Raw genomic sequence first — 875,042 nt, forward strand, 5'->3', positions numbered from 1 at the left:
GTCTATTTGTCTGTTTCCATGCAAATTATCTTTAATCTCGGTTTAATTTTCATCTTTTTCTAAGAATTACAAATGAACCGAGATTAAAATCGATCTATGTTGGTAGAAATGGACATAAATCGTTATAATCGCCTTCTTACGAAGTGAACGTGGAAAATTCGTCAAAAAGTATTTTTTATTGCGAGTCTCGTCAGATTAAAAGCATAGACTTTCGCAACTTAAAGTTGACGAAGGCACTTTATGATCGAAAATATATTTGCGTTACAGCAAAGTCGCCGAGATCTTCTCCCGTCTCGTTTTAATCGAGACGTGCTTCGGATGATCGATCGATCACGCGTATCTCTCATCGTTACACATGGAAACAGAAAGGAGATCGCGCGTGCACACTCGGATCTCCCGCGGAGGCTTCCCTCTCTCAAAGGTAAGGAAAGGTGTCGCCTGTGCCAGCATTTGCATATATGGTTCATTGTTGGTTGCGCAACAATGAACTCTATAACGAGGATAAGCGTGCACGGGCCTGTGCGCGCCAGGTATTCGATTCCCTTTCAGTCCTTTCTTCTTTAGCTTTATATACCGATATGTGAGCACGTGTCGTTATATCGATTTATGGCTTCGCGCTCGTTCCCATTCCTCTGCGCGTGTCTGCACAAATTTTTTAAAGCAAATACCCCGCGCCAAATTGATCGCACAAATTGGAATAACTTTGTAGGGCATCGGGATTACGATGCCCAGTTATCGTTACGTCTCAAATTTTCGCGTATCTTTATTTTGTGCGTCAAGATTATTTTTCCAACGATACAAGTCGATATATGAATCAATGTGCCAATTATAGCGGCGTTTCGCATACGAATAATGCAGAAGCGCAAATCCTCTAACGATGTCAAGATTACCACCATTACGTAATATTGTACATACGCTCTGGAGAGGCAACGAGAGAGAAAAACGTTAGTTGCGCAATTTCAAATTAAATCACGCCCGAGGAGTGGCGCGGGGTCCGGCCCGATAAGTACGCGCGGGATTCCGCGTCTCGAGTGTCGTAGAAAGAGGAAAAAAAGAGAGAGAAAAGTGCCCGGGTAAGAACGATCATTTTCCCATTTAAGGTTTCCTACGACCATTTGCATTTATTGCACCGCGTGACGCATATGCGATCGCGCCTTACCGAGAAACGTTGAATCGCGGATTCGCCCCGGAAGAGCGAGCGTGACTTGTATCCTATTTATATTCGGGATCTTATACGCCTGTCTATGCGATGGAAACTGGAGACGCGCGCGCAACGCGTTTTTCGCGTCGCTCTGTTTGCTTTACAATCATTTCTACCAATAATTAACTTTAATCTCGATTTAACTTAATTTATATATATATATATATATCTTAAAAACCCAGAAGAAAATAAAAAATAAGTTAAATCAAACTAAAGTAAATCTACATTGCTAAAAATGGACATTGGACGTTTCATTGGAGATCTCGGGACAAGCGATGAAAAACTCGGTCGGCCGAATTGACCGCGGTTATTATACCCTATTTGGATTTTAACTTGGAATATTTCATGTAGCGCATCACAAAAGATGCTGCTCCTCCTCCTTTCGTCTCCTCTCACAATCAGACAGCTGTGCCATGCTCTCTGAAACGTCCTCTCTCCCGGCGCGCGCTCTGCCTTTCATTTCAGTTCTCACGAAGCGATCGGACTGTGCGCCGCGATTGGAACCTTTTCGGAGAATCCTTCCTTCTTTTTTACCATTTCTTTTTTTCCTGGATCCTCGCATTCCTCGGATCCATCTGTCCTTTCGCCGCAAATGCCATTGTATAGGGCGCGCATATACGTTTGGCTAACGTTCAAAGCTTGCGATAAGAGGAAATCAGATTTCAAGTAAATAATTAATTAAAGTTCTCGCTCTGTTCTTTCTCTTGTCGTAATAGAAAATATTTTCAAAACGCTTTTAACTCTCTCTTTATTTGTGTAACTTTCTTTGTGCCTTATTCCACTACGGATCAAATTAAATCTGTTACTCTCTAAAACGAAGAAAAATCGAAATCGAAATTATTTTGCAAAATTTCTCTCTACGTGGTGCTTTCAACCGGACGCTGTATAAAACGTGTAGAGAAAAAAGTCACGCGTATATTAGGATTAACAGGTGTCGATCCTCCAACGACGCCGATATTAATGAAAGGATTGCAAATCGCGATTTGCAAGTACAATCGCTCGATCGTTAAGTCAACCGATTCACCTCGTTCCTCGACAACTGAAAGAGTTATCGAGCACGCGGGCGATTTTTTTTTTTTTTTACCGGAAATAACCCAGGCTGGCGGAATCCGCCGCGTTAATGGAAAGCGAGGGGAACGCGCCGAAAAAGAAAAGAAATGTTAAACGAGCGACTATCGAGCGGGAATCGAAGGTACGGATCAACGGATCGCGAAATCGAAGGTAGGGAGAGAGAGCACACGCCGCGCGCCGCGGGGGACAATCCCGGGAAGGGATATATACGCGTGGCGTAAAAGTAACAGCGCGCCCACCGTGTTTCTACACACGCGATCGAGGGACACTTGACGCTTTATTCCCGTTTCTTCTCTCGTGTGTATAGCTGCCGGTTTAAAAAGTTCTCTCCTTCAGTCGCCGTTCGCCAACGCGACGGTATCGCACCATCTCGTCTCGCGTCGCCGCGCTGCGCCGCGATCGTTCCTCGTCTACGCGCGCGCTCGCGCGCGGGTGCTGATCTTTCTTGATCGCCGATTTTTTTTTTCCCGATCGTAATCGCGGTGCTCCAGATCCGTTTCTTCGCGAAGGTGAAAGTGGCGAACGAGTCGGATGGATCTTTAATACATTCATCGTGGGCTAAATATCGCGGACTGAGATACTCGGGTGTACGGTGTGTTGCGTGCGCGCGATGTGAATATCGCAAAGTTAACGTCCCAGGTAAGATTGTAACGTCTCGTTCGCGGAGATATACGCGAAAATCTATTCGCGCTCGCCCGCGTGCCTATTTGCACAGGTCAGATTCATTGTATCTACGAGCGACCCGCGACCCGCGACGTCTCGAAAAACGGTATACCTTTCGTAATCGCGGCCGTCCTGGCGCGCGGCATAAAGAGACCGTGCTTGATGCGTGCGCGCGATGGGAAAGATCGCGCGTACCTGTAAACCGAAGCACGTGGCCACGCCGAATCCGATTTTTCGCCGAGATTAATCGTCGGCTCGATGTTTCGCGGCAAGAAACGCGTCCCCCGATCACGCGAGTCGTCACTTTGCAAATCAGTCGCTGACGCTCTCTTTCGCTCTCCCCCTTCTTTTTCTCTCTTTTTATTCCGTTTGTTAATTTGCTCAATCTGAAATATCGATATTACCATAGTCCACCGTGATCTTGGCGAGTGCATTGCGGAAGGAAAGAAGCCGTGTTGTGAAATTTTCATTATATAGGACCACGTCCATTTCACGCCGGTCTCGGGCGTATATTTCGTAAAAAATAGAGAGTGATCTCGACGCAGGTAGGATGGTCCTGCTTTTAACTTTAGTGAAAACCGTTTTGCATATATTCGATTGGAAAGACGGTAATCCGGTGGGCGAAAGTGACGAGCGGCGCCCAAACTCGTTCGACTTTCCAAATAAATTTACGTCGACTCGGCGGCGTGTCGCGTTGGCGTAACGATCACCGAGTACTTTTTTCTTCCTCTTTCCACGTTCTCCGCGTCGCAATTGATATCCGCTCGTTCAGCTGTATGCATGCGCTCTTGTGTCCCTCACATTTTAGATAAGATAGCCTTACATCTCGAGGAGAAAAGGAACAAAGACACGAAATACGTATAAAAAAACTATGAATAAACTTTTCGCGTGTGATTGCGATTCAATTCTCGCTTTTTGCCTTTTCGTCTCGTTCGCGAATCGCGTCACGTTTGCGATCGCCAGACGGTGTTCGATCGCGTGATACGTACCAAGTGATATAATTCATTATAGCGCGGCGGACATTAGGAGCGCTCTTTTCTTCCAGCTCGCTTATTTTTTAAACACGTCACGATTTTCGCTTCGCGACAAATTTTCGAACTTACGCGAACGTCTTGCACGCATCAACGTTTGTGTACCTCCGCGTCGCGTATATGATCCGGGACGCGGAGCACTTTCTACAGACGGATGACTCAACGCGAATGAGAGTTCGTTATTCTCCCTTCGTACGGGCAGGTAGCGTACCCGAGAACGTGATCGCGATCCGAGTTAACGATTGCCACAGATTATTCCTCGAGAAACGATAAATATGTAGAGAATCGGCGAGACAGTCCCAACATATACTATTTTAGTTGCTGTTTTTAATCGGTGATGCCGATGATTAGGATTCAAGATTTTTTTTTTTTAGATCGACTCGATGATGAACTTGGTAACGAAATTTTATCATCGATGAAAGTAATACACACCTTATATAGTCGCGTGACTCTTCCTTTCACCAACATGGTACAATATTACGCTGTTAAATATTAAAGGATGAAATTTAAACCAATACTTTGAATTAAATAACATTTCGTTATTTTTAATTATCATGTGTGTCGAAATTTATTATTTTAATTTTTTAACACAGAACAGTATTACTTATTAATTTCATTGATTTAGTTAAATTAACGACATATTGACGACCTATATGGAATGGTTAAAAATTACTTACGTTACTTTTAAATACTTAAAAATATTTTTATTAAATACTTAAAATTTTGACTATAATTTTTGACACCACGAATTTAACGGTGTGCGATTCCTTCGATTTTCAGTCCAATCTCGTTGCGCGTCGCGAGAGATACAAATCGAAGAACAGTGATCTTGATCAATCGATATCTCCAGATCCTTTCTCTGATTACTCATGCGGGCGCATGGGCATCGTTGACCGAAAAGAAGACAGATCGGACCCGCCCCTGAAAAGTAATCTAAATACGGTGAACGCACGACCGGCGCAACCAGGAAGCGGAAACCCTCGATATGATCGCGTCGACGAGAGTGTCCTTGCTCCGCACGATTTCGGTTCCCTCGTGACGAACGAGTCCTTGGAGCCGGGCGCAACCTTGCGAAGTCGTCAATGACTCGATCATGATCTCCGTGACGAGGAAACGTGTCCGGTCCTACGGATCAAGCTAACTGTCACCCGAGGTGTCACCGCGAGGCCACCCGAGAATAAAAAAAACTCACCGTCCGCGAGCCAAGGACGAATTCGGATTCGGATTCCAAGGGGTGAATCTGGGAGAATCTCCCCGAATGCGAGAGAAATGGCGTTGGTGAATTTCAGTTTACCCTATCAGTCGGTGACGATGGCGCCGTTTCTTTACGCGGGTTCGACCGGTGGCCACACGACCCCCAACAACCTTCGTTTGAACGCCGTGCTGCCACCGGGATCTGCGCCCAGTTACAACGAACGGGAGAGCTTTCATAACGAACCCTATACACCACCGATCAAGTATCATCAGCATCGACGTAGTCAGTCCACGCAGCAGAGGAACCATGAGGTTTACGCGGAACACACGTCCTTCTCGTCGCAGGACACTCGTTACGCTGTGTACAATCAGGATTTTAGACGAACTCAACCGAGACAGCAGCAGCAGCAGCAGCAGCAGCAGCAACAGCAGCATCAGCAACAGCATCAGCAACAGCAGCAACAGATGAGACCACCTCCGCCTCCTTCGTCGTTTCAGCATCAGCGTTCGCCTGAACCCATAAAAACTCGGATAGAGGAGCAGGAAAATTATCCGGAAAGACCTATCGGGTAAATAGGGACCTTTTTTCTTTTTCTCTTCTCGCTTTCCCTTCTCTCTGTCTCATAACGCAACGTCAACGAACAAAATATCGTGTACGCCTTCTTCTATCCAAAGTTCTAAATCGACTATATTTATTCAATTTCTTCCTTTGTGCAAATATTTCAATCGAGTTCAACGGCAGCTGGTATCTGTAGATGAGATAATTTTTTGCGCGCGAATCGAGAGGACACTCCGTGATATGCTCAGTTTAATTTGCCTAAAGTTACACGAGGGTCAACGGCGGGAGCTCCGTTGGTCCGGGTACCAAGACCTCGGTCCACGCCGTGTTGGACTACGACGACGATTTCGACGACTATTACGACGAGGAGGATCAGGACATACCGACGAACGCGCACGTCACGCCTATCCAGGGCCCGATCTTCCTGAAGAACGGCACCGTGCCCGTGGTACCCCTGTACTCGTATCCCCAGCTGAACAACGGGACGTTCGTGCAGATACCGGTGAGTGTCGTCGAGCAAGAAATCGTTCCCTGAATCGTTTTCCTGAATGTATCGAGGACGACGCGACCGTGGCTGCGGGAAAGCCTCAAAGTCTAATATAGCGGCACGTGACATTTCAGACCGCGGCATCCATGACCCCGTGCTGGAGTACCTTCGCTAGAATCGTGCATGCGCGCACCGCGGTTACAGTCCCAACGCGCGAATCCCTTTTACCTCTTTTGTTCCCATCTCCTCGTTCAACGTCGTTCGGCGTTCATTCGCGCGACGACGACCTCCTCGCGAGATTGCGCTAGGTCGTGAAGGAGTTGATGTGAGATGTCAAACTGACATTGAGACGCGGCGAATCCTCGACTGCGATGTATCGTCGAGCAACGACTCCGATGGTTCCTTTTCTTCGACTGGAACACACATATACACATAACACTGCACAAAAAAAGAGGAATATATATTATAAATCTAGAAAGAATTTCTAGTAGATATATATTTTCTTGTAAAGAAGAATATACTATACATTATATAATGTAAATATATATATAGTATACTGTATATAAATTATTGAGTCCCTGAGAGCGAAAAAGAGCTACATGTTTTTCGAGAAATCTGACCTTTTTTACCTCATATATTTAATGGAACGAATTATCGCGAGGGCAATCCGGTTTTTCTAGTCTAACCCATAGAAAATGAATCTTGATTCGCAACACTACAGATAGCCTTTTACGAACGAATTAGTAATTTGTGACTTTACATTAAAAAGCAAATTTTTGCGCTCATATATATGCAGCGCTATATAATATATATATATATATATATATATATATATATATTTATTTATTAACTTTAGCAACAGCCAGAAAGTGGACTTGGTTTACAATCAATTCCTTATTCATTTATACCTGCATCCATTCCACGGGTACATACTCGCCTGTATATAATAATATATAGAAATTTCTCCATTATCTGTTTTTACCTCTGTTTCTCTTTATTAGCTCTGTCATAACGATCGATTAGTAAATAATCGCAACTCATTGTTACGATTAAATCGTAATTACTTACTCGACTTAAGAAACTATCCATCTATTCGAAAGAGGTATATATATCTAGAATTTTTTATCTCTCAAAACGGAAAAAAATTTCATTAATGTTTAGAAAGCTTGCCTTATATTTTATGTGTAACCTTGTTCTGGACAAGTTATCGAGTCATCACGGTAGTGCTAAATGTATGCGCCGCAGCGATGCACAAGCGGCGAGACCGTTCCGGTATTATAGGTACATGATCAGCTCGATTATGAATACCTGATGAAATTATCAGATCTTATGTCAGAAACGACTGGGCCAATCAAGTTCTTCATAAGTTTAATATCTTGGATTTGAATTGTACGAGAAAGAGCTTTATCTTTATATTTCCTACGAGCAGAGATGTTACAACGGAAAGTCGGATTTCTATATTAATACTATAATACTATATTAATTTAATTAATAATACTATAGTAATATATTTCTCACGCTTTACTATTTTTCGTTTGAAATTATTATAAGATTTTGAGTGTTTTTAAATCTATCTTTATATGGAAAAAACACTCTAACAGCATTTGCCTCAAGCTGTATTATTTTTTCAATTAATGCATGTGCTCTTGGCTTTTTTATCTTTTTTAAAAAGATACTTTTTGAACAGTTTTACATATTCCAGATTCAATATTACTACTTTTTAATCAACCACCACGTTGTTCTAAGAAAGCTCACAACTAATCTCTTTTTTTTTTCATCGACCGAAAGTCGATCTTTCGGTCACTTACAACTACCGTCTCGCGTTTCGTAAAGAAAGTCAAGGAGAAACGTTTGCGACCTTCGTATTTCCTTTTAGCTGTTAATTCATGTGCCGTTCTTGTATAACATCCACGTAACATAACACACAATAAGTGTACTTTCTACTCTCTCTCTCTCTCTCTCTCTCTCTCTCTCTCTCTCTTTGGTAGTATCTTCTGTTTCCAACTAGCGTTCAAACACGACATTCTGAATGAAATTGCATTCACACACACATTTCAAGTGTACTCTCTCTGGTATAGTATCGTCTGTTTCTAGCTAACGTTCAAACACGACATTCTGAATGAAATTGCATTCACATTTCAAGCATTTACATACCGAAAGCTTGACTGCAATCTAAATATAAAAATAAAAATAAATGTACTAATAACAGTAATGAGTAATAATAGTAATAACGTAATGATACGTAATGAGGATAATTATCTAGCGCAATCGATGCATAGAATAATCTTGATCGCTTTTTGTTTCCAAATAAATTATCTTATTTTTTTGCTTGTTCCTATCTATTACAGAAAAATCTTATCCATTTCATCAACGTTCGCGAAGGAATCGACGACGATGGACAGGGACTCGATTGTGTTTCACAATTTTTCGCGGAGAGAATTGTATCTTACATATAGTAACGAGTTTTCCTAGCTGATTTCATAGGTCATCTATTCTTGCCCCGTCATCCATTTTATTCAGCGAAACATTATTCTAAAAATTGCCGTTCATTTGTCACATCTCTATTCTCTCTACGTGCCGAACGATACGAGATAACGTTAAAAAATGACGAGAGGAAGTTAGAACGCGAAGCAACTTTTATCTCGATCGTCATAAATATATTCTCGCAATACGGGCTATTAATCGGCCTTCCACTTTTCGCAACGCTAAATTCTATATACATCATATATGTGTATAGATTATATTTATATACCAATATTAAAATATTTGAGAAATATAATTTTCTTAAATTTAAATTCGCATGCAGGTAGCACTTTGATTTAGCCTTGCTTATGCTGTATGATTCATTTCTCGTGGGCAATATGCACGACGGACGTGACCACTATCAGAATTCTCCCGTATTATGAATGACGCCTACTGACTGGAAGTTGAATAGATTCGAGATACGAGCGTAGGCGGTCGATCTTTAATTAGCCGACATCGATTTCCGGTATACGGTGAATTAACGTGCACAATAAAAATGTTTCTCGGCGTATTTTGTGTCGCCGTGACAAATATCGTCAATTATTTTATACGGACAGCAGAAAGACTCATCACAATAAGAGAACACAGTCTTATTTGCTAAATTATCCCGCTATCAAGGCAATGACGATTTCGCTACGTCAGTAAGATATATTCGCTGAAGATGGATAATTGTTTAACTTCTGCCTTGTTAAAACTTCTTATAGGGTCTTTAAAGTAGCTTTTACACGTTATCTGTGCAATATACACATATAATTTTTTAAAAATTGATAGATATGTATATAAGAAAAAAATTAATCCCATAACAATTAGAAAATTAACAATTTCAACAAACTGAAAATTAATCATTGTAGATACTTTGGACCGCGCTTTCGGTAGCTTTGGGTGTCGAGCTGAGGGGAGACTTAATACGAGGCGCACCATGCATCAAGAGATATCATCAGTTGTTCTGCCCGACCGCTGGCAACACATATCCAATGTGCGTATAAATAATTTTATTTGTTACTTTTTTAATATGCACCTTAGAGGTGTATAACGTTATACCTATAACTGCGGTTAAACAATTAAAACTCGTCGTACTTTAATTAAATCGATTGTTTTAGAGAACGGATAGAACGTTTCATTGACGAAAATAAAGCGTTGATGAAAAGGATGTACGGTGATTTTGAGATGAGTTCGGGACACGGGTCGAGCGAGCACGGGCATCGTGCTAGAACGCGAAGGAAAAGTAGAGAAGCGCGAAAGCACGATATCCCGGACGGCGGGCACAGAAATGATGAATCGCACGTAGAAAGCGAGATCGGCGAGGAGTATTTTAGCAGAAGTAGAAATACCAGGCAGTCCTTTGGGAAAAACCGCAGCACGGAGAGCGGCAGGTGAGAATCGAAAATCGATTTTCTGTCATTATTATCACATTTTATGCTTATATATTTTATTATATATATATATATATAATTTTATACTTTTTGTTTCTGATGTTTGCATCTTGGCAAGATTATTATGAATACTATATCCATCAATAATACACTTTTAATAAAGTGCAGAGTTTAGGAGAATGTTTTCTCTTTCTCTCTTTTTTCCGTTTCTCTTTTACTGCTGCAGCAGACTGATTAGAAATAATTAACATCGCGATGATGGTTACAGAATCGACGCGTGCGAATCGAAAGTTGAGATCGTGACTCCTTACTGGGCAAGCAACAGTGCCGGAAAGATTCGCGCCATCGTGAATACCCAGCATTTCGAGCAAGCGATACACCAGGAAGTGTGCTCGTGAGTAAAACGATATTGCTTATTCCGGCGCTCCACTCATCTCAATTGTTTTACACGATTCTTCATACCTATATGGATTTTTATAAAATAAGCACAGTAGACTGTATATTTTCCTTTTGCAGGAAAACGCAAACGAATCGGTGCAGCGGGGACTGCGGGTGCGAGCAGAAGTACAAGTGGCACAGGTTGCTCGCGTACGACCCGGACAACGATTGTAAGGGTATATTCATGGACTGGTTCCTGTTTCCCTCCTGCTGCGTATGTCGATGCGATCCTATCAACAGCGGCAAGTTCTCCTCATCTAATGCCCGAAACTGAGGCCGGAAAGTGACACAGAGATTGACACGTTAAAACGTGCCATGTAAACTCTTAAAAACAGTTTATTCATTCTCAATCCATTTAGACGATTATCATAAGGACTGTTGACAGTAACCTGTGATAAGAAAAGTGCGCATAGGTATAGGCACGATTTGCGCATCGGCCAATTTAAGCGTCCCACCATTTCGATTTTTAAAAATTAGAGACTTTTATAGAGCGCAACTTTTAAAGGTTGAAGAATGATATGTATCAATTGACAATTCTTTGCTGATAAATTTATCAAATTATCGACGAATTGATCATAAGAAATATTAGCTCGTCAATGAGGTATATATCGCTCCTTCCTATTCTTCTTCTCAAATATGTACGATTTAATTGTTTAATCATGTCCTTTTCTACGTCTCGCGATTTTTTTGCTTTTCTTAGTCGTTGCTATTTTCTCGATTCATTAAAATTGTTACTATCTATTAAAATTGGTCGAAGTCCAACTGCGCTTGTGATATCAATGCCATTTGTTAAAACAAGAAACTGCTATATTGCATAGCAGAACCGTTATCATACGTTCAGACTGATCAGTTTGCTTGAAAGATTCCAGCCGATCAACGGATTAATGATGTCCGTCGAAACTGAGAAATAAATTTACGCGATGGATCTAAATGTATATAGCGATAGCCGTTCAATTAAAATACCTATCTCGATATATCGCAACACAGTAATAAAGCTATACATCAGTATCTCGATAACGACATGTGGTATAAATATATGATTTGTTTAGCCGATGCATCTGAGCGATCCTTCAAACCTCGAAATCAGCCAATAAATCGCGCGTGTAGACCTATCTAATGGAAGAAAATGATGTATCGGACGAGATTGAATTGAACACAGCTTCGCATCAATCTTTGATAACAGATTTGAATCAAACAGCATAATACGTAGCGCAAAACTATTTTCGTGATTCAGATTTTATTTGTGTAAGTAGAAAATAAATGTTACCGTTTATAGGCTCTTTCTAATAATTGTCGATTATAACTACAATAAATAGCTGCAATAATCATTAGGCAGCGTTTAGTCCGTAAGTATATTTTATTTTACTTCGTGGACATTGTACGTACGGCTGGCTGCACGGCTCTTCAAACTGTTGTGAAACGCGAATGCATGAGCGTGGGCTGGAATAGGTCCTAAGAATAACTTCCTCTTAGGACTTATTGCGCGCCGTAGAGTACATAACTGCCTTAAAAATAATTAATTTTTAATTTTTAGTTTTTAACGTTGCGTTAAACGATTACACTTTAATTAAGGCAAGCATACAATCCTCTGCGTGAAAGGAAGATACATGCAAGATCTATGAATCTAAAAGTAAGAATGAGGGAAAAAATATTATTGTATTCTTGTATGTAAAAAAAAATATTATATGAAAAGATATGTGCAAAAATGATTCAGACAAAAGTTGGGGGGACAAATAACGGTAAAATCCATTTTCGAAAAAATTGATTTTACAAAGTAATAGAAGCCTTTTTTAAATAAAATTATATGATTTTTTTACATAATATTATTCTTCTAATTATTCTACATAAACAATTATTACAGTCATCAAAAAGTCAATACAGTTTACGAAATATCTTATATCTTATTCTAACATTTTTTGACATGAAATTTCTTGTAAACAATTAATTTTCTGTTGCTTTTCGAAAAGATATGTAATTAATTATTTGTTCCCCACCACACAACTTTTGTCTGAAACATCTTTGCCTGCCGGGCTCATTTTTCAAATATTCCGGTGTTTTCTTTTAGGTGCCCCATCCTATATATATACACATATACATATATATACATATAGTTAATGTGCGTTGACACCGTCAACCCTTTGAGAACATATTTATTTATTATTCTAATCGTTGGACGGATACCTGATAAGCTCTTTTACCCCTACTCTCCTTCGCTCTTAACTACTTAAGATATTCTCGTGACAAAAAGAAAGGAAGACGTAAAAAGTAACAAGAGGAAACGCTCAAGATAATGCCTACTTAAGACGAAACAAGGTTGAACCAATGAAAACGAGACGCAATGATGATGGGTCCAATTCGTTCTACGGCGTAATTATTACAAGCGACGGTCCGCCGTCGGAGAGCGCGCAGAGATGGTGTATATAAGGTCGAGCTAGTGCCTTCGTCTCATTACACAACTCGAACTTAAGGCTCGTTAACTTTAAAACGTTCCGAAAGAAAAGTCGAGTCTACACATGATTATGTTATGTCTTTTATTTTGTACTTACAGCAAATTCGATTGAATCAAAATATTAATTGTAAAATCCGCGCGCTTTCTCGTTCGTAATTTTCGCGTTTCGCAATATCGAATTGCACTTGAACCGGGTGAGAGAAATTACGCAAGGCTTCTTCAGCCGTGCACTTTTTTCATCGCATTCTTTCGAATCGCCATCGAGTCGGGAAACAATTCGCGTTCGTTCACAGTGAAAGTTTCAAAGTTTGTTAGTCGTACAGATTTACAACATTTAAGTATTCGTAGCTATTGTTCGAACCGCTCTTCACCTTTTTTTCCCTTTTACCTTTTTCTTTTTCTTTTCTCCTGCTTTTCTTTTATCATTAACTATAGATTAATATCATAAGGTTAAAGAACGTATTTCGACTGGTGGAAAGTGCAGGCAAGAAGTATCATCGTGGCGACGTAGAGCAGCCTGATCGCGGAGGCATCCGTCGCGGAATTGCACAAATCGGTGCTGCAGATGTGGCAGGACTCGATTACATCGCGTCCTGGCTGTGTCAGGGAGTTGCCGCACTGGCCGTTGGTGATTTCCATTTCGTCATGATACGGAGTGGAGCACTGGCGTATGATAATCCGATCGCCGTATTCTAAACACAGATTAATTGTTTAACGAGGGTGATCGGGGTTTTCGGGCCAGTTTAGAGTCCTCTTCGTGTCAGGCTCAAATTCTATTTATATATAGTTTCGATATAATACGACAAAACGTTTGAGAAAACAAAATATATAAATTTTACATATCTAGTATAAAACATACATATATATATAATATATGTATGATATAAATAAATTATATTTATAGATATACATTAATTTAAACAATTTAGATATACGTATCAAAATAGATGACATAAAATTATAAATAAATAAAATGAAATAAAATTTTAAAAAATCCACGATTTATAGATTGCCTCAACTTGAGACTTAGTTAAGAAATCGTCTCGGCACAAATACACGCGGCCGCGTTTCGTTCGCGTATATCTCGTCCGAATCATCAGAAAACGAACACGGGAACTTCTCGGAAAGTCCTTCAATAAGCGCGCAATCGTTTCGGGGTCATCTTCTCCCGTGCGCCAGCGAGCGCGCAAAGCCAGCGTCGGATTTAATAGCGCGATTATTATTGCCGCTTACGTAATTTTTGCGTTCGTGTGGCGGTCGCGCTCGCTATTTCACGCACGCTGCCTCGTCACGCTAGAATTCCGTCGAATCGACGTAAATTCGACATGCGCGCGGTTAGTACGTTCGATTTGCCGTGGAAAAACCACCCAGTGACAGATTTAAACAACGCGTTGACAATACGCGCGCGCACGAAACGGACAAGAGAGGCGTGTATTACCCTGGCCCGAAATTAATCAGCCCGTAATGGTGGTGGCCGTGGTGGTGGGCATAATGACAATTTTTTCCTCCGTAGGTGTGGCACACCGGCCTTGTTTTAACGTCCAATTATCATAGTCATTTCTATGCGCGCCCGCGGTATGACTCAATCGCGGCGCGCATATACCGTTCGCGTCGTCACAGTCTCGCGGAGAGAAAAAGGATGCAACGCATTAAAAAGATGCGATTTAAAAGACGCCACTTCACAATGCGTCATCCACCCAACAAACGAGCATCTCGACGAATGTCCGGCGTAATACGCGCGACGTATTTCGCGCTCGCCGAACGGAGTTTTTCTCTCGCCATATTGTCATCGCGGTCACGCGGTGGTTTCTTTTTTTTTCGCACTATCACGTAAATGCGTTAACAACTGAGGAACCAACACCGCGCGAGATGGGCGGATGTTAAAATGCGAAAAGAATCGAATGCGAGCCTCGTGAAACGTTAGCGACATCCGCGTTTTCATTGAGACTTGTTTACATTGTAAAATTGAATGACTATTGTAGTCGCCGTATAGATACTCCATAAATACAATAGGAAACTTTTTTTTTTAGCAAAGTTACATCATGATGTTACATCATGATAATATCATGGTATTATCTCGGACTCGGACAAACGAGTAGAGTTACTTTTACCTCGTTTGACGATTTTGCGGCAGATGGGTTTTGAGGAACCGTAAGGGCCTGGGTCGCAAGTCCTTACGTGGAACGCAGCCTGGTGATCTGTAGTGTTCATCGGGTCATTGCACATGACATTTACGTTGGACGAGCATACCCAGCATCGTAAGGCGGAACCTATTAGATACAGGATGAAAAATCCATAAGACATGATTTATTTTGGCGATTTGAGTGTCGCGACGCGATATAAACACACACGTGTATCGTAATAGGTATATCGCGCGCGTGTAAACGTAGAAAACAATTAAATGTTTACGTAGAATTGTAAGTATGTTCAAAGAATAAAAATTTCCTTATTTTGCAATATTATAACGGCGACAGATATTTTTTTATATGGTGAGTGCAAAGGGGTGAGTTCTTGAAAATAATTATTTTTTCAAAATATTTTTTTTTAATTCTCCCAAAATTATTCTTGATAAAATGTTATATAGGGTGAGTCATTTTAATCGACGCAGGCAAATATGTCGAAAAATATGGATGATTCCGATGTTTCATGTCGTAAATATCGTCGTTTTCAAGAAATTTTTTAAAGACGACTGATTTCTTAAATAAAACTTGATTTTTTCCTTCAGATAAAAGTTGTAGATTTCGTCGAGACATTTTTAAAAGTGTCAACAGCCGTACAGAGAGGCAATTTTATCCATTTAAACAATTTTTTGTAGCATCAACTGCAAATTTCTGTGAATTTATCTAGAATCTAAATTTATCCTATTTACAAAGTTTTATTAGAATCAGGATTTTCAGGTTTGCAGAAGATTTCCCTCAATTGTTTCTGATAATCTTTACAATTACAGATAAAATATATCAAAAACAAATAACACACACGTTAAAAATATAGTTTCTAATTTAAAAAATTGTGGCGCAAAATCCGATCCGAAAGAAATCTCAATGTTGAAAAATACATGATCCGCGACCTCCGTGACATATGCAAAACAATATTATCTTGCCTAATAGATAACACATAACACATTGCTTCAAGATACGCGTGACAGATATATTTTTTATTTAAAAAAAGAGATACCGTTCACGCTTTTGAGGCGGATTTACATCTACAGAATGTAAATCGCGGAAACTCACGGAAATAAATCTAAATTGGAATCACAATTGAGAAGATACCTGCGCAATTCTATAAAGGAAAACAGGTGCGGGTATGATTAAGAAGTGATGTAATGCTGAGTAACCGTCAATATTAATGGTGCGCGCCAGTTTTGTACACAATCAGGTTGTCCCCATTGTAAAAATGCATTGAGGCGCGACGCAATATGTAACTTGAAAGCAAATATCACAAAATGAAAAAAGATTATATATATATATATATATATATAATAATAATAATACAGCAAAAGAGATCAGGATGAGAGATATTACGATTAGATAACGATGATACCCTGTTTTTCATTTTTTTTGTGTTGTTCCGATACCGACATCTTATAAACTCGCGTAAAGACTGCGAACATTATTAATTTGCATACTAATAAGTGCAAGGAAAGTAGAAATAGACAAGATTTCTAGGAAATTTTAAATTGTTGACTTGGTGCGATTATGTAACATCATAACAATCGTAATATATCATATGTAATATGTATAATAATTGTGATATCATAATTATCTTTTTTCTAATTGGCAGGCAATCAAAATACATTGCATTGTAAAATAAAGTATTTAAAATTAAGTAATATAAATACAAACAGCACATGATTTATAACAAAAATACATACAGTTTTCCATGTAATTCTATATGATTTACGTAATTTTACACACTTTCTTTACAGTACGTGATATAATTTTGCATCAGATATATAAAATTCATTCATAAAAAAAAACAAGAATAATATTTTAAGTGTTTTGTTCTTTTAATATATAATATTTACAAACGAGACGCGGAGAGAGTCCGCGGCAGAGTGACTTCATCATAGACTTGTAACTATTCAAAATGACCAAAAATACTCGGTGTATTATTCTTCCAATTCTTTGTTTCACAAAAGCAATCTTTTTCAAATCCTTTCTAATAGAGTTTTCACTTGGATTAGCGCAGACTCACCCGAAGTTACGAAAAGGGCCAGCCCGAAGATGATCATCGCCGTGCGCTCGATGGAGACCATTTTGGAGATGTCGATACGTTCGTCAAAACCGCAAAATTAACTCTGTTTCTCCCCGTAGGAGCTCGTGAAGAAAATCCTTCCTCGATAATCACGACGATCGAAAACGACGGTTTGTGCTGCCGAGCGATCCGGATGGCCGTTTGGATACTGCCGATGCCAAACGTGTCCAGTACGATACTGAGGAACCGACACCCTCTTTGCCAAGAGCACTCCTCTTCCTCTCCTTCGCACATTTTCTCTCTCTTTCTCACTGCCTGTCCGCCGATCGCTACGAGGTTTCTCTCTTTCGCCTTATAATGCGCGATTCCTTCTTCGAGTATATATAATTGATGCACGTAAAATGTAAATACATATACGAGGTATACTGTCAGTTTAGCAGTTTCTCGCCAACCACGTATCCTTGAATTTATTTGTGATCGATTATCTCCTTGATGAAGATACTACGATTGCATATGTCGAGAAACTTAAAAAAATATAAATAAATATCTCGTCAGGGGAAAATCCTCCTATTTCGATCATCCCTTTTTGCACGTCTCTAAACAATTTCCGAAATATTTAAGTCGACGTTACAAAGTGTGTCCTGCCGACTCATCAAGGGAGGTCAAGGAAGCGTTTAACCCTGCTGAACATTACTGACTTGACTCTGGTATTTGACCTGGACCCCTTGGTAATCGTTTCCGCGCCGTTCATTCACGTATCTGATGTATATGTGCGTGCGTTAAACGTAAAATGAAGTTTATTGTTGGAGTTACCGAGGAGGAGGACGTTGCGTACTTAGAAGTCTGTGGCTTGTTCAGCGACATTAAATTCCAACAACTTGGCTGTTCCGGTTAAGCGTATCGAAATATTCGACCTCAAAACGGACTGGGAAAAAAGTTTTACATGCCTTTAACACACACACATACACATCTAATACCCACATACAAGGTAACTGATCTAAATTACTCACTCGTATCAATTTTTTGTCTCGGTTACTTCAGACGAGAATCAGTTTTAATTGTTGAAAGTTGATACTGTCAATAAATAAAATAAAATAACTATTCGCTCTTCGAATTATTTTACATATTATGCATGAAATATATACTATATCTAATAAAGTAGCTTAATACCGTGCGATCGCGAGCATCTATTTAAGATAGATAGAGCCGTCTTGGAATAATAAAACCATCTGTCATGCGGGACCTGGTCTTTTCCATATCAACAACCTTACGTCGCTAATGCCTAATCTTCCTAATTAAATCCACTTGTCCTACAGTTGTAACAGAATTAAGAAAAGGAAACGTACGTATATTTCTCATATCGGATTTCTCACGAGCATATAATCATCGGTGAACATACTTCGGCTTACGTTAAAATGATCACGCCGTTGAATTAATCGTGTGACTAAGCGTAATATTCTTATTCATCTCACTGTAGTCTTATTCATCTTTTCCGGTACCCAACTTATTTATTCATCAATTATTAAAAATCATATAATCATGCTATCACAACGATCAAGTTACCTTTTATATTTAAAAAAATTATTTGCGAGAAAGATGATAAGAAATTGCACCTGACACGATTTCCCAATTCTCTTTTAGTAATATTTCAAGAACATTTTTATTTTAAAGAATTATATAAGTATTTTATAATTTTTTTATATTTAGCTGCATCTTTTAAAAACCTTTATCGGACGTTGTCGAGCAGGAATAAACATTTCGGAACTTGCAATATATTATTATATATGATTACGTTTAAGTAGAATTAATTAAACTTGAGTTAAAACGTGAGTTGATTTTCACGAATAATTTGTATTATCTGCGCATGTCTCACGTTAGTATCCATGGCAAAATAATTGCGATAAATCCAAGACACCATTCTGACGCAGGATCGAATAATTCGTTATTGTTACAGGCATTTTCCTTGCAGAAATAACACTCGATGTTCGAATGCGGAAAACGAATGCTGTCTCCGTAATTACAGTATTCTTTGATCTGACGCGATGACACGCAGGCTCGTACCGTTACCAAAATATTTCTATCTGCCAAAAATATCGTACATATTTTACTTTTTTACTTCGCACAAGCTTCTCCAATTTACCGTACTTCAATTGGCGTGTAAAAAAAAAAGTAATTAAGAGAGAAATTTCTCTCAGCGGTCTCAGCGATGTTTTATAATCGTACATGTATGTGTAAATCACTAAATATACGTACATAATATGATACTTTTGTGACAATGATGAGATTCGTTCCGAGGGCAAGCGACCAACTCAAAAGCACCGGGTGAGTAAGGATCGTTGCAATCTCCTTTATGTCCATGCCTTAGATCCGTATTGCAATCGTAACACCATAAATCCTGTCGTGAGTAAACCACTGAAAAAAATTTTATATAATAAATTAAGCGTTTATCGATATATTGTTTAAGAAAAATAATAACAGTAAATTAAATATCTTTATTAAATGCAATTAATATGCTGCACGAGAAGCGGAGGTATCCAATACAAAACTAATAAAATTGCACGTAAAAAGCGAAGCGATCACAAAACTACGACGGAGCCTAATTTAAAATAGATAAAAATCACTTTATACGCAACACGATTCTTGTATGTCGTGTGATCTTTTACATCACGAGTAATAAAGACATCATAAATGTTCACTTACTCGTACGCAAAAAGACAAACAGTACAATCGCGAATGAGAGGGTTCCGATCATGTTGAAGAACGTTCCTCGGAAGAGAAAGAGCTAGGTTTCTTAAAATACGCTCCTCGCGAGATATCTTATCTATGATAATCAAAGGGACGTCGCGACGAGGGGCATGCGGTTAGCAGCGCATGCTTAATGATGCGAATCGTGTAAATTATTTATATATCTTTGCGGGGCAAATTAACAATAATTTTTTTTTTTTAGAATTCAAGTTTTCACGCCTCAAATTTTTAGTAGTTTTCTTTTTGGAATCCTTGAAATGGTAATTTTTGTAATTTTTTAATTAATATGTCATCCGTTATTCAATTATATTTTAATACTTTGTGTTTTTTTTTTTTTTTTTTTTTCAAGATTTCATGATTTTTTCATGATTTTTTACGATGTGAAATTGCTAATTTTCGAAATAGCAACTCTTGAAACTTTATAAAACATATTCTTTATACTTTCAAAATAATAAAATATCCCTTTACCAATTACATTCTCTCGCTTAATAATTCGTCCATTTTCGAGAGATCCTTGATTTCCGTTAATTTAAAATTCCCAATTCTCAAAATTGTCTATCTCGCTTATGATTTATTTGAGGTGCTTTCCATCTAACTGACACAATAAGTCGACACGAGTCTCGTATACTGTCTTTGTTGCTCATTGAACGCCAAGAAAGATAGAACGACGTTTGTGTCGACTTACGTGTCAATTAGTGCGGTCCACCCCTTGACGCTACAAATGCTTCGAAGCATTCCTCTTCTCATTTCTTTCACTGAAGAAAGACGGAGAAGAAGAACGGTTCAAAGCATTTGTTGTAGCGTCAAGTGGGACCCAGTGGGACCGCAGCCAAACGGAAAGCACCCTTGGATCCTCGAGTCGTTTTTTTTTATAACTGCACAGTACACAGTGCACACGTACCGCCGATCGATAAATTAATTGGTATCGGTAACGCAGCTTTCTTCTTTTTAGGCAGCCGATAAAGTAGGTCACTCGTAAATCGTACGTGTCGTTTAAAATTCACGTGTCGCAAGAGGTTATCACGCTTCTAATATATTATCGAAATAATGTTTTACAGTTACACTTAAATTGTCACTCTGGAAAAATACATTTATTACGCGTTGAAAGTATACGGCCATCCACATGGATGCGTTACAGCTAAGAAATGTACGTATCTTCGGCGCGACTTGACTGTTCGTCTAAACCCTAACCCAATATTCCACGTTGTCTCTGCGTAAAGATTTTTGTTGTAAATAATAATCGTCGCACACGTTAATCGTTGAACGATGAGACCGTGATAATTCTATTTTCCACAGTTTAAGGATTTTCTTCTGCTCTACAACCAGATATCTGAGATGTGTTTCAAGAAATGTGCGAACACTTTTCTCTCTCGAGAAATTACCACCGACGAAGTAAGTATCTTTATGAAGGAATATCGGACAATGGGTTTGTGTGTTTTCCATTGCTGAATTGGCCGCGCTAGTTCAGAGTCAACCTTTAATTCCTTCCAATGTGGAGTAAAAAAGTTGAACTGGTGTGCAGCTAGAAAACCAGACTCTATAACTGCGCTATCGAATACAAATTAATCTAACTGGAATTTGTAGGAGCTCTGCGTGAGCAACTGTGCGCAGAAATACATCCACGCCAATCATAAGATAATGGAAATATTCATGGAGGTGCAACCCATAATGGTGCGCAAACGGATAGAGGAAATAACTACGGCGCAGACGGCGTTAGAAGCAAGTCAACAAACGGAGTTGGAACAAAGTCAACGGCTCAAAGTGGAACAGAACCCACAATAATACATACTTGTCAATTACATGCGTTATATTTATTAGTTCCTCAAATATTTTTTAGTTTGCATCATGAATTGTGAAGATCTATTAAAATGTATATAAAATAATTTAAGAATATCTCACATGTGTATGTATACCGGGACCGAGTATACCTATATGTGCGTATCTAGAGAGAAATGCGCATTTATATTTTCTCCTATTTATAGTGTTCGTGTAAACATTTTAATTATGTAGATCATACTTTCCACATATGTCTCTTATATCTCTATATGAATTGATCTACTTAAATAATAGATTTTTCAGCTTTGCCTTGAATAATATATTTCTTTTAAAGAAATACATTTTACAAGATATATATGAAAAAAAGAAAGTGTTCTTTTTAATATAAGTAATTTTTTATTGTTAAGAGAATTTGTATACACATAATATACACACACGATAACATTATAGTTAGGAACACATAATCTCTCAGTTATTATATATTTTATAAATAATAAAGTGTATGAAGTACACAATTTAATGGAAAACAATTGTGTCATTTTTGTCATGTAATATCAATTTAAAAAGAGATCGGATCACGACAGATAAAACACTTGCCTCTTCCATGTGTCTTGCAATGCAACTTAATTACTTAGCAAGATTATATGTAAACTAAAGCAAGAATACACGTTTGTAAAGTCTTTACACATTATACTAGCGCAAAGAATATATACATGATAGGAATGGTAGCAGCGTTAAATATTACACAGGCCAAAGTTATCAAATATTTTCGCGCCATTATTCCTTACAGATAACAGATGCAAGCGTAAAATGATGGAAATCTAGTGATTCTTCAAGATTGTTGATATCTTGTACATTTACTTTGTATACATTCACCATACACACATGTGAAACGTTTATTAAATATCATTTACACATTGGAAGAATCATCTTCGCAATCTTGTGGCATAACATCATAATATTACGTATCTCCCTACTAGTATTTTTTCGTATAATAAGAAATAATCATCAGTAGAAATGTTATACATTTGCTGTTACAAAACTTAAAGGTATCTCGTCAAAAGATCTGGAAATTGCAAACTGCGCGTACGAAGCGTATGTATGTTCCCACTATAGAATACAAGCACAAGCAACTAAACTCATTTATTTGACTGTAAATGTCATGATTTTTTTAATATAATTTTTAAATAAATACTTAAGTAAGAAAATGACTAGCATTTCTTTGCAGTGTTTTGTTCAAAAATTAAATTTTAAAAATATGTAAATCTTTAAACAAAAACTACGCAAAAATTTTTGGAAAATACAATATGTCATGTAATTTTTATCTACAATTATTATATTTATATACTATATAAAATCGAAAGAGTACCATACGGTTGCAAACAAATTTGCCATTATACCATTGATGCAATATTTATTAATATTTTTATGACATTTGTCGCAGTTTCTGATAATACAAAGTACAATAATTATAGCAAATTATGATACAATAAATAGAGAAATATTTTAAGATTGAAATTATGTCTTTTTAGCGCGCAATGTACACTTTTAACATAATCTTCTGAGATTTCAATCCACTCATTTTCTTGCTTTTAACAAATTGATCTTCAATAAATAACTTAAATAACCGCATCTTTATAAATAGAGAATAAGTTTATAAATTTATCATATTACAGCTTTAAAACTATATGAAACAATACATAATGTGTAGCTTAAAGATTGGTCTTTTAAGATAGTGGGCTTACTCATCACTTTGTTAAGCTATACGTTTATGATGCATGTGTAAAGCGTGATATAGCATGATAATAAGCAATTAATACCACTAAATATGCTGTAATATAGAAGGCTCCGTTTATCGTGTTACGTCACATTACGTATTTACATTTTGAAACTCCTCTAAGAGAAATATAAAAATTAAATATCTATTGTGCCTCCTCAAATGTGTTCAAGCATCAGAAATCAATTATCGGAACATTGCCTATGTTGGTTAGAGATTCCTACTGATTTGTATAATTCTCTTAAAAGAATCATTAATTTTATGATACATGCTGCATATATATAATACTCAATATTGATGATCGATATTACACCTTGAATTCAGTCAGTTTATACACCATAAATCTCGTAATTTGTCACTCTCTATTGGTTGTCAGAATAAACGGCAGCTCACAATACTGGCAATCGTCGAGTTTTTCGATAATTGTTCTACCTTTACTTTCCGCGTTTCGCAAACTCGGTAGATAATTCGGTGGACGAACGCACTTGTATATATATTTACATCCTTTGCGGTAGGACGAAATATTCAACTTAATTCGACTACTGCTCCAGCCACGACGGTAAAGTGGAATTCGGTGATTTCACCTTGATGTTAAATTGTTTGAGAGTTGCCTCCAATGCGGTTTGATTCCCCGAGAAGTAGGCAGATACAGCATTATGGAATAACAGCAATTGCTTGTGCATCACTTTAATCTGAAACAGGTAGTGCTTATTAAAAGATCAGTTAATAGCAGTTAATCAATTGTCAATCAACAATTTGGTAAAAGGAATTAAAGCAGAATACCCTGTTTTCATCCAAGAATTTCAACTTAATGGAAACGTCCGAACGCAATTTTTCGAAATTCTGCTTGTGCCCCTCATAACTAGCCTGTGCCTCCTCTAATCTCGCCGCATTGTTACTATCTGACTTTGTAGCTTGCACGAGAGCCTCTAAATCTGTTCTATACGCATCGTACTCTATCCTGTATAATTATTACGTTATAATAGCGTGGATGTAACCATCGTGAAACAAAAAAAAATACTCGGAATAAAAATCGCATACCTCGCAGTTTCGTATTGTCTCACTGTGAGCAGCGTGTCCTCGATCGTTTTATTACACAAGGTATTCACAGAGGAAACGAAGAAATTTAAGGCCCCTAGAAGTGTCTCGCCGTTTTTAGTTAAATTTCTTTGCGTTTCCGAATTGTACAGAAACTCCTCCTGAAGCTCAGGCGATTTCTGCGCCAATTCGGAAAACGCTTCTCCGAGAGCGTGTTGCGTCTGGACAACGTGATGAAAGTGTGACGCCAAAGCTCGCGACAGTCGCAGAACGTTGCAATATTTCCTCTGGGTATCTCTGAGCAATTCGATCTGCGTCTCGAGTTCTGGAATAACAAAACCAGAGGATATGCGTTGTGTTTTGGGAAACGGTAAAAATAATCCGCCAGAAATATCCTTTCGGGCGGAAACTCACCAAAGTCTACGGTGCGCGACGTTTTCCCTAATCTCTCGTACATCAATTGCTTGGTACATTTGTACGTGGAGATACTCCAATTCTTCAGACTCTCAATTTTGCTCTGGGTGGTGCGCATGGTTTGCGCGTCGCCATTCTGAACCGGCGTACTGGGCGATACCGCGACCGCTGTAGGAATACAGACGTCTTTTACTTCAATTTTAAAGCCGTTACCATTGCGAACGACGGCAAACACACGAGGGAGCACGTTCGACACCTACAGATCTGAGTCGTAGGACTTCCCAGGTTCAGGTTTATGGTGGCTGGTCTCGGATGGGCGTCACCGCTGCAATGGTTCGGTACGTGAGGCGGCGGGGTCCCGGTGTGCACAGCGCTGTCGCTCTCGTTTAGGGAGGGTGCGTCCTTCAACATTTCGTGAATACTGCGCTCCATCCCACTTGGCGTGACCGTAATCTGGGACATTCCTGTTACAAGGTATACACATCCAACGTAAGCACCGCGCGTGTGACGCTTCTTCAGATACAAATTCCTTCCCGAAACAATCGAAATCTTTTCGCAAGTGACATCATTGAGAAATATACGTGCTCATCGTCCCTCTTACGATACATTCGAAGTAACGTTCCGTTAAGATAAATAACACCAAGCGAATCTCGGACTGCCAACAAACAGCCCGAGCAATCGCGCTTCGCTCTACACTGAAATTGAACACCGTGCAGCTCTCGCGAAGACCCGGCAACACTTTCTGACACTGGGAGAGATACTTACAGTTGACAATTTCGCAGAGAATGCAACAGACACGGTCACACCGCTCACGACATTCGGCCCGCGTGCCGTTCGAGGCGTATTATCTCGCGAGGTATTTCCGTAATTACAATCGGAGTCACCGTGAACCATTCGACACGCTCTTATCGCTTACACACAGATACGTTTTCTACTTGACATATCTTGAGAGAATTTTCAGACTGCGCCGTCACAGAAGACGCGGAGAAACGTCACTGGACGCTCGTCGTCTCTCGTCTCTCCCCCTCGCTTAAACTTTTTTCCTCTCTTTCGCGAGAGAGAGAGAGAAAGAGAGCGCGAATCAAAATTTGTCCTTCGTAGCGTGGGAAATAAGCGCGAGGCAGCGAGAAGAATAAAGCGATACTTACTACATTAAGATCGACACCCGCGTGTTAACTTCTACTGCTACGTGTCAGTACGTTTTAATGTAAATCGAAACACTTGACGGCTTGACGGCCGAGAGATTCTTATCAGCGGCGTTTCGTGGGAAGAGCAACGTGCGAGGTTAGATGGCACGATGAGCGCCGGTACCGACTGCGAGCCAATAACGCGACTTTTACCGATAAAGTTCAAAATGTGGAATATTGAAATATTAGATTTTTTTCTTATATAATGTACAGTTGATTAAATAAATAATTATGACTAAAATACGTTTAATCTAGTCTAAAGACTGCTTTTTATTTTTTTCTAAGACTGTTTGCAAAAATATAGTTCAAGTAAATCAATGAATTGATCAATCGGTCGTTTAATTTATAATAATTTACATTGTGCGTACTGTCCAGATGAAGAAGATTCACTTTTAAACTACTTTTCCAATTGGTCGCCACTAATGAGACTTTTGCGAGCTTCTCATTGGACAGTTCGAGGGACGCCATTCGTGAGATACGGGGGTCTGCCCGATCGCCCGATCCTAACTTCCGTTTCCGTTTCCTTCTCCTGTCTTCTCCATCGCGTCGTCGCACATTGCTGAGGTACGTTGGGGATCGTCGATATTTATAGCGTTATTTTCGCAGTATCGCTGCGATAGTTAATTTTTATATTGTCCATCTTGGACTCACGACGCTGCACGCGTATAATTTTTATATAAAAATAATACAAAAGTCGTATATCAGACAATTATTTTAATGAAGCTGTATCAGATGTGAGGTTATGAGACCATGTGCCTCGGATGATCGAAAGTTCATTTGCGTTGTGCCACGAGACCATTTCGCGTATCGAACTGAAAGAAAAACGTTCTTTGTATTATTTATTTAAATATGCGCTACACGATGAAAAAAAATACACGTCGGAACGCTCGAGAGATGCAAGACCTAGAAATAGGTGAACCCACTTGTGTGGAACTCTGAACGAGATATATGTCGGAAAAATATATATCTTGGTGTCTGAAAAGTTTTAACGTCAGCAATTTTTAGTGCTCTTTATGTATCGTGGTCTATAATTTTCATCTCTTCAATTGTTTCCAGTCCTTAAATTCCCGCAAGGTATCCCTACGCACTTCTCGAGATGGGTAGGGAGGATAAAGCGACATGGAAGTCAAATTACTTCGCCAAACTTGTCGTAAGTACCCCTCTCAACCATATACAGACACGTATGTATATTACAAATTGTTATATTTTTATGAAATTCATAAACGCGAATGATACTTATTTAAAATAATTTTTGTCAAATATCAGCAACTTCTGGACGATTACCCCAAGTGCTTCATCGTGGGCGCGGACAATGTCGGCTCGAAGCAGATGCAACAAATTCGTATGTCGCTCCGTGGAAACGCGGTTGTCCTGATGGGCAAAAACACCATGATGAGAAAAGCGATCCGTGGTCATATAGAACGTAACGCGGCACTGGAGAAATTACTGCCTCACATCCGCGGTAATGTCGGATTTGTTTTCACCCGGGGTGATCTGATCGAAGTGAGGGACAAGCTGCTGGAGAACAAAGTACGCGCGCCGGCCAGGGCAGGAGCCATCGCGCCCTTGAGCGTTATCATCCCAGCGCAAAACACTGGACTCGGTCCCGAAAAGACTTCTTTCTTCCAAGCTTTGAGTATCCCGACCAAGATCTCCAAGGGTACTATTGAAATTATAGTAAGTATACGTCGAGAAGTGTCTAAATTCAATTTCAGACTCTTTCGTGGTCTTTATGAACGTATAACAATGTAATATCGAATTTTAGAACGACGTCCATATCCTCAAGCCTGGCGACAAGGTGGGAGCTTCCGAGGCCACGCTCTTGAACATGCTGAACATCTCTCCTTTCTCATATGGATTACTCGTCGAACAAGTATACGATTCCGGCACTATCTTTGCGCCCGAGATTCTGGACATCAAACCCGAGGATCTACGTGAGAAATTCATGGCTGGAGTTGCAAACTTGGCTTCGGTTTGCTTGGCGATTGGCTATCCTACGGTCGCCAGCGCGCCGCACAGCATCGCGAACGGCTTCAAGAATCTGCTGGCCATCGCTGCTGTTACCGACGTTGAATTCGCGGAAGCTGCCACCATCAAGGAGTACATCAAGGTAACGATATTGGCACGTTGTTCCTAATCATCCTTGAATGAATATAAATGATGAAAACGTAACGCGTCCGAGGATCTTGGTCCACGTGTCAAAACTAGAAATAGTTGAACCCATTGACGCGTCAAGGTCGTTGTTGAATGTCGCGCGGAAGCGCAGTCTGAATTAAACGCAACATGAATATTGTAAGCGCGATCGGCCGTAGAAGTCGTATTTATCGAGAATAATGGAATTGCAGGATCCGAGCAAGTTCGCCGCTGCCGCCGCCGCTGTGGCAGCCCCAGCTGCCGCCGCTGCCGACGCTCCTGCTGCAGAGAAGAAGGAGGAGAAGAAGGAAGAATCCGAATCGGAGGACGACGACATGGGTTTCGGACTGTTCGACTGAGGCGCGCGTGCTTGAGTCATGCGTGCACGAACGTGCATCTGAAACTATCTTTGTCGAACAAGACCCGGTCCAAACTTGGGATCATTTTATAACTGCTTGTTCCTGACATCGAAATAAAGTAAAATTGAAAAACAATCCTAAGTTTCTTATTTGTCATTCCGCCGTCGTTGATAGCATTTATTTACAACTCTATAGCTCTAATGTCCTCGATGAAGGAAACGATCAATTACGAAGATGGCGTTACCGTCATTGTTGATCGCATTTATTTATGCTTTTGTCTCGGGATTAGAGTCCGGTAAATCAAGTGTGTCTTCATTCATATTGAACCGAGTGTCAGTGGTGCAAATGTCCTTGAAGGAAAATTGTCAATTAGAAGATGGCGTTGCCGTCGTCCCGTCGGTCCCGTGCTTGGACTAGTTCGCGCATGATCGTTGAGATTTCGTATTGAAATCCTAAGAAATCATGCTGCCACGAGTATATATATATATGTCGCACTAGCGACCGATAGTTCGAAGTAGTTGCGTGACAGCGAGGATAGTTGGCGGTTTAACAACCGGTTACAATTGAGCGAACGGCGATCGCGCGGCGCGGAACTCGGCTGTGGCCGTCGCGCGAGAGCCTTTTCTCTCGGTGAACCGCGAGGGGATTCGAACCGCCCGAGGATGGGCCTGCTCTCCGAGGGAAGCCCGCTGAGCTGGGAGGAAACGAAGAAGCTGTCCGATCACGTGCGCAAGCATGGGGTTATCCAGTTCATTAACCTGTACAAGAGGCTCCGGGACAGGCAGGGAGACGTTCTCAAGTGGGGCGACGAGGTATAGTACGCGAAATTTCCGCCGAGATTGCAGCACGCGATTTTTAATGCAAAAATACCGTGCCAATTTGCACTGTCATTCTCCCTCTCGAAATCGTGTCGCGTCATCGTGTATATAAATCGCGCCAACTCATCTCGCTTTCCCTCCCCCATAACCTTTAACGCGCCCGTGCGCCGCGCGTCGCCGCGCGATATACTTAACAGGCCGTATCAAATATTTATCGCGATGTCATCGAAAAATGGATCGAAGGCTCTCGTGGCGAGCACCCGTTTATCCCCTCCTTGCATCGTACGTTATTACGCGTACCTACATACATTATGTAAATTCCTTGTATATCTCGACAGGTACCTACATACGGGGTACGTCATTATTGTTTTTTCCTTATCACTGCCGATAAGGATATAAGTTGCGTTCTTCGTCGTATCCTCGGAATTCGATTTTTTTTTTTCGACCGAGTCGTCGGGACGTGTCTGTTTGGTTGCTTCTAACTTGTATTTCTCGTCATGTACATACATACCGTTTACTCACTCTGAATAATTTTATGGTATATTTTATTATGTTTTACCTTAAAGGAGGCGTATGTACTTGAACGCAATCAAAGTAACAAATTTTGTTTAAAAAAAAGAGTTTTATACACATTTTTTGAATTATATGCAGTTTTTTAACACGTCCAAATGTCTAAAAAAAAAAAAACAATAATGGTTGAATATATAGGTCTTGGTCAATATCAGGATATCATGCAAATAAAAAGCTTTCTAATTATATAGGTACCATAAATAATGAAATTCATAATGGTACCCGTTTCCAATTTTATTTTCATGCTTACAGAAACTTATATCTACAAAAAAAAAAATGTATTCTATAACATAAGCTATACACGTTACGATTGTAAAATGTCAGTAAAAATAATAAAATATCAATAAAAAGTTTATATAAACGATGAAAATGTCAATTAATAGAAATCGATTTGAAACAAGTATTGTGAAAACATAATGAAACACGAGCAAACACAATATTTTGGGTTTATTTATTTATTTATTTTATTTATTTTTTTCCTTTTTTTTTAATAATATTCTGCAACCTTCTGTATATATCGCACGCACTCACGCATGCATATTTATATACGTGCTCCATATATTTACAACTAGAATATTGCTTATTTATTTTCGTAATTTAAGTTACAAACCGTCCTGTTATTTTTTTCTTAATATTTACATTAGTATTTAATAAATATGTTCGCACACTTCTCTCTCTCTCTCTCTGATATAACGCAATTGTTTTTATGCAGGTAGAATATATACTCGTAAAGTTCGACGATGATGCAAAAACTGCAAAGCTTAGTTTAAGAGCTGTGGAAATATTAAGAATCTTAAATGAGAAAGAAAACGAAGATCCAGAGTAAGTAACATATTACTGATATTACAACGTATTACTTTCCCTGTATGCATTTCACGATATTTTGTAAATATTTGAATATGTTAAATAAGCTTTAAAGTACTAGTTTGAAAGATTAGAGGTAATCTCTATTTGAAATTCAATTTGAAATTCAGGGAAATACAAAAAAAATAAGCTGTAATAAACAATATTCTGTCAAATTTTTGCCATAAAAAGAATTAAGATCCAATTAAACATTCTTGGGAAATTTGTAATTGATAAAACCTGCCATTTATAACATTATATGTTCCACGTTGTGTTTTATCTATGCGTCGCGATTGACTTCATAAATATCAAGTTATTACAACACTGTTACTTTCGCAGTAACGTAAAATCACTGTGGAGACCGGAATACGGCGCTTATATGATCGAGGGAACTCCAGGAAAACCGTATGGAGGATTATTAGCTCATTTTAACGTTGTCGAAGCTAATATGCGCTATCGAAGGCAAGAGGCAACAAAATTACTCCAACTTAATGAAGTCTTGATGTCGCTGACCGTTTTCCCAAGGTAGTTATAGAAAGAAAAAAATTGCCAATATCTCATAAAGTATTTGGTGTTCTCTCATTAATTTTATTATTTATGTCGCAGAGTAGGAGCTCCTGATTTTACCGATCCCGTTACTCATCCGACACCCAATACTGGTGCCTCTAGGAGTTTGTTTTTCCCCGATGAAGCTATATATCCCGGTCACCCACGTTTCAAGACATTGACCAGAAACATTAGGGAACGACGTCAAGAAAAAGTTGCTATAAACATTCCTAGTATGTGACAATATTACGAATGTGATATCGATTTTTTTCTTTTTTTTTTTAGAACTAATATAGTACAGATTTAAATCGTATAGATCTCCCATTTGTATATTCGATATGATATGTAAATAGATCCTTTTCCAGTTTACAAAGATGAAAATGTGCCACTGTTATTCAAAGAAGATCTTGGCAGCAAGGGAGACGACGGGTCCTCATCGAAGGCAGCTAAGGATAATCACATTTATATGGACGCAATGGGTTTTGGGATGGGATGCTGTTGTTTGCAACTTACCTTTCAGGCATGTAACATAGAAGAAGCAAGAACGTTATACGACCAACTGACACCCTTATGTCCAATCATGGTTAGTGTTAAGTAATATTACACTCGCTTGATAATTTCGTTTCTTCCTTTTTATTAAATAATATAGCGGCATATATAGAGTGTTCTTTCACGTACATACGTACGTTACAGAAGATTTCTTTAACATTCGACAGTTGGCTTTAACCGCTGCCAGTCCATTTTATCGAGGCTATATAAGTGATGTTGATTGTCGATGGAACGTCATATCTTCGTCGGTGGACTGCAGGACGCAAGAAGAACGTGGACTGAAACCTCTCAAAGAGAACAAGTTTAGGATCAGTAAGTCTAGGTACGATTCTATCGATTCGTACCTCAGCGAACAAGGTGAAAAATACAACGATGTCCCTTTGACGTACGATGACGAGATATATAAACAACTTTTGGATAATGGAATTGATCACTTGCTTGCGCAACACATAGCTCATTTGTTTATCAGAGATAGTGTCTCCCTATTTTCCGAAAAAATCCATCAGAATGATCTGGAAGATACTGATCACTTTGAGGTGAGATTGCAATTGCAATTGTGTCAATTTTGTACCTGGCAGCAGACATTTTTACCGTTACAAACTGTAATACTGTTTCAGAATATACAGTCTACGAACTGGCAAACTATGCGCTTTAAACCACCACCGCCAAACTCGTCTATCGGTTGGCGCGTAGAATTCCGTCCATGCGAAGTTCAAATCACGGACTTCGAAAATGCCGCGATAGTTTGTTTCACGGTACTATTGACGAGAGTCATTCTGAGTTACAAGCTAAACCTTTTAATCCCGATCAGTAAGGTTGATCAAAATATGGTCAGGGCTCAGAAAAGGGATGCGGTAAAAGTAGAGAAATTTTGGTTTCGTCGTGATATTACCTCCGACATAAAGTCTGACAACACTCAATTGGAATACACCGAGTTTACGATCAATGAAATTATCAATGGAAAGGTGCTTATCAGACAAAAGATACATAAAAGTATTTTGCATGTTTTTTTTCTTTTTTTTTTAACATTGCATCTATATGTGTTTAAATTATATATTAATATAAATTTTCTCCTGTTTTCTACAAGAATCTCATAAATATACTTTATAAACGATAAATTTTATCATTCTTTACGTTTTTAGAATGGCGTTTTCCCTGGTTTTGTGCCGCTTGTAAACTCGTATCTAGCTAACATGAATGTAGACGCCGATACACACTGCACTATCCAAAGATATCTAAAATTAATACAGAAACGAGCTTCTGGTGAGCTTTTAACAACTGCCGCATGGCTGAGAAAAGAGGTCACTTCGCATGCCGAATACAAGTAAGCAAATATATTCCCTTTTTTTTCGAACTGTCGGTATTGTTCCTTGAATGCGATATCAAGATAATAAAATATTAAATGTAAAAATAGGCACGATGCTGTAATAACACAGCGCATCAATTACGATCTACTAAAGAAAATCCATAGCATCGTCTCCAGCGATATATCGTGTCCGGAATTACTCGGACAGTGTGTATCGTCTAAAACTACCGATACCATACCTGCTGCCGTAGCTAAAGCGGAGAAGTGTTCAACAACAAATTGTTAACGATAACGATGCCGAGGCATTTCAGGTAAATCAGTAAATTTATACTTTTGTAACATTGTTACACATATATTGTTCATCCCGTTAACCTGCATATATTTACATAAGTAAAATTCTGCGTTACTATTTTTAAATAAATAAAGAAATAGAGAATATATATAGCGCAAAATATGAAGTTTCATAATTTTATATTTGTAATTTTATATTCCATTTGTTGTACATGCTACATCGCTTTTATTTACCAAATGTAAATGTATAATAGAGATAATAATTTTCATAATTTCTAACAAGTTCTAAAAGGTGGAAACACAGTATTGAGTATATGTATAGAAGGAAATGTTAGTATTGTTACAACGATAAACCAATGAACCCACATTCCACAAATTGCACCTATATGTTCGATTCATTCGTATCATTCGATACTATTATATTCAAAAATTTATTAATTGAATAAATAACCTGACAAAAAATTTTTCATATAAGAACTTCATGTAAATGATTTTTCTTCCTAGAGATCTCTTTGATAAGACAAAGCATATTTAAAAAATGTGCCACAGGTTACACTTTCAACATATTAGGAACCATTAATTGATAACACGTGACATTAAAATTTTGTAAAATAATATGTATCTATAGCTTCTATATTTTTATATAATTTTAGAAGTCTATTTTACTGAACTAACCGGGTTTGTGATAAAAAAATTATTTACGCAGGTATCGATTACAAAAACTTGAGTGAATTTCAGTGTTTAAAGATTGCGCGTAAACGCAATCTGATTGTCCACGATTATTATCCTTATTATAAAGATAACTATTTTCGAGTAGGTATATCTTTGAATATTGTATGCAGTATTTCTGGATCATGTTAAGTAATATTAGACTCCGTTTTTCTGTTTAGTAATACATACACCGAATAAATGTAATTGAATTAAAAGGATCAAAAAATACAAATATTTAAGTGCTAAAACACTAGCTAAAGTATTAGATAGTTCAATATATAACAAATGTTATAAAAGAAAAGAGATTATATATGTATCAATAGATATGTACTTAAGATTTAAAAAAAATTGTACAAAAATTGTGCATATATTGATATATAGCTAGTCTTTGGAATATAGATTATACAGCATTAATTATAAAGCAAGACGATACGAATTAAATTGTAAAATGAGAAAAAGATGCGCATAAAGTATGCATGTATATGCGCTAATAGTTTTCGCAAATTGAAATTACTTTAAGTCAAATTGTTATTATCTGAATAAAACAATAATATATCTGCAGGAGAGCTCTCAATCGTCCTTTCCATATAGCTGCTATCTTATACGTGACAGATACGTGTCTGTAAAATTGTAATTTTATTATACGTGATAGACACGATATCTATCACATTCTGTAACGTAATCATAATGATCGAGTTACCGCATCAAACGCGAAAAGTCATGTGATTATTTTCTTTACATTGTTTCGTTAATTTTTTTGCAGGCATATCTGATAGGATAATTTAGTAACGCATAGACTCATAGACACCCTTTTCGCTTTGTAGTTTAATAAATGCTGTAAATCGTGATTGTTTAACAAAGCCCATTTTGGAAAGAGCTGGAAATATATGAAGCATAGACTGAGTTATACACATATTTACCGATAAAAAAGAAATGCGGGATAATGAGAACGGTAATTAGAAAAAATACTAATTTATTTTAACTAATATAGAAAAAATTCATGATTATTCGCTTTTGACAAGATTCAACGATGAAGAAGTAGTCTTCGTATAAAATATAAAATACTGCTAATATTACAGAAATAGAATAATAATTCATTGTCGGGCGTACGGCCATCGGAATATTGTTTTAATCATATTCCTATATTTATCATTCTTAATTATATAAAATTGTTATTGTTTATCCAAACTTGTTCTATATGAAATATAGCTGTTCCACAATAGAGCGACCGACTGTACAACTAGAGTTTGATAATGCAAAGGTACCAGAGAAAAGTTCACAAGTTGTACCATAGGCCACAGCTAGAACAGAAATGAGGCACTCGATCATGAAAAGAACAAACGAAAATTAAACCAATTTCTACGACATGCTGCGTTTGTTACCTTGTAATTATTCGTCAAGATATCACTATATTCGTTTGCCAGTTTAATTTTTAGTCCCTCGATATCTTTCTTCTGGCAAATACCAATAGCGACTAGTAAAACCGCTATGAATGTAGGTGCAAAGAGCAATTGGTCGCAAGCAAGCTTTTTAATTACAACAGAGGGACCTTTAGAGCCTATATATTTATCCAAAACCCTGTACCACTTTGTCGTTGTTGGACCCTAAATATTTTATCGATACGTTTATAAGCTTTCGCTCTTATTGCTACAACATCCTATATAAGATCTTATACTACTTCAATTATAAATATTTCGTCAAAATACGACAAAATTGAAGACTGAACACACTGGGAAACGTTTAAGAAATATTTGAGCGTTAAGTTAAATACTATGTAACATTTTTTTGTAATTACTTACACTTATGCACAAACCGATCCCTGTGAATTGCATTGTGCGTACAAAGTCAACAGTTTTCGAATCGTTTATGAAATTCTGGGCGATCTGATCACCGAGTCCCATTAATATTCCTGTATATTCAGTTATCGTTAATAATGACAATAATTTATATCACGAAAATTAATAATATCATAAATATTAAAATTGTGTCCTTTGTTTCATATTTTATGAAAGTACGCTCGTTCGACTGTCTTCTTGTGTAAAAGCAAAGATTAAAAAAAAAAAAAAAATTCGCCGCCTCGAGAATCGTTAGATTTAATATTTCGCGCGTTATTTTTATCACAGCGCAGACTCAGCGCTCAGCGCATGCTCACATCTCACGTCACTTCGTTTTGTCGGCATGACAGGATCTCCTAACCTTCAATTCTAAACAAAGAATTTATAGAATTGAATTCTTAAATTTTTAATCATCTTCAATAATTAACCAAAAAAACAAATACCCGACGATACGTTAAATACCGTCATAAAAAATAGTCATCTCTAGCTTAATAACTGAACTTGGAGTAATAGGTGATTTTTATTTGTTCAAACCTTTATTTTTACACAAAATGACTTCGACTGAGCGCAGCGTTTCATCGAATGGGCGTGCATGTATTACAATAAATTGTTATTTACCAGCTTGCACCGCTTGCGTGCCCATAGGATATTTTCTCAATGTTCTTTGATAGAGTCTCTTTAAACTCCACATAATTATTACGTCCCTCAACGACGCCAATTGCCGTTGACGCAGTTGTGTATACTTGTCAATGTACGTAAAACAATTTCAGGTAACTCGTCGAAATAATAACAGCGAGGAGCACAAATTTAATTCCGCCACGAATGTCACGAGGAATCGCGTATCTGTAACAACAAAAGGCGGCAAAAGAGCTGGGAGCTTAGAAATCGGGACACCCCACAACCGGTGTCTGTGTGACGTCTGTGATTGTGCGCGATTACGTAATCCAATTGACGCTCCAAGCACAGATTAATTTGTAATCAACTGATCACAACTTAGAACAAAACTTACGGTCGATTTTCATGATTTCTTTTTTCTTGTGTTTCCCGGTAGCTTCAACGACGTCACAGGCTACATTTCAGTGCATATAAATATACATAAATCAAGTCTGTTCTATTCAGCCGAACTTCCCGCATAGTTCGTCTCTTTCTTTTCTCTTTTTTTCCCCCTTTTTTCTCTCCAACGTGATAATTAAGAAACAGGCCTACAGATATAGGGTGCTTGATTTAAAACTAAAATGAGAGAAAAAGAAATTAAAACTCTGACTTGTGTGCGTATCTAAAACTAATTTCAATTATATATAATTTTCTCCGAAATGTTTTGTCAATCATCAAAATTGAAATAGAAATATTTCAGGTAATTAAGACCAACCTGTATTAACCCAATATAATTTCTGTGATCTCGCAATTCATATAATATCTTTTAAAACTTTTGTCATATGACTAATTTATCACGGTTTATTTCTTTGTAATCATGAGAAAAATATTTATATGATTTCAGAGGACACGTCGATTGATTGATTTATTTAAATTACCGCAGAAACGCGCGAGACGCTGCGCCGGCTGCGCTAATTTCCAATAATGCCAACGTCATTTATTCCTTTGCTCATTTACTGGCGCAGTATAGGCAAGTTCATTTCGCGAGCTCGCCCCCGCAAATAGTAATGGAATTTGATTGGCGTGCGCTCTCAAAGCTCGACGAATCACTCGACTCTCCGTCATTAAGTATTCACTGATTACCCACGGGATACGGGATTGAGGGAAAGAAAAAAAGAGAGAGGGACGTTTTTAATAATTTCCTCCCAATAGGTTCCTCATCTATCTGTTTTGTTCTCTCTCTTCCTCTTCCTCGCGGACCTCGCGTAAAGTGACAGTTTCGTTTCGTCATACGAAAGCATCGGGATATATACGCGACACGGTGCACGGTGGGGGATCGTTGTATCGCGTTCGCGGAGTCGTAGATCGCTTTGAATTAACGAAAGTCGAGGTGATTCCGAGATCGAGTGCCATGCCTCGGGAATCGTGGTATTCGACGATCGTCGAACGGAACGAGCCCGAGTCCGAGTCACGCGTATACGTCGCGTCTGACGTCTTGTGAACTGCGGGGAGCGATCTCTCGGCGTTAACGCCGCAACCTGTTTCTCGCCGTTTAGGAGGAGCGAGAGTTGAAACGGATATTTTTCCAGGATATACCGTGCGTTGACTGTCGTCCGTGAAACGTAAAGTCGTGCCGATTCACGTTTGCGCTGGTCGTATACGTATCGTCGAAAGCCGTATTTCGATCATGCAGGTTATCGGTGTCTGTTGACGTTTGATGGAATCGTACGTACGGTTAGCGGTGGAGTCGGATAGTGTTTGATAGATTCGTTTAGCGGAAAAAAAAAACGCAACTGGAAACGCAACGTGGAAGCGCCATGGAGAAGTTCATGATCGACTTGGACAAGGTCCTCAATGACTTTGAATTCAACGAAGGTACGAATCCTCGAGGAAAGAGTCCTACTTGAACGAGTTTCGGATGGATTCTTTGTTACACTTGGAAGTTTTACAAGGGCAAAATCGAACCAAAAAATTTTCTATATTTTTTAATTATACTTTATACTTGAATAAATTTTAAGAATTTTTATATTTTAATATTTTGAAATTGTACTTTTTGTTCGAGTATAAACTTCGACAAAAAGTACAGTTTGCTACGCTTGAATGAGAAAGTATACTTGAATAAATTTCAGGAATTCTTTCTATGTTCAAAGAACCTTGTATTTAAACTAGAAATATACTTTCTTTTTGTATCGTCTACTTTTTCTTTAAGTAATTGAACGAGCAAGTATAAATAAAAAGCCGGAACTTGAACAAGCTTTGAGAATCCCTTTAGAACCTTTCATAGATCTTATGTTTCTTTTAATTTGTAGAACATGGAACTTTATGGGAAGTTTCTTTTCATATAAAATTACCTTTCGAATAGATGTACGTGTGTTGCGCTGAAAAAAAAATATATATTGCATATAAGTTGTTTCAAATAAAAGTCTAGTAAAATTTTATTCAATTATTTGCAGATTGCGCGGAGCAAATAGCGGCAGTCGCAACTTCTACGATCGATGCGTCAGTTGTGGAAAAGCGTGCTAACGAATCTGTGCCTCCGAAAGTGTACAGCTTTAATCCCGAGAAAGGCGACGTGGCACCGACCGTTGAAAAATACAGGGACGCTCGGCCGATGGCGGTCGACTCCAAGTATACGCTAGCGGAGAAGAATATAGTATTTATATCGGACAGCAAAGATTCCGTGAACAATTTCTATACGCGCGACCGTGTCAACGACGTCACGACCGGGCAGAAATCATGTGTTCATCCTTGTGATTCTGATCAAGTGTCTTCGGCGGCGTACGGTGACGTATCGCAAAACTTGATGCAGAAACAGCAGGGTGCGAGCAGCGATTCGAAAGACGGCGATAGATACGACAAGAAATTGAATCAGCCGAACTTCAAGCCTAGTATCAGCAATGTGTTTAATAGTTTGAACGAATATATTAACGCTCCCACTGGAAGCTTAAGTTACGTCGAGCCTATGCTGGATACGGTGGACGATTTGTCTAAAAGGTCCATGGACGATTTAGCGAAGAAAGATTTTAGGTCGAGCAGAGACGTGACGATTAACGAACGTTCAATCCCGACGGAGAAAGGTGTAACGAATGCCGTGGTCGACAAGATTACCGTAGACCATAAAAATGTTTTGCCGGTTGAATTGGGCACGTTTGTCAAAGTTGAACCTAGTAACAAACAGGATAATATAATGCAGAACGTTATGTTTTATCATTCTACTCCGATGCGGTCTGAGGAAAATAACGGCGACGCTGTAATTCCTGTATCGAACACGGCCATCTCGAGACGTAATGACATTACGATAAATACGGAACTGTCCAGTAATAAAGACGATGTTGATAAAAAGGTCATGGTTAGCGACGCGTTTAAAGAAAATTCTGATAGCGTCATTAGCAAACAACGGCAGTTGGACTTGGATAATCGAGAACCTATCGACGAGTACACATTTGTCGAGAATAAGGATAGCATAGCGGAGAATACCGCAATGTTGGATAAGACTGTAATGAGCGGCGAAAATCATGATAAAAATGTAGAAGCAACTAAGAGCGACGTCTTCTCTAGCATACATATGACTCATACAATTGATACCGGCGACGATTTTTCTGAAGAAGAACTAAACCAATATTTGTTGGAGTTGGAGAAAGAAGAGAGATTTAAGACAGAAAATACATCGCTTTCGGATAATACCTGGTTGCCGCAGTCACGTGACGAATTGAGAGGTGACGGAGAAGAAAAGAGTGCGAGTCAGCGAGATGACGAGGATGTTAACGAAGAGCCGATATTCGAGAAAATTATGATAGGCGAACTTCCGAAGATATCGCAGGAGGAGTTTCAGGAGAAGACGAAAAAATTTCCCGTAATTGATTATAACACGGATATATGTAACGAAAATATAGCGGATGTAAAATGTAATAAATGTATTGAACACGCTTTAAGTGAAAAAAGTAATCAATTAAAGGATATACAAAGTAACGAGCTAGACAAAACGATAAAAGATTCCCATGTGATCGGAGCGATTGGTCAGGATGTAGCGACGCAAGATAGTACCTTGCAAGCTATGTCTAGTAATGTCATCGCCGTTCAAGAGAAAGTCCCGTCAAAGTTTGAAAATATCGGAGAACAGTTTTGCAGTAACGGCACACAGAAATTACAACAAGATTCTAATAGAGATACTCTGTCGCAGGATGACAGTAGTGGTGCTTTATTAAATTTATCAGAAAACAAAGAAGATCGCGACGAGAGAGCGTATTGCCAAGATATTGCTGAAAATAACAAAGATGTCGTACACGAGACTAGCGCACATGACGGCGAGGAGATCTCTAAAGTGGAAACCGCATCTAAAATCAGTGATACTTGTATGGCCCCTCATACGAAGGAAAGTGATCGGGAAGCCGAAAAACCAACCCGTCCCCAGACACTTGACATTGTATTGACGCATAATACAAGTGACTCACATTCACAGACAGGTACCTATGTCAATTTTTTAATTTTCTTTGTTAGTCTCCACTCACAAACGTTGCCACTGTCGCATGTTCTTCAAAGCCATAAAAAGTCAGCTTCAATTTTCATATTGAGTAAACAAGTAATATTATAACAGAATCCTCGAGTTTTGTACCAGAAGAACCGGAACACTCGGAAATTAGTGGCACTGTTGACGAAGATCGCGGTGCTTCGTCGGATGTTTCTGATAATTCTTTAGTCGAATGTAACACAGTATTGGGAAAACAGCCTCCGTTTTGGATTCCGGATAGCGATGCACCTAGTTGCATGTTGTGCGATGTTAAATTTACTGTACTTAAAAGGCGTCATCATTGTCGTGCTTGCGGTAAGGTACGTATTTATTGAGTTTAGTCATTTAGTTGTCCTATTAATTGATATATTACGCGGTATGATTTATCATTTTATAAATTGGTTTTCTCTCCCAAACTTGTAACATTGCATTAGCTTTTCTTTTGCGTAGCGAAATTAAATATTAAAATTTACAACACATTTTGCAGGTACTATGTAACAAGTGTTGCAATATGAAATACAGATTGGAATACCAGTTAAATATTGATTCCCGTGTTTGTGTCTCCTGTTATCATCTACTCACGAAAGGTAAAAAGAAATAATCTTAATATACAGCATATTTCAATATATATGATCACTTGGAAAAAAAATTGGTGTTCTTGGACTAACAATGTATTTGCTTTTTCAGCAGAGAGCGAACAGGGAATAGGTGATTGGTCAGCTGGCTATAATTCGTATGCCGATTGCAGCGATGTTAATTCCGTACAGGTATGTTATTTATTTGTGGATTGATTTTTTTGTATCAACAGCTGTAACGAAACTGTAGCTGTAGGAGCAGCTAGAAGGGCCTACTTGAAAGAATTGCCCATTTGTTAACGAAACTTAAAAAAAAAGAAGCTATTTAAATTCATATTAACAAATCACTTTTATGATTTCATCTGTTGAATTCCCCCGCGCGAATAATACTAACTTTTTAAGCATTACATGAACATTAATATAACCCTAATTATAAATACCTATAACAACTTGTTGAATACTTCTGTTTGAATTTTATGCTTTACTTGTGCAGACAATTTATGTATATCGAAAACAGATTAAATTAACAAATATCTATATTGATAACCAAAACTTTAATACATAAATTATTATATTGTAATGTTTTTATTTTGATAGGAAATGTCCGGAATGTATATTTGCATCGGATTAAAAATGTGTGGTTTGCTAGATTTATAGTTCTTTTTTTTAAATATGATACATATAAATGAAAATATATTTTTCTGAGAAATAAATTTATTATTATTTTTTTTTTCAATACGACATATTGATGTTTTGCGGATAATTTTGTAAAACTTCACGTAATATAATTACTTGAAACACGTAATGCTTTGTTTTCCATTTCATTATTTGGCATAGTATATTTAGTATGATTTCAAATTATATTAGCAAAAGAAAATTCATTGATTCGCTTAAATATTTAATAAATGCATATACTTCAGATAGTTTTATAATACCGAATACATGACTAATTAAGATGCTTGATTCTTTAAGACAAGGAAAGACATAGATTATTATCAATTATGTTTAATAAGCATTCTTATTATTGTTTGTAATGTTTATTTTTTGTGTTGAGTTACACTATAGTAGTATATATGATTTATAGCTTCTATTGGGTTTTAAACTTATTTTATTTGTTTTTTTTTAGCAAAGTATGCATGTCGTTACAAAAGTAAAGCATGTTTTGTTTGAGCTATTGTGCAATAAAATATAGTCTGCTTTGTATCGTGATTATTTCTGAAGTCCAGCAAACACATGACGAGTACAAATAAAATGAAGTGTATGCTGTATAATCGAATTAAATTACGTTAATTAATAAAATTGAATCTGCGATGATAAGATCTGATCATCAAAAGTAATACTTACATGAATAGCAACAAGTGTTCGAAACGTTTAAAACAATCCTTCAAAATCCATCGATTTCTTCTTAATTATTTCTTAATAATGAAACTGTTCACAGTTACAAACATCGATTTTCCTAATCTCTCTTAGAACGATAGAGATTTCCTTTACCAAAGTTTACTGTAAAAACGTTAAAAGAGAATAATCGTATTTCTTTTTGTATATCTGACTAACAAATGTGTTTGCTGAACAATTAAACAAATGTCGATGTTAGAAGTATTCGACAAATGGTTATAGGGGAGACAGCCTAATCCAAATAATCCCATGGAGTACTGTTCAACTATACCACCCTTGCAACAGTTAGCCGGCGGTTTGCCGCCACCACCGACGGTGATGGTGCCCGTGGGCGTTCTTAAAAGAGAGGGTTCGAAACATCGTGCAGAAGGACAGAAATCCGTAATGTTCAGTGACGGTAGGTAATTATTGCTTACAACTTATTAATGTTATTGGTGTTCTTAATTCATTCTTTCTCCTTCTCTTTCTCTTTTTCTCTCGTTAATGCTATGTAATTCTAAAATAATTATCTCTATTTCGTAATAAATATATACACCTTAAATTACATAATGTACAGATTTACATATTAGCTATAATTTTTATATATCGTAAATTCATGAACGTACTGGGTATGCTGAGTACATAATTTGTTCTTGTTGTGTAGAATTATTCTACAGAATGAATTAAGTTTAACATTTCTGTCATTGGACGAGATCTTATGCCGTATAATGCTCTGGAATGAGCGAATAATAAGACACCGTTAAGATAGAGCTAGACGTATTAAGACTCGAGTCTACTGTCTCTGAAAATAGAGAATTCGTGTCATGACTGAAGTGATAGATCTCACAATAAATGAATATGAAGGAGAAAAGATTCATATAAGATGTTCATTATTATCAGTAATATCGTACACCAATTTAGTAATGTAATATTTTCAGCTTTGACTGGTAAGATTACGTTTCAAGATTGTATGAGATAAATCGGCGCGTGATGCGAGGCATAAGGCAAATATATATAAAGTATTTAAGCATAAAATTCCGCCCGATGATCGGAAAATGTCAAATTTCTTTTATTACGTGTGTTACACACACGTATATCGGTCGCTATTTACTTCTTCAAGGTATAATTAAGTATACAATTATTTCCTAAATCGTACACACATACTTTTTCCTACTGTATATTTTTTTCGTTTCGTCTCGTTTCTGTTATTCCTTTGTCCAACACGTCCTATGTAAAATTATTAATCCAATGTACGTCCAACGCGAAATTACTACTTGTTTATTTTTTGCCTTTCTGGAACATTTCAGTACGTTGACAACTCGCCCTTCCCCACCCTATCCTGTTTGTTTTATTTTTACGCACCTGTAACTAAAACACAGGAATAAGGCCTGGCTGTGACCTGACAGAGCTAGACACGTGTTGGGACCCAAAGCCACCGTACCGCAAGCAGGGAACTAAACGGATTTTTGCCACGGGATCTGCGGACACTGCAACGAGAAGGCAGCATCATCATCCTCCTCTAGACAATACGACCAATAGTTATATTCCACATGATTCTAATTTATTGCCTCCGACTGTCACGATACACAAAGGCCGTAAGGATGTTATATAAAAGTATTCATAGTTGTAGTAACTTACATCATTCATATTATCACTTCATTTTCTTTCTTTTTATCGTAACTAGATATTACATACCATCCACCTATGGACGAAGGTGTGCTCTATAAAACGCTGAAAAACGAATGCGAACCGTCGGTAATGTTCGCGATTAATCGGAATCTTTATGCATATGTGAAGATAACTAATTGTAAGTGTAAAGAAATTATATTGCCGGTATATATGTGTAAGAAACTTAACGTTCTCATTCATATAATTCGCAGTAAATTGCTGCGTAAACAAGATCTGCTGGAACGTGACGTCGAGAGGTCTTGCTTGCATTGGTCAGGACGAAGTTATTTTATTAGTCGAGGTTTTACCAGATGAAACACGGATTCCAAAAGATCTTCTGATATATATCAATCAATTATATTTCGAAGCTGTTAAAGGTATAATATTTTGTATATGTATATACGTCAATTACATAAATTTAGTTGATATCTTAATAACAGCGCACAATGTTCACAATATTCATACTTCATATTGCAATAAATTATTTCTATCCCGTTTGTCTTTTCAGGTAATACAATGACGGAACTCGGTTTCTCGGTATATCAAGGCACCAACCTGTTGGGCTCGCGCGAGCATGCGGGTTTTCTTTTTATTCGCCAGACATTGCAGTGCTTGCAAAAGATAATTTTACCGCCCGCACCTTTCTTGATTGGACTTTTGGTTCACAGGTGAATATAATGAAATTTCGCTCTGAGTAAAATTGAACTTTTTTTCTCGTGAATAGATCCATGTATTCTACAATTTGTTTCATACGATTCCATTTATTTGACAACTATAATTTCACTTGTATCTGTTGTTGAATTTAGGTGGGAAACCCCATGGGCCAAAGTATTCCCATTAAGGCTTCTTTTACGTCTCGGAGCGGAATATCGTTATTATCCTTGCCCATTGGTGTCCGTACGTTTTCGAAATGCGTTATATTTCGAGATTGGGCACACTGTCATGAAAGTATTAGCGGATTTTAGAAATTTCGGCTATACTTTGCCAGGAGTGAGGGGCTTAACAATTCACCTTAAAAATCGTACGACAGACGTTATGTTCCCCAAGAATCGATATGACCAAGTTATAAAAGGACTTCATAATTCGAATGATCATGTCTTAGCTTATGCCTCAAACTTTAGCATAACCGCGGATTCACATTTAGTTTGCATACAAACGAATACCGGCGATGAAAGCAGTTACCAAACGCAAGCGATAAATATTCACAACAAGCCAAGAACAGGTGGGTTTGTAAGCAAAAAAATTCTACTGATGACATAGAAATAAGACATGGAAAAATGACGGTTTTTCTGTTATATAGTAACCGGCGCCAGTTTCATTGTCATCAATGGTGCTCTAAAATCTTCAATGGGACTTTCCGCCAAGTCCAGTATCGTTGAAGATGGATTAATGGTAGAAATAATGCCAGAAAAAATGGAAGCCTTGAAGGCTGCTCTCAAAAATATGCAAGATATTTCAATCGGTTGCGGACGCCAGGGAGCACCGGACCCAGACGAGACTGTAAATATAAAGTGGGTCGAAAACGACACGCTGTTTAACCTGGGGTAAATTCTTTCGATAAATTTCAATTATTATTATTATTATATTTGAGATATTTGCCAATGTTTGTTCCTTCCTTTCTTCCTTCTTTACTTCTTTCTTTTTTGATCTTTCTTTTATATCTCCCTTTCTTCCTCTTTTTTTTTTATTTCTCTCTCACACGAGTAAAACAAAAATAAGAGCTATAATATATATGCAACATATTAATATACTTCACATGAAATTGTATATTACGAACTTTAACTCTTGCCTCAATATTGAACACATTAAATAAACAGCGATCTTTTATTACAGTGTTAAAAGTCCTATTGATGGACAATTAATGGATGGTATACCATCTATTAGAGTACATAATGGCATTGATTATAAAGGTGCAAGCCGATTCATACGCTGGACAGAAGTATTCATTATAAAAGTATGTATGCCGTTACAGAGAGAGAAGTATCATTATTTTAAATACACACATGTATGCAAACTAAATTAATAAAATACTATTACTACAAAAGTCAGATGATCATTCGAATGGCGTGAACGATCCTGTGGATATAAACAAACTATCTGGCAGCATAGCAAAAGCGACGTGTGCAGCATTGGTTAAATTGCTGGATCTTCTGGCAACAGCGGGTTTAACAAAACTCGGTGTGCGGACAACGATTCATCCAGATAATGTAAATATAACTCTTTGATTTATAGAACTCACTTTGTTACGTTAGGATTGTATTTAAATTGTTAAATATGCGTCTCTATATAGGTGGGCTATGAAGCTGGAAGTGAGGGTACAAAACTACCGCCAATATATATGAAAAGTTTAGACAATGAATTAATTCAAGTTTTACATAAAGCTGTACAAAGCAGTCAGGATGCACATACAGTGCTTGAATTGATATTCTATGTGCTTGAGGATTAAACAAGGATACGTAATGTATATTTCGCATGTTTTAATCGGTGATGTCTTCATCGGAGAATAACTTTCATTCAATTGGGGAGCTGTGCAAATTGCACTGAACATCATGGTGCAGTGATTATATGATCTGTATGTTACTTTTTATTGTATACTTTGTTTTATAATTCAGGATATTATTTTCGATTTGTCTATTTATTAAGATTGCCGAATGAAATATTTTTAATTTTATCGCGAAATAAGTCGATGATGTGCATAATAATTTATTACAAATACGAATCGAGAATCGAAGGGAAACAGTAATAGCGATGTGCAGTGATAAAAACTTCCAATGTCTGATGTCTCGAAAACTTTACCTTGTATTTTTTGCTTCAGATAATATACATAAGAATGAATGGTAATGTAATGCAAATATGTGTATCATGAGTTACGAGAAGATAACCTTCTCTTATAGAAAGATAAGGCAATATCGACACATCAATAGTGGACAATTATTAATATTGCATTCAAATTATTAATATTTTATTGAAGTTTTATTAGCCGTAGAAATGTTTTTTGCTTAATTTTAAACGAGCTTCAAATTTATACGTAAGAAAATACCGCTAATTTTTTTTACAGGAGAAAAAATTAACATTATTTTGGATAAGTAATTTATATATATGTATAGATCTGTTGGCGCGCGCGTGCACGTGCGCGTAGTGATATGTATTTTAGGAAGCTCATGATAGACATTTGTTCGATATTGTAATCAATCAGATCAGTCAGCATCACTCAGTTCAGTTATGCTGAATAATACACGTTGTTTATTGCCAAAGACTTACGCAGGTTATACTATAATTTTTGTTAATGTAAATAAGATATCTGTTCTTTCACGATTGTTTTACGAGATACAGGGTGATCACTTTACGTGCAGAAATAACCTGCGACATTTTTATAAAAATTCTCTATAAACAATAAGTTTTGTTTAACTGGCAACTGTTAACAATTATCAATAATTAGATCACAGAAAAATTTCTGAATACGAACATACACGCTGCAAATGCGTGTGTTGGCAAATATCAGTTCTTTTCCATTGATATATTTCTCTACTAACAATGTTTTATATAGCAAGTTTTTTGGGGTATGAGGACAGCTTGTAACACTACAGTCGACAGTACTACAATGTAATTATGTATTATTGTATTTATTGTTATAATAAACCTGTTAGCTATATATACAGTTCATATTATAGCGAGACATTTTATTACGCGATTCTGATTAAACGATGAGATATCTGCGCGCTATTAACTATTAACACATTGGTACATTAAACTGCTTGTTAATGTTAATAAAGTATTTTGTTATAATTGTGCGTTTATTGTTTGTATTATTGTATGAACAAAAAGGTACATCCTTCGCTCCTTATGCATTTGATGTTGAAGAATATTGAATTTATGCGCTACAAATGAATATATCAATATTGTGTTGGGTACGTTGTTGTCGGGGCAACCGAAGCTATAACGTCCGTCGGTCTAGACGCACTCGGTCATTTATTATCACGTTTATAGCGCAGGGTATACGAGTGTTTGGCAAGTTCGAAAGGCGTTTTTCATTTTTGGAAAGACGGGCGCGAGACTCGTTGCGGAAAAAGCTCATTATGAGTGAAAACGTGAAATTTATCGTGACAGAAGTAAATAAATTATTAGGACGAAATTACAATCTGATCGGATTCAACGCCTTAAACGCCGAGGATTTATTGCAGGTATCTTTCCGCTATTTTGTCATCGCGGCACTTTCGAAAAACATTCCACTTTTTTTCGCAGATATTATGCGGTGTTCTGATGAAGATACAACAGCAAGATGGTTCGGATGTCGATATCAAGTTGGATTCGCCGGAAGAAAATTCTATATATATTTTAACAACCCTTCGAATACTCAATTACCAGCCCGATGTGGATCCCGTGACATTTAGGTGACAATTAGATTTCAGATACTTTGAGCGAAGTGCTTTAATATTTTTCTCATACTATCGGATCTTTCAAAGAGTAATGCAAAAGACACAAATAAAACAACAAATATATAATGCAAAAGAAATAAATAAAAGTAAAGAATAGTAAACGTAGATTTTTTTGCACTCTTTAAAAATAAATTTACGGTGATGAAAATTATTCTAACGATTGCTAGTTTAAAGAGAAAAAAACACACATATGTAGATATATTTTATATATAATTATATATAAAAAAAGTTTTTCCGGGTACTTCTAACGTTGTCTTTCGTTTAGACAAGGTTTAGTTCGAGGTGAAATTGAAATTATTCATCCTATATTGACATGGCTCCTGACGCATATCGACGTAGTTCGGAAAAGAGCGTATCTGTCACGGTTTCTCGTCAAGGTAAGATATCGAGATTGCTTCGCGAGCACGTGTGCCATGCGTTTGCATAATTAAATAACATAATAAAAAAGGAAATTAACCGACTAGTAAAAATTCCTAAACGAAAAGTATTATTCTTATTAGCTTGACATCCCGTCTGAGTATCTGGGAGATTCGGAAATATCCCTTTTACACGAGCAGTACTTGTCCCTCGTCGACAGATTTAAGACAATTCATAAAGAAAGAGAGATAGGAAAGAAGGTATGTGTAATATTGTGTATATGTTGTCTCCCGTTTCTCTCTCGTTTCCATACACGAATGATGAATTTTTTTTCTCATTCATTCAGGATGTTGAAAATGCCGTTGAGCTCGCAACGGATCTACAAGCAATGGCAAAGGAAAAGGAGGTGTGTAACAGATGTTTCTGTAATCTTAGCTACATGATGTGTAAAAATATTTCAAACTCCAATTCGGGATAACGCGAGTCTCGGTTCGGCATTGATATTATAGAATCGATATTTTTTGTCATAAACGCAGGCAGTGACAGCGCGTATCAGCAGGATCAAAACGAAGGCCGAGCCAGCGTTGCATTTACTCGATGCCTGCAAATTGTTACGAACGGAAAGGGACAAGGAACGCGATCTGATATCGCAGAAGGAACAAGAGGAGGACACTATCACCGATTTACAAGTATATCTCCTTATGATGAAAAATTATAGATTTCTCGGGTAAATTTAACGTCGCGACTAAATGCTTTTCTATTCTCTCTGCAATCTTAATCTTACACATATCCAGAGCTCCCTTCAACGAGTCGAACGCGAGTTGCACGCTTTGAAGCGCGACAGCACCGGGCTCACACCACAGATCTTAATCCAACATCTGACAGAGGAAGTGACAGTACAATCGGCGATCGTGAAGGAGAAGCTTCCGTCTGAGTTAAACGCAAAGAAGAATCGGATGAGAGCGTTGTCGGTGGTCAAGGAATATTCTTACTTGGGTCCGGATAAAATTTTGACCATGAGAAACAATTTAGATGCGGTATTAAAGGACATACAAGATTTGGTGGAGTCCAAAGTGAGTGTGCGTCAAGAACGTTTTGAATATGAGGAATTTATTTAACGATAATAATGTTGTACGGCAAGTCTCATTTGTCTCTTGCAAATGCCTTGATTTTTAGATATCTAAAAACGATATCGATAAAATGGGACCGTTTAGGCAGCAGGCCGCTGCTGTCGGAAATATGAAACGCAACGCTCTTGAACGTTTAGAAAAGATCGAAAGTTCCTTGGAGGAATTGCAATCGCGATTGAAAGAGAAACGGGATCATTCGAAAACTTTATTGGAGACGTCAATACCTAGAGCGGAGGAACTGAAAAAGTATATCAATCGTTTGAAGACCAAAGGTACATTGTACAAGCGTTGCAAAGCGGAGATATCGGGTCTAAAAGCCGAAAGCGGTGTACTTAATCGAACAGCAGCTATTCTAGATGGACAGGTAGATTGAAACTCCCGGATCTTCTGCTTAAACTAGATCAGTATAATGAATATGTATCGATGCTCTTCGTATTATGATTTCAGATAACTCATTCTTACACAACGAATGTTACATCTAAAGTGACACTTCCAGAAAGTTATACGCTGGATAATGCATTAGTGACAAATGCTCAATTGTCTCATTCGATATTGGCTCTGCGAACCAATCTTGCCCCAGTCATAAGAGGTAATAACGAAGCTCTTTTTGCAAAGCAAAATTAAATAATGTTTATTTGCATCCGAATTTTAATATCAAAAGTGAGAAATTAATTGCATTTTCGTACGAATAAATTCATTGTTTGCGAATACCATCATTTATAGATAGTAAAACATAATCGAAAATCTTTTTTATTATTCTATATGAATAAATACATAATTCAGTCTACTGTAGATTTATTATAGATTTGTTATTTATGTACAGTAATTATGCATGTCTTATATATAGATATGAAATCATTACGGCAAACATCACGTGAGACTGACGAGAGGTATCAAAAAGCATGTAAAAGTCATAACACGGTAGAAATGACTATGAAAAATACGACGAGCGATTTATTGTCCGAAACAAAACGGCTAAAGAACAAATTATTACAGGTAAAATTTATATATACGTATATGGAGAATATGAATTAACCGCGTTAAAATAATATTGCTTATTGCACCGTAGGATACCAACGATAAGAAACAATTACAACAAAATATTGCAAAAATAAAGATTACCGAGGAAAAGCTACGTAATGAAGCAATAAAAGTAAATATGAAATTTTGGAAATAACATCTATCATTATACTTAATACATTTACAACAATAATTCTTTTTCAGACCAACAATGGTTTTAATAACGTAGGGCAAGCATTAAAACAGGAATTACATAATACGATTGTAAAAGAAGAAGAAACTTTAAGAAATTCGAATAAGGAACAAGAGAGGATAAAAGAACACGCCATGCAGTACGAGAATAAAACGCAACAATGGAATAATATCATATCGTAAGCAATATTTTCTGTACATGTTTGACAAATACGTATTGATCTGGCGAGCACTTTACAACTTAATAGCAAAAAGCTTTGAATCTCTGATGAATCCATATTAATAAAAACAAAATGTTTGCACGTTTCAGAATCTTTTCTTGTAAAATTCAATGTGCAGAAGAAAGTAAACAGACTGATGGCATAGTTGTGCGAAGAGGAGGCGCTGAAACTCTTGTGTTGCAATAATATTAATATTCACTTATTAAATATTTATTACGCATATTTTTAACAGAATGCTAGATATTTATAAATGTCTTATATAATTTAATAAATATTTTAAATATAAAAAAGAAAATCTACACGATACGTTAAAAATATGTACAACGTATGTTAAAAAGGAGTAATCTGTGTTTTACGTATTTATATCTATTTGTATATCTCTTTATCACGTTTCTTATGACGCGTATGAGATTTCCTTCAAGAATTAACAAAATTGAATTCAAGATTAAGACCTGACATCATCCTTTGCCGTGACCGTTTAAGCGACGACCTCTATTAGAGTCTGGACATTCGTATTGCTGCGATGTGTGAGGTGTCGGTGACGCCAGGGGAAAGTAAAGCCGCTCGCCTCGTGGCAATTAAATCGTAGACGGAGCTGACGGAGAAGCAGTCTGACTTCGTTCGCGCACGAATGAATATACCACGTTCGCGTATATGTGTGTGCGTAACTCTCTACAATAGAATTTAGTTTCAAGTTACGAAGGTCATAACTTTTCTTAAAAGCAAACAAGCACGGACTCGGCATCTGTCAGTGTCTCCATAACAATCATGATAGCGAAACATCAAGTTTTCATCGTTTTGGTCGTCACGCTCTTGCTATACGTCGGTAAGCTGTTCCCTTATTAATTCATCGAATGTTACTATAACTATTTATCGAGAAACGAATCAGGAAAAAGTGAAACGTATACATAATGAATTAATTTATATGCGTGAAATAGAATCATTTATGTGCACAAAACTATTCGACAAAACCATTACTTGATGGTTTTATAAAAGGGGATTATTTCAAACGACATATCTGTAACGGAATAAAACTGCGATAGTTCTGAGAGTTTTTGTATTCAGAGGGAAATCAATACGATGTATCATGGATACGAGATAACTTTTGTAATAGATACACTATGATAGGAAATGCAATTATACTTCGAGAAATTTATGTAAAGATTTTAATAAAGAACGAACACACTTATACTGTTAGAGAGGAAATTAATCGTTAAATACATGTACAACGTATGTAACGTTGATTACACTGATATCTCAAATGACCATTATGACCCCGTAAACGTGATAAATAACGTTAAAAATTATATCGACCCAATTTTAAATGTGTCAATATCGAGCAGACTAGATTTGTCGACATATAATATTTGTCTTATTTCTATTTTTTTATAACATAAATTCTCGTTTTTATTTCCAAAGACATTCACATTTTTTTCTCATTTTTTCAAACTTCTTTTTATAAAAAATACAATGGAAAAATTATATACTTTTAATTATTTTTAGATCCCTCTTTTTATTATTTTTTCTATATATACGAATAGAGATTAATAATTATGTATTGAAATAATAAATTTTTTACCAGTTAAGATTTCAATAACTCTGATCAATCTTTCAGGTAATAGTGAAGCAGGATGGAAATTTTGGAAAAAGGACAAAGAGACTACTACTTCTACGACGACGACTACCATTACACCGACACCGTCCATACAATCCGTTACAACTCCGACAAGGGCTACAATTGTCGGAGGCCCGACGGTGCCAGCTGCAAACCCCGGAACTATTGTAACAGGCACCGCTAACTCGGGACCAGCAATTGGCGTGGATGGTACTCGACCAAATGTACGAAATAACGTGCGATCCAATCGACCTAATCCAGGGACCGAAGTCGGTCTGGACATTGCCGTTCCGAGGCCAAACAAACCGGGAGTCGGTGGTGGAAATGGTCAGAGTTATCGGGATTGGGCTGTGGATTTTACGGGAGCTGGTGAACCAGGCCAAAATCAACCATCGAGAACACCTGGATTGGCGACTAATGGTGATCGGACGCGGCCCAATTCACCCACAGGTCACTTTGTACGAATAGCGTTTCCTTGCGAGCCATGATTTTTAAATGGATGAATACCCGAGTCTTAAATTCACATTTCCACACTCACATGCATTCATATTTAAGAAAAGACATCACAAGAAATGATTAAAATGTAATTAGATGCTTGCTTTCGCATAAATTAATTATTCTACACATAAAAGTATTAAAATCATTGAAAAGTGAATATTTTACAATGCTTATGATTATTTTATTATTATATAGAATGACTAGGAAAATCAGATTGCATATAGGATGTAAGATTTAATTTAAAAAATATCGATAATGTTGACATTTTATGAAAAGACATGCATTATACGTGTATAATGAATATTTACGAACTGAGTTGTCTTGAATGTTTTAGATTTAAGACCAACATCGGTATCAGGAAACATACCGGTTCAACCGACGCAGCCGTCAATTGCAGGTTCTTATATTATTCGATTTAAAGGATTTTAAACAACGTTGAAATTTTTTTGTCATATAAAAATCGTTTAACTCATTTTTACAGGCTCGAGAAATACGCTTCAACCACTGCCTCGATCAACGAGTACAGGTTACTATCTGATAATAACTAATATATGAAATCAAGATTTTAAATATAATAAGTATTATATGAAATATTTAAATTTTATAGCACCGAAGCCGACTTCCGCGCCGTCCGTACAGCCCCATGTAACGCCTGGTAAATTTCTCTACCTACATTAGCTCATTCGCAGCAGTTTCTACAGTAAAATAATCTCAAATAAAATCTAATACAACTTCAGGATCTACCACTGCAATACCACCTGCCAGAGCAGGTCAGAACAGTCCTTCCAGTCCAAATAGACCTTCAAGTGGACAAACGTGGGCTAATGTCGTCGCTGGTGGTACACGCGGGTCTGCTTCACCTACAGGTCTTCCGAGGCAACCTGAATATCCAGGTATTCTTTTAGAATATTCAAGTACAGGATGTATGGCGATTCTTTTAAATAAGTTTTAATTTAGTTATAGATTTTAGAGTTCTCTCAAAAATTAGTGTATGATGAAAATATTTCTGAAAAAATATAACATTTTCGAAAAATCTGAATACCTCGTTATAAAATGCTTTTGATTCCAGAGTAAAAGTACATTAAATTGTTCAAAATATTTTTACATATTTCTTATTGCTTCGATAATATACATATCAGAAACATGAAATTCGATTTTTTCAAATGGAAATTTTACCTCTTTAATATACGTAAGAGTACTTGCAAAAAGATACGTATTTTTAAATGTATACTACAACAGATTGAAAATTCATAAAGATTAGGAAAACCAGGGAGGAAGCATACTTGGATATATTTTCTTGTACGAACACAAAAAATCTTACAGTAAAAACTTATATCGTTAAAAAACAGTTTAGTGCAATAGAGAGGGATTTATGTATTATCCTTTGGGTATGAATCAGGCGGAAACGAACGCAGGACTCTGCCCGGAGCACCAACGCGACCTGATCAATCTCCTCAGCCCAATCGTCCAGCATCACCGGGAGCTGGTGGTGCTGCTGCCGCCGCCGCTGGAGCAGCAGGTGGTGCTGCTGCCGTTGCTGGAGCAGCAGCTGCTACGGATCGTGTATCAGACCCAACTAAGAAAGTGTATTCCAGCAATCCGACATATAGCCAAGGAAATACCGTCACCGACGAGGATTTAGAAAAGCTTTCCGAAGCGCTTTACATCAAAGAGACGAATAATAATGCAAACCAACATATAACAGTTAATTTGCAAAAGCAGACCACCAGCAGCAGCCTGACGGATCAAGCTCCGCAACCGTAAAAATCATATCTGATAATAGAATATATGCAAAATTTAAAAAAATAAAGAGATATAGAAAATGACAAATTTTTTAGAAAAAACATTTCAAATGAGTAGTAGTAGGTAATTGGCATATGATTCAAAAACATAAAGGCGGAATATATACAATTGACAAAAACTATTATTAGATGTAAAATCACGGATGATCGAGAATATCAATATTTATTTGTTCTGTGTTATACATCGGCCGAAATTTATTAATTATCTTTCCCACTTACATTCGCTTCTTATGTCCCCTTCTCTCTCTCAATATTTTTTTGAATTCATTTCATTGTATAATTGCAGGCTACTTACAGTGAATCCTGAAGCTCTCCAGATTCCTACGGTTCAAAGAGTCCTCTCAATATTCGACAATTATCAATTAGACACTCATACAAACGAGTACATTAGTCCAGCTCAAAGACAGGAAGAAAGTCTCCTCGTTGATACTTTTCTAAGTACAAATGTGATGTCTGCTGCCATGCGTTTTCTCGCAGATAAAGGATTCGTGAGACAGGATTATTATGAATATAAGGACATATTAAGAAGAATTTGGTTCAATCTATTTTCGCGTGGGCAGGGTAGGATCGGCAGTACTGGATTCGAGCATGTCTTTATGGCGGAAACGAAACAAGTAGATTCGGGTACAGAGGTACTTGGGCTACACAATTGGATCTTCTTCAACGCGGAAGAAACGAAGAGGCACATCGACTATCTGGGCTACATTAAGAAAACAGATTTAGGAAATGTAAGCATTTTTCGATAGAGAAACCTTAAGTTACGAAATCTCTGCTTTATCATATCGACCGATTCAAACATCGAGAATTGGATAAACGTTAGTGCAATCTTTTCTTTTTGCAGAAGGGATCTGTCATCAAGATGCATGCAAAATTCAATGGGTACGACAAACCGGTTGCGAGTATGTTCGTCGGAACTTCGCCCGAATTGGAGATGGCACTTTACACCGTCTGCTTTTACGCAAGACCGGATGGAAATTGCCCTGTATCCTTAGGAGGCACAAAATTCAACATAATAACACGGAAATTTAGATACCGAGGAAAAGATTTAATCGGAACGGCATACCCGGACATTTAAATTCAGTGTAAATATATCATCAAATTTGACGATGTAATAGAATGCATAGATAGAGAGTTGTTCATACTTATAACATGCCTATAATTAAAATGACATTGCAACGGTTGTATAATATAAATACATACTTGGTATATTTAATTCCGATTCAAGATTCTGACAAAATGTGTGATCAAATAAACATTATATTTAAAAATAAAATGCGAGCATGCATGCCAAGTTTTTAAGCGTTCTCTTGATTTTAAGACCGTTTTGTATGACTTAGAATTTACGTGAAATCACAAAAGAGTCACATAAATATACAATAAAATTCTATTAATTAAACACATAATACGTAATATTTTCAAAAGTATTATTTTTTAAGACTTAAGTTTGTCTCACTAATTAAATTGATTTTATATCTATTTTTGCGTGCGGAATACAAAGAATGTAAGAAAGCGAGACAGATATAATATATCGAGCTAAAAATGAATAGCAATATAATGAGAAACAGATGTTCTGAAAGCGGATGCGGATGAAGTGAAACGAGAAAATGTCATTGGGTAACAAGTTAAAATATTCTACTGCGGTATAATAGAAAGCTTGGAATTCCGATGGATGATAAAGAGGGTAAGATAGAGACTGTACAAGAACGTGATTGAAAGCGTATATTGGATAACGAGGTAGAGTAAAATTCCTGGCTGTGCTTAGGAAAGACATTCACGTAGATAGGATGGAATATTTGAAGACTAGATATAAATGTGAAGGATGAATTACTGGTTGGTATATATTCAAATTGTAAAAACGTGAAAGAAAAACGTGATTAATTAAATTAAAAATATTTAAAAGAATTATATAAATGTAGAAAAATTTTAATTAAAAAAAAAGGATAAAAAAGAAATTTTTTATAGTAATGCATATGGATTAACTTACATTTCTGGCTACTAACAATAGAAAATAATTTTTTTTTAATATTCAATAATACTTTTGTTTGTTACAAAGGTTACTTATATAAAATTTTAAAATTAAGTGTGAGAACTTTCTGGCCTCCTAGATATGCCCACGCAGTCCCCTAAGTCGAAATTGGAAATATTGAGATTTTAGTTGTTTTTTTTTTTTTTTTTTTTTTTTCATATAACTGATGCAGAATAGATATTTAATATTTCAATATTTATTTGTGTAACAGAGGAAAGTAATGGCAAGTCCGATGAGCTCTATATGTTTTTCAGAAAGATAACACAAGTAGTGAACAGATAGAGAACGTAAACAGATAAGGAACGCAACAAGTTGAAACAGCATATGATGCAGTACACAACGTAAGAATGGGTATCACGGAGAAGGGGAGACTGATTTCATTAGTATGACGTTAAATCGACGTAAGAGCTTCACGCTTACGGTCGAACCAACAATCGTCGTGAGAACGGTTCATCAAAAATGTACGCGATTGAAAGACTCATGCTGAGAAACAGCAACCCGTGCTTTGGATTGAAATGGTCGACTTCTTGTGTCAGTGGTAAATCGTATCATAGTGAAAATGCTGTTTACGGATATAAGCCGAGTCAACGAAGACACTTCGAAGGTATTTGCCTTGTCGAAGAATTGAACATAATGCTGGATCTAATCTTTTTTTTTGTTATGGAATTCAAAGTTTTCACGTGAAATGTATATAATTATATTCAATTAAATTAAAATTAGAACGTTTTATCAGAAGCGTCGCGAAATCGAAATCAAAAATGCAAATTTATGCTCGTTTTGTATGCAGCCGTTATGATTCGCATTCTAGATTTACTTCGTTTTAAAAATGTGAATTTCTATCATGGTAAATAAAATATAGCAAACTGTAAAATATCCTCGATAATGTATAATCGAAACGCGTTATCTTATTAAAAGTATGTATTAAAGATCCGAACAATAATTACGTATTAATATAAAGCGCAATCTTACGTGCACGCAATAAAGAGATTCGCAATTTTATTTGATTTTATCCACGAATTTGAATTTGATTTTTAAAACTCACGGCATGTGAATGATTATCACTAGCGTCTTTTTTAGGGCCAAAAAAATATCTGGATGAACGAGCGAAACAGAGCAATTTTTACAGACTAGTCAGTGCGTATAGAACTCATGGACATAAGCAAGCCGATATAAATCCCATTTCTACTGGCAAGCCACAGCTATTATCTGAATTGCAACCAAAAAACTTTGGACTAAATTTACTGGATAAAGTCCGTTTTCGAGGAATTTTGTTCACACAGCAAGATGAAGGAACAGTGGAAGAAGCTATTCGATTTTTACATGCTACCTATAGCGGTACCGTGGGAATTGAATTTAGTCATCTTGAGGTAATTTGCAAATTCGATAGAATTCCAGTGTTATGTATATGAAAATCAGAGAGTTTATCACACAAAAATTACGCCTGATGCGTTTACTGCATTGAAGATTTGAGATCGAAAAATAGCTTTTGTTATCTGCCGTAATATTTTGACGATAAATCGTGATTAAACTGTTGACAAGGGAATTTTGATTTCGAGTAGACGGAAGAAGAAAGGGAATGGTTCGCCGAAAACGTGGAAACAATTTTAGCCGAGCCATTGAACAACGAAACGCGTAAAACGATAGCTACGGAAATGCTCAAGAGTCAGGCTTTTGACCACTTTCTAGCCATAAAATTTGTCAGTCATAAGAGGTACGGAGCAGAAGGAGCCGAGAGTATGATGGCCTTTTTTCATGAGTTTTTCAAACAATGTGCCTGTGGTAATTAACGAACATTTAGTTAAATTAGAAAAATGTTTCTTCTAAAAAGATTCTTCTGAAAAGAGACGTATACCAAGTATATAAAAATATATATATACTGCTATGCAATAAGTAGAAATTTTGGAAATTTAAAAATACTTAAATTATGTTAATATTAAAAAATTATATTATTATTCAAAAAACAGATATAAGATTAAATTAATTAGCCAAGTTTAGTTAAGTATTTGACAAAAGAAAATAAATTTTCTTTAAAAACGTTAACTCTTTCTTTCTGCTTCCTTGCTGTTAGGATTCCAATTCATTCTTAACAGATATAATGATTTTTCAGTAGCAATAGCACTCATTTCGCAAAAAATTTTACTTAACTGCAACGTTATCATTTTAGATAATTTGGAACGCGTGATTATTTGCTCTGCACACCGCGGCCGTCTTAATCTATTAACGGGACTGCTGAATTTTCCACCAGAAATATTATTTCGCAAATTACAAGGACTTTCCGAATTTCTGCACGCGACCAAGTGTACCGGAGATGTGATTAGTCACCTCATAAGTTCCACCGATCTTAATATAGACAAAAAAAGTCTTCGCGTAACCATGCTTCGAAATCCATCGCATTTGGAAGTAGTAAATCCCGTGTCAATGGGAAAAACGCGAGGAGATATGCAAGCGATTAAAGAAGCCGCATACAGCGATAATGAAGATGCGCAATGGAGCGATAAAATATTAAATATTCAGGTAATTACATTATGACTAGTAAAGATTTTCGTCAAGCGATAATGATATTAAACATTATATTATTCTATTATTACATAGTTCGAGATAGTAATCATTTTCAGCAGTTTCTTTATCCTGAATATAATTAAATAGAATAGAATTAAAAGGATGGTTCTTCTCTCTGAATTTTTTTTATTGACTCGTATTGTTTTTTTATTATATTCCAAAATGCAATCTATTTGCATTATTTAATATTTCAAATATTCAGATACACGGAGACGCTGCCTATTCAGGGCAAGGGGTCAATCAGGAATGCTTAGTTTTAAGCAGAACGCCGCATTTTGAAATCGGTGGTACAATTCATTTGGTAATTAATAATCAATTAGGCTTCACAACTCCACCTTCCCAGGGTCGATCGTCAAGGTATTGCACAGATTTAGCGAAAACTATATCCGCACCTGTAATTCACGTGAACGGTGACAATCCCGAGGTATATAGTTTTGAAGTAAAACCCCTTTATATTCGCTAACATCATTCGTTAATAGTGAACTTTTAATTATAATTTCAAAATACATTGTAGATGGTTGTACGAGCTGCAAGAATAGCCTTTAAATATCAAAGACAATTCAGAAAGGATGTATTTGTTGATCTAAATTGTTTCAGAAGATGGGGTCACAATGAATTAGATGATCCTACATTCACCAACCCTCTCATATATAAAATTATACAAAATCGTGCGTAAGTACATATAGAAGTTATAGAAAAAAAACTGTTCAAGACTTTAGAGACATATAATACTAGATTAAGGCTCCTTTAATGACTTAAAGAACCGTAACATAGTCTATTTATCTATTATAAATAATAATTTTAATATAAAAAAAATTATCAATAAATAAGTTAATATTTTATAATATTCATAAAATATCCATAATAATTACAAAATAATATAAATCTCTCTTTTAATACAGATCTGTACCAGATCAATATGCGGAGAGGCTAGTAGACCTCAATATACTTACTCCAGAAAGTATTAGAAATATCGTCGAAAGTCACACAGCGTGGTTGAATAAGACCCTAAAAGAATCTTCGAAAGACATATCGGCACAGTCAACCACTTATCTTGCTGGAAGATGGACGAAAATGAAACAAGCTGAAGCCAATATAACACAATGGGATACTGGCGTCGAGCTAGACTTGCTACGATTCGTAGGAGAAAAAAGTGTTCAAGTGCCATCGAACTTCGTAAGAATATATCTCATATATAAAATATCTCCACGCACAACGAAAGAATTACCACTACATTTTACGTGCTCTTCTATAAAAAACTAAAATCTTATATAGTGTCTCAACCCTTTCATATTATTTAAAATAGTAAAGATATTTAAAGCACTCAGTCAGATGGGATCCCGCATATTGTGTATAATCGATAAAATATAATTATTTTTTTTTTGTACTTCAGGATATTCATCCACAATTGTTAAAGAATCATATTCAGAGTCGTCTAAGAAAGATCGATAATGGTAACGCTTTGGACTGGTCGACTGCCGAAGCATTGGCCGTCGGTTCTTTATTATATCAAGGATATAATGTGAGAATAAGCGGGCAGGACGTGGGCCGTGGCACTTTCTCACAGAGGCATGCAATGCTCGTTGATCAATCTACAGGAGGTGTAGCTTGACATATAATCGAACAAATATTTACATAATTCAGCTTTATCGAGACTGTTATTATCATGTAGATCTATTGAAACTATACGATTATTATACAGACATATGAATTTTTAGCCATTTTTATTCCTCTGAATTCGATGGTTGATGATCAAACTGGCAAATTAGAGGTAGCTAACAGCATTCTATCCGAGGAAGCTGTGCTAGGTTTCGAATACGGTATGAGTATAACATCGCCGTTCACGTTGCCTATTTGGGAAGCACAGTTCGGAGATTTCTTCAACGGGGCGCAAATAGTTATCGATACGTATATAACAAGTGGAGAGGCAAAGTGGATGCTGAGCAGCGGCCTAACAATGCTTTTACCACACGGGTACGATGGTGCTGGTCCGGAGCACAGTTCATGTAGACTCGAAAGATTCTTACAATTAACGGACAGTAAGGAGAACGGTGTTGATGGCGATGATGTTAATATACATGTTGCGAATCCCAGTGAACCAGCACAATACTTCCATTTATTGAGAAGACAGGTATTGGGAAAAAAAAGTATTAGTGAAAACTAGAAGGGATTTAAATAAAATATTTATAAATCTATAGATGATAAGAGATTATCGGAAACCTCTGATCGTGGTAGCGCCTAAAATTTTATTACGTCATCCGGCAGCAGTGTCATCCTTATCGGATTTTGAACCTCGGACGAGCTTCAAAACCATTATCGGTATGTTACATTTTTGTGGAATATCTTGCAAGATATTCCATATTAACTTTTTTGTTAACTTTGATACTTATATATACGTAGTAAGATAATGAGATCAGTCGATATAACAGAAATATATAATTGTGTTTAAAAAAATTTACATGTATGTACTTTACAGGGGATGATAAAGCAGAAAAAGGCAATGCAACTAAAATAATTTTAGTTAGTGGAAAACATTATTACGCACTTGACAACTATCGAGAAACTTCTGGAGACAAGAATGTAGCTATTATCAGAGTAGAAAATTTATGTCCCTTTCCTGTCTACGAGTTACTAGAGGAGATTGCAAAATATAAACATGCAAAAAGTAAGTAGAGAAATGTAGTTGTTCGATACAATCAAAAACTGTATCAAAAACATGGACCGTTTCTAAATAAACATTTTATGTTCTTGTGGTTTTAGCCTTTATTTGGAGTCAAGAAGAACCACGAAATATGGGCGCATGGAGTTTTATTAAACCACGTTTTGAGAACTTATGTGGACGACAGGTAAGTTGTATTAAATTATAAAAATTAATATATAAATATATAATGAATATTAATATTCCCTTCATTGCTGTTCAATTTTTTTACTTGTGAAAAGCAATAAGATAGCAATAAATGTGTGCACATACGTATTTTATCATTAATTTTTTTACGATATAATACATAATTTTTAGTTGAAATATTGTGGTCGAGAATCGATGGCAGCACCAGCTGTTGGAGATGGACAAATGCATCAACGAGAAGCTAACGAAGTTATTGTTAAACCATTTACATTGAAATAAAAACCAGAAAATATTACTTCAAATATAATATCTCCTAACTAAATTACATTCAATATAAAACTAGTTATGTCTTAGATAATTTCATTAATTTCGTAACAGAAGGATATGTCATAGAAGTACAAAATATTATGGACATTATCATTTTTACTTTAATTTGGCAATAGGTATACATTTCAGAAACTAGAATTAAGCATATAGATTATTGAAAAAAATACAGCACTTTTTTCTTATTTACAATGTAATTTCAAATATAAATTTCATTTAAAATTCATTTTTACAACGCACTTGATTTGTTATACAGTACAAGAATCCGATAATAAATAACTAACAAGAATAGAATCAATGATAGATCAAAGATAGAATAGATCAAGAATAGAATAAAATACCTAATTCTGCACATTAACATTTGGTTAATTTTTTATGAGAAGCAATAAGATAAATTAACAGATGTTTATAAATACATTCTTAAATTAACCATATTATATATCTTATTTTAAAGTTCCAACAATATTTCTTGTCGCCTATTTTAAGTAAAATTTTATCTTCATAACTTTTTTTCAGATGACATAATTCGTTAATAAAACGATAATCCATTTATTCCTTCTAGAAGAAAACACTACCAATTATCGTTATCCAATTAATATCAGTTAATTGTCGCTTTTGTCTTCTGCTTTCAAACTTTCACGTTCTCTTTGCATGAGGGCTTGCAATTCATCCTAAAATTATAAGTTGCATCTTAGCCTTTTCTACGCATAAAAATTTCATATTTTACTTTAATACTTGTTAAACATGCAGTTATTGATTCACATTCTCTAAAATGAACATGAAATAATACAAGATAAATAGGAGTAAAAAAATGTGTTTTACCGCCCAGCCTAGTTTGTCTGCTAACAGCTGACAACCTGTGTCGCAATCACCCAACCAAGCTACGTCACGTCCCCCATGCGCGCTCTTGGCATCAAATACTAAGCCCTGCCGCAATCCTAAGAATCGTGATAGACGATCTTGCATACCCACTTTTTCATTGTTGATGAGTAAACGAGGACAAGTGGTTCGTACTCTTAAAAACAAAATTAAAATATATATATATTAATATATATATTTTTTCTTTTATAATAATTTTTGTAAAACTATTTTTATTATTTATATATACCTATCCACTAGCGATGCAAAAGGTTGCACTACTAAACTTGATCCCATGATAATTAAAAGATCAGCCTCTACGAAATCTCGATCAGCAAGTACTTGGAAACGTTCAGGGAGCATTTCACCGAAGAAGACTATGTCAGGTTTCACAACACCTTCATCGCACTCTTCACATTTTGGTATTGCACCTTCTATTATTTTTTCTATCATTTAAATAAACATACAATCAGTATTTGATCAATTAATCGCTAACATCTTACTTTTTATAAGACTGTTCTGCATTTGCCTTGTAATAAACAGACAAACAATATAAAATTCATATTTAGTAAGACTCAAGTTATTATATATTTAACATTTTATTTTATTAATATATTTAACGCTTATTTTTATTTTATTTGTTAATAACTTTTTAATAAATAAGCAATATTCAAACTGTTTAAAGATGGCTCAGGACTATGACTTTGGCAATATGTCAAGACCGAGGTTATAGAAGTTAAAATATCCTTTCCTAAAGTTTCAATTATAATAAATACTTAGTAAGTATTTAATTTACATATCTCAAAGTTTATAAATTTTTAATTTTAAATTTTGAATAATATCTAGATAATACACAACATATGATGAAGACTCTTCTCCAACACATGATATACAGACGCTATTCTCATCCATTTGTATCAAATAAATCTACTTAATGCAAAAAAAAATAGAAACATCATAAAAGTATACCTTTCATCCATGGAAGTGTATATGGTGCTCGGCACTTAAGACAATGGCCAGTGTGAAACGTTCCATGAGCCTCCACTAGTTTTTCAGATGGCAATCCAGCTACACGTTCCAGCGTATCAATATTCTGCGTGTAATGCCGTAACAATAGACCTTTCTGCCACAGTAGGCGAATAAAATAATGGCTTATCGTAGGTTTGAAGCCTTCCGGCAACAATTCTCTCGCAAGAGTGAAGAATGGCTCTGGATTCTTCATGAAAAACTCTAACTCGAAAATAGCTTGCGGATGGGGTAAATTATATTTGTCTAATTTATGGTAAAGTCCACTGGATGGAGACCGAAAATCTGGTATCCCAGCAGCTGTAAAACAAAAGTATGCGTGTATGTGTATATACATTCGTGACATTAATAATCGGTATGTAAGCATTGATATATATTTGCTATTTGATTAAAATATAAAAACCAACAGTTATGACTCTCGTAACAAAATAAGAAACGTTACATGTATATTTGACAGAATATAAAACAACCACAAAATAATTAAAACATGTAAAAGACATATTGTTATCAAATAATTTATTATAAACCCATTGGTAAAGAATTTGACATATGTAGAATAAATCTTTGATGTGCTTACAGGTAGAAATGCCAGCGCCTGCCATAGTGATGATTTTGCAATTCTCATTTTCCTTAATGTATTCGACAATCCCGTCCAAACTGAGCTTGCGAAGGGCCGGCTGCAATTGTGACTCGTCACTTTGCTCACCCGCCGGCAGGTCGACGAGTCTTAACTTTTGAGCCAGGTATCTGCGTAGTCTCTCCATCTCGGAACAATCTTCTAAGTCCGACGATTCAGATGAAGCGTTTTGTTTTTCCTCATTTAGATTATCGTCTGGAAACAAATGACGGAACTGACGTCTTAAGCACGCACATTATTTTATACAGGGAAAGTGTAGCATCCAAACTATGCGAGATAAGTATTGTAAGGATGTCCGAATAATTCGAAGAGATGACTCTTGGGTAATATGTATATTTAATGAACTTTTTCGTATAAAGTCTTTCGGAACGAACGTAACTGGCTACTGGCGAAGCTCTGACTCGACTCCTCTTCAAGACTAGACAAGACTGAACTTCAACGGTCGTCGTACAGGTCCGTGCAAGTTCAGTCTTGTCTAGTCTTGAAGAGAGTCGAGTCAGAGCTTCGCCAGTAGCCAGTTACGTTCGTTCCGAAAGACTTTATACGAAAAAGTTCATTAAATATACACATTAGCCAAGAGTCATCTCTTCGAATTATTCGGACATCCTTACAATATGTTCTTAGAAATCATATAACGATAAAATTCATATAACTAAATAAATTATTATTTTATTAAGAGCTGCTTAAGACGATTATCCAGATTAGTTTGTATATAAGATATATCAATTACAATACCGAGAAAAAAAAAACAAAGAATGTTTTAATGGAAAAAGATACATTTGCACGATGTATCGGCTCCGTATATCATTTTGTTCTCTCGTAATAATAATTAAAAAAAAAACCGATCGCAGAGAGAACGACGCGCACGTTAATGTCTCCTGAAAAATTACCTCTTCGTTCCTCTTCGGTCTCCTTGTCCATATTGTAACTCGATCCGATAATACGATTAGCGTACAATTTCGCGAGATGCGACTTGTATATAGCGATCGACGATGTATTCACTTCGCGAAGGATGACGCGCGCGATGGAAAACTTGTGTGACAAACGGAAAGCTACACGCGGTGCCAGGATTTCTCTCTCTCTCCGATCGATACATACGTGAGATACTTTTCATAACTTCTTAATTTTTTCACACACGTTTTGCAAGTAATGCATAGCGATTTATCGAATGCATTATATCACATGTATAAACACATTCGTAACGCACAGTTCTTCTGCGTAGTTTTGACTTGACACGCACTCAGCTGTGCATATCAACAATCATCGGTGGTCTAATCAGTGTCGCCAAGTCGCTTCGATGATTTTTCTCTCACCAAAAATTCCCCCAGAAACCCCCAAGCTAAAAAGCAAATCCCCTAAGTTTTCCCCGGGGTTTTTTCGTGCATTCCTCGGATGAGGAATTATAGTGTCTTGTACCCAAAGGTAATTGACACAAGCGATGTAGACCCAGTGCGACATTTACATAACTTCCATTTTATCCATATATACATGTATCTCGCGGCAGCCCCACCACCGCGTATCACCGCCATCTTGAAGTCCTAAGCGTATGATATAGTTAATCAATAATCGCCCGTATATAGCTAGATAACTTTACCAATCTTCTTGAAAAACTTGAAGACGATGTACAATATGTCCCAATTTTTTGCCTTAATGATACGGAATAAATCAATATTTTCTAAAAAGTTTGCGTCTCTCAATTCTTTGTCCATTTCGATTCTGTATTCATCATATTTTTGACATGTTAATAATACATGGTATAGATCCTCACTCTCATACCCACATTCACATCTTTCATCATCTATATAACCCTTTCTCTTCAATGATGATCCCAAGTTGAAATGATTCGCTCTCAGTCGATTAAATAGAGTCACAAAATATCTGTCCGCGTTGATTTTATGAAACCACGGTTTAGTGGCGACATCATCATAGAAATGACCAAAATAGAAGGCACCTTTGTGCTCTGCATCTCGGACAATGGCCCTCTGTGTAGCGTTCCAAGTGTCAATCCTGTCCTGTTTCCTAAAATCACCCACCGGTATCTCAATCGACCGATCAGCCTCCTCCAATGCAGCCTCTTTTGCTAAGGCATCCGCCTGCTCGTTACCTGCAATGCCCACGTGAGCCGGGATCCAAACCAATAAAATTCTCTTATCGAGATTGGTTTCAAGGTCATATATATGCCTTCTCGCTTCCGTAATATATCTATTTCTATGCACGTAAATGAGATTACTTTGAATGGCCTGCAAAGCCGACTTACAATCTGACATAATGATAATACTCCTGTTTCTATACGAGTGTTGTTGTATCATAAGTTGGAGCGCTGATTTAATGGCAAATGCTTCCGCTGTATATGATGAGCAAGTTCCCGGAAGACTCATTTTGAAAGCAATATCCTGGTCTTCTATAACAATACTAGCCCCTGTTGATCGACTCGATTCATCATACGAGCCATCTGTATAGATAATCTCCATACCGGCATCCACGCAATGTTTCTCAACGATCTTACATACAAGTATCTGGTCCGAGAAACATTCACTTTTCCTCGATTCACCCATCTCCAAATCCACACATGGTTCGAAAGTATGGGCCATGAAGGAGCCCTGAAAGATTTCGAATTGTTCACTTCGTCCGATACCGGTTCTAAATCTCAATTTCTTCCAGATTTCTGATAACATGGAGAATTTGTATGTTGGCTGGAAAAAACGACGATAACTCTCTCGATCTAACATTTGTTGTAACTTGTCACACAAACCATTCCTGTTATATGCAATAGCTCGGGTTACAAAATTACAACCCAACATGAAAGCTCTGTCTCTGAGAAGCATTACCTTAGCCTCTGCTATTAGAACATTATTGGGAGTACTGTTCCTGTATCCAAGTGCAGTTCGAATGCCCATATACTGGGTTCTTTCTAATTTGATCTGGGTGGTAGTGTCCCTAGGAAAATAAACAAAAATTCCATAATCCGTAATGGATCTCACCAAACTTTTATAAAGCATGAGAGCCGTGTTGACCTCCATGCCCTTGGACACCCTACACAGGTATCTCATAACAGAGTTAGCCCGATTTACCTTTCCTCTGACCTCCTGAACATGACGATCAAATTTGAGGCCTATTATCCAACCAGATACCGAGAAATTTAGCGCCGTTGTTGTTGCATACCTTACATCCTTGAATGTTGATGGTCATATTTTTGTCTACATAACCATTCCTGTTGAATTCCACCAGAACAGTCTTCTTAGGTTCGAGGTCCAAACCAATTCGTCCCAGAGTTGAAGCAACAGTGTTAACAGCTTGTTCCAGAAGGAGGCGGTTGCGCTGACGATCCCGTCCTGAGACGTACATACCGATGTCGTCCGCGAATTCGACCATCTCAACACCTTCCGGGAGAGTGTCGTATAAAATTCGAGTGAAGAGCGAATACAAAGCCGGACTAAGCACGGCGCCCTGCGGGAGGCCCCTGTATACGAAGCGATCTATATGTTCAACAGAGTTAACAATAAATCTTACTTTTCTTCTGTATAGCCAATTTCGAACGAAATTGACTATGCCAGCAGGACAGCCAAGCGCCAAAAGCCCATCCAGCAGAATGTGAAACTCCACACTGTCATACGCAGCTGATACGTCAAGAAAAGCCGCCAAGGTGTATTCTCTTGCACTTAGTGCCGCACGAATATCTGATGTGATTCTAGCCAGGATGTCAGCGCAGGATCTTCCTCTTCTAAAACGAGTCTGAGATATGCTTAATTTGGCCACTTTTGCCGACCACCAGATCAACCTCTCATTTATCATCCGCTCCATAAGTTTACCCACACATGATGACAACGATATGGGTCGCACTTTCTCCTTGCCAACCTTGTCGATAAAAATAACTTGATAACATGACCAGTCAGCAGGCAAAACCCCGGTCAGCCACACAACATTAAATAATTCCAAAAGGCGAACCTTACCCGATTCAGGTAACAATCTAAGCATTTGGTACTCCACACCATCCATACCAGGGGCTGAGTCCTTTCTGATCATTCTAAACGCTCTATCTAATTCTGGACGTATAAAAGGGGCATCAAACTCCCCTTCAATACTCAAATGTCCCGGTTCGCCCGTCGGGCAGAAGCCCACAAATGGAGGAGCCAAGCCATCAATAGTATTCCTAATTTCCACTTCTCTATCCTTGGTTTGCCACTTGTTCCATTCTATATTTTTACGCGTGTTTTTTAAAATGCGCATGGTACTCCAAACATAAGAGAGGCTTGTAAATCTGTTGATACCCTTACAAAAGTCATCAAAATTATCCTTTTTCGCTTTATTCAAAACTTTTCTGGTGACTGCACACTGACGCTTGTACTCAGTCCAAGCATGAATATTTCTAAGCCTTTTAAATTCCGAAAAGGCACGTCTTCTGTCCCGAATCGCTACATCACAATCCAAATTCCACCATCTGTGAGATCTCTTAACTTTCCGCGGGTCAATCTGGCAAGGGCGATTCATATCCATACGTCTACCTGAAGCTTGGAAAACAGCCGACTTCAACGTTGAAATGAAATCCTGATAATACTTTTCAAAGTAGTCCTCGAATCTTGGGCCGGCAGGTGCCAATGTTCTGTCGATCTCCCTCTCAACTATCACACGATATTTTGACCAATCCGTCCTTTTAGTGGATGTTCTATTCGATAATTTTCTATATATGCGAGTATTGATGTCCACGAAAAATCCAATAGGGACGTGGTCGCTGTCGTGAGACTCATCTAATTGTTGGTAATCAATGCTGCCAGCAACACTGCCAGCAGCAAACAGAAGATCAATATTGGAATCCCTCTGTCCGCTGTAACCAATACGGGATCTAGTGTCCACATTAATGCATATAAAACCTGCATTAGCCATGGCATCATGCAAAATATCTCCGTTATTATTAGATGACTCGCAGTTCCATGCTGTATTATGGGCATTAAAGTCGCCGAGAATAATACTATCACATGGATTACCATTGATGGTGTTGAAGACTGTAGTAAGATCCCGTGCACTCATACCAGCTCTGGGGTGACGATAAACCGCAACGATGTTGATATTATTTTCAAGATTCGAAGTCTTGATACCCACCGTATCGTACATTGTGGGGGGTGTCCCGACAATTGGTAACACGTCAAATGCGATACAGGACCGGACAGAAATGGAAACACCACCACTACCAAGAATGTTCCTGCTCTGGATTGTTCTAAATCCAGAAAGATAAATTGAATTATGGCTAGTACACCGTGTTTCTGTGAGTACAATAATGTCGTAATCCATTGATAATTTTGATAGTTCGTTTTTATGACATTTATAACCTCTGCAGTTCCAAAGTAATAGTTTGAATTTTTATATAAAGTTATAACGATATTTATCTTTGTTTCTACCGTACCTTGATGATTCTCTATTTTCCGTTTCCTCATATAATTGTAAATTATCTGAATACTGGGGGGCATCCCCCTCCTGATCCTCTTGTGACCCCGACATAGCCAGGGCGCGAATCAACTTAATCCGAGCTCCCGGTACCCTCCGAAGAAGCAGCAAAATGCTCTCGATGGTTTCCGTAATTCGTTGATCCTCCTGATGATCCACGTTCACAAAGTTGTCCCTGGAGAGGACCTCACTCTCCCCACAGCGGCTCGCTGAGAACATAATACCTCTCTTCTCCCTAGTAATTTCGCCGGAGCGAAGGTCAAAAGACTTGTAAAAATTTTTACGCGGAGCTTCATATATCGTACTCCGTTTATCCCTCGTGGAAAGAGGAGGAAGAGAATTCCCGTTGTCCCTCCGTATTGGAGCGGCCAATCCACTTGTACGTGAAGAACGCGGCACCGATCGCAGGACCTCAGAATATGAATTCGGCCCTGACGAATGAGGGAGACTAGGCCAGGAAGTCGGATTAGTAAATTTATTTTGAAATTCTTGTGAAGAATCCGTCGTTTCTCCTTCTACAATCTGTCTCGCACTATAAAATGAGACATTTCTGTGGGCCATAACTATATTAATATTTTTGTTTTTGTCATACTGGGGGCAACCTCTAAACGTCGATTTGTGTTGACCTCCACAGTTGTAACATCGCTGTTCCCTTTCACAACGACCATGTGCTTTGTCACCGCAAATTATACATCGAGTATCACTTTTACAACTTAATTTGGTGTGACCAAATCTAAAGCAATTGAAACATTGACGTACTTGAGGGACATACCGTCGAACTCTAAGGGCGATGCCATTATCAAAAACAGTCAGGTCACGAATATTCTTATCTTTAAAGGTCACGATAATACTGTCCGTGGCAACCAACGTAGTTTTACTATTCTCCGGATCCCATTTCCTACGATACATCCGCTCGATACTCAGAATCTTAGATTTATCCCGAATACACGACCATAATTCCGGTATAGACGAGGGCCAATCCGAGATGACTCCCTTACTAATGCAAAAACGTTGTTCTAAATTAGCCCTGAGCTTCACCGGAGCTCCAAGGGCATCGATCTTATCCAACGCGTAATTGGCATCTCTAAAGTCCTTGAATTCGGCCTCAGCAGAAAAATGACTAATCATAGTAACAGATATCGGACAGATCCGTAACTCGTTCAAAATCATCCATATCTTAATTTGGTTTTTACCTCTTCTGGTCGTAGTTTGGTCCGGAGGAAGTCGCAAAATAATAAAAGCTTTACCTTTATAGTCGTCTTCGTATCTATTAAATTTTCGTGTATCCGTTGCTACATTGTCCGAAGGGTCACGGAATTTTAGAATATTTCCGCTAACAACATATGCCTCTTTAATAATATTGGCATTCGTGTTTACATGTTTCTCGGCAGCTTGAGCATCAGGTACGTTGTTGGTAGCCACGCCGGGCTCACGTGATACCTCGGCGTTCGCATCACAGCTTTTATGGACGGGCGGGGCGGGGGGGGCGCTATCACTAATATCACTGTGCTTATACGGATCCGGACACAAGTCCTGGGAATCCTCGTCATCAATACTATCTATCTCCATATCGTTTCGGGAAGTTTTAGTCTCCGTGTCGATATTGCGTCTTTTACGAATTTCTTCTTCTCTTAACCTCTTGGCAGAGGCGTGTCCACGGTATTTCACCTTTTGCCAGCTCCCTTCAATTGTCGCGGAAGAGGCAAACGTTTCGAAAGAGTTCGCACTTAAATCGTCTATACACGTTTTTTGCCTCTTAACGGCACTTGACTGGCTATTCTCGCACGAAACGGTCTCGTCGCATACCGACCGCGTGTCTTCCAATTCGCGCGATTCCATAAGAAAATCAATCTCTTTGAATCAAAAAGAGCCCTCCCCCTCCGAGGGGGGAGTAGAAAGAAAGAATTTAATTAAACAGAGCCCACCCGAACTGAGTGTAACAGGACTACGCAGTACAACGCACGTGTCTCTAATGGATTTCAAGAGGCCAAGTACCACGAAGCAAGGCACCGAGACTAACACGTCCGACTCGTACGACGGTTCGAGCCGAACTCCCTAAGTTTTCCCCGGATAATTTGAGGTTAATTCCGTCTTCCGTCGACTCGAAGAGGTTAGGTTGCACGGTAATGAGAAGAAACTGTTTACGGATATAAATAAGTGTACTTTTCGACTTAAACTACGGTTTATTTCGTTGCAGATATGGTATCGAATCAAACGCTTATGAAGATAGCGAGTTTGGGAGGATTCATAACGGCGAGTACGGGCTACGCTTTTCATTATCGCATACAATACGACATTAAAGAGAGCGAGACTTATAAAGACGTTATGGATACCCTACGCGCGCACAAGAAAGCCGTGCCGTATCTCGGGGAGCCCGTAACGCTGGGCCGCATCACTTACGGCGATGGATCTCGCACGCTTGAGCACGAGGACGCGACGGTCAAGCAAGATTACAAATGGTTCAAGGTACCGCTCACAGGTGCCAATACCAAAGCAAAGTTGTATTACGAGGTAACGTTGAACCGTGAGCTCGAGAACAAACCTGAGGCGTCTAAAATTGAAATTACGTTTGATAATATACCTGGGAAGACGTTTGTAATAAGGCAATATGAGATAAGTTGAAACAAGTTTGTATTAAGAGAAAAATAGATTTGTTATTTATGTAAAAAATATATGATTCAGAAATAATTTATTTATCTATACATTATATATAAAAATAGTATTGTAAAGATAAACGAAAATGACAAGTGATACGAGGATAAAATACATATACATAAAATAGATGTTAATGGAATGTTTGTAAAGGCATGTCGGTAATACCCTTAGGTACTCTCAAACCGCGTCTCGTATAGCCCAAAGCCGCTTGGATGATGTGTATGGCTGCTTGTACAGTCATCTCAACGTCTCGTTCGCTACCGATTTGTGGATTGACTTCCACTAAGTCGATAGCGCTCAATCTGTGCGTTCTGTGTATCTCTTCCATAAGGTGGATCGCTTCTCTAAGAGACAGTCCTCCGCGTACTGTACAAATATGCAGATATAAGGATTTGTAATAAGAATAATGCATATATGTATGCATATACATTAATATAATATACTGCAAACCTGGCGTTCCAGTGCTAGGTGCTTCGAGCGGATCCAACACATCTATATCGAAGCTGACGTGCAGAGATCTTGAGTTATGAGGATCTATTTTGTTAAGCGCCATATGTATCACGTCGTGAATACCTAAAAGTATATCGGTTAAATGCATCGAACGGTTTTACGCGACGATCAAGGCACAATTATTTTACATCCGCACACCATAACGTTCTATATCTTCCATGCCGTAAGCGGTAATACCAAATTTTTCGATTATCAATCTTTCGTAGCGATCTATGGATCTCAAACCGATATAAGCTACGTTTCTGATGGATAATCTATAAAAAAAAAAATAATACACCGGTTAAACTTCTTTTTTATTTACATTAATTTAGTTTAATTCATTTAATTGGTTTAAAAAAATAAACGAGCAGAAATGCTCGAATGTCGTGAATGTTCTTACATCGGCATTTGCCAGTCCATGCCTGGTAAATACGGCCAATAATCGGCTAGCTCCGTAGTTAACAATGCTACCGGCATCCCGTGCACATTACCGCTCTCACTGGTTTTGTTAGTATTTAAATCAGCGTGAGCATCCACCCACACTACCGCCACATCCTGCCTTTCCTATAAAAAAAAAAAGTGTAACGTTCGGATTTAACGATTCATTGATTCTTCTATGAAAATATTTCCATTTTGCACACCTTGACATGTCCATCGATTGTACCGATGCTCAAGCTATGATCACCACCGATCGTTAATGCCTGTCTGCCGTCGCGTAACACTTGCCGAATTTGTTCGGATAAACTACTCATACAACTGGCCACATGACCCAAATGTGACATATTTTTTACGTCACCTATATTGTTTGCACTGTAGACCACATTGCCGTAATCTCGCACGTTCAACTCTTTTTTTATGAAATAAATATAAATTACGTTAACTTACGTGCTTAGGGGTTTTGTAATATATTTATATTTATAAAAAAGATATAAACATCGCACATTGTCGCGGATTTACCTAATATTTTCAATTCGTCTACCAATCTTGCTGCTCTAATCGCCTCAGGTCCATGAGCTACTCCTTCCTTTTTCTGTAAAATTTATTGTTTTTATAACATAATACGCTTAATATATTCTTTTCTTAATATATCTATTACTTCCATGAAGCTTTATTTAAGACGTGTGCAGTTTTAAAATTGTTTACCGTTCTCTTTCGCATATTTTACATTTACCTGTCCTTTGTCAAAAGGTACTCCGATTATACCAACTTTTCCGCTGTAATAGCGAATGCCTAGTTTACTGGAAATTGTACGAGCTTTAGTCAGCGCATTCATTTTGACCTATGTATCTTTTCCTTACTGTCGAGTTATTTGCGATTACACATAAGAAACTAATCTGGTTCTTTGACCTATAACTGCAGTCCGATATGGAAATCTTATTGACCCTACAAGATGGAATAAAAAGACCACCAATGATAAATGTGAGTAGTAGATACAAGTGTGTGTAGGTATATATATACACACACACACACACGTCATACATATTGCATTTGTATATACATATAGGCTAATAATTAAATGCACGCCAAAACAGATTAACCCGCAAAATAGTCTTTTTTTTTTTACCGTTTTGCAAACATTAATTTTTCTCCACTTCGGTAAACTATGGGTTAATCCGTTTTTGCGTACACTCGTTTTCTCATTCCAAAGTTCTTCAATGTGATGGATACAAGAGAGCAAAATCAAAGGAGAGAAAAACTCTTCTAGAGAAAAACTAACTTAATATAGAGGGAACTTTAGAATATAGGAGAAGTATATAGAACAGAGAAACTCTACAAACAAAATACACAACGACACGTGTATATTCTTCATATATATTTCTATTAAATATCTTTTTAACATAGAAATTATTTCGGGCCAAGCATTTGTTCGGGTCTAACCCATTGATCGAACTGTTCCGCCGTTAATCCATGTTTTAATGCAGATTCTCTCAGTGTAAGTTTTTCTTTGTGTGCATGCTTTGCGATCATAGCAGCCTATAAAAGAAAATTATAAAGATAAATCCTTGCAAAAATATTAATAATTTTTATACGTACTGTAAAAAAAACATCCATATCCATATTCATTCTCTAAAGAAAAACGAATTTATAAATACCTTATCGTAACCGATATGTGGATTTAATGCCGTGACAAGCATCAAACTTTCATTCACATTCCTTTTTATATTATCAATATTCGGTGTAATGCCCACGACACAATTTTTGGTGAACGAAGAGCAGCCGTCGCCCAACAATCTTGCAGATCTCAAAGTGTTTGCAACCATAACTGGTTTAAAGACATTAAGTTCGAAGTGGCCGTTACTACCACCGACAGTTATTGCCACGTGATTGCCTATTACTTGACAACACACCATGGTCATCGATTCGGCCTGTGTAGGATTTACTTTCCCAGGCATAATAGAACTTCCAGGTTCATTTTCCGGAAGAGATAATTCTCCTAAACCGCATCTAGGTCCACTTCCAAGAAACCTAATATCATTTGCAATCTGCACAGATTACATACAAAATATATCAATAGGATATAAATGATCAGTAGAATATAAATGTATTTTTTAACAGTTGTATCAGTGCCTACTTTCATAAGAGAAACAGCCACTGTATTAAAAGCACCGTGTACTTCGACGATTGCATCGTGCGCGGCCAGAGCTTCAAATTTATTTGGAGCTGAGACAAACGGTAAACCAGTGAGCTGAGCAATTTTCGCAACTGCCTTTTCCGAAAAGCCCTTCCGCGTATTTAACCCAGTCCCTACCGCCGTGCCGCCGAGAGCTAATTGATACAATCTTGGAAGTGTATCTTTCACTCTCTTAATACCATATTCGATCTGCGTAGCGTATCCTGCGAAATGTTTTAACGTATACATCTTACGAGCTATTTTCCAAACTAAAACAGTTTGCGCAGATACAAACCTGAAAATTCTTGACCCAATGTCAACGGTACCGCATCCTGGGTATGTGTTCTACCAATTTTAATAATATCTTTCCACTCGTTCGCTTTTTCCTTCAATGCTTTATGTAACTCTTCTAAGCCTGGGATCAACACTTTATGAATCTCTAAGGCGACAGCTATGTGCATAGCTGTTGGAAATGTGTCGTTGCTGCTCTGCGACATGTTAACATGATCGTTTGGATGTACAGGTTTTTTCGAGCCAAGCTCGCCACCGAGTATCTCAATTGCACGATTGGCAATAACCTAAACATTTGAGATATATCGTTGAATAAAATAATTATTCATCGGACGATCGTTATCCTTATTTCATAGGATAATTATATGCTTCGCGCTGTTGAAATTGCAATATAATTTACCTCATTGACGTTCATGTTGGTTTGTGTGCCAGATCCAGTTTGCCAAATAATTAAGGGAAAGTGATCGTTATATAGTTTTCCACTTATCACATCATCCGCTGCCTTACTAATGGCATCGGCAACTTTGGGATCCAAATTGTATTCTTTATTCGTTTCTGCGGCAGCTTTTTTTAATATACCCATAGCCATTATCAGCCTGCACTATAAAAAGAATCGTCGGTCACTTCAAATGCAAGAAAAGATAAGAAGGCGCATTGCGATATAGCTTATTCTTTTTTAATTTATCGCTATCGCTTACCGGCATACGTTCGAACGTATCGCCAATTGGAAAGTTCATCAACGCTCGAAGAGTTTGCGCGCCATAATATTTGTCTGAAGGGACCTTCAGTTCTCCGAATGTATCTCTCTCGATTCTGTAGCTTTTGGACTCCTGCTCCTGCACATATAAAGCATGCAGTCCTATTTGTATTGATAACACTACAAATGTACAGTGTATTGCATTTCATGATATTTGTATATGTTAGGTCGTATATATGTATATTACGTTGCGTGTTTTTTTATTATAAAGGATAAGGCAATAATTATTACCATCTTTAATATATTTGAAATACTGTGAGAGTAGAAGAACTTATCGAACAAAAGTTGCACCGCAAGATATCGTCACGTTTGCTTTCCGAATTGTTTTCAAAATCTAAAGATCATCTTTATTTTCCTTTTAATTCGCACCATATGTAGACTTCATATAAATCAATTTCAATATTCTGTATATAAAAGTTTTAAAATAGAGGCTAAAGAAGACAAGTGTGTGGTTTATAAGATATTTTATATTTTATTTTAGACATGAAATATTTTTCAATGACATATTACGATACTTTTATGCATAGAATAATGAGATAAAAAGTAATCGACGTAAAGAAAACACATCCCAGGTAGCAAGATGACGTCTAAAGACATTAGAGGACGTCATTAAGACGGAATTAGTACGTCATTCGACGTCACTCTGCTACCTGGATATATTGTTTGAAAAGGTATGCAATTTGCAATGTATAATTATATATATTTTTATGCGTTTTCTTTATGTAAATTGAGCTTCATTATTCTACGTATGAAATTATTAAAGCAAACTCATGAAAAAAAAAATTAATATTTGAAGAATCATATCTCATATTTTATGTCAAAATAGCGTATGAAATATCCAAATTCTTGACAATTTTACTTTCATACTTTTATATGCAGAATATCGAAGGAAAACGGTATACATGAAAAATTGGAAGAAACAGATTTGACCTTCAGATCTCGAAAATGACTCCACCTAAAAAGCAAACACGACCACATGGCGATTCTTTATGTTACCGCGTAACGTTCATTGGATAGATTTTTCTCCTATTTCTACAGTTTTGAACGTAGTTCTCCTTATCCCGTATATATACAAATATAAAGGCATAGCTCAAAACGGTTCACCATTTTTAGGATTATGTAAGAAGTAGTCGGTACCACGTAGGCAGGAAGACTGAAAGTCAACAGAATGCAGAAGTCTCTCATGACTGCATAGATAACGAGTCTGATAAGCAAACAGTGTGACAAGGTACAACTTTGCATACAGATACAACCGTGAAAAGTTGTATTTTAATATTCGTAACGTCCATTATATATACACACTTGAAAGCATGTTTACATTTATAATAATACCACAACGCTTGTTCGTAACAAAATAATTCATATTTCTCATAAAAAAAAAAGAGTTTTTCTCGTGAGTCTTTAATCAAAATAATAAGACGGGGGCACCGACAAAAATAACATCAAGAATGTCGGTTACATTAATTAAATATTACATAAAGGATATAAATATACATAACGAGATTAAAATACTTTTAAGATGAGTGCGTGATCGTGTAATATACCTTGTTGACCATGGTTGAAGTGGAAAAGTGTAACTTCAATGAAGAACAGGCCGTTAATTTTCTCAATTGACGTAAACCACGATTAGGGAGGTGGCACTTCAGTGTGTTGAACATCATGATTTTCAAAGTTTTGACAGTCTGTATCGTAAGATTTATCGCAAAAATAATTCAAGCGAGGACGAGCGGAGAAGACGAGAATTAACAACAGTGCGGAGTGGACGCAGGGGCCGCAAGGCGCGCAAGCTCCGTCAAATTAAAGCCCGCTACATATGCATCCTTACTTGATTATCCTAATGGAGGATTCACACTGCAGCTAGTGCATGGTGCAGCTGTGCAGCTGACTTGAGCTGACAGCACCAATCCAATAACCTCCAAAGAAGTTCAGCCGAGTTGAGCCGAGCCGGGCCGAGCCGAGCCGAGTCGAGTCGGACCGACCGCCATTCCAGTAAGTTATGTTGCGCTAGGGTGATTTCGCACGCTTTGGAGCACAGACAACAAAAAAAGCGATGAATAACGAAATATCACAACGAGGGCGAATCATTTGAGATTTTATTCGGCGGTAGACTGGGAGGATACGTATACGTAAATTGTTGACGATTCTCCACGCCGCCACGCTCACGGGGCGGATAAAAAGCGTCCGCCGACGAGCGAAAAACGCTCTCGGCACGGTGGTAGAGAAGACGTGTAAGCGTCGAGCCGCGAGCGTCGAGCGCGATTATTGAATCCCGCGGGATATTATATGCCCGCACGCCGACCGACGTCGCGGTGAAATCCCCACGTAAAATTTCTCGACGTGTAAACACGTTCGTTGATCCGCGTGTGTGTCATTCGGGACGATGATTCCTTGTTACATAAATTGCACATAAGGGAATGCTATGGTGAAGAAAAAGTGCATGAAATCCTCTCGATCCTCTGCAACGGATGGTGGCACTCGAAAATGTCTGACTCTACCTCCGCAGCCTCTATCTTCGTCAGGTAAACCGTCCGTTCGCTCTCATGCGACTCGTACGGGTTTAACAGGTTTTGAAAGGATCTCTCTCTCTCTCTCTCTCTCGCGAGACTGCGAACTGCGATATTCGTTTCTCGTGACTCCGAACGATACGCGCCACTCGCCAGATCAGTTCCGTCGCGTGTGAACGCGTCGCGATGCGGAAGATCGTGCTGGCGTATCTTACCTCGTGGAAGATACATACGTGTGCGCTTAACCTCATTTCGTACGAAGGAGGAACGAGCGAGAACGAGGGAGGAGAGAAAAAGAGAGAGAGAAAGAAGTAAATACAAGCCGGTTAAATAAACGCAGTCGCGAAGGGAGGATAATTTCTGAAAAGAAGAAAGTATCAAAAAAGAACACGAGTGAAAGAGAAATCGAAACTTTCCTAAACTAAAATTTTAATCGTGTAAATTACTGAGTGTTAAAACGTGTTAACACATGTTTCCTTCGTTTCCTTTCTATGTTTTTGTTGTGTATATAATAAAACGTTTAGTTATTCTTATTTTAACTTTGCATAACGAAACAAATTGTTAACGAGAGAGTTGTAAGTTTTTCTCATAGAATCATATATTTTTTTGATATACAAATTCTCTTAAGCAATTCTTCATAAAATTGCAAACAATTTCTTGTGCGAGAGTTGAATTTTATCATTGTCAAACTTCTCACAGTTTCAATCAACATTCTGTTTGGTTCATTTGACCATTAAAACTAAATACTCTCTCTCTCTCTCTCGGTGATGGCATTGTGAGCAGGAATTGCAAACCTCATGTATTGACAAATTTTAAAGAATTCTGAGTATTGTTCCAGACTGTCTATTGCTGGAAAATACTCGAACTATCTGCTGAGTGATCATTTAAATTAGAGTTCTACCGCTATTTCATTGTGACGGTATTCCACTTCATATAAAACTGAAAGTCAAAGTTAAAAATAGTATAAAAGTAGATATTTTTGTTCAAAGGTAGGAGGACGGAGAGTCAAAGATCAAATAGAATATCTTTCAAATTGTGATCTACATGTTGATTACATTGATTACTTATCTGTAATTTTTTATAAAAAATTATTAAATGATACAATTTGAATTATATACAATTTATCCGATTATTTAACACCATAGAGAGAAAGTTGCACACGTGAACTGTACGGAAATACTTTGTTAAATAGCCCAGATTTGGACAAAATATATTCACTTCTGACAAAAGATAGGAATTAGCTTATAATTAAACATTTTTTAATTTGGATATTATTTTAACCATTTTCGTACTAATAATCTTTTATCTTAATGAGTCTGTTTTCGGTTACTGAACTGGCTGCACTAGTTCACAGAGTTTATCTTTTCTACTCCACACATTGGAAAGAAAAAAGATAAACTATGAACTAGCGCAGCCAGTTCAGCAATAGAAAACAGACCCATTGATATGTTTACGAAATGCTTCATTTTCTGTTACGCTCCTTTAACGCAGTTGAACAAAAGTCTTGTAAAATTCAACGATTGTAACGCATAATATACAACGATTGTAATTTGGTATAAGTTTGTTAAAAATTTTTATAATACATTTCTTCATACTGTTATTATAACTGAATAAATAATCGATTTGTCAATTACAAAAGGATTTTTGTTAGAAATTATTATAATTTTTTTAAAAAGTATAAAATTAATCCTGACTAAGATACGTACATTCTTGCAGAATAATCAACAACATAGTGACGTTACTGAAATGTGTCGCACGGACGGCATTTGTGATATTAAACAATGTCTATTGCATACCTACGTATGTAGTATGGATGATGTTACTGTTTCCTGTAAAAATATATCAACCACAAGTGTACTGGCGAATCGAAGGCCTATTTTTCCACTGGTTGCTGGCAATGGTGTCGATGTGGACTTGGTCCGCGGGCTACGACGGTAAGTACAAATTGGCAAAGAATAAGCTTTGTTTTGAATTTAAGGAAAATAAATTCTTTATTTTTTGTTCGACAGTAATAGAGCAAGGTGATGACATACAGAAGATTATAAGCGAGAAAACATTAGTTATAGCGAATCATCAGAGCACTGGTGATGTTCCTATATTAATGACAACATTTAACGCCAAACCAAATGTTCTACCTAATTTAATGTGGATAATGGATAGAGTGTTCAAATTTACTAATTTCGGAATAGTTTCTGTATTACATCAAGATTTCTTCATTTCATCGGTAAGTGCGAATAAAATTTCTCTTTGAGAATGCATATATATATATATACGGAAACTATTGAATATAGGTTCACTGCTATTACTGTTTGCTTTTTATAACGTAACGTAATGTAACGGAGCGCGGAATATCTGTTTACCTTCAGCCAGTATATGTTAGATAACTGTAGGGACGTAAACGAAGGGAAGAAAGTTTAAAGCAATTACAAAAACATCTCAAAGATTCTTATATACCACGAGATAGAAAATGGATGGTGCTCTTCCCGGAAGGTGGCTTTCTATGCAAAAGACGAGAGACCTCACAAAAGTATGCTAAGAAGAATAATCTGCCTATTCTTGAAAATGTGACTCTACCAAGGGTAGGAGCCATGCAAATGATTTTTGATACTCTCGGGCCAGCGGAGAGCAGGAACGCGGAGGCTCAACAACACCTAAACAGCCGACCAAGTAAAATTGAACTTTATACTTTTATTTATAAATTATCGTATATTAATTTCGAGTTAATATATATGTACGTAGTATATGCAAATTTTATTTAGATTATTTATATCATTATTAGACTATATTGCTAAAATTATTGTATTATGCGATATTTATTATCAACAGGTATGATGGTAGCTAATCCAGAAATTAGTTGGATTCTTGATATTACAATAGCGTATCCTCAGGGTAAGCCGCTTGACTTGCCTACTATTATAACTGGTTCGAGACCTCCGTGCGAGACGGTATTATTTTATCGACTTTTTCCTAGCTCAGTGGTAAGTGATATGTGACGTAACATAAAATAATATAATTTATGCGAATGCGCATAGCAACGTATTACATAATGTCTTACGATGTGCCTTAGGTTCCTCGCGAACCAGAACAATTATCTAAATGGTTGTACGACAGATGGGTAGAAAAAGAAGCACTATTGGAACATTTTTATAAACATGGAACATTTCTTGGCACAAACGGATCAAACGGAGAAAATTCCAAATTACATCAGGATCCATTAAGATTCCTAGTCCTTCATTTATTCTTCATAACGTCTAGTTATATACATTATAGCATGCTTACATACGTGCTATCTTGCTTTTGGTAAGATGTTTTTATATCATGTGCGACGCACGACGGTCCAGTTTAAAGAAGGAAATCACAGTAACGAAGTAAGATATCCTTGCCTTAAACAACCATTTTGATGTTTATGAGAATAATTCTAATGGATGTACAGATTATTAAATTCGGCAAGTATGCCCACACTATAAGTCAGTTGTAACACTTATTTTTATTTACAGTTGCAAACAAGTGGTATTTTGCATACGATTGGTGATTGTGTTATGCGTTCTAAAGCTAACATAAAAGTTAACATGTTTTTAAAACGTGTTTACAAACTATTTATTTTAGCGAAATAACAATTGAAATATAATTTATTTCTGTTATTTTCATGATTGCTGTATAGCTTTAAACTGATCTTTAAACTGAATTTTTATCGTATTGTGTATTCTCTATACCATACGGAGTATAGATTACACAACAAACCTGCTTTTATAAATCGACATTCGTATATCTTCGAACTCGATGATGAAACATTCTTAGGATGAAATTGTTGGTGACGTCAATCTGTAGATTTATTTTTCTTCACTTTGGATATTGTAGGATATACAAAATTTGATTGTAAATTTAGATAAAATACGCGAGGGAATATAAATATCTCGTCTATAATGTCATCCGTTATGTGATCTCTTGTAGAGGTGGCGTAACGTTCTTTGCCGCAAAGTTTTGGAGAATCCGTAAAACTACGGCGTTTAGATCTTTTTATCAATATCAAACAATTTTACAACTCTTAATTTACACGATCTTATTATATATTGCATAATAAACACTATCCGGTTTTATAGGTAGATTCAAATTTAGGTATGATAATTCACGTTGACTTTTATTATCGTCGCAAATAATGTACGAATGTGTTTACCACATACCTGGTACTTGGTAGCGTTGTAACAAAATCTTTGTAATATATAGCATCACATGTGTGTTATGTAAGTTTTTGATTTATAAAATGATCTGACATTTTATATCGGCGTACAACAGAAGAGACGAATTTTTATGGAACAGTAACAGTCAAATCTTTTAAAGAACTATTCACTTATTTTTTTGTAATAGCGAAAAATATTTTTCAAGGAAAATACTACAAAGTCCATCCTATAATTTTTTTAATCATTCCCCTTTAGGAATTTTGTAATGATAAGTTTGTAATTTTAGCGACGTATAAATTAGAATTAGATTAATGCAAAGATATGATTGTTTGGAAACTGAAAGCAAATAAAAAAAAATATTGTACCGGACGTGTACGAAATAATAGGCAAGGTATATTTTTTCATGTCCAGAAACTATTAAACACAGATATAAAAATCTTGGCCTTTTTCAAGAGCGTTCGGCTCTTGACTCGTTTCTGATGATCCGTTATTGCAAGACAATTACACGATGCACTACAACTACTGTATTTGAATGACGTTCTAAGAACTAATTAGCGTTGAAGATGGAACAAAGATACTGAGGTTTATGATGGTTTTTGGATTATGAGCAATTAGCATTTGTTTAACGATATTGTGTATAAAACTCGTGCTCATCCCCATAATTACATCTGTCAATTTACAGACAAGTGTACCGATCTGTCATTCATTGATTTTCAACTTCTCCGATAATGATTTTCATTACATAACCAATTTTGTTTTTAGAAACAAAATAATGGTAAGTAAATATGTTTTTGTTATTACGCACTTTTTATAATGTTTTACAACAAATAGGAAATGATATCAAATTGCCATAAAAAATATGGCAATTTTTTTCATTTTCTTAAAATCACAAAATTTTATTTTCTCAAAATGTAAAAAAGTGAGAAAATAAATTTATTATATTTGCATAAACAATTATGCGGACAGTGTATTTCCATTATCTATCTCTCATATCGGATCTTTATTGGATCGTCAAAAAATATTTTTCTTTAATCGATTAACATTTATAATAATAAAATAGAACATTATAACTAGGAAAATAATAGCTGGATAAATCAAGCTGATATAAATAGACATTTATCGACACATTTCTCATTTATTTTTATCAATTTGTAAAATTTTATATTTTTTCTCACGCGCAAAAAAATATATAAATAAATATATCGATATGTGATAAAAGAATATCATTATAAATATTTAATAAAACTACATAAATATGATATGATTGTATTTTATATATTGACGTGTGTATGCAGGCATACAACTGCCTATGCTTATTAGCTTCAAATTGTTATCATTTAATAACTACTGCTGAGATGCAACTTTGCCAGAGGAATAGGTTGACTTCTGTATACATATAGTCAATAGTATATTCACATATACACATGCACACATGTATAAAGTTTTTCAAATAAAAAATACAACGTACGAACGATTAATTTAAAGAATCTACGAACAAGTACGTGATATCATTGAAACGATAATATATAGAATAAAAAACAGTAAAGACATGACCACATAATGTTGATAATTAAACGTTACTCGTTATTGTCCTTTATATTTTTTAGCTCTGACAAAAACACAATACTATAGAGAGATACAGTATAATATAGTATGCAATGCGTTTGTAACAAAGAATCTTAATATACTCTGTTTATTAGAAAAAAAGAATATTTTACAAGAGGAAGAAAGAGGGTCACATCTTTGGACAGTTAACGAAGTTGTTTCGCTGCATAATGTATTTCGGCGTATATGTGTGTATATATATATGACATTAAATTAAACTTTTACGATAAAAAACTTTACTAAAATCAGATACGATTGGCATTGCTCAATGGCATTTAACAAGTTATGTAAAATAGAAAACTTAAGTTTTGTGATAGAGAAACAACTACAATTCTTTTTTTTTTATAAAAATTCTTTCATAGCATATAAAAATTTAGTCGAAAGTCGTACAAGCTTGCCAAAATCTTTAGCTGCTTCACACTTGTGAATATCTTGAGTTGAAAGAACAGTTGAATTAATTTTTCTTGACTATTTGTAGCAATGCGAACAAATATAACAAACAAATAGTCCTTATTATTACATAGCGCTATATATATATATATAGCGCGCGAGTATACTTAAAGCTCCTGGCAAAAAGACATTTTACTAATCTACGTTAACATTATTCTAATAAACAAATTGTCAACAATTTATCAACAAATAGATTCAAACGAAAATTGCAGCATCTGCATTCATATTAAATTTATGTTCCATTAACCAAATTTGCAAACGTAACATCATATATAACTGCAGAATCGTATAGAATTTGTCAAACACAAAGATTTTTCTGGGTTTCTATGGCCAATCTATGGTTCAACTGTATTGCAAATTTGTAAAATTTGTTCCTATATGACTGAAATTTGACTATAATATTTGCGGCATGAGTTCGTATACGTGAAAAATCACTTTATCCTGATATGAGGAACAAATTTTGATATAAATTTTAATAAATTCAATAAGATATGCAACGAGGAGAGCCAGGAACTTTAACCACATGTTGGATGATTATGCACTTTTATAAGTACAGTCGAATATCGCCGTGTCCTTGATCGTTGTTGTTAATTGAGACTAAACAATCTTTCCAGTCTAAATTCCATTTCTCTTCAGCCGTTACATGTGCATCACCATCTAGTCACGTGTGCATAAAATGAAAATATTATTACACACATATATTACATGAAAAATTTTGATTGAAAATATTTTCATTCTGCACACACATGCCAGAATAAAAGTAGGGACTGAGGAAAAGTTAATATACATATAATAAAGGAATTGTTTGATCCTACCGTATTGTAAAAATACAAAGATTTTGAAGATTAGTCAATTTTCCCAAGTTATTTGAGATTTAAGCATTTTTTCTATTCTAAGATTCTCTCTCAATTCCCATTTTTATTCTAATGGCACATGGGATAAATATTGTTCTCTCTTTTATTTTAATTGATTATATAGTTATGCATTGAAGCGGTAGGAAAGCAGCGCGAGAAGCGAAGTTTAGAAGAAATTGCTGAATTTGAAAAAACTTAAAATTTTAAGTTTTAGAATAGAGAGTTGTTTGCTGTAGTTGTTTGAACGGCAGAGCTGAGAGAAAGAGCTAATAGAATTTTTACATGGTACATTTTTACACGTATTTAAATGACATAATCCATTAAATAGATTTCTTTTTCTAACAAAACCGTACTGTGCAAAATTAAAACAAGATTATACGAATTAAATGTGCTCTTCACTCATTGTTATAGGATCACACAAAATCATTTTTTTCCGTGTTTACTACATACATATATATACTTAATATGTCCATTTCTATCAATGCAGATTAACTTTGATCTCGGTTTAACTTTTTATCTTTTTCTAGTAAGTTGAAAAAGTTAAACCGAGATCAAAGTTAATCTATATTGGGAGAAATGGGCATCAATTATCTAAGTGCATTCCAATAATAGCGCATACATTCGAGAATTGTTTACGTATCATGTACATACATATACATACGTAAAACGAACAGTTTCTCGGCTTTTATTTCAGTGACGTTTCGAGATCGACATTTTTCGTTTTAATCAACACGAATGCGATCCGCTTTAACGCATAAAAATATATCGTGCAAAACATATACAATTTGACAGCTTATCATCAGTACTCGATGAAATCTGAATTCTTAACAGATAAACGCAGTGTATAAACTATCTGTCGTTACGTGTCATTTCTCGTAATAATGACATAAATAACAAGCACAATAATATATTTAATCCTTAAACAACAAGTCAATGCTAAGATTATCAATTGAATGAAATACATCTACTAGAGTAATGAACATTACATACGCTTCGTAACTCTGTACGTTAGGTCCATCCCGAGAAACGAGAAAAGATACTTTATACTCGATTCAACTATTCGGGTTATTACTCTGGTTTATCGCGTAGTACATATTGAATCGGATAAAAATATATATATAATTTTCAACTCATCTCTCAGAGGTATAAAGATACATACAATTCAATGGTCTTTGCAATTGGAAGAAAGTTTCGTAGAAAGCTGGTAGCATGAATTTATATACATACAGCACAAATATGCTATAGAAATGGTGTAAGTATATTTCGTTGAAAGATTATAATGTTGCTGCAACGATTAAAATAATATTGAAAGCCTTGTCTGAAATGTTTCAGTGTGACCTCGTAGTAACGTTAAGTGGAATTAACAGTAATATGAATTTCGAGTTTCCAATTTTGACGGACATATTCGGAAAATATAATTGCGCAATTAGTGGAGGCAATCTATTCGAGATTCTTTTTTCTATTTTTGATCATTATTGTACACACTAGCATATAAGATTGTATTCATTATATTTTACAAATGTTGCATTGTATAATATTTTTGTTAACAAAATACTGCGATATTCAATCCTACGCTTTCATAATTTCGCGTTTTAGCAGCATTACAATATTGCAACGATGTGGCTGAAAACAGATACTGATTACTGCCTATGGGGAGTGGTCGAGAACGTCTTAAAATGGCCAAAAATTGGAAGCTTAAATGCGCGCGTGGTCGTCAATGTTGTCGCAAAATTTTAATTTTCGGTTATTGTTTAAGTACTACTTGCAATATGCTACGATTAACGAAATATCGAAACTTCACTGATTTGTCGAAAGAATAATGATTGTTGTTGAATAAACGTTTTGGCATGACCCACGCGTGCATATTTTTTTTCACATCTTCATTTTTTACAATTTATTATTTAAATAAATTAATAACACCATAGTATACATATATTCATTTAGTCCATTAAGAGAACAAGAAAACATTTCGTTTCTTTGGCTTATAGATGTAATATTTTTTTTTATAAAGATATTTAAGATATTTAAGATAAAACGGTATGATATATATATAACGATACAATATAATATTTAGCAATAAAAAAACTTTAAGATATAATCCTTAAAATAACAAAAACAATGAAGAAAACTAATCATAAATATTACAATATTATTAATCTCTTTTTTCTTTAACGTAAAGGTCTACTAACGATTTTTATACGTTATTTCGTGTTTATGAACTTAAAATATCGTCATGTATCAGAGATCATTTGCACGCCGGTTAATCTTGTTACTAAAGCTATATGGGACATTTTCTGTAAAGCGTTGATACTCGTGTATGAATAGTGAACACTTGACTCTGAGATAAAAAGAAAATCAGAGCCGAGAATATATACATTGTATATAATAAAATGTAACAAACTAATATTATTTTATTATAATATTCGTATCTATATGAACTTATAAAATAGATATATGCATTATATAACACTCTGTTTTACGCAAATATTCTAACTGACTTTCGGTTAATCACTGGAAGAAGATCTACTATTTAACTTAAATCAGACATATGCACAGTTACGACATTTTACATAAAACATATAAAATTGAAGACATAAAATTTCATTTTTACATGTAGACGTTCGTTCACTTTTAATTGTAATTAAGCACATGACTAGGAAACAAAAGCATTTTATAATCATCATTCTGTTGTTAAATATATAGAAATTGTCATTCAATAGCTCGGTATATAGCTACACAATAGGATAGGATAGAATATAATACAATACAATACAACCAAAAATACTGATTCCTGTGATAATAATTCGGAAAAGTAGAAAATATTTTTTTATGTAAAAAGTCACTTTCGAGACAATCGTATTTGAAAATACATCAAGTACGTGCAGCTGAATACTATTTGACTAATGTATCTATCTAGTACTTATTCTTATTCGGTTAGTGCTTGTAAACATCGATATGATGTAGTATAATTTATTTCCCCCATTCTACCATCTCATTTAATTCTCTATCGAGTTATCACAGTGACATGCAATATGAGACAGAGAGGGAGAGAAAGAAAGAGAGAGAGAGAGAGAGAGAGAGAGAGAGAGAGAGAGAGAGACAGAATATAAAAAATATGTTGCGTGCATTGGAAGTTTGTGGTGGTGATATTTCTACTATAAGTAAATACTACAAAGAACAATTTTCCAATCGCTATCATTCAGTTAAACTAACGAAGAGTAGAATAAATGCAATTTTAAATATAATTTTTTTTCTTATCATGTCAACAATATTTAACACACATAATAATAAAATACATAAATAAAACACACAAACACACATACAGATACACACATTAAAGCTTGTGTTGTTTCCAATCATGCCACTACATATTTGCAGATGCTATCGCAAATAGGAATAACGAGTAATAGATACATTAGCCAAGTCATCCGCACGTATACTTGACAAATTTTTATTTAAAAAATTAATTTTTTACGAAAGTAATATAAAATTTTTTTTTCAAATGAGCATTTTTTCTTATTTTTATATTAATCCTCCTTCTATTCTTTTAGATTGATCGTGAAATAAATTACTCTCTTTCTCTCTTTGTGTATTGTGTATGAATGCGTGTATGTATGTATGTATGTGTGTGTACGTATCACACCTTTTTATAAACATATTTTAGCTATTACTGACAAATCTGATGTGATAATAATACAATATGAAAAAAAATTATAGGAAAATAATCAATTTCTTTTTCTCTCTAACGCTGCAGAGTTATACTGTATATCCTGATTGCTTTAATTAATTGAAAATGTTTACGCGATATAACAATAAATGAATATCCCTTTTCCTGACATTCATTACAGCTTTATAGGATTTTTCTTTTTTAAAAGATATTTTATTGTACAAAATAGTTTATTACCCTCTCTCTCTCTCTCTCTCTCTTTCTTTCTCTGTGCGATTTTATCTATTTTTTTTGTATATGCGTCCGCAATATGTGTATTTACAAAGTGCACGTCAATATTATTCCACTAAATATGTTATTAAGAAACTTATTGCGGTTAATTTGTACAAAAGTGTTATCAGTTACAGATTTTTCCAGACTAATGTTGCAAACGCACAAGGGTATACAGACACTTTAGCTCAGTAAGATTTCTGCTACCGACTCTCGTCATAAGAAAAAAAAAAAAAAAATTCTGAAAAAAAAAAAAAAAAAAAAAAAAGGAATCGACCATCGATATACTGTTTTATTTACAATCTGGCATATGCAATGTATGCTGAGCATATTTAACAGCACTCTACGTATCACATGATTGGGGCAGCAATGGTCAGACTCCTAGTGAACTACACATCCTTACAAATGTCCATATATGTGTATGTGTATGTACATGTATAAAACTTATATATTAATATATTAATTATATATATAATTCATACATATTATTAACATACATATATATATGCTATATAATATATACTTATATTATATATATTATGTATATTATTATATATATAATTTATATATATAAATTATTTTGTTATTTATATAATCTATTTGTACTATACGCAATTATGTATATCCTGTATTAGATATAATCGCTTTTAACATACGAAATGATGCACATTCGGGATACACATCGCGCCTAATTATTCGTTTATCATGACTCAGAACTCTGCGTTTAATATAAAACATTAAACGTAAAGAAAGAAATTAACAAGAACAAACACAATATCAATTTAGCTAATAAAAATGGAGTTTTGTATTTTTATGATATGAGTGTTATGTGATATTACTATTCAAACTGAAGGAACATATTTCTAATATAAAATGAAGTTGAAAATTCCTATAAACAATTATCTATCTACGAGTGTTTAAAGTTTATTAATGACCCGGATAGCCAAATCTGTCGAGAACAGATTTTGAAAGTGTCTGCGCAAATTTTTTACAATATTTTCTTATTTTAATCTACATCAGAAACATGCTCCTTCAGTTTGTACAGCATGTTATGTAACATCCTTGTATATAACTTGGTACGTTAAAATATACCTCGATCGAAGCGTATATTTGTTTGCGTGTTTATGTGTATGTGTGTATGTAACTTAATAAACAAATATACTAGTAAAGAAATATCGCATTTGAATAAAAAGAGGTGTCGTCAACGTTACATATTTCTCTAAAAGATTATCGAAGAGTACAAGTCGAAGATATAAACAATGAGAAAAAAAAATATCGGGCCTGTCGCAGTAGAGAGAGTTCAAAGATAATGCATGCAGAAAAAGCTATGTCAATCAACAAATGCTAGTTCAGTAACTTTGTAACATCAGTTCTATTATTTCTGAATGTAACTCTGTTATTTCTTTCAGTTGGGAGCTCAGCTAATTATAATCAGACTGTGTATCACACGCTCCAAATTTATTAAAGACGCTATTAATTAATCTTATAAATTAATTTTCAAAGCATCTTTTGGCAAATTGCTGTCAATATTGAAGCGATGACATGTGTTTAGCGTCACATACTCGCGTTATCGTTACCGCAACGAACATTTACGAGTACTTACGTGTATTTACGAGTGCCATATAATATTCGACAATTGCAAAAATTGGAATGAATAAATATTTGTCGGACTTTCAGACATTCCTGTGATACAGCACTTTTCGTGGTAGCGCCATTGCTAGCGAAGATTATATTATTAGCGGTTTCTACCGCAAAACTACTCCGCGTGACTTATCTTGACAAACGCGAGCGTTGATATTATTGCAGATTCTTGATCGTGATACCGCAGTAATACAGCTGGAGAATTATTGGCTTACTGGCTCATCGGCCATTAAATATACACAATTTTATTGGCGTCGATGACATGTTATTGTGTCGCTGATAGCAAAGCGGTCATCAGCTGGAGATAGTTACGAAGAAGCGCGATGCCCAATTAGTCCAATGCAAGCGTCACTCCTTTCAAATGTAAATTGTCCCTGTTCGTACGCAGGATTATTTTAAGAATGTCGTGCAAGACAGTTATTTAGACGTTGAGGAAGACGTCTTCTTCTCACGGCGATAACGGCAGTTCTTTGATGGAGGATTAATTACTTGAATGGTATCCTCGGAAGATCCACTTGTGTAAAATCGGAAGCTGCCTATCTTGAGATATACGACACGTTGCAGCACTCTGTGATTGTGACGGGAGAAAATCGGAATGAGAACAAAATTATCCGACAATTTTTATCCTTTTCCTCCAGCTATATATCGTGTTTGTCAATCAGTGTATTTGTCAATTAGTTAATTATCGCTGTCAGCGTAATCATCAGTATCGGTATCGCCGCTATCATCATGTTTCGACTGTTGCATATGAATGTCCGATGAATTCATTAATGAATTCGAATCGCTGGCTATATCCGAGTTGTCTATTAGAATGTCACTTGGCGATAATTTCCATGATACAACATTGTGCAACCTACGAGCAAGCATAATCCTAAATTACATATCAAAAATATATCTTTATATTTCTAAAAAAAAATATCTTTCCAGGCGTATAATTATTTAAAAAATTGTCATATTTTTCATAGAGTATTAAAAACGATTATACAAGCCAACGTGCTAAAAACTTCGTAAAACCATAAATATTAATCTTAATGCCTATCTAATAATGTATAGAATTAATTAATAAGAATTAATAAAAATCCATAGCTAATCAAAATTACTATGTACGTGTCAAAAATATTAAAATAGTTACAATGTAAATTGTACTATACTAACTCGGAGAAAAAATATCATCTCGGGGAAAAAAATAAAACTTGAAAAATATATTTTGCTAGCTAAACCATGAGATAAATATGAAAAAAGCTAAACATTAATTTAGTATGTTAATTTATATAAATACGTGCATCTTTTCACCATGCTATTTTATACTTTACTTACTGAGCTGCAGATGATGGTTACATTTCATCATCACACAGCCTGCAAGAAACGTATTATTATCATTACGATCATGGTGGAAAGGAAGAATGTTGTTAGTTGGAATTCGTAGTGTAAGAATTTACCTACAACCTACAACGCATGCAGTAGGCGCGAATCAATACCAGAATCGTATATAATATGTAATTTGAAACAATACAATATCGATAATGCGAGATATAACATTACAATAACATCAATTGATCAGATATTATGCATCAAGTGTAAAATTCAATCACGATGCGCGATTTAAAATCTAACGATTGATTTATAATTTTGTTTAAAACTGCAAATGATACTTACATTTGTTCTTGTTGTTCATTGCCACTTTCTTCGGCAACCAATAATTCATATTCCTCTGCAGCAAATCGATCCCAATCCGAGAGCTACAACAAAAAATATATCTGTGATATTTATATTAACAAAAAAAATATATTATTTAAAAAATATTTCTGTAATATATAAATAATGCATTTCCCGATTCGTTCCATTTGCCTGAGAAAATTTCTTTATAAATGTTTTAAATTTAATAAGAATTAACACACAAATCATATATATATAGAAAGTCCAGAAAATATAATCTTACTACAATATAATCATGATATTCAAACTGCTTGAAGATTGAAACAAAAATAATATGTTCAACGTAGTGCTACACTAAAATAAAATTTTAGAAAATAATGAGATAAACACGATTACGTACTTCGTGACCATCAGCATCATGATCTCTTGTCGAGGCAAATGGATCCCTCTGTTCGTGATCTAGATACTTTTCCAGATTGAAGAAAGTGTCAAAGAAGATGGACGTCGTTTTGCATTTCTTCAAGTCGTTCAACGATATCTTGCCTGGTATCACCGGATGAATCATATCCAACATCTGTGATATGTTGCGTTTTTTTTTTTTAGTATTTTTGCATTTCTTTTCGCGTTTTATTCAATTTATACTCTTTAGTGTTATTTCAAAAGCTCAATATTAAATATTTATGGAGCTATGGAAAATTTTTCTAGAAACTAACAAATGGAAAAACTCATATAATTTTGGTGTTACCTGACAAAGACAATCTTCGAAAGGCAATGTTTCCAGGCCAATCGCTTCCATTCGACGTAACTGCTCTTCATAGAAGTATTCCAGTTCGTACATCGACAAGTAACCATCGCCATCGAGATCCATACATCTATCGATGAAAAATTATAACGTATACTAAAAGGCAAACGGCACAATGTAAGTTCTATTGATCTCCTACGACTGACGCAAAATAATTACCTAAACCAATATTCAATGGCAGTTGGATGATTCTTGTCTTCCTCGCTAAGAAGGAACCACACAAACTCCGTATAACTCATCTTGTCCTCTGGTTGTTGCGAGTTGTTATTATTTTTTGCTTTACCACCTCTCGTCACAGCACCGCTAAATATCCTTTCGATCATTCGAGTAGATAACGCTGAAGATAATTCAACAAACCAATTTGAAGAAAAAATCAACTAAAGATCGCATATTACATATTTAATTGCGAAACATATTCTCTCACCATGATCATTGTGTCTCGTTAGATCTATTTTATCTATGAAGAGATCATGATCGCGATCCAACTCCCAGAATTTGCAATATATCACATAAAAGTGTTCGTAGCTGAAGTATGCTGTAACTTGATTAATATCCTCTTCGTGCTCAAGCACGATGATCACTGCTAATAAATTACTTCGCCTTAATTCGGCAATTGAAATTTTACCGCTCCAACTTCGATTCACGCAATAAAATATCCTAGCGATTACCTGCAATTATTTCATAAATATCTGTAAACGATTAGTTTCGTAACTTGAATGCAAAAGATTTAATTATTAGTTGTAACTAAATTATATATTGTCTCAAAAATAAAAATAATTTAAAATTTCAAAAATTATTTAAATCTGAATTTTTGAACAAAATATGTAGAATAATTTTAAAATTAGATTTAATTATAATAAATTTTGATCCCTGTCAAAAGAGTGCATTGAAAAGAGCAATTCAGGAGGACGTTAAACAAAAACTCTACAAATCTATCATGTTCGTGCGATATTTATCTAGCTGATCGCAATTTGATTTTATATATATATATATATAACAGAAAAAAAATTTTCAATAAATAAGAAATAAGAGTTATTTCGTACAAACCGTGTGTACATAGCGGGAATGAAATTCCGTGGCTTCCTTTAAAAATGTCAGTCCTGGATGCGTTTCTACTACGTCTTGTACGAGTGGGATCAAGTCCTCCGGGAGTATACTATTTCGAAGTCCTCGAGTGACAATATTGATAAATTTACTAGCTGTATCGTGATGAGTAGCTGTTAATCTGTAAGGATAAATACAAAATCTGTTTATTGCTTCATCCAATGTCCCTTTCAATATTTTCACTGCCATGTCACTCATATAACTGAATAACGCGTTAATTTCCGCAAGGGTGACGATTTCCATTTGCGAGTGGCGGTTTTATTTATTCAATTACGAATTATTTTACTAAGCATTTAAGATATAAAAAAAAAACAATAAAATATTAAAATAATGGATTAAATTAAAAATAGAATTATTCATTTTCACTGCATGTATATTCTTAATAAAAAAATATAGATTGCGATATCTTACTCTTTCCAAAATTCTAGAAAGACATTCATCTCGACAAATCCTTTTTGCTCACCGCCTGCTGCCAGGAAAAGTGGTATTTTCCAATACAATGGTAAGTCGCAAGCCTACACACACAGTAACGAAAAAAATTCAATATAAAAGAATCGTTAAAAATAATGATGGAGAAACATTGTTTCAATTAAAGATTAAAGTATAAATTCTGACCTTCGTGATGGTATGAAATTGTGCACGAGAAGCGCGACAATTCGGTAAACTTTGAAAGGCCGCAGTAATTTTTGAAATAATTGTCTCTATTTGTGAGAGAGGAAGTGGCTTTCCTCCTGGGAAATAAAATCTGCAAAAGAGATAGCATTATTTTAAAATTAGTCAAATAAAAGATTTATTGGCATCGAGAGATGCAACCGTGTCTCGCACCGATTTCTAAATAATTAGATTACATTAAAAATTTTTTAAATTTAATTAAAAATAAAGTAATGTAAATTTTCAAGTTTTTAATGTCTTGTCATTGTGTTTATATAGTGAAACATTTATTAAAATATTTGTACATGTATAACAAATAAATGCATTTAACATTTTCTTTATATAATTTTTGTTAAAAAAAAAAAAAAATTTATGTTATTGTATACGAACCTCGGTATAAGAACATTTCTATTGCCTTTCACTTGTCTTTGTAAAGTTGTATGTGGTGGTAGACTTTTTTGCTGAGTCTTTTCTTTCGAATAAGTCTAGAAGAAAAGATGTGAGTTGAATTAAAAAAAAAAAATTTGTTTCGAAAAAAAATTCAATTAGAAATCTGTCCGTAAGAATACATCATCTCCGACCATAAACGTCAAATCGTATAAGAGAACGCAACAAATTTTTCTTTTTGAAACGTACATTCTGCGAGTTCGTTACAACTCGTTGGTGTCGATCAAGGACACACCGACATCCTGTTACGAGACATCGTAAGAAGATTTCGAAGAATGCAAAGAGGTGATCAATGCATTGCCGCACCTCGCAGCGCCAATGGTTACATCATGGTGATTATACGACTGCTCTCGCTCAGTTCGCACGGCACGATAATATCAGCTAGTGACGAGCTCAAGATCAGATTGCTTCAAATACGACGATAATTTCAAATTTTAATTGTTAAATTTATTATAAAATGTTATTCCCGTAATCAAATAGTTCCTGAGAGAGCCTTGGAAGTCATAAAAGTTTTTTAACAATCATAAATATTAAAAAAATTATTTTTTTCTTATATAATTCAATTTACTCTATTTTATACATAGACAACAATTTTATTTTAAAAATTTGTTAACGTTTTAAATCTTATGTTTTAAGTACTTCTAATGAACCATTTTAAGTATTTTCTGTATTTTGAATAATATTCATATAAAGAGATTTATATTTTCATCATTAAACGTTTTCTAAATTCTTATTAATATAATATTCAAAAAGTCATTGCTAACAAACTCACGTATGAAAATTCTTCACAAAATATTGATAAGTAAATCTTATCCGAAAAAATGTTGTGTTCAACTTATATATTTATTGGCCGAGAAAATATTCTTTTTTCGTATATTTTATTTCATTTTCTTCATTTGATATATTGACACATGCAATTTACAATAATCCTTTTTAAGAAAACCTCACACTTATATAGAGACATATGTATAGTCATTCAAATATACAATATTTTACTTTGCGCTTCTGTATTTAAAATAAATAGAATAGTGAGTTCGCAGTTCCAGTTCGTGTAAAGTGGGTTTTAATGTCATATCATTAATAACGTAAAACAATAAAATAAAAATGTGTCAACGAATCTCTTTAACAAGAATTAAAAATCGAAAAGTTACCTGAGCCTTATTTTGCACTTCGTGGCCACCTCTCCACGTACCGATGGCCGGTTGTCGTGGGCCACGTTTGTCTAAAAGCAGCTCGCTCGGGCATTTCTCGAAGATGAGTACACGCTCGGCTACGGAGCCTCTGGTGAGAAACGGCCGGACGGGATTGTTACCCGTACCCGTCGCCGCGGCCGTCCTTATATGTTGCTTCTGTTGACTAGTCAATTCCGGATGGGGCACAGCCTGCTCTAAACGCGGTCGTGGGGAAGTGATTCTCGGCCCCCATCTGGATGTCACTGGGTCTTTGTCCGTGCTCTTAATATCCTTATCCTTTCGTATCTCCATTTCAAACTTCGTTCTCGCGTTGGAGACCAATTGCTCCGTGGTGGAATTATTGTAGGGATTGTTGGAGGCTCGTTGCTCCTCGAGTCGCTGCTGGGTAAGCGGATTTTGTTGAGCAGCCTGGTATCTGACCTTGGCATAGTCAATCGCCGACATAGCGGACAGATCGTCCTTGCTGAGTGATTTCGTGTCGTTGGCTGATGCACCACCGTCAGGCCGATCGGTAGACACAGTGGCGGCAGTAACTGCATTGCCAATATTGGATATATTTGCGGTAGAACTAGAAGCCCCCGAGTTAGATACCATCGAGCTGTTCCCATGATAATTGTGTCCTCCGATGATAATCTGTTTGACCGGTTCAACCTTTGGTTTCTCTTGCTTAACGGCCGGTTTCTGTCTAGCGCGCAAACTTGCCATTGTCCTCTCGGGTTCTTCAGTAATTACAGCACCTGTTTTCAAAGCGTTTATCAGTCTTTCTTCCTCCCGCGCGACCTCGTCGAGGTACGCGCACCGCGAGTTTATTCCTGTTATAACCGATCTCTTCTCATCCTGCGCCGGCAATGTTTTCGCGACATCTTCTTGCTGAGGTGATTTAGCTGACGCGCGAGATACATCCGCGATTCTTTTGGCATCGTTTAATTTGTTCTTCAATGGCCAAGTTGTCAAACCTGAACCGGCCGACGAGTTAACGTTTAACGAAGAATCAGCGGGCGATGATGCGATTAACGTACTAGTGGGCCTCTTTTGCTGAGCCGCTTTATTGGAAGGTGTCAAATCGACTGGGAAAGTGGTTTCGATAGTCTCCAGGAAGACCTCGCGGTGATGAGAGCCGGGCGTTTTCGCAGGGACCTGAGGTTTCACTATTTGTGACGGTTTGTTCAAAAACGATGAGGTAGGAGTCAGTAAGACACTCGTCAATTTCTTCGAGTTATCGGTAATTATATTATTCTTCGCGGCAGCTGTCTGTTGCTGTTGCGTGGAGTTTCTCTCGAATTTCTGCAGGGCAAATTGTATGGAAGACGGTAACTTGGATGGCGATCTCTGCTTAGAAGCGGCTATTCTAGCTTTGTCCTCTACTACAAAATTGTTGACTAGTTTCTCGAGATTGCCATTGTCTAGATTCGGCGTCTGGGTCAATATATCTACCGTTGTCGGAGAAGAATGCTCGAGCGACGGCGACGTCTTGCCGCCGATATTGTTTCCCGTCACAGCAGGTGAATTGCAGGGTGTCAACGCGCTGCCAAACTTGTCAGCGGCAGTCGTATTGCTGTGGCAAGTTAGAATCTCCGTTGGTGCCAATCCGCGGCTCTTCCACGTCTGATAAATCGCCTCTGCGTGATCGCTGATCTGCTTGGCGATCGCGGCGATGTCCTCCTCGCCAGAAGCGGACGTGTCCGCGGGAAACTTTCGGCGTAGATCATGCTTGGCCGTGGCAGCCATATCATAGGAACGCTGCTCTTGTTGACGCAATTGCGGATGATGATCGAGCAGGAAATTCACTAGTCGACCGCTCAACCCGACGGACTGATCCAATACCAATTCGACTAGCTCGGGATTCTCTCGAACGGGCACGATGTTAATTGGAATCGCGTAACCGAAATGAGCTGTTTGACAGTTTACACGAACATATTCCGAACGTGACTCGTTCACCAAGCAGGCGTTCAAATTTGGACAGTGCACCGCTTTACTCGGACGTGAATCGACAATCGCTGATACGAAGAGATTGCGTCGTGTCGCGTAGACCTGGCAACCCCAGGACAACGACGACGACGGCGACGACGATAATGACGATTGATGCAGTTCCGCTACTTCGGCTGACAACAGGGATGAAGATGTTCTTGAGGATTGCTGAGATATTATTGTTACCGCTGGCATATCTCAGGCCGGTTGGCCCAAGAATTTCATTTTCCACAATCGCCACGTCGTTGTCATACAATTTTCTTTCACGTGACTCGTCATCACTTCTAATTTTTCGTTCAGGTTCGCCTCTTGCTTTTTACTTTTGATTCTTCTTGTCACCGCATGTGATTATTATCATTTGAGATTTTTTAATAGATTGACGATTAACAATATAGTTGAAATAATAGCCGAATTTAAGATGTGACCGGACTCGCATAGATGAATAGTGATCTGAAAAAATATGAATATAACTTTAATATGTAAATGTTCAAGTAAAATAACTAAATGTAAAAAGTGGAAGACTTAGCAACAAATTGACAAATATTTATATATTTTATTTCAAGATGGATAAAAATTACTATTCTTTTTTAAAATAAAAACAGTAGTTTTTAAAATATTTTAAAACGTGCTTTTTGTAATATTTTACATATGCTATTACTAACAACATTAAAAACATACTTAAAATAAAAAATGTTATTTTGAACATAAATGTACAATACAAGGTGACTTACATTAGTTAACATGTGTATCATAGATATCTTTGCTATTCAAAATAATAAAAAAAAATGAAGCATAAAATTTTGCGGTTTCAAGGGACACATAGTGGCAATATTTTTGTTCAGTATGAATAAGTTTTGTATAAATAAATTTTCAAAACTAACTCGATTTTTTAAAATAAAACAATATAATTTTTCTTACATAATATGATTTCTCTAAGTTATTTTGTATAAAAAAGTATTAAGGTAAAAAAATTAAAAAATCAACAATTTACCAAATATTTCATACTTTATTCTGCTACATTTATAAAATCTAAAATATCTCAATAAATATTAATAAAGTAAATATGATGAACTAATAATATTGATGAATTCTGCAGACTATGGTTTTAAGATTGTGTGAGAAAGAAGAAAAGTTAAAGGATGAGAATAACAGTTATTACGCGCCGCAACTCATATCTTAAGTATTATAATTTCTATTCTTAAATTCTTTTTACAAATGGTTTTCCCAAACAATAATGCCTAATAAACTGATATCTTAATAAACTTTAATCCTACTACTTGTCTTTAACTCATGATTTATTTATTTTTTTGTCCACAACCCTTTCTTAAACTTCCGACCCACGATCGGCTAAAAAGATCCGTCCTAAATGGATTATTCCGTCATATACCGGCTTTTCTTTCTCTACCTCTTCTCCTGAGCACTAATCCCTACTTCCAATATTAGAACGCGTCAGGTTATCGATTATTGTTTCAACGAAAATTCTACCTGTTTCTTTTGAACGAAGAAATCCTTCTTGAACTGTAAAACAGTTCTCAGTCGCCTCTCGAAGCAAATACATCTTCGACTCACACCACTTGCTCTCCGCCAAATAAAGTTTTAGTAAGGAGATAATCGTCTACCTTATTTCATGAGAATATTATGTCGCATTTCGCACACAGCCCGCCCTTCGTAAAAAAAAGTTAATGCTCACAGAATTAAAGAAAAAGAAGTTCGGAATTGGATCGACAAAATATGAATAAATAAGGCAAGAAAATGGATACAAGAAGGAAAACGATTCTGGTGAAAAAAAAAAACAGATTATATAGAATGTCACGAGAAACATAATCAAGTTTTGAAACCAAAAGGGCCAAGAAGCAATAACAAAATTACAAAAATACAACGAAGACATTTGCATTTTATCCGAAACAAAAAAAAAGGATAAGAGAAGCGCAAAATATGGAAACTATACATTGTTCTTTAGTGAAAAAGGTAAAGATGATAGAGCGAAGTCTGAAATATATTAATTCACGAAAAATATAATTTACACATTGAATCTGTACAATACATATATTGCTGATTAAAAGTTTGAGACCACATATAACATTTAAAAATATTCTAGTGAAATGTAACTTAAAAGTCCGAATCATGCCTTACTCAATATATATATTTTTAATTTAAAAGTAAGTAAGCATCATATGTATTTATTACAGTTGTGTTAAATTAAATTAGTCTTTGTTCTTTTCATGTCTTTATCATTATTTAGTTTGATTTAGAACGATTTAACTACATGCAAAAGTAGCAAATTGATATCAAAAACATAATTTCGGCAGCAAAATACCATAATTCCGCACACAAAATCATGCGGTACGCTAAGAAAGGATTATTCGTATAGAGATATTGCACATTGGCTGCGATAGTGTCGTTCTACGGGTCGACTACCGTTACTGACCCTAATAACCTCGTTGGCTGTTCTCGACGATCAATTAATTATGGCCTAATTGGCGTTAAAGGGCTGATATTGCGATAACAAACCAGCCGCGATTCGTTCCCTTGCTTAGCAACGATATCCGCACGTGAAACGAGAAAAATTATTGATAGCCATCGCACCATACAAGTACCGCGTCATTAATCGATAAAATATAGATAAAAACAAATTTGCTTATATATATCCCCAGTAAAAATGAAGAAAAAGTACTGTAATCGTTCTTGTCTCAAACGGCGATAAGCCTCAATGTACTTTCATTTATAAGATTTTTTTTTTTTTTTTACTTAACGTATACGCTTCTCGTTTTATTTGCAATTTATTTTATCTACAATATTTTTCGCATATCTTCCTTTCACATTCTATATTTTACCATAAATTTAATTCGCAACTTTACTTCGTACATTAAGGCCTTTCGGCTTCTGTTTTACGTATACGTTTCGACCCTTTGCCATTCCCATGTAGCTTTATTTTGTGTGATCTATTCTTCATTAAGAAATAGATAATGACAACACAATTAAGAAGAAAAGGAAAGCATTGCGGAGGAAGACGGAGACGTGGACGACGATAGGTATGCCTGTCGGGCGGCTTCGTCGAGTGTCGTTCGTGCACGAGCAGTGCTAAGAATACCGCGGCCAGCCATATTTGGCAATGAGACCGCGTGACCACGGTATGTAACCCACAAGCATGGACACTGTGCGTGAAAGAGTCTTTCTTTTACTTTCCCATTTTGAAGGAAAAAAAGAATTTTGCGGCACGGCCAAAAAACTGGAGTAAAACTCCGTTCGCGCGAAGGCGGACAAAGGGACTACAATAATACAAGCTTCACCTGAAAAACAACGCGCATTTACGTTGGATTAAAATATTGCAAAATAATACTTGTTTCATTTTTATACAAATTGACATAAATTGATATTATTTTTACATCATCTCATATCTGTGCGAGCATGTATGCGAGAGAAAAATATCGTACAAAATGATCCGATTTAAGTGCTAATAGACCTTTTAATTATACATCACTCTCCTCGTTATTACGAATGATTAGAGAGGAAGTAATGCAATGTAAGGAAGCCCAAAGAGGATTAAGAACGCCGCGCCCATCTTTCAAATTCTAGGTCAGATCGAAAGGGTGTGGTAAGAGAATCAAATACCGAATGCAAAATGATTTATCGAAACAGCTATTTTAGCAATTTAGATTATCAAATTTTTAAGCGCATTATTTGCAAATACTTCACGAAAGAATATGCTTGTCGTTTTGTTCACTCATAGATAATCTCGTGTAAATTGTTTCTTACAACACAGTGTTACGCGGAATTTAAATGTATTAAATGTAATTAACTGTGACCCATATCAATTAAAATATTTCAGAGAGAATTAGAAACGTAATTCCGATCATAGCAATGAAATTGATCATTAAGAAAGAGCAAATATTCTAAAAAAAAGAAACAAGAACGTGAAACTTTATGCAAATATTAGAGTAAATTTGAATCTCGATGAAACCGTTTCAAAGCTCCGATGTTTTGCATCAACGTGGTACTCGCTATATATCGATATCGTGTTTCGTGTTCAATGTTGTAGTTATATAGTTCATAATGTATTATTAGGTTATTACTACAACCTCTTTTCTCTTTTGCAAAGGTTTCTCTCTGTGCGCGTATGTGTGTGATTTTCCTTTGAGAATAAATATATAACTTGGTGTGATATCAATAAATTAAAAAATGTTAACAGACCTTTTGTCCTTATCGACAGTTATCCAATTGTCTCATTATCAGATTCCTGGTTAAGATATAGTGGGACTCCTTTGTTTTAATCATTCAATCATTAGTTATTATTGCATTCTGCGCGATATTCCACACTTCTCCAAAACAACGATTTATCTCGAGATGATAAAAAGCGCAATTTCACTATTCTTTGTTTCCAAGAGCAACAAGTGCGACCTGCAACTCAAGTCAAGACACATTATTCAAGTGTCCGATTTGTTTTTCTTTGAAATATGTTCAAGTCAGACTCCAAGAGATATATATTTTTGCTCAGCCTTAAGTTTGAGGAGTAAAACGTTTCTCGAAAATTGTATGACTAAAATCTTTTTTTCAGCAATATCTCTGAAATTATCTATTGAAAAATGTTTCAAATAAAATTTAATCGGTTTTTATCACAAAGTTAAATAGCAATAACAGCTTTGCAAAAATAGATGGAAAAGAAAGGATATTTTCAAAAAAACAAGAAATGAAACTTTTTATCATTGCTGTTTAATTCTATGATCAAGAGTCTCGTGCTAAATCACACGCAGCAACAGCAAGACGGATCGTGTATCTATTCGTGAACGGTCCAGTTGCGAGTACCTGAGATTAATAAAAACAACCAGGCCGATCAGGTTTTTAATAGGCCTAATCGATATAGCTTGGGGTCTCAATTATATAAAGAAAGTGTGGTTCTATTGCACGCGTGCCCTGCAAGCGGAGATATTTACGGATTTAAAGTCCTAATGTAAAAGTGTATTTGCAAAATTTGGTCGTCGTCATCGACAATGTGCCGTTGCAATTTTCGACGCAATGCGACCCTCGCAAGCGATTGAAAGAAATTGTTGAGAATACCTCCAGCGTTTCCATGACAACGTCTCTACCACATTTACGTCCATGTGTGTGAACTGCGAGGCAATATGATATATCCTCCGAACACAAAAGAAAAAGCAATATACGTGGTACGTCTAGAGCTTCGGGCTTCGGCTAGCATCGGCCAACTTGAAACTGTAAAGGAGAACAGACCATAATATATGATCTCTTTCTCTTTTTCGTACCATAATTCTTGTTGCTCCAAAAGCTGTTTTAGCCGGCTCGACTATTTAAATGCCAAATTTTGCGCGCTTTGCCATGCGCTTTCGCACGCGATACGTTTATAATATATTAAAATATTTACATACTCCGACCCATTCGCAAGAAATTAATTAACCACAAAGACCGGGTGCTAACTTCGCGTTACGCTAATATCAGCCCATTTTCGAAAAATACATATAGAGGACAAAAAGTAAAGAACAAAATTAATGTTTTAAATCTAAATTTTCTATTAATTTTTTTGCTCTAAAATACCGCAGAGCGTTGTTGAAAAATTTTAATGATTGTAGATGTACCAATACACCGATTGTTGTAACTATACATATAAAAGCAAAAAATAGTCAAGAATAAGAAGTTAGCCATAAATTGTTTCTCAAATTAAATTGTAAAATATGTCACTTGGATTTATTACTCGCAAAATAAATTAAAAAATTATGAAAAATGCATAAAACTATATAAATAAAATATATTAAACAGATTATAAATACCATTTTCATATTAGTGTCTACAATTTATTGCTTCCGAATTTATTGCTCAATATTTAATTTAACAAAGTAAATTGACAATAAACTGATAATCGGCAAAGCAACTAATTTATTTAATAAAACGTATTCTTATACGTGTGTGTAGCACCGTAATACAATCACATAATCGGTTTATTTTGTTGAACAATAAATTCGATGATATTTGAAGAACAATAAATTTTAGAAATTAGAAAATGCTCGAATTTTTCAAATAATATAATTAATGTGTAAAAATTTTTCATATAATTTAAATTAAATTTATTAACTCGGACATTCAGCGATCTGAAAACAATATTTGGTAGTCACAACTTTGATACAGTAGATCCTATATCAATCATAAATACCTTTCTAATCCTTTCTAATCGACACACAAATTTCTTTTAAGAACTGAAAGTCCTAACAATATATACTTGATTTTTATTTAAAAAGATTTCTCCAACACGTAACACGTTGTATAATTATAATCTAACAAAATTCATTAAACTACCCTCTTTGTACAGCTTTAATCACAAAACTTCTCAAAATTGTGACGTAATAGACGCAAATTTCTATTTTTCAGATAGTTACACTGGTCTAACCCTTGAACATATCAGTTATTAATTAACTATTAACCAAATTATAATTAGCGATAACACGTGGATTTTCATCAGAACTCATATATTACAGTCCCATTGACACAATAATCTGTAATTCCAATGATAAGTTCAGCTCGGTTCAGCTTCTTTCATTTATTTTCAAATTTATAAATCTAGCCGTAAAGGGAGAGAAAAATTTAACGAACGTTAGCACTAATAATGTGAGTTTCAGTGTTTACTGCAATACTTATATTCAAAATTTTGAAAAACTTACTTTGAGAAACAATAAATGCTTTAGAGCAAGAAGGCACGAATGACACTTGTAGCTCTCTTTTCTAATTTCGGACTGCGAATTACTGGTATAAAAAATCCATTGTCACCCAAAAAAAGAAATGTAAGATAAGAAATCTAAATAGTTAATACAAGTTTCTGGCATAAACGATTACCTGAGGCGAAGAGGGAGCAGAGAAGGTGGAAAAAAGAGGGGAGAGAAGACAAGAGGGGAAGATATGGGCGAAAAGGGGGTAGAAGGGGAGAGGGGGAGAAAAGAAAAGAGGAAGGAGGAGAGCGAGAGAGCTTGTACATACGTGCGTGTGTGCGTGCGTAGTGGAGGGGGTACATATAGCGTGCATAGAATAGTACGAAAGAAAAAAAATGCAAGAATATATATATAAAAGTTTGACAAGATAACACGGAATTTAGAAGAAACCACCAACCTTGACGGCGCAGCAATTCTGCGGGCTACAAAGACGAGCCTGCTATATATCCACCCTTTCGCCTGTACATATTACATCCTGCGATCGTCTAACCGATCACTCGTGCGCGGAATTTCCTCCGACGCCGCTTCGCGTTCCAAATTACGCCGAACGTTACGCTTTGGAGGGTATACCATTATAGGCACATGATCGGACTACCTGAAACGCTCAATGTATACAGCCGAAACGCGACAGGACGCAGGACACACACACGCGATTATTCCGCTACATCGCTCCGCACTCGTGCCATTCGCCACCGTTCACCGTGCCACACCGTTGCACCAAACCATATCGAACTGATGAAAAGCACGCTAGTCGCTAATACAAGCCTACCCTACGAGCCTCCGATACCATAGACGTAATATAAATAGACCAAGCGACTTCCATTCCCACGATGCTTTGCCGAGAGGGAGACGGAGCCAAAGGGAGAGAAAGTGTTGGCGGTCATTTTGTCTCCCTCTCATTCGCGTCTGCGCGGTGTACGCGCGAGGTCTGGTTGGTTCTTTTTAGCCGAACTTCAATGGCCGAACTCTTCCGGCACCGTTTATCTTCTCTCTCTTTCTCCGAACGTGATTGGCTCTTACTTTTAGAACCGACCACGCAACGCAGAGTGTTGATAAGACGAACTCAACAGTTGTGTGTCTGCTGAACACGGCCATAATCACGGTGAGCAGTCTAGTCCAGTCTAGTCTAGTTATAGTAGAAGTTTGTGCTCAAACTTGCGCTAGACGACCCATAGACGTCTGCTCCGTCTGCCGAAGAATCATCGGACATCGGCTTTGTTTACGTTTTATACCCAAACAAGAGGCTGACCGTGTTTTGGAGTCAAGGTGCTATAAAAAACGAGAAAAAGAAGGATAAAGAAGTTCAACTCTACAAAAATAGAATTTTTCTTTTCGTGTATACGATATATATGTCAATACTGTGTGTGTGAGTTATTATGGGTGACAAATCAAAATTTTATAAAAAGAGACGAAAAACGAAGGAAACTGTCGAAAATCATACCGAACCACGTAAGTATTGAGATTTTCAACAGTTAACTTCTTTGTATTATTTCTTCTGTTACTTTCTATATATGTATATGTATATAATCTAGTATGAAGAAAGGAGTTAAAAGATAAGTTACATAGGTTTACAGAAAAAAGTATTGCATATGTGTGTATATTAAATGCATTGACTATAGAAGATTTAAAAAGAGATTAAAATAAATATATATGTTGAAAATTTAATATTTATTAAAATTAATTACGTTAAAAGTAAAAATTATAAAATATTTTATGTTTCTCTAAAATATATAACATAAACATTATATTATTTTAGACCAAGATGAAACAAGTTGTAATTCGGATAATCTGGACGTTGGCAGGAATTTAGATATTCCGTACTATGGATGGAGATTGTTTTTTCCTGATAAAGGTATGAATATTTTGTATATATATATGTATACCTATATGTATGCATGCGTATGCTTCTGAAGATATCTGGTTTGCTTTATGTATTAATAAATTATAATTTTGTACAGAATATAAAACCAACGGTAATATTACGAAGCACATTAAAGCTGTAGAAGCCTTTATAGAAAGACGCGAAGCGCTATCTAAATTGTTCACGATGGCAAATTTTGAAGCAGGATTGTCTTTCGACATCGATATATATGACTTGTACAATGATGATGAATTTATAGAGGAATGGCCAAATTTCAAGGATGAAATATATGAGGATCCAACAAACACACTAAACTGTATAAAACTCGGTATTCATCAGGTATCATTCTTATTATTAAATACATATATTTTTTAATCAATTGTGCATGAATACTTAATGTCGCATGCCTGCGGACCTTAATTGCAATTATCTTTATTGAAGTGGAATCTCTACCGTTACGAATCAAGTTTGTACCTATTAAAAAATTTGTGCTACTTATGCATCAGATTATTGCTGTATTTCTAATTTTATTGCTTAAACTGTTGAGCAAGAAAGGTTCAAAGTAATGGGACATCTAAACAATATGTACTTTTGAAATGTATCAAAGGTTGAACTTGTTGCTTTAAAAATATTGAAAATAGTTTATCTCTACGAATGTTTGTCGCAGCAATATATTATTTGTTTTTAACATTTTAGATGGAACAACAAATTTAATTTTTATAATATTTCGGATATAATTATAAAGTATTTTAGTGCCCAAAACAAGTAATTTCTGTGAATTCAGAAACTTGAATTGCTTTGCCGTGAAATAATGCAATTGTCTTTTCTGGTAAACTCGATTTATATCGAGGAGTTCCAATTTAATAGGAGTAATGTAGTTCTAGATTACTTTCTGCTTTGTTGTAATTGTCCCTGTTGTAAATTTCTTGTATCACGATTTTAGAAAATTTTAGAGACAGTACCGGACGAAAATTTACAGTATGTTCTGAAATCTATTAGCAGTTTACCAACCATTAAATTAGGTATATTAAATTATCAACCAATCACATGTTTGCGAGATCTTAAATTAAATTGTTATGGTAAGTATTTACACACACACACACACACACACAGATATATATACATGTATATACATACACATTATTTTTTATACATATGTATGTAGATTTTTTATTAGAAAGTATATCTAATGATGCTAGCTTTGCTAGTTTTATTTCCTTCTTGCAATAACAACTGTTACTTTATTGAAATTGTTACAGGAAAATTGTTATCCACCAGAGGCTGTGTGATAAGAGTTGGTAGAGTAAAATATCTTGCACAGTGGATAGTATTTGCCTGTTCCAAATGCCGTTTGCAAAAATTAGTCAAACAGAAGCAAGAAACATATACATTGCCAAAAAAATGTGATGTCTGTGGTGTATCAAAATTTTATCCAGTTTTAGACTCGCTTTGTACGAAGACTGTCTTATGCCAAATAATTAGAATACAAGAACCATTGAATGATGACCAGGTAGTTTTGCTATCTTATAATTAAATGATTATAAAATTAATGATTTTTTTATAATAGTAACAATAAGTATGTCGATAATAGCGTGTATGCGAATATGTTTTGATTTAAACTGTCCAAGCATATATAAGCAAAGATAATATATTTTATGAGTTTTCATGTTTTAGCAGTTATATTTAATAAATTTTTTTAGTGATTTTTTTTAGAAAGACAGTTAACGTATTTCAAATACATTGTGATATTAATGAAATCTCCAATCACTTACACATAAAACAAAATATTCATAAAATTGTATATAATATATTAATACGTAACATCATCTTACAGGAGACTAAAGGTAGAGTACCTAAAATACTTGATGTAGAACTTCTGGATGATTTAGTTAATATATGTATGCCTGGCGATGATATAACACTTACAGGCATCATCAAGGTATTTCTTAAGAAACGCTTTTATAGACGTATCTTTTATATTTAAAAATTATTTTCTCTATATATTTGTATCTCTTATAGTTATCAACTATTTCTAATAACATTTTATTATTAATAAAAAGACGAAATTATTTGAGTATTTAAATATGTTTACTAAATACTAAAGTAAAGAAAGAGGGAACCTTATCTGTGTAATGTCTTATAACGCTTTAGGTTCAAGGAGTCGATGATGGTACAACTAAAGCACAAGTTGGGACTCCATTTTCGTTATACATGAAGGCAATAACGGTTATTAATAATAAACATAGGTATCAAAATAAAAGTTCTATGAGCACCGAAATTTCCCTAAAAAATTATTTAGCTATACAGGTACTGTTTTTCATTAAATATTTAAGTAAAATAAAGCTGATTTTGCATTCCGAAATAATTATGTTTGCTTTTCTTTTATTACGCGTGTAGGATATATATAAAGAACCAAATCTTTTTGCATTGTTAGTGCATTCGTTATGTCCTAATATATACGGGCATGAGATAGTTAAAGCTGGATTGATATTAAGTTTATTTGGAGGTAACGCAAAACATGCACAATTACGAGACGATATACATATCCTGTTAGTCGGAGATCCTGGTCTTGGCAAATCACAGTTGTTACAAGCGTGTGGTCGAATATGTGCAAAAGGTATACATGAGAAAATCAATAATTCTTTATAAGTTTCTTCGTGTAATATATAAATGTCTTATATGGAAACGCAATTATTGTTAAAAGGTGTATATATTTGTGGCAATTCAAGTACATCCTCAGGATTAACGGTAACGCTTACAAAAGAACCGGGATCAAATGATTTTGCTTTGGAACCTGGTGCTTTAGTTTTAGCAGATCAAGGTTGTTGCTGTATCGATGAATTCGATAAAATGTGCTCTCAGCATCAGGTAAAATAACATGAATATAATTCGTAGCAAGTAATGCTAAGACATGCGCAACAGATGAATGTTATTAATGTAGAAATTGTAATATCCAGCGATTTAGCATTTTTAATAATAATATTAATAGAAAAAAATGAATATTTATGAAGTTTTATAAATATCTACGTTATTTTTGCATGTATTATTTCAGGCGTTATTAGAATCGATGGAGCAACAAAGTATCACTGTTGCAAAGTCAGGTATAATATGTTCCCTTCCTGCACGGATATCAATCCTCGCAGCGGCAAATCCTATCGGAGGGCAATACGACAAGAGTAAAACAATAACCGAAAATCTACATATTAGTCAGCCTATTCTCTCGCGATTTGATTTGATTTTTTTATTATTGGATAAACCAAATGCGGTAAATATTTATTTGTAAATTAAATACTAGTCCAATATATATAAAACAGTTATATATTGTATAATAATGATTGTAATCGTAACTTCTTTTTATGTAATAGCATTTTGATAATCTATTATGCAAGCATATCATGACTGTTCATAGCAATTCACATGCAAATCCCAATGAAGAAGTTATCAAATTATTATCTTCCAACAATGAATGTGCTTTGAGGTAAGAAATAATTATTACAATTAATTTGGCATTACACGGAATGTTTAAAGTATTACAGTGTATTTTCTCCGAAACTATTAAAGATGAGAAATTGTTTTTTACAATTTCTTGAAACCTTTGAAATGACAGATAGGATACTATTTCCAATTCTTTAAAAAAGGAGCAAAAAAAGAAATGTTCCATTTTTTAATGGATTAGATTTTTTATTAACAGCAATCTTCAAATTTCTTTTCTGCAAAATATTTTTTGTTGTGTCTTTAATTTTTAGAAAATGGAAAAACAAAATAGGAAAAAATGTCCTACGTAAATGTTGTTACATTAAACAAGATTTTTTTCAAAAAAAATGCAGAAATTTACATATTATTCTATTAAAAAAACGGGATATCGCCTCTCTTGCCCCTTTTTGCGAAGATTAATAGTAGAATCTTGTCGTTTAAAAGGCTTCAATTATGAAAATAACAAAAATAATTTTTTTGCTACCTTTAGTAGTTTCGAAAAAATATATAACACCTTGTATAAGATATACGTGTTTATTGAGTTTAACAAATGACACTAATTGACAATATCCTCTCATGCTAATTGTATTTATTTTTAATAGAACAGCGAATCTAACTGCGTAATAAATATTTCAGGAAAAAGCTGATATTACCATTATCCACTAAAATTATACCACAGCCTATTCTTCGAGCTTATATTTCCTATGCTCGTGAATATGTGAAACCAAAATTATCCGCTGAAGCTGCAACAGTATTACAAAATTATTATTTAGAACTTCGATCGAAAAATAAACAATTTGGTAGTATACCAATATTCAATAGACAATTAGAAGCCATGATTCGATTAACTGAGGTTTAGTATCTTTTGTTGTGTGACGAAAAGAATGTCAAAATGAGATATTTTATATCGCTTCATTATAGGCTAGGGCAAAACTGGAATTACGTATGGAAGCAACCGAAGCGGATGCATTAGATGTAATAGATATATTGCGATATGCAACGAGAGATACAGTAGAAGATACAGTAGAAGATACAATGCCGAAATTACAATCTGATGGTAAATTGACAAATAAGAAGGTAAATCGTATATATATACTAATTTAATTATATTTATATAAAAAATATTTAAATATCCAAAGCAATTTACATTCTTAACTTATAATTCTTTTCTACAGATAAAAATGTTTATAAAGATACTAGAAAAAAGAGTAAAAGCAACTAAGGAACAAATATTTTCAGTGAAAGATTTGGAAGCGCTTGCGACATCCGAAAATATTGTAATAAATGATTTTACTGTTTTAATTTTAAAATTAAATGAAGAAGGAATTTTATTAAAAATTAAGAAAGATACGTATAAATTTATTCACACTTCGTAATATGATGCAATGTTTATATAATGTAATATGAAATATATATATATATATATATATATATATATATATATATATATATATATGTATATGTATGTGTGTGGGTATATATATATATATATATATATATATATGTGTGTGTAATTGTAAGATATTGTGATATTAATTATGCAAAAATATATACTTTTATTTTTCTATATTTATGTAGGTATTTTTATTACAAAACAGCCCCAAAAATGCTATATATTGAAATGTAGAAATATTATCTTTTATTTCAAATAATAATTTAATTATAAAAGTTGAAAACTTGTTTAATATTAAAAACGAAAAAATGTGTGTTGAATGTATGTGTTTTACATACATTGTATGTATTTATATAGGATATGTCAAAACTATCGATAAATTAAACGTAGTTGCTAGGAAACTCGATGTTTACGATAAATTAACAATTATGTTACTCCATCAGAAAATTTTTAGCTTATACTGCTAAATTTTTGTGCAATTACTAAATTTGACGTATATCGCTATCACATAAGATGAAAATACAAATGTAAAAAAAAATAAAGAAAAAAAACCGAAAAGCCTAAAAGAAGAAAATTTACCAATATTGAGTGCTATAGAATTTAGAAAAGAAAATGCCTTGCGATGGTAAAAACCCAAATTGTGATAGAAGACGCGAATTACTAGCGCGATTAAAATGTTTAATCAGCTCAATGGATAGGAAGTAAGATCATATTTGACTTGACAATAAATAATAATAAATGAGTACGGTTTATTGAATTTATATGTCGTAGGAAACCGTGTGAATGGGACGAGCCATCTTCTGCACCTATAGTATACTGTCCCACAGATTTATCCTCTATTCCACCTTACTGTGTGAGTGTCCAATGTTAATTTTCATTAAAAATATTTAGTAATATTTCTTACCAGTCTCTTCCTCCGAAGGATTAGTATCTTATTCATTTTAAATCGTTTGAAATTCCGTGTTATTCAATTTACTCTTGAAACATGTAACATATTGAATGACGAAATATATTGCAGGGATCTGCTAAACCATATAAATTCTTCGACTTTCGATCGAGTATAATGTACAGATGCGAATGCATCAAAAGGAACGGTTTACAGGATAGATGCATGATGTGGGATTGCATGGGTAGACCAGAGTGCATGACAAAACTGTATCCAGTTTGCGAGCCAGGTCGTGCCGCATTATTAAAGCTGACCGATTTGGGTGATGTGGAGATTGCCCTTAGAAAGTTCTACTGCGCGGACCAAGCCAGAGAGGCGGCTCTGGCTGCGTATTGTAGATTAGCTTGCGATAAAGCACGCCAAAAACAAATTCTATCGTGTGATAAAAGTAGTGAGAATGTCAAACCTCTTTGCGCTTCTGCTAGAAGCAACATATCAAACGTTGGAAATAACAATGATGAACTAGCGTACCTCGATGATACCTCATCTTTGTATCAATTTCGTGAGCCGTCACCATATGTATTGCAATCTTGCAATGTATGCTGTCCGCCTTGTAAATTAGAAGAGCCATCTCTTCGTGTAATGCAGTTCTATTAATGTACTTGTCTACCTATCCAACTCGTCTACTGTGTGCACTTTATTGTTTGGCAACTTAATTTTTAAGATTTTAATCGTTATTATACTTACCCCATATTGGTTTTATATAATTTTCTGAAACTTGTTACATTTGGAAATATATCGAGTCTTTGCATTAATTTTTGTCTTTCGTATATCTTTTATCGTAAAATACAATAGTTCTATAGAAACTATTTTACAAAACATAGTGTTAGATAACATCTAGTAAAAGAAGAGTTGGATAAGAAATTGAAGTATTTTCTGAGTTTACAATATACTCTTCTTTTTATTGGGTTTTTATCTTTATAGAATTATTATTCGCTATGTACAGAACATTAATTTACGGGAAGAAATTTCTACTTTTCATTCAGTAAGTCTTATATGGATTAAATGTTAAGATATATGTTAGAATATACACGGATCGAATACTTTTCTTTCTGTTGTATGCAAATAACTTATAACTGAATAGGGATGTACGTTAGTACATTGAAATTTTTTTGTAAATTATTTGCAAAAGTAGGATATATTTATCTTACTGTTGATAAAAATTTAAAAAATGACATTATTGCAAGGAGTAATAGAGGTAGAGCAATTAAGAGAAAGAGAGAGAGAGAAAGAGAGAGAGATTGCGCTATCACAGATTACATATATTCAATAAAGAATAGTATTTTTAGTATTTTTTAATAAACAATAGTAATATTTTCTATGAAATCTTTATAATATACAGTGCCATTGTGTTGTATAGAATAATATTTAAAAAATTCCCATATTTTTCGTTTTTTTTCCCTCATTTTCTTTTTTTTTGTTTTTTCTTTTTTTAGAGACGATATCATTGTGTGGTGCAACTGGTACCAGATACTTTTGGATACAATTCTGGATAACGTAGTCTAACAAATTTTCCTGGTGGACAGACGGCCCACGGTTTAACTAAACATTCCGGTCGCCCTTGACATTGCGATAAAGGACAATAATCCTGGAGGCCGTCTCTATGCAAGCAACAACATCTGGAATACAGTATGCCTCCTCGCATCTCCGGAAAGATCACACGTGTCTTCTGTGTTAAGTATGTTGATAATAGAAAATATATTTTTTATTATACTATAGCATAGTGAGACGATAAATGATTCGATGATTCAGTTTAAAAAGACAATAACGTAGATAATTTTGCATATGCGCTATTTAGAATATAACTCACATTGTTTGCAAAATGATATTTGTGCTCGTTACATCGTATTTATATTACTGACCTCGGGTCGATCAGGTTTTCTCTCATCTTTATCTCGAATATTCGTTGAAGAGTCTTTTACGCAAGAGACGTCATGTACGAATTTACGTCTTAATTCCTTTTTTTCAGGACGGATTTTGTCTTGTACAGTCTGTATTGTTATACGTATAACCGGAGGTGTTATTTTATACTCCGTATTTTCCTTTTGCCCCTTTGGTATCTGCGCATCTTGGCGACTAGAAAATTATACAAAATTCAAAAATTTGACACGAAAGTATATGATTTGTGAGAAAATGTAATATGATCGACATCTTTTAAATTATAAACAAGTGTTAGAAAATTAATAGAGATATTTATTTTTTGAACAGTTTACTAGATAGATTTCTTAAAAGCGCAGCATAAATAGTAAATATAATATTAAACTAACCATTGCGATTTTTGAATCACTGCAGTATTTGTTCCGCGAATGTCTGACTTGTCAAAATTTCGCGTTGTAGACATTACGTCAATTCGATATACGTCAATGGATAAATTTATAAATTATATATACAGAAATTTTGATAAGAGCCAAAATTGTGAGATGTAAAAAATAACGTGTGCTTACAATTTAGGTAATTTGCCAATTTACATTTTGATTTACGTTATTTGTCTTTTTATAATCGATAACTGCACGCTGCAAATTTCATATTGATAAAATATACATATATATATATATATATCGGCTCACTTCCGAATTGATCATGGGAAAATACGTAGCTAATTTCACACTTAACGGATTTATTAGTTTGAATTATTATCCTTTCTAAAAAAAGGCATGTTAAATCGATACTCGCATCTCTCGAAGTCTTCTCGAAAATCTCGAATTGCTTTGTTGGTAATGTTAAAAAAATAAGTTAAATAAGAATTTTTTGTTCTCGATAATAAACATCGAGGCGCACAGAGTCCCTGAGTTATAAACGATTGGAAAGGATAAGCTTATTGAGAATTAAGCTTATAATTATTACACAAAGCTAACAAGAGAAATTGAATTTAGTCTAAGGTATATATTATAATTGTACTATATAATTGCCAATTTTATAATAAATTTAACATATTCAGCTACAAAGTTATAAAAATATTTAAAGAAACACAGTAGAGTAAAAATTATAAAGCACATGCATAATTTACTATCAATTACAGATATGGCAAAAAATTATACCTATGTTATACATATATGTCACAAGAATTTGAAATTGTGTTGATAACTGAAATTATTAATACAAACGGAATATGCTTGATCTGAAACATTATTTCGCTATATTTTAACGCTAATGTATTTATTTAGATTTGTATTATCAAAGTAGTTTTAGCTAACTATAATAAATAAATGTAAAGTTTATACAGAGAGAAATAAATGTATTAAAAATCTGATAAATAAATGGAATTAATATATATGTGGATAATAAATGGAATATAAGATATACCTTGTCAAGAGAGAGAGTTGCTTTTTAGTATAAATATTACAAAATATTCATATCTCTTTATATATATTTCGAAAAATTAATAAATATATAAAATATGTATAGTAGACGAAACAATAATATATAAAGTAAACGATAATATGCATATATGTGTAAGATGATGAAAGTGGAGGGTTATGAATAATATTAAATTATAAAAAGTTAACAGAAACGTTTATTCTATACAGTAATTAGTACTGTTTAAGTAAAGTTTTTTACAATGTTTAGTATAATGCGACGTCATTATTTCGCGTTTTTTATTTGAAGTCAAACAACGCGATTATAAAATTGATTATAATTATTGTTAACATATATGTAGGTATCGCTATTAGAAAATGATACTATCACATAATATCTACAAAATATTATATATTCAGTTGAAACAATTAATTCGCATAATCTCCTATGCTGAGTAATAAATCAATGTTAGTGCGTTTATAAAAGATATTTTACGAAAAATATCAAACAACGTCAAATCTAATACTATATATAAATTATTTTGTTAATTATAAAACAGTAAAATTTCATAGATGATTTTATCGATAGCTTCCAGACTATTAATAAAATACTAAATATTATAAAATATTAGAAATAATTAAAAATGATTAAAAAATTATTTACAAGCAGTAATAATAAATAAAAATAGTATTGTTTGAAAAATTATGCAGATAGGTCTTGATCCATCGTGAGTGTTGCTTCTACAATGTCTTGAGTGACCAACCCTATATTGACGTCTTCTTCATTGAATTTTTTTGGTAATTGATCGATTAAAGTTTGACTTTTTCCAAATCGTTTTGTAAAAATATCTACAGACGCTTTAAGTATATTTCTACGCTTTTCTATCAGATATGTAATTCGTGCCGAAGCGTCTCGATCTCGACGGAAATATTTTTCCGCAAATGTGTTCACCTGAAACAGTTTAGTTGAGGATGCTTATCAATAATAAGTAGTAGTTTATTCTTATACAACGATCTTATAAAGTATAATTTTTGATTTGCATATAAATACATTTAATCCCTTAACTGTGGAACTATACATATAAAATTGTCTTCTATTTGCAGAAAATGTATACATTAACATCCCACGAAAATCTATTATTAATTAAAGAAGGCATACACACATATACTTATATGTACATGTATATTAATATTCAGTACTCAATTATCATCAATTCACAACACAGTAATATTCTTAGATTTAATTACCGTATTATAAAAATTTAGTTTTTTAAACCACGCGTTAGTATTTCTCAATTTCAAACACAGTTTTATAAGATAAAAATATATAGCCCAAAAATATGAACAAAATAAATTATAAATATTAATTTAATTATGTAAAGCTGCATTAAAAAATCTATAATTCCAAACACGACGAACGTTTGATTTTAAACGCGCTCCAGTTAAAGGATTATCAATAGAAAAATATAAGTATGAATCTAGAATCATAACATCTACCTTGGACAATTGTTCGTTAGAATAAACATTTTGAGATATATTAAATATTACTTGTGTTGCAGCAAGTAATCTGTAAGAACAAAATAATATATTTATATAATTAATGTATAAGATAAATTTATTTAAAAAGAATAGAATATATATTTGTAATTTTAAAGAGATATGTATTACCTGGGTGTTATATTATTAAAATTTGCTAATATGTAGTCAAGGACCAAATCGTTGCGCGCATGGTTTTCAAGAATTAAATTGAAGATAAATACATGGTCCTGATCCTTAAATAATGTAGTATTCGATGCTGTAATATGCAAATAGTTGTTAATGATGTCAGGATTTTCAGCACAATTTAAGTTTTTCAAAAGTTCCTTATCAGATGTTCGCTGATATAGTTCCATCATTTTATCCCAAGTGGTCCTATTAGCTATCGCTAAACCAAAGCAGTACGTCCAATCTTGCCACCATTGTGGAACTCTAAAATACATATGTGTCTATGGAAAAGAGGTACATGCACTTCATACGCATGGCATATAGCCGACGTGTTATTTTATCAAGTTTTGTATTTTTTCCCGTTCTGTTAGATAAATCTTATTTTGCAAAATTAAGTGTCTGTCGTGCGGTGTTCTGTCACTCTATATTTGCCACGTGACCATACAAGACTACGCGTGAACACAGTGAATGAATAAATAAATGAAAGATGAATCTATCCATAACGTCTCTTGTTATTATATACCTATATTTTTACTTGTTTCGCATATTTATTTTACGTATTAAAACAAGAACGGAAATTAAGAAAAAACAATAAAGAGACTGTCTGAATTCGATGACTTGAAAAAATAAAAGGAATCGATTACATCCATATCCATACGTGCGCGTGCATACGCAACACACACGCACAAATATAAATTATGAGATAATCATGATCATAAAAAGAGTTATTACTTGTGAGTATCAGGATCCGCCAAATGTTCGCTCACTTTAACGGCGGCGCTTCTCTTGCATTCCGCGTGACCGATAGTACATGCCCATTTCGTGGCATCTAGCCTTAGTAACTTGGTGAAATCGTGATCATAAGGATTTTCTTCGTATCCCACATGTTGAAGAACCCCATTAAAGATATCTACCATGTATAACTAGAAAAATCATGAGATAATATTGAATTTTATATTGGTTTGTTGCTACATGCGAAGTGACGTGATTCATATATATATATATACAATATTTATGTATATATATATATATACCTCTGGACCTACATATATATATATATATTTCGTTAGTGCCTTAATTGTTAAAACATTCACTAGAATTCACAAGGATTATTAGTGAGCTTGCGCCTATAAGTTTCCCTAATGTCCATTATTCGTATTAATGTTAATTAAAACGTTTCCTACGATTGTGCGATTATAAAACCGACCGCGACAAACTTTATGACAAAGCGGTGAATGTGTAAATGCAGAACTGGCCAAATTAAAGAGACAAATATTTTTTTCATTTTTATAAAATCTGTTATTACATACCTTGAAACCTTTACTCTCTGGCAGTGAAAAGTACTTCTCATTCCATTTTAATATTCGGAACATTGGACGCCATGCCACATAATCTCTCTCCCATTTGTAGTATTGCATAAGATTTATGAATATATAGCTGTCTATTTGATCTTCGAGCAAAAAGGCATATGCATCATCGATAATTTGAGCACGATTGAGAACGTGTATTTTCGTGTGTCGTTGAGAGGCCAAGTAAGTTATGATTCTTTCGTAAATTCTGGTATCGTAATAGACACGACAGTATGCTGTCGAATTATCCATTAAATTTATTGTTAGATCTTTTTGTTTGAAATTATCACGGTATATTTTCAAATACTGACATTTTGATTATTGTAATAAACGAATTTTATGTAATTTGCACCTTACAATTGTTACAAAAAAATGTACATTACCAATGTACTTCACCAACGAATTATCAATGTAATTCACCAATGTATCGAAGAATATTTATAATTATATAAATTTTGAAGTTTCTTTTTAATAAAAAGATATATTAAGAACTTGAATATATTGTAAAACTTTTGTGTTGATAAAGCAAATAAGATAGATATGAAAGAGCGTAAAATTTATTGATTTATACCAGTTTGTTGTAGATTGACGATAATCCAGCCGTACCCAACCTTAGTACCTAATGTATGAATTTGCACTCTAAGAGTTTCGTCATCTGGCTTTAACCAACTAATAGGCGCAGTATTGGAAAAATCCGGAGAGTTCTCGTCAGTGTAGGATATGGGTATCCACCATTTATTATTGATATCTTCAGTTGCGTGGAAACGATTTTGTGTTATTGTTACTTCACCAGTGTGGTGATTCATCGTTACATTCAGCACAGGATAACGATTTTGGATTATCCACGTATCCATCACATCTTTTATTCTGAATTCTTGATCTCGCATAGAAGGGACGTAAGAATAATAAGCTTCGTCTTTAGCACTTTGTATGGCGCTCCAGAAATCATCGGGAGTGACCGCCGAATATTGCCTAAATTTGAAACATGACATTGTTATTAGCTTATAACACATATGTCGTATGTATTTATTTACTATTACAAAATCAAACGTGTGAGCATTAATGTACAATTTAATTAATACATATGTAGAAACTAAGAATATGATTTAAAACTAGCTTATCGTTAGTCAAATTATAATTAAGGAATAAAGTATACGGTCTCTTCTAATCGAATAGCATTGGATATTGAACGCACAAGTTTACGTCTCTGACGTGACGTTTTATATTTTCCAACGTAAACGCAAGAAACATTATACTTATGGTATTTAATGTTGCGATATGTGATAACTAAAATAGACTACATTAAACATACATACTTACTTTGTAGCGAAATACTTGATGATACCCTTTCGAAATACCTCGTCGCCCACTGCATGATGTAACATGCGCAATATAGCTGGAGCTACGATACACAGCATAAAATACTGATTAATAATACATAAAGTATATTTTATATACTTTTATACATAAAATAAGGCATATGTGAACGTATTGCGCAAAACGAGAATTTGTTGTCTATTCACTTTCTGTTCCACCTCTGTCTTCGTGCTATCTACATTAAGCTATTTATTTTATATACATAATTTTACCTTTTTCAAGAACTTGATCAACAAAGAGTTGGTTACCCAAGGTATCGTTCTCATAAAGCTTCAATGTAACAGAACCCAATAAGCCAACATCTAGATGGAGAGCATGGTGCATGGCTCCAGTAACGAATAAATCCGTTGACCGCAAATGTTCAAATCCAATTGTGAACTATAACAGAAAACAATCCTTTGATATGGCTGAATACAAAAATTCGAAGAAAAGTTCGCATTTATAGGGATACAAACCTACATGTACGCCACTTTTAATAACTTCGCTATTTTAATTTTTATTGTAATTTATTTGTGTCAAATGTTAACCGTTTCACGTATATAATTTCTTTTGAGAAGATCATATTTCAATTATTTTTTAAGATAATGTACATTACTGAATATACAAAGATAAAATCAAGATATAAAAATTCTACAAGTTAAATATTTATTGTTATGGACGCGAAAAATAAAATACGTTTAAATTCTAATAAAACTATTACAATAATAATCATTGTATCGCCAAATATGAAAATAATGTTGAAACATAAGAGATTAAAAACAGTAAATCTTTAATATGAGCTTGGGAGGAGACAAAGCGCTGAGAACATAATATTCTCGAATTTTAATAGAAATTAGTATTAAATGTTTCGTTCTAGTTATTCGCGGAAAAAACAGCGTTACAATCTTTTTTGTAATTCTAAATTAAAGAATTGCCATTAGTTATTTAGCTTTGTCCTGATACATTTTATAAGAATATAGAAATATTTAATGGATGTTATTTTGATTTTAGAGAATGAAGTGCATTTCCAACTTTTCTATTTAACGAGCAATTCATTGCATTAGTAATATTTAAAAACCTTTTCGAGAAAATACATCTGGAAATACACAGCAAATCCATCAATTAACCACATGTGAATCCACCATAATGGGGTGATGAAATTGCCGAACCACTGATGTGCGATTTCATACGCTACATAAAAAGCTACATTCCTTCCCTGAAATGTAGGATCCTTGTTACCATCGTAGACAACTTGTGATTCTCTAAAAGACATAACATAACATAATATTCAAAATGTGATTATGGCCTAGTTTTTTTTCATCGTTAGCATGCAGTCTAATGTGTTTATACATATATATATCATATTGAAAGAAAGGGTGACATTCACATCAATTAAATATGTTAATTTGTTTTAAAACAGTCTAAGAATAAAAACATATAAATGAAATTTAAATATCCATAAAATACACATGTGTTTTTTATCGTTTTCAATTATCAAAATTTGAATGCTAGAAGTTATTCGTCAGTTCTAATAGCTTCATATTAATTTCTTTTATTCGTGTACATATTAGTAAATCTCTTTATTTATGAATATTACTGGTAAATGATGATTCCCCAATCTCCCATGGAGGCGGTGGGATAATCTGGTACCATGACGTGATCGATTTTTGGTACCCCTTTGGTTCTATTGGTATACTCCTCAAAGAGCTGCGTGACTCGTTGGGCAGTGGCTTGCACGAATCCTGCTGACTTTGTCAAAGACGATCTGCACCACACATTAATGGACTGGTCCGCGTTATTAACGTGAACAAAATCTGATACAATCACAATTCCCACGAGATAAGTAGGCACTAGATTAGTGCGGTTAAAGTGTGTCCATTTCATGTCATTTTCTACGTTGTACTGCTCTCGGATCGGCCAATTTGACAATACCGTGTATTTCTGATGATGCATCACGGAGATATAGAAGAGAGCTTTTTTCGCTGGCTCGTCCCAACATGGAAACATTCGTCTGGCTTTATCCGGCAGGAGGTATGTTGCGGCCAACCTGAGATTTTAAACAATTTTATAAATAAAGACAAAAATACCACTCATAATACAAACTTACCACTCATAGCGAGTGGGACACGAGAAGTTAAGGAACACTAGTTATTGTTTATATATTATATGATTATTATATTGTATGTAATTATTATTTTGTTGAGAGTAGAAACAGAAATGTTGTACTCTGCTGTCGTGTTTCATTTTAAGCCAAAGTAAATATTCCTTTAAACATTACATGCACTTTTTGCAAATACTTTATCGTAAATATACTTATACATACTAGAAAACGGTTTTAATAATAAAATGGATACACATTCTAAACTGTGTTTCGCCGTGCTTTATATACATATATGTTGTGTAAGTCGATAACGATGAAAATAGTAAATAAAAACAGGTAATAAGTAAAAGTAACAAATAAATAAGGTAACAACAATAGCATTTACGTACGTGCCTTACAAAGTATATTTTTAATATTTTTAATATTTGCTTACGTCCTGTTATATTTTTTGTTTCCTTCTTCGTCTGTGTATGGAATTTTTATAAAACCACCATTTCCAAAACCAGTCTGAGAGAAATTACCAGCAAATTTCATGTTCAGGATGTAAGAACCGCGATACAATTGCTTTTCGAAATGTAGCGATAATATATTCGTTTCATGGTTATAAGTATGTTTGATCGTCGGTTTATATGTTATTGTGTCGTTCATCAATGTTGTGGCCGTTTCATTTATTTCTAATCCTTGCGAGTGTAAGCTTATGCTAAACGATTCGCGAACAATGCGGACAGTGACTTTGGTTTCACCGTGAAAAGTATTGCTTTTTTCGAGATCCGGAATAGTCAGCCTGATGTGATAATCAACTGGTGCTGAGTTGGTGGGTAAACGATGTAAATGTTTTGGATTTGAATTATTAGCGACACACAAGTCCGTGACTGTGGCCAATATTAAACCGATATGTAATAACAATTTTGGGAATTCCATGTCAATAATCGTCTTAGGTTTCTGTAACTTTTCGTTAAAAAGAAAACAAATAATAATACAATGCGGTACAAGTTATTGATATTTAATATTAATTTTTATACAAAAATCGAAGGAACAGAGGAGAAAAGAAAAGGAGAAACACACAATTCCAACTTTTATCAAGGCGATTATATATGTACGACCTACTTCGCGGAAAATTATGAATATTTTTTTTATAAAATATTGAATGTATATCTTGATGTGCTCGTAATTAATTTATTCTATGATTCTTATATTTTCTTAGAATTAAGAGGAAATTATTTTATTCAGTTTTCGAGAAGAATTTTACGCATCTAACGCGACGCGTGTATATTTTTTATTTGGCTATATAGAATATTTCATTGGAAGTAAAAAACGTAAATATATAATATGTAGAATTTGAATTATTTAGTTGTCGGTTATAGCAAAGTTGAATTCCTTTCGCTTATCATTTCTGTGCCTTGAATATACTTGAAGGAAAAAATATAGGAAATAATGTAAATTATTTCTAAGAACGAAAGTAATTAACATTTTTTATCGGATAACCGTTAATTCTATTTTTTGTCAATAACAATAATAATCTTGTTTTTTGTTTAACATTTTTTTACGTTTGGAACGTTATGTGTATCAAGATCGTTTCGAAATATATATTAAATTTTTCGCTTTCCAGTTTTCATTATGCAGCAACGATAAGAAACAAAATATGTCGATTGATTAAAAAAATACATTATTTAAAATGAAAATTTACCGCAATCCATGAGTATAAGTAATGTCGAGAAAATAAAGTTAAATTTTATCGTCTATTGTCTGTCGAAATTACTTAAATTACGTTTTATATATATTTCTTTGTATCTTCAACGAAATATAATATGTAATTAATTATTATTGCTCTTAATGACTTACCTTATCGTGTATTACACTTGTATACTGATTAAGCTACAGTTCTTTGCAGCAATTAATTATGCGCTATCGCCACGAAAGCCGTTAATATAAAAGAAATAGTTCAGCGTAACTGCCGTTCGACCCGTCCGACCATCTCGAAAGAACACCGAATATTGACTAAAATATGAAAGCTTTCCAGCAAACGACACAAGTCGACACTAACGTACCGTCCTATTTTTCTTTTTTGCAATGAGTAACGAACAAAACAACACTTGTGTCGCTTGCTGGATTGCTCCCAATGTCAATCTTGGAAGTTTTGATAAATACATATATGTCAGGTAAATACACGTACAGTGTCTCACGCAATTGTTCGACTCGTATACCGTTACACATTTTTTTGAATATTTGTGGACAAAGGTATATATCTACAGGAAGATCATAGATCGTAAATAATATATGTGTTTGTTTATATGTCAATTTTTAAAAGTCGTTTTCGTTAGTGATGTGCTTCTTCGAATCAATTAGATAATACTTGTATAATACATTTATCGTTAAATACTAGCTGTAAGATCATGTCGATATAGAAGATGTCTCTTATCAAATTTTGAACTACGAATTTCTTGTTCTCGATAATAAACATCGAGGCGCGCACAGAGTCCCTGAGTTATAAACTATTGAAAAGGATAAGCTTATTGAGAATTAAGCTTATAATTAAAACAGTTATAATACATTTTTTGAAAAAATATATTTATATTGTATAAATTATAGCCATTTAATTTCAGAAATTCACACAAAGCTAATAAGAGAAATTGAAAATTAAATTTGATATATTCAGCTGCAAAAAAAGTTACAAAAATATTATATATATATATATATATATATATATATATATATATCACAAGAATTTTTGAAATTATGTTGATGACTGAAATTATTAATACAAACGAAATATGCTTGATCTGAAAGATTATTTCGCTATATTTTAACGCTGATGTATTATTAATTTAAATTTGTATTATGAAAGTAGTCTTAGCAAAATATAATAAATAAATGTAAAGTGTATATATAAAGAAATAAATGTAATAAAAATCTGATAAAAATAAATGGAATTTGTGATTATAAAATATGCTTTGTCAAGAGAGAGCTAGAGTTGCTTTTTAGTACAAATATTACAAAATATCCATACCTCTTCATATATATATTCCAAAAAATTAATAAATATATAAAGTATGTATAGTAGACAAAATAAAAATATATAAAGTAGACAAAAATATGCAATGTGTAAGATGATTAAAATGTGGGTTATGAATAATATTAAATTATAAAAAATCAACAGAAATTTTTATTCTATACAGTAATTAGTACTGTTTAATTACAGTTTTTAGTACAATGCGACGTCATTATTTCGTGTTTTCTATTCAAAGTCAAACAACGATTATAAATAATTATAATTATTATTAACATATATGTAGGTATCGCTATCAGAAAATGATACTATCACATAATATCTACAAAATATTATATATTCAGTTGAAACAATTCATTCGCATAATCTCCTATACTGAGTAATAAATGAATGTTAGTGCGTTTATAAAAGATATTTTACGAAAAATAACGAATTACCACGGCAGCTACTAAAGGTTCACGAGGTTCACGAGAATGTGACTTGCTCACTGTTGGAATTAGCGCTGAGAAAAGTTTATACCGAAAGGTAATTCAGAAAAACTTTACAAATAGGAATCACGTCATTGACTTTTTACAAAAATATAAATATCTTGCAAATCTAACGCGAGTACATTTCAGGATATAAGCATGCACACGCTCGACATTCCCGTTTTATCCAAAAAAGGAAAAGTAACGGTATTCTACGAACCGCTTCTTAAAAAGACCAAACTGGACTTTATATTGTCCACGAACCATATTTTGTATAGTTTATTAACGAACGTATCCACTAGTATCTGCGTAAATTTTCAATGCCAGCAACCGATATTCACAGAGGCATTGGATCATCATCGATATGTGTAATCCCACCGTATGCCGCACAATAACGATCGCTCTATGTTGTAGCAGAAGGTATAACGATAACGCACAAATCAAGCGTGTAGTAGGTACCTGAATACATCAGTTTATAGGTTTTCTTTGAGTTTGCAGTTGCGCCATTGCGTTCGCACACTCGAATGCAACTAACAATCCTGATTGCCATAGTATCAATTGACGAACCCTCCTTGTTAGGTATCTAATTAATTCACTTTTGTATATAAAGAGTATTAAAGAATAAAGAATTCTTGCGCGTTTGACTGAAGTCTTGTGACAGTAGTTTGCAAATTAAACCTCTAGCTTGTTGTATGATTGTAATTTATTTCGCAGCGTCGCGGCTACCAATAGCGACTGTTCAATAATGCCCAGTAGGACGTCAACGAACAAATCTCATGACACAACGGTGGATTATCGAGTTAAATTATTACAATATCGTTCTCGATGTAGCTTCTTTGAGGTATCATTATTTAAGACTAGTCTCACTAATAACTTATATTTTATTTATTTATTTATTAAAATATACGTTTGTGATTATGACTCGATGTACCTTTCGTGCAACATGGAAAAATTCAAATTCTCTATTTTGCTATATTTTCGCATTGAAATTGAGTTGCAAAAAAATTTCTTGTTTATCACTTCGTGACTGGTGACTCGATCGTCCACTCAAGCGATCAGAAGATCCAACGCTTTGTCACGATCGAAATTACACTTTACTAATGCCGCGAAAGCTTCGTCCTCGGGAAACCCTAGATCTTTCAACGTGCACAAATTTTCGCAGTAGGTCCTCGCCTTGGATCGATCGTGCTGCGCGAGCGTCAGTGCTTTCACGGCATAATCACTCGGGACGCCAATCTCCTCCAAGGATTGAACGGCCAACAGGTTAGGTATCCCACGATCTTCTTCTCGTTCGCTCGGCCTATTTCCAATACCGCGCGTACCGCCCTGCACTTGGAAAATCCCATATCGTCCAGTTGCATGACTAATTTTAGATCGCTCTCCGTCATGCCCGATAACAAATCCGCCGACGGTTTCTCGTGATTCGACGTCGAGTCGTTGTGCCTCGCGGTAACACGCGCGTCGTTGTCCGGCTCTCCAAATCGGGCCACGGCTTCCAATTCTATCGCAAAGAAAAACTGATCGAATCAATTATATTATACGACGAAGAAAAAAAAAGAGGATTTCGTCACCTCCATAACAGGCCGTTCCAATTCCTTTTGAAGTTCCTGCATTATTGCCGAAACGCTACGGTGATTTTCGTTGCTATGCGCGTCCGCGTCGGTTTCGTCGTCCGCTGGACTCTCCGTATCGGCTTTCTCCTCCTTGCAAATCTCGGACGTGTCATCGACCCTTAATTCATTTATAATATTCTCCAGTTTTTTTACATACCCGCGGGTACCCATTGCAATCTAGGTTGTAAAACCTGGGATCAAAAAGTATCAAGTCAGATAAATTCGATCGTCCGCCGAGCCGTCGTTTGCGGTACTTGTTCAAATAAACTAGAGCGTAACAACCGTTTCATTAACCTGCGCTAATTCCTCCGTGTCATCGATGGTTTTTAATTCCATATTGTCGAAGGGGCTGCTCGTGTCGTTGTCGAAGTCGGCCAAGTCCAGACCCCCGTTCGTCTTGACGTGGAGATCCCGAAGGTCGTTCGCCGGGGGTGACAGCGGCTGCGGGATGAGTATTGTTTCCGACGCGGGTGGAGCATTGATAGGTTGCTTCGCGCAATCCAGCGGCGGAGGTGACGGAGGAGTCTCCTCTTCCTCCTTCTTCCTCTTCTCCTTCAGTCGAGCCTGACGCGCCTCGCTGCAGGCCTGTCTAGCCTTGCGCCACTCGCACATCTGATCGCAAATCAATTAATCAGCGCTAATCGGGTCAGGGACAAGTTCGCTCGGAAATAACTGTCGAGTCATGGGACCATCCGTGTATATCGCATATATTATTAGAGTATCCAAAAACTCCCTGTACCTTCTCGAGTACCGATCTCTCCAAGCTGAAGTCGTACACCAGCTTCGACACATCGGGCAATCGGTTGTTGTACGCCGCGGGTAGGCCAATCTTCCTCGGTGGTTTGTAGGCCTCCGCGATCTTGACGCGAACCCCGTCCACGTAAAGACGCGACCAGGTCGCATTGCGCCGATACGGAGGGCCGTGCCATCGGCCCCTACAACGTCAGGGCGAACGTCAGGGAGTAACGCGCGACCCGCAGCGGAGATCGTCGCTCTACTCGCCGATGCTCGGGTCATAACCTAATCTCCGTCGCGATAAATCTCGTCTAATTGCGCGTGTCGCACGCCACCGACACATCTCGAGCGTATAATTACGACATCATTAAATGCCGGATTTTCTTTTTTCTCTCTCTCTCTCTCTCACTTTGTGACAATCGTGAAATATCCCTTTAACGGTCGAGATGGCGAGAAAATACTTCCACTTCCATTTGACACTTGCACTTGACAGATCAAGAGAAGACTGAGTACTCCGAACTCCGAGTTAGAAAGACTTTATTGACTTTTTTCGACACTACTTTTTTTAAATTTTATATTGATACGAAATTTTAAATAAAAAAGGAATAGAAGGTCAAATAAAAAGATTTTTTAATAATAAATAAAAAAAATTTTTAATCAATTTTATCGAAGATAGCCAGCTGTAGATAAATTTTCGTGATTATCAAGTGCAGCTCATAGCACAGAACGCGCAAAATAATGTTTTATCGGCAGTGTCGGAAAATAAACGTGGCAGCGTAGTACCAATTTCGAAAATGGATGTATGTACTGGCGCATACTGGCGGTAGTGGGGCTTTCTCGACTTTCGACGGTCCGATGAAAAAGGCTAGGGTCGAGGGGCGAGCCGGGCGAGGAGTCGCGAGGGCACGGCACGCAGACTTCTCACTCGCGGCGCGACGGCGCCGACGGCCGTGGACGGCCGCGGGCCGTGTCGTGGGATTCAAATGCGCGTCGGCAGTAATAATCGCGTCACGCGTGAAACATTAACGCGCGAGTGGGCGTGAACGACCGATTAGGACCGCTGTCGCGTATGCGGTCCCGCGAACGACGAAAGTCCGCCGCGCAGCAATATGTGAGTACTGGGAACGGAGCGTGACACGCGGCAGACATCAGCTCCGGGATCGGGGAGACGATGTCTCGTGGCTTCTAATCCGGTGGCTTCTCGAGATTATCGGGTCGTCGCTTTCTACGATCTTTCCGCCACGATCCCGGATCTCGGGGGGTCGTCCTCTTCCGAGGAAACATTCCGGGGAGAGAGACGCGTTCGGTCGGTGGGCGGCGGTTGTTGAATCGGCGCCTCTCTCCGCTTAAAATCCGAGAACGTCGCTCCGTAGCGAGCAATGACTCACCGCACACCGCACAGCGACTCGCAGGATCCCACGTGTTGATTTCGGATGCGGTTCCGAGCCTGGCAAATCGAAAAATTTAGAATACGTTTTCTTTGCGTTTAACGCTTCGTCCTCCTTCACAGATGCTGCTGTGCCGATGAGGATATCGAGAGAAGTCGACAAATTTTGGCGCGGATAATGTGATTTTATAACGATATTTTTATCTGACAAATATATTTTTGTATCATCGAGATGCACTTTTCTATACCAGATACTCAGGAATTTACGGACGGGGCTGGGAATGCATATGTTGTAAGTATTAACTTCATTATTTATTGTATATTGCGTGCTTGATCGTTTATATGATGATATAACATCTCCTGAATTACAGGGATATAATATTCACATCAATGGATTATTCCATTGCACCGCGAGATACAAACAGCTGCACAATCTGCATGTACAACTGTCGAAGGATCTCGACGTACCGTTACCTATATTCCCTCCGAAAAAGCTCTTTCCTTTGACCGCCGTTCAGCGGGAAGAACGACGGCTGGCTTTGGAGAAATACATTCAATCCATCGGTCAAAATGTAGCCATAAATAACTCGGAGATATTAAATGGATTTTTATTGAATGCTCAGCGAGAAACTGCGGACGGCCTGTCTGAGCGCGAGACTCTAGATATATTTCTTATGAATGGGTCCAAAATTTCGTTAAATATCTCGCCTGGAGAACATTCCGGTGAAATTTTAAAGGTACGTTATATTATTTCCTGTAATTAATACGTATGAACAAATAATTAATGTGTATGAAAAAAGGTAACTTCATGTGTTACACGTGTGTTAAAATTTTTCTTTTTCTTTTCCACAGAAAGTATACAAACACATAAACTTAGCAGAAAAATATTTTTTCCATTTTGCGCTATTTATCGTTATACAAGATGAGCTATCGGGTAGCATTAAAAGTAAGTATACGTGCTCTTATAGCGTTTTATTATGGTACATATTTTGTTTTCTCTTTTAATATACGTATCTTTTTATCTTAGTATTGCGGAAATTGCAAGAATTTGAATCTCCATTTATAACTCACAAGTACATGAGTTCCACGGGTTCACGGATCGTTCTCAGAAAAAATTACTGGGATATGACGTACGACGTTGAGTTATCGAACGATCCTGTAACGTTCAATTTACTGTATATTCAAGCGGCTGCGGAAATTCGCGGCCGTTGGATTTCGGTTGCGAAGGAAGTGCACCATCGATTGGAGAACTTGGAAAAGTCTGGAAACAGAAAAGAGGTATGTTGTGACAAGCAAATAACATTTTCAAATAATTAATTTTGTCTTTTCGTCATTTCAGTACCTGAATATAGCTCGTTACTTGAAATACTACGGCTACATACAGTTTGCGCCGTGTTACTGCGATTATCCCGAACGTGGCTCGAGAGTGTTGCTCGCTATAGGTGGAAATGAATTGAATTTACGCGTATTATCATCGGAAGAGCACGAAGTCGTATTTAAAGTATCGCGAATGCGATGCTGGCGTATTACTACGATACAAAATGTAGGTGTTACGAATATTTTAATGGGGAAAATTTATTTAGAACGTCGGTATGAATTATTAATGGATGCACACATCTAGGGAACGGATCGTCGTGAGGATAATAATGAGTGCAGTCTGGAGTTATCCTTCGAATATCTAATTGCCAGGAACGAATTACAATGGATTACGATTGCGTCCGAGCAAGCGATTTTAATGTCTGTTTGTCTGCAAGCCATGATTGACGAGTTGTTGCAGAAATGTGTAGTGGGGAGCAAAAATCAGGTTGTTATATAAACTGCTGTAGATCACTCGAATGCCTAAATCAAGTCTCTTCGTTCCTAAATATATGATATTTGCAGGCAGAACCTGGGAAGTCGTGGACGTATATCATGAGGGACGGTCAGAGTCGTATCGTTACGGGATCGCCGCTGCGTGAATGTGCCAATAATAATCGTTCTAAATCGGGGCCAATTATAAAGAAACTTGCTAACAATTGGTCGGCTGTGACGTCAAAAAAATCGAATAATTCCAGAGCAACCGTCGTTAATAAGAGTCAGACAACGGATCTTGATGTCATGGAAAACAACGTGTTTTGTATGATAGGAGACGACGATTTATGAGCCAAATAAATTTTGGAGATTGACGTATAAGCATAGTGATAAAAAAGTAACAAGGATGCCTTTCAAAACTTTTTTTTTTTTTTTTTTAGAGAGAGAAGATATATTTTGATATATCTTACAAGTCATTGAAATTTTCAATTTTAAAATTAACGATAGATAGCTGTCAAGACTTTGTTAAATGATGCATATTTAGTGTCTTTTGTATGTGATTAAAATGCATTTATATTTATTGATAACTTTTCTTATAAAACATTCTTTATACATTTTTATAATACCGTCCAATTCCAATGATAACCAATCTGGTATAGCTCGGAAATTAACTTGGACCAAAACTTTGTATAGATATACAAAAAATACTGTATGCACGAAGTACTTAATAATAGGATTAGTAGTAATGATATTAATAAAAGATCAAACTAAAGAGATCAAACGCGCATAGTTTGTATAATGTTTTTTTATTATTATTAAACAAAATGATTGTAAAGGCAGCATGTTAATATTTGCTTTTGTAATTATCTTAAACAAAACTATTAATATCTCGCTTTAATATTAAATAGCAATCGTTCTATATGTTGTTACGTTCTATTATCAGACTATAGTTTTCACTAAATCATTCACTCGGAAAACATACTTCTGCCTTCAGTCTCTATATTTCAGCCAAACACTGTAATAGATTGTACAATACGAATGTAAAATTATGTCATAAAACTGTCATGATTAGATATGAATACAAAGCCGTATCGCCAAGTGGAAAAATAAAAACGGATTGTTACGTTGCCTTATGAGATATGTAAATATAAACCGTCGTATGAAAAATGATTGCTAGCTAAGGCTAAATGTTAATCGTGTAGAAAATGCATTAGTGTACTTCTTTGTGACATTTTTATATAAATTTTTGTCCGTTTTACTTTTTTTTAATCCTAGAACAGAGCGCAGAACGTTAATGGAAGCGGGTATCATAAATTTAAGAAGGAAGATTTTACAGCAGCATTAACTGCAAAAATATAAAATTTGTAAATCTATAATTTTATATAAGAATGCAATTTACAAACATCCTCATGTTCTGATATAAAAATTGTAAGATGAGAGAATACAATAAAATCATCACAATTTTAACACGTATAGAAATGATCGACGTTTTATTATACACGACCATTTTAATTATTTAAAAGAATCTCTAAAAAATTATCACGTACAGTTATATTGCATTTCGTATATAAAACGATATTGAAGTATATTTTGTTTGTGTAAAGTAAGCGATTAATTCTTTTTCATTTGGGGAAACCTTATTAGTATTACACTTCTGTATCAGGATTATGGATAATATATGCCTCAAATTCGGACCTTATTTCATTGAGACAATGTGGACATCCTCTATATCAAAAATATGTTGTTATTCTGTATTATTATTTTCTAAAAGAAGAAAATTGAAGATCAGTTCTGGCTATAGCGCTTTTAAGTATAGCTCTATTTTTACTACTTGCAAAATAGCCCAAACGTCAGCAAGGAATTATTATTCCACTATGATTATTTGCCATATGTATTAATGGCACGTACAAATATATTTATTTTTGTAACAATTACAAAAAAATATGCGGTCAAAAATTTTTAATGCTTTATAAAATGATTCATTGTGTAAGGCATTACCACATACGAACTTTTATATTATTCTAAAAATACCGTTATCATTAGTGGAATCTGGTAAATTTCAGTTTCAACAATTTCCATATTATGACAAAGTAAATTAGAGCATACTGGAAAATACTTTCTAATACGGCGCGCGGAAGACTCTAATACTAGTAAGTTCGTTCGTGAAATATCTCATTACAATGCGGCATCATTTTTTTATCACGGTGCTGCATACTGAACAACACTATTCATTACTTTAGAATTGCGTGGTCTTATTGGTGTTGGACATGTTTGCAACTTGAAAAGTAAATTTGATCGTCATAGCGAATCGACGTAAACTAGAGTTAGTTGTTACTGTATTAGTAAATGAATGAGTAGAGAGTCTATCTATGGCAGTAGAATAAAAAGTAAATTAAATCTTACAGCCTTGTTCGCGCTTATTTCAAACTGTCATGATTAAATAGAGCATTCACACTCGAGAACTGTTCAAATGCTTAGCCGTTTAAGTGTATTTCTCATGAATATAAATGATCTTTTTATATCCTGGATAAAATGGCATTGTAAATGACTAGCGTAGCATGACGATACGAAATACCAATTTCTTTCCAAGTAAATATAAAATTTCTCGATAAAAACGATCGTAATCACGATGCATTTGTTTCTGCACTCCTATTGCATTCCTTCTTTTTAGTTTCCAACGACCCTAGAGGAGTCTCCCAGAATATTTCTATAAGAATAGGATATATTTAACAGTAAATATAGATAAACATAATACAAAAATTAAGTATAGTGATTGTTTCTTCACCTAAATCACGTAAAATAATTTACAATGATGATGTGAGGCTATTAGCTATTACTAGCTTGTATAAAGGCCTTCACACACGAATTGACGTAGCGATAACGCAAGACGTACCGTAAGAATTGGCCAAGTAGAATCATGTCTTCTCGAAAATAACATTACGGTTCGAAAATACTTGACGTGATTGGTCAATTCTTACGGTACGTCTTACGTTACTGCTAGGTCAATTCGTGTGCGGAGGCCTCAATATCCCAGGATTCATAAAGAAAAGCAACATTGTGATTTGCGAGTAAACAGGAAACATTCACAGTCGCTACACGTTTGTCCGTTTACGAGGTAAAATATTCACGGTGTGGGAGCAATGTTCTTCTCTTTAATGAAACCGGGAATGACGCGAATAAAATCTATTCATTTATACAACTGTACACCCTTTGTCTATCCGTCATCACTTATTCGCGTAAAGGAGGACTGTTAGAAGTTCTGTTGACGTTTCCGCTTGGTGTCCATGGCATCCAGAATAGGCTGTCTCTTCGTCTGATACCTTTTTCTCAGCTCGTCGATCTCCCGCTCCATTTCCGCGTCCAGACTAGCCATTCGTTGCTGCAGTTCTTCGTAGGAGAGAAACTTCAACTGCAGGATACGGCTTCTCTATATATTCAAGTTATCTTTCTTTATAATGCCTAAAGCGGCATTATTCAAAATAATTTGGTGCAGGGAATGTGAAATGTATATTGTACAAAGCGCAAAGTGATCAATCGTTCTCTCTGTCCTATTACGTTAATAACAAGATATATCGCTCGAATATTAATTACGTAAATTCTTAAAACAAGTGTGCCGAATAGAAATTTTACTCACAAAATCGAAATCACGTTCCGTGAAGACATTTTGAAACTTCGATATATTGTTATATGGCTGTTCTGGCACGGGATGAGAGATCTGATTCTGCAACTGTAGCTGCAGATGACTTTGAAACCTATGAGATTCGATTGGACTTTGCTGCTCCAATTTGTTCGCGTTCTCCATGTTGTGCGCTCCCAACATCTGTCCGTTACCCTATACAGTAATATTAGTCAATATTATTAATATTTTAGACATGAATCATATATAAATAATTTTAAGTAATATAAGAAAAATTACTTTTCCGATTTCAGGCGCTTCTTTCTTGTCAAAGTGATCTAAGAATAACGGTCGATATTTCTTGCCGGATTCTACAGAACCAGTATTATGTCCTAGAAGAAATGTCAATATTAGTTACAAATCCCTTTTATACTGCGATTTGGACATTAATTAAGATCTGCTAACTCTTCATGGTAGCTTCGGTATCGGTGTCACTATTAATAACCATTGTACCCAGGTCCAACATTGCCGAAACTAAAGTACCCGTGTCTGGAAGATCATGGCTCGGCACTAAAGTCCTGCTGTCCTCCGGTAATGGTTTCATAGTTCCACTACAATCGTCCTCATCCTTACGACAGAGACACAGTGTTACGTACGTACAGAGAGAATTACATATATATTATTCATTAGTTTCAAATACCTACCGAATCCTCCGCCTGGTTTTGACTTTTAATCGCCACGTTGTTTATAACATGAGCTCTATGCGCGCTCTGCTTTTCTCGTATTTCATGAGCCTCGGCGATCATTTGGCTCAAGATACTTGGCTGTTTGGCATTACCTGCATTCATACGGCACACGTTAATTGATATAACATCGTAATATAAATTTCAATCCTCTACTCACCTATGAATTCGTGCTGCAGAAGTTCGGTTGCGGTGGCTCTCTCTTCGGGATTTTTTACAAGGCACCCACTGACAAAGTCAATAAACTCTGGACTCCATTGATCGGGTTCTCTGAAACTAGGCGGTGGTTTTGTCGGAATCATAAATATTGCTCTCATCGGGTGTATGTCGCCGTACGGCGGCTTGCCCTCGGCCATTTCTAAGGCCGTTATTCCCAAAGACCAGATATCAGCGACGCAATCGTAACCAATCTCCTGTATCACTTCTGGCGCCATCCAGAATGGTGTACCGATCACTGTATTACGTTTCGCCATGGTATCCTATTTCAGAGAATCCAGTTTAGATCTTTTGACCTCGAACCTGAAAGCATCTCTCCGTGACTCACCGTTAATTGACCCGCCACACCGAAATCAGCCAACTTCGCATGGCCTTCGTTGTTAAGAAGGATATTTCCAGCCTTAATATCTCTGTGAATTTTCCTTCTCAAGTGAAGGTATTCCAATCCTTTCAGAGTATCACTCAGGATCGTGGCGATTTCGTCTTCCTGCAGGGTTTTCTTCCTTAACCTCATGATATCGCTAACAGAACCGGCTCCACAGTACTCCATCACAATCTGCAAGTTACAACGGTATCGATAAATCGTCCAGTTTGATTGGGAATGGTAAAGCGCGCGTGTACCGACTTACCCATAAATCCGTATTCTTAAAGTAACTTCCATAATATTTAACAACATACGGAGAGTCGCATTGTTGCATAATTGATATTTCCTTAATAATCTCCTGCAGATCCGTGTCCACCGGTACTTGTTTAATAGCGAGCACCTGCCCACTCTCTTTGTGCAACGCTTTATAAACTGAGCCATAGGACCTACGCAGAAGTAAATATTCAGAAATTTAGAGTGAAAAAAGAAGTCTATATCTCTCTCGCGATCGATAAATATCAGTAATATCGTAGATTTACCCTTCTCCCAGTTTGCATATGATGTCAAACACTTCCTCTGGCTGTCTCGTCAGGCTTTCTTCCGATAACTTTTTTAATTCGCTGAAAATAACGATAAAAATGGTACAATATTTCTGAAACAAATGTCACGTCCACGCTGCTAAAAGCTGCGAAGCGAAAGAATCTCCTTGTACATTTTGCGAGGCTCAATTCTCGACTGGAATGACTCGAAATCTTTGGCGGATTAAATTCGTCTTCGACGAATTCAATCGGTCGTTTTACTTCGCATCGATTTCAGAAAAATCTGCGCGATTCAACGGGGTTGTTTCATCACACGAGGTAAACGTGGTAAACAATCGTGAATGATTGCAGGTTAAAAAGACAAAGAGGTCGGGAGGGAGAGGGAGGCCGATCTTCCGAAGAGACGAAGATTCGCTCGCCGGAGGATACGTGCTCCGTTTCCCCACCGCCGCTATAAATAATTTCTCAAAGACAATTTGGCGCAGTGAGCCAGCGCGTGGCGGAACGTAAAAAAGAGAGAAACAGAGAGATAGAAAGAGAAAGACAGAGAGAGGAGGGGACGAGGGAAAAAGAGAAAGAAAAAGGAAGATGCAAAGTAAAAACAATCGAATATATACCTCTTAGAAGACATCTTCGCGTCGATGTCAGACCCGGAGATCTCGGATAAGGAGCACGCGCGCGCGCGAGTATATTTATAGAAACAAGAATAACATAAATACGGACGAGGCGATTGTCATGCCGTGCGCGACGGTAACATGGTCAATTAAAAATAGAGGTGTTACATTTTTGTCAATAAATTAAGGTAACCACAACCGCGATGCTATCGGAGCCATCGACTGTCGGCCATCGTAGATGGTGCGGCTGCGGGCTGACGGAGCACGGGCCTACGGGCCACGGAGCGACCGGAGCGTTCGCGAACTCACCGGCGACGGGTCCTTAGGCCCGGTTTCGCACGGAGCGATTTTGGGAAAACTACACGTCTAGCCGCGGGACGAGGAAATTATAGAGGCACGGGGGACGGTATATATTCGTGGCTCGATTTTATATTTTTAAATTTTATAGCGTCTCCAGCACGATTTCGAGCTGCTATATGATCGTTTTATTGGCTAAACTGTATTTTAAGATCGTTAGACTTGAGACAATCTTATTATATTAGAAACCGCACACGCGTTTGCGAAAAAACCGGACGCGATATTGAGAAATTGCACGCTATTTTGAAAAAAATCGCAAGCAATTAAAAAAAAACGCGCGCAGTTTTAAAAACGCACGCGATTTAAAAAGACCGCATGTTTCGCAACTCGCTGCGGTTTCGAAAGAACCGAACGTGGTTTGCAAAAAACCGCATGCGGTTTAGAAAAGACCGGACGCAGTTTCAAAGAAACCGCAACAAGATTTTGCTAACCGCGTGAATAAAGGCGTCGCCGCAACAAAGACTTTAAACTCGTCTTGATTCCAAAGTGGCCATTACATTAGCGTAATATCCATATTTACGTTATTTATTCGTAATAACAAAAAATTGTACAGGCGCGATATTTTTGCTTTAAGCGTCGCGGGAAAAAAAATGAGGTGATGCGTGCGACTTGCATAACAAAACGCTTTATTAATCTTCAAACAAAAAGGACATCACAGTGGTATATAAATCTAATTAATAATGATCTCAACAGTCTAATCGCGTATCTCCTTCTACTTGCGCGAGTTAATTTATGTAAATCAAGCAATCGCATCGCAATTCAAAACTCATTCCGTTCTGTTCATTAGGTTCATTACAAAACACAAAAATGTCACGCGTAAATTCTCACGATTTTCTGCCGATCGATCTCAACTTAATAAACGTCGATACATATTCTTACCAAAATATTTCAAATGCGGCTGAAATTGGAATCAATTAATAAAGTCGGGTCGAGCCGAAGTACCAATAACTCCCGGACTCGTTAAGCTAATCGTAGCGATGAGGACAAACGGAAAATCTCCCCAGATTGCTCTACGATTCAGATGATACTTATTTATTCGAGAAGTATATAATACATCGATCTTATCAGCACACATGAGAAAAGAAAACATACTTTCTCGGTGAGTAATACTTGGCTTCCGTGTGTCGGGCGCGCGATGCTCTCTCCCTCTCATTTATAATCTAAACTACCCACTCGTCTATTGGAACGGACTGTGAAATTAACGCTCTTTTCGGAACGTGCTACAAGTTTGTCGCTAAATGGTTTTATCACTGCTCTTTCTGCTGCATCTACCAGGTAGATCATCCGCGAATTCGGTTGTTCCGCTGCGCGCGAAGGTTAGCTACAAGACAAACGTCGCGCCGGCGTGCGAAGAGTTTCCGGCAGTCAGAATTTGTTTTCTTTCTCTCGAGAACGCAACAAACGGAAAACGCAAGAGACGACGCGCATCATCCGTAAAGTAATCGACTTACACAAGTACGAAATCGGCATGATCGCGAGGAACGAGGAATATTTTTCTTTTGTCATGCTCTTATATATATATTTATATATTTTATCTCCGCAAATACTATGTGGTCTCTGTACCAAAAACGAAAAAAAAATAGGTGACGCTTATAAAACGTACTCACGTAATTATAAAAGTGTCCAGAGACAGTCGGATATCCGGTAAAATTCTCGGAAAGATCCGCAATAAAAGTCTGTCAGCCAGAACGACATTGAACTTCCCTTTTTCAATGTCCGTCAAAATTCAAAAAGAAAAAAAGCCGCAAATGAAAACAAAAATGGAGAATTTTCTTGCGTGACTCGTGACTCTGCACGTCGTGAACTTCGTAGGCGAAAGATTGCCCGGAAGAAAGGCACGGCTGCCTTGATTACAGCAAACGAAGCAGTTTCGTTGTATGCATTATCGGAAAATCATTACGTAATGGATTTCGAAGGTCCTAATCTTAAATCCACCCTGCCTTAAATCGCAATGCAAAAATCGTGTGTGGGTGTGTGTGTGTGTCGGGGAAGATGAAACGTTCTCGTAAATTGGGAAAACCACGGAAACAATCGTACTAGTCTAATTTATACAGTCGTAACATTAAAATACATCGTGGAATTCATCTCTTAAACATCTCACTAACTTACAACGTTATACTCCGGAATCGCGTGAATCGTTTGAATCGCGCGGCACGTTTGCTTAAAATGTAAACGCCACTCCTCTCTCGCTCGAAACCTCGGCCGGATGTGTATCGGTTGAAGAAGGAAAAATAAAAGAGGCGCGGTGCCGGCGTTACACAATAACGAAACGTAAAACGTATCTGCAAACGGACGAAGGGGGAATGATCAACGAAGGTCCGCAATGAATGCACGTCGAGGAACGACTCCACTGTGTAGGCAAGAGAACAGAGACAGCGGGGCCGTACGATAACTCGCGATTCGAAAAACAGCATTGTGTTACGCGGGCGAAGGAACGCGTAGACAGGTAATAGCAGGCCGCAATGGTTCGCTCGAGTGTTACTTGATCGGTTTGCCCCAAGCAAACTGTATTCCCAGCCGCGGGATATCGCTACCGGTGGACGACTCGTCCTCGCTGCTGGACGCCGACGTTTCCTCGGAAATCATCGCTTCCCCGCCAGCCTCCTGGGGTCTCTGACCGCCGCCTACGTTACAATCATCCGCCGCCGCCACCGCCGCCGCTGCAGCGGCCGCCACCGCGGCGGCCACTGCGGAATTGACGGCCGGCGCCGTAGACGACGTGGAAGACGATGAAGAGGATGACGAGGAAGGCGACGATTGCTCTTTCCTAGGACGTCGCCGCGAGACCGGCGTCGAGCTAAACGAAGGCGACCACGCGGCCGCTTCCTCCGCCGCCGCGGTCCGCGCCGAATCGCACGTGGTGGAGATGCTCTTTGATCTCGCTCTGGTATCCATGGCAGGCCTAGCGTTCGGCGTCAGCCTGAGCGATCCTTGCCTAGAGACTGTCGTCACGCCCTCAGAGGACCTGGCTACTTTCGGCAATGTGCTAAGCGAGTCGGATGTCCCCTTCGACAGATCGTCGATTTCCAGCGTCCAAGAAACGGAGGCGCCCTTCTCGACCATGAATTTCATCATCGACGACGAATGAGCGCCGTTCTTGTCGAGCGAATAATTGTGTTCCATCTGTTCCGAACCCGCGGATCGAGTTAACCGTGGATTCAGCTGATTCGCAAGAACACTCACCCAATCGTTCTTATTTCGCAGCTTCCACTGTAGCTCCTCGTTCCGCTGCGACAAGCGCTTGTTGTGTTTCGATACTTGGTGAATCGATTCGTGAAGCATCTCGTTCTCGTGCGAGATCTGCCGTTCGAAGGATTCCTTCCGTTGGAGCTGAGCCTTCAGGTCCTCGCATCTGGCCTCCGCCATATCGAGCCGCATCTGCAAGGCGTCCTTCTGCTCGATGTCGCGCCTGTAACTGTCCAGCTCTGATCGAAGGGCCGCGTTCTCCTGACTCTTCAGCTCGAGCACGGATCTCAGTGACTCGATCTCCGCCATCAGTGCGGCACCCTGATCGTGAACCACGGATCTTCTCATCTCCTCTTTACGAGTCAGCTCGTTGATCTGCTCGGCGCGCAATTTCGCAATTGTCGCGCGATGCTCCCTTGTAACTTCGTCCAGTCTAACGTCGTACTTGTGCCTTTCCTCTTTCACAGTTTCGACGAGCGAGGTAACCTGTTTCGTCCTGTGAGCCTCCACTGAAAACCGGAATGTTAACTTTAATTTTTTTCACTTTCACACAGACGGCAAATCGCTATAATAATCTTAATCATCGTACTTCACGTGCAAAATTTAAATGCATTTATATCGTTTATGTACACATTAGCAAGTAATTTATTCTAATATAGTCAACTTTTTTCACTTTTTGCCAGCATTTATTTAAGTGTGTACTAATGTGTGACTTTGTCATGCTTTATGTTATCTGTAAATATTTTTTTATTTATTTACATATTTTTACTTTTACTTTCTTATTCTCTTTTTTTTATTTTTAATTTGTGTATTTATTTTATCTCTTATTTTTTTTAAATCTGCTAATGTTTATTTCATGCAATGTGCATTAAAAGAGAATTTTCCTCTGAATAAATAAATAATAAAAAAATAATAAATAACAATTTCACCTTTCGATATGTGATTCTATATATATAATTTTATGATTTAATATAAATATATATTTCATTGCAATGTATTGGTCCTACGTTGAAAAGCAAAAGTATGTTTAGCTTTGTAGCTAAACGGACAGCACGCATTGAATCTATAATTAGTGGCTATCGAAACGTCGAACGTTACGTGAGAACTAAATTAAGAACTAAATCCTTCGGCGTAGAGTTCAAAATATCTTCTAGCGTGAAAAGAAAAGGGCGAGGGGCACATTATTAGAATTAATCGCAAAGATTCGAGTTGCGCGTAGGCACTGGCTGAATCGTTCACTTTAATTAATAATTGTTCCACTTCGTGACGCGTCGTGCAACGACATTAGGACGATTACGCTCGTTACCACGTGAACAACATGGAGAATAATATCAGCTGGATCCGACGCTTTACGTCTGCTGAACAATACGGTTCCTCATTTATTTTGCGGAGCACATGCCGCGACGAGCTCGGAAATCTTTTCTTTTTCATTCGCAAAGTGCGTCATCGCGAGTTTTCGACCGTGTGTATATATACAGCCCCCGAGATTCGAAGAAAATAAACAGATATATTATATAAGACTTACACTCGTCGCGAAGCTGGTCCAGAGCTTTACGGTGGTCCTCCCTCTCCACCTCGAGTCTCTCCTCCATGCTGACACATCTCGCGCGCAAAACGTCGATCTCCGAAAGCAGGGCCGATCGCTCATTCTTCATCTCCTCGCAATCGGCCTTCAGCTTCTCGAAATCCTTCTTCAGTTTGGGAGTGGCAAACGCATCGAGCTGAAAGACACGTGATACCGTTATACCGTGTTGATTCGCACAGATCTCCCTCTTTTTTTTACGTTGAGTAGTAAGGCAAACAGTGGCAGAAGATATATATATATATATATATATATATATATATATATATATATAAAACACACACACACACACACGCATACCTCGAACGCCAAGTAACGCACGCTCACCGCGAGCGCCTGTGCGGCCCGTTCCGCTTGCTCCACGCGGAACTCCACGTAGGGCACGGTGGTCTGCGCGGCTTGATCTCGCGTCTCCGGCGACGTCCTCGCCGTTACCGTGTAGGTGGTGTTGTAGTGAGCCTCCTTCGACTCACGATCTGCAATCAGCGTCGTCATGGAGCGTGCATCAGTCGATACCGGTTACACCCGAAAATCGCGACGCAAAAGCACGGGTCGGGGACTGACCCACCCGTTTCTCGCCCGTATCAATGAATCGACCCACGTGCCGCCAATCTACATAAGTATCTTGATCGCACGTAATATATACGTGGACACCGCGCGCGCTGTCCCTTTATTACCCCTCGCACCGTTCGCAACCACTCGAATTATTGCGGGAAAGTCGACGTGGCAAAAAAAAAACGACGAAGGTATAATAAATCGTTTGACACTGTCAAAAGTTCTTAAACACAGGCAACATCCCGCGTGTCGAAGAAAGTTCGGCAGGAAAGTTCGACGGGAAGAACGAACTTGGAAAGTCAAGGCACTCGTTCCATCTCCGTCGAGCTCGATCGGTGTCAACTCTGCGTCGTCATCTTGACACATGACACACACGTACACATGGGAAAGTCAGAACTCATTGAACGAACGAAACAACCGTCCAGCCATGTCTAAGCGGTATAGCTTTCCCGCGTTTACGTCGCATTTTGATTTACGAAACTTCGCGCAAAGCAAACTTCTTGCCCTCTTTTTTTTTTTAAGACCCGTAGCGTGCGATTATTATTGTTCAAGTTCGCCGCTCAATGAAGGTACATCGGGTTAAGGTCAGCCCGTCGCGCGACGCGCAGTTCCAGTTGCGAAACTGCCAAAAGACTCGGCGGACTCTGTCGCGGCCAAGAAAATTCGCTTCCTCTCTTCTGGCACCTGCTGTCCCCACCGTGTCACACACGTCATCCGTCGGAAAAACTCAAGTATTTTGGGAACAGATCTACGTCGGGACACTTATCCGCGACGCGCGCAAAAAAGACGCGACGTAAACAGAATCGTAATACACGTCGGTTCAACGATTTTATCCTTAACGGTCGATTCTACGATGAACGCGCCATTCGAACGGGACGTTTTCACGTCGGCCACCTTCCGCGGCGGGAACGGTCGGTCTGCTGACCGGGCTTATCGATTCTAATCAGGATCGCCATTCGTAACAATCTGCTGGCCGAGTTCGCGCTTCGACTGAATTAGCACGAGCCACGGGCCACCTCGAAGAGCTATATGCCTCCCACCCCACGTCCAATTCGCCTTGCCGTTCTTCCTAAACACTCTTCTACCGCGCAAGGTGGAACCGCCAGGACGTGCCGAAGACGACGATGGACCACCTTCTCGCGGCAAATCCTTTTCGGCGGGAGATACGTCTTTTCCCCGAGCGATTCCTCCTCGAAGCAAAACTTGGTCGGGTCTCTAAAGCGTACTGGCACGTATTATGAAACTTTTCGGAATGGATTCCGATCGGAATTGTTCAGTTATTTTTTAGATTTCTATTGGAAAACGGAATAATTCCGATCGAAATTCATTCCGAAAAGTTCCATAATACGTGCCCTGGTCGCTTAGCAAAGTTCTCCGTAACGATCGTGTACTTCCGGTCGTTCCCTGGATGCCAAAACAGCCGAGTGACTCGAGTTCTCCGATTTGGAATCGACCGCCCGTAGATGGGAAAGAAGCGCGCGTGTTCGCGCTTACTTACGGTCGTCGAGCATCGCGAATCGCGACGGTCGTATATAATGTCCCTTGCGTTCAGGACATATCGCGATAAATGTCGAAATGCGAGAGCGACGAGCGCGATCGATTATACGCGAAACAACGCGTCTTTTCAGGCTCCTATCGCGGGAGCTAAACGCCGCAGAAAATGCTGCTTTCGCCATTCCGTTACTATTTAGGACGTACGGCCGGTTCTCGACGGCGATCTTTCTCTCTCGTCCTCTTTCTAATCCAGGTGATAGACCAGGTCAGAGTAATGCTTTTTTTTTTTTTTTTTTTTAAAGATTTATAGAAGAAGAAAGAAAAGCATCGGCGACGCCGGGTAAACAGGTTGACTTAGCGCTCGGGACTATTGGGTGAAAGCCGTGACTTTCTTCGAAACGCGGAGAGACATGCGTGTATGCGCATTACAATACGCGCAGAGCGAGGACACCGCAACACGTTCGGACGCACCGGCGAGCGCGTGCGATGCGTTTTACTGCACCGCACCGGGCGAATTAATGCGCTTGGCCGTGCGCGCGGCTGCCAACTAAAGTGGCACGGCAAATGGATTGGAAAGCACGAACGCGCGAACGTGAATTCTCACGTCGTTTTTTTTTTTTTTTGAAAAACGACAAGTTTGACCGTCGCTCGCAGAATGACAAGGTCTTATAGCGGCTCGTGCGTCGTGCGTGTCACGGTGAAACTCGTCGCCGAAAGAGAGGACGTCCGTCTCCCAGATCCGGAGCAGTCGAAACGTACCTTTTATCGACGCCACGGAGGATTTCTGTTTCACTGTGGCGTTGGCCGCTAATCTCCTTGTTATCGCTGGCTTTCGCGCCGACGGTGGGCTCTTCTCTGTAAAGAGAATGTGTTGCGTTAACGAGAGCATGTTAAACGCTATATAAACGGCAGCGGCGCGGCACTCGCGTCCGCGTACCGGCGAGCGTGCCCCGGGTACCGTACGGCGAGAACCGTTTTATCGTCCGCACGAGATTGAAGTTCAAGTATAAAGTTTATTCCATCCGAGGTCTTTTTCCCCGCGTATTATTATTGTAATTTTGCCCACGCGTTTAATACGTATATACAATTTAACGCGCAAGACAAACTTATCTGGTAACTGGATTGGATTGGTTTGTTATTATTACATATATTTATTAACTTTAGCAACAGCCAGAAAGTGGACTTGGTTTAGGTTTGTTATTATTGTCAACATAGCGCAGGTGATAAAGTTATTAAAGGGCGGTTTTGACCAAACCATGATAAATAAACGATTAATTCAATCAGCAGAATCGTTAGTTGCGAATTTTATGACTGTATAATGATTCGTCGTCCCTAATCTAATTTTTTCACGTGTTAAATAAAAAAAAATTTAATAATTCCATCCACGTAAACAAAGGTGTACGTTGATAATTAAAAAAAGTTTATCGTTAATTAAATTTGGTCGAAGTCGTCCTCATTGTTAATCCTATAATCCACGCGAAAGGATGGCCCTGAAACGTCGACGTGAATATTCATCGCTTGACTCTCGTCAAGCGGCAGAGACCTTTCGGAGGATTTCTCCCGGTCTTTGCCGTGCCTTGGGGGGGAAAGTAGCAAGGTGAAAAGCCACGATTGGACTCTCGTTAAACGTAGCGGTAACGATGATTGCGGGCGCCTTCCTGTCGACCAAATAGAAGAAAAAAGGCGCCCTAGGAGAGAAATTTTCGAAAATATTCCAGTACACGCTACTTATCCGCGTCGTTTCGTGATTCGCGAACCGGTAAACGTGGTCGGCCGAGTCCCGGAGAGACGCTCTTTCTCTCTCTCTCTCTCTATCTCTCTCCTTTCATCATCGCTCGTCACGGCAGCGGTGCCCCAGCCGGAAATACGCCACGATGCTCCCGTTCCTCGCCGCGTTCTGCCGTTCTCCCCTCCGCACCTGATTATCATACCGTACCCACAGACGCACGCGTACCCACACACGGCGTAGTTACCTAATAATCTCGAATGACAGAACGGAGTTGTATATTTACCGAGCTCCACCGTCGCCACGTCGATGCAGTTCTTCTTCGCGTCGAAACTATTTACGCGGACCTGACTGGCGGCGTGGCCGTTCGAGACGAATCTCCGGGGCGGGTTCGCGGACGTCGGTGATCTCTCTGAAAAACAAATAACGAGAACGTTCACGACGTGAAACAACGTGAGGCCGGAAATCCACGCCGGAATCTCAGAAAGAATAAACACATTAATAACAAATTAATAATATCCCCATCGGGAAACGGGATCGAGCGATTATAGACTGAAGACGCTTTGAGGAGAACGGCAGGCGATCGTATATATATAGTAATCGTCTATACTGTCTACAGAACCGATTCTATCGCGAGACGCGCACACCGGAAGGATCACCGTTACGCGATCGCCAAATCCAAGCCCTTTTCTACCCATTCTACCTCGTTTGAAGCTGCCGAGACGCATCCTCGTCGAGTCCCGGGTGAAGTCCGTCCTCCTCGGGAGGGTCCTGTCCTTCGATCCTTGCTGACCCATCTTCTCTTCAGTCACCTCCGCGTTCACCGTCCACTCATTACAATCCGTAAACGGGGTCGACCGTGATTTCCGTCGACGACGGGGCGACTGGCCCCGAGCGTGCCACCTTCATCCTGCCGCGCGTCGCGTGAGTCGTATGTCTCGGCGTCTCGGAGCTCGGAGCCGAGCGTGAGAATCACTCGATGTTACGTGCGTATGCCGTCGCGTCGACGTCGTTCATCAGCATATACAACGGTATACAACGGGCATCTTCCGCCTTTCGGTGCGCCGCGGCCGCCGCCGCCGTTCCGTTCTGGCGCCCGATGCCGATCGATCGCGCAACTCGCGACGCCGTTCTCCTTTGTCATGCGAGAGAGCCGCCGTCGCCGCCGCCGATTATGTTGCGCAGAACTGATTGTGTATCGCGGTATCCCGTCTCCGGACACCCGACACCGATCGCCGGGCACCGTATCGGCGCGCGCGCGCTGTTATGTCACACGTGGCGATCACGCGTCGTCCTACGCGCGCATACCGGGCTCAATACCTTCGGGCATAATAATGTCCCGGTGAATTCCACCGCGACTTGGACGTTCGGTACGAAGTCGATTTTCCTTCCCGCGCGCGCGATCTCAGCGTGCGGGCTCTCTCAGCGGCCACCGATTCCGACGGCGGCGATTGCGTAAGACCGCGCGGGACGGAGGATCGAGGGACCGGTAGTCGCGCTGGTCGCGCACCGACAGTCGTCGACCTTGGCAACGCACGTGGTCGTTGTAGTCGCTCGGCCGGGTACACCTGCCGCTGCCGCTGCTACCGCTGACGAGGGTGGGGATGGAAGGGCGGGCGAAGAAGGGTGCCGGGCATCCTCGCCGAGCGACGGAGGTGCGCGACGGGGCATAGTTTTGCGAAGGTGCAAAGAAAGCACGACGAAAAGGGTCCCTCGGTGGCCGGAAATAACGCCGCGAGAATGGCGTTGACCCGTGCAGCTGTCGACCGGTCGACGCGGTTGCCGTTAAGGCGGATATCGCCGGACCCGGGTGCGGGTTACCTTTCGCACAGGCACCTCCCGCCTCGCGCGCGTTACCGCTCGCGGAATCGATGCGACACGATGATCCGGCTCCGGTCCCGTGTAACGGGGACGTCGAATCCCGGTGCGACAGGTGGGGGATGAGTTCGATCGTCCGTCGCAGGATGGTAGATCAGATTTTACATTTACATCGAATTAGATTTTTTTGCATAAACACCTGCCCCATCAGGTTTTCACACGCGCACAATTTGCACGCGCGCGAGCGAGCGGAGAGAAGGGCGAGAAGAACGCAGCGGGGAAATAGGTCAGGGCAGAGGCGAGGCTTCGGAAACGTTCCTGTTCTCGCGCACAACCGCCGCGGTCGAGGAATGATAGCGACCGGAGCGAAATCGTAGTCACCGGTCGAAGGTGTCACCGCGGATTCGAAAGGAGAGTAGGAGAGAACGCGCGAGAGTCAAGTCGGTTTCCCCCGGGCCACCACCGCCTGGATATACCGAGCGCACTTCGGTAACTCGTTCGCTAACGAGACACATCGGCTGTCAGCGGCTGTCCCTTCTCACTCACTCGCTCGCTCCGTTCGCTCTCTTTTTTCTCTTTCTCGCCCGCGTATGGGTTTCTCACGCATCGCCACGCACTATCCGGTGACCCGATTTTGCGCGCGCGAGAGCGAGGAACGATAGGTGCGCGCTTCGCGAGAGAAGGACGACGATAGACGGCTAACGCATCGAAGACACACATGCGCGTACACGTATCACGTGTGTACGTGCACCGTCTATATGTGTACACACGTGCACGCAACACCGTACGACCTAGCACGAGACCCGCCGAGGACTGCCGACCGGACGGTGGATGGTGGACGTTGGATGCGACGAAGCTGCGCGATGCGCGCCGGCTCGACGCAGCTTCCTCTACGATGGAAGCAAAACGACGCCTCGTGCTCTCCCCATTGGCGCCGGCAAAAGGGGCAATAAAGTTCCTCGACATCCTCGACGGCCCGAGCTTTTACTCTCGGGTCGATAAGGAGACCTCGCCTTTCTCTCCGGTAGGTAAGCGGAACGTGAAGGATCCAGAGATCTCTCCTCTCTCACGCGTGTCCTTCTCGCCGAGATAAAATATCGATCCTTACACTTCGAGGCAACTCCGTTTTCCGAATTGGTTCAAATATCCCGCGAGATCACGTTGCTTAATTCGTTGTTTGCGATAAGTCCAACGCGAGACCAAGTCGGCCTGGTCAATTTCGCATTTTTTATTTGTTTCGTCCGGTCTGGCTTCAATTGCGAAGAGATTAATGTTAAGATTATCCGATAGCCGCCATAAAATATTCCTAAAGTTTATACAACGCAGCGTTGTGTCGATTTTCCCGAGTAAACAAATGGAGTTTGTATCAACGATACGATAAGTCACACGCGAGAAAACCTCACGTATCTCGCGTAATTAATTTACGTTTAACGAGTCATTCGGTAAATATAATTTTAATCGAGTCTTCACCTATGTGACCTAGCATATTCTTTCAAATTCTTAAAATATGTGGACACGGATGCTACTTACTTGGCAGGTCCTTACTTGGGCCACTACTGAGGTCGCTCGTGGAACTGCGAACAGAACTTCTAGCCGTTTCCCGCATCGGAGATTTCATTTCTTGCCAGCCACGCATCCTCCTAAAATTTAATAGTATTCCCAACATAATTTATGACGCAAAAAAATGCAAATCTGGATCGACGAATCGTCAAAGTTATTTTTATCTAATAAAATATTTCATTGATAAAAATAATATCTATTTATTTATTATATTGAGCTTTATTTTTAGGGCTTTATTTAGGCTTACCGTTTATCCTTATCGTTGTTGTTATTCGCATCGCCGGCTTTCTTCGACGTTGGCCTCGCGGAAGGTGACAAAGTGAGATTCTGCAATACTCGCGATTTCACCTCTTTCCTAACTGATCTCGTTCTCTGCTCATTTTTACCAGCCTCTATCTTGTTCATCACGGCGTCCCAGCGCCCGCCTTTTCTAGTCGATCTCTGAGAGCGTCTCGCCTCTTTTTCCGCGTCGTCTTTCGGAGATGACTCGATCATCGCCTTGATCTTCGAGACGACGTCTCTCTTCGGCATTTTATATTTTTTCAAAAGCACCGTATCGGCCTTGCTTCGCGATTTGGGCCTGATGTTTTCATTTTTCTCAATTTTTTCGATCACCGTGACTTCGACCGAGGCCGCGGTGTCGTTCACGTTGCTCGTTTCGTCCGATGCCTTCGCGGAACTCTACGCAAACAAATATTTTACGTACGATCGGTGAAATTCTAAATAAACCAAAGAGTAGTTTAATCCGCCGGTGATTACGAACAAAAGTACGTCGTTCGATTCGGCAAACGCAAATTCCAAATATTCTTTCAAGCCTAGCTTTCACGTTAACGTACCTGTAAGTAATCCATGATAACGTTCGCCGCGATAGGTGAAGGTTGACTCCTCTGAGAGAGCTCGGTATCCCCCGTATCGGGGGTACGGTCGTCGTTCTCTTCCGGCGCCTGTTCACCAGGTGCTCGTAGCTTGTCCAAGTCTGAATAAATCCCGCTCGAGTCCATCTCTTCTCCGGTGAAGCTGGGGCATACGCGTTCGCCCGGTGCGCAGAACAGCGTGCCGTCGATCACCTGCGCTTTCCTGTCGCCCCGCACGATCTCCTCGTGCGCGTCCGCGTCGCTCTCGGTGAAGAAGTCCGAGTCGGTCATCGGATCTTGACGACAGGGCGCGGGAAGATTGACCGGCGCCACCGCCATGGACGGTGGATCCGCGCCGCGGCTGGCCGGTCTCGAGTTCTCGCCGTCTCCCTGGTAGCCCGCTTCGAGACTAGTGATACTCGTGACCGACGTGACGAAGCTCACCGGCACGGCGTTACCTCCGATCGGCTCCACGGGTTTAGGATCGAGCGGTAGTTCTTCCGGCGATGGGGTTCTCTCGGTACAGCCCTCCTCCGCGGGTTCCACGTCCACCAGCGGTCTCGTCGAGGCTGACGCTCGGGTCAACGCCAATTTCGAGCCGGCCGACCCGGTGAGATTCTCGCAGGACGGTGTCCTGGAGCATTCCAACGCCACCGTGAAGTCGGTCATCTGGTCCGGTGTCAATATACCGAGACTTTCGTCGTGTTCGAAGGACGTCTGTTTGTTCAGCGTCAAATAATGCGGCGCTGCGCTCGCATCGTTGTAATTGCCCAGGCCCGATTCTACGAGACACGTGTCACCGACATCCTCGATCGTGCTCAACTGAGAATCTTCGAGTAGCCTATTACAACGAAAGAATATATAAAACACGAAGCACCGACGAGTCCCGCAACCACGTCGTACGACTCATACCTGAATAGACTGCTTTTCTCCTCGCTGAGACGTACCAGTTGTCGTACGTCATTCTCGTCGATGTCCCACACAGGTGATATCGCGAATGTCTGATCTGCCGCCGAATCGGCTGAAACACGGGATTGCGTTTCGCACGCGTTAGCGCCACGCGTTAACATATACTTTCATAATCGGCATTAATCAATTATAAATGCGGAATTACTTTTGACGTTTGGCGAAGACGTCGAGAATCCCGAGAACTCCCGCGGAGTGGGGGACTCGTCCTCGCCGTTAAACTGAAAGCATCCCGAGAAGATCGTCGATCGGCGACTTCCCGTCAGGAGTCTCGACGCCTCGAGTACCCTCGATTTCGGGAAGAACGACGGTCGCGCTGCCCGTGGAACAGGTATCCGACTCTCCCCTACGTTCTGCGAACAAAAAAGAACGCGAATGAGATATGAGCGCGCGATTTCTCGAGTCACGCAAACATTATTCTGGTAGAATGATAAAAAAAAAAAAAGTTTCTCCCTAGTTACAATCGATTACCGCTTAATTACCCGAGTAGTAGTTTTGTATATATATAATATATATATTTTTTTTGTCAAAGTCAAGTCCGATTTGACGAGAGCGCAAGGTGGAGTCCGTTGCCCTTGGCCTACCTCCAAATAATAGCTCCACCCCTCGAGAGATGAATCAGAAATACCTCTGTCAGTTGGTTAATTTAATTTTAGTTCGTGGCGTCTCTCTCTCTCTCTCTCTCTCTCTCGTGCCTCTTAAACGCTAGCAACCGCGATTTCGTACGGCTCCAATTCTTTTCGCCACGTAACAGACATACGTAACGCCGAGTCGACGACGAGCACGAGACAATTACGCCTGATTACCGAGCTCGTTTTCCTTTCCACGCGAGAGGCGCGTGGTGTATCGACGTCGCCGCCATAAATGCTCGATAACTCAGCGCGACGGAGTTGTTTTTCTTTCTCCTCCGGCGATGCGAAGCGTACACCGTCGGAACGAGGCAGAACTGTGCTAGCGTGTCTACGAATAATAACAGACGTATCGCCGATGATAGTTCTCCCCCGATCCGAGAAACGGGACAGCACGTAAAACCGACGAGTGCGTGGCGCGTTCTTCGTGAGTTCACCGACGATAGAACACGGTAGAAACGCCCGCGAGCGTGCGCGGGGGCTGAGAACTAGGTTACCGCGAAACTGCGAACCGCTACGCACACGGGTCGCGCCTCCCGACCGTAAACCTATTGCCGAACCGCCCGAAGATAACGCAATGTCCAAAATCGGGACCGGACGTAAGACGTGAGACTTAAAATACGTCATTAAAACGTCATAAGACGTCTCGGAAACATCTCAAGAGTCGTCTTACGTCCCGATTTTGGACATTGCGCTATCTGGACGAGGCGTATTAGAATTTTCTGAACCGCGCGTCGTCGCGCCGCGACTGATCCTCGTTACTCGCGGAGACAACGCGCGGATAAATGACAGCGGTAACAGCTCCGCTCGTCGTCGGGTAATCTGTCCAATTTATCTAAGGTAATCAGGCCAATTTATCTAGAGGCGCGCGCAAAAGTGTAAACAACGAGATACCAGCACGGGGTGCCCGACGCGAAGGATACGCGCGAGCGTGACATTTTCTCCGCTCCGCGTCCGTCGCGCCGCACGCGAAGCGGTAACGTAATGGGTCGGCGATCATCACGGCCACGCGCCGGTTTTCCCGCCTCGTGCCGCCTTTCACATCCTTAGATTTTACTCCGTCGTTGTCGAAATCCATCTTCCCGCGCGGGCACGCGTCTACAGATACGCGGACGCCGCACCGGGCGACGACGCGTCGTCGCGGCGCGGCGGTCATGAAATGCCAAGGCGTCCAAGGCGAGGAGAAAAAAAGCGGCGAGTCAACGACGTAGTAAGACGCTCGCGCGGTCACCGTGTTTTTGGTTGGCTAGCGCTCACTCGGACACTCTGGGACCTCTGGGACTTTTGAGTCCAAAGGGTTTCCGAAAGCGTTTCTGTGTTGCGAAAAATCTATAAAAAAAATTCACGTATTATCTCTAAGGTTTCAAAAAGTGATTTCTATACTTACGTAAGCCCGGAACCCGGAACTGAGTTTTTTTTTAGGAAGGGAAGCCGACGCAAGCGTCCCGGAAGAATCATAAATGAAAAATCGACCGGCGGCGTTGAGAAATCGCGAATGAAATTTGCGTGCCGCGAGCAAAGAGGCCGCGCGGCTGGCCAATAAAGCGAGTACAGCAGGGTCATGTTCCAAAACTCACTCTGGGTAACTAAAATCTATAGTTTACGTCACGTACACTATAGCATTTTAGTTAACTAGAGTGAGTATTGGAACATGACCCAGGAGGTCGTATCGCGCGCGGATCTATCTCCGGAGCGTAATTCGCGCCAATTTGTGTCGACGCGCGTCGAGCAGTCATGGTTCGTTACTTTTTCGAGAGAGGAGACGAGAGATGAGGAAACCCGCGCCCGCACCTTTAATGCCGCAACGTGCGAGCGCGCAACCCAGTGCGTCCGCGCCTCTCGGGATGAATTACAAGGCAAAGCCCAATTTTTACGGCGGTCAACAGACACACGCACACGCGCGCGCACAAACTCGGTCTCCTTTATAAAATATAATTCCTCTCTCCTTTCGCGCCCAGAGGCAGGAAATCGCGGATAGAAAATACACGACCGCGCGCGCTACCTGGACGTCTCTTATCCAGGCAAACAGAAACCCCGAGACCGTATATTTTATTACAGAAATTCCCGTGCCGCAATTATCGACTTGTATGTCGCGCAATTAAGATAACGCGCGCGCGGCAGCGCGACTCGTAACGCACACCGCCATGGGCGCTAGATCGGCGGCGTAGTTGCCGGCGTGCCGCGGTCAATTGATTACAATTCCAATGGTATATATACATTCCCGTTCGTCCGTGGTACGCGCTCGCGATCGTATCGCCGAGCGTTTTGCGTTTTGCTACGATCCGACGCTGCCGCGACCCAAGGACGGACTGGAGGAGCGTTCCCTTTCTTTTTTTTTTCCTTTCACAAATTCACACTTCGCCGCACAGGTGATAAGCTCGGAGCTACGTATACGTACGTTTCCAGGATTGGCCGGGAATCGCGTCTTCGCACATTAGTCTTCGTTTATCGAACGTTACGCAAGCGGCGGAGTGTTCACCCGTTATCGGTGTCAGTGTCAACAATGAGTACTATAGTTTCGTCATATTGTCCGATCGACGGAGGGGAGAAATTTGCGTTTCGCACTTCGAACCGCGCGAACGATAGTCGGTTTCAGCTAAAACTCAAATAAAAAAAAAAACACCGAAATGTATAATCTTTCGATCGTGCGCATTCTTTAGATAAGCCATCGCAGACGTTTTTTTTATTTTAACGTGCCGCGATTGTCCGCGCCGTCGGTTTCGAGACTGGCGACTCGCCCAGACTCTCTGTCGTACAGTGACGCGCATTTATAAGCGCGCCTTGAGATCGTAATTAATTTCAACGGGACCCATCGACGCGCACAGTCTTCCCCGAGACGAGATCGCTATATGCGCGTGGAGGTGGCTCGCTGAAGTATCTCTCGCCCGGCGTCACCGTCTCCCATTGACGAAACTCGCGACGAGTTTACACCGCGCGACGTTGCGTCTCGAAGACGACGACGAAAAAGAAAGAAGAAGAGGAAGAAAACATACCCCGTGTCGTCGGCATCTCCCGCGCGGCACTGACCGGGTCGCGGATCCGAACGGGCACGCGGCGCCGCGCCGTGCCGAGACTGCCGAGTTTTTCCCCCAAGGCGCGGGCGGTGGAGGGGGGGGGGAGGAGGAAAAACGAGGAAGAGAGGCGAGAGCAAAACAATCTCTCGCGCGCGCGGCGCGTGGAGCGTCTCGAGCTACGTCGCGTCGTTACGCGAGGCGTCGCGTCGGAGGATCGATAGCGACTAAACGACAGGCCGTGGCCGCGGATCGCGCGTCGCGGTCGACGATAAAACGTTCCGGATTCGCTTCGCGATCCCCGGCTACACCTGCCGCGTGCCACCACCGCCGCCGCCGGGCCGCCAGGCTCGTAGCGAGCGAGCGAGCGAGCGATGACGCCGCGGCCCGCGGCGACGACGATTACTCTATCCCGCCGGAACACGGGCACGGGCCGACATTCGCATTCACCGAGCCGTGAATCCGCGCGTCGCTCATCGTCCCCCGGCCGCGAATGTGCACAACGTATACATATGTATGTGTGTGCACGAACGACGCGACGTCGAATTATTATCGTTACGCGAAGCGGGCCGGCTCGATCGCGACTACGCGGCCGTACTTAGTACTTAACTCGCTTTCAGGGATATAGGTTCTCTCTCTCTGGGAATTCTGAGATTGCCCGATTGTTTTTTTTTACCCCCCCGGTGCCCTTTCGCTCGAAGGAGAAGATTGGAATTGGACGTCGCGCGAGATGCGTGCCTGTAGTATCGCGCGCGATATCGTGCTATAACGTAGGCGCGAAAGGCGGTACCGTAGCTCAGGTATAGAGAAAGTCTCGGGAATCTTCTTTACGACCTTCCCACGCGAACCGTGAGACCTATGGTCGCGTCGAAGCGAGATCTTCTTGAAATTGACCCTTGGCTCAATTAAATAAAAATACAGTTTCCGCCGATCGCACATCCCCGAGGGCTCGGCTAGCTCTCGTTATTCGGCAACGTCCGTCACGTTGGACCGTCGGAGGATCGTCGGCGCGCGTATTCTCGCGCGTGTTAAATGGAGCACTGGGAAATTCGCCAATGTCCGGATCATCTATCCGCGTCTGCGCCGTGGAACGTGCTCTAAATTATGTAAAAGTAGCACCGTACCCTCCGCGCTATAACGGCTATGTAACGGCTCGTGCGCGCGACCCCAGCTGTGAATATTATTTCGACCGCGTTATCCGTCATTTTACCTTCTTTTCCTCCCGAGCGCGCAGACCTCGAATCACGCGGATGCGAAATTGCGAAAACACGGAACGTCCGTCGGCGACACTCGGAGATATATGCGCTGTACGACCGAACGACCACCGTCTCTCGCGAACGATCGTGACGAAAATCGCGATTCGAAAGCCGCAAAGTCACCTCGGCGGGAAGACGCAAATACGAGCGGAGTAAACATCGTTTCTCGTGTTATTCGCCTGTCGGGGGGGTATTATTATTTGTCCTATACAGACGGATGATAGTCCGTCCTCTCTGCCCGGCTACGCGCGTTAATTCGAGCCGCGAGCTACGACGTCGTCGTCAGGTTTTACGACTACCTCGCGCTCGCGACGACGTTTTCTCTTCCCAAGTGCGCTTCGCGCGGAGCGGGTTACCGGGGAAAACTTCTCGACGGGCGACGACAACATTCCAGATTCCGTTTACGTATCGGCGGGGGGGGGAGGGGGAAGAGAGAAGGATATTGGACGCGCGGGTCGCGATGCCCCGCACTTTTCTTCCTCCCTCGCTCTCTATCCTTCTCTCTCTCTCTCTCTTTCTCTCGTCCCCCTGCGTTTCCCGGGGGACTTACCTTGGCCATGTCGTGGGTGGGACTAGGACGTTTCGGCACTCGGCTATCCTCCGTCGCTCCCGGACGCGCCGGATCCCTCGTCGGCCTCGTCGGCAAGTTGGGCAAGTTCCGACGGGAGTGTCCCGAATCGCATGCCCGTCGGCGCGTACCCGCGCCCGCGCCCGCGCCCGCACCGGAGGCGGATAATCGTTGCCGCGCCGCTGAACCACCGTCGGGGACGCGCGACGTAACGGTACTCCGCGCGGATAACGCGACGCCTCGCGTCGCGCCGACGTTCCCTCGCAAGCGCGACGACGCTGACGCTCTCGACGTCGGCGTCGCCGACGACGGTGTTATTGATCGACGCCGTGCGGAGGCGTCGCTGTCCGTCGCTGTATCGCGGCGCTGGGGCCGGGGCCGGGGGACGTTGGCGGCGGCGGGGGGTGGTAGCCGTGGTAGGATCGCCATCGCCGGCGAAATATTTTCGCGGACACCGGGGACACCCTCGCGGCAGAGGGGAGGCCGACGTGAATTAACGCGTATACTTCGTATAGTTCGTACGTCGCGACCGCTATACGCGTCGATCGTTTCGTCGCGACTGACGAGCCGCCCTTCGTGCGTTTCCTATTCCGACGTATACCAGATGTACCGAATCGCCATCGAAACACGGAGTGGCGCGCAAAAGCGTCTTCTCGTCGACATATCCGCGCCTTCTCCCTCCCTCTTTCGATAATAGCCCGCCCGATAGCGAGAGAAGACGAACGTGAACGTGTACTCGCTGCGATAAGAAACTGTCCCGGGTCTTGAAAAGTAACGTCGTATTCCTCGCTATAATTGTAGAACAACGAAGCGCCGTCGAATGTAGGGCGAAAAGTTTTGAAGCTACCCTCTTCCGCTCCGCAACCTTGGGACTGGTATACGTACTTTCCCCTGAGTCACGAGCCTATACGACGTATAATAATAATACACACGCGGAGCAAGAGGGATGATCGTGATTCAGCGTTATGCCCGTATCAGACCGCGGCGTGGGATTGAGATTGGATTGCAATTTGACCGATCGGAGCAAATCAGTTTTCTCCATTCCGATTTATTAAATTTCAATATTACTGTACGCCGGCCGGTAGCTTTTCTCTATTTCTGTATTTTATTTTCTGTATCGTATCCATTTATCTTTATCGTATATAGCTTAGCTTGTTACGAGCGGTTGATCTTTTAATTTGATAAAATGTATGTTGAACCGAGATTAAAGTTAATCTAAGTTGGTAGAGATTGGACGTAACTCGGCAGAATCGGCGAAGAATTGCTTGCGGCAACGTACGCGTAATCGTCCGATTACGGTTACTCCGCGGGAAGGACGCGTTAATCGATATCGACGTACTACACGTGTTTCGTATTGTCCGCTCGATTCGACCACCGCGACGCCATCGCGCGGTGGAGCGCGAAAGTGAAATGTGTGTTTTTGCATCGCGCACTCGTCGTCGGTAATGCCAATCCCCGTTTCATCTCTGGACGAAAGTTATCATAGACTTTTGCATAACGCACATAATATACGTTAAGAACGTTCTCCGGTCCTTATACTATAGATTTTCTTGAAACTGTGAATATACGTTAATTTAGGTGTGCTTTATGCGTGGTACAACGTTCGGTACTGAGCCTCAAAGTTTCAAAAAAAATTTTAAATTTAATTTTTTTTAGTTTTGGCATTTTTTCCTTATAGAACTCGACGAGAGGAGCAACTTTGGTCCTTTTGGCCAACCTCGTATCTCTTATCGTTCGGCCTGGAAAACCTTTTCCGTAGTAAAAGTTGAAACTTCGCGAGGCTCGGTATCTTGATTTTTTTATACCGGAAGAGGTACCGAACGTTATACCACGCATAAAGCACACCTAAATTAATTCACATTTTCAAGAAAATCCTAAGAAAATCGATTTTCTCTGGTATAAGGACCGGAGAGAACGTCCTTAAGAAAACTGCGCGGTCCATTTCCTAATTGGGTTCTTAAGTAAATTTTTTTATTAAGCGGTATCCATAATTAATGTAGAGAATCTAAGCCGATTTTTAGTACTTTTTGAATTAAAAAAAAAAAACCCAAATTTGAGAAAGTTAGTAGCTTTCTAAAGTTTTTTTGATGACGGCAACTTTAAAAGATTTCGCAACAACATTATGACGTCACGCACATTTTCGTGTACTATATTTTCTTCAATTTTGAAGATATTGCAAAAATTCAAAAAGTTTACAAAGAAAGTATGCCATGATCTATCAAAATATACTGTTAGGTAAAAGTCGGTTGAAGACCGAATTCCTTGTGCACATGTCTATGGACCACGCAATTTTCTTATGCTTACGCATTATGAGTTGTGCACGCAGAAGTGTAGCGCTCCCCGCTTTATGAATCCAAACAGGGCGATAATCGCTCGCCCTGGAGCTCTTCTTCGCAGTTTCCCCGATGATTTTCACGATACTCGATACATCCGCGGACAATAATTTTGCTTGTCCCGGGAGGCGACTTTAACTATTATACATCCCGACCAACTTAATCGATGATTAATGTTGCCCACTTCTAGCAATGCGGATTGACTCTTTAATCTCGGTTTAACTTACTTTCTTTTTCTAGTTGTAATGCCCGGTGTTCACGATGCGAGAACTCGGTCCAAGTTTTGGTTCAAGCCACGCAACTTGCAGCTCTTACGGAAAAGCAGCAGTTTCATTGGCTTGAACCAAAACTTGGACCGAGTTCTTGCATCGTGGACACCGGGCATAAGAAAAGGAGATAAAAGTATATAGTATTATTCGTCTTGACGTCTTGTTAAAATCTTAGCCTCTAGATATTCTAATCCTCTTTACTACAAACGTTTTAATCTTGACTTTATTAACCCTCTGACATTTAATTACACCGCTGAAGACGATTGAGCATAGTCGAAACGTTCGACGTAATTAATATAATGTACTATGTGTGTGTGGTAATAATAAATTAGACTTTTAAAATCAACGTGACCCTATTTCGACCATTTCATATCTTATTGTATAACTTATAACGAGAGAAAAAAGGGGCGAGGCGTCTCGAACGCTCACGGGGAATTATCTCGCTCAAACGGACGATTCGAGAGCACATCGATTATATTGTCATCGACGTGCAATCTTGCCGCTCGATGAATCTGTGCGGCACGTGATGTCGAGTGTTCCAACGATCGCTCAATTATAGCCAAGCGTCGCTCTGATGAGCAAGCGGAAAGAGTTTATTTGCCGATATTATATGTTTGCATTAGCATTTTTCGAAGATTTCGTAATCGTCCCCGTCGCTTCTTCCTCGCCGCGAGTAACGTGTTTTTTTTTTTTACGTATTTATAAATTCACGGAAGTCGGCGGGTCGGCGTATATTTGACTTCCGACACGAGCTTACTTTGTACGTAAGATCGCGCAATCGATAATTGCGTAATTGGTCATTTTACCGCTAACGGTATTTCTCGCGATAGCTTTTTTTTTATTAATAATTCCAACGTAATTGTTCAACGTAATTGTAAACGATATGCTCTGACGCGCGTTAGATAACGATGAAGCTTCGGCTCCGCGCTTCGCGCATCCCAGATATCGAACCTACTATCGCGACAATTAAGCGTTTGATAACGCAATCAATGGCGTTCGTTATTTCTCGTCCGTCCGAATCCGGGAAGGGATCGCCGCCGCCTGGAGGACATCGCCGATTCACGGAGGCGAGTCCGCGCTCGCGAGAAGATCGATCGACTGTCGCGTCTGCGTGACAATAGGGTACAAATTCCGCGCGTGGCCGACAAAAAAAAAAAAAAAAAAAAGAATTTACCTCGCGGACGTTGAGCAACCGGCATAGGCATATATACCGTATACATATATACGTATACACACGTGTGTGCCGAGAAACGATCGCGCGACGTGTGGTCAAGGTAAGGATTTCATAACTCCGTCGCCGCGGCGGCGTCCGCTCGTCGAGGAACGCGCGATTCAGTGCGGCACGATCGGCATCGGGAAGACGAGCCTCTCCGGACGGACGGCCGGGGTGGAAACGCCTCGGAAAGAAGCTCCCCGAACTTGCGAATCGATATCGGGGGCCCTCGATTTTTCCGAGAGAAAGAGAGAGAGAGAGAGAGAGTGTTTCTATTTGGATTTTTATTCAAATTTATTCTCATGCCGCGTGCCGTGTGGAGCGTAATGCGTGGTTCACTTTTCACGATCTTCGCGCCTTCGTGCCGTGTTTAAAATCCACCTCCGCGGATCCTCGCCGTGTGAGGGATGAGAGCCACCGGCTCGATCGGTTTCCCGAGCGGATTATCGTCTTCCTGAGTAAGTAGCTGGACTGATGACGGAGCTCTCGAAGCCGATCGCGCGCGTCCGAAATCGTTCGAACTTGCTCGCGGTTATTCGCTCCGACGCGCTAACGAGAAACGGTTATTAAATTGCAAATCGTCCACATCCGCCTCTGCAGGCCGCCTTATATGCGTCACTGTGCAACCATGGTGCATAGAAGAGTTAGCGCGGATATTTGCGAGAATGATCCTCTCTCTATATATAGAAGTAATGATATCCGTTTTTGGTTTCCCCGGCACGCTGCGATTCCCGATGTTAAATGCATCTCCAGTTGTTTAGTCCTCTCGTTTCAGTTAACGTCGCGCATTCGAGTCCACACTGTTGAATTCAATTGTTAATTTATAATGTCAAATTATATTATATACGATTTGAGTCGATTTTTAATCATTCCTATAGATCGTCTTGCATCTTTTACTCAATATATGTCGTTAATTTAATAAATCAATGGAGTTAAAATAATACTGTTTTGCGTTAAAATAAATTTTGACGCACATAGTAGTTAAAAATAACAAAATTAACTCAAAGTTATTGATTTAAATTTCCTGCTTCAATATTTTAACGGTGCGTGCATTGTCGATTCGATTCGAGAGCTCTTTGTACCTCTATATGACTCGCGCGAGCATTACATTCTTGTCAGTTCTAAGAAACGTGCTATGCGCTTTCGTGGAAATTCCCTCTGGCTGCAAACCGCGTATCGTGCTCCGCGAGTTTATGAAGTACAAAGTTGGCCAGAAATTCGGAGCCGATCGATAAAGATATACACCTTCGTTCGATATACCGTTCCCAGTTTGGAACGGTGCGGTGTGTCAATTTGCATACATATATATTTGATTATTAACGAGGCATTGTATATCTAACTTCGCGGTACGACGGCATTACTAATCGACGAAACGTTCCAGCAAATGATTCAAAAATAGCTTTTGTAAATAAATAAGTTACGGCTGTGCGTGTGAGCGAGACGCAGAGTAGAACGTCATGCGAACCCGTTCCCTTCTTCTTTTTCCTAAGTTAGAATCTTTACATTACCCTCTTTCTTTCTAGTCTCGCTCCACCGTTTGGCGTTAAAGTTTCTTCCCAGCTCTTTTTAAACCACGACCGTAAATATTATATTTAATTATGAAAATTCGGAGGGCAAAATTTCGAATATTTTACAAGAATATGGAATAATATTCGTAATACCCACGTATGTGCGCAAAGTTGAAGATAGTTCGATAGAAGCTACGCGCGAAAGCGGAGTTTCAAAAACTCGCGATTCTCGTTCCAGAAATCATTTCGAAATAGATAATAAAATTTTTGCGTGTCGATATATTTATGCAAAATTAAATAAAATAAAATGATTGTGCATAAATTAAGAACTTTTATGAACGCGCGCGCACGCACGAATGTTGTATTATTTATTAGCAATTTTACGCGCCGCGCCGCATCGTGACGTTCGCCGCCGTCGGCCGTTTGCGCGTTGCCGCGTGAAGTGAGGCGACGGTTAACGGTAAAGGTAGACGGTAGACGTAGACGGTGTGCGGTGTGCCAGACTGCCAGTCCAATCGTCTCCGACTCCGACTCCGACGTCACGGCATTGTTCGCGTTTTGCTTTTTTCGAGGCGATTGAAGATTCGATGCGCCGCGCGGCGCGCAAATGATCTCGCACTCGCGGGCGTTCGCCGATCGATGCCACGCGTGTCCGTGCGGCACCGGACCGAAATGCGAGTGGGCGTAAGGTCGCCGCCGGGCCCGACGGGATTCCTGTTCGCCGTAGATAACCTACAAGGATGATGGTGGTGTCGCGTCGGCGGTGCGCGCGGACCGTGTCGTGAGGGAACGGCCCGTATCGCCGTATATCGCGTTAAAATATATCCCGTTATGAGTCGCGCGTGCCGTTTGATAGCGACGTGGAATTATTGGATCGTCACGGCCGTCGATCGCGCGGGATTCGGCCCGCGCGGCTTATAGGTTATCCCAGGTCGGCACGACCCACGGTCGTCGTCGCGTTGTGCGCGCCTCGCGCTCGCGTAAAATCGCTCTGGGTAGAATTTGGTGTCGACGTGTTTACGTATCGTTCCGCCGATCCGTCATGCGGATAGCTACCTTCTGTCCTGGTTCGAAGGTAACGGCTCTTCTCCAAGTGTCGTTTAAAAAACTGTCATTTTTTCTTGGTCGATTCGATCGTGTAACAATGGTCGTTTTCTCCAGCAGGGAACACCGTGTTACACAAAGCTAATTTATTGGCTATATATTATCTTGGAAGACTTTTCAGATAATATGCAGCCAATAAAATGCCTTTGTGTAACACGGTGCATAACTAGGTGGTAACGAGAGCGTTATGTTATAATTGTTATAAATATAACTTCTCTTTGTTAAATTTATTATTTACATATTTATTAGTACAAATAGTTTTCCTTGCTCTTATATAATAATGTAATAATATATTTTTGCCATTTTTTGGGTGTAAAAGGTTGTTTGATTATACTTGACATATGGAACCTTTCGTTTGTTACAGCGATACGAGAGAACGGGAGTGATCGTATCCCGGAGGGACTACTGAGCCATAACGATGTGCTTGTGACTGAATATAAACCTTTTACGTCGGAAAAGAAATAATGCTTAGAACTATCATATATCTTTGTATAACCTGACCGTATCGACGATGCAAGCCAAGAAACGCTATCTATTGTTGTTTGTAACATGCGCGTTTCTTGGTTATTGCTACTTCGGCGGATATCGTTTAAAAAGCGAAAAGTGGACAGGCAGATCTCAGTTGCCTTACGAGCGATTGCCTTCATATTTAAGTCTAAACGAAGAGTTCTACGACAAAGATTTAAAGACATCCAGCGGGGCTTTGGCCGTGTCTCGGCGTACGCGGCATTGCCGCATGGAGACCTGCTTCGATTTCACGAGGTGCAAGCAAGGTTTCACCGTGTACGTCTACCCAGTCGAGGATGTGATAAGTCCACTATACCAAAAAATATTAAACGTTATCACGGAGTCGAGATATTACACGTCGGACCCAGCACGGGCATGTATATTTGTCTTAGCTCTGGATACGTTAGACAGAGATCCCCTATCCACTGAATTTGTACACAATCTTCCCTCGAAACTGTTACACCTGCCATATTGGAATAACGGAAGGAATCATCTGATATTTAACTTATATTCTGGTACGTGGCCCGATTATGTGGAAGAGGCGCTGGCTTTCGACGTGGGCTACGCCATGCTTGCCAAGGCCAGCATGTCCATCTTTAGACATAGACCGGACTTTGATGTATCGATACCTCTGTTCGGCAAGCAACATCCGGAACGTGGTGGAGAACCCGGTCAAGCATTAGAGAATAATTTTCCCAATAATAAAAAATACGTAGCGGCTTTCAAGGGGAAACGATACGTACACGGTATTGGATCCGAGACAAGAAATGCTCTCTATCATCTGCACAATGGTAAAGATTTGGTGTTTGTTACGACTTGTCGTCATGGGAAGGCCTGGAGAGAATTGCAGGATGAACACTGTCAGCAAGATAATCAGGAATACGATACGTAAGTAGGAAAAATGCTGGAATCGCTTTGAATCGCACATGGACATCGTTCAACGTATAATTGCTTTTATTTGTCATTTTGCAGATACGACTACGAAATTTTATTAATGAATGCTACATTTTGCCTGGTTCCGCGAGGGCGACGATTAGGTAGCTTTCGGTTTCTGGAAGCTCTGAGATCGGGATGTATTCCAGTCGTTTTAAGTAACGGTTGGGCTCTTCCCTTTCACGAGCGTATCGATTGGACTCGGGCTGTAATATTTTCCGACGAGAGACTATTACTCCAAGTAAGTTGAAACATAAATGTATATTTTGAATTAAAATGTCATCTCGTTTTTTTAAGGCAGACGATTAAAGTTCCTCGACCTTTACAGATTCCAGACATATTACGATCCGTGTCCAACGTACAAATTCTGAAATTACGACAGCAAACACAATTTTTATGGGAGAGATATTTTTCTTCTATTGAAAAAATTGTATTTACCGTGTTTGAGGTAATTGTCGATTTTTATTGCAATTTATTATATAATCTCATGGTCTTTTGTTGATTATAATTATTAATTTAGAATATTCGCGAGCGTTTGCCATGGGAAGGTGCGCGGGAAAGAATCGTCTGGAATACTAGTCCCGGAGCACTAACGATTTTGCCACAATTTGCCGACAGCCAACAGGAACTTCCTTTTTCAAACACTAATCCTGGTAACACTTTCACTGCCATAATCTATTCGCAATTGGGATCCACCGCCGTACTTTATCGTTTACTTAGGAGTCTCGCGAAAAGCAAGTACCTAGATAAGGTAAGTCCATTCATTGCTAATTTATTGTTATTTCTCTTTGCTATGAATTTTTTGTAACATCTGTGTAATATGCTGTAACAAATTATTCTCTTCAAGATAATACTTATGTGGAACTCGGACATTCCGGTGCCAAGGAAACCACGTTGGCAAGGTATCAGAGCGTCAATCCACGTTGTCGCGGTTGACGGTATATCTCAGCGTTTTTATCCTCACCCGTTAATCAAAACTAGTGCCATATTGTCGCTCGACGAGGACGCCACTCTAAATACCGACGAGATTGACTTTGCTTTTACGGTTTGGCGATCATTTCCCGATCGAATAGTAGGGTATCCAGCGAGGTCTCACTATTGGGATGACTCAAAGGTAGGGTATTATGTAGCGTTAAATGACTTCCGTCCAAGCCTGCACCTTGTTTCGTAATCGAGCTAATCTGGTTTATATGTTCGCAGCGCTCCTGGGGTTATACCAGTAAGTGGACAAATGACTACAGTATCGTTCTCACCGGTGCCGCTTTTTATCACCGCTACTATAATACTCTGTATACCGAGTTATTGAGCTCGACTCTCCACAAGACCGTGGAGCAGTCGCAGAACTGCGAGGATATACTCATGAATTTCCTGGTGAGTCACGTAACTCGAAGGCCGCCTATCAAAGTGACGCAGCGCAAGCTATACAAAGATACTACAGTAGCTGGAATTAGGTGAGTATCGTCGGGATGCTGTTGTTGAGATTTTATACGTACGATATCGTTATTGTGTTTCTGACCCGTACATCGTTGGATCTTAGATCGCCGTGGAACGACCCGGATCATTTCATACAGCGACAAACATGCATGAATACATTCGTCGCCGTCTTCGGATATATGCCACTGTTGCGATCTAACATGCGGCTGGACCCGGTTCTGTTCAAGGATTCCGTGAGCAATTTGCGCAAGAAGTATAGGCAAATTGAACTAGTTAGTAATTAGAATTGTACACACTGCTCGATTACGCGTGACTATTTTATTCTTCAGGCGCGCCGGATAACGCAAAATCTCCGCGGACGATATTAGATCTATTTCTTTTAGCGCACATTTTTGCACTTACAGTGAAAATACGGCAAAAAAAATAAATGATACGTACGTACAGAATTTTCGAGGAAAGAACGGAAAATTGTGAGCAAGTGTGCAATGAGTACAGCTAAAAAAAATAGATCTACCGTTATTGCCGTACAAATGTGCATGTATAGATGTACGGAGAACATTTAAATTTACGCGTTTGCGTGCTACTAGGCTATCGGTGTTGTCGAGCAGCAAATCAAAGTCCGTTATTCAGCAAGGACGCACGGTGATATCCCCTGCGATTTATTTGCGAGTAATTTTGTACAAATTGTAGAGTCGTAACGACGCCGTTTCTATTTGACGATGTCTCGCGCAGCTATCGCTAACTGCGGGTCAGCATTTAATTAATGTACATACAAAATCGTTTCGTAATTATTAATAAAAAGTTATTTAAGAAAGACACTTGGATTTTTCACGTACCGGCCATTGAGATCGTTTGAGCGATCTGATATTAAAAAGAAAGAAAAATCAAATCTTTCCGCAGCGCGTGTTGTCGTACGATTATCCTAAAGACAGCTAAAACTCAGCTAAAAAGAAAAACGAAAAAGGAAGCAAAAAGATATCGCGTTTGTACGTATAACGATATTTTTAATCATAGAGATTTGCGAATGTTTTTCTATTTGAATAAATGTATTTCACGTAATTCTTCTCAGATTCGGAATACGTAAAGTTTTAGGGTAGACTTCGTCAAGTGCTTTGATAACGACGACGTGAAAGTCGTTGTGCGTATTGAGGCGAGGTGCAAGCAAGATCTGTTTATATTTAAAGCAATTGTAAAGATGTTAGGGTTTAATGCGACCATTGATATCGATCTTATTATCCACTAATTTTTATATGATATGATTTTAAGCGTCGCCTTACTAACTCCCACTCTCTCTACCCTTTTTCTCCTCTTCTCCCTTTTTAAAGTATATACTTCGCGTATTTGAAGTTGATCACAAATTTTATATATCCGAAGAGATATTCCGTCAATTTTATCTAATCGTGCACAATTATTTACGTGCATACTATTGCGTATGCTGCATTGTTTACTTTGTAATCACGTTCTATCGATCACATTGGTTCACGCGAGTGAATTTAATGAGTCTACACCTACACACAATTATTCAGCATATGTATTCGAATATACTGCCGAGTTCTCAGGAACATGGATGAAAAAAAGGAAAGAAAAGAGAAATTTTCTTTGTCAAGGCGTCGCAACAATATCTAGTCGTTTACACCGATATACGTTGTTACACGATGAGAGAAATAATGTGTGATCCCTCGGTTAGAAGGATTATTGCACAGTAACGTGGCATCTGCATGCGTCTTGAAGACGGAAAGCTATTTGTACATGTGATATGTTTTTTTTTCTCTATTGTGCGTTTCGTGATTACTCGAAAAGAATATCGAGGAAGCTCTGTGTATCATTTTTATGCATAATATATTTCTGCAACTTAGGGAGGTATGCGTATGCGAATCAAAAGCGACCGCAGGTTAATTGAAGTTCTCATAGTTATCCGGAATTTCGTATTGTCATTAATTCCAGCGGTCATACGTCTACTTTGCGATTGTCCTTGAGTTGCGTCAATTGATAAATGTAAATTAGTATCTGGGTGTATATAGAAACTGGTAGGATAATCTCTATCTTTTTATTGCTCGGCGAACAATCCTAATCAATTATGTTCCAATCGTTACCGACCACTGAAGGCAAGCATAATCTTCGTACAAAAAAAAAATAAGTCCTACGCGGTGGCCGGTAGTATTTTGATTCTATCCGATATGAAGCGATGGTTCCGATCTGTTAAACATTTTTTTCCATGTAATCGTATTGCGGAAAAAAAATAATATAAGGTAACAAAATATAGTATTAGTCATTTTATATGGGGAAAAAAATAAACTGTTTTATACAAAATGCCGTTTGGGAGTAACCATAATTATTTTTGTCGATCATTCGATAGTATATCCCGCGATACGATTGTAGACCTTAAGTTTGCTAATTTGTAAACTTTGGGACGTTAACTCCCAGAGACTCCTGTCTTCCAAAAGACATAGAAAAATAAAAAATATTAATTTATATAAATAATATATTTATATATAATAATATAATTTTTTTTATTTATGTCGCAATGGACAATCGTCTCTATAACAACATTCATACTGTAATCATTTTATTATCGTAACGTCATATAATTATTAGTCTTAGAACTTTCATTATATTTATCATAATCATGATCGATAATCCGCAGTTTTCTTCTTGGATATTCTGTTTCCTGAAAAGCTTGGTTCACGCAGGAATCGTCGCGCAATTCCCGCCTTTCACCTCATATTGCAGGGAATCGAGAGAGGGCGGTTTTTTTTTTTTCAGGGTTAACAATGCCAGAGCGCGCGGCGGGCGCGGTCGGGAAAAGCTCGGGGAGTCGGGGCGACGCGAATTTCGAGCGTTAAATTCCACCACCTGGGTCCCCACTCCATCCCTGGTGATCGCGAACGTCGTACCGTATATACCGCACCGAGGTGGTGGCGGTGGGCAACCGCGCGCGCGGTGGTGCTGGGGTATAGCACCAAGGCTCCCTTCTTTGTTGCCCCGCTCTGCTAGAAAGGTGACTATGCCACGAAGACAGGCGGTATCGTGCACGCCTCGCGTATATACCCGCAGTCACCTTTCTCTCCTCGTGACCGTAGCATACGTTCTTGCGACGTCCATGGCGCACTCGCGGCTCTGAATTAATTAACGGCGCTGCATTGGCTGCTGCGGTTCTCTCGTAGGCTCGCTCGTCGCTCCGAGGGACGAGAAAGAGGAAAGGGGAAGAAAAGAGAAACCGGGGAGAAAATTCGAGGAGCTACGATCGACCCGCGAGGTCCGAGTCCGCGGGTAAAAAACCGAATTCGGCGGATCGCCCCCTCCCCCTCCCCTCAAACCCCGCTAGACGTCGCGCCGAGCAGGGCTCGAGCGACGTTCAAATCGTCCCGCGCCGCGCCGCGCCGCGTCGGTTTCCGCGCCTCCCTTCAGTGCGGTCGGGGTGTGTGAGAGCTCGCGCGCGGAAAGGAAGAGGACAGACGGCCGCGGTCCGCTCCCTTCGTCCTCGACCGACACCACGTCGTTGATTCCTGCGCCAGCGACCGACGGGGGACCACGGAGGGAAGATGATAATCGTGAGCAGCGTGCTGCTGATTCTGGCGGTCGTGTCGAGAGTCGGTGAGTTTGTCTCTCCGATTCATTTAAGTCCGAGCGCGCCTCCTCCACTTTGCCGAGCGCGAGGAGGTTGGTGCGTGTGCGTTAATGACTTAATGACGACGCAACCGCGCAAACGCGGCCAACTTTATTTACACCTCCAGAGTGTATGGTCTCTTTTATATATATACAATCTTTGATGTTCGAAATATAATACGGCCAACGTTTGTAAATTAAGCGCGGTTCTACATTTCTCGATATACATTCGTATTAAAATCACTCGTCGACATCCTTCGCGAAATGGATTTCTAAAAGAGTTCTATAAGAATTGCATCAAAATTAGACAAATGTGCGCAAATGGAATTTCAATCGATCAGTCGTACGCCTGGATCGCAACGAAATATCGACCGAACGGAGAATTTATCGGGCGACAGGACAATTTATCGAGTCGGAGCTCCGTCTTTTTTTCTTTCGCGAGAGTCCGCGGCGCGGGAAAGGCTATCGCAGTAGAGCTCGGGTTGGAATCGCATGCTCGCTCGCTCGTGATAGCTGCGAAAATGTCAGTTTACGTAATGCCCGCGCCGTTGGATAACTGGCACACGCGGAAATCGAGCTATAACGCGCCCGCCGATCGATCCCCCGGGGTGCGCCCGAGGCCCCCGAGGGTAGTATATACGCTTTCGGAAAGCTCGCTTCGCTTCCCATCGCGCCTGTGATGGCCTGATCCTCGGTTGACAGGAATGTCCCGCGTGGACGATCGATGTTGCGCACCGAAGCGCACGAGCGCACGTACTTTTCTTTCAAGTGTCCGTCACGGTGCGTGTCTTTCGAGCCCGAGTTGCTCCGATAAACGTCGTACAGTTTCGTCACTTCGAGCAAAAAACTCGAGGGATAAAAAATCTCTGTCGTCAATGAATATAAACAATATCGCCTATATGACGATTAGTAAAGTTTTCGAAAGAGACGAGAAACTGTGTCGAAAGTTACTTAACACAGAAAAAAAAGAATATTCTTGATTTGCAAATATATATATCTTTAGTTTCAACGTGAAAATTTTGATAGTTGAACTGAGAAAAGAAAAGTTGAATTTCCAAGAAAATTATGGATTGTTGCGTATATACGAAACAATGACGTATTAATTTGAGTATATAAATTTTGATTCGGCACTTTTTTTCTGTGTACAAGTATATCTATATAACTTCTTGAATATAAGTTTAAATACACACTCATCTGTAAATAATATGTATTCATGGAACTTGTTGGCCTAAATTTTGTAGTATAGAATGACAATAATGAGGAACACAAGGCCGAAAAGTGCATTTGCAAAAAATGTCACATGGGCATGCAGTAAATGTTTACTCACAGACGCTATGTAAAATCGAGATATTGGCGTAAAATTAATGAATATCAATTTAAATGGGATGTTACTTAATTACTTTCAATTTGAAAGTAATTCATCAACTGCGTATAACTTATAAAATTATGCACAAATTTAAAAAGAAAGTTTCTCCAATAAATATTTTCCTTCTTATAATTTTGTTGCTTAAGGATAAAAGTTACGCGAGGTACTGATAAATGCATTCTCGAAATCACGTTCGCGTTGTGGTCACGTTCAAGAAAAGTAGTAAGAGTAAACGAGTCACTATTATCTCGTTTATGAGATTTATCCGAGATATCCGAGCGAGGAATCTCTCGAGTCTGTGTAGGACTCGGGCGCGTGCGCGTGCCGCTTTGTTTACATGTTGTGTGAGCAATTAAACGCGCGTTTACATAATACATAATTATATCCGCGAGAGGTTCCTTCCCTCGAAGCGACGCCGCGACGCGTCACGCGGCGACGTTTTTCAACATTCCGAAATGCAGGAATCTCCCGCGGGCGGTTCTGCACATTCGTCTCCTTCTGTCCCTGTGGGAGGGAGGCGACTGTGGCGAGGCCTTTTGCAATCCGGTAGCACGGTAGGTCGGTTTCGCATGCGAAACGACCGATTTGCGAAACTTCGCAAGCGGCAGTGGCCGAGCTAGGATAGAACCGAGCGCGAATATTTCGTCGAAACGAGAAACCTTGCGAAACGGCGGCGCGCGAGCCTCGCAGGAAACTCGTGGTATATTCGGGGAAAATTTTGTCAACGGGAAAATTAGATCTCGCTCCGACTCGCAGCCGACTTAGATTTATTGGGGTCAAATGTCGATCGAGAAATATATCGATCGATTGATCAAGGAGAGAAATTAATCAGATAATTAACTTCTCTACTCGATCGATCGATCGATCGATATTTGACCTTAATAAATTTGTATCTCAAAGGAGATAATTAAAACTTTGGGCTCATATAAGATTGATAATTGCGAAATTATTAAACAATCGTGCGTGTCGGTTCGACGGTTGATTAACGACATCGATTGCGCCAGCATTTGTTTACGTATAGATATAAACTTTGTTACGAGATAAGCGGTTACTAATTGACAAAACAATTAGGAGGCTCTCAATTCAAGTAGTAAAACGGCTGCCTGAAGTAACCGCGTAGTGTGCCTGCCAGCAAATCCGCTTATGCCTGTCGATTTAGTTTACGTAATAACGTTACAAGTTGCAACTGAGAGTAGGTATTCGTCGGAGATCCCGGTTGCATCTTCCGCTCGTGCGTTCTCAGAGAATCGCGCCGCTCGATTCCGCCAATATGGACGCAAAAATCGAATAGAGCTTCTCTCGCGGTCATCTCGCGCGACAGAATCGACGAAAGCGCGGTCACGATTTTGCGAAATCCGAAAGCGACCATCACCGGTCGGTCGTGATCCGCGCGCCCGCGCCGGTCCCGCTCGCGTATAACTTATCTGCATGGCCGGATCGGATTCATCGCGAGGCGGGTTAGCGACGTCGCACCGTGGATCCGAAAACAAAGGTGAACGCTTTAACGGTTACGTTGTTGCTATATTTCGGTAACACGGCGACCGGGATGTCGGCGTGGAAATGGTCCCTTTGCGAAATCCGCCCGGAGGTGCTCGGTTATTGCACCGCGGGCTGGCGTTCGGCGAACGACGGGAAAAGGGGACGCAATCGGAAATCTGTTCCCATCGGTTAACGAGGCGACGGAGTGACAGGGACGCGAGGGGCTCCGTCTCGCTCGTCTCGCAAGAGACGCGTATCCGCCGCCGCGAGAGAGATCGCGCCACGTTAAGATGGAAGATAATGAGAAGGAAGAAATTTTTCGATCTCATCCGCCGGCCGCCGCGCCGCGCGGTCTTCAGATTGTATACTCCGTTCGCGTTCGCGTCCAAATATTAACTCGAAGATCGCGGGTGTGCGCCGTCAGTTTTTCTGGACTTTCTAAATGCGCGTAAGCCGCTGGATTTTACGGGATTGATGATTAATCACATCGACGGATTGTATTCTTTTTCTTTCGCGCGAACAATTCTGATCTGCGCGCTGCATCGACATACGTATGAGTGAGAAGAGCCGAAATAGAGTAGCGGAATTATCGCAAACCGCGACGAAATCAATAATTGACGATTTGAGATTCGACCTTTCCAAGTGACTCGTTTCTTTTTTTTTTCCAAGAAGGCATCTCACTTATGGAAATAGCCGTATCTGACCACGTGCTAACGGAACGAGTATTCAAATTAAATAACGGAGGGCGCGTTGGCTAGGATGTTATTCCTCGCAATAAATATCATCGATTAATTGAATTACTAGCTGAATTCACGTAACCGTAAACGGTGTCTTCGCGATCGCCGTACATGTGAATTGCACAAATATCGCGTGGTGACGCAATCTCATTTACATTATCGCAATTATGTCAGAATGAAGTATTTGACGAAGGTCAGTAACTTTTTGATCGAAACGTGTCCGCTTGATTGCCACTTGATTGTCACTTCATGGCTACACTATCTTGTATTTAGTTTCAGATTTATCATTATTTTGCGGCTAGTATTGGATTAATTGAAAAATATTCTTATTCCTTACACTTTCCTCCGGTTAATCAAATCGATATGACTTAATAGAAATCGCATTAATTATAGAAATGCAATTAAATTGCATTTTTGGAACGATTAGCGAATAAAAAAAATCGCGATTTCTATTCGCCAATCGTTCCAAAAATGCAATTTAATTTCTATTCTATGTATTAAAAATAAAATGTTTTTTTAGAATTCATATTTGTTACATATTTATATTTACATACAATGACTTGGAAGAGATTTGTCGTGAAATAGCGGTATTAGATAATGATCCTGTAATAACCTTTTGTCAACCACTTCGAATAGTCTGAAATGTGTGATGAAATCACGCAACGTTACATATATCCATTAGAGGGATATACGCGCGATGTTTGTGTAATGTAAGAGAGGCGGACGCGATTCGATGTGTAGGCGGGTCGTTTCGCGATACCGCCGGCTCGCATCAGCGAAGTAATTTAGCAGCCGGAATGCAGTTTACGCCCCGTGATTTACACGTCGCCGACATATCTCGGCGTCAAGGGCTCCGTAGATCGCGCTCAGCCGCTCTCAAAGTGCTCGCGTTATATCCTTTCTAAAAGTCGTGAGTTACGACGTCGCTCGCGCGAAGCGAGCACTTCGGCGAGGGCACGTCGCATCCTCGAACCATATAATCGATTCTTTCGTTTAAGGACTACAAAACGTGATGTTTCAAATTACCCTGTTCTCCTCCGCCGCTCCCCTAAATTTTCAATTAAAATGCACTATCATTTCGTTAGGTTTTGATGACATCCGATTCCGATCTGGATTATCGGCGCTCGCTCTCCAGAGATTCGACGTGACAGTCTCGCTTCGATTTTGCGAGGAAATCGCTGACAAATAAAATCTTTATAATTTACGCAACGCGCATCCGTAAACTGCATCACGTATGCCCGCTGCACGTATATGTGCACATAAATCACCGCTATTCGAGCCGGTTAAATTTTACACGGTCTTTTAACATTATTCACGCGGGGTACCACGCGTGTCCTCGGGACACGTAGCCACGACGAGAGGGAACTACGATCGCGCGGCGCAATAAAATCGATACTTCTCGAGTCCCACGGACTCGTAATCCCGCGTCTCGGTGCATTGAATGTATACAGACACGTTATTATCCTTTCTCCAGGATCCCGAAAGCACCCGCGCCGCTACGCAATTATCGGGAGAATTTACTGGCGGCATATACGTATATAGCCTTGCATTACGGGCAAACCCTCAACCGTTTTGCCCGTGTCGACACGTAAAAACCGCCACATTCCCAACTGTGTTCACGTTGAAGTGGAAATATTCCGTGGCTCTCGAAATGAGAGAGGGAGACGGATAAGCAGCTTACTCGCATCCCTCTCGCGAACGTAAGTTCTCCAAATGCGCGCGGGCGGTTGAAAGTCTCGGAGAAGAAAAATTCTGATTTGGCTATAATTATCACATGGCTCTTTTCCTCGGATGGGAAAATCATTTGAGATTCTCCACGATATCTAATTTAAGATTATCTTACACAAAGACAGTCGTTTTCTAAATATTAATAATCAAAGGGTTTGGTGCAACAATATTGTTACGCCGATTGTTATCGTCCGATGTTAATAACGAGCTAATTTCGTATACGATAAAAATTATTGGAAAATTATATTAACAACGGATTGTGCCAATAAATGGATTTGAAAGAGCGGGAGAGAAAGAAAGGGTGCGAGTGTCTCCACGTGAGTGTTCACATTCTTCGCTTTACCGCTCTCGTAATTTTACTCCGTTGAAAATGTGCCGCGTTCCATTACCCTGCATGCGCCCGGGATTCCATCAGCACCCACGCAAGCGGCCACGCCGCACCGCAATTACCGAGGAAATTTACCGCGAGCGCGAACGTGTATCTCAGGTTCCCGCGATCGCATAAGTGTTCCGCCCGGGGAACACGACGCTGGACACGGCTTATCGAACACGAGCGTAATATTCGTAAGGCACGATATTTCTCCCCCCCCCCCTGGTATCTACGGCCGGACACACCCTCGCTCGCGCGGGCAATGAAATATAGCTTCAATGAATTTCTCGACGGACATCTCCAACTCAAGAGCATCAATGTTCACTTTCGCGATAAAGTTTCTTTCCCGAAGAATCTCAGTTTCTGAACTCAATTAAATGAAAGACATATGGGGCCCGGAGGGACGGGACATCGATTTCCCGTTTTCACGTTATACGAAAATTGATATAATTTAATTCTTGTGTTTAATTTAGACATAGAACCGATCTATGCCTATGGTTTAATCGCCTGAACTCTATTACCTATCTGTTCATTCGTTTTTTGCTCTATTAGGTAGTAGGATATTAGTAGTATAAATTAGCAATCACAGAGATGAGCTGCGGCAAATTGATGACGCAACGATGCGATGATTGCGCAGAAATAAACTGCACTGCAGAATTGAGTTATAGGTCCCTTTTTCTCTCTCTCTCTCTCTTTCTTTTTCTCTGGCCGGCCGGTGTACTTTGTGTTGAGAAAACGGATATATATGTGGCGAGGAAAAATAAGGATCTCCGCGGCGGCGGCGCGTTTCATCCAATCTTTATCCATTTATGTCGCTGAAAGCGCTCTTCGGTTATTATTATCCTTCTCCGAGGATTCCATCGGTAAACGCACGTGCGTATACACGAGTTGCAATTACCGGGAGAATTTACCGCGGGGTGCGCATGCGTACACTATACCACAGGCATCTCCTTTGTTATGTTCTCGGTCTATTCCATAAATGCGGTGCATAAAATCGAACGGTCAGACGGCCGATAAAGAGATGATCGTAATTCAACGGTCTTTCAAGCTTAACTCCCTCGGTCCTTACCTATTATTAAAGTTTCGCATAAATAAGCGTTATTCAAATAAATTTTAAAGCAGTTTTGTAGAAAATTTATTTGAACAAATATACTTGCAAACTAACGACAAACAACTTTTAAGTAATTATATTGTTTACACAGCTGATATTCATATATTCATATTCCTATGCCAAATTTAACCGCGTAACATTTTTTGATTTCACATTTGGTGACCCCCCCACCGCGGCGCAGATCGCGGATCCCGCAAGATCGCACATATCGGCACCCAGGGTGGCCTTTTCCCCACGCGTCGCAATTAGAAGATTTACCGCGCGCGTGAGCGCTATACACGTCGCCTATTATGTTCTTCTTGCGACTTTGCGACTATCCGCCGCCGTAGGTTTCGCCCTGCCGCGCCGGCAATTACCTGGAGGATTTACCGTAGCCAATGCACCGATATCGGCTCCTCCGCTCGCCCGTCCGTTATCCTTGGACGGCGACTGGCCGGCCATTTCCCACCCCGCCGACGCCGCGACGACGGGAAACATTCGCGGTATGTGCGAAGGAGAAAATATATATAAAGTCGCGTATATAGCACGCTCGTGAAAATGCAGCGACGCGCGCGTTCACGCTTTATAAAAGTCGCGGTATTATCGCGCGTCACGAGCGTCGCTCGAGATCGCGCCTTCAACGTTTCAACGAGATATTCCAGAAAAAATGTTATTTTGTTAAGGATCTATTATCTCTCGTGGGACTACGGCAAAATATTACGAAACTCTAATTGTTTCTCTTACGCGCGTTAATGAACATATTACGCGGTATTATTGTCGACAGTTAGCGAAAGATTTTATTTATCTAGGTCACGAGAAATAGCGTACCTCCGTTTCTCTTTCTCCCCTTTTCTCTCTCTCTCTCTCTCTCTCTCTCTCTCTCTCTCTCTTTCTCTCTCTCTCTCCCTTTCTCTCTCGCTGCGTCTTTTCGTAGTACTTTTGTTTAATGGGGCGAATAAAAGGATCGTTTATAGCTCACTACGGGACCGTCGTGTGTAATTTTAGTGAGGCAATGAATGATGGCGTACCGATAACGTATTAACGTCCATTTACGAGTGCGTTGCGAATACGTAGATAATCAATCGTTCTTTACTCCGGTATCGTATCGAAAGTGGCCGCTCCGAGGCGATATACTTCCCTGCCCACATCGTAAACTATTCGGAACAATCATTACTCTCTGGGAAACGGCTAATTGTTAATACCGAATGTGGTAATAACGCGAGTTGCGCGGTCGTTATCCTTAAGAGTTTACAATGCCCGATACGCGAGCATAGCCCTGGGCTAGCGGCTCTTACGTTCTTACGGGCGAAATAATAACTCTTTCTCCTCTCTCTCTTTCTCTGCTGTATATATCATGGAGCTGGACGGATTTTTGGTCGAATGCTATCATTCGCGATCTAAATGCACGCGGAAAGTACATGACGCGGCATGACGAAAATCGAGCGGAAACAATCCAATGATATGAAAAGAATGCTTAAATCGATTGTTTCTACTTCGATAAAATGTAATTCCTTCCCGACAAGAATACGAGAGAACGAACATTTATTCCTTCTTTATTTATTTTCTAGCGGGAAATTCCGTTGTTTAATCAGACAAATATTTTTGTCGAATTGGAAGAACGTTTTAACTGAAGGAGGCTCTAAGCAGACATGTCGTGCTCCAAATTTTTCTATTATCGTAGCGGTTTTTCGCTTTTTTGCCCCGAAGACTTTTGTGAGAGACCGACCGTGTCTTACAGGGAGGCGCTTGTTGCAGATTAATTGAAAACGCATGGATCACATCGCGAACACGTGTGAGGCCATGTTTATCCGACATGCGTACCCGCCAACCGTGTTTTCATTTACCATAAATTAGACGGACGCGAGGAGAGATGCGCGAGTTGCGCTCTCTCGTTAAAACCCGGAGTCCCTACTTGAGGAGGGTTACTGTCGAGGAGAGTTTACTGCCCTCGGTAAACGATTCTCGCGATGGCTCCTCGTGTCGTAGGTCAGGAATCCCTTTTGCAGCAGGGCCGCCGCCTACGCTCGCAGCCGAGACTCCGCGGCGTAATGATTTAATACCTAACTATCGTGATCTTGCACGCCGTTAAACGTGGGCATCTGCCTGGGAACGGAATCAAGTTTTCGAATCTTTAAAAGCGTCAGCGAGGGAGCGAGGTATTATTTAATTACGCAAGCTTTTCTTAGTACATTTAATTGCGTAACGGTTTCTTGCGCTGAAAACAATGTTTTTTTTTTTTTAATCCCACGAGCTCTTCGAAGCATATAAATTGCGTAAAATATGTTCATTTTGAAATAGAAAGAGGAATATTCTATTCGTATAAATATAACGGAGAGATTTGCAGATAGCGTATATTTTGCAGAGCTTTATATAATTTATGCTTTATTAATTAGAACAGTTTAGAATTTAAGGTGCTTCGCATAGCGAATTTGTTGATATAATACGTTAAATCGATTTTATTGACTTTTTTTACTGTCGCATAAAATTTCCGAAGATGTTTAATTTCGCGTGCGCTCTATATGAATAAAAATGCTCCGTCAAGAATGCAGCGTAGTTGCATTGCCCACTGCCCTCAAAACCATGGTGCATCGAGAAACGAGATTTCACACTCTCCTTCGACGGAACTCTTTACCTCCTTTGCATACTTCTGTCGGTCGAAGCGAAATTATGATATATGCTTATTTTCTACGCTTGCCAAATACATATTAAAGTGCATGTCTATAACTGCACGTACGTAGCATCTCGTGGAAAATGAAAAGGAAGCGTTCTCTGTTCGAGATTCGGTATAAACAACACGAAAATTGCGATGCGAAATATTTCAACTCTTTTACCATGCCGGATCTGAAATATTACTTTCATATAGGATAATAAATGTATTATTAATAAGACATTATTATCAAACGGAAAAATAACAATTTTATCTATAGTAGATGTAACTACGTGACCATATTACATTTTTAAAGGTTACAACTTAGCTGCTGCAGTTACGCGTTTCACATGCATGCCGTAATTAGAAATGAGGCTTCGCTTCTTCTCTATTACGCTTCATTGATCGAATTAACTTTGCAACCTCGGCTCATTGCATCATCTAATCCGCACGTCATGCGAAATAAATTGTTATGCATTACGCGGGAGTCATTTTTAATTTTCAAAGTGGCGTTCAAATTTTGAAAATCATGTATTTTGAGAAAATCGAAATTAAATACCAAAGTTAAGTTTGAATGAATTTTTAGTTACCGACTACTTTGTTGTTACGAATACAAAGTATATATATATATATATATATATATATATATATATATATATATAATCGTCAATAAATAGAAATATATTAACATCGTATTCAGCGACATATATTCAAATTGTTTAAGTCTCTTTTACATTTTTCTGAAGAAACGTTAAACTGAAGCCATACAGCGTTTTCATCGTCAATTTAATATTTTTCAACTTTTTTTACCATATATATAGTTACGTGGATTAACGATCTGCCGAACATAGGATTTGCTATCACAAGATCCTATATATATTTAATTTTCTTATTATCTACGATATAATTTTGTGCCGATACGAATTAATGAAAGATTTACACTGCATCTCAACCGATCGATAGGCATCGACGCGTTAGACGAGTAAACAAAACGCGTGCCCTCGAAATTGTTCGGCGCAGCCGAGAAACGAGGTTTCACCTTTCCCGTATAGGCTGCCTCGTGCAAGTCCACCTCCATCGAGAACAGCTGGAGCGAAATCCGGCTTACGCGACTTTCGCACGTGCGCGTGAACGATTACGGGAACGTCCGCGTCGTGGCGAACGGACAGTTTTATACGGCATTATTTTTCCCGTGACGTGTTTTCTGGTTGTCAACGGGAAAAGTCTTAATTTAACAACGCTTCGATATACTTTCAAGGCTCTTACACACGAGCCATTTAAAAAAAGAAAAATAACATGCTAATAGAAATGGAGATTTCCATCGCCCATTTTTTATCCCAGTGGAAAACCTCGCTGACGAAATCACTTTTAGGTCGTGCGGGTGCAAAAATGGATCTTTGCGTGCCGGTTATTAGCAGCGTAATCAAACGTCTCAGCCCGAGAGAGCACAATGCATAACGCGAAAGGTTGTTGGGGGGTAATTGGTGAGATTGTCAGTTGCAAAATGGATTGTGTTGCCTAAGAAATCTCTGGGTGAAGACGAAGGATCGTGAATTATATCCGAAACGAACAGAAGCACGCCGTTTGCGAATCTTCTGCCTCTATTGAGAAGAATGCGGACGATTTCATATAATTACGAAACACGATGCCTCACGAAATCCGTATAATTAAAAAGTATTTCGTCGTGCCTGGTCGTTGCCTGTGTTTATTTATTACGCCGCATCTCTCGCGTGAAAAAACGTTCAATTTTAAAACGTCGATAGCGAAATAATGTAATTATCCTGCGCTTTACTAGCGTATTTTAGCAAAATTTTTTGTAAATTTTAAACAAATTTTTTCACGAGATGCGTTCTAATTTTTAATTTTTTTTTTTTTTAAGAAATCACGGCAAATATATATTTCGCGATTTCAAGATGTTAAATTAAAAGTGAAAGATTTTGCCGTTTCGTTTATGGCTTATGCATTTCGGGATAAAGGCGGCTACCGAGAGATCCGAGACTGCGGTGTTGCAGATGTCGGCGCGTTACGGGAGAAAGCACGCTTCGGAAAACGACACTTCGCACTCGACGCGGTAGATAGAGAATATTACCGCGCGGCACGTCCATCGTCTCGCGTAGACAATCGCGAGAGTAATGACAGTGCGCGATTAAGGCACTTATGCACTTACTTACCTGTCTCCGGTACATAATCGGGAATAATATTCTAATTGGTTGACCATGGTACGAACCACGCCTTCGGATTCATCCTACGTTAAGAGATCCAAGGTTCGATCTAATCGGGTTGGATTAATCGTGATTCGTTCTCGAGACGGCCGCGTTACTCGAGATAATCGGGACAACGAAGTGCGATATACGCGATCCGTTTCGCGACTGCTCAACTGGCATAGTGCCATATTCTGATTTACAGGCCTTACGATTTCGCCGTTTCGTTAGCGCGACTGTGACAAGTCATAAAGAGACGGATCAAGAAACGGAAAAAAGAAATTTTGGCGCCAGCCCCCGGCTTTGCACCCGCAAGAATGCAGAATTCATTCGCGAATCCATATATGGGATTTTGCCTCGGCGCAGTTGTAAATATCCGGGAACGACGGCCGCGCGCGAGGAAAAAAGGAGTGTGCGAATACGAGACGTCTCCTGGCGCCTCCGCTTCTTTTATTGCATTCCTGCGGAATGCTCGGGAGAGAACCCGGTTTCCAAAATCCCGCGGTATACGGAACGTAACACCGTGGAGTTGGCGTTCACCTAGGGACCCCGCTCCTCTCTCTCTCTCTCTCTCTCGAGGCGTGGGACTCGCGTCGACCCCCTTTCCTTCGCGCTATTTTCGCATCGAAGGGAGAGAAAAAAAATGTGCCATCAAGGTCGACGTCTCGCGAACGGCCTTCGCTTTCTCCGTAAACGTTCTATTTGAAACGAGAAGACGGCTGGCGCTCTGAGAGACTTAACTCGTTCAGATCCCTGCGATATATATTGAGAGAAATATTTAAATCTCAACGCGTGATCGTCTTACTCGATTATTTTTCCCTCAAAATACGATATCGGTCTTCAATCGGTTTATTGCACTGTCGTCTCCGTTGCACGGCAACACGGTCTCTTCGCTGTTCTCGTTGGCAACCTCGTCGAGTTAATCTTCGATTATCGGCGAGCCCGAGAGATCGAGCTCGATCGACCTTCGCCAACAAACGAAACTGGGCGATCAACCCCGCTTCCGGATACCTGTGGGTGCGCCCGCCGACAATTCCACTATTGTGTAACCAGGTTGTGATTCGCAACCTCGATTAGGTCTTATATGGCTGTCTACTACGCGTTCTCCTTTTTTTTCGTCTATCACCCGCTCTACATTTCTTTTTCTCGCGACCTCGGCGAACGTGATAATATGCGAGAAAAGCGACTGCCAGCAATTGGTCGCAAGAAACGCAGTGGCCAAGCCGTTGTATGAAAGCGCGCCAGCTTGGGTAGCAATAAACATCGCTCGCTTCTTTATCTTTCCCTCTCGTATCGATGGCGACCTTCGCTCCAGATACAATCGCGACGCCCGATTATTTCGTCATCGTCGTTCGCGATCGCTACATGCGGCGTATCCGGAACCACCCACGTCCTCTTTACTGTTCGCGAGCGCGAGTGCGTCACGGAACCTCGAAACAAACCCCGCGTTCCTACCACTATATTGTCTCTCACAACAGTTATTTACTCACTTGACTTTTTAAGCGGCTCGATATCCGTGAAATAAAAACAACTATCGCTTCTAACGATTATTGGAGTCTGCCGTTGGAAAAATGCTTTAGCGCGCAACATTTACCCTCGTGTCGTAATTACTATATGACTCACACCCTACATTTTACCGAGGAGAGTACAATCAAACTGTACGAGTATAATAGAGAGGTTCATTGATCGGATCTCGCGCCGCGACTTTAATCGCGCAAGTCAGCGTTAAGCTCTCACGCGCTCGCGCGATTCACACGTTCCGGCAAATCGACGTCACGAGCCGTTACTTTCTTACGCTCGTGGGCCCAAGACCCAAGATCGCGATCTTATCGCGGGATCGGCGATAGTTTCGCGACGGGAGAAATAAAAAAGGATTATGAGACCGAGAAACTGCCGGCGCGGCGCGGCGCGCGAGCGCTCCTTTCTCGAGCGGCTCACGATCGGTAATGCAAAACCTTGATCGCTCCGTGGGACCGATCGCGCGCACTCCCACGGAAAGCCTACCGTAATAGCGCGCGCAGTGTGTATACGTTAAAAATGAAAAGAAAAACGAAACGCGCGCGCGTGTATATAGCTTGCCGCGCATAACCACCGCGAGCTCGTTTTTTTCCCCTCCCGACGCGCGTTGCGCTCGTGATACAATTCTTATCCGGGCGGCCTCGTTTCGCGAATGAAAGGAAAAGGGATTTTCATTGGGATAACTGGAGTGATTAAGTGCCGCGCGAGCGCCTGACTCGTGCGATTCAGGTGATGGGGAAAGGGCGCGACGCGCGATATCCGTTTCGAGAAGAGTAAAACGCAGCGAACGTGCGAGATTTACGAACCGTTTTGTGCTCGTTTGCAACCTGTAAAGACAACGAGAGACGATACGCTCGGTGGGCGTGCATGCCATGCGAGTCCGTTGCGTGCGCGTCGTGCACGCGAAAGAAGCCGCCGAGGATGCCACGCTCGCCGACGCTGGTCGGGGGTGTGATATAACGTTTACGGCCTAGTAAAATCAGATCGCGAAAACTGTGAAGCGCGGAAATGGGAACGAGCACCGAATCGTCGGCGCATTCGGGACGTAGAGAAAGTAATACTTTGATTGGGCACGCTCGCGTGCGCCCTGGGCTATTATGATCATTCGGTGCTGCAGCTTAATTGTATCGCGGCACTTCGTCGTTGTGTCGTTGAAAGACTCCTGAAAAGTTGGGACAACTTGGCAACCAAGGAATTTTTACAATACACAAAAGACATTTTACAAACAACGTGATAAAAATTACTAAGCAGATTGGTAAATTTTGAAAAATTATTGAAATTTTTTAGATATATTTTAGTAAAATTAATCGAACATATTTTAATGTAATAGATATTAATATTTTTTATTATGGACGGTAGATAAATCAGAATAGCTCGCATAAAATTTTTGGTGGTACATGTGTTGTCCCACAACTACCATGATTTCAGGGTAAATTTTAAAAGAAAATTTTCTCCGTGTAGTTATTGCATTTTTTCCTTTTCTTTGAATTTGATAATTGTTCTTGAGAAATGCAGTTATATAAATTAAAAATCTGGAAATATATACAAATTATCGCCTCGAGTATCTTGCGAAAAGGATTTCATCATTTCTTCTCTCGCTAAGCATTTAATTTAACTTGATGACGTAAACGATACGCGTACAAATTTATGTCTTTTCTTCTTTAATACCGTTAGTCCCCCTATATAAATCCTTAATATCGTAATCATTCCAGCGCATGTGCATCTTGAAAAGACGAACAGACGTTACGTAAGCTCTCGCGTGTTCTGAAGCTTTATAAGGATGATAGTTGTCGAGGGTTCACCGAACCGTTTGCAGTTTATTATGCGCGGTAGCTCGAACAAAACTGTAATAATTATGTTTAAGGTAGATTAGTAGGTTGCTTAAGTAGGGTTCGAGAATAAACTACTCTAACAATAAGTAGCGCTCGTAAGTGCAATCGTAACATGTGCAATAACTTTTATTCACATAAGAATAAATATTTTAGATGTTTGTTTTATTATTTAAGTTAACAATACAAGAAATGTTTCTTATATTCTTCACTTATTAAAATATTATATGTGAACATTATAATATATATTTATATCTCGAATTTTATTTGCATTTTTAGCAACACACATAGATACAAATTTTGTATAAAAATCATTTAAGTCTTTAAAATCTTGATATTTTTCCGAGAAAGGCTAAAATTTCGCCTTTTCTTTCGATATACGCTACTCCATCTCGAATTTCTATTTCCCCATTCTCGTCTTCCCGACCATAAATTCGTCGGACGAGTCGTGAGAAATTCGCGCCTTCACTCCCGCGTGGCGAACACGGTGCAATGAGAGTCAGCCGGATGCGAAGGGCACTGCGAGCCCTCGGCCTCTAAGATGACCCGGGCTTTATCCCGGGAGGTATGTTAAATCAGCCCCGGCGAGAGAGATAAAGAGGGAACACGTACACGATCATATCTCTTCGAACATTTCTGCGAAGTGTTAACGCGGACGAACAGTAACGGAGTGTGTTGCGGCGACGTCTTATCGATCCTTACCCTTGTAGATCGTGTACCGACGCCCCGGGGGGGCTGTACTTTGCGCGTGTAGAGATCCCTCGGGGAGTAATGCGGATGCACGTGGAAAAATACGAGCAGCGCGCAGCGACGTACAATCTCGAAGGAGATAATTGACCTTAAACTTGACGCTGTATCTTATAAGGTGCTTATCTCTTATTCTTTATCTCAAATATGCATGTTGAGTCTCTTACATTCTTTATCATTTAGATGCATAATTTTGCGCTTATCATTGAAGCATAAGTTTTTTCTGAGACTTACATAAATTATTTTTACACGTTATTTCAATTCGTTACTTCAGAAAAATATAAGAAAACAAATTATTTCAAGAAATGAAAACTAACAGCTATTAGAATCTGCCATATTTTCTGTTTTTTTTTTCCAAGATTAGAATTAAATCACGATGATGATCATGCAAATGCTCTTTAAGTGTTTTAAAATACAAATAACTGCATCTCTATTTCAAAAACACTGGAAAAAATTGTGTTTTTTCTTCATGCTCCTTGAACGCTCTAACATCGCAATTATTCGTATCTTTCAAAACTTTGACTCGATAGTACGAGCAACAATATGCATCTCAACCCGCGCATCACTGAATGCTTGCACGATATGTCGCGTCTGCGAACGCGTACACGTGCGTGCTGTACGTATCTATGCGTTACTGTGCGTATATTGTAAACTCTGCGACGAATGTGTTGCCGTACGACAAAATTTTACTCTCGTGAGCGAATCCATCGTTTGTATATGATATATTAACTTACACTGTCTCTACTGGTAGGCTTAGTAACAACATCGTGTTGATGCCGTTGATGGCTCACCATTTGCGTGCACTCTTTTTATTTGTATTCTCTACTGCAGTATTTCTCCACTAAGCATCGCGATAAATTAAACTAAATTAAATTAGTAGCATTTTTATTTTATTCGCATGACCCATTGTTTAACGCTGCGAAAGTTACGGCATAATCGTGTTAGCATAACCCAGATGACTACCTGCGTTATGTCAGAACGGAGTGTCGAAGAAAAATGAACGTTTTGTCTCACGGGATATTTCGTGCCGTGCGAGGAACCCGGAATTGCGTGTCACAGTTTCGCGGGTGGGGGGCTCCATGAAACAACTCGGCGATGCCGATGACGCCTAGCAATAACGCGCTTTCGGGATAGCGCGATCGGGATTTGCACGCGCGAAAGTACCGAGTGCGACGTAACGTAATTGAAAGTGAACGGGGGAGGCTCGTTGAAGAAATCCGGTCACGATTTTCAGCTCGTCAGCCGGACACGATGAGCTCGTTCCAGCCGTCGTAAACGGTTCGAAGGTCGCGACCGATTTGGAGACCGCGCGAGGCGATATAGCCTTTCGCATTCCGCGCTGCCGACCGGAACGATATCGTTGCGTAATTGGAGCATTTCTCCCGTCAGGCCTGGCGGCCGACAAAAAAGGATCCCGCGTGTAACATAATTCAGTCGATCGTTTTAGAAAGAGGACGTGTCATAACGAGGATAAATTACACATTCGAATGTATCTTGTTTATCGTTAGACCTTATGTTTTCTGATCTGAAACGTGAGCGATTCTTCGGAGCAATACGCTTATTCTTTTTCTGACGCCTGCCTCCTTAACCAGATTCTAGCTTCTAATCGCATTCGAGAGCAAATAGGTACGTAGGAAAACGATCGCGTGAGTATCCCTCCAACGGCATCGGAATTACGACTGAATCGAGCTTTAATACGATTGAAATTGCATCCATATTGAAAATATAGCGCATTATATTATCTGTGATGCAGAGAAAGTTGGTAAAGTGAGCAGCATTCGAGATACTCGATCACGCGCCACTTTTCACAAAATGAGTTCCTCCTTCGCGAAAATATATAGGCGGGATAAATTTTACATGATAGATAAATAATAGCTCTCCCCCATGAGGCTCCGCGCACGCGATACGAGATCGGTGAGCTTTTCCGTTAATTATTGGTGCCGAGCGGCGTTACGCAATTATTTTCGCGTCGCGCTGCATACGGTTAATACTCGACCGATCTCGCACGACGGTTTCCAATCGAGCAAATAACAAACGCAATCGCGGAGGCGAGCATCGGGAGCGATTTAACGCGCGCGCCGCGCCGTGAAGTAACATTGAATGATGTGATAAGTGTCGTCCAGTGAATTTCGCAACGCGACTCCTTACATAATCCTGGATCCTGCCGCGATATTCGGCATAATCGTGACTTTCTTCTTCAAGTACGCCCAATCTTTTCCTCTCGGAATATGCTCGAAAGAGCCTTCGAGCGCGATCTCAAGCGAACCTTGTCAGAAGAGAGAAATCTTCCCCGCGAAAAATCGACGACGAACCCGTGTCGAATTAAGTGACTAGCGTTTTGGAGAAATAATTATTTCCCAAAATTACACGCGGAGTTTTGACAAATAATTCTCTTTTTTCCCCCCGCAGAGTTGACGTTTCTTTCTTCCAGAATTTCCTTATCGATAGGAGCGCGTAAGTTCTTTGTAGCGCGAAGAAAAGTCGGCTATCACAAACGGGTTGGGTAACCTTCGCGGCGGACTTTCGAAATCAAAATAAGAAACGGGCCTTACGATATACTTTCCCTCTCGAGTGCTCCAAAATGCGTGAAACGCGATGACGCATATTTAGGCACGTATACTCCGAACTAAATGGAGCGGGACGATGAGGAAAAGCGCACCGGCCAACGAGAATTTTTATTTGTCGACGGCATGATAACGAAAATGAAAATGTAAGCTTCGCCACGGGAAACATCCGCGCTGCTAATCCGATTGCACCGCATTCAATCTCGTTTAGCAGCGATTAATTAGCACTAATTAATGCAACGCAACCGTAAGAAAACCGGAAATACTTTGTTGAAAGGCTAATACAAATTTTTAAATTACGACGAGATAATATCGCCATCAGTTGCAACTGAATCGAAATCGTTGAGAAATTTCCAACATGCGTACGATAAAAATACCTCTTTCGTGCGAAAAATCGCGAGTAAAAATAGGAACTTCGTAATCTGATTCACGTTCGCGATAGAGAACGAAAGTTTCGATAATATGTACGTAGTGAAAGCGAACTGTCGCGCGCAAGTACGCGATAAACAAATATTTGTATACGAAATTCAGAAACGTTTACTACGACATTGATACATCCCGATACATTCCTTCTGTTCGCTTTCCTCTTGTATCTCTCTTCGTCCACGTGACATGCTCTGTTAATTTCGAGATCGTGCATTGGCAAGATCGATTGAGAAATATGATTTCGGTTCATTGGACAAAACGAGCTTTCATCACGGTTTGATACAATAACATGTCAAGCGGGGTCTTTATGCTCTAAGAACTTGTTAATTGATAAAAAATAAAACTCAGAATATTCATGCAATCAACCGAAAAAATGGTTTCGAACAGAACAGAACCTCATAATATTTTATATCTGAAATGTTTGTACTTGGTATATAAAACTGTAAGACTTATTTGATTATGAAAAAAATGCAGATGCGGGGATCCGCACCGTAAAAAAGAAAAAGAAAAAGTTGTAATTGAATTAATTCACGCGAGTCTCTTGCGATTCGCGTCAGTCGAGTCGCGAGTGGCGATATCAGATTTTCCCGTTTCCTCGCATATCAAAAACGAACGCCTCCAAGTGGTATAGATATACGAGTGGCTGCCCTCGTATTCGTACATCGCTCCGGGACAAAGGGAAAGGGAGCAGCGGAAGGAACGATTTTGCGCAATTTCGCGCGACCGGCGAAAATTCCGTCGCGCGCGTATCGATCCGATCGATGATCGATCTGATACCCTGATACTGTAACACATCGGACCCGCGAGCGAAGGCAACCGGGAGAAGGGGCCCGGTTTCAATTTGGTCCGCCGCGAGAGGACAAAGAATGCCGGGCGTAGCCCGCTGCCTCTCGGAAATTAACGATCGGGCATCGATATCGGGCCGATCTGACCAGCGTTCCCCGTCTGGGACAGCCGCGCGCCGGCAAACGCACACGCGTCACTTGCGTAATCGCGTCCGTGTTACGTGCGAGAGAGCGCGTAACCTTTCTAGAGGGTGGGGGATCGAGAGGGAGGACCGGGTCGGCTCGTTCCCCCCCCCCGTATGTGTGTACTTACGAACGTCCTTCACGCTGATAATTATTAAAATATAATTTGCTCCTTTCGCGCCGCCGCCGTCGGTTAACGAATCGTGTCGCTCATGCGGCGCGACGTGGCGTGGCGGAACGCGATTAAGGATACGGGGTTAGTGGAAAATGGATGGCGAAGGCTGTCGCAAGCGGCCTTGCGAAACTTTAAATTAAGCATTGTCTTGCATTTAATATTAAAAATATAGCCATTAATATCGCTGTCGCTCGGTGTCGCGGGAAAGAAGAAAATGTATAGCCGTTTCTTGCGAAAGCCTCGAATCGTGCGGACGGATTATAATCGTTGTTTCCTGGATTATTATTGTCATTGTAAATATGCATTATCAGAAACTATATTATACATTAATACATGTGCAAATTATCTCACGTCGAATATGCCACGGATTTTACGAAGAGACTCGGAGCTGATTCCTTATTAAAATCAGCTAAAAAACATTACTTTGTAAACCAATTATTTTTCTATGCAACCATGTACGTGTAATTAGGAAACCATCTGACGCGGTCTTAGAAAAACCGATTCTCGCTCGTTCGCCTTTATCATGCGCATGGCAGCCGCCTCTATCTCTGCGTCTCTTAATCTGCATCATCGAGACGAAATATATGAGAAGCGGTGGGGCAATCTCACCAAAGCGACGCCGCTTTTTATGCGGTGGAACAATTTCACCGAGCGGCTACGAGCTCGTTACTTTCTGTTGACACCATCGAGGCAAGGCTGGCCGGTGTTGCGAGCTACGAAATATCGAGAGCCAGGCTTTCCAGCCTGGCCGGTCGGTCGATTTATTCGCGCGTTCGGCGGAGAGAGGTACGCGGAGAGATGCAAGAACTCTCTCGCGCGCGCCCGGTTTATACAAGCGCTCACCGCACGGCCGAGCAAATGCATCGCGATTTGTACACCGCACGACTGTATACGTGCGATTTGTGTATGCGTGTGTGTGTGTGTGTGTACGCGTCGGGTGATTACGTGGCTACGCTGCTTTTCCAACGTCCGTCGTCTTGCAACGAGGAGCGAGCGACTCCGTCACGGAGGGGAACGAAATCCGCTCCGACGAGACACTTTTACGCCGTCGGACAACGTGTCGTACGGCCCACGCACGCACGTACAGTAAACACGCATACGTATCCTACGTGCATGTCCACGTTTCTATTCCCCTGGCGTCGTATCGGCGCTCGTTACCCCACACCGAGGCGAGAATAACGGAGCTCCGATTGCCACACGCCCCCTCGTAGCCTTCACACTTTGCGCGCACACTTCGCGCGATCGTACATCGCGGTTCTCGGTTCCGAGATGCGTGCAGATATTGAAATTTGCTGGAGAAATGAGGGAGATTGCGCCAAACCGGCGAATTTAAAGGCTTCGACCGTAAAGATATCAATGCATGCTCCTTAAAGCACAAATATGATATAATGATATATTATATAGTAGAGCGAGGACACTGAAGAATCTTTGTTTGTGCTATAACGACGCACGAGAATACAATTGCACGCGACCCGTATCGCGATGTCTCTCACTCAGAAGCGGCGCGGCGTGGAGGACACTAATTATCGAGCATCGAGATTAACGTGTCAATCTCGATTGTAAAGCGTTGCGAACATTCTTCAGTATTTCTCTTGATTGATTATATTATATATTTATCGCGTATACTATACAGAAGCGATGTAAACGCCAACGTGATCTTTACAAACGAGAAGCCTCGTAACCGTCGATGCAGGCCTCGCGGTATCATTTACAACGGCAACCGTCGAAAGTGCGATTATCATTGTTTAACAGTGACCTTTTGATCGAGCGGGACAGCCGTGCAATCGCGAGGCACGAGGGCGGCGCGCGCGTTCACGATCGGAAATCCCGCGTTCTCCGCTTTCATTTTAAAATTTTTCCACAAGGAGCGACTCCCCGCCTTCGTGACGAAACGCTCCCTCACCTCCCGTATCAACGGTCACGTTTGGCCACATCCGGATCAAGAAGGGCGGAATTGCTCAGGGCGGCCCACGCTGCCGCCGTTTCAACTGTCAGAACTCGCAATCGCGGCGCGCGTGTCCTGTTTCATTATCGGCTATAACTTCTAGTGCGCAAATTATATCCTTCCCACGACCAGAAAAAGAAACGGGACGCAAGAGCGACTGTAGATATATTAATAATTCACTGTGCACATAAGTGAGCTCAAGCTACCTGAGAATTATTGGAAGATGATTTCTAACAATGACTTAAGATACTTGTGTTATACAAAATGTCTTTCACAATATGTCGCGCTCCGACCTCACACTTCGAGCACAATTACTTCACCAATTAATAATAAATTATAGTTCTACTAAAAAAAAAAGGATAAAATTAGCATTCTCTAACTTGCATTTACATTTTCTTGACTATCTCTGACGGTAATTTTCCGCCTAGACAAGCTGTAATTTACATCAGTCGGCTTAATTAGAAGAAAGAAATTAAACTGGCCGCTGCCAGGAGAATTCTGCGAAAAAGATCAAAGTTCAGAAAAGCCAAGTGATCTTTTAGTTTATATTTGTAAATCGATTTTTACCGTTTTATATATACATTTTTTACTTGTTATGTATTTGTCACGTCAAGTTTCCTAATTCATCGTTTGTCTGGCATCTGCCGCTCATCGCCGCGATTAATGAGTAGAAAAGAGAAGGAAAGCCGCCTAGGTCGTGACGTGACGCAACGACGAGAACTCGGTTGCCCCAGCCCGTTCCATTGTGTCTGAGCACCACCTCCTGTTTCTACTTACACTTACTACGACCACGCCATCCTTACATATTTACTACTGTCCGCTCCATCAACCATGTATACAGGGTGTCCCAGACCTAGCAGGTTATCTTTTATCCGCGAATTCTTCCCTCAGTTTGAGAAGTTGATATTTTTTCACATTTAAAATAATAATAAATATCAAGGAAGGAAAATATAATCAGCTATTATAAATTGCCAAAAAATATAATAGTTTTCTACATATATTTATAACTCTTTCAATTCGTCAAAATAAAATCTACACGGAATTATAAAACGTGGAACGAGATTTTATTATTTGCAGGACTCACGTTTCAACTCTTGAAAAGCCCTTTTTTCTCAATTGCTTATCATTTAAAATTTGTCGATTTGGAGAGAAAGAAAAAAAATGTAAATCAGAGGTGGTTGAACAGGTCCGAGATACTTTGTTTTTCTGGTGCACGCGATTGCCACACCTCTTCATGTGCAAAAGAGCTGTTAAAAGGTTACGATCGGTACACACCCCTTTGCGTATAGCCTTCACGGCCGATCGCTGTTCGCGGACTTAAACTTCCACCAACGAGGAACTTTCATAGCGCAACGGAGACGAAGAAGCAAAGTAAAATTGAGGTAATCTGATCGTACATTTCTATATTTTCATCCCGTCCGCGTTTCGTTTATACATAAACCGTATAATTTATGCAGCATTTCTCCGGCTGCAGCAAACTGAGCTATAATAGGATAAGAAAACCGCGTGAATCTGAGAAGCCGCTCCGATTCGACGTCCTTCCCATCTCCCTGCGAGATCGCATGTCCGAGATCGTCTCGCGAGAGCAAAACGTTTAGTTCCCCCGTGCATGAATTTAATATTGTGCCTTTCTAAAGCAAACGTCCGGCTGCGAGCGGCAGCAAAGGTTACACACGTCGCTCGCTCACACCCCCCGAGAACGCGTAACCTTCACGCTGCGATTCCAATAATCGCCGCACGCGGTCGATTTACCGCGTGAAGGGATCGTCGCGATAAATTTACCTCCGTTCGTCTCTCTTTTTCTCCTCTCTAACCGGCCGTGGATTGTCTATATGGAATATGGAATTTCGAACCACTTGCATGTTTAACACGGCGTACGCCCATCGCGTTGATATGCGTGATACTTGTCCAACTTACTATTAGGAGTCTAAAATTATTCTATCTGCACAGAGTTACACAGAGATATCTTTTGCTTCAGGGATTATTTTATTTAAATATCAAAATTATATCAAAGTTATTTTGTTTTGAAACAAGAAAAATGAGATTTTAATCACCTTTAAACTTGCATAAATAAAAGCAAGGATCGATACTGACAATAAATTTCAAAGTCTATGTTGTTTGGAGATTTTTACTTTTATATACGTTTATTTAAAAATTGTATTATTTTTCTCTCTCTCTCTCTCTCTCTCTCTCTCTCTCTCTCTTTAAGTTAATATGTTTATAAAATACTCATATGTTGTAACTTATAAAATATTTTTATTGTTCTACATTAAGAGGATCCACGGAATGCGCGGTGAAATTTGTAATATCAAAGTCTTATCACTCTTATCAGAGCCTTTCCAGCGCTCTCGCAATCACACGCGCAAAATAACAAAGGTCGAGCGCGTTGCTGGCACACACTCCTGTGACCGTATAGATAGCCTTCACGGCCGATAGCGCGGTGGTTATCGGTCGCGGTCTGCATTTCGCAAATTTTAGAATGCACGCCGCCAACCGCCGCGCCAGCCCGATCTCTTCAGTCGTCGTATCGATTCTTCCATTCCCAGCATAGCTGTGCGACTGTTATATCGAGAATACTTAATTAAAGAATTACATAATCTCTTGCGAAATTACTTTCGGATCAAATTAGCGTCTCCGCGTGTATCGCAATGCGACTTTCTATCGGGAATGTAACGGCACACCGCGGTGTAATCGTGTATAGCTAAAAATAAAAACTTACCGAATAATTTCGGATAAATCGAACAGAAACCATTACACATTATTAGATATACTGTTATTTATATTACGATAAAACTATATTGCGTTATTGTTATTTATTACTCTATTTTATTTTAAGGAAATTATGACATAAATCGATTCAATTCGTTCTTTTTATATGTATCCCTCTGATAAAATATTTAAAACACAGTATTTATGACTAATCACGTAATAGCCCGTTACTTTCGCGAATAGTTCTATACACATTTCCGTCTAGAACTTTATATATTATATAGCGTAATTATCGTATCTCTCAAACGACAAACAGCGTTTGTCGGAACTTTCCATTGAAAGAATTTTGATATTAAAAAAAGGAATATTACACCACAGAGAGACTCTTTCCAAACGTACGATTAATTTCCAGACTCTTCAATTAACGTTAACGAACCTCGTTACTTTCCCGAGTCATTTTCCACTCGATCGGCCCACGCGAGAGTTCGCGGGGTTAAGGATGGTACATCCTTAAGGTTCCATCGAGAGAGGTAATCGATGCCGCGGATATTATCCCATCAGGCGGAGCGCTCTTGCTTTCTGATATTTTCATCTTGGGCTCAACGAGAAGTCCTCTTTTACGTGTGCGCGGAGAGAATCGTGGGATCGAGAAACGAATGCCAGGCAGGTCGCGAGCTGTCTTTAGTAATCTCCAGAGACCTGGTCGATCGTGAGTGGGTGTTCCCAGCTGATCCGCAGGGTGCAAAATATCGGGGTGTTCACCGTTGCATATGACTAAAGGTGGAAGTAATCTCGCGAGAGCTTTCTCTCTCTCTCTCTCTCTCTCTCTCTCTCTCTCTCTCTCTCTCTCTCTCTCTCTCTCTCTCTCTCTCTTTCTCTTTCTCTTTCTCTTTTTCTTTTGTTTTGTAACCCCGTTCGATTCTGGTTCGCGAGACCGACCGCAAAGTTGTTGATGACAGACGCAAGAAGATTGACGAAAACGGTCAAAGATTTAATTTTCTTTCTTGTCATCAGGCATTATTAGAAATGTCCTAAGCTCTCGCGTGTCCACTCTCAGAAGCAAGTTACGCAAAGTTCCCGTGCAAGTTAACGTGCAGATTTCTGCAAAAAAAAGGAAAAAGAGAAGAACCTTCTCTCACCGTCGCTTCCTTTCTTTCCCGCGCGTCTTTCTCATGAATCTAGCGATCAGTCAGACCGCGAAAGGGCAAACGGAACGAGAGAATCCTATCCCACGGAATCCTCCGTGTCGGGTGTCGGTGAGCGTGGATGCATCGGATCTTACTCGCACATTCTGATTTCATGTAACTGCGCATTAATTAGTACATTGCATCGATGATAGCCAACCGGCGCGCGGGTCAGACGTAAACCCTGGCATTTCGGAGCACTTTTGCGCGCGCCGTTAATCTCGCAGGACGAGGCGAGGCCTCGCTCTCACGTTCGCTCGTCGCACATCCGACACGGCGTGTACACGTCATACAAAGTCATATTTCACCATGATAATACCAGTTTGCTTGTAGCAATACCTCGCCATTATATTTAGATTCTTATAAGTACAAGAGAGTACCGGGGTTTCTCTGGCTCACGATATTGCGCGGGATTGCCCTAAACCTATCGTGTCGAATCGCCGTTTTTTCACTCTCGAGTGAAATGCGAAATTGATATTACCTTGCACAATCCCCCCGTTTGTTGCCGATTGTGTTACGGCGCCGGCGATTACAATGTTCAAAAGATTTCAATGCTGGTGATTACAATACCGCGGATTTCAACGCCGGCAACTTCAATGCTGCAGATCTTAACACGCCGCGTCCGGGGATTTCAATGCCGGCGATTTCAACGCCGCGGCGCCGGAGGTTATCGCCTGTAATTTCGATGGTGGAGCCGCTCAACCCCACGAGAGACTCGATGTAAAAAGCCTACTTAATTATCAATGATTTAATCTCTTGTACATACGTTCTATTACATACGAACGTTTTCATTCAACGCGATGAAGACGTTTGAAATGAGGAGATAAGCATATTTACAAGTTTCAGAAATAACAGGTATTATATACGTATGCTGTTGCATGTTTGACGTAGCAAGTCAATATCCTTTTGCTCTTGATCATATCTTCTATTTTTTACACGACCGATGATAAGTTTAGCAAGAATAATCTTCTATTCTATTATCAGAAATAGTGTGTCAAGAAAAGACCAGAAAATATAAAACTATAAGCCTCGTTAACGATTTATTTCTTTCGTTACTCGCTCATGAAGCCTATTATAGCTTGCAATTAGGCTAATTCGCAATTTCACGAAGTCCCTCAGTCGCATCTCCGCGTCTACGTATTATTTCCTTCTCGGCTTTCTTCGAGAGATCGAAGTCTTATTATATCACGGGACGACCTCGCCGAACGATCGTGAAGATACCGTGAAGTCGCGGTTAATCCAACCGTGTCACCGCGTCATCCAAGAGCCCCGTAAATTCTCTCTCTTTCACTCTGGCCGGGCATCTTTTCACTTCTTAAGGCCACCGGTTGCGTCCAGGCACCGTTACGCGTTTACATTCACGCCTGACAATCGGCGGAGGCGCCGACACGATTAACACGCGAGAGAACCCCGCCGGCTTCTGACCTCTGCTCTACGTTGCGAAATTTGTCCAATCTAAAACGAATATTTTTATCTCAGCTAATTATCATTGCAAATAATTAACGATTCTCAGAAACCGTTGATTTTCCTGTCGATTGTTACGCCGTTGTATTGCAAGTATATTGTCGGGTTATCAAATGTTTCTGCTTGCGCGACTCGTAACTTTTCGTCTCGTAACTGCGAAATGTTTGCGAGGCTTCTGCAATAATCGACCTGGAAAATGATTTATACGAATGCTGATGTAATTCCCGGCGAGGTCGAGTCACTCGCCGGTTGCGAGCGTTTGCGTATCGAAATCTGTTAAGATACGTACTCCTCGAGAACCGCTTGAGCATCTCGGATGGGGGCAGATTAAAATCGAGAGATTGTGCAAGCGGACATTGAATGCGTCCCAAACAGTGTCGGGATGTCCTGCGGAGAGGATCTTGATGCCATACATTGTGTGCGAAAGACAAGTACCGTACAAAACATCTTTGCAAACCACGAGTCGTCCTCCATATAGAGAAGATGTTTAAACTCGCAAATGTTGCCAGATAAACTCGATGACATATAACTAAAGTTACTTTATTTAAATAAAAGATATTATGATGATTTTTATGTGTTTTAGAAAGAAACGAGTTTTCGTTCGGGAGTAAAAAATTTAAAATAATTTTGTATTCTGAGATGCGACATATGCGTGAATAGCACAATAGAACTGCGTATAGGATGCTGTAAAAAGTGCAAAAGAATACGTGATTTGTCGTACGTCGACCTCTCTGAATATTATATAAAGAGATATATCATTGTGTAATAACATACAAATAAGCCAAATCAACGAATTAAAATCACATTACTATTATATATTTCTATATCTCCGGCCGTTTTTTTAGTATATAAAATAGTTTGCCTAAAAAAAGTTTTGCCAAATTGGCTTTGTCATCTCCGATGACTTTTGCCCTAAGTTTTGCACAACACATAATTGTTACGACGATCTCAATCTCGGATAATAATGTTGTACAACGTAACGCATAATTTGGAGCGCATCGACTTCCATCGATATTTTAAACGGCCTCGGTGACCTTTCATGGACGAGAGAGAAAACAGACCACAGCACGCCGGGATGCACGGATGATGATTGACGAATACGTAATGCGTGACGTAATGCCGTGTGGGCGGCGATTGAAAACGTTGCCCTCGGAATAATACGACGCTGCTGACGATACGCGAAATAAGTATTACGTCCTGTCGTACTACGCTCATTAGGGACGTAAAATAAAAGTAATCATCCATTACGAGCGATAGTTTATTTCAATTTTGGAAAGATATATGTCGTAAATTTGTATACCCGCAAAATACCTGCCAAACTAGAAGTTCAGAATCGACAGGTTATTAGGATTTTCGATAAACGAGCAATAAATTAAACACGAACATCAACGTCCCTTCGTCGATTTTATATTTAATCTGTAAATACGTTAAATATTATTCTGAGAAAGTATTTTTTTTATTTTTTTTTTTAGAAAGGAAACCTTTTTTATTTCTCTGGTTAACTCGGAAACGTGATTTACTACATATCCGAGATTGCCGGAACATTTCTGGTTAAACGCGACAGATATAGGGACTTTAGTTACGGTTGCGGTTATACGATTCGATGCTCTACTTAAAGAAGGAATCAGTTGTCGAAGTCACGCGAAGAAAGCTTAAACGGCGAGACTGAACGAACTTCCGAGGCCGTAGGCGCTGACAAATTCGCTGAAATCGATATACACTCGGTGGGAATAAATTTCTTCATCATTATCGCGCCTTCTTAATCCTTGAATTAGCAAGCGACTTTACGTAATATTTCTCGTTGGATTGCAATGGTCGTTCCTCGCGAATATCGAATAAATGATATTCAATCTGTTGCTCTTTAACATTTAAAAGCAACTGAAATATGCGAAATAAAACGTTGTAATAAAACATATATTTTTAATCCGTACTTCTCAACCATTTTTCCTTAATCTATCATAATCTGAGAAATTCCTGAAGCTTGCTTCAGTAAGGAAGAAAAATGTTTCATTTTATGTTTAATTTTATACTTTATGATCCATTTTAACTCTATTATCCTAATTGATACTTATAATCATCGTTACTATCGCGCCGTAAATATTTCGCGGCTCTAATGCTTTTAGGAATTCCACTAGCGAAACACACGCGTTTCTTGCTATCCGTGGTATGCCGTTTTTGTAAAAGGTATATATCGAGACGCTTATATATGCCACGCGTAACTGCCAACAATCTCATTAATCGCATGCACAAAAAAAGGGAGCGAGGCAAATTGTAGTGCCGCCGGTATTTTCATGGAACTGCGAAAGCATGCAATTGTCGGTCCAATGATTTGACAAAGAGGAGTTTGTATACACGAGAGAGAGAGAGAAAGAGAAAAGGTTCCAGAAACCAGAGTTTCACGGAAAAATACTCGAGGCTTAATTAATGACGACTTTCGCCGCTTATTATATGCAAGCAACCGACTTTATTCGACTTTTCAAGGTCTCGAGTCGCGGCGAAGGAAAGATTTTGCCAGGACCGGCGAGTGGCGACGCGGCGGGCGCGGCGGAAATATAAGCGCCGCGGGTCTGCGGCAACCGCCGCGTCGGATTTCTGATTGCCTACTTTTACCGCTGTAATGGGACGCGTGACCGGACTCCGAAGTGAACCAAATCTCCTTTATACAATCGAGTGCCCCGCCCAAATAGGCAACGAGCAATCAAGTCGTTCCGGCGCGATGGGGGACGGGGAGGGTGGAATGGGGGCTTAAAACCGCGCTGCGCGCACGTGCGTGTACGACGATGAAAACGCAACTGCGAGATCGCATAATTTCACGGTGGTGCGATAATGAGTACTTTTTAACGATCTTAAGCCTGATCGTTGAATATATCGCGGATATATGACGATGCGATAACGGACGTTCTCGGATAACGCGCGCGCGGGACTGCTTAAATTCCCGATCCGAAACGATCCACAACGAGTTCTCCATCACGTGCCTGTTAATCTCCTTCCAAGCCCCACGTGATACCGAGCATGTGTACCGCCACCGTTAATGGAGATCGAGCGATGCCCATGTTTGACCGTTCTAATCGTTGATTTGCCATAGACAGACGGGTCAATTTTTTTTCTCCTTTTCGCCGATCCGAGCAACTGCAAAAAGTGACGACTATATATATAATAGAATAAAGAGTTAAATTGCCCGCGACTGATATTTCTTCTTAAAAATTCCGCTCTTTTTCAAATAAATATCGTAAGAAGTTTTACAGATACAATAAATAAAGTTTAAGGGGAATATTAGAAGGTAATCGTTTTAGTAAAAAAGTAAGTGTTAGTTAATTTAATTACAAAAAATTTAATTTATGTATACAGCTATATTAAATGTAAATACTGCACTTCTTATAAGCAAAGCTTATAACGAGCAGGGAACGAAACACGGCGAGTTTTCTGCAGAGTTCCCTCCTTGACCGTGTTCGCCGCGGAAATCGCGAAAGTCTGCGAATATTGTTTTTTCCGACGTAATTACGAATTATCGTCGCCCCGTCACGTACACAATGATTTATTGATTTGAGCGCGGATATATATACATGTATACACGACGTCGGGCGGGCGCCCGTGCAACACGGAACGCCTTAAACTGTATAAACTGTCCGATATTATGCAAGCGGCGCTCCAGTTTCAGAGCACCGCTTCGGTATTCCAGCTCACTTTCACTCATTCACTCGCCGACTCTTTTATCCTGTGTCGGGAGTCCCCTTCTCTCTCTCTCTCTCGTCACCCTGTCTCTATTTCTCTCGCCCTCACGCGCGCTCCTCCGTCTCTCTCCGTTCGCATGACTTTCACTTCTCTCAGACTTCGCGAAGTCCTTCTTTTCCTCGCGCGTCTCGTTCTGTGCGCCGTGAGGACTTCCACCGCGCGCGGCCGCCTTAGGAAAAGCCGCGGAAAAAGCCGCGTTTATATTCATATGGGTCGTATACACATACAGCGTATGTACACGTATAATCGCGTATACGGATCGTTACGAGGCGGCGATTTTATATAGCTTACAAATATATAAGGAGAGCGCGCGCCGATATGCCAGAACGATTTCCTGGTGGCGCCGTTTCGATAGCGGCGGTTCCGGTTGCTCCGGGTGCCACGTTGCGTAAACACACTATACGAATATGAGACACTAATAAATTACGCCCCGCCCGGAGTTCCGGATTCAAAGACCGCCGCGGTATAAAATAATCACTCGCCGTAGATGCGCGTATAGTCTCCGATCAATTTTCGCAACGTCTTTTCGTCGAGGAGCTGCCTTTCCATCACAGCTGCGATATCACCTCACGCGAAAAAAAATTATTATACAAATACTATTTCACTTGCAATATGACTTGCGTAAAAAGTAAAAAGACTTACGAGAGAGGTGTTTGATTCTTTAGCGAACGACTGCCTGTCATTTCTTTTATCACAGAGTTGCAGAGCGTACAGTTGAGTCCGCGATTTCGCATCGTTCAATGGTGCAAATCGCGTTTACATTCTACCCGCACCCTTTCGTGAGAAATTTATTTGACCGTCTCTCTCTCTCTCTCTCTCTCTCTCTCTCTCTCTCTCTCTCTCACACACACACACTCTCTCACTTACAAAGAAAGTGACATCGACAACTGATGCAGTTTCTTGCAAAACAGCTGCTGTAAAAAAGTTTCGCAATTTTTTATTACACCGAACCCGGTACTTCTCATTTATTTTCCATTATCGAGAATGTATAAAGAGGTGTTTGCCTTTAACTCTGGTCAACAAATTCTGTTTGTAGCTCGATATCAAGGAAAAGGCGTTGGATAAAAAGGTCTTCAAGAATGTTAATGGAAAATAAAATTAGAAGAAGTTAGTGAACGCAAAATTGAAAAATAGAGAAAATATATGTCGATATATTCAATTATCAATTGCAGATATTAATATTATAATATTGCTTAGATATAGTGGAAAATGTTTTGTATACAACACGAAGCGTGGCGTGTGGTCATGTTACAATTAGCGACCAATGCAATCGTGAAACGTGAGATGTTCGTGTAATTAGCGATCAGATATTTCAGTGAAACGCGCACGAATCAGCGCTACACGTTGGATACATGTTTAGCAACCGTAAAAGGCAGCAACGCACTTTGTGTCGCTTTAGCAATCGCGACGCATCATTTGAGAATTTCTAGGTCGGCACGCGACATTTATTGTGTGCCGGGTGCAACGTTCTCGCGTTCACCCGGTCGCGGTGCGTTATATTCCACAAGCACACTCCTATAGAACGTATTATTTGACGATACGCCGTACTGACTAACGCACTAGAATGTCGCTGGCCGCAGATACCTGATTGCATTATATTTCGCAGGTAATTCCACTTCCATCGTCAAATGTCAGCGACGCGATGGAAAATTGCGTTACTGTGTGAATTTCTTATGTAACGTCGGGATATATGGTACACACAAGGTAGTTGAAACGTGTTTCGGGACAAATTCACCTTCTCAACCTGCGTAACAATTAATACAAACGTGGATTCAATCTGGAATTTTGCAAATAGTCGTCATTAAAAATTAGATAACGAAAGATTGATTAATGAAAAAGTCCCTGAAAGTATTCTATATTAAAAATATTCATGATTTCTCTCTCATTCCTCTCTCTCTCTCTCGAAACGGAATCGCCCCAATCGGAGATTGGAACAACGAGAACGGTTGAAGGTAAGATTTTGGACCATCCCGCGGGCAAGGACACTTGCTTTCAAGGTCGCGAGTGAAGGATTTCGAGGTCGACTGCCGCGTTGACGACAGCAAGAGAGAGAGCGAGAGAGAAAGAGAGAGAGAACGGGATCGGAATCTCCGTGTTGAAATTGATTCCCCTGACGTCAGTCCGCCGCGTACGCGTCCTTCTGCATCCGTGCGGTCGAGGACGTTCGTATCCCGTTCAAATCCACCTCTTTCCTTCGTTCCGGCATTTCCCGGCGACCTTCGCGACCGAATACTTCGGTTGTGGCCGATGCCTTCGATCAATGCCGCCAGGAAGACAAACGTGTCTTGCGCCGCGAAATGCGTAATTATACGTGCGTGTGTAAATTGCACCCGTGTCTCTGTCATGCAATTTGGTTCGAGCGCGACTTGCGCTTGCAGGTCTAAATAATAAACGTTCTCCGTATTCGCGAAACTCTTGCAGGAACATTACGTAATAGGAGGATCTAAACCGGACGTACTTTCCTTGCAAGAAGAAATTAAATTGCACGGAGACTCAAGCCAACAGTTATCATACGTTTTTAGGCTCGTAAACCTCATAAGTGCATTAACTCACGCTATACCGCATAAAACTCGTCGCCGTTATCCCGGGCATCGCGAATTAACCGGGCGGAAGGGGGGTAGCAATTAATTTCCCTCGTATATCCCGCTCATTCCGCGCGGTTGCGCGCTCACTTAATTAGTCGCATTCTCTGGAAATCAATCTGGCATTCTCGATCTCTCCTTCCCAGCGATCAAAAGCGAGATCTCCCTCATTTTTCCCACTCCGGTTACTTAATTCTTAATCGCCGCGCCGTGACGATAATGCACACTCGCGCGCCCGGTATTCAGGCAAATTCGTTATTGCTCATCATAGAGCGCATACCCGCCGATGATTGCGCAATGGTTTCCTACATGCGTATGGGAAGCAGACGTCTGCACTCGGACATGCTTGCAGCACCCACGCGTGGCCGCGCGCACCACACGTCGCGATTCGCGTTCGCGTCGCGCGCAAACGCTGACGTGGCTTCTGGAAAGCAAAAAACTGTCAAGCAATAACGATAATAACTCTTTTGTCTCGCGTTTGCGTCGCGTGACTAAAAATCCAGCCGTCCGGCTCGCGTCCCATCCGAAACAACGCGGAAAACGTTGGAAATCGCGGACGTGTGCGCACATCTCCGAGCGCTGTTTCATCTCGCTTTCATGATGCTCCATCCGTCGCGCGTTGGTCACACTGTCAAATTCGTAGTGTCAAATCGTACCCAATTTGAGTCAGTTTTAATCATTCCTATATAGGTCGCCCCACTGCTCCAATATGTTAATTTAACTAAACCAATATGGAGTTAAAATAATACTGTTTTGTGTTAAAACAATAAATTTCGACACATATGGTAGTTAAAAATAACAAAATGTTATTTAACTTAAGGTATTGATTTAAATTTTATCCTTTATAACATTTAACGGTGCAGTCGGCCCCGTCGTAATTTTACGCTTTTTTTTTTTTTAAATCTTTTTTTCTGTCTCATTTTTCCGCCGATGATTGAGGAATGGAACGCGCTTCCGACAACGTCGATTATCCATTCTTCGGCCACGATTGCACGTTTTCTCATTAAGTCGCAATTATCCCGGTTTCCAGGGGCGCTTATTAATCAACCCGGGCTCTATAATCAGAGGGAAAACCTCGCCGTGAAAGACCCCATCAGAGGCTCTCTCGAGCTTCCTCTTGCGAGAGAGGCACGGATTGCGAAACCCGGGCAATGCGAGATGCGCGTCGCGCGTACCGCCTCGCCGTTTTTCCTCGCGCGTGTCGTTTTGCGTGCCTACGTTGCGTTCGGGAAAATTAATGCCTCCGCATTGTTGCGGCTTCTCTATGTCTTTCACGTTCTCCATTTTACCACGCCGATATCCTTGCCGAGACTGTCGTGAGAGCGTTTCTCCAAGCGAGTCAGGGCGGTCCGGCAAACACGTTCGGACGTTATAGCCGAACGCTCGATATAGCCACGTTGTGCGTGAGTGCAAGGTCGACCAAAAATCTGGCTACTTTTTCCGTTGCACAACCCACAGCCGCATTTATCGCGCTCGTGTTTCAACACGCGAGTAGGACAAGCGGTACACGCGATGATATACGGCGAGCAATCATGTCAAGCTCGTTCGAAGCTGAAAATGTTTACGACATTTCATGGCCCGACTCGCCCCACGTCGGAATAAATAGATTGTAATCATAATTTACACCAACACGTTGACGCACGCTTTGTTCGTGTAATTAATGAATCTACATTTACGTCGTGCTCTCAGCTTATGAAATTATTGGCTCATGCATAACGTGGAGTTTAATTCTTAAAGAGGGATGAAATTTCAAGTTGAAGTATGAATCAAACATGAAAACGTTGATAAAAACCGTTTGAATAAAATATATTTACTTAAGAGCTTAAGTTTTATTAATTGATTTTTACCTAAATGTGTGTATCAATTTTACAAAGTAATGTACTTTAAAAGAAATTTATTTTTAGAAAGTAGGGTAAACTTGGGTAAGATGACCGTATATAGAGGAAAGATGGCACACCCATGTTCGTTCCATGTTTCATGACGAGCTAGATTGAGAAAACATGGGTTGGCTGTTTTTCCTTTATGGCCATCTTACTCGAGTTTATCCTAATTTTATTGAAATGCGTTATATGTATTGCGTCATATGTAAAATGGAAAAACTTGTACAAAATTAACGAAAGTTTATATCTTGCACGATAATCCGAACGCAAGGAGCAACAATAACCTTTGCCAATCTTAAAACAAACGTTGTCGATTTTATATATCCGTATACGAGGCCTATATTAATCCGCCTCTATGTTTCTATATGACTTTCTTTGTTCTACCGTTTCGCAATGCGGGCTGCATAAAAATGTTATTTCGCAATTCCACGGAGATCTAGGATCGGATAGATTATGCCAGAGGCCGGTATAAGCTCCGATTCGGATATGCATTGTATAATCGGATCTAGAGACCCGCGGGGGATTTAAGACGCGAATTTTGATCTGGCGATAATTTATTTGTGATTCGGGAAAAGATAGGAGACCTCGCTGGTCTTTAACGAGGTTACTGACATCAAATTAATTAAGTCCTCTGATACGTTGTACGCTGAAGGACTGAACAACCTGCGGATGTTTTAGACTTTAGACTGAAAGGCATTTCTTTTTGTTCCAGGATGTCAACGGATTACTCCGAGAAGCGCGAGAGCCAGCAGAAATGAGGCAGTCCTGGAATTTGAGTGCCCCGAAGAATTTGGATACTATGCCCATCCGCGTGACTGCACGCAGTATTATGTGTGCGTTTTCGGCGGCGCCCTGCTGGAGTCCTGCACAGGAGGCCTCATGTACAGGTACGTGAGGCTAGAAGCACGAATATGCTGGAAAAAAATAGTGAAAGGGAAAAATCAAGTCCGTACGGAAAAGCGGTGGACTCGACATTTCATTTTGGAAAGAACGTTTTTTTTTTTTTTTTTTTTTTAATATCTAGCGTGGAGAAATCAAACGCGTCTCGTCTTTGTTCCGCTCCGATTTGCGAAAGGAAATCTCGTGGAAAATCTATGATTCTAAAAATAATATTGATATTGCCGCAGCAACGTTAACGTTTAGTGTCGGGACACTAAAAATGCCGCGTGTAAGCGTTCGCGAGTTCTAAGATTACGTGCGAGATAATAGAAGATGGTCGACGTGAGGAGTTCTTTTACTCGTTACCGGAGTTTCTGCCGGCAGGCGCGGGGGTCGACGACCGCGTTCGCGATCACCATCGCGGAGTGCGTTCTCCAAGAGAGAAAAGAGAGGAAAAAAGCAACGCACCGTGGAAACGACTCCGCGCCAGTCCTGACGACCGCGACCGATCCGGCTAATACGGTCGCGGATTAGCGAAGTTAAGTGAAATTAGGCGAACGGAGCGTTAATGGATGCGCCGAATCGGGCGTATATATATATGAGGGGGCCGGATGCGCGCGACCCGTCCCGCGCTCCCAGAGTTGCATTACGAGATTCGTGAGAGATTTCGCGTTGGCCGCGCGTACGGAATCGCATGCTTTCCCGCGAGCGCGCAGCGCCGCGGATCGAAAATTCGACGCGCCGCCGTAAAATGTATTTCTCGGGGGGTATCCTCCAAGAATGGAGTTTAAACGAATAGCGTGAAGCTAGTTTATCAAACCATGCACGAGTTAGAGATGCAACTCACGTGTCTCGACACGTAAGAACGCGAATGTCATCTCTCGTTATCAGCTCTCCTATATGTCTTACACGAGACCCGAGTGGCCGATATTCGACCGACCGCGATGAATTACTTTCAATCCGCCGTCTGGATTTGCACGGTAAAAGGGGGTCGTACGCGTAACCCTGGAGAAAAGGAAAAAAATCGATCCAGCCACACCTCGCCCGATACGAGCGAGCGTGAACGAGTTCGCCGCGTCGAAGCCGGTTGATACATAGCCCAAGGTGCTTAATGGTAACGCGATATCCAAGTACGGGTGAGATCGAGACCGGCGGCGCGGCGGTTCCAGGAGCGACGCGCCAAACGCGGCTCTCTCGATGATAGACGGGTCTGGGGTCCGGAATTCTCGGGAAACGCTCGTTCTCGAGTCTTGCATGAGTCGTTTGAACATTTTACCACTTAATTACGATTTCATTACGGATATTTTACGTGCGACGGAAAGCTTGGCGGATGATTGGATCTAGAAATTATAATCTCAGAATTGCCTTGACAATTCTTAGGTGTCATAATGCTATTTAAATATCATTTATACCGCAGGAGCAACCGCAAGAACATTCGCGTTAATTCGAAAATAAAAGCTTTGCACTTTACGTCGTATATGTATGTCGTACGTTTACTTACGGCGTTTTTACTTACGGCGAGTAAATGAGCCTTAATTAGCGTGACGCGTAAGTAGCGGAAGAGAACTGTGTTAGGATAATTTTCGCGTAACCGAGGGAAAAATGTCAAGTTGTGTATAAAGAAACGTAATGTGAAATAAGCGAAGTGGGAAACGATGTACGTCTCTCGCGTAGTGCAAATGTAATTTTAATAATACGACGCACTTCGACGAGAACTCGCGTGTTCGGCCAGTGAGACCGTAGTATATCTAATGAACATTAACGATCCGATACTGAGAAATCCGAATTAATTTTTTTTGCCTTCTTTCTCCAGCCACGACTTGCAGACATGTGACTGGCCGCGAAACGTAGGCTGCCCGGAGGGACATTCGTCCAACAAGGAGACCGAGGAGGATCCCCTTTTGGAGAGGTGAGTTGTGATTATTTCGATATCTCACATTCGACGGAATACTTTGAAAAATATTTCCGCAGCGTAATTTTCAATTATGTACGTCAATAATTATAAATTCGCATTAATATAACGTTCTACATATTTTTGAGAATACATTTTACTATAAGATTGTCTTTAGCACTGGCATTATTTTAATTTATTTGCAATAAGTACATGGATCGTCGCGTACACAAAGTGTTTTTTTTTCTTGCAAAGTGTGTCTCGCTACAAAAACGATATGAGTAGTAGAGCATTGCATTCCACGCGTGAGATTTTAGTTTTCGTCGCGATTGCAAAACAATAGTGTGCTCGCGCAGGCACATATACGCGCGTTCGCGAGCTTCACCCACGCTCGCGACAGCCGATGGGAGAAAAAGGCGAGAGTGAGAGTGAAAAGAAAGAGAAACAGCGGTCGATTAAGGCGACTAGAGTAGATGGCGAGCGCGGAGGAGACTCGCGGGGAGAGCCATTAGTTTCGATAGAACGACCTCGCGATCGCGTTTTCTCGGCTGCGGACGCGTCGAATAATCTCGCGCGCAATACTCGAACGCGTACTCTCGATTCAATGTGGCAAAAGAGATATATCGGCGGTATTATGCGCCGATAAAAAAAAATAACGTACGCTCGAATGACAGGCGCGTTGTTAGAGGCCACTTCGTTCCGCCTGTAAACCCTTACGGACTCATTCTCTTTCGTTTCTTATTATTATTTCTCTCCAACATAAATTACTTCAATTTAAAATTTAATTGTTGCGATTAAAATAAACGCCGCGAATCCGTTCGAGCGGGCTTGTTACATTTCAGAAAAGAATACCGCTGAGTCATTGCTTTTTCGTTACTCATTGTTGTTCATCGCTGCTATATTAAAACGCGTGCGAAAACTGAAAAACGTATGTACATGAGGTATACAGATGACATTTTTATTACTCTCGAGCAGACGAAAGTTCAAGGAAAGTAAAACGGGCCGAGCAAGTCGAGCAGTACGTAGTGTATACGTGTTAAAATTAATTAATTTGCCTCGTTTGTTGCATGCGTAAATAAAAACGTGTACGTATTTGTATGCGAGATCGGATCTTTTCGAGCAAGAACGACAGCAGGGTTTCTCCGTTACATAAAACCGAAGTTGAGCAACGCGCAGGCTGGATACTCATTAATTGTATTGTGCACGAGCAATCGGGAAAGAATCTCTCAACGATTCGCTTCGTCGCGACGAATCCGGGTGTCCTTGCCATTAAAAAAAAAAATTCTTAGAAAGACAATTCCGCGGTTACATATATTATCGCCGATGTGCGACGTCTCCCCGAGAATTTTTAGCGCGTCTAGACTGTCTCACGGTTAGTTTCCAAACGGCATAGAAACGAAAGTGGATACTTGAAATTCTGAACATTGCTTCCTCGACTGGGTATATTTATTATATTCTCTTGTGTTATTTCTATATGCGACTCTTGTACGGAAATGTAAGGCCCGCTCGCTTACCAGATATTTGTATGCGATTGCCAGCATTAATATTAGTGCGATTCTCCGTGTGTTGATATTATAAAACATTCAGTAAAGAAGAAATCTCGTTGGTGCATAACTTTGCTCTCCTAAAAAATGAATTTTATCCTCGCGACCAAATCGGCGATTGCTCTTAAAATCGAACCGTCACAATCCGTAGATCCGCGAAACTCGAGACGCTCCAGGAACAGCAACAGCAACAACGGCAACAACAGCAGCAATTACGAGATCAGCAGCAACAGCAGCAGCATCAACGACCGATCCAGAGGCAGCCGATCTCGGTTACAACCGCGTCGCCGCCGGTCTCGCAGATCACCGAGAGGCAACTGAGACAGCGACAGCACTCGAGGACCAATTACCACGAGGATGAGTACGGTCCCGCCTCGGAGGTCGAGAACGATCGGCAGCAACGAGTGTACCGGGGACAACCTTCGACGATCGGCCAGGTGCAGCGCGACCGCGATGGTCTACGACGGAATATAATATCGGTGAGTCGCGGTATAACTGCTGATGTTTTTTTTATTAATTAGCTTAATTACCTTAAGCTGGCTCAATTAGATCTATATAATTATTATCTAAATAATATCAAAAAATACACATTTTAATAAATAACAATCCTCTTCTTGAACAAACATATTTTCTAATTAATCAGAATATAGATTAAAACAATTATAAACAATTAAACAAGTAGCTAAATAATTTTAGTAATAATGGACGTGTCATAATGCCATTCAATGTTGCAGTTCGTGGTTCAATCACATAAATGATTACAGAGTTATTGACGGTTCTTTTTGAGAGAAAACGCAAATAGAAAGTTACATTGAATAGGCGACGGACGCGTCCGTTTAACGTCGAATGTGAATTTAATCAATTAGCAATGAATGCGGCAATTCAAAGTTACCATTGAGTTGATGGTGTCGCGTGTGTTCTAGGAGAGGGAGAAGGACAGCCTGGTAAGCGCACGTGCCCAAGCCGAATCTCATTACAGGTTGGTAACGAAGTTACAAATCACTCTTGAGAAAAGAAAATGATTTTCGTCGCGATTAAGTAAGACTTCTTAATTTGATGACCGTGATTTCTCTCTGCGAAACTTTAACATCCCTCGTTAACGCAGCAATCAACCATCTTTCCGATGATATATCTCTCTTGATTGAAATTTTACGTAATAAAATGATATCTCGATACGCTTCACATTTCATCGTGAAAGCAATTGAAAACAGAGTTTCGTTGCGTTTACCCTTTTGCCACGCTAATTTCTCTTCACACTTTAGAACGTCTGTTCCAACCACCGAGTCGTCGAGGCTTGCTAAAACACTGGCCTCGACCGTGGCACCGGTCTTGTCCAAGGCTTATTACAGCGATCCAGATCAGAGTTATCCGTATTACACGATTTACGACGACGACGTTTCTATTTATAAAGACGATGGTAGGCAACCTTCTGAATTATTTTTTTTAAATCTCGAACAATGTCTATATAAAGTAAATTTGTACTGTTCCGAATATTTGTTATTTGTGTTTCAAGGTCTGGTGTACCTTGGACAAAACGCAAAACTTGAAAAATTGAGACTTTAAATGAAATCTTTCGTTACGATTTAACCTGCATTTCATTATTTTTAAGTCTATTTTTTTAAATTAGTTTTGATTGATAATTGTTAAATATGTCAGATAGAACGAATAACGTTGAAAGATAGCGATAACTTAATTAGCTACCTTAATTTTTTGCAAACACATTTAACGCGATCTCCAATAACCTTATATTATTTTACGTAGATTACAATCAATATACCATCAATCAATCAGTGCCGGTTCAACAGCCAAACGTGAAAATTAGCGAGGTGAACACGAAGCAATATCAGAAGCCGAAGAAGGTCGGTGTAAACGAGGCGGACAAGTACAATCTGAATCACGACGTGCAAGACTACGATATCTACGAGAATCAGGTGTGAATACATGTCCCACGCAACAGATTAAACAATATTATTAAAATTGTTTCACCTCTATCTCAGAAGGGTAGAGACCTTCATTTTGCATGCATCTAAAAATGATGTCTTTTTTTTTCATATTTTAGGCGCAGCTGAACAAGAACAAGTTCCGCATTTCCGATGGTCAACAGTACAGGTAAGAAAATTGCTTCTTTCTTAATTGTCAATATATCACAACGAGAGATTCAAATGTGATTTTATCCCATAATTGATATTTATGTAATGATATAATGATTGTTAGAATTGCGTTTAAATGTAATTATTGTTGAGTTTTATTGAAAAATTATCGCATTACGTTTCTCTCCAAGACTAAATTAATTCTGATTAAATTGAATCCTGTGTTCTTTCGTGACGCAACAATATACGCATTTAATGTACAAATTAATAATGTGCAAACTAATGTATCTCTTAAACTCGCTGTTATTTTAAGAAATTATTTTTCTCGTGTCTACCGCGTCCTCGCTGATGGATGCACCTCTCTCGAGCAATTTATCATCTCAAGTATCGATGTTGACGCGATCGCGCGAAGTTGTCGCGTCTAATCACCATTTAAAAATAGTCACCGTGCGTGCGAGAGCATCGAGTCGATTCAAGACCCGTCCCGCCAGTTTTTATCCGGATAACGGGACGGATCTAGACGAACGTCAAGGTGGAGATTCGCGGTTACGCGACGTCACGATTCGATTAATTCCATTTGCAGGACGAACGTGCTCAGCCATCCCGTGGTTCACGTGACGACGCCGAATGTCATCGTGGACACCTTTATACCGCTGACCACGAGCACGCAGACTCCCAGCACGACCAGCAGACCTTACACCGTCAACTCACCGAGGTATAACGCTCGGTCTTAATTAACTTTTACCCGCGATAAGCGTGTAGCTTTAAATGGCGTAAAATATGTTCAAATTTATTACAACTACATCTGCGACGTAAATAAAGGACGAACAAATCTCGGAGAGCTCATAAATATTACCTCGGCCTTCAATATGAAATCATAAAAGGTGATTTATTTCCATTCGAAAGCCGAAATTTATCCGTCTCGTATGTGCTTTACGAAGGCTGCCTCGCCAACTCTTTTTACCGTGTTCCGAATAACTTTTCGGGTTACACCGCGCGATTCCGAGGACGCTATTTATGTCGGACAGATTTAAATATCTTGGTCGAGTAGAGCCGCGGAATAATTTTCTTTAATCGTCATACCGGGCTTGCGCATGGCGCGACGCACGAAAAGAACGTCCCTGTGCCGATTTCCGTCGGCCGAGACCCGATTTCGCCGGGCTCTCGGCAAAACGAAGAGCCCTCGCTTTCTCCGCGACGCGGTAAACGTGCGATTTTCCTTATTCACCGCCGCCGGAAATCCTCCAGATCTTATCTTGTACTCCAATTTTCATCCTCTTCTCTTCTCTTTCCAGCCGAGGTCGGCCGCAGCAGATCCATCGGGGCACGGCGCCGCCGTAAGTTCATTGTCAATTCACTTTCTTCAACGGGGCATGATTTAGCTGATGCATAACTCGTGCCACTCCATAAATCCGCGAGCGTATCGTGATGATACGCAGCACACCGAGCGCTATACTCACTTTCAATTCGGTTTCTTAAACGCGGAACAGTATTATCCGACGATTTCTTTTTAACGCCGATTTAATCCTTTCGATTCTAATTAATTCACTTCCAGGCGATCTCGACCCACCTTGAAGCCGTCCACCGAGATAGTCTCGAAGGCGCAGGAGTTCGTTGACATCTACAGGTATCCTCCAGTGAGACCGGCGCCGATCTATCCGACGCCGCAGGTAGACAAACCGGCGGCCAAGTGCCGTAGGGACGTTTGTTTGCTTCCGGACTGCAGCTGCGGCGGCTCCGATATACCAGGTAATTTAGCGACGCAGTGATAATCAGTCTTATTACCGTAAAAACCACGCAGTGTGATACGTTAAACCTACTCTAGATACGTTCAGCCTTGATTGTAATGAGATACCTTTATGTGTCCAGAACGCAAAATTACGTGGTTTAAACACAAAAAGAAGAAACGTGAAATATAAAAACTTATGTACTCGTATATACGCAACAATCTATAAACATTTTATAAGAATTTTAACTTTTTATTTCTACTATGTTTTCTTGGCTGAACTACACAAATGACTTTATTCAAGCGAGTTTTCTTCGCGGGCGTGTTTAACGCAATATATATCTCATTTCAAGATTATAGATTGTTGCGTATATACGAGTAAGTATTATAAGTCGCGGCTAAAGTATAAACTAGTAACTGCATGAAATTTGCATCCCCGAAGGATGCTACGAACTGTATAAATTCTCGTTTTCAAAACAATCAGTTCGATCATTCCGGTATCACTTAAGTAGACCGGAAATGACGTTTTGCGAACTAGAGAAACACGAGACGGAAAAGTTTGCATTCCGCGTGCCGGAAGTCTGGGCGCTTGCCGGCTGAATGTAAATGAGGAAGTGGGACGTCTTGGAAAGCAGACCTCGTACGAAGGTCGCCGAATTTCGTCGCTTTCCGACGCGACGGTGGACGGCCGCCGATCGGGGCGCGGGGGACCGTGACGGAGGCGCGATTCGATCGCGGGCGAAATTGTCAGGGCGAAAAATCCGCGGGGGATTGCGCAAGGCGGTCGCGCGCCGCGAATGTTAAGTTTGACGAACGGTTTAGACGGCCTCGCCGTGACTTTCTCCGATTCTCTAACGTTACATACGTAGCGACCGTTACATAGCACGCTCGAAAGTGAAACAGATCTACGCTCGATATACGCTCGCGGCGCGCGTCGCCCTTCGAAATTGAAAGCAATTTGCATTGCCGGAAGGCGCTCGTCGGACGGCCAATCGATGCCCGATTACTTTATTTACCGGCATAAAATGCGACCGTAAAGTTTCGATATCGTTATACGCGGATCGTTTAGTGTCGCCTCACTTTCGCCCGACGAGATAACTTCTGCAGAACGTTTCTTTGCGTCAGCGACTCGAAGATAAAGGGAGCGCGTGTTACGATCTCGCTGCTGGGACTTTTAATTCGGATTTCTTCGAAATTTTCAATGCCTAATAAAGAACACTTTTAATGTCTGAGAACTAACTTATAAAGTTCTTGCAAAAGAATTACTGTATGAACATTAGTTGATTCAACTTTCATGCGAAATAATATTTTTTTTTTTTATATAATCAAGATCTCGGTACGCAAGCGTTGTTAATTTTATATAAATAATGCATTTGAAATTAATAAGAAAGAAAGGATGTTAAAATATGATCACGCATTAGCGAATGCCTGCTACCTGATCCACAGTATAGTGTTTCCATCTTTAGAAAAGACGCGATTGCGCTAAGCGTTATAGAAATATTATTTCTCGTTCCCGTTGAGGAATGACGCAGCTTCGGCAATCGTATCGCGAGATACATAATGCAACTGTGACGCACAGGTGGTATTCCGAACGAGCAGACGCCGCAGATAGTTCTGCTCACTTTCGACGACGCTGTAAACGACCTTAACAAACCCTTGTACAGCGAGCTGTTCGAAAACGGCCGTAAGAATCCGAACGGCTGCCCGATCGCGGCGACTTTTTACGTCTCGCACGAATGGACAGACTATAGCCAGGTGCAAAATCTCTATGCGGACGGCCACGAAATGGCCTCTCACACGGTCTCGTAAGTCGATAATAATAAAAAAAAAAAAAACGTATCACGAAAGCAGGCGCAGGTTTCATTACCACCGGGGAATTTCACGCATTCATCGCGCTATTTTTAACCAAAGGAGCGAAGCTCGCATCGAACGTCATTCATCGTATGTTTCTCCGTTCGCCACGTGTGTACGATTAACGTACTGATTTCTACTTGTCGCCCGTCCACTCGACCGCCTGGAGAACGCTTCGAGCGGGCATTGAATTGGGAAATGATTTGCCCGCGAAGGATCCTCTAATTCGGTGCGGTTGGATTAGTAATAATTGAACTCCGCCGATTTCACGGGAGATTTAATTCTTGAATTTCTTGATTATTAGAGATATATTTAAGAGAATCTCTTCGACTTCCTTGAATTTTTTTAGATTCTAGAATCTACGAGCTCTTCAGCTTCATTTAATATTTAAACTGTCGTTAGAAAACAGAGATTTCGGGGTTTTTTTTTTAACTTCAAGTACTGCGATTTAATAAATCTTTGTGTCCTCGGGATCTTTAGATCCTTAAGTAGTTTTCAAAGATCGGTCGCGTAAATCGCTCGCGAACTTCTGCCTGCTATTTTTAAGAAGCACTCCGTGCATCTTCGAAAGTGGCTCGCGCAATTAGAGGATCCTCCGTGGGGACGATGAAAACGCATATTATTGCCGCGTACGACCGGTGAAACCGCAAGTGTACCTTCATCAAATACGAGATCGACGATCTCTCGAACGAGGGATCGCCGGATCCCCGATTAGTAATACGCCGTAAACCGCGGTTTCACCGGCCGCGCACGACACACCTGTGTCGTGTATACTAATGATGATGTGTCGCGTGTACTAACGCCTTCTCTTGTGTGTTCTTTATCTCTCTCGCTCTCTCTCTCTTTTCACGCCTCGCCTCCTCATTCCCATTACGCGCCACTCTAACTGACACAACTTCACACATATCATTAAAAAAACACTTCAAAAAAACTATCACATCGACACTAAAAAAAAAAAACCCCACATCTACGACATACATTTCAACACGATATCGAACGCGCGTCCCGATTCTCTCGTGTCCCCCTCCCGCCGCTCCGTTCGTATCCTGAATCCTGAACGGGATCCTGAAACGAACAGGTGACTACCTACCGGAGGAAATACCGCAAATCGTTCTCCTGACCTTCGACGATTCCGTGAACGACTTGAACAAGGGTCTGTATGCCGACCTGTTCGAGAAGGGACGAAAGAACCCCAACGGCTGTCCCATCTCGGCCAGCTTCTACGTGTCCCACGAGTGGACCGACTACAGCCAGGTTCAAAATCTCTATGCCTCGGGCCACGAGATTGCCTCCCACACGGTCTCGTAAGTAATCGAATCGTCATTAAGACGCGCCGTACCGATCCGCGAACATCTCGCCTCCGCGGCGCCGCGACAGGGCAGGAGAAGTGGCACACGGTTTTTATTACAATTTAATTAAACGAGCCACACGCGCGCGATAAATTACGCAATCTCGCGGTTGTTGACACTGCCTGACACTTTGTTTCGTATATCCCTGCACGATCGGGAGATTTTTTAAATCTCTCGCGGTCGACGCTTATTATATAGTAATTATGTTTCTAAATAACTGGGTCGTTCGAGCATTCAGAAAAAGAACGTATATGGATTGTGCGTTAATTACACAATTAAATATCAATCGTTCCGAGTTACGCTATCTGTGATCTATGTGATAATAATAATAATAACAATAATTATAAGTAAAGCATATACAATGTCCAGTAGTTAATTACTGAGATTTCCAATTTATTCTTGCCCGTAAACTAAAAGGCCGCTCGACTTCGAGCAATCATGCCTTATCCAACAATCACTCGTATCATCAACGCACTAATATCATGCGGATAAGTGTAAATTAATTATGATCATTAAATGCGTCAAGTAATTATCTCGCCTTTTTTTTACACGTATTGAAGCTAACGCTAGTTTGTTTCTCTAATGAAGAAGTTAATAAGTCATCCTCACGCTTACTGGATATCAATCGACAAATCGCTTCCGCTTTGAACGTTGAATAATTGAAGTGACGCTCGACACACGTTCGGAAATTCTTGAATTTAATTTTGTTATCGTTTTCTTACTTTTATATAAAATTTATAAGAGATACGTAAATATAAAAGGCACGTATATAATGCACGTAACATAATGACATAATAACCACGCTCGTTCACGACTCTTGCGAAATCATCATCTTTTGTACATCGATATCGTCGTTTTGCAAAAGCCGAGAGGTAAACGAGAGACGTGATTATGTAATCAAAATTTAAAGAAAACGAAAGGGAAAAAAAATAGTGTTTCCGACGTGTCGTCAGCGACTTTATGATCGGTGCGCCGTGAGAGAGTGAACTCTTCGTAATCCGAGTGATCGACACGACGATAAATCCTCGCAACAGGCACAGTTTCGGCGAACAATTTTCGGCGCGAAAGTGGGCGCGAGAGGTTGCTGGGCAGCGCGAAATTCTGGCTGCATACGGAGGCGTCAAGCTGGAGGACGTCAGAGGAATGAGGGCACCTTTCTTGTCGGTAATTATCCTCTAACTTTTTATCGTTCTTTATTTTCGTAATATTACGTAAGAGATAGATACGCGATAGCAGTATCCTAGAATGATTCCGCTCGACAAAAACCACTCTGTAAGATCGCGGTGAACGATTTCGTCACCGTTCAAGAGAGCAATTTACGGCTGTGTGTAACGCTGCTTTACGCTTCCCTGTGGCGCAGGTCGGCGGGAACAATATGTTCAAAATGCTCTGGGATACAAATTTCACGTACGACTCGTCCATGCCCATCTATGAGAACCGACCGCCCAGTTGGCCGTACACGTTGGATTACAAGCTCTTCCACGACTGCATGATACCGCCCTGTCCCACGAGATCCTATCCAGGATTGTGGGAAGTTCCTATGGTAATGTGGCAAGATCTCAATGGAGGTAGGTGCTCCATGGGAGACGCCTGCAGTAATCCACCGACTCCGGACGGCGTATACAAGATGCTCATTAAGAACTTCGAGAGGCATTATACGACTAATAGGTCAGTAAAGCGACTCGCGCTCTACGCGCATACAATTATTAGACAAACGCAAATTGAGAAAACTCGTGTAAAAAAATTCTCTCTTACATTGGAATTGAAAATTAAACAATTTACGACTCATTTTACCTTGCAAATTATTTATGCTAATATTTTTATAATTTGACGCGTTTCCACAGGGCGCCTTTCGGTCTGTTCTACCATGCCGCATGGTTTACTCAGCCGCATCATAAAGAAGGTTTTCTATCGTTTCTTGACACCATTGTCGCGATGGACGACGTATGGGTAATTACCAATTGGCAGGCGCTACAATGGATCAGGAATCCAACGCCTCTGGCGCTCCTGCACACGTTCGAACCCTTTGGATGCCATTATCCGGTGAGACTCGTATATATATAATCAGTTCTTTAACTCTTATAGCTTACCGAAATTTTTTCACGAATAATTTATTCTAGAAATTTGAAATATTATCTTCCAATATTTTTTAAATTAGAGTAACAAATCTTTCAAACGTTTAACTTTGATATGCAGTTAAAATGTATTAAATACTTAACATTGTATAATTATTTCAGCTTAAAATTACCATCTTATACAATTAATAATATTTTTAAAATTTTTAATAACAATAATAATAATGATCCTTGAGTTAGCTTTATATTTTACGGGCAACTTTGCACGGTCTAAGAACTCCATTACGTTATGGCGAATGTGATGCAGGACCGACCCAAGAAGTGCAACAACCCGAGGGTCTGCAATCTTTGGCACAAGAGTGGGGTGAGGTACATGAAGACCTGCCAAGCATGCCCGGACATTTATCCTTGGACAGGCAAGACCGGTATACGTAGCAGTCGCATCGACAACGAAGTCGACGCCCACGAATGAGTTATGCGGAGGGAAGTTTCAAACTTCGTTGCGATCGGGGAGAGTCCCGTCGAACGAGCAGCGGACCCAGACAACGCGAATATCTAAAAGACGAGATCGACATGCTTAAACGAGGTCTTAATCTTCCAGACGTGGGAGTCTCTTGGACGTCTGAGAGAAGTTCTCGATCTCTCCCAGACGTCCGAGGAACATCCGAATCTATCGGACGTGCTTTAGACGCCTTTTAAACGTATATTTTAGACGTAGACATCTTTTGGACTTTCGAATTGTTTGGGAAGCATTGTGGTAGCGCGCGAGGGGAAACACTCTTCCGTTCGGATAGGTAACTTCAAGTATTACACGCGCGTGTCCGAGCGGACACATTCGGGCCGAGTACGCCGATGCAAGTTTTATGAGTAGGATCTCGCAAAGTTCCCGTTTCACGCCGGATTAAATTAGAATCGCACACTCCGCAGTTGTACCGGATCTCTAAACGAATCGAGATATTGTTATATATGCGTCAACTGGCAGATTTGTAACTGAACGGAAGTTTCATGACAGCTCAGAGTTTGTTTCAAAAGAAAAAAAAGTATTTAGCACGTAAGTCTACATAATAGATTATTTTATTGGTCAATATCTTTTCTATAAGCGATTATGTAAAGTTAATATTAATATTGAAAATGAAGCGATTGGATCGCAGAGTGATTAGTGTATGAAACGAATTAGATTAAATTAAATTAAATTGAAGACATCGCGACGAGAGAAAGAGAGAAGATCGTGTGTGTAAGGTTACGCGAAGACTAATCTAAAGTGTACCTACTCTTCTTTCTCTTTTCGCTTTTCTTTTGCTATCTTCTCATTTTTCTTTTTCATAAATTCTTCTTTTCTTTATCTTTCTTTCTTTCTCCTTTTCTACATCCTTCTTTCTCGAATTCGCAAACATCCTTGGCGTACTCGGCCAAATTCGGCCAAATAGAACAATTAATTAAATCGCAATACGTAATAATTAATCGTCGAGATGTAATTGTAAACGTCGGTCGCCGGAAACATATTTAAGCGAAACTCGCGACGGTCGAGATCGAGATTCATCATGCGCGGTGGTCACTTTGTGAAAAATAAGAAAAAAACTGAGAAAATTTCACCTCGACGAAGTATCGTGCGCACGAGGGGATCGTCGTGTTTATCTTCTAGAACGTAAAAATGTAATATGCCTTTAATAAATAAATATTTCGCTAGAATATCTCTTTTTCCGTTTTTAACCAGCATCTGTGCAGATATAATCGTGGATTACGATAGATTAATATGACACGATAATAATATGCTAGATAGGAAATTGCGCTTTCGTATCCTTTGTTATAAATGTGCATCAGGCGTCGATAAAGGATAAAGGATAGTGGACCAGGTATCGACGTTGAAGTTACGAATATACTGCCAAACCACGATATCTGCCGATCCAACGTACTCCAGCCAGTATTGCGCCATATTATTATAAATTTTCTCCTTCCACGTCTGCAATAAAAAGTTTATTGGACCGTTTAGAGCACTTATTTACCCGTCAATTATCATTATCCGCCAATATTGCCATTAATGGTTAATTAATTAAAAATTAACGGTTTTATTAATTTTCTTTTATTTATTAACTAATAAAAATTAGTTGTTCTTCATTTTTATTACCCTTCTATTTTGTATGATCCATGCCATCATCAATTGGTTTTCTTGTAAGGTCGCGAATTTCTGTGCTTTGTACAAACAGATTCGCGTGCTCGATTTACGGCCCCGAAGAACATTCAAGTATGCCATCAGCAGATATAAGCGTGGTTTTATGACTTTCGCATGCTTGGAATTGTTCTTAAGACATTTGATAATGCTGGAAATATCTTGAATCAGATTTAGTAGCTCGTTAGAGCGCTTCGTATTGATGCAGCGCAGCAATATCAACAGATAACACTCGAGTCCCTTAAAAAAAATGCATTAAAGCGCTGTATTGAAACAAAGTTGTTTTTTTTATATTGCTTATTAGATAGGAAAAACATATTATTTATTGTCACACATAAATATAATGTAATGTATTTTTATCCTTGTAATATTTCAACTGTAATATCTTTTGTTCACAATCGCTATATCTATTCACTTTTTATTTTTCCTGAATATTGCACTCAATAAAAAAAGTTATTATTATTACTGTATTTGATAATTAATAATAGCAAGAGACACACAATTAGTCATATATTTTCCTTATGTGGTAGAAATGGTAAAATCATAAGGTTTAAGAAATTATTAAAGTTGTTTAAGAAAAAAAATCGACAAATCCTTAATTTATGTATAACAAAGAATGAAACATGTGAACGTTCGAGAATTTATACCTTGCTGCAAGTGAGAATTTGAGAAAAGTCATGCCAGGTAACGTCTTTGACGTATTTTTCCGTGCTGTACACAATCGCGTCAACCGTACGTCCCCTACCGCAAATATACAATATTTTTCATTTTTTTATTATTTTACAACAATTATGTAACAACACATTGAACATTAGTTATTCACTATTCGGACAATCCTAAATCACAATAAGTTCAAATAAAAGAAAAGATGGATAGCTTGGAATTGATTAATGAATTTTTGAGAAGCGTAAAGCAATTGTAACAGCTAAAAGTCCGTTACGTGGAGTAGGAAAAAGTTTTTTACATGCAGCCAACTCGTGATTTATTGCAGAAACTTATTACACAGAAACCGGAGAAAATAAATAAATACTTACATTCGCAGCTGGTACATCCATAGACTTGTTAGTAAGCGGCACAGACTTTGAGGATCGCGCCATACGCAAAATTTCGATCTGTAAGCTGCACAGTCGTTCTTTCGTGTTAAAATTTGTTAAAATATGTAAAAAAGGAAAATGAAGATAAATGGGACGATATGCAAAATTCCAAGCAAATGGCGCGTTACTTTGTGGAACAGCCGAAGTATACAAAAGGGAAAAAAAAGAAAACGATAAATTTACACAAAGTTTCGAACTTAAAACTAGACCAAATGGCGAGAGTTTTCCGGATCGAATTCTTGTATTTAGAGTTACAATTCACAGTGATTCAAACCGCTCGCAATCGAAAGTAGGTGTAAATGACTGACGATGACTGACGATGTTTCAAACTATCGATCGTTAAGAACGACTCAGGTTTTGTCGCGCGACGGGTCGCGGTGCCCGGTTGTGAATCTATCGCTATTTATAAGCTATCGTAATCGCGAACAAAGTAACTGCACCGTTTTAAAAATGACTTATGCTTATGCCTAAGCTGTTCCACAATCACAATGCAATAGTTTAACGGTATATTAATTATAGTTGAAGTAATTTTATTAGAGTAGAAAATTAATTAGAACAGTTTGATTTTTTTTTTAATTATAGAACAATTAATTAGAGTAGAAAATCCTAATATCAATGTCATTGCAAGAATGTCATACGAAAGATCGACATATGAGTGAGCGCAAATTTGGCCTAAACGTGTAAACTCTACACGTTATTATTGACTAATTTTAATCACGTAATTCGAAAACTATTGTTTTTATTTTAGGATTTTCCACATAACAGAATGTATGTTTACTTCCAATCTCCAGAATGTATGTTTTAATAAATTAAAATTTAATAAAATAAAATTTAAATTTATTAAAACATTGTACGAGATGATTGTGAGATGTCCTCTATAGAAAATTAGAAATAATGATTTATATAAATTCTCAGATATCTATACAAACTGCGCTACAATTCTTACCAATAAATTTCTCATAATAGTTATAAGATGTCTCATATGATTCCAATATTATTCCCGCATCCAGCATGAGATCTAAGGAAAGAGCGTAATACCACGTCTTGGCTGACAAATCCATGTCCTCGTCTGCTAAAAAGTACAGCTCCCGCATCAAATCGACAGCTTCATTGACACGTCTGGTCCATAGCTGATCGATAAAAAAGATATTATGTAAATAAAAATGGAATAATATTCATTCCAATTCCAAATAACGAAAAATCCAAAAGATGTCTATGTAAAAATGTTAAAATATGCGAAAGATTAATTTGTCTTTTTTAATTTTGAATCTGCGTCGTTTAGAAAATTTACACGGATAACACAAGAAATTCGTGAGCGAATTAATTTCAAATAGTACCATTATCTGAATTAACGAGGGCACAGTGATCAGCATCAGTTTATTAAGATGCAATGTTGCAGATATTTTCAAGACTTTTATACCCATGTCTACGGCTTCCTCCAATTCGCCTCTTAATACTCTTATTTTCACATGCGAATAAATATAGTTTAAAGCACATAAATTAATTCCCGCGTAAAATTTAAAACAATATACCTATAATTATACCTAATTTGATACATTGTTAGATAAATATTTGCCACCATCGCTATTTCCTCGGCATTATTCCAACTACCTTTTCTTCTTATTGTGATTAGCATTGGTCTCTCGATATGTCGTATTAGCTTAATGTTTCTTGTGCAATGCAAAACTCGTACTGTCGCAAGATATATTTCGCCTTTCTCTAGAAAATTGTTAACGCTTAGAAACGCGAGCTTGAAACTTCTCAAGGCAAACGACTGCGCCGTTTTCAATTTGTTGTCTATCTGTAAAAAAAAATTACGCAAATAATTACATTCACCATACTTTCCTCTGTTTTAAAATTTACCTAACGTGAAATAGTTAAAAGACAAACTCTCTGCATCAGTTTAATAATTCTCTACGTATGTACCATAAACACGACGCAAAGACGTCGCAGATACGACGCCAATTCGAATTTCTTTACAATGAGTCCCCTTGACTCCTCATCAATCGTATAGCGAGGGTAATCTTGCAGTTTACAAAACATTTTTGATATTACGTTGTAACAGATGCCTTTCTCCAATCTGGGTAGGCTACCTCGCAGTCTCACCGCCGAGAGGTAGTATTTCTTAGCTTGATCGTAATTTCCCAGCGCGATGTGAGCATCACCTGAAAATATGATCAATATTATATAATATATACGATAAAATAGTTATGAGAGACCTCTTTTTAAAAGAGGTTTCTCAGCGGAATATTTCGTCAAGTTTCGCGGACCCATTAAAGCTAGAATAATTCCTTTATCCGTGATACTGTTCTCTGCGCTTTCATCAATCCACTCGTCTACTTCGGCGGCCTTACTTCTTTCAGCGGCGATCGAAAGCAGCTTAAGCGCGTAAAGGGGTTGCGCAATCTGGATCACTCCGGCACTATACTCGATAAAAAACTCGAGTACTTTGCCAATTTCTCCTATAAGTAAAAGTACAATTTAATAAAGTAAGCTAATAATTGTAGTCCAATTTTGTAACGCATATTATGGAGTTGTGTTTAAAAAATAGTAAAATTATTTTTATAAAATAATATGATATAATATATTATATTTAAATTAATGTCGTAATATATTAATTTACCACTTTTCTCAATGTGCAGATGCAATCTCCAGAAAAGATGACTGATGATATTGTCACACTGACAGTTACGATAATCGATATGGCTAAACTTCTCCAAGTAGCTTGGATCGGAAGGATCTATCGTCATTTCTGGAGAAATAATTGCGGACCGCTTTCGAAATTTTAGCGATTTGTTCATTCTTTCGTTTTCTTCATTTTTCGGAACTATTAAAACACATGTGACATTTGAATTCGATACATTTCGAAGTAATGAACGTGTTTTGTTGGCTTCGAATGCTATCCATTAGCGCAACAAGTGTCGTTCTGTCTTGCTGATTGTTGGCCAAGAAAAAAGAATGACGTATATATTGACTTGTGTCACTGAATGTAAAGCACCCTTTACCTTCATCTTCGTCATCAGTTGTCGGCATAATAGACACTCTACAAACAACAGAACCTTGTTTGCTTGCCGCAGTAGTTGTTCTGGTCGAAAGTATACTCGGTTTCGAAACCCATTTACCTTCGATAACCGTTCGACGGCGAATCAACGAAAGTCTGGGTGTTCGTTCTACATGCTGTATATCTTCCTTCTAAAGTCATTTAAACAAATTAGTTTTTTCAACAAAGTTGGAAAAATGTACTTCAAAAGTGTGAATAAATTATAAAATGCTAATGCAATATCGATTAGAAATTGACTTTGTAAAATTATAAATTTTTCAACCTTTGAAGAATCTTTAAACAAACCGACCTTAAAATTATTGAGTTTATTATATTTTTTCCCACGATTACATTATTATTAGAGGAACAAGCTCTTAAATCGTTTTTTTTTCTGTTATATTTTCTGCTAACCAGCAAAATTATGTATTTGAGATAAAAAGAAAGAAAAAGGATTTTAAACATCTATATTGTAGAGATTAAAATTCATTTTCAAAAAATTACTCAACTTTTTGGTTCTTAATTTATTTATATCTCGAAAAGATATATATATAATTCTAATAACCTCCATTTCTTTAAGAACATCCTCGCTGAAAATTCTTAAAAAATGGCCGCTACCACAGGAACTGCACTTTCGAGCGTCCAAGCCGTATATCTTAGCCGCTCTCGTGTGATGCTCCTGTTTTTCTTCATTCGTTTGTATATTGTACATCATTTTGTAGAACGAATCGACTTTGAACTCTAGCATTTTACAGTGAGCGTAAAGAGGCGAGGGGTGATGACCAATGACAGCTCCTAGAAAGTCACAGGAATATTTGCTCTAATAATAAATAACAAAAACGATAAAATGTAAGTTTACAAAAGAGTGCAAATTTTATTGCGATCCCCTTCGTTCTTTTATCTTTTGCTAATTCGATTTTTTCTTATCGAAAACAAGATTTTCATAAAATGACGAATTAGTTAAAAGAATGATAAAAGCATTATCATTCTTTCAACTAATATTAAATATTATTAATTATAATTATAACTATTAATATTATATATTATATATTGTAAATTATTTCAAGTGCTTTTCGAAACTAACGCGAATGATGGCAGTTGCAGGACAACGAGTGGTACATATCGGAGAACGTTTGCCGCTTCTTATCTATACAGAAGATAAGATCCTCGGTGTGGAAATCTCGTCGCTGCAGCGAAGCGCACTCTAATATCCGCATTCGAATCATCTCGGAAACGGCTGTGGAGTTACGCGAGGTTCATCTAAGTTAGCGTGTAATTTGGTTGTAATGAGATGCCCGAGAATTGCAATTAATTGTACTCACTCTTGATGGTGTGCAGCGGGATCGAATTAATCATTACGTTTTCTATCATGCTTCGTTTAAATACTCTACCCAGCGTGGCGGCGCATTTAATGAAATCTTGCTCGTAAGGATTCATTCTATCGTAAGTCTCGCTCATCAGTTCTAAACTGAGACAGTTTCCAATGAAAAAATTAGTGCAGAATTCGAGCAACATAATTTCGTACGATTGCAAAGACGTTTCGTGTACTTTAAAATGTCGAGCCTATTATTTAATATTATTTTGCATTGTACTCGACACATTGTGATTATTCATTCTATCTTGGAAGATTAAATAAGGAAAGAAAGATTTATAATGCCAGAAATATTTCAAGGAGCGATACGAAGGGATTTAATAATGAAATGTTAGATTTGCCTGTCATGTCGCGATCTTTGCCAGTGATCTTAAGGTAATTTTCGTTCGTGACACAGATGTCCAAAAGACTCATTTGCGACCAGGGTAAAGGCGGCGCTAATTCCTCCGGTGTAAGATCAACTGGTAGCTTTGTCACCAGCGTGCCATTCGGAAAAACGAGGTCGCGTTGCGCCGCTTCGCTGGGCGATATCTTGATGAAGTCCAGACCGTTACTTTGAAGAATTGACGTCAGGAGCGCTTCGCACCATCCGATGTGACCATCTTTGTGTCCTTGCAAAATCCTGATAGAAATCCTGACGTTGTTTAATAAATTTATGATACTGCGCTAACCGCGTAAAAATAAACGGTGGGAAAACCTGCTTAATTTCCTGGGTATCGCGAGGACATTCAGAAATTGACACGCAAATACCGGGAGCAGATCTACACTCAGACCGAGCAACATGTGTTTCGTTAACCTTTTATCTTTATAAATTTCCGCTTCTACATGGGACAAGTCATCCCAAGAATTTGGCTTTGGCATCGTCATCGCTGTGACAATGTTACAGTTATCGAGGGCCGATGACATAAACTGCCAGGACCTGTGGTCCATGTATTGAATGTCATCAAGCAAAATGCAGATTTTAGTCTTCAGCTGTAAATAACGAATAATCATATCAATTTACATAAAAGCGACTTTAGAACAGTGCCTCAAATCCTTTATTTACAATATAAAATAACGACATTGCCTGTTTTAATATCGTTTCAAAGATATCAATGGTCTTCGTGTGACGTCGCCAATCAGTATCCGAGCAATAAACGTCAGAAAGAGGAAAACGAACTCTCATTAAAACATTTAAGTAGCAAAAATCTTCCAAGACAAGAACATCGCCTAATTTGTTAAGTAACTCCTTTTCACGCTCCTCAACCGTCTCACAATCCTCAGCTTCAAGTATCTGCGAGGAATTTAAATGCTAAAGTCATTTATCTTTGTATCAGAAGCTATAGCTTAACAAAGAAAATTGATAGATATTCGCTTCTAAAATAGATATTTCCAGTGAGAAATGACCCGTCGAATTGACGTCTAATTAGACGTCTATAAACGTCGATAGACGTCAATTCGACGAGTCATTTCTCACTGGGTTGTAACCATAACTTCTGCTGCTGAGTTTCTTCTATTAAAAATCGTTCATTCCTTTTTTATAAGAATAAAGGACAAAATAGCGCAAAAATCTCAACTCTTTTCTTAGTTTAGCCATTTTATGAAATCTATTTCTATAGACATATTTTTTTTTTAAATTCTAAAGAGAAATTGGTAGAATAATAAAGCAAAACAAATGTTTTGTACCTGCAGAATAATGTGATATATAACTGAATAAGCCTTTTCCGCGTATGTCGCGTGAAGAGAAAGTTTGATTGGTCTTATTTGTCTGTTGCAAACGCTCGTGACAAAAGCATCTAAAAGTCTAGATTTTCCTGACCTCTCGATTCCCTGGATAAATAACCGATTAATTTTATAAAATACGCAGGACAAATGCTGCAGAAAATTAACATATTAAATCACTTAATTTTTCATCTTTATTGTCTCATACAACAAATAATAATACTTGTTTGATACTTATAAATAATTTTTGTTGTAATATTATTATAAGATTATAAATACTAAACGGATTAATTATTATAATTGTAATATACTAGATTATGGTAACTTTATTTTGCAAACGCTCACTTTATTTTCGAAAGATTTAAATCAAACCTCGATTAACAATCCTGAATATTTTCGATCTATCACTCCAATCTCGTCTAGGATATCGTCCAAGTATTCCAATTCGCGCAGTCTACCCAAAATAGGATAACAATAGTCCAGAGACGAAGTTGCATCTAAATTTTTCCTCATCCTATTAGAATATCGTGGGAGATATAATTTATAAATTTCATTATCTACAATTTATATTAATTCTAACTTTTAAATATGTATATAATAAGTTAATAATTTAATTTTAATCTATTTTTTGCTACATATATATAAGAATTTATATATAAAACTGAAGTGAGTGCAAATAAAGGCAATATTTTCAATATAGTGTAGTATTTTTTATCATTTAGCGGTGAAATATTTTTTCTAAAATTTTTTATAAATAAAATAAAAATGCACTGCTGTTGCAACATACGTTTTTGTAATTTTTACTTTAATTAGTAAGTACAAGTATAAAATTTCATTTCCATTCACTCCATTATTACTCGTATTTAAATGAGAAACACAAATTTAATTTTTTATTACGGTATATCGCCGAGATATTCATAGATATGATATTTCTCTAATCGTTGCAATGTTCTCACACCTCGAGAGCGAAATTGATCCTTTCTGAAGTGGCTGTGCAACACGGTATCATAGTCACAAGATACCTGCGAAAGTATCGCAAATACATATTCAAGCCAAAAAAATTTATATATTTACATTAATATAATTAACATGATTATATTTTTCTCGGCAATATATTATAGAAGAAATAGAAAACTACATTATTAAATCTTCTTCTTTTCGAAAAAATCGTTTCATAAACGCACATTATTTATTTTTAACGAACAAACCAATCTTGAAACACAATTTCTGACATAAGGTATGTGGCTAAACACTGCTAATTACCTTATCATAGGAAATACTCATTATTCTTATAGCTTTGTCGACAGGCGGTCCTATAATTGCGTAATATCTTCTAACAATATGCCCAATCACACCACAATAAGCCATTCCTAAAATCAAATTGGTAATGTATATATAACAGGTGTGTTAACATCACAATATTACTACTGTATGATATAACGACCAAGTTATAATTTATAACGAGATATATTGAAACCCCTAACATCAATGCCGATTGTTTCCCTATTCGTTCCAGAAAAAACCTTTTAGAAAGATGAAAGTAAAGTGATCAATATATCTTCGCACAAAAGAATACATTTTACCTGTTGACACGCCGACAAAAGCGCTTTGAATTTTAGCGACGGTCTTCACTTTTTGCAATATGTGTGCCGCGCAAATAATTCCGTTTTTACAAGTCTCGTCGACTTTAAATTGGTCCTTATTACTGCACCCGCGTATACCAAATGCGATACGGAAGAGAATATTTCTCTCGTACAGATCCACTGTGTTAATACATCCCCCGTATTGCGTAACTATACTAAATAAATATTAAAATAACTTATTTTCTTATTCTGCCGATAAATATGGACAATGTGGCTGAAAGAACAGCAATATATTAATTGTAGAGATAAAATAAAACAAAATTTTTGATTTAAAGAAAAATTCCTGCAAATTTATTATAATTATTTATAAAATAATTATTCTCGCAGATATCTATTAATAATATCTATTAATAATATTTGTTAATCATAGATAGAATTGACGGTACCTGTGCAAAAGCAGAAAGCATTTGTCGACCAAAAGAATTAATTCGCTGACTGAATATTTGTCAGGAATGATATCGACGGATATTACTGTGATTCGTCTGACCTCCGCCAAAAATTTTAATGATTCACCCTTTTCAATCTACGAGAAGCAAAGCTTGTAACTATGTAACAAATTATTTAAAAAAATTTATTTACAAAGTCTTCTATTTCGTCACAGCCGAAATAATTTACATACCTGTTGAATCACCGGCTTTGTTAAATAGCTTCTTAACTGCGCGCTAAAATTCGGATTTATCGCTGTTATTGCGGAAATCGCTGTTGAAAACATTTCATGAAAAGTAATGTCTTTTTATAAGATTCCAAACAGTATTGTGGATTTATACAAAATATTTTTAGAAGTGAAGAGATAAAAAGATTTGCAATAAATAATTAAAGACATATATATTAATTTCTAATAGATGTATGAAAATAGTAATCTGATACCGAGGCTTTAACGAAAAGAACCAATTAATCTTTTATGATAATAAAAAACGAGAAATACGAGCAAGATAAAACAGATAAGAAAAAAATACAGAAGAAATACACAGAACGGTTCACGGTTCACATTTACTTTACCTGTCAAAGCTTTCTCTTTTTTATTAGCGTTTTCTGTTTCGGAATATAATTCTCCGTTGATAGATATCAAGTGTGTCCTATAAGGTGACGATGGTCTGACGGCATCTATTATAAATTTTCCGCCCGCGGGCATTTCATGGTCCGGATTGACGTGATCGCTCGACGATGCCGGTGTCATATATGTTGATTTTGTGTCTGACTGTTTTAACACTTTTATTATCTGGATTTAAAAAATGTACATAAATTATAAAAGATTCTCGTTAATTCTTTGAAAACGGAATATTTTGGAGCGCAAGCCGCAGCTAGAAAAGGACATAACTAAAACTGTAGTTATACAAGTTACTTTTTAAGATCAGTAATAAATAAAGAAAATTTTAAACAAATCTTTAAATTGTAATAATCGATTGAATTTACGTCTGAATTTGCGTTTAAACGGAAATAATGAATTATGCGCGATTTTCACATCGAGTAGAAAGAGACGAGATAGTGTTCGGCTTCTCTAGTTTATAAAATGTCACGGAGATCCGTTACTTTCGAACTATAACTGAGGTGTCATCATACTTTCACATTATATGGATCCTTGATGACGTATTCGTATTGACTCGGCGTACAATGTTGCCATGCGCTCAATGATAATACCAAGTCATTGGGCAGAGAAACCTTTTTCGCATTTTTCAGCTCTTCGATCGGCAAACCGAAAATCACGAAATGCCGAGCCTCATCGTTGCCGATCACCGAGAACGTTACATCCCCAGCGGAGATGGCCACGTTCACTGTTAATTAAAAATTAAATTCGCGATTATCACGAAGAAACGCGTTTACAAATCCGTCTCGCACACGAAACGAAACACGTGTTTTTAATTTTTTTAAATTTTGAATCTATATAGTGTTAGTTAAATTGCAAATTTATTTTAATTTTTTTCTTCAAAAAGTTGTATTTTAAATTAAATCTGATTATTTCGAACGTGTCACACACACATTGCATATGTTATATTATATAAATACCTCTATAAATACCGTTAACATCTTCCAAGGCTGCTATGGAATGTTGTATAGTCATCGCGTGTGTGATCACGTTTTGCACGGCATCGAACATAAACTCACCATCACGTACTTTCCACGCTGCTAATAATCCCTCAGCTATATTTTTAACATTGTTTATTTTAAAAAAATCTCTTCTAATTAAAATAATCACAAATAAACTAGTGGATCAGTAAAAAATATAAAATTTTCTTTCTACATATAAAATAATTTCTTACATCGTTTGCAATCTATAATTATATTTTTATCGCGTGCTTAATTTATTCTTCTGTACGATTACTATGAATTATATTAAGATTACAATTATTAGCAAATTAGATCAAATAACTCTTTCGTCAATTTTTTATTACGGCTCTTAAAAAATAAATGTGTGAAATAATATCTTTATCCGGCAAGAAATAGTTATTATCAAAAAATATTTCCAGATTAATTATTTGTTGATGCATTCTATTTTGGACAATAATCTCTCACCAGAAAATTTTAGTATGTCTCCCTCGCTACAATATATTTCGCGAACTGCAATGTAGATATAATCATTTAACGTTCTAGTTAAGGCCATGCTTCCTCCCTTTTTATCATGAATGTATCTCTTATATAGCATCGAAAAACCTGCTGTTATATTAATTGGACGATTTTATTAAAAATATTTTTATTTTTTTCGCAAAGGAATTTGAAACTTGTACAAACGCAAAACTGCTATGCCAACCTGAGATGTTTATAAACATCAAAACAGCCCGAAAGCTTCGTAAGCTCTTATCTGACAAATCTGTTGCGTATATTACTTCGTCGGGAACGAAACTTGCCATACGATGAATCTGCTCGTCTACATCAAGCAAATCCAATGCCTAATTAGGAAATCAAGTTAGGATTGAGATCTATTAATAAGATAAGGACAAAAAGGCACCGTGCAAAGAATTTATATCTAACCTGTTTTAATGTCAAACTATGTTTCTTAAAAATGGGGCCAAACAAATCCGGCGTCCAAGCTGCGACAACATTTTCATCGTTTATCGGATCATGTGCCATTGCTTAACTAATTTTAAAAATATTTCCGGTATAATAATAAAAAGATATGTTTATTCTTCATAAAAGTGAAACTTATCACAGACAACACGCGTATACATAAAACTGACACTACTGAATTTATCTGTAAACGTTCAAAGGTTCACGATTTGATTATTTAATTGTAAATTAAATTAATTATTAAATAAATTCTGATGTTACACCTACAACCTTGACAAAAAACGGACAATGCAAATTTTTGCTGTTCACAATTTTCGTTAACATTCAAACAGCATTCGATTTATTTGTAAAATTGTATTAAAGAAAGTTGAAAATAAATTTGATTTTTCTGATGTTATTGTAAAGAAAGAATTATTTAAATGGACTAAGACTAAGGGATTTGTAAAAAAAGAATTTATTGATTTAAAATACGCTAATTTTTTGCTTAGGATGTTCAATAAGTTGCATAATTAACGAGGCGTTAATTATTTGAAAGAAAAAATAGAATATAATTTTTATTTGTCTTTTATACATTTTCCGAAGAATATTTTCTTAACATTAATTTAATATATATTAAATATATTATATATTAAATATACAATAATGCAATTACTTAGTATTACAATAAATATATTAAAATATATTTTTAAGTACATTTTGCTATGGTATATTGACGCTTGATGATTGTTCACCTATAATGACGCCTAATATTAAAAACACAACACCGTTTATTACAATACAGGTACATATTCGATAGAATCATCAGTTATCAGCGACCTTCTGAAATGGTAAGATCGCGATGTTACAAATATCCTTCCGAAGTTATCAATTCGTTGTGACGGATGGCTAACTCTAACTAATTATTACGAGGAATTATATCTTAATTGCTAATTGCGGTACAAAGGTAAGTTTAAAAATAGAACACTCACACATCTCTCTTTAAAAATAAAATGCATAGATTTTGGCTTAAGTCGTTACGAAGGGCAAATGTAACCAACATAGTTCCATTTTAAAACCAAAGTCATCCTTTCAAAACTTTCAAAGTAATCAATATCTGTAATTTTCTCTTTAATGAAACCATATTTTGCTATTGTTTTTTCTTATATTATTTGCTGTTTTTTTATTATACATATAACTATACCATTTAAAACAGTAGGGAAAATTACAGAAATAATTTATATAATTTTAAATAAATATAAATGTGTACATGTCTGCGAATGTTTTATTTTTCCAACTCAGAAAGATTTAAGAATTGTATTTCTAATCAAATTAACTGTGTAATTTTTATGTATAACAAAATGGACCTTCGCTCCCTTCGTATATATTAAAAGTTACCTGTTACATTTTCTTAGGTATCAACACTGCGCACTGTTTTATCGAATACATTGATATGAATTATGGATTGGCACGACGTGGATATTCTTCGAAGAAATTCTTACGATGCCCATCTCGTGACGGTTTTCCCGGCATTTCTGTCGATACACAAGGTGGGTGGCAGTCGACGTTGCATGTGGAACTCGCAAAGGCTTGTTAAAGGAGTCACACGACACTTGGAATCTAAACAGGAAGCGTTCGAGAAATTTATTACAAGCAATTCATATTTTACATGCGTTCTAATTAAAAAACAAAATTATTATAATTTTATCTTAGATAATTTATAGAAATACGTACGTTATTAACTGTTATTAATTTTTACGATAAAATATTAATTTTAGTCGATGACAATTAATTATCGTGTCTTCTCGATGTATATAAAATACGTTATATATTTTAATAAGCTTGTAAAACAATATATATTTTTGTATCATTGACATACGTCGGCAAAATACTCTCGTTTTCATACCAAGACAAAAATTGAAATAATCATCTATTTAAATGCTAAAAACATGTGTACATATAATTTCTATATCTTTTATTATGTTATTAGAACAATTCTAAGTAAGACTTATACATTGTGGCATCAACAATATTCAAAAATTAAAGTTATTAAAATGCATATCACACGAATCAGGGACAAATAGGACGTGCAGTAATATGTGCGTTTAGCCATTATATATAGATAATACATAAAAATATCGACGAGGATAACAACTCAAATTTTAGGAAAACGTTCACTAGAAAAGATACTTCTTACACATGGGTATATTAAATTTCTTTTTTTATTCAAATTGTTTAACAAAACTCAAAAACATATAGTTATAATAAAAAATGTTTTAAATGACAAAAATATCACTTGTAAATAATCATTTTTGCTACATATTATATAATGCATATTTTATCTACTGAAATCATAGTTGATTTCAGTAGAAGAAAAATCAGCTATGAGCAAACTATGATTCCAATATAAAAAAAAAAATCAGCAATGAGCAAAAATTATATAAATTGAAACCGAAAATCGAGATACACACAAATGTATTATAATAACATAATGTAATCCTTTATGCATATACACCGAAGATTATAATACAAAATTTTGACATCAAATTTACAGACCTTGTAAATAGTAACTTCATTCGTACGAAAAAAGTGTAAAAAGGGTGCGATTACATTTGCGAAATTTTGATCATCATAGAATAGAATTCTTCGAAATCACGGGTTTTGATACGATTTGAATACGATTGTAAAAAAGCTTACAACGTATATACGGCGTATCTAATCTCATTCTTAAATGCAACGCAGCGTTAATCATTCTTAATGTAATAACAAAAATGATATGATTTATTATGTAAATTTGAATTTGTCGCATTACACGTCTGAAGCGATTTCTGGGAATCAGATCCTCCGGCCGTTAAGGATGGGGAAAATGTTCGATTTTGAAATGGCATTATTTTCGATATCCTTAATACTTCGCGACCTTTGAAACACATACTTATATGCATAAAGGATTAAAAATGCGTCAGAATTTACTCGTTTACAAATACATTACAATTTTTTAAGATGTCAGTTCACGTATTATGTCCAAGATTTTGATATTTAAATAATAATCACTTATACTATCAGTTCTCTATTTTTTGACTGATGTACATATAACTGCTTAAACACTTCTAACTGTATTTTATATCAATACGACATTAATCAATATTATGCCAGCGGTATAACCGGTTATTATTAATGTCATCGATATATAATATATACCAACGTGTTGAAAACCTATTTTAATCTTGAAAGTAAGATCCGTATCAAAATGACATACATTGAGCGAATAAACGAACGATACGAATTCTAGCTGTTAAAATTCAGAAAATATTCGTTAACGTTCGAATATTCGGTCTGAATGATTTGTGAGACGATTCATAAAAAAAGTTCATTACACATTTATCGCGTAAGCGTAATTAATTAATTTAATAAACTTTTACGATATTTTGAGTGCCATTCTATTGTTTGTTTGCTCGTAAAGACAGCTCGTGACATGCGAAAGCAAAAGTAAGTTTATATAATTGCATAAACTTGAATATTTTGTAATTCCAGCAAAATATTATATATTCTAATTCTTTTTTATATATTTCCTAGCATATGCGGCTGTTTGCATTAGATTATTCTATACCAGCGAAGTAAAAAAAGAATCAGTGCCGAGTGCGTTGCATGCCATGGGCTCCTCTCTCATCATTGTACACCTACATTTTTACATTCGACATTGACCGCAAAACAAGATATCGAATTTGCATCCAATGCCAATGTTACATTATCGTGCACTCAATCTAATCTAATCTCTCGGTATTACAAATCAATTTTTCCATCAGAAAGATCAGGTTCGTTGGTACGTTTAAAGCAGTTATATGTCCGATGCACTTCGTCCATACAAAAAATTTTTTTAGAGTTCCCTAACAAACGTAATGTTCGTCCTCACGTTCCTCATCGTCTGTATCCCGACACGTCGCGAGCTTCTTAAGTAAAATATAATGCAATGTACTAAACGCATCATAATTTTGAAACAAAGGTGCGAAATCTGACCGCTATTTGAGTTTGTTCGATCTTTGCACGCCGCTGTGCGATAGCTATTAAAGAATCAATACGTACTTTGAAAATTACCACAATATGTATACGCATTTAATTATAATCTATATAAGTACTATATTTATATATACACGTATTAGATTTTATTAATTCTTTAAATCTTTATGACTTTGTACGATAAATTTTGTAAAGAAACATTACATAATCTTTCGACGGCAATGTGTAATTATTGTAATAATATTTCTATACCAAGTCTGAAATGCAAAAATAATAAAATAATTAGTCTAAGTAAAAAAGAAGTGTAAGAAATAATAGAATTAACTTTGTATTTAAACCATACCATTTTTCTGACGTAAGATTTACATGCAGAGAAAGGAACTTCGCATAATATCGATAAGTCCAACAAAAGAGTAAAAAAGTAATTAAACAAACTACATCACTAGATATACATAAACTGGATATAAATAAACGTGTTATCTCAAATTGTTGAACATCAAAAGAAATAAAATATAACATTAGAAATCCAAAAAAATTTATTCTGTTCTTCTATTCAGAGAAGTCAAAATTGTTTTTAAATGATTTACACATTCGCCTTATTTCGACAATCGATATTATTGCGAATCTTGCGAATATAGCAAAAAAATAGAAAGAATTGCAATAAAGCGAAAAAGTAATAGCATAAAGACAGAGAATAAACTAAAAAGTAATATGTAAGAGACTTATAGGAAGAATAAACTCGATTCTATCCACTAGTACGCAAGTTGTGTGATTACACTTCTTTTATAATTACGCATATTGCGTACGATATGAGAAGAAATTTCGCAGAAAGTTTGCAGAACAGAGCGTTAGAAAAGTTACATAATCTCAGAGAAGACTGATAGTTCTATTGAAGTAACAATGAGAACTGATTGATCAATTTTACATGAGTAATAATTTTAAATATTTCGGAAAGCCGTGTTAATACAAATTTTTGTACAAAATTTCTTATACATTTTTAGAGCAACGTCATTCAGAGAAAGGGATACCAGTCTCTTTATATCTTCTTTTCAGGCTACCATTATCAGGCTTGAAACAGTATCAGAATTGAATATTTCTCTAAATATTCTATAATATGTCTGTAATAATTGTTTTATAATATTCTATTCTAAATATTGTATTATACTTCTACAAATATAATCTTTATTCATTCATTGTCATAAAAATAGCAATTAAATTTTTGGCAACTATTCTGATTTCAATATTTGATTTAGGAATTAATTTACCTACGTGATTCCTATATGTTTCCAATTGATAACGAATGTTCCACACTCGAATTTGACTAGTTTACAATACAGCCGTTTTTCCCCTCTTCCCGCGCGATCTACGTGACATGTCAGATTTTTTAGCATTTGTTATTTAATGCTTTGTTCGAATAAGATGTAAGAAGAACGCAATTATATTTGAGGATTTCCGATCGCACACCGCACATACGAGGGGGTTTTCAGCACTGTGAAAACCCATGTGCATCGCGTACATGATCTCATTCGCAAATATAATATGACAATAATAACAAATAAATGATGAATTATATATATTTGCATTATGTGTCACATTAAGCGTCTCACTTCTCTGGAGATCGGATTGACTTGCCGTTAGAAGCGCTGGAAGAGAAGGTTCCGTATAGATTTGGTCTGTGTTCGGTGTTCGTGTTCCGTTGTCGTTCGTGTTCTCATTTGTCGTAGGGTATGCTAGCCTCGTCGCTTTACGCTTACGTTTGTTGCGTCTTGATGTGCTCGCAATTGATGCAATTGATTCCTCAAACAGCAGCTGATTTTCTAGTTTCGACATTGCGGACATACTAAGGTCCAGCGGCTCGTCTGAAACTCCCATTTCTTCTACCGACGGTTGATGTTCCGAGACCAGCATCGTAGATGTCGAGGGTTCGTCAATAGCCATGGATGTCGAAGGTCGGTTAATAGCCGTGGATGTCGAGGGCTCGTTAAAAGTGCTCGCGTTATCAGAGACACCTCCATTGGCACCAGTCGCGCCGCCTAAGTTTTCAGTATATTTTGGGCGAGGTAAAAACTTTTGGGCATTTAGCATTAAACGAAATACCTGCCCGGTTTCCTTGTCATCTGAATCTCGACGTGTCGCAATTTCATTCACCCACCACTGACATAACGTACTAAACATAGGATTTAACAGTGGGTTCTCCTTGTTAGTGTTTTGGTTAATATTTGGATTACTGCTTGGATTTACTCCGTTCTCATTGGTCATTCCGTTAAGCATAGTCATAATGTTTTTGACTCGAGAATTAGAGTGAGACGATGGGACCTGGGTTGGCGATGTCCGTACTGGCGACACTTTGACAGGTGACGTCAATGTCACCTTCGAACTCGGCGAGTTCGGACTCGAAGTCGATCTCGGGTTTACGGTCGAAATCGGGGATGACGATATCAAAGCCGGCAAGATCGGAATCATTGAAATTGGGGAAATTATTTCCGAGGTTGACGGCCTGTCCTCGGCGGTTTCCGCAAACTCTTTCTCCTCTCCGACAATTGGCCTTCGTCTGGGACCGCGTTTGGTACCGTAAACGTCAATGGTGGCCGATGGATTCCGCGTGCCGTCCGGGTTCAGCACCATGCCCAGCGTATGCCGATTATCTTTCAAATGCTTCTTCATCGCGTTGCAGAATTTGGTTTTGTACACGCAGTCGCCGCAATTGTACTGATAGACCTCCGAATGCGTTTTCATATGACTAGTCAGCATCGATTTGCTCACGCACGTATATTGACATTCCGTGCACACGAACCCCTTGAAATCGTCGTGAGCGCTGAACCAGTGGAATGTCATGTGATGCTTGAGCGTGGTGGCGAACGGGCACAAGGGGCAAATGAAACCGGGACAGTCTTCCCGTATGAAGTGCTGCCGCAAATGCAGCCAAAGGATCGGTTTCGTGTCCGCTATAAAGTCGCATTTGCTGCAGGGTTTCGGCCTAGGAAGTCTGGGCCTCTTTTTCCCCTTGCTCTGTGTTTCATTACCGGAATCATCTTGCTCCTCGTCGTATCCGTTTGAGTAGTCTTTCTCGACGTATGTATCTTTTGCGAATGTGCAATGAGTGATTATGTGTTCGATGTTTTCCATTCTAAAAATATATTATTTAAATAATAACAATTTGCATATTTTACTAGAATCGACAGAGCATTAAATGTAGCAGTGCACGTTAGAGATCATCGCACTCAATTTGTCAGAACAAATTCAATAGATTTTTTTTAATTTAATAAAACAGATTTTAAAACGCGCAAAAGTATGGCAAAGTTGGAATATCGAACATTACGTTTTATGGTAGAATACCATGCGAACAATATATGGAAGATATATATTTCATATATATTATTTATTCTTTGCAATTTTCTCTTTTCTCAACCGATCGCTTTCGATGCACTCTACATATAATACATAAACTAAAAAAATTAATACTGGATACTATACCTTTCGTTCGCAATGTAGGGACATAATTTACACCTCCTAGGTAATTGCGACGACTGATTATTCGTGGTATTCTCGGTCGAACTGCGTGTAGATGACGAACTGCTATTCTTCGAGGATTGACTCGAACTACTCATTGAAATTCTCAAATCAGATTGAGTCGAGAAACCACCGTTGTTATTAGTTTCTTTAGTCTCTTCCAATGACTGCTCGTTCTTCTATAGAAAGTACAAAAAAAATATTATGAAATCTTTATAAAAAGATAAATGTGTTAAGATCGGAAAACGTGGTGCTAAATTTTATCAACTGAAAGATGAGTGTGAACATACAAAAACAATTCAACTTTGTTCCTTTCTCGGCCAAACCTGTTAAGTTATTTTTTTATATTTATTACATGTAATATCAATATAATTTAATATGTATAAAATAACAACATATATTAATGTATAATTTTGATATTAACATTTATGCATTAGACATAAAGCGACGTTATTTACGATATATTATTTAAACATTTATATTTAGAGAAATCTCCTAAAACATCAAAAGACACTAAACAAATTCGATCTGATATTTATGGATGTAATTATTTGACAATCAATTCTTAAAATTTTTATCCTTTGAGTCTATACGATATAACGACATACATATATTCGACGAGATAAAAAAATAGCAGGTGCAAGCACGAAAAAAATATTCCACGCTTGAGTTTCAAAGACTCAATATCGATACGACTTCCATCGCATTTCCACGCCGACATTTTGTTGAATATAAAGGGGGAAGGGTCCACACAGAGAATGAATAAAGTACGCGATGCGTATTGCAGAGAAAAAGGAAGAGGGAGATGGAGCTCAATCGGAGAGGGGTTGCGCGATTACTCACCACGTTTCTATCACCCCAAGCGGGCGTGGTTGGCGAAAGGAATTGTTCTTTGACAGTAGTCTGTTGTTGATGCTGTTGTTGATGCTGTTGCTGACCTAGCAGAGCATCCAAATATTCTTTTTTGCATTTGTCCATTTTGGTGATTATGCATTCGATGTTTTCCATTCTAAAAATATATAATTTAAATAACATAACAATTTGCATTTTGCTGGAATCGATAGAGCATTAAATGTAGCAGTGCACGTTAGAGATTTCAAAGCCTAAAAGGATACCAATCAGAGATTATAAAAAATAAAATGAAATGAAATATATATTCAAACGGAGCGCACGAAGCGACAAAAAATATTGATTAAAATTTTAATTTTTAATTTATATAATCATTGTACAACAAGATGATTGATAAAATCAATAAACCGATGTTAAAAGTAAAAGAGAATCTAAAAACGTAAGTATTTACGCCGCGATAGGGAACATATTCGGACGTCGACTCTCTCTCTCTCTCTCTCTCTCTCTCTCTCTCTCTCTCTCTCTCTCTCTCTCTCTCTCTCTCTCTCTCTCTCTCTCTCTCTCTCTCTCTCTCTCTCTCTCTCTCTCTCTCTCTCTCTCTCTCTCTCTCTCTCGTTAAGCTCTATATAAATTATTGACTAGCATTGCAAACAGTAATAAATAATAATGTTAGTAATAATAATATGTATGCAGAAAACTACAATTTCCGAAGGTCTATTCAGGGTATATAAATTCAATTTATGGATTATCGCCATAACAAAATATTCATTCACGCTTTTCTTGTAACTTTGAATCCTAATCTTAACAAATCTTTGGAAAAATATTGCAAATTCAAAAGCACGAATAATTTTGATCTGTTTTTTTTCTTTAGTAATAAGCTTATAGGCAAAACAATAAAAAGGGTTAGCCACAATTGTATAACTTTTCCTGTCCTACATTCTATCCTGAAGAGAATAGGCTACTATAGTCACTAGAGACGTTATACGACCTTTCCAGTGACTATACTATATCCTCTGAGACATCATGCGACATCAAAGTCCCATTCTTTAGTCGGACTTATGTTCACATCAGGAATACATTTTCTAGTTCCAATAGTAAAAATTTATCAGAAAATATTCGCAGTGTGTAGCCGATATTAAGCAAAAGAGGTTTAACTTCAGTGGTGCTTTAAATAGCGAAATAAAATACGACTTTATTTAAAAACAATTATTTACAAAATTGCTATTCTCTTACTTTGTATACAGAAAAATTTGTTATTAATAATACGAAGGATAATTGAACTTATAAATAATTAAATCTGAAATTAGAGGAAACGTTTTTTAAAGCCATTAAGATATAAAAATGATAATAAAAAACATTAACATAATATTAATATTTAAAAAACATCCAAAAATAAAATAAATTAAGTTTTTTGTATAATTTCTTATTTTCTTGCTTGGCCTATCTAAATTTTTTCACGTCACATTTCTTTTATTCGACCTATGTCTCTAATTTTAATTTATTTCTCCAATTTCTAAAATGTGTGTAAAAGTACAAATTATAGTTTAAACTCAATTGTTGTCAAAAATTTTTTAAATAATTATAGAGATAGCAACAAATCTTGAAATGGTTTATTGCTACATAAATCTATTAATGTAAATTTCTCAAATTATTTTCGCTTTCTCTTACAAAAATTTCGTATTCATAGATAAAGTAAAAAAGAGATTTATGTTCCTCTTCGAGGCGGTTTACGTTTATGCGGCTGGAATCAATTATTTAACTGGAGTAGCAAATGTATAGTCAAATTCTCTTCGTCAAGACGCCCCACTGTTAACTATAGGCAGTATCTCATTTAGAGTAGGTACGATACATATAACTGTGACGTTGCCCATAAATTAAAATGACATCTTTGAAAGTGATCCCTTTCTTTCTATGCATGACGTATGACGTAGTAAAAATAGTTAAAAACATATAAGTACTTTTTTTTACTTTTAGGAAAAGTGTGAAAACTGGTGGAAGGGCGCAAGGGGCGGTAACACAATGTGTAACAATATGATGAATACAAAATAACCTTTCTTTTGATGTAAAAAAGAAAGATAATTATTTCTAGTTTTCTTTTATATCAGAACAACTCCGACCTCCCTAAAACCATAGTTAGAAGTCCATGTTCTTAAAAGTGTACATTTTGATTCTATGAGTAATTAAAAACACTTTGTTTATTTGATAAGTACCATTATTTGTTAAAAATATATATATTGACCATGTAGAAAATAAAAAGGAGTACTCTTCTTACAAGTAAGTGCCTCGAATTTAAGGCTGCTAAACGCAGGTGATAAACACTTTTATCGATACATTTATTGATCTAGATAACTGTTTTCCGGCTTCGAAATTCCGAAGAAATAGGATTATCTTAAGGTCAAAACGACGTTGATGGTATTTCGAAATTCCAGCCGAGACGTACGTCAAGATCATAATAATAAATAGAAAACGGCAAAGCAACGAAGTACACTTGAAATTTCATTCGGCAAACATTACAGAGTAGAGTAGAAATCACGCGCCAGAGAGCATGATGAAGAAAAATTGCTGAGAAATTAAAGATTAATGTAACGTAATGTCTGTGACTGAAAAGTTATTAAATTGACAATATTAAATAAAAAAAAAATCTATTTAAAAAGGAAACGTCCTCATATAAATTGCAAAAAAAAGTCTAAAAAATCATACTGTAATATTTATAGTATGATAAATTGACTGGCAAAGAAGAGATAAAACGACAAAAACATTATCAATTTAAATAATATAGATCAATATTTATAGCGACATATTTCCTGTAAAAAATAAGATGTTTTATATACGTTTACGTGCAAAATGTTCATCACGCTGTAAAGAAATTTACTACGCTGTTCGTACATTCGCTACTCATACATTCCTGAGAGATGTGTAAGTATATATAAAAAAAATAAAACAAATAGGAAAAGAGATAGAAATAGAGAAAGAGGAGACAAACATTCCGAGCGAGTTTTCTTTTAAGCATTAATTAAACAGAATTAATACAAAAAGATAGCTGACTATTTTTTTGCCTAACTATAAATACAGTTACAAAAATACAATTTCAAACTGTATTTTTTTTCTTTTTAAATTTGTAAAATGAATTTAATTCATAAAGAATTTAATCTGTAAAGAATATGAATCTGTATAGAAAATTTAATCAAAATGAAATAACATTGCGATTGTACTTACTTTGCTTTATTACACGCTTGTCAAATTTATTAGTAATGAACTCCAAATTCTTTCGTCGTCCTCCAAATTCTTCAGAACGCCATATTTTCCTCAACTTGTCTTTAAAGATTTGACACTTACATATTTTACACTACACTACTTTTGATATACAGTATCCTTACTGCTTTGAGTCTCTCAGCACTGTTACTTATCCACGATACTTATATCACTATACGTATATCGTCTATCGTCCTTTTTCAAAGATTTCCCTCCTGTTCGAATGTTTCGTTTTTTATTAATTTAACGTCCGGACGATTAATTATAATTAATTAACGGGACGATAGTTTTGTTGAATCCGAAATTATAGCTTTTTTGAGGAAAATCTCGATATCGAGCGGATATCGGAGTGGACGCTAGACCGGCTTTGCGACGTAGATTCGCAATAATGCGAAAACACTCGTATTGTCGCGAGTAAAAACTTAGACGATTCGAATCGAGAACGATTTCGGAACAAAAAATTCCAGATTTGTGTATCAATATGTACGCGAGAATGCTCCGACAAACGATACCGACTCGAAACTGAGAGACACTAACTCCTGAATCCCGACTTTAGCTCCTGTTCTAGGGTGGTACCCTCTCTCCGGAATCGTTTGTCCAATAGTAGCACGCACTTATTTTACTCAGCCCCTATTGCCTACCCTCATCCACTAACTTGCATACCTCTTAACAAAAAGTTACTCCCACTCTAGTCTAAGAGAGCAAACCCGTTATGTGTCGCCACTCACGATACTGTTATATACGCTTCCGCTAGTTTTCAACCCTTCTGCCTCATAAATAATCTTCATAATACCGTATGATTTTTTCTTAACCATTTTAAATTACGATACTTTACTCGATCAAACAAAAAATTACGGTGCGGTAATAAATGAGGAAAATAAAAAATAAACGTTGATGAGAACAATTGCATTTGAAATTTTTGAAAGTATTATTTGATAAATATAAATTAAGAATGTGTCTTAAACTGTATCGAATTGTATTATGTAATTACAACATACATATTATTTATTAATTATTTATTTATATAAAAAATGTTATATACATTAATTTCTGATAAAATTTGTACACAAAGAAACTTCGTTATATTATTTTATTGCATTAATGTTGCTTTAAAAATGTATGAGTAATTCCTTACATATCTTGGATAAACACATACAACCGATTAAAAATTAATAATACATAAATTTAAATAATATATAAATCTTATGCGCAAAGGATTATTACCTCCGTCTGTGGTTTTTTTTTTGCACCCTCGGAGTGTATACGTGGGTATGTCACGTTTGACACTATTTTTTCCTACCTTAAAGTATTTTGAAAAATCTAAAAAAATTCATCAAACATCTGTCTATATTGTAGTTGACGATTTTATAGTCATTTTGATAAACATCGTTTATTTAATATTTTCTGGCAGGCTTGCAGTTACGAGCAGATATCACTTTGACTCTGACGCCGTAGATCCACAGATGGAGGGTTAATGTATATGGACATATTTTTATTTCATTGCGATAATATATGTTTATACACAGAAAGAGTCCTTTTTGTTGAAATAATCTTCTTATATAACATTTCAAATTTTTCAAAAAAAAAACTATTAAAATTTTAACCGCAAATTACGGAATATCCTGCAATGATAGAAAATATTAGAGTGATTATATATATAATGAGTGGATTATAGTAATTAAAATAAAATACATCGTTTTATGTAGTTTGTGACCTGTTGATTATTTAAAAAAAAAAATTAAAACGTGCACAAGACAATTCACTTATAATCGAAAGTACTCAAATATATAATAGTTATTCAAGAAATTAAAACAACGACGCATTTTGTGCAAATAATAAAATAAATTTTGTAATTTGCTCTCGATTAATTTGATTCGATCTTGAAGAAACACATAAAATACACGATATGTGTACCGTGCTATTATTCGAAGATTCTTTTTTCGTCGAACGCAATCTGTTTTCTCTCTAATGTAGACAGCTCGCACCCTTTCCCTAATACTGTAAAGAAGACAGAAACTCCTATTAAAACGTGATATTTTAAAGCAGAAGCTTTTTCTAAAATAGGAGTACAATCTACACACACACACACAATATAGGCGCGTTGCACAAACAAAGAAAATAAAGGAGTGAAAATCAACGAATGACATACACGAAATGTAAAATGTGTGTTATTAAAAGAAATATTATCTTTTAGCTAAACGGCTCGTTTTCTGGCACCATTTATATATGTCTATTACTCTTTTTATGTATTTCAGTGCACCACTATTCTGCAGTAAGTTAAAACCTATTCGAATTCTGACAAATTTCTGATTTCAAAATGCAATTATGTTTTTAAAGAATCTATATTATTTCGAATAATCCTGCGGGGAAAAGTATTTGACAATGTTTTTATCTGGACTAATGCGTAGTTTATATGCTTTAAGAGGCCGGTCAGACCATAAATTTTTTATCCTTTTTTTAGTTATGTAGCCGAGAAAGTTTAATGATGACAAACTGACTGCTTTATGAAACTCTTTCTCTTAGATATGTTTTGCTCGTAGAACGCAACATTCGATGAGTTCGGATTGCATTCATTCAAAATTCGAAATTTACATGTGCATTATAAATGTCGTTTCTTTCAGCAACCCGAGAGAATCGGCAATATTTTATTCACTCTTTTTGTTCGTCTGAAATGAAAAAAGATAGCCGTAACGGTACCCTCACATTTTCCACGATCTTTAAATTTTTTATAAAGCTATAAAAATACCCATTCCAACGGCATCTTTTTTTTTTAACGCATAAAAATGAATAAATGATCTATAAAAACGGCTCTTTATATAGTCCCGGTTTACTTGAAAATCACGTAGCTTAAAAGTTATTTCATTTGCATTATTACAATATATACTTGTTACTCCATTATCCCAGTTTATCAAAAGCTAACATTTATACTTGGAAAAATTTAACAATGAAAGAATATATGTGTGTATGCATGTGTGTGTGTACGTACAATAGATATAAAAATAATATAATAGTCATGATATTAAAGTCTACAAAATGAAACAGTTATTATATCCCCGCTACAAATACTCGTAAGTGTTCTAATAAAGTCTACTAAAGACGCTATTATTGTTAAAATATCTCGGAAAGTTTGCCCATAATAGGGGTATCATTACATTCAGGAGAATTTTCTCTGTAAATCTTGCCAAGTTTCATTGAAATCGATAAAGTTCTGACCCTTTCCTTGTTAGACTAAGCGTTGTGAAATTTTTAAAAAAGTACTTCTAATTTTAGGACATATATTGTGATGTGCTGTGTTTTTCTTTGCACGGAAGTTGTAAAGTCGGCAAGACAATCAAAGCATTCTTCTCTTTTCGGTAACACTTTAAAGCTTTGTCAAGAATTATCTTTCAAAATTTTAATGTGACCGACATTCATTATTCTTCTTAGAGAAATTTGCATATAAGTTAAAATTTACGAGTGCCGTAAATATTTTTCTAGTATTATTCTTTCTTGATTAATGAAGTAAAAATATTCACAAAACCGTTAACAAAAGTAAAAGCGTGAAAAAAATCGGTTGGTCTCATTTTTTCCAAATTTTTCTATAGTAAACTTGAAATCTTTGTATTTTATCATGTATCTTTTTGTATGTACTGCAACTTTCCCAGGCAATTTCTGTCAGGCCCAGCTGCATAGCGTAAAAAATTCAAGATTTATTAGCTAATCCATCACAGAAACATTTTTCAGCATACATTTTCGGTATATTTGTCTCATTTATTTTTATTTTGAATAATACAAATACCAGTTCAAGTAGGACAAGAGATATGGGGAAACTGCTATTTTTAACTCTAGAACGTACAGCATAAGTCTGCCAAATCCAAATTTTGCTTGCTCGGAACTTTCTATATTCGATATTGTTTTAACTTCGTCATTTGACAAAATAAAACTTATCGGTATTGCTATACCTATTCAAACATATTCCTAAATCTCAGAGCTTCAAAATAGAAAAAAACAGGTCCAAAAATATTTATTTGTAAATATTAATTTGTATCAGAGTTACAGCCTTTAAGTTATGAGTCTCCCAGATTATGGTATGTGTTTTCGCAATTCTGTCGCAGTTCTGGAAGCTTTGTATTCTGGTTAAACCTTTATTGTTATTATTCTACTGTAATTATATTACAATTATTATTGTAATATTATAATTAAAATATTACATCTTTTTTTTCTAAAAAAAAAGAGGCTCGTTAAATCGATACTCGAATGCACGATCATATAACGTGCTCGAATGTATCGAAGTCCTCTCGAAAGTCTCGGAGTTGTATTGTTGCTTCTTTTCCGCGATGCCGATTGGTTTTCTCGCTGCGCTTACTTCATGAGCGGCTGTCATGGCATATTTTGACAGTTGTGTGTATCAGTATGTGTATATACATAACAGAAATTGATTTTGCTACATTTCGGCATTTCGCTCTCCTTTGAATCATGTTTCGCACACCGCGGTGAAAGTACAAAATACGCTCGATTGTTACGCTTTTTGTGAAAGAGACACGAAAATGATATATTTATGTCAGTTCTGGGTTAAGTTGAAAAATGTGTTCTGTTTTCTGCAAATAAAGTCTCTTGTGCCAACACTTAAAATGCACAACCGCTGTGACCCTTTTTTAAACTCAGGTACAAATATATGTCAAACATATTGTCTTTTATGTAAAAGTCATTAACTCGGGATATATACCGTCTATTCGTTAAACACTACACAAACTACATAAGATAACTAGAAGATTGAAAATAAATGATTCTCGGAAAATGTGATATTCACATGTATATTCGAACCTGGACCCCAAAATAATCGTTTAAACATAATCGTTAAAACTGTGTAACTTAAATAAGCGACTTACATTATTCTATTTTACTTTCGAAAGGCTTGGCCAAGCTTCTCAAAAATATATTTCTTTAAATTAATTTTTTTTTTAAATTATTGCAAGTAGGTAATCTAATTGTATAAATAAGACACTCGCACGTCTTGTCGGGGACGTTGCGAGGGTTCGCGCTCTAAATTCTCGATTTATGAGAGTTTGCGACCGTTGCGACGAAAAATTCGGCCGAATTCATAGAAAGCGATAGCCCTTGATGTTTTCGGGGAGAGCCATCGACGATCGGAGCGATCAGCCTTCTGCAGGCTGCAGCGCGCAAATGGTGCCCCTCTCTATGGACAAACAACTGACAGCTGACCCACGCTCGTGTTGGGTTGACCATACTTATGGTTCATCTGCTGACACCGCACCGCGGTGCGTCCTTCCGCGCGAGTTTTTAACGTGGACCAATCTCGCCGCGTCGCCCTTTTTCCAGGATTACAACGGACTTTAGCTGCTTTAATAAGGGCTCGTTATAGCCAAGAAGAATGGAACATTCGATGTCCAACATTTGTTTGATACCCTATTTTGAGAGAGAAAGGAAGAAAGAGAGAAAGAGAGAGAGAGAGAGAGAGAGAGAGAGAGAAGCAGATTCAAACAATGGATTATATCTCGTAATAACACAGTTCAATAAAAAAATGACTTTTTTAAATATCATCAGAACGAGACTAGTCATTTTCCATAGTTTTTTGGATGCTAAATACGAATTCAGTTTCCAAATTGTTCCATCACGTCACAAGAGCTATCTCATCGGAGTAATGTATAATATGGAAAAGTTGTGGGCGGGAAAAGTTGTGATAAAATAAGAGAAATCGAAATCGAGAAAGAGATGTGAATTTCAGCTAAATGACATTTGGTGTGGTCAAAAACTTCGAAATTTTTTCTCTGCCTGACCCCTGTCACTTCCCCCTGCGCTTCTCTCTTGTTACCCTTACCCCTCCGCTACCCCTTATTCTCGGGCCAGAAGCCTGTGCAGATTGAAGAGCTCTCGTGGCTGAATCAGTTCTTTTCCTGCACAATTCCCAGCTTTTCCTCCTTCCCCTCACCTTTCCCAACCCTCTTTCCCCAACCGACCTTTTTTCCTTCTCACCCTCCCTCCATTTACCTGGTTTTTTTATACTGGTGAAAAAAGAAAAAGAACGGGAAGAATCCTGCATCCTCTCGTATTCTTTGCGCTTTTTGTGCACGCGCGTGCCGCGTTCGACCTTATACATATATATATATATATATAATAAACGCACACGTGGATGATTGGCGGGCTATCGGAGCACTGGCCAATAAGAGGGGCCCTATAAGATCGACGAGATGTTAACGGAAAAAAAAACGGGAGAAAAAAAAAAGAGAAAAGAGTGTTGGGGTGTCGAAAGTCACTTGGCGCATTAGACGCGCAACAGGTTTATAAAAAAATTCCGTACTAAATCGCGCACCTTACGTGAGTCAGTGGAAAGTGACTCTCCTAAATTAATATTCTCAGCATATACAACCGTCAGCGCTCTGTCCGTCTTAGGTAAACTTAAAATGTTTCTCTTCTTTTTTTTTCTTCTCTTATAAGAATAGCTTTTCCATACTCGTGCTAATCTCTCAACGTCGATTTTCAGATTCTGATCCCCGATTTCCGATCCCAAGTCCATTCATTTTTTTCTCCTCCCTTCCTCCCTCACCTCTCTTGTCCACCCTCTCTGTCCGGTTTTATATTTTCTGGTTTCTTTTGAGTATCAGTAACTCAATCGCTTGGACATAACTGGACATAACGGGCGGCTATAATGTTCCACCATTAATGTGTACCATTGCTACGAAGTGTCCACCATTGCATACATATAGTACAATTTTTTGATTGAAAATAGCACCTGGATATATACTACGCGATGAAATAATTAAAGTGTTTAGTCATGAAAAGAGTAATTTAACAAGAGACATATAGGATTTATTAATATTATTAATTATATTAATAAAAATGTTATTAATTTTGTATTAAATGAATTTTTATTTTGTACAGAAACACAGAAAGTATACAACAAATACATTCCGTTACAACAGCCCTTATTAACTTTCCATACAGCATCTATAATTATTTTCTTTTTTGTTAATGCGCAGTTTAGATGTCGTCGATAGAATTTTATTTGGAGCAACGAACAGTGAATTCTGCATTTCGCATCGTGTCACGTGAGACCGGTCAAGAACGGATCGCGCGCTCGTAACCCAAATAAGATCGGGGGTCACACTGCCACGAGAGGGGTCAGCTATTGAACAATGACCGGGTGAACGGCCTTCTCACCCCGGGGTTAATATGCGGACGGCTAAACATTGGCGACCGGACAATGCGAGATTTATAGGTCGACACATTCGCGACCATTGTCCACCCCGATCCCAATGGACGTCGCGTCGAAGAGAAGAGATTTTTCGATAAATGGCCGGTCGCAGCCGTTTCCAAAACCGCGCGCGCGCGTAAAACGATGAGAAAACCGGGGAAAATCGCATTTCCGACCCCAGAAAATTTCACCGTTTAATCTCCTCCCTTGCAGTCCCGTTCGCCACCCCTGACGAAACGCCCGCGACAGCGATGATCGCGGAGGGTTAATAATGAAGCGTATCGATCTCTTTGTCGCTTTTCTCTCTCTTTGCTCTCGTCTATTGCAACCCCCTTTCACTTTCTTCTCGCGCACGTTTTCGCCCTAAACGCGTTCTTTGTCCATTTTTAATACTTCTTAATTGGTCGCACAATTAGTTCCGCGCTCCGCGGTTACTGGCAGCAAAGACGTCTGCGTTTCTCTGACTGTCTTCTTCGTCATCTTCACTAAAACAGCGATCTCACGGCGCGCCTGACGTCCCGGATACAGTTCTGATCGCGCATGTTTCTCCGCATAATCGGATTCGTAGCTTCACGGAACGTCACGTCTGATTATTTTTACGTATAGATTTTTTTTGTACTGGCCAAAATAAATCTCCGATGGGCGACTTAGTTCCTCGAGGGTGAAGAATGCGGAGGTCGTTGTACTCTCTTCCTGTGGGGTTCTACGAAGGAGAAGGACCGGGACGGGTCACGAGGTGACTGAATTCATACGTTAATTCTAACCGAAGTGACCCTGGTCGGGATTTTTTTTCCCTTCATATACCTCTACACCTCCCTCCTCGTCGCTGGTTTCTTCCGCGATCCCTCCCTTCGACTCAGCTTCGATTTCGCCGTCTGTCGAGCATCGAGATACACGATACTACGTTAACGAAAGCACGCGTCAAGAAAAAGAAAGAGAGAGAGAGAGAGAAATTTCCGCTTTTCCGCCTCAGCTGTGCGCCGCCTTATTCTATTTATAGAGTATAGCGTGGACTCTCGCGTACGTATACGGGGGGGATCATTCGGGATGATGGAGAGGGAGAGGGAAATGGGGAGAAAATACGGAACCGCGAGCCGGGAAAGTTTTCCCCAAGGGAAAGAAAAGCGGGGGATGAGACACGGCACGCGCTTACCACGCGCCACATGTAAGCATCCTTAAAAAAAGGTCTTTAGAAAGGGCAGTAAAATTAAATTTAAAAAACACGAACATAATCGGTTTGTTTTCCATTCATAAATCTCAAGCGTTTCGTCGCCTGATACACGGAACAAGTTATAGCATCTTTTCTTTTGTTAATGTTATTTCACACTTTCTTACCGCACTAATACACAAATAAATTGACAGATGAAAGCGATTTGTATTTCTAAAATGATTAAGCTCTTCAAAGTCAAAGAGTTATTAGCCCAAGAATTAATTAAAGAGAATAGTTATTTCTTTTTCTTTTTTCGTTTTTAAACGATATTTTGGGATAATTTAAAAAGAGGGGGGTATACTCCAATTAAAAATTATTGTTATTAATTACATATTGTATATTATTGATTGTTTTATAATTTATTAACATTTGAGGATATTATGTCTTTAGATTTATTCAATATTTTCTATTCTGAAAAAAATAACAAGAAATTAAAAAAATATTAAACAAACCGAAGAAGTATATTAAGCAACACTTATTGTAATAGTATTTAAAAATATATATATATATAAATTAATAAAATACTTTCGTAGCTTCGCAAATTGCAAGTTTTTAATAAAGTTGCACATTTAAATGTTATTCGTAAAAATTATTAGAAGATAAGTTATTAGAAAAAAACGGGAAACATTATATTATATCCATTTTATAACAATTTAAAATAAGGCTAAATCGCTATCATATAAAATCATTTATTCTAATATAATATAGTGACACTTATTGTTAGATGATATTGTGCTTGCTCTTCCAAAATATACAAAAATATTATATTTGTTATTAACAAAACATGTTTTGCAATAGAAAAATTTATAACAATTATTTTATTATTTATTTTCTAAGCCTGATAGATCAACTCTTGATAGATAAACTCTTATCATACTTTATTAATTTTTGTGTAAAACAGGCTTGGTCAACTTATGAAGCCATGACACTTCTGCCTTTTCATCCAGAAGAAGAATAGGGGAAAGGGAAAGGGGTTCCTCCACTGGATAATTTTCTTTTCTCTATAAATGGAAAGAATAATTCGTCGTAGTTTTGGAATTTGAGGAGTTGATTACATGCCTGATGTTAACGATCACTCGGACTGCGTTCGAAAACTTCACTCGGATGCACGTCGTTCTGTTCTCGTTCAAGTTTTAGTACACTGAGAAAAAAAGATTTTAATTCAAAAAAATATTTATTAGGTAACTCCTAATAGCATTATTTACTTACTTTTTACACATATTTATTTAGAATTAGATATTTTTATTTAATTGAAACCTAATAAATATTTTTTTGAATTTTTTCTCAGCGTAAGTAACAAAGATAGAACGGCGCGGTGTGCATCCGCATAAAATTGTCGAACGCAGCTTTTTGGATGATTTTGGTGATTTTTATATCCCAACAAGCTTTAATTAATTGACATTCCAAACGTGCAACCATCAAAAGCAGGTCTTTTTATTAGGTTAAATTCGAAACCTTCAAAAGAAAGGTCTTATATATATGAATTTTAAAGATCAATAAAGAAATTTATTGTAACCTAAGAATTTTGTCGACTCTGATGTGTAAAAAAGGTGACTTTTCTTCTGGCGATTGTAAAGTAAATCCATTCATCATTTAATGTCACAACCCTAAATGTGACTTAACGTTTTTCGCAGTCGACGGATATCTGCGCGATCATTCCGTACAAAATAATATTTTAATGGAAGGGCCCGACAAAGGGTCCCGAGTCTATGCGTTATAAGAATAAGTTTTAATGCACTGCAACCAGGCCCTGAAAAATACGAACCCGAGAAGTGAAGAACGGTATAAAAAATCCCTCCACCGCAAAAATCTTTTGGTTGGAATGATTGATCGATCTATAACGTTATTCTCGTAACGTTGAAAGTTTCGCATTGATATTCATCGCCATATGGGCGACGTGCAAACGATTCAGCATTATGTACATTTTAGCGGAAAAATATACAGGTGATGTTATAAAGTTTCTTCATGACAATCGATCTGTATTTCATATTTCATTAGTTTACAGATTATCTATTTTTAATGAAAGTTTAACAAAAATTTAACAAGTTTTATTAATAAAATAAAATAATTATTTTGTATAGGTATTAGGATGTCATTTTGGAGCAACTTTTTTTTTTATTTCACGAATAGCATATATACTTGCAGGAAGGTAAAATAAGATACCTGTTAAAGTTTGAGCTCTTAATATTAATATTAACAGGTTGCTCCAAAATGACACACCCCCTAGTAGGTATATATATAAATATATTATTAGTACGCAGAATGTTTAAGTTATCTAAACTATACAATCTATATGCTATATCTATGCATTTCATTACACTTGATTATTGTTAAATCTTTATGATCACAAACTTAAATCTAATTAAAAACAAGAAAATTAAACAGATAGCAAAATATCTTTTGATATCAACTATATCTTCTATTATAATTCTATTATTTGATTGTTATTATATTATACCTTATTAGTTTATCAATTGTTAATAATTTTCCCTTTTACACCACAACATTGATTATAATATAAACAGTGAGAAATAACTTACTGATCCACGTTAAACGGCGGATGAAACGATTAACAAAGTCGTATATTACCCATACACACGCATACACACACACAGGACACGATTTAAAGTGAAGGGTAACTTCGAATACCGACCCCTTCTCGAATGGATGCAACCTGTTGAATGTGAAGAGGGGTTTTAATTTTTTTATGCGCTCATATTACCAGCCGCTCATATAATAGATATCAACCTGTCGAGAGAAGGGGAGTTTTTTCTCGTGTCGATCCTATTAGGTACGGCCTTGTTCGCGAAGGGGAAGAGTGTCAAGTACCATTTTTTTCTTTGATCGGCTTTAATTCGTTTGAAAGAGCTCCCTACCTCGAATTTCGAGGAACAAGTGCAATTACCTACATGATCATGGAAGAACGATAGCTTAATATCTTTATTGTCCCACTTATAACCACTTTTTTCCGCTTGTATTTTATATTACTTTTCAAACACGATCTTGTTACATAGGACAAATTAAATTTATCAAAACGGGTTTTAATATTGTGCGGAGTTGTTTCTTTAAATACATTGTTAACTAAAAGTAAGTTAAAATAATGGCCTTTGACGCAAAAAATATTTTGTTCACTATTTCCCCGAATATCCCTTTTTATATAATTACATATATGTAAAAAGTCCAATTTAAAGGAGTTTCTTCTGCATTTTTTGTATATCAGCAAAAAATTTCCAGCGAGAACTATTTTTTTTCTGTCGCCACATCAATCCTAAACACAATATAAGTCTAAATAACCAAGTGTTAAGTTTTTACCATCAAAAAAAATGTATTTAATCATAATTTCGGAGAAAGTATTCTTTGATTTCACATTCTCACGCTACACTTCAAAGTTTATTTTTTAGCTTAAAGGATTACTCCCATACCAAGATGAATAAGCAAATAAAGAGTTGTCCTACCTTGATCAGCTCGAAAAGTGAAAGCTTTTTAACACTGCGCAAGCACCATGTTTTTGGAGCACTCATGCGGACACCCTGGGACTTTTAAGCTCAAAAGGCTTTTGAAAGCGTTTCTGTATTACCAAAAAATCTATAAAAATTAATGTATTATCTTTAAGATTTCAAAAAGTGATTTCTATACTAACATAAGGCTGAAGTAAAAATGCGATTCATTTCATGTTAGACAGTTTATTAACACATATTTTAAGCTATCTAAAATTTAAAACGTTATTTAAAAATATTAATATTTGAGTAAGATATAACAAATTACATAAAATCATGTTTTTCCGTGCACGGATGGACGGTGTACACGATTCCATCATTTTTGTTTTCCCGAAACAAAAGAACCAATTTTTTTCACTAATTATATTCTACTACCTTTCGCCTGACCGCGCTTTATTTTATTTCTTTTCAAATTGACGGGGAAAAAATGTTTGAATATTTTTCACAATTTTTTGCGATATCACCGTTTGGAAAAGCATATAGTTTCGAGAAAAACGCAAATTTAAAATTTGAATTGTTTTTTAGTTACATATATATATCATAAATTTTTTTATCTTCCAATAACTAATCAACTACCTGCTCCATACAATGGACCTTTCTTTGTGCCGATCATCCTCAAAGGCTAATCTAGTCCAAAAAGAGATGATCCGACTACCTTTAAACTTCAGTGATCAACGGAACAAGGTATAATAAATGATGCATCATGTGCACCATGCATGAAACGCACAGAATGCGTCTTAGGTACACAAGTCCAAACTCGAAGAATATTTTGAATATCCACTTAGGACACCTTTTGCACATTAATTTTAAAACTTTAAACTATTTTTTGAAGCAAAAAAGTTTTCGATTTTTTTTAAATGTCAAAGTAGGATAACGTCTTAAAAAATAAAGACAAACGCTGTGTGTGTGTGTGTGTGTGTGTGTGTGTGTGTGTGTGTGTGTGTGTGTGTGTGTGTGTGTGTGTGTGTGTGTGTGTGTGTGTGTGTGTGTGTGTGTGTGTGTGTGTGTAAACACTTCCTTTCAGAGAAAAATATCACAAAGATATAGTTTTCACAATTGTGCTCATCCTCATTCTCGATCATTTTCTGTTATTACCCCGCTATCGAGATCTTTCATTACAATTTCTAAGCTGCTTTTTTAGACTATTTTTATCAAAATCATTATCAATAAGATTGTGCCTGCTTGACATGTAAATATTTTTGTGCGCACTTTAACCCTTTAAAACTTAATATAAGAAAATGTATGTTTTTTTTATATATTTATTATACAGACAAATAAAAAAAATATTATCTATAAATAAAAATTAAAAAATTAAAAAATTCAAAGACCTCACCAAATATCTCACTAGAGTGCTCGAAAAGTCAAAAAACTAAAAACGCTTTGGTTTTAAAACCGGAAAGCTACTAGTAAAAGTATGAAATAGTGGTTTTATAGTGAAACCACTGGAACATGAAGAGTTAAGAATCCGTAAAGTGACAAAGGGTTAAGATTCTTGAATGCTCGAATGTGACAATGGATGATCAGTTTTAATAAAAATACCATATAACATTAAAAAGCCTGGACACGTAGTATGGAACTTTTTCGGAATAAAGTTATTTCCTAGATTTCTATTGTGTTTTTAGGAAAGACGGAATATTCTCGGAATCCATTCCGAAAAGTTTCATAATACGTGCCCTGTTCTTCTTAGCTAAACTTGGTTCATCTTTCCTCTTTTTTCTCACGTTGGAGAGAAAAAGAGAAAAAATAAACTCGTGCAAAATGTTCAGCTAAAATAGAGAGAAAGAACAGACCTTATTTTTCTCGCGAATACCAATCAATTAAATTTTACATATATTTTAATTTTTTTCTTTTACAAAGTTTATCGTCCTCAGTTGTACCTATATATATATATATATATATATATATATATATATATATATCACACGCTCCGCGTAACAATTTTTATGTATATCAGCAGTAACATTCTAATGGAGCGAAGAGGATAAGACATGAAAGGGTAACAAATACTACTACGTGGATACGTAAGTAAATAATATTTATTGTTATCGTTATTGCTAAGGCACTTGTTATCGATATAAAAATGTATCTCACAAATTACATTGCCAATGAGCATATTTAAATACTGACATTAAACAACTAATTGCTTTTGTGTATAATCTCAGATATTATCGAGGCGAATGCGCAGCCTAAGCGGGGAGTTCTCGATCTAAAAATCTATCCTACGCATCAGCGTGGATCGCGAAACTTGTGTTTTCGTCTCGAAAACGTGAAGGCACTTACGTAAGTTTCCGTGTCGCAACGCTCCCCAAAACGTAATCTACACTGAGTTTAAACTAAAAGCAAGATACAATATGGTAAATATTAATCGTTAAATTGTAATTAAAATAATACATCAAACGCGCTTGATTTGCATGACGTTCCTGGAAGACTGTCGGATCGACACCTCGTGACACCGAGAAACGCTACCGATTTCGACGGTAACGCCGATCGGGAAAGGGACGTCGCCGTAAATTCATGTGGCACAGCGAAATCGAATAAAACAAAACTAAAAGGCAGCTGAATAAAATTGGAATTTTGAGATAGGATAAAGCGAATAAAAAAGAGAAACTCAAAACTGAATAAAACTGAAAACGCGTATCCTTAATCCGGCTATTAAAAATGGCATTAAAAATGTCTCGAATACAATCAATCGTGGGATGATCGAACTTATATATGTAAAATAAGAAAAATCACGTTCTCACACCTTGCTCAACGTGCGACGTCCCGCCTTCCAGAGTGTCGGCCCCAAAGATACAGCGAATGACACAAATGTCAAATCAACGTTTACACGATCGCCCGTACTTTTTACTATTTTAAAAGAAAAGAAAAAAAAATCAAGTGGTCGAAGATTCGACATTCGCACGGCCAACCAGTTGAATTAAAGAGACATCAACGCAGGAGCGTGCGAATAACGAAACGCAAATTTCACTCGTTTCTCCGAGGCTTTTCCCGGCGGCGGGGAAAGGCGGGAGAGCCAATATTACAAAAAGTTTTACATGATAAGATTGTCGATGTCCTTAATATACAAAAAGGTGAGAAATTTACGTAACTATTTCGATCTCGTAGCATGCGCGCCTATATTAAGGTAATACAAAATATTAATCTATAATATTCATATTCAATGGACACATTTCATGTAACTTTCCATTGTTTATGAATTTAATTATATATTATTCAATTACGCAAATTTTTATTTACGTAATTTATTTACGTAATTTATTTTTATTACGTATCAATCAAGATGGATATTGTCACTTGTTAAGTGATGAAAATAGTCGCGTAAATTTCTTTCCATATACTCTCAGCTGCCTCTAATTGCATACACACGTTATCTTCTTTATCGGAAACGTTATGATTTCCGATAATAAATAGGCCGTGAGTTAATCCTCGATAACGAAAAAGTTCAATGTTAGCGGCCTCTTTTCTTTCGCACCACTCCAGTACCCTTCGCTAGAGACATGAAGGGCGAAAAAATCCTTATAGATAAAAAATATATAGATAAATCTATAAATACCAGATATTGTTCTCGCTCTGGTAATCTTCATTACATAATTGTATGATAGTATAAAACGCATATGAGAATTTTACAATCTAACAGCATTTCTCGAAAAATATCAATATTATTGCAATTTGTAACAAGAGTATAGACTTTACATATAAAAAAAATATATATATTCTCATTTTGCATTTATCCACGGCAGAAATATTCAGCCGACGATCTAAAACGTCGCTCACTTTTAATAACTACTTCACATAATGTTTTATATGGACGGTTAATGCAGCAAAAAACGATGAGTAAAGTTGTCACATTAATTGATTATAAAGACAAGGCACTCTGCTTTAAAGCATATCGTTCGTAAAAAATTATACTAGAAACAGGATCGCAGACGATATATATGTTTCCAACATATGTATGTACTAATACATATATGTATACATACATATATATACATATACATATCATCGGGATATGTATATATGTATATATATATATATATCCCGCGACTTAAAAGGCTGATTGAACATTGTACAATTCCGTATGTCATATTCGAAATATTGATAAACATTTATGAATCTACTGTATTAAAAACTCTTCGATCTTCGTCCAGTAAACATTACTATTGCTCCGCAACTTCGAAGATCGATGATCTTCGAGATAGTAATACGATGACGAACTTGGTCAGAATTCACAATTTAAAACCCCAGGTTGCCACCATATCTATAATTTAAACTATAATGTATTAGTATCTCTCTCAAGAATTAAAGAGCCAATTATAGCAAATAATTTTCAAATAATAATTATAGCAAATAATAATTTACTATAATTGATAACATTTGTAATAATAACAATTTTCAATTACATGCACCCAAGATAAGAATAGCACCATATCCCTCGCGCGAAAACATGCAACAAATCGGTTCGCGTTAGAAAACTTGAAATTTTTTATAATCCATTCGTAGACCGGTACTCATATAGCATCTTCAAGATCGTCTTAAGTAGTCTTAAGATGCTAAATGGTCATTGGTTGGATGGAGTCTTAAGACTGTCTTTTACCGGACTTAAGACGAGCTTAAATATAATATCTGACTATGTGAATACCGGTCACAATTTCTTTATATTAGCTTTTACAACTAAATCGCATTCTGCGTGCAAAAACCACAGGAAGATACAATTACAAACTGGGAGCATAAATATTGTACGATCTCTTGATACCATCATATGCAACAAAAATCAATGATCTGACAAGACGCGATCGTCAAAGTTCAACGAATATGAATACGGAATAGAAATTTTCGTTGCATATATAAAATATAATATTGTTTAACAAAGAAAAAAATAAAGGAGAAAATGAAAGACTGGAGATATTGACATTTAAAGCAAGTTCGCACATGTAGTCTTTCACTTCTTCCTTCTTTCTTTCCTTTCCTCAGACGGCATATAATAAGATATAAAAATCCTTCTATTTGGATTTTCACAAGAGAAATGCGGCACCGATATATTACAAAGTTACATTGAATGTGTAATTTGACTATTTCTATCACAAGAAAATATTTTTTTTCCATTCAAAATTTCTTCTAACATGTAAGCGAAGCATCAGAATAATCTTTCATTTGATAGGTGAATTTTCCATTAAGCTATCCAATAACTTCCAAAATATAAACTTACATTTACTACGGCATGTTTATACCTACTTACATGCGCATATGAACACACATTTAAATTTATTGGAGTTTTAGAATGTCTAGGATAACTTAATGATAAAATCATTACATATCGAGCAAAAAGCTTGGGTTTATCTCCTGATAATTTCATCATATCACTCCTTATAAAAAGTTTGAGATAAAAAAATAAATATTTCAACGATAATTGTTATCGTGTTGTCGTGGTAATGCATCCCCGCAAAAATCAAAATAGAAAGAAACAAAGAAAAAAATAGGTGTTTAGGTTTGAAGTAGAGACTTAATCCTATCCTTATAGTCTAGTATAGTCTAACCCACAGTACAGAATTATGAAAAAGTAGATTGCATCATTGATTGAAGATATTAAAAACGACGCTGATCAAAGTTGCAATTAATTGACCACAGGTTAATATCTAGATTTGGATAAAGTTTCCACTTCAAGAACCTGAATACCTATCCTTTTAAATAGGCCGACATCCGCCGCAGTATCACTTCTAATCCTATAGCCAAGTCAGCACGTTCTCCGGCTTGGTTGTGTTAGGATTTATGAGTGACTGCACGTCGTCCAAAATATCGGTGCTGAACTCCTCGTTCAGCTGAAACAGTAACAATTGTGGATACAAAAGACCGTATTCAACGAGTTTTAACTAGGCTTGCAACAATTACCGACATGTCAGAGAACCTACCTGAAGTGACGGCAAGAGATCGTCTGTCGAATCGATGTTATCACTCAAGGTCGAGAGATCCGGCGTGTCCATCGGCGCACCTCCGTCTGAAAAAGAATTCATCAAATTCAAAGTATGACTAAACAAAATGTGATATTGTGACAAATACGTACTTATGTATTTATGGCTTCGGTATAATCGTTTCGTAAGATCATTCAACGCACAGTGCCTTTCTGCAATCGGAACAATTGCGCAAAACAATTATTCATAAATCGAAAATTGACTTAATGGCACAGCAAAGCAAGCGAAAACATTCTCTTTAGCCTAGAGTCTCATAAGCGTGATGGTGGCGATGGATTTTGAAAATGTTGCGTAAAAAGGCTTGATATTCCGAAAAAATCGAGAATTTTGAACGGGGCTCTTACCACTCGTGCCGTCCATGTTTTCGTCTATGTTGAGGAAGTCATCGGAGGCCTGAGGTATGGAATATGCAGAACCGAGTCCTAGGCCACTGTCAGCACTCTCCTGGCGCGCATGTTGCTCGTTAATACCCGATAAAAACGGATCCATGGCGACGTCCGTGGTGCTCTGTCGCATCATCTCTTGCTGCAACGATGGAAAAGACGCGTGAATATTGAGCATTACAAATGTCACGCGATCAAATCTCTAGATCGAAGAGCGAACGAGTCACGATGCTAACCTGGCGCATGATTTCCTGCTGCCGCTGTTTCAAGCGTTCACGTTCCATCTGTAACGACTGAAGACGAATCTTCTGCTGGCAGGCTGCCTGTAGACTCTGATTACTTTGGATGCCGCCGGTAGGTTGCTGCAGTTGCCAGTTCTGTGGCAGCATCGCACCGGACGCTGGAGTTCTTTGGAGATGTGATGCTGAAGGAACGATTGCTTATACGAATATATGATAAGAAATGAACATTAGTTAACAATCGAGAAGTGTTGATAAAAGTTATTCACACTGTGGTTAGTCGAAAAAGGTTTCTCACCAAGTGAAACAAATCTTTCAACCTTTGCCAAAAGTCTCGTAAAACTGTCGAGTTTTAATAGTATCTAGAGACACCATTTGTTCGACTTTTATTCAGAAACTCCGGAACGTTACGTATCCATAATTTAATTACATTTAAATCTGAATACTCATAAACTAGAAATAAACTAGAGGAATAATTGAATTCCTAGTCTCCGCACGAAAGCCGATAAAGGATGGCAATCCCAATAATACGCAATAACGAAAATTTGAGAGATGCAAAGCAGCAGAAAGATTTGAATCGTACCGATCCGATTTAATGATTGAACAATGAGCATCAAGAGACTTTTTAATTTTTGGATAAATATTTAGATTCGAAGAGTCTAGAAGAGTCTCGTTCACTCTGAGCAGCACTTATAAGAGAAGCAGGAATTCAATTCAATACTTACGGATTCGCGGATCGAACCAGGAGGTGGTACGAGTCTGATGATTGATGAAATAGATCTCGCCCTCGGCTGTACGCGCCTGTTCCCATCCATCGGGCAGTGGACCGAGCGGGTTGGATTTGCTGCTCTCGACTGCCGCGGCTACCGCGGCCACACTCGCGGCTGCGGCCGTTTTCCGCGGATCCTCCCATGTCGTGGTGCGTGTCAGGTGGCTGGAAAAAAAGTCCGATGTCAGCAGGATAGTAAAAGGATAGGTAAAACTTTAAAAGAAATTTATGAAAAGATCAAGATTCTCGATCTCTGAATCTCGAATAGCACCAAGAATTTAGATTTCAAATGAGATTACGACTTTAAATAGATCTATTTGTATAGAATTCGATTCCACAACCTTTGATCAGTTCTTTGCTTAGGTACTCTTTGATGCATTTCATCGCCATAGGACGTTAAACAAACGAATAAATAAATGTAAAAAATTCTAAGTAAATAAATCCTAAACAAATATGAAAGTATGTATTATTATTACTAACTTGATAAGTTTTCCTTTACCGAAAAATACTACTGTAAGAAAGACTACTGCAGTTGCCAAATAAAAGAAGTACACGAAACTATAAGTAAATGTTAAATTTTGTTTGCTTTTTTTCACAACTACGGTATGTTTTTCCATAAAGAGTCGTATCTACAGGGTGTATCATTTTAAGTGATTCAGCTGAATATCTCAAAGTGAAAGAGATTGGAAAAAATGTTTCAGACAAAAGTTGTTTGGTTCGAAGGGGGACATAAGATGGTGTCCGTGGTTTGACCATGGATGGTCGTTTAAAGTTCACGTGAACGACACCTTTAATTTCTTAAATGAAAACCCCTATTTTTCAATGCATATTCTTGTAGCTAATCTCGAGAACTTTTCAAAACACTATAATAAAGTATTTTTCGTTAAAAACTTTTGGAATTATAAGGCTTGAAAGTTCTAGTATTTTGACATAAAATACAAAATATCTTGTAAAACATTAATTTTTCAGTAATGTTACCTTAATACTTTTATGCACAAAATAATGAGACGAATCAATTGGTATGAAAAAAGGCATTGATTTATCCGAAGGACCCTTTCGAAATTCTTCTTGCATGATTCTTTTCTCCACAAAACTAACGATATAAAACTAACAGTGATGCGAGATAAACGATCGATCCAGGTGTAAATATATTTATCCGACGAATTGTGCCTCCGTCAGGATACGATCGTGCGAAATTTGGCTTCCGTTCGATGTCACATCGAACACTTTAATGCTCGCTCAAAAGCCTGCTCGATCCGCGGAAACTGAATACGCGGCGCGGCACGTACAGTTATCCACATATAGTAGGCGCGTGCTAAAAATACTCCCATTCAAAAGACCGAGGCGAAGCAGCGAGACGACGTGGGCTAAAGCGTAGGTTTTAACGCCCGAAATAAAAGCGATCTTTATCTTACCGATCTTCTATTGTACGGAAAACGCCCGCGAGAGAGATAATTCCCAGATTGTCTACAAACTGCGTCGTTTTGCGAATATCAAACAGCAAACAGTCCCATCCTTATTGAGAAGAATAATTATTTTTCATTTGTACGAAAACAGAATACGTCTGTTAGGAATAAATATTGCATTATTTGAAATGGAAGCGGTTTATTTTTTAATAATTATTCACGCAATATCTCCCGTATCTTTTAATCAGCGGTATATCCTTATATAGCAGCCTCGAATGCGACTTTGCTTCCAGACCGTTTATTGATAACTTATCATTCAATTCTTAATCAAATAAGTCTTGTATTCTGATTTCATAATTTTTTGTCATATTTTGTGTTCAAATAAAACTGTTTTTCTTTTCTTACTCTATCGGGTTCCGAGATTAGGCGAACGTGAACGAACATGACTTATAAAGCACTCGTCGCCGCAACGGCGGATTTCGCCGCGCCATAGTCCGGACGACGGCAAAGGAACTGGAGGAAGTCTGTTTTGCACAGCACGCGCATGTGACGTCATTGCGCGATTATATTTCTGCACCTACACGCCGGATCACAGTGCGACAGACGTACCTGGCGTGACACGTACCTGCCTTGCAACGGGCACGCGTTTGTAAACACCACGGCCCAACACACTCGTTCGGGTCGATTTATTAATCAGATCGAAGCTATTTCGATGGTACATACATACTTACAAGCTTAGCGTTACTTTTTAGGATAAATAAGACTGAAGTTGAAATCAATTTTTCAATCAAAACCATCGAAGCTCTTATAGCGAATAGTTCATTCATTATAATCACTGGTCTATTCATATATAATAGAGTATTCATATCCTATAATTTCTTTATAAAAATATATTTTATTTTATGAAAAAAACGCGTACCCTATATCCTCTCTCTTCCCTTCCTCGTGCTATTCAATATAAAACGTTCCGTTCATAATACCTGGCGATATTACTCCAGAAATTGAAAACAGCGAAAAGCCGAACACCCTGTACAACGACGGCGCAATTGCGCCTCGCACCCTGACCGCGTGCTTCTACGAGCGTGGTTCTCTGTCGCTTTCCGCCGCTCTCGGTTAGAGACGGTTGGCCGCTGTCCAATAAGAGGAGCGGAATTGCGCCGCGCCGCCCCCCCACGCTTGTTACGGGCCGCTAGGAACACCGTGGAGGGGATGAGAGCGCGGGCGGGGGGAGGTAGGGAGGGGCGTTGAGCGACCGAGAGAGCCGAGAGAGCCGAGAGAACGCTAGCGCTAGCGCGTTGGAGAATTATAAAAGAGGCTTCTGTGTGGTGTGGTGTGCGCGCGAGCACACAGCACACGAACTCTACACTCTACGCGGTGTATTTTTACTCCGGACATCACGGCGCCGGACAACTCGTAAATAGACACTCTCGTATGTGCGGACGCTCACCGCTGCTCTCTGCTCTCTTTCGCCGGTTCCCGCCGGCTCTCGCAGAATCCTTGCACCCTACCGTTTTCCCTCTTTTCTCCCTTTACCGCTAAAATGTCCGCGATCTCACCCTCTTCGCCCTTTTGTGAGAAACGGTCACTGCGATCCACCACGGTCCAAAGACCCAAAACTCCTAATGCTCTAACGATACAACTTCGCTGTCGTTGACCCCAGAATTTTTGCACGAATCGGCCGACGAAAGGTCGGGTATCAGATTGTTTGGGACGTTCTTCGTTGTTATTGGGCAGTCCCTGGTTTAAATCCTCGTAAAATTCACAATCCCTCATCACAAGAGACCTCATATACAATGCACAGATCCTCGGATTATACATAGGGATTTAAGCTTACAATAGGTAAGTTTCTATGGGCGATCGCTTTCGGAAAGGTTTTAATAAATAGTCAATTAAAAGTTGCTCCCGAGTGAGTCTTAGTTAGTCGCAGTGTCCGAATTACATTTAGATTTTTGTTTGCGCAATGCTGAAAGGAAACGAGTTAAATAGAAGTACAAGCAGTTTACGCGCGGATATATAGAAAAGTGCAGTCAGAGTTGACGTCGTTGACGATGCTTCGCAAAAACAGATTACTTATATCGACTACGAATCATGTCAATACGAATTGTATTGACATTAATTAGTTTCGGACAATTTAATCTTCAACGATAACACGATAGATTAATCAAACGTTTACTTTAAAGGCGACATAAGATAAGTCTTGCAAGAGAGAGAGATACGTTAGTTAAAATATCATTTCAATTTGTGCCAATATGTAATTGTGCATGTAATATATACATATATATATATATATATATATATCGCTTGCACTTCAAAAATTTAATTTATGCTCCTTTCTTAAACGATTACTATAAGAAAATTGTGCAAAATTAAGAGAAAAGAGAAATCCCAAAGAATCGAAAATAAAGCAATCACTTAAGAAAAATGAGAAATATTATTCTTTTATATTAAAAAAATGTTGAAAAAAAAGTTTAAAATTGATATTTAAAATCTCAAAAGCCAATTTTTAAAAAATAATTTATGACAAATTGTTTTGCAAGGAAAATAAGCTTTATAATAAGATGCTCACATACAAATCTAATATACAAATCTCGTGCACTTAAAAAAAAACGTACTTTAACTGCGAATTACCATTTGGCGAGATTTATCTCGTAGAATACATTGCTATAAGATTAAGATTAACGGAACAACATACGCGATGCGATTAAGATGTCACACGCGATATTTACGATGCTACTCTACGGAAGCACTAGCGGTACGTAAAATTTAGCGATAAAAGCATCTCGACCCCATCCAGATTCACATTCGCGGATAACTATTTCCCGTTTATCTGCACGTGAAATCGCTAATGTCGCGGCGCTTTACGTTCACGAAAATGAGTAACGCGTGTTGGAACTTCACGCTTTTATAGTTAATGGGATCCTTATGGGAGAATGATAATAAACGAGCTGCACGTGGAGATCGTCGACTTATAAGTGCTCGCTTGATTAGTGTTATAATAAAAGCATTTCTCACAATCGCAATATATCCGCGACATTCCTGTATTATCCTATATTAACAATCAACATCCAATTTTTCAGAACTGTTCATTATAGATTTTAATAAACAATATATTTTTAACATACCGAGTTTATTATATATATCCCAATTTTATTGAAATAGATAAATTAAAAATTTATACATTTATTAAGACAAATTATTATTAAACTAAATTTATTTAAAATTCTTTCATTATTTTTTTTAACTTTATTAGAAATATAAATATAACGAGATATGTATACGTCTTTTTCCGTCTCGAATTTATGTCTAAATGTCGCAAACAAATACATAAAATGTAGCGTTCACAGCCAGAGAGGTAGAATATGTTTTTGTCCGTTTCTCCATACGTCGAGCAAATTTCACGCAACGCGCGTTGCTCACGTCGCCTTGAACTTTCGATACGTTCGCCCTGTACTCTCGACGATCTGTCCTCGTATCTGGCATTCACATTTGTCGTCTAAGCTCTCTCGCGTACAGGTGTGTCGGGGTCTTTAGCCTCGGTGCAGCGCGGCGCGGCGCGACGATGTCTCTGCCAACGATGGCGCATCATGACCCCGTCAACGATAAATTTTGCTCGAAAACTCTATTGTCATTCAAATAATTTAGTGTCGAGGGAGAACCGTCTTCGAACTGATCAGAAAATTCATGATTTGATGAAAATACTATTTAATTTGCGTCCCATATTAATTTCTTCTAAATCTTATCCCGACATTTTGTTATGTTTCAGCACGGCTTTGTTAATATATCATGCATTTATTGTATTTCTTTATAGCGCGCTTTTGCAATTTCACACCGCCGCATTCTCGTATCGCGAGCAAAAGTTCGGATGCACCGAAGCTATAGCAAGATATACGTCCGCTGGCTGGTTGACTCGGACTCGACCTTGCAACAGGTCCGATGTCGCGTATAACTTTCACCAAACAAAACGCGCGGAAATATCCGGGTAAATAAATACACCTCTATATAATTTGTGACAATTAACACGTCAGTCGTGCGCCAACCCTAACGAATTTTCCATTTTTGGAAGGGTCGGAAAATGATCCCAGACTAATGGCACTGTTTAAAAGGTCCCGCTTTTACTGACGATTTAGAGTTAGACAATGTAGCTTCTAAACATTTTCAACGGTTCGCAAGGCCAAGATAAATGCAAAAGCCGTCTTTCCTTATAATCAGTCCGTTATTTTCCAAGCTCTCCTGAACAATCGACCGACCGAGGTATATTGCGTATTCCACTCCGATAAGACGTGACTCGACCGTAACTGCTTCGTAAATCGGCGCGAACGTCGGGAAACCTTGAAACGAACGCTCGCGCGCGTCTCCTGCCTGACGAAAGACGAGCATCGCGATAAGAACGCGCTCGAGTGCTAATTAAGAATCATTGTCTCACCTATGTCCAACATAATGATCAAGAAGGAAACTTCCACTGGCGTCGTTAGTTATGAATCTTTGGGAGGGACTTTGAAAACTAAAAAAAATACAATTGAAAAAAATACATAAATAAAAAGATGAAAAAGTACAGTTTAAAATTTAGGATTTTCAGGTTACACGTGTAAACATTACTTTAATTTACTCAAAATTATTATTGTGTATATATTGGGAGAGGGACGCGTCGGCGTCGTCCCCCTCACTAACAGTGCCCGCGTATAAAACCTCTGATTTCGCAATCTTTAAATATTCTGTATAATTGTTTGAGATACAATAAATTTTTTTATAAAAGAGTATTCTTAAAAAATACCAATTCCTAAAATTATATTCTATTTCAATTAAATATCGTCGAGGCTATATGTATATAAAAAGATGCACGTTTAATTGCGACGTGTTAAAATTGCATTAAAAGCAATTGCTATCGCGCATTTAAATTCTCCAATACTTAGGTCATATTAAAAAGAATATATTCGTATGTCAGTCGGATTGTTTAAGGTTTGCTTTCACTGATTAGTTTTCATCGTAGCTTAACGTATTACCATTATACCTGCTGTAGATGCTATTGAGATTCGAACAACATTATATTACGTACAGAGAAAATAAATTTAGATAATGTAAATGATTTACGTTAATAAACTCAGTAAAAGTAACTTTCCATAATTATCAATAGATTTCGATTGATTCCGTACGGAAAGTTTTGTCGCTTTTGCGTACTTACGAAGCGTGCAGCTGTGTTATTTTCCATTTAACGAACATGACACGAGCGCGCGCACACACTTCAAACTCAAAATTAATGTTTTCGAATATCCTCGACATGTTGACTCACGCGTCAAATATGTTCTTTTCTCTGAGAGATGATATCGAACGAATTTTTATCCATTTAACGTGTTTAATCCTTTATACTCATGTGTTTTCTTTTCGTAGCACTGCATGGCATACTTTTCAGAATTTAAGAATAGATTTCTTCGTAATGTCCTGCAAGTCGATCAACAAATACGAAGAAGCAGTACTATGCGATTTTCGCGAAGCGTATTTGTCGCGGTAGCGCCAGGAAATTGAGGAGAATACGTAGAAGTTGAATTGTTCGTCTGGACGCGTAATAGGAAAAAAAAGAAGGATGTTTTCTTCGCGCATTCGGAACGCAAGTGATACCGAAATGGAGAATCGAGTTTTTACAAGACAGTCGGATACCTTCTCTTTTTCGTAACTATACAAAAATGCGATAAACAAAGTGCTTAAAATATACGAAATGCTTTCTCTAATAAGGATGATGCGCGGATATTAATACGCAGCGGCGTGCGATTCGAAATCATCCGACAAACGCTCGGCACATTCGCGGTTGAAATCACGTTTCAATTATGCAAATTAGATTCTAATAAGCCTCAGCGCTGGACAAGATCCAAAAGCTTGGAACGGTCGACGGTAATTGGACAAACGTGTGTGGAAAGGAAGAATGAAGAAAGGTCAGCGAGTCAGTGAGTAAGTCTTCATGGAAAATGTTCAGTGTGCGGAAAAAATTAGTATAACATTACATTTAGAGCGTTAAACTAATTTTTTCTTATTGAGAGCTTCAATTTGCCAACATTTTTTTTTAATGACATTTTAAAAAAAGTTGGTAAATTAAAGCTCTCAATAAATAACATAAAAGTTCCAAAGCCAATCCTTAGGAAAATAAGCCTTTTAAAAGAGTAGTTTGGAAATAATTATTTTTGTTATTTTATTATATTTTTAAATGATACTTAAATAACGTTTTCTGCCGAAGACGGGACCGAAGAAACACTCGTGTTTCTCAATGATTTTGCAATAATATCACGATGATGGGAATAGATGCACTTGTTGCAGAAATACGAATATGCCGCATGCATATTTTTACCTAATTTATATATTCTTACGTGTCGTCTTTCTGTTCGTTTTTTTCGATCTACGCACTGACGGGAATGATCGACTTCAAGACCAATTAAGGATGTAGAGCAATACGATAACGGCACTTAATGTAAAGTATGGAAAGTACAAATATCATAATAATACTTTAAGCCTGATTAGATATGTCAACAAAAAATATAAAAGCAAGCGTAACAGCTAAAGCGTCAATTATAATTAGCGAACCTCGCAAGAATTTTCCGCAAGAGTATATAATCTAACGAAATATATAACGAAGACCTCCAGAGATATATTATACATATGTATAACAGTAATCGTCGTTGTTTACATGATAGATATTGCTGCATTGTTAGAGAGAACGAAAAGAGACGGTCTTCGCGCGGTCATTACCGCATAATGCAGCGAGCGTGCAACTCGCTCCGCTGCACCTTGCATCGCGCTTTACCGACGAGCTCACGCTCGCTGAGCCTCGTATTACGCCTATCGAAAAAAAAAAAAAAACCCGAGCTCTCTGCACTCGGCTTCCGTAAAATTCGCCAACGTTTCGTAGAAAAGATGGAGTGCGCGTTTGACTCCAAAAAACTGAACTTTGACGAGAAAAGAAAAAGAAGAAAGAGAGCACGTTCACGTTCTTTCCAGCACGTTTTCAGATTAGTTGCGTTAGGGAAACGGAGAGAGCGCGTGCGGTGGAATGCGAAAGGACTAATTTACTTTGACGTATATTGCAAAAAAAAAAAGATGCCGATAGGGAAATAAATAATTAATCGTCGGCTTCCTTCCTTTCGTGCGCCTTTGTGTTCTACTTCCCGTATTGGGAATGAGGAGGCGAACAGGAGGAAGGTACTTTCAATTCGCGCATAAATTAGCGCAGGAAAAACTGGTAGCGTAACACGCGGTAGAACTTTGACGTAATGCGCACCGAAGAACCTTCTCATTTCCTCTATGCAAATTATTCGTTTTCCAATAATCTGTTCTCCAATAATCCGTATTCTATAACATCATCCATTTTCTAACAATTTCTTAATAATAATTTACGCGGCATGCTTTTGCGAATTCATTAATTTGCAAAAATATACTTTCGCTGAACGAAAATTTTCCGTTCTTCAATCTTCTCGCGAAATTGATTAAAGAACGTAATATTTATCCAACGTATTTAAAAACGAGTGTCCTCGTAAAAATGACGACTCATTCAACTCATTTGATCATTTCTCATTGATCATCCTCGCGATAATGTATCAGCAAATTTCGATAAGGAAAGATACACGCAAAAAGACGCAGCGCGTAATTAGAGCACAATTAATCCATTAGCTTCGCTTTCCCCCAAATTGCTTTGTGTCTCAATGATAAACTGCCTATATAATAAGCTTTACTGTGTTCGTGGCGCTATCTAAAATAAACATATCGTTATGTAATAACGCGAAATAAATAACCATTTCGTAATTCCCTTCTGACCCTATACAGGTAAAGAGATTAACACGAACTTTGGTCCAATTGACAGAACTCGTGAAAAAAGCAAATAAAAGGAGAGAACCGAAATTAAAAATAACGTCTTACAAAAAGATCAAAGATATGCCGCTTTTTATACCATCGTTTCGCTACAAAATGTGCTACGAAGTGTTCCCCCCTTTTTTTTCTTTGTTCGAAGAAAACTGTATTAGCTTGCAGTTTTATGGGCACGGTGGAAATGTAGATGTTCTTTGAAAGAAGCACGTCCTTTTACAATTTTTCAATATCAGGTAGAAAACGAGGTGTATGCGCCGATGAAACGGAAATGATTGACCAGGTAAGATTTTTCTGAATGAGAAGGTCAGGTAAAGGGACTATCTCTCCTCCTGGCAATCTTGAACGTGTCTCTACAAGTTACACGACAAGAAGTGCAGCATGTATACAAATATTTACAGAAAATTTCAAAAGCTGACGCAATTTAAACAGTTTAATTTATATATAAAAATCTGAACTTCATGAAAGTTAAATGAATAACGAAGGTATTTTGTCAAATTTCAAATCGTCGTTTTAGGTAGTAAATTATCAATTAAATTAACGAATCAATAATAAGCGTACATATATAACATTCTAGAACTTCGGCATCTTAACTTTAATGATGCATTTTCCGATAACTTTAAAATCAATCTTTTTCTCTTTAAAAGGCTAAAATACCTAAAGAAAAAATAATCTCACAATTAATAATATAAAATATCAAGCACGAAGATAAAAAGTTTTTCAAAGCGATTATGCAAAGATCATAGGATATTTATTTCTTTACTTAACAACTTTTCTGACATACCTATACTATTTTTATTTAAATAAAAAAACGTAATTATAATAACAAATAAAAAGAAATATGCAATCTATGCAAATCTGTGAATGTAAATGTAGAAATATAAATGTGTGTGTTTTATCATTTAAATCTTTATTTAAAGATATAATTTAACAGTCGACGGAAAAAGACGTGTCTAGACAATCAAAAGTAGAAACGTGTTCCGTAGAATTTCGCCAATTTCAGAGGTAAAAGGTGATGCCCGTGAAGATAATCCCATGATTTAAAATAGCGTGTCGACCACGGTAGTCTGGGTGGGCAAGAGGGGGATTATTGGAATAGGGAAGGGACGCGAAGCGAGAGGTACAAGTTACGGAGTTTCTCACGACAGGTGACACGTGAGGACCCGGCAGTCACGGCAGTGCAGGTGGATCAGGTTGGGAAGCGGAGATGCGCGGTGGGAGGCCCAGGCATGCCACCAGAGGCATCCGACAGCCGAGAGAGAGACTGTATCTCAGAGGTGAAGCTAAAGGGTCCCCTTCTCGGGCCCTGTCTTATAGCGCCTGTAAACCGCGATCGCTTTCAATGATCACCGCGTTACGAGATATAGGCAATCCGCAATGTTACTTTCAACGGCAAATTTTCCAACAACGTCACCTCTCCTTAAGGAAAAAAATATCCAGGCAATAGTTTCCGAGATACCAACAAAGAAATGCTCGCGAAAGGGATTGTTCGCGCGAGCTTCGGAACAAGTATAGCTGATAGATTTTTTTCCCAATTAATTCAGATTAATTTTGCATTAAGAGAATTTTAGTCGAAAGATTTCAGTTACGAAAGGCTTGCGACGTTGAAAAATATAAAATTATATGAAGAAAATTAATTATTTTCGCTAAGAGGCAGTCGAGTAAAAACGTTAATCAAAGAAAAAAAAGACAAAACGTGTGCTGTCTTTATTTTATCACAAGTTTACTTTTTCTAGAAACTTTTCTCTGATTCTCTCCATTCGTCTGTCAATAAAAAATATATAGGACAAATCGTAACGTATGTTTACTCGTACCACTTATTCTCCAAAATTCTTAAAATTCCTGCATCAATAATGACGTCGTTCATTTACCCCAGTATGCTAATTAGCGCATTCACGTCGGCTGTGTACGCTGCATGACCGAGTGCCGTGGACGTTCCCGCTCGGTTCCGAGGGCAAGGGACGTTGGCAGCAACGAAGATGAGGCTTTAACGGAGAGACCGAGGACGCGTCTTTCTTTCCCGTCGCCGACTCCCCGGGCCCCCCTCACTCCCAAGCGCGATGAGAAACGGCGGGGGTCTCGGCGAAGGCGCAGCGAGAAAGGCGAGACAGAGAGAAGACGAGTAAGCCGGCGGCGCGCGGCGCGACGAGACGATTTCGGGATTGAGATACGTGAGACTTCGACAAAAGGCATCATTATCGGTGGCGACGTGTCGCAAAACAATCGTCGTCCAATGGACCTCGGCAACGCGCACCCGACTGGAAATTTTCCTAATCTCAGTCTTAGGAGAACAAAAGATTCCCTACCTGTTCGGTGTATACATGGCGTCCCTGACCAAAACTACCTGTTGCCATCCCAAATCGGGGGTGAAACCTATCGTTAGAGGAATGACGAGCGAGTTCGAGACCCTCTCTGTATACATAGACATATAATGCATTTTCCGTCTGTACTTTTATGCGAAGGTAGATTAGGCTGACGACAAATCCGTTTGAGTGCATTGGTTTTTTTTTTTTTAGCTACCTTAAGCTACGACCTTAAGAATATTTGTTCGAAGAGAAGATGGAAAAGGTGAGATAAAGGGAGGACGCATTTTCAGGAAAAGGTTTCGTAGAATCGTATGCTGTCTCCCTATCTGCCTTTTCCTCATCCTCTTCGAACGTCTCGAATCACGTAACAACAAGGGGGAGTAACAACGCGCGGTGACAGTGGTGACACACGCGACCGCTGCCCGCGGGCCGCGGGGAGTCCGCACTTACTTGAGGAAGTAGATCTGGCCCTCGGGGGTGCGCGCCTGCTCCCATCCGTGTGGCAGCGGGCCCAGGTCGTCGACCGTGCTGATGACGTCGTAGCTGCGCTGCTTCTGATGATGGTGGTGACGCGCGTGCGGCTGCGGCGCGTGTTGCGCCGCCTGCTGTGCCGACGCGTACGTCTGCTGGAGGGAGGCCGGGCTGCTGTGTGCGCGGGGATGCGAAACGGTGAGGTTGGCCGCGGCGGCCACCGCGGCGGCGGCCGCGAGCGCGCTCGCGGTGCCGTTGCCGCCGCCGCCGGTGCCGGCGCCCGCGTTGCCGCTGCCGGTACCCGCGGGACCCGCGGCGTTACCGCTGCCGCCGCCGCCGCCGCCGCCGCCGGTGTTGTTGCCGTTGCCGTTCGCGCCTCCGTTAGGCGCGCCGGCGCCGTTCGGCGTCACCGCGACGCCGAACGCCGAATCCGCGGAGTTCTCGCGCGAGTGCGAGATCGACGGGCTCTTGCTGCCGGTGGACGGCGGATTGAAGAAGGAATCCGGCAGATTGCGCATGCGCAGCGGCACCTGCAGCGGCCGCTTCGAGTCCGGCTTCAGGACGGTGTCGAAGAGCGCCTGGAGATCGGACTCGGAGTTCTGGTCGACCCTGACGACGGGATTGCTCTTGGACAACTGGTCCACGTCTTGATTCAGCGCCATTTTGGATCACAAAACGCTCGGCTCGGCTCGGCTCGCACCGCACGCTCTCTTCTCTCCTATGTCCTACGCCCCGTCGCGCTCGCGCGGTCCTCCTCGTCCGTATCAGCGGCTCCTCGTCGCACCTTCCGCGCCTTTCTCGTACCTATATGCGTATCCGCGCGACACGGCAGCTCCGTCTCGTCCTCCGTCGGCTCCGTCTTCCTCCCGCGCGGCGTACTCCTACGATCGTCTCATTCCCGCGGAATCACCGTGCCCTCGTCCACCTGTGCGTTTCGTCGCGACGGAGTAACAAAACAATCGGAACGACGTCGTCTCGTCGTCGTTGCCGCCGCCGTTGCCGCTGTCGGGCACCAGCAGCGTTCCCCCGCGACACCGATGGGGATATAATCCCTCGCCGCCCTCCACCACGCCGACTGTCTCCACACTGCGGCTCCACTCGATCGCTTCCCGATCTCCCCCGTGCGTCGTTACGGCTGGCTCGCACCGTTCGAGACTGGCTGACGAGACTCGAGCGAGCTCTTCTCTCGATCCCACCTCTCCGGCTCGCCGCCCTACCTGCCTGCGTGGTTGGACTCGTGACGAGTGCGAGAGCACGGGAAACGAGACCTGAGAAAAAAGAGTGAGAGAAATGGAGAACGAGCGAGAGAAAGAGAGAGAGGGGGGGTGAGGAGGGGAGCGCTCTCTCGATCCTCCAGAGATCCCGCCTAGCGCTTAAGCGCACGGCTGGTAGCGCTTCGCCTAGCGGTCGGAAGTCGGAACGATAACGCACGAGACGTTCCCTACTTCTCTCCGAGGTCGTCTACGCGCGAGAACGATCGAGGACGTTGTCCGTCTTCCAGGAAGTCCCCCTGAGAATAGTGAGAATTCCGTGGTAAACGCGGCGATGCACCACCACCACCACCACCACCACCACTGCTCGGGAGAGGAGTGTGGAGACGGAAGCTCCGGGGTCACTCTCGTCGTCTCCGCGCTCCACTGTTCCCCGATACGCCACTGCGGTGTTTAACGACGGCGGCGAGGAACATGACGCGCAAAACGGGACTGTTCGGGATTATGGCACCGCGCGGATGGTTCTCTCCGGCACCGAGAGCGCCGATCGAGGGCCGTCGGGCGTTTCGCGAGAGAGGCACTTTCGATGAAGTCGCGATCTGCACGAGCGCGACCCGACACCCGACACCCGACGCGTTGTCGCGTTAACGCCGCGCGCGGCGGCACACCAGAGCACCAGCGCGAGCGGCGCGGACGGCGCGGGGAAGCGCGTGGGAAGGAGGAGAAGGAGGAGACACACACGGCCGACCCGACTCCCGACGTCCCGACCCCCGGGCTCTTGCCTCTTACCGTCCCGGTCTCCGTGCGAGAACTGCTGCTCGGGCTGCTCCGAGCTCCGAGGTGCCCCGTGCGGCTCCGATACCTCCTTCGTCTCTCGTCGCCTCTTGCGTTACGTTGACTCGGCCTGGCCCTGGCGGTGATCTGGCAACAACCTGCGCCGCACCAATGATGCCGCGATGCCGCAGCTCGCAGCTTTGGCAACTCCGCACTCCGCGCCCCGCCGCGAGCCTCCGGTCGGGAAAAAGCCGCGTGTCTCTCTCTTTCTCTCTTTCTCTTCCCCCGTCCCGCTGCGCGGTGTCGGATCTCGCCCCGAGCCCCGAAGCGCCGCGGCCGAGCCAACCCAAGCCAAGGCGAGTGGCGTCAGCCTGTTGCTCCTTCTTGGCGAGCCACTGGCTCCGAACAGCTCCGAACTACTCCGTAGTTAGTCCGAACTAGTCCGAAGTCCGAAGTAGTTGGCGCCGGGCGCGCCAGCGGGGCGGCGGGGGAGAGAGAAGAGCACGCCTAGGCGAATACTCAACGCGCGCGTCCGTCGACGCTATCGCGTCACTGCTCCGTCAACAGTTTTCCCTAAGGGCAGTCTCGATTGAATTTAATTTTCGTTTTCATATGTTAAGCAACAAAACGTTAATGATTCTATGCATTAACAAAATAGCACGATTATTATTTGAATAATCGAAATTCTAGGAATTTTTAGATATTTTTAATGGATGTTTACTCTTCCATACAAATAATACACATTCTCGCTGCGTTTCAACGAGAAAGCGACTTTAAAACACAGAAAAATGAGCTCGATCAATTTTGGATACACGAAAATGAATTATTGATCACGACACCAACGTATAAGTGAAAACGCGATGCGTTAACGATTCATAATTTTGAGGGGTATTCGTGTAAAATTTAAACGAGATTTAAAATTTCGTGACAGTCGTTTGAAATATATCGAACTGCGATTCTCGAAATATCGAAACGCTCGAACCAAGTTGTAACAACGTGATTAAATGAAATCCGAAAACTTTTATCAGGTATTAGAAATGGTCCAAGCGATGAATAAACTTCAATTATTCTATGTTCATTTCTGCGATATTGTAAAATATTCACTCGCGATCATTGAAAATAGGCTTAAGAAGTAATTGAGCAGAGTGCAGAGGGCATCGCCCAATAACAGCCGACTATCGAACGGAACACAGCCAATCGCGCTTCAGTTGCTTACCGTTTCCATTCTATAGCCAAAATGGCGTAACCAATCATTCGGCTCACCTTTCGTAGGCCTAATTCGTAGTCCGAGCCAGCTTACATTCAAGATCGTCTTAAGTTTGGTCAGAAGCAATCTTACGACTCTATCCAATTAACGAAATTACCGTGTAGCGTTTCAAGATTGTTTTTTCTTTTTATTTAACTTTTCTTTCCGATATATGACTTTTCTCTCTCTTTCTAATCATTCATCTTTTTTTTTCTCTCTCTCTCTCTGTCTCGGTTATTTGTACAGATACGCACCGAAATCACCGAATCTATCTCTCTACATATCTATGCTCCAATCAATGAATGCAAACGTCGCAGTAAACAAAATTTAAACCGTACCCGTCCGTACGATTGAGGGGAAAAAAAGGAGTAACCACGTGTGAAATGGCCGAAATGTCGGAGTTGTACGGTGAGAGTGCGAATGATACGAAAATCGAAGAGCATCTGGAGGAGAGCTTGATAAGTCAGGATGACTATAAAAAACTGAAGCGAGAGAACGAGAGCTATCGGCAGGAGTTGCATGTTCTACGTATGAAGCTGGAGGCCAGCGATGCGGTCAGAAGAGATCTTGAAGAGTCCAACGAGGCTTTGGAGAAAAAGCTTACGCGATACCTGACGATGGTAGACGCAACGCGAAAAGAGACAACCGAAAAGTAAGGGGGCCATGGGATTTTCCCGTAAAGATTAATTAACTACCTGTACACGCGCAAAGTGGAAACAATCATTTGTTTCCGGAGCTTTTAATTTTGACGCTTTACAACTTATATATAGTTGATTAACTTTGGCATAATACAACTTGTATATAAAATCAACTGTTCGCCGTTCAATTATTATTTAAAAGAATAATGGCCCTTTTTTTGAATGCCTTTGATCGTATTGAATATTAAAAAGATGAATTTTAAATACTCTTACATGCGTACTCTTTTTTTATTCTTTTTATTTTTTCAACTAAAATTGTATTACATATATATTAATTACGTTAGCCTCAATGAAATAAAACTACGTGCGTTGTCTTCATACATTAGGTACGCGGCTGCTAAACAAGAATATGAAAATCAGATTGCTGATCTAGAAACGAACGTAGGAAAATATAAGGAAATAATTAGGAAGATGCAGGATGAGCTGAGAAAATATGTGCTACATGAGAAACCGTGTCAGGAAGAACCTGCCACGGAAGAAACTTCAGTATCGTGTCAACGGAGCGTCGATAAATTAACTACGCTTCTCTGCACTGAACAAAACAATGTGAAGGAATTGAAGGAAAAACTTGCGGACCTGGAGGAACGGAATGAGGAGCTTAGCAATAATTATCAGGTAAAACGAGCTACGATTTGTATTTGTTGATTGTAACGAAAAGTTAATTGGGAATATCTTAACAGATAACGCTGGCGCAGCTTATGAAAAAAGAGGAGGCATTGGAAAACGCACGGGAAACTGCTAGAGAATTAACGGCGAGTCTTAAGGAATTGGAACTGTCAAGGGTGACTCCTGCCAGCGATACGTGTAAAGGTAAAATAATAATTAATAAATGAAAATGCAATATTTAATTGTTCATAGATTTTTCTAAAATTGTACAATGTTTCCAGGTAATTCCCTATTTGCCGAAGTCGAAGATCGCCGGCAACTGTTGTTGGATAAAATGAAAATACTCACGAATAAGTATAATGAAGCAAAGCGAATGCTGAATACAAAAATGTCTGAAATCAAGCTGCTGAGGGCAGAGAAGAACGCCATGGCCAGAAAATGGGAAATTGATGTAATTGATACGTTGCAAGAGAACGCAGATCTTCTGAATCAGTACAAAAGAAGAATCTTCGAACTTGAGAATAAGCTGAAGTCGGAAATAATAAAGAATAATCAGATGGAAGAAATTCAATCCACAGATGACAGCTTTAAGTAAGGCTGCGTTCCGATATTTACTGCCCCAGCGTTGAAAATCTATATTTTATGCCACGCATACTGTAGATTTTCGATACTGGCAGTGAATATCGGAATGTGAATAGCGGCCTAAGAAAACATTTCTATTTAATAAATCTGGTTTAATGTATGATATATGTAACGGTAAGACATAGATGTATCTTTTAGTTACGCTCGATCATTGTTAGTCAAGAAGGGGCAAGAGATCATGGAGTTGAATGAAAAAATCGAGAAGCAAGCTATGCAGATACTAGTGCAAGAGGAAGCGAACCATAACATTTCGAGACAGCTTCGTCGTTGGCGATCGAAAGCAATGTCTTTGGAGGCGAGTATCCATCTCTGGAGGAAAAAAGCGATCATATTTTGCTACTTAGATTTTTTTTAAATAGAATCCCTTTTTTCTACCTTTTCTAGACTCAAATTCTGGCAATAAAAGCGCACTTGGAAGCGGAACAGACAAATGATGATAACAAAGCCCTCCTTGAAGCGATTGAGAGTTGCAAAATTTCTGGTAACGTGAATTTTGAAGAGACCAGTGGTGATTCAGGAATTACACCCGATATATTCATGCCGGAGAATAATACATATCAAGGAGATTCAACAAAGGTGACAGAGGAGCCGGTGGTAGGGGATTCCGCGAAAGAATTTGAAAGACCTGTTTGTGTACGTTTCGCTGACGACACTAAAGACGCCGAGAGTAAACCTTTGAAAAAACAAGCGAAACAACGCGACTATCCCGTTATATCCTACACTGAGAACGATACGTGATGATTCAATTTCAAATGTACTTTTTGCTTAGAAATAGAATTATCGAAATAAAGAGGGGAACAATTATGCGTATAAGAGATCCAGATGTATTTTTTAAGCAATTTAATAAGAAATATACAAGTTAATTGCAACATCGTGTTTTGCTACATTACCTCTATCAATAGAGTTAAATCTGCCGCGAATTTCACTTTCTCTCGCTAGAGGACTCGCCTGTCGACACAACTGTCGACGGTCTACGAATTATATGCACGTTGGTATGTATACATACGCGTAAATTTTTCTGCTGCATTCAAACGAGAGCTCATCCGCTTGTTGTTTGTCGCGAAGAATCGTTTTCTCTCGAATTAGTCGGTGACAGCGAGAATTGTCGGGACTGTATCCCGCAAAAAGATTACGAAGCCACGTGACAGCATTTGAATCGAGATCTCCACGCTACACCGCGAGACACGCGAGTGACACAGCTTTATTATGTTGTCCGCGGCCCCGATTATATATGTGAGGCGTTGCGTTAAAATATAATTAAGGCGTTTGTAAAACTGCTGAATGATGGAGCACTCGAAGAGAGCCAGATCTGAGGAGTTGAAAATTCTCGAGCCGGTTTTAATAAAAACTGACACGAACGACTGCATACGTATTGACAAAAACGAGGTGAGAAGACATAGCCTGCCTGAACAAGGCCCGTTCTTTTCAGCTGAACTTCGTGCGCCCGGTTCATCTTTTATCTTTTTCTCTCCGACGTGAAAAGAAAAAGAGGAAAGATGAACCGTGCGGAAGTTCAACCGAAAAGAACAGGCCTATGTCGATACCTAGAAAAATTCAATGCATACGATCAATGTTGTGTAATAAATCGCGTATCTTTTAAACGCATGTCAAAGATATCCTTACGACTTTACGATGTTGTTTTGTAAAGCTTGTTGTCCAACATCTTGATTCCGCAGAATATAATTTTTTCTCTTTTAATGCAGTTTAAAATTGGACGCGCAAGAGACAATGATGAGATTATATTGGATATCAATATATCTAGAAGACACTGTGTCTTTAAATGTCGAGGCGATGACGAATGGACGATTACGGATGTAAGCTCTACCTCGACATTTGTCAACGACGTTGCCATTTGTTCCGGGATAGAACAGAAAATCTACCCTGGTGACAAGATACAATTTAGTCCCAATGAAACGTTCAAATATCAATTTACTTTTGCCGAAAGAGATCATTGCGCTAAGAAGCCGCGTATAGACGAAAAGATACTCGACACTGTTCTTGTAAAGCAGAAAACGTTTGCCGAAAATCAAGAGTGCCAGAGGAAAGAGCTTAAAGATAAACTTGAAACAAAGCAAAAAGAGCACATCGAATTAAAGCAACAGCTCGAAGATCTGTTGACGCAACAAACCATGGCTAAAGACGATAAGGAGAATTTATTAAAACAAATTACGGCATTGGAAGATAAAATAAAGGCGTGTAATGCTCAGGAAGGAAATTTGAATAGCATGTATTCTCAGTTATTGGAGAAGTTGGAGAAGGAAAGACTGCAGTTTGAAGTGAGGCTAAACGAGGAGAAGCAGAAGTGGCAAGAAGCGTTGGACATGAGCAAACAAGAAAAAGAGATGTTAGAGGTCAAAATGAGGGATCAAATGGAGAAATGGAGAGAGGAGCAGCAAGCCGAATGGAGAAGGATGATGGAGAACAAGGTAAAGGAAGAAAAAGATATTCAGGCCCAGTTATTGAATGAGAAGATCGTGTTAGAAGCGAGATTGAAAGAAACGGAGAAAGCTTTGAAGGAACAGGAAGCAAAAGCAGAAACTTCGCAGACGATATTGAATGGTATGTTCTAATTAATAAATACAAATTTTATAAAAATACACAGATTGTTTTACATAACGCTATTTTTTAATAACGTACTTTTTGATTTGACAATTTATCACGCGCTACTGAATCGTTGGGTTTTTTTTTTCAGCAAACACAAACGAAACTATCGCAAGTACATCAGAGTGTATATTTTTAAATTTGGATCAATACGAGGTTCCGGAATATGAAATAATAGATACGATAGATCTGACTGCGATAAGTCAAAATATTCTGGAGACTAATATTAAGGAAAACGTTCTTGGAAAAGTGAGCGACATTATGGACGAGCAGTTGACGTGTACCATATGCTCGGAATTATTTGTGAAAGCTTCGACGTTAGGTTGCGCGCATACGTTCTGCAGTCACTGCATAAAAATGTGGAATAAAAAACGGAGAGATTGCCCTGTCTGTAGGAAACCAGTAGTATCGATGACCAGATCGTTAGTTTTAGATAATTTTATTGAGAGTATGATCGAAAATTTGCCCTCCGAACTTAAAAATAGGAGAAAGGAGATTATACAAGAAAGAGAAGGTAAAGGGTTCTTTTAATTATAATAATATTTCATGCATTCACGGCACTCTTTAATCGACTGTATGTTTCAGTATTAGTTGCAGGAAAGAAGAAACAGTTTTAAGCGCGAGTTGGATGAAACGCAAGAAGACGGATACTATAACATTGTAATTTTTAATTTTTACGTTAATTATATATTAAGAAAAATATTCGTTATTGTCTAGTTAGTCGATAATCTGTACCGAGTGTTGGTGAAGTTTTGCTCTCTGGCCCAGTTTCACAAGTGTCGGTTAACTTTTAATCTTGGATTAGCTCATTCTTCGTCTCTTTCTTAAGGAGGACGTTAGAAGGAGACGAAGAGTGAGTTAATCTAAAATTAAAAGTTAACCGACACTCGTGAAACTGGGCCTTATGCTCGAAAATTTTCAGGTCTTTTTATAAAATGAAATATTTGAAACATCTTTTTTGTATTTTGCCATTTAATTTGCATTGTCATATAATAGCTAAAGTATGCCGTTGTATGTGATTAATGAAATATTTTTATAAAACATTTTTCTACTTATTATCTTACGTTCTTATACTTTGTATAGATGGAGCGTGTACACATCTATACATCCCTTTTCCTCTAACGGTAACCGAAGTATCTAAAAAATACTTGTCAGAAGTCTTATCAGGCTCTTAAAACCTGCTTCGAGTTACATATATGTGTAATACAAAAAAATCAATAAAAAGTTGCATAATTCAGAGAAAAATAAATTAATAATAGAGCATCTAATATATAAAAATAACAATATAATAATTCTTCGTCCTAGATTCTAAAAATTTTTGGAATCGGAATTTTAAAATTTTTGCTGATAGTATCGCTTTTTTAACCAATTCTCCTCTTTTTGTCATTTTTGAGAATTTCTGCGGTTCGCATAACCCTTTACCGCGCAGGGTCGACAGTAATTTTTTACACTATTTCAGTATGTCCTAAAACGTATAAAATATATACATTTTGTAAGAGTCTGTTTCAATTGCATCAATTGCACTTTGTTATCTTTCTGTCAAAACCCGAATATACATCCACATTCTAAACACACAGAAGTGCAAGAAGGTGCAACTAGAACGAGCAGATCTGTCGTCAGCTCAATCAGCTGTGCAAGTGTGAGTGCTGTAACCGGCTAAAATCGTAGTGACGGTCAAAATGCAGAGTTCACGTCCTTTTATCACGTGCCTCCAAATATCCAGGTGTATCAGCTCGTCCAGCGTGTGCTCGAATATCTACAGAGAAAGTAAATTCATGAAAAAGATAATCAGTGGAAGTCGTAAATCGAAGAGGTAAGTGAGACAAATAAAAAAGATGCACGCTCCTATAAGACTTCTGTTAAATGCAACTTCGAGCAGTATTTTTACGTTACAGAAAGTGGTACGACACAAACATAGATTTACGCAGCGTGAACATCAATCCGACCGAGAAGTTGCCTTGTCTGTCTACAAGGCGCAGAATGATGATACGAGATAAACTTTTCATGGAGCACATAACAGACATGATGTCGATGGGAGAAGTGTCTGATATTATAAGAGGCAACTTGGAGATTACTCACGTGAAAATAACTCCAGATTTTAAATGCGTCAATGTGTTTTATATACCTAATAACGACGATGCCACAATTGATCAAGAGGCGTTGCAGAAGTGCGCCAGGATAATCCGGCACGAGCTGTCGCAGCTTCGTGTTATAGGTATAGTGCCGCCTATCCAGTTTGTTAAAAATAAGCAATATTTTGCAGAGAAGGAAGTCGAGAGGAGATTAGCGATGATAAATTTCGAGGAGGATAGCGACCCTTTGTGGCGCGACAAAGAATTTGGCACTTCCGGTGTTAGTAGTGTCGATCAGACTTCGCAGGAAGAATCGGTTGCAAATCGCGATTCTGAGGCAGATGAATTTTATAGAAGGTTGCCAGTGATGAGACACGATGTATTAGGATTGGATCATCACAAAATCATGTCCCAGGTAATCTATCTTATGTTTCTTATTTTCTTATTGACAAGAGATAAATGCATGAAATATAATTTACGTTTAATTAATTGTTGCAGATTACCAGTTCAGTGTCTAAGGCGAAAAAGACTGCACGCAGGCGGATGTTGGATGCGAATACTACGAATGAATGCGATAATATAGATAAAAGCCCTCGCGACCCAGTCTCAAAAGAAGTCGTTGAGTTCCTAACCCGGGAAGAGCAACGAAAAATCTTCTCTGATTTTCTAATCAAAAGACGAAGGGAAGAACAACGCAGACACAAGTTGAAACGATCGAATGAAGGGTTAAATAATTTTGAACAAGAAATAGATAACGAAGATTCCGATTACGAAGATGACGATATCGGGGCTTATATCGACGATTTCGAGGATGAGACGCGAAAATGATTTCAAAATCATTTGTCTCTCAGAACATTTTTTATTAAATATAAATATAATACTATATTGCTCGACTTTCTGTACATGTGTGTACAATAAATAATTTATTAATAATAAATTGTATTGTACAATATACATAAAATCTTGCTGTGAGATAATACAATTAATAACAACAACAATAAGAATTCTCACTCTTCACCAGACACCACTATGGCCTGTGTCAGTAAAGCTAAGACTGTACGCAATGTACGCAAACTTCCATTATAGTTATTTACACCTCACAAGCATTCGATTCCTTTCGACTTACGTGTAAATTTCTTACGGCATGCTTTACATACTGACTTTTAACCGATTGCATTTAATCAACGATTGAAAATGATATCTCTTGACACGATCACTATTCTTCTAACACTTTCGCGCATTTGCAGAAATACGTCGTCATAATTTCCAAAAATTAAAAATGGAATATATTAACGATTTTGTCGCGCAATCTTAATATACACACATCTTAATATATCTACGGTCAATCGGCACGCGACCAACGTCCGTCAGTTTGCGCTCCTTTACGTTATTACGTTTTATAAATTACATAAAGCTCATATGTGTCACGCCACGAACATACATTCGTACGTTGAACGTATCTCGCACACGCGTTCTTCCATCACAATATACTTATGCTTACTATATGTTTCTTTGTACCAGGTAGCAGAATCGGAATGTCCCTTTTCATGAGAATATTTCACGCTAGATTTTAATTAAATTTTTGATTCTGTCGACGATCCTGATGTATTCAGGTTTTTTTCCTCTGACCCTCGGTCTTCGAGCGCTTCACTGGGTGAATTTACCACGACGTCTATCTCTCGATCGTTTATGGGTTTAACAGAGGAACGTAAATTTGACGATGTTAAGCGAGGTATCGAATCGCTTAAAGCGCACGCTTCCAGTACATATTTGTTAAAGGTTTCACTTTTGTCCGCGTAAACATGATGACCAGCTCCAGTAATCACCTGCATAATAAATTCATTTTATGTAAAGACGGTTGCAAGTTGATCCGTTTTACGTAGTACCTCGCGATTTAATTATTTCTTTACCTGAACATTAACGTACGACGAAGATCGATACTGTTTAATCGTTTCACCAGCTGAATTGTCAACCCACGATCTACTGCCGTAAAGTAACGTTATAGGTATATCGTCGTTTAATTTGTCCATTCGTTTAACAATTGGATTTTTTGCCCACCCGAAGCCTTGCATCATTGCGTGAAACGCGCTCTCGCCTCTGTGAATCGAATACATCATATAATTATAGCGGTTAATATTTTTAAATTACACTTGGTCGTTTAGTTTGCAACTTACGAAGGTGTCTGCACGTTGCATTGATGTATATATTGCGAAATTATAGCGGTATCATCCTTCAATAGGGGAGTAAACTTCTTCACGATATCAGGTCTCGTCTTCTCAATGAACCACTGTCCTACAGATAGAGATTTTTACTCAACAACGTGAAAACAATGAGTACGCATTATTTGCGTACGTATGTTTCACGGCAATACTAACCGAATGGTCCAGCAACTCTGACTGCCCACAAAGGATTCAAGGGCCGTACCGCAAACGCTATGGCTTTAACCCAGAACGGTACGTTCGTTGTCTTCGCAACGGCATCGGGTGGCTTCTCGGGAAAGCCCCATGGATCGGCCAGTATGAGGTGTTTCACTCTTTCGGGATACCGCATAGCGTAAGATGCCGCAAGAAAGCCACCCATTGAGTGGCCCAGCAATACAAAATTCTCCAGCTGCATCTCTCTTCTCCACTCCTCCACAGAACGTACTAACTGCTCCTCAGCTTTTTGCGCTTCATTGCTAAAAACGGGTCTGCTACTCCTGCCGAATCCTAGAAATAAAAAATTACAAGCATAGCTGTATCACACAGATACACATGGTCTTCGTATAACGACGTATTAAATGTATTTGAACGTTTGCGCATGTCTCGATATGAGAAACTGACAGGTATCCATAAATCGAGTGTCGACATATTTATATTAGGCGGTATACGGTTACAAAGTTCAGTGATTTGATTAGTCACGCAGATGAGTCACATATTTGTCGAGTGGCTAACGATGAAATAATGACAAAAGCCGAAAGAACCGAATAGTTAGATTACATTGTATTATAATGTCATTAATGGTACATAAATTACAGATAGAATCGCAGCTACAATTAGGAGGTCAATGTTTATCTCTTACCCAACAGGTCTATGGCGTACACCGGTCTCTGGGATGCAAGCGCATCCAGATTCAAACACCACAATGCTACACCAGCTCCCAAGCCGTGTAGCAAAACGATGGGCACCTTCGGCGATTCCTCGTTCAACGAAATGGTCCATATCTTGTCCGCCGGACCCACGACCGGCCCGATGTCGACGAACCATCCGCGATACGCTGTTTTCAAGCCTGCAACATTTCGATCGATGTGCGTTTTCATCGGTCGCAAGTTCGAGAATGTTGATATTTGTCTTGTTATTTGTCTCACTTACGCGACAGAATCTTCTTCTCCGCCGAACGTAACATAGTCGAGGATGATCCAGACCAGCTAAACCATCCCCAAATCCAGCTGCCGAAGGGACAAAATTTCAATTATTTTTTCTTCCTGGCACGAGCCAAGCGAGAGAGTACAAGCTCGTCTCGCATCGCGCGCACGTACATCTCAATTATCGAAATTGAGATGCATCAACGTTCGATAGAGATTTGCGTCGAGTCATGCTTCCGCATCGCGACAGGTATATACACGGTGTATTAATAGCCGTTACATCACGGACTTGCTATTGTCGCGCTCCCGTCAGTCCCGTCCGCGCGTCGGCCGGCCACGCGTACCGCGAGAGATCGAGAGCCAAGAGCAGACGGCCTTGAGACGCCTGACAAAAACTAGACCGAAAACTAAATCTTTCAAACCGTCAGCGGGATATCGTTCTTTCTTCGCGCGGCGATCCGCCGCATGACGTAACGCCGCGATACGATCGCGACGTACTTAATTGTGACGGAGGCTGACGGTTCGCGTGAGGCTGGGTCGGTTTCTCTCTCTCTCTCTCTCGCTTACCTTTTCGCCTCGACGACTTCATGGTCTGCCATGGGTGCGACGACGACGACGACGGTGGGCACCTCCTTGCCGCTCTGCCGCCGCGCGACCGGGTCCCCCTTTGTTGTCGGTTGTAAATGCGGAAGAACTCGCGCGTGTGCTGTAACGCGCGCGATACTGTACTCTATTATCTGGCGGAGGCGTCCGAATCCGAATGGACGCAGAGGACGGCTCGCCACGCTGCCACGCTCGCTCGGGCCTCGGGCGAATGCCGCGAATGCCATGCGCGGCTCGCGGCTTTCAGCTTTCGAGTTTCTTGACGGTGCACGCGGCACGCGGTGGGGCCCGCTGAGCGACGGCGGGGTGGGGAGGAATCAGCTGATATCGAAACGCGTGCGTGGCGTGCCCGCGCGCGCGGAGATCTTTTCAGATCTTTTCTTTTTTCTTCGCGCGATCCGAGCATCGTCGGAAAACAAGCCGATTTAATTACTTATTATATTTCAGCCGCAGAGAACGTGCGCTTCTTTCGATAGGATAGGAGACATTTTTTGGGATTGTCTTCCGCGCGATACTCCAGCCTTTTTTGTTCGCTCTTTTTGCAGCAGGACACGTATAATGGACATTTTTTGGAATAGATTCCCATCGGGATTATTTCGTTTTCCATAGAAAACGCAATAGAAATCTAGGAAATAGTAATTTCGATCAAAAATCATCCCGAAAAGTTTCACGATACGACGCCCCAGGATTTTGTTGCAATTTGAAAGAGGTAGAAACATCTGAAAATGAAAAGTTACCGTTCCGTGCTTTAGATCTTATTGTTACAATAATGAGAACTATCGTCCAATATATCCCGTAAGCGAAATGTTAGCGATGATATGTTAGCGGTTCTCTAGTGGATTCCAAGAGAATATGTTGCGGCAAATTAAAGTCATCCGCTCAACTTATCGTGTTCCGTCAAAATAAAGAACTTGCCGACGTGCTCTGACAACAGAAATCGAGTGGAAACCATTTAAATGACAAACTCTGCTCAATTTCCGTATCAGTTTGCCATATCGCACGTTTAAAAGATTGTTTTTTCTTTTCTTTTTTTTGCAATGAATTCCTTGCAAGTTTCTTATTAGCGTCAATAGTTTTTTAAGTTATTATTTATTTAATAACGTGGCTCACACTCTCTACCTTTCCAGTCTTGGCATAACTGCATTTTAAGATCGAATATAATAATATCGACGCGTCGATGAGAATAAAATTTACGAGTTAACGATTGTTATCTGGGCTTAAGATCCCGATCGCGAAAACATCGATATTTATTTAATCTTATACGCGTGCGTATATATATATATATATATATATATATAGATAGCTATCTATTTATTATTCTGTCATACTTCTCTGCCGACGTCGGCCAACGTTCTGTCGACAAAATTTGCAACAGAGTTACTCTTTTACATAATCTATTTTCGACGAATTCGACATACGTGTCTGCGCTTTTGTTTACTTAGCCACGTGATGCATCAATCGTGCGTGCAAACCTGCGTACCGTTACCCGGCAACGCAAAACGTTGAAGGACGCGCGAAAGTAAATGTATAATATATAATGGCGAAAGGAAGGGTCCGAAGTTACCAAGCCGAAACGCCAACCGAGCTTCCCTGCCAAGCTTGGACTCAACCGTTTGAGTTAGAGGTGGAGCTACGTTCTGGAAAAAAAATGCGGCGAACCGACAGCTCTCGACCATCCGCTTCTCCTACCTTCTCGTATTTTTGAAGGCGTATATATACGATTAGAATAAAATCAGAGACAGGAAGCGCGCGGCCGAAAGAAAGAATAAACGGATCACGGCGTTCATCAACGTGAACTGTTTTGGAACCCAACCGGAATCGTTTACAGTTATTTCCTAGATTTTCATCGCGTTATCTTCGGAAAACGGAATAATTCTGATCGGAGTCTATTCCGATAATATTATAGTTTCATAATGCGTACCCTGGAGTCGATAGGATACCGGCGGGATCTCCGCCGTATCCGGCACGGTTCGCGGCGGTAAACCGGACCGGATGCGACGCGATTCTCGAATCTGGAGCGTCATCAGCGAATGACGTGACCCGCCGTCGCGTCGGACGCTCTCGACGCTAACAACTAACAACTATATACATATAACGTGAGAACGGCGTCGCGCGGTTTCCCGTTTCCGGTATTTTCACCCATGCGCGACTCGGGCCGTCTCGTCGAATCCCTTCGGACCAGAGATTGAATTCGAGAATCTGCATTCTCGAGAGTCGCGCGATGCTGCGACGTCGCGACACGCGCATCTCTCCGTTTTGAGATGGTCATCGTCCGATGACGCGACGTCTATCGGGAGGAAGTATGCATTTACGTATACGTACAATCGGGTCGCGTCTTCACACTCTTCACTCGTCTTTACGTACGCGTATCGATGCGGGATAAAAAAGGCAGCCCGCCGATAACGCGCCGCGCGCAATTCGACGCGCGCGGGGTCTTATCGCGCCGGCGATCGAGCGCGGGCGCATGTTATTGTTAAAGTCGAAATAAAAGTTCCGCGCTTTCTCTGGCTGCGAGCGATAGCGGACTGCCGGATAGAGCGCTCGCGGCCGTCCTCGTGCGAAGTAGACTTTGCCTGCTTGGTTATCGCGCCCGTTAAGTAATTGCGCGAATACTGACCAACTTAATCGTCCACTAAGCGCGCGCACCCGATACGCGTCTTCCAACTCCAAACTTATAACAAGCACTCAAAGTATGGACTCCGCGAATTTCAGCCGTAATCACGCCGAACTTGAATAATACTCGGATGAAAAACAATTAATACAAATAACGCAAAATTCTAGGCGATGTAGGATTAAACGAGAGGAAAAAACCGAGGCAACTGTACGCTGGGTTTTCGATGATTCTCGTTGACTTTGGCGTTTTCTGAAAGAATCGCGAGGGAAAAGAGAGTATGCGTCTTGCGAATGCTCTTCTCCTCGTTAAAAAACGATTCCCGGAAATATCGACGAAAAATAACTCGAGCAGACGTAATAATCGCGCGCGCGCGCGCTTATTTGCGTCTTGTTTATACCGATTCGTCATCGAGACCGCCGGACGTTTATCAATCTCAAAATTGATGCAAGATAGTGGCATCGTTGACGCAAATGCGAGCGAGCGAGAGCAGGCTGTTGGTCAAGTCAGCGGACCAGCTCGCATCGGCGAGACGTATCAATGACGTTCTCCGGTCCTTATACCAGAGAAAATCGATTTTCTTAGGATTTTCTTGAAACTGTGAATATACGTTAATTTAGGTGTGCTTTACGCGTGGTTTAAATTTCAGTACCTCTTCCGGGATAAAAAAATCAAGATACCGAGCCTCGAAGTTTCAACTTTTACTATATACGGAAAAGGTTTTCCAGGCCAAACGGTAAGAGATACGAGGTTGGCCAAGAGGACCAAAGTTGCTCCTCTCGTCGAGTTCTATAAGGAAAAAAATGCCAAAACAAAAAAAATTAAATCAGTATCTTGATTTTTTATCCCGGAAGAGGTACCGAGCGTTATACCACGCATAAAGCACACCTAAATTAACGTATATTCACAGTTTCAAGAAAATCCTAAGAAAATCGATTTTCTCTGGTACAAGGACCGGAGAACGTCCTTAAAATACGTATACGGTATATACGCGGGTACGTCGCACCCCGCGCCCTCGCATGATTAATAATTGCACGGCAACTCCCGTAATAATTGTATACGGCCTGACGATACGAGGCGGCGTGCACGCCGCTCGCATTGTCTCGGCGAGTTTGCCGTAAAGATCAATTAACGCCCGATGGACTTGGTACGCTCTGTTCTCCGCTGCCGCGCCCACGCGCTAATTTTACGAAAATTACAGGAGGCGTGGAATTATGTAGGACATATGGCGAACTGACGAAGGGACGAACCGCGACGCATTAAAAAAAAAAAAAATACAAAAAAAAAACAGGCGCCACGTAGCGATCGTCCGTAATCGCCGTGAACGATATCTATAATAATAATTATATATTTATAATATAAAATGTTACATATATTAATGATTTAGATTTTATCTTTTAGATGTTATATAGATATTTATTATATAATGCAGTAATACTATAGGTATATATGTCAATTGTGAATGATAAATAATATTTCAACCAAGCTTCAGCGTGAGATATTATATTTATATGGTCGTTGGTTTCTCTCGAAGGTGACGATTGTCGCGATTAACGTTTGTGAGTAAACGATACGTCCGCGTTTTCGCGCTGCAGACGCATTTCGGAAAAAGGAGGCGTTTCCGCGTAACGTCGCGCTTTCGGGTGCCCGCGCGGAGGCCTCGGCAGAAAAGCACCCGCGAGAGAGCACGTTTTACCCTCCCGACAATACGAGCCACTCGTCCCAATCGGCACATCCTCTCCATCGCACTCGCGCACGATTCTCATTACCCAGTCCAATTGTTTCGCGAATTCAACCGCGCGCGTCTCGCCGCAGATCGCGACGTTCCGTTGTCGCGCGATAAACGCGCGCGACGCACGGTTATTTAAACCGTGCGATCCTAATCGCTCGCCCATCGTGCATTAAATTATCAACAATCACGGAAACGGCATAGAAACGTGTGTGCTGTAAAAAAAAAAACGAGCGTGTCGCGCGGATGCGTTAAAGTCGTTTCTGCGATTCGGGGCGTTATCCGCGCGCTTTTCGCGCGCGGAATCCGATCGCTCCGACAAAAGCCTGCGATAATTCTCGTCGACGAGAATCGCGCTATACCGTGCGGACGAGGCGCGCGATGCGGCCACAACGTTGCCAAACCGCAACCGGGAAACGACACTTCGATTCGTTCGCCCTCGCGAGCCTCATTCGCGGACGATACGTATAACGATCATATGCGAGAAACGCGGTCGATTTCCCGAGAGCGATGACGCGCTCGCGGTATATCGGGAAAGGGAGGAAGAAAACATATGCGGTAGAGAATCTCACGTTTGGCGCGCGCGCGCGCGCGAGGCGTGTTTCTCTGGTTTCTCGCCGAAAGGAACGGAAGGACGGACGCACGCGGGATGCGCGCGCACGCGCGTGCACGCGTGGCGTAGGAATACACGCGCATTTTCGGGTGTCGTCTGCTGGGCACACGTCCCAGCGATTGCCAATTGCCACTCCGTTGGCTATAGATATATGTATATACGACGCGCGACGTCGAGAAGCGAACGTCGAAAGACGCAAAGACGAGCGAATTTTCAGGCCTTTGGCGGACGGATGAACGGACGGACGGACGGCGAGGCCTCGCGCGAGCGATCGTGACAAATGGATCGCGCGAGCGATATCCGTCATTTCGTCGCGCGAAATAAATTTCCTACGACGCGGCAGTTCTCCGCTCCTCCGTTTCGCCGATCTTACCGCGACTTTTTCTGTTCTACGGCGTTTCGCGTTTATTTATTTGACGTGGGATTGTATACGAGTTTATCCTGCTTCGAGACCAGTCGGAACGCAGTCGCGGAAGTCCCGCGACGCGCTATCGCCACTTTTTATATCGGCGAGTTAATCGATGGAATCGATTAACGCGAGATTATTTGTTCGGTCACGCGATAATTATGCCAGTCTAAAAATGTTTTGACATAAACTTATTAATAATATTAATTTATAATAATATATAATATCAATTGATTATTAATAATATTAATTTATTGCACACAAAAGCTCGCTGATAACGAGATAATCAGGTGCAACGTGTATGAGAGATAAAAACACGAGATTGCCTTCGTGACCGCATATCTATCTACTTTTGTGTAATGAACGCAGAAGACGGAATGTCTGATGGTCTGCACGATTTACCTAATAGGCAAAAACTCATCGACTCGCTTTTAATATACCAGCCCAACGACTTTTAAACGTAAAACATAAATAACATGCGATTCCATTTATCGTTATACAATGTTGTACGACATACATGGATATATATATGTACGAACGATAATTGTGTCACGGTGATACAATTCTCGGTTGTGTGCGTTTCTGTACCCGGCGCTAAAAGTCGGGCCGGGTATATTTTCACAATGACGCACGAATTTATCGGCGAGAGACGAGGGGAAAGTTCTCGATGCATTCGAGGCAATGATTCATACGATAGAGGCGTGTTTCCCCAAGAATCTGGACATCGCGCTATTGTTTTAGCTCGCCGGCTCTTTCAACCCTACCAGAAATTTCAGATAAGGATCGTCGCGACGAACACGGATCGTCCTTATATTATTCAACGATGGCACGGGAACGCGCTAAGTGATAAATTTATCGCGTCCGATCGTTTATTTTGGTAACGTCTCCAACATCTCGAGACGTCGCCAGCTAGAGAAGGCTTCCTAACGAAGGGATTAAGGGACTACGTGCTTGGGACGCCTACTGCGTGTCACACCCAAAAAGTACGATATATAGATCTCGCAGCCGGGTGGTGAAGACGTACGGGAAAAAACATTTCGGCGTGAAAACGCTCGACGACCCGCGACTCTCTCGACGTCGGCGATCGCGACGGGACCCCACGGCCCATACCCCATACACGCCCCGTTCTCCCCTTCCCATCGATTATTCATAGGAACAATTACACGGTCGCGTCATCAAGATCGGACATCGGACGGCGTCTCGCGGTATCGCTCCGCGCGATTTGTAATTACGGAGCGCGTGCATCCAGCCGCGGTTGGAAACCGCCGCGAAATCGGGTGTTTTCAAATTTTTAGGTTACAGCACGCGGTGGTCGGCAGAGAGGCGACGGGGAAGTGGGAAGGTGGGAAGTGGTGCCGGTGGTGCGGAATGTGCGGATGCCGAAAAGGAGAGACACGAGGAAACGGGACTACTTCGCCGTGGCGAAGCAGAGCGACCGTGCCTTGCGCGAGCGTGCGAGCGCGCGACAGGCGCGACGCGACGCAGCGCGTCACCTGCCGGGCTGCGCGCGCAACCAGCGCGACGCGAACGAACGTGGCATTTGGCGAATGGCGGCGGGGGCCGGCGGCGCGCGATTGGCCGTCCGGCAGGGGCGCGCGGTTGCTAAGCAACGGCAACACCGCGCGCGCGTTACCGGCCGGCGCGCGGCTTTAGCCGGCACACGAGCACGAGAGAGAGAGAGAGAGAGTGAGACGAGTGAGTGGCTTTCGCACAGTGGCGCAGAATTTCGCACAGTCCACAGTCCACAGAACGACGTTGGCTTTCATGGAGCGCGTACGCGGCGGATTGTAAACGTTGTACCGTGCGAAGCCGAGTGGACCCACTCACACGAACGGGGCGCGCTTTCTCTCCCTTCTTTCTCTCTCTCTATCTTTCTCTATACTTCTCTCCCCCCCTCTCTTTCTCTCTCTCCCTCGCCCTGTCTTCTCCGTCTGTCGCGATCGCGCACGGTACGACGCACGCTCCCTTTCTCGACGTATCCCCGCCTCGCGGCCGCCGGAGATCCTCAGTATCCTCACGTCCTCGCTTCAGTCCTCAGTCTCGCGGTAAAGGACGTCGCGCGAGCTTCACAGAGTTGCAGGGCGTCTGATAGGAAGAGGACAACGCACAACGCATATATAACGCGTAAAGATGGCAGAGGACAAGAACGAGACCAGCCCCGGCGCCGAGGGCGAGAAGCCGCCGCAGGAGACGGCGGCGGCGGCGTCGCCGCCGGCCAAGGAAGAGCCGACGAAGGAGCGCAAGGAGGACGAGAAGAAGGTCGAGGAGAATGGCGAGGGCGAGAAGCCGAAGGAGAACGGCGAGGAGAAGACCACGCCGGAGCCGAAGGATATGCGGGCGATCGTGCTCAACGGTTTCGGCGGCCTCAAGAGTGTCAAGGCCCTGAGGAAGCCGGAGCCCGCCCTCGGCGAGGGAGAGGTCATCATCCGCGTCAAAGCCTGGTGAGTTCTCTTTCTCTTCTCTTTCTTCTTCCCCCCTCTCTCTCTCTCTCTCTCTCTCTCGCGCGCGCGTTCGTCCTTCCGCCCTTTCTCCAGAGCCACGGTCCATATTCCCTTCACGCACGCTTCAGCGCTGCACCGTGCCGTTAGATGGAACGCCGATAGAAGCCATATTTTCCCCATTAAACCACTGGAGCGCGTCTCGAACTCGCGCAGTTTGACCGGCGAAATATATCTGCCTGCCTGCCTGCCTGCCTGCCTGTCCGCGAACGAGCGAGCGAGCCATTGTCCGTGTGCCATTTCGCTTTCGACGTTCTGAAATTCCCCGAGAGAGAACAACTCTCGCCGATTCGGTCGATCGATAATCCGCCGTTCTCCGTCTCGCGTTAACGAGTCTGGATTTTCGAGTCGCGCGGAAATCGATACGCGCGGCAAATTTCCGTCCCTCTCGCGTTTTCGTCAAATTCCCCGTTTTCCCCGAACGCACGGGACGATTCGAGAGCGGAAAGGTCACGTTTGGAGCGAGAGATGCGAGCGGGGCGCCCATATGGACCTCTCTCGTCCCTTTGTCACGAAAACACGCGGCAGGGTGCGGCAGCTCGACTTTTCGAATGCCCGTCGTAGCGTAACGCACGTCGTTCAGCCGCGCTCGTCGTCCCGCGACGACGACGCGAGGGGGAAGGACGTCGAAAGAACCAGATAACTTCCTCTCTTTTGTCGCGCGAGTCGCGGCGTCGGCGTCGTCGCGCCGGTGTAAATTTTCCAGATTGTTCGACACCCCCCTCTCCTCGCTCCCGCTTTCCCACGATAAATCACACGAAAACTCGGGTGACTGCGTTACCCGGGCGCGATATGCGGGTCGTAGAAGCCGGCGACTAAGATAATTACGGTCCTAATCGTCTAAATGGAGCGGAATTGAGAAACATGAATGTGTAAAAGCCTGCAGGACTATCCGCGCCTCATTACTGTCGCGTACGTGAAACTTTTATCAACGCCCAACGGCCCGACTGATTCGTCCGTTTTTTTTTCTTTTTCCTCTCGCAGGGCAACGTCGCTTCGGGCATCGATCGCGTCGAGGGACGACGCGCTAAATAGTCGAAAAATACGCTCGAGCGACACTCGATACCCGTTTAACAACAATACAGAGCGCAGGGGGGACGTGACGAAAAGCACACCCGAATAACGATTCAATGCCAACGGCCTCATGGTTGCGTTCTCACGTTAGAATTTATCGATGCACTTCGCCGTCCCGTGTCCCGTTTCGCCTGCACGCACGCGGCTGTCGATCGCCAATGATCGATCAATCAATTTCCGAAACGCGGGCGTTGCCGCGCGAATTCACGAATCACGACGCCCTCGATCGGATATTTATTACACGTTGCGTGCGAGAAGATGCCGGCTTGATTTTTCAATTATAAAAAGAGAAGATATATATATATATATATATATATATATATATATATATATATATATATGTATATTCGACCCTGGTACGTGTGCATCATATCCTGAAAGAGAGCCGGTTTTATCTCGCGCGGCCAGGGCCAGTCGCGATGATGATGGTGCACGGGGGAGAGATGGCGAACACATCGGATTCGCCAAAGGCTGATGGCGCGCGGACCTTTTCACGCGTGAGTCACGTTTTATAAAAGCTATTGGGATTGATGAGAAAATAGCCCCCATAGAAAGATATCACGCTGCCAATGCCGGCGAATAAATTTGTCTGCCCCGCTGCAGACATGTTCGTTAAGCCACGAGCACCCCCGTCGTCCTCGTCCCCGTCGTCGTCGTCGTCCGTCGCTCGCGCGCGCGGCGCGACTGAACTAAATAAAGCGCCGTTCAGTTTGTCGTTTTGATAAAAAAAACGTCGATAACTCGTATCTTTTCCCCTCTTACGTCACGCGACCGTCTTTCGAAAACTCGAGCGACTCCTTCTAGAGGCACTAATAATCCTCTCGAAGACGCAGATTCACTCCAGCTCCCAAGAAGTACAAATTTATAGGAGAAGGGGAATTTAGGAGGCTTTTGTTACGTGATTTAATTACGTGGACGATGTTTACAACGGAGCGCAATCGCTCCCTTGCTTTTTCTGATTTAGCCTTGCCGAGGCATTCTTTTTCATTTTAGTCCGTGCGTGCGTTCACGCGCCTCGCATGTGAGCGTGAGTTCCATTTGGGCGCATACACGCGCCCTTTGTGGTGAAAGGGTTATTCGTCGCAGGAAATGTCGAATTTAAGATGTCGCGTCCGACAGTGGAAGCAATATTAAAAGCCGCGTATCGTTACAGGGACATTTAGATCGATACTTTTCTTTTAATAACTGCATATTTGCGAACTAGTATTTTTTTTTATTTTGTCGTGCGGAAGGCTCGATACTTTTCTATTGTTGTAAACTCCCAATGAAAAAAAAAACATCGTTCAGCGAAAGTAAGTTTTTCGGAAATTTGACGGGAATTTAATTTATCGTCTGATTGCCTTTCAAAATAATCACCGACAAAACTTGTAAAACTGGAATTTAAATTCTATACAAGATTTTCTTATCCGTCTTTCTTCGACATTGAAATTTTATTACGAGCGACCGCGCGCTCGCGCGGGTAACTTTCCCGTATTCTACGTATCTCGCGCGTTCTTGATTACTCATGCTGAATCTATTCGCCGAAGGAAATGGGCGATTACTCCTGAATAAAACAGTCCTTCCGCTCGTGTCTACAGTGAGACAGCGTAAAGTCCAATGAACCACCTTATTTCATTATAATATAGATATCCTCGACGCGCGCGCGCGAAAGAAAGCGAACTCCGAAGGCGAGACTCTCTTCTGGATACTCCTCCACGAGAGTTTTAAACTCAAGCGGTCCGGAGAGAGAACCCGATAACGTATTCTCGTTTGCACGGTCGTTTCCTTTTCTAACGGAGGAAGAGAAGCGAGGACGCGCGCGCGCGCGCGCGCGCGTGTGTGTGTGTGTGTGTGTGTGTATATATAAACATTTGTGTCACATTTCGGAGAGCGGAGTTCACCCACGGCTATTCTGTAATCTCTTTTTACATTCCGCGGAGTACACCCTTTTCTCTCTCTCCTCGAGACGTCCCTCGTAAGAAATTGGAAGCGAGTGAAGCGACGGACGGGGGAAAAAAAAAGGCGTGCGCGCGATGAAAGGCGAGTCTTGGAAACGCCTTAAAGCTGCAGGAGGAGAAAGCGCGGGGTTGAAGAGAGGAGAGAGAGAGAGAGAGAGAGAGGGGCACGCACGCCGATCGCGGTGGCGTATCGCGCCCGTCCGCTGAATGGTATCCGTTCAGAGTTTCCCATAACGCGATATTAAGACCTCATTAGCATGATGAACTCGACGGGACAGATACACAATGGCGCCTTTCATCGAGCAGCGCTTCCACGAAAAACGCGAGTTTGCGAGAGCTTTCGCCCGCATAAATTTCGAATACGCCGGGAATTTTACGTACGTGGCGTATACGCGCGTGTCTTACCTATACGCCGATCATCGCGCGCTATTTGCGCGTAGACAGCATCACGCGGACCTATTTATCCGCGCAACCGTGTATACCAGCCGCGCTGATAAGGCGCGAGAAAGAATTACCCGCGGCTTTCGATCGCCGCTCGGAGATTTCGTGTCGGAACTTTAGCAAAAGTCCTGGACTACTGGTCGTCGAATCTTTGGGGGTCTTTTTGGATTCGCGAGTATCGTTAGAACCTCGAGTTTTTATCTAGATTTTTGAATCTTCGGGAGCTTTAATTCTTACGTTCCGATTTCATTTAAGACCTTTTAACTCTTCGTATTTTTAGCCTCTACGACTCATCTCGCGTCCATTTTTACATTAATGCAGATTAACATTAATCTTGCTTTATCTTACTTACTTTTTATCTTTTTTCCAATTCTTAGAACTAGAAAAAAAGATAAAACGCAAGTTAAACCAAGATTAAAGTTAATCTGCATTGGTGGAAATGTACATCAGTAGCGTTACTTATGATACGTCACACGCGGAATAATCCCAAAGTGCGTAAGTACCCGCTGCAACTGTTGACGTCGAGCCGAGAGTCCTGAAGTGGATGCGCTTTTATGGATATTATATCGTTGACAATCTGTTCGACGATCGTGACGATGACGTTTAAGAAATCTTGAAATTGTTATCCCCGAATAATAATGTGTAATGTTGTGCCTCTCCAATAATTCTTTTTCTCAGAAATGATTTTCTGGGCACGATTAAATTAGGGATAAATCAAAGCCGTGACTCGGAGCTTTTCGGCTATACGAACGATTACGTCGATTTCTGTGCGCACGCATTTACGTTGACATCCGCGTGCGTGCCGGGGCGGCGCGGGGGTGGAAGGGTGGAAGGGTGGAGAATCGAGGTGTAGAGGGTGTAGGAAATACGGGTGTGGTTCGATCAATACGGACATCCCATAGATCTATCGGTGCGTATACGTACCGTCGGGTGATTCACGCGGAAAATTATTACTTGTGTAACATAAATCATTTATTATGCGCGAAACGAGAGAGGATGTTTTGCCCGAAACTTTGAAAATAAACTGCGCGTGCCCGTTATCGTTTTTTTATCTCGACGCAGCCGCACAACACGATTGACCAGTTTCTGTTTTCGATTTCTTTGCGCGCTTTAAACGTTGAAACGCCCGCGGCGTGATATCGCAGTTGCGAGGAACCTTGTAATAAAGAGAGATGCCTAGATATTTTTTACATCGATTTTCGGAAGGTGTCGTAAGACGTCGTAAACTCGCCCGATTTTCGCGTTTTTTCCGTGCGCGCGCCGTGCGGGTTCCTCTTGTGTTGCGAGACGCATATATGCCACAAAGATTTTTTTTTTTTTTTTTTTTTAATCCATAGAAAATCCACAAAAATCGGGATCGTGGAAAGAATATAATTTATAATATAAATTAATAAAAATCTAAACTCACAATTTCACTGACAGAACCTATAGGATTTTGCAGAATCACTGAAATCTAATAAGATTTTATAATTTTTATTCATTTTACAATATCCCGGTTTTTGTGGATTCTTTAGGGATTTTTGGAAAAAAAAACGAATTACCCAAAATTCCTGCGACATAGATATCTAACGATCGCATTTTCCGCTCGCGTATTTGCAAACGTGACGCGTGCGATTTCGCGGGGCAAATGGACGACAAAAAGGCGCGTACCATCTATATAGGGAGCTCGCGCCGCGATTGCTTGTTGACATTCGACAGAGCGAATCTTAAAATAAATATGCAAAAGCAGCAGCCGCCACCGCAGTTTACCCGTGACGGCATTTTTCATCGCACGCGCGATAAGCTCCTTGCACAATGTCAGGCAACGGGCAATAGAAACGAGGAATAGAAATCAGAAATCATGTATACACGCGGAATAAACAGTGACACGGGCAATAGACACAGAGTTTCCACGTTGGAAATTCTGTGCCTATTGCCTGTTGTCGACCAATTACAACATTCGAATTTTTTAGGTTGTAATTAACGATTTTTTGGTTATTTCCTGTTCCTATTGCCTGGCATTGCGCAAGGGGCTTTACGCTCGCCGATGCATCGCGCGATTCACGTATATAGGTATAGGTATATCGCTGGCGCGGCAAAGCGGAGAAGCCGATCGGCTAATCGTCGCGTCTTGGGTTATCGTCTTGATTACAAAGTATTTTCCGTTCCTTTCCAGTCAATAAGCGTAATCAACGTGATGCGTCATCTATGGCGTCTGTATGAATCGCCGATATATTAGATTCGTTGAGCGCTGCATCACCGCGGCGGATCGGATTCGACATTTTCTTTTGTACCGTGTACAAAGAGACGGTTATTTTTATCCGCGGCCTAACGCGATTTATATTATACTCAATCGGAAGACTAAGGAGTCGGTTATAACGACGCCGATGGATATTATACGCGATGCTTATCGAATTGCGAATGCGAAGATTCACGTGACTTTGGATATCGCAATGTTAAATATTAAAGGATGAAATTAAACCAGTATTTTTTGAGTTAAATAACATTTTTGTGATTTTTAACTACCACGTGTTTCGAAATTTATTATTTTAACGCAAAACAGTATTATTTTAACTCCACTGGTCTAGTTAAATTAACATTGTTTTAATTAACTTAACGATATGTTGAGCGGAGGAGCAACGGCAACATACAGGAATGGTTGAAAATGACTGAAATTGATATAAGTTTGACATTATGAATTTAACTGCGGGATTGAGGGTCAGGTCGAATTATTTACACCGCGAGGAATTATTACACGAGGCAGCGACAGTGTCGCAGAAAGAAGTGACTGCACTTATATGTCAACGTCACTGCCACGCTGAGTCACAAAAGCGATATATGACGATACGCGGTTGAATCCACAGCTGTTGTTGCTTGTCGCATCTGGTCGTCGCTCGTGTCCACCGCCAGGAAACTTCAGCCGTATATACATTTCTAATCTGATTCGCGCGTTATAATTATTAAACGACATTTATCGTTTTGCAGATATGTGCCTCCGTGTCGAAGTAGCTCGTATTGTATTTCCGATCCCGAGCGCTTAGCATAAAACGTCAGAGGAGATCTAAATCGAACACGCCGCGTGTGTTAAGAACATAGCTGCATGAGATTAGATCTTCGCGTAGCGGATCACACTTTATCCTCGCGTGCGTAACTAATCCGTGCTTTAACCTCTCCTCGGCTCGGCGTACATACGTCGGCTCCACGCGCGTACTTTTTCTCTCACCGTTACATCCGCCTGATTGCGATCCGTTTCGCGCGAGTCACCGTCTACGCGGAGTATAATCCGTCGCGCGGTTTACACGAACACCGATAGACCGTCGTCGGTCGTCATAAAAGTGCAGCAGCCTCTCTCTCATCGGAGACGATAAAAAAAAAAAAAAAAAAAAAAAAATGCGACAAAGAGAAACTTCTATATCGGTATCCCCTTGGACTTCTCCCCCACCCCCATTTGAAAACAATTGATAAACTCTGTCCGACGGGGTCATCTGTCGCGTGTGCGCGTACAGTAATTGGCACCGCGCATTTTTCTCCAAGTCCGCTCGCACTCCCCGTACTTTTCCGCTCCCTTAAGCCGCGCGAGCGCTTAACTAACCCTTGCTGATGTGTTTGTTTCTGAAAGAAACAGACCGGCGCAATTGCGCGCGGCCGTTGCCGCTGAAATGCCGACGACGGAATTTCTCGGCCGGATTCTTCTCGACATTTTATTTTCGACAGTATTCGATGACATCGCGTCTCTCTCTCTCTCTTTCTCTTTCTCCCTCTCCCTCTCCCTCCTGCGTTCGTTCGCTTCGGTGATGCAAATGATAAATAATTCACCGAGCCTGGCCCGTATCGTGTCAAATTAACTCGATAACGCTGGTATCTCGAACGACGCTGACTTCATCCTCGCGTTGACTTTATTCGCTCGCAATCGTCCATGTCTACGGGAAAGAAGAGAGATCATCATTTTTCTCTTATCCACGACGTGGCTCGCGCGCGATTTGTTTATTAACTCCCCGCCCCGTCTCGCCCCGTTTGCCGTCCGCCTCTCCCACGTGGAAGATTTAGGTTAATGAAATCAGAGCCCCGGCTTATCTCGAATAATGAAGTAGCCGGCGCAGGAGAGATATTGACGTCGCCGACGACGTCCTGCTCGGTCGGCCCCGGTCGCCTTATCCCGCGACTGTGCGAAGTAAAATCGCGAGGCGACCGAGCGCGCGTAATATTTCCCGTCCGCTCTATTTACAGTCCCATTCCGTTCCCTGCATAATTCATACGCGTTCGCGTCAATTCGCGCGTGCCGGTCCTTCGTAGCCTAAAATTGAGGTTTGATTCGTGCCCTCTTCTTTTTTCCTCGTGCGGTGAAACGTGCTTTGCTCGCGTTTTCTTTTCTTTTTTTTTTTTTCAAGGTGGGAAAACGAGATACGATTTGGAAAATTTTGCGCCCTTGCCGTTCTTGAGATAAGATAACGACGTCACCGACGTCGATATCAGCGTAATGACCGCGGTGCGCAAAGTCGCAAATTATCACATACCGCACGGAGCACCATGCTGCGCTCGTAATACGTACCTACATACGCCGTACAGCGTTACTTTTCCGACACGCGCGCGTAGAAAATACCGCAGCGACCGACGCGACGGTTCGGGGGCACTTTCACTCGGCTTCGGTCCGGAGTCACGCGAGATTCGCGCATTTGATTTCGCCGTACGATTACGTAGACCCCGTAGGCGCCTCGGTGACTTCCACGACGATCGATTGACGTGTATATCCGTGGAAAACGCGCGTTCCAGGTGCGCGAGACGGCGCGGGTCAAAGGGCGACGGTCTCTCCTACTTAAACATCACAGTTTTTTTTTTGCTCAATGGCACTTCTCTTTAACGATGTTAGTTATACACACTATATACGTGTTTGGAACCGCGTTTGGAAATAATTAACTGTTAATTAGTCGGCTGTAAAAATCGCCAAAATATAGCCTTTGTATTCGCCAACTCGAATTTCTTTCTCCTCCTTGTACGATCGTCGATCGGAGACACCCTGTATACCGTGCGTGTCTCCGCGTCGGCTTTGTGCGGCTTTGTGTGTGACCCTGGGGTGCGTTGCATGTCGCCGCGGCCGTCCGGTCCGGTCCGCCCGTTCAATTGCCTCTCGCCAAGAATGGAGAAAATTATTCCCCTCAATTCGACGCAATTTAGAGGAATTAAGCGATCGCGGAGCCGCGAGAGCGCTTCTTCGGCTCCGTAACTCCTGAACCCTTCTCCTTGTCCTTGGTATACCCGCGTCCTCCCCTTTTTTCGAGCGTCCGTCTCTCTGTAAGAGCGAATCGTCGAATCATGGTTACTCTGGTTCCCACGGCGAGATCCTCAGGTAAAAATCACCGGCTACCGGCGAGGGAACGGTAGACCCGCATTACTCGGCAAACATTTTTCGTCCAGTTCCACGTTGTAAAACTACTAGCCTGTTTTATCGCATCGCTTCGATGTTTCAAGTAATATTTGACCAGCTTCCCTACACATCGACCGAGATAATAGCTCTGAACCTCATTGTCGCGAAATTAAATTAGCAAATTCCAATCGATTAACAGCCGCTCATATTGCTTTATTACGTATAATCGATCGCTTTCCTTAATTATCGCTCGTCGCTACATTATTCGCTAATTACCCGCGCGGCGGATATTAATAGCACGCTGGATACGCCGAAAGGGTTAATGACGGTACGCAGAAATGCCGCTGGCGGCCGGAACGGACCGTTTTTCTCCCGGCGCGCGATCGCGCGTTCGTGTGCAGCTCCGGAGTCCGGCGCGCCGGAAGGAGCGGAAACGACCCTAAGTACGGCAAATTGTGAAAGTAATGGACGGCAATATGGTGTCTTTCTTACAAGGTGAATGAAAGCGTCTCGCGTTGGCGCGGGGGCGCGCGCGCGCAATCGGCGCTAAATCAACCGCGCGTTATCTACAGTTAACTGCGACGACAGGGCGACGCGTCGCGACCAGAATTTCATTACGCCGCATCAGGCTCCGCTGCCGTCCGCTGCCCGTTGTTTTATCTTTGTGGGACGGAATTTGTTTTCGCCCGCAGTTGCGTCCGCGCTTTATTACGTTTAACTGTCGCATTTGCGCTCAACGAGTTTGTATTAGCGACTGATAGAACGGTGGGTGGTCGCGCGCGGCGGAACGGTTAAAAGCTCGCCTCGTCGAGCGTTCGACGAGCTTATTATGTACGCCGCGAAATATCGATGTTAGAAATTTCCATGAAAATTCTACGCAAAAGCTCTACATAGAACGTCGATATACACGTGACGGGCTGTCACACACTTTATTTACATATATATATGTATATAAAATTGTGTACAATTTTCCGATTCTCTCGCGCCAATCATTCCTTTCCCTCAAATTTCCAAGGTCCTCGATCTGCGGGCGATAATACGTGCAATTGGTGTTTGCACGATTTGCATGCTACAATTGGACATGCACAGACATTGGATTGCGCGGACTGAAACCATATATGTTGCAACGCGAAGAGCCCAGAAAGGAGTTCCGCGTAATTTTATATATCGCTTGCGTTTTACTGCAGAGAGGCTCGCTACATTAATCGCGACCGCGCGACCACGACGACCCTCGTATACGGGCGCGCGCGGCACAGCGCGACCCCGGGTACTTTTTACGGTCATTTAAAATTGCTAATTTTAGAAACGATGGATTTTTCCGCCACGCCCTGCGCGCACGCGGTGCGGGAAAATAAGTCGCGCCGCGCGACACCGCGCGTCGGCGGACGGGATTCAATATAATCGACTTAATCCAATGCGGGGCGTTTCGAATTGGCGTTTTGCGGACGCCCGTACCTGTCGATAAGCCGCGGAATAGAATCATTGTTGCGCTGTACTTCGGACTCGTTTCGCTTCAATTCGTCCTTCGGCGAAGGGGAGCGCGGAACCGCGTTCACGGTTATCCGGCGCAGCCCCGGCAAACGATGTACCGTAAGTCGCGCGTGTTTCCCACACATAAATCCCCCTCTGTCTCTCGCCCGTCACGTTATTGGACACGCGGGTAAATGCGCGCTTCTCGATCCGCGCGATTTATTGCGTATATATACCGATACGTTAGGCGTAATCCCCGTAAACTCGTTACTTGCGTCCGCAACGTGCGATTACACGAGTTACACGTTTCGCGTTTCGACGTTTCTCGTTGCTTTCCGAATCCGTCATATCGATGGTGAAACGATTAATGCCCATTTCTACCAATGTAGATTAACTTCTAATCTCGGTTTAACTTCCTTCCTATATTTTTCTAACTTTTAGAACTAGGAAAAAATGACAGGTAAGTTAAACCAAGATCAAAATTAACCTGCGTCGATAGAAACGGACATAAATATCGTGATGCATGGTCAGCGAGAGCAGCCCCTTCCCCGTAAAAGGGGGGTTTCGAAAAGGGCGCAATGTGCGGCTCCGCAGTCGTCCGTGAATCGTGACGGAATTCTGTGTTCCCCGCGGTGTATCGTTCCACGACCGCAAACTTCTTTCGTTGTGTTATCGGTGAAACGCGTGGCTATCGCGCAGCGCAGGCACCAGCTGCGCAACGCGTCTATAGTACGGTAAAACCCGCGGGAGGCTGAAACTATACCTCTTGGCCGCGAATGATTCATTCTCTCTTCGTCCGTCAACGGAAATATCGTCAACTCTTTCTGCTTCCTTTTTCTCATTTTTTATTTAGATGCAACGTGACAAATATAGGCAGTACGCGCGCACTCGCGCACACGCGTGAAAAGAGGAAAGAGCGTTTAGCGAGATAGAAAAAGTGATAATGCGTAAGCGATAAGCGGCCGCGCATGAGCATTTCTGATACGTTCGCCAACCTTGGACGAGATTTCGTCGAGTACGCGGTGATTCGTCACGTGGTGCTCGGTGCTCCAGGAAATTACGTGGTGTATCGCGTGTAAATTGATAACAATTTACGACATATTCCGCGCGAGGCGCCGTGCAACCGTCGGTGCAACCCGTCGAAAACAAAAGTATATTCGCACTCTCAAGCTGATCGTTCCGACAGCAGCGACTTTGCTCGAAATAAATAAAACGACCGAACGGAATAAATATATACGTAATATTTCTAACACTTCTTCTTTGCTGTGTATTCCTAATTTATCAGATTTTCGTTATTACGTTCTATTTCATTATACGTCAGTCGATTTAGCGGCTGTATTGACAATTTTACCAAGCAATTTAAATTTTCTGGCCTTGCACCGCAATCGTGTGCAAGACCGCGCGGGATGGATACGTCGACACGCGAATTGCCGTTTATCCGACAATTTTCGGCGAAACTCGTCGGCGCGTTCCGTCGAAATGCCGTCGAACTTTTCGCCGGGGAGCGCCGATGGTAAATATTTCCCGATGCCGATGAGTAACGACCGCGACGGCCGTCGCGGGCGAGTTGCGTGCGACGCCAGGCATCGGTCTAGGCGTCGTGGCGCCTTCGTACCCTCCTCCCCCTCCCCATGTCAGTCCGGGTCGTTAGGCACCGGCAAAGGTAAACTATACACGTGCGTTTTACGCGCGGAGCTGCTCGTTGCCATGTGAGACGGTATACATTTCAGCCCTTTTCCCCAAGCGCGAGCATACTGTATGATTCTACAGCAGTATTCTACGTGGCAAACGTGTAGGATTTTACGGTCAAATCCTCCCGGGACTTATCCGCGTTCCGCTGAAAACGAGCACGCGGGCGTTCGTCCCGCGGGACTGGAATCGTAACGAAATCCTTGGCCTACGACAGCGACGTCGGGATAGTAATTTTCGAAGAACCAGCATCGTCCGTCGCGCGTCACGTTAGTGACGTTAACGACGGCTATTACCCTAATGGTATAAGCAAATGATACTATACGGATGTGTTGAGGTCCAGAACAAATTGTAACTGGTTTTGGTTACAGCAATTTTCGATGATTTATTCCTACTTTGTGGCTTGAAATGAGATTTTTTTGATTGGAACGGGGACCCCGATAGATTATACCTGACGTGCGCGCGTTAGTAGCCATAACTAACAAAATTTCTTTCGTTTCTTTCAGCGGATTAAACTTCCAGGATTTGATGGCCAGGCAGGGCGCGATCGACTCGCCCCCGAAGACCCCGTTCATCATGGGCTCGGAGTGCGCGGGTGACATCGAGCAAGTCGGCGAGGGGGTCGAGAATTTCAAAGTAAGCACGAAACTTTTATAATGAATTTGATTACGAGTGCGCCAACTTAAATTGTAAACAAGTTTGCTTCTTCGAGTTCTATGTGCGTATTCGGAATTTCGTTACGAGGTATAAAAATAAAAACGCGATAGGTCGACTATGGTGATCGCTCGCTCTCTTCGTTCTCTTCGTATATTCAAGGAAGATTAATGGGCCGCGTCGTAAATAGCGTCGAATGTTATCGGTAAATGACGTATATCGAAATACGCGCGCGAGCGGAAATATAGATTTGCTGATCGGGTCGAAAACTTTTTTGCCTGCAGCCGGAAGTACGATACGTGTAACTGATTGTGAGTTGCAAGGCGCAGTCTTTTTCCGGCATATATCAGCGAGGTAAAATCGCCTCCGTGGATTCGACGGAGCCCAGAGATTCGATCCGTGAAGCGCCTGCTTGGCAATGCGCTAATTCGATTCGCTCGTACGACGGGGGGACCTTGCCTTTTTGCGCATCGAAATAGTAGTCCTGTATCGATTTTCAGCATTGACGTCACACGTTCGGTTCAACGTCGAATTATTTTGAAAGCTCTTGAAACGCGTTCCCTCGGCCGGACTCTACGACGAGCGCCGTAAATAAAACGAGAGGCTACTTTCCCCTCGCGGTCGTTTCGCTTATTAAACGTCTTTACGTCAGGGGAAAAAAATGAACGCCGAAGTATTTCATATCTCCGGCGTGGCGTGATAAAGCGCCAGGAGGCAGTATTAATGGTCGCTTCGCAAATAACGTCGAGTATCAAGGCGGCACACACCCGGTTATCGTATTTAACGTTATTCGCGGCGTGTTTTTTGCCGGCTGACGCCGTCCGCGTCGTATGGAGAAACTTGTACGCTCAGGGTGGTCTATTTTCGCGACTCGCGAAAGTCTTTTTCGGGGTCAGAAGGAGGCGAGCGAGCTTCTTCGAGACGCTTAGGGTCAGATTTTCGGCCTGCCTTGTCTTGTCAAAGAGAGAAATAGAGGGGAGAGTACGCGCTCCTTTCGAGCATACGGGTCGGAAGTAATGTCAGCTTGTTCCTGCCTCGCCCTGCCTATCGAGATGCTTTACAGAGGGAGGCCTAATTCGATAAAACGAGCTCGCCCCGTCTTCGCGAAGGGCGCAAAGTGGAAAATAGTTGAACCTTCTCCTTATCCGGTGACGATTCGGTAAATACGCGTGGGGCACAATCCTGAAAATATCAGTGTATCAGAGAAAATAAGAGTACTTCGTCGAATTGGGGTCTTTAAGCTGCTCCTCATTCTCACATCGGTCTCGATCTTCGGGATGTATCTCGGGCGTTCGCGTCTCGAATCGAAATGCTGCGATATAAATACTCTGGCGTTTTGACACGCGTGTGATGTGGTGTTTTTCCTCTTTTCTTTTGTTAACAGGTGGGCGATAGAGTGGTCGCCCTTCCCGATCACAAAGCGTGGGCGGAGCTGGTCACCGTCCCGGCGACGTCCGTTTTCGCGCTACCGTCCGGGATGAGCTACCTCGACGCGGCCGCCATCACCATGAATTACACCGTGGCTTACATCCTGCTTTTCGAGCTGGCCCATCTCACGCCCGGCAAGAGCCTGCTGCTTCACAGCGCCGGCGGCGGTGTGGTAAGTCGACGGGAGAGAATCCTCCTTTTATATTTGTATTTCATTCTCGGGGGAGCGCCGGAGTATCCCTCCTTCTCCTCTCGTCCCTCTCGAGAGACACGGGGAGGAAGAGATGATGAATTGGACCTTTTAATTACACCTCCTTGCTCACGCTCGCGTATCCTTTATCGCGACTTGAACTCGATACGCTCATGGATGTATCATAATTGTTATGTTGGATTGTACGCGATGCGGTATCTCTCTTTCTTCCTTCTTTTTTATTAATTGCTTTTCTTCCCCTTTTATTGTAAGTGCATATCAATATTAAAGATAGTGTCTTTACATTCGATCGTGCGCATTCGATTTTTTAATATCCCCTCTACAGCTGTAATTATTATAAATGATTCCGCATCGTTTCAACATATAGGGATTTATAAATTATTACGCGCGTTTAAATGCATGATGGCTCGAGCGTTTTAACAATACATACTATATGTAAAAGCTATTCCCTTTACCTGTACTGAACGCACGATGTTATTATCTTCGCGTATATGAATTAATATATTCTATTGTGCGCGTGATTGTATTAAGTTTCATGGCACAACGCTCGGCACGATAATGATTTTGAATTTTGCAGCGGTTCATCGTTAAAGCGACAGAATGTAGACGGGCGGAAGCGCCTTTAGCGTGCAAAAATTTTAAAATGCTGAGCCGACAATAACGCGGGTCTGGCGAAGGGGCGCTTTTGCGAGTTTAGACATCTTTATCGCGGTATCACGTGTATGAGCGAGTTAACGTCTCGCGCAAAGATGTTCCGCTCGTAAACGCGAACGGCCGGCGTCTTCGAGGCGTGTATACGTTACTCGGAACAGTCCAAATCCGATAAGTAGCGGCGTTACGACCGCTGCATCTATAATAGCTGAGAAGCGAGCGTCATTAACATTATTGCTTATACATTGCCTAGAACCGTTTTACGGGAGGAGCAGGCGTATGTCGGTGTGCGAGAGAGAGAGAGAGACGCGGCGCTCGTACGTTTTTCCTTAAATTCATTACGCTTCGTTTTAGAACGAAGATAACGGGGACTCGACGATTACGAACGTCAATTGACCGTAAGGGATTGTCGGGGAGTGCTATCTAAAGATTTTATACGATAAATATTTGTGCGTTTCTTCCTCTGCCGAGGATACCGAAATAAAATTCTCCTCCCCCGCGGGTTACTGAAATAAAATTTGCCGAGCTTCGTTTACTCACCCGCCGTGGAGATCAGTTTAAATCCTACGCCCACGACTTGTTAAACACCTCGCGGGGTGCGAATGAAATACACAATTTCATGAAAACGACGGTATAGTTGGATGGCAGTCGTTGGCACAGGCCGACGACGACGGCGACGGAGGGGATCGAGAAGGTTAAAGTACCAAGGGGTATTTCCGGGTTCTTTGGCCACGCGGGGTGGTTTCTCTTCTCTCTCTCTCTCTCTCTCTCTCTCTCTCTCTCTCTCTCTCTCTCTCTCTCTCTCTCTCTTTCTGTCTTTTTCTCTTCTCGTCTCAACGACGAAAGGAGAAGGAGAAGCGGAAGAAGGAGATAAGAGAAGATGGTAGAACCGTCGGGATCAATACGACTCAACAGGTTACACCCGAAGCCAACGGTAAGCCACCCCCACTAACCGCCTTTCGTCCCCTACGACCCCCGACGCGACGGTTGAGACGAAAGGCGAAATCTACCGGGGAATGCCGGTGTGCGGATCGCACCGGGGTATGAGGGTTGCCAGGCAACCTTTCGCTCTCTCATCGACCACCGTCATGGACCGCACCCGTCTGAGACCATACCACTACCGCCGCTACCATCACTATCACCGGCACGTTACTACCACGTGGCGCGGCCTTAAGCTGCTTTCACACCGGCGTCCGTCGCGGCGTGCCACGTGTACGCCCGACGACCTGATCGGTACAACGTCCTCTTTTCCCTTTCCCCCTCTCCATCTCCCGCGGCTAACGATATTTTATAGAAGGGCTTAATTACAGCCGACTTCCGCAGCGACTTCCGATACTCCCTGCTTCGAATAAAAACGTTCTTGAAATTAAATGAACGAGAAACGGACTTAGAGAGGTATATATATTTCTTACGTCATTGTAAAGAACACACAGCTTGTGTTTCTTAGATCGCGCTCGGATTTGCACACCAAATTAAATAATTGTCATTGGGCATTTAACAACTTCTTCGCAGCATTTATTTCTTTTTATGACAGACAATGTGTGTGTAGTGGAGAAGTATGTACATGATTGATGAGCTTTTCCTCGCCTCTTCAGTTTCAGTTTGAAGAAGGAATCAATTAAGCGACGATTAAGCGCCGTTTCTGAAATCGATCCGACCGTTCGTTTATTTTATGCTATAAATAGCCATTGAGTGGCAATCCTCTGCCATTCTCTCAAGCGGGCGCATGGCAAACTCGGGTTCTCGCTGCCTTGTGTATAACACATTCCCGCACCTCGCGCGGCGTGTTGGACGCGTCTGTCTCGACCGAGGGACACACGAAAGCCCTTCCGAATACCGGGATAGCACTCAGACGTTGTTCATAGAGGAAAGACGACCACACACAAGCGGAAGAGATATGACGCGATCCGTCTGAGAGACTCGTCGAGAGAGGGAAAGTCCTCCGACGTGATCAGAAAGCGGTGTATTTTTCATGAACCGAGTGTGGTGTCTCTCCCGGAGCTTTACCGCCGTATAGTATACGTGACCAGCTTTTCTCGCGGCTAATACGCGAGAAATCGCGGCACGGGAGTGCCTGCTTTTCACGCGGCCGCGTTTTTCTCGCGGCTCCTCATTGTCGTCGTTGAGCATGAATTATCGCGTCTCTACGTACACGCGGCTCTCGTTCTCCTCGATGCCTCGACGGACGGGGGGTGCGAGAAGAGGAAGGCGCGAACAAGGAGCGATGGGCGACATTGTTCTTCGAGTCCGCGGATCGGTTAATATTAATTAAGTCATTGTCTCTACGCGCGAGAAGAAGGCTTCCGCTCGTCTCGGCTCGTGAAGTGACGCTGATGAAGATGTAACGTCGCTATAAAGCATCTCACGGAGATCTCGCGCATTTATTTAACGTCCCGTATGCATTTTATACGATGTAACAAGTTTTAGATTAGTAAATACGATAATGACGAAACGACGGAGATCTTTGAGAGGACGAGATATAATTATTGAAGAGCTGAAATATACTTTTCATGATTATTTAAGGATTTTAAATGGTCTGTTCCGTCTTTGTCTCTTTCGCTCTCGCTCTCCCTTTCTGCTCGTCTCCTTTTTTTCCTCTCATTTATGCTCTTCTTCGAGGAGCCCGGAGCGCGCTCCGGCTCGGCATCGGCTCGGTCGCCGGGTATCGAATTCTCGACAAGGGGCGGAGAGAAATGGAAAGCAGCGAGCGCGATTCTCGGAAATAATGTATGCCGCTTCTGTTGAAAATCTCGAGCGGTTGTGCACGCGGCCGTTCTTTTTTCTCCTCTCTCTTAATCCCGTCTCATCCTTTCTCAAGGCGTAGCTTTACGAGTAGCGGCCCGACCGATGCCGTCCAATTCGGCGGGTAACTGGATTTTCTCGGCAAAAAAGTAGCGTGCGTTGCGAAAAGGGAGGAAGACCGGGGGAAGGAGGTGGCGATGAAGTATATGTTCTCGCGTATTTTCTAGCGAAGCTTCGGAAAAAGCTTCGGAAAAAATGTGAGAATGTCCGTACTGTTTCTCCACGTAGCTTCGACTGACTCTCGATCTTCGCTAAATTGATCTCGACCGTATCGATAAAGAGAAATATTATTTTCCATCCGATTTAGGGTCAAGCGGTGGTGCAGCTCGCGAAAACCGTGAAGGACGTCACCATCTTCGGAGTGTGCAGCAAATCCAAGCATGAGGCACTCAAAAACGCAGGGACTATCGACCATCTTCTGGAACGCGGCGCGGACTACAGCAACGAAGTCAGAAAGTATGTGAACCATGTGGCGCGAATAATTAATTTTTTTTGTTCTCTTCCCGTCGAGGGAAGATCGTTATATCGAATAAGGAAATTCCGTACATTTTTCATACGTGTCTCCACTTGTTTAGAATCTCCCCGGAAGGCGTAGACATCGTCTTAGATTGCTTATGCGGCGAAGAATGTAACAAGGGCTACGCCCTCTTGAAGCCAATGGGCAAGTACATTCTTTATGGATCCAGCAACGTCGTCACCGGGGAAACTAAGAGCTTCTTTTCCGCAGCGCGATCAGTACGTAACTCAGCATTGTGGATTAACTCGATCTTTAATTCATATCTCACTGGGATTTATTCGAACAAAAGTATTTTGTATTTCAATAAAGTATTATGTATCTTTTAATGCTTCTCTGTAAGATTTTGTAAACTTTTATTCTTTCTCTCGAATTATTTTATTCTTTAAAGATATTCTTTCGGGTATTGTTCTTTGCCTAGGATTATATTTCTGTTCATTTTCACGCACGTTTTATTATCTGTTGTTTAGTGGTGGCAAGTCGATAAAGTATCGCCCATAAAACTGTTCGACGAAAACAAAACATTGTCTGGATTGAATCTACGCCACTTGATGTACCAGCACGGTAGTCACGCGTTCGTTCGACGGGCGGTGAATCAAGTGTACACGCTGTGGAGCGAGGGCAAGATCAAGCCAGTAGTGGATTCTACATGGGCGCTGGAGGATGTGCCCGAGGCTATGCAAAAAATGCACGATCGCAAGAACATCGGTAAGATCGTGCTGGATCCGAGTCTGGAGCCGAAGCCCAAACCAGCTACGCCGGCTAAGGGCAAAGCGAAAGACAAGAAGGCCGCGAATCAGGAGGAGAAAAAGGCGTCTAGCGTAGAGTCGGAAGAAGGGGAGAAGAAGAAGGAGCCCGAGTTGACAAACGGTACCTCAGAAGACAAATCTGATAGCGGTAAGAAACAGAGTGTAGCAAATTTATAAGCGTAATCGCAGTAATATTACGTTATTTCGTACGGTCTGTCGAGAATCGAATGTCTGAACACTCGCTCGTACTTCCTGTTTCAGATTCGAAAGAGAAGGAATCTAGCTGAATTAGCGATAGTAACTAATCCTCTAAGAACAAAGAAATGATACCCGTAAACATCAAGAATTCCCAGGAAAGTACTATTGCTGAGAGATCCATCGCTGTTATCCGAGAGAACGATAAAATTTGACTTGAGTAATCCACGAATGGGTGGAATATTGCGTAGAATTTACGTGCAGATGATCCACAATGAGAGAACTGTAATTCATATCGTATGACCTAATAATATAATGGGGGAAATGTAATCTGTCTCTTCGAGCAGATAAAACAACCTGTGGAATATGGAATTAAAGTTTCAATTTACCGAGTAATTGATCGCTTGCACTGTAAGCTATACACTGCTTTCTTTTTACGTCAAAACGGATGTTTCCCTCTTTACCGTATGTCATCTGCATGTATCTATTCTACACACATTTGCGCCGAGATTAATAGTTCATGCGAGTTACGAGAGAAGGAGAATCAACCAGCATATTGCATAAAGGACGAGAGAATCAACCAAATAGAAATAACAATCTTGATGCGGTCCACAGTAGTTTACAGAATATAAGAATACGTTATGTTTATTTTTTCACACCGACCAAATGGTTAATTTTGCGAGGAGTTAAGTAAACAACTGTTGGATACCGGATAGTTATTAAGCAGCTTGGCTCCTTTTTTTTTATTATCGTTATTGTCATCATTTTAGGAAATGGTAACAGCATTTCCGTACTTATCAAACAACCATGAAGATGACAACAGAAACGCAGTTTAATAAGCAGTTCAATAATTGTATGTTGTCCAACAGCTACCTACTTGGCTCTGTCTATTTGTATCGAATACTATCGCTGCTATTATGATATATACTAACAATCTCTTACATTAATATAATATTACCTCTATTTGTAATTTAATGGGATAAAATAACATATTGCGCTAGAGTTTCCGTGGAAAAAAGCTAAACCCGGGGCTGCATTACTTTCGTATGTAAATTTTATGTATTAAAGATGTTTTTACGCCACCTTATTATTCATCGTGATGCTTTTGTCACGATGAAATATCCTTTTAAATTTTAACGATATAGTCGTGAAAGTCAAGAGTAATATTTAGCATTATATATTATGGGGCATTTCGCTGGAATTTAGATATTCTTTTTTCATACTCTTTCATATTCCGTAGTTTTTATGTAAAATTAATTGTAGCCTTTAAGATTTTCCTACGTAAAAATTGAAAAGTAAAAAAAATTAAAGTCTAAATGTAACTGCCTGAACATTTATTGCAATCGGTATTTTTCTATTATTGAGATTATATCTCTTTCTTCTCCAAATTATTGATATGTACTGATCTCTGCAACGATATATCAACGAGATGCTTTCTTTCGATTAAGTTTTGGAAATCCGACGTAATGCAAAACTTTAAGGATAAATGCATTCGTTAATGCATTTATCATGCGCTAAAAAGTTCGGATAGCGATCAGATTTAATATCTAATCTGAATATAAGAACTTACTGAATATATAATGTGAATTAATTAAGCGAAAATGTAATTAGACTGACTAATTATGGCTTGAAATTGTAAAAGCCTAATAGAAACATTGCTCGGCAGAGAGGTGCTTTGAAGAATTATCTTAGCGAATGTTGGCGTATTATTATTTCTATGTGAAAAAGAGACTTTCGAATCAGTTTTAATGAAAGAAACACCGAGCGTACGTGCCCGTACAATACGCATGTCTCGTCGTTTTTATTCAGATATACGAATCGATAATGTATTTTAAAGACTCCGAGTAACTTTTTATCGTTTAAATGAAATTTTATAAACATTTTAATGACGTTGCATCAACATATGTACATGAAGAGTAATTTAATGAATTAGCATCGTAGATTTATATCGCTTTTCTTTTCTATAAGAAGGAACGACAGTCTAAAGTACGCAAAGGCCTCATTTTTTTTATTATCGCATATTCGCGTGAATGCAGTTGTGTCGCTTGGACATCGAATGCGTGACTGCAGTCCGATAAGTTGTGTTAAGGTCCGCATTGCGGATTTTTTCCTCGACTTTCGAACCTTCGAGTTATAATTTACCGACCGGCCGTGATATATGAATTGAATATATCGTCGGCCGTTTTGCGCGTCTCGAGGAGATGAAGGAAGGAAAGAAGAGAAGGGAAAAAAGGATCTCGAGGGCGTGTCCTCAACGGAACGCGCCTCGGTGGAGGAACGCTGGCCGATGCAGAATAAAAGTGTGCATATCTCTCCGGAACGTTGGAACAATTTTGATGTAGCCGATTTCGTTAGGATTTGATACTAGCTCTGTATACCGATATCTATATTATACAAATCACTATGCGAGATGAAAAAGGAAGTTACGCGGACGAGGGGGAAGGTATGCGTCGACGATATCCCGCGCGCCGATCTCGAGCGCCTCTCGGGAGTGGCGCGCGGTACGCGCCAAGAATTAACTGCCGTATCGAATCTCTCGGTCCAAAGGTACATAAAATACTAATCCTTACTCGTCGAGAGAAAAAAAACGTATCAGTCTGAAAAAGAAAAAGACAAAAAAAGTGTGGTAAAAAAAAACTGCGAAAAACATGGTAAATGTGGCTGCATATTTTGAGACATCTTTTAAACACGTAACGATAACACACGATAATCCCACACGAGGCGTACACGAGTACACGCTCACACATAAGAATACGACCGACACCACACATCATACTGTATATTTTATTGTAAGGCTTTAAATGTTTCATCAAATAACTCTATTATATTATAATATATCTATATATTTGTATCGATCGTTTCCTCCTGCCCTGATTACTTTTCTTTTTTTACTTAGGTCCGAACGTCAGAATATAAGAGTCCGGGATCTGTGCGAGATGTTACACGTGGGATCGGGTGCGGGGGCTTTGAATTTAAAGCGTATATAGATTGGCGCGAGGGAATACCATTTCGGGATATAATTAGTAATATTAATCAAACAGCCAAATCTTTTACGTACAGCTGCCGTGAGAAATTGCGTTTCCAGAGATGGTTTGCGCTCTCTTGGTTGAAGGACGACCTCGCGAATATGTTGCATATTCAATATTTTCTGTATGGCTAGTAATATAGCTTGTGTGTTCTCAGTTGTTTCTCCCTCGACGAAAGAGAGACGAGATATTTCAGATATATACTTCGCGCGATTAGCTGCCTTTGACAAAGAGCCGAGAACAAGGTTGCGAGCTCATTACGTTGTTTTGTGTTGATTATTAGCGTATTTGACCGCCGTACTCTGGAAATGTTTACCTGAAGCGAAAATCTAAAAGCGGACGAAAAATCATGCGCTGTCCTCCCTATATCATAGCGCTGTCTTGTAACTGCGAAACGTAATTGTAATTTTGGAAAAACGTTTTAATTAAGAGCACGAAAGCGCTACGTGAACGTTGCGAAAATGTTTTTATCAACCGAATTTCTATTTTATAACACGCATACTTAACGTGTCACATTTTTGTGACGCACGTTTAGATCGTTCGATGAAGCCATTTTTATAGTAAATTTTATGAGCAGGACTCGAAGTTTTTTAAACCATGGGACAATCGGCGCAAATTGCCACTCTGAAATATGCGTTTGATATAGTTTTAAGAATTAAAAATCATGATTTTGTGCTATCGTCACAAGAGAATCGTCAAGTGATATAATTCATGACTCATTCATTTACGCCAGAATGAATCTTTGAAGCCAATTGTGGCCAAAATATACATTATAAATCATCGTCGGGAGAATGACGAAGAGAATTTGTTCGCAGTTGCTGCCAAAAAGAAAGGGGGTTGCGCGGCGGGTAACAGTTTCCAAGCTTCAGTGACAATTTTCTGCCGTTGGAAGATTAGTTTCGCTCTCGTCTCTAAGGCTACGACCATTCCGTTTGGCGCGATAGAGAGAAAGTTAGAGAAAGGAAGTTGGGAGAATGTTGTGCGTGTTATTAGTTATGCGAAACCGCATCGTTGGAGAGCAGGACCTACAATTTCGCGAACGTGATACATTATGATTGTGTAAAATTGTAAAATTTATCGAGAGGGGTCCGGGCGAAAGCGACGCGCTCTTTTCGGTTGTGAGACTCTTGGGTCGCGACCAGCCTCGCCGAAGATGCTCACGAATGAGGGGAAAGGATACCTTCGCCCGCTCCCCGTCAAGCTTGATATATAGATTGTATTTTTGGCTTATTACTGTAAGACTGACTATGTTGCTATATTAAAGATTGCTTCAAAAACAATAGAACTTGATTGCATTCCCTTCTTCTTAGAGGATTCCCGATTCCTCCATGTGACTCGGCGATTTATTTTCAAACATATATCAGTTGTCGTTCTCGAGACGAGTTACAATCTCACACGCGTACTCTCACTCACAATCTTCAATTCTACACAAAGCAGTTCTTTTATAAACTGAGGAGGCATACATGAAATGAGGGTCAATGAGTCAACCATTTTCACACACAAAGACACACATTCAATCCACTCCTATCTTTGAGTAAAATTAGTTAATAAATTAACCGGGAAGGAAAAAGTACTTTAGGACACAAATAATACATATACGTTTTTTATTGTTTACTCGTATAAAGGTTATAAAACTTAAAAATATGTATAACGTGTGTTAAAAATCGATTCCGTTAATATCTAAAAAAAGCATCTATCGCGCGATACATCGTGCAGATTTATTTCGCGATTTCAATGAATCATTACTCAAGTACTTTATATATATCTATATTTTTTAAATTTGTATTGTAAAGCAGACTTCTTCATGGACGGTATCTCGAAATGTTACGCGCACACGAATGCGTTTTAAGGGTTTGTTTATCGTAATAGTGTCTGTCTATTACGTTATGTAATAAATATTTTTTGTGTGTCTGAATGGCTATGAAAAATTGCCGTGCGAATTGTGAACAGATGACGTTTGAAGTCCAAGGTAAAAGCCCTTAAAGCACCAATGTGACGCGTAATTACACTAACTAAAACCTAAATTTCAATATATATTTTATACCACGTAATATACATATTTAGTGCTATGTTATTAAAATAGATCTTTGACGTTTGTCTGAAAACAGATACATATTTATACACGTAATTGTATAACTCTCGAGGCACTATCAAGGGACGGCATAAAAATCTTTTCATACACGCAAGTATGTATATATAAACAGGACGGTATCATTGTCGCTTACTCGATTTTATGAATCGAGTTGGAATACATCTGTTTCTCCTACCCTACTATTTACACATTTTGCCGATCACATTAACGTCTTTTATATCTCTTTGATCGATCTTTTTATATTCGAGGATTGAAGCGATATAAAACAGAAGTTTATCTCTAAGTCGAAAATATTAACGAGTACTACGAAGGCACGATCTTCGACTGATAACTTCGCGAAATGGAATAAAAAATATTAAATATTAATGATCTTCAAGATGCGAAAAGATGGAACAATTTTTGAAAAGAAACAATATCATGTGTAGCTTGTTAAAAATCTGAAACTAATATATTTTTTTCGGTATACTCTATGAACACTTTTGCCATAATTCTTTTGGTAGTTATAGTTAACAGCGTAATTGACGAAAATCGCCAGCTACAACTATTACACTTGATTTGTACTTCAGATGCTTTGTCTCCAAAAGTACGATGCCCTAGCAATGTAAAAAATACAAATTTCAGACATTCTAAGACTTAAAAAAACAGGATATTTGTAAATAATAATAATCGTTAAACAATACAATAAAAATGCGCGAAATTGCGGTAATATTTTCAGAAATAATTATTTTCGATCGTGCAATCTTACGACATAATTGGTTTTGTGCGTTTTATAATTCAAAAGTATATAAATAACACTACTTTCTACAACTATATCATAAGCCTTCGAGCAAGTAATAAAATATTAATCGTTCTTATTTCACTCTTGACAAAATATGATCTAAAGTATTTACCGGTGCGAAAATGTGCAAAAATAATATAAAAAGATCATGAGATTTTTATAATTGCAAAATATATCCTATGCTACACAGATTGTGTAGCAAAAAGATCCTCAACATGAGTATTGCGTACAAAAATAGTAGTCAAAATTACTAAAAGTGATTATCTTCATTGGAAAAAAAAATCAACGTTAAAAACTCGTTTTTATATTGGTCGTTGCGCACGCGTATCATATTTGTAAAATTATATAAAACGGTTCTTCTCATATTTAGAAGTGAGATTCGTGGACATGTATTATATCCTGATTACCGTATCGTTCCATATTTGTTCTCCGTTAGCAGAGGCAAATCATGGCAATGGAAATGGGTAAGGACCGAATGATATTACCGCTAGCCGTCGCCGAATTGCTGAGTTCGGAAGTACCTCGTTAACGTGACGACGAGCGACGCGATAAGCAGGAAACCTGCTGGCGTGGTTAAAAGCCTAGCAGCATTGTAAATTGGGCAGTAGGGACACTGAGAGCTGCCGCAAACCTCGCATATATTTAATGTGTATGTAGGCAGTGCATCAAATATAGATTCGTTGAAGCGTTCTGAAATGAGAATAACAAATATGTCTCGATACGCATATCAAGCGTAAAAAATAAGCAAGTAAATTTTAAATATATAATGAGATGTATTTATAAATACCTGGCGCATAGTAATCGTAAACTCGAATAGAAAGATATCGCGACATATTTGCGACCGGATACCAACGTTCCACCGTGAAGTTCACGCACGTCTCTTCGTTGTCCAGATAATCGAAGTAGAAGAGCACTTTCCTTTCTTGGAAACGTGCTCTCTGGAGATTCCTCACCCGCTTCGATAGGATGTACCTGTCCAGAGTTTGCTGTTGGATTATGTAACCGGTTGGTACGGCTACATCCAATACAGCCATACCGGAACGGGCAGATTCATTGAGATTCGTCCATCTGTGTGAGAATGCAACGCGTTTTTACGAGCGCAATGACAATGGTGAAGACATTTTATTACGATTGTATACAATCTCACCTTTGACAGCTAAGATATGAAATGTGAGACTGATTTCTGCCGTGGAAATTCGCTCTGCTGACTAGATCGAAGGCTTTAACCGGCGGTTGCGTTTGGAATCTCTTTATATCCACATTGTACTGCACGTGCATCTGCAGAATAGCGTAGCCCGCGCCCTTCGCCTGCACTTTCACGGTTCCCCACGCTTCCGGGATCTGAAAAATGATAATCGTGCGATTGAGCGTCATTTTGTCACTATGTCTCGCATAATATAAATACCAGTCTCAAAATGTTACGTACCTCAATAGTTTGAAGCTTCGCTAGATTCTTATCGTTAACGGTCAACGTCTTGGTCTTCCCGGGCAAAGCAGTAGCCTCTATCGTTACCGTGAGCGAACTGACGTCCCTGATTCTCGATCTCACGGTATACTCCATTAGCGCCTTCATCGCCCAAACGGTATCCTGAGTGGAGGCCCATCCGCCGTCCGTCAATCTCTGCGCGTTCAGCCACTTCACTATCGGCTCTATCATGATCTCTTGCCGGGCGACGTAAACGAGCAGCGCGTACGCAGTTGTCTCTATGTTCTCCGAGTCGTACTCGTAGGGTAAACGTGGCAGCAGGAAGGGCTTTTGATTCTCCATCTTGTACGGAGGGAGCGGCACTTGTTCTCTACCCCAGTATGTCAATCCGCCTTCTCTCCGTGCGTGTCTCGTCAGGATGTTGAAGGCTTGCTCGGCAGTCGAGGCTTTCGCCACCAAGAGTGCATAGGCCACTAATGCTATCTCATAAGGCTTACCGCGATCCTCCAACAGCTTCAGGTTCCTCTCCAACCATTTGATAGCGTTAGCCGCGCTTAGAGCCACTTGAGAACCTAGGCCGCCCGTGAGGTCCTTGACGCTCTCTAGGGTGATGAGCACATGAGCGGTGAGAGTGATGTTTCGATGAGTAATTACGTCGTTTCTATAGTTCAAGGAGCTGTTCATCTTCCGATCCGGTAGCCAGGTCACCTCGTAGAATGCGCCCTCCGGCGTCTGATGCTTCAATATCCAAGAAACTGCCTGGGCGATCACCTCAGGATCAATGTACAGGTAGTTCTCCCACTCGTAGAAGCTGGCCTCCTGGAATATCCGCGCGCAGAACGCCGTCAACCAGACACTCGGCATCGACTGGTTCCAATCGGTACGGAAAAAGCTGAAAGACCCATCAAGATTCATGAAGGATAGCTGTCGCTGATAGCCAATGTTCATGTAGTAAAAGCTCTCCTTCTCCTGGGTGCGATTGCGCTGGTTAATCAAACGCATATACAGGGTGGTGTACATGTTGGCGGCGAAACTGAACATGTTCTGCTCGGCGCAGTCAATAGGCAGGTTCATAAGGCTTGTCGCGTTCACCGGCATCGTCGGGAAGATAGGTCCCACCACATCGCCGACCAGACTGATGGTCGCTTTGTTAGATCCAAATACGTAGTAACGATTCTCGTCGTATGGTATAATCGGCGTCTCGGTGATGTTCACGTGCATGTATTGGAACACGTAGGCGCGATTGCTGAGATCCAGCAGGATCGACTGGTGCCGATACTGCGCCACCCCATCCGCCTCGACGCGTAGAGTGCGCGTCACCGAATCCTTGCCGATCAAAGTAGTCGCGTAGACGTGCACCTGAATGTCGCCGAGTCTCACCGGTACGATGGGCAAATAAACGATGCTGGCATCCTGAGCGGGGATCCAGATGAAAAATTGATGCTCGCCAAAAGAGGTGCGCGGCTTATACGATTGCACGATGCCATTGTCTTCAACGTGGACGAACTTGTAGTCTTTGGAGCCTGCCAAAACCACCGTCGCCTCGATATTATAATGCATATAATTGAAAATGGACACGCGAATACCAATTTGCTCGCCCTGTCTGCTGTGACTCGGCATCTCCACGTTTATAAAGAACGGCAGGACTCCGGTATATGGAAGTGCCTTCGGCAACATACCGAATCCGATGCTGGGCGACATACTGAACGCGGTGACCATCCAGTGTACCGGTCTTCTCGGTACGTCCAAGTTGAAGATCTGTCGGCCGTGCGGACCGATGTTGATATCTTTCCATAGCCAAACATTTTCGTATTGCCTCTGGATCCGGTTGAACCGCCACTTGCGGAACTGTGCCAAGTCAGTCGCGTTCCGATCGACGCATCGCGCCTCGTCCGTGCCGTCCTCGCAATCAAATATGCCGTCGCATCTCTTGTCCAGTCTGTAGCATCGGCCGGTCAGGCACTCACCGTATCCCTGCGTTCGGTTGCAGAGATCGTGCCGCCGATGTAAGACGGCGTCCGTGAAGACGACCAGGCCGATGTAATCAAACGTGCGATTGACGTCGATGCCGAAAGTGGAAGACGGGAAGTACACCATCTCGTCCGGATCACCGTCGTGATACTGCCAAGTGTGCGTGTGCGTGCCGTTGGTATCCTCGTCGAAATGAGCCATCTTTGAGATCACGTTTGCATACGTCAGCTCGTTGCCCGCCTGCATAGAGTAGAACGACCGATCGATACCTGACAGCGCAACGTAGGCTCCGGGTTCGCCGTAGATGGCCACTTCAACGCGCTCGCCCGTCCTTGCCTTTTTATTGTTGACGAACACGGTAAAGTTGTTGCGCGAGATTCCGTTCACCGGGAAGGTCAATGAATCTGCGATGACTTCGCCGTAGCGACCCACGTAATACACCACCGCCGTTGCGACGGGAGCCATCTCAGGGCTCAGAGGAATCGCGAAAGTCTTTATATTGTGCTGCATGCTGTCCTCGCCACTCAGAAGTATTATACCTTTGGCCATGATAAGATAGTTGAAGGCGTCAATGTAGAAGTTGGTCTGTACGTGGAACACCATGTATTCGCCGACTTTGGGCTTTTCAGTGGACGTTGATATCTTGATGTGCTTCATATGCGGAGATTCATGAGCGAGCAACAGCAGCTCGGTTTCCGCTCTGTAACCCTCGCCGTCAGTGAAGTGCGCGTGGACTCTCATGGAGGCGATGTCGTTCAGAATTTGATTGGCGCGCTCGGCGTCGTTCTCCAGCCCGAGCTGTCTCCTGAGATCCATCTTTATAGTCCATACGTCCGCGTGTTCCGGCGTCGCTCTCGGGTATTGGGTATCGATGTTGCGACGTCCACCACTTCGCATCTCGATGTCCGCGCGGATTTCCATCACAGCATCCCTGAGTTGCCTGGGTTGCAGCGGCGAGTTGTCGTGAAAGGATGCGACCAGATTCAAGGTGAACGGCATCGCTGGCTTGAAGACCTGTGGAGTACCGCCAAGGAAACGGACCTTCGTGGTGGAATTGAAGATCCTCGCCGTAGAGTAGCCGACGATGACCTCGTCCAAGAATCTCTCGCCCACTGTTGCGACCACGGTGACTTCCAATCCGTCGGTCGACGGAACGAAGTTCAGCAATTCTTGCATAGGATATCGGAAATGGTACGTTCCATTGAAGAACCTCAACACTGGTATTCTCTCCTCATATATATTAAGTATTCTAAACCACGATGGATAATACTCGTTGAAGTTGAAGTATCTCTCAACCGGTTCGATCGCCATTTGGGTATTGCGTATTCTCTCCAGTGGCTTGAAACTAGCCTTCAAAGTCAGATTACCCCTCACCGGCGCGCCCGAGGTGTAATTCGCTTGAACGATACCGTAAATGTAGGGATCGTTGTTAAAGAAGAACGCCGGCATCGTGACGTTGACTTCAAAACGCGTTTGATAGTACTCTTCTACGAGGAATTTATTCTCCTCCACTTGATTCTGCGCTATTACTTGCACGATCCATTCCCCGAAGACCGGTTGATCAGAAAGCTGGTACGACAGCGACACTGTGCCTAAATTGCTCTGCCTGCTGAGCCATCTTCTCATAATTCTTCTGTTCGGATCCAACATGTAAACGTCCACAGGATTGTTATAGGCTTTTAACTCCGTATCTATCGGGATTGTTCTGAATCGTACTGTTTCGCCCTGCATGTACATGGGCTTGTCCAACTGTATAAAAATAGTCATAGACCGTTGCGAGAATATCAATTTGGTTTCGTTCAGAAAAGCTTGGCCGCCTTTCAAATTGTTGTACATCCCTTCCACGCGCAAGTTATAGTCGCCGCCCACGGAAGTAGGTGGCATACGCATCAATAAGGTTTCAGGTATGCCCTCCTTCACTTCTTGATAGTCCGTCGCTATTTCCACACCATTTCGCTGAATGGATGTACGCACCGTCATAGGCAGCGGACTATGAAGAATGTTTACAGCAACCCTGTACACTTGGCCTGGTCTAACCATGCGAGATGCAACTACAAAGTACGTGCTGAAAATAAGTGAAAAATATTCATTGCGTTAAATCATCTTTACATAAGGTTCTTTTTTATCATCAGACTCAGCGATACTTACGATTCTTTAATTATGACATTCTCATTTTGGCCTTGATTCCGAAATCCGAAGCCTGTATTCTGATCCCAGTCAGATCCATCATAACGATTCCATGGAAGCCTAGGGGTAGATTCCGTCGATTCCTGGGTGAACTGGCCATTTCCAGAGGCCAGGAATAATAGGAGGATCCAGAACATCTTTTCTGAAATATATGTGATTCGTCATTCATTTATATTCCATGAAAACGTTTGAAAATACTTTTGAGTCATCCCTCAGGTGTCAATCGGCCGCGACGTGTCAAAAACCAGAAGAATATAAAGATCAACTCATGGGCAAGGCGAGAGAGCGGCAATTGTAATTGACACAGTGTCAATTACACTTAATTGTTCCCCGGCGAGATTAAAAATCCATGACGTCGCAAATAAACACAACTTTTGACACATATACCCGTCAACGCCTTTAATTGGCTCTTTACTGGCGGTACGCGTGACTCTCGTTGGGCGCGGTCAATTTTCTGCGTAAATTAACGAAATGGTGAATTAACGAGTAGCTCTCCGGCCCCGCTGCGGCTGTCTATACGTCAAAAATCACGCGGGGAGACGCGTTAAAAGCGGGATCTCTCTCGCGGGGGGGTTAGGTCTAGGGTAGCGCGGGGCGGCGGTCAACGCCCAAACGCGCATTCCTCGAAACGCGTGTCATCGGCGCTCACCTCGGGATCCCGATATCCTGGTGGTCGAGTGGAATCCGCCGTGTCAGCGAGTACCGCGCGCGACTAGCATATCACCGCGTTCGCGCGTCTACGGACGAGGATACTCAGAACAGAGCGTCGAGCACGACGTCGGTTACGCACATCGCGCGGAAACTCTCGGCCGGAGAGGAGTGGCCCGTTGCGAACTTGTATTTTGTCGCTGGTGATGGTGACGCGCGCGAGCAACGGCAATCCGGAGCAGTGATGCCAGAATCAGCCTAGAGAAATTCTATACGCTGGTTGTAGTTTGATGCTATAGGTCGACGGTTTGTTTCCCCAGACCTAACCTAACAATTTTTGTTTTACAATTTGTTTTTGTTCTTTGTAGGTTTATTACGTTGACACTTTCCGCACTTGAAACGAGATAGATATAACTCGGACGTTGGAGAGAAAGAAAAAAGATAAAGAGATAGGAAAACAATAAACAATTACAAAAGCAAAAGGTGTGTTCTTTGTAGCTGCACTGTGTTCTACTTTTTTGCACCTAAAATGAGACCGAAATATGAAATATTGGAGAGAGAGAGAGAGAGAGAGAGAGAGAGAGAGAGAGAGAGAGAGAGAGAAAGAGAGAGAGAGAGAGAGAGGAGAGGAGAGAAAACAGAGATGAAGAGCACAAAGATTTCAGCTAAAGAATGGACATCGTGATGTTGCGTGATGTTGCATGGTTGGGTGCACCACGGTGTATAGGGTGACGCGAATCGACATCAATCTCGCCGCGCGATTCACCGGCGTGGATTACGTGAATATCTTATTTATTATTTGAACACTGTATACGATTTTAAATAACGTCGAGGTTGATCGAGGTGTACATACCATTCAACATGCGTATCTCGAACCACGTTTCATGCCTTTTGCAGTGCTGTCTCCCGTAGATATCTGTTGGATATCGTGATGGATAGACCGCCTGAGAAATTACCGTGCAAAACGCTAACGTGAGTCTACAGTCTGGCAGCTTATGATGCCTTATTGCAATAGCTCGTGAAAATAATTAACTAATTAAGATTATTAGCGATTTTACTGACACCGTCCACGTGTAAAGAGAAGTCATTCTACATTTTGATTGCATTGAAAGATTTTTTTGTAACGTTAGAAAAATAAAAATTTATTTTATCGGTAGATAACTCCACGTGTAAAGAGAAGTCATTCTACATTTTGATTGCATTGAAAGATTTTTTTGTAACGTTAGAAAAATAAAAATTTATTTTATCGGTAGATAACTCTTGAATCGAGGTAAAAATTGCGTCGTTTGTTTCATTGAAAATTATAATTAGTGAATAATGTATACGTTTAATGATAGACTTAATTGATTGAATAAAAATTAATACTTTTTTTTTTTTGCAAATAGAGCCAAAGAACTGTTATGCAGCAAGGGTCTCAGTAATTGCGTACTGGAGGATTTGGAGAGATCCTTGAAAGCTCTGCCCAGAAGTGGAAAGAAGCATTTTGAACCTGATAACTCTTGGCTTCAAAATGTTCAGATTGAGAAAGGGCTTAAGAATCGTAGGGACTTGTTAAATATCGAAAGGGTCGAACGTATCTCGGAATTGGCCAGTGCCGAATGGCTACCGTCTCAGAAGAGAGCTCTTGTTACTAAAAGATCCGGTCAAGACTGGAGTAACTTTGGTCTGGAGAAAAACGGTTTCCTATATTTGCTACCGGAGGAAGCGTTATTTCTCATGGAAACGGTAAATGTTTTCTACAATCTGTATAATATCTTAAATTTTAAATGTTTCAATCATTACTACAAGTTTATTTAATTTTACTTTCTTGTATTTAATATAGAATTGTCTTGAGCTCATTTGGAATGGGTTGTCATGTTCAATCCAGCAAGCATACGAGATCTTGATCGATGACTCGGCATGTACCCTGGAAGAATATAGAGTTTATAGTCAATTAACACGCTATGGCTATCGTATACAGCGCTACTTCTATGAAGAGTCAGATAAGTGCAATAGATCAGATGAAAATACTCCCGTTAAACGGAAAATTATTGTTGAGCCTGAGACTGGACTGAGAATGTCTGACAACCAGCCACGGAATAAGCAAAGCGCAAAAAAATCAAAACCAACTTTAGCGAAGGATGTGTCGGAGACGTCGGATAAACCTCTTGTTGGTCTTGACACAAAAGACCGTGAAAATACTACTGTAGGAGAATCTGTAAAACAAACAGTACGTAATCTAGTAGACCAGGTGATTGTGTGTAATATAGAAAAAGAGAGTCATGAAAATGAAAGTCAACCAGCCAATTCCCGAGGAGCTGAAAACAATGTGACGGAAAATGATACGAGCAGCGAGGAAAAAAATCGAAATTCTAAACCAGAAATAATTTCCGACGAGACTTTGCTAGGCAACATCAAAATTCTCAGAGACACACCGTGCAAGATATCAAAGTGGCCGGGCGTTCGTATTCAGCGTAATGTTAAGCAGTTGCCTAAGAGGAACGATAAAGTATCGTCTCCGGAAATTTCTATAATCGATTCCAATTCTACGGATGAAAGTCCGAGGCATGCAGAGAAACGGAAGATGCAAAATGATGATTCACATTCGAAAAAGTCCAAGCACGAGGTAAGATGGTCTCAAGTGCGCATAGTGCGCTGCGAGCTATTTGCTAAAAATAAATATGCTTTTTTCTCTCTTCAGGTGATCGAGTTGTCTGACGATGAGATCCAGGAATTACCGCACTGTATGACAAGAATGGAAATGTTGAATCTACTACCAAATATCGCCTTTCAATCGGAAGTTAACGAGAAAATTTCCAAGCGATACATACCGCGTAACATAAGGCCTCAGAGAAGCGCATATCGATACAATCGGACGATGATTTTAAACATGCAGGAGAACGACAAACGAGCGCGACAGAATTGCAAAGATAATAGGACCAACGGGAGACAAAACGCTTCTCACTCGAGGAGCCCGCTCGCCGTTAATAACAGAAGCTCCGTCTTTCAAAATCGACGTACACTCTTGCGTACCCCATCGCAATCGTTTTATTCTGTAGATCAAATGCACGGAACGAACATTAGCTTGCCTTATGCGTACAGATTTCCGTTCAATTACCTTCCAGACGTTTATTTACAGAATAGAGTCACGCAGAATGTATTTCACAATTTATTCGTCGCTTTTGGGAATCACGGGAATCACGCTGTTCAACAAAGAAGTCTCACCATACAGATGAACAATTTCACGATGCCGATGGAGGGGTATCGAACGAGGCAGTTCTTTACCGAGAACCAATTCCGACACGGTTTCTATCAGAATGTTTTATGGCAGCAGAGATTTTGTCAGCGGAGAACGACGGAGAACGCATTGATGCACGGCAATGTGCATTCTGCTGCAAGACGACGACACGATGATGCTAATAATCTAGTCGGTCACGAGATTATTAATCGACCTTCCTTTACGACGCGTTTAGGAGTTAACTCGTGGACAGAATTGAAGAGAAGATGGTCCGAGGAAAAAACCATCACAATCGACGATGAAGATTATAAAAACAAGAGCGAAAGCGAGGAAGATTGCACCGAAGTGCAAGTCGTGAAGCTTGTCGATCCTTTGGTCGGTCCGAGAAACGCATCCTCGATGACAGAAATCTTCAGTAAGCTCGCTATAATAAAATCAGCACCGGAAAGAATCGTTAGACGGAAAAAAAGCAAATATAAGATATCGTACAATGTGTATTCCTGTACGCATCATTATAGAAAGGCGAATCCTGGTCAACCACTGTACAGCCTGGTAGTGATAAGGTATTATCTTTTGATAAAAAACAGATATACTTCTGTGCATGTCAACCTTTGGTAATTTCCAATTGAATTGCAGGAAGGAAGACTCGATTATCCAACCTGTCGAGTTGAATCGCCTACAACAGGATGCGAAAGGTTCCCAGATAGTATTAGCATACGTGTCAATGTCAATATCGTACATTCAGCCGGGTATTATAATGATGCCAAACATAATTTAACTTTTTGTTCGAGTATAATTGATTGGTTGGAATTATTTTGGAGCAAGCGAGGTGTCTATGTCAAAGATTTTCCTGTAAGATCCGAACTTTTTTTCGCTACCTTAATAAATTTTTGTATACTTATAAAAGATGTGTATAATATACTTCTTCAATTTTAAGGAGTTACATACTTTTGACAGGCTTAAAACTAGGTAAACCCCATCCCCTAAAATTTGTTTTATACCTTCTGAAACACCCTGTAGTAAACCCTCGAGGAAAATTAGAGGCAAAACCCTGCCCTTTTAAAAACAAAACAATGCCTTTCCTCAGCAGCGTACGCCTGCGCGCCAGTTTCTAGTTTCTAAGTTTCTACTCGACAATTCGACCGCGTTCTAGTGCCTGGCTGTAACTTCGTTATTTTAGTGAATTTTTTTGTGAAAATTTGAGAGAGAATACTCTTCAAGTATCTACTATCGAAAATAAAAGAGAAACTAAAACATCGATTTTTCTGACCCTATTACCAAAGGTATGTAATCTCTTGATAAAAACGAAAGAATTGATCAAAATAAACACTGCCTATACATGTATAGGGATGACAGTGTTATCATACACATGTATCACATTACATATGTATGACGCTATATTTATATATTCATTTCCTACAAAAAAAGAGATAAAATTTGAGTATGTGTTTGATATACGTAGAACATTTGATATGTCAAACTAAAGACATGTCACTTCAACTGCTTTGAGATATAAGTGTCTCCATTTTTTTTTTTCAATAATCATAAACAGTCACAATAATTGTTGGTTACTCGAGTATTTAAATATAAAGCATGAGCTGTCTGAAGAAATTAAAAGAAGGAATAGAACTAGAATCGGTCAATTATATATAAAATACACACACATACACACACACACACACACACACACACACACACACACACACACACACACATTTACGAATCTGCGCTGTGTTTACAATGTGCTGCAATGCGCGTTGCGCTTTCGCCACTTTGGTTCGGTGATGTATCGTGTTATGGTTATGATACGTACTGTGATATTTTACAAGCAGGTTCATCGATTGAAAATAAGGGATGGAAGGCACGGCGCGAAAGATAACTCGGAAGGAAAAACCTGGTGTGTCCAAAAACGATGGCGCAGCACAAAGCTATGACAGAAATACATTGGATTCGAATGTCTATCTAACCTACGACATTCTGAGAATTATCTTTCAATATTTAAACGCCAAGGACTTAGGAAGTGCCGCGATGGTTTGCAGGTACAACGTGCCTAATATTAATGTGATCCGCGCTCGATTTAATCTTTAAACATTTATTTAATACGAGCAGAATAGTATATATATAGTTTCTATATCATGTGTGTGTGAATGGACACGAACAAGATTTGACTTACAAATAATCTCTTTGTGGCGTTTTATGTTGTGTCTTTGAAAGTGATAATGATAGAACTATTAATGGAGTAATATTTAATATCATTCCATCTGCCGTACTACGAAAAGTACATGGCATTGTAAGCTGAACAAAGCATAAATTTGAGAAATTGATCTTTTCAGGTCCTGGTTAGAAGCTGCAAATAATGAGAAATGGACAAGAGGTCCTTATTGTTTCATACAGAATGATTACACACATTGCGATTTTTCTCATAATGTCAATAATATAAGAGTTAAACCATCGGCAGGATTCTTTTTTATTCCTTGTGGATCGCCAAGTAATAAACAAGGTATATATTTTGTTACTTTTTTAATCGTATTTTTTTTAGTAAGTAATGATACAAATTTTGGAGTTTTATAAAAATAATTTGTAAATTAATTTATTGACGTAAAAAAGTATGTAATGTACATAGAAAAAAGTATGAAATGAATATGAATGTATTAATATTATTTTGATACTAATTCTTTTATTTCTTTTCCTATTTAAGTCAGAATAATATGGAATCGTTGTGAAATCAATCTTTTATTTCTTTTCAAGTTCATATAGAGGATATATATATATATAAAGTCTGTTCTTTACAGTTGAACAGGCTGCACTAGTTGGGTATTCACTTTTTTCCTTCCAATGTGGTGTAAAAAAGACAAATTGGCCTGAACATTGCAAGGTTATAATGTTATATAGTGAAGGTATTATTAAGGATAATGACGAAATGGAGTGTAATCCAAGTATGGTGTGTGCGTTTTTACCACAAATTCCAAACGTGAAAATAAAATTGTTTGAATCACTTGAAGAGATAATTAGTACAATTGTTGAGCATGAAACATCTATATCAAATCACGAGACATCTACATGTTTTATGTTATTCTGTAATTACAAAGGTCGCAAAACAGCAAAACATTGGGCCTCAGCCGTGCAACAAAGGTATAATTTATATTTAATCCAAGCACGAATAGATATTCAAATTTACTATTCGGTAGTCAAGTATGTCCAATACTTGTACAATAATTGCTAATACTTGATAACACATGTTTATTTTTTTTTCACATATGTTCAGGAAAGAAGATAAAATTGTTTCCGTATGGGGTGGTGTGGTGAAAGAAATTTACGTGCATACATATAATACGAAAGAGGAATCGTCTCATAAAATGGATGTGCCATATTGCGTTGCTGTCCTGATTACTGGTCCTATACAGACGTGGTCCACGATTTTGGATAAGGAATGCGACACAAAGGAGCGGGCCGAAGCGAAATTAAAGTTATTTAGGGATGAAGTGAAGTTAAAGAAACATTCCATAGGATTTATGTTTGTGTGCAGACGCGAAATGTACCATAGCAAACGATTTGTCGTTCGCGGACATAGAATGTACAATGAATCTAATGTGGAATCAACGATATTCAAAAGATTATTCCCCAAGGTACCCTTAGCAGGTTGCTTTGGCTATGGCGAATTTGGAAAAAATACTATCGTTGATGAAGTAAACGAAGAAAGTGAGCAAACTTTTTCTTTCCTTCTTAGTGAAAATACCGTCACCCGATAGGTCGATGTATAATTCTCCTTTCGTTTTAGAAAATGACAAAGAGGAACGTAAAAAACGTAAAAAATCTAAATCTTGGTATAATGAATGCTCCACTGTGTTTTTGATAATTACGTATGGTTGACGTTTTGAGAGAAGATATATATGAGTGCCGTGTGCTACGAATATATTTTATCATTCGTGCATTGCTAGTTTTATGCTAGGTCCACAATGCGAGTCGTAAAGTCGTGAGTCGTAAGATTTGACCAATCACAATCGAATTTGAGAAGAATAATCGATTGTGATTGGTCAAATCTTACGACTCACGACTTTACGACTCGCATTGTAGACCTAGTATTAGGTCTCGTATTCACTCATTTTTTTCTTTGTTAACAAGACGCGAATGTAAGATCCAAACTGTTTTCGCTACCTTAATAAACTTTTGTATACTTATAAAAGATGTGTATAATACTTCTTCAATTTTAAGGAGTTACATACTTTTGACTGCTTTTGACAGGCTTAAAACTAGGTAAACCCCATCCCCTAAAACTTCGTTATTTTTGTGAATTTTTCAGTGAAAATTTGAGAGAATACTCTTCAAGTATCTAAGTACTATCGAAAATAAAAAAGAAATTACATTCATTTTTCTGACCCTACCAAAGGTATGAAATCATTAGATAAAAACGAAAGACTTGACCAAAATAAACACTGCCTACATGTATATAAGGCAGGACAGTGTTATCATATACATCAATACATGTATCACATTACACGCATATGTATGTATGACGCTATTTATATTTATTTTCTAGAAAAGAGATAAAATCTAGATAATATAAAATTTGAGTATGTGTTTGATATACATATATGTCAAACTAGGACATGTCACTTCAATTGCTTTGAGATATAATGGCTCGATTTTTTTCGATAATCATTAACAGTCACAATATAATTGTTGGTTACTCGAGTATTTAAATATAAAGCATGAGCTGTCTGAAGAAATATTAAAAGGAGGAATAGAACTACAATCGGTCAATTATATATAAAATACAGACACACACACACACACACCACACACACACAATTACGAATCTGCGGCATTGCGCTGTGTTTACAATGTGCGTTGCGCTTTCGCCACTTTGGTTCGGTGATGTATCGTGTTATGGTTATGATACGTACTGTGATATTTTACAAGTAGGTTCACCGATTGAAAAGAAGTGATGGAAGGCACGGCGCGAAAGAAAATTCGGAAGGAAAAACCTGGTGTGTCCAAAAACGATGGCGCAGCACAAAGCTATGACAGAAATACATTGGATTCGAATGTCTATCTAACCTACGACATTCTGAGAATTATCTTTCAATATTTAAACGCCAAGGACTTAGGAAGTGCCGCGATGGTTTGCAGGTACAACGTGCCTAATATTAATGTGATCCGCGCTCGATTTAATCTTAAACATTTATTTAATACGAGCAGAATAGTATCGTTTCTGTATCATATGTGCGTGTGAATGGACATGAACAAATTTGACTTACAATAATCTCTTTGTGGCGTTTAAAAGTGATAATGATAGAACTATTAATGGGGTAATATTTAATATCATTCCATCTGCCGTACTACGAAAAGTATATGGCATTGTAAGCTGAACAAAGCATAAATTTGAGGAATTATTCTTTTCAGGTCTTGGTCAGAAGCTGCAAATAATGAGAAATGGACAAGAGGTCCTTGTTGTTTCCTAGAGCATAATATAACAGACCTAGACAATAATATAAGAATTAAACCATCGGCAGGATTCTTTTTTATTCCTTGTGGATCGCCAAGTAATAAAGAAGGTATATATTTTGTTACTTTTTTTATCGTATTTTCTTTAGTAAGTACAGATACAAATTTTGGAGTTTTATAAAAATAAATTGTAAATTAATTTATTGACGTAGAAAGTATGAATGAATATGTATTAATACTATTTTGATACTAATTCTTTTATTTCTTTTCCTAAGTCAGAATAATATGGAATCGTTGAAATAAATCTTTTATTTCTTTTTAAGTTCGTATAGAGGATAAATATATAGATTGGCTACCTGAACATTGCAAGGCTATAAAGTTATATAGTGATAGTACTATTATGGATAATTACGAAATGGAGTGTAATCCAAGTATGGTGTGTGCGTTTTTACCACAAATCCCGAACGTGAAAATAAAATTGTTTGAATCATTTGCTGTACAAAAAGCACTTGGAAAAGCTACTAATTATCACAAGATAATTAGTACAATTGTTGAGCATGAAACATCTATATCAAATCACGAGACATCTACAAGTTTTATGTTATTCTGTAATTACAAAGGTCGCAAAACAGCAAAACATTGGGCCTCAGCCGTGCAACAAAGGTATAATTTATATTTAATTCAAGCGGCAGGGCACGAATACATATTCAAATTTACTATTCGGTAGTCAAGTACGTCCAATACTGTTGTACAATAATTGCTAATACTTGATATAACACATGTTTATTTTTCTTTATATATGTTCAGGAAAGAAGATAAAATTGTTTCTGTATGGGGTGGTATTGTGGAAGATCTTTACGTGCAACGTACATGTAAAACGAAAGAGTTTCATAAATTAATAAATGTGCCATATTGTGTTGCTGTCCTGATTACTGGTCCTATACAAACGTGGTCCACGATTTTGGATAAGGAATGCAACACAAAGGAGCAGGCCGAAGCAAAATTGAAGTTATTTAGGGATGAAGTGAAGTTAAAGAAACATTCCATAGGATTTATGTTTGCGTGCAGAGCTCGCGGAATTACAATGTACAATGAATCTAATGTGGAATCAACGATATTCAAAAGATTATTCCCCAAGGTACCCTTAGCAGGTTGCTTTGGCTATGGCGAATTTGGAAAAAATACTATCGTTGATGAAGTAAACGAAGAAAGTGAGCAAACTTTTTTTTTCCTTTTTAGTGAAAATACCGTCTCCCGATAGGTCGATGTATAATTTTCCTTTTGTTTTAGAAAATGTCAGAGAGGAACGTAAAAAACGTAAAAAATCTAAATCTTGGTATAATGAATTCTCTACCATGTTCTTGATAATTACGTATGGTTGACGTTTTGAGAGAAGATATATATATGAGTGCTGTGTGTGCTACGAATATATTTTATCATTCGTGCATTGCTAGTTTTAGGTCTTGTCGTCACTCATCTTTTTTTTTTGTTAACAAGACGTGAAAGCAATTGCCTCGACACATTCACGGTACAAAAACATACAGCGTACGTAACGGCAATAAATCCGAGTACACAAATTGTACCTTATTTTTAAATGTAATCTGCGAACACGCGTTTTGTACGAGTCCTAAAGTGATGTTACCGAAGAATAAGAAAACAAGTTATAACTTATGACAAATATATTACGTTCGTACTACACATGTGTTTGTCATTTTTTATTCTTCCGCGTTTATTACTTTTCTGAAGCGGTTGTTTTAAATGCGATTTGCATCGAGCAATCGTCGATTCAGTGTGATCTGCATTGTTTAAAACACATCTATCAGAAACGCAATGCAAATAATCCATGATACAGAGTTGTTTTACAATGCTTGTAAAATTATCAGTTAACTAGCCGGTTTCAACACTGATTTAGCACTGGTCGTACGCGATACGCGCACACGAAGTCTTACATTATTCGGTTCTGTACAAACCTGCACCCTTCTGAATGTAATTATAATCCCCGGCTTAACAGTACTTCCGCGCTCGCGATACAACGTGCGAGATAAAACAAGAGAAACTAGGCCAAACGAAAGGTACCAGCGTCTTATCGTGATACCGCCAGTATTTAAAAAGGAGTCTCCACCCTGAGGCATCAGTGATTCAATTACTGCGATTGTCGTTTGCAGCTTTAACGCGTGGTCTGCACGACTCGCGACCGATGTCCTTTGCTTATAACGATATTAAATATCTGTAAGATGTTGCCGAGTCTAGTGTCGAAACAAATCTTCGTTCTCGTTGCACTGCGGTATTCCGTGCAAGGATGGGAGAGCGGTTTGCGCCAAAGATACGACGGTTATGGAGAGGATTGGATATTCATGCCTGACGGCAACGGACAGCCCCAAGTAGCAGTGTTAAAGGTCCAAGAAAGCGAAAGGAGAGGCGTATTGGACGACTCGGAAATAGCCTACGTAATCTACACTCGGTATCCAATTGCAAGCCCCAATGTGCATATTATTTAGCAACATGTGCTATCCGCGTAATATTCTGCCGTTTTTTACTCGATCTCACTTTCCGTAATGTTTTTAAGATCTAATCCAGAAGAAGGCACAAGGGTGACTCGAAACGACACCACGAATCTCGCTAGCTCCGACTTCAAGCCCTCGCGAAAAACGAAATTCATAACGCACGGATGGAAGTCGAGCGCCATGAGTACCGGACTTTTGAACATGAAAGAAGGTATAGCCACTTGTCTTTCCAATTAATTTGCTAATTAGGTCTCGGTTCATTGGCGAGGTGCACTCGCAAATAATTTGCATTCTCTTTCGAGTAGCTTTTCTCACTCATGGCGACTACAACGTTATCCTCGTGGATTGGGAACCCTTGGCCGCGAGCACATTTTACTTGGGTCCGATGCAAAACACAGTAAGAGTCGGGACTGACGCCGCCAACTTTATAGACTTCTTAGTGAAAGAGACTGGACTGAAAACAGAAGACGTTCATTTTATCGGTATATTACTTTGTATAATACGTACTATTATATTCGCAATCGCCATTTCATTGCCGTTTATTTATATTATCTATAAGGTCATTCCCTTGGGGCACACGTGGCTGGGAATGCGGGCGGTGCGACGACTTCCGGGAAATTGAGCAGAGTAACAGGTTTGGATCCAGCGCTGCCGGGATTCCACGTTCTCGCCTCCGAGAAAACTCGGTTAGATTCCACGGACGCGGCATTCGTCGACGTCATACATTCCTGCGGAGGTGTGTTAGGTTTTCTTCAACCACTGGGAAAAGCTGATTTCTATCCGAATGCTGGTACGGCGATTCAGCCTGGATGTTGTTGCGTCCCTGAGATAATGGGTAAAGTATCTCTGTGTCACAGATTCTTAAAATAGAAATATTCTTACAATAGAAATATTCTTATATTCGTTCCATTTATTCCAGAGGCTTGCAGTCATGGACGGTCATACGTATACTTCACAGAAAGTATAAATTCGAAAACAGGACTGCCGGCTAGAAAATGCGACAGCTGGGATTCGTACATGAATGGCAAATGCGCCAATTCACAAACAGTGCTCATGGGAGAGCACGTTGATCGGACCGCCGAGGGTCTATTCTTTCTTAGAACGAGATCGGACCCGCCTTATGCTTACATACCGGAAGTAACTAACAATAACGTCTAAATGAAAATGATACACGCGCAATCATATCCTTCCAAGATGCATATCTCGACGTAATTCCCGTCACTTTGGATCCCGTTCGTTGACGATAGCAAGAACAGCAAATATAAAATATCTGGCTTTAATAAATAGTAATTACATTATTATACACATGACTGAGGTATAATAAACGTAGCGACGAAACAATCGCTTTGGGATATTATAATCTTCTACCTTGCCTCAAAGAAGCTCGTAAAAACCGCACGCACCAATATCGCGTCACTCGGGCACCCGTTATCCCGCGATAGTTAAAAAAATGTACAGCACCAACAAACACGGGAATGACTTAACATTTAAATCGGTTTGTAAAGCAAAGTTGTGACATATTTCTTGCGATAACGATGCGTGGCTGACAGGACCATCACGCTGTCTTTGATGCTCAAAGCATAAAGATGATTCAGCATAACGTGATTTGGCTCAGGTAGAAGAGTAGGCTCACACTAAAAACAAAGCATTCGATGGCAGAAAAAGTCTTATTGAATTTACATCGAAATAGAATATTTTTCCTTTTATTAACTTACGGATAACGGTGTGTCCTTGTTGAGGATAACTTGCAGCAGGTGCGGAGGCAAGATGGGTGGGCCGGTTATCTTTTCCCAAGGTTTGTGCGGCGGTATTTCTTGCCCGTACTCCGTTTGAGTGCTACTAATAACACCCTCGCTGTCTTTCGCGAGAGCTTGAAATACCTCAAAGTCAGACTGCCTTACAGAAACTAAGTTGTTCTTAGAGCCCATGCCATTGTCTACAATTTTCTGTAACATCAAACCAACAGTTTCTGTATTTAACGTACGATACAATATACAAAGTATAGATACGGTGTAAATAATATACATAGAGTTATCAATTAAGAAAATAACGCTCACCAGTCCAGGATCGTGCCTCCATTCTCCGTCGACGAAAAATTTATACTGATGTTCTCCCTCTGGCAAGTCAATTATTGTGACAAAATCCCCGTGGCTCTTCACCATCGGTAATGTTTTCCATCCGGTGAACGTTCCGCTGATATATACCTGCTTTCCACCTCCTTCCCACTTGAAGACAGTTGGCAGTACCTTACTGTCCGCAACTTTCGTCCCCTCAGACACCGTGTTAGATCTTGGTCGCTGTCCAAAGTCTTCGCCGTCCCGCTGGCCACTCTATTTACATATTCCATATAAAATTACAATGCGACATTTTTGCGTAAATAGGTATAGGTAAATGTCATTTCGATATCTCTCGACATTACTTTTGCAAAGTACGGCTCTTCCTCCTCATTGGAGGACTGAAATACAAGTTTCTGGCTGGGCTTCTTGTCGAAGACAAATGCTTGGCCTTCTTTTCCCGGCGAAGGTGGAGGATGATCTTTGCCGTGACGGTGCTCTCTGTTTACCGTGGTGCCGTGATGATGGCCGACAGGTTGATTGCTTCCCGCATTACCCATTATTGCGTCCAAGTTCTTGACAAATGTAAAAAAAATTCGACTTTACTTTCTGCCTCGTCTGAACGATTTCGAAGCACAAGTAAATTGGAATATTACGCAGTAAAATGGAGTGAAACGTGGATATTTAACGTAGGTTACCCCGAGGCTATTTAATAACAACACGTTATTCTTTTTAAGAAGGAATAAGAAACGATCGTGATAAAAAAGCTCGATCTAGATATTATAACGCGGTTGACGTAAAATTGATCACGTCCAACAAGCGTATTCACCGTTATTCACCTGTTTGCAACAATCTCACCTGGTGCTCCGAATATACGCGTCAACGATGAATCGAGAATGTAAACATTCGCTGGCGACGTTAAGGCTAGGTCGCGATCCGACCTCGAAAAAAATTCCGATGCAATTCTATTCTTACAAATGTATTCAGATCGACCCAAGGACCGTTCGCGAGACAAAAATCACAATATTCCTCGTGATTGTATACAACGCCAACGCAGTCAACGCACCTATCGTGTCACAAGACTTTTTATCGCTTAATTGAAATAGTTACCTAACATCGACGAATCGACATGTGGACGAAAAGATAGCGCAGAAATTCACGTTATCGCGAGCGTTGAACGTTGATATCGTAAGTCGATAAGATTGGGAACTTGAGTCACGTTTGACCATACGTCGTTTTTAACAACGTTGATAATGTAGATTAGCGGCGATAGAAAATCAATTCGCAATCGATCGCGAGGCAGGACAAAATTCATTCGAGCTCAAAATTTATTTGTGTCCAATATACATAAAATATGCCGCAATAGTAGCGTTGAAAGAGCGATTAATCGAGAGCAAGGGGTATCAAGTCGTTGATTGCAGGGTTTGCATTTCGCGCGCACGCGCAGTCGCCATGACAGTTTCGCGCCGCGCCGCGACGATCACGTCCCGTCCGAGCTCCTCGCGATTTTCCCGTTTTTCTCGTGGTTTTTCGCGAGTCTCGCGTTCGTGCGAGTGCCGAAAGTGTCGAGCGAACTGCCGGATCGCCGGGGACGCCGGGTCGCGTCGTTTCGGCAAAGATCGCGGTCGGGTTTCGCCGCGGAACGGCGTCGAGGGACGTCGGATCGGGAATATCGGGGTTCTCCGCGAGCGATCAGCGACGAACGTATCGTGGGGGCGCGCGCGCATGCGCTGCCCGGCCGCCATGACAGTTTCGCGCCGCGCCGCGACGATCACGTCCCGTCCGCGCTCCTCGCGATTTTCCCGTTTTTCTCGTGGTTTTTCGCGAGTCTCGCGTTCGTGCGAGTGCCGAAAGTGTCGAGCGAACTGCCGGATCGCCGGGGACGCCGGGTCGCGTCGTTTCGGCAAAGATCGCGGTCGGGTTTCGCCGCGGAACGGCGTCGAGGGACGTCGGATCGGGAATATCGGGGTTCTCCGCGAGCGATCAGCGACGAACGTATCGTGGGGGCGCGCGCGCATGCGCTGCCCGGCCGCCATGACAGTTTCGCGCCGCGCCGCGGCGATCACGTCCCGTCCGCGCTCCTCGCGATTTTCTCGTTTTTCGCGTGGTTTTTCGCGAGTCTCGCGCCCGTGCGAGTGCCGAAAGTGTCGAGCGAATTGCCGGATCGCCGGATCGCGTCGTCTCGGCAAAGATCGCGGTCGGGTTTCGCCGCGGAACGACGTCGAGGGACGTCGGATCGGGAATATCGGGGTTCTCCGCGAGCGACGAACGTACCGTGACAATTTCGCGCCGCGCCAATTCGCGACAGTTCGTAATTCGGCGAGAGACATTTCCGCGTTCTTTTACATGTCGAAACGTGAATTACGCGCTCGAATGATCGTCGAGGTACAGTACAAGTAGATACAGTATGTTCACTCCGTGTCGGCACTCGGCACCTTTGATCCGAAGTGAAAAATGGTCGGCCATGATGTTGAGCGTGGAAATCATATATCGCGTCTGTCCTTCTCCGTCGCTCGTGGATCCGTCTCCTACTCCAGCTCGTTGACCGCCATGTTGTTGAGTGTGCAAACCGTTTCACGGGTTTTGACCCGAGTGAACATACTGCTATTTATATTGTGGCTCGATGTCGAGAGCGAAGTGCCAGAAGTACGTGGAGTAAAGTGTTTAATTCGCGTATACGCGTTTGCGATCCACCGTCGCACCGCGCCGATATACTCGAGTAGTGCGAAACGAAGCGTCGCGTCGGGAGTGAAGTGCCGGGAGTGAAGCGCCGTGACGACGGGGCGTCGCGTCGTATCGTTCTAATTTCGAGTATGTACATTATTGACACTTGACATTATTATCGCGTCTCTTAATTGAGATCGCGTGCCGTGCCGATTTTTGTGACCGCTGCTGAGAGCTGCTCCGCTTCGCGGCTTTGGAGGGACGAGGCAGCGGAGGAGGGTTCGGCGCGACTGGAACAGCCGGAGCTGGAGCTGCTGGAGGCGCGAGGGGGTTGCAGGGCGACTGCGCAGCGGCTGGTGAGTGGAGACGAACTCTATTTTGCGCGCAATTAATTAGACAATTAATTGTTTATTCGCGGTCCGACTTTTTTTCGAGCGTATAAGGATATGTAGCGCGGAGATTTGAATAATGCAAAATTTTCCATCGCGTTGCGTCGCCCGTACTCGTATTTCGCAAGTGTGTCGCCGTTGCGGCGCCAGAGCGCAGCACCGGTTGGTATCTCCCCACGATATTTCCGCGCGCGTCGAAAATAAAAACTAAATTAGTGGCAGGAACCGACGGACAAATTGCGACGCTTATTCGTCTCGGCAAATTATCGCAAATCGTGTCGCCTCGTATTTTTTATGAATTTAACTGAGCCGAATTGAACTCCGCTTCTCCCCACGTTGCCTTATAAAGTTATCGAAACGCGCCTTGCGCACCGCTCGCACGCGTGAGCAATGTTGCTTATGGTAAAGTTATCGGTGAATGTACCACCGGCTGTCGTGCCTTTCATCATCACACATTTTTACCATTCCCCTCCGCTTCCCTCTTTCCACTCGCTCAATTTTATCTCTTCCCCCCTCGCTCCCCACTTCTCTCTCTCTCTCTCTCTCTCTCTCTCTCTCTCTCTCTCTCTCTCGTCAACTTTTTTCGCCCGTTTCCTGCGCGAATTTATTATTTATAAAGGCGAAAGCACACCCCGGGCGTGTTTCGTCCTTCGTAGCCGGCGGCTACGCGCGCGAGAGAAAACGCTTATGTATATCTCGTGGCTCGTGTTACCCGCTCGTCTCTCTCTCGCGGCCGCGAGGTCGGTTCGGAGGGGTGGAACCGCGGGTAAAAACGCGCCCCCGTGTATTAAATATCCTGCAATAACAGTAATTACGGTTACGGTGCTTTGCGAAATTGCGCGGCTACCTCATCGCGCGGCCCTGCGGCCCCGGGCCCGCGCGCATGTACGCGAACGCGATCCTCTTATGGGCGGCGGATATCACGTGGACAGGGTACGCCGATTCCGAGGCGAATCGGCCGCGCGGTCCCCGAACTCCTCGAGTAATCGCAACCCGCTCATTTAAGCCTTTCCCTCCCTCCCCCCCCTCGACTCGCTTGTAATCGCGAAGGGAATAGACGCGACGCGCGAAAGTATCCTCCGTGTCCCCGCTTTCGACGTAATTATATTTAAATGCACGGTGTTACACGTTTTAAATGAGGAGGACACGTCGAAATTGTATAGAGCCGCTTTTACATGGGCATTTAAGGGGAACGCACGTACCGAATCGTAATTACGTTGTAATCGCGATTACGAATCGAATTATAAATCGAATTGTTTCGTCGTGTGATATAAAAGCGTTTGTATTATCGCGTAGGTGCCTTTTCTGGATTCGATTGTTCGAGATGTGTAAAAAAGGCTTGACTGCATTGACAGAGCGATAAACGCTTTTCACCCGATAACGTCTCCGACGTTTCACTTATCGAGATAGTGTGAATTTCATTTACCGCAGCATGCGGTGCATATTGATTATTAAATGTATTCCTTATTTAATGATGCTGATTAGATTAGTGTAAAAGGCCGGGATTATATCTAAAGTGGGAACATCTGTTCGTGGTTTCTGATGGCAATTGCGCATTTTTTATATTTCGTATACGCTTTGCGTGATTAAGTCTTATCTCGATGGACGTATTTACTTTAGAGGACTCACAAAATATATATAGGATTGCGTTAAAAGCGCGACTAGTAATTTTACTGGTAATTTTACTATATGCACTAGTAATTATACTTAATTACAGGAAACATTTATTTCGAAAATAATTCGCAAAGTCTAAATTTAAAAAGTAATTAAACGATATATTTGCGATTTTGCGCGTGTGTCGATATCGATCACATTAACGTCTGTATATATATAACTTTATTCCGGGATATATAGGCCTCGTATAGCGATATTATTGCTTCGTCTCTTGCGTGTATCTTTTTTGCGTCAAAAGCATAGCTAATATCTTTATACTATTATTCATTTATCGGTTGTATTAAAAAGTCATTATCGTCGCGCACGAGCTGCAAGACATCTTCGAAATTAAATTGGCTTTTATTCACTTTCGACGTATTTTAATCGCGCGTTAAACCGATCTTGTATATCGAACGGGCGAGCGGAAAGTCGACGGAAGAGCATATAAATTCGTGCGACGGGGGCCCCCGAAAAGTCGTCTAGGCCAGATGTCGAGCGTTCGAGATAAAAAATACCAAAGCGTATTCGAAGAGAGAAAAAAGGAGAACCAAAGACGCGGGAGGGTGGCGTGGCGAGGGAAAAGGATCGGCGAGAGGCGGTGTGTGCATGCGCTTAATCGATAATCACCGGCAAGTGGTTTCGCCCGAAAAGGGTGCGGTGGATACATCTGCGAGGTATCATCAGCGCCGCGTACAAAAGGTCGATCCATCATCGGGCCGACAATCCAAATTCAAAATTGGCCCGGCCAGTTCCCAGCGATCGCGCGTGCAATTATAATGGAGATTAAAAACAATCCAAACAGCTTCCACACGTCCGAGTAAGTGCGGCGGTTCGAAGACACGTCGCGTCGCCGAGATGGAGGTCTGTGCGGTCTGTGTCCCCCGGCATAACACACGGTTCCCGTTATTTTACTCTTTTATTTATTTTTGTTTGTTTATTTCGCGGTATCGTTAGGATAGGGGGGGGGGGAGGGGGCATTGTGTAACGCGATTGTAGCGTGCCGCGGGAATGCGCCGTGTTGTAATCTCGCGCGTTATTGCTACACAGTGGCGCACGCGATTTTCTGCTTACGCGCCCGACTACTGAAATATCAATGTGAGGCTGTTCATTGAGCACGCGGTATGTCAGATTGTCCGGTCCTGATAGAAGAGTATAGCCTTTGCGGTTTGAGCGTAATAATAGGTATAACGTCAACGCCGCGTTTCAACATCTTGTTAAGTTTTTGGATTAATAAGGTGGCTAAGAATCAGTGGCGCTTTTCTTCTCTTCCCCCCCGCGCATTGTAATTACGAGCGATTTGGAAATTTTAATCGCGCTTTAATAATTCAATCGCGAGCAGCAGACACTACTTAGTGTGTTAAAAAAACTTTTGGGTATAGTCGGTTTCTTAAACGCCCGCATTATATTACGGTAATAGCGCATAAAATATACAATAGAAACCAGCCGACTGCCAAGTCTCGTTCCCGGAAAGGCGAGGCAATCTGTAGATAATCGTGTTGATAGAATGCCATTTAACATTGGCAGATTTTTTTTTTTAATCGTTATCTTCCGGTGCTAAATTTCGCATAACGAAGTTTGAGAGTTTTGTCCTTAGTGCGCACTTTTTTCCAAGTTACGTTCGAATAACGTAAAGGAGATTAGGATCATTTCTTTTTTATTGTACGGAAGGAAACGAGATGTGCGAAAACTAAACGCGAAGATGCGGTGCAAAAGCGAGGTGAACGCCGAGCGAACGAGCAAGAGAGAAAGAGAAAGAGATAGAGATAGGGAGAGAGAGAGAGAGGTGGGAAAGGATTACGGTGCGTCAACGGCGATGACTGAACGGGCCGTAATCGCTGTGCCGATCTAATATTTCGAATAGTTCGCATTTACAATGGGCTTTATTGGCGGGAAAACTGAGGGGGTATTTTGAGCAGGCGGGACATCCATCACGGGGTGTCAACGCGATTGTCTTCCGCGGCGTTTGCCACGGGAAAGTATTGACGTCGGGGGCTTGCGCGCAACCGCCGAAATACCGGTCGCGCTCATCGTCGCTCGGAAATGAATAAATGTCGTTAAAGTAATTAAAATCGGGTGCCGGCTGTCCCGCGATCTCGAATAACGACCAAGTTCCCGCCCCCTCCCACCCCCGATGCGGCGATATCGATTCGCGCGACGCCCGTCCCGTCGAGGATGACGCGTCGGGAAACGCGATGGACAGTATTACTTCGGTCAACGAATTTATCCGGACGACACGGCGCCCGGCTTCGCCATTGTGTCGTATTTAAATGAGCTTTCTAATGTATTTAGCTTGAATACCGCGTGTGGCGAAAACTACCACCCCGTGTGTCGCAGAGGCGGCGCATTTTGTCGCCGCTGCCGTCAATATGAACAAGAAGATCATTTTCGGCATGATTCAACTTTTCGTAAAAAAAAAACAAAAAAAAACCCGCAAAAACTTGACAAATTCATTTTGTTTTTTAGCCTAACGTAAACGTAGAAGTTTAATAGTAAAAGTCCCAAGTACCATTTATTTCCATGACAATGCTGTTCAAGTTATTTTTCCGACTGACGACTTTTTTTTTGCATTGCTCGTAGATTTATAGAGAATCGGATTTGACAGGCATTCGTTCCGGTCTCCCGCTATGTCTTATGCAGGAGATAATGCGTGCGCGAGCATGCGCGCCGCAATTTGTGTATCTATCGCAATGTGTATCTATCGCGTCTGAATGTGCTAAAATAATAACGAGAAATTGCGAGCCGCGAGTATAGCTGCGTTTGCAGGGGATGCCGACGTATAATCGAGGCGCACACCCTCTCTCCCGGCTATCTGTTTTATTTATCCGATAACACGCCATTATGGGCGAATCGTGAGTGCGGCTGTGCCGGTAACGATTGGCTATTTATAATAACACGTGGCATACGGGTAATTAGTTGCGCGCGAGCCACAGTGAAAAACCGAACGCGGGTATCGGTATCGAGAAAAATTACCGTCGTTTTTCATCGCGCCTTTGTCTACTTTATTTGGACTTTCATCACCTTTTTTCTTCCCCTCCCCCCACCCGCCCCACGCCAACTTGCCTGATCGAGAAACACTTTCGATCGCGGTTCCGTGCATATTCTATTGTGTCGGTGCAATTAAATTTCGCATTGCACTTTGACGATTTTATCCACGATTGATTTTTTAATCTTAACTACACGAGGGGCTTGCAAATAGGCCACTACTTATATAGCGCGCCAGATGAAGCGATCGTAAAAAGATAGGCCTCTTCGATAACTTTCGCGTTCAATCTCGCCGTGTTACTATTCGATACTTTCAGTGCGGAAAAATATCGTCAATGTTTTTTTTTTTTTTAAAGCCGCCGTAAAGTTACGTTGATTAAATTTTTTTGTTTACTTTTGTAAAGGATAGATCGCGTGATTTGCGTATCGTTTCAAGTAACGTGGATCGCGTTTCGATATATCGAAATTAGAAAGCGACTTTGAGGCGAGTTATGAAAAAGAAATTATGAAACCGCTTCTGTTTAATTCGGAACGGCTATTCGATCAGAGAAGATTATGCCGGGATTTCATAGGCTAGGGAGACAGAGATATGGTGGCTCCGGATAAAGGAGGGCAGGGGAGGCAGGGGCAGCTGGAAAGTCTTGTCCATTGTGCCGTGGACCTGTACAATGCTTATCGACGGTGATTGCTTCATTGCGGACTAGAACGGGGATGCTGGATGTAAGGGCGTGACGCACACACCGACGCAGCTCGGCGTTATCGGGTTATCGGCCGTAATGCACACGCACGCCGACCACCTTTCTACTGGGTTAACATTTCAATCTGGAAAATGTAAACCATCCCATCCTCCGCTTCGCTCGCTCGGTCTTCCTTTCTCTCTCTCTCTCTCTCTCTCTCTCTCTCTCTCTTTCTATATCCATCTCCCGCTTTCTGTCTCTCTTCGCCGACACTCGCTCGTTTGCATATCGCCCGCTTGTTGTTCTCGTCCGGCGAACGGACAAATTTGACTACGGCGACTACCGATTGATTCTGCGATTGTGATTCCAATAGCCGCGTATGCCGATGCAAAATTAAAACGGTAGAATTGGCATTCGCACGATATTCCAGCGTGAGAGCTTCGCAACGATCGATATTCATCCGCCGCGGGAGTTATCCAACGATGAAACGCGTATCGTTAAGAGAGAAAGAGAGAGAGGAAGAGGAAGAGGAAGGAGGGAGGAAATACGGTGAACGCGCACACGGCGTGAACATCCAAAAGAGCAATCGCGCCTGTTCTCGATGCAGTCCTCCCGACACGGGTCTGCTCAACTGCGTCTAGATGCGCTCGTGTATTCTCTATGCGAGATGGGCAAAAATCCGTCCGTGCGCGCTCCTCCTTTTTTTTTTCCACCCGCCTTTCGTTCGTAACGGCGGCGAAACCACCCTCCGCCCTCCCTTTCTCCATATAGGCGTGTAACGACGATGCGCAAACAATGACGAGGGTTACGTAACAGCTATGCACGATGCAAACACACCGTGTTGCGCTATAAGCGCGTATCTGTAGCGCGGGGTGGGCAACGAGCGGTAACAGGGACTACGGTGGCGACGGCGGCGACGTCCAGGACGAACGACGAACAATGCGTATCACACGGTGGCCTGTCTGAAAATGCCCGGGCGCTCGTTCCCCGTCGTGCCAAACCTCGCGCCAAACGCGAGCAAGAGGCGCGATATCGGTGTGCTTTCGAAAAATAGACAGGGAGGAAGAGAGGGGAAAGGGACGGTGAGAAGCGAGGAGCAAAGGAGCGGTATGCGTGTGATATCGAGCGTAATATCCGAAATAAATTTCCGATAATCGAGAGTCTGAAACTCTCTAAAGAATAGATTAGAACTCGTCGCCGTTAGATCACCCGCGCGTCATTATATTTTAGCTTGACGTTTCGTTTATTTAAATCAGTGTCTACCGATCGGTGACTGATTAATTTTATTTCAGGCTACATGAAATAATATGAGATACATCGTTCGTATCGATTACGCTTATGTTATTCTTGTAGTTAATTAATACGAACGTGTTTACATTGAACCCATTTTGAAATCTAATACCTCGGCGACGGCCGTTTTTCAAAGTGCATACGGACTGCGCGCGAATCTTGAGCGAAATTAGCCAGCCAAGTTTCTCAACGATTCAGTGGAGCACCGCCCGCGCACACAGTCTGTAGACTTACGGAATTTCATCGGTAACCGCAGAACAAGAGGAGGCCGGTGATCGGCACTTCCACGAGCGAATGCATCGAGGTATAGGTACGATGACGGGATTGTCCTTCATTACGCACGAAGGAAAGTGCAGTCATCGGCGCGCATACCCGTAGGTATATGCACACACAGAGGCATTAGCTCCCCCAAAGCCCAGCCGGTATTAATTCCACTAATTGGACGTGGTTTGGGTCGCGGCAAACATCGGTCCCTCTGCCGATCGCCCCCGACTTGTCCGGACCATGCGCGTCGATCTCATGATCGATCGTCCTCTCGCAAGACAAAGGACGATTCTTATTTCGTTCTGAACGAGTTGCTCGAAGCTTAGCTTTATTCCTCAACTTCAACAGATAGGGTTCGCGCCACAATTTATCATATATCCGCGGTAGTTTCGAAATTACACGGAATATCAGTTATTTATGCAAAGTCGTCTGACATAAATCTTTCTTTTGAATTATTAGCGTAGTCAGTAGCGAATTTATTTTACCGTTATTGGATCGTTGTACGCGGTTATATGCGAACGATACAATTACAATAAATCGATCGTAATGTAATATGTGTATATCCGAATTTTGCGAGACATTAAATGCTCCGCTCGAAATTCTCCGCAATGAGTTACGATTCTCCTAAATGTGTAATGTCAATTAACACGTGAGATGACACGTAACTCTCGAGAATGGAGCTCACATCGACACGCGGGCTGGTTTTGCGAATGTACGAATATAGCGATCGGGGTTTTCGCTTGCGCGCCCGCACTCAATGAAGGATAGGCCTAGGGGGTCTCGCTTCGTTTAGGGATCTATAAGATGACGGGATCAGCTGTTTCGAGTAAGCGTATCTACGGACCGTGGAATCTGTACATGAGCACGAGTACGGCTGTGTGTGCGAGCGCGTACGGTCGCACGGACGTGTCGGTATAAACACATACGACGATACTCGGTATCGCGAAGGGTCTCCCTAGCGAATCTGGGTCACCGGGCCGATGAGGGACGATGAGGGGTTGACTGGCCAAAAGAGAGGAGAGAACGCTAGACTCTTTTCCCCTCCATAGTCGCTCCTAGCCACGAAGCGTCTATGAGATAATCGGAAACTGGTCGGATCTTCCCTACCATGTGATATTTTTCGCATTTTGTTTGTACGGGGCCAAGGAATGCATTTAAAATACGGATTAAAGAGCTCTTGAAAAAGAAAAATTAGTTGGTCTTTCCGCTCTCGTTCAAGATGAGAGACGTCGCACATATAATATTGAGTTAGTTAGCATATGAATATGAGTACTCGACACTCCTCTTCGTCAAATCCCTTTCGAGAAGTTACATCTACTCTTAAGATTAAGCGTCTTGTTTGTTACATTCGCTCGTGTAATTATTCGTATCCGTGTACACGGTTACGGTTTTCATCTCTGTCTCGCGAATCGAGGCACTCGATCGCGGCAAAGTTCACCTCCAGGAACTGTCGGCGGATACGGGCGCCTTGGGTATGGCACAAAGATATTAAGCACCCATACCCTAACCGCGTCGAGCTACGGAGAGCGTAGACTATCCTATGTGCTGGACTGGTGGGGATGGAGAGGCGGAGGAAACGCGGAGGCGCGCGCGGTAGAGAAGGGGCAGGTGGACTAAGGGTGGGCGAAGGCGTAAGGGGGTGGCAGAGCAGGAGAGAGATCGCAAGGAAAGCGGAGTTACCTACAGAAGAAATAAGTGCGCGCGTGTAATGCTGATGGCGAATATGGCAGAGGAGATCTGAGGGAAGAGTAGAGAGGGTGGCGGAAAAGGTTGAGGAGGAGGAAGAGGAGGAGGTAGAGAAGGGAGAGGAGCAGGAGCAGATAGAGGAGTGGGCTCGCGGACGGCAGAAGGGTAAAGAAGGGAGACAGCGCGCGCGAAAGCGAGCGATCGATTCGAACGTTGGCGACATTCTTCGTCGTAGGGACAGGGAACAGTGGGAGAAAGAGAAAGAGAGATAGAGACACGGGCAGTACGTGTGTGCGCACGTGACGCAGAGGGGGATGACGGAAGAAGCAGATAAAGCGAGAACACGGGCGGAGAGGGCTGGTCGCACGAGAGAGCGCGCGAACTCGGAGAACGTGAAGGGCGGGAAACGAGGAGGGGCGGAAGACGAGAATAGCATCAGAAAGATAGGAAAGAACGAGAGAAAAGTGAGAATGGTATACGATCTCGGAGGGATCGAGAATGCGAAAAGTGAGAAAATAGAGATACGGAATGAATTAAATATTAAAAGTAAAACAACGAATTATTAAACAAAGAAGAAATCGAATGCAACGGAAGTGGGAGGATCCGCGATCGAAACACGACGATGGAAATGGATGTAAACAACCGAAGAAAGAAGCAAAAGCGAGCCGAGACTTGAGGCACCGGGCAACAATCGAGACGCCTGAGAGAGGAACAGCATGCGAATTGCGAAATAAGAGACAAGAATGAAAGATATAAAAGCGAAGAGTGGGGCGTGGAGGTACGGACGCGTGAGCGAGCGAGCGAGCAAGTCGAGGCAGGAAAGAGAACGTAAGATCTACAACGAAAGAAGACAAACCCAGTGAGATAAAAGAAGAAATCCCCCACTCGCGCGCGCCGCTCGCGTCGCCGGTACGTTCCAGTCGTACTGTCCTCAGGCTCTCTGCGCGTCTGCGTCTGGTTGTCCCTCTGTGTTGGTAGCCCCCGGAACCGTCCTCACCGGCGTAGTTCGTCGTCGTCTACCACGTCGGTGGCAGAGGTTGGCAAATAGTGGGGGACGCGGGGGGCGGGTGGCCGAGCCGCCGCCACTTGGGGGAAGGTTCGAAAGGCGTAGACAGCGCGAGCCTGTCGTCCAATAGCGAGAACAGCCGCCCTGGTGGCTCCGCCAACCGGATAGTCGGTTGCGCGCACAGAACGCCCATCCTCCCCGTTTGTCGGGCTCCCACTGATGTTTTTATTTATTACATCTGTGACTGGGTAGGGAAATACTCCCGACTCGACCGAGAGAGCGTTTGCTACTTTGAGAACGAGCGACGCGCGTCCCTGCGAGTTACCGCGGCAGCCGCCTCCGTTGTCATCGTCGCCGTCGCCGTCGCCGCCGCCGCCACCGTTATCGCCGCCGTCGTCTTCCTCCTCGCTGTCATCTCGTCATTGACATCGTCACAGTCGTATACACGTTACGGTTCCCTCGTGCTCACGCGTTTCGTCTGGAGCCCGGTGTAGTTGTCGCGATTCGCTTTCCGTTTTTTTTTGTGATATGGAGGTATCGTCGTCGTGAGCCAGTGCTAACGTCTCGCGCTGACCAACTCAGCGCGACGACATTTGTCATCGCGTTGTCAGCCTCGTCGTTGTGTTATCGTCAAGTTAAATCTTCGCGATGGATCGGTGAAAAGCAAATACGCGCTGAAAGTGGACTGAAAGTGGACCGAAAGTTTGTTATGAACACAGAAGTTTACGTGCGTGTGAAGACTGAAGAAATCGTGCGGTCTGACTTGTGCCAAGACGCACGACCCTCATTTGCAATGATAAATAGCACGTTCGATGGACGTTAGTTTGAAAGGTTGAATCGTTTTACGCGCCACTTATCGGTGCGGCTACGAGAGCTCGCAAGGAGGATCGTGGAAGAAACGGCTTTAACATGCATTGAAACGATCCACGCTCGATTGTTCGAGTCGTACTGATATTCGCCAGCGGGCGAACACAGTGATACGGCGACGTGAACGTCAGAGGCACGGAGCGTATCGCTGGCGACAGGAACGTGCCGGAGTGTCTCGTCGTCTCTACGAGTTGTAGGAAGAACAGGGACGCGCGTTTCCGACCCTCCATGGACCACGGAGCGATGGACAGCTCTTCCGACCACAGCAGCCGTGCCAGTCCCGTAACCGGCAGTCCGAAACATCCTCATAGCCCGTCGACGCAGCAGAGCCAGCAACAGCAGCAACAGCTCCACGGCAATCAGCATCAACCGCCGCCGTCTCATCAGCAATCGCACGGGCGCGATCAGATACGCGATCATCAGCAGCAGCAATCGCAGCATCGCGGTGTGCCAACACCGGGATCGCCCACGAGAGGCTCGCCACCCCAGGGCCTTCCTCTGAGTCCGCCGCCGTTGTCGGCCGGGGGCGGCCCCGGGGCACCGCCGGGGATGGTGCCTCGTATGCCGGGACTGCCGCCGCCGGGACTGGGACTGCTGGGCCAGCTCGGTGGTATGCTCAGCGGACACCATGGCTCGCCGCTGGAGCTAATGGCAGCCCATCACGCGGTCCTGCCACCAAGATCCTACAACAGTCCACCGCCGATTAGCACTAGTGATCCTACCGCCAACGAGTGCAAGTTGGTCGACTACCGCGGCCAAAAGGTCGCCGCGTTCATTATCGCCGGCGACACGATGCTCTGTCTGCCTCAGGCCTTCGAGCTGTTCCTCAAACACCTCGTGGGCGGCCTCCACACAGTCTACACGAAGCTCAAGCGACTGGATATCGTGCCGTTGGTGTGTAACGTCGAGCAGGTGAGGATCCTACGCGGTCTCGGAGCCATCCAGCCCGGCGTCAATCGGTGCAAGCTGCTCAGCTGCAAGGACTTCGACATTCTTTACAGGGACTGCACCACGGCCAGGTAGGTTGACGTTTCTCTTCTCATCTGTCAAGTTCTCGTTCGTCGGTTAGGTCCGTGCGATTCGCGAGCAGGTGTTTCTAGATTAAGAAAAACTGTGTTTGTTTAACTTCCCGAACGTTAAGTTCATAGTTGACGATTGATATGCAGAATATTCAGAGCAGGAGAGAGCAGGGCCTTTTTAAGATCGTGAATGGTAATCTCGACGAAACCAATTTTTTTAACGTTGCCTCGTGGCGATCGTGCCATATTTCGCTCAGCAGATGTTTGTCGACTGTTATCCATAATTAATGCCAGTCCGTTTATGATAATATGATAAAAAGAAAAAGAAGAAGAAGATTCCGGAAATAACACTCGCGTATTGGGCGCCTCAACGCGCTTCTTAGCTGCCGTTACTACGAACAGAAGCTACGATCTTCGCATACATTAATAACGCACGGTGTCGCCGCTGGGCAGCACTTTATCTTCGCCCCGTACCTTGGCTTGGCTTTCACGCTACCAGTCCGCCAAAAAGTACTTTAATTGTGTACCACCTATCGCTCCTTAAGACTTGATCATCGTCGAAAACAGCTCCCGGTGACCCTCAGGCCTTTTTGTACAGGCAGTTCACGAGCGCGTCTCATCGTGAAATTGCACTTTGGTTTAGAAGGAATGCCGTTTCGAGAATAACATTATTTGCATTCAGGATAGTCGCATTGAAATGTGAGACACTATCGCACTCGGTTGCAAAATAATATTCACGAAATCGTTATGGTGCACCGTACGACAATAGAGAATTAAGATATCCGAGTCGTGTGGCAGCGGCACGTGCTCCTCGTTTCTAGGATTGTCACCGAGTTCCCGCGCCAACAGGTGTCCCTTTCACGGCAGTTTCTCTGAATGAATCGTCCCCGAATAGGGAGAGAAAGAGAGGATGCCGGGCGAGAGGAAGAGAGCCTGGTTGTACAAGCTCTCTCGCACCCCACCCACGAGATAGACGACAGACGAAACGGAATGGTAAACGGAACGAGGGGATTTAAGGTCGTCAGGGAAAGTGTTGTCCTCTCGACGTCGTCTATCAATCGGGATCTCATCCCATCGATCAACGTTTCGTTCTAATCGATAGGCTCGACAATTTCGCTCGATATACTCTCGACAAATTAATCATTCGCTACGTTTAACTGTCACGATACGGCCGGAGGTTTTTCGGTGTTCGCGGCGGGCCACGAATCTCGCGCGGCAAACGGGCAATACTTGTTCACCATGCGATGCGCAGCGGCAGTCACAACGGAAACGGATTCAACGCGACACGGAGAGAGGGACCGAGCGAGAGGAAACCGAGGGATATCCCGAGGGACGGAGTGAAAGAGCTAGAGATAGTCAGAAGGAGAGAGCGAGCGCGAGAAGTAGAAGGAGGAAGCTCGTAGGGATCGCAGGGATCCAAATAATCCGGAGTCACAGTCACAGAACAGAGTTCCGCGAGCCGTCGGCTCGTGCGGGTCTCGCCTTTCTCGAGCACGTTTTTTTCGTCTCGCTAAATCTATTCTTCCTCGCGATATCAAGTTCGAGTTGAGCTTGATTAAAAAATCGTCAGTTTTTTCGTTATTTTATTATCTCTGTCCACTAGACAATCTTACGTCTCTGTTATAAATAATGTTATGATATAGAAAATGAAGGATTGCTTTCTCGGATAATTGTAGCCAACGGTTTTGAAATTCTTTCTGTAAATTATCATGCATCTAATATCAAAAACAGTTCACGATTCGTTATCAGTATTGACGATCATATGCTTAAAAATATTTGTTACGTTTATCGCGTCGCGATGATATCAAAGACGAAGCGAGCAAGCAACCTAGTTCTTGGTTCTTCAGTTTGTCTTCAAAATCCTCGGATACTGTTTCCATCCGATTTTCTGATTGCGGAGAAACGAGATCGTAGAAAAGCGAAATGGCGGGATTGCGAAAAACAGGATGATCAGGAGGCTGCTGCGACACGACCGTTCTGTGCGGTCCGATCGCGTGTAGCGTTGACGTCGTTACATTCTGATAATACACGGCAACAGTAGCGGCAGCAAAACGGGTACACACGGTCGTGCCACATCTACGACGAGCCAAACACACAGCCGAACGCGGACGGTGTAATACGCGCGCGCATGCACTTGCACACCTACGTTAGAGAGCTGCTGCACGTCGACCCTGCGCCGGCCGCCTCTACGCTCCTATCGGACCGATGCAACAGCATGCGCCCAGAACCGCACCAATAATTCAGGGGGATTTTTCTTGCGGTTTATAGCGCGCGGCGCCGGGTGCGTTGTTCCGTCCGGGCGGCCCGTAGATACGGAACCGATTGCACCGGACGCGCCGTATTTCGTGCTCACGGGCAGTAATAGTGTTAAAAAGCGAGGTATGCAGGCGACAACGACGGATGCGAAATTATAACACCGCGAGAGAATGAGAGAGAGAGAGAGAGAGAAAGAGAGCTCGTTCCACTGTTGCTCCGCACCAGTCGCGGGAGACACGCGTGTCGGGACGTCCCGTGTAACGAACGCACAATGCGTGAATCGTTACTGCGGCGTGGTGTATTTTTAAATGCCGCGTTTATTTCTTATCGCGAGACTTCCTCTCCGTAGACACCGTCGTTTGAGCACGTTCGAAGACGTGAATCCGAGACGGGGAAATCGCTATCTGATCGAGAACGCCGACAGATATTCTTGTTACAGACTGAAAAGTAATCGACTGCAATAATTGCGCGCGTCGTATATCATGTAAGTCGATGCGAGCCCTACGATAATCGGCGACGAAATAATAACGCGGCCGCGTTGCGCACAGCTAACGAGACGAGTCAATTATACTAATTAATTTGCCTAACTCGGTCGGACGAACGAACCAACGATCGCCTCGCCTCGCCTCGCAAACTGCCTTTTCAGAATTGCGTCTCTAATTGGGAATTCGCGAAAAGAGGTCGCGTCGAGGAGACAAAGAGAAAAGAAGGAAAAAGAATCGTATAGGGGAGAACGTACGGAGGGGAAAAGAGCAACGCGTGATTTTTCTTCATTCTTCCTTCTTCCTATCGCGCGCGCGAGCGCGAGCGCGACGCTCAGTATACCTGGTATAACAACAGCCAGTTGGAAGTACGTGGGAGTGCGCGCGGCCCTGGACTATAATTCTATGCGCTATTAGCCGTTTAATTATAAAATTGTGCATAGATTAATTGGCTCCCGTAATGGCCCTAACAATGCACAGACATATTGTGAGAGAGCGAGAGACACAGGGGAGAGAGGTGGCAAGGGGAAGAGAGAAAGGAGGGGTATATAGAGAATAGAACCAATGAAGAGAGGGGTGAGGAGAGGGAGAGCAAGAACTTGACAGACAGAGAGAGACAGAGGGAGAAAGAGAGGGGGAGGGGGAGAGGGCGAGAGAGAAAGAGACGGCTGCAGAAAGCCGTTATTAATATTTATTTCCTCTGCTCGCTCCTCCCAGCTCCTGGTTGTTGCCGTGCGCCGATGCGTGGTTATAGGCTACGTAAGCTTTTAATATCTATGCGCTCGTGTTAACTGCACGAATACACAAATAGGGCTCGGTAAAGTCCTCGTATGAACGCGATTGTGCTTTCTCCGCGGCTATGCGCTCTCGGGAAGCGTCGCGATATTATTTGACGGACGGACGTCTAGAAGAGGGATCGCTCGATTCTTTTGCTATATAGCGACGCCGAGTGGAGAATGATCGTCTCCTCCCCCCTCTCTCACTGTCTCTTTCTCTCTCTCTCTCTCTCTCTCTCTCTCTCTCTCTCTCTGTATACGAACACGTATCTATCTGGTAATTGTATCGTTTACAGCAGCTGGCAGGCCTCTCGGCCTTTTTTCCCCGTTACGTATCCTGCGCAGGGAATTGGGCCGCCAGCGTGATATTATAAAGGCTCGCATGACCCCATTGTTAGCATTACTTTTCATCGAGATATACGCGCATGTTGTTGCCACCGTCCTGCATGTACACGCGCTTGTAGACTCACCCACGACGTGCGTGAGTGAATGCGCGCACGCGTGCGTGTCTCTCCATTAAATCTGCTTGTCGATTAATCCCATAACCGAAAACGAAGTCTGCACGTTCGCCGCTACTGTGCGTCAGTATCGTGAGAATAATTCAGGCAACTCCAATCGATGAAAACCGCGAGGCGGATAAGCCTTGAACTTTATAATATACATCAGTAACGAAACACGGCCGCGCTCTCGGGCTTTTTATTGATAAAAAGCGGGAACTGTTTCGCCTCGATTGGAAAACCCGAGTGCATCGTAACGTATCCGGATGCTGATGGTCGTTATTGGCTATTTCGGAACTCGTAGTCGAGCTATTTAATGAAACGGTCATGACATCGTTATCGTTCATTTATTCATTTGTTCGTTTATTTGTCGGTTTAACAGCTTCGAGATACAGTAGTTTATCGAGTTGTTTAATTACTCGACGCCACTCGACGGTGAAATCGGAGCACGGAGCGGCCTTCTCCATTTATGGAATTCTCACAGTCCTCGAAGCACGCGGCCAGCGGTCACTAATCTCCTTCTTACAATCGTTCTTAATTTACGGAAATTAATTGAAAACACAAATCTGAGAGGGGTGGCTTTCTTCCCAGCATCCGTCCGTCGCCTCCCCCATCCCCGGTGCCGTCCGCCATCACCACCCAGCCTACTCCCGCGCTTCGCTCGTAATTCTCGGTAATTAATAATCTGCAACGAGTAATAATAAAGCCAGTAATCCGGCTGCGCGCGGCGCCGCGGCCGGGCAGCGTTCTTAATTCTGGATAATTAATGCAAAGACAAACAAGAAGGATTAAAACCGAGCTACCCGCCCACCCACCTTACCGCTCTTTCTCTCGTTGTTTCTCCGTACTTTACCCCCTTTTTAACGCCGCTGTCCGCTTCTACGCTTCCAAAGATGGCCGACCGATGTAGCGAGACATAAGATATCCGTATCTTTTATTCCTTCTTCTTCTCAGAAAACTTATAAAGTTTGGAATACACGCGATTATGTCATCTCTATCTTTTCTAAATTCAATGCGAAACGTTCAATCGTCACTCTATCGGTATTGAGTGGATCGCGAGGCGTCTGAGTAATCAGAATGGCGCGTATTCTAATTGCGCGAGTACGAAGCAATTAAGGAGAGTGTTAATTTGCATCCCAGGCAGGGAGAGGAGAATATGTGTTGGCTGCGCGTGCAACGATAAAGTCACAATATTATTATCGCGATCTCTGCATCGTCTGCCGGCCGTCTGCATGCGGTAAGATGAGATCGTTTCTCGAAGACGATGGGAACCCGTGTACGATACGTCCAGAAAGGAGAGGAGAGCCGGGAGAGAGAGCAGGATGCGAGCGGGCCCATGGCTATAATCACGGGGCCTCTTGATGGCGAGATACAAATGCAAGTCATCGGGGCCCCGTGTATTGTATCGCAATGGCGCCAGGCTCCCGTTCCGCGTTTCCCTTTCGGCGTTCCCCGATGCGTTCTTCTATCGTGCCGTGTGCTCGACGGAACCTGAGAAAGGCTCCCAATTTAGGGCGTTAAATACGCGACTGTTGCGCCGATACGGCGCTGGTATTTTGTATTTCCTGCCGCGCCGTTAACGCGTATTCTCGCCAATCATGATGGGCCGATGGATACGGTTCGATCGAACCGCAGTTAGTTTCTCCCGTCATTTCTCATTATTTACAAGACAAATCGATTCTTTTGACAAAAGTCGATATTGCTAAAATTATTGCTAAAATTATATATGATATATACGTTTTGAATTAACGCGTGCGAATCGTACGCTCCGCGCTCGATAAAATTATATCATTTATAATTTTAGTAGTATCATATTTTTTAACATTTCTGTATTATTCTGTACTTATTAGATCAAAGAGGTATAAACAGATTCAAATATCTTTTTTAATTACATTGTACGTACAACTTTTAAATTATTTTAGCGTACATTATCTGACGGTCGAATGCAGGCTATATACATCCGATCTTTCATATATTTTATTTCGAAAGCAGATTTTTCTGTCGACGCGCAAATCGATTCTCGAGATAGGCGCACGCCGCGGCAAGATTGGCGGGGTCGCGTCGGCCGGAACGTTTCGTCGTTGACGGAAGCGTTCGGGTTGCGTAACATACTTTTAACATTGGCCCCCGCATCGCATCGCAGGAGCCAAAATCGATTGTTTCTGTGCGAGCCAGTGACCCACATTAAAACAGCTGATTGTGGCAGCGGTACCCACGAGTCCCATTTCGTCATTTCCCCTCGTTGCGAACGCCGCCACCCTCGTAAAGAACTATCCCCAAGAGCGCATCTTTCTCACTCGCCGCGATAGGCCGGTGAAACCTAACAACAACTCACCGAGCGAAACAAGGGTCCTTAATCCTTCTCTGTTTTTATCGTTGCTCCAGATTAGAAACGTTCCTGTCGAACAAGTACGCGAATATTCATTACACGTAGCAATAACATAGCGCACATAAATTCGCAAAAATTCAAGCGATAGATTGATTGACAGATCGACAAATCTCTTGAAAATCTCTTCTCTTTGTATCAGTAGGACGATCGTGTCTCATTATAAACGATAGGACGGACTGAAAGAGACTTTTTAAGCGAAAGGTTTACATAAAGTAATAAATATAGACCGCGATAAAGCATTTCCTTTCTCCAATCGATATTGTCTTATGGATCTCTTACGGTATCGTGTCCCCGCATTACGGAAAACATTCGACGCGGCGGGCTCTTAACCGTCTCCCTCGGGAGACACGTTTAAGAATCCCGCGTTTGTACATGCAATCGCGTGTTCACGTCGAGTAAGCCGTGCCTCGATAGTAGCCGGGTCTCGTCGTGGACGTGTCGTGCTACCGGCGCGCTCGGGTCCGTAAATCCTTTACGGCAACAATTTTATGCGGCCTGAGATTTAACGGAATCGATCCGAGGGTCAGTACGAATCCTATCTCGACTATATTGCTTTCTTATTATCGTAATCGCTCATATCCGATAGTTAGAGATTCGCATTAGACGATTAGTTTCTTCCGCCGTCTTTTTATTCTATATTCTTTGTGTTTGTGTTTGCATACCTAGACCAAGTTATTATCTTCACGATATCGTTATTTGCGATGTCAGTCGTGAAAAGGTAAACCGCTTGTCTCGTCTAGCGTTGCCTTGGTCGCATTTGAATGTTGAAATATATCGAGTTTATATCAATTCGATTCGCAACGGTATAATAAAATATCCGTTTCACATATATAATTTATAAGTGATCGATTGGTTGGAAATGATATGAGAGACATTCCGACGAGAGATACGCACCGCTCGATCATCGAATTACTATTAACTAGCAAATATCTCAACTAGATAACTATACGTTTGCTGATATATATTTTCTTGTAAGCGCAGAATTACGAAAGGTATACGCGACGTAAGAGAGCTTCTTAATCGGCGAAAACGCCGCGTTGGTCGGTGGCGTTGTGTAATTGCCACAATTATGCGTCACCCGGTAATATCGCTGTGGCATTATAATAGTCGTCGCCGCCGTCGTCGTCGTCGTCGTCTCACGTCGGAATGCCATAGTCCGAACGAATTTCAAGTTTTCGTCGGCGCGGCGGTGGTCGAGCGATTGTATATGCAAACTGCACGAAAGGCGCCCTTTCCGTCTTTCGCGAGGCGGCCTGTCACAACGATACACCGTAATTTCGAGTGATTCGTGGACGACGTCAGCGAGCATATCGCACCCCTTTCGCGAGAGAGGAGGGGGCGCCTTCGTGTGCACGCTAGCCACTCCAACTCGTTACATACGGTAATTAAACGACGCACGAGACCACCCGGAGAAGCTTTAGGTGGCAGTTAGAACTTGGGCGTTTAAGAGAAATCAAGTCGTTGTTAGAACTCGTATACGCTCGTCTCGAGCTATATGCTTATCCGGATCGATTGCGCAAACGTCGCGATTAGCATCATACCTGGCCTGTAATTAACGTGATTTACTTTCTTCGTTTGTTATCCACGATCGTGGATAAGAGTGTTACGATAGGATACTCGCGAGTACTACCCGGAGACGGTTTCGGAGCGCCTTCGTATCGCGTTGTAGGACCGGGGCGAAATCGGTGCCGATCGTGGAGGCAGCGCGGCAGCTCAAGTCTGTTTGGCTCGCGTGCCGCCGAGTTTGGCGCAACGTCGCGCGTCAATCAAAATCGGGCTCTCGGGTAGCTGCTCCTATAGTAATGATCCCTACACTCGATGTCGAGTCGATCTTACGTACATAGACGCCTGATAGCCCCTGTGATATACCCTTGAAGGGTGCCCAAGCTGCGAGTCGTCAGCCCAGTCAGCCCAGTCAGCCAACTCGACCGGCGTTTGCCGGTTTGTCGGGCGAGCGGACGAGGCGAGGAGGAGCCATCTTTACACGCGTGCGGTCCGGTCGCGTGATGCACGCATGCCACCTCTCCTCCTTGGTATTCCGCTCCTTCTTCCTCCGCAGGGCTCGTCATCTCTAGTTCTTTCTCTTTCTCTCTCTCTGTCTTTTTCCCACCTTTTTTCTTTCTCTCACTCGTTCTTCTATGTACGTCTTCCGGCGATAGCGGATACCTCAGTTTTACGCACGACCGTTTACGCGCTTTTCCCTTTCGCGTACGAATAGTAGGCTTGCGAATGTAGGCTTACGGGATAAATACCGCGTGACTGGGAGATATCGATCGAGAGAAAGTTACGCGAGAATCCGCGACGAAGTTAGTGCCTTTAGGTTCTTCTTGATAGTCTTCATAGTTGTTGTTGACGAGGCAGGAGAGAGCGAGATGGAAGAGGAAGGCGAGATAACCGCCGATAACTATTATCGATCGTTACGCGCGGACCTAGATTGGACGGTGATCCATTTATCTCTAGATTACGCGATTTGCGTACAATTCTGTTTGAGATTTTGTCGTTGAAAATCGGACATCTTCTAAGTAAAGAAAAAAATGGGCGATTGCATGTTAGTTTCGAAATACAGGCGGTAATGTACGCGATTGTTATCGTGGATTGTGGTACGTTTTGCGATTTTGTGCGATATATCGCGTATGCCAGGATATTTATTTTAAATCAACGAGCTCGCCGGGCGCTATTAAGCTTGCGCAGAAATATGCATTCGACAGCCGCGACTCGAGTCCGAATCGTTTTTGGCATCAGTCGAAATTACCCTTTCATTAACACGGCATCGCGATCTCGGCGAGCCCGGCGAAGGGAACCGGCTCTAGACCGGCACGCCATTTCTGGTGTAATCTCGTGGAGTGAATCATCCGATTCCATCTTCCTTCCTCTCTCCGCGATCTAGGCGATCTCGACGAGATCGACGAAAGAGGAGGGGCACCCTCCCGTGCATGTACTCCCAATCCAAGCATAACAGCATGCAAATATACGACCTCTCCGACGATGACCGAAAAAGAAGCGAATGGCGCGATCCTCCGGCTACTCCGATCTTCGATTTCTTTTTGCTATTTAAACTTCTAATTGCGATCGGGCTTTCTTCAAAGCACCGACTATAACGATTGTTAGATTACCTCTTTTTGCCACTTAAGTTAAGCCTAATTTTTAATCACGGTCGACGGACGGTGAATTTCTCGCGCGGTTGCTCACCGGAAAGTTTTTAATATACGTTCGACAAAAAAGTTCCATCTTAATTTACGTTTTCCAGCGTATCGTGAATTACTTCTCATCGTCGGCCGTACCTAGCCGGTCGTCGTGTAACGCGCAACCTTTCAATTCGCTCGCTGTGTACGCCGCGCGTACTCGAGATAACGACGAATAATATGTAATTATATCATTGTTCGGAATTAGCTGCCAGCCGTTGTTGTTACACACAGTTCGGGGGCCCGCGAACGAGCAGCCGAGGTGTTATTAGCGCTTGACATTGATACATCCGACCACGTCGTGTTCGCAGTGGCGTGGATATCGCGTTATCCACTCCGGTATATCCGATCGGCTCGTCGATCGCGTCAGCGACGATTCCGCAGGCAGGTGTTCGCCATATTTGTCGCTCTGACGAGGGGCCCGAGCGATAACGAATCGCGATGAGCGTGAGTTAATTAGGGCGGATGCAACAGAGTGAATGACACGGAGTTAAGAAAACTTTTTAATAACTCAGCCTGAAAGTAAAAAGATATTATATTACATTTAGGGGGTTACACATGAACCGTGAGTTTATAAAAAGAAATTTATTAATTTCAGACTACTGTTAATTCATAGCGGTTAACGTATTAAGAATTGATGTTAATATCTCAAGAATAATCGAGGATAATTTTCGATCGAGATATAGAATCGAACAAAACGATCTGTTCGCTGGAGAATCTTGACTGTTGCGCACGGCGAGTATCCACGAGCGAGCATAGGCATGTAATTACGCGGGATTCTGGCTCTCGAAAGCGTTCGCTATTTATCAACGTCGCTCGTTATGGCGTCTTCTCTGGGCAGAGCTATCCGGCAAAAGCAAAGAAAATGATCACGGGCGGCGTTTGTTTTGGTTTAATTGTCAAAATCTCGAGAGAATTCGCGATGCCGTTTGTGCCTTCATCGATCGATGAAAAAGCCGAGTCCATTAAATGATTTAATCTCCAATGGCGTTACGGTATACGATACATATATGTACCGCGACGTCGGATCGCGACAAGAAGCGAGGATCGAACCGCATCGCGCTGCGAATAAATTATAGGATGATTGTGCACGATCGTGACGTTTTGCGAGAAAAGTTATGGGCCGTAGGCCGTTGAAATTGCTTCAATTACCAACTTTACGTTTTCCGACGTGCTTTGCCGATCGCACGTTCGATCGCGATAACAACCGCGCCGGCCGCGCCGATTTCTTTTCAATCCCGCTGACGATCCGAAACGTTGAGAGCGTGCGCGTACATACATACCGGACTGCGTTCGCGAGAAGACAGCGGCGGGGGCGGCGGATCTTCGCGCGGTGTCTTGGGCGATTATTATCGCCTGACACAGGCCATAAAGTACATTTTAATTCGCGCACATCGCGCGAGATAAGACCGGCCTAGACTAGCTAACCGAGCGCTGTGCGTGCTCGAGTACGTACCGGGAGGAGGGTGTACGATACGCCGGGCGATCCTGGGACAATCAGACTTGCAAAAACGGGACTTAATTGGGCCTTTAATCGCGGCGAAATGATGATTAATCGCAGAAGAGTCTCGGGCGTAATCTGGAGTACTATACGGGGTACTCGAAAACGGGCCGCAAGATAAATCGCAGGCGTCCCCGTGGCGGCCGGGAGTATACCGCGCGGCTATACGCGTACGCCAGAAAACGATCGTAACTTAAACACCTGCGAGCCTCGCGTGTAATATCCCGCTGAATTATTTATCTATCGACAGATGATAGATACCCGAACTTCCGCGAGATGCGAGAAGAACCGTACGACGCGCGCTTTTAAACGCATCCGAGTGTGTTGCCGTTAACTTAATACGCGGTTTCGTCCGTAACCACACGTACGATACATGAACGCCGGCTCCTCGTTGACTCGATCGTATCTCACGCCGCCAGAGGAGTTTAGACAACCGTTGCCCGCGGAAATATCAGCATTGTGTAAACTTGATCCCGCATGTTGGGGGGATTCTATACATGCGATGTGTGTGTGTGTGTGTGTGTGTGTGTGTGTTTGTGTGCGTGCGTGCGTGCGTGCGTGCGTGTGTGTGTGTGTGTGCGTGCGTGTGCGTGTGTGCGTGTGTGCGTGCGTGTATTACGGGATTCTTCTGCTCGGCCAATTTCGGATATGAGAGCGAGCTAAAGAAAACGGACGCAGAAATAGGAGAGCCGGAGAATTCCGTTGCGTCCGTCTGTCCATCCGTCGTCGCTCGAGAGAGCGAGTAGTTTTGTCGGCGCGGATATTGCTTACTCTCATTCTTCTCTTCTCTTCTTTTCCCTTGACCGCGGTACTCTTAGGCGGACCCCACCATCTGCCCCTTTTTCCCGCGTTTCTTGCCCTTTTTTTCTCGTTTTCATTTCTCACCGCGTGCGTAGACACTTGAGCGTATATATCGCGCAGCGTTTCATAAGATGTTTAAGATTAATTGTATACTTGCTACTAATCGAGATGAGAGTAAATATAGCACGGAACCACTTTAATTTAACAAATCTTTAAATCTATATTCGAAAGATGAAAAAATGTACATACATACGTTACGTTCACGCGGACACGCGTCAAATGTTTTCGGAAGTTGGCTGATTTTAGTTAAATTGATCGCTCTCGCGATCGACATTCTGCTTCCGGTGAATCCGTGGCGATGTGACGACGACGTGACGACGCCGAAGGACGACGCGCGGCGCGACGCGGCGCGACGCGGCCACATGTATTCCAGTCCCTTAAGAAAGTTCGCAAACGAGCTGCCGCCGTTAATGAGGCGATATTTCAGTTTTTGAATAACTGACCTAGCCCGGGAGAAAGAGAGAGCCCGGAATACACGTCGAACCGGTTCCGAGAGCAGTCTCGGCCGCGTCTTATACCCGTGGAAACATATGTCTCAGCGACGCGGCTTTCCCCCCTCTCTCCCCTCATTGGGCCTTTGTTCAACGCATTGTACGCGCGACCGCTCGCGAGCGCTCGTTCCCGATTTTATCGGCTCGGCGCTCATAATTCGCGCGTTGCATGCGTATCTACTCATCTAGCTTGGAGTCTTCCGCGCACCTATATGCGCAGCCTTTCCCCTTTTTTCGCCGTTGCTTTTATCGGCCGCGCGTACATCGTACGTACACGCGCATACATCATCCGGTCGATTCGGTACCTAATGGCCGTTTCAATCTCGGACGTGTATCCTACGCTTCGATCGTCTCCTCCCTGGCCTGGCCGCGAAGTTTTCTTGTCGAATCTCGTTTTCCCCGCGCATCGCCGCGCGAGCGCGATATATGGCGCAACGAGAGCGCGCGCACGAGTGCACGCGGTTTACCGTTCTCGACGCATCGGACGCGAAACATTCTTTAAACTTTTTTTCCACCTGTATCTACGCGCCGCGCGAGATCGATTTGAGATCTGGGATCGATCTCGACGAGAGATGGCGAGGCGAGGACATGCTTTTTTTCGTTCCGTATCACTGATCGTTCCTCATGTTAATAGACGTTTCATCGGCCGGACGAGGCCGAGAGGTTGTTCCTCGCTTCGCGACGAAAGGTCCGGACAAGTGGCGGGAGGGACGAAGGTGCCAGGTCGATCGAACGAGGCTGCTTCGGGCAAACAAGAAGCCGTTGCGGCTGCCGTTCGGTGTATACGCAACATAGTAGCGTAGAGAATGAAAAGAAGAAAGGCTGGGCCGCGTCGGGTATCGAGAGAGGGAGAGAGAACGAGAAAGAGAGAAAGAGAATAAGCGAGATCGACGATCGAGGGACACGGGCGAAAGAGATTCACTGCCGATCAGATATCGACGAATCGAAATGAAAACCAAACAAGCCCACCCCTCCCGCCAATCCGATCCCATGCACCCGTCCTCGCGCCGCCGCGCCTCGCTCCATCGATAATTGATAGAATAAATTAAATCATTTGTCTTGGCGGGAAATTAAAAAGGTAATTTATATACGGATAGTCGGGGCGTACCTGGCCGAGCCTCGATTGAGGAGAAGAGAGAGAGAGAGGGAGGAAGAGCGAGAGAGAGAGAGGCGAGCTACACCTACACACGTGGATCCGTTTGTTTCCTCGTGGTGCATTAGACGCGCGGAGGAAACGGTCCCGGGATGCATCATTTCGGAATTACCGAGTGGACCACGTGAGAAGGTGAGGTAGATGTGAGAGATATACGCGAAGGGCGAAGAGGTGGGGGATAAGAAAAGAGCGGGAACTATACGCGGTGGGTGAATCGTTTTGTTTTTGGCTCTTTCGTCTTTCGATTTATTCCTCGCTGATGAATCAGGTGTGGCTTTTTCTCTTTCTCTCTCGACCGAGGGCGAGATTACTTTTGTGGGCGGGTCGCTTTCTGTCAGTGCCTCCGAGGTTACATCCAGGTATATTCAGAGAGGGAGCGAGAGAGAGAGAGAGAGAGAGAGAGAGAGAGAGAGAGAGAGAGAGAGAGAGAGAGAGAAAGAAAGGGAGAGAATCTCGCGCTACGTTCGGCCTGTCTCTCTACGTGGGCAACTCTTGCGCTCCCGAGTCCTTCTCTCAGCTTGTCTTCCTGATTTGATGTAAATTGGAACACGAGAGTAGTGATGGTACTCTGTGATATCTCCTCTCGCGTGCGAACCATCAGATACTTCCAAACGCGCGCGTATATCAATCTCTAACATTGTACTTTCGTGTCGCGAACACAATCTCACACGAAATATCAGTTCCTTCGGGCGTGTCGATCCTTCGCAAGCTGAAAGAATCTCGTATCATTATGTCGACGATTGCGCGCTATTAGTCGACGTAAAAATGTCCGTTATCATTCTAAATAGGAGGTTTGACGTAGGATGCAAATGACGCGACACGATCGGAAGGTTAACGAGAGGGCGAATGAATTTCTTCGCGTTTCGAGTCCGCGATACGGATCGCCTATTGCGAAGGAATAAATCCACGGTTCAACAAGGTCGTAAAACGCCCGGGCACCGGGCAGGGAACGGAGCACCGGCTCTTACGAGAGAGAGATAGAGAGGCGCTCGACGGAGGCGGTCCCGGCGCGAGCTCACGTGTTTGAAATTACAATAAATATTGAGCGCCAATTAGCAGAGATGTTTTCACAGATGATACGCGCGCCTGATATATACCAGCCGTTATATGTATCTACGTCCTGCGATATCCCGCGAGGCGAGGGGGAAAATCGTACCGACGCCGTGCCATGATCGTCGTCATCGTCATTACTACCGTCATCGTTCTCAACGGGCAGCCAACATCGAGCGCGGCGCCTCTGACGATATTGGTTTAGGCGCATCACTCCTCGCGATTGCTAATAAATAACGAGAGGAGCTCGCCGAGCGTCGAGACGAGCGGGCGAGAGCGAGGAAGGGCGGGAGGGAGGGGGAGAGAAGCGATTGCCCGGCTTTAAGGAAGAGAAGGAAGGGCACTGCGGCGGGTCCGGGATACGTGTAAGGAAGAGAACGAGGAGGGCCCTACTTTGACGGGCCGATGGTCGGCCATGGCCCGACCGTCTGTTTTCTCAGGCAACAACAGAAAACGAAATATATGCGCGCGAAACGCAACGCGCTCTCTTCCTCTCTCGCTTCCTCCCCGCTCTCCTTCGCTCCTCTCGCATCTCTTCCTACTTTACTTCATTCTACGTTCTCCGCTCCCTGTCTATCCACCACGTCGCCGTCTCGTCTCCGTCTTACCTTCCCTACCACTCTATTGGGATGCAAAGCGCGAACAGTGTCGGTCGTTAAATTTGTTTTCAGCCGAGAATGGCTCGGAGGCGATAGGCCGCCGGTCGTCATGGAACGATATCTCATATGTGATTTTTCGATACTTAATATTAATATTATCGAATAGCAAATATGTCTCGGTAACGCGATGAATGTAAAGCTTATCCGATAAATCAATTAACGTATTCATAATTAACAGACGTGATCTACGATTCTCTCAGCTGTTTGAAGAATTTTGTTGGATAGCTCTTGATATATGTAGACGATGACACGTGGACAGGTGATAAGTGTTGGCGAAAGGTTGACGATGACTCGACGCGCGATGCCCCTCGCGCCAGTTTAAAACGAGCGAGCGAGAAAGCGATATCGCACGGAAAGCTAAAGGGCCAACAAGAGGAAAAACAAAGCCCAGTCTCGAGAAGCGGCAGCGAAAGACGATTTGTTCGCGCCGCGGGAGTTCGGCTTAACGAAAATAAGCTAACTTCTCACATAATTCACTGGGGACTTGGTCCCGAGACCCGGGGCCCTCTCCCCCGCCTCCTCCTCCCCCTTACGAAACGAGCGAAACGGACGAATACAAATAGAAATCATTAATGGTTTTGTTTCGAGAGCTCGGTTCCGGCCCCGAGCCAGGGCGGAACGATAACGATTCGTTAATGATTGCCCGTACCCCACGTCGTCGCTACGAGATTCGATCCTTCTTCTCTGCAAGGTGGAAATGACTTTGTCTTGTCCGACCGAAAGTACAAACGCCCTGGCGATGGAACAATCAGGATTTCACGCGGATCGAGTAACATTTCGTCCGGGCCGTAACATTGAGGCCACGGTGTATAACGGGCGCAGAGGAAGTCGGCAGGTACGGTTTCGGACCCCTTAAAAACCACCGCATCATACATCATTGGCTTTTCAGCACGAATGTTCGAAAGTGTTTTAAACTGCGCGTGTTAAGCGATACCACGTCCATATTTGGCCTTCGTGATAATCTTCTCACAAACAGATCCGTCCTCGTTTATTATTGTCTCAATTTATTATGTCCTCGAATCCCACGTTTGTCTCGGCTGAACGGCTGCTAAAGTTTGAGCCTCGTGAACGTTGTAAGTTGTAATTTGTAAAAGAGCCTTTTGAAATTCGAAGGAAGAAAGTAGAGAGTGCGTCGAAGCATTATTTCGCACGATACCTACACGCGATAGCTTTCCACTTTGACTTTTCGGTTTTTCGAATCGGAAAATGATCGCTGGATATCCGACATACGGGTACGTCTCTCGGCGTTAGGGTCCACAGAGTACATACGTGAAAGCATTTCTTCCCAGCAGCCAGTCGGAACGCGGAGCGGAGCGGAGCGTCGTATCGATCAATGACAAAAATGTTTCGAACAATACGACCCCGTTTCTTTATTATAGTCATCAGTCATTCGGTATAAATATTAAATTCGCTAAAAAACTCGCCTCGACGGCTACGGGAGGTGGGGTCGAAATTGCACCGTCAGCCTGCGGCACAAAGAATACATGAGAGAGCAGCTGACCGATATCGTCGATCGAGGAGGGGTGTGCCGATCTCGGTGGATTCTGTACGATTTGAAATCGACTTTTGCGATTGCTATCTGATAAAAAGGGATTGCGCGCTGTCACGACGATGGAAACTTAGCCCTATAACTCAACTCAATTTTTATCCAATACACTTGCTGAGTAATTTAGGATTAAATTACAAGCATCGCATTCAGCTTAAACTAACTCCACATATGCCACTGTTCTCTGAAAGCACATCTCTTTCATACACCATTATTAGAAGAAGCGAGTTCGTTGAGCGTCTTGAAGAGCGTACTTGTGCCGTGAGTTAATGCTTTATTGTCGCCTATAATTGCACTCGCGTGTAACCAACTTGCGCTTTCGCGAATATGCCAATTACCGGATGGTTTGGATACGGACGACCGAATCTCGGTGGCGAGGAGAACCCCGTAAATATCCAGAAGCAACGGTCGCGTCTCCTTCGCGCCGAGTTCTCTCGAGGCAGGGGAATCATTGTGGCTGCTAGGAACAAAAGGAATTTCAAAAGAAGTAGCCGAGGGAGCCCATTGTCGTGGGAAGCGGCCGTTTAGCGCTCGATAATGAAGAACATTTGAGATGGAGAGAGAGAGAGAGAGCGCAAAGGCACGGAGAGTGCCTCGGGAGGAACAACGAACGTGTCCGGGCCGCAACTAAACGCGCGCCTCGTTCGAGCACCTACGAGAAGAGCACTTCGGCATCCAGGAAGGATAGCAGGATACCGGCTGTTCTCTCTCGTCTCGACTAGACAATGCGTTCGATCCTCGTAATAGCTTTATAATTATGAACGCGACAGAATGGATCGTGCCGTTGGAACGAAGAATTTTTCTTCTCAGCTTTGTACAGAACGAACGGTCCGGATGTATACGCTCGCGTTGCGAGATTGATATAGTCGAACTGATTTCTATCACTTATTTTGTCATAATGTGAAGAACGTTCTCAACGACTATAAATTTACTCCAGCCTATTTTGATCGCAAGAAAAATGCGAGTTTCAGTTCTACAGAAGCACATAACACGTATATATATTTAAGATTTCTACATTCTACTCGATTAAGGAGAGAAGAAATCTCCGGCGCGACGGCGCGCTTCTTCCGCGACGCGATGCACGTACACGTGTTTGCGTCCTCGATAACCAGGATTTCACGGCGGCCGATGATGGCGGGAACACATTGAACCGACCTCGCTCGAGAAACCGCGCGCCGTAATCGTTTCAGATAGAAAACAGGAAGCGCGAGCGAGTTGATCGACGAGCGAGCGAGCGAGCGAGCGAGCGGACGAATGCGCCTAGTGTCTAACGCTAGGCAACGCGCTAAATAATCGCTTCTGTAGGCATAAGCGAGCACAATGGTACTCGGCATTAATTAACGTACAAATTAGCATCACCGGGGTTAGCGAACAGCAGTGATTACATTTTAATGATACCAACCGGCACGGCGGCGGCGGCGGCGGCGGCGATGGCAACGGTTACGATTCCTTGAGTTGTTGGCAGCGCGTTGAGCTGGATAGGTAGTCGAGGATCGCCTGTCCCACTCCTTTTTTCATATCCATCCAACGTAACTTCTATTGTCTCCCTTTCTCCGTCTGTCTCTCGTGCGCGCGCGCTTTTCCTCATTCCACGCAGGAGAAACGGCGGTAGCAATAACTTGAAAGTATCGAGAAGCTATAAAAACGATTCTATATATTAAATTCTTTCGAAAGATGGCGAGTCCACGGTATTGCGAACCGACCCCGCTCAGCTGTTCTTTTATATCCTTTCGCGTTTGCAGCTACTATGTTGTCTTGTGCACTTCTGGTGTATTTCTTATCTGAGATTTTATTTTCACAATGCCTTCTCGAAACAGTGGAAAATTTATCATTATTAGAAGGCGGATTGTTAATTCTTTTTCTTCCTTTCACCAAATTGAATTTATATCTTTGCGCGAGTTGATGGTTTTTTTACGGTTGTGAAATATCGCGGAAATTCGCGGTTACTCGTTTCGGTTTCACCGTAGACGCCGTCGATGTGAACGTTAATTGCGCTAATTCGCATGTAGCGCAATCGTAACATTATTTTGAACCGCCACGCCGGTGAATGCACACGCCGCGCGCGACTCTTTTTTTCCCTTCTGTTATATTAATGTCGTTGCGTAATTTCTTAACTTTTCCGCGAGACCACGCGGAAATACTGCGCCCAGTTTTTTACCTAGATCCTGTGTTCGTGCGAGAACGTTACATTGTGATAATCTAACAATAAGGCGCGTCCTTGCCTGTTTCTTCGGTCACGCTCTCGCGCGCGTAACATACCGATGCGTTCGCGGCACGTGGTGCACGCAAGACGTTTCAAGTCACCAGAAGCATGGCTGAATGCGTGCAATTGACGCGAGTGAGACTTCGTGAGACTCATTTAATTTCTAATTACGTATACATACAGTTTCAAGTCAGAATTTTTTGCACACTTGTCGATTTTTACACCGATATCAAATTGACATGGGAAATGTTATTTTTAGACAAATGATTAACGCTGCGCTTCGTAATTATTTTCGTGAGATGCATTATGTCAATTTATTTCTGGGTGTTAGAAACTTCTAATAAAGCCATCACATAATAACTTCACGCTAATGCCGTTGATAATCATAGTAGCGTGTGAGTAACGTTAAATTTTCTTGCATTTACTACTCGTTTAACTGATAACATGCGCTGCTATACCATGCGAGTTTGCTTCTTTCCGGAATCCCCGTGCGTTCTTAATTAGTTTCCTCGCCCTCGACATTGTAATGCACCTAGCGAGGTCGTTAATACGCGAGTCGTTAATACGGCCAGTCCAGAGCGCATTAGCGTTACGCGTGCACTCTTTAAGCTTTCGTGCGTTTACGCATTTGCATACGTTCATATATAACAATGCGTTCTGGAAACTTCAAATGAACGACGGCACGGGCGATGTACAAAATGAAAAAAAAAATCAAACTTTATCAAATATTATTCTTCGTATATTTATCCCGCAACTCTTATGTTTCTTTCTATTAATGTAGATTAACTTTAAACTCGGTTTAACTTATTTTTTATCTTTTTCTAACTCTTAGAGAACTAGAAAAAGATGAAAAATAAATTAAACCAGGATTAAAATTAACTTGCGTTGGTAGAAATAGACATTAAGAGTTTCATTTATGAGATACCGTTGCTCGTATCATCACAATGTCGATTGTGTTATAATGTCACGAAATGTTGCAACAGAATTCACCTTTACGAAAGTATCGATCGAGTCTCTGGTAAGTCTGGGAGACTTACTCGCCATATAGACGAGAACTTCCGTTTTTACCGTCCACGTCGACGGCGGTGGTCTCGCCGCGTACCAGGCACCTTAATTATTAAAGAACCCGATCCTAGATGCTGAGAATCGCGAGGCGTTACGCGCGACGTGCCTCCCTCCGACCGCGCGGTCCGAACTCGTTTCCTCTTCTCGACGCTCTTCTCGACGCGGACAGCTCGTGCAACCCGCGATCTCCCCGCCTTTTACGTCTGAGAGGATCCTCGCACGATAATTAACGGTCGCATTATTTCTCGTCCCCCGTGCCTCATTTCAGCTTCAAGCTTTTAGCGATGCGACTTCTCGCGCAACTCGGGCGCGTAATGAACGGAGAATCAGATTGTCATTGAAACGACGGAAATGTGTCTCTATGCGGAATAGCGTGTCAATGATATTACACATTAGGTATACATTATGTATGGATCTTCTCTGTAACGTTTGATGTGCATAAGACAACGTACGACGCGACGTCGGCGTCGTCGGCGTTTACGCGCGCGATTCCATCACCTCTTCGGAAAACAATTAGCGTTTTATTATCGCTGTGTTGTTTATTACATAGTATGTTCACTGCATAATATTCAATAGTGTATTCCAAAGAATAATGAAAGTCAAGACTTTTCATATAAAATCTTACCTATCATCTGTTATTAGTTTTCACAGACTAAGTAATATCGATTTTTGCTGCTCAACTGATTTTACCGTTGACGTTATTACATACAATATTAGAAAAATCAGCTGAGATTCGCAAATCGATTATTAATAGTAGATATTAACTGATTCTACAAATTACGTAATTTTTTCTCTTATTTCAAATTTGAATAATTTATTAATTATTCTATACCTACTTTTAAAAGAAGAATCAATAAATTTAATATTAAATTTAATATTAAATTTAAGTTTGAGTAATCAAGTTTATCTTAGTTTTATATGATTACAACATAAATATTAATTTATTATTATTACTTAGACATTTTTTTACGTTACGAGAGGAATTAAATCATATGATTTTAATCAATTAAAAAATTATAAGCCGTATTTTTTTTTATTTAATTTTATTGACCTGATTTTTATTAAAAACCCATGCAATTCCTTAGTTCACAAACATTTTGCAATATATAATAATAATTAATTAATGTACATAAATATTTTCTCGATCAAAATAAGATAAATTTTATGCGTCAAGCATACGTATTTAATTTAATGCGACAATTTATCTTACAATTTCTAATGCACAGAATAGAAAAGTTGGTATTTATCTTATATACATGTTAATTATTTCGTGGCGGTAACGATTTGACTGGCAGCCGTACAGTTTACACCACATCGGTGTATACACAAGGTCACGTTGTTGTCACTCACGTGACGAGACTCGAGTGTGTAGGCAGAACTCGTGAGTCCTCCGCATTTCTAACTGCTTCTTGAAATGCAACGAGTATTAAGAGATATCGCACATGATTTTTTCCTTACATTACACTGTTATTAAGATTATCAGTTATCGATCTACAGGAGTAATTGACTTGTATGTTTGAAAATGTTTTTGTAACGATTTTTATATTAAGATTTTCTGTGTTCTAATTCTCCAAAATATTATAAGTGTAGTACGGTGATTGTAGAACATTCTGTATATTGCATTATAAGTTTAAAAAATTGTAGGCATTCGGGGGAGAGGGTCGCAGTGTGAACAAGGCTAAGGAAATTATAATACTTTATAAATTAGCGTCGCAAAAATCGCGTCGCTAATGATGATTAGCCGTGTAATTTCATCAACGCGATGCTCGCGCGTCCTTCGCGTGGAGGAAAGTCCCGAGCTCAGCCGGCACGAATAAATCGTTCGTGGTTACACGCGCTTTTTCCCCTTGCGTCCGTCCGCGTACGTATATGTGCACGGGCCTCTTAAGATCTTAAGCGCGACGGAGCCTGGGAGTTATGGTAACCGTAAATAATCCCACGGGCACGGTAATGGCAATACCTGAGCGCGCGGGCATCGTGATTGTGCGCGACGCGCGGTTATTTGCCCGCGCCGCGCGACGGTTCGACTCGGGGATTTCAGATAGACACTGTGTTATTATAGACGGTCTTTTTTATCAAACGCACGGCGCCGGATGCTTATCGGCCGGTGCATTTTTCGCCGATCGTGGTAAACGGGCTGCCGGCCGCGGGGATCGAGAATACGCGTCGCGGATACCGTATATGTGCTCCACGTTAATAACACACGCCCCCTTCGATTCCGTTTGTCTCGATTGCCAACGCGCTCCTCTAGAAATTGGAGTCATCCCCTTCGTACTTGCGCTGTTAAATTCTACTTCGAGCAACGCGAATCTGTCGGACTTGTCATAAATTCGAAGCTGAAATTGCTCTGCAAGATAGAATTTCAGCCCTACAAGATTCCGCGCGATCTTTAACGGCAAACATCCTTCGTACGTACGTTTCTTTCGATGCCCCTCTCAACTTACAGCCATTTAATTTTCTCCCGGTATTTCCGCTAGGTCGCCCACAACGTGACCTACATTAAACTAATGAGTTTCTCTACGGTTGATATTAAAATATACCGTCGCTCGCGTCCTCGATGAACGAGGGTGCGATGGTTTTGTTCGGGTTAACGCGCCGCATATAGTCCACGGTGCAACCGGGTTTCGGGTTCAGATCGAGGTGCCTGCCCTGTCGCAATATCTCACGCGCTGCACTCTCTCGCTCGGCACGCTTGACCGTGTCTGAAAGGGCACCGCGCTCTATTTTCATGCTCCTGTCGTCGGTTGTCGTCGTCGTCGCATAATCGCCCCGCGGGTGTCACCTCGCGTTTAAAGAGGCGACCGATTTCACGCCCCCGTCGATCGCCACGGGTGGCCGACATTCGGTTGCGCGACAGTCCTCGCCCGGGCGATGGCTAAATGCATTCTGAATACCCTCTAAAACCTCCTCGGACCGCCTCTAGAGATAGATGGAAAGAACGAGAGAAAGAGAGGGACAAAGAGAGCTGACGCAGGCAGAGATTCTCGCCGCTGCTTACACGCTACTGTCTCCGGTCTCGTTGTCTCTATCGTCGTTCCATCTGCCCTCCTCTTTCTCTCTCCCTCCACTTTGCTCTTTCTCTTGCAAATATCGCTCACGCCCCGTTTATCGCGGTAAATAGCGGGATTTACGCATCCCCGAATTATCTCGGATACGCGCCGAAAAAAGGAGACATCGACAGGAGGGTATAGCTACCGGGTGTACGGACATGGCTTCTGTTGCTGGTACTTATTGATATATTGTGTCTCATCCTGACATTTATTACTTCTTTATTTACTTTATAGATGAAGATAAAAATTACATAAAACAATTGAATAAAAAAGAAAAAATAAGACCTTTCGGTCTCAATATGTGCTCGATTTATATCGGTTGCGAGCGATATTTTTTTCTCTGCACCCAAGAATTGTTCTAGCCTTCGCGGATTTCACGATCCGAGTCCTTCCGCCGTGAGATATGTTTCATCAATCATGTCGTAGCGGCTCCCGCAACATTGTTCAGCGGAATCACGCGTGCGCATCGAAGAGTGCGTGTGTTCGGCCGGCCGATCCGTCCCGCGTAGAGGTAGGGGGGGGGGGATACGCGTTATATCTTTCGCTCCGACAAATTGCCCTTAGCGCTATCTCATCGTAGCTTCCGGTAGCGTTGAAACTTCTGGTTGCACGATGCTCCTCGTCTACACGTCTATCGCGTGCCGCGGGGTGGGGGAGAAGAAAGTAAAGAGCGCGAGAAAAAGAATCGTACGTGTGTTTGAGTGTACGTGTGTTTGTCCAAGATTAACTCAATAAATAATAGCAACGTGACGTGGCGGGGGTTCCGCCTCTTCATTTTATTATCTCGAGATACGAAGGCGTAACGGTCGCCCGGAATCATCGATCGTATACGTATTTTCGCGTAGATGCAGATGTTACAGAAGAATATGAATGTCGATAATGCGTAAATTGGAATTAAAGTCCTATACGCTGTGTTGTGCCACGAATCACCGCTCCTTTATTTCGATATTGCTATAGCTGCATCTACACACGTTTATAATTGCGTCTGTAGATCACTGAAGACAGTTTACTTGTAAAATTACTTCGCAATGGTTCAAATTACTGTCGCAACATTTTCGTGACGTGACGCGCGTCGCAGACGTATATCACGAACGTTCGCTTTCCCCCCGGGGTCTGTCCGAGACTTGGCGCAATAATCGCGTTTAAAACGCATTCGTTTCAATCTCACTCCGGTGCCCGGTCGCTCGCGAGAGTTTCCACTCCTTGCTCGGCTGGGCGAGAGATGAAATGGAAATGCAATAAAAAGTTGTAATCGAGAGTCGGCGTCGGGGGTATACTCGGGGGATCAGGCGAGCCGGATAAAAGCCGGCGCGGCGCTTGCAGATAGAACTCGCTCCTCTTCTCCCCCGGCTTTTTTTCTTTCTCTCCCCGCGGGAGAGAGTGAAAACGCATTCGATACGGAATAATGCCGGAGCTTTATTATTCCGACGCGAGCTGTACAACGTCTAAAGAGGTCCAATTTCGCGGAGTTCATCCTTGCAAATGGATCTCGTTGACTCGCCAACAAGGTCTCGCTTTTCACTTCTCGACTTTTATCATCATTCTAAAAAAAAAAAAAACAGGCGATTGCTTCCTTCTCCGAATCGTACTTGGACTTTCCAAGCTACAAATCTTCCTAAGATTTCTTTTGCTAGAGAATCGAGGCGTGTTGAAAAAGTTAACTGAAATATAGAGTTTGATACTCTAGATATTTATCGCGTTTTAATTTATCTCCTAACGCTTTAGAAAAAAATCATTCCATCTGCATGGTGGATAGAGAAGCTGGACCTTCGATGATCTCGTCGGCGCGCGTTCCGCTCGATTCAATTTGTCGGGTCGACGGATCGGTCGCGGTGAGTCCGGAATTGAAACATCCGACGACGAAACATCTCGCGCAGATATTGGGAAATAAAATACCTCGCATATTCCGCACACGAACACGCACGCTACACGTACATGCTAAAAGGTCGAGCTGTTTGGTCGCTTTTCGACCAAGCCGAGGACGTAGAGGTCCCCGCTTGTATTCCTTGGATTACATCGTTTTCCTGGCCGTGGCGAGGACGACGCTGTGGAATTATAATACGGCGGTATACAAACGAGTTGGCGTTTTCGGTTGTAATTTATTCGAGGCCACCGCGTAATTAGCGGGACGACCCGACGGGCATACTATTCCCACTCCTGTCGCGTTCCCCGGATTCCATTTATCACAAATCAGCAGCTGCCTCGGATACCCGTGGCCCCGCTTGCGGTGTGCTGTCATGGTGTCGGACATGACATTCTGATAAAGCTCATAAGCGAAATTAAAGACTACGTTTTATTTTTTACGTTTCTGATATTTTCGCCCGCTAATTGGAAGCATAAACTTCACTCCCGGTCGAATATCTCGAAGCTTTTGGAACGTATACGAAATCGCGGATACGGATATTTTATCTTTGAAAATATACGCGCGAGAAACAATTATGCGAAACTACGGGAAACAATACTACGTAAATCTTACAACAAAAATGAAACTTTATAAACAACCGTGTATTTTAATTCAATTATACGTATATGAAAGAGAAGTTATATAAAACAAGAGCTCTTAATTAAACAAGAACGTATATTCTACCGTTCTACCGCACTCCGCACCAACCTGTAGAACCGTATTCTCACCGGTGCATTCACGTTGCGATAAACTTAAGCGGAGTGATATATGATACGGAGAGCCGGAAAGAGCGCACGCGAAAATACCCAAAGCGAATGGCAGACGCAGGGACATTATTCACGGCGTCACGCTCACCTCTTTCCGTTTCGAGCGCCACGGGTTCGTCGAGGGTGGCTCAGTGGCATGTTGCAGGATCACGCGCGATCGCGCCTGGTCCGACACTCGGTGGAGAGTGACGAGGAATCAGGACGCCGAAAATACCTCCAATTTCCTCTCCTCTTCCCCTTCCGTCGCTTCTCGCTCGCGCTTCCGCCGATCGAGATTCCCGTTTCTACGTTTCTCTCTTTGTCGTTGCCGCGCGGAGAGCAACAGCAACAGGTGTCCGCGGGGACATTCGCAGAAACTGCGAGGGATGCGAGAGGGTGGAAACGTCGAGGGCAACTGGGCGCTTCGAGAGAGCAAGGGAGAATTCCTCCTCTTTATTTATGAGCTTTTTATTCGACTTGTTGAGCTCTCGCTTTTGCCCTCCTCTCTCTCTCTCTTTCTCTCTTTGTCCCTTCCACTTCCTATCTCGTCCTCTCGACGAACGCGAGTACAAATCCGGAGAGAAAAAAAGACGGAGAGAATGGGAAAAAGGGCGGAAAGTACGCGTGGCGGCACTCCTTCGCCCCGAGAGGGTGCCGGAAATCTCTCGTTTGCCAAGGGCGGAAAAAATGCGACATTTTTTCCGCGTAGCTGGTAGGGTCGCGCTTCCTGATTTTTCGCGTAAAAAGGCAGAGCGACAAAGTCACAGCTTAAAGCCGAATATATATCCACTGAGAATGATGCCGAGTACAAATCCAGCCGTTAAGCGCAATTGTATATTAATTGTTATTAATTATTAATTCAAAACAGTAGCCTTATTTTTAATATTTTTACTGTCACTTCATTTAATGTTGAATGTAATTTGTCGATTCTGTACTTTATTTGTCTAATACAAATATTGTGTTGACGAATGGATCCGTTCGAATAAAAAATTGATGAATGCTTATGAAAATTGTATAGAATAGCTGCGGCCAAATCATTCGTTTGACCCAGTTTTCTGAATATCAACGCACGTTTTTAATACGTTATAGCTCGAATCTCCACCGAGTTAAAGATAATGAAATAGCCGATCTTTGCACAATATTCGCCAACGATCTGCGCATAATAAATGTCGGTAGAGAGAATCTTTACAAGCGGGAGAGAGAGAGATTAAATCTGCCTCTAAACGAAGCGCGGATCTTTTAACGATCTCCCCCTTCTTCTCCCCTCGATCGCGCTATCGCGCGCAGGTGTAATAAAATTTTCAACTCCGTTATCCGGAATCGCCGCGTGGATCTCCGGAGAAATCAAGCGCTTTGCGCGTCGATGCACGTTTGCGGCGATGCGGCCGCCGACCAACGCGATGCTGCATCCAGGAGTCTGGCAGATCGTGACAACGATACCGATCCAAACGCCACCGACAAAAGCCAGTCGGGAGGGTAAGAGGCGAGGGGGAGAGGAAGAGCAGGGGAACACCTTGGAATCCCGTCGGTTGCCTCGAAGAATACTTTCTCGCACAGTAGTGAGGGAGCCTCTCCTCCCCCTTGCTCTCGTCGGTTTTTCTACCTTCTTTCCTCTCTTCCCCTCCCAGTAAGTCCATCGGGGTTTCAGGTATTATAACACTTAGCCTCGGCTACCCGCCGATCCTTCGCTGCTGCTGCTGCTGCTGCGAGATCCTCCAGGTATATACAATTTCTCTCGGCGGCACGGGGACGCGAGAGGAGATAGATACGATTTAGGCGTAATCCGTCAAAGAGTTCTTTCAACGTCCGCCAGAACGTTTTATCTATGATCTCCATTAAAGTTCAGTTAACGCCCTCTTGGCCCTCTTTCGCTTTCCATCCAGAACCCCCTTCTTCTTCTTCTTCTTCTTCTTCATCTGTGTCTCCTCGCTACGCGCACGCCCAAGCACCACTCTTCATGAGAACGGATACGGATTTCGACCGGAGCGTCTCTTTTCCCTCGGCGATTCCTTTCAGAACGCATTTTTCGCACCTACGCCGCTATTATCACTCTGTTGTAGAATTCAACGTATTCTATGCGTGACCACTTTATTTTTTTCACATTCTCGTTTCTTTCTTGCACTCATTTGAAAATACGTGATAAATACCAAATTATAGAGTCCTTTTCTTCTCCCGAGCTTCTTTACGGTATATAATAGAAATTTATTGTGATGGATGAAAGTTTGCAGAGGTATGATCCAGCAGAAAACCGAACAATTAATTAACCGCATCCGTACACTTAATTGACGTCGGAAGAGTTAAACTTTAGATACAACGAGAGATTTTTAAAGCCTCCATTCATTCGATTCCACTTGGTTCTGCTGCTGAATTGTTCTCGTATACACACGATAGAACATTACAATAGAGTGGTAAAATTAAACGTTATCTCTGTAAACTGTCTCGTAACGTGGCGCCCCGGTGTTTTAAAGTTTATTAGATCCTCGCCACGCTTTGTTTTTTCCGCGAAAGATGTTAACAATGGACGTGCATTTCTCCGGCGTCACGCTGCCCGTTCTTCAACCCGCAACCGTTTCGACTTCTCAAAGTGTCTCGAAACAGAGCGTGGAGGAGCGATATTCGGCCGCCGATGCCGAGGCATTGTAATTAAAATCTCCTGAATAAAGCAAACGCAATCTCCCGGCTCGCGCGAGCGCGGAGGCGCGTCGTTTAATTTCACGTTCATTACGTCGCGAATGCGTGCGTGCGTGCATGCGTGCGTGTATATACGCTCTTGTAGCTGGGGGCGCGTCTCTCGACGCGCAACCCTTCCTTCTTAGACGTAGCCCTCTCGAAAGCCCCGTCTCTCTTTGCCATCTCGTCCCTCGACTCGCTACTCCACTCGCGATCCCCTTCCGCGCGCTACTCGAAAACGTATCGGGTTACCTCCGACATAATTCCGTTAATTATGATTTCGTAGTATGATTTTCCGTCGACTCGAACGAGAGCGCGCACGAGTTGCGACTATCCCTAGGAGAATTATTATTTGACGCGCCGCCTGTAACTTGTCGTTATGTAACACGAGTATTAGAATAAACGTTATACCTATGAACGCGTCGGTACGTCAGTCGCACCTTTCCTGTAGGTTTTATAATATCATTGTTTTAAAATTCATCACGCATTTTGTTTCCTAGTATCATCTCAAACAAATGCGAAGAAAAATTGATTTATTCAAACATTTCTGCCTCTTTTTATTTTTTCTTTTTTATATTATTACTATTTGATGCTAGTTAAGAATTGTTTTCTCTAAGATTTCTTGTAATTACGGTGATTTGTATCATTTTCGGCGTTTTAAACTGCTCGTCTTAGCAGTTTAAAACGACCGAGGCGATATGGAAAACCGGGAACGGATTGATCGTAACAGGCGGGACAGGCGACGGTAGGTGGCACCAATTTAAACCTCATAAATGCAAAATCGCGCGATGATTGCGTTCATAAAGGTCTCCGTTAGTCCGCCTGGCATCTTGGCGACCTCCTTCCGCGGGTCGCCTCTTGCCGGGATAATTTACATTGATATTTATGCCGTGTCATAACCGAGCCTCCGCCGGGGGGTTGCGAAACGGATTCGTACAGCTAATCCCCGTCTTGCCGGGGGGTTGTTTTAATTGAAATCTTACTCGGTTCCTCGGATTCGCGAGCGAGGGCGGAAGACGATGCACTCCACCGAAAGGGGTTAACGAGGGAGTGTTACGCGTGCCGGAATCGCTACGCCGGTTTACTTTACACCGTGCTCAGATACGAGGCTGGCAAATCTAATTTCGCATTAACCAAAGATATATTTGAATAAATATCATATCTAAAAACAACGTCAATAACAGCGCTGATATATGAAAATTTTTGCTGTTTATCTTAAATATTTAATTAAGTATCTCATCTTTATAACGTACCATGGTTCAATTATCTTTTGTAGGACTTGAATACCGCGATACGACTTCAAAAATTACATTAATAGAATATTGGATCTTTCCTTTGATAATCTGGCAACGTGACGCGTTGTACATGACTAATTCAGAATGCTCTTGGCGAATATCCGCGGGTCGCCGCGCTCACTTTTTCTCGAAACGACGAAAGTTGAGCAATTCCGCGAGATCATGCCGCACACCGAAATGTCAACCGCGAGACCACTAAAGCGAGAAAAACTTTTAATTCGTTCATTTCGTCGTGCTCAAAGGGTCGGCGAATGAGACTTATTAAAATTTATACGATCCGCCCCCCGCGTACAAGCAGCCCGTCTCTTCTCCCTCAATCGTATCGTCTACCGTTCTGTGTACAGATCTCCGGAAAATTCTCTTATTTGACGGGAGACAAGATGACCGAAGTTCATGCGCGAGAAGGCTTCTTTTGTGGGCGAAATTTGCCCAAGAGGACTGTCGTTTTCTGTAATACAATACAATACAAATTTTGCATCTTTATTATGTCTGTCTTTATTAAAAACAAAAGTGCGCATAAAATTACGCAGTCATAGAAATATTTTTTCTTCGGATATATAAAACAACAATTTGTAGAACAGAAAACTGAATGCAGGGGATAAACGTTTTTTTTTCTTCGGTGTAGTGGAGTATAATGTCGAGCATAAAGAAAAAAGAGGTTAGAAGATAAGGTATAAAAGCGGTTTTCGTCCTGGAGAAATTACACTTTTACTTTAATCCGCGAGACAATACCGCGGGCGGCTGTGGCCGGGAGCAAAGGGTTGCGTTCGCATCGACCTACCGCTCTTCCGCCCCTCTCTCCCTTGTCTTCTATACTTTCTCTTTCTTTCTCGGGGGGTCTCTCTTCTCGACCGTGCTAATACTTTTCAAGGGGTTAAAATCTAATTCCTGCAACGCAGCCCCTAACGGCAACCCTCTATACGCAGTCTCGCGGCGTGATCCTCTGCCTTTCTCCTCTTTTTTTTCCGTGTATCGTCGACGGCGAGAAGGCTTCGCTCCCAATAGACATAATAAAAACGCCATCTGAAATATGCATCCCTTAATAAAACTGTCCAATTAGCCAAGAATGGAATTAAGTATTTAGGGGGTGTCGGAGAAGACTTTTGCCTGGGTTCTCAGGTGCTTTCTCGCGAAAACCCTTTCGCGAAAAGATTAGATTCCCCTTTTGACCGTCGCGTAGCGAGGGAGAACGGGGGGAGAGGAACGGAAGAAGTGCGAGGGCAAACTATATTTTGTTCCTGGATAGGAACTGAATTATTTATTACGTTGAGATTTCTTCGGTCGGTTTTTACCGTGTTTTTCGACGTCGATTTATTTATTGCCGGCTCATGATTCGTATTGTCAAGATTTTTCATCGGATTAAACATTTTTCTCGCATTTATGTGCGCGATTGATTAACTTTTTTCATGGTGAAGCTAAAAAATTGAACGAGAAAAAAAAAAGAACGGAATTTAGATTCCCCCACCAAGTGTCGCGTATCATCGGATAACGTCCCTTCGTGTCTCGTGCGAAACGTAAAAGGCAGGAAACAGCCGAAGCCGAGGTGATCGATTGAGCAAGGATCGTCAGTAGGGCCGCGGCAGGGACAGGATGGTCATTTATAAAATTAAATCCCTGGAATATTTCAGTCGTACAAATCCCACCCCCGGTGGCGTAGGGCAGGGAGGGCGGCGGTCAGGCAATCGTAAAAATTCCACGGGGTCTGGATGCATTGGAAATCCACGTAATTAACCGAAGGAATTTCGGAGTGTACGCCGGGGAGTCGATTAAAAACGCGAGCAACGCCTACAGTTAAACGGCAGGGAAATTTTTCGCGCACTCTCTCTCCCTCTTTTCCTCTTTCTCTTTCTCTCTCCCTTCTTCCGGCGCACTCGCCGGCCCATCCTCTTGCAGCTTCACCCTCGATCCGTCCGTGCGCGTTTCTCGTTTTTTTTTTTTTCGTAGTCGTTGCTTCTGCTCTATACCGCTGTGCCGCCGTGTACATTTTTTCGGCTCCGATTAAAAATACTTCGGACCAATTATTCCGCAACACCCGTCCGCCGGCCTTTCGCACCGCCACTCGTTCGCGCTTTCTCTGGTTTTATTACAACTTACACTTTTTCTCCCCTCTCGTTCAGTCTTCGTGTTTTCCGCGCATCGTTTTGCCTCGACGATCGTCCGTTGTCATCGTAAAATCGGACCACCTTTAAACCCATCATTTTCTCTACTTTGCAACGCGCGTTTTTCAGCCAATTTTCTTCTGGTATTCCGAGATTTTTTTCTCGACGAAATTGACGAATGGCGATCCGCTGACGCGCGAGAGAAGGCCAATTATGTAAATAATCGAGCGGTTTATTTGTACACGCCCGCGCGGTGCACCGACGTCATTAATCGTCGGCCTCGAGTATTTCGCGAAGTGACTGTAATTAATACAAATCGTCGTTATACAGCGTGCTTGAGAAACGTACACGGAGTGGCGGAAGGAACGAAAAGAAGAGAAAGAGAGGGAAAGAGAAAGAGAAAGAGGGAAGTTCGAGGGGCGTTGTGTGTACCGTGCTGCGGAGAACGAGAATCCAACGTCATTCGAAGTAAATTTATACGACTAATACACCGCTGCCGGAGGTCTTAATATCCAGCGGGGCGCGCGATGAAAGCAGGCGAGTTTAAAAAGTGCAATATCACGGAATACATAAATGCGAGATGAGGCCATTTGAATGAAGAACAAATAAATTCCGTCCGGCGACTCCGGTTCCCGCCGGATCGTGTATCCAATTTCGTTTTCACGCCGGTTTCATTTATTTTAGCCGCGTAGCCACGCGTTTCCGTCGCTCATTCGGATTTATCATGTAATTATGGGTGCACAATTATGGGTATATAATTATATACCGCCCGTAGAAATCGCCGCGATTTGCGATTCGACATCGTGACCGTTTTTTTTTTTTTTTCGATATCGTTTATAAGTAAGACGGAGTCACGCAGATACGATCGAATTCGAGAAGTGAACGCACTCATGCGGTTATCAGTCTAATATCTCCGTGCTTCCGCCTATCCGCAGGCGACAGGAAGTCGACGATCGATCGGTAATCGAATATCGTTAGCGCATTTTTTCCTTTCGCGCCCCCGTGTGCGCGCGCTGATGCACGCGTGTGCGAACGCGCGTTGCCGTATTGTATCCCGGTAGATTTCGTATTACGATGAACCCCTCCGTGTGCGCGGGCGAGAGAGCGTGCTACTTTCGATGGATGCTCACTCGATATGACACGATAGGAAGTATTCTGGGGATCGAGATAAAAGAATCGAGTGGGCAGAACGTGACGAGACAATGGATCGCCGATCCACTAGCCGTAATACAATCGCATCAGCATCTCGCTGTATTGTTTGCCTCGCTTTGATATCAGCCCCGAGCTCTCGATTCTTTTCCTCACTGGCCGCGGGTTCTTTCTTTCCCAAAGATCATCTCTGACCGCGCCTCCTCCCCTTCCTTCTTCTCCCTTCCGTCTCCTCTCTCTCTCTCTCTCTCTCTCTCTCTCTCTCTCTCTCTCTCTCTCTCTCTCTCTCTCTCTCTTTTTCTCTCTCTCTTCCCCCGGAGCACGCCGCAGGCGGAATCTTCCTCGTAATTAACCTCGCAAAAGTAACGCTAATTACGGCCGAGTTCTACTTATCTCGCCTCGCGTCAACCTCGCGGAATCGCACTCCCGCGAATTTTTCTTTCCTCGCTCTTTCTCGTCTTTCGCTTTATTAACGAGAGGAAAAACTTAAAAGTGAGAAAGATGGCAGTGCGCGAGTAGCGGGGAATCGTAATGATACATTCGGCGTATCTTTCATATCGCGAAGAATGCATGAGCAGAGCTTATTGTTACAAGTATATCGCGTATATAAAAGAACGCTTTTGTGCACGCAGCGCGCTGCCTCGTCTATCCGATTGTTGACAGTCTTTTAATTTTTTTTCGATACGGAATACAAGTGACTTCTTGACGAATATATGACACGCATTGTATCATTGACGAGGAAAGACGACCGTTAAGCGAGGAAAGAGTGAAGGCGGACGAACCCGAGAAGGAGATCGATGATCCGTGAGAAGGATAAAGAGAGAAAGAAGGAGCGAAGACGAGGCGAACATGAGCTCCAGTGAGTTCGTATAGATAGTAAGACGCGATAAATTCGTAACATTACCACATGAATATCCTCGATGTAGGCGGAGTAGGCACGGCCTCGCCACTGGCACAGAAACGCGGAGTGCATCAATTAAAAACAGCGCGAGATTATATACAAGCTTGTGAATGTGGCATCTAATTCGCGCACTCTCACGCACGTTTTCTAATGAAGTTGCGATTGCGGCTTGAGAATGTCCGGAAGACCGATTTCGAATTGCCACGTTGTCATTTCAGTAGTAAGTATCGGATTTGGCGTAGACAAATGCAAATGCAATTGAAAATTTTACGTCGCAGCTTTTTTTTTTTTTTTTCATTTCCGCGGCGATCGATATTAATTAAAACGCGCGAAGGGTTGTTCCGTAAAATTAATTATACGATTTATTTTTCTCGACCCGCTGCGTATCCGCGTCCGGCCGTGTTTAACGCGGGACGAAGTTTCTTTCGAGTGGAAAGTCGGTAGCTCTTCGAGGAGAAGATCGGAGATCGATGATTTCGAAGATGAAACCGGCAAACCCATTTCATTCACGGTAGACTGAATCAGCATTCCGCCGAGGGCTGAAGGTGAGGAGAGATGCGTCTTGGGATATCGTACATAGCGTGTACACGAGCGTCTCTCGCGCTTTCGGAGTGGCAGGGCGAGGGGAGGCGGGCTGGAAAGAGAGCGATCTTGGAGATTAAACGATCGGATTCCGTCGTATCGTTTCCCCCTCGATGGCGGCGGATCCGCGAAGCCGGTGGTGTACCCTCCTCCGAGACCAACAAATTAGTACAATTAGAATCCCTTCAAAGAAAATTGATAAATTCCACCGGAACAATTTCGCGACTCATTTCACTAGGGCGCCCTTTGTTGTGCGACTATCGGGAAGGCGACGGAGAGTTAGGTAGCGCGGGATCCACGACAGTGAAAACTTATCGCGACAAATGGCCACGAAATTAGCGGCAAATTGAGAGCTCATTTTTATCTCGACTCTAATTTCGTTTTTCTTTCCGTCCCACTCTTCTCCGGAAAAGAATAGTCTTGAAATTTCGTGAAATCGTATCGGCGAAACAAAGCTTCGTCGCGACTGGCTACGTTTATAAAGATCGCTCGAGACGAGTTAATATGCCCCAGAAACGGAAATATATACGTGTTTCTGTTGAACTATTTATCTCGCCGAGCGAGATGTCCGAGAAGGTTCGTTCATTTTCGCAAGGCTACGTTCTTCACGGAATGATCGCAACACTGTTTCCAAGAGCGTGCGAAATAACGAGTTCCTCGCCTACCGTGCGAATGCGCCGCAATGCACCGTGCTCTTATCCGAGCGAGATCGTCGGCGGCCACGCAGGAAAAGAAATTAAAAGACTCGGCCGACAATCGGACGGACGAGGGCACGAGCAGCGCGCTGCGTGCACACGAGCGTTCTTTTAATTGTATGCACGTAGAAGGCGAAGACCGCTAATTTCAGCCTACCCGGCCTAACATCCGTGATAGTCATTAATTCGCGAGGAAGCGAGGAACATCGATCCTCGCGATGTGTTTATTTTCGACGACAGCCGCCTAATTTTTTACGCCACGGGCGAGATAGGTATCCTGGCGATGAGTCGAGACACGTCGGATTCGTAGCGGGATCCGGAGTGCTTTACAAGCGAGTTGAAGAAACCTCGTACAAGAGTTCAACCCTTCGTGTTCTACCCTTCGGGTTCTACCCCTCTTGCGCCCCGCTCCCCTTCCGCCTTGGCCTCTTCTTTGCCCCGAATTTCTCCTTCGCCACGCTCCACCGCCGCTTCCGCGAGCACGGCAAACATTAAGAGCCTCTAGATTTATTTATAACTACATTTACGCGCATGCCAGCCACCCTGGCAACTCCTTCCTTCTTAACCCCTACGAACCGCCACTCCGAATTATTGCGTTTATGCGAACGCAACGGCGGGGGATGCTCTCCGTTTCTCTGCTTTCGCTACTTTGCCGCGAGGGTGCCGTTTCTGAGAAATTTACCAAGTTCCAATAAGATTCGCGGCTTTTACCGAGTTGAACGACGTCGCCTCGATGTCGACATTCGCATTAACTCTTTAATTGCTGAGATATTTATAGAAAGAAAGCTCTCGACGCGAAAATGAGAACACGCAGCCAATAGCAAAGTCGCTGAAATAGTAAGTCAGTGCCTTGCCTTTTCTGTTATCTTTTGAACAAAACACGTGAACACGTGAGCTGCTACTTGATTTATCTCTCTGCTGGCATCGTGTAAACGCGATGTAACGGCCTAGAGCGACTTGCCTTATTTCGAAGGTCTTTATTAACCCGACGAGTAATCAAGATCAATGTGCGAGAAATATAACTGTATATATGAAATGAAGGTACAGGTCGGTGCGACAAGAGTCGACTCTCAACGTTGCTATCTCCGCGAAAACTTTTCCCGGTTGACGGCCCGCTGCTGATGTTGATATATATCGTTGGTTATATGAGCTCTTCTCGCCCTGCCGGTGGACTCGGGGATTCCCCTGACGACGCCGCTTGTACTTACATCGCGCCACCTCACCTCACGGAGAATTATTTGGGCTTTATATCAAGCCTTACGACGCCGCTCAACCGGAGGAATCTAATTTGAATAATACACGACTCCGCCGAGAATACTAACTCGTGCAATGCGCGTGTACGCGGTGTTCTTCGAATGTTCACCAAGCCCGCGGAAGCGAATACATGTAACTATTGCGAGGCTGCTCTTTTTATTCAAATCGTTATATAATGCTGTCCTATAATTTCACATTTCTTAAAACTCGAGGATTCAACAACGCAGTTGTGTTTTTTCGTAAGCCTGTAAAGTTATGTGTACAATTGTACGACTGCCTAAATCACGAAGGGAGACATTTGTGTTATCAAAAATAGAGTTGTCGTAAGAAACTTTTTTAAAAGAAGCTTTTTTTAAACAGCGCTTATTCCATTTGTGTCAAGCTTAATTCCTCCGAAAACTGAGACCGACGCGACTTTGATATCGGTATCGGCAAACCGATGGTCTCAGAATAGAGTGATCGCGTGGCTATCTTGCATTGCTGCAGTCTAGGACCAAAGATACCGCCAGACGTCGCGCATCGATTACCGCACGCGCGTCGCAAGCTCCACGGTCGAGAGGCGCATCTCGCGCAACTCCGCTCTCGTTCGGGCGCTCTCTTCTCGCTGTCTGGAAGACAGCCGAATCGAATTTGCAAACTTGCAGATTGGATTCCAACTTGCCTATTATAGGGTGCGTCTGTTCCGGTTAAAAGCTGGGGGCAAGGGAATTAATGTCGATACGCCAAGGAAGGCCGGAGGATTACTCCAAAGGCCCGTATCTCATTGTCTTAGATGTTGCTCCCTGCCCTGCATTCAATCCCCTCCCCCCCCTTTTCGCCGTCGCCCGCCACGCCGGTCCCCTGGCTCTCTCTCTCTCGTGGAGGTAAAACTCGATATAAATGGATGTTAATATTAAATATTAATCATCTTCTCAGAGTGATTATAAATCTTACTTCAGATTCTAAACAAACTTTTCACCTATGCAGCTCTCCTGTCTCGTCTTCGTTTACCTTCTCTCCGCCTCTCGCGGAAACTTTGTAATGCATTTTATTTATTCACAAAGGCAAATACTCATTTACCGCGGAGACACGGCGAGCGTCCGCTGCGTTTCGCGTCCGACAAAGTCACTGTACGAGAGTACACTCGCAGCCACTTTATCCTCGACCGCCGAGGGACAGAGAAAGAGAGAGAGAGAGAGAGAGAGAAAAAGGGGAGAAAAGAGAGAGAAAGAACGGCCGTCTTGCTAAGGCACACCGAAACTCTAAAGCGTAATGCCACAATCCCTTTGATGGAGTTTCTGTAAATGGAGCCGCGTCCAGTCGAGTGTCCATGGGGCGACGCGCTCCGCCAGTTCCTTCGCTCGCCTTAGACAGTTTGAAAAAGCGGGAATTTTTAATTTCCGAGGATTACGTTTGCCGGACGGAACGAAGAAACTGGGAAAGGGCGGTGTGGATCTTTCGCGTATAGCGGTTCGTACGGCTTTTTCATGCAAAGGCATGCCTTCTGCGCTTTTTTTCCCCAAAGTCTGTTTGCCACTCAACGCTAATACCTTCGCCGTAGACCGTACGTTTGATAAAGTCTCACTTAGCATATATACGCGTATCGTTCATCTCGAAAATATTTGACGCTCGATGAAAAATTAATCTCGCAGTTTTTCCTATCACGCGTCTCGTGTCTTTCACGGTCAACCACACGTGATCGATTCGTCCGCTCGTCACACTCGCCGCCTCTCTTTCTCTTTCTCGCCCTCTCGGAGAACCACTGGCTCCGTCCCAGCGGTAGCCTTTCATCAAGTCTTCATTAGGTCGTGGTAAATGTATTATGACTTCTGATTGAGTGCTGTCGAGCGTTATATCTACGCGTCTATATATAGCGAACCACTACGCGCCGACATTATACCGAGCGGCACTCTCTGCCGTCCGATGCCTCGTTTCCCCTTTCTTGTCGCCGTACTCGCAACAATCCGGGCTGTCTGAATTTTCCTACTATTTCCTACATATGTTGCTCGCGCCATGTGCAGCTCGTGTCGATGATATCGTAAATTGATAAAAATGACGCCGACGATTTATCATCTGGCTTAAGTAATTCAAAGCCGGGACAAAGTGTCGGAAAAATAAAGAGGTAATACGCGTTTTCGGCAATTTCCGAGATATTCGCAAATGGAGTTTAATTACAGCTGGCGATTTCTTGGAAGCGCGTATAGGGAACTGACGGCTCCACGGAGATTCGCCGCGTCACTTCCGTCGTCGGGACTGACTGTACCGGCGTATCGTTGACACACGTCGCTATACGCACGTATAATAATTAATGGTACCCGCGTAGGTGTGGTCCGCACACACGTATCGAAGCGGAGCGCGGCGTATATCTGCGCGGCGCGCGGGCAAAGATGTGTAATTGCGTTACCCATCGAATTCAGTTATACGGGCATGGCGAGTCTGATGCATAAAATGACGGGGCCAAATTCAGTTATAGTTCGCTTCACAAAGCGAATACGGCCGCGCGTCGTTAATATCGCGCGCCGTTGCGAACGCCGGTGTCACATTGTTACGACGGAATTTTCCGGGGCTCGAAAGTAGTCATCCAGCAGAGAGGAGGAGAGAGCGAGAAAAAGAGAGAGAGAGAGAGGGAGGTGGTCGAGGGAGGGAGGCGAGCAGATTGGCGTTACCTTCTTGAAACATGCAAAATTGGACATCAATCAATTATATTTCGACAATCGTGCCCGATTTCGCGGAAACAAGAACGATTCTTTTATTGGCATTTAAAATAGCTCATGCATGCGCCATTTTTAAGCTAAATATAAAATTGCAGTTCGTATTCTTGAAAAGATGTCTGCCCAAGGAAGGCAAATAAAACGAGTTAAAGATGGCTAAAGAATCGTATTCCGTCTAGTATCCATGCATTAATTCGTTTGGCGGGTCAAGAGTTTCTCCAGGACGACTAATAACACCCATCCCTCGGCGAGAAATGTCTCGAGTTTATTTTTCTCTCCCTCCTTTACGCGCTATCTTTCTGTCTCTCTTCATCAACGGAGGTAAAACAAGGAGGGATAAGCACGGTGTAAAAAAAAATCGAAGGAAGAGAGGGAGAAAGAGAGAGTCCTATCCGCGCTCTACCTCTTATTTTTCCTCGAAGCTCGCGACTTAATTAATCGCATAACACAGGGCCTAATGAAATCAGAACTCCCATCCCATCTCCGTTTCTATATTCGCCCCTCGCGCTGCTCGTGCTACGTAAAAACGGAAATATTTCCCGGGAATACTTTTCCACCTCCACCGCCCTTTCGCCCGACCTATCTTCCCCCCCCCCTGCCGGCTTCTCCGGCGAAAGCTGAGGGTCGGGAGATAGCGAGCAAAAAATTAATTCGGAAATCGATAAATTCATTTCGACGAATTTCTCTTCGTATTACGCGCTGCCGATGTGAAAAAAGGAATTATTGCGGTGCGGCGCGTATTATCGTAAGATAATCGGCGATTTCTAAATTCCGCACCGCGCACGAGCGTTATTAAAATCGAATTGAAGAACAGTCTATGCAGGAGATTGCTCAGTACAGCGCACAATTTAGTATAAGAATGTATAAATTTCAGTCGGAATTCGATTTCTCCGATATCGCTTAACGGTAATCTTTTATCTCATTGTCTTTCTCTTTACGTTACAACACACACACACACACACACACAATCGTGATTATATAAGATCTATTAGGTAGGGAGCTGCAATTTTTCATTTCTCAGACTTGATCGCTTACGCCAGAATTATCAAGCACTTTTTTTCTAATGCAACAAAAGTAGTTTCGTGCCGATTCGATCAGAATGCAACGTAAAGACGCGATTGCCGTTGATCTTCTCAAGGATAAAGGACGGACTTGAGAGGAACTCGAAGAATGTCGGATAGTCGATGGAGCGTGTACGGAACAGGCGGGATACGTCGAGTTCCTTCGGGAATCGAGGGTTCGTTTGCCGATTGCTCCTGCGGTAGTATCGAGGGCAAAGCAATTTCTTTGCCGAGAGAGTCGATCGCGTGCATGAGAGAGAGTCGATAGCCTCTCTCTCTCTCTCTTTCTCTCTCTCTTGAGAATTAATTAAAATCTCGAACGTACTGTCGATTAATCAACGGCACTCGATGCGCCTTACGGCCTTGTAACGACGATTAAAAATGCATCGCGTGGCTTACTCGTCGAGGAGAACAGAAGTTTGTTCTCCCACTCGAATTGCGAGTTTCTTCAACTTTTTTGTAGTTGGACCGATTTTACATCGCTTAAAATCAACAAGGTATTCGATCGTTTTTACGTGGTAGGAAGTGAGGGCCGACGAGTTATAAGATTTCCTTTCTATCGCGTCCGCTCCGGATCTTTCGAACTGAAAATCAAGTTGTATTACCGTCGATAAAACCGCCTAATCATATAATTCATTAAGGTCCCCGAGACGATTGGAGGGGTCACGAAAGGCGACGCGGAGTCGACTTAGAGCACAACGGGTGCGTCACTTCGTAACGCGGGACGACACGCTTTCCGAACACCTGATCCGTTCACACGGCGCATTTAGCGGTCGGTATTAATTTAACACCTACCGACAGGCGTCCGTCACTTCTGCACCCGTTAAAATAACAAGTGAGCCGCGATGAATGCCGGAGAAATAGGCTGGAAACCCTTTGGGAAACGCCGAATGTCGTTACGCAGTTTTCGTGCCCGCGATTAAGACTCTCATTCAATTTAATTACTTAATTTTATTTTGCGTCGAGCTGAAACAGTCTCTCGTCTCTCGGCAAAGTGTCCGGGCGACGTCTTTGTGACGATGAGAAATTACATTAAAGCGAAATAAGAAATCGACAATGTAAGTTCAGTAATAATTAGCTGCACGATATATAATTGATTGCCGCGTATCGTTTATAGAGTGTATCAATTATGACTGGGTTACGCTATTCAGTCTTGTCGAAGTGGTAACAATTATATATATTGCGCCGTGTACACACCTCTAATAATTTATGATTATCACGAGATTAAATACGTAACCGCGGGCGATTGTTATTGCTACCGTTGTGCGCTACACAAACCAACGCTATATTGAGAGCCTTTATAACAGTGTTATATCTTTGATACTCTTTTTCCTTCGTTCGCGCTATATGTATTCGTCCAATTTCGATGGCCTAACATTTACGCACATTCTGCCTCGGTTCATTAACCATAACATTTCGTTACGGTTAATGAGCATTTAATCTTGCCATTTCGGTTCATTGGACTAACATTCGATAACGAGCGCTTTCGAGGGTTTGTTTTGAAATCATTTGTCGGGTCGATTGATTTGGATCGAACGAGTAACCAATGATAAGGTACGCTTCACCTTCACGAATATTCGCACACCTGGACGGGTTCACATTGGGTTCTTTTTCTAACTGGATACAATTTGATATGATATTATGTTTGCACGTACTTCATACCGCGTTATTAATTCTTGCCCTTGATAACCGCGCCATTCCTCGTCGTTTCACGAATTGAATACAGTCAGCACGCGTGTAACCTAGAATTCGCATTTAACTGCAAATAACAATTTTACAAATAAACATTTTTTTTTTAATTTCCTACAATACGTTTAATAAAAAGTTCCAAGACGCAATTGGTAGAATAAATCGCGATCGTTTAGACGTTTAGAGAAATCTAACTCGATCCGGCAAGAATCTTTTCCTGATCGAGATTCGCCGGCCACAATCGGTGTAACATCACGCCACGATACACGGAAAAAGGTATTTACCGTATGAGATCATGCAAGGCGGACCATGAAACGCGCTGCGCCCTGCCACTACGCTGGGCCGTGTCCCCCACTCTTTTCCGTCGTGCGCCCATGTCAAAACACGCTGCCGCGCAGCAACGTCTTTCCTCGTACTAAGCACGATATTTTTCCGTGCATCGCACCGGCTTTCGTACTTTGCGCAGCGCTGCAAGATACGACGTGCTACGTTCGCAACGCGAAAGCCGGTGCAATGCACGGAAAAATACCGTGCTTAGTACGAGGAAAGACGTTGCATGGGCGCACGACGGAAAAAAGTGGGGGACACGGCCCAGCGTAGTGGCAGGGCGCAGCGCGTTTCATGGTCCGCCTTGCATGATCTTATACGGTGAATACCTTTTTCCGTGTATTGCCGCTACGTGATACTCGTTACGAGCGCACTTCTATCTCTCGGTACGCACCGCACGCGTACGTGCTCGTCCGAGATATGCAGACGCCACTTGTCCTGAGTGCAAGCGCAGCTGCGTCTGGCGTTGTAGGACGCAGACGATGCCGGCTGACGGGAGCTTGTTCCTTAGCGGGATATAATTTTTATCGGGGCGTATTCGGGGGCCCCAGATGCCGCGGCGCCGCGGCAAATGGAAGCGGCCAATTGACACGCGCGCGTTCAGAAATAATGCATGCCGCTAAAAGCATTCGAGCGACTTCTGGTTTCGTTGCGTTGCCGTCACGGAAAGAGCGGCTCTTCTTTCCGTGCGCGAGTGCATGCGACAATCCGGTGATCTTTATTCAATTAAGAAATTGCATTAGGACTTGAAATCTCATGGCTTTATGATCAATAAAATATCACGATCTCACAACTGTTAGTAAGATGTATGTATAATGCATTTGAAACAACTAGCTGCTCCAAATTGGCAGTTGCTTGGCGAATAGATTTACACACATGTCTGTACAAACAGTTGCGCGCGTACCACGCGCGTGCATGCGTGCGTGGCCGGTCGTTAACGACGCTCGAGCGGCTCGCACCGGTACGCGCGTAAAGACGGGAATGACATTTCGGCGCGTTGCACGCGCGCTTTCGCGATAATCGCACCTGCCGTTGTTCCTTCGGCCTGATGGGCCGCGATTCTCCGCGTCACGTTTACGTGCGGGCGTGCGCGTGTATCGGTGCGGAAAACGACCGGCGTGTCTTCGGGCCGAGACGTTCGGGTTGAGAAGGTAGAGTCAATGAGAGAGGAAGAGGAGGAGGAAGCGGCAGGGGACGAATGTTGGAAGATAGAGCGAGGGAGTAAAGATGGAAGGAAGGTCGACGGGAGGTGGAGGATCGATAGTCTGCACCTCGGCTCGAATTGCCTCGCGCCTGCAGGCTCGGTGCGAGGGATCCATTAATTTCTGCACCTCGACCGTTCAACGTTGACCGGTAACCTTCGCGCCGCATTCTCCGGCTGAATCATCGAAATGCGAAACAATAATGTCTCGCGGTCTCGTTTTTCTCCGGAGCTCGTCACGGAAAATGCGCTTTCTCCGTTTATCGCGAACGGCGAGAGAAAGAGGCAACGCCGAGAATCTCGCATGGTTTTGCCACTTAATAACGCCGGAAAATGGATTCGATCGAACAATTTTCATCGCGACACGAGGGAATTACGGGGTGGACGCGTTAATCCGGAATGCTGACAGCAAGCACGGTACCTTTTCCACTGCCGACAGAATGATTGTTCGAATTCAATGCGCAGTGGCATTTGGCAGTTGGTAGTTTGGGGCGGGAACGACGGAATAAGCTGTCAGAGAGTTGCAGAGCCGATGAAAAGTCTCTGTCAGGGAGAAAACGCTTCGGTGGGCTTTCGCCATTATTTTCTCTCTTTCTCTCTGTCTGCTTCTCCCACTCCTTCATCACCCCCGTCCTCTCTCCCGTGCTCTCTCTCTCTCTCTCTCACCTCGTTTCAACGTCGTTCCATCGGGCGTGGAGGAGGAAATAATCAGCGGAAATTCGACGGGAATATACGGATGCGCTCGTCGGATCGCGCAATGTGTTCTGACATGTTTGAATATCGTCTTCCAAGACACGTCGGAAGACGACGGTGCGCGTGATCGATAAACTCGATATGTAATTAATGGAGAATTTTCTCTCTTTGTTTGTTCCGTCTATTTTGCTCTATCTGCAACTTTTTGCACACTCGCGCGTGTGGGATCCTTTCTTTTGCATCAATTCTTTTGCGATGTCCGTCTAACGCATCGTCTACTCCGCTCGTATTCACAGTGCGCGGTCGCTGTAAAATCCTTTCGCGGCGCGAAAATATGTCATCGCGACCGTGTGTCGAATATCCATCGCGGACCAGAAGCAAAGCAAAGAAGCGTAAGCGAACCCGCGATTATCGCAGAACGAAAAGGGGATCATCGGACATCGGAGTCACCGAAGTACTTTAATCACCGCACTTGAGTAAAGTAATTACAATCAGACGCCCTTTTATGGGTTATATAGCATAGACGTAGCGCTCAAGCGAATGGAGAGCGGGGGTCGGGAGGGGAAGGGAATATTGGAGGGTAGGAAAGAGAAGTCTCGGGTGCCAAGGGGTCCGACGTGTCTGTGGTCTATGATTAGCTGGAGGTGACCAGCGCGGAACCGACCCATACCCCACTGAGCTCGCTCACTTGCGGCGGCAGGTCTAGCTAGTGTCCAGGAGGACCCTTTCAATTAATTACCTGCCGTCGCGTTAGTTAACTGGAGATTCATCGAGAGAACTCGGTGCGAAGAACCCGATAGTTACCCCGGAGATTCGGTGAAGGGGTTGTGATTAGCGCGAGGGACTCCATACTGGCGACACGATAATCGGAGACGTCCGGCAGCGGCTATCCCTTGCAATTTCTCGTTACGCGATCCCGTGGCGCGAATTCTTAGGAAGAAGAGAACCATTGATTATGATCGACATGTATAATAACATAAACGTAACTCACGTTGTTTTTGAGCAACTGGAAAATATATACCTTTTATTTTCTTTAGCCGACGTTAGTGAGAGGAAAACCGTGGAGAGAGAAAATTGCTTCTCATAAAACGTACCTGAGATCTTTTAATGTTAACTGCGTACTGATTGTAGCCGAGACGAGTTATGACGTATTCTCCGTTACGACTGATAAGCGGTATTCTTCTTTATGACTGACTGATTAGACGACAAAGAGCGAGTGGTTTACGCGGAATATACGTAATTCGTTGTTTATATCCTCGACCACACCGAATAGTCATTACGCAGTCGCCTCACGACGAGCGAAAGGCTCGATGGTCGCAAAAATCTACTGGGGAAAACGATGAAAACGACAGAGAGCGGGCGTTGAAGAGCAATATATTAAAATTTTCACCGCGTTTTAATTATACCGATTTTATTGTTGTCCAAGCAGAATTTTCGCAATTACCGCAATTTCGTCGTCGCTGCCAAGCTGCTGTGTGTACAACGTGTAATTGTAAAAAAAAGAGACTAAATGGATGAGCCGCGCTGTTATTTCCTGTCTCTTCCCTCTCTGCCGATGTACCGAGAGGCATAATTATTATACAGGAAGAGGGCTGCGTCGGTACAGCAGGAGTGCAGATCCGATAGATAGAAGCCACCGCTATCACCGCCGGCGCTTCGTCTTTTCGTCCCTTCGCCCTTCTCACCTTGCACCCTTCGTTGTGTTCACTTTCGTTTTCACCTACGGCCAGTTCAGTAATTAGTTTTAGAAACACGCCCAACGAAGAGGTGTGATCTTTCTCTGAAATAGTAAAATTTCTGTATCTTTTCTTCTCGTTCGACATCTGCATTGTTTCCCGCAATTATCCCTCAATCATCGTCGTGCGAACGAGTGGCTTACGTTTCGCGACGTGAGTCTTTCGTGGTCGACGCGTTTATTCCCGTATCGGGAACGGAACGAACCGGGCGACGTGGCCCGACGATAAAGTCGTCGCCGTTATATTATTATTACCGTAAAACGGCGCGGCTCGCAAGTAATTTAAATCCCATCCGGGGAAGCAAAGGCTCGGCGCTACGTCCGTATATGTATGTACGTACGATCAGATTACCCGGCGAAGCGAGGCTGTATTTGCATAAGTCAGGTTGTCAGTCAGGCCGCGTGGCAACTGCACGACCCCCCTTGCCCTCGCTTGCCCCCGAAACAACCCCGTGAACCAGGCGAGCGCGGCCACGACCGACGTGCCGAGGAAACGCTCGGCGCCTTGAAACGCTCCACACCACCGAGACCTTCGAATTTATTCCGCTTCTTCTCGCGCCTTTCGCGCCGGCGAAATTACCTGCGAGATCGTGCCCGGGATAGCTACACGCTCGATCCGAATCCGTTCCAGAGTACCGCGAGATACAAGATACGTTTTAGAAGCATATGCTCTATTACGCGATATATCGCGTAGAAATTACCCAACAGCCAATCCAACTAACAACCAATGTGCTTTCTCCAATCGCATCTGGTTACCGAGAGGTTTATGATGTTCCGATTAAAGAAGAAACTTGCGCTGACGTTACCGCGCGATCGTTCGGCCATTCGGTTCATTTACTCGGAGCGTATATACCCCGTTTGTCGACGGCATCGGTCGCATTAATTTTCGTATATTGGCCGAGACCGCAAGGACACCCGGTGTGCCGTGGGTTTCGTGGTCGCTGTCTCGTGCACGAGTGGAGAAGGCAAGCGGAGGAGGTGGAGGTGGAGGGACGAGCTCCGAAAGAAAGAAAGAACGAAAAGGAGAAAACGAGAGTCGAGCGTGGCCGATTAATCATACTTTCGTAGGAATTACCCTACTATACACGTTGGCGTTTGCGGGGTCGAAGGGCAGTCCTCGTGCTCTCTTCTCACCGGCGCGGCGACTCGCACTCTGGTCGTCTCTCTCTTTCTTCTCTCTCTTTCTCTCTCTGTCTCTTGTGCTTTTTGTCCGTCTTTCTCTCTGTCGCACGCGAACCGAGCTCTCATCAGACACGTGAATTACGTAAGGGTTCCGCGAGCATGGATGGTCCGGAGATTACGATATTCTCTGATTGGAGTGCCCTGTCACGAGTTCAAGGGGCAACCATGAAGACTCGCCTTGCCTCATCCGATAGGGCAGCGCCGTGTCGGACGCGTAAAACCGAGTTAGGGTAAAGCGCGTTTCATTAAGCCTCCCTGAAAGACGTATCGCGAGTCGCTACAACCGCGGAAGATCAACGCGCAACGGGAAGGATAGTTTCTAAACGCACAACTACGTCTTTTCAGGCGATCGGCCGCGGCGTCTACCAATCGCTCGCTGAAAGCGAGAAATGACGAGCGGCTGGTTCGATTCGCCATCGCCTCGTAAACGTCTGGGAAGAGACGTCGGTTGTCCGAGAAAGCAAATATTAGACGTATCGCCGCGGGGGAGGTAGCTATGCGGCAGAGATTATGGCGGGAGGAAAGGAGGGTGGACTATCGTTAGGGAAAGAGGTCGAGGAGAGTATCCGACATGCGAGTACCAGCACGCCATTCGCGAAACAACGTTAACACGCGGCCCGCGTTCTCGACCGTTATTGCCTCTCGCGACTCTTAGGATGTACTTTCTTCATGGTAGGCGTGCGCGTGGAACGGTTGTATGTACATCATATCGCTTTTACGGTCGACGACGGTCGGGTACGGACACGTCTCGATCTCCTTTAGGTAAGACCTTTCTTAGGACAACTTTGCCGTGAAATTGCAATAATACGCGTAAATCAATACCCGGTGAAATCAATACGATCCGCGATATTTTATCGGTGAAGATTATTCTCGGGCTTCTTCAAGCCAACTGATCTTATAAGAAAGATATAGATGACGGCCTACAAATTTGCGATCAAACTTCTGTATTCTGAAAGATGCATTTAGATGAGATAGACTAAATGATAACTCTTTAACATCGATTTTTTATCTAAGATTTACTCGCAATAAAGTTACGTTATATTAAAGATTGATCGCAGTGTGCAGATGAAATTCGATGGTAAAGACAGTTAGGAGACTTTCAGCGAGTACAATCTATTAATTTCCGCGTTGTTTGAATACGAAATGGACAACATATGTAACGGTTATTCACGACCGAAAATGATTGTAGCATGCACGATCTACGAAACCTAAAACCTCGAAAAGAGGTTGTCGAAAAGAGACAAGGCAATTTGTAGACGATATATGAAGAGAAAGAAATGGTTTCGCTTTGCGATAGACGGAAAAAGAAGAACGAAGGAACGTGACGGAAGGATGACGAAGGAAAGTACCGGTGAGACAGAGACGAAGTTATTTGCCAAGCCATTCGCGCGCGCGATCGCCGGGCTCGACGAAGCTTCATCTCGTGTCCCTCTTCTCCTCTAAATACATTCTCTTCCGCGAGACTCGCGATCTCTCGCGCGTCTTTCCATTTCTCTCCCACGAAAACTACGGTGTAGAAACGCGGCAATGACCTCGGGAATGAAGTATAATCTCAGTATTTGCGATCTTTGAAAATAATTAAAATCAAATTGACGCATCTAATATTCGCAACTGGTGACATGACTCCTTCATATTTTATTTCTAATAATTCGGTAATTATACATCGAGTTAAGTAAAAGAAAAAAATAACAAGTCGCGAATCACATTAGCAATTATTAAATTGGCGAAAAAACCAGTTCTAGCCCGTCTCATCGGCTTAAGTCGACCATCCGACACCATCGCTCCTTTATGTCCACCTTCCGCGCGGTCAATTTCGACGAACCCTAAATTTCAGACTTCATCCGGGTCGGCACTTACGCAAGAAGCACCGAGAAGTACTGCGGATAGATACGATGGGGAGGAAACGCGAAGGGGGAGATGAAAACGAGAAGGGAGATGAGTGCGAGATTCGGGAGAGTCACCTCGAGATATGACACCAATAACAAAAATCATAAACACACGGATCGTTGATTAAGTCCCTTCGCGAGGATCTTCGAGGCACTTTGCCCCGCCGAGATGAGGATCATATCGCGAGACGAGCGGAATCTCGTGTCTTCTTCCCTCTTCCCTTCTGTGCGCCACGTAATACTCCCGGGACGGGTACGTAAGTCGACGCGTGCACACACGTATACGTCGCTGGTGGTGTATAGTACGTATGTACGTCCATCTCGAGTTTATGCCGCTTCGATTGCCGCCTGTAATTCCGGCGATATGAACGCGATCGTGTTAACGCCGGTTGTTATTCGCCGTCCGCCTGCTTGCCTTTCCCTCAACTTGTATCGATCGCCTGAAAGAAACTATGACGGACGTGATTTGCTTGTTCAACAATAAATAAACGTACAATTAAGCTGAACGTTAGGTAACAAATGACTCGAAATCCACAATCCGGAGGTCGAAGATTTAAAAATTAAAGTTACGCTACTTTTTTTTAGAAAATTTTCAAGATGAGCCTACATCTCTATCTCTCTATGCCTTATTCATGTCTCTCCGAGATACATTTTGTTACGTGGAATTATCTACTACCGCGGAAGATATCGATTTCTCCGCAAAGTCGACGAGATTTCAGACTCGCGTAAATCCCGGCGATTTCAATACTGCGATATTCCGAGAGATGTAGAAGAGAAAATGTACACGTTCTCGAGCGTGCGGTCGATCGACTTTCCAAGAAGTTACCCTCCGTGGCGGCTTCGTGTAACGCGAGCTGGTGCGTGGCGTGCGGCTCGATCCGGCTCCTCTACGTGCGTGTACGCACTCGAGGCTCCCTCGAGGAGGGCCACAAGAGACAGGAGAGAGAGAGAAAGAGGGAAAGACAAGAGGGTATGCACACGACGCGGAAACAACGCGGCGCATTGTCGCACGACGAGTGTGTATTATATGCCCGACACGGACGCGCGCTCGCGCGTCGTTTCCCGTATTCGGTTCTCATGTCGCTGCAGCTTTGTCGACCGTGACGAGATGCGATACTTGTCGAACAAACTCGGAAATATTTGCGACACCCTGCACGCGTAGGTATCCCCGCGGCGCCGCCGCGTACGTTGCCGAGAGCACCAGGTAATGCACCGCACGCATAATAAACGCATGTGCATAACGAATGCGACCGTACGGTACCGCGTGTCCGGGGATAATTACATCGGTCGAAAGAATGATACGGAATTACGTGCAAGCCGATGGCAGCGGGAGATTATTACGCTGGCGATGCATTTTTTTCCTCTCTTACGAGGGAGAAATTATCGTGCGAAACTGCTTACACGGCGAGGAGCTTCTTGAACGCCACGAAGCGGCACGGAACCACTTGTCTCTCTGGATTTTCGTGTTTCTCGTGCCTCCTCTTCCCCTAAATTATATAGTCTCCAATTAATTATTTCGATATTAAAATACACATATTCAACACTTTGTTTTAATTTCTTACATTCTTATTATTCTCATCAGATTTAGAATTCAAACGATTTCTAATTTTCTTCGTCTCTTTTTAAAACTCGTATATTTTTCGTTATATAGAATTAAAGAGGTATATACAAAGTTAAGACGATGTTTTAAATGGATTCCGTACTTCTGAGCAGCCTGACTTTAATCTCGACTTGAAGATCCTTTGAAGGGGCCCCTTATCGCTAAGACCTCTGCGTCTTCGGGGCCCAGTGACAGTCGTCGTCGTTGTCTCGAGTGGCGCCGACTTGATTCCAAATTGATACGAGCACTAGAAAGGATCACGTTCTCCTCGTTCAACGAGGACGAAAAGCAGACGTGACATCCATACACGGTACTTCAAAGTTACAAAGGATATATAAATAGAACGTATGAGTTTTACGCGTGCTGGAGTACGCCGACATACGACGTGCCACTTGACCATTTTTTGTCAATCCTTTAACCGCCGGTTTTAGTTATGTAAAGTGTTCCGAAACCCCCGAATTATATTTTAAAGACAGATTGTTTGACTGCATCGCGAGTCTTTCTCGGTAGTTCCTTTCTTCTCTCATGAGAAAGAATCTTCATATATCTATACAGTCATCATTTTCTTCGCGCACCGAAGGATGTTCCGGCTGTTAATTTCCACGACAACTTTCGCGCCGGCGCGATTCTCGTTTGCATAGCCACCGAAGGTGCGAGCAAGGAATAAGTATACGTGCTATATGCCGCGAGGAGAACGCGGAGGACTCTCTCGGAATGCGTGCGACTAGCGTGCGTGCCACGCGTGTGTGTCTATTTTGCCAGACTACAAAGCCATCTCTCACACAATACTGGGAGCTCGGTGCCGCGATATCCCGAGCCAGTTTCCGTTCAAATATAGAGCTGACGTGCCTCAGTTCGTTCTCAAGCCGCAGGTGTCAACTCTCGGCGACGCTTCCGGGCGCGAGATCTGTGTCATTACCTCCGAGAACGAGCGTGTTAGCGGGCGCAGATATCCGGCACGACAGGTGCGCCCGTCGAGCTATCTTTCGCGATAAGGCATCAAGCTATCCGCCTTGCTCGATAAGGCGATTTATGCGACAGAGCCGTAGTAATGCATTTCGTTGAGGAGGAATTAGATTTTTTAAACTGTAATTATGAGATATATATATATATATATATATATATATAATCTGATATTTTACAGATTTATAGAGGTAACATCATCAGATACAGTGTATGACGGATATAATGTTGTATAATGATTTTAATAGTGCAAAAACACATTATTATGCGTTCTTAACAAAGAACCAGTCGTTGCTAAAAATAGCGGTGTAATTTCTTAGTAAAAAAAGCTCGCTGTAGTCATCTTTACGCCCTCAAGTGTCTGTCGTAGCGAAAAAATGGCGACAGAAAGGGAGATATATAAAGAGGGAAAGAGACACGTAGGCTTAGCTATTATAGAGGGATCTTCTTCCTCACGCGACAAAGAACAAAACCGACAATTAGCCGTCGACGAGAGTTAATAAGCAGGCTCGCGAAGTATCAGCGCGCGTGTAGTCGCGTAATTTGATACGTTCGTGCGAAGACAGATACCGAGGAATCACGGAATCACGGGGGTAAGTAGCACGAGTACATTGTGTCATACCAATTAATAACGTTAATTTAATCGTTATTAAGACGGATTCAACGATCTCGTATTATTTCCGGTTCGTATAGGCTCCGTGGGGAAACATCTTATGCATTTATGCTATTTTATTTCTGCGATAGCATTTCGCATATTATTACTGCTACAAAGAATTAATTCTTTTGGAATAACGCACTATTACGTATTTTATATCTTATTAGTGTAACCTTTAGATCATTACACGTTCTTCGAACGGTTTAATAAAAAGACAAGAGACAGTAAATGAGGAACGTACAATAATCTCTTCATCGCGTCCTTTGATATTATTCATGAGAATCGAAAGGTCGACGAACCGTTTCCCTTTAGGAACATCGATCGTAACGTCGTACGAGCGATCGCTGACGGGACTTATTCACATAAGTATTTACCGTCACGGTGTCAATAGTATCGTCAAGTGTTAACACCGCGTGCTTTAACCCCCCGGTAGTGAGAGCCGTCTAGATTGCTGATCTAGCGTTTACGATTCATAACTTACGAATGTGAACGGAGAGAGAGAGAGACGGATACGGAGAGTGAAAGCGATAGAGTAGGGGATGTGTAAGGAGTTGGAAGAATCGGCCCCCGGACCCGGACATTTATATGTTCCATTTAATGTTTGTCTGTGCGTCACCTCATGGGACTCATTCATTATATCGCCTCTCGTACAAGGAGCGATATTGAACGGTCGACCGTTCCGTTGGAACGGCAACGTTGCGCTTTCTTTCGCGAATTATATATCTTGGATTTTACAACCGTGCACTCGTAAAACATTGAGATCGGCAGAAATAATCTAGAGATCCTTAAGCGAAGGACGTTAAAGAGATGATCATTAAATGCATCACGGGATATGCGGGCAATAGGAAAACATCGACGTCGTCGTCGTCGAGAGGCACGCAACGGGGAGAAATTCGGGATTCGCGCGGAATTAGCTTCGCGAAAATTGCCACGCGTTGTTCTCTTCAGCAAGGCGAGATGCACTTGCTCCTGGCGTGTGTCGTACGATTCAATTTCTCTACGCGATTGATCAATTCTGCGAGCGGAACGGCGCGAGAGAATAATGCCTCGACGTCATGCCACTCTCTCGTATAACGAAACAAACGAACGCAATTTCATAGGCTGCGCTCCGGCCCGGCCGTCCGTCCGTGCGCAGTATTACGCAATGAAATCTAGTTGTCCGGTCAATGGATCCGCATCCTCTGACAGACGAGCAGATTCACATACCGTTCGAAGCTGGCCGGCTGCACGGCTGATTCGATGTAACCACTCTTGGTCTGCGCCACCGACGGTCTCCTCCTGGCCTAACGACGTCCACTTAACGTTAATAATTATTTTCATTGGGGGCTCCCGCGCGTACACGGGGGTCCCCCCATTCTACACATAGCCAACTTCCTGCACGAACGGATATAAAAATAGAGCTCTGTACATCGGGACGTTGCGACCGACGAGGCAATTCAAATACTTTTTCTCTATAGACTCGTTCGTATATCAAGAATCGTTTATTGTATAAAGTGCGACGCGCTGAGTCAGAAATCGGAAATGACATTTAAAACGGATGATTCATATAGATATAGAGCGTTCGGAGTACTAATCGCAAAAAAAATATATTCGTCACTCGGACGTGTGAGAGCTTGAATTTTCGCTTTCAGCGGGATTCATTCTGCGAAGCGTGCAGTTTAGCAGCGTTTTGCTTGCGGTGTCGCAACGTGCTCGGATTTCAGCTCATACGTTTTACCCAGGGGTGAGCCAGGGCTGGCCGGTCGTAATTCTTCGCGAGAATACCGGGGAAGATGTAGACGGAGTGATATAACTATACCGGGACGATTTCCGCAAATCTACCGGAACAGCGGAGAGAGGAGGGAGCGGGGTGGGAGACGGGGGGGACGGTGCGCTCGTAAATTATTTAGGACCGGGGTCCGAGGTGTCGGAGCTCGACGTCTCGATTGGCCCTCGCTGCCCAATCCGGGAGAAAATTAAATAACAACAAAACGATAAAAGACAATTGTTTCTAAGTTTTATGGCTCCCACCCCGGCTCTCGCACATGCCCTGTCCGGCTGAGCTGACGAGGCGAAGGGCGTTTTATTACTCGTCGGTGTGCTTTGGTATCGCCACTAGCCGCCCCTGATCCACGGGTTACTTTATTTAGGAGGCAAGGGCGACGGCGGCGTCGGAGGCGGCGGTGATGCGATTTCGCGACACCTCGCATCGCTATTCTTCGCCGTCGTTAACCCCGATTCGCCGCTCGTTTTGAATATACGTATGTGTGCTCGTAACGCACCTCCACGGTAGAATTTGTGATCGAGTCAATCCCGCGCGACACGAACGCTCTCGATTATCGCTACGACGTGCTGTGTCGTTTGCGCGCTACGAAAGCAATTTTCAGGAGGAATCAACCAAGTGGCTTCCGTGCGAAAGAAGCCAGATCACGTGTTCTATAAAGCTCGCCGAGATTTATGCTGATTATCGGCCGGCTCGCGGAATGACCGTGACGAAAGGCGCAGGGACGCTTTATTTCTGAAAGTTTGCCGATAAAAAAGGCGGCGAAGAGATGAGACGTGGCGGAGAGCGCGCTTGATGAAGAGGACGCCGAAATGCGGTCCGTACATACGTACGCACGATCGACGCGTTCCCATTCTGCGCGTCGGGTTCTCCGCGCCAGGTACTTCTCTTTCTATTCCTTCTTTTTCACCCATCTCTCTGTTCTTCCTGTCCTTATTCCTCCTCTCCGTCGCGCTCCTTGGCGCGAAGTACGCGGCCGAGTCTTTCTATCATCACGGCTGTAGCAATAACAGAGGGCTTACGGTTCCCGCCATATATTGCGGCCACATTTTTATTTTGACACTAATAGCCACGTGGTATCGGCCACGAGCATGACTCGAGTCCGTCCGATCGTGCTAATCCCGCCCCGATATTGCCCGTATAAATCCCCAAGTATCGCGGACGGCAAAGAGAAAAGGAGAGAACGAGAGTACGACATCGAGAGGGAGAGAGAGAGAGAGAGAGAGAGAGAGAGAGAGAGAGAGAGAGAGAGAGAGAGAGAGAGAGAGAGAGAACGAAAAGGTGTGTAGGGGTGAGTAGGAGGGGATGTGAGCGGTCGGCGGGATCGTGGATCCAATATGAAGTGGCGCCTAATGCTTTCCTGATTTATCGATTCAATGCGCGCAACCAGCAGCTCCTTTTGCCGACGAAAGACTCGTATCGCAGCCAGCTAGATACATTGCGAGGAAAAGATTGCGCTCCACAAATCAACTCCGCCGCGCCGCACCGCGCCGCACCGCGCCGCACCGCGCCGCGTCTCTTTGTCTCTTGAGTCCCGAATTATCTTCGTGCTCGCGATCAATCGCGAGTCCAATCGAATTATCTGTAACTCCTTTGTCTCTGCGATTCGTTTTCGCACTCGGTAGGCCTGCAACATTATTCTCGAATGCGAAAAGGCACCGCTAATTGCTGATTACTCCAATTCATTTTGCTGAGAGCAAAAAATTAATGGATCTCATTTTCTTTTTTTTCCAGGTATGTAACGGATTGGATTCATTTCTCTACTGCATGTGGGAGCGACGTTTCGAGAGCGAGGAGGGCGGATGAAAAAACGTGAGGATTATGACACTGCTATAAATTACATAGAATATAAATTACACAGAATTCATCGTTTTTTAATCGTTACTCTGCGTTATTGGATAAGATATACGATACTTGGGTGCGTTTCGCACGTCGCAGTTATCTCTTGCTGCGGCAACGTATTTCCCGTTCGAGGGGAAAGATGGACAAAGCGCGAGTTATCACGGGACATTGTTAGAGTGGGAGGCAACCTTGTCGTAAAACGCGTTCGTTCCCCTATACGTGCAATCATCTAAATTATTCCATAAGACGGGTGTAGCTACTGAACGGCGCGCGTATAAAGGAATCCGGCTATATGGGCAAGCCGGAAGCGAGCGACCAGAACCCGGGCACCACGTAAGAGAGACAAAGAGAGAGAGATAGATTGGGATGCAGGGGAGGAAAGAGAGTACGCGTTTACTGCTTCATAACTTGGCCCGAGCATGGACAATCGGCCGTTATGATTTCGGATGCTATTTTGAATGCTCTACTCGCTCGCCGTGGGTGGCCTGGGCAAGCGCAGAACAGTACCAGAAATATGCTACCTCGTAAAAGCAGGAGACCCTTTATCCTAACACGTTGCTACTAACCGCCGCGCGTTTGTTAAATCTCTATCAGATGTTTACTCGTATCGCTTCCCCTTGGATCCTATGGAGGATGCTTGCGTCGCGAAATCATTACAAGAATCATCAAAATATCAGATATATATATATATATATATATATATATATATATATATATATATATATATATATATATATATATATATATATATATATATATATAACTCGTTCTTTCCTTTCAAACAGAAGGTGTAGAAAAAAAATACTTTACTAGGATTTCGATCTGATCTTTAAAAAGTTAAAAAAAATTAGTACGTCGATCGATCATTCCATCTTCTAAAGAGTGCGTTGCGATTTTCATAGCGAGCGTTCAGTCTTCCAAACGAATTCGTTAGTAACGCGGAATGTAACTCCAAGGCGAACGTGCGATACATCGATCTTCCTTTCACACCCTCGTTTTTTTTCTTTCGTTTTTTTCGGTATTTTCTTCTCTCTTTCGCATGAATAAACATCGCGTCCTCGGCACACAAATGCACTGAAAGACGAGAAACGCTTTTAATTTCGCCCGTTCTCGCCACGTTAAGGAGCGGGCTCGCGCGTCGTAATATCGAGGTTTTAACACGACTGTCAATATCGCGGAATAACGCCCGCAGTAAACGACATTAAAATCGTTTCGCCTCGGGCCACGATCCTTAGATCCGCGCGCGTACACATGACGCCGGTAAATCACTAGTTAACGTTTCCCCATAATGCCACGGCGAGAGCCGGAGACACGCCTCGCCCATAAAAGACGACCCACGATACTCTGTACTTCGCGAGAGGTACTGACCACCAAGGGTACCGCGTTCGCGCGACACTTTGTTCACGGTTTAATAGCAGTCGGCGCGATCAAAATCACCGTACAATCGACTGCAGGCAAATCGTCAAGTCTCTCGCCGAGTCTCGAGTCGATCAATTTTCTATGCCTCTATGGAATGATCGAGTCCTTTGCGTCACCTGCGTCAATCCTTAAATTCCATTTGATTTCAACTTGCCGAACGAGAATCGTTAAAATTGAGAATAATTCAAATCGCGTGCAATTACTTTTCGGATATACAATTAATTTAATGCTATTTGAATGTTGTTATCGTTCAATCCACCGCTGCATTTACGCCGCTGCAGCAATTAGTGACGATCGGTATTTGCAAATATCAAAATCATATATCGGGATTATATACATGTAATGTAAATATCGTTATAACCGCGCGTTATTCCGATATGTTCTTGAATTTCGTTCGACGGCGCGCAAAGTGACGCGTGAAAATATCCGTTGTACATTAATAATAATTTGTGTACTTTGCGAATTGCATTTGAATAACTTATGGCCTGCTTGATAATTCAATGCCGCAAGAGACACGTCTCGCGTTAAATTCAACGCAAAATATAATTTGCCGAACAAAACGTGCCCGCGCGCCCTGCCATTTCGTCGTATTTAACAACAACCGCGTTTAATCGAACGGTTTATTTTATTACGAGTAATTATCGGCCTTTATTTGTACTGCGTGTCAATATTGTGAAACATATTAAACCGCATATAATTCGCACACACCGATTAATACCGAGGCGTGTCGCCTCGTATATGTATTTGGTTGCGTTTTCTGAAATTTTTCGTTCTCGCGGGACCGCGATCTCTTCCGCCTTTAAAACAATGTCGTTACGCGAAATCGCCCGCTGGAGACGACTCGCGTCGCGACTACGTCTCTTCTCGACTTCTCGAAAAGATAACTGCGACGTGCTCCGCGAGGGATGAGCAGCGCGGGAGTTGGAGGAAATAATATTAACATAAGCTTTATCTAAATGTTAATACGCGGGCCATCGAATCGACCTGCCGACAAATATCACGTACAGAATTCCCAGAGTATTTGGGACGTAACCTTTCAGTGAGGGCACGCGGATCGTTTCTCTTTATTCATTCTCGCAAATCCCTGTGTACATCTATCTTCCTTGGTTGAAAGACAGAGACAGAGAGAGAGAGAGAGAGAGAGAGAGAGAGAGAGAGAGAGAGAGAGAGAGAGAGAGAGAGAGAGAGAGAGAGAACGAAACACAGAGAAAAAGAGCCGTTAGGGGTGGATAAGCTCTCTCGCCGCGGGCTCGGAAGCGAACGCTTAAAAATGTAATAGCGAGGCGCCCTGAACACGTCCGACGCGAAACCGTCGACGGCGCTGGGCCTCTTTATTTTCCCCATTATTCAAATATAAATGTAAATGTTGATACAAACGGATAGGTAAATGGAAAGAGAGAATTCAATTGTTCGGCGCCGTCCGTCCTGGGGAGGCGGGAAATTAGTTTATAAGGAAGCGGCGCGGCTAAAAATGTAAAGAGAAAGAGATAGAGAGTAAAAGAGAGAAAGAAAAAGAGGAGGAGGGGAGTTGAAAAAGAGCGATAGATAGAGACGCTCGAGCGGAGCGGAGGAAAACCGGATCGAGAATCGAGATGAAGGACGAATTCTGCATCGAAAATAGAGAAGATCGTGTTCTCATTTGCGGGCGCGGTAAAATTTTCGATTTATTTTGAGAAATTTCTTTCCGCGGAACGGTTTTTGGTGCTCGCCGCTCGATTTTTCTCGTTTCCGAAAAAACAAACGACTTTTCCGCGTGCGTGCCGGCGCATTTCGCGAGCACGAAAGTCTCTCGGACGGACCTCGAAGAGGGTCGAGTAATATCATCCGATATGTGTGTTCTCGTGTTTCCCCACGTCGGCGTATTGTTCTCGCCCTTCTCGGGCGGCATTGTGACGAAGGGCATGCCTCACGGCACCGGGTTCGGGCCGGGTAGGGCAGGGGTTGCAGCCGATGCAGAGTGCATATGCGCTGATAGCCCTGTAATGCCATCTCTAATTCCATGCGCGCGAGCTGATTCGATTTCGGCATTAAGATAAAGCGATTCTCTCTTCGGCCTTCCCTCTCGCTCCGCCGTACTCGGCACTGCTTCTCTCGTTCGCGAACAAACGCTCCTCGAAATGACGCCGGGGAATCGAAACGCTGTAGCATAACTGTAATAACAATATTACTGGGTCTTAAACCCTTTGGGATCGACATTGTCATTGCGCGATATATACGCTTCGATGAGGAGCTACGATAAACGAAAGCTCTAAGAGACGCATGCTTGCATATGGGATAATATATTTATTCTAAACGAAATCCATAGAAGGTATCTTAACGACAAGAAAGATTATTAACGAGATTAGATAGGAACAATAATATATTATTATAAATTATTTATTTTAGATAAAAGAGAGCTGTATGAAGAGTTCTCTTATAAAGACTCGTTAGAAGCAATCAAGTCTTAATCGTTGACCAATTATCCGATATTATTCCACGCGTTTCCTCCAACGATCTTAATGCTTCTCGAAGTATGCGTGGGCAACGTTAACGTTCAGTTCGAGATCGAAACCGACTAAATCGGCGCAGCCGAGTGAATCGATGTCGAGACACGAAGAAACTCGAGGGCGCTGAATAGGTGGCAGGATAAGTTTCGGTCGCTTTATCCGGATGACTCGTCCGCGCGACGGATGACGGCGACGATTATTTGTATAACGAGACTGACGAATCGCTCGGCTAATCTCTCACGACTGACCACTTCGGTGGGGTGCGAAACTCGCTCTCGCGAGCGATCGCTCTTAAAAAACGATCGGTTTACGCTCGGGTTCTTTGTGAGAGGGCGAAAATGTGTTCTTCGTAGCTCGAACGTCGCGTCATGATTGATCTTAAAATAAAGCTTACCGTTACTTTTATAGATGAGTCTATTTTTTAAAGTAATTTTTTAGCTCCTATATATTTCTCCAATTAATCAAATTTTTTTTGCCTTCTATAAAATTTATGTTTGTAGATTTTTTGGTGTATACGTTGCCTTCTCAGAATAACAAATATATTATACTGTTATTGCAAAATCAGCTGTAACACAATCAGCAACGCCAACAGTGCGCGTAAACATATATGCATGCGGGCAAACACGAGCGCGATTTTTACGCGCGCTCGAACGCACTCGACGAAACATGTGGTGATCGCCGTGACGTTTTCGATCACACAGCCGTCGATTTAATTCGCCGATGGACGGAATATCGGCTATAATTACCGGTAATGTCTTCTTTGAAATTTTATACCACGAACATCGTATATACGCGCGAGTAAATTTTAATATCGCGATAACTAGTTCGAACATTATATATAATTTTCTTTTTATAGCCATGACATGACGCTCGTGATTTGTACAATACGTCGATACTTGGCGTTCACGATCGCTCTTTTTCGCTTGTTAACGCGTCGATGCATGTCGGGACACTTCCCAAGCTGGCGGTGACAGTTTAAGAAACATTTACATTTTAACGCGCGTTATCTTCTAACGATCATATTATAAGACTGACACCTGCGCGCGTTTAACACCAAAAGCGAGATAAGTAAACAGGACGATGCCCTCGGCTGTACGCGCGGTTAGTTGGGGAATCTGCTTACACGTGTTTACGGCCGATGACAGTAGGCCCGGGACATCCTTAACGACGAAAGCCGGGGACCACCGTGGGTTCTTAGACCTCGCGCGGACATTGTTACGGGCCCTGTGGTAGCCCGGGTGTGTCGGCATGGTTGCGACCGCACAGGTATCGGAGTGTGGTACGCCATGGGTCAACCGCAAACCGACAACCGTCCACGCGCGCATTCTCTCTCTCGACTTCTCTCCGACTGGCTGTCGGCTGTCGCGTGTATACATATATGTATACGTGTAACAACGCGCGCGCGACTCCGGCTCTGCGTGTGCGCTCGTTCCGTGCGCTCGCGAGCGCACGCGCGCGCACACGCTCGCATTGCACCACGACGTCGCCGTAAATGAAATCTTCTCGCGATGGACGCGTGCTAATAAGAGAGGAGAGAACGGCAGGAAAACGCGGCAGCACAAGAAACAGGATCGCGTTCCGAGCGCTGTTCCCCGGGACGGGGACGCTTCGTTTTCCGCATCGCGCATCGCCGCGGCGTCGAATCAATCGCGCGCGTCCGCGTCGCTGCTTTTGTGCCGCGAAAAAACGATCGTTCGCGGAGAATCTCCGAGTCTTATTCGCATTGCGAGCGCTGTCTTCAAATAAAAGTATTTGCGCTGTCTTTTTCTCACATATTGATTTTTAATGTAAAATACGTTATTTATTCGAATTTATTTTAATAATTACATTATTTTGACTGTATTAATCGAGAATTAGTGACACTCTCGTGATGGCCACGCACCTTTTATTGGCAATAATTTCTCCCCCGAAGAAGTATCTCGCGATCGATCCCAGATATCAAGTATGAAATTTATCGTCGAAGAACGTTTCCTTTGGAAACGGGTGATTACTAATGCGCTGCGAAGTCGACGAGAAAAGGAAATGCGGGCAGGTGCGGTGCGGTAATTGCAAACGTTTGATATTTAATTACAATTTGCCCGCGCGTGCTGGCAGCGAAGCCTCTCGACGTTCCGTCCGATGGGATCTCCCTTTGGAGAAACAAAATATAATTCCCCAATTACTCCAGTGGTTCGCGAGCGCGACGTCCTTTGAGTTATGGGCCCCAACTTAATTACGTTATTAATTATCGCGCTTAAACGCGGAAGACCGCTCGAGTCGGCGGGCATTCCGCACGCGGTCCGCACTGTCGAAGCCGATTAAGCTGCTCGCGAGTGGACTGGAGCTCGTCTACGCGGAAAGTCCTGAAAGGAGGCGATTTTTCGTCATAAACCGCGAATGCGTTTTACAGCGCAATAAAATCAATTGCGTTACGCGATAACGCGCGTATAATTCACTCGGAATATCCGTGCGCTCTACGCGCACGTACTAGTAGTCGCTCGATTTCCACGCGGAAGAAGAGTTTTATGCCGACGCGTGCACACCGGCTGCAGTTTTCTATCTTACGCAAATATCGGATCGCCCAAAGACATGTGGCTACCGATATAACGGCAATAGATGCGCGTTTGTCGTAAATTGATGGTAATCGAGGACTATTTCATATTGGACGAAACGATCGCGCGCGACGACTATTACGCGCCCGAATATGCGCTCGCACGAGGAATGTTACCGGGTATCGACGACGATTCCGCGATTTAACGACTTAATAAAGCCGCACGAATAACGGGATGAGAGGAGAAAGAGGACCGGCCAGGCCCGGGGGAAGAAAGATCCGGGCCTTCTCGACGGAGCGGTACGAATCTGCCATAAGTCGGCGTGAGTTTATGCATCACGTATACGCACGCGTGTTCGCGTGAAGGTATGCTTTTTTTTCCTCCTCTTCGCTGACGACTATCCCCCTTCCGCTTATTATTTCGATCTGACATTCGGACATACTTGTAGCGGTCATAAAAGCCAGACTAGAGCAGCGAAGGAGCGCGGAGGAGGGGAGAAAGGCCCCGGAGACGGGGAATCGGCAAAGGCGCATGCATCCAAGGTGTATTGGTTGTATCGCGTTAGTCTGAGAGAACTACGGCCGTGCGGGCCTTTATTATTTATTCCGTCGCGACTCGTAAAAAAGTCCCGGACGCGGATTTATCGTGGATTTATCGTGGAAATATTGAAATGAGAGACACTGGGGCCAGGAGTCCCACCATGAGAGAGAGAGAGAAAGAGAGACCGCACAGTAACCTTTCCCTTTCACCCTACGTCAACATACACACGAGTCACTCACCCCCGCATGGTCCCGCTCACACCCGGTCCGCCGCGCACCCGCCGTCCGACAAAAAGCTGACCACCGCAGTCGCTTTACGAGCCGATATATTTTATTCGAGGTAAGCACCGTCCTCTCTGGCACTTACACCTTCACCCCCTACTCCCTCTGCCCGCCTGCATTCCCTCCGTTATTCTAAGCTACATACGTGACGATTCTTCGAAATCGCGAGGCGACTTAACAATCGGTTGGTTTCAGATCGAAGTTTTGATCCAAACGCATTTTCGTCGGCGAATTGGGATTTTATCGCGGATTATTCGAAATTGTTGCGGAGTAGTCCCGCGCTCTTCGTGGCGATTTGTAATGTGTTTACGCACGTCGACTCGGTTAAGCGGGGCGGAATTAAATTCCGTGTTCTAGCGCGTCTTCACGAGACGCGCGAAGATTTCGATTATTGGGCCGAAATGGAATCAAAGTTTCACAACGCGGACGCAACCGCGTTGTTGCCCTCTCCTTCGGGGATAATCCGCGGCCCAAATTGGCAGGATTACTCCCGCCGAAGACTGGGCCACGTCCTCGAGATTGCCGGGATTACGCGGCTGTAACGCACGTCGCACGGGTAAGGTCTGTCGCGCCCGCCACGTGCAAATACAGGTATTATCGGGTATTACGCCGAGTACGTGTCGTGTGCGTAAAGGAATAACGTCGTAGTCGTCGTCGTCGTCGTCGTCATCGTCGTCATCTCGTGGATCGCGCCGAGTGGATTTGCTACCGAAATCGCGTTCTAGGAAGAGAACCGTCCCTCCCGTGCAGACATTAAAGGAGAGATATTTCGCTCAGCGAGAAATAATTCGAAGTAAAAGTAATTTACTTGTAGAAATTTTGATTTCGAGTAGAAATTGCGTTCCGATCAGCATGGCTCTATTTTGAAAGTGCCAAAATTTCCGTAACCTGCGTATAGAGATATCGAATTATATTTTTAGAGACGCCTTTCATTCGTCATTCCTAGGAATGATCATCGCGTGTCTTCTTCTGAATGATGTATTTCAGCCTATCGGTCAATAATAGAAATATTTTACATCTTTGTGAGGGTCCTCGAAATTGAAATTGGTTCACGAACCCATACGTAGTTCTCGGAGATAGATATATAGCCGTATTCGTCGCTATTAATGTGAACGTCGACACCGATGGTGGTCTCACGCTACGTTTGTGGTTTCCCACAATTTTTTTATATATACATCACATATATACATTAATCAAATTCTGTTGAGCTAACGTAATACGTATATCTCGAATCTAAATATAAAATGTCCAGATGTTAAAAGAACCATAAAGAACACCAGAAATGAAAGTTATTGCAATATTTCACGCGATAATATAAAGAGTAATTCAAATAATTGTCGATATTATTTATTTGTCTATTTTTAAATAAAATCATCTTTTTATTCGACATAAAACAAGGCAACATTATCTCTTTAATTCACGCCACGCGCCTCTTTACCGAAAATACAACCGACGAAGCATCCGCGAGATCTTAAAACGCAAATAAGTAGGCCACGTCGAATCGTATATAACGTTCCCCAACGCAGCACGACATAAAAATTAAAATTAGAGACCGAGAGATAGAGAGGAGACGGAGAGGAAGGCGCTCGCGCACCCCAACGAATATTATGCAAAGCTACGAGCAATAAAAATAACATATTGCGACCGAGAGAGGCATAAGTTTTAATCCAATATTACTAAGATAAGTCTCGAACCCCCATCCGAAAAAAAAAGATTTCTTTTGTGTAACGCACCCCAGCGTTACATTGTGGTTATTAGAAAGTGCTTTTTCTCTCTTTCTCTCTTTATCCGGCATGACGCCGAGGGGATCGAGCTTCCTTCGTTATTCCTTTTCCGTGTAACGGCACAAGGATGCATAAAATCATTTCGCGAACCATATCATACGCAAACGCCTCCTTATATTTCCACTTGTCTTTCTATCTTCCTGGGAAACTCTTGAATTTGAATGCTCACGCTACACTCGCATGGTAATTGGCGAGCGTGGAGGATTGATAGCGGTATATTTCATTACGCTATCTGACCGCGATCGCAATGGCCGACTTGCAAATGAGTCTTCGTTAACATTGTTTTGCTATGTCTGTAATTAATCGACTTTTTTCGATTGAATGACAGATCATTATTAAGTATTAAGTCGAAACGGGAAATTACAAACGCGTGATATCATACCGTATACAATATTGATATATCGTATATATAACGGTGCAATATGTAAGAGCATATAGAATATAGAGGAATATATCTATCTTCGTACTCGCGCACCGTTCCCTGCTTCGGCTTTTTCCTGCTCAATGGATAAAATCGGACAAATCCAATCTGACTAACGGTATCACGCCGGGGAAGTGAGCGAAAGGAAAGAAACGGAGAGATAGGCACGTGGAATCGAAGGGCGAGTATTACGCGCGGCACTCGTAAAAATTTATAATTTGGAAAATATCGCGCGGTAGCGGCGACGGTGACGGCGCTGGCGGCTGCCGATTTTCGTCTGGCGTAGCGACCGGGTTTATAAAGCGGCAAATCGAAGGACCAGACCGTGGGAGGCGTCCGCGGAGGAGTGAAAAGGGGGGACGACGGCGACGACGATAACGGCGAAAGACTTTTGACGAAAATTGAAGTCGTTGTTATGACGGGAATTGCGCGCGACGAGGCTTTACGAGGGGACGCTCTCGCCGGTGCTCTCGCAAGTTCCGAAAAAAAAAAAAAAAAGACAGAACGCGAGAGGATAAGAGAAAGAGTGATAGAGAGAGAAAGAGAGAGGGGGAGGACTCGTGGGGAACCGACAAGGGCGGAGAACGAGGACAGGGACATGCGGAAGAGAATCGGAGAGCGCGTGAAAGACGATAATTCGGGAACAGGACGGTCGTGCCGACTATCATAATATCGGCAGCGGTTCTCAAAATTATGATCATTCCGATGAAATCGGGATTACGTCCCCTCTAAGTTGGCGCAAATAAGTATACTTAAAAGTTACAAAAATGAACAAATCGAATAAATTTTTATACGAATTGTGGCATATTATCTCATGCAGATTTTAATGTTTAATTTTTTTGAACGTCGACACTAGTATTATCGAAAATTTATATTTATTGTCATTCTTAAAAGCTACCGCTCTCGTAAAAGCTAGTTATGTAGCTGGGTTCCCCTATAATAATACGTTGTCGACAACCACTGATACTCGGTTACCACTGTTACCAGCCGAATGTAAACGCTCTTAATGTCCGACGACTGTATCGCTTCAAACCAGATGTAAGGTCACACGAAACCCGACTCCGCAATATAGATCAAATACGGGGAACAGTACGGAAAAACCGGGGTGGGACTCTATGAGCCATGACTGAATCGGCGCTTTTGTGACGCGTAAGGTCACGTGGCAAAGCGTAAAGGAGCAAGCAGCTCTCTCATCGATCCTCTGCTCGAAACTCCTCGTCTCGCTGATCCTACTTCGGCTACAGTTGCGCGTTCAAAAAGATTCGACTCCATAAAGCCTAACAATCATCTCGTAAGAGACTCTGCTCTCTCTCTCTTTCTCTCTCTCTCTCTCTCTCTCTCTCTCTCTCTCTCTCTCTCTCTCTCTTTCTCGTCCTCGAGTAGTTTACTCGGGTTATTTTCCCATAACCCAACGCGGATGGCTCTTGTTTTCAGGACGCCTCGGAGTATTTGGACGGCGCAAGACGGTAGCGGTAGGATGCGATAAGGCAACGGCGCCGTAATTCAAAGATAGCGTCGTGTTTGACCTCGGTATAGTGGCCCCTTTGTAGCTTTGTAACCAGTCTCGCAAGAGACAAGGCGCGATATTTGCGCTCCGGCTGTGGCTGGAAACAGGAAACCGGCAGCAGGGACACGTTAGACAGTGTAGTTTCATAAAATCGCGTGCCGGTGTGGAAGTCCAGAAGTTCATAGAGAGAGAGAGAGAGAGAGAGAGAGAGCGAAAGAAAAAGATTAACTCTTCTACATATTTAAACATTTTTTTTAAGCGTAGACGTTTCAAGTGTTGTAAAAAAATCACAAAAGAAACCTGTAAATGCGAAAATAATTATAGCGCTCGATTGTTTCTACAAATAAGTATGCTACGGAAAAAATATATGTAATTAGCGTAGAAGTGTTGGTTTCGTTCTCGCAGTTTCGCGCGAAGGACGATATCGTCGAATCCACGAAACATCCCATACGCGCGTTAGACGTGGACGTTAGACCGCGTATATGAGAGACGGCGGTGCAACCGCCGTCGTTGCAGCAACATCAGAGAGCATTTAATCCGGAATACCGAATGCGAGAGCATACCGGCAGCCCTCGAGCGATAGATTTGGGCAATGCGCGAGAACGGGGTTGCAACCCTCGTCGGTCCGAAGTGCACCCTATCCCTCGGCGGGCCATTAATAATATACCCATATTGGACACAATTCACCTTGAAATTAACCGGCAGCCGATTGGTAAGCCTGGCCAAATTGACTTCGAAATTGACAATTTACGATCGCTCGCCCGCGCGTTACTCGCCTGCTCGCTCATTCGTTCGTTCTCTCGTTCCGTTCTACTCGTCTGGACTCTTTTCTGGCAAGCACCGGGCAGCCGTGACCGACGTTGAATCCATCAAAATGCCATCGTATTCGCAATCAAGGCTCATTACGCCGAGAGATACGCTTATTAAATCGCAATGCTATTAATCGTTACTGCGATAAACGTGTTATATTCAATTACAATATATTATACGATTTTTCAAGTACCCCAAACATTTGCTAAAATGCTAATCTTTCTATCCCGTCTGGGAGAGAGCTTTTATCTTGATTTTGTTGGTAATGAGACACGGACTTCCCGTTACGTTGACAAGACACATCGACAGGAAGGCATCTTAAGGAATTCTAAGATGTATACCGATTTAATGTGGCGTACATGTAGGTAGGGTCAGGCACGCACGCGATATCGCTCGCATGACACACCACGCACCTAGCCCGCATCTTCTCTTCTCCTTCTACCCGGCACGTTCTTGCCATCGTCATTTCCATCCATCGCCTCGAACGCGAAACATGAGTGGCAAATATTTGCGATACTATGTAATTACCGTTCTGCCAATAACGAGCGAGCTTAGTGACGGAAATATACGGAAAAATAAAAAACAAAATAGCGGAACTCGATAACATCAATAGTAACGATTCGAGAAAACTAATTAACGTCGCGTCCAACGTCATCCAATTTTTCGTGTACCCAAATGAATTTGCGAGTGAAGAACGCGGGCTGTTTTCTAATAGCGTATATATACGCTGCCTTATTTCCTACCGCTGCGAATACACGATATAAATTAATAGCCGTAATTGTGCTCGGTATGGGAGAAACGATCTTCATATCCGTTCCATTTGTTTCCGAATGAAGGAAGTTTTGGAGGCGACACACAATGGCGGGACCTCTCGCGCATCGATTTTAATGGAGGAATTATGGTTGGTTTATCGTCGGAGTTTATCGTAATGGGGCGCAGGAGCTGTCAGGTGTGCGGTAGGAATCGCGAGAAAACGCTCACGTTAAATTACAACGAGGTCGATTGCGCGCGGAGCGGTGCTGCGCTTTCCACGGAAGCGGCTGCCGCATAATTAAGACAATTAAGGTACCCGCCGCTATAAATCACACCGCGCTCATCTACTTAAGTCTAATATCAGATTGGCGATCTAAAGCGAGTACCACTTCCAGTACAGTTAAATACATGCTCGATCTATCCCCGTTCCACCGTATGCTCGATCGTTTCATTTTTTTTCCGCTCGATTTCGCGAATTCCGCTCGTCCGCCCGAATTCGCCGGTCAGGGTTAGCACGTATCGAGACGCGGGCAATTCCACCTGCGTCCTTCCACCTTGACGCCCGACGCCTTTCCGGCGAATTCGAATCGTGAATTCGATTTGATCGATTCGATTCGATCGGCTCGCTGCGTTTTGTTGCGTCGTGTTTTTTGGCCGCTTTGCAACACGCGGCGCGACTACTCCGCGCCGGATGCGCATGGACGAGCGAACGGTCGGAGGAACTAAAGACTTTTCAAAGTCGATAGATCGTTAAACGCCCCATTGCTTACGAAAGCTATGTAATTCCCCGCGAGTCGCGCCGCGCGATAGGTCTCTTTCTTTCTTTCTCTTTCTCCCGTTTTATTCCCCTCGCCTTCATTTACTTCTCTCTGCATTTCGTGTTTCCCTTTCTTTCTCCACGCATTTCTCCGCGATCCTTTCTTCCTTTTCCTGTTCCATCTCACCGTCGATCCGTCTGTCTTTTTCTCGCGGAGCGATCTGGCTCTCCACCGGAGGGGCAACGATCATTAGGGCGGGGAACGATCAGGATCGGAGCATAGCACCTGGCCCGATCATCGGCAACTCTTAATGCCCACACGCAATTTCGAATGAGAACCCGGCCAAATACAATACACAGAAGTGTGCGCGGCCGAATCTAATCGATCTATCGCACCGCGCCACGATACGAATAATGTACAAAACGATCGATCGGGCGATAATTTCCAGCCCCGTCTAACCGTTTCGGCCGCTCGAAAACTATATTCGACGCGACTCGCCCGTGAATTAAGTGCGGCGGATGTCTGTCTCTTATTCCGGCCGTGTGTATAAATCACGCGACAAGAGTCGAACGGACGCGACGGACGGCTCGAGAAACCGCGAGGTCTTCGATCTTCGATCGTTCGTTACGATTGTGCCGCTCTAATTGTAGCCTACTCAAGTGCACATAATTTGCGCGAGATACGCCGGCACTCGTAAATACTTCCACGATCGTTTTCGCGGAGACATTTCTGGAGAACAACGTCCCGAGAAGGGAAGCAGCCCGTATAATTATCTGGAACCTTCTGGCAACGGCATTGAAGTTAAACCACTTTGTTAATAATCACTTACGATCCGAGAATATCAAGGGCAATCTGTCCGAGCAAACTGGTCGCGCGTTTCTCAAAAGAGAAACCTTTCAAAATTTTTTCTTTTTTACATTGTTTACGTGTCAATTTCTGATTATCTCGTAATAAAAGTTAATTTTCTCTGTCATAACAGTTACAATCAACGTGATGTAAGTTGTCAATTAATTTCACCCCGAAAGACTGATCAGTTTCCTACATACCTCGATATAAAATCAAGTGAACAGCAGCACGGCCGTGTCGTTGTCTCCTTTAGTCGACAGTCTGGTCCATGCCCGTCTTGTCGTCTTGCCCCGTTTCATTGTTTCGTCGTTTAATGCAGGAGATATCACGTAAATATCTGACTCGTCAGCGGGAAAAGGAAATTAATACGTGCAGAAGATGTGTATTCAAACCGTACCTTCCAACCTTTATCAACAGGTACTTCGAAGTGTCAATTTTTTTGCGGGTACAACGCAGTCATCGGATAAATATATCGTTTCAACTCGCTCGCATTAGATTTCTGACCGCCAAGAAAAAGGTTTCAACCCGCACACTGCTCGCGCCACCCGGCCCGGCGCGGCGCCTCGTCTTATTTCGCTGATCGCGCGGCACGCAAACAAATGCGCATTATGCGGGGTCTAAGCGCTCAGAAAGTGCGCTCGTGTTTTCGGTGTAACCTGAAGCTAAGCGGTTTAAGAGATCAACGCCGTATAAACCGGCCGTCTGAGAATCGTCTGGGGATCCCGCGTGCGTGAGAGGCGGCAGTGAAAAAGGGATAGGGCGAGAGACAAGTAGCAAGGCGAAAAAGAACGTCGTAGGGAGTGTGAGAGAGAGGGCGGGAGAAGAAGGAGGAGGACGGCCGAAAACGAAGAGAAGAGAGTGAGATACCGAGGAGGAAGATTCCGGGCAACGAAGAGGCAAAGTGAGAGGGCAAGGCAGAAAGACGGGATGAAAAATTAGATTTACAAATCTGTCTTGACTACTATGAGATTGCTCGCTTACCGGTTAGCGGTGCTCAGCCTCCGTCTCGTTATTCCCTAATCGATCCTATTCCGCGAATAATGGTACGGTCGTGTTAAGAATGCGCGTAATTAAGAAAACGATCTTGAGTCTCTAGAATGACGCGCCTCGATTATTTTCGGCGTGTCATTCGATCAAAGGCGATCAAATAAAAGTTTGATTTATTATTTATACGGAGATGTATCGTGAAAGGTTGAGAACATCCGCGGACAGTTTAGGTGTTATGTCGAGAATAAAGAAAGGTAACAAGTCCCGAATATTTCCTCGTTGAAGCGAAAGGTAGTTGTGCGTGTATTTCGTGCGTAATGTTGCGGTGTTGGTGTGGATGCATGCGTATATAGCGTGTGTATGCGCGCGTATGCGTGAGCGCCTCTCTGGCGCCTATCGCCTATGAAAAATGAACCTCCCTCCCTGGGCGCACCAGTATCATCGCCACTATCGTACAGATTGTTTCAACGGAGATCTTCCTCGTCTGCTTCGCCGCCGACAAAGCTCTAAAGGTGCCAGTGCTGCTCATCAAAAGAAAACGCCCGCCACTCGAAACGACTCGATTCTAAAACTACTCTGGAAAGTAATTGCGGATCGCGGAATTTTTCACATCTATTTTTACATATATCTTGTAAATACAATAAAAATATTTTATAATTTAACTTTTTATCACATAGGCAAGTATTTCACTATGTAAGTTTTAAAAGTAAAGGATTCTCACGTTATTTTATTCGTCTATTAATGTCTACATATTTAATCATTCGTGTATGATTTTATATATCTTATGCTTTGAGAATAACGCGTAAAATCTAATTCTGTTTGTCAGTCGATGACGTGTTTAGAGTAAAAGCCATGTGTTATTTTCATGGATGATTTTCATTTTCCCTTAGTCACGTAAGAGTCCGCTCTCGAAACGTTCGCACGATCCACGTAGATTAGCCATCAAGGTTTTCAAAATTGGTTCCTCGGTTAGTGAGCCGGGTGTTCCTTTAATGGTTCGCGCGCGGCGCGGCGCGGTTTCTTCTGGTACGCCCTCTCGAGTAATCTTGAAATCAGAACTCGAGATCCACTCGAGATATTGCAAATAAGACTTATTCACAGAGGAAAAATCAGCAGGCGGTCGTTAAAACAGTCGTTTCTATATACGTGTCGTGCCACGCAGCAGTTTCTAGTTCGCTGCTCGCAACTTCGATTCATAATCATTGATAATTTCCAGTTGCGGTATTCTCATTTCTCGCGATTCTTAATCGGCCGGGACGATCTCGATCGCACTAATGAATCGAAGAGACTTACTTCCTTCGCGCGAGGGCTGATATTTCCTCCTTAATCGGTTGTGATGAATATCGCGACCACGACGATCGGGGTAAGACATTACCTCGATGACAGGTGTCTCTAACCACAGTAACTCTCTCTCACTGTACAGCTCCAGGCCAGGAAGACCCCCAAAGCGAGCTTCCGTTGGACTGAGCCTCGCGGCGAGCCACCTAGCCGCGGCGGCTGGCCATCATCCTCAACACTCCCTGAAGAAGCACAGAATGGACAACGGCGATTATTACGAAAACGGACACCTCGGTAAGTGTACCCAGCATTTTATTTCGTTTAAAAATATATATGTCACACAGTTGCTTTAAAATAATATTAAAGCTTTTTATATATTTTATCAAAAATATTTATAATTAGAAGGCTCGTATCATTTCTATTGTATTGCGATCATTATGGTCAATTTTTCGTTGTATTTTTTCGGACGGTAAAAACGTGTAAATTTGAATGTTTTGATTTTTAATCGAGATTTTTGTGGCGGAAGTATCTAGATGCATATAAACGCAGACGGTCGAGCGTGGGGTTATGCCAAATAGAGCACGTACGTGCAAATAGACGTACGTAGCGAGGGCCACGCGCTTGATTACTGCCATCCGTATATACGCTCTGGCATACGGTGACCCTACCGATCAATTAATTAGGGGAATCAAACACACTTGGAGTGAGCAAATTAACTGCGACTGCACCGTTGTGTTGCGGCCTGCGGTGGCGGTCACCAATGCCCGGGATATCGTACGATATCCCTTTACGTATACGCAAATGATACTCGCGGCTGTCTTCACATTCTCCATGCCGGATTCCAATCCAGGAAGTTTCTCCGCCATTCTCGATTTACCTCGGTCGCGGCCGCTTTGCGCATCGCAACGTCGTATCTAAATCATTCATTCATGATTGAACATCCCGTTAATTATTAATACTTAGTGTTATTAATAACATAACGCAATTAATAATATTATAATCTCGCACAATTTCGTTCATCCTTGCGCGATATTCATCGCTCGCCGTGAACATCCGGAAGATCGATAAACGCGCATACAATATTCATTGGTTTATTTGCGCGGACTCTCTTTGTGCTCTTCGATAGCGCTTTGAAGGGTGTCCGTTGGGACGCGCTTATTTCGCAGATATATTATCATCGGGGGACATACAGAGAGAGAGAGAGAGAGAGAGAGAGAGAGAGAGAGAGAGAGAGAGAGAGAGAGAGAGAGAGAGAGAGAGAGAGAGAGAGAGAGAGGAGGGAGGGAGAAATGGGGACGTTATTGCCGTCAACGTCGAGAGAAGGAAATCGTTAAATCACGTCATACGGCGGCGGCGTCGATCGACGTTCGGAAATTGTTTAAGCAAATAATCGCGAACACGCCGGCCGATCAATTTTACGGGCAAATACGTTTCACGGTGCAACGTTAATGAATTAATGCCGCGGCGCGTTCGCGCGGGTCCACGCCTGCAGCCAGCCGCGCTCGTCGGGGTAAACGTTGAAACGGCCGGCAATTAATTACGGCCGCGCGGTAATTGTATAATTGTTTTACGATTGGAGCCGGTCCCCCTGCTCTCACCTCCCGTCGCGGCCGTATCCCGGTTACACTCGATCTGCTCGCCTAAAATATATACGATCGGTTATATATATAATATATATATTGTCCGAGAGGAACAAATTAAAGAGGCTGAAAACGCGCGTAGGTAACGAGACACGGAGAAAAAGAGTCAATTTTTTTTTTTAAATTTTGCCCGGTGGACGCGGGGCGCTTTCCATAACGCAATTAATAAACTCAACAAGCGAGATCCGATCGCGATAGCGCGCGCGAAACATGCGTTTCGGGAGCGCGGCGCACAATGGATTCGGCACGACGCTCGTGTGCGAGTGCGTAGTGCGTACACGTGCGAGAACCATCGCTTGATATACGCATCCATGTTGTTTCTACGAAATTAAAAGCGACGAGAGAAATAAATAGCGGTAGATGGGCCGGAAAGAGAGAGCGGAGGAGAGAGGGATTTCCGAAAGCGGTTTTGCGTTTAGCCGCGTGCGCTTCATGACGATTTGAATCACAAATTTTATCGATCATCCCTATCTTTAACTCGTTCGGATTTTTAAGATGACGCAGGTCCGTAATTTTCAGAGATCTCCGTGATCGTTTGATGCATTGATCGCGGAAGTGTCATTAATCAAATTGACCCGGCGTAATTTATATTACGTGACCTAATGCATATCGAATTGTTTATTAGCGCGCGAACTAAATCAATTATCCGGTCGGTTTGGGCGTTTGGGCGAGTGTGACGAGCATTAGCTCAAATATGAACGAATTTACTGTTAATAAATTTTCGACTTTTCCTCAAGCACCCGAATATAACGTGTCGCCCAGTCCGCACATTCGAGCAACGAACTCAATTCATCGACGATGCTCGCGCGTTATAACTAATACATTACGTCGACGGGCGTAATCGTTCGGTCGTTTAACGGATAGAGGCGCCTCGGTGGTGGTAGCGCAAATTTCGGGGTAGCTGCTCGAAGAGCATGCGACATACATACACGTGCAGAAAAGAGAGAGGGAAAGAGAGAGAGAGAGAGAGAAAGATAGGAGTGGAAAGCGTGTCGCCCTCGTTGGGTGGCTGGATGGGTGGTTGGTTGGTCGGTCGGGTGGATGGGTGGGTTCGGCTGAACGGAACGCGGCTTGAAACGACGGTGTACTGCCAAGCGAATGCTCATAAAAGCATTGATTAACTGTTGGCGGTCGTAGGTCAGCCGGCACACGGCTGGCCCGTGTACCAATAAAACCCGGCTAATAGTGGCCCGACATCGCTTCAATATCATGCGTCGACCATCCCGAACATTTTCGTTGTCGCGCCCGCGACAATTTTCACGCTCGAAAACAACGTGCGTAAAAATCGCGGTCAGCTGCCGGTATTAAGATTCGGCTCGTTCCTAATCTCAGAAATACGCGCGTTCCGAAACAGCCTTAAGCGAGATGATATTTCGGATTGTGTCGATGAAATAAAAATATTCTATATAGACTCTAATGGCTCGACGATATCCAAGGACACGTGCATTCTTCTTCTTCTTCCGCTTTTAGTTTGAAGAAGTATAATCCGACGTGCACGTAGAATTGCTTTACGCATTTCCGGGAGTCGCGCATATAGAAGATTTTAATTGCTACCAGCGCGCATGAGTACTTAATGAGCAGTTATGTTTTGTTGTGTGATGGTTTGATAAGGTGAATAGATTATTATGATATCTCTCTTTTGACGACGGCGTTACTTGTGTATTCGTAATTAGATGTTATCAATGGTTGGTGGAGGAGTTAATAACTGGCGTTATTATTAATTTGCTTAGTAATTACGACTTAATATTTAAAATAGTCATTATATAATTAAAATTGGACGCGTCTTTTTATATGGATTTATATATATATATAAAATAATCTGTATACATTTTTAATAATATATTACTTCCGATACTTAATATCTTTGTCCTCGCATCTATGTACAGCGACTTTAATTTTTTTTTGTATATAGAACAATCTTGCTCAATGTTACAATGGAGATGAATTTAATTTGGAAATTAACACGGAACTATAAAAAAATTAAAATCGCTGTACATAGATGCGAGGACAAAGATATTAAGTATCGGAAGTAATATATTATTAAAAATGTATACAGATATAAAGGTATTAAATATAGCAAGTAACATACTACAATCGTTGACGCAAGTATCAAGTGTACGTATATTACGCGAGCTTGTGTATTAAGTTTGTATCTAGTCCTCTTGACCACGGACCATCGCAGTTCACGAAGCTGTGGTCGATGATTCCAACCAGAGCAGGTAGCCGCGCAAGATAATTAATAAATTGGAGAAACGCTGAGATACCGTGAGATATCGTAAGATGTGTGTAACGCGTTGATAATTTTGTCGATTAAAGAAATACACATCGGAACACACAAGTATCGTTGAAGTATCCTGGAATTATCATCCTACGGTTCGGAATTACGCTCACGCCATGAAAAGAGGGTAGAATGTGAAATAATCATTATTATAACGAGGACGTCAACCGTATCATCCACCCATATAAATTATAGCTCGCTTGAAATTCGAGCAGTATAACAAAATTTACATGGTCAAACTTATTGAAACGTTGGTAAATTATTGCTGTTGCAGGCGTGTGCTAAAGTAGTTAATTCAAAAGTGAACTAGCGAAGCAAAATGAAAGAGAGAGAATAAGAGTTCTGAGATATAATCTCAACGGTGGATCTATCATTTTTTACCTTTGTCAGAAACGTTTCGGTCGATTTTCTACCCCTCATCAGTTACAATCAAGGTTTAATTGTGTATTTTTTTTGTAGCCGGCACGGTGTGGCCGCGCTTGATTGTTTTTTACGAGAGGAAACAAGCAGACGAGAAGCGTGCATAGCGCGACGAAAAAGCGGCCACATCTCGGCGAAGGCTGCGAAGGGAAACGTAAGAAGGCGCCGGGTTAATCGGAGTAACAAAAGCACCGATGTATTAAGCCTCTTCATTTTTGTAACGCCTTTATTGCGCGCCGCGTGACCGTAAATCAATCGCGTTGAGAATTTTCGCGTTTCATCGCTTTTTGCGTAGCGGGGAAAGAGCCCGCGCAAGGCCAGCAAATGAAGACGTCAACGAGAGAGGACAAAAAAAGTTGGAAGATTGCGCGCGCGCGCGCGCGAGAGAGAGAGAGAGAGACAGAGAAAAAAAGATTGGGAGAGAGAGAGCGGTGGGAGGTTTTAGCGTGCGGTGATTATTAATACAGCATATTATTGATATCCCTTTTACCGTAACTGCTTCCCGCAATCATGTATCAGAAAAATACGACCGCGGGACCATCGCGTGAATGCGGAGGGATGTTCGATCGACTCTTATCTTTGATTATGAGCCTTACCTTTACAGCGCGGCGAATGTGGCTAAAGCTGGCGGGAACGGCAAATCGCGGCACGTCGTATAGAAACGCCGGCATCGTCGCGGGAGACGCATTTGCAACAACGTTTCGCACGACTTGTTCTCCCGCGCGAGAAAATAAAGGAGCAGTCGGCGGACACGAGCGCGCACACGTGTATACGTACACGCGTCGCGCGTAACCTATACATTGACGCGCCGGCCGTTGCGCGAGGGCCGCAGCCATAAAATCCGTGCCGCCTCTCAAAGCTCTCGCGAGGCACGACGGAATTTTAGTACGACTTAATTACGACGGTCCTCGCGCTCTGCACTGTCGTCCTTTTTATTCCACGAAGACCTGGGGGCGCATTTACGACGCTCCCGCGGATCCGCCCATCCACCGTATAGGGTCTAGGATCCTCGAGGGACTCTGTTCCAAAGCTGCCGGCCGTTTGAAAATCATTACTGTGTATATCTTGCGGAATTATGTATCTTAAGTTGTCGCTGCGCACGGTCGTCGATTTATCGAGGCTTAAGTATAGCTTTTACGTTCTAAAGAATCCTCTTTTTCACATTTCGCGAAAAGATTACAAAGAATATTTTGTTCTTTCAATGTATAGCGCAATATTTTCTGGAAAGTGTTAATCTGCATGTTTTTAATACGATTCGTGTACGGGACAGCGGGGTGTACGTTACATCGATCGCGCGTGCTCGAAACCGCAGAGTCCAACACCGACAGAGGAGATCGACGAAAGTGAAACGCTTTTTGGGCAAAGTGACGGCAATTTCCTGCGATTAAAACCGCGACTAATTGGCTCAAAAATCTGTACAATTTCCGCCTCTCCGCGCGCCGCGGCCTCGCGCCGACCCGGGTGGTGTAATGGCGATGGCGATGGTGGTGGGTGGTGACGGTGGTGGTAGTGGTAGCAGTGGTGGTAGTCAACAATTTACTCGTTAGTGGCCCGACGAGTGTGCCGCGTCGCTCAATTAACTTGCGAATCAACGAGCCGGCCGCTTTGTCCGCGCGCGAATATTTCTGTGTAATTCGTATACGCGCGGCCTTCGTGACCAACAAACGCGCGCGATGCGGGAAATAAAAAGCGAGGGCTCCGGCCGAGAGGTAACCACGGTGTGATTACAGGAGGAACAACAGAAAAATAATGGAGCGAGCAAATGGAAATCGACACCGGCCGTTGTTTTCCTGATCGTAAAAGGTCTGTCTGACGGCGGGGGCTGAATGTCTTTCGAGAGCGATCAAAAAATGATGGGCTCGTTTGTGCGCCGCAACCGGTGCTACGCGCGTGAAAACAACCGTCCTCGCAAATTAGCCGTGGCTTCTCGTACCTGGAAATGTCGAGTTTTACGTTCCTCGCGAGAGCGTCGAGATCCCGGTGCGGATCCGCGAATCGTCCGCTCTTCCGCGTGAGCATCATCCGCGCACGTTACATCGCTTTAACGGCGCAGCTTAATTTTTGCTTTAATAATCGCATAAAATTGTAAACAACGTCGTCCGCGGATGAATACGCACGCGCGCAGAACGACGACGCGCGCGGCTTTAAAACGCTCGACAATTGAACTCACGTGGCGCATGTCAAAGGACATAAACCTGGCCACCATAAAAACTTCATGAATGTTCGTGGCTTTACTGCGACCACGTACACGCAATTCTGTAATGTTGCTCGGTTGTAACTACTATAGCGAGCGTGACGGATTTCTTTGGCTTCCGAGAATGATTTTTTACCAAAGCAATTATTGCTGCGAGACAATTCTATCATTTATTTAAAATATTATATTATACGTGTGTGTGTTACGAAAAAAACATTACATTAAACTTACTATTGAATAAATATATAATTAAGGATTAAGAAAAATCAATGCGATTGCTCTGTTTGTTAGCTCGATGATATTTTCTGGACTAGATCGCGAATAATGAAAATACCTGGCGGGTATCGTACGATCGAGAAAACCGGTACCGTTCGCTCTCTGTTTCTCCGGCGCCATCGTTCTCTCTTTCCCACTCTCTCCCTCTCTTTACGCTCGTCGATGCACAAAAATGCTCGTCGATGCCCGTACCAGCTTGTGGGTCCATCCAGTCAGAAAATATTAATAACAAAATATGATATAATGGGAGCATCCCCTGTGCGAAATACAATACAATGTTTATGCAGAGGATTAAGCGATGTTGCGGGATCACGTGAAAAGTATCGACCCCGGTGGGACCGAACGAACGTTCGCCACGCGGATAGCCGGGCCGGACTATTGCAACGCTGGCCGGCGGCGGCGGGCAGCAGGGGCAGATGGTTCGGGAACACGGGCCCCGGGTTTGATCCTCGGTTTTGATTAGCCCGCGGGAGAGATTTACTTTCAAGATTAGGCCCGGATACGATTTTTCGTGACGGCCAGAGCGATTTCGAAACGTAATGTTTCGCCCGTTTGTCTCCGACGTCTGACGTCTCGCGCGCCTTTCAACACAGGCCCCGTTTCCCTTATCTCTCGAGAGAAACGGAATCGATCGAGACGATTGTGCTTCGCGTGCAAACGAGTGCGATCGTGCCTCGAGCGCACCATGAGAGAACAACGGCGGTAAATGTCGACAACCGGACGAAATCAATCGGCGTTCGTACGGCGCGGCGTCAATAGTCGGATCGCTGAAATTTCGAGCGGTTTCTTCGGGCCGATAAATTTCGCGCCGAATAAAATATGCGTCGATTTATATTCGGCTGGCCGATCCTTTTTTTTTCGCGAGGCGCGCTTTTAGACGCTGAGCGAAACCCGAAATCTGGCCCCGCGGGTACGATCGAGAGAGAAGAAGTGTAAGAGGTTGTCGGGGATAGATAATTTCGCGAGAGACGCAGCCGCGATCGTACCTAATTTTATAAATTCGGAGTACGCTCATCGGAGGGCTCGGCCCTCCCTCCTCGAGGAGAAGATAAACGAGGCAAAAGAAGATCGCGCGGAGAAAAGGGGGGTGGGCAAGGGAGTAGATAGGATAGGAACAAAAGAAGATTCAAGATCCCCAACGGCCTCCGGGTTGGCACTGTTATATTATGCAGAGCGCCCGAAGACAAAGCGACAGGATACGTCGAGGAAACCGTTAAAAAGTTACCGGACCGGACGAAAGGCCGGTGATCAAGACGAAAACGAAGGGAAGAGAGGGCAGAGATGACGTTAGCTTTGACTTGGACGACGAGAAAGGGGAGGTAGAGAATGAAGAAGTGAAAAAGGAGAGGGTGCAAGAGAAGAGGAGAAAGAGGCATACCAGAAAGAGAGAAAAGGACGAAATCTACGAGAGAGACGATCGTCTACGAAGCACGAGGAGTGTAAATAATACTAAGGCTGATTGTGGGCGTGGCTGACAGAACTCTAAAAACCTTCGACTATATATCAAAGAGTTTACTGCCCTTGGATGATTCTCTTTCTCGTAGCGAAGAAGAGACGCTGGAAGAACAAATACTGGAGTGCTGCGTGTGAGAGGAGTGGGAAGAAGCAGGGCGGCACGGACGAGGAGGCAGAAGGGAGAGGGAGGTCCAAGGAAGAGGAAGGATTCCTCGAGGATTCGGTGTAGTCTCGAAAAGGAAAGTTATGCCGTTTCTCTCGTACGTTATTGTCGTCACCGGTGCACTGCGAACAAGATTGGTTGCTTCTTCCGCTTCTGCTTTCTGTCCCACTTTGTAACCTTCTCCTCGTAGCTCCTACTTATCGGCTGTAAGATGACTATGTCTCAATATTCTCGCGTCGTTCTCCACGACGGGAAGAGTCAAGTATTTTTTTACACATTACTACATTATGCATACATGCATTGACTAACGTCAATATTATTAATTTATTGTAAAAATTGTTTTACGAATATTATTTGAGTTATTCCAGCTATAACTGTCTATTAATAAGACATAGGCTTCATCAGTCGCGGGATACCTGCATCTCAATACGTCCCATGTTATCCGATCGATCGATTAAGTAGAATGGTAGAGAAGGAAAACGAGGAAAGAGGAATACGGCGAAGCGGAGGAGGAGCAAGGAGGTGTGGATACCCATGGCATCCACTCTCTTCTACGTTCTTCTTTCCAGACTCGACAGACGTTGGAAGCTACCTCGATGGCTGCCCGCCTGCCTACTTGCTGGCCCGAGATGTTCGCCTGGTAAGCTGGCTGGCTGGCTGGCTGGTTGGTTGGTTGCTTCGGCTCTCGATTACTTGAAAAACCGGATTCCTCCTGCGCGAAACTGTGTTTCCCGTCTTGTGTTTATGTACCCACACACGTCTGAGGAACAATATTGGTTATTCCGCTGCATGTGTAGCGCGTCCTCTCCCCGTTACACTTCATTTTATCTTTAATCGGCCCAGATTCTTGCGCTTAGATAAACGTCGCGATCGTTTACGCACTGTCTCAATAGAGTGAGAAATCGAGAGTCAGGGTTTGCGATTCGACGATCGGAATTTGGAACAGACGCGGAAGAAGAGAGCAGCGTCAGTGGTACTCGATGAGTCGCGATGTCATCGGCCCCGTAGCCGGAGGGTCGGTGTTCGAGGGTTAAATCCAAAGGTTTCGAGGGAGTCGGTGTCAAGGGTAAACGTATACTTGCCTAAGCACAAACACGCCCACACAAGTATATAAACGTGCTTATGATGGAGCAGGGCGAGCGTGGACTCCGTCGTTTGGTAAGAACAATGAACGACGGGACCGCGGATACACACCGAGGACGGAGAGGAGAAAACGGGCACAAAGGGCATATCTTCCGAATAATTTCACATGGCCCTCTGTTCGCCGGTAGTTAGTCGACCGAAAGATGCGCGCGGTCCTTCACTTGAAAGACGAAAAGAACCGCAACGACGAGTCGAAATTCTGCGACGCGTAAGCCTCGGGGGAAAATATTTTCGAAGATCAAACACGAAATTGGTTGCACTGTTCTTGAACCAGTTTCTACCGTTACAGATAAAATTTATATAAATTTATCGATGAATTTATATCGGATGAATAGTAAATTCTGGTTTAATATTAATATTGATCTCTCTCTGCATATTATATCTTTTATAATATATGAAGTACGTTTTCAAATTATATGTAGGCATATATAAGCAATTCGTAGTAATTATTCAAACAAGAACAGATTTTATGCTTAATAAATTCCATTTGTTGTGCATACGTGTGTGGTTCAGCCCTTCATTCAGTCGACCGTCGTGGCGGCGGCGAGTCGTAGGACGAAAGAAGATACGTGACGAGACCGACGAGAGATACCGGGCACTCATTTAGTCCGGCAATTTATTCTCGCGTTTTGTAATTAACACCAGGAAAGAAGTAGCCAGAAGTTATTCTTCTCCTACGGGCACGGGACGGCATGGCACGGGTGGAAGCGACTACTCCGGTCAGCCTGCCTCCTCCCTCTCCGTCATTTCGCTTCGACTCGCTCCACCTTCGACTCTTCCTTACGTGAAGAAAACGTACGTATCACTATTAAGCGTCAGGGCGGTTGAGGCCCGGAACCTCCTGGACCAACTTGAGAATAAGAAATAGAAGAAGAAGAAGAAAATGGAGAAGAACGGCGAAAGGAGGAGACGCATATGAGGAGGGAGAGGAACGGAAAAGAGACGGAGAAGAATGGAGAAAAGGAAATGGGGGTGGGAGGTAAGAGATGAGGCGACGGCGGGGCGAGAGCGAAGGAGAACGGAGGAGGATGATGGAGGTCTCTCCTCTGCATGCCACCGCAGTCAGCCCCAGACAGAAAGCGGTCTGTATAATTATGGGTTGTCACCTCATCAGCTCCGAGAGGGGAAGGGTCGGGGGAGGCGGCGGGGGGGGGGCGCTCATCGTCTGCGCGGGGGCATGGGACGGGTGGTTATAGGAGTGCAGTCTTTAGCTCAAATTGTGTTTTATCGTCTTTCGCATTTGGCTTTAAGGTACCAGCGACCGGAGGGTGATTGAGCCGCCCGGAGCGGCCCCCTTCTTTCGGGCATTTGCCCGATGTCTTCTCGAAAGGTGTCCGTTTTTACCAAACGCAACGCGATGTCGATTTTCGGGTATAATCGCACGTCGCATGTCCACTCGCTCGCTCGCAAGCGGGTGCTCGTTTATTACGAACGGAATGAGTTAAACCGAACGATGTTAAAAGAAAAAAGGACGCGCCCGCGTTCGTTTTCATCTGTCTTTCTCTGTCTCTGAGGGAGACGGGCGAGAGTTGTGCGTAGAGAGTCACGCGTCAAGGACCTCGAAACGTCTTCATCGATCGCGGAATGCCGACGTTGCATGCATTGTAGTCGGTAAATACGTATTGTCAGGACTGTAAAATCGCGAAACGAGCGTTTTAGGTATCCACAATGATTGGAACGTGCCCCGACGTATGCCCCCTCTTCGCCCGTCTCCCTCGCTTTTGTGCCCGTTTCTCGGTTTCGCCCTTCCTCCCTTTCGAGCATATACGTGCCAATGTGCGCGAGGGCACATAATATACAAAAAGGGGCGCTGCGCGAGAAGGTACTGAGGTTAAGTGGCGAGTTTAGAGGGATTTCATTAAATCATATGGATTGGGGATAATGTATGTTATTGAGCGGAGCGTTCAAATCGCGCTCTATAAGTTGTAATAAGTCCAATTTTAGGGCCGGTCATGGGCCGGGTCTCGCAGTGGTTATCGGACGATTCGGTCGCCCGCCGGCCGTTGGCTGCCAATTGGCTCGGGGCCGGCACGGAATGACAGTCACTGGGACCGGCGAACCCGCCACTTACTCGTCAAACGGCCAGCCGGTCCGCCGAAATCACTGCCATTTAGATAATTTGTAATGAATAGGCACCACTCATTTCATACCCCTACCCCCGCTTCTCCCTCTTCTGGTCCTCCTTCTCTCTCGTGCACGATCTGGGCCCCGAAAGTACGCGCGGGGTCGGGCTGGCAATGACAACAGTATAGTTTATCCAATATTTCATAGGTCGGCGCGGATGACGGTTCCGAGAAAGACGTAATAAATCGCGATAGAGAACGCCGCGAGCCCCCTGAGACCGACGAGTTTACCCGAGGCCACTTAGGAAAGAATTCGAGATTTCATCCTCGCCCGAGCGGGAAGGAATGACCTCGACACGTTTTAAATGGGTGTGTGCATTCACTCGCGGAGAACGCCGTGGGCAGACGCATAACGTGATTGTTAGACGCCGGAGTGAATCTACGTCATCCGAGTGCATATAATATAAGATTGCATATAGATGCCGAGACATATTCGAGGAGGAAACATATCGATATCGGTACCGCGTGTTGGCATAACAAATAGCATAACATGGCGCGCGACGTCGCGTCGTATACTTCTCGCGAGCTTTTCCCGCGAAGGGAGACACGCGGCATCGATCAAAAAACGTGACTGCGCATACATTATCGCACCACGTTGTCGACGAACGAAAGAGAGAGAGAGAGAAAGGGAAAGAATCGGTCGCGCTTGTCTTAAAAAATCGAGGATTCGGGGTGACGGCGAACCACGAAGAATAATACAGGCGCGTTACCACACGTTCGATATCGAATATATGGGAAATAAGCTCGACACGGCGAGAGGCAGAGGGAAAGGAGGAGGCATCGATACAGTCAGGCGATGAAACCCCGGCTCGGCGGTCTACCCGGGGCTCCACGGATTCGCGAGCGTATCCATCACGGTGGCTAGCTAAGGCGTCGCGCAAACACACGGGTCTAGCGGCGGACGCGCGAATCAACGCGCAGATTATATGCAGAGGCTACGCGCCGCCGCCTGTTGTGATTGATATTTGGTTAAGCGGCACGGCGATCCATCAAGCCCGCAAAAGCGCTCTTTATCCTTGGCTCGCCAGGAGCTACACGTCTCACCCGATTCCGGTGAAATCCGGATACATGGTCGCTCTCTCCCTCCCCCCTTCCCCAGTCAGCCTTTGGTTCTCTCTCGTCTCACGGGCCTTCTTCCCGTTTCCTCCCGGCCATTGCCGCAGCCACGAAAGGCGGAGGATGATCGATAATTGAATTTACGCAGTTTCTTCGCGGGATGGTAGGGGGAAGGGTTATAATACATCACATTTGCGTACGTTGTTTCAATCGTACGATAACGGGATTTTAAACGCGTATACATATTATGCTTGCAGATGTACCAAGGATGGAGAAATCACCGCTTCTGGCGAATGGATACAATCACCCTCCCACGCACCTGAGTCACATGCAGTTCATGCAACTCGGCGGGCATCCAGGTGCCGGACACACCGCCATCCTGTCACCGGCCAGTCTGCCGCATCACCTACAAGCGCAGGCACAGGCTCGGGCCGAGCAGGGTCTCAAGGTCAACCCGAATATGACGAATATGGAAGCCCTCGCGAGGTGAGTCCTCCCTCCTTCCTTTCTCGGTTCATCTCGCCGTCGCTCCAGGAGCGACGAGAGACCGCAAGCGGTCGCTCTCTCGCGAGCGACGATATTCCGGAAGCGGCGCTTCCTCGCAGCGGGAAACATTTTCATTAACTTCCTCCCCGAAGTTTACGAGCCGGGGACAAGTCGTGCCGGACGAGATGGTAATAGAGGCGCGAGGAGAGGCACGGTAAGTCGACGAGGAGCGGAACTCTCGTTCGGGGCTTCTCGGAAAAGTTATATAGCTCCGCGAGCTCCGTTCTTCGATTCCAGTTTTGCACCTGCTTTCGACGCTAATCGACGGCTCATTCGAAAATTGGATTTATTTGTTCTGAGTGCCTCACGGCGATCTCTCTGGCCGGCGAGGCCAAAAGAATACGACTTTAAGCGGATTGGCAAAAGACGGCGAGAAGCCGTGGAAATCCGAGGGGTCTTGACACCGCTTGATCTCTTCCTCCTTGCATCTCTCTCCTTGTTACCCTAGGCCCCTCCTTCTTTTGTCTTCGTGTCTTCCTTCGATTTCGCTTTCTCAGACGCCCGTCATTTACTCGGCTTGGATTACGTTCCACTGCGACGCGCACTAACGCGTCGATGATTAATCTCGTTTCCTGGATGTACTTACGATCGTCAAGCGAGTGTTACGTGAATTTATTGAATTTTAACTGATCACGTGAAGTTTGATTTTATATAATAAATCGTTTGTTTCTGAAAATAATAATGAAGAGAAATGATTTAATTTTGCATACTACGAAAACGTGCTGGGGAATCTCTCGCGTTGTCTCAAGTACGCGTTTCGTACGACGTTATTATTCATGATTCGTATCGACCTTGAGATTCTACTAGCGTTTAGGTCTACCCTCTTGTGGCGTTAGACCATCTTTGAAGACGCGAAGGCCTTCTTGGGACGGCAAATCCTTGCCGCGTTACGCGCAGTCCCAAGACGAATATCGCGGCTTATTCGGCTTCGTGAAGTGTGTGTGGAGAGCTGCGAAGAACCGAGGAGAAACGAGAGGAAGAGTAAGAGAGACAGAGAGAGAGAGAGACAGAGAGAGAGAGAAAGGAGCACCAAAGGAGCAGCAGCCTCGTCCTTGCTCGAGGGGGTAGACGGGAGGCTAATCCCGGCATTTGTTAACGCGTTTCTAATAGATGCTCTCGGTACATTCCCGCTCGCCGCGCGTCGCGATACGCTCCCGTAGCCGGCCGGAGCTTTCGAGGATACGGAGACTCGCCTTAATTTTCGATTACATCCGCCTCGTGTAATTAGCCCCATCCTACTAACCGTTACCCCCTTTGCTCGAGCTGTTCGCTTTAGGCGCGCCCGGAAAATCGGAATTTAGCTGCAGATAGAGGGATTTGATCACTTCTTCGTTTCGGTCGGTTTTGCGATCGAGCAGCGGAGAATGATTTCTCGTTAGCATATCGGGCGAAATAACGATTGAAGACAAAGATATGAAAGAAGCAAGGTTAAAGAGATATTTTTCTCGTCGCTCGACTAGATCTCACTTACGTACTTCGGGTATAAACTCGGCAAGGGCGCTGGGCAAGATTCTTAATGTAGAGCCGGCGCTCCGGATTTTTAACGCGTCTCAATCTTTCTTAACGACGTAACGTGCGTCCGTGAGCGAGTGTAGCAACGTGCGAGAAAACGTGTGCGTGTGTGCTAGCGGACGCGCGCGTACACGCACACACGCGGGCGTGTATAATGACACGGCGAAGGCGGCGCCGCACGTTTCGCATTATGATTTCAGCGCTTTGCTTTTAATTAAAATGCAAATCTATCGCGGCGGAGGAGCGAGCGAGCGAGAGAGATCGGGAGGTAAGACGGATTACGTCTGGGGGCGCCACGACAAACACCGGAATATGATTAATTCAACGCAACCCCATCCTGGGACACCGACGCCACCACCGTCACCGCGTCCACCCGCCGTCCCCCCTCTTCAACCCTGTCCTGCCTTGTCGCCACCCCTTAACTTGCCGTATCTCCTTCGTCCAACTTCCCCGCCCCGGCCTTTCGTCACCCTGCGTTTGTGACCTTTCCGACCAGTTTCTACGGACGACACGTACGGCTTTCCTCTGCATCTACCACTCGCTTTTCTTCCTCGGTTCTCCCCCATCGTCATCGAGATCCGTTTCCTGTCCGTGCAAATACAGCAAAATTATCAACGTAAGTCCGTGGAAACCGTGTCAGGCGTATTGACATTAGGAACTTCTCTTCAGGGTGATGTACTTGGATAGGCATTTTCAGAACGCGGTCGATGCCATCTGATTTCCGTTTTAGTTTTATATTGCGCAAACGAAGATTCGGCCCCCCCCCTGATTAACTTATCCGTTCCTTCCTCTTGTATTTTTTTTGCCTTCGCGACCGGCGAAATTCTAAGTCGCAAATTAACTCCGCTCCTGCCGCGCTGACATCTCTTTTTTAATCAGCGACATCAAAGGTTCTTCATTCCCGGTGCGTTCGGCAACGGTCGGAATCGTGTCGTAATCGAGAGACGAGACGGGACGGTACGGAACAAGGACTCTTAATCAGTGTCCTCTCGCAGGAGGACGCCTCGCGATTAAGCGACTTCCACCGCGATCGCCGAACGACGCGCGTTTCTCCTTTCGTTTCCCTTTTGGTTTGATCGCCGTTCCGGCCGAGGCTTAGGCTTTCTTTTCCATTTTGTCCGTGTCGTAACCGCCTTTTGTTTTGTGCTCCACAGGTCCGGGACGGTTTGGGAAAACTGCCGAGCTGCCTACGAAGATATTGTCAAACATCTCGAAAGGTAGGACATCCAAAACCGTATTAAAAAGAAAATGAACAAGATATGGTGGGAGAAAAAAAAAAGATAATCGTGCCGGACCACGGTCCGCGGTCTTCGCATTTTCACGTAGAAATTTTGGGTGCGTTTCGAGGGGGGGGGGGGGGCCCGCGCAACGCCGTTCATCCGTAAACCCGTAATTCTCGATTAGCCGGAAAAATCGCGCTACATCACGGATGGCAGCAAAAATACAGAACGCAACGCGAACGGCAGGCTCGATGACGCCAGCGGCCTAGGCCGCCGCTGCACTTCCGATAAATCAGTATTATCCGGGGAAGCGGTATCGAGTTTCCGGTCGCGCGACAAGTTGAGTCCAGGCCTGACGTAGTAATGCCGACATGATTTGTATGGTGCAAGAGCTCGCGCGTAACCCCCTCTGCTCTCCTTCTCCGCACCGTGCGTTCTATCCCTCTCCTATCCGCCGCAAAATCCATCCGACCGACCGACCGACGGCCTCCGTTTCATCCGACACCAACACAGCCGCGGCCGGAGAGCGAGCCACCGAGGTTTCCGCGTGATCCTAACCACTTGTCACTTCACGGCACGCAGATCATCGTCGCGACGTGCCCGTCCATCATTCGGGGATTAAATCATTCGAGTGCCTGCGAAATACTCGCGCCCGCCGAGCCATTGCTGCTCCGAAAGGGTTGATTTCGGAAAGGGGCTTTGCACCCACACCCCCTCGTCGACCTAGGCGGAGAGGGTGCGAAGTAGCACGGACTCCGCTTCATTATCGCTCTCTTTTTCTCCTTTGAGCTCGTTGTCGTTTGCCTCCGCAAAAACGAAAGGTTGCGAGACACAAAAAGGATGAGAGGGAAGAACGCTACGTGCGCCGAACGACGCATCTCGAAAATCTTAATTCCGTTTCACCCTCACCGAAGGAGGTATAGGAGGTGCGAGAGAACGGAGCAGGTCCTCGCGCCTCCACGGTGAGTCTGACGGAGAGTCGTTAATACGGGGGGGGGTGAAAATCGACACTTGGCCGTCCGAAACGTAATTTCCAATTCAAAGGCAATGACCACTGGTCGAGCCCCCGCCGCCAACCACTCACTCGGCCCCCGCACGCGCTCACCCGCCGCCTGTGCGCCGCCCTTTCTCTTTCTCTCTCTCGTTCTATTTGCTTTACCGTCGACCCCACCGTCGACTTCGTCAACCGGACAAACGCGTATTGTGATTTCAGCCTTTGACTGGTGGCCGTTCGATGGATATCGCAGGGGGTGGTAAATGGGCACGAGGCTACGGGGAGCGGACGTGGATGCTGGGAGCGGATCGGGAGGTATGGGGGGGCACGAGGGGCCGGGAAACGGAGTAGCGAGAGCGACGGGGGTGGTTTGCTGTGGAAGGGCGGCGGACCGGCGAGCGCACCGTGAATATTCATGGCGAGAACCCTAGACGAATTCGGACTTGTTGCGACTGACACTGATGTAAACCTTTGTTTATCCTGCGTAGCCCGCGCGTTCGTTCGTTCCCTCGAGATACGCGCCAGCAGCCGCGTAGCCGAGGGCGATTCTCGAGTATTTAACTGCGAGTTAAATTCTGATTAATCGACGGCGCCGGCTTTATTAATTGTTTGTCCTTTTGATTTTACAACGTTCGCAGAACGCAGCCTGCGACCGAAGACTGCGTTACTCCTTCTGCCGTTCGTTTCACCCTTGCTCACCCCCAAAACGCCGCCGCGTTTTAATCCCGATGATTTGTTCCCGCTAATCCATTTGATCTACTCGCTCGGAGGAAAACTCCGATTTCCCTTTAAGTCTATCCGCCAGTTCAGTCAATTAAATCTCGTTAATCCCGCGTCACGGTGAAGTCCGTTCACGGATGGTCCACGTCGGTGGTTTAGATGCGGGATAAGATTTATCAGAATATTTTTTGATCTAAATAACGACCTTATTTCGCGCATTCGAAGGAGAGGAGTAACAGCTGTACAGTTGCCAATTTTTACATCGACATCGTCATAGTTGCATCCATCGATCATTTTCTTTTTCGTCACGAGTGATATCGAATATTGAATCGAATTTTGGATACATATGACTGGCGGATAAGCAGACGTTACGAGCGGATGAAGGCGGAGTTGCGAGAGACGCGCGGCTTCCATCGCGCTCCCGTCGACCCTCGGCGCGCTGCGGTGGCGGCGGCGGCGGCTCGCGCGTTATGAAGTAAGTAATATTAATGGTTCCCCGCAGTCAGAATGTTTGGTATCAATGCGCTAATGTCGGCTTCCTGGCTTTAAAACCACCCAGTCATTCCGGCATAATTCAGGCGCATTGTCTGTCGCTGTCCAACTACCATCCGCCATCAGTTTCTCGCTGCCTTCCTACGGGTTCCTTATCGTCAGGCATCCCCTTACGCGTTGCCTGCCTCCGCGTCTCCGTTGCCCGTCCCCTCCCGCGCCACCCTCGTTCCGTACCTCGTCCCTCCGTTCGTCGTCTCTCTTCAACCTAACTTGGAGCCACCCTCCCCGTCGCGCCCGCGACGTCATTAATTACGACGACGACGCCGGCGACGACGTCCTATCGTCCAGGACATCTGCTGGAAAATAATATTCATAAAGTTGAGCCTCATCGTTACGATCGACTCTTTCTGCTTCCTTTCTCTCTCCCTCTCTTTCCATCGCGCGCTTGGGGTTTGCTTTTCGCTTCCTCCTCTTCTCCGTCTTATCCCTCCTGCGCCGTGCCAGCGAGATGACGTCGCCCATTTACATTTACGGTCATGGTTTCGTGGCTGCCGAGACCGCGTCCACAAAGAAATACACCGACGACGGACGTAAAACGACGGACACGTCGAAACGCGTCGTAAGATATTTCACTTCTTGCCGCTTTGATAACCGCGCGTGATTGCCGCCGACGTCGAACGTCGAGTCGTATCTCGGGAATGGCACGATCGAGATTATTCTACTCATTTAGTACAACACTTAGCTTAATATAAACGATTCGTCTCAGTTCGATGCGTTATCTCATCTGATTAACAAAAAGACCAAGAATAAATATTTGAACTTGAAGTTTCATGAAATGTAAAACGTAAATTGATATTAACAAGCATTTTTTATGAACGTCTGAATAATATAGAATTTCATTATTATTTTTCTTTAATTAATATTAAACTGTACACGCGCGCGCGCGTATGAGTGATGCAGTATCACGCATCGTCATCCATTATTACATTTTAGCATTCTGATTTATCATGCCCGGCTAACCATTATTGTACAGCATACTATTGCCTGCGAGTAACTTGATAATAAGAAACTTGATAGTGGAATACACGCCATTCCGCGCGAATCACGTAGGAATAGGCGTTTATCATGTAATCGCCGGATAAGCACAGGTCGAAAAAATAACGTATCTCGGCGCAAAATCGGTCCCGGCTGTCGAACGATCGGCTCGGCCTCGTCTATCGCCGCGCGACGAGCGCGGCAAAATGGTTAATTCGACTCGGCGATCGCGCGGACGATAGCCGAGAGCCGTTCTCGCTCTCTTACCATCGCGAGCGGCACGCTAATTGCGTTCAAACGAACTGTCAGCGCGCGGACAGGCACACGGCGCAAACACCTACGGAGTAACTATAGTTACACGTACGGGGCAGCGACGCGACGTGCGCGCAAATACTCGCATTGTGATTAATACCGTTTACGCGGCAACCGGTCCGGGCTTCGAGCTGTCAGCATGCCACCACGAGAATCCCCATAATTACATGATGCGCCGCGACGCGACGTTTTCCACCTTGTCCGTTTAACTGCGCGTATATCGACGCGAATTCGAACTACCGAAGGTCATCACCGATTGTTTCTCTCTCCGGCAGTTATACAGCTTTATAATTTATTCTCTTTCTTACACCGGTCGACTGATTGTCGCTATTAATTGTCAAGACGTATCATTACGTTGCATTAGCAATGATGATGATTGCTCCGCTGATTATACCGGTTCTCTTTTATGAATAATCCGCAAGCGCGGATATCAGAACGCCGTCCGCCGACGGTGGAGACCGTTCTCGCGCCTCAATATATACGCATAGGTGGAGGACTTTATCCGGGCAAGATTGCAAGATGGCAAATTGCGCCAAAGTAAAGTAAATTATGCGCGAGAATCGCTGTGCGATTATTCGGCGCTGACAAAGCGTGCGTTAGTCACGCTATCACTCTCGTTCTTCCGTCTCCCTCCGGCGCGCTGTTCCGCTGTATCGTATTCTTCGATTCTTCCACTATGCCCACCCAGTAATTTTCCGACATAATTTTCGCGCGTAATTGCCGGTGTGCGGGCGCGATTGACTGGGCAATTACTCAGATATTTAAAGAAACACGATCTGCACCTCGTATTCAAGAGAAAGAGAAAAAGAAAGAGACGGAAAAGAGGGGAGAGGATGCACGATCGGGCTTTAGGGTCGCCTTAATTTTACGAGAGCGGGTTCGAGCCTCGCTCGTGGAGCAGGTATAAAATTCATCGCCAATCGCTTATATGTATATTCCTCGCCCGGTCACCTTCGATCGCTCTTCGTCGATCGATTATGCCTGACGTTCCCGTGATCTAATCCCAGCAACAGACGACAATTAGCCCGACTATTTTTTGCGCGATGCGCTCCTCTCGTAGCGTCGTCGTGGCTCGCGTGATTCAAAGGGAGATCCCGCGCACGGAAATCGACGGACGGCACGGATAGTCAGCCAAAAAACAATCGATTCGCGACAGCCGCCCGGTGAGTTCGCGTTCGGCGAACTTGATCAATCGGCGGGCCCTTCTCCGAACCGATTATCGGCCGCTTATCGATGATGGCGCGCTCTAAGGACACAGGGACGACCAAGTTACGTCATGATCTCGTCGTGACCGAACGGTCGTGAAGTAGGTCCCTCACATTCTCTCTGAACGATGATAATGGATCGATCATCCCTCCACGGGACGATGTCGCAGCCGCGCGCACGTCCCGATTGATCGCGACGCGGCACGAAAGGAAATCGTACAAGAGAAAATAAAGCGGCATGGGATGGATTAATGGGATACACGCGAGTAATGAAAAGTGATACAAAAGCGGATTCCGGTAGCTCGAGCTCGAGAAAGGGGGAAGAGAAACAATGCGAGTTGGAAAGAAGGGGCACACGGGGCTAACCCGCTTGTTACATCAACGGTAAATCTTTCGACTCGTAAAGTTCTTGGCCGAGCGAGTTGAAGTCGAGGTAGTCGTGCCTTTTCTTGAGGAAAGACGACAGGTTGCTCCCGAGGGGGGAAAGCGCGTGGGAAGGGCGGGAAGCGCCTGGGAGAGGGGCTGAGTGACATTTATTTTATTAACTCGACTAAATTATTTATCGACCGGACGTTCCAGAAAGTGCCGTGACATCGTTTGTCCGAAATGATAATTAATCCCTCAACGCTCGGGGAAACGCCGACGACAACGAGTCACTTTTATATGCAAATACTTTGCTAATATTATGCGGCATTTTGCTAGAAAGTAAAGGAATTTTGATGGATGCAATAAATAATAGAGGCAGATTATTTTTCGCAGATTATGTATCGAATAATATTACGATACAATTTTTCTTGGGCGCAGAAATCGCTTTTTCGGAGTCATTTACGTTGAAGATACAAGCGAGACGAGAGTGCTCGCGGCTTTTGGTGCAAGCATCATATCACTGCGTTGCACAAGGGATGGTGGGACCGACGACGGGTATTACGGGATCGAAGGGAATCATCCGGTGGAGAGAAAGAGAAGGGGAGGTGTCATGTTGCGCCAACGTGCATTATTAGAACGTACGTCATCGGCCGGTAACGAGCCAAACCGAGCAAACTTTGGGACGCGAGCGACGTTGGCGACTTCAACGCGTCCACGTCGTCGTTGTCGGCCTCGTCGGCGCTCCGACAAAATGATGATTAATTAAAAACATAATTATAGTTCGCGCCGTCCGCAAACATGTCCCCCGGATACTCCTACCGGACACTAATGTACCGTGAAATTGTCATCCTCCTTAGTTCTCCACAGTATTTTTTCCCACTCTTCGCTTTCGTCTCGTTAAGTCGCCGTCTTTCGTCGGATATTTTCTCAGCGAGACGTGCGCTATTCGTGTCGCGGCATCGGTAGTGGCTGACTAACGAGCTTGCGATCATCGCGTCGTTTTTTTTATTTGCCGTTGAACACACCGTCTAGATGAGACCTCCGGCGATGCTCGCAGTTTAGTCTGTTATCGCGAAATTTAAAAAACACGTTTCCCCATTTTTTATTCATTTGACTACGCGTTTGTTTAAGGTGCAGATAATGGATTGCTTCATTTAGTTTATCAAAAGTATATTTAATTTATACCACTTGAATCTCAAACACAAGTTTATGTACATTTTATTGCATTTTATTGCATTTATGTGTGCGATCTCTATTTGAACTCGCCTTCTTAGTGGAAATTTAATTAAGACATCTGTCTATAATTGTTTATAGACGGATGTCTTAATTAAATTATGTGCTTTAATCCTTAAATTATATGCTTTAATTAGAAACTAAACTAAGTGATTTAGACGTTAAAATATCCGTTTTTTGTTGCCACCTTTCATCTCATCGGACGCGTATTTTTTGCGCGGTATCGCGCGGCCAGCCAAGATATATTGTTATTAAATGGTTCCCCTTCGGCGCCGCACATGTCAGTATATTACGTAGTGCGGAGCTCCGGACACGGCCGAGTGAGGGGTTACACGCGCGCCGATGTTACTCTTATTTATACTCCCGCGACATGCGATTCTTCTCTCGCTATCGATGGGTTTTTCTCTCGCTATCGATTCGGGCCTCGTAATTCTACTAGTTTTATGGGAACTTCTGTAAATCGGAGTAAGAATCGAGATATTTCGAACGAATCTCGTTGAAGAACGGCACGTAACGCAGATAAGAAATTAAGGAGTTTCAAGCGCAGAGGTGGCTATCGGAGGAGCGGTCAACGGGGACGGGGCGGGCGAGCGGGAGCGGCAGGCGGTTAATTGAAAAGCGGCCGGAAGGGCGTCGTTAAATAAACCGCGGACGAACGTTCCTGCGGTTCCGCGGTGCTACCCATTCGCAGCCTCGGTTTCACTGGCACTTTTGGTAATGAACTAATATTTGCAGTGTTCGTCCCGCGCGGGCGAGCGTTTCCGCTCGCGCGTGTGCGCGTCCCTTACGTGCGTGCAAGCGCGCGTATACGTGCGTGGACACGGAGGTGGAGGTGTGTGGACACAATCGTCGGCGTGTTATCAGCGACCCTTCCGTAAATACGCGCTTGGCCCCGCGGGGTCGGACCCACACTATACCCTCTTCGTCGCTCTCTCCCCTCTTCTCTCTCGCAAACGGCGGTGCATGTGCGTCGCCGTCGATGCATGCGCTCTGGCTCGAGAGCGCGAGAGCGAGAGCTGTTACGATATGCATACAGATCAAATAGCTCCGTGTGTGCTTTGCATTCCCGACGATTGCGCCCCCGAAATCAGATTCTTCTGCCTTCGTCGTCCACATTCTTCCTTCCTTCGGGGCGACCCCGCGCGCGCCGCGCTTTGATCAGCGCGACGTTTTGCATGCACGAAACGCGCACGATGCGTTCTTTTGAGATCTACCAGGCTCGCGCCTAATAATTCCTCGCCTGAAACTTACGACGAAAGGGCTTACGTGAAATTAAAATTTAGTTGATATTTGAAATAATTTTTATTGACAAGTTTTTTTTTATTATTTTGGTTATTTCTGGTGTTACAATGTACTTAAATCTACTTCTTAGATTTGCAAAAAAAAATTAAAAGAAAGAAAATAATAAACTTATTGTTATAGAGGAGGAAGGAGTGAGAACGAAGAGTGTGAATCTCCCTTCCTGCGCGTGACAGCGCGACGAAAAGAGAAACGGAGTTCTTCGCTTCGGTGACAAACGAGCCGAAAGTGGCAGCCACGGTCACTCGACAAGAATAATCGTTTTCCAATTGAAATCCAATAGCAACTTGGCGTGTGACTGCTGCGGCGCCGCCGTCCCTCTCTTATGTCCTCGCGCCCCACATTGATCAACGCTTCTAAAATGTTTTTGACATCGATTATGCGGAAGATTACCGGCGCGGGAATACTTTCACCGCCGTCTGCCTTCGCCACGAGACGATGGAGAATCGCGATCACTCTCGGGGAAAGCACTCGGGGCCGGCGCATCGTCGGTGCAAAAAGCGGACTTTTCGAGAATTTAAATAATATCCTTTTATATTTTCTGTCGCGCGCGGGCTGGCACAAGTAGGGGACATCGCGCTCGTACGTTTGCGCGTATACGTCGGCCGTCATAAATCCAGCCGGGCGCTATGGGAGAGAGAAAATCTACAATTCTAAAGCTTTCCATAAAACACTCGACAAAACGCTTCGCCCGCACTTTTCGAGTGGCCACCGAGCCCTCCATCGTCGCCTCTCTTCCTCCCGCCGTCCTCCTTGCCCTCCTCTTTCTCCTCTGCTTCTCTTCCCTCCTCGTTCTCCTCCGCGCCTCTCTTCCCGCGCACCGTGAATCTGTTGAAATATGTAAAACCGTGTAACCTCTTCAATTTGCACAGCCGCGTTCCACGTACGCGGAGTGGCTGCCGCTCGTCACGCTAATTGATAATTCCGCGTACTGTACTCTCCCTCTCACGAGATACCCGCCTCCCCCGGGCTAGAAAATTGCGCGAGTACTCGCCAGCCAGAGCAAACAGTGTTGAATCGTGGCCGTCTAGAATCGTTGAGCATTACTGCAATGTTCGCGCACACGGTTGAAAAGATCGACTTTCTCTCGTGTTTCTCGAGGCCTTCCTATTACATAGAATCCGAACCGTGGATCTATTGATTTCCGATGTTAACTCTCGCGTACGTGCCGATTATATATCATGCCAAGAAAAACCTCTCGATCGCTCGGAATTCTGCGCCGGTACACGAGACGCTTGCTTTCGCCGCGAGATGTAGGCAATCTTTTTTGTCGGAAACTCGCGCTTATGCCGAGAAAAGAAAAATCTTCTTTAGAGAAATTGTTTTGGTAGCAACTAATGGACGGAGAGCCCGATAACGAGAAAGAGAGGGAGAGAGAGAGAGAGAGAGAGAGAGAGAGAGAGAGAGAGAGAGAGAGAGAAAAAGAGAGCGGGAGTGCTCAAAGAGAAAAAGAAGCAGCAAAAGGAGATGATGATGATGAAGCAAATGCCTCGGACGTTGTCTCACGTGATAGACGTCCATCATCGAGTACGACGAAAGCTCAACATCGGAGGCGACACATAAATATATATACGCCTGGGCGCGCTGTGTTGATGCAACTATCATTTTTTCTCTTCTCATCGCCGGTAATCGCGGTCGCTCGCTTCGTTTTCGCTTCCCTCTCTCCCATTGCTATCTCCTCTCCCTCCTCCTCCTCCTCTTCTTCTTCCTCTTCGTTATTTTTTTCACGTAACGCACAACACCACGCGTGATCCACTGCGACGGCACGCCGTTGCCACTGGTATTTCGGAGCTCGCTGAACAAACAAGCGCCGATAAAAGTACCGGGGGCATACAGTACATCTGGAAGTAGGGATCATCAGTCACGGCGCATCTGTGAAGCACTCTAGTTCTCTCTTCTGCCCTCTGCTTCTCTGTCCCTCTTCCCGTCTCTCCGTTCTCTATCCGTTCCTCTTTCTCTCTTTCTCTCTCTCTCTTTTTCTCTTTCTCTCTTTCTCTCTCGCGCCGATGTCTCGGAGCGCTCACTCGTATCCACCCATCGCGAGCGCTAAAAACCATTTGTCATCGCCAGCGTAAATATGCTCCCGAGCGAAACGTGCATTCGACTTGCCTTCTCTCGCGAGAAATCGGAGGATTATTCTGGTAGTTTGACGCGTCGGCGTCGGGGCGTGAAATGTGATTTTACAAGACCGTGGAATTCGCTACGAGGAAAAAAAGAATAATCCCATTTTATGAAATCTTTCAGAACAAACGAATAAAATTTTTTTTATTACGCCTTAAAACTGTTGATTGTCGCGATAAAGCACGACGATGAATCGATCCGCTCGGGAGCTTATGACAAAATACACGTCGGTCTCGTACAACGAGAAGACAAAATGAAATCGCGAGAAACGCGAAGAAGAAAAGCGAAGAAAAACGCGTTCGGTGCGGGCGCGGGGCTTATCTTTATTTAGTGTAACCACACGTCCGCGCGCTCGGGGGAGTACCTTAAAAAGTTCGTCTAATAAAACTCCACGGCCATTTGTCAACGGGGGTGCGTAGCGCCCCGGGGGCTGCTCAAATGTATGTAAAACACATCCAGTCGACGTCGCGGCTCGTGAGGCCGTAACCGCCCGCGTCTGATGGGCCGACATCTAAAATAATAAAAGTTGCCTCCGTCATTTGTCAACGCTTCCTCTAAGGAGCAACACGGCGAGTCCCACCGCCACCTCGTAATTTCGCGATGTCGCAGCTGCGGACGCGTTTGCCGTCTGCCTCTCCCTCCCTCACCTTCTTGCGAAAGACACTACGTGCTACAACGATTTCGTGTGTTACGGGCTTCCTTAATTTTACGAAGAGTCGTTTTCCCCTGCTATCCTCCCTACGGAGGGAGCGCGCGATTCGTGTTACCCCTCGCGGAATAAGAATTTGAACGAAGCTCGCGCGAGCCGACTTAATGCGATAACGCGCGCGCGACACGATGACGTGAACGTCGTAAAAAGCACAAGTAAGGAATCGAGCATTCATCTCCGCTCGGTTGCCTGAGTATCTTTGCTCGAAATTGTAGCAGTTTTTAGGCAATATTTTATATATACAATATATAAAATATTGCCCCTAAAACAATATATATATATATACAATATATATATATATATATATATATATATATATATATATATATATATATATGTGTGTGTGTACGTATGTATCTATGTATCTATGTATATATGTATACATATATACATATTGTATATTGTATGTGCCGTCTCTCGAGTTTTTCTCTCTACTATAATTATCTGCCTCTTTGAATTATATCGGACAATCGCGTGCGCTCGCGTTAAAGATTATTTACGGTCGAACGCGCTTGCATACATACGCATCGACGGCGTGCACAGACGACGATCGAAACTTTGTATACCCGCGTTTTACGATACGTAGACGTTGGTTTAATTAAACCACGCGCATGAACGGTTCCCGAAGAGGCCGGAGAACGGAGAGCGGCTCCGCAAGGAGCGTCTCTCTCGTCGGCGCTTCGGGTATCCGCGGGGATCCCAAGGTGACGCAAAACGAGGCGTTTCCGTACTTTATGCCCGTCCGCCTTAATCCCTCGGCGATGCGAAGCGAGAGAAGAGAGGCGCGACGCGGCCTTAAAGTGAAATAATAAATAAAATAATATATCCCGCGTCCCGGTGCCGACTCGCGGACGGGGCAATAATCTAGGAGAACGAATGTGCCAGACGACTTTTATGAAACGATCCGAAGGGGCCCACCTCCACCGTAGCCCTTTTACGCGCGTGTGTAGTTGAAGAATAAAATTCTAACCCTTTCTCCTTCTCGAGAATTGAGGGAGAGATGCGCAGGAGAGGCAAAAGAGAGAGAGAGAGAGGGGGGGGAGGGAGATATGGAAGCGATGGGATAAAACGTTAAATACGACCGCTGAACACCAGGGGCCAACAATAAAATTGTCGTAAACCATTCGTTGGAATAATGCACCTGCTTGACCGTTGTATTGCATCACTGTTTCGTCTAATGTCCGTTGCGATTCGTTGACGTATACAGACATGATTATGACTAGAAGATATCGATCGTATGCCGTAAGTACCCGCGTATCAATTCAATAAACGTTGAGTTTTCGAGTCGCGCATTAAAAATATTTTAAGTTTGTATGTTCACAAATTTTAAATTTATTTGTACGTATTATATTGTAAATATAATTTATAAAATAATACTTCATCTCTTGTTGCACGTAATTTCCATGAAAATATACACGTTGTTCGATAAAAATGTATACGCTTTTTCTCGCCTGTAGAAAAGAAAAAGGGCGCATTAGTTCTGGAATGGAGATCGTTCTTGTTTTTCATCGCGGATAAAACGCGGGCGAGCCTCGTGGAAAATCTCGGGCTGTCCATAAAGTCGACCTCACCCTCGGTGGCGTGTCGTTTCTGCATTGAAAGAATGATCGAGTACCCCGCACCGAAAGGGCGAGAGCGAGCGAATGCGCCCGGTCGACCACCACCATCAACCGGTGGCGTTTGAGTGTAACCACGCGCAGCACTCGCTTATTCCAGTTTATTTTCAAGTAACCCTTCACATTGCGCTAATGTATTTCTTTTAAGCCGCCATTCACGCCGCCCGACATTTCAATCCGGTCCATTCAGCGTCCGCGTCCGCATCCGCCCGCCCGTCTTTCCGTGAAACACACGACTGATCGATCTAACCAACACCGCGCGTCAATATTCACACGACTTAATCCATTCCGAGTGACTCGTCATCTTTTTTTTCTTCCACCTCTTCTCTCGCCGCCTTTCCCTCGCTCTCCTTTACATATTTCCCATGCGTAGTCATTTTGCGATACAGTTGCCGCTTTCTTCGTTGATTAACCGTTGATAACGTGGATTAATAGGCGGAATAGATCACCCGTTTTATAAAGTAGGTAATTAGTAGTAATTGAACAATAACTAAAAATTTGTTGATTATTCATTCGATGAAGATTTTATTTATATGATTGTTTGAGGCAAGTAGAAATTTTACGGGTGTGCCATTGTGAAATATTTGGAATAGTGAACGGGAGAGAGAATTGAGAGAGGAAGAGAGAAAGAGCACGGTACTTATGTAGGGAGAGAGAGTTTGATCGAGAGATAAAAGTCCATTGCTGCGCTCGACGTTATAATAATCCAAACGTGTACGACACGCGGTGAAAAGGGGTTACACTGCATTCCTGTTCGTTTCGATGTCTATAACGCGCCGACAAAGGGGTCCACCGATCGCGCGTGGGTTCGTTTCGACCCTGTGGATCGCTAAATATTTCATTTCGCATCCCTCGAAACGTTTAATCTCGATTCAGGTATTGCGCGTATGTAGTTTTGCGCGATTCGCGCAGGTGACTACATAGGTGGGTCGCCGATTTGTTTTCAGTCCATATATTACTTAAGGTATATACACGAGAGAAGAGTATCTTGTATTTTATGAGATTATTTTTACTGCAAAACAGAATACAGCAGACCGTATTGACCTCGATGACATTACGATAACGCACGATAAGAATTTTTATTTCACAAAAATTTAAATTAATTAAAATTTTCGCCGTGCGAGAAAAAAAAATTTATTCAATATATGCCGATAAAATATATGACTTTTACCGCGACGAATATGAGTAACGAAGCGTATAGATATATAGAAACGCGGTCATATTCCTGACTCTGATCGGACATCGAGGAGTTTCATTATTCGGGGCTGCGGTAGCTCCATCTTTCTCATCCCACCGCCCTATCTTCGTTTACATTTATGATTTAATATGATCGTCCATTGTTACGTCCCCTCCGGCTATACCGTCTCCCTTTCTTCCCGTACAAATATCTCGCTTTCTATCCTCGTTACCTATGTAATTTGAACGGGCTTTATTGTTGCTTCTTGCCAGAAGAATATCTACCATTTCCCCCTTTTTGGTTTCATCTCTGCCTTTCGTCTTCTTAACTCGTTATCTAGCATTCCCTTCTGCGTTTCTTGGAACCACGTGGCCAATTTTGTCGTATAATCGAAGATGCTTTTAAATAACACATTATTCTTCTATGAGGGAAAAAAAAAAGATTTTTTATGGAATAGTTGTTAATCACAGTTAAAGGAACGTAAATCGCAGTTAAATCGGCCGGCACGCGGCGGAATGACAGTGGCGTAACAAAGGCGGCACAAATAAGGGACGGTCGTGCGCGGCATATTAAATTCACACAGAATTCGACGAACTTTTCACCGGAGCATTATGGGTCGGCTATCTGGATGATGTAGCACCGAAGTTGGGAAGACTTTTCCGAGCCAAGCCCCCCCCTGCCTCCCTTTCTCTCACTCTTCTTCTGCCGGTCATATCTTTCTTCTTATTTCTCTCTCTCTCTCTCTCTCTCTCTCTCTCTCTCTCTCTCTCGTGCGCGCGCGCGCGTGTACTTTTCCTTGCTCTCCCTCTCTCTAGGCGCAGCTTCCAGGGTAGCAATCTTTTATTATTAGCGCAGGCTTTACCAGACAATGAAACGAAAGGAACGGAATATGATATTGTAGTACAGAGGCCCGTCGGAAAGGGAAGCTATTGTCGGTCTCTTTGAATTTTAAAGTCAACGATCGATACACGGCTAGGGGGATGCGCCTTTAGCCATGTAGCCATATAAACTGCTCCAGTCCGCCTCCCGTCTCACCCTCCCGTTCCACCTACCCATCGTGTGCTCGTCCTTCGAAGGTCCCTTCACCGCCACCGGCTTAGTCCTGCTTCTGTTTATTCGGGATCACCCAATACGCGATGATTCCAAGCGAGAGAAACCACCTCTCGATTACGCTGTATTTTTCGCCGCGAAGGAGGTGTGTTTTCCATTCGCTCGTGTGCACTTTGCTCATTTCCTTTCGATTGCGAATCTAAGGAATAATGATAGTTCGCCTGCTATTTATGATAATCCGGCGGAAGAAGTTTGCGCAACAAGTCGATGCAAATCGATGCAAATTAATAACGAGATATCGATATCCCGATTTATGTAGAAAGTAAATTGTCTTAAGCCTGAGAAAGGAAACGCGTCAAGTGTCGATACTCCGACGGTAAGCGTATCTATTCGCGTGCGTGCACAACATCCTTCCCTCCCTGCAAGAACGGAGGTCGCCGTCACCAAATTGTCGGCGGACTAATGATAAATTGCGCCCTCGGCCCTGCGGAAACGCCCCACCCGTACGAGCACGGGCGCACGGGGAATCAAATTGCAATTTGTTATTTGTAATTCCGAGTGTCGCTTAATATACTCCCGGCGCTCCCACCTTCCCTTCGCTCGCTTGGATGGCGCGGAAGGGTTAGAAATTAAGCGTAGGTTGATGAGAAAACGCGAAGGTGCGAGGCGAAAGGGTGCGAGTGTCATCTTGTTTGGCGCTAATAAACGGTGATTAAGCGTGCATCTTCTTTATTTTTATTGTGTCACGTGTATCACGAGAGCTAAATGTCGAACCTGAAACTGCAAATGGCGCGTTATTTTATATAGAGCGAGGTTGTTACTTTCCGATTGTCTTCAATCTTTCTGCCGTTATCTTTCCACTTTCTCTGTCTCTCGAAACGATTTCCATCGAAGAATTGACATAGGGAGAGAATCGTCGGTTGAGTAGGCAAATATTCGATTTTGTCTATTCAATTTTCCAGAAAAATGATGCGGCCGCCATCCCGGGGCCCCCTCCGCCCTTTCAGCCAAATATTATCGCTGGAACTCGAATACGCGACGAGAGCGGGGGTCACGAAGGAAAAGAATAAGTTCGATCAGTCAGAGGGTGGCAGTTACCGTTTCGGTTATGGCTTTCGGAAGCGTCGTCGAATCCTATTCTTGCGCAAACCCGATAAGGGCCCTTTTACGCGTATATTTTCGCACACGCGTCGCCTGCACCTACGTACAACGTCGTTGTATAATACGCATCCAGAAAGCGAGATGAGAATATCACGAACGGTTTACCATATCATCCATATATCAATCAATTTCGCTTCAGAGAATTTTTTTTTGTAAATTTAAAATTTTTTTAAATAGGATTAATATCGAATCGCAAAAGAAGGAAGTCGAATCGGTAATGATTAAAGTAGGTGCAGATTATAGAAAATTTGTCACGCGCAACCATGTGATACTGAAAACTGATCTCAGAAAAAGATACCGGTTTCAAACATTCGAAAGAGGATTCTCATCAATACAAATAAGAGCACTTTTCCGTTCCACATGCCTGGCTCGCGAGAACAAAAAGTCTGTCTCGTGTCGCGCGTGCGATCATCCCTCGCGCCCTGACTTTCGATTTTTTTCTCACGGTATATTTTTCTTGCATATACTCTGCCGGATACGCAGGGGGGCAAGGTATGGCGGGTTGGCTGGCGGCATCGGCGGCTGCGGCGAAGGGGGTCGGTATCCGTAAGTTTATTTGCGTTTTGCCTGCCGGCTGAGCATCGAGGCGTTCAGGAAAGCTGGGGAGCGATCGAACGGCGGAGACTTAACGCCGTCGAACGTCGAACAGAGAATCGTGCGCCACGCTACGACAGTCCCCTCCGCGCGCCTGCATCTCGCCCGTTTTACTCGGCCTCGGGGCGACGATACGAAAAGGGGTAAATCGGAATGGAATTATTTATGTGCGGACACGTGGTTCTGATACACCGTCTAATCGATAGCGCGTGTTGAAAGTTTCGATGATCTCTCCGAAGAATCGACGCGCTTGTTCTCTCGATCTCCTGCGATTGAAATTTCTACGGATTTCTTATTATACTCTTTTTCTTCTGCACAAATGATCGTCGGATATTGGATTCTTTTCGAAATAGGGGATTATTATAGTCTGCCGATACGTTGGCTCAGCAAACGTCCCTTATCAGCTTCTCTGATGTATATTGAAATGATGTAGCTTCGATGCCATTTCGTACGACGTAAATCCGAATAGCGGATAAGGCCTCACGAGGATATACAAGCCTTCGGACGTACAGTACTTTCCGAAGGGTATCGAAGAGTTTTTTTCCTGTGCTACGAAACAGAGTTCTCCCGTTACTTTCGCGTGAAAGTGGCAGCGAAAGCAGTGGCGGGTTAGGGCACGTAAAAAAGTCCACGAGGGACTGGAATTGGGGTAAAAACGCCCCGGCGATTCGGCGCGGCGTGAAACCCCCGCAGATTGACTCTATCCGAAACCGCGATAAGCCCCATCGCGCTCTATCTGCCTTTCTCTCTGCCCCTTCTCGCCCTTGCCGACCTCTGTCTATATGTATCTTTTTTTTTCTGTCGCCGTGAAGAAGAGAAGTCCCATAACGACCATCGATAGCCCTTAATCGAACGATTCGCGGAGCCCCGGCTCTCCTATTGCTGGAAAGTGATTTTTATTTTCCACTGATTCTAATTTATATCGGCCTTTATGGACGACGTTGGCAGGACGAGAACGCGTCGCGACGCACACGTATCCAAGATTGCAGTCTCATACACGGATTGCATGCGTGCGTGCGTCCGCAGTCGCGTTCAGACCGAGGGGTTGGCCCGCGGTTATCTCTCCGTTACGCGTTGGCAGGCATATGCCCCCGATGCTGCTTTCCAATGGGGGTGGTACGAGACGCAGGACGCGCGCGGAGGCAGGGCGCGTGGGTCATAATTTTCAGATTTATGTACAAATGTTTCTCTCGCGCGCGTGGATCGGGTGCGGGACGCGTTCCTCGTGGGGAAGATGCCTATCGTAAAGTTTCGCGGAGAATTGAAAAATGCTCTCGAGGCTTTTTCGCGCGGGCGATGATGGAACGCGGGGTGGATCAGCCGCGGCGAGAAAGCCGCCCTTCCACATCCGTGAAATGACGAGGGAGATGGAAGAAGGGGAGAGGTGGGGGGAAAAACACGGCGGTCGCGAACCATGTATATATTCCTCGACGTCGCGGTTGCTGCGCGCCTTTTTCCGATGCGCCTTAAATAATACGGGAAGAGAAACGAACGAATCGGGTAACGATCGTAGTTTCGCGATTGGCGTTCTCTCATTTCCACGGCTAGTATTTTACGAGAGACCGTAAAAGCGGCGAGTATAAAAAGCGGTTCGTTAAAATACAAATTGGCCGTGTTACGCGTTGCTTAAGCTACTCGTACGTACGGATCGCACGGATACACGCACGCGCGTACACGTACACATACCTTAGCGGCAACAACGAGGTACATTCCTCGAGAATCGGGCGGGTCCGTTTCATAATTCAGACCCTTTCTAGGCACCCCTACTTCGCATACCCCCGAACGTCATTTCTGATGTATGACGCATAGTACCGGTGCACTCAAAGTGCTATCTGTTAACGAGCTTCTCTACTCGGGGTTTGTCTTACGCATTACACTTTATTACGGAAACCTAATATCTTCTCCGCTGACGCTATCGCTCTGTCCAGTCGTTTGTACAGTACATTAAATATTAACAGGAGGTAGTGTTACGTAAGAATATTATTCGGTTATTTTGATTACTCTCTCTCATATCCCGTGGGTTCTCTTATATACAAACGTAGCCTTCCACAAGTACAATTTATTCGTATTTATTAATCTTTGATGAGACGAATTATTTGGCGAATTTTAGGCCTTTTGTAAAAATCTCAATTTTAATTTACGCTCATGCGTATAATATACTCGAAATCACGGCACGCCATGCGTGTGTGCGCATATCGCCGATCTCGTGAACAGGAGGTCTCAGAAGGTTGATTATAGATTTTCGAGTACACGCCAGTCGTTTTGTCGAGGCGCATAACATTAGCCGGGCTCCTTATCTCGCATGTAGGAGCACGTGTAAACGACCGGTCCGGCCGCTGCGTGCGTACACGACGAATGGAACCGCGAGCGAAACGGCACGGCCGCTCAACGCGGAGCTTGCGTGGGTCGCGTTTAACGAAAGAGATAGCATCGTCTCGGTCCCTCTCCGCTTTACGCGCGCCCCGTCCTGCTATTTCCACTCTAACTGCCATGCCGTCCCGACGCTAACGGTTACGAGTATACTCTGCGAACTCTCGCTGGACCGATGACAGAAAGATCGTCCTCCGCGTCATCCCGTTTAAGCATTTGCTTCCCAAAAATTATCACCTCCTGCATTAACGTTCCTGTTCCCGCGTCGTCAACGTGTCATCGTGACACGCTGGATGTTGGTAACATACAATAACTAACATCAACGGTATTTGTATATTTTATTCGTTTACATATTCCGTATCTAATGCGAAATAAATGAGTATTCAGTATTCTCACGAGAGACTACCGTGATGTTTTAAGTCCTCCCGGTGGAATCGTCCTCCTACGGAATGAATTAACAAGATTCTGTTCTCCCGGCCGAAATCCGAGGCGAAACGACCGGGCCGTCGAAACGGTCCGAGAGTCGTTTGACTAAACAGACGGTTATCTCGTCGCTTAATCAGCATTGTCTCCTTAGCACCCCCGGAACACGTAGGTTAGTATCCCACTGCCGGGAAGGAGGGAAAACGCGACGACGTCGAAGACGGTGCATGCGGCCCCCGAGGAAACAATTTAGCTCAATCAACATTTCTAGGCGAATCTCGGGCGTCGTCTAATTAAACCGCTGTCCCGCGCGAGGATAAAGTCGGAGGTTATCGCCGTCGTCGTATCTGATACCCTCGGCCGGGCTTAATCCAACTGCGTTTCCACTTCGAGCCCGAGGCTCGGAAGTCGCGCGGGGGGTATGCACGTATATCGCGGGGTTGTCGCTCGCGTGAATGTGAACGTATCCTTTTACATATATATGTATACATGGAGCGGATAGAGGAACTCGGGGAGAGTCTCATTTCCTGTCCGCGGGGGTCTCGCAAGGGATACATAATTAGCCCGGTTCGTCGGAACGAAAGGAGGGGCCATCGCCGCCGCCGCCGCCGACGCCGCCGCTGCCGCCGCCAATCTTCCGCTCCTCTTCCTTTCACGGAGAGATGCTGTGTTCATCGATTTCTCGAAATAACGCCGACTCTGGTCGCGGCTTTGTGCATCGTGAATCAATGTCATTGTTGCGACTCCGACCCACTCTTATTTCGGGCCACTTCGAATGATCAGACCAATTTTGGAGGATCGTGGAAGATCGAGAAAACAAGAATGGATCCTCGCCAAGTTATGAAAGCGGCGTGATTTCCGCCGTGAAAACCATCTCGGAATTGTGTGCAGACGTCAAAGCCAATCGCGAGACGCGCGCTGGTAAATTAATCTCAATCGTCGGCGGGCCTCGTGTCATTTATCATGACTCGTTACGAGCGGAAAGGCGCGAGGGCGAATACACGCGGATTGATATGGAGTTAGCTACGGTAGCCTGTGTACGATTGCGTCGTGACCGCCGCTCGAATCTATCAGTCAAAACGACGAGGGTCTGGAGAAGTGAGAACTAATTTAAAAAATGCAGGGGGGCACTTGGAATGTGAGCGACGTGAAAAAAAAATGTACCGAGTGTCGCGCATCATTTTTTTTTTTATTTTAACGTAATAAAGATGTTTTTAACTGGGTGTTTCTGCGATCGTGCGTAGCGTACTTACGTGCGTTCTTATACGCATTTTTGAAAGTATAGCGTAGAGTGCAGTACGTCAGTCACTTGATACTATATCCGGCACGAAAATGCCGATATGATGTTTATGGATTTTGCGATAGCGCTGCTCTCGTTGCCGAATACCGGCGATTATTTTCCGATAGACAAATTCCGAAGCTGGAAGTGTTTATTAGAGATACATTCAGCGTTTATTCAATACCGCTGGCATACTACACGAATATCGGTACGGATCCTATTGTTGAGGATTGGACGCGTGTTTACGGAAAAAATTTTTTTCTTGTTTTGGGTCAAGGAATCCGTTGAAACTTTTCGCGATGAATACATAACGGTTGTTTACAAACGAGAAAAAAAGATGAATATTAATCGCGCATTTGCGACGATATGGAATTTAAATTTACACGGTTATACCATGCCCTCAAAACGTAACAGTAATTTTCTACGAGATTTAGCTTTGAAATAGAACCGAAGAAAATCAGAAATTAATGTCAGAGAGTCAAACGTCTTACTTCAGCTACCCTATTGATGTCCGTGGAATGTCAGGCATCCACTGATTGAATTCGAGGAAAGAGCTTTCCACGGGTTGCGCATGGGTTGATAAATGTTGTCCGTCTCTCGCGATATGCCGGATAATATCTGTAAGGATCTGACGGAGAACACAGAGAATAGGACGCGCCCCGGCCCTTTTTGCCGGGGCGACGACGGCATCGTTTGTAATTCGAGTCCATCGCTCTGCGATTCGCCCTTCGCGCGAAGGAACCGGAGTTTCGACGCTTGTACCACGTCAACGGGGAATCTCCCAAAATAATTTATGGTCTCGCCGCATTCTCGAATTAAGTCTCCCATTTTTTTCTCTTCCTCGCCCTTACGTTTGTTTGAATTAGATCGCGTTCTCGCTAAATTGACACGCGCATCGCGAGCCCGAAGTTCTTTCTCTGAGTCATAATTGAATAATTTAACGAAGTTCAGACTTCGATGCCGTTTGTTCGGTTGTAATTTGCAAGATTTATGGTCTCGTCGTATTTTCGAATTAAGTCTTCCATTATTTTCTTTTGTACCCTTACGTTTGTTTGAATTAGGTCGCGAGCTCGAAATTCTTTCTTTGATTCATAATTGAATAATTTAACAGAGATCAGGCTAAAATCTCGTTTGTTCGGTTGTAATTTACACGACTAAACACAACACTTTAGAAAATACTGTCTTGCAACGGGAAGAAGTCCCTTTCAAGATCGCGTTGCGTCTGCAACGAGGACACTCGTTACGAGAGTCCGCGTGAACCCCTTTCGCCTCGAATGTCACGGTCCTAAGGGTGGAATTTTCACTCCCGGACTCGCGCGCAGAAGCGCGCACTCTGGATCATGTTACGACCCTTCTCGCAGATCCAGGCCGTTTATTATTTCGACTCGGTCGAAATATCTACGAGGAAGCGACCCTCGAGATATGTATACGCGCGCGGAGAAAACGTTTTGCCTTCCTACGAAATTAATTTGACGTACAGAATTAACAAACGATTACGAAGTCTCTCACATCGAGTCGATGGTATCATCTGGTGTATCTTTTAATCTGGCCAACTGGTTTAATTCTGATACTGCGAATTATTTTAACGCACCTCCTGAGAATTTATCGTATGCAAAGTAGATTGAAATTTTTTGACGGTGATTAAAATTTTCATTTCAATCAACGTCCCTAAAATATTTTCGTCTCGTTCGCCAGGTAGTTATGAATGTAATAGTGTGTCGATCGGCATTACGACGTTCGGGGCTTCCCGTTACTCGATAACGGGATAAACGCGCGGATAATTGGGGATTCGCGATTTAAGGTAAAAAAAAATGTTTACACGCCGCGACATGTGACGACGCGTCGTTATAAAAATTCATTGGCGTATGTGAATGCTGGAACGCCGATGGCACGTGCATCGTTTATTAAAAAAGCTGTTGGACGGCCGCCCCGGATCGAAGAGCGCGGGGACATACCTTCGCCATTTTATAGAGGCCCTTTGTCGTGCCGAAATTACAATTGTTATCGTCATTATCGGATGCGTTATGCGCACGATGCGTTTGGTGGACGTGGAAATCCCTCCCCATTGTTTGTCGCGCGTCCCGTTTTGATCGAAACCGTCAAAGCGGCCGAAAAAACATACGTCTCCCCGGAATGCCGATCGGAAAAATATGACCGAGAGGCAGGATCTAAGGGGGGGGCAGGGGAAGGAGAGAGGAAGGCGCATTATCGGATTGCTTCCACGCGTTGCTCCGTGCGTTAGATTCGCTAGACGGTGAGTGATTTTCGCTACGAGGCGATCCGCGAGTGCAATCCGATTTCGCGAAATGATCTTAGAAATCTTTCGGTGGCGTCGCTCTCTCGTCCTTCGGAAATCTCGCCGCCTCTTAATGAACTCCTGCTGTTCGTGGCGGCCGTTTCTGAACGGCCGGGATAGGGAATCCCCGCGGAGTTCATCATTACCGACTCAAAATTAAAGCTAAAGATACAGAAGGGTGCGCGCTTTCGTTTTCGGCGCGGCTTATTAGTTTCGCGGCACGCAATAGCGTAGGCGAGCCCGAGGGCACGACTCGCAAGAGTACTGCCTCCCGGTCGCGATTATTTATCAACAAATTAATAATCGCGACGACGCACAACCGAATTTAATATAAACGTTCGGCTGCACCCCCTTCCCTCGGCTAACGAGGCACGAGGCTGTAATTTCGACTGGTGAATACGGCGCGCCTCGTTATTCCTCGTCGAGAAAACGGTTCTTCTCCGCGTACGAGGCAACTCGCGCGCCCGTCCCTGAGGTAGGGCCACGATCACTAATTATTTGCGTATCGTAGAGATCCGTGAGCGTAGGTGCCGTATTACGCGCGTATAATGAAACCCGTATTAACGTATTCGCGCACGCGAATACGCGGACGCCGCGGCGTCGTAACCGTAGACGTGTAGACACGGAGAGCGCCGCGACGTCGAACGTAATATTCGACTAATTACAAATTTAATAACCTCGGTTCGTTGCCGGTTATTGCCAGGCCGCGACGTCTAAATGAATCGACTCCGCGCTCTGGCGCGTCTCTTCCCCCCATTCGTTCTTTTGCCTTTTTCCTGACGTTTTTCTCCTCCCCCCCATTTGCCATTTCGCTTCTGCAGATTATCGACGATTTCGTCGTTGAAAGACAGATTATGAGAAAAGAACAAGACCAAGTTTACCGCCGGTTACCTCTGTGTCTTAATGGACTCGTATTACCAATTAAAATTTAATTATCATCTGAAATTAATTCATTACAATATTCAAACGTCTAACAGGCGCGGCGGTGTCTTGTCGAGCCATTATTATGCTCAATGGAACTTCTTATCCTTTTTTCCCCTTTTTTGTTACTTTTATATTACGGTTAGATTTTTGTAATATCCGGCGCGTTGGCCATTTCAATCATAAGGACGAAATGCTCTTTTCTCGTTTCTTTCTAGTCAGGGAATCTTTACATTTTGCGGCCTGCGAGGTGCGCACATAAAGGCTCTCTCTCCGTTTCCCTTAACACTGCCGTAACTTATCGCTCGTAGACACAGTATTTCTCTCCGGCTCTTTGAAAGCATTTTCTCATTAAAAAATTAAGGGTAGGGAGGGAACCGGCGGCAAGCGGGGGGGGGGCGAAAAGGAGCGAAGCGGTTGCAGAGGGACGAGTGGGAGTGATGGAGGGTGAGGGGGACCGAGTTCGCGGTGCAGAAACGAAGCGTGGGTCTGAGACAGGAGGGTTTTGTGGCGAGCAAGGGGGGACCGGGGGTGGACGGAGGGGTCGGTAAGTGCTCTGCGGCTCCCAGATGCGCCCAATATTATGTTTAATGATATTAACTTCTTACTTAATGGTCCGCGGTTCGATTCGAGGTGCGAAAGAGTCGTCCCCTCCCCCTCTTCCGAACCGAAGCTGGAAAAAGTATATACCTTGGGGAATAATTTGGCGAGTTGAGTATGAGAAGAGTGAAAAAAATGGAAGAGGCAAGAGACGCGTGGGAAAGAGAGAGAAAGAAAAGGGAGAGGAGACTGCAGGGAGGGAGGGAGAGAGAGAGAGAGAAAGAAAATGAGGAAAGAGAAACGGATACAGTGCGGTGAAAGAATCTAATCACTTGGGGAACACGTTTACTTGCCTCTCTCTTCCTCTTCCTCTTTCCCTCTTTTTCTCTTGAATTCTTGCAAAATAAATCCACGACTACGATGACCTCCGCCATAAACTTCGTGATAAAAACCGCGGTATTGGTGAGCGCGTTCCCCTTTTTCTGCGGCAATGCTGCCGAGGGTCGCTCTCTCGCCCTTAACTCTTTACGCGCGATTAAAGAATCTGTCCCTTGGCCAAAGTGGTTGTACTACGGAACTTTTTGTCACTCGAAAATTATTTTCTCTTTGCTGCGAGATAATATTATCTCGACGAAGCAATAATCTCATTAATTAGGTTGCTTCTTCGCAACGGTGTTAATAATTTTTAATCGTTCTATCAACCGCGACCTGTGATGAATCGGCCAACAAGGATCAATTACGCCTTTCGTGGTTGAAGGAACAACGTTAAAATGTAATTTGGTACGAATCTTTTATCTTTCTCGTTTCCCGCGGCTTTACGATGGGAACTACCCGATTGCGCTCGGTTCTTAATGCGAACCGCAACATCGAAGACAGAAATCTTAACGGTTCTGGATAAGCCATGATGGAACCCGAGGGCACGAGTGCCAAACAATATAAAGCTAAGATTAAAAGTTTCTTGTGACACGGGAGCGGAAAAACGCACTGCCGCATTAACGAGCGACGACCTCGTAAACTAGGATGCCCGAGGATATCGAAATAATAAAATTTAAAAAAAGGAAGCGCGGAATCTCTCATCCCCCTTTTTGGAAATTTGTTTTTCGCTCATTCACAGGTTCCGCTCGAAGAATATATCTTTAAATAAATTTGATTAATTTATCATTGGCGACATGAAGCATAATTTTTCTTCGTGACATCTTCGTGGTAGGTTAAATAAATGCGAGATGCGTGTCGCGGCGGACAAGGCGATTAAGGACGATAATGCGCGGTGTACAGTGATACGACCGTCGCGGTGTGAGACCAGTACTTATCTTCCTACGCGGATCCCTTGCCCAACGACTAGAATAATTATTTAATTAATACCCTATACGTAGCGGCGGAGTCCACCTCCACGCTCGGTCGATTTAAATCCCCCAGATTAATACGAAACCTTTCTTTTCTCTCTTCTTTGTTACAGGCTCCGCGAGGAGAGGGGCGACGCCGAGAGAGCGCTGGCTTTGGACCACAAACCCAGGGATCTCAGCTCGCACAATGGTAAGGCTACATCAAGCAAATAGTATGCATGCTCGATATTCCGAGTTTAATCATATATATTATATATAACTTTAAAAAATATATTACATAATAGATCATATATAAATATGTAAAGACTAGTGGATACGCGTCGTTCGTTAGCAACTTATAATTTAACTGTTAGCTTAACGATTTGCAATTAATATACTTCCCACTTGTATATACAAATATTGACTTACAATAAATTAATTAAGCAGTATTGATAAATCTAAAATGTTTTTATTCGATATGCAATGTAAAAAAAATTTTTATTTCGAAAGGATGCCGTGAGTTATGCCGTGTCGTAGGCATTATAGTTTCTAATACCATTTCTCGTATTCCTACCTGCCTGCCATAGCGCCTGTCATATGGATTAAGTATGTAACGCGAGATCCTTAATCGTCAGAGTTCCCCCAGGGAACACGGTCGATCGATGCGGACTCGAAGTCAAGCGGCGCAGAAAGATTTTTGACCGCGACACGGCTCGGCGGTCCGAAAATCCGAGCGTATTCGTTCTTTTCTGTATTTCTACCTTTTCGTTCTTCCCTTCTGGGTCCGTGTGTGTCCGCGAGGCGGCCGAACGACGAGCGTCCCGGACGTTTAGGATTCCGGAGATTAAGTCCAATATCGGGTTACGTCCTGGTCGCGGCCCTACATCTCCTTCTGATTCCCCATAATATTATAATCCGTCTGATGGAACTCTTTATCTTCCGCGACGGGCCCGCCTTCGCCCAGGACACATTTCGACTTCTACCTACTTTTCGCATTTTTCGACCTGTCAAATAATGTCCATACACACGCTTGCAAAGATCGATCGTATTTGTATATTTTAATGGTGCACGCATCAATTAGATTTTTGAGATTAAAGTCACATTTCACGCGAGAGAGGATCTCGATTGCCGTTGATTTCGATTGGGACTCTCAGCCTTCAACGGCGGCCGGCGTGTAGAAGTCAATTTAACGTAAAAGATGTACGATTCATTAGATCGCGCCGGGGAAGAGCCGAGAAAACCGCGACCCTTCTCTTTCAACGGCCAACGAGATACATAGCGCTCCGGGCGCGTACGTGTGTGAACGGCCGAGACGCACTGTGGTCCTCTACCGTCGCGCTATACATGTACGTGTATCCGTTCCGAGTACTCGTGAGATCACGAGTGGCCCGAAGCAATGCGTCAGCGCCGACGACCGTTGCCCAAACAGTATCTATCTATGTCAGGATTAAAATACTGGGATATCAAATACGCGCGCGGGCGCGCTTAGACGGCCGGAGCAAGGAAAAAGGGATGCGGAAAGAGAAAGAGGCGGTCACATCGGGGAGGGTTGGCGGGGGAGATTCGGAGAGTGGATAGTCCGCTTGTTCTCGTCTAAACGGGGGATGCGCGGCGGTAAATAAAATCCATCAACTTGTCAGTCCGGTCAATGGACGCGCTTCTCGTTCTTCGTAACCGAACGTTTTCCGGGAAAGATTGACGCCGCTTTCCAGTGTTATCGCGCCAAGTGGATACACGGTTGCGATATCAATCCGACTCTGATATACATCGCATACAGGATAGATATACCTTTACGTGCTCGATAGGCATGCGAATGTAAATTATATTTTTAATTGATTTGTCGCAATGTGTGTGTGTTCGTGCGTTTTCAGGCTCCTCCAACGGTCACAGCCCGGTTCTAAATCTCTCCAAAACGGCGGGAAGCGGAAGCGTGGGCGAGCAGTCCGGAAGCGAGGCAGGCGCGTCGCACCGTTCTCAAGACGACGAGGAGGAGGACGACAATCTGTCGGAGGACCTCGAAGACGACAATGAAAAGGACGAAGGTATGTTGAGTGTGCTAGGCGGTTCAACCGCAAGCGACAGGAAAGAGATCTGCGAGTTGTCACACATTTATATCTCTGACAGAGCAATCGGTTCGAAAGAGATCATTCATGCCTGGCAATCAATTAAAACCGCACGATAAAATGCGTTCTTTCGCTTTTAACGTTCGACGAATATCAAAAGGACAATTTTGATGAGCGAGAGAGAAAGAGAGAGAGAGAGAGAGAGAGAGAGAGAGAGAGAGAGAGAGAGAGAGAGAGAGGGAAGAGGGGGAGAGAAAGGATTCATGCTCGTGAAATAATTATATCGATTTTGCCGGACACGCCGCGTTTAAAGACGAGTTCTTCTAGACGACTGGCGGGTCAGGGCCTCTCATCCATCATCTCTACCGAGAGAGCGCGAGGGACGCTTCGGGATTCGTCTTCCATCGCGCTCTGACAAACGCACCGCAGCGGTTGCCAAGTCGCAGTGTAGATTCAACGTTTTTAATTGTCTCCAGTTTGAATAAAATAATAATATATTTCGTTAAAATATTAAATACAATTATTGCTTTTTAACTAATTTGTGGAACGTGTCGTGTGCCTCGCGATATCGAATGGGCCCTTGTTCCTTTATCAGCGAATTATCTTCAAGCTGCGCGGTTTCCATGTAAGAAGCATCACTGTCGGGGCAAAGCGATCATTAGACTCGTATCTTCGGCATTTAGTTTCATTTTTCTAATGAAAGATGGATCGAGAGATCGAATCTCCGTCTGATCTTTGTACCGGTATCCTTCCCTGCCTTGTTCTGGCGCTCCGGATTCACCGAAGCGTTATAATCGTTTTGATTTCTAATCTACTCGACCATTGTCGCGTCGGCATGTTAATTGGCCGGTCCAATTAATGGGGCTAGAGGGCCGCTCGTAAAGTCGCGTCCCACCACGTGGGATCGATTTTGCGTTACGAATGCGTTTCTTCTACGAAAAAAGAAAAGAAAGGGAGATGCGTTTGATCATCTCGCGTTGTCTTAATTAATTTCGTTTCTTTCGGGCTGCGATTTAATGCATCGCATCGGGGTCGAGTCGTTAGGAGAAAGCGCGCCTCGCGCGCGGTCACGAGTGATTTACGGGCGAATCGAGACACGGCAGTCTCGACGGGGGCGACGATACCGGACCGTAAGAATTCACGGAAATCATAAGATTATCCACCATTCGGTCTTCGCACTGCTAGAGGCTGGCTGGAAAACATCGGGGACCGCCGCGCGCCCGCAAAATTAGGGGATCCCGCGTGTACCCCCGAATTAGTGGGCCCGTAAATTCCACGAAATACGCGAGTTAGACGTATAAATTCCGGGTGCGGATCGTGTACCACGAGAAGGGGGGTAGGTAGGATCAAATCCGTGTCTCGCAGCGTGTCGTATGCGATACATGGGTACACCTTACTCACCGATGCTCGCGGGTGATCGAAGTAGAACCACGTCGAACGCCCGTGGGAGTGTACACGCTCGTGGAATGCAGTTCTGATTTAATGAGACGTGCCACTATCTCTCGTTCTCGGTCTCGGAATCTGATTCACCGCGATTCATCGTCGATTTCGCATCCACCGATCGTCCAAATCCTCTTCGATCATTTCGTTTGTCTCGTCTTCGATTATCGTGTTCATTCGCTTTATCGCGAGAGGGATTTCTTTTTCAAGTCAGATTCCACCGACTATAAATGCACATATTGGATAACTTGCCGTCTTTCTGATTGTGGACATTCTTCTCGCGCTCTCGTCGAGATATTCGAAGGGTGAAGAGCGAATTCACGCGTCGCGAAAAAAATTTCGAGAGGGCGATGACTTTCGTCCTGATAATTGTAATGGCTCGCGGTAGAAAGATATAGGCGCATGGAATAACGTCGGGAAGAGAAAAGAGAAAAGAAACGCGATTTTAGGAGAGCGAAGGATCGAAAGGAAAGAAGAGGCGATGCGTTTCCCTATCAAAAGGTGCCGGCACCGAAGGTGCGCTGAGCATTAAAGCGACCAATGGCAATAAGTAACCGATTGCCGAGTGGCGTTGTAGGTGCGCGCAGATAATTAAAAGACGATACAATAAACTACATATCGTTGGCCGTAAAGCAGCCGGGCTGCTAAAGCCCACGGTGTGGGCCGGTACCACGAGCGATCACTTAAGCCTGGAACCCACGCAGACATCTTGTCTCACCGCCACTCTCCGGGACCCTACGGCAATAACCATAAGGCATCCTTTATTCCGACGATCGCGCTGGATCCTTTTCGCTGATCTTTGGAGAACGATGACCACGTGCGCGGCCGGCCCTTCTATAGCGCGACAAAATATCACACATGTGTGTCAATACGTTTTGAATAGAAGTGTTTCCAAGAAGTGTATCTCAATCTGGGGTGGTCCAGTTTGATTTACTTTTTTGATTATTCACCGCCTAAAGAGGCGGATAATATAACATTGGCGATTCAATGCAGCGTTTCGAGTTTGAAATTGGTTTTGAAAATTTTTTGCGGTATTTTTTGAAAGATATATAATATTAATTTTACACGAACAATCACATAAGCGCGGCAAATTTTATATTGCTAGGTCATCGATAACGATACTTCGTTTCTCCCTCCGATATTTCACAGCGAGATGATGAACAGCCAGTCGGTCAAGACGCGACTAATCGTCCGAGGAACGCCGTGTAGTGTTTAATCCGTGAATTTAATTCGCCCGCGTTGACGTTAAATCAAAAAGTGGCGAAGGGTAACAAGTAGTCGTCGCGAGATTACGACTTCGAGACACGCACGCTGTATAAGTCTCGGGGCCTGCCCCTCGTACTTCGAACGTTGTTCGACGTTCGTTACGGCGAATTTATCATTGACGTCTTGCTCCCGACAACGTTCTCTGGTCGAGGAGGAATCTTTACGCGAAATGAGCTCCGCGCATTATGGAATAGACGGCATTTATTTATCGTCGTAGAGTGTGTTTCTCGGAGCCGTTCTTCCGCCTCGTCGTCTCAAAGATTCCTCAGGAGACGACGTAACGTGAAAATTTCACTTTCAGATTTGTCGGACGTCCCGGAGAATCTGCCGTTGCCAGCGCCGGGCTCGGAAAGTCCTCCCCAGGCCCTGAACTACTCGCAGATAGCCTCGGCGGCGGTCGCCGTATCTCAGAGCGCCCAGGACCCCTCGGTCTCGAGTACGGAAACCCTGCTGAGGAATATCCAGGGTTTGCTCAAGGTCGCGGCCGACAACGCGAGGCAGCAGGAGAGGCAAATCAACTACGAGAAAGGTCAGTGGCAGGGCTTTCTTAAGACACTTGAGGGCGCTCTCCACAATTTCATTATCTTCCAGCTCTCCCAGAACCACATTAAGAGGCATTAGTCCCTGTCCCGTCGACGAGACCCGCCACTCCTTCCCCCCTCCTGCTCCTCGTGCCTCTCTCTTCCGTTCTTTATCCAGCCTCATCTACCGCGTCGTCTCCCTCTCACGCTTCAATCTTTGCGCTTGACTTGCTTGTACCGCGTTAAGACCATGGATACGTGAAATGAGAATGATAATAGTCGGGGAGAGCTGGACATCCGAAAGTAAAGACCTGTAAAGTAAAAGCGCATGATGACGAATATCGTATATACACAAATAATATTATACATCTTGCTTTTTATCTTAATGTTAATTTTTAACGTACACCTCGATACTATTATTTATTGACGCTTTTCTTTTTGCGCAAAGTGTTTCAATCTGTGCGTTGACGTGCGCATAGAGCATAGGATATTTATAACGTATTATTATTACGAAATTTTCTTAAATCGATACATTGAGCAATTCTTCGAGCGACGACGCAAGATAATGATTCACGGAAATATTTTGCGCAAGAAGCAGCGTGATCCTCCCCGGTGAGATATCGCTCGCAAAAAAACGTCATCTCCGGCGTGTTAGGATTAAATTTAAGTGTCGCCATTGCCGTAGCTGTAGCCGTGGATAGAGTTTGTACCGTAGATTGGTTACGATGAATGTAGGCAAGACCCATTAAGAAAGAGTCGGCGCGGCGCGAGATGACGTGCAGCATACGACTTCTTTCTCATTAACGCGCGTGATAAATCGGCCGGCGTTATTATTAAATATGTTCGTCGCGAGATCTCGGAACGCCGGACGAGAAGAGAAGAGAAAAAAGAGGAAAGAAAGGGGTCGGCGCACGGAATCGTTTCTCACGGTATCGAAGTTGCTTCGGGACTGAGGCGAACTTAACTTAACGACATAACAGACATCTCGATGTAAATCGTCACAAGCCGTTTATTCGATATCGATCGAGTGTCGTCGCGATTTGATTGCAGCGACGATTGGCAGGGAATCGCGTTACGATGGAAACGATGATAACGCGTAAGTGGCACAATATATGTACGCATGTATTTCTATATTAATATATGCTATCAATGCGTAAGTAAATGAGTTGCCATTGTATAGTCGTTAGTTGTTACTGATAGTATGTGATAGTTGTATTATCGAAGGTATATATTGTTAACTTGCGAACTGTAACTGTAAGGGATTTCATGAATATCTCGTGGATGAAATTGTGGAGAATGTACGAATAAAAAGCGCTACGTAAAACGACACGCAACGTCAAGTTGATTTCAGCCGAGCGATCGCAGTTCTTCGGCGTAATATTGGTGAATCACGTAATGAAAAAAAAAGAAAGAAAAAAAACACGATGATATTCCCATACGAAATCCAGTTCTTGGAGCAATCATCCAATTTCGCTCGTAAACTGTCATCGATCGGCTGTACATCCGCTTCTATTTTAACAACATGCCACCATCGATTATTATCAAAGTACTCGCGTCACAGATTTGACGTCGGTTTAACGTCGTCTAGAGTACAATAGTCATATTGCAAGAGATCGTACTTGACGTTTCTCATCGGGTACATTTTTCTTCTAAAATTATAACGTTATTAAGCGACGCTTCATGTCAGATACGAAATCGAACTGCCACATTTTTAGCGCCAATTGTAGTCTCGGCGCGCATTATTGGCGATTGTCAGATCGGCTTGGAAAGACTGACCGACGAGGACGTATCGCAATCCTCAGCGGGACGGGCGGGCTCTCGACGTACGAGCGTTTCTTATCTACGTTTTCGCAGGTTTTAAGTGGCGGATGCCCATAAACGCGCCGATCCGATATCCAACCGCGTCGGGGCCGGAGTCGCGCGTCCCAGCGGCGCGTTAAATAAATTCCAAGCGAAACGTAACCCCGGGACTTTAATTACCCATTAGCCGATACAAAGTGTCATTTTCAGAGCCGTTAACTAATGCGTTTTGCCGGCCTTAACGTTAGGAATGCCGGGCATCGCGACCTCGGCGGCGGCAGCGGCGGTGCTTAAGCAGCTCCCCGCGGTTGCATGTGCCCGCCGACTCGCAGGAGAAGGCGGTTAGATCCTCGAAGCTGGGGAGATCCGATAAAAAGAAATCGACGACGCTCCCATGGCCGATGCCCCCTCGTCGCGCTCCCTCGCCCCCCGTCGCCACTCTCACCGTTCACCGCCACCCTCGCGACACACGGCGACTTAACGAACAGTTCTCGACAACCGTGCCTTCCTCGCTGCGAAGTGCGCACGAGCACGATCCACTTGTATAATTCGTGCTTTTCTTTCGGCGTTCTCGACTACATCCCGCTAACGATATCGCCAATGTGGGTTTCCGTTAAACGCGAGCGATGCAACGCCGGAACATGTCGTGCTAACGAGCGAAAGAATATAGTACACAATATATTTTTTAGCTTTTTTTTATTATAGATATTATTAATGTCGATTTGGTAAAGATCTTTCAACTTATTCTTTGTCATGCATTGTGCTTTCGTATCGGTAGTCCGTGATTCATTCATCATGCTATGAGTGATCGATATCGCGATCGAGGGGTCGGTCTCTTTTCCAATCCACAACTCCTTGGTCGACCCAGTAAGCGCGTGGATTTTAATAAGAAGAGACACGTTCGGTCGAGCGGTCGAGAAGCAGACTCGCGGGCACCGGACACGTGAACGCTAACGAGTTCATTTGGCGCGCGTTGCGACGTTAAGCTCGGAATGCGCGGCGGTTATTGCTGGTCAGCTTAACAGATTTTGCGCGCGCGTTCGACGCGAAGATCTCCATGCAGCGCGAGTCGATCGACAGGCCGGGAAAGAGGGAGGAGGAGGTGGAGGATAAAGGGTGCTGTTGCGGTATAGAGAAAGGAAAGAAAAAAAGAAGAGCGGCGGCAGTCAACGACGACGACGACGACGACGACGGCAACGACTACGACAACGACGAGAGCGGCAGGAACGGGGCAGGGCCGTGAGGGAAGTAGTCGGAAAGAGAGTAAGAGAGGCCCGATTTAATACTCGAACGAGCCAGCAGCTCGTTTTACACCAGATGGTTTTACATACGGCCACTATCGTGTTACGAACCTTCAGCCATGGGTGCATCCGTATCTCCGTCGGCACGAGATCCGAGCGCCTTCGTACGTGCGTCTCTCGCGCACACGCACGCGGATGCACACGCGAGCACACGCGTACCGCGCCTTGGCCCGTCGGTTTTAAGCCAATCCGGACCGGGATGCCTTCGATGTGGAATATTATCGATATTATTCGTCTTTGTCAGCCTCTCACGCGACCGCTCGTACCGTAAGGGGATTGAGGGTTCGTTCGTCGTTGCAGTCCTAAAAAGAGCGAGACGCGAGAGTCGTGACGTTCTCGCAGGCACGTCGAAGATCTGAAAACTTTATTTCTTTATTTATCCTCTCTTACGTCGCGGTTCGGGTTTCGTAAACGCGCTAGTACATCGTGAGACGTAACGTAGATTTTATTATTAAAAAGATACATTAGGCAATATTTAAGACAGAATACATGGATAGAATCAGAAATGCTTGAAAGCGATCGAGAACAGCTAAATTTTTTTAGCGACTGATCAAGAAATATTTTATAGATTATTGATATTTAATATTTTTCTTCGCGATTTTTTCAATCAAATTTTCGAGTTTTTTCTTACGGCTGTAATCCAGTCTGTCAATAGACGTAAGCTAGGAGAAATATCAGCTCGCGAAACGTTTTCTCGCGCGGCTTAGCGCGTTGTTTTCCCTTCAAATAAAAAAGATAACTGCGACGTGAGGTCCTACCCGAAAAAAGAAATAATTTTAACGATCCCGCCTTCTTTTTACCAAGGACGCGCGATATTCTCATTTATCGTTCAAATATTTGCTCGTTACGCGTGAGGCGCGCACGCATCCCGACAGCCAAGAAGGAGCGTTTCGAGAAAAAGAGGCGACCATCTCTCTCTCCCGTTGTCGCCGGTAAGTTACATGCCGCACGAAGGACAATATGAGCCCGCCTGGCCGGCGAGGAGCCAGCGAGCGCGGCAGCGAGGCTACTATCTTCGATCCTCGACGAGATAAGGAAAACGTAGGAGCCACGGCGGGACCAACGGCGAGGATTATGTGTGGTGCATCGTGGTGTCTGGCGCGCGGGCCCCACGGGGCCCTCCCGGTTAAGGCTCCTCGAGCGCGGAATATAAAGAGGGGATTGAGTTGTAGCCGCGAGTGGAGGATCTTATGTAGATTCCTTGTAGATCGTGCACCCGATTCGATCGCGATCGGTTCTCAGTGCCCGGTACCGGGTTAATTAAAATTGTAGGAGCCCCAACGTCTCTTTCACTCTCTGTCTCTTTCTTCTTTTCTTTCTTCTCTCAGCGAAACTCTCCTGTCCCGTGCCACTGCCTCTTTGTGTCTTTTCGTCTCTCTCTCTCTCTTTCTTTCTTTCTCCCCCTCTTTTTCTCTCTCTCTTTGTCCGCTCTATTCTCCGCCACTTTCCTCGACGCCGCGAGCGACGTCTCCCCGCTTTCTTTGTATCTCGCGGCTTCTTTTTTTCTCCGTCCTCTCCTCGTTCCACAGTTGCTGCAAACGCGGCGCGACCGCATCTCTCGCTACATAAACTCCTGCGATTTTCGGCCGCCGCTGCTTGGGAGGCTGCTCACGTGAAATCCTATTACCGCGAGCGACGATGCGGCACGACGGAAGAGGTGGGATGTGGTCGTTGGGGACCGGTCCCATCGAGTAGGTGTCTGCGTTACGAATGGAACACGAATTACCGACGCCGTTGTCGTGGTACATAGAGATACAAACGAGACGAGATCGTTTCCCGCGCTGATCGGTACGGCATCGCGATTGAGAGCCATTACAGTCACGCAAGCAATGTCGTCAATCACGAATTCCCCGATTATCGGTGACGCTTCAAGGCTACGGTAGTACTACAACTTAAGACTTTCAGAACTGCAAGGGAAATATATTGTACTTTCAAAACCGCGAAGTGATAAATATATGTCAAATAAAATGCATTTGTATCTCTTTGCCGGTGGGACACGACAAGCTCTCTTCAACTCTCTTGGCAGGTGAGACGGGGGTGGCAGACGTAAATATTTCGCAGTGCAAACAAAAACGTTGATACAAACGTCCCGAACGTGAACTTTCGAGACGTTCGAGTGCCGGTGGTTGCCTTCTCTCCGCTCGCGGTTGAATGCAGACTGATTGATTTATGCTTAACCCTGCCAACCGGCGACCCTCCTACCCTTCTCTCTTCCTCGTGCATGGAGAGATAGGTTAGCTTAACCGAGGTTATCTCTATATCGCCCGGCGAGCAGCCATTATCGCGCAAACTATGTACGCACATATCGGCGGCACGCTTGTTTTTTTCTTCCCCCCTCGTACTCTCTTTATTTTCCACCTTCTCGTTCCCCATCTGCCTTATCTCGTACACGAATCAATAAGCGATCGAGTACTCCTTCGCTATTTCTTTTCTACGTTACAGAATTAATTAATTAATTAAGTTTAAGTTTTTTTTCCTTTTCTCGCTGTAAACGGTCGTTGCGCAGAATGGCATTACATAGCACGATAAATCTAGAAATCGCCGCTTTTACGGCATCTTTTCATTTCTCGTCTCAGCGGTTTTTTTTATTGCCGTCGACTGTTTGCTTTAATTAGCGACAGGAGGAAGGGAGGAAGGTATTGTCTTAGATTTAATTAAGAGTGGAATCGGTTTATTGACCTCCGGACTAGCCCTCCTTTGAACGGCCGCGACGCATCTCGGGGAATCGTTATATGGTGGCGCTTAGCAATAAATAGCTGGCACTTTTATTGCCCTGTGAGGAGAGAGCAAAAGAAACCTGCTGATCTTTCCGCAGGTAGAAGGTGGAACAAAAGAGGCGCACGCCTGTACCGCGCGCGTACTGTAAACAGTTTAGTTTTCAAATTTTAAACGCCACGACGCCACAGGAGATGCACCCGAAAGGGAGAGAGAAAGAGGAAGACAAGAGAGCGGGGCCTCTCTACGCCATTAAATATTTTCCACACGATGTATGTATAATATTACGTGTAACATAGGTGTATGTTTATACGCATATCCGAGAAGAGCGCGCGGTGCCAGACCAGAACAACTTCCTCTGCATACATCAATTACGCCTCTCGCGGTTCCCATTATTAGCCGCCTATAATTTATTACTTTCCACCTTAATAAGCATAATAATTCCCATGCTATTCTTCGTGCCGCTTCGTATAGCCGCCACGATGGTGATGGTTGTGCTCACTCTTTCTCTCTTTCTCTCTCTCTCTCGCGTTGTACATATATATATATATATATATATATATATATATATATATATCTTTGTATATAAGTATATCCTATTTAAAAGAGAAGGCCATAAGTGTGCTCGCACAGTGCCTGTACGTGCCAACGTCTACGTTGGGCCCGACCTCTGACCCAGAGACAATCGTTAAGGTAGCGTATTGGGCTGGCATGCTTGGACTACAGATATTTAATTACCTCCGGAGCGGAACCGAGCTGGGTCCCTGTCGAGGAATTGCCAATGCTGAAGGCGCTAAGGCCAAGCCGAATAGAACGAACGGAATGATCGTTCAACGAAGGAAAACAATATTGCAAAAACCGACCAGCGGAATCGTAACTCTCGACTCCTTGTATCTTCGTTCTGCATAACTTCCACTTGCTAGCGTGGTAACAGGACTGGCGGGGGGAAGGATACGGTTTCTTGTTAGGCCCGACCGACTTGACCGTGTATGCTTTTTGGGTATCCTCCCGGGTATCGGAACTACCAGCGCAACCACCCTCCCGGGGCGCGCGACACGGGCTTCTACAACTGCGTTTATAACTCAGAAGCCCGGTCTTAGCATCGACTACAAATTGTCGAAGGATGATTTAACCGTCCATTATAGGACATTTCAGGACCCCAATTTTTTATGCATCTCTTATTAATTATCATTATTTTGTTTCATGAAATATCAATATTTTATCATTTTCTGTATATTGTGCTTTTACGCAAAGTAATTTTCTTAAAAATCGAATGTTTCCTGGTAACTTCTATTGGAATCTTATTTTTTGGCGCGCGCGAGTTGGAGTACCGTCCGCAATATTCACAAGAATGGTGCCTCTAATGAGACTTCTTGCTCAGGTCAGGGTGGACTTCGTTGTTACTCGTAAATCGCAAGAAAACGCGAAGCCGGACGTAGGGAACAACATACGCATGTGCACACGGTGAGAGGTATATGCGAAAGATACTCCGTACGAGAAAAAGGAGAGTAAAAATCGCGGGGACAATACGATGTCGCCGGCCGGTGCGCATCGCGGATGTCCGATGCGTTCCCACCTGGGGAACCGAGCCGGAGAACACCGGTGGATTGTCAATTAAAGAAAGCGCAGGAGGAGGGAACCGAGTTCGTATTCCCGGCATAAGCCACCAACGCAAAAAGAATCGAAGAAGGGAAGAATAAACGGTCTGCGGTCTGTAATGCGCACGAGAGATGTGCTCCGAGCGAGCTCCAAACGAGCACGGGAGATGCGGAAGGCTTTGGAGGAGAAGGAGGCGGTAGCGAAGAAGCAGAGAGAAACGGAGAGGAAAGAATTTCAGGGAGAAGGGGCCCCGATGGTGTTAGGGAGGCTAATAAATTATGCCTAACACGGGGAACAACTAGTTGATTATTTATTTAACAATAAAAGGAGCCACGCGGGCCCTCCTCGCTCTTAGACCGACCGCGCTTCTTCTTCTTGCCGGTGTGCAAATAAGTTTCGCGTCACCGACTCCGCGTTCGTTTCGCCACGGATATCTATGTTTGTTTAGCGGGGAAATAACTTTATTTTAATGATGTCCTAAATAACGCTAAATCCGACTCTTTCCCGAGTGCGCAGACAGGATAAGCGGTCATTTAGAAGCTTATTCTTTTCAACGTTTGTAGATCGTGCGGATGGCAACGATACGAGATTCGTTGGAAAAATTTTCTCAAACTTCAATCTCGGAAAAGATTTCACTTCTGCGTGGAAAAAAGGTACGAGGTACAAACGATAAACTGCGCGATGTTTTCACTGAGCGGTGGTGTCACTTAAATCCCGGATTTAACGATCGCGAGGAGACATCGATCCCGGTACTCGTTGCACCAGCCGCGCCGCCCGCCACCTTGTACAGCGCGAACGTCTCTGAATTAAGTAACAAAATGGCCGTTTGTACATACACGAGGGAACGGTCAAGAAGAGTTTCTCCGCGAAGAGAAATCTTTGTCTCTGGTAATTTCGCATCGACGAGGATTATAAACCGAGAATTTATGGCGTCTCTCGATGCTGCGCGGTGGGACTCGCGAGGAGGACAAGGGCGGGAAACAAACGCAGTGCGACCGAGACTCCTCTTATGCCGTTACCATCCGGTTGGTTCGCGACTTTGTTTCACTGTGTGGTGAATTTTATTGCCTTCGGTATTTAAATGTTATCGGGAGAAAGAGGAGAAGAAGGAGAAGAGAAGAAGAAAGAGCGCAACACGTTTCTCCCTTGCGCGCCTTCTCTTCCCCGAATCGTTCCGATACCGCGCGATAACGATCGAAATTAATTACGCTCCCGGTGGCGTAATTTCAGCGTAATTCCGGCGTCGCGTACACGCACGCATCGCGCATTATCGCAATTTTCGTACGTATTTCCGTACGTGTTCAGACGTCGCACGGAATCGCCACGCGGTGATGTAAATTAACTCGCCGTGTTTTCCGCGGAATTAAATTAAAGCCGCTTCCGGATCGAGCTCGCGCGGATAAGATCACTGACATCGAGGAAAAAAGAAGATAGAGATTAATTACGAAGGAAATGTCGCGACGTCGCCACCGCGGTATCGACGTGGCGTAACGCTGAAAATAAAACGCGACGGAGGCACGACGACAGCTCGGACGAGGAAGAAGCGAGGCCGGGTAGACCGGAATTAAAAAAAAAGAGGAACTTGACCTACCGCAGTTTTAACTACCGTTCAATTATATAGTTTGCTTTCGGGTCGTCGCGCGGGCGAATAAAGCGTGTAATTTACCGACAATAAAAGGGCAGTAGTAACGGCCGCTCGTGAGACAAGTACATGGAGAAGGGGAACGCTGTCTGTGTCGTTAACGACGTCGTTTATTGCCACGAGGAACGAATATTTTGTTGCAACTCGACGAAGCGACAAAGCGTTTCGATTCGCGGCGCGGCGAAATCGCGCGGAGTCGCGCCTAGAGGAGCGAGAGCGAGGCGGTTAGGGCGCGCGAGGGCACGTTTTACTGCCCGCCGAGTTTCGATAAAAGTATAATATAAGAGAACCGGATGCGCGAGAGGAAGAGAAAAAAAGAGAGGAAAGGGAATGAGAGAACGAGCTTTCGGACTAAACGTTTTAATACTATCGCGTCGCGAAAATGTCGTTGGACGCTTTTTTTCCCCGCATCCTGACGCGATAATTGGATTTCGAAACGACGCTTTCCCCCTCCCCCCTCGTCAGTTAATGCGTATAATCGTGGATAATGCGAGCGATAATCCGTACCTACGACGCTAATTTTCTTGCGTGACATCGGCGAGGGATTAGACAAGGATCGAGGCGCGGACTTAAGTGTGACGAGCACATAACGGAGAGATATGTAACTCGCGTGCGTTAACTTGTACCCTCTTCCTTTTCTCTCCTAATCTCTCTCTATCGTTGCGTCGATCTGTATGTATTTAATTATTAATTTACTAATTGAGCGGTTCCGCGCTTCGCATTAGGAACTATATCAGTTCCATCTCTTTGGCTGAAGTCGAGTGCCGCTTACTCGAATCGACGCACATAGTTTGGCTAGTATGTGTTGGTGCATCTAAAAAAAAAAATAAATAAACAACTTCCGACACTGTCGTGTCCATAAAGATGGTATCAGCGCGTAGGTGCTGAGCCACTCGGTGATGTCTTATTATACATTGGGCGGTTATTTACGATCGTACCGCGGAAAGAAAGGTAAGACGTGGAAGGAGACGAAAAAAGTACTGGCTGTCGAAATATACGTGTCCCCTGCTTCCCTTCCGATTTTAATATTTTCGTAGCGATTAATTTTTACTTTCAAGAGAGTTGAGAAGAAAAAAAAAGAGAGAGAGGTGTACTCATGTTTGTACAATATTAAAAATGATTAATTACCATTCTGGGACGTTAATCTTGGATATTTCCTATCGCTTTCTAAATTACGATCATATTTGCAGTAGAAATAAGGGGATAAAGAGACACGGCTCGAAGTTAAATGTCATTGATGTAATTGGTGAATGCGACATCAATGAAACTAATAACACGTAGGACTGTAATATAATTTTAAATTACACCTGCCCGTACAGGGGCAGTTTTAACGCCACGTGGTAAGTCCGCGCCGCACTTACCAACTTTTTATTGACGCATTCGCATTTGAAAAACGCTGCGAGGAGTCCTTTCAATATTTGTTTTTCCCTCTCGTGCCGTGCCGGCTCGTGCAACCTGTCGAGATAACGAGCGGGCAACGACAATCTTAATGATAATTTTATACCGGGAATTATTACCCGGTCGTAATAAGCGGACACTCGATTATATGTAGGTGCGCCTCGAAGCGCGTCACCGCGCGCCGCGTCGCGTCGTCCCCGTCGTGTTCGCAACTCCGAGTGTGTTGTACGAAGATGAAGATAGCCAGAGCGAATTCATTAGAACGATTGTTAATTACGGTCTCGAGTGACACGCGGGAGTTGATCGGTGAGAAAGGGAAGAAGCGAGGAGGGAACGACAGCTGTCTCTCGCGCGGGGTGAAAGAACCGGAGGAGAGAGGTGGGCCCCGATTTTTACAACTTGTGCCGTTTCCGGCGCACGCGATACGCCACCGCGTGCAAACTGAGCCGGACGAGCGTGCGTCAAATCAATAAATCAGAAGAATTAAGAACAAGAATGAGCTTTCTCGCTCACCGGTTCCGGGGCCCGCCGAAAAACGTGGGGTCCGTTGCAAGGAGGGAAAGAAGGGCGGCGATACCTCCCGTATAAATCGGTACGTCGTTATCGTAACGACGAAATCGCCGATCTGATTAAATTGTATATCCACGCTCTCGGTAATTAAGCGGTGGGTTAGGAAGCGGAAGGTGCGCGCTCTCGTTAAGGTATCTGCATCTTCTCTTTATCTCTTTCTCTCTCTCTGTAGGTCGTTAAAGAATTATAATATTATTCAATAAACTGTGGAAAGAATCTTCGCTACGTTCGTACTGCCGAAGGTTTTACGATCACGAGCCATTAATGTCTTCGCGCTGCGCATGGCTGCATCGGCATGCACGCGCAGACAGTCAGACAGTCGTAATAATGATAAAGATCCAGCTATGTGACAGAGTACGGAGTACGTCGTCGGTCTCTTATCGCAGAAAGAGAAGAAAGGAAACGATCAACGGGTTTAGTTGTTATTCGGACGTATGCATTTTCTTCTTGTTACTAATTTAGCTTAAGGGTCACTAATGTCTTAAAAATGCAGGAAAAGCGTTGAGAGCGTTTTGTTCATTCTTTTCAATAAAATCTTTCTTGCTTTTTTTTACGAGTTAGTCGCACTAATTACATTCTTGTCTGACTCTTAAAGATAAATTACAAAGTTTTCATGTTAAAATATTTAAGGAAACTAGCTTGTTTCACTTTATAACTAAACGTTCGTTATCGGTCTAATATCAACAGAGCTCTTGGATCGATAAAGTTTGAAGCTCTCTTGTTCGCATGTAACTCGAATGTGCAATAATTCCATCGGATATCCCGTAGGATCTATCCACGAGGGAGAGGGCGAGAATGGGATTATCTCGAAACGCGAAAACGCTCTTCGGCATATCTCTCCGCGCGAGACTTCGGGCGAAGAGAACTTTAGCGTCGAGGTATGCCGTACGACGAGATATCGATTGCTACACGATCGGCTTGTAAGACTTAATGGAAATCATTCGGGCGTTTTTTAATTGCCCGGACATCAATGGACGTTTTTATTGATAAGAAGTATTCTTATTTTATCGAATTTATTTATTAAATTTAAATAGAAAAGTATATGACATTACTGTTATTTTACTACATGAATATTCCGAATGCTGGCGGACACAAAAGAAAGTATATATAGATACTCTTTAGCTTTCAAATTTTATAGTAAATAAGACGAATTTTATTCTTTTTTATGATTTTGTGTCACAAAATACAATTTTGCATTGCCGTCAATTGCAACATAGTTCAAATAAAATTATATGGTAAATTCTTTAATTATTATGAATTAAAAATAAAGATAAACGTTTGACACGTTTTACGAGGATAATTTTCTTCTGAACAATTCCGAGTAGGCGATAAATCGCGGCGCAAAACTGATTCGCCGTTCGTGCGAAAATAATCGGCGGAGGAGAGGCGGCTCTGCGTCCCCGATAAGACGAGACAAGAACCTTCGATAATCTGCCAATGAAGCTGTGGGCAAGAAACCCGACGCCCACCTACGTGCGCCGGCAGTTTTAGTGCGTACCGAACTCGAAGACCTAGCTGCTGCGATCTAATCCTATTTTCGTTAGATCCGTTAATGGTTAATGGGAGGCAAAGTGGTCAGCGACCGGAACAATGGCTAAGTCCGTCTTAAATCCCGCAGGAGGAGGGAAACCCTTGTAGCCCCCTTAGCCAAGGACCGTAATCCGCATGGGATAACTATTGGCTGCGCTGTTGCTTCGGCGAGGCCAAGTCAAACTGTGCCGAGTGTGCGCGAAAGTTTTAATTATTATCGACAACCTGGCATTCTGTAAATATCGAGCGATAGGATGTGCTTATTTCGTGGAAGCACGGGGGAGATTGAATAACCGTGTGCACGGTTAATATGAACGTAACTGGAACAGTGCGTTTCGTTAACTAAAAGTATGTATATGTAAGTATACGGAATTTAATTACAATAATTTTTGCAATTATAATAACGATCTGAGTTTCGATTATAACATTCTTTCGGGAGATCGCGGAGAACACGGAGATATCGTTAACATTGGTTCGACAATTGAAATTCAGCGGGAGGGGTATCTCTCGCGAAGGACCCGTGCCCGGAGGACAAACTAACTTGCCGGGGTATATACTTAATCATTATTCGGCTGTAATATGTAAGGGTAGAAACAACAATATTCTCGTTTCTAGCAGCTCGGCGCCCCCGCAGTGCCCCCGCGTCTCGCGGCGGATCTTCGCGTAGGCAAATAGTGCAATCGGGATTAATGAGGATTAGGGTGGGAAATTTATGAAATTCGAGTTCGCTTTGGCCGGCGACGGGCTCCAGGCTCCCTTTGAGAAACGCGAAACGACCGCGAAAGCGATCTCGAGAGAACGCGCGTATGCAATTAAGAGAAAGAGAGACGTGAGAAAGAGAGACATTTTATCGCGAGGGAAACTTTTCGAGGGAAAACTTTCTTCGGAAGAATCACGAAGGATACGCGAAAACCATACTACCGCGTGTGGATACCGCGATGCAAATAAGAGAATGCCAGACGCGCGCGATCCCCGGGGCTGTAAATTACCGAAATAATCCGGCGGTTAATTTCTGCCCGCGCTTTATTACCGCTCTTGATCCGTTAAAATTAAATTCATAAATACCCGCCGATTTCGCGCGCGGTCTCGAGATCCCGGTCCCCCGATCTTCTTCCGTGTATTTTCGTTTGTAGATACTTCATTCACCCGTGAAAGCGTTTCGCGACGCGTCCTCGACATTAGATGTTTCGAATAGGTCGCGAGAAGAAAAGACTGGTTGTTTCGTAGGCGCTAGGCGGGGCTTGTATATACGAGGGAGAGTGAGTTGTAACACGAAAACTACATTATACTATTCAAACGATTGCGGGCCGCGCCGGGCAAGTTGACATTGTTGTTTCTGAGGGTCGCCTTAGGGCCTTGCGAATATCTTAGCGTCGAAGTGTACGCAGCTACGTAGAGATACATACATACATTCGCCATGAATACGTGTGTACGTGTATATTTATATGTATGCACACATAATATCTGTGCTTGTGCGTGACTGTGTGTACACCACGTCGTGGTACAAGCCCTCGGGGGTTGTGAACGCTATACCGCAGCCTCTCTCGTCTTCCTGCGACCGTATATACTAATCAATAACCATGAATCGCTCCGGTAACATTGCCATGCACGTTCCGTTGCACCGTTATTGTTACTACGCGAGTGCTCGCGCCACCGTGAAAATTATTATCGCCAACGATCCTAGGTCCACTCGAGCCCGTTCGCGATATCGTTCGCCGTCCGGCGAGAAACTCGTAAATCGTGATGAGCGCGGCTCTCGGAAATATATCTGCCACTAATACCGTCGAACCTCGTGACCGAGAAATGCATGTGAACATGTGCATATAAAAGCGTAAGCGACAAAAAAGATTTAAGGCCTATTTAACAAACTTGGGATGATTCAGCAACAATTAATGTAGAAATGTAGAATATAATCCGTTTGCTGCTTATATTTCTCCGTACGTCAGACTCGGCAACGAAATTGACCGACGGACAGCTTCTCGTCATTAATTACCATCTATCTGTCGTGGTTAAAGCGATCTCGCCCGCAGCGGTGAAGAAAGCGCGCGTAGGGCAGAATCCTGTTTCGCAAGCGGCTGAATACGGCCGCTAAAATTAAAGATATAATTCTCGGTTTATGAGCCGGGTCGCGATTAGGGCTCGTCTAATTGACATAAGAATGATAGAACGGGCCGGGCTTTTATAACCGAACGGTGCGGCGCGGCGCGGTGGAATCATTTCCTTACGAGGAAAGCGAGTAAAGCGCTTTTCACCACGGCTAATATTAATCCCTGCAATTTTAATGCTCACGACCCCGCAGCCAAATTTCAATAAGGTCGCTCCTCCCCCTCGGCGAGGAGCGCCCGGGCTCTCGCATAATTGATTTCCAGTTTTTTTTTTCCATCGCGACAAACTTTTCCAGCCATCCCTCGATGAGACTTGCGCTTTGTGCTGTAAAAAAAAAACCGTAAGATCTGAGAAAAGGTGTTTTGCACATGGCGTAGTATCTGCCTCTAGGCGAAAAGTAATTTGGACGATGCGATGTAGCGACATTGAATACAGATATGCTTTTAAGTTGTATCGTACATACCAATTGCAAGAGAGTTTTGTTAAAAATTGATTTTTCAGCTTTGTTTTTGAACATGAAACCATTCACGAAGCGTAGCACGCGACGATGAGAGAAACAGGAGCCGATATGTTCTCTCGAGATATTTCTTCGCGGCATAGATTTGAGAGGCGTTTTCGCGAGTGAGAGAAAGATAAGCGAGCGAACGGAGTAATCGTTAAAGCATCTCGGAATCAAGTCGATCCGGCATAAGCCTCGGGGTGGATGCAAGGGCTGGTGTTTCGTCGACGCGGATCTCTAATAAAGTTCAATTATCCCCGGAAACGTTTGAGAGAGAGCGGGACCGAGGGGGCGGGAGGGGAAAGGCAGAATGTAGAAGATACGGGAAAGGGAGTAACGCGGGGCGGGATGGAAGGTACCCAGGGCCGTCGAGAGAAAGAGAAACCGGGAGAGATGATAATCTAAACGATCGCAAAGTGGGCTGCAGAAACGCGCCGAAATTGGCAATAACAGGGTGGCGAGGGGATAACGGGGGATCGGGGGGGGGACAGGAGGGAGAGGGGAAGGAACACAGCGCGCGGCGTATATACCATGGGGCCCCGGCGCGAACTTCCTATTCTGGTTAGCATTCAAATTGAATCTTCGTGGCGGCCGGTCGTGAAGAGTTACCGCCGTTAATGGACCTCGCAAACGCTCTCAAATTGCTGGCAGACTGCTGAGACGACGCGGCCCTACCTAATCTACCGGCTTGATTCTCTGTCAGGGTTCGTCTGTCTCTCTCTCTCTCTTTTTCTCTTTTTCTCCCGTCACTGCTTCGGTCTGAACGTATGTCGCGTAACTTTTTGGATTCTCCACGAGAACCAGGGTCGGGAAATAATTGCTGCTAATGCGACGGTAGCGTATACACGAACCTGCAAAAGAGTCTTTTAAAAGCTTGCGAAATGCGATAAGCGGATTAAACGTTGTTTCGAATTTTATTAAACTTCCTCGATGAGGTATGAAAATGGATACAGATCGAAATAAATAAAATCATTGTCAAATTGTGTCTCAAATTTATGTTCAATTTTATGTACTTATTTCAATTTACAACGTATAATTTCTTGTTAACAGCGTAGCGAAAAATCTGCAAATCGTCCAGCGAGCTAGCGTGCGTTACGAGCTACGTGGCTCATTGCCCACCAATGTAATTCGAGAAGCAAGCGAGCCAGAGGAAAAAGAGAGAGAGAGAGAGAGAGAGAGGGGGAGCCTCTTCCGCCGCCTTACTTTTCTTCCGTTAAATCGAATTAGCTTGCTTGAGTTAGAGCCCGGAAACGTTTTACCGTGTTACCAGTCTAAAAAATAATTTCGCGACCCTCTAACTCCAAGAGGGCGGAATTTTTCCAAGTTCAAGCTTTTTAATTCGAGACCATCATTTACACATTCACGCGCACTTTAATTTTCTCATTTATATGCTTGCGCTTACCTCAGCACGTCACGTTTCAGCCACGAGAGTGACTGAAAACTGGTCACCGCATGGCGCACAGGTTTCTTAGTACCGTTCAACGAGTTTCTGGACTCGTCTTAACGACCCTCTAGCAGAGATTCGAAATGGCTAATTTAGCGCGGTGGCTCCCACGGGAACGGGGGAGTTCCGCAAGTCGGAGACGGAGATATAGAGGCGAGGGGGGGAAGTCGTACACGAGACGAGAAACATGGACTAAGCAGGTGGAAGCGGGGAGACGGCGGGGTAGGGGGATGGAGACTCCATGTCTTAATATAATTCTATTAGAGGTAACTATGCGAGCTCTGGTCTGCCCATCGCCATTGGATTTAATCACGAACTCAGCCAACCGTGCGATATTCTCTCCCCGCAGCACCTCTCGGACGATGGCAGGTGGATAGCGGGGAGAAAAGATGGGTAGATGGATGGGAGACACTCTTATTGTCAAGTTAACCGCCGACTATAGTCGGCTATAGCTGATCTTCAAATCCTTCGCGTTCCCAGAATTTACGGTTAGAGAGCTTGGTCCTCTTCTTGACGAGGTCTCCTCGAGAAGATGAGACCATTTCTAGTAATTATTCATGGAGGATGGAGACACTTGGTTGTCTTAAGCATCTTCGCGCGAGCTAGGTAACCGAGCAATTAAAACTAACGATAGGGGAAGCGAGAACTTAAGTCAGAAACTGAATGAAGAACCGCCCTTTGCATCCCTGGAGCGGGTTCACACTCTCTGGGGGAGAGTGCACGAGAACGTTTAAATAAATTTCCATTATCTTGCGTGTGTTACAGCCGAGTTGAAAATGGACGTTCTCCGAGAGCGAGAGGTCAAGGACAGTCTAGAGCGGCAGCTACAGGACGAGCAGAAGGTGCGAGGTGAGTACAAGAGTACAAAGATCCTTACCTGGTCGAGATCGCGAGAGGAGGTGCGTCCTTCTTCGAAGCATCGAATCGAGACGATCGGTTTATCCGAGTTTACAAGTGGCATCCAACCCGCTTCGCGTCTCTCGTACGGTGCAGCTTTGAGAAAATTGACTTGGCCGGCAAACAACGCATTGACGGGGGCCCGAGAGCGCGCAATCCGCGACACACGGTAATCTCACGGGCGTGCATCGAGCGCCTCGGGCGGGTTTTTGAAGCCGAGGCTTAAATCGCCGATAAATCAAGAAGCCGTAGAGGTCTCGCGCTATAAAATCTCGGCTCGCGTCCGTCCGTCCGTCCATCGATTTCTGCGTATTGTATTATTCCACGTTGGGGGTCTCTCGCCTTAACCAACCCGCACCCCCCGTAACGTTCCCTTTACCTACTTTAGGGTTGCCCCCGACTCGCGGCGTCTTCTAGGCATCTGTACATCTAATGGAAGGCAGGGATCGGACCGAAGATCGCGATTGCCTAACCGAGCTCGTATCAGATGTCAAATGGTAATAGAATAGTTACCGTTGCGTGCTCGTTATCCGTTTCCCTTTAACTCACGCGCTCAATCCCGCGCAATTATTCTTGGCCCTTCGTCGAAGTTCTATCTGGTGTGATTTCCCATTCATTTTCATTAATTTTCCTGTAATTCTGTAGCGCGTAATTCTGTACCAGCGCATCAACAAAAACGAAAATCTCGCAAGTGCCATTTGTTATAAAAGCCAAACGTGTTATTGGGCGCGATGAAATATCGAACGGATAGATGAGAGGGGTATATGGATAACTCTCAATTTACGCGATTAATGCGTTACCTGTAACCCACCATGTAAATTCGAATTTGCGTAAATCAAAAGCTGACATAAGATGAGAGTGTACATTATATTATATTGTGAAATTGCTGTCGCTTTAATCGAAAATTTTGATCACTCGTTTTTCATTTTCTCCATTTTTCCACGCGTCAGATGCGTATAGATTCGGAATGACTTCAAAATACGCGAACGGGAGGGGGATGAGAGGGAGGAGAGGGTACCATACCGGGGGATCAGAACTGGATCTTCGGTTCCAGCTTGCAGATATAATATCGCGGATTTTCGAGGCTCGACAATGTCGACGTCTCTCGTCTGACGTGACAACAATGCGAGACTCGATAAATATGTAAAAGTCGGGAAGAACGGCCACGCCATTCGCGGCTTTACGAAACGCGACGTGCTATTCTATTCAAGAATAACGAGTGAAATGGTCTTTTGGTAACTGGCGTAACCGCACGCCTCAGGAAAATCGTGCAATTAAAATATTGCTCAGTGAAACGCACGTGATATAAAATTTTTTTCTAGAGGCTTTTTCAAGAGGCAAAAAAAAATTAATATATTTGACATGCAATTCCTTACGACGACGTCCGAAATGACTCACAGTTCGACCGAGACTGAATTTTTGATAAACACGAGACGAATGTTATAGACGCGAATGCGTTTCAGTCGATTCTCAGGAAAAACGACTCGGCGAGGCCAGGCCCTCGCGGTAACACGAGCCTGTGACAACAGCAGTCCATTAGTCAACCAGCTCGGTGTCAATACATGAATATGACAGCCAGTCTCACGGAATATCCTATCCACCCCCTCTCTCTCTCTCTCTCTCTCTTTCTCTCTTTCTCTCTTTCTCTCTTTCTCTCGGCGTCATCTTCCATCCCCTGCTGCTTCGTCCTTCCGACCGTAACGTCAAGCGAGACCATTACTCGCCCTATGATATCGCAAATATAGTAAATAGTCCGCCCGCATTGTGCGGCCTATCGATAACTTTATCCGTGCGAACGATGTATGCGTTCTGCGCGCGTGTTTCGCACGCGTACGACATTACCTTATCACTTAAATGGCGATGCGACGTGATCCTCGTGTATTACTGATTTATATTTTAATAATACTTTAGATGAAACTCTTCCTCGAAATATTTTTTCCCAAAAAATATCTTCTACTTATTTCCCCATATTTTGGAGACGAGTGTATCTTCCAACATGTATTAACGTCACGTCGAAATTTTGCCGAGACTCGAGAGATGAAAAAAATTCCTTTCGTAAAAAATAATAGTTCGTTAAGAGAAGCCCTCGGTGTAATTTCGTCTCTCTGCTCAGGGCGGGTCTCGTGGCGCGGTCGCGAGAGGTAAGGCGATACGTAATTTCGTGCGCGTATATAGCAGCTCGCGGCTTGCAGGATTCTAAGATGATTGATGACCGGCCAGTCCCACAGATATTTACGCAGGCACTTCGTAAGACTTCCTCCTCTCATTCGACTAATGACCGTCTTGTAAGAGATACCGTGTCAACCTTTACCGTCTGCCGGCCGACGACGACGACGACGCCGACGACGACGACCTCGCAGCGCTTTAACGAGGGCGTATCCGTCGGCAGTTTTTCCGATCGAGTACCCCGCTGCTGCACACCCCTTTTTCCCGCAGAACGGCGCACGATGCACACGTGCGCGAACCTTCCTTGCTAAGCCATCCGGCTTGGGGTTTAAAATACCAGGACAGCAGCCCACGCGCGCGCATTCGCTTGGGTTTGCCAGGTAAACAGGTAAACTCTGTGCGTCAATAATAAAAACGTATAACGAGTTCAAAAATTTGCGATAAAGTGTACAACGTTAATTAGGAGCCAATGTCAATTTCAAAAAAAATTGCCATTTCGTGGAAATAAATGTCTTATCAATTGCCCATTATTACGAGAGACGAGTGTTAACGACGTCGAAGGAAGCTCCGCTAAACGCAATTCTATGGGCAATTTGTGCGACAGAATCGAAATCGTACGCGATACAGCAGCGACGTGTCGAAGGGGGAGAAAGCAGCGTTATTAGCCCGTTTAAAGCCCCGCTTGGCATTTCGGTAAAGGTTGAAATCTTCGGCCTCCCGCTGGGTGGGTGGGTCGTATTATCTTAGCAGGGGTTGCGAGAAATCCGGCTTCCTTCCTCGGTGGTATCGCGACGGCGCGGCGAGGGGGTTGCCGGAGTTGGATGCGCGACTTTGTCGACGGCGAACAATAAGATGACCTTTCGCAGCTGGTGAATGCACAGCGTCTCGTAATTCTGAATAGAATACACGAAAGAGCAACGACCTTCGCGTTGAACTTCATTTTTACTCAATTCTCCGTAAAAATTATAATTAGAAAATTCATGACCATAAGCGTTATTTCCAAGTTTAAGTGCTTAAAAAAATACGATTCGTTGAAAATATTGAAGTTTTTACATCAGTGCTGATTCATGACGAAAACGATAATGATATGCGAATACTTTGTTCGTTTTTTTTATTCACTGTGCATAAATGTCGTATGATTATAAAACGCAGGAACAGGAATGGCGTCACTGTTTCATCATTTTTTTCCATGTAACTGGACCATATGAGGAAGTATTGTACGCTTATGAAGTTTCCCACGTTCTTCTGCTGCTTATGCAAACGCGGAAGATCGCATTTAGACTTCGCGTTCAGATTCTTACGGAACCGGGCTCCGGCCAAGTACGGCGAACTTGGTACTTACGGACGGGTGTCCGTGCTAATATTAATATTAGTATTGAAACGATACGCGCGAACGGACGAAAGAATAACAAACACGACGGAAAGAAACGCGTAACCGCTTCTGGATCCGATCCGCTGGCGGATATTCTGGCCGAGCACATATCGCGCCATCGAATTAACGAACGACGACATTTCACGCAAAAGCAAAAAGCTCTCGACACGCGTAAACCTTCCGAACCGCGGTAGCCTGGGAACCGACAGCTGCCTTTGCCGCCGGTTTACACGGAGCTGCGGCCTCTCTGTAATTAGCCGAGCCGTTTGTCGCGAGACCCGTCGAGAGGAACACCCTTTTCAAGCCCTCCTCCCACATCACATCCCTCTCGCGGCAATCTATTATACGCGAGTAGCGTTGTTAACTATACCTTAAGTTGTGCCGCGAGATTTTCCGAGCAAAGAAAAGGCTCCGCGCGTGATCGTTGTTCCATCAATCGTGTAGCGTTACGCGAAGCACGTTTATCGATTGCCTTTGGCACTTTGCGAATAAATGAGAAACAAGATTTATCTATTGAAGGAGTAAAGAAATTATAGACAGACGTAGCATGAGTATTATTTCGTAGATGGATACGTCTTTGCAGTAATTCGCCGGTGACGCGCGCGACGGCGAAGTAGTTATCTCTAATGACAAACATTACGCTCAATCGTATCCGGTTACAGTTATGGGACACGCTCGATCGAACGAGCGTCGCGTCGCGCGGCTCTGATGCGAAATTAATCTCTCCGGTGAAAAAGTAACTGTAACGACCTGCCGACGCGTTATCTTCCGGCGTCGTCGGGCGGCAACATCGGGCGACAAACGGAATTGAAACTGCACAATCAACTCGCCGAGATTTATATACGACTCTCCCCTCGAATTAGCCGGGCCGTAATGCTGGGATCGGGTGTCGGTGTAATTGGGACCCGAGGGACTTTCCCGCGTTTCAACCCCTCGGCCTCGGTTCGACCGCCGCCCACGCCAACATCGTCGCACCATCCCCGTTTGTGCCTCTGATACCCGTTTGTTCGTTCGTTCCTCCGACGTCGTCGCGATGGACAACATCGCGATCCGTAGCGATCAACAGAGCGACTAAGAATTATTTTACGCCAGCATGGCGATGACTACGAAATATCGGAGGATTAGAACCGTAAAAAGTGGGTCGCCGCACGGTCGATTGGCTCGTCGCAAATAAAAATTACGAGAATGCCAGGTCGATGGCTGCAGATGATTTGTTGTACTTTTTCACGAGGGCAATTATTCCTCTATACCAAAAAACCTTAAAATTTAATTATTAAAAAAATGATATTAATCTTTCTTTCGCATATTTCGTCTCGTGTTCCGTCAATCCTACGCCTGTCATCTTCCACATTGGGTCGAAGGTTAATTCTCACAAGAATTGACAAAGGCAAGACGAAGTTGACGACAACGGCAGCTGATTCGTCGCTTTGAAGTGAATGTTTATAGCGATTGACGGAACTTTTTCCGCTATTGTAACTACGTAAACTAGGGTGGAGGACGGACGCAACGTTGCTCGCCCCCGCCAATTGGTGACCGACGTGATGTAAACTCGCACATGCGGAAACGTGCCAATGACCATCACCCTTCTTTCGCAGGTACGTCGCGTCTCCTGCACCGAGTATTCTGATTCATTGAATCCCACGGAGCGCCAAGACCGTGCTCGGTCCTGGGCTCACTGTGCAACGAAGTCACCGCAGTGGACAAACATCGGGAGAGTCAGGCGCGCGTGGTGCGCGCATGCCGGAAGTTGGGAGGGGCGTATTAGCCCGTCGAGTAGAATGGGCGCGTTGCCATTGTCGGTAAAATGAGCACGAGGAATATGTTAAGCGGCGATCGAGGCGAAACGGACGAGTCCCCCGGCGCTCGAAAAAGGTCGAACTTTCGAACGGCGACGTCGAAACTAAAAATAACGACACAACGACAGCGATGACAACGAGAAGGTGCTCGTCGTTGCACCGCTCCCGAATGCCCCGTGTGCGCGCGCGACCGTTTTTGTCGCATAATTCTCTGTGTACTCCCGTTTCAAATAATGACACGGCAAGAGCGTATCTAATGCACTGTGACAAAGAATTCAAAGAGAGTGCAGAGGAAAGGTTCCACCGATCCGTCGTTGATGACGGAAGAGAGAGCGAGAGCGAGAGGGACGCGTGAGGGGAGGAAAGCAGCGAAAGAGAACTCGCACGCGAGAGGCGCACAGAGAAAGAGAGGGAGAGAGAAAGACCGGGCAAAGGGTTCGACCGCGCTCATCGGCTTACCCTCTTTGTGGCAGTTTAGCGTTTCATGTCGTATTCCGACTCATTGGAAATTGAGGAATACAGAAGAGGCGCAAAAGGGATACGGCTTTGAGATAAAAAGAACGTTGGGCGGCGACGGTGTGCCAGCCAGCAACGAGTGCTGTGTAGCGCCACCCCGCGAAAATAAACCCTTCCCTCGCCCGGTGCCCCTGCTCGCTGACCCACCCCCGAGGTAGGAACCGGCGCGGGGATACCGTGGCTATGTCAAAGGTGTCGCCGTGCCGAACCACCTCCGCGTCCACTTCGCAGACTCGGCGAAGCGATCATCGGAAAGAATCTAGAAAAGAGGAGAGACTTTTCGCTAGCGTGCCAATTTATCAATTGAACGAGCTCGCTTCGACGGAACTATGGCTTTGGTCGCGTCGTACTTCAGTTCCCCGACTCTCCGAGAACCTCCAGATTCTTGGCTCACGATCGGTATTCCGAACGGCCAATCGACCGGTCGATGTCCGAGCCGTCTTGCCGATCGAGGTGACCGAGCTCGGAGCCCCGATGCCCGGTCTTTCCTCGCCAGAACTCAGTGAGGTTACCGTGTGTCCCAGGACCACCGAGCTGTACCGGAGTCGAGGAGTTGATGGTGGCGGCTACAAGCGGAGGAGGGTAGGTAGGTGCCGCGGTCACTTTGTGAACTAACCTGGCTTTGCCCGCTGTTTAATTAAGTCTCGCCTAGACTACTCGCCCTCTCCGTGCCCGCCCGCCCCGTTCTCGCCCTCCTCCACCACATCGGTAGGAAAGAGGAGAGACCCCCCCTCTTGAATTCGCTCTCTCAACTTTCCCCGGTTCCGTCCGACCAGCCACGACACTCGCTTTACCCGGCCACGACCTCGTGAATATGACACTGGTCTCTCGGACACGCAGCGAGGGTGAGAAAGGGAGAAAGAGAGAAAAAAATTAAATCACACCCACTGTTACGACGCGACCAAAGGGTAACCAAAGCCGCCCTTTCGTCGTCTTCCTTTCGGTCCTTCTCTCGCGACAGCGCGCGGACAAAGCCGGGAAGGGTGCCGAGATTCGTTAATAACTACGAATGCGAGAGATGAAAGCGACTGTCGAGTGTCGTGGAACACACAACGAAGGATAATGAAATTCTACGTGTAGAGAAGCGCGACCAAAGTTGGGTCATCTTTTCGAGAACGTTGCGTCGATCGTATATTCCGAGATGCCGCGGTGAGAAACGCGATGCTCCAGTATTCGATACGAACCCCCGATGCAAGGTATATAGAAATCTAACGATATGGTATACCGCGCCACCTCCCTCCTTTCGCGGTGTGCGTTTTTTCCCTCCGTGCGCAAGCCGCCTCCCGCCCTCTTCTCAGGGGGGCCCGGAGGCACGCGCGTATGAATTCGCCCGCGCGTAACAGTGAGCTTCCGTAATATAATTGTTAATGCGCTGATGGACCTCGGGCGGCGTTTATGCATTGCGCACGCCGATGTGGCTGGTAACGCGGACGCGTCGTCGTCATGGGTGCCAGCCCTCCTTACCGTAAAAATAGACGCACGGCATCAGCATTAGCAGCGGCGGCAGCGACAGCGGCAGCAACAGCAGCAGCCATTACGACACGCCTCGCTCGCCACCTCGCATTACGGATGATCACTGATCGCGTAGCGGAGAGAACGCCTCTTTAAAGAAGTACATACGGTGTGTGCCTCGTCTCATCTCGCGCGCGACACAAAGGGGCTGCTCGCGAAGAGGAATCGTTATCCGACGGCTGCTCGGCTCGGTGTTTGCGTCAGACTTTTTCCTCTTTCACCCTGGGATATCTTCGCGTTGTACTAAAGATAACGCATCGATAGCGCGACACCGACGCGTACACGTATCTGCGCGTCAGAAATATGCCGGCAAAGGGGTACCCGTTTTCTCGCTGCGCACTCTTCCGCGGGAGCAAACCACCCTTCCACCTTCGCGCGCCTGCCTTTCTATTTCCCTCGTCGCTTTAGTATTTTCATACGTGTTAATTTCAACGCTATTGCAGACGCGACTGTGTTGGAAGTAAACATGAAAATCTGTATTTGGTTCGTCCATTTGTTCTCTCTCAGCCAGCCGACGAGTCGAAGGGCTCGTTTCGTCACCGTCGACTTTTCAATAACGTTCTCGCATCACAGAAGGGAAATTCAGTTTGGCTAAATTCTGAGTGCTTCCGAACGGAAGCCGGCCGATGATACTTAGCTGGCTGCGAGGCCGAGGCTGACATGCCGGAGGGATGAATTTCTCGGTTACCTGGGCAAGTGTTGCGCGGTGCGTGATATTCCCCCGGCACGGCGGACGGGAAAAATATACCACGAGCGACGATGAAAGAAAGGAATAAAACGGGAGAGCTTATTTACGCGAGGGGGGGTGCGCACGAGCGCTCCGCCGGGAAATAGGCGGTGGCTCCGGCTTTTCTCGCGGATTTGTATACGTATGAGCCGCCCGCGCCGCTGTGGGGTGCCGATATACGTGCAGATATACGCGCGCACATACTTTCCATGTACATATACGGCCGCTCTTTCGCTCCAACGCGAGATAGAAGCACGCGATTTTCCGTTACGAGCGTTGAGCTCGGAAACGATTTAGCGCGTGGAGATAAAACCGCCGCGATTATTCTACTCGAGTCACGTTATGCAACAAGAAGTTGAAAATCTGTATGAGATACCACGGATAATGTCGCGTTAATGGCACGCATGGCAGTGTCAGGTTCTGCTGATTAATCATGAACAAACCGCTGCGTGCGGTTTTTAACACCTCGAACTCGGCACCGGTACCGTAATCGCACGTTTGTATTAGATTGTTAATTTCGTGTGAATCATAACAAATTAGGATTATCCATTGTTATTCCTTTGTAAGCTTTGAAACAACGATTACTATTTTATAGCAACAGCGATGTCCTGGATATCCCTTTTTGATCCAATATAAACGGAAACCATAAACTAAAATGTCGGCTTGTCGGCGATTTAAATGCCTCGGTAGTACCAGGACAACCTCCGGGCTCAAAGTACGAAGGGTTCGACAAGTGCATGAATTAATACACGTAGGGGGATCCGCCATGTCTCGCACACGATAAGCATTCCCGCGGATATTTACGCGGTGGCATTTAGAGTATCGGTCGCGCGCACACAAAGGCTCGAATGTCTAGGATGCTTGGAATCGCCGTCGCGCGAAAAGTCGCCGAGGGACACGACACAGGCGGAACGAAAGACAAAGAGAAAAGGAGAGAGGGAGAGAGGAAAGGAGAGACACACACACAGAGAGAATGAGAGAGAGAGAGAGAGAGAGGACCTGCGCGGTGCACCTAATCATATTTCCCAATAATGCGCCACTGTCTACAAACTATAATAAACAGAGCGAGTATAAGAAACGTACCGGCGTACATAGGTGCGCGCCACACACGACGTAGGAAGCGCGTTGTGTGTACACCCGGCTGCTCGCATAAATTCGCGCACACACACACACACACACATATATATATATATATATATATATATATATATATATATATATATATATATATATACACACATACACACGTACGCAAAGGCAAACGGAGCATTTGTACGAGGCGGCGCGTTTACATAGGCTCGCCCGCTCGTGCGAGGATACGACGGCGCGAGAAATTTCGTCGCTACGGAATTTAGATGAAATTGCGCGAATTGCTTGGGAGCCCGGGCTATGCTCGCGCACACGCTCGCGGGAGGATACACGCCGTCGTCGGGTTCCGCGCGGCGAGACACGATGTATGGATAGCGAGAACATGTGTATATGTCCGTGTATATGCGTGCCGTTGCACGGGAATTCTGGGCGTTCTAACGCTCCGTCTTGCCGTGAAAGAGCTCCGAGCGCGGAATGCGCGAACGAGGAGAAAGAAAGCGATATTTCCTAACGACGACGAGTCACAGCTACCGAGGAGGGTGGCCGCGATCCTGTCGACTGTCGACTTTTACCGATTCGAAAGAACGTGGCGAGCCGCCGCATCGAAAACGGATTTTTCACGATCTCCCGCGAAATTCGTGCCACGACGAGAATTATCGGTTTTCCATCGGTTTTCCTTGCATGGCGGAAGACCGCGATTAAAAAAAAAAAAAACGCGAACGAATATTAGTGCGGAAATCTATCTTACGGGGGCGTGTGTAACGAGTAAGATTATTATGTGCAATATATAGCGGGCAGCTTTGAATCTCTAATGCGACCCGTAACGAGATATATGCACAGAGAAAATAATGTAACGCTCGCGCTCTTTTTTTTTTCGTCGCGCGCGTAACCGACTTTGGCTCGCTCGCCGACCGTGCGACCGTTAATGGAGATGTAATATTTAAATGCGCGACCGGCCGGCGTTGCGTAATGAAATTATTAATAATAACGATCGCGCGCGCTCCGGTTCTCGTAGTTTCAACTGGTTATTAGATTTTAATCGCACTCTCTCGCGCCGCGCCGCGCCGCTCCGCTCCGCGTTGTACCTAGGGGGAGAGAAAGAGAGAGAGAGAGAGAGAGAGAGAGAGAGAGAGAGAGAGAGAGAGAGAGAGAGAGAGAGAGAGAGAGAGAGAGAGAGAGAGAGAGAGAGAGAGAGAGAGAGAGAGAGAGAGAGAGAGAGAGAGAGAGAGAGAGAGAGAGAGAGAGAGAGAGAGGAAGTACGAAGCAGGATTCCCCGGCAATTTTTTCCGGGTGCCGACAGAGGCCAACCGGCTATTTAAAAGTGATTTTCCCCCATGAGAACGGAACCTCGAATTATGCGAAATTACCCGCTGGAAGGTGTAAATAAATAAACGTCCGTACGCGTAACTAGTAACCCGTTATTACGTGTCGCCCGGCTCGGCAGCCGACGATCCCAACACCCTGAAACATCCCACCCTCCGCTCCCTTCCAACCCCCCCTTTCGTGTCATCACCGAAGCCTCCCCTTCTTTCCCATCGGTAACACCGGTAACACGGGTGGATATGTCAATGCGGGGAATCACGCTAAGCTCAATTCCGGGCATTATCATTCTCGCGCCGATACGCGGCCTAACCGCTCGATGAGTCCATTAACAACTACAGTTATCGTTACGCGATGGTATACGAATCGCATATATACATATTTATGCGAATCCCGCGTATCGAAGCGTCACGCGTCGCGCGGTTATGATCTTTAGCGGGCAATTTTTTTTATAGAAACTTGCTCGTAAATTCGGTTTCCGCCAACACCGTACAAAAAATGTATCTCGCGTTACATTTGCGAATCTCAGAGGACAGCGCCGGGAACTGTCGTCGCTTAGAATCCGATGTGTGTGGCATCGGAAGAGGAGGAGAGGTAAGGGAGGCGCTTGCGTATGAAAGACGACGAATCCGCAACCCTCGTAATACGAGTCGTCGTAAAGTAGCATTCTCTTGTAAGTCCTTCTGTCGGTCGGCCTGGCTACCATCTACGGCTTTCTATTATGCATGCGTCCCTTATTGGCAGTAAACGCGCTCCCTCATCCTCCCTTCGACTGCGCCGCCGCCGCCGTTGCCGCCGCCGTCGTCGTCGTTCTACCCCATTCCCTAGTATTCGGAATTACGGTCGTAAGCATATTTCTAATTATAACATCGCGAGGAGAGACCACCACGGACAGACGGAGAATTCCATAAATTATGCAGGAGCCGAGACTAACGCCTGAGCATTTTGCCCGGCAGTAAGAACCACCCTACTTTCTTGCGCGAGGGACGCGCTGATGAACGAGGGGTGGGCGTTCGCGACGCGGAAGTACAGCCCTTTTAAAGCGATTTATCGGCAGTCGCCGGCGTAACACCGCCGCCAATAGTTAACAGCACTTCCGCAAAAGCGGAAAAAAAAGGGATTAAACGTTTCGGAGTAAAGATAAAAAAGTAACGCGGTCGGTAACCGACATATCTCACACGGGCTATCTTGTAAAAGCGGATTTAATTAAAAAAGTACAGGCGGATTTAATTAAAAAGAAACGTTGTTTAACAAACGGGAGAAAAATTGTCGGGCACGCTAAAAGCGAGTATGTAAGCAGCGTAATAAACGAAAAAACCGTGAATTGAAAACCGCGCCCGGTACGTATTCATGGCGATGTTAAATGAACATTGTGGCGCGATCGGGCGGAAAGTTGATTCGAGTGGCGTTATTAATGCCGCAGCACGCTCCGCGCTCGCGCACGCTTAATTCGATAACATGCGGTGCCTTTAAATTTTGATTTGTCATAACGAGAATTAACGTCCACGTTAAATGCGTTCGTCATCGCAGCCGCGTGTGTCAACTCGCGGCGGTCGCCCGCGCGCGATCCGCTCCATTCGAGCCGCTACCAATTTGGCACCGAGAATGGTCCATAGTCATTAATGGGTCGTACACGTTAACGATTATGTTTTCGGCTGTAATCATCGGATCGATTGTACCGATCGTCGGAGTAATAAAGCGTGATAGGGAGAGGAAGAGAGAGAGAGAGAGAGAGAGTTTTGCGATGAGCGAGCATGCCGATGACAATGATGATGGCACGATCGTAATTGCTGGGCGCCGTAACTTTTGCGGTCATCGATGATCCCGTTCAATAGTCACGTTTCCGGCGACCATCATTTTCGATGAGACCTGGCTCAAGCCCGCTATTATAGCTGCCGTATTTTATAGCAGGCGTACAGACATTTTTGTTACATATATTTATGTGCGGTATATACCGCAATTTAAAAAAACATTTGTGTAGCGTGAAACTGCACGTAGTATTAATTTATTGAATTGATAAAGATGTCACACGTGATAGGATATTACGGATGGAAGTTTTTCCAACGATATTACAAACAAGATTTAGTCTAATAATTAACGGAATTCTAGAAGCTCTAATCTCATAAACCATTTGGAATTCGGGCGATAGGCTTCTTCGAGAGTCTCGCCTTATCGACGCGCCCGAAGACACGCTCGATTTCGCGATTACGGCATTCGAGCAATTCGCACGCGCGCGTGGCGGGAGGGCGAGACGGAGGAGGTAGAGACGAGGGAAAATCGTGGAGGTCGGGGAAACGGGGTGGAGGCGGGGTTGGAACGAGGGCAAGACGGCGGAGCTAAGACGTTCGCGGTTTCGCGCAAGAGGCCGACGGAGGTCCTTCGCCGTAATTACGTTAACCGCAACCGCCAAACGCCCGGTACTACCGGCACGAGGGGGTCCCAAAGTGCCCTAACCCGCGGCTCGAACCTACCACTTCGTTTACCCTTACGGCCGTTCACCGTCGAATTAGAGACGCGCGCCCTGCAAGCCGTCAGCCTCTAGTCGTCGGGATCGCGAGTTTACTAGAATTACGCGCGCGCGCTCGTGTCTGCAATTTATTCGCAGCGTTCCAAATTAGAAGATAGCTCGCATTTTTTTCCCTTGAGAGTGAAGGGACGCATACTGAAGTTGCAATACACAAGTCGCCGTTACGGGGGGTAAAACTGACTCGGTTGACGCATCTTCCATGGCAACGGCCGGCCGGAAACAAGAATACACGATCGCGTCTACGAACACTGGCCTATTGACTATTTCAAGAGGGTTGAACCGGCTACCGTGAACGAATCCCCGCGACCCACCGCCGCCGCAGCTCGCCGGAAACACATCTCTACGCGCACATTGAATTAGTAATGGCTGAGGTCTTAGAGCCGAAGGGACTTGTAAGCTGTAATTGCATTAATCGCGGTGATATTTTGGGCTCAGGTGCCTTCGCGCCCGCCACGGCTCGTTAATAGCTGCCATTATCGTTCCTGCTTCTGATATAGGACGAACTGCCGCTGCTGCTGCACCCGAAACTCCGCCTGTCCCAAACTTTCGCGATGAACGTCCGTGAATCGCTCTGACAGTTAGGCTTCTCCTCGGCGAAGCCTGACCTCTCTCGGGAAGTGGTTTTCGACGGTTATATGGTGAGGTTTGGTTCTCTAACGTTCGGGAGGGCGTTTATGGAAGCGTTTGCTCTGCAGCATCTCTCTCGCGATCGTCTCAGGCCCCGTCGTGACTTGAGCCTCGCGCGACCACGACGTCGAGATAATTTACGTCTGCCAAAACATACACGATCGCCGATTACACGCGCTGCGAGGGAAGGTTCATCGATCCCTCGATACTACCCGTGCAGGATCGAATCGGCGGCGGAAGAGAGGCGGTTTCGTGCCACGAATCACGAAACGACATTATCTCGCCCTCGATCGCCAACGACGTGTCCACTTGCGTTCGGGAACGAGATCACGGGGAGGGGGGGGGACGAAGCAGAGAGAAAGAGAGAGGGTGAGAGACAGAGAGAAAGAGGAGATCCGAAGAGAATATGCTCGCGCGCGCGTGTGTGCGTGCGTAGAACAGAGAGGACAGGTTACGTCGAAACATTAATCTCTCGCGGTGGCAATATCGGGCCGATGATATTCGAGGCACGAGTATTATACGAGGCGGTGTCATTAGTTCGCGGTGTGTGCGTGTGGCCGGGATAGAGAGAACCAAGAGAACGAAAGAGCGAGGGAACGAGAGAGACGGAGAGTGCGGCGGGTGTTTGTGAAGGTGGCACGGTCACGTATGTGCGTTCGTATATGTGTGTGTGTGTGTGTGTATGCGTGCATGCGCGGGCGCGACGTTGCCCGGTGTCGGACGGTAGTATCGATATGCAGGACCGTGATAATCGATTGCCGCATTCCTCGAGACGGAGCGACGTCGCGCGCTTTGAATACGGCCAGAGGGGGCCCTCGATCGTGCACGACGCATACGAAGCGAGCGCGGTGTGCAGATACGCCTCTGTCATATCCCTCACTTCTGCCACTGCATCCCCTATATTCTCTCTCTCCCTCTCTGTCTGTCACGCGGCTGTTCGCACGTGTGAGCGATCCAGCGCCCACGCGATCCACTGTGAGATCCATCTCCTCGAGCTCCTGCTCCTCCTCCTGCTCCTCCAGCGCTCTTCCTCTTCCTCTTCGCTTCAGGCCGATCTCGAAAATTGCTTTTTCATCTCGCCCCGTTCGCGAATTCGTCACGAGCCAATCGATACCCCGGCGAAACATCGGCGAGTATATCGGAGTGACCGAATATATCGAAAGGTCCTACCAGATTTTTTATTTATTTATCTGTTAGTCGCGTTGGCACCGATTCGTCTCGTAAGAGCCGCATTATTATCGCATAGTCGTTAAACTGTCGAAATATTGTTCTTCTCGCCTAAACTCGATTCGCGCGATGATGCGAAAGATGTGATGCTGCCGAACGCACGATGATGACGCGTCATCGCGTGTATTCAGTCAACAGCTGTCATTTCGCGATCGCCGCAGGAAGGGTCCTATGCTTCTCTCTCCTCTCTCTTCTCTTCTCTCTCCCCCTTCCCTCTCTCTATCTCTGTCTGCGTTCGCGCTCACTCGCCGCCCTATAACACCCTATACACCCTTGCGCATCTCCCTCTCTCTCTCTCACGGCTCGGTTATTGTTCACGTTAATTGATGCGTTATGTTTGATGCCGTTGTGATAGCCATTGTACGCGGGGTGTCCACTGATAACTGAGTTACCGACTGCGGCGGCCGGAGTGCACTCAAACCTAATTATCTCGGCCCAACTGCGACTGCCGCATTGCGTTGCCGCCGCCGTTCGTCCGTCCCCGGAGTCATGCGCGAGCATTTCCCTGATGTTGATGACTCGCTCGCATTCTCGCTTGCATCGAAAGTCTTGCGTTAACGTGTTTGTGTTTTTTTTTGCGCGACAAAATTTGAATGAGAATCGCGAATTCAATTTAAAAAAAATCAAAAAGACAAAATCGATGGGCACCATTGGATATCGAAAAGAGCTTCTCCTCATTGAAGCTAATTTGGATCGACGATTATTCTCTTGGTATAAAGAGTAATACGGAATTTTGCAAGAAAAGATGGCGGATCGAGAAAGCATCTCTCACACCGGAAGCTGAACTATAAATAGTGCGTGGGAGGGACTGAGGCGTTTGCTTGAGACAGAGAACAAAGTCTCTTCTTTTCCACGGCGTGATTAGACAGGCCTTCCAATTAACTGGTCGAAGGTGCTTTTCGGGCGCAACCCTGTCGTAAACTCGGCTTCTTTACGCGCGCGAACGCGTAAGGACGAGCCGGCGAACGGAAGCTCGCCACGATAAATTTCGAAAATCAATTCCGCCGCACAGACGAGTCGTCCCTTTTAGGTCCTCTCTCGCGAGAGGGCCCAAAATGGAGGTAAACGCCATCTTCGTAATCTCCGACGTAAAAAAAAGATAAATATTCTCTGGCGTGGCGCGGTCGTTGCGTCGTTGACCGGACATCAGAAGTCAGCGGCTTCAGAAGGCTCCTTTGGCGTGGCGTTTTTTTTTCGGCGGACCCTTTAACGAAGAATATCTACCCCGTTCGCCGCGCGTCTCTTTATTGTCCGGCAAAATTTACGATCGACACCGAGAGTCGCGAGGCCCCCGCAATAATTCGATCGTCGTGGGATGCGCGATGGGCGCCCGGCGCATCTACGCCTCGAGGCGACTGCCGGCAAGCGGCCAAAAAAGAAAAAAAAAACGTCGGCAGCGCGTTAAGCACTTTGTGGTAACGTCTCTTCGTATAATTTCTAAATTGCGGCGACGGCACCGAGCCGAGTCGCGAACCTCGCGCAACGACCGGTGGAGCGGCCTTTCGTTACGAAACGGCGAAAAATATTTATCGAGAAAATAGCCAATCTCTCGTTATAACCCTCCCACAGCGCGCGGGACTTCCATTTCGACGACAATACTTTCCACGCGCACGTTCCGGGATCTCTCCCTCTCTCTTTCTTCCTCGTCTTCCTCCGTCTTGCGCTCCTCTCTCCTTTTTCGTCCCCCGTCGCCGTGTTCGCACACATATCGCAGAAAATTACATTTTGTCGGTTGTAAAAGGAACGTCGTAAAAATCGTAACGCCGGCGACGCTGACTGCGGTGCACGCAGGGCGAAATTGCACCGGCCCTCCGCCTATCTGTTGGCCATCAACATTGCTCCGTGCTTGATAGACCCTTTGTAAAACGTCATTCTACGGGCTTTTACGTATACTCTTACTCCTAGGCGGACAACTCAAGCCCCGAGTAGTTCTCTTCTCATCGATTCTCGTTTCTAGCGCCGGTGCTTGCACTACTGTTCCCCAGCGTGAAATATGAACGACGACGCGGAAAAAGTATATACATAAATACAAGAATCATGATTTTGGGTGATCTTTTCTTTTGTAAATAAATTACACGCTAATAATTTAGCAAGATATGTACTTCTAACAGGACGATCGTTAAAATCACTAAACTCGATCGCGGTTTGAAAGCTTCAAGAAGATCTCTGTTTATTCTGTTTATTCGCATCGTAATGGGGTTAAAGAGTGATCGTGGTGCTGACCACGCGCGTCCGTATCGCTCGGTCCATCCGTGTATCCGTGTAGTCGGCAAAGCCCCGGTAATTAAACTCGGGGAACGTCTTAGATGCAGAATGTACTTAACACAGGAGAGACTCGCTCACCCTCTCGCTTTCGCTCACCGCGCAAAGGGGATCTTCCTGGTCGGTGGGAAAGGAGCGAGAGAAGAAGAGCAGTTCCAAGCGGAAAGGGATCGAGACGTTTCCTGCTGTCTTCGTCCTTTCCTCGTCGTCGGGCGTTGATGGGTTTTCCAACCCCCTCCGAACTAGGACTTGGCTGCTCGAACCTGGCCAGTTTCGACTTGAACTACGGATCTAGTTTCCAACGCCCGGTGCGGAAGTAAAGAGAGACAAGAGGAGGAGAGAGAGGCAGAGAGGGAGTGATAGAAAATGGAATGGGGCGAAGGAGCGAGAGAGGCGGAGAGAAAGTCAAAGCTGGCTTCCATGGCATAGTCTCTCTTCTGGATTTCCACAAGTTGGCGAACTCGCTACTATCGGGTAATATACCGTTGTTGGTTGAGAAAAAGAGACTTTCATATTTTCTTTTATATTTTCAATAACTTATAAATTTTTAGATTAATACATTTAAAGATGTTTCATTGGTTTCTCATTTACATGAACATTTTAATTTTTATCTGAATTTTTCATAAACTATTATAGGATGTAAAATTACGTATCTCATAGAATTAACTTAACGAATGGTTTTTCGAGACGATATATCGTGACGAAACGTTATAATGGTACAGGCTTTAATATTACCAAAAAATTTGGAAAGATAGAATAGAAGATGAGAATGTAATATCACGGCGGCTGCGTGCCTGATTTAACGAGGATTTAGAATACCAGGTGCGAGGCTATCACAGGGCTTAGGAACTAATAGAGACATATTCGAATGAAGGAGTAGGTTGGTTCCCGGGGATCCGCCCTAAGTCGTTGCCGCGACGGCGGCGGCGAGCGTTATCGGAGTGTGCTCACGGGATTGATTCGTCGGTGTGTTCGTGGACTATGCCCTGGCGGGAAAAGCTCTCGAGTGAAAGAGAAAAAGGGAGAGATCGAGACGAGGAGTAATAAAGTAATGGCCGCGCCGCGTCTTCTTACGCCGCACGCAGCGGCTCGCCTTCTTTCCGGCGAAGAGAATAGATAGAGTCCCGCAAAATAACGCCCAGGTATAGGAGACGGTGCTCATTCACGACTCATGGCGACGCGACGGTTTCACGTTCCAAAGCGAGACACCTTTGCCGCTCACGTTCCAATGGAGACTCGTTTCTCGCCTAGTCTCTTCGTCTCTCGCCTCGCCTCGCCTCGCGTGTCAGACTCCGACGTTCCTCCGTAAGTGTCTACCGCGCGTTTGCTTTTCGAAGCGCCATAGTAGCGGTGCTTTCAGGCGCGAGACTCTCTCGACGCGACGGCGACACCTCCGCCGATCGCTGTTTCACAAACGAACTCGGCCTCTCTCCTCTTTGAATTCGAGACACCCGCCGCGCGTACAAAGTTGGCTACCGCTGATTGTAATTACTCAGCCCTCTCGGTTAACGAGACATCGGCCTGCCGCCACCGCCGCCGCCGCTGCCGTTGCCGCCGTCGCCGTCCGACGCGGTATGATGGATCGCTCGCTATGCGAACACAGTGACGAAAATCGTCTCTCCGCCGCTTCCGTGTGGAGAGTCTCTCCCTTGTTTTCGCATGAAGGGCGCGTCGAATAGCTGGGAAAAGGAAGAAAGAAAATTAATTAAGTCCAAATTCCGCATTTTTCGTATTCTGTCTCTTTTATCGACAAGGGAATTAAAATGTAGATGTTATTTAACAACACTTGGACAACCGATTGCGCGACGAAAGTTATTTACGACGAAAAGACGCAATCAACGTCCGCGAGACGACGACCGGCGCGGATCGATTCTCCAAACGTGTCTTGACGGCGTTGCGGCATTAAAGGGGTAGACCGTTCGGTAATTGTCGGCAAATATTAATAACTGTTGGTGGGGGGCGCCAGCTCGCGCGCGCGGATTCAAAGAGAGCAAGGAGAAGGAGACGTCGACTACTTCGCGAGGGTGAACCCGTCGAACCGGTTATACTTGAGAGCAAATACATAATGCCTCGATGATTTTCCCGCCGGAGGGAAGAGCCAACCGTGATTGAAATTTGGAAACTCGCTTTGACACAATTATCCGAACCATTCTGCTCAGGAAAACACCGTACCGGGAAGCACCGTCAACTCCTTCCCGAAAGAGAAATTACTCTATCTTTCGTGAGAATAGACTTACGCAACAAACTACGCTTGTATCGTTCGTGATGGATTTAACCAAAGACCAAAGTCTAATCATCCAGATCAGCACGATGACAGCTGTCGAACGTCAACGTACGATCGATACCTGCGTGCGAAAGCAAGGGATAAATTGACTTCGGTCCTTCACGAAATTCCACGGAACTCGTTATGAAAAGAAGCCCCAGAGGTGCGTATCATAAGAAGCCCTTCTCCTCACCCTCGAAGGAACTTCGTACCGGACTTATTCATCGCCGATCATCGGCGTCACGTTCGTGATAGTACACGACACTCCGTGCAAAATAAGACGATATTAGTCATATCCGTTGTTAGTCGAGTTAGGTCTCGCGTATTCTGTAATTGTCGGGATCAATAATTTTTCTCGAAGATTCGATGAGTGGATGACAGAAGAGTCCAACAATTATAAATAGAATATTTTATATCCGATAAAAACAAACGTTTAAACGATGATAAATCGCCTTGTTTGCAAAGTTAGAATCGTGCAGTACAGAAAGCGTGGTAATTTTGCCAACATCACAATTTAATTTGATTATATTCTTCCCTTAATATATATATATAACCGCAACCACGCGGACGTTGCGTGCGGTGATTGTTGTTATTCGCTAATACCTGGATACTGTTACGCAGAAATATTCTAGGCGTACGTGAATTCTTATCAATCTATTTATCCATCGATAAAGGCCCTCTCTTGTCCATCGATTTAGCGATCTATCCACACCGCACATCCTTCCCCGCTCGTTTTGTTCATGAAGGAGGAACGGCGCGACGATACGCATCTCGTTTATACGTAAACAATGTACCCGCGGCAATATTATCTGGGTAGATTGTACCGAGGCACACTCGGCTACGGGCACGAATGTAAAACGATTCGTTTTCTTCGATCTACGCGCCAGCCACGCGTGTAACGCGATACCGTATACCTGGTGCACGACGGTGTCGAGATGCCGATCGCCGGGGAGGTCGCTCGTCTTCCACCTGCCATAATTTCGTAGATCCCCGTGCTCCTCTCCGTGCGGTCTCTCTCTCTCTCTCTCTCTCTCTCTCTCTCTCTCTCTCTCTCTCTCTCTCTCTCTCTCTCTCTCTCTCTCTCTCTCGTCCTCAATGTGCCCTCTTGAATTTCGAAACGCGCCATTTTCGGACGGAGCGACCAGGCGAAAGGATGCAAGAAGGAAGGAACCGGATGTCGAATGCCGATCAAACCGGCGGCGAAGAGACGGGAAATAATCGGTGACGATAAATGGAAACGATTGACGTCGTTCACTCTCGGATAAAGTGACTCGTGAACGGTCAAACGAACGGAAGAAGGCTAAACGTAAATAATGGAGGGAGAGAGAATGGAAATGGAACGCAAACTCTTCCTTTCCACGTGCAGAGAGGCGGAAAGAGAGAAAGAGAGAAAGAGTGCGAATGGAAATCCTTTCAGTCGTGAGCCGCGGCGGCGTCGCGCAAGGGTTGAAATTCCCTTTGCTGGATGTTTAATGCGGCAATCTAGGGGCGTGATAAAGTGCCAAACAAATGCCGAAAGGGAATCGCGAAGTGAGCGCCTACCTCACGGCACGGCACGGCACGGTCGGTACACCGCTAAACGTTTGGTACAATGCTGGCACAAGCTATTACATTGTATAAACACGGCTCTCTGCAGCACCCGCCCGAAGAGTGGCGGGCGAGCCACTTCAGAAATTGAAACGTACGAAGAGAAAACTGTGGTTGCACTCGACAATTGAAACCGCTTCCACCCTTCCACTTCTTCCCTCTGTCCGATATTCTTTTTCTTTTTTTCTCTCTTTCCCCTCTCTTTCTCTACCCCCTTTTTTATTTTTTTTTCTCTTTTTCCCGACGTGAAGACCGCAAAGATTTCGTTCCCTTTGCCGCAGCACTTGAAAGAACTCTCTGTAATCTTTTGCCTTTCTTTTTGGTACGGTCCGTCCGCTCTCTAGCGCAATAGACGGTTCCTCGCCACGAAAAAGTCACGCAACGAAAGTCCATTCGCTCCTTTAACAATGTTCAAGAAGAACACAAGCGCGTGTCTGCGCCAGCTCACGTTCGAGTTATCACGATCACCAAATTTCTCAGAAAATTGCCGCATTTTAGTCAAAATTCATGCAAAAGTAGCCACGTTCGAGCCACTTAAGAAATAATGTAAATTCTGAAGTCTTCCGTCCCACGACCGTCTGTGCCCTCGTTGGGCACCTATTTTTCCGCTTTTTTTTTTAATCGTGCGTCGATTTAGAAGAGAAGAATAACGTTCCTTGCATACTCCCGGATTAAAAGGCAAACAGTCCTCTCTCCATACCCAGCGGTATGGGAATATACGTACCCGTTGAAAGGAAATTTATGGGAATTAATATTGGCTCCCTAGAGGGAGAAGGGGAGTAGGCGCGGGTAGGACGGTTCTAGATGTCTCGGGGACTCGCGGAATGCGACTTTCCGGCATACATCGGAGGGAACTTTAAGAATTTAATTCCTACGCGTCGTGCCTCTTTCTCATCTCGCTCGCTCGTCGCTCGTCCTTTTCCCCTCCCTCTCTCTCTATCTCTTTCTCTATCTCTTTCTCTCCGTCTGTTCTTCGTATGAAGAAGAGACACGCGGGGCTTTCAGCGTCTTACATGCCCGCCGAAACGATACTCGAGCGAGCTCCACGGCATAATTTCATTCGCCGCGCGATCTCGACCCGCCCTTTGTTCTCCTCTCTTCCTTGTCTCGCGAGACAAAAGAGTTACTTTTACCTTAACTTTTGCCAGTAGATAGAATTCGTATTGTTTCGAGAATCGCGACAAGAAATTATCCAACCACATCGAAATTTAGGGATAAAATCTCCTTCTCCAGCAACATTATTTTGATTTTCATATATTCTTGAAATTAAGATAAAAGAAGAAGTTTCGCATCGTGGAAGGGATAGAGAGTAAAGTTCTTTAAGGGAACTTCGCGACTCAAGATTGCTCGCTTTTCGCAACTTTAGTCGCCGTGACGTGGCGGAAAAATCCTCCTCCGTATCTCCGAGAGAAATGTATATATCGCGTGACGTTGCCCGTATTGATATCGTCAGAAGCGAGAACGACTGCGTAGCGACAAAAAATCACCATTAAGCCGCCGTACGTCTCCCCGGGGATGGACCCTACATCATATAGGTGGCGGAGGAAGAGGTATTAAACGTACAAACGCGATAAGCTAAAACACTTCTCGTCGATGCGCTCCACGGGGTCTCTTCCCCACGTCTCCCCTCGAATTCACCTCGGTCGTGCGCGTCGTGTTCTCTTATTCTCTTTTTTTTTAAGGCATTTAGGGAAAAATGACTAGGAAAAATGAAACGTCATCATCGGCTCGATCACATGTCCCGCCTACGAAGGAGACAAGGAAAACAGTAGGGAATGCATGCTGCGCGAACCGTCATGTTGCCACGAAGTGTTCTTTCCCGAAGTGCGAAAAAACATGCCGTGGCTTTTAGTTGAATAAACATCGCACAGATATCGCATAATCTATGCACGGCTGACGTATCTGTTCGGGGAATCGATATCAATTATACTGGCGCTGTATTAGGATTTATATCTATTGGACATGTCTACGCTACTCTACGTTAACAAAAAGTTTTCTTTTAATCTTTTTTTTGTAATTGTTAATTATAATACAATCGGAAGAATAATCGTTTGCAAATTGTAGTTATCTGCCACGAGTAAAGAGTTGTGTCTTACAGCATGAACGTATAATCGCAATGGATTAAAATTGTAGAAAAAAATAAACATCGAAATACATATGTATATAACTATATATCATATATATGTATATGTAATATATAACGTTTCTCTGGCGTATATGTATATACAGCACGTCCCGTTTGACGGCCATTTAAAGAATACCCGGGGATTAGAAGTCGTCGCAGTCATCTTATTTTATCGACTCGAGCCGTGATTATGGCGATAACCATCTGACCAGTGTTTTTCGGACTCGGCATCACCACCACTAGCTCTGCCATCTCGGCATCATCACCACCACGCCGTCGCGCCATAGCGGACGGCAAACATGATCCGTTTGATTCGACTATCATCCCTCTCTACCCTTCCACCCTCGTCGCCGCTTTCTCCTTCGCCTCGCCTAGCCTTTCCGTGCCGCTTATTTTCTGCCAGAAAGCAATATCCGTTATGGCCAATAAACGCAACCGTATCGAAGTAACCGACGATCATTCGTCTGTCCACGTACGTCGAATGCCCAGCGAGAATTACGCTCCTTTTAAGAAAGAAGCTAAATCAATTGCCTTTATTATTGAGAAAATTAAATTCTACTCTCAAAACGTAATTTAAACTTGGATATTTTTTAGTATTTAGTTAAAAACAATACAGCCATAGAAATTCAACTTTATTATTATTGTTGTTTTAAAATATTTTATGAAATTTTAGAATATTTTAAACATTCTGCGAAATCTGATAATGGATTTTTAGCTTGCGCGATTTTTGATTGTTTTTCCTAATTATCGTCGTTTCGGAACTTTGAGATGGACCGAAAAAGGAAAGTTTTTTCGGCTTCGACAAGATTTGCGGAGGTGTAGAATCGCGCCTTGTAATGTTTTTGCTTTTCGCGGAGGGTTGGCACCCTCGTGCGCGTCGCGCGTTCTACCCTAGCCACACGTATCGGCCGCACTCTCGGCGCTCCTTTTAGTCTCACCCGCGACGGAGCACATAATCCTGATATCTGTCGGTTTTCGGGCAATAAAACACGCGTCCCATACAGACGGAACCCCCGAGAATCACTACTGCTTCCGGCTGATAAAGAAACGCGCGGCAAGATATCGAGTAATCGCGTGGCCCCCCGCGTCTGCCGATGTCATCGGCTTTTGCCATTTTCTGAAAATCAGCTGTCGGACGGAATATAACGTCGACGTACAGAGTCTCTCTCGATTTAAAAAAAAAACTTGAGAAATTCGAAATAAACTCCGTAACCTATACACCAGACTGAAATTAAAAGATAAGTATTATTACACTGAGAAAATACAGTGATCACGACGCGAAGAGCGCGTTGTTTAGGTCGTTTAGATCCTTATCCGTTCGCCTATCATTGAATATTACGCTTATCGTGATTACGTCTGTCCGACGCCTATCCCACCTTTTGCGCGAGGCATCGAATCGGTCGCGCTAATGCATTCGCACGTCGCAAAATACCCGGAATAAATCTATGATGTTGCACGGACGTGCATCTTTATTTCACGACATTACAGTATCGGGTCGCGCGAGCGCACGCAAGCAGTGCGCTGTTGAAAATTATTGACCATCCTGGAACGGCCTACCTAAGACCTCCCTCCTCGGGTCCGTGAATACTTATCGGGCGGATCGAAGCGCTCAAAAGATCCGCTCGGTGGCCGCAAGGCAAAACGCCAGGCTATTCGGCTATTACGTTTCTGCATATACCGGGAGAGAACCCGGTAACCAGATCGGGTGGTCTCGAATGACCCGCGCGGCTCACCCGGGGAGTAAATATTTTCATATTATTTTACCCGTGTAATTCAAGCAAACTTGACGTCGATCGCCAACTTTCGGCCCTGGCTTCGTCGAAGATTCTCATGTTGTAAATCGGGATTTGTGCCTTACATCCGTTTCCTATCGGTAACGAGCCCCGATGATTCTCGATCGGCGTGAACGGTGTCGTATTCGCGCGACGACTCGCGCGAGTCGCGAGTTCTATTCTTTCTCAACACTCGCAATCCGAGCGTTATGAACGCGGCAAACAAAATCGCAGCGCGCTCCATTAAGCGGACGAAGTTAAAATACACGGCGGATATTAATAGGATAAATTAGTTTATCCTATGAAAACATCCCGGCGAGATGAAACAGATCCGCCGCGATCTCCATCTGTATATCGCGCGATAGATTCGGCCTCGGGCGTCGACGTCTATTCAAGACGCGGCGGATACTCCTGTGAATATCGCCGGATGCCGCTACCCTCATTTTTCGGATCGGATAAAAGAATAATAATACGCAAAAGCGAAAAAGCTTTCGACTTTACGACGGTTTATACCGCGGAAAGACCGGTGGGGATAGGGGAGAGCTCGAAAGAAGGGAAGAGCGGATAAGACGGCTGACCCTCTCGGGATGTTTTCACTCGCAAACTGGATTTCGATGACCGATCTCCATTTCCATATGGGTCGGAATAGCGAGCAGGAGGGTGGCGAGAGCCGCCGAGAAGTTGTCACCGGGAAATTGATATTTGAACGAGGAACGCAGCCCCATCGACCCCGGCGACGAAGGGCCGGTCGAGGAACTTTTGCTCGCGTCGATTGTCCTGACTCGCGAAGCTCGAATTCTGAATCGGTCTCGAAATCGATCGATCGTCACGCGCACGGGACACGTCTTTCTCCGCCGATGTTACAATTTTATCCCGTCGACTTCGATTCTTTTCGCTTCACCGCGAATCGACGTCGGCGAGCGGAGCACGCGTCGTAATTCTTCTTTCGAGTTAGTTTCAAACGGAGGGGGACCCTCCGAAATTAGCATTCGCACAGGATGCACGGTCTAACTACTACTATCGACGTTGCCTCCAACTATAATCGTCCGAGTGGGTACGGGCTAAGTGTAATATTATTCAACACACAGCTCACAGTATGGATATCGAGAGCCGTAGAGCGCAGATGCTGTCCGTCGGAGAAGAGCGCGCGAGCGCGCGCGCGCGTTGCTGGAGCGACCGCGGCTTTTCTAGTAGGTGCCTAAGAACCGTTCTGCACCCTCCCGTCACGGATAACGGGTGTTTCGGTTGGTTTTGGGGCCTCGAGAAACGCGTCCTGTGGAGATTACGAGCTCGTCCAGACGCCGGTCCGTCCGCCTTCATGAATCGTAATTACGCGTTTACGGTGTACAGGCTCACCGTCTTGCCCTTTTACGCAAATCGGATTTCTTCGAGGGGTAACAACTCATAACCGTCGCCGTTGTCCGACGTCGTACGCGCGATTAATTCGCGAATATGGATAATTAACGAGCGACCGCGCCCAGATCGAGCGAGCAAGCGAACCAGTTTGACGGACAAACGAAAAAAGAAAATTGTCATCGAAACGGAAAAATCGTCGGGTCCCATTAACACCGATATCATTCGTCGTGGCCGAAGGGCGAAACATTCAGACAGAAACGCGCGGGAAAGTAATTATAAAATTGCGATTTATTGCGCGCGAGGTCGAGTTGTTGCGAAAGAAAAAAAAATGTCGATCAGTAGCTGGCGTTACCGCGGGAACGGGAATGGTAATCGATTTTAACAAACCCGAAGGCGAGCTATTACTAATTTTTCCGGAATGGAAGCCGGTCATTCTTGGCGCAGCCCGGGGGCTGCGAAGGAGAGCGAGTGCTGCAGGTGGCGAGAATGGTCAATATAACCACAAAATGTAAATCATATTGCTATTCCCAGAGGGCCCCTTACACTCCCTCTCTCTTTCTCTCTCTCTCTCTCTCTCTCTCTCTCTCTCTCTCGGCTCTGGGTATTAAGCACAGTCCGGGTAAGACGCCCTGACTCTATATTAGTTTCCGCAGGTTTCTTGATTGGATTTGGCTATTACGTTTCCTGCCCCGCACTGATTGTTTGTGCGTCCGGCAGACACGATCCCGAAGCGTTATCCGCAATCGACCGCGACGATGTTTCATATTATTCTTGATGCATAAGATACATCTTGAAATTTGCCTAAGAGCAATTTGCCCTCTTGTAGTTACAGCCCCGAAGAATCTGCACCGCTCGGTGGAAACCAATATGTCGATTTCGCATCGGGGACGATTTGACAGTATAATTTGAAAGTTATTCGACTCGGGAGGAATCCGCGTGGAAATCTCGGAATAAATCAGTCGATGCCGGGGTGCTTCCATGGTTTCGAGGTTAAATAGCTTCGGTACCGCATTCTCATACGGAACCCGGCGATTTCTGACCTATCCGCCGCCGCGGAACTCGATATCGGCGATCGAGATCTATCGTGTCCTGTCGGGCGGGCGAGCGTTAAACACACGGTGAACTTCGGGAGAGGGAGTGAGAGAGAGTCACCAGCCAACGAGTCTTCGACGTGGGGAGTCCACGCCGAGAGCGGTCAGAGGATTTCTGAGCGAGCGCACAGTGGTAGCTGATGTATTTTGACGTGTCCGATGAGAGAGGCCGCTCTCTCTGTTGACTGCATTATCTAATGGACCACCCTCTCCGCCTTCGTTCTCCCCTCTGTCCATCTCTCTCCCGTTCTCCCTTCGTCGTGGCCTTCCTGCCCGATGCGCAACGACTCGGCGTTTCAGCTATCTGCGATCTACCGCATCGGGAGGCGACCGTTCGGCGAGTTGCATGCACCTCGGCTCTGATTTCATAATCGACCGCGATTTTCTTTTCTTTTCTGTTACGCGCCTTATGTAATCACCGATGTCATTGGTGCACGCACATATGTAGTAGTCAGTCTCGACGCGTCTAATTTGCATGGAAAGTCCGAACAAAAAAATTTTCGGAACTCTTAGGAATATGTGTATAGGGCGTTCGGCGATCTATCTAAAAGCACGAATGTGGGAATGTTGAATGACATACGCGTCGAGCTCCAAAGTATGCAATTACATGCGCTTGAGAGATAATTAAGATCGCGCGAGATACATAAGAAGAGGATAGACGCTGTTGATAACGATCGAATACCGCGAAGTTTTTCCTCCGACGTTCGTAGGAATGCAAGAGAGAAGCCACTGCGTTGAAATCCCTGAGACGATATTACCCAGATAGTTACCAGCCCGAAGATCCGAGCGCGAGCTCGATTTGGTCGGGAAAGAAATTACGCTGAAGTTACATCCAAGGCGAAGTAACGCGCAAAAAGCCCGAGTATCTCCGATGAGTACCGAGAGGAGAAAGAAAGGAGGGAGAGAGAGAGAGAGAGAGAGAGAGAGAGAGAGAGAGAGAGAGAGAGAGAGAGAGAGAGAGAGAGAGAGAGAGAGAGAGAGAGAGAGAGGCGAGCCATGGAACGGCAAAGAGTTTTTCGCGACCGGCAAAGTATTGTCCGCCGTCGTACTCTCGCATCTCGTCGAATCTCGAGAGCGAGATCGTGCGACCGTGACTCTGGAGTCATCCCTAAGACCTTAGACCCCCGCGCAGCAACGTCCGCGCCCAGCCATCACTAATACTGTTCTGCGATCCCGTGCAATCTCTCTCCCCGGTATCCACTAACATCAAATTACCAGTTCCTCCTCGATCTACGACCCGCTGTTGTCGTCGCTCGATTGGTACCCTTCGAGTGACGCACCATGTCGATGTTTTCTGTCGAGTTTGCGCGGCGGTCACGGATGAACTCGATTAGACACAACGATCCCTGTCGTCGAAACAGCAGCGCGGATTCGGTATACACGATGATGCCCCCTTCGTTCCATGATGCTGCAAAAAAAAGAAAAGGAAAAATATATAACGCGTGTCCACGCATTAAAAGAATATTTCCGGCTGGATTGTGTTTCAAGAAAAATCGAGACAATGTCGTCAACCAGATAAAAGGAGTCCTGTCTGCGTTTTCAATCATGGGGATCAGCGCGAGGCCCTCACGCAATTGCCTAACAAAATATCACGGAAGAAAAGGACTCGTCCTTCGTCGCGAGACGGCCAGGAACGCAGATCTGGCGGATACATTCCTCGTCCTGGCCTGACACCGTGGACGACGTCGTCGGATCCTTGGAGCGAGCAGCCCTATTCGGGGCAATTCTTTGCCGTTTCGTGTGTATCCTTAGTATGCAACGTATGCAGTCGGTTGTTACCGAAGGAGTGGTTTGCTGAGCGGCCAATGGCGAGTGCTCGAGCTAATTCTAGGGTGCCGCCGCCGCGCCATCTTTGCATCATAATGCTGTCCCCCCGTGCCCCGGCGCTCGCTCGCTCGCTCTCTCTCCTCCCGATTCCTCCTCACCGCCCCTCCCGTCACTGCGAGAAGTCTGCCCCCTTCTTCCTCCCTGCTGCTGCCGTCCCGCAACCTCTTTCCTCTGCCCACCTCGTCCTCTTGTCCGCCCCCACCCTCTCCCACTTTCTCTCCACCCTTGTTTCGTTTCGCGTAGGACAGAAAGAGGGAAAGAGAAGGCGAAGGAGACGAAACATCAGGTGAAAGAGAAAGAGAGAAAGAGCGAAAGAAAAGGAACGAAGAGAAACGTCTCGGAGGCGCGTTATGCCAAAGTGGATAAGGAGAAGAGTGCACGAGAGGGAAACGGAGAGGTATAGAAGGAAAAGGAGGGGCACACGGCCATGGCGAAGAGGTAGAGGGGACGAAGGGGTTGTCTGCGCCTTGTCTGCCGGGAATCAATCACGTATCAGTGATGCTCAACCAGTGGCCACCTGCGAGACACGATCGATAGGATCGCGATACCCACTTACGATGGCTCATCGATGGTATCCGCTGTTACTTCGAACCATAGAGTCACGACAGATCCGTGGACGTTCAATTTCGATCCCGAAGTCCCGAGCGACGAGGAGGACGACGCTTCCGCGACGTTTAATCGCGCGCACGTATACACACTCTGCACATACACACATGTGCGCGGGCGCGCGCGCGCGCCCAGCGAGATTTAAGAGAAAAATTCTTGATATTCTCGCGATGTCGGTGTGTGGCCGAATGAGAAATACATTTGCATCTAAAGTGGATGGATGCCTTTGCACGGGCTCACGACGATTTACTTCCACGGCGGCAATACGATCCTCTTATTACCGTTCCAGAAATGACGCGCGAGTAGAGGGCGATTAAATCCGCGTGCCCTAATCTCCATGCTATGCCGGCGCGAGAGCGAAGGGAAGGTATGTCGTCGTACTCGAGTACGCCCACGGCGACGTGGTACCTACGCCTCGCGCTACCGTTCTACCTGTCAGGTTAGGGTAATGTTAAATCGAGAGAACGCGAGTAGGAGCTACTGTCTTCCGCCGAGCCTACCATTCTGAAGAATCGCGACAGATCCATTTCGGTACATTAACTGACTGCACGAAGATCTTGCATATTTGAATGCATATTTGAACACAGGGTAATACGCGTAAATTATTAACGTCGAAAAAGAAGATTATAATTTAATATGTTTATTTTATATATATATATATATATATATATATATATATATATATAAGAACCTTCGATACTTTAACGTTAAAGAACCGTGCGTTTGTGATATTGTTGTTGTCTTCAACGGCGTCTCGGAAGAAGGTCGAAGAAATGGAATCGAGGAGGCATAATCGATCGAACCCTAATCTTTTTGCCCCAGGGTACCCTTTCGCGAGATTCGAACGGACGCAAGAACCGGTCAACGTCTCGTCGGACGGGGACGCCGCTGCGCCGTGCCATTATTCGTTGAACCCGGCGCAACGAGGAACGATTAAGGCAGAATCGTCGTCGAACAAAGCCGAAGCCCGCGAGAGAGATCGAGCCAAAAGTGTCGAGGGCCGAGATGCGCCCGGGAGAGGATACAATGGCCGGACGCGCCGGTTCACAATGACGGAAAATAATTAAAGCGGGCAGAGGGAGAGGGAGCCCGTTCAAAGACGCCGACGCGAGGGGTCTCGACCGATCAAACCGATCGACTTGTATGCTGTATCTGAGCGAACCTACGTGCACATTCGTTGCCGTGACGAATTCGCGACCTCCTACACGTGTATCTAACGTTGCGCGCGCGCGCGAGCGTGCATGTGGTTTGTATGCAAGTTCCGATGCAAGTTTGTGTGCGCGCGCGCATCACGGTGAATTGATTTCGTGTACGTCTGCATTGGCGACAAAGAACGGGACGTTGGAATCCGGAAAAGAAGTCTGAAAGTGCAGCGACCACGACCGGAATGAATGGTCTGACACGAAAGAGCGAACAAGCCTACCTGCATTGTCGTAATACTTGTGGTCAACAACAAGTTGCTTTGGAATGCTCCGTGACACAATTTTAAAATAAGTACGAAGAGAAACTTTAGATTGATTGAGAGTCTGTCCGAGTCTCAGATCACGTTCTAAATTCTATGTTGAATTTATTCTGCGGAACTAAAATTGTTTTGAAAAGTATATTTTATATATAAATATAAATATATTTATATTTATATATAAATATTATATATATTATATTATATATATATAAATATATATAAATATATATATATATATACATATATTTTTTTTAGTATATTTTATATTTACATAAAGTATATTTTATTCTCTAACTTATTTTTCTCATATATTTTGTCTTAAATTAAGTACCTATTTTTCGATACGAGAACCTAAATACTGTCAGTGAAATAAATGAAAAAAGCTGACGAATAATGAAATGCAAAGAGCAGTTTTTTATTCTCTTTTTTATTGAAATTTTTATATGTCTTTGCATATTTTCACATTAGCTTAATACTCAAATATTATGCAAACGCGGGAGTCCGATGCAACTCCCTGTATCTTTTTAGCGGCGTGACTCACTGTGAGAAATCGATAAACGATTCGTCTCGGGCGTTCGACTCGACCGGCTACCGTCGGATCCGCGCACGGTAGCTGACGAGACGTTCGGACCCCCGCTTAGACGTGTACTTTTAGTTTTGGTGCCCGCCGTGCTTGGTGTGAAGCCCCCCGCTGTAGAATGATACGCCAGGATAATTCCGTCGGATCCTCTGACCACACCGGGGTTCCGCCACCCGGGGGACGGAAGATGGTCAGCGCGAATTTGGCGCGTATTCTCGTCGCATCACTCTCAAGCGCGTGTCAACATTCGTGAAACGTATTACAAATAATTTTTATCAGTCACATTATAAATGATCGTTATTCTTTGTTACAGTGATTTACCAGAAACGGTTAAAGAAGGAACGGAGAGCGAGGAAACGGCTGCAGGAACAGTTGGACCTGGAGATCAAGAGGCGCACACAATTGGAGGAGGCCCTCAAAGCCACGGGCGCATCCTCGGAGCAAGTCAGAGCGATCACCGGTACGTGCGAATCGCCTTCTCTATGAACAAGTTTTTACCCTGGCAAATCTATAAAAAGTATCATTTACTTAAGAAGCTTATATTTAAGAACTTAAAGAGAAATACTTAAAACGCTCTGTTCTCGCGCTGAAAACTCTTTGCTAATATCTGTTCTACGCCATGGTGGAAAAAAACGTCTTGATTTTCATCGCGAGTATAGATCAGACGCGAGAGACGCAGACTATCGCCGCAAATGGACGGGTTTTCTTAGGATTTCGCGAGCTCGTCGTCAGTCTCTCCGTTAAGAGCCCCGGGGCCAGCGGTGATCTCGGAATAAATTAATTAATACGCCGAGGCAGAGCAAACAGCCTGACACCCGGCAGAATATGATTCCTTACTTATCCCCCTGCCGGCGATGCAATCCCTCTCCGTCGTCGGCTGGCTGATGGCAGCCTGTTTTCCCCTCCCCTGTTACCTCCTCTCCCCCATCGCTCCAGCACCTTGACTAGGCACCGCGCGTCTCGCCCCATGATCCTCCGGCAAGTAGAAGTAGCAGCAACAAGCGGCACACCACCCTTCTTCCTGTCACTACCAAAACTCAAACGCGAAACCCTTTAAGTGAAATCTCTTATTCCGATATAATGTTTCGTCCTGGTTCCCTTCACCTCTTGCCTCCCCACCGTCTCTTCCACCTCATCGTTTTCGCGTTACCTCTCCCTCCCCTCTCGTTGCTACCGCTACCGTCGCCTCCGTCGCCGCCGCCGCCGTCGCCGCCGCTGCTGTTGCTGCTGCCGTCACTGGTAGCGCTGATTAATCCTGTCAAATCCAGAGAGTCGCGATACTAATTTCAAATCAAAAGGCACGCCACTCTGCCACTTGGGCGTGCGACGGGGTGAGTCGCGAGACGGTCACGATCTTATGGGTTACATATACAGGGAAGGATTTAGAGACGGAGACGGATTTTTTTTAACATCGCGATAATCGGGCGATTGCTATCTTTCTGTGACGCAGAGAACGTAACGGCGGAGGCGCGCACGAGTTCGGAGCCGCCGGAGGCTAGTCCGGTACATTCTCAGTCGCAGCAGCAATCGTCGCAGCAGCAACCGCCGCAGCAACCTCTTCAGCAGCAACAGGCAGCGGCCCAGCAGTACCGGGAGGCGCAAGTACCGCGTCCTTCCCAGCAACCGTCGACGCCGGAGAAGCCCGCATGGGGATACGGGCTGGATCTCATCGGTAGCCAGGCGTCCGCCTTCTGGCAAAATTACCAAGGTCAGTTCTCCCAAACGGCACGCTCTACTTCACCCTCGTCGTACCCCGTTACGTTCGGGCCGTCGACTCCACGCGGTTCTCACGGTATTCCACGGAACTGCTCGCGGAAAAATAAACAAGGAGTACTTAAGCCACTTATCGTTAACGAAGGATCGCGATCGCTATGTTGTTCCTGCCTCCGCTTCTTCCTCTTTCCCGATATCTCGAAACGTCCCGGCCGTGTCCCAATACGTCATGTTACCCCTTCGAGTTTCACTGTCGAATTACATTACCTTGGCGAAATATTTCGAAAAGAATTTAAAGAGTCGCCTGACGGGAAATAATAAGATCGCTCAGGAAAGCTAGTCTGCTATCTACATTGTAAAGTTTACGGTAATTCGAGAAAGTAGCAGTCGCGTGTTAAAAACTTGAGGTCAAGGGAGTACGGGAAGGGGGAAGGACGATACGAAGATTCAGGCCCAGAGCCAGCGGCGGGATCCGCTAATTCGGATAATCGCATTCCCGTATTAGGATCCACTCAATTTTTCTGATCTTCCGGCCGAGTGCTTTCGATCCTCGATTACCCTGACAAAAAAAGTGAGAGAGAGAGAGAGAGAGAGAGAGAGAGAGAAGAAAAGAGAGAAGAAAAGAGAGGAGATTGACCCCGAGGGCGAGAGAGAGACGGCGGTAGTATGTCGTGGTGGTATCGTGCAAAGTAAATTATTCGAAAGATCTCGAGCGAGAGCAATCACGCCGCCGGCAATAACAACCCCGTGCACGAAGAGGGTAGGAGGAGGAAGAGAGAGAGAGAGGGAAGGAGAGGGGAGGAAGGACCGAGCTGGTCCTGACGAGGAAACACGAGGTATTTGAATAGGGTCCCGCAGCCACCCGGGCATCATGATGCGGAATCCATTTGCAATAAACAACGGAGATTTAGACGGGGGTGACGCGGGAGAGGAGAGACAACGAGAGACGAGTCAAGCGGTAGCGTCAAAATGGGAAGAGGGGATGAGAGGGGTGACCATCGGGAGGAAGAGACGGGGAAAGAGGTGGTTCGACGTAACGTCGTCTGAGGTGGATACTTACGCCACTGAGGGGACCTCAGGGGCCGCCGCCGCCGCGTCTTCGAGTCATGCATCCTATACGAGCGATGGCTCTCATTCTTGTCACATCGTTATCGAAGAAACGTGTTTCTCGTGATATCCAAGCTTTTGGTCGGTGACCGATAAATATCCCCGCAAGTTTCAATCTGAAAATCCCGTTGATCTGATTATCAAAAAGTATGTCGCGTATTAATTCTGTAGCAGATTGTTTAGGTCGATTCTTCCCTTCAAAATCCATTCTTTGCCGCTTTCAGTTTGATCTTAAATCCCGACCGCCTTTGGCTGTTAAACTCTTTTGCGGGAGAGCACCTGGTGCTAACGGCGTCGCATCGCACCCCCGACCTTTCCAATCGTGCGATCGCGGTCTTCGCGACCGTGACCGCGTGTTCTCGCGCGTGGTTCGCTCACATGAGCGCCACTGGCTGTAATGCAGAGTTTATGCACATCTCTCGCAAGTAAGGAAGGAGCCGTAATTTCCCCGGCGGCCAACGCGGCTCTCGGTGGCGTTACCTGTCCTCCCTTCCTTCTTCCACTCGCGTCGTTCCCTCCGCGCTTCCCTTAAACCTCCTCCAGCCCCCTGCGTTACCTCTCTCGCCCCCCTCTCACGTTGCCTCTCTCCCCTTTCTCTCTCTCTTTTTCTCTCTCTCGCGCGCGTGCATACGTGTACGATACGTACGACGTGGTGTACGTGTACAAGTATGCACGACGCGCGATTTCTCCACGTCGTCCACCATCCGCAGAGTACGACGAAGCACTCCGCCACGCTTTAATATTCAGACTATATGCAATAATTTCGCAGCAACCATAACCTCCTTCCTCCTACCCGTGCCCCTGTCCTACCTCTCTCCTGATTTCGCAGCACTCTTGCTTTCTCCGTCTTTCTCTCTCTCTCTCTATCTTTGTCTCTCTTTTGCTCTCGCTCTTTCCATCCTCCTCCTCCAACCACCATCTTCAGCTTTGCCGTCTCTATCGTTTATTCCTCCCCCCTTATTCCCCCTAACTCCCCTGTTTCTTTCCCCTTCCTATCCTGCCCGACCGTGTTTCTTCCACCACACGAAGAGACGTTGGCACGTACAAACACACCCACACCGAGACTTTGCGAGATTGCTCTACGATGTGGTGCACTGTATTTCCATCTTCCACCCTGCGACCGCAATCACTCTAAATCGCCGCGCGGGCATTAATATTTGATGGACGAAGTCCTCGGGAATTATTCGAAATGGGAATAATCGCGATCGAGGCATCGAGGCGCGCCGGTATCATTTTTCATCGATGTCTCGTGAGATCAGCATCAGCATCAGCATCAGCATACGGCTACGGCTTTAACGTCGTTAAACGCTAAACCCTTTTAGTCTTTACACGCCGCGCTCGGGCGCTTCCACGAATGAATTAACCTTGAATACCGTGCGGTCTATAAACTGAAAAAGAGAGAAAAATGAAAGTCAAACGTTGTCGAGAAGTAAAAAGTTTTAAGCTTCAGTCCCGCAAATCAAGCGTATCGCCTCGGGAAGAAAAATGACGACGACGACGATGGACGGGCACTGCTGAACGCTCGCGCGCGCGTCGGATTATTTCCAGCTTTTCAGCCGCCCACGCGGTCGAGAAAATGCGAGCGTCGCACCTGCATGCGTACACGTGCGTAGACCATTTACGCGGAAAGACAATAACCCCGCGGAAGAGTGATAAAGCGTGACGCGTGTGCACGGGCGATAAAAGCCGAAGGAAGCCGACGCGCCGACGTGGGCGACGGAGGTAGGGCGGAGGGCTTGGAAACATCCCCCCGCCTTGAATATATCCACGAAGTACGACGACGTGGTTTTCCGGCAAACAAGCCGGGACGGAAATCGGGCGGGGAAGACAGGAGGAGAGGGAGGGGGAAGGAGAGGGAGCGGGAAAGAGAGCGAGGGCAGCAGAAAGGTAGAGGTTTCGATCTCAACGCAATGGTAGCTCGCGTGGTTGCAAGCTGACGGTGAGGTAGGTGTTGTCAGGAATATTAGGGTTGTTCCAAGACCTTCCCCGCGCGGCGACCACGACTTGGTCGAAGCGTTTTCTGACAAATAACATGACGAATAATAACAATGACGAATAACAAATCTCGAATGACGATATCTCAGGAATGTGTGTGTTAAAAGAAATAGATTTTTAATATATTTTTTAATTACTGTAATGCGTAACTTGAATGTTGTACGACAAAAAGACGAATTGAATAATGGCCAATGCTGTTTTCGCAGACTATTAAGTCTACTATGAATACACATGAGAGAAAGAGAGGGAGAGAAGTCTGTCCCCGACTTATGATTTTGCGTCGCCGCGGGCGCCGATTGGAAAGGCGCGCGGATTGCGAGGGGATTAAATTCGTTACTGGAGAGCTTCGACGCGAATGGCATACGGAAGAGAGATTTTTATGTGGGCGGGAGAAAGAACAATTACCGAGCGAGACTCATCGATCGTCCTGGATATCGTGTTCTTTTTATTTTTAAAAAATATTGACGACATCTCTCTCTCTCTCGCCGAGGAAGACTTCAGACAATAAGTCGCGACTGAATCGGGAATTAGCGGCGCGTTTGAATCGACACAGACATCTCTTAGTACGACTTTGTGATATGTAGAAGAAAGAACAGAAGGTGGGCGAAAAAGAAAGTGAAGAGACGATGGTGGATGATCGTAGTTAACGGAAAATTGAAGTTACAAGATTTGCGCGATTCGAAAGCGAGAGAGAGAGAGAGAGAGAGAGAGAGAGAGAGAGAGAGAGAGAGAGACCCGCGCACCGGAGATTCATCCTGCATCCTCTCTCTGTCTCTCTCTCTCTCTCTCTCTCTCTCTCTCTCTCTCTCTCTCTCTCTCTCTCTCTCTCTCTCTCTCCTCCCAGTTCTTCCGCTTTTTGTGTCTCCGCGCTGCTCCATGCGGCTCCTTGATTCATACAATTTCATGGTCGGCTTGGCGCTCAAGCGCCTATCCCCAGCCCTGTTCGCATCTTCCGTTCACCCCCTCCTCCCCATATCTCGCTTTCCGGCCCTCTGTTTTCCGTTCGCTGCTGCTGCTGTACTGTTCCTCTCTGCCTTTCGAACCTCTTCTGCTTTACATAAAGATCAGAGCATTAAAAACGCGATGCTACACGAAATCAACCCTCTAGATGCTCCCGCGCTTCCTCTTTACCTTCGTCCCGCGCCCTATATCCCTTTTTGCTCGCGAACGTCACTAACCCTCGGCTCCTCGAGATGCTCGAGTGAGCAAGAGCATTCAGCCAATTACCGTCATTTCGATGTGATACTTAAATTGCTTTTTTCGTCGTTCGCGCAAGAACGAAACATGTCGAGTGCACTCATCACGTTGACGATTATATCCGATATCCGGCGCCGCCGCGGCAAATCCGGTTAAATCCCAAGGCCGTCGTTCTCGGGCAGGCTCACGGAGGAAGCTTCTCGACTGTGTAATCGCAAAAAACTCCCGTGGAATAAGGTGCGCCCGAGCGTCTGGCGAGAGAGTGCTTATCAATCGCGAGTTATTGGTCTCCTTCGTGGAATCCATCTTGTCGAACCGGGTTTTAAGGGGAATATAATAATGAAGTTGGCGTACGAGAGCGAACGTGTATTCTCGATCCCCGGGCAAACAATGCGCGGGAGTTTTTCCAGTTCTTGCGAGAACCCGAGACTTGCGAGACCGTGCCTTCCCTCTCGCATTCTCGCCCCGTCCTCGATTTCGATTCGGTTCGTTTTCTTCTTCTACCCGTGAGGCAAGGTGGCCTCTCCTCGCGGCCGGCATTGTGCCGAAGTTAATTACGTGCGGATAAATGCGGAGTCATAGAGGGGCGAGAACCACCCGGGGCCCCCCTCTCTTCTTTTTCAGCGGACGTCTTTTTTAGGGGGCCCTCGCCTCGCGCCGCGCCACCACCCCCTCCAAAAAGCCAGGGCGATATGGCGCGCGATGCGATGGCATACAATACCAACCGTTTAGGGCCCCGGCCGAGGGGCCTCGTACGGCGGCCACTGCCTGAAATTGTTTTCATTGTCCGGGCGATTTGTCAGGGTGTGTAAGACGGTAGCGAAACTATTAGCGGGCTCATTCTTCTTGGACTCTCGAGATGCGCTGTCTGCAGAATTCCACGGGATCCATCGAACGACGAGCTCTCTTCTTTCTTCATTCGATACGCCACGCACGCAACGATATCCGCGAGAAATCGCGAATCTGGATTTCCAAGTCGTCGTCGTTGCGCACATCACTTTCTTACGTCGGACGGATCGACGGACAATATGACGGTGGCGAATGTCTACCAAGTTATTAGAATGGAAAAAAACGAGAGACGAGAGAGAGAATCCCTCCTAAAAAAAGAAGTATGCGCACAATCAATCAAATCGCTTTTTCGTGCTCTTTATCTCGGCTCGATGCAACAAAAGGGTGTATTCTCGACCGTTCCGAATGAGGCAAGAAAGTTTCCTTAAATCGGCCCTTCGCCTCGAGGTTCCCCCCCCTTCCCTTTCTCTCCCCCGCTCACCCTCCTCCTCCGTGAGACTCGCCGAGCGAGCGAGAGGCGTTATATATATCTAGAGCAGTTAAATTGTCATTTGGATATCAAAGGGACGCGACACCCCGCGCGCGGATAAGGGCGCGAGAGGTAATTTGGCTCAGCGAAACGCAAACATTGCTCTCCGTGTGCCCCAAAGTCGTGGAATATAACGGCCCTGACGAACGCACGAATTCACACCCACGTGCCACGAAACAGCCCTCAGCTATTGTTGCTCAAAGCATAATGGAATCTCGGCCCCGCCGTCTCTAGTCCCGACGATGAAGATGGAGCGGGATAGACAACGGGGAAAAGGACAAGCGCGGGACAGAGAGCACTGTCGATGCCGACTCCTCGCACGTCCGCGCGCACGCCGGTTAACCGGGACTTAATGGCCTCGCAATTGGATTTTACCATTGCTCTTTGCTCAAGGAGGCGCCATTTCACGCTTACCGATCAGATCCGCGTCCTTTCATCGCGCGCCCGCGCTACGTAATGTTCTTTACCATCTTCCCACTTAATTCTCCGCTTATGCGATTTTCAATTGCAATCGATAAATAAAGATGATTAAAGACGAAATGTAAAAATTTCTTCTCTCTTCAATCATGATATCGACCGGATCGCGTACGAGTTTTTAACTCGTTAATAAAGTGCAATTAGTTAATCGTGAAAAATAAAAATGTCAATTTATCTCGATATAACATATTCTTTCTCGAAGAAAATGGCATAATTTCGGCGTCCGTTGTATAAATCGCTCGAAAGGGCAGGAGCCGAGACGCGTGTGCCCGGTTAATTCGGCGCGATATCATTAAAGGGACATTTTCCAGTTTTCACCCTAATCCTTGCGAAATTCAGTGAGCAAACCCGCGGCCCTTTCACGCCTGCCTTCGTCCGTTATCCCGCTCGTCCCTTTTCCATCCCCCTTTTGCGCGCGGCTGACGGTAGCTGCCGGTTTTGCACTAATTACCGCTTCGTTTCATCCTTCGCGCGCGTGGTTCACGCCTCGTCGAATCCGCGCGTCGTTCCCGCCGCGCCGTCGCGTCCGTGCGCGCGTAGCGAGCCGACGGACTTCTCTCCTCGAGGCGATTCCTTCAACGCTGTCGAGGCAGCGGAGCGCGTTATCCGAACGCCGATATTAATCTTAAGCCCGAGAACGCTAGTGAGACTACATTATGCGCGTTGATTACATAGCGGAACAGTATTGTATTATGTAGGCTATATTATAAATGCCATATTATAAATGCTTTGCCACACACAACACACACAACGCGCACACACCCGGTCGTTTTGTTGCCTCAGTTGTCTGTCAATTTTGTATGCTTCTTTTTTTTGTCGCAGAATCGCTGGTGCAGGAGCTCGAGCTGGAGAGAAAATCGCGGCAGCACCAAGCGGCCGAGAGGGACCAAGTCAAGTCTCCTCTTCAAGGTGCGTTGAACGAAAGCACGAAATTATTTTCGCGCGTGCGTACTCCATAGAATTTAAAGTCGTTCTACTTTATTTGTACATTCTCTTTATTTATTTTACCATCGTAATATAATCGGCATCTTCATGCGTATACGATAGTACGGTATACTTGTGTGTGTGCGATCTCAAAACATTTCTCTCTCAAATTCTCGGATTCGGAGAGCGCAGTTTTCGTGCAGTACGCGTAGAGCGATTTCTTGCTATACGGAATAAAGTTCGGATCTTTAATTATAGAAACTCTTCAGGGGCGGTCGCGTCTCGAGGGAGGGTGGGCGAGGCGGCGGTTCTTGCAAAGGCGTCAGCGGCATAGCCCCGGCATATTCGAAACTTGGCCTCGCTCTCCTCCGTGGAAACTTGTCCGAAGGAAGTTTCCAACTCGCGCAAAAACTATATCCGTAGAGCGATTTCGATGCTCCAAGGCCCAGGCCGGCGTGACGTTGCACGTAAATAATCGTTTTTCGACCGCCCGCCCGCCCGTCCACCCTCTCGGGGGCTCCCGAAAGGAATTAACAAGTCTGCTTAATTGGCAACGTCCTTGCAAAATCAACTCCTACATCTTGGCCCCTAGAGGTTTTTATCGACAGTAATGTTACTTACAAATCTATCGCAAGAAGAATGAAAGTGGCGAAGTAGCATTTTCGCAAAAGCGCGCACGGTATCAAGTTTGTTTTTCATTAAGAAATTTAACGATTTAAAATTACTATATATTATATAACAAATGTTATCGCGCGTTAAAGCTAGATCGTTCAAGTTTTCTCTCTTCACCGAGTGCTTAGCACCGGCCACTGAGAAAATAATAAAATATCAACACACGCATGTTAATTGAACAAAATAACGTGTCCCGAGAGAGTCAGGGCGGGCAGATGAAGCGGCCCGGACGGATAGATGGGCGTGGAGAGAGAGAGACGAGTAAACCGAATCACGCGGACTATTAACGTATAGTGATTTTCAATCATAAGCGACAGTTCGATAAAAAGTAGAGTGGCGGCTCGATCACAAAGGCCGCGGCTAAGGCCGATGACTCGGCCGGACTTGTATTTACGAACGTGTGCGTACACGATAGGGCTCCGACTCCCAACTCCCTCCCCCCTCCCCCTCTACCACCCTTTTATCGCCCCTTTTTCTCGACTCTCGGTTCGTCCATCTCTTCATCCACCTCGCGCGTCCCCCCCGCGTTCATCTGCGTCTCGAGAGCCAGCGATAATTAGTGAGCGGCGCCTTCTTCTCAACGAACGATCATCGAATGACCCAGCTGGTCCACCTTCGCCGTATCGCGCCGCAACGAAGGCACCTACCGCCGAATCCTCCTGAGCTCCATCCCGTAGCGGAATTACGCCCACGACCATTCATCTCCCGTATGCATCTTCATCCGCGAGACATCCGCTCCTCTCTCTCTCGTATTCCCATTAAGAGTTGCGACACGCCTAACACTCACGCTACACCGGCGCTGTATAAGATCTAAATTTAGCGCTCTGTACGCCCGCCTTGTTCTCATCCCGCGGCCGTTATTACTGAAACATCGCGAGCGCGGGATGTTTGATATCCGATAAAAGTAAAATTCATCAGCCGCGTACGCGCGAGCACGGACTCCAGAGTGCACCTGCGATCGCTTCTGTTTCAGAGTCGCGGACGGGTTACTACAAAAACTCCGTTCTGTTTACGAGCGCGACCTAGAAGAGGCCGGACGACGGCAGGCGGGGGCAGCAGGCAGATCGTGCAGCGAGCAGCCGAAGCGAATGATCGATCGGACGAAGTAGGAAGCGCAATTCAAAGCCACGAGAGCGGACCCACACAACGAGAGACGAGCGGGCAGAAGCGGCAGAATCGTGATGATCGACCGCGAGAAGAAACCGTACGGATTCGACGAGGAAGATCAAGACTCCGAGTGAGACGATCTCGCGCAAGTGTCCGCGGAGACTTATGTATAGCAGTGCGAACGCGCGAATGCCGGGAGGCTCCACGAGAGTATCTTGTCGTCGGGAGACTCGTAAGTTCCGGACAGTATCGATACAAGCGTGCGCTAAGCGATGGCAGACTCGATTTCGATGAACGAATTAAAAAAACGCGCGGCTATTCATGCGTTTGTACAGGGCCGCGATCGGCCGCGTTTTTCGACGCTCGAGGGGGCAGGATAAGCGAAGCCCTCGAATCGAGATCGGTCCGGTCGGGATTCGCGAACTGGGAACCGCGGACCGATCCGCACACATATCAACGACGCGATATTTGCCCGATCTCCCAATTCGCGTTCGCGGCGATCGTGGGGTCGCGTCGTTCGTTCGACGACGACGAAACCCCCGGAAGGAGACAATTCTCTAAATGTACGCACCATCTATTGTACCCGTTGATGGATGATGACCGAACATTGCGTGACTTTCGCGATACCGCGACGATCGCGGACAAGTAGGCGGAGGGGACGGTAAAGGAAATCGGGAGCAAGGGGAGAGAAGGAGAGGCGGACGAGAGAGAGATATAAGAGAGGCATATTTCTAAAGACTGCTGGAGAGTGCGTGCGTGAGTGCATGCGTTCCTAGAGGTACCTATCTCCTAATTATCGAGCGAATTAATTAGATAATCGTTTAAGGGATCCCAGGCGATCGAGCGCGGCCACGCCGTCGTCGCGCGCATCGTGAGGCGCGCCGATTTCGAGTATTATTATCATTATTAATATTATTATATACGTCGCCGCGGCGGCGCGAGGCCCAATCCGATCGCCAGCTGCGAAACGAATGTCGAGTCGCGGGCCCTCGTCGCGACCGGCCCATTCGATATATCCCGGAATCGGCGTCTTCGGTGGCGCCGATCGTTGCGTCTCGATGTCGCGACGATTTTTCGCGAGAATGCAGTTCTCTCTCGCCGGGCACGTCGCAGCGCCGAGAAATGCGTCGGCTTTTTGTAAAATGAGCGTAAGAGCGCGAAAATTGACGAGCGAGTCTCTTCTGGATTCGACGCGGAACGAGATTAGAGCCGCGACTCGAGTGCTGTATCATAGAAAAACGAGAGAGGGAGCGAGGCAGAGAAAGAGAGATATATATATAGAGAGAGAAAGAGAGTAAGAATGTCTCGATGAAAAAATGAGCGAGTGAAAGAAAGGGCGAACGGCAGATATAGAGAGAGAGAGGGAAAGAGAGGGAGAAAACGAGAGCAAACGTGATAGAGTCTTACGAGTATTTGCGTGCGTGAGTGCGTGTGTATGGTAAAAAACAGAACAACGGAGGATTCTCTCCTAGCGTCTTAAATCGTATATATAACATCTTATTTATATAAATAACTTAGTTACTACCGAAACAAGTAAGTCTAATCCATATTGCGTGTGTCCCGCGTTTGCGTTGACCGCCCGAGAATCCGGCGAAATATCTCTTGGCGCGTGCGAAAATAGATAAAGCGAGGGAAAAGGAAACGGCGGCGGAAAAGAGACATCCGAATTCGACGATCCCGTAAGACGCGCGCTCGCGCCGATACAGAGCGAGGAAGGCGCCAAGGATATTTCCCCGGGGACGGTCCCCGTATTTAAGATCCATGTACAAAGTCTTTTGCCGTAAGGTTCTTGTGTTGTAAAGTTCACATAATCATAGTGTCTAGTATCGTACCAGCTAAAGCCCGTTAAGACGATGCTAAACGTAGAGAAACGAAAATTTAACCACCGATAGCTGATCCGTATTTGCCATCGCCGCTACCGATTGACGGAGGGAAAGGAAGGAGGGAGTGAGGGGGGGTTGACACGAAGGCATTCAAGTAACGCTTTTCACGATTGAGAACCGTAGGGATTGACTTTAATCGGCAAACGCCGATCGCAAGGATGACTTTGGCCGACGCCAAATAGTACAAATTAAATCTCAAGAACAGAGATTGACGGAGCGAACCGATTGAACCGATTTCTCACGCGAGACAAGCAATATTGACGCTATTGATCACGCACAAATTTTCACCGTAAATAAGTTCCGAAAAGAATAGCGAATATATTTCAAATCGTTTAGTTTCCGATGCAACAAAATGAATGTCGAAATGATCGCCGAACGTGCGGTTCTCGGTCGAGAAAAGCGATACCGAGGTGTTGAGGGTGAAGGTGACATGGACTGCGCGAAGAAGAGAAGTGCAAGACGTTTGCGGGGCGGAGTTGGGAATGAGGAGAAGGGGGGGGGACTTTGTCGTCGCCACACTGCGAGTCACGGCGACGGTGACTAGTGACGCCGATTTCGCGACCGGACTTATACAATCTAGTATCGAGGCAAGAAGTGTATTCATTGTAATTCAGCATTATTACCTATAAATAAATAGTTGTTATTGTAAATCGGATTTCTTTTATTCGATCACCATGCGATCCTCCTGTTCCCGATGTTTCTTAGGAGACGTCTTTTATCTTTCAATCTTGATTTCGAAGTGCAATTTCATTCTCTTACGTTACACTCGTTGCGTGAAAGCCCTGTTCCAGTAAATACAAGATTTCGCTCTCCCATAAACTCTTTACGATGAAAGAATTTTCCGTAGTTAATGCGGGATCAGACTTTTACTCCGTTTTTCAGCTCGTCGAAGCGCGTAAAGCGTACACGTGTTTCCTCGCTTCGTACGCACGTCAGATCTTTTCTATAGGTAATAGACAAATTGCACGATGACGACAAGAACGACGTGATAAGGCGACCGCTCTGGGTGCGAATAAAAATGTATTCCGCGTCCGACATCTTCGCTCGGACGTAGGAGAGCGGGAGAGAGGGCTAATGAAGGGCCGAAGGGTACGGCGATGTATTCTTATCAATTTGCAGGTTCCGTAACGACCCGAGGCACGCGACGAGAGCCCATTGGTCGAGACAGGCTCCACCCTTTCGGAGCGAGGAATATATTTTAATAGTAAATATAACGATAATACACCACACGAGCACGCTCCGCCGAGGCACCAGACACAGAGGGCTTCTTAATTGAATCGGTCATACAGCGAGATCGCTACGTCGATGTCTTAATTGCTCATTCCCGCGCGTTAATTAGACGTTTTCATTTCATTGTCGATGGCCGAGTGGTTGGTACAGCGCCAGTAGAATCGAGGCGAATCGCGCCGGTGCTAAAACTCGAGGCTAATTGTAGGGAATTCCCAATTAGGGACAGTAATTGATGTTCTGATCGATCAATTAGTCCAAATGTGAAGTAACTCAGATATGATTTGCTAATGCACCAGCTTCGAGTTATTTTTCATTCGTAAAAGCAGCTAGCGGATCTGGAAAATGTAACTTAAAACCTTCATATGTTTTCTTGTCTTTTTGTATATTTTATTATATATTTTTTAGTCTTTTCTGTAATATAATAATTCGATTGGACAACGATACAAATGCGCATTAATTCAAGTACACATTTCACCGCTGTTGAAACAATGTTGATCACAATGCGTCGTCGCATTCGTGCGTAAGGAGACGAAGCCAGAGGGCCATGTCTCGATGCAAATGAAGGGCTTGACTCTTGTCGCCGAGGATTGACGAGCCTTTCCCTCCCCTTTCTCCCCCCCCCATTTAGGTTCCCGGTTTCACCGTGTTTCTCTCTCCTTCGCCACCCTACGACGACGACCGACCCAAAATCATAAAGATAACCGAATTGCTCCGGCCCGGCACTTTTATTCCGAGGACATATTGCCCGACAATCATTCCGGCATTTGCATAATTATCGAATAAAACGGGACTGCGCGCGAGAGCGGGGGCCGAGACCCCGGGGCGCGTCTAACGCTCTCCTCCATCGCGAGTACGGCTAATTTCGTGCTCTCCAACTTTTTTTCAAGCCCGAAGGGTCGTGCCCCTCTCTTTCACCCCCTCGCTCCTTCGCGTCTTTTGGCGTCTTTATTTCCGACCTCTCCCTATCACTCCTCCGCGAGAAACGCGCCTCGCCTATCTCCCTGTCGACGGCGATTAGACTTAATTCGTCGGCGGAAACGGCGGTCTTCTAATTAGAGTTGCAACAAGCAACGGTCTTTTCATGACTCTCTTCATGACTCGTGTCACTCCGCTCGTGTACGGCCAATTTTTTCTTTTTAGCAACGAATGTTATCGCGAATGGCATGTTATAACGGTAATAAAGTATCGTTATACGAGTATTGTTCCAGATATTCACTAAATTGAAAATAATAAACGATGAACTATAAAAATTAATGGTCATTTTAAAGATCTCTCGTTGAATACATAGTGGCGAAATTTTCTCTCGCAATTTTGGCAACATGTTCAGCTGCCTGTAATCGCGAGACAAAATAAATATATACTTCTTATAGTTAAAACTTATCCAAAGACACACGGTAGTGTCTCGCTCCAAGTATAATTAAATATACTACGCGGAAGAAAATAATGACAATTAAGCTTCTGTTGCTCAATTCGGCGAATGTTTTTCCAATGAAAGCTCGAAGGGCGAGTAAATTAAACGAATTAAAAAAAAATCGACCGCGCGGGAAAGGAAGAAAAAAGCTTTTCATCAAATTCTTTGTCAACGAAACAGTCTGCGGAATCAGGGGAGTAATATTTTTCAGCAACACGGCGACGTTAATTTTAATTAAAGCCTCATTCGCGCGAAAAATACGGGACTCCCACGGGATTCTTCGCGGCCGTTTTCACCGTTCTTATTTTCCGGCCTGGCCTTTCGTCAAGATGTCACCGCGGCTAACGAGGAGAGTTAAGCGGAGCAAAACAAGGTATTTTTGTCGAGCAGCAAGCAAGCGAGCGAGCGAGCGGCGCTGGGACCCTCTCACAACGCAACGTCCTCGAATTATGCTAAACGCTCTTAGCCGACATGTCCGCCCCGAAGAGACGTTCGTACCTCACGAACCAATGGGGACGTCGGGGAAAAAAACGAAGCACAAATTCGCGGGAGGCGAGAGCGTCGAAGCCCGTCATTCCCAGTACTTTCCGGGGCGTCGCCATAAAACAAGCACGTTTCTTCATACCTGTCGGCATCGAGAATTGAACTCGCTGAAATTTTATTTGAAAACTTGCATGATCGTTGAAGCATATCTCGTTAATAATCATGAGACGAGCGTTTCTGGACACAGCGTTTCTCGACGAAATTGTCCGAAACCGAGTTTACGCGACGTATCCGTGTCGGGAATGAGAGAATTTTTAAGAATAATACTTTGACAGGCAGATCGGGGAGGTACGCGCCGCGGTACACAATAGCGCGCAATGCACACGAGGTAAAACACACACTTTGTAACATCAGGCGGTGAAGGGCGTCAGAATAGCCGACGTTGTTACCCCGGCGCACAAGGAGCCCGAGCTTCTCTCGCCCGATAGCTTTAAGTGCCGTATCTAAGTGAGAAGCGAACAAAAAATCTCAAAGAAGTTAATTTACGCTTCCGCGAAGATTAAATGCAAAAACGGAACGCGGGAGAGCGAGGGAGCGCGTAACGGAGCGCTGCGATGAGACGGCAGCAGGGGTTCGATTCTTTTGCACGAGCGCATGAAACCAGTAATCAGAATGTCCGGACGGGACGAGATGAATCGTCCCGTGTACGCGCGTCACGATGAACCCCGGCGCTGAACTTATGAGGGAGGGGGACAACGTGACTTCAGGCGGCGTCCAAGTCCGCGACCGAAGATAAATCCTTCGGTAATTCGACCCCTCGATGCCTCGGCGATGCATCGTCCGTGTTTTCGCGCCTCTCTTTTTCCTCCTGAAGTGCATTCGCGCGGATAAAAATTAGAATCGAAAGAACACCCCCTCGCGATGTCAGCGGAGAGTTTTTCCTTCGGGGCGAAAGGACAGGATGTCGAAGGTCATTTACCGGCTAGGGCACCATAGTTATCTACCGATCCAAGTGCAAACGAGCGGAAGAGAATTTATTTTACGTTATTTCGGTCACGGTCCGAGACGGGAGAAGCGTGCTCTCGCACGGGAGACCATCGAGGACGAGGACGAAGACATCTTCGACGCGCGAGAACGAGCGGGATCGAGCGCGCGGACACGCCAAGAGCGTCTTCGAGAGGCCCTCTCGCGATTGGCTCAGACCCACGGACACATAATTACACCCTTGCGCGTCGTGAGAGCGATTGAGAGGGCGAGGGAGGGAGAGAGATGGCGAGAGGAGACGGGGCACGGCTTCTCGTCCATGCTCAACACTTCCCAACACGCCGCGCGAGCAGACACGAGGAATTTCGTAGTTTGATTTACAGCTGGCCGGATCCCGCCGTCGTCCATCGAGGAGTTCGTTTTGATTGCGCTTCCCTCTAATGGAGGGTAAACGCTAGGACGTTCATGAATTTGTATTAGAGAATTGGTTCCGAGAGCCGATTCTGGCCCGGGAACGATCCTCTTATGCCCGACGTAGTTTCGCCGAAACTTCGTGCGCTGCAAACCGCGGAGACCTTGACGGAAACCGTTAAAGGGCCGAGGGAAGAAGCACTTTTCGACGCCGTCAATTTGGATACCTGAGAGTATCGGATAATTATTCGCCGCATCATCTGCACGTCCGTTTTTAGACGGTTTTCGCCCACTTGTATCCCGATTGCCTCGAGGTTGTTGCAACTCGTAATTCTATAATTGAAAAGTTATGAAGAAGAAGAGGGAGAGAAACAATAATTGTCGCCACTGCATTTGAGTACGAAAATAACGATAATCAATACAGAGGGAGGAGATGTATATATATATATATATATATAATAAATGATATATATTATATATATATAATAAATGATAGATATTAAATAATAATAAATAGAAAAGTTTTATTTGATCTTTAATAAAAAGTCTACTGAAACGAAAGAAATTTATTAGTTTCTAATCTAATATATCGTTTAGGAATTGCACTTGGACTTTTTGTACAAAAATATCGTAGAGACTCAAGGTACATTTGACAAGGATATTTTGGATGACAAGACTCCAAGAAGGATTAATTTTCTGGAACGAGGATCGCATCGGAAACACATAAGATGCTCTCCCGGGACCGCCGTATCGCTAATCTGTTTAAATAACGAAACATCCCTCCCCTAGGGGGGTGTTCACGGGCAGAAGGGACCCGTCGAGACGAGGAGACGACGGCGGGACGAGAGAGGCGGGTAAACGAAAATCAATGCATCCGACACCGAGCGAGGAACGTCGTTTCGCCTACCTAATGAAACGTACAACGTACTCGAAACTCAAGTTTCTCCGGTTTGGATATATTCCTCCCCGAGAAACTTTTCCTACTCGCTCCGATTCTTCGTTAAGTCAACGAAGAATTTTGATATCAAATATTCATTTCTCAAAGTCACTTTCGCAACGGGAATGAAAAAAAATCTGGAATGGAAAAATTTTATATTTGTCACGATTTTATCACATAACGGACGATCGTGTCGCATCTGAATGACCGGTAATGTCGCTTTGCCACGTCGCGTCGCGGCACACGCGGCGACTCCACGACGGAATAAATTCCTTCGTCCCGCTCTTTCGTACGGCAGGGTGCGGCACTTCGGGCTGCGAAAGCGTATAGAAACAGCGCACACATGCGCGTACACGGCAAAACGAGTCTTACGCTAGAAGAACGCTCGCTAAACTAACTCGCTTGGAATGCGGCACGAGGGCGGGATGGCAATGCAAATTTATTCAAAACTCGAAAGAGCCCTCGGCTCGATCCACATCCCCCCCCCCTACCTCCCCGTACGCGTCCCTCCGATTCCAGCCTTTCTCCCTCGGTCGGCCACTCTTTCTTGCCGTCTTTGCCCTTCCGGGGAAGACGCCCGCGGTTATCGGGACGCTTGGTTCACCGCGAAAAACGTCCAATTATACGCCAGAAAATTTGGGGTTCCAACGATTCGTTCCGTTTCGACCGTTAAGATATCTCATTGCCGCAGATGCGCGATAGCGAATCGAACGAGAGCGCCGCGGAATTAAAGGGCGGAAGGGCGCGCGCGAGGAAATCCATAAAGCGACCGATGACGTATTGTTTGAGGTTTGCGCAACGTTGCGCGTTTCGACGCGCGATCGCGGCTTTTACCGTACATCCGCTGATATAACGCAGGTTGCGTCGTACAGGTCCGCGCGCAATCTGAGAAAAATGAGACAAGAGCCAAAGGTATATCGGCTACACGTAGACTGCCCGCGCTGGAAGTGAGTTTCTCACGGAAGAGATTTTTCCGTCTGCCCCCGATTAAGCGCCGACCACATCCGGCGGTCGTTACGAGCCGTGGTGTACCGCCGCTTTGCCCACACACTTACCGATCGCGCCGCATTCTTGCGTGTACCCCGGCTCGAAACACGACCCGGCCCGATGGAGAAGAAGAAGAGGCGCAAGAAGAGGCGCCCGTCTTGTCAAGGTCTCCCGGGGCGCCACCAATGGAAAAAACGGCGCGTATGCGGCGCGGATCCGTGATCCGGCCGCCGTCGAGGAGACGGACGGGGCAGCGGCGCGCCTCTACTCTTCCGCTACCGTCTCTGTACATACATCACGTAATAAAATCGACAGTCGTTTAGCGTCTCTTACACGCGCATAACTCGCGCAAAAAAAAGGGGGAAAAAGGAAAGGGAGAAAAAAAAGGAGAAACTTGCCCGCGTTCCTCTCTCGCCTCTCGTTAATTCCCCGCAGCCCATTTTCTGCCAATCATATCGCGCACCCGCGCCCGCGCGCGATATCCGTTCTCTCTCGCATAAGCCGCGTGTGCGTGAAAAAGTAATGCATCTAATTACCACGGGAAGGCACCCGCGCACGTCGCGCAGTGGATAACTTGTAACGCCCGCTTTTCATTAGTTTCCTAATTATTTTCTCAGTCTGATGCGCCCCGCGCGCGCGCGCGCGTTTGCCTCGGCTCCCGTGCGAATGCAACGTGGACCAAAAACTCGCCGAATCGTAGAACATGCAAAGCTCGCACGAGAAGAAATTGCACGCAGTTCTCTCGCCGTGCAATTTTCACTCGCAAGGTAAGGAGCTTTAATCGTCGCTCTGATTAACGCAGGTCACGAGAGCCGCAACGAACGGGCGATGGCAGCCGGGGGGGGGGAGAGGAGGCCGGATCGTTGCTTCCTTTCGTTTCCTCGGTAATTGAAATGCTCGGTTCATTCACACCATTAACGCACAACGAGCATTACACTACAATTAAGACGTCGGACAAGTCTCACGATCCGCCACTGGCTTTGTGGGCTAGATTAAAATCGCCATGCTACATTTACCTCCTGCGCGTATTACGTTTCACCCGATGCCTTAATTATTTTCCTCTTTTTCAGAAATTAATTTCATTTATCGCACGGGATATTCAGAGTAGGCGCATAGATAATAACACACGTTTGCGCGAGGCGGCCCGATTTTCATACGGCTTAAATAGTATGCAAGCCTGTTACTTTTTCTGTTCCCAACTGAATTTAACGCCACCAGCTCTCTCTCTCTCTCCCTCTTTTGATGAGGAATATACAAAGTTAATATTACTCATTAGCATTGGATTTATTAGCGCGTTGTAGAAAACGTTGGCCGAATTTTGCACCGAAACTGCTGCTTCCCCCCTCCCTCCACCCGCCCATAGTTCTATGAGGCTTCTTAATACCATGCGAGAGTACTCGTCTGTCGAATCGGTTGCATACGTAATAAAGGACGCGCCGGATCTTGGGAAAAGGAATAACACGTCACGATTGGTATAAAAACCGAATGAAAAATGTACAATGCGTCGTTAATACGCAATGAGTCGTTAGACGTCGGGTATTTCCATCTAAAAATTGTGATGAAAAATTGCGGGGACTAATAATAGCCAGGCGTTATGCGATCAATCGGGGATGTCGCGCATACCAGTCTGTCGTCGCACGCGGAAGCGGAGTTAAATACGTCGCATCGCCGCCCGGTCGCCGAACGGCCCGCGCCAGGAACCGAGCCGTGCAACAACGCCGAGGCGTTGGCCGATGATCGAGGATGTCGTCCGATGATCGCGGCGACAAAACGGTCATCTCCTCGTGTGTGTGTGTGTGTGTGTGTGTGTGTGTGTGTGTGTGTGTGTGTGTGTGTGTGTGTGTGTGTGTGTGTGTGTGTGTGTGTGTGTGTGTGTGTGTGTGTGTGTGTGTGTGTGTGTGTGTGTGTGTGTGTGTGTGTGTGTGTGTGTGTGTGTGTATGTGTGTGTGTGTCGGATCGGACGAGTCCGTGCGCGGGGGGGAAAGGGGCAAGAGGGAAAGGGAAGAGAGCCCAGGTGATCTACGAGAGTTATACGGTAATGGAATAACCACAGGGACGACGAGTAATTGTAAGAATTAACTAATAACACGGCAGCGAAGTAGGGTCGTGCGAACCCGGCATCCCCGGGGCCCCGTAACCTGTCATTCCTCGATCCCTCCTCCGCCATCTAGAGGGATCTATCAATTACTTTGCCTATAAGTGGAGATCCTAGATCAGACAATAGAATTGGGGCCCCGTCGACGGATCCTCCAACGGCCCCCACAATCGTCGGTTCTACTGGGTTCGCCGCGGCGGACCCCCCACCGTATTTGCATGTGCAATTAAAGCTACGCCGCGCGGCGCGGGCCTTACCATCCGCGAAATTACAAGCAAGCTCAAACCTTGGACGTTTCACTTGGATTACCGCGCCGGTAGCGTGAGAAGCCGAAGAACGCGCGGAGTCTTATCGAAATTGTTCTCCCGTCCATGAAATATAACAACGATAAATGATTGATCGTTGGAGAAATTCAGTTATTCTTACTTCCTGATGTATTCTTCCATCCTCCCCCCTCTTAATTTCGATCCAATTTGTCCACCGATCTTATCCACTCACCATTAACGCGTAATGTTGTATCGTGTTGTTTCGTTTTTCCGACGAACTCGGTTTTTTTTTTAATTAGCGACATTGGCTGCACGAGAATGTGCCTTTTACTCAAATACTACGAGTACGCGAGTCGCATGCGTGGAACAAAAAGTAGCGGCAGGAACGCTTGCAGTACGCGGGCACACGGTACAAAGCCAAAAAGTGACTTACCGGCGAAACGTTGAAATTCCATTCGCGTGGCCGCGCTATCGCTGCGGGCTTTTCGCGCTCCAACGTTTTTAAACCGACAATTCGCCCTCTGCCGCGCGCGCGCGCTCGCTCGCGCGCTGCCATACGACGTGTCATTTAATTTCCGCAATAACGCTTTTGTTACCGATTAAAAAACAGAAAGAGGCACGAGGTACGATGAGAAAGAGACCGTCGGCCTCGTGTGGAGAGCGCGGAACGAGGCGGACACGCGGGAGGAAGCGAGAGAAAGATCCGGGGGGTGGATGTTTCGAATGGGGCGAGAGCGACGGCAGCGGGAGAGACACGGGAGACGGAGAGGAAAAAATGAACGAGCGCGAGCATTGTTTCGCGCGCTCGCGCGTCCATCTACCGCGCGGCGCGGCGCGGCGCAGCGGGGCCCGGTCCGTCCGTCGGCGTCGCGGCTAAATGCCGTGAAATTGTCATCCTACAGTCACAAAGAGAATTCACTCTCGCAACCGGTGAAATATAAACGCGTTTTTCCAGCCGGCCGTTTTTCCACTCCGATTGTTTTTTGGGCCGGATGATTGTTTTCCGTCGCTCTGCACTCCGCGCCGCGCCGCGCAACCTTGCCAACTATTATTTCCACTAACAACGACGATCGCTCGTTATTATTAGTGCAGGCGGGGAGGAGAGAGACGGAAGGGGAAGAGGGGGTGGACGAACACCGGACCAGTTTTATTCGAGCCTCTCGCCGCGGTGGCGAAACGAAATAGCCGGAACCCTATGCGAAGGTACGCCTACGATTTACGATCGAACGAGAGATCGATCTCTCGCCGGGTTGCGGAATAATTTTTTATTTCATACTAAAAATGAAGAACTCAACGAGGGACCGTGGGATGGGGGAGGGGAGGGGGAGGCAGTGGGATGAACGAGCGTTCCCGGCTCGGCAATTTCGGTCGCGCGGTGAGATCGATCGCGACGACGTACAGATAATTCTTTTCTAGACTGCCTGTGGAAAAATTCGCGGCCACGGAACGTGCCGTTCCCGAAGCGAATTAAAAGATTATCCGTGTGGCTGCGGGCGAACGGGCGAGCGGTGCGGGCGCTTGAAATTGCTCCTTCATTTCTGGAGCAATGCACGCGAACCTTTCAATCTCGATTCGAGTCAAGAGAGGGAGAGAGAGAGAGAGAGCTCACGATCGATTAGGGAATTTCAAAGCCCGAGACGACGTGTCCCTCGGGTCCGCTTAACCCCTACTCGTCGACCCTCCTCTCCCCCGTATCCGTCGTTCTCCGCGCGCCCGCTTCCCCCGTTTCCCCCGACTCGGAAATTCAACCGTGCGTGATCCGATGGAGTCTCTCTCCTCGTCCTACGTCCTTCGCTCCCCGTCGTTGATGTAATATTGGAAAATAATGCACTGCCGTGTATACGAGCCGCGCGGCCCAGGCGCGGCTGGAGAGGAATCGGCACCCTCAGCCGATCGAATTCCTCCTCGCTGCTCCAAGGATAATCGGACACAAACGAGAATGAAACGCGAAATCAACGAGGTATAACGATATAGTTTACAAGGTATTGAAATTAAAATAAAGCGCGAACAAGCAGAGGGGTGCATAAAAAAGGGAATCGCGAACTCAAGTGGTGAACGGGGGAGGACGCGAAAAGCGGAAATGGCCTTTCTCCGCGTTTCCGCTGAATTTCTCTCGTACCTAGGTATTCGTTTTCAACGAATGGGTGGAGACGGCCGGTTATATATACACGAGATACGCGTTAAGACGATATCTCGGCGTGTATACGCACGGACGATGAAAACTCAAGGGCAATTAAAGGAGGAGCTTAACAAGCCGGAATCACTATCGTTTCCTCTGCATCTACCTGTGCTGAAAAGATCCAACGCGTAATAAGGTACGCTAGTACATACGCGCAACGTGTTCGCCACCGCGCACTTAAAGTGCATACTTAGGCGGCGTAATACGTGTATACGATATCGCCGTCAATTAGGTCGTTTCTTTCGGGCCGGCCGAGTCTTTCTCTTCGGTTCGTGGAACGCGGCGACGCCCATTTAAATGCGAGAAACAATGGTCTTCCTGCGGATGTCGAAATCGTCGATTTCCACTGCGCGAGCGCGCATGGACATCGATGCTGCAATTTCGCGAAAATGTGAATGAAAATCAAGATGTCTCAACCGACTATATTCGAGCCTTTCAATTAAATATCTACAAATATGGCTGAATCGTGCACGTTGGTGCGATGAGATACTGTTTCCGAGAGGAATTCCCCAGGAGTTCCCACCCGAATTGCGTAACAGCGAACGAGTGATACAGACGTTACGACCCGTCCTCGATATCGCAGGCGCGCATCGGAGCGTGATATGCAAAGTGGCCGAAAGGAATGGGAAAAAAAGAAAATGAAGAAATCGCGGCTATGGATCTCGTTTGTCCACCGGGATTCTCGCCGGGATTACGAGGCCGAGTCAACGCGCGAATCCGACAATCCCAATTTCCTGCCATAGCAATCAAATCGCGCCGATAAGTGAGCGAACGAGCTTTTCTCTCTCTCTCTCTCTCTCTCTCTCTCTCTCTCTTTGTCTCTTTCTCTCTCTTGGCACATGCAGCTGGCAGCTAGTTACCTGCCGAGTAGTTATCTCACATCTTTCCCACTGGCATCGTTAGCGCCTCCTCTTCTCTCGTTGGCACCGAAGACGAGGTGAAGCCGGTCGTAACCCGTGGACACGTAAAAGTTTTGTTAGACAGCGCGTTCCATCGTAATATACGTTTGTTTACAAGCCGGAGATACGAGACGCATCGCCGTGCCATCGCATAACTGTCTTGGACCTTTTACTGCTGGCGCATGATTTAAAGCGGAATTATCATTAATAATACCGTCGATGATTGAAGAACACGAGTGGGAAATTCTCGAGTCGCGCAAATTAATATTTTCAGATTTTCCCCTGGCGGTTATTCCGGACGTCTCTTAATAACGTTAACGATAAATCGTTGAATTTTATCATTTACAATATTGTTAATAACTGGACAATGGATTTTGAATAATTTATGAATTATGAATTAACACGAACGATACATCGCTGATACATTGACGATATTCGACGTGGTCGTCGACACCTTCTGCTGACCGCAGACGCGAAATTCCGGCAAGTGCGTTTGTGTGCCAGGGCCACGGGGCAAGAACGAGAGACGAGACAAGAAAGGAGTAGAAAGATAAAGGAGCAACGCTCTATGGCCGAGTCGAGGGTGAAGGAGAGCAGAAACGATTGAGTAGGCGCTGGGCAGCTGTCGAAAGATTAAGATAACCCTGAAGTTAAGTGAACACGGGGTGTGCCCGGGCTGTGGATTTAAGGTGATTAAAGGCACCTGATATCGAGAATTATTATACCATATATTTCGTAGTGGCGAAGCCATATTCTGACGGCTGCATAAATTTCGAGTGTCGAAGCCAATAGTTAAAGGAGGCCAACGGACTCCGTGATCTCGGTCGCCATGCTGAAAAGTCTCGAGGCGTCGGGAGCGTAGTCGAGGGAATAAATCCCGAAGAAAATCGGTTCAAAATCCTGCATCGCTAAGCATCGTGCCAGTCGACTAGTATCGTGTATGTCATTCAAATAACTTTTCGAGAAAATCCGATAACGAGGAAAAACGAGAATGATCTCTTCCGGAAGGTTTTTTCCTAACATCCTGAAAGGACGAACGTTAATTGGGATAAGATCGCATCACTGCGCCGTAGGCTTTTGTCACGAGTCTCGAGTGGTCGTGTGCAGGCACACACGATGAGAGAGAGAGAGAGAGAAAGAGAGAGAGAGAGAGAGAGAGAGAGAGAGAACAACGGGGTGACTCCCGACCCCGTGGCAAGGAAGGAGCGTGACTCCGCGAGAGGTAGGAATTGGTAAACCCGTCCCCACCCGATCAGATGATCCCGGACGACTTCGTGACTTTGTATTTGCTCAGCCATTTCAGCCGGATAGCGAGCTGACTATCCGCCCCGCCGATCGGAGTGTATCCCTCTTCCAGGATACATAATTATATTATAATAAACTGTAACGATACACGAGCCTGAGCCTGGGCTATCCTTGCTTGCCCTTCTGGGCTCGCCTTACGGCCCCGCCGTTTCTACGGGCTCGCCTCGTTCTCATCGGGGTCGCCTACGACCGACCGCGGGCATCCTCCTAGCTTTTTCTCGACACGAGCCTCCGAGAAATCCTCGACGCGGCCGCTACGCTGTGCGCGTTGGCGCGAGCGAGACGACGACCGGGCGGGAGGAAGAGAGAAACGCTAATTCCTCGTGGAGGTATTCTCTCGAGAGAGGGACCTCCGTGTCAGAGGGTCGAGTTTATCACTGTCATCTCTTGACGCCGCGGCTCTGCCGTCTTAATAGGTTTAATGCCCGTCGTTCGCTCAGGCCCGGGGTCTGACTCTCGATAGCTGTAACCACTGACACATACGCGTACCTCGATCGCCCCCAGCATTCTGCGCGCGCGCGCGCACGCACACACACACGCACACACACACGTGTGCGTGATTTTCCAGTCTCTCGGCTTCCGGGAGTATCGGTCATTTAATCGACATCGAAAAAGTGTGCGCGTTTTGTCTTGAAATGTTCTTCCTTCTTCCAATTTTCGCGGAAAAAAAGAACGTGATTAGAGAAAATCTTTCTCGCAGATTTGAAGCTTTCGAGAGACTCCTTTCTTTTCTCGAGACTAAAATTTTCTCGCGTTCCGAGGAATCGCGAGTGCCCCCCTTCGCCATCCGAAGCGCTACGTTGTTGGTTAAATCAAGGCGCTGCGCCTGGGTGTGCGCCTTATCTCTCACGATGTTTACTCGGAGAGAAGCTACGCTCTACGAGCACTGCAAATATCGCAGAATGCGGACATTGTCGAGGCAGCACGTATATTGGGTACGGGTAAGGGAGAAGAGAAGCACAGAGGCCTCCGGGTCGAGAGACGGATGGATCTTCATCTCCCTTCTCGTCTCTTCTTCACCTCTTCTTCTTCTTCATTCTCTTATTTTTCTGACATTATTGTTCGCTCTGTCTGCGAGAAACAACAGTATCGATCAATATGTTTCCCCGAGTGAAGCGACTTGACGGAAACAATGCGATACTTGGCACCGTTTTGCTTATCCTATATTATTATATTGTTTGTACTATATACATATGTCTTCGAGAAAAAAAGAGTTAACTAAATAAGAATTAGAATCGAATTAAAAGCGGTAAAATTTTATGTACATATATTGCGGAGAGACTCGCAACGTCGCATGACGTCCAAGGTGTTAAACGAAGAGGCGCCTCGTTCACGAGGCGTTGGAGAGCGTGTCGGCACGATTGCACGGAAACGAATAAAAAGGAAGGTAATGAGGCAGCGAGGGTCGGGAGTCGTTGACAAAACGGATTACCCTAAGACGTCGAGCGGCGGCGTAGGTAGGTGCAGGAGGCGTCGCGACGCGATGCGCCGGGGGTCGGAGAGGCCGAGCGACGAAGAATGAAACGGCCCGAGATCCGAGACGCTGTCTAAACAACCCTTTTCCTTAATCATTTAAGTGATTTGGTAAGCACTCGACTCTGCTCGTCGAATCGTCGGTAACTCTTGCGTAAACTCAACCCTTTCTTACGGGAAAAGTCTCTTCTCGTCCCCCGCGGTCGTCCGTCCGATAATGATAATACCTCCCTCGCTCGACTGGAAAGGGAAATAATGCCTCGCCGTGATCGTGCCCCCATCTAACGCTCGCCAGCTCGAAAAGAACTTCACCGCCGCTACGCAAAGTCGCATGAATAATAACTATAAAAACAGAGTTTACAAAAATAGTGGACTTCCAGGACAAGTCTTGCGTATCTGTACATCCAATTCTCTCAAATGACTGTCTTTGCAAATTAATAACAAGTTCCTTTGATTTAAAAGCATAAAGCATCGAAACAACGCCATATCATTGAATTGACAAGATTTAAATAAAAATACAATTATATATCTAAAGTCTTTCTTAAACGTTTTCCATTGTATCCACGTTATCGCGTGAATTGAACGCGATTCACTCTCATCAGCTATAGATTTTACATTCGAATTGGCACGTCGCGTCGGTGGGCAAAAGTTCACGAGGCAGCAGAAGTCGAAGCGACGGGCTGACGTCAAGTTCGATTAATTTTCCGGTCATTATTTTTTACGACTTCTTATCGCCAGCTCAGCTCCCTGGGTCTCGTCCTTTCCCTCCCGTCGATATGCCGGAACCCCACTTACGTTCTGACGTAAGGATCCAGCCGCCTCCGGGAGAAAGACCGCTGGATCCGCTTTATTCGCGCCACGATTATCGAACTAGAGCGACATCGTAGACACGTCGGATCGCGCTTATTCCGCTTTACATAAACGTCTCCGCGGATCGTGATGGCCCCTAAAGATGTCCTCCAGATAAGCCGTGATCACATTGGAATTACGACGTACGGAGGAACGGAAAAAGAAATGAGAGACCCCGTCCGTAACGAATGAGAGATCATCATTCCGATCACGGTGCAGGGGAATACGTCGCATATTAACGTCTCCTCCGAACCTGTAGAAATTGGCGCAGTACTGGTGGGGCAGCGATATTAAGTTGGCACGCGGTAATTATCGGGCGATAGGGGATCGCGATAAGTCGGCGAAAAATTCAATATTTCCGTACGATATATCGACGTTATTTACGCGATGTCTCTCATGTTAAACCGTTATTACGATAATGACTAATTACGCGCGTACGAATACTAATTTCGCCTCAATAACCCAAGCACGTATACGATCGCCGCGCCAGAACGTATATTCCATTTACGATGGCAGAAGTAAAATGACGCTTTACGAAGCTGACACGTCTGCACCTTCCGACACGAATAATGGCAAATTCAAATGGGAGAACGAATGAGCGCGGCTCATCGAACTCCGGACGATTCCTCGCGGACGTCGTCTCCGTTGGTTCCGTTTGATGGTCTCTTCTTCTCCGGCCGCGTTCTACTCGGGGTACAGGGAGGAGCCCCGGAATCGGCCTGGGCGGAGCCTCGGAACCGCAAAACACTGGTCGACTTCACTTCGCGGCACTCCGGCTACTATTAATTATTTATGCTGCGAGTGCTGCGCTGCTACCAACCCCCGTCGTCGTAGCTGCACACGTGTGTTGCACCGCGAAGCGAGCGAAGGGGGCCCGGGCCGCCGCGCCGCGGCGCGGCGCCGGGTATCGGCATTATAGCTCGGGTATACCGCGAGCCGGGGACCGGGCTAACCGGGCCAATCCTATCGAGAGCCGCAATCGATTCGCCCGGAATAATAATCATGATTGGATTCCCCGGGGTTTTGGGGGCAGGACTTTCCGGTCCCCCTGAGCGCGCGCGTCGGGCCCCGAGATCGTCGTATTAAAAGCGCAAGGCTGCACAACTCGGACCATCTTTGCGTTCGCCAACCATCGAGTTCAACCGTTCAATGGTATAATACCAACGACCGGCGGAGAGAAACCGATGATTAATGATTAAGCAAAAAGTATCAAAAACGAACCTAAGGAATAAAGAAAAGTATGAGCCTCCGATTATCACGTTAGATTATCAAATAAATCGCGCTTAAGATACGCTATCACCTGTCGATCGTGCTTCCTCGTGGAAATTATTTTGAATACTCGCGCGATTTGAAGAAATCGTGTTGGACGATAAGGCTGTTTTTCTTCGTCATAAGATCGTGCGATGCGGCCACCCCTTGGGATGCGATCGCTCGGCGCGATCTGTCTTGAAAATTTTCGGCGGCCGAGTGTCTGCCTCGCGGGGAATAGAACGCGGGGGAGAAGAAGGAGGGAGATGAAGGAAGAGGAAAAGAGTGGAGAGGTAAAAAAAGCGGGAGGAAGCGACGGTAGAGAAGATGAGACGGACCGGATGAGGACGACGATGAAAGGAAGAGACGGGGGTGAGAAGGGAGGAGGGCGAGGGGGCAAAAGGAAATAAAAGATGCGTTCGGCGAGGAGCATTTTTCTTTGGACCGTGGTGGAGCAGCCACCGTGTGATTACCCGGGACGAGAAGGCATATATGAGTAATTTGTATTCAGCCCGATCATCCGTATCGAAATTCGAATCTACTTAGTTCTGAGAAGCGCCGGTGCCCCGACCGTCCTCCTCCGTAGCGTCGATCTCTCCACCTCTCTCTTCTCCATCGGTTCTTTCCTCTTCCCCCCTTCCCCCGCCTTTTCTCCCTCCTTGGACCCCGATCCACTATTCCACCCTCTCGGGGCTTCGACTACAGCTTAATATAATATTATTCGCCGGTTTAGTTTAATGGTGCCGGGCGATTATTACGTGGCCAGAGTCCGACCGACTGGCTGGCTTCTTCGGCCTCGGGTACTCTCCCCCGTCCCCTCTGCCTTCTGCCACCGCTCTTCTTTCCACTGTGTGCTCCTCCTTCGGCTTTCGTTCTCTCGTATGGCCCGCGATCGGTGCCGATGTACGAATATATATACGGAGTGTGCATACAGTTTATACTTGCACACACCCGCACGCATACACCTGTAGGACATGGCCCGCACGGACGTTCGCACCTATACATACCCGCGTCCCTCGGTATGGCGAGGGGAGGGTGGGGTGACGCGAGCGGGATCCTCTCCGAACAAAAAGCCCCAAAACAAAACGCCATTATGATTAGTCCGAAGGATGGGTGGTCCAAATTACCGCAGATTCGCGTTCCCGCACCGAGAATGGCGATACAGCGCGCTCCGTTCAAAAGCGCCTCTTCGGTTCGCACCGTTAGACACGCTGTAAAATTAGTTTTACGCATCGATCGGAAATTGACGCATACGGAAACGACGACGGAACTGATTCGCGGAGCTGCGGAATAACGAAAGAACGGCATCCGTGCGCGCATTCGACACACGTACACACTCATATATATGCACACATACAGACATACATCCCCGTCTTCGCGGTATCCTGGCGCATCGAGCGGATCCAAGGAGGATAATCCCACCTAAGCGAGAGCTCCGCCTAATGAATCGCCGCGGAATTTGCATTGTGAAAAGGGCACGTTTATAATACATTGCTCGGCGCGTTCGAACTCGTTACGACCGCGCGTAAGAGTCATTAAGAGCCGAATAATTACTCGTATCGTTCCGGACTTGATAGATCGTCCGATCCGTGGCCGGTTTGACCCGCGACACTCGGGACAGGATGAAGAACAACGGCCTCGGCAGTCGGAAAGCTGCCCTCGCAACGCGAACCGTAACGATTATAAGCGGCACGATCTCGCCTCGATACAAACGAGCGTACGTGGATAATAGCATCGCCATTACGCCCGGGTCTCGGCGCGCGATGTGAAACCTGCGAATCCATCTCCGCCGAAGAAAGCTCCTCAAGGTCTCGCCGCTCGTTTCCCACCACCACCGCCACCATCACGAGGAAAGCCGCGTTTGCGTTTTTCCTTACATGCGCGGAATCTCATTTATCCACCCGGGAATGACAATGTGACGAGTGACAAACCGCCTCGGCTATAATCTACGTCCCGGGATCGATTAAATGGTGGCAAGAAGTCGAGTAATGCATGCGGTCTCTGCCTGTGGTGACGGGTGGTTGTAGCCGGTAGGATATTAATGAAGATATTCAAATGAGACAAAAATGAGGGGAGAACTGGCCTTTGTCGGGCGTAAAGGTTCCACCGGTGACTACTCGGCCTATGTAGATTACTCTTCGCCCTCCTTCTCGAGACTTTCTTTCTTTCTTTCTTTCTTTCTCTCCCTCTCTCTCTCTCTCTCTTTCTCCTTCGTTTCTCGCCGCTTCTTCTTAAACTCTTCATTCTCGATCCGCCTTAACCTCTCCACCTACCGTTCGTTTACCTCCCAGAGATTCGATCGTGCACTCTCGGAACGAACGTCCTTTTAACTCGTAACGCAGACTCCCATACTTTGCCAAACGTGAGAAGAAAATAATTTCGAAACGTTTCTGTGTACTCGCGAAATAAAAAGTAAATTATTATGTTCGTTTTATTATTTTATATTTCCTTGTTTTTTTTCTAAATGAATTCCATCGAAATTTTCTTTGAATCATTTTTTCAGCTTTCTCTTTTCAGTCGCAAATGAAAGTCGTATATATTTCCGACGAAGATCTCGAAACCAAAAAAATCCCGTTGGAAAAGGGAAAGGGAAAACCGCACGACGAATTCTTTGCCGCGCCGGTCGCCGGTGGAGGATTATTAAAACGGATTAGCGTCGCGAGAACGCATAAATTGCCGGAATATCGTTACACACGGAAGGCCAGAAGCGGGCGCGGGCGCGACGCGGCGCGGCGCGGCGCGGCGCCTCGCCTCGCCTCCGTGAACCCGATCTGTCATTAGCGGGCTGCTTAATTCACTTGTTTCTTCAGTTTCCACTGGGATGAAATTAGAGCCGCGTCGCGCCAGCCCAGTGGATGTCATTAAGAGCCTTTTAAATCGCCCTTAAGACCCGCCAGGCCATTAGAGGCTCGCGCGCGGGAGAAAAGGGCCAACCCTTGTACATATCTTTTTTCCCTCCCGCCACGCCATCACCACCACCGCCATCCTCCCGATCCTCCGCCGTCCGTCCGCCGCGCACCGAGTTCGTGGCCGTGGTTCCTACGTTAACGGTGTTTCCCCGCGACGCTCCTCGCGATACGCTCGGCTTACGGGGCCTCGTCGAGACCTCGGTCTCTTATGCGCGTACACTTTGCGCTTTATCCAGTTAGTTGCGACTAACGTCATTACGCGTCTTGGAGCGCGCTACGACATGGAAGGAGCCGCTCCCATCTTATTTTCTCGCGCGGAGTCCTCGATCTCGTCGTTTAATGGGTCAAATTGCTGTCTTGGATGTTCTTAAGATGTTAACTATAACGAGTCACGAAATCGAAAAAAAGAAATCTTATATAACGCGAAAAGCGCCATATATAAAGCGTCAAATTTGGAGGATCGGGAGAATCAGAGGGATTCAATTTAACGGCGCCATATGGTACGAAACGTAAGACGGTAGCCACCTTTCGATTTTCGATCCTATTTTCCAGAATGCTATTCTGTTCCTTGACGTTCCCAATGAGAGACACAAAGAACGCGAAAACGGATCGGCTCAATTTTAATTGATATTTCGCCGATGACGGCGGCCCCTATTGTTTCCTTCTCCTCCATTATCGCTATATCTTTGTGTTTCGCCGGTGCGATACGAAACGTCATTTTCGCCGGTGCGCCCCCGTCTCGCAGGTCGACGATCCTATTTGTCAAGTCATTTCAGGATGCGTATACCTGCGCCGCCGGAATTTCAACTGTTCGGCGACTGGAACGATCTCTGCCTCGTGGAGCGTACAATGCGGTAAAAATGCATATTGTAAAGTGATGCCCCCGGAGATGGACCGCGATATGGGATAAAGTTACCAGTAAATAAACGTCCGCATCGTCCCTCCCTCTGCACCCTAGTAATAGGTAGGTAACTTTCGCGATACGGTTGAGATTACGATACGTTGACACCGTTTAAAAAGGTGTAGCTACCAGTCATATTTTGTAAGGAAATGTATTTTTCTTGACGCGCGCGCGCGATGGAAAATATTTCCTGCAAAACTCCCGGAACCAGGAAGCCGGTCCGTGAAGTAACTCGACCGCTAAATGGCAGATATATGGCGAGTGATTAGCGCATGCGAGCAAATAGGTGGGATTCGCGATAACACGAGCCAGTTTTGCGGAGAGAGAAGGTTAAGTCACGATACACTCCCGATAACCCTATCTGACGGGGTACGGTAAATCATAGCCCTAGCTTATGGGTGGCAAAGTCGGTATTTACGATACAGGCATAAAAAAATAGGTAGTGCCGCAGGCAACGCATCGGTAAGCGCCGCGCCGCGCCGCACCGCACCGCACCGCGCGATCTATCGGTTCGCGGAAAGACACGCGGTTTTTTAATTAAACTTCAGCGCTCTAACTAGACAGCTCTATTATTCTCGCCGCGGCGAACGGAAGACAGGGGAGAGGGAAAAAGAAAGGAAAAGAAAACATTCTATCGGCCGTCAGGACGAGCGATCTCTGGCGAATAAGGATCGCCTGTGGAATCCGAACGATCTCGCGCGTTCCCGAGGCGCGTCAACGTCGACGGAGGATTCCATCGCGTAACGAAGTCTCGCGTAACACGGAGAGAGATAGAGAGAAAGAGAGAGAGAGAAAAACTTCGTCCGTCATCTAGGAGTTCTCTTCGCGTAGCACGGGCGAAAGGGAGGTCGCCATTAGCCATTAGTCACGGATGGAGGAGGAGAGGACGGAGCGCCCCGAGCTGCGCAATTACCGCGGTGCCTTAATCTAGCCGCGATGCTGATTATTAAGGGCGACGACAATAAGAATAAAGCCGAATGCGAAAACGCGAACCACCGCGGCGTAAATCGCCCTAGGAAACTTCCACTTAATTGTTGCACTCTATATGCTAAGCGCGACGCGATCGCGGCCGGTGCGCTGCGCGGCGCGGCGCAACGCGGCGTGTCGACGACGCGGCCGGTAGCCGCGTGTGCGATATCGCGAGCGAGTTCTGAGCGAGTTATGGCATAGTCGCCGCCTCCGTCATGCGAACCGTCGAATCGCTTATCTCGTATCCCTCGACCCCGCCGGCGAGAACGATCGCTTGGCGAATTAATTAATCTCTCTGGCGAGAGCGCAGTCCCGTCGACCGTCGTCGTCGTCGTCGTCGTCGTCGTCGTCGTTGCCCGTGTCTTGGAAAGCCTCGCCCATAAAGAATAAACAGTGTCACGAAGTTTTGCTGACTCGCGTTTGCAAATACACGGCAGGACTATCATTACGCAGGTTCCACGTCGGTCTCTCGGAGCGACGCGTATCTGATGAAAATTGAGATTTACGATTTAGCGTGCAACGTAACTTCGTTGACTCTCGCAAATCACAAACGCCCTGGTCGGAGTAATCTCGATTAGCGATCGAATTAAATTCAATAAAAGTTTCTGGCGATCACGCGGGATTTATGGGTGTCCATTATATGCCGGTCGGATGTGCGGCCTCAAGTGTCACGTGTGGCGCGGGAAACGAAATTCCATTTGGCGTCACTCAATATTCCATCGAAACAGACCTTCGGCAGCGCGGTGCAGTCTTTTGTTTCACGATGCGGGCGGCACAGGTGGTGCTGCCAGATCCGAGCCGGTAGGTATAGGCACTTTACAACAAAGAGGCCCGTGGCCTCGTAATATTCAATGACAGTTCGCCCGCGCGATCGGCTCGCCATAAGGGTAGTATCGTGTGTCTCATTGTGCGATCGATAAATCATCGCGCGGCGCGGCCGAGCGCACTCTTCTTTCCCTTGTCGTCTCTCGTCTCGCGAGACACGGCGTCTCATCGTGATGCAAATAATAATTAACATCGAGCCGACCTCGCTCTCGAGGATTATAACGACGGGCGATGACGCGAAAGGAAAATCAATCGGCGGACTCGCGTCCCATCGTCGCGCGCGACGAAGTGCGAAAAGTCGCTCCTCCGCGCGCGCGTCTCAATCGCAAGCGCGATGTATGATATGCATCATTAGCCGAGCAGGTTTTGACGATAATTAGAGACGCACTTACGGATCCGTCCGTGTACCACGTATGTACGTGTGTACGTGATCGTTTTCATTAATATTTTAATCTTGCAGTTTCTGCGCTCGGTCGCGCGCGCGCACACGGTGCGCTTTTCTCTTTCTCTTTCCAGTTTGAGGCGATTCTCACGGATGGCTGCTCGCGCGACGATAAAATCGAAGATCGCCACGTCCCCGTCACGTCGATCAACGACGCTTTAGCCGGGAATATCGAGCGAGGAGAACGACGACTAAGCCGGGGGTTTGGTAGGGCACGGCCGGCGCGGCGGGGTGACGATAATTGCGATCAGAGCCGCCCGATGAAATCCTAATATTACGGACGCGGATACGCATCGAATATGAGCATCTAGGTAAGCCGTCGCGCCACTAGTCGCGCTGGACGACGCAAAGCGGGTTGGAAGGAGCGTGATGAGGCGAGGGAGCGAGGTCGACAGGGGGTGCACAGCACGGCGGGGGAAAGAGGGGGTCCGAGGGGGGCCAGCGCGAGAGGGAGGCTCGACGCGGCCGAGCAGGTATAACCTATTGTAATCAATATTAATTACTCGAGACAATGGAATCTCATTGGACTCGATCGTTCGAGCGGCCTCACCCGGAGGGGCACCGCCGATGATGGGCGGCGGGAAGAAGAGAGAGGGCCGGTTACAAGGGCAGGCTGGACGCAGGGGGGACATAGGCGGGAAGGGTTTCAGGGAGAGGAGGTCGTGTTTGGCTCCAACGGACGGACACGTAGTGTAACGCGCCGCGTTTATCCACGCGAGTGCGAGCGGCGCGATGCGCGCGCGAGAGAGCTCGCTCGCCCCGCTTGCTGTTCTACGTTAGAGCATTATCTATTGTTGTTGACGTTATGCGTTGTGCACGCGCGCAGGCCCCGCTGCAGCTGATGATCGCTGCGGACGATGTTGTCGTTGGACGCTGCCGTGCGTTGTCGGCGGCGGTGCGGTCCCCCTTCCGTACCCCTTCTGCCGTTTGGCCTCACCGTCAACTATCTGCTTGCTGCTGCCGCCGCCGCAGCCGCCGCCCCCGTTATCCCTGCTCTCGGCCTGTCCCCGGTCCTTCTCGCGACGGACTCGGGGACAGGCAGGCGCGGGCGGAGAAACGACAACAACAACAAGCACAGCGACAACGGTGGCATCGACAACGCCATCCAATGCGAAGCCATCGGATCGTCGTCGCTCACTCTCTGGCACACTCTCTCCCGACCACCCCCGCCCCCTGATAGCCGCATATCCGATACCCACACACGGAACTTACGTTCTCGTTACGCGGGACCGCGTTCCGACTACGCCGCGATAGCCTGGCCTCGTCGTCACAGCGACGCGTTGTTATTAGAAATTAGATAGCGTATCTGCCCGTGCCAATCGGTCGTCCGCTTAGATACGGATTATTGGACGAGGAAACGTACGGCGCGCGTATCAACGCGATGAATTTCGCGAGCGAGCGCGCGACCGCGTAAACGAGCTGGCGACGCGAGCGAGCGAACACGCGCGGCGAACGGCACGACTCGTTTATTACGCCTCGCGCGTGGAACGAGGGTTATGATTATACGAACGCACGACAGTTGCGCGGGGAAAGTCGCGATAACGCCGGGTGCAAACGGGATAATCGCTAATTATCGGACATTAATTAATTAGCCGCGCGACAAAGTACTCTTCCGGCTACTTGACGACGGCGACGACGGGCGAGGACAACACCGACGACACGACGACGACGGTCGTTTTTTACGTTGCCCGCCGGTGCCGGCGCACGACCGGCCGGTTAAGTAAGCAACATTACGCGGTGGAAATTAGTTCCCAGAAGGGATCGGTTTCGCGTGTCCACCCCTCATCACAGTCCGGTGCGTGCTATGACGTTATATCTGCCGTTGCCGTTGCCGTTGACGGTTACCTCAGGGACGGATTTCCTCGTGGGGAATTCGCTCAAGATCCAGCCGCTTAGATAGAGGAATATCTGCAGAATCGCGTCGGCACAATGCTAAAAATCGTGTTATCCCACGTGGAATGTGAGCACTTAGATGAATATCTTTGCACAGTTTACATTTTTATTAACAAATATACATTTTTTTTTATTACGCGCACGCCAGAAGAGAAAATTGGTTTACACAATCAATTTTAAAACGGACTCGAATTAGTCGAACAATTGTCACCTGAACTATTGCCCTTTTTTGTGAGAGGTGCATGAGAATGGTATCCCTTCGTCCCTTTTGGTCCACCCTTAAGCGCCGAGTTTTACAACTCTTAACGACAGCGTCGTAGTGCATTTCGAAGGAGAATCTTTCCTTGTAACGAAACATCTTCCGGACCGTTTCGTTTCCGTTTTGGAAGCGATACGGCCCCTCGCGTTCGTAATAAAAGCCGCTCGATAGAATCGCGATATATGCGTTAGCGCAATTACGAGCTAATTAACGCAGAATGCTAAATGAAAGGAAAAAAGAATGATAATGCTCGCGATATGACAACGAGATGGGAATGTAACATGAGGTACAAATTATAACGAACGTATAATTGAGAAGATATTAAATATTTTCAAGCAAGCAGTGTTTCTCTTTCAAAATATTACATATTTATGTAATATATATATTATTTTTACTGTTATACATAGAAATCAGCGCCGATCTTCGTGCATGCGTTAGTCCATTAGAAACCGGTAGCAGCCGGCGTGAAATAAACGCGGCATTCTGTCAAAGCGTATAACCGGGGGTAGCGCAAGGTGGCAGGTGCCAAAGGCTTTCGATTATTCTGGCTTTGATCGGAGGAAGAGGAGGAAGCTGGCGCGGCGTAATGGGGTTTCGCCACCTCCACGGTTACCATATGCCCGATCTAATTTTTATGGCGTCGATGGGCCCCGTGGATGGTATATAGAAGTATACGACGACCTCGGGCAACCTCGTCAGAATTTATAGCTTTTCAGCGCGATTTTACGGGAACTCCGCGCGCTTCGCAAAGTCTGCGCCGAGCGTTACCGAAAGCCGCCTCTTCGAATCTCTCCATTTTCGTAGACGTAAGACGTAAAACGACTGGGACAACGTGTTTCAACAACAAATTTCAATATAATAAATTATGCATATAATATATGCGCAGACACAGTCTTCTAGAATATGAAAAAAAAATTAATATAAATTGAAATCGGAAAGAGAAAAACTGGGATATATTTTCGCCGCAACGTAATCGATGCGAAACAATTGTTTCTCGGAGATATCGGAGAACCGTTAAATTTTCAATTAAGCGCGCGTAATGCGCAAAAGTCGACGGCAAAGTCGACGGAATATTGAATGCTAATTTAATGGCTATCAGGTTGCCACATACCGTACACAGGGTAATTATGTTTGCGGGAAAACGGAAAAGGAACACGCGACTATATATATATATATATATATATATATGTTTTAATGGATAATACGCGGGGCCATCCACTTCCTCCTAATTGACTAAATGCGGGATCTGATTTCGGCTGTAATCGCATTAGTCCCTAACATGCCATCGGATCGACTCGCGCGCGTCGTGCCAGTTCTCGCACTTAATTCCCGCACGAACGACGCCTACTTCGATGGCGGCTACGGCCGATTTCTCGTGTGTGCCTCCGTACCACGGGTTACCGCGGCCATTTTCATAGATTGCGATCGCTATGTAGCAGTCGCATTTATCGCAGCATAAAGCTGTAATTAAACAAAAATTGTTGAAGGCGCGCGTACGCTCGCCTGTCCCGCGACAGTGAATTTTCCGCGTAACTTCCGGCCGGTGGAAGGATTCCGATGAGCGGCTATCGATAAGGGCTATCAACTGTTTCTGATGCAGCGATACCAGCCGTCATCGTTGTCGTTGTCGTCGTCGCAGTCATAAAGCACTAACGTATGCCAGGCATAAAATAAAACACTAATGCGAAAATGTCGCGGTCTTATCGGTCAATATTACGATGCCGAGAACCGCGAGGGGAAAACGCGATATCGATATCGCGATAACAGATAGTTTTCCATCCACCTGCGGTCTAATCTCGCGAAGTGGGTGAAGTGAATCGCGATATCTCGGCTACTACGGTCTTTCGACGCGGACTTAAATCAGCCACGGGGCGGGCAAAACGCGCTCTCCGGGCTTGAAAACTATTACGGGGAGAACTATAGAGAGAAGATACGAGTAGTTAATGTACTTATACCGCGAGGCGAGATATAACGCGACGCAGCCTAAAGTAGGAGAGAAATAGATGCAGACAGGCGCACACGACGTAGATGCACCGGCAGCAGATTCGATTCACGCAGACTCGGAGTAGACGAGGTAATCGAATGCTTATTTTATTCAAAACTGAAGTGATAATATAACCGGCCGCGCGCAATAAAAGACGACGCACGCACTTTGGTTCTTAATGTAGGCGAATTTTTTTTGCGCGGCGGGATATTTATACTTTCATCGCGGCATAATTCCATAATAATCAGCGCAAAATGTGAATATGCATTCTTATCGCGTGCTGTTTTATTTGCGGGGGCTATATATATATATAGGCGGCGGCGTATGCGCGAGATCGAGTCATTGGACCGAGCATACCTACGGATCACGGATTTACGTGTACACGCACACGCGGCTCGCCGGCAACAAGCCCCGAGGGGGCTCCGGAGGACGGGGCAATAATTAGAAAATCGTCCCGCCACCGAATAACCGGACCCTGTCCCTTGTCGAGGAACAACCCGACACGTCGCTTCCATCCATATACCGGCGCCTGTGGCGCGAAGAAGCGAATTTCCATAGGGTCGGGTAATCTACGAAAATATTCTCTCGCGTGTAATCGTCGTGTTTCGCAGGAAAAATCCGCCGAGGGAAAGAGAGTGCGGAAGAAAGGGGAACGGCAGATGGGCTGCGATCGACACGTCGAATTTCGTGGAGATCATTCGGTTGATTAATAGTTTGCGCGTTTCTGTGAAGAAAAGAATATCAATTATTTGAGAAATACGTGCGGCCAAAGATATGACTTAAATTTTAAGAAGGAAGAATATTTTTATTTTTACTGTTATATTTATGTTTTTGTTTATTCAGATGCTTTTTAAATATTTCTTATATATATTGGGCGCGCCGAGTCTTCGACGGGTGACGCAAGTTCGGAAGTAAGTAACTAAGGCCACGTAGAGAACGGCAAAGTTAGCAATGGCCGATTATGACTCTGAAATATCCATGGCATGTCGGCCAGCTACTTGTCTATTAGACACCGTGGAATCTGAGAATATTCCGCCGACGTGATCCTCGCACGAATGATTCGCGAGATTTCCGGGATGATCAAGACAAATTGATACATGACAAGAAATCACATTGCACTTTGTATTACATTTGTATGTCTCTAGTAAGCTTTTATTTTCTCTCTGTACAAAAAAGAATATCTCACAAAAATATGTCGACGATTAGATTCTATAGAGTACAATGCCGTTGCGCTTGTCGGATCGAAGAACCGGATTTAGAGCCAATCGAGAGTTAGGAACCCGGAATGTTGTCACACGGGGGAGCGTCCTTCCGCACGACTTCCTTCGCGTATGAATCCGCGGATAAGGTAGGCGGGATAAGGTGCAGGCAGGTGGAGTGCCGGGTCCGGGTTCCTTCATAATGAGGTTCGGTTTTGATTAGCACGGAGACTGTTTAACGGTTTGATACCTCGCCGGTAATCGAATCCGGACCTAATCTCTCAAGTTATAACCAGATTATTGCCTCCTCCATGCACTTGCTCTCTGCAACGCGCTCTCTCCACGCCCCATTCCGTACAGTCAGCTAGTAACATCACCCCCTCCCCCCGCCCCCTGTTTTCTCCCTTTTCCTCCACCCCCGCCGCCACCCACAACGCCCCTCTGCACCGTCGGTAGGGCTCAACTACTTTGCTCGCCTTCGTCTCCTCGTTGCGACTGGCGCGGCGTCTTATCGCAAAGTCGCGTGCGAGTTGATCGGGCAAAGCAAACGAATTGCGTTATCAAAATGCGGAATGTATGAAAGAAAAATATAGAAAAATGCGCGGCAGCGTGTTTCAGATATTCGTGTAATAATTTGGTCGCCAGTTAAATTTTCATTAAATTATTTTGGTCTGGCATTTCGAGAGAAGCGTTCGTCACAAACGTTACATTAACGTGTGGTAACGTGTGCAAAGGAAATCGCTGATATCAGCGCGTAAATCGGTTGAGACGAAAATGGACAAATTCGAAGTATACAAAGGACCGATTCTAACATTCGCCGCGGCAAATCGGTCGATCGATCGATCGACCGGCCAGTTGGATCCAACTGGAACTTTCGGACGATCGTCCGACGTCGTTCTTTCATCGCGCTGCGTCTCGCGGCGGCACATTCCCAGAGCCGTCGTCCAATTTATATACGGCTGCCATCTTGGATCGATAGTAGTCGTACAACGCTGCGCCGCGTTATATACGCGCTCGGCATCGCATCGCATCGCATCGCATCGCGGCAATGGGTGCAGGTAGTCGTGTTAAGTTACAGTTTTTAAACGCGGCCAAATTATACGGTTCGCGCGCAAGGCATCGCCCGCGCACGTTTAAAATATTCTGACGTCGAATGGCGCGGGAAAGGGCAAAATAAATGTTACGGCATTACGATGGACAGCGTGTGCTCACTTACGTTATACCGCGGGGTGGCTGGTCCCCCCCCTTTAAGACCGTTGCCTCTGCTACCACCGTCTCCCTCCCCCGAGAGAGTCCTCCGCCTCCTCATCCTTCTTCTGCACGTCTTCTTCCTCCTCCTCCTCCTCCTCCTTCTCCTCTTGCTTTACCTCCTCTCCTCTTTCTTCCGACGTCGTCGTCCTTTTCTCGTCCTTCTGAAACCTTTACAACAGTAGCACTGTCGATGTGCACGTGTGCCTGCGTGAACGTCGTTCGCGTGTTTATACAAGCGGCCGCGAGTATGCGTGTGTGCGTTTGTGTGATCGTGTACACCGACGAGCACATTCTCGGGCGATGCGAAAGAACGAAGAAGGAATAGGAGGAAGAAGGAGAAGAGGAGAAAAGAAGAAACCGAAGCCGGCAAAAGGAGAGCGGAGAAGGAGGAGGAAGGAAAAGAGGAAAAAAAATAAGAGAAAAAGTAGCCGACTCGATTGGTGGAAATGAATTCAAAATGGCCGCCCGCGGCTCGGTCCCCGGCTAAAATGGCGTCGCGACGTTAATAGTCGACTATTACGCGCAAATATGACGTTTCTATTCGCGTTACCTCTGTCGTGGAGTCGCAGGTCGCCAACACGCGTGATATTCTCCCATCGAGCGGGAGGGAAGAAAAAAAATCAATTTTCTCTTCGGGCCGATCTTCCCGCCTAGCGCGCGCTAAAAAAACTTGGACGATTTACGGTCGAAATTTCACGCGAATCTCGCTTCACGAATTACGAGGCCGTTGCGCGTACCTGCCTGATAAAAAATAATCCAAGAGATTCCTCGAGAAGTCCGCAGAAATTGATCGACCTGGTTATCTGCGACGAAGAAACCGATCGGCGATTCTTGTTTCTCGCGCTGGAACGTAATTCGCGTTCGAGGCCCGATCGTGAGTTTATTTCGTGAGGCCAGGTCTCGATCGTTGATCGACAACGCTCAAAAGGGTGTCTCGAAGTTTTGAAAAAACAAAGAGAAAGGGCGAGCAACCCTCCTCGCCCTCGAGGCACGTCCTCCTTTCCTCGTCCTCCTTCCCGCTCTATCGCCGCTCTCCGCCCGCCTGTTCCGTCTGTTTCGAACGTCGATTCCCCCGCGCGCTTCCCCTTTCTTTTTTCCTCCACCCGCCCTTTCTCTCCGTTTCGCCTCGCCGCAGCACGGATTCTTAATCGGGCCCATTATCTCCGCGCGATCATCATCCCGAAAACTAATTCGTATTTTTTACTACGAAACCTAAAACTCATAAATCAAAGCTCGCGCTCGTAGGGGCCCCGGCGCGGCGCGGCCCGATTTTGGCTCCCTTAAAAAAGTTGCGCGCCGGGCCGGGGGCCCCCGTGTGGACGCGCGTGTAGACAATGGACGCGCGTCCATTTAAGGGATTCGAATGGACGCAATTTTCTATGGAACTTTGTAATTATGGGTAGTTTGTTGGCGCGCGGTTTGGCCGGGGTCAAAAGTTCTACTAGCTCCGAGTCCCTCTTTGTGTCCCGGTTTGACCATAAAATTTTTCGAATTAAATTAAAAACGGCGTACACATAACGCGCGTAACCGGGCGATAATTTGCCGCAATGACGAGACGCCGTTTGGAAATCGCGGGGAAAAGTATCGCGCGATACGTATTCGGTCTATTCACGGACGTCGATAAAACTTTAATCGCCGTCAACGAGCGCGCATTTAATTATTTAGCCCGTTACGCTCGCACGAACGAACGTCGTCGTACCGTTTTTACGCACATATACCCGCGTACGCGACACCAGTCGAGAACATCGTCTGGAAATTAGCGGGAAATTAACGCGTGTCATTCGCAGCAAGTCAACCGCAAATAAAGCTGCGCGCGTATCGCTTCGTTTGAATCTACTCACAGTAGGACCAGACCTGATTATGTATTATGAAACTTTTTTCGGAATAATTCCGAGATTTAAATCTATTCCAAAAAATTCTATAATACGTGCCCAGAACAGAAAAATAACATTGGCATTTATAAAAAAAAGTGTATATATGCCGATGCAAAATGTCGTTCTTTCTTTACATCGCTTATCGATAAACGTATGCAGTCTCGGAAAGTTCACATAATTATTTCTCATTCTTTATGTCAGATGAAAGAGATCAGGCAAATGTAAATAAAAAGAATGCTATATTTAGTTCCAGGCGATCTCGGCTTTCAGATCTCTCTATATATTCCAATGGCTACGGTGCTTCGACGTCGGCGGTATAAAATAATCGAGACATCACATCGAGACTGTTTTTCATTATCTCGGAAGTAGCCGGTATCTAATATTAACTCGCGGCCTAATCATAGCCCGTGACGACTTTATGCCAGTCATAACTAAATGTAATTAACGAAGAAAGATCCGGAGAGAGTGATAAAAGAAAGGAGAGATGGGGGAAAAATCTTTTAAAGGGACGCGTTATTTCTTATTTTCTTTCCTCATTCTTCGACTCTTTGAATGTAACACGTCAATCCGCGGAACAAAAAGTAGATAACGAGGTCTAACTCATAAACTGTCTTGTGACGAGAAATGGAGGAGAGAACTGTCATCGTTACATCGTTTTTAATAATGTATCAGCACATTGTTGGGAAAGTTTTGGACAAGAGCACCGAGTCGTTCCCGAGAGGCATTCTCGCACGGCTGACCACCGAGATTTATACCTTGTAATGAGAAATCATTAGCCGCGAGGTGTATTAGATAATCTCGGTAATTGCCAAAAATTGGCCGGTCGTTTCCGAGTCGCGAGCAAGCCGATCGTATACGAATAGCCTTTCGGTATACCTGCCGGTCCGGATTTAGGAGGGCACCGTAGCCCGGGGCCCGCCGATTTTCGAGGTTTCATCTTGACGGGCCCGAGAAAAAGGAAGAAGAGCAAGAGCGATTCCGAATTAAACGAAATTGGAATACGTACCGCAGAAACCTAAATCACGATCGAATATACGTAAAGCCATTGAGATTGGCATCGCGCGCGCACATTATATCTGCTTCATCAAAGAATTTATCCCAAAATTCGTCCGCAAGAACAAAAGAAATTCTTCTATCTTATATGGCGAGGCCCGACGTTTTTTAAAACAAAAATTATAGATTATAATAGATATAAAATTCTGATATAATCGTCTGACGAAGTTTTGACTTTAGCACGTGTGGGATGCTTGAATATTCGTTCGAAATGATTTCGATGTGGAAAAATACTGCTAAAAATGACGGCGAGGGCATAAAAAAACCTATTCGATTACTCGACACGTCTGCTCGCCGCGGAACGATCAAACAATGAGATCACAGGGATCGGACAGATATTAAAAAAGAAACGGACGGAGAGCGGGAGGAAGGGACGAATGAGAGACGAGTTCTCTCGCGCCCAGCAACATATGTATCCAGCTTCGTTTCTCGGGAGCGAGGCACGAGGTCAAAATCAATCACGTCGGATGACAACCCGATGGCGATGTTGAGAAACGCATAGTACATTCTGTCGATATGAAGAAAAAACCGAAAGAAAATCCTAAAGCTTCTGTCGAGCGAGCAGCTGCTTTCCCTCAACGAAAAACTTTTGCGTGCGTATACTTTTTGTTTTTATATAAGACGAGCATACATTGACGATATTAAATCGCAACTTTCGACGTCATCCTGGCAAAAACGAAGGCGCGCCGTAATTCATTAGGTCGGAGTGGCGTCCTTTCGCGAAAATCGGGAAGATTAAAAGGATACGCCGGGGGGAGGAAGGAAATGAAGATCCAATTGGATGGAGGCTCACTCAAATCGGGAGAATGCGATCGGAAGGCAGTAAACAGCAGCAGAGCGTCCGAAATTAAAGCCCCGTCCGATAATATCGCCGCGGCAGAATCTGCATATCATACTAGGCGTTCCCAATCAAGTAATTAACAAAAAACCGCGGAGAACGTGCCATTAATCATCCACTCGGAGCTGCTACTCGGAAACGGGCGCGTATACCGAGGTATCAGATTAGCTAACCCCTTCGAATCCGAAGCGCGCGGTCGTCGAAGAGACGGAGAATGGAGAACCCTCGCGGTACCACTAATTTCCGAGTGACCCTTGGGGCCCCGCGCTCGTTTACTCCGTGTCCGTATCCCGAGATAATATCCGCGGTACGCGCAAATTGCCGTTCTCGCCGTCGTTCCGAAGATTCGCGCGAGAAGATCCGATGATTCGGGATTTTGATGGAGCAAGCGAGGGAGCGAAGAGCTTCATATATGCGCACACATGATGCGGAATAAAAACAATGTATCCATTCCATTGTCGCGGCGTCGCATGCGCCGGAATAAATCCGTGGATTCTCGAGGATGTCTGCCGCATGCCGTTGCATAAGTTTCGCGCGAATTGCATCGCACTTGCACGTCGCGCGACACACGACGCCGCGCCGGGGTACTCGTCGTCTCGCAGTCTCGGCATTTTTCCCTTTCTTTCCGCGTTTCGGCTTTCTCATCTCTCGCCACCTCCGGCCTTCTTTAATTTCGCCCGTCCCTTCTTGTCGCCGCTCGGCCCCTCGCGGGTCCTCGACGTTGCCGGAAGGTCGATACATCTCTGCACCTCCTTCCCCCCATTTCTCTCCCTTTCTCTTCCGTCCACACGAGCATTCGGAGATCATTGCGCGCTGCAACGTCCAATTATTCCAATGCAAGCCGAGTTCAAAGAGGTTAATTCCGGGGCTAATGTATTCACCCCTTTTTACTTGAACCCACGCAGATTTCGTATGTATTGCCAATTTTGCATTTATACTCCCGCCTGCCTTCCCAACCCCGCTCGACCCCGCGCCATCCATGAATAAATTCATCCCTCGGTTTCGCTTTCGATCGCCTTTCCTCCCTCCCTCCCATCGTCCCTCCCCCTTCTTTTACCGCGCCGGTTTCTTTTTCTCTCCTCGCCCGCGCGTCTTCCTAATTTTATTACTAGCAGATTTATGCGCGACGGTGAATGGTCAACGTTACCTCCTAGGTGAAAATGCCTCTTTTCGCGTCCCCACTTCCCGCACTCGAGCCAACAAAGCCTAGGTATTATAGGCGCAGAGCAACTGCTTCGGTATGCGGCGCATGACTGTCGGATGATGCGATACATTAATTCTCGGTGCTTATGATTGCTCGCTGTTAATTGCATTCGAGATTTCCAGAGTATGAGAGAGAAGGGGAACGGGGAGAGAGGCACCACGAGAGGCGAACGAAACGAGGAGGAGGAGGATAGAGGAAGGCGCAGGGCTGAGTGTGACAAGGAGGACGAATGCGTATCAATCAGAGCGGTGTCTTGCCCACGCAACCCTCCAACCCCCATATATACGCGAAAACCGCCCCCGAATGCTCCCGTGCTCCCCGCTAGAACTCTCACGCTCCTTGTCAACCTTGATCCCCCTCCCCACCTCCTTTCCTCCTCTCTCGACTCGGATACACGAGCCTGGAGGACAGAGGTGCGTGCCATTTATCACCGACGGGGAAAAAGTGCGCGTCATTGCCCGTACCCAAACTCGGATGACTTCGTGAGACGCCTGTCAACAATATCGCTCCCTTTCCGCACGACGACAAGAGGTAGCCGCACCGATTTCGCAACGAAACGAGATCAGCGCACCCTTTTGGTTCCTTTGCCCTCACCGGCTCCTGTTTAGATTGGAATCGACAGTGCCAAAAGAACAGAGTGAAGAAATAGCAGAGCGATTCTTATTTCTCGTGTATATAAGAGACAAGTAATATATTAACAAGAAAAAATGTCTACTCCGAAATATATGTACCCGTTTGCTGATAAATATAAAAGACATTGGATTATTTTATGACGAAATTCAAAACTGTCGTGACTCGAAGAAGAGATCGCGGAAAGTTTGCCGCATTTTCATAGCACGACGCCGACGATCCACTCTCGTGGACAAATAGTTTAAGACCTATTATGGTATAAGAAAGAGGCACGCCTCGATATCGGTTGGCAGATATCAACCTGTCGAAACTCCGCCGCGGAAACTTAGTCAATCTGCTGCGCCCGACCCATTCTTATTCCACCCCAATCGACCCTTAAAGCTTCGGCGACGAAGCGCCTCACCATATAGTAGTCGGTAGGGCGTCTTCACGAAGGTAGCAGATCGTATTTCGAAAACCCCCTCTTCTTGCCGAGGAGGCAAGAACTCGAGAAACAAAGAGGACGAGCGGGATGGCTAGGGCGAAAGAGAGGAAGGCATTCGCGCGAGTTCGCTTGCAAAGTGTCAAAAGCTTCACCGGCGAACGGGCGGTGAAAGCAAAGAGAGGAACCGAGCGAGATCGATGATCGTACGTCACCGCGATACGTTATAAAGAAATGTCCTTGCACGGGGATTTCGGGAAGTAAATAACGGAATTTAACGAGAAGAATTTGAAAATTCGTTTTATGGTAAATAGCAAGTTACGTGCCCGGATAATAAACAAAAAGCTTTATAGTATAGTACAAATGGCATCAGATTTCCTGTGGTTGGTCTTTTATCTTCTCTGAAAATATATTAATTGATGAAATTCTTCACATACTAATTGAGATAAGATCGTCTTGCCCCAAGATCGAAGTTACGTCTCCGTGCATCTCGGAGAACGCGCGGTGGAAGTTGCAGCAGCTAGCACGTAGTTGGGACATCGCGACGCCCCGGGCAAGCGAGAAGACGCATATCTGTGTGTAAGCCGTCAGGTACCACAGCATAGTTTATCCGAGACGCATTTTTCGCGCCCCTAACCCCGTGGCACTTGACCCCGTAGAGTCGACGAGCGCGCGTGGGGATGAGGGGGGCGGCAGCGGCGAGAGGCAGTGCCGCAGATGCGGGTCGTACCACTACGAAAGGACTCAGGGATGCCTTCCGGAACTCAAAGACATTCTCGTCTTGGGGACCGCGAAGTTTCAACCATCCTCGATGACGGCGGCGGAATCTCTGACCGCACGATATCCCGGGGGCGCGCTCGCTCGCTCGCTCGCCTTAAACATCCCCCGCATTGCCGGGACTTTCGCCATCGCCGCGCCACCAGGCAGCCGCCGCAGCAGATTCGGGAATATGCCCCGCGGCCGCATCGGCGCCGAGGAAATATTTTATTAGCGTCCTAATGGATTGGAAAAAAAAGCAACGGAAACATCGGCGCCGCGCGCTGCGCCGGACTGGCCGAAACGCGAGACGCGAGCGCGGAACTTTCAGTTGCCCGCGTGTAATAATTGATTTGCATATAATTATGTATGTGCATAATTATGAATTTAAAGCGTCCCGCTCGCGCGCGCCGCGGGTACATCGTATCTGATACGCTTTGGCGGTAATAGTAATAAGTTTGTGCCAGACTTGCCGCCGAGAGAGAGAGCCATCAGAGAGAGCCGGGGCCATGCCGAGCCACCGTTGCCCTGCCGTCCATGACGCTCGTCGTGCACCGCGCGTCTATCGATCGTATAACGCATTTACGGCGTATCGAAATATAATACCGCCGCTCATCGGCAACTGAAACATTTAGCGGAGCTCGGAGTAACTCCGAGAGCTCCGGTCCGACCCGTCGCTGCACCGGCGCGGCGGCGCGGCGTGGCGACCTGACGGCTGCCCGTACGTTATATGCGTATGTAAGGCTGCAGCGCGGTGTATTAAACGATGCATGTTTCCCACTACCGAACTCTATTTAACGAACGCGAAAGGCGTCTCTTGGCCGCTCGGACACGATATATCCGCCTTTATATATTTGCCGATCGACTTTTAAGCGTAATTACGACGCGATATTAGTATACGCGCTCGCGGCCAACCGGATCTTTCAAGTATCGAGACACGACATACAAAACACTTTTTTGTATCCTTGAGTCGTAATTCGTTCAATAAAGACTCTAAAAATATTTACTTCTTTTACACGATGTATATTATAGTCCGCGCTACTGTGAAATAACGTTAGCATTACGTTGACATTAAAGGAGCCAAAAGCGATTTTCAAGGAAAAGCGAGCTATAGATATGGTGAAATGGAAACCGAGAGAGAGTTTCCGCGGTACGTAACTCGTCCGAAAGGGGTGGAGAGCGATGGTGAAAAGGAGAGGCGACAGAGAAAACGGGGGAGAAAGAGCCGTAAAGACGAAGTTATGGCTTTTCGCAAGATTCTCCCGCCTCCGCCCCTAGTAATGGATAAAACGATCATAAATTCGGCGGGGAAGCTCTTCGGACTCTTTAGGAAATATTAATTAAAATGTAATTGTTCCGTACGGAGTCTCGAGTGCGGATAGGGTTACGGGACCGTCCCCCCTTGGATCTCGCGTCGCCCGCGCGAACCTCTTTGTTTTCGCATTCGATAGCTAGCGCGCGCACGGCTGAGATCACTAATCGCCAGGCCGGTAAGAAACTGCGGAGGACAAAAATGAAGAAAATTCATGAATCGTCAAGCGTTGTTCCGGAATTAAAACTTGTAGTTGCTCGAAAACGCGTGTTTTACATTGCGGCGCGAAATTCGATCAGCTTTTGACTTTCATTCGCCGTCAATTAACGATCCGCCGCGCGGACAACGGCAGTGACAACGACGAAAAACGATCATAAACGCGCGCATGTCGCATCGGTTGATATACCAGAATAATCGATTGCGTCCACAGAATACCAAATATATTCGTCGTCGATCAGCGCACGTCGAGAGATCGCGATTAACCCATCAAGCGGCGGCGGCGGCACGGTAAATTCGTAAAAGAGAACTGCTGGAGCAGCCGGTCGCGGTTTGTCGATGTCGAGATGACCGCATCGGTGCCGAAGGGGGGGAGGGAGGTGTGCCATCGACTCGAAAGTAATTCCGTCCGGTGTGCACGATATTCCCGAAAACTCGTGTTTTCGGCATATCGTCCGCTGTACCCGGGCTCTCTCTCTCTCTCTCTCTCTCGGGTCGAGCTTACGGGGTACCGTCGTCTCTCTGTGAAGTCTGCCGGGTCTAGGCTGGCACATCAAAGAGAGGGCAAACAAACGGAGGGGGGTGGGTTGGGTAAGGGTCCTACCGATGCGATGCAATTCGGACATAGGACACAAAGTGATGACGTCACCAACCGGCCGAAAGCCCTGTTCGTCGTCGGCCATTGTATGCTCAGTCACTGGTTTACAAGTTCATTGCACACTATCACTTTACCTATACCGACACACCGGCCCGGCCGGCCGCCCGGCGACGCTCCGCGACACCCCGCGCGCCAGCACGATGCTCCTGTCTGGAGCTGACTACCCACCGCTTTGCCTTGTTCGCCCACTCCCCCTCGTCGTGTCCGCGAGAGTCGATAAGATCGGGTATCGTATGAAAAATCGGGATTTTCAATTGGACGCGGAGACGCAACGGAATTGGTTAGGTTCGACGAGATTAAAAGAACGAATGGATGTTGTGCTTGTACGTGATACAATTGTATCGTTTTAAAATTATTAATTTCACAAGTCAGAAAAAAATCTCACGAGTTTCTTTTACAAAAATACTAACTAAAATTAAGATGTAGTAACAAGAACAACGTAACTGCCTTTGAGATAAAGTCCTACTTTAATCGCTCGGTAATTGTTACAGTTTTAATTATGATTAAAGGCAAATATGAATTTCGAAGATGAAGCGCCGCGGCAAGACATCGAGCGTGCAAGGCGTCGAACGCGATAGCCCGCCTATAGCCGAATTCACGCCATTTTGAAAGCGAGGTCGTCGATCGTTCGTTCTGTCGGAAGTCTGTCGTGGTGCGCCGCAGCTGCCACGAAACTCTCATATCCGACAATCGATCTCGGCGCGTGCTGGACTCGCCATTTTGAACGAAAGGGGGGCGGGCGAGGGGGTTTCGTTCCCCGTCGCCATTTTCTCTCTTTACGCACGAATATCGGTCTCGGTCACGAATATCCGCGGCGGCGGCATCGTCAGCGGCACGCACCCTACCTCCGTGGCCCGTCCAGAAATAATCGCCCCCTGTAACGCGAGAACTACTTCCGAGCCGTCGTACCTTCGAGCGCGCCTCCTACGAATTCATAGTCGGCCGAGCTTGATAAAAGCTATCGATAACGTCGCGAAATGTTGGAAAGAGAAACCGTTATCAAAGAATCATTAAAACTTGAGATTGCGATCGTTCGTTACCTCAGTTGTCACGTTGAGGACTGGCAAAAGTCGCGTGCGCGCGAAACATTTAATAGAAACTAATTATTCCAACTCTAATTATACTTTAGAAAAATCTCTACAATAATATGTACGTACATATATTTCTCAGAAAAAACCTGGATTCCGTCGGGATTCACGATTAATTAGTTAACAGAAAGACTGTGTGCGCGCGGGGACAAGATTTTGCCGTCAGCTGAAATTTGATCTCACGGCGATCAGCGAGTATCAGAGACTTTCCGCAACGACACGAGTAACGACTTAACGCGAGTTTTGGTGCCGATATTACGAAATCCGTCGATCGGCGCGTCGCTGGTTGTACACGGCGCCAAGGGGAAGGGGGACGGGGGGGCTACAGGGATGAGGAATGACGAGGGATAGAATGAGAAAGAGAGAGAGAGAGAGAGAGAGAAAGGAGCAAAGAGGGACAGAGCGGAAGACAGAGAGAGGGAGAGAGTGGACAACGCCGAGCCGAGCGTACCACCCAATTACACTGCAGTTCAAACACATGCAAATCCGGAGAATAAGCTTTATTTGTTGTGCAAATTAGCCGCATATTGGCGCACCGAACGAACGGGTTTTGTTACCACGAGAGTGAGAGACGGAGGAGACGAGAGAGGGTGGAACCTGAGGGGTGTGGAAGCGCGGGACCAGCCGGAGGGAGGTAGGGGGCAGGAATGAGAGAGAGAGGAGAGGAAGAGAGAGAAAGAAAGAGAGAAAGAGTATCGTGGGTCAATTGCTTATTTTGAATCGGGCCGGTGGTGCGCCCACCGTCCTGTAAATACCGCATACTGCCGTCCGCGGAAAAATATATACATGCATACGAGGAAACACGATCGAAAAATTGCGATAACGATAGCGGAGACCAATCTCTGCCGCCAAATTGCGCCGCGGACGAAGGGTGAATTCGATCGGAACAAGGTGATTTGCGATACAGAGGAACGGACTAAATTCGGAATCGGATGTAACGCCCGTTTGTGCATCTATATAGCGCGTTGTGCAAAGTAAATGCTGCAGGATGCGTGACTTCGTCGAATCTGTCCGGAACTCTCACGGTCGGCCGATTGATCATTCCGCTCGCAAGGAATTGGTCCGTAATCGAAATCAATAAAAATATAGACTTGTCCTGCGCGCCCTTATAGAGAGACGCCCCCGGGTGCTTCTCGCCATGACTGACGAGGGGGGTCTCGAGGGCTCGATCTATCCTTGAGGGACGAGAAAACCAGGGCGAGAGAGGATGAGGAACTCCGCGATAGCCCCTGACCCACGGCTATCCTTCACGGGCATCGAACTCGCGCACATCCCGCGGGAACTCTTAGTCAAGACGCGGGTGTGTTCTCATATATATATCGAGCTCCACCAAGTCGGAATACTCGCGAGTCTCGTGAAAGTATTATACGTGCCAGATAAGAAAAAGTGCGTATATGCGTCGTATAACTCACAATTATGATAAGTGAATCATCCAGAAGGTACCAAGTTTTTTTAATCATATATACAATACATTTTAATCAAATACTGTAATTTGAAGCTAATTTTTCTTTAATTCGAGCAAGCCCGTCGTTTATCGTGACTTTTTAATTCTTGTACAAACGCACTTACAAGAGACTTTTGTCGAGATTTTAAAGATGACTTTGGGATTCTTTCTCTTTATGAAATTTCCATAAAATCCGCGAGTGAGGAGAGGAATGGATTTCTGGAGCATTTCGGTGATACATAAAAAGAGCACACGCTGTGTGCGGACAAATGTCGACAGTCATCGCTCGAATTAAAAACTGCGACCCTCGTCGACTTTTGTCCTTTATCACTCCGCCCTATCCTTGCGACGCGACGTATAAAATCAAAATAGAGCTTCGCGTTTTAACGATTCCCGGTCGTTTATCCAGTGACTTGCAATCTATTGTTATCCCCATTTTCCCGCTCTGCTCTGCCATTCTCTGCCGCCATGTGCCTCTCTCTCTCTCTCTCTCTCTCTCTCTCTCTCTTACGCGCGCACGCGTCCACCCCCGCTCTCTTTCTTTCTCTCTTTTTTTTTAAATCCGCGCCGATTTCGTCCGTGCCGGGTTGAATTTGAATCGACGGCGCAAAACCGTGGAGTCACCAAGGCTTCATATGTTAGCCGCTGGCACGCGGCGATGCGATGGAAGGGTGCGCGCCCTTTCTCAACCCCGCAACGAGAGCCGTCCGGCGCAGGAACGCGCGAGCCGTGGAACGCTTTTTCCGACCCACTTCTCGCGGCAAGATGCTCCTGTCATCCTCCAACATGCGTGCGACCAGCAACTCCCGGCCGAAGAAGCGGATAAATCGAATAACGGGATTATAAGAAGACCTACGTCGATTTAACACTTTTTATTCGATATTAAAGTAACTCAATATCTATGACTTAATTCGTTTAATCTCTAACAGTTTTATATGAAGTTTAAATTATAATTATTTGAAATTAAATTTTGATAATAAATCTAGAATAAATTTTCGATTAAATTTACATAGATTTAAATTATGTGAAACACGATTCATCGACGAAGAATTTTTGTTTTTATATTCAGACTGTATCTGAAGTTCTAATATGAAAGTGAAATATATACGCACGTTGATTACAGCTTATACCTTCAAAACGTCAAATGATGCAAATTGCACCGTAACGAGTGTAACGAGCGACCAACGACGGACGAGAAAGAAAGCCCCGCGATGCTTCGTAAGAACGAGACCAGCGGACGATTGCAACAAATCGTGATTTACCGCGCTCGCTCGCGGGAAAAAGAAAGAACGCGCAACTGACGATGGCTGGCGGCTAGACTCGTAAGTCGTAGAAATTCCATTGAGTTTCCCTCTATTTCCATAAATCACGTAGCCGTGACAACAAGATTGCAATATACCGTCGCTGCGACGATGAATTTCGCGGTGCGCTCGCTCGCGGCATCTTGCATTCCGTTAGAGCAAAGGGAACAATAAAGCAACGGTGACGTAATAATAGTCACTAAGTTGCGAATGGTCGGTAATAATCTGTCTAACTAGCACAGCCGGGATAATCGTGTGGTTGCACAACCGCGCGAGTAGTAGGTATCGAGTCAAATCGCGACCGAGCTCCGAAATTCAAATCCTTATAATTACGCGTCGATTGTTTAAACGCTCCTGAATTTTATCTATAAAATAAGTTTTTTAATGTACAGACAAGATTAGGAATTGATAGCGGCGCGGATCAAAATGATACCAAAGCGTTATCTCTTCGGCGACGGGAAAGACGAAGCTAAGGGTGCAGTGACGAGCGCAGGCGTCATATATGGGAAAAGAGGCCAGTGAGTCGAGAGTGCCGTGGCGACACGTTCGCTTCAATCAATATGCAAATATGACTGACACTAATTATACGGAAGCTCCGCGCCCTCTTTGATGTCGCTCGGCTGACTGCACCACTCGTCTACGAGCGGCGAGTAGGAGAGTCCTTGGTTGCCCGGTCGTTCGGCGGTATTACTACCAGGACCAGGGAAAGTGAACTCGTAACGAGTTACTCCGAACTACGAATAAATCAACCCCGCCATGAGTTCGCTTTCGTTACATTCACGCAGCTTCGCGTCCGGCCGGACACACGATGACAGCTTAACTATCGGCTTTGTTCTTAATCGGCCTCGCCGCGCCAATTGCATTTCATCGTATTTAAAGATCGGACGAGGTTCCGCGAGACGAAACGACGCGCAGCCACTCGCGTATGAAGAACAATTTAACAAATCTATGCATGAAAAACAACAGTTCTCTTAGCTACGCGAACGTACATACTTTATACAAGTTTTACAATCACAAGAACAATAAGTACGCGCTGAAATTGAATATCCAATGCACTTCCGACTGCGTTGGACGACGTAAAGATTACGGTGCGCGATAACAGGTGTATCTGGCGATGTTTCACCCTCTTCGTTATTCGTCGCTTTACGCGCGAAGTCGCGAACAAACCGTGGGGGGGGGAAGGTGGAAAAGAGGGAAGCAAGGAGACGATGGACGCTCGCAACTCCTATTAAGGCCGAAACAATTCAAGTGCAGGCAAGATGGCCGACGTCGGGCTTTGAGACAGAAGCTCTTCCCGCGATGCATCTGCGCTATACGCGCGAGAGGAAAAAGGCGTGGTTGTGGAAAAGGAAAAGGGGACGAAGGAAAGTAGAACGAATGACGTCGATAACAACGACAGCAGAATAGCGAATAGCGGTTCTCCCTCTCTTTGTATGACGACGTCGCTGATAACCGTCGCGAGAACGACATACGCTATACGATTAGAAGAAATAATGAGGCAGGGTGAACCACACGCAGAACATATTCCACATCGAACGAATTCGGCGGGTAGCCGAGAAATTGCGACGTCGCTACGACGGGCAAATTAAACGGGGCGGGTATCTGCGTCTTCGGTGGAAAATCGCGAGGAGGCTTGTTTTCCATAGCGGTCTGGCTGGCTGCGAATAAATATAGCCGCATAATATACACCGAGGGCGTATAGGTATATATCGGTTAGGTACACTCGGCGGTGCGTCAACGCGCGAAATAATACCGCTTTATATGCATACGCGATTTGACGCGTAAAGCCATGATTTTTCCACGGGGGTTGCCCTTTCCCCCAAGCGTGCATATGCGCGCGAAGAAGAGGAAAGAAGAGAGGAGCGAGCGAGACGGGGCGGAGGGACGGCGCGGGGGATGGTTGGCGGGCGCGTTACTACTTTACGGTTATTACACCGGAGGGCTAAAGCTCTCTTCGAAAGCCGCCATTCTTCGACTCGCTTCGGGAATCTAATCGTATCGTTGACGAGGAGCGCCCCGTCGTCGTCTTGAGCGAAACGATGCGCATCGAAATGCGTAATCGCACGCGACGATACTTGCATCTGAGAGATTTCTTCAAAATTCTTCGTAAGTCAGCGGGAAGGCAAAGAGAAATGTCGATATTCGGATAGATCGATAAAAGTGAAGTAATAACGCACGGTAATTAATACACACGGAGTAACTGTTGGGACGAAGAAACGGCGGGGATTCTAACTATCCTTATAAACAGCTGGCGCGATCGAGAAAATAAAAGGACGATTGATAAATGCGATATCGTCGAATGCAGTCCCGGCGCGGGAGGAAGTTGTCAGGACGCGCCCCAAACACTTCCCGAGAAGTTCCGCGAACTCGGCGCGGACCCACGTCAAGACATCCAAGGAGGAGACGGGGACTTTAATCTTGGTAGCCTTAGACAAGGAAACGCGTACACACGGGCCGGGGCGGATGGGTGCACGTGCAAGGAGCCCGACACTAGCCCCTGGCACGACACTCCGCCATCCTCCTTATCCGCCAGCCGCCCCCTTCTTATCTCGGGCGGGAACCGAGTTTCCTCCGGACAGTTTGCCGGCGCTAATGAGCTGGCAAGATAATTAGCATTATGTTAATGCGTGACGCGTGGGGTGGCTGTACCCGGAGGTGGCCCCCGACAGGGTAACCTAACGTTATCCGACCGCTTTCTCTCCGGATAAGAACTTCCGGTCCGACCCGCTCCCCCTCCCTTCACTCCCTCGCCCCCTCGAAGTACTCTAACGGTGTTTGTGCCTTATGTTTGGACTATCGCAAGTTCTAAGCAATATCCAAGCAGCCATCCAACGGCAGCAACCCTCTCTCCCCTTCATCGTGAGCACCGGTGGTTACGGAGAACTACGAATCTAAGGGAGAAACTTGGATTACCGGATACAAGTTCACAGATCCTCGATCCGAAACGTCTCGACGCGCAAGTGAGGGTGTTTCTAGTCGAAATAATCGCTCAAACCCGACAAGTTCTCGCGTACATACATTTGTTCTGTCTTTTTCGTTACGTCTATCTGCTGAAGCTAACGAAAGATTTTTTACATGAATCGTGCGAATTAATTCACAGCAACTTTTACAAATGTGCAGGATGTCTTAAGCATCTCTCGATTATAGAAATTATTTAAAAAATAATTAAGATTCTATCTCAAGAACTGTCCGCGAATCAGTTTCAAAGCTGAGTACCGTTGTGAGTTTACTTCGTCATTCGGCGAATTGACCCTTCGAGTTCGTCGCGACTTTTTGAGACAAGAAACGAAGTATACTCCACGGCTATTCTACGAGAGCACTCTTGCCGGTATCTAGAGTAAACGTCCGGGATCTTGCGGGATCGAGCGGATGCCGCTCGGCAGATACGCGTTTAGGCCGACATTGGGAAAGTTAATATCCAAAGGGTTGGTCATTCAGGGTTATATTTGCCGAACGATAGGATCGCCGAGATAGGATTGTGCGCCTGGCCATCTCGTCCTGCGCACTTGTATACCTGCGATAACGGCCGGCCGCCACTCCGTCGCCATGTTTGTCCGGTCTATATTTGATGCGACTACTTGGTGGTGACCCCGGACCCCGCGATTCACCAACAAAATAATGCGATGCGGCGCGAAGGACGCGAACGGTGCGTCCGCGAACGTGACAATAACGTTTCGGTCGATTAAAGTCGACACTTTTCAATATAAATGTATATTTTTACAAGAGTACATTGTATTATTAATTTCGTCTTTTATTTTTTTCCGTATTAAAAATAAAACAAAAGTCACTACCGTCCCTCATTCTTCTAACCATTTCCACTTTTCAGATTTCTAGTAAAAGTCGCGAAGAGACCACAAGAAAGTCCGTTGTCGACTTATACCGCCCCTTCCGACTTTCAGGACGGTTCGAGCGCGTCAATTAGCGCGTGCAGCCCTTAGCCTTAGCCTCAGCGGCCTCTGAATCGCTGGGCACATCGTCAGTCGATAGAAAGGAAGGAAGGAAGGAAGGAAGACGCGATCATCGATCCAGCCGCGTTTCAATAACGGTTATAAGCAAAGCGGATACGTATACACACGTATATCGTAGAGATATGCGTGGAACTACCGTCGCCGTCCTAACTGGCCCGGGCTAATTAATTAATCATGCGCCCCCTCCCCTCCCAACCCTTGGGCAACTTATCCGGAGGCCTCGCCGGGCCAAGTTTATACCGCCAAGTTGCGTATCTTCGGTATTGTCGGCAGCGGTTCGGAGGTGTCGAATGTCTCGTCCAGGCGGTGCTGCTTCTTCTTCCTCCTCCTTCGTCTTCGTGCCATCACCCTCGTGTCCTCCTCCCTCCCGCCCCCTCTCTTTCTCTGTTCCTGCCGTTCACCCTCCTCTATTTCTGCCACCCACTTGTCGGCCTCCGTTCCTTACGTACTAGTGCTTCACGGCTTGACTCGGTGGCACTCATTATCTTGATTAATTGACCGATGGCCTCCTCCTCGTCCCACCGCCGGCATCGGTTCCACCCCCTTGCTTCCCAAGCACCCCCAGGCCGTGCTCTCCTTCTTCTGCTCTATTTTTCTTATATCATCTATCAAGTGTTTTTTGTCTATTTTCCCGCGACGTTTCCGATAATGGTTATGAGAGAGAGAGAGAGAGAGAGAGAGGGGAGGCGGAAGGAGATATCGCGTTTCTATCTACTAAAAATTAAACCGTCGTCCACGTGATGTAATAGAATTTAATGGATTAATATGTACGCGCGTGTGTGAAGTTTCGGCAGGCTCGTACTTCGTTGAGATATCGATTTAGCCACGGGGCGCAAGGCGGAAGAAGGCCCGGGCGAGAGACGACGAGAGTCGTCGCAATTCCGCGCGAAGAAATCAATGATGAATATCGTGGGGAAGCGCGCGACAACTCGTTACCGCCCGCGAGGTCGTTATTTTATTATTAACGTTTTCGCTAACGCTAGACAAAAGCGCGGGAAAACTTTGGCCGCGTCCCTTCGTCTTCTTCGACGTGCTCCCGGCTTCTACCCCCTGCCCGCCCCTTCGCGTGGATGATTCAGCCCTTGCATCGGTCGGTCGCGGCAACAAAGAGGCAGCCAGGTATCGGACGAGTCTTAATTTAAAGTTAAAATTAATTTCTCTCTCCCGAGCTCTCTCTCTCTCACTTTTTATCTTTTTCTCTTTCTTCTACCCGCGGTAAGAAAAGAGGTTTGCTAGCCTTTCTTCCTACTCATGCGATTTCCGCTCTTCCGTGTTATATGAAATCAACTGTCTGATAAGAGCGTTGGTGTATGATAAAATATATCTAAGAAATTTCCCCCGAAAATGTAATTTCATTATCAGAAACACATTATCTCTCGCGATCCTCCCGATGTACGGTACGTTGCGCGCACGTCACGATAATAAAATAAATTGCACGTCATCTGAGATGACTGATTAAAAGAAATCCTTGATTAGCAAGGTAACTCATCTTGAAAATATTTACGCCCGCAATCGGAAGACGAGTGAGAGAGACAAAAAAAGCGGGGCCACCCAAATTAAGAGACTCAAAGGAACTTGACATAATTAAATCGCGATAATGACGCAAAGAATATCACCGGGCTACAGGACTCGCCTCCCTTCTATTCGTGGGCCGACAAACCCTTCGGTCGTTCGCCTCGGCTCTGGTTCGCTGATTATTTCGTCGAGTGCTTTGATATTCAAGAAACCAGGAGCCCAGCAAGTTTCTATAATTATCAGGGGCGTCTTTAAGGTGTCTTTTTCCTCCTCGACGTCGCGCCGTAAACGACATCCATTTTTCCCATTCCATCTTGACAAACGAAAATGATTGCTCGGTTACCTGCCTACGAACTCGGACGAACGCGTAAATAATATCAATTTTAAACGACGAATAATTAATTCTCTAAAAAATTTTGCAAATTTTTAAAAAGAAAAGTTTTTTTATATACTGAAGTTTATACGTTAGGACAGATCTCTTTGTTGACACATGTTATTTAATACATGCAATTTAATCGTTTTGTTCATCAAACGTCAACGATGGACGTTACGATGGTAGACGACTGCCGCATAGTTAACAGCCGCGGGAAGCGTCGTCGGCCAAGGGGGTGCCATTCGATTTTCCAGAGTCAATCGTTAAACGCCCGTACGTGAAGCGTCTAAGTGAGTTCCGACGAAAGAGAGCGCGAGAGGGGGGAAATCGAGAGCGAGAGAAAGTACAAAACTCCATGCATACAAATGGTATGCTAACAAGATACATTTGTCTACGGTGGTGTGTACCCCGCCGTTAGCAAGTGCGTAAGCACGAGGTACGAAGAGTGGTGTTGGTGGAAGGCAGGCTCGCATCGCACCCCCCGCGAGTCGTGACGCGTAACTCCCCGGATCCTTTTCTCCCGGTAAGCAGATTTATAGATCGATTATAGACTTCGCTTATGATTGGAACCATTTGCATGATGTAGGTATATACAGCCAGCAGCTCCTCCACTGCAGCCTCCTTTTTCCCCTCGTACCCTTTCTCGCCGTTCTATCCCGCGTTCTGTCCCTTCCCCTCCTTTCTCTCTGTCGCCGACGCTCTTCAGCCACCATGAATCATCTGTGCCAACTGCTCTCTTATGGCTTCACGCGATAAACGTTTGATGCGCGGTGAGCGATGCGTGTAACGCGGTTGTTTGCATATTCTTCGTTTCGCTCGCCTCCTTATCCCTGCACGCAGAATGCCAGCTCTCGCATCGACGAGAACACCTTACGTGCTGGCTGCATCCCACTCGCCCACCTCCTTATCCTCGCGCAGCCTCCACTGTCATATTGATATAGGGATATACTAAATTCCCCCCGTCCCGAGATATATAAATCGGTTTCATTCTCACGCTTGCCAAGTGCAAATTAAAATTTCCGAACTCTTTCGTTCTATTCCGCTCTATTCAGCACGACAGACACCCCAAATTGCTGACGATCATAAATGTTTAAATAGTTAAAAAAAGATGTTAAGGAACAGAGATTCTCCGCGCTATATTTTATCGTCAATCGAATAAAAAAAAAACGGAGATTGAGAGATTAAGATTGGGGTGAAAAAACGACGAAAGAAAAAGAAGGACGCTTCAAGTATAATCAATTTTTTTAACTCTCACGCATGTTTATGATTTAATTTTAATTTTCTTAAAATAACCGAGATACTTTGCTACTTAGATATCTCTTCTTATTATAAATTCCCATTATAATTGTGAAGCAAATGACTGATTATTTCATTCTCATCTCGTTGCAATAGACAGAGAATTTTAATAACACTTTGAATAAATAACTTCCAGAAATCCGTACATATACGGAAAACTTGTGAATCTGGCGAGCGGATTAAATCGCACGAACGAGAATTTATAATCATCCACGCGGGGCTTTACGAATCTCCGCGGTCTGCGAATGGCATTCGTCGAGCATGCCCGTAAGGAGGGCTGGCATCAGAAAGGGGCGACCGACGGCGATGGGAAAGACGAAATCCCGTCTCGGAGTCCCTCACTCGTGATTGATTAACTACCTTTTTTTTCCCTCCCCTCCCGACTACGACGACGACGACGAAGACGACGACGACGATGAGAAACGTAATTATAATTTTTATTCATTACCGGGCGCAACGACGACGTCAACGCCGGCGGAGATCGCTCCGTTTGATTTCCCATTTAGAGGCACTCGCTTGCGGTTTCGAGATACGATTCTTTTCGAGGCGGCGGGCCATCTCGCCCACGGTGATCAATATTCATTTACAGACCGCGGAGGGTGCTGCTATAAGGGATTAGCTGTCTACGAAACGCGCTAATCAGCGCGGTATCGCGTGTCCTTTCTTTTAAATTCGTCCCCCTCCGCTCGTGTCGATTGAGTAAGAAATTAAGAAAGCGTCACGTGTGCCGGATGAGGAAAAGAGAGAAAGAGCGAGTGTGAAAATGTCTAAAAATATATGTTCTTTCGAAGTCGAGCACACAATCGAGATGAATACAAAATAATTTAATTTTAATTCGAGGTCATCAATTATTCGGCGGTGGGTGCTTTACGAGTAGTGTCGAGGAATTCAGGTCTAATTCAATTTCCGAAGCGATTTTAATGAACTGATGAAGCGACTAACATCGGCGATTAGAAACATTAAATGACGATACCGTCCTCTTCATTTGACCGGCCATTGATCACCATTCAAGGAGCTGTTGGCCCCTTCCGTCTCGCTCTTTCTTACTTTTTCCTCGTCCTCTCTTATCTCTCGTAGACTCTCTCGACTCGACACGGCATCCATTTATCTTGTAATTAGTTCCGATCGTCTTGCTCCCTTATATCACACGTGCGCGGGCTACGTGCACGGAGCACGAGAGCGGGGTACGATAAACCGCGCGTTGTGAGAGCAAGTCCACGGACCTCGCTCTCACGAAAACACATTTCCAGTATTCTCCATTTCGCGAGGATCCCGAATTCCTCGACGTGGCTCACGACGAAAGCGCCGTCAACAATAATCCAAATCGCTTTCTTTCGTCGTGCGACTCGCCGGCGGCGGCGGGACGACGTGCCGTCGGCAACGATTCACCAACGACGATGATTCCGGCCGACGCGAGCAATAACTTTAAACCGAATCGAACCCCCGAGACATCCGGGAGTGGCTTATTTGCATACCGACCTGAAAATCCCGCACCCTCTGCCATTCGAAGTCACCCACTCGACATAAGGTGGCCCCGTGCGGCACAATGTCGCGCGCGCGAACGCGCGCACATATACGCGCACGCTCGCGCGTGACACGCGCACGTTGCTCGCCCTCCTCGCCGATCGTTTAGCACTTTGGCGTAATTTTTTCCACCGCCCCCGTCGTTATTTGCATAGCCGCGAGAGAAGCCCCCATTGAAGGAGGAAACCGAGGGCGCCGGGCGCGATAAAAATCGATGTCGTCTAATCGAACCAAAACACTCGGCCCTCATTATTTTTGTATTCCAGAACGAGCTCCCGTCCGCGCCTGTGGGAGAGGGAGCTTGGCGAACGTATCGAATTCGATGTAAGAGAGCCGATCCCACTCGAGAAAACGCACCGCACGAGTCATCGCGAGCCTTGTAAATAGCGGACAAAAGTAAATCTTGTTATTCTCAGCGAATGAAAAAAGACAATTTTGCAAATTTCGCGCGAATTATTGGAAATTGTCCAACGTCAACGTTTTCATTACAAAGAGCATTCCGTACAGGAGATCATTATATCTTTTTCTTATATTTTTTAATAATCCTATATTTAGAGAAGAATTAAATTTTTCATTTCTAGTAAAGAGAATAAAAATACAAGAAGATAATTAACGAAACAAATTCGTTTTAATGCGTGGCGAAAGAGTAACGAGCCGCAGCGTTTCTTCCATTCGCGCGATTTCTCGCGGCCTCCTTTCTTCGGAGCACCACGCGTACTGCAAAATAAATAGCGCGTCGGCGGACGACAGAGGATATTTCTCTCGCTAAGAAGAGGCGCGAAGAAGTAAAAGGCGTAACTGCGTGTAAGTCACGGTAATGCAAGGTCTATACCCCCCTCCCGTTCCACGGGGCCATAAGAGGTACACACGGAGCCTCGGAAGAAGGTTCTCGCTCTCCGGTATCGATAGGGTATCCCCGGGGCTCTCGTGGTTTACTGCGGGCATTACTTCGAGGCTAACACCCCGGAATAAAAACCTTTATGACCTTACTTCACTTTCCATCCATTTTATTCCCCCCGCGCGCCCTCGACGTCCATTTCGTATATAATAACGGTGTTACCGCAACCGCGAGTACCCCCATGGCCCCCTCCCCCCGCTTGCGTTCCCATCTACCCGCCTCCCGCGACCTCCCGCGTCTCGTCTCTTTTTGCGAAATAATTTACGGCAGGAAAGGCGAATTATAGGACACGATCGCATCAACTCCCTGGTCCACGCACCGCTCGATTTCCATTTACGGTTGCGAGACGCCACGGACTTATCTTTTTTGAATCGGCAACAGATTGCTCGACTTTCGCAATAAATCCCTTGATAATCGAACGATGCAGAGTTTATTTTAACAGAAGCACTATTAGATTATAAGATTCGAGTTTAAAAAGTTATAAGTGAAGGATCAAGAACAGTTTTTTTTTCAGGTATTTGTGTGAAAGATAATTGGCTATTAAAATGTTAAATGATTGCTTAACTAACCGAGGTTTAGTTTTCAATAAAAATAGCAAAAGAAATTTACGAAGTGTTTGAATGAAAATCTTCTTGTACGTGGAGGCATCTGGAGAGAAATGGCGCAAAGCAAGCAAATGGGACTCGGTCGATACGCAATGAAATAATTGTGAAGATCTGACGGACGCGACGGCGTGGATGCGATGTTGTTATAATATTAGTATATAAATATTGTTATAATATCGTTGTTTAATAAAAAAAATTATTATACACATAAAACTTTTTTCGTACAAGCAGGGTGATTTCTAATTTAATTAATAAATTTTAAGAATTTTTTTTATAAATATGAGAAATTATAAATTATTAAAATAAAAATTCTATTAAAGTCCAGATAAGAGTATTTAAAAAAAATGCGATAAGTTTTGCATTTTTTACTTCCGCCTGATGCGAAGCTTAATTTCCTAAAGACGGTTTATCAGAAGAATATCGACGTCTCGAAACTTTCATTGACAAGAAATTGACTTCAATTATCCAAAACTATTTCTCTCCTATGCTATCAGATTCTCTCAGAAGTTTCAGAACGGATAATATCAAATATTATCCGTTCGCTCTGAGAGAACCTGCAGGTCCAAGAACGAGTCGCGAATCCGAGTCTCGCCCGGAGCAAAGAGACGCCTTCTCATGAGAACGCGTAGCATCTCTCAAGTAATGATGTACGACACGTCGCGTCGGCCGCGCGGTGTAGTTTCTTTAAAAAATAAAGACCCGCGCAGCTGAGGTGTTTACACCCCGGGAATGAGCACCCCGAAACCGTGCAATGCGACACGGAGAAAGTCGAGGAGAAAGAAAGTGTGTGAGCGCCTCTCCCTCTTCCCCGCCTACATATACCCGAAGACTGGGGAGATGACGAGGACAGAGAGACGGGTAACGCCGGGGGAGGGGGCGGCGGTCGTCAGCGGCGACGGTTACCGCTCGGTGGTGTAAAGGCAGACGCCTTCCCAGGGTTTCATTAATCCCACGCATTCATAATCTCGAGTGTGTTGGACGTGCGAATATAGATTGAGATGGGAATGAGACCGTTTTTGTCCCGGCGGAATATTTGAGGTGCGCGAGGCGCCGGACGAGAGAGGGCTCAAAGGGGTTGAATCTGAAAAAAGAGGAGAGGGCTATCGTTTGCGTCGCGCGCTCGTTGTTTGGCGGGTAAATAGGCAGTCGATTGGGGAAGGGTAGGAGGAAGTCCTCTTCCCCCCCCCCCAGCACGAACGAGAAAACGAACTCGAGAAGCCCCCCGCGAACAGCCGCTTTTCGGCCTCGTCGAGTGTCCGACGAAGCGACGCGCCTCTCGAGCGCCTATCCGGCGATCTAAGCGAATTCTCTCGGATTAGATATGCGTCTAATCATAATCAACGGGGTACGGACCCCGGGGGTCCCTCGATCACGGGACAAACGACGATCTACGGACGCTTGAATTTTGTTTCGCCCGCCGAGCAATGCTCAGTACGAATTTATCCACTTTATATAATCCGGAATATCGTTTATTATGTATAATAGAATAATAGAAATGAAAAATGAGAATATCTTTGCAATATTCAAATGTTCGTATCGTGAACTTGCGGGACGGAAAATCCACAGATAGAAGAAAAGACGCGCACGATGGCGAATCGAGTCAAAATTCTGACGTGCCGGCAACTGGAGCACAAAGTTCACGACACGTCGGTCGTCGGGGGAAACACATATACACGGATAAAAGGTCGGGGAAAAAGAAGGATGGCGAGTATAGATACTTATAGAGAGAGAAAGAAAGACGGGAAGGAGGATCGAAACAGCTATGCGTAAAGCGGAGAAAGCTCGCGAGAGATGAGAAAATGGAAAAAAAAGCGAGGAGGGAGACCGTACGATAAGAACGTACGGTCACTCTCTCCATTTCTGTCCTCTCCTCGACTTGCTGGTTGCATTTGCCATTGGGTGGCTCTTGCTCGCGACACGAAAGGCGGACACGTCGGCGGGCGGCGGAGGGTGGCCACCCCTCGACGACGCGGAGGATAGCAGAGGTGAGGCAGGAAAGCTACGACGAGGTGGGTGGTTGAAAGAGAGAGCGAGCCAGCCAGGCAGGAAGGGATGGCGGTCGAGCGACGACGACGACGACGACGGTAGGCAACGCCGCGGTGGTTGTCGCGAGAGGACCGACGCCACTCGGAGTAGCACCGAGAAAGCGAACGGAATGGAAAGCGGCAAGAGAGAAAGCGGGAGGAGGACCGGGCGGAGGAAGAGGAGGAGGAAGCGAGAATTCCACCGAGGAACGAAGAGGGAGAGAGAAAGAGAGAGAACAAGAAGCGATGGTAGAGAGCGACGCGCATACGGAAGAGACGCGGCTAGAGAGAGAGAGAGAGAGAAGGAAGGAAAAGAGAGCGCGAGAAGGAGGGAGGGGCGGAAGAGGGTAAGAGAGGGACCTCGGCTTGGGGTGTGCTCTGTGTGTAGCCCGGTCGATTCAGCCCCGGGCACTCGACTCCAAGCTACCTCTATCTGCCGTATTCCCGCTCTATTCTCTCTCTCCGCAAGCATCGCCACGGTGTTACCCACCGACCCATCCCCCTGCCCCCGCTCTTCTCCCGCTTTTCCCGCAGAGGTCCATCCCGCTGCTACTGCTGCTGGTGCTGCTACTGCCGCCGCCGTTGCTGCTGCCGCTGCTGCGGTCGTGACACTAGGTCCCGATACAACTTCCCCAACGACCACATTATTCTACCGTACGTCCGTACGCGCGCTACTATCGGCGTTACCAGGCTCTCGCAACTACGACCAAAGTTAGAGAGGTCGGGGATAACGAGTTAAGATTTCACTTTTGCGTTCGCTACCGCGTTAAAACTAGGCTTTTCGCCGGTCGCAATCTCAAAAAGAGAGTCTGGATCAGTTTCGGCTCTCTCGACTCATTCTTAATCGTTTTCTTCAATTAGCTTGATTCAAATTTACAATCGGATCGAGAAATACAAATGGTATCAGCAAGAGAATTTCAAAACACTACCTTGAATTATTATCAATAAAATACGGGAAAGTAAGTTGTATAAAAGTAAGTTTCTCCAAACTCTCCTCGGGATTGTCTTCAGCTGGATTATCGTCCAATGATCGGGGGTAACTCGCGACAAAAGCCACCACCCCTACTCGCGGGTCGCCATCTTGGGGGATTCGACGATTTCTGGCGGAGAGTCGCGGGTTCCCCGAGGGGGGCGTAAGGACGGGGGGCGTAAGAACTACCCTAGTAGTTCTAGACTCTCTCGGGGCAACGAGCAATGGCAGTCGCCTGGTAGTCAGGCGGGACCGGAGACCCTGTGTCTCCCCCGCGAAAGAGAGAAAGAGAAACGGGGAGGAGCGGTTCTCCAGGCGGGGGCGTACGACGGCGGCCGTGTTATTTGTACGCAGACGTAAAGCAGCCACCTGAGCCACCACCGTGGCGCGCATTGGTTTCTACGTCTGTGCCGTTTGTCTGTACGTCTGATGACGTCAACCGCCAGGCTCCACCCAAGGTGGTGGTGGGCCCTCCGGCTGCCTCCGCGAAGCCACCTATCCTACCTACCTCGATCTCCGCCGCGAACAAGCGCGAGGTCGAGGAGAGGGTGGCCGTCGCAGTCGTAGTCGCGGGGGGCGCTTGCGCGAAATCGCCGGATCGTTTATTTGTATCTGTCATTGCCGGCTGAGGTGGCGGTAGAGGGAGGATGCCTCTCTCGCTCTCGGAAGAGGATTCCCCTCCTCTCCTTCCCTCCCGCCGTCACTTGCTTTCTTTTCGCGTTTTTCTCCCGCTGCTCCCCCCCGGACATTCTCCCCCATCATTGCCGCTGCCGCCATCGCATCGCGAAAAATTCACGGGTACCGATCAACACGCACGTTGACTCATCGAATAAACTGCTAATTCGATTTTATCGTGACTCGTAAATTCCTCTCTTTATAAGACTTCCTTTCTTCCGGGAAAAGAATTAAGAAACGTCGAATCGCGCCGATTCGTTGTATCTCGCAATGCTCTAAATGCCGTAACGTCGCAGCAAGTTAACTAGGTCGATAATCGGGGGCTCGCGTTTTGCAATGCAAATTGCGTAGCGTCGCGCGAGAATCTTCGAGCGTGCGAACGGTCCTTCCACTTCCTCGTTTTGTTAAAACGTTGGAAAACAGAGCGTTGCAACGCGGTCCGTTCGCCGATCCCGCTTGTGGTCCAGACTAAAGGGTTTTAACCTGCACTTTCTCACCCTCTCTCGGCCTCTCTTTATATCGTAACCCAGCCATCTCGACCGTGTCGTCGTCGTAGCGATGGTCGATGCTCGGAAATTTAAAAAAAGATTCCGTAAATAAGTGCAAATAAGGAGAGTGCGGGCGCCGCGACTTTGAAACCCGTTTCAAACGCCTTCACGACGCGAGGTGAGCGCGTTATTAATTTTTTCGAATACAAGTGATCGAGGAAAAAAAGATCGATGTACTTCGACAAGGGAGCAAGACGAAAGTGGACGTTTTGCGGGAAAAGAAAGTGAAGAAAAACCACCGGTTGAAAAATGGACACCCACCGGACGCCTCGATGAAACTTCCTCCCTCTTTCTCTCTCTTTCTCTCTTTCTCTCTAATTTTCATTTTGTGAAAATATTTCCGCGGAAAATAGCATGAAAGTAGAATCGGCTTCGGCTCGCCTCGTGGTGCGGCGGCGTCGTTTTACCCCTTGCGACCCAGCGGGCGCTTTGATGAAACCAATTAGCTCGTTTTTAACGACGCGTCGTACGAGCGCCCGGCGGTTATGGGAGCGCGAGTAAAATGTCAACGCCAAACGGCTCGTCTCGGTACAGTTCCGCGCTCTCTCTCGCTCCTTTCCGAGCTCCCGGTCGAGGCTCGTCGAGAGAGGCGGGCACAGGTGTGTTACGGTAACCTTGACTTATAAAAATAAACGGACCGTCGCGTCGATTGACCGTAACGGACGTTTTAATTGCGACCGAGAAGGCAGCCCCGTTGGCTGCGCCATTAAAGAACGCGCGCGCCCGCGTCGTCGCCACCACGTATAACTTCGATAATTTAATAACGATTATCTGTGATGCGGCAACGCTGCCGTAATTCGATTAAATCGTCGCTCCACCCGAGTGTCAATGCGCAACGTCCTATCGACTGCTTGCGTCGCAAGCGTGTCTCGACCATCAGCTAGTACCCAGCCAAGCTGCAATAAGAGAGGCTCTAGCTTTAGATTAGTTACATCCAAAATCGAATTCCACCTGAGAGATATCAGAGGGATGTGTTTCTGCTTGAAATGTCACTCATTAAAAGAGTATTCTTAATACTTTTAAGTATTAAAGATTAAAAATATGTCATTTGAAGCTCTAGAAAAAAGAAGATAAAACTTTAAGCAATAGGGTGATTTCCGCCTTAGTCCAATCTGAATGGAAAAAAATTTATTTTCTCGGACTTTTAGATTGTTGTTTTGCAAAATAACTAATTGAAGATGCGTCTCTTCGAGGGCGGCTGCGAGAAGTAGCCGCGCGGGAAGTAGCGGGATGTGCGAGCGCGCGCGCACGACAGCGTTACCTTCACCGCGCAAGAAAAACGAAATTTCTTTTCCGACGCTCCAGTCGGAGCACTCTCCGAAAGAGGCGAGGTAAAAAGTGACCGCTCTCCGTGAGGGAAATATCGTGCTTCGTGCCGAGCTTTTTCCCCATTCCACTTCCTCCGACCTTCTATATCGGACCTCTCGTCCCTCTCGCTGCAAACCTGCCCGCGGCCGCCCTCCGCCGATCCCTCCCCCCCCCTCCTCCACGGATCCTATCTCTTTCTCCTTCTTTCTCCTTCTATCTCTCCGCCGCGTCGTTCTTCGCCGCGTTTCACGAGGCACAGCATCTGCCGGCAGTAACAAAAAAATCCTCCAACCACCCTCGACGATCCTCGGGCAGCCTTAGCTTCGCGCTTCTGTTTCTGGGGTGAGTTTCCCTCCGCGAGAGTGGGAAAAGAGAGGACTCGTAGAGAACGCCAGTGCGAAGAGAGAATAGCGACGGAGGGCGGGAGAGAGAAAGAGAAAGGGAGAATAAAGAGAAGCAATATATATCAGGTGCAAGGCGAACGGAGCGAGAGTGGGCGAAATAGAGAGACGCAACGACCGAGAGGAGCGAGAGGGTGAGGGGAGGGGGGGGAAGTCGGAGGATCTCGGAGGTTCGCGATGGGAAGGCGGCAAGGGGATTGCGCCGAGGAGTACGGATGGGGCTCGGAGGAGAACGGCGGGAGGGAGGACACGGAGGGTTTAAGTGCCGCCGAGTGTCTACCTCCTTGTGGGATCGAACCCAGGACTCTCCGACTCTGTCTGCGTCTCTTTCTCGGATCGAAGCAAGGCGTCCCTCGACCTCCTCCGTGCTTTCTCTATCTACCTCTCTTCCTCGCTCCTTCGCGGCTCTCTTTCTCTTTCTCTCTTTCCCTCTCTCTATGATGGAGCTACATAGCTCGAAGCTGCGCTTATATATACATATGCGTATATATATATATATATATATATATATATATATATATATATATATAAACGCGGGTGTACGTACGAACGCGCTCGCCGACATAGAGAGAGGGAGAAATCCCTCTTTCCCTCACGGATGCGGAGGCACGGTCGTTGCCGGAGGAAAGAGAACGAACACACAGACAGACGCGCGGAGACGGCGAGAGATCCCGCTGCAAAATTCGCCGTCTCTTTCCGCCGGGATTTATCCCGTTCCTCTCTCTCTCTCTCTCTCTCCCTCTCTCTCTCTCTTTCTGTTTATCTCTCTCTCCGTCCGCACTAACACGCGCCCGCTCGTGTATATATGTACGCGCCGCGCGGGGCGTAACCTACCCCCCTTGGAAAACCACACAGCGACACCGACAGTCGGCATTTCGCCGTGCCATTGGCCCCAGACGACACTCGGAAACCCAATGGAAAGCGCAAATACGACACCGACTTCCGGTCCATGGAAACGAATTCGGGAAACTCCTGGCAAATCGCGCAGGACCGCTCGCTTTCCGCCCGCGATACCCGCCGGCCCTCGCCGCGGGATTCGACCTCCATCCACACACCGCCTCCACCTGCCCGCAGTCACATCCGAATGCTGGAAACTCGACGATTGGTCGTGATAACTGCCGAATCGCGATTGGTCGTACCCGCTGCGCTTTTCCTCCTTTCGCGAAAAAGCGGTTCTCGATAGGTCGCTACCCTAAGAAAGATCCTGCACGCCGGGGGAAGAATTCTATTGTAGTGTACCACGGTAAACGAAAACATTTCCCATAATTTTTCATAATTCGCAATTTCCTCTATTCTCTTCTATCTAATCGTTCCATTCATTTTCGAACAAAGAAAGGGATATCTTGCAAAAGGTTAGCGGTTCTTTCAACTGTAAGAAGTAATACAATTTCCTCGAAATCGTGAATAAAAGCCGCGTTAAAATATATAAAGTACTCTCCAGCCAAATACGAGGGATCAATGGCGAGACATCGTGTAGCTTCCGCGAAGACGAAGATCCTGCCAGGAGGTTATCGAGTTCAGGATTAACGGACGGGCATAATCCTGAAAGACCGCCACAGGAACGGTGGCCATTAATCCCAAGTTATATCGAGGAGTAAAGCTCGAGGTTACAACGACGGACGCGGTTGCATCGCCTTGGAATCCATTTCGGCCGGTTTCGCGTGTCTCTCAGAGTCGTCGCGAGAACACCGAGAAGGGATGACGAGTTTTTGCGCAATGAATAATTTAGACAAGCGAGACACGTGCGCCGACATTACCCTGTGCGTCCAGCATATAGGAACGACATATTCCTGGGACGATCGATTTTTCGAACGAGATTACGCGCGAGACGTAAAGACGCTAGAGAGGTGTTGAATGCGATTGCGTTCCCTATCGATCCCGAAAACAGAGGCTTCTTAAAGAGATGGAGCACTACCTTCGCTTATACAATCCGGCAAAATATCGTCGTGATATAAGTTTTATTATTATTCGCAGATCTCATCTTTGATAACACTCTGATAACTTTCACATGAGCACGCAATAATCATCCGCGAGTCGGAATATGTCGTATCTATAATTTCTTGAAAAGCAAAGCGTTTAAAAATCTTATCTTTTGCTTAATTCTTATTATTTATTTACGAATGATGAATGCAACGCGAATATATAGTAAACGAGAAATATAAAGATTTGCGATCAAATGTCGATTAAGATCTCAAGGAAATCCGAAGCATTAAATCGTCTTAATCCCGATCGTTCTCAATTAAGCCGATTTCTTCTTCGAGTATATTTCACGTTGCGTATAATTGCGTAAGGCGAAGACGACGAGACGTTTTCACGGGTGCCTCACGCAAGAGTTACGTTAAGGGTTAAATATCGCCCTGCAGCGTCCTACGCGAAAGAGCATACGGCGGGAGAGGGTGGGCGGCCTCCTTTTCATCCTCGCGCTTCCTTCTTTCTCGCGAATTCTTACGGAGAAACGCGAGGGTACGAGAGACGAGCTACGCCATTGGATAATACCGGAGGCCCCGGGTTCTCCGAGGGAACCATCCATTTAAAATGTCTCCCTTAAATCTCCAACACCACCGGCAACCACCGCCGCCGCCGCCACCACCATCTCTACCTCTGCCGCTACCGTCGACTTTCAGTAGTTGCCCCCGCCTCAACCCCCCGTTCACCCTTGGGCCACCTCCTTCCTTTCCTCCTCCCTTTCCGCCTCCCCCCGCCCCCGCCTGGTCCGAAGTAGGTGCCACCCTCGCGCGCGCTACCGCCGGTTTCTTCTTCCACCCCTCCACTTTTATATCCACCTAAATCCATCCATTTTAAATGACGGATATTTTCTCCTCGCGACTGTATGGATTTTCATATTTTGCGCGAGCGGGTAGCTTTCTCTCTCTCTCTCTCTTTCTCTCTCTCCCATCCTCTCTCTTTCTCTTTCTTTCTTTCCCTCGCTGGCATTTTAATAAAAATGGAAAGAGAGAAAGAAAACGACGGGGATTGCCGGCTGCGCGAGAAGAGGAGCAAGGAGATAAATCCCCTTCGCTCCGTCACCACGTTCACCTCGTAAAAGCATTTCGCGTTTCCGGAATATCCCTGAGCGGAATCCTAAAGTGAACTTTCGATCTAAATTTGTTGGATTGCCATCGAAAAGGTACCGATCGCAAAGAACGACGAAGGAATGCACGAGTTTTAGTTTTTATCTTTTGAGGGATATCCGCGCGTGCGAACGCAGAGGCACTCAATTTTACTTCGTTACGTTTCTTTACATATAAACGAGGCATTTAGCTTTCTCAAAGAACGTGATGTATTCTCCTATAAAGTTAGCGAGAAGTCGATTCCGTTGAATTCTATCTGCGGCGTCATCGATTCGCTCGACGCCGGTAAAATCAGTCGTATTCCTGGAGCTTGAAAGCACAGTGAAAAAAAAATCGGTCATCGTAAAAGGAAGAGAGACAAGTCGAGGGAGAGAAAGAGAGAGGAAGAGAGCGAGAGGGTAAGAGAGGTTACTTGCGTCAGAGCCAGTTATAAGCACCGGAGATCATGGAAGACAACGAAAGGGGGCAAGAGGTGGAGCAAGCAGACGACATGTATTATTGATGTGCTTGTGTCGCCGGCAAGCCTCTGCCTCTTCGCTTCTCTTCTCTTCTCTCTTACCCATCTCTGCCACTCTCCGCTCTTCCGAGTATCTGCGTCCCCCCTTCCCCCGCCTCGGCCTCCTACCCAAACCTTCGCTATATGTTCCCCGCCAGCCCCTTTTCCTCCCTTGAAAACACCCGTGCGAGTCTTCCACTTTCCGATACATTCCGCCAGGAATCCCAGCCGTCGTCTCCGTTACCTACTCGATATCTCTCGCGAGCACGCACACGCGTGCACACGCTCAACAAAATCCTTCCCAGTTTCCGCGCGAAGGATGGAAATTCAATCTCATCCTCCCGTCGCGCAATTAAATCTCTGCGCTCTAGCCGTGTGAAGAAAGTGCATATCGATCGCGTTTTCTTGCATCTTCTTGTTTCAGTTAGAATAAAATCTAGAATATATTATTTGAAAAAAGAGATCTTTCTTTCTTTTTTTTTTTATAAGAACGCGTATTGTCGCGCTGTAGAATCGCTATCAAGGCGCAAGCGAAGCGCAAGCTCGTTTGACTGCGTCCTCCCGAGAGGCGAGAGGATTGAAACCGACCGAGGATGGATCTGCAATAATTGCAAGTCGAGTGCATTATGCACGGTCGGCCGAGTGCGGAAAGAACGTCGTGCTCTCCCACCGGCCGTGGCCGGCACGTGAGAAAGAAGGAAGGAGAGAGAGAAAGGGAAGCGTTCCCGGAACGGAGACGCCGCCATCTTCCATTAATCTCGCCGCAATCGAAATTAGCATAATTGACGGAGCGGAGAATAGCGGCCTGTTCGACTCCGAAACGCCATCTCGCATAATCTCTCCATATATCTCACTCAGTGTTTTCCGATAAAGCACGCATCCGCGAGAGGACCATCGACCGTCCCCCGGAGATATCCGTGCAGCGTGTCGAAGTACTCTCTGCAAATAGACGGAATCTTCGGGGTCACCTGGCTGGGGGGGGGGAAGAGGGGGGAGGAAACGTGTATGGAAATCTGACCAGCCGCGATTCACGATTTGCTAAAAAACCACGACTCTATCGCGGCCCCCGTCGCGAAAATATGCGCGTCGTTTGTATTCACGGTACGCGCGGCGAAACTTAAATTGCCGCGATTAAACTCGACACCGCGTGCGCGCGCGCGCGCGACGGGAGATTAATGAATTTTCGGAAGCGTAAAATCTCCCGATACTCTACGCGGCAATGTTTCTACTCTACGCGGATCGATCTGTAAATTTCGCGGGCGCACGCTGTTTGACTGGTTTTAATAAACGAGCGCGCGAAGGGAATGCAGATCGCGCGCACGAGATATATGTATATAGGATAGCTACATCTCGGTGGACCGCGGGAACGAACCGACGGCTTTTTCTCGCCCTCGTCCGTCTCTTTTTCTCTTCTTTTTCTCTTCCGTCGTCGTCTTTCTCTTTCTTTCCCTCCCCCCCCTTCTCTCTCTCTCTCTCTCCCTCTCTGTCTCTTTCTCTCGCGCGCGCATCTCCTTGAGCAAGACGTATCGACGCGGATTTTTTTCCGCGTCAGTCATTTATCAAAGCCCTTCGTTCTCGGTCGCACCCCACCCACCCGATACACGCGGATCCGACCGAAGGATTTAGGCAAAGAGACTAGACGGAGGTGGAAAAGGAAAGGGGTGGCAGAGGGCAAAAGGGAGGGACGTGCCCTTCCACGGACCACATCCGGCAGTATCGGATCGAGACGTCGTAGGGTCCCCGATTCTCTCGCGCTCTACGTCCGTTGTTAGCGACACAGTTCGACAAGAAAAAATAATCGCGAGATAGAAGCTGCCTAATGTATATCCATCGACATCCGCGCTTTTCACCCGCTTTTCTTTTTCGGACGTCCCTGTCCGTGGCGTGCCAGATCTTTCGGCCGTGACGAATAATGGCAAAAATACAGACGGACGTATCGGAAGGTGCGACGTAACCGCGAACGTGGTAATTAAGGCCGAGGTATTAATCCTGAAAAAATTCGACGCCCGCGCGCCGCAGTTTCCCAACGTTGGCCCCGGGCAATTTTTGCCCGGCCACGTCCTCGCACGCAACCTTTCCCCCGCGAGGAGAGCTTCACTTCCGTCCTGTCCTCCGGTCTCCCTTGGTTCCCTGTTCGCAAGAGCTCGATCGAGTATCGGATGCTTGTGGTTTTAGCGCGAGCGCGAGCGGAGAAGACCGACGCTACGGGTAAATCCTCCGCCAACTCAACGACCTACAATAACGCGCGCGTGACTCACACCTGCCCTCCCATTTCCGGAGAATGCACTCGCTGTATATACGTCTCACGCCGCGCGCGAAATCTTGTATGATTAAGATTTCGGCGGCGAAGGGTCGTTGCACTTTCTACTTACGGATGTATACGCACGTTCAATAAAGTTGCAACGATAACTGCGTTGATTCGCATATTTCATTGTTTTTCTGCCCTTTCTCTAATAGTTCTCTCCAACAATTACAATTACATCTTACACAGCAGCAGTGAATGAGCAGCCAGAGGACGAGCCGGGGGGGGAGGGGGTGATAACGCAAGTGGTAAAGAGAGCGGTGACATAATTTCGCTCCATCACTACGTGACAATCGCTCACGTACTACAGGAATGTATACTTCTATAAGATAGGATAAGATAGGGGATAAGATTATATGTACTCTGTGAAACACTTGAGATAAGGTATTTAGATAAGTAACAATTTTCCGGAAAGACGAAATATTTTTGGCACTATGGCCGGTATTCATAGTCAGATCTTACATATATATAAGATCGTCTTATATAAATTCATCTTTAGATACTCCGTAGTCAATGAAACGAGTCGTACGGCAGCTAAAGATATAAACTCAAGACAATCTTAAATATATGATCTGACTATGAATACCGGCCTATATAAAAGGGAGACCCTTCCGACTGCGGCGGCAGTTCGCCGCTACGCGTACTCGGTCGAATCAATCATTTGTCTAATAAGTTGATTGTGACAAAATAATAAATAATTTATTTTTCTTGGAATAATAATTTTCACGAATCTTACAGAGTGAAAAGGCGAAACGCCATTAACTCGGCCATCGTTAAACAAATGTTTAAACAACGAGAATTCGGCGCGTAAGGTAATCCGATCAAGAAGGTAAAAATTACATGTGACGACGAGTGCTGCTTTCGGTTGGACCCGATGACGTATCTCTCTCTATTTCCCACTCCGTTTTCTTGCTGATTTTATACTTCCAAGCTTCTATAAACTTCGGATGGTGGTGCGGATCGTGAACGCGGGCGCGAGCGTTACACTACCTTTTGTTATCTCCTTTGAAAGAGACGCGAGTGCATATTGCATTACCTCGCGCAGAGCGCAAGGAAAATGGTGATAGACGGCGCGGGGGGAGAAAAGAGGGAGAAGGGGTGAGGGGAGAGAAAGACAGCTGTAGCATTAGAGGAGAAGCGGGTCAACCTGCCGAGTTTTATAAATATTTTCCATACGGGCGTCACCAAACTGATTTACACTAGCTAAAATAGACAGAATTTAACATAACGCGATGTCATACGATAACATATATAACTCGATGCGTTACGTCTTATTGCGTCAATGGTTATGGAAAAAATTTCAAGTTATACTAGCGATTTCTATGCGATAAGATAAGTTCGGGGAATTCAAATAAGGCTCTATACCGATAGTCGAATAAGCGCATTTGAAGTCAGATTTAAGGGCCATTTCGGTAAAACGAAAAATGAAAAAGAAGCGAAGAATGGCCCGCCGTGAAATACGAGTGTTTGATTAGGAACACACCGCGCATATTATTCACGGGCGTGTATGGAGTGTGCCTGCGCATATGCAAATACACGGCGCTGTCCGAAAGGCAAATACATGCGACCGTAAGATAAGACCGGTTCACGGGCTCCGGGATATCCAGGAAGGACTGTCACGCGGTCCCGATCGAACCGCGGATTACCAGCGATAAGCCCTTTCACTCCCCGGGAACGGTATAAAACTCGTCCTCGCGCACTCCCGCCCTCCGCGGAGTCTTTTCCCCGCGCGTATATACTTTATATCGGATTTAAACTCGCGCCGCGCACTTTTGACTTTGTTAAAGGTCGACTCGTCGATTAAGCGCAAACGGCGTAATCGAAAAGTAACGAATCGAGCAAGAATTGAAAAGGATCGTTTGCGCACGCGGATGAGATTTTAGCGCGTTTCTCGCGCTAGAATGTACAGCCCCATATAGCAGCTGTAAGAATTTAAAAATAGCTAATAGTTTTTTTTCTATTTTAAGAACTCTCCTCATTCCCTTACCAAAACACATACGTGGTCCTGAGTTCTGTCTAAATTCGTATACCATATGTGGATGCGTTGTTCCATACTCGTTAATTATTATAGACGATCGTGTACGTGTTTTCTTCGATTTTTCGTCGCGTTATATATACGAATCTTAAACGTCCTTCGCTTTCACAGTCCAACTGTATACAAATTGCATTTTGAATAAATAATTTTTTTCACGATCCCCCCCCTTATCATCCATTTATCAACATTACCAAATATCAAGCGTGACCTATACATTGCGGTAGGACGGGACCGAGACGACCGGATACGCATAGATTGTATTCAATTTTCGTTAAATGAAATAATAGCAGCGCGGAGTGGCCCACGGAAAGAATTTGGATATTGAGGTAGGCGCACACAGTAGACGACGAAGAATAGGACAGGCTGGTAGGGAGACGTGAATAAAATGGGAGAACGCGGAGGAAGAGGCAAGTCATTTGTACCGCGAACCGCCGAATATAAATACCAAAGACGAAGTTAAAAAGTCAGCAGTAGAGGAGCGGACCCGGCATTGTGAGCGTCACCATTATACCACCCCCGGCACCGATCGATATTTTGACCGTACGAAGAGGGACTCGGACGTCGGACGTAAGATCAAACGTTAACCTCAGTAATAATTGCGCGTGTTACGTATACATGAGACGATCACTTACCGTGTCTTCTTTTTCGTTTGCGTTTGCCGGTCCGTGTAAGCGTTGTACTTGTCGCATCGATTCGCACCGTCGGCGTCGACAGTGGGACATCAAATCGCACGAGATTCGCACAAATTACGCAATAACGCACTTTCACGCGCACTCAACTTGAACCCCGCGTAACGCGAAATCGGCGAAATTGAACTACTGAACCGCAGGCGGCAGGCCGGAGCGCCCCCGCGGCACGAGCGGCGGGGGTTACGCGCACGAAGCCCGAGCCCGTGTTCGTGTATGTCCGACGCGGCTTCGTGCGCGTGCCTCCGCGGCTCGCGCTGCCGAGGTCGTCGTGGAGCCGCGTCTCCGGCCTGGCGTTACCGCTCGAGGCAAACGTTTAAGGTAGTTCTCTTGTCCTTATATCGTCCTTATACTGGAGAAAATCGATTTTCTATAAATTTTCTTGAAACTGTGAATATATACGTTAATGCGTGGTACAAATTTCAGTACCTCTTCCGGGATAAAAAATCAAGATACCGAGCCTCAAAGTTTCAACTTTTACTACGGAAAAGGTTTTCCAGGTCGAACGGTAAGGGATACGAGGTTGGCCAAGAGGACCAAAGTTGCTCCTCTCGTCGAGTTCTATAAGGAAAAAATGCCAAAATTAAAAAAAATTAAATTTATGTAGGCGATTTTCCATAAACGTTGGTAACGGCCGACGCGCGGACCGTTGACGCGGTCGTGTTTATCTCGACAAGCGAGTCATTGTTGACAAAGTCAAGTCGCACGAACCGAGTTCGTGAAATAGATGTAAGGACGCTGATCGCCGAGGCCGAGAGAACCAGAGTCCTCTCAGCCCGGGAACAGACAAGACGGCATGCGAGGAGAGGTACCGAGCCCGGAGATCGAGCGGAAGAGTCCACCCGCGAGGCAGAGCATTATTCCTGCGGTGTAACAAACGGTCGCTTCAATAAAGTATTACGGACATTATTCTTTCTGTGGCCATTCCCTACATTAAAAAATTTTTTTTTTTGTAAAAATTGAAACTTTGAGGCTCAGTATCTTAATCTTGATTTCTTATACCGGAGGAGGTACTGAACGTTATACCACGCATAAAGCACACCTAAATTAACGTATATTCACAGTTTCAAGAAAATCTATAGAAAATCGATTGTCTCTGGTATAAGGACAAGAGAACTCTACCTTAACAAAGAGTATATGTACCGCAGACCATATTGGCGGAGAATCATGGAGAAGGTCGAGGATTATGTAACCCATGGAAGCAACATGCAACGACGCGACGCCCAGGACGTCGTCGAGGAGTTCACCTATGAACTGTCTAAAATGCGTGGGAGATGTCTCGATGTCGGTTCGGGTCCAGGGTACATTACCAAAGAAATGTTACTACCGATGTTGCCGCGCGACGCGGAGATAGTAGGTGAGTGAATGAAAATTTGGAAACGAAGAACCCCTTGCATCGTTGGCGGAAAACGATAAAGAATCTCGCCTGTCGCGTCTTTGTACAGGCGCGGATATATCGCAACCGATGGTGAATTACGCCCGCCAGAAGTACTCCGACGAGCGATTGTCCTACATCGTTCTGGACATCGAAGCGTCGGAGTTGCCGAGTGACCAAGTCGAACAATATGACAATGTGGTGTCGTTTTACTGTTTGCATTGGTGTAACGATATGTGGTAATTTTCATTTTCTTGGGTAACGATCAAAGAAAGAAAGCTTTCGTAAATAAAATTGTTAATTTTCACAATTAATTTTGATATTATTAGAAGTGAATTACACGAAAATATTCACATTATTATGTTGGTAAGCGCTTAATCAAGATAAAGTGTTTATCCCGTGTACAATTTTTTTCTAATTAAATCCATCAAATTTTTAGGCGCGCTTTCGAGAACATTTACAAGCTACTGCGACCAAATGGGAAAGCGCTTATGATGTTTCTTGGGTACCATTGTGGGTTCAATGCGTATTTGAGAATCAAGCAGGATCCACGATATCAGTCTTATGTTCAGGTATTAATGACCGAAATGGCTATAACGCACGATAATGTTATAAAAATAAAATTCAAATGCCTTTGCGTCCTCTTCTTTAAAGGATGCGGGCCGTTACGTACCGTATTTCCAACGAACAATGTCCAAAGATGTCCGGGCGAGTCTGCGAAAGATGCTGGAGGACGTTGGTTTCGCAATTCTACACTGCAGCAAAAGGGAGAAAAGTTATCAATACAGTGCACAGAGTCTCAAAAGTAAGATACTGCAATAACAAGACAAATTATTGTCTATCTACAGAAAACACGTGAAAAGTTATTAAATTAAATCGTTGTAATGAAAATTAATCGTTGCGACTAAATTAGGATTCTTTATCGCCTCGTTTGTTCCAAGTAAAGTCATGTTTGTGCTTTTTGCAGATCACGTGATCGCCGTCAATCCTTTTATCAAGCGAATTCCCGATGACATGAAAGACGAATTCGTGGATCATCTGGTGAGCGAAATAATGAGTCAGAACGTTTTGATCCCGCTTAAAAGCAAAAACAGCCAAGAAGAACATGGTATTGTATTGAGATATGACCTCCTAATAGCATACGTGCAAAAACCGGTTGTTTGACGGTCTTCGAACGTATTTGAAGTGTATATTCAAGAGTATATTCGCGAAATGTATATTTTTAGATAACTCCAATTGTTTGTAATAAAATTAAGTGGTTTTTATCTGGTCTGACGTCGACAGAATTATAAGTTTATTAAGATAATGCTTAATAATAATGCTCGTTTTGTAAAAAAAAAATAAATAAATAATATTAATATTAGTTTCAGTGAAACGTGCCGATGTAGTTATATTCCATCGTCGACATCTCCCTAAACAAAATCCTTGCGTTTCTACAAACACCTATACCCGTAAAAAAGAAAGGAGGAAAGAACAAATGCATTGCCACTTTCGACAGCTTGCCTCCTACAACGCTAAATTTTATGTATATATTGTACGCTATATCTTTAATTTTACAATAGTACAGCCATTTATAGAATATCGTTATTATAACTTACAGATCATGTCGTACGGATACAAGAGTGGGCGTTATTGGTATCGATATTCGCATAGCGGGTAACAATATTTCTAATTCTGGTTCTCTAAAAAATACATCCAGGCTTACAAATGGTCTTAAAACCGCTGGCATCGATCGTGTTTGACAATCCGGCGCGCGCCTCTCGGAAAGTACGACTAATAAGTCTCGCGTCCCGAAAGTTCATACATCAGCAAGTTACACACATTAATCCTTCGCAATGTCCACGATATAGCGATAATCAATCGCATTTCCGCATAATTACCAAGAGTTTTCTTCAACGATCGTTCTAAAGAGCGCAAGTAGTCGTACTTGGAGCGAGAGCGCGTTGCGATCCATCGAGATGAAAACGGTCCGAGCCTGCCCTATTGTGTGCCACGAAATATCCTCTATTCGAAATTTCTCCGCGTACATTTACGAGCTATTTTCCAGTCGGAAGTGACCTCCCCTTGACCCCCGCATAATTCCATAAATCGTCCGTGTATGTAAAAGCAAGTTCGGAGAGATAATCTTCGCTGTGCGGAACTAACGCGCGGCGCGGAAGAGATCCCTCCGGCTAAGCATGAATTTTATTGCACCGGCATATCACCGGTCTCTCGATACTTTAAATCAAGCACTAACAAGCGACGGCGTAGTTAATTACAAACGGGAGATGTATTATTTTAAACACCCGCCGCGCGCGTAACCGTTATTCTTATGCTCCTGTGAACGTAATCGATAACGCGAAGACTTTTTTTTCCTAACTTTCAGTGTATTCTAGTTATCGGGACCTTCCGCAAATACCCGCCTATTTCCTACATTACGAACGAGGACATCACCTGTCGCGGCAAGCCTTCCACGATCCTCAGTAACGACGTTGTTAATTCCTGATTAGTATATAGAGTACGTATAACAAATGCGGTCTCGTGTTCGAACAGTGTTATTCTTTATAATAATTATACGAGAGTCGTAAAGCATCGGATCCGATGAAGGTCAATTTGCTCTCAAATCTCACCGATTTGACCATGGAAGCTCGACTTTACGGGGAAGATAATATCATAATTCCAAAAGGTATAGATTATACGAATATATACGCGTTAATACGCGTTTCATCTCGGTTTACCGAGCGAGAACTGTATAATCGGGAAAAACTGTAAATTCCAAATATTTAAATCGTCTAGAGTGCTCGAAACGTGTGTGTGTGTTTCGAGAGCAAGATTTGCGAGCGTCTGCAATCCGGATGCCTTTTTTCTTGCAATTGGTTTATCTTTAATTATATTATTATCTACCTCTCTGGATGTCTTAAGAATGTCGAAATCGTAGGAGTTATTCAGTGTACATTTATCGATTACGAGCTAAATGCCGTAAATGGTAAAACGAGAGTGAATAAGTAACGCTTTCTTAGTATGTAGTCGGTCACTTATTTTCTAGTCTCTTATTTCGTATAGAAAGGACATCGAACATCAAATACGATTATTTATAGAAAAAAGGGATTATACCTGGATACGATAGAACAGCGAAGGATGATCGAGGGCAAGGCACAAGTGAGTCAGAGAGAGGAGAAATTATTTCTTGAATGAAATTATATAATACTCTACGCCCTAATCGTTTTTCCATTACGTACTTTTCGTCGCGATTAAGATCGGTATGCATCGCGAGATATACACATATACACACACGCGCGCACATATATATTTATATATATGTATATTATATAATCAGACACCATCGACGTAATTAATCGACAACTATTGCTAACAGCGGGACAAACATCTTATTTCTATCGATACTTCCTCGCCCGTGTTTATCTCTCGGCGTGACGCGATTAATAATTCATTCGTCTTTCAAAACCCGAAATGAAAACATATCGGATAAGCGCTCCGTACACGAATCCCCGCTGAAAAGAATAATTTGGAAGACATAAAGGAGAGTGTACAATGTGTAAAAAAATATTGTTAAGATTTGTATCTACGTATCTCGTGGAAAAAGATGCGTAGAAATAGAGAATTTTAAATTTCGAACTCTGTGAAACGAGGAAGACGGGGAATGCGGATTTCCAACGAAACGTTGATCTCTAAGGAAAACTAACATTTTGTTAAAAGTCCATGGGGAGAATTAATGTGGCTTTCTTTTTTATAAAACAAAGTATCTAGATATAAAATCAAAAGTCGCGAGAAATCAATTTATTCATAAATAAGGATTAATGATATTTATAAAGTTGCGCATCAATAGAAAAAGATCTAAAGAGAAATCACAAGAAGATCCAGCAGGGAAAGATCTACGAAAACTTTTTTCTACAGGGAATTTGTAAAATCTATAGAACGAAGATCTTTACAACCCAGCAAACATCGAATAACATGCAAACTTGCTGAAATCTGCAAGTACCTATAGAAATAAGATCTCCGTTCAAAATCTAATTGCCTCACGGAGCTTTCGTTACTTAATCACCGCGTAAAAAATCGCCGCGTGACCGGCGTGACGAAAAGAGCATGTATGACCGAACTTGCGTTTCTTCCTTCGATTCTTCCGTCACGCGTCCGATAAATACCGAAATACACGCACCGTGTCGCCGCTCGAAAGAGAGCCACGCTTACTATAAATTCTCGCTTACCGTGGTAAGAGCGTGCAAAGAGAACGCGAATACATCAATTACGCATTTAAGACCGTTGCTGCTTAGGTACTTTCATAGTGGGATGCTTCGTCGTTGGATTTAGCACGGATGAAATGCACGTAATCGAAATGCGACACGCGCGGCGAAAATCACGAGATTAAACAGGGAATATGAAAAAAAAAAGATTAAAAACGCAAATTAATAAATAATTTAATAGTTGCTAGAAATCGGTCATCATTATGCATCATCAAATCACGCTGCCTAATTATGTTTAACGAAACATTGTTGCGAGCACTAAATAATCTCACACCCGATTAACGTTAACAATTACACCAGAATCGACAATTTCGTGCTAATTCATACTATTATGAACGTATGGCACTCTGATCGATATCTACCCAACTTAAAACTATATATATTTAATTATAAATGGAAAAACAGGAGGGGAAAAAAATCGGGAAATAAAATACGAAATCAAAACAAATTGTGAACACAACAAATTCGTTATAATCTCTCGTCGCTATTTACAGAAAAAAAAGAACGGAAGAGTACGAAACCGACGAGTCGATTGAAGAACGAGAGGTACAACCGAGAAATACATAAAGATCACAAAACGCGTTACGGAAAGGTAACGGTGAGGGGATCGACCTGGACGAGACGATCGAACGCGAGCGCGTCGCCGACGCGAAGGGCCGACGCTAAGTATAAAGAGATTCGGCGCGGCACGTCGTGCGTCGTTGCCGCAGCTAATGGCTAAGGAGGGAAAACGAAATCATTTTGCACGGGACGCGACTACTCTCTGGTACAAAGTAGATAACGTATATACGTCTGTATATGCCGTATTCCGCCACCGGGGTGCAACGCCGTCGGGCGTCGCGCTATCGATCGCTACCGCGTTACAATCATCGACGAGCTTGCTCCTCTCCCTCTTCGCCCTGTTCTTTTCTTCATCTCGCCCTGCGTTCCTCTGCTTTCTTTCTCTCTTTCCTTTTATCGCAAACAAGCGTCACAACCAAACGAGCATCCTACGACGTTACGTTACAATCTCGACGATCGAGCTCGATCGCGAAGCGGATACGGGATCGTTGAACGTATAAGATTCGCGCTGTGCTTAAGTGCATAATTTTGTTTTTCTTTTTTCAAGCAGTACGTTCATATCCCGCTGAATCAAGATGCTATCGATCGCTAAAGGTACACACTACACGTAGACGTGCAGCGTTGTTGTAAAAGGCGAGGTTCCTCGGGGTGGAGTTCAATTCGTCAATTCGGACCAGCAACGCAGGCTCTCTATAGAATATCGTCGTTGCACCATATTTACACGTACATCGAATTTTAATTCTACTTCATTGTCGGTTGAGAATTGGCGATAGCGTGTCGCTGCTAAAACTGATAGACGATCCAAAAAAACGCACGTATAGAGTCCTAATATCTTCGTAAATGTCGGTGCAGCCTAATCGACCGTCAGAATATTACATCTCTTGCGAGCGCGCTTGAAAGAACAGATTGTATATATATATATATGTATATATAATGCTTTCTTCGTAGACATATCCGTTAAAAGATTTTTCGCTGTCTTCGACACACGAGTGGATCGAAGAGGGACGCAACGTCGAGGACAATAGTACGGTCAGGTACGAAGAATCGTTGTTAAGGAGATCCTTATTACACGGTGAGACGAGGGACTAACGCGACGGATGGGACGCGACAAAAGCACGGATAAAAGTAGGCGAAAGATCCTCGCGGATGCGAACCTGGTTGCGGGGAACGATCTAACGCTCAGTTTCTCGACCCGTCGGCGGACGTTTAGACGCTCCAATTTGTGGAAACCTCGGGACTAAAGCGGCAAGTGCGATATATTCGGAGAAAATGGAACGATATTACAATAAGCTGAGCCAAGTCACTACTGATCGTTTGTAGGCCGTTTCAAACCACGCATATCTTACGTATAATATACACGTTACATATGCGAAACTCTCGCGGTTACTCTAGAACGACAGACACGTCCGTTATGGGGATCCTCGGCGGATAGCTCGACATGTTTTATAAATATCTATTTGGCAAATCTTAGGGGTAGCCGCGGCGCCTCGAGAGGCACCGCCACTAGAGTCGACCGCTTTGACGTTAAGCACCGAAAGGGAGATTCTAGAGCTGATAATGAAAGCGATCCTCGAATCAGAGATCTTGCGATAGAAGCAAAATCCAAGAGAAAAAAAAGACTAACGCCAGAGTGGTCGAGATAAGATCGCAGGTACAAATTGACAACATCGTGACGCGTGCATCAATTAATGTTGCGATTAATTAACAATCCGTCCGCGAACGTGTTCGTCGTAGCGCAGAGAACTCTTTTATTTTGTTGTTTCTTGTAGTACTCTTATATTAACAACGATTACGCTAGCGCTACCATTTTTCTCTTTATGGCTATCCTACGATTAACAACATCAACAACAACAACACATATAATATATCAACGTGAATATATATATATGTATATATTATATCTATATATCCCGTTAGATCTAAATTTATCTTATGTACACACGCATGTGTGTGTAACGTACATACACGCGTATATATGTACATTACACGAATGTAGGAGAAGAACGATCGTGTCCCAGGCAAGTATGCGACATCCACATACAATGCGCGGGAAAAGATCTCCGACAAAATACACACAGCAACTCGATCTGATCTAGTCGAAGGACATAAATGCATAGGTAGATCACACTAGACGCGAAACGACTGCAATCGAGGAATTGGATGTGATAACAGTGAAATAGCTTCATCTAAGCTCAAAAAACGAGCTTAAAATTTATACAATTCAAAAAAAAAGAGCGACAAACAAACGTCATCCATAGAATACAATATTCCGATATAACGCATAAGTGTAACAATATTCGAATGCAATGTACAACTGTATAAAGAATAACGGTATAGATTCGATTTCCAACACCTCAATTGACGAAGATAACGAAGCTAAAACTCGGATTACCATTGGAATATAAGGAAAATCTTATATAATTGGAAATACTCTTCCATTTGCTCACTCTTATCGCTTATATTCCAGTTATCTCGTATATACGAGAGGTCGTCAACCTCAACGTGATAATATAGCTTAGTTAACGAAAATATATTCAAAAAGATTGCACGCTTCAATGCCGTAACCGACATAGGAGAAAAGTCAATATATTACCTATATATATACAGTATACGCATATATACTAATATCGCAAGCTCGAAAACAATAATTACGTTTCGCAGAGTAAACGCTCGTACTAAAATCTGCTTCGTTACGGAGAGGCGAAACATCGAAAAACTTACGAATGTAACAAACTTGTAATGCGTTCGAGGTAAAAGCAACGCCTCAAAATAAATATCAGAATTTTAGAACACAAATATCTACGTGTAACAATAGAGATTCGGTGTACCGTAGTACTACGCGTCGCATTACGCAATTAATTGATTTTCTTCTATCGTTACATCGCCACGGGAGTTGCTCGAGATGTCGCAGAGGATGCGAACTTTAACCGACGTGGCATCTGCCCAATTTCACAAATACTTGTCCACGCATATTAATCATCTCTTCACGTACATTCCGAGCGTACCAGATAGAAGAGTTACACGCATTGCATTAAATATATATTATCTTTATAACAATTATCTACCATCATATCGGATAAAGTCGTGTCCGCTACGATACAAGCTACAACCTCACGAATAATCGGTAACTTGACAAAAAATGCTATCGCGATAATAAACGTCGACTAAAAAATGGTAACTCTGCGTACTTTTCGATGATAAAGTATGAACTATATATATCAGCTACCCTCTCTCTTTCTCCTTCCTTCCTTTGAAAGACGCCGTAGCGACTGTTCAAAAGAACTAAATGCCATACTTTTTATATTTATCGCAAACGAAATATTATTAAATCTGAGAGAGGTGCACGGGATATAACTTTAACATTCTTAAGTTTACGGGATGCACTATCGCTTGCAATAATAAATGCGTATGTCTTAATTGCTCTTCCAGTTGTTCTCTGCTTGTTAGAGTTCACGCCACAATTACGAGTGTTCTTTTCCTTCGCCTTCGACGATGCTTGCAAAAAATAATGCACAAAAAGAGCAGAATCACATAATAGAATGAACAACGAATTGACTATTATTGCACGCGATGGTACAATTATAAAAAAGATATTTATAAAATATAATCTATACAAATTATATAATTATAAAATTTTCATTTTTTAAAGTTTATTAAAATAACATTATATTTTCCCATATTATACATCCAAATGTAATTTCAAAGAATTAAAAACGCTAAATTAAAAATTATAAGCTCGACAAAATTATAAAACAATACAAAAAAAGCAGAAATTTAAAAATATATATATAATTAAGATGAACATATACTCTTTGTGCTTTAAGACTAAAAAGTTCAATGTAAAATATAATATTGAAATACAAATCATATCGAGATTCGTTCAAATTCGCAAGTAGTTATACTTTCATACCTGTGCGCATACACTCTTATTCGAAAACTATAATCGATCAGATCAAAAGTATGGCTCTTTCGATGTAAGTACACGCAACGAAAGAATGTACTTAAATTCGTAGTTGTAATGCATAAAGAGAAGAGTCTAAATTTCGAAAACACTAAATGCCATGAAATAGCATTTGAGTATAATGAGATCGCTTGTGCAGTACACTTGTGCAACTGGATCGCAGATGCATTAACAACAATTTTTTGCTCAACTATGGCAAATGTTTAACAATAGATAAACTTATCAAAGACTAAAAAAAAATTGTGCAATCTCTAGACCGAAATAAAGAATCATCGATTAGCGTAAAATATAAATAACAGAAATTGCGACAATAAAGTAACTTTTTTTCTTTCTCTCTTTGATTCGATCGTCGTTACTCGTGCGATTATCACCAAGCAGATTACGATACACCCCGCGTACCTCTGCCTTTACTAAATCAACACGTTAAATAAATAACAAATTTACACGATGTAAACTTACGATACGGGATAAGTTTTAATCCTAAGTTCGTTATTACTACGAAGAATCCCCTCAGATACCTGTGTATACGTATCGTAGCGCGTAGCCTAAAATATCGTACAATTAGAAACAACAAGGACAATGTTACATCGTAACATTTTTGATTGTCTTCCTCAAAGGGGTTTGCCCGACCGGAATCGCTCTACACATTGAGATACTAGGACACTCTCGTGCCTTCGGTACGACAGTGTCTCAGTATTTTCACGGTGCGGACAACCCCGGAAAAAAAATTATTTTATACGGAGTACTTTCAGTCAAAAATATATCAGATCACTCGCGCGTTCGTGTAGACCTCTCTCAGCATTTTCCAATGTTTCTCCTCTAGGCCAAAGAGATTTCACCCTCTCGGTTATACTTCTTACATTATTCTGACTGGAATCTCCTGAGATCTGATCTTTTAGTAATCGAAGACCAATCTAAACAGAGCATCTTGGAACGCGATTAGTTTCTTAGTTTATATATAGTCGATTAAATAACGATGCCTTATGCATATAACAACAATATTAAATGTTAGCACTTAGGAAGGTTTGTTGTATTATTTTTTCCCTTATTTAGAATTATATATATGTATATATATCTCGTGCGTATTTCTCGCGAACGATCTTAATGCTTCGTTAAGCTCATGCAAATGTGCAATCGACTGTCACGTCGGCGACTATCATAGATCCCGGAATCTTTCAGACTGCTTAATACTGTGTGCAAATAATGCGAAACTCGCATTTCTCATTGAAGTCTGACATTATCATTTTCTCTCTTTTGTATTACTAAGCAGATATTTTATCGTAAAGAGATCAAGACGTAGGCGTTTTCACGTGAGACAATCGATTGAGGAATCGATCGGTATGTACGATCAACGCTCAGTCGAATAATGATCATCGTAGTAAAAGACACAGCGTTGAAGTAATAGAAAATTACTTCGATCCACATTATTCGACATCTAATTTCCTTGAAGTATTAAATGGTAAAAGATCAGTATACATATATATATATATGTATATATATATATATATATATATATAGATATATATATATATACAATTGTACCGTACATAATAGTATCAAGACGTTAACTCGTGCCTCGAGCTGCCCGAAATCACGTGATCTCTCGTCACAGCACCGTCACGATGTCAACATCCCGAGAGGGTACGTTTTATCGTCGCCGAGCAACTGTAGATAAGCGCTACGTACCAACGTTCCGTTAGTCGTTATTGATTCGTTTCCTCGTACAAGTGTCGGGAAAATTATTGCGTCCAAGTAATATCTGTTTTCCTTCTCCCCTCATGTATCTCTCGTTACAGAATTCAGACTACGATTCACGTTTGCTGTACCAGGTTGCATAACTGGATGCTTTGGACAACGCGAACAATGGCGTGAGACGCGGACATCCGTGGATCGATGCCGTATTCTTAATTAACACACAGCTAGACAATTCGTTTCGCGAGTCAATACATGTTCTCGCTAAGCGACTCGGGCAAGCTAGCTCCGCCAGACGGTGACAGGGGTAACTCACCACTTTCGTATTTACTGTAGCGGCTACTATATTCCGCCAGCAAGTTAGCTTTCACCTGTCACATTAAAATGTACTTTAAAAATTTATATCACAAGTAAAATAATGTATTATTCGTTACACTAGAATGCGAACCTTGGCTCGTTCCTCTTCCAGGCTTTGCCGCACTTCTTCGTGCTGTCTTTCCAACTCCGCTCTCTTCTTGTCGTAAATTTTCGTTAAGCGCGTACACTCGTTCACACCTTTCTCCACCGTCGATTTCGCGACTTCTCGTTTTATACGTTCCAACTCGGCCTTATCTTTGTGCACTTTAGCCAATTGTTTGACCTTAAAACGATAAAATATATTCAACAATCAATTATGCTATTTCATATATTTCGTTATTTAGAAAAGTATTGTAATAAATAAGTACCTCGCCTTGTCTCGTAGCCTGCAGCTTTCGTTTAACGTCCGCGGTCTCTCTGTCTAAAAGCACCTGGAGCATTTTCAATTGATTGGATTGCGATCCTCTCATCACTTTCTCGACAGTCGCAAAGAGGTTCTCGTAATATTTTTCCTGAAGCTCGCGTTCCTGTTGAACATGCGCCTTGCATACGGCTAAAAATCGATCGCTTTGACTTCTGGGCAAGCCCCTGGTCCCCTCGTTCCCCTCACGATTTTCCGCGTTCTCCGGACATTCGGAGGTCTCGGCCATGGCCAAGGTGCTTAAACCCACTTCACTCGAAAAACTGCTTAAAAATGATGCGACTCAATATTGTAGCAATTTTCAGTCATCTCATTCGTATACTTACATATTTTTACTCGATAGTCGCTTCACCAGCCTGTTGCTCATATAGAATTTCGATCTATGCTTCTCACCGTCGATCGAGGCTTTCTGTGACTGCAACCGCATTTTCTCTTTTTCATGCTTTTTCCTCAGAGATTCAAGTTTCTTCTCGAGTTCCATCTTTTTCTCCCTGACCAGCTTGTTTTCCATGAGTTTATCCAAACTTTCGGCTACTATTTCATCACTCACTGTAACAGAAAAGAGTTGCCAAAATATAAATTAAAAAAAGAAAAATAATATATTTTTAATAAAAAAAATTTATTTAAAAAACACTCACTATTGCCAACATTGACTGGGCTTTTATTTATAGATGTATCGGCTGATTGAACTGCAGAACAGGGAGTATCATCGTCCACATCCACCGTGTCCGAACTACCTATGCCGCCGATAGATGGTCTACTATGTTGTAAGCTACTGGGAGTTAGTAAAAGGCTTGGCACTTCGCCTATGGACTGTAGTCGTTTAGCTTTTACAACTTCCTCCTGCAAAAATAACATTGTTACTGATGTATTACGAAAAAATTAAACCGTGCAGAAAACTTACAACTGGTTTAGCAGTACTAGGAATATCGCCAACTTTACCCTTATCCTACAAAATGTTAGTAATGTTAGTTAAAATTTAGAAAAATTAAATTGTTAGGAAGGAAAAAGCGATTAGTAAATCGCTTAGCAACATTTTAAATCGTACTTCAATTTCTTCCGGTTCTTCCAAGCAATCTGTAAGAACCAACAATTGGTTCTCTCTCTTTTCCACTTCGCTCTGATATTTAATAGGATTCGCTAAAGCTTCGGCAAGTTCGCTTAAACCATCAGGAACGTAATCTTTCACGATAACGTGTAAAAACAGACTCGCTAATGGTAGTGGTTGCCCGCACTCTGTTCTTAATGCTACATGTTTGTATCCTGGGCATAATCCGACTACGGGAAGTACCCTGTGACCGATTAAACGTCCAGATTCTTCATACGCCGCTATCCTTATCGAGGCAAGTTCCGGCAAAACTACCTGAGGAATGCGTAAACAGCACATTATACAAAAATATTTTATAGCAAAACTTAGAAATTTATGCAAATACTATCGTTTTACCTTCTTGAATACAAACGGCTCTTCGTCGTATATGGGATTAATACCGTTGTTAGGTACGATTTTTGTGCGGAATTTCTTCCTTACGGTATCCGCTGGCAAACCGTACATATCGACTTCTACGTAAGTTCCTACTCTTTTGTCAGTTAAAAATTGTGCGGATATCACATGGATGTGAACCGAACCTGCTATAATACCATCAACGGTAGACTCGGCGAAAGGATCTAGCCGCCGATCTTTTCTTCTCATAAATTCTGGCTTTAATAGATAGCCGCAGCGTTGATTATACTCAAATATTCCCAGATTTAATTGCATCGCCAGATCTGTCACAGATAAAATTAAGTTTACATCAACAATAAATGATAGATAAGATAATACGCCAGATAAAATCTTATTTACCGAGTGTTTGATAATTTAACGCAACCAGCTGACATCCCGCGTTCCAAAATACTTGCGGCATGAAATTACTGGAATCGAATCTCGTTCCTGCTGGGTAAACTCTAGATAATTGGTGCTTGTTGTAATTCACAAACTCTAGTGGTCTCTCTTTCAAGAGAGTCGTAGCTTGCTTCTCGTCGAAGGATGACATTTCGTACGTGCGATTCTTTTCTATAAAATACAAGCGATATAAAATTATCTTTATAGTACGAAGAGAATGCATTTACATTCTTCTTGTTAAGAGACTTCACGCACTTTCAGCCGATTCAAAACTATTGAAGTGTACGGGCTGCACATAATTAACTAGAGCTGAAATCTCTGCGCCCGCCTCGGTCTCTTTGGCCACGGATTTATCTGGTACAACTTTGTCACCTATTCTCAGTTTAATATCTTCCACATTAGACTCATCGTCCTCTGTACTCGATTCATCTTCTTCGTCTAAAAAAATAAACTCGTTAAACATGCGTGCCTCTTTCGTCAATATCTCTACAGCTTCAATTTCCTATTACCGACCTTCGTCATCCTGGCCGCTATCTTTACTGCCTTGTCTTTGTTGCAGCATCGGATGGGAAATATCGCCATTTCCAATTTGCTGCTCATTTTCAGGTGCACCATCATCAGCCATTTCATTATGAGGTATAATATCCGGCGGAGGACCGTTTTCTCCTCCAGCAGATGGATTCACCGTCCCATTAGTTTCACTGTCTGGGGTACCTTCAGCAGTATCTAAAGCTTGCTGTTGCTTTTTGTGATGCTTTTTATGATGATGATGATGTTTCTTTTTATTCTTTATTATTATTTTACGCCTTAGTAACGACGGCGGCGGGAGCTCTTGACCGGGCTCTAACTAAAAGCAAAAAATATTTAATTACAGTCATAATTTTTGCATGTACCTATCAATAGTTTCTTCATTAAGCGTAATATCTAAAAATACCTTGTGCGATTCAAGTGGCGCATCGAGCAACATTTCCCCGAAAAGGTCTCTGCAGTACTGAGCGATTTTGGCTTGTTGCCTTGGATTGCAGTGATTTTCGAAACTGAGAATGACTGGATAGTCCGACGTTTTAAAAGCGGTTTCAGCAATTGCCTCTATCACATCTCGGGCACATATTTCAGGTACGAATGTATATCTAAGAAAAAAATTTTTATTTTTAATTCAGAATCAATTATATGCTCTCTTATATAAATGTGAGATAATTAGTATTCGTACCCATGAACAATAACGGGTTCGTCAAATTTTCCATTCCAAAAATCTAATTCAACGCATCGGCAACCGGCTAGAAGACATTGACGATAAATTTCCACAGAACTCTTTCCGGTAAGTTGATGCCCTGAATAGGGGAAACGTTTTATAAGTACTCAAGTTAAATATAACGATATACCACGTGTTAAAAATAATTATAACAACGTATATTATAATAACCTGTTAAATATGTGTTATGACTAGAATTTATAAAATAATGCGGAAGCGGTTGATCCATATCGTCAGACAATTCAAATTTGGAGACAGCAACAATCGGGTTGTCTTCGCTCATGAGATATCTCAAAAATCCATCGAAACTGAGCTGTCCTTTATTTGCATTACCCTTGTTGGGTTCATACTGATTTATAATATCCTTTGCCCTTGCTTCATTTGCGTATGGATACAGTATCTCGTTGAGACGTGGATCTCTCTGCGACTTGTTCAAGAAGTCCACAAATTGTGAAACGGACATCAATTTGCGTTTGCTATTGCCAATAATTCCTTCGAACACTTTTTCCACGTCTGATCTCTGAGTCAGAGACTTGTAAAAGTTGAAAAAATCTTCAAATTGGAATTTTGGCAACGGTACGACGTCACTCTAAGAAACAATATTATCGTAATAAGTGAATATGTGCAGAGTACTTTACAGTCAAATTTTTCTAATATTTACGACATAGCACCAAACTCACTTTGCCAGATGGAAAGCCAGAAATATCAAGTGCTTTCTCAACACGCTTGCGATCGTCTTTGTTTTGTGTAAACATTTTTATTATACTGCAAAAAAAAATTCAAGTATATAAATCTTATCTTATAAAAAAGAAAAAACAATCTTACAGTAGTAACGTTAGAATTGTATGATAAGACCGTACTCACTTTTTTACCGGTATTTTTTCATTTTTATCAGCAGTAAGCGCAAGCTTGGTATGTGCTTTCAATAAGAACATAGTTGTGCTAGTGTTTAATTGAATCAAATTGTACGCCATTTGAAAAAGTTGTTCTGCCCAATGTTGTGCTATTTCTGCACGCGTTGTGCAAAAATTAATAAAATTCATATTGACAAAGTCAGATCCGTAACAGATCGTTACAGTTTTGTCTTCTAAGGAGTCTTGAGAACCCATCGTTACAAGAGATTTCAGCTTTGGATCCTACAGAGTAGAATTTTCAATTCAACAAACGTTTGTTATCCCCTTTGACACAAAGCTCAAGATATATCAACAAATGAAATTCCTAATAATGCCCCTAGCGCAACTCAGCGAGCAACAAGCAAAAAGTTTCGTACAATGAGCTAAATGCATACAATGCTGCATGCTTCTGCTGCAGTTTGAAGTACGTCAGTTCATTCAAAGTTCTGTTTATTGATTTATGGGAAAACTGATCCAGCTAGGCGCGTTATTTCAATGAATACGGAACTGCCTTTATCTGCCATTGGTGCAGGTGGTAGTAGGTGTGATAAAAAAAGCAAACTATGTATGGGACGTAAAGTAGGTAATGGTCTATTTATAAATTAGTCAATAATTATTATGTGACGATGCTCTGTGCGTCACCGATATAATTATGGAAAAATCAGAATTCTCTTTGACCATTCATTTTTGAGCATTTGTAATACAATATTTGCTATATTGTCGCCAGGAAAGTTACAGCTCACGGTTACATCGGTAACGGATATATATTATTTACAAGACTATTTTATATATTTATTATTTAATAAAAAATGTTTGTTATTATTAAAAGGAACACACATATAAAATTAATACCTTTGGTATTTTTGCATATTTTCCCGTGCGAGTATCTCTTATAACTGCTATGTCCAGCATATCCATCTCATTATTTTGATCCACCCAGTGTATGTAAAAACCATATTTATCCACTTTCAAAGTCACCGGTGTTGCCACCCCGGAATCCTACGATTACATAGCATTTGGTATTATGAAAGATTTATTTTTACCGCGTGACTGGTTTACTGTAATTGCCGCAATAATGTTTTTTTCCGATAAAGAGTCAAGTCTAGGCTTGATGCTTCGAAATAGAAATTGTGACACGAGCTATTATCGCGGAATTCAGTTCTTTTTTTTCTTTTTGACTTTGCTAAACTAGGAAGAAGCACGTTTATGCCTGAAGTGACCTTTTACATTTATACTTTTACCAGCGCTCGACATTAAAACCGCCGACTACTCCAGCCGTAACATTAAAAATACACACAAACCTCGTCCCACTTGATAAATTTCTCTCCACCCTGTAGCTGCTCGGAAACTTCCACGGGCTTTATGTGCATGGTGATGCCTGTACCCTTGTTGCCCGCCATCCTGACTCCCTATTGCCAAAAACCTGCACTGATTCAGCACCGATTCTTCCTTACGGCAAAGCGATGAGCGACGTGGAGAACGGTGGCAGCGAACACGCGGACGTTGACCACGAGGACGACGACGACGATGGTGGCGGTGGCGGCGGCGACGACGACGGCGACGGCGCCGTCAACGACGACGACGACGACGACGGCGACGACTCCAACTCCAGCGGTGGTGGCGGCGACAGTAACAGCAACCACGACGACTCCGACGGCTTCGACGACGACGGCGACTCCGACGGCGACGGTTCCGACGGCGACGACGTCGACGACATAAGCCTCATCGAGATTTCACTCATTAAAAGCACCTGGATCACCGTGACCAGGGCGAGGGCGACTGTCGCCGTCGTCGTCGTCGCGCTCGGCGCACCTCGCGCGTATAAATACACACGTATATCTTAAGGACGTGCGCTCGAAGCGTCCCCGCGGGAGAGCCCGCGAGGGGACCTCGCGCGTCAGACCCCGGTTGTTTCGGGCGAGCCGAGTCACGGGGCGGTTCAACCGGGTCGCGACTGGACGAAGGTCAACCGCGGAAACATTTCACCGACGAGGAGGAGCGTGTCTCGATGACGGTTGTTCGGAGCACGAATCGGGTGTCCTTAACCGAGAAAGCGCGCGCGCGCGCACACACAGCAGGACTCGTCGCTCCGAGAGAGAGAAAGAGACACGAGACGACGACGACGATGAGAAACGCGACTGGTCTTTCCTCGCGAGTGGTTGGTCACTCTCGCACGCTTTCAGCCGTTCGCTCGCTCCGAAGCTGCGGCGGCGGCAGCAGCAGCAGCATCGTCATCCTCCTTCCGCGCCGAGTGTCGCGCCCAGAGTCCAGAGTTGGGCAGTTGCGCCGCACGCCGGGAGACAAGCACCGACAGCACCGAGCCGTCCGCGCGCGCCGTCAACACCAGGAGGCGCTCTACCAGGACGCGCGGCGCGGGACGCCCCGACGCCCGGCGACTGCCGCTCACGCTTCGAATTCGCTTGACGCTTTCGCGCCGCGGCGGTCCACTGTTATCTCCCGCTCCCGCGCGAGAGCGATGCTTCGATCAAATTGATCGGCGATTGATTCGCCAGAATTGTCCGCAGCAAAAATTTCTAGCTTACACGTACAATTTGCCCTGTCCCCGAGCTAATCTTTCTGGATTCCGATTCTCTTCACGCGATAAAAAGTTAATTCCACGCGTGTCAACAAAGTGATACATCGTATAGATATTATTTGATAAGTTTTAGAGCTCGATCGAAAGTCATGCCGGAAGCTAATCTGACCGAATTAACTTTTTATAAATTTCTTAGTTTTAGTACGCGCGAGTGGAGTTTACAGTTTCATCAAATCGTCTTGTATTTCATAAATATATAGCAAGAGATCTCTTTCATTTGCCTCTCAGTCAAATTTAAACGCTACTTGCACGCATGATTCATGATACATTAGATAATACAGTTCCGACATATAAATTAACTTCTCTGGAATTTAGAGAAGATTCCTTAGAACTTGATCAACTGCGATTCGAATCAGGGGGGGGGGGGGGGTTCTCCGTTCCCTTTCTAAAAAATTCAGAGGTTTCTTACATTTAAAAAAGAAAGAAAGAGAGCCTCATTCTCCCTTCACTTTCCCTTCAATTTCTCCGATATTGGTCTTTCTATCGCGGAAAAGGCGCGGTTGTTGCGGTAACGCTCTCTCGTTCCTCTTTCGCTTTTCTCGCGTAAAAAAAAAAAAAACGAACTGCGGAGAGAAAACATGAAAGGCCGCTAACGTACGCGAGAAAGCCGAGGAGATTGACCAAACGAGCGTTAACGAGGGCGCGAAACAGCGCCGAGAGTTAACGGCACCGGCGCGGCGGGGGGTTGCGCGACCCTCTTCGATCATTATCCCCCTCGGATACATACGCGCGCGGGGATCGATTTGCGGTTCTCCGTTCCGCAAATTCCGGGATCCCGCCGCGCGCGCGGGGAGGACATCGTGGCGAATCGATTTTGCATTAGTTCCGAGCAATTTGCGCGACGACGCAACGACGAGAATTAAATTGGGCTTCCCGACCGGCTCGGATGACCGACTCCCTCCGGCCGAGGGTGGCCGGATTTTTCGGGGAATGCGAGACGAAAAAAATCCATTGCGCCCACGGCACACACACACGTACACACATATATATATAGGTCGTAGGCGACAGCTATGTAGATTTCGCTTTGAATTCGATCTAAAAATAAGCGCGCGCCCTTCCACGACGAGGGGAGGATGGACTAATCACCTTCACCGCGCCCATTAAATCGATCCAATCTCATCCGACTGCCATTAAACCTGAGTCAACTTGACACGGTAAACACGCGAAATAGAACGGCGATGACGACGTGGTCTCGTGTTCCCGTGTACTCTCTTTCTCGCGTTTGCGATAGCGCCTCTTATCGTCGACTCCGGGTTCATTTCAACGAGGCGGTCGATGAGAGAAGCCGCGTGATGTAACGTGGTCGAAAAATCGTAGGTCACGGCTCGTCTCCCCTGAAAAAAATATTCGTTACAGATCGTCGCATTTGTAAGAAAAAGGGGGTGAAAGAGAAAACTCTTCGACCGCGGTAGATCCTTCGAAAAAGAGGAAGACTTTTCTCATTTGGGAAACGCATCCCCGCATTTGGATTAATTTGTAATAAAATGTAATATTAAAATATTACGATTGTATTATTGCCCTTGAACACGCAATCCCTGCCACGATACATACTTTCGCTTTTACATATTTACGACTAGAAACTTACAATCGCTCGCACGCGTTACGCGCAAGCAGCACGCGCGAATGGACACGACGGCGCATTTGGTATTTGTCTGGTGTCCTACGCGGTTCCTATTTATTTCGTTAGACCTTAGCGCGAATAACAGTTCGAGGCCTCCAAATCAAGAGAATTTTAAAAAGCGTGTTGAGTAAATGTGCGAAAAATATTTGTCTGAAATGACTATCTTGAAATAAATGGGAACCGTAAATGACAACAGCTAGATCATTTGGGAGCGGTACGCGTGTCCAGCTAAATATTTAAACAACGGATATGATAACTAAAAAACTCTTCAATAAACAATAATTATATCGTTTAAAGAACGTGATGCGCCGTGTATCAGATATAGTGGAATTAAAATATACTTGTATACCATTAGAGAATGTATAAATAAAAGAATATATATATAAACGCGATACATATTACATATAAAAGGGGTTTCTTTGCCTCAATCTCTCTATATCTTTATAATTCGGTTACAGTGTCGTCGTCGTCGCTCCTGACGATGGGATTCCCCTTGAGCAACGCCACAATCATGCTGAGGAAAAAAAACATATGTAACTCTTTCATTGTTTTTTGTAATACGTAAAAAAGTAGCTACATTTACGTGAATACCTACCAATAAAGATAAATGAAAAAGAACACGAGGCAATATCCGAGATGAATCATGCTATCGCGCGTGTATCTCTTCAGCTTGCTGCGAGTGTGAATCTCCGTGGGATCGTAAACTCCCATATTGCCGCTGGGAACGTTAAGATACTCGTAAAACAACCACATCGTCATCGGTATGTTCACCAGCGTTAATATCAGCTGTCCGTGTATCAACAGAAGAAACACCAGAAACGTGTGTCCTATTAACTTTGGCAACACTCCCTGCGACGGAAAGTAACGACAAACTTTTAATATCGCGTTTGTATAACGAGAGATATGCTACGAGACGTATAATCGTACCATATTCAACTTGTAACAGCATTCTTGCGCATTCAGATAATCACACTCAAGATCCGACAGCGTTATAATCTGCGCATCTCGGTCAAGGAAAATAACGTTCATAATAACAATTAAAATTGGCGGTACTTATTTCCATTTTATCGATGCAGACCAACTTCAATCTCTGTATATATATATATAACTTACTTTTTATTTTATTTTCTAATTCTTATAACTACAAGAAGATTAAAATTAATCTGCATTAATAGTTGATGCTTTTTAATTTTTTGTCTACTTGTGAGGGAGAAAATTTTGAAAATGGTGCCACTGCACGGCTGCCAATCACCGAGATAACCTCCGTCGCGAAAAAAGTCCCTCGCTCGCGGCATCGAGCGCGACCCGACCGCTTCGCGAAGCGGTTCGACGGGGCGTCGAAAGAGGGACGAAAGACGAAAAAATGATCGACGGCACGCGCGCGCGACCGGGTCGGGTGACAAAAAGGATACGTAAAACACCAGGAGGAACAGCACGCAGCCCGTGTCGAGCAGCGCGATCGCGAACAGAAGCGGATCCGAGAGCAGACCCATGACGTTGCTGCTTCCGCGCGAGGAACGCGGGGCCGATCACATGAGACTCGCGGCTGTGGCGCTCGCCAAGCGTCTCCTCCGTAGCTCTCGTCCTCGTGCGAGTAGTATACTCGCCCTCGCCGGTCGGAACTCGGGGAAGTCTCGGAACCTCTCGCCGTAAACTTCCAGGATATCGCCGACCGTAGAAACGCACGCTTCACGGTGTTGCCAACCACGCCCGTCGCTTAAACGCACGATCCCCTGCGACCTGCGACCCCACGGACGCCCCCCTCGTCCCGCGGGTCCCCTCGTCCATTGCTCGGCACGACTACTCCGATTAACAAATGGCGATTAATATCCATTTCTATCAATGTAGATTAACTTTAATCTCGGCTCAACACTCACTTGTATCTTTTTCTAATTCTTAAAATTAGAAGAGTAAAAAATAAGAATTAAACCCCGAGATTAAAGTAATTTGCACATTGATCGATAGAAATGAATACATTAATTGGAGTTTGGCCGAGGTTATTTTAACGTTCAAGGATCGCTACAAGAGTCAGATTCGCACTATGTTTTTCAGTATATATATATATATATATATCTATAAAATATGTATATATACTTATGCCTGATGTATTTGCAACAATAAAAAATTAACCATGAGACCACGCAACTTGCACTGATTAAAATCGTTTATTTATGCGTTTCCGCTTTTCCATGCAGTTGTTTCCCGAGAAGCAAATTTTATTATTACGAAAAAGTTCGCTCAAGAATTCAGAAAGCAGAGAGAAAGATATGTCAAATGCTCAATGTATGTGTATGATATTCCCGGTGTAAAACTGATATATGCGTCAAACCTCAAACCCTAGAGCCTAGGTTAGGTCGCCGCGCACGCGTGAAAAAAGATCTGTTCGTTTTCGCTGCACTTCTGAACTAGTGCAATAAGTTAGAATGAAAGAAAATATATTTGTTTCATTCTAACTTATTGCACCATGTTGCACTTAACCTTTTCTGGGAACGTTATCTCCGGTCCGATTGGCCTAATTGGCCACGATTGGCCGACCTGCGATGTATCCGTTGTTCGAAAAATCAAACGAATTCTGTGTGATTCTGTGTATTATTTGGGAGACTGTACAATAACAGAGGTTCACGTGCGCGCGATAATTTCGCGTATTATTCTGTAGTTTCGTCGGCTCCAAACACGGTGATGCTCGACAATCATGGAGCTGTGGGAAAAAGTTATCTTAGAATGGGTGAGCAATAATTTTACGTGTAAACGCCCGACGAAAATTAACGTACACAAAGCGTCCCTGTCACACATGGAACGAGAGTGAATCGTATGTACAATGTAGACAATTATCCGTACATCCGAACCCTTTCAGGCTTTGCAAATGAGTTTTTCATGTCTTTCTACTTCTGACTCTCTTTGCAACATTGTTCTCGAACAATTGTTCGATCGTTAGACGACGAGCGTATTGTAATTATTATGCTCCTAGAGTTTCAAGCTACGTGTATGTAATGACATTCAAGAGAGAATGACATTAAAGAGAAAGAGAGATGTCTCATGGGCAAATGTTTAAATTTACAGATCAATTGCTTAGAAGTGCAGGAAAAACCAGTGAAAAGTATAACGGAATTGCAAGATGGAACGTTTTATATCAATTTCCTTAAATTAATGTAAGTACATTATTCCTATAATAGCTATGTCGCAACGCAAACCTGCTATCTACGCCTATTGTCATTCAATTTATCATGTTTGCAGAAAATGGAAAAAGCTTGAGAACTTCGGTCCAGAAGACATTGTGAAATTTATGGAAGGTGAGCACGGATATTTTCATGTTTGTCATACTGCTTTCCTATTGCTCTGTTTTTATTAATGCGGATTAACTTTAAATTTGGTTTAACTTACTTTTTCTGCTTTTCTTTTTCTTATGCCCATTTCTATCAATGTAGATTAACTTTAATCTCGGTTCAACTTATTTTCTATCTTTTTCTAACTCTTGAACTAGGAAAAGATGACAGGTAAGTTAAACCTAGATTAAAATTAACCTGCTTTGATAGAAATGGACATTAGAGCTAGAAAATAAAAAAAAATAAATTAAACCAAAACTGAGGTTAATCTACATTGGTAGAAATTGACATAAATATATTATTTTTTAAATCTTTACACTTTTAAAAAGCAGAAGATTCAAAACCAGAGAATTAGCAACGACAAAATATAAACCTAACTTGGTTTTTTTAAATTTTAGATTGTGTACAATTGGAAGAATTAATATTTTTGTTTACGTTATCTGTTTACAGAGGAATATCCTACTTTCAAAGTCAATAAAGATGATAACACAGAACATATATACGTTGCATCGTTGTTACTCTTACATTTATGTCGAGCACTCTCTGCGGTACACCATGCCTTCCAATACAATATGTGCGATAACTTGAGAAATGAGACGCAAATTAGAGTTAAAACCTTCCTCGAGAGTGTCCTGCCTATTGGCAAGGATGTTACCAAGGAAACTATGAGAGACGTTATTATGGAGGTGGAGGATACATCAACAGCTGTGGATAGTCTCAGAACACCGCCCCTCGAGGACTTTTCCAATTCTCCTTTAACACGTTCTGGACGTAGCAAGAAGATTCTGACGGAACGTGTTCGGGAGCTGAGAGACTTGAGATGCAACTTGCAAATAGAACGTTTTACTAACGCGGATTTACGGGATGATATATCGAGACAACACAACAAAATAAAGAAGTTGCAGAAGAAGCTTGACGAAAAATCAGCGAAAATAAAAGAATTGCGAGAGGCACTGTTCAAGCCAGGCACTCCTCAGCCATCCCATACAAAAGAGGACAACTCGCAAGATAATTATTACAAAAGATGCATTAATGACATAGAAAATCAATTGAGTAAACAACAAGATGAAATTAATAAACTAGAGGCAGAGAAAGATGCTATATCGAAAGAGCTGTGTTGTACGCGCAGGACATCTAAGCATTTTAAAGAAAATTTTACAAACTGCGAACGGTCCTTGGAATCTTTATCGAACAAAATCGAATTAAAGGATAGAGAACTGATAGAACTTAGGATGCATAATGAAGAATTACGCGCGTATATCAAAGAATTGAACAGAAATGCTAATCCAGAGCAAAGCTTCGAGGTTGAAGATATATCGTATTCTGTCAGGTTAATGAACACTAGCGAAGTTTTACCTAGCGAAGCTTTAAGTTCTGTGATCGAGATCCAGCTTCAGGAAGCCAAAGAAGAATCTGCTATACTGCATGCTCAAGTTGATTCTTTAAAAGGAAAAATGGATCTTCTTGCAAAGGATTACAGAAATGTGTTGGAATCGAACAGGGATTTGGAGGAAAAAGTAAAAACGCTAGATCGGGTCCAGGCAGAATTAAATAATACGCAGAAGGAATTGGATGTATCGAATGCAGCTTTTGAAGGTTTACAGGTGGAGAAAATCTCTCTCGTTACTCAAAATGAAGATTTGAAAAAGTTACTTTCATCTAGGGAGATAATGTTGTCTGAAGCAGAACAGTTAAACGTTGCACTGAGTACGGATTTAAATAATACGCAGAAGGAATTGGATGTATCGACTATAGCTCTGGAAGGTTTACGGGTGGAGAAACTCTCTCTCGTTACTCAAAATGAAGATTTGAAAAATTTACTTTTATCTAGGGAGAAAATGTTGTCCGAAGCAGAACAGTTAAATATTGCACTGAGTACAGAATTGGATAACTTAAAACTAGACATGAAGAACTTGAATAAATTGTTTGAAAATGAAAAAACCAATTCTTCAAATTTAAACGCTACTCTATTGGAAACCCAATCGCAAGTAACAGAACATCTTTCCTGGATTCATAAGCTTACTGACGAAAGAGATTCATACAAATCTTGCATCGAAAATTGCAGTAAAAGTTTAAGAGATATTTTACATTGTGATAATCAATTTATAAAAGTCGAAACTGATAATTTAAATGACTCGACACTTATTGATCTTACAAAATATATTGAAACAATGTTACACAATTGTGATGTAATGCGCGTTTCATATGAAAGTGATATCGAGAAATTAAAGACAACGATAGATGAAACAAATACAAACCTGCTTGAGCTACAATCAACGATTACAACTTTAGAAGAACAAAATAAGCAGACTGTCTTGGAGTTAGCTGTTATCGAGGAAGAGAAGAAACAAAAGGATTTATTATTAAATGAGCAAAAGGAAATTATCCATACATATTCGCAGGAAATCGAAGTCTTAAAAGAGATTAATAGAGATGAGAAACTCGTTTTGGAACAAAATGTACATGAATTAACAAACCAATTAACAGATCGAGAATCACTACTGAAATCTGTTATGACACAGTTAAAAGATCTACAGAACATAAATAAAGATCTGAAATTAATGAAAGAGGAAACTCGGCAAAACTTTGGTGAATATCAAGAAAATATTGAACTAACATTTGAAAAGTTGCAATATGAATATCATACGTTATATCACAATTACCACAAAGTACAGCAAGAAAAAGAGAAGTTAGAGCATAATTTCAATTGTAATAAGGAAGAATTATCAAAAATTCAGGCGATAAATACTACATTACAACAAAATTTATTAGAAAACGAAGAAAAGATAAGTGATTTGGAAGAGAAGGAAAGAATTCTCTTTGACGAATTAAATGAATCCAAACGCAATGTGCAAGAATTAAAAGATATAAATCGAGCGTTGGAAGAGCTGCACGCAACGATGAAAACTGAAACAAATGATAAGCTGGAAAGTCTCAAGTCAGATAATGCTAAAATATTACTCGAGTTGAAAGATACCACTGATAAGCTCAATTTATTACATCAAGAAATGAGTGATACAATGACGCAGATGGAATTAAAAGAAGCACAAATTAACGAGTTACTTTCGGACGTTTCAGCCTTAAAAACAGAGAAGGACGATTTGATGCGTTCTCATAAAGAAGCACTTGAAGCAAAAGATAAAGAAATAGAAGTGAAAGAAGAGGCATTATTGACGTTACAAACTAAAATGAATAGGCTGACGAGCGAAGCAAACACTACGGAGAAGAAGATGAGAGAGATAATTATTAATCTTCAAGAAGTAAGATCTAGCCAAGATGCTGTCTTGACAACGCAAGAAGCAGCTTTGAAGGAAAAGTGTCTATACATAGAAAAACTTCAAGAACGGTTTGATAACTCTAAGGAGATCCTGAATAAAGAACTTGAAGATACAAAATCGTCGTTGCGCGAATGTCAAATTAAATTCTTCGACCTACAAAATCAACTTAATAATCAAAGCAGGACTGTAGTAGAATTGCAAGATGTGCTCAAAACAATGAGTGCGAATCAAGCGGAAATTGTAAAATTGTGCCAAGAATTGGAACATCCAACGAAAAATTTGAATTCTACGATTACGGAAACCTGCTCAGAGTTTGATTTACATGATGTACCGCAGTGCATTAATATAGAGAATAAGTACAAGTGCATTAATGTAGACGATAACGCAAATATTTTGAATATTATTAAGATGACTCTTGATGAATTACACAAATCTCAGAAAATTATCTCGCGTTTAGCTTGTGCAAATGCTGAATTGAATGAAACTTTGATAAAACAAAAAGTACTTATAGATAACGGTGTAAAAGACAAAGAAGAAGTCTGCGGTCTAAAGAATAAGATACGAGAATTGGAAATAATAGCACAGAAACGGAATGATTATCTTAAGAGCCTCATAAAAAATAAGGAATCTTTAAAGGACCCTTTGCAGAAAGTTTTCGCTATGCGGACCGACTTAGATACTACTTTAACATCGTTCAAGCAAAAGTGGAATGAAGTATCGACGAAGTTTCAGAATATTTTTCATACTGAGAGTTCCGTTTGCGACGAGTTTAAACAGTTGCAAATTAAGAAGACAAGTCTCGAAAATATATTATTGAAGTGTCAAGCTGATTATTCACAGAACATCAAATCTATATGTGATATTTTATGGGACAAGTTTTTATGGACGGAACAAAAATTACACGATACCTATTTATGTTCAATACATGAGAAAGAGTGTTTGGACATACTGACAAGTGTGGAAGAAGATCAATTTTCTAACGAGAAAGTGATAATTGATATAGAATTGGAGAAATACAAAGCGCTGCAAATCGACGTAAAGAAGTCTGAAGAGGAAATAGAATCTTTCACTGCTTTAGCCACCTTTTACGATAATAGTTTAAAATCTGGTGAAATCAAGAATCAAGTAGAGATAGAGAAGAAATTGCAAAATCAAATTAATCAACTGACAAAGGAAAAGAAAGATCTCAAAAATAGAATGGATACTATGCGTTTGAGGAATGTGAAATTAGAGAAAAATATCGACGATCTTAGAACAGAGATAAAGAACCTAAAGTCGACGGAGACAATGCCAACGGAAATTAATTTGACAGTGTCTGAAAGAGCGGAAATACAATCTCTGAAAGAAGAGTTGGAACGTTTGAAAGAACAGAACCGACAGCTACGTGAAGAAAAGGATGAGTCGAGCAAGATGGCAAAGCAACAACTTGAAAATCAGTTCAAAGAGGTTCATGCTGCATATGAACAAAAACTGGAAGATATGAAACAAAAAATGGTAAGTAGAAAAATATTTATACTTTAGAATTTTGAGATGTCAAAATTCTAATCTTCATGTTTCGTGTAAACAGTAATGTTGCTTTACGTTAATTTAATGTTTAATTTATTTCAGAAAACAGCCTACAATGAGGAAATGACGAAGTTAAACAAAGATCAAGAAAAGATTTTAGAAGAAAAGTTGCAGAAACAAACAGAAAAAATGTGCCGAAAGCAGAGTGAAGAACTTGATAAATACAGAGAACACGTTAGCCGATTAAGTTCGCAACTTTGGAACGTGGGAGAAAACCTTCTAGTCGAGCAACAACAGAAGCAAGATGCGTTAAAGCGTGTAAGAGAATTAGAAACCAGAATCAAAGAATTCCAAGCGGCCCAACCAATAACTACAATTTCGCGTAAGACTTGCAAGTACGTACAACTGTGTATTTTGTTCTTGGAATATATTATAATATAAAGAAAATATATTATATCAATTAAACAATTAATTAATTAATCTATTACAGAACGGAAAAGCAAGAAATGTTACCTGAAAACATACAACAAGCACATAAACTAACAACGCTTATAACTGAAGAAACATTCGAAAGGAGGCACAGCATTAGAAGCATACAAGCAATGGGCAATGTATTTAAAACGGAGGACGAAGAAGAAATCTTTGATAATGTTTATCTAGGTATATATTTCGCATACTAATCATGAATACTAACGTTGATCAAGAATTAAATTTTGCTTTTCAATCGATGTCCTCTCTCTCTTCTTGTTTATTAATCAATCCTCTTTATTCCAGCCGATATGAAACGAGGAAATTTTGTACCTGTCACAGATGTCAACCGTTTGTCTGTGTTACAAATGAGAAACTCTCTTTGCAAGCCCCATCTGAAATCGTCTTATCCAGCAGAAATGCAATTCCTTCCTCCAACTTTGACTGAAGAAGAAATTAAGGTAATTCCTCTTAATGTAAATTACGTCTCTTTTTGAATTTTTATCGCGTATAAATACTTTGTTAATTTCGTGTACTGTTACTCGTATGTCTCGTGCGTTTAATGCGCATTATAAAGATTTATGTATTCTTTTATAGACGGGCTCCTCAGCGGAAGATAACTTTAATGATAGTCTTAGCCAAAGTCTTCTCCCAGAACAGAAAGTCAGGAAAAAAGATAGATCTCAGGTAAGTTGTTATATTCTTATGTTTTTCTCTCTTTTATATAATCGTCCCTTACTTGATGTTTGTGATGTTTGTGATTCCTACATTCATATTGTTAGATATCATATAAAAAGCCTGGTCCTCCAACACCAAGCAAAAACGGGGGAAGATTATCATTGCAGGTATTTGCATATCCTCGTATATGTTATAATCTTGCATATTATGCATATAGCTGCAAAAAAATCTATATATTATAGAATTTGCTCAAACAGAAAGAAATTTGTCTAAAGCTTTTATTACGCTATAAAACCGCATCATTACAAAATTGTCACTGAAAATTCCTTTTAATAATTTGTGTTAGGGCAATGAATTGAGAAGCCCAAGTTCACGTGTATTGAGGGAGCGAAATGTGGATAGAAAAACAACGACTACTCCTCATTCGCTGAAGAACATATTCACGCTAAAACGGCAAGACGAAGTGAGTACGAATAATATATAAATAACTTTATATTAAGTGACATTAATATGTTAAACATATTTTTTTAACAGAACACAACTAGCACGCCAAAACGCAGACTCAGTAATCTTTTTCGCAAATCTCGTTTACAATCGGATCGATGAATAAATACTACGGTCATACAACTATAAAAAAGTAACAATATATTAGCGCAACAACGAACTGGGAGCTCTACAACTAAACTATAGATTATACTATATAAGCATTGCAGATGTCATATAGAAATAAGAATTTATTGTAATTTTACTCTATAACTATTTTTATTTTTATCATATCAAACATCATTCTTGGAAGAATATTGAGAATTGTTAATAACTTTGCAATAATGTTTAATAATGTGTAATAATGTGTAAATAAAATGTGATATATAAATAATTAACATTTTATATAAGACTCCACACGATTTATATATATATTATAAAAAGTTTTGGTAAATTTTTTTGAATTTTTAATATGTAATACTTGCATCTCTGATAAAAAGTTTCAAATTTTATCAACTTTCTATGATTAGTTTCTAAGTTATAGACATTTGAAAGTCGCGTTTACAAGACCGTCCGTACGATTGTCTACACGAGCACTTGATATAGTGAATAACAGTTAATGTACTGAAAGCACAAGTAGACAAATATATAGACAGTCTTGTGAACGCGACTTTCAAATGTCTATAACTCGGAAACTAATCATAGAAAGTTGATAAAATTTGACACTTTTTATCAGAGTCACACACAAGTACTACGACATATTTAAAAAAAAAAAAAAAAAATGATAAGGTTTTTTCACATAAATCGTGTGGGGTCCTTTATATGAAACAGTCAAGTATACAGAGCATTATCACAAAATGTACAGGAAAAGCGATATAGTTATAAAATTATATCCAGTTTATCATGTGTCTAATTGCATTCACAAATAAAATATATGAATACTATCATAATGAATTGTATCTGTTTATTTAAAAAAGTTATTAAATAGTTAATGACTTCTAGATAGATAGACAGACAAAGAGAGAAAGACAATTCTTTTATAGTACTCATTTTTATATGGAATCTATATTGTGTTATTTGTAACATGACATATAATGAAATAAATTCGATTCCGCAGAAAAATTAAAATTTTTCTCTTACGTGTAATCGCTTTGTAACAGAATATTCATCTATCAAAACATATCGATACTTGCTCTAAAAGCTCTATTATCAGTTAAGTATGCTTTTGTAATTCTCAAAATGTATAGCTGCTTCGAATACATATCACAATCCAATCATCTGAATTTAAGAATACAAGAGAGCGAAGCATTTAAGAATTACGATGTCTCTTACTCGGAATCAGATTCCTGTAATTAATTTGAATCGTTGCATAATAATGTAATTTATGGCATTATGCTTATTGACATTGTAATATTTGTTCGAACTTACCATATATTGCCCTTCAACGTATCTCCCTGAATTTCTAGAGGTTCTCCGCAATTCCCTACGCTCTACATGCTCTTGACTTCGTCGTCTATTGCAAAATTACGTTCTGTTTATTGCACAATTTTAAAATAAAGAATACATGACAGAACATACTTACGATTTTGACTGTATTTGTAAAGTTTTGAGTCTGTTATCAATGTCTTGCGAAGGACTCGTTGAAGTGTCCTCTATAATTGCTGAAGGAGATGCTTGCATTTGTGCAGTATCATTATTTTCATAGAAAGCATTTGTTCTGGGTCCACGTGTTATCACTAATTTATTAACTGGTAATCTGAAAAATAAAATGATCACATCGACGTTCAGCAAATAAATTTATTTTACAATTTAAAAATAATCTGTATTTCAACTGGTGCGTTATTGCTATTATGTTTTCCGCTCGTATTTAGTTCAATAAAAATATGAGAAAGTAAATTACTCACTGATTCTTCCGTGGACCACGCTTTTTCTTCTGTTTGCTGAAATGAAAACGCCCATTTTCAGGTGGAAGTGCAATTATTCTGACTACTCATATTTCAAAATAAAGGGACAAAAATGTCATAATTATGAAAAGTTGTCACATACATATGATCTTTTTGTATACCCAAGTTTATAGTCCATACATACATATGCATTTAGAGATTTTCTTTTTAATATTACTTTTTAATATGTGAAACGTTAAAATCTAAGTAATAATAGCAAGATGATGTAGATGAATAATGATAACATATTTGTGAAGTGATGGGTATAGAGAACGGCGTGTCATGAAAAGGAACGTAGGCATCATTAATTTCAGGAAATATGAAGCACAAACGATCAATTCTTTTATTTTACTATATGTTATTGATTGAAACAATATGTTTTTCGCGCTTTGATTTTTAATTTTGATAAAGTAGGATTTAGGAGCGCTGGGAGTAGAAGGTCTTATTTGAAGCAATATTTATTCATATGTCTATCACACCAATTTGTATTATTAATATATAAATATAATACAAAGTTTTTTTAAGCTTACTTGATTTTAATCTCGATAAAATACACATCGTTCTCTATGCGCTATTTTTTCAATTACCTCAAAAATATGACAATATTATATATTCCTTAATAATCTCTTATTCTAGTTCAGAAATTATTTGTTGTTAAAAAATAGGCACGAAGTATAATAGATTACATCGAGAATCTTATACAATTTTTGTCCCTTACATATACTTTTAAATATTAATACATATTTCATATTCATCTAAAAAAATATTTTTTAACTTTTGTAACGATCAGGTCGCCTGTAACAAGCGGTTAGGATCACTACTCATGCAAACATATATATATATATATATATATGTATACAAAAAAAAATATTTTTTTGTCTGAAACATAGTGATCTAAAGTAGATATTTATATGACAGATCTTTATATATTAAGCACAAGCATGCAGTTATACTGCAAGAAGTGAAATCGCAAATATTTTTTTATGAACAATATACAATTTACGACTCAATCGTACCCTCTCTCTGCCTCTGTCTCTCTCAGACACACACACTCAACAGTGTTCCAACTTTAATATTTCAAAATTGTAAAATTATGATCATTATTACGTATTTTAATGTGTTAAAATAATAATTGATTGAGTTTAACGATACACGTCGACTTGCCGTCTTAGATTATATAGTTCATCTTTATCATAATTTTATCATAGCAATGAATTATAATATACAAAAGTTTCATGAATATATCATACATATATAGTATTAATAAAGCATTAATAAAAAAAATGGCAATAAAATAAAAATATTAGTAATGAAACTACCATTTTCTACAGATCTACATTTTGCAAGCAACATTAATGTCTTGTAGCGGTAGTGAAAGAATCACATTAGTATGTGCATAGAAGATATCTGCGCTTTCAATTTTACAAATGATTTATATTGTCTATAGTATGGTTCGCATTGCAAAAACTAGTAAAGGCAAGCATTTAGTTTTTATTGCATTTCATTACAACGATAATCGAGGACTATTGAATCAGCCATTGCCGATTTTTCTTTGTGTTATCAAATAATTACATATAACAATTACTTGCAATTATAATTAAGACCATACTAACAAATTTAACAAAAAAGAATATTATATTAGATTCTCTATATTCGGGTACATCCAACTCACCCAGCAAGTTCGTGATCAGAACCTTCATCAGGTTCATCAGCATCCTCTTCCTCTGCAAAGGGAAATATTATTGTTTAGACAATGAAGGGCAACTAAAAACTAATATCTGATTTTCAATATTTCTCTAATTAAAATTATGAACGAAATTACTTTTACAGTTATCGACATTTGTGAATGTTTCAGTCCAAATTCGAGTCCAAATCTGACTCTACACTCTACAGCATACATTAAATAACTTTAATCTCATATGGAAACAGCAAGAAAATATGAACTTATACAGTATTCAAAATTATGATACACATTTATTAATTTCCTGTCCAATTTAATTAATTTTAGGAAACGGAGTTGCGTCCCGCCGTATAAATATACATGTCAAATGCGTTTTTTAAGACAGGCATAGTGAATTAAAATCTTTTACCTGCTAATTGATCTTTCTTGCGTCTTGTATAAGCTCGTTTACTTGTAACTGGCACTTGATCAGTTTCACCATGTAATAAACTATTTCTGTACAATAGTAAAGGCTGCCAATCTTCCCCTCGTGAAGACGGCATTCCAGCTTGTAACCGTCTATCCAGAAAGTTGAGTCTGCAATAAAATACAACATATTAAAGAGCGCATAAACTTTAAGGAAAATACTGGGAAAAATTAAATTTAATACACGGTATACTTACACTACACGTTTATCCTGTTTGAGAAGCTTATTCGTGAATTCGGACAATATCTCAAGGAACGGTAAATTCGGTGGGGGGCCTGTGGGATCCTGTTCGACACCATCTGGAGGAGTGATGACGAATAACACTCCTGCACGGTGTAAGGCCGTAATTGCTTCGCGATTTTTCACGGCGTCCAAACCAAAGGATAAAGCAAATCGTTTCGCAAGTTCCTAGACATAATTAGATTTTAGCACATTACTTCATTACACTACAAAACAGTATATTGATAACTACATACCTTTATCGCGGTGAATTCTTCACTGTTTCTGTTCACCTTGCCCTTTTCGGTCATTATCTCGTTGTACAAAATATTTAAGCTTTGTTGCATGGTTAGCGCACAATTCGTTTTATTGATATCTCTTGCTTTCCCTAACGTGGTCTTAATAATATCGCCGTAATCGTTGTAATATTTGACGTAATGCTTGAACACATCCGCTGCAGCTTTCGTGGGGATCATATTGTATACAATTAACTTGCAATAACCAGCTAAGAAATTTCTTCGTTTATGCAGCTCTTCGATTTTAGAGTGTTCATCATGCCCTTCTACGAAATAAATTCATATTATATATATTTCAATAATCTGTTTAATATATTCATATATTAGCTCGACTCTCTCTCTCATTTGAGGTGCCGAGTAGCCTAATGGTAGAGCACTCATCTCTAAAAATAAAAGATATGAGTTCAATTCCCGGTCTTGTCACCTCACATATAAGAACTTTTGTATACAAAAGATGTTATTCAACCGTGATAGAAATAAGAACCAAAACACAAATCTCACGGTATATATAACTAAATAAATGATACTACATTTCTTCGAGGAAAATCCAAATAAAAATAATAAATTACTTACCATCCTCTTCTTCGAAGAAAACATACTCTTGTATAAATCTATTGAGCATGTTTTGCATTGCTTGGTCCGGCTCGTACACTAACTGATGCAACAAGGGATTAGTATGCGTAGTCAGTTGATTGCAGAATACAACCAACAAATCGCATATTGTGTTGTACGCAACTTCCCTCAAGATCGGCGGCGATGGCTGTTTATTATCAGATAAATATCATTTATAAAACGGTTTACAATGTAAATTTAAGAATTTTCGAATGTGTAATTACCGTGCCGCTACTATCGCCGCTGACGAAATGGCGCATTGAACCCATAAATGAATGCAGTCGTTCCTTCAACTGCCGGCATTCGTCCTCGCCACGACTGCCCGAGTCCACAGCTTCCATCAAATGATTTTCGCCCCACAAAATGGCGAAGAAGCATGCGCTTATGCAGTACTTAACCGCTTTGTCCGGTAAGCATCTACATACAGATAATTGAAATATTATTTACACGTACAAGAAATATTTTGTGTAAATTGTAAGGAATTATAAGGAAAAGTACTTTGAAGGATCCTTTGCATCCTCAATATCCTTGTACAACGAATCCCATATGCCCCATGGATTCATATTGTGACAGGCATAAAAGATGGAAACTTTTTTAAGTGATTGGACAACGTTAAATATCTCATCTTCGTCCGGTTCCTCGTCTCCTTCAATCAAATTCCTATATTCATCAATCGCTTCTTTGTATTTATTTACAATGGAATCGATTAAAGTTGAACGAGCGACATCACATCTATAAAAGAAAAATTTAAACACTAAATGCTTTAAACAGATATATAACATACACAATTTGGAAAAAAAAAACAATCTATATACCTGGTAAAAATAGCATGACCGTCCACACACATATGTTCTAAGGTTTTAGCCGCCGTATCCAAAACTTCGGTATCATGCATTTTTTCTACGATCGTGTGGATTTTACTTAAAAGAGAATCTAAATTTATTTCTTGTCTAGATTTTGTGTAAATATCCAAATCGAAATATTGCGGAATTGCGAGCAAATTCGCCAATTTTTCAGGATCTGCCCTGTACTTATCGAGTAACAGCGGTAACGTTTGAATAAAATGTTCCGTCAATTTTTGCTTATCATCGTGAACTTGTTTAAGTTCTTTCACCGACAAAATTTTTCGAGTGGGTCCACGACCGACCGGTGCTTCGCCCGTAGCAGCTTGTTTTATGCAACACACCATCAATTCAATGAGAGACGTTTCTTTCTGATTGTCTAACGCTTCCTCGTCGGGACCAGCTTCCTCTAATAAGAGATCCGTCATGCACTCCCAATCCTTCATCATTTGATTAGTTTCAATTAGAGAATCAACGAGATACGCTCCGTGCTCGTGTAATTCGGATTCGATGAAGAACAGAACAAGATCGCGTATAAGTGGCGTATTCGGCAATCGTTTCTTGCCGCGTCTGGTCTTAACACCGACTGGGGCTTCGTCGTCCAGACGGAATAAACGTTCATTCAGAAATTCGCCGGCAGCCTGCGCGACCGCACGATGCGAGGAATAAACAAGTTCGTACACGTGTTCGCAGTCTTTATCAGTGAGGATCTCTCTGTGATGCTTCAAGATCGAAATAACAAGTTTCACAGCTTGCACCGCTACATCATATTCCTTGTCCAACGTCATCGCGACGATCCTGTCCTTGAACTTGCTTGTGAACAGCTCGAGCTTCGTTTTTAATTCCTCTGAGGCGTACAATGGTTGTAACGCCTGCAAGCATTTAAGTCTAACTTCTCCAACTTTATCATGCAAAGTCCAGCCTGCAAAATACATATCAAACATGAAACGTAGTAAACGCGGGGATATCTATTTTAATATACACGAATAAAAATGTTCTGTACCAATATATTTCAAATAGGAATCATCTAAGAAATTTTGATGAAATTTCTTCATCCAGACTCCGATCTCTGCCATGCAAATTGCGCGTATTTCCGGTAAGGTATCCCTATACCTATGAACAAAAACAGACTTGAACATATATGTAAGCATGTTCTTTATCTCATCCATATTCTCTTCCAATTCCTTTCGCTTCGCCATCAAGGACTCCAATCTGTCTGCCGCCCTTTTCTCTCGAGCCTTTTGTCTCTCGGCTTCATACTGCCGTTGCGTATTGTCCAAATTTATGGATACAGTCAATGCAACGTCTACCAAAGCTGTCATTAATTTCATAGCTAGAAATAAAATTGTTTCGTTAATGCAATGACCGGCTTGCGGAAAAACTTTTTGTAATTACAATCGTCCAGTTTATTGGAATTTACCGGCAAGCGTTGCAGTATGTCTAAACGCCCTCACTTGTGAATCCGACAGTCCAGTTAGTAAAGAAATAACGTTATCCATTAGAAACTGATCATAGATAATCGAATATTGACATTGTCGAACGAGAATTTGAACGAATTCACAAAAGTTTGCACGGAACTTTTTCCACTGCTGTCCTGTCATTATTAACGGATATTCGCCACTTTCCTATAGAACAGAATTACGTAAACAATGTTATAACGAAGTTATTCATATCATATATATCATGTTATTATAATTTGAAAAATATACCTCATCGAATTCCTCGGTCATCTTGCGAATAATTGCCACATGTTCCATGCCCAGTTGCATCTCGGAAGTGATGCGACCTTTGCAACCGCTCGCATTGATGAAAAACTGCATCAACATGAGCAGCGCGTTTTCCCTGTTGCTTTTGTACTTTTCTATCCAGTCGTCAACAATAGTCTGCGAAACAATATTTTGCAAAAGATATTTTCATACATAATTTTCTCTCGTGCATTACTTATTACTAAATAAATCAACTTACAGTGAGCGAAGACCGATTATTTCTAATAACGTAATAAAGACTAGCTTCATCTTCCAAACTGTGCGTATGATGTGCCCTTTTGTTACGTCCTCGTCCACCGCCTCCTCTACCTCTGTTGCTGGGCGATGGAACGTAGTCTGTGTCGACTTCTTTGTACTTGGGTTGCTGCACTACGCCTCCTTAAAAGTCAAGAATTACAATATTACTCATTACAAAGTCTTCCATAGATATCGATATCAAAAAATTCACACATACCACGCATCCTTGCACGAGTGTTCCTCGTGATTCTCATGTTAGATGCTGCTGGCGTTGCAGGAGCCTCGAATTGTGCCTGATTGTCAAAGTTTCCAGCCTGTTCCTGGTATTGCTGTTGAGACGTGCCCGGCGAACTGTGGCTCTCGGAGGAATAATGCTCCGGACTGTAAATATATATATATATATAACAATAATGTTACAATTATATTCAAGATTTAACGAAATGCTCCAGGCTGTAAACATAATATAGCGATACATTACAATTCTCGCAATAATAACGTTAATCGCATTACGTAGGATTGTGCAGCGGAGTCTGAGACGCCTGATTGTACGGGGTGTACGCGTTGTAGTCGTTCGCGTCCCCGGCGGAATTGTCGTTCATCGGAGTCATCGGCGTCATCGGGGTCTCGTACTCCGGCGGCACCGGATCGTCCATGCGGATCCGCTTGCCTCCCCGTCTGTGCATCATCGCGCGGCGTTCCTCTACGTTCTGGCGCGTCCGGAAAGCAAACTCGCGCCCGCGGGAAAGCGCGGGCTGGGCCGCGATAAACGCGCGTAAACCGTGTTTACGTCGAGTCTCTCATTAAACGCGTCGGGACACACCATTCGAGTACACTTTCGACAAGAGCGACGGAGATCCCGCGCGAAGGATGCTCCTCCTCCTCGACGTTTATATCCCGTATCCGTTCTTGGTTCTCAGCATCCGCGATACGAGTGCCCGCGTCGCCCGCGACGTCGTCCACCGTCCACCGCGTCCACAATCTGTTCCCCGTTTCCCCGCACTACACTACCGCCTATCGCCCGCCCCGTTGTAACGTTTGACAATGCCAAAACGGTGCCAATGCTGCCAATAATAAATCTGTAAACAATAGCAGCCGAACATTGGGGACATTTCGAGACGCCACGTCCCGACGAGCGATCTCATTGGCCGCTCGATAGGGAATTCTCAAGATGTCTCTAGATTCATGAGCGCGCACTCGTCGATGCCCCGCCATTTTCTCTGAGAGCAATTTGAATCGTCCGTCTCTCTCTCTCTCCCGACATTACTGTGTCGATCAGTCGATCTTTCGCGCGTGAGGAAGGAGGAAAGAGGATGCTCGTCCGTCGCGTAGTGCAAACGCGCGTTTAAAAGTGGCAAAAGGTAATCAGAGATAGAGCCAAACGTGAGAGAAGTAGATTCCTCGTGATCTGCAATATGTATTTCGTTCGATTTTCAGGACGTGGCGAGCCGAGTCTGCCGATCGAGAAGCTTTCGACGATTCCTGCTTCCTGCTTCCCGTAGACGGCCCGGCCTTTTCATCGTCACGGCGGCTGCGACTGCGATTGGACAAAACTTTTCGAACACCGAAGCGGTAAGTGCTATATATATGATGATTCTGCGCGTTAACAGCGCGATTAATAACACGACAACTTTTTCAACTCTTTTATTACTCATATACTTTCGTTGTTATAATGATACGTGAGATTATACAGCGATACTCTACAAGTTAGTTTTGATAAGAAATAAAAGAGGCGCGGATTCGAAAGAACGTTTTCGCCGCTCGCGGACGCCGACTTTTCCGAGAAAGTATGACTCTCGTGTCTCATTCGATCGAGATCGAATTTTCAATTAACTTATTTAATTTCAGCTCGAATTTTTTTTCGATTAACTTAATCGGCGACTTTTACGTTCCACTTCTACGCTAACTTTAACCTCGATTTAATTTACTTTTTATCTTTTTCTAGGTCTAAGAAAAAAAGATAATTAAATCAGTTAAATCTAGATTAAACACTATTAAATTTATAGCGTTAAATTATATTTAATTTAAGTAATTTTTAATTATTGCTATACTCCACTGTCCAGTGAGTTTAAATAATATCTACTATTTTGTATTTAAATAATAAATTTCGACATGGTAGTTAAAAAGAACGAATTGTTATCTAACTTAAGCATTGGTTTAAATTTTATCCTTTATTAATATTTAACAGTGAGAGTAATTTACATTGATAGAAATGGACATCAATCGTTTAATTGGCAAAATTTCCAATTTTTTTAAACATATTCTATTCGCGTATTATCGGAATGGTATCACTTGACAAGTTAATCACCGATTAAGTTAATCAAACTTTTAATTCGCCGTCAATTAGTATCATCCTTCAACATTTTCACAAATTTTTAATCACATACTATTTTAATTGTAATTTTAAATTTCTTTGCGCGTGTTTTTATATCGAAATGGACGCTAAAAAATTGCGTTCTATATATATATATTTTTTAAGTTATTATTAAACCGTTATAAAAAAATCAATTATAATAATTCATACAGATTGCAATAGCATATTATAATAAATTGTTGTAGCTCCGTAACAATAATAATTCGCAAGTTATAATAATCGTTTGTGGCACACTAATTGACATATACGACTTATAATTATTTCGTCGATAATGATAGGTGACTTAAAAGCGCGTAACATAAGCGGAAAGTCGGCGTTTTTTGAAACGTGTAGAGCGAACGGCGATCGCGAACCCACGTCGTCGATCGGTTAATCTGCGGTACAGAGTATGAAATGTACAAAGCGGGCATGTGTCTCTTCTCTCTTCCTCATCTCTCGTGCCGTACTCGCTTAATTGCCTACCTGTTTTTTTTCTAAGACTACGGCTTCGCGCGATTGGCGATTACTTCCCTCTCTTTTTTTCTCGCGCGTTTGCTCGAGATTGAAATCTGACCGAAATCGTCACCGTCGTCGCCGAATATAAATGCGCCGCGCCGGCGAAGTCGTCGCGCGAACGGAATCATTAAGGCGGTCGGTCATTAAGTACTACGATATAAGTTTTGGCACTTACAGATTTACGATTGCACTAATTGCGAATGGTACCGCGCGGCCGCGTTCCGAGAAAACGCCCTTCTTCTACACTATGTATAACATATATGTATATTTGATATCAAATCTCCGCGGTGTGCGGCGCAGCGAGAATCGCGACCCTCGCAAGATCGTTCTCGATCTTTTCTACATTATCCGGGCTTCCTGGGGGACGGTATTGCTATTAATTTGTCAGCTGCTCGCGCTTAATGACGCGCCTAATAACGCGCGATAAAGGCATTCTCCGTTTTATCATTTAATTCACATTTTATCGTCCGAAGAAATTTTACAAGAAAATCTCTGCCTACATCGCGTTACAAAACTTCGCTGTACCATTTAGTCTTGTCTTAATTCGCTATATGAAAACGCCTGAAAGTCTTTTTATCGCGTAGGCATAGAAATTAATATGAAAAATATCCGAAGAGTATAAATACGCGGTAGAAAAATGGCAGTGCTTTAATTCGGAAAGATCTTTCACCTCTTCCTCGTTTGTTCCGTGGGTCGCGCGTGACCGTTGTACGTGAGATTGTCGCTTTGACGAATCGCTTTAACTCGAGTAAAGCGACGCAAAACCACCGACGTTACGACGATGCACGCGTGTCCCATGAATTTATGAGTCTTGAAAAGAGTTAAATATATTTCTTCGGGTATACGCATACTCGAGTTATCAAAAGCTGATCCTGTATTTTTGAAAACGTGGGACGGTGATTGCCTTAACAACGAACTGAAGAAAGAGATCTGCATTTTCAATATCTTTTCAACGCAATTTTGAGTACAGAATACATCTCGTACCCGTCTGTTACTTGGATTACACGATTTACACGACAATCTGAATTTCTATATTATGTATAAAATATAATTTAGTAATTTGATCATGGAGAAATTATTTCGGGATAGCACTTTTGAAAGAAACGGATTTCATGCTCGATAATAGGCGAGATTGAAAATTTTGTCGTATTAATTCAGATAATATAAGCACAAGATTGGCACAGCGATTGTTCGGGAACACGGATGCTCGTTGAAAGACACAGAGAGGAGAGATGTATACGTAAGCGACAGATCACTGGTAACTGTTACGCGTGTTCCGTGTGTAATATTCTTACGCAAGCCGTGGCCTTTTTCCACTAACAAACAAAAATAAAAAAATAAGTAGCTTTCTATCCTCATGTATGAGAAGCAAGGCGTTAGTGACGTTTCTTCGATCCTGCTCGCCTCGAGGCACGTTGTTTTTCATGGACGTAATATGCTCGGGTGGGACGCGAGGGGATCGACAGCTCCCTTGTCCCTACCCTCGTGGTACGATAATCGACGGATGTTCAGGGGGGGGGGGGATGAAATTCAAACGAGGCCGAAATCTGTATGAACGGTGACGTCGCAGTTGTTGGGCTTATCGGCGGCCGCCATGTTCACCTCCACCAAGGTGTCGACGCTGTTAATCGGGCAGCCCTTGAGGATCTTCTGCGCCGCCAGGCTGGTAAATTGCACCTGCATGTCGCTGAGACTGGGATAAGAGTGCAGATCCGAGCCTCGGCTCACGGTCTTATCCAGATTGGGCTCGGAGCCCTGAGGGGCTCGCTGCTGCTTCACCGTCTCGAAGTTCTCGATGTAGACGTCGTTGAAGGAACCGCCGAATCCGTCGTACGACTTGGTGGGCGACGGCGGATTCGAGGCGATATTATTCTTCGAGCCGGGATGAAGTAGATTGCGGTAACTCAGCGCGTCCTTCGACAGCGACAAGCTAAGCTTGCGCGAGTTGTTCATCGCGTCGTTGGTGTTCTTCGTGGTGGACAACGCGGCGGCCTCGTGCACCAGGGCGTTCTTGTCGACGTTGTTGGTCGAGCCGTCGATCAGGTGGGCCTGACTATTGTTCAGGCGATTCGTCAGTTTTAATTTATTAGGCACTTCGTCCTCGACTTTCGGCTTGTTCTCTTTGTCAGATTCCGACAGTAAAAGGCTCGTTTTTGGCTCTTTCGACGCGTAGAGGGATGACGGACGCTCGACCTTGACCGGCTTGTTCAGCTTCTCGTCGTCTAGCTTCGATTTAAAAAGCTTCTCGTCGTCCACCCGGGTTTTGAAGGCTTTCTCGGCCACCAGCTCCCTCTCCTGCTTCTCCTTGCAGTCGATGACTTCCTTCTCGGCAATTTTCGTCTTCACCGTGCCGTTCTCGAAAGTGATTACGGACCTCATCGGTGAGTTATTCTGGTGAACGTAGATCTTCGTGCCGGGCGAGCCGGAAATGGTCGTCGTGCTACTCGTGTTCGAAGCCAGAGTCACGCTATTCTGTATCGTCCGTTGCTCCTGCGACGACGGGCTCAGATTGGTGGACACCTGAAGGGTTATCGAGTTCTGCGCCTCTTGCAGAGGAGTCAGCGAACCTTGCTGAACGACTTTGAGCGGTGACGATTTCGTCGACAGCGTGGCCGTCTTCAATGGCGAGCAGGTCAATTTCGTACTGGAAATCGACTTGCCGCTAGAGTGAGACGAATGACCAGACGAAGTTTTTTGCAGCACCTTGAGATAAAAATTTTCTTATTCAAAAATAAAAAAAAAATTATATCAAAATTACAAATCTTAATCATTCAATTGTTATCTAAAAATCAACATTTTGAACTTTTGAATACATTTTTAAATAACGGACAGAAATATTTATAAGTTTTTTTCTTCTCTAATGAAAAATACATGTTCATGCAAGTCTTTACATATTTATAACGGAGTTATAAATCCACCTTGTGCTGCGGAGAACCGTTGGCCAATTTAGTGCCGCTGTTGCTAAAATCGTGACTTGGTCTTCTGGAGTTGGACTGCCTAGTGCTGGGCCTTCCCAACGTGGCCGTCTTAGCCGGGCTGGCATTTATCGTTCTAACTGAACCAGAGCTGCCGCCGCTTCTGCTGGGCGACGAATTCGTCGAGTTTTTATCGTTCTGCGTCAGGTTACGCGCTTGATAGCCCTCCTGGTTGGTAGTGCTGGGCGGTAGAACGGACGCTCTAGACGTGCATCTGCTCAAACTGGAGCATTTGGATCTCGGCAGAGTGGAGCATGGTGACCGATGCCTTCGGGAGCTTCTTGGCGTCGAATTAGCCAACAAACTCGAGGAGTCACCGCTGGCTTGGCGCCGATGTCGCCTTGGTAAAGTGGCCGATCGCACCGAGCTCGAGTCATCCCACACTTGGAAACTGGCCTGCGACTGGTCTAAACCCTCCATCATCTGAGAAGAAGATTCGATCTGATTTCAATCTGATCCAAAACTCTTTGCAACCGAGAAATTCTTATTTTCCTTTAATTCAATTCTAACTAAATTATTTGAATCGTTTGTACTATTTCCGTTTATTATTATTATTATTATTATTATTCCCTTACAGAAATTTAATACTGTAAGTGATTATTTGGCTAGTGATTAATTACTTATTTTGAGTATTAAAAGTACTGTTTTTAATGATTTTAATACTCAAAATAAGTAATTAATTACTAGCCAAATAATCACTTACAGTATTAAATTTCTATAAGGGTTAAATTTCCAAGTTTAGGGTCTGATAGCTCGATACGTTGTCGCTTCAAGAATTCTTATTAATTGTTGGGGAAACCGGTTAATTAGCCTTGCGGAGCTATAGCAGTATTGTGTAAAAAGTTTTGTTTTGCTAGTTCTTCTTGGAAAGTACCTGTATGCAACTTACCGAAGGGCTGGCGGCCCTTGTCTGCGTGGCAACGCTATGCAAATGCACGACGCGCGGATTAAACCACTCGGTGGGGGGATACTGAGCACTGAAAGTGCCCATTAACGGTGCGCCCTTCCTCCTTGTGCTCCGCCGAAAGAGCCTGGAGAGCAGGCCTATCTTCTCTGAAAAAATCCCAGAAAAGCCTTGAGGAAGGGATTTAGATTTTGTTGCGCTTTGTTAGAAGACAATGAGGATCGAGAAAGGGCTTGCCAGCTACGGGGTGACTAAGAAGCTGCGATCTGCATGGATTGTAATATTATCTATATATCTGGGATATTTCGCAAAGCTTATAATTGTTTATAATTGTCCTAGTATAATTGGGACATTTGTTAGTCGCGCAAAGCAATTTACTATTTAAAAAAAAGCCGTCCACAAGGCAGAATGCAAAAGTAATAATCATTCGAACATCCCATCCTGCGAATATAAATATAATTACGCAATAATTTTCGTTTAAAAGCTCCGAAATTCTGAAAGGACAATTATATACAATCGAGAGCATTTTTATTAATAAAACCGATTCATCCATCACCCATTAAAGCAGTCACCCATCACCACGCAATCCCTTTCCCGATTAGACTCACTGGTTGGACTGTGAGGCGCGCTGTCCGTGCTCGCGTATTCCGCGCTGGAAGACGTGTCGCTCCTTTCAGGTCTTCGCGGTAGGGACCGTGAACTTCCGCTTCTGTGTAAACGTCTGGCCGAGCCCCAAAGCCGCAGAGAGTGTCGCCTCTCGAGGCGGCCGGGCATCGACCGACACCTGGCGAACAGGACTTTGTCGTTGGGATTTCCTGGAAGAGAAACAGACAAAGTTGTTTTTAACACTTTATTACATTACATACTATTATAGAAAATAATTATATATATCATACGTAAAACGAATGAAATGTTCAAAAAATATGCTGACAAGTTGACGATTATCTTAGGGATTTGACAGTCATGCTGTCAGACACGAATAATCGTGGAAAATGTGTTCATGTGTGCGCGTCGGGAAAATTAAGGTGTACCACATCGGGCAGATCGACTAGGAAGAGTAAATTCTATACGTGGCGCGCGGAGACGCACGTACAAATATATCCGAACGCCGAGACGACGCGTCGCTCCGGTTAAAAGGGTTAATATCGTGAGTGAGGCGCGCGTTGTAACTTAAAAAATGAAGAAAAAGAAAAAAGTGGAATACCCTCATTCCAGAGAGTTTCATCTTGGTACATAGCCATGGGCGATACGCCGACGTTACTGCCCGACGACGAGTGGGTTACCAGCGTGAGAATCAGTCGAGAAACGAGCAAGAGAAAAGTAGAAAGATTATATACATGTGGTCCTGTCTCCCCCCCTCCCCCCCTTTCCACGATGATGTCGACAGCGTATGTAACGGTAGACAATGTCGTGACCAATAGCTAATATATCGGTTGTGCGAAACGCTTTCCAAGCATCGTCTTCCTTAAGCCGTTCTTTCCTTATCTCTCTTTCCCTATTTCTTCTCGTTCTCGTACGTGCTCCATGTTGATACCGGCGCCGGCGGTTCTATTCTCCGCGTGGCGTACTCGACGCACGTTGAAAAAAAAAAAAAATGAACGAAAAGAGACACACCGCAAGCAACTTCCGCCTGCGTAGTGGTATAAAGTATAAAAGGTCTCGACCGATGTATAACGAAACGCGAGAACTTTTTTGTTAAAGACGATAAAAAACCGTAGATAGAAGAGAACTTATGTCGCGGCGACAAACGAAACGACAATTGCGTCAGGATTTTTCATGTGTAATCGGGGATCAGCACGGCTGATTCCTTGGCTCAGAGAGACGCTGACGACGAAGAATCAGGAATAAAAATACAAGTGGACATATGGCGGAGAAGGAAACGAGCGTTGTCCCTCCCCGAGATTTCCGCGAACGTGGACAAAAAGTGAAATTAAGATCGCTGATTTTTCGTACGCGGTCGCGAGAGGAATCGACGATCTTCCGGCGGCGAGGCTTGCGTGGCTACCAAGGACGACAACAACATAAACGCTCTCCCGACCCGTCCGTCGAGTCGCCGGCAGAAAAAGGCCTCGGAGAGTGAGCAGCTTAGCGAACTGCTCTCCTCCTGGACACAATCGGAACGTTTCCCGAACACGTGCCGAACGAGTTTGCCTGGGTCCGACCGGTCTGCCGGGCGAGCGAGTTCGTTCTCGCGAGTTTTACGAGGGCTCCGGCTTCCTGCGCATCCTCTCGTGACGAGACACGGCGACATCGATCCTGAGCCTCGCGCGTTTATCTGTTCATCTTTTGTGCGTGTCATCCTTTTGTCATTGTGCCTCGACGTTTCGCAAAAATTACGCGAGGCACATTATAAGTAATGCACCTCCGTACGCTTTATGTTACGCCTGCAGCGTACATTAATTTCTCTGCGCGATTAATTTCTCAGCGACTATAGGTGTATGTTATTTAACAACTAGAATTTCTCCACTCTGTCGTACTATATTTAGTACTTTCCTGAAACATAATTTCGGTCCCACGTACGTTTATCCCGCGTCGTGGAAACGGTGCTAACGCGTTAAATTGATCGGCAACGCGTTATAAATTAACTATCGCGATTGATATCGCGGGACGGCGCGGCGCGGCGATTCAACGGGAAACATGGTTACGGGAAAACTTTCCCTCGTGGATAAATCTCGCGCACCGCAGGAGACAACGGGATACGCGACACTCTAATAAGACGCGAAGAACTCCGCGGTTACTACTTACTGAATGAAGACGAAAGCACGTTAATCGCGCCGTCGCTCGACACCATATCTTTCGCGCGCGATGTATATAACCGATATTTTCACGGCATTAGCTTCTTGCACGACAACTTCCTCGTGGAAGCGTATAACATATATCTATGCTCCTTGTGATTAATAGTCTGTCTCTTTTAACACAGCGTTTACATTACTTCATGTTTTCACATTTTAACTGACATGTCTAAAAAAAAGTGGCGAAGGAAATTTTTGGCGAATAACTTTCTTCAAAGTCATCGCGCGTACACCACGAACCGCTAACAATTATGGACTTTGTCTATTGAAAGAACGGCTCGAAGTGATGTCAGGCTCAGAGAATATAATTAGCAAGACTCGTCTTACCTCCGCAAATAACGTCCGCCAGGTTCGTCTGTACGGCCTGATGCGTAACATCGCCGTCTCGCAGAGTGAGCATCTCGCCGTGTACGAGTGCCACCGCTTCGTCGTTGCTCATCAGCATGCTACCCTGACCTCTGGACCCGTTCACGTCCCTGGAACACCGCCTGGAGCTACCGGAGTCGCGTCTAAGCCTCTTGGTCTCGGGCGTTACGACGAAGTAGCCCTGAGACGTGTGATAGATCTTTCGTTCTTGCATGAGCTTGGCGAGCGCGTCGTAAACGAGCTCTCGGCTGGGCCTCTGCATGGCCGGGAAAGCATTCCTCAGGGCTGATCTGAGGGTGTCCAAGGTCGCCGCCTGCCTCTGAGAAGTCAGCTCCAGAATGGCCCAGCACAAGGCTTCTGGCAGCGGCGTGAACTGACCTTGGGAAACTGGAGCCACTAGACAGTCCTCTATATCACCTGCAAAACGAGAGAGGCTCGAGGTTAACACGCTAGCATCCTCGCCCGGGCATCCGGAGGCCGCGTTATTTTTCTAGGAATTAATTGAACGGCGAGTTATCAACACCGGCCGAGTTACTTTACGTAACTTGCTTTATGCCTCAAATACCAATTTTGCGCCGTTATAGTGCTCCGGATTTTACGACCGTTCGTCACGTTAGCGCCCTCGGGGATAATAAGCAATAAGATGACGCCGTAATTTTATATTTCCTATTTATTCCTATCGCCGTAGCAGTAAATTTCTGTTTGTCTTTTTACGCGATTACGTAATTTTCAAGATTACCGCCGGTGAAACGCAATAGCTGCTCATGGTCTACAAATCTGGTGACATATTCAAATTAAATTACATTCATGTTGAAGCCTTTCTAGAATCGAGGGCCTTTCTAAATCTGCTCGCATTTCCATACGTGTAACGACCGCTAAGTATTTCATTAAGAAACACATGGCGATGAGAAAGAGTCACGTGTTGAACTTTATGCCGCATTCGTGATCGTGGGTTTCATAGAACGGAGATACAGTCATTCTAATTACGAATTAATCGAATTCCTTCCACGAATGAAGTCGAAGAACAAACGCGATCGGCGAACATGAAAAAGACGGGGAATTTATTAAGCCCGGGAGGCAACGGCTCGGGTATTACGGGAGAATCGAAATTCTTATTCTTCCAGTCACGTTTGACGGTAACCTGGCGACACCGCGACTGCGTGCTCTCCTACATCTGGTTCACGCCCACAAAAAGAATATGGATTATTCTAAACTCGGGAGTCAGGGGGAGGGCAGGATCTCGAAATTCCCCGCGAGGCCCGCGCTTCGTCCGTGCGACGAATCTCTGATGTCCTTTCGAAGTCGATACAGAGAAAGTCAATGCCAACGTCAACGTGAAACACGCTCGCCTACGTATCGTAATATTATCCGCGATAAAATATTTTATTCCAATCCGTAAACGATATGCCGCGCGCACAGAAAATGTCTATTTGTGAAATCGCTGTCTGATCGCTTATAATTAAAGGTTTCCACCGATAGAGAAGCTCCGTTTGAAGTTTGAAGACGAGAAAGTCGACTGCCGAGAGACGTCGACGTTGAGGCATGCAGTTCTTCTAGATCGCTGAAATATTTTAATCAATGTAATCGCGGCTAGTATGCCAGGACTCAACAATGCACTCGCGAAGCCACTTGCTCTACCGATCGTGCATATAATTAGAGGTTTCGCGAGCCGGCGCGCGGCGCGGCGGAGAGGAGCTCTCGATCGCGGGACCGCCCTCTCTAAGGCGCAACTCTGCAATTTCCCTGCACGTCTGTCAACGGTTGCCTTTGTTGTTCGCGAGACAGGACAAGACGGGAAAGAGCGGGATCTCCAATTATGCGTGTAACCAACGTGTAGAAAACGCCCGCTTCACGAGCTCCCGTTAAACAATTGTCGTAAATAGGCCGAATATAAGTCCGCCTTCCTAGCTCTCCTTCGCTCTTATATTCTTTCGGGGCATCTCGCTGACAGGACAAGTTATTGTCTCGTTGTCCGCCTCTACGCTGACGTATATCTCCGCTTGATACGTGTTTCATAAAGCCCGGTCATACGCGAAAGGCCTCGGCAATGCTTCCACTTTCGTCTTAAACATCTCGCGCTCGATGCTCATTGAATATGAAGGTACCCATTTAGACTTCGACTACTCTATACTCCGGCTACTTAGCGAAATTATTCTCACGCTCCGCGTTCATCCGCGTCTATATTTTAGTTCTTTAGTTAATGGAATGAAGTATCGTTGTTCATTCAAGATACTCGTTTCTGGTACACGTTGCAATCTCGTTTAAACTTTAAACGCTCAGCAAAGTACGTTACGGTAATCGAGAGAATTTTTATCTCGACTGTTTCTCGATCTCGTACATTATTGTCGTTTATTTACATCGCGTGGTCAATTGAATTATCGCGTCTCAGGCTTCAACAACAAGCGGCACCTAATGCTCGCGTGGGAGCGGCCAGTTTCGGTTTCATTCGCGCAAGCGAGATCTTATCCCGCGAGCGCGCTGAAAAAAAAAAAAAAAACATGATCTACATCATCGTACCGGGAAATCGCGCAACGAGCCATGTACCTACCACGGTTGCGTTGCACATTTTTCAAGGAGCTTTGTCGACGACAGACTTGGAAAGACGAACGTCGTGGCGAGGCCGCGGGATCATGGAACTCGATACGTCGGTTTCTGGGGCGTGGATGCTTGCCGACTCCGTGCACCACGTCGTGAGAATCCCGTCCCGAACGTGTCCCGAACGTGTTCTCCGCGCGCGTTATCTCGCGCTCATTATCGGCGCGCGCTCCGAATTCGAGAGGTCGGCCGACGAGATATATACGTGCGAATTTGTCGCGACAAAACTCTCGAGGACGGATCTTCGCATGACATCGCGAGACTTTTTGCCTCGTTTGTTACTTTTTTTTTTTACATACGTTTCTTATCCTTGAGCGATCTTTTTTTTAAGGGGCGATCAGATGACGTCGGATAACGCGGCTTAAATCTCAGCCTTGTTTTACTCTTGAAATTAAACTGTCGAGGTGTACGCGCGCAATTTCAGACATACGCCGAGAACGCCGACAATTAGACGCGCGTCATAAATTTTCCGGAAAGCGTTCCGCATGCGTCAAACCGCTTCCATTTGTCGTTTTGTTCCAACGCTGCGGCGCGCGATATAAGACCGCCTCACCGATCGGGCCGGACGATTTACGACCGATGGACATTTACCACCCAACTAGCGGTTGTGCAAATGGCCATTAACGGTTTATTCTTATTTTTGTTATAGGCTACGCTTTATGACTCGTCTATGCCTATGGGTAGAATTTAAAAGAATCGATCTCGCATCGACGCGCTGTTTCGATTTCTGCGTCGCTCTATCGTTTTGCGGCTTTCTCTCGATCGCAGATCTCGATATTGCAATGTCATTTTGTTGTATACAAAGCCGCTCTTATTATCCGAGCACAAAGTACTCTAAATAAAATCAGGTAACTGGATCGGGGAGAAGGGAGTCGTCTTGGCATTTATTTTATTTTATTTTATTTTTTCATTTATTGCGCGCGCGCGAGCTGAAACGTTTCTCTCTCAACTCGTTCGAGTTCTGCGAGTTATGACTACGTCACGAAACTCGCAATAACAAACGCGAAGTCGACGACACCGATCCGTGGAACAGTAGATACCGCGAAGGCACACACCTGCCGACCTGCGGCGACCCTGCGAAAGGCTATTATTAGCATCCTGCACCTTTCTATCATTCCGCGGGACTTTATTATAATACTACTCCGCGCTGCCCACGTAGACAGCATTCGTTTGGCGTACCGAAGTAAAAGGTAGAGAGCTGACTGGCATTCGGGTCGGTCGATCTGCGCCCACGCGAAAATATATCGACAAATATCACCGCGCGGGCAATAGAGACGGATGCAGAAACGCGGAGACAAGAGACGGTGGCTGCCGACGAGAACGACGAGACTGGTTACTTCTCGGACCGTTCTACGAAACGCGCGCGCGCGAGTGCGGTGGGATCACTTCCGGTGTACTGTACAAGCTGCAGTACACGCTGCATATATCCTTATCGCTGTGATCCATCGTGTTGGTTGGCTGGTCGGGTTGGTCGGTTGGTTGGTCGGTCGGTCGGTCGACCTCCGCCGCCTTTATGGCTATGCTCATGGGAAATGGCAAAGACCACTCGCCACTCGAGGAATCACCTCGTAACAAGGCGACCTTTGAGTCGCGTATATACTCTCCACGAATCCCCGGCGCTGATTATATGTAAATCCTTAAGACGCCACTTTGTACCTCCGGCTATAGGTATATCGATTCCAGCGACTCATTCTCCCTCATTTAATTTGTTTATCTTACGCCGCGCCGCGCGTCGGTCTCTTTTTGCCGGATTGCGTCAGCGCGCGCGAGAGCAAATACGGAAATCGTACATTAGATTAATCATATACGTTAGATTGTTGATTGCACGGTATAACAGCGTTGACAGCACCGCGAAAACCATTTTACCTTTTCACTCTTCTAAAAGGTACCTACTGCATTTATCCGGAAGGTTAAATAAGACCGAACATTTTACTTTCTACGGACGCGAATTTACACTCCCACGAATAATATTATAATAAAATAAAGCTGACGAACGTTTAATTGATTTCCTCTCTTTGTTTTATTGATAAAAAGGAACGGGAGATTAACTGATTCTGACTAACGCTTAAAGGAACATTCGTAAGAGTTGATTTTATCAAAGTTATGTCCATTTCTATCAATCCAGGTTAATTTTAATCTCCGTTTAACTTACCTGTCATCTTTTCCTAGTTCTAAGAGTTAGAAAAAGATAGAAAGCAAGTTAAACCGAGATTAAAGTTAATCTACATTGGTAAAAATGGATATTAGTCGCGTAAATTGAGCGACCCTCTTTCTTTCGTAACGTTAGTTATGATACACACAGATAAAGTTGAATGATTTATTTAAGTCTGACAAGTCGACGTTGGTGGATTCGATTCGGTCCTGAGAGCACAGCTGTCGATAGCGAAACTCTCACGTGCACAAGAAGGATGAAATATATGAAAGAATCTGCAATCCTTTCGGACAAGGCGTGGTTAGTTAATGTCTGATTCGCACGACCGGGTCTCGCGTTCGTTCCTACCGGATTTATGCATCCCTGTCGGCAGTCAATAATCCCGCCGAGACGCTAACCGACTGTTTTGTTATCCGTGCGCGGAATGCGAACGTATATAGTTATGTAACAGGCACAAGTCAATTATAAATAAGTAGACACGCGCGCGTGTGCCCGGTATTCCGCTGCCTGCTCCCGCCGCTGCTGCTGCTGCTGCTGCACCGTCGGAAATAAATTTTCCTGCCGCGAGAGCAAACGCGCCTCGCGGAATTCTCGTCGTGACACACGGAACACGAGGAGCGAGTCGAAATGAAATGGAGCACTCATTAAATTCGAACGCGCGAGCTCGAACTAAAACACGAACGTGCGCCCACGTCTCGGGATCGTTTCCCCGTGTACACGTTACGTCATTCCACGATCCCCGGTGGATTGTTGCATACAATGCGCCTCACGTTGCATCGTTCCGAAAATTAAGTCGTACAATTATCCGGCCTGTATATCTAACGAGATACGAAATCTCGGCGCAATTATTTTTTGGAAGGCGCTTTGCAGTTACAAACGCGAGATAATTTCCGAGTACCGATGGGTAACTTCTGACAAGAACGTCACGGCAAATGATCCGCGATCGTGATCTTTTCGAAGAGTTATCCCGCTATCGAATCCGGGTCGCGACATTGTGCGCGACACTCGACAACAATGATGAACACACCGTGTCTATAATGATCTTTGCCTAAGGCTAACTCAAACATCGTTCGGTTGGCTCTGCGACCTCGCGAATATCCAATCTGCAAATAAGAAGTGTTGACGATTCGCATCGCAAAGGAAATATCTTGCGACGTTGAATTTTTTATGGAATATTCCGATTTAATTTGATTAAAATAAAAAATTTTTAACTAAATTCTCGGATACGAATGCCTCTGGTTATTGCGAAATCAGGAATATCTTTTTACATACGACATAATTTATCGTTGAATATCGTATTATAACATGGGTACGGTTACATTCAACGATGAACGCGGGAGAGTACCTGTTTTTCGCGCAGGACCCAGTTTTTCAATAATGTGCATTTTACACCACGCGCACGCCTACGACCTGCACGTGGTGTGTGTCATTCGCTGCGAATTCCTACGGTCCTACGCAGGTGGTGAATGACGACATATCGCGCGGACAGCGCGGTATACCTGCGCATTTAACTGCCGCCTTAAATAAAGCTTTCATGAGCTCGGTAGCGTGTCCTTAATCATCCGACGAGACGTCGTCGTAAAGTGTCATCTCGAATTATTAGCGAGAAATATTCTTACATTTCTTTTTTTTATCATCTCCGAACGGAGACGTTGGCGCGCATAACGCCAAAACATATTCGTGTATTCCCCGCGCTATCATCCGTATACGTGAAACAGAGTATACACGCCGGACTTTCTCTAGGCCTCTCGCATCCATCGAATATATAAGCCGCTTAACTTTCCGAGAAGACACATACGTATACACACACACACACAAACGTGCGCGCGTACATGGGTCCGCAAATTGCATGCGTCGATGCTTCTAGATGTACGCAAATGCGCGAGCGCATATATTATCGGAGACAATACGCAGCGAAGCTATTGCGAGGATAATCGTGTCGCAAGATATATGCAGAAAAAAAAAAGAAGTCGCCGTTGTTCATTGCGTCATCGCGCATCGCGATATAGATTGCGGTCAAGTATTCTTTTCTCCGCGTCGAAGTTGAGTCATTGTCAGAAAATTCATCTTCCACGCCGCGCGATAATGCGTATAACTTTGGATAACTTCTTCTCGGCGGTATCGCAAACGATCATACGGAGAGTGTCGTGACACACCGGCCACTTTCCATCCCGAGGCCTCCTCGTATATCGTTTCTCGATGCAGGTTCCGCGCGCGCGCGCGCGCGCTATATATCCCTCTCGTATTACACCCGCCTAGCGTATCCAACAGGACGGCATAACAATGCGAGGCATTTTAATCCTTCGCCTACGAGAACTGCATCAGAAGACGGGGGAGGGAGAGGGAAACGATGTAGAGCGCGCCCGCGCGCGTGCTTGCGCGCGGGATCCCTTTTTCTTTCTTTGTCGCGGGAGCCGCGCGCGAATCCCCGTTACGGTGATATTAAATTTCGCCTGGATCGCCAACGGCGGCACGGAGACGACTAGATCGCGCTCGGATTTAAATCCCGACCTCACGGGTCGTGTGATTTTTCGTTCGTCGGAAAGACGATATAAGCCGAGGCCATGAGAATCGACTCGTAGCCTCGATTCCGCCGTTCGACGCTGCTGCATCATGCGCCGCCGCGCCGCCGCCGCGCCGATACAATTCGTTCTCCTGGCGATAAGGGCGCAGCCCGTTCGCTCGCTCTCGCGTTTGACACGAGCCATTTTGCAAGTACGATCACTCGACGCGCCCGTCCACTTCGCTATATAATTGGACAGTATATATCTAACTATCCTAGCCCTAATAAATTTATTATTAATATATATCGCGATTTAAATCTTTTGTACGCAATATGTAGCAAGATACATTATATCATATACACGAAACATACAGATTTGAGATTTTCGTTGCCTCATCGTCGATCACGACCAATAATGGTGTAATTGGGTTGAACCGAAAGGGATCGGCCCTCGAGCAGTAAATCTCACGTTGTGTTCGTTGTGGTGGCCGGTTTCAGACGGTGCGGTTTTAATGATAATTAGGAAGCTTTTCTCTACGCGCGGTGAGGCATTGCATCGCGCTCGGGAACAAACTATCTTCGACCCGCCACTCCCAATCGAGAAAGTTTTATATTATTCTTATATACCCATTGTTTCTCGGGTAACAAGTTGGGTAAGATTGTAGGGCTCACTATACTTGCGTTTACCAATATTTTATCCAGATTGAATTATCCACGCTGTTGGGAATATAGGATCGATATCAGATAGCTCTGTTGCGTTAGTAGACTAATAATTATCGTTTTCAAAAATTTTGACGTATGGCTATGAGAGGAGTATAGGGATCTGTCCGAATGATTCATGCACATATACGTATGTCAAGTCTGAAATTATTGATGTAAAGATCGCCTTCTCGAAATTATTTAATATCTCCTGAAACAAAAAATCTTTTTGCTCAACTCTCTAACTTATCAAAGTTTGACGAAAAGAGTCGTGTACATTATTCTATATAAAAAGAAATCACACGTCGAGGAACATTATAACAGGAGGGCCCACGTTCGTTGTAGTTGGTTTCTTGCTAAGGTAGGTCATAAGGTAACACGGAAGTGATGCACGTATTTATCTGCAGAGGCGAATGTGGTCGCTTGACTATCGAGGCCAACGGAGCACACAGGTGAAATGTCACGACTGTTTGCTAGTGATGAAATTCACTAACCGGAGATTAGGCGGCAGTAAATACAACGGTGAACGTCTAAAAACGCCGCCCTCGCGATATTAACGGCGAGACGGCACCGCTAATCTCTCATCTCGTTTAATTGCGCCGTTAATTTACCTTTGGATTCTCTCCGGCGGGCTACTTAACGTCCCCGATGAGCGCAAAGTAAATAAGCGAATTCTCGATGAGTCATACACGATCGACACATTAAAATCATTAGACGATAAGCTCCTTTAGGAGAAAAAAAAAGAGACTCCGCAAAAAGTATTTCTTTTGGCGCGGTGAATCGAGCCGACTTCGGCTCAAGAGATCGCCGCCTATCCTTTTTAAAGCGCAAATTACACGTTGGCGAATCTCCTTTTCGTCGTCGTAAATTAAAAGCAGCGTCTTCAATTCCGCGCGGAAGAATGGGCGATTGCGGCGCGTCATCGATCACCGCCGAAGATATATTCGCGGATTATTGTACTCTCTTGACATTAACCTACATATGTGAAGGTAATGCGACTTACGCTCGCAGAGGCCAACGTGGACGTTTACAAACGCAGCCACCACGCCTTTCGTCGCCTCTATGAACGGGCGGTACGCACCTTTGTAATTATGTCGCTCTCGCGGTTGGTCGCGCCTATAAGAAGTAATCGCCACATTGAATTGCCCGGTCGAACAAAGCCGCCGAATCGGTGTCGACGACCCGACGCGTCTCTCGTCGTAAACGGTTATAACAATTCTTGAGAAAATTACCATGATTAACTTTTCGTTTTACCTAAACAGCAATTTTTTTTGTACGTTAAATCCAAGCACGGACGGAATAATTGATGTCGATTGGCAAATATTCCGATTCTCGCCCGCGTCTCGCACGTCGACTTACGTCGCCGGCAGGGATCGCGAGTGAAGTAATAACGAATGCAGCGAAGAGAAACCGGAGTACCGGGTTTCCAATTCTAAAACGTGCGCGCGCGCGGTACGACCTCGTGCTCGGCTTAAATCGGATTCCAGGACGTGTGAAATCGCGTCGCCGCGCAATTCCGGGCGAATGCAAGCGGGCGAAGTCACGTATAGCAGCGCCTAAGTGGTCCCCGATACCGATGCTGTCGACAATGTCCGTTCGATTCAGGTGCCCGTCCGGCGCACGCACGCACGCCACACGAACTAAATGTAAACCGGTATATACGCGCGGTATTAAAGTCGATAATCCGGCGCAGAATTTATCTTACGACCCGTCGTCATCGCTGTAACGCCGATGCGCGCGATCGTAGATTTTTTTTTCTTTTCAACCGGCAATTTCACGAGTTCGTCCAACGCCCATCATTCGTTCGCTTCATTATTCCGAAACGTTTGTCACGAAGTGTTTACGAAACTGGTATTCGAGTTGGTATTCGAGAAGAGCGACGAGACGTAAGAAATCCAGAAATCATATTTTCAGGGAAAGCCTGCGACCGTGGGATCTCGAGATGAAGAAATAAGTCGTTCCAACTTGACTATATATATAAAAACGATCTTGCGGCACGACTTGTTTTGATACTTTGCGCCGCTCATGTTCGTTCCACGTCGTAACATCGCGTCGTTGTAATGGATTAGCCGTAATGAACCTACGGTTCGCGTTTCACCTGAAGAAACCCGTTTTCCTTAACGGCTACTAACAATAGCAACGCGATCGTATACCCACGCGAAAAATTAACAACGCGAATGGCCACGCGATATCCGACGGGCGGTGGTGCCATGCGTCCGCGTGAGTCGCGAAACTGCATCTTCGTATGCCTATATATTTTCGAAGGACATCCGCGCGCGCGCGTCTCTCGCGAATAGAGGAAACCGGTTAAAAACCGCCCGCGCGATAAACGTTGTCAACTTTTATAGCCGTTTCAGAAAATACCGACACGGCCCGCGGAACCGCTGCACTTTGCATTTAGAAGAGCATTTATTAAAATGACCGGGGGACGTTTTTATCTTATGCGTCCGATCGTTCCGAGAATACGAAAGTATCGCCTTTTACTTTCGCCTCTTCGCGACGGGAATCCGCGATTCTAATCAAACTTCCACGACAGGAATTCGCGCGCGATTGAGATGCAACGGAGAAGGTAGTTCGGCGAATTTATGCCGTCTCCCCTTAGACGACATCTCGCTATATATTCCAGCCCGGGTCCTTTATCGTCGACCCCAACGAAAGTCGCGCGATATCGTGATGCCCGACGCGCCAATTTCCCTACATTTTCTCAGAGCGAACCGTGCGCCAGACGGACGGCACTCCGGTGCCGCGATCCGCGCGCGATACCTACGTGCGCTTCGCGACGATCGGCGCCCAGGCAAGTGGAGAAAGAGAATATATATCCTCTCGCTTGTGTGTGTCGAAGGTGGCGGGCGCGGGAGAAAGAGAGAGCGAGATGACGAGAGAGAGATATACTTGCGAGAGCTCTCCGGAACGGTCCAGTTCTCATGGATAATCGGACGTGGTACGAGGTACTGCCCGACTTTGCCTGGCCTGCCGGGTTATTTCTTATTCATAAGCTCCACCAGCCACTCTATAGGATGTTTCAGCCTTTTTCCGCGCAAGCTTTGAATTATTCCACGACAAGAGAAAAGACATTTTTCATCTGATAATTATCAAAGATATCTCAGATTTAGCAAGATTGATAGAAAAATTTTTAGGGTGACGAAAGAAAGTTGTATCGGGATATCGATGGATAGCGTTTCAACGATGGAAGATAAAATTACAGTTTTTTTGCATTTCATATTTTTATCAGAATTTCTCTAATGAAGCGTTTCTGTATTTAGAGATGAGAAATTGTTTCATTATTTTTATTTACATCAGCCAGTAGGCTATAGGTATTTGTACGAAAGAAGCTGAAACGCCTTGTACAACTTCCGCTCGGGTTAACGTTCGGCGATACTTTGTGACCCGCACTGCCGCGGCCGAACGCGGCATAAATTTCACTCGCATATAAAATCACGAGAAACCCAAGAGACTCGTCCTTCGTCCTTTTTACCGTCTCTCCGTATGCGTTTTAAACCAATGTTCTTCAACCTGCGCGCATACCATTGACGGTGCGCGCGAGCTTATCCCGAGTGCCTTGCGAGATATCTCGATCGCGCATTGGCGAACGAAGATAAAGTTCTCGCGACAAATTTAAACCGAACTGGATACTGCCGCTGAGAAAGTGTAATATGCAAAGGGATTATTTCACGCGTGCACGGGACGTCTCAGAGATTTTATTGCGGCGGGCGCGTTTTCATCGAGACTACTGATAAGCGACTTAATCCCAGCCGGTTCGTGTGAAAACGAAATGCATTTTATCGTATATCTTTTTCCTTCCCCTTCGTCATATTTCGTATTGTATATATATATTTAATGTGCATAAAATGTAAAAATTGTTTAATTTAAACCAATTATGGAAATAGCGCAGGAAACAATTTCTCAAGGACGTTGATATATGCCCCGATATAAGACGGAAGAGATAAGAAAGCCGTGACAATGGCATTGTTTTCGGGAATTTATTAACTACGAGACGTCGCTTTCGAAAGCGCAGGTTTCACTCTAAGTCAATTAAATGAATCGCGGTGCGGCGCGGCGCGGAGATCTTTCGCACGCTCCCCCCCTCCCCCCCCACGTATTAGCCGTATTTCGCTAAAACGCATAAACTGTTTTCCGCCGCACGGAACAGTTAGTCAGAAATGAGTGTGTATACGCACATGTATACGCGTCTCGCGTATTACACGCCCCACGCGTGTATCGCGCTCGTTATATTGTTTTCTATACTTTTACCGTTTCTACCTCTCTATATATACGCCACTCTCGCGGCCTAGGCTGCGGTCTAAATATACCCACCGGATGAAAAGTACATTAAGATCAACCGCTCGCCTCCAACGTTCCCGTCAAAAAGAATACGAAAGTCGCGATGCACGCGACGATATTTCCGATTACGGAAATGATACTCTCGGTGCATCGCGCACATACATCATGCGCGCGCGCGCGACCGGGATGGATTTTCTTTCGCGTAATACGATGCGATATTACGATCTCTCTTGAAACATTGTCCACTTGTTCGGCGAGGAGTGCCGAGTTACTCGCGCACGATTCGCGCGCCGCCGCGCCGCGCCGCGCCGTGTGGAGAGCACCCCGGCGATCGGCTTTCCATCCCGAGAAGGTAAATGCCGTACTTACGTACGTCGTGCACGGTGTATCGCGTATCGGCGTCGTCGCTGAAATTCTGCAGTTTTGTACGAGGCGCACGATGCGCCTCGATAACGAAGGATGCCTTTCCCTTTCGCGGCCAGAATGCCACGTTCTTCGCTCTCCTCGCGGCTCTCCTCAACTTGCACGAGAAACGCGCGCGGGTCTCCACTCGGCGCTGTATAATTTTCCACTCGTTTCCCGTAGCGGGTCATTATGCGGCCGATTGCCCGGATTCCCTGGGGTCCTCTCTCGCGTCTTCATTTCGTTTCGAGAGAGAGAGAGAGAGAGACGCGCGCGCATTGACGGAATTAACTCTTTCGGCGTTTACGAGCGTCCTCCTCGTGAATTCGTCTCGCGTTTTATTGTCCGCGCTATTACCCTTTAAACGTTTTCAAGTTACGCGTCAATCAGTCGTGCGCGTTGTCGCTTCGTTCGAACGGCTGCCGGATCATTATGGCGATAAAAAGGAGAATCGAATGACGCGCGTAGGTACCTATATCACATTACCCGTTCTCCGAATGTGTGCCGCGAGAGAGAATCGTCACAGCTGCGCGTGTACGCACCGGGCACGCTCCGGGATCACAGGAGGGTGGCTTTGCATTTATTATCCGCGCGCGATCTAGGGTGAGCGACAAAAAGAGCATGCTCTCCTCACGCGTTTCGTCTCTCCCTCCCGAGAGAAAACGAGGCCGCGGATAATGAACGTTAAAATTTGATATTCGATCATTGCCAAACATCGCACATGTGTCACGTAATAACGTGACACCGCACTCGCTGCCCGAGATGTGATTAATACGAGCGAAACGCGTTAAGCTCTGCCTCGTATAGTTGCCAATCTACGCCAAGATGTTCGCCCGCTGCATTATCCAGACGTGGTTCGCGGTCTGCAATCGTTGGTTTGCGCTCAAATTATTCTCCGCGCCGACGAATGTGATTTGCGGTCTCGCAGCCTGTTCTTACTTTGCGTAACAATCGAGGAAACGTAGTAGGCAGCGTTTACGCGAACGCCGTGGACGCACTTCCCGTGCGTTGGTTGCAGGTGCGTTTAAAAGCGAGCGCCTTGACCTAGACAATCGCCTCGAATGGCGCAAGATACTTATTAGCAAGACTTAGACGATACTGCTACGCGCGTCTCTCTCTCTCTCTCTCTCTCTTTATCTCGCGTGGGCGCACGCGAGGGAGGTCGCGGATTAATTTATTAGCCGATGCAATTATCCGTTACTCAATGCCGCAGCCGCAGTCCGTTCGTTCGCGACGTGCCGTTGCTGCCTCTCTCGACATTTCGTATCTCGCGATTGCGATGTTGATTTAATAAGTCGTTGAATTATCTCGTCGAAAGGTAAGACTCTCCCTCTCTGTCTCTCTTTCCCTACCGCTACCGGTCTTAAATTCCCCGTGTAATTACGATCGCATTAAACGCAACTCCGCCTCGCTCTCGCGCATCTATATACTAATCGCACAGCCGGCTATACGTAAACGGCGCCGTTTGATCGCGTAATATAAACTAATATCGCGGCGAACGCTAAGGAGATAGCTGCGAGTTCATCATCACTCGCGGAATAACGTTCGCTAATTTGAAGTAATCATACGCGCGTATATATCCATCGATATTATAGACTCACGATCCGATAATCCGCATTCTGCCATGAAAATTACGTGTAATTATCTATCGTTTAAACGATTACTAGCGATTATGTACGTGTAATGACTTAATTATTCAGATAATCAAGAGCATTAGACCTGCGCGCTAAGAGATGAAAAGCATCCGTAAACTTCCGGCTTTCATGGTCAAGTGCCACGGGGAGGAAGAGCCTTTCAGGGGTCTTTCATGTAGCAAGAGATCGCTTGTCCAGTAAGAAAGTCGCGACGCATCTCTTTGCGCGGCAAATCGCGCAAAGTCGTTGACGAATTATGAATATGAATAGGGACGGCGCGGCGGGTTAAACTCACCGTGGGGAAAATTGTCCGAGTAACGTCTCGAGAACGGCAGGAAGGAGCGAAGTAATAGCGAAGTATGTCGTGTCTCGACCCCACCATCATCGTGGTAATCGTCGATCTACGAGGAGGCGGCCGCCAGAATCCAGCTGACACTCGACAGGAAGTTGCCACTCGAAAATACCATGGCATACATCGATGGGCCTACAAACGTTTACACTACGGTGGTAGATGGATAGACAGATAGCTCGTTAATCGGCTCTGTCATTTTACTCGCTCGTACACGTTTGCACACGACGGAACGAACGAACGAACGAATCGTATAGGACAGTGGGATCTCCTCGTCGTTCTGTAGCCTCGAAATTCCTAATTCCCCCTTTTAAACTCGGGGGAGGCGAGTAATGGCCCTTTTAAGATCCTTATAATGTTAATTAATGTCAGGTGCACATCGGTATATGGTGTTCTCTCCATGTCTTTACCATTAAACTCGTAATTTCGGCGAGAGGCAAAATGTGTAAAATGTACGATAATAAAGCAATAATTCAATAATGTAAATCTTTGAAATTCAAAGAATAACGATAATAATAAATAATAATAAAATATAACTTGACGATTAATTTCTGGACGGAAGGATACGAGAGTGTTAGGTACTGCGAGGGTTCGATATCCGGGGAGGGATATCGTTAATTCGTTGCCCTTGACTTGCAATATTCGTTAGGTGTCGATATACTGATTATATACGTTTAGGCAGCAAACGTACTCGCGTACAAATCTCTCGCCTCTAATCAAATGGTGAAACGAATTTTTTCCTGACGCGGGAGAGGTAATCATACGCCGAAGCTTTATTCCGATCGGGCGAATAGCAAAATCGTGACAGGGGAGGCGTGAGAGGCTGACCGACCTTACGATTACAGAGACGTGTTTAGAGCGCGCCGTGGCCTTAAGGTATCGACATCGCGTTCTCGGCCTCGCATTTAGCGCTAAATGCGACTCAGTGTCGGATTCTCTCAACTTTAACTCGCCCGACACAGAGATTGGATTAAAGCGAATATGCAAGCACGGAATGCAAGCACGCTATCGCCATTGTTTGCTGATGAATAGCTTTGTGAGTGAAAGATTTGCGTCGGTGCTCGTTACAACTCGAGATTGAGACAGACAACTCAAGACGGAAAAAAAGCAAATCGAAAGTAATCGATAAGCGGTCATGGAAATGTCAACCAAACTGGGTAGGCCAAGGGGGGTCAGCTGGAATCCCGTTGTCAGGCCTGTAGCAAGACACGTTGCACCCTCGTATTCTTTAACGTGTTCCAACAACGATTTGAATTGCGCAAAGCAGTGAGATACGCACTTTGCGCTCGGGAAATGAACTAAATATCAAAGTGTGCATGAGAGATTCTCAGAATTTAATAGATTATTTAAATAACAGTTAAACTATATTGTCATTAATTTTATTCCGTCCGGCACAACTATGCAATCAATGAATATTTCTTTATATCTAAATTTTATTCTTGTAGGGAAAAAATTATCGTTACGATTCTAGTTTCAGTGTGTATGTGTGTGTATTACGGTTCCTCATCTCTAAAATCAATTTCGCATTGTCTCCTGATAATTGAGATTTAAAAGCCAAGGGATCGTTCGAAGTGACATTTCTTGCGGGTTCGCACATTCGCGAGCAGCATGACGTACGAGTACACAATCGCGATTCCCGACGTTTCGGATCGCCGTTCGCCGGTCGTCGTAAAATGCGGCTGTATACTCTCCGATCCGCGCCGCGCTAACGCGCAGACGGAGTTTCGCGGGTCTTAACAACGTCCATCAGCAGCCAAGTCGATACGATAGGTATAATGAATGAAGCACGGCGTTTAGCCTCGCACGAACAAAGACGCTGAATCGCAATCGTCACGATCGGCTCGACACGTAACGTATACAAGTACTTATATGTACGGAGCGCGCATTCCGCGTTGCCGCACGCTCTATCGTTTGTGCGCGCTGCATCTGATGTATACGGTATACGCTCGCCTATTTATAGTATAGACACAAAGTGCAGAAATAACTGGATGTCGATACGGCGCTATTAATTTCCCGGCACTGTATACACGTTCCGGCACGTCCTCTGGAGAATCCTCGTCGTTACGCGAACCCGAGCTCCTTATCTCCTTGATACATTGACTTGGCCCGCATTAGCATTCGCGGCTTGCATTTTAACCAACTATGTGCATGCAATAAACGTCTGGAACAGGTATAACGTGTACATACGTCGCGCGTGGTTTTTCCGCTATTAGATATCGCGTTATCGCAAACGCCGTGGATCCCATTTACCTGACAGGAATATCTTCTGATTGAAACGTGTGATAATAACGTGGATATTAATTTGCAGCTAATATATCCTATACAATCAAGCACGTCTAATTAATATAATAAATAGCTCGTAGCCTCAAGTCAATTATTACTCGTCATACTCGGCAAATGAAGTGGTCGATGCGCACGAGCTTGGTGATTGCGTCGAGATAAATCGCGAAATGGGAATTATGCGTGGAAAACGCGTCGCTTATCGGGCCACGCGTCTCCAATGGGGTACCACGACTTAATCGATCACCCTGGAATGCCGCTACTGTCGCACACCGAAGGAGGCCGATTTATTACCCCGCGAGAACGCACCGCGCACCGTATGGATTTCAGTTAGGGCGCGGTGGAGACGAGAGGGAAGGTCTGGCATTCCAGACGCGCGCGCGAGCGTCGACGTCCCTTTCGCTGCGCTCGTCGACGTTGAGGATGTTGGACTCCTCGGCGTGCGACTCGCGTACCAATCGGGTCATTTCTATGTGGAGTGCAATGTGTCAATTTCCTTTTTTTTTTTCCCCGATCAGCCATCTCGGATCTTCTTAGGTCGAGTTGCGGGGAAAGCTTTCGTATTCGAAATGGTTGTGCAAGTCAGAGAAATATACGATAATAAAAAATGAATAAATTTAGCAAGCTCTTCGAATGAATTAAGCTTGAAATGCGAAATATCGATCTAACTTATATATTCACATGCTTCTTTCAATCTTATGGATCTCAGCACGTTTTTGCAAAATGCCGCGTAGATTAAATCCTTGTTAATGAGCCGTCGGGCGCTGCACGCATCTCGGCGCGCATTGAACCTCAACACGTGCGCGTTCTGCCAGGAAAGTCAGCGGCACGTTAACTGGAAAATTATGCAAAAACCACCGTAATATTTACGGAGCCACTCGTCGTCGCTTCGCCAAGATGTGGGAAAATAAAGAGGTCGGACATAAGTCGGGGCGACTCTCGGTCATTTGCGAAGTGGACGACAGACCATTATGCGGCGGCGCAAAATCGGCATTAGCGCACGTGTGCATATAAGACGCGCGTATTATGCGCGATGGTGTGCCCGGTCCCCCGATCAGCAAATAGTGGAATGTTATAGCCAAGCTAACCGGAAAGCTCGTCGGCGCGGCATCGCCGTCGCCGCACGCACAGGTGGCCGTTTAATATAAAAACACTTTATAATCTTCGCGCGCCTTGATTTACCGCGATTAACTGCATTCGGCGCAGTTAATCAGCGACCGTCATTAACCCCAATTACGAAACGCCGCAAATTAATATTCAGTCGGCCGATTTATTACACGATTCGTCGACTCGTTTCGATTCAATGTCAGACTTGGCACGCAGAATTATTATTTATATCTTATACTTACTTATATATATAAGTATATTTACTTAATATTTTATATTACGCACGCACGCACACACACACACACACACACACACACACACACACACACACACACACACACACACACACACACACACACACACACACACACACACACACACACACACACACACAAGTGTACAATATAGCAATATAGCAATATATTATATATTACTCTGTTACTGCTATATTTTTCACAGCTGTGAAAGATATAGACATTGTAGACCAGATAGCGAAGCGAATAAAGACGAAAAATTCTAAAATGGCCGTGTTTCGATCTGTAATGCGATTTTTCGATGTCTACGTAGACTTTCCCACGCGAATAAAATCACGTAACGTGGTCTTTATCGCGCGAATAAATTTCTTTCGTTTTCGCGAGAGGGTTTTTGCACCGACTAGCACGGCGCATCGTAATAACGAGTCGGGTTCCTACGCCGTTGCGCGGATACGCGCGTGCATTAGCATAAGCCCGGTATGCGAGATAGTCGAGCGCGTAGGCGTATATAGATACAAACACGCGGGACACAAAAAGGAGCAATAAGATCGGAAAGAAACGGCGGAGGTGGAAAAAAGACCGAGGACACCGACCGAAAAGGCGTAAAAGACGGGCACGAGAGAGAAAGAAAAAGCGCGAGGAAGACGTAAGGAAGCGGGAGTGCAAACGGGTGCGCATGGGTTACCCGATAAGATATGCGCGAAGCTATTTCTGTATAGAACGTACGTTGACGACAGGCGCGGATTACGGGAGATAAGCGCGGCGGATAAGGAGAGTAACGCGTAAAGGACGGGCACCTTCTGCGCGATTCCGATCGCTTTATTTACAAGGAGTCGGGGTTTGCACTCAGCACACACCTTGGGCCGAAACGTTGATATTTGAAACTTTACGATAATTGCAATACAAATACGTACTTGTTTGATTGTTCTAGTCATTAAAACTGATTAGATTATTTCTCGCGCAGAAAATAATTAAAATGAATGCGGCCACGCGGATTATTACCAATACTTGATGCATTGCAAAACGACTATGAATGGAATCTTCAGGTACTCGAGCTTGTAATATCTTAACCAAAATGGAATATTTCGATATGTCCCGTCACGGCAGTTTCCCTATATCAGCAAAGGCGCCGTAGTGAAAAGCGAAAAAAGATAGAAAGAGACGCTCGAGATTAAGCGATCATTTTCGCACGTTGCACTGGCATTGGAATTCAAATGCGTCAGGAACCAGGGTCACGCAGGATTATCTCCTCGCTCGTAAGAACTCGTTTTTGCAAAATATCGACGCTTTCACTTTATTCACTTTCACAGGTTGCTTTATCTTTAATTGAACTCTCGATTATCTCAGTTTAAATAAAACGTATTTAATCTGATTGTACGGCGAACGCAATCGTTGCCGTCGGGTTAAATCGACCCTCGGGCGATGCGGGAGTTAATTCGATGGTATACGTACCGAGGCAGGTGATCGAGTGGTCCGCGGGTGGTCGTAGAACGTTTCGCGCCCATGCCGCCCTCAAAACCTCGAGGGCGCAGGGCGGTCCGCTAACCATCAGCACACCCGGCGACACGTGGCCCTTGTACCTTAGCTGCCGGGTCGCATCCACCAGAGCCGCGTTCCACCAGCATTTGGAATTCGCTTCCAAGAAACTCTGCGACATACAACGAAATAACCTTTTACCTGTATTTCGTAATGGAAATGTCTATTTGCCAAAATTATATCAAATTATATTAAAAGTTACACAGTAAAAGTAATTAGTATTCAATTTTTTTGAATTTTTTCACTCGTAAACATCAACCACTTGTTTGATAATATTGTTCTATAATTTGTAAATATTTTTTATAAACTCCCCATGTTCGCGAACGAATATGGTTTTACGACAGAAAGATAATCTTCGCGAAATCATGCGACTGTATAATAATAAAACATCGTTCGTCGTATTTTGCGTTACCAATAAAAAAAGGTCGTTACGCGTCGCGCGATAAAAGCCGGCGAGTGACCCTCTAAAATATTGCTCGGTGGCTAAGTGTTTATCTCTCCGTGGAGCCGTATGGCGTTTCACCCTCGTCGTAACTCGGGGACGAAACACGATTCTACCCCTATGGATGTTTCCTAGAACCCCCGCGTAGTTCCGCGTCGCAGAATGAGCCGTGATAGGGTCGAGAGCCCCGGACAATGCTCATAAACGAACGGCCCCACAGGATTTTTCTCCAGCCCTGTCTTCTCTTCCCTCCTCGTCCGGCTAAACCATGAAATTAGTGCGGAGTGCTGGAATCGATCGGCGCGAACTCAGGGTGATTTATAACAGCTCTCGTTCGAACAATCGATGCGATCAGTTTCCACAATTGTGAAAAGTGTGCGGCTTTCCCATTGTGCTCGTATGAGCAACGGCTACATACGCGAAAGGAGACTAATTCGCCGTATCGTGAAAATTTATTACGTCAACTATGTATAAATTGATCGGTAAAATAATTATCTTCGATATATTTGGAGTTACATATCTTGTTATGATACACAGTAAATATCTCATGCTAAATCGTGTAATTTGCTGAATTGCCGGTGTAGATGAAACAATGTAAGATAATGCTGGGGTACACGCGGACGCGGTCGTTAAAATTTCACAGTGGCGTCAATTCAAGCCACTTTGCGTCTCTCGCTCGAACGGAAAGACAACGGACGTGGCAGCGAGTCCAATTTAATCCCGTGTAATAAAGAATACAATGCGCGCCGCGTGGATAAGACGATTTTGCATCTAACGGCAACGTAAGAGCAACGTAGGATCTCCGGACTTTCACCATCCGGAAGTCGCCGTATAGCGGAGCCGTACAGCGACGGTTACCCTACTACCAAATGACGGAACCTCCGTGTAGCCGCTGCAAATTACACATCCGTGATCGATCTGATTCGCCGCGAGAACGACCGGTCCCGTTTTGTGTCTGTGCAACGGAGCACGGCGCAAACATCCACCCTTGCCAAGGCTGCGTTTCGTATTCCGTCGCAGATGTACGTTCATCGTTCGCGGATCGTCGTATCTCCCGCGTATATGTATACATAGGTCGAGAGAGACTTTCCACGGAATAACTCAACGAAACTTTTACGATCGCGGCAACCGCGCCGTCGGTTTACGTGACATCTTTTAACTTTTAACTCGAGATATTTCGTAACGAGCGTACCGCGATTTTTATATTTAATCGCAAGTATTCCCGTCGCGAGGCGCGACACGCCTCTGAATCACTGCCGTCCGCGTAATGACGTTACTTAACGTCACGAAACGAAGCGCTCGCTTTCGATCGCAATCGGATTCTTTTATCCCGAGGTATTATTACAATCTCTTGTGGCGCGGAGGAGCGGCAGCGTCAACTTTCGTAATCGCGGCGCGGCGGCGCGATTACGACATCGCGGCGCGAATTTTCGACACTCCGGCGAGGATGGATATTGTAATAAAGGTGCAACGCTCTCGCGCGTGCATGTGGGCCGGTTTATTAAATCGTCTGCGACGCGCAGACGGCGATTTTCAGCAGGTGAAACTTTTCGGTTACGTCAAAGCCGTGCTTCCTCGAGCTCTCGGCGCACGGCAGCTCCCCCGCGTGGGGGAGCTGCCTCTCGGTGTGTCGGATCAACCGAGCGGACACGATCGATTTCACGAGATCGTGCCTTCCACCGATCTCTTTCTCCCGACGCGATCGGGACACCTTCCTACAATCGAATTACTCTTAACGCTTCGTTTTTTTCCGCCCGGTTGAACACGCTAAACGGAGAAAAGCGCCACTTTCGCAATTTTAAGGAAATTTCGTCCGTCTCTTAACCGTCCCTTTCGTAATCTTGGCTAGACTTTACGAAAACATCCTGGAACGTTTAATCATACGCTCTAACTGCGCCGACGATCGAATCTACCCTATCTGTGCTACAGCTATCTATGCTACAAATACATGAATAAAATTTATAATTTTTATGATCGCCCATATATCGTGTAGATCTATTCGTGCTCTTACTTGTAGCAGTCTAAGTCCAAAATGTCGGCAAGAGAGTTGATGCGTAGATACGTAAAAATATCGCGTTACATCGCGGAATGTGTCGGGGTGGGCAACAGGATATGCTGATAAAGTAGACACTCTCTTGTTGTCCATGGGAGGATCTAACCGTGAGACGTGAGAGTGCGACAGTTCTGAGTTAACCATAATTAGCGCTGAACCAGCTACCATGTCTCCTGTATCCAGCCTAGCTGCACGCCAACTAACTGTGCGAAAAAGAGGGCTTTGATACGGGGGATCCGCTAAACGCAAATTGGCGTTACCGTATTGCGACGAACGTTTTACGTTCCGCAAGATAACACAAGCTCCGTCTCCAAGAATAACGCTTTACAGATTCTCACTTAATCTGCAGAAAACGAGCGTCGCAAATAAACGTTTATCAGGTCGAAAGTTATATAAAATAGCCCTCAAATATAAACGATTCCGTATTGAATGAATCAAATGCCATCCCTTGAAGTCGTCCACACGATTATCTTGTATTTATTCTCGAGACCTTGTATACATTCTGCCCCCTAACTGCCCAGAAGATTATAAGTTGCAGATATCGAGGGGAATAGAGTAGAGCGAAATATACGAACGACCGGGAACGCCGAGGGTGGAACATTTGGGAAACATAGGATAACGATGAAGAAGAGATAACGTAGAATTGGAAATCAGATTGGAAATCGCAATTTCTTCTACCGTACATTTCTTTATAACACTCGAAAAAATGGAAAGAGTTCCGTACGGCAACAAGTTCTTTTTATAACTGCACTATTCGACGCCATATTTGACCCTGAGATTAAAACAAAATAAGCGTTCGCGGTTTGCGAAGGAGAAATAAAAGTAAATCACGGAGAAATGCAAAAGTGTTAGAACGAGCCTATTGTTGTTCGGCGGCGCGGTGCTTATTGGCGCACGTAACATACATATTGCGATTTCCATACCGGCAATGAACTTGTGGCAATACGGTCTATAGCGTGTTGTACGGTCGTTGGCTGCCCGTTAATTATTATGCAATATACTCGCCGTGCACTCTCCCACCGCGCGTATATGGTTATCCTTTTAAAGCTCTAACCTGAGACGCCGCGCACGAACGTGAGCGGTTAACGGAGTCGAACGAAATATACCAGAAACTTATTGCCAGCGCCATTCGCACTGCGGTATTATTGCGCTCTGCGTCGGGCTTATCGATCTATCAATATCCTATACTAGCGTCGCGAGTACATTAATCCACTAGTATATGTTCGACAACCAAAACTGCTATATATGTATATGTAGTATCTTAGGTATCCGTATTGTGAAGCACGTGGTATGTGTGGCAGAGAAGATGATCGAGATGAGCTCTAATTTTATTTTACAAGACGCTACATTTTGTTGCCGAAGAAAAATTATACGAGACATTTTAGCCTCTGAAAGTCGTTTTGCAATTGCGAAATTGATCTATTTATCAGCCATTACCGGATGACAGGCGTCAAGATGTTCGCCCGCGCCCGTCGTTTCGAATTTTGATCAGCAACCCCCTATAGTCCCGCCTGGGTACGCGGATTGCAAGCATAAATCACGATAACGTAATTTATATGCTAATATCGCGAGTGCAGCGTGCGCTCGAATAATACGTTGGGCGAGAGACGCCGGGATCTCTTTTTCTCCCTAGCTCTTTTCTCTCTAACTGGGTATAGTTACATCCAGATATGGACACCATCACATACTCTTAATTATTCGTCATGTCAATAGAGAGTCAATAAAGACTCGTCACACAGAAAAAACCGACTAACCCTCAAAATATTTTTCCTGACCATGCATGTTTCATTATTCTCGGTTCATACAAAAAGCTTATAACCTGTGCCGAATTAAAATAAGCAAGAATAAATTATCCAAGATTAATAACGTCCACGATGATTTAACGTTAAATAACGAATAACATTAATATTTATATATCGTAAGGCAGAAAATAAGCCCCGACATTCCATGTCATCGTTAATCTATGACTCGTGAAAGAAAGCGCGACAAGAAGAAGGGGTACCGACGGCACCCCCTCTTTCCCGTGTATTTTTTTGTAATTAAATCGGCAAACAAATAGACGATCGTGCGCGAATTGCTTCGAGGCGAATGGGCATCCCGCGGATAAACGAGTTCTCGAGGCGCGGGAGATAAAAGTCGAGCTGGCTCGTGATATACGTTGCGTGGTGCTGATTTACGAAGTCGGCAATGGACGAGGACGACGACAACGGCGACGACCGATTCCGCTTTCAACGGCGCGCCGGCCAGGAAAAACGTCGATGAACGGGAGAGCCCGAGAGTGAGGTGGCTGAACCTTGGCCGAACCCTCGGACCAACACCAAGTCCGACCCGCTCGAACGACACGCGCTTGGCTTGACTTTATTGTTCTAAGTGCCGCGCACTAAGTTACGTTCTGAGTTCGTGGTTCCAAGTCGCGCAAATATTACGCTCCGACGATATTCGCGATTGATCGTAACCGAACAGAGCCCCACACACGCACACATTTAGGTTTTCCTTTTCAATTTAAATCTAAGAAGAGACGATTCACGAGGCTGTAATTAAACGGCATTTTTTAAGTACAACGCTTTCATTAAAATGGGTTACTATATATTCAAGCCAAAAGTTACATCGCAATCAAAAGATATATAAGTTTATCACACACGGGAGTTCTTATATCCTGACAGTGATCGATCGTGGATGTTTCTGTGATGAAACGTCGATTCCACAAACATGTTGTAAACAAGCGAATGTAACAAACTGATGCACACATACTGCGGTTATAGCCGTGGCCGAGTAACTCGTCGTGAACTATATCGTGCTTTTTCTCGTCTCGGCGTGGCGACGTGCTCGTGGCGGAAATCGTCACGCGGATGGAAAGTGTCCGCCGGATCGTTGACTACGTCGACCATCCCCGAGGCGATGCGCGATCGGTGTATCGTAATAACAGTGATTTAAAAACGTCACAACGAGCGGCGACGGCCGGCAATGCACTCGCGAGAGCCGTCGAGGAAGCGTAAAGTACCTTTTTCTCGAATGCAGACTGTGCACCTGAAAGGCCTCGATAAATCTTGTAAACAACTTTGCGGATCAAAAGCCGTATCGAACAATGCCCTATTATTTAGTAACCTGATATTACTATGGTAATAGAACCTTATTGTCGTTCGTTCGTCATTGTCGCTTTTCTACCGTAAGAAAAGTTGAATTTAAAACCTTTAATCTCATCGAAAAAAGATAATCCGATCACTCTGCCATTAATTTATATAGATATACTAATTACATATATATATATATATAATATTATTTATACATATATATATACTTAACGTGTTATTAATATAATAATTGATATACGTGATACAATATGTATAATTATATGTAGTATTATTTTATTTTTATATATTTTGTTTTGTCAATTTCCATCGTTAGTACTTATTAATTACCTGATGGGGAAGCCGCGATACAGAATTTCATTTAACGTTCCTCTTTGGATAAAATTAATCGATAGAATACAATGTTCTGAATAACGACCGTATCGCGATATCGATGCTGCACACGGCGATGCTTTTGACGACCGCTCCGTTGAAAAGCGATTGTATCTTCGTCGATCGATTATTATCCGCAGACATCGATGAACCGGCCAGTACATAGCGCGAAACCATGCGGAACCGCAATACCGATAGAACATACATAGAACATACATAGAACGGTTTTTGCAGTAACGTCTAATTGCCTTAACAATTACAGAACGTCGATCTAATTCACTCTCGCGACCTCGAGAGATTATATCTTCTCTCATATGAACAACGCCGAACGCGATTTCCTGCTTTTATATACGAGGTATTCCAACTTCCACATACGTTATTTCACATTTGATTTGTTTCACAGTTATAATAGATTTGTCCTTAACGAAGATATTAAAGGCCTTTTAATTTTCAATTAGCTGAAAGAAAATTTTCAACGTTTTAAATTTACTGCGGAGCATTAAAAATTTCGATTTTTTGAATGCTTCAAGAATATATATAGTCTCTGAGAGTCCGAAAAAGTGCTATTCTTGCATGTTCAACGGTTCAGCACCCTCACTTTGTCACCGTTATCGACGTTCCTCATTATTAACCCTGGAAGCGAGAGCCTCGCTCGTTGACTTTTCCGCAAGGGTGCTTCTCCGCCGAGTACGTACTCGTTGAAAAGTGAGAGCACTTCGTTATTGCGAACAGTCACGTTCGCAGCTTTATTTCGACACCAATAACCTTTGCCCAATTTTTGTGATCATGCCCAAAAATATATCTCTATCTAAACAATTTATAACACACGCAATTATTACTTACACATTTATTATTTATTATTCACTTCAACTTATTATTTTACTTCATTACTTATCTATATTAATTACTAATTTTTTAATTTTTATCTCCCGTGATGAGTAATTCATAACATCGCTTATTACCGATGTTATTACGCGCTTCTCTCACGTGATCGGCCATATCGGCACGAGCTTTAATACGATTTTCCTGACCAGACAGTAGACCGCTGTTGAATATTCAGTGGTTACGTGTTACGCATTGGTGGCGATAAATTCGAGACGAGCTGCATTACGACGCGCACGGCGCCGCCGCCGCTGCCGTCGTCGTCGCCCGGCGGCGCGTCTCTCGTTTCGCCGCCGTTTATTTCATCCGTGGAAGGAATTCTGGACGTAAAACGCGAAATTTATTATCGAAGGGCCGGACACGCCGGCCGCGAGACCGAGCTTCCGCCGTTTATCCTGCCGCTCCTCGATTATGCCAACTTTTGCGAAATTGCTCGTAATTCACATTGTCTCATTGTGGCGTAACGGTGCGGGCAATCAACGTTCGCTTTACCGTAAAGGACCCGCGCGCGCCGCGGGTCGACGAGAAGAAGGAACAAAGCGGAGGGCATGGAGAGTCGGAGCGGGGTGCCTCTCGTCGCAACGGCGCTCCGACATTCTCGCTTCCGTTGAACTTTTCCGGCGCCGACGAGCAAAAAGACCCATGAACAGAAAAGACGGGCAATGCTGTTTGTCGAGAGACTAAAGGCATCACGTATCGTCAAAAACTCGCCGGGTACGTGACGCGACAAAAAGATACCAATGCGGCGTTTACGCAACCGAAAATCAACGGAAACGAAGATAACGCGAAGATAACTCACCTGAAATAGATTGTAGCCCTTGTCGTACATCCACATCTCGTCGGCTGGATGTTCCTTTGGACTTTCCCGTTGGCCGGCGTTTGCGACATGAGGAGGCGAACCTCGGATCAATTGAATCGCCAGGGACCTCTGCAGGAGCAAGAGGCATCGGGAGGGCCCGGGGCCTCCAGGGCCCGTTCCGTCTCCTAAGATCGAGGACATTGCGAGGGTCCACCACCTAACGATGTTGATAATAGGGCGGTGGCATTACGAAATCTGTAACAAGAAAAATATATATTCAGCATTTTGATCTGGAGTAGACCGTCAGGATTAATCGATACATTAGATCAAAATTGATCTGCTTAAATAATACATATATTATAATAAATAATATATTCCTAATTAATTCTGTCTCAGAACAGAACTGATGAATACGAACGTAATGAAGGAGGTGAGAAACTGATTATGAGATTAATCGAAAAGTATAAAAAGTTAAAACGAGAGGCGTCTGCAGTCCCATTCGTTCGGTAGAACAGAGTTACATAAAAAAAGGCGCCCGGACGATTTTATACCGTAGTTACATAACCGAAAACTGTATAGACACGCTTGATAGCGGAGGACTGCGAATGACCTGCAATTTTACGCAACGGAGACCTCCGTCTCTCATCTGCCGTGCTGTCTTACGTCCAATTATTCTTATCGTCGTACCATGGAGAGAGATAAACCGGCGGCGAGTTCATCGCACTATTATACGAGTTCACGAAAGTTACAGACGACGTGAGAGACTCTCTGCGCGAAACCTCCTTTACACACGCGTGTGTCCGTGACGCATATACAGCTGCTTTTTATTGAGCGTGCGTTGCAGGCGAACCCCGCTCGCAGGATACACGCGGAAAATCTAGGATCAGTGGTTCTCGACCCATCGTAGATTTACGCTCGATCAAAATTTGGCCAAACGCGAATTATGTGTCTAATCAAAAATTCACTATATAGTATGGGCTTTCATTCAATGCAAATTAAAAAAAATTTTTTTTTTATAATTAATTACATCTTGTATCATTAATATATGGCATTATGTACATTGTTGTATTATTGACTCATATTTTATTTCAGAAAAAGATAAAATGCAGGCTATATTTTTCTAAAAACTCATATTAGGTAATACGTAAGGACAGTTGAGAAATCCTGTTAACGTCGTCGTCTTTCATCTTCTAAAGGCCAGAAGGCAACGTCACGTATTTCTATATTGTATCAACACTTCCCACCTCGGGGTATCTAATTGATTTAGCCTAGCCGCCCATAGCTGAAGGGTGGAACACCCTTACTCATGAAAATCCACCATCGCTCGTGAGAGGCGAAAGGCGAAACGTCGGGTAATAAGAAAAAGGGATGGTCGCCCTGCGCTGCGCATTGTCGCAGCTCTTTCTCTGGAGCCGAGCCAGAGACGCAAGATAGCTTCATCGATTCGACGGTCCGTGTACATACGTGAATTCGATCTGACCTTAATTGCCAGACAGCTCCGAGCGGCCAAATGTGCCGCAGTACATCCGGATATGGAAGCAGTAGAGATTGTGGCAGATGAGCCTTGCCTTACGAGTCAAGTTATTTTAAGTGTTGAAAAACAACGAGCAAATTAATTTTCCAAAACTATATCTATTCTTCTTGTTTTAGAAAAAAAGTAATAAAAAATGTGTATAGAATTATATCGCGTTGATGAGATTAAATTGAAATTAGATTTAATTAAATATACAATGCGGAAAGATGCAGCGGGCATCTCGAGGTTTAGTTCACTGATATTGTCTTACGTCCCATTTATCTGTTTTCCGATAGCGATGAACATCGAATCGTTTTATTGGAAAGTCCCGCCTGGTTAATGGTAGCTAAAGTTCACCTCCTGACATCGATAGATGTCTGATAACGTATAGATAAGATACTTTATGATGCGTGACGAGCGTACGGGACACGCCGGTGTACCGCAACTATCGCATTATTTTTTAATCGGAAGATAATTGGATAGTTAGTGGTACACGGTCTTCTGTATGCTGGTAATAGACGACGTTGAATAATCCCCTGTGAAATGGCGACCTCTCTCACGCGATCGCGACGCACTGGTGATATCCCGCGGGGATATATATCGAGAAAAGAAAAAAAAAAGATTCGCTCAGATAGGAAGGAGAATAAGATTTAATAGCGTCTAATCTTTCTCGCGTTGTTGTTCGTTCGCGCTGTCTGTCGCGCGCCATCCGCTCTTTGAGCGCGCGGTTGTCTGGCGCACTTTTATCCATCGTATCTCGGAGTATCTCATTCTCACCGATACAATGGGGCAATTTTCGCAACGTACGTTGGCAAATAGTTTGTCCTATCTGCCTATCTGGAGAAGGTAGACGATCAGTTCCGATGCAAAAGAAATTTTTCCAAAACGAAACGGAATTCGAGAGAGGGAGAGAGAGAAGAATAAGGAATCCCCTTCTCGCGAGCCATCAGGCCTCCTTCGTGCCGCGCGAATCGAACCACACGATTTCACCTTGTACCAGTTCGTCGGGCGGAAGGTGTTCGACCGTGCCGTATCGCGGAAAAAGGACTTCCTGCCGTATGACTCATTCGCCACGCGCGTCGTCGGATCGCGACGGGCTCTCATTAATGTCTCGCCAATTGTGACCGCACCACGACGCACCCGCGCCCGCATCCGCATCGCGCCACGTCGTCGCGCCGTGCCGATGCGCGCCGTTGCATCCCTGAACCTGAACCGCGGATCGCCAATCGAATCGCGTGGGACCGACGCACGCGGCACTGGCGACGTTGATTAGCGTTCGCTCGTTTAATTTTAAATAATGTCTCTCTTTGAATCCTCATAGCGCGCGAGTCACGAGCGACCCGGATTCCCCGATCTCTTCTATTATAATCGTAATTATAGTAATCACGGCCGTCGATCGGTCCGCCGCGCCGCGCCGACCGACAAGAACGGGCAAGGCGACGACGACCGACGTCTCGTCGGAAATAGGAAGAATGCGATCCGCGTTAACGCGGCTATTCTCCTCGCGGTCGATCCCCCATTCGATCGCTCGTAAAGACAAGGTAATTTCCCGCACGAGATTAACACGTTTACGGAGAGAAACATACAAATCGCCATGCGAAACGACGGATACCGTAACTTAATTACGCGCCCCGTAGCTCCCATAAGTTACCAAGTAGGATTACACGTTTGGGTTAAATCGAACGATAACTGCGCATCAGATATACGTTAAAAGTGCTGAAGATAATGCATTCCGAGCTCGCCTCGTTTTATCGTCACCTTTCCTAGCCTGGAATGCTATATTCATAGCCCTCTCTAAATAGACATCGCCTTATATATATATATTTTTTTTTTTAAAGCGCCTTACGCATACACCGAAACGAGTTCCGCGCCGCTTTATTATCCTGCGCCTACTGAAATAGCCGCGTCATTACGTTCCTGCTAGACAACTTGTCCGACAATTTGTCGAAGCGCAAAATCTCTTCGATAAATCTCACCGCGCCGTCTTTCTCCGAAATTTTTTTACACTCCTCTTTTCCCCTTGTCGATGAATAACGCGCCAGGCCGTAGGGGGTTGTTAAGAAAACAAACTTTCATATCCAATGAGCAAATTCATTCTTCGCGTGACATAGTATGCGCGCGCTCGTTCTGCGTATATCCTTCGACGTATCGTCGACCTTCTCGGCGGCGAGGACCAGCCGCCGGAGTCCGGTTGCCGCGGAGTCGAGTGTCTAGAAAGTACTTCTCGCGCGCGGAGACCATTCTCGTAAAACGTGTAACGGGAACGATCAAATAACGTCTCGGCCTAATGGAAGTCCAAATAAAGACAAATCTACGTCCACGCCGTCGTTGATCTCGCCGGAGATGGCCATTGAGATCTTAAACGAGAAACGAGCCGGTTATCAATGACTACATCGGCTATCGCTGGTAGTCCCAAAGTACGATGAATTCTTACGTCAGTCTGTCGATGAGAACATAAATAGAAAGCTCCGACCGGCTGTCACCTCCGCTTGACGTTGTGGAAACCACGTAGAGTATAGACCATTAATGTCTAGGAGTTTCTTTTTAATTACGACAAAGAGTATCAATATTAATATTTCCAAATACGGGAGCAATTATTGTGAGAGAAAACGGGAGTGAATTATCTTGAATACGAGTGAATTACACCTATAGCGAAAGAGCGGAGATTCGTCATCGCTACCGACGTGCCTTTCGGTGATTCGGAGAAAAAAAAGTTGCGTGACTCTCGCCTTGCGCGACCGACATAGCTCGACGTAATAGGATATATCGAGAAACTCAAGACGCGAAATTACCACACCACGCCAAGTTTCCATTTAAGAATCACATAATTGTATCCTCCGAACTCCGGGCTTAATTAGCGTTACGCTGGGAGTTCTATCGGCAGACCTGTCGCATTAGCGCATTATATGCACTGGATTATTGCATACCGAGCGACCATTGGTATACGCACATCCGTATACGAACGCGTGCATCTGTTTTGTAACGCGATTTAAGCCGATCGTGAGACACGATCGACGTAAAGTAGGCGAGATAAAATAACGTTAATAGCAATAACTTATTTAAGTGTAACACGATATGTCGAATAACAGTTTTAAACTATAAAACAGAAATGTTATTACACGGAAAGAACGGTTTTGCTGAAGTATCTAAAAATTTAGCTATAGATACGGGATCTGAAAATAATTTTGCTGCACGATCAAAATAATTATAGTATTATAGGTCGCTAAAGTATGATGATAACGCTGTAAAAAATTTTGACATTTCAGCGATCAGTTTGAGCGTCCTACGTAATTATTTTGATTGCTCAACATAATTATTTTCAGATCTGTATCTAGTTAAATTTTTAGATACTTCAGCAAAACCGTTCTTTCTATGTAACAATAATAATTTCAGCGTAAGTATTCAAATTAGACACGTAATATATTGTTAATTTGATCCTATACAAACCAAACTATAGAGAAAGAGAGGGGAACAGATGTTCCAGCTTCCTCGTGGCACATACACATATTATATGATACCTACTGAGGAGGTCAAGCGTTGAGAGTGTATTCCAAGATACCCAGCGGCGTATCCCGGAAACCCGGTTCTCACGCCTCCACCTCCGGGACGTCGCGCGGCGACGTGGAAAAAGCTTAGTGTATAGATAACGCACGCGCTATATACTAGCGGTCTTCGCTTACGTCCGCGCGCGCCAAGATAGGCTCTCACGTGTTCTTCGGTGGTATTGACAGGGGGTCAGCGAGGGCTACCCACGGTATCCCAAGGTTCCTCTCTCGTAAATGACAAGCAACGGTAAAGCGCGAGTACATATGGGTGACGTCGCGTCGCGCGGACGGCGCCGCGGCGTGGCTTTAAAGGACGTCAATTGCAAGCGCGTGGATAATGCACCGCGCGTGAGCATTACTGAAGTAACGACGAGCAGGGGAGAAAGGCCTCGTCGACGAGCGAGTGTCGACCAAGCCAGTTCCGATCGACTCCGGAGAACATTGATATCGTCGCGGCTCGCGGCGAAGTCAAACGATTCTCAACGGCTCGCGGGCTACCGCGTCTCGCGAAAAACGTTTCTCCCAGGGAAGCACGCAGTCCGGAACAAGGAGCACGTGGGATAGCGATTTCTGATATCTGAGTCGCTGGAATCGTCGGTATTATCCCAGATCGCCGGCACGTGCGTTACTAGAAAGTTTTAAAACGTATCTATTATGTTCCATACGTTCCCTCCGATCTTCCGGGAATACACGAGAGAAGATAAACAGGTTTCCACGAGATACACTTGACGTTTAATTAATAACAAGTAATTGACAATATTTTTAAGGCAGATGTTTGTCTTTTTTTATTTTTATACGAGAAAAGTATTTTTCCGAGAAAAAATTGTGCGGTGCTCGGTAAGCCGAATAATTAACTAACATAATTATACTCAGCTTCCGGGTTCGATTCTACGGGAAATACTCGTATATATGTTTTATGCTCTTGAAACTGAAACGCGATAGTTTTGGAATATCCCATCTCCGGAAATGCCAACGCAATTTAGAACATATTTCCAGCTCTAAATAAATTATTCTCCGTAACAGAGGCTTTCAAACGGCCTTGCTGGTTAATAAATAACGTTCGTTCGATCGAATGGTAACGATATGCTGCATCTCGCGCGCGATCCTCCGCGAGGCGGGAAATATCAGGTTTCACAACGTGCTAATGAGCAACGCGCGTAAATCAAGAAACGCGAGCAAGAGGTGAGGCAAGGGATACGGCTGCTCGAGTAAAGGATGTCAACCGCACTCGAGTGTGACTGCACCGGTCCGCGACGAAGGTGGTTCAACCTGGCGGGGTAAATTACACCGGACGTAAGGACGGCCGGAGTCCTTGGCGGGGCGATAAATGGCGATGGCGTAATTTTCCGCGGTTAAAGAATCCCCGGGCGAATAAATGGTCGCGCCGACGGGATCGCGATAATAACAACCCGTTAATAGGATTCGCCGCCGTAGAATAATGCAGCGCGAACGCATCACCATGAAAACGCCGTGAAAATAAAAGTTACTGCTTTCGAACCTGGTGTGCGTGGTGTTCCACTTACGGTAGATATTCGAGAAAACGCTTTTTTTTTTCTCTCAATACATCGTGTGAATAGCTTCTCTTATTCGGGTATATATATTTTAAAAAGAAGTCAATGCGATGTAGCGGTCTCAGGTGATATTAAAATTCTTCAAGCACGCACACTGTACACATTGGTGCGATCTCTCACTCGTCTCGAGTTACGGGATTCGCGTGTATGCACACGCAATTTTACGTATACCTATACGCGCGAGCACGCGTTATTCGCGCGCGTATAAACACTGTGTAAACGAGCCGACGCGGCAATACATATATAATTCGTATCGTAACGTAATTCAGAACAGCATGCAGTTAACGCTTCGTTGTAATAGATAAGACGGTGGTTAATTCGTTGAATAGCCTGTACCGTAATTGCGAAACATCGATCCGCGAAACTTTCACGCGAACGGTGATCTCCAAGTGGTACATACGCGAGTTTCGTGCTTTCCTGTCGTTTTAATGCGTTTGGATCACGCCATTGCACGTATATTACATCAAGCGCGAAATTAGGCGCGCCGATGCGTTGCTAAAAAAGTGCGCACCGGTGTGCTAAATAAACATATATATATATAGACCCACCGCGAAGATTTTACTTAAATACAGATGTAAAAGACGATGCATGTTTGAAAAATAATTAATAACAGTCGATATTTGTTTAATAATAGCTCGATAGTTAATTTGATTCAGTTGCCGTGCGCATGATATATGTATGTCGAAATGAGAGAGTCTGTTAATTAATTTAAACATAGGAGAAAGCGAGGGTGTTGGAATGAAGCCGTAATTTCGAACAATAATTTGTCCGAAAGTATCATGTCGCGCAGACACTTTCCACCAAATCGCTTCGAAGAGGCAGCGGTCATTTCCGATAGATTGATACCCCCAAGACGATAAAATCACGTTGCGAGACTACCGGAAATTCGAAACGGTGAGGAACGATTGCCATATAAGAACGGTCGAATCGTAACGATCGTTAACCATCGCTACGTTTAATAAGAGATATTCAGCGACGAAGAAAGTGTATGTTTTTGTGAGGACGACTTTTACGGAAATAAATCAATGCGAGAGATCTTTAGAAGAATTACAAGGATCGCGCGCAAGGACGTGCACTCGCGTGTATTATTAATGGCAGAAGCGCACACGTACGTAATTACGCGTTATCGCGCGTTCCCAACGCTTCTCTTCCTACTTATAAGGGAAACTAATGACGACCTGGCGGTGCATGGTTAATTGTTGGCACGTGGATCATTATCAGCCATTCGTACGTCGCGCACGCACACTTATCGTCACGCGGTATATCACGCGCGGAGAGTTCTCGGAAATTCATTATTGTGCCCATAAATCAATTCGATTTCGAAAATAAACTATTGGACTAAATTATAATCCAAAGAAATCAAAAGAGGAACTGCGGAAGAGATGAAAGAGATTGAAATAAATTAGGTAACTCGGTTGTAAGCTTACGTCGTTACGAGAGGGAAATCGATCGCTCTCCTTCATAGAGGAAATCCTACATCATTGGCGTGTATTATTCGACCGATAAAGATCGACAATGTATAATAAACAGCCCTTTTTAGCATTAACGTATGCACGTACGGTACGTTATGACAATCCATACAGAAGTCACTCGTTTTCACTTTCCATCGACCTCGAGGTTGTACGAGAGCGTTATGTGCCGTGCAAGCCTACTCACGCGGGCATAGCACGCACACTCACCGACACAGAGAAGTGTCAATACCGGGATACATGCGTACGCGGCCATTATTCTCGTTATTTGCCGTCAGGCCGATCGGGCAGCGACAGATCGAGTCGAAAGTCGATTTTTTTCCGCGGTCGCTCGAGGAGAGGAAAGTGCGGTCGTAGGAGGAAAACAATTTAACCACGGCCGCAAAACTCTGTACGTGTTTGTGTACTTGCAATATATTGATCGTATAGAAAATAGCCATCGGAAATATCGAAAGTCCTTAGACGATTAAACAAATGTCATCGTTCCAATGACGCGCGAATAGAAAGAAATATATCTGAAAAAGAGATTGCTAATTTATCATTAGGTATCTTAAAACGGTTTCATCTCATTTGCAGTCTCGATGATCCCATTTAATTCTCAATAAACTTTCATTTTTTTACTTTTCACCTCACGTCCGGAAGAGGAACATCGTTAATTTTGCGGAAAATCCGAATTATATATTAGGATCGCCCCGTTTCCTTTTCACGGAGAACATGCGCGCGCAATGTCGATTTTGTGGTCGTTTTTGGAAAGGAAAGTCGTAAGAGGAAATCGATCCGTCATTCTCGACGGGCGTTGTAAAACGAGCAACGCGTGTCTTTGTTATACGCGCCGCGGCCCGGCGCGCGCATTAATATCTCGCGCTGCTCCCAGAGACTCGCGATACCGGGGCGGCGCGACTAGACCAATTACCGTTATAGCGCAAACACTGTTGCTGCCGTTAGAAAATGATTTATCGCGGATTGTTCTCGGCGCGCGGGATTTATTGGAGCAAGTCGCCGACGTCGCCGTGCTTATTGAAAACTCCTGCGGGATCGCGCGGCACGAACCGCTTTTGCGCGCTCGTGCGCCCCGAGCTTATTCGATTTCTGCCGTGGAGCACGAGCACCACCCGGTGTCTTTGAAGGAAACGCGACTCGATCGGCCGCACGTACGTGCGTGCCGTTACAGCGCCACGTCCGATTTATCAAAACGTTTATTCTCTCTGCCTAACAGATTTTCTGGAGCGGATCCGTGACGGTCTGGCGATAACCATACGCAGCCGTTGATAACGCCGATCTCGGTGAGTCGATACCACGAACTTGTATACATTTTTTTTATCTCCATAATGCTTAAGTGTAACACACGTTTTCTCATTTATTATTCCATTTACGAATTAAGTGAAGAAACCCCATTGAGTAAATTCGCGATATCCGACCCGATATCGTCAGTTTTAACGACGTATTAATCTCGGAAATGTATCCGCGACGCGAAATCAGTTTACACGCGGTCAGTGCCGCGTATTGATTTCTCGCCGTAAACGCAAGCCATTTATCGCCCGCTTGTGCACATTTACGGGTTTTGTTCTCCCGTGCGAAACTCGTTTAATCGACGTGAATAAATTACTTTATTAGATCGACGCGAGTATCTTACGAGCGATCGGCGCTCAATATCGACGATCATGCCGATATTAGCTCTTAATTTTATCGTAACGAACGAGTAAGTGCCGCGAGTGCACCGCCATACGTATGGCACTGGTAAAACCCTTCGCGCGCGCGCGCACGCGCGCACTATCCGATTCCATAAATTAATTAATTAGCGGTAATTCCGCGACGTATAATTGTGCACCCGAGATTATCGTGTTTTATCATCGGTCGGCAGAACGCTCGATCTTACGAGCGCGATAAGTCTCGCGAGGCGCGAATATGCTAAATGCTTGGCGATAAATTTCGCAGCGGTGTATCCGCGTGCGGAAAATTAAGCGCTATTTGTTCAATCGAGCGCCGATCGATCAAGTGTTGCATACGCGCGCGCGCGCGCGTAAATTCGTGTTACATCGTCGCCGCGTCGTCAATCAACGATAAACGAGCGTGATTAATCGCGCGCGCGCATTGTATCTCGGGTCACCGTGCGGCTATGCCGCGAAAAAAAAGTTTCATTCCATTAATTTTCCACGTTCCGTTAAGTCTCTTCACTCTCTAAGCGCGACGCGGCCGGCAAGGAGTCCGGCAAATAAACGCGGAACACGCGAGTTTCTCGGTTAAAAAAAAAAATCACTCTTCCTTTTCTTTTCTCTCTTTCTTTCTCCCTCGCTACCCTTCTTCCTCTCTCACCGAGAGCTCTCGTTTCCGCCGAGCAACGTAAGAACCGTCGTGCGGAGAGCGCTTGTTTTTAAGCGCTCGAGATAATTACGACCGCGACGAACCGCGATCGTAACGTCCGACCGCGAGTCGCCTTCCCTGCCATTTTTACCGTGCCACTGGCTAAATGTCGTTACGATCGTGACGTTGTCTTTGTAATTCGATACTCCGATCTGTTCGCGTGATGTAACGCCACGCCAGTTTACACGGCCGTTAGTCTAGCGTATAACGTCATCGTGAACACGCAGAAACGATGCTCGTTTTTTACCTCGCGGTGATTACTCATTATATGGATTAGGAGAGCCAACGGGGGTTATTTCTACGCTTCTCGAGCACAAGGACACACGAGCGTGTAATATATAAATATATTACCGTTCGAACATACCGGTTAAAAAGGATCATTTTGCTCGTTTATCTGAGAAGCGATGCTTTCCTTCCGCGCAATTCTAAATAAATGCAAAATTCCGGCCCTCCGCCTCCCTTATAACGTTAATCCTACTCGCTCTACGATTTCGCCCAAGGCTTCGGGGCGTATATACGGTGCTTTCGTATAAATCTCGCGAAAACGTCTTGCTCGGAAACACGAGGGAGAAACCCTTGAGAGAACGAGGCGAAAAGCGAAAGAGGGGTGAAAAGCCTACGACCCTCTTTAAGAACGACGGCTGCTCATCGCCGTGATACTGATCATGATTAGCGTCCCCGGGTCGTCCGACGTGAATCCCACGGATTTCCACGATTCGAGTCAGCTAATCTGGCTCGTTACGGCTCGCATTCACGATTCGTGAAGGACGAATCCGAGCGACGGACGAGCGACGCGAAAGGTCAAATAGAGCTTCATTCAAGTAGAAAGATATATCCCCCCTCGTAATCTAGATACTCTCTTGCCGAAAGTGCTCGTCAGGATGATTTCAAATATCTTTTGGTCATATGCTTATAAAAAAAAAATTGTCGGATTTAGACATGCCTCGAAATCCGGATCATTACTCACTCATTTGAAGTGCTGCCGGAATTGGGCATTATGAATCATTAAAACCGTGTAGCCGATTTATCAAGACGCGACGACAGCGATTAGCTACTTCGCGGGAATAGTGGGAATATAATGGGCGAACGATTATTTCTCCGTAAACGACTGAACGATTAATTCATCGACGATAATGACGGCTTAAGCGATTCTACGGCGATAAATCGAATGGAGCGCTCCTTTCGAAAGATTGTTTAATTTAACGCGCACTCGTAATTATTGCCTCTGACTGGGCATCGAAGGAAGGAAGGAAGGAAGGAAGGAATGGATGAGGTAAGAGACGATCGTAAATCGCGCCGCGAGGAGAACGATCGTAAAATCCACCGGAAAAATTCATCCGTCCGTGCGCGTGTGGATGATGCACTTACGGCCGGGGAAAAAAAATGCAGATGTTCCCGGAAGTAGTGAGGGCCCGGGGAAGAGACGATGCAACCGGCTTGAAAGACGGGGGATTCCGAAGGAGGATACGCGCGCATGGATATTACACCGCTCTAGGCTTCGGGTGTGGTCGATCATAGGATAATATGTCGTGTGTGTGTGTGTGTGAGAAGCTGAGTAAGACAGACTAACAGGGAAGACGTTTCCGTTTGACGCGCGGATCAACGTGAAAAATGGTCGTACGTAATTGTCGATCGTGATTAGCCGACCGGATGCGAGCCGCCGGTTAATAAGTGTCTCCATGAAAAAAAAAATCAAAATAATTTATATGGAGAATAGAGAGTGGATTTAATTAGAATATAATTAAATAGTAATTGAGAGTCATATCATATATATATATATATAAAATTAAAATATGGACGATTTTGTAGATTATTTTTGCAGATTAAATAGTAGAAAGTAGAGATTAAACTGTAAACGGCTTTGCGCGTATAGGCGTTATTGAATTGGACATTTACGAGATATCCCGTCCCGTACGCTCCCAGGGATCGATATGTCAATGAAAATATTTTAACGGTTGATAAGTCGTCGTCGTCGACTTTAGCCCTCTTACTGCCGAAGACAGCTGTAAGCGCTAGGAAGACTCCGTTCCTATATAACTTAAAGGCGACTATGGTCGTCCGAGTGGAACTGACGTTTCCTCGAGGCGTTCGCCCGAGCCGACGGTTAAAGGTTTCCACTCGTGCGATTTACACGCGCGATGCTTGTACGCACTTTGCCGGAAATTACGTTTCACGCCGGGAAATAATTCTCTTTCAATTATGTCCGATCCTGCATTTTAATTTCCATTCTAACTTGAACGCCTCCTCATCTTCTTTTAGGTATATAAAAGAGGTATATAAAATCAACTCTTTCCCTAATACAAAATTCGAATTTCTACTTGTAAATATTTTGACGCAAACAAGTTTGTTATTACGTGGTAACGAAATGTGTAGTATCGCAGTCTCGCACCGCTCGCATCGCGATGACTTTCGAAACAATAGCACTCATAGAATCCGCGGTTATATATACCGCCGCCGACAATCTCGGCGCTCATCTTCGGCCGGAGACTCCGCCGCGCGCGGGCGCGCCGCGCCGCGCCGCGCCGGCGAGCAACGCCACTCGCCAGTCCGAAAGGGAATTCCGGAGGAAGATGTGCGGAACGTATGCGCGTGCGATTCCACGACGGATTTTCGCTGGAGGGTTCGGATGTGGTCGATCGTAGGATAATGCTCGCGAGGATACGAGGGAGGAGAGATACGAAGAGAGGGAAGAGCTACGGTTCCTCTTCTCGCGAGATCGATGCCCAAAGGCGAGACGCGGTCCTCCTCCTCTTTCTCCTCCACCCATCCAACTATCCGTGCACACGTATACGTGCGCGCAGAAGGCGGCAGCTATATTCAAAGAGGAACTTCTCTTTCCTAGAGGAATTTTTCTCGGCTTTAGCCAAGGCGGTTTCCTCTCTCTTTCTTTCTCTCTCTCTCTCTCTCTCTCTCTCTCTCTCTCTCTCTCTCTCTCTCTCTCTCTCTCTCTCTCTCTCTCTCTCTCTCTCTCTCTCTCTCTCTCTCTCTCTCTCTCTCTCTCTCTCTCTCTCTCTCTCTTTCTCTCTCTCTCTCTTTGTCCCGCGGACTCTGGACCCGCCTCTGCCGTGTACAGGGTGTTCGGATAGTCGTCGATGCGTGCGAGCGATTGCGCAAGCGGTGGCAGGATAATGGCCCATTCAAAGCCGCATCGTTTTTATTCGTCGTAGAGATTATTAATTAAATTAATGGAGTATCGGACAGGCAAATAGACCCTGGTAACTAGCCAATCGCTTGTAATAATTTTTTTCTTTTTTAACGTAATAAAAAATATGCAAATAAAATATATTTTTATAAAATATAATTATTCCACAAATTAAAAGCTCTAATCGCATCTCGTGGAAGAAAAAAATATCATTCCTACGAGGGCGTTTTCGATATATATATACGAATGTAAAATGACAGTAGCCTGAAAGCGGCCCTATCTATTATCTTTCATAGTTCTTTGACAAAGATGCGACATTGCGACAAAAAGTCGGGCAACGACGCAGAAAAATCGTCGTAGCGCCGCGTTGGAAACGGCGCTTACAGCGCGACAAGAAGGCCAAGTGGAGGAGCTCGTTACCGTTTCTTTGAACGAACGTGTTAAGATAGTCGTCTCGTCAGGACATGTATTAGATAAAGTTTTCGATTTTGGATTTTATATCAAATTATATGATCAGCTTTGCGGTCGATTTTTTCTGTGGAAATTTGGAAAATTTGTAAAAAGTAACATACTTTGTCACGCATGAAATTTTACACCATACGTCATAAAATTATTTTTCCCTTAGCAAAAATTGCCTGAAATATATTTCTGAACGTGAAAACCTACAGTCACATGACTAGCACGTAGCGAGACGCCTACCTTAAACGGCGGCTGTACATAATTTAATGGTCGGCTCTATTCAGAATCAAGCATCGGATCCATCAACAAAGAGAGAGAGAGAGAGAGAGAGAGAGAGAGAGAGAGAGAGAAAGGCCGGTCGCTTTTTTGCCACCGTTCTGATGATTTGTTCCGAAAAGAAGACCTTTCCTCAGCTCGAGTCGAACGCGACGTCGAACTAATATCTCAAGAAGAGAACGGTCGAGTTACCGTTATTACGAATCCACGACGGTATCACGTGCGAAAGCGCTTTGCTCGAATGCTATTTTTCGTCGATTACGTGGCCGGAAATTGCGATCGGGAAACCCTGCTCGGTTGACCTAATATTTGCTAATCTGTTGTGGCGAACATCTTAATGTGTTCTTAAATTAGTTAAGTGTCTTTTTGTCAGCTATTTCGTAATCGATTCAATGGTCAGTAGCTATATGAATTAACTTAAAACATCGTATTTAAATTATTTTTGTATCCGAATTTTTATAGAGCACCCGAAATAATAAGAACATACGTTTCTCATTAAGCAATTACGCCACGTGCGCAAAACGCTATATAGGTATATGCCGAGATATAGATAAGTTACGATAAATTAGCGGATAAGCTCAAGGTGACGGTATCGCATTTAACGATATTACGCAATTCCCCGCGGAAAACCTGGCAACGATCTCTCTTCCAGCCATCAAATTACGCGAACGGTACTCGAAGAGACGATAGGTCGAAAGAATTTAATCGCGTACGGACCACCCTGATGCTTGATCGAATTCCACCATTCGCCCGGATGGTATATATATAACTCACGCCGATGCGGTATCGGGTTCCTCCTCTTTCAACGATAATTCGATTTGGATCTCGATTTAAATCACGACGTCGTTGCGCTGCGTTGATTACAGACCGTAGCGCGGCGGAACGCGCGAGCAAGGGCGAAACCGTGCGCGATAACGAAACGAAGTCCGCGCGTCGTCCTACGCGCGCTACGATCGTCTACGGGCACGATCGATCGGCACGTTTGACCTGCCGTGCCGTGCGCCCGCCGCGAAACGTGAATGATCGATTCTACGCGCGATATCCGCGCGGGATTGATACCGTTCCCCGAGAGCGATAGCGACGGCCGTTTCCTCTCGCGGAGGTCGGTCCGCTTGATCTCCGGCGTTATGCGGGGTAATTCATGGCTTTCGTGCTGTGACTCCGGGGTACGACGATCTCTGGGCTCATTCCTAGGGTGAAAAATTTCACGCGGCAGTGCGCGATCGAACGATTCTCGAATACGAATCTTGATATTCTTAAATTTGTTTGCTCTTGAAAGTTAATTTCAATTAGAAATTATATATGGATGGATTTTAGCAAAATTATAATTGCGTTACGAACAAGTGGAAAAGTATTCTGCTTAAAAGGCCAGAATTATTACACATCGTTAATGTAAATTACATCGCAAAATATAAATGTAAATTATATTTAAATGGAAATTGAATCACGGAACTCTATAAATCTGTGTTTAATCGGGAAATTGATCGCTTCAAAAAATTCACACTAATGAGCAATCTTTTTACACAGTTTTATCGTCGCGTGATAATAATTACATCACGCCTCACCATCGAGTGTCGATTTTGCACGCCGCTTATTCTCTAGAAACGAAAGTCGGCCGTTTAATTCGAAGGCAGCCGCGCTTAGATACGGCACAACTTCCTACGGTGAAACGAACGGCGATTAGCTGTCTTATCTCTTGAGCCCATCGTCATCGGATATACGCGCGAGATAAGGATATATACTCCTCGCGAGCAGGAAAACGCGCGCGTTACTTTCCTCTGTTTAACATTTAATGTATGTACACTCTATTTAGCGCTCGACGTCCGGCGATTCCGTCCGCGTCGCGGCCATTCGTGCGGAGACGCCCCCGTTTTCGTGTATATCATCTTGGAGCGCGGTTATTATTCACCAAGAACCGTCCGACGATGTAAATTTATAAGTAAAAGTAACGCGGCGCGGTAGTTTTCACAGATCCGTGCGCAGACGCTTTCGTATCGCGTAAATTTGATGTTTTTTAGCTCGCCTCGCTCGCCGAGAGTAGAACCGCGCGAAAGTGCACCGAGTGTGTTTCTACCATATAAGAGGGTGAGAATGGTGAGATGACTAGCAAAAGAAAGAGAGAGAGAGAGAGAGGAGAATTGACGAGAGAGTAGCGGTGGCCCCTGTGTGAATATCCATGTATAACCTTCCATCAGCCATGTACAGAAATATGTATTCGTTCCATCCGTTAATCCTATATCGCTACGTGATTCTACTTTTCCATGATGCCGATTACGGGACAATACCTTCTCCGCTTTAGTCGGCTAATGCCTGTATAAAGCCACGTCTATTTTCCACGATTATGCATTTATATTGATAATAGATCATAACCAATTAAAAAAGGATAATAACAGTCGATAACGCACGAAGTAAAATTGTAATAACGGAGTTAATAATTAATTATTACTTCTACATCGTTTTAACCGATCATTTTAACAAATTGGTATTATTAATCAATGAAATTGCAAACGATCATCGTTTAATGCTGTTACGTAAAAAAGGATTTCAAAGATAGAGAGACAGATGTAGGTCTAACGGGCCCCGGACGACAGCTGATGGACGAAGAGTTGAGCGTGCAGGTGCATCTACCATTTTGATGCACCAAACCAATTTCCCGGTGATAGAAAATCCGTTGAAGGTAAAAGGAAAGCTTTAGTCGAGACGCCAATCATCGTCGATTGTCAAAGTCATCCGTTGGCCGACATTGCACGACACCGACGACATTGTTGTTCTCTTCGGTATCGCGGCGCGTACGGATCCCTCTCCACGAAGATACCTTTCTGTGCTGTCCGTTTACTTTCTAGCTGCGGATAATCCCGACGGACACACGACGCTATTCGAATGCGGGAAGGAAAGCAGAAGTCCTCGGAAGGACTTTCTTCCTGTCTCTGCGAATTAGATCGAATTGTGGGTGACAATTCGATCCCGGTTGGTTGTTTTCCCTCGACGAGCCGGCCAGTTTCCAGAAGAACATAAAAGGAGGACTCTCTAAGAAAGTCTAAATCCTCAGCGGCGTCATAAGGCCAACGTGACGGCCGTGTACGTTTGTCACGTCTCTCCACGTCTAATCTGTTCAGTCACGCGGTATACGCAGTAATCGTTTCGCCGACGACCCCGAGAATTCTCGCAATTCGCTACAAATTATTCCTAAATGTTCGCCAGTTCAGGGCTAAAAGCGTGAAAGTCGCGCTAAAAACCTTGATCGCTCCGACATTAGACGACCATACACACACACACACACACAAACATATTCGCGCGCGCGCGCGCGCGCGCGCGCGCGAAAACGTAAACTAATCTAGAAAATTTTATAAGGTGTAAAAGTTATGAGAGAAAGCTATAAAAGGTAAAAATAGACATGCCGGCTGGAATGCGATATATATATATATATATATATATTAAATATAAAAGATACAAAGAGAGTATTAATAGATATACACATTTTATATATTTTATCTATAAAGTTTCGCACGTGTACTTAATTTATTCAAGATACTATACTTGATATATATATATGCACAACATTTTGTCTAATTAATCAGAAATATATTCAGATTTTTTTCTGGGGGCGAGACCAGCAATACCGGTCGATTAGCAGAGGGAGTTGATCGACGAGAATCCTGCTGGACGCGGTACCACGAGGTATCGCGGGAACTGGAAGTTTCACCCATTATAACCGCGTTCCTCTCCCGCGATTAGGTTCCTCTCTAAGCGCCTCTCACCGCCGCGCGGCGGCGACCTTCGAGGCCACGGTTGGCCAGTTCTGGCCTTGACAGCACTTCGGGAGAGGGAATCTAAACAACAAATTGAACTAGCAGCAACAGCGGCAGGAAAAGATGCTACGTCGCCCGGTTGCATCGAGAGCTTTCTCTCTCTCTCTCTCTCTTTCTTTCTCTTCTTCTCACATCGCCACCGAAATCCGAGCTCTCCGACTTTATGAATAGCGCGGATCGATCTCCACTCTCACACGCCGGCCGGTCCATTCTCACCGTCGGTCGCGTCGGCTGACTGCACCGGTCGCATCTCTCTTCTCGCCACGCCCCACTCTTCGAAACGGCCGGAACGAATCTCGCGCGAAACTTTGACTTGATCCACGAGCAGATACCACATTTAAAAATTTCAAACCGCTAGACGCGATGAATTTGTCGACCAAATTGAATATTACAAAATTAATCGGAATTGACTTATATTATTTAATTTTTGTTCATTAGTTTTTTTAATTTGCAATTTCTGATAGATTGCAATTTATGTGCAAGTCATCGTGCAATAAAACGGCAGTTTCATTCTACTCTATATTTTTCTAGGAAATACTGTAGAATATCTATAGACCGCTAGATATTCTACATAGCGATTATTAAGCTCGTAGAAGTTTCTAATAATAGCCAGGCTTATTTATGCGGATACTTTATATGGAAATTGGACGAACCGGCAATTTTTGCCATCCATTCTCGACACTCTTGAGCTTGCTTCGAAAAAATGCAACGACGAGGAACGTTAATTAATGACGATTGGTGAAGGTTGGCCAAAAATGGGCACGTGGCGTAACGTGTTACGTAAAGTATGTTAAACTGTCCGTAAAAGGATTTCGGCGAATTTGAATGACGATGCTTCGCCGGACAAAAATATATTACGAGGGAAGATATTTCATGTCAAGAGTAAGATGGCAGAGTTTGCGAAATCTAGCAGAACCTCGACTATACTTCGTCTTGAACATCCAATATTTTCTTAACGGCAATTTCGTAACGAGGACAACTAATCCTGAATTGAGTGAAGAAGTTGCTACAAAGACGTACATGTCTCGAAACATTTAGGTAGAGAGGGAAAATAGATCGACTTCGTAACTTGTAAGTTCCACTAAAAAGTCTAAAGACGGCTTTATACCGAAAGTGAGTCTTACAAATGATAGACTTGTCCGCTCTTATTATAAACGCTTCGCATGCGCGGCATAAACACGAGACACGGACATTCCGCAATTTTTTGCGAGCACGATCGACGGTCAAGAATGAGTGAGGGTACCTTTATAGACGTCCCGCGCGATCCGTCTCGTGAGGAGAGAGAGAGAGCCGGTTGAGAACCCTCGAGATTCAGGTTCTACACAGGGCGACCCGACCGCGGAGAGTCTTGGGTGGCATGAGAGCCGGTGGTCGCGCCCTGCGCTAACCCAACCTAACGTAGCCTAAGATCGACTCCTCTCTCTCTCTCTCTCTCTCTCTCTCTCGGCTAGGATTCTCTTCGCTCGAAACCGCATATCGGCCGGCGCGGCGGTCCACCGTGTATACGGTCCCTTAAGTAGTCACGGATATCCGCCGGCTACTTACTCTGGCAAGAACCGAAACCACTGCCGAGCGAAACGCCTACCTGAGTATACGATAACTGCGTTAGAAGGAGGTTTCAGACGTCCGAGAGAGAATCCGGTCGAGAATAGATCCGAGGTTCATTGGAATAAACCCCGACGGTATAAAGTTTGGGGGGAGATAATACCATAAAGATCTTCCGTGAGAGACGCTCCAACTTTGCGGATGAGGGTTCCGCAAACTTTTGTATTCTCTCGGATAGGCGGCACTTTCGTGGAAGTGACGATCGCTAAAAAGAGCCGAGTGTCCCTCTGAAATCGACTTGGCTGGAATTTTTCAGGGGGAACGAGCCCATCCGTCTTTAGCGACAAAGAAAAATTATCTCGTTTACGGAGAGGGAATAAGCCGCGCCGATGATCGAGGCAATCTCGTTCGCCCAATTTCTCCCGAACGCGGCCGCTACGTGAAAAGCAAAATTTCACCTGCCCGACTTAAGTGTCATAGCGTGAATTGTCCATCAGTTATTGGCCGTTTAAGAAACGCGCGACGCCCTCATTGACGAACGGTTAACAGGTGTCTCCGTTGAATATAACGCGCAACGGATAAATCTTCCTCATTACTAGCCTTATATAGAAAACGTGCGAAATGTATCGTAGATCTTTTATTATTATATCATTATTCCATTTTATTATTTCTTTCGAAATTAAATGGAAGCTCTGTGTATCCACGAACCCGAGACGGCTTGCAAATAACGACATTTCCCGAGGCAAAGCTCTTCCTCCGGATTTAGCCTCTGCCGTAGTACACTGTGAAGCATCAATTTGGCGTTTAATCGATTTTCCACGGTATCCTCTACGCCGCCACGATCATAGGACGATCGCGAGGCCACGATCACGATAAAGCACGAGGAGAGAACTTCATCTCGGCGGGACGGCTCGCGGATGGATTTATATTCATTTGGATCTCTCGTCCGTCGTGAGATGACGGTACATCGGTCCAATTAGTCGCAGTAATAATGATTATCGTAGCCGGATTTCTCGTTACCGATTCACCGCGAAAATCGATCGGACTCACGGCACGCTAAGAGGCTGGTGTTAATAATTCCATCATTGCATATGCGCAAGTGGCACGTAAGTAACTCGCTCTCGTCATCGTTCGATTCGTGCTCTCGCGTTATCGTGATATCGCCCGTCGTAAATCGTCTCGCGGCGTGGGATCGCCAGATGGATATCCGGAAAATTACGAGATGAAGATCGATAAACTCGAGCTGACGCGAACGGGGCCGACACGCTCATCTTGGAAAACCGGCGAGCGGGTAACGAGTTATGAAACGTGATTTGCATACGACCGCGATGCCGAGACCCCCCCCCCCCGACGCGTAGGACTTCATTCCGGACCAGTCGTGGACGCGATTTCTTGCGATTCGGGGACGAGATCCGGTCTCCAAGATTATTGCTATACGCCGTGCTCGAACCTGTCGCGATGTTGTCGCGGGCAACGCTCGTTTACAGGAAATGCGATCTCGCCGTTTTATCGTGTATCTGATAGATATGGATATAGATATACCTAGGCTAAAACTCTCCCATAAATCTGAAAATAAAATGGTGTCAAACCCTTATGTCGCATGTAGTCGTATCGTGTTAGACGAATGTGATGTTGATTGCTATCTAAATTATTGAACATTAATGGACGTATCTCGGTGTCATTTTCCTAATCTTTAATCTTTCGAGGTCTCCGAGAAAGGCAGGCAGATCACCGTTAGACCGCCGTCGCTCTGACAAACTCGACAATTATTTTTATAGAGAATGCCGTGGTTAACGATCCACATCGTCTACGAACATTTCGTCTTAGCCGCCGACGAAGCAAAAACTATAGATTCGTTATTCTCTATGTACTAATTACTATCGTGACGACTTGTGTCGCAATGTCGCTGGACCGTGGAAGCGACGCGTTATGCAACACGACAGCGAGCCGTCTTGGTGCTTACATATTTTCGCGTCTCGTTATCCTTTAAATGACGCAATAACCGACTGCACGCGTAAGCGGTTTCCTCGTAAAAGTGTTTCGTTAGTTCGGGCATCGTTAGTAATTTAAGTAATTGGCCATAAAGCGCCTGTGACAAACGCACGCACGGTGATTCACAACTAACGGGATATAGAACCGCCTGGTGGGAAATTATACGACTGTCTTCTCGCGCCTTATCAACGACCGCAAATAATCCTCGGTAAATAAACGAGTTTAAGCCTGTTCCGGAAGGGCTCATCTGATGTCTCTGCCAGCAAGTACCACAGATAGTATAATTTTTATAACAAATTGAAGATAATAGCATACAGTATTAACGCATCAATGGATAATAGATATGTAATTAACGTACTAACGATACCTAATTGGTATAATGGCCGTTATTCCGTTACTTGAGAGAGAAAGAACTACACGTGGCTTCTACGGGCCCTTCTATGCGGCTATATGCGGGCTAAGCGAATTTACGACAATTCGAATTCGCGATCGTCGCGCACGATCAGATCGATCGATCGCGGCACAATTAAGTGAATCGTGTCCCAGATCTTGGACGGCGATCGTGTATGTACTATCAAAAGTAAGACTGGCTGGTAGACTGAGACGCGACTTATGACCTCGCGCTTACGGTATCGCTCAATCTTTTTCGTGCTCAACAAAGAGATCGTTGTCCTCTCACCCGCTAGCGCGAGGGAGGGTAGGATCTCTCGACCTACGACGCGAAGACTCTTATCGAAATTCAAGAAGACGATGACAGAGCGCCACGTGGGAAAAAGAACGATCTTTCATGATTATAAATGCGTCATATAAAAATCGTTACGACTAGGTACGTTACATTTAAATGTAAATCTCGCTAAGAAAACGTGAATTTCAGATACGATTATCGTTTCGAATGACAATATATTTTCCGTTTCTTTTTTTCTCTGAATATTTATAGAGAGACCTCGCTTAAATATCTTCCCGCAAAACTTTAACGAATTTTGATGCGTTTTTACAAGGAATCAACTTCATAACGGATTAACTTCCGTTGTTGGCAATCGGAACCCTTTCTTGCGTGCGAACGCAAACGGAATCTAAGACGATAGCAGCGATAGCGCACGTGTGGGAACCGGGATGGAAGTAACGGCGCGATATGCATGATCGCCGGTAGCAATACGTGTGCATATGCAAATTTCTCGCAATTCGTTTACATATGCAAAACATATGGCAATAACGAATCGCGCGCGAGGCGGTAGATCTTCTAGATCTTGAAGATGTGCCGAAAACCGAGATTCTAGACACAACTTTACGATTCAAAAAAATCAGCTGTTCGAGGATCTAACAAGTCAAGGTATCAAGGTCCGAGAATTAAAAAAATCAAGAGTTCAAACTCTACCAGCTTCAGGACTTAAAAGCCCAGACCACCGTCACTTTCTTTCCGCAATCACTCGAACGATATTCCGATCCATCCATTTTCGGGTATACATATAATAATCGCGGGGGCGGAGAGGGCGAGGGGGAGGGATATCACTATTCATACCAGGTCGACCACCGATTTATCCGTTGTCGGTGGCACGAAATTCAGTCTGTCGTAACGGATCCGACATGGAAACCTGGGAACATACATGCGAGCGAAACGAGGCGCGACACGCATAGCCTGGTATATTTCGTCCCGCGTAGGTGCAGGATGCAGTCGGGATATGCAGGTTGTACATATACGCGCGGACACGTGATATATAATACGCGTGCGCACCCGTATACCGTATGCGGCGGAGAAAACACTATCGAGAAGTCTCGGTACGTGCAGACTGCAGACGCGGCGGAGGTCTCGGCAGGACCGTTAGGAGGCTTCAAGGATATCCTGCGTCTCGCGCTGGCGACCGGCGGGAATTATTTTGTGTGGCGAGAGACATAGGGAAAAGGATCGTCAAGGGTCGCCGCTTCCGATCGCGCCCGCCATGCTTTTCCGAAGAAACAAAATGGATAAAATAAATATAATGTCTAATTTTTTAAAATAAACGATAAATTTAAGTATAAATTTTCGGTAAAATGTTTGATGTAAATTTGAAAAAAAGATTTTTATTCTATGGATTTTATTATTTAGCGTATCTTTACACGAGTGAGCAATTAGTTATCCTTGAAAAATACGTCGGAACATTGGCGTGTCGGAGAGGCGATTTGCCGACGTAAATAATTGCAATTATCTTTCATAATGATATTCCGATCTCGCGAGAGGAAGAGTTTCGAAAACGCGGCCGTAGGGCCGCAGGCCGCGAATAAACGTTCTGAATTTAATGAGTGCTCCATACACGTGCGTCATTCGCGAGCGAGTTTGCGGATAAACGAGTCGTGGCAAAAAAAATTTCCCGCATTATTTTGTTGGCGTTTCGTGGCACATTGTCATAGCGACGCTGCCGGTGAGAAGCCGGAGTCGAGCTGATCGCCGAGAGGCAATGATTGGAGAGCGACTTATGTGGCCTACTGGCCCAGTAAGGGGCCTTCGCGCGTGTCGCCCATCGCGTATTTGGTGCCACGCGCGGCCAATATTCCCTTGCTCCCGAGGCTTATTAACCGCCCGTAATTAAGCCTCGGGGCGTCAATCGAGGGAGGGCACGGGAGTTCCCGCGTGCGGCGCGCGGAGTATCACGCGGAACAAATTCGACTTCGGATTTCGGAGCGGAAGGCCGCGGCGGCGCGGCGCGGCACAAAGAGAGGAGCGCGCTAAGCTGCCTGTGCGCGCGATTAATAACGCTAGATAAAGCCTCGCTAAATTACGCTCGGGTCGCGACACTGGACGTTAGGAGGACGAGTCGGCCATCAATCGACGCCAGCCTCTTTAACAGCGCACACAACGTACGCTCCACAAAAATGCAATAATTCCAATCTGCGCCGCGCCTCTCCGCGATAACGTCGCTCTCTTTCTCTCATTCTCTCTCTTCAGTTAGATCAAAGTTATGTATCGAAACCGTGATAATCCGAGATATTAAAACGCACGCGGCCGCTACTCGCAGGGAGTTCAACGCAACCGGCCGCGAAGGAGTAAAGCGTTAATAACGTTATGAAAGTGTAAACACCGAGCGGGACTATCAAAATCCCCGGAATAAAATCAAGCAACAGTACTATTTTTAAACGAATCGTATATGCTAAGTGGACGTGCAGCTAAGTTATGCGTCGTGCCACTTGTGTCTCTTTTATTCGACAGTTTAGATAGGCCCATCTCCGCCAAGCCGGGTCAAAATTACACCCACGACAGTACAGTTTATGTTTCTAGGGATCTATAAATAATTATACCCGTTCTCCGTATTGACAGTCACATCGCCCATGTGGGTCTCTTCTGCCTACAGTAAAGTTTGAACATCGAGAACATCAAAATTATACGCGATACTCGAATATTCTTACACATCACGTAGTATTTTATTTATTACACATATAATATTTTTATTATAGTATTTAATATGTTTATTATGACCGATATATTTATTAATTGCCTCGAAATTATTATCGCGAGTGCGCGTTTGATCGCCAAATCTATCCGGCGCGGCGGTTTCGACGGCAGGCGCGATCCCGCAAGCGTTGCTTTCCAATTACAACGAAACTATTCTCCAAAGCAGCTTGGTAATGATTCGGCTCCGATTCCATCGACCAACGAAACGAGCGGGAGATTGGCCGCTCCGTTTTGTTCGTGGATGGAGAAAGCTGGAAATTCGAGAGCTCTCCTCTCTCAGAAATATATCGCCGCCGATGCGATATTCGCACGTATACGCAACGGCGGTGTCGGCCGCGACGTCAAAGTGAATTACGTTCAGAGGTTCAAAGCGGAGATCGCGCGAATGGCGGTAACGGCCGCGCGCACGGTATCGCACGCGCGTTGTACGTTCCCGTTCTATTCTCACTCTTACTTTTCATTGCGCGAAACCGGATTTTGAAACTGGGACTTAGCCGCGCGCCTCTCTGGGACACCCCGGTGCACATCGACGAGCGGAACGAGAGGAACGGTGCGTCCCACGAGCTTCGAGCTCTTCGCTCGTCAAGCGTGCCCTTCGAAGGATGATCGATGCTCTCTAAGGTGTGCTGAGCCCCTGGCTCACGAGGGCTGACGCGCGAGTCAACGCACTCGACCCCGAATACCCAACGTACGATCGTGTGAGACTCCGTCGCCTACAATAAGCCTCTCGTATTTCCGAATGGTCAATACAACAACGGAAATGTTCTCACGGCGAGAATTACTTTCTAGACGCCGCGAACGCGACCTATTGTTCGTAACTTTCGTGACATTAAGTTCACGAGGGAGATGCACGTATCACATTTAATCCGGCGATAATAGCGCGGCTCATTAAATAGATGATCGATTGTATGATCACGGAAGAGAAACTCCACAATTCTCTTTCGGGGTCTCGAGATTTCAAGGATCCCCCACTCTGTGTTCAGGGATCTCTCCCCCAAAATATTAAATCAACATCTTGATCAAAATATCGAATGCTTAAACTTAAAAGTACTTTTTTTCTGAATTTTAAGGTTTTTGAGTTCAAAATTTTTAAATTTTATGAATGGATCTTTAGACTTAATAATTTGGAAGAGATTAGCTATATCCACTTACAAAAGAATCCGACATACCACGGTATTCAATGTGCCACGGCAAATCCCACGCCTTTCCCAATGCAAGTTTATTCGGCGAACCTTTACCGGCTTGAACTATTCATCGCGATTTTTCAGGGTCACGGTATATTATCGGCAGCAGTCGCGAAACAATACGACGATCCGTAAATCTCTGCGAAACCACTTGTAAAATTTCGGCGCGTGATTTGTGGCAATTTTAACCGTGGCTCGCGGAGAGTCAAGCGCGAGAGACGATTTATAACTTCGTTACACGGAAATTCCCCCCGTTCGTTAATTTTGACGAGTTTCCTCGTCGCGCGCTTCATTCGCGTCCGGTCGCTCGACCGCACATATTGTTGTCTATCTCTGAGAGGCATTACGCGTCGAACATCAGCCAAACGTCGAAGGGAAAACGTACAAGGTGCACGTTTAATACAAGGAGATAGGCCGTAAAGCCGCCCGCGGTATTCGTCGCAAAACGACCCGTAAATATCCCCGCTCGAATACAACACAACGGCTCGTATAGTGTTATGGTAATTCGCGCGAGTGATATTCACCGCGCCGCGCGGAACGACAACCTTTGACAAATTTACGGCTATCGCCGGAAATAGTTACCCGTGTAAAGTGTCCGCGCGTGTATCGCGAGGTCGGTGCTCTTGAGAAAAAATAAAATAAAATAAAAACGAAGAAGTCCTTTTGTCGAACTCGTCGAGGGGATACCTCGATCGAGAAGCCGTGCCACGAGACACGTCTCGGTCTCCGCGTATTTCTGCGTCTCTTTTACATCATTGTTGAGGATGTAAAGGCGAATTATGTACGCGAGGTTAAGGAACGCGCCGCGAGTTTCTCCCGACGGCGATACACGATTTGTCACTTAAGTGTCGCCCGCACAATGGAAAGCAAGGGAGATTCGTCTTGCGAGAGAAGATTCATTCCGCGCTTGAACTTGCGCCGGCCGCGGGGCCCAGCCTCTCCTTTTTTTTTTTTTTTTAAGCGACCCGTGGACGATCGTGACGAAGGGCGTGGGAACGTCATTAACCCTTTCCTCGCGGCGCGGCGCGGTGTGCGATGAGCGGCCTCGCGCAAGCGAGATTTTCGAGCGAGACGGCCGAGGGGATGTGTGAAATTTATGGTGGATAACGTCTACCCTCGGACTTATTTAACTTCGACTTTCGGTTTCTATCACAATGCTTCAAAATGAGAGAAAAGCGATTTACGTGGAAAGAAAAAAAATTAATGTTATTCTTAGAATGCATTGTTCAATTTTAACTTTATCTGCGGAAACCAATATAACTAGAAATTAAGAACCGAAATGATCGAAGAATCAGTTGAACGCGGCTTGCACCTGGCGCGATACGCAGCAGGTCTCGCAAGTGTTAAAAGAAGAAAGAAATCGTTGAATCTCTCTCTCAAAAACGTTCGGAAAATTCTACGTTATTAAAAAATAATCGTACATCCTGCAGTTATCATTCTTTATCCCGGAACGCGTCCTAGGGCTAACATTACCCTTCAACCGGTAACGTCCATTTCTCAGACTTGCGTAGGTTTCTCGTACTGACCAACCTTTGTAATTACGCCAGTGAACTACGTAATTCTGCTGGTCTAAGTTCACCGTCTGTAATCATATAACAATTTACGTGGAAGGTGTAATGACATGCGCATATACGCGAGCGTAAATAATACAATGTTGCACCGTCCGTCCCGCGAGCGAACGGCAAAAACCGACAGAGATTCACGCAGACCCGCTAATAACGACGCATAAATAGCGGTCGTTGTAAAATTTCGCTACTAATTTACACATTACATTTAAATATTTGCTGCTTTTCACACCTGCGAAACGTGAATTCGGGACATAGATGCAAACATATGACTAGGACATGCAGATTTCATTTTCGCTTTTCACGGAATGTGACGCAATCACGTAAACACGTAGTTAATTTAAATAGTTTTCTATAAAAGTACTAATTTCATCAAAGATATATAATTAATTTATAATACACAGGAACAACCTTTTCCAAAACAACCGTCGCGTCGTTCGGAGACGTTCCTGTATACTCTGCATAATTTGTAACACGAGTTCATATATCTTACAAAGTATGAGCTTGATCTAGTCTTGCCTGAAATATTAACCCCGTTGAGCGATCGAGTGGCTCGTGCGTTCATTAACGTTGCGCATAATAGGAATTCCTTCCCGCTAGGACGCTCGAAAGTCTTCGAGCGACGTGTCCCTTATTGTAACGTAAAGCCGAGCCAGATAACTCGCACTTTCCATAGTTTCCATACGCGTGAAGCAACGACCGGGGCGAGCAAGCATTTTGCCTGAGCGAGATTGCAAGTAAGCGCGCGTGTGTTCCCAGCTTGACGTACGATCGATATAGAGTAAATGACGTACACGCGAGAAAGTCTTCGACTAAATTGCAAGTTACCGCGTAAATTCAGCAAGTTCGTTACCGCGGCGAGAATTAGCCGTGACCAACACCCTCGGCGGTTCTGCAAATGCCTTTCGATACGCGCTAATCGCCGAGTTCTGCACAAGTCAAGTTGACACAGCTTTCGCGAGAGTCCTTCTCTCCAACGATGCGCGCAATTTTTCTTATCGGCGACTAAAACTGGCATGCAATTATCATCCAATTGGTCGATTCGCGTCTCTCTCTTTCTCTCTCTCTCTCGGCGGATTATCCTCAGTGTTAGGAAAGTCGTTTCCATTGTCTCAAGGGTAGAGACACGTGAGACCGTTGCGCGAGAGGGGAATCTCGCGCCTCGGGGATTTCGAAACGTACAGAAGCGGTCTCTGAGCCCGAAGGCGTCGGCCTACCGTCGCGTCGTGTAGCACGAAAGCCACACGGCACCCCCCGCATTCAGGTGAGAGAGAAATAATGAAAAAGTAGGCGGAAAAGTGGGATTGTGCCATTACCACCTCGCGAAATAGTTTGTAGGTGGAACGCGCGACGGGAAAATGCCGCCGCCGCGCCGCGCCGAGCGCGAAGAGCCGCGCGCCGCGCCGGGAGCCTCGTTCCACTTTTGTGGACGCAGGCGCGATTCCGCGAGCGACGTGTGTACGTACAAGAGGAATACACGCTCGCGGCTACATGACGCACGCGCACGGTGCATGTGGATCATAATGAAATACGTGATCCATCTCCAGAGAAACTCCTGGCGCGCGCGCGCATGCACGTTATCTCCCAACCCCCGGCGAGAGGGGATCCTTTTAATTGAAACTTTCAAATCTATCCGAATCGAGCGCGCGGGCGCGAACGCGATCGTCAATTTCGCAGACGGTCGCTTCATCCGAAGCTGCGAGAAACCGTCGAGGTGAGTGGGAGACTGATTACTGTCATTACGTGGCACGTAGATTGAAAATTTATCTCGCGTTTCCTTTTCGCGAGAGCGCGGCGAAGCGGAGACGGTGAATAACGGGCGATAAAGGCGAGCGCCCGTGATTTGCGTTATGGTAAACGTCGGCGAAGTCGGTATCGACGCGTGCATTTTACGTGCCGTCCCATTTGCGGAATTTAATTCGGAGTGCCATAAAGCAGCCGGACTCTTTGGCGCGGAGCATTATAATTTTCGTATCGACATCGTATATCTCGCGATATACATAAGTAGCACCGGGGCGCGCGTATCCGCAGGTCTATATATACGATCGGTAAGTCGGCGTCATTAATAACGTGTCGGGGCGATTAATGGATCCGCGTGCGCGCCGCGGAGCATTAATTAGGACCATTTTCACCACCTGCCGATCGGACGGCGCGCATTAATAAAATCGGCGTGAACGACGAGGCCGGACGTCCTCGCTTTTCCAGCCGTCAGTGGCTCGATCCGCCGCCAGTAATAATTATTCCTAATCGGTTTATGTATATATACGTATAGAAAACGCGCGATCACGGAGTCGGCGAGGTGAACGGCTGATCCGTTTACCATTCCGCTATCTCTCCGCTTTTACGGAATAGTTCGCGGATACAAATCGTTCCCTGCTCTCATCACACGATACAGTCTCGCGTTCGACACGGAGAAGAGCCGCGGCGCGGGGTTTTAAGATTCGCACACGGCAAATGTAGCGCACGTCTTACTTTTAATTGGAGGAAAGTGCAAATCTCTTGCATCAGTCAAGTCTGACATGCCCCAAAAGATCCATTGAATCGGGATCCCTCGTTAATTTTAAAACGATTATTTGATTTATCATTGTTCGAATCTGACAGATCGATCTTCGAAAGAGTTCGCAACGTTCCCATATATGTGCCCCTTTTCGTGGAATCACTGCTTCTCATATCTCGCATCTCTTCTCCGCGATTATTCCGGCGAAATCGCGCGCACATCGACGCGACTTGTCGGAAACGATCTCTCATTAACTGCACCGTCAACGTAAGCGCGAGGTCAAACGAGGCGTCGTTATTAGCGGATCCCAAGGATCGACGATGATTCCCGCGTGCTTTTACTTCCGGTCGCGCCGACGACCTTTTTCTTCCCGCGGTCTTTCTCTCTTTTTCTCTCTCTCTCTCTCGTTTGGGGACGGGAGTCGCAAGTCAATTAATTAAGACCCGGCGATCCGCGGGCGCGCGTACCGACGTCCTTACTTTTCCAGCCTACGGGCTGGCGGCGACGCAATTATTTCTAATCACTTTAGAAAATTCCCCCCGCTGAGCGCGTGGTCGATCGACGACGATCGGCCGAGTGTGTGCCATCTTTCTAGGCTGTTCGACCTCCGCTTTCTGAATCGCGCGTCAGAGTTTCCTCACTGCGCGTCTCTAGCTTGACCATAAACGGCCGATGTCTCTCGCCGACCGGATAGCGATAGGTCGCCAGCGGTGTCGCGCTCACGACGTTTTGCATGGAGATTAATTGAGGCACTAACACACGCTCAATCCAACACGAGTACAGTGTTCACGTTAGTTCGTAGTATTTACGTTTTTATTTGCGCGATATATTACGCCGTTTTCTACTGTTTTATATCTTCTTTTTTGTTATTAAAATAATACTAATTATTATTCTCTTCAAGTTTTTTTTCTACCAAAATTTTAAACAATAATTGTGTAAAAAGAAACTTAAAGAGAAGGCATATGTAACTTCTGCTTACTACATCTATCGATGGAGACTTTGATTTACCTAGGCTCGTTCGAAAGTGCCAACTCTAAGAGTGAAACACTACGATGTTCGAATCTCTGCCGCGCTCAATGCGTCGAATGCTGAGTAAGTGACAAGTGAGTGCGTCGGCGGCGATCGTTCCTCTTCCTATACGGTCTTGTTTTTCCCGCGGAATCTAGCGTAGGAGAAATTACCCGCGTGTGTGGCGGCACCTCGAAAAGCCGACCAACACGATCGTTCCTCCATTAGCCTTGTTACCACCGCGGCGGGAATGGGTTGAGGAACTCTCCTTCTCCCTCCTTCCCTCGGCCCACGTCGTCGTAAGGTCAGCGAACGGGAAAGTCGCGGTGGATGAAGATTTTTCGAAGATATGTGTATGTTATGTAAAAATGAATTAGCTCGCGAAATTGAAGAAACCGGATTTGCACGTAGCGCAACTAATTTCGCAACCTCTGCATTTCGAGCTCTCGCGCGGTTAATTAATATTAACTAATATAACGTCGCGCAAAGTGAGAGTTTGGATATCTCGAAACGCGGATCGCGCGTTCGACTGTCCACAAAGCAGCTTGTTTTCCTCGGAGTCGCGCGAACTTCTTGAAACTGGAAATACATATCGAACGCCGGGCCGGATACTTACGAGCCGTGATTTCTTCTTCCACGAGGGAGGAGACGGTAAGCGCGCGTGAGTCGATTAATTTTCTCTTCCACCGCCTCCGCCACGTAACGCTCTTGGGAAAGATAGTCAGCTATCGATATCAATTACGCGCTCGATGCACTCGCCGCGGCGCGGCTGCGCCCGTTAAAATGAGCTTTTACCGCGCGTCCAACTTTCCTCCGGGATATATAAAAGATTCGAGTAAGAGTACTGTTAAAGGTCGACTATAAATAAATTGAGAATACACGCGGCGAACGTAACTGCGTGCGCGGGCGCGACAAGAACCGATATCGTGTTCCCGAAGGTCGGCTGAAATCGCGCGCGCGCCTCATATCAGCTTTATCAGCTATAATCAGGTCACCTACCAAAAAATACTACGTTTAACGTAAGTCTCGAAGCGGCATTCAAACTGTCGAGCGAAACGAATCCAAATGAAATAAGATGTAAGATAAATCGACTCGAGAAGCGCGATTAATCCGACCGGTAACGATGTTACCCAGGCTGCGAAACTCCCGCGCGGGATATAATAATCCGCCACGTGATCCTACAAGATGTCCGATTACGTCGCGACAATTTTCTAATTATCGCAAAATACTGCCGGAGAATCTAAATCGCCGAGTTGAAGGGTTTACAACTGGCTTATTTTCGACCTCGAATCCCGCGGCCGCGGCCGTATTACGCGAGGAGAAGTCCATTTCGCGGTCATAGTCCGACCGTAGCTCGAGGATCGTTGTAAACAGAACCTAAATGGCGATTTGAGCCGGGCATAAAAGGCTGCGCGTAACGATGTACTCAGGGCGAGCGGCGAGCCGTAATCTGCTATTGCGCCGCCACGTTCGCGTTTAGCGGCCGCGCTCCGCGCGCTAATCTTTACGGCGATTCGACTGGCCGTCGACTTAGTTAACGATCGACTTGGCGTTCACGGACGATCGCGCGTATCGTTTTCGAACTCGTCTCGCGAAGATAACCCGTTTTCCACACCTGTATACCCGTCCGCCGTATCTCACAGCACACGCGTCTGATAATTGCGGAGTACGGCAATTAATCCGCAACGTATAGGCACACAACTCTTTGTTTCTTTTCATTATATTTTTTAAATAATTATTTATGAAGAAATAATTGTATTTTTCATTTTTTTTTTTTTTTTTTTAATAACAATGTCTAAGACTATGCATCATTGAGAAACGCACTTTGAATATCGTTTTTCTTTACGCTATATATATGAAGCAATATGCTGCGATTAAAGTTGCTTACGTATTAATCGCTATTCTGATCTTAATAGGCCTGAACAAGAAAAGACTGATACAAAGACACACACACACGCACGTCGTACTTGGTCTTTCCAGTCTTTCGTAAAAGACGTCAAACGTCAAACGGTACACGGATTTGTATATATTCGTTTTGCCTGAATCAGGCGTTACACAAATTTTCGCATACGGTTTTTCGCCCGTACGTTCTAGTCCCGTTCCCGAAGACAAATCGGCGATTATTATTAAACGATAATATAGGAACGAGTTTGGCCGGCGTCGTTTCTTACAGCTGTTATATCGCCGAAACGGGAATCGATGGCGCGTTATACGCCACCGTCCTCCTATAGAATTTATTTGTGTCACGACGATAATACATGGGAGCTAAATACCCTCAATTAATACCGCATTGAATGCCTCTCCCGCGTATATACCCGTACAGGTGCGGCGTTTATGTGTTTTTCACCTGCTTGTGCGTGCCACTTTTGTGGCTCCCATGCGAGCGATTTTACACAGGGTCAGCAAGTTTTCCAGCACGGACGCTAAACGCACGGGTCACGAAGTTCGAAGCGGTAAACGGTAGCACGAAAAAATTCGGCGGTTTTCGATATTTAATTATTTTTATTATTTACCTTGTTTATTCTTGTGTGAAAGTTAGATAGGCTTCTGAAAGCTTTTGAAGGGGGAAAGCGCCGTTTACGTAAAAGGAGAGGGTTTAAACGACCTTTCTTCGGGACGTTATTTTCTACCTGCAACGTCCTTTTTGCTATACCGTATTACCGAGTGTCTCTGTATGAAACATGCCGCATCGACCTGGCGCTCGCTTTCGTACCCCACGCGGCCCACGCGCGATCGACGGTTAACGACGGGTAAACGCCGCCGCATTTTGCGCACAGTGAAAAGTCGCTTTCCCGTGGTACACCGCGCTCTTAATCGGCGAACAGTCGCGACCGAAGGTCCGAAAACCGTCAGGAAGTTAATTAAGTAGATTGCCATGGAAATTAGATTAAGCGAGTTTCTCGCGAGCGCGGGGACACACAAACCAGTTTAATTGCCCGGCATTGTGTCGGGAGTTAATGACTGCCGCACTGCGGTTGCCTTCCCCGGGACACACCGCCGTCGCCATGTCGCTGAAGACAAGTTGCGACTTTAATTGCGACGCGCGTGAAACGCGTACGGAGAGTCGACGCGAGTCGCGGATCGCGAAAACGAAACGGTTCTGCGATCGCGCCGAGAGGGGAAGTCGCGTCCGCGTCGTTATGATTCGCCAAATCGAAAGGCGTTACGTACCAGCGATAAACTATATAATTTTTCGCCTCTCACTCTCAAAATCAGAATCCCGATCCGATTAGCGCGAAAATTGTTGGCCCAAAAATTATTTGTCTGAATGGAATAACTTTCAGCGCGCAAGAAACCACGATACAAAGATTGAAGAAGAATACGAGATTTTGAAGAAATTTTAAATTTTAGAGCTAAGAAAATTACCAATTGTTTTTAATTGGTCATTTTCACACCTCCACAATTTTAGACCTGAGAAAATATTACTCGACTCCGTAGTTTGTCCCAGAAGGCAGAGCGAGAAAGAAGGAAAGCGAGTGAGAGAGGAAGAATGGGTTCGCGATTAACGCAACACATTAGCGAAAATTGTTGCGACTATACTACGGGCGATCGTCTCTCTCTTTCTCTCTCTCTCTCTCTCTGACCTCGAGGTCCCACGTTACATTATCCCCGGCCGTTTCCAGCCATCCGGGATGGTAATTCCGCGTTATTTCCCGAGGTCGAGGTCGTGGCGGCAGGCCTCTCGTCGATTCGCGCGGAAAAGGAGACCATCGACCTCCGCCGAATAAATCGTCGGGGACGGTCTTCGTCGTGACGAGACGACGCGGTAAATCATCCGGGTTCTCAGGCTTTCAAAGGACTCTATCTTTCGTCGACTAGCATTAACGAAGGCCCCCGCGCACGGCTTGCCGCTATTAACGCTATTATTGTTGCGTTACTGTAAAACGCGTGGCGGAAGCGCGAGGATAAAGGTTTATTTTCCTCTTTTTTTTTTCGGCGATGAAAGAAGGGTGGTCTCGCGTTATTTGTACAAATGTGTATCTTCACGTCACTTGTACGACAAGTTGGAGTTAGAGAACAAGTTCCACGATCGCGAAATGCCAATTAAATCTAAACGCGACGATCTCAACACGATACGTCGCACCGATCAAACGGAGAATACATTCCACACGCGGGGACGGAAAAATTTGCGTTTAAATAGATTCTATATTTTTACGTATTTTTTTACGTGTATTTTTCTAATTTAGCTTACAATATACACGTATATTTGTTTTTTTTCCTTTTGACACTTCGTTGAAATTGTTTCTCTCCGTATTTCCGTCTCGAACCGTGTTTTATTATACAATGACATTACATCATTGAAGTAGAATATTCAATGATATCTGCTCGTTACCAAAAATAAAGTTTTACAAACAATTGTTAATTAGCATAATTTCTCAAATTTACAAGAATTAAAATTATGAATATATTATTTAAAAAAAACTTTCTAGTAAAATTTATTGCATGTACCAATTAAAAAGTGAAACTTACCGAAAAGAGAGCGTAATATATTTCGTAATTGAAGTTAGGCAAACTCAGCTCAAAAGTTTTAAACGCTATCAAGTTTTCCGAAGATCCTGAGACTCTAGATTAATCCTAGACTCCGAATTCGCAAAGGCGGTCGCGCTTGTCGCGTCGCGCGAGAGGTCTGACCGCTCTTGACCCTCGAGGCTTGAATCGGGACTCACCTTGCCGCGACGAACGATCGTGTCGCGCTATCCCGCCAAGTCTGTCCGCTCTCGCCTAATTGTCAAGGCTATCACCGACGGGAGTCCGAGTACCAAGGCGACGAACCGAGCAAGGACGAAGGACGGAGTTTTTTCACTTTTAGTCCAAGAGGGAAAACGCCGAGAGACGCGCCGCCTCCTTCGCGTATCCACGGTTCTTCTCACCCGCGGGACGATTCGCCCGGCGTGCGCGCGTATACCGAATGCACGCGCGACTATATCTCTGTCCACCTGGATGCGACACGTGCACACGAGCACGCGCCGGGACGAATCCCAACGCGGCGCCTCCTTCGTCGACGAAAAGACCGAGCGAAGGAGAGAAAGAAGAAAAGGACACGCGATCGCGGATCGCGCGGTTCCTTCCCCCTTCCGGCCGTACGGCGATCGATCCGCTTACGCGGCGAGGATCCCAGCGGAGGATCCTCTTCGACGAGACGAGGACGGGAACGGAATTCCGAGACGCGGCGCGTCGCAGGCGCGGCGGTGCACGCGATGGTCGCGCGTTGTCGAGGACGGTGCGGCAGGTGCAGCCGCTGCAGCTGGCACGGTCGTCGGCTTCATACTGAAGGGGAGAGATAGATGTACACGGCGGGCACACGGGCACGATGCCGCCGCAGGCTGCCGCCGCACGAGCAGCTACGAGAAACTGGCTCCACCGTCGCCGCCGACTGCTCCGAAAACTCGGGGCAGCGCAGAGCGCAGCGCCGGGGTCTCTCCTCTCCGTTTCTCACCGCGAATCTCTCTCCCGTCCTCTCGCTCTCGTCCTGCCGCCGCTCTCTTCGCCACCCCGTCGCGCTGTGCGTTTGCCATTCGTGGTGGGGTTTTGCTCTCCGCGAATGGAGTAGGGGCCATCCTCTCGATCTCTCTATCTCTCTTTGCCGCGACGCCGAGATATCTCTCTCTCCTTCTTCGCCTGGGATCCGCGAACGAGGCCCCGAGGATATTTTTGGATTTTTCTTTCGATACGTTGTCCTGCGAGGAGAGTCACCCGGTTTAAGACCCGTTCGGAGGGATCCTTCGCGATAAATTCCCGCGCGAGAAATAGCCGCACTTGCCGCGCCGTCGCGCGTCGAGGCGAATTCGCTCCGCGATCCTTCGCATTTGCGCATATAAGAATCGGATTGTAAGAATAAGACGCGTTGCATTGATGCCTCACGGGTGCAATCTTACTTCAGCAACGGCCGTTTGTATTTTCTTCAACGTCCACTTTTCATCTGAATTTAGTAGCATGATTTTCTACTTTCGACTGTTGCTAAGGAGGAAGTCGCTCTTTTTCAATGCTAACGCGTTCCTCCCGGTTCATCCCAGCATCCGTATAACGAGGTATCGCCTGGAATTATCTTGATAACATTACTCCGAGATCCGGAGGAAGTCTAGTGACGGAAGCGAGACGAGGCATAGAAGTGACTCGGACATTCATATATTATATTTCTATTTTTTTTTTTTTCTGACGAGACACGAATAAACCTTCGAAGCGATTTATTCGGATACGCAAGAATCTCGTCGTGGATCTTGGAAGACGCGAAGATATCACTTCTCATGCCCTTGGGCTCATTGATTCTCGCGCAAAGATGCAAAAAGGGAAGCGCCGGCGAGAATCACGGTGGAATTTCCGCGTGTCCGTTTCGTCTTCTGGGCCCCGATCGAGTCGTCGCGCTCGAGCCCGGCGCGACGCGTTCCGGTAGGTCGGTGACGCCGAGAACCGGACCGGCTGCAAAAACGATTACGTTTCGCGAAGACGAGAGGAGGGACCGGGGAAAGACGGAGAACGCGGCCGTGGGTTACCGACGGGTCCAGCCTGGCCCGTAAAAATGCCCGGATGCATCGCCGAATATGGCCGAAAACACCTATAAGTGCGCCCGGTAACAAGACGCCTCGTCGCGAAACGCTACGTCGAGGTGTGAAAAATTTGTCAGATCCCAGAAGATTGTTCCCAGCTTGTTTACCCACGGACGGGATAATTTTCTATGCTAATAACACACTTTGTCAAAATGTGAAACATACTTAACCAGAGCGGAACGATGGTAATTTTTACACGGCAAGAAAGAACACGAGATGAAGCCCTTATATTTTTAATCTTACAAAATAATAATTATCTTAATCGCATAAATATGTTGCTTACAAAACTAATTGTTTATCGATCAATATTTGTTGTGATGAAACTTTTTTATCAAAACCTTTTTTTAATTATTGCACGTATACTAATTAATACGATACGAGAATATAACTTGTTTCAAAGATATGAAGCATGTCCGACTTCGCTATATAACAGGAAGAACGGAACGGCGCGAAATTGTCTTGAGATGATCTGGCAATTTTCACATCTCTCTCTAAAATAATTAGACCGATGTTTGGCGGCGCGGGGACGGGCGTTTAGCATCCTCGTGGACGTTAGACCACTTCGCACTCTCAGAGGAGCGGTAATTAACGATGCTTGGGCTCGTGTACCTTCATAAAGTCCGCAACTTTCTAATGTGCCCGGCAAGTATCTCTGTTTAAGCGTAACGGGGCTACGTCGCTCCGTATAACGCGTATAACGATATCTTTTTCACCTTTCGAAATTAAAAAACGGCCGTCGCGTTAGGAAAGTTTGGAAAGTTCGGAACAACGAGAATCCTCCTCCTCGCGCTGCGTCAATTACAATCCTCTCCATGAATACCCGCGACTATCCGATCAGGCTTCTAATATACCGTCTAAGTCGATCGACAAAAAATCGATGATATTGTTCCGTTCTTTCATTTCTTCTTTCGTACTTTGAAAGTTGACGAGGAGCGTTAAAACTTGGTTTTCTCGCTAATATTTTCATGCGGGGACGAGGCGAAGGAGATCGCAGAAGAGTGAAACGTCCTCCGTAAGCGTCGGTGCGAGAGTCGGTCGTTGAACGAACACACCCTCTTCGCGTCTTTCATCCCCTTCGCGTTCGCGCAATGGCTTTATTATACGGCTCGGCTCGCGGAACGACTTTCCTTTAAATCGGAGGGACGTTTCGCGTGCCTTACGTTGACATTTACAGCGAAATCCCGAGCAGCGGGCGCAGCTGGTTTACCATTCGCTCAATGATGCCTTAAGGATCTACGGTACCGTGGCTGGAACCTGTTTCTCTTGTTCCTGGTTGCGCCGGCTATATTTATGCGCGTTTGCACGCGCACGTCTACGCATATACGCGCGCGCGCGTGCATATCGTCGCCATACAAATTGAATTGCAACTAATTATGAAATATTGCCGATGCGTCGTCCCGTGTGAATGCGCGAGAATTTCACGCCGCCGCGCGCCGTCTCAAAAGTGTCCACCTAACTAAGACGCCCAATCGTCCTGCGCGAAACTTGCGCAATGCAGGGGGACAAAGTTATTTTATTTATTTAAAATTGGAATTTTTTGTGAAAGGGACAGAGTATATATTTGCGCAGACATTTTTCTATTAGGAAATGGTATAGAGTGAAATTAATTATTTTTCTCTCGCATTTTAAGCTTTCGAGGAAATAAGTTTCAAAGCTAGGGCTTTTCTTAGAAAAAACTTTGGATCTCTTTGCGATAAACGCGTAATGATTTTAAATTAAATATTATACCTATATTATATATATATATACGCGAATTCTTTTTCATCTTCTTTCTCTCTCAAGGTATTGGATAGAAAATTATTTTTGGACAATCCTCTCAGAGGATTATTTTTGTCGTCTCAGATCGGTCGGATTTCACAGCTCGGCAAGTTAATCCGGCAAAACAACAGAACATCCGATGTGGCTTCCACATCGCTTTTTACGTTTCTTTCGTCGGTGTGTGGGCACATCGACCGGGACCGTTTGGGAAACCGCGACCGACTGCAACGCGTTTTAATGCCCGGAGATTCACACGTGGCGGCGGACCGGGCCGACTTCGACTTCCTGTCTCGGCGGCCGGGCGAACGGGTCGCACGAGATATAACGCAAGCCGGATACGGACCTGCGTATAATTGTACACATCGGCCGTGTTTCTGCCGTGTTAATCTTTGTCGTACGAGCGCGTCGTGCGACCCTTAAGGTCGCGCTCCCCCGAGCACGCCGCGGAAGTGCGAAATTAGTTCGGCGTAAGAGGACGAAATTATTCTATGCAGCTGCACATGTGCGCACATACAATGTCTAATTCCATAACGGTTTAAAGTTTGGATCTGCATGGTTTTCAAAAAGAGCAATCGAGATTCAAAATATGTCTTTCGATTGATCGCAATGGACAGTCATACGAGGGAAAGTATGTTTTTTTGCAATGATAAAAAATTTGCATCAATATCGGTTATACATCCGTTTATTTTTTTTCTTTTTGCTCAATCAAAGGTTGCTACACACAAGTTTAAATAAGTCGTGCTATGAACGTGAGACATTAATAATAATTATAATAAATATTAATTTATGAATTTTACATTTAAGATACAGACAGATCTTTATAGTTAATCTCATCGGATAAGATACAGAGCGCAAGGTGTATCTTCGTATTTTAATAAATTTGTCTCTTTTGTTGATGATGGAAAATCTCATAAATGGATAATATAATAATATGATGATACGGAAGTTATTTATTCGTGTGACTACTGTTAAATAATATTTGGCTAAATATACAGATAAATTTATGATAAATAATTTTCTTCAATCGATTTTTCACCCTTTTGCAAAATTATCCAAGATAGTGATAATCTCTAAATCTATTGAACTATGTGTGTTCTTTAATATTGATATCCATTATTACCGCCGTTTTGTCTGTTGCTTCCGACATTCGCATTGTCACTGCCACCGATGTTATTGCTAGGAGGATTGGAAAAGTAGCCGCCGCTATCACCGCCGCTCAAACCACCGTCGTTATCTCGGCCAAACGATTGTCCTGCTGTAAAATATAAACTTCTCAACCAAAGAACCCACAAATAGTACGTTAAAGTGCACGATGTAAGTTATGATTTTTCTTATACAAAAATTATGTACCTAGTACCTATTCTTAAATTATTTTATTTAAATGGTAGTGAGATAGAGAAATAAATCGAATTCTAGAATACAGTAGAATATCAATGCTTAATTGCAAAATTATGAAAAATTAGATTCTTTAATGTACGGACTTTATATACAATATTTAAATATCTCATTACACGAGAGTTAAAAGTTCTTTAATACATTCTTCCTAAATTCCCACTTGTCTTTCACGTCACTTTGACTCAATTAAACGGCAGATCGCAATCTTATCGCACCTGGTCTTCCCGACTGATAACCGTTGCCGCCTCCGCTATTAAATCCGCCGAGTTTTCCCTCGCCGGGGCCACCACTTGGATAACCACCGTTACCACCGCCTCCATTAAATCCTGAGTTATTCGTGAAACCGCCGCTCTTGCTACCTGGTCGACCAGAAGAATAACCGTCGTTGTTGTCATTCGACCCGCCGGAGCCGTATCCTTCGCCGGCATTCGCTTCGCCCTCGTATCTAATTTGCGGTTTAAATCCATCCTGATCAGCCTCATACTCGACAATCTGTTTCCTACCGTCTGGAAGCAAAACGTTGAACTCGCCTTGAGCTCGGTCACCGTCTCTAGTCTCCGTGTGACTGTAATCGCTGCCGGTTTGCTGATCCTTCACTTTATAGGAAAACTCGTATTTCGCCGGCTCCTGAAAATGAGATAACAAACTGAAACCTGTAATAAAGATAGTTCTACAGAATTATCAAACAGACTGGCTATTTCTGAACAAAATCATTCCGCTTCGGATAATTGCCATATTTATATCTGGTTCAATTTTAACGAGACATATGCATAACATATGCACTTACCGTACTTTCCTCTTGCGCGTTATCGTTGTAACCCTCGCCATTTCCCCTTTCTCCTCCTCCTCCTCCTCCTCCAAAATTTCCATCCCCGTGCCCGAAATTCCCTGCGTTTCCATTTGGACCTCCAGATGGATAGCCGTTAGACCCACCGAAACTTCCTCCGTTTGAGCCTCCGGATGGATAGCCGTTGTTACCATTTCCACCTCTATTAGGCTGACTGGTTGATCGTCCACCGAATCCACTTTCATTCGGGGTTCCATAGCTGCTCGACGGTCCTCCGCTATTTCCGCTATTGAAGCGACCTTTGCTATTTGCATTTCCATTTGCAGGTACACCATAACTACTCGAGGGCTTTCCACTGCCACCGTTTCCACCCCCGTGGTTTCCGTTCATCCCGGGAACGCCATAACTAGTCGACGGTCTTCCTTCGTTACCTACGTTTCCGAAACCACCCCCGTTGTTCCCGTTAGCACCGGGAACGCCGTAGCTAGTCGACGGTCTTCCTTCATTGCCCGTATTTCCGAAACCACCCCCGTTATTCCCGCTTGCACCAGGAACGCCGTAGCTGGTCGAAGGTCTTCCTTCGTTACCTACGTTTCCAAAACCACCCCCGTTGTTCCCGTTCGCACCGGGAACACCGTAGCCAGTCGATGGCTTGCCCTGGTTGCCTGCGTTTCCGAAACCACTTCCGTCGTTTCCATTCGTACCGGGAACGCCGTAGCTACTCGACGGTCTTCCTCCGTTGCCTCGATTTTCACCAAAGCCACCGTTATTAGGAGCGCCGTAAGAGCTAGAGGGTTGCCCATCCCCAAATCCGTTTCCTCGAAACTGACCTAAACTGTTTCCGCCGACATTTCCCCCACTGGGTACGTCGTAAAGTTTCGACGGGCCATTACCTGCGCCAGGCCCGCCGAAACTTGTTGCGCCACCGTTTCTATTAGCACCACCCCCGTTGAAATCAGGTGCTCCGTACTGGTTGAACAGGTCGGTTTGACCGTCATTCGCACGAGAAGGGCTCGTTCTTGGAGGTAGATACGAATTAACCGGAGGTTCCGAACGCACCATGACCAACGTCATAATAAACGTTGTTCCACTGATCTGGTGATAAGAATTTCAATTATAACGCAAATGCGCCATTAAAATACCGATAAATCTTAAAAAATGGTATTTTTTAACTTTGCACCAAAGTGTTGAACAATCTTCAAATTTATACCTGATTTTGCATCAAATTAGATTATTAATTATATCGAGCAATTTCGGTTATTTTTTTGAAATTGATTCCTGCTATCCCACATAATTAATTTTAGTAGAGTCAAATGTTAAACTCATCTATATAAATTTTTGTCAAGGTAAAAAGTCCTAACTATAATATTGTTAAATATATACATGTTTGAAAGCCACATTTATATTATAATCTTAACGCCCGAAATAAAAATAGTCATGAATTCGTGATCGAGTTCTCATCGTTAGTAAAATGATTTCTAAATGTAGATGTATTCAAAAATAAATCCGTTTATATTTCATAAACATTGAACGAACCTAAGTGTCATTTCTTCTCACCTTAAGCATATTGACGACTCCCATAGTGTTCTCCAGCGGCAAAAAGAAAATCAAATTTCCGTTGCTCTATCCCTGCGAGGGAGACACCCGCTCTCCCTGCCTCTCGTTGCTGCACCCTTCCAGCGTGAGATGGATTTCTCGAGGGAATGACAAACACGAGGCCCGCATCGCTCTTTATATATCCCGGGGCTCATCCGCGTTTCTAGATCATAGTTTGGTGCAATCGGCAAGATTTACAGCAACGTTCGACGACGCAAGTGTGTCACAAGATGCTGCACGGGATCGATGGAAAAGAGCCGGATCGGCGTGTAAGTAAGCGTATGCTCACGAGCAGATTCGCGCTCTATATCTCGCCGATCGCTGACTCCCGTCAGCGTTGCGCCGCGGAATCGTTAACTCGTAATCATCTGGAGCACCTCTAAATCGTCTCGCGTGGAGCCTTTGACGCGATCCTTGATATATCGCTCCGCCGCGCGCGGTAAAAAAAAATATATTCTTAGCCGCGTCTTTTCTTAAGCTATAGCTGCGCGATGTAAAACTGGAGAACTATATATCCCACGTGCAATGTAAACTCATGTCGAGCTGCAAACAGAAATGCAATAATAAGATATATATTTACGTCATGATATGAATATAAGAGAACATATATATCGCAGACGACGTGCATCTCGTGCTTGATTAATCGTGATATACGTAACCACATCAATTAATTGATTTTATTAATTCTTCCTCTGTTAATAGAAGAATAAAAAAAAGCCATGTTTTAGCCTAAAAGTCGTCAGATTACAGTAATATTATTACAATATATTAATTATTATATTATTATTATCATATCTCGAGTTTAAAAAATGTCTGGACATTTGTTTTCCCTCTCGTATAAGTACCTAATATCCTTTTGATCCATAAAAACCTAAACTATTTGTCTTTACAGAAAAAGTTTATCGACCTCTTCTCCACGATTGACGCGTTTAAATACCGCTGACATGCGCGTGAAATGTATATCCTCCAATAATAAAAAGCCTAAACATCGCGGCTTTTCCGCGCGTAGAGCTGAGACGATCCGCTTTGACGCAATAGACCTGTGTGACGCAAACTTGCATAACGTCTCATCCAGCGTGCCGCCGCTACCGTCACCTGCATTCGGTACGAATGCACGGATTGCACAAATTTTCCCCGGACGACGTGGCATGTGTGTGCACGTGCATACGTTTGCACATGGAGCACCAAATAAGTGCGCGAGAGTAGCTTGAGGTAACTCTCTCTATGCGCTCATTAATGTTTCCGATTGATCTTTCTAACGTTGATTAACTTTTATCTTATTCCGATTAATCTGACCGGAATAAAATAATATATTTCTCAATATATATGATAAACAATAAAAATAGTGCCTTTTTGCCAAAGATTTAATACGTTTTGATTGTAATTAACAAAAATAATGCAGTTATTTTTTACTTAAAATACTCGATTGATTTTAACGATGAATTTATGACAATCGAGATTCATTCTTGTGTAAATTTGTTATTATCTCTACATTTGGATTCTTCGACCACACCTTTTGGTAATGTGAAAGGGTTAAAATACAAGAAATAAAATATGATGTAATGAGAAAAATCCCTTCGCTCGCGATCGTTCGATTACATTTTACATTGAGCAGACACGGCGGACGCAATCTCTTTGTGTGAATACATCGTCGAGAGAAGATGTTTTGTGTATGGCACACGATTCCTCTCTAGATACGCATCTCTCGGTCTCGCGGGCTTATTTGTGTCACTTGTGTAAATGAGAACACAGTCGTTCTATGTCGGCATATACAAATCTCTATATACACTGCGTCCCGATCGCCATCAATTATCCGCGTGATAATCCGGTACGACATTAAAAATTCGAATCAGAAAACACAAACTTCCTCATTTTTTGCCACTGGCAAATTTTGCTGATACTAAAAAATATTAATATTGTTATCACAAATTTATTATATCGCTTATTTCTAATAACAAGTCAAAATGTTACATTTTCACTGATTCTGCAATGAGTTTGTCATATAGTATAATGCATGCCACATTGAATAGTTTATAATCAGGAATTAAAAAATTGAAGGAAACCAAAAAGAAAAACCTGAAAATAAGGAGAAACGATTAATATTTTGAGAATAAGGGAAACGAAAGTAATTCGCCTCTTAAATCCCCCGATTGAAAAGAGACGGAGGAGAGACATATATGTTCATAATCGTTTTTTCTAAATGCATTCTTCACGCACATCTCCGCGCATTCTCGCATCCCTGTTTACATCGCGCAGGCTCGCGTGTAACCTAGAAATGTGCACGAGAGTCCGCACAGCATACACACATATGATTCACGAAATTTATTCATTCCTTCATTAAAACCAACAGATTAGCGTAAAATAATAGTAAATTTACAATACAGATGTATAATTAGTTATTTGTAAATGCACATTGTCTGTATGTATGTACATATACAAGTGTATGTATGTGTGTATGTGTGTTCTTTTAATGTGTGTGCACGCGTGTATAGGACGTTTCCTCTGTGTGCAGTGTGTGCACGTAAACAGCTGAAAATGGCCGCAGCGTGGAAACACCGTCCGCAATCGAGATAAAATATCTTGCTCCTATAATGGTTAAAGTAAATATCGACGGATTCTTACGCACGTGCACGCTGATTGTCTGCAATCTCACGTACACGATAATTCGCTCGATACATTCATACATCAAGAGACTGTTGAGCGATTGGCACGAAAAGCACGGATCTGTCAAGATCATGCATCGCAGTGAAAACTTTTTGATAGTCGACAAGCCCTACGACATGTACATAAATAGTAATAATCCCGACAGAAAGGTGAGAGCATCCTCGTTTCAGGTGGGCGATCAACGTGTATCCGTAAATCGATCAGGCATTTGCCGTTTTCAGAATACTCTTCAGACGGAACTGCGAGAGATGCTGCCAGACCTGGTTAATCCACGGCTGTGCCACGAGTTTCATTTTGTTCACCGGTTGGATTATCCCACGAGCGGCGTCATGTGCGTAGCTTTAAATAAAAGGGCGGCCAGAGCGGCGTCGTCCGCCTTCGAAAATCACAAGGTGCAAAAGTTCTACTTAGCACTGGTACACGGTCACGTACGCGAACCTCACATCGTAATCGACAAACCAATCGGTTAGGAATTGCGATAGAGCGACGTTGCGGTAACAATCGATTTGGCAAAGCCTCACCTCGATACCTTCCTCGACCTAGGTGCCGACGTTCGAGAGATGACTGGCAATCACAAAATGTGTACGAACGACAGTATCTTTTGCGACAAGCCACGCAGATCTTACACGACGCTGGTAGTATTGGAACATGGGTTTTGGAAAGGCAAGCCCGCCACTAAAATCTTGCTGGCGCCTGGCACAGGTAGACGACACCAGTTGAGAGTACATTGCCATCATATCGGTCACACGGTCATAGGAGATTATACGTACAGCGAAGGCAAAGATATAGAACCTCGCAGAACCTACCTTCATTCCCTTAGGTACAATTAACTTGGAGTATTTCTGTTTGAGATGTATATATAATTGGCTACGATCAACGTGACGCTACAAATGCTTTGGAGCGTTCTTCTTCTCCTTCTTTTTTGTTCGTTGCAAGAAAAGGAATGCTTCGAAGCATTCACCCTTCGTAGCGTCACGTTGATCGTAGCCATTGTTTAACATTACATTTACTTTCAAGGTTAGTATTGAACTGTGATATTGAAAATATGGATGTGAGAACGGCGGATCCATTCGATGCCTCTGTATTGTCCGATTACAAAGCGACAAATGTGACAAAAATCTTAGACGAGAATATATTTCGCGATATATACAAACTTATGGAATAAAATTGAGACGTTTTCATTTTGTGGTAGCGCAGATTTATTCGGTCGCCCTGACGCCAGATTCGTTCACCTCGAATTGGAAAGTGATCCTCGGCAAGTGCGAGGCCAGCATTACGCAAGCGTATCGCAAGATTTTTCGGTAGAAATATATAGAGGTGGTTATCATACTCGACCATGTGAATCCTAATGCTGGCTGCTCACTCGCGTCTTCAGAAATGAGTCGGTGCCCCCCTATAACTGCGGAAACCTGGAAGACAGATGTATCAGCAACGCGATACAACAATGCGCCTGAAATTGCGTTTACCTGGTTAATGCAGATCACGCACAGGTCATCGTTTTTACAAAGTTCGTGTAATTGTCTCCCGATGAGCCTCTTAGATTTGCCTTGTTGCTGCTCCTTCCAGTCCTCCGCTCTGTAAGGGGCGGCTATCGAATCGATGATTAACAACCCTATTTTACGAGCATTCATCAGCGTTGGAACTCTACGTTGCAGGCAGACCACCAGTTCTTCCTTCAACATTAGCGAATCGACATACGATTAACGGTATAATCTATATATTGCGTTACCCTTCAATTACAGATAATATAATTTAATTACAACGGTGGCTACGTGGCTCACAAATATCACATCTCCATTCACAGAATGAGTTTTAGCTATCTCCGAGTTCTCCAGCAACTGCTGCAACCGTTTTGAGGGAAAAGCAGTCTCCGTGCAAATATATATGGCACCTGTTAACGTCAGTGATTCCCACCGTAAACATTTCATAATAGCATAAATATTTGAAAAAGACTCCAGAGATAGTGTGTGTGTCAAGAGAGAAAGGATTGAAAGTGTAACATAGAGCTCTATTATCCACTTTAATAATATTTATCAAATTTATCTTGAATTCTTTTTCTAAATACATCCAAAGTATTTTAAAATATGTAAAGATAATATTTGTATCGAGAACTTAAAGATACAATGTCGCGTCGCCGGGAAAGTCTTTTATTTGCTCTCGGACTGCTTGGCGCGATATCGGCACGCATTTTTTCCCAGACTTTTCGAACGTTTACCAGCTCCGAGGCCGCCCGCGGTTATCGGCAGTTGGACGGTGAGGCACAACTGCAGAGCCAACTGTGTCTTCCCGGTGCCGGCGGCGCCGTAAATCTGCGTGATACCCCTGCAAGGTACGCCGCCCCCGAGTTTCGCGTCCAGCCTCGCGCAGCCGGTTGTCAGAAACCTCTCCCTAATTGCAGCCGCGTCCGTCACTGTAGCGTGCATTCGCACGGGAAAAATTTATTTTGTGCGTAAGTATACATGTGACAGCCGTAATGTCGAAATGTCGCTCTGATTCGGTGCTCGGAGAGCGGAGATACTCTATCTTTTCTCAGACGATACCTAGCAGTTCCTCCATCTCGAAATTGATCTGCGATACGTTTGATAATATCGCATATGTCACCTTTACACTGTTTGACGATTGACAATTCGGGGCAATCCGGTTTGAAATTCAACGTTTCCGAGCGTGTCTCCGGTAAACGAACGTCAGACGATACTCGTCACTAGTCACGCTCCATGCGATTGTGGCGCCGTTCTTCGTTCACAGCGAGAGATACGTTACAAAACAAAGCAAAGAAAAAGTACTTAATGCATGTATTTTATATACAAGTCAAATCATCCTTAAATAATCGTGTCCTGCTGTTTTGTACTTTTTTTTTTTAATATGCTAAAATTTTTAGAACGCTCAAGGATCGCTAATAATTGGTGTGTACATTGCATAATGTTCTCGTTTTGTTCCATGTAGACATCTATTTTCCTCCTCTCGAGGAAACTTTTACTTTACGTTTCTTCACATGCTTTTTTATCTTGACTTTTCGCTTCTCTGCCTGCTGTTCTTTGATTGCCTTCTTACGCGCCTTAAAATCAAATATAAATGGAGATCAATCGGACGTCGAAGTAACAGATGCATAGTGTTGTGCAGAAAAATGAATAATAATCTTACTTTTCTGCTTTCGGGACTTTCGTCTCTGGGTCTAGCTGAATTTACGAATTTACTCTTATTATCCTCGCTGTCCGTTTCGCTCTCGTTTTCGCTGTCGGAATCATCATTATCCTCGGAGGAGGTATCGGCGTCGCTTCTCTCCTTCATACTTTTGCCATCTGCCTTGTGTTTGTTGGCGAGGATCTCCGGTGTTTCCGCGGGCTTAGATAAGTCCGCTTTCAAGCCTATCAGTGTCTTGTAAATCAAATCTTTACCGGATTTCGCGAGATTTATATCACGTTCCACATTGATCACCTACGAAAGGATACGCTATAGAACAAAATAGAATACAGAATTATGCGTTGCGTGCACCTGCAGCAATCGCCGATACCTGAGTCAATCTTTGTGGAATGTAAGCTTGCTTGAAAACTGCCTCCTCTATTTCCCGTTCCCGCGGATCTTTCTCTCGATCCGCCTCCTGCATCCACATGTCCAAATAGTCGTCCATATTATTCTCGTTTACCGTTGGATCCGTTATAAAGTCGAACAATGCTTGAAGCGGCATGACTCCCACGTTGTGCTTTTTGAAAAATGCTGAAAAAAATAATACAAATATATATAAAGTACATTTTTTTTTACTGCAAGCCGGAACATTAAAATGTCATACCTGTAACATTGCTACAGTCGTTCCTGAGGAATTCCATCGCGTTACAATGATCACGATCTACAGCCTGCGAAACGTCAATGACCACGATCGATCCGTCGTGATAGAGCATATTGTACTCGCTTAAATCAGCATGAACGAGCCTGCACTTGTTGTACATCTTCCACATGATTTCGATACACTCTCTGTACAACGTCCTCGACTTCGAATCCGTAAGTACGGCGTCCTTCAGTTTGGGCGCCGCCCAGCCGTCCGAGCCCAAGAACTCCATCAGCAACATGTGACCGCCGCACAAGAGTGGCCGCGGTGCTCGGACACCGCCCTGCTCCAGACGCTTCAAATTAGAAAATTCCTTCTCCGCCCAGATCTTCACCATCTTGCGCGGATTGTGCAGGGAGTGCACGTGGTCGAAACGGTATTCACCCCTGATGTACTTCTCCCGATTTCTAAACGTCAGGATGGACGTCCGGTATATCTTGATGGCGATCTCGTCTTCGTTCTTCGACCTGGCATAATAGACATTGGCCTCTTTCCCGGTCGAGATGCAACCGTTTATCTCCGCCAGCACTCCTCTCTCGAACAGCTTGTGCAGCTTGTTCTTGATGCGCGAATCCAACACGTTCTCGATCGTCGCGTGATCGCTTTTGTCTTTCGTCCTTATGCGATCTTTGTCAACCCGTCTGTCATTCTCGACCAGCACGTTCGCCACGTGGCCTGGCAACGACGGACCCGCGTATTTCTCCAAATTAATTTTATTCGAATAACGGGTCAACAGCTTGTGTTTAGGTTGATAATTCGTTACCTTTGTCGATGTGGTCTGAGCGTTGGGCCTCTGCGAGCTCGTTTTCACGACGGTATTCTTTTCCTCGTCCAAATCGTAATCATTGTTGCAAAAATAGTCGTCGTCGTCGTCGTCGTCATCGTTGTCCACATTGTTCGTTTTATTGTCCGTAATGTGCAGATCGGCCACTTTTTTCTCCACATTAAACAAAGGCCTTCCCTTGAATGCGTTCTGCCTGTGTGAAAAACGATAACAACGTAAACAACAGCTTCGAAGACCCAACAGACTTGCGAACAAAACTTTATAAACATTCGTAATCCTCAACTCGCAGCTTTTTGAGAATAAAAGATGAAAACGAAATACACCATGTAACTTACGTCCGGAACCGTTCGTCCTCGTCAGCGTCGCTGAATTGACCTTCCTTGAAGTCTTCTCTCCGCATGATGGGATGCATCTTCCAATAACTTATTGCACAACGTGTCGCCAGACCACGTGCTCCCAAGGTATGACACTACCCTTCGCCTCTCGCGGACGACAAATGCTTTCCCCCTCTCGGAGCAATCGGAGCACGCTATTAAAGCCGTGGCACACGGTGCGTTGTGCGTTTCGTTCCGCTGGATCGCACTCGCGGTTTTATAATGAGTATAATTACCAACGGAACGGCGTGCGATTGGTCAGTTCCTCGCGTCCGGTTAGGTTTTTAATCAACTCTAGGGAATCCTCTCGCGCATGTGCTCGTGTCTCTGCCTTGTTTGCGCCCTCTAATACGTTTCACGTTTTGTGCCTCCGCGAACGCAGATCGTTCTTTTGTTTACATCAATATTTAAACTACGAAATTATGTTGAGATGACAGAGAGTAAGCTCTTTTCGACAATTTCCGTATCAATACCGTCTTCTGATGCACTTGCAATTTATTTCAACTTCACGTCGATTATTTTTACGTCTCCGCGAAACTGATGTAAATCACGCTTTTTAATTAATCAGAATGTTATTAATTATTATTTATGTTTTGCAATTGAAAGCACATTTCCTGAGTTGTTTGCCGCACGAATACAGCGTTAAATGTCACGTCTTTTAATAATCGATGCTAACATTGTTGTAATATTTTTTAGTACAATTGATTCTTGTATTGGTATAATTTATATTATTTTATGTAATGCCGTACACATATTGTAATCAGATCGTATAAATGGGGACGTTCAGAAATATACCGCTTTGCGCAAGGTCTCGGTTTTTTATCTACTCTGTTCATCTACTTTATCAATAAAGGTGTAAACCTAACGAATGGTTTTCTAAATTTGGCAAGGACTCGAACTTGACACTTAAATGTTCCTCAACATTTACAGATAAGAGTGTCAAACAACTCCGAGTGGCAATATCCTACCATGGAGAGTATCATCCGGTCCACGCAAGAGTGCAACGCTATTCGTTATGCATCTTATAGAGCCGCTGCAAAGATGCAGATATTACATAGAGAATTGCACAGTAAGTAATATAATAAAGTCTTCCTTATATAAATTTCTTTTGCCAAATATTGCCGATTTAATTGGTCAAAATTGTTTTGTTTTACTTTAGTGATGCACGTGGAGCTGGAGTTAATAGCGGGAGTGTTTGAACGTCACAGGCTCTCCATCACTGAAAATTGTGTCAATTTAGACCCGAGTGAAATCGAGGACGTTCTTTCCGACATCTATTTCGCGGCGCAGAAAGAAACTAATTTGAATTTTGATGTTGACCTTGTGACGAAGCTCGCCACAAGTTATATCCTGAATACTTTTGACAAGTAAGTTTTTATCTCACCGTATTACGTTAATATCAATCAAAGCGGTATCTATAATCTCAATGTAATTTGAATTATCTTTCTTTAAACACATATATTATTCGTAATAATAATTTAACGTTACAGACAAAGTACCGGAAATATTTTAGTGTTCTCGGTAAAAGTTGCGTTGGTATTATTGTGCGGTGGCAAATTACGAGAGAAATATGGATATTTATATCAACAATTGGCCGATCACAATGCGTGTTTATCTCGAACTGGCTTGCACACCTTATTAACAAATGTCTGCAAAATAACGGAAATGCTGGGGGAAAGTATAGCATACGGATACGAACAGATTCAGTCACACATAGATGCCTGTTTTGTAAAGGTATAAACAGAACTGATTTTTTGTGTTTATCCCATCTGTTAAAAACAATCTTTGTTAAATAATTTTGTCGATACACTTTAGTCTCAAGGTGGCCTCGGAGTTACCGAAGCGGAGTTTGCCACGTGGATCGTGCAAGAACCTCCACTACTGGTTTGGATAACGACGTTCGATCGAATAAAATCTGCGGAACACAGTAAGTAACAAAATGAAATATTGTGTACCCAAATATGATATAGTTAACAATTTTTACTTTACAGTTGTACATAACATCAGATGTTCCTCGTGTAAGGTAACGCCGGTACAGGGACCGAGATATAGCTGTTTGAAATGCACTGGGTATCATCAGTGCCAGAAATGTTTTCTCTTAGGAAAAACATCGAACAAGCACAAATTGAAGCACCCGATTCGCGAGTTTTGCGCGAAGGTATAACGTTTAGATTTCTATTCTCTAACGTGTTAAACATGTTACTCGGAAACCATTTTTTCACAGACTTCACATCGTGAAATTACAAAGCTGATCCTTGAATTGATCAGAAATAAACTGAGATTGTGTCCTACCAGAGCAGTCACGATGGAGGACACGGTTGCAGACGCTGTCAGGTTCGTCGCACATACAAACCGCACTTCTGCAATTTTATAAACGATTGTGCAATATCCTCTAGTGGGAAAATATATTTTTTACAGTAATGAAACCAAACGAACGGATTACGGCTCGATAAGAAGCACGGTTAAGCGAAAAATTCTGACTGATCCGCAAAAGGAATTACAAAGTATCATAATGCACTTGGAAGAAGAAAATCGACAATTGCAAATCGAGTTGCTAGACATACAGGGCACCAAAGCAGAGAGGCTACAACGTCATCGAGCGACCATCGAATCTCAACTGCAGCGATTGAAAATGCTTAAGGTACCTTAAGTTGAAAATTGTTTAAGCGTTGTTCGCTAAATCTGTCTAATTTTTTTAGAAATGTTTGTTCACCGATACGGCCCAAGCGCCACAGATCATCGCTCGTATGCAAAGCACCCCGATGCTGCCACCCTTGTCGTCCAGATTAACGGCCTTGCCTCTGGAATTCGAATTGAGTCCGATTATCAGACAAGACGGCACGAACCGACAAGAAGTCAAATTACAACATGGAAAAGAAAAATTAATGTTAAATAGTTTTAATACATCATCGCCTATAGAACGTACGGTAGAAGAGAATAACGCCAACGCTCTTTCTCGCGTCGAAGAGGCCTCCACGAGTACTGGATTCGCTAATATGTCAGAAAGCAATCGTATAGAATTAAGTACTTGGATCGGAGGTGAGTACAAAGTACATTAACGCAATTAGGAAGAATCCGTAAATTTATATGAACGCTTGTTAAATTAGGAACAAGAAGAAGAGAATTGACTCCAGCTGACAGTGGCTTCTCTCAGTGGTTGGCCGCTGGCAACTCGAACTGCAAGGAAGACAATTACGCGGCAATTAGTAGTACAAATAATGACGCGTCGTTGATAGCTTCTCAATCTCCTACTGGCATTCATAGAGACAATACGCCGTCTTCCCTGCAACGCCCCGATAAACACTCGCAACACAGTAGTTTGCAAAATATTCAAGGAGATCTTAATGATATACTAGATCGACTGCAAAATATGGTTGCAAATGACTGCTTTGACGGTAAGCTACACAGAATCACACGCAAATATGTACGTGGCTAATGTACGCGCCTTTTGTAGAATCATACGATGGCAATGACAATTGTAAATTGAAACGTGCCACCACAGAGATGGAAGATCTATTGACTGGCCTCATTGAAGGTATGGAATCTCGTAAAAGTAAACTTACTACTATCGTCTAAAGATACGCCTTAAATGTAAACTTAGATATCGTACGTTGAAACAATTTTTATATCGCACCGACTGACTTTTTTTTCTTTGCAATTTTGCTATAATAATCTTAGGTACTTGTTTTTAACTCTTTTACCGGCCTCTCATGTATAAAACGTGCCATTTTAAATGACGCATTATCCAAAGAAGGAAATCAATAGATTATCTAATTATACTAAGCAATAACGAGTACGAAGATTGCACTCGATATTACACGCTGATAATCAAGCAATATATTTAGTGCTAATTGTGAGATATGATTACGACTATTATATTTGAAAGAATATTTTTTTCATATGTTTTACATACGTATTTATTGTAATATCTGTGCAATCATTAAAGAAACGATCTATTTTGAAGATTTCTATTGATAATGTGTGAAAAATGGATGGGTTTTATGGTTCTACATTTAATACGCACGTTTTTTAAGAACTTAAGTTGAGTAGTTTTAATTAATTTCCTCGCTATAACGCGAGAAATTGTAACTCCGTCCATTTAAATCCCCTCAATGTAACGAGTAATTTTATTATCGCTATTTGCACATACATAGGCGTCTCGTACAAGACATTATAAAATAAGTGCCTTATAATATATGTTAAAAGTAATATAAGTCGTTATATGTCAATTTTTTTTACGACCCGACTAGATAGCTGATGTTACGATATATATAATCTACATAATCGAAAGTAGAAAAATTTGTACGTGCACAATGCCAGGCTGTATGGTACAAAAGTCTTTGAAATTTAATACCGAACAAAAATATATCGGACATTTACTACATGTCCTTCTCTAGATGTAGCGTGTCGGTTAGATAAGTGACTTTGAGGAACCTCGAGAAATGCGTTTTCTCCGTCGGTCGATTTACCGTCCACGCCATCACGCGAACACCGCGCTCGCGCCATCGTTCTATTACGCGTCTGAAATAAAAATTGAATATACATACACTTGTTCTTACGAATATGCATACGTGAATGAATGAAATTGTGAAGGTCTGAATTTTAAAAGCGTTTACTTACGGATTTACTATATCCTTGTGCAACAGCACAGCCGAGACGCCAACGATATAGTAGACAAAACGCGGTAGCAGCCACTCGTACAAAATCTCCAAAATGCAAGCTGCCAAATGCTTAAAAAGATTGCGATACCGTGCCGGGCCGGGCGCTTCCAGACCGGCGTACGACGCTCTCGAGAAAAAATATGGCCTCCAAGCGAGACTCGAGACGATTCGCGGCTCCTTCTTCCTAATCTGAATATAAAATTTTTAAAAATAGTTTTTTTCTTAAATCGACATAGATACGTAACTCAAGGTTATTAATCGATGTTCAACTCGTACCATGTACACTACGATCGGATTGAAACTCGACACGACGCCTCTCTGGAACAATTTTGGATATTTCTCGTACGCGTCTAGAACGATTTGCACAACGTCCATCCTCGTCTCTTTTATGTCTATAATTATTCTTTGCTCGCTGTTCAGGCATTCCTGCAGCGCGTCATGGAACAGGGCGATCTTCTCGCCTTCGGAAAATTTGTTCCTTTGGCAAAACAATTTTTTCTTCGTTAAAATACTCCGACAATACGCTAGGCGCACGCATTTTATGTACAAAAGCTACAATTTAAGTTGAAATATATATATAATCGTACTTAAGTGGGTGATTGTAAGTTATATCAAACTCCTTCAATTCTTCCCACGTCATTTCATTAATCGTGCCCATCTGGCCCGTGAGTCTTTCGATTGTCGGGTCATGGAACGTTATTGGAATGTTATCTTTCGTTAGCCGTAAATCAAGCTCAACTGCAGTACAGCCCTTTCCTTTGCTCTGTAAAAAAAAAATATGGACAATGCAGCAAGGAATACCATCGCCAAAGTGGGAATGTTTGTAGCACACAAAATAAATAAAATTAGTACGCTTGAAAAACTACAATGGAACTATTTAATAATTAAACAGGACAATGCGTTAATATAAAAATATTTTACAGAGAGTTTCCTCCGCCTTGCATTGTTAAGCGACGACGAATGTTAAACAAGCCAACGGCAAAATCAAGAGGCACGCAAAACGTCCGGGCTCCAAACAAAAATTCTTAGATACTATAATAGCTAAGCTACGTCGAGGTGTGTAACTTTACATTTCGGAAAGCCAACAAACTGTTCTCGGGATAATCGTATCCTCCACCACGGTGGGCCACCACTCGCATGCAATATTGCTCTCCGTTACCGTGGTTTTCAGGCACGGAGCTATCCCTGCCCAGGAGGAGCGGATTCACGCCGAGCACCTCTTGCACGGTACCGGCGGGCGGAGGGGACACTCGGGTCAATTTCAGCGCTACCGCGACAATCAACGAGCCCCAAACGATCCAGGGAACGGAAAACTCATACAGGACGGTGACCAGCACGCTCGTCGCGGTCTCCAGGAATATCCATAGCAAAGCGCTATTCACGATCAGCTCGAGAACGTGATGCATCTTGGTGTCGATCTCTCTCCACCTTCACCGCGCACAGGATTGCGCGTTGCGTGCTCTCTCTAAAATTGCAAAAATCCCCCCGCCTTGCCACAAACGAGAGAGCGAGGGGAAATCCAGGCGGGTGTTTGCTGTTTGCCGTGCGTCTCACTGTGTTACCTCAGATAAGATTAATTGCCCCTCATAAAGCACGGCCGAGCCTTGAAAAATGCGCGAGGTCGAGCGCAACTCGCGCGACGAGCATCCTGGCGGGGCGCGTCATTCTCTCTCTCTCTCGCTCGCGAATTAATTTGCGGGGTCGATTCGCGCGACGTTCGTAGTTCGTACCCTCCGACCCTCCGACCAAGCATCGGCGGAACCTCGCAAACAATGTTGACAGGGCACGTTTTTTTTTTCTCTTCGAGACGAGATAATTATTTTTCTCCTTATCTCTCACAATCTCTCGTTCGTTCTCTCGTCCTCGTCTCGGTGGATCGGTCGACGCGCGATTCACGCGATTCACTTCGAGAGACCGTGCCAGCGGCGGGCGTACGGTATAAGATCAAACATCAAACGCCTAAACAAAAACAATACTATTCGCGACGCGAGTACGCAAACTTTGGGCGCGTCCCTATGCAGCATTCGGCGCGGCTCGAGCTCGACTTCGCCTTCGCGTCCTCGCGTCACGTCGCCCGCGTCTCTTCCCGGCGCACGAGATTCGCGATTGGCCACGGCCACTTTGCCTCGCGATTTCCACTTGCCTCGCAAGCTCGCAAGCGATGCCTTTTGACCCAGAGCGAAAGAGGACTGTCGTTATCGTTATCTCACTCTCGCTCGAGCGGGGATTGCGGGGGGAATACGAATAACGGAACGTATATATTGCACAATTATGCCGATGTTGCTAACCTTTCGAGTTAAATGCTGAGCACGCATATGAATATGAATTAGGAATAAAAAGAAATCGCTGGGGCGAATCGTTACTCAATATATACCTTGCCTCACGTTCCTCGTCAATAATTCAAACGATACTCGATGACGGGAAATGGATGATTAAGGGATTTTTTTTACGTGCATATTGAAGACCGCACTGACCGCACTCTTCGGGGTCGAGCAAAGGTTGCGTTGAGGTTGAACTTGACTCGTCGCGACTCGCGAGGTATTTGAGAGCGAGACGGCGGTCGAGGAACTTCCACGTTAGACATGGCAAGAACGAAATCCAAGGAGCCGGGTGCTCTCTCGAAACTCTACCTGGCGTCGTATAATCTAGGCCAGACGTTAGGGTACGTCAGTTTGTGAATAATAAAGTGAACTTTTCTCACGATTAATTTTTTTACACAATATTGTATAAAAGGTGTCTTTTTCATCGCTCTGTTCCGTTTGTTACAGAGTTTTCTTTGTGCGTCTTATATTCTCTTTTCTTAAATGTTTTGGAAAGAGATAAATTTTTTTCTTTTATTTTAGATGGAGCTATATATTGTATCAGATTATACAATACTATATCCAGCCTTCTTCCGGCGGTACCTTATGGGATAAGACCAAGCTACCTGTGATTGTTTTTCAGAATGCAGCTTTATTGGAGGTATATATTCGACGATATATCTTGGAACTTTTGATTGAGTGTAATCTGAGACAGGCAGAAATTATCTAAAACCTTAGGCCAAATCTTGAGCCTTAGATTTTGAATTTCTACTGGAAATGTTATCAAGTAGCAAAATATAATTTTTTTAAGGAGTCGTTGAAATTAAGTGTTATTAGATTTTCATGTAGATTTATCCCTGAAAGTATAACAACGAGTATATTAATTGTGCATGGTTAATTATAGAAGTTTCTTTTTTCAGATAATGCACGCAGCACTTGGATTGGTACGATCCAATGTTGTAGTCACAACATTCCAAGTCTTCAGTCGCGTCATGCTTGTAGTCGGGGTTATCCTGGCTACTCCTTACACGTATGCCGCTGCGTCCCCAGGTCTTCTGCTGGCTCTCATCGCGTGGTCCATTACGGAAATCATTAGATACTTCTATTATTTTGCAAACATCATCGGTATTGTGCCACACCTATTGGTCTGGCTGAGGTGAGCTTAAATCTCTTCCACTGTTCCAAAAAATTTATTTTTATTTACGTGAGATCGCATTACGAGGTGGAAACTTTGGCTTTCAGATATACGTTGTTCGTCATACTGTATCCGTTGGGCGTGACCGGCGAATTATTGTGCTTCTATGCCGCCGTAAGGTACGCCAGCGCTAATCCCGACTCTTGGAGCTACATTCTACCAAACAAATGGAACTTCACATTCAGTTACTTGTATTTCCTGATATCAATTATGCTGTTATACATTCCAGGTGAATATCAAAAGCGTGAAATTACATAGTAAACGTGAAATAAATTATTCGTTAAATATTTCGTTTGTTCACTGTGCAGGTTTTCCACATCTTTATATGCACATGTTCGCGCAAAGGCGCAAGATACTCGGTCCCGGTACTACCGCGAAGGAGAAATAGCTTGTAAATCCAATACAATAAATATTTTGTTGTGCATTTCTAATTCACATTTATATGTATAAAGGAAATAATGAGAGGGGATTTGTAAAAAATATTTTGGATTAAGGAATGGTTATGTGTGCGTTTGATAAAATATTAAATATAGAATATTTTGTAGAAAGTATATTTATTTATTCCTAAAAATTTTATTACACGTGTCATGAATCATGTAATCGAATGCCTGCATTGTCACAATCTCCGTTATCAGAGGTTGCTAAAAAATGAATTTTAAAATGGCTATTTCATTAGAAGGATTCCTATATTATCGATGCAGCAGGCAGCTTAGAATTGTTATAAGCCGGAAAATGGGTTATACTTTACGCACCGAAAGTATATTGTAGATTTGAAAGATATTATTCAATTTTTGATTGTATTGTTTCTCATCGATGTGAGTTACGATGTCGAATACCGTCATTTTATTTTTAATATTATTTGATAAGAACTTTAATACTGATAAAGAGAGAGAACTTCTTTAGTAAAGTGCATAACCTTTAAGACTTTCGCGCCTACTGTGTTGTTGTTAATCTGCCTGTTACTATTATTAATCTATCCTCAGATAAAGTACAATGAAGCTCACGCGGGTATTATACAAGCAGCATATAGGTAGGATGATTAGAAAACTGTGGTACGTGAAGCGAGAACGTAAAATAACTGACACCAAGACGGAAGCGTACTTGTCGACGTTGGGGATTTCGGTGAAGGACGCCTCAGAAGTAGCCTGTCCGAAACAAAAATTTCCAAGGTATTCTTCTCTCCTGCATTTCTCGCAAATTACTGTTTATACATTTGATACTAATTGTAAATTGTATGTTATACAAGGCTAAATTTAGAGTTTCTGAAGCCAAGGCAAATAACGTTTGACGAAACGCATCCCGACTATAAGGCTCAGGCTTGCTTGGTATTTGAGGATCGTAATGTCCTGCAAGAGGGATTTTCTCAAGCACAGATACTGACAAATACTGTGTGTCTGCCGGACAGTTCTTCAAATTATATCCAAGATTCAGATTTAAATCTGCCGGAACATGTAGATGACATAGTAAAAAGGTATATATTAAATGATATATATATATATATATATTTTTTTTTTTTTTAATATTAATTTTCTACTCTCATATATTGAATATTCTTTGGTATTTTTTTAGGATAATTTATACTTCAAATATATTTGACGCTCATCAGGAAAAATTGCCAAAACGGAAGGATCCTGAAAGACCTGCGTGGGTGTTTCCTAGAGATTTTGGCATAACCAATTGGAGAAAAATGTTAGTAAGTTAAATATTTAAACAGCAACGGTATATATACATTCATACTTATTTCTTAACAATATTAAATATTTTTTGCAGGCGAAACTTGTCTAGGAAACTTGTACAACTTTGCGGGTTATTGTCGGGTCCAGATATCGCGCGGAAACGATGTATTTTGTATGATGGGATAACAAAGTTAAACTTAGGTAGCTTAGTTGGATATTTAAACGTTGCACTGTGCGTTCAACATTCCACTCAAACGTCACACAATGTTTTCCAGATAAAGAATCGGACCTCATTCAATTTACCCTAAGATCGGATGTGGCGGTCATGTCGCCGAATTCTCTAAAACCAATAGAAAGTTCTGACAGCAATATGGAAATAGAGCTCCCAAATATATATCCGATGCATCACACCATCGGTTTGAATGCGACAAACATTTACAGAACTGAGGACATATATCGTAAGTTTAATGCTCGTTATTTCCAATACACATATACAATATACTTCTAATATCTAAGTATACTCTAATTACAGCTCTCAGTGCAACATCGCCTTGGATAAACGTTCATACCATCTTTGTGCACTACGACCCCGAGGAAGTGAAAAATTTGACGGAATTAGCTGTGATGCAGAGTCAAATTTTTGGTCGCACTCTGATAAAAACGTACACCGCGGCGGCGTCCTGTGCACGGCAGAAGTTCGGTTCATCCGTGAAGAAACTGCCAGAACCCGTGACCGTGCAATGCATTCAATCGGATGGGAAGAACTACCACTTTTTCATATTTCAACTAAATTCGTTAGACGCCAATGACGCTCGTGTGAAGAATTTCTGGTGTCCTCTGTCGCCGTTGACGCTTTACGAGAAAGCTGAATATGACGTTGGCAGGCCAGTAGTCGAGGGATACAATCCGGAGGTATTCAGAAGAATACTTGCATTTTACAGGAATGGAAATTAAATGAAATCTGTGAAAATAAATGAAATCGTTAACGGATTTTCTAATCTTTCTTACGAAGAATATTTTTCATCTATATCAATAGTATACCATTAATCATCGTAACAGCCATCGTTATACAATGCTTAGAAGATTTTCGAAAAGCATGCTTGGTTGCACGTGCGGATCGATTTTCTTCGGTTTTACACGAAGGCGATGATCCAGCGGTGGTTTTATTAGATTTTTCATAGAGGGGTATGGCTTGGAGTAAAAGTATATATGACACAATGCCTGCAACAGTGATTTTTCATTTCTATTTGTATTATATACATGTGTACATATCTTCTTTCAATCGCTTACTCCCTAACGAAATGTAAGTAATGGAAGAACGGTGCAAAAATAATAATAACTGATTAAAAATTCGAGGGCAACAGGGTCTCTGTATTATATCGTTATCTATATGTCATTATATATTACCTGTTCAGCTGTGAGACGTCTGGACGAATTGTAAATCAAAATCTGCCCGATTAGATCGACAGCTTCTGGCGGCGCGTCTTGAACAATGCTCTCCCACGTCGTGCCTTTGTGATAAGGAAAGGTGATTTTGTTGTAGTCCGGTAACGTGCTTAATTCGGGCCAGGATTCGGACGTAGGAGAACCCAAATACTTCAAGACGATGGCCAGTTGCTCGATGTCAGTTTCACCCTGCAATTTGCAAATAACAGCATTGCACGCATAATTTAGCAATCTATTTCAGTCAAGAAGGAACTATTTACCGGAAATAGTGGGGAAGCGTTCAGCATTTCGCCGAATATGCAGCCGATCGACCAAATATCGATCGCGGACGAGTAATAACGTGCCCCGTAAAGCAGTTCCGGTGCCCGATACCACCGTGTGGCGACCTGATGCGAATACGGCTTCGTGCCATCCCGCCACATCAATCTACTCAATCCGAAATCCGCGATTTTCAGGATACCCTTCTCGCTGATCAACAAGTTCGCAGGTTTCAAATCCTAAAATGCAATTCCAAGCTGTTCGTCACTTTAGAAGCGATCGCATACATTTGAATCTCTTTTGAGATAAAAATCCGCGTACCCTGTGTATTATTTTCTTGCCATGCACATAAGCTACACCCTCCAACAACATTTTCATGTATGTTTTAATTTGCGCCAGCGTCAAGGATATCTCGGGATCTCTTAACACTTCCCATAAACCTGTTGGCATGTATTCGAACACCATCGCGAAGTCTAGACCGTTCGGGAAAGCATCCAGCAGCTCCACGACCTGCAAGCAAGTGGCGATGAATACAAATTCCGCCGAATTGATACGGGAAGGAATCGGTGAACGCTTTAAATACTAATTCCTTTTTATTTAGAAAAATTTAAGATGTTAGACGAAGGAAAGCATACGTAGGGATGTTTTAATTGCTGCAAACTTTTCACTTCGCGTATGATGGACACAGGTAGCCCGCCCTCGGTCCTTTTAATCATAATCTTCTTTAGCGCCACTTCTTGATCCGTAGATGTATCGCGCGCTTTCAGAACCAAGCCTTGCGCTCCTTCGCCAATCTGACCGTTGATGACATACTTCTCCATGTCCTGTTTTGTCCAGAAATTTATGTTACCAAGATTATGAACATCAGTACATTATTACTGTTGATTATGTATAATAAGCAATACATTAATCAGCGATTTATATACATTTATATACATTTATGTATAATTAAATGTTTCTTAAAAATAATTAAAATATAGATACGGTCAATATTAATTATTGTGCATTTATTATAATTATCTAAATAGATTAATAGATGAAATATGATTGATGGAAATGTTGGAAATTATATATTTCTCACGGCTCACTTTTTAAGATTTTTTATCAAACAAAATATATGAAAGGAAGATTAAGGTTCATCTGAGCGTATTTTTAAAAATATTGTAAAAATAAATTAATTATCGGTACGCGATATACTTATTCAGCGGCGTGCAGTAAGCGTGCTTTACAGTTTCCATGGTTACCAGTGTGATGCACTGTATTATCATGTGTTCTTTGTAGCTGAACCTTTTGTACCTTTCACGTCTTTTCTCTCTTTCTCTCTAAACGTTTCATTACACCTATTTCTCTTCTAAGTACTCGCACCTCGCACAATGTCGTAAACGAGAAAAGTAGAGCCGAAGAGCAGTTGAAACGAACGGGCATCGTGATATCGCTCGTGGCTCGTGGCGCATGTGCGACTGTCTGTCAAAGTTATCATACGTCTTAATCATATTTTACGATACGCGTTACGATTAGCAATTAGCATGCTTTGCGGTCAGATACGCGGAGAGAGCAATTAATTTTCATCAATTGTGACAGTCTAGAGAAGGACGGTTGTGTATCTAAGGTTGTTTAATGTACTTTCTGTAAATGGTACACGTGTAAGTCAAGTCACACGGGAAAAGAAACGCAGGTAGACCGAGTCAAAGCGAGAAACGACAGCGTCGAGCAACGATGAAGCAACAGATAGTTGACTCCAAATCGAATCCTGGCGCGACCGGGGAAGCTGACGACTGTCTCTTCGAATACCTGCACGCCGAGCTGGTCAATTACGTTCTGAGCAGGTCGTCTAACGCTGCGGTGAGTAATCGGTCGTGAGAATGCTAATCGGAGCCCACGTACACGGAGTTTTGTTAATTTACGCCGCAAAAGAACTCACCTGATTTGTTGTTTCCAACAGGAAGGCGAGGAGGAACTCTCGCGTTTAGAATGGATGGGGTTCAGCGTCGGGTACAGAATCATCGAACGGCTGACGAGGGAGTGGAGCAGGTTCAAGGACGAGCTGGACATGATCAAGTTCATCTGCACAGACTTCTGGTCCAGCCTGTATCACAAGCAGATCGACAATCTCAGAACTAATCATCACGGGGTGTACGTGTTGCAAGACAACGCCTTTAGGCTGCTGGACAAAGTCGGTACGAGCAACAGCAAGCAGTACCTCAAGGAGAGCCCTCGCCTGCTGGCTTTCACTTGCGGCCTCCTCCGAGGTAGTCTAGCGAATCTTGGTATTATTAGCACCGTTACCGCGGAAACTACCACGTTACCGAGCTGCAAGTTTCACGTTCAAGTTCAAAAGATTTAATAGCCATTCGTAGAGCGACTTGGGAAATAAGAAGATACAGAAGTGTAAAAAGGTACATATATTGCAAAATCTCATATGAGAAGCAAGGAAATATAATGGATATTCATCGTACGTCATATACTATTTTCATTGTATTTAGTGGAAAGAAAATAAATTATTAGTATTCCCGGAGATGAAATAGTTCTGATATTCGTCTCGTGCAATATGTATATCTATATTTGTAAATTATGAACCGATCCCAGAATATATTCGAGAAATAAGGTATTAATATATATTTATATTTATAACAATTTCTCGTAGATCTTATATATATATATATATTTTTTTTTTTTATTTTGCTCATCTTGGATTTACATTGATTCATAAAATTACTACACAGATAAAAAGTCCAGCTTAAATGCTTAAAATGTATAAGTGCTAGAAGAGACATTAAGAAATATTATATTACTAGTTTAAAAAAAGAGATCTAGGTAAATGTATAAATTCTACATTGACAACTTTTATACGTCATGTAAATCATTGATCCGACGTACACAAATGTAAGATAATAGTATCAAAATCATAAAGGAACGTTATGATGTAATTAGTCTTAATTATCCGACCACGCAGCGCAGGTGACAATCTTTTGCTTCATCACGTATAACGTGAACAAATTTTATACAATTTCATTATTTTTGCGGTCATTGTCCTTAGTGATGAAATTAAAAATGTCGTTTTGACTCGCAAGTCCGATTAAAGTATTATCGTCGTTTACGACCACGACGTAAGATTCTTTCTCAAGCATCCGCGACACTTTACCGAGCGTAGTTGAAGCTTTGACCTTCGTAAATTGCTTGATCATGACTTTCTCAGCGCAATCATTTCGATTTACCGTACCGGAGATTAAATTTGAATAAAGCGCGTCCAACGTAACAACACCTTCCACGCACATCTTCTCGTCGGTTACTGACAATTGCTGTACGTGACCAGCGGCCTTCAAGAAATCCACAGTATTTTGACACGACATCCCTTTTAACAACACGTGCTTTTTTAGTTCCAGTCCTACCACCGGTAGGTTCCACCACCATTTGTTCGCTTCTATCAAAGGTTCAGACGGCTGACGAAAGAATTGAATTGTAATTTAGTAAATATATTCAAAATAATATATTTGTGAAATATATAAACTTAAATGCGTAACAAGTAGAGGAAATAACTTTACCAAAAAGTCTCTGGCTTCCATCCATTGATCTGACACAAATTTGGTCATGTAATTTCTTATATTGTCTGGCAAAAGGACGACCAAACGCTTATCCGCAAGGAGGTCTTTCGCGATTTTTAACGCCGCCGCGAGTGCCGCACCGCTGCTACCGCCGCACAGCATTCCCTCTTTGCTAATTAATTCTCGTGCCGCTTTTAACGATTCGTGGTCTTCGGTTTTCACCCACACATCGACCACACTGCGATCTAGAACTGTAGGTATGAAGTCATATCTACATACGTAAATAAAAAAAATATATTTTTATTTTATACGATAATCACATCAAAAATTATATTACTTTATATTCGATGTCTAGAATATGTACGCACACGCACACTTCTATTACATACCCAATTCCTTCTATCTCGTAGAAACCAACACCGTCTCCGTTCAATTCAGATGGCTCCGCCAAAATGCTGCCTTTAGGATCCACCGCGATAATTTTTGTGCTAGGCGACAATTCCTTCAATTTTCGTCCAATTCCGGACACTGTCCCTCCGGTCCCGGCGCCAATTATCACATAATCCAAATTGCCGTCGCATTGCTCCCAAAGTTCTGTTGCCGTATGGTCGTAGTGTGCCAGTGGATTACCAGCGTTCGTATACTGGTTGAGGACAATACTATTGGGTATTTCTCTTTGCAATTTTTGTGCAACACTGATATTCGCTTCCGGGCTGTCCCAAGCGGCCTCGGTCGGCGTTCTAACTATTTCCGCACCAAGAGCACGAAGCACATAGACTTTTTCATTAGACATTTTCTCCGGCATCACAATGATGCATTTGTAGCCCTTGACCGCAGCGGCCATCGCTAAGCCGATGCCAGTATTTCCGCTTGTTGGTTCGATAATCGTATATCCTGGCTTTATCAGACCCTTATCTTCTGCATCCTGAATCATCCTGTCCGCAATTCTATCCTTCACGGATCCTCCAGGATTTAAGAATTCACATTTCGCATCTGTATAAGATAAGAAAGTTTTCTTAGGTCAGATTTTCATCTATTTACGAAGAAACAAGATAAGATTTTTATCGTTCTGTAAAATATAAATTTTTTTACTAACACATTTCACATTTGATCCCGTGGAGTTTAGGAATGTTGTTAAGCCGAACGAGAGGCGTCTGGCCAATTGTGCTTAAAATGTTTGATAATATCTTCTTACGGTTTGGTACTCTAAGAAATGAAAAAAATATAATTGACACACAAAAATTGATTATCCGTATACCTCAATATAAATATAAAACGCAAGAAGATCGAAAGTTGCGTAAGTTGTGACACACAGATTTAATTATAAAGCCTAAACGTCACTCTAACACAAACAACTATTACAACTGTTATTAACATTCATCTTACGAATAGCTATCTATCATCAGAGTCACGCTTATTTGCACAGTGCTCATTCTAGTTTGTGGCAATATTTGTTTTGCAATGTCATCTTTTCATTTTTGTGATTTTTTACAATGTTGATTACAATGACCACATATATGTGGTCTACTGATAAGCTTTGATATTCTTAGAACATATGGGTGAGACCTCTCGTGTCTCTTAAAATTAGTACAGGGCTGTAATGTATGACGTGCCGTGTGCTATTGCAAGATGACAAAGACGTAAACCAAATGGTCAAGATAAAAAGGATTTAAAAAAAACTCTTCGTTCTGTAAATCTTCCACTTATGGCAAACTTACTCCGTTTGTTTCGTATGTGGCGAATTTTCCCCATTCGCTTTCCACGTACACTTAGACGGTCGGTCTGGCCGCATCAGTTCCATTATTACAATCCTTGAAAGTTCTAGCTGCAACAAATTACAATAGTTAAATATATCCCAGATACTTGAAAAAGTGCATCTTAGATATTTAAATATAACTTGGATATATTTAAATGTATCTTAAATAGATTTAAATATACCTTGGTAATTTATTTTAATACACTTAAATCTATCTTATCTCAAGAGTCTCAAGATGTTTCGAAGCTCACGCTACAAAGTTGCAAAAATTGATGCAACAACTTAATAGCAAAACGTGTAAACTTCAACGTGGCAATAAAATCACTTCTTTTGCAATTTTTTTTTCTCGTTTGTCTTGCACAATTAAAACCGCGAATGTTTCAGAGATAAAACCATAGAGGATGCAATTACTCAGATAGCCAAAACGGACCTTGCGAGGTATTTTTTACAAACTTCGTCGGCAGATAGGTACTTTTGCCGGCAGAAACGCGAAGGGAGAAGGGCGGACTCCACTGACAGAAAATGATAGCGGATCGATCGCGGAAACCAAGCGGACTCTGCCATTTAGTAACTATATATATATTTAAATGATACATTCGATTTACTTACCGCGTAATGATTTTACCCGCGTCAAATAATGAGATAATGAGATTGATTTACAAAATTGGAATGTCGATTCTTGCCGGGCAACAAAAGCACGAGGTTTATCACAGAACGTCAGACTCGAAGCACAGAATACAGCTGTAAGATAAAAAGAGGAATCAAATGTAGAATTCTAGAACGCACCGGACTCCGTATCCCAGCCTCGTCTCGTCAATCGCACGGCATAGTCTGGAGTATACTGAAAACCGCCACGCGCGCACATGTCCCTCATATCCCCCTTGCGTGCCTCCCGGTGCCTCCGGTAGAATCGTTCGATGGCGTGAGAATTTTCAAGCCTCGACAAACTCGACGATCGGTTATGTCGCTATATTGATATCCGATTGTCCGTTCGTGGTATTACCTACAGCCATCAACCTCCGTGTTGTTCTCAAACGCACGCTCTACAGTACCCTGTCGACGGCGCTCGGATTGACGCAATTGACGTAACCGGCCTAACCCGGAGATCGGAGATCCAACGCTGATCGACACGTGAGATCATGCCGCCGAAGAAGAACGCCGGTGCCGCGAAAGGAAGCAAGAGCAAATCCTCGGAGGAGAGCGGTGGTGGGAAAGCGGAGAAGAAAGGAGGGAACTCAGTGAAGGTATATATGTACACATTTTGACACTTATCGCTCGTCTACAATAGCTTATCGCTCACGTCTTACTGCATACTTTTACGGCTATTGTAGACGAGCCATTACAATACATTTTAAATTTATCCTGGGAGCAATGTGCGTGTCACACGTATGTCAATTTCTGTCAATGCGGATTAACTTTAATCTCGATTTAACTTATTTTTTATCTTTTTCCAGTTCTCTAACTAAGATGATAAATAGTTAAACAAAGATTACAAGTTAATCTACATTGGTAGAAATGGACAGTAATCCATTTGTTCAATAATTGATTGGTTCAGCTACAATTGTATATTAATATGGCCTGTTCTTTTTTCAGCTCAACTTCTTGTACGGTTTATCTTTTCTATTTATGAGCTGAAAAGAACAGGCCTATAGACTACTGTTTTCGATGACTGTCGTGTGATTTTATACGATTATTCCCCTGGCCACAGGTTAGACATATATTGTGCGAGAAGCAGTCGAAAATACTGGAGGCACTGGAGAAGTTGAAGGCTGGTCAGAAGTTCAACGAGGTCGCGGCGACGTACAGTGAAGACAAGGCCAGATCTGGGGTAATGTGAAGAATATTCTCTCTTGATACGTGAACAATTGGGGAGGTAAACGTGTTTAAAATGTTGCATTTTGTTCGTTATCTTTAAGGGTGATCTCGGTTGGATGACGCGAGGTTCCATGGTAGGACCCTTTCAAGACGCTGCCTTTGCGTTACCAGTTTCTAGCCTGGGGTCTCCGGTTTACACGGATCCACCGGTGAAAACAAAGTTCGGGTATCACGTCATAATGGTGGAAGGTAAAAAGTAGTCGAGAAAAGTAGTTGCCCAAACTTTTTTAACACTTTTGTGAAACTTGTTATAAAATCCGATTGAGTAAATATATATTATCATTTAAGTAATGATTTATTTGATATCTGTGATATCTATTATACTATAGAGATAAACGCATTTTGTATGTCTTACATTTTTACGTGAAGAAAATCAGGGCTTGCATAGGTAATATAACGATACATGTTATAAATTGATGCGTAATAAGTAAAATAATGTTTTCTAATAATAAACGAATCAAGTTATTTATTATTCGTGAATTTATTGCTATATTGCTATATAGTAATAATGAATATATAATTAGTATAATATTTTATTTTATTTTAGGAAAATATAATTATATATGTAAACTTTTTTCATAAACTAAAGTAACCTACAAATCCTGAACTGCAGTCTCTATCTATTAAATATAATTTTTCATCTATATATATATATATATATATATATATATATATATATATGATTATATCTAGGAATATAAATAGTGATATTTCCTGAAGACAACATAAAATTTCTCACGATTAAATAATTCGTGCTTCTCGGGCAAATGAGAAAGTATGTAGGTATTAAATATTACAATAGTAATAAATAAGATGTTCTATATACTATTCAGTCGCGTTCACTGGCGTGCCGCATAGATGCGTTTTCGTTGTAACTTTATAGGTGCTTAAGCCCGTTCGAACAAAGGTAAAGCTATCGGTCCTTGAAAATTTTTCTTCTATTACACACGGATATTGGGATTGGTGAAGCGGACATATTTCAGGAGATTCTCATTGTCCTCGCAGACCCACGGTTTCTTATGATGACACGCCACGTCGTGCCAGTTCACTCCATCGTTGTAGAATTGATTGAGGACCGCAAGGCAATTTTCGGGAGCGCCGCCCTGAATGGCCTCGCGATTGTCAGGTTGTGGCTTGCCGATGCTAAACAAAACGTATTGTCCAAAATGAAAAAAATCTTTCAAGGTGCACGCATCACTGTTGCTTCTGTCATTAAATATTCGAGGAACTTGAACCTTGACTATTGACAATGTGCGTGCGTGCGTGCAGAGATTATTGATTACAGAGCAGATAATAACAGGGATTCGCGATGAGCGAATAAAAAGAGATCTAATCACAACCGTTCGACATCCTTGGTCTCAATAATGAAAGTAACGCTTTATACACTCTGTCAGCTTTGATATCTTGATGTAAGCGTTCGAATGGGAACGTGTTATATTCGCGTACAAAATTACAGGCCGATGTACGCCGCGCGAACGTGCATTGTAATACCGTTGAATGACAAGTCTTACCCGCCGCTCTCGGACCAGTCATTTTGACTACGATCGTTGGTCGGCGCGAGCTTCTGCAACTCGGCGGTCCAGAACCAGCCGTTGATATGAAGGGGCTGCAGATCCGGCCGGTCGCAGCCTTTGAAGTCGCAGAGGCGACCGGAGGTCCAGATATACTTCACCTTGTCTACAAGAGAAACGTTTCATTTCGTCATCCTTTGTTTTTGCTCTCACAAATACAGGGGCTCAATCTGCAGAATCATGGATACCTTGAACGATGCGGCTCTTGATGAACTCGTTCTCGATGGAGGTCTCCAGCGAAACTAGGTCCATACAACGTTGTCGGCAGAAGTTTCTAGCTGACAGCCAATCCACCTCCTGCCCGGCTGTCCTCAGATCGTTCCACGAGAAGTAATAGCCTTTTCCTTTGAATCGTTGATGGATAATTCCTGCGAAAAATCGTAATTAGAAGATGAATCCAGATAGATAACGGACAATAGACCATAATCTTCATTAATATCTTTGAACGCGAGAGGTATGTGGTATGTTCAAGAAGAGCCCGGAGGTATCTCGCTCATTCCCGGAGTGAAAGTTGCGAAATTAGTGTCAGTCGTGACTGCGACCTCGGCGACCACAGTCACGACCTAGACATTGGCACCCGCGTAGTATGCTGATTACATCGTCACTTTCTAAATAAAGAAAAAGAAAGTTTTCTATGAGGCGTGTCCTGGAACGCGTGTGGACAGGGCTACGCCTAATGAATGAATAATCGATTATCAGTTCCGCGCGTGACACATTTTTCCGGCTTTGAGAACATAAAGCTCGTCGATAATGCTCCAATCGATAATTTTGTTTTGGAATTCAATTCCTTTACTAGATTTAGATTTTTATGAAATAAAAAAAAAAGTCATCTTATTTTAGTGGAGACAAATAAGTTCGGGATAACAAACAAAAATTAATATTTTAAAGAAAATTCAATCTTGTATTGGAGTACATTCGATAATATTCTTGAAAGCAAGAAAATTCGATTTTGATAACTCTTATTTACTCTCAACAGTACAGCTCAGAAAAATCTGGAAACTACTTAGCTTCAAAAGATTTTCCTGACATTTCCATTTCAGATCTGAGATCAGATAATATACGATACGATGTTCTAACAGTGATACATTATCATCACTTCGACTCAACCGAAAACGACGAACGTGAAAGTGCCAACCGACATTCCGTACTACTTACACAGCGGATACGCGAGGATATTTCCAATTCAAATGCGTTCGAGTTACACCGCGCCGTCGGTGTCATCGTCACACTTTCTATAACAAGCGTGAATGCCGGAGGAAGATGCGCGAGATGTAAGTCTTGAACGATCAGGTATAATTAGTGACGGTACATCGATGTAAGAGGATATGCGATAGACGGGATGTAAGAGGATGGCCGAAGAGTCGAGAGCGACGGTAAACAACGACCTCGAAGCGTGCCGAGGCGGAGTAGGAAGTAGATAATGCAGATGGAGGAAAAGAATCCCGTCGTGGGATCACGGATCACGGCCTCTCCTTAATCAACAAATATTGAAAATACTTTCTCTAATTCGAGGTTCCCTTGGATAAATAGCCGAAGGAAATGATGAAGAAGACGAGGGAAACAGGAAGAACTCTCTCCGGCGTGAATCTTCGAGCACCGTGGGAACATATTATTTATCTCAGCGGAAGATTTTAACAAAAGGAAGATTCTAAGTGACCGATTTCCACGACCAATCTAGTCGCATAAAGTTTAATAATGGCAGTAGTAATTTCCTGCATCAGTCGAGAATAATAACGGCATTAAATTACCTTTAATTTTTACAAATTACCTTTAATTATATTTAATTTTTAAACAGTGATATGATTAAAAAATAATTTTTTTTTCTTTTCTCTCTCTCTCTTTTTCTCTTTCTTCTCAAACAATATAAAACATTTAGGGATATTTTAAAATTTTAGGATGTCCTTATGTAAACTGTTGCTTGGATAGATCTTGATAAAAGTAACGATACTAATGATACATAAATATGAGACTTACTCTGCGCGCAAAGTGCTGGATTCGGCGATTCCAAAAGCCGAGTGCCGGGTTGTGGACGGAATTGGGCGGAGGACAACGTCACCAAAGCAGCAAGAAGCACAAAGGTTATCATTTTTCTTTTTTCTTTTTTTTACGCTATGGCCACTAAAAAAATACGAAATTAATATTATGTAAATTAATTAATTAATTAATATTATGTAACCAATTACGATAGTTAGCGAGTTTTATTTTAATTAGAGAAATTTAATATTTTTTTAGCGTGATCATTAACGCTTTCTTCATTATCTATTAGATTTAAATGCCTGAACTTTCGTGAAGAAGCGACTCTCAAACCGGTTCCACCATTCCAATATTATATAGGGTGGTACCTTACGCGCGCCCAGCCTTACTCTCTAGATATAAATATACTTCAACTATGTTAGTAAATATTTTTTTTCTAACGATTATTATTGTGAGAGCGTTTATCTTATTTACGAATTATTTTCCTTGCTTTGTGTGTGTCACGCGCTTGTGTGTGTGTGTGTGTGTGTGTGTGTGTCGCAAACAATGTTAAAATATAATTCCGTTCAGATCCATTCGCAATAATTTTATACATATATATAAACAAGTAATATATAAACGAACAATTATACGCGAATCAAATACAAGAAAATGTAATGGGTTGTTTTTTTTCCGCTGATTGATTCATAATTTGAAATTTAACGTTTTATGTATAGAACCTTGTTGTAATCTAATTTCTCTTCTCAAAATGTGATCTTAATCGTATAAGATCATCCGTTGAACTTACCTGATACAATCAGCTGCAATCGAGTATTTTTCTTTCCGATCTTATTTATTTCCTCTCTGAACCCGTGATTAGTTGTAAGATTACGTTTAACTTCACGAAAGAGATGTCAACGGGACACTACGATATTATCCCGCAGACGGTCTACGAAGAACTGCAGTGTCTTCTTGGCAGGCACCCCTATATATACACAATGAGGACATATCGCGTCAGTACTTTTACCACCGGGCGAACCACGAGCAACGGGTCTCGTCACCACGAAGACCTCGACGTTTCGTGGATCGCTCGCCGCTCCCTCCCTCTTCCCCTCCTACAAGGAGGGTCATGCTCGGGCGTGGAGTCGTCGCGTTATTTCCGACGGTACTTCGAGTGATGTTCAAAAATCACGCATTCTCGATACACCTTTTCTCTGAAAAAATACGAAAGATTAAGAGAGCCTTGCGTTAGAGGAGAACTCGGAGGAGAAAAAAAAAAACTTTCCCGCCGTTTGCTAAGTGCGGCGACGATCGCCATCGATGGACATGAAAGCGGAGAGTACGCGCGATGACATTTCGTTCCTAGAACGTATCCCTGAAAAATGAAGTGAATCGAACAGTTATCGCAGCCACGAAGCAATATTAAAACCGTGAAAACGTTGCGAGCTCTTCGCGCCTATTTTCTGAAACATGATCATTCGGGTGCCCGCTTTCGATTTTCACTTGTTTGCGAGAAGCTGATTAAACTGGGCTATAATCAAGCCTATTATAGCTCGTGTCCAATTCCCGCAATGACCACAGTTGTACTTTCTAGAAAACTTTGGAAACGGAACCTACATAGCATGCAAAAGACGTCCAGAAGATATCCTATTTCCTAAATATATCTTCGGGATATATCTTCTCTACGTCGTTTTGATATGCATGCTACGTAGGAAATGTTTTATGTTTGAACCAAGTTTTTCATGTACATTCTGGCCTGACAAAGGACTATGTTTTAAAGGGCTCCTAACAAGAGAGAATTCAAAGACAATTGACGTAACGTTTCTAAAATATTTCGAGGACATCTGTTGCCGGAACGTATAAAGCGTTTTCAGTTTTTAAAGAAATAATTCATCTTCGAAGGTCGATACTTTTTGCGCGGATTCTGTGAAAAGTGGAAAGTAAAATCTCTGTTTGTCGATGCCGATGAGTGAAAGGGGAGTACACGAAAGCATGGAAATTGAAATAACGCCGCGACAAAAGTTCTCGGTAGAAGACAAAAAAAAGTACATTTCGCAATACTCGCAAATATGTGGAATGGATTATTAACGGCTTGTTCGGCGCGATCGTATATTTGCCTGTTTGCTCAGGACGGGACCGTTTGACTCTGCGTTTGACACGCGGACACATATCGATGACTTTCCGAGAAAACGCGAACTTTCGCTAACACGCCCGTTGAATTTTAATTAAGCGGTTCGTTCGGACATTTTTTACGGGTCTAACGTGATCGTGAGTCGATCACCAATGGCTCACCAAGTACAGCTCGCGCACGCTCTCGTCCTTGTAGATCCTGATGAGAATTTTTCCTCGTGCGAATGTTTGCAAATTTCCACTCTGAAAAAGTTCAAAAGTTTAGAAAATTAGAATAAAATATTACTGTTGAAATTGAGCAGCTCAAAATTAGACGCTAATATTAAAAACAAATAAATTATTTCCTTTTAATCGTTTGAGATTTAAACTTTAAGAATGTCGACGCTAAGTACGTTCATTGTCGGTCAATATCTTTTATTATTAAATAAGACTGACATCACCGTTTGTTTTTCCTTTGTCTCGACGCGCTCAGATGTCGTAACACCTGGTGACTTCTGTCAACGTGTAAAAGGGAGAAGCGACACGCCGATAACGCTCGTTCGACAAATCTCTTTGTCCCAGCAAAGTATGGATAATAGAAAAATCGCTATACTTTTTCGTTGGAATTGAAACGAAAGGACAAGGACAAAGAAAGAAAGAAAGAAAGAAAGAGTCTGCCAGAGTTCATCTATAATTTCTACGTTTAAATGAATACTCGCATCTCATCCCCGTTCTACCAAGAATTATTAATCTTCATTTAATGAATATTATCGGTTAATTATTAGCTTTTCACGGGGCGCCGTTTAATTTATCTCACTGACATTCCGTCCAAATAAATCTTTACAACTTCTCGAACGGCCATGTTTTAATTTTTCGAGGCACTCGCACGATCAGGCCCAACGTTACCGACCACCGGGAAACGCGGGCGCCAACAATACGCCGTGCGCGCTCCGAAGTCCGATGTTTTTTTTTTTCATCCCAAACAAACGCTCCGAGTGCGCCAAAACGAGTGGTGGTGGTGCATGTTTTCGTTTCGTGGAGCCGCTGCGGGGTAAGTACACGGAGTCGGGTTGTTGTACACAGACACGCTTGGCGCTTGGCGTCTCATTCGCTGCCTCCCCGGGGACGAGGACGAGGTAGACTCGCCGTGCGGCGCGTCTCGCGAGCAACAAGTCCGGCCGCCTCAGCGCGCGGCTCCTTCGACCGTGGGCCCAACATGTCCGCTGACTCCGCTGCGATCCGGATCGGCGTTGTCCCCGGTATCGTCCCGCACGCGTGCGGCGCGACGCGATGATGCGCGCGCGAGGCACGCGGCCTTAGGGGGTGAACGCGATGTGTCCACGGGCGACGTCGACGACGGCGTACGACGACGACGACGATCGCGGCCTCGCGCCTCGCTCACCGAGCGACGACGATGACGGAGCCGGAACTCTGCCGGTTGTGCGCCGAGACCAAGGAGAATTTCATCGGGATCTACGACCCCGAGGGCCAGAAGCTCGCGATCGAGGCCAAGATCGCCAAGTGCCTGCAGATACAGGTATATACTCGTCGCGGATAATCTGTCAAAACCGTCTGCCTGATTTAGGGAAGAACGAAGCGTGTTTCATTCAACCACACGCAGAAAAGACGTAATATTTTAAGTATTAACTTTGTGATTAATAACTGTTATCTGGTTTCAAATTCTTTGAAACAATGTTAAAGATTTGGGTTGATGTACACTTGTGTATCTTTGGGAGCTTTCCAGCAAGTGACGCAAGTCGACGCAAGCATCGTTCTATCTTTCTTTTTTGAGCAACAAAAATAAAACGATACTTGTGTCAATTTGCGTCGCTTGCTGGAAAGCTCCCTTTATTTCATTACGTTTGTGTATTCGAAGAATCTAGGTTCTCTAAAATACATTTATTTATTTAGTGCTTCAGTAAAAAATTGCTTCTTCTAGAAATTTAAAAGGTAGAGACGTCAGTTCAGAGATAAACTTCAATTTTATGCGATATTCTTGTTACATTAAGAAATCAACATAAATCTTGCAGAAATAAATTTTAAATTAATTTTTATCGCAATAATAAAATTATATGTTTTGTACGTTAAAAAGTAGCTTACTTGTAGGCTTAATTATCTTACACTTTGTATATCTATTCCTGGTATACTTTTATCTGCGATGACTGTTTTGATTGTGTAGGTTCTCATGACAGATGGCTTGCCACTTACGGTTTGTATTGACTGCTGTGATTCATTGAACCAGTGCAGCGAGTTCTTTGAGAAGACCAATCGAGCACAAATATCTCTAAGACAATTGCTGACAAATCCAAAGTCCGAGCCACAACCGATCGAACCGAATATAGATTATGTCGAGGAGACGATAGAGTTTCCAAAGAACGAGGTTAACAACGAGGAGATGGTCCAGTGCCAATTACCTGGCAGTTACATCAACGAGACGGTCAATATTTTGAATACTTCTTACTTCATCAAGGGATGTACGAAAAACGAGAATACCAAAACTCAGGCGATGCAAGATAATGCAAAACAGAAGAAGTGTAAGATGCAGATCAAGAAAAGCTCTCCTAAACAAACTAAGAAAAAGTTGAAGAAAAAAAGCCAGATGCAAAAGACGGAAGAGGAGTCCGAGCTCCATATATCTTCTGAAATAGACGTTAAGGAACATCCTGTTCCTGATGCAACTTTGGAAGACAGCGTTGAAATCGTAGATAATTATATGCCAGGTAAGATAGATTCATTTATAAAAAATGTATTTGCTTTTCATGTTGTTTTATTATTATTATTATTATTATTATTATGTGCGCATACATATAATCGATGGCTATAGTTTATCATAGATCTGATATAATATATATTTTTAAAGTAGAGACAGAATCAAACTTAGAAATAAGAGAAACACGAACGGTGGAAGCAGCGAAGCATGGAAGAAAAAAGGCGGAAAGTCTAGACAGATATCCTTGGTTATGCACAGATTGCAATGACAAATTACCATCTCTGGAGGCATTAGAGGAGCATCATGAAACGGTGCATAATCAACAAGCCAAGTATATGTGTGTGCAATGTTGTAAGGTCTATGATAAGTATTATGGATTCCTCACTCATGTTAAGAGGCATAAGAATAAGGCGAAGTTTAGGTAAAAATCATTTGCTATTGTGCTACTATATTGCGAGATCTTTGTGTACGATATCTGATGTATATCTGTTAATAATTTAATTTACTTTCAGCTGTGAAGATTGTGGAAAATCATTTGTACATAAAAAAGTATTGGACTCTCACAAGACCATTCACAGCGAAGAACGGCCATTTGTGTGCCAAACTTGCGGTAAAGCTTTTAGACAGCAAAGTGCTTTATGTATTCATAATCGATGCCATTTGCCTGAGACGATGAAGAATAGATTTCCATGCGATCAGTGTGATAAAAGGTATGTTGTACTATTTTTTTAAATTACATTTCAGAGAAATTTTTTCTATTAATCAGAAAATACGTTTTTTTTTTAGGTTTTCGACAAAACCGAATCTTGTAACACACAAACGTATTCATTCTGGTGTCAGAAACTTCACGTGCGATCAGTGTGGCAAGAGCTTCATACAGAAAGGGAATTTAGAGGCTCATTTCCTAACTCATTCACCAGATAAGCCATATAATTGTTCTCAGTGTACAAAGGCGTAAGTAAAAACTAAAAATATATATACTTTTTTTTCTTAGTTCTGATCGCCCCGAAATAAAAGTCTAATAAAATTGTAGGTTTAAAACGCCCCTGCAATTGAAGAAACATGAAACGGTGCATACTGGTGCCAAGCCACATCAATGTGCTGTATGTGGACGAACTTTCAGAGAGAAAGGAACTTTGAGAGAACATCACAGAATTCATACCGGTGCGATGCCGTTTACCTGTGAATTCTGTGGGAAGTGCTTCCGTTTCAAAGGGATATTAACTGTAAGTCATCATTTTTGCGGGATCCAACTCGCACTTTGGATCAATTTAATACAATCATTTCACAATCGTAGACGCACAGGCGACAACACACCGGAGAGCGTCCGTATAGTTGTTTGGAGTGTCAGCATCACTTCACGAATTGGCCAAATTACAACAAGCACATGAAACGTCGACACGGAATCAACACTTCTCACACTAAGCATTTGACCAATAATCAACAATTGCAACAGCAACAGTCGACAGAGCAAACGCAGTCATCTCAGATACAACAGCAGTCTGCTGGAGAGGATCCACTTTCTATACCTCAGACAGAATCAACGACAGTACAAGTAAATATACATTTTTTATTTGCTAAGTGCTGCTTGTTTCTTTGCATCACAGCTCTGGGTTAAAATTTCCAAACTTTCATTAACTGCTTTCATTAACGATTCTTAAATGACATTGTCATTAATAGTTACAGAATAGGGTCTACTGAAATCGAACTCGGATCTTTTGTTTGATAGGCAACTGTTTTAGCATTGAGTTATTCAATACTTCACTTTATATATGTAGACATTAATAATAATTAAAATTGGGAAAAATAATAAATTAAAACATAGCTTGCAATCAAGATGATCCAGACTGAATTGAAATATATGTGAAAACACGAATCTTGTTTAGATCAATTGTATACATCCGACTAACGTAAAGGATTACTTTAATGCTGTGTTTTTACAGGTAATACAAGCAGTTCCTCATGCCTCAGCGTCACAACCGATAGTCATTCAAACTATTCCGACAACTACCATTCAGACTTTCCAAACGGACGTTAATAGTACTGTTCAAGAAACGGTGTTCAGAGACCGTACTTTAACAAACACGTATTTTAATACAGCATTACAGAACATTTTGCCAACAAACTTGCCGTATAACTTTTATAGCATTTCTAACGTTACGGAGAATGATTTAATTCAACATAGATAAAAATGTTCGTTAAGACTAAGCATGAATAAAGACGATCATGTATTTGTGCCGATTGATGAAAATCGGATAGCATGCGATGGTAACATTAAAATCAATACAAAATTTATAAATTTTCCTACAAATCCAAGATTAAACGGAAAAATCAATAATAATTTAAAAATTATGTATAAAAATTGAATTGAGTAATAATTTAAATAGTTTCGCATGTAATCCTTTCTCGCGGAATCTAACAGATGAGAGATTGGCACGAAAACATGGGAAATAGTGAATGCATTATGTAAGTAGTATAAATCTTTTGTATAGAACAAAAAACAGACAAAGTAACTGATTATATACGTTTTCTATTGTATTATTAGTATTGATTATATTAGAAGTTAAGAATTGTGTATATATACATATATATATATATATATATATATATATATATATATATATATATATACTTGTTTAGCCACATTTATTATCAAATACACTTCGTGAACGCATTTCGTAAAAATTTTTGTAATAAAAATGTATTGTACTTCCAATTTATGTGTACTACGAACTTTTTACATTCTCATGTGATATCGTAATCTTTTTTCTCTAAGTTTTATGTAATCCATGCATTACATAATACAAGTATTTTACATTAATATTTTTCATTAGTTATCGAGATAATTATTGAGTAAATGGCGCGAAACGCGCTCCTCATATTGACTCTTTGTTCGATGACTAATTCAGCGGAGGGTTCTTCATCGATGGGGCTAATGTCAGAGGGTGAGGGGGGACATCTCACATCGGGCATCGGGTATCGCTCAATACCGTATCTATACGAAATCTGGTTGCACAAGCATTAGCGGTGACTAGCTGTCTCATTACGGAACGGAAACGTTAGTGAAACGTGTCATTGATAACTGTTATTTTTGTCGAATAACGAAATAATTCCTGTATTTTTTGAGATACAGATCCTTACGGAAACTCCGGCGGATAACCTTGGATAACCTAAGATAATCGACAGCTGCTTATAGAATGGGTTTTCATAATGTCACTCATTGCATTTTCGACATGGACGGTTTGTTACTAGGTAAAGACCCCTCTCCCTCGGGACTCTCGCGAATGATTTGCTATGATTGATTTGTTGTATTAATTAAAATTTCATTTATTATGTCACTTTGCCGCTCTGCAACGTGACGATACATCTTTCAAATTACATTAATTCCTTTTGGCGGTGACATTGAGATCTTTACAGAAATATTTTTTTCGTAAACAGGAAGATAATTAATATTAGTTTCTTTGTATTGTATAGATACGGAATCCCTGTATACAATGGCGTACAATTGCGTCACTCAGGAATATGGAAAAACATACAGCTGGGAGCACAAAGCAAAGATTATGGGTTTTAAAAGCGCCGAGGCCCTACAAAAAATAATAGATATGTTACAGCTGCCGATTACGGTGCAAACGTTTGAGGACAAGCTCGCTCCTATATATCAAGAAGTGTTTCCTGGATGCGATCTTATGCCGGGTAAGTTTTAAGAGATAAAATTGATTTAGCACCGTATCCTGATCGATTTTACTCGCACACAGGTGCGGAGAAGTTGCTGCAGCATCTTAAAAAACATGATATACCTATCGCACTGGCTACAAGTTCGAGTGAGGACAGCAGCGATTTGAAAACCCAGAAGTGGAAACATCTATTTGACCTGTTCGATCACAAAGTGTATGGTGGTTCCGATCCAGAGGTCGTCAAAGGGAAACCACATCCAGATATATTTTTGATTGCCGCGAAACGTTTCCCTGATAATCCCGATCCTTCAAAGGTTTGTCATACATTCCGATGCATAATTTTATACATGTATTTTTCAAGTCAATTCAAGCTATATTTATCTGCCTGTATATAGTGCCTAGTCTTCGAAGATTCGCCGAACGGTGTGCAGGCTGGTATTGCCGCTAAGATGCAAGTGGTAATGGTGCCGGATCCTCAGCTTCCCGAAGACGTCTTCAAAAACGCTACACTAGTCTTAAACAGTTTGGAAGATTTCAAGCCGGAGGATTTTGGACTACCGCCATTTGTAGCATAAAACTGCACATGCCTTAATTTGCGAAAGAGAGTATTAGACGTGTTAGATTCAATTTATCGTATAGATAAAGCAGATAATTGTCGGCGAAAAAGAAACAAAAGCCTGCAGGCAGGTTTTCCCACTGGCGAAGTACTGACTGATGTAAATAGGTTTTTGAAAAAAGAAAAAAAAGAAAAAATGAGACACGACTATTATGTTCCGGAGATGTATATTTTCACATACAACATAGGAGAGTTATCACTGCCTGAAACCAAAAACTTACATCATACAGTTGGCACATATCGCATACAAGAGATCTCTGCGGCATATGTTTATTAATGGTATGAAGTTCCAGTCGTCGTTATATCTACGTTTATTGATTTACTTATTGGGCGTTAAGTTTCGATGTCGGAACTTATTCTCTGATATTTCTTTTTTTACACAATAATTACACTTTTATTTTAAGTTAAAGTGTGTAAAGCGAATATTCTTAATATATAAAAATTATGAAAAAAAAGGAAATATTTTTTGCAAGAAAATGGCAACTGTGCATTTTTCTTGTCAATAATTTTTATAATCAAGTCACAAGTTTATAACCCATATATCTTCGTACAGCACTGCACATTTATATGCATGAAAAAAAATTTCATTGATCAGACAAGATTCAATGGATTCCCGACAATGCAATCTTCAATCACCTTTCATTCAATTGATACAGCTATTTTATTAAAACACTATACGTATCATGATACACATGCTTATTAATATAATAAGGTATATCTATTTTTGAGACGCCAACTCTTTAATCCTTCCAAGTATCTCTTCGGATTTCAGGTTCGACAGAGGCACGCAACGTTCTACGCCGAAATCTGCAAAGTCGACGTCGTTTAGACGAATTTATGAGAATTAAAGTGAATGATGACACTTGCGTTGGGACGAAGAGGAGAATGAAAAGCGAGCGATTTTTGTAAAAACCATCTGATATCGATGGGGATAAAGTGACGATGTTTTATACGTACCGTAACGCGCGTACAGTTTCGGTTCGATCGACGAGCATTCCCTGATCAAAACGGGAAACCTCGGATTATTTTTCTTCACCGATACATATTGCTGCTCGATGAAATCTCTGCAAGGTGCACACACAAAAGTTGACGAGACTGTAAATAAATTCGGATCGCAAGATGGAACGTCGTCTACGTCGTCTCTACGATTTCTTTACCTAACGCCTTGACTAGATTTGGACGTTTGGCAGAGAAGGATCCTCAGCTCTTTCAGGTGTTTTCCAAATTTCACAGAAGCCATGTTCCAATCGTTAAAAACTTGGAAAAATACGAATCGCTCTCATCACAATTCTAAGCCTGTAAAATGTCGTGTTTTGATCAGGTTAAGTTAGAATCCCCGTTGTTATGTCATTGGATTCATGTAGTCGCCACCTGAATCCGCTTTTGTCCTCCGGAACCTCGTAACAGATTTTCCAATTTTAACTTGATCGATATGTTGATAAAATAGAAAATACATTTGAAAGGATAAAAATAGAATATATATGGTTTAACTAATTCCAAATTTAAAATTCCAAAAATTTTTTACTGTTTTTTAATTACTTATATTTTCCCGAAATTTTTAAGAGAGTTAAATTTTTAATTTGCAGGAGGCAACTTTACTGACCATTGGTACTTCGCTCTGCGGAAATTAAAATTCTGAAAAAATGAACACAATATATCACTAAGAGATTATCAAGTAAGAGATATGCCACGTTAAGTAAAAGTTTAAAAATCCTTTTAGAATTATATCGACTTTTGTTTACACATTAATTTGTTAAACTATTTTATTTCATACCTATTTTGTTTGTTCAAAATACTTACGTATAGCATTTTATACATTCTCTGTCTCTTTTATCTTGTTTTCTATACGTACTCATTGCATTGATATTTTTTTCCTCGTTTGGTCCGCGCACTCTCTCGCACTCTTACTCGCTCGAGTTAAAGTTTCGATTTATTTATTCTGCGTAAAAAAAGTAGAATTAATATATCTATTACATAGACGGTTATTATAGATAACGGCAATTGAATTGGATATCGATCTGGTCCTAATTCTCAGGTCAACGGACATACGTCAATTTTTCGCTCTTCAAGGGTTTCTGGTTCCCTTAATGAAAGAAGAACCGCACCCACGGCAAACATTCTTATAATTGCTCGCGTCGCCCCGACTGGCACCTACCGCGCGTATAACGTGTGCGTACACACCTTCTCGTTGTTGCGAGTCTACGATATGCTTGAGGATAGGATAGGTAACGTTATCCGTAATAAGATATTCGGAGACCTCCAGAAATAACAAATTTTTTTCTTAATCGCAGGTGAAGGCAATCGATGACGCAAGGAAGTCTCTTTTCACGCAATTAAGAAATTCACTTCAGCTTATGAGCAAAGAACTTGTGATAAACAAAAACAATTGTTTCATCAGCCAATCTATATTTAAATTGACATGTTATTTAACGGAAATAAAGGTATGTATATTTGAAATAATCCTAAATAACCGGTTGAATTCTTTTTTCGATCTTCCGTTCCTAGGGTCTAATTATATTAGTATGAATTTAATCCGAAACCTATTGATGAATTTTTTTACTTATAAATAATATATAAATATGTATCGAAAACGGAAATATTTATCAAGTATTTATTCAATACATGCGATTTTTCACGGAAGAGATCGAATGCGAATTCTTATAGAAATGCTAAATTCTACAAATATTCCGAGGAGTTTAAAGCGCAATGTTTAATCGTTATTAGGTACATTTGGCGGAGCGTTCCAGCGGTCAATAACAATGCGACTCGCTAAGGCATCTCCTTTGTGGAAGCTTAGGAGGCGAGAAGCGCGCTCGTGGAAGAAAAACGCCGACCGCACCGCGCCCTGAGTGAGATCTTGATCGCGAGCACGGTTATTTATAAAATGTTCGCCGTTGATGGCCATTGAGGAGTAGTTATATTCGTCTGCAATTAAAGTAAATATTGTCCGACCGATCACGCGCGGATTGACTTTTCCGCCTGACAGGTTCTCCAACAGCTTTCCGACGCGATGGCAAACTGGGATAACGAGTCAATTAAACAAATCTATCGTCCGTCCTGCCAAAAGTGGCTGTTTCGTTGCCACGCATATCTTAATTCTTTGTTGCTACGTGTGATTTACGTCGCGCACACGCACATATGGGGGACCCACGTGAACAGGTGTATCTTTTTAGGAACTTTATTTAGATCGATAATTCGTTTAGATTCGAGTTAATGACGCGTGAAAAGAGCTATGAAATTCAAGGGAACGATAGTACATCGACTCGCACACAATCGAGTGTTTTAACCGTTTTAACTATTAACGTGAAAACATTGTCCCACTTACTTATCTATTCCAATCTGATTTAAGCAAACCACCTTTTTTGTTCCAACAATAATTTAATGCAAAATAATAAAAAATTGTATTTAACTTTGAAACTCGATACCAAAATAAGAAGAAAGCCTTTGTTGCATTCTACATAAATTTGATTTTAATCATGTTTGTAAGGCGATCCACTTAATGTATGTTGTAAATGTCCTCACAAGAAATCAAAGAGTTTCCGGGAATTCATCCTTGCAAACGTCAATCGCGAAGAAAAAATTACATGCGTCCGTTAATATAGAAAAAGATGATGATAAATAAATAGATACAGTGTAAGTTTGGATTCTTACAAATTTAATAATAATATACGGGAGTTGAGTCACACATGTCGCATTACGCGCTTACGAGACATTTATATAATAATAGATACTTAATTATCACTGTGACGCAGGTGCATTCACGTGGACTAATTAAGCCCGTATCAGACTACCGACTGCGAAGGCCGACCCGACTGCCGATCGCGACTGCCGACTCACATCTAGCCAATAGACCATGACTGCCGACTCACATCTAGCCAATCGGCAGTCGCGATCGGCAGTCGGGTCGGTCTTCGCAGTCGATAGTCTGATACGGGCTTTAAACGGGGCCGGCGACTCCCAATTGTGCGATCGGCGGCATCGGCGCGGTAAAGTGGGGAAGGATTTTCGGATCGCGCCTACCCGCGCGATCGCGTAACGTAATATTTAAAGCGCCGCGACGACGGCACCGATCGATGTGTCGATCCATCGTCGTCGACGAGCGACGGTCTAAGGGAGGTCACCGGCGCGGCGTCTCTGTACCACCCACGATCGACAGTCGCAGATTAGGCTTCCTCGCGACCGAATAGACTTGGTGCCTGCCTGTTAGCTGCTTCTGGTCCTGGAAATTTTTCAGGGCGCCGCATCATGGCCAGCCGCATCTCCACCGTCTCCCTCTCGATAGGTCAGTCTCGTAATTCAATACATTTTCAGCGGCATTCATCGATCAATGTCTAAGAAGTAATACAATCGAGAGATTTGCATTGTAATCGAGATGAACGTTATGCGCTCTAAATTGACCGAAAATTGATAATGTTTCAAAATCAAAAATTAAAAAACATTTTTCCTTAAAACTAAATAGATTTTCGACTAATCTTAGAATTTAGATTAAACTTGGGATGTTTCACCGAGATCCCGTGAGACTTCAATGCGAGGGATGGGACAGGGTTGAGACCTATCTTCCGTCTGTTTTCTCATTTGGCACGAATTCATAAGATGTGTTCGGGCATCGCCAACTGATTTGAGTCTGGTTGTTTAAAATTGATCCGATAATACCGTTTGCCTTTCTGCTTTGTCGCTTCTGCCTGGCGCCAAGTTTTCGGCTTGTTTTTCCACGCAAGCAGGAGAGTAAATATTTAAAAAACTTGGATATTATTTTAAGCAAAAAGTCGCTTTTCAATTTTGCAGCTTTGCAGCTTTTTCTTATCATCGATCGAACTCTAACACATTTAATCGATCGTATTAAACATACTCCATGAACAATTGACAGATTAATTAGTAACATTATAACCGTTATTGTTTGTATATTTGTACATTTGTACATTTGTACATTTGTATATTTTATATTTGTATATTTATAACGTTTGTCAAGAGCTTGTTTCAAAATACTCCAAGTTTACGTCGTAATCATTGTCACTTTTACGTTTGCATTTTTCCTCTCCTAAAGCGATAAGTGCAATCGGCATTGTAGATTTACAGATGTAAGTTTTCGAGAGAAAAGCGTTAATTATTAAAACAGTTTGACTTTAAAAATAGTTCTCAATTGACAATTCTCATGGTTCGGTGAAAAATTGCCAATTGCGAGCGCAATAGCGAAACAATTCGCACAATTGAATGTAACATTTGTATTGTATTGTACATCTCAATGGTATGGTGGGCAACATACTCTACAACAAACCTACGAACGCTGGTCTTGAAAATTTAATTAAAAAAACAATTTTGCAGACCAATTTGCATTCTATATTTGCAAGATAATCAACGAATTGTGAGAACGGAGCAGAAAGACGCGATCGACAAAAGCGCTTTTACGTCAACGCGCCGCAACGTATCGTTCGCGCGTTTGCATCAAACAATCGGAAAATAACGCTCCTCGCACGCGGCAAACACGATATTGCGCGTGGTTTTATTTCAACAAATACGGATGACGAAATAAAGAGGCGAATCCCACAATAACTTGGCTTAAAGTCATTACATTTTTGCGTCTTTATCCAATGACATCTTGAGCAAATGCAAGAAACATTAGAACGATATACCGGAAGAATTGTGCGAAAATTTGCTCTAACGTTTATCTACGCAAATTGTCAATTAAAATTTTACGACAACAAAACACGAAGCTCTCTTGAACGAACTTGGAGATGTTTGAGCAACGACACGGCGCATCTCTCTCGTGTTCGCGGCGTTTAAGTGCTCTTGATGAAATACGTATACGATTCAGCGAGATTTAATAAACTTGTCCGCTGCACGTTTAACAGTCACGTGTCCCTCCCGTTCGCGATATTAACGTACTTTTCCCGACGCGAATTGACAAACTCGTTCGACGTATTTTTAACATTACGCAGCACGTCAGCACGTCTCACCCCCGTGATTACGATATCGAAGTGTCGCTCTTGACGCAATTCAGAAAGACTTAATCCAGGTCACGCCATGCATATTATTTAATGGTTATCATCGGTATCGCCGGGGCAATTAGCAAAAGTCGGAAGCAAGCCGCCGTAATCCCATTAGTCCGCGCAAATCTTATTATCTTCTCCCTCTATTTCAAATTAATATCTCCGCATACACGCGCCTAAGTATAACATTGTTTAGAATAGTTTGATAGGAAAATAACTGAATAACGAAAGGAAACCGCCGTTATCGTTACGTACCACGTTACAGCCAATCGTGCATAAATTTTCAAAAATTACAGATTATCGTACAATTATAAACAAAATTGATCCTTTAATACTTTAGTGTTTCCTCCAAGATCGCGTACCAAAAACGCACTTTTATCACGGAGAATTAACAGCTAAATATATCACGTCGTTACGAAACGCGTTACGCATTGTTTTAATTTCACAATTTTTTTTTTTTTTACGAAGACGAAGAATCATTTTAAGCATGCGTAATCAGTTTGTGCGTGCACACAGGCGTGACATATCTCTGAAAATTTTGCCGCTTTATCAAAGAAACGGGACGCAAAGGGATATTCTCGAATGGATGTACGCCTGTTTATATAAAACAATCTATTTCCTCCTCGAATCTTGCACGAATTCTCACGCGAATGCTCCCCGCGTACGTGAACAACGCGATACAGCCCGAATACGTGTTCACGGAGCGTACCGCAGATATCTCAGGTCTTATGCGAAGAGAATGCACCTTCAGACGTTTTATCGTTACAAGCAAGATCGTGTTGGAGAATGATTCTTGACGTATGAATTCAGGGGAATTTTTTTGCCTTTTTATAGAAAAGGAGACCAAGGATCATGGGGTCAAGGAAGGTACCATGGACTTTGAAAAGGCCATGGAGATATGTGGTGAGTCGTTCTTGTTGTGTAATCATTAAATAATAATACATAACTAAATCATGTTGGAAATATATTACAGAATAATTGCCCTATTAAAATTTGCTGCAATTGTTCCTAGGAAATGGAAGGTATCAATACACCTTCCTGTTGGTTTGCGGCATAATGTTCATCTGCGTCGGCTGCCAGTATGGAGCAAACGCGTATATCCTGCCGTCAGCCGAATGCGATCTGAATATGAGATCTGAAGAAAAAGGACTGTTGAACGTCGCCTTTCTCATAGGTAAAATTTCGAGACACGCGTCTAAATCACAGAGCACTTTCTAAACTCGTGCACTTACATTCAAGTGCTTTCGATGTAATTACACATTTTTAAATTTCTATTCTCAGAACTTGCCTCGATCGGCGTTAAAATCTCTTTATCTTAACGACGAATTAAGCATTGACTACGCGGGCGAGTTTTTCTGGCGGCGGCCCACTCGCGCGGCGCACAAAATTAAAATTAATCCGCCGTCTTTCGTTCGCGCGAATGAAACCTCGCTGCTTCTTATCGCCGCGTAGCCGCAATTAAAGTTGACCAGAAAATATAATTTAAATCGGTGAAATCGAGTGACGATTCTGTCAATAGCAACGTTCAATTCTTGCTATTGTCTGCACCGCGAGATATAGCGATCTACGGGTATTTGAATTTTGTGCGAGAGCTTCTGATGATCAACATGATAAGACACATCTTCTGAATTTTTGCATATATTTCTCTTAAAATAGAGTAAAGATTAATTAAAATGCTAAATCTACGTCGCGCATGTTTGACTGTTTCAGGTTCGGTGTTCAGCGCTCTTTTCTGGGGAATCTTCGCGGGTGCTTACGGAAGAAGAAACATCCTGCTGCTAAATCTCTTCACCGACAGCATCGTTACACTAATCGCGAGTTTCGCGCCAAATTTCAAACTGCTGCTAGTGTTCCGAGTCATAAGCGGATTCTTGTAAGTATACGAGTGATGAAACGGCGAATGTGCTACATGTCGTTATATAATCGTGTCTTCGATATGATTTTTTGGGCCTCTTTTTTAGGATGGGCGGGCCCGGTTCCTTGGTGTACACGTACCTCGGCGAGTTTCACGCGGAAAGGTACAGAGCGAAGAGCATCTGCTTCCTGGGCTTTTTCTTCACTCTCGCTTGGTTAATATTGCCTGGTAATATGACTCCCTTTTTTTACATTATCAATAAATACGAAACTCAGAACTGTACTACTTCTTTAGAGAATGAGCTAAACAATCAAATGTACTACAACGCTAAGACGCGTAGGCTACCACAATACTAACTTATTGACCCGTTTCATCCAGGTTTAGCGTGGATAATCATACCGTTGCCGATATCCTTCGATTTCTACGGCATCCGGTACAATTCCTGGAGATTGTTCCTTGGCTCTTTAAGTCTGCCAATTTTCGCTATTGCTGCAATAACTCTAACGTATCCGGAGAGTCCGAAATTTCTGGTGTCGCAAGGCAAGACTGACGAGGCGCTCGCGATTCTTCGAACGATCTACGCGGTGAACACCGGACGCGATGAAAGTGAGTTTCCGGTAAGTACCGAAAAGTAATTTTTATTCATTAAATGACATCGTCAGATTCATTTAATTAATGCGACGTACCCAGGTGAAGGAACTTCTCTCCGACGCCGTGTTCGAAATAGAGAAGGACAAGGCACCGTCTTCGTCGGATGTGCTAACGGAATTGCTGAAAAATATTTGGTGGCAATTGCGCACCATTGCATCGCCACCACTCTTCAAGTACGCTTTACTCTTGTGGACGATTTATTTCACCAATATGTTCGGGTAAGTGTCTCTTTAATTTTCTAGCTTTCGAAAGACTCGTACCTTTAATTTAATATTCTATATTCAATTTAGTACATATATTCTGTTTAAAAAGTATTTAAAAAGAGAATTGTGCGATTTTGTACAAAATTTTTTAGCAAACAGAATTTCTATATACTAAACATACATTTCTCTTCCTTATTTTTATCACAATGTTATATATATAATTAAGAAAAAATTTAACTGTTAATATAAATAAAGTACTGTTTAGTAAAAAATATATTTTATACATGTCGCTAATATAAAAAGTATTTTTCTATCTTTTTCATCGACTGTTTTTAGGTACTACGCCTTTAATCTCTGGCAACCGGAATTGTTCAATCGCTTCGAGAATTATCACCAATCGCATCCGAATGCGTCCGTGACAGTCTGCGAGTTGATACACGACATGCAGACGTTAAATCGCACTGTTACGGAGAAGCCGTTCCTCGTTTTGACGAACGGAGTCACTACGGAGTGCAAGCCGCACATAGATCAACGGGTGTTCATTAACTCTCTGACGATCAACGCCGTTTGCCTGTTGGGCAATGTCGCTTCTGGCTATCTAGCAAATCGAGTTGATCGTCGAACAATGCCAGGTAAAAACAGAGACAATTTTTTTAATAATACTGCAGCTCGTTAAATATAGGCTTGGGTCTAAAATTATCCCAATTTTTTTTTCTTTTTTTTTTTTTAACAAAAATAAAATTTTGTATTTTTTTCCTCCAGTGACCACGATGCTGGTGGCTGGCGTCGCCAGCCTCGGTATGTACTTCGTGAAATCCTCGCTGCAGATCCTTATAACCGCGTGCATATTCTCCCTGATGGCGGCCACGGCGAATTTCGTGATTAGCAGCGTTGCGGTCGACGTCTTCCCTACGCACGTGTCTGCCGCCGCGGTGTGCATGATGGTGTGCTTGGGAAGGTTCGGCGCGATGACGAGTAATCTGGCGTTCGGCATGCTGCTGGATCTCAGCTGCGAGATCCCGATATTCCTGGTGACCGGTATCACCATAAGTGAGTATAATGAAATCTCGAAAAACTTTGATGGCACCGTAATAATAAAATCAATTTTGTATCGTCCGAAGAGTCATCTTGATCTTTTTATTACTGGAATTTACCGAATAACTTTTCTAAAACTTGGATCTAACGGAATAAAGTTAATTTAGGAATTTTAATGGTGCTTAATAAAAGAAAAAATCCGCGGAGAGATTAAAAAAATGAATAATTGATCGTTTTCAGTTGGCTCGATGTTATGCTTCCTGATACCGAGCAAAGAAAAGAATTGAAGTGTCGACGCTCGAGGAAGAGACCGACGTGTTAAATGTAAGAAGAGAACAATCTGAAGTGTCGAACGAAGTGTTTTTTGTGTTATTCTTTCACCAGATGCGAGGTTCATGCAGTCTAGATTTAGAATACGTGTGAGAGTGACTATACCGATCTGTAAATAATAATTGTAAGCATCGATCGACAAGTTCTCGGTTTCTTTGCTCTCGCACAAAAATCTATGTGCCTTTCATAACCAAAACGTTCAGTGAAATCACACGATGCTCAATGACTTATTTCCAAGTAACTTACTCCGAGAAGTAACTTTTTTTTTTCTTGATACTCGTTTGTATAATTACTAGGAATTAAATGACGAAACCATTTCCTTATTAGTCATTAACTTAATATCGGCACGTCAATGTGACGATCTGATTTCACTGATCGGTGATACATTCCATATCGTTTTATTACGATCTGACATCGTGCGCTTATCGACCAGATCGTTTGTAAATAATTGTTCCAATATTTATTAACTCGTATTGCATATGCATGTGTGGCATGTAATACGTCGCGGACGCCACACAACGAGGCATGCGATGTATCGAGCGATTCTACGTCGCGATAATGTACATACATGTTAGAAATAAAATTGTATGTGACAAAGGGAAATAATTAGATTAATAGAATACTGTAATCTAAAATAATAATTAAAAAATAGCATGGTAGCAATTAATGGTAGCCTCTTATTAATGGCAGCAATTAATTACAAAAGGAAACAAGAAGATAGAGGACTGACATATATTGAAAGAGGATCGAATATTGATTTGAGGGATTCGAGGAAACGAAAACGAGAGGATAATGAAGATGAAGAAAAAAGAAAGAAATAAAAAATGTATTGAAATAATTTGATATTTTTAAATGTACTAACGTCGTTAATATAACTTGGAAAGGAATTTTATCATTCGCTTAGGGACCGTTTCTATTTCCCCAGGGCTTGCTCTAGCATCAACTGAACTTTACTATAGACAGCGATCGATTTATCCCGTCGACTTAATCCGTCAGAAAATCTTCGAAGAAAACAACGTTAATCGTCGTTGCAAATAGAACAATATTAATACGTTCGAACCCGTGAGAATATTGATTGATTCTGTCTAACTAAAGGCACTTAATGTCTAAACAATTAAAACATTTTAAATTTTTAATAAAAGACTTTATTTTATTTTCTTTACTAATTTAACAAATTAACTAATAAACTAAATACATCCCACTTGAGGAAGCAAAAGCAATTTTAATCGTCGGTCGTTGTATGTACCACGTACTTACGAAAAAAAGGGCGCGACAACCATCTGGGGTGCAACCTTGCCGTTGCATATCGACCGAAGAAGGTGGGACGTGGGACGAACTGACGCATAGCAAACACGCACTAATCATCGCGCGGCGAATGGAAAATACTTATCTGCCATCTCCTTAAGCGAGACGGATTAAATATCGTTTCCTGGTAAGCCCCGCAGGAGTTTTAGGATTTAATCACCTGATGTTTACGGCGTACCTATATCATAAAGCGTGCGTTAAAACGCGTCCGTTCGCCGACGGTGTATTGCCATAAATACTGTTCCACCATTCAGGAGGTCTATTATCGTCGTCACGTTGTATCGATATTAGATTATTTTCTCACCCGATTAACATCTTCTTGAAAAGCTTTCTTTCGTCAAGTGTTCTTTTATAGCAAAAATTATCGAATTAAATTCCTCTTGCGAAAACGTTACACGTTATTCACAGTTGCTTTTTCGCTGGGAAGAAATTAGAATATAATTTGCGTCGTGTAATAGTACAATGATATCACTATGTTGCATTGATATGTAATAATGAGATTATTACTAAAGAGATTTACAGGACGTGGTGTTGGTGATTGGGTGATTAACAACAACACGTGAGATACAAATTTGCAATTTCGTATATTTGTTTTATTTCTTTTTCGTAAAAATGAGTGGAGAGAACTTCCTTGATCTTCGATACACGATCACATTCGCTCAGTATAAGCGTGTTACCTCGTCTCGGAATCGAATTAATGATAAGGTATATTGAAAATAATATATTGTGAGTTCTCGGGAGTTACCTAATAATATCGTTATTTCGTTACGCTATTTCGCACTTACTCTCGGTATCTGCTTTTCTTTATTAATTATTCGTTACTACACCATTCGTTATTACTATTATCGTCGGCAAACGACGTAATATATACATAGTATGTATAATATATATATATGCGTATGCGCGCGCGTGCGTACACACCTTATGTACAATATATACAGCAGCGTTTATTTCGATTCTTCGTTGTGCACTCCTTCCGTACTGATTATACACGTATAATATATATATATATATATATATATATATATATATATATATATATGTATCTATATATATTTTTCTTTGTTGGGTATATCTTATTGCGCGTGATTCGAAAATGAGGAATCGCGGTGTCCGATCGAAAGCTCTTTCATCCGTCGATGAATATTAAAGCGAAACAACGGTCTCCGCTTGTCGTGTGACTCGATTTTAAGTCAGAAATCATATAAAAAATTCATCGACGAGTTTGCGACGTCGATTTCTAGCGGAGATCGATCGTTCCTCGAAGCGCCAAGAAACGATGATCAACATCGTGCACCGTGAAGAACGAATTCTCTTATCAATTTCGCGAGATTACGGAGATTTGAGGCGCGCGTCCGCGATCGGGAAAAATAATCTACGTCATTCGTGTTATAAAGCGCGTCTTTCTACTTCCCATAACTATTTGAACTTTCGAAAAGCACAATATCTCGTGGTAAGGCACTATTTGTTTATTCATTACATTCTAACGGGCGTAGAGTGTATAGTACCCCGTAGAACGTATATAGGACACGGCAGAAATCGTCGAAATTCATCTAAATATGTCAAAATCTTTTCTCTTTTTATTTTTTTAAAATCAAAATTCAGTCCAGCCGGTACACATCGTTAATTTAGGATGCAGAAAAAGAGAGAGGATCAACGAGTTTGGAAGGAGCAAAGATACGAGCAGAGAGCTTCCTCTTGCTTATTCTTCTTCTTTTCATTTTTTTTAAGACGGGCAGTACCGATGCTGACAAAGCGCTTACAGTACTTATCCATAACGGTAGTATTTACCGATACGCGCGTGATATAACCGCTAATTGTCTCTCTCGTTCTAAACACTAATTAAATGTAACAATGAACGGCTATATAAAGGCACTATGTTTCACAGACGTAGGGTCCTTTTATAGGGAAATCAGCTGCCTTCATTCGTTCGTATGCGCGATTTTCTTTACCTTTGGTTCGTTCGTTCGTTCTGCTTCCGTCCCCGAATATTCTCTAAGAGAGAGAAAAAAAAGACGAACACCTGCAACCTTCGCCTGCTTTATTGTCACGTATTTATTTTCTCTCTCCGCGCGATAAAAAAGTTTTTATCGAACTCGGATCGCGATGATAAATCGTCAATTAACGCGAGACTGGCGACTCAAAGGCATCTAATCTCGCTAACGAGGAACTTTCGTATTGCATGTTTATGGGTTTAAAGATTTATTTTAAACCTAGCCCACAGACAGAGACGTGGAGTGGTCGGTCGGCCGATAGCGGATTATGAGTTAGTATATAGACGCTAGAAAACGGGGCTTTAATTGTCGTTCGGTCGTTAACATTAGTGTTATTACTTTCTCGTTATTACTACTACTGGATAATGGCACGTCGCGTCGCCCGAGAGAAACGGTAACTCGTCGAACAAGTGGCCGGGCTCTTTTATTGGCGAAAGCCAATCGTTCCGTTTGAGATAAATCTCGCAAACGGACGGGCGTAAGAATAAATTATTCTTAATCGGAAAGCTCAGTCTTGCTTGACGCGCCTCACATAAAGTCATTTGCCGACGTAACAATCCCCCTCGTCACGAGACGTAACAAAGGCAATGTCGTGTTAATCCGTATTAGATTACGGATTAACTTTTTATATTAAAAAGACATCGGATGAAAAATGCCTTGTGAAATAAAAAAATATGTTGACAAAACGTATTTGGAAATAAGAAAATATGTACGAACATTCATTTTTAGACGAAAAGATTTGCTATTGGAAATCAATGAAAATAAAAGGCAGAACGTCAGGACGAAGTATAAAAGATGGAAAGAGCGGATTGTGTAAAAACAAGGACGAAATGGCGAAGCGCGAAGGAAACGTGAAAGGAAAGAGAACGCAAAACGAAGAGGTAGAGTGAAAAAAGACAATCCATGCATTAGATGAATCTATGTTTCAGTCGAAATGCAAAAACGTTTCACGCAGTATTACGAATGTACACAACAGATGTATTTAGTCTTTCTTATTTGGAAAAAAAAAATATCTTCGTCGACGTATATTACATTATTCGCATTCTGAGCTTTCTTTCTTTTCACACTAGATCCAGATGTAGGCTCGTACTTTCGATAAATTTTACGACTACAAAAATTCACGAAAATCATCGGAGAAACCTCAGAGATTTCTCTCCGCACTTTACATTATGTACAGATACAATCTACAAGTAACACTTTTGTATTTACGGACATTCCGAAAAAGACGAAAGGCAGAGCAGTATGAAGAATGTCGGCGAGATTGAACAGCGATACAGAAAAACATAATTATAACGACAGCGTTCTATCATATGTAAAAATCATTACCGAAACAGACGGGAAACGAAACTCCGCAAGATTTTAATTCGCACAAAGATTCGGCAGAAAAAAAAAGAATACCACGAAATAAACGCGGTACTTACTTTCTCGCCTTTTTCTGCGGCAAGTCATTAAACAGATTTATTATTGCGAGTTCGCTATCGGGCTTTCTGTGAGCGTAAATCTGCTTTTTCTCCTTCAAAATTTCGCCATTTTTTTTAAGGAAGGGGGAGATTTATATTACACGATTTTTCACATTTTCGCGATCGTTTCTCTCTTAAAATTCTCGAAACAGAAGAGAAATCGCTCTCGCATTTATTGCGACGAGGCATGTCGCGGAGGGAGAAGCCCGGGACGTCCCCCGTAGCGGTATTTACGTCGTAGGACTGTCCTACCATTAATTTTAGAGTGCGCCTTCGTAAGTTCCTTTTTGTTTCTAACGCGCGACGGCTCTCTCTTTTAGATGTTTGAGCGCGATAAAACTAGTACAAAGAGGTACAAATATGAATCATTACGTATTTCATATGCCTACGACGCAGTATGCGCCGCAGCTGATCTGCGAATCGACACGAATTACGTTCATTATCATTAAACTGACTCCCCAAATCGTATTACATTTCTTGTCAATTAAAAAATTCACCGTTTCCTTGTCATTTCTAAATTATCTCTTATCACATTTGTACGGTCGTTTTTCCGAATTATTGCGAATTTAACGTTAGCAGAAGTACGAATGTAAGGACGCGAGTGTCGTTGACGAATATTGGTACCTCGAGCTCAAGACGGTGTAATCTCGGGACAAGTTTAAATTACATGTAATCGGATTCCCTCGAGGATACGGGCGACGTGTCTCGTAAATCGTCAAATGCCGTCTTAACGCGTCGCACGGACGTGACGGACAGAGGCACGTGATGCCGTTTCAAACGCGTTCCAAAGGCGGTGCGCGCGTTCTTAATTGCGGCACAAGGGGCGAATGGATGGGCCTCGACCACAACAACGTATTGGGGAATGCGGGGATAAGGGACTACGAAAAGCAAGTCGAAATTGCCCAAAGTGAACAATCTGCCGGCGGACGTCCTCTCGTTACAATTATTTTCGCCGATGATCCAACCCGACTGTCGCTCTCTCTCTCGCTCTCTCTCATTTTCTCTTTCTCTCTCACTCTTTCTTTCTCTCCTTCTCACACTACAGTTAGCTACCTATGAACATCTTTTTGTATACGTCTCTATATACATATCAATATATAACATTTAAGCGGCGTATACGCATCACAATATATCGTTTCTCGTAGCTCTCAATCCGTTCAATCGTTATTACAAAGTAACGGCCACTTTTACGTCCGATAAAAGCGGTAGTACGAAAGTAAACTAATGGTCGAAAAAACTTACGGATCGATCAGTCGATTTGTATATATGTATACGTGTGCATGTGTTTTTTTCTTTTATGTACGCGTATCGTGTACGCGTGTGAATGAATGAATACGTATGACTGGTACACGTTTACAATTGTATGCACTTAAACACATTGTTCTAAACACCGTGTACGCTCTTTCCCTCTTTTAAGTTTATTCGTACATCTACAGAGTATGTAAAAAAAAAAAACGTCCGCATATATGTGCGCGTCCCGTGTACAATCATCCTCTTCGAGGAAGGATTCTGCGCATCGGAAACCGGAGGCATGCATAGCGTTCAGAAAAGCGTTCAGAAGAAAATAATTAAGTAACGCAGAAGCCATCCTTCATCTCGGTCGAAACGTTTCGACGACTAGCGCGGCTAAGCCGAGAAATGATCCTCGCGAAATTAACGATACCCGTTCTCCTCATTTCCGATACGCAGAATATCTTCCGTTAATTAACCGTTATACGCTAACGTATCTCTCTCTCTCTCTCTCTCTCTCTCTCTCTCTCTCTTTCTCTTTGCTGTCTCGCTTGCTTCGCAATCTTAAAAAAGGAGGAAAGAAAAGATTCGCATCAAACTCTTATCACAGTACATCGTATTACTGTAGTACAAAGCTCCGGATGAGGAGGAGGCATCATATATATATATTTTTTCTTTTTTTCGTGCGAAACGAGCTTGGCACGTGGTGCACTTTTGTTTCCCGAGAGTACGCGCTGCACCAAGGAGGGAAGCTGGGAAGGCACAGTGTATGTACATATACTATACGTATGTACAGCACCGAACGCGACGATCGGAGATAACACACCTCGGGACTCGTGGCACGTCAAACGCTTTCGGTTTTAGACCGATCGCGCGACTATTCGATTCAGTACTGTCCCCTCGCGACGTAAGACTCGCCATAGAACTTATGCTACTGCGGCGAGGGTACGATTCTCAAATTGAAATTAATAAATGATAAATTTAGCTCGACTATAAAAATCTTATTTGGTAAAAATCAGTTCATAAATAAAAATGTGTCAGTTAATTTATATTATTACGTTATTCCGTTTGTTTTCTATATTTTTAACATTTTTAAAATATCGTGAAGGATTTGCAATCTGTAATACGAAACTTGTAAAGAAGAGAGAGAGAGAGAGAGAGAGAGAGAGAGAGAGAGAGAGAGAGAGAGATTGCACAATTAATTTAAATAAATTAAACTAGCATGATTATTTCTACAAAGTTCTTTGTCTTTAACGTTTTAATCGTTAATTTATCTCTTTCTCTCTCTCAGTAACATAAATTCTACGAAATGTGACGGGTGTGCGGATAAGTTTATAAGTTTGTAATTTACCAAAAATTAGCACAGCTGAATGTTCAATTACTTTTTGCGCTAATCTTCTTTGAATTGTCCGTTGTTAAATACCGATGAATCACGGCTGTTCTTTGAACTTTTTCGAACGACCGACAAAAATAAAAACAATAATCCAAAAAATTTTTTTCAAAGATCAATGGAGTAGGTGTGCTCTCTATCTATCGTCTCTGTTCTGTCGATGTTACTCTTTATTTCATGTTCACGAAACTAAGAATTTTCCCTGCCATGCTGAATTCAAAATCTACGCGCGCAAATTCGCGAGCCGGCGCGCGTAGACCGTAAACGCAAGTGACTAGACCTACCGGAAGCCCGACTCTCTCCGCTTCTTCCGTCGGAAATTCTCACATGAATCTCGAAAATAGCATCGATGCGATCAGAGAATATAAAAAAAAAGGGAGAGAACTCTACGAATCAAACGCACGCTTCGTAAGGATCCCAAGTCCCATTCGTGTGAGTCTCGATGTGAATCTCTCCGTTCGTACGCGCTCGATGAACACGCTCGCGAACGATCTCCGATCGTTCTCGTTAACGGAACGCGACGTCTCCTAAACGTATTATTTCGACGGCGTGTACTTTGGTAAGACTGCTGGGGTTGTTGGGGCGACCCTGGCACGCGTGCCGCTGGGGATCGCCCCCCGGCGCACACACACGTGTTCTTTTTATTTTATTAACACAGCTCTCGCTAGGACGGAGCTAAAGGCCACGGTCGCCGTGTATCATTATCACCGATCCTCCCCGGGAACAACGACGACAACGACGACGATGACGACGAGGAGGAGCAAGAGGCGCGAGTTGAGGACGAGACTCGACGATGCTTTTCGGCCCGGTCAGCCTTGGGGATGATCACCTGCACGGCGCCAGGAGCACCTCGAGCCAGCACGGGCAGGAAGTGACTTCCTGCCGCGAATACTTGGGTCCCCAGCCCTTGGCGAAGCTGATGCGGACGGAGTTTATGTCGACGGGGCCGGAGGCGGTGAAGCCGGCGGCCTGACCGCCGCCGCCGCCGCAGCCGCCGCCGTATGGAAGCTGCAGGATCTTGGCGCGGTCGAAGATGTTGAGACAGAAACCCGGCGGCACCCGGTAAACCAGCAGCGTCCTCGATTCCGGGTCGTCCAGAGTGGGCGAGTTCACGAAGATCGGGCTCTCCGACCGATTGTACGCCCATACGCCGTCCGCTTCTTGGCTGAGCGTTAATCCTGCGACAAAAGGATGAGGATTCCCTTATCAATCACGTTCTGGGATCTTCACGAACTTCTCACTATCGTGTGGACTAATTGTAAGTATGGATATAAAACACTTTAATTCTTCATCGCGCACAATCTATATTTATAATAAAAATATTTTCAGAGAAAAGCAGTATTAGTTCACATCTGTCAAAAAATTAATTTAATGAATTTTTTATCATCCTGTGTTATAGCCATCTGCTATACCGGAAATTGATATTTTTTCTTAATTTATAAAAAAAGAAATCTTTATCTTGAAGAGAAAATAGCACGTGCACTTTTTCACGATACAATATTACTGTCTCATATCTTATACGATTATTAAAAAAAAAAAGCATCTATATAAATTGTATTATAATCAACTGTATAAATTTCCTTTTCGTAATAAAATCGAGAATTCTACATGTGAGAAAAAGAGTTAAAGAGCACAAAATAAATCTTTCTTCTGAGTATTTTTAAAATCAATAATGACTTTCTGGACTTTCCCATTCAGAAAAGGAAGAAGAACCAGAGAAGGGCTTTTACAGATGTGCATAAATGTAAATTTGTTAAAAACACTTAAGGATTAATGCGACATAGTTTTTAAAGCAAAATAAAAAAATAAGAAATCAAGTACGTTCTACAAAACGGATATGGATAGGTCTCTGCGGAAGGACTTACCGAGGCCGATTTTGCTACGCGTACGCTGGACCGCGGGCGGCGCATCGCGATTCTCGGCCAGAGTCGCCAGGCAGAGGCCATCGCCGTCGTGAAGAGAATCGAAGACGTTCACCGTCGACGGTTCCACGGGATACAGACGACCGACTCGACCGCCCAATTCCCAGTACGCCAGGGTGCACCATTCCCTCTGTCCCGTCTCACCTGCGAATGTCAGAAAAAAATAGTTTATTAAGGCGTGAAGATTGTTAATCTGCATCGTGTGTCGCTATTGCTCGATTATGAATGATATTACATCGTTTACGTTTACGACACGTTAACGTGCGCTCGTTTCAACGCTGCCTCTTGCGGTTCTACACACGTGCAAATATAAGAAGACGACAGGAATTCTTCAAATATTGTGCGAAAGATTGTGATCTTTTGAAAGTTTATTCGTTCTTGTTAATCCTTTGCGGTCGTAGCACGCCGATACATAGGTATTGGTCGGAATTACTTTGAAGGGAACGACGCAGCGTTTACTTATGTCTAGCCTGGCCAAAAATACAATAGATACCGATATCTCCAGCGTTGTAGATGAAGGATATTATTGTTAGTTACTCTGCGCGTGGGAAAAACCTAAAGACTTCACGCTCTTCCAGCTTATCTCATCGTCCGTCGTTTAGAAACCACCCTTTTTTCTGCACTGTCACGCGTGTAAATAAACGATCGCCTCATGTGTCGGGTCGCTTTACGTTCAGAAAACGCATTATTATCCGATATTTATCGGATTATTATCGGATACAGTACAAATTGCGAGAAAAAAAGATCAAGCCATTGTAGGCTAGCTCCTTCGTTTAATCACATTCGGCGAAAGTAATCGTCGAGACGCACCAATTTTCCGAATTGTTTATCTGCCGGATGCCGGCGAGACGATCCCCTTTCGGGATCCTTTGTTAACGAGTGGTCTTTTCCGGTAAAGAGGTTTACTGCGGGGAGTAGCTGCGGGCGACGTTACAAAGGAACGCCGGCAAATCCCACGGCTTTTCGTCGCTACGGCGTCTCCGGCGGCGTCGTCGCCGCCTGGGACCGGCGCCAGGATCCCGCAGGCCGGACGTAGCGGCCGAGCAAAATAAGAATTCAAACGGAGGAAGACGCACAAGGTGCACCGCACGATGGTGCGATATCGAGGGCGCCCGATTTGTTTCGAGCTCAGAATACAATGAACACGAGACGGTTGCGGATCAATGTTAACACGCGATGATCCACGTCTTCTTGGCACGCATATTGGTCGGCGTTACGGTCGCGGTATAATTTCCACTATTTTTATCAATTTTAACACCTAACCCTCCGTCTGTATGCGTGGATCTACGGCTCCAGAGTCAAAATGATATCTGCTCGTAACTGCAAGCCTGCCAGATTATCAAAATGACTGTCAAATCGTCAACTACAATGTAGACAGATGTTTTGTGAATTTTTTCAGATTTTTCAAAATACTTTAACGTAAAGGAAAATAACGTCAAACGTGATAGACGTACACACTCCAGCGGTGCAAAAAAAAAACGTATACAGACGGAGGATTAATATATATTCATTCGATATTTAATAAATACTTTCGCCTCTCTCTCTCTCTCTAACATTTATTATTATTTTCAGTTTTACTTTCATCGATATTTGGCATTTAATATTGTATTTTTTATATTTACTTAATATTTAATAACATTTATATATATATATATATATATATATATATATATATATATATATATATAATATGTTGTATTTTTTAATATTGCAGGTGGCGTTACGTTGCATAAAATGAAATGTTAACCGAGGTCCCTTTTAACCCTCTATATAATTTTTCTTCTGTATTTTTCAAGTCTTATTTCACTTTCTCGCCACAATTTAGCGCAGCATGGCATCTTATTCCAAATATTACAAATCACTTTTTACGATAAAAAATTTAAAAATTTTAAATTAATTGTTAATTTTATCCGAAGCTTAATATTTGCTAGTTTCACGTTACATAATTTTTTTAGACGAGAAAAAATTGAGTTATAGATGATTAAATTTATATAGAGAATAGAGAAACACCATTACAAATCGCTCATAGTTTTATATATAATATTTTTATTAATATATTTGCAAATTAGAATGATGAACGTGCAAAATGATCATCAATTCGCGTTAGTGCGATTTCTCGTGCGCAATATTCGCGCAATTACGAAAAATTAAATATCAATTAAATATTTCGACGTCAATCCCTAGCTCCCTTCTTCCACCGACGCTCCAACGCGTCGCGACGCTTCAATGTCGCGCGACGCGCTTTCTTCGAGCGAGCAATTACGCGTCACCTAGCGCGCAGCCGTCGAAGACGATCTCGCACGTTTCGCGATCGTTTGCCGATGATCGGTAACGCGATCGACGACGACCGGAGAGCCCCGAGGAGTCCCTCAACGAGATGATCGAGAGCTCAGAAAATCCGGCGGATCGAAAGAGCCTCGGTCGCGCGAGAGCGCACGAAAACGTGCGACGCGACCGCCGAAAACAGCCTTATCGCGGCTGCAATAAACATCGTTCGATCTCGAGGCCCCGCTCCGGACATCTCGGGGCTTGGCTCGGCACGGCTTTGGCTCTCTTCTCCGCGCTCTCCGGCTTCGCGACGAGAGCTGATGGCTGGCGACGAGTGTGTGCGCGCCGCGCGCCGCGGCGTCACGCACGAGAAAGAGAAAGACGGGGCGCAGGCGGCAGCGGCGACGACGGACGGCGGCGGGGAATCGGAGAGGCCCCTTGCTTCCACCACAGATAAAAATAGATATTACGAGTTTACCGCGGCGCCAAGATTGCGGGGTATCGCGACGATTACGTCATCGGTAGTAGCGCGAGTGGTTGGAGCAAGGACGCCTGTCGCGTCGCCCGCCGTCGCCAACGTCGTCGTCGACGTTCGACGTCGTCGTCGTCGTCGCCGTCGAATTTTCACGTTTATCTGCGATCGTCCGCGGTCTCTTAGCAGTTTCTGGCCGCCGACCGACCGTCGCGTCGTCGCCGCGCTGCGCCGCGTCGCGCGTTTTATTCCCCATCGAGTTATCGCACCCGCGGGACAGAAGCGCGAAATCAACCGCGAGGTAGATACGCCGGATATACAGGCCTAGAGAGGCAACTGCCGTTTTACTTGAATGAGATTGTCCGGATGCTAGGGGATCGAAAAGAATGTTCGCTATTGTTTCCGACGTTGAGGCACACCGGAAGTTTGGCTCCAAAGTGATCTACCAACAATAAGTCAGCCGGGAAAAGATTTCGCGAGTTTCAAGTGCGCATAGAAACGGACGATTTTAAATTCAATATTGCGGAGCGTATTAAATCCGTTTGCTCGTTGAATTCTCGGATGTAGGAGTTAAAGCGCTTCTGAGGGGATAAATCGTGGGGAGGAAGCGAGCGCGCAAGAATCGCGAGGTGCACACGCGGCGCGCGCGGCTCGCGAGATGCGATACAATAAACGCAGTCACGAAATGTGGGACACACACCAGCGCGGCGCGGCCGCGTGTGTGGCTCGGAAAATTGGAAGCAGACCGAAAGCCCTGTAATAAAGCAATTCTGTCGGTTCTCCGAAGATCACGATAAAGAAGCAATTACGGAATTGACTGCAGCTTGCCGCGGCGCTCTTAAGTGCCCTCATTTCTCTCTGTATCGAGAGAGGGAGGGAGAGAGATGGACTTATTATTTCACGTTTCTGGCTCTCTCAGCCAGACGTATGTCCGCGAGTCTTTTATTTTCGTAATCCGCGTAATCGCTCACGTTTCCAAGGATCTCGGCACGATTTAAGAAAAACCGCAATGAAACGGTGCCGGCGACGACCGCGACGCGCGACGGCGAGAATTATTCGCCGTCCTTTGCGCTGTCGAAGAAAGCGAGATAGCTCCAATTCGCTAAATTCTTCCAACCGCGCATGACGCCGATTCCACGCGAGAACATCAACTTTTGTAAAGACGCGTTAATATTTGACATTAATATGAGTCACGTTTATCAGCGAATTAAATTCTGACTCGACGTAAAAGATCTCCCTTTTTCATCTCCTTTTCCTTATTTCTCTTTTTTTTTTTTAGTAAACCATAATTTTTTAACAACGCTCGAGTTGACGTCGGCGCTGCAATAAAATAACAAGATGTAAAACCCTCGGCGATCGGAAAGGATCCGTCTAATGGGGTGGCGCGCGGAGCGCGGAGTCGGTCGCGGAGATATTTATCGTTTGCAGCGTACGCAGATCTCGAGTGTCGACCTTCCCAGCCGCATACCGATCGCTCCGCGCGGAGCGATACGGGCAAGGTGTTTGCACGGGTGCGTGTGTAAACACGGATGGGAGAAAAATAACGCGCGCCGTCCCCGAGACACGCGACAGCGTCGGCTAAAGTGTCTGTACTGGAGTTTCGTTCGGAACGCGATACCATCGTTGCTGCTGCTGCTGCTGTTGCTGCTGCCGTTGCTACCGCCCCGTCTCGCCGTTCCGACGGAACGCCTATGTATACGTCCCGTAAGATAAGGCACCGCTAATCCGCGTATATAAAATCGACCAAGTGCATCGCGAAAGGGAGAAAATGCTGGGGGTTTATGTATCAAGGAACGTGATCGAGATAAGACGCTCGCGAAAGACGCTGTCGTCCGCCGCGGAGTCGATCGGTCAATTTATTCACGGGGGCGAGAAACGAGTCGTAGAAAAGTTCCGCTTGCAGCTCGTTTATTCTAACGAATTTGTATCGTCTCGCGAGATAATCGCTCCGAATTGTCCGGCGTCGAGGTCGCGGGTGGCGTCGCGACGCGCGGGAATAAATTCAGATCGCTAGAAAAAAAAAGCGTCTAGCGGGGCATCGGGATCAACGTTAGTAAATCATTGGGGTGCGCGAGAGCCGCCTCCCCGATAATAAATTTCGGGCGGGCGAGAGAAGGAGACGCGGAAGAAGCGGGAACAGCCGATGTGCCGTCGTCGCGGCACTCGGCCCGAAAGCGAATTCCAGGGAGATTGGATGCAATTACTTATCGACGCGCCGCCGCGAGCCGCCGCGTCGCGATCTGCAAGAATAATGCCCGGCGGCCTTCCGACTTCGCCCTCGACGCGACGCGACGATGCGACTTGCGTATACACGCCCGAGGAAAGACGTGACCGGGGGGGATGTTGTTTTGATCGGCCCCGATATTCTACATTCGTAAATTAATCCGGCGAGATTTATTTCCATGTCCGCCCCGCGTTTCGTGCGCGCCCACCCGCGAACTCGATTCGCGTTCCGACGAAGAAGAAGCGTGGATATGGAGTGAACCATTCACTTCCTCCATCAGAACGTGTTAATACGTATTCGCGTTGAGAAAAAGTTTCAAGAGCATTGTGCGTTCATCTCCGATACGAAGAAAATATTTCAATCTAATTAATAAAATGTATTTCAACGGAATCGATAAAGAGGAAGTAAAGTATTTTATTTTTCAATATAATTTCTAATGTTAAAAAATATACCATTTTCATAAAGGTAAAAAAAATTGAACGTTGTTATCTTCAAAATAACACTTTTCGAAAAATTAAATTATAAGGAAAGACCGTGGTTCTACAATTCTTATGTAATGTTTTAAAAAAATTAATATATCGATGCATTTTATGTCTGCTCGATAAAGGAAAGCCGATTGTGAACGGCGCTTTAAGCGGATCGCAAGCGACCGATGCAAAGCCATCGGAGTGCCAATGTGTTTTCCCAGTTGGGTCAAACACCCTGAAGCTTAGATAAGGTTCCCAACCTTGGCATGGCCGAGCCAAGTAACTGCGTAACGTAGGTGCACATGCACGACGACGACGACGACGACGACGACCACGTCGCTGTGTTACGCGCGTGAAAAATCTCGCGCGTAAGAAGATAAAGCCGCACGCGTGTGTGCAAAAGCAGAGAGTACGTAGAAAAAATAATTCAAATCGTAAGATTTCGATCTTTCATTCATCGCGACGAAAAACTGCGAATTACATAATATATGATCTGAAAATCTCTCACGTAAAAAGAATTAAATTTATAAACACACGTAAAGCAACTTAGGAATGTAGACTGTACAAAAACTTGAAGTTTCGTTTATAACTTAATTTTTATCACGCGTTTGTTTATTGAAAATAAATCGTGCAACCTCACGAGCTCTCCCCGCAGAAACTTACGAGAAACAATAGTGACGCCAAAATATCATCTCTCTTCTCCATCTTTCATATTTTCTTCACTACAATCCCGCGTCATCTCTGCGATTGAGTTTCATAACGATATATACGTTTGCGATCAAAACGTTGCTTTTCTACATTTATTTTTCGTCAGTCTTCCATCGAGCTAGATCCGCCTTGCTCTTGGATTCTCGTGACCCTGATTTTCGCATATATCTACGGTTATCCGTATCTATCTATTCCAAAAAAAGGAAGGAAAGAATTTCGCGGCCCGTTCGTCCGCGAGGGGCACGCGTGCACGCGCGGCGATCGCGCCGCGCCGCGCCGCGCCGAAGGGGGACAAGCGCACGCATCGGGGTCGACGGCTATACGGTAAAGGTAGTAAAGGCAGCGGCCGTGTCGCGTATATATATCGGCGCTCGGAGAGAGAGACGTGACCCTTGTCCTTCAAACGGCCTTTCTACGACCGCGCGCGTGTAGCGCCGTATAGGTGCGCGTTGCATACCTAAACGAACCACGCGCGCTCTCCGCGCGCCGTATAGCGTAGCTCGCAAGAAAGCCGGCCATCGCGCGGGTCCGCCTCTCGTGTGCGTGCCGCCGCGGCACCGTGCACGTATGTACATACGGCCGAGCGCAACGAGCTCTCCAGCCATAACCCACGATTCTCCGCTAGCAGGGACGCACTTGCCAAATTCCTCACCTTCGCGGACGTACCGCGACCGCGAAGTCCCACTTCGCCGAGGAGGACGCGGCCGAAACGGCGGCCGTTTTACTCCGTTCACGATCGAGCGCGCGCGCCTATTTTGCTTGCGTGAAAAACACGCTCGATTCGCAGCTCGTTTCGTAACTTATTTCAATAAATGTCGCTTTAGAAAATTTTCTGACAATTTAGATTGTATAATTACTACACAATTCCAGGGAACATCCTCTCGATGCCCATTGTAAAGTGGACGTTAATAGTTTACTGCAATTTATATGCATCTTGGAAAAAGGAAAGAATATTTATCTTTAAATTAATAATGCATCGTATAATGTGTATCTTATCTACGTTAATATGAGGTTATATTTATCCACAAAAAAACTTATTCATGTATTTCAACGTGTATAAATATTGTGTGTGTGTGTGTGTGTGTGTGTGTGTGTGTGTGTGTGAGAGAGAGAGAGAGAGAGAGAGAGAGAGAGATAACGCAATATATGCCGTTTATGAATATTCTAATTCAATTCACCAGACTAGAGCAAATATGTTTTTTACGCGCGTTTTAATCTCCCAACGACAGCCCGTATAATTTATTGTCCCGCTGCATATGCAGCGTGCGGCTGGATTCTCATTAAAGGCTTAAGAACCGATCCGATCCCGAATCAATTTCCGTCGAACAGGACGGTTTTTACCATCCCCTCGATGGCGCGACGGACGAGACCTTCGGTCTATTTTCGTTCCCGCGGGAATGCAACGTTGGCTAAAAATAGACGCCGTATCCGTATATCCGCTTCCGTATCAGATAGATTACCATAACGCGGGAAATGAGACGACTCGACGGATGCGACTCCGAGCGACACCCCGTATATACGTGCGCGCGTATTCGCGCGCGACCCCGCCATCGTATTATATGCGTACACCGCGCGACACGCACGCGCATGTGTATGTACATATGTATATATATCTAGTTTGATAGACGAGAGCGAGCGATAGGAACTACGAGTTTAGCCGAGCGGTGTTTGCCCGCGATAAGATGCGCGTAGCCGCGTAGCGCACCAGTGGCGCCTGGTGCTGTGTACCGAGACTTGGAATTTCAGCGCTTCGAAGACCGCCGAGAATCGACTGCCAGGACGAGCCCTTCAAACGTCTAGTCCTGCAGCGACGACGCCAGATTACGGGAAGTTCCGTGGAAGGAACGGCTGATATCACCGAAGAGAAATACTTTTATCTCTTTTAGCTTATCATTTATTTGTAAATTCTATCTCTCTAAAAATAGAATCCCCTTTAGCTCTCTCTCTCTCTCTCTCTCTCTCTCTCTCTCTCTCTCTCTCTCTCTCTCTTCTAAAAAAAAAAAATAATCCCTCCGTCGAGTTTCAGAAAGATCGGAGACTCACGGACTTTAGTATTCTTTCTTCTCCTCGAGATTAAATGCTAAATCTGGCATATCGCGCGGTTCATCTCTGAAAGTTGCGCATAAAGAATTTCGGAACTCTCACTAATTGGAAACATGATAATGTTCTATCATCTAAATATGGCAACCCGTAAAATATATTTGCATAACCAGTGGCGCTAAGTTAAGTACGCTTATAGATAAATACGTCGAAATGTGTACGAATTATCGCGCGGAGGCCCGTCCGTCTTATTCGCCGCGACAGAAACTTGGTATAACGCGTTAATAAATACATGTTAAATACGCGATTGAATATGATAACACGACTATCGCGAGTGTCCGTCGGCTGGATGTCAATCGCTGCGGACTGCTTGACAGATCGTTCCAGACGCGCGGGGCGCGTTAAGCTGGGACGCAGGTGCGCACGGGAGAATCGTTTTCAACCACGCGCGTGTAATCGGAAACGAGAAAGAAACTAGACGACGCGACCGTAGGAATAAGACGCACGCGGGAAGACCCGCTACCGGCTTACCTTGAGGGAAGAGACGCCGCGCCCCGCGCCGCGCTTCGCCGCGCCGCGACTTCCACGGAAGATCAATGAAGATATACCACCCGTGGCGATCCTTTTCGCGACTCGACGGACGTTTGCGTTACTTTTCCCCCCTCGGGGATCGAGAAACCGGTATACAATTTCGTCGAGTCCGCGCGAATCTCCGTATTGCTTTTTCGCGCGAGCGTTACGCGTACGCGTCCGAATGCGTTGAACTCGGGGCGCCAAAGTCGTTGCGCAATCGCGTAATACGCACCGACCTGGTCGCGAGCGGATTTAGCGACGTCGTTTGAACGAAATTTATCGCGCGGCCTCGCGAAGGCGATCGTGATCGCGCTATAGGTGTAGGACGTGTTTCTTTCCGAAATTCCACAAACGCGCACACGTCCTCGTCGATCAGCGAACGTATAGAGACGACAATCGCGCGTTTTATCGCCTCGTATACGTAAATGTCGCATAATTTACCTCATTTACACCCCAAGCACTGTTCTACGGTGTCAAATATTTCGACCGGCAAGATATTATTAACGATACTATTTTCTGAAAATGTGTGATTTGAGATATATCGGAACAGATGATTAAAGAATGAGAGATATCGTAGCTTCTTTCTACATCGAAATTCTTTGACGCTATTTTTGAATATCTAGTGGCGGCGCGTATATAGATATCCAAATAGATAATACTCGTAGTCAAGCACTCAGACGGAATCGATAAAAAAAAAAGGAGACTCACGTGGGGACACAGGTATACGCGGGTGAAAAGCTCTTGTCAATCGAAACCGGCGCGGCGCGGCGCGGCACGGCGCGACGCGACAGGGTATCGGCGGGAGCCACGCGCGTCAGGCAGGCGACGGATGACCGCGTCAGCGAGTCGCCAAGTCGAGGACAGACGCCTTTTAAACGAGACTATAGCGGGAAAGGATCGTCCGTCGCGCCGGCGAGGCGCAACGGCTTGACTTTCACGTGGGATCCCTATATCCCGACGACGCGCGACGAATCGGTCGCCGCGAGCGGGCGTCCGAAAAAAATCGCGTCACGCGCTCGCGTGCGTCGAGAGAGAAGACGACGGCGACGGCGACGGCGACGGCGACGACGACGACGACGACGACAACAAAGCCATAAACCGCTCGCTTCCTGCGTCGCGCCGCCCGTCCGGTTCTGGAATGCATTACGTCGCCGTCGCCCGTCGTCGTAATCGTCGTCGCCGCGAGTTCCAACTCGCGCACGCAAACCTGACACGCGTGGCATAAATATCGGCGGGATAATATCGCCGCGCGCATTCCGAGAAAACGAGTATCTCATCTCTCTGACGAGAGAGAGAGAGAGAGAGACCGCGATGCATGCGTGCGTATAAAAAGAAAATGGTTAAACTCGTAACGATTATCTATGCGCGAGTGACATAGTGATATAATAATGAATGCGAGTTACGGATGCGATTTAAATAGATGTGTCGTTGTAAATTATTTAATAGAGGGAACAGCGCGCGCGCGCGCGCGCGCGCGCGCGTGAGGCAGCGCGATGCATTTATTGAGACTTTGATCGCGTCAGAGTGTCGCCGCGCCACGCGTCGTTGAATAGACAAGATAAATCCGACGGATAAAGCTCGCGTTTAAGAATTCCATCTTCCCCCGAGTGACCCGCCCACGCGGGTTCGCAAAATTACGACGCGCGCACGGCGTATATAGGTGCGTACAGGGTGTTGCCTTCAAACTCATTAACTGTCAACGCGGAGAAGCCATTAGCGAAATCGAAGTCAAATTTCAAGTTAAACGGACGGAAGTTAAAAGCTGACTCCTTTCCAACGTTCCTCGTATACCCTTCCAACCTTCCATCGGATCTGTATCGTGGGTCTACGGCGTCCGAGCCAAAATAATATCTGTTTGTAACTATAAAATTTGCAAGCCTGTCAGAAATAAACAATATATTTATCAAAATAACTACAAAATCACAAACTACGATATACACATACGTTTTGTGAATTTTTCAAATTTTTTTTTAAATACTTTAAAGTAAGGAAGTAGTAGCGTCAAATGTGACAGATCCACGAATGCACTCCGAGGGTGCAGAAAAAACATATACAGACGGAGGGTTCCAACTTAGCGGGACAAAAGTCGGACACCGCGTATATGTGAGAGCTATCGCGAAATGCGTACGCGTTGTGCGTACGTGCGCGCGTAGTAAGCGTACGTATGCGCATAGTAAGCGAAGGCATAAAGTCATCGGGTGTTTGCTTAAGTGCGTGTCATATTAGAGAACGCGGTACAACGAGAATATCATTGGCGCCTGCCTGGCAATACCGCGGGGAATGCGGCGCGTGCTGGTGCATTACGGAATCCAAATAAAATGCGAGGGGGAGAGAGATATATTATATATGATATACGCCGATTTTATGTATATACAGATATGCATGCGCGTATATCGGGACATCAGGCATTGTGAAACAAGTATAGGCGGGCGCGCCGCGAATAGTATCGCAATAAAATCGTTCTATTTATTTCGGTTCTCTCCTGCAAGCGGAGAGTGTCGGCCGCGCGGCACGAACGTCTAAAAAAAGAACTCCTCGCCTCTATTACGCGCGAGCGCACGGCGGCGGCAATGCTCGATCAAAAGGACACTTGGCAGCGCTTATATTTTCGTTGGCCCTTATCGACATCGCGCCACTGCACCCGCCGCGTTAGGCTTTAATAGACGTTTTGGGAAGATCGGTATTAATAACCGGCGCCCTTTCGTCCTTTCGTCGCGATTATATCGAAGAGTTATTTATTCGTCCCGAAAGAATTCGACAATGATTATAAATCGTATTATAAATAAATATCAAAAGGTAAGACGAAGAAGGAAATTTCTAGTCGACGAAAAGTTCACAAAAGAAAGAAACCTTCGGTGGTCCTGTTGAACATGTGTATATAGGTACAAGACTGCGGAACGTACGCGAGACGCATAAAGAAAAAGAGAGAAAAAGTCCGAGACCGTAAAAGAATCGGGACGTGGGAAGGCAGGAAAAAGTGCGCAGAGAACTAGCGCAGAACTCGACAGCGAGGATGCTCGTAAAACGAATTGGCGCTCCAAGCTCATAGTCACGATGACCCTCTCAAAGCCAAAGCTCGCTTTCTTAAGAGCGCGTCCGTAACGCAGGACACACGTGTTTGGATTCCGAGACAGAGAGGAGAGAGAAAAAGTGGGAAGATATGGAGGAAAAAAGAGAGCCGGAAAGGTCTTCCTAGACGATTCTAAAAAAAAAAAAGGTCGGTGGCGGGAACCTCGGGATCGACATCGTCGTCATCGCAGGCTTCCTCGTCATTGTCCGCAAACAATGCGCCCGTAAGGAGATACGCGTAGAGTGATGCGTGTACATAACGCATGGACACCACGTGTGCGTGTATGACGCGCGCGCGCGCACACGCACACGGGATACGTGTTGACGCTTTGTAATGGCAGAATAAAAGATGGCCCGACGCCAGTGAAGGCGCCACATACCAGGCGCCGCCTAACCACTCTTTTCCTCCGTCCTACTCTCGTGGTCCGTTCTCGCAGTCCGTCTCTCCTTCGCGGCTACCCGATCTCTCTCTCTCTTTCTCTCTTTCTCTCGCTCTCCCACCAGTGCACGTCCTTCTCCCACGACAGCTGTCTCTCCCTCTATCTTCATCTCGCTCCGCGCTTCTATCTTCGTCTCCTCGACTCGCCCCGCGACAGTCCAACCGTTCACTCGCTCGCTCTCCTCATCGGCAAACGCGCAATCTCTCTCTCTCTCTCTCTCTCATTCCCCGCTCTACCCCCGTTCAAGGCACACTTTCCCGTCTCCCTCGCGCTACCTTATCCTCCCCTTGCGCCGCGCTATTCCGCGATCCCGCGTCCACCCGTTCCTCTTTCTCTGTCTTCTTCTCTTTTTTTGACCAATTCTTTGACCCTATACAAATAGGGCCGCCTGCATACGTACACCGCGCGTGTATGCGCGGCGGAATGTGTGGGGGCTCGTACGCGAGTCGCGCGCGCGTATTTTGCACGCGTGTATACGTACACGCGTAACGATGGTGCATCTCTTTTTGTTTTTCTTTTTTGACCGGTTCGCCGAACGTCACACCCGCGGAGGGTCCCCCGATTTCTTCTCTTTCTCCAACCCCCTCTCCCTCCTCTTCCTTATCTCTCGCTCTCGCACGCTCGTTCGAGATACGCACATCGAAACTGCGTTCGATAATTTTGCAAGAGCGCTCCGGCGCACAGTGGCGTCGGCAGCACGAGGAAGTCGAGGAATTGCTCGCGGGATGAGAGAGAGAGAGAGAGAGAGAGAGAGAGAGAGAGAGACGGTCGCCAGGCGTTGGCGTGCGATTCGAAATGTATCGCTCGAATGTATTAAACTTTCGTTGAATGAAGTTGGGAATGCCACGGAGCACGCTACGTGCCAATTAAAACCGCGACATACGCTGATTTCCTCGTGGAACCGACCTTATCACCGTCGGATCAATTCTGCCTCTGTTCCTCTCTTCGTCCCTCTCTGATAAATTCTTCCCGGAACTAGAAACTCTTATTGGACATTGTTTTGCTAATATTCTCCAAGTTCGCCGACGGAGGAATCGCTTCCTCAGTCCTCTGTATATCCAAGAGTTTGATTATATTACCAATGATTTTCTGTTTCAGGGGAAAAAAGGGAGATATATGTGTCGTATAGTATCGTAGATAAATCAGTCGTCGGCGTGCCCCTTCGATGGAAAAGGAATGCCAGTTCGCGTAACGACTTTCGAGACGGCGAAAGTATGCGCTAGACTCTAGACAACACACACGCCGGAAGAAGCGCGTCTCGGGTTCCGCGGGTTTCTGACGCGATCCATCGATTCGGCGCGCAGCGAGTTCTCTCGTCGCGAATTCCGTTTTCCGCGTAAAAGCTCTCGCGAAAATCGCGGCAACCTAGTGCTCCTTACACGCTCAACGGCGATTAACATTCTCGCTTGGATTAATTATAGATTTGTCAAAGAACATACCGTTAAAAATTGTTGTCGAGTGACACTTCGCGCGAGTCTTTTCGAAGAAAAGCGGGAATTTAAAATCGATTAAAATAGCGAATAAAATAAAATCTATAAATTAGTTCGCGAGCTACTTAATTTTGATATCTTATTCCTAAAGCTCCCTCAGTTTTTTGACATGTTTTCGGTCTTCAGATTTCGCGTCGCGCTGCTGATTGTGAGCCGTGGAATTCTCGCGATTCGTAACGCGCGCGCACACTCGCGAGGCAAAACTATCGATCCCGGTTAAGCGGACATTTGTAGTGGAGTGTCGTTGCACCGACGGAATTTCTGCGAACGACCTTCATATTTTTTTTACATTCCACGCGTCTCGCGTGATGCACGGCATGCGCGTCGTAATCGCGCGTATCGCTCCGATCGACGAAAACAAAAGGGGTTTGTTCGGAGGCGGGCCTTCCATTAGAGTATTAGACGGAGTAAAGCCCCCCGACACGCCTAGAATCTCGATATTGCAGGGATTTCAAGATGCCAAAATTCGCCATTAAATTTATTTGTAAATAACTGTCGAAACATTAAATTTCAAAACCATTTTAATTTTCCAGAATTTATAAAAGTTTTTATTAAATACTGTTTTCCAGTTATATATATGAAGATTTATAATCTGAAACACAGGTCAGTTTCTCTTCTCGATAAAAGCATTCTCGAAAAAGATTCCGATTACAGTTCCAGGTATTATTGATGCGTTCACGCTATAATTTTACTTGTTATAAATTACATTATTTATCCTCTCTAAATAGTATTTCAGAATTCAGTTGAAATCTGATTGTTCTTTCGTAATTGTTCCATTTAATGAAATCAATTTTCACGCGATGATACAACGATGACGCGCGCTTCTTTTCGCGACGTATGTGTGTGCGTATATGTAAAAAACATGCAGGCAGTTGTTATTGCCTTTGATACCATTCCGATAAATCCATGAAACGCTATGCGGAACATCGAGAACCATTCTATAGCCGCAGATAGCGTCATCGAGTCATCGCCATGTAATAATCGTTCGACATCGTCAAACGGCAAGAATCACGGAGGATCGCTCGTCCGAGCCGCAAATTAATGCCGCGATAGCGATCTAACGCGTTAACGGGCATGTATGTGTGTGTGTAGACAGCCGCATAATAAAATAATAAAATCGCACGGTCCGTTAAATCGCCGCCGTCCGCTAAATCGTCGAGCAGCAGAAAGCGCGCGCAATAAATTCCTACGAGCGCGCGTCGTTCCTCTCTCGAAACTTTTATCTTCTATTAATAGTTACAAAACAAGTCGTGCGCGCGCGCGCGACCGCGATCCTTTAATCCTTTCGGCGCTGAACGGCCGAGGCGTAACTTATGGCAACGGTAGCTGAGCGCGTGCTTCTTGCGCGAGCGAACGCCTTTCTATCGATCGACAGGTTCGATATCGATAATCACGGAACACGTGTAACTTGACGATACGCGATAAAACTGCTGATATTTCAGCGTGTAATTTTTGGAAATTTCAGGAAACGCGTCGATATCGCCGAACGGATTTAAAGCTGATGCAGTTTCTCGCATTTTTGATCGTGCGGCACTTTTCCGCTCGGCGACGCTGGATATCACTTTCCGCGCGAGTGTATAATCGTATAAATAACATTGCAGATAAATAAGAAACGAGCAAGAGAAGCGCCAGCGAGTTTCGTGATGCGAGATGCTATGACTTATCTCCTCACGATTTATCATTTTCGCTTAAAAAATGGCAGATAGTGCTAAATGACTTAATCGTGACTCAGAACGTATCTATTAAGCGTACTGAACGACTTTAAAATCATATTTGCATTTTATTCATTCATCGCAAAAGACGACAATGTCTACTCATCGTAATCAAGATAGATAAAGTAGAGCAGATTTTAGAAATCGTTATTGACAAATGTATTCAAAATTATTGAGCGTTACTTTCTTAGCTGTTTACCTATTTATCTATATAATCAACTGCTTTTACTCATTTGCCTGCTTATATGAAAAGAAGTGTCAATTCGAGCTGCACAAAAACTAGTTGCTTTAGTCATAAGACGAAAGAGTTAAAGTACTATCGAACGCTCGACGACACGGATCGTCCGACTCGTCGCCGAGTCTCGTTCGAGCGGCAATTGATGCGCGTCTGAAATTACGACGGCAAAAAATCTGGGGCACATATAGCAAAATTGCTTGACGAATCATTAGCGAGCATAACAGTGTACATGCTCGCCGTTACACGAGACTTAATTCCCGAGTCTGTCTCCCCATTCCCGTGCTCCCCCTCTCGGTCTCTCTCTCTCTCTCTCTCTCTCTCTCTCTCTCTCTCTCTCTCTCTCTCTCTCTCTCTCTCTCTCTCGTGCACTGCTCTCTATTTTCCCTCCCCCGTCGCGCCACGATTGCTCTCGCAAACGTTCCTACTTGTTTTCTATATCTCTCCGCATTGCTTGCCTACAAACACGCGCCAGCGGAATGCAAACGCGGAACGCAAATGTTCCATCAGACACGCGTTGTCTTCCTGCACGCATAAAACTAACTCGTGAGAGAAGATCAGGAAAATTCCTTAATTCAGTTCAAGCTTTTTATAAACAAGGAAATTTTGTAAAATTTTTTAAAGCGCTACGTAAAGGAATAAAAAATAATAATTTGCGTTAAAGCCCTTAATAAAATAATTTTACATATTACGCGAAGCGACTCCAAGACATCCTTCGTCGCCGATATCCGTCCGAGTTCCCGGAAAACATCGTTGCCGCGATGCGAAATTAACTTAGTTTTTCCGGCCGTTTTCGTCGGTGACGCAAGCGCGCTCGCGGCTCACCGACGCAATTTCGCCTCGATCGCGCCTCGTAATATCAGAGGCTGCTGATTGAAACACTCGGCCGTGGCTCGATATAGAGGAGGAGACGCGAGAGCGGGCTTCTCGGAAGAGTATGCGAACTTTGACAGATGGCCTCGTTATACGTATCTTTCTCTCTCTCCCTCGAATGCTCCAAGGAACGCTTATTTCGTCGCCGGCGCGGCGGTCTCGGCGCGGTATAATTTAATTATTAATTTAACGACGACAAAGTAACGATCGCGCGGACAATGAGCGAGCCGATTATCTCAACGCGATAGTAGTGATAGACTCATAAACCGCGGGTCTACCGCGGGTTGTATTATAATTTACGCCGGTATTTATGCACTCGCGCATAGCGAGCCTTTTACACACGCAGAATGCGCTCGACAGTAGTGGTGATGAGTCTCCTCGTTACGGAGAGTTAAGCCTCTCGCAGAGGCGAACCGTCTCCGTCTTTCCTTCGCCCGCAGATGCGCGCGCGGGCGCGGTATATGCAAATTATTCCTCGAAGATGCTCGACGTAATTATATGTAGGTCAATAATATGTTATCGATATGCATCGCGATCACGCAGGCGACGATTATAAGCGCGCGGCGCGCGCGTCTCCGGGAACGGCGAATTACCGACGGTCCCCGAATTAAGGCCGCATAGCGAAACCGGCAAAACGCAGCGGACCTGCTGCCGGCTTCTCCGTTTTATTTTTCTTTCAACATATGGCAGTAGAAAAGACAACTTTGTACCGCTATCGGAACGTAATATTCAGTTAATTACTCTCGAGTAAATTAGCGAGATCTAACGGGTGATCCGAGCTTAAAGCGACCGCGATTGGGAAACGCGATTTGGAACTCGCGTTTACGCGAACGATGCCGCGGCTCGGATATACAGTTAACGAAGCGCGCTTCTGGATCTATTTTCGCTCGATCGAAAGATCGAGGCCGTCGACCCAAACGGATCTCACGAGACCCGAGAGAAAGAGAAGGAGAAAAAAGAAAGAGATAGCGAGAGGGAGACCGAACCGCTTCGCGAGTCGCGATATTTGCTCTCTCTCTCTCTCTCATTCCTCGCACTCGACTACGACGATGAGGACGATGACGACAACGAGGAGCAATCAATCCGTCATTTTATTAAGAGGCTTATTTCGCGACGCGATTTCATTCCCTCTCAAGTGGCCCGATCCAATTCGATTTCATGGCGTTCTCCACCACGCGTGTGCATGCCATGCGTCGTGTCGCTTAGCTCTTTTCCATTGACGGCCGGCTCGTGTGCGATCGTCCGTCGCCCTCGTATCTCGCTATACAGCGACACAGCGGCCGAAATCATCCTTTAACCCTTCATCGGTGGCACGCGCGAACGAAATTGCCGGCAAATAAGACGGAGAGAATCCGCAATTGCGACACCACTGCACAGATTCATCATTTCAAATATAAAGAGTGGCCTCCAAAAACAGTTCAACAGTTTATTTCGATCAAACATTCGTGAGAGTATAGTGGGAACGAAGAAAAAAAACAGGATAGACAAACGATAGAATTGTTTTGCGAATTTTCAGTAGAGCCATGATTGTTAAGTGAGGAAACGGTAAGTTAGATGAGTCACGTTAATTGCAAAGCTTAGAAATGATAGACCTCGCGACCGAAGCCGCTAATTGAAGCGCTTTAACTCGTCTACTTGTTTTCCCGCTTAACGAACCGTTAACTCTTAAAGCTAATGGCTGCGTAAAAAATTCTAGCCTCGCTCGTCACGACTTTTACCTTCTGAAAAGCGTATCATTATCATCGCGTAACGTTCGCTGCTCGCGAAACGTTATATCCAAGATGAACTCTTCAACGTGTTCAAGGATTGGAAAAGCCCCGTAACGTTTCATGCATGCACGTCGTCAACTTCTCGTGCGAGTTATATTTTGATCGCCGAAAGATCGTCGCCCGCATTTATTTACTCCCCAATGGTCGGGACAAATCTCTCCCCTTTAAAAACTTCGATCCGGCTTCTCCGCCAGACTGCGACGACCTTGATTCTGTCGCACGGGTGACGTACAAGATGCTGCTATTTTGAAACCGAAACGAAAACGCGCACAGTAACGGGTAATTTTGTCAAAAGTCCGTGGTTTGTTGTAACCTTATGCAATATACCGACTAATGCTGAAAAAAAGTAAGAAAACACTCTAAATTATTATATCTACAAAAAACGCTACAAGGTTACGGCATATATTTCATGTAAATGTAAATGAGAGTGTTCCATATTAATTAACTCGCGCAATAAAAAAAAATAGCTTGAAATAAATTTAAATGCTAATTTAATGTGGTAATTTCAGCCTTAACTGCCTAAAGAACTACTTGATTTTGGAAAGCGATTTAGCTTCTCCGGAAATTTGTCCGGGGGACAAACGTCGCACCGGCTGATTCAACACAGGAGCAGAAAGTTACGGGACACGCTGTATATTCACGCTTTTGTTCCCGAGAGCAAAAATCGACGACCTCGACGGGATCCCAATTCAGAAAAGTCGTTCCGGGATCCGATGAATGGAGCCGGCGTGCCGTCTGTTTACCTCGGCTATGTCGTTACCAAGGGATGGCGCCAGTCAATGTTCGCCCCATTCAGAAGGGATGCGGAGAAGGGTGTTCCGGACCGCCGGAGCGACGACGTCGCAGCGGAGAAGAGGAAACGGACGCGAGCAACCTGTTGCTCTCGCCGTACGCCGGGATATATCCACGTGCCTCTCCTTCGCACGCGGGGCACCACGGGCAGCACCTACGCGCAACATGTTGCAGCAATCCCCGAACCTACGACCGTAAAATATTCGCGCGCAACGGGATTATCGAGCTACACGCGCTCGAGTGTGCCGAGCCACGCCGCGCACACGTAGGTGCGTGGACAATTTATCGTCGTGTAAGCGTGGAAACTGAGCGCTTCGTGCGTGCGCGAATCGGGAAGGCAAGAGAGATAATTGACCATGCGGTAGCCGCGATTTTGCTCGGCGTTGACAATTTTTGTAAAAGACAATAGAATAGTTGAATATGAATAGGCGCGTGATGAAAATATGACGACAGTAATAACAATAGATATAATAATAATGTAGGAGTTACATGTATAGCGAGAGAGAGAGAGGGGGAGAGAAAGAGAGAGAGAGAGAGAGAGAGAGAGAGAGAGAGAGAGAGAGAAACGTAAATCTTATTTGTTTATATTAATATCACATGATATGTACCTATTAATTAAGCACACAGCAGTTGTTATAATGTATAAAAATTAAATATATTTATATAAATTAGAACACATTTTTATATATATATAAAGTTTTCATGTAAGCTTTTCATAAATCTTATTCAGAATTTCTCAGATATCGTTTCTAAGAATTATGAAACGTATTTGTGGAATTTAAGTATATTTCTAGAGTCAATCTTGGAAACTTACTGTCAGCAACAAGCATCTTCTTCGTCGGCGCGACTCTACGTAAGATTCTCGAGAGGCGAAACCGACGACGCATTTCGATCGATCGTCGGCCGAAGGCGGCACGACGACGGACGTCCAAAGCAAGCAGCCGAGAGAAGGAGCGAGAAAGAGAGAGAGAGAGAGAGAGAGAGAGAAAGAGAGAGAAAGACCTAGCGCCAAAATAAATCAATAAAATAGCAAACCAAGTCGAGCACGCGTAGGCGCATACACGTGCATACAACGTATAGACCGACATGTATGTGGATACGAGGAGCCGAGACGGGGCGAGACGAGGAGAGACGAGGAGAGCCGTGGCACGGCGCGACGAGTGAGGAGAGAGGAGAGAGAGAGAGAGAGAGAGCCGAAGCAGGCGAACGAGCTAGCGCGAGCGAGGTCGAGACACGCGGCAGCTGTCTGGCGCCAGGGGTCCCCCTGTTCCCTCAAACAGTCGCGCCGAATGCCACCCACCTTAGCCGACCGACCTATCGTGCCATTCTCAAACCTGCCTGCATCCCGGGAGCCGGCTTTCCTCTCTCCTTCCTTCCTCTACCCGCGTCACTGCGCGGCCTTCCTCTTCTTCCCCCTCATCCTGCATCGGCAAAGGCAGATGCAGCAGCCTGCGCGCCCGACGACGCACGGGGCACCGTTTGACGGATCGACGACGGATCCGCCGCCCGTATTCCGCGAAGTAGAAATTTCAGATCGACTGTTTGTTTGGATGATTGTTTGATAAACAAATTATTTTTACTGTCGAATTGTGTCGATGTAATGGTCAAAAATATATTTTCAGTCTTTTCATATAGATAATTTCTAAATTGCAATCGACGTGTTTTATCGCGGAATTTAAGTACGTGGAAAAAAAAAACTAAATAAAAATGGAGCCTGTGAACTGACAATCTTGGAGAAATTCGATGGTTGCGGCACCAGTTGGAAAATCCTGGATCGAATCACGATATTTCTGTTCTCTCCCGGAAGCAACGTTCTATATCTATAACTGGCTCAAATAAAAAGGCAACCGCGCGCGTGTTTATGATTCCGTGTCCATCCTCTTCGGTGCTCTAAACTTCACGTATGTCGCGTATTATATTGCCGGGCTTAACATCGTACGGATATATACGCGACATTCGCTAAGCCGACGAAAGTGCAATCGCGTCAGGATGATTCTCGTTTCCGGTAAATGGGCCCGCTGTGGCTGTGGCAACAGGTCGAACGTTCGTCTTTTTTAATGCGGCTATATGAAATCCCAGAAATTTCAGACCCTCGTCCGAGAAATGCTCGCACATTCTTTTACTTATACAAAAGATACCATGCCTATCATTTTTATGGTATTTTTATTTACAATCTCAATAATATTTAGTAACTTTGAAATGAAATAAAATGTAAAGTAAAATTAAAATGCCATGAATAAAAATTTGAAAAGGAACCAAGTAAAAAAAAGAGAATCAAGAGTAAAATAATTCGATAATGTAATTTAAAAGTTTGCACACGTAAAATGCAAAAGAATTAAACTCATGAATTTAAAAGATTTGTTTTTGAAGTTGACGCTTATAATACGAGTATAAACGACGTTCTCTCAATCCTAAATTGGACTGGAGTTGGGATAAACTGCGTTCTACGCTATTACTCTCGGATTAAATGCGTGAACACACGCGTCGTCTCTTATTCGCTCTTGTAAAATATCGCGAGACGCGCCGGACACAAATGTTTGACGTCGTTGGAGCAGCGGCCTTTGCATTGGCAAAGACGGATAGTAAAAGTAAAGACCTCGACGCGTGGGAGAAAAACTCGCCACTCTGTCGTCGCTAATATTACAATTAATTCGTTTTTCTTCAACGGTATGGGAATTCGCGATCAATCAAGAACGAACAAAATCGTCACACAAAGACTCGACCCTTCCGGATCAGATTACATCTTATGGTGAAACGTACAATCCGAATCTATCCATTAAAATATTCTTTTAAAATAAAATAAATTTCACTTATAAATAAATAGGTGTTGCAAATACATCCACATATTTGATCGTTATAACCAGTTTTCTAACAGGTATTTTTTCTTTTATTCCCGCAAACTATTTCCTTATCGCTAATACCATTCGTGCTTTCGATCTGTATCCCGAAAAAAAATTCGTATACTCAATCCGATGGCGTAACTGCAGAAAATTATTGAACGACGTTGCGGAGAAACGAGAGTATAATCGTCGTAGGCGAGTCGGCGGCGAGAGAGCAGAGCCGCGCGCTCACTTTCCCGCTTCTGGCCGCGGGGCCAAAAGCGTTTCAGGCGTTCCACGAAGCAGCAACGCGAGAGCGGCCCGAGAGCGGCCCGAAAAACGACGAGTCCGCGATCCGTGCGGTGCGTCATGCGTGAAAAGCTAATACGCGCGCGCGTCAGCCCCGTGGAACGTGCGTGCTAGGGAAATTTCTTCGACGACCGCCGGTCGACATTGTAAAACATCAACTGGTCCTCTCGAGGAAATCTTCGACGAGTCATTATTTTTCATACACGGCGTGTTATAAATTAAATATGCGACACATTTCTAGATTATATCATATTAGAAAGAAAGTGACTTTTTAGATAATATAATGTAGGACAAAAGAGAACCCTAATTCACTCTCAAATCTTAGCGCGCGCACGTGTGTGTGACACTTATATCCTACAAGTGTAAAATTAACTTGAATCGCGATTTATATACTCTCGCAACTCGCCGCGATTCGAAGGAGAAAAAAACTCGCCTAAAATTTAATTCTAAATTAAACTCGGCTCTTTTATTTTTCTCAGGTAGGGAAGCGAAGAAATGTACGGGAAGAAAACCGAAAAAAGTTAACCACCGCGCGAACGTAAACGTAGTCATCGATCATAGGCGTGGTCGAAGGCATCTCGGATCGACCGTATGGCTTAACGATATTGTTCGAAGATAAGAGAAAAAGAAAAGTTGTGTACGTGACACGGCGGAAAATGGATCGTCTTATTTTCCCAAAATCTCACGTCGGCCGAAACTTCAACGATCCATTATCGTTAAAACGACTCGACGAGACACCCCGTATATCTCTCGTCGTGGGGTCGGTGAACATATGGGGTACGTATAACCTTGAAGACATAGTTACCTTCTCCGTTGGTGGTAAGCGAGCCGGGAAGTGGCAGGGGCGTGCTGTTTCTGCACCGACGTTGATCCCCTTCGCTGGGCGCGCGATCTGAAAATAAACGGGCAACCCCTTGAGAAGCTGCTTTCCTCTCGCGCGAGACTCGTTCTTCCTCTCTCAATTCCTTTCCCCCATTTCCCCCCTCTCGTGCGCTCCTTTTTACGCTCTCGCACATGTTTCGCTTTATACCCAGAATAAAGAGAGAAAGAGAGACAGAAAGAGAGAGAGAGAGAGAGAGGCGTAATCATCGTTGTAGGTACTTGAGCAGAGGAAAAGAAAAGAAACTAACGTTAAAAAAAGTGTATATTTCGTGACGCGAGCACGATTTTGCAACGCGGTGCACCGTCGTGGCACAGCCAGCGTTCGTTATCGCGAGCGGATCGGTCGACGAGAATTTTCCGAGACTAGCGAAGAATTTCACGTTGCATATAAAAGGCTTATTGTCGGTAAACACCGGCAGCGAGGTTCCACGTAATTCCATATGACCATACGCGTCCGCGTCTCCCCGCGCGCGGCTAATTGACGTAATACCCGGTCTCGGATTTCTCCGCTTCAACAGAATAAATTCGATTCTCTCGGCGGGCGCGCAGGTGTGCGCGCGCGAGAGAGAGAGAGAGATGCGTTCGCCTCCGAGCTGCGTCGTGCCAAACGGGTGAAACGATTCGTCACCGCGTCTTATGCGGCGAAACGCACGCGCGCGCGCGCGCGGAGAGTGCATTTAAATCCGATAGCGAAATAAATCTCGATCCTTTCTTATTTACCGTCGAAGAAAGATAAACAGCACTTGCCACTCGATTCAACCTTTAGTGGTGGCTGCGCGTTAAAGCCGGCGTCGGCGATCAATGGCGTTGACCGTCCGCGAGAATTCACGATCGCTCGCGGAGCGAGAGGGCAATTAAGCGCGACAATTTCCGCGGGCCAGAAGAGACAGAGGCGGCCAAGGTAATCGCCAGACGCGTGATTCATAGTCCTCAAATGTCTCTTTCTTTTTCTTTCTCTCTCTCTCTCTGTCTTTCTTTCTCTTTCGCGGCGGCACAAAGAAGGTGACAGAATCGTCCAAAATAATTATTCGCTCGGGACTGATAATTTATTCGCGCGCACCGTGGCAAAAGTCTCGTATAACAAACAAAACAACTATAACTCGCCACAAAACAATGTTAATGTCTGTCCGTCTTTCTCGTAAATGGCCTACGAATGTCCGATTTTAATGTCTTTTGTCACTCATATATCTTTTTTTGTTATATTTCACGGTGATTCGTTTGTCTTTTAAAATTTATTACTTTATTAGAAAAATTATTTTATTGAACTTTTACGTAAATTTTTGTTTTGACAGAATTATACCGACGATACAATCTAATCGAGCAATATACGTTTCTGACTGTATTTAAAATTCAACGAAATAGATTTAACAAGATAAAGACAAACAGAGCTGAGAATAAAATGTTTCAACATAAAATATGGTTATGTTCTTAAATTATTACGCGTAGTATATTGCGTAGGAAAACATTTACGGTTAAATTACAAAAGGCTTTAGTCTCGACGACACGTGTTAACAGTTTTAGAGATAGACCATAGAAGGCCAGGAAGGTCCATTCACTAAAAGAGAAGATGACGTCAGAAGAACAAGTCGGATGAGAGGACGGTCGCATTCCTTTTGGATTCCAGAATCTCGTTCCTACGGGAGAAGCATTTCCTGCCGCGTCGCGCTCACAAGAACATTAGAGAAAGCGGCGAAGGCAAAGGCAAGGGAATGGGGCTTTTCAAGGATATCGCGAAGATAGAGGAGAGCCGTCTATTTTTAGGACGCAATTATTTAAAAATCCGCTGGCCTCGCCCCCGTCGCTGTCGCGCCCGCCGCGTCGAGAGAATTTCGCAGGAGAATTCTCCTCCTTCTCTCTCTCTCTCTCTCTCTCTCTCTCTCTCTCTCTCTCTCTCTCTCTCTCTCTCTCTCTCTTTCACCGAATCCTTGTCCTGTTTCCCACGCGAGAGGCTGTTGTTACATAAATAGAAACCGAAACTCGCTCGACGTTTTCTGATCAAATTATTATTATTTTCGCTCATCTCAACGAAAATTAATCTTAATGATATAACGCTTGATTACATAACGCACTTGACATTGATCAACAAAACAAATATATCAAAAAAATATTTTCGATAAATCTCGAAAATTTGTTCTGATTTTAACGCATGAAGATGATTCCAGATGATAATCTCCAAGGACTTGCCGAACGTAACGTACAACATATCGAACGTTCATTACTTCTCGCATATAAATTTTCCAAGTTTCTACGATTTTTCAGATTCGCCGCGACGACGCTGTGCAACGCGGCAAACAATCAGAGCACGCGGATGATTATCGGCGCAAATATTTATCCGGCCGATAAGGAGTAAATTGACACGCGAACCCGCGGTTTATTATACTCGGTCGACGTCCAACATCCAACCGCCGCAATGTCGGGTAAATACAATTTATTTACAAAGTAAGACCGAACGGGAGAGCTCGCGGCGCGATTTTGGCACGCGCGTCACTTCACAAAGGGAACGTAAATATAATTCCGCGAATTACGCGTGTCACCGTAAGCCGTTAAGTGCCGCGCGAATCTGCGAGATAGTGTCACCGCCGAGTTTGCAAAAATATATAGCCACGCGGAAGATTCGACCAGCGCGGCGGCGCGGCGCCACCGCGCCCGCTCGCTTCCAAGGTAAGCGGATTCGTGAATTATGGGCTTTGGCTTGGGAAGAGAGTCGCAAAAGAGAAAGAGAAAGACAAAGAGAGAGAGAAAGAGAGAGAGAGAGAGAGAGAGGGGAGGGAGAAAACGAGAGAAAAGAAATACCATGCGATGATATCTTTTCGTCTCCGACACCGTCGCGTCGGTGCGTTAAGTACACAAGTTTCACTCGGGTTTGTGAACCGTGTGAAGTGACCGAAAACGCTGTTACCGTGATTTCCGAGAATATAAAGCTCGATCTTAAACTTTAATTCACGTAACTTTTCCTTTCCGCGCGCGGATGACGTTTAAAACTTCCAAGTTTGCGATACCGCGAGTTTATCGTCGCAGCAGCGCGCGCGGATCGTCGCGGAGCTGGAATGTCGTGACATTGGGGAAAATGGGGAGAGACCGATCGCGCGCGCGCGACGTCACGCATTATAATGCGTCGCGGCGCACTCGCGAGATACCGAGCGGGCAAGCTGCATCGAATTAGGATCTCGCCGCGGCCGGCGGGATCTTCAAAAGCGGTATCTCGTCGGGCTCCTCCGATCCGGAAATCGGCGATGCCTGCCGCTCGGCGCTCTCGGGATCCGGTCGCAAACGCTGCCGGCGCGATCGGTACGGCGAAGGAGGCACCGGAATGCGAGAGAGCCACTCCCGCCGATCGCCGGCGACTCGTGGCGGTCGGTCGAGCGGAGACGAGAGGAGAACGAAAGGAGGATGGAGCGCTGAAAGGAGGATGATAGAGAGAGAGAGAGAGAGAGAGAAGAAGGTTTCGTCATACCGACTATACGCCGGCTCCTAGCCGATAACAGATTTCCCGGCGAATCTACGGTCGGCTCTTCTTCGTAAAGATCGACGATAAATCACGATCGGTCGCGATAAATTATAATCTTCGACATTCCAGTCGATGTTCCAGAGCGCAAGTCAAGTTTCGTCGAAGCGAGTGGAGGGAGTTTGCTCGAAAGTCGGGATATCGCATTATTTTAGAAAGAAAGGACTGATTGAAATAAACGCGCGGCAGAGAAAGCAAACAGCGACCGCGATAAACGAGGAAGAACGGAGAAGAAGCTCCAAAGATTGATAGAGAAAAGGGAGGAGGCGCGCAATGTGCGCGCTTGAGTTTGCTCTTTCGAGCGAAGCGGGCGGAACGGTGAAAGATAGAGGGAAAAATCGGGCGAGCGACGAGGAGCCAAGAGACACGAGGAAGGGAGACGAAGTTGATGGGAGAAAGAGAGAGAGAGAGAGAGAGAGAGAGAGAGAGAGAGAGAGAGAGAGAGAGAGAGAGAGAGAGAGAGAGAGAGAGAGAGAGAGAAGGACGGAAGAAAGGAGAGAAGGGATGTATTCAAGGACGTCGCGCGGCGAGTAGGCAAGCGTTAAAGCCGGGCGACAGGCGCCCACCGCCTCCGCTCTCCCCGGGATCTCGTCTCTCAGGTCTCGGGCCGCTTGGTCAGCGGCCCATCCTTTAACCCGGCGCTAACGTTGGCCCTATCTATACCTCCGTGCCCTTAACCTCTCCATGGGGATTATAGCGAGCGAGATTATCGGAACTCCTCCGTTCTTTCAAGGCTACGTACAAAAGTCGCCGTTCCATTAACGAAACAAGCTCGCACCACGGGAAGAGACCACTTAGGGGATGAGATGTCCCTTCGATCTTTTCGTCTCAATATTTCGTATCCCTCTCACAACGACTTGTTCCGTCGGTAAAATAACAAAGCCCAGCCCATTTTAAAACCGGTTATATGTTATATCGGCTATACCGCGTCGTACATTCTTTCAAGACAGGTGGACCGTTAATAAATGCACTTAGCCGCACTTTCTATGATTTCTTGCAGAGCTCTAGAGCTTCTGCGTTTATCTCCTTTTTTCTCAATCTGCGGATGTTAATTAATTATTTATTAATTCGGTTCATTTTCGATAGCGGACGATCAGTAGCCGAAAGCATAATGCTGGCGCAATCATTATGGGACAAAAATTGGATCTTAACCTGAGAGACGAATCGCAGGAGAGCAGGATTATAAAAACGTAAACCATGTAACGCGCGACATGCGTTTGTCCTCGCGCGTTTGAAAGGGACTGCGCGGCGCGTTGCGTCCTTCGTCGTATTCGTTGAAATTTGCGCAACCACACTCTGCGGAACTACACGGTGTGACACGGAGCAATAAGGGAGCACATAACGTGCGAAAATGAAGTAGGTCAACAATCGCGTAAGGATTCCTAATCCTGCCCAATAACAAGGATACACATTTCTCGACGAAAAGTATATAAAAAGAAAAAGAACTTATGCTAAGTCGTCCGTTATCATTACTTTGTTATAGGTACAATCCTCAGACGCTTACGTAATAAGATCTTAATTAAACAACAGGTACGTGTCGTTATGAGTAAAATGTCTGATATCATCATAGAAGGGAAGCGAGATCGCTCGGAGACGCTCGATGTGGAAGGAACTTGAAGGTGATAGCTCTCGAGCAGACGCTGCCGCGTTCTTTTCCACTGGGTCACCCCTTCATTTTCCTCCCACGATCGACGAGAAAGCGCGCGAGCGCGCGCGCGCGGAATCTCCCCGCAAGTTCGCCTGAATCGCTCCGTTTCGCGTTCATAATATCGCGTCGCGCAAGCAGCAACAAGTGGCGGACTTTATCCGTCGCCGCCGCGTATACGCTCCGGCACGCGGCGCGGTGGCCCAGTTTCCGCGACCGGGCATAAATTCGCGCGGGCGCCCGTCGTCGCCCGAAAGACAGATTTACGACGGAGGCAGAGCAGAGGCGAGAGTCCTCTCCTTCTTCCGAGAAGAAACTCCGCTCGAATCCGCTTCCCCAGCACCCGCGCGCGCGCGCCCGCCGGGAAAAACGTACGCTTCCTCGCCCCCCGCGCGTTTTCCACGTTCTATCACATCGGTGTGCACGCGCGCGTGAAATAGGGCTGTCGTTATTGATTCACGAGTCACTTACGATTGACAAGCGGTAACGTTAAACGCGCGAGCTTTCTAGTCTTTCGCGCTAGAACGGCGAGCGCGAGTCGGAAAGGCCGACTCGCGTGATCGCGACAACGCTGACGCTATTGACCAAAAATAAAAAGAAAAGTATTTAGAAAATCTAAATAAAAAGGAATAATATAGATTTTGCTTCGCGTTGCTTCACACGTTAGCTTCGATTGACTTTCGACCGCACCAGTTTGAGCTCAAGCGCGCCAACCTCAATCGAGACGACTTCGAAGAATTCGTATTTATAACGCGCCCTGAGGATTTAACAATACCTTCAAGAACATTGGACCTTCGGCAGGATCCTCCTTTATATAAATGCGAGGGCCGCTCGCGGTACGCACGGTGCGACACATGGTCCTCTCTCTATCGACGAAAGATATTGACCTCAGGCGATATACGCGCACAACACGCACCAAGCGCCCGGTGTGGTATTTCTCTCTCTGCTATATAAGTGTGTCTACCATATAATCTATAGACACACACCTAACGTCATCGCGAATGCGCGGTTCTCCTCTAACTGCAGGCGCTATCGTTTCGTCGTATCACGAGCTTGGCACGCATACGCGCGCGCTAACGTCGACGACAGAGATGTTTATTTGCTACTAGTTTTAATAAAAAGAAAATTATAAATGTGCTATATGTCAACGTCGATATCTCATTTTGCAATATAGGTTTGTTCGCGTCGCACGCCCCACCATATGCTCCTACTCACTCCAACGCGCTCCAAAAACTCATCCGCTCCACGCGCCTGCACCCTTTCGCCGTGATCCAAGTGTCTCTGGTGTATATTGGAGTATGCGACGCGAACAAACCTAATATAGGAGTCGCGACGGTCTTGGCGATGCCATTGTTTCAAATCATTCGCAGCATGACGACGCCCCTTGACTTTAGAGAGAATACTAATGTATGAGGGAAAACGCGATAAGTCTGTCGTATTCGCGTAATCGCGCGATCTCGCGAGTGATTTCTCGGCGAAACGAAAGGCGAATCTATCGATGACCGCGCGGTCGATTCGCGTGTTGTATATACCCGCGCGCGTTCGCGTCGATCCCGAGAGAACCAGTTTAGGTTCGGACGCGGAAGGAGAGACGAGAGAGAAACGCACGCGGGAGACGCCGCGGTAATCCGAAACCAGGTGAGGAGAGCGGTGACGCGGGAGGCAGCTGAAGAAGACGAGGCCGGCAGAAAAGTATCGTTCCAGGGTTTTTCCACGACTTACGAAGCGATTCTATCTGTCAGATTTTATCTATCAGCTCTTTGATTCTACCACGTGCGACACTTTACACAATATTCCAAGATGACTCAAAGATTTATCGAGGGCTTAGTCTCGAGAAGCAACAATGTAACTTTGATCTCTCGCATCAAAATTGTTGTAACAAAACTATTGGAAAAAAAATTAAAAAAAAAATAGATCACAGCCTTGCAATTGAAAGTATTTTGCTACTAATATCGATGTCTCGCATTTTTATCGATGCGTACAAGCGAGACCGCTCAGCCTCCACCTGGTGGACCAGTATTGGCTAGCGGATACATTGATCAACCGCTGAAATGACGATATCTTGAAATCTATCGGCACGTTGCGATCAACAAGATCGGCTTACACCACGTAGTTATGATCATAAAGAACCACGAATGTATAAGTGCATATTATTTCAATCTCTCATTTAGCTATTGTTCTACGTCTACATCATACGTATTCGTAACGACATATGTTATGGACATAAACACACGTATGTATGTAAAAAAAATATATATTGTGTGTGTGTGCACTTGTTGCAAAATTTTGCAAAACTGACCGATGGTCCTATTCGCGACGCGACGTTACTCTGCGCGCCTGGTTGAGAACCCCTCGATGTGCGTGACTAGAATGCTATCGTAAACCAACCTCTACGAACGCTGTGCGTCTGTTCTTGCTCAACTCCGTCTAATAAAATCGTCGGTTTTATTCGCGACGGAACGATCTATTTATCATTTCTGGAATCCGCATCAGTTGTGCGTAGCCGTGAAAAGTGTGAGAACCTCTGTGTCGCACGACTCTGTGGAATGCCGTGCGTGTTTGTCATCGTATAGATCCTCCCGGTAGCTTTCCGAGGCACAATCGATACTATGCGATTTTTATTGATCTTATTTATGACTCTCGAGCATGACAAACATTTATTAATAACGTACCAATTACATCCGTTCGCGATTACGTTAGAAAGTGATTTCGTTTTAAATTGAAAAGGAGCCAAATAAACGTAGCGTATCATAGATAATTGAGGAGAAATAATTAGAGGAGGGACTAAATGTTAAAGGGCAGGCATCTCAATATGTTCAGACCTCGTTGCGTATTGTTCGCGCAATCTCGAGCGATCGTAGATTAACTGGCACGGTATTCCGAAAGACGGGGGAGGGGGGGGAGGGAACGCTGCCACTCGCACTCGTCCCGGATTATCCCCAACCTTGCTTTGGGCTAGGTCGCGAGACACGACACACGCGTTAGGAAAGACGAACCTTGCTGCTTGTACGGTAAACGTTTGCAAGCAATAAACATGAGTTATCGCTCGTATGGATGCGCGAAGACAACGTACGCACGCACGCACGCACACACACACACGCGCGCGCGCTGGCAGACATTCCTGATTACGGCGTGAAAGACGAAACACTCACCTTCGGGTCTCAGTCTGTCAGCGATAAGGCAATACGGGGGTGGTGGCGACTCTGAAATAGAAAATAATAATCGTTATTTATCATCGCATGACTCGAAACAGTATACAGATAAATGGATATATGATATTATGCGTATCATAATCAATACAATTTATAGTATACATTTCCAACAGTAATGTAATTATTGAGTAATTTGTTATTTTCATGATTATACGTAAGTAATTAACGTCAATAATAGTCAAATTAATATTAAATAAAAGAACGTATCAATAAGACGTTTGTCTTTAAGTTAAGTTAAGTTTAGACGAAGTCGCTGCTTGATACATCCGCATCGATCGCGGGGGCATTGAGAAACTGACTCAAGGTTTTCGATTAAATCGAATTAATGACATCGACAACAGCAATGCGAAATATCGCGACAAACAACGGGCGCCCGATAGAGAAGTAAGTACAGGCCAAAAGTGGCAGGTTCTATTATCGACGCGCAGCGCTAGCGAAACCGGTATGCCATTTTTCGTCCTTTTACGTATCGCCCTGAAAGTAATAGAGGACAAACCGCGGCGCGAATATCTCGAACGTCAAGGTAACCCAACGCTCCCCGTGTCTAAGAGAACGAGACACCGTCTCCGTCGCTCGCGGCCGTACGTGGTGCAGCTTGAGATAATCAAATTGGATTTACTTGGGCACTAATTTTTTTTTTCCAAATAATTCTTGCAATTTAAAATAATTTCCACGTAATTTAAAAATTTTACTTATTCGTGAGAGGACACGGCATTTCAATGAGAAGAATTAGGATCTTTTTCCATTTTTAAACTCCGAAGCGTATCGTAATTCGATAAAAGAATCGAGTTTTTATCGATCGTCTGAATAAAAATTCACGAAGTATACAACAATAACAATATTACGTATATCTAATCGCCAATTGAAATCGCAGATTGCAATCGGAGATTGATATTGCATTTTGGATTGGCATGTTTAAAATAACATCCGTTTTTTTTTTAGTCCGCTTTTCAAGGAAGGTACATATTTGGGATCTAATGATAGGAGAGCGCCGAAATTCCTAGATAATAAGCGCGGCGCGGCGCCGACGTGTAATGGCCGCCTGTCGCGCCTACACGCGGATCCTCCTCGCGGCTCGTTTCTCTCTCTCTCTCTCGCTCTCTCTCTCGATCATACTCAGCTCGATCCCTCTCCAGAGTCGACCGGCCGCCGAGTCGCCGCCGAGCTTTAATAAAGCCGGCGCGGCGCGGCGCGTCACTCATCGACGCACTTCAAACTTCGGGCCAGAGTTGGCACGATTTGAATAACAAGATGGGAGTGCGATTTAAACGGCGATATTTCAGCCCCTAATTAAGGCACTTATAATAAACGCGCGGCGCTCCCGTGGCGGTTACGTAACTCGCGCCGCCGCGCCGCGCCGCGCGTCTCCTTCCAACCGAGACGCGCCTATTTCTAGGCCTGTTTATTCGATTGTCGGCCGCGAGAGATAAATTTTATTACGTTTGTTAAACCGATGCGTCCGCGTCGGGGCATCAATAAAAATGTTTTCCCGACGCTTTGTCCTCGGATAAAAAAAATTGCACGTGTCGTACGTCCATTCGCAAACACGATTCGCCGATGAATCGCGCCGAAAAAGATATTGCACAAGGTTGCCTCCTCGCGCTTTCGGGACATGAATGAATATCGCGGCGAGGGAGGGGAAAGAGCGGCGGAGAAAGTCGCGCACGTTACCCGCACGCCGGATCGCGGAGCGGCGATAAAAACCTGCGCCGCGACGATTTGCGTAACGAAGACGCACACACAGCCGCCGCCCGTCGCCGTTGCTGTCGCCGACTGGCCGATGATAATCGATTCGCCGGCGTGAATTATTAACCGGCCGCCGCGGCAATGTGTGAACGAATGGTCGCCGAACGCGAGAAAAAAAAAAGAAAAGGAAAAAACATAGAGATAAAGACGGCGAATTTGTGTCGCGACATTACGAAAACAAGGCGCCACCACGGGAGGCCATTTGCGCGCGCGATAAAACGCCGCGCCGCGGTCGCGATCCGACGCGAAATTAACGTATACGCTATCGACGATCGCGCTGACAATGGGTCGCGTCCGGTGTCCGTTTGCGAGCCAGCGAGGTTGCGCGTAAATTGAGCCGAGACGAGAAAAATAGGCGAGCGCGCCGGAGCCGGAGGCGCGCGATCGCTTGGCCGCCGTACACGCGTCATTATTGCACGTTGAATACGCGCGTTATTTCGAGCAACGCGGGCTAAATAACGCATGCGTCGCGGTACGCTAAAATAAACGTGGTCATACAAAACACGTGTAAAAGCAGTTTAAAAAAAAAAACCGTACTTCTCGCACGCGTGTTACAACGCACGTTCTTCAATGGTATCGAGCAGTCGTTCATAATGCAAATAAGGAAACTATACTTGTTCGTATTGCATTTCGTTGCATATCGTTTACCTGTGAAAGATACCATCGAATTTCACGCATCGCAGAATTGTGATTTATATATGTGGCACGGAAGAGCGATAATCTTCGCGAATGCCAACACACGTGGTGGGCCGCGCCGGACACGACGTCGATTGCGTATGGCCAGCCTTTGTTTCGAACAACGGGCCGTAAGTGCCTTCGGAATTCTCCGCGATGCGCAGCGAGGAAGAACTCGAATTTCTAGGAAACCTATTCCCGATCCGTCGAAACCACCGACACGCGCGTCCGAGAGATCGAGTATGTAATAAACATCGGCACCAGCCAAGATTCCCGACGCCTTCGCTGTCCCCAATTTCGACGACGTCTCAAAAATTTCAACGATCGAAGGTCAGCGTTGCAAAAAGCAGGCGTATTTATAATATTTGCCCTAGAAAATGTACATAATGAAAATAAAGTGACGCTATCCCTCATCGAATGTTAAAACAATTCTCGCAAAGGCCGAGTTCATTGTCATTGAATGGAAAATTAAACGTCAGAAAATTAAATATTCTATATAATTTATGTAAGAGAGAACACTAGAATAAGATCTTATTTTCCAATCCCGCGGCGCTTAACGGGAGTTAAAGATGAAGCGGTTAATTTTACTTGAAAGCAGCATCAAAAATCCATTTGTCAGGATTTTTACCCCAATACGAGCCCGAGACGAATCGGGAGAGAATCGGTCGGTGCGATTCTCCAACCGGCGCGGGCGGCGAGCGCGCAACGCGACCCGAGAGTCGAGTCGGGTCGGAGCTTCGGATACCCGTCGTTTGCCCGCTCGCTCGCCTGCCTGCCTGCCTGCCTGCCTGCTTTCGTGGAGTTCGACTCAGTTCGGTCAGCTCCTCGGCTAATGCCGGCTGGCCTCGACAATTAGCTGGCGCCAGCAATGACACGCAGCGGCGCCGGGCTGCGGTCCCCTCTCTCTTCGCGGCTGTCGCGGCCGTCGCGTCCCACCTCGTGCCCCCCTTCCTCCCGTCGACGGTTCCGCCGCGCTGCGCCGAGCCCCCTCGCCGTCGGTGCCCTTCCTAACCGCACACGCTCGATGGCGCCCCGTCCTCGGTCTGTTATCCGCTCTTGCCCCTCGCGCCTCTCTCGCATTCTCGCCCGCTAAACTCGCCTCGCTCCTTCTTCGTCGGCTCGTCCGTTCGTCCGTCGCGTCGCGTCTGCTCGCGCTCTCTCTCTCCCCGCTTCTCTCTCTCTCTCTCTCTCTCTGTCTCGCCGTCGCCGTCGCCTTGCCGGTCGACCAACCCTTCCCACTCTCGCGTCACCGTCTTTCCGCCAGCCGCGCGACTGACTCGCCCAATATACGTTTTATTTTTAGATTCATTTCCTTCTGGTCATAACTTTGATCGTGTGGCCATTGGTAAGTGCCGGGGCTCTTTCTCATTCTTTCTTGCCGTACGATACGGGCCCTACCTTACGTTCGACTCGTCTATTCTCTTCCGACGTGCGTCGCTCTTCCCCGAGTCTTTTCTTTCCGCCCTTCCACCCCTCCGGCGTTAACGCCGAGAATCCGATCTGTCTTTCCGGAGCGGGGTGGCGTCTCTGCGGAGCTGACGCGACTATTTCGTCGTTACCGACGATATACCCGCCGATTGTCGCCTCGCTTTCTCCCGCCTCTCTTTCCCCAAATGCGCCGGTTTCCTCGGGCGGTGCAAGTGCGGCGCGACCCCGGGCGCTATTATTAGCCGTGGAAACTTCAGCGTGGAATTTCGAAGGATCCGCTTATACTTTCCCTCGGCGTCGCGCGCCCCGTTAATTACGAAACACGGCCACGGCGCGATTTTATCACGTGCACCTTGGCGATCCTTTTTCCGCGGAGGTGTCGCCGGCGGATCGGTCGCGCCTATTCGATACGATTTTCCAGCGATAAACGCTCTCGATATTATCGATAAAACGTGCTCGCGGCGCGCTCGACCGTAACGAATCGACGTCGTCGCGATTAGGTCACCGGCGCCGGTGGGCACTCGCGTGAATGGTCACGTTACGAGCGTCGCACGTAAGAAAAAGCCGTATATTTTTCTCTTACTCGGCAATCCCGAGCGAAATCTTCGTCTTTAATCTTTCAAACGATTAAAGAATGTCGATATGTAGATACTTGGCCGATTTTACAAGTCGGCCGAGAAACGTCGAACGAGCGCGACATGCTCGCAGGCGGGATATTTTTAAGCACTCGCGCACTCCCGGCGCCTGTTCGATTTATCGCGATCATCGCGAGAGGAGAGGAGTTCCCATAATCAAACGCGAGCGTCCCCGCGCGACGACGTAATTAGCCGGCATTTATTTATCGGCTCAATGAACGTGGCTTTACACGTACGCGTGGAGATCTCCCGTTTGAGAAATATTAAATTGAATATACGCCCGCGCGGGGCGCGCGTTCTGATTCCCGTCTGATCGTCTCGTTAATCTCATATACGGGGGCTAAACTCTTGTGTTATAGAATATTTATTATACAAAGTTTTATATTTATAATCTGGGGCATCATGGGCGTGCCGCGCCTGATGCCCGAGTGCGAGTGCACGCGCACGGTGCGTCTAAGAAGCGCGCGAGTTAAAATTATACGAAAAAAAAAAAAAAAAACACGATTTCGTGGTATCGGACGTAACTTCCGACATTGTATAACTTCTCCCCGCTCGAGCGAGCTTCGCGATCGTCGAACTCAATCCTTCCGGCAAATAGTCCAGTATATTTTGTAAATTGTAGCAAAAGAACGCTCGAAGATATACCCTTTAAATGAATCCGTTATTTTTTTTAATATAAATTTGCACGTTTTACATATCTATTTTGTATAATGGCACGCGTTCTGATCGGGCATGTTTTCAGATAATATTTTTTCCGATCGAAAGGCGCAGCGACGTATCGAAACACCGTGTCGCCGCGGTTCGCACGATCGAATTTGCTGGCGGCGGCGGCGGTGGCAGCGACGGGTTAAACGATCGCCGGGGTTACGTAAAGGCGCGTTTTGCTGGCGCCCGCTCGTTCGCCTTCCTCTTTCTCTCTCGTTCCCTCCCGCTTTAAAGGACGCGACGATTTTTTGCGATCGAAGTCACGTCGTCGAACGACGGCGGACGTTCACGGGCCGCGAGGCCCATAAATCCGACGCTTTCTTCAAACGTGACGAATACCACGAGTACACGGAGTAAACGGTGAGTACGTGCGTCGCGCGAAGACACCGTATCTCTGAAAAAACTTCGAAGGGATATCAAAGTTAAATTTGTAAAGCGCACATATCGTTGCGTTTCGAAACGCGACTAGAGATAACGAAAAAATCATAGACAATTTGTCCTCGTTAAAACATTCTCTTTAAAATTACGCGCTCGCATTTGTGCGATATTTCCCTCGTTAAGTTTCCACGGGAACACGCGAGCGTGTAAAGTTTACCTTTTGTATCCTACAGAAAATTATTTGTTGAAATATTTGTAGGCAATAGGTAAACGCAAAATATATAAAATCCCTTTTGGGATTTCGACTACGTTCAGCTTTTAGAATGGTTTCCCTGTCGTGAATTCTAAACCGCAAGAGCGTACTCAAAAAGAAAAAAAGGTTGATCGCCTATAATCGGATTCGAACGTCTACCTGCCAACGCGTTTGAACACGTTTGAAAAAAAAGACCGAGTTTAAAGGAATATGTTTCAATATTGCGAACTTGATTATTCTTCTTTTTTTATTCAAAATTAAGATAACGCAAGCCCGTATAATTTAATCTTATTAAAGTCGATGTTAACTTTCATTATGACTATTGATAAGCGTTACTTCACGCGCAGCTAGTGTTTTCGACATTTGACATTGTAAAAAAAACGGTGGTAATCTCGCGAAATTTTTGTCCCTCGCAGAAGTAACAGGTGTTTCTCGTTCGCCCGCTCAGCTTTCGACATCTCGGATCTTCTCTCGCAATACTCGTACATTGCCTATATTTGCCTACATTTTGAATGTAAGCAGGTAGACATCGACTACCGTGCCCACCGTTAATAAATTCTGTTTTACACTGGCCCGAGCCTTTAAGCTCGTTAGCATCGAGCAAGTCTGAACGGTCCGAACGGGTGACGATTGGCGCTCGGTTTGCGGCCTAGCGTTACAACGTAGCCAGCTGTACGCTACGACGTTAAATTATTCCGTCGTTCGGACACCGGCGGCGACGGCTAGACGCGTTCGATACGCGTTAAACGGTACAACGAAAAGTCCCCGAAAATAGAACGCGTCGCTAATGCGCGCCAGTTGTTAACGTTACATTTTTGGCGACGGTACAGTTTCTCCAAATTCAATTACCAAATAATTACATTCGGCAGAACAGTTATAATTTTTACGATACGTTACTCCGTTTATCTTTATTTATCATTAGCAGAATTTTCTCTATATCAAGTTTACCTCGTGAAAAAAAAAAAACCATTTTGAACAACCGATTATTCAACGGTTATATCCAACGGTTGTGCGATGTCCAGATATATCAGCGCGAATTAGTTACGTAACTTTCAGAAATTTTGGTCGATCCGTTTGGTTTACCCGTTACCACAACAACGATAACAAAATTAGGGAAGAGAGAAAGCAAAGAGACGTTTTCGCTTACCGGGTCTGCAGAGCCGGCTCCAGTGGTAAGGGTTGCAGCATACGTATACGGGATCTTTAGCGGAATGACACATAGGTAGTCTCTTGAGCTCCGAGGAGCGCTCGAGATCCGGCCACCGCCAGATCTGGCAGCAGAGCAGGTGCGGGTCGGACGGCGCGGGCGCGCCGGCCGCCGATCCCGCTCTCACCGGCGCGACGACACCGCCGGCGCCGCCGTTTCTCGCCGACGATCTCATCGGCGACGCGGACGAGGAGTCCTCCGACGCGGAGCAGCAGCTCTCCTGGTCGTCCTCGACGGAGGACGAGCGAGGGTGCCGGGTGGAGCGGTGGTGCTGTCGATAGTGACGATAGCGGCGCTGATGAAAGTGACGGGTGTGACGACGATGCGGCCTGCTGCCGTGATACTGCTGTTGCTGCTGCTGCTGCTGCTGCTGCTGCTGCTGCTGCTGCTGCTGCTGCTCGCGCTGCCGATCGTACGGATAGTCCTCGGCCGGTCGCTGCTGACGCGGCACGAGAACGCACGAGCTCAGGTCGGCGCCGTAGCTCTCGACGGCGGTCAGCAGCATCTCCAGTTGATTCTCCTTGAGCGTCTTGAGGAGCTCCTTGCACCTCAGCAGCCGGCCGGGGTCCTGCTGCTCGTCGTCATCCTGACTCGCGTCGCCGCCGCCGCCGCAGCAGCCCTGATGCAGCCTGCTGGACGCGGCGCTGCGTCCCCCGTAACCCAACGCTCGGCCGCCGCCGTCTCCTCCTCCTCCTGCCGCCGCCGACGCCGTGCCGCTCGTTGCCGCTACTCTGCTGCTCGCTCGTCGGCCCGTCGTCGTCGTCGTCGTCGTCGTCGCCGTCGCTCGGTTGCCGTTGCTGTCGTAGCCGGTGCAGGCGGTGGCGCCGTCGCCGCTCGCGTTGCCGCTGCTCGCGCGATGAAACGTACGTGACGGTGAATCCTCTTGAGCTTCACGCTCGGTTTCATGCTCCCCACGGACCTTGACCTTGGCCAGCAGACGTCTAGCGAGCACCGTCCGTTTGCTCCAGAACATCAACATGAAACAGGATTTGCGGTACGCGCATTTGGTGGCCAGTCCTTTTCAACGTAGCCGCCGTAGGAAAAACAATGGGAGACCCCCGACGGGCGGGGCGGGGGGGGGGGAGGGCTGGATCACCACAGACACACACAGACGCACAATGCACCCACGTGCGCGCACCCGCGGTCGGTCGCGCGCGCGCGCGCCTACCGCGACCTCCCTCCGCGAGGTATCCCCGGCCCCTCTTCTTCTCCTTCTTCTTCTTCTTCTTCTTCTTCTCCTTTTTCGTCTCCCTCCTTCTTTCTTCTCCTCAACGAGCATCAAATACGCACCGTCAACGGAAAACACCTCTCGGCGCACGCGAAAAATCACAGACTCTTTCTCACACACGCGGATAAAGAACACAGTCGCGACGCTCGCGCGAAGCGTGTATATATTTATTTATGCCCGGCGCGCGCGCGCGCGCGCGTATCTCGCGAACACTTTGGATCACGGTCCCGAAATAGGGTGACGGTCCAACGCGCGCGGCACGGCGGAGCTCCGTTTCACGACTCCTCTCCTCTCCCTCTCGGGCGCGTTTCTCTCCCGCGTGATATTTCCGACTTCCAACGGAGCGCGGACGACGGCGAGGAAACGGTCAACGGTTCTCCACCTTCTCCTCCGGATAAGTTTTTTGGCCGCGCAAACGTGCTCGGGTCCGACAGCGCTACCGGCTCTGACCTTGAACTCTCATTTACTTCCTCTCTCTCGTCCTTTTCCTCCGCCGGTTTTCGTCGAAACGCCACGTGTCCCCACGCTTATCGTCGACGGGCACCTCGCGCACCTCGCGGGCCAATCTGCTCGACGACCGGGTGCACCGTCGGCATCGCGGACGCCCAGTCGGCGTCGTCGCCCGACGACGTATGAAGACGACGCGACGCGCCACGCGGCGCGCGCGATTCGAACGCGCGCCCGCACCCCCGTCACCGTCGAGGTTACCGCCGACGGACGAGCGCGCGCTGCTACCGATAGACTCGCCGTACGCTTCTTATCCGTCGCGCACATGTACGGGGGCAGGGGAGGGGGGGCACCGGGCGAGAGGAAAGACGAGACTTGGCCGGCGCGGAGAGGGAAAGGGGGAGACGAATCGGTCGGCGCACGCACGACACCCGGCCTTTGCTTTCCTCGGCCGTCGCGGTATCGAGGGCGACGCGGTGCTTTAACCTCGCGACCCGGCGGCACACCGACGCGCGCGTTGGCGCGCGTACGTATGCGTGAGTACTCGTGCGCGGCGTGCGCGCTTGTATACCTCGGCCGGCGACGTCGCGTCGCGAAAATCCGCTTCAGGAGGAGCCCGGCGCGGCTCTCGCGTGCCGCTGTCGGCGCGACGACGCGGCCGTCGCGCGGCGGGAGGAGTTCGTTCTCGATGATACTCGCGGCAGAGAGGCGCGATCCGGCGCTCCCGGTGCCGTCGCCAGTGCCGGCACCGCCACCACCGCCACGTCCACCACCAGGCCGGCGGCACCACCGCGTAGCGACTCGCGACCGTCGCTCCGTCGATCACTCCCCGTCATCCGTGCTCGCGTATCACCGAGTGACATTTTCCGCTCGCATCGTCCGTCCTTCTCTCCCTTCTTCTTCTTCTATCTTCTTCGGGCGCTACGGCTCTCCACGCTCGCCGCTGCTGCTGCTGCTGCTGCTTCGACTCTTTCACCGTTCTGACGCGACACCCATCGCCGCCGCTCTCCCAACGTCGCTTCCACTACCCGTCGGCTTCCTTCCTTTTCGCGAGAGAGCTCGCAACTCGCAACTCGCAACTCGCTCCAGACGTCCGTTCCCGTTCGTCCGTCCGACCGACCGACCGCGAGGACGCGCACTGTCACATTCTTGAAATCGCTGGCCCCCGCGGAACAGAGCGACAAGCGACACACTCGCGGGTCGCAGGGGCGGTTAGAGGTGCGAGAGAGCGGACGATGGGAAGAGAGGGAGAGGCTCCCGCCGACCGTGGAGGAGGGGGGGAGTGACGGAGACCGGCGCACACCCGACGCGGGGCGACGAGAGATCCGAACGTGCGACTCGACGGAGGGCGAGAGAGGTCGTACGTACACGGCGCCGCTGAGAGAACGGGCACGGCGCTTCCCCGATGATCAGCGATATCGGTGTCTCGTTACCGACCCGAAGTTCGCCGCTTCCTTTTACGCGCGAACTTGTTTCGAACGCGCGTTCGTTCCTCCTCTTCCCTCGCTTTCTTCCTGCCTTCCGCTCGCGCGACGAAACACCGACGTCGCAGTCGACGAACTGTTGCACACGACCGGGACGGACCGACCGCGGCGCACACTGTTCTCGCTCCGGCTCCGGACTTGCTCCGAATCGGCTAAGCTCGGCAACGCGACTGGCGACGCACGAGGTGCTCTCCGTGCTCCGTCACGAGCGCGCGCCGCGCGCACCGCCAACCGGCCGTCGTCGTCGTCCCCCTCCCCTTCGTTCCGCTCCGATCCTCCCTCTTCCTCCTTCCTCGCGAGTCGCCCCGCTTCGGGCTCAGGCCGGCCGTTCCCGGTCCCCGGTCCCGTCCCGACGGCGCGCCGATACACCGACACCGCAGCAGCAGCGTGCTAAACACACAAGAGCGAAAGAGAGACCGTCAAACATGGCCGGCGCGTACGGCGCGGCGGTAGCGCCACGGTCGCCGACTAGCGGCGACGAGAGAGGACTCCGGCCGAGGCCCCCCGCTCCCGCTTGCTTCGAGTTCGAAGCGCGTAGATCGCGCGCGAGATCTCGAACCGAGTTCTCTTTCTCACCGCTCGAATTCGACGTCGGAACTTTTGCCGCTTTTACGGCGTTATGCAAATGTATGAATTAGCTCGCGAGCCACGTCTGAATTCGAATTCGAAATATCGAGTACAAAAGTACGCTAAATAATTTTTATGTCTTTATTTATTTACGTGCTTTCGCATAAATAAAATGTCCCTGTCTCGCGGTAACTGGATTGTGTTCCGCGTTCGTGTATTCAGAGATGCATTTTGACATTTTTAATTTAACAGTCGAATTCTCTTTGTGCAACAGTGAGAATTCAGACGATCGTGTATGGAACGGGAAATTTACGGAGCGCGCGACGCCCTGTTGAATATCAACCCTCTAAATCAAGGTGGGATTTTTCAGAATATATTTAATTTAAGAAGTAAAAAATAACATAAAACTTTTTCCTCTGTTTATTTAAATAATGAAAAAAAAACAGAATTTTATTTACTTCGATTAATTGCGGTAAAACAAAAAACTGTAAAATGGACAATAGACAAACCCGTAGGTCGCATCCATCTCTTAAAGGATGAAATTTGAACCAATAACTTTTAAATAAATTTTGTTATTTTTAATTGTCATTCGTGTTGAAATTTATTATTTAAATTCCATTGGTTTAACTAAATTAACATTGTTTTAGTTAAATTAACGACGTATTGAGGAGGAGCGGTGGCGACCTACAGAAATGGTTAAAACGACTGAAATTCACGCGTCGACGGATTTAAGAGGGCAGGGACTCGGGGACATCGGGCCGACGAGTCGGCAAGTCGGAAGGCAGACCGACGCCGGCGTCTCCTCAGCGCGCCGCGCGGTCCGCGCTCCACCTCCGGGGTCAACATTCCAGGACGAATTTCAGTCACGATATCGCGGCCGCGAAGGAGATACCCGACCGTTGTCCCACTCGTCGGCGAACACAAAGAGAGCCCGCTACGTCGTACGACGAAGGAGACGACGGAGTGACGCCGCGCCGCGCCGCGCCGCGCGCCGTGGCGCGACGCGACGCGACGTGCCCGGCCGGCTACGAATTTTTGGAGAACCTAACCCGCGTCATTGCGTCACTCATCGTTTCTCGGACTACCGTGACGCAAAAGTATCTCTCGTATGTAATGTAACGCATGAAAAGTAATCGCGGAAACGAAGATATTCGCTTGCACGCTACGGAAGTTTTCTTTCCGAGAAGAATAAAAATGACGCGGTTACTTATCTTTCAAAGATCGTCACGTACTTGCTTACCGAATCTCGAAGATCGCACCGGCGACTACGCTCATTAATATAGATGCCTGATCTGCGACACAAATTTATTATTTATTTAAATAGTAATGTATTTAATTTTTTTAATTTGGAACAATGAATTAAAAATTAAAATATTTAATTTATTATGCGTAGTTAAATATAATAGTATTATTATGTATCGTTTTATCACCTGCGTATGCATTTATATTTAAATAATTACTTTTCGCTACCGGAAACTTAACTTTCGGACGGAGCTGACGACTATCCATGGAGCTTGGAAAATTTTCGACTCCAGATCGACATCAAGTGGGAAGATGGCATCGCTTTTTTCACCGTCATACGTGTCGTTGTCTAATCTCTACTCGACCGCCTAATAACGCGTGCATATAAAAATTTTGCAATTTTTTTGTATGTTACTCGAAAGAGAAATGTCGCGACGCATTTAATTGGAGTTGCCGTGTCGGCCAACGAGGCCGAGTAGTCAATCGAAATGCTAAAAAAGCGATCGCGAATGGCATACCGTCGCACATCGCGCGGAACCGAAAGGATCGTCGCTCATAAATTTTCCAATTTTAGAAACTCGTTTCGCGCGATCCCCGCGAACGTAATTTTGTAATAGGCCGCGTAGCTTCGCCGCGGCAACGGCTTTATAGTTACGGGAGCCTGTAATTTCCATTTTTTTTTTTCTACGATCGAAACGCCCCCGTCGTAACGCAGCATAACAAGCGTCGGGCCCCGCTTTTTCGAAGTGTCGTTATGCCTCTTCCGATATTCGGGCGTTCGTGTTTCGGTGCCGCCGCCGCCGTCGCCGTCGCCCGGTAGCGACGTTTTAGAAAAATGAGATTGCGTCAAGCTTGTATTGAAATTGGAATTCCTGAGCGAACGTAAAAGATCTCCCGTCAAACGTATATGCGACCGACGAAAAGTCGAAATTTATAATTTGTCGCTGAAGTCACGATTTTTACGTGGTAAAAATTAAAATAACGAAACGCCTTGCGTTCCGACTCGATATCTCGTTCACGATCGGCCATTAAAAAAAAAAAAAACAACGTTAGATATTCGTGTTGCATAATTCGCACTTCGCACGATATCTCGCGAGTCGCGGAAACTTTTCAACTGGAAACTACGATCCGATGAGTTTCCGAAGGATTGCCGTGACAATGTAAATACAAAAGATTTTTTAAAATACATAAGCAAATAGTAATAACGGAATATTTAGATGCGGGGTTGATCGATTAAAAGCTAAAGGATATGTATATGTATACGTATACGCACATACATATATACATATATTCCTTTTGGTTTTAATCGACTGCGACGGAACGAATCACGGCGAGCGCGCGGTGACAGCAATCACATTCGCCAGACTCCGACGCGAACCTGTCGCTGCGCTAACCCTCTCCTCTCTTTCGCAACGAGTCGCGACGTGGGTCTAGACGCGTTATTTTACCCGTCGGAGCCCGCTCCGAAATGATATAGAATTTAGGAAGTTATTTAGTTATGTACGTCTGGCGTCCTGCGTTGGCTAGTAATCAGACGCCTGGCCTCCGCGCGCGCGAACGCAGTCCCTCTCTCCTTCTCCTTCTCTCTCATTCCGTCTTCCTTCTCTTTTCGCCTTTACCTCTTCCTTCGCCCACGTCTCTCGCACTCTCGTTCCTCGCCCGGAGAGAGAATTCCCCTCGCCCCTCCCTTCCGCACGGCTGGTAAAGCTCTTTTAGTAAACTCTTCAGGGCCGTCTGCGTTTCTCGGTGCCTGGATGTCTCGGCCCAATTAAATGTCGATCAAGGCGGCCCCTAGCCCAAGGTATACGGACGTTAAGAACAAAAAGATCGCGTTTAGCTTGAACGCTAAGAAAGAAATGGAAAACGAGAGAGAGAGAGAGAAGAAGAAGGATAGACTGGAGAGTTTCCATGTATCCGCAACGAGAGACGCACGAATTATATTCCAACCCGAGAATACAAGGCGTCTCTTCAGCGATCCTATGTTTACTCTGGCAAATAGATTTTGCGGGAATAAGTAAGAAAAACAAATGAAGGCCTTCTTCGAACAGATGTCGTAATTTTGAATAATCGTCATCCTGCGCGCACTTCAATATATCTCTATAACGTAAAAGTGGATCTTTAATTAATCGTAACATCGAGATTTGCGAGCAAAAGATGAGATGCACGACTTTCCAGAAGTACGATTTGTTTATTATTCCTTTCGAATAATAATGTGCGACGTGATTAAAATATAGAGGCTATGTTCGTCGCTGTTAATACAATTATTATTCGACGAATAGAGGATCGTACCGCGAGCCGCCCGCCGTAAAGATCGAGCCGCGGCGAACGTGCGACGCGAAGCAACCTAGGGCTCGCGCGCGATCGTACTTTTATTTCGTTCTATTTCCAAACGCGAAAATTACTTGCATGCTCGCCACCACTCCGCGGGGCGCGGCGCCATTCTTGACGTATCGCACCGATGGCACCGACGGATAGATGACCGTTGTGCTACGCGCCGGACGAAACGTTAATGCGATATGTCTCGTCGGCATTGAAATACTTTCCGAAATAAATTGTAAAAATTCCTAAATATATATTTTACGAATATTAAACAGTTTTATCAAATGACGTATCACCGTCGCATTTTTTAATCATAATTTAAAAAAATTTATTTTAGTCGTCGAATGTTCTCACCGAGTATTATTAACGTAAAGTTCGCGCGCAAGGAACGTTCCTTAAATGTACGTCGGCGAGCACGAGTCGCGTGGAGGACGTCGGCCCATAAGCGCACCGGCGCCCGTTAAAACAATGCATCGCGATAGGAATGTCCGGCTCGCGTAAATAGAACGAGACAAGAACCGTCCTCTCCCCGTAAGGTTGCCGAGTCACCTTACGTTTCGACGAACGTCCTCGCGCGCTCGCGACGCTCGTGTGCCGATGTGCTCCTCGTTACGCGAGCCGCGTCGAAGGGGGATTATTAATGAACGCCCCGGTAAACTGCCCTCCGCCAATTATCGCTGGTAAACGACGTGCTTTTCCACTTCGCACCGGGATTAACACGCGCGCGCGCGCGCTCGTTATCCGTCCGAGCGCGGACTAGGCACTTGAAATTCTGCGTATCGCGCCGATTAATCGCGCGACACGCATTAATTGCGAACTCGCGAGAAATAACGAGATGCGCGCGCGAGATGGGATAAACATTTGCGACGAGTGGCCGCGGCGTCTGAACTCTGAAGCCCGACTCTCCCGGGCTGCCTGTGACGAATGGTTAATTTGAATTTTCACGACGTCGCGACTAATAGAAAGATCGCGTGGAAAAAAGCGCGGAAAAACGCGCGCGCGGAGTGAATTCTCTTAGAGACTTTCCGAGAATATACTCGGCGCCGGCTCGCGCCGAGACAGAGGAATATGATTGACGACGCGCTGACGTTGTCACGCCGCGCACAAACGAGGGTGCGGCCTTTCTCTCTCTCTCGCGCGCGCGGAAAGCATTTTTAGTCGCGAAACATTTTTGTGCCTCGACGATTACGAATGCAAGCGAAATGGCAAGCGCGAGGTGAGATGCAGAAATCTCACTTTATTTAATTCCTTCGAATGCTATTGGAGAATTATGCGATTCATATATACGCGATCGCGCACAGATGCTTGCGCGCAGCTCGTGGTTTTCAGAGTCTTCGAGAGTAAATCGCGAGTGACAATCTCCGTTATCTCTCATCGCTTTCCGTCGTGTTGCGCGCCTCCTCGCGGTCAGGATATGGCGCGCGACGTTTTACGTTAATTTTACTTGACCGAAAGCGCGACGGATTTTTTTGGCCCGGCGTCCTGTACTCGGGTGTCTAGGCTCTACTCCGTAGAGGCGCCGATGTCAACGCTCCAAATTCCGCGGGAGAGCGATCGTCGTCGTTCTTCGAAGCGGACCCGACTCACGATTCCGCTATAATTCATCTTCCGCGAAGCGCGAAGACGTTTCGAGCTATTCTTGGGGCCGGCGTGGAATCTTTTTCAGTAAGCCCTCCCCCCTCCCCCCGCCGATGGACCGAGGCGACGTGTTGGAACGCATGTCGGGAATGACCGATCATTCGAGGCTTCTGGCTGTTTATCATTTTGTGCGTTGTGCTCGCACGCACATATCTGCGTAGAATCGCGAGAATGGAACATCACGGGAAACACGAGTCTTTATAGCTAATAGCTAATATTATTTTACGCTGCCGCCGATAAACGTTTAAACGGACACGGTTCTTATAAAAATATATTACGTAAAGAAAACATATGCGTGTGGCGCCGACTCACCACGCTTGTCTATATACGAGCGGTAATCAGGGTTATCCGCGTAATGCTTCTCATTTGCGTTGCATTTGCAAGTGAGAAACAAAAAAGGGAGAATGAATGCCCATTGTAATTGACGGCAGATTTACAAAGGATAAAAACCACTCGACCGCGGCGCCCCATTGTTCACGCTCGCCGCTAACAGCGTTTTGTGCACCTGTCAGTCAGGCAGCACATGGGCTCTCCCTCTCTCTCTCTCTCTCTCTCTTTTTCTCTTTTTGCCGATTATGGAAATTCGGCTGGCATTAACGATGTCTGTTTGCAAAATGGAAAAACCCGGTCTCGGTCTGGGCACCCGCGGGCGACGAGCGGCGCGACGCATTGCACGCTCGACGGACTCGGGTGCGTAATCGTCTGCATCGCTGGCGCCGTGTTCCTACTTAACTCCTCGCGGATTTAAATATATTCGATCAACTGGTCGCGCATACGATTAACGATTGTTCCATAAAAACGAGGGACACAGGCGTGTACACACGGGCGTGGAAGCCCACTGGTACCGGCTCGCCTCCGTTCCGTGTCGCCGAGATATTTCTGCCCGGTGGTTGCCACGAGGAAATACGCCGAATACGCGCCGATCAAGCGCGGCGGCGATAAAACGTATAAACTCGAATTAATCCGAGTCTCGCGGGAACGAAGGAAAGCGGAAATGTGAGGTGAAAATGCGCCCAACGATTTTCACAGCTATTCCAAAAACGCGTCGAAACGCGTGTTATAATTATAGCGAGCGATAAATAATGCCTCGAGTTCTTAATATGGCTATCGGAAACACACGTTTCTTATATATCGACGTTGCCTCGCGTAAGCACGCAACAACCTCTCCATAACCGGACGGATACACGGTGCCCGATCGTGCACCTCGTCTACCCCCTTTTTTCGTGCCGGACGCTGCCCCCCACCGGAAGCCTCCGCTTTGGCGCGACGCAAAAACCGCCGGCCGCCTGACGGAACACCTGCGTCGACGTTGCGTCGGGCGCGAGACCGTGGCCGACGTCGACGGCCCTGCCAGCGAGAGCGACGGGCGCGAGGCCGCGAGGGTGAAGGAGGAGAGGTACGACGGGAACAGGTGCGGCCTGTAACTTCCTGGATGATATCGGCCGGTCCGGACGCGCGTGCGACCGGCGCTTAACGCTGACGCTTACGTTAGCGCTGGCGCCACTCGGATCCGCGCCGCGCCGTAGGCGCCTGTCCGTCCCGGCTGCTTCCCTCCGTTCCCCGCTTCCGCTCCTCGCCTCGCGCGGTGCTCTACCCAGCGCCGCGCGTCAGCATCCGTATACCTCTTTGGCCCGCTATAACCCGCACACGAGTGAACTCGTCTCCGCCCGCGTTCGCTCGCCGTCGTCGCGCTCTCGGCCGAGGCCTATCGCGCGGAACCGCCGCGCCGGCGAAAACGACGCCTACCTTTGAAAGAAGAAAGAAGGCGCCGCGTTCAGGCGCGCGCATACGAAATTATACCGCGGCGAATCTAATCTTCTAGCCGTTGCCTCGATCGGCGATTTTCACGCAGACGATGCACCGCGCATCGTTAAACGAATGTAAAACGATCCACGCGAGCAAGATAATGAAGAATTACAATTTTCGAAAATGGAAGAGAAAGAAAGACGGAGAGTCGCTCGAACCGCTTGAACTTGGAAAAATTATAGATTCGTCGGACAATTTACTCGAGATGAAACGCGCGTCGCGCGTCGGCCGGCGGCAGATCGCTCGCGGGGGCCGCTTGCGTGCGCGACGCGCGCGTTTAAATTTGCACGCGCCGAGTCTAAATACAGCGGTCATCGTAGCGTATAGATAACAGGGAGAAAATTGATTCTTCCGAGGCGGCGATATTTACAAATCGCGTTGCGGCATTGCTATATTTACACCTGCCCCTCATGGCTCGCCAATTAACGGAAAGTATGCAGGTAACGATTACGTCGCTCTGCCTTCGAGACGCGTTCCGCAATCGCGGTCTGACGCAATCGCGCGCGCGCGCGATACCAAACGGATTTGAAATCCGACATTGTTGAGGCGGCGCTAATTTATTCGGCGACTCTTGCGTTGCGTAAGTAAGGAAGAGTGATGCGGTGTTCCCCCGGCATAATTATCACCTCCCAAATGCGGCGAATAGTTATCTCTCTAGCGCGCGAGCCAAATTCCTCGGTTACATCTATTCTTCTCCGATCAGAGTCTTAATTGTAATCTATACGTTCGTTCATATCGGTTCCTTTTTTTTTTACCGTATCACGTGTATGTAACGCGTTCTTGGATCTTAGGGTAGGAAAATAAATAAATTCTCTTGTCTATCGGTCCCCCCTCTCAACCTATCTTCGCTCCAGAAAATTTGTCTTCCGGTTTGCGCTCGGGACATTTTCGTAATATCCGCTCGCACGTTGTCTCTTACCTGTTACAGACTTTCCGCTATTGGCTGAGATACTGCGCACGTGCCACGCCGGGGCGTACAAAACGCCACCGATTACGGGATCTCCGACGGAGAATCCCCGCGTAAAACACAAATTTTATACGTGTTCTTTATCCCGTCGCTTCAACGAGACACATCAGTATCTGAAACACCTATGTTTCCCGCATTGAATTGGAAATCGCGCGAAAGCATTACGAGTCGCACAGAAAAAAAGAGCATATAATTCATTAGTACGGTTAACGTCAGTTAGTATAGTTAATGAGGAACAAGTAATTTTTTTTCGTAACTCTCATTTTCGACAGATTAATTTATTCTATGCATATTCGATTATTTTCCGACGAGATCCATAAATTGTCGCAATCTCCATGGTCGATACTAAAAATGCAAAGCTTCGTATCTGTCTACGAATAAATCTGAATGAAGAGAAAAAAGATGCTAAACGTCCTGCTACGTGGTTTCGAATTTAAGTTTCGAGTAGCTATAAGCTCGTAATGATCTACAAATCGCGGGGTGAGTGATAAAACCTTGCTTTTGGATTTAACGCGCGTGGATCCTAAATGGTCTCCTGCGTATCTCGTACGACAGGCCCAGACAGACGACGAGGAAGACGATGGCGGAATCGCGCGATCAGCAAACAACGCGCCAACACCCGACTCGACTCTCCGATCGTCGAGCGTCGACTGGTCGCGGTGCCGGCCGGCCGCCGCGCGATATGTAGCAGGTATGTACACGCCAGTGCGCGACAACCGACAATAACCGGAGCCAGGCCGCCGCGCCGCGCCGGTCTCGCTCTGCTCTCGCCACCCCTGCCTGCGGGGCCCCTGTCCCTGTCGTCGTTCACTCGCCTAAGGGTGGCCGGCGCGGAGCGTGGCTGGCGCGACGCGGCGCGAATCCGCGGCGACACGGCGAGCGGAGAGGCGGCGCGCCAGCAACGTGGCGACGCGGTTCCTGACGCCATTCGGCGGATGTGTACGCGCCCCCTTCTCTCCCCCCGTCATCCGTTTCGTCGCACCGACGTGCACGCGTACGAACGTGGCGACGACGAAGACGATGTTAACCGTCGCCTTTCGTGCGCGCGACGCCCGATGACAGTCGTGGCGTCGGACACGAGCGGGGGTAGTTTTTGGCGCGCATGCATGGCCAACGAGAACGTTGGAGGCCGCGCCGGGGTACGCACCAGGGTGCTTGACCGAGTCGAGCCAAACGACCGACAACGATTGTCGTATATACGTTTCGGGCGACTCTTCTTGCCGCCGCGATAGATAAACAATGCCATTTGCAGCGGCGACGGCGACGGTGACGACGAAGACGCGGTGTCGCGTCCTCTCGCCGCTGCTCGATATTCGCGCGCCGAACAGTCGGAAGGGTATCGTGATCTAGCATCGCGATCAGCCAGAAACTTGCAGACTTGAATATGCTACACTCTCACGCGCGGTCTGCGATCAATTATGTAATAATTACACGAATAAAAAGAATATTCTTGATTTGAAAATATATCTTTAGTTTCAACGCGTGGAAATCTTGAAATGAGATTATATTGCGTTAAACGTTAAACGAGGAAAACTTCTTGAATAAAGTCCAACCAAGAAGAAAAGTTGAAAGAAAAAGTTAAAATTTTTATAAGAATTAGATCATATAGATAGATTATATAGATTGTTACGTATATATACGAGATACGAGTATATAAGTTTTGATTTGACACTTCTTTTTTTTGTGTATACGCATGGCGCATTAAAAAATCATGGCTCCTCCGAAAAATACACGAGACATATCGGCCCTTCGTTACCTCGTTTTTATTAATCTAATCAAGCTTTACTCTCCGTATCACTCCAGCATTTCAGAATTGAAACGACACGGTTGTTTTATCGTCTCAATATTTTTACTGTCACGGTGCGTGGCGCCGCTTCTTTCCCTCCTCTCGCCTCGACGTCTGCGACGTCGCGATACGATCCGATTCCAACGACGCGACGTTTAGGGTTGACTCCCGATTCGAAACCGAGGTAATTTACGACGCGCGAATTAAACGGGCGCCCGTGTCGCGCGAGCGCGATTTCCTGCGCGTTAATGGCGGGAAGCGAGTAAACACCGGGTACCATTCTCATTTTCGTCGCGTTGCTTACTCGCGCGAAGCGCCGAGCTCTATTTCCGTCGAGTAGGTATACGCACTCAAACCTCTTCTCTCTCTTCGCGCTGCTTCGCGCGAATCGCAAGGAAGGAATGCGGATAACGAACAGCACACGTTTCTCTCTTGTCGGAAATAACAATATAATAATAATTTTTAACATTCCTAAGAGATCGAGAATAGGGTTTTTCGCAAATTAAACCTCTCGACATAACTAAATAATATTTACATTATTCTCTTCTAATAAAAAGTATACTTTATTTTGTATTAAAGGTTTTTTTTACGAAATTGTCATTTTCTAGGGTTAAAAGCTACGATCGACTTTAATCCCGTTCTGTGTGCGCCGTGACCGGCAATTTCCGATCGTACGAGCGTTCGGAAACCGCGTCGGCGGGGCGCCCCGGCACCGCCGCTAACGACGGCCGCCTTTCCGCTCGGGACGCCGGTGTTCGGGACAACAAGTTAGAAAAACGGAATGACGCCGTAGTGATGTGTCAGGATATCAATTCTTTCTATTCGTAATGACACGGGCGCAGCCAGTCGGTCGGACGTCCGTTCCAGAGGGGAGGGGGACGGAGCGCGACGGTGATGATCCGGTCCGTCCGGCACCGGCTCCGTTCTCCGTCCCGTTGTTTATCAAGCTCCCCTTCGCATAACAAGCATCAAAACACTTGGCGCCCCACGCTGGAGCCGTCGTAGTCCTTCCCCTGTCCCGCCGCCCCTGCGGGTGCCAGCCGCTTCTACTATACTTTCCGCGGATGTTGTCGGGGGGCTAGGCGCTCTGGCATGGGTTAAAACGGCGGGTACAACCCCTCGCGAGCGGGAAGGGACGTCTCTCTTTCTATCTACACGAGGCGCCGTCTATACCGACCTCGGGAAAAAAAATGAGTTATCGCGCTGTATGTGGGAGCGCGGTGGCGATTGCGATCACCGGGGGATTTCCCCTGCTTTCCGCGCTGTAAACTGCCGCGCGATCAACGAGAAATTATAGGGTTGCCGTTTGGGGGAAATTAACCGGCGTTATAGGTTTGAAGTTCGTTTCGCGTGCGAAGAAGACGTACTTATATCGGTACCCAACTCTGAACTATAAATAATACGAATATTTTTCGAGTATATATCGGGAGAAGATTTAAAGGGAAAACACTCCAGACTAAAGCACTGAATTTTCAGAAATTATTTTATATCGTAAGAAGACACTAAATTTTCAAGAATCATGCATGTTGCACTTAAACCCAAATTCTCCTCTCTTATTAAAATTTTCTCTCAGTTTATTAACAAATCCAATTCGATGTACTCTGCGTGCCAAAATGTGCGATTGAAGAAAAACAATCCCTTCTAATTTACAATCGACTATTCTTGAACAGTTACATCGTCCTCCTCCCCCTCCTCCAATTATCTTCCTACGTTCGTATTCGCGATAGCGCTGTCGACACACCTAGGAATAGGGGATTTCAGATGACAATACCGAACGGGGGGGATGAGCCTGGAGCGCATCGCGAAAGATATGGGAAGAAAGAGGGGGCGGCTGGGGGATACAAGAGACGAGGCGTCCGATCTTGGCGTCCGACGAGCAACGCTCGTCTCACCCCCTGGGCGTCGTGGCGGTGCCAGAAGAAGTATTCCTGCATCGGCCGTCGACATCACCGTTGTCTTCGTCGTCGTCGTCGTCGGTCGGCCCAGGTCCGGCGGCGACGACGTCGGCGACGCCGCTCCACGCTTGGCGTCGAGGTTAGCGCCGGCCGGTCGCTCGAATCGGCGCCTGGCTGTCTCTTTCTCTCTGTCCCTCTCCCTCTCCCTCTCTCTTTCTCTCTTTTGTTTGTCTACAGCCGGGAGAGAGCAGCCGTCGTTTCGTCGTCGTCGTCGTCGTTCGTTCGACGGCGACGACGTGGCTCTGCCAGCCGGCTGTCGCCGTCGCCATCCCCGCGGCCACCCTTTCCCTTCCCGACCCAATCCTTCGTTCGCGTTTCGGATCCCGTCTGCTCGATCTATTCCGCGGGCGTGGATGCGTTTAGGTAACGAAACGACGCCACATCTCGCGAAAAATCGCTCTCGCCGCTTAAACGCCGCTCGCGAGCCGCGTTTACCCGCGACGGCCCCCGCGACGCACCGTCGCGTCGTTAGCGAGCGTTGAAATTACCGCCGCGCCGGTGCGTCGCCTGCGCGGTCTCCAGCAGCCATCCATTCATCCGTCGTATACCGTCTCGCGATTCGTATTAATTAATCTGTATTCAGCGTGACGACTCGTATTGTCGTGTTTAGCGAGCAAATCTATCCGATCGCGCTCGATGGCGAGGTTTTTCAAAGTTTAAAAAGTATATTGACGCATTATAGCGATCACGTACATTGTCGTTTTCCAGAGAGCCTTCTGGCTGTTTACCAGAGTCTTCTGAAATATTTCCTGTTCCGCGAAACGAAGGAGATCGTTTCGTCATATTTTCCCCGCCGCGATTATACAAACTTTGCGAAGCGCGAACGATCTTGGAAAATGCCTGATCACATTGCGCTCAATTTTCGTGGCTCTCAACGATGCAAAAGTTTAAATAAAATTAATTTATTTTTAAAGTCGTTTTACCCTCGAGATCCATCGTGTTTCGATCGAAGATCAAGTGGCTTTGAATTTTTTTTAACGCGCTTTTATTCTCTCTGTGTCGAGACGGTACGTGGAATCGATCGCGGTGCATCGCGCCGCCGCGCCGTCCGTCAGGGCCCGCGGCAAAATTCCGAGGCCCCATCGTCGTCGTAACAAACAAGGCATCAATCCGGTAACCGACGCTGCGAGCGCGCGCGCCGCAACTTGTTCGCGTAATTAGATCACGATCCTGCGGCGCGGCAACCGAAACCGAACGCGGATCGTTTCGTAGCTGAGGGCCAGCCTTGGGTAATGGGACTGGGACCTCGCCGTGCCGACGCGACGTGATTCGTGAAGCCGGGCGAAAGGGCTCGTCCCCGATTGCCGTCCGTCGATCGTCTCCCATCGTCACGGAGGTATCGGCCCCCCGAAACTATCGGGGGCTATGTTTTACGAAAGGGGCTTCGGCCCCGGCGCCGCTGCTGGCGACGCGCATACACGCGCGTTCCTCCTCTCTGATTTCCTTCCCATCCTTCCTTTTCTCTTTCTTTCGCCTCGTCGGCGTCGCCCTCTCGCTGCCGGCCCGACGTGGCGTCCCTTAACCCAAACCATTATCCGTGTACCGCACGATTATAGGGCAACGGGACCGACAAATAGTCGCAGGCTATATCCATAGGCGCCAGCAGAGCAAGAAGGGACGCGTTCTCTCTGAGGGCGTTTTTAATTTCCGCCGACAAACTAAGGCGCCAGCTGGAGGAAAATCGTAATCGACGCACGTGGAAGCTCCTTCAAAAAGTTTCCGATTGTTCACGCGTTAAGAATCATTCTCGACTAATATCAATCGTTAATTATAATTTGACGAAGAAAATGTCTTCTTATACTATAAGCAAAAATATATATATTCTTATTATTCCTCGTATTTTTGTGTGTGTGTGCCGTTTGTATTTGGAAAAATCGTGCTTCCGAATTAAAAGCGTGACGTTTCTACGATGAAACGTTTCGCGCCGTCGGATGAAGATTTCTCCGGACGTCTCCGCCTCCTCCCGAAAATATGGATCTTTGGTCTTTGACGCCCATGCGGAGCACCCCCGGCGGAGATCCTTCCCCGCCTGGCACATACGGCGGTTCTCCTCGCTAACGCAAACAAACCCATACATATACCTATGCTCGTGCATCGGTTAACAATCCGTCTGATGGGATATTAAATTTGAATCTATCGTCTGAGAGGCTTGTAATAGGCTACGTCCTATTTTAACAAAAGGGCAAGAAAATATCTAAAACTAAAGTGGAAGGACGCACTTATATCGATCAGCGATGTATCTTTCTTTGTAATTTTACTTCATCTTCGTCATCGAGTATCTCGGTTGATCTTGATATAATTGCGAGTTTCAAGTTGAGATCTGTCGAATTAAATTCTTTTGAAATCAATGAGTGAACTTTGATGCTCGTTTTCGCGAAACGTACTTTATTTTCTAATTCTTTGCGATTAATATTCAAAAATATTAATATCTCGACGGTGTTTCGCGAAGAAACGATCAATCGCGAATCGATCGAGGGAGTATACGTCTACCTGGAGGCGTCGAGCGTTTACCTCCGCGCGATACCCTGTGTTATCCGTTAAGAGCTCGAGAACTCCTCGGATAACGCGCCGCGGCGATTCGCGGCCGGTCGCAACTTTCCTGGGGCAGCAGGTGCAACGCCGGCAGGTGATTGCAACGCCCACGCTCCGGAGAGACCGCCGATAAAGCAGCTCGCACGATCTCCTCTCCTTTTACCTGGGCCGCGTAAAACCTCTCTCGAGTTACCTCAGGCTGATCTCGTTCCGCACCAGCGCGTTCGAGCGACGAGCGACGCACGCGGCACTCTTACGGCGTTATCGCGGTACCGCGTGCCTCGTGCCTCTCGTCGTCGACTCGCCGTGATCCGCGATCCGCGCTAACGATCTCCAGACGGAACGGATCCGGCGAGAGCGCGTTACGTTACGTAACGACGTTGAATCTCGCTGGTATCGTAGCTGGGCTGCGGCGGGCTGCACGGTACTCCCCGCGCGAAACCGCGGAACCGTAAGCGTAACGCGTGGCGTGACGACGACGACGACGACGACGTCTAAAGTGCGCCACGAGGATGTACAACGTGGGCCACGCCAACGCACAGGCCCGCGCGTTCGCCCGCACTTAGTTACGCCAGCAGCAAAGCGGCGGGCGGACACGCCGCCGGGAGCGAGTGACGCCGAACCTACGCGCGGACCGGAGCATGGACGAACCGCCGACGGCGACGTACCTGGGTCTAGACCTGAGCACGCAGCAGGTAAAAAAAAAACAAAAAACGATGTAGTACTTAAAGCTGAGACGCGCCGCGAAACGCGACGAGGACACGCGGAAGCTCGAGCGTTTAGCGTGTCAACGCGTACAATCTAAACAAACGGAACCGCTTGAGAGAAGCGGAAGAGGAACATCGCGTGGCCCCTCTCGGATCATTACTGAATCCTTTCGAATTTTTTTGTTTATCTAGAAAAGTGTTCGAGAGACTGATGTTTATTTCTATCAATGTTTAATTTTTAAAACTGCAATGGGGAATAGGAGTGGACATTAATCTCGATTAACTTTAATCTCGATTTAACTTACTTCTTATCTTTTTCGAATTCTTAAAACTAGAGATTAAAGTTAATCGACCTTGGTAGAAATGGGATATTAGTCCCGGTTAAGCTCCATTAACATTAATCTCGGTTTAACTTACTTTTCAATTTCTACGTCTTAAAATTAGAAAAAGAAAAAAGTGACATTAGGGACATTACTCGATGATTCTGCGACGCTCGCGCGTCGGGATTATTCCGATGACCACGCGGTATTAACACAACAATACCGGTGCTTGGCACCTTATTTCGACATTTTGTCAGAGAGGTGAAGATCGAAATCGGCACGTACGAAATGAGATTTTGCTCCGGAATCAAAACTTCAATGCTGCAGACACGCGCGAAAAAAAACGGTCGTTCCTCATTAAAGAGAAGATAATGTTAATGTGTGTGTGTCTGATTTATCTTTCTACGTTTTGTATAGCTGCCGAAAGTTGTAATCGCCGAAATCACAGTCGGTTCCGTAAAAACGGACGATCCTCCGGGAAACGGTGTTTCGCGGAAAAATTTCCAATTTAGACTCGCGCTATATTATTTTCCTTTTCCGAAAACCTGCGCGCGATGCAAATCTCGTTTCCCTAAGAATCGCGCCGGATGTTTCTGGGAAAAAAAAAAGTAACAAAAGCGCAGCGGCTTTAAAACCGCGCTAATTGCGCTGAACTTTAATTGCGCTAATTAACGGGAATTCTATACGTGAGCGTAATTTAAGCGCGAACACCCTCGGAAATCTATCGTCCTGTGGCAGCGCGTTCGTCCGTTTAATTCGACTTCTTAAATTCCTCCGTTAACCGCCGGCAGGCAATTCAATTTATTAATGCTCGTTACTTCGTCGTCAATGCCCCTATTCACTTCGAGAGTGATAACCTTACGAAGTGTGTTTACGAGTTTCATTAGCGGCGACGAGAGATGACCCGGCAGGGGGACAAGGAAGGGGGGAGGGGAAGAGGAAGGAGGAGCCGCGGAGTTTACTCGACGCCCGTGTTACGCGTGTCTCGAAGTATGTCGATACGACGGCTGTTTCGTAAGGTATTCTACGCAGGAAACACACGCGAGCGAGTCGAAAGAGCGGTCGCGAGGCGCTCTGACGTCTCCGGGGGGGTCACCATATATTATCCAATAGCGCCGATAACACGGACTGCCTGTCGGCAGATAAAGCCGCATGGAGGAAAGGCGTAATCTGCGAATCCGGCGAAAAATGCGGCGAGGTAGAAGTATTATGGCCGATAATTAATATCGCGGGGCGCTACGACGCTAAAAAAAAATCGGCGTGCACCGCGCGGGGTACAAGGACCGAGTTGCACCGGCGCGGCGCGCGACGATGATATAAATAGCTGCATTTATTATTTCTGTCGTTGCCGTCGATATTATTGCCGTTCGTCCGAACGTACGATCGCGCGAGGGTTACTCGAGAGATCATTAGCGCATCACTTGCGATGCTGGACCCGGACTAATCGCGATCTCGATCTGATTTCAGTTGAAAGCGGTGGTGGTTGATGATAATCTGGCCGTGCTGCACGAGACCAGCGTACAATTCGACAATGATCTACCGGAATTTAGGTACGATCAAAGGGATCTCTAAATAAGAATGCAATTTTTACGTTTTGTGATCGCACGTCAATTAGTTGCTCTGTCTGTCGGACAAAATTACTAACTATTTTTATTATATGTTACGAATGATACTAATTTATATTATCGCTGTATATTTATTGAGATATACTCCGGCGAATTAAACCGTCCGTCGGAAGGCATTTGCGATATCTAGCGATATACGTTCCAGTTTACGTAACGAGTTCAATTCCAACGTTCGCAGAACTTACGGAGGGGTCATACGGAAGAAGGAAGAATCGCGTGTCGTGGTGGTGCCTTCTCTGATGTGGGTTAAGGCCTTGGACATGATACTGGACAAACTACGCGTCTGCGGCGTCGACTTTAGCAAAGTAGCAGCCATTTCTGGTTGCGCGCAGGTAACACGGCTCTGTAAAATCGATTATTTTATTAGATATACACGTAGAGATATGTTTATTTCATGTACATTTTTATGTGCGAGCAGCAACACGGCACGGTCTATTGGGGTAAAGGCAGCCGGGGTCGGTTGCAGCGTTTGGACCCCATAAAATTCTTGCACGAACAATTCGCCACGTCGTTCTCCGTGACTCATTCGCCCGTATGGATGGACTCCAGCACGTCGAAAGAGTGCGACGTTTTGGAGGAGATCGTGGGTGGCCCTCGCGTAAGCATAACGTTCTCACTCTTCGCTTTCTCGGATGTAATAAGAATGGATTGCGCAACTCGCAAAAATATACACCAAAATATCTGATATATATATATGTTAAAAGTTTGTACGAATGCATACGTTTATTGGCTAACATTAGCTTTCACGAGGGTTTATTTCCGCGATGCGAAACACCCCGAACGACTGACAGTTGTAACTATATACGCGCGAACAAATTGGCCAAATATTTAAAGTAGCCGACTCAGACTTTGGTGTTGCGCGCCGGACCCGAGTCGAACAGCGTTTATCCACGCGGCGCTGTGATTTCAGAAATTAGCGGAAATAACGGGTTCACGGGCGTACGAGAGATTCTCGGGACCGCAGATTGCGAAAATAGCACGCACGAAGCCGGAAGCCTACTGCAGCACTGAGGTATTACCTACTAAAAACTCGTGGCTTCCTTCGAAAAAATGAAAACGGCAATCCGACCGAGGTACCCGTTACGTATGGCTATATCTGATTGAACTTAACTTACAATTTATATCGCTTACTTGATGAGTGCGTTTGTTGGTTTTACAAAGTGTACCAATGCATAACAATTGATGTCATTAACTCGCCGTTGGCGTTCTTGCGTTTTTTATTTGTTTTAAATACTTTGTTTGACAGAATACAATCTAAAAATTTCTGCGACGCAACCGCAGTGTGATTTAACGCCTCTAATTATATCACGATGATCGAAGCTGTGCGTCACACATACGCTTGTTGCCGCTTCTAAAAGGCGTCTAAGCCGAATGTTATCATTTATGTATATCCAGTTTTCTTTCTCTCTCTCTCCAGAGGATCTCGTTGGTGAGCAACTTTATCGCCTCCTTATTTCTGGGCGATTACGCGCCTGTCGATTGGTCGGATGGCTCGGGTACGAATCTCTTGAATATCCGTACGAAAGACTGGGACGATATGCTATTGGAGGTAAAATCGCGTTGTGTACGTACATTTGATACATGCTCGCTGGTATATTTAATGTGCATATTTAATAGACTTGCGCATCAGGGCTGAGAGAGAAACTGGGTAAGCCTGTTTCGTCGTACAGCGACATCGGTCCTATATCGCCTTATTTCGTGGAAAGATTCGGTTTCAACGAGGAATGCAGGATAATCGCATTCACTGGGGACAATCCCGGCTCCTTAATAGGTATGTAATAATATTAGTCGTGCACTCAGCCGATTTCGCGTTAATATAATGAATAACAACCTTAGAATAGTCTGTTGTACTCACGACAAGAATGACACGTAGGTATGAGGCTAAAAGAAGGTGATATCGCTTGCAGCCTGGGCACAAGCGATACCTTGTTCCTATGGTTGAACGAACCCAAAACTATAACGGACGGTCACGTATTGTGCAATCCAGTGGACGATCAGGCTTACATGGCGTTACTTTGGTAAGCGTTTTCTATCACGATTATTATGACGACAACGTAAAAGTAATGGTAATATTGTATTGCAGCTTTAAAAACGGTTCTCTAACGCGCGAAAGGATACGGAACGATGCCGCGCAAGGCAGCTGGCAGATATTCAACGAATTATTAGAAAGTACTCCACGAGGGAATTTCGGCAATTTTGCTTTATATTTCGATACGCAAGAGATCCTACCTTTCGTCATTGGAGATTATAGATACAACAAAGCCAATGACGAGATCTCTCGATACAGTTCGAAGGAAGTGGAAGTGAGAGCGCTTATCGAAGGTCAATTTGTCGCAAAGAGAGCGTACGCTGAAGACTTTGGATTTGTCATTGGTAAGTGATGCAAATTTCTCTCTTACGATCTCATTTCGCAAGAATTTCCGGTAATTTTTCTTTTTTTTACGAAGGACCTAATACTCGGATAATTGCAACGGGAGGTGCGTCTGTAAATAAAGCTATACTGCAAGTGCTTTCCGACGTGTTTAATTCACCAGTGTGTATCTCGGTAACTATATTGCGATAATAATATTCATTATTATTGTTCATGTTTAATATATGTACAGGTACTTCATACTTTTACAATTATGTTCGATAGGAAGCAGCTAATTCGGCTATGATGGGTGCGGCATATCAAGCGAAACATGGTTTACTACGAAATAATTGTAGCTTCAATGAAATTACACGCTGCTTGCCGGAATTAACGCTGGTATGCCAGCCTTACGATGATGCCGAATCGGTAAGTAAAACGAATGTTTGAATATCTTTTATCGTAGTTGATTATTAATTAATATTTTTAGATTTATAAACCTATGACTGCACGTTATCGCAAAATTGTGGATCAGATATTGAAGAAAAGAAACGAACAAAAATATATGTAAATCTCGTACATGTAACGAAATGTTCGAAAAAGGCCTCATAACGCACGATATTTCTTGAAACAAATACAAAGCGATAGATTTGAGCTTTTTGATAACAGTTTTCTACATATATTTTTCTATATTTAAATTATTTAGAATATTGAAATTGATATACTTTTTATTGTACTTTAAACAAGAAGCATTTTATGTACGGGTGAGAATCTCTCGTACATTATTTTGTACGAATATGTAAAAAATTTTCTTATTCTCAGCTTTAATTGTAAATAATATATTGTCATGCGTCTTAATTTTTTTAAAAAATAAAATGCTTATTCTATAATATATAAAACAACCGTAGAAATATATATATATATATATATATATATATATATATATATATCCATGAAATATCTTGAAATAAATCATGGCTATTACCAATTTTGTAATTGTAACGAAATACTCATATCAACCAAATTCGAAGCAAAACTTATTTTCATTTATTATTACACAAGTACTAAGACAAGTACACGTAATGCAAGAGACATCAAGCTTGAATTACAACGAAAAAAATCATATTTAATGTAATATTTATTGAAATTATATTATAAATTATAATTGTTACACGTTATTAGATGGATCTTAAATAAATCCAATATATATTTTAATCATATATGTTATTTTGAAATGATTACAGCAATGTTAGAATATTGATATAACGTATAATTATAATAATATATTTTTAATTCATATATTCACCTTTTTTATTTACTTCTTTCTACCACCTCTCTCCTTTGGTAGCAAGTTGATAACATTACCGGAAGTTAAATTATAATACGCAAGAGTATTGTTATCTTTGAAGAACATACCCTGGAAGCAGAAATTACATTTACAGAATATCATATTTATTCGTGTTCGTGCACATCCGAGAAAACTCGCTACGATCCTTACCTCATACTGTAACTTTTGTTTCCCAGGTGGCATGCCAATTTGCTCGTGAATAAGCGCTTTCATAGTTGCTACAGTATCGCTTACTTGCAAGGTAATATTCAATGTCTGTCCGTTCAATTTCCATTCAGCCTTCTCAGTCATCATAGGTACAGCGATATTAACTTGTACGGGACCCTAAATAAAAGAGGATTATATTTCTAGAAGTTCAGATATATTTTGATTTTGAGCTTTTCGATAAATTGGCATTAATCTTTTTACCTTATTTCTAGCAAGGAATTGTTGCTCCGGAATTAATGAATCTTCGGTTCTCAGTTTCTTAGTCGGCGGTTCTTCTTCCATAGGTTTACTAGCAGGATGTTTCAACCCAATCTTCGAAAAAGGAAAAAATTAAAATAAATTAATTAATAAATATAAAGCAATAAAAAAGTGTAGTACAGTTGTATTTTATAACAAATTACTTACAGCAGACGACATCGGCGGCTGTATTGGCGGTGGCGTTGGCATGAACGGTGACATCGCCGGAGCTACGACAGATAATTTTATTTCGATTCTATAAGCTGTATCTATAAAAATGTAATGACAAAATATATATTTTTCAAGATACAGGTACGTGAAAAAATTTCGTACTCATCAGAGGTGGTGGTCGAGGCGCCATGGGTGGCATAGGTGCCATCATCATCATCGGTGGTTGCGGCATCATCGGTTGAGGTATACCCATGGTAGGCATACTCATGGTCGGCGGTGGAGGGGGTTGAGCAGGTACTGGCAGAGGTTTTGGCGCAGGGGGCTTTGGAGGTGCTTTCAATGTAGCTTGCGGCTTCGAAGCGGCGGCAGCCATGTGGGAAAGCTCGGTTACACGATTGACCGGTTTTGGACCTATCTTTTCCTTCTCCTCGTCAGGCAGAAGACCCTTGACCTTATGTATCTGATGAATCTGTTCTTCCAGCGTGATATTAGCTCGAGCTGCTCTCGTCGCTGCTTCCACACTGGAGGTGTGACCGTCCCACGTGACCTTGTCGTCCTTCTTCTTGTCCTCTTCACCAATCTTCTTACCAATCGCTGTTTCTTCGTCGCCCACGCCGAATATATCGGTACGTCTTTCGGCAAGTTGCTTGAGACTTGCCTCGATCGCTGTGCCCGGCGCGAATACAGTCTCCTGCGCCAGTTTGTCTAGATGCTTGTCTCTTTGCTCGACCCAGCGTGGATCCAACAATCCGATACGCATATGTTCTTGCACTTTACTGGCAGGAATACGCTCGCCAGTAATCGGCGAAATCAGGTACTCATCCGGAGCAGCAGGACGAGCAGCTTTAATAGCTACAAAAATATTGAGAGTAAAATATTGGTGTATTAAAGTAATCAATAATTCTAACTGATGATTCGAGAATATGCTTACTATGTTGTTTCGGATCATATCCTTTCTTGACCACCACGTTTCCTGGTGTAGGCGGCAACGGCGGCGGTTGCATGCTCGTTTCTCGTGGTTTGGGTTCTTTAGATTTGTGAGTGTCACCTGGCGGAGACACGTCATCCTCATCACTAGAATCTTCCTCCATATCTTGTACCTAGAAATATTAAGTTATATCGCAATACAAATATTCACATCGAATCGATATTGTGCACGATAGATAACGGAATGTACTTACTTGATTATTATCTTTCGCACGATCACCCTTCTCCCCTTCGCGGTTTTGCGTTTCCTCTTCCGCATCACTATCAATTTGCATCTCCACGTCTTCACCCTCCTCTATACGTTCCTATAAATATTTTTAACCGATATATTTTACGTAATTGTCACATGGCACAGTATTTTAAATATTAAACAAAATAATTTTAACGGTACAGGAAAATCATGATCAAACCTGCATAAGAACGCGTGCGCCAACTTCGTCTGGTGTTGTCGGCGCTGGGAAATTACCAACTTCAAATTGTTGATAGTCCACGGTCTCAACCACGACAAAGTCATGCCAGTCAATCTGCGCATAGGCGACTCTCTCCCTTTCCAATTCCTCCTCCTCCTTGCGCCTCTGTGCCTCCTGATATTTTAAATACTCGGCACGATATTTCACTTGCTCCAAAATCTTATCCATGTTGAACGCTTCATCCTTGAGACGTGGCAACAAATCTTTCGGTGGAATCAATACCTAGAAAAAAATATATTATGTTACAATTTCTTGCTTTTTAAACAATACATTTGTATTGATTTTGAAACAGGTGCGCTGCGGTTCATCTACCTTGGTGTACTGTTCCAAGAGTTTAGTGAAGTACTGAAATAAGGAATGCTGAGGACGTAGGAAATCAAATTGAAAATTCCTTTGCTCGCGATTCATTAGATTGGTCAAGAACTGTCTTCCGTTACGCGCGACGAATTGAGCGGTTAGCTTCACGATGTCTCTGAAAGAGAAGTTTCGCTTTGTTTACTAAAATGTAAAATATCAGTTATCTATATATAAAGATTATTACATACAAATCCAAAGCAGATATGGAAGGAGGATCTGCGATGAATTCAAACTCCGTTGGCGGGTCCTTGGGTACAAACGGCTGTTCCACTTGCTTCAGGATCTCCTGCTGCTTTTGATGAGCAGTGAGATTGACAGTTTTCCCAGGAGCTGAACCTATCGTAGGCTCTTGGCCCTTTCCTTCCTTGAATTCCTTTACTTTATGCTGATAATAAGCGTGATAAGGATCGCCGAAGTTCAAGAAATTGAACTTGGGATTGCCCAGCTCGTTCTGTCTGATCCTGGATTCGAATTCCGGTCCATTCCTGGCCACGAAGCTGGCGGTTTTGTCAACGATATCTGAATTTCTGCATAAGGAAAAACAAATAAACGCATATGTGTGAAAGTGCTGTACGCCGAATATCGCACCAGTACCCCCATTCTGTAATTCTTAATGACGTGTCGTCACGCAGCTTTTTTTCACCATATAGTATACCTGCGCAACAACAATATAACAATAACGACACTGTTGTTAAGAGCTACAGAATCAGGATCCCATCAGGGTTGGTCAACGCGTTATGTGTGCAAAATACGCGTGTCGCGTACAAAATACACTTTCTACAGTCGTTTTTCTCCTGCCCCTGCGACGAATATTGGTTAAACACAGTTCTTGACAAAGGATACTCCTAACCTCAGGTGGAGGGTAAATGATGCCTACGATCGGCTGCGACGAGGGAACGTTGTTCTCCTCGTTCTCGGTGGCTGGCGGCTGCGGCAACGCGACTTCTTGCGCGGGCATTTTGCAATCGGTGTATTCGCAACGATAAATATATTATTATATGTTAGATTATCTTCACGCCATAGAGGAATGGGAACCACCGAATTTTTCACGTAATGCTGAATGCTGATGCCCCGTCCCTCCACTCCCTCCGCGACGGCCAGCGACGGCCACGCTGGGCCACGCGGCCACGCCACGACTCCAGCGACGCCGCGTTTTCTAGACGTCAATAAAACAGGATCGATAAAATAGGCATCTATAATATTTGAAAAAGCTAGATTTTTAATAAATAAATCATTATTTATGCTCCATTTTTATAGTCGAGTTTTTCACAGAGAATTTTACTTTTTTATGACACAAATTCTCTATTGTTCCTCGTTTATTAGATATTGTGAAATATTTTGATGTATATGTATAAGATGAAAAATGTAAGCCTCAATTTACATAAAACGCAGTACTAAAAAAAATTATAAAAAAATAATAAAAAAAGAAAGTCTTTATCTCATAATTTTTAATTTCAATTTCTTAAATTGAATCTTGTACATATTTTCAATTCGCGTTCCTTTAAGGTAGTTCGATGATGAACAACTTTTGCCAAAAGTGATATTTTTATTTTTTATATCGAAAAAAGGAACGCTCCCCTGAATCGATTAAGCCCAGAAAAAAGATAATTCACCGTCCCGTTCTCAAGATATTTAATTTTAAAATTAGGTGATTTTAATGATTTTGACATTGGTCTAATAGGAAAAGAGGTTATTTTCCTATGAATAACACGAGTTTGCGAAAAATCTTTTGCCAAAAATATCTGAACAATATATATCGATGGAAAGAGGACACTGTGAGGAAGCTTATAGTTGAAGGTGAACACGATCCACCGTACAGTTTTTTTTTAATTAATAAGTAAAGTTGAAAACTAGTCAAACGACGCGTTAACACACACTTTATTTAATCTATTTCAGGCAAAAAATATTATTCCAAACAACGTAAAAATTATTTACTAAATAATCTCTTTACGTCGTTACGAAGCTTTGCGATGCGTTATTCTATTTTTTTATAATCATAAAAATAAAAAAATTATAAACATCGTTTTGACTTCGGCCTTTCATCATCGAACTAATGATATATCCTCTATCTCACGCTCGGTCTGTGTATTTGTAATTCATCTATGCAGGGCGACATTGACATCGCCGGCAGCCGTGGACACGGTCGCCTCGGCAACTGCCGTCAATTCCGTAAACAAAGGCACGCATTGTCGCGCCCGAGGGTCGCGTGAAAAAAAGAATCTCCTCGACCGGGGGTCGTCCGCCCGATGTACGAAGATGTGAATGCGCCGCGACGGCTCGCACTTCTCTTCGCGTCCGCCCGACAAACTCTGCACCCACGTGCGAAGGCTCACCCTCGTCCCGGGACCGCGTCTTCTGCGACTCGAGGACCGCGCTGCCGCGACGATGTCGGGGAAGAAGGCGGCGGAGAAGGTCTCCGAGATTGACGCGCATATCGGCAAGCAGTACGACATCGTGCGACGTCTCGGCAAAGGGGTAATAAACGTTGTCCTCTCCCTTTCACCTACGTACAGAAAATTTTGCGGATGACACGAGCTTTATCACAAGTTTATCTTTATTTATTATAGCGTGAAATAAAAAAAAAAATACGTAGATTAATGCAAAATGTGCGTTCTCTTAAATTATTTACACGCGCCAAGATGATCGTTACGCTGTATTTAATCAATTTTACAATTGATTAGAGAAGATTTTCTGACTGAATTTTGATAGCCTAACAATATTTTGTGTGAATTTTGTATAACTGCTCGCCGATTATTTGTTGGTCTTAAAAACACAGTTTTTTGTTAGGATAGCAAATTCACATACAAGTAGTTGCACTGCATTTTATTTCAAGATTGCGGCGTATCGCTCGTTAATATGTAAATTAGAGACGCACGTGGATATAAGCAAATTCGTCAATTTTTCAACTGTGACATATTACAGTTAAATTTGACGAAAAGCAAACTATATAATTCGATATCTATGTCTTTCGATATTTTGGAGTTTCCTATAGAAGCTGGCGAATTTCTTTGTTATTTTATCAAAATTATTTTATAATTGCTTTGCAGTTCTTTCATGCGCAATTTCTTTTCGATTATATTTTGTATTTTTTTAAGTCTCTTTCAATTAAAATTATTTTTTAAATATTCTTATCGCTATTTTCGATAACAAAAAAAATACTAGAATATATTATAGTATAGAAATGGATAGTAGCTTTCGTTATATCAACGTTTTTCAATTTTTGAGCACATATCAATAATCCCTTTCCTCAGAGAAAGTAAAGTTGAAGATAATCGATATCGTCGCCGTCGCAACGACGACAAACGGATTAATGGTACCACAAGGCAATTTTTGTATGGACATCTATTTACACATAATTTGTATCTGATGACAATTTGATAACAGGTCACATTCATACTGTGATAATGCAAATTGGAAATTTATGCAATATTCATGCATCGTGCTACTTACTGTATTTCTTACTCATCCTTTACGGCACAATCGAGATAATTGCATATTTGTAAAAGATATATGAAAGAACAGAATGTGACCATGTAAAACGGTTGTGTCTGTAATTCATATTGACATTAATGTACATTTACTTGAATGTTGTTAAAAAAATATCTATTTAGTGATTATATAGTTTTGATAGAAATATACGGACGGAGTTCTTAAATTTTTCCGTTTCCTTTGTAGATTTTTTATTATAATAATATTATTTTTGTTCCATAATATTTTCTTTTCGTTCTATACAGGCTTACGGTATAGTATGGAAGGCGATCGAGAGGAAAAGGAAGGACACCGTCGCGGTGAAGAAGATCTTCGACGCCTTTAGAAATCAGACGGATGCGCAGCGCACGTTCCGCGAGATCATGTTCTTACTGTCGTTCGCCAATCACGAGAACATCATAAAGCTGATCGGGCTGCATAAGGCGGACAACGATCGGGACATTTACCTCGTTTTCGAGTACATGGGTGAGTTTTACCCGGTCCGAAGAAGAAATTCGCACACAATACGCACACGAAGGTCACGCCATGTGCGCCGATTCTCAGACTTTTGGCCTGAAACACGTTTCGGCCCGTTTCCCCAGAAACCGATCTTCACAACGTCATCAAGCGGGGCAACATCCTCAAGGACATCCACAAGGTCTTCATTATGTACCAACTTTTTAAGGCGATCAAGTACATACACTCGGGCAACGTTATCCACAGAGACTTGAAGGTGATGCTAAGCCCTATGATCTGAAAGCGCTTAAAAAGTCTTGTTAATCTTTCATTACTTACAAAAAAGTTTTTAAAGAAAATTTTAGGTCGTAATTTTATAAATTTTTCCCAAGTCACCCACAAATAGGTCGGATACTTTTTTGTACCTATTTTGGAAATGAGAAACAAATTTCTCAAGTTCTTGTAGTTCTTACGACTTTTTTCATCATCAATTTTTCAGTTTGCTCCATTTGTTCACGATAGAGCGACACACTGTCCCATTATGTCGAGTTTGCGCTATTCTTTCATTGCAGCCGTCCAACGTACTTCTGAATGCGCAATGCCATTGCAAGATCGCGGACTTTGGCCTGGCACGCTCGGTCACGCAGATCGGCGAGGGTGACGGCGAGACGGGAAGTGATCCAACTCTGACGGACTACGTCGCCACTCGGTGGTATCGCGCACCAGAGATTCTCATAGCTTCAAAGAGGTATACGTTTATTTAGTTAAACTGGAACACACCGTTATGAAATACCGTTATTTAAATTGGAACCGTAACAGAACTGAAATATCACTTCGGCCTGCTTCTGTCCGGAGCGTCACGAAGAGAGTTTATTCGCGTTCATTGATTATACGCGAACAAGAATATAGTACCAGTTAAGACCGAGGGAAATATTATGTGGAAAATTATTTCCCTAAAATAATTGATCGTAATATTTAATATTATAAAATTTATATTATAAAATTTATTTGTAATAAATATTATGATAGAGATAGATTTAATATTATAAAAAATACCTATATCTGTCGTGTACTTTTTGTATCCACAAACGCGTAGATTAATGTCTTTTGAATTAGAATTTCTTTTACGTGCTCTTTATTGATTAAGGTCTGGACCGTCGCAAGAATCAGATTCTATCATCTATAGCAATATAAATATTTTCAGGTACACAAAGGGAATAGACATGTGGTCCTTAGGCTGCATTCTCGGCGAAATGCTACTTGAGAAGCCACTCTTTCCCGGCTCGTCGACAATAAACCAAGTCGAGAGAATAATGGCAACCTTGCCGCCACCGACGGACGAAGGTAATCCTATTTTTACGATTGTTTTGATAGTAAAGAGAAGAAAAGAGGAAAAGGAGAAAACTGACGTGACCGAGTCTTTCCCAATGATTTTTTTCAGATCTAATATCGGTCAGCGCCGGTTATGGAACCAATTTGCTAGAAAAAACGCCCAACAGACCCAGACGGACTTTGAAAGATTTGCTGCCAGAAGTGTCGCAGAAAGCCTTGGACCTTATCAGCAATTTGATAGTCTTCAACCCCACACAACGACTCACCGCAGTCGAAGCGCTGGAGCATCCGTACGTCGCCGAGTGAGTATATCATAATTTCGCAGAACGTAGATAGATCTAGAAGCAAATTTATTTTGTAAAATTTAATTTCTATTTTTTAAAAAATCATCCGTGGATTTCTTTTAATTAAATAATTTTTTACGCAATCAATATTTAGAATTTATCTGTACGCATTATTTGCACACAATGCAAAAAACATTTATTAATTTTTTTAAATTTTTCGCTGCAAAAATGTAAGGAACGTTATTCTGTTTCGTTTTCTATATTTCGCATCTATTGTCTTATTTTTATAATGCGAAAGCTAATAGTTCGTCTAGTTGATACAAGGTAATTTTTTTATTCTCACGCCATTACTTTTTATTAAAGACTTATATTTAAAATATTAATGAAGATTATATATAAAATACGTATTAAATTTTCATTTCTCAACAGTTTTCACAGACGAGGAAACGAACCAGAGAGGGGTTCCAGCGTTGTACCATTATTGAGTGATGACGTACAGCTGTCAGTCGATGAATATAGAAATAAGCTCTACGCGATGATGGACGAAAAGCATCGGAAACATAAAAATATGTGAGCATATATTTATTCACGCAGCCAGCGATTATGCAATGGAGATTGTGTTGCATTATTAAAATATAACATAATGAGTCTTATCTATTGTAAAGAATAATTTTAACAAAATTAGATATCTATATAATTTTATATACTAACAGTTTTCCTTTTTTTCTCGCGGCGACACATTTTTACAGGTCAAAATCCAGACTGCGGCGATTGTCTGAAAGTATTAGGAAGGAAACCAGGAAGAATAACCTGGTAATCGGCCAAGGTGACACAATTGTCGGTGAGAGGAATGTATTATACAAGATTCTTTTATCTCCCGCGATTTTATTTTATTAATTTTCAGTTTATTTTCACGTAAACTATATTTTATTTTCAGCGTGCTCGTCGCTGCCAAATAAGAAGACAATCAGGCCGTCTCAAGACGACAATACCGCGCGCGGGGTTACAAGAACGCAGACGGTGAACAGTTCTGTGGAGACACAAGACACCTTTACAAATACCCGGCATAACGGTAAGAACAATTAATAATGATATCTTCTCAATCAATTTGAAATTTTGCTGGTAAACACGAAGATTAATTAATTAGTGTGCCAATAAAATCAGAAGTTAAAAACTCATCGAGAAGATTCTCGGTTTAATATATGTCTCCGACAAAATTCAATCGCTTGCATTTGCGATTAACAGTTAGGAACGTGGCAACACAGTACGCTTGCAACTTGACGAACGGAAACATACCTCCGGCAGCGGCCAAAAGTTGCTTCTACTTTAATCAGCAACAGCAGCAGCAACATTCGCAACTGTCCAAGTCCCAGCGTTCTATTCAATCGGATCAGGTGGCCATGGTGAGCGTAACATAATATTCTCATTTATTTCACACTTCCCATGTTTGCTCTGTCGTCCCCCGTCTCAAGAGTCGCCTTACGCAGGAGGGTAAACGGTAAATTTTGTTATTACAGGCTGCATGTCGTGTGGGATTTGCGTTTAGTAGGTACTGTAACCACTCTTTTTCTATGTCACCTAGCAGATGCATTCAACTTTACTTTTGCACTTCACGTTCGACACACCCGTTTGGGAGCAAACTACTTTTTATAGCCCCGCCGTAATGGCAAGTGCCGTGTAATTAGCAGCAAAGTTTAGGTAATTTATTATCTCGGTAATAAATTAAATTTTAAATAAAGTAATAAAAGTAACAATTAATTTCAACTGTATCGAATAATTTTATTGTATGAGATAAAAATGCTGGAATGTTTCTCAATGGCACGTCATTACCGTGGGGTTAAACGCGCCGGTAGACCCTCTTCAGTCTTCATCGTGTATGTAAAGAACTACTTCTCCGCATTCTTGACGAACCTGCTGATCATCAAGCCATGCATCAAGGTCGCAGTCGACGCAATCGGTTCACGCCGATACGTACGTTCACGGAATTCCTTCGATTTCAGTCCGGCGTCGGAGGCAGATCGAACCAATTAGGAACAACGGCGCAACGCGCCAAGCCACGAAGAGCCTATAGGCAACAGACCGTCACCCAGGCGTGGAGGCCCTTCGCCCCGGCGTCCGCTAATTGCCGCGGCGACGATTATCGGCCTAAAACAATGCCGGCGAAGCTGATCAGGATCAGCGACAGTCCTAACAACATCAGACAGCCCAACAATGTCGCAAGGACCATCGTCAGAACCCGGGACGCCAGGACTACGGAAGGTGGAATCAGTAGTCCGGAATCGCCGCACATCAGCTATCATCCGCAGGCCGTCCGCAACTATCTGAATCAGACGGTGCCGTTGCTGGCGCAGCAGCATCTACAAGCGCGAAATCGCACATTTGGCCGCGGTAGGGACAACCCCGTCGACAAATCGTTCGCTCTTGCGGAGACCGCGACGACCAACAATCGGATCAAAAGTGCGGTGCGCGATCAAGGTAGCAGATTATACGCGAGGCACAACTTCAACGTCGGCCACGTCGGTCAGAGGAGATCGTCGACGACGTGCGACAAGTCGAGGTTCCTAAACAGTCACAGTCAGAGTCACGGCGTGATAGCGGAGTCAGTTTACAAGGATCTCTGTAACGGGACTATAGGGTGGTGAGTGTACGGTAGGTTCGCGGGAGATGAAGAATAGCGATCAGACGCGGAACGATCGCTTTTTAATGAAATGCGCAAACCGATCGTGCACGTGAGTTTTCTTTTCGGCGAGAATTTTTTTTCGCGGAAGGGGCGACGCGACGAGTTTGCGGACGAAATCCCGAAAAAATCTGCGGACACTAACATGCGACATTTTCAAAGAATATCCACACTTCTGTATTTCTTCTAAATTTTGTGATTATATATAATTTCATAATTATATATAATTCACACATATCACTGATAGTACTTTTTATATATTCCTCTTCTACTTTGTAGTAATGCAATCAATATTTTTTAGTGATTATATATATAATTTACATTTGATCGATAATTTTTTTTTTTATATATTCATCTTGTAGCTTGCTGTAATGCAAACGATAATTTCACCAAAAAATTGAAAGAAAATTTTCGCTAATGATTCCATGAAAAGAAACCACGATAAGAAATAGGCGGTCATCGTAGATTACCCCAAAGTTTGCTCGTTTTTTCCTCGTGCAGGAAGCAAGCTGCCTCACGTGAACGGTACAAGGTTCCTGAGTAAATAAATAAATTTTACACAAAGTAAATGCATAATTAACGCTATCAATATGCATTCGGTATTTCGAGTTCCCACGGGTATAATCGGGAATGCCAATCAAAAGCGATCTCATAAACATCAAAGTTTGTAGGCGAGTATTATTTCTAAGATCACTGTATGACTACCTTGTATTGATTACTTTTTATACCATATAAAATATCAAAAAGGCAAGTAGAAGATGAGCGTGGTGTCTGTCCTTTTCTATAACGAAAATGCAATAAGCGAAATCATATAAGAGATCAAAAAATTTTTTTTGATGGATAGAGAAATAAACATCAACTTCGACAAACAGCAAAAACGAAATAAGAGCGGGAATTGCGCGGAGACTGCAGAGACTATCATCCCGTGGGAAATGCGAAGAACAACGTAGGAACTTAGGACGTAAGCGATACGATTCATGTGGGGCCATACAGCGGAGCACGCATATTTTTCTATGATATTTTATTTATATGGACTATATAAACACGTACGCGACACACGCATACACGCATACACGCGCACGCACACTCTAGCAGGTATCCCGTCATCGATTACAAATGTACAAATCTCATTGTATCATATACATTGTGTCGTAATGTCTTTGTGCAGCGATAATCGACAGCGCTCGGACTCGTTGCGTACTATACGTATATTGTGAGAATAAAGTTTTAATAAAAAAAAGAAAGAAAGAATTTATTAAGTAGGAAGCAAGTGATAACTAATACTTGTCCCTGGAAGTAAGACAAGTGGGGCAATTAACGTTGTGAGTTAACGTTGCCCATCCGTGGTGCATAATGTGCTCGCGGGTTCTGGCTGGCTGGTCTCCGATTCATTCATGTCTTTTATCCGCTGTTGATTCCTCTTATCATTATTCTTCGGTGGATCAATCTGCGCGCTCAGAATGTCGCTCAGAATGTAGATTTTTCTCAATTCGACCTCTTCATGCGTCTGATGCGGACTATCAATGCTGTTCCTAACGGCTGACGCGAACAATTTTTGTCGCTGTAGAACAGTCTGTCTGCGCATTGTAGACAGCGTTTGCCTTCGCAAATATATCGGGATGTGCTGCATGTTATCGTCTGCGGTCGTTATTGCGTTCTACAACAATATCAAAAAAGCGATCAATTTTTATATGGAAGTATTTCTGAAAGTGTGTAACATATATATATAGAGATGCGCGTGCACGCATCTCTTACCGTATTCATTCAGGTAGATAAAGATTTTGCTTCGAGGGATTATTATTTCAATCCCTTATACTGCCCTATAGTAAAAGTTGAATATATATTCATTAAAAAGTGTATGTATAATTGACTTGCCCTTCGGGAGGAATCGTGCTGCGATAGATTACTAGAGATGCAATGTAGAATCCTCGCGAGATTTTCGCGAAAACCTCGCGTCATCCAGCAGTAGACCACGGGGTTCAGGGCGCTGTTTGCATGCCCGAGAAACAAGAAGTATTTCAGCGTGGTGCCAGTCGATATCGTTAGATCTGCAAGCAAAGCACATAAGAAGTTGACTAAAATTAATTATTATTAATTAATTAACATCTATTGCGTTTTATATTAAAAATAGAAAAAATTGCGTATTGTTAGACTGTCATTACAAAATTCACTTGGCTTATCATAATCAAGGTAGTCAGGAAGGAGAAGTATATCAAGTACTCGTAGTTAATATGAATAGTTCGGCTAAAAAATATTATTTTCAAAAATAGAGATTTTTGCAAGGTCGCACTTACTGATAGCGTCGAGATCGATCAAATATCTGACAATATTATAGGGCAGCCAGCACACAGCGAAGAGTATTGCAAGAAATAGTAACATCAAGGCAACTCGTTTTCTGTCATGTCTTAATCTGAAGCCCTACGAACGGAAGATATCAGCATGTCTATTGAATTTGAATTAAAATTGATTGTACATGTCCAGGCATTCCTGCCGGTCAAGTATACACCTAATGAATACGGCGGGGTTTAGTACAAATTATAGATTCCAAACTATACGGAACACGAAACCGTCTTTACTTTCGCTTTTTATTAATACATCAATTAATAAAGAAATAAGAAAAGAAATAAAAAAATTTTTTGAATCAAGCATGATTTCTATGGGAAATTTTTTTTTAAATTGCTAATTTAATTACAAAATTAAAAAAAAATTTTATATTAAAACTGACCTGTTGTGAGCTGGCACTTTCCCTGTTAACACAGTCGAAGGGTGGCCTTCTAGACCAAAGAGTGAAGCCAATCATCGAGTAAGCCAGTGATACAACGAGACCTAAATACATCATTACGAATTTTTTCTCATTAGAAAACGTGTAAGGGAAAGGAAAACGTAAACGAAGATAGACAATTCTGTAAGACACGTGTTCCAGTCATGTACGCGATGAAAGTTCTTATAATAGGGATACAATAAAATATATTCATTTATAAATCTACATGGAATAGTGGTGGAGAACAGGAAGTGCACGTTCCCGAAGACGTCTCGCCGGATTCCTAGCGACGTGAAATCCTCCGTGCACATATAGAAGTCCGGCGGTAGTATCGGCGAGATGGTGTTGCGCGAGAAATTCTCACTTGCCATCAAGTCCAGAGTCTTGTTGATGACTTCTGCCATCGGGTTCTGGAATCTCATCTGCGGGAAAGGGATAAAACTCGTAATAGCGCACCAGTGTCAGTAGATATAGATATGATCATTTTTATCAATTAGTTTCCACAATTCGTCAATCAATCAACACGATAACTTGACACTCCAGTACCAATTTAGACTTACCGCTCCGAAGATTATAATAAAGAAAACCGTGGACACCAGCCAAATAGTTACGATAACGAGAATGATGTTCCTATGACTACATATACAGCGGAGTATCATGGGATTCCTTATGGCCAGGTATCTATCGATGCTCATAGCCATAATAGTGTATACCGAGGCGGTAACGCTTACACCTGTTGCAAACATGAGTGATTATGCAGTTAGGAAATTTATATATGTAACGTAAAAAATATACATATACATGTAAGTGGTATACTACAAAAAGAAAATACTACAAAAAGTGATTAGAAAATCAGCAATATCTTTACAATATTATTTGCACACAAAAATAATATAAAATACACACAAATAATGATATTTATGTGATCATCTTTTAAGGACTTCTCGACTGTAAAAATAATATGCCTACTTTGCAGATAAGAAGTCAGTTTGCATAGGAATTCACTATGATTCCATGACATCGATATTTCTTGGCTAATCGTCATCGGCATGCATATTGTGGCAACCAACAAATCAGCCACGGACAGATTGATCACAAAATAGTTTGTAACGCTGTAAAAAAATTTTATCTTTATTTTTACACATAGGTTTCTCTCTCTCTCTCTCTCTCTCTCTCTCTCTCTTTCCAATGATTTATTTATATATTTATAAATTTATAAATACGTTAATAATAGATTGAGATTATATCTTCTATTAAAATAACATCACATGAAATAAAATAATTATCCGTTGCTCTAAATTTAAGAAATAAATTGAGCAGTGCAAAAAATTCCTGTTTTTCTTGATACAATTGATAAAATTGCAAAGTTTCTAAATATGTTCTTACTTCCAAAAGTTTATTAAATTATTCTTTTTACAACCAAGCCAAATCACAATTTGTTAAAAGTGTTTTTACTACAAAAAAAAAGGTTTTAGTAAATGGCGTTCGAATCTCCAAAACGACATATGCATTGGGTTCAGTATTAGAAACATTAATCAAGATAGCTAGCTTAATCTCGACTTCGAAGAAGATGCGGATTATTATTGCTCTAATGAAAAATATATATTCTGGTGCAGTGCTTAACTGCTCAGGTATTTCACGAGGCTGCATATATCCGCGGGTTGCTTATTTCCGGATTATATACGCGGCGTAGCACCGTATCATACAAATAAACCGTCCGCGATGCATTCATAATGGACGAACGTATGTAGCAGCTGCCGGTAGTAGCGCTCCGCGATTATTTTGCAACCAAAAATTCACGCGAAGTGCCGATGGAAATTACGTATTCGGTAAGATTACAATGAGCGACCGAAGAAACTATCTCGTGTCGTTTGTTCTCCAATTTCGTTGTCCAATTAAGTCTAATACATTCAGCTACCGATACTGTAATTGCTTATTTCGAGGATATCGATGCAAACCTTGTCTCCGACTTGATAAAAAAAAAAAAAAAATTTATGATATAGTTTGTTGGAACTTGTTTGCACCGTCCTTTGTATTTGAAAAGATTTGAAAAACTGCAGCAATCCGAAAATTCGTCAAAAATCCAACATAGAGCACAATACTCAATAAATTAAGGTATAAAATTCAAAGAGAGGGAACTTTAGTTTTCAGCCCCTTTCTTCGCCTTTTTATTAAGAACATCAGACACTCTCTCACAATTAGTATACACTCTGAACTTAATGAAGAACTCCGCACATGTGTGTGTGTGTGTGTGTGGCAATTACATACCTCTTTAAATGATATTTGCACACCACTACGATCACAAAAATGTTAGCTATCACACCGACGAGCACCGTTGGTGCATAAAGAATAATCAATAGGTAGTCCTTGTCGCTTCCATGAAAATAATCGTAAAAATCCCACAGTATCTTGACCACGGTCTCGATTTTCAACGACGTGGTCTCGTTTGCCATCATTGTTGATCTTCGTGCGATCTTATTAGACGACCGGATCGACGATTCCGTATCAACCAAAGCCAGGGGGTCTCGTACGGAAATATTAAAATAAAAAAGTAACGGCGAGATAGTTAATTCTCAAATAATTATAAGAAAACGTTATACAAGAAAATCGGGATTTTGCGACGCGGGCCTCGATCCGAATAACAGAAATCCGCTTCGATGACTTTTTTCCCGAGGAACAAGTTTTCGCGACTGTGCCGCGACTCGTCATAGCTATAGCAACGTGCGCGCCGGGAATCTTTCGGCAATTACGCACAACGCACAATGTGGGCCCACTCCTCACCTCCGCACAGTTCCGACACTTTACATTCGCGGAAAATATCTTTTATTGGCGTCGAGCTTGACGCGAGGATAGATCTCGCGCGGTGGTAGCACTTGGAGTAGCCGTCGGGGTCGCGGCATCAGTTCGAATCGCGGTCGGAGCAGACGCACGGACGAGACTATTTAGCGGCAGCTTTAATTCCCTTCGGCGTTTGCGTAGAAATTCCGACGGCGACTATAGCCGACGGTGTGTTCGTATGTATTATACAATTATACTTGAGGTATCCTCTTGATGTTCGGTTTTATCGACGTCTCCATCTCCTGCATTTGTTAACAAAGAAATATTATAAAAACAGCGAATCTGAATAAAAGTTTAAGAAGTTTAACACAGTTGATATTTTGATGTGCATGACTATGACTGTTGTTTATTATAAAAAAGTTGGCAGTTTCAAATTATTATTTTAAATGTTTTAGTATTTCTGATGGTTATAATAGGTAACAAACCATAATAATATTGTTTATATAGAATTTTACTTGAAATAATGTTCTGTGTTCTAAAATTATAAGTTTAGAATTTTTATAATTTACAAGTTTCCTTTTTCCTACGAAATTAATTTTTTTATGAAATAGCGTGCGCTGTATAATATAGGAGACATTATTTTTCTTTCTCTGTTATTTTTCTATACATATGTTATATATATGTATATATATTTTATATATATCAAAAAATCTACTTTTTTAATAACTTCTATCAAGAAAGATCGTATGTTAAGGCGACCGATTTTGATGATAAATCTCGAAATAGATTCTTTACCTTGATATAAATCTTTAACAGATGCGCTCAGCGCGATTGACCCGTACCATTATAGAATGATTCATAAACAACCTAGTACAATGCCGTTGAATATCATTGAGATTAAAATCTCGAACACGCGCGCGTGTAAAGGTTAATATGTTACACGAGCGACAAACTTTACTTACGCCACAATATTTGACAAAAAAGCGTTAATAAAATTGTAAAGAAACACCCTGAATACAAATGCAAAGAGCTCGTGATCGTTTTTCGACCAACGGTAGATATGCACATAGGTGATTCTTCCACTGCTTTCAAGACATTTACGCAATATCGTATGTTTTTAAAAATATAGATTGCTTGAAATAATACCTTTCATTATTGGTTTAATCGCAGTCTAATGACCGAGAGAGTATATGTATCAAGAAATCAATTCATTTCTTACCTATGTGTTAATTACAAAAATATATGTCGAGTATTTCCAATCTTTATTTAAACTTTTACTCATTGCCGGCTGTAATATAATAGAAGTTTTTTGCATAACGTTGAACATATATATATATATATATATATATATATATATATATATATATATATAATTTAGGGTAAATTTGAATAAATTAACGAGCGATCCGCGTAATTTACTTATTCGAAGTAGGTATTGCTTTCTCGCAATATTTTAATTCTGAAGAAATTTAGGAAGGCAAAACGCAGATCTAAGATCTTGCTATTAGAAAGTGTTTGGAGAAGGAAAAGAAAAGAAAACAGAACAATGCATCAAAATGTCGCAACTTTCTCTATTCTATAACAGATAATAATTACTTTATTGCATATATAAGTATAGTAAATATAACGTTCATGCTCGCATTATATTTGACATAAAGGAAAATTATATCTTTCCTTTACAAATTGCTCAGTTTTGTGCGTTGAGTTTTTGTGCAAATAAAGTGATAACGTATTTTCTTATCATTGATCAAAAGTAGATAACAAAAAGTTGAAAGAAATGTTTTGTAATTCAAATTATACTGTCAATTTGAAGAAAAAAGCTTTATTTGAAGCTCATACCTATATACTAATGGTCTTAAAGATAATTTGTTAAAAATATGATTTAAAGATTCAAAGTTTATACTTTTAGCTCGTTTATACTTTAGCATATAATTAGTTCTTTCTATTATTGTAATATTGTGAATAGTAATGTATTTGCGTGTGATATATATTTTAAAGCTATTTCTCAATTATGTCGTCTAAACTGCTTGAATTTGTAACTTTTAGCTCGATTCCCAAAATAGGTCGATTATTTTCCTCTTACCTACTATTTTCCTCTTGCTGCTCGCATTCTAACGCCAACGGATACACGTTATAATAATAACAATTGCCCTCTCTAATTTTGATGAGCTTTGAATATATGTTATAATATTGAAATAAGAAAAATTTTTTGTAACTTTGCTCAATTTTACTTTAGCAGGCTGAAACGCTCCCTAGAATTAAAAAAAAATCAATATTTGTTTTTTTAAATAAGTCGAAACGTAAAAGATATAGAAAAGTATTTTGAACGATAGTTTTATGGTCTTTAATGTACCTAACAATAATTGTACACTAAAAAGAATAATACCGGCACTTTTTCAACATCCGTCATCCTTCCTCGTTGGTTGTACCGCCGTGTTTGATCTGTAAAAACCCACTGCTTGTATTACCGTAGCGACAATGTACTCTCTTAGCGCAAAATGACAGGTCGAATTTTATGGGTAGGTATACAAACAAATATCTTGTTTCTTCCCATGCAGTTGTCTGCGTATATAGTATCATTAAAAATATTAAAAATTAATCAAAATACGATAGAATTATCTCCTCATTGTATCCCTTTACCTTTTGCAGGTCTTCGTTGCTTTTTTCATCTCGACTTTACAGCCGATCCGTAAAGCCGCGAGGAAAGATAAAGATGGAATTGGCGGGATGATGAACCGATCGACTGAACACGCGGATGCAGCGCATCGAGGATATCTCTGCCACTAGACGTTCGCGGTATGAAGAATTACCAGATATGTAGTTATACCAGAGGCTATCTGTGAAAATAACGAATGAAAATTATGGAGATATGAAAAATTTTCTAAACAATTTTGTGCAGTGACAGAGTTTAAATAAACGTTCGCAGCACAAACTGCAATATTCCCGGATGATTTTTTTATCTTTAGTGTACTGTGTAAAAGTGTTCTCAATACACATTTTATATTTTGTTACAAAGATTAATTTATGCACTATTTTCCTCGAGAGACTCACCGAAAGAAGCAATGGAAGATCGATGCGTATAATTCCGAAAGAGGCAAAGAAATGTACTTGCCGTAGTTGGAAGTAGGTCACAGCTTCTACACTACAATTCTGCAATTATTTAACAATTATCTCTATGTTAAATAACATTTAATAAAAAAAGGTTATAGCTGTTTAGAATAAAACTGAGTAAAAAATTTCTTTTTGTTTTTTATTAGATATTACTATTTTATTACTTCTTACTTTAATAATTTTATAAAAAACTGGAGTTAGAATAAAACTAAATTAGCAGAATTTTTACCTGCGTAAAATTTCTCTTAGAGAGAATGGCCGATGACGGTGTAAAAGCGATCTTGCCAACGCGATTAGCCTTTGGAAAAAAGAGAAGAAAGGAATATAAACTCGTCGATCGTGTCGAAAGACCCTCCTTGCTCGAAACTATATCAACTTACTTCGGTCGCAGTTACGTGACAGATAATGGTAATGATCAACAGATTCGTCACGCAAGCGGACACCAGTAAAATTTCCCTCACCATCAGCAGGGGTTGCGCGTCCGCGATGTTATCATTGATCGTATAGATGCGTGTAAGTGTATTGAAGGACATACTGGAGATCCACAACAGGAGCTGCAACGAGTACACGGAGTTTATCATCTCGGTCGCGTTGGTGAGACACGAATGCAACCACCACACTTCTTGCAAACGGAACTGCTTGCCCGATCGATCCACTACCATGATTTTTCCATCTGTTTAAACAATGCAATATTGTTTATGATCATTTTTGAGACGACCGGAGACAATTTGATTATTTGCTTGCACTTAAAAAGAGTTATTAATTATGTGCATTAAGTCTTACTTATATATAAGACTTTTTTAAGATTTAGATTGTATCGCGGTTGTATCGCAACTACATGTTATAGATTTAATATAAAAGATAAGTTTTTAATAAATATGGAGCGATTTTTTTTTTATATCTCGAATGTCTCTTAAGGATAAGATCTCTCCAATTTTACTGGACATTAATCAAAACTTCCGTCATTTTATCAAAAGATCTAATTACTCTCATTTAAAAGTGAGCGATAAGTCAATGTCGTTATTTATTTTCCAGGGCTATTTCTCTGCCTTCATCAGTCAAACCGCGTGGGAAAGCAGGCGTGTCAGTAAACGCAGACAGTAAACTATTGATGATAACAGGTAGAGTATTTTCACAAAATAAAAAAAAAAAATAAAAAAACTAGCGGGAATAAGATAATTAGAGGGTTTGACGTTGTAGAAGATTATAATCTAAAGATTAGAGGCTAAAGATTTTTAGGAGTACAGCATGGAGATGCTGCAAATTAGCGATATAAGTGAATTATCAAATTATTAATGCATCAATAAACGCGCGAGACATACCATTTTTCGCAATAAATCTACCTTCGGGCATCAGCAATAATTCACAAAGACAGCGGAATCTCTCGTACAGAAGGGATGACAGGCTGGCGAACGTCATTAGCTGCATCGATAGCGTCGCATTAACAACGGCGTAAGTTATACCGTTGAACAAGGAGTCTTTGGGCTCGACGCTACGAACGACAAAATTGCGACTGACAGTGCAGTTGTAATACGATGGAAGCGATCAAGATGAATTTATATTTGCGAAATAGTGATGTCGTATTGTCGATATGGTTTCGATATCTTAACTTTCTTATTTGTTATTATTAGTTTTATATTTCGTAAATTCGATGTAATGAAACTTTTTTCACATTATTATGTCACATATCATATATCATTCGCTTATCACATCATATTGTAAAGAAATATTAAAATTAATATTATAACATTTCGTAAATTTTTTCTATAATTGCATGTATCATGTATCGTTATATTAGATATTATTCTCTTTTAATATCCGCTTATATATAAAAATTATTAGTACTCACCGGAACGTTACATATCCGACTATCGCCCAAAATAACAAAATAGTGAAGGCCAATGCCCAACAACAATATCGTATTCTGTGAGGGTGTCTAGACTCCTTATATTTCGTCGCGCGGTCGAAGACGCGTAACTGTGAGAGTGCGGCTCGTATCTTCCAGTTATACCAGAATGTCATCGCGATGTCAGTTAAGACGCAGGCATATGAGAGACCTGTTCTGACCACGGTGAGCGTCAGCAACCTCGGTCCGATTACGTCGTCCCAGCGGAGCATGTAAAAATTCGCGACGCAGAGACTGGCATACAGGAATGCAAACAGGGCCGAATAAACAGCGCCGTACTTCATTATCACGATATCGTCTTCCTTGACGAGGAAAAGTCCACATCCAAACAGTCTCGCGGTATGGATAAGAGGTCGTATGTCACTCAGAGACCCCATTTCCTAATATCGATCCTGAGGCGTTCGAAAATGAAAACAAGCAAAAAAATTGTGCAAATAAGAAATTTGCACTTGGATTCCTCATAGAGGAAGTGATGTCTAATACACATTGGCATCGAAAACTCAAAAAATTATGGACATTTGATCGCGTATAAAGCTGAATCTAATCAACCAAATCTTAAAAAATTATATATGAAATATATATAGGGGTAGAAAAGACTGAAAAATATAATAAAATGAGAAATTGATCAATATCTCAATATTTGCGGAAGTTAGAGCAACCACAGACATTTCTAAAAAAATTCAAAAATTTAAAAAAAAGAACCCTTTTAAGATCATCGCCAAATTCAATACCAACCTTCCTTGAATGATACTCTATCGATTAAAAAAAAAAAAACAGCCCGATATCTCATTATTTGCAGAAGTTAGAGCAACCACGGACATTTCTAAAAAAATTTAAAAAAAACCCCTTTACCCCGATCATCGCCAAATTCAATACCAATCTTCCTTGAATGATACTCTATCGATTAAAAAAAAAAAACAGCCCGATATCTCAATATTTGCGGAAGTTAGAGCAACCACGGACATTAAATCTGACATACACACACACACAGACATTTTTTTTTAAGGCGTTTTACAACGATCTGAACATATTGGCAGAAAAAGCTCAAAAATAAATCTCTTCGTTGGTTTCTTCTCTACCCCTATTTCATATATAAATCATTTAAATTTGGTTGATTAGACCCAACTTAATATACGCAATCAAAAGTTCATATACAAAATTCACGAAAACAAAGCTTCCTCTATGAGGAAGCAAAAAAATAAAGAACACTCTTCTATATATTGCAAACTCCACGTCGCGATCTCCGCTAATATTATTAATTTAAACAGTTACACCTTAGCACAGTTATCTATTCTTCTTATTCTCCGCTTTCTTTCTTTAATGAGTTTCTTGAGAGCGCTACGTGAAGCGTAAAGGCTATTCTACAATTGCGTAAGCGTGGTCGTAAGTGGTTGTAAGAGTGTTGTACGGCGTGGTTGTAGAGCGGTACTGCGGTTGTAAAGCGTGTTGTGGAAGATGGTTGAACTTCATCTTTCACGACTACGCCAGATGTGAACGTAAGAGCCAACCAATCAGAGTGCTGTTACGCGTCATCACGCCGCGCGCTGCCATAATTGTTTTTGTCGAAACAGTAAATACACGTGATCCCGAACCGAAGACCGCTATATATAAAGATCTCAAGAGTCAAGTTATAACATTCTTTCTCGGCATCCGAAAGTATTCTTTTTTTCTATTGTAATGTTTTTGGTACGTGTTCATCATGGAATACGAGGAAAGTGCTCAGTACGAGGAAGATGAAACTTTTTTAAACTTATTATCGTGTAGAGAATTGATTGGGCTGGTGAGAAGCAACGAATTATTATGGAAAAAACGATGCATTTCACACAAAGATCAACAAATGAAAAGTTTGTGCTGGACGAGTATCGGAAGTGCCTTGACCTCTGTACTTTCCGCTGCACTCTGATTGGTTGCTGTAATTAAGTTTACAACGTATCGTTACTTTATTGTAGACTGAACCGTTGTACAACATTCACGACTACTACTACTCCTACTCCTACAACCTTACGCTTACGCAATTGTAGAATAGCCTTAAAGCTGCGGTGCCAGGACAAATTACAACATCATTTCTTATCATCGATCCTAACATTCGGAAATAAAAAAAAATAGAGAACGCTCTTCTCTTTGTTCTCCAGAGATATACTAAAAGTCCACATGATCTTCTGGTATTCTTAATTTAAACAGTTACATTCTTTTTATTCTCCGGTTTTTTTTCTCTAATGAGTCTCTTGAGAGCTACGTAAAACGCATAGCTGCAGTGCCGAGCCGGACAAATCACAACATCATTTCCTATCATCGATGCTCGATGCCTGACGCTCAACCAAAAAAAATAGAGAACGTTTTTCTTTGCGACGAGCATATGTTACAAGATCCACTTCGCTTCTTAAATGTTTCTCAGTTATCTATTCTTTTCATTCTCTGCTCTTTCTTTTAACTTGACACTTGACAGCCACATAGAAAGAAGCACAAAACGGCAATACCGAGTCAGACACGTCACATTGGTGTTCATACTATGCAAGTACATACATTTACTACATGCAAGTATATCTATTACATCATTGTATAGTAGGAAATGAGATAGCGATAAGAAGATACAAAATAGAGTAGAAATATGAGTTACGGCACTTACGGCTGACATTAGGCTTCTTTAGAATGCCAGAAAAATTTTCAATTTGACAGTTTGCGTTTATCAGACCACGTGCGAGATGCAAGACAAACATAATATGCAGCTCATAAAACTTTACAGATTAAAAACATAACGAGCATCCATATACATGTACATATTTTTTTATATGGATATGCGAGAAATAGAATGTCTCACCGGAATCAGAAGCGGCTCTCATACTGATAACACACGTGTTGCGTAGTAAACAAAAAAAAAAAAAACAATGTAAGAGGTCGATTTTGAGAAAGTTCCAAATTGTCGGATAATTGCTACAGACTTCGGGAGAATTGCTCATAAGACTGCTTCAAGCGGCGGGCTCGTCTGCCGTCGAAGAGAACGTGCATACTACTATCGGTCCGTTAAACGTAAGTTCTTCCACTTAGCAATACTCCAATAGTGATGTCAGGAAGATAAATGGAGGGCTCGCCGAGGCGCATGACCTATCCAGTACTTCACGCCCCGGTGATATATTAATCTGCCGCCATGATAGTAGATAAATATTGTCGTAACGCGCGAACAATTAACACGCCTGTCTCATTTGTGAATTTCACAACGTGACAGTTCACCACCGACTACCTGCTATCTGTTACAATGACCATTCCCCAGGTTATTACTGCTTTATTTGCGAGGAAGTAAAAAATCAACACGATCACGAAAAAGTTTCAGCGAGCACGCGCCGAGGATCGCGACATTCTCATCCCGACATTGTGATCGTGATTAGATGTTAAATATTCCGAGATTAACGAGAAAGCACGGAAGAAAATTATACACGCATTTACGTTGACCGTGAGCATCAGAGATGAAGGGATACGCGCGAAGAGTGTGATATCTTGAATCACGAACAAGTTATAATCAGGAGAGGTCATCTTTTTCTCTGCAAAATTGAAAGATTAGTTCCGTTTTTTTACAAAATGGAGATGACCCTTATGGAAAAAGCTACTGTACTTGCGAAAAAAGCACACAAAACTATAGCAATTCTGTAATATAGTTACTATTGTTTCGCGTACTTTCTTTCGCAACTGTAGTAGCATTCTATAGTATTTTTCCATAAGAGAAAAATCCCGTCTTTCTATGACGCACCGCGAGTACCGTGCGTGACAAACAATTTTAATCATTGATAAGACATGGCGCACGAAGATACTATATACATGCAGAGAAGGGTTTTACATGTAATAGCTATTGCACGTGACATTGTAACTTAATATCAAGGCGGGCGAAACGGCGCGCAGCGTGGAAACTCCAATAAGCCACGTCGGTGACGTCGCGCAAACAGGAATGTCAGTTATTTCCTCCATCTGTGGCATAAATCAACATTTACATATGAAATGAAATTTATAGGGCGTCAGTAACGTGGATCATTATCGTTTAAAAGCCAATGGAAACGTTTGTGGTCTGCATATAATATATAATCGCTAAAATATAACTTATGAAGAGAGAGAGAGAGAGAGAGAGAAGAAAAAAAAGATTAAAATCCAAAATGCAAATCTGTAACGATATTGTTGTGATTTTATAAAGAAAATGCGAGCTTGCTTATTAATTAATTTGGCGAAGTGGACTCTTCGACGCAAACTAATAAAATCTTATGTGTGATGCACACACATTATAGAGGATACAGGTAGAATAAATCTACCTATTTATTTTGAACAATCTCAATTTTTGTTTTCTCACATTATAACGATCTGATCAAACATAATGTAAGGATGATAAATGTGTAAAAAAACAAAGGTGTGTACACTCATTGAGTAAAATGTCAGTATCACGATGAAATAAGCTTCTACATATTCGGTAGAAATTCCAAAATCGTTACATCGTTCGCCCATAAAAAAAGGAAAATAATCAATGATATATTTTCGCCTATTATTATCGACAAGAAACAACTATATCTGATGGATTTTATCTCCGTTTTCCGAGTTTTTGCTCTGTGCGTTGTTGGCCTATAAAAAATTCAAACCTTCAGTAAGGGACAGCTTAATGTGGAAAGGTTGAGGGAATAAACAGTAATCCGTTAGGATTATTGGAACTATCACGCAGTAATTAGAGTTCTCTGAATTATATATTGAATATTATTAAGGAGATATATATATATATATATATATATATATATATATATATATATATACAAAATCGCGAAACACGTGGAATCAAGATCATCGTGAATGGAGATGGATGAACTAGGATTATCGTCGACTGGAATGGGTCCTTTTAGAATTAATAGATTAGTAATGTATATTTGATCGTTCGATTGGTAGGTCAATGACATATTCGACTGAGTATTGTACATACAATATTTACGTGGATATTAACGTGGAAGAGCACCATGACTCAGAGAAACATTAATGCAAGAAAGCGATATAGAAAGGCGATTTTTTTTCTCTCTGGAATTTGTTATTACGATACATCTTGATAGATCCTAATTTTGCTTTTTTCGAGTGAATAAATGGAGTTTCTTTAAATTATAAGAGTCATCTTAAAGGGAGAAAATGACAGCAAAAAGTTAAATAAAAAAGGTTGTTTTCTTTCTATGATTCCTACGAAAACTTCTCAATAAATTCCTAAAAAAAGATTCGAAGCTAGTTTAAAAATTAACTTTTCATGTGCGCGAAAATTCAGAGCAGATAGTTATTTATTATAACTTTTTAAATTTTGAGAGAGAGAGAGAGAGAGAGAGAGAGAGAGAGAGAGAGAGACATTCTATTTTTTGCTGAAAAAATCTAAAATAAAACTCCGTTGTTTTTAATAATTGATCAGTTATAATAATCGGTTTAGTATATCATTATCCGGCTATTTGCAAGATTCCATACTATTGTTATCAATATTATTGTTTATAAATTTGGGAAAACTTCCTTTCAATAATACATTTATTTAAAATATTGATAATTGTGATCAACTGTATAATTCATTTGATTTCACATTAGATTTCATAAACACATAAAATTATAAACAGAATTTTATCTGTTGAATTCTGACACGAATTGCAGCTCATCTAAAGTTATTAAATCTATTTTAGACGATTTGTGATTCGTCAGAATACACAGGGGAAAATTTCTATTTATAATTTTACGTTTTGTGCAAGAATTTAACATTTGAGAAATCTAAATATGCATATGTGTGTAAAATATATATGTATAAAATATATATTTAAAAATACGCATAAAATTAAAAGAAATGGAATTCTATCCTGGAATATATATGACGCAAATTATACATCGTCCAAGGCTTATTTTAGATGATCTATAATTTGCGTTAGATTTCAAGATAGAGTTCTGGCGCGTTTCTGTTTACGTATAATTTTTTACAAAGCCGTCTAAAGTGAGCTTAAAGCGAGCTCAGCTTATAGTTGTACAGCATGATCAATACAATACGCATCAATCGTTCTTTTTCCCCTTATATTAAATAAAAGAGGTATGTGGAGCACACACGCACACACACACACACACACACAAATAACATGGGAGAAACTTAGTATTGGTTTAAATTTCATCGTTTTAACAGTGTAGGCAGCATTTTACATGCGCCTTAAATATTCTTATGTATATACACTAACAATGGTTAATAAATATTGTACTTTTAAAATTTGCCTTTTCTACGTGTTGTACTTTTAATACTTATATGTTATTTTGTACTCTAGCGAATAGGCGAATTAATGTTTTTGACACG

The 875,042-nt window shown here is 43.5% G+C and overlaps 72 protein-coding genes, 4 long non-coding RNA genes and 1 pseudogene across 163 annotated transcripts; 39 read left to right on the forward strand and 38 right to left on the reverse strand.

Annotated features, from left to right (window-relative positions):
• The first annotated feature begins 5,235 nt into the window (after positions 1-5,235).
• On the forward strand, positions 5,236-12,586 carry Spz3 (Spaetzle domain-containing protein 3). Its single transcript, XM_077418202.1, has 6 exons — positions 5,236-5,729; positions 5,984-6,221; positions 9,581-9,705; positions 9,830-10,102; positions 10,371-10,496; positions 10,619-12,586. Exons 1-6 carry the CDS (start codon positions 5,236-5,238, stop codon positions 10,812-10,814), a joined length of 1,452 nt encoding a protein of 483 aa, XP_077274328.1. The 3' UTR covers positions 10,815-12,586.
• A 471-nt stretch (positions 12,587-13,057) lies between these two features.
• LOC143904019 (uncharacterized) lies at positions 13,058-17,407 on the reverse strand. The gene is made up of 3 exons (XM_077418223.1): positions 17,184-17,407; positions 15,101-15,259; positions 13,058-13,681 (listed from the first exon to the last, which is right to left on the reverse strand). Exons 1-3 carry the CDS (start codon positions 17,242-17,244, stop codon positions 13,440-13,442), a joined length of 462 nt encoding a protein of 153 aa, XP_077274349.1. The 5' UTR covers positions 17,245-17,407; the 3' UTR covers positions 13,058-13,439.
• On the reverse strand, positions 17,252-20,261 carry LOC143904020 (uncharacterized). Its single transcript, XM_077418224.1, has 4 exons — positions 19,884-20,261; positions 19,437-19,595; positions 18,583-19,264; positions 17,252-18,493 (listed from the first exon to the last, which is right to left on the reverse strand). The coding sequence occupies exons 1-3, from the start codon at positions 19,933-19,935 to the stop codon at positions 19,053-19,055; spliced, it is 423 nt and encodes a 140-aa protein (XP_077274350.1). The 5' UTR covers positions 19,936-20,261; the 3' UTR covers positions 17,252-18,493; positions 18,583-19,052.
• Positions 20,262-20,892: 631 nt separating this feature from the next.
• On the forward strand, positions 20,893-21,821 carry LOC143904022 (mitochondrial import inner membrane translocase subunit Tim10 B). Its single transcript, XM_077418226.1, has 3 exons — positions 20,893-21,075; positions 21,225-21,320; positions 21,513-21,821. Exons 1-3 carry the CDS (start codon positions 21,052-21,054, stop codon positions 21,708-21,710), a joined length of 318 nt encoding a protein of 105 aa, XP_077274352.1. The 5' UTR covers positions 20,893-21,051; the 3' UTR covers positions 21,711-21,821.
• A 1,285-nt stretch (positions 21,822-23,106) lies between these two features.
• Positions 23,107-26,241, reverse strand: Arfip (ADP ribosylation factor interacting protein arfaptin). 3 transcript variants are annotated; one of them, XM_077418217.1, is made up of 6 exons: positions 26,082-26,241; positions 25,194-25,397; positions 24,934-25,101; positions 24,523-24,844; positions 24,265-24,442; positions 23,107-24,173 (listed from the first exon to the last, which is right to left on the reverse strand). In XM_077418217.1, the coding sequence occupies exons 2-6, from the start codon at positions 25,393-25,395 to the stop codon at positions 24,021-24,023; spliced, it is 1,023 nt and encodes a 340-aa protein (XP_077274343.1). In that variant the 5' UTR covers positions 25,396-25,397; positions 26,082-26,241; the 3' UTR covers positions 23,107-24,020. The 3 variants fall into 3 exon arrangements, with proteins under 3 accessions (XP_077274343.1, XP_077274341.1, XP_077274342.1); XM_077418215.1 differs by having other exon boundaries at positions 24,934-25,119; XM_077418216.1 differs by lacking the exon at positions 26,082-26,241 and adding an exon at positions 25,699-26,039 and having other exon boundaries at positions 24,934-25,119.
• A 295-nt stretch (positions 26,242-26,536) lies between these two features.
• Positions 26,537-28,747, forward strand: Rplp0 (ribosomal protein LP0). The gene is made up of 5 exons (XM_077418220.1): positions 26,537-26,684; positions 27,177-27,270; positions 27,387-27,797; positions 27,886-28,230; positions 28,466-28,747. Exons 2-5 carry the CDS (start codon positions 27,217-27,219, stop codon positions 28,610-28,612), a joined length of 957 nt encoding a protein of 318 aa, XP_077274346.1. The 5' UTR covers positions 26,537-26,684; positions 27,177-27,216; the 3' UTR covers positions 28,613-28,747.
• Positions 28,748-28,997: 250 nt separating this feature from the next.
• On the forward strand, positions 28,998-37,057 carry Gclc (glutamate--cysteine ligase). 3 transcript variants are annotated; one of them, XM_077418182.1, is made up of 10 exons: positions 28,998-29,424; positions 30,713-30,822; positions 31,183-31,368; positions 31,450-31,622; positions 31,755-31,972; positions 32,106-32,474; positions 32,556-32,903; positions 33,081-33,262; positions 33,353-33,555; positions 36,852-37,057. In XM_077418182.1, the coding sequence occupies exons 1-9, from the start codon at positions 29,275-29,277 to the stop codon at positions 33,528-33,530; spliced, it is 1,914 nt and encodes a 637-aa protein (XP_077274308.1). In that variant the 5' UTR covers positions 28,998-29,274; the 3' UTR covers positions 33,531-33,555; positions 36,852-37,057. The 3 variants fall into 3 exon arrangements, with proteins under 3 accessions (XP_077274308.1, XP_077274307.1, XP_077274310.1); XM_077418181.1 differs by lacking the exon at positions 36,852-37,057 and having other exon boundaries at positions 33,353-34,807; XM_077418184.1 differs by lacking the exons at positions 28,998-29,424; positions 36,852-37,057 and adding an exon at positions 29,908-29,929 and having other exon boundaries at positions 33,353-34,807.
• Mpv17 (Mitochondrial inner membrane protein MPV17) lies at positions 35,203-37,288 on the reverse strand. The gene is made up of 5 exons (XM_077418221.1): positions 37,091-37,288; positions 36,700-36,924; positions 36,046-36,155; positions 35,629-35,850; positions 35,203-35,547 (listed from the first exon to the last, which is right to left on the reverse strand). Exons 2-5 carry the CDS (start codon positions 36,770-36,772, stop codon positions 35,419-35,421), a joined length of 534 nt encoding a protein of 177 aa, XP_077274347.1. The 5' UTR covers positions 36,773-36,924; positions 37,091-37,288; the 3' UTR covers positions 35,203-35,418.
• Positions 37,289-37,828: 540 nt separating this feature from the next.
• Sara (Smad anchor for receptor activation) lies at positions 37,829-48,585 on the forward strand. Of its 6 annotated transcripts, none has more exons than XM_077418145.1 (15): positions 37,829-38,550; positions 39,129-41,138; positions 41,270-41,502; positions 41,670-41,769; positions 41,870-41,949; positions 43,375-43,549; positions 44,538-44,726; positions 44,816-44,938; positions 45,012-45,176; positions 45,308-45,467; positions 45,606-46,021; positions 46,100-46,343; positions 46,633-46,753; positions 46,845-47,006; positions 47,090-48,585. In XM_077418145.1, the coding sequence occupies exons 1-15, from the start codon at positions 38,493-38,495 to the stop codon at positions 47,243-47,245; spliced, it is 4,392 nt and encodes a 1,463-aa protein (XP_077274271.1). In that variant the 5' UTR covers positions 37,829-38,492; the 3' UTR covers positions 47,246-48,585. The 6 variants fall into 6 exon arrangements, with proteins under 6 accessions (XP_077274271.1, XP_077274272.1, XP_077274274.1 ...); XM_077418146.1 differs by having other exon boundaries at positions 43,438-43,549; positions 44,511-44,726; XM_077418148.1 differs by having other exon boundaries at positions 43,438-43,549.
• Positions 48,586-48,739: 154 nt separating this feature from the next.
• Positions 48,740-52,526, forward strand: LOC143903998 (intraflagellar transport protein 81 homolog). The gene is made up of 13 exons (XM_077418180.1): positions 48,740-48,980; positions 49,042-49,190; positions 49,501-49,612; positions 49,736-49,852; positions 49,939-49,998; positions 50,129-50,281; positions 50,387-50,665; positions 50,769-51,086; positions 51,170-51,311; positions 51,570-51,718; positions 51,792-51,875; positions 51,947-52,113; positions 52,245-52,526. The coding sequence occupies exons 1-13, from the start codon at positions 48,876-48,878 to the stop codon at positions 52,339-52,341; spliced, it is 1,932 nt and encodes a 643-aa protein (XP_077274306.1). The 5' UTR covers positions 48,740-48,875; the 3' UTR covers positions 52,342-52,526.
• A 247-nt stretch (positions 52,527-52,773) lies between these two features.
• Positions 52,774-57,364, forward strand: LOC143904001 (uncharacterized). Of its 2 annotated transcripts, none has more exons than XM_077418187.1 (9): positions 52,774-52,981; positions 53,771-54,190; positions 54,603-54,665; positions 54,750-54,794; positions 54,876-54,923; positions 55,006-55,161; positions 55,668-56,028; positions 56,357-56,798; positions 56,912-57,364. In XM_077418187.1, exons 1-9 carry the CDS (start codon positions 52,924-52,926, stop codon positions 57,143-57,145), a joined length of 1,827 nt encoding a protein of 608 aa, XP_077274313.1. In that variant the 5' UTR covers positions 52,774-52,923; the 3' UTR covers positions 57,146-57,364. The 2 variants fall into 2 exon arrangements, with proteins under 2 accessions (XP_077274313.1, XP_077274312.1); XM_077418186.1 differs by having other exon boundaries at positions 52,775-52,981; positions 53,771-54,220.
• A 989-nt stretch (positions 57,365-58,353) lies between these two features.
• LOC143903994 (2-oxoadipate dehydrogenase complex component E1) lies at positions 58,354-63,795 on the forward strand. Of its 2 annotated transcripts, XM_077418169.1 has the most exons (13): positions 58,354-58,700; positions 59,174-59,463; positions 59,656-59,875; positions 60,261-60,610; positions 60,858-61,079; positions 61,170-61,327; positions 61,558-61,831; positions 62,049-62,256; positions 62,374-62,786; positions 62,854-62,974; positions 63,132-63,320; positions 63,416-63,501; positions 63,672-63,795. In XM_077418169.1, the coding sequence occupies exons 1-13, from the start codon at positions 58,556-58,558 to the stop codon at positions 63,777-63,779; spliced, it is 2,784 nt and encodes a 927-aa protein (XP_077274295.1). In that variant the 5' UTR covers positions 58,354-58,555; the 3' UTR covers positions 63,780-63,795. The 2 variants fall into 2 exon arrangements, with proteins under 2 accessions (XP_077274295.1, XP_077274296.1); XM_077418170.1 differs by lacking the exon at positions 58,354-58,700 and having other exon boundaries at positions 59,344-59,463; positions 59,636-59,875.
• Positions 63,796-64,350: 555 nt separating this feature from the next.
• On the reverse strand, positions 64,351-67,613 carry Sirt2 (Sirtuin 2). The gene is made up of 6 exons (XM_077418214.1): positions 67,236-67,613; positions 66,286-66,540; positions 65,652-66,008; positions 64,933-65,128; positions 64,647-64,839; positions 64,351-64,495 (listed from the first exon to the last, which is right to left on the reverse strand). Exons 1-6 carry the CDS (start codon positions 67,264-67,266, stop codon positions 64,427-64,429), a joined length of 1,101 nt encoding a protein of 366 aa, XP_077274340.1. The 5' UTR covers positions 67,267-67,613; the 3' UTR covers positions 64,351-64,426.
• Positions 67,614-70,117: 2,504 nt separating this feature from the next.
• On the reverse strand, positions 70,118-73,623 carry LOC143903991 (uncharacterized). 2 transcript variants are annotated; one of them, XM_077418164.1, is made up of 3 exons: positions 71,744-73,623; positions 70,296-71,557; positions 70,118-70,200 (listed from the first exon to the last, which is right to left on the reverse strand). In XM_077418164.1, the coding sequence occupies exons 1-3, from the start codon at positions 73,621-73,623 to the stop codon at positions 70,151-70,153; spliced, it is 3,192 nt and encodes a 1,063-aa protein (XP_077274290.1). In that variant the 3' UTR covers positions 70,118-70,150. The 2 variants fall into 2 exon arrangements, with proteins under 2 accessions (XP_077274290.1, XP_077274291.1); XM_077418165.1 differs by lacking the exon at positions 70,118-70,200 and having other exon boundaries at positions 70,946-71,167; positions 71,328-71,557.
• A 214-nt stretch (positions 73,624-73,837) lies between these two features.
• LOC143904021 (uncharacterized) lies at positions 73,838-74,456 on the forward strand. The gene is made up of 2 exons (XM_077418225.1): positions 73,838-73,907; positions 73,982-74,456. Exon 2 carries the CDS (start codon positions 73,984-73,986, stop codon positions 74,404-74,406), a length of 423 nt encoding a protein of 140 aa, XP_077274351.1. The 5' UTR covers positions 73,838-73,907; positions 73,982-73,983; the 3' UTR covers positions 74,407-74,456.
• Positions 74,457-76,570, reverse strand: Arg (arginase). The gene is made up of 7 exons (XM_077418219.1): positions 76,100-76,570; positions 75,886-75,958; positions 75,570-75,775; positions 75,329-75,492; positions 75,088-75,203; positions 74,890-75,012; positions 74,457-74,805 (listed from the first exon to the last, which is right to left on the reverse strand). The coding sequence occupies exons 1-7, from the start codon at positions 76,199-76,201 to the stop codon at positions 74,570-74,572; spliced, it is 1,020 nt and encodes a 339-aa protein (XP_077274345.1). The 5' UTR covers positions 76,202-76,570; the 3' UTR covers positions 74,457-74,569.
• Positions 76,571-76,726: 156 nt separating this feature from the next.
• On the reverse strand, positions 76,727-80,365 carry LOC143904004 (fumarate hydratase, mitochondrial). 9 transcript variants are annotated; one of them, XM_077418195.1, is made up of 7 exons: positions 80,132-80,365; positions 78,529-78,660; positions 78,231-78,431; positions 77,835-78,117; positions 77,501-77,763; positions 77,022-77,411; positions 76,727-76,902 (listed from the first exon to the last, which is right to left on the reverse strand). In XM_077418195.1, the coding sequence occupies exons 1-7, from the start codon at positions 80,246-80,248 to the stop codon at positions 76,774-76,776; spliced, it is 1,515 nt and encodes a 504-aa protein (XP_077274321.1). In that variant the 5' UTR covers positions 80,249-80,365; the 3' UTR covers positions 76,727-76,773. The 9 variants fall into 9 exon arrangements, with proteins under 9 accessions (XP_077274321.1, XP_077274320.1, XP_077274318.1 ...); XM_077418194.1 differs by having other exon boundaries at positions 78,529-78,666; XM_077418192.1 differs by lacking the exon at positions 80,132-80,365 and adding an exon at positions 79,692-79,839 and having other exon boundaries at positions 78,529-78,666.
• Positions 80,366-80,452: 87 nt separating this feature from the next.
• LOC143904011 (acyl-CoA:lysophosphatidylglycerol acyltransferase 1) lies at positions 80,453-85,654 on the forward strand. 3 transcript variants are annotated; one of them, XM_077418213.1, is made up of 6 exons: positions 80,453-80,576; positions 82,808-83,025; positions 83,101-83,315; positions 83,482-83,758; positions 83,918-84,069; positions 84,159-85,654. In XM_077418213.1, the coding sequence occupies exons 2-6, from the start codon at positions 82,905-82,907 to the stop codon at positions 84,393-84,395; spliced, it is 1,002 nt and encodes a 333-aa protein (XP_077274339.1). In that variant the 5' UTR covers positions 80,453-80,576; positions 82,808-82,904; the 3' UTR covers positions 84,396-85,654. The 3 variants fall into 3 exon arrangements, with proteins under 3 accessions (XP_077274339.1, XP_077274338.1, XP_077274337.1); XM_077418212.1 differs by lacking the exon at positions 80,453-80,576 and adding an exon at positions 80,587-81,106; XM_077418211.1 differs by lacking the exon at positions 80,453-80,576 and adding an exon at positions 81,246-81,402.
• Positions 85,655-86,928: 1,274 nt separating this feature from the next.
• On the reverse strand, positions 86,929-109,164 carry LOC143903989 (uncharacterized). Of its 6 annotated transcripts, none has more exons than XM_077418154.1 (14): positions 108,685-109,161; positions 106,633-106,785; positions 105,769-105,975; positions 99,568-102,027; positions 98,360-98,454; positions 97,934-98,063; positions 97,730-97,833; positions 97,262-97,439; positions 96,639-96,882; positions 96,374-96,551; positions 96,158-96,284; positions 95,813-95,986; positions 95,413-95,495; positions 86,929-94,609 (listed from the first exon to the last, which is right to left on the reverse strand). In XM_077418154.1, exons 4-14 carry the CDS (start codon positions 101,770-101,772, stop codon positions 94,435-94,437), a joined length of 3,693 nt encoding a protein of 1,230 aa, XP_077274280.1. In that variant the 5' UTR covers positions 101,773-102,027; positions 105,769-105,975; positions 106,633-106,785; positions 108,685-109,161; the 3' UTR covers positions 86,929-94,434. The 6 variants fall into 6 exon arrangements, with proteins under 6 accessions (XP_077274280.1, XP_077274281.1, XP_077274282.1 ...); XM_077418155.1 differs by lacking the exon at positions 108,685-109,161 and adding an exon at positions 108,243-108,567; XM_077418156.1 differs by lacking the exon at positions 105,769-105,975.
• Positions 109,165-109,433: 269 nt separating this feature from the next.
• Positions 109,434-115,057, forward strand: LOC143903997 (DNA helicase MCM8-like). Its single transcript, XM_077418179.1, has 14 exons — positions 109,434-109,736; positions 110,044-110,139; positions 110,246-110,487; positions 111,092-111,227; positions 111,408-111,658; positions 111,983-112,087; positions 112,300-112,455; positions 112,546-112,765; positions 112,853-113,016; positions 113,201-113,413; positions 113,514-113,626; positions 114,259-114,475; positions 114,544-114,699; positions 114,798-115,057. The coding sequence occupies exons 1-14, from the start codon at positions 109,664-109,666 to the stop codon at positions 114,996-114,998; spliced, it is 2,343 nt and encodes a 780-aa protein (XP_077274305.1). The 5' UTR covers positions 109,434-109,663; the 3' UTR covers positions 114,999-115,057.
• Positions 115,058-115,116: 59 nt separating this feature from the next.
• LOC143904025 (uncharacterized) lies at positions 115,117-117,398 on the forward strand. Its single transcript, XM_077418231.1, has 3 exons — positions 115,117-115,716; positions 115,787-115,868; positions 116,034-117,398. Exons 1-3 carry the CDS (start codon positions 115,628-115,630, stop codon positions 116,556-116,558), a joined length of 696 nt encoding a protein of 231 aa, XP_077274357.1. The 5' UTR covers positions 115,117-115,627; the 3' UTR covers positions 116,559-117,398.
• A 2,054-nt stretch (positions 117,399-119,452) lies between these two features.
• Positions 119,453-128,310, reverse strand: LOC143903992 (aminopeptidase N-like). 3 transcript variants are annotated; one of them, XM_077418166.1, is made up of 12 exons: positions 127,610-128,310; positions 126,201-126,715; positions 125,264-125,713; positions 124,745-124,928; positions 123,900-124,065; positions 123,631-123,712; positions 122,882-123,282; positions 122,272-122,546; positions 121,694-121,884; positions 120,926-121,225; positions 120,755-120,824; positions 119,453-120,209 (listed from the first exon to the last, which is right to left on the reverse strand). In XM_077418166.1, the coding sequence occupies exons 2-12, from the start codon at positions 126,686-126,688 to the stop codon at positions 119,961-119,963; spliced, it is 2,856 nt and encodes a 951-aa protein (XP_077274292.1). In that variant the 5' UTR covers positions 126,689-126,715; positions 127,610-128,310; the 3' UTR covers positions 119,453-119,960. The 3 variants fall into 3 exon arrangements, with proteins under 3 accessions (XP_077274292.1, XP_077274294.1, XP_077274293.1); XM_077418168.1 differs by lacking the exon at positions 126,201-126,715 and having other exon boundaries at positions 125,264-125,480; positions 125,599-125,713; positions 127,610-128,307; XM_077418167.1 differs by lacking the exon at positions 127,610-128,310 and having other exon boundaries at positions 125,264-125,480; positions 125,599-125,713; positions 126,201-126,335.
• A 1,710-nt stretch (positions 128,311-130,020) lies between these two features.
• LOC143904012 (uncharacterized) lies at positions 130,021-132,369 on the reverse strand (annotated as a pseudogene). The gene is made up of 4 exons (XR_013258834.1): positions 131,594-132,369; positions 131,149-131,466; positions 130,813-131,045; positions 130,021-130,742 (listed from the first exon to the last, which is right to left on the reverse strand). The product of XR_013258834.1 is annotated as an uncharacterized LOC143904012 (transcript).
• Positions 132,370-132,512: 143 nt separating this feature from the next.
• Snx17 (sorting nexin 17) lies at positions 132,513-135,198 on the forward strand. The gene is made up of 8 exons (XM_077418208.1): positions 132,513-132,700; positions 133,100-133,268; positions 133,348-133,713; positions 133,829-133,922; positions 134,004-134,254; positions 134,316-134,519; positions 134,598-134,780; positions 134,858-135,198. The coding sequence occupies exons 2-8, from the start codon at positions 133,209-133,211 to the stop codon at positions 135,116-135,118; spliced, it is 1,419 nt and encodes a 472-aa protein (XP_077274334.1). The 5' UTR covers positions 132,513-132,700; positions 133,100-133,208; the 3' UTR covers positions 135,119-135,198.
• Positions 135,199-135,389: 191 nt separating this feature from the next.
• Positions 135,390-141,113, reverse strand: Hpo (serine/threonine-protein kinase hippo). Of its 2 annotated transcripts, none has more exons than XM_077418190.1 (10): positions 140,863-141,113; positions 140,246-140,326; positions 139,972-140,152; positions 139,671-139,898; positions 139,287-139,605; positions 139,088-139,221; positions 138,849-139,011; positions 138,684-138,775; positions 138,402-138,599; positions 135,390-138,176 (listed from the first exon to the last, which is right to left on the reverse strand). In XM_077418190.1, exons 1-10 carry the CDS (start codon positions 140,874-140,876, stop codon positions 138,018-138,020), a joined length of 1,569 nt encoding a protein of 522 aa, XP_077274316.1. In that variant the 5' UTR covers positions 140,877-141,113; the 3' UTR covers positions 135,390-138,017. The 2 variants fall into 2 exon arrangements, with proteins under 2 accessions (XP_077274316.1, XP_077274315.1); XM_077418189.1 differs by having other exon boundaries at positions 135,390-138,194.
• A 1,119-nt stretch (positions 141,114-142,232) lies between these two features.
• On the reverse strand, positions 142,233-160,962 carry Toc (toucan). Of its 3 annotated transcripts, none has more exons than XM_077418151.1 (11): positions 160,404-160,962; positions 155,106-155,310; positions 154,904-155,012; positions 153,974-154,832; positions 153,385-153,818; positions 153,108-153,217; positions 150,046-150,171; positions 148,793-148,888; positions 146,285-146,460; positions 145,928-146,123; positions 142,233-144,911 (listed from the first exon to the last, which is right to left on the reverse strand). In XM_077418151.1, the coding sequence occupies exons 1-11, from the start codon at positions 160,848-160,850 to the stop codon at positions 143,695-143,697; spliced, it is 3,975 nt and encodes a 1,324-aa protein (XP_077274277.1). In that variant the 5' UTR covers positions 160,851-160,962; the 3' UTR covers positions 142,233-143,694. The 3 variants fall into 3 exon arrangements, with proteins under 3 accessions (XP_077274277.1, XP_077274276.1, XP_077274278.1); XM_077418150.1 differs by lacking the exon at positions 160,404-160,962 and adding an exon at positions 155,764-156,297; XM_077418152.1 differs by lacking the exons at positions 150,046-150,171; positions 160,404-160,962 and adding an exon at positions 155,764-156,301.
• Positions 160,963-163,778: 2,816 nt separating this feature from the next.
• On the forward strand, positions 163,779-172,032 carry Ttv (exostosin glycosyltransferase 1 ttv). Of its 3 annotated transcripts, none has more exons than XM_077417705.1 (8): positions 163,779-164,297; positions 167,213-168,243; positions 168,328-168,529; positions 168,617-168,736; positions 168,809-169,039; positions 169,136-169,402; positions 169,489-169,739; positions 169,826-172,032. In XM_077417705.1, exons 2-8 carry the CDS (start codon positions 167,360-167,362, stop codon positions 170,004-170,006), a joined length of 2,136 nt encoding a protein of 711 aa, XP_077273831.1. In that variant the 5' UTR covers positions 163,779-164,297; positions 167,213-167,359; the 3' UTR covers positions 170,007-172,032. The 3 variants fall into 3 exon arrangements, with proteins under 3 accessions (XP_077273831.1, XP_077273829.1, XP_077273828.1); XM_077417703.1 differs by lacking the exon at positions 163,779-164,297 and adding an exon at positions 164,349-164,694; XM_077417702.1 differs by lacking the exon at positions 163,779-164,297 and adding an exon at positions 166,211-166,819.
• A 675-nt stretch (positions 172,033-172,707) lies between these two features.
• Positions 172,708-223,763, forward strand: Cda5 (Chitin deacetylase-like 5). 2 transcript variants are annotated; one of them, XM_077417847.1, is made up of 16 exons: positions 172,708-173,316; positions 209,382-209,556; positions 211,362-211,457; positions 213,135-213,462; positions 213,907-213,962; positions 214,246-214,400; positions 214,745-214,914; positions 215,043-215,092; positions 215,657-215,788; positions 216,369-216,410; positions 216,629-216,822; positions 218,379-218,604; positions 221,034-221,163; positions 221,360-221,667; positions 221,844-222,042; positions 222,382-223,763. In XM_077417847.1, exons 1-16 carry the CDS (start codon positions 173,265-173,267, stop codon positions 222,544-222,546), a joined length of 2,478 nt encoding a protein of 825 aa, XP_077273973.1. In that variant the 5' UTR covers positions 172,708-173,264; the 3' UTR covers positions 222,547-223,763. The 2 variants fall into 2 exon arrangements, with proteins under 2 accessions (XP_077273973.1, XP_077273972.1); XM_077417846.1 differs by lacking the exon at positions 218,379-218,604 and adding an exon at positions 219,729-219,954 and having other exon boundaries at positions 172,713-173,316.
• Positions 223,764-223,878: 115 nt separating this feature from the next.
• On the reverse strand, positions 223,879-227,783 carry LOC143903852 (uncharacterized). The gene is made up of 5 exons (XM_077417849.1): positions 227,262-227,783; positions 225,276-227,136; positions 224,889-224,982; positions 224,200-224,481; positions 223,879-224,034 (listed from the first exon to the last, which is right to left on the reverse strand). Exons 2-5 carry the CDS (start codon positions 225,290-225,292, stop codon positions 223,879-223,881), a joined length of 549 nt encoding a protein of 182 aa, XP_077273975.1. The 5' UTR covers positions 225,293-227,136; positions 227,262-227,783.
• Positions 226,247-235,147, reverse strand: LOC143903738 (adenylate cyclase type 10-like). Its single transcript, XM_077417599.1, has 18 exons — positions 235,093-235,147; positions 234,649-234,860; positions 234,088-234,307; positions 232,709-232,815; positions 232,343-232,467; positions 231,818-231,959; positions 230,904-231,017; positions 230,442-230,716; positions 230,086-230,366; positions 229,695-229,919; positions 229,457-229,609; positions 228,938-229,167; positions 228,341-228,527; positions 227,959-228,087; positions 227,606-227,797; positions 227,391-227,500; positions 227,029-227,136; positions 226,247-226,465 (listed from the first exon to the last, which is right to left on the reverse strand). Exons 1-18 carry the CDS (start codon positions 235,145-235,147, stop codon positions 226,247-226,249), a joined length of 3,084 nt encoding a protein of 1,027 aa, XP_077273725.1.
• Positions 235,148-237,565: 2,418 nt separating this feature from the next.
• Positions 237,566-248,212, reverse strand: Hb (hunchback). Of its 3 annotated transcripts, XM_077418272.1 has the most exons (5): positions 247,657-248,212; positions 244,435-244,600; positions 243,556-243,770; positions 241,836-243,208; positions 237,566-237,687 (listed from the first exon to the last, which is right to left on the reverse strand). In XM_077418272.1, the coding sequence occupies exons 2-5, from the start codon at positions 244,597-244,599 to the stop codon at positions 237,566-237,568; spliced, it is 1,875 nt and encodes a 624-aa protein (XP_077274398.1). In that variant the 5' UTR covers position 244,600; positions 247,657-248,212. The 3 variants fall into 3 exon arrangements, with proteins under 3 accessions (XP_077274398.1, XP_077274396.1, XP_077274397.1); XM_077418270.1 differs by lacking the exon at positions 237,566-237,687 and having other exon boundaries at positions 240,304-243,208; XM_077418271.1 differs by lacking the exons at positions 237,566-237,687; positions 247,657-248,212 and adding an exon at positions 246,713-246,800 and having other exon boundaries at positions 240,304-243,208.
• A 13,397-nt stretch (positions 248,213-261,609) lies between these two features.
• Positions 261,610-281,358, reverse strand: Yki (Transcriptional coactivator yki). Of its 6 annotated transcripts, none has more exons than XM_077417604.1 (8): positions 280,974-281,355; positions 278,953-280,241; positions 266,905-267,113; positions 266,177-266,364; positions 265,902-266,082; positions 265,650-265,709; positions 265,498-265,583; positions 261,610-265,407 (listed from the first exon to the last, which is right to left on the reverse strand). In XM_077417604.1, the coding sequence occupies exons 2-8, from the start codon at positions 279,633-279,635 to the stop codon at positions 265,312-265,314; spliced, it is 1,503 nt and encodes a 500-aa protein (XP_077273730.1). In that variant the 5' UTR covers positions 279,636-280,241; positions 280,974-281,355; the 3' UTR covers positions 261,610-265,311. The 6 variants fall into 6 exon arrangements, with proteins under 6 accessions (XP_077273730.1, XP_077273729.1, XP_077273728.1 ...); XM_077417603.1 differs by having other exon boundaries at positions 280,419-281,355; XM_077417602.1 differs by having other exon boundaries at positions 280,405-281,355.
• Positions 281,359-282,482: 1,124 nt separating this feature from the next.
• Spindly (spindle apparatus coiled-coil protein 1 spindly) lies at positions 282,483-284,965 on the forward strand. The gene is made up of 6 exons (XM_077417587.1): positions 282,483-282,856; positions 283,229-283,517; positions 283,583-283,712; positions 283,790-284,099; positions 284,289-284,445; positions 284,535-284,965. Exons 1-6 carry the CDS (start codon positions 282,588-282,590, stop codon positions 284,886-284,888), a joined length of 1,509 nt encoding a protein of 502 aa, XP_077273713.1. The 5' UTR covers positions 282,483-282,587; the 3' UTR covers positions 284,889-284,965.
• Positions 284,966-285,103: 138 nt separating this feature from the next.
• Positions 285,104-287,792, forward strand: LOC143903726 (uncharacterized). Its single transcript, XM_077417589.1, has 4 exons — positions 285,104-285,536; positions 285,854-286,709; positions 286,843-287,265; positions 287,337-287,792. The coding sequence occupies exons 1-4, from the start codon at positions 285,432-285,434 to the stop codon at positions 287,366-287,368; spliced, it is 1,416 nt and encodes a 471-aa protein (XP_077273715.1). The 5' UTR covers positions 285,104-285,431; the 3' UTR covers positions 287,369-287,792.
• A 358-nt stretch (positions 287,793-288,150) lies between these two features.
• On the forward strand, positions 288,151-290,008 carry LOC143903727 (uncharacterized). Its single transcript, XM_077417591.1, has 3 exons — positions 288,151-288,564; positions 288,647-289,238; positions 289,322-290,008. Exons 1-3 carry the CDS (start codon positions 288,431-288,433, stop codon positions 289,649-289,651), a joined length of 1,056 nt encoding a protein of 351 aa, XP_077273717.1. The 5' UTR covers positions 288,151-288,430; the 3' UTR covers positions 289,652-290,008.
• Positions 289,713-293,004, reverse strand: Puml (pummelig). The gene is made up of 7 exons (XM_077417588.1): positions 292,734-293,004; positions 292,174-292,250; positions 291,884-292,090; positions 291,199-291,531; positions 290,998-291,115; positions 290,734-290,920; positions 289,713-290,649 (listed from the first exon to the last, which is right to left on the reverse strand). The coding sequence occupies exons 1-7, from the start codon at positions 292,994-292,996 to the stop codon at positions 290,398-290,400; spliced, it is 1,437 nt and encodes a 478-aa protein (XP_077273714.1). The 5' UTR covers positions 292,997-293,004; the 3' UTR covers positions 289,713-290,397.
• A 6,867-nt stretch (positions 293,005-299,871) lies between these two features.
• Positions 299,872-322,633, forward strand: LOC143903748 (synaptic vesicle membrane protein VAT-1 homolog-like). The gene is made up of 7 exons (XM_077417622.1): positions 299,872-300,569; positions 313,085-313,214; positions 314,617-314,832; positions 318,632-318,780; positions 318,900-319,059; positions 319,309-319,735; positions 319,849-322,633. The coding sequence occupies exons 1-7, from the start codon at positions 300,259-300,261 to the stop codon at positions 319,872-319,874; spliced, it is 1,419 nt and encodes a 472-aa protein (XP_077273748.1). The 5' UTR covers positions 299,872-300,258; the 3' UTR covers positions 319,875-322,633.
• Positions 322,634-324,395: 1,762 nt separating this feature from the next.
• Mcr (macroglobulin complement-related) lies at positions 324,396-332,053 on the reverse strand. Its single transcript, XM_077417611.1, has 6 exons — positions 331,912-332,053; positions 331,224-331,404; positions 327,105-331,140; positions 326,826-327,019; positions 326,466-326,746; positions 324,396-326,368 (listed from the first exon to the last, which is right to left on the reverse strand). The coding sequence occupies exons 2-6, from the start codon at positions 331,397-331,399 to the stop codon at positions 326,166-326,168; spliced, it is 4,890 nt and encodes a 1,629-aa protein (XP_077273737.1). The 5' UTR covers positions 331,400-331,404; positions 331,912-332,053; the 3' UTR covers positions 324,396-326,165.
• Positions 332,054-332,553: 500 nt separating this feature from the next.
• Tsen54 (tRNA splicing endonuclease subunit 54) lies at positions 332,554-336,064 on the forward strand. Of its 2 annotated transcripts, XM_077417617.1 has the most exons (6): positions 332,554-332,689; positions 332,808-332,882; positions 333,296-333,635; positions 333,733-334,515; positions 334,591-335,690; positions 335,764-336,064. In XM_077417617.1, the coding sequence occupies exons 2-6, from the start codon at positions 332,842-332,844 to the stop codon at positions 335,903-335,905; spliced, it is 2,406 nt and encodes an 801-aa protein (XP_077273743.1). In that variant the 5' UTR covers positions 332,554-332,689; positions 332,808-332,841; the 3' UTR covers positions 335,906-336,064. The 2 variants fall into 2 exon arrangements, with proteins under 2 accessions (XP_077273743.1, XP_077273742.1); XM_077417616.1 differs by lacking the exon at positions 332,554-332,689 and having other exon boundaries at positions 332,718-332,882.
• Positions 336,065-336,782: 718 nt separating this feature from the next.
• LOC143903749 (F-box only protein 22-like) lies at positions 336,783-339,359 on the forward strand. The gene is made up of 5 exons (XM_077417623.1): positions 336,783-337,166; positions 337,461-337,627; positions 337,920-338,259; positions 338,393-338,826; positions 338,906-339,359. Exons 1-5 carry the CDS (start codon positions 336,982-336,984, stop codon positions 338,995-338,997), a joined length of 1,218 nt encoding a protein of 405 aa, XP_077273749.1. The 5' UTR covers positions 336,783-336,981; the 3' UTR covers positions 338,998-339,359.
• Positions 339,360-339,976: 617 nt separating this feature from the next.
• Positions 339,977-342,270, forward strand: LOC143903750 (F-box only protein 22-like). The gene is made up of 5 exons (XM_077417624.1): positions 339,977-340,257; positions 340,531-340,682; positions 340,896-341,235; positions 341,380-341,783; positions 341,863-342,270. Exons 1-5 carry the CDS (start codon positions 340,073-340,075, stop codon positions 341,952-341,954), a joined length of 1,173 nt encoding a protein of 390 aa, XP_077273750.1. The 5' UTR covers positions 339,977-340,072; the 3' UTR covers positions 341,955-342,270.
• A 139-nt stretch (positions 342,271-342,409) lies between these two features.
• LOC143903751 (pancreatic triacylglycerol lipase-like) lies at positions 342,410-344,331 on the forward strand. Its single transcript, XM_077417625.1, has 5 exons — positions 342,410-343,033; positions 343,139-343,287; positions 343,382-343,558; positions 343,636-343,911; positions 343,996-344,331. The coding sequence occupies exons 1-5, from the start codon at positions 342,807-342,809 to the stop codon at positions 344,232-344,234; spliced, it is 1,068 nt and encodes a 355-aa protein (XP_077273751.1). The 5' UTR covers positions 342,410-342,806; the 3' UTR covers positions 344,235-344,331.
• A 5-nt stretch (positions 344,332-344,336) lies between these two features.
• Positions 344,337-357,740, reverse strand: Alc (5'-AMP-activated protein kinase subunit beta-1). Of its 5 annotated transcripts, none has more exons than XM_077417634.1 (5): positions 357,592-357,740; positions 345,496-345,705; positions 345,134-345,406; positions 344,792-345,022; positions 344,337-344,710 (listed from the first exon to the last, which is right to left on the reverse strand). In XM_077417634.1, the coding sequence occupies exons 2-5, from the start codon at positions 345,688-345,690 to the stop codon at positions 344,564-344,566; spliced, it is 846 nt and encodes a 281-aa protein (XP_077273760.1). In that variant the 5' UTR covers positions 345,691-345,705; positions 357,592-357,740; the 3' UTR covers positions 344,337-344,563. The 5 variants fall into 5 exon arrangements, with proteins under 5 accessions (XP_077273760.1, XP_077273762.1, XP_077273761.1 ...); XM_077417636.1 differs by lacking the exon at positions 357,592-357,740 and adding an exon at positions 346,241-346,297; XM_077417635.1 differs by lacking the exon at positions 357,592-357,740 and adding an exon at positions 346,197-346,220.
• Positions 357,741-357,897: 157 nt separating this feature from the next.
• Dac (dachshund family transcription factor) lies at positions 357,898-540,674 on the forward strand. Of its 3 annotated transcripts, none has more exons than XM_077417618.1 (12): positions 357,933-359,627; positions 431,915-432,063; positions 444,775-445,003; positions 447,730-447,792; positions 473,165-473,241; positions 474,902-475,072; positions 478,101-478,328; positions 495,690-495,773; positions 527,945-528,091; positions 529,082-529,339; positions 536,261-536,347; positions 538,008-540,674. In XM_077417618.1, the coding sequence occupies exons 1-12, from the start codon at positions 358,837-358,839 to the stop codon at positions 538,058-538,060; spliced, it is 2,337 nt and encodes a 778-aa protein (XP_077273744.1). In that variant the 5' UTR covers positions 357,933-358,836; the 3' UTR covers positions 538,061-540,674. The 3 variants fall into 3 exon arrangements, with proteins under 3 accessions (XP_077273747.1, XP_077273744.1, XP_077273746.1); XM_077417620.1 differs by having other exon boundaries at positions 357,937-359,627; positions 431,921-432,063; XM_077417621.1 differs by lacking the exon at positions 529,082-529,339 and having other exon boundaries at positions 357,898-359,627.
• Positions 513,008-607,222, reverse strand: LOC143903756 (uncharacterized). The gene is made up of 4 exons (XR_013258799.1): positions 606,850-607,222; positions 569,379-569,581; positions 524,372-524,564; positions 513,008-514,641 (listed from the first exon to the last, which is right to left on the reverse strand). It is a non-coding gene; the product is annotated as an uncharacterized LOC143903756 (long non-coding RNA).
• LOC143903755 (uncharacterized) lies at positions 528,099-535,570 on the reverse strand. The gene is made up of 2 exons (XR_013258798.1): positions 530,405-535,570; positions 528,099-528,886 (listed from the first exon to the last, which is right to left on the reverse strand). It is a non-coding gene; the product is annotated as an uncharacterized LOC143903755 (long non-coding RNA).
• On the forward strand, positions 606,553-609,954 carry Jhamt (juvenile hormone acid methyltransferase). 5 transcript variants are annotated; one of them, XM_077417629.1, is made up of 6 exons: positions 606,553-606,784; positions 608,052-608,260; positions 608,349-608,517; positions 608,718-608,850; positions 608,933-609,083; positions 609,246-609,954. In XM_077417629.1, the coding sequence occupies exons 2-6, from the start codon at positions 608,071-608,073 to the stop codon at positions 609,440-609,442; spliced, it is 840 nt and encodes a 279-aa protein (XP_077273755.1). In that variant the 5' UTR covers positions 606,553-606,784; positions 608,052-608,070; the 3' UTR covers positions 609,443-609,954. The 5 variants fall into 5 exon arrangements, with proteins under 5 accessions (XP_077273755.1, XP_077273752.1, XP_077273756.1 ...); XM_077417626.1 differs by lacking the exon at positions 606,553-606,784 and adding an exon at positions 607,531-607,797 and having other exon boundaries at positions 607,968-608,260; XM_077417630.1 differs by lacking the exon at positions 606,553-606,784 and adding an exon at positions 607,531-607,783.
• On the reverse strand, positions 609,794-625,281 carry Plc21c (Phospholipase C at 21C). Of its 3 annotated transcripts, none has more exons than XM_077417614.1 (18): positions 624,837-625,281; positions 624,388-624,534; positions 623,507-623,778; positions 623,323-623,407; positions 622,814-623,231; positions 622,601-622,721; positions 622,325-622,520; positions 621,904-622,237; positions 621,646-621,828; positions 621,352-621,561; positions 620,956-621,275; positions 620,560-620,874; positions 620,416-620,460; positions 620,150-620,354; positions 619,838-620,060; positions 619,459-619,774; positions 619,182-619,373; positions 609,794-619,104 (listed from the first exon to the last, which is right to left on the reverse strand). In XM_077417614.1, exons 1-18 carry the CDS (start codon positions 624,933-624,935, stop codon positions 618,982-618,984), a joined length of 3,804 nt encoding a protein of 1,267 aa, XP_077273740.1. In that variant the 5' UTR covers positions 624,936-625,281; the 3' UTR covers positions 609,794-618,981. The 3 variants fall into 3 exon arrangements, with proteins under 3 accessions (XP_077273740.1, XP_077273739.1, XP_077273741.1); XM_077417613.1 differs by having other exon boundaries at positions 619,459-619,777; XM_077417615.1 differs by lacking the exon at positions 620,416-620,460 and having other exon boundaries at positions 619,459-619,777.
• A 2,832-nt stretch (positions 625,282-628,113) lies between these two features.
• Positions 628,114-630,013, reverse strand: Cnir (cornichon-like protein). The gene is made up of 5 exons (XM_077417637.1): positions 629,847-630,013; positions 629,165-629,552; positions 628,680-628,748; positions 628,348-628,601; positions 628,114-628,266 (listed from the first exon to the last, which is right to left on the reverse strand). Exons 2-5 carry the CDS (start codon positions 629,243-629,245, stop codon positions 628,194-628,196), a joined length of 477 nt encoding a protein of 158 aa, XP_077273763.1. The 5' UTR covers positions 629,246-629,552; positions 629,847-630,013; the 3' UTR covers positions 628,114-628,193.
• A 178-nt stretch (positions 630,014-630,191) lies between these two features.
• Mud (mushroom body defect) lies at positions 630,192-637,773 on the forward strand. 2 transcript variants are annotated; one of them, XM_077417608.1, is made up of 11 exons: positions 630,192-630,477; positions 630,813-630,901; positions 630,987-631,042; positions 631,526-635,847; positions 635,962-636,254; positions 636,350-636,519; positions 636,634-636,788; positions 636,925-637,014; positions 637,110-637,172; positions 637,352-637,468; positions 637,540-637,773. In XM_077417608.1, exons 1-11 carry the CDS (start codon positions 630,445-630,447, stop codon positions 637,609-637,611), a joined length of 5,460 nt encoding a protein of 1,819 aa, XP_077273734.1. In that variant the 5' UTR covers positions 630,192-630,444; the 3' UTR covers positions 637,612-637,773. The 2 variants fall into 2 exon arrangements, with proteins under 2 accessions (XP_077273734.1, XP_077273735.1); XM_077417609.1 differs by lacking the exon at positions 637,110-637,172.
• A 519-nt stretch (positions 637,774-638,292) lies between these two features.
• Positions 638,293-646,542, reverse strand: Sa1 (stromal antigen). The gene is made up of 18 exons (XM_077417612.1): positions 646,061-646,542; positions 645,768-645,931; positions 645,513-645,691; positions 645,257-645,430; positions 644,968-645,172; positions 644,551-644,880; positions 643,521-644,469; positions 643,204-643,437; positions 642,930-643,122; positions 642,667-642,853; positions 642,055-642,359; positions 641,775-641,986; positions 641,522-641,688; positions 641,104-641,155; positions 639,393-639,428; positions 639,071-639,244; positions 638,917-639,001; positions 638,293-638,834 (listed from the first exon to the last, which is right to left on the reverse strand). The coding sequence occupies exons 1-18, from the start codon at positions 646,234-646,236 to the stop codon at positions 638,817-638,819; spliced, it is 3,840 nt and encodes a 1,279-aa protein (XP_077273738.1). The 5' UTR covers positions 646,237-646,542; the 3' UTR covers positions 638,293-638,816.
• Positions 646,543-647,176: 634 nt separating this feature from the next.
• Positions 647,177-719,622, reverse strand: Knockout (Stork-head domain-containing protein knockout). Of its 2 annotated transcripts, none has more exons than XM_077418031.1 (8): positions 718,910-719,622; positions 682,883-683,137; positions 675,162-675,357; positions 655,415-655,870; positions 652,904-653,110; positions 652,281-652,444; positions 651,335-651,814; positions 647,177-651,119 (listed from the first exon to the last, which is right to left on the reverse strand). In XM_077418031.1, exons 2-8 carry the CDS (start codon positions 683,081-683,083, stop codon positions 649,947-649,949), a joined length of 2,877 nt encoding a protein of 958 aa, XP_077274157.1. In that variant the 5' UTR covers positions 683,084-683,137; positions 718,910-719,622; the 3' UTR covers positions 647,177-649,946. The 2 variants fall into 2 exon arrangements, with proteins under 2 accessions (XP_077274157.1, XP_077274155.1); XM_077418029.1 differs by having other exon boundaries at positions 652,281-652,465.
• Positions 719,623-723,217: 3,595 nt separating this feature from the next.
• On the reverse strand, positions 723,218-726,991 carry LOC143903945 (uncharacterized). 2 transcript variants are annotated; one of them, XM_077418044.1, is made up of 4 exons: positions 726,285-726,991; positions 724,728-725,822; positions 724,156-724,567; positions 723,218-723,797 (listed from the first exon to the last, which is right to left on the reverse strand). In XM_077418044.1, the coding sequence occupies exons 1-4, from the start codon at positions 726,306-726,308 to the stop codon at positions 723,643-723,645; spliced, it is 1,686 nt and encodes a 561-aa protein (XP_077274170.1). In that variant the 5' UTR covers positions 726,309-726,991; the 3' UTR covers positions 723,218-723,642. The 2 variants fall into 2 exon arrangements, with proteins under 2 accessions (XP_077274170.1, XP_077274169.1); XM_077418043.1 differs by having other exon boundaries at positions 723,218-723,800; positions 726,285-726,970.
• Positions 726,992-728,829: 1,838 nt separating this feature from the next.
• On the forward strand, positions 728,830-730,171 carry LOC143903951 (RNA pseudouridylate synthase domain-containing protein 1). Of its 2 annotated transcripts, none has more exons than XM_077418067.1 (4): positions 728,830-729,136; positions 729,209-729,452; positions 729,531-729,807; positions 730,005-730,171. In XM_077418067.1, exons 1-4 carry the CDS (start codon positions 728,915-728,917, stop codon positions 730,150-730,152), a joined length of 891 nt encoding a protein of 296 aa, XP_077274193.1. In that variant the 5' UTR covers positions 728,830-728,914; the 3' UTR covers positions 730,153-730,171. The 2 variants fall into 2 exon arrangements, with proteins under 2 accessions (XP_077274193.1, XP_077274195.1); XM_077418069.1 differs by having other exon boundaries at positions 730,010-730,171.
• On the reverse strand, positions 730,053-731,675 carry LOC143903952 (DNA repair protein XRCC3). Its single transcript, XM_077418070.1, has 5 exons — positions 731,528-731,675; positions 731,203-731,397; positions 730,748-730,878; positions 730,454-730,660; positions 730,053-730,396 (listed from the first exon to the last, which is right to left on the reverse strand). The coding sequence occupies exons 1-5, from the start codon at positions 731,541-731,543 to the stop codon at positions 730,187-730,189; spliced, it is 759 nt and encodes a 252-aa protein (XP_077274196.1). The 5' UTR covers positions 731,544-731,675; the 3' UTR covers positions 730,053-730,186.
• LOC143903940 (uncharacterized) lies at positions 731,299-739,085 on the forward strand. Of its 5 annotated transcripts, none has more exons than XM_077418034.1 (11): positions 731,299-731,436; positions 734,899-735,037; positions 735,128-735,335; positions 735,459-735,702; positions 735,784-735,895; positions 735,960-736,126; positions 736,193-736,302; positions 736,387-736,609; positions 736,668-737,007; positions 737,076-737,363; positions 737,423-739,085. In XM_077418034.1, the coding sequence occupies exons 2-11, from the start codon at positions 734,938-734,940 to the stop codon at positions 737,542-737,544; spliced, it is 1,914 nt and encodes a 637-aa protein (XP_077274160.1). In that variant the 5' UTR covers positions 731,299-731,436; positions 734,899-734,937; the 3' UTR covers positions 737,545-739,085. The 5 variants fall into 5 exon arrangements, with proteins under 5 accessions (XP_077274160.1, XP_077274161.1, XP_077274159.1 ...); XM_077418035.1 differs by lacking the exon at positions 731,299-731,436 and adding an exon at positions 733,919-734,055; XM_077418033.1 differs by lacking the exon at positions 731,299-731,436 and adding an exon at positions 734,292-734,408.
• On the reverse strand, positions 731,763-734,070 carry Riok1 (RIO kinase 1). The gene is made up of 5 exons (XM_077418042.1): positions 733,930-734,070; positions 732,775-733,787; positions 732,499-732,701; positions 732,129-732,422; positions 731,763-732,042 (listed from the first exon to the last, which is right to left on the reverse strand). The coding sequence occupies exons 1-5, from the start codon at positions 734,004-734,006 to the stop codon at positions 731,935-731,937; spliced, it is 1,695 nt and encodes a 564-aa protein (XP_077274168.1). The 5' UTR covers positions 734,007-734,070; the 3' UTR covers positions 731,763-731,934.
• LOC143903949 (glycerophosphodiester phosphodiesterase 1) lies at positions 738,067-740,687 on the reverse strand. The gene is made up of 5 exons (XM_077418062.1): positions 739,700-740,687; positions 739,217-739,392; positions 738,906-739,107; positions 738,589-738,818; positions 738,067-738,489 (listed from the first exon to the last, which is right to left on the reverse strand). Exons 1-5 carry the CDS (start codon positions 740,033-740,035, stop codon positions 738,348-738,350), a joined length of 1,086 nt encoding a protein of 361 aa, XP_077274188.1. The 5' UTR covers positions 740,036-740,687; the 3' UTR covers positions 738,067-738,347.
• Positions 740,688-740,885: 198 nt separating this feature from the next.
• Positions 740,886-742,675, forward strand: Hacd1 (3-hydroxyacyl-CoA dehydratase 1). The gene is made up of 5 exons (XM_077418071.1): positions 740,886-741,291; positions 741,473-741,590; positions 741,850-742,085; positions 742,172-742,353; positions 742,433-742,675. The coding sequence occupies exons 1-5, from the start codon at positions 741,212-741,214 to the stop codon at positions 742,510-742,512; spliced, it is 696 nt and encodes a 231-aa protein (XP_077274197.1). The 5' UTR covers positions 740,886-741,211; the 3' UTR covers positions 742,513-742,675.
• Positions 742,676-742,810: 135 nt separating this feature from the next.
• Positions 742,811-744,803, forward strand: Mrpl37 (mitochondrial ribosomal protein L37). Its single transcript, XM_077418061.1, has 7 exons — positions 742,811-742,939; positions 743,108-743,293; positions 743,371-743,595; positions 743,694-743,813; positions 743,895-744,001; positions 744,076-744,258; positions 744,333-744,803. Exons 2-7 carry the CDS (start codon positions 743,118-743,120, stop codon positions 744,752-744,754), a joined length of 1,233 nt encoding a protein of 410 aa, XP_077274187.1. The 5' UTR covers positions 742,811-742,939; positions 743,108-743,117; the 3' UTR covers positions 744,755-744,803.
• Positions 744,622-746,979, reverse strand: LOC143903950 (cyclin-dependent kinase 20). Of its 4 annotated transcripts, none has more exons than XM_077418063.1 (7): positions 746,870-746,979; positions 746,140-746,328; positions 745,826-746,014; positions 745,507-745,743; positions 745,208-745,435; positions 744,842-745,021; positions 744,622-744,761 (listed from the first exon to the last, which is right to left on the reverse strand). In XM_077418063.1, exons 1-6 carry the CDS (start codon positions 746,927-746,929, stop codon positions 744,866-744,868), a joined length of 1,059 nt encoding a protein of 352 aa, XP_077274189.1. In that variant the 5' UTR covers positions 746,930-746,979; the 3' UTR covers positions 744,622-744,761; positions 744,842-744,865. The 4 variants fall into 4 exon arrangements, with proteins under 4 accessions (XP_077274189.1, XP_077274190.1, XP_077274192.1 ...); XM_077418064.1 differs by having other exon boundaries at positions 746,702-746,961; XM_077418066.1 differs by having other exon boundaries at positions 746,801-746,954.
• A 19-nt stretch (positions 746,980-746,998) lies between these two features.
• On the forward strand, positions 746,999-748,945 carry Trs33 (trafficking protein particle complex subunit Trs33). The gene is made up of 2 exons (XM_077418075.1): positions 746,999-747,346; positions 747,447-748,945. Exons 1-2 carry the CDS (start codon positions 747,221-747,223, stop codon positions 747,846-747,848), a joined length of 528 nt encoding a protein of 175 aa, XP_077274201.1. The 5' UTR covers positions 746,999-747,220; the 3' UTR covers positions 747,849-748,945.
• Cbs (cystathionine beta-synthase) lies at positions 748,504-751,722 on the reverse strand. 13 transcript variants are annotated; one of them, XM_077418051.1, is made up of 7 exons: positions 751,666-751,695; positions 751,412-751,543; positions 750,765-750,871; positions 750,143-750,252; positions 749,436-750,039; positions 749,047-749,317; positions 748,504-748,944 (listed from the first exon to the last, which is right to left on the reverse strand). In XM_077418051.1, exons 3-7 carry the CDS (start codon positions 750,845-750,847, stop codon positions 748,504-748,506), a joined length of 1,509 nt encoding a protein of 502 aa, XP_077274177.1. In that variant the 5' UTR covers positions 750,848-750,871; positions 751,412-751,543; positions 751,666-751,695. The 13 variants fall into 13 exon arrangements, with proteins under 13 accessions (XP_077274177.1, XP_077274178.1, XP_077274176.1 ...); XM_077418052.1 differs by lacking the exon at positions 751,412-751,543 and having other exon boundaries at positions 751,589-751,722; XM_077418050.1 differs by lacking the exon at positions 751,666-751,695 and having other exon boundaries at positions 750,765-750,867; positions 751,463-751,653.
• A 41-nt stretch (positions 751,723-751,763) lies between these two features.
• LOC143903957 (peptidyl-prolyl cis-trans isomerase NIMA-interacting 4) lies at positions 751,764-753,149 on the forward strand. The gene is made up of 3 exons (XM_077418077.1): positions 751,764-752,046; positions 752,511-752,630; positions 752,719-753,149. The coding sequence occupies exons 1-3, from the start codon at positions 751,942-751,944 to the stop codon at positions 752,875-752,877; spliced, it is 384 nt and encodes a 127-aa protein (XP_077274203.1). The 5' UTR covers positions 751,764-751,941; the 3' UTR covers positions 752,878-753,149.
• Positions 752,955-758,961, reverse strand: LOC143903955 (L-selectin). 2 transcript variants are annotated; one of them, XM_077418074.1, is made up of 8 exons: positions 758,772-758,961; positions 758,494-758,574; positions 757,278-757,415; positions 757,010-757,186; positions 756,223-756,366; positions 754,437-754,616; positions 754,189-754,354; positions 752,955-753,820 (listed from the first exon to the last, which is right to left on the reverse strand). In XM_077418074.1, exons 5-8 carry the CDS (start codon positions 756,332-756,334, stop codon positions 753,619-753,621), a joined length of 660 nt encoding a protein of 219 aa, XP_077274200.1. In that variant the 5' UTR covers positions 756,335-756,366; positions 757,010-757,186; positions 757,278-757,415; positions 758,494-758,574; positions 758,772-758,961; the 3' UTR covers positions 752,955-753,618. The 2 variants fall into 2 exon arrangements, with proteins under 2 accessions (XP_077274200.1, XP_077274199.1); XM_077418073.1 differs by having other exon boundaries at positions 757,010-757,415.
• A 309-nt stretch (positions 758,962-759,270) lies between these two features.
• On the forward strand, positions 759,271-763,451 carry LOC143903941 (uncharacterized). 2 transcript variants are annotated; one of them, XM_077418038.1, is made up of 8 exons: positions 759,271-759,847; positions 760,490-761,030; positions 761,174-761,441; positions 761,533-761,730; positions 761,807-761,974; positions 762,054-762,246; positions 762,318-762,575; positions 762,964-763,451. In XM_077418038.1, the coding sequence occupies exons 1-8, from the start codon at positions 759,725-759,727 to the stop codon at positions 763,207-763,209; spliced, it is 1,995 nt and encodes a 664-aa protein (XP_077274164.1). In that variant the 5' UTR covers positions 759,271-759,724; the 3' UTR covers positions 763,210-763,451. The 2 variants fall into 2 exon arrangements, with proteins under 2 accessions (XP_077274164.1, XP_077274163.1); XM_077418037.1 differs by having other exon boundaries at positions 759,272-759,847; positions 761,171-761,441.
• A 383-nt stretch (positions 763,452-763,834) lies between these two features.
• Positions 763,835-765,417, forward strand: LOC143903954 (pseudouridine-5'-phosphatase-like). Its single transcript, XM_077418072.1, has 5 exons — positions 763,835-764,078; positions 764,154-764,272; positions 764,495-764,713; positions 764,776-765,008; positions 765,090-765,417. The coding sequence occupies exons 2-5, from the start codon at positions 764,218-764,220 to the stop codon at positions 765,267-765,269; spliced, it is 687 nt and encodes a 228-aa protein (XP_077274198.1). The 5' UTR covers positions 763,835-764,078; positions 764,154-764,217; the 3' UTR covers positions 765,270-765,417.
• Positions 765,418-765,947: 530 nt separating this feature from the next.
• On the reverse strand, positions 765,948-766,649 carry Nd-b8 (NADH dehydrogenase (ubiquinone) B8 subunit). Its single transcript, XM_077418078.1, has 3 exons — positions 766,468-766,649; positions 766,268-766,374; positions 765,948-766,117 (listed from the first exon to the last, which is right to left on the reverse strand). The coding sequence occupies exons 1-3, from the start codon at positions 766,548-766,550 to the stop codon at positions 766,029-766,031; spliced, it is 279 nt and encodes a 92-aa protein (XP_077274204.1). The 5' UTR covers positions 766,551-766,649; the 3' UTR covers positions 765,948-766,028.
• Positions 766,650-766,758: 109 nt separating this feature from the next.
• Positions 766,759-768,490, forward strand: LOC143903959 (uncharacterized). Its single transcript, XR_013258833.1, has 4 exons — positions 766,759-766,985; positions 767,346-767,535; positions 767,602-767,751; positions 768,035-768,490. It is a non-coding gene; the product is annotated as an uncharacterized LOC143903959 (long non-coding RNA).
• Positions 768,491-769,177: 687 nt separating this feature from the next.
• LOC143903946 (synaptic vesicle glycoprotein 2C) lies at positions 769,178-777,487 on the forward strand. Its single transcript, XM_077418045.1, has 10 exons — positions 769,178-769,592; positions 772,132-772,200; positions 772,310-772,471; positions 773,008-773,170; positions 773,259-773,380; positions 773,531-773,769; positions 773,843-774,021; positions 774,343-774,638; positions 774,769-775,056; positions 775,282-777,487. Exons 1-10 carry the CDS (start codon positions 769,556-769,558, stop codon positions 775,326-775,328), a joined length of 1,602 nt encoding a protein of 533 aa, XP_077274171.1. The 5' UTR covers positions 769,178-769,555; the 3' UTR covers positions 775,329-777,487.
• Positions 777,488-781,574: 4,087 nt separating this feature from the next.
• Positions 781,575-835,558, reverse strand: Dad (Daughters against dpp). 2 transcript variants are annotated; one of them, XM_077418040.1, is made up of 6 exons: positions 834,854-835,558; positions 823,144-826,752; positions 816,117-816,167; positions 807,738-807,824; positions 784,616-784,816; positions 781,575-783,928 (listed from the first exon to the last, which is right to left on the reverse strand). In XM_077418040.1, exons 2-6 carry the CDS (start codon positions 824,180-824,182, stop codon positions 783,576-783,578), a joined length of 1,731 nt encoding a protein of 576 aa, XP_077274166.1. In that variant the 5' UTR covers positions 824,183-826,752; positions 834,854-835,558; the 3' UTR covers positions 781,575-783,575. The 2 variants fall into 2 exon arrangements, with proteins under 2 accessions (XP_077274166.1, XP_077274167.1); XM_077418041.1 differs by lacking the exons at positions 807,738-807,824; positions 834,854-835,558 and having other exon boundaries at positions 823,144-826,882.
• A 5,882-nt stretch (positions 835,559-841,440) lies between these two features.
• Positions 841,441-847,472, forward strand: LOC143904032 (xylulose kinase). 4 transcript variants are annotated; one of them, XM_077418242.1, is made up of 12 exons: positions 841,443-841,869; positions 843,669-843,751; positions 843,972-844,158; positions 844,245-844,424; positions 844,737-844,838; positions 845,244-845,375; positions 845,444-845,597; positions 845,700-845,844; positions 845,910-846,199; positions 846,274-846,359; positions 846,462-846,602; positions 846,664-847,472. In XM_077418242.1, exons 1-12 carry the CDS (start codon positions 841,816-841,818, stop codon positions 846,742-846,744), a joined length of 1,635 nt encoding a protein of 544 aa, XP_077274368.1. In that variant the 5' UTR covers positions 841,443-841,815; the 3' UTR covers positions 846,745-847,472. The 4 variants fall into 4 exon arrangements, with proteins under 4 accessions (XP_077274371.1, XP_077274368.1, XP_077274367.1 ...); XM_077418241.1 differs by having other exon boundaries at positions 841,445-841,869; positions 846,274-846,371; XM_077418244.1 differs by having other exon boundaries at positions 841,447-841,869; positions 844,005-844,158; positions 846,274-846,371.
• Positions 847,294-851,050, reverse strand: Sf3a1 (splicing factor 3A subunit 1). Its single transcript, XM_077418238.1, has 11 exons — positions 850,794-851,050; positions 850,139-850,469; positions 849,906-850,065; positions 849,534-849,815; positions 849,318-849,428; positions 849,068-849,236; positions 848,299-848,988; positions 848,134-848,195; positions 847,930-848,040; positions 847,672-847,845; positions 847,294-847,590 (listed from the first exon to the last, which is right to left on the reverse strand). The coding sequence occupies exons 1-11, from the start codon at positions 850,906-850,908 to the stop codon at positions 847,489-847,491; spliced, it is 2,307 nt and encodes a 768-aa protein (XP_077274364.1). The 5' UTR covers positions 850,909-851,050; the 3' UTR covers positions 847,294-847,488.
• Positions 851,051-851,372: 322 nt separating this feature from the next.
• LOC143904031 (extracellular signal-regulated kinase 2) lies at positions 851,373-859,391 on the forward strand. 2 transcript variants are annotated; one of them, XM_077418240.1, is made up of 12 exons: positions 851,373-852,425; positions 853,685-853,904; positions 854,021-854,151; positions 854,447-854,622; positions 855,079-855,218; positions 855,316-855,508; positions 855,920-856,060; positions 856,240-856,331; positions 856,428-856,562; positions 856,736-856,893; positions 857,008-857,039; positions 857,491-857,665. In XM_077418240.1, exons 1-12 carry the CDS (start codon positions 852,213-852,215, stop codon positions 857,519-857,521), a joined length of 1,662 nt encoding a protein of 553 aa, XP_077274366.1. In that variant the 5' UTR covers positions 851,373-852,212; the 3' UTR covers positions 857,522-857,665. The 2 variants fall into 2 exon arrangements, with proteins under 2 accessions (XP_077274366.1, XP_077274365.1); XM_077418239.1 differs by lacking the exon at positions 857,008-857,039 and having other exon boundaries at positions 857,491-859,391.
• A 101-nt stretch (positions 859,392-859,492) lies between these two features.
• LOC143904034 (allatostatin-A receptor-like) lies at positions 859,493-863,906 on the reverse strand. The gene is made up of 8 exons (XM_077418247.1): positions 863,197-863,906; positions 861,898-862,040; positions 861,489-861,661; positions 861,155-861,350; positions 860,893-860,993; positions 860,462-860,585; positions 860,043-860,215; positions 859,493-859,824 (listed from the first exon to the last, which is right to left on the reverse strand). Exons 1-8 carry the CDS (start codon positions 863,382-863,384, stop codon positions 859,495-859,497), a joined length of 1,428 nt encoding a protein of 475 aa, XP_077274373.1. The 5' UTR covers positions 863,385-863,906; the 3' UTR covers positions 859,493-859,494.
• LOC143904049 (uncharacterized) lies at positions 863,832-868,280 on the forward strand. Its single transcript, XR_013258838.1, has 5 exons — positions 863,832-863,942; positions 866,356-866,829; positions 867,067-867,411; positions 867,853-867,938; positions 868,210-868,280. It is a non-coding gene; the product is annotated as an uncharacterized LOC143904049 (long non-coding RNA).
• LOC143904038 (uncharacterized) lies at positions 866,405-872,189 on the reverse strand. 2 transcript variants are annotated; one of them, XM_077418259.1, is made up of 7 exons: positions 871,542-872,189; positions 868,667-869,115; positions 868,140-868,309; positions 867,198-867,490; positions 867,047-867,115; positions 866,758-866,856; positions 866,405-866,543 (listed from the first exon to the last, which is right to left on the reverse strand). In XM_077418259.1, the coding sequence occupies exons 2-7, from the start codon at positions 869,098-869,100 to the stop codon at positions 866,490-866,492; spliced, it is 1,119 nt and encodes a 372-aa protein (XP_077274385.1). In that variant the 5' UTR covers positions 869,101-869,115; positions 871,542-872,189; the 3' UTR covers positions 866,405-866,489. The 2 variants fall into 2 exon arrangements, with proteins under 2 accessions (XP_077274385.1, XP_077274386.1); XM_077418260.1 differs by lacking the exon at positions 871,542-872,189 and having other exon boundaries at positions 868,161-868,309; positions 868,667-870,780.
• Between the last annotated feature and the right edge of the window lie 2,853 nt (positions 872,190-875,042).

This window comes from Temnothorax americanus, unplaced genomic scaffold, assembly GCF_048541705.1.
Source record: "Temnothorax americanus isolate GAGA-0224 unplaced genomic scaffold, ASM4854170v1 Scaffold5, whole genome shotgun sequence".
Classification (NCBI taxonomy): domain Eukaryota; kingdom Metazoa; phylum Arthropoda; class Insecta; order Hymenoptera; family Formicidae; genus Temnothorax; species Temnothorax americanus.

Excerpts from the sequence above, each read along its gene's own strand:
- Sara (XM_077418143.1), top strand. The coding sequence starts at position 38,493 with ATGGAGAAGTTCATGATCGACTTGGACAAGGTCCTCAATGACTTTGAA. Across the intron at positions 44,727-44,815 it reads TGTCACGATACACAAAGGCC|ATATTACATACCATCCACCT; the intron begins GTAAGGATGTTA and ends TATCGTAACTAG. Across the intron at positions 45,177-45,307 it reads ATATTTCGAAGCTGTTAAAG|GTAATACAATGACGGAACTC; the intron begins GTATAATATTTT and ends TTGTCTTTTCAG.
- LOC143903941 (XM_077418037.1), top strand. The coding sequence starts at position 759,725 with ATGACGGAGCCGGAACTCTGCCGGTTGTGCGCCGAGACCAAGGAGAAT. Across the intron at positions 761,731-761,806 it reads TGCGATCAGTGTGATAAAAG|GTTTTCGACAAAACCGAATC; the intron begins GTATGTTGTACT and ends TTTTTTTTTTAG. Across the intron at positions 762,576-762,963 it reads CAGAATCAACGACAGTACAA|GTAATACAAGCAGTTCCTCA; the intron begins GTAAATATACAT and ends GTGTTTTTACAG.
- Arg (XM_077418219.1), bottom strand. The coding sequence starts at position 76,201 with ATGAATGCGCTGACTAAAGCTCGTACAATTTCCAGTAAACTAGGCATT. Across the intron at positions 75,493-75,569 it reads CAATCGATGGACATGTCAAG|GAAAGGCAGGATGTGGCGGT; the intron begins GTGTGCAAAATG and ends TTTTTTTTATAG. Across the intron at positions 75,013-75,087 it reads GGAAGATATAGAACGTTATG|GTATTCACGACGTGATACAT; the intron begins GTGTGCGGATGT and ends ATATACTTTTAG.
- LOC143904019 (XM_077418223.1), bottom strand. The coding sequence starts at position 17,244 with ATGGTCTCCATCGAGCGCACGGCGATGATCATCTTCGGGCTGGCCCTT. Across the intron at positions 15,260-17,183 it reads GGCCCTTTTCGTAACTTCGG|GTTCCGCCTTACGATGCTGG; the intron begins GTGAGTCTGCGC and ends TGTATCTAATAG. Across the intron at positions 13,682-15,100 it reads CCGCAAAATCGTCAAACGAG|AATACGGCGATCGGATTATC; the intron begins GTAAAAGTAACT and ends ATCTGTGTTTAG.
- LOC143904011 (XM_077418211.1), top strand. The coding sequence starts at position 81,278 with ATGCGGAAGATCGTGCTGGCGTATCTTACCTCGTGGAAGATACATACG. Across the intron at positions 81,403-82,807 it reads AAAAAGAGAGAGAGAAAGAA|AATAATCAACAACATAGTGA; the intron begins GTAAATACAAGC and ends ACATTCTTGCAG. Across the intron at positions 83,026-83,100 it reads TTGGTCCGCGGGCTACGACG|TAATAGAGCAAGGTGATGAC; the intron begins GTAAGTACAAAT and ends TTTGTTCGACAG.
- LOC143904032 (XM_077418241.1), top strand. The coding sequence starts at position 841,816 with ATGGACGAACCGCCGACGGCGACGTACCTGGGTCTAGACCTGAGCACG. Across the intron at positions 841,870-843,668 it reads TAGACCTGAGCACGCAGCAG|TTGAAAGCGGTGGTGGTTGA; the intron begins GTAAAAAAAAAA and ends ATCTGATTTCAG. Across the intron at positions 845,845-845,909 it reads GCTTACATGGCGTTACTTTG|CTTTAAAAACGGTTCTCTAA; the intron begins GTAAGCGTTTTC and ends ATTGTATTGCAG.
- Cda5 (XM_077417847.1), top strand. The coding sequence starts at position 173,265 with ATGATAATCGTGAGCAGCGTGCTGCTGATTCTGGCGGTCGTGTCGAGA. Across the intron at positions 213,963-214,245 it reads CAAGCCGAATCTCATTACAG|AACGTCTGTTCCAACCACCG; the intron begins GTTGGTAACGAA and ends TTCACACTTTAG. Across the intron at positions 218,605-221,033 it reads ATGGCCTCTCACACGGTCTC|GCACAGTTTCGGCGAACAAT; the intron begins GTAAGTCGATAA and ends TCCTCGCAACAG.
- LOC143903950 (XM_077418063.1), bottom strand. The coding sequence starts at position 746,929 with ATGCCCGTTCGTTTCAACTGCTCTTCGGCTCTACTTTTCTCGTTTACG. Across the intron at positions 746,329-746,869 it reads CGTTTACGACATTGTGCGAG|GACATGGAGAAGTATGTCAT; the intron begins GTGCGAGTACTT and ends TGGACAAAACAG. Across the intron at positions 746,015-746,139 it reads AGCAATTAAAACATCCCTAC|GTCGTGGAGCTGCTGGATGC; the intron begins GTATGCTTTCCT and ends ACTTGCTTGCAG.
- Sirt2 (XM_077418214.1), bottom strand. The coding sequence starts at position 67,266 with ATGGACAAGGAGACCGAAGAGGAACGAAGAG. Across the intron at positions 65,129-65,651 it reads TACACTTCCATGGATGAAAG|AAAAAATAATAGAAGGTGCA; the intron begins GTATACTTTTAT and ends TTTAAATGATAG. Across the intron at positions 64,496-64,646 it reads CAGACAAACTAGGCTGGGCG|GATGAATTGCAAGCCCTCAT; the intron begins GTAAAACACATT and ends TTATAATTTTAG.
- Mcr (XM_077417611.1), bottom strand. The coding sequence starts at position 331,399 with ATGTTCTGGATCCTCCTATTATTCCTGGCCTCTGGAAATGGCCAGTTC. Across the intron at positions 331,141-331,223 it reads AATGTCATAATTAAAGAATC|CACGTACTTTGTAGTTGCAT; the intron begins GTAAGTATCGCT and ends ACTTATTTTCAG. Across the intron at positions 327,020-327,104 it reads CGAAGCTTCAAACTATTGAG|ATCCCGGAAGCGTGGGGAAC; the intron begins GTACGTAACATT and ends ATCATTTTTCAG.
- Nd-b8 (XM_077418078.1), bottom strand. The coding sequence starts at position 766,550 with ATGGCTTCTGTGAAATTTGGAAAACACCTGAAAGAGCTGAGGATCCTT. Across the intron at positions 766,375-766,467 it reads AAATCTAGTCAAGGCGTTAG|AGATTTCATCGAGCAGCAAT; the intron begins GTAAAGAAATCG and ends TGCACCTTGCAG. Across the intron at positions 766,118-766,267 it reads GAAACTGTACGCGCGTTACG|ATTTCGGCGTAGAACGTTGC; the intron begins GTACGTATAAAA and ends TCGACTTTGCAG.
- Alc (XM_077417634.1), bottom strand. The coding sequence starts at position 345,690 with ATGGGTAATGCGGGAAGCAATCAACCTGTCGGCCATCATCACGGCACC. Across the intron at positions 345,407-345,495 it reads AAGAGCCGTACTTTGCAAAA|AGTGGCCAGCGGGACGGCGA; the intron begins GTAATGTCGAGA and ends ATATGTAAATAG. Across the intron at positions 344,711-344,791 it reads ACAAGGACACACCGTTATCC|TGTGAGCCTACTCTTCTACC; the intron begins GTAAGTTAATAA and ends CTTTGTTTTTAG.
- Knockout (XM_077418029.1), bottom strand. The coding sequence starts at position 683,083 with ATGTCCTCGATCTTAGGAGACGGAACGGGCCCTGGAGGCCCCGGGCCC. Across the intron at positions 653,111-655,414 it reads GGCGGACGTTATTTGCGGAG|GAAATCCCAACGACAAAGTC; the intron begins GTAAGACGAGTC and ends TTTCTCTTCCAG. Across the intron at positions 651,120-651,334 it reads ACGGTTCTCCGCAGCACAAG|GTGCTGCAAAAAACTTCGTC; the intron begins GTGGATTTATAA and ends TTTTATCTCAAG.
- LOC143904021 (XM_077418225.1), top strand. The coding sequence starts at position 73,984 with ATGGTATCGAATCAAACGCTTATGAAGATAGCGAGTTTGGGAGGATTC.
- Tsen54 (XM_077417617.1), top strand. The coding sequence starts at position 332,842 with ATGGATAGACCGCCTGAGAAATTACCGTGCAAAACGCTAAC. Across the intron at positions 333,636-333,732 it reads CGTTATTTCTCATGGAAACG|AATTGTCTTGAGCTCATTTG; the intron begins GTAAATGTTTTC and ends TATTTAATATAG. Across the intron at positions 335,691-335,763 it reads TACAGCCTGGTAGTGATAAG|GAAGGAAGACTCGATTATCC; the intron begins GTATTATCTTTT and ends ATTGAATTGCAG.
- LOC143904034 (XM_077418247.1), bottom strand. The coding sequence starts at position 863,384 with ATGATGGCAAACGAGACCACGTCGTTGAAAATCGAGACCGTGGTCAAG. Across the intron at positions 860,216-860,461 it reads GATCGATCTCGACGCTATCA|ATCTAACGATATCGACTGGC; the intron begins GTAAGTGCGACC and ends CTTTGCTTGCAG. Across the intron at positions 859,825-860,042 it reads AGCACGATTCCTCCCGAAGG|AACGCAATAACGACCGCAGA; the intron begins GCAAGTCAATTA and ends ATATTGTTGTAG.
- LOC143903994 (XM_077418169.1), top strand. The coding sequence starts at position 58,556 with ATGTACGCGATTGAAAGACTCATGCTGAGAAACAGCAACCCGTGCTTT. Across the intron at positions 58,701-59,173 it reads TCAACGAAGACACTTCGAAG|GGCCAAAAAAATATCTGGAT; the intron begins GTATTTGCCTTG and ends CGTCTTTTTTAG. Across the intron at positions 62,787-62,853 it reads TCCATTTATTGAGAAGACAG|ATGATAAGAGATTATCGGAA; the intron begins GTATTGGGAAAA and ends ATAAATCTATAG.
- LOC143904020 (XM_077418224.1), bottom strand. The coding sequence starts at position 19,935 with ATGATCGGAACCCTCTCATTCGCGATTGTACTGTTTGTCTTTTTGCGT. Across the intron at positions 19,596-19,883 it reads GTTTGTCTTTTTGCGTACGA|TGGTTTACTCACGACAGGAT; the intron begins GTAAGTGAACAT and ends AATTTTTTTCAG. Across the intron at positions 19,265-19,436 it reads TCACAAAAGTATCATATTAT|ATAGAAATATTTTGGTAACG; the intron begins GTACGTATATTT and ends TATTTTTGGCAG.
- Sa1 (XM_077417612.1), bottom strand. The coding sequence starts at position 646,236 with ATGATGCACAGACGGGGAGGCAAGCGGATCCGCATGGACGATCCGGTG. Across the intron at positions 641,156-641,521 it reads CAAGAAAGATCAATTAGCAG|AGGAAGAGGATGCTGATGAA; the intron begins GTAAAAGATTTT and ends TTCCCTTTGCAG. Across the intron at positions 639,245-639,392 it reads CGTGGTCCACGGAAGAATCA|ATTACCAGTTAATAAATTAG; the intron begins GTGAGTAATTTA and ends TTTATTTTTCAG.
- Hpo (XM_077418189.1), bottom strand. Across the intron at positions 139,899-139,971 it reads TTAAGAATACGGATTTATGG|ATTGTGATGGAGTACTGTGG; the intron begins GTAAGTCGGTAC and ends TGTAACTTGCAG. Across the intron at positions 138,600-138,683 it reads AAGCGCCTGAAATCGGAAAA|GGTAACGGACAGATGTTGGG; the intron begins GTAATTTTTCTT and ends ATTACTGTATAG.
- Hacd1 (XM_077418071.1), top strand. The coding sequence starts at position 741,212 with ATGGCAAGAACGAAATCCAAGGAGCCGGGTGCTCTCTCGAAACTCTAC. Across the intron at positions 741,591-741,849 it reads AGAATGCAGCTTTATTGGAG|ATAATGCACGCAGCACTTGG; the intron begins GTATATATTCGA and ends TTCTTTTTTCAG. Across the intron at positions 742,354-742,432 it reads TATGCTGTTATACATTCCAG|GTTTTCCACATCTTTATATG; the intron begins GTGAATATCAAA and ends TTCACTGTGCAG.
- LOC143903738 (XM_077417599.1), bottom strand. The coding sequence starts at position 235,147 with ATGACTATACAACATTCCATAGCAGCCTTGGAAGATGTTAACGGTATT. Across the intron at positions 227,137-227,390 it reads AGAAAGGCATCTGTTACAAC|ATAGACAACAAATTGAAAAC; the intron begins GTAATATCAAAA and ends TTTTTTTTACAG. Across the intron at positions 226,466-227,028 it reads GCGAAATATATCTTGCGACA|CTATGGACCAGACGTGTCAA; the intron begins GTACGAGTTTTG and ends TTTATCGATCAG.
- LOC143903992 (XM_077418166.1), bottom strand. The coding sequence starts at position 126,688 with ATGGAATTCCCAAAATTGTTATTACATATCGGTTTAATATTGGCCACA. Across the intron at positions 123,283-123,630 it reads ATCAAGTATTTCGCTACAAA|GCAATATTCGGCGGTCACTC; the intron begins GTAAGTATGTAT and ends TTTCAAATTTAG. Across the intron at positions 120,825-120,925 it reads TTTAATAATATAACACCCAG|ATTACTTGCTGCAACACAAG; the intron begins GTAATACATATC and ends TTGTTCTTACAG.
- LOC143903989 (XM_077418153.1), bottom strand. The coding sequence starts at position 101,772 with ATGCCAGCGGTAACAATAATATCTCAGCAATCCTCAAGAACATCTTCA. Across the intron at positions 97,834-97,933 it reads AATTTCATACCATCACGAAG|GCTTGCGACTTACCATTGTA; the intron begins GTCAGAATTTAT and ends CTGTGTGTGTAG. Across the intron at positions 97,440-97,729 it reads TTTCTAGAATTTTGGAAAGA|ATTAACAGCTACTCATCACG; the intron begins GTAAGATATCGC and ends TTATCCTTACAG.
- Snx17 (XM_077418208.1), top strand. The coding sequence starts at position 133,209 with ATGCACTTTTCTATACCAGATACTCAGGAATTTACGGACGGGGCTGGG. Across the intron at positions 133,269-133,347 it reads GGGCTGGGAATGCATATGTT|GGATATAATATTCACATCAA; the intron begins GTAAGTATTAAC and ends CCTGAATTACAG. Across the intron at positions 134,781-134,857 it reads TAGTGGGGAGCAAAAATCAG|GCAGAACCTGGGAAGTCGTG; the intron begins GTTGTTATATAA and ends TGATATTTGCAG.
- Cnir (XM_077417637.1), bottom strand. The coding sequence starts at position 629,245 with ATGGGTCTGCTCTCGGATCCGCTTCTGTTCGCGATCGCGCTGCTCGAC. Across the intron at positions 628,602-628,679 it reads GCTGTTACAAGTTGAATATG|GGAGTGTTGCCAAAGTTAAT; the intron begins GTACGATTATAC and ends TTTCCGTCGCAG. Across the intron at positions 628,267-628,347 it reads TTTTTCATTTATCTTTATTG|CATGATTGTGGCGTTGCTCA; the intron begins GTAGGTATTCAC and ends TTTTTTCCTCAG.
- LOC143904025 (XM_077418231.1), top strand. The coding sequence starts at position 115,628 with ATGCCTTGCGATGGTAAAAACCCAAATTGTGATAGAAGACGCGAATTA. Across the intron at positions 115,717-115,786 it reads ATCAGCTCAATGGATAGGAA|GAAACCGTGTGAATGGGACG; the intron begins GTAAGATCATAT and ends TATATGTCGTAG. Across the intron at positions 115,869-116,033 it reads CCTCTATTCCACCTTACTGT|GGATCTGCTAAACCATATAA; the intron begins GTGAGTGTCCAA and ends AATATATTGCAG.
- Plc21c (XM_077417613.1), bottom strand. The coding sequence starts at position 624,935 with ATGGCGGGCAACAAGGGTACAGGCATCACCATGCACATAAAGCCCGTG. Across the intron at positions 621,562-621,645 it reads TAGTTTTGAATCGGCTGAAA|AAAAGAATCGCACGTACGAA; the intron begins GTGCGTGAAGTC and ends TGTATTTTATAG. Across the intron at positions 620,875-620,955 it reads AGCCGTTTGTATTCAAGAAG|GTAGTTTTGCCGGAACTTGC; the intron begins GTAAAACGATAG and ends CGCATTCCTCAG.
- LOC143903954 (XM_077418072.1), top strand. The coding sequence starts at position 764,218 with ATGGGTTTTCATAATGTCACTCATTGCATTTTCGACATGGACGGTTTG. Across the intron at positions 764,273-764,494 it reads CATGGACGGTTTGTTACTAG|ATACGGAATCCCTGTATACA; the intron begins GTAAAGACCCCT and ends TGTATTGTATAG. Across the intron at positions 764,714-764,775 it reads TGGATGCGATCTTATGCCGG|GTGCGGAGAAGTTGCTGCAG; the intron begins GTAAGTTTTAAG and ends ACTCGCACACAG.
- LOC143903991 (XM_077418164.1), bottom strand. The coding sequence starts at position 73,623 with ATGGAATCGCGCGAATTGGAAGACACGCGGTCGGTATGCGACGAGACC. Across the intron at positions 71,558-71,743 it reads GAAAATAGAGAATCATCAAG|AACAATCCAGAGCAGGAACA; the intron begins GTACGGTAGAAA and ends TTCTGGATTTAG. Across the intron at positions 70,201-70,295 it reads TAGATTGTTACCTGAATCGG|GTTGGCAAGGAGAAAGTGCG; the intron begins GTAAGGTTCGCC and ends TTTATCGACAAG.
- LOC143903749 (XM_077417623.1), top strand. The coding sequence starts at position 336,982 with ATGGAAGGCACGGCGCGAAAGATAACTCGGAAGGAAAAACCTGGTGTG. Across the intron at positions 337,628-337,919 it reads ATCGCCAAGTAATAAACAAG|TTGAACAGGCTGCACTAGTT; the intron begins GTATATATTTTG and ends TGTTCTTTACAG. Across the intron at positions 338,827-338,905 it reads TGATGAAGTAAACGAAGAAA|AAAATGACAAAGAGGAACGT; the intron begins GTGAGCAAACTT and ends CTTTCGTTTTAG.
- Mud (XM_077417608.1), top strand. The coding sequence starts at position 630,445 with ATGGAGCTGTGGGAAAAAGTTATCTTAGAATGG. Across the intron at positions 630,902-630,986 it reads ATCAATTTCCTTAAATTAAT|AAAATGGAAAAAGCTTGAGA; the intron begins GTAAGTACATTA and ends TCATGTTTGCAG. Across the intron at positions 636,520-636,633 it reads CTTTGATAATGTTTATCTAG|CCGATATGAAACGAGGAAAT; the intron begins GTATATATTTCG and ends TCTTTATTCCAG.
- LOC143903726 (XM_077417589.1), top strand. The coding sequence starts at position 285,432 with ATGATGGAGCACTCGAAGAGAGCCAGATCTGAGGAGTTGAAAATTCTC. Across the intron at positions 285,537-285,853 it reads TACGTATTGACAAAAACGAG|TTTAAAATTGGACGCGCAAG; the intron begins GTGAGAAGACAT and ends CTTTTAATGCAG. Across the intron at positions 286,710-286,842 it reads TTCGCAGACGATATTGAATG|CAAACACAAACGAAACTATC; the intron begins GTATGTTCTAAT and ends TTTTTTTTTCAG.
- Mrpl37 (XM_077418061.1), top strand. The coding sequence starts at position 743,118 with ATGAAGCTCACGCGGGTATTATACAAGCAGCATATAGGTAGGATGATT. Across the intron at positions 744,002-744,075 it reads GATAACAAAGTTAAACTTAG|ATAAAGAATCGGACCTCATT; the intron begins GTAGCTTAGTTG and ends AATGTTTTCCAG. Across the intron at positions 744,259-744,332 it reads CAGAACTGAGGACATATATC|CTCTCAGTGCAACATCGCCT; the intron begins GTAAGTTTAATG and ends CTCTAATTACAG.
- LOC143903955 (XM_077418074.1), bottom strand. The coding sequence starts at position 756,334 with ATGATAACCTTTGTGCTTCTTGCTGCTTTGGTGACGTTGTCCTCCGCC. Across the intron at positions 754,617-756,222 it reads TCCAGCACTTTGCGCGCAGA|GAATTATCCATCAACGATTC; the intron begins GTAAGTCTCATA and ends GATTTTTCGCAG. Across the intron at positions 753,821-754,188 it reads GACTGGTCCGAGAGCGGCGG|CATCGGCAAGCCACAACCTG; the intron begins GTAAGACTTGTC and ends CGTTTTGTTTAG.
- LOC143903751 (XM_077417625.1), top strand. The coding sequence starts at position 342,807 with ATGTTGCCGAGTCTAGTGTCGAAACAAATCTTCGTTCTCGTTGCACTG. Across the intron at positions 343,288-343,381 it reads ACTTTTGAACATGAAAGAAG|CTTTTCTCACTCATGGCGAC; the intron begins GTATAGCCACTT and ends TCTTTCGAGTAG. Across the intron at positions 343,559-343,635 it reads AGAAGACGTTCATTTTATCG|GTCATTCCCTTGGGGCACAC; the intron begins GTATATTACTTT and ends ATTATCTATAAG.
- LOC143904022 (XM_077418226.1), top strand. The coding sequence starts at position 21,052 with ATGGATGCGTTACAGCTAAGAAAT. Across the intron at positions 21,076-21,224 it reads ATGCGTTACAGCTAAGAAAT|TTTAAGGATTTTCTTCTGCT; the intron begins GTACGTATCTTC and ends TATTTTCCACAG. Across the intron at positions 21,321-21,512 it reads GAGAAATTACCACCGACGAA|GAGCTCTGCGTGAGCAACTG; the intron begins GTAAGTATCTTT and ends TGGAATTTGTAG.
- LOC143904038 (XM_077418259.1), bottom strand. The coding sequence starts at position 869,100 with ATGGGGTCTCTGAGTGACATACGACCTCTTATCCATACCGCGAGACTG. Across the intron at positions 868,310-868,666 it reads GTCGGATATGTAACGTTCCG|CGTCGAGCCCAAAGACTCCT; the intron begins GTGAGTACTAAT and ends TGTCGTTCGTAG. Across the intron at positions 867,116-867,197 it reads GTCACGTAACTGCGACCGAA|GCTAATCGCGTTGGCAAGAT; the intron begins GTAAGTTGATAT and ends TTTTTTCCAAAG.
- LOC143904001 (XM_077418186.1), top strand. The coding sequence starts at position 52,924 with ATGATAGCGAAACATCAAGTTTTCATCGTTTTGGTCGTCACGCTCTTG. Across the intron at positions 52,982-53,770 it reads CACGCTCTTGCTATACGTCG|GTAATAGTGAAGCAGGATGG; the intron begins GTAAGCTGTTCC and ends TCAATCTTTCAG. Across the intron at positions 54,924-55,005 it reads ACAGCCCCATGTAACGCCTG|GATCTACCACTGCAATACCA; the intron begins GTAAATTTCTCT and ends ATACAACTTCAG.
- Spz3 (XM_077418202.1), top strand. The coding sequence starts at position 5,236 with ATGGCGTTGGTGAATTTCAGTTTACCCTATCAGTCGGTGACGATGGCG. Across the intron at positions 6,222-9,580 it reads GGACGTTCGTGCAGATACCG|ATACTTTGGACCGCGCTTTC; the intron begins GTGAGTGTCGTC and ends TAATCATTGTAG. Across the intron at positions 9,706-9,829 it reads GCTGGCAACACATATCCAAT|AGAACGGATAGAACGTTTCA; the intron begins GTGCGTATAAAT and ends CGATTGTTTTAG.
- Jhamt (XM_077417626.1), top strand. The coding sequence starts at position 608,041 with ATGTACCGCAGACCATATTGGCGGAGAATCATGGAGAAGGTCGAGGAT. Across the intron at positions 608,851-608,932 it reads GATATCAGTCTTATGTTCAG|GATGCGGGCCGTTACGTACC; the intron begins GTATTAATGACC and ends TCTTCTTTAAAG. Across the intron at positions 609,084-609,245 it reads CAGTGCACAGAGTCTCAAAA|ATCACGTGATCGCCGTCAAT; the intron begins GTAAGATACTGC and ends TGCTTTTTGCAG.
- LOC143903750 (XM_077417624.1), top strand. The coding sequence starts at position 340,073 with ATGGAAGGCACGGCGCGAAAGAAAATTCGGAAGGAAAAACCTGGTGTG. Across the intron at positions 340,258-340,530 it reads AGTGCCGCGATGGTTTGCAG|GTCTTGGTCAGAAGCTGCAA; the intron begins GTACAACGTGCC and ends TATTCTTTTCAG. Across the intron at positions 341,236-341,379 it reads GCCTCAGCCGTGCAACAAAG|GAAAGAAGATAAAATTGTTT; the intron begins GTATAATTTATA and ends ATATATGTTCAG.
- Yki (XM_077417604.1), bottom strand. The coding sequence starts at position 279,635 with ATGGCGCTGAATCAAGACGTGGACCAGTTGTCCAAGAGCAATCCCGTC. Across the intron at positions 265,710-265,901 it reads AAACATGGACGGCACGAGTG|AAAGGCACTGTGCGTTGAAT; the intron begins GTAAGAGCCCCG and ends TTCCGATTGCAG. Across the intron at positions 265,584-265,649 it reads CCGAAGCCATAAATACATAA|ACGGAGGTGCGCCGATGGAC; the intron begins GTACGTATTTGT and ends ATTCTTTTTCAG.
- LOC143903946 (XM_077418045.1), top strand. The coding sequence starts at position 769,556 with ATGGCCAGCCGCATCTCCACCGTCTCCCTCTCGATAG. Across the intron at positions 772,472-773,007 it reads GAACGTCGCCTTTCTCATAG|GTTCGGTGTTCAGCGCTCTT; the intron begins GTAAAATTTCGA and ends TGACTGTTTCAG. Across the intron at positions 774,639-774,768 it reads TGATCGTCGAACAATGCCAG|TGACCACGATGCTGGTGGCT; the intron begins GTAAAAACAGAG and ends TTTTTCCTCCAG.
- Sf3a1 (XM_077418238.1), bottom strand. The coding sequence starts at position 850,908 with ATGCCCGCGCAAGAAGTCGCGTTGCCGCAGCCGCCAGCCACCGAGAAC. Across the intron at positions 849,816-849,905 it reads TCTTGGAACAGTACACCAAG|GTATTGATTCCACCGAAAGA; the intron begins GTAGATGAACCG and ends ATTTTTTTCTAG. Across the intron at positions 848,196-848,298 it reads TCGACCACCACCTCTGATGA|CTCCGGCGATGTCACCGTTC; the intron begins GTACGAAATTTT and ends TATCTGTCGTAG.
- Riok1 (XM_077418042.1), bottom strand. The coding sequence starts at position 734,006 with ATGCATCCCATCATGCGGAGAGAAGACTTCAAGGAAGGTCAATTCAGC. Across the intron at positions 732,702-732,774 it reads CGACTGTAGCAATGTTACAG|CATTTTTCAAAAAGCACAAC; the intron begins GTATGACATTTT and ends TATTTTTTTCAG. Across the intron at positions 732,423-732,498 it reads TTCCACAAAGATTGACTCAG|GTGATCAATGTGGAACGTGA; the intron begins GTATCGGCGATT and ends ATCCTTTCGTAG.
- Gclc (XM_077418182.1), top strand. The coding sequence starts at position 29,275 with ATGGGCCTGCTCTCCGAGGGAAGCCCGCTGAGCTGGGAGGAAACGAAG. Across the intron at positions 30,823-31,182 it reads AAAGAAAACGAAGATCCAGA|TAACGTAAAATCACTGTGGA; the intron begins GTAAGTAACATA and ends TTACTTTCGCAG. Across the intron at positions 31,369-31,449 it reads TCGCTGACCGTTTTCCCAAG|AGTAGGAGCTCCTGATTTTA; the intron begins GTAGTTATAGAA and ends TTTATGTCGCAG.
- Arfip (XM_077418215.1), bottom strand. The coding sequence starts at position 25,395 with ATGTCCCAGATTACGGTCACGCCAAGTGGGATGGAGCGCAGTATTCAC. Across the intron at positions 24,443-24,522 it reads AGACAATACGAAACTGCGAG|GATAGAGTACGATGCGTATA; the intron begins GTATGCGATTTT and ends ATAATTATACAG. Across the intron at positions 24,174-24,264 it reads AATTCTTGGATGAAAACAGG|ATTAAAGTGATGCACAAGCA; the intron begins GTATTCTGCTTT and ends TACCTGTTTCAG.
- Dac (XM_077417618.1), top strand. The coding sequence starts at position 358,837 with ATGGACCACGGAGCGATGGACAGCTCTTCCGACCACAGCAGCCGTGCC. Across the intron at positions 432,064-444,774 it reads TTACGAAAACGGACACCTCG|ATGTACCAAGGATGGAGAAA; the intron begins GTAAGTGTACCC and ends TTATGCTTGCAG. Across the intron at positions 445,004-447,729 it reads AATATGGAAGCCCTCGCGAG|GTCCGGGACGGTTTGGGAAA; the intron begins GTGAGTCCTCCC and ends TGTGCTCCACAG.
- Trs33 (XM_077418075.1), top strand. The coding sequence starts at position 747,221 with ATGAAGCAACAGATAGTTGACTCCAAATCGAATCCTGGCGCGACCGGG. Across the intron at positions 747,347-747,446 it reads GCAGGTCGTCTAACGCTGCG|GAAGGCGAGGAGGAACTCTC; the intron begins GTGAGTAATCGG and ends TGTTTCCAACAG.
- Spindly (XM_077417587.1), top strand. The coding sequence starts at position 282,588 with ATGGCCGAAATGTCGGAGTTGTACGGTGAGAGTGCGAATGATACGAAA. Across the intron at positions 282,857-283,228 it reads CGAAAAGAGACAACCGAAAA|GTACGCGGCTGCTAAACAAG; the intron begins GTAAGGGGGCCA and ends TTCATACATTAG. Across the intron at positions 283,713-283,789 it reads TGCCAGCGATACGTGTAAAG|GTAATTCCCTATTTGCCGAA; the intron begins GTAAAATAATAA and ends CAATGTTTCCAG.
- LOC143903945 (XM_077418043.1), bottom strand. The coding sequence starts at position 726,308 with ATGGGAGTCGTCAATATGCTTAAG. Across the intron at positions 724,568-724,727 it reads ACGCGCAAGAGGAAAGTACG|GAGCCGGCGAAATACGAGTT; the intron begins GTAAGTGCATAT and ends TCTCATTTTCAG. Across the intron at positions 723,801-724,155 it reads TTATCAGTCGGGAAGACCAG|CAGGACAATCGTTTGGCCGA; the intron begins GTGCGATAAGAT and ends TATATTTTACAG.
- LOC143903957 (XM_077418077.1), top strand. The coding sequence starts at position 751,942 with ATGCCGCCGAAGAAGAACGCCGGTGCCGCGAAAGGAAGCAAGAGCAAA. Across the intron at positions 752,047-752,510 it reads AAGGAGGGAACTCAGTGAAG|GTTAGACATATATTGTGCGA; the intron begins GTATATATGTAC and ends CCCTGGCCACAG. Across the intron at positions 752,631-752,718 it reads AAGACAAGGCCAGATCTGGG|GGTGATCTCGGTTGGATGAC; the intron begins GTAATGTGAAGA and ends GTTATCTTTAAG.
- LOC143903940 (XM_077418032.1), top strand. The coding sequence starts at position 734,451 with ATGCACTTGCAATTTATTTCAACTTCACGTCGATTATTTTTACGTCTC. Across the intron at positions 735,038-735,127 it reads ATTACATAGAGAATTGCACA|TGATGCACGTGGAGCTGGAG; the intron begins GTAAGTAATATA and ends GTTTTACTTTAG. Across the intron at positions 736,610-736,667 it reads AGCGATTGAAAATGCTTAAG|AAATGTTTGTTCACCGATAC; the intron begins GTACCTTAAGTT and ends TAATTTTTTTAG.
- LOC143903951 (XM_077418067.1), top strand. The coding sequence starts at position 728,915 with ATGGTTAAAGTAAATATCGACGGATTCTTACGCACGTGCACGCTGATT. Across the intron at positions 729,137-729,208 it reads GTAATAATCCCGACAGAAAG|AATACTCTTCAGACGGAACT; the intron begins GTGAGAGCATCC and ends TGCCGTTTTCAG. Across the intron at positions 729,808-730,004 it reads ACCTACCTTCATTCCCTTAG|GTTAGTATTGAACTGTGATA; the intron begins GTACAATTAACT and ends TTTACTTTCAAG.
- Rplp0 (XM_077418220.1), top strand. The coding sequence starts at position 27,217 with ATGGGTAGGGAGGATAAAGCGACATGGAAGTCAAATTACTTCGCCAAA. Across the intron at positions 27,271-27,386 it reads ATTACTTCGCCAAACTTGTC|CAACTTCTGGACGATTACCC; the intron begins GTAAGTACCCCT and ends GTCAAATATCAG. Across the intron at positions 27,798-27,885 it reads AGGGTACTATTGAAATTATA|AACGACGTCCATATCCTCAA; the intron begins GTAAGTATACGT and ends ATCGAATTTTAG.
- LOC143904004 (XM_077418192.1), bottom strand. The coding sequence starts at position 79,829 with ATGCAAAGTTGTACCTTGTCACACTGTTTGCTTATCAGACTCGTTATC. Across the intron at positions 78,118-78,230 it reads CCAACATGAACGTCAATGAG|GTTATTGCCAATCGTGCAAT; the intron begins GTAAATTATATT and ends TCAAATGTTTAG. Across the intron at positions 76,903-77,021 it reads CACATATCGGTTACGATAAG|GCTGCTATGATCGCAAAGCA; the intron begins GTATTTATAAAT and ends TTTCTTTTATAG.
- LOC143904031 (XM_077418239.1), top strand. The coding sequence starts at position 852,213 with ATGCGCCGCGACGGCTCGCACTTCTCTTCGCGTCCGCCCGACAAACTC. Across the intron at positions 855,219-855,315 it reads GCCGCCACCGACGGACGAAG|ATCTAATATCGGTCAGCGCC; the intron begins GTAATCCTATTT and ends GATTTTTTTCAG. Across the intron at positions 856,563-856,735 it reads TACAAATACCCGGCATAACG|TTAGGAACGTGGCAACACAG; the intron begins GTAAGAACAATT and ends TGCGATTAACAG.
- LOC143903748 (XM_077417622.1), top strand. The coding sequence starts at position 300,259 with ATGGCAGAGGACAAGAACGAGACCAGCCCCGGCGCCGAGGGCGAGAAG. Across the intron at positions 300,570-313,084 it reads ATCATCCGCGTCAAAGCCTG|CGGATTAAACTTCCAGGATT; the intron begins GTGAGTTCTCTT and ends CGTTTCTTTCAG. Across the intron at positions 318,781-318,899 it reads TACAGCAACGAAGTCAGAAA|AATCTCCCCGGAAGGCGTAG; the intron begins GTATGTGAACCA and ends CCACTTGTTTAG.
- Hb (XM_077418270.1), bottom strand. The coding sequence starts at position 244,599 with ATGGAAAACATCGAATGCATAATCACCAAAATGGACAAATGCAAAAAA. Across the intron at positions 243,771-244,434 it reads CTTGGGGTGATAGAAACGTG|AAGAACGAGCAGTCATTGGA; the intron begins GTGAGTAATCGC and ends TACTTTCTATAG. Across the intron at positions 243,209-243,555 it reads CCCTACATTGCGAACGAAAG|AATGGAAAACATCGAACACA; the intron begins GTATAGTATCCA and ends ATATATTTTTAG.
- Dad (XM_077418040.1), bottom strand. The coding sequence starts at position 824,182 with ATGTTGATGTTCTGGAGCAAACGGACGGTGCTCGCTAGACGTCTGCTG. Across the intron at positions 816,168-823,143 it reads GAGCCGGCTCTGCAGACCCG|AGTCGCCACCACCCCCGTAT; the intron begins GTAAGCGAAAAC and ends TTTCTATTTCAG. Across the intron at positions 783,929-784,615 it reads GCGTAGCAAAATCGGCCTCG|GATTAACGCTCAGCCAAGAA; the intron begins GTAAGTCCTTCC and ends CTTTTGTCGCAG.
- LOC143903998 (XM_077418180.1), top strand. The coding sequence starts at position 48,876 with ATGAGTGAAAACGTGAAATTTATCGTGACAGAAGTAAATAAATTATTA. Across the intron at positions 51,087-51,169 it reads CAGCTATTCTAGATGGACAG|ATAACTCATTCTTACACAAC; the intron begins GTAGATTGAAAC and ends TTATGATTTCAG. Across the intron at positions 52,114-52,244 it reads CAATGGAATAATATCATATC|AATCTTTTCTTGTAAAATTC; the intron begins GTAAGCAATATT and ends TGCACGTTTCAG.
- Ttv (XM_077417705.1), top strand. The coding sequence starts at position 167,360 with ATGCAAGCCAAGAAACGCTATCTATTGTTGTTTGTAACATGCGCGTTT. Across the intron at positions 169,040-169,135 it reads AAAGCAAGTACCTAGATAAG|ATAATACTTATGTGGAACTC; the intron begins GTAAGTCCATTC and ends ATTCTCTTCAAG. Across the intron at positions 169,740-169,825 it reads ACTACAGTAGCTGGAATTAG|ATCGCCGTGGAACGACCCGG; the intron begins GTGAGTATCGTC and ends GTTGGATCTTAG.
- Puml (XM_077417588.1), bottom strand. The coding sequence starts at position 292,996 with ATGGCATTCGCGGCATTCGCCCGAGGCCCGAGCGAGCGTGGCAGCGTG. Across the intron at positions 290,921-290,997 it reads TGCAACGTGCAGACACCTTC|AGGCGAGAGCGCGTTTCACG; the intron begins GTAAGTTGCAAA and ends TTCGATTCACAG. Across the intron at positions 290,650-290,733 it reads CGTCGTACGTTAATGTTCAG|GTGATTACTGGAGCTGGTCA; the intron begins GTAAAGAAATAA and ends TTTATTATGCAG.
- LOC143903727 (XM_077417591.1), top strand. The coding sequence starts at position 288,431 with ATGCAGAGTTCACGTCCTTTTATCACGTGCCTCCAAATATCCAGGTGT. Across the intron at positions 288,565-288,646 it reads GGAAGTCGTAAATCGAAGAG|AAAGTGGTACGACACAAACA; the intron begins GTAAGTGAGACA and ends TTTACGTTACAG. Across the intron at positions 289,239-289,321 it reads ATCACAAAATCATGTCCCAG|ATTACCAGTTCAGTGTCTAA; the intron begins GTAATCTATCTT and ends TAATTGTTGCAG.
- LOC143903852 (XM_077417849.1), bottom strand. Across the intron at positions 224,482-224,888 it reads AAATTCTCACTTGCAGCAAG|GGACTCGAGTGTTATCTGTT; the intron begins GTATAAATTCTC and ends ATTTTTTTTAAG. Across the intron at positions 224,035-224,199 it reads GGATCATACAAAATAGAAGG|ACGTGGAAGGAGAAAATTTA; the intron begins GTAATAAAAATG and ends TTTTTATTGCAG.
- LOC143903949 (XM_077418062.1), bottom strand. The coding sequence starts at position 740,035 with ATGCATCACGTTCTCGAGCTGATCGTGAATAGCGCTTTGCTATGGATA. Across the intron at positions 738,819-738,905 it reads ATCCGATCGTAGTGTACATG|ATTAGGAAGAAGGAGCCGCG; the intron begins GTACGAGTTGAA and ends TTTTATATTCAG. Across the intron at positions 738,490-738,588 it reads CACAAGGATATAGTAAATCC|ACGCGTAATAGAACGATGGC; the intron begins GTAAGTAAACGC and ends TTTTTATTTCAG.
- Mpv17 (XM_077418221.1), bottom strand. The coding sequence starts at position 36,772 with ATGTGGAGTTTAAAGAGACTCTATCAAAGAACATTGAGAAAATATCCT. Across the intron at positions 36,156-36,699 it reads CACGCAAGCGGTGCAAGCTG|GAATATTAATGGGACTCGGT; the intron begins GTAAATAACAAT and ends CTGAATATACAG. Across the intron at positions 35,851-36,045 it reads GGATCGGTTTGTGCATAAGT|GGTCCAACAACGACAAAGTG; the intron begins GTAAGTAATTAC and ends TAAAATATTTAG.
- Toc (XM_077418150.1), bottom strand. The coding sequence starts at position 156,213 with ATGACGTATTTTAAGTCTCACGTCTTACGTCCGGTCCCGATTTTGGAC. Across the intron at positions 154,833-154,903 it reads GAGAAAAGCAGTCTATTCAG|GCTACTCGAAGATTCTCAGT; the intron begins GTATGAGTCGTA and ends TCGTTGTAATAG. Across the intron at positions 146,124-146,284 it reads TGCGTTACTTGGCGTTCGAG|CTCGATGCGTTTGCCACTCC; the intron begins GTATGCGTGTGT and ends CGTGTCTTTCAG.
- Cbs (XM_077418052.1), bottom strand. The coding sequence starts at position 750,847 with ATGGAACTGATGCGGCCAGACCGACCGTCTAAGTGTACGTGGAAAGCG. Across the intron at positions 750,253-750,764 it reads CCACATACGAAACAAACGGA|AGTACCAAACCGTAAGAAGA; the intron begins GTAAGTTTGCCA and ends TTCATTTCTTAG. Across the intron at positions 749,318-749,435 it reads TACGAGATAGAAGGAATTGG|ATATGACTTCATACCTACAG; the intron begins GTATGTAATAGA and ends TTACGTATGTAG.
- LOC143903952 (XM_077418070.1), bottom strand. Across the intron at positions 730,879-731,202 it reads CGCGGGCGGCCTCGGAGCTG|GTGCCATATATATTTGCACG; the intron begins GTAAACGTTCGA and ends TGACGTTAACAG. Across the intron at positions 730,397-730,453 it reads GCGTGATCTGCATTAACCAG|GTTTCCGCAGTTATAGGGGG; the intron begins GTAAACGCAATT and ends TCTGTCTTCCAG.
- LOC143903997 (XM_077418179.1), top strand. The coding sequence starts at position 109,664 with ATGGGTGACAAATCAAAATTTTATAAAAAGAGACGAAAAACGAAGGAA. Across the intron at positions 110,140-110,245 it reads ATTGTTTTTTCCTGATAAAG|AATATAAAACCAACGGTAAT; the intron begins GTATGAATATTT and ends AATTTTGTACAG. Across the intron at positions 110,488-111,091 it reads TAAAACTCGGTATTCATCAG|AAAATTTTAGAGACAGTACC; the intron begins GTATCATTCTTA and ends TCACGATTTTAG.